Source organism: Ranitomeya imitator, chromosome 3, assembly GCF_032444005.1.
Source record: "Ranitomeya imitator isolate aRanImi1 chromosome 3, aRanImi1.pri, whole genome shotgun sequence".
NCBI classification, from domain to species: Eukaryota; Metazoa; Chordata; class Amphibia; order Anura; family Dendrobatidae; genus Ranitomeya; species Ranitomeya imitator.
In genome coordinates, this window is record NC_091284.1 from 318,666,030 (window position 1) to 319,798,721 (window position 1,132,692).

Genomic DNA, 1,132,692 nt, shown 5'->3' on the forward strand with positions numbered 1-1,132,692 from the left:
AATTTGTCTTAAATGAAAAAAACACAAAAAGAATTGTCTTAAAGCCAAATTGGATATAATTCTCCACCAAACATAAAAAAGGGGGTCGACAAAAGTATTGGCACTGTTCGAAAAAAAACGTGATGCTTCTCTAATTTGTGTAATTAACAGCACCTGTAACTTACCTGTGGCACCTAACACGTGTTGGCAATAACTAAATCACACTTGCAGCCAGTTAGCATGGATTAAAGTTGACTCAACCTCTGTCCTGTGTCCTTGTGTGTACCACGTTGAGCATGGAGAAAAGAAAAGAAGACCAAAGAACTGTCTGAGGACTTGAGAAACCAAATTGTTAGCTAGCATGAGCAATCTCAAGGCTACAAGTCCATCTCCAAAGACCTGAATGTTCCTGTGTCTACCGTGCGCAGTGTCATCAAGAAGTTTAAAGCCCATGGCACTGTGGCTAACCTCCCTAGATATGGACGGAAAATAAAAATTGACAAGAGATTTCAACGCAAGATTGTGCGGCTGTTGGATAAAGAACCTCGACTAACATCCAAACAAGTTCAAGCTGCCCTGCAGTCCGAGGGTACAACAGTGTCAACCCATACTATCCATCGGCGTCTGAACGAAAAGGGACTGTATGGTAGGAGACCCAGGAAGACCCCACTTCTTACCCCGAGACATAAAAAAGCCAGGCTGGAGTTTGCTAAAACTTATCTGAAAAAGCCTAAAACATTTTGGAAGAATGTTCTCTGGTCAGATGAGACAAAAGTAGAGCTTTACAGGAGAAAAAAAGAGGCATTCAAAGAAAAGAACATGGCCCCTACAGTCAAACATGGCGGAGGTTTCCTGATGTTTTGGGGTTGCTTTGCTGCCTCTGGCACTGGACTGCTTGACCGTGTGCATGGCCTTATGAAGTCTGAAGACTACCAACAAATTTTGCAGCATAATGTAGGGCCCAGTGTGAGAAAGCTGGGTGTCCCTCAAAGGTCATGGGTCTTCCCGCAGGACAATGACCCAAAACACACTTCAAAAAGCACTAGAAAATGGTTTGAGAGAAAGCACTGGAGACTTCTAAGGTGGCCAGCAATGAGTCCAGACCTGAATCCCATAGAACACCTGTGGAGAGATCTAAAAAAGGCAGTTTGGAGAAGGCACCCTTCAAATATCAGGGACCTGGAGCAGTTTGCCAAAGAAGAATGGTCTAAAATTCCAGCAGAGCATTGTAAGAAACTCATTGATGGTAACCGGAAGCGGTTGGTAGCAGTTATTTTGGCTAAAGGTTGTGCAACCAAGTATTAGGCTGAGGGTGCCAATACTTTTGTCTGGCCCATTTTTGGAGTTTTGTGTGAAATGATCAATGTTTTGCTTTTTGCTTCATTCTCTTTTGTGTTTTTTCATTTAAGACAAATTAAATGAAGGTAATAATATAATATATAATTGCCTAGAATACTACTTCCTGCAATTTGTGCCAACTTCCTGTCCGGAGCTAATGTCCGGAGCTAATGTCCGGAGCTAATGTCCGGAGATAAGTGACGTCAATAGTGTCCAGTGTCTGATTGGTTGCCGCCTGCTGCGAGCGACCAATCAGAAACGTGCCGTACTGTGACACACTCCGCCCGCCATTTTGGTGTGATTTTTGAATTTTTACCTCACAGCAAGTTTCTACTGCGTGGAGGCGGGCCCAGTGACGTTGCTCTTCAAGCTCCTGCCGAATTTCAAGTATATATGGATTCTAGACTCCCGATTGTTTAGAATCGGTCTGCCATCTAGTACCAAATAATTTCTGTTTGCAATCAATTTCAGGAAGAAACTGAGCATTATCTGACAGAATTGCAGGGGTGTCAATACTTTTGGCCATGACTGTATATGTGTGTGTGTTTTCTGGAATATGATTCAGCACAAACATGCTCTCTCCCTCCCTCCTAGACTGTGAAGAAATATGATGTGAAGCATTTAGTGAGCTGTACCCTGCTACAAGCCGTGACATTGAAAGTTCAGAGTCAAGCTATCTAACACATTTTGCAAACTTTATACTTATCATCTGTCCTATTGATTTATGCAAAGATTGTTTTATTTCTCTCCCAAACTATCTACTATATAATTGTCTAAGGGTCACTTCCGTCTGTCTGTCCTTCTGTCACGGTTATTCATTCGCTGATTGGTCTCGCCAGCTGCCTGTCATGGCTGTCGCGACCAATCAGCGACGGGCACAGTCCGGAAGAAAATGGCCGCTCCTTACTCCCCGCAGTCAGTGCCTGTCGCCCGCATACTCCCCTCCGGTCACCGCTAACACAAGGTTAATGCCGGCGGTAACGGACCGCGTTATGCCGCGGGTAACGCACTCCGTTACCGCCGCTATTAACCCTGTGTGTCCCCAACCTTTTACTATTGATGCTGCCTATGCGGCATCAATAGTAAAAAAAAGTAATGTTAAAAATAATTAACCTTTTTCTGACCTCGGACGGTACAGTACGTCCGAGGTCAGCTCCCCTGCTTTGATGCAGGGCTCCGCGGTGAGCCCGCATCAAAGCCGGGACATGTCAGCTGTTTTGAACAGCTGACATGTGCCCGTAATAGGCACGGGCAGAATCGCGATCTGCCTGCACCTATTAACTAGTTAAATGCCGCTGTCAATCGCAGACATCGGCATTTAACTACCGCTTCCAGCCGGGCGGCCGGAAATGACGTCATCGCTGACCCCCGTCACATGATCGGGGGTCGTCGATGCGTCTCCATTGTAACCATAGAGGTCCTTGAGACCTCTATGGTTACTGATCGCCGGTGGCTGTGAGCGCCACCCTGTGGACGGCGCTCACAGCACACCTCCATTTCTGCTACATAGCAGCGATCAGCAGATCGCTGCTATGTAGCAGAGGCAATCGAGTTGTGCCTACTTCTAGCCTCCCATGGAGGCTATTGAAGCATGGCAAAAGTAAAAAAAAAAAGTTGAAAAAAATGTTAAAAAAATAAAAAAAATATTTAAAGTTTAAATCACCCCCCTTTCGCCCCAATCAAAATAAATCAATAAAAAAAATATAAAATCTACGCATAATTGGTATCGCCGCGCTCAGAATCGCCCGATCTATCAATTAAAAAAAAGCATTAACCTGATCGCTAAACAGCGTACCGGGAAAAAAATTCGAAACGCCACGACATTGCATTAAAATGCAATAATGGGCGATCAAAAGAACGTGTCTGCACCAAAATGCTATCATTAAAAACGTCATCTCGGCACGCAAAAAATAAGCCCTCAACCGACCCCAGATCATGAAAAATGGAGACGCTACGGGTATCGGAATATGGCGCTTTTTTTTTTTTTTTTTTTTTTTTTAGCAAAGTTTGAACCTAGTCATGTTTGGTGTCTATGAACTCGTACTGACCTGGAGAATCATAATGTCAGGTCATTTTTAGCATTTAGTGAACCTAGCAAAAAAGCCAAACAAAAAACAAGTGTGGGACTGCACTTTTTTTGCAATTTCACCGCACTTGGAATTTTTTTCCCGTTTTCTAGTACACGACATGCTAAAACCAATGATGTCGTTTAAAAGTACAACTCATCCCGCAAAAAATAAGCCCTCACATGGCCAAATTGACGGAAAAATAAAAAAGTTATGGCTCTGGGAAGGAGGGGAGCGAAAACGAACAAGGAAAAACGAAAAATCCCAAGGTCATGAAGGGGTTAAAAAAAACTGCTATACTCACCCTTCATTGTACGTTGAGCCACTCGCACCTGCCGCCATCTTCCTTTCCCAGTGATGCATTGGGTAATTTTGCAATGCATCCCGGGAACGGAAGATGGCGGCAGCCGCGCGCCCATCTGCACAGCGCCGTTGGATCCCAGGAGGCGGACAGACAGGACGCTGAGGAGCAGCGACGAGAATGGTGAGTATGTTACAACTACAAAGGGCCCTCGGATCATTAGTTGAGTATGTTTATTTTTTATTTTTTAACCTGTGACATACGTGGCTGGCCAATATACTATGTCACTGGGCAATATACTACGTGGCTGGGCAATATACTACGTGGCTCTGTGCTGTATACTATGTCGCTGTGCAATATACTAAGTGGCTCTGTGCTGTATACTACGTCACTGGGCAATATACTACGTCACTGGGCAATATACTACATGGCTGGGCAATATACTACGTGGCTGGGCAATATACTACGTAACTAGGCAATATACTACATGGCTGGGGATTATACTACGTAACTGGGCAATATACTATGTGGCTGGGCAATATACTACGTGGCTGGGCAATATACTACGTAACTAGCCAATATACTACGTGGCTGGGAAATATACTACGTAACTGGGCAATATACTATGTGGCTGGCAATATACTATGTGGCTGGGCAATATACTACGTGGCTGGGCAATATACTACGTGGCTGGGCAATATACTATGTGGCTGGGCAATATACTACGTAACTGGGCAATATACTACGTGGCTGGGCAATATACTACGTGACTGGACAATATACTACGTGGCTGGGCAATATACTACGTGCCTGGGCAATATACTATGTGGACATGCATATTCTAGAATACCCGATGCGTTCGAATCGGGCGACCATCTAGTACAGTTCATAATTCCCTATTTTTGCAAGAATTACAATATACTTTACTATTGGCTTGGCCGCCTCTCGTACGATGTGTAACAACTGACCATGGCCCAAACACATCGAGACCAACGCTGGTAAAAGGAGGGTCTGGGCTGAGTCTATCTGCTGGTAGGTCAGCCATCTTTTGTGTTTGAGTTGAACCACGAAGCTTACGGCAGGTAATACATTTGTAGATGATACTACTGATGAGTCTTTTTGCACCGACGATCCACACGCCAGTAGTTCTGATGGCTCCTTCTGTAAATAGTCTTCCTTTGTGCTTGACCAGATTGTGATAGTGTTGTACGATTAGGTAGGCAACATGACATTTTCCGGGAAGTATAAGAGGAAATTTCTCCACAAACTCCATTTCAGCTTCTTTGAGTCGGCCTCCTACTCTCAGCAGGCCGCTGTTGTCGAATGGGTCGAGTTTTCTCAATACGCTGCTCACTGGTATTGGAGCTTTGTTAATAAGACATTGAATTTCTGCAAAGTAGGTTTCTCTTTCAACAGTGAGGATGATGTGATTTCTACAGAATCCTAAGTCGGAAGTAACATAGGTTTTTTACAAAGATGCCAACCTTTACATTTTTCGGTGCCGCAACTTCTGGTGGTCCTGAATGAGCGAGCTATATGAGTCAGACAGGTAATGGCTCGAATAAGCGACTTCCAAGTTGAGAATCTGTCGAACCTGCAAGATCCAAGCTGGATAACAGAGGTCATTGTATGAAGTGTAGACACCTGAGGGCGGATTTCAGCATCTGAGTCCTCTCCTACTAGTTCTAAGGTGTATGGAAAACATTCCTCAAGCAAGCGTGTCCTGGGCTCTCCTGAGAAGACTGATGGCAGTCTCATTTGAAGGCATGGCTTTCAGACAGTCGTCGACATAAAAGTCTTTTTCTGTGAATTGTCTGACATCTGCTCTGTATTCTGCTTCTCCTTCCTGAGCCGACCTTTTGAGTCCGTAAATGTCGACTGCAGGGGAAGGACTGTTGCCAAAGATGTGCATTCTCATGCGATACTCTGTGACTTCTTTAGTAGGATCATTGTCTCTGTACCAGAAGAATCTTAGGAAGTTCCTGTCTCTCTCACAAGGAAACAATGAAACATTTGCTGGATGTCAGCGATGAAGGCAATGGAATCCTTACGGAAGCGCATAAGTACTCCCAGCAGTTTGTTATTGAGGTCTGGTCTGTCAGTAGAACGTCATTCAGGGAGACATCATTAAACTTAGCACTGGAATCGAACACGACTCTAATCTGGCCTGGTTTCTTAGGGTGATATACTCCAAACATGGGTAGGAACCAGCATTCTTCAGAGTCTTTGAGAGTGGGAGCTAGTTCTGTGTGACAGTTTTCGAAAATCTTTAACATGAAGGAGAAAAAGTGATCTTTCATCTCTGGTTTCTTTTGTAGATTATGTTTGAGAGAGGAGAAACATTTTAATGCCTGATTTCTGTTGTTCGGTAGACGTGGTCTGTTGGTTTTGAAGGGAAGAGGTGCAACCCAGCTGTTGGTCTCATCTTTAACAAGTCCCTTGTCCATTACCTCTAAGAACAACTTTTCCTCTACCGACATTGCCACTGGGTTGTCCTGCTAGTTCTCTGGAAGACTGTGCACCCTAACTGATCCTCATAGCTTCCTGACACTATACTGCTGTCGTGAGTAAAGTCTATTAAATGATTGGGCAGTTGGATGCTGTGTGGCAGTTCCCTGACATGGAACTCATTGTTACAAGGTTGAAACAGAGATGGTCGTCCTTTCTCCAATGTATTTGTTAGCATGCTTGTCACAGACAATGGGGCATGTGTGTGTCCTAAGCATACGTTGCCAATTATGACCCATCCTAGGTCTAGCTTTTGGGCATAGGGAGCATTGTGGAGTCCATTAATATGATGTCTCACTTTAAGAACCTGCAGGATATCTCTCCCCAACAGCAGAATTATCTGGGCCTGATGGTCGAGTTCCGGTATAAGATGTGCTATTCGTTTCAAGTGAGCATGATGGATTGCTACATCTGGCGTAGGGATTTCAGATCTGTTGCCTGGGATCTGGTTACATTCGATGATCGTAGGTAGCGGTAGGCAGAATTGTCCGTCTAAAGACTCTATTTGGTAGTCAGTACCTTTCCTGCCTCCTGTTGTCACTTTACCTGCACACGTTTTTAATGAGTAGGGGTGCTTGGCCCTTTCATGTTGAATAGGTCAAAGAATGTTGATCTAGCCAAGGATCGATTACTTTGATCATCCAAGATAGCATAGCGTCTTACAGCTTGGTCTCTATGGCCTTTTGGGTATACTCATATACTCATATTTTTGAACAGGACCTACTGTCTATTGTCCCTTTGCAGACTTCTGTACATTGTGAAGTGATCTCTGGCATAGCTGTATCGGTGTTCCTTTCCTCCCCGCCATGCTCACTGTCAGCTGGGGTGTTTTGTGTACTCCATGGAGCTGGGCCAAGGTGTAGAGTAGTGTTATGGTCTGAGGTGCCACATTCTGTGCATTTTACACTGACCTTGCAATCCCTGGCGAGATGAGTTGTGGACGAGCAGCACTTGTAGCAGATATCGTTTTCTTTCAGGAAGCTTCTGCGATCTGGCATAGATTTTCCTCTGAAGGCTCTGCATTTCAGGAGAAGATGAGACTTCTGATGAAGTGGGCACTGCTTGTCAGGGTCCTGCACCTTTGTCTCTGATTGGGAGCAGCCGCAGACCTGTAATTAGAACCTGGAGAAGAAACATAAGTCTTCTGTACTGCCACAGATGTTCTGCGTGAATTTGCAGGTGGTGACGGTGTGGCATATGGCATTACAAAGTCAAAGCTGGGATCGTTTCTAATTCTTGCTTGTTGTTGTATAAAGTCTACAAAAACGGAGAAGGGAGGAAATGGAACACTGTGTTTGTATTTGTACGTGGAAACATGTGTGAGCCCCCTCTCCAGTAGATTGTAGGGCAACTTTTGGACTATAGGGTTAACACCTCTGGCTGTGTCGAGGAATGCAAGTTCCTGTAGGTCGTCTTCATATTTGGCAACTTGGACTTCCATTAGCAGGTCGCTTAGTTCTCTAAGTTTCTGGAGACCTTTGTTAGATATTTTAGGGAAGTCGTCAACTCTTTTGAACAAGGCTCTATCTATTACCTCTGCTGAGCCAAAACACTCATCCAACCTCTTCCAGATCTCTTTGAGGCCAGTCTCAGGACGGTTTATATTAATGTCTCTGATTCTTACTGCGTGTTTGACCGACTCTTCGCCCAGGTATTTGACTAACAGGTCTATCTCTTCCCTGTGTTGTAGCCCCAAGTCTCTAGTCACATTTTGGAAGGAAGCTTTCCAAGCTCTGTAACTTTCAGCTTGATCAGTGAATTTCATGAGTCCCTTGGCAACCAGTTCACGTCATATGAAAAACTTGGCAAATTCTGTCGTGAACCGGTTGTCAGCGGATAGAGATGTGAGGTGCGTTCGTACCTGTTCGTGTCCTCAGGGTGGCGCCAGCCGGTGTCGTATTGCTTCAGTCTGACATACGGTGTGTCAGAAGGGTGATCCACATTGGTTACCTGGTAAGGGGCAAGGTAGTCATTAGCAGAGTTGTTTTGCTTCACATTTTCGAGTTTGTGTCTGTCGTGGAGCTGAGCCTCGTGACGACTCTTGCTCACTTCGCTGGAGACGTCGTATTCTTGTTTTGGTACTGGTTCATGGTTATAGTTTGGATCAGGAAGTTCATTACCATACTGAGATGTGCGTTGTGGTGAATCTTGCAGTGGAAACTCCAGACTCGACATACTGCTTCGGCTAAGCAGCTTGGGGTTTTGCGTGGCTTCTAGCAATTCTGCTATGGCGAGGGCTGCGGCAGCTTCCCTTTTTGCTGCTAGGCTTTTTAAGGTGGCATCCACGCGTGCCTTCTCTGTGTTCTTCTCTCTTGGTCGGCTCTCTCTAAGCGTGACATTCTCTCTTGGTCGGCTCTCTCTAAGCATGACCTTCTCTCTTGAATATCCAGGCGTGCTTTCTCTAATTTAAGTTGCATCTCTTGGTCAGCAAAGCTCGCTCGCATTTTAGCGGCTTCAGCATTTGCACAGGCAATGGCGAACGTGCTGCTGATGGATGTTGTCTTTGAGGAGACGGAAGTAACAGATCTTGTCCTGTGTGATTTGTGAGACATGGTGTCTTGGGAAAGTGCTTGGCTGTGCAGAGATTGCTGTAGCTGTATTTAGTCTCTGTGTAGCCGGTGACTTGAATCCCACTAGTTGGATGGCTGCCGTTTCATTGTTCTGTCCTCACTAAATGAGGCAGGCTCATATGTAGCTATACAGGCAGCTAAACCGCTATACCGGAGTCCAATAAAGAGATTGTGGTTGAGTCTGTGCTTTATTAAACGTAGTGGTATATTGATGCGGTGAAACTGTAAACAATGATATACATACAATCAGTGCATGGTATAGAAGAAATAGATACTACACATGATGTACATTATGCATGGACATTTAGAAAGCTAGTAACTGAACTAGGAGTACAACTGACTAAGCTAGGCTATTATAGAGCAGAAAATTATCTACAGAAAGCATAAATAAATACCAGCCATTCAATCGCAAGGGGGATGAATTGCAAGCATCTTTCCTTGAAAGCAGATTTAAGGAAGTGAAAAGAAAATGGAGGGAGATGTAGGCTGAGCTACCATAATGCTTTGCAAAGGGAGAGGAGGATCAGACATGGAAAAAATAGAAAAAAACAGAAATAGAAGTGTGAACATGACTCTGACCGCTAGAGGGAGCCAAAACACTACAAATAAAGTTATGAATATATCAGTTGCTGTATACTGGCTGAGAAAACTGCTAATTATGCAAACAGAGAATCAGAGGTAACAAATTAGATGGCGGAGACAGAACAGAGCTTGTTGTGAAGGACTGTGTACCATTATCATTATTTGCACGACCAGCTTTTACAGCTATTAATGGAGAAAAGGCTCGCAAAATTGGTGTTTCTCTGGAAAGAGAAAGTATTAGAGAATTAGTGATTGAAGAAGCCCTTAACCAAAAGGAAGATCTTAAAAAGACTCTCAAGAGATGCTTTGTATTTCATAAAATGGATGCCTGCACACAGAGTTAGCTATTTTGCTATCAATGTTTGATATGTTTGTGACAAGAAAAAAATTGTTACTAAGACACTGGCAGTAAAAGATAATAACTCTCTTCACAGCAGCCAGTTTCTCCACACCTTAGTGGAAAAAGTTCTGCAAGATTATGAACTCAAAAAAGAGCAGGTTCTTGCTATTATAACGGATAATGCTTCAAATATGATAATTACAATTAAACTGATGAATGAGAATAATGAAGGTGAACAACAGCTAGAAGAACATTTCACATTCCGTATGTTGGAGATGGAAGGCCACAGTCCTGTTCCCAAAATGGAGGAACAAACAGATATTACTACAGAAGAACAGCAAAATGATTCTTTACAATTAGATGATGTTGTTGAAGCTGCTTCACACCCCTTTCCTATTCATCACATGCGCTGTGTTGTGCACAAGCTGCAGCTGGCAATAAGACATAGTCTGCAAGAGAGACATGCTGAAACTCTGATTAGGAAAGTGAAGAAATTGGCTATTACTGCCAGAACCCCTAAAATTGATTGCATCTTGAAGAGACGTGTTAGAAAAGGCACCTATTTAATGATTGAGCGATTGCTTGAGCTGAAACCCTTCCTTTTAGATATGGCCAGACCTCAGGTAACACTACATGAAGGTCAATAGACACAGATGGCTGAATTGAAGGAATTGCTTCATCACCCATTTACAGTGACTAAAAGGTGTGAAAGAACTTGTTGTTTTGCCTGTCCCAAAGAGGAGGTTTAATCTCAGATGGCATTGCTGCTTCAATGAAACAGAGAGAGACACTGCTATTAGAAAATAAAATTCTTCTGGCATCTGTTTATATGGACCCGATCATTGTATATTGCTGGATGATCAACAGCTTACTAAAGGAGAAGAAGCTCTGATTGAGGTAGCAGTTAGGATGAGTGGGCTACAGGATGGCAAAGAGCAAGAGGACTTGGGTCCTGCCAGTGCTGCTGCTACCGTTTCTTCATCCTCATCACATGAGGAGTTTGATTTCGACAAGTATTTGGACGACATGGAGCAGGCATAGCATTGCCGCAGGGAAAAAGATTCCACTCCCATAGAAGACAGATGGACCATATTTCAGCAAAATGTTTCACTTGCTCTCAAAGAAGTAGAAGAGTTCAATCGTTCATCAAAACTGACTGCACGAGGCAATTCCTTTATACCCTGAAATTGTTAGAGATGTTGCCCTTGTGGTTACTGCTTTGCCACCAACCCAAATTAGTGAAGAGAGTTTTTCTTCCCTTCAGCAGCAATCCAACCTACAGTTCAATGCACTTCCAATTAAGCCAGTTTTGTCCATTCAGAAAAGCCCTCAATTTACTCACATAAAATTAAGTCATCTCAAAGTTATTGTTTGTTAGGCCGGGGATACACACAACGACGAGAATCGCACCAATGTTACCAAAACAGTGATCCGTGTGCAGTGCGAGGATGCGATTTTCTCGCATAAAATGATCCGTGTGACATCCGTGTGACATCCGTATGGCATCCGTATGGCGAGATTTTCTCGCAGGCTTGCAAAATGGACAGATAACGGATTTTACACCAGAAAACATTTAAATAATCACCAAGGACATTATTTAAAGGCCCTTAACCAGGTTCCACCCACCAATCTATGCAGTAGAGTCCCTGCTTGTGTTGGTGCACTTCGGATTGATGAGCAACATGTCTGATCTACTCACTTTTACCACCACAGAGCGTGTGCTTTACAACTGGGTACTTTCCCAACATTTTGGCCAGCCATACCCAGTTATTGTAGATCCGAGGAGGCGGAGACGGATGTGGGTACATCCACTTCTAAAGCAACGGATCAATAAAGGCCATTTCAGCCGTCTGTATGCTGCTCTGAGGACTAATCCGGACAAGTTCTTCAACTATTGTCGGATGAGGATTCAAACCTTTGACATTTTGTTGGAGATTTTGCGTCCAGGGATCACGAAGAAGGACACCAGGATGCGCAAATCTATTTCAGCTGAGGAGCGCCTTATCCTTACCTTGCGGTATGCCTTAATAATAATTGTCCCAATTTTCTAATCATTTTTTTGGTCGAGCCCCCTTATTCAAATTAGATACTTAAATGGTTAAGTAACTTCAACATCATTTTTTAATAATCATGTTTTTTTGTTTTTTTTGGTTTTGGCCCATATAACCCTGTATTGTGATCATTTTATATTTTCAAACAATATTCTTTTGTCTTTTAGCTTCCTTGCCACTGGCCTATCATATGCGGCCCTGCATTTAGAGTTTTTATTGGGCAAATCTACAATTTCTGGGATTGTGCGGGATACATGCAAGGAAATCTGGGGAAGACTCCATCAAGAGGTGATGCCTGAACCCAAAATTGCAGACTGGTTACGTATTGCTCAAGGATTTCAGGACACATGCCAGTTTCCGCACTGTATTGGGGCACTTGACGGAAAGCACATCCGTGTGCGTAAGCCGCCAGGTTCAGGGACCCAATTCTATAATTATAAACAGTTTTTCTCTGTAGTGCTGTTGGCCCTAGTCGATATTGGGGCCTATGAGAGAATTGGAGACTCTAGAGTCTTCAGTTCTTCCATTATGGGTCGGCGGCTGCGCAACAATGAATTGGATCTCCCACCCCCAAGTCACATACCAGGGGCTAATTTGGATGCGGTGCCTTACATGATGGTAGCAGATGAGGCGTTTCAATTATCAAGGAACGTCATGAGGCCCTATCCACGGAAAGGCCTGGACTACCGGCGCAGAATCTTTAATTTTCGTCTTTCCCGTGCCCGCCGTCTGGTCGAGTGTTCATTCGGCATTCTCAGTGCAAAATGGCGGGTACTTCAGTCTGCAATCCAACTGAGTGAAGGCAATGTAAATGGCGTGATTAAAGCATGTGTTGTTCTTCACAACTTTACAAGAGACCATGAATGCCCATCATCTGCTGCAGATGACATTGATTATGCAAATACTGTCTTGACAACTACACGTGTTCGTCCTTCACGTCGTCAGCCCTCTGGCCTAAAAGTTCGTGATGTTTTAACCAATTTTTTTGTGTCACCAGAGGGATCTACGGTTTGGCAAGACAATGCTGTTTTGCCTTAATTTTTAGTTAGATTCTAAGTTAATAAATCACATAATTTGCTTCATAAATTTGTGTATTATGTATCTGATGTGGAAATTATGTAAGTGTGTAAAGTTGACAAATCATGTATGTAGCTGGAGCAATACATAACACTCTGATTTCTGAACAAATTTTTACTGCTCAGCGCATATATATATATGTATTCAAAAAACATATTTTCATTCACATATGTAATTTGAGCCAAATAAACAACACAGTTTAACATGCCAAGGTAACAAAAAACTTAGGCCACAAAAAAGCCCAAATGACAGGCCAAAAATAAAAACCAAAACATTACAGGTTATGGTAGGTTGGGGGTGGTGATGGTGATTGCGGGTGTCCAGCATGTGCGGAACTTTGCCTGGGTGGTTGACCAACCACACTGTCAACCTGTGTTATTGCAGATCTAAATTGAGGGTGTTGTGGCAAGTTGCGATCATGTGTAGGAGATAACACTTGATGTGGAGGGTAGAAGGGCATCAAGTCCTGGGTACTGGATTGACCCATTTGGTCAGACCCCCCAATATGGCCATGTCGAGCAGACACATGTTGGGACCAGCCTCCAAACATGGGTCTGTTCAAGTGGTCATATTGGGCATTTGCTGATAAATCATAAATTGCCCTGTTTTGGGGTTGTTGTGTGCTTTGTGCAGGCTGTTGTTGGGGAGCTATAGGTTGCGGGGGTGGTGCTGACACAGTTTCTGATTGGTCCTGTGGAAGGTCTTGCACCGCCAGAAGGTTGGTAGCTGACATTTGCCACCGTTCAAGATAATTAAAAATATTTGTGGGGTTGTTTGGGGGTGTGGCCGCATCTATCAAAATTTGTATGCAACCTCTGGTCCGCAGCCTGAGCGAGCGTGGAATGGGCCGTAAATAGCGGGCAAGACTGTGGAAGTACGCTTCCTCCCCATCGTCATGGGCAGCTGGTGACAAATAGTCCAACACCCCTGTATCCACTTGCCTCCTGCTGCCAATGTTCAAAGCCACCCTTCTGCGCCGACCACGGTTTGGTCTTGTAGTAGGCTGTGTTGATGTATCCAGAGCCAATGTTGGACTCCTGCTCTGGGCTCCTTCATCAACCTCAGGATTTGCCTCCTGTGTAGCAGAAGACGCTGCTGCTGCTGGTTGTGGTGGTGGGTGGTTGCTGCCTGTTGCTTGCCCAGATGGTCCAGCCATTTCTGCATCTTCACCAACAGGGTCAATCAACAACTCTGAGTCAGATCCAGTGTCCCTTTCTGTCAGATTGGACTCTGTTCTGTATTTCACAAAATATTATTTATATTAAAACATACATACATATTCACGTAATAAGATGTCTACAATATTTGGAGACATGCATGCACTTACGGTCGGAGCTCCATCACCGGTGCCAGAAAATTAAGCCGATCATAATAAAGGTATTTCCTTTTTTGGGGGGCTGCATCACCACTCCGCCCATGAACTTGACGCTCACGCCGGTATTGGTCCCGGCAACTCCGCCAGCGTCTAGTGACATCATTTACTGCAAATATATTATTATTATTATTATTATTATTATTTATTGTTATAGCGCCATTTATTCCATGGCGCTTTACATGTGAGGAGGGGTATACATAATGAAAACAAGTACAATAATCTTAAACAATACAAGTCATAACTGGTACAGGAGGAATGACAAATATACAAAATATTCGATATAAATATCACACACATAACTCAAACCGTTACAGGGTTTGCAAGAACACATGGGCCCAGTAGGCTAGGGGGACATAAAATTCCTTTGGCCCTATATTAACGGACTATAGCTAAAATACATTTCATCCATATTTGTGTCTCTTGGTAATGTTTTTGCATCTTCAACCAAGAGCATGGATCATTTACTCCCATCATAAACAAAACACATATGATGGGTTCAGGCTTATTTTTATCATGAACCCACTATTAAACCACATTTTTTGGTGAAGAATGGTACTTACATATTTCTTGCTGAACCTCTTGAGGTCGCTCATCAAAATCGGGGAACATGTGGCGACATATTGACCTCCATGCTGCGTCTTTACGTGCACGGTCCGCATAATGTGCGTCGCGTTGGTCCCATAATTCGGGTCTATCATGGACCAGAGCAATCAGCATCTCCACATTAATATGCCTGGCCATGCTGCTACACAGTACACTCCGTGGAGGCGTGCTTCCTGGTTTGCAATCCAGCGTGGGCCAGAAATTAGCATGCCAAAGCTTCCTGATAATAGATGATTAAATTTCCTGTCACCTGGAGAAGTCTTCCGTATTTCTCGCAATGCACACGCATGGTCCGTATGTAATCCGATTTTTTCTCGCACCCATAGACTTTCATTGGCGATTCTCGGCCGAGATACGCTGACAATCGCAGCATGCTGCGATTTCACTCGGATCCGGAATACGGCCGAGAAAATATCGGATGATGGGAGCTGCCCCATAGATTAACATTGGGGCGAGTGCTATGCGATTTTTTATCGCATTGCACTCGTCCGTATTACGGTCTAGTGTGACCCCGGCCTTAGATGAGGATCCCATTTTATTCTCTTTTGTCGCCTGGATGATCTATTGTGGCAAAAACCAACAATTGGAAACATTGTGTCCCCAAATTATTTTTCATCGTCTAAAAAAAAAAAAAATCTGAAAGCTGGTTCTCATGTAATTTTTTTTTTTAAATATGGCAGCAATCTGTGCAGACCCTGTTCCCATGCATTGGTCACCATTAAAGAATGTATCAATTGCAATACTCAGGATGTTCATGTTATTGGTTGCTCTCTGTCATGAGATGTATGTGGGCTGTACCTCACACAAAGTCCGCATCTCTGAACATATCTATATATATAACTAGCTATTGAACCCGTTCTACGCCCGGGTGGCGAGCATTTATATTGGTATATGGTCTCCATCATGTGCTGCTGCCATCCTGCGCCCGTTCTGTCATGTGCTGCTCCCATCCTGCGCCCGTTCTGTCATGTGCTGCTGCCATCCTGCGCCCGTTCTGTCATGTGCTGCTGCCATCCTGCTGCCATCCTGCGCCCGTTATGTCATGCGCTGCTGCCATCCTGCGCCCGTTCTGTCATGTGCTGCTGCCATCCTGCGCCCGTTCTGTCATGTGCTGCTGCCATCCTGCGCCCGTTCTGTCATGTGCTGCTGCCATCCTGCGCCCGTTCTGTCATGCGCTGCTGCCATCCTGCGCCCGTTCTGTCATGTGCTGCTGCCATCCTGCGCCCGTTCTGTCATGTGCTGCTGCCATCCTGCGCCCGTTCTGTCATGTGCTGCTCCCATCCTGCTGCCATCCTGCGCCCGTTATGTCATGCGCTGCTGCCATCCTGCGTCCGTTCTGTCATGTGCTGCTGCCATCCTGCGCCCGTTCTGTCATGTGCTGCTGCCATCCTGCGCCCGTTCTGTCATGTGCTGCTGCCATCCTGCGACCGTTCTGTCATGCGCTGCTGCCATCCTGCACCCGTTCTGTCATGTGCTGCTGCCATCCTGCGCCCGTTCTGTCATGTGCTGCTCCCATCCTGCTGCCATCCTGCGCCCGTTATGCCATGCGCTGCTGCCATCCTGCGCCCGTTCTGTCATGTGCTGCTGCCATCCTGCGCCCGTTCTGTCATGTGCTGCTGCCATCCTGCGCCCGTTCTGTCATGCGCTGCTGCCATCCTGCACCCGTTCTGTCATGGGCTGCTGCCATCCTGCGCCCGTTCTGTCATGTGCTGCTGCCATCCTGCGCCCGTTCTGTCATGCGCTGCTGCCATCCTGCGCCCGTTCTGTCATGTGCTGCTGCCATCCTGCGCCCATTCTGTCATGCGCTGCTCCCATCCTGCGCCCCCGTTCTGTCATGCGCTGCTGCCAACCTGCGCCCGTTCTGTCATGTGCTGCTGCCATCCTGCGCCCGTTCTGTCATGTGCTGCTGCCATCCTGCGCCCGTTCTGTCATGTGCTGCTGCCATCCTGTGCCCCCGTTCTGTCATGCGCTGCTGCCATCCTGCGCCCATTCTGTCATGTGCTGCTCCCATCCTGCTGCCATCCTGCGCCCGTTATGTCATGCGCTGCTGCCATCCTGCGCCCGTTCTGTCATGTGCTGCTGCCATCCTGCGCCCGTTGTGTCATGTGCTGCTGCCATCCTGCCCCCGTTCTGTCATGTGCTGCTGCCATCCTGCGCCCGTTCTGTCATGCGCTGCTGCCATCCTGCGCCCGTTCTGTCATGCGCTGCTGCCATCCTGCGCCCGTCCTGTCATGCGCTGCTGCCATCCTGCGCCCGTTCTGTCATGTGCTGCTGCCATCCTGCGCCCGTTCTGTCATGTGCTGCTGCCATCCTGCGCCCGTTCTGTCATGTGCTGCTCCCATCCTGCGCCCGTTCTGTCATGTGCTGCTCCCATCCTGCGCCACTATTGTATTATATGCCCCCGTATGCTGCTGCCATATAAAAAAAAAAAATACCATACTCACCTATCGTCCGGCTCCACTGCAGGTGTGTCTTCAAGAAAATGGCGCCGGAAAGCGCGGACTGCGCAGGCGCCGATTCCAGCAGCAGGAATCAGCGCCTGCGCAGTCCGCGCTTTCCGGCGCCATTTTCTTCAACACACACTCCGGCTCCTCTGCCTGTGACTGGACTCTGTCACAGCAGAGGAGCCGGAAGACGGAGCCGCACGCAGCGCTGGAACGGAGGACAGGTGAATATACTTACCCTCCCTCCTGGCGCGTCCACGGTCCCTGACTCTCCGGTGGAGATCACGGTATGCGTTCAGTGCTTACGCATACCGCGATCTCATGGGAGCGTCACTCTGTGGGGGCCAGACTGCGCCGGCGCTTGCGCCTGCGCAGTCTATAAAGGCTTCGGACAAAGTGACGCTCCCAGCGTTATATTATAGATTGTCTAAGGGTTTTTCCGTCTGTCTGCTCGACCAATCAGAGACCGGCACAGCATCGACGTAGAAATCCCGCGTCTCTGATTGGTTGAGGCCGCCAGGCCTCGACCAATCAGCAACGGGCACAGCGACGATGATGTCATAAAGGACGTAGACATCTCACGTTTCTGATTCAGCGACGGGCACAGTATCGACGTAGATGTCATAATGGTTGCCATGGCGACGATGATGTCATAAAGGTTGCCTCGACCAATCAGCGACGGGCACAGTCTGCCGCGAATTCTGGAATCATCATTGTCCATATACTACGGGGACATGCATATTCTAGAATACCCGATGCGTTAAAATACCCGATGCGTTACCCGATGCCTGGAAATCCCACGTCTCTGATTGGTCGAGGCCTGGTGGCCTCAACCAATCAGCAACGGGCACAGCATCGGCGTAGAAATCCCGCGCCTCTGATTGGTCGAGGCCGCCAGGCCTCGACCAATCAGCAACGGGCACAGTGACGATGATGTCATAAAGGACATAGAAATCCCACGTTTCTGATTCAGCGACGGGCACAGAATCGACGTAGATGTCATAATGGTTGCCATGGCGACGATGATGTCATAAAGGTTGCCTCGACCAATCAGCGACAGGCACAATCTGCCGCGAATTCTGGAATCATCATTGTCCATATACTACGGGGACATGCATATTCCAGAATACCTGAATACGAGGCCGCCAGGCCTCGACCAATCAGAGACCGGCACAGCATCGACGTGGAAATCCCGCGTCTCTGATTGACACTTCAATATTGATCAATCCTCCTGACACTTCTATATTGATCAGTCCTCCTGACACTTCTATATTGATCAGTCCTCCTGACACTTCAATATTGATCAGTCCTCCTGACACTTCAATATTGATCAGTCCTCCTGACACTTCAATATTGATCAGTCCTCCTGACACTTCTATATTGATCAGTCCTCCTGACACTTCTATATTGATCAGTCCTCCTGACACTTCTATATTGATCAGTCCTCCTGATACCTCTATATTGATCAGTCCTCCTGACACTTCTGTATTGATCAGTCCTCCTGACACTTCTATATTGATCAGTCCTCCTGATCTATATATATAATTGTCTAATGGTTTTTCCGTCTGTCTGTCTGTCTGTCTGTCTGTCCAGGAAATCCCGCGTCTCTGATTGGTCGAGGCCGCCAGGCCTTTGTCCATATACTACGGGGACATGCATATTCTAGAATACCCGATGCGTTAGGTAGTTATATTGATCAATCCTCCTGACACTTCTGTATTGATCAGTCCTCCTGACACTTCTATATTGATCAGTCCTCCTGACACTTCTGTATTGATCAGTCCTCCTGACACATCTATATTGATCAGTCCTCCTGATACCTCTATATTGATCAGTCCTCCTGACACCTCTATATTGATAAATCCTCCTGACACTTCTATATTGATCATTCCTCCTGACACTTCTGTATTGATCAGTCCTCCTGACACTTCTATATTGATCAGTCCTCCTGACACTTCTATATTGATCAGTCCTCCTGACACTTCTATATTGATCAGTCCTCCTGATACCTCTATATTGATCAGTCCTCCTGACATTCTATATTGATCAGTCCTCCTGACACCTCTATATTGATAAATCCTCCTGACACCTCTATATTGATCAGTCCTCCTGACATTCTATATTGATCAGTCCTCCTGACACTTCTATATTGATCAGTCCTCCTGACACTTCTATATTGATCAGTCCTCCTGACACTTCAATATTGATCAGTCCTCCTGACACTTCAATATTGATCAGTCCTCCTGACACTTCTATATTGATCAGTCCTCCTGACACTTCTATATTGATCAGTCCTCCTGACACTTCTATATTGATCAGTCCTCCTGACACTTCTATATTGATCAGTCCTCCTGACACTTCAATATTGATCAGTCCTCCTGACACTTCTATATTGATCAGTCCTCCTGACACTTCTATATTGATCAGTCCTCCTGACACTTCAATATTGATCAGTCCTCCTAACACTTCTATATTGATCAGTCCTCCTGACACTTCAATATTGATCAGTCCTCCTGACACTTCTATATTGATCAGTCCTCCTGACACTTCTATATTGATCAGTCCTCCTGACACCTCTATATTGATCAGTCCTTCTGACACTTCTATATTGATCAGTCCTCCTGATACCTCTATATTGATCAGTCCTCCTGACACTTCTATATTGATCAGTCCTCCTGACACTTCTATATTGATCAGTCCTCCTGACACTTCTATATTGATCAGTCCTCCTGACACTTCTATATTGACTAAGGGTTTTTCCGTCTGTCTGTCTTTCTGTCTGTCTGTCTTTGTCTGTCTGTCTGTCCTGGAAATCCCACGTCTCTGATTGGTCGAGGCCGCCAAGCCTCGACCAATCAGCGACGGGCACAGCATCGACGTAGAAATCCCACGTCTCTGATTGACACTTCTATATTGATCAGTCCTCCTGACACTTCTGGATTGATCAGTCCTCCTGACACTTCTGTATTGATCAGTCCTCCTGACACTTCTATATTGATCAGTCCTCCTGATACCTCTATATTGATCAGTCCTCCTGACACTTCTATATTGATCAGTCCTCCTGACACTTCTATATTGATCAGTCCTCCTGACACTTCTATATTGATCAGTCCTCCTGATACCTCTATATTGATCAGTCCTCCTGACATTCTATATTGATCAGTCTTCCTGACACCTCTATATTGATAAATCCTCCTGACACTTCTATATTGATCAGTCCTCCTGATACCTCTATATTGATCAGTCCTCCTGACATTCTATATTGATCAGTCCTCCTGACACCTCTATATTGATAAATCCTCCTGACACCTCTATATTGATCAGTCCTCCTGACACCTCTATATTGATCAGTCCTCCTGACACTTCTATATTGATCAGTCCTCCTGACACCTCTATATTGATCAGTCCTCCTGACACTTCTATATTGATCAGTCCTCCTGACACCTCTATATTGATCAGTCCTCCTGACACTTCTATATTGATCAGCCCTCCTGACACTTCTATATTGATCAGTCCTCCTGACACTTCTATATTGACTAAGGGTTTTTCCGTCTGTCTGTCTTTCTGTCTGTCTGTCTGTCTTTGTCTGTCTGTCTGTCCTGGAAATCCCACGTCTCTGATTGGTCGAGGCCGCCAAGCCTCGACCAATCACCGACGGGCACAGCATCGACGTAGAAATCCCACGTCTCTGATTGACACTTCTATATTGATCAGTCCTCCTGACACTTCTGGATTGATCAGTCCTCCTGACACTTCTGTATTGATCAGTCCTCCTGACACTTCTATATTGATCAGTCCTCCTGATACCTCTATATTGATCAGTCCTCCTGACACTTCTATATTGATCAGTCCTCCTGACACTTCTATATTGATCAGTCCTCCTGACACTTCTATATTGATCAGTCCTCCTGATACCTCTATATTGATCAGTCCTCCTGACATTCTATATTGATCAGTCTTCCTGACACCTCTATATTGATAAATCCTCCTGACACTTCTATATTGATCAGTCCTCCTGATACCTCTATATTGATCAGTCCTCCTGACATTCTATATTGATCAGTCCTCCTGACACCTCTATATTGATAAATCCTCCTGACACTTCTATATTGATCAGTCCTCCTGACACCTCTATATTGATCAGTCCTCCTGACACCTCTATATTGATAAGTCCTCCTGACACTTCTATATTGATCAGTCCTCCTGACACCTCTATATTGATCAGTCCTCCTGACACTTCTATATTGATCAGTCCTCCTGACACCTCTATATTGATCAGTCCTCCTGACACTTCTATATTGATCAGTCCTCCTGACACTTCTATATTGATCAGTCCTCCTGACACTTCTATATTGATCAGTCCTCCTGACACTTCTATGTTGATCAGTCCTCCTGACACCTCTATATTGATCAGTCCTCCTGACATTCTATATTGATCAGTCCTCCTGACACTTCTATATTGATCAGTCCTCCTGACACCTCTATATTGATCAGTCCTCCTGACACTTCAATATTGATCAGTCCTCCTGACACTTCTATATTGATCAGTCCTCCTGAAACTTCTATATTGATCAGTCCTCCTGACACTTCTATATTGATCAGTCCTCCTGACACTTCAATATTGATCAGTCCTCCTAACACTTCTATATTGATCAGTCCTCCTGACACTTCAATATTGATCAGTCCTCCTGACACTTCTATATTGATCAGTCCTCCTGACACTTCTATATTGATCAGTCCTCCTGACACTTCTATATTGATCAGTCCTCCTGACACCTCTATATTGATCAGTCCTTCTGACACTTCTATATTGATCAGTCCTCCTGATACCTCTATATTGATCAGTCCTCCTGACACTTCTATATTGATCAGTCCTCCTGACACTTCTATATTGATCAGTCCTCCTGACACTTCTATATTGACTAAGGGTTTTTCCGTCTGTCTGTCTTTCTGTCTGTCTGTCTGTCTTTGTCTGTCTGTCTGTCCTGGAAATCCCATGTCTCGGATTGGTCGAGGCCGCCAAGCCTCGACCAATCAGCGACGGGCACAGCATCGACGTAGAAATCCCACGTCTCTGATTGACACTTCTATATTGATCAGTCCTCCTGACACTTCTGGATTGATCAGTCCTCCTGACACTTCTGTATTGATCAGTCCTCCTGACACTTCTATATTGATCAGTCCTCCTGATACCTCTATATTGATCAGTCCTCCTGACACTTCTATATTGATCAGTCCTCCTGACACTTCTATATTGATCAGTCCTCCTGACACTTCTATATTGATCAGTCCTCCTGATACCTCTATATTGATCAGTCCTCCTGACATTCTATATTGATCAGTCTTCCTGACACCTCTATATTGATAAATCCTCCTGACACTTCTATATTGATCAGTCCTCCTGATACCTCTATATTGATCAGTCCTCCTGACATTCTATATTGATCAGTCCTCCTGACACCTCTATATTGATAAATCCTCCTGACACTTCTATATTGATCAGTCCTCCTGACACCTCTATATTGATCAGTCCTCCTGACACCTCTATATTGATCAGTCCTCCTGACACTTCTATATTGATCAGTCCTCCTGACACCTCTATATTGATCAGTCCTCCTGACACTTCTATATTGATCAGTCCTCCTGACACCTCTATATTGATCAGTCCTCCTGACACTTCTATATTGATCAGTCCTCCTGACACTTCTATATTGATCAGTCCTCCTGACACTTCTATATTGATCAGTCCTCCTGACACTTCTATGTTGATCAGTCCTCCTGACACCTCTATATTGATCAGTCCTCCTGACATTCTATATTGATCAGTCCTCCTGACACTTCTATATTGATCAGTCCTCCTGACACCTCTATATTGATCAGTCCTCCTGACATTCTATATTGATCAGTCCTCCTGACACTTCTATATTGATCAGTCCTCCTGACACTTCTATATTGATCAGTCCTCCTGACACTTCAATATTGATCAGTCCTCCTGACACTTCTATATTGATCAGTCCTCCTGACACTTCTATATTGATCAGTCCTCCTGACACTTCTATATTAATCAGTCCTCCTGACACTTCTATATTGATCAGTCCTCCTGATACCTCTATATTGATCAGTCCTCCTGATACCTCTATATTGATCAGTCCTCCTGACCCTTCTATATTGATCAGTCCTCCTGACACTTCTATATTGATCAGTCCTCCTGACACTTCTATATTGATCAGTCCTCCTGATACCTCTATATTGATCAGTCCTCCTGACACTTCTATATTGATCAGTCCTCCTGACACTTCTATATTGATCAGTCCTCCTGACACTTCTATATTGATCAGTCCTCCTGATACCTCTATATTGATCAGTCCTCCTGATACCTCTATATTGATCACTCCTCCTGATACCTCTATATTGATCAGTCCTCCTGACTCTTCTATATTGATCAGTCCTCCTGACACTTCTATATTGATCAGTCCTCCTGATACCTCTATATTGATCAGTCCTCCTGACACTTCTGTATTGATCAGTCCTCCTGACACTTCTATATTGATCAGTCCTCCTGACACTTCTATATTGATCAGTCCTCCTGATACCTCTATATTGATCAGTCCTCCTGATACCTCTATATTTTATAGCCCAATGAGTGCTAACCGCACAATTTCACATGCATCAAATAATTTTATCATTCAGCATTAGAGACAAAATTTCATCTTTGCAAGTGTATGGAATCAGGGTCGGACTGGCCTGGCGGGGTATCAGGGAAATCCCCGATGGGCCCATGGCAGTGGAAAGGAGAGGAGAAACAGAATGAAAAAAAAAGTCTGCGGTTTTTAAGGGTGTGGGCCCTTTAAAAGCACAGAGAATGCGCAGGGGCGGGCGCACGCAGCGCGGCGTCGCATGTCCCGATCGTATCTGTCAGGTGTGCGCCCGTTGTCACCGGCTTATGACGTAATTGTCATGCACCGCAAGCAACGGTCGCACATCAGCCGCCGACCTCTGCTAGGTCGGTGGCCATTTTACTATGAACGATTCCTGCAGAGGAAGAGGATGCCGAGAGGAAGAGGATCAATGTAGAGGTATCAGGAGGACTGATCAATATAGAAGTGTCAGGAGGACTGAACAATATAGAAGTGTCAGGAGGACTAATCAATATAGAAGTGTCAGGAGGACTGATCAATATAGAAGTGCCAGGAGGACTGATCAATATTGAAGTGTCAGGAGGACTGATCAATATAGAAGTGTCAGGAGGACTGATCAATATAGAATGTCAGGAGGACTGATCAATATAGAAGTGTCAGGAGGACTGATCAATATAGAGGTATCAGGAGGACTGATCAATATAGAAGTGTCAGGAGGACTGATCAATATAGAAGTGTCAGGAGGACTGATCAATATAGATGTGTCAGGAGGACGGATCAATATAGAGGTATCAGGAGGACTGATCAATATAGAGGTATCAGGAGGACTGATCAATATAGAAGTGTCAGGAGGACTGATCAATATAGAAGTGTCAGGAGGACTGATCAATATAGAAGTGTCAGGAGGACTGATCAATATAGAAGTGTCAGGAGGACTGATCAATATTGAAGTGTCAGGAGGACTGATCAATATAGAAGTGTCAGGAGGACTGATCAATATAGAAGTGTCAGGAGGACTGATCAATACAGAATGTCAGGAGGACTGATCAATATAGAGGTGTCAGGAGGACTGATCAATATAGAAGTGTCAGGAGGACTGATCAATATAGAATGTCAGAAGGACTGATCAATATAGAGGTGTCAGGAGGACTGATCAATATAGAAGTGTCAGGAGGACTGATCAATATAGAAGTGTCAGGAGGACTGATCAATATAGAGGTGTCAGGAGGACTGATCAATATAGAAGTGTCAGGAGGACTGATCAATATAGAAGTTTCAGGAGGACTGATCAATATTGAAGTGTCAGGAGGACTGATCAATATAGAAGTGTCAGGAGGACTGATCAATATTGAAGTGTCAGGAGGACTGATCAATATAGAAGTGTCAGGAGGACTGATCAATATAGAAGTGTCAGGAGGACTGATCAATATAGGAGTGTCAGGAGGACTGATCAATATTGAAGTGTCAGGAGGACTGATCAATATAGAAGTGTCAGGAGGACTGATCAATATAGAATGTCAGGAGGACTTATCAATATAGAGGTGTCAGGAGGATTTATCAATATAGAGGTGTCAGGAGGACTGATCAATATAGAATGTCAGGAGGACTGATCAATATAGAGGTATCAGGAGGACTGATCAATATAGAAGTGTCAGGAGGACTGATCAATATAGAAGTGTCAGGAGGACTGATCAATATAGAAGCGTCAGGAGGACTGATCAATACAGAAGTGTCAGGAGGAATGATCAATATAGAAGTGTCAGGAGGATTTATCAATATAGAGGTGTCAGGAGGACTGATCAATATAGAGGTATCAGGAGGACTGATCAATATAGAAGTGTCAGGAGGACTGATCAATACAGAAGTGTCAGGAGGACTGATCAGTATAACTACCTAACGCATCGGGTATTCTAGAATATGCATGTCCCCGTAGTATATGGACAAAGGCCTGGCGGCCTCGACCAATCAGAGACGCGGGATTTCCTGGACAGACAGACAGACAGACGGAAAAACCCTTAGACAATTATATATATAGATCAGGAGGACTGATCAATATAGAAGTGTCAGGAGGACTGATCAATACAGAAGTGTCAGGAGGACTGATCAATATAGAGGTATCAGGAGGACTGATCAATATAGAAGTGTCAGGAGGACTGATCAATATAGAAGAGTCAGGAGGACTGATCAATATAGAGTTATCAGGAGGACTGATCAATATAGAAGTGTCAGGAGGACTGATCAATACAGAAGTGTCAGGAGGACTGATCAATATAGAGGTATCAGGAGGACTGATCAATATAGAAGTGTCAGGAGGACTGATCAATATAGAGGTATCAGGAGGACTGATCAATATAGAGGTATCAGGAGGACTGATCAATATAGAGGTGTCAGGAGGACTGATCAAAATAGAAGTGTCAGGAGGACTGATCAATATAGAAGTGTCAGGAGGACTGATCAATACAGAAGTGTCAGGAGGACTGATCAATATAGAAGTGTCAATCAGAGACGCGGGATTTCTACGTCGATGCTGTGCCGGTCTCTGATTGGTCGAGGCCTGGCGGCCTCGTATTCGGGTATTCTAGAATATGCATGTCCCCGTAGTATATGGACAATGATGATTCCAGAATTCGCGGCAGATTGTGCCTGTCGCTGATTGGTCGAGGCAACCTTTATGACATCATCGTTGCCATGGCAACCATTATGACATCTACGTCGATACTGTGCCCGTCACTGAATCAGAAACGTGGGATTTCTATGTCCTTTATGACATCATCGTAGCTGTGCCCGTTGCTGATTGGTCGAGGCCTGGCGGCCTCGACCAATCAGAGACGCGGGATGTCTACGTCCTTTATGACATCATCGTCGCTGTGCCCGTCGCTGATTGGTCGAGGCCTGGCGGCCTCGACCAATCAGAGACGTGGGATTTCCAGGCATCGGGTAACGCATCGGGTATTTTAACGCATCGGGTATTCTAGAATATGCATGTCCCCGTAGTATATGGACAATGATGATTCCAGAATTCGCGGCAGACTGTGCCCGTCGCTGATTGGTCGAGGCAACCTTTATGACATCATCGTCGCCATGGCAACCATTATGACATCTATGTCGATACTGTGCCCGTCGCTGAATCAGAAACGTGAGATGTCTACGTCCTTTATGACATCATCATCGCTGTGCCCGTTGCTGATTGGTCAAGGCCTGGCGGCCTCGACCAATCAGAGACGCGGGATTTCTACGTCATTGCTGTGGCGGTCTCTGATTGGTCGAGGCCGCCATCAGAGAGCCGGGATTTCCAGGACAGACAGACAGACAGACAGAAAGACAGACAGACGGAAAAACCCTTAGACAATTATATATATAGATATATATAAAACAAAGGACCGGTGTAACAGGCCAGATAAACCCCCCTGCCCGGAATATACCCGGGGTTCAACTGGCCTAGGCCAGATTATACCCCGGGTATATTCTGGCCTAGCCCAAACTATACCGCGGGGTATAAATTGGACTAGTCCAGACTATACCCCTCCAGGTCAGAATATACCCCAGGTGCTGTAGATCAGATTTTTCAGCCTTTTGAGAACCATTGAGTGATATAATCAATAACGGAGCCCCAGGCAGCGCACAAGGCCCCAAGCAGCGCACAGGGCCCCAGGCAGCACACGGAGCTCCAGGCAGCACATTTGGCCCCAGGCAGACCACAAGGCCCCATACAGCGCACAGGGCCCCAGGCAGCGCACAGGACCCCAGGCAGCCTGCAGGGTCCCAGGCAGCGCACAGGGCCCCAGGCAGCACAGAGAGGCCCCAGGCAGTGCACAAGGCCCCAGGCAGCACACAGGGCCCCAGGCAGCGCACAAGGGCCCCAGGCAGTGCACAGGGCCCCAGGCAGTGCACGTGGCCCTAGGCAGAGCACAGGGGCCACAGGAAGCGCACAGGACCCCAGGCAGCCCACAGGGACTCCAGGCAGCCCATAGGGCCCCAGGCAGCATACAGGGCTCCAGGCAGCCCACAGGAGCCCCAGGCAGCCCACAGGGGGTCCCAGATAGCGCACAGGGGGCAGAGACAGTGAGCAAGGTGGTTAGAGATAGCGCAAAAGGGGGGGATATAGACAGAGTGCATGTCCCCTGTGCGCTGTCTGGGACCCCCTGTGCGCTATCTGGGACCCCCTGTGTGCTGCCTGGGGCCCTGTGTTCTGTCTGGGGCCCTGTACGTTGCCTGGGGCCGTTGTGCACTGCCTTTGTCCCCTTGGCACTGCCTGGAGCCCTGTGGGCTGCCTGAGGCCCCTGTGGGCTGCCTGGGGCCCCTGTGCACTGCTTGGGGCCCCTGTGTGCTGCCAGGGGCCCCTGGATGCTGTCTGGGGCTCCGTGTGCTGCCTGGAGCCCTGTGGGCAGCCTAGGGCCCTGTGCGCATCCTGGGGCTCCTGTGTGCTGCCAGGGGCCCCTGTGTGCTGCCTGGGGGCAGAGACAGTGAGCAAGGTGGTTAGAGATAGCGCAAAAGGTGGGGAAATAGACAGAGCGCATGTCCCCTGTGCGCTGTCTGGGACCCCCTGTGCGCTATCTGGGACCCACTGTACGCTGTCTGGGACCCCCTTTGCGATATCTGGGGCCCTGCTCTTGAGTATATCACTCAATCCTGGCTGTAAGGCTAGTTTCACATTTGCGTACAGCTGTGCGCATGCGTACGCTCTTAGGCTACGTTCACATTAGCGTTGCGCCGCTGTTGCGTCGGCGACGCAGCGGCGACGCAGCGGCGACGCGCCCCTATGTTTAACATAGGGGACGCGTGCGTTTTTTGGGTGGCGTTTTTCGCCACGTGCGTCGTTTCCGACGCTAGCGTCGGACGCAAGAAAATGCAACAAGTTGCATTTTCTGTGCGTCCGATTTTTGTCAAAAACGACGCACGCGTCGCAAAACGCGCGCGTTTTTGCGCGCGTTTGCGCGCGTTTTAACATGCGTCGCGCGTTGCGTCGCCGACGCAGGGCGGCGCAACGCTAATGTGAACGTAGCCTTAGTGAAGCCTTGACTGTAGCAATATGTTATATGTTGATGTGGCCTCTAGGGGTCTCACTACTTTTATGTGTGTTCTATATTCTTTGTTTGGAACTTGTTGGATGTTGTTGTACTCGGAATTCATGTAATGGAGGTTGAGACATGATGTGAATAAAGAGCCTGGAGATACTCACAGAGTGTGATTTATGACAGGATTCATCAAACAAAACATGGTGGCAGCCGGGCACAGAACCTGCAAATTCTTAGAGCTTATATGAGGCTGGAACTGCACAGATCACTGCAACTGTAAGTACAGATTCCCTGACAGTACAGAAAAATGGAGACTGGTCTGAAGCCCCCTCAGAGACTGGATGTCACTTCATGTAATCTGTCCCAGACTTGGAGACATTGGAAGGAAGAGTTTACACTGTATGTGGATCTGACTGTGGGCCCCACTGATGACAAACGGAAAGTAAAGCTGTTTTATTACCTAATTGGGGAAAATGGCAGAGAATTAGCCCACACCTTGCTCCCAGACACAGACAACCTCCTCCTAGCAGACATTGTGCAGGCATTTGATAAACACTGTGACCCAAAGAAGAATGAGACAGTGGAAAGATATAAGTTTTTCACAAGACATCAGGAGGATGGTGAAAATGTGGACAGATATCTGACAGAGCTGAGGAGACTTGCAGAAACATGTGGCTTTGGAGAGATCAGGGACAGTCTAATCAAGGACAGAATGGTGTGTGGCATAAAGGACAGTCATCTCAAAGAAAGATTACTGAGAGAGGAAGGCATGACTTTAGAGAAATGTATGCAAATCTGCAGGGCTGCTGAGCTCACAAAGCACAGCCTGAAGATGATGGCAGGCACCAGTGAGAATGATGATGACAAGGTACATGCAGTATCTATGAAAGGAAAGACAGGACCAGACTACCCTATAAACACTGTCCACTGCAAGTATTGTGGGAAAAGACATGAGAGACACAAAACCAAGTGTCCAGCATATGGGGAAACCTGCAGGTCATGTGGCAAGAAGAATCATTCCTCTGCTGTCTGCAGGCAAGGAAGAGGCAAACAGTACAGACAGCTCCACACTGTGACACCAGACACTGACAGTGCAGAGGACATTACATGGCTACAAATGCAGTCTACAACAGAGAAAGTCAATGTAGTCGGGCAGTCAGTAGTGAAGGATGCCAAGCAGCTTTATGCAACATTCTTGTTGGATGAGAAGCCCATTAGATTTCAGCTGGATTGTGGAGCAAGCTGCAATGTAATTTCATTTGATCTGCTAAACAAACAGGTTTCTATTGAGCCAACTGACAAGGTACTGGTGATGTACAACAAAAGTGTTCTGAAACCAATGGGGACATGTAAGCTAAAAATACGAAACCCATGTAACAGAAAGAGTTATAGAGTTGAATTTACCGTGTTACGGGGTGGTAACCATGTACCATTACTGGGAGTAAAAGCAGTTCAGGCAATGGACTTAATAAAAGTACAGTCTCAGAACATTATGTCTGTTGAAGTTGCCCAGGATATACAAAATCCAAAACTAAATGCAGAGCACAACTTGGACATGCAGAAAATAAAAGCAGAGTATGCTGATGTATTTGAAGGTGATGGATGCTTTGAAGGTAAATATAGGCTAGAAATTGACAACACAGTGCAGCCCACCAGATTACCTACAAGAAGAGTGCCTGTAGCTTTAATGCAACCGCTGAAAGTAGAACTGCAAGATCTACAGAGATGAGGCATGATAGCACCAGTCCATAAGAGCACAGATTGGATCAGCAGTTTGGTCATAGTGCAGAAACCATCGGGCAAGTTAAGAATATGTATTGATCCTAAGCCACTCAACAAGGCGCTGAAACGAAATCATTACCCAATGCCAACATTAGATGATGTTCTACCAGATTTATCAAAGGCTAAAATATTTTCTGTATGTGATGTAAAAAATGGATTCTGGCATGTGGCCCTGACTGAAGATTCAAGTTTATTGACAACATTTTCTTCACCATTTGGAAGCTTTAAATGGCTGAAAATGCCCATGGGACTAAAACCTGCTCCAGAGATATTCCAGCAGAAATTGATGCAGGCTTTGGAAGGACTTACTGGAGTGAAGACAATAGCGGATGATATCCTAGTAGTGGGAGAAGGTGAAAATATGGAATCTGCAATCAAGGATCACGATCAGAAGATGATACAATTTTTGGACAGATGCAGAGAAAAAAACATAAAGCTGAATTTGGACAAATTCAAATTGAAAATGACAGAAGTGGCCTATATTGGTCATCGACTGACTTCAACTGGGGTCAAAGTGGATCCTGAAAAGGTGAGAGCAATACAAGATTTGCCTACCCCTACTGATGTTTATGGAGTACAACGATTTTTGGGCATGGTGAATTATCTCTCAAAATTTTGCAGACATCTGTCAGACATGTGTGAGCCACTGAGACAGCTAACCCACAAAGATGTGCGCTGGGAATGGACAGAAAGCCAGGAGACTGCTTTCCGAGCAGTAAAGAATGCCATTGCAGATACAGCAACCCTAAAGTATTTCGATCCAGATCGAGAACTGGTGGTACAATGTGATGCTTCGGAAAAAGGCCTTGGAGCCACATTAATGCAGAACAAACAGCCAATTACATTTGCAAGCAGAGCCCTTAGAACAACAGAGCAGGGATATGCGCAGATTGAGAAGGAACTACTGGCTGTGGTATTTGGGATGGAGAAGTTTCACCAGTACACCTACGGTCGACGGGTAACAGTGCAGTCGGATCACAAACCATTGGAGAGCATTACAAAGAAACCATTACTAAATGCCCCAAAGAGACTACAGCGCATGCTGTTGCGACTTCAGAAATATGATGTTGACATCGGGTACTGTCCAGGAAGAGACTTACTGATTGCAGATACGCTAAGCAGAGCTTACCTTCCTATCACAAATGATGAGGAGGAAGACATTGAATCCATCAATATGTGTAACTACCTTGCAGTGTCAAAAGAAAAGGTCAAGCAAATCCAGACTTTTACAGAGAAGGATAAAAGTCTCCAGAGTTTAAAGACTGTCATCTTGCAGGGCTGGCCAAAATACAAGCAGCATGCTCCGAGGGAAGTCTCACCATTCTTCCACATAAGAGATGAATTGTCAGTGCAGCAAGGAATCATCTTTAAAGGAGACAGGGCTGTTATACCTGAAGTTCTCAGAAGAGGCATATTGAAGACATTGCACTCTTCTCACTTAGGCATGGAAGGATGCCTACGTCGTGCACGAGAATCAGTTTATTGGCCAGGAATGAATGACCACATAAAAAATTACATAGCACAATGTGAAATATGTGCATCCTGCAATGATAAGCAACCAAAGGAGACATTGCAACCTCATGAAATTCCACATAGGCCTTGGTCAAAAATAGGAACAGACTTGTTCACATGGAATGACAAAGAATACCTGATTACAGTGGACTATTTCTCTAACTTCTGGGAGGTTGATTTGGTGCAGGACACAAGGGCGAGAACAGTGATTAAAATCTCAAGGCCCATTTTGCCAGGTATGGCATTCCAGATATCGTTTTCTCTGACAATACGGCACAGTTTACGTCAGAAGAATTCAAAACTTTCAGTAAGAAATGGGAATTTGAACACCAGACGTCTTCTCCAAGATATCCTCAGAGTAATGGGAAAGCAGAGTCAGCAGTAAAAACGGCCAAAAGACTCATGCAGAAAGCAAACCAGGCGGGTGCTGATGTATATCTGTCTATACTGGATCATAGAAACACACCCACCCAAGGCCTAGACAGCAGTCTGGCACAGAGGCTCATGAGTAGGCGTACAAAGACACTAGTACCAACTGCGTGTCATCTGTTAGAGCCAAAGCTCCTGGGAAACATCAAAGCTAAATTACAGAAGAATCAAGCTAGGCAAGCCTTCTATTACAATAAATCTGCAAAGGATCTGCCTGAGCTCCAGAGAAATGACAACATTCGGCTGCAGCCAAGCACCACATTTGACAAACACTGGCAAAAGGCAAAGGTTGTCCAGAAACTGGGACCTCGGTCTTACGAAATTCTAACAGACGACGGAAGAAGACTAAGGAGGAATCGAAGATATTTGAGGAAAACGCAAGAAAGAGATGATTCATGGCCTTTTGAACAGTATCCAGACACCCAAGACAACGAGGCAGCAAGTACAAGTCAGGCACCAACAGTGACAGCTGACCATCAGGGTGAGGACTCTGGCCAGAGACAGACAATATCAGAAGAACTACCAGATGTACCAGATGTAGACAGTGACACATCTTATATTACCAGAGCTGGCAGAATTAGCAAAAAGCCGGCGCACCTCAAAGATTATATCTAACTGGACGTACTAGTTTAATTTCTAACTTTGTCATAGTATACATTAGTTTAGTATCTTTTATTGCTCCTGTTAAAAGAGAAAGGATGTAGCAATATGTTATATGTTGATGTGGCCTCTAGGGGTCTCACTACTTTTATGTGTGTTCTATATTCTTTGTTTGGAACTTGTTGGATGTTGTTGTACTCGGAATTCATGTAATGGAGGTTGAGACATGATGTGAATAAAGAGCCTGGAGATACTCACAGAGTGTGATTTATGACAGGATTCATCAAACAGAACATTGACCACGGCTGCGTGCCACCCACGTTCTTTTGCCGATGCTGCAACCCGCGGTGAAGGCAATAAGTTGGATTTTCTTGCGTTCACCGAATTGTCAAAATAACGCATGCGAACACAAACAACCAACTGGGACCAGTCCATCCCTGGTGTTTTGTTTGCCTATCACGCATCTGTGCATGCCTCAACCAAGTGCACTCCATTTGAGGTCATGTATGGACGAAAGGCTAAGCTTCCTATTGACCTTAATCCATCAGCAAATGACACTGTGGATGTCATGTCTCTTTCAGATGATGCCAACCCTGATGTGCTAAATACACTCACAACCATTCATAAGAGGATCCTCTCAACTGTAAGTACCAACTGATGGCACCACGCTGGATTGGACCCTACTTAGTTGTAGAATCCTATACCAAGGGACAAGTAAAACTTAAGAACAATGAGACTGGCAAGATAGTAAGCAACACCTACCATGCCAACAACCTTAAGATTTACCAGGATGAAGAGACTTCTCTACCACCCCAGTCCCTTGATGACTGTCCCAGTGAGTCTGCCACACAGAAACACCAGAAAACCAAGACTTTCAACCCACTACCAAATTCAGAAAGGAAGTATCTTACCACTACTCTTGACCTTGCGTTTAATAGGGTTGTGTACTTTGGAGGCACAAGAGATCTTGGACAACCACGGCGTACATATAAAACCAAAGGTGATGGGTACTGCTATTTTCGGGCCATCAGCTATTTCCTGACAGGAACAGAGGACAACGACTCCCTTCTCAGAGCTAAAGTCATCCACCACATGAAATCTGACTTGTCCAAAAAAACTATAGGGCTACTGTAATAAAGATGTGAATGAATATGTGAACACCTCTGGCATCTCTCATGATGGAGTCTGGGCAACTGATGCTGAAATCATGGCCACAGCAAATCTGTTGAGTTGTGACATCGTCATCCACACCAAACTTGGTAACACCATTGATTGGTTGACCTAGCCCGGAAGCTTCAATCTGCAGTCAACAACAGAACATGCACTTTATCTTGAAAACAATCATGATAATTTTAATGTTATCAGTCTTTACTAATCATTTTAATGTTGTTATCAGTGATTACCTTTGAACATTTATATTGTAGTGTCCTGTCACCAGCCATGTGTACGATTATCAGCTGAAAGCCTCTCTGGAACCAATAATCGCCCCATGTAAAAGTACCTTTATAAGTTGAAGTTTCAGAATGTTATAACTTTTATTATATCCTGAACAGTTTTTTTATGAACAGTCAAGGTTTTCAGGTTGAAGTAAAAAAAAGTCTGTGTGTTTAGTGTTTTAAACACTAAAATGTTGAAAAATTATGTATTTCTTGAGTATATATCACTCAATGGTGCTTATAAACGTGAAAAATCTGATCTTTAATATGGTTTAATCTTTAATATACTCAAGAACGGGGCCACAGACATCACACAGGGGGTCCCAAACAGCGCGCATGGGATCCCAGACAGCGCCCAGGGGCAGAGACAGCGGACAGGGGCCCTGCGCGCTGTCTCTTCCCCCTTGCACACACCTGTGTGCTGCCTGGGTCCCCGTTCACTGTTTCTTCCCCCTTGCATGCTGTCTCTTCCCCCTCCCTTGTGCACTGTCTCTGCCACTCCGTGTGCTTCCTGGGGCCTCGTGTGCTGCCAGGAACCCCTGTGTGCTGCCTGGTGCCCTGTGTGCTGCCTGGGGCCCCATTTGCTGTCTCTGCCCCGTGTGCTGCCTGGGGCCCCTGTGCGCTGCCTGGGGCCCCTGTGTGCTGGCTGGAACCCTGTGTTCTGTCTGGGGCCGTTGTGCACTGCCTTTGTACCCTTGGCACTGCCTGGAGCCCTGTGTGCTGCCTGGGGCCCCGTGCGCTGCCTGGAGCCCCGTGGGCTGCCTGAGGTCCCTGTGGGCTGCCTGGGGCCCCTGTGCACTGCTTGGGGCCCCTGCGTGCTGCCAGGGGCCCCTGGATGCTCTCTGGGGCCCCGTGTGCTGCCTGGAGCCCTGTGGGCAGCCTAGGGCCCTGTGCGCTTCCTGGGGCTCCTGTGTGCTGCCAGGGGCCCCTGTGTGCTGCCTGGGGCCCCTGTGTGCTGCCTGGGGCCCCGTGTGCTGCCTGGGGCCCCGTGTGCTGCCTGGGGCCCCTGTGTGCTGCCTGGGACCTTGTGTGTCGCCTGGGGCCCCGTGCGCTGCCTAGGGCCCTGTGCGCTGCCTGGGGCCCCTGTGTGCTGCCTGGGACCTCGTGTGCTGCATGGGTCCCTGTGCGCTGCCTAGGGCTCCTGTGTGCTTCCTGGGGCCCTGTGCGCTGCATGTTGCCCTGTGTTCTGTCTGGGGCCCTATGCACTGCCTGGGGCCCTGTACTTTGCCTGGGGCCCTTGTGCGTTGCCTTTGGCCCCTTTGCACTGCCTGGAGCCCTGTGCACTGCCTGGGGCCCCTGTTTGCTGCCTGGGACCCCGTGCGCTGCCTGGAGTCCTGTGGGCTGCATGGGTCCCTGTGGGCTGCCTGAGGCCCCTGTGGGCTGCCTGGGGTCCTATGCGCTGCCTGGGGCCCCTGTGCACTGCTTGGGGCCCCGTGCCTTGCCTGTGGCCCCTGTGCTCTGCCTGGGGCCCCATGCGCTGCCTGTGGACCCTGTGCGCTGCCTGTGGACCCTGTGCGCTGCCTGGGGCCCCGTGCGCTTCCTGGGGCTCCTGTGTGCTGCCGGGGGCCCCTGTGTGCTGCCTGGGGCCCCGTGCGCTGCCTGGGGCCCCGTGCACTTTCTGGGCCCCCGTGCGCTGCCTGGGGCCCTGTGGGCAGCCTGGGGCTCCTGTGCTCTGCCTGGGGCCCTGTGTGCTTCCTGGGGCCCCTGTGTGTTGCCTGGGGCCCCTGTGTGTTGCCTGGGGCCCCGTGCGCTGCCTGGGGCCCTGTGCGCTGCCAGGGGCCCCTGTGTGCTGCCTGGGGCCCCGTTATTAAGAATGTCACTCAATGGTTCTCAAAAGCCTGAAAAATCTGATCTACAGATCTATAGTTTGGGCTAGGCCTGAATATACCCTGGGTATAATCTGGCCTAGGCCACTTTATCCCCGGGAATATTCTGGGCGGGGGGTTAATCTGGCCTGTTACACCGGGATGCATATATATGGGCGACCACCATGGATATATGGTAGAGCCAGGATGCAAATATATGGGGGCCAGGATGGATTTATGGGGGGAGGGGCAGGACAAGGGAACAGGATGCATATATATCTACTATATAATTGTCTAAGGGTCACTTCCGTCTTTCTGTCTGTCCTTCTGTCACAGTTATTCATTCGCTGATTGGTATCGGCAGCTGCCTGTCATGGCGACCAATCAGCGACGGGCACAGTCCGGAAGAAAATGGCCGCTCCTTACTCCCCACAGTCACTGCCTGTCGCCCGCATACTCCCCTCCGGTCACCGCTAACACAGGGTTAATGCCGGCGGTAACGGACCGCGTTATGCCGCGGGTAACGCACTCCGTTACTGCCGCTATTAACCCTGTGTGTCCCCAACTTTTTACTATTGATGCTGCGTATGCAGCATCAATAGTAAAACGATCTAATGTTAAAAATAATAATAATAAAAACCTTCTTCTCACCTTCCTTCGTGTCCTCTCCTCGGCACTGCAACCTGTTACATACGTGACTGGGCAATATACTACCTGGCTGGGCAATATACTACGTGTCTGTGCTGTATACTACGTGACTGGGCAATATACTACGTGGCACTGTGCAATATACTACGTCGCTGTGTAATATACTACGTGGCTGGGCAATATACTACATGGCTCTGTGCTGTATATTACGTGGCTGTGCAATATACTACATGACTGGGCAATATACTACGTCAGGGGTCCCCAACTCCAGTCCTCAAGGCCCACCAACAGGTCATGTTTTCAGGATTTCCTTTGCATTGCACAGGTGATGCAATTATTACCTGGGCAAGACTAAGGAAATCCTGAAAACATGACATGTTGGTGGGCCCTGAGGACTGGAGTTGGGGACCCCTGTACTACGTGACTGGGCAATATACTACGTGGCACTGGGCAATATACTACGTGGCTGGGCAATATACTACATGACTGGGCAATATACTACGTCACTGGGCAATATACTACGTGGCTGGGCAATATACTACATGGCTCTGTGCTGTATATTACGTGGCTGTGCAATATACTACATGACTGGGCAATATACTACGTGACTGGGCAATATACTACGTGGCTGGGCAATATACTACATGACTAGGCAATATACTACGTCGCTGTGCAATATACTACGTGGCTGGGCAATATACTACATGGCTCTGTGCTGTATATTACGTGGCTGTGCAATATACTACATGACTGGGCAATATACTACGTGACTGGGCAATATACTACGTCGCTGTGCAATATACTACGTGGCTGGGCAATATACTATGTGGCTCTGTGCTGTATATTACGTGGCTGTGCTATATACTACGTGACTGGGCAATATACTACGTGGCTAGGCAATATAATACGTGGCTGAGCAATATACTACGTGGCTGGGCAATATACTACGTGGCTGGGCAATATACTACGTGACTGGGCAATATACTACGTGGCTGAGCAATCTACTACATGGCTGGGCAATATACTACGTGGCTGGGCAATATACTACGTGGACATACATATTCTAGAATACCCGATGCGTTAGAATCGGGCAACCATCTAGTATATATATATATATATATATATATATATATATAATTGTCTAAGGGTTTTCCGTCTGTCTGTCCGTCTGTCTTTCTGTCTGTCTGTCTGTCTGTCCTGGAAATCAGAGACCGTCACAGCATCGACGTAGAAATCCCGCGTCTCTGATTGGTCGAGGCCACCAGGCCTTGACCAATCAGCAACGGGCACAGCGACGATGATGTCATAAAGGACGTAGACATCTCACGTTTCTGATTCAGCGACGGGCACAGTATCGACGTAGATGTCATAATGGTTGCCATGGCGACGATGATGTCATAAAGGTTGCCTCGACCAATCAGCGACGGGCACAGTCTGCCACGAATTCTGGAATCATCATTGTCCATATACTACGGGGACATGCATATTCTAGAATACCCGAATACGAGGCCGCCAGGCCTCGACCAATCAGAGACCGGCACAGCATCGACGTAGAAATCCCGCGTCTCCTGACACTTCTATATTGATCAGTCCTCCTGACACTTCTATATTGATCAGTCCTCCTGACACTTCTATATTGATCAGTCCTCCTGATACCTCTATATTGATCAGTCCTCCTGACACTTCTATATTGATCAGTCCTCCTGACACTTCTATATTGATCAGTCCTCCTGACACTTCTATATTGATCAGTCCTCCTGATACCTCTATATTGATCAGTCCTCCTGACACTTCTATATTGATCAGTCCTCCTGACACTTCTATATTGACTAAGGGTTTTTCCGTCTGTCTGTCTTTCTGTCTGTCTGTCTGTCTGTCTGTCTGTCCTGGAAATCCCACGTGTCTGATTGGTCGAGGCCGCCAGGCCTCGACCAATCAGCGACAGGCACAGCATCGACGTAGAAATCCCGCGTCTCTGATTGACACTTCTATATTGATCAGTCCTCCTGACACTTCTGTATTGATCAGTCCTCCTGACACTTCTGTATTGATCAGTCCTCCTGATACCTCTATATTGATCAGTCCTCCTGACACTTCTATATTGATCAGTCCTCCTGACAGTTCTATATTGATCAGTCCTCCTGACACTTCTATATTGATCAGTCCTCCTGATACCTATATATTGATCAGTCCTCCTCCTGACATTCTATATTGATCAGTCCTCCTGACACCTCTATATTGATAAATCCTCCTGACACTTCTATATTGAACAGTCCTCCTGACACTTCTATATTGATCAGTCCTCCTGACACTTCTATATTGATCAGTCCTCCTGACACTTCTATATTGATCAGTCCTCCTGACACTTCTATATTGATCAGTCCTCCTGACACTTCTATATTGATCAGTCCTCCTGACAGTTCTATATTGATCAGTCCTCCTGACACTTCTATATTGATCAGTCCTCCTGATACCTATATATTGATCAGTCCTCCTCCTGACATTCTATATTGATCAGTCCTCCTGACACCTCTATATTGATAAATCCTCCTGACACTTCTATATTGAACAGTCCTCCTGACACTTCTATATTGATCAGTCCTCCTGACACTTCTATATTGATCAGTCCTCCTGACACTTCTATATTGATCAGTCCTCCTGACACTTCTATATTGATCAGTCCTCCTGACACTTCTATATTGATCAGTCCTCCTGATACCTCTATATTGATCAGTCCTCCTGATACCTCTATATTGATCAGTCCTCCTGATACCTCTATATTGATCAGTCCTCCTGACTCTTCTATATTGATCAGTCCTCCTGACACTTCTATAGTGATCAGTCCTCCTGATACCTCTATATTGATCAGTCCTCCTGACACTTCTGTATTGATCAGTCCTCCTGACACTTCTATATTGATCAGTCCTCCTGACACTTCTATATTGATCAGTCCTCCTGACACTTCTATATTGATCAGTCCTCCTGACACCTCTATATTGATCAGTCCTCCTGATACCTCTATATTGATCAGTCCTCCTGACTCTTCTATATTGATCAGTCCTCCTGACACTTCTATATTGATCAGTCCTCCTGACACCTCTATATTGATCAGTCCTCCTGACACTTCTGTATTGATCAGTCCTCCTGACACTTCTATATTGATCAGTCCTCCTGACACTTCTATATTGATCAGTCCTCCTGACACTTCTATATTGATCAGTCCTCCTGACACTTCTATATTGATCAGTCCTCCTGATACCTCTATATTGATCAGTCCTCCTGACACCTCTATATTGATAAATCCTCCTGACACCTCTATATTGATCAGTCATCCTGACACTTCTATATTGATCATTCCTCCTGACACTTCTATATTGATCATTCCTCCTGACACTTCTGTATTGATCATTCCTCCTGACACATCTATATTGATCAGTCCTCCTGATACCTCTATATTGATCAGTCCTCCTGACACTTCTATATTGATCAGTCCTCCTGACACCTCTATATTGATCAGTCCTCCTGACACTTCTATATTGATCAGTCCTCCTGACACCTCTATATTGATCAGTCCTCCTGACACCTCTATATTGATCAGTCCTCTTGACACTTCTATATTGATCAGTCCTCCTGACACTTCTATATTGATCAGTCCTCCTGACACCTCTATATTGATCAGTCCTCCTGACACCTCTATATTGATCAGTCCTCTTGACACTTCTATATTGATCAGTCCTCCTGACACCTCTATATTGATCAGTCCTCCTGACACTTCTATATTGATCAGTCCTCCTGATACCTCTATATTGATCAGTCCTCCTGACACTTCTATATTGATCAGTCCTCCTGACACCTCTATATTGATCAGTCCTCCTGACACTTCTATATTGATCAGTCCTCCTGACACTTCTATATTGATCAGTCCTCCTGACACTTCAATATTGATCAGTCCTCCTGACACTTCTATATTGATCAGTCCTCCTGACACTTCTATATTGATCAGTCCTCCTGACACTTCTATGTTGATCAGTCCTCCTGACACTTCTATGTTGATCAGTCCTCCTGACACCTCTATATTGATCAGTCCTCCTGACATTCTATATTGATCAGTCCTCCTGACACTTCTATATTGATCAGTCCTCCTGATACCTCTATATTGATCAGTCCTCCTGATACCTCTATATTGATCAGTCCTCCTGACTCTTCTATATTGATCAGTCCTCCTGACACTTCTATATTGATCAGTCCTCCTGACACTTCTGTATTGATCAGTCCTCCTGACACTTCTATATTGATCAGTCCTCCTGATCTATATATATAATTGTCTAATGGTTTTTCCGTCTGTCTGTCTGTCTGTCTGTCCAGGAAATCCCGCGTCTCTGATTGGTCGAGGCCGCCAGGCCTTTGTCCATATACTACGGGGACATGCATTTTCTAGAATACCCGATGCGTTAGAATCGGGCCACAATCTAGTATATATATAATATAACGGTGGGAGCGTCACTCTGCCCTAAGCCTTTATAGACTGCGCAAGCGTGACGCACCGCGCCTGCGCAGTCTGGACCAGAGTGACGCAGCCGAACTTACTTATCCCCCAATATACCGGCCATGGGGGCTCCACACACCCATGTATCCCCCATAATATAGCGGCCATGGGGGCTCCGTGCTCTGAAGCTCCCGTCAGGGTAGATGTAGAGCCCAGCGGAGCTCCAGGACCTTCGATGATGTCACCAGCATGTGACCAGTGACGCGAGTGGGCGGAGCCAGCCCTCACTGTGCTGGCTGCAGGGTTGCTGTATCCATTATAGCCAGCGCCGCACTCAGGCAGTAAGTAAAGCCACACTCACACAGTACAGCCACACTCGCCTGCACTCACACAGTACAGCCACACTCAGCTGCACTCACACAGTACAGCCACACTCAGCTGCACTCACACAGTACAGCCACACTCAGCTGCACTCACACAGTATAGCCATACTCACACAGTACAGCCACACTCAGCCGCACTCACACAATACAGCCACACTCACACAGTACAGCCACTCTCAGCCGCACTCACACAGTACAGCCACACTCAGCTGCTATCACACAATACAGCCACACTCAGCCGCAGTCACGCAGTAGAAGCACACTCAGCCGCACTCACGCAGTAGAGCCACACTCAGCCACACTCGCAAAGTACAGCCACACTCAGCCGCACTCATACAGTACAGCCACACTCAGCCACACTCACACATTACAGCCACACTCAGCCGCACTCATGCAGTTCAGCCACACTCAGCATAGCCGCACTCATGCAGTACAGCCACGCTCAGTATAGCCGCACTCAGGCAGTACGGCCGCGCTCAGTATAGGCGCACTCAGGCAGTACAGCCGCGCTCAGTATAGCCGCACTTGGGCAGTACAGCCACGCTCAGTATAGCCGCATTCAGGCAGTACAACTACTCGCAGTATAGCCGCAATCAGGCAGTACAGCCGCGCTCAGTATAGCCGCCTCATGCAGTACAGCCGCGCTCGGTACAGCCGCGCTCATGCAGTACAGCCACGCTCAGTATAGCCGCACTCAGGCAGTACAGCCACACTCAGCCCCACTCAGGCAGTACAGCCGCGCTAAGTATAGCTGCACTCAGGCAGTACAGCCGCGCTCAGTATAGCTGCACTCAGGCAGTACAGCCGCGCTCAGTATAGCCGCACTCATGCAGTACAGCCGCGCTCAGTACAGCCGCACTCATGCAGTACAGCCATGCTCAGTATAGCCGCACTCAGGCAGTACAGCCGCACTCAGGCAGTACAGCCGCGCTCAGTACAGCCGCACTCATGCAGTACAGCCACGCACGCTCAGTCAGTACAGCCACACTCAGGCAGAACAGCCGCGCTCTGTATAGCCGCACTCAGGCAGTACAGCCGTGCTCAGTATAGCCGCACTCAGGCAGTACAGCCGCACTCAGTATAGCTGCACTCAGGCAGTACAGCCACGCTCAGTAGTATAGCTGCACTCAGGCAGTACAGCCACGCTCAGTATAGCCGCACTCAGGCAGTACAGCCGCGCTCAGTATAGCCGCACTCAGACAGTACAGCCGCGCTCAGTATAGCCGCACTCAGGCAGTACAGCTGCACTCGATATAGCCGCACTCAGGCAGTACAGGCGCACTTGGTATAGCCGCACTCAGGCAGTACAGGCCCGCTCGGTATAGCCGCACTCAGGCAGTACAGACACGCTCGGTATAGCCGCACTCAGGCAGTACAGCCGCACTCAGGCAGTTCAACTGCACTCAGTATAGCTGCGCTCAGGCAGGATAGCCGCGCTCAGGCAGTACAGACGCACTCAGTATAGCCACACTCAAGCATTAAAGCCGCACTCAGGCAGTTCAACTGCACTCAGTACAGCCGCACTCAGGCAGTATAGCCGCACTCAGCACAGCCACGTTTGGGCAGTAGAGCCGAAGAGAGAAAGATGGGAGTAACATATGACAGAATGGAAACAGGAACAGGCAGAATGGGTGCAGCACATTACAACAGATTGGGGGCACATGATGGGAGCAGCACATGACAGAATGGTTGCACAGGATGGGAGCGCCACATGACAAAATGGGGGTGCAGGATGGGAACAGCACATGACAGAATGGTTGCGCACGATGGGAGCAGCACATGACAGGATGGAGGCAGGATGGGAGCAGCACATGACAGAATGGTTGCACAGGATGGGAGCAGCACATGACAGGATGGGGGCACAGGATGGGAGCAGCACATGACAGAATGGGGGCGCACACATGACAGGATGGGGGTGCAGGATGGGAGCAGCACATGACAGGATGGGGGTGCAGGATGGGAGCAGCACATGACAGGATGGGGGTGCAGGATGGGAGCAGCACATGACAGGATGGGGGTGCAGGATGGGAGCAGCACATGACAAGACGGGGGCGCAGGATGGGAGCACATGACAGGATGGGGACGCAGGATGGAGCAGCACATGACAGGATGGGAGCGCAGGATGGAGCAGCACATGACAGGATGGGGACGCAGGATGGAGCACAACGACAGGATTGGGGCGCAGGATGGAGCAGCACATGACAGGATGGAGACGCAGGCTGGAGCAGCACATACCAGGATTGAGACCATATACCAATATAAATGCTCGCCACCCGGGTGTAGAACGGGGTCAATAGCTAGTATATATATATATATATGTGGGAGGCAGTATGCATTTATATAGGGAGACAGGATGGATATATGGTAGAGCCAGGATGCATATACTGTATATGGAGGGCCAGGGTGGATTTATTGGGGGGCAGGACAAGAGAACAGGATGCATATATATGGAGAGCCAGAATGGATATATATGGGGGGGCAGAACAAGGATGGATATATATGGTGGAGACAGCTGCAAAATGTTCAGTTTGTCTGATTTTTCTCTTTATAGGTATATTTTTGAGTAAAATGTAAATTGTTCTTTTATTCTATAAACTTCTGATATGTCTCCAAATTTCCACGCAATACATTTTGCATTTTTTTTTCTGAAAAGGAGAAATGGTCAAAATAAAAACAAACAAACAGTGCTTTCAGATCTCAAATAATGCAAAGAAAACAAGTTCATAATCATGTAGAAACAACAATACTAATGTTTTAACTCAGGAAGAGTTCAGAAATCAATATTTTTGTGGAATAACCATGATTTTTAATCACAGCTTTCATGCGTCTTGGCATGGCATGCTTTCCACCACACTTTCACACTGCTTCTGGCGCAAAACTTTAACCCCTTCATGACCTTGGGATTTTTCGTTTTTCCTTGTTCGTTTTTCACTCCCCTCCTTCCCAGAGCCATAACTTTTTTATTTTTCCGTCAATTTGGCCATGTGAGGGCTTATTTTTTGCGGGACGAGTTGTACTTTTGAACGACATCATTGGTTTTAGCATGTCGTGTACTAGAAAACGGGAAAAAAATTCCAAGTGCGGTGAAATTGCAAAAAAAGTGCAATCCCACACTTGTTTTTTGTTTGGCTTTTTTGCTAGGTTCACTAAATGCTAAAACTGACCTGACATTATGATTCTCCAGGTCAGTACGAGTTCATAGACATCTAATATGACTAGGTTAGTTTTTATCTAAGTGGTGAAAAAAAATTCCAAACTTTGCTAAAAAAATAAATAAATAAATTGCGCCATTTTCCGATACTCGTAGCGTCTCCATTTTTCGAGATCTGGGGTCGGTTGAGGGCTTATTTTTTGCGTGCCGAGATGACGTTTTTAATGATAGCATATTGGTGCAGATACGTTCTTTTGATCGCCCGTTATTGCATTTTAATGCAATGTCGCGGCGATCTAAAAAACGTAATTCTGGCGTTTCTAATTTTTTTCTCGCTACGTCGTTTAGCGATCAGGTTAATGCTTTTTTTTAATTGATAGATCGGGCGATTCTGAGCGCGGCGATACCAAATATGCGTAGATTTGATTTTTTTTATTGATTTATTTTGATTGGGGCAAAAGGGGGGTGATTTAAACTTTTATATTTTTTTAACATTTTTTTCAACTTTTTTTTTTACTTTTGCCATGCTTCAATAGCCTCCATGGGAGGCTAGAAGCAGGCACAACCCAATCGCCTCTGCTACATAGCAGCGATCTGCTGATCGCTGCTATGTAGCAGAAATGGAGGTGTGCAGTGAGTGCCGACCACAGGGTGGCGCTCACATCCACCGGTGATCAGTAACCATAGAGGTCTCTAGGACCTCTATGGTTACCATCCTGACGCATCGCCGACCCCCGATCATGTGACGGGGGTCGGCGATGACGTCATTTCCGGCCGCCCGGCCGGAAGCGGTAGTTAAATGCCGCTGTCTGCGTTTGACAGCGGCATTTAACTAGTTAAAAGGTGCGGGCAGATCGCGATTCTGCCCACGCTTATTACGGGCACATGTCAGCTGTTCAAAACAGCTGACATGTCCCGGCTTTGATGCGGGCTCACCGCAGAGCCCTGCATCAAAGCAGGGGATCTGACCTCGGACGTACTATCCCGTCCGAGGTCAGAAAGGGGTTAAGCAGTTCTTTGTTTGATGGCTTGTGACTATCCATAATCCTCTTGATTACATTCCAGAGGGGTTCAGTGGGGTTCAGGTCTGGTGATTGGGCTGCCCATGACAGGGTTTTGATGTGGTGGTCTCTTAATTTTTGCCAGAGCTGTATATGGGGGAGCCAGGATGGATAAATATTGGGGAGCCATGATGCATATATATATATATATATATATATATATATAGGGCAGCCAGGATCGTAATATATGGGGGAGCCAGGATGCATATATATGGGGAGCCAGGATGCATATATGTGATGGATATATAGTATAGTCCAGGAGAGATATATGAGGAGGCAGGACAATGGAAATATGGGGGCCAGTATGGATAGCTGGGGGCAGGATAGATATCTGGGGACCAGGCTGGAGCATTTTATAAAATAAAAGGCTTGGTGAGATTATTAAATAAAGGGGGCCAGAATGAGGAACATGCTATATTAGTTTATGGTGACAAGTGGGGAGCATAATTTCTTTAGGGTCCAATTAGGAACATTATTACTACTGTAATATAATTTACTTTTTAGGAAATTGTTTTCCATGGAGGGAACAAAAGGGTGATCCTGTTACTGTGCAGGGTGGCACTACGTTTCATTTTTCTTTATCTGATGCAGTGTAGAAGTCAGGGAAAAAGTTGGGAAAGTGCTCTTGAAGAGATCAGCTATTGATGACTGTGTGTTATTTTTGCAGTGAGGAGTCCTGGCTGGAATAAGTGATGGCAGTCTGTGCTGGCTGAAGAAGAAAAGCGAAGGACTTCAACTTGAAATGTCACCGGTGAGTCAGTGTATTACATGTACAGCCACACTATACACAATGTACAGCATTCCTGTGTATAACGTCACTGGTGACCACTGTATTACCTATACACTGACACTATATACAGAGCTGCTGTGTATAATGTCACCTGTGATCACGGTGTTTCCTGTACACTGACACTATATACAGAGCTCCAATATACACTGCTCAAAAAAATAAATGGAACACTAAAATCCCACATCCTAGATATCACTGAATTAAATATTCCAGTTGTAAATCTTTATTCATTACATAGTGGAATGTGTTGAGAACAATAAAACCTAAAAATGATCAATGTAAATCACAACTAATATCCCACAGAGGTATGGAGTTAGAATGATGCTCAAAATCAAAGTGAAAAATGAAGTTACAGGCTGATCCAAGGAAATGATGCTCAGTAGTGTGTCCTCCACGTGCCTGTATAATTTCCCTACAACGCCTGGGCATGCTCCTGATGAGGCAGTGGATGGTCTCCTGAGGGATCTCCTCCCAGATCTGGACTAAAGCATAAAACTCCTGGATAATCTGTGGTGCAACGGGACGTTGGTGGATGTGCGAGACATGATGTCCCAGATGTGTTCAATCGGATTCAGGTCTGGGGAACGGACGGGTCAATGCATAGCTTCAATGCCTTCATTTTGCAGGAACTGCTGACACACTCCAGCCACATGAGGTCTGGCATTGTCCTGCAGGAGAAACCCAGGGCCAACCGCACCAGCATATGGTCTCACAAGGGGTTTGAAGATCTCATCTCAGTACCTAATGGCAGTCAGGCAACCTCTGGCGAGCACATCGCGGGCTGTGCAGCCCGCCAAAGAAATGCCATCCCACACTATTACGGACCACTGCCAAACCGGTCATGCTGAAGGATGTTGCAGGCAGATCGCTCTCCATAGCGTCTCTAGACTCTGTCACATGTGCTCAGTGTGAACCTGCTTTCATCTGTGAAGAGCACAGGGCGCCAGTGGCAAATTTGCCATTCCTGGTGTTCTGTGGCAAATGCCAGGTGTCCTGCACCGTGTTGGACTGTGAGCACAACCCCCATCTTTGGACGTCAGGCACTCAGACCATCCTCATGGAGTCGGTTTCTAACTGTTTGTGTGCACACATGCACATTTGTGGCTTGCTGGAGGTCATGTTGCAGGGCTCTGGAAGTGCTCCTCCTGTTCCTGCTTGCACAAAGGCATAGGAAGAGGTCCTGCTGCTGGGTTGTTGCCCTCCTACGGCCCCCTCCACGTCTCCTGGTAGCGCCTCCAGCCTCTGGACACTACACTGACAGACAGCAAACCTTTCTTGCCACAGCTCACATTGATGTTCCACCCTGGATGAGCTGCACTACGTGAGCCACTTGTGTGAGTTGTAGAGTCCGTCTCATGCTACCACGAGTGTGAAAGCTCAACCTACATTCAAAAGTGACCAAAACATCAACCAGAAAGCATTGGTATGGAGATGTGGTCTGTGGTCCCCACCTGCAGAACCACTCCTTTGAGTGTGTCTTAATAATTGCCAATAATTTCCATCTGTTGTCCATTCCATTTGCACAACAGCATGTGAAATTGATTGTCAAATAGTGTTACTTCCTAAGTGGACAGTTTGATTTCACAGAAGTTTGATATACTTGGAGTTATATTTTGTTGTTTTAGTGTTCCCTTTATTTTTTTTGAGCAGTGTATGTCATTGGTGATCACTGCATCACCTGTACACTATATACTGAGCTCCTGTGTATGTCACCAGTGACCACTGCATTAACTGTATACTGAGCTCCTGTGTATGTCACCAGTGACCACTGCATTAACTGTATACTCACAGTATATACAGAGCTCATGTGTATAATGTCACTGGTGGTAGTACAGTAAGTGTTGCTAGTATTGTGGTTAGTAATCATGAATCACAAATTACCACCACATAGCAACTGAATACTACAATACTGATCATGATCTGGTCACGGTATGGTGGTATTTATCCCCTGTATGTGGAATTATTCGGTCACTATGCGGTGGAATATGTAGTCTAGTTATGGTGGGGTGGTACTTCTCTTTGTATGTGGTATTATTTGGTGCCTATATGCTGGTAATATGTAGTATTATTAAGTCACTATGTGATGTGTTCATAGTATGGTGGTATTTCTTCCCTGTATGGGGTATTATTGGTCTTGGTATAGTGGATTGTGTTGTGTATGGCAGTCATCTGTTCTCTCTGATATTAATTAGAAGATTTTTATTTCCATTAGAGATTAGATACTTGGATCACAATGTCAGAGATGCACTTACAGAGGTTCTCCTGTGAAAAAAAAAAGTCACCTCTCCGCAGGATTAGTGATAAGATAACGCATTGATTGGTGGTGGGGAGGGGGGTCTGACTGCAAGGACACAGTCAGCAGAATGTGGAACTTTTATCCCCATTAGACTGGAGCGGTATGTCTGACTTGATCACCGAACCATACATTCACTCTGTGGCTGCAAGTGCTGCTCTTTTTTTTTTTTTTTTCTGGAAGCCTGTTGTGAATTCTGTGGCTGAATTCACTCCTGTGGTCACAAGTGGTACTGCAGCTTCTGAGCTTCCTCCCTCAGGTGTTCTGGTGAGCTCGTTAACTGCTTCATTACTTAACTCCGCCTGATGCTGCTATCCTTGCTCCTTGTCAATGTTTCAGTGTTGGATCTGAGCTTCTCCTGATTGTTCCTGTGACCTGCTGCTCTGTATAGCTAAGTGCTTTTTGCTTTTTTGTTGCTTTTTTTCTGTCCAGCTTGTCTTTTGTTTTGCTGGAAGCTCTGAGACGCAAAGGGTGTACCGCCGTGCCGTTAGTTCGGCACGGTGGTTTTTTTTTGCCCCCTTTGCGTGGTTTTGCTTTAGGGTTTTTTGTAGACTGCAAAGTTCGCTTTACTGTCCTCGCTCTGTCCTAGAATATCGGGCCCCACTTTGCTGAATCTATTTCATCCCTACGTTTTGTCTTTTCATCTTACTCACAGTCATATGTGGGGGGCTGCCTTTTCCTTTGGGGAATTTCTTTGGGGCAAGTCAGGCCTATTTTTCTATCTTCAGGCTAGCTAGTTTCTTAGGCTGTGCCGAGTTGCCTAGGTAGTTGTTAGGCACAATCCACAGCCGCTTTTAGTTGTGTTTAGGATAGGATCAGGTGTGCAGTCTACAGAGTTTCCACGTCTCAGAGCTCGTTCTTGTATTTTTGGGTATTTGTCAGATCACTGTGTGCGCTCTGATCGCTAAGCACACTGTGTTTCTGGATTGCCTTCATAACACCTGTCATTAGCAAACATAACAGAAGCCCCAAAGAGAATGAATGGAGCTGCGGTCAGACATCTGAACTGCTGCTGCATTTTAAAATGGGGATAAGTGTTTTATCATGAATAAAACTTCCTTATTCTTCCGATCGGTGCAGTTTCTAATGGTCGGACCCAAGCGATCACCTATCCCGTGTAGCCCATAGATCGGTGATAACTTGTTTTAACCATAGAACCTTTAATGTAAGCTACCCTAATTGTACATCCCAGTTATGGGGCGCACAGTAGATGTGCAGGAGCCCCCTATGTTTTAGTCGTTGGTCCACTATAATGGGCTGAAAGTCCCCCTCTCGGGTTCTACTTGAGTCATACCCAGGGGGCGGCAGGGGAGGGGGAGCGGGGGCTGTCTAATTATACTCCCCTACTGCTGGCGCGGTCCCTGCACATCCCTGCTTCTTCCAGCGCCGCATTCTTCCTGTACTGAGCGGTCACATGGTACCGCTCATTACAGTAATGAATATGCGGCTCCACCTCCCATAGAGGTGAAGCCGCATATTCATTACTGTAATGAGCAGTAACTGTGACCGCTCAATACAGGAAGAAGATGCAGCGGTGGAAGAAGCAGGGCCGTGCAGGGACCGCGCCAGCAGTAGGTGAGTATACGGGGAGGGGAGCGCAGCACTGCACGATATTTACCGCTCCTCATTCTGGTGTGGCTCCATCATCAGCGCCTTCTGGCTGTGACGGTCAGGTCAGAGGGTGCGGTGACTTAGTCAGTGCTGGAGATGGAGCCGCACGAGGAGCAGGTAAATATTGAAAGTGCCGGGGGTCCTGAGCGAAGAGAGGTGAGTATGTGATTTTTTTTTTTTTTATCACAGCAAAAGCATATGGGGCAAGTGACTGCACGGAGCATCTTATGGGGCCATAACGCTTGTGCAGCACTATATGGGGCAAGTGACTGTATGGAGCCATAACGCTTGTGCAGCATTATATGGGGCAAGTGACTGTACAGAGCATCTTATGGGGCCATAACGTTTGTGCAGCACTATATGGGGCAAGTGACTGTACAGAGCATCTTATGGGGCCATAACGTTTGTGCAGCACTATATAGGGCAAATATCTCTATGGAGCATCTTATGGGGCCCTTATTACCCTTTATGCAGGATTATATGGGGCATATTTTAATATGGAGCATCTAATGGGGCCCATCAAACTTTATGGAGCATTATATGGGGCTCCTGATTCAATATGGATATTCAAAAACACTTAACCTACTGATGTCTCAATTAATTTTACTTTTATTGGTATCTATTTTTACTTTTGAAATTTACCGGTAGCTGCTGCATTTTCCACCCTAGGCTTATACTCGAGTCATTAAGTTTTCCCAGTTTTTTGTGGCAAAATTAGGGGGGGGGTCGGCGTATAATCGAGTATATACGGTATTTGCATATAGCTGTAGGATTGGCCCGTAGAGTTCATTTCCCTGGTGGGTCCCAGACACCCCAGTCCGACCCAGTAAGGAGTTGAGGGTTAGGAAATCTAATAGGGGAGAAGACTATAGAAGAAGTTTAATCACTAAGAAAGTGTTCTGGATTTATAATTTAGGCTCATGCGTCCTTTATGGTCTCAACATACACAGTGAAATTATGTTCCACTATTCTGATATGATCATTGAAACTGAACAAAGAAAAAGTACTCTTAATTTTGTAAATTGTTCTTTGTTTTTAAAACACGTGTTTGCTTTTTCCATTGAAGAAAAAGCATGTGGTACTGTTACCTTTAGGATATAGTTAGTCGGCTATTTTCCCATGATCAGGAAGTAGCAGTGCTGTGGACGCAGAATATTATTGTTGTGTTCTATTTAACGCAGGTAATTCCGCATGTGTTCACTGAACTGTACAGATTTACTGCAATCAATACATTTTATTGGTGAAATTTCTGTTGCGAAGACTAGTGTCTCCTCAAGAGAAAATGCTATGCTTCGACTCAAACCCGCCCACAAGTCAATCACTGCAGGTGATCCAGAGGCACACATACACGGATAGTGGACATGGGATGTCTAGAAATACCACCCACTATGATGTAACATCTGGCTGCTGCGGGTTTGCTGCTGCATAAATACACAGCGTAAAAACTGCAACAATTTCTGACCCTTAAAAAACAAAAAAAAAAAAAAAAACAAAGTTTGTGACCACCTGTATATTTATACCACAGCTGGTTTCCCCTCAGCAGTTCTAACAAAGGATGCTTTAGTGCATCTGAAATGCGTTACTTGTCTGTCATATGCATGATCCTCCTTATAAAAAGATTGGTTTAACTAAAAAAATTAAAAAAAAAAGTACTTTTTTTTTTAAATTGGAAACTTAAGAAACCAGATTATATCTTAAATATGCAGACGACTATGTTTAGCAAATCAAGAAGAAATGACTTTTTACCTGTATGTTGGCTTTTGGATGCAAGTGTTGATTTCTGGTGGGTGAAGAAAAACTTGTTTGTGTAAGCCTGGAATATTGGCTTGTAAGCCGATATGCACTACAAAAGTCTGCTCTTAGCATATCAACTGACCTGAATTCACAAGGATAACTATGCTTTATGTTACGGAGCCAGTTTGGCGACTTCGAAAGCAGATGGGGAAAATCTATGCAACTAGTGCTACTTGATCCAATCACCAGTTTTCCTATCTGTGATGCTAGACTGAAGGACACTTGTTAGATCTAAAAACAGGTTACATGCCACTATATATAGAGACTTTCTTCTGGTCAGTGTGACTGCAGGATTTCAGTTGAGGGTACTCAGACCCGGCTGAAAAAAACCCACACAGGACTGCTTCATTGACCATCTGTTGTTAATTCTGTGGCAGAGCTCCCTCCTGTGGTCACAAGTGGTACTTCGGCTGATTCTGTCTATGAGCTTCCGTTGGTGGATGTGAGTGGTACTGCGGCTTCTGAGTTTCCTTCCTCAGGTGATGTGGTGAAGTCGTTAGGTGCTGCTCTATTTAACTCCACCTAGTGCTTTGCTCCTGGCCTCCAATCAATGTTCTAGTATTGGTCTTGCTTCCTCCTGGATCGTTCCTGTGGCCTGTCTGCTCTGCATAAGCTAAGTTTTGCTTGTGTTATTTTTGTTTGCTATTTTTTCTGTCCAGCTTGCATTATTGGTTTTTCTTGCTTGCTGGAAGCTCTGGGACGCAGAGGGAGCATCTCCGTACCGTTAGTCGGTGCGGAGGGTCTTTTTGCCCCCTCTGCGTGGTTGTTTGTAGGGTTTTGTGTTGACTGCAAAGCAATCTTTCCTATCGTCGGTCTGTTCAGTAAGTCGGGCCTCACTTTGCTAAATCTATTTCATCTCTGCGTTTGTATTTTCATCTCAACTCACAGTCATTATATGTGGGGGGCTGCCTTTTCCTTTGGGGCATCTCTCTGAGGCAAGATAGAAAAATAAGCCTATCTTCAGGGCTAGCTAGTTTCTCAGGCTGTGCTCGAGGCGCATAGTCAGGAGCGCTCCACGGCTACCTCTAGTGTGGTTGGATAGGATTAGGGATTGCGGTCAGCAGAGTTCCCACGTCTCAGAGCTCGTCCTATGTTTTTTGGTAATTGTCAGGTCACTTTGTGTGCTCTGAACTTCAATGTCCATTGTGGTTCTGAATTACCTGTTCATAACAACCATCACCAAAACCCCAGAGACGTCTTAAAGAATCCAGGTTGGAACAAATCGGGTCACTCGGCCACACACCTCACTGCTCTGTGTTTGCTTCCTAAGCTTGTTAACTCCTCACTGTGGGGGCCTGCCAAAAGTGAGGAGCCAATGGTGGGGGTATGGGATACTGGAAGCGGTTCTAATCCCAGAGAGTCAGCGGAAGGGTGAGACTAATTTTGCCCCATCTCGGGTATTTGCTGGGACTGTTCTGTTTGCTATTGTGTGTTGTGGTTCAATAAAGTATTGCCTCACTGTTTAACCCTCACCCTGTGTTGTCTGATTAGTGTCTTGCCCACGGGGAGCGAGAGCAGGCATTCAGTGGTATGAGCCCTGGTCCATGCAGTCTTGCTAAAGACAGCCCGGGCAGCAGATGAGAGCACCCACTGACCCCCGTTTCTCCACAGATAACCTTTTTTTTCCCATATACTTCACATCTGGTCAGGACAAATCCTCAGAGGGCCTGCACATTGAACCGCATCAGATAAGCTATAGTGATGAGCGAATATGCTCAGATGTTATCCGAGTAACTTGTAGAGCTCATATTTTTGCATCCCAAACAGAAAGCCTGAACACATGCGGGATTGCCTAACAGCTGTGAAACATGGAGCCACAGGGACTCAAACGTAATATACGAGCCCTACAAGATAATCTGATAACATCTTACCCGACCATGCTCAGGTGTTATCAGAGCACATTCATGCAGTACTGGCTTTTTCTTTACCTTTTTGCATTTTAAATGGGCCATACACAATGGAATGGAAGGAAAACAACTTAACCCCTTCATGACCTTGGGATTTTTCGTTTTTCCGTGTTCGTTTTTCACTCCCCTCCTTCCCAGAGCCATAACTTTTTAATTTTCCGTCAATTTGGCCATGTGAGGGCTTATTTTTTGTGGGACGAGTTGTACTTTTGAACGACATCATTGGTTTTAGCATGTCATGTACTAGAAAAACGGGAAAAAAAATTCCAAGTGCGGTGAAATTGCAAAAAAAAGTGCAATCCCACACTTGTTTTTTGTTTGGCTTTTTTGCTAGGTTCACTAAATGCTAAAACTAACCTGCCATTATGATTCTCCAGGTCAGTACGAGTTCATAGACACCTAACATGACTAGGTTATTTTTTACCTAAGTGGTGAAAAAAAATTCGAAACTTTGCTAAAAAAAAAAAAAAAAAAAAAGGCGCCATTTTCCGATACTCGTAGCATCTCCATTTTTCGTGATCTGGGGTCGGTTGAGGGCTTATTATTTGTGTGCCGAGATGACGTTTTTAATTATAGCATTTTGGTGCAGATACATTCTTTTGATCGCCCGTTATTGCATTTTAATGCAATGTCGCGGCGACCTAAAAAAACGTAATTCTGGCGTTACGAATTTTTTTCTCGCTACGCTGTTTAGCGATCAGGTTAATGCTTTTTTTTAATTGATTGAGCGCAGCGATACCAAATATGTGTAGATTTGATTTTTTTTAATTGATTTATTTTGATTGGGGCGAAAGGGGGGTGATTTAAACTTTTATATTTTTTTCACATTTCACATTTTTTTCGCTGTTCGCTGCTATGTAAACTAGAAGAAGAGGGGACGGGAAGAAAAACATTAGACTCGAACAAAGACGACCCAGGAAAACATACTCAGAAGGGAGGTAAGAACATTTCTAAAACAATCCACAGTGAGGAGATTGGAACAAAACAAAATCCTCTAAACTGCATGCTCGCAAACGCCAGAAGCCTGACAAACAAGATGGAAGAACTAGAAGCAGAAATATCTACAGGTAACTTTGACATAGTGGGAATAACCGAGACATGGTTAGATGAAAGCTATGACTGGGCAGTTAACTTACAGGGTTACAGTCTGTTTAGAAAGGATCGTAAAAATCGGAGAGGAGGAGGGGTTTGTCTCTATGTAAAGTCTTGTCTAAAGTCCACTTTAAGGGAGGATATTAGCGAAGGGAATGAGGATGTCCATATGGGTTGAAATTCATGGAGGGAAAAATGGTAACAAAATTCTCATTGGGGTCTGTTACAAACCCCCAAATATAACAGAAAGCATGGAAAGTCTACTTCTAAAGCAGATAGATGAAGCTGCAACCCATAATGAGGTCCTGGTTATGGGGGACTTTAACTACCCGGATATTAACTGGGAAACAGAAACCTGTGAAACCCATAAAGGCAACAGGTTTCTGCTAATAACCAAGAAAAATTATCTTTCACAATTGGTGCAGAATCCAACCCGAGGAGCAGCACTTTTAGACCTAATACTATCTAATAGACCTGACAGAATAACAAATCTGCAGGTGGTTGGGCATTTAGGAAATAGCGACCACAATATTGTGCAGTTTCACCTGTCTTTCACTAGGGGGACTTGTCAGGGAGTCACAAAAACATTGAACTTTAGGAAGGCAAAGTTTGAACAGCTTAGAGATGCCCTTAATCTGGTAGACTGGGACAATATCCTCAGAAATGAGAATACAGATAATAAATGGGAAATGTTTAAGAACATCCTAAATAGGCAGTGTAAGCGGTTTATACCTTGTGGGAATAAAAGGACTAGAAATAGGAAAAACCCAATGTGGCTAAACAAAGAAGTAAGACAGGCAATTAACAGTAAAAAGAAAGCATTTGCACTACTAAAGCAGGATGGCACCATTGAAGCTCTAAAAAACTATAGGGAGAAAAATACTTTATCTAAAAAACTAATTAAAGCTGCCAAAAAGGAAACAGAGAAGCACATTGCTAAGGAGAGTAAAACTAATCCCAAACTGTTCTTCAACTATATCAATAGTAAAAGAATAAAAACTGAAAATGTAGGCCCCTTAAAAAATAGTGAGGAAAGAATGGTTGTAGATGACGAGGAAAAAGCTAACATATTAAACACCTTCTTCTCCACGGTATTCACGGTGGAAAATGAAATGCTAGGTGAAATCCCAAGAAACAATGAAAACCCTATATTAAGGGTCACCAATCTAACCCAAGAAGAGGTGCGAAACCGGCTAAATAAGATTAAAATAGATAAATCTCCGGGTCCGGATGGCATACACCCACGAGTACTAAGAGAACTAAGTAATGTAATAGATAAACCATTATTTCTTATTTTTAGTGACTCTATAGCGACAGGGTCTGTTCCGCAGGACTGGCGCATAGCAAATGTGGTGCCAATATTCAAAAAGGGCTCTAAAAGTGAACCTGGAAATTATAGGCCAGTAAGTCTAACCTCTATTGTTGGTAAAATATTTGAAGGGTTTCTGAGGGATGTTATTCTGGATTATCTCAATGAGAATAACTGTTTAACTCCATATCAGCATGGGTTTATGAGAAATCGCTCCTGTCAAACCAATCTAATCAGTTTTTATGAGGAGGTAAGCTATAGACTGGACCACGGTGAGTCATTGGACGTGGTATATCTCGATTTTTCCAAAGCGTTTGATACCGTGCCGCACAAGAGGTTGGTACACAAAATGAGAATGCTTGGTCTGGGGGAAAATGTGTGTAAATGGGTTAGTAACTGGCTTAGTGATAGAAAGCAGAGGGTGGTTATAAATGGTATAGTCTCTAACTGGGTCGCTGTGACCAGTGGGGTACCGCAGGGGTCAGTATTGGGACCTGTTCTCTTCAACATATTCATTAATGATCTGGTAGAAGGTTTACACAGTAAAATATCGATATTTGCAGATGATACAAAACTATGTAAAGCAGTTAATACAAGAGAAGATAGTATTCTGCTACAGATAGATCTGGATAAGTTGGAAACTTGGGCTGAAAGGTGGCAGATGAGGTTTAACAATGATAAATGTAAGGTTATACACATGGGAAGAGGGAATCAATATCACCATTACACACTGAACGGGAAACCACTGGGTAAATCTGACAGGGAGAAGGACTTGGGGATCCTAGTTAATGATAAACTTACCTGGAGCAGCCAGTGCCAGGCAGCAGCTGCCAAGGCAAACAGGATCATGGGGTGCATTAAAAGAGGTCTGGATACACATGATGAGAGCATTATACTGCCTCTGTACAAATCTCTAGTTAGACCGCACATGGAGTACTGTGTCCAGTTTTGGGCACCGGTGCTCAGGAAGGATATAATGGAACTAGAGAGAGTACAAAGGAGGGCAACAAAATTAATAAAGGGGATGGGAGAACTACAATACCCAGATTAGCGAAATTAGGATTATTTAGTCTAGAAAAAAGACGACTGAGGGGCGATCTAATAACCATGTATAAGTATATAAGGGGACAATACAAATATCTCGCTGAGGATCTGTTTATACCAAGGAAGGTGACGGGCACAAGGGGGCATTCTTTGCGTCTGGAGGAGAGAAGGTTTTTCCACCAACATAGAAGAGGATTCTTTACTGTTAGGGCAGTGAGAATCTGGAATTGCTTGCCTGAGGAGGTGGTGATGGCGAACTCAGTCGAGGGGTTCAAGAGAGGCCTGGATGTCTTCCTGGAGCAGAACAATATTGTATCATACAATTATTAGGTTCTGTAGAAGGACGTAGATCTGGGGATTTATTATGATGGAATATAGGCTGAACTGGATGGACAAATGTCTTTTTTCGGCCTAACTATGTTACTATGTTACTATGTTAGAATTGCAGGTGTGCTGTGAGCGCCGACCACAGGGTGGCGCTCACAGCCACCGGTGATCAGTAACCATAGAGGCAATACCTCTATGGTTACTATTCTGAAGCATCGGCGACCCCCGATCATGTGACGGGGGTCGGCGATGACGTCATTTCCGGCCGCCCGGCCGGAAGCGGTAGTTAAATGCCGCTGTCTGCGTTTGCCAGCGGCATTTAACTAGTTAATAGGCGCTGACATGTCCCGGCTTTTATGCGGGCTCGCCGCGGAGCCCTGCATCAAAGCAGGGGATCTGACCTCAGACATACTATCCCGTCCGAGGTCAGAAAAGGGTTAAGGTACCGTCACACGGAACAACTTAACGAAATCGATTGCGATCCGTGACGTTGCAGCGTTCTGGATAGCGATATAGTTATGTTTGACACGCAGCAGCGATCTGGTTCCTGCTGTGACATCGTTGGTCGGAGCAGAAAGGCCAGAACTTTATTTCGTCGCTGGATCTCCAGCAGACATCGCTGAATCGGCGTGTGTGACCCCGATTCAGCGATGTCTTCACTGGTAACCAGGGTAAACATCGGGTTACTAAGCGCAGGGACACGCTTAGTAACCCAATATTTACCCTGGTTACCAGTGTAATTTAAAAAAAAAAAAAACACTACATACTTACATGGTCTGTCCCCCTGCGTTCTGCTTCCCTGCACTCCTCCTGCATCCTGTGTCAGCACCGGCTGGCCGTAAAGCAGAGCACAGCGGTAACGTCACCGCTCTGCTTTAAGGCCGGCGCTTACACAGTGCAGGGAAGCAGAACGCCGGGGGACGCGACAGACACCGGAATGTAAGTATGTATTTTTTTTTTTTTTACATTTACACTGGTAACCAGGGTAAACATCGTGTTACTAAGCGCGGCCCTGCGCTTAGTAACCCGATGTTTACCCTAGTTACCCAGGGACCTCGGCATCGTTGGTCGCTGGAGAGCTGTCTGTGTGGCAGCTCTCCAGCGACCACACAGCGACGCTGCAGCGATCGGCATCGTTGTCTAGATCGCTGAGGCGTTGCTAAATGTGACGGTACCTTTAATTGCATTAAAGTTTATCTGTACAGACGGTCTGCAGATAAGATTTAACAATCAATAAAAACGGAAATAAATTTGCGTACACAACGAGGGATTCAAAAAGACAAAATGTGTATTACATAGAAAGGTTATGTGGAAACATACATATAAAACATACACAAGAAAAATTGCACTAAATCCCAATTGGACCTATACTATATTGCCCTAGACTGTATAGCGGTAAAAAGCAATACTATAGGGGGTATGCCTGAACTGAATGTTATAGATCTATATAACGACGAGCATATCAAGGAGGCTAGTGCCAAAAATGAATAAATAAATTAAGCCAGTATGACTATGGATAACAAATTTCAAGTGAGATAAGCTGGTTAAGACAATTATGAGCGCTCATGGATCAGAGTCTGAGAGAAGTATATAGTTTGTCACAAGCAAGGGCTTCCCGCAAATCAAATGAGAAGCTGTTAAGTCTACTTCATTGAGAGTACATATGTCGAAAAAAGCAAAAAAACATGAAAGAAGCAGCCCTGGCCGGTGGCAAAGCTTCAGTGAAAAAAATAAAGGACAGGGCTGCACGCTACAGACAGATTAGACCGGGTCGGAAATCTGCTGTGTGCACGCCGCCTGTTACCTGTAGTTGGAGCTCACGTCTTGAAAGAAGAAGAGGCGATGTCCCTTCTGTGGTGCTGCAGGTCTCCGGCGTCCTGTGGTTATTCCCGGCTTCTGAACATAGTCACTTACTGCTTCACATGGGGATCCCTGATGAAGGAAAGCGTTCTTTCCGAAACACGTAGGATTTGGTCCTCCTCGCCACCCGTATCTTCGCATTGACAGGATTCCAAGCTGTCCCGCGGCTCCACGTGATCAGTGATGTAACGGCAGGTCCTGCTTCGTCCACCGCTTTGTGTGCACATTTGAAGCAGCAAGTGACTATGTTCAGAAGCCAGGAATAACCACAGGACGCCGGAGACCTGCAGCACCGCAGAAGGAACATCGCGGGTAGGGTTCAGGAAGGGATTATAAGGGTGTAACAGGGATACCCACCTGTGAGTGTTGTCTAGTGTAGTAGATTAATTATTGCTTGGTGTGGTTTGTTTTTAGGTTATTGGTTATTTTTAAGAGCAATTTAATAAAAATTATTTTTATGGTATTAGTTTTTTTGGTGAGACGTTGTTTACACTAATCGAGCAATATAGTGAATATACTTTTTTTAATAGCAGATAAGTGCAGCAAACTGATTTATACAGAACAAGTAGTAGCACCAATTAAGTGAGAGAAAACTACACGATTATGTATTTTTTATATAAATACTGAAATGTAAAATTAAAAATAATCAGCATAAAATGCTGCCAGACTTGCCATTTTCCCCCCTTACATAAATGAGGTCCTTACACAGCTCTATAGAAAGACAAAGATATGAATCTTGAGACTATTAAAAAAAAAAAACACAATTACTTGTGTTTTCAATAAGGGACACAACGTGACCATTAATAAAAAAAAAAAATTACTATAATTGTACTAAGAAAAACGTAAAGTTGCAAAATTTACAACGTGAAGTCAGTGATGCCATTGCAGGTTTTCCTAATCCCCTCAGAACGCGTTAATAAAGCAGTAATTTATGTACCCTAAAATAGTGTTATCAAAAACCAACTTATCCTGCAATAAACATGACCCATACTGCTACATCAATGGCAAAAAAAATTATAGCTTCTGAAATATGAGAAAAACACACAAATGAACGAGCAGCTGTTTAGACATGCGAGCGGCCACACTTCATTTATTTTACTGGGAGCTCCACTTATTTTTGTAACTCCCAGTCAAATGAATTGAGTTAATGCACGCATGTCTGACTAGCCACTCCATTCATTTCACAGGGGAGTTAGAGTTATGGAGCCCCTGTTCTTGGGATTAGAGGGGGATTCTACTTATGCCCACCTCCGATCACAGGAACAGGGCCTCTAAATCTCACCGCACCCAGAAATAAATCATAGTAGTTGATGGGGTATGCAGCTGCTCAATTGTAACAGCCAGCTCACAGCAGATTTTTCCAAGCAGAATTTTGGAAAGGACAGGTCTTTTTGGCACTGCTAAAACCCACTGTTCTGCAATCGCTGTCTCCCATAGAAATGAATGGGAAGAAAGAAGGAAGCAGCCATTGTAGATATTCATCAAAATATCAGCTTTCCACGCCAGACTTCTGCTTGATCAGTAGTGTGAACTGGCTCTAATTATACCATATGTTGTGAATAGGGGTTAAGTATTCGGTTAATACAATACCCCCTTAAGACAGGAGATGCCTGCAATAAGACATTTGCCTGTCTTATCTATTGCATTATTTCTGTGCTGTGTTGTGTATAAATATGTGATTCTTCAGATTTTGTATTAGTCTTTGCCTGATGAAGAGACCTGTGTAGTCTCATAGTAACATAGTAACATAGTTAGTAAGGCCGAAAAAAGACATTTGTCCATCCAGTTCAGCCTATATTCCATCATAATAAATCCCCAGATCTACGTCCTTCTACAGAACCTAATAATTGTATGATACAATATTGTTCTGCTCCAGGAAGACATCCAGGCCTCTCTTGAACCCCTCGACTGAGTTCGCCATCACCACCTCCTCAGGCAAGCAATTCCAGATTCTCACTGCCCTAACAGTAAAGAATCCTCTTCTATGTTGGTGGAAAAACCTTCTCTCCTCCAGACGCAAAGAATGCCCCCTTGTGCCCGTCACCTTCCTTGGTATAAACAGATCCTCAGCGAGATATTTGTATTGTCCCCTTATATACTTATACATGGTTATTAGATCGCCCCTCAGTCGTCTTTTTTCTAGACTAAATAATCCTAATTTCGCTAATCTATCTGGGTATTGTAGTTCTCCCATCCCCTTTATTAATTTTGTTGCCCTCCTTTGTACTCTCTCTAGTTCCATTATATCCTTCCTGAGCACCGGTGCCCAAAACTGGACACAGTACTCCATGTGCGGTCTAACTAGGGATTTGTACAGAGGCAGTATAATGCTCTCATCATGTGTATCCAGACCTCTTTTAATGCACCCCATGATCCTGTTTGCCTTGGCAGCTGCTGCCTGGCACTGGCTGCTCCAGGTAAGTTTATCATTAACTAGGATCCCCAAGTCCTTCTCCCTGTCAGATTTACCCAGTGGTTTCCCGTTCAGTGTGTAATGGTGATATTGATTCCCTCTTCCCATGTGTATAACCTTACATTTATCATTGTTAAACCTCATCTGCCACCTTTCAGCCCAAGTTTCCAACTTATCCAGATCTATCTGTAGCAGAATACTATCTTCTCTTGTATTAACTGCTTTACATAGTTTTGTATCATCTGCAAATATCGATATTTTACTGTGTAAACCTTCTACCAGATCATTAATGAATATGTTGAAGAGAACAGGTCCCAATACTGACCCCTGCGGTACCCCACTGGTCACAGCGACCCAGTTAGAGACTATACCATTTATAACCACCCTCTGCTTTCTATCACTAAGCCAGTTACTAACCCATTTACACACATTTTCCCCCAGACCAAGCATTCTCATTTTGTGTACCAACCTCTTGTGCGGCACGGTATCAAACGCTTTGGAAAAATCGAGATATACCACGTCCAATGACTCACCGTGGTCCAGTCTATAGCTTACCTCTTCATAAAAACTGATTAGATTGGTTTGACAGGAGCGATTTCTCATAAACCCATGCTGATATGGAGTTAAACAGTTATTCTCATTGAGATAATCCAGAATAACATCCCTCAGAAACCCTTCAAATATTTTACCAACAATAGAGGTTAGACTTACTGGCCTATAATTTCCAGGTTCACTTTTAGAGCCCTTTTTGAATATTGGCACCACATTTGCTATGCGCCAGTCCTGCGGAACAGACCCTGTCGCTATAGAGTCACTAAAAATAAGAAATAATGGTTTATCTATTACATTACTTAGTTCTCTTAGTACTCGTGGGTGTATGCCATCCGGACCCGGAGATTTATCTATTTTAATCTTATTTAGCCGGTTTCGCACCTCTTCTTGGGTTAGATTGGTGACCCTTAATATAGGGTTTTCATTGTTTCTTGGGATTTCACCTAGCATTTCATTTTCCACCGTGAATACCGTGGAGAAGAAGGTGTTTAATATGTTAGCTTTTTCCTCGTCATCTACAACCATTCTTTCCTCACTATTTTTTAAGGGGCCTACATTTTCAGTTTTTATTCTTTTACTATTGATATAGTTGAAGAACAGTTTGGGATTAGTTTTACTCTCCTTAGCAATGTGCTTCTCTGTTTCCTTTTTGGCAGCTTTAATTAGTTTTTTAGATAAAGTATTTTTCTCCCTATAGTTTTTTAGAGCTTCAATGGTGCCATCCTGCTTTAGTAGTGCAAATGCTTTCTTTTTACTGTTAATTGCCTGTCTTACTTCTTTGTTTAGCCACATTGGGTTTTTCCTATTTCTAGTCCTTTTATTCCCACAAGGTATAAACCGCTTACACTGCCTATTTAGGATGTTCTTAAACATTTCCCATTTATTATCTGTATTCTCATTTCTGAGGATATTGTCCCAGTCTACCAGATTAAGGGCATCTCTAAGCTGTTCAAACTTTGCCTTCCTAAAGTTCAATGTTTTTGTGACTCCCTGACAAGTCCCCCTAGTGAAAGACAGGTGAAACTGCACAATATTGTGGTCGCTATTTCCTAAATGCCCAACCACCTGCAGATTTGTTATTCTGTCAGGTCTATTAGATAGTATTAGGTCTAAAAGTGCTGCTCCTCGGGTTGGATTCTGCACCAATTGTGAAAGAATTTTTCTTGGTTATTAGCAGAAACCTGTTGCCTTTATGGGTTTCACAGGTTTCTGTTTCCCAGTTAATATCCGGGTAGTTAAAGTCCCCCATAACCAGGACCTCATTATGGGTTGCAGCTTCATCTATCTGCTTTAGAAGTAGACTTTCCATGCTTTCTGTTATATTTGGGGGTTTGTAACAGACCCCAATGAGAATTTTGTTACCATTTTTCCCTCCATGAATTTCAACCCATATGGACATCCTCATTCCCTTCGCTAATATCCTCCCTTAAAGTGGACTTTAGACAAGACTTTACATAGAGACAAACCCCTCCTCCTCTCCGATTTTTACGATCCTTTCTAAACAGACTGTAACCCTGTAAGTTAACTGCCCAGTCATAGCTTTCATCTAACCATGTCTCGGTTATTCCCACTATGTCAAAGTTACCTGTAGATATTTCTGCTTCTAGTTCTTCCATCTTGTTTGTCAGGCTTCTGGCGTTTGCGAGCATGCAGTTTAGAGGATTTTGTTTTGTTCCAATCTCCTCACTGTGGATTGTTTTAGAAATGTTCTTACCTCCCTTCTGAGTATGTTTTCCTGGGTCGTCTTTGTTCGAGTCTAATGTTTTTCTTCCCGTCCCCTCTTCTTCTAGTTTAACGCCCTCCTGATGAGTGTAGCGAGTCTTCTGGCGAATGTGTGTTTCCCAGGTTTGTTGAGGTGTAGTCCGTCTCTGGCGAGGAGTCCATCATACCAGTAATTCACACCGTGGTCCAGGAATCCAAATCCTTGTTGTCTGCACCATCGTCTTAGCCAGTTGTTTGCATCAAGGATCCTGTTCCATCTCCTGGTGCCATGCCCATCTACTGGAAGGATAGAAGAAAAAACTACCTGTGCATCCAGTTCCTTTACTTTCTTCCCCAACTCTTCAAAGTCCTTGCAGATTGTCGGTAGGTCCTTCCTTGCCGTGTCATTGGTGCCAACATGTATCAGAAGAAATGGGTGGACGTCCTTGGAGCTGAAGAGCTTTGGTATCCTATCGGTCACATCTTTGATCATCGCACCTGGAAGGCAGCATACTTCTCTTGCAGTTATGTCCGGTCTGCAGATGGCAGATGTCTCGAAAGCTTGCAATTTGTTACCTTTTTTAATGATTAATTGAAAATATGGTATCAACCACCGAGGACTCCAATCTAAATATTATTGAAGGCAGGCAGCAGACTGCCACAAACTTCACAATGCACAAGCAAGGAGGGGGGTATCACAAGAAGAGTAGAGGGTGGCAGGCAGGTCAGATGGGTGAACAGGAGGGTGCGCGTACCTTAGCTTTCGGGCCCTCAACTCAGGCATTTGTGCCTAATGGCATCCTTGACTGGACCACACAATATGCCACTGATTGTAAGCAGGTCCCTTGGATTGAATTCTGTGTTACACTGTAGTGCGATATTCTTTGTACATGTGACCAATTATGAAGTTCTGCAGAATATGTTGGCACTTTCAATTGTATTCCTAATAGCCTGGCATACATAGATCCTGTATCATTTTGGATAGTACACTTTTCAGCTAAGTCATACACTTGTCAAAGCCTCAAACTTCCATCAAGAGTCTAAAAATGGGTTACATACCACAAGCATGGCAGCCCCTATACACTAGTACTTGGTGGCAAAGAGTTCCAAGAAATACAAACATGGTCAATGTTGAAACAGAAGCAAGCAAAATACACAAAACTCTTTATTCTAATATTTTTATACAATTCTAAAAAAAATTTTTATATATAAATATAAACAGGTTTTTCAAAACATTCAGAATATGGAATTGCCTCAAAGAACCAATGGGCTATTTTAAAGGCCTGCTAGACAAGCACTGCCAGTTAACCCCAGACATGTGCACAATATCCATTTGCAACACACAATTTAGAAAAAACACTGGTGAGGGGAAAAACAAACAAAAACAACTTCTTGCATGGTGGACTAAAGGTGTTATCCAGCCCATTAAATCACTTCATCGAATGTCATTCAGAATCACTACAGTCTCCAAACAAGATTTCAACTTCTTCAGGACAACTAAAGCCATGCTCAAAGCAATCTTCAATGATAGCAAGGGTTAGAGCACACTGCAGAAAGTCGTCTTCATCTTCACTGAAGTCTTCTTCACATATTCCCACCAGCTGAGAATAGGACTGTAAAAGTTTGAAATACAGAATTTTAAAGTGTGGTCTAGCATAATCACTTATTTTTCCATATGAACCAGAAATCAATATATCTGTCCATGGGCTGTATTTGATATTGTTATTCAATCTTATATACTTCAAAAGCTAACAACCCCTGGACAGCTGTAGCACTGCTTTTGAGATAAGGGGGCATATTATGGGGGAGGGCAAGGAAGCAAAAAAAAAAAAAAAAAAGCGCACTCTAAGTTGTCCATTACTTGGACAAGTTCTTCTCATACCCCTCGCTTGGCCAACATAAAATAAAACCTATACTAGTCTCCCATGCTGGAACCATTTCTGCAGTGTCTGTATTCACTCACTTGGGGCACACGTGCTGCTGTGACACACAACGCCAGTTCCCAATAAGCGGTGGTGTCAATGTTGCAGCCTCCTGCCGAATTGAGCAGCAAGAGGAAGTCAAATCAGCTGCAACCTATACTTTCACTTAATGTTAGATTTGTGGAAGGCGGGGACAGTGACACCAGCGCTGATTGGGTGCCGGCATCAAGTCATACAGCCGCATGGGGGCCCTGGGAATGGGAGTGGAGTACAAGCTTTATTATTTTATGGGGGCCAAACATTTTGATCAAGAAAGGGTTGTCCTAGTAGTGAACAACCCCTTTGGGGGAACGTACCCTGAAGCATCCACGTCTCTCACAGTCAGTAACTGCTGCGGGTTGGATGCTGCGTACCAGTGGCGTAACTACCGCAGTCGCAGCGGTCGCCACTGCGACGGGGCCCGGCAGGTCAGGGGCCCGCCGCCCGGCAGGTCAGAGGCACCGGCCGACACCATGTTGCAGTGCAGGAGATCCCTCCCGCACGGCAATAGTCCGAGGCGAATCTAGGGGGGGGGCAGAGCGCAGCGTCTCCCCCGGCAGCTGCATTCTGCCGCCCCCCGCACTGGGAGTCGGCTGTTCTCTGCGCCGACTGTCAAGCTGACAACCGGCACAGAGAAGCTGCAGAGCGCCGACTCCCAATGTGAGCAGAGGTGGAGGGGAGCCCCTGCAGAGTGGCTTCGGCAGGCAGGGAGAAATCCCTGCAGCGCCGCTGCCCAGCGATCTGTCTTCCTGCTTCCTCTCACACAGACGCACCGCTGGATGGCGTCAGAGGAAGGCGATGAGATGCTGTGGCAGAGCGTGAGGAGAGGTGTGTGTGTGTGTGTGTGTGTGTGTGTGTGTGTGTGTGTGTGTGTGTGTGTGTGTAGAAGGAGGAGAGGGCAAGGATGGGGATGGTGGTGGAATGGGCGAGGATGGGGATGGTGGTGGAGGAGGAAATGGAAGTGGTGGAATGGGCAAGGATGGGGATGGTGGTGGAGGAGAAAATGATGGAAGTGGTGGAATGGGCAAGGATGGGGATGGTGGTGGAGGAGGAAGAAATGATGGAAGTGGTGGAATGGGCAAGGATGGAGGTGGAGGAGGAAATGATGGAAGTGGTGGAATGGGCAAGGATGGGGATGGTGGTGGGGGAGGAAATGATGGAAGTGGTGGAATGGGCAAGGATGGGGATGGTGGTGGAGGAGGAAATGATGGAAGTGGTGGAATAGGCAAGGAGGCGTATCTAGGGCAGTGGCGTATCTAGGGGGGGGGGGCAGCCGGGGCATGTAGGGAATTAATTAATAGGGAATTAATTAATAGGGAAAATGTGAATTTGGGTGGAAAATATTTTGGCATGGTGGGGGGGCCCCCCATTTGAAAGTTCGCACCGGGGCCCATAACTTTGTAGTTACGCCACTGCTGCGTACTATGAGTGCACTGACATCTGCGGTTTCCTTGTGGAGACGGACATGCAGCGCGTCTTTCCAGACCACAGCATGTCAATTTATCTTGCTGAGGCGTGAGTCTTTGCAAGATAAATATCACCCGTTAACTAGTTAACTGGCAGCATGTGGAGGAGTGGGCTTTTGAAAATCACGAGTCGAGGTTTCTAGAGATGCAGAAAAAAAAACAGTTTCTTTTAGCAGTTTTCATAAAATCTAAGCAATACAGTGAAGAATCAAGACCCTAGTCACTGATTTAAACTACCCTCATTTAGCAACATAATACTTAGTAAAATAGATTCATTTGAAATTAAATTAACAAATCTGTCACTATTTTGGTGTTCCCTGACAAATTAGGGATTTGTGTGAGTTAAGAATGTTCTCTTCAAGAGGCACCATTGGGGTGAATAAACTTTTTTTGCTCATAGTTCAGCAATAGTATACAGTAGTTTGTCATCTTGATATACATTATAAATAGCATGATACATTGCAAATCAATACTTTACTGGGAGGTGAAGCAATTCCATTAGCAATTGCTGCATTTTATGATCACCATGCAATTATAAAAACAGAACGTAACAAATCCCAAGGGTTTTCAGTTCTTTCTGCCTTCTTGTAGATCCATCACATAGGTTATAATATAAGCAAGGCTATATTGGTGGGGTTCGTTTACAATTAAATATACAGTACAGACCAAAAGTTTGGACACCTAATTTAAAGATTTTTCAGCAACACTCGATTCGTCCGCCTTGCTCATGCATAGCGAAACTCGTAGAATCAACAGGCAGCCCTGGCTAACCAGCCTGACCAAAGAACTGAGATGGGCTTCCAGGGTCGCTGAATTGAGATGGAAGAGATCTCGTTCTGCTGAGCACTTCACTGCATATAAGCAGTCCCTCGCCAGCTTCAAGTCCACGCGCACTGCCGCAAAACAAACTTCTCATCTCTCATATCCTCCCTGACTTACAACCCTAAACAGCTCTTCAAAACACTTTCAATTCTCTACTCCGTCCCCGAGCATCTTCTCCCTCCCCTCTCATTTCTGCTGAAGAATTTCCTTTCTTTAAGCAGAAGATCGATAACAGACAAAGCTTTGGCCCGCAGCCCCCAATGCCCCTCCTCTTGACTTGTCAGCCCTGTTCCAAAGCCAGCTTCTCGACCATGACAGCTTTCCATCCTTCTGTCAAGATCACATCTCACCACTTGCATGCTTGACTCGCTCCCGTCCCACCTCATCACTAACCTCGCAAAAGTCTTCATCCCAACCATAACACAACTCTTCAACCTCTCACATACAAACTGATGCGTGTTTGAAGAATGAGGTGAAAACACAATCACACCTATCCTCCAAAAACCCTCCCTCGACCCATCCTCTGTGTCCAGCTATCACCCGATATCCCTTCTCCTTTATGCCTCAAAACTACTGGAACAGCATGTCCATCTTGAACTGTCCTCCCATCTCTCCTCCTGCTCCCTCTTTGACTGGTTACAATCTGGCTTCCGACCAGATCACTCAACTGAAACGGCCCTAACTAAAGTGACCAATGACCTAACCGCCAAGAGCAATCAACACTACTCTGTCCTCCTCCTCCTGGACCTGTCTTCTGCCTTCAACGCTGTGGACCACTCCCTACTGTTACAGATTCTCATCTCTTGGCATTACAGACTTGGCCCTATCCTGGATCTCATCATATCTAACAGACCGGACATTCAATGTCTCCTCCCACACCACCTCCTCATCTCGCCTACTGTCGGTGTTCCCCAAGGCTCAGTTCTAAGACCCCTACTCTTCTCCATCTACACCTTTGGCCTGGAAAATAGCAGTCCAAATATTAACTATAAACCGTACATATGGAGATCAAAAAAAGTGAAAATATATATATATATATATATATATATATATATATATATATATATATATATATATATATATATATATATATATATATATATATATGAAATAAAATATATATGCATAAATATCTATAAATCTATAGAGATAAATAATCATAGATCAAATAAAACAGAAGCATAATAAAGTATAAAATACCTTTATTAAATTTAATGGCAAGGGAGTGGCACTACAAAATTATGCCTGTACTTGGGAGACCAATACCAAATTTGTGCTTATTAAAAAACAATTCAATTTTTTATATGAATAATTTATATGTAAAAATATAACTATATATAAGTAGCACAAACAGAACGGACACAAACAAAAGGAAAAATAAATACAAAGAAAAAAATATATATCAGCAGAAAAAAAAAAAAAAATCAACCACTTGAACCATGATGCGTACAGCTGTGCATTCAGGGGCATATATGTATATGCAAAAAAACGACCAACACAATAGCAATCCAATAGTGCATATAACCGTGTATTCGGGGGCATATACAGTTAGGTCCATATATATTTGGACAGAGACAACATTTTTCTAATTTTGGTTATAGATATTACCACAATGAATTTTAAACAAAACAATTCAGATGCAGTTGAAGTTCAGACTTTCAGCTTTCATTTGAGGGTATCCACATTAAAATTGGATGAAGGGTTTAGGAGTTTCAGCTCCTTAACATGTGCCACCCTGTTTTTAAAAGGGACCAAAAGTAATTGGACAATTGACTCCAAGGCTATTTCATGGACAGGTGTGGGCAATCCCTTTGTTATGTAATTCTCAATTAAGCAGATAAAAGGCCTGGAGTTGATTTGAGTTGTGGTGCTTGCATTTGGAAGGTTTTGCTCTGAAGTAAACATGCGGTCAAAGGAGCTCTCTATGCAGGTGAAACAAGCCATCAGTAAGCTGAGAAAACAGAAAAAACCCATTCGAGAAATTGCTACGATATTAGGAGTGGCAAAATCTACAGTTTGGTACATCCTGAGAAAGAAAGAAAGCACTGGTGAACTCATCAATGCAAAAAGACCTGGGCGCCCACGGAAGACAACAGTGGTGGATGATCGCAGAATAATCTCCATGGTGAAGAGAAACCCTTTCACAACAGCCAACCAAGTGAACAACACTCTCCAGGAGGTAGGCGTATCAATATCCAAATCTACCATAAAGAGAAGACTGCATGAAAGTAAATACAGAGGGTTCACTGCACGGTGCAAGCCACTCATAAGCATCAAGAATAAAAAGGCTACACTGCACTTTGCTAACAAACATCTAAAAAAGCCAGCACAGTTCAGGAAGAACATTCTTTGGACAGATGAAACCAAGATCAACCTCTACCAGAATAATTGGAAGAGAAAAAATATGGTGAAGACGTGGTACAGCTCATGATCCAAAGGAAACCACATCATCTGTAAAACACAGCGGAAGCAGTGTGATGGCTTGGGCATGCATGGCTGCCAGTGGCACTGGGTCACTAGTGTTTATGATGTGACACAGGACAGAAGCAGCCAAATGAATTCTGAGGTTTTCAGAGCCATACTGTGTGCTCAGATCCAGCCAAATGCAGCAAAACTGATTGGTCGTCATTTCATACTACAGATGGACAATGACCCAAAACATAAAGCCAAAGCAACCCTGGAGTTTATTAAAGCAAAGAAGTGGAATATTCTTGAATGGCCAAGTCAGTCACCTGATCTCAACCCAATTGAGCATGCATTTCACTTGTTAAAGACTAAACTTCAGACAGAAAGGCCCACAAACAAACAGCAACTGAAAACCACCGCAGTGAAGGCCTGGCAGAGCATCAAAAAGGAGGAAACACTGCGTCTGGTGATGTCCATGAGTTCAAGACTTCAGGTAGTCATTGCCAACAAAGGGTTTTCAATCAAGTACTAAAAATGAACATTTTATTTAAAATTATTGAATCTGTCCAATTACTTTGGGTCCTTTTAAAAACAGGGTGGCACATGTTAAGGAGCTGAAACTCCTAAACCCTTCATCCAATTTTAATGTGGATACCCTCAAATGAAAGCTGAAGGTCTGAACTTCAACTGCATCTGAATCGTTTTAGTTAAAATTCATTGTGGTAATGTCTATAACCAAAATTAGAAAAATGTTGTCTCTGTCCAAATATATATATATGGACCTAACTGTATGTACAGTATGTGCGAAAAATAGCAAGCAAATAGTGCATGCAACAGTGCAATCAAAGATATAGATGACCATCTGCGGTAAAACAATATGTTCAAAGTCGCTAAAAAAGTAAAAAAAAAAAAAAGTATATATATATATATATATATATATATATATATATATATATATATATATATATATATATATATATATATATACATATACATATACATACACACACAGTGCCTACAAGTAGTATTCAACCCCCTGCAGATTTAGCAGGTTTACACATTTGGAATTAACTTGGCATTGTGACATTTGGACTGTAGATCAGCCTGGAAGTGTGAAATGCACTGCAGCAAAAAAGAATGTTATTTCTTTGTTTATTTTTTTTTTTAAATTGTGAAAAGTCTTTTCAGAGGGTCATTTATTATTCAACCCCTCAACCCACCAGAATTCTGTTTGGTTCCCCTAAAGTATTAAGAAGTAGTTCAGGCACAAAAAACAATGAGCTTCACATGTTTGGATTAATTATCTCTTTTTCCAGCCTTTTCTGACTATTTAAGACCCTCCCCAAACTTGTGAACAGCAATCATACATGGTCAACATGGGAAAGACAAAGGAGCATTCCAAGGCCATCAGAGACTAGATCGTGGAGGGTCACAAGGCTGGCAAGGGGTACAAAACCCTTTCCAAGGAGTTGGGCCTACCTGTCTCCACTGTTGGGAGCATCATCCGGAAGTGGAAGGCTTATGGAACTACTGTTAGCCTTCCACGGCCTGGACAGCCTTTGAAAGTTTCCTCCCATGCCGAGGCCAGGCTTGTCTGAAGAGTCAAGGCTAACTCAAGGACAACAAGGAAGGAGCTCCGGGAAGATCTCATGGCAGTGGGGACATTGGAACGGAGACCATTGCGGTGGAGTACGTTACTTATGGTATTGACTGAAACCAGACGAGACCGTAAGGTACCTTTACTTTCAAAGCGTCATGTCAAGGCTCGTCTACAGTTTGCTCATGATCACTTGGAGGACTCAGACTGACTGGTTCAAGGTTCTCTGGTCTGATGAGACCAAGATCGAGATCCTTGGTGCCAACCACACACGTGACCGTTTGGAGACTGGATGGCACTGCATACGACCCCAAGAATACCATCCCTACAGTCAAGCATGGTGGTGGCAGCATCATGCTGTGGGGCTGTTTCTCAGCCAAGGGGCCTGGCCATCTGGTCCACATCCATGGGAAGATGGATAGCACGGCCTACCTGGAGATTTTGGCCAAGAACCTCCGCTCCTCCATCAAGGATCTTAAGATGGGTCGTCATTTCATCTTGCAACAAGACAACGACCCAAAGCACACAGCAAAGAAAACCAAGGCCTGGTTCAAGAGGCAAAAAAATCAAGGTGTTGCAGTGGCCTAGTCAGTCTCCTGACCTTAACCCAATTGAAAACTTGTGGAAGGAGCTCAAGATTAAAGTCCACATGAGACACCCAAAGAACCTAGATAACTTGGAGAAGATCTGCATGGAGGCGTGGGCCAAGATAACTCCAGAGACCTGTGCCGGCCTGATCAGGTCTTATAAAAGACGATTATTAGCTGTAATTGCAAACAAAGGTTATTCCACAAAATATTAAACCTAAGGGTTGAATAATAATTGACCCACACTTTTATGTTTAAAATTTATAAAAATTTAACTGAGCAACAAAACTTTTTGGTTTGTAAGATTTATGCATCTGTTAATAAATCCTGCTCTTGTTTGAAGTTTGAAGGCTCTAACTTATTTGCATCTTATTAAACCTGCTAAATCTGCAGGGGGTTGAATACTACTTGTAGGCACTGTACATACACACTACAGCCCAAAAGTTTGGACACACCTCATTTAAAGATTTTTCTGTATTTTCATGACTATGAAAATTGTACATTCACAATTCTTCAAGGTAGCCACTTTTAGATTTGATGACTGCTTTGCACACTCTTGGAATTCTCTTGATGAGCTTCAAGAAGTGGTCACCGGGAATGGTTTTCACTTCACAGGTGTGCCCGGTCAGGTTTAATAAGTGGGATTTCTTGCCTTATAAATGGGGTTGGCACCATCAGTTGTGTTGAGCAGAAGTCTAGTGGATACACAGCTGATAGCCCTACTGAATAGACTGTTAGAATTTGTATTATGGCAAGAAAAAGCAGCTAAGTAAAGAAAAACGAGTGGCCATCATTACTTTAAGAAATGAAGGTCAGTCAGTCCGACAAATTGGGAAAAAACTTTGAAAGTGTCCCCAAGTGCAGTGGCAAAAACCATCAAGCGCTACAAAGAAACTTGCTCACATGAGGATCGCCCCAGAAAGGAAGACCAAGAGTCACCTCTGCTTCTGAGGATAAGTTTATGCAAGTCACCAGCCTCAGAAATCGCAGGTTAACAGCAGCTCAGATTAGAGACCAGGTCAATGCCACACAGAGTTCTAGCAGCAGACACATGTCTACAACAACTTTTAAGAGGAGACTTTGTGCAGCAGGCCTTCATGGTAAAATAGCTGCTAGCAAACCACTGCCAAGGACAGGCAACAAGCAGAAGAGACTTGTTTGGGCTAAAGAACACAAGGAATGGACATTAGACCAGAGGAAATCTGTGCTTTGGTCTGATGAGTCCAAATTTGAGATCTTTGGTTCCAACCACCGTGTCTTTGTGCGACACAGAAAATGTGAACACATGAACTCCACAGTGGGAACCAGGCATGTAAAGCATGTAGGAGGAGGTGTGATGGTGTGGGGATGCTTTGCTGGTGACACTGTTGGGGATTTATTCAAAATAGAAGGCATACTGAACCAGCATGGCTACCACAGCATCTTGCAGTGGCATGCTTATTCCATCCGGTTTGCGTTTAGTTGGACCATCATTTATTTTTCAACAGGACAATGACCCCAAACACACTTCCAGGCTGTGTAAGGGCTCTTTGACCAAGAAGGAGAGTGATGGGGTGCTGCGCCAGATGACCTGGCCTCCAGTCACCAGACCTAAACCCAATCGAGATGGTTTGGGGTGAGCTGGACCGCAGAGTGAAGGAAAAAGGGCCAACAAGTGCTAAGCATCTCTGGGAACTCCTTCAAGATTGTTGGAAGACCATTCCCGGTGACTACCTCTTGAAGCTCATCAAGAGAATGCCAAGAGTGTGCAAAGCAGTCATCAAAGCAAAAGGTGGCTACTTTGAAGAACCTAGAATATAAGACATATTTTCAGTTGTTTCACACTTTTTTGTTAAGTATATAATTCCACATGTGTTAATTCATAGTTTTGATGCTTTCAGTGTGAATGTGCAATTTTCATAGTCATGAAAATACAGAAAAATCTTTAAATGAGAAGGTGTGTCCAAACTTTTGAGATCTATATCTATAGATATCTATATCTATATCTATAGATATCTCTCTCTCTATCTCTCTCTCTATCTCTCTCTCTATCTCTCTCTCTATCTCTCTCTCTATCTCTCTCTCTATCTCTCTCTCTATCTCTCTCTCTATCTCTCTCTCTATCTCTCTCTCTATCTCTCTCTCTATCTCTCTCTCTATCTCTCTCTCTATCTCTATCTCTCTCTCTATCTCTCTCTCTATCTCTATCTCTCTCTCTATCTCTCTCTCTCTCTCTCTCTCTATATCTATATCTATCTATAATTTTTTTGCACTTGTGCACTTTTTTTGCAATTTTGCATATATTGTTTTACCGCACATGGTCATCTATATCTTTGATTGCACTGTTGCATGCACTATTTGCTTGCCATTTTTGCACATACATATATGTCCCCGAATACACAGTTATATGCACTATTGGATTGCTATTGTGTAGGTCGTTTTTTTGCATATACATATATGCCCTTGAATGCACAGCTGTACGCATCATGGTTCAAGTGATTGATTTTTTTCTGCTGATATATTTTTTTCTGTGTATTTTTTTCCTTTTGTTTGTGTCCTTTCTATTTGTGCTACTTATGTATAGATATATTTTTACATATAAATTACTCATAAAAAAAATGGTTTTTAATAAGCACAAATTTGGTATGTCTCCAAGTACATGCACAATTTTGTAGTGCCACTCCCTTACCATAAAATTTATTATAAAATATCAAAAATGGAATATATATATATATATATATATATATACATATACATACATACATACATACATACATACATACATACATACATACATACATACATACATATATATATACACACACACACACACACACAGGTCCTTCTCAAAAAATTAGCATATAGTGTTAAATTTCATTATTTACCATAATGTAATGATTACAATTAAACTTTCATATATTATAGATTCATTATCCACCAACTGAAATTTGTCAGGTCTTTTATTGTTTTAATACTGATGATTTTGGCATACAACTCCTGATAACCCAAAAAACCTGTCTCAATAAATTAGCATATCAAGAAAAGGTTCTCTAAACGACCTATTACCCTAATCTTCTGAATCAACTAATTAACTCTAAACACATGCAAAAGATACCTGAGGCTTTTATAAACTCCCTGCCTGGTTCATAAAGGTACCGTCACACTTAGCGACGCTGCAGCGATACCGACAACAATCCGGATCGCTGCAGCGTCGCTGTTTGGTCGCTGGAGAGCTGTCACACGGACCGCTCTCCAGCGACCAACGATGCCGGTAACCAGGGTACACATCGGGTAACTAAGCGCAGGGCCGCGCTTAGTAACCCGATGTTTACCCTGGTTACCATCCTAAAAGTAAAAAAAACCAAACACTACATACTTGCCTACAGCCGTCTGTCCTCCAGCGCTGTGCTCTGCACTCCTCCTGTACTGTCTGTGTGAGCACAGCGGCCGGAAAGCAGAGCGGTGACGTCACCGCTCTGCTTTCCGGCTGACCGACGCTCACAGCCAGTACAGGAGGAGAGCAGAGCACAGCGCTGGAGGACAGACAGCTGTAGGTAAGTATGTAGCGTTTGTTTTTTTACTTTTAGGATGGTAACCAGGGTAAACATCGGGTTACTAAGTGCGGCCCTGCGCTTAGTTACCCGATGTTTACCCTGGTTACCAGGGAAGACATCGCTGAATCGGTGTCACACACGCCGATTCAGCGATGTCTACGGGGAGTCCAGCGACGAAATAAAGTTCTGGACTTTCTTCCCCGACCAGCGACAGCACAGCAGGGGCCTGATCGCTGCTGCCTGTCACACTGGACGATATCGCTAGCGAGGACGCTGCAACGTCACGGATCGCTAGCGATATCGTCTAGTGTGACGGTACCTTTACTCAAAACCCCCATCATGGGTAAGACTAGCGACCTGACAGATGTCAAGAAGGCCATCATTGACACCCTCAAGCAAGAGGGTAAGACCCAGAAAGAAATTTCTCAACAAATAGGCTGTTCCCAGAGTGCTGTATCAAGGCACCTCAATGGTAAGTCTGTTGGAAGGAAACAATGTGGCAGAAAACGCTGTACAACGAGAAGAGGAGACCGGACCCTGAGGAAGATTGTGGAGAAGGACCGATTCCAGACCTTGGGGAACCTGAGGAAGCAGTGGACTGAGTCTGGTGTGGAAACATCCAGAGCCACCGTGCACAGGCGTGTGCAGGAAATGGGCTACAGGTGCCGCATTCCCCAGGTAAAGCCACTTTTGAACCATAAACAGCGGCAGAGGCGCCTGACCTGGGCTACAGAGAAGCAGCACTGGACTGTTGCTAAGTGGTCCCAAGTACTTTTTTCTGATGAAAGCAAATTTTGCATGTCATTCGGAAATCAAGGTGCCAGAGTCTGGAGGAAGACTGGGGAGAAGGAAATGCCAAAATGCCTGAAGTCCAGTTTCAAGTACCCACAGTCAGTGATGGTGTGGGGTGCCATGTCAGCTGCTGGTGTTGGTCCACTGTGTTTCATCAAGGGCAGGGCCAATGCAGCTAGCTATCAGGAGATTTTGGAGCACTTCATGCTTCCATCGGCTGAAATGCTTTATGGAGATGAAGATTTCATTTTTCAGCACGACCTGGCACCTGCTCACAGTGCCAAAACCACTGGTAAATGGTTTACTGACCATGGTATTACTGTGCTCAATTGGCCTGCCAACTCTCCTGACCTGAACCCCATAGAGAATCTGTGGGATATTGTGAAGAGAAAGTTGAGAGACGCAAGACCCAACACTCTGGATGAGCTTAAGGCCGCTATTGAAGCATCCTGGGCCTCCATAACATCTCAGCAGTGTCACAGGCTGATTGCCTCCATGCCACGCCGCATTGAAGCAGTCATTTCTGCCAAAGGGTTCCCGACCAAGTATTGAGTGCATAACTGAACATTATTATTTGATGTTTTTTTGTTTGTTATTAAAAAACACTTTTATTTGATTGGATGGGTGAAATATGCTAATTTATTGAGACAGGTTTTTTGGGTTATCAGGAGTTGTATGCCAAAATCATCAGTATTAAAACAATAAAAGACCTGACAAATTTCAGTTGGTGGATAATGAATCTATAATATATGAAAGTTTAATTGTAATCATTACATTATGGTAAATAATGAAATTTAACACTATATGCTAATTTTTTTAGAAGGACCTGTATATATGTACATGTACATATATATATATATATATATATATATATTTTTTTTTTTTTCTTTTTTTTCTTTTAAACACGCACATACAGTTGAGTCCATATATATTTGGACAGACATTTTTCTAATTTTGGTTATAGACATTACCACAATGAATTTTAAACAAAACAATTCAGATGCAGTTGAAGTTCAAACTTTCAGCTTTCATTTTTTCATTTGAGGGTATCCACATTAAAATTGAAGGGTTTAGGAGTTTCAGCTCCTTAACATGTGCCACCCTGTTTTTAAAGGGACCAAAAGTAATAGGACAGATTAAATAATTTGAAATAAAATGTTCATTTTTAGTACTTTATTGAAAACCCTTTGTTGGCAATGACTGCCTTGAACTCATGGACATCACCAGACGCTGTGTTTCCTCCTTTTTGATGCTCTGCCAGGCCTTCACTGCGGTGGTTTTCAGTTTGTTTGTTTGTGGGCCTTTCTGTCTGAAGTTTAGTCTTTAACAAGTGAAATACATGCTCAATTGGGTTGAGATCAGGTGACTGACTTGGCCATTCAAGAATATTCCACTTCCTTGCTTTAATAAAGTCCTGGGTTGCTTTGGCTTTATGTTTTGGGTCATTGTCCATCTGGTCGTCGTTTCATACTACAATCAGTTTGGCTGCATTTGGCTGGATCTGAGCACACAGTATGGCTCTGAATACCTCAGAGTTCATTCGGCTGCTTCTGTCCTGTGTCACATCATCAATAAATACTAGTGACCCAGTGCCACTGGCTGCCATGCATGCCTAAGCTATCACACTGCCTCCTCCGTGTTTTACAGATGTGGTATGCTTTGGATCATGAGCTGTACCACGCCTTCGCCATACTTTTCTCTTTCCATCATTCTGGTAGAGGTTGATCTTTTTTTTAGCAAAGTCCAGTCTAGCCTTTTTATTCTTGATGCTTATGAGTGGCTTGCACCGTGCAGTGAACCCTCTGTATTTACTTTCATGCAGTCTTCTCTTTATGGTAGATTTGGATATTGATACGCCTACCTCCTGGAGAGATTTGTTCACTTGGTTGGCTGTTGTGAAGGGGTTTCTCTTCACCATGGAGATTATTCTGCGATCATCCACCACTGTTGTCTTCCGTGGGCGCCCAGGTCTTTTTGCATTGATGAGTTCACCAGTGCTTTCTTTCTTTCTCAGGATGTACCAAACTGTAGATTTTGCCACTCCTAATATTGTAGCAATTTCTCGGTTGGCTTTTTTCTGTTTTCACAGCTTAAGGATGGCTTGTTTCACCTGCATGGAGAGCTCCTTTGACCGCATGTTTACTTCACAGCAAAACCTTCCAAATGCAAGCACCACACCTCAAATCAACTCCAGGCCTTTTATCTGCTTAATTGATTATGACATAACGAAGGGATTGCCCACACCAGTCCATGAAATAGCCTTGGAGTCAATTGTCCAATTACTTTTGGTCCCTTTAAAAACAGGGTGGCACATGGTAAGGAGCTGAAACTCCTAAACCCTTCATCCAATTTTAATGTGGATACCCTCAAATGAAAGCTCAAAGTCTGAACTTCAACTGCATCTGAATTGTTTTGTTTAAAGGGAAGGTGCCGTGATTTTAATTTTTGTATTAATAATTATTGATTATACAATCAATTATTTTTAATACAAAATTAAATTAACTACTTTAATAGTTTTTTATTTATTGACATTTGTGTGCCACTGGGGGCTGCCATTTTGACTAGTGGGGGTGTGTGTGTCTGGGAACGACACTTGCACTCCTCACTTACGGCACACATGGACATAGGAGCCAACAGTCGGACCCCGACCGCATCTCTTACATTGAGGCCGCTTCTGCCTCTCAGCTGTGACCTGGACACGCCCACTGGGCTGCTACGTCACAGCTGTGAGAGGAGCTGTGAGAGGAGATCGCGGCCATTTTGTTTGCTGTGGGCTGCGAGGACAGAAGATGTTGAGGAGAAGCTGCTGGGAGCGAGGGTTTGGGGTAAGTATCTGCAGCATTAGCAGTGATCACAGCCTGTACTTATTACAGTACAGGCTGCGCTCACTGCCGACCTGCCCTGTGTTGCTGAAAGCTTCCTCCCTCAGTCCAGGGGCAGGAAATCCCCCAGCAGCAGCAGTGTGTCTCCCTGTACATGGAGCGTTATGTGTGCAGCACTGATCTGTGGCAACACTTCATCACCCCACACAGTGACTGTCCCTGTAGATTGCAGCCTGGAGTCTGAAGCCCCATGATTCTCTGCAGCAGGGGATCCCTCCTGGTTACAAGGGGCGGCACCCAGGCTGGCCTGTAATGGTTAACCCTTCCCTGCCTGCAGCTGTGCATGGTGCAGGGGGATCAGTGTGCAGGCAGGCAGCAGCCTGGGGGCTTCACCTATGGATCAGGTGGGAGGTCTGCACAGTGTAAAGAGGTGGACTATGGTTGGCACAGTAATAGTGTTCTAACATTTGGGCTATGGTTGGCACAAGGAAGCAGACCCAGGGGGTGATGACACTCAGCAAGCTCTAGCTGCTGTGTCACTACAAGTCCCAGCATGCCAGGACTGAGCTCCTAAGTGTTGTAGTCCTGCAGCTCCTCAGGTCTCCTGCCTGATCGTCCTACTATACAGTGCAGAGCAGAGGGCAGGTGGTCTGAGACTAGTGATCCAGGGAGCAGAAGAGGAAAGACTGAGACAGAGCCCTGACACCCACCCTAAGCTCACTGACCCACCCCATGCCCCCTGACACCCATCTCCTGCTCCCTGAAACCCACCTCAATCTCACCGACACCCCAAGCCTGCTGTCTTTCAGGACAAGCTGTGAGGATCGTCACCAGGGGCGTACATACAAATCATAGGGCGACATAGCATAAGGTCTAATTGCCCCCCCCCCCCCCAAAAAAAAAATAAATAAATAATAATTGTGGGGGTCACAGAAGGGCATAGCTCACAACTTTCCTGCCTTTACATAATAAATATACCGCCATATATATTTATTACATAATACTGCCATATTTATTACATAATGCCGCCAGATATATCTATTACATAATACTGTAATATGGACGGAACGTAATGTTGCCATATATATATTTTTTGCATACTGCTGCCATATAGATCAAACATGATGCCACCATATAATGTATATTTTTTACATAATGCTGCCATATAGACCACACTTGATGCCGCTAATTATTATTTGTGACCTGTATGATGGCATTATGTGTGATCTATATGACAGTATTATATGTAATATGTATGGTTGTATTATGTTTGATCAGTATGGTGCAATAATATAAGAACTATATGACGGGATTATATGAGAACTGTATTGTGGGATTATGTGTGATCTATCTATGTGGCAGTATTATGTGAGAATTATATGGTGGTTTTATGTGTGATCTACATGGCGGTATTATGTGTGATCTGTATGTCAGTATTATATTCAGAAAGCGGACCCATTCTAGGGTGGTTCTGGCTGAGCACCTGCACGTGGGTCTGGGGTAATAGAGGGGGCAGCATGACCTCCAGTTAGGTGTAGTCAGGGGAAGGCTGGTGAGGCAGCTGAAGAGAGGGGTCTCATTTTTATTGTTACTATATGGCTACATTTCCTTCCCAGCGTCACCCCGACTGTGCCTGTCGCCTCGCTTTCACACATCGCCAGGACAGGATCTGAGGAGGGGAATGGGGTCTGCATGCAAAGTCTGGATCAGAACAGGCCATCAATCCTCAGAAATGTTTCCTGGATTTCTGTGGAGCAGACGGTCCATCCAGGTGTGTATAAGACAGCGCTCTATGTATAATCCCTGGCTGCTCCGCGCACCAAACAGGGGGCCCCTATAGACCAGCACACTGCTCTCCTGAAATACTCTGTGCTGCTGTCACCCTGCTCCCTCCACCACATATCTCCCAGAATCCTTGCTGCCTGCCATGGTGACTGTCTACTTGTCAGTATAAGGCTATGTTCACACTTTGCAGATTCCACTGCGGATTTTTCCGCAGCAGAATTCCAAAATCCGCAGTGAAAACCGCAGCGCGTTTTCACTGCGGATTTATCGCGGTTTTTACTGCGTTTTCTTCTGCGGATTTTCAACTGCAGTTTTCTATTGGAGCAGCTGAAAATCCGCAGAAAAGAAGTGACATGCTGCGGAATGTAATCCGCAGCGTTTCCGCGCGGATTTTTCTGCAGCATGTGCACAGCGTTTTTTGTTTCCCATAGGTTTACATTGAAATGTAAACTCATGGGAAACTGCTGCGGATCCGCAGCGGTCAAATCCGCTGCGGATCCGCAGCAAAATCCGCAAAGTGTGAATATAGCCTAAGGCTGCTTTCACACTAGCGTCGGTACGGGCCTTTCACAGTGCGTCGTACTGACGCATGCTGTGAAAGAAATGCCCGACGTGGGCAGCGGAAGCAGTCTTGCGACGCTTCCGTTGCCCCATTGTAAGGTCTGGGCATGAGGGGGCGGAGTTTCGGCCGTGCATGCGCGGTCGAAAATGGTGGACTCGACGCACAAACGTTACATGCGTCGGTAATGTTAGTCTATGGGGAAAAACGCATCCTGCAGACAACTTTGCAGGATGCGTTTTTTCTCCTGAATGACGCATTGCACCGTACAGCCAAAATCGCTAGTGTGAAAGTAGCCTAAGGTTTGCCGTCCACGCTCAGTATTTGGTCAGTATTTTACCTCAGTATTTGTAAGCCAAATCAAGGAGTGGGTGATAAATGCAGAAGTGGTGCATATGTTTCTATTATACTTTTCCTCTATTTGTTCCACTCCTGGTTTTGGCTTACAAATACTGAGGTAAAATACTGACCAAATACTGATAGTGTGACGGCAGCCATACTCTGCAGTCACCAACAAAATGGCTGCTCACTGGGTCCCTGAATCTCATCCTCTCTAATCCCTTAGCAAACACCCAGAAGGGGAGGAGACATCACACACGTCAGCAGACTCCGCACATAATTACTGCAGTGCTGTAATGTGAGCTATTTGTACACTAGGTTTTTCTGAAATTTCAGCAGCTGCTCCCCCTAGTGTTGAAAAGTGGAAATTCCAAAACTTTTCAAATTATTTTTCATATTTTACTAAATTATAAACAAATGATAATATTTAAGAAAATGTAATCATTAATTCTTTACATTTTTACAATTTCTGAAAAAATTTTTTTTTTTATGGCACCTTCCCTTTAACCCCTTAATCCCATATGACGTACTATCCCGTCCAGGTGACCTGGGACTTAATTCCCATGGACGGGATAGTACGTCATATGCGATCGGCCGCGCTCACGGGGGGAGCGCGGCCGATCGCGGCCGGGTGTCAGCTGCCTATCGCAGCTGACATCCGGCACTATGTGCCAGGAGCGGTCACGGACCGCTCCCGGCACATTAACCCCCGGCACACCGCGATCAAAGATGATCGCGGTGTGCCGGCGGTGCAGGGAAGCATCGCGCAGGGAGAGGGCTCCCTGCGGGCTTCCCTGAGACGATCGGTACACGGTGATGTGCTCACCGTGTACCGAGCGTCTTCTCCCTGCAGTCCCCGGATCCAAAATGGCCGCCGGGCTGCATCCGGGTCCTGCAGGGAGCACTTCCGGGTCGCCTGCAGGCACTTGGTAACGCTGCAGCGATGAATGAGATCGCCGATCTTACAGAGTGCTGTGCACACTGTCAGATCGGTGATCTGTGATGTCCCCCCCTGGGACAAAGTGAAAAAGTAAAAAAAAAAATTTCCACACTTGTAAAAAAAAATAAAAAAAAAATTCCTAAATAAAGCAGAAAAAAAAAAATATTATTCCCATAAATACATTTCTTTACATAAAAAAAAAACAAAAAAAACAATAAAAGTACACATATTTAGTATCGCCGCGTCCGTAACGACCCGACCTATAAAACTGGCCCACTAGTTAACCCCTTCAGTGAACACCGTAAGAAAAAAAAAAAAAAACGAGCCAAAAAACAACGCTTTATTATCATAACGCTGAACAAAAAGTGGAATAACACGCGATCAAAAAGACGGATATAAATAACCATGGTACCTCTGAAAACGTCATCTTGTCCCGCAAAAAACGAGCCGCCATATAGCATCATAACCAAAAAAATAAAAAAGTTATAGTCCTGAGAATAAAGCGATGCCAAAATAATTATTTTTTCTATAAAATAGCTTTTATCGTATAAAAGCGCCAAAACATAAAAAAAATGATATAAATGAGGTATCGCTGTAATCGTACTGACCCGAAGAATAAAACTGCTTCATCAATTTTACCAAACGCGGAACGGTATAAACGCCTCCCCCAAAAGAAATTCATGAATAGCTGGTTTTTGGTCATTCTGCCTCACAAAAAAATCGGAATAAAAAGCGATCAAAAACTGTCACATGTCCGAAAATGTAACCGATAAAAACGTCAACTCGTCCCGCAAAAAACAAGACCTCACATGACTCTGTGGACCAAAATATGGAAAAATTATAGGTCTCAAAATGTGGAGACGCAAAAACTTTTTTGCTATAAAAAGCGTCTTTTAGTGTGTGACGGCTGCCAATCATAAAAATCCGATATAAAAAACTCGCTATAAAAGTAAATCAAACCCCCCTTCATCACCCCCTTAGTTAGGCTAGGTTCACATTGCGTTAATGGGTTAACGCTAACGGACAGCGTTGCACGGCGAAAATGTCACAATTAACGCCGTGCAACGGGTCCGTTAGCACAACCATTGACAGCAATGTGATTTTCGGGTGTAGCGCATCGCTACAGCGTGCCATTTTCGGCTCGCGCTAGCAAGGTGCCGTTCTTTTGTGGCGCGCCTCAGACGCTGCTTGCAGCGTCCGCGGCGCACCCGAGGTCCGATCCCCGATCTTCCAGAGCGGGGACGTTAACGCGACCACTAAACACGACACCTAAAAAGACATTGCGTTAGCGCAATCCGCTAGTGCTAAACGGATTTCCCTAATGCAATGTGAACCTAGCCTTAGGGAAAAATAATAAAATTAAAAAAAATGTATTTATTTCCATTTTCCCATTAGGGTTAGGGTTAGGGCTAGGGTTAGGGCTAGGGTTAGGGTTAGGGTTTGTATTACATTTACGGTTGGGATTAGGGTTGGGATTAGAATTAGGGGTGTGTCAGGGTTAGGTGTGTGGTTAGGGTTACAGTTGGGATTAGGGTTAGGGGTGCGTTTGGATTAGGGTTTCAGTTATAATTGGGGGTTTCCACTGTTTAGACACATCAGGGGCTCTCCAAACGCGACATGGCGTCCGATCTCAATTCCAGCCAATTCTGCATTGAAAAAGTAAAACAGTGCTCCTTCACTTCCGAGCTCTCCCGTGCGCCCAAACAGGGGTTTACCCCAACATATGGGGTATCATCGTACTCGAGACAAATTGGACAACAACTTTTTGGGTCCAAGTTCTCTTGTTATCCTTGGGAAAATAAAAATTTGGGGGGCTAAAAATCATTTTTGTGGGAAAAAAAGGATTTTTTATTTTCACGGCTCTGCGTTGTAAACTGTAGTGAAACACTTGGGGGTTCAAAGTTTTCACAACACATCTAGATAAGTTCCATGGGAGGTCTAGTTTCAATATGGGGTCACTTGTGGGTGGTTTCTACTGTTTGGGTACATCAGGGGCTCTGCAAATGCAACGTGACGCCTGCAGACCAATCCATCTAAGTCTGCATTCCAAATGGCGCTCCTTCCCTTCCGAGCTCTGCCATGCGCCCAAACAGTGGTTCCCCCCCACATATGGGGTATCAGCGTACTCAGGACAAATTGGACAACAACTTTTGGGGTCCAATTTATTATGTTACCCTTGTGAAAATACAAAACTGGGGGCTAAAAAATAATTTTTGCGAAAAAAAAAAAAAATTATTTTAACGGCTCTGCGTTATAAACTGTAGTGAAACATTTGGGGGTTCAAAGCTCTCAAAACACATCTAGATAAGTTCCTTATGGGGTCTAGTTTCCAAAATGGTGTCACTTGTGGGGGGTTTTAATGTTTAGGCACATCAGGGGCTCTCCAAACCAACATGGCGTCCCAACTTAATTCCAGTCAATTTTGCATTGAAAAGTCAAATGGCGCTCCTTCCCTTCCGAGCTCTGCTATGCACCCAAAAAGTGGTTTACCCCCACATATGGGGTATCGTCGCACTCAGGACAAATTGCACAACAACTTTTGTGGTCTAATTTCTTCTCTTACCCTTGGGAAAATAAAAAATTGGGGGCGAAAAGATCATTTTTGTGAAAAAATAAGATTTTTTATTTTTACGGCTCTGCATTATAAACTTCTGTGAAGCACTTGTTGGGTCAAAGTGCTCACCACACATCTAGATAAGTTCCTTAAGGGGTCTACTTTTCAAAATGGTGTCACTTGTGAGGGGTTCCAATGTTTAGGCACATCAGGGGCTCTCCAAACGCAACATGGCATCCCATCTCAATTCCAGTCAATTTTGCATTGAAAAGTCAAATGGCGCTCCTTCCCTTCCGAGCTCTGCCATACGCCCAAACAATGGTTTACACCCATATATGGGGTATCAGCGTACTCAGGACAAATTGGCCAACAATTTTTGAGGTCCAATTTCTTCTCTTACTCTTGGGAAAATAAAAAATTGGGGGCGAAAAGATCATTTTTGTGAAAAAATATGATTTTTTATTTTTACGGCTCTGCATTATAAACTTCTGTGAAGCAATTGGTGGGTCAAAGTGGTCACCACACATCTAGATAAGTTCCTTAGGGTGTCTACTTTCCAAAATGGTGTCACTTGTGGGGGGGTTTCAATGTTTAGGCACATCAGTGGCTCTCCAAACGCAACATGGTGTCCCATCTCAATTCCTGTCAATTTTGCATTTAAAAGTCAAATGGCGCTCCTTCCCTTCCGAGCTCTGCCATGCGCCCAAACAGTGGTTTACTCCCACATATGGGCTATCAGCGTACTCAGTACAGATTGTACAACAATGTTTGGCATCCATTTTATCCTGTTACCCTTGGTAAAATAAAACAAATTGGAGCTGAAATAAATTTTGTGTGAAAAAAAGTTAAATATTCATTCTTATTTAAACATTCCAAAAATTCCTGTGAAACCCCTGAAGGGTTAATAAACTTCTTGAATGTGGTTTTGAGCACCTTGAGGGGTGCAGTTTTTAGAATGGTCTCACACTTGGGTATTTTCTATCATATAGACCCCTCAAAATGACATCAAATGAGATGTGGTCCCTAAAAAAAAATGGTGTTGTAAAAATGAGAAATTGCTGGTCAACTTTTAACCCTTATAACTCCCTAACAAAAAAAAATTTTGGTTCCAAAATTGTGCTGATGTAAAGTAGACATGTGGGAAATGTTACTTATTAAGTATTTTGCGTGAGATATCTCTGTGATTTAAGGGCATAAAAATTTAAAGTTGGAAAATTGCGAAACTTTCTAAATTTTCGCCAAATTTCCGTTTTTTTCACAAATAAACGCAAGTTATATCGAATAAATGTTACTACTAAAATGAAGTACAATATGTCACGAGAAAACAATGTCAGAATCGCCAAGATCCGTTGAAGCGTTCCAGAGTTATAACCTCATAAAGGGACAGTGGTCAGAATTGTAAAAATTGGCCCGGTCATTAACGTGCAAACCACCCTCGGGGCTTAAGGGGTTAAAATTCATTGTGGTAATGTCTATAACCAAAATTAGAAAAATGTTGTACATACACAAGACACTACTAGATTTTCTCAAACTGAGCACTAAACTATAGTCACCATAACTGCTTTATGAAAGAATGCTACATCCACAGTCCTATATAATTGAACATAAGGGTATTCCTCACCAGCACAGAGGCACTAGCCCTTCTTTGTTCCCTCTTTCTCTGTAGCGGACCACGTGGCAAATCGTGTCGATAGATACATTCAGATTTAAAAGGGCAGTACCCATTGCTCCTAAGAAAGAATCGGCAGCGGATCTTACTGCAGAAGAAAGGCGGAATTAAGAGTCATCTTCAAATCAGTGGGTTCTCCAAACATACTCAACGATATAAAGTGACAAGTAGAAACAGTCCAATATGTCAGGTGAGATTACAGTCTTGGATGAAAAAGTGTTTGGCATCCCGGAAATTGTCCCAGAAAATGAAGTATTTCTCCCTGAAAATTATTGCAGTTATACATGTGTTGGCACTCTGAACTTAATATTTGGTTGCACACCCTTTGAAAAACACTGCTCAAAAAAATGAAGGGAACACTAAAATCCAACATGCTAGATATCACTGAATTAAATATTCCACTTGTAAATCTTTATTCATTACATAGTGGAATGTGTTGAGAACAATGAAACCTAAAAATGATCAACGTAAATCATAAATACCCCACGGGAGGTCTTGAGTTGGAATGAAGCTCAAAATCAAAGAAAATGAAGCTTGAGGCATTTCCACTGAAGTTGGATCAGCCTGAAGACAAGGAAATGATGCTCAGTAGTGTTTGTGGCCTCCACTCGCCTGTATGATCTCCCTACAACGCCTGGGTATGCTCCTGATGAGGCGGCGGATGGTCTCCTGAGGGATCTCCTCCCAGACCTGGACTAAAGCATCCACCAACTTCTGGACAGTCTGTGGTGCAACGTGACGTTGGTGGATGGTGTGAGACATGATGTCCCAGATGTGCTCAATCAGATTCAGATCTGGGGAACGGTCGGGCCAGTCCATAGCTTCAATGCCTTCATCTTGCAGGAACTGCTGACACTCCAGCCACATGAGGTCTGGCATTGTCCTGCATTAGGGGGAACCCAGGGCAAATCTAACCAGCATATGGTCTCACAAGGTGTCTGAGGATCTCATCTCAGAACCTAATGGCAGTGAGGCTACCTCTGGCAAGCACATGGAGGGCTGTGCGGCCCTCAAAAGAATTGCCACCCCACACCATTACTGGCCCACTGCCAAACCGGTCTTGCTGAAGGATGTTGCAGGCAGCAGATCACTCTCCACGGCATCTCCAGACTGTCACGTCTGTCACATGTGCTCAGTGTGAACCTGCTTTCATCTGAAGAGCACAGGGCGCCAGTGGCAAATTTGCCAATCTGGTGTTCTGTGGCAAATGCCAAGCGTCCTGCACGGTGTTGGGCTGTGAGCACAACCCCCATCTGTGGACCTCTGGAACTCAGACCAGCCTCATGGAGTTGGTTTCTAACAGTTTGTGCAGACACATGCACATTTGTGGCCTGCTGGAGGTCATTTTGCAGGGATCTGGCAGTGCTCCTCCTATTCCTCCTTGCACAAAGGCGGAGGTAGCGGTGATGCTAATGGGATGCTGCCCTCCTATGGCCCCCTACACATCTCCTGGTAGCGCCTCCATCCTCTGGACACTACGCTGACAGACACAGCAAACCTTCTTGCCACAGCTTGCGCTGATGTGCCATCCTGGATGAGCTGCACTACCTGAGCCACTTGTGTGGGTTGTAGAGTCCATCTCATGCTACCACGAGTGTGAAAGCACAACGAACATTCAAAAGTGACCAAAACATCAGCCAGAAAGCATTGGTACTGAGATGTGGTCTGTGGTCCCCACCCGCAGAACCTCTCCTTTATTGAGGGTGTCTTGATAATTGCCATCTGTTTACTCCATTTGCACAACAGCATGTGAAATTGATTGTCAAACAGTGTTGCTTCTTAAGTGGACAGTTTGATTTCACAGAAGTTTGATTTAATTGGAGCTATATTCTGTTTAAGTGTTCCCTTTATTTTTTGAGTAGTGTATGTAACTGCAATCAATTCCTATAACCATCAACAAGCTTATTACACTTAAATGGAATTTTGGAGCCCTCTTAACCCTCCGTCAGGGCCAAATGATCTGACAGGCGCAGCTCTTTTAGTTTCATTTCTCTATTTTCAGTAGTTTGTCTGGGAAACCCCATACTCCCAGTACCTTCATAACTTTAAAGGCTGTGTGAAACCTGAGAAGCCTCTTGTGCTGCAGAGCTGCAGGAGATCAGATATCAGTGTTTTGGCTTCTCAGGCTCATTGCCCCTGAATGCGTCACACCTTTGACGATTAGAATTTGCTGTTTTTATTCATCCCAACTGTTTTTTAGCTTTTTTTATGAATAGCTAGTGCTAAATTTGTGGATTTGTCATAGAAGGTTTTGTTAGAAATAAGAGTGTGCTTCTCAGGCACATTGCACCCTAACACATTCTATCTCTTGCTTCTGCTTTTCTTATGAAATGGCGAGGAGAATATTTAACTTGTCCAATGCCCTTCATGTTGAGCAAGTGCAAAATATACTGTTTGATGATGAGACAGACCCCTTACAGCTAGAAAATTTAGGGGAAGAAAGGGACATTGATTCAGAAGATGTGGAAGAATGTCCAGATGTGTCTGATACAGATCAAGATGGAAAGAGTGAGGAAGATGCTCAAGACATAGAAACATATTACTTTTCTGATTATTAAACATTTTTTTTTTTTTTTTTTTTACACCCGATTATGGGTATTTTCATTTATTACATTCCTATTAAGGTAACTGATCACTTTTAGAGCATTGACAATTTAAAAAAAGGAAAATATAGCCAATTTGCTAGCCTGAGCCCGACAGGCGCAATGCCCCTAAACTCGTTATGAAACATATTGCCCCTGACGGAGGGTTAATTTATATCATACCACTTCAGGTCTCGTAAATTTGCCTTCTCAACAGCAATTTTAAGATTTCTCCACATGTGTGCAATCGGGATTTAGTTACGTTTGCATTGCTGGCCACTTCAGAACTCTGCATTGCTTTGTTCCCATCCATTTCTTGGTGCTTCTTGAAGTTTGGGGGTCATTGTCCTGCTGGAAAACCCGTGACCTAGGACACAAACTAAGCTTTCTAACATTGGGCTCTACATTAAGACCCAAAATCTTTTGGTAATCTTCACATTTCATGATGCTTTAACCCCTTTCTAACATTGGATGCACTATTCCGTCCATGTGGGGAGGGCCCTACTTCCCATGGACGGAACAGTATGTCCAGCGCTATCAGCCACGCTCACGGGGGGGGGGGGAGGGGAGTGCAGCCAGAAGTCAGCTGACTATCGCAGCTGACATCCGGCACTATGTGCCAGGAGCGGTCACAGACCGCTCCTGGCACAAACTCCCGTCACACTGCGATCAAAGATGATCACAGCGGTCCGGCGGCATAGGGAAGCATCGCACAGGGAGGGGACTCCCTGCGTGCTTCCCTGAGACCCTCGGAGCAACGCAATGTGATCGCGTTGCTCCGAGGATCTCCTACCTCCTCCTCGCTGCAGGTCCCGGATCCAAAATGGCCACGGGGGGGCCTTCCAGGTCCTGCAGGGAGGTGGCTTCCAAGCGCCTGCTCAGAGCAGGCCCCGGCAAGTCTCCTTCAGTGCCTGTGTGATCGCTGATCTGACACAGTGCACTGCAAAGTGTCAGATAAGCGATCTGATAATATATAGTGATGTCCCCCCTGGGGCAATGCAAAAAAGTTAAAAAAAGTTTTTAAAAAAAAAATCCCTAAATAAAAGAAATAAAGAATGTATTTATTGGAATAATATTTTATCTAAATAAAAAACAAAAACAATAAAAGTACACATTTAGTATTGCCGCGTCCGTAACGACTCGACCTATAAAACTGTCCCACTAGTTAACCCCTTCAGTGACCATAAAAAAAACAAGAAAAAACCACGAGGCAAAAAACTACGCTTTATCATACCGCCAAACAGAGTGGAATAACATGCAATCAAAAAGACTGATATAAATAACCATGGAACCGCTGAAAACCTCGTCCCACAAAAAGTGAGCCGCCATACAGCGTCAAACGAAAAAATAAAAAAAAGTTATAGTACTCAGAATAAAGCGATGTAAAAATTTTTTTTTTATATAAAATAGATTTTATCGTATAAAAGCGCCAAAACATAAAAAAATGATATAAATGAGGTATCGCTGTAATCATTCTGACCCGAAGAATAAAACTGCTTTATCAATTTTACCAAACGTGGAACGGTATAAGTGCCCCCCCCCAAAAGAAAAATTCATGAACAGCTGGTTTTTGTTCATTCTACCTTTATAAAAAAAAAAAAAAAATCGGAATAAAAAGCGACCAAAAAAATGTCACGTTCCCGAAAATGGTACCAATAAAAACGTCAACTCGTCCCACAAAAAAACAAGACCTCATGACTCTGGACCAAAATATGGAAAAATTATAGCTCAAAATGTGGAGACGCAAAAACTATTTTTTGCAATAAAAAGCATCTTTCGGTGTGTGACGGCTGCCAATCATAAAAATCCGCTAAAAAACCCGCTATAAAAGTAAAATCAAACCCCCCATCATCACCCCCTTAGTTAGGGAAAAAATAATAAAATTTTAAAAAAATGTATTTATTTCCATTTTCCCATTAGGGTTATGGTTGGGGCTAAACTTAGGGTTTGGATTACATTTACGGTTGGGGTTAGGGTTGGGATTAGGGGTGTTAGGGTTATGGTTGGGATTAGGGTTAGGGGTGTGTTTGGGTTAGGGTTTCAGTTAGAATTGGGGGGGGTTTCCACTGTTTAGGCACATCAAGGGCTCTCCAAACGCGACATGGCATCCAATCTCAATTCCAGCCAATTATGCGTTGAAAAAGTAAAACAGTGCTCCTTCCCTTCCGAGCTCGCCCGTGCGCCCAAACCGGGGTTTACCCCAACATATAGGGTATCAGCCTACTCAGGACAAATTTGACAACTTTTGGGGTCCAATTTCTTTTGTTACCCTTGGGAAAATACAAAACCAGGGGCTAAAAAATTATGTGTGGAAAAAAAGAATTTTTATTTTCACGGCTCTGCGTTATAAACTGTAGTGAAACACTTGGTGGGTCAAAGTGCTCACCACACATCTAGATAAGTTTCTTAGGGGTCTACTTTCCAAAATGGTGTCACCTGTGGGGGGTTTCAATGTTTAGGCACATCAGGGGCTCGCCAAATTATGGCGTCCCATCTCAATTCCAGTCAATTTTGCATTGGAAAGTCAAGCGGCGCTCCTTCCCATCTGAGCTGTGCCATGCGCCCAAACAGTGGTTTTCCCACACATATGGGGTATCAGCATACTCAGAACAAATTGTACAACCACCTTTGGGGTCCAATTTCTCCTTACTCTTAGTAAAATAATAACAAATTAGAGCCAAAATAATTTTGTGAAAAAAAAAAATTTAACTTTTTTTTAACATTCCAAAAAATCCTGTGAAACACCTGAAGGGTTAATAAACTTGAATGTGGTTTTGAGCACCTTGGGGGGTGTAGTTTTTAGAATGGTGTCACACTTGGGTATTTTCTATCATATAGACCCCTTAAAGTGACTTCAAATGTGATGTGGTCCCTAAAAAAAAAAAAGTAAAAATGAGAAATTGCTGGTTAACTTTTAACCCTTATAACTCCCTAATAAAAAAAATGGTTTTAAAATTGTGCTGATGTAAAGTAGACATGTGGGAAATGTTATTTATTAAGTATTTTGTGCGACATAACTGATTTAAGGGCATAAAAATTCTAAGTTGGAAAATTGCGAATTTTCAAAATTTTCGCCAAATTTCCGTTTTTTTCACAAATAAACGCAGGTACTATCAAATAAATTTTACCACTAACATGAAGTACAATATGTCACGAGAAAATGTCAAAACCACTGGGATCCGTTGAAGCGTTCCAGAGTTATAACCACATAAAGGGACAGTGGTCAGAATTGTAAAAATTGGCCCGGTCATTAACATGCAAACCACCCTTGGGGGTTAAGGGGTTAAGCGCAGTCAAGGCACCCAGTGCCAGAGGCATAAAACAAACAAAAAACTGCAAAACCTCTTGAACCTGCACCATATTTGACTGTAGGTACTGTGTTCTTTTCTTTGTAGGCATCATTCAGTTTTCAGTACACAGTTGAATGATGTGCTTTACCACAAAGCTCCATTATGGTCTCATCTATCTGCAAGATGCTTACCTAGAAGAATTTTGCCTTGCTTTCAGCAGTGGGGTCCTCCTGAGTCTCCTGCCATAGTGTTTCATTCAAAGCTCGACAGCTAGTTTGTGCTGACACTGATGCACCCCGACCATGCAGGAAAGCTTGAATTGCTTTGGAACTTGCTTGGGTCTGCTTATCCACCATGTGGACTATCCGGTGTTGCAACCCTTTAGCTAATTTCACTAGATGTGAACAGAGAAAAATTGCTGCAGTGCCATGGGTTGTAAATGTGTTGATTATGTTGCGCACCGTGGACAAGAGAACATCAAGATCTCTCTGGAGATTGAACGATCTCAAGGTTACAAGTCCTCAGACTGTTCTCTTCTCTTGGCATCGTCTCAGTGTGTGCCACACTAGGCATGGAGAACAAAGATTGAGTCAACTTCTCCCCTTACCTGGTTCGGGTGTGATTTTCATATTGACCATACCTGTTCCTTGCCACAGGTGAGTTTGAATAAGAATCACATGCTTGAAACAAAGTTGTTTCCCCACAGTTTTGGAAAGGTGCCAACAATTTTCCTGGGCCCATTTTTCGGGTTTGTGTGAAATTATGTCCAATTTGCTTTTTTTCCTGTTTTTCTGTTTTGTTCCAATACATACAAAGGAAAAAAAACATGTATAACAAAATGTGTAATTGCAATAATTATCTGGGAGAAATACTTCATTTTCTGTAACAATTTGAAGGGCGCTTTCTGCTTTGGCCATGCCTGTACCTTTAAACCAAACAAAAGTTTTTAAGAAAGTGTCAGCAAAACGTAAAATCAAAATAAAACTATATGGGTTTCCAACAGTATGCCATTAAAAAAAGTGTTTCATTAAAAAAAAAAAAAAAAAAAAAGGAGAAAACGTAATGGTAAGCTTAATCTCGTCACTAGCTTTCATGTAGGCATAGCAACTGAGCCTGGATCATTCCTGGTAGATTGCCGTGTTACACAGTCAGCATCTGCCTCTTACAGCAGCAGGTGCCAACAAGAAACGCCGGCTGCTGTTAATTTCTGATAGCTGCATTTGAAGTTTGCAACTGATTTTTGTTCTTTACACACCAATACAGCTTCAAGTCCCCAAATAGGGTGGGTTGAGAATACGGAGTAGGGACATGATTCAGTTAGACCGGAGCTGGGTAAAGTGCAGCACTCGGGACACATCCAGCCCTCTGTTCCAGTATGGCCTGCAGACAGAGCTGGGGGGCTGAAAACAGTAGCCCACAGGTCGCAAGAAGCCCCCTGGTGACCACCACTTTTCACATCCTTGGGATGCAGAGTTGAATACATTGGTGGATGATTGGGATTCCAGCTCCTTCTACCAATCAGCGTGTGAGACAGCATTACTTAATTTCGTGTCGCTGCTGCAGAGAGTCAATACACAGGAGCAAAGTGCTGGGGGAATGGGAGCGAGGTTAAGTTCCTTTTTTCATGTGTATGAGATGTTACATGTATATAGCAGGCCAAATAGGTGGCTCATACTGCATGATTGATGCTCAATTGAGGGCTCCTATTGCATATAGGGAGGCTGTGTTGGGGGCTCATGTTGCCTATAGGGTATGTCAGCATATTTCATTTTGCTCCTCATCAAGTGATAATATAAACACAATTTATTAAAGGGAATCTGTCACCCCCAGGAATTTTTAACTAAAAGAGCCACCTTGTGCAGCACTAATGCTGCATTCTGTCAAGGTGGCTCTTTTAGTTCTTGTTCCTGCCACTGCTGAAAGAATCTTTTATCAAATTTGTCCCTCAAACATTGAAAATTGCCAGGGGGTAACGGTCTTTCCCCCCTGACACAGACACACCACAGCAGTCCCTCAGGGCCTCTGCGTGCTGGGCCCGCCTCCTCTTCCTAAATTAGCATCCCCGGCACCTGCGCTGTAAGTTCGAAGGGCAGTGCAATAGCACATGCCCGAAAAAAAAAAAAACTGCAGTTGGGCTTCCCTTCGAACTTACAGTGCAGGCGTCGGGGATGCTAATGAAGGAAGAGGAGGCGGCACCCAGAGGCCATGAGTGACGGCTGTGGTGCGTCTATGTTGGGGGGAAAGACCTGCCATCTCTGGAAATTTCATGGTATGAGGGAAAAAATAATGTGATAAACGATTCTTTCAGCAGTGGCAGGAACAAGAACTACAAGAGCCACCTTGACAGAATGCAGCATTAGTGCTGCATAAGGTGGCTCTTTTAGTTACAAACGTCTAGGGGAGGGGGTTGACAGGTTCCCTTTAAAAATTAGCATAATTTCAGGCTATTGGATCGGCCTGCCATAACAGTTAGAGTCTCAGGTGGCTCCTAGGGAAAGTTAATTGCCCACCCCTGATTTAGACTATTCAACTTACTGGAAAAAATAAATAAATTATGCAGCAGAATCAAGCACAAATACAGCTGCTCTAAAATTATATATTTAGGATTGAGAAGATTGTTCAACACCAATGCATTTACTATACAAAATACTGCAACCATTAAAAAAAAAAAAAAAAAAAAAAGTCTGTTTACCCAGTCTTTGCTTTAAAATCCTCAATCAACTGTATTTTCTCATCAGAGTCTTCAATCCAGTATCTATGTGGGATAAAGTAGCTTGACTTCACACGACACTGTGGACATCCCCTTTTGAGGTGAAGACAAAAAAATATTTGTTCTTAAGTTCTGTTTTGTCCAGAGGGTTTGAGTTTATAAAATACTACTAGTAGCATTCACCTTTGTAGCAACTTACTTTATAACCTCACGCTGAAAGTCTCGAGTCGTTCGCCAACGTTTAATGCAGCCAACACAATAGGCATGACTGCAGTTAGGCAGAATTCCAAATACTCTATCTTGCACCATTTGTTTATCATACACTTTATCCATACAGATCCCACAAACCACATCCTTGCTGCGTTCATACTGAATGCCTGAATCCCCCTGCAATGAGAATTTAATTAGCTAAATATGTAGAAATTACAGCTGCGCATCATAATTACTATACTAACCCTTTTCAAATGGAGAGTTTTCAAAGATGTTCGCCGGTTTGTCTCATCCTGGCATTCTGGTTCTTTTGATTTACCAGTTAGTATTGGGCTAGACGAAGATCTGAAGAGACCTAAAAAGAAGCAAACATTCTTAGTTCTGGACACCCTAGGGGGCAGTACCATGCACTTCAGCTTTAGAATCTCTCTCGTGTGTGTGTGTATGTATATAATATATATATATATATATATATATATATATATATATATATATATATATATATATATATATACACACATATACATATACATATACATATATATATATATATATATATATATATATATATATATTTTACAGACCAAACGTTTGGACACCTTCTCAATTAAAGATTTTTCTGTATTTTCATGACTATGAAAATTGGACATTCACACTGAAGGCATCAAAACTATGAATTAACACATGTGGAATTATGTACTTTACTAAAAAGTGTGAAACAACTGAAAATATGTCTTATATTCTAGGTTCTTCAAAGTAGCCACCTTTTGCTTTGATGACTGCTTTGCACACTCTTGGTATTCTCTTGATAAGCTTCAAGAGGTAGTCACCGGGAATGGTTTTCACTTCATAGGTGTGCCCTGTCAGGTTTAATAAGTGTGATTTCTTGCCTTATAAATGGTGTTGGGACCATCAGTTGTGTTGTGTAGAAGTCTGGTGGATACACAGCTGATAGTCCTATTGAATAACTGTTAGAATTTTTATTATTTCAAGAAAAAAAGTACCTAAGTAAAGAAAAACGAGTGGTCATCATTACTTTAAAGGGACTCTGTCACCTGAATTTGGCGGGACTGGTTTTGGGTCATATGGGCGGAGTTTTCGGGTGTTTGATTCACCCTTTCCTTACCCGCTGGCTGCATGCTGGCTGCAATATTGGATTGAAGTTCATTCTCTGTCCTCCATAGTACACGCCTGCGCAAGGCAAGATTGCTTTGTGCAGGTGTGTACTATGGAGGACAGAGAATGAACTCAAACACACTTCCAGGCTGTGTAAGGGCTATTTGAAGGAGAGTGATGGGGTGCTACGCCAGATGACCTGGCCTCCACAGTCACCAGACCTGAACCCAATCGTGATGGTTTGGGGTGAGCTGGACCGCAGAGTGAAGGCAAAAGGGCCAACAAGTGCCAAGTATCTCTGGGAACTCCTTCAACATTGTTGGAAGACCATTCCCGGTGACTACCTCTTGAAGCTCATCAAGAGAATGCCAAGAGTGTGCAAAGCAGTCAAAGCAAAAGGTGGCTACTTTGAAGAACCTACAAAAAATAAATAAGAAGGGGGCACCACGGGCTAAACAGTGGGATCACCCTGACCTACAACCAAGTATATCAAACAAAAACAAAAGAAAAAAAGCGAAGGTCATACAGATGGGAATCACCACGCATTGGATTTAGCCAAAATAGAACAATTTTTATTACACTGCAATATAGAAAACAGACAGTTTAAAAACTGCCTTATTATGTGCTCTGTTTCTAAGGAACAAGTGTGTTGCCTTTTTTAATTGTTTTTAACCCTCCGTCACATACAACTGATCTGACAGGCGCTTCTCTTTTACTTTCATTTCTCCTTCCTCACCAGATTGTGAGGAAACCCCCTCCCTCCAGGTAGTCTCCTGTCTCTTGAAGGTCTGTGAAACCTGATATCACAGTTGGATTTCAGAGCTTCAGGGGAGAGGATATAGCTGCACAGATCTCTCAGGCTCATTGTATGTGAATACGTCACATTCAGTAAGGTTGGTATTTTATGTTTTTATTCATCACAATAGTTTATTTAGCTTGTTTTATGAATGTATAGCACAAAATGTGAGGATATTTCATAGAAATAAGGGAGACTTTATAAAAGAAAGTGTGCTGCTCAGGCATATACAGTAGTTCCCTAACATATTCCTTCTCTTGCTTCAGATTATCTGCTGAAATGGAGAGGAAAATGTACAATTTATCCAAACAACTTGATGTTGAGGAAGTAACAAACATGCTGTTAGATGATAGAGACCTCACACTGAATGAGGATTTAGGAGAGGAAAGTGAGATTGATTCTCATGATGAGGTGGAAGAATGTGTCCTGGATTCTGAAACAGAGCAAGATGGTGACAGTGGTGAGGATGAAGAAGTTGGATCATATTATACTGGAAAAGATAAAAATACTAAATGGAACAAGAAGCCATTCCAGAAAAAACGTAGGGAACCTTTAAACATTATTACTCACCTTCCTGCAGTAATAGGAACTGCACGTAATGCAAAAACTGCAGTTGAATGCTGAAACAGTATATTTACAGATGACATTCTGGACTCTATTGTCACATATACCAACCAATATATAGACATTATAAAGGACAAGTACATCTGCAACAGAACCATCAAGCCCACAGATGAAATAGAACTGCGTGCTTTTTTTGGATTACTGTACCTTGCAGGAGCTTATAGGGCAAATAGACAAAGTTTGGAGGAACTTTGGGGTAAAGATGGGGATGGAGTTGAAAAATTTAGCCTTGTTATGTCCATAAACAGATTCAAGATTCTAATTCGTTGCCTTCGGTTTGACGACAGAACTACCCGAACCGAACGCAAAACACATGACCGACTTGCTCCAATTCGTGATATATTTCAAAGATTTGTTGTAAACTGTAAACAAAGTTATTACCCTGGAGAGAATCTCACTATTGACGAAATGCTCCCTGTTTTTCGTGGTAGATGTGCCTTTCTTCAATATATTCCATCCAAGCCAAACAAATATGGAATAAAAATGTATGCCCTTGTTGATGCCAGTAAGACCTACACTTACAACCTGGAAGTTTATGCAGGAAAACAACCAGAAGGTCCTTACTGTGTGAGCAACAAACCCATTGATGTTGTAAAAAGACTGGCTGAACCTTTATTTGGATCGGGTCGCAATATTACAGCTGACAATTGGTTTACAAGTTGTGATCTGATTGATTATCTGAAAATTCAGAAGCTGTCATATGTGGGAACTGTAAGAAAAAACAAAAGGGAATTGCCGCCACAGTTTGTAAGTGTGAAAGAGAGACAACAGTACAGCAGTATGTTTGCATTCCATAAAGGAAAGGCTTTAGTTTCCTATGTACCACATGCCAAAAAAATCGTACTTCTTCTATCAACACTTCATGATGATGCTGCCATCGATCCTGGGACTGGGGCAGAAAAAAAAACGGAGATAATTACATTTTACAATGCCACCAAAGGGGGTGTGGATACAGCAGATCAGATGTGCTCCACTTTCAACGTCAGCAGAAACATCAAACGCTGGCCAATGGTCATATTTTTTGCTATGTTGAATTTGGGTGGTATAAATTCACAAGTAATTTATCTTGAAAACAAGCTTGAACCACTCCGTAGACGATTGTATCTGAAAAAATTGGCCCATGAACTAGTACTTGGAGAGCTACGCAGGAGAAGCGTGAAAACAATCGGTATCCCCTCTCGCCTTCAAGTTCAGATCAAAAGGTTCCGCCCAGAAGATGATGGTGAAAAGTCACCATCTGCACCACCCACAAAAGAAGGAGATGCACCACCTGCCAAACGGAAAGCGGAACCAGATGGCTTTCAAATTATGAATGTCTCAAATGTCATAAAGCAATTTGCCTGACACATGCAAAAATGGTGTGTAATTCTTGCTATTTGCTCTGCAAGTGTGACTTTTCTGGGGAAACCTCAGCATCTACTTCTGATTGAATATGTTTTTAATAGTACTTAAGGTACCTTAAAATTAAGTTTGTGTTCAAAAATTTTCTTTGTACATTTTTTTGAGAGAGTCGAACTGGGGACTATTTGGCGGGAGTTTTGAAAAGTTTGTATTTCATAGTTATTAGTTTTATGTTAAGTAAATGTTTTTTTTGCAACTGATTATGTGTAGTCTCTTTTATTACATCCCTATGAAGGTCACTGATCACTTTTCGAGCACTGAAATTGCAAACATTAGATATTATAGGTATTTTTCCAGCAGGCGCCTGACAGGCACATTGTATGTGAACTTGTTAGTCCGAATATTGTATGTGACGGAGGGTTAAACTGTCTGTTTTCTGTATTTCTTGTTTCATGTATATTGCAGTGTAATAAAAATTGTTCTATTTTGGCTAAATCCAATGCGTGGTGATCCCCATCTGTATGACCTTCGCTTTTTTTCTTTTGTTTGATATACTTTTAAGAACCTAGAATATAAGACATTTTCAGTTGTTTCACACTTTTTTGGTAAGTATATAATTCCACATGTGTTAATTCATAGTTTTGATGCCTTTAGTGTGAATGTACAATTTTCATAGTCATGAAAATACAGAAAAATCTTTAAATGAGAAGGTGTGTCCAAACTTTTGGTCTGTACCGTATTTAACAGGCCTGAGTAACCTGCAATGTGTAAGGATGTATCCATAATACAGAGTACAAATGGTGGTAAAATTACTATATTTATCTATATCTAGTAATTTTACCACCATTTGTACTCTGTAGTATGTATACAGTACATCCTTACACATTGCAGGTTACTCAGACCTATTAAAAAAAATAAATAGACAATCTTTGACTGTACCCCCTTTACTTTTTTGAATGCTCAGAAAGCCAAATCCCCTTCTGATTTAAGGGGTTGTCACAACTAGGACAACCCCTCCTTTGTCAGATTTTCCCTGTGAAAATAAAAATCAACAAAACTCTTCTCTCCTGCTGGCAACATTCCAGGTGTCAACACTATTGTTCCTGGGACTAATATGTGGTGTTTATGACAGGCCTAATCAGCACTGGTGTCACTGTCCCTGCATTTGGATGTATATATCTAATCAAGAGGAAGTGAGAGCTGCGGCTTGCCACTCACTTTCTCTTAATTACCTACACATCTGACGCCAGTGCTGATGGGGCGCAGTGCTCAAGTCTTAATCACAAGTGAGCTCCAGTAATGCGATACCACTGAAACGGCATCAGTATGAGAGGAGATTATAGGAGTTTGTTTGCACCCGTAAAAAATTTTTGGTTGAGAAGAGTGTCCTGGAAGTGGACAACATTTGTAAACCACAACTCCTGCACTGCAATAAAATTAGTTGCACCACTCCAGCATTTTTCTTTAATTTCCTTCCATCCAGCCTTACGCTTATCAGCTGCTATCTTAGGCTACTTTCACACTTGCGACGGGCCGACGTACGTTGTGAAATAAATGAACAACCGGGGCAGCGGATGCAGTTTTTCAAAGCATCCGCTGCCCCACTGTAATGTCCGGGGAGGAGGGGGTGGAGTTTCGGCAGCGCATGCGCGGTCGAAAATAGCGGACACGCCACACAAAAAAACGTTACATGTAACTCTGTGCCGACGGTCTGACAAAACACGACGCATCCGTCGCACGACAGATGCGACGTGTGGCCGTACGTCACAATGCGACGGCTAATGCAAGTTATGGAGAAAAACGAATCCTGCGGGCAAATTTGCAGGATAAGTTTTTTCTCCAAAACGACGCATTGCGACGTATGTCACACAACGCTAGTGTGAAAGTAGCCTTAATCTGTTCCCAGCGCCGCTCCTGTTGCTCTACAGCAGTTTGTCACCTGCCGGATCGCTCCAGTGTTTGCTGGAGTGATCTGTAAGTACCTGAACCAAAAAGTACCTGAAGTACCTGAACCAAAAAGAGGCCCTCAGACTGGCCAGGGCATGCTGCACTCCATGAGAGGCAGAGGTGGCATTTACAATGAAAGCCTATGGAGCGTCAAAACGAAGCTCCATAGGCCCTTTGTAAAATGCACTTCCGGCTCATGCATAGTTTTGGTCAGTTTCATCAGCTACAGGTCATTTGTTGCAGTCTACATTATTACTATAGTTGGATATAAAGATAAAGAGCATTTAAACAAGCAAACCTTTTAATGGCCAACTGAAAAGATGGTAACAAATTGCAAGCTTTCGAGACTACTCAGGTCTCTTCATCAGGCATAGACTAATACAAAATTTGAAGAATCACATTTATACACAACACAGCAGAAAGAGAATGCAATGGATAAGACAAGTGACTTGAAGCAGAGCTATCATTATGAGAGAGGGGAATAAACAGTTGTGCCCATAAATATTGGAACAGCTCATAGATAATGAGTGTGAATGTTTTATTGTCCTCCGATTGGGGTCTGGTTCTGTGTTGTGATGCCCCCACAAGGTCTGACGACAAAATTCCTTAATTGATGCAGAAAGACAAATCCACGACATTCATTCTTGCACTGAGTGTCAAAGGTTGTCATCAGCTTTTACTCACAGACCCTTCTGTCTCTCTGAGATTTGAAATTACACTTAATACAATTTCTCATGTCCATGGTGCTGTGATCTGGGATACAAAAAGGTTTTGCCACAGGTAGATCTATTCTTTTTTCTCTTATTGTGTGGCGATGAGAGTTCATCCTTGTTGTCAGTTTTTGCCCTGGTCCCCTACATACAGACCCCCAGTTGGACATTTACTACAAATAATTAAGTACACCACATTAGATGTGATGCAGCTGAAAGTACCTGGTATCCTGTAGTCCTGATGTGAATTGGGGATCTTTATTTTGTGAATGGTCATAAACAGACAGGTTTTACATTTTTTATGGTTGCACAGAAATGTTCCTGCAGCTGTTGGAGAGGAGAGGGAGCTTCTGACAATGATACTTCTTAGATTTGGGGGCTGCCTAAAAACACAGTAGTGGGGGTCTGGAAAAACGGAGAGAAAAGTGAAAAGAGAGTGAATGAGGAAGGGTGCTGTTGTGGGTTCTGAAAAATTCAATTACTAGTAAGTAATCAATTTTCCCATTCCCCATGACAGCACCATGGAGAGAGATTACAGAGAATCCTCTAGAGAAGAACTACCGCTTCTAAGACTTTTCTCCAGAAAGTAAGATTCCCAGCACTTAAATTTAACCTATAGTGCTTAAAGAAAGTGGAGGGTGAAGACCATGTGGCTCCCCTCTACAGATTTGTTCTACTGAAGAATTAGCCCACTGCCCAGCATGTAGAAACAGCCCTTATGGAGTGGGCTTTATCACCATCAGGAAGAGGTGGGTGTGGGGGGTGGAGCCTCTTGATGTGTAGGCCAGAGCAATTTCTGTCCTGATCTATCTACCTATTGACCCTTTGGACACTGCCTGGCCTCAGACCTTGAAAGAACAAACAGGGAGGTAGATCTTCTGAATTCCCTGGTTAACTCTACATATTGTAAGACGCATCTCCTAACATTTAAGGTGTGGAATTCTCCTTCCCCCTCGTTTTTAGGATTATCGCAGAAAGATGGCAACATCATTTCCTGGGACCTGTGAAAGGTTATCACCACCTTGGGAAGGAAGGCTGGGTCAGGACTGAGTATGATCCTATCCAGCAAGTATCGTGTAAAGGGCTGATTAACCGAGAGGGCGCGCAGCTCCCCCACAACTCCCAGCTGATCTAAGGAGTACTAAAAGTGCAGTTTTCAGTGCCAAGACCTTGATTGAGCAACCTGATAGAGGTTCGAACAGGGATCTGGTTAAGGTTTTGAAGACTAGTCTAGGTCACAAGGAGGGGCATACCAGAGCACCAGACCTGCGTTAGAAAATTTAAATGAAAATAGAAGAAAATTGGAGTCCGGCTCAACAGGACTGGATTTCCTTTTCTTTTTCAAAAGAAAATATAGTAAATACAAAAGAAAAATTTACATGGTCGACACGTTTCGACTGCACTAGGCAGTCTTACTCAAAAATGTAATGGTTACAGGGTGGTCAGCAATTTTCTGGTCATAAAAGGTTCCTAGCGCTGCAGTATGAACTTTAAGGATACTCTTTCAGCCCCTTCTCCCACCCACTTTGTAAGAACGCCAGGATAGACACTCAGGGGATGTTGCCATTTCTCAGTGGGTCAAAACCTGAAAATTAAGAACTTTCCCCATATTCTGGAGTAAATATCCATTTTGATTTTTTTCCCCCTGGATTTCATATAGAGATTAGTAGAGATTAGGTTTTCTGAGCATCCTCTGAGGGGGAAGCTTCTAGCAGCTAAACACCATGCCATCAAATGGAAACCCCTCGTATTGGGATGTAGCATGGGTCCCTGGGGTGGTAGCTCTGGGATTTTGGGATTTCTGGAAGTACCCATGAGTCTCCCACAGCCAGACGGTATAAGGTGAACCAGACTCGCCGGGGGCCAGAAGGGAGCTATTCATATAACTTACTATTGGTCTGTCTGAATTTTCCTCAGGACTATTAGAATTAAGGATATTGGAGGGAACTCCTAGGCTAGCTCAGGGGTGGGCAATTAATTTTCCCAAGGGGCCGCATCAGAAACTGGCACTGCTGCGGAGGGCCGAACCAATCGACTTAACTTAAAGGGGCGGTCCAAAACCAAAGGTGAATTTCATATTAATTGTATATCTATTCAGTGTAATAATCTAATCTTGTTTTCTAATATACTTCAATGAAAAATTCCCTGATGTACCCTTTACATTCTGACTTCCTGTCTTTTTTTAATGTCCCATGGCATTTTGTTTGAGATTCAGCAGTGCATTCTGGGATACTCAAATTAGCCGTCATCAGGGGGCAGAAGCTGCCCTCACTGCTGTAAGCTCTGCACCCTCTTTGAATTTAGACGCCATCAGTGATGTCTGTTTTGGAGGCTCTGCTAGTCCTCACCTGATAATGCTTCAGTTGTAAATTCTGATGCATACTCGGTATGAGTTTTCTGTGCTATATTCCTTTGAATGCACAGTGTCTGTGCGCTCCCTTGCTGGCTCTAAGGAGAAGAGATAACCCGGCAGGGGCCAGTCCAGTCCCTGAAACAGATGCTATTTTCATGGTGGGGAATGCAGCTGTGGCAGTGACCGCAGCCTCTGCCCCCTAATGATGTCCCGTGTGAATACCCCAAAGTGCACTGGGATTCTTAAAAAAATAAAAAAGGTCATTGGAAGTAAAAAAAAAAAAAAAAAAAAAAAAAAAAAAAACACACCAGCAGACAGGAAGTTACATTAGAGAGGGAAAGGTAGAAATTTGTTAATTGAAATATATTAGAAAAGTGATTAGATTATTGAATTAAGTTTAGTATGAAAGGCACCTTTGGTTTCGGATCACCCTTTAATTCTGCTCAATATTAATTTTATGACTTTTTAAAAAGCAGTTGCTTATGTGATGAAATTTACATGAGCATATAAAAAAAACCAAAAAAAAAAAAAACAAAACAAACAGGATTTTCGTCCAGAAAGACGATTTTCCATCTGTATTGTCATCTGTGTGGCATCCATTTTTATAGAGCAGAAGTGAATAAAATTTAAAAGAAGAAATACAGTGTCCTGTGTTAGTAATGGAAATTATTCGTAAAAATCAGATGCTATATGGATGATTCATATGGGATCCAATTTTTTTATTTTTGCACACTCAAAAACTTCTACAGGGGGAACGGTCTGGAGTGGATGTGATAAGCCACAGATCACAGGGGGAGCACTATGGGGGACTTAACCCTTACCTCTCCTGCACAGGACATACAACAGTACAAGCTGGGAGCAAAGAGGGAGGATTAACCCTCACATACAGAGGTGAGGAGGCATATATGGTGGGGGCAGAAGAGCAGTTTGGGGAGCACATAGAATATGTATGTAGTGGGGGTGAGGGGGCACTTCACTGCTGGACCCCATATTCAGTGGGGTTTTATCCCCCTTCAGCTGCCAGGAAGATCCAGAGAGATGCAGTGGCTACTAATAAGCTGCTCTCCCTGAACCTAAACTACAGCCCCACAACTTTCATTCCACAGTGTGAAAGGAGGCAATGCAAGGTGCTGTGACCTCCTCAGCACAGCGGACACAGGATGCTGCCTCCCAGGTGGTATCTGGGCTCCTCTTAGAAGCTACCTGCCCATTATCTGCAGCAGATGGGTGTTGTAGTCCATGCTTCCCTCCTCCGGTCCTGACCGCTCTGCCTCCTGACCTGCATAGGTTTGAGCAGCTCTGCAAGCTAGGAACTGAGCAGCCCCGCATCCACCAATCAGACAGGGGCAGGGCAACAATCGCTTCTGAGAAAGATCAGACTCCTAGATCAGTCCCTCTCCGGCCTGCTGGCTGTGAGCGTCAGCGAGCCACACAAACACTCAGGGGGCCGGATGTGGCCCGCAGACCGCAGTTTGCCCAAGCCTGGGCTAGCTCCTTCAGCCATGTGTGAAGTAAGGCATCGACCCCATAGAGCAGGGGTCCCCAACCTGTAGCTCGGGAGCAACATGTGGCTCGCGGTCCCATGAATTGTTGCTCGCGGCTGTGTCAGCTTGGTGCATTAGCTCCAGTTGTAGCAAACAGTTATGAAGAGCACATCTGAAAATACTGAATTTTGTGAGCAGCCCTGCACAAAAGAGCAGATTTGGATGCACATATACTGGTCTTAGGGGTTTTGAGATGATTTAAGTATGGTACGCTGGAGACAAGATGACACCACCTGTCAGAGGAGGTGCTTGAAGCTGGATGTGACATTGTCTTGGGAGTGCTTTATAGGAGAATACTGAATGGGGGTATTGTAGAAACCCATGGATCTTTGTATACTGCTTTGGGATGATTGATTTTTGTGGAAAAGCTTTGGTTACCATTATGTGAGGGGGGCGGGAGCTGAATGTGGCTCGCGACCCTCTCAAGGCTGGATGTGGCTCGCGACCCTCTCTCAGAGCTGAATGTGGCTCTCAAGGTCGGAAATGTTGGGGACCTCTGCCATAGAGGCTGCCTTTCGGATTTAGGGAGAATTTTTTTTTTCTCATCCTTGCGCTGCTTGCGAACAAGTCTATTTGGGGTCTCCCCCAGCACTTGACAATTCTCTGGAACGACCCTGGGTTTAAGGACCACTCATCCTGGCCCATTAGGTGACAACTGAGGTAATCTGCCTCGGAGTTTTTCTTTAGGTAACTTTACATATGCCACTGCTTTTTTATTGTCCGTCAGAATTTCTACATGGTGGCCTCTAACATCCACTAGCATTTGTAGTAAAGCCAGCCTTATAGCTGCTAGCTTCTTCCCATGGGAGCAATAATCTACCAGATTTTGAGAACATCCCCATTGGAAGTTACACCCCCCCCCCCCAGTGGGTGATCCACAATCGAAAGGGCTTGCGTCCGCGATGACTACTTTGGGATTCCCGATTTCCCAAGGAACGCGAGATTTTTTGCATTGCCACCATCTTAATTATTCTTACGGGTCTTTTGAAATGGTAATCTTTTTGTCTAGGTTCTCCTTGGCTTTTCTGCCCTCTTCCAGAATTTCCACTGAAGTTTCCTAAAGTGGAACAGTGCCCAAGTTATATCAGGAATGCAAGACGTTTAGGTCCCCAGGAATGGCATAGCCTCTTCGAGTGTTCAGATTTTTGATTAACACATCAACCTGCACACCTTTAATTTTTTTCCCTAGGAAGGAAAGAAGGTTGACTCCTGTAATTTAACAAAATTCTAAAAAAATATTTGCACCTGTTCTGGCTTCACTTGAGATTTTTTGTTAAGTTCATTATCCATCCCAGAGAACACCGCATCTCCCTGATTTTTACTGATTCTACGCACTCTGCTTTAGAAGATTTGCTGATTGTAGGAAAGTCAAAAGTAGTGTTTCCCAAACTCCAGTCCTCACGGACCCCATGGGTTGCACAGGTGAGAATTCCTGATCCATTGATACTTCCACTACTTGTGCAATACTAAGGAAATCCTGAAAACATGACCTGTGGGGTCCGTGAGGAATGGAGTTTGGGAAACACTGTTCAAAATGGATGAATAGAATATCTTCCTCTCTTGGGAGCTGACATTTCTGCCACTATCCTTTGTAAATGTCCTTGGGGCCATAGATGTGTCAAAAGGGAAGGACCTGAATTTTTAAGTGTATTAAGCGTCGTTGAATGTCAACTGCTACCCTGAGGCGGTTTTGGTGGTAGATTTTTGGTGAAAGATAGGCACATGGTGGTATCTGAGGTCTAGAGTGGCCATAAGACATACCAGGAATAACAGCTTTACAGATGACTCGAAAGTTTGCAATTTGAAGTGCTTGGGAACAAAGAACAGATTAAGACCCTTTAAACTTATAATTGTCCTGAAAGAATGGTCTTTTGTTTTTTCCTAGAAATAGGCCACTGTAACACCCTTCCCCTTGTGGTACTCAAGTCAACACCCCATTTCTTATCAGAGACACGCTATCTCCCCCTCTAGGGAAGGACCTATCCATTAAAATAAATGGCTGCCCACTTTCCCCATTCCCACAAACACGCTGCCTTGGGGTAATCATTGACACTGACCTCTCCTTCAAACCACATGTCCATGCCCTTTCCACTTCCTGTCGACTTCAACTCCAGAATATTTGATGGATCTGTACATTCCTCAACTAAGAATCTGCAAAAACCCTAGTCCATGCCCTCATTTGCAGCCTTGACTACTGCAACCTCCTGCTATTTTGGGTTTTTCTTCAGTTAAAAACTGTCAGAGGTCCTCTCTTGAATCTCATCTAGGATGGGAACAAAATGTGTGCCTGAGAGCACATGGACCTGGCTAGCGAAGTGGCAGCTGTGTTGGCCCTAATAATGGCAGCTGCTGCCTCCCAGCATCTTCTAAGTAACCCCTCTGCCTCCCTATCCATGGAATCACAAAGGTATGATGAATCCTCAAAGGGTATTGATGTTTTGTTTGCCACTCTGGTCAAGGGAATCGCCGATGGATGCTACTGCGCAGGAACTGCCAGCGGCATACTGGTGGGGATTTTTTTTCCCCTCTAGCAAAATGGTTTTTGCGGTGGCACCTGCTCAGTAGCATCTATTGTGTTCTGAATATTGATATAGCACAGGTGCGGCCAATGCAATTTTGAGGAAAAAATTTATTTTTTTTAACTAACGAAAGTTAGATGACCAAATAAAATAAAAATATGGATATTTTAGATCCAATCATGAAAAAAGAGCAGGCGCCTAAATGATGAATGCGATTTTTTTCCCTCAAAACTATAAAATATACAGTATGAAGCAGGACTACCGAGGTCAGAGGATCTGCTTCCGTAAGTTCTCCAGGTTGGTTGTTGTCCTCCATATGGAATACCTTCCTGTATTATGGGCTTGAGGTAGATGGAAGTTTTTATTCCCTGTCAACTTCCAGGTCCGCCCCTGGATCAAATCAGGAGTAGGGGATGCTTTCCTGTTCCACACCTTTACTTTCTGTTGCCGTATGGGGACGCACTTAACCATACCAGGTAGTTTCCCACCAAAGATGCCAGACCCCATCTCGGCAATGCACTAGCCATACCAGGCAGTGCCTCCATAATGCTAAAATCCACATTCTGGCTCCCAGAGATGCACTGCTCCACCAGAAGTGAGATGCTTTGCTGGGTTCTGGGGAAGCACCGTGCCATGCCAGGCCATGCCCCCAGAACTGACATCACCTCTGTCGGTTCCCAGGCATGCACTGCGCACAGACCAACTGTGCTCCTGGAGAGATGTCTCTGCATGCCATGCTCCGTCGCCAGTGATATTTAATTAACTTTCAAAATACCGGTAACTCGCCCCCAGGTAAGATCTTTTCCCAGCAGAACTTTACTTTTTGGTATGGGAGGTTTTACATCAAGCAGATTTGTTTGATGGTTCCTGGTATTTGGCTTTGACCCCCTCAAAAAGGCACAGTAACAAGGTAATTTCTATAACTCCCATCTACTTTGCTGCAACTGTAAGATGCAGTGTCAAACTCAAGGTAGGAATGCGTCTATCTCTGCATGCACACAAGTTGATAACCACTGGTTAAAACTATCCACTTAAGTGCACAGAGCAGGAATGTCATTGTATAATGAGCAAGATGCACAGAATATAAAAAGAAAAAAAATTATTAAGTATCAAGCCGACAGCTTCCCTTTAAAATTAAGCGCATGTGGGAGATCTGCACCACTACACATTATACTTTGTGAAAGTTGTCATACATGCGGTATGAATTAACAAGACAAGTTTTGAAATCTGCAGCATTACTCAATAGGATCAATCAGCAGCATGATGATTTCTGAGGAGTCATCCAATGCCACAACTGTATGCATAAACTTGCAAGGGAAAACATGAGAGAAAATAAAAGAAGCATTAGTCCTATCAGTAATAGGTTTTCCAGGAGTCCATCATGACCACACCATCATGAGGTTGTCCTTCATAGCCTTCATAGGGACAGGAACACACGAGGTTAAAAAGGTCCCTTCCTCCACCAACCTGTTATGCTGTGCTATCAGGCAACACAGTGTGCAGTAATCAGCGCACATACAGTGATATGGCAATAACCCAAAAACAATAGAACAAGCTCTGAGACGTGGAATCTCTGCAGACTGCAATACCTGAACCTATCCTCACACAACTAAAAGCAGCAGTGGATTGCGCCTAACACTACCTATGCAACTCGGCACTGCCTGAGGAGCTGACTAGCGTGAAGATAGAAATACAAGCCTGACTTGCCTCAGAGAAATACCCCAAAGGAATAGGCAGCCCCCCACATATAATGACTGTTAGCAAGATGAAAAGACAAAACGTAGGAATGAAATAGATTCAGCAAAGTGAGGCCCGATATTCTAGACAGAGCGAGGATAGCAAAGAGAACTATGCAGTCTACAAAAAACCCTAAAGCAGAACCACGCAAAGGGGGGCAAAAAGACCCACCGTGCCGAACTAACGGCACGGCGGTGCACCCTTTGCGTCTCAGAGCTTCCAGCAAAAGAGAATAGCACAGCTGGACAGAAAAAACGGAAACAAAAACAAAGTAACACTTATCTAGCAGAGCAGCAGGCCACAGGAAAGATGCAGTAGCTCAGATCCAACACTGGAACATTGACAAGGAGCAAGGAAGACAGACTCAGGTGGAGTTAAATAGCAAGGCAGCCAACGAGCTCACCAAAACACCTGAGGGAGGAAGCCCAGAGGCTGCAATACCACTTGTGACCACAGGAGTGAATTCAGCCACAGAATTCACAACAATACCCCCCCCTTGAGGAGGGGTCACTGAACCCTCACCAGAACCCCCAGGCCGACCAGGATGAGCCACATGAAAGGCACGAACAAGATCTGGGGCATGGACATCAGAGGCAAAAACCCAGGAATTATCCTCCTGAGCATAACCCTTCCATTTGACCAGATACTGGAGTTTCCGTCTAGAGACGAGAATCCAAAATTTTCTCCACAATATACTCCAATTCCCCCTCCACCAAAACAGGGGCAGGAGGCTCCACAGATGGAACCATAGGTGCCACGTATCTTCTCAACAACGACCTATGGAATACATTATGTATGGAAAAGGAGTCTGGGAGGGTCAGACGAAAAGACACCGGATTGAGAATCTCAGAAATCCTATACGGACCAATAAAACGAGGTTTAAATTTAGGAGAGGAAACCTTCATAGGAATATGACGAGAAGATAACCAAACCAGATCCCCAACACGAAGTCGGGGACCCACACGGCGTCTACGATTAGCGAAAAGCTGAGCCTTCTCCTGGGACAAGGTCAAATTGTCCACTACCTGAGTCCAGATCTGCTGCAACCTGTCCACCACAGAATCCACACCAGGACAGTCCGAAGACTCAACCTGTCCTGAAGAGAAACGAGGATGGAACCCAGAATTGCAGAAAAATGGAGAGACCAAGGTAGCCGAGCTGGCCCGATTATTAAGGGCGAACTCAGCCAACGGCAAAAATGACACCCAATCATCCTGGTCAGCAGAAACAAAACATCTCAGATATGTTTCCAAGGTCTGATTGGTTCGTTCGGTCTGGCCATTAGTCTGAGGATGGAAGGCCGAGGAAAAAGATAGGTCAATGTCCATCCTACCACAAAAGGCTCGCCAGAACCTCGAGACAAACTGGGAACCTGTCAGAAACAATATTCTCAGGAATGCCATGCAAACGAACCACATGCTGGAAGAACAAAGGCACCAAATCAGAGGAGGAAGGCAATTTAACCAAGGGCACCAGATGGACCATTTTAGAAAAGCGATCACAGACCACCCAAATGACCGACATCTTTTGAGAAACGGGAAGGTCAGAAATGAAATCCATCGAAATATGTGTCCAAGGCCTCTTCGGGACCGGCAAGGGCAAAAGCAACCCACTGGCACGTGAACAGCAGGGCTTAGCCCTAGCACAAATCCCACAGGACTGCACAAAAGTACGTACATCCCGTGACAGAGATTGCCACCAGAAGGATCTAGCCACTAACTCTCTGGTACCAAAGATTCCTGGATGACCAGCCAGCACCGAACAATGAAGTTCAGAGATAACTTTACTAGTCCACCTATCAGGGACGAACAGTTTCTCGGCCGGACAACGATCAGGTTTATTAGCCTGAAATTTCTGCAACAGTCTCCGCGAATCAGGAGAGATGGCAGACACAATGACTCCTTCCTTGAGGATACTCGCCGGCTCAGATAACCCCGGAGAGTCGGGCACAAAACTCCTAGACAGAGCATCCGCCTTCACATTTTTAGAGCCCGGAAGGTACGAAATCACAAAATCAAAACGAGCAAAAAATAACGACCAACGGGCCTGTCTAGGATTCAAGCGCTTGGCAGACTCGAGATAAGTAAGATTCTTATGATCAGTCAATACCACCACGCGATGCTTAGCTCCCTCAAGCCAATGACGCCACTCCTCGAATGCCCACTTCATGGCCAGCAACTCTCGGTTGCCCACATCATAATTACGCTCAGCAGCAGAAAATTTCCTGGAAAAGAAAGCACATGGTTTCAACACCGAGCAACCAGAACCTCTCTGTGACAAAACCGCCCCTGCTCCAATCTCAGAAGCATCAACCTCGACCTGGAACGGAAGAGAAACATCTGGTTGACACAACACAGGGGCACAGCAAAAACGACGCTTCAACTCCTGAAAAGCTTCCACGGCAGCAGAAGACCAATTAACCAAATCAGCACCCTTCTTGGTCAAATCGGTCAATGGTCTGGCAATGCTAGAAAAATTACAGATGAAGCGACGATAAAAATTAGCAAAGCCCAGGAATTTCTGCAGACTTTTCAGAGATGTCGGCTGAGTCCAATCCTGGATGGCCTGGACCTTAACCGGATCCATCTCGATAGTAGAAGGGGAAAAGATGAACCCCAAAAATGAAACTTTCTGCACACCAAAGAGACACTTTGATCCCTTCACGAACAAGGAATTAGCACGCAGTACCTGGAAAACCACTCTGACCTGCTTCACATGAGACTCCCAATCAGAGAAGATCAAAATGTCATCCAAGTAAACAATCAGGAATTTATCCAGATACTCACGGAAAATGTCATGCATAAAAGACTGAAAAACAGATGGAGCATTGGCAAGTCCGAACGGCATCACCAGATACTCAAAATGACCCTCGGGCGTATTAAATGCCGTTTTCCATTCATCTCCCTGCCTGATTCTCACCAGATTATACGCACCACGAAGATCAATCTTAGTAAACCAACTAGCCCCCTTAATCCGAGCAAACAAGTCAGATATCAATGGCAAGGGATACTGAAACTTAACAGTGATCTTATTAAGAAGGTGGTAATCAATACACGGTCTTAGCGAACCATCCTTTTTGGCTACAAAAAAGAACCCTGCTCCCAATGGTGATGACGATGGGCGAATATGTCCCTTCTCCAGGGATTCTTTCACATAACTGCGCATAGCGGTGTGTTCAGGCATGGACAAATTAAATAAACGACCCTTAGGGAATTTACTACCAGGAATCAAATTGATAGCACAATCACAATCCCTATGCGGAGGTAGGGCATCGGACTTGGGCTCTTCAAATACATCCTGAAAGTCAGACAAGAACTCTGGGATGTCAGAAGGAATGGATGACGAAATAGACAAAAATGGAACATCACCATGTACTCCCTGACAACCCCAGCTGGTTACCGACATAGAGTTCCAATCTAATACTGGATTATGGGTTTGTAGCCATGGCAACCCCAACACGACCACATCATGCAGATTATGCAGTACCAGAAAGCGAATAACTTCCTGATGTGCAGGAGCCATGCACATGGTCAGCTGGGCCCAGTACTGAGGCTTATTCTTGGCCAAAGGTGTAGCATCAATTCCTCTCAACGGAATAGGACACCGCAAAGGCTCCAAGAAAAATCCACAACGTTTAGCATAATCCAAATCCATCAGATTCAGGGCAGCGCCTGAATCCACAAACACCATGACAGAATACGATGACAAAGAGCATATCAAGGTAATGGACAGAAGGAATTTGGACTGTACAGTACCAATGACGGCAGAGCTATCGAACCGCCTAGTGCGCTTAGGACAATTAGAAATAGCATGAGTGGAATCACCACAGTAGAAACACAGCCTGTTCAGACGTCTGTGTTCTTGCCGTTCAACTTTAGTCATAGTCCTGTCGCACTGCATAGGCTCAGGTTTAATCTCAGACAATACCGCCAGATGGTGCACAGATTTACGCTCGCGCAAGCGACGACCGATCTGAATGGCCAAGGACATAGACTCATTCAAACCAGCAGGCATAGGAAATCCCACCATGACATCCTTAAGAGCTTCAGAGAGACCCTTTCTGAACCAAGCCGCCAGTGCAGATTCATTCCACAGAGTGAGTACTGACCACTTCCTAAATTTATGACAATATACTTCTACATCATCCTGACCCTGGCATAAAGCCAGCAAATTTTTCTCAGCCTGATCCACTGAATTAGGCTCATCGTAAAGCAATCCAAGCGCCTGGAAAAACGCATCAACATTACTCAATGCAGGGTCTCCTGGCGCAAGAGAAAACGCCCAGTCCTGTGGGTCGCCGCGCAAAAAAGAAATAATCAAAACCTGTTGAATAGGATTACCAGAAGAATGAGGTTTCAAGGGCAGAAATAGCTTACAATTATTTTTGAAGCTCAGGAACTTAGTTCTGTCACCAAAAAACAAATCAGGAATAGGAATTCTTGGTTCTAGCATAGATTTCTGATCAATTGTATCTTGAATCTTTTGTACATTTATAACGAGATTATCCATTGAGGAGCACAGAGCCTGAATATCCATGTCCACAGCTGTGTCCTGAAGCACTCTAATGTCTAGGGGAAAAAAAAAAAAAACTGAAGACAGAGCTGAGGAAAAAAAAAAATGATGTCAGGACTTCTTTTTTCCCTCTATTGAGAATCATTGGTTTTGGCTCCTTGTACTGTTATGCTGTGCTATCAGGCAACACAGTGTGCAGTAATCAGCGCACATACAGTGATATGGCAATAACCCAAAAACAATAGAACAAGCTCTGAGACGTGGAATCTCTGCAGACTGCAATACCTGAACCTATCCTCACACAACTAAAAGCAGCAGTGGATTGCGCCTAACACTACCTATGCAACTCGGCACTGCCTGAGGAGCTGACTAGCCTGAAGATAGAAATACAAGCCTGACTTGCCTCAGAAATACCCCAAAGGAATAGGCAGCCCCCCACATATAATGACTGTTAGCAAGATGAAAAGACAAAACGTAGGAATGAAATAGATTCAGCAAAGTGAGGCCCGATATTCTAGACAGAGCGAGGATAGCAAAGAGAACTATGCAGTCTACAAAAAACCCTAAAGCAGAACCACGCAAAGGGGGGCAAAAAGACCCACCGTGCCGAACGAACGGCACGGCGGTGCACCCTTTGCGTCTCAGAGCTTCCAGCAAAAGAGAATAGCACAGCTGGACAGAAAAAACGGAAACAAAAACAAAGTAACACTTATCTAGCAGAGCAGCAGGCCACAGGAAAGATGCAGTAGCTCAGATCCAACACTGGAACATTGACAAGGAGCAAGGAAGACAGACTCAGGTGGAGTTAAATAGCAAGGCAGCCAACGAGCTCACCAAAACACCTGAGGGAGGAAGCCCAGAGGCTGCAATACCACTTGTGACCACAGGAGTGAATTCAGCCACAGAATTCACAACACCAACCCTCAGTGATTTTCTTCAAGTAAAACACCAGAATGGTTTTATTTAGTTTCAGTCTACATACGTTACCATCACATATTAGATAGGAATTTAAAGGCAGGGCATGAAATAGGTTTTCCAGGAGTCCATCGTGACAGCAACTATTACCGGTAGGATTAATGACGATTTCTGGATTACTGCTTGGAGGAATTTTCTTCCAAAGGATATTTTTTGGCCAGATAACACCTTTTGTAGATACCATAAACTGAACACTAAGGTTTGTTCATGTTGCAGATTTGGTCCACATAGGCCCCGCTTGCTCTGTCTAAGATGTGGCTCCTGCTCTAGTAGAGTGGGCTCTGATGTTGACTGGAGGAGACTTTCCTTCTGACGAGTAGGTCAGGCTGATCACTGACCTAACCTATCTCACTAGGGTCGCTTTTGAGGTCTTGTCCTTAAAACTATACGAATGGCTTGGAATCTATTCACCAGTCTTGTGGATTCCAAATACTGGAGGACAACTCCTCTGATGTATAGGGAATGCAATGTCCGTTCTTGACCATTTTAATGGTCCTGGCAGAAGGAAGGCAAGACTACCTATTGACTCGTATGAAAGGTTGTTACTTTTGGTAGGAACGCAGGATCTATCCTGAGAATAATGCAATCATCTAAGATCCTTAGGTATGTTTTTTTTTTTAAATGGAAAACACCTGTATTTCCACAGTCTGGTTGTTATGGCAACCAGGAATGCAGTTTTAAAGGGAGAGAGATTTTATATCTGAATCTTCAAGTGGTTCATATGGTGATCGGCATAACCATTTAGCACCATATTTAAATCCCATAGTGGAACCGTAGGCTCTAACCGTGGGTCTTATTCTGCCTGTGGGTTTAATGAATTGTTTGTTTAATTTATGGATGCCATGCTAGTGGATAATCCATGAAAAAACACTCAGACGACATCAGCACTTTCAAAGTGCTGGGTCTTCGACCATTATCAAATCCTGTTAGGAGAAACGCAAAAATTTTGGGAATATTAAGCCTAGAGAATGGTATTGTCGTCTCAGCATATTACACAAAATTTTCTCTATATCTTTGTACATATAGCCGATGTACCCAATTTCTTTTTTGTATAGCTTTGACAGAATGAGAGCGGTCTTTGGACCTCAAGATCTGCCGCTCAGGATCCAGACAACAGTAGGAGCTTCATTTTGGGATGGTGTATTGGCCCCTGAACCAGTAGATCGTGCCTTTATGGAAGAATCATGGGATCTACTATGGACATCCTTCTCAGTAAGAGGAATCAGCTTCTGGGCCAAAATTGTAGTATGATCACCTTGGCTTGATTCTCCTGTATCTTCCTTAGCACTGCTGGAATTCAAGACAATGGGAGAAATGCAAACGGCAGGTCCATATTCCATTTATGAGACAAGGAGTCTACCCCTGTCGGCCTGTCTTCATGACTGAGGGAAAATAATATTTTTTGTGTGTTTTTATGGTAGCGATCATGTCCACCTGGGGGGAAGGGGGGGGTCACCCGATCGGAGTAATATGCGATGGAAGTCTCCCCAGTTCAGCTCCCATGCTGACTGTTGAACTGCTTTCACACTGAAAGTCTGCTACCACATTCTGAGACCCCTTCAGATGTATTGCTGTTACTGATAGCACCGTCTCCTCTGCCCACAGGAAGATCTTCCATGCTACAGACTGTAGATGGTGGTGCCTTTGTCCCCCTTGATGTCTGAGGAAGGCCACTGTAGTGATATTGTCACACAGGACTCTGATGTGTTGGTTCCTTAGACTAGACTTAAGGCCCCTTCACATTAAGCGACGCTGCAGCGATACCGACAACGATCCGGATCGCTGCAGCGTCGCTGTTTGGTCGCTGGAGAGCTGTCACACAGACAGCTCTCCAGCGACCAACGATGCCGGTAACCAGGGTAAACATCGGGTAACTAAGCGCAGGGCCGCGCTTAGTAACCCGATGTTTACCCTGGTTACCATCCTAAAAGTAAAAAAAACAAACAGTACATACTTACCTACCGCTGTCTGTCCCCGGCACTCTGCTTCTCTGCACTCCTCCTGCACTCACTGACTGAGCACAGCGGCCGGAAAGCAGAGCGGTGACGTCACCGCTCTGCTTTCCGGCTGACCGACGCTCACAGTCAGTACAGGAGGAGTGCAGAGCAGAGCTCCGGGGACAGACAGCGTTCGGTAAGTATGTGTTTGTTTTTTTTACTTTTACGCTGGTAACCAGGGTAAACATCGGGTTACTAAGCGCGGCCCTGCGCTTAGTTACCCGATGTTTACCCTGGTTACCAGTGAAGACATCGCTGGATCGGTGTCACACACGCCGATCCAGCGATGTCAGCAGGGAGTCCAGCGACGAAATAAAGTTCTGGACTTTCCTCAGCGACCAACGATCTCCCAGCAGGGGCCTGATCGTTGGTCGCTGTCACAACGATTTCCTTAACGATATCGTTGCAACGTCACCAAAAGCAACAAGATCGTTAACGATATCGTTATGTGTGAAGGTACCTTAACATCTCTTTAGTGTTTCCCAGAGTGCCTGAAGCTCTCTGGAGGTTGGATGACCTGGGACGAACTGATTTTTGCCAGGTACCCTGTATGTACGGATCTTGTACCTGAGCCCCCCAGCTACTGCCACTGTGGTGACTAATATAAATGGAGACCAACCCCTTCAGGTTGGTTATGAAAGTCCATCAAGCTAATGACTTATTGCCAACAATCTTATCTTCTTGTCTAGCCCATCTTGTCTCCTGTTCCAGGCTGTCAGGCTGATGTTGTAATTTCCTGGAGTGGCATGGACTCCACTGATCCCCTAGTATAGAAGCAGTCATCAGTTCCAGAATCCTCAGCCTCTGACGGAAAGCGGTGATTTCTCTTTGAAGGCCATAACGCTGTTCTCGCTGTCTCTTTTCTGGCAGGAAGGACTTCTGTTTGAAGATCTTCCTAGGAATTTTCTTGGACTCCATTAATCCAGTCACAAGATCTGATTTTTCCCAGTTTATGAACCATCCTAAGTTGTTTAACACCAAGATAGTGGACATTCAACTAATTGGTTGCTGGGGGAACTGCAATCAACAGGAAATAGTCCAGATACCTGAATCAATATTCCTTGCTCCCTGATGAAAGACATATCTTCACCAAGCTGATGGCAGAGGCCGAGTGTCGCTGAGGAAATACCAAACGGGAGGCGTTTGAATTGGGAAGAGGAATGGAAAATTGAACATTACAATGCAAATCTAAGATATCATGTGCCTATTCTTCCTCACAGCCAGCGGTAAAACGCTTCTTTGAGATCCAGCGTGAAAGTTACCATATTTCCCTTGATCAATGGAATAATAGATCTTACAGACTCCATCTTGAATTTCTTGTAGAATACCCATCTTTTTAGAATCTTCAGATTTATTATTGTGTGACAATCGTCCCCAGGTTTCTTTATTGCCATCCTAACTGGCACTACTGCCACTGAATCCACCAACTTCTTTACGTCCACCAATAGCCTTCTTATGATCTGGGGGGGTGACTGAATAGTTGTCAGGTGAAATCTTAATTGAGGGATCTGCACAAATTGCATCTTGTATCCTCTTGCTATTGTCTGAAGTATTCATGGGTTCTTGGATACTTCTGTCCAAGCTCTGACAAAGTTTTGGAGTCTCCCTCCCCCCCCCCCCCCCTTGCATGGGAATCATTGTCTAACTGATCCATTTGCTGAACTGGATAAAGAATTAATTCCTCTACCTCCATCTATGGGTCTTCCCTTTACCCATATTTTCAGTTTTCTGAAGGGAACAAGGACTCCGAAAGGACACAATAAATAAATAAAAATAATTTGTTAGTTTTTTCTTCCAGAAAAACCTTTTTCTTGTCCAAGGCATTTTCTAGCATGTCAGCTAGTCCAGGACCAATTGTTTAAATGCCAGAAAGGGGGATGGAGCACAATTTGCTTTTGGAGTGACAATCCGCCAACCATGTTTTTAGCCAGATTGCCCACCTAGCTGTGTTGGATAGTGCCCCATTCCTTGCGGCACATCTAATTGACGCCGATGAGGCATCAGCCATGAACCCTATTGCCATTGTGTGTAATGGCATAGATTCAAGGATCTCTTCTCTGGATGTATTCCTTAGATGAGCCTCTAACTATCCAAATACTCATGGATTTTGCCACAGAGGAAGATGCTATATTAGCCTTAATTATGGCTTTAGAGGTCTTTTTTCTTCTTTTTTTAGACGACCATCTGCATTTCTATCCATTGAATCCTTCAGACACGAGTCCTCAAAAGGGGATAGCAGTTTTTTGTTTGCTACCCTAGCTATAGGGCTATTGACTTTTGGAATTTTGTTCCATAATTTTCAGGGTAGACATGACCTGAAAATTCTTGGGATTATCAGTCTCTTTTCTATGTCTTCCCCTACTCCTCCAGGATAATAGCTTTAATATATTTATTAACTGGGAATACTCTGTTCGTACGGCTCCTCGTACCTCCAAAACATTTCACTCTGTATTGAGGAGGGCTGGAGAGTATCCTCCACCTTCATAGTATATCTGATGGCTGACAGTGTCAGTGTCTTCCCAAGAGACAAGGTTTTTTCCTCCTTGGGGGGGGGGGGGGGGGGGGAGAGAGGATTGTGACACTTTTTCTTTCTGTTTAGGGTCAGCGTAACCTGATAAAATCCAGTTCAGGGGAGGAAGGATTAACTTCCATCAGGCTCTTTAATGCCTGGGAGCCATCCAGGAGGATTGCAGAGTGACTAAATGACGTAATTCTGAACCTCCTCTTATGTCCTCATGTCTGTCATAAAAAGGAGGGATGTTCTTCTTTAACCACCCTTCACAATACACTCTGGGCATAGCCATTTTCCTTATGTGTCAGGTAGTTTAGCATTACACATAGCACATCTATTTATTTTTAGGTGTGCAAAAAAACACCCAGATAACTCACTTATACCCCTGTTGAAACCCCAGTACAAGATCAGCCAGTGTATTTTTTTTTCTTCCATGGCAGGCAGTCTAGATGCACTGGAACCCCAGCTCCCATCTGCAAACACTTTAAAAAGTATTGTCTCACCTGTCTTCCATCTGAATAGTCAAATGGCAGTTCTTTAATTTAGGATTCAGCGCCTCTTTCAAATCCCAGAAGTGCGTTCTTGAACCCATGTCAGGTACTAGAGGCCTGTGTGTCTTCCCCCATGTAACTGGAAGTGCCTTTCAGTCATCGGCATGCACAGGAGCTGTCTGCAGGGATGGGCAGTGTGAGCTGATAGACCCCCTGAGGGGTATTGCAGCTCACCCCGGGAGCCACCGCTTGACAGGACAAGTCAGGGACCCCTTTGATCAGCTGGGTGTCGGCCTCCAGACCTCCCACAGGAGCAAGGGGAGAGTTGCGAGCACCCCATCCCAATCCTCCTGCGTCTGGCATCAGAAGCTCCTGCTCAACTGGAAGATGTGAGTACACCTCTTCTGTCTGTCCCTGATGGGGACAGGAAAAAACACTGAGGGGTGGTGGAGGGAGGGGGCTTTTTAACATCGTATGTTCCTGTCCCTATCAAGGATATGAATGGCAACCTACTGATGGTGCTGTCAGGAGGGATGTCCTGGAAAAATGATAATTACTTACCGGTAAATTGATTTTCCAGAGCCATGACAGCACCGCACATGAGAGATGGTATCCACGCCCAGAAACGGGAAACATGTAGCAGAGATAAAAAGAAGGGGGTGGCACCTCTCCTCAGCTTGTTTCAGAGTACATAAGGTAACCACCCAATTAGTTCACATGTATGTTTGTTTATTTTAACAAATTTTTAGAATTGAGAGTCCTCAGTAGTTGATACCTTTTAATGACTAACTGAAAAGATGGTAAATTGCAAGCCCTTGAGACTACACAGGTCTATCCACTGGCTAACACTGTACCAAGATATAATAAAAAAAAAAATTTATATATATATATATATATATATATATATATATATACATATATACATATATACATATATACATATATACATATATACATATATACATATATACATATATACATATATACATATATACATACATATATACATATATACATATATACATATATATATATATATATATATATATATATATCCTGTATTTTAACTAAGTCACTCTTATTCACCTTTTATCTTTAATATATGTTTTTTTTTTTTTGCATCACACATCACCAAGATAGGGCGGGGATTAATGCAGTGCGGTCATGGCTCTGGAAAAATCAAATTATCGTGAATTATTTTTTCCCTTCCCCATGACAGCACCGCACATGAGAGAAAGAAATAGAAGAGACTCCTAGGGTGGGACAACAGCAGATAACACCTTTCTACCAAAGGCCAGACTTGAGAGCCCTAGATCTAACCTATAGTGGCAGAAGAAAGTGGAGGGTGAAGACCACACTGCTGCTCTGCAAATCTGTTCTACAGATGCATTTGCCCTTTCAGCCCAGGATGTGGCTATGGCCCTTGTAGAGTGAGCCGTTACACCCAGTTGGGGAGTCTGACCTGATGGAGTAAGACCGTGAAATAGCCATACAAAGCCACCGTGCAATAGCCAAAGCTTTTTTCCCCAGTTTGTCCCCTGAAAGGAGACAAAGGGCTGATGACTGTCGCCATGATTTTGAGATTTCTATATATTGGAGCAGGCAATGTCTGACATCTAGACAATGGAAGGTTTGTTCTCCCTAGGATTTTGTGTTGTCACAAAATGAGGGCAAAATTATTTCCTGGTCCCTGTGAAATTTTTAATTAATCTTTGGAAGGAAGGCTGGGTCAGTTCTTACGATTACTCTGTCCTCCAGAAAGGTAGTATATGGGGGATTTACAGAGATTGCTTGCAGCTCGCAGAAACACCGAGCTGACGTCAGGGCAACCAGGAGCACCGTTTTCAATGTTAAGGCCTTTACGGAAATAGAAGTAAGAGGCTCAAAAGGAGGAGACGTTAAGGCATTTAAAACTAAATTTAGATCCCAGAGAGCTACCTTGGGTAGTGATTTTGAGGGTCTGGCTACAAGGGAGGCTAGGATGAACCTGTAGACCCAAGGTTGATCTGCAAGTTTTTGGTCAAACAATGCTGTCAGGTCCGAGACATACACTTTAGGGTGTTAGTAGATAACCCTCTTTCCAGCCCTTCTTGAAGAAAAATTCTAAAAATTTCCTTTACCGGGACTTCCCGATTCATATTTGACAACTGTCATTCCAAAAATTCCAGGAATTTTTCCCCATATTTTTGGTAGTTGTCCAATGTTATTTTCTTTCTGCTAGCGAGCAAAGTGGTTACTAAAGGGTTTGAAAACCCTTTTGCTATTAACAGTCCTCAAGTTCCAGGCGGTGAGATGGAGTCTGCACTTGAAGATGTAGCACTGGGCCCTGGTGCAGGAGATTTGGGATATCCGGGAGGATTCATGGGTCCAAGATAGACATGCGTCTGAGCCATGTGAACCATGCCCTCTTTCTCCAAAAAGTCGCGACAAGGATTATCCGTGCTTTGTCCTCCCGAATCTTCTTTAGGACTATCGGAATCAATGGAATTTGGGGAAACTTCCAATGGTGCAGCAGTGAATCCACTCCACACTCCGGTTGGCCTTTTGGATTGAGGTAGTAGCATCTGTTTACCTTCCGATTTTTTCTTGTGACAAATAGATCCACTTCTGGAGTGCCCCAGATGGCACAGACTTTCCCAAATGCCTTGATTCAGTGACCAATCTCCCTGGCGTAATACATGGCGACTTAAAAAAAAATCTGCCACCAGATTGTCCGTTCAAGTGTATACATGATAGGGGCAAAAGGTTGCTTTCTGCCCATCTGAACAGCTCTTTGGCTTCCGCCATCAGGGATGTTGATCTTGTACCTCCTTGTCGTTTTATATAAGCTATGGTGGTGCTGTTATCGGACAGTATTCTGACGTGTTTCCCTTGGACTTCTTCCTCTGCATGAAGTGCTCGCCTTACAGCCGTTAACTCTTAGGTTGGAGGATGCCACTCATTGAGGGTTCCCATGGACCCTGCAGAATTTGGACTGACAGGTGTGCTCCCCAACCTAACAGACTTGCATCCGGGTTTTGAACTAACCAAGGTACAGCGTTTAAGTTTTCAATGTTCAGCCACCACTTTAATGATTCTTGCACCCGTGGTGATAGGAGAATCTTTCGATTTAAGGTGTATGGATCTGCTGCCTGTTTGGACAGGATCTGTCATTGTAACTTGTATGGGCTTGTGCCCACTGGACTGCTGGGATTGTCGCTGTTAGGATGCCCAAGAGTGACATTGCTGATCTTACTGAGATGCGTTGACCTGACTGTACCTGCCGTATCTTTTGTTGAATGGTCAGGATCTTTCTCTCATGGAGGACGCATTCTTGCTTGACAATCCAGTCGGATCCCCAGGAATTCCTGTATCCGAGTTGGATTTAGTCTTGACTTTTTGAAGTTTATTACCCAGCCTAGACTGGTCAGTACTTCTAGCACTCGTGACTGCCTTTGCGCATTTTTGTTTGTTGTCTGCCATGACAAGAAAGTCGTCCAAATAGGGTACCAGTAGCATATCTTCCTTCCTTACATAGGATGCCATCGGAGATAATTTTTGTAAATACAGTTATATGAAAAAGTTTGGGCACCCCTATTAATCTTAAGCTTAATGTTTTATAAAATGTTTTTTTTTGCAACAGCCATTTCAGTTTCATATATCTAGTAACTGTTGGACACAGTAATGTTTCTGTTCTGCCTTGAAATGAGGTTTATTGTACTAACAGAAAATGTGCAATCTGCATTCAAACAAAATTTGACAGGTGCATAAGAATGGGCACCCTTATTTTCTTGTTTTAAATACTCCTACCTACTTTTTACTGACTTACTATAGCACTTTTTTGGTTTTCTAACCTCATCGAGCTTTGAACTTCATAGCCAGGTGTATGCAATCATGAGAAAAGCTACTCAAAGTGGCCACTTGTTGGTTGTTCTTCTGTTTGAATCACCTCTGAAGAGTGGCATCATGGGCTCCTCAAAACAACTGTCTAATGATCTGAAAACAAAGATTATTCAACATAGTTGTTCAGGGGAAGGATACAAAAAGCTGTCTCAGAGATTTAACCTGTCAATTTCCACTGTGAGGAACATAGTAAGGAAATGGAACACAGGTACAGTTCTTGTTAAGGCCAGAAGTGGCAGGCCAAGAAAAACATCAGAAAGGCAGAGAATAATAGTGAGATCAGTCAAGGACAATCCTCAGACCACCTCCAGAGAGCTGCAGCATCAACTTGCTGCAGATGGTGTCACTGTGCATCGGTCAACTATACAACGCACTTTGCACAAGAAGAAGCTGTATGGGAGAGTGATGCGAAAGAAGCCGTCCTGTGGACTGATGAAACCAAGATTGAGTTGTTTGGTCATACAAAAAGGCGTTATGCATGGCGGCCAAAAAAAACAACATTCCAAGAAAAACATTTGCTACCCACAGTAAAATTTGGTGGAGGTTCCATTATGCTTTGGGGCTGTGTGGCCAATGCCAGCACTGGGAATCTTGTTAAAGTTGAGGGACGCATGGATTCCTCTCAGTATCAGCAGATTCTTGACAATAATGTTCATGAATCAGTGACAAAGTTGAAGTTACGCAGGGGATGGATCTTTCAGCAAGACAATGATCCAAAACACCGCTCCAAATCTACTCAGGCATACATGCAGAGGAACAATTACACTTATGGAATGGCCATCCCAGTCCCCAGACCTGAATATCATTGAACATCTGTGGGATCATTTGAATAGGGCTGTCCATGCTCGGCGACCATCAAACTTAACTGAAGTGGAATTGTTTTGTAAAGAGGAATGGTCAAAAATACATTCATCCAGGATCCAGGAACTCATTAAAAGCTACAGGAAGCGACTAGAGGCTGTTATTTTTGCAAAAGGAGGTTCTACTAAATATTAATGTCACTTTTCTGGTGGGGTGCCCATACTTATGCACCTGTCAAATTTTGTTTGAATGCAGATTGCACATTTTCTGTTAGTACAATAAACCTCATTTCAAGGCAGAAACATTACTGTGTCCAACAGTTTTTAGATATATGAAACTGAAACCGCTGTTGCAAAAAAAACAATATTTATAAAACATTAAGCTTAAGATTAATAGGGGTGCCCAAACTTTTTCATATAACTGTATACGAGGGGCTACTGAGACCCCGAAGGGAAGACACCGATATTGTAGGTGAGTGGGAACTTGCGCAATCTCCACTACCAACCTTAGGTACCGCTAGTGTTCTCCGCAGATTGGTACATGGTAATAAGCGTTGGTTAGATCTATTACCACCATGTAGCAGCATGGATTGAGTAGCTTTACTGCTGACTTTAAAGTTTCCATTTTGAAACTCTCCACCCGGATATATCGGTTTAACACTTTTAGATTGAATATGGTCCTCATTGAGCCGCCTGGTTTTGGTGTAAGAAAAAGGGTGCTGTAGTACCCCTCTCCTATTTAGTGATATGGTACCTTTATCAGTACTTCTTCCTGTAGGAGGATTTGAACTTCTGTTTGTAGCGTGGCTTGGTTTTTCTTGGTCACACAAGTGATTATCATTCTCCGGGGCAGGGGCTGAGGAAACTTAGGTCGCAGGCCCTCGGATAATAAATTGATTATCCACTGTGAGGTGGGTAGTGCTGACCATTGATTTAGAACATGTCGGATTCGTCCCCCCCCACGATTTTTTTTTTATGTCATTGAAGTTTGGAGTGTGATTTAGGGGGAGGCTTATTGAAGAGGAATCCCCTATCTTTCCTCCAGGGTTTTCCTAGCATGGACCTATAGTCTGAGCGTCCTCTGCCACCTCTATTCCCTGATCCTCGTAAGGACAAGCGAGCATCACCCCAACGGCGCCTAGAGAAGGGGGTGGTGGAAACAGTTTCTTCTTATCCGACGCTTTCTGCAAAAGTTCGTCTAACGCCATCCTAAAGAGGTACTGACCTTCACAAGGGACTGAACAGTTTTTCTTTTGACTGAAAATCTGCAGCCCAGTTTTTTAGCCATAGTGCCCTGTGTCCTGAATTTGATAGGGCACATGCACGGGCAGCACATCGAATGGAGTCAACAGATGAGTCTGCTAGGAATCCTGCCGCCTTCTGTAAGGAGGGTATTGCCTCCAACAGTCTCTCTCTCGGGCATTTATTTTTTATTTGTTCACTTAATTCTTCAAGCCACTTGACCATAGCACGAGCTAAAAGGGCATCGGCTTTTTTGTCAAGGGGGTCTTTTAAGGCAGAGGTCCCCAACTCCAGTCCTCAAGGCCCACCAACAGGTCATGTTTTCAGGATTTCCTTTGCATTGCACAGGTGATGCAATTATTACCTGGGCAAGACTAAGGAAATCCTGAAAACATGACATGTTGGTGGGCCTTGAGGACTGGAGTTGGGGACCTCTGTTTTAAGGCACCCATGTCCTCAAATTGTATGGCTATTCCTCTAGACGTACTGGTGATAGCCGCATCCAGTATAGGAGCTACCCCCCCCCCCCCACACACACACACACACGTTTTCCACAGACCTCCTCATCAAATGGGTATTTAGGTTTAAGTGTCTGAGGCACGGACATCTTTGCTAGGCTTTTTCCCTTCCCTTTTAATTAAATAGGTTGTCATGAAAAGGGAAAACCTTGCATTTTTTCTCCTCCAAGTTGCTAAACATGGAATCTTGTACTGTGCGTTATTCTCTGGGTGTTTCGACCCCCATAGTGGACCTAACCAACTTAAGTAATTCCCCGATATTTTCGGACAAAAAATAAGGGCGGCCATACTCCTCATCCGAGAGGTCCAGGTCTGACACCTCCGAGGGGGTTAATTCTCCCGGTTCTTTCTCTGAATCTACATCCAAATCTTGTTTTGTTTTTTTTTTGTTTAGAAGTATGGGGAGGGGTGGGTTTTTCAGAGCTGAATACTGCTTGCTCTTTTAACTGCTCCCTCACTGTTATCTTCACCTCAAATGATGGTTTTTATACTTTGGAGCAGGGATGGTGATTCCTCGGCTACTGTTTAATCAATACATAGGCGACAGATCCGTTTATCATATGTTTTAGGCCGGTTTCGCGCTACTGTAAGCGCTGTCCCCCCCGCGTGGTGCTGAAGCCGCTAATCATTTCTTCTCTCCAGCATCGTTCACTGGAGAGAAGATATGAAATTTTTTTTTTGTTAAAAAAAAAAAAAAAAGAAGATCCCTGCCCCCAACCCCCTCCCACCCCCTCTGCACCCCCCCCTCCCCCCGCTTTTAATAAAATACTTACCCGGCTCCCTCGCTGCTTCCTGTCCTCGCCGCAGCTTCTCCTGTATGAGCGGTCACGTGGTGCCGCCCATTACAGTGATGAATATGCAGCTCCACCCCTATGGGAGGTGGAGCTGCATATTCATCACTAATAGGCGGCACCACGTGACCACTCATACAGGAGAAGTTGCGGCGAGGACAGGAAGCAGCGAGGGAGCTAGGTACAGGGATCTTTTTTTTTTTTTTTAAACAAAAAAAAAAAGTTTTCATATCTTCTCTCCAGCGAACGATGCTGGAGAGAAGAAATGAATGGGGCTTCAGCACCAGATGCAGGGGACAGCGCTTAACTGTAGCGCTGTCTCCTGCACGGTGCGTGTGGTCCTTAGTCGGCACACGGGTGGCACACGTGTGCCACAAAACGCACAGACACGGATAATTCCGGTACAGATTTTTCCGGTACCGGAATTATCTGGACGTGTGAGACTGGCCTTAGGAAAGTTTTCCCTGCATAAAGCACATGCCCTATTCTTCTGTTTTGATGTGGCTTTTTAACCTAAAAATACAAACATGATATAGGGCCATCACTACCAGTGTTTTTTGCCCTACAAAGGAAGTCACCCACCCAGTGTCGGACTGGGGCACCGGGACACCGGAGAATCCTCCGGTGGGCCCCGCCCCCTGGCCCTGCCTGCTTCATTTGTCCCTGCAGTGCCCAGGCTGCCTCATTCACGCAGAGTGTGCTCAGTCACTCACGTCACTGTGCTGACTCGTGCTGAGTGCACTGCTGACTGTGCACACAACAAGTTAAACAAAATTGATAGCTGGGGGCCGGCGCCGCGCACAGGCTGCTGAACCGAAGAAAATGATGTGATCATCATGTCCTGTGAGAAGTGCAGCTGCGCGGCAGCTCCTTCTCCACATGACATCACCACACTAGTCCACACGATTCATTACCGCGCGCTCAGTGCTGGGCTGGCTGCAGACAGTGCATTGGCTAGTACTGTCAGCAGCTGCTGCAGTGCCGACTGTGCGCTACTGGCTGCCTGGCTGCTAGAGCAGGCAGCCCGTGCGCAGCGATTCGCCGCTCAGCAGACCCGGCCACCACCATCCCACCAGCACCAGTCACGAGTCACTCAGTCACATACCATTGCATTTGATTTGCATGATGCTGCATCATTCATGATCTCAACTCCGCCTCCTCTTCTAGTTCTGTGGTCTGGTTGGACTACGGTTTTCTAATGCTGATTGGCTGACATGCAGCCAATCAGCATTAGTTTTGCTTGTGTGACCTCACAGGTCACAGCACAGAGTGAGCTGTGCTGTGATTGGTCGACTGTCCTCCTCCTGCCCAAGCAGCACAGAGCCTGCACAGGCGCACTACTCCTGCACTATCATTCATAGTCGGAGTCGGAGAGGCTGCTGTAGCTGATGGTTCGGAGTCCGAGCATTTCCTGTCTTAGTTAGTGAGTCGGTGTTGTAATAAATCAATCAATGTACTAATTTATGTAGTATGTGAGTAAAACATGCCTGCAGCAGTAGACAGCCACTGAGACAGTTATGGGAGGCCCCCCCGGCCCCTGCAATCTAAAGCGGTGACACAAGGTGGGGGTCTGGGGGGCCCCCATAGAAAATTTCTAATTTCCTGTGGTCCCCCTTCCCCACTGTCTCCTAATTTACTGTGGGGCCCGGTCACCTCTCCCACCATTTCACCTCTGAGGAAGGGCCCCAAAGGGGCACACAGGGGGCCCTCAAGAAATTAGGTGACAGTGGGGAAGGGGTCCTCAGGAAATCAGGTGACGTGACAGTGAGGAAGGCAATATACTATGTGGCTCTGTGCTGTATACTACGGGGCTGGGCAATACACTACGGGGCTGGGCAATACACTACGGGGCTGGGCAATACACTACGGGGCTGGGCAATACACTACGGGGCTGGGCAATACACTACGGGGCTCTGTGTTGTATACGTCAATGGGCAATATACCACGTGGCTGGCCAATATACTATGTCAATGGGCAATATACTACGTGGCTGGCCAATATACTATGTCAATGGGCAATATACTACGTGGCCAGGCTGCGCAATATAAGTTGAATTGGTTATTTATTCGTTAACAAACACTACGTTTGATATTACATCATTTTGCAACATAATTGGTATTATTTCTATATAACTGCAAGGTGGGCCTCAAGAATGATTTTTCTCTGGTGGGCCCAAGGTACTCCAGTCCGACGCTGCACCCACCAAACCCCTGGATACTACGGTAGGTTGGGGTTCCTCCGCTGCGCGTACTTCTGCTGCAGGGTCTGCCATGTCTCCAGAGGCCTTTTGCTGCTGTGTGTACTACGCGCTGCCTTTTTATTCGAGTAAGAGCGATGTGCGCGCTCCTGAAACTCCTCCCTCCCGGAGCGTCCAGCACACCCTCTCACTCCTGCGTGTGACATCACTTTCGGCGCGACCGGAAGTCGTTACCCATTCAGTCAGCGCCAGCGTCGTGATGGGCACGCCTCCTCCCGGCCCAGCCTCCCGACAGGAGCGGCCACTGGGGAGTCCAGCGGGGGGGATTAGCACGGCATCTGGCTGCCCCCCTCGGACGGGATTACAGTCGTGCACCACTGCGCCCAGCTGCTTCTCCCCCTACTATGGACCTCAGCTCCGGGCCGGATTCGTCAGAGGGGGATCCCCCTGAAGGCATGGATCTTGCTACAGGCATCCGCCTGCAGGATCAGAAAACCAAAACTGAGGAGAGAGGTGCCGCCCCCTTCTTTTATCTCTGCTACAGGTTTCCTGTTCCTGGGGGCAGATACCATCTCATGTGCGGTGCTGTCATGGGGAAGGGAAAAATCTAATCTGTTGAAATAAAAAGATGTTTATTGTGCCAATCCTCTGGAATGCTCTACTCCAAGAAATTAGGACCAACCACAACTTACAGTGTTAGGTGCTCCCTCAAAACACATTTTGTCACCCCCTGAAGATGACTGGCCCCTCACTGTAAATACATCATACACATCTGTACTTTGTATCTCCCCTACCTCATTGTAGATTGTAAGCCCTCACGAGCAGGGTTGTGTTATTTTGCTTTAATCATATTATTGTTAACATTGTTACTTATGACTGTTGTGTTTGAATCTGTTTAACTGTAAAGCGCTGCGGAATATGTTAGCGCTATATAAATAAAGATTGTCAGGTTTAAAGTTACAGTAGGATCAACTCCAAATCTGTCTGTATGGTCACGCAGGTCATACAGTGCTGAATAAAGAGATATTGAATTGCAGATATCAGTGTAAATGAGCTGCTAAAGTCTGAGCCTGAGAATCTGCCTTTAAAGCTTATTTTAAATGAAGGGCGTTACCAGCGAGACATTGACTGTTGGCTCTACTGTTCTACATGTCTCACACTGGTAACACCTCACTTCATTTAAAATAAAGTTCAGGGACATCCGTGAGCAGCCCGTAGATCCTAACAGCTCATTTTCATAGTAATACAAAAATAATTTATTTGGAATAAGGCATCGGTTATCAAACTATAGTTTTATTAAATTTTTTATAACAAGCATGCCTATATAAATGTGTTTTGAGGATAACGGTAATCCTACTGAGATTCCATTCAAAGCATTATAATTCCCAGACAAACTTAAGTTGTCTGATGTAGCTGACTTCCACATCAGAATCTGAGTGGCACCAAGGACAGTGTCTGAATGTACCTGCCGAGACTTTTACAATATCTGCTGGTCTCATGCACACGATATATTCGATGCAAAAGTGAGTGGATCTGGACAAGCTCTAACCTTACCAACATATTTACACAATCAGAGCCAGTCAGTGATATCAACTTTCCTGTATTTCAGTCAGCTATTTTAAAGCAATAGAAGTCAACAAGGAGTAAGTTTTGTTTTAACAAATCCAGTCTACCATGTCACCTGCATTCCGTGGTACAAATTCTGGTGCAAGCGCCCAGTCTTCTCTGGGTAATTGAACAGGCACGGTCCGATTTGACTGCAAAACTGTGACAGATGGTTCAGAGACTCTACGGCCAACTCGCGGGTTAGGCACATAAGGAACAATGGAAGGCTCCGAGACTCTACGAGTGTCAGGGTAGTGTGAAGGTGAATCAGAACGATGACCTAGTGGAAGGTGTAGGAAACTGGAGAATGAAAGGAAGTTTGAGTAGTTAAAAATAATACATCCAAAAACAAATTAAATATTTCAATATATTCTAAGCAACCACTGTGTTAAAAGCGGTCGTCCACTATTAGACAACGTCTTATACGCTGAAGTGGTTCAGGGGGGAAAAAAAAAAGCCACACATAATGCACCCTTATTTTCCAGATTAATGTTTTAAGGACAGTGTCTCCCAGCAGCCACTGGACAATGTTAGAGATGCAAAGGCAGCATTCCTGACCTATCAGACAGAGCAGATCAGTGTGGCTGCATGCAGTCTTCACATTTCTGTCACATCAGTGTCTGCTATGATGTCAAGTGAGCGCTGCAAACTGTAGAGGGCCATCTGACTGCCAGGAGACACTAATCCATGTGGAAATGGGCCAAAACGGTATGAAATCCTTGTGCAAGCCAATTCAATGACAATCTTTAAGTGTTGTGCACATGATCAGTAAATTTCATTTGAGGTTTTTTTTTTTTTTTAACCTAGTTTTTATTGAAATTTTTTTAGAAAATACATTGATGTACAATAACAAGTTGTATTGTGGTACCGTGTTAGCCAGAAAAATCGATGTGAATACTTTTCTGCCCAATGATGACAGAAGTATTCTAGGAGTGATACCTTTATTGGTTAACCAGAAAATAATGTTTGCAAGCTTTCAGAGCACAGTGGCTCCTTCAGGCAAGATTACAAATAGATTAATAAGAAAAACGCACAACATTTAAAGAATACTACAGTAGGACATTTGTTAGGGGGTGGGAAGTGTGAGGAGTCAATAGATAAGGGTACCTTCACACAACGATATCGTTAACGATATCGTTGCAACGTCACGCTTTTTGTGACGTAGCAACGATCCCGCTAACGATCTCGTTGTGTGTGACAGTGACCAAAGATCAGGCCGCTGCTGGGAGATCGTTGGTCGCTGGGGAATGATCAGGACCTTTTTTTGGTCGCTGGTTACCCGCTGTCATCGCTGGATCGGCGTGTGTGACGCCAATCCAGCGATGTGTTCACTTGTAACCAGGGTAAATATCGGGTTACTAAGCGCAGGGCTGCGCTTAGTAACCCGATATTTACCCTGGTTACCATTGTAAAAGTAAAAAAAAAAACAAAAAAAAAAACAGTACATACTTACATTCTGATGTCTGTCACGTCCCCCGGCGTCCACAGGGTTAAAACCGCTTTCGGCAAGAGCGCTGCTAATGCACGCGCTCCGGCCGAGAGCTTCCCTGCACTGACTGTTAGTGCCGGCAGTAACAGCGGTGACGTCACCACTGCTCTGCTTTACGGCCGGCACTGACAGTCAGTGCGGGAAGCTCTCTGGCGGAGCGCGTTCATTAGCAGCGCTCCTGCCGAAAGCAGTTTTAACCCTGTGGACGCCAGGGGACGTGACACATCAGAATGTGAGTATGCACTGTTTTTTTTTTTTTACTTTTACAATGGTAACCAGGGTAAATATCGGGTAACTAAGCGCGGCCTTGCACTTAGTAACCCGATGTTTACCCTGGTTACCCAGGTGCTGCAGGGGGACTTCGGCATCGTTGAAGACAGTTTCAACGATGCCGAAGTTGTTCCCCTGATCGTTGGAGAGAGCCGTCTGTGACAGCTCCCCAGCGACCACACAACGACTTACCAACGATCACGGCCAGGTCGTATCGCTGGTCGTGATCGTTGGTAAATCGTTTATTGTAACGGTACCTTAAGCCAAGGTAATCAAATTAGGCATTTTCTTACAATAGGAGAGGCAGTGGGAATAATGTTCTTAGTTATCTGGAGTCTGTCTGGTGGAGGTGTGAATGGAATCCATGTAGTGACTCAAATCCAGGTGTTAAATTGAGTCCTAGTGTCAACGAATTAAACATTCATTAGTTTGTATTCCCAAATTTTTCTTTTTCTGTGGTCCTTAAAATTACCTTTTAGATTACTAAAAGGTAATTTTAAAGGACCACAGGGAAAGAAATTTGGCAACACAAACTAATGAATATGAGTTTGTTCAGACTAATCCTAGGATGTTTACCCCTCCAGATAAAATGGCTGAAGGCCCTATTAAGTATGGTGATGTCAGTGTTTCAGGAGTAATGGTTTGTAGTTGGTACATGAGCCTGGCTGCACTGATCATTTTCACCAAATCATGCCCTCCCCATAAAAGATAAGGTACCGTATTTTTCTGACCATAAGACGCACTTTTTTTCCTCCAAATTTGGGAGGAAAGTGTGGGTGCATCTTATGGTACGGATGTAGCATGTGGGGAGGGGGGCAGCAGTGAGTGGGATCGCACTGTTATCCCACTTCAGGATGTCCCTGCTGCCCAGAATCAGTGCTGGGGAAACCATGTGGTCCCGATGATTAAGTGCAGTGAATATTCATTAGCTACTCCCCGCCCACCTATCAGCTGAGTGGTGAGCCTGGAGAGGCAAATGAATACTGCACTTAAGCAGGGACACACATGGCTTCCCCAGCGCTGATTCCTGCAGTAGCTGGGGAGATCTGTGTGTCCGGGGCAGGAGGAGGCAGCAGGGTCCGGGGGAGAGGAGATCGCTGTACCTTCCTGGGCTGGAGCTGAGTGTTGTGCAGTGTGCACAAGGAGGACCTGTGATGATGTCAGAAGTGGGCGGGCTGGAGCATCACATGGCAGCACAGAGCCCTCCCTCTTCTTGACATCACAGATCCTTCAGACTCCAACACTAGAATCTGCTGGCTTCCATTACCTGTGCTGTGGAAAGGCAACAAGAGGGAGGGCTCTGTGTGTAGTCATGGGATGCTTTTACCTCACCACAGTGTGGCTGGCTGCCGCAATTAAGAGGTTAGTCTTTCCAAAACACAATAAAGCACTCTGCCACTTTAGTGAACTATAACTCCCAGCATGTCATAGGATCTGCAGGACATGCTGGGAGTTATAGTTCTCCCATTGGATTTTAAAGCAGCACTCTAGTGTTATTTTGCAGTGCTGGTGTGGTGCTTTAAATATAAGCCCTGTGCCCCCATTCTTATACTCACCCTCCAGCATCTTCATATAGTACTGTACAGACACCACACTGGTCCCGCAGCTTCCAACATAATAACATACTATTATATGTGGTGTTATTATATATAATAGTATGTTATTAAATATTTTACCACATTTTTTTGCTTCAAATATTTTTTTCCCTATTTTCCACCTCTAAAACCTGGGTGCGCCTTATAGTCCAGTGCGTCTTATAGTCCGAAAAATACGGTAAATCCTGCCATGCTTTTAGCTGACTAGTAATTTTTTTTTTATAAGAGGGGGATAATTTAGGGTGTATAGAGATGTTGGTAATTGACCCATTTTATTTTTCAGATACGTGATGTACGAGGAAGCTAATGATATACCGCCTAAAGACGTAGTTGAGTAAAGTTTTAGTCCCCTCAGTTAGTGGAAGTATTTAGCATCTTTTGACAATTTTAAAGCTGGAGTAATAACCAACATTTGAGTAATTCAAGCACTATGGGCAAATGACGAGTGGGGTTGGACATAAATAAAATGACATCAAGTGCAAAAAAAGCTGCCCGAATTGATTTCTTATTAATTTGGATCCCTGAAAAAAGTGTTTGGATCCAATAAAATGCTGATCAAGAACTCTAAAGCTAAGTTGAAGGAGGGTGGACAATGGACATCCCCGTCTCGTTCCTTTTTCAAGGGGAAAAGGACTTGACAAAACCAGAAGTGTATACCTTAGCCTTTAGAGAAGAGTATAAATTACATATGAAATTAAAGAAGGGGCCTGTTAGACATTTTTGTTAAAACCTTGTATAGCCAATCCCATTTAATGTTATCAAAGCCCTTTTCGGCATCTAATTATGTGATCGCTAGGGAATCTTTTAAGTCAGATGAGGAATGGACCTTATCCAGTATCAAAAGTACTTTTCTGATGTTCAATGTGGCCCTTTACAAAATCTGCCTGTACTGGGGATATGAGGTGAGGTAAAATGGAAGCCAGTCTATCGGCCATTATTTTGGATATGATTTTTTTCTCTCAGAGTTAATGAGATAGATTAGCCTATACAAGTTGGGGATAGAGGGTCTGTCTGGTTTCAGTAATAATTTAATGTAGGCAATATTTGCAGAAGGGAAAATGGGACCCCCAGAGATATTTTATTAAAAATAGATTCTACCATGGGGAAATTTCAGCAGTTAAAAGGTTTATAGAATTCGTTTGTATAACTATCTGGGCCAGTGGCTTTATTTAGTTTCAGTTTCTTAATTGTATTGGTGACCTCTTCCAAAGAGATCGTTTCATTCAGTATAGATTTTTGCTCCTCTGTGAAAGAGGGCAATTTGACCTCATCTAAGAATGTATCTGGAAAATTAGGGGCTTAACCAGTATTTTTATATAGGTCTCTATAAAAGGAACACAAAATATCATTAATTGTTTTAGGGTTAGTGTGAACTTTCCCATTCGTATTTTCCAACTGGAAGATTCCTTGAGGTTTTCTCATCCCTTTAGCCAAGTTAGCCATCATTAGCCCCAATTCATTTTCAAATCTATAATGGAAAGCTTCTGATTTAGATAAATAAAAACTTTTCCCTCAGATCTGCATATTGGTTAAACTCGTTTGTTTTTGTGTCCAGAGGTTATTTATTTATGAGGGAAGGGTCGAGTACGAATTTGATACTAGTTTGTTTTATTTCTTTGCATAGTTCACCATATATTAAGAACTTTTTTTATTGGTGAAAGTATAAGCCAATATTTTCCCCCGAAGTACCGCCATAGCCAATTCCCATAATAACATAGGATCAATATGATGAGCTGAGTTATCGGATAAGAATTCTTGCCATAATACTTTGAGAGAGAAAATGAAAGACTAATCTTTGCAGAAATAGTTGGGGAATCTCCACAAAAAGTCCGAACCTTGAGGGAAAACCCTTGACAATTCTAGGTTCGCCAGAGCCTGGTCTGAGAAAGAAATGTTATCAATATTTACAGTGATTAGTTTGGCTAATAAGGAGAGGGAGACCAGAAGATAGTCTATCTGGGACCAGGAGTTATTGGCATGTGAGAAATCAGTATATTCTCTGTTACTAGGGTTGAAGTATCTCCAAGATTCAGCAGACAACTTGCCAACAGAGGTGGTAGCATCTTGTTGTGTAGTTTGTTGAACGGTAGCTGCAATATTTCTGTCTTTTGGGACCGATACCACTGAACTAAATCGCCACCTATTTTATAAGAATTAGAGTCAAGCAGAAGTCTACATTCCAACTGTTTAAAGGGAACCTGTCACCCCGTTTTTTGAGATTGAGCTATAAATACTGTTAAATAGGGCCTGCGCTGTGTGTTACTATAGTGTATGTAGTGTACCCCGATTCCCCATGTATGCTGAGAAATACATTACCAAAGTCGCCGTTTTCGCCTGTCAATCAGGCTGGTCTGGTCAGGTGGGCGTGTTCACAGCGCTCTTTTCTTCCCCAGCTTTCCGTTGGTGGCGTAGTGGTGTGCGCATGTCCAGAGTTCCGACTTCCCTGCGCCCACGTGAAGACACAGCGCGCGATCTGCGCTGTAATCCCTTGCATCGGTGGGGGCGGCCATCTTCCTGTGGCCGCGCGTGCGCAGATGGAGTACTCTGCTGCACGGAGCTTCAGGAAAATGGCCGCGGGCAGCCGCGCGTGCGCATTAGAGATCGCGGCGGCCATTTTCCCAAAGCCGAGTTTGCATCTCGGCTTTGGGAAAATGGCCGCCGCGATCTCTAATGCGCACGCGCGGCTGCCCGCGGCCATTTTCCTGAAGCCCCGTGCAGCAGAGCACTCCATCTGCGCACGCGCGGCCCCAGGAAGATGGCCGCCCCCACCGATGCAAGGGATTACAGCGCAGATCGCGCGCTGTGTCTTCACGTGGGCGCAGGGAATTCGGACCTTGGACATGCGCACACCACTACGCCACCAACGGAAAGCTGGGGAAGAAAAGAGCGCTGTGAACACGCCCACCTGACCAGACCAGCCTGATTGACAGGCGAAAACGGCGACTTTGGTAATGTATTTCTCAGCATACATGGGGAATCGGGGTACACTACATACACTATAGTAACACACAGCGCAGGCCCTATTTAACAGTATTTATAGCTCAATCTCAAAAAACGGGGTGACAGGTTCCCTTTAAAAAGGATTTGTTCTTTATGTTAGGGGCATAGATATTGTAGACAGTAGGTGTGGACATGGTTAGCTGGATAAGTCTACACTCACTATCCGTTTGCTGGCTAATGATCTGGTGCATAAAGTGCTTATTACATTAGGATTATAACCTCAGATTTTCTATCTACCAAGGCTGAGTCAGACATCACCCACCCACAATTTTCTCATTCTGGAAAAATCTACCTTCAGAATGTGTGTCTTCTGTAGTAGGGCAATGTCAGGTTTTAAGCGTTTTAAATGTCTGAGGATTTTTATACATTTTTGGGGAGATCTCAAGCCCTTAACATTCCATAGTAATATACTGTAGTATTTAAGGTTGAAGGAAGACTAAGTCCATCTACTTTAACCCATAGCCTACCATGTTGATCCAGAGGAAGGCAAAAAAAAAAAAAAGGAGAAGATCCATGGGGCCCAGTGAAAAGCTTAGCCCCCTGAACCAAAACCCTAGCTACGCCTCTGCTTTAAATGCTCTTTTTGTCCCTTATTACGCCACTTACACCTCTATTTAGCCATATTGGTTTCCTCCCATTTCTAGCATGTTTATTCCCACAAGGTATATACTGTGCACAGGCCCCATTCAGGATACTAATAAACGTCTCCCATTTTCTTTGTGTACTTTAGTGTCTCAGGATATCGTCCCAGTTTAATGCACCAAGATCATCTCAACTGTTGGAAATTTGCCTTCCTGAAGTTGTATTCTTGTAACCCTTCTTATTAAAGGATACATGAAAACTTATTTTGTGATCACCATTACCCAATCGACCCCCTAAACTTCAACTGCTGATAAAAAAAAACAAAAAAAAAAACAAAAAAAAAAAAACACACGAACGAAGCGAATTTCTTCAATAATGTACAAATGTAAATCGGTATTACAGCGCAATCAGAGCAATGTCTTTACTTTACAAAAATGCTGCGGACAGGTTCTCCAAGTCCTTTACAAGCGCATTACACTACCCTTTACAGCAGTGGCAGGCTTTTACCACGATAGCTTGTGATTATAAACAATGAAGGCTACCATTACCTGCATCTGTCTCCATAGCTACAGAATCCATTCTGGAAGTGTCGGCAAACTGGAATATACTTTGTTTCATGGGAGAAGCGGCAATTTGTGCCCCATCTACAAGCACCTCGAAAAAACGCTCTATTAAGCAAAGAATTAAATTGTTATAAAAATTTGCTTATTGTATAACATGTATAATATATAAGATATGAACATTACTATGAAGTCAACTTCGATCTATCCAATAGCTGCTGGTGCGGGACATGTTACCAAACCAGTCCATCAGCCTCCTCCAATAGAAAAAAAATTGGAGGAGGCTGATGGACTGGTTTGGTCACCTGCTCCTCCACCAGCTTTGTTTAGGCCCCATTCACACGTCCGCTTAAAAAAAAAAAGTTCCCACGCACATTTGATGTGTTCGGGGCTTCCACGACGTTCTGCGCATCCACTCCATGAGATCCAGTAACTGAAGAGCAACAACACTGCTTTTCATTTGCCGGGTCTTGAACACCGTGCAAGCCGGATTCAGGGAACGTCGTGTGAAACGCTGGACTAAGTCGGACCCAAGTGGGAACTTTTATTTTTCTAAAATTGGTGAACAAGGTACAGAGTATTTCCCTTTTATGTTTTTCAGGTTTGGATTTGTGGACTATGATTCCCTGGACTATGTCAGAACTGCGTCTGATTTTTTTTTTTTCCTTTTAAATAAATGGTGAACCAGGGAATTTTTTTTTTTTTTAAGTATTTGATTATTTTCTTTTTATTACTGGGTTAGTAATGGGGGTGTCTGATAGAGACCTCTCCATTATCAACACCAGGGCTTGTGTCAGCTATGTTTTTGGTCAATTCACAGCTGACATTGGCCCCATGCACCATTACCCAGATTGCCAATGCACCAAGGCAATTGAGAAGAGCAGAGGCAAAGTGCCAGAATTGGAGTGTCTAATGTGATGCGCCACTTTGGTGGTTAATGGCTTGAATTTTTAGACTGGGAAGGACCCAATAACCATAGACCTTCCCAGCCTGATAATCAGCTGTCTGCTTTACCTTTACTGGTTACCAAAAAATGAGGCGGCCCATTCTTAATGATTTGGTTAATCCATGTACAGTAATGATACCATCATCCATTTACTTAATAACCATCTCCAGCTTTGTATATCTATATATAGCTATATATCTATATATATCTATATATCTATAAATTAAGGGGGCACCACGGATATAACGGTGGGATACACACCAAGACCTACACAATGGCAGATACTAAAGGCAAAAGAACACAGTAGGTCAAAGATATGGGGATCACCACACACTTGGATTAGACAAAAATAGAACACAGCTTTATTCAAGTAAATACACATGTAATCACAAGACACTAACATTTAAAAACATTAAAACAGGGAACATAACCCTAAACATAAGCCCACAATGAGGCTACACCCTGCACAAGACTCTCAAAGATAGTGACAGTATAACCTAAAGTGTAGCACCTATAGACAGCATTGTCACAAAGTATCCTAATAGCAACATAACCAGTACACATATATAGCCCTATAGATGCAATATCCTGAAAACACAACAGTTCTCTAGCATTACTTATCCAATGATTAAGCATAATGCCATGGCTTGTCCTCAGACAGTATGATAGATGTCTAATGATGCAAGATATGGCTGGTTTCAAAACAGATAATGATAAAAAAAAGCTGCTTGCTAAACTAAGGTCATCTTGTACTGTCCATACAATGCACCTCCCATTTGGATTTGTGGGTTTGTACAGGAGCATATGCCATTCAGCTGCTACGGCTGAATGTGTGCCCATGTACACCCTTCCCTTATGGCCAACCATATACAATACCCAGAAGCGGCCCAGTGCAGTGTTCTAAGCTTATAAGAGTCAGGCACGGGTCGAGTGGATGCCCAACGCGTGTCACCACTAACCAGTGGCTTTGTCATCACCCCTGGCGAAGCCACTGGTTAGTGGCGACACGTTGGGCATCCGCTCGACTTGTGCCTCACTGAGTACTTTGATCGCCTGGATGTAGCAGAAATGCTCGAGACCACTGGTTGTCATGCCACCCGCGATCGTGTGACGGGGTCACCGATGGGCAGGATATCCGATGCACTTGCCGGAAGCAGGAGTTAAATGCCGCTGTCAGAGACTGACAGCTACAGTAACTAGTTAACAGCCGCTGGTGGATCGCAATTCCACCTGTGGCTGTTGCGGGCACATGTCAGCTGTATGTATCAGCTGACATATGCCCGGAAAGGTGTGCACTCAGCGTCGCAGCTCGCACCAAACAGAGGGAGTCAGACATCGCCATACTATTACGCCGAAATGTCGGAAAGGGGATAATTTTCAAAAAGTGATGTCATAGAAAAACATTAAGATTCATAAAGCCACTCCAGTGAGGGGGCATTCACCACTAACCCCACCCCCCAATTTCCAGTAGAAGAAAAAATATATATAAAAATCTTCTAAATCTCCTTGATGCAAATTGCACAATGGACATGGTGAAGTGAGTAAAATTACATGTAGATAGGTGGTAAGGAAACAACGATAGAAAGAGTTAACTATTGGTTCCCTTTGATGCCAAGACTCCCTACAGAGTACAGGTAATTAGAAAGGAAAGATCTTTTGAGGTCCAGATAATAAAAGGACATCTATTTACCCATAGAGAAGTGGAAAAGTTTGACCCCAGGACAGACATCCTGAGGTGAACTGAAACTATTGTTCCCTTCAGGGAAATGTTACACCTGTGACTAGCCACTGGGACATCAGTGAAAAGTTATGAATATTTGGGTTTGCATAGATCAGATATTGATGGGACATCCATTTTTGAATTCAGGACTAAATTGGCGAAGAATATGCATATTTATTCATAACCAACATGCCTATAAGCCACAAATGAATGGTGGCCAGATGGTAAACATGACATGGTTGGTGCCAGTCATCTATGGAAAGGTAAAAATCCGATAAAATACAGAGCGATCTCAAACTTCTGCGATCATCAGGAATGAAGAAGTTGTTAATGTTGAGAATCTCATTAAATCTTAAAGAGCGGAGGACATCCCACGTGAGCTCATCAAGGAGGGGGGTTCCAACTTACGTCATAATCCATCTTGACCTTTTACCAGCACCTGTGTTCATGAAGAGAGATACATATCCGTATATGCACGATTCTGTTCACTGGACGCTTTCAATCGAATTGCTCTCGTTCGCTAAGCCAAATCTCTGATCAGCATAAAATCTAAAATCATTTGTATATTTCGTAGCGGCGAGTAGTTCTTGGGTTGTTGAGTTAGCAGTGACCGTACCAGGGGTATATACACATTCTATGCGTTCCATACGCTCACTGATAGTCTCCCAATAACTGGCTTGAGTGAAAAAAGCAACAGTCTCGTCGGTAAATTGTGTAATTGTTCAAACGATAGAGGGCAGCAGAGGGCTCTGCGCGACAAAGTAACAGCGTGGTGACTTCAGTTACAACCTCCCAGGCTGTGATCTTTAACAACTGGTGGCAGAGGCGGGATTCTGCGTGATCTCTCCGATGTGATCCTTGATAAGTGATGACAGGAAAAACTGAACCAGTTATGTTACGCAATTTATTCTGAGTACACCAATGCCCTATATGTAGTCGAAAACTACTTTTCGAGTCACAGTACAAAACTCGGAAGGTGCACTATACTGGAGATTTTGCTGGAATGGTTTGAGGGTGCTATGTCACATTGGTGTGCCAGAATAGCAGAAACCCCCATAACTGACCCCATTTTACAAGCTACACCTCTCAATGAATTCATCTAGGGCAGGTGTGTGGAACCTCAGACTCAAGGGCCATTTACAGCCCTTGATGACCTTTTATCAGGCCCCCAGGCAGATTCTCAGGGAATGCATTCTTTGGCAGCGAGCTGTATTTTGATTGCCACCAGCTCATTAATTTCTTCTTGCTCTGTAAACACACACCTCACTACTGAACACTGAAGAGCATGCAATGAAAGATTACGTCTTGACATCAGTGCCAGAGTCAGGATGCACTTTGTGGGTGGAGTTTGTATGGCTCCCGAAGGATGGTATAAATATCCAAATGGCCCTTGGTAGATTGAAGGGGGGGAAAAAAAAAAATGATACGCCACCCCTGCTCTAGGGGTTCAGTGAACATGTTGACATCACATATGCTTCACAGAATTTTAAGCCAATGGGTGATGAAGAAACAAGAACTAAATTTTTACCCAAGTGTCCGTTTTAGTCCCATGTTTAATTTTGTTTGTTTTTTTGCAAAGACTAATAGGAACAAACGAGCCTCACAGTTTGTGCAATTTCTCCTTAGTGCGCAAATACCCTACATGTGATCAGGAACAACTTGTCAGGCAGTTAAAATCTCAGAAAGGAAAAAGCGCCATATTGTGTGCAGATTTGACTGTTATGGTTTGTTAATGCCATGAGACACTGAATAGCTCCTGAGGTGCTAGAACAGAACCCCTATAAATGACCCCATTTTACAAACTACCCCTTTCCATTAATTCATCTAAGGATGAAGTAAGCATTTTAACACCATGGTTGTGCAAAAAAAGTTATTTATAGGGCAGTGAAAAAAACCCACTATAATTTAGTTAATTTAGTAAATATGTAGTTATAGTCCCAGATGATAGCTTGTCACATGGGGAAATGAGTAAACCTGGCGTCAAAATTTGTCAATTTCTGCTGAAAATGGCAATACCCTCTATGTGGCTATACAATACTGCTTGACTCTTGGAAAACAATCATAGAATAGATTGCAAACTCCATATACAGATCCCCTAAGTGCCAAGAGAGCAGGATCACCCATCAAGTGAGCCCATTTTGTTAATTTCACCCCTCTGGAAATGTACAGGCATAGTAACGATTTTGACTCCAAATGTGTCTTCCCAAAAATCAAGCAATAGTGGATGCTACTGAGTGAAAATTACAAGTCTGCCATTGTAGTGCCCAGTTTGTTTCTGGAGACATGGACCCTGTAAATTAAACGGGCTATCGTCGTTAAAGAAATGCCAAACATGTGGATGCTAAATCTTGTCTAAGCTTACTGTGGGGCACTTGGATTTGGGAGTTAATAACTGGGTTTCTTTTGGAGGGAGGGGACAAAGCAGTGGAGAGGAGCCATAACACTTTTCCAGAGCCTTTGTACTACCAGTAAAATAAACCCTCCCTATATTTTTTATTGACAGACCCGATTGGGGACTTGCTTTTTTGTGGATTCAGTTGAAGCTTTTGTTGATCAAATATGTTATGTAAAATTATACCAATTTTATCCAAAATTACATTTTATTTCCATCTAAATCTCCGAATGATACGTTTCAGATAAACCCCCGAGGGATCAATTCACTATAATAAGGCAGCAGAGATACTTTGGACTCAGTCTAGTCTCTTCACCTGTGCACAAAACGGTGGCCGACCGCACTTTTATGCACGCTTAAAAAGACAGACAGCTGGATCATAGTTCAGACTGCATCTAGTGACTCCAACATTCCCCTCTAACACTGCGGGTGCGCAAGGACGTCACTTCATCACATACCTGCTGTGTGCCGGGCAGACTGCAGCTGCTGAAACGGGAGCAGTGCGAGGCACGAGGAGAGGTGAGGATTGTATGGGGTTTTTTTTTTTTTTTTTATATATATATGAATGAGTGAGGGAGGGAAGGGGGTCGGCTACATTATATTCTATAGGGGGGCTGTATTATATTCTATGGGGGAGGTTTGCATCAATCTCTTTGATGGGGCTATATTATATTCTATGTATTACATTTATTCTATGTATTAAATTTATTACATTCTATGAGGGGTGATTGCATCGTACTCTATGAGGGGGCTACATTGTATTCTATGGCGGGAGGCACTATACTAAATGAGTGGGCTGTATTATATTCTATGGGGGTTACATTAAATTGTATGGCTGGGTTGCATTATACTCAGTGGGCTACATTATACTCTGGGGTGGCAGCATTATAATGATGTATCAAGAACTATGGAGAATACATTATACTGTATGAAGAACTATAGAGTGCATTATACTGTGGGAAGTGAATTGTACTACATGGAGGACTATGGCGGTGCATTATACTATATGGAGCACTGTGAGGAGTGTATTATACTATATGGAGGACTATGAGGAGTGTATTAGGCTGCCGTCACACTAGCAGTATTTGGTCAGTATTTTACATCAGTATTTGTAAGCCAAAACCAGGAGTGGGTGATAAATGCAGAAGTGATGCATATGTTTCTATTATACTTTTCCTCTAATTGTTCCACGCCTGGTTTTGGCTTACAAATACTGATGTAAAATACTGACCAAATACTGTTAGTGTGACGGCAGTCTTATACTATATGGAGGACTAAGGAGTGTATTTTAACATACTGAGGACTAAGGGGAGTGTATTACACTATATGGAGGACTATAAGTATTGTATAATACTATATGGAGGACTGAGGAGTATTTTAATACACTGCTCAAAAAAATAAAGGGAACACTTAAACAACAGAATATAACTCCAAGTAAAATCAAACTTCTGTGAAATCAAACTGTTCACTTAGGAAGCAACACTGATTGACAATCAATTTCACATGCTGTTCTGCAAATGGAATAGACAACAGATGGAAATTATTGGCAATTATCAAGACACCCTCAATAAAAGGAGTGGTTTTGCAGGTGGGGACCACAGACCACATCTCAGTACTAGTGATGAGCGAGTATACTCGTTGCTCAGGTTTTCCAGAGCACACTCTGGTGTTAGTTTTCGGAGATTAGTTTTCGTCACCTCAGCTGAATGATTTACGGCTGCTAGACAGGCTGAACACATGTGGGGATTCCCTAGCAACCAGGCAACACCCACATGTACTCAGCCTGGCTAGTAACCATAAATCATTCATCTGAGGTGACCAAAACTAATCTCCGAACACTAACAAATACTCGGAGATCACCCGAGCGTGCTCGGGAAAACCTGAGCAATGAGTATACCTCACTCATCACTACTCCGTACCAATGTTTTCTGGCTGATGTTTTGGTCACTTCTGAAAGTTGGTTGTGCTTTCACACTCGTGGTAGCATGAGTCGAACTCTACAACCCACACAAGTGGCTCAGGTAGTGCAGCTCATCCAGGATGACACATCAATGCGAGCTGTGGAAAGGTTTGCTGTGTCTGTCAGCGTAGTGTCCAGAGGCTGGAGGCACTACCAGGAGACAGGCCAGTACACCAGGAGAACGGCCAGTACATCAGGAGACGTGGAGGGGGCCATAGGAGGGCAACAACCCAGCAGCAGGACCGCTACCTCAGCCTTTGTGCAAGGAGGAACGAGAGAAGCACTATGAGAGCCCTTCAAAATGACCTTCAGCAGGCCACAAATGCGCATGTATGTGCACAAACTTTTAGAAACCGTCTCCATGAGGATGGTCTGAGTGCCCGACGTCCACAAATGGGGGTTGTGCTCACAGCCCAACACCATGCAGGACGCTTGGCATTTGCCACAGAACACCAGGATTGGCAAATTCACCAATGGCGCCCTGTGCTCTTCACAGATGAAAGCAGGTTCACACTGAGCACATGTCACAGACGTGACAGTCTGGAGATGCCATGGAGAGTGATCTGCTGCCTGCAACATCCTTCAGCATGACCGGTTTGGCAGTGGGTCAGTAATGATATTGGGTGGCATTTCTTTGGAAGGCTGCACAGCCCTCCATGTGCTCGCCAAAAATAGCCCGACTGCCATTCGGTACCGAGATGAGATCCTCAGACCCCTTGTTAGACCATATGCTGGTGCGGTTGGCCCATGGTTCCTCCTAATGCAGGATAATGCCAGACCTCATGTGGCTGGAGTGTGTCAGCAGTTCCTGCAAGATAAAGGCATTAAAGCTATGGACTGGCCCACCAGCTCCCCAGACCTGAATCAGATTGAGAACATCTGGGACATGTCTCGCTCCATCCACCAATGTCACATTGCACCCGACTGTCCAGGAGTTGGCAGATGTTTTAGTCCAGGTCTGGGAGGAGATCCCTCAGGAGACCATCAGCCGCCTCATGAGTAGCATGCCCGTGTGCTTGTACAGTAGGGAGGTCGTACACAATACGGAGCATCTTTTCCTTGTTATGAGGCATTTCCACTGAAGTTGGATCAGCCTGTAATTTGATTGTGCTGTTCCAGTTTTTACGTGTGTACGTGTATATGTATATACACATACATATACTCAAGTATAAGCCGACCCCCCTAATTTTGCCACAAAAAACTGGGAAACTTAATGACTCGAGTATAAGCCTAGGGTGGATAATGCAGCAGCTACCGGTAAATGTCAAAAACAAAAATAGATACCAATAAAAGTAAAATTGAGACATCAGTAGGTTAAGTGTTTTTGAATATCCATATTGAATCAGGAGCCCCATATAATGCTCCATAAAGTTTGATGGGCCCATTAGATACTCCATATTAAAATATGCCCCATATAATCCTGCATAAAGGGTAATAAGGGCCCCATAAGATGCTCCATAGAGATATTTGCCCTATATAGTTATTAAGGTTGAAGGGAGACTAAGTCCATCTAGTTCAGCCCATAGCCTAACCTAACATGTTGATCCAGAGGAAGGCAAAAAAAACCCATGTGGCAAAGAGTAAGCTCCACATTGGGGAAAAAAATTCCTTCCCGACTCCACATACGGCAATCAGACTAGTTCCCTGTATCAACGCCCTATCGAGGAATCTAGTATATATACCCTGTAACATTATACTTTTCCAGAAAGGTATCCAGTCCCCTCTTAAATTTAAGTAATGAATCACTCATTACAACATCATACGGCAGAGAGTTCCATAGTCTCACTGCTCTTACAGTAAAGAATCCGCGTCTGTTATTATGCTTAAACCTTTTTTCCTCCAAAACGCAGAGGATGCCCCGTTGTCCCTGTTTCAGGTCTATGATTAAAAAGATCATCAAAAAGGTCTTTGTACTGTCCCCTCATATTTATACATTAAAATAAGATCACCCCTTAGTCTTCGTTTTTCCAAACTAAATAGCCCCAAGTGTAATAACCTATCTTGGTATTGCAGACCCCCTAGTCCTCTAATAACCTTGGTCGCTCTTCTCTGCACCCGCTCTAGTTCAGCTATGTCTTTCTTATACACCGGAGACCAGAACTGTGCACAGTATTCTAAGTGTGGTCGAACTAGTGACTTGTATATAGGGAAAATTATGTTCTCCTCATGAGCATCTATGCCTCTTTTAATGCATCCCATTAGTTTATTTGCCTTTGTAGCAGCTGCCTGACACTAGCCACTGAGTATGAGTTTGTCATCCACCCAGGTCTTTTTCATTGATGGTTTTGCCCAGAGTTTTAGTATTAAGCACATAATTATACATCTTATTACTTCTACCCAAGTGCATGACCTTACATTTATCCCCATTAAAGCTCATTTGCCATTTATCAGCCCAAGCTTCTAGTTTACATAAATCATCCTGTAATATAAAATTGTCCTCCTCTGTATTGATTACCCTGCAGAGTTTAGTGTCATCTGCAAATATTGAAATTCTACTCTGAATGCCCCCTAAAAGGTCATTAATAAATATGTTAAAAAGAAGAGGGCCCAATACTGACCCCTGTGTTACCCTACTGCTAACCGCTACCCAGTCCGAGTGTGCTCCATTAATAACCACCCTTTGTTTCCTATCCCTGAGCCAGCTCTTAACCCACTTGCACATATTTTCCCCTATCCCCATTATTCTCATTTTATGTATCAACCTTTTGTGTGGCACCGTATCAAAAGCTTTTGAAAAGTCCATATACACTACATCCACTGGGTTCCCTTGGTCCAATCCGGAACTTACCTCTTCATAGAAACTGATCAAATTAGTCGGACATGAACGGTCCCTAGTAAACCCGTGCGGATACTGGGTCATGAGGATGCCAGTCAGAATGTCCTAAAAAGTGTCCATGGGGCTAAGTTGCCCTACGCGTGTCGCCGCATACAAGCAGCTTCATCAGGGGCAGGACATTCTGACTGGCATCCTGACTGATAGGACGGACTGGACCGGTAACTTTGATCTGTCATCCACCTGCTATCTACCCGCTATTGCCCTGTATGGGTCTTATACTCGGATTACCTCATTGGCATGTCCACTCAATATACCTCACGACTATTTTTCTAAGTGGGATTACCATATCTATTGTGCGGGTATTATGCTATTTGGACCATTTTAGGTCTCTAGTTAGGTGTGTTATGTGTTTACATGGTCAGTCTGCCTTTCAGGAGTGAGAAGTGTGTTCCAGGGTTACTCTATCCTATTTATTCATCTTACTGGGATATGTTACATGTACCCTCATGATCATTCTCTATTCTGGAAACACTATTATATACTTCAGCTCTCTCAGGTGCCACTATATTTAGTATTGTTGTCTGTGGGCTAAGGTTTTTTGTGGTTCCCGGTATTACGGGCACCACTGTGTTTAATTGTGTTTAATTGTATTGTGTGTTTACTAGACTGTTTATTAATAAATATATTTTGATAATTATCTATATTTGTCCTGTTGATCTCCTGAACAACATGTCTTTTCTCTATGTATTTTTTTTGTGCTTATTTACTTGTTGAGGGGGATTCAGGACTCCTTGATTGGTGATTCGCATCTAAGGTGGTGCCCTCCATTCATATAGTTATAATTCCTGCAGTACTCGAGGGTGTATCCCATCCGGGCCCGGAGATTTGTCAATTTTAGTGATTTTTAGACGCCGCTGCACTTCCTGCTGGGTTAAGCAGGTGACATTTAATGGGGAATTGTTATCACTAGTCATTTTGTCTGCCATGGGATTTTCTTGTGTAAATACTGATGAAAAAAAGTCATTTAGCATATTGGCTTTTTCCTCATCCTCCTCCACCATCTCACCCAGACTATTTTTAAGGGGGCCAACACTATCATTTTTTAGTTTCTTACTATTTATGTAGTTAAAGAATATTTTACGATTATTTTTACTCTCTCTGGCAATGAGTCTCTCTGTCTCAGTCTTTGCTGCCTTGATTTGCTTTTTACAGACTTTAATTTTTTATATTTATTTAATGCCTCCTCACTACTTCCTTTAATTCTCTAAATGCTTTCTTTTTGTCACTTATTGCGCTCCTTACAGCTCTATTTAGCCATATTGGTTTCCTCCTATTTCTAATATGTGTATTCCCATACGGTATATACTGTGCACAGGTCCTATCCAGGATGCTAATAAATGTCTCCCATTTTGTTTGTGTATTTTTATGTCTCAGGATATCGTCCCAGTTAATTGCACCAAGATCGTTACACTTGACTCTGGTCTGGCCTCTGTTCAGCCGTGTCCTTTTCAGCAGTGTACAAAAATGTCCGACTGCGCTTTTCTGTACACCTACAAAGACGGACACCGCAGGATCATAGGTCAGAGTCAAAAGAGTTTCCATCTGTCATCAGGGGTTCCATCTCAAATCACATATTTCAGAGATATACACGGAAACCAAGGTGTAAGCATGAAGAGTTGTGGACTGAAGGGCCACATTCCTGCCCTGAAGACACCATTCGTGTGGAGTACATAGCACTCTCTTTTGTATATCTTGTGAAGTGTAATATGTTTACTTGTGAAATGTATTGTGGCGATAATGTACAGTGCATAAGTAATGTAGAGGAAATGCATAAGTGTAACATCATACATGTTAATGTGGATAGTGTAGGATAAGACAGATAGTGACATTAGGGTATAGTATAGGATGTAGATTGACAGTGAAATATTTTTTAGAATAGACTTTCTGCCCCGCAACAGACTGGGCAATAGAAAGTTAAGAGTTGGGACTAGCCCACAGTGAGGGGATTGTTACCAAACAGGAGGACCAGGCAATAGTGCCATCTTTGCCACAGAGAAATCAAGGTGCAGAAATTTCAGGTTGCTTGAAGGCATTTATAAAAAAAACAAAAAAAACTGATAACTATATATATACACACACACACACACACACACACACACATTTTGGCTGTTTGCAGCCCTCTTCAGGTGTATGAAGAAGGCTGCAAACAGCCATAACGCATTGTATATAGTTTATCAGTTTGAATAAAAAATTTTTTAACAAGCAACCTGAAATTTCTGCACCTTGATTTCTCTACATGGAAAAGACCCCGTCATTCCCGGATACTCCTGTCTGGTATCCACTTTGTGGGATACTCATTTCAGGGTCCAATCCTTCCCTACCAGGTCGGCAGCAGTCTCTTGCAAATACATCCATCCATACATCTGTACTTTTGTACCTCAGTTTGCACATACGCATCAGGTGAGCAAATTCCTGTAGATACTCACCAACTCAATTGAATATGTCTCGCTACGCTTAGATAGCGCCACATTTTTCTCCTTTAGGAACTTCACCACTGTTCAGTGAGAGAATAGTGCCAGGGAAAGCAGACTGCTTCCTGATAGTCAGAAGATAGAGTTTGGAGAGTAGCAAGTGGGCAGTGCTGCCAAGGGGTAATCCACAGCTCGAAGAGGCTGATTATTAGGCGTTATTGTCAAGAGACCTTCCAGAAAGCGATATTAGATAACATGCAGAGTTACGAGAAACCCAAGAGCTTGCTAGTACTGAAAGTAAACCTAAAGAGCACAGAGCATGGGACTAGTGAGGGTCCAGAGGTGTAGATCCAGGGGGTACATAGCAAAAAGACACGAAACCACTGAGCGAGTAGTCACTGATCAGGACAGTGGCCTAGAATCTGGGTTGTTGCAACGTAGAGATGAAAACAGAAGCTGAACAGCCCTGGCCATTTAAATTTATTATTAAAGGGAACCTGTCACCTGAATTTGGCGGGACTGGTTTTGGGTCATATGGGCGGAGTTTTCGGGTGTTTGATTCACCCTTTCCTTACCTGCTGGCTGCATGCTGGCTGCAATATTGGATTGAAGTTCATTCTCTGTCCTCCATAGTACACACCTGCGCAAGGCAAGATTGCTTTGCGCAGGCGTGTACTATGGAGGACAGAGAATGAACTTCAATCCAATATTGCAGCCAGCAGGTAAGGAAAGGGTGAATCAAACACCCGAAAACTCCGCCCATATGACCCAAAACCAGTCCCGCCAAATTCAGGTGACAGAGTCCCTTTAAAACACTTTCAAATGTCACCACATGTTTGTGCAACTCGAAGTCGAAATTAGCGTCATTTCCGTTGGTCTCTGCTCAAAAGGCATGGGCAGGTGGCTTTGCCCACCTATCTATTTCATGAAAACGCACAATTTTGTCTAGTTTTGTGTGTTTTGCTAATTTTTCTTGGTTGCACTCATTCCATTATTCTATTTGCTCATTTTTTTTAAAGTCTATTTTATATGTGCACCGTCTGTTATTTTTTTGTTCTCTGCTTTACAGGCGACGTTTAGCTGTTCTAGATGTTGATGCCTAATTCATCAGTTGCAATTTTTTCAAAAGTGGCAAAATTTTGCGCAACTTCGCTTCAGTTTGAGCTGCCACAAAGATGCAGAAACAGCTCCACACCTGTCCAAAGGTTATAACTGTTGCATCAGCCTGGCTCAACTAAAGTTAATTGGAGTAATAATAATAATAATCTTTATTTATATAGCGCCAACATATTCCGCAGCGCTTTACAGCTGTAATACCACCCACAAACCATTTTAGATGAATGTAGCCAGGTTTTTCAATTTCTGTATATTGCCTTTTTTGTCAGTTGGTTACATCAAATGTTTTTTTTTATTATCTATTATTTATTATGACCAATTTGTGTGTTCCTGAGAGCCATGACAAGGTGACTTTTCTTTTGAAGGGACTCTAAGGCTGCCGTCACACTAGCAGTACTTGGTCAGTTTTTACATCAGTATTTCTCAGCCAAGATTGCTTTGCGCAGGCGTGTACTATGGAGGACAGAGAATGAACTTCAATCCAATATTGCAGCCAGCATGCAGCCAGCAGGTAAGGAAAGGGTGAATCAAACACCCGAAAACTCCGCCCATATGACCCAAAACCAGTCCCGCCAAATTCAGGTGACAGAGTCCCTTTAAAGAAAATGTTATTTTGGATAGCTATATTCTGAAAGCTATAACTTTTTATTCCACTGAGCTGTACGGCGACTTGTTTTTTGCAGGACAAGATTACAATATCAGCGATACAATCTGTTCTGCATTCCTCCACGCATGATGCGGTGTGGATTCCAGCATACAGATGAACCTTCATCCATTTCCTCAGTAAACAGACTGTATAGGTTCTTAGTCTATATTTATTGAGATGGTGAGCGATGAACAATAGTAGATGATATTGTGAGATATGCGATATTATAATGATCAGGTAAAAACTACAAAGGAAATAACAGTGCATCAGTACTTGGCACATTACAGCATGTTACAGGATGCAATAACATGAATAACAGATTACAGAGCTAACACAGCATAAGACAGTTACACAGTTATAATGGCCATCTTAGGGCAGGTTCAGGCTGTCAGATGTTTGCCTGTATAAAGTTATACAATTCTATCTGCATACAGAGAAACAGCAATATGAAACAAAGCACAGCAGGCCCAACTACACACTCTGCTACACAGTGGCTGCATAACTGTTCTAACACAACACACACATGTAAGTACATTTGTGCCTCTCCGGAATCTGCTTATCAAGAGCAATGATCTGCAGGAAGAGAGAGCCAGGAACACGTGTGTAAGGCCTCTTTCACATTATCGTTGGGCCGACGGACGTTGTGAATTCTTTGCACGATCTGGGCAGCGGATGCAGTTTTTCCGACGCATCCGCTGCCCATTCTGCAGTCCGGGGAGGAGGGGACGGAGTTTCGGCCATGCATGCGTAGTCGAAAATGAGGACGCGACGCACACAAAAACGTTACATTGCACTTTTGTGACGACATTCTGCCAAAGCACGATGGTTCCATCGCACGATGGACGCGATGTGTGGCATCGCGATCCGTCGCTAATACAAGTTAATGGGCAAAAAACGGATCCTGTGAACACATTTGCAGGATCCATTTTTTGCCCTAAACGACGGACTGCAGAGTATTGCAAACAACAGAAGTGTGAAAGAGGCCTAAGACTCAAAGGTCTGGAGGAAAATGGCTACAACCATCTTGCCCGGGAAACCAGGGGGGCAGTTCTAGTCAGAACAAAAGGCTTAAAGCGAAATGCTCCTGAATACAGGAACAGGATAAATGTACATAATGACTTCTAATGGTGACAACTGGTACTACATTGTGAATGAACTTGCTGCACATTAATGGGCAGAACACAATCATTAACACAAATTTTTGATTGGCAGTATGAGAAATATTTTTTTTTTCTCTACACACAATATTCACTGAAGGAGTCAGTATGACAGTTTTATACATCTGGTCATTCTGGAAGCAGCACAAATGTGTACTGTTTTTACGTTAATATATGCATTTATTGCCATGAAAATTAAAAAAAAAAAAAAAAAAAAAAAAAAAGGGTGGCACTCCATTCCAAAAAATGTTCCTTTATTGTATCACATTAAAGGGAACCTGTCACCTCCCCCCAGGCGTTTGAAACTAAAAGACCCACCTTGTGCAGCACTAATGCTGCATTCTGACAACGTGGCTCTTAGTTCTGGTCCCTGCCAACGCTGCAATAATCGTTTTTATAATGTGCCCCTCATACCTTGAAGTCGCCAGGGGGGCAGGTCTTTCCCCCCCTAACACAGACGCACCACAGCCGTCACTCAGGGCCTCGGCGCACCGCCTCCTCTTCCTTCATTAGCGTTCCCAGCACCTGCGCTGTAAGTTTGCTTTTTTTTGTTGGCTTTCTTTTTTTTGTTTTTGGGCATGCACAGTTGCGCTGCCCTTCGAACTTACAGCACAGGCGCTGGGGACGCTAATGAAGGAAGAGGAGGTGGCGCCCGGCACGCAGAGGCCCTGAGTAACGGCTGTGGTGCGTCTGTTAGGGAGGGGAAAAAACCTGCCCCCCCTGGGGATTTCAAGGTATGAGGGGCACATTATAAAAGCAATTATTGCAGAGTTGGCAGGGACCAGAACTAAAAGAGCCACCTTGTCAGAATGCTGCATTAGTGCTGCACAAGATGGCTCTTTCAGTTACAAATTGGGGGGGGGGGGGGGGGGGGAAGGAGGGGGGTGACAGGTTCCCTTTAAAACATGGATGCAGGAGAGTGTTTGATATTTGTCGGACGACTGTCCTAGCATGGGGGAAATGACTGGGATCTTACTAAATTCATAGTGCCTCACTAAACATTACATCATTCTATCACAAAAAACATCATTTTTCAGAGATTACAATGACCAAAGTACAGTAATCTCTCCAACATTAAAAAGCATTAAAAACACTTCACAAATTCATAAAACAAAACTCCTATTAAATTTACCATTAAACCTGCACCCTGTGCGCATGGATCCACCTAGCTTCCTTTCTAAAGAGTTTGTGAAGGTCCCCTCCCTGAACTGGTAATTTAACCAGGGCCGGCTCCAGGTTTTTGAGGGCCCCGGGCGAAAGAGCCTCAGTGGGCCCCCCCTTTAACACATACCCCGATTCATGATCGCATATAAACGCAGCCCACGTAGTATATAGCAGCGCAGCCCACGTAGTATATAGCAGCGCAGCCCACGTAGTATATAGCAGCGCAGCCCACGTAGTATATAGCAGCGCAGCCCACGTAGTATATAGCAGCGCAGCCCACGTAGTATATAGCAGCGCAGCCCACGTAGTATTTAGCAGCGCAGCCCACGTAGTATTTAGCAGCGCAGCCCACGCAGTATTTAGCAGCACAGCCCACGCAGTATTTAGCAGCGCAGCCCACGCAGTATTTAGCAGCGCAGCCCACGTAGTATATAGCAGCGCCACTCACTCAGGCACTGGTAGGACTAGGAGCTCCTCCTGAATCTGCCTCATAAGTTCAGCAGCACGGCAGCCAGCCAGGGGCGGAGATCAGAGCAGAGAACGTGCTCTCTCCGCCCACAAACAATGTCACACTGGCTGCCTTCTCTTAACCCCTATGTGTGCCTGCCTGGCTGCACTGACTGAGTGAGAAGATGCTTGTGTCAGAGCTGGCACATAGGGGTTAAGAGAACGCAGCCAGCAGTGACTTTGTGGGCGGAGAGAGCATGTTATCTCCTGCTCTGCTCTCCCAGCTGTATCTATGACAGCGTGAGTGGGCCCCCCCTCTCTCCCCAGGGCCCTGGCATTTGCCCAGGTGCGCCGGGTGCTGACGCCGGCCCTGAATTTAACCCTTTCAAGTCTCGCAAATCCTAAGACCTTGAAGTTACCTCCATGTGCTGGATTAGTCTTTGTGACCCTTTTCCCATTTCAATAGATTTGAAATGTTCCTGAAACCGAATAGTGACCGGATGGTTTTGCCCATGTAATAAAAACTACAGGGACAAAAGTAACAGGTGGGGGTGTTTTTTGTAATATGACGCAATGTTTAGTGAGGCACTATGAATTTAGTATGATCCCTGACATTTCCCCCATACTATAGGACCAGTTGAAGCTCAAGAGGTGCGAAACGGCCATTGTTCGACATGTTACAGACTCTCCTGCATCCATGTTTTAACGTGATACAATAAAAGAATGGAGAGTGCCACCTCTTTACTTGGACATATGCTGACTTTCTTCTGTGGGCACCAGGGCTCCCAGGGGCTCTGTATGTTTCACTATCCATAAAAATTTAATCACACTGGCAACAGGTGCAACAGTGGCGGTCTTACCATCTTGTGCATTGCATTTTTTTTGTACAGTATCTCTAATAGTTTGAGATTCCCTTTTTTTTTTATTTTTTTTTTTTAAACTTGCTTTACTTTATCTAGTCCCTCTGAGACGAACTTTCCCAGCCCTGATCTAATACCCTGCAATGCTCATCTCTCTTAGCAGATTGATGCTGCTGTGGTCATTGACCGTGGCATCACAGGGGTTAAACGCTAGTAATTATTGCTAACAGATAGTGGGAATTTTTTTGCAGGTTGTCAGTTATGACATACAGCTGACATCCACTGATTGCATCGGCTGTACATGTACATCAGATTGCAGAAATGCACCTCCCATATTGTCGCACAGGAACGGTGAATGTCCAGGAGTTAATAAGCTGGAACACCACTGGAACGGAAGCCAGAGTCCAAAGTTACTCCATCTCCCTCATAGTGGTAACAGGTGGGGTTTATTGTAACTTTTTTGGGTGGGGAGTGAATTTAGACAAAACCCCCGATGCAAGTGCTCAGCTTAGATATTTGTGAACTGAACATTACACTGTTTGTGAAGGAAAACTATAGGTGGGTTTCCACATTATTGGCTGCAAAAAAAATAAAAAGAAAAGAAAAATCCTGTACAATCTGCACTCCAGCAGGCAAATTTTGGCCACACCCTAATCCACACTTACCATTTATTTCTCCACTGGCAAGAGGAGATGTCAGAGGGGCAGTGGTGGTGAGGGACATTCAGACGCCTGAGAGTGCAGGGCATGGAACCAAATCCAGTACTGTCCTCTATCCAGGACAGGTTAGTGGATGAATTCACGGGACTGCTGTCCAGTGTGCATGTCAGTTGTATTTGGTTGGATGGGAGGCCACAAGTCTCCAACCTTCCAGTGCACCCAAAGAACCTTTTAATTAGCCAGGGCTGGAGCAATGTCATCGGTGCATCCTGCTCATCTCTAGTTGGGACCTATGGATTTATGTTTTTGTAACAAGGGTGACCGGGGGGGGGGGGGGGGGGGGGGGTAGTTGTGGCAAGTTGTTTAAAAAGGCACAGTACATAGACAGTCCGCTGAGCTAACTGTCAGTGAGCAGCCCGATGCCCTTGCACATAGATAGCTTTTCCCCCACAGGTTACCTTCTCTTCCTCTGGTCACAGCAGTCCAGGCAAATAAAAGAGTCCAGAAGGCAGCTGTATTCCAACATGGGAAAGGAACTTTAAACAATGATGAAAGATGAAGAAGAGCACGAGTACAACACTGGATTTCATGATCTCTCCCTGCACCCTCTCCAGCCACAGCAGCTGCCGAAGATCTGCAGCAGTGCACACGCTGGAATCTGGGTGCCCGAAATTACTTCAGTGGGAACCCTTCCACACTCTTGCAGCCCGTGTTGCGGTTGTTAGTCCTGTAGTCTTCAGGACCCCTCTAGAGTCCGGGGTAATAGACTTCTCCCATCGGGGGTGGAGGGGTGGGTGTGTCTGGCAGTGCCCCATCTGTCATACACGTCTGCCCTGGCCAATGTATCCAGGCAGTTCTAAAGGAAGCAACAGCTTCCTCTCCCCTCGCTGGGCCAACCCACAATATTAACTAAGGCCCCCTTGAGGAAGCGAGTGTCTATAGTCACGAAACGTGCGTCGGGATTGTGGTCACTTCGTTGACAAGATGAGACTTAACATGGGTGATTAACCCTTGATTTATTTATGTATATTTTATGCTATTCATGATTGATGCATTGCTAAAACCATTTCAATGTATGTTAGCAATAGACATGATGGCGGTTACAGGTGGAACTGATTAGTCTCGGTACTGCCAAGTGACTGTTTGTTCCACTTGTTTATGTTACATTGCTTGTATGTATTGGAATCGAGATGGTTTGGGGTGACCTGGACCGCAGAGTGAAGGCAAAACGGCCAACAAGTGCTAAGCATCTCTGGGAACTCCTTCAAGATTGTTGGAAGACCATTTCCAGTGACTACCTCTTGAAGCTCATCAAGAGAGTGCCAAGAGTGTGCAAAGCAGTCAAAGCAAAAGGTGGCTACTTTGAAGAACCTAGAATATCTAATATATAAAGATGTCTGTCTGTCTGGGATTGGCTTCTGCACAGTCGCAGCTACAGCCACAAAATTTTGCACAGTCACACGTCTGGACCCCGAGAGCGTCATAGGCTATGTTGTGAAGCGAAATTTTAACCCTGCACGTTCCAATTCACCTTACAATTTTGCCCATATCTACATAATGGGGGAAAAAGTGAAAGGAAAAGTGTTGGAGGCAAATTGACAGCTGCCAGATGTGAACAAGAGCGGCTTAAAGAGTGAGAGCGATGGCGCCAAAGAATATATACCGTACAGTTGCTAAGGTGGGGCCCCAACATGGGATACTCACCACACACGGGGATATGAACACACACAAAATGCGCCACACACTACCACGTGCTTGAACACATACAACCCTCAGCACACATCACCACACACCAACCTCGCCACATAAAAGTCGAAACACAAAAGTCGCCACGTGCAAAACTACACTCACGCAAAACTCACCACACGTGCAAAACTCACCTCATGGAAAACTCTCCACACGCAAAACTTGCACATGCGGAAAAATTGCCACATGCACAAAAGTTGCAACACATGCAAAAGTTGCCTCACACAAAACTTGCACATACTCAAAACGCACCACACAAAACTCGCCACGCGCAAAACTCGCTGCATACAACTTGCTACACTAACCTGTCACATGCAAGGAACGGAAGGAAAGGAGGGCACAACTGAGGGAACCTGCCACCTCCTTACATTTTGTTCACAGTTGGAGCCACCAGAATGCTCATCTTAATGTAGCTTCTCTCTGACATCTGGCATTGTCACACTTTGCCGAAATCCTGTGTATTGTTATTTGCAGGTGTCCGCAAGATAACCAGATTCTCCTCCGGCACAGTTCAGCTGCGTCTTCAGATGCATAAGGGGCACAGTTCTCATGAGAATCACATCCATTTAGTCTAAATGTCCAAATAAATCTCTTTATAGGCTTCTTACAAAAAAAAAAAAAAAAAAAAAAAATAATAAATAAATAAATAAATAAATAAATAAATAAATAAATAAATATATATATATATATATATATATATATATATATATATATATACATACATACATACATACACATACACACACTCACACACACCAAGACGATGTTGCATTTTTATGCACAGAATCAAAGCCTACATAGAAATACAATTTAAGTTAGGTTGGTTTCACATTTGGGTCTGTGTAGGCAGCATTTCATCTGCATGAGTCATGCGTACATATCTAACATGGTGTAAGCAGGGACATGCGTTCGCCTGCAGATGCATATGTCGTTTCGCAACATGTTGCATTTTGAGGCATCAAATATGCGCAGCCATACGCATGCGGATAGAGTGCGTCAAAACGCATTACAGTCTATGGGAACGCATATGTACGCAAGGACATGCGTATGCTTGTGTCTGCATGTGTATTTCAGAGTAAACATGTCCAGGAAGTGGTTTAACCCGCCACCCCCCACACTCAAAGCTTTTAAAAGAGGGTGTGGACACTGGAAGTCCAGGCCTCTACAGACTCTGGAAGTGATTAGAAGCCATTGCATCTTCTTTGAAGACTGAATTATCAAAATTTGAGTATACAAGCTAATGTCTGTTTTTCTCCATGCAGTCTGAATCACTTCTGTTTCTTGCAGCATTCCTCATCATGTCCTCCAGTGCAGTGCAGAGCAGACCTCACACAGTGGACAGGCGACTGAAGTGAGTACATTTGCTACTGATTGGTAAGTTTTGACTGTCAATATGACTTGTGGTAAAATCATGTATTTTCTTTACAGAGCCATTCCAGTGCAGATGAGCAGGAGCAGCAGACTCAGGTCCAAGTTCCGGTGGCAAGATGGCGTGTAAGTATTCTCGACTGTTTCTGGTTTAAGTGTATTATATTTACAACATTAATGTCTCTCATTTTTAGGTTCCACAACGGAAGGAAGAAGTTTCCATTGACAATGACCTCATCACATTGGTGCAGGAACGAGTTCCGTTGTGGAACACCCAGGATCAGCAGCACTCGGACGCTGTGGTGATTTGGCGGCTGTGGAATGAAGTGGCCCAATCGCTGATGGATGACTGGGACAACGCCACAAGTCCGAAAGAATTTTCGTAAGTTTTGCAATGTGGTCGGCAGTGAACCTGTAAGGCCGGGATCACACAACCGCGTGTGATGCGAGAATCGCCTGCGAGTCTCTCGCATCACACACGGTTGTGTGATCCCGGACTAAAGTGCATGGTTTAACAATTTTTTTTTTCCCCTTCACAGCGAACAAAGACAAACCGTTGGCATTCGATGAAGGATCGCTTCAATTAGGACCTGAGACAGGAGATCCAAGTTCGAGTGGTGCTGCTCAAAAGATCAGGAAATACAAGTACCATCGGATGCTGTCTTTTTTGAGGCCTGTGCTTGCTCAGCGAACGCGAGTATTTTTCTGTTGTATTCCAGAATCTGAATTTTTCTATTCCACAGGATAAGTTAGTGCTTTTACAATTTTTTTTTTTAGTAATGTTTTTCATTTATTTTCCACACAGAACCTGGAGCAGCATCGCGGAACCTGGATCATCCTCTGTTGGAGCAGCCCCTTATCAAACAGCCACTGAACAGTCCCAGCCATCCACCAGCGATGCAGCAAGTGAGCAGGCTTCACAGGCTGGAGAACAGACAGCTGATCCTTCAAGTGTTCCCCTCCTCAGTCCTCTGCCAGCTTTTTTTTTGGGTCTTCCTGCCAGAAGGCCTTGGACAGGTTACTCATGCCCGTGTTTGTTCACTTGAGCTCAGTCTTCCAGAATGGCTTAAAGGCGCTAGGAGATAAGACTGGAAAGTGGTTTTGCCCATGTAAACACACTTTTCCAGGATGTCAACCGACGCCTTGACCACCTGGAAGCAGCCCTTCAGAGACCGGCACAACATTTTTTTTATTTTTTTTTTAATGCTATAGAGCGGGGAATGTTGGAACACCTTACGCCTGATCTCCAGCTCAATGTGATGCAGGCCTGCAATGCTGCTTACTTTCAGGCTATGCAGCAGACTCTGTACTTACAACAGCCACACATGGCATTTCTGCCTGTGCCACCAATAACCCACATTACATCTTTACAGAGTTCTGCTGCACACCACTATACTGCCACCACCATGTCGGGTCCTGCTGCTGAAAGCCAGTCCACCACCATGCCAGGTCCTGCTGCTGAAAGCCAGTCCACCACCACGCTGGTTCCTGCTCCTGCACGCCCGTCCACATCCACATTGCCAAGTCCTGCTCCTGCACACCCATCCACATCGCCGAGTGCTGCTCCTGCATGCCCGTCCACCTCCACAATGCAGAGTTCTGGTACTGCACGCCATGCTCAAACCACCATTCCCACCCTCCCAAAGAGACACAGAAGAAGCAAGCTGCCTAGTACCAGCTCTGAACATAAAAAAAGGAAGCCGTGTCCTCAAAACTGTCCTACCACCTCCACCCTCCCAATGTGTCTCTGTTGTCCAATTTGTCTTTCCCTTCCAGTGTCTCTCCAGTCCCACGTTTCCACTCCTAATGTGTCTACTCCCATCCCTGACCTCCCAGACCGCACACATTTAGTAGTCCCTTCCCCTGGAACCCCTTCATCATCCACACCCCCAGGTCCACAACATTTTGCCTTCGTACTTTCGCAAAAGTAAATTTTTGTTGTTTAATAAAATTGTTTTTCCCCCCCCCCCCAATCACTGCTTGTTCTTCGTCTTTCTGCGCCGTGAACACACTGTGCCGCTATAGAAGTATTCACTCAAGAAGCAAAGCTGTAGTGTAAAGCAAAGAAAGAAAAGGAGGCGCAGATTGTGTCAGAGCTATGAGGTAGCAAAAAAAAAAAAAGCAGGGGACTGAAAATCGTCAAAAAAAAAAAAAAATTTAATACAGTACAAAGGGTCAGCAATGCTCACCTGCCCAGGTGTCAGCACTAGTGCACTCAGGATGCACCAAACCCACGAAGTAAAGGTGGTGTAAAAAAACCAAAACAAAACACTGATTAAACTGAGCAATCACACCTCCATGAATTGGCATACTATGAGCAGTTGTGTCATCAGTATTTTCCATTTGTGTTGCCATCTTTACTACATGGGTTTGCTGCATCTCGAGTGCGCTAGTTCTGACACACGGGCAGGTGAGTAAAGATATAAGATGGACTATAGATTAATGCAGACTGAAAGATGGAGCTAATCCAACGTCACCTACCATAGCACTGACATCAGAGAGAAGAGTTGTAGTGTAAAGCATGGGTGACATAACCCAATCTGCATGAGACAGGGAGTGGATTTATAAAGACAAGTTGTGAACCGGTGAGCACCATATAAAACTAAGTATTGTAATGTTGAGGGCACTTGGAATAGGTGTTTAACTTGAGGGGTTTTATTATTTCAGTCAAACATAACAGGTACATTTTACAGGCTTAAACCATTTCATTTTGCAATGCCAGAGGTCCACCATCTGAAACAAAGTAGGCAGCAAATATATCCCTCATTTGGACAATTTCCACAGTTGTCCTCAGAGGGTGAGGTTGGTAATCTGGCAATGAAATACAAACATGTTAATCATGTTCGACGTTTGGTCGGTCTTCAGCCATGATGTAGTTGTGCAGAACCACACACACTTTGACAACCTCATCGAAGGTCTCATTTTTTAGATTAATGGCTGTTCCCAAAACCAGCCATTTAGATACCAGCAAACCAAAGGCACACTCCACAGTTCTTCGTACCCTGATTAGTTGGTAGTTAAAAATCCTTTTTGTGTGGTTCAAGTCCCGACTGAAGTATGGTTTGAGGAGGTTTCAACACATCTGAAAGGCCTCATCCTCAAACGGCATTGGGAGGTTCTTCAGTGTTGGGAAGAGGTCGTGGCAGTGGGAAATTTAAATTATTCACATAGAAGAATTGGCCCATGTCCGAGTTTTTGAATTTCTGCGAGCCATTACCTCGTGCAAAAGATCCAATGTCCACGGCGACAAATCTACAGTCAGCAGCTGCAAATGCCACGAGCACAATAGAAAAGTATTTTTTTATAATTAAAATACCAAACTGGCTGGAACTGGATCTGGGTAATTCGAATATGTTTGCAGTCCACAGCTCCCAAACAGTGTGGGAAACAAATTTCCCAGAACTTTTGCAGCCAGATTTCAGGGGTGGGTAGGTAAATAAATTCCTCACGCAGAACGTCCCTGCAACAACCCCAGAAAGGGCGTAAACTCCAATCCAGAATTGGAAATGGAGCGATAAGCTCTCTCCGGTAGCCAGGAATCTTCCGATAAGAAAAAAAAACAAAAAAAAAAAAAAAACACCATTAAGTACATGGCTTTTTGAACAATAATATTTATGACAAGTGTTTTGCCAAACAGAGGAGAAAAAAAAAAAATGATTAAGGACATGGCAGAATATTTATGACAGGAATTTCTTTTTAAAAAAACTATGTACCTTGGGGTCACAAGCAGACGTTCAGCAGGAATTGCTCTATGTAGCTGTGTGTCCTGTCTGCTGATGGCTCCTTGTACATGTAGCAGCAAATCACTGAGGCTCTGTTGAGACATCCTTGTGTACTCAAAATATTTATCCGGGTTTCCATGGAGCTCACTGTATATGGAGTGGTAGGCTCCATGGCTTTAACAATGGGGTGTTGCCAAAAGCGACAACGTCTCCATCTTTTCCTTTCTTGTTCACAAGCAAATGCAAAAAACAAGTTCACATCCAAATCCAGATTCCGATAGAAACTCTCCATGCGAGATCCATCTTGACGCTGGATACAGCAGCAAAAGAGGAGGAAGATTTCATCTGTACAAGGGTCTATATACAGAATTTCCATGAGACATGCCCATTGGGTGTGGCTTGTGTCAAGGAAATTCTCCTGGAAAAGCATTTTCCTATAGAACGCATGCACATAAAAAACACAAACGCTGCAATTTTTTTGCCATCATGGTTAGGCAGATGAAGATTAACGCTGTGGATGATATGCTGCACACAGACGCAATTGTGAAACTAGCCTAACAGTTTGAAGGGACTTCCTGAGTCATCATATCCAACCCCCTGCTCAATGAAGGATTCATTAAACCATCTCAGATTATGTTACTCCAACCTATGCTTGAAGACTTCCATTTAAGGAGAACTTGCCACCGCTCGCGAGCCTGTTCCACTCATTGATCACCCTGTCAAATAGTTTTTCCAATATTTAATCTGTATTTTCTCCCTTTTAATTTCATTCCATTGCTTCTCGTCTTTCCATGTGCAAATGAGAATAATGATGATCCTCTACATTGTGACATCTCTTCAGATATTTGTAAACAGCCGTTAAAGGGAATCTGCCACCCCCAAAATCATAAATGAGCTGCGGCCACCGGCATTAGAGGCTTATCTACAGCATTCTGTAAATAAGCCCCCGATGTAACCTGAAGGATGGGAAATAAAGGTTAGATTATACTCAGCCAGAGGCAGTCTGGGTCCGATGGGCGTCGCGGTCCAGCGCCTCCTATCTTCATACAATCACGTCCTCTTGTCTTCTTGCCGCAGCGCAAGCGTACTTTGTCTGCCCTGTTAGAGGGCAGAGCAAAAAGTACTGCAGTGCTCAGGCGCCGGGCCTCTGACCTCTCCCGCTGCCTGCGCACTACAGTACTTTGCTCTGTTGACAGATCAGACAAAGTACACCTGCGCCTGAGCCACGGCACGAAGACAAGAAGATGACGTGATCATATGAAAATATAATGTCTGCAAAAGGTATTTCAATTTGACCAAGTCACTGCCCTGCAGATCTGATCCATGGAAGCTCCAGCGCTCTGCCCACAAATCAGATTGCCCTCAGCGAGTGAGCCCTGAGGTTTTCCAGTGGAGTCTTTCCCGCTGAGAAATATGCAGCGGTAATTGTCAACTTTATCCATCTGGCTAAAGTAGCTTTTGAAGCTTTCCTCCTGTTCTTTCTGGCCAACTGGACGAAGAGGTTTGAATCCACTCTCCAGCTCTTAGAGCTTTAAGTATTGTAGAAATACATACATACAGAGAGTTCTTTCATTACTGTAGTTTCGGCAGAAAGTGGATAACACGATTTCTTGGTTTCTGTGGAAGTCATTGTAAGTAAAGCTGGATCCAGTTTTATGAAGATACAGTCGTCCTGAATTTTTAAATATGGGTCTCTTATGGAAAGGGCCTGGATCTTGCCTATACACCTCACAAAAGTTATTGCTACTAGGAAGACTGCTTTGAATGCTACAGATCTTCGGTCTAAGGGCACATTTGTTTCTCGAAACGCGTCCAGTCGGGTGCTGGTTGCTCTCCTTTACCCACCATGCCGGTCATGTGTCAGCAGCATTTTAATGTTAACTAATAAAGTTTCTATATTTTATTCCTGAGCTGGATCCACATCTTTCTCTACAGACCTTAGGTCTGCCTGGTCTATTGGCTCAAATGGACTTTTGCGTGGTTCGCTTAGAACTAGGTTGAGATCCCAGGGGAGCACCGAGCTACGCATTGTGGGTCTAAGGAGTCGAGTAGCTTTAATGAATCTTACTACCCTGGGATGGTTGGCCAGTGGGTTGTCAAAGAACAACCCCAGGGCTGATATCTCTACCTTCAAAGTACTAGGCATCAGACCCCTATCAAAGCCAGATTGAAGGAAATCTACGATATGAGGAATATTTTTGCCCTGAATGATAGAGACAGACACACACACTGCGTGCAGAATTAGGCAAGTTGTATTTTGATCACATGATACTTTTTATACATGTTGTCCTACTCCAAGCTATTCAGGCTTGAGAGCCAACTACAAATTAAGTAAAATCAGGTGATATGCATCTCTAATGAGGAGGGGTTTTGTCTAATGACATTAAACCCCTATACAAGGTGTGCTTAATATTTAGCCAACTTCCTTTCCTTTGGCAAAATGGGTCAGAAGAGATATGACAGGCTCTGAAAAGTCCAAAATTGTGGGATGTCTTGCAGAGGGATGCAGCAGTCTTGAAATTGCCAAACTTTTGAAGCGTGATTACCGAACAATCAAGCGTTTCATGGCAAATCGCCAACAGGGTCGCAAGAAGCGTGTTGGGCAAAAAAGGCGCAAAATAACTGCCCATGAATTGAGGAAAATCAAGCGTGAAGCTGCCAAGACGCCATTTGCCACCATTTGTGCCATATTTCAGAGCTGCAACGTTACTGGATTAACAAAAGGCACAAGGTGGGCGATACTCAGGAACATGGCCAAGGTAAGGAAGGCTGAATCACGACCACCTTTGAACAAGAAACATAAGATAAAACGTCAAGACTGGGCCAAGAAATATCTTAAGAGACTTTTCAAAGGTTTTATGGACTGATGAAATGAGTGTGACTCTTGATGGGCCAGAGGCTGGATCAGTAAAGGGCAGAGAGCTCCACTCCGACGCCAGCAAGGTGGAGGTGGGGTACTGGTATGTGCTGATATCAAAGATGAACTTGTGGGACCTTTTCGGGTTGAGGATGGAGTGAAGCTCAACTCCCAGTTTCTGGAAGACTTCAAGCAGTGGTACAGGAAGAAGTCTGTATCGTTCAAGAAAAAACATGATTTTCATGCAGGACAATGCTCCATCAGATGCCTCCAATTACTCCACTGCGTGGCTGGCCAGTAAATGTCTCAAAGAAGAATAATGACATGGCCCCCCCTTGTTCACCTGATCAGAACCCCATAGAGAACCTGTAATCCCTCAAAATGTGAGATCTACAGGGAGGGAAAACAGTACACCTCTCGGAACAGTGTCTGGGAGGCTGTGGTGGCTGCAGCAGGCAATGTTGATCGTAAACAGATCAAGCAACTGACAGAATCTATGGATGGAAGGCTGTTAGGCTAGGTTCCTATTGCGTTAGGGCAATCCGTTTAGCACATAGCGCTAACTCAATGTATTTTTTGGGGTCGCGTTTAACGTCCCCGCTAGAGAAGATCCCCGATCTGCGAGAGCGGGGAACGGACCTCGGGCGCGCCTTGGACGCTGCAAGCAGGGTCCGAGGCACGTCACAAAAGAACGGCACATCGCTAGCGCGTGCCGAAAATGGCACGCGCTAGCGATACGCGTTAACATTGCTGCCAATGGGTGCGCTATTGGACGCTGTCTGCTAGCGCTGTCCCATTAACGCAATGGGAACCTAGCCTTCGTGTCATCATAAAGAAAGGTGGCTATATTGGTCACTAATTTTTGGGGGTTTGTTTTTGCATGTTAGAAATGTTATTTCTAAATTTTGTGCAGTTATATTGGTTTACCTGGTGAAAACAAACAAGTGAGATGGGAATATATTTGGTTTTTATTAAGTTGCTTAAAAATTCTGCACAGTATTAGTTACCTGCACAAACAGATATTCTCCTAAGAGCCAAATCTAAAAATAACCCACTCCAACTTCCAAAAATATTAAGCTTTGATATTTACGAGTCTTTTGGGTTGATTGAGAACATAGTTGTTGATCAATAATAAAACATCCTCTAAAATACAACTTGCTTAATAATTCTGCACGATATGCACACAGAAAGTTTGGACACCTCATTTAAAGATTTTTATGTATTTTCATGACTATGAAAATTGTTAATTCACACTGAAGGCATGAAAACTGAAATAACACATGTGGAATTATATACTTAAAAAAAGTGTGAAACAACTGAAAATATGTCACATATTCTAGGTTCTTCAAAGTAGCCACCTTTTGCTTTGATGACTGCTTAGCATACTCTTGGCATTCTCTTGATGAGCTTCAAGAGGTGGTTACCGGGAATGGTTTTCACTTTACAGGTGTGCCCTGTCAGGTTTAATAAGTAGGATTTCTTGCCTTATAAATGGGGTGGCACCATCAGTTGTGTTGTGCAGAAGTCTGGTGGATACACAGCTGATAGTCCTACTGAATAGACTGTTAGAATTTGCATTATGGCAAGAAAAAAAAAGCAGCCAAGTAAAGAAAAACGAGTGGCCATCATTACTTCAAGAAATGAAGGTCATTCTGAAAAATTGGGAAAAGTTTGAAAGTGTCCCCAAGTGCAGTGGCAAAAACCATCAAGCGCTACAAAGAAACTGGCTCACATGAGGACCGCCCCAGGAAAGGAAGACCAAGAGTCACCTTTATTTCTGAGGATAAGTTTATCCAAGTCACCAGCCTCAGAAATCACAGGTTAACAGCAGCTCAGAAAAGAGACCAGGTCAATGCCACACAGAGTTCTAGCAGCAGACATCTCTACAACAACTGTTAAGAGGAGACTTTCTGCAGCCGGCCTTCATGGTCAAATAGCTGCTAGGAAACCACTGCTAAGGACACGCAACAAGCAGAGACTTGTTTGGGCTAAACACCACAAGGAATCGACATTAGACCAGTGGAATTCTGTGCTTTGGTCTGATTACTCCAAATTTGAGATCTCTCGTTCCAACCACTGTCTTTGTGCGACACAAAAGGTTAACGGATGGACTCTACATGCCTGGTTCCCACCAAGAAGCATGTAGGAGGAGGTGTGATGGTGTGGGGATTTATTCAAAATAGAAGGCATACTGAACCAGCATGGCTACCACAGCATCTTGCAGTGGCATGCTATTCCATCTGGTTTGCGTTTAGTTGGACCATCATTTGTTTTTCAACAGGACAATGACCCCAAACACACCTCCAGGCTGTGTAACGGCTATTTGACCAAGAAGGAGAGTGATGGGGTGCTATGCCAGATGACCTGGCCTCCAGTCACCAGATCTGAACCCAATCGAAATAGTTTGGGGTGACCTGGACCGCAGAGTGAAGGCAAAAGGGCCAACAAGTGCTAAGCATCTCTGTGAACTCCTTCAAGATTGTTGGAAGACCAACAAAAACAGAAAAATCTTTAAATGAGGTGTGTCTAAACTTTTGGTCTGAAAATATATATAAATATATAATATAATGGAATAGAATAGAATAGACAATATATATATATATATATATATATATATATATATATATATATATATACATACATACATACATACATATATACACACACATGGGACGAGGTTACCGGCTTCCTGCTCTTTTGTATGGTAGAGAACAGATTTTGACAAACCCTTTGATCTCGCGATCTTTCTCAGGATCCAGGCTGGGAGCTGTAACATCCCTAGATTATGATGGGAAAGAGGGCCTTGCATCAGAAGGTCCCATCGTGATGGTAGGGGAATTGGGTTTTCCCAACACCATCCACTTCAACAGGGAAAACCCAGCTCCTTTTGGGTTAGTTGGGGACTATTAGGATCACCGCTGCCTGGCTCTCCTGGATTTTCCTCAGTACTCTGTATTCGAGCGAGTGGTGGGAAGGCATATGCGAGCACCATATTCCAGCTCTGGGCCAAAACATCCACCCTGGTCGGACTGTCTCCTGGATCTATTGAAAAGAATTCCTCTTTGTATTTTTTCTGGAGGCGAATAAGCCCATTTCTGGTGTACCCCAGTGCTGGGTCAGCTGAAGAAAGACTTCATTTAGAGACCATTCTGAGGGTTGAACCTTCTTCCTGCTTAGAAAGTCTGCTATCTATTTTTTTAAGCCTCTCCGGTGCACTGCCGTGTTTGACTTTACCGTGATTTCTGCCCAGGAAAATAGAATTATTCTTACCGTTAATTTGGTTTCTAGGAACCTTCCACGACAGCGGTACTGGAGGATGTCTCCCCCGCCCTAATGAGGGACAGGAAACACAAGAGAGGTTAAATACCCTCCCCTTCCTGCCACCTCCAGTGTTTTTTCTGGACACAGTAGCATGTATAATTACCACTCAGGTGCAGGAAGTAAACAATATCATAAAATAGGGAGGGAAATTAATGCTGTCTTGGAAGGTTCCTAGAAACCGAATTAGCGGTAAGAATAATTCTATTTTCTCCAGTCACCTTCCACGACAGCGGTACTGGAGTAGTACCAACAAATAAATTATAGGGGGGGGGGGGGGGGGCACAACAGCCTGCAGAACTGTTCTGCCGAAAGTTAAATCCCGGTTTAAATCAAGCCTGTAATGCCTGGTGAACGTATGATCTGACGACCATGTGGCAGCTCCGCAAATCTGCTCCATAGAAGCGTCACCTCTCTGCCCATGAGGTTGACACCGACCATGTAGAATGGGCTTTCAGTGATGGAGGTGGTGATAGATTCTGGGATGAGTATGCCAGAGATATGGCTTGTTTAATCCAGTTGGCGATTGTATTTTGTCGCCTTTCTACCTTTGTTCTTTCCCGAGTGTTGAATGAAGAGATTTTGATCAATCCTCCAACTCTGTTTGAGAAAGATAATATAGGACCACTCTGCGGACATCCAGAGTGTGGAAGGACTCCTCCCTCACATTAGAGGGATCTGGGTAGAATGAGGGCAATACTATTTCCTGACCTCTATGAAAGTCTGATGTTACTTTAGGTAAGAAGGTAGGGTCTAGACGGAGGATTATACTATCAGATGTCACCCTCAAGTAAAGGTACCGTCACACTTAGCGACGCTGCAGCGATACCGACAACGATCCGGATCGCTGCAGCGTCGCTGTTTGGTCGCTGGAGAGCTGTCACACAGACAGCTCTCCAGCGACAAACGATCCCGAGGTCCCCGGTAACCAGGGTAAACATCGGGTTACTAAGCGCAGGGCTGCGCTTAGTAACCCGATATTTACCCTGGTTACCAGCGTAAAAGTAAAAACAACAACCACTACATACTTACCTACCGCTGTCTGTCCTCGGCGCTGTGCTTCTCTGCTCTGGCTGTGAGCGCCGGGCAGCCGGAAAGCAGAGCGGTGACGTCACCGCTCTGCTTTCCGGCCGCTGTGCTCACAGCCAGAGCAGAGAAGCAGAGCTGGACTTTCTTCCCCGACCAGCGATATCACAGCAGGGGCCTGATCGCTGCTGCCTGTCATACTGGACGATATCGCTAGCCAGGACGCTTCAACGTCACGGATCGCTAGCGATATCGTCTAGTGTGACGGTACCTTAAGGCTCTTGTATGGATAGGGCATGTAGTTCCCCTATCCATCTGGCAGAGGTAATAGCCACCAAAAAGACAGTTTTTAGGGTAAGAACCTTTAAAGAAGACTGATAAGGGTTCAAATGGATCCCGAGTTAGACTATTAAGGACCAAATTTAGGTCCCAAGGGGGAGTACGGTTGTGAGCTCTGGGGTGGATTCTACTCTGGGGGCCATGTGCCCTGGAAATGAGTTCCCTCGACTATAGCTCCCCATCCCCTTTGACTGGTATCCGATGTGAGCGTTTTTTTAGCGGGACCTGGTCCGAACTGACCCCCCATTGGAGGTTTCGGAGCTGTAGTCACCATGTCAGGGATGCCCTGACATGATTGGGGAAGCAAATTCTCTTGGATAGAGAGCTCTGCTGTCTGTTCCAGAATGATAGGACATGGGTTTGGAGGACTCTCGTGTGGGCTTGGGCCCAAGATACCATCTGGATACATGATGTTAGCGATCCCAGGATAGACATGGAATGTCGCAGAGTAGGAGCCTTCAGGGTTCTGAATGCTGTTATCTTCTGTACCAGATCGAGTTGACGTTCTGTGGGCAGAAAGAATTTTCTCATCTCCGAGTCCAGTAGGACCACTAGGAACTTTTTCCTCTTGGAAGGAAGTAGGTCCGATTTCTCTAGTTTCGGGATCCAACCCAAGCACTTCAGGATTTCTAGAGACTGTTAAGTCTGCATTGAGGCGGGAGACAAAAGCGACAATGAGTAGATCGTCTAGATAGGGTACTATGCAGATCCCCTGAAGACGAATGAATATTATTGCCTCTGTCATGATCTTTGTGAAGACCCTGGGAGCTGAGGCGATTCAAAAGGGAAGGGAGTTTAACTGAGTGTACCATCTTCCGATACTGAGATTTTGCAAATCTTCGGTACTTCTGGAACTCTGGATGGATTGGGACGTGATAAAAAGCGTCCCTCAGATCCACCGTAGCCATCACCCAGTCCTGTCCTATCAGAGGGATCGCTGTTTTGACCGACTCCATCTTGAATCTCCTGTAAGTTATTACTCGATTTAGAGGTTTCAAGTTGATTATTATTCGGTGCTTCCTCGAAGGTTTCTTGATCAGAAACAGGTGGGAATAGTGTCCTCTGCCTCTTTCTTGTTGAGGTACTGGGGAAATTACTCCTGCCTGGAGTAACTCTCGAAGTCCGGAAAGGAATGCGCCCTGAGACTCTGTAATGAGGTTATCCTTATGTGATGAGGGGGAGGGCTCTCGAACTCTAGTTTTAGTCCATTCCAAATAGTGTCGAGTACCCACTAGTTTGACGAAAATGGAACTCCACTGGTTGATGAAACGAGTCGACCCCCGACGCCCTGGGTGTAGTCACTGCTTGTCTGGGGTTTGCTGGGACTGGGGAACCAGGATATTCCTACCCTTTCCCCCTTTGGGATAGCTCCAACGTCCCGACTTGCCTTTCCCTTTGAACTCTTTGGAAGGGTTGTTCCTTTGAGGGACGAAAAAAACGTTTTTTTCCTCTGTTTCCTTCTCTAGTATATCATCCAGAGCCTGCCTGAATAGATAGCGGCCTTGAAAAGGAATGGCACAGAGCTTTGTTTTGGACATGATTTCCCCGCTCCAGGACTTCAGCCATAGAGCTCTCATGGCTGAGTTAGAAAAAACTGCTCATTTAGCAGCCACTCTAACGGACTCTGCCGAAGCATCGGCGAGGAAGCCTGTAGCTCTCTGGAGAAGAGGGAGAGAATCTAAGATTACTTCCCTAGATGTTCCCTGGGTAAGGTGGTCTTCAAGCGTGCGGAGCCAACAGAATAGGGACCTAGCCACAGAGGTGGACGCAATATTTGTTCTAAGGAGATCGGTGGAAGTCTCCCAAGATCTTCTTAGTAAACTCTCCATTTTGTGGTCCATAGGGTCGCTGAGTTGGGAAGAATCCTCGAAAGGGAGGGTTGTCTTTTTTGATACTCTGGAGACTTGTACGTCTACTTTAGGGGTATCCCACAAAGACGTCTCCATCCAGTGGAAAACGATTCTATAGTTCAGATGGAACAGTAAGTCCCTTCTCGGGCTATTCCCATTCATGAAGAATGAGACTCTGTACATTCTCGTGTATTGGAAACCCCTTCAATTTTTTAGGTTTTAACCCACCGAACATCTCATCCTGCACTGATTGTTTCTCCTCCTCCTCCTCCTCAACGACCATTGTCCCCCTGACCATACTGATTAATTCATGTATGTCCTCCGAGGAAAAATAGTATTTTTCACTTTCCACTTTGGGGGTGGAAGTGGAGCCCTCACTCTCCCACAAATCCTCCGAGCCAGAGGAATGAAGTTCACCAGAGTCTGATTCAGAAATAACTGTTGCCATCTTCCTTTTTTTTTTTTTTTGGAGGAGGTGGCTGAGGTAACAGACTGGGAAAGGGCCGATACAGAGGACTGAACTTCTTGTTTAATGAGTGTCTTAATGCTCTCGAACAAAGATGGCTGTTACGAGCGTAATAATTCATCAGTGCAGGGCTGGCAAAAAGCTTCTTACATAAGGAAGGAAGCTTTGATGCACATACACCACATTTCCGATCTTCCGATTTCTTGGAAGATTTGTCCTTCCTAGGGGCAGAGACCTTGTCTCCCTAAAAAAAGAGAGAGAAAGGGGACTAAGTATAAAGCACCCTAAGGAATACAGGGAAAGAGGGACCTGACCCACTACTCACGGTAGGAGGGAAGACGCAGGGCTCAATAGATGCAGAGACAGGTCTGTCACCTTCCATGGTCAGTCAGTACTGCAGTCCAGACAGACAGGGGGCCTTACCTGGAGGTGATCTACCAGGGTTAAATACAGTGGTTGCTGTGTCCAATTATGTGCTCCTCCTCCCGGTCCTAGGCGTAGGGGGAAGAACCGCTATGCCCCACCATACTTGTGCTGTAAGACGCACGTGCGCTCCACTGCTGGAACGCACATGCCGTGAACCGGAAGTTTGGCCGGTTCGCACGTCCACCGTTTCCGTTTGTCTGGTGGACTGCTGGAGATTGGGTAGGGGTTAGACAGTATCTCTTGAGAGGTAACTGGGTGAACTCTATCCTGCACCTCTGAGCGACTGTCTGCAGAATCCATGGATTTTTGGTAAGTTCTTGCCAACCTTCCAGTAAGTACTGGATTCTTCCCCCAAAACCTCTGTCATCATTGCCTGATGACGCTGTGTGCCGGAAGTCAAGGGAAGCGAGTCGCCGGCCAGAAGCTTTGCGAAGCCAGAATAACAGCCGCTGCCTAGAGCCCCCCCTGTGGAATGCAGCAGATCCTGGGAGCGCACAGCTCGATTGGACACTGAGGGACCTCTTCCAGTGTCAGCGGAGCCTGATCGCCGGACATGGCTTCCAGAGCCCCTTAGAGAGGGATGCGACTGCTCACGGGAGCTTCCTGCTTGACCGGACTCAGACGCCTGGAAAGAACGTCGGCACCTAGGTACTCTGATCTTCGCTTGTGCATCTGTCCCTGATAAGGACAGGAAAACACTGAAAGGTGGTGGTGGTGGTGGTGAAGGGCTATTTAACCTCTTCTGTGTTCCTCACGCAACCAGAGATCACGGAAAAAAGAGACGCTACTAGTCTCGGAAAATGGTGCCTTTTTTTTTAACCCCTTTCTGACATGGGACGTACTATCCCGTCGAGGTGGGGTGGGCCCCCATGACCATGGACGGGATAGTACGTCCAGCGCGATCGGCGGCGCTCACGGGGGGAGCGCCGCCGATCGCGGCCGGGTGTCAGCTGTTTATCGCAGCTGACATCCGGCACTATGTGCCAGGAGCGGTCACGGACCGCCCCCGGCACATTAACCCCTGGCACACCGCGATCAAAGATGATCGCGATGTGCCGGCGGTATAGGGAAGCTTCCCGCAGGGAGGGGGCTCCCTGCGGGCTTCCCTGAGCCCCCCGCAGCAACGCGATGTGATCGCGTTGCTGCGAGGGTCTCACCTCCCTCCCTGCTTCCTCCAGCCCCGGATCCAAGATGGCCGCGGATCCGGGTCCTGCAGGGAGGGAGGTGGCTTCACAGAGCCTGCTCAGAGCAGGCACTGTGAAGGCTGCAGCGCTGCATGTCAGATCTGTGATCTGACAGAGTGCTGTGCACACTGTCAGATCACTGATCTGTGATGTCCCCCCCGGGACAATGTAAAAAAGTAAAAAAAAAAAATTTCAAAATGTGCAAAAAAATATTCCTAAATAATGAAAAAAAAATAAAAAAATATTGCCCTAAATACATTTCTTTATCTAAATAAAAAAAAACAATAAAAGTACACATATTTAGTATCGCCGCGTCCGTAACGGCCCGACCTATAAAACTGGCCCACTAGTTAACCCCTTCAGTAAACACCGTAAGAAAAAAAAAAAAACGAGGCAAAACACAACGCATTATCATACCGCCGAACAAAAAGTGGAATAACACGCGATCAAAAAGACAGATATAAATAACCATGATACCGCTGAAAGCGTCATCTTGTCCCGCAAAAAACGAGCCGCCATACAGCATCATCAGCAAAAAAAAAAAAAAGTTATAGTCCTGAGAATAAAGCGATGCAAAAAAAAATATTTTTTCTATAAAATAGTTTTTATCGTATAAAAGCGCCAAAACATAAAAAAAAAAAATGATATAAATGAGGTGTCGCTGTAATCGTACTGACCCGAAGAATAAAACTGATTTATCAATTTTACCAAACGCGGAACGGTATAAACGCCTCCCCCAAAAGAAATTCATGAATAGCTGGTTTTTGGTCATTCTGCCTCGCAAAAATCGGAATAAAAAGCGATCAAAAAATGTAACGTGCCCGAAAATGTTACCAATAAAAACGTCAACTCGTCCCGCAAAAAAAACGACCTCACATGACTCTGTGAACCAAAATATGGAAAAATTATAGCTCTCAAAATGTGGTAACGCAAAAAATATTTTTTGCAATAAAAAGCGTCTTTCAGTGTGTGACGGCTGCCAATCATAAAAATCCGCTAAAAAACCCACTATAAGGCCGGCTTCACACTTGCGAGTTTTACGGACGTAAGAGCACAGAAACTACGTCCGTAAAACTCGCAAAAAATAAGGCACAATTATTCTCTATGCCACTGCTCCTATCTGCCGTATTTTACTGATCAGTATTATACGGCTTTCTACGGCCGTACAAAATCGCAGCATGCTGCGTTTGTCACCGTACTGCGCAAGAAATACGCCAATGAAAGTCTATGGAAGCGTGAAAAATACGGATTTCACACGGACAAGCAGTGTGACTTGCGAGAAATACGCAGCGCTGTTAGAGAGAAAAGCCGGTAATTCAGTGCGGTGTACAGTAAAATCACACTGACAGCTTACAGTAGAATAGGTAGAATAATTGTGTACACATAGAATAGGTATATATATATATATATATGTCAGTGAGACACATATATGTATATATATTAATATTTATTCCAGCGCTATACAGCTTGAAAGCCGGTAATTCAATTACCGGCTTTTTCTTTCTCCTTCCTAAAACCCGACATGATTTGAGACATGGTTTACATACAGTAAACCATGTCTTCTCTCCATTTTTTTGCAGATTCCACACTACTAATGTCAGTAGAGTGTATCTGCAAAATTTGGCCGTTCTAGCTCTTAAAATAAAGGGTTAAATGGCGGAAAAAATTGGCGTGGGCTCCCGCGCAATTTTCTCCGCCAGAGTAGTAAAGCCAGTGACTGAGGGCAGATATTAATAGCCTGGAGAGGGTCCACGGTTATTGGCCCCCCCCTGGCTACAAATATCTGCCCCCAGCCACCCCAGAAAAGGCACATCTGGAAGATGCGCCTATTCTGGCACTTGGCCACTCTCTTCCCATTCCCGTGTAGCGGTGGGATATGGGGTAATGAAGGGTTAATGCCACCTTGCTATTGTAAGGTGACATTAAGCCTAATTAATAATGGTGAGGCGTCAATTATGACACCTATCCATTATTAATCCAATTGAATGAAAGGGTTAAATAAAAACACAAACACATTATTTAAAATTATTTTAATGAAATAAAAACAATGGTTGTTGGAGTATTTTATTCTACGCCCAATCCAGTCACTGAAGACCCTCGTTCTGTGAAAGAAAAAACATAAACCAACAATATACTTACCCTCCGCAGATCTGTAACGTCCAACGATGTAAATCCTTCTGAAGGGGTTAAAACATTTTGCAGCAAGGAGCTTTGCTAATGCAATGCTACTCCTCGCTGCAAAACCCCTGGGAATGAGTCTAAATATAGATCAATGAGCTATATTTAGCTTCATTTGCGGTGAGGCGCCCTCTGCTGGCTGTTTATAGATCGTGGGAACTTGCCTAGAAAGCCTGGGAGCTTTCTAGGAAATTTCCCACGATCTATGAACATCCAGCAGAGGGCGCCTCACCACAAATGAAGCTAAATATAGCTCATTGATCTATATTTAGACTCATTCCCCGGGGTTTTGCAGCGAGGAGCAGCCTGCATTAGCAAAGCTCCTTGCTGCAAAATGTTTTAACCCCTTCAGAAGGATTTACATCGTCGGACGTTACAGATCTGCGGAGGGTAAGTATATTGTTGGTTTATTATGTTTTTTCTTTCACAGAACGAGGGTCTTCAGTGACTGGATTGGGCGTAGAATAAAATACTCCAACAACCATTGTTTTTATTTCATTAAAATAATTTTAAATAATGTGTTTGTGTTTTATTTAACCCTTTCATTCAATTGGATTAATAATGGATAGGTGTCATAATTGACGCCTCTCCATTATTAATTAGGCTTAATGTCACCTTACAATACAAGGTGGCATTAACCCTTCATTACCCCATATCCCACCGCTACACGGGAATGGGAAGAGAGTGGCCAAGTGCCAGAATAGGCGCATCTTCCAGATGTGCCTTTTCTGGGGTGGCTGGGGGCAGATATTTGTAGCCAGGGGGGGGCCAATAACCGTGGACCCTCTCCAGGCTATTAATATCTGCCCTCAGTCACTGGCTTTACTACTCTGGCGGAGAAAATTGCGCGGGAGCCCACGCCAATTTTTTCCGCCATTTAACCCTTTATTTTAAGAGCTAGAACGGCCAAATTTTGCAGATACACTCTACTGACATTAGTAGTGTGGAATCTGCAAAAAAATGGAGAGAAGACATGGTTTACTGTATGTAAACCATGTCTCAAATCATGTCGGGTTTTAGGAAGGAGAAAGAAAAAGCCGGTAATTGAATTACCGGCTTTCAAGCTGTATAGCGCTGGAAAAAATATTAATATATATACATATATGTGTCTAATGAGATAATATATATATATATATATATATATATATATATATATATATATATATATATATATACATACACATACATACATATATATATATATATACACATACATATATATATATATATATATATATGCAACATATATATATATTTTTTTTTCTTTTTGGGACACATGGATCATTTCTATAGCGGTATGTTGGTTTTGCAAGCCTGCGAGAAAACCACGCAGTACGGATGCCATACGGATTACATACGGAGGATGCCATGCGCAAAAAACGCTGACACACCCTGCCTACGGAGGAGCTACGGACCACTATTTTCGGGACATTTCAGCGTATTACGGCCGTAATATACGGACCGTATTTTCATACGCTGAGTGTGAAGCCGGCCTAAAAGTAAATCAAACCCCCCTTCATCACACCCTTAGTTAGGGAAAAATTAAAAAAAATGTATTTATTTCCATTTTTCCATTAGGGCTAGGGTTAGGGCTAGGGTTTGGGCTAGGGCTAGGGTTAGGGCTAGGGCTACAGTTAGGGTTGGGGCTAAAGTTACGGTTAGGGTTTAGATTACATTTACAGTTGGGAATAGGGTTGGGATTAGGATTAGGGGTGTGTCTGGGTTAGAGGTGTGGTTAGGGTTACCGTTGGGATTAGGGTTAGGGGTGTGTTTGGATTAGGGTTTCAGTTATAATTCGGGGGTTCCACGGTTTAGGCACATAAGGGGCTCTCCAAACGCGACATGGCGTCCGATCTCAATTCCATCCAATTCTGCGTTGAAAAAGTAAAACAGTGCTTCTTCCCTTCCGAGCTCTCCCGTGTGCCCAAACAGTGGTTCTCCCCAACATATGGGGTATCAGCGTACTCAGGACAAATTGGACAACAACTTTTGGGGTCCAATTTCTCCTGTTACCCTTGGGAAAATACAAAACTGGGGGCTAAAAAATAATTTTTGGGGGAAAGATTTTTTTTTTCAATTTTCACGGCTCTGCGTTACAAACTGTAGTGAAACACTTGGGGGTTCAAAGCTCTCATAACACATCAAGATGAGTTCCTTAGGGGGTCTAGTTTCCAAAATGGTGTCACTTGTGGGGGGTTTCTACTGTTTCGGTACATTAGGGGCTCTGCAAATGCAATGTGACACCTGCAGACCATTCCATCTAAGCCTGCATTCCAAATGGAGCTCCTTCCCTTCCGAGCCCTCCCATGCGCCCAAACAGTGGTTCCCCCCACATATGGTGTATCATCGCACTCAGGACAAATTGGGCAACAAATTTTGGGGTCCACTTTCTCCTGTTACCCTCGGGAAAATACAAAACTGGGGGCTAAAAAAATAATTTTTGTGGGAAAAATTTTTTGTTTTATTTTTACGGCTCTGCATTATAAACTTCTGTGAAGCACTTGGTGGGTCAAAGTGCTCACCACACATCTAGATAAGTTCCTTAGGGGGTCTACTTTCCAAAATGGTGTCACTTGTGGGGGGTTTCAATGTTTAGGCACATCAGGGGCTCTCCAAACTAAACATGGCGTCCCATCCCAATTCCAGTCAATTTTGCATTGAAAAGTCAAATGGCGCTCCTTCGCTTTCGAGCTCTGCCATGCGCCCAAACAGTGGTTTACCCCCACATGTGGGGTATTGTCGTGCTCAGGACAAATTGTACAACAATGTTTGGGGTCCATTTTCTCCTGTTACCCTTGGTAAAAAAAAACAAATTGGAGCTGAATTAAATTTTTTGTGAAAAAAAGTTAAATGTTCATTTTTATTTAAACATTCAAAAAATTCCTGTGAAGCACCAGAAGGGTTAATAAACTTCTTGAATATGGTTTTGAGCACCTTGAGGGGTGTAGTTTTAGAATGGTGTCACACTTGGGTATTTTCTATCATATAGACCCCTCAAAATGACTTCAAATGAGATGTGGTCCCTAAAAAAAAAAAAATGGTGTTGTAGAAATGAGAAATTGCTGGTCAACTTTTAACCCTTATAACTCCCTAACAAAAAAAAATTTTGGTTCCAAAATTGTGCTGATGTAAAGTAGACATGTGGGAAATGTTACTTATTAAGTATTTTGTGTGACATATCTCTGTGATTTAATTGCATAAAAATTCAAAGTTGGAAAATTGCGAAATTTTCATAATTTTCGCCAAATTTCCGTTTTTTTCACAAATAAACGCAGGTACTATCAAAGAATTTTTACCATTGTCATGAAGTACTATATGTCACGAGAAAACAATGTCAGAATCACTGGGATCTGTTGAAGTGTTCCAGAGTTATAACCTCACAAAGGGACAGTGGTCAGAATTGTAAAAATTGGCCCGGTCATTAACGTGCAAGCCACCCTTGGGGGTAAAGGGGTTAAACCAAGTATGAATTTTTTTATTCACCACTAAAGAAAAAAAAAAAATAACCTAGACATATTTGGTGTATGAACTCGTAATGACCTGGAGAATAATAATGGTAGGTCAGTTTTAGCATTTAGTGAACGTGGTCGAAAAAAAAAAAAAAAAAAACACCTGTGGAATAGTATTTTTTTTTTTTGCAATTTCACCGCACTTGGAATTTTTCCTTTACACGATATGTTAAAACCAATGGTGTAGTTCAAAAGTATAACAGAAAACAAGCCCTCAAATGGCCATTTTGACTCTAAATTTAAAAAGTTCTGGCTCTGGGAAGAAGGAGGAAAAAAACGGAAAGTGGACCGGGTGTTAAGGGGTTAAGATGTGGTGCAAACAATTGGACATAGTACTTTTCTGTACTATTAAATTAGAGTCAACTCTGCTTCATATCTGCTCCAAAGTCACACCAATAAGGGAGACAACCCTCCAACTTATATACTGGTAAGCACTATTTATCTGTATCTATTTATACTACTCTTGGACTATTTTGTTACAATTACTGCTATTGATCTGATTAGATAAGCACTCTCTGATTATTGTTGGCGGGTGCACAGCATCAGTGATCCTTTAGCATTATCCTTGTGCACTTCACTCTGTTTTTATTGTCTATATTTACTTTCGTATACCTATTAATGAAAGTATCTTTTAACCTACAAGTATATACTCCTTTTTTCTCCTCCTCATTTCATTCCTACAGGTGACACCATAGAGTTCAAGTCCTCTTTCTCTCTGAAGAGGCAATTTTCATACTACTTTTATGGGAACAAGAGAAAAATCTCTCTTCACTTTAGTATACAGGGAACACAAATGCATTGTTATACTGCATGTATCGGTATGGACATGTATAATGTGCTTGTGGGTTCACTGCCAGCAATCCCAGAGAACCACATTGAGGATGCAGTTTACAAATTGGAATCCTTTGGGGCGTTTTCTGCTACTGTATCAAGTCAAGAGCTCTGCAAATGGTGCTGCATACATACTCTGCTGTAGAAGTCAGAGAGCACTCAGTCCCAGCCAAGCCATGATGTGACCAAACAATAGCTGGACCACAAATGGTGACAACATTCAGGAGAACTTACTTAAATTGTTGTTTCCATCCCCCCCCAACACCACCCTAATTAATTTCCATGTGAAACCATAAAATCATTGTAAGGAAAAAAAAAAAAAAAAAAAGCAATTTGTGCAAATTTAGTAGAAAAAGATTTGTGTCTGAATGTGTCATAATTAGCATATTACCCAGAGGAGCATTGCAGCTTTAAGTCGCCTCATCTCAGGGATGCTTAGCATCTCGATCTCCGCAAGGAGATACGATACTTCTTGGATAACGGTCTGACGCCTCTCAATTTTACCACACGCGGAATGGTAAAAAGGCCCCTACCCCAAAAGAAATTCATTAATTACTGGTTTTTGTTCATTCTGCCTCACAAAAATCACAATAAAAAAAAATAAAAAAATTTACCAATAAAAATGTCAACTTGTCCCGCAAAAAACAAGACCTCATGACTGGCCAAAATATAGAAAAATTATAGCTCTCAAAATGTGATGATCCAAAAACTATTTGTAATAAGCGTCTTTTAGTGTGTGACAGCTGCCAAACAAAAACCCACTATAAATAGTAAATCAAAGTCTCCTTTATCATCCCCTTAGTTAGGGTAAAATAAAATGTATTTATTTCAATTTTCCCATTAGTGTTGGGGCTAAAGTTGGGGTTAGGGGTGTGTTTGGGTTATGGTTGAAGTTAGAATTGGAGGGTTTCCACTGTTTTGGCACATCAGGGGCTCTCCAAACGCGGCATGGCATCCGATCTCAATTTCAGCCAATTCTGCGTTGAAAAAGTAAAACAGCGCTCCTTCCCTTCCAAGCTCTGCCATGCACCCAGTGGTTTACCCCCACATATGGGGTTTCATCGAACTCAGGAGAAATTGAACTGCAAAAGTTGTTGTCCAATCTGTCCTTTTACCCTTGTGAAAATATAAATTGGGGCTTAAAATGTTTGTGAGAAAAAAAATTATTTTATTTTCACGGCTCTGCTTTATAAACTTTAATGAAACACTTGGGGGTTCAAAGTTCTCAATACATATAGATCAGTTCCTTGGCGGCTCTAGTTTCCAATATGGGGTCACTACTGATTAGGTACATCAGGGGCTCTGCAAATGCAATGTGATGCCCGCAGACTATTCCATCAAAGTCTGCATTCCAAAACGGTGATCTTTCACTTCCGAGCTCTGCCATGAGCCCAAAGAGTTGTTTACCCCCACATATGGGGTATCAGCATACTCAGGAGAAATTGGACCCCAAAAGTTGTTGTACAATTTGTCCTGTTACCCTTGGGAAAATATAAAATTGGGGCTCAAAGATCTTTGTTTTTAACAAACTTGATTTATTTTTATGGCTCTACATTATAATCTTCTGTGAAGCACTTGGGGGTTCAAAGTGCTCACCACAGATCTAAGTAAGTTCCTTAGGGGGTCTAGTTTCCAAAATGGTGTCACTTGTGGGGGGGGGGGGGGGGTTACCACTGTTTAGGCACATCAGGGGCTCTCCAAATGCAACATAGCGTTCAATCTCAATTCCAGCCAATTTTGCATTGAAGAGTCAACTGGCGCTCCTCCCCTTCCGAGCTCTGCCATGTGCCCAAACAGTGGTTTACCCCACATATGGGGCATCAGCATACTCAGGAGAAATTAGACCCCAAAACAATTTGTCCTGTTACCCTTAGTAGAATAAAGCAAATTGTATCTGAAATTTTTTTGCAAAAAAGTTAAATGTTAATTTTTTTAAATTATTTTTCTAAACATTCCAAAAGTTCCTGTGAAGCACCTGAAGGGTTAATAAACTTCTTGAATGTGGTTTTGAGTACCTTGAGGGGTGCAATTTTTAGAATGGTGTCACTTTTGGGTATTTTCTATCATACAGACCCCTCAAAGTGACTTCAAATGTGATGTGGTCTCTAAAAAGAGTGGTTGTAAAATTTGTTGAAAAAATAAAATAAAATTAGAAATCGCTGGTCAACTTTTAACCCTTGTAACTTCCTAACAAAGAAAAATTTTGGTTCCAAAATTGTGCTGATGTAAAGTAGACATGTTGGAAATGTTACTTATTAACTATTGTGTGTGATATAACTTTGATTTAAGGACAAAAATTAAAAGTTGGAAAATTTTCATAATTAACGGCAAAATTCTGCTTTTTCACACAAAAAAAGCAAGTCACAGAGGAAATTTTACTGCTATCACAAAGTACAATATGTTGTGAGAAAACAGTCTCAGAATCAGCGAGATCCGTTGAAGCGTTCCAGAGTTATTACCTCATAAAGGGACAGTGGTCAGAATTGTAAAAATTGGCCGGGTTAGAAAGGTGAAAACAGGCTGGGTCTTGAAGGGGTTAAGGAACATATCTAGATGTATGGTGAGCACATTGAACCCCCAAGTGCTTCACAGAAGTTTATAGCGCAGAGCCGTGAAAAGAAAAAAAAAAAAAAAAAATTCCCCAAAAAAAATGACTTTAGTCCCCAATTTTTTAATTTTCCCAATGGTAACAGGAGAAATTGGACCCCAAAAGTTGTTGTCCAATTTGTTCTGAGTACGCCGATACCCCATATGTGGGGGTAAACTTCTGTTTGGGCACACGGCAGAGCTCAGAAGGGAGGGAGCACCATTTGACTTTGTGAACGCAAAATTGGCTGGAATTAAATGGTGGAGCCATGTCGTGTTTGGAGACCCCCTTAAGTACATAAACAGTGGAAACACCCCCAACTAAGCATAATGGGAAAATGGAAATAAATATATTTTCTTTATTTTATTATTTTTCCCTAACTAAGGTGATGATAAAGGAAGGGTTCATTTACTATTTTTTTTTTTATTATTATTTTGATCACTGTGAGACCCAATCACAGTGAACAAAATGAACCAATAGGAAAAATCTTCCTATTGTTGCCAGGTGCTGGCCGGCAGATCTCGGTGGGCGCACTGCGCATGCGCCCACCATTTTCTTACCGGAAGACGACGCCAGCGGCAGTGTGGGGAACCAGGAGGAGCCAGGGACACTGGTCAAGTATCGGGGGGCGATTGGGAACCCCATTTCTCTGTCGGATCACATCGGAGGGCAGAGAAATTAAATGGCAAATCGCACTTTTTTTCAGTCGCCGTTATACGGTTATCAACGGCGATCGCAACCCGGGGGTCGGTAAAAACCGACCAAAATCATGTTCTCTGGGGTCTCAGTTACCCCCAGCAGCAGAGAGCACGGAGAAAATGCGACTCTGGGGAGCGCTGTACACTTCTTCCACAGCGCTGTTAATTAAACCACAGCGCCGTATGGCCGGCTTCACACTTGCGAGTTTTACGGACATAAGAGCGCAGAAACTACGTCCGTAAAACTCGCAAAAAATACGGCACAATTATTCTCTATGCCCCTGCTCCTATCTGCCGTATTTTACTGATCAGTATTATACGGCCGTACAAAATCGCAGCATGCTGCGTTTGTCACCGTACTGCGCAAGAAATACGCCAATGAGAGTCTATGGAAGCGTGAAAAATACGGATTACACACGGACCAGCAGTGTGACTTGCGAGAAATACACAGCGCTGTTAGAGAGAAAAGCCGGTAATCCAGTGCGGTGTACAGTAAAATCACACTGACAGCTTACAGTAGAATAGGTAGAATAATTGTGTACACATAGAATAGGTATATATATATATATATATATATATATATATATATATGTCAGTGAGACACATGTATATATATTACTATTTATTCCAGCGCTATACAGCTTGAAAGCCGGTAATTCAATTACCGGCTTTTTCTTTCTCCTTCCTAAAACCCGACATGATTTGAGACATGGTTTACATACAGTAAACCATGTCTTCTCTCCATTTTTTTTTGCAGATTCCACACTACTAAAGTCAGTAGTGTGTATCTGCAAAATTTGGCCGTTCTAGCTCTTAAAATAAAGGGTTTCTAGGTAAGTTCCCACGATCTATGAACAGCCAGCAGAGGGCGCCTCACCGCAAATGAAGCTAAATATAGATCATTGATCTATATTTAGACTCATTCCCCGGGGTTTTGCAGCGAGGAGTAGCATTGCATTAGCAAAGCTCCTTGCTGCAAAATGTTTTAACCCCTTCAGAAGGATTTACATCGTTGGACGTTACAGATCTGCGGAGGGTAGGTATATTGTTGGTTTATTATGTTTTTTCTTTCACAGAACGAGGGTCTTCAGTGACTGGATTGGGCGTAGAATAAAATACTCCAACAAACATTGTTTTTATTTCATTAAAATACTTTTAAATAATGTGTTTGTGTTTTATTTAACCCTTTACTACCATTGGATTAATAATGGATAGGTGTCATAATTGACGCCTCTCCATTATTAATTAGGCTTAATGTCACCTTACAATAGCAAGGTGGCATTAACCCTTCATTATCCCATATCCCACCGCTACACGGGAATGGGAAGAGAGTGGCCAAGTGCCAGAATAGGCGCATCTTCCAGATGTGCCTTTTCTGGGGTGGCTGGGGGCAGATATTTTTAGCCGGGGGGGGGGGGCCAATAACCATGGACCCTCTCCAAGCTATTAATATCTGCCCTCAGTCACTGGCTTTACTACTCTGGCGGAGAAAATTGCGCGGGAGCCCACGCCAATTTTTTTCCGCCATTTAACCCTTTATTTTAAGAGCTAGAACGGCCAAATTTTGCAGATACACACTACTGACAGTAGTGTGGAATCTGCAAAAAAAATGGAGAGAAGACATGGTTTACTGTATGTAAATCATGTCTCAAATCATGTCGGGTTTTAGGAAGGAGAAAGAAAAAGCCGGTAATTGAATTACCGGCTTTCAAGCTGTATAGCGCTGGAAAAAAAAAAAAAATATATATATATATATATATATATATATATATATATATATATATATACACATATATATATACACATATATGTGTCTACTGAATATATATATATATATATATATATATATATATATATATATATATATATATATATATATATATATATTTTTTTTTTTTCTTTTTGGGACACATGGATCATTTCTATAGCGGTATGTTGGTTTTGCAAGCCTGCGAGAAAACCACGCTGTACGGATGCCATACGGATTACATACGGAGGATGCCATGCGCAAAAAACGCTGACACACCCTGCCTACGGAGGAGCTACGGACCACTATTTTCGGGACATTTCAGCGTATTACGGCCGTAATATACGGACCGTATTTTCATACGCTGAGTGTGAAGCCGGCCTTAAAGTTAACTACCGCCGTTAAAATGCGTATCGGTAGTCATTAAGGGCTTAAAGGGATAATCATTCAAAGTTTGAAAATTGCTATTTAACCCCTTTCTGGCATCTGACGTACTATCCCGTCGAGGTGGTATTGGCCTGGACAGGATAGTACGTCATCAGTGATAAGCCGCGCCAGCGGGGGGAGGAAGGTTGGGGGAAGCACGGCCGATCAGGGCCAGGTGTCAGCTATCACAGCTGACACCCAGCACTATGTGCCAGGAGAGGTCACAGACCGCTCCTGGCACATTAACCCCCGGAACACTGATCAAACACGATCAAAGCATTCAGGCAGCATAGGGAAACATCGTGCAGGGAGGGGGCTCCCAGCGTGCTTCCCTGAGACCCTCGGAGCAACGTGACATGGCGTCCAATTTCAATGCAAATTTGTCTGGAATTGAGAAGTCAAACGACGCTTCTACCCTTCCGAGCTCTGCCATGCGCCCGAACAGTGGTTTACCGCCCACATATGGGGTATCAGCGTACTCCGGACAAATTGCAAAACAACCTTTGGGGTCCAATTTCAACTTTTACCCTTGGTAAAATAAATAGGAGCTGAAGAAAAAAAAAAAAAAAAAATTATATATAATTATTATTGTTATAGCGCCATTTATTCCATGGCGCTTTACATGGAGGAATGAGGACCCTGCCCGCGAAGGCTCACAATCTACAAGGGATGGGTGAGAATACAGTAGGTGAGGGTAGAGCTGGTCATGCAGCGGTTTGGTCGATCGGTGGTTACTGCAGGTTGTAGGCTTGTCGGAAGAGGTGGGTCTTCAGGTTCTTTTTGAAGGTTTCGATGGTAGGCGAGAGTCTGATGTGTTGTGGTAGAGGGTTCCAGAGTAGGGGTGATACGCGAGAGAAATCTTGTATACGATTGTGAGAAGAGGAGATAAGAGGGGAGTAGAGATGGAGATCTTGTGAGGATCGGAGGTTGCGGGTAGGTAAGTACCGGGAGATGAGGTCACAGATGTATGGAGGACACAGGTTGTGGATGGCTTTGTATGTCATGGTAAGGGTTTTGTAGTGGAGTCTCTGGGCAATGGGGAGCCAGTGAAGGGATTGACAGAGGGGAGAGGCCGGGGAATAGCGGGGGGATAGGTGGATTAGTCGGGCAGCAGAGTTTAGAATAGATTGGAGGGGTGCGAGAGTGTTAGAGGGGAGGCCACAGAGCAGGAGGTTGCAGTAGTCAAGGCGAGAGATGATGAGGGCATGGACTAGGGTTTTTGCAGATTCATGGTTGAGGAATGAACGGATTCGTGAAATATTTTTGAGTTGAAAGCGGCAGGAAGTGGAAAGGGCTTGGATATGTGGTTTGAAGGAGAGATCAGCGTCAAGGATTACCCCGAGGCAGCGAGCTTGTGGGACTGGGGAGAGTGGGCAGCCATTTACTGTAATGGATAGGTTCGTTGGGGGGGTCGCGTGAGATGGGGGAAAGATGATGAATTCTGTTTTGTCCATGTTAAGTTTTAGAAATCTAGCGGAGAAGAAGGATGAAATAGCAGACAGACATTGAGGGATTCTGGTTAGAAGGGAGGTGATATCTGGTCCAGAGATGTAGATCTGTGTGTCATCAGCATAGAGATGATACTGAAAGCCATGAGATTCTATGAGCTGTCCCAGGCCAAAGGTGTAAATGGAGAAGAGCAGGGGCCCTAGGACTGAACCTTGTGGGACTCCGACAGATAAGGGGCGAGGTGAGGAGGTGGTGTGTGAGTGGGAGACGCTGAATGTCCTGTCTGTTAGGTATGATGAGATCCAGGATAGGGCCAAGTCTGTGATGCCAAGGGATGAGAGGGTCTGTAATAGGGAATGGTCCACTGTGTCAAAGGCAGCCGACAGGTCGAGGAGGAGGAGGATAGAGTAGTGTCGCTTGCTCTTGGCGGTTAAGAGATCATTGGTGACTTTAGTTAGGGCAGTTTCGGTGGAATGGTGTGACCGGAAGCCAGATTGTAGGCGGTCAAAGAGGGAGCAAGAAGAGATGGGAGGACAGTTCAAGGTAAATGTGTTGTTCCAGTAGTTTTGAGGCATAGGGGAGAAGTGATATAGGGCGATAGCTAGATACAGAGGATGGGTCAAGAGAGGGCTTTTTGAGGATAGGTGTGATGGAGGCATGTTTAAAGCTTGAGGGGAAAACACCAGTTGTTAGTGATAGGTTGAAGAGATGGGTTAGGGTTGGGATGAAGACTGTGGTGAGGTTTGGGATGAGGTGGGATGGGAGTGGGTCAAGTGCACAGGTGGTGAGATGCGATCTTGAGAGTAGAGTGGAGAGTCGATCTTCTGTAATGGTGGAGAAGTTGGTTTTGGAGGTGGAGGGCTGGGAAATCGGGAGGAAGGGCTCTGGGGGTTGTTGACCAAAACTGTCTCTAATGCTATATATTACATACATACATACATACATACATACACACACCCCAAGACGATGTTGCATTTTTATGCACAGAATCAAAGCCTACATAGAAATACAATTTAGGTTAGGTTGGTTTCACAATTTTTAACATTTTAAAAATTCCTGTGAAACACTTGAAGGCTTAATAAATTTCTTGAATGTGGTTTTGAGCACCTTGAGGGGTGCAGTTTTTAGAATGCTGTCACACTTGGGTAGTTTCTATCATATAGACCCCCAGTGTTTTTGCCCTGTGGATTTATGAAGTCTGCTGCGGAAAAATCCACAGTGGACCACTTCTATGTGTGCACATACCCTTAACGCCCTAACAAAAAAAAAATAATTTTGGTTTCAAAATTGTGCTGATGTAAAGTAGACATGTGGGAAATGTTACTTAGGCCGGTTTCACACGTCAGTGGCTCTGGTACGTGAGGTGACAGTTTCCTCACGTACTGGAGCCACTGACACACGTAGACACATTAAAAAAAAAAAAAAAAATCAATGCATCTGCGCAGATGTCATTGATTTTTTGCGGACCGTGTCTCCGTGTGCCAAACACGGAGACATGTCAGTGTTCGTGGGAGCTCACGGATTACACGGACCCATTAAAGTCAATGGGTCCGTGTAAAACACGTACCGCACACGGACGTTGTCTGTGTGCAGTCCCTGTGCCGTGCAGGAGACAGCGCTACATTAAGCACTGTCCCCCCCCACTGGTGCTGAAGCCGCCATTCATATCTTCCCTGCAGCAGCGTTTGCTGTAGAGAAGATATGAATAATCGTGTGTAAAATCAAGATCCATTTCCACACCCCCCTCCCACCCCCTGTGCGCCCCCCCCCCACTGTTATTAAAATACTCACCAGTCTCCCTCGCTGGCTGGCACCGCTTCCTGTTCTGGCCGCACCTTCTACTGTATGAGCGGTCACGTGGGGCCGCTCATTTACAGTAATGAATATGCGGCTCCACCTCCCATAGGGGTGGAGCCGCATATTCATTACTGTAAATGAGCGGCCCCACGTGACCGCTCATACAGTAGAAGGTGCGGCCAGATCAGGAAGCGGTGACAGCCAGCGAGGGAGCCAGGTGAGTATTGGATCTTGATTTTACACACTATTATTCATAGCTTCTCTACAGCAAACGCTGCTGCAGGGAGGATATGAATGGCGGCTTCAGCACGATGCAGGGGACAGCGCTAAACTTTAGCGCTGTCTCCTGCACGGTGCGTGTGGTACCCAGTGGGCACACGTGTGCCACAGAAACGCACGGGCACACGGACACGGATAATTCCGGTACCGATATTTCCGGTACCGGAATTATCTGGAAGTGTGGGACTGCCTTTATTTTTATTTTTTGTTTAAATAGTTTTTTTATTGAAAGCAAACATGCACAATACAATTTATGCACTGTCCAGTATTTTACAAAAATTTTAACATTTTCCAAACCCCCAACAATCCCAACCATACCCAAACCTCCCCCTCCCCTGACAGCTCCTTCCCAGTTATACTTTTGTTACCAGTATTGATGGTTCCTTGAGCCATTTGACTCACTTATGTTCGCTTGTTCCTCTAGCACTCTCTTCCTTTCAGAGGCTCTCACTCTCCCATTTCCCATAACTACTCATCCCAGCTCGAGCCACGGAGACCACATTTTGTCAAACGTTTCTATTTTCCCACGTCTTTTATAGACCCCCTTTTCCAGATTGAGACCATGTTTAACATAATTCAGGAATTCACCCCTTGTAGGCGGTTCCTCCTTGATCCAGTTCCTTGCTATTACCTTCCTTGCCATGTATAATAGCCTAGCTATTGCTATCTTCCAGATGTTATCCACTCTAATTTCCTCTACATATCCTAGTATACACACTATCGGATCTCTCGGCACTCTGCATTTATACGCCCCTTCCACACGGCTCATTACCACCAACCAGAAAGCAACCAGTCTTGGACATGTCCACATCATGTGGTATATTCCTGCATTCCCAGTCTTACATCTCGGGCATTCAGAGTCAGCACGCAACCCCGCTCTGCACAACACTTCCGGTGATTTATAGACTCTGTGCAAGATGTACAGCTGCGATAGTCTATACGGCTCGCTCAGCGACACTCGTGGAACCGACTCCAACACCGACTCCCAGGTTTCATCCTCCATTGGGCCTAAATCTCTTTCCCATTTCGCTCTCGCTTTTAAAGGGAAGTCTAACAAATATGCATGTAGAAGGTCCTTATAAAGGGTGGTAATGACTCCCCTTGTGGACCCTTCCCCACACACGTATTCCAGAACTATGTCCTCTTGGATCTCAACACCACCGCCCCTGTTTTGAGCTTTAAAAGCATGTTTCATCTGAGCATATTGATACTCCCCAGTCGGTCTCAGTCCAAACTCCCCTTGCAGCTGCGAAAAGGACTTTAATCCTCGTTGTTGAACTATCTGAGCCACCAAGTGGATTCCTTTGGCCCTCCACTCCGTCAGCACTCCAAGGGCCGCAAACTCAACCAAATTATTATTAAACCATATCGGTGTAAATTTAGTCAGCCCCGTAACCCCCCGAATCTGTCGCAGTCTGGTCCATAATTTATATATCAAAAACATAGTTGGGTATAATTTCCCCAATACTCCCAAGGAACCATCCTCCAGACACTGCGCTACCGGTCGTCGGTCTGTCACCCTCTCCATCAAGTGCTGTACCGCACTGGAGGACACCTCCCGTGCCCAGCCCTTCAAATGTTGGCTCTGGGCTGCAAGAAAATATAACTCAGGATTGGGTAAAGCCAGTCCTCCATCTTCCTTGGGTCGCTGAAGCGTCTCCAGGCGAATACGTGGGTACCGCCTCCCCCATATCAGACTTCTAAATAGAGCATTAATCTGCCGGAATTTCCCACGTGGAATCCAAACTGGCGCGTTATGTAGGACGTAGAGTAATTTGGGCATCAGAACCATTTTAATTAGATTAACCCTCCCCACCACCGATAAGTGCAATTTATTCCATGCATCCACTTTTGCTTTAAGGGCGCCCACGAGAGGTGTCAAATTCCTATACAGAAACTCTGTAACTGGCATCGAGATCCATATTCCCAGGTATCTGAAAAGGGATACTACCCTAAGCCGCCCCTCTCCCAATGGCTCACTTCTGCTCTCCTCCACCCCATCCACCTCAAAGAGGACCGATTTATCCCAGTTTATCCTCAATCCCGATAAGTCTCCAAATTTCCCAACGATCTCGATAGCCCCATTCAAGGCTTCATCCGGGTCCGCTAGGAACAGTAGGATGTCGTCTGCATATAACGCAATCTTCTCCTCAACACTCCCATAACTGAACCCAGGGACTTCATCCGACTGTCGGATCTTGGCGGCCAATGGCTCCACAGCTAAGGCAAACAGAAGGGGCGACAGTGGGCAACCCTGCCTCGTACCTCTGGCCAGCTTTATAGGCTGAGAAAGTTCCCCATTCACTCTAATTCTAGCTGTTGGTAGTGAATATAACAGTTGAGTCCACGCCACAAATTGCGGGCCAATACCCATACATTTCAACACTTGCCAGAGATATCCCCACTCCACACTGTCAAACGCCTTATGGGCGTCCAAGGATGCAATAACCCTTCGGCCACAATTGTCAGACTTCAGCTGCAGGTTCATATGCAGCCTCCGCAGATTAACCGCTGTAGATCTGTCAGGCATAAAACCAGACTGATCCGGATGCACAAGGTTAGTAATGACACTAGACAGACGGGTAGCTAACACCTTGGCCAAGAGTTTGACATCAATGGTTAACAGAGATTGGCCCATATGACTCAGGCTTCCCCAGATCCTTATCCTCCTTCGGAATAACCACTATAATAGCCTCCCTCATAGATGCTGGGAGATACCCTTTACATCCAGCCTCCTCCAGTACTAACTTTAATCTGGGAATCAGCACTTCCTCCAAACTTTTATAGATTTCGGCTGGTAACCCATCAACCCCAGGTGCCTTCCCATTGGCCATAGACTTCAGCGCCCGACTCAGTTCCTCCTCGGTGATGGGGGCATCGAGGCTCACCCTATCCTCCTCACTCAATTTCGGAAGACCCAGACTCTCAAGGAAAGTCTCCGTATCTCCGGCTGACTCATTGACCCTGGAGGAATATAAGTCCGCGTAAAAGTCCGCAAAGACCTTTATAATATCAGGTGTTTCAGATACCCTGCTCCCCCCATCCGAAACCAACGAGTGTACATATGAGGTACTACGCTGAGCCGCGGCTACCACCGATAGCATGTGTCCCACTGTTTCTCCCTCCTGAAAATAAGCCACCCTCTGAAACTCCCGCTTCCTTTCAGCTTTTCCCAGCAGAATCTTTTCCATACAATTTTGCGCTGTTCTCAACCTTTTCTCTGCCTCGGAGGTCCCCAGTACTACCATCTCGTCCTCCGCGGCTTTCAACTCTTCCAATGCCACTCTCTCCGCTTCCCTTGTCCTCCTCTTACACCTACTAATGTCTCTAAAAAGTAGCCCTCTCAGGTACGCTTTCATTGCATCCCAAACAGTCAGAGCATCAGTACTCCCATCATTTAACGCAAAGAATTCCGTCACCTCCTTCCCTATACCGTCCAAGTCAATACTCTGTAACCAGTTAGGATGGATCTTCCATTCTCTCCCGCTTGTAGTCCGTGTCCCCAACAACCTAACCTCCACCTCAATTGGACTATGATCCGAAAGGGCCCTCGGCAGATAACGCACCTCCCCCACCATTGTGTCCAACAGGCGGTTACCCAGTGCCATATCAATTCTGGATAGCGTAGCATGAGCCGGCGAATAGCACGAGTATCCTCTCTCCCCAACATGTCTGACTCTCCATAGATCAATCATGCCTAATTCACGCACATAGGTTCCAAATGTTGTAGTGTGCCCCTCCGACCTATTCTGGGCATTCTTATTTTTATCCCAAAAGTCATCGCATATATTGTTCAAATCCCCAATAATTAAGAGTGGCAGTGGTTCCCATCGTTCCACCCTCTCCAATACCTCCCTGATCTTCTTACTTGAATATGGAGGTGGAATATACATTGCCGCAACACACAATCTCACTCCATACAATATACATTGTATCACCACATACTGACCCTCAGCATCCACGCATACTTTCACCTCTTCATACTGCACTCCCACCGGCACCAACACTGACACACCTCTTGAGTACGTCGAGAAGGTAGAGTGATACCCTTTCTGTATCCAACGTCTATTTAGTACGTCCACTTTCTCCTGTATCAAGTGCGTCTCTAGCAAGCATATCATAGAAGCCCGTTGATCCTTCGCATACTGCAAGCTCGCAGCTCTCCTAGACTTATCCGCCAGGCCTCTCACATTCCAGCTCAATATCTTAAAGCGGTCCCCTATTATGTGACTCATCATCCTTAGTTATGTCAATACTCCCGGTTCTGAGCTGTCTAACTTCCCTCCCCACCCTCACCCCTCCCCCCCCCCCCCCCCAATATTATACATTCTGCCTCTTATCAAGAGTGGGGCACCATCACCCGTTGCGAACACTCTTGCTAAACCTTCTCTTTCCGCCTCCCGCTACCGTTTATAACAGAATTCGGCGCAATTCTTAGAAGAACAGTATAATTAAACCTGTATTATATTACAACTGCAAGAAACTAAATAAACTTTTTAGTACGCTGCACACCCTTCCTCCCTCATATTTCACCGCCGCACCAGCTCTCCCAGTGCGTTCCCTGAGTAATACCCAACTCCACCCTTCAACCTTCACATTTCAATTACCAGTGTACTGTCAGTCAATCTCTTTTTTTCCCCTTTTTGAAAGAATTAAGATACCTCCCGACCAACCCGCCCCACATTTTCAATCTCCTTTCCCTTTAAGTTTTTTAGCGTTAAGATCTATCCACTGGGTAGCGTCCTCCGGCGTCTGGAAAAAGTGAATCTTATCCATCGCTACCACTCTCAGTCGTGCCGGAAACATCATGGAGTATTGCACTCCCAGTTCTCTCAGCCGTCTCTTGATACCCGTGAACATCATCCGTTGTTTCTGTACCAGGGCGGAATAGTCAGGGTAAATAGCAATTCTTTGACCTCCAATTGTCAGATCCGTCATGTCTCTAGCCTTCCTCAGGATAATGTCTCTGTCTCTGTAGTTTAGGATTTTGGCAAGCATGGTACGGGGACTTGCTCCAGGGACAGGTGGTTTCGGTGGGACCCTGTGGGCTCTCTCTACCGCAAATACTTTTGTCAGTGCTGCATCACCAAAAGTCTCAAGGAGCCAGCTTTCAATATACTCCGTGGGATTCCTCCCCTCAGTTTTTTCAGGGACACCCACTATGCGAATGTTATTTCTTCTGGACCTATTCTCCAGATCCTCATTTTTTGCAGCTAGCTCCGATATTGTTTGAGCAAACTTCCTCTCCGCTTTCTGCAGCTGCACTATATGGTCTTCTGCCGTGCTCACTCTTTCCTCCACAGCCCCCACACGTTTGTCAATCTTCTGCAGGGCTGCATTTATCTGGGCTGTATCCCCTTTAACCTCCTGTATCTGCTGGGTCAGGGATTGTTTGCAGGATGATACCAGTGCAAAGACATCTCTAAGGGTGGGCTCTGCTCCTGACTCCTTATGTTCAGGTCCCCCTACTACCACCGCCATGTCACCATCCCTGCTCCCCTGTTGTACCTCCTGCTCCTCTGCTGGGCTTTCCTCCTCTCCTTCTGTGTCTGTGTCCACTCCGTCGTCCTCCTCTGCTTTTCCTGTGTTCCCTGCGGCTTCCACTCTAGCAAACTGCTGGAGCTTTGCCGCCGCCGACATTCTCTTCTGGCATGCCGCGTTGTCCTTCTCCGCCTTCTCCCTGGCGTCGGCGCCATCTTGGCCGGTCCCTGCCTCGCCGGCTCCGGCGTCTCTTTGTCTCCTCCTGGTCATGTTCACCGACCTCGGGGCCGCCGCTATTCACCGCCGCACTCCCGGGACTCTCCTGCAGCCGGTAAGCGCTGTGAATCGCCGCTCAGCTGCGGCTTATAAGGATAATATTAACTTTGGCAGCGGGAGCGCTCTGTCACGCGTCCGCTCACATGAACGTTCAGGCCACGCCCCCCGGGACTGCCTTTATTAAAGGGAACCGGTCACCACGTTTTTTCAAGAAGAGCTAAAAATAGCGTTAAATAGGGGCAGAGCTGGGCTTTACATTAGTGTATTTTGTGAGCCTTTATTCCCCACCTATGCTGCCGAAATACCTTTGTAAAGTTGCCGTTTTGGGCTGTCACTCACGAAGGTCAGGTCATATGGGCGTGGTGACAGCGCTGTTTCTCCCCCAGATCTCCGTTGGTGGCGTAGTGGTGTGCGCATGTCCAAGTGTTGAATCCACTGCGCAGCTTCAAGGAAAATAGCGTGATCTGCGCTATTCAGCCATTTATCGGTGGGCGTGGCCATCTTTGTGAGGCCGCGCATGCGCAGATTGTTCTTCTCGGCTTTCCGGAGCTTCTGCGTGCGCAGATTGAGATCGCAGCAGCCTTTTTCCTGCAGCCAAGATGCGAACTTGGCTTCAGGAAAATGGCAGTTGAGATCACCATCTGCGCACGCGCGGCATCCCGCAACCATTTTCCTGAAGCCCCGGGAAGCCGATAAACGGCTAAATAGCGCAGATCGCGCTATTTTCTTTGAAGCTGCGGGGAGAAACAGCGCTGTCACCACACCCATATGACCTGACCAGCGTGAGTGACAGCCCAAAACGACGACTTTACAAAGGTATTTCGGCAGCATAGGTGGGGAATAAAGGCTCCAAAATACACTAATGTAAAGCCCAGCTCTGCCCCTATTTAACGCCATTTTTAGCTCTTCTTGAAAAAACGGGGTGACAGGTTCCCTTTAAGTATTTTTGTGATATATCTCTGTGATTTAAGGGCATAAAAAGTCAAAGTTGGAAAATTGTGACATTTTCAAAGATTTATTTTTATCACAAATAAACGCAGGTAATGGCAAAGAAATTTTACCACTAACATGAAGTACAATAGGTCACGAAGAAATCATCAGGATCCGTTGAAGCGTTCCAGAGTTATAACCTCACAAAGGGACAGTGGTCAGAATTGTAAAAATTGGCCCGGTCAGTAAAGTGCAAACCACCCTTGGGGGTATATAGGGGGAGGAGGGGGGGTTAAAGTTTGTCAAATTTCTGATTTTGTTTTTTTTAACACACAACAACCTAAATTTATCATCATGAATTGTTTTTTCGTGACATTATATTTTCAAAATCACTGGGATATGTTTAAGTATTCCAGAGTTATTACCACATGGCGACACTGGTCAGGTTTTACAAAATTGGCCAGGTCACTAAAACTACAATCACACTAGCATCGGATTCGGCCCGACGAATTGCGTCGGGCCAAAATTCCGATGCTAGCGTTTGTTGTGCCGCTCAACGGGTGCAGCGGATGCATTTCTCCGGCGCATCCGCTGCCCCATTGTGAGGTGCGGGGAGGTGGGGGCGGAGTTCCGGCCGCGCATGCGCGGTTGGAAAAAGCGGTTTGTCGGCTGCAAAAAACGTTACATTTAACGTTTTTTGCTGCCGGCGGTCCGCCACAACATGGCGCAATGCGTCAGTAATGTAACTATGGGGCAAAAACACATCCTGCAAACAACTTTGCAGGATGCGTTTTTTCCCCTAAACGACGCATTGCGACGTATTAAAAAAAAACGCCAGTGTGAAAGTAGCCTAAGGGGTTAAGTTGGAGTCTCATAAGCAATACTTTGAGTTTTTATTAAAAAAAAGCCAATAAATGCACAAATTTATGTAAAAACTGTCAGAAGTGACCTGATCTATTAACTGTCACATTAACCCCTTCAAACAAAAAGCAAACTTTTTAAAACGATACAGATGTGCAAAAAGTAGCATACACCAAGATGAAAGTAATTTGTGACTAGGAATTGTATAGCTGGAAATGTATTTTTCCCCAGAAAAAAAAGCAAGCCCTCATTCAGTTCAGTCAGCAGAAAAATAAGGCTATAGCTATTAGAATGTAGAAACAAAATGTCTGCTTTGCTATAAACTTGTTTTTATTGTGCAAAAGCAGCAAAATATGATAACTACAGTGGGGGAAATAAGTATTTGATCCCTTGCTGGTTTTGTAAGTTTGCCCACTGACAGACACGAAGAGTCTATAATTTTAACCCCTTTCAGCCATCGGATGGAATAGTATGTCCGATGGCTGAACCCCCCGCTGTTTTGAACAGCTGACATGTGCCCGCAATAGGCACGGGCGGAATCGCGATACGCCTGCGCCTATTAACTAGTTAAATGCCGCTGTCAAACTGACAGCATTTAACAAGCACAACCATCCATCCGGAAATGCGTGCACTTGTTACCCCGGTCACGTGATCGGGGGTCATCGGCATGACAGCCAGAGGTCTCCTTGAGACCTCAATGGTTGTTGATGCCGGATTGCTGCGAGTGCCACCCTGTGGTCAGCGCTCATAGCAACTCAGCAATTCTACTACATAGACTATCTGAGCACATCGCCCCTATGTAGCAGAGAGCCAATCAAGTTGTGCCAGCTTCTAGCCTCCCATGGACACTACTGAAGAATGGCAAAAGTAAAATATAAATCAATAAATAAAATATTTATAATATGTACACGTTTTAAAAAAAAAAAAATATATGAAAAAAAAAAAAACCTACACATTTGGTATCGCCGCTGTCAGAATTGCTCAATTAAAAAAAAACAAAAAAAAAACAAAACCTGATTGCTTAACGGCATAGCGATAAAAGAAAGTCAGGACGCCAGAATTGCGTTTTTTTGGTCACCGCGACATTGACATTGCATTAAAACGCAATAACAGGCGATCAAAAGAACGTATCTGCATAATGATGGTATCATTAAAAACGTCAGCTTGGCACGCAAAAGATAAGCCTTCACCCAACCCCAGATCATGAAAAATGGAGATGCTACGAGTATCGGAAAATTGAGCTTTTTTTTTTTTTTTTTTTTTTAGCAAAGTTTGGATTTAAAAAAAAAAAAAAAAAAATAGAATTATTCTTACCGTTAATTCGGTTTCTAGTAACTCACCACGACAGCACACCTGGAGGATGTTACCCCTTTCCTAATAGGGACAGGAAATGACAAGAGGTTAAATAACCCCTCCCTCATCCTCCCCCTCAGTGTTATTATAAAGGACCACAGGAGAATGAATGCTTCAAATTATATTTATTCTTTTCAGAACGTATAACAAGCATAGGGAGGGATTACTCCTGCTGTCGTGGTGAGTTACTAGAAACCGAATTAACGGTAAGAATAATTCTATTTTCTCTAGTAACCACCACGACAGCACACCTGGAGCAGTACCCAAGAGTAATCTATTAGGGAGGGACTATAGCCCCAAGGACTTTTTCTCCAAAGGCTAAGTCCTCCTTTGACATCAGGTCTAGCCTGTAATGTTTAGAAAATGTATGGACCGAGGACCACGTGGCCGCTCTGCATATTTGCTCAATGGAAGCACTGGCTTTCTCGGCCCAGGAGACAGCTGTTGCTCTGGTAGAGTGAGCTGTGAATTTCTCTGGCGGTGGAAGGCCTTGGATCTGATAGGCCTCCAAGATTGCTCTCTTGATCCAATTGGCAATTGTAGATTTGGAAGTCTTCTTTCCCTTATTCTGCCCATGAAGATGGATAAGTAAATTTTGATCCTTCCTAATTTTATCTGAGATCTGAAGGTAATAAAGTACCGTTCTTCGAACGTCTAAAGTATGGAACTGTTGTTCCTCTTCATTTTTTGGTTCTTGATAAAAGGAAGGGAGAATTATCTCCTGTGACTTATGAAAGTCAGACGACTTTTGGAAGAAATGATGGATCCAATCGCAGAATAAGCCTATCTTGTAGAATCCTCATGTAAGGTTCATTGATCGACAGGGCCTGTAGTTCACCTACTCTCCTGGCTGTCGTTATAGCTATCAGGAAGGTGGTTTTCCAGGCGAGTCTATCCATTGGTATTGATGACAAGGGTTCAAAAGGTGGAAGTGTAAGTCCCTTCAGAACTATATTGAGGTCCCAAGACGGGACTATATTAATGGATCTTGGAGATATGCGGGATGCTGCCGTCATAAACCTTCTTATCCATCTGTGTTCGGATAGAGGTTGGTCGAAATACGAGCTTAGTGCCGACACCTGTACCTTGAGGGTGCTGGGTTTGAGACCTTTTTCTAATCCATCCTGTAGAAAATCAAGGATTCGGGCTAAGTTCGGCCTATCTGGGTTGGGCCGTTCAGGAGCACTCCATGATATATAGGTCTTCCATATTTTCTGATAAATGGAATTGGTAACGGTCTTCCGGCTTTTCTGTAGCGTACTAATGACCTTCTTTGATAGCCCTCTGGTTCTCAGAATTGAGAATTCAGAAGCCAGGCATTCAGGTGTAATCTTTCGGGGTCTGGATGAAGTATTGGCCCCTGATAGAGGAGGTTCTTGATCGGAGGTAGTGCTATTGGTCCATCTACTTTTAGGCTGATGAGGGACCCAAACCAACTTCTTTTGGGCCAGAATGGAGCTACTAAGATTACACTGACTCTTTCTGTCCTTATCTTCTGTAGGACCTTTGGTAGAATTGGTAATGGAGGAAACGCGTAGGCCAGAGAGAATGTCCATGGTTGGGCCAATGCGTCTACTCCTAGCCCCGGATCGGTTGGATCTAGAGAAAAAAATTGATCCACTTTTGTGTTCTGGGCGTTCGCAAACAGGTCCACTTCCGGCTGAACCCACTTCCTGACCAAAAACTGAAAAGTCTCTGGGTCTAGACCCCATTCTCCGGGATGGATCTTTTCTCTGCTCAGGAAGTCGGCCTGTACATTTATTTCCCCTCTTATGTGCAGGGCAGAAAGAGAGAGAACATGTTCTTCGGCCCAGGAAAATATTCTGGCTGATATGGCCTTTAGATCCTCGTGTCTTGTACTTCCCTGATGACGAAGATGGGCAACTGTTGTCATGTTGTCCGAGTAGATCTTGATATGGGAATTCAGTACAAGCGTTACCGCTGCTTTGAGGATTTCCTCTACAGCCTTTAATTCTCTGAAGTTTGAGGATCGTTGACTTATCTCGCTTGGCCAGCTCCCTTGAAATATGTGTTGGGCTACCGTAGCTCCCCAACCTTTTTCGCTGGCATCTACTGTTATAGAGATTGCTGGATCCTGCGACCAGGAAATTCCCTTCAGTAGGTTTTCCTTTTGTAGCCACCACGTCAAGGATGACTTTACGTGCGGTGGTATCCTGATCTTTCTGTCCAGAGAATCTGGGGATCCGTCCCAATTTGACAGAATATAAGTCTGGAGTACTCTGGTGTGGGCTTGTGCCCATGACACCATCTGGATGCACGACGTCATGGTCCCGAGAACCGACATGGCCCATCTTAGAGAAGTTATCTTCTTGTCCTTCAATGTTCTGATCTTTGCTGTAAGCAAGGTCCGTTTTTGATCTGGTAAAAAAGATGTCTGGCTGCGAGAATCTAGTAGGACCCCTAGAAAGACCTTTGTTGTTGATGGAACCATCTCCGATTTCTTGTGGTTCACTATCCAGCCTAGGGACGATAGGATCTGGACTACCTTCTGAAGGTGTTCCTGAAGAGTGGGAACTGAGGGGGCCACTATCAGTAGGTCGTCGAGGTATGGAATTATGCATATTCGTTGACCTCTGATGTAGGCCATTACTTCGGACATGATCTTCGTGAATATCCTCGGGGCGGAGGATAGCCCGAATGGCAGGACATCGAATTGGAAATGGTCTACGTCTTTTCCCCTGGCGACTGCAAATCTTAGGAATTTTCGATAAGCTGGATGGATTGGGACGTGGTAATACGCGTCCTGTAGATCTATCGTCGCCATGACGAAATTTTGTCCTATGAGGGGTACTGTGGACCTTACCGATTCCATCTTGAACCTTCTGTAGGCGACATGTTGATTCAGAGGTTTTAGGTTGATTATTATTCGATGGGATCCGTTTGGTTTCTTTATTAGAAACAAATTTGAATAATGTCCTTTGTTCTTCTCGTCTTCCGGGACTGAGCAGATTACTTTGTTGAGTAGAAGATCTTGTACTCCCGCTATCAATATGGACTGTAGCTTTGGTGTAGCTAAAGATGTTGTTCTTGACATCTTTTGAGGATATGATATCAACTCTATTTTTATTCCATCTCTGACTGATGTTAACGTCCATTGGTCTGAGCAGATTGCTTGCCAGTATGGGAGGAAGTTTGAAATACGACCCCCTACCCTGGTGGCGTCATTGTTTTCTCTGGTTTTGAGGCTGGGAAAGAAAGAGATTTCTGTCTCTCCCTCCTTTTGGGTAACTCCAGCGCCCTGTGTTACCCTTGCCTCTGTATTGAGGAGTATGCTCTTGTTGAGAGCGAAAGGGTCTTTTCCTAGGGTTTCTAGGTTCTGGCAATGTCTTCTTTTTATCTGAAGCTTTCTCCAGTAGATCATCCAGGGCCGGCCCAAACATATAATTCCCCTTAAAGGGAATCGAACAGAGCCTCATCTTTGAGGTCATGTCTCCAGACCATGATTTCAGCCAGAGTGCCCGTCTTACAGAATTTGATAATCCTGATGACCTTGCTGCCACCCTCACGGACTCAGCTGAGGCATCCGCTAGAAATCCTGTCGCTTTCTGGAAGATAGGTAGAGAGGCCAGGATCTCCTCCCTGGGAGTGCCTGAGGACAGGTGTTCCTCTAATTGACCCAGCCAGCGGTGCATTGATCTGGCTACACAGGTAGACACCGAATTGATATTAAGTAAAGATGCAGATGTCTCCCAAGACTTTCTTAGCAGCCCGTCCATTTTACGCTCCAGAGGGTCCTTCAACTGGGAGGCATCTTCAAATGGTAGCGTGGTTTTCTTAGCTACCCTAGCGATCTGGATATCTACTTTAGGAATCTCCGACCAGCATGAAGCAGTTTCGTCATCTACCGGAAAACGTTCCTTAATTTCTGCCGGGGTGGTCAACCTCTTTTCCGGAGTCTCCCATTCTTCTAGAACTAAATCACGGATGTTTCTGTGGATGGGAAATACTTGTTTTTTCTTAGAACGAAGACCCCCGAACATCTCATCTTGTACTGATTGAGCTGTTTTCTCTTCTTCAATCTCCATAGTCTTCCTCACTGCTGTAAGGAGTTCTTCTATGTCACTGGAGGAGAAGTAGTATCTCTCCTGCTGAGAAGCCTCTGAGTTTAAGGATATTTCACCTTCCTCTGGATGTTCGTCCGACATCTCCTCCTGAGATTCCTCATGCCTCTCATCCTCTGGATTAAGCTTCCTTCTCTTAGCTTCCGGAGGAGTACTGGGGGAGGGTGTGGGCTGGGAGAGTGTGGCCAGAGAGCTTCTGATCTCGTGCTGGATCAAGCCTTTAATCTCTTCCATTAGAGATGGCTGCTCTTCTCTGACCACTTTTTCTGTGCATTCTTTGCATAATGTCTTCTTATATGAAGAGGACAGTTTCTTTGCACAGACAGCACATTTTCGTGCCGCTTTGGATCTGCTTCCTGATGCGGGTTCCTTGTCCCCCTGAAAAAAAGGGGGAGAAGGAATCATAAGATTGCAACCCGCATCAGGGAGTGGACACCCAGGGCCAGATTACTTACTGGGGCCGGGATGGTGCTGGGATCTGCAATAGCAGAGCGAGAGGCAGACGTCTCCATGATTTTCACCACACCGTGGTCTTACCTGAGACGTCTTCTTGTCCGGGGCTCTTAAATAGGCGACCAGACACAGCACCTGTCCTCCTGTGAGAGGACCTCCTCCTCCAATGTCCGGATGTGGGGGGAGAAACCGCCGAAATCCACGCTAACTGACATGCGTTCCAGCGTGGAACGCAAAGGAGCTTCCTGAGTACCGAAGCCGGCCGGCGTCTGACGTCACTTCCTGCCGCCGGCTTCAGACCGGAAGCCCTCATTGCGCGCACAGCGCTGGAGGAGGAGAGGGGCTGGAGAGCTCAGAGAGGCCTCCAGCCGAAGAATGCCGCCCAGACCTTGCCTTGACGGTGCGGACTGGTGGCGGAAGTCCCGAGTCCGGAGAGACGGGAGCAGCGCTCGGGGAAGAGAGGAAAGTCTGCTCCCCAGCTGCCCGGCATAGAATCGCTTTCCCCCTGGTGACCGCTGCCGGCACAGCACACCTGGGATGACCTCTTCATCCCTAGTAGGGACAGGAAAAAACACTGAGGGGGAGGATGAGGGAGGGGTTATTTAACCTCTTGTCATTTCCTGTCCCTATTAGGAAAGGGGTAACATCCTCCAGGTGTGCTGTCGTGGTGGTTACTAGAGAAAAAATAGATAACCTAGACATGTTTGGCGTCCATGAACTCGTAATGACCTGGAGAATCATAATGGCAGGTCAGTTTTAGCATTTCGTGAACCTAGAAAAATAGCCAAACAACAAAAAAAAAAAAACAAGTGTGGGATTGTACTTTATTTTGCAATTTTAAACATTGATAGAATATCAAAAATAAAATCCAGAAAAATCACGGTATAAATTATATAAATTTATTTGCATTTTGCAGTGAGAAATTATTTGATCCCCTACCAACCATTAAGGCTATGTGCACACGTTGCAAATTTGCCTCTGGAATTTTTAGTGCAGATTCTGCATCTCTTGGCAGAAAACACGTGGGGATTGGATGCGTTTTTATGCAGATTTTGTGCGGATTTGCTGCAGATTCTTATAATGGAATGGGTACAAAAAAGCTGCAGATCCACACAAAAGTAGTGATATGCTACTGCTTTAATCCGCAGCGTTTCCGTGTGGAATTTTCCGCACACCATTTTTTTTTTTAAATTGATTTACATTGTACTGTTAATCACTTGCGGACCTGCAGCGTTTCTGCACGGTAAAAAACAATGCAGATCCGCAGGAGATCAGCAACATGTGCACATAGCCTTAGGCTATGTGCACACGTATTCTGGTCCACTGCGGATTTTTCCGCAGCGGATTTACCGCGGTTTTTCTGCGGATTTCACTGCGGTTTTACAACTGCGGTTTTACATAGGGGCAGTTGTAAAACCGCTGCGGAATCTGCAGAAAGTTACATGCCCTGGAATGTAACCGCTGCGTTTCCATGCGTTTTTTTCCGCAGCATGTGAACAGCGTTTTTGGTTTCCCATAGGTTTACATTGTACTGTAAACTCATGGGAAACTGCTGCGGACCCACAGCAAAATCCGCATCGTGTGCACATAGCCTTAGAGTTCTAGCTCCTACTGACCAGTTAGGTAACGTTCACACTAGCGTTTCCCGTTTTGTGTCGTGTTTGCGTCGGGCGACGCAGCGGCGACGCATGCGTCATGCGCCCCTATATTTTACATGGGGGACGCATGCATCTTTTTTGCCGCAAGCGTCGGACCAAGAAAACGCAACAAGTTGCATTTTTCTTGTGTCCAAATTTCGGCACAAAACGACGCATGCGTCGCAAAATGCAGCGTTTGTGTGCGTTTTAGCGTGCGTTGTGTCGCCGACGCAGCGGCGCACAACGCTAATGTGAACGTAGCCTTAGACGCTCCTAATCAACTCGTTACCTGCATTAAAGACCACTGTCTGTCAGTCATAGGCTATGTGCACACGTTGCGGATTAGCCTCTGGAATCTTTTGTGTGGATTCTGCATCTCTTGGCAGAAAATTCGTTTATGCGGATTTCTAGCGTTTTTAACCCCTGCGGATTTCTATAATCGAAGTGTACAAAAACGCTGCAGATCTGCACAAAAGTAGTGACATGCTACTTTTAATCCGCAGCGTTTCCGCACGGAATTTTCCACACCATCAGCACAGCATTTTTTTTTATTGATTTACATTGTAATGTTAATCACTTGCGGATCTCCAGTGTTTCTGCACAGTAAAAAACGCTGCAGATCCGCAGGAAATCAGCAACGTGTGCACATAGCCTTATAAAAAATCTCCTGTCCACAGAAAATTCTCTGATCACTGGTATAATGCATTGAAATACACATTTACTGCAATGCATTAGCCTTTGCAGTGTGACACTGACAGAACACCTTTTAGACCAGTCGTGGGGAATCTTTTCTGCACTCCAACGTGGCCCACAAAGTACATCCTGATGCTGGCACTTGTGTCAGGATGTAATCTGTCATTACACGTGCCTCAGCATTCAATAGTGAATACTGCGCACACATTCTCAAAGAGCAAGAAGAAATTAATGTGCCGGAGGAAATCAAAATTCAGCAGCCAGCCCAAACACTGCAGTCCCTGAAAATCTGCCCGGGGCCAAAAAAAAAAAAAAAAGTCTTTGAGGGCTGTAAATGGCCCTCAGAAATTAAGCCCCACCGTTTTAGATCATGCTCCTGGCATGGTCTAACAGGCAACCATACGTAGCAGACCCAGGTGTCATTATTTGACCTCTGGTTGCCAAGATTTCCACCAAATACGCCTCTGGAAGAAGCTGGCGGCGAAACGCGTGTCGGGGTGATGGGACGGTGTTGCGATCACTGGTGGAAAATCTGGACATATTTGAAAGGTACCCTTAATACTCTGACATTGCTGAATGCAACAGAGATAATTTACATGGTTTACCACTTCATATATTTGCACACTCCTTGTTGAACCAACTCCCTAGGATAGGCGAATAAATACAGCACTTGGTACATATATTATATGGACGTTGTATGTCAGTTTAGTTGCACACAAGCACTTTACAAATACTTTGATCTGACAAACATAATGTACCACTTACCTTAATTTTCAATCCCTTGGTTCTTGATTTACACCTATGCCTTTGGGAGTAAATGGTTAATTATTACACAAGCCCATTTTTTCCTAAGGGTATGTGTCCACGTTCAGGATTGCATTAGGATTTGGTCAGGATTTTCCATCAGTTTTTGTAAGGCAAAACCAGGAGTGGAGCAATTAGCGGAAAAGTATAATAGAAACATATGCACCACTTCTGTATTTATCATCCACTCCTGGTTTTGGCTTACAAAAACTGATGGAAAATCCTGACCAAATCCTGAACGTGGACACATACCCTTAGGCTAGTTTCACACTAGTGTTTAGCCGGGCTGCGGACTTCCTCCGTGAAGCCCTGCCCACTGCCGTGCCTCTTCATTCAGCTTCGCCTACATGCACACCCCATCTTTAACATTGGGTACACAGGCCATGCCGCTGTATGTGGATGCCGTCGCATGCGTCATTTTGACGGTGTGGCATTTGCACAAAATTGCAACTTGTTATGTTCGTCGCACCATCAAAACGACACATGCGGCGGCATCCGCATACAGCAGCATGGCCTGTGTACCCAATGTTAAAAATAAGATGTGCACGCTGCCGTAGGCGGAGCTGAATGAAGAGGCATGGCAGTGGGCAGAGCTTCACAGAGGAAGTCTGCATCCCTCCGAAGCCCGGCTAAACGCTAGTGTGAAACTAGCCTAACATTGTATGAAAATGATCTGTGTGATACTATTTTCTATTGGTTAAGGGGGATAACAAAATTGAGAATACAGGCAATTAAGCCATTCTCCTCAAAAACGAAAAAACAAAACAAAAAAAAAAACATTTGTTTTCCGCAGCATCCCCTATTTAACATCTTCTGCTTAAATTTAATAATGTTAATCAATAAACTAGATTTTGTAATGGATCTCTTTAAACTGAGTGCTTCTTGTACCTGAAGGTCTCAATTTATATGTCTCACATGTTCAGGTTATGTGCCTGAATGATTGCCATGACTTAAATGTCCGTCAGTTTGAGGGCACCCTTTCGTGATCATAACGTACAGTTATGTCAGATCATGAAGGGATTAAAGGGAATCTGTCACCCCATTTTAGGCCTGCAAGCTAAAGGTACCTTCACACTAAACAACTTCACAATGATATCGCTAGCGATCCGTGACGTTGCAGCATCCTGGCTAGCGATATCGTGGTGTTTGACACGCAGCAGCGATCAGGATCCTGCTGTGCCATCATTGGTCGCTGCAGAAAGTCCAGAACTTTGTTTTGTCGCTGGACTCCCAGCAGACATCGCTGAATCGGCGTGTGTGACGCCCATTCAGCGATGTCTTCACTGGTAACCAGGGTAAACATCGGGTTACTAAGCGCAGGGCCGCGCTTAGTAACCCGATGTTTACCCTGGTTACCAGCGTAAAAGAAAAAAAAAAAACAAACACTTCATACTTACCTTCTGCTGTCTGTCCCCGGCGCTCTGCTTCCTGCACTGGCTGTGAGCGCCGGTCAGCCGGAAAGCAGAGCGGTGACGTCACCGCTGTGCTTTCCGGCCGCTGTGCTCACAGTCAGAGCAGGAAGCAGAGCGCCGGGGACAGACAGCGGAAGGTTAGTATGTAGTGTTTTTTTTTTTTACTTTTACGATGGTAACCATGGTAAACATGGGGTTACTAAGCGCCGCCCTGCGCTTAGTAACCCGATGTTTACCCTGGTTACCGGCATCGTTGGTCGCTGGAGAGCTGTCTGTGTGACAGCTCTCCAGCGACCAAACAGCGACGCTGCAGCGATCGACATCGTTGTCGGTATCGCTGCAGTGTCGCCAAGTGTGAAGGTACCTTAAGGCCACCGCCATCAGGGGTTTATCTACAGCATTCTGTAATGCTGTAGATAAGCCCCCGATGTAACCTGAAAGATAAGAAAAACAAGTTAGATTATACTCACCTGGGGGCGGTCCTGGTCAGGTGCCTCCCATCTGTATGCGATGACGTCCTCTTTACTTCCTGTCGCGGCTCATGCGCAGCCGTACCGATTTGTCCTGTTAAAGGCAGAGCAAAGTACTGCAGTGCGCAGGCGCCGGGTCTCTCTGACCTTTCCCAGTGCCTGCGCACTGCAGTTCTTTGGTCTATCCTCAACAGGGCAGAGAAAGAACGACTGAGCAGGAGCCACGACAGGAAGCAAAGAAGAGGATTTCACCGTATGAAGATGGAAGGAGCTGGACCCGGACCGTGACACCCATCGGACCGGACCGCAGTGGCAACACCCCTGGGTGAGTATAATCTAACTTATTTTTCTCATTTTTCAGGTAACATTGGCGGCATATCTACAGCATTACAGAATGCTGTAGATAAGCCCCTGATGCCGGTGGGCGCAGCTTGTAGGCCTAATATGGGGCGACAGATTCACTAAGACTGTTCACAATTATCCTGTGCCCTACGCTGATCACTTACATAGGAGTTTTCACCTAGATCTCCGAAACATATGGTTCTGAGGGCATCTGCTACAGATTCATTCACAATAATCAAGCAAGAAAATTTACTTTTGGCCAGCATCTGTTCAGAATTGTGGCTTTTCAGTGATACACAAAACCAAACAACACTTTAGACACAACTAATGAGACGAACATTGTTGGATCAAAGGCCAAAGAGAGTCCAAAGTGACATCATTTCCCAAATAAAGATTAATCCAGGGTTGTGTGTGAATCAAGTTTTTGGACATTTAGACAGAAACCCTGGTGTAAGTGCTCAGTGTGGAGTGCAGGATAAACGCGAGTCAAGTCGTGGGCCATGTGCACACATTGCGGAATTGTGTGTGGATTTTTCAGCACCGATTTTGCAAAATACGCAGGTAAAGACACTGCGTTTTACAGCAGAATTCCTGTGGTTTTTGTGCGGATTCCACCTGCAGTTTGACACCTGCGGATTCCTATTGAGAAACAGGTGTAAACCGCAGCGGAATCCGCGCAAAGAATTGACATGCTGAGGAAAATACAATGCAGCGTTTCCGTGCGGTATTTTCCGCAGCATGGGCACAGCGGATTTGGTTTTCCATAGGTTTACATTGTATTGTAAACCGCATGGAAAATCTGCAATGTGTGTACATAGCCTTACTGCGATCTGAGCCAGGCAGAAAGAACAAATCAACAGCAGGAGAAGAATTGCATTTACTTTTTTATGCCACTCACTGTAGGATATAAGCAAAGACTGCTTTATTCTTTGGTTTGGCACGATTTTCATAATACCAGATTTATACCTTGCTACCTTTACACAAACTTTGTTTTCCTTATTTTCAGAGATGTAACTTTCTGTGGACACATGTGTGGGGATTGTTTTTATATGGGATGATGCACAGTTTGTGGGAATAATTTTGGGGAACATAATTTTAAGGGTGGAAAAAAAAAACCTAACTAGTGTTTTTTTTTTTCTTTTCCCACACTCAATTTGCCCTGTAACCAGAGATTATCTATTAGCACCATTAGGCCCCGATTGCCACTACTGCATACACAGCACTTGTTCACCACTGTACAGCGATAGCAAAGGCTTTAACCCTTTCAAGACATGTGCTGTACTAGTACAGCGCATGTTGTGTCTCCCCCTCTTAAGTGAGCTCCAGCGGTGAGCCCACATCTTTCCCAACACATGTCAGCTGTTTTGAACAGCTTACATGTGCCTCAAACAGCCGAGGGTGGAATCACGATCCACCCTCGACTATTAACCTGTTAAACGCCGCCGACAGCAGCATTTAACATGCACTTCTGGCAATAGTGCTGGGGTCACCGATGGGTTGGCATGACAACCAGAGGTCTCCTAAATAACTCTTTGGTTGTCAATACTGGATTGCTATGAGCGCCACCCAGTGGCCGGTGCTCATAGCGAGTGAGGTATTCTGCTACACACAGGTGATCTGATCATGGCATGTATGTAACAGAGCCAATCAGGTTATGGCAGCTTCTAGTCTCCCATGGAGAAAAAGTAAAAAAAAAAAAAAAAAAAAAAAAAAAATTATTATGTTTAAAGAGAATAGAAAAAAAAAAATTAAAAAAGTTAAGTCACCCCCCTTTCAAAATAATAATTAAAAAAAAAAAAGCATTAAACTGATCACTAAATGGCATAACAAAAAAAACAAAAAAAAACACACGCTGGAATTAAGTTTTCTGGGTCGCAGCAACATTGCATTAAAACGCAACAACGGGCGATCAAAAGATCTTAACACCAAAATGGTATCATTAAAAACATCAGCTCGGCAGGCAAAAAATTAGCCCAGATCACAAAAAATGAAAAAAATACAAGTCTTAGAAAATGACAATTGGATTTGTTTTTTTGTTTTTTTAACAAACTTTGGATTTTTTCAAAGCTATTTAAAAAAAAGAACCTAGACATGTTTAGTGTCTATGAACTCGTAATGACCCGGAGAACCATAATAGCAGCTCAATTTTAGCATTTGGCGAACATGGTAAAAAATAAAATACAAAAAAAAAAACAATTGTATAATTACACTTATTTTTGCAATTTCACCGCACTTGGAATATTTTTCCATATTTGAGTACATGATATGGTAAAACCAATGAGGACGTTCAAAAGTACAGCTCGTCCCACAAAACAAGCCCTCAAAAGGCCATATTGACAAAAAAATAATAAGTTTATGGTGCTGGGAAGGAGGAGCAAAAAAACGGACGCAAAAAACAAAAGAGCTTCATGTCAAAAGGGGTTAATAAACTATCAGTGCCTTCTCCAGGGGAACTGGCGGTGTCTGACAGGCGGCTGCCACATGATCGTACGCAGCGGTTCTACTGTGCAGTTACATTACAGGCCATGGACTGCTGGACATGTCAGCTAGGGCTACAGGCGGACAATTAACCGAATTTACAACTTTGTTTCCTGGATTTTTGGACATAAAGTGAATAAAGTTAATCAAAGATCATAAATTTACAGAGATAAAGCTGGCAATCAGCTGTACTACCAGAAAGAAATAGAACTGCGGCTTCTGAAAACAGACAAGATAAAACCAGGTGTGGGGGTAGAGGGGGCGCAGCTTCAGGGAGCACCACCATGCCCACACAGGAGGTCTCCAGCTGCACGGACAGAGCGGGGCGCGCTGCACAGGTCGGACACATCACCTGCCCGCACTACACACCTGCATGGAGCCCTGGCCGCCGCCGCCGCTCCTCTGCCGCTTGCCGATGCCATTTCCTTCTGCTGGTAAGAAGCAGCGCTGTAGAATTCCCGACACGACGTGCAGCCTCCTCCCTAACGGTGCACCGGGGAACGAGCGACGGTGACTGAGCGGCTTGTACTACGCGCTTAGCCTTTGGGGCGGGGCTTGTTGATGACGTCAGTGACACAGGTGGAGCACTAAATCAATGACTGAATGGAGACTCAAGAAGGCTTGTAACAGTCATAAGGCTATAAAGTGTGAGCACCGAGTCACTGGCCACAGGTTATACCAGGAAGGCTTACTGTAGTGGTCATAAGGCTATAAAGTGTGAGCACCGAGTCACTGGCCACAGGTTATACCAGGAAGGCTTACTGTAGTGGTCATAAGGCTATAAAGTGTGAGCACCGAGTCACTGGCCACAGGTTATACCAGGAAGGCTTACTGTAGTGGTCATAAGGCTATAATGTGTGAGCACCAAGTCACTGGCCACAGGTTATACCAGGAAGGCTTACTGTAGTGGTCATAAGGCTATAATGTGTGAGCACCAAGTCACTGGCCACAGGTTATACCAGGAAGGCTTACTGTAGTGGTCATAAGGCTATAATGTGTGAGCACCAAGTCACTGGCCACAGGTTATATCATGACGGCTTACTGTAGTGGTCTTATTGCCAGAACATGTGAGCATCAAGTCACTGTCCACAGGTTATTCCAGGAAGGCTTATTGTAGTGGTCATATGGCCAGAACGTGTGAGCATCAAGTCACTGACCACACGTTTTATCATGACGGCTTACTGTAGTGGTCATATGGCCAGAACATGTGAGCACCGAGTCACTCACCACACGTTTTATCATGACGGCTTACTGTAGTGGTTTTATTGCCAGAACATGTGAGCACCGAGTCACTGGCCACAGGTTATACCAGGAAGGCTTACTGTAGTGGTCATAAGGCTATAATGTGTGAGCATCAAGTCACTGGCCACAGGTTACAGCAGGAAGGCTTACTGTAGTGGTCATATGGCCAGAACGTGTGAGCACCAAATCACTGACACAGGTTATACAAGGAAGACTTATTATAGTGGTCCTACGGCTATAACGTGTAAGCAACAAGTCTCTGACCACAGGTTATATCAGGAAGGCTTACTGTAGTGGTCATATGGCTATAATGTGTGAGCACCAAGTCACTGACCACAGATTACAACAGCAAGGCATACTGTAGTAGTCATATGGCCAGAACGTGTGAGCACCAAGTCACTGACCACAGGTTACAGCAGGAAGATTTAGGGTATGTTCACACGTTCAGGATTTCCATCCTTTTTTTTTCAGGACAGTTTTTTTTAAAAAACTGCAGCTCTTGGCAGAAAACGCAGGTCCTTTTTTTGGTCCTTTTTTTGTCCTTTTTTGATGCGTTTTTTGATGCGTTTTTTTATCCTTTTTTTATGCAGTTTTCTATGCAGAGACTGTGTGTTTCCTAGGAAGCTTTTTAGGGCTAAAATGGCTGAAAATACCCTAACCCTACCCCTACCCCTAACCCTACCCCTAACCCTACCCCTACCCCTAACCCTACCCCTAACCCTACCCCTAACCCTAACCCTAACCCTACCCCTAACCCTACCCCTAACCCTACCCCTACCCCTATTCTAACCTTAGTGAAAAAAAAAAAAAAATTCTTAATTTTTTTATTGTCCCTACCAATGGGGGTGACAAAGTGGGGGGGGGGGGGGGGGTGTCATTTACTATTTTTTTATTTTGATCACTGAGATAGGTTATATCTCAGTGATCAAAATGCACTTTGGAGCGAATCTGCCGGCCGGCAGATTCGGCGGGCGCACTGCGCATGCGCCCGCCATTTTGCAAGATGGCGGCGCCCAGGGAGAAGACGGCCGGACGGACACCGGGACGCCGGGTAAGTATAAGGGGGGGAGATTAGGGCACGGGGGGGGGCATCGGAGCACTGGGGGGGGCATCGGAGCACGGGGGGGGGCATCGGAGCACGGGGGGGCGGGATCGGAGCACGGGGGGGCAGCCACACTCGGCCCACGCACTTCCGCCCGCTCCCCCGCACTTCCTGCTGCAGCGGTTCTGCACATCAAATCGCAGTAAAACCCGCAGATATATTTTTGATCTGCGGGTTTTACTGCGATTTTGACCTCACAATGGAGGTCTATGGGTGCAGAACCGCTGCGGTTCAGGAAAAAGAAGTGACATGCTCCTTCTTTTTTGCCGCAGCTATTCTGCGCGGCTTTTTAAACAAAATTACGGATCATGTGCACAGCAGTGACTGTTTTCCATAGGGTTACATTGTTATGTACCCTGCATGGAAAACAGCTGCGGAACCGCAGCGGCAAAACCGCTGCGGTTCCGCAGTAAAAAACGCACTGTGTGAACATGGCCTTACTGTAATGGTCATATGGCCAGAATGTGTGAGCACCAAGTCACTGACCACAGATTACAGCAGGAAGGCTTACTGTAGTGGTGATATGGCCAAAACGTGTGAGCACCAAGTCACTGACCACAGCTTATATCAGGAAGGCTTACTGTAGTGGTAATATGGCCAGAACATGTGAGCACCAAGTCTATGACCCCAGGTTATATCAGGAAGGCTTACTGTAGTGGTCATATGGCTATAATGTGTGAGTGCGGCGCCCCCAAGGGCCGTGGGGTACTCAGAGCCGGGCCCCTTCGGTTCTCGTGGGGATTTCATGGTGGCGGACCCGGTTCGTGGCCCTCGGGAGGTCCGTTGATGATGTGGGAAAGGTCTTTAAAGGGATAATGTTCGTGACGCCACCTGTGGTATTCGGTCAGGGTGACCGACGCTGCTTAGGGGTCCGCTGGGGTGATGTTATGGCAGCTAGATGGTATGCCTTCCCACAGGTGAAGTATGTCCCCAGGGCTTCCCAGTGAGTGGATGATGGATGGTGTGAGGCGCAGTGAATAACGAGGACACGAGGTGGCAATCTCTTTACCTTTACTGAAGGCTTCAGCATCCACAGTCCAGAGCACCAGATCACGGGGCAGGCAGAGTCTGGCCGGTCTGAAGGCAAATCCAGAGTCCCCTTTTCCAGGTGGAAATCAGTAGCCTTCCTCTAGCGCCTGAGTGTTGTAGTTCCTCCCTGCTGAGCCTCTTGGTGAGGTCCTCACAACTATTGTAGATGCAATGTCTCTTTCTCTCTGTCCCCCTGATGGATAGGATGGGACAAACCCGTATGACTGATGGCCTGAGGCTTTTTATAGGGACCCTAGAGACGCCCCGGCCCCCACAAGTTGCCACCGTGCCTCCTGGTTATATGGTCGGGCAGCCAACGTGGAATCAACTGTTGTGCCAGTCTCTGAAGTAAAGCATAGAATCCTTACTCCCTCGATATGCTGGCTACCGGTACTGCGCTCATGGCTGATCTCCCTCTGATATTACTCTCCTGTGCTCTGCTTTCCTGCACACTCTCCGCAATATGCTCACTTTTTAGTGTCTTTCCCCAGGAGTTGCAGCACTTCATGCCATAGAGCTCCTCTTCATCTGTCTTCCCGACAGGAACTCAACTCTGAACCCCTTTTCCCTCCAGATCAGGATGTTATATAGGGAAGTTCACCTTAAACAGGCTAAGAGTTCCCCCTTCTGGTCTGGAGTGTGAACATGTTGCATGCATTGTGTTACCTGATGAGAAGATCTCCTTTATTGCCTTCAGACGTAACATCACTCCCACTGGTGGAAGAATAACATTACTGCAACGAACCAGGACTCTGGGGGCGCTGCATGAGCACCAAGTCACTGAACACAGATTACAACAGCGAGGCTTACTGTAGTAGTCATATGGCCAGAACGTGTGAGCACCAAGTCACTGACTACAGTGTTATGATCAGGTGACCTTGGAGTAGCATGAAAACTTTCACTGGAGTAGGTGGTAACTATACTGACCGCAAATCCTGATCTTAACACCGCAACTAGAAGTAGCCGTGGGGTGTGCCTAACAAATCCTAGACACCTCGACACAGCCGGAGGACTAAATACCCCTATAGATGGAAATAGGAATTCTACCTTGCCTCCGAGCAGAACCCCAAAGGATAGGCAGCCCCCCACAAATATTGACTGTGAGTAGTAGAGGAAAAGACACACACAGGCAGGAAACAGGATTTAGCAAAAGAGGCCACTCTAGCTAAAATAGGAAAGGATAGGACAGGATACTAAGCGGTCAGTATTAAAATCCTTCCAAAAATATCCACGGCAGAAAATACAAAAACTCCACCATCTAACTAAAGATGTGGAGCGCATATCTGCAACTCCAGAGAATCCAACAAGACTGAGAAAACACTGACACAGTCTAAGCTGGACAAGAGAAAACAAATGAATAGCACAGAATATAAGCACACAGCTTGTGTGCCACAGAAAAAGAAACAGACACTTATCTTTGCTGAATTGGCAGCTAAGCAGGAGAAGCCAGACAAAGATCCAACACTTCCCAAGAAACATTGACAACTGGCAAGGACTAATGAGTCCTGCAAACCTAAATACCCCAGTCAGAATTGCAATCAGCAGATACACCTGTCCAAGACTGCAACCCAAGGACAACTGCATTACCACCTACAACCACCGGAGGGAGCCCAAAAGCAGAATTCACAACAGTACCCCCCCCTTGAGGAGGGGTCACTGAACCCTCACCAGAGCCCCCAGGCCGATCAGGATGAGCCAGATGAAAGGTACGAACCAAATCAGCGGCATGGACATGAGAGGCAAAAACCCAAGAATTATCCTCCTGGCCATAACCCTTCCATTTGACAAGGTACTGATGCTTCCGCCTCGAAAAACGGGAATCCAAAATCTTCTCAACAACATATTCCAACTCCCCATCAACCAACACAGGGGCCGGAGGATCAACAGAGGGAACAACGGGCTCCACATATTTCCGCAATAAAGATCTATGGAAGACATTATGGATAGCAAAAGAGGCCGGAAGCGCCAGTCGAAAAGACACCGGATTAATAATCTCAGAAATCCTATAAGGACCAATAAACCGAGGCTTAAACTTAGGAGAAGAAACCTTCATAGGAACATGACGGGAAGACAACCAGACCAGATCCCCAACCCGAAGCCGGGAACCAACACACCGACGACGGTTAGCAAAACGTTGAACCTCCTCCTGAGACAACACCAAATTGTCCACCACATGAGCCCAAGTCTGCTGCAACCTGTCAACCACAGAATCCACACCAGGACAGTCAGAAGGCTCAACCTGCCCAGAAGAAAAACGAGGATGAAAACCAAAATTACAAAAGAAAGGCGAAACCAAAGTAGCCGAACTAGCCCGATTATTAAGGGCAAACTCGGCCAATGGCAAGAAAGCCACCCAATAATCCTGATCAGCAGACACAAAGCATCTCAAATAAGTCTCCAAAGTCTGATTAGTTCGCTCTGTCTGGCCATTTGTCTGAGGATGAAATACAGAAGAAAAAGACAAATCAATGCCCAGCCTAGCACAAAAGGCCCGCCAAAACCTAGAAACAAACTGGGAACCTCTGTCGGACACAATATTCTCTGGAATACCATGCAAACGGACCACATGCTGAATAAACAACGGAACCAAATCCGAAGAGGAAGGCAATTTAGGCAAAGGCACCAAATGAATCATCTTAGAGAATCGGTCACAAACAACCCAGATAACAGACATCTTCTGGGAAACAGGAAGATCGGAAATAAAATCCATAGAAATATGCGTCCAGGGCCTCTCAGGGACCGGCAATGGCAAAAGCACCCCACTAGCACGGGAGCAACAAGGCTTGGCCCGCGCACAAGTCCCACAGGACTGCACAAAAGAACGCACATCACGCGACAAAGAAGGCCACCAAAAGGACCTACCAACCAAGTCTCTGGTACCAAAAATGCCAGGATGACCAGCCAACACGGAACAGTGAACCTCAGAAATCACTCTACTAGTCCATCTGTCAGGAACAAACAGTTTCCCCACAGGACAGCGGTCAGGTTTGTCAGCCTGAAATTCCTGAAGAACCCGTCGTAAATCAGGGGAAATGGCAGAAAGGACCACCCCTTCTTTCAGAATACCGACCAGTTCTAAGACCTCAGGAGAATCAGGCAAAAAACTCCTAGAGAGGGCATCAGCCTTAATATTCTTAGAACCCAGAAGGTACGAGACCACAAAATCAAAACGGGAAAAAAACAAGGACCATCGAGCCTGTCTAGGATTCAGCCATTTGGCAGACTCGAGGTATATCAAATTCTTATGATCGGTCAAGACCACAATACGGTGCTTAGCTCCCTCAAGCCAGTGTCGCCACTCCTCAAACACCCACTTCATAGCCAACAACTCCCGATTGCCGACATCATAATTGCGTTCAGCAGGCGAAACTTACGGGAAAAGAAGGCACACGGTTTCTTTAAGGAACCAACAGGATCCCTCTGAGACAAAACGGCCCCTGCCCCAATCTCAGAAGCGTCAATCTCAACCTGAAACGGAAGAGAAACATCCGGTTGGCGCAACACCGGAGCAGAAGTAAATTGACGTTTAAGCTCCTGAAAGGCAGAGACAGCCGCAGAGGACCAATTCGCCACATCAGCGCCTTTCTTCGTCAAATCGGTCAAGGGTTTAACCACGCTGGAAAAATTAGTAATGAAACGACAATAAAAATCTGCAAAACCCAAAAATTTCTGAAGGCTCTTCACGGATGTGGGCTGAATCCAATCATGAATGGCCTGAACCTTAACCGGATCCATCTCTATAGACGAGGGAGAAAAAATAAAGCCCAAAAAAGAAACCTTCTGTACCCCAAAGAGACACTTAGACCCATTCACAAACAAAGCATTGTCACGAAGGATCTGAAATACCATCCTGACCTGTTGCACATGAGACTCCCAATCATCGGAAAAAATCAAAATATCGTCCAAATATACAATCAAGAATTTATCAAGATAAGTCCGGAAGATATCATGCATGAAGGACTGAAAAACAGATGGAGCATTAGAGAGCCCGAATGGCATCACAAGGTATTTAAAATGGCCTTCGGGCATGTTAAACGCAGTTTTCCATTCATCACCCTGCTTAATACGAACAAGATTATATGCCCCCCGAAGGTCAATCTTCGTAAACCAACTAGCTCCCTTAATCCTAGCAAACAAATCGGTAAGCAAAGGTAAAGGGTATTGAAACTTGACCGTGATTTTATTCAAGAGGCGATAATCAATACAGGGTCTCAAGGAACCATCTTTTTTAGCAACAAAAAAGAACCCCGCTCCCAACGGTGAAGAAGATGGTCGAATATGCCCTTTCTCCAAAGACTCCTTAATATAGTGTCGCATAGCGGTATGTTCAGGCACAGACAGGTTGAAAAGTCGACACTTAGGAAACTTACAGCCTGGAATCAAGTCAATAGCACAATCGCAGTCCCTGTGCGGTGGAAGGAAACTGGACTTGGGCTCATCGAATACATCCTGAAGATCAGACAAAAACTCTGGAATTTCAGAAGAGGAAGAAGAGGAGATTGACATCAAAGGAACATCATTATGAACCCCCTGACAACCCCAACTAGTCACAGACATGGACTTCCAATCCAACACAGGATTATGTACCTGCAACCACGGAAAACCCAGCACGATAGCATCATGCAAATTATGCAACACCAGAAATCGACAATCTTCCTGATGGGCTGGCGCCATGCGCATGGTCACCTGTGTCCAAAACTGGGGCTTATTTTTAGCCAAGGGTGTAGCATCAATGCACCTTAAAGGAATAGGGTTCTGCAAAGGCTGCAAGGGAAAATCACAACTCCTGGCAAACTCAAAGTCCATTAAGTTCAAGGCAGCACCTGAATCCACAAATGCCATGACAGAGAATGATGACAATGAGCAGATCAAGGACACAGATAACAGAAATTTAGGTTGTACAGTACTGATGGTAAATGAAGTGGCGATCCTCTTTGTCCGCTTAGGGCAGACTGAAATGACGTGAGAAGCGTCGCCACAATAATAACACAACCTATTCTGACGTCTGAATCCTTGTCGTTCCGTTCTAGACAGAATCCTATCACACTGCATTGGCTCAGGAGTCTGCTCTGAGAACAACGCCACAGCGCGCACAGTTCTACGCTCCCGCAAGCGCCGGTCAATCTGAATGGCCAGAGACATAGAATCACTCAAACCCCACCATAACATCTTTAACGGATTCAGAAAGACCCTTTCTGAAAATTGCCGCCAAAGCATCATTATTCCATTTAGTCAGCACAGACCATTTTCTGAATTTCTGACAATACAATTCTGCCGCCTCTTGACCCTGAGACAGGGCCAACAAGGTCTTCTCAGCTTAATCCACAGAATTAGGTTCATCATATAATAATCCTAAAGCCTGAAAAAAGGAGTCTACATTAAGTAAAGCCGGATTCCCAGATTCCAGGGAAAATGCCCAATCCTGTGGATCGCCACGCAGCAGGGAGATGATGATTTTAGCCTGCTCAATGGAATCACCAGAAGATCGAGGTCTCAGAGCAAAAAACAGTTTACAGTTGTTTTTAAAACTCAAAAATTTGGACCTGTCACCAAAAAAACAAATCAGGAGTAGGAATCTTCGGTTCTAAAACAGGAGTCTGAACAATATAATCAGAAATACCCTGTACCCGAGCAGCAAGCTGGTCTACACGAGAAGCTAATTACTGAACATTCATGCTAGCACAAGACTCCTCAGCCACCCAGAGATAAAGAGGGAAGAGAAGAGAAAGCAGAGTGCAGAGAAAAAAAAATGGCTCAACACCTTTCTTCCCTTCTTCTGAGATGCATTTAACTCATTATAGGCCAGTTGTACTGTTATGACCCGGTGACCTTGGAGCCGCATGGAACTTTCTCTGAGTTGGTGGAACCTGTACTGACCGCAAATCCTGAACTTAACACTGCAACTAGAAGTAGCCGTGGGGTGTGCCTAACAAATCCTAGACACTTCTGTTATGACCTGGTGGTTAGGAGCACCCGGAATGACCTGATAGTTAAACCACATACAGGACGAGCTCTGGGATGTGGGAACTCTGCTGACCGCAAACCCTAATCCTATCACACACGCTAGAAATAGCCGTGGAGTGCTCCTGACCAGACCTAGGCGCCTCGTCACAGCCTAAGAGCTATCTAGGCCTAGAGATGGAAAATAAAGTCTACCTTACCTCAGAGAAATTCCCCAAAGGTAAAGGAAGCCCCCCACATATATTGACTGTGAGTAAAGATGAAAGTCACAAACGCAGAAATGAAACAGGTTTCAGCAAAGGGAGGCCAGACTTACTAAATAGACAGAGGATAGGAAAGGTAACTTTGCGATCAGCACAAAAACCTACAAAAGACCACGCAGAGTGTGCAAAAAAGACCTCCGCACCGACTCACGGTGCGGAGGGGCCACTCCATCCCAGAGCTTCCAGCTAGCAAGACAAAATCATGATAACCAGCTGGACAAGAAAACAGTGAACAAATAATGACTATCAGGAACTTAGCTTCTGCAGGAGAAGGCAGGTCACCAGAGAGATCCAGGAGCGAACTGAACAAATGCAAAAACATTGACAGCTGGCATGGAATAACGATCTGAGAGGAGTTAAATAGAACAGCCAACCAAAGGATAAACCACGTCACCTGTGTAAAGAACCTCAGAAGCCGCAGCTTCACTCATAGTCACCAGAGGGAGCCCATAGACAGAACTCGCCGATGTACCATTCACGACCACAGGAGGGAGTTCGACAACAGAATTCACAACACACTTCGACACAGCCGGAGGACTAAATACCCCTATAGATAGAAATAGGAAATCTACCTTGCCTCAGAGCAGAACCCCAAAGGATATGCAGCCCCCCACAAATATTGACTGTGAGTAGTAGAGGAAAAGACACACGCAGGCAGGAAACAGGATTTAGCAAAAGAGGCCACTCCAGCTAAAATAGGAAAGGATAGGACAGAATACTAAGCGGTCAGTATTGAAACCCTTCCAAAAATATCCACAGCAGAAAATACAAAAAAATTCCACCATCTAACTAAAGATGTGGAGCATATATCTGCAACTCCAGAGAATCCAACAAGACTGAGAAAACACTGACACAATCTAAGCTGGACAAGAGAAAACAAATGAATAGCACAGAATTATTAAGCACACAGCATGTGTGCCACAGAAACAAAAACCAGACACCTATCTTTGCTGAATTGGCAGCAAGGCAGGAGGAACCAGACAAAGATCCAAAACCTCCCAGAACCATGGACAACTAGCAAGGACTAATGAATCCTGCACACCTAAATATCCCAGTCAGAACTGCAATCAGCAGATAAACCTGGCCAGGACTGCAACTCAGGGACAACTGCATTCCCACCTACAACCACTGGAGGGAACCCAAAAGCAGAATTCACAACAGTCGTATCTCCCAATAATTATTGGCCTGCTTCTCGTACATCTGACAAGGCCAGATGACGAGGTTGCCCCCTTTATCCGCAGGCTTGAAAACCACATCTTTCCAGGATTGTAGCTCCTCCAACGCCATACGCTCCCTTCTGTCCAAGTTAGATGGATTCCTACATCTCCCTGCCAGGCATTCAATGTCTCTTGTGACAAGTTTTGTAAATATTTCAACTGCTGGGCATAGTCCCAAAGCAGGAATTTTTTTTAGATTTACTGTAGAGATGGCTAGGAATACTACTTACCTCAGTAATTGCATTTTCCTCCTCTAACGCAATAAGGTTCTCCAATGCCTCAATTTCCTCCGGTGTGGTGAAAATATCAGATGTTGTATTTTTGTAGTGCAGCTTTTTCAGAATAATTTTTCTAGATAGCAGATGGGTGTCCTTCACCGCTGTTAATGCATCTATTCGGGAGGAAGGAGAGAAATTGAGACCTCGTTCTAATACCTTTTCTTGGGTAGACGATATTTCATGCTGAGACAAATTAACTACCTTAAACTGGTCCTTTTTACTCTGGCGCTTGTATGTCCTATTGAACATATCCGGAAATTGTTTCTTACGTGTGCCAGTTCTGAGATTAAAGTCCCTTCGATTTTCAGTGTCACTAATTGTAGTGTGACTTTCAGTGCCCGAGGTGCTTGATGCCACAGAAGGTTCCCTAGATCTGTTCTTCCTGGGGACACCTTTCTTTCTATTTTGCCATTTATACACCTTATCTGTGTCATAATCTGTTACATCTCGTTTAAATTTTTTAAGTTTTTCCTGGCTCACCTCTTCCTCCCACTTCACGGTATCAGTCTAATTCTTTAAACCACTTATCCAAGGTGTCTTTGGGTACATCTCTGTTCAGTACAATTTGTATCTTCTCCAACTCCTCATCCATTTCAGCCAAGGAGAGTGTTTTTCTCTCTATATACTATACACTACTGTGTGGGCTGTGCTGTATACTACTGCGTGCGCTCTGCTATATACTAGTGTGTGGGCTGTGCTATATACTACTGTGTGGGCTGTGCTATATACTACTATATGGGTTGTGCTGTATACTATGTGGGCTCGGCTATATACTACAGTGTGGGCAGTGCTGTATACTACTATGTGGGCTGTGCTGTATACTACTGTGTGGGCTCTGCTATATACTACTATGTAGGCTGTGCTGTATACTACTGTGTGGGCTCTGCTATATACTACTGTGTGGGCTGTGCTATATACTGCTATGTGGGCTGTGCTATATACTACTATGTGGGCTCTGCTATATACTACTGTGTGGGCAGTGCTGTATACTACTATGTGGGCTGTGCTATAAACTACTGTGTGGGCTGTGCTGTATACTATTGTGTGGCCAGTGCTGTATACTACTGTGTGGGCTGCTATATACTACTGTGTGGGCTGTGCTATATACTACTGTGTGGGCTGTGCTATATACTACTATGTGGGCTGTGCTGTATACTATGTGGGCTCGGCTATATACTACTGTATGGGCTGTGCTGTATACTATTGTGTGGCCAGTGCTGTATACTACTGTGTGGGCTGCTATATACTACTGTGTGGGCTGTGCTATATACTACTGTGTGGGCTGTGCTATATACTACTATGTGGGCTCTGCTATATACTACTGTGTGGGCAGTGCTGTATACTACTATGTGGGCTGTGCTATAAACTACTGTGTGGGCTGTGCTGTATACTATTGTGTGGCCAGTGCTGTATACTACTGTGTGGGCTGCTATATACTACTGTGTGGGCTGTGCTATATACTACTGTGTGGGCTGTGCTATATACTACTATGTGGGCTGTGCTGTATACTATGTGGGCTCGGCTATATACTACTGTATGGGCTGTGCTGTATACTATTGTGTGGCCAGTGCTGTATACTACTGTGTGGGCTGCGCTATATACTACTGTGTGGGCTGTGCTATATACTACTATGTGGGCTCTGCTATATACTACTGTGTGGGCAGTGCTGTATACTACTATGTGGGCTCGGCTATATACTACTGTATGGGCTGTGCTGTATACTATTGTGTGGCCAGTGCTGTATACTACTGTGTGGGCTGCGCTATATACTACTGTGTGGGCTGTGCTATATACTACTATGTGGGCTGTGCTGTATACTATGTGGGCTCGGCTATATACTACTGTGTGGGCTGTGCTGTATACTACTGTGTGGGCTCTGCTATATACTACTGTGTGGGCTGTGCTATATACTACTATGTGGGCTGTGCTGTATACTACTGTGTGGGCTTTGCTATATACTACTGTGTGGGCTGTGCTATATACTACTATGTGGGCTCGGCTATATACTACTGTGTGGGCTGTGCTGTATACTACTGTGTGGGCTGTGCTATATACTACTATGTGAGCTCTGCTATATACTACTGTGTGGGCTCTGCTATATACTACTGTGTGGGCTCTGCTATATTCTACTGTGTGGGCTGTGCTATATAATACTATGTGGGCTGTGCTGTATACTACTGTGTGGGCTCTGCTATATACTACTGTGTGGGCTCTGCTATATTCTACTGTGTGGGCTGTGCTATATACTACTATGTGGGCTGTGCTATATACTACTATGTGGGCTGTGCTGTATACTACTGTGTGGGCTGTGCTGTATACTACTGTGTGGGCAGTGCTATATACTACTGTGTGGGCTGTGCTATATACTACTGTGTGGGCTGTGCTATATACTACTATGTGGGCTGTGCTATATACTACTGTGTGGGCTGTGCTGTATACTACTGTGTGGGCAGTGCTGTATACTACTGTGTGGGCAGTGCTGTATACTACTGTGTGGGCAGTGCTATATACTACTGTGTGGGCTGTGCTATATACTACTATGTGGGCTGTGCTGTACACTATGTGGGCTCGGCTATATACTACAGTGTGGGCAGTGCTGTATTCTACTATGTGGGCTGTGCTGTATACTACTGTGTGGGCTCTGCTATATACTACTATGTAGGCTGTGCTGTATACTACTGTGTGAGCTCTGCTATATACTACTGTGTGGGCTGTGCTATATACTGCTATATGGGCTGTGCTATATACTACTATGTGGGCTCTGCTATATACTACTGTGTGGGCAGTGCTGTATACTACTATGTGGGCTGTGCTATATACTACTGTGTGGGCTGTGCTGTATACTATTGTGTGGCCAGTGCTGTATACTACTGTGTGGGCTGCTATATACTACTTTGTAGGCTGTGCTATATACTACTGTGTGGGCTGTGCTATATACTACTATGTGGGCTCTGCTGTATACTATGTGGGCTCGGCTATATACTACTGTGTGGGCTGTGCTGTATACTATTGTGTGGCCAGTGCTGTATACTACTGTGTGGGCTGCTATATACTACTGTGTGGGCTGTGCTATATGCTACTGTGTAGGCTGTGCTATATGCTACTATGTGGGCTGTGCTGTATACTATGTGGGCTCGGCTATATACTACTGTGTGGGCTGTGCTGTATACTACTGTGTGGGCTCTGCTATATACTACTGTGTGGCCTGTGCTATATACTACTATGTGGGCTCGGCTATATACTACTGTGTGGGCTGTGCTGTATACTACTGTGTGGGCTGTGCTATATACTACTATGTGAGCTCTGCTATATACTACTGTGTGGGCTGTGCTATATACTACTATGTGGGCTCGGCTATATACTACTGTGTGGGCTGTGCTATATACTACTGTGTGGGCTGTGCTATATACTACTATGTGGGCTGTGCTGTATACTATGTGGGCTCGGCTATATACTACTGTGTGGGCTGTGCTGTATACTATTGTGTGGCCAGTGCTGTATACTACTGTGTGGGCTGCTATATACTACTGTGTGGGCTGTGCTATAAACTACTGTGTGGGCTGTGCTGTATACTACTGCGTGGGCTGTGCTATATACTACTATGTGGGCTGTGCTATATACTACTGTGTGGGCTGTGCTGTATACTACTGTGTGGGCTTTGCTATATACTACTGTGTGGGCTGTGCTATATACTACTATGTGGGCTCGGCTATATACTACTGTGTGGGCTGTGCTGTATACTACTGTGTGGGCTGTGCTATATACTACTATGTGAGCTCTGCTATATACTACTGTGTGGGCTCTGCTATATACTACTGTGTGGGCTCTGCTATATTCTACTGTGTGGGCTGTGCTATATACTACTATGTGGGCTGTGCTGTATACTACTGTGTGGGCTCTGCTATATGCTACTGTGTGGGCTCTGCTATATTCTACTGTGTGGGCTGTGCTATATACTACTATGTGGGCTGTGCTATATACTACTATGTGGGCTGTGCTGTATACTACTGTGTGGGCTGTGCTGTATACTACTGTGTGGGCAGTGCTATATAATACTGTGTGGGCTGTGCTATATACTACTGTGTGGGCTGTGCTATATACTACTATGTGGGCTATGCTATATACTACTGTGTGGGCTGTGCTGTATACTACTGTGTGGGCAGTGCTGTATACTACTGTGTGGGCAGTGCTGTATACTACTGTGTGGGCAGTGCTGTATACTACTGTGTGGGTTGTGCTGTATACTGCTATGTGGGCTGTGTTTTCTGCTATGCGGGTTGTGCTATATACTATGGGGGGTATATTATATACTATGTGGCTGTGTTATATACAGTGGGGCAAAAAAGTATTTAGCAATAGTGCAAGTTCCACCACTTAAAAAGATGAGAGGCGTCTGTAATTTACATCATAGGTAGACCTCAACTATGGGAGACAAACTGAGAAAAAAAAATCCAGAAAATCACATTGTCTGTTTTTTTTTAACATTTTATTTGCATATTATGGTGGAAAATAAGTATTTGGTCAGAAACAAACAATCAAGATTTCTGGCTCTCACAGACCTGTAACTTCTTCTTTAAGAGTCTCCTCTTTCCTCCACTCATTACCTGTAGTAATGGCACCTGTTTAAACTTGTTATCAGTATAAAAAGACACCTGTGCACACCCTCAAACAGTCTGACTCCAAACTCCACTATGGTGAAGACCAAAGAGTTGTCACAGGACACCAGAAACAAAATTGTAGCCCTGCACCAGGCTGGGAAGACTGAACCTGCAATAGCCAACCAGCTTGGAGTGAAGAAATCAACAGTGGGAGCAATAATTAGAAAATGGAAGACATACAAGACCACTGATAATCTCCCTCGATCTGGGGCTCCACGCAAAATCCCACCCCGTGGGGTCAGAATGATCACAAGAACGGTGAGCAAAAATCCCAGAACCACGCGGGGGGACCTAGTGAATGAACTGCAGAGAGCTGGGACCAATGTAAGGCTACGTTCACACTAGCGTTCCGCTAGTGTGCGTCGCGCTAGCGTCGGGCGACGCAGCGGCGACACACGCGTCATGCGCCCCTATGTTTAACATGGGGGACGCATGCGTTTTTGATTGTTGCGTTTTCCGACACGTGCGTCTTTTTTGACGCTAGCGTCGGACCAAGAAAACGCAACAAGTTGCATTTTTCTTGCGTCCGATTTTCGTCAAAAAACGACGCACGCGTCGAAAAACGCAGCGTTTTTGCGTGCGTTTGCACGCGTTTTTGCGTGCGTCGTGCGTTGCGTCGCCGACGCAGCGGCGCGCAACGCTAGTGTGAACGTAGCCTAACAAGGCCTACCATAAGTAACACACTACGCCACCATGGACTCAGATCTTGCAGTGTCAGACGTGTCCCACTGCTTAAGCCAGTACATGTCCGGGCCCGTCTGAAGTTTGCTAGAGAGCATTTGGATGATCCAGAGGAGTTTTGGGAGAATGTCCTATGGTCCGATGAAGCCAAACTGGAACTGTTTGGTAGAAACACAACTTGTCGTGTTTGGAGGAAAAAGAATACTGAGTTGCATCCATCAAACACCATACCTACTGTAAAGCATGGTGGTGGAAACATCATGCTTTGGGGCTGTTTCTCTGCAAAGGGGCCAGGACGACTGATCCGGGTACATGAAAGAATGAATGGGGCCATGTATCGTGAGATTTTGAGTGCAAACCTCCTTCCATCAGCAAGTGCATTGAAGATGAAACGTGGCTGGGTCTTTCAACATGACAATGATCCAAAGCACACCGCCAGGGCAACGAAGGAGTGGCTTCGTAAGAAGCATTTCAAGGTCATGGAGTGGCCTAGCCAGTCTCCAGATCTCAACCCTATAGAAAACCTTTGGAGGGAGTTGAAAGTCCGTGTTGCCAAGCGAAAAGCCAAAAACATCACTGCTCTAGAGGAGATCTGCATGGAGGAATGGGCCAACATACCAACAACAGTGTGTGGCAACCTTGTGAAGACTTACAGAAAACGTTTGACCTCTCTCATTGCCAACAAAGGATATATTACAAAGTATTGAGATGAAATTTTGTTTCTGACCAAATACTTATTTTCCACCATAATATGCAAATAAAATGTTAAAAAAACAGACAATGTGATTTTCTGGAGTTTTTTTTCTCAGTTTGTCTCCCATAGTTGAGGTCTACCTATGATGTAAATTACAGACGCCTCTCATCTTTTTAAGTGGTGTAACTTGCACTATTGCTGACTGACTACTTTTTTGCCCCCCTGTACAATATACTATTGTGGGTGTGTTATATTCTATGGGAGAGGCTGTGTTATATACTATGGGGGGCTGCATTATATTCTATGGGGGCTACATTATATATTATGGGGAGGTGGGCTGCATTATATTCTATGGGGTGGCTGCATTATACTCTGGGTGGCTGCATTATACTCTGGGGTGGCTGCATTATATTCTGTAGGGTGGTGGCTGCATTATACTATATGTGGGCTGCATTATACTGTATTGAGGACTATGGGGAATACGTTATACTATATGGGGTGCATTATACTATGGGAAGTGAATTGTACTACATGGATGACTATGGCGGTGCATTATACTATATGGAACACTATGAGGAGTGTATTATGCTATATGGAGGACTGAGCAGTGTATTTTAATATATGGAGGACTATAGGGAGTGTATTATACTATATGGAGGACTGTGGGGCACATTATAATATATGGAGGACTATGGGGTGTATTTTACTAATCAAGTAAAATGCTGCATATTCAGATTGTTTTTGCAGGAACAAAAATCATTGTTCTCAGCAGCACATCGCCGGTGTAAACTGTAGATGTGCTGCTGATAACATGATACTGTATGGTGATCTGTTAGTGATTGTTCTGTCCCATCATTATTCCTCAGCTGGTGGAAAGAAGCCGGGAAACAAGTGTTGAACAACTTCAGTATTGTCGATCAACCTCATTTAGCGGCCTGAACTCAGCGCATGTAAATACAACCAAAATGCTTTTGTGTGATGTGCGATATGTTAGCATTTGGGGCCCTATTTTAAACTTTGCCTAGGCATAGGGCCCCACTTTGCCTAAAACCGACCCTGCCTACAAGTGTACAAAGATATTATACAGTCACCATGTGACAAGTGGGCCTGTGTAACTTCAAATGCCAGGGCTGACTTTTAGTCCCAGTCCAGCCCTGCCGTGGACGTACATCAGCAGATAAAGGAAATAATGGTGTGCACTCAGGACAGAGGTAAGTAGGTGCTGGTAAAACAGACCGTGTGGTCCAAAACAGTCCAATATCAAAAATTACCGCACACTTGAAGCTGGTATGATGCAAATATATAACAAGTTTATTGTGTTCACAAAACAGGTTGCCACAAAAAGGAAACAAAAAGTGCAGATAGAAACCCAACGTTTCGACCCTCCCGGGCCTTATTCATGGGGTTACTTGATGCACGCTAGGATACATATGTGCTGGATGAGCGGCGCTCCTGCGCCCTGCTGCTGTGGCACAGCAGCAGGGCGCAGGAGCGCCGCTCATCCAGCACCTTCCATTTACGTCACTACAAGCCTCAGGAGTGCTGACCGCACGGGTCATCCAGCTATACACAGGCCCACTACGGATGTCACAGCCTCTGTGTGCCACTATCGCTTTGCATTACTAAACAGCATATTCCCAGCCTGTTCCAGGTTAAGCGACAGCTTATATACCAAGGGACTTGCCCTCCTATCCTATGCCTGCCACCTACATATGTATCCTAGCGTGCATCAAGTAACCCCATGAATAAGGCCCGGGAGGGTCGAAACGTTGGGTTTCTATCTGCACTTTTTGTTTCCTTTTTGTGGCAACCTGTTTTGTGAACACAATAAACTTGTTATATATTTGCATCATACCAGCTTCAAGTATGCAGTAATTTTTGATATTGTACATCAGCAGATGACATGGCTCTCCAAACCATCACTGATTGTGGAAACTTCACAATAGACCTCAAGCAGCTTGGATTGTGTGCCTCTCCACTCTTTCTACAGACTCTGGGACCTTGATTTCCAAATGAAATGCAAAATTTACTTTAATCTGAAAACAACACCTTGGACCAATGTGCAGCAGTCCAGTCCTTTTTCTCCTTGGCCCAGGTAAAACACTTCTGGCGTTGTCTATTGGTCATGAGTGGCTTGACACAAGGAATGCGACACTTGTAGCCCATGTCCTGGATACGTCTGTGTGTGGTGGCTCTTGAAGCAATGACTACAGCATCAGTCAATTTCTTGTGAATCTCCCCCAAATTTTTGAATGGCCTTTTCTTAACAATCCTTTCAAGGCTGCAGTTATCCCAGTTGCTTGTGCACATTTTTCCAAGCACACTTTTTCCTTCCACTCAACTTTCCATTAATATGCTTGGATACAGCACTCTGTGAGCAGACAGCTTCTTTAGCAATGACCTTTTGTGGCTTACCCTCCTTGTGGAGTATGTCAATGACTGCCTTCTGGACATCTGTCAAGTCAGCAGTCTTCACCATGATCGTGGAGCCTACTGAAACAAGAGACTAAGAGACCTTTTTAAACGCTTAGGAAGCCTTTGCAGGTGTTTTTGATTATTCTAATTTACTGAGATAATGACTTTTGGGTTTTCATTGGATTTATAAGCCATAATCATCAACATTAACAGAATTCTACAGGATAGTGGGGAAGGAGACAGGTTGGGGGGTTGCAGCAGCTCCGGTGTTGGTGAGGCGGTAGCTCCGGTAGTGGTGAGGAGGCAGTGGGGCCATTGCAGGCTGTAAGGCTATGTGCGCACCTTGCGGATTTGCCTGCGGATTTTTACGCACTGAATCCGCACCTCTTGGCAGAAAACGCAGGTGCGTTTTTGGTGTGGTTTTTAGATGCAGATTTGTATGCGTTTTTGAAAGCTTAATAAAGATCTCTTATTGAACAAAAAAAAAGATTTGTGATGTCATTTCTTGTCCTACCTCCTCTTTTACATTTGTCCAACCCACACTCCATTACACACAGATACAGATAGATAGATCTATGGATAGATGTAGATAGATATATGGATAGTTAAGATATATGGATAGATATATCTAAGTATCTATAGATATATCTGTCTATATAAATAGATCTATAGATATATATCTATAGATATATCCATATCTATCTCTATAGATATCCATAGATATATAATAACAAGGCCGATGTTTATTAATTAATGTTTAATTTTTGAAAAAAACGGGAAAAATAAAAGGCGTGAGCTCCTGCAAAATTTTCTGCGCCAGAGGGGAAAGCCGACGGCCAGGGGCATTATATTTATAGCCTGGGAATGGGGTAATACCCATGGCCCCTTCACAGGCTATGAATATGAGCCTGCAGCTGTCTGCGTAGCCTTTATTGGCTACTAAAATAGGGGGACCCCCCAAAAAATGATGTGGGGTCCCCCTATATTTTATAGCCAGAAAGGCTATGCAGACAGCTGCGGGCTGATATTCATAGCCTAGAGAGGGGCCAAGGATATTTGCCCCCCTCCCCCCGGCTACAAATACCAGCCCCCAGCCGCCCCAGAAATGGAATTCTGGCACTTAACCCCTCTCTTCCCACTCGTGTAGAGGTGGGATATGGGTTAATAAGGAGTTAATGTCACCTTTGTATTGTAAGGTGACATTAAGCCAGGTTAATAATGGAGAGGCGTCAATAAGACATCTATCCATTATTAATCCTATAGTAGTGAAAGAGTTACAAAAAAAGACACTTTATTCTGGCTGTATTTTAATATTTTTGATTTCACCATACTCGATCACCTGCAAAAAATAAAAAACCAACCGTATACTCCCTGTCTGACGCAGTCCAATTAATAACGAGTGTCCCACGACGATCTCCCCTAAAGAACAGTGACATCGGGTGATGTCACCGCTCTATAGGGCCTCCCAGTGATGAACTGAAAGGAGACAATGGCTCCTGCAGTGAATCACTGAAGAGGTTACCGGAGTTCAGGCTCTCACTTTCTGGCAAAGCGGTGTGGGAATTTTCCCACAGCAGTGCAGCAAGTGACAGTAGGAACAATTTCTCACAGCGGCGGAGGGATTCAGTGCAGAAGGATACCTTCTGTCATTGTATCCTGGAGCCCCTGGAGAGTGGTAGCATCAGCTGATGTGGCAGCTCTCCACGGGAGATCGTGGTGGGACACTCGTATTAATTGGATTTCTGCGGATCAGGGAGTATATTATTATTTTTAATATTTTTTACAGTTGAGCAATGGCTTCGGGGATTAAGGTGATGGTACTGTATGTTGATGATGTACTGTATGTTGTATTTTCTGTATGTACTATGTACTGTATGTTGTATGTATTTGTGTTTTTTTTGTACACAATAGCCGGATGATGGGACTATAATATCCCATCATCCGGCTACCTGTCACTGTAGCAGGTATAGCCGAATGGGACTAGTAGTCTCATCGGACGATTCCTGCCTACATACAGAACCACACACACAGCCCCGCGATCGCAGCCCAGCCACGCGATCGATGCACAGCCCAGCGATCCCCGCAGACACACACAGCCCTGCAGACCACCGCAGACACACACAAACACCCGCACACAGACATGCACATCTTCCCCGCAGAGTCTCCGCCCACACACACACTTCTCCCTCCCAATCTGCAACGTTTCTTGCACCCAACTCCACAGCAAAACCGCAGATCTTTTTTAAACCTTCGGATTAGCTGCGGATGGACCTGACACAATGGAAGTCAATGGGTGCAGAAAAGCTGCAGATCCGTACAAAGAATTGACATGCTGTGGAAAAGACAGCGCTGCTTTTTTCATTGGTTCAGAGATATATGGAGGAGACAGGTTATGGATGGCTTTGTAGGTCAATATTAGTAATTTGAACTGGATATGCTGAGGGAATGGGAGCCAGTGAAGGGATGTACAGAGGGGGGGAAGCGGAGGAGTAGCGAGGAGATGAATTAGTGGGGCAGCAGTGTTAAGGATGGACTGGAGAGGTGTGAGTGTTAGGCTGGAGTCACACACAACGTATAAAACTATGGTCCGTTTTTTACAGACCAAATATGCAGAAATGTTCCCTGAACAGTGATCCGTATGACATCTGTTGGCAAGGTGTGGCTGCGTATTTTACGCATGTAAACCTCCGTATGGCATCGTACTGCGAGATTTTCTCGCTGGCTTGCAAAATGGACATATAATGGATCCATGGGCTCAAATGTTCATGAAAACATATATCCAGTCTATATGTCAGTGAGACACACACACATATATATATATTTAATACAGAGCTAGACAGCAGAAATGCCGGTAATTCAATTGCCGGCTTTTGCTAAGTCCTTACCAAACCCGACAGGATATGAGACATGGTTTACTGTTGTGAATTCTGTGGCAGAGCTCCCTCCTGTGGTCACAAGTGGTACTTCGGCTGATTCTCTCTATGAGCTTCCGTTGGTGGAGGAGAGTGGTACTGCGGCTTCTGAGTTTCCTTCCTCAGTTGAGTGGTGAAGTCGTTAGGTGCTGCTCTATTTAACTCCACCTAGTGCTTTGATCCTGGCCTCCAGTCAATGTTCTAGTATTGGACTTGCTTCCTCCTGGATCGTTCCTGTGGCTTGCTGCTCTGCATAGCTAAGTTCCGCTTTTGTTATTTTTGTTTGCTGTTTTTTTCTGTCCAGCTTGCTTATTTGGTTTTTCTTGCTTGCTGGAAGCTCTGGGACGCAGAGGGTGTACCTCCATGCCGTTAGTCGGTACGGAGGGTCTTTTTGCCCCCTTTGCGTGGTTGTTTGTAGGGTTTTGTGTTGACCGCAAAGTTACCTTTCCTATCCTCGCTCTGTTCAGAAAGTCGGGCCTCACTTTGCTAAATCTATTTCATCTCTACGTTTGTCTTTTCATCTTAACTCACAGTCATTATATGTGGGGGCTGCCTTTTCCTTTGGGGTATTTCTCTGAGGCAAGATAGGCTTATTTTCTATCTTCAGGCTAGCTAGTTTCTCAGGCTGTGCCGAGTTGCATAGGGAGCGTTAGGCGCAATCCACGGCTGCCTCTAGTGTTGTTGGAGAGGATTAGGGATTGCGGTCAGCAGAGTTGCCACGTCTCAGAGCTCGTTCTATGTTTTTGGGTTATTGTCAGGTCACTGTATGTGCTCTGACTTCTATGTCCATTGTGGTACTGAATTACCTAATCATAACAGTTTACATAAAGTAAACCATTTCATATCCGTTATATTTTTACATGTTCCTCAATAATAATGTTACTAGTTACTACAGAGCCTTCTCTCCTCACTGAGCTGTGCCGGATCACTAGAGAGCCTTCTTCTCTCCTCACTGTGCTGCACCGGATCACTAGAGAGCCTTCTTCTCTCCTCACTGTGCTGCACTGGATCACTAGAGAGCCTCCTCTCCTCACTGAGCTGTGTCGGATCACTGAGAGCCTTCTTCTCTCCTCATTGAGCTGCACCGGATCACTAGAGAGCCTTCTTCTCTCCTCACTGAGCTGCGCCGGATCACTAGAGAGCCTTCTCTCCTCACTGAGCTGCGCCAGATTACCAGAGAGCCTCCTCTCCTCACTGAGCTACGCCGGATCACTAGAGAGCCTTCTTCTCTCCTCACTGAGCTGCACCTGATCACTAGAGAGCCTTCTCTCCTCACTGTGCTGCACCGGATCACTAGAGAGCCTTCTCTCCTCACTGAGCTGCACCGGATCACTAGAGAGCCTTCTCTCCTCACCGTGCTGCACCGGATCACTAGAGAGCCTCCTCTCCTCACCGTGCTGCACCGGATCACTAGAGAGCCTCCTCTCCTCACCGTGCTGCACCGGATCACTAGAGAGCCTCCTCTCCTCACAGTGCTGCACCGGATCACTAGAGAGCCTCCTCTCCTCACAGTGCTGCACCGGATCACTAGAGAGCCTTCTCTCCTCACTGAGCTGCACCGGATCACTAGAAAGCCTTCTTCTCTCCTCATTGTGCTGAACTGGATCACTAGAGAGCCTTCTCTCCTCACTGAGCTGCGCCGGATCACTAGAGAGCCTTCTTCTCTCTTCACTGTGCTGCACCGGATCACTAGATAGCCTTCTCTCCTCACTGAGCTGCACCGGATCACTAGAGAGCCTCTTCTCCTCACTGAGCTGTACCGGATCACTAGAGAGCCTTCTCTCCTCACAGTGCTGCACCGGATCACTAGAGAGCTTCCTCTCCTCACAGTGCTGCACCGGATCACTAGAGAGCCTCCTCTCCTCACTGAGCTGTACCGGATCGCTAGAGAGCTTCCTCTCCTCACAGTGCTGCGCCGGATCACTAGAGAGCCTCCTCTCCTCACTGAGCTGTACCGGATCGCTAGAGAGCTTCCTCTCCTCACAGTGCTGCACCGGATCGCTAGAGAGCCTCCTCTCCTCACTGAGCTGTACCGGATCACTAGAGAGCTTCCTCTCCTCACAGTGCTGCACCGGATCACTAGAGAGCCTCCTCTCCTCACTGAGCTGTACCGGATCACTAGAGAGCCTCCTCTCCTCACAGTGCTGCAGCGGATCACTAGAGAGCCTCCTCTCCTCACAGTGCTGCACCGGATCACTAGAGAGCCTCCTCTCCTCACTGAGCTGTACCGGATCGCTAGAGAGCTTCCTCTCCTCACAGTGCTGCACCGGATCACTAGAGAGCCTCCTCTCCTCACAGTGCTGCGCCGGATCACTAGAGAGCCTCCTCTCCTCACAGTGCTGCACCGGATCACTAGAGAGCCTCCTCTCCTCACAGTGCTGCGCCGGATCACTAGAGAGCCTCCTCTCCTCACTGAGCTGTACCGGATCACTAGAGCCTCCTCTCCTCACAGTGCTGCACCGGATCACTAGAGAGCCTCCTCTCCTCACAGTGCTGCACCGGATCACTAGAGAGCCTCCTCTCCTCACAGTGCTGCACCGGATCACTAGAGCCTCCTCTCCTCACTGAGCTGTACCGGATCACTAGAGAGCTTCCTCTCCTCACAGTGCTGCGCCGGATCACTAGAGAGCCTCCTCTCCTCACAGTGCTGCACCGGATCACTAGAGAGCCTCCTCTCCTCACAGTGCTGCACCGGATCACTAGAGAGCCTCCTCTCCTCACAGTGCTGCATCGGATCACTAGAGAGCCTCCTCTCCTCACAGTGCTGCACCGGATCACTAGAGAGCCTCCTCTCCTCACAGTGCTGCACCGGATCACTAGAGAGCCTCCTCTCCTCACAGTGCTGCACCGGATCACTAGAGAGCCTCCTCTCCTCACAGTGCTGCACCGGATCACTAGAGCCTCCTCTCCTCACAGTGCTGCACCGGATCACTAGAGAGCCTTCTCTCCTCACTGTGCTGCACCGGATCACTAGAGAGCCTTCTCTCCTCACAGTGCTGCACCGGATCACTAGAGAGCCTCCTCTCCTCACAGTGCTGCACCGGATCACTAGAGAGCCTCCTCTCCTCACAGTGCTGCACCGGATCACTAGAGCCTCCTCTCCTCACAGTGCTGCACCGGATCACTAGAGAGCCTTCTCTCCTCACTGTGCTGCACCGGATCACTAGAGAGCCTTCTCTCCTCACAGTGCTGCACCGGATCACTAGAGAGCCTCCTCTCCTCACAGTGCTGCACCGGATCACTAGAGAGCCTTCTCTCCTCACAGTGCTGCACCGGATCACTAGAGAGCCTCCTCTCCTCACTGTGCTGCACCGGATCACTAGAGCCTCCTCTCCTCACGGTGCTGCACCGGATCACTAGAGAGCCTCCTCTCCTCACGGTGCTGCACCGGATCACTAGAGAGCCTCCTCTCCTCACAGTGCTGCACCGGATCACTAGAGAGCCTTCTCTCCTCACTGTGCTGCACCGGATCACTAGAGAGCCTCCTCTCCTCACAGTGCTGCACCGGATCACTAGAGAGCCTTCTCTCCTCACTGTGCTGCACCGGATCACTAGAGAGCCTCCTCTCCTCACAGTGCTGCACCGGATCACTAGAGAGCCTTCTCTCCTCACAGTGCTGCACCGGATCACTAGAGAGCCTTCTCTCCTCACTGTGCTGCACCGGATCACTAGAGAGCCTCCTCTCCTCACAGTGCTGCACCGGATCACTAGAGAGCCTTCTCTCCTCACTGTGCTGCACCGGATCACTAGAGAGCCTCCTCTCCTCACAGTGCTGCACCGGATCACTAGAGCCTCCTCTCCTCACAGTGCTGCACCGGATCACTAGAGAGCCTCCTCTCCTCACAGTGCTGCACCGGATCACTAGAGAGCCTCCTCTCCTCACAGTGCTGCACCGGATCACTAGAGAGCCTTCTCTCCTCACTGTGCTGCACCGGATCACTAGAGAGCCTTCTCTCCTCACAGTGCTGCACCGGATCACTAGAGAGCCTCCTCTCCTCACAGTGCTGCACCGGATCACTAGAGAGCCTCCTCTCCTCACAGTGCTGCACCGGATCACTAGAGAGCCTTCTCTCCTCACTGTGCTGCACCGGATCACTAGAGAGCCTTCTCTCCTCACAGTGCTGCACCGGATCACTAGAGAGCCTTCTCTCCTCACAGTGCTGCACCGGATCACTAGAGAGCCTCCTCTCCTCACTGTGCTGCACCGGATCACTAGAGCCTCCTCTCCTCACGGTGCTGCACCGGATCACTAGAGAGCCTCCTCTCCTCACGGTGCTGCACCGGATCACTAGAGAGCCTCCTCTCCTCACAGTGCTGCACCGGATCACTAGAGAGCCTTCTCTCCTCACTGTGCTGCACCGGATCACTAGAGAGCCTCCTCTCCTCACAGTGCTGCACCGGATCACTAGAGAGCCTTCTCTCCTCACTGTGCTGCACCGGATCACTAGAGAGCCTCCTCTCCTCACAGTGCTGCACCGGATCACTAGAGAGCCTCCTCTCCTCACTGTGCTGCACCGGATCACTAGAGAGCCTTCTCTCCTCACAGTGCTGCACCGGATCACTAGAGAGCCTTCTCTCCTCACAGTGCTGCACCGGATCACTAGAGAGCCTCCTCTCCTCACTGTGCTGCACCGGATCACTAGAGCCTCCTCTCCTCACGGTGCTGCACCGGATCACTAGAGAGCCTCCTCTCCTCACGGTGCTGCACCGGATCACTAGAGAGCCTCCTCTCCTCACAGTGCTGCACCGGATCACTAGAGAGCCTTCTCTCCTCACTGTGCTGCACCGGATCACTAGAGAGCCTCCTCTCCTCACAGTGCTGCACCGGATCACTAGAGAGCCTTCTCTCCTCACTGTGCTGCACCGGATCACTAGAGAGCCTCCTCTCCTCACAGTGCTGCACCGGATCACTAGAGAGCCTTCTCTCCTCACAGTGCTGCACCGGATCACTAGAGAGCCTCCTCTCCTCACTGTGCTGCACCGGATCACTAGAGAGCCTCCTCTCCTCACAGTGCTGCACCGGATCACTAGAGAGCCTTCTCTCCTCACTGTGCTGCACCGGATCACTAGAGAGCCTCCTCTCCTCACAGTGCTGCACCGGATCACTAGAGCCTCCTCTCCTCACAGTGCTGCACCGGATCACTAGAGAGCCTCCTCTCCTCACAGTGCTGCACCGGATCACTAGAGAGCCTCCTCTCCTCACAGTGCTGCACCGGATCACTAGAGAGCCTTCTCTCCTCACTGTGCTGCACCGGATCACTAGAGAGCCTTCTCTCCTCACAGTGCTGCACCGGATCACTAGAGAGCCTCCTCTCCTCACAGTGCTGCACCGGATCACTAGAGAGCCTCCTCTCCTCACAGTGCTGCACCGGATCACTAGAGAGCCTTCTCTCCTCACTGTGCTGCACCGGATCACTAGAGAGCCTTCTCTCCTCACAGTGCTGCACCGGATCACTAGAGAGCCTTCTCTCCTCACAGTGCTGCACCGGATCACTAGAGAGCCTCCTCTCCTCACTGTGCTGCACCGGATCACTAGAGCCTCCTCTCCTCACGGTGCTGCACCGGATCACTAGAGAGCCTCCTCTCCTCACAGTGCTGCACCGGATCACTAGAGAGCCTCCTCTCCTCACAGTGCTGCACCGGATCACTAGAGAGCCTTCTCTCCTCACTGTGCTGCACCGGATCACTAGAGAGCCTCCTCTCCTCACAGTGCTGCACCGGATCACTAGAGAGCCTTCTCTCCTCACTGTGCTGCACCGGATCACTAGAGAGCCTCCTCTCCTCACAGTGCTGCACCGGATCACTAGAGAGCCTCCTCTCCTCACTGTGCTGCACCGGATCACTAGAGAGCCTTCTCTCCTCACAGTGCTGCACCGGATCACTAGAGAGCCTTCTCTCCTCACAGTGCTGCACCGGATCACTAGAGAGCCTCCTCTCCTCACTGTGCTGCACCGGATCACTAGAGCCTCCTCTCCTCACGGTGCTGCACCGGATCACTAGAGAGCCTCCTCTCCTCACGGTGCTGCACCGGATCACTAGAGAGCCTCCTCTCCTCACAGTGCTGCACCGGATCACTAGAGAGCCTTCTCTCCTCACTGTGCTGCACCGGATCACTAGAGAGCCTCCTCTCCTCACAGTGCTGCACCGGATCACTAGAGAGCCTTCTCTCCTCACTGTGCTGCACCGGATCACTAGAGAGCCTCCTCTCCTCACAGTGCTGCACCGGATCACTAGAGAGCCTTCTCTCCTCACAGTGCTGCACCGGATCACTAGAGAGCCTTCTCTCCTCACTGTGCTGCACCGGATCACTAGAGAGCCTCCTCTCCTCACAGTGCTGCACCGGATCACTAGAGAGCCTTCTCTCCTCACTGTGCTGCACCGGATCACTAGAGAGCCTCCTCTCCTCACAGTGCTGCACCGGATCACTAGAGAGCCTTCTCTCCTCACAGTGCTGCACCGGATCACTAGAGAGCCTCCTCTCCTCACAGTGCTGCACCGGATCACTAGAGAGCCTCCTCTCCTCACAGTGCTGCACCGGATCACTAGAGAGCCTTCTCTCCTCACAGTGCTGCACCGGATCACTAGAGAGCCTTCTCTCCTCACTGTGCTGCACCGGATCACTAGAGAGCCTCCTCTCCTCACAGTGCTGCACCGGATCACTAGAGAGCCTTCTCTCCTCACAGTGCTGCACCGGATCACTAGAGAGCCTTCTCTCCTCACTGTGCTGCACCGGATCACTAGAGAGCCTCCTCTCCTCACAGTGCTGCACCGGATCACTAGAGAGCCTCCTCTCCTCACAGTGCTGCACCGGATCACTAGAGAGCTGCAGGAAGGACGCAGCTACAACCTCCGGTGTCACGCGCAGTTCCGAGCCTCTGGACTCCGCCCACGTTGGACGTCACGGTGACGTAGAAGACGAGCGCTTCCATTTCCATCCTAGGTGCTGTTCTATTTCTGGCCCCTGCTTCGTCCAGTTATTTGGCACTGACTGCTATTCATGGCCGGCGTCCCGCCTGTCACATGCCCCCTCAGGAGTCTGCAGTGAGGGTCCGCTCTGCCGGAGAAGTTTGCTGCTGCAGAGGCTTGTCTCGGGTGCTGGAGCCGGCTGACAGGAACCTGGACAAGGCGTCCTCTCAGGAAGCCCCGGTGACTGCAGAGGTGACGAGACAGTCCGGTAAGACGTGGCGACAGACCCATAATCCGATGGGATGTTGTGGTTTGCTGTAACATTAGCTTGTTGGCACTGCCAGGCTGCCATGCTCACTGACTGTGTGCTCCTGGCAGGGCCGGACTGGCCGTTTGGCAATTCTGGCTAATGCTAGAAGGGCCTGCCTGGTTGTGCGCTGCCTTATCTGCTATGTTATTAACAGAATTGTTGTTCTCAAGACAGCCATACTGTTAATAGTTGTGACTGAGCACAAAGTCACTTACCCCAGCAGGCAACGGGTGTCATTAGAAATAATGGTTTTGTAGGAAATCTTGTTTTCTTCCATCCAGGGTAATTGTAATACACTGCTCAAAAAAAATAAAGGGAACGCTAAAATTCCCCATCCTAGATATCACTGAATGAAATATTCCAGTTATAAATCTTTATTCATTACATAGTGGAATGTGTTGAGAACAATAAAACCTAAAAATGATCAACGTAAATCACAACTAATATCCCACGGAGGTCTGGAGTTGAAATGATGCTGAAAATCAAAGTGGAAAATAAAGATACAGGCTGATCCAAGGAAATGATGCTCAGTAGTGTGTGTGGCCTCCATGTGCCTGTATGACCTCCCTACAATGCCTGGGCATGCTCCTGATGAGGCGGCGGATGGTCTCCTGAGGGATCTCCTCCCAGACCTGGACTAAAGCATCCGCCAAGTCCTAGACAGTCTATGGTGCAACGTGACGGTGGATGGTGCGAGACATGATGTTCCAGATGTGTTCAGTTGGATTCAGGTCTGGGGAACGGTCTGCCCAGTCCATAGCTTCAATGACTTCATCTTGCAGGAACTGCTGGCACACTCCAGCCACATGAGGTCCGGCATTGTCCTGCATTAGGAGGAACCCAGTGCCAACCTCACCAGCATATGGTCTCACAAAGGGTCTGAGGATCTCATCTCGGTGCCTAATGGCAGTCAGGCTACCTCTGGTGAACACATGGAGGGCCGTGCAGCCCTCCAAAGAAATGCCACCCCACACCATTACTGACCCACTGCCAAACCGGTCATGCTGAAGGATGTTACAGGCAGCACATTGCTCTCTATGGCGTCTCCAGACTGTCACATGTGCTCAGTGTGAACCTACTTTCATCTGTGAAGAGCACAGGGCGCCAGTGGCGAATTTGCCAATCCTGGTGGTCTGTGGTAAATGCCAAGCGTCCTGCACGGTGTTGGGCTGTGAGCACAACCCGTATCTGTGGACGTTGGGCACTCAGACCATCCTCATGAAGTAGGTTTCTAACCATTTGTGCAGACATATGCACATTTGTGGCCTGCTGGAGGTCATTTTGCAGGGCTCTGGCAGTGCTCCTCCTGTTCCTCCTTGCACAAAGGCCGAGGTAGCGGTCCTGCGCTGGGTTGTTGCCCTCCTACGGCCCCCTCCACGTCTCCTGGTGTACTGGCCTTTTCCCCTGGTAGCGCCTCCAGCCTCTGGACACTACGCTGACAGACACAGCAAACCTTTCCACAGCTCGCATTGATGTGCCATCCTGGATGAGCTGCACTACCTGAGCCACTTGTGTGGGTTGTAGAGTCCGTCTCATGTTATCACGAATGTGAAAGCACAACCAACATTCAAAAGTGACCAAAACAGCAGCCAGAAAGCAATGGCACTGAGATATGGTCTGTGGTCCCCACCTGCAGAACCACTCCTTTAGGCCAGTCTCACACGTCCAGATAATTCCGGTACCGGAATTATGTGTCCGTGTGCAGTTGCGTTTCTGTGGCACACGTGCGGCACACATGTGCCGCCCGTGTGCCCACTGGGTACCACACGCACCGAGCCGGAGACAGCGCTAAAGTTTAGCGCTGTCCCCTGCATCGTGCTGAAGCCCCATTCATATCTTCCCTGCAGCAGCGTTTGCTGTAGAGAAGATATGAATAATAGTGTGTAAAATCCAGATCCAGGTCCCCACCCCCCTCCCACCCCCTGAGCGCCCCCCTCGCTGTGATTAAAATACTCACCCGGCTCCCTCGCTGCTTCCTGTCCTGGCCGCACCTTGTACTGTATGAGCGGTCACATGGGGCAGCTCATTTACAGTAATAATGCGGCTCCACCCCTATGGGACCTGGATCTGGATTTTACACACTAGTATTCATATCTTCTCTACAGCAAACGCTGCTGCAGGGAACATATGAATGGCGGATTCAGCACCAGTGGGGGGGACAGCGCTTAATGTAGCGCTTGTCTCCTGCACGGCACACGGACTGCACACGGACAACGTTCGTGTGCGGTATGTGTTTTACACGGACCCATTGAGTTTAATGGGTCCGTGTAATCCATGTGCTCCCACGAATACTGACATGTCTACGTGTTTGGCACACGGAGACACGGTCCGCAAAAAATCAATGACATCTGCACAGATGCATTGATTTTAATGTGTGTACGTGTGTCAGTGGCTCCGGTACGTGAGGAAACTGTCACCTCACGTAGCGGAGCCACTGACGTGTGAAACCGGCCTTATTGAGTACTAGATGGTGGCCCGATTCTCACACATCGTGTATTCTAGCATATGTATGTATATAGCAGCCACATAGTATATAGCACAGGCCACGCAGTATATAATGCAGCCACGGAGTATATAGCAGCCACGCAGTATATAACACAGACCACGTAGTATATAATAGGCCACGCAGTATATAACACAGCTCACGTAATATATAGCACAGCCCACGTAGTGTATAGCAGTGTGGGCACCACATCCCTGTTAAAAAAAAAATAAAATAAAATAAAAAATAGAAAAAGAAAACAAAAAGCAGCACCAAAAGAAGACAGAGGGTGCAAAAAATCCTTCCAGGTATATACCAAACCTCATGCTATTGTCCAGAAAGATGAAGGCAGCACTCCAGTAGAAAAAATAAGAGTATTTTATTGGCCCATGTGCGACATTTCAGTCCAAAGTGTGGACCTTTCTCAAGCCTTGTCTTTCTGGACAATAAAATAAAAAACAGTTATATACTAACCCGCCGGTATCCAGCGAAGCTGTCACGATGTGCGCGCTGCTGCCTCCAGCTTCCGTTCCCAGAGATGCATTGCGAAATTACCCAGAAGACTTAGCGGTTTCGTGAGACCGCTAAGTCTTCTGGGTAATTTCGCAATGCATCTCTGGGAACGGAAGCTCGCGGCAGCCACGCGCGCATCAGCGGACAATGGAAGGTGAGAATAGCAGGTTTTTTTTTAAATTATTTTTAACATTTAACTAATTTGTTCAGATTGGCCTACTGCCTCAATGCATTAACCTAACTATCCCTGTGTGGCCCATTAAAAAAAAACATAATCAGGTTCCTTGGATCATGTTCTCATACACTTTATGTAGTTAATAGCCCTCTGTGTCTGTACTGTTACATACTTAGGCAGTTTACTGGTTCATGCAGCTTTACATGAACGTTTTATATCACAGATCATATAATAAAAGTGCCAACAAAAACAGAAATTCACAGCAAAGGAACACCATATATGAATAGAATAATATACCCAATAAAACTTAACATTTAATAATACTCTTTATAATAACAACACATACCACATACAACCTAAAACCAGTACCAGTTGTTTCACACAAAGATATAAGACAAAGTTACAGGGTGCTCTCGATCCCTAGGGTCCCAACTATCTGTCCCCTACCGTGCTGCGGAGGTTGGCACCCTATATATCCTGCGCAATGGCGCCCCCGCTCAACGTAGGCTATCCCTAAATCGCCCTAATAGGCCCTTACGTGCAAGAAAAAAGAAAAAAGTCAAACAGAACATACACTCATACACTAATAGCTGATAGTAATAAACTTATTGCACTTGCCCAGATAAATAAGTGCATATCATAACACACGCTTGGATGTTGCATGAGGAGTGATAAGCAACAGACTAGGGAAACCTATAGCAAATCCCTAGACTGACCCTACCTGCCAGTGGGGGTTGGCACCCTAGAATCCTGCGCAGATGGCGCCCCCACTCCACGTCGTCTATCCCTGGTAACACCCTAGACTACTTGCAAAGGGATAACAAAAATACCATACAGAATATACAAATAGGGGCAAAAACAACACTTCAATCGAAATAATACACGACAGGGCCCAACACTGCACACCAAACGGTGTTAAGAAATAGAAAAAATCTAAATATACAATTCACATATATATAAAATTCTCTTTAAAGTATGAAAATCTCAACGCGTTTCCCTGAAATCAGTTCATCAGGAAACATACTTATAGGCATTCAGAGAACTTATCTGAGTGACGATTCAGGAGGATAAAGATCACACTCTAAAGGTACCTTCACACTAAACGATATCGTTAGCGATCCGTGACGTTGCAGCGTCCTCGCTAGCGATATCGTTCAGTTTGACACGCAGCAGCGATCAGAATCCTGCTGTGATGTCGTTGGTCGGAGCTAGAGGGCCAGAACTTTATTTGGTCGCTGGCTCTCCCGCTGACATCGCTGAATCAGCGTGTGTGACGCCGATCCAGCGATGTCTTCGCTGGTAACCAGGGTAAACATCGGGTTACTAAGCGCAGGGCCGCGCTTAGTAACCCGATGTTTACCCTGGTTACCATCCTAAAAGTAAAAAAAACAAACGCTTCATACTTACCTTCCGCTGTCTGTCCCCGGCGCTGTGCTTTCCTGCACTCACTGTGAGCACAGCGGCCTGAAAGCAGAGCGGTGACGTCACCGCTGTGCTTTCCGGCCGCTGTGCTCACAGCCAGTGCAGAGAAGCAGAGCGCCGAGGACAGATAGCGGAAGGTAAGTATGAAGCGTTTGTTTTTTTTACTTTTAGGATGGTAACCAGGGTAAACATCGGGTTACTAAGCGCGGCCCTGCGCTTAGTAACCCGATGTTTACCCTGATTACCGGCATCGTTGGTCGCTGGAGAGCGGTCTGTGTGACAGCTTTCCAGCGACCAAACAGCGACGCTGCAGCGATCCGGATCGTTGTCTGAATCGCTGCAGCGTCGTTTAGTGTGAAGGTACCTTAAAGGGAACCTGTCACCCCGTTTTTTGAGATTGAGCTATAAATACTGTTAAATAGGGCCTGTGCTGTGCGTTACTATAGTGTATGTAGTGTACCCTGATTCCCCATGTATGCTGAGAAATACATTACCAAAGTCGCCGTTTTCGCCTGTCAATCAGGCTGGTCAGGTCGGGTGGGCGTGTTCACAGCGCTCTTTTCTTCCCCAGCTTTCCGTTGGTGGCGTAGTGGTGTGCACATGTCCAAGGTCCGAATTCCCTGCGCCCACGTGAAGACACAGCGCGCGATCTGCGCTGTCATCCCTTTCATCGGTGGGGGCGGCCATCTTCCTGGGGCCGCGCGTGCGCAGATGTAGTGCTCTGCTGCACGGGGCTTCAGGAAAATGGCCGTGGGATGCCGCGCGTACGCAAAAGAGATCGCGGCGGCCATTTTCCCAAAGCCGAGATGCAAACTCGGCTTTGGGAAAATGGCCGCCGCGATCTCTTCTGCGCGTTCCCTGAGGAAGGAGTCCGCCGACTCCGAAACGCGTTGGATAGATCCTTTTCGGTACTGTGTGCAATTCGTTAGCCGTTCATGTGTAACATCATGTGTATGTGACGTCACGCGAGGTCCTGCAGCTTCACTGCACCTCGCCGGCAACTAGCGTGTGGGAGCGCAGGCTCACGCTGAAGACCCAGGAGCACCATCGGTGAGGTAAGGGGTGACTGTCACCGGCCGGGACAGGTTTTTTTCACCCTTTCCTCGCACATTCTTTGGAAGGAAAGCGGTTGAAAGCATCACCGCTGTGCACTTATTCAGGAGATCTTGACTGCGATACACCCGGTAACTGTGGACATATTCAGGAGACTTTGACTGTGACACACCCGGTAAATATTAACATCTTATATGCACTATATATAACGCATTAATAACGCACTATTAAACCTTAAACTAGGTAACTGTGGATATATTTTATGATGGATAATATATGCAGAAAATCCTCTTATTAATTGTTCTCCTCTGGAACCTACAGCGCAGATATATATACATATATATTATCATTGGTGTTTTTTCACTCTATATCGGACATTTTTGGTAGTTATGTCCGTTTATCTGCAGCAGTAGAATTACCAGTGCAAATATACTGTGTGCAGCGCCCGTAGTCGCTTTTATAAAGTCTGGGATTTAATAGGGATCAGAGTCCCGAAACCTTCTATACAAAACATCCAAATTGCAGTTGATCATTCAATCCTATTGGTTTGATGCTCTTCATACGAAATATCCATTTAGTCTCCTTTTGGAGGATTACACGATCCCAGTCCCCCCCCTCGCTCTGACGGCTTAACCACTTCTATCACAGAAAAGCAGAAACAATTGAGGTCACCCCCATGCACCTCCCTCACATGATTGGAGATAGAAGTATCACGCTTATTTAGTATGTCCCCCACATGTTCACCAACTCTTCTGCGTAGCTCCCTCTTTGTTTTGCCCACATAATCTTTAGGGCAATTGCACTGAAACAGGTTAACAACCCCCTCAGTCTTACAATTGGCAAAATGCCTCATATCATACCTAATTTTAGTATGGGAGCTAGCAAAAGAGTTGGATCTGGAAACATACTTGCAAAACTTACACTTCCCACATTTGAAAGTACCGGTTTGTCTATTTTCCAACCAAGTGGGGGAGTCTCAACAGACTCGGGTTTCTACCGCCAGGCCAGGGATCTCAGGAAGAAGTTCAGAGACAGAGGATACCTGGCTGGGGTTCTCAATGAGGCCTTTAAATCCTCCAATGAGAAAGAAAGAAACTCATTACTAGTAAATAAAAGGAAGGAGGATGATGGAAATGATCTGAGGATCATAGGTACCTTTGATGATAAATCTGGGGAAGTAAGAAAGGCTATTTTAAAACATTGGGGAATCCTCAAAATGGACCCTGATATATGTGATATCATCCCAGATGCCCCGTTGATTACATACAGGAGGGGGAGGTCGATTCGTGACCAACTAGTCCATAGTGTCTTTCCTCCTTTAAAGAAAACCCCCACTTGGTTGGAAAATAGACAAACCGGTACTTTCAAAAGTGGGAAGTGTAAATGTGGTATTTTTGTTATCCCCTTGCAAGTAGTCTAGGGTGTTACCAGGGATAGACGACGTGGAGTGGGGGCACCATCTGCGCAGGATTCTAGGGTGCCAACCCCCACTGGCAGGTAGGGTCAGTCTAGGGATTTGCTATAGGTTTCCCAAGTCTGTTGCTTATCACTCCTCATGCAACATCCAAGCGTGTGTTATGATATGCACTTATTTATCTGGGCAAGTGCAATAAGTTAATTACTATCAGCTATTAGTGTATGAATGTATGTTCTGTTGTTTGACTTTTTTCTTTTTTTCTTGCACGTAAGGGCCTTTTAGGGCGATTTAGGGATAGCCTACGTTGAGCGGGGGCGCCATTGCGCAGGATATATAGGGTGCCAACCTCCGCAGGAAGGTAGGGGACAGATAGTTGGGACCCTAGGGATCGAGAGCACCCTGTAACTTTGTCTTATATCTTTTGTGTCAAACAACTGGTACTGGTTTTAGGTTGTATGTGGTATGTGTTGTTATTATAAAGAGTATTATTAAATGTTAAGTTTTATTGGGTATATTGAGCTTTACATGAACACCTGAGCCTTATGCTATGGCTGGTCCAAACAACAAAAGCAATTGTTACCATCCACCTCTCGTGTCTCCCCTTTTCCTCATAGTTTGTAAGCTTGCGAGCAGGGCCCTCATTCCTCCTGGTATCTGTTTTGAACTGTATTTCTGTTATGCTGTAATGTCTATTGTATGCTGTAATGTCTATTGTCTGTATAAGTCCCCTCTATAATTTGTAAAGCGCTGCGGAATGTGTTGGCGCTATATAAATAAAATTATTATTATTAACATTAGATCCTTTTACTATAGATGCTGCATAGGCAAAGTTGGTCACATAGGGTCATTAGCAGTGTTAACAGAGTGCGTTACCCACGGCATAACGCGGTGTAACGCGGCCATTAACCCTGTGTCAGCACTGACTGGAGGGGAGTATGGAGCGGGTGCCGGGCACTGACTGGATGGAAGTAGGGAGGGACTAATTCTCGGCCGGACTGTGCCCGTCACTGATTGGTCACGGATTTGCGGGACAGACAGACAGACTGAAGTACCCCTTAGACAATTATATAGTAGATGTCTTGATAATTGCCAATAATTTCCATCTGTTGTCTATTCCATTTGCACAACAGCATGTGAAATTGATTGTCAAACAGTGTTGCTTCCTAAGTGGACAGTTCGACAGTCTGTTGCTTGTGTTCCCGTTATTTTTTTTTTTTAAGCAGTGTATATAGCTATCTCTATCCATTGTTGTAGGCTGGTGGCCCAAAAGTGGCATGTACAGTAGAGTAGGACCCATCAGAAGGAGGTCACTTCAATTTTATTTATTACTGCAAGTTTTGTTTAAAAAAAAAAAAAAAAAATGTTTTCGAGAAGTACATTCTTTATTGAATGCTTTTCTGTGTTTTCACATGGTGTGTGTATGTATGTATGTATATACACACACACACACACACACACACACACACACACACACACACACACACACACACACACACACACACACACACACACACACACACACACCCTTGTTAAAGTATTCGCCCCCTGAAACTTTTCAACTTTTTCCCACATATCATTCTTCAAACATAAAGATACCAAATGCAATTTTTTTGGTGAAGAATCAACAACAAGTGGAACACAATTGTGAAGTTGGACGAAAATTATTGGTTATTTTATATTTTTATGTAAATTCAAAAACTGAAAAGTGGGGCGTGCAATATTATTCAGCCCCTTTACTTTCAGTGCAGCAAACTCACTCCAGAAGTTCATTGCGGATCTCTGAATGATCCAATGTTGTCCTAAATGCCTAATGATAATAAATATAATCCACCTGTGTATAATCAAGTCTCTGTATAAATGCACCTGCTCTGTGATGGTCTTAGGCTATGTGCCCACATTGCGGATTCGTGTGCAGATTTTTCCGCACCGTTTTTGCAAAATCCGCAGGTAAAACTGCAGATTTCACCTGCGGTTTTGCATCTGCAGATTCCTATTGAGAAGCAGGTGTAAACCGCTGTGGAATCTGCACAAAGAATTGACATGCTGCGGAAAATACAACGCAGCGTTTCCGCATGGTATTTTCCGCAGCATGGGCACAGCAGATTTAGTTTTCCATAGGTTTACATGGTACTGTAAACCGCATGGAAAACAGCTGCTAATCCGCAACGTGTGCACATAGCCTCAGGGTTCTGTTTGAAGCACAGAGAGCATCATAAATTACCGGCTTTTCAAAGGACACCGATGCGGAAAAAAACGGACTGCACTCGTGAGTGCTGTGCGTTTTTTTTTTCTCACACCCATAGACTTGCATTGGCGAGACTCGGCCGATATACACCTACAATCGCAGCATGCTGCGATTTCACTCGTATGTAAAATACGCCCAAGGAAAAAAAAATATTGATGTGAGCTTCTGTAATTCTACGTTTTAGTAAAAAAAATACTGTAATAAGCTAATTACTGCAGTGATTTTTACAACATATTATGGACGTAGGGACAGCTAAATCTACCCTTCTACTTCACTCCAATAATTGAGCACGGATGGGGATCAGTGATCTGTGTCACTGATCATTGCTCAGCGGCTGTAGGATGGAGGTGGTAGAAAAAAAAATTATATATACGAATAATCGCCATGCCAAAATTTATGTGCAATTGCTTATCAGCCATCATTGTTTTTTAACAATATGATCCAAGTAAGGCCGGAGTCACACTACAGCGAGATACGGCCGAGTCTCGCTGGTTAAAGGGAACCTGTCACCTGAATTTGGCGGGACTGGTTTTGGGTCATATGGGCGGAGTTTTCAGGTGTTTGATTCACCCTTTTCTTACCCACTTGGCTGCATGCTGGCTGCAATATTGGATTGAAGTTCATTCTCTGTCCTCCATAGTACACGCCTGCACAAGGCAAGATTGCTTTGCGCAGGCGTGTACTATGGAGGACAGGAATGAACTTCAATCCAATATTGCAGCCGGCATGCAGCCAGCGGGTAAGGAAAGGGTGAATCAAACACCCGAAAACTCCGCCCATATGACCCAAAACCAGTCCCGCCAAATTCAGGTGACAGAGTCCCTTTAAAACCAAGCTCTGGCACCGGCACTCCGGAGCGGCGCGTGCGGCTCCATGTATTGCTGTGCGGCTGCACGCTCCACTCTGGAGTACCGGTGCCAGGGCTTGGTTTTAACCAGCGAGACTCGGCGGTATCTCACTGTGTGTGATCCCGGCCTAAGGGTCAAACACAGAAGAGATCCATTTAAAATATGAATTTATTAAATTAAATCTAAAACCTAGTAAAAAAAAAAAAGCATCAAATGTCACATTGAGGCTTCTTTCACACTTGCGTCGGTACGGATCCGTCGCTAAGTGTCGGAGCGACGTACCGACGCACGTTGTGAAAATTTCGCACGACGTGGGCAGTGGATGCAGTTTTTCAACGCATCCGCTGCCCATTCTAAAGTCTGGGGAGGAGGGGGCGGAGTTCCGGCCATGCATGCGCGGTAGGAAATGGCGGATACAACATACGAAAAAACGTTACATTGAACGTTTTTTCGTGACGACGGTCCGCCAAAACACGACGGATCCATAGGCAGCATCAATAGTAAAAAGTTGGTCCCACAGGGTTAATAATAGCGTTAACAGACTACGTTACACCGCGTTATGCGACGGGGTAACGCAGTCCGTTTAACGGACTGCGAAAACGCTATGTGGGCGCTGACTGGAGGGGAGGATGGAGGGGGCACTGACCGGAGGGGAGTAGGTAGGGGCCAATTCGCGGCCGGTATGTGCCTGTCGCTGATTGGTCGCAGCCGGCTGGGCGCGCCCAATCAGCAACGCGCGATTTCCATGACAGAGAAAAACAGACAAGTGGACCTTAGACAATATATACAGTCATGGCCAAAAGTATTGACACCCCTGCAATTCTGTCAGATAATACTCAGTTCCTTCCTGAAAATGATTGCAAACACAAATTCTTTGGTATTATCATCTTCATTTAATTTGTCTTAAATGAAAAAACACAAAAGAGAATGAAGCAAAAAGCAAAACATTGATCATTTCACACAAAACTCCAAAACTGGGCCAGACAAAAGTATTGGCACCCTCAGCCTAATACTTGCTTGCACAATCTTTAGCCAAAATAACTGCGACCAACCGCTTCCGGTAACCATCAATGAGTTTCTTACAATGCTCTGCTAGAATTTTAGACCATTCTTCTTTGGCAAACTGCTCCAGGTCCCTGATATTTGAAGGGTGCCTTCTCCAAACTGCCTTTTTTAGATTTCTCCACAAGTGTTCTATGGGATTCAGGTCTGGACTCATTGCTGGCCACCTTAGAAGTCTCCAGTGCTTTATCTCAAACCATTTTCTAGTGCTTTTTGAAGTGTGTTTTGGGTCATTGTCCTGCTGGAAGACCCATGACCTCTGAGGGAGACCAAGCTTTCTCACAATGGGCCCTACGTTATGCTGCAAAATTTGTTGGTAGTCTTCAGACTTCATAATGCCATGCACACGGTCAAGCAGTCCAGTGCCAGAGGCAGCAAAGCAACCCCAAAACATCAGGGAACCTCCGCCATGTTTGACTGTAGGGACCGTGTTCTTTTCTTTGAATGCCTCTTTTTTTCTCTCCTGTAAACTCTATGTTGATGCCTTTGCCCAAAAAGCTCTACTTTTGTCTCATCTGACCAAAACGTTTTAGGCTTTTTCAGTTAAGTTTTGGCATACTCCAGACTGGCTTTTTTATGTCTCGGGGTAAGAAGTGGAGTCTTCCTGGGTCTCTGACCATACAGTCCCTTTTCATTCAGACGCCGACGGATAGTACGGGTTGACACTGTTGTACCCTCGGACTGCAGAGCAGCTTGAACTTGTTTAGATGTTAGTCGAGGTTCTTTATCCATCATCTGCACAATCTTGCATTGAAATCTCTTGTCAATTTTTCTTTTCCGTCCACATCTAGGGAGGTTAGCCACAGTGCCATGGGATTTAAACTTCTTGATGACACTGCGCACGGTAGACACAGGAACATTCAGGTCTTTGGAGATGGACTTGTAGCCTTGAGATTATACATGCTTTTTCACAATTTGGTTTCTCAAGTCCTCAGACAGTTCTTTGCTCTTCTTTCTTTTCTCCATGCTCAATGTGGTACACACAAGGACACAGGACAGAGGTTGAGTCAACTTTAATCCATGTCAACTGGCTGCAAGTGTGAATTAGTTATTGCCAACACCTGTTAGGTGCCACAGGTAAGTTGCAGGTGCTGTTAATTACACAAATTAGAGAAGCATCACATGATTTTTCGAACAGTGCCAATACTTTTGTCCACCCCCTTTTTCATGTTTGGTGTGGAATTATATCCAATTTGGCTTTAGGACAATTCTTTGTGTTTTTTCATTTAAGACAAATTAAATGAAGATAATAATATCAAACAATTTGTGTTTGAAATAATTTTCAGGAAGAAAATGAGTATTATCTGACAGAATTGCAGGGGTGTCAATACTTTTGGCCATGACTGTTTATATATAAACTCTAGTAAATTTCACAGTTGCTGGGTCTTAATATAGACTTATTTATAAATTGTCCTTAACCCCTTTCTGACATATGACATACTATCCCTTCGAGGTAGGGTGAGCCGTATGACCACCGATGGGATAGTATGTCATACGCGATCGGCCGCGCTCACGGGGGGAGCGCGGCCGGGTGTCAGCTGACTATCGAAGTGCCGGATGTCAGCTATGTGCCAGGAGCGGTCACGGACCGCCCCGGCACATTAACCGCTGGCACACCGCGATCAAACATGATCGCGGTGTGCCGGCGGTGTAGGGAAGCATCGCGCAGGGAGGGGGCTCCCTGCGGGCTTTCCTGAGACCCCCGGAGCAACGCGATGTGATCGCGTTGCTCCGAGGTTCTCCTACCTCCTTCCTCGCTGCTGCAGGCCCGGATCCAAAATGGCCGCGGCATCCGGGTCCTGCAAGGAGGTGGCTTCACTACGCCTGCTCAGAGCAGGCGCCGGGAAGCCAGGAGAAGTGCACGTCAGATCGCGATCTTACACTATAACATGATGTCCCCCCCCCCCCGCCCCTGGGGCAATGTTATTGTGTAAAAAAAAATTAAAAAAAAAAATCCCCCCCACCCCCCAAAAAAATATTCTTCCTATAAATACATTTCTTTAAATAAAAACAATAAAAGTACACATATTTAGTATCGCTGCGTCCGTAACGACCCCTCCTATAAAACTATATCACTAGTTAACCCCTTCAGTGAACACCGTAAAAAAAAGAAAAAAAAAGAGGCAAAAAACAACACTTTATTATCATACCGCCAAACAAAACGTGGAAGAACACGCGATCAAAAAGACTGATATAAATAACCATGGTACTGCTGAAAACGTCATCTTGTCCCGCAATAAACGAGCCACCATACAGCATCATCAGCGAAAAAATAAGTTATAGTCCTCAGAATAAAGCGATGCAAAAATCATATTTTCTATAAAATAGTTTTTATCGTATAAAAGCGCCAAACCATAAAAAAATGATTTAAATGAGGTTTTGCTGTAATCGTACTGACCCGAAGAATAAAACTGCTTTATCCATTTTACCAAACGCGCAACGGTATAAACGCCCCCTCCAAAAGGAATTCATGAATAGCTGGTTTTTGGTCATTCTGCCTCACAAAAATCGGAATAAAAATCGATCAAAAAATGAGCCCGAAAATGTTACCGATAAAAACGTCAACTCGTCCCGCAAGAAACAAGACCTCACATGACTCGGTGGACCCTGTTATGAACTAGTGGTTCAGAAACACAATGGACCTGGTGGTTAAGAGCACACAAAGTGACCTGATAGTTACTAATAACATAGGACGAGCTCTGAGACGTGGGAACTCTGCTGACCGCAATCCCTAATCCTATAACACCACACTAGAGGTAGCCGTGGAGCGCTCCTGACCAGACCTAGGCGCCTCGGGCACAGCCTGAGAAACTAGCTAGCCCTGAAGATAGAAAAATAAGCCTACCTTGCCTCAGAGAAATTCCCCAAAGGAAAAGGCAGCCCCCCACATATAATGACTGTGAGTAAAGATGAAAATACAAACACAGAGATGAAATAGATTTTAGCAAAGTGAGGCCCGACTTACTGAATAGACCGAGGATAGGGAAGATAGCTTTGCGGTCAGCACAAAAACCAACAAACAACCACGCAGAGGGCGCAAAAAGACCCTCCGCACCGACTAACGGTACGGAGGTGCTTCCTCTGCGTCCCAGAGCTTCCAGCAAGCAAGACAAACCAAAATAGCAAGCTGGACAGAAAAAATAGCAAACCAAGAAACACAAGCAGAACTTAGCTTATGCAGTAGACAGGCCACAAGGACGATCCAGGAGAGAGAGCAAGACCAATACTGGAACATTGACTGGAGGCCAGGAACAAAGAACTAGGTGGAGTTAAATAGAGCAGCACCTAACGACTTAACCTCGTCACCTGAGGAAGGAAACTCAGAAGCCGCAGCCCCACTCACATCCACCAGAGGAAGCTCATAGACGGAACCAGCCGAAGTACCACTCACGACCACAGGAGGGAGCTTGACCACAGAATTCACAACAGGACCCAAATATGAAAAAATTATAGCTCTCAAAATGTGGTAACGCAAAAAATATTTTTTGCAATAAATAGCGTCTTTCAGTGTGTGATGGCTGCCAATCATAAAAATCCGCTGCAAAACCCACTATAAATAGTAAATCAAACCCCCCTCATCACCCCCTTAGGGAAAAATTAAAAAATTTGAAAAAAAGTACTTATTTCCATTTTCCCGTTAGGGTTAGGGCTAGGGTTGGGGCTAGGGTTAAGGCTACAGTTAGGGTTGGGGCTAAAGTTAGGGTTAGGGTTGGGGCTAAAGTTAGGGTTAGGGTTTGGATTACGTTTACGGTTGGGAATAGGGTTGGGATTAGGGTTAGGGGGTGTGTCGGTTAGAGGTGTGGTTAGGGTTACCGTTGGGATTAGGGTTAGGGGTGTGTTTGGATTTGGGTTTCAGTTATAATTGGGGGGTTTCCACTGTTTAGGCACATCATGGGCTCTCCAAACGCGACTTGGCGTCCGATCTGAATTCCAGCCAATTCTGCGTTGAAAAAGTAAAACAGCTCTCCTTCCCTTCCGAGCTCCCCCGTGTGCCCAAACAGGGGTTTACCCCAACATATGGGGTATCAGCGTACTCAGAACAAATTGTACAACAACTTTTGGGGACCAATTTCTTCTCTTACCCTTGGGAAAATAAAAAATTGGTGGCGAAAAGATCTTTTTTGTGAAAAAATATGATTTTTTATTTTTACGGCTCTGCATTATAAACTTCTGTGAAGCACTTGGTGAGTCAAAGTGCTCACCACACATCTAGATAAGTTCCTTAGGGGGTCTACTTTCCAAAATGGTGTCACTTGTGGGGGGTTTCAATGTTTAGGCACATCAGGGGTTCTCCAAACGCAACATGGCGTCCCATCTCAATTCCAGTCAATTTTGCATTGAAAAGTCAAACGGCGCTCCTTTGCTTCCGAGCTCTGTCATGCGCCCAAACAGTGGTTTACCCCCACTTATATGGTATCAGCGTACTCAGGACAAATTGTACAACAACTTTTGTCGTCCATTTTCTCCTGTTACCCTTGGTAAAATAAAACAAATTGGAGCTGAAGTAATTTTTTTGTGAAAAAAAAGTTAAATGTTCATTTTTATTTAAACATTCCAAAAATTCCTGTAAAACACCTGAAGGGTTAATAAACTTCTTGAATGTGGTTTTGAGCACCTTGAGGGGTGCAGTTTTTAGAATGGTGTCACACTTGGGTATTTTCTATCATATAGACCCCTCAAAATGACTTCAAATGAGATGTGGTCCCTAAAAAAAAAAAAAAAAAAAAAAAATAGTGTTGTTATAATGAGAAATTGCTGGTCAACTTTTAACCCTTATAACTCCCTAACAAAAAAAAATTTTGGTTCCAAAATTGTGCTGATGTAAAGTAGACGTGGGAAATGTTACTTATTAAGTATTTTTTGTAACATATCTCTGTGATTTAATTGCATAAAAATTCAAAGTTGGAAAATTACGAAATTTTCAACATTTTTCGCCAAATTTCCATTTTTTTTCTCTAATGCAGGCAATGTCAAAGAAATTTTACCACTATCATGAAGTACAATATGTCACAAGAAAACAGTGTCAGAATCCCCAGGATCCGTTGAAGCGTTCCAAAGTTATAATCTCATGAAGAGACAGTGGTCAGAATTGTAAAAATTGGCCCGGTCATTAACGTGCAAACCACCCTTGGGGGGTGAAGGGGTTAATAGATGTTATTCTTTTTCAATGCCCAATGAGTTATAAGTGTGGAAATTTACAACCCCATCAAAAAGGAATTTCAAACTAGAAATGTTCTATCAGTAAAAGGGCCTAACAGGTATCCTGTATTAATAGATGCTTATTTCTAGTAAGTTCCCATATAGTTTATAGTGCCTAAGCCCTCATGAGAATGTTACAGATAATACAGATAAAGTGCCGTGCATCGCGTACCTGATGATGTAGATTAATAATAGCCTTGCTGTCCTGGGTCCATGCAGCATCCCCTCACCCCGACGCGCGTTTCGCCGCTGGCTTCAATCGCCATCGTGAAAAAGGCACCAAGATAGGGATTTTAATCTGTGACTGCTGCTATTGGTTGGTCAGAATTAACCCGGTGATCACCGATGCGGGGTTTGATCCCACCTTTATTGGTAGGCCTCATTAAGGAGTTAAAGTGCTTGGATTGGTGCTGGCGCTAGTCCTAACACATACAAGTGTTTAGATGTTAAAGAGGTTGTCCAGTCTAAATTAAAGGGAACCTGTCACCCCGTTTTTTTCAATATGAGCTAAAAATAGCGTTCAATAGGGCCTGAGCTGTGCTTTACAATAGTGCCTTTATTATCCCCTGATTCCACACCTTTTCTGCCAAAATACCTTTGTAAACTCGCCGTTTTCGCCTGCCAATCACCCCGGTCCGGTCCGATAGGTGTTGGCTAATCTCCGATTCTCACCGCCTCCGGGTTTTCACTAAGAAACTTCTTCCTGCCGTTGGCGTTGTATTTCGCATCTGCGCATTACAGTGTAATCTCACGCCTGCGCATTATGCTTTGCCCAAGTGTGGGCATAGCATACAGTACATCATTGCGCATGCGCGGGTTTACACTGTAACCTCTGTGCCCCGGAAGTCGGCATATACAAATTGTGCATATGCTGACTTTCGGGGCACAGAGGATACAGTGAAAACCAGCGCATGCGCAATGATGTATTGTATACTTTGCCAACAGTTGGGCAATACACACTGCGCATATGCTAGTGCCTAATGCACTGCGCAACCGCCAAAAATGAGCGCGATCTGTGCTATTCACAGATCGTGTTACGTCTGACACGCCGAGGAGAGGGGGGATAGACAGCGATTTGGCAACGCTCATCGGACCGGACCGGGGTGATTGACAGCCGAAAACGGCGAGTTTACAAAGGTATTTTGGCAGTAAAGGTGGGGAATCGGGATAATAAAGGCCCTATTGAACGCTATTTTTAGCTCATATTGAAAAAAACGGGGTGACAGGTTCCCTTTAATAAGTCTGCAGTCACTTGTATGGATGGAGTGAGGCCATGCCCACTAGTCAGGCTCTGGCAAGGAGTATATATAACTCATCCATACCCTTTGGTCCCATCTTAGAAACCTGTGAATCCTCGCAGTGCACAGTGCATGCTCTGTGGGGATTCATAAGTCTGCAGTCACTCTATCAGTTTAGACTGGACCCTTTAATGACTCTTGTTCCTAGTTTAGATGGACAGCTACATCCTTTAACCCCTTAATCCCATATGATGTACTATCCCGTCGAGGTGGGGTGGACTTTAACCCCTCTGTGACCTTAGACGTACTATCCCGTCGAGGTGCCCTGGGCTTATCTGACCCTGGACGGGATAGTACGTCATAGGCGATCGGCCGCGCTCACGGGGGGAGCGCCGCCGATCGCGGCCGGGTGTCAGCTGCTTATCGCAGCTGACATCCGGCACTATGTGCCAGGAGCGGTCACGGACCGCCCCCGGCACATTAACCCCTGGCACACCGCGATCAAACATGATCGCGATGTGCCGGCGGTGCAGGGAAGCACCGCGCAGGGAGGGGGCTCCCTGCGGCCTTCCCTGAGCCCCCCGCAGCAACGCGATGTGATCGCGTTGCTGCGAGGGTCTCCTCACCTCCCTCCCTGCTCGAGCCCCGGATCCAAGATGGCCGCGGATCCGGGTCCTGCAGGGAGGGAGGTGGCTTCACAGAGCCTGCTCAGAGCAGGTACTGTGAAGGCTGCAGCGCTGCTAGTCAGATCAGTGATCTGACAGAGTGCTGTGCAAACTGTCAGATCACTGATCTGTGATGTCCCCACCTGGGACAAAGTAAAAAAAAAAATTTCCAAATGTGTAAAAAAAAAATTAAAAAAAATATTCCAAAATAATGAAAAAAAAAAAAATATTCTCATAAATACATTTCTTCATCTAAAAAAAAAAAACAAAAAACAATAAAAGTACACATATTTAGTATCGCCGCGTCCGTAACGGCCCGACCTATAAAACTGGCCCACTAGTTAACCCCTTCAGTAAACACCGTAAGAAAAAAAAAAAAAAAACGAGACAAAAAACAACGCTTTATTATCATACCGCCGAACAAAAAGTGGAATAACACACGATCAAAAGGACAGATATAAATAACCATGGTACCGCTGAAAACGTCATATTGTCCCGCAAAAAACAAGCAGCCATACAGCATCATCAGCAGAAAAATAAAAAAAGTTATAGTCCTGAGAATAAAGCGATGCAAAAATAATTATTTTTTCTGTAAAATAGTTTTTATCGTATAAAAGCGCCAAACCATAAAAAAATGATATAAATGAGGTATCGCTGTAATCGTACTGACCCGAAGAATAAAACTGCTTTATCAATTTTACCAAACGCGGAACGGTATAAACGCCTCCCCCAATAGAAATTCACGAATAGCTGGTTTTTGGTCATTCTTCCTCACAAAAATCGGGATAAAAAGCGATCAAAAAATGTCACGTGCCCGAAAATGTTTTCAATAAAAACGTCAACTCGTCCCGCAAAAAACAAGACCTCACATGACTCTGTGGACCAAAATATGGAAAAATTATAGCTCTCAAAATGTGGTATTGCAAAAAATATTTTTTGCAATAAAAAGGGTCTTTCAGTGTGTGACGGCTGCCCCCCTTCATCACCCCCTTAGTTAGGGAAAAATAAAAAAAAATGTATTTATTTCCATTTTCCCATTAGGGTTAGGGCTAGGGTTAGGGTTAGGGCTAGAGTTAGGGCTAGGATTAGGGCTAGGATTAGGGCTAGGGTTAGGGCTAGGGTTAGGGCTAGGGTTAGGGTTGGGGCTACAGTTAGGGTTGGGGCTAAAGTTAGGGTTAGGGTTTAGATTACATTTACGGTTGGGATTAGGGTTAGGGGTGTGTTTGGATTAGGGCTTCAGTTATAATTGAGGGGTTTCCACTGTTTAGGCACATCAGGGGCTCTCCAAACGCGACATGGCGTCCGATCTCAATTCCAGCCAATTCTGCGTTGAAAAAGTAAAACAGTGCTCCTTCCCTTCCGAGCTCTCCCGTCTGCCCAAACAGGGGTTTACCCCAACATATGGGGTATCAGCTGTTATGGTCAGGCAATTCAGTACCACAATGGACATAGAAGTCAGAGCACATACAGTGACCTGACAATATCCCAAAAATATAGAACGAACTCTGAGACCTGGGAACTCTGCTGACCGCAATCCCTAATCCTCTCCAACCACACTAGAGGCAGCCGTGGATTGCGCCTAACGCTCCCTATGCAACTCGGAACAGCCTGAGAAACTAGCTAGCCTGAAGATAGAAAATAAGCCTACCTTGCCTCAGAGAAATACCCCAAAGGAAAAGGCAGCCCCCCACATATAATGACTGTGAGTTAAGATGAAAAGACAAACGTAGAGATGAAATAGATTTAGCAAAGTGAGGCCCGACTTTCTGAACAGAGCGAGGATAGGAAAGGTGACTTTGCGGTCAACACAAAACCCTACAAACAACCACGCAAAGGGGGCAAAAAGACCCTCCGTACCGACTAACGGCACGGAGGTACACTCTCTGCGTCCCAGAGCTTCCAGCAAGCAAGAAAAACCAAACAAACAAGCTGGACAGAAAAAACAGCAAACAAAAATAACACAAGAGCAACTTAGGTATGCAGAGCAGCAGGCCACAGGAACGATCCAGGAGGAAGCAAGTTCAATACTAGAACATTGACTGGAGGCCAGGATCAAAGCACTTGGTGGAGTTCAATAGAGCAGCACCTAACGACTTCACCACATCACCTGAGGAAGGAAACTCAGAAGCCGCAGTACCACTTTCCTCCACCAACGGAAGCTCATAGAGAGAATCAGCCGAAGTACCACTTGTGACCACAGGAGGGAGCTCTGCCACAGAATTCACAACAGTACCCCCCCTTGAGGAGGGGTCACCGAACCCTCACCAGAGCCCCCAGGACGATCAGGATGAGCCATATGAAAGGCACGAACAAGATCGGGAGCATGGACATCAGAGGCAAAGACCCAGGAATTATCTTCCTGAGCATAACCCTTCCACTTAACCAGATACTGGAGTTTCCGTCTTGAAACACGAGAATCCAAAATCTTCTCCACAATATACTCCAACTCCCCCTCCACCAAAACTGGGGCAGGAGGATCAACAGATGGAACCATAGGTGCCACGTATCTCCGCAACAATGACCTATGGAATACGTTATGGATGGAAAAAGAATCTGGAAGGGTCAAACGAAAAGACACAGGATTAAGAACCTCAGAAATCCTATACGGACCAATGAAACGAGGTTTAAACTTAGGAGAGGAAACCTTCATAGGGATATGACGAGAAGACAACCAAACCAAATCCCCAACACGAAGTCGGGGACCCACACAGCGTCTGCGATTAGCAAAACGTTGAGCCTTCTCCTGGGACAAGGTCAAATTGTCCACTACATGAGTCCAAATCTGCTGCAACCTGTCCACCACAGTATCCACACCAGGACAGTCCGAAGACTCAACCTGCCCTGAAGAGAAACGAGGATGGAACCCAGAGTTGCAGAAAAACGGCGAAACCAAGGTAGCCGAGCTGGCCCGATTATTAAGAGCGAACTCAGCCAAAGGCAAAAAGGACACCCAGTCATCCTGATCAGCAGAAACAAACCATCTCAGATATGTTTCCAAGGTCTGATTGGTTCGTTCGGTCTGGCCATTAGTCTGAGGATGGAAAGCCGAGGAAAAAGACAAGTCAATGCCCATCCTTGCACAAAAGGCTCGCCAAAACCTCGAAACAAACTGGGACCCTCTGTCAGAAATGATATTCTCTGGAATGCCATGTAAACGAACCACATGCTGGAAGAACAATGGCACCAAATCAGAGGAGGAAGGTAATTTAGACAAGGGTACCAAATGGACCATCTTAGAAAAGCGATCACAAACTACCCAAATGACTGACATTTTTTGAGAGACAGGAAGATCTGAAATAAAATCCATAGAGATATGTGTCTAAGGCCTCTTCGGGACCGGCAAGGGCAAAAGCAACCCACTGGCACGAGAACAGCAGGGCTTAGCCCGAGCACAAATCCCACAGGACTGCACAAAAGAACGCACATCCCGTGACAGAGATGGCCACCAAAAGGATCTAGCCACTAACTCTCTGGTACCAAAGATTCCAGGATGACCAGCCAACACCGAACAATGAACCTCAGAGATGACTTTATTCGTCCACCTATCAGGGACAAACAGTTTCTCCGCTGGGCAACGATCAGGTTTATTAGCCTGAAATTTTTGCAGCACCCGCCGCAAATCAGGGGAGATGGCAGACACAATTACTCCCTCTTTGAGAATACCCGCCGGCTCAGACAAACTCGGAGAGTCGGGCACAAAACTCCTAGACAGGGCATCCGCCTTCACATTTTTAGAGCCCGGAAGGTACGAAATCACAAAGTCAAAGCGGGCGAAAAACAGCGACCAACGAGCCTGCCTAGGATTCAACCGCTTGGCAGACTCGAGATAAGTCAAGTTCTTATGATCAGTCAAGACCACCACGCGATGCTTAGCTCCCTCAAGCCAATGACGCCACTCCTCGAATGCCCATTTCATGGCCAGCAACTCTCGATTGCCAACATCATAATTTCGCTCAGCAGGCGAAAACTTCCTGGAAAAGAAGGCGCATGGTTTCATCACCGAGCAATCAGAACTTCTCTGTGACAAAACAGCCCCCGCTCCAATCTCAGAAGCATCAACCTCGACCTGGAACGGAAGCGAAACATCTGGCTGAAACAACACAGGGGCAGAAGAAAAACGACGCTTCAACTCTTGAAAAGCTTCCACAGCAGCAGAAGACCAATTGACCACATCAGCACACTTCTTGGTCAAATCGGTCAATGGTTTAGCAATACTAGAAAAATTGCAGATGAAGCGACGATAAAAATTAGCAAAGCCCAGGAACTTTTGCAGACTCTTCAGAGATGTCGGCTGAGTCCATTTATGGATGGCTTGGACCTTAACAGGGCCCATCTCGATAGTAGAAGGGGAAAAAATAAACCCCAAAAATGAAACCTTCTGAACACCAAAGAGACACTTTGATCCCTTCACAAACAAAGAATTAGCACGCAGGACCTGAAACACCGTTCTGACCTGCTTCACATGAGACTCCCAATCATCCGAGAAGACCAAAATATCATCCAAGTTATACAATCAGGAATTTATCCAGGTACTCTCGGAAGATGTCATGCATAAAGGACTGAAACACTGATGGAGCATTGGCAAGTCCGAATGGCATTACTAGGTATTCAAAATGGCCCTCGGGCGTATTAAATGCAGTTTTCCATTCATCTCCTCGCTTTATACGCACAAGATTATATGCCCCACGAAGATCTATCTTGGTGAACCAACTAGCCCCCTTAATTCAAGCAAACAAATCAGATAACAGCGGCAAGGGGTACTGAAATTTAACCGTGATCTTATTTAGAAGGCGGTAATCTATACAAGGTCTCTGCGAACCATCCTTCTTGGCCACAAAAAAGTACCCCGCTCCCAATGGCGACGATGACGGGCGAATATGCCCCTTCTCCAAGGACTCCTTCACGTAACTCCGCATAGCGGCGTGCTCAGGCACAGATAAATTAAACAGTCGACCTTTTGGGAATTTACTACCAGGAATCAAATCGATAGCACAATCACAATCCCTATGCGGAGGTAGGGTATCGGACTTGGGCTCATCAAATACATCCCGGTAATCAGACAAGAATTCTGGGACCTCAGAAGGGGTGGATGATGAAATAGACAGAAATGGGACATCATCATGTACCCCCTGACAACCCCAGCTGGACACAGACATGGATTTCCAATCTAATACTGGATTATGGACTTGTAGCCATGCCAACCCCAACACGACCACATCATGCAGATTATGCAACACCAGAAAGCTAATAACCTCCTGATGTGCAGGAGCCATGCACATGGTCAGCTGGGTCCAATACTGAGGCTTATTCTTGGCCAAAGGCGTAGCATCAATTCCTCTCAATGGAATAGGACACTGCAAGGGCTCCAAGAAAAATCCACAACGCCTAGCATACTCCAAGTCCATCAAATTCAGGGCAGCGCCTGAATCCACAAATGCCATAACAGAATAAGATGACAAAGAGCAGATCAAGGTAACGGACAAAAGAAATTTTGACTGTACCGTACCAATGGTGGCAGACCTAGCGAACCGCTTAGTGCGCTTAGGACAATCAGAGATAGCATGAGTGGAATCACCACAGTAGAAACACAGCCCATTCTGACGTCTGTGTTCTTTCCGTTCAACTCTGGTCAAAGTCCTATCACACTGCATAGGCTCAGGTTTATGCTCAGATAATACCGCCAAATGGTGCACAGATTTACGCTCACGCAAGCGTCGACCGATCTGAATGGCCAAAGACATAGACTCATTCAGACCAGCAGGCATAGGAAATCCCACCATGACATCCTTAAGGGCTTCAGAGAGACCCTTTCTGAAAATAGCTGCGAGCACACCTTCATTCCATTGAGTGAGCACGGACCACTTTCTAAATTTTTGACAATATACCTCTATCTCATCCTGACCCTGACACAAAGTCAGTAAATTTTTCTCTGCCTGATCCACTGAATTAGGTTCATCGTACAGCAATCCGAGCGCCAGGAAAAACGCATCAATATTACATAATGCAGGATCTCCTGGCGCAAGAGAAAATGCCCAGTCCTGAGGGTCGCCACGTAAAAAAGAAATAACGATCCTGGCTTGTTGAACTTGGTCACCAGAGGAGCGAGGTTTCAAAGCCAGAAATAGTTTACAATTATTTTTGAAACTCAGAAATTTAGTTCTATCTCCAAAAAACAAATCAGGGATAGGAATTCTTGGTTCTAACATAGAATTCTGAACCACAAAGTCTTGAATATTTTGTACTCTTGCCGTGAGCTGATCCACACATGAAGACATACCTTTAATGTCCATTGCTACACCTGTGTCCTGAACCACCCAAATGTCTAGGGGAAAAAAAAGGCAAAACACAGTGCAGAGAAAAAAAAAATGGTCTCAGAACTTCTTTTTTCCCTCTATTGAGAATCATTAGTACTTAGGCCTCCAGTACTGTTATGGTCAGGCAATTCAGTACCACAATGGACATAGAAGTCAGAGCACATACAGTGACCTGACAATAACCCAAAAATATAGAACGAACTCTGAGACGTGGGAACTCTGCTGACCGCAATCCCTAATCCTCTCCAACCACACTAGAGGCAGCCGTGGATTGCGCCTAACGCTCCCTATGCAACTCGGCACGGCCTGAGAAACTAGCTAGCCTGAAGATGGAAAATAAGCCTACCTTGCCTCAGAGAAATACCCCAAAGGAAAAGGCAGCCCCCCACATATAATGACTGTGAGTTAAGATGAAAAGACAAACGTAGAGATGAAATAGATTTAGCAAAGTGAGGCCCGACTTTCTGAACATAGCGAGGATAGGAAAGGTGACTTTGCGGTCAACACAAAACCATACAAACAACCACGCAAAGGGGGCAAAAGACCCTCCATACCGACTAACGGCACGGAGGTACACCCTCTGCGTCCCAGAGCTTCCAGCAAGCAAGAAAAACCAAACAAACAAGCTGGACAGAAAAAACAGCAAACAAAAATAACACAAGAGCAACTTAGCTATGCAGAGCAGCAGGCCACAGGAACGATCCAGGAGGAAGCAAGTTCAATACTAGAACATTGACTGGAGGCCAGGATCAAAGCACTAGGTGGAGTTAAATAGAGCAGCACCTAACGACTTCACCACATCACCTGAGGAAGGAAACTCAGAAGCCGCAGTACCACTTTCCTCCACCAACGGAAGCTCATAGAGAGAATCAGCCGAAGTACCACTTGTGACCACAGGAGGGAGCTCTGCCACAGAATTCACAACAATCAGCGTACTCAGGACAAATAGGACAACAACTTTTGGGGCCCAATTTCTCCTGTTACCCTTGGGAAAATACAAAACTGGGGGCTAAAAAATATTTTTTGTGGGAAAAAAAGATTTTTTATTTTCAAGGCTCTGCGTTATAAACTGTAGTGAAACACTTGGGGGTTCAAAGTTCTCACAACACATCTAGATGAGTTCCCTGGGGGGTCTAGTTTCCAATAAGGGGTCACTTGTGGGGGGTTTCTACTGTTTAGGTACATTAGGGGCTCTGCAAACGCAATGTGACACCTGCAGACCATTCCATCTAAGTCTGCATTCCAAATGGCGCTCCTTCCCTTCCGAGCCCTCCCATGCGGCCAAACAGTGGTTCCATCCCCACATATGGGGTATCAGCGCACTCAGGACAAATTGGACAACAACTTTTGGGGTTGAATTTCTCCTTTTACCCTCGGGAAAATACAAAACTGGGGGCTAAAAAATAATTTTTGTGGGAAAAAATGTTTGTTTTATTTTTACGGCTCTACATTATAAACTTCTGTGAAGCCCTTGGTGGGTCAAAGCGCTCAAAACACATCTAGATAAATTCCTTAGGGGGTCTACTTTCCAAAATGGTGTCACTTGTGGGGGGTTTCAATGTTTAGGCACATCAGTGGCTCTCCAAACGCAACATGGCGTCCCATCTCAATTCCTGTCAATTTTGCATTTAAAAGTCAAATGGCGCTCCTTCCCTTCTGAGCTCTCCCATGCGCCCAAACAGTGGTTTACCCCCACATATGGGGTATCAGCGTATTCAGGACAAATTGTACAACAACTTTTGGGGTCCAATTTCTTCTCTTACCCTTGGGAAAATAAAAAATTGGGGGCGAAAAGATAATTTTTGTGAAAAAATATGATTTTTTATTTTTACGGTTCTGCATTATAAACTTCTGTGAAGCACTTGGTGGGTCAAAGTGCTCACCACACCTCTAGATAAGTTCCTTAGGGGGTCTACTTTCCAAAATGGTGTCACTTGTGGGGGGTTTCAATGTTTAGGCACATCAGGGGCTCTCCAAACGCAACATGGTGTCCCATCTCGATTCCAGTCAATTTTGCATTGAAAAGTCAAATGGCGCTCCTTCGCTTCCGAGCTCTGTCATGCGCCCAAACAGTGGTTTACCCCCACATATGGGGTATCGGTGTACTCAGGACAAATTGTACAACAACTTTTGTGGTCCATTTTCTCCTGTTACCCTTGGTAAAATAAAACAAATTGGAGCTGAAATAAATTTTTTGTGAAAAAAAGTTAAATGTTCATTTTTATTTAAACATTCCAAAAATTCCTGTGAAGCACCAGAAGGGTTAATAAACTTCTTGAATATGGTTTTGAGCACCTTGAGGGGTGCAGTTTTTAGAATGGTGTCACACTTGGTTATTTTCTATCATATAGACCCCTCAAAATGACTTCAAATGAGATGTGGTCCCTAAAAAAAAAAATGGTGTTGTAAAAATGAGAAATTGCTGGTCAACTTTTAACCCTTAACTTCCTAACAAAAAAAAATTTGGGAAATGTTACTTATTAAGTATTTTGTGTGACATATCCCTGTGATTTAATTGTATAAAAATTCAAAGTTGGAAAATTGCGAAATTTTCATAATTTTCGCCAAATTTCCGTTTTTTTCACAAACAAACGCAGGTACTATCAAAGAATTTGTACCACTATCATGAAGTACAATATGTCCCGAGAAAACAATGTCGGAATCACTGGGATCTGTTGAAGCATTCCAGAGTTATAACCTCATAAAGGGACAGTGGTCAGAATTGTAAAAATTGGCCCGGTCATTAACGTGCAAACCACCCTCGGGGCTTAAGGGGTTAACAGGGAGAAGTTCATATACATATGTTGTTTGTATTGTGAAATCTGGTGACTTCTACCAGTATTTTTAGTAGCATCACGCGGCTGTAGGAGATATGATTTAGGGACTTTGTTTAAGGAGGATTTAAATATGTAGTCTAGGTTGTTGGCCCATTAAAGAATTTGTTTACTATAGTGTGGCTTTTGATGGCAAAACGTTAGTGTGGGTCAGTACTAATAGTTCTCGTCTTTCTTTACTGCTGACAAATTGTTGACATCTCCAATTACAGGGACACAGGCCCGGAGCCAATGAACACATGTTGTGCTAGGGTTGTTGTGTTTGCACTTATAATTATCTTTGCTTTCTGCAATCTTATGCACACAATAATTAATGTGTGTAATACAGAAATATAACTAGCTGGCCGATGCAAAATTTTCAAATATTGGTTGTCGGGGACGCAGGCAATTTCAGGAAAATCAAGCTGGTCAAATGTAAATGTATTTAATGAGTTGATGAACACAGAGAGGTATGTGTGTGTGTGTGTGTGTGTGTGTTTTCATGAATATTTGAGCCAATGGATCCATTATATGTCCATTCTGCAAGCCGGCGAGAAAATCTCGCCATATGGATGTCACACAGATGCTTACATGCGAGAAAATTGCATCCGCGCACTGCACACTGATGACATACAGATCACTGTTCAGGAAACATTTCTGCGATTCCCGTCCGTATAAAATAGACCTTTTTTTTTTTTTATACATTGTGTGTGACTCCAGCCTAAAGGAGATCCCCCCAACATTAAACATAATGGTATTTTACTTACTTATCAGAAGGGGTCTGATTGTCGGGACCTTGCAAAAGAAAAGGGGTATCATTATTTTTTCCCCCTCTACATCAGCACTGCCATCTATTTGCAGTGTAGGGAAGTGCAACACAGCCCTATGTATGTGAACGGAGCAGCTGTATAGCAGTGCCACTTTGACAGTAAATATGATGAAGGAGAATTAACCCCATAACTGAGTGTATTTACACCATTTATAATAATTGGGAATATCCCTTTAAAAAAAAATAATATCTGCAGATTATTTTACCTTTTTTTTTTCTCCCTACGGTTGGACTCCAAGGTCACCAATAAGCTGCAACCTTAGAAGGAAGATAGGCTTTTCAATGGCTGTCCAATAATACGGAAAATCTGATGGTTCAGAACCTGTCTGGTCCCTTTTAGGCTTCATTCATTTATATCTTCAGTTTTAAAGCTGAACTCTTAAACAGGTAAAGTCTTACTTTTATTATACTTTCACATATGTAGCAAATATTTTATAATTTCCTGCCTGAAATCGGCTGGGCAAGGAGTTCGGCAAGCTGGAAAGCCCCCAAGGCAAATGTTAGGATTTGTTTCAGCTTTGTCGTATTGTGCTTTGGGGTAGTGTGGTGCCACCTGCAGGTCGTTTTTCCTTACTGTAGTTTTATGAAAATGAATGTTTAAATTGTATTTTATAATAACATTGTGGATGTGTGGTTTGTTTGGCTATTTGCTTGCTGAAGGGGCAAGTTTACCTTTCAGATAGTGTATCATTTGTGTGTGTGGGTGCAGTATGAACGGAGAAACAAAGGAATCACCGAAGAAGAGTGTTTTGAAATAATATAGAAAGATACACCGTATTTTTTGGATTATAAGACGCACATTTTTCCCTCCAATATTTGGGGGGAAAATGGTTGTGCGGCTTTATAATCCGGATGCATACCAGCGGTGGGGGAGGGCTGCAGTGGAGCAAGGTCACTGCTCCAGTAAGCTGATGACTGCAGGAGGGAGGAGATGCTGCGGGTCCCAGACTGGGAGGAGGGGTTTTCAGTAGCGCGAGGATATTGCGGGCATTTCTATGGTTTTCAATGGGGTAGACATCGGAAAAATGGCTGCCAGAAGCGGTGCATGCGCAGATTGCGATTCCCAGGAAAGCTACTATGAAAGCGGACTATAAGACCTACTATTTTATTTATTTTACTCACCCAAAATTTGGGGTGAGTCTTGTGGTCCAGTGCATATTATAATTCACAAAATACGGTGTATATATATTTGTTATTACAAAATCTGTACAATTCTATGCATATGATAACCAGTATACTACAGTTATTATGGTAAAGTGGCTATATAGATCGGTAATCGTATGTCACCTTGCTAAATCTCAGGAAATCTTCCGCATCACAGGTGGATATATCATTGATGTAGCTGTTCAGGGGCCTATTAGATTAGAGGCTCACTGTCCTTTTTAAAAGCAGCTTTCCCATCATCAATTAGATTGCACATAAGATAATTATCTTATCAACTCAAAACATGGAAGAGGCCAGGAGCCATTTGGTGAGCTGCATTTCTTGCTACATGTTCAGAGACTTACCAGTGGAAAAGCCAAACTTCACATGCCAGAAATGCAAGCTTGTGTCCCTGTTGGAGGAAAAGTTGCAAAATCTAGAAGAAAGGTTAGCTACATTGAAAATCATTAAGGAAGGTGAAGAGTTCTTAGACAGAACAGAATTATCTCTTCATGTTACAGAAAGAGAAGAAATTCGAAGTGCACCTGAAAGAACAGAGGAATGGAAGCATGTGACCCAGAGAAGCAGGAGGATCAAGAGGAAGTCCGCACCCATACGGCTCAGAAACCAGTACCAATGAAAATAAGACTTTGCCCACAAAGAACCACCTTGGACGCCCTCAGAGTCCTTCTGGATGAAGAAAGAAAAATGTGAAGAAACTAAGAGTTGTGGTCATGGGGGATTCCCTGTTGAAAGGATCAGAGGCCACAATCTGCAGACCGGATATAACCTCAAGAGAAATGTGCTGTTTTCCAGGTGTAAAAATTAAAAATGTATGACAGGATATCAGGACTCTTCAGACCTACAGATGACTACCCATTCCTGCTAATACATGTGGGGACAAATGACACCGCAAGAAACGATAGGAAACCATCTGCAGTGACTTTGAAAACTTAGGTAACAAAGTGAAATAACTGGGAGTGCAGGTTTGTCTTCTCTTCCATCCTCCCAATGGATGGCCATGGAACAAGGAGGTGTAATAAAATTCTTCAGGTGAACAACTGGCTACGTCGATGGTTCCGTCAGCAAGGATTTGGATTTCTGAGATCACTGAGTGAATTATCTATACCAGGGGTCCCCAACTCCAGTCCTCAAGGCCCACCAACAGGTCATGTTTTCAGGATTTCCTTTGCATTGCACAGGTGATGCAATTATTACCTGGGCAAGACTAAGGAAATCCTGAAAACATGACATGTTGGTGGGCCTTGAGGACTGGAGTTGGGGACCCCTGATCTATACGATGGACTACTTGCTAGAGATTGGGTGCACCTTACGAAGACTGGAAAACATGTATTTGGAAGTCGCCTTGCTAAACTCATCAGGAGACCTTTAAACTAGAACAATGTGGGAAGGGAAGCAAAAGGCCAGAAAAGCCATACACCTGACAAATACTATGGAGAACTCTGCTATTAGAAGTGGAAGAGAAGAACAAAGACAACAAAATCTAAATAACAATATTGGAGAAAGAGAAACCAATCGCAAGCTAAAATATTTCTATAGGAATGCACAAAGTATGGGCAACAAGCAAGGAGAATTAGAACTACTAACACAGGAAAAGAAATATGATGTTATTGGAATCACTGAAACCTGGTGGGACGATACACATGATTGGAATACAAGTCTATAAGGATACAACTTATTTGCAAGAAACAGACTTGATAAACGAAAAGGATGAGGTGTCGCATTGTGTGTTAGAAAAGCATATATCTGCACAGAGATTGAAGCTTCAGAGACTGGGAGTTCTGTGGAAACTGGGTAAGAATACAAGGAGAGAACAACGGAAAGGACACCCTTGTAGGCATTTACTACAGGCCTCCTGTGCAAGCTGAGGATATGGATGAACTCTTTATGCATCAAATTGCCAAGTTCTGCAAAAAATATGGCATAATTGTCATGGGAGATTTTAACTATCCAGACATTTGTTGGGTATCTCTATCAGGCAAAACTAACAGGTCAAACAAATTCCTATCCTCTCTTGCTGACTGTTCTGTCCTCACTAGCTGAGGCAAGCTCATACGTAGCTATACAGTCAGCTAAACCGCTATACCTGGGTCCAATAAGGAGACTGTGGTTGAGTCTGTGCTTTATTAAACGTAGTGGTATATTGATGCGGTGAAACTGTGAACAATGATATACATAGAATCAGTGCATGGCATAGAACAGATACATAATACACATGATCTACATTATGTATAACATTTAGAAAGCTAGTAACTGAACTGGGAGTACAACTGGCTAGGCTAGGCTAATATGGAGCAGAAATATCTACAGAAAGCATAAAGACATACCGGCAATGCAATCGCAAGAGGGATGAAGTGAAGCATCTTTCCTTGAAGGCAAACTGAAGAAAGTGAAAGGAAAAATGGAGGGAAATGGAGGCTGAGCTACCATAATGCATTGCAAAGGAGGAGGAGAATCAGACATGGATAATACAAAAACAGAAAAATGGAACTGCCAACATAACTCTGACCGCTAGAGGGAGCCAAAGCATCACAAATAAAGGTATAAATATATCCATACTGAGAAACCTGCAATTATGCAAACAGATAATCAGGGTAACAATATTTGATGGCGGAGACAGAACACTGACCATTTTATCTTCCAAAAGGTAGGAGAGAAAACAAGGGGATCTGCTACCTTGGATCCAATCCTTATAAACAGGGAGGAAATGGTTGAGGAGGTAAGAGTGGCTGGGACCCTAGGAGGCAGCGATCATGCTATTTTAGAATTTTGGATAACTAGAGGAGGAAGACCTGTGAAGATGCAGACTTCAAGGTTAGATTTCAGAAAGGCAGATTTTAAGGGACTCAGAAAGAGAATCGGAGGGATCCAATGGCTGGATAATCCTTAAGGACAAAAATGTCCAGGAAAGATGGAAAATCTTGAAAAATGAGATTCTCAAAGCACAATCGTTAACAATTCCGAAAAGAGGGATGAATAGGAAGCATTTAAAGGGAACCTGTCACCCCATTTTTTTCAATATGAGCTAAAAATAGCGTTCAAGAGGGCCTGAGCTGTGCTTTAAAATAGTGCCTTTATTATCCCCTGATTCCCCACCTTTGCTGCCAAAATACCTTAGTAAACTCGCCGTTTTCGGCTGTCAATCACCCCGGTCCGGTCCGATGGGCGTTATGAAATCGCTGTCTCTCCCCCCGCTCCTCAGCGTGTCAGACGTAACTCGATCTGTGAATAGCACAGATCGCGCTCATTTTTTGCAGTTGCGCAGTGCATTCGGCTCTAGCGCATGCGCAATGTGTATTGCCCAACTGTTGCCAAAGTATACAATACATCATTGCGCATGTGCGGTTTTCTGCTGTAACCTCTGGGCCCCGGAAGTCTAGATATGCAAATTGTGTTATCCTGGATGCCGGTAAACTTTTCCCATCCAGGACTGCTAGCGTAAGTTTTGTAACAAAATCGCTTATCTATCTATTTCTTTACATCTATCTATCTCATTCTATCTATGGTATTCCTTCTAACTTTCTCATTCCTTCTTTCTATCTGTTTATCTCATCTAAGAGCAGATTACATACAACATACACCCCGCGACATACACATACTGTGACATACACCCTGCGATATCCAACTTGCAACCTACCCCATTCGACATAAAACCTACGACATGCAACATACTACATGTGACATGCAACATACTACATGTGACATGCAACATACTACGTGACATGCAACATCCTACATGTGACATGCAACATCCTACATGTGACGTGCAACATACTACATGTGACGTGCAACATACTACATGTGACGTGCTACATACTACATGTGACGTGCGACATACTGCATGTGACATGTGACATACTACATGTGACATGCGACATACTACATGTGACATGCAACATACTACATGTGACATGCGACATACTACATGTGACATGCGACATACTACATGTGACATGCGACATACTACATGCAACATACACACTGTGACATACACCCTGCGATATCCGACTTGCAACCTACCACATGCGACATAAAGCATACGACATGCGACATACTACATGTGACATGCAACATACTACATGTGACATGCAACATACTACATGTGACATGCAACATACTACATGCAACATACTACATGTGGCATGTGACATGCAACATACTACATGTGACATGCAACATAGTACATGTGACATGCAACATACTACGTGTGACATGCAAAACACTACATGCGACATGCAAAACACTACATGTGATATGAGACATGCGACATGCAACAACACGTGACATGCGACATGCAGCAACATGCGACATGCAACAGCATGCGACGACATGCGACATGAAACATGCGACATTCAACATATCACATGCAACATGCAACACGTACCACATGCAACATGCGACATACCACATGTAACATGCAAAACACTACATGCAATATGAAACATGTGACATGCAACAACATGTGACAGCATGCGACGACATGCAACAACATGCGACAACATGCGACATGCTACAGCATGCGACATGCAACATGCGGCAGCATGCAACATGCGACAACACGCACCATGTGACGACATGCGGTGACATGCAACAACATGCGACGGCATGCGACGACATGCGACAATGTGCGGCATGCGACGACATGCAGCAGGCATGTTGCGACAATATGCGACATGCACCATAGAACATGCAACATACACCATACAACACATACATACAGTACATATATATAGACATACAGTACATTACATATATTACATACAATACATACTGTACATAGACATAAAGTACATATAACATAGATTACATACTCCCCATCACTTGTCACTTTGATCCCCGAAGCCAGTGTCATCTGTAAAAAATATGAAAATAACAAACAACCAATATACTCCCTGTCCGCATAAATCCAATTAAAACGAGTGTCACACGACGATCTCCCATGGAGAGCAGCAGCATCAGCTGATGCGACTGCTCTCCAGGGGCTCCAGAAATACAATGATGGAAGGTATGCTTGCCCAATGTATTCCCCACAATGAATTCCTACGCCCCTGTGAGAAAATAGTCCCTAGTCTCATTTTTGGCATTGCTGTGTGAGAAAGTTCCCACGCAGCTTTTGCCATAAAGTGAGACTCTGAGAGGTTACTATAGTTCAGTGATGCACTGCAGGATCCATTGTCTCCTGTCAGTGTGTCACTGAAGGTCCTATAGAGCAGTGACGTCACCCGATGTCACTGTTCTATAGGGGAGATCGTCGTGGGACACTCGTTATTAATTGGACTACGGCGGACAGGTAGTGTACGGTTTATTTTACGTTTTTTGCAGGCGCTGATGTATGGTTAAATGAAGAATATTTAAAATACTTTTTTCCTAATGCGTGCGTGTTTTATTAACCCTTTATTACTATTGGATTAATAAAGGATAGGCGTCTTATTGACGCCTCTCCGTTATTAACCCGGCTTAATGTCACCTTACAATAGCAAGGTGACATCAACCCCTTTTTACCCCATATCCCACCGATACACGAGAGTGCCGGAATTGGCGCATCTTACGGATGCGCCATTTCTGGGGCGGCTGCGGACTGGTAACTGTAGCCGGGGGGTCGGGGGGGGGGGGGAATATCCATGGCCACTCTCTAGGCTATGAATATCAGCCCGCAGCTGTCAACGTAGCCTTCTGAGCTGTAGCCGTAAAATATAGGGGGATCCCACGTCATATTTTTTGGGGGTTCCCCTATTTTGGATTCATAGCAGGCTACAAATATTTGCCCCCGGCCGTCGGCTTTCCCCCTCTGGCGCAGAAAATTGCACGGGAGCCCACGCTGTTTTTTTTTCCATTTTTTTAAACGCTCATTAAGGCCTCTTTCACACTTGCGTCGGTACTAGTCCGTCGCTATGTGTTGGGCCGACATACTGACGCACGTGAAATTAGTGCACGACGTGGGTAGCGGATGCAGTTTTTCAACGCATCCGCTGACCATTCTGAAGTCCGGGGAGGAGGGGGCGGAGTTTCGGCCACGCATGGGGGGTAGAAAATGGCGGTTGCGACGGACAAAAAAAGTTCACTTGAATGTTTTTTCGTGCCGACGGTCCGCCAAAACATGATGGACGCGACGTGTGGCCATCCATTGCGATCTGTCGCTAATACAAGTCTATGGGTAAAAAACGCATCCTGCGAGCACATTTGCAGGATCTGTTTTTTTTTTCCCAAAACGACGGATTGCGACTGATTGCTAAAAACGCAAGTGTGAAAGTAGCCTTAGAAACATCGGCCTTTCTATTATATATGTATGGATATATCTATGTATAGATATATTTATAGATAGATATATCTATATATACATAGATGTATCTATCCATATATCTGGCTGCTTTCACACATCAGGTTTTTGCCGTCAGGCACGATCCGGCGAGTTTTGAAAAAAACGGATCCGGCGGAAAAAAAGCTGATGTGTGAAAGCAGCGAGATACATGGATAGATACATCGTGCAACGGATCTGTCGTGTTTTGGCGGACCGTCGGCACGAAAAAAATGTTTAAGTGAACTTTTTTTGTCCGTGACGTCCGCCATTTTGTACCGCGCATGCTCGGCCAAAACTCCGCCCCATCCTCCCTGGACTTCAGTTGAAAAACTGCATCCGCTGCCCACGTCGTGCATAAATTTCACATGCGTCGGTATGTCGGCCCGACGCATAGCAACAGACCCGTACCGACGCAAGTGTGAAAGAGACCTTAATGAGCGTTTATTTTTTTTTTTAAAAACGGCGTGGGCTCCCGTGCAATTTTCTGCGTCGGAGGGGGAAAGCCGACGGCCGTGGGCCAATATTTGTAGCCTGCTATGAATATCAGCCCGCAGCTGTCTGCGTGGCCTTTACTGGCTATTAAAATAGGGGGACCCCCCCAAAAATGATGTGGGGTTCCCCTATATTTTATAGCCAAAAAGGCTACACAGACCGCTGCGGGCTGATATTCATAGCCTAGAGAGGGGCCATGGATATTGGGCCCCCCAGCTACAAATACCAGTCCGCAGCCGCCCCAGAAATGGCGCATCCGTAAGATGCACCAATTCCGGCACTTAGCCCCTCTCTTCCCACTCCCGTGTAGCGGTGGGATATGGGATAATAAGGGGTTAATGTCACCTTGCTATTGTAAGGTGACATTAAGCCGGGTTAATAACAGAGAGGCGTCAATAAGACGCCTATCCATTATCAATCCAATAGTAATAAAGGGTTAATAAAACATGCACACATAAGGAAAAGAGTGTTTTAATATTCTTCATTTAACCATACTTGCCATACTTCAGCCCCTGCAAAAACGTAAAATAATAAACCGTATACTACCTGTCCGCCGTAGTCCAATTAATAACGAGTGTCCCACGACGATCTCCCCTATAGAACAGTGACATCGGGTGATGTCACTGTTCTATAGGACCTTCAGTGACACACTGACAGGAGACAATGGATCCTGCAGTGCATCACTGAACTATAGTAACCTCTCAGAGTCTCACTTTATGGCAAAAGCTGCGTGGGAACTTTCTCATACCGCAATGCCAAAAGTGAGTCTAGGGACTATTTTCTCACAGGGGCGTAGGAATACATTGTGGGGAATACATTGGGGAAGCATACCTTCCATCATTGCATTCCTGGAGCTCCTGGAGAGCAGTCGCATCAGCTGATGATGATGCTCTCCACGGGAGATCGTCGTGGGACACTCGTTTTAATTGGATTTCTGCGGACAGGGAGTATATTGGTTCTTTGTTTTCAAATTTTTTACAGATGACACTGGCTTTGGGGATCAAAGTGACAAGTGATGGTGAATATGTAATCTATGTTATATGTACTGTATGTCTATATGTATGTACTGTATGTATGTGTTGTATGATGTATGTTGCATGTTACATGTTCTATGGTGCATGTCGCATGTTGTTGCATGTTGAATGTCAAATGTCGTTGCATGTTGCATTTCACATGATGTCGCATGTTGTTGCATGATGTTGCATGCCGTTGTATGGTGCATATTGGCGCATGTCATTGCATGTCGCATGTTGCATGCTGGCGCATGTTGCATGCTGTAGCATGTTGTTGCTTTTCGCATGGCACCGCATGTTGCATGTCGTTGCATGGTGCATGTCGTTGCATGTCGCATGTCACATGTTGCCGCATATTGTCACATGTTTTTGCATGATGCATATTGTAGCATGTCAATGCACGTCGCATGTTGTTGCATGTCGCAAGTTGCATGTCGCAAGTTGCAAGTTGCATGTCGCAAGTTGCATGTCGCATGCTGCATGTCATCGCATGTCATCGCATGTTGTTGCATGTCGCATGTAGTATGTTGCATGTCTCATGTAGTATGTTTTATGTCACATGTGGTAGGTTGCAAGTCGTATATCGCAGTGTGTATGTCGCAGGGTGTATGTTGTAGGGTGTATGTCGTGGGGTGTATGTTGTATGTAATCTGCTCTTAGATGAGATAGACAGATAAATAGATAGAAAGAAGGAATGAGAAAGTTATAATAATAATAATAATAATAATAATAATTTTTATTTATATAGCGCCAACATATTCCGCAGCGCTTTACAAATTATAGAGGGGACTTGTACATACAATAGACATTACAGCATAACAGAAATACAGTTCAAAACAGATACCAAGAGGAGTGAGGGCCCTGCTCGTAAGCTTACAAACTATGAGGAAAAGGGGAGACACGAGAGGTGGATGGTAACAATTGCTATAGTTATTCGGACCAGCCATAGTGTAAGGCTTGGGTGTTCATGTAAAGCTGCATGAACCAGTTAATTAATTTTTTTTTTTTTTAATATAGGCCACACAGGGATCGTTAGGTTAATGCATTGAGGCGGTAGGCCAGTCTGAACAAATGAGTTTTTAGGGCACGCTTAAAACTGTGGGGATTGGGGATTAATCGTATTATCCTAGGTAGTGCATTCCAAAGAATCGGCGCAGCACGTGTAAAGTCTTGGAGACGGGAGTGGGAGGTTCTGATTATTGAGGATGCTAACCTGAGGTCATCAGCGGAGCGGAGGGCACGGGTAGGGTGGTAGACTGAGACCAGAGAGGAGATGTAGGGTGGTGCTGAGCCATGGAGTGCTTTGTGGATGAGGGTAGTAGTTTTGTACTGGATTCTTGAGTGGATGGGTAACCAGTGTAATGACTGGCACAAGGTAGAGGCATCGGTGTAACGGTTGGTGAGGAATATGATCCTGGCAGCAGCATTCAGGACAGATTGGAGCGGGGAGAGTTTGGTAAGAGGGAGGCCGATTAGTAGAGAGTTACAATAGTCCAGACGAGAATGAATAAGTGAAACAGTAATAGTTTTTGCAGAGTCGAAAGTAAGAAAAGGGCGAATTCTAGAAATGTTTTTGAGATGCAGGTAAGAAGAGCGAGCCAGTGATCGGATGTGGGGGGTGAATGAAAGGTCAGAATCAAGGATGACCCCAAGGCAGCGGGCATGTTGCTTTGGAGTAATGGTGGAACCGCAAACGGAGATGGCAATGTCAGGCAAAGGTAGGTTAGTAGAGGGAGAAAACACGAGGAGTTCAGTTTTTGACAGGTTTAGTTTCAGATAGAGGGAGGACATGATGCTAGAGACAGCGGTAAGACAATCACTGGTGTTTTCTAATAAGGCAGGCGTGAGATCAGGAGAAGAAGTGTATAGTTGGGTGTCGTCAGCATAGAGATGGTACTGGAAGCCAAATCTACTGATTGTTTGTCCAATAGGGGCAGTATACAAAGTTAGAAGGAATACCATAGATAGAATGAGATAGATCGATGTAAAGAAATAGATAGATAAGCGATTTTGTTACAAAACTTACGCTAGCAGTCCTGGATGGGAAAAGTTTACTGGCGTCCAGGACGACACAATTTGCATATCCAGACTTCTGGGGCACAGAGGTTACAGTGAAGACCCGCACATGCGCAATGATGTGAGTACGCTATGCCCACAGTTGGGCAAAGCATAATGCGCAGGCGCGAGATGAAACTTTAATGCGCAGGTGGGAAATACAAAGCCAACACCGGGAAGAAGTTTCTTAGTGAAAAGCCGGTGGTGGGGAGAAACAGCGATTTGTCAACGCCTATCGGACCGGACCGGGGTGATTGACAGCCGAAAACGGCGAGTTTACTAAGGTATTTTGGCAGTAAAGGTGGGGAATCGGGGAATAATAAAGGCACTATTGTAAAGCACAGCCCAGGCCCTATTGAACACTATTTTTAGCTCATATTGAAAAAACGGGGTGACAGGTTCCCTTTAAGGAAACAAGGATGGATGAACACAGAACTTAAACACATGCTAAAACAAAGAAAGAAATGTTTATTAAATGGAAAGAGGGAGGCATATCTAAAGAAGAATATAATGCTGTCTGCAGAACCTGCAGGGCACAAATCAGATTATCTAAAGCTGACAATGAATTAAGGCTTGCAAGAGACTTCAAAAGCAATAAAAATGGATTTTGGGTATATATCAAAAGTTAAAGAAAAGTCAAAGATGCTATAGGATTTGTACAGGATGAAAATGATCAAATGGTAAGAAAGGATGTTGAGAAGGCCAAACTTTTAAATTCCTATTTTGCATCTGTTTTCTCTCAGAAAGGAAATGTAACATCAACTGGTTTTCACTGTCCTATTAAGGGAATAGAAGAATCCAGGATATCTATAAACAGAAAGATAGTGCGGAAACTCTTACCGTATATACTCGAGTATAAGCAGAGAATTTCAGCCCATTTCTGTTGGGCTGAAATTGCCCCTCTCAGCTTATACTCGAGTCATTCCCAGGGGTCGGCAGGGAAGGGAGAGCGGCAGCTGTCTAATAATACTCACCTGCTCCTGGCGCGGTCCCTGCACGTCCCTGGTTCTCCGGGCGCTGACAGCTTCTTCTTATATTGAGCGGTTACATGGTACCGCTCATTACAGTATTGAATATGGACCCGACTCCACTCCCATAGGGGTGGAGCTGCATATTCATTACTGTAATGAGCGGTACCATGTGACCGCTCAATACAGGAAGAAGCTGCCGGCGCCCGGAGTACCAGGGACATGCAGGGCCGCGCCGGGAGCAGGTGAGTATGACGGGAGCAGTGCGCGATATTCACCTGTCCCCCGTTCCACCGTTGGCGCCGCTGTGTCTTCCGTATCCTCTGCAGTGACGCTCAGGTCAGAGGGGGGAGGATGATGCGATTAGTGTGTGCGCCGCCCTCTGCCTGAAGAGTTGGTGCAGAGGACGCGGAAGACACAGCGGCGCTGACGGTGGAACGGGGACAGGTGAATATAGCAAGTGCCGGGGGCCTGAGCGACGATTCCTTTTAATCGCAGCAACAGCATATGGGGCAAATATCTCTATGGAGCATCTTATGGGGCCCATCATAAACTGTATGGAGCATTATATGGGGCGTATTTTGTATGGAGCATCTTATGAGGCCCATCATGAACTGTATGGAGCATTATATGGGGTTCCTGATTCAATATGGATATTCAAAAACACTTAACCTACTGATGTCTTAATTAATTTTACTTTTATTGGTATCTATTTTTATTTTTGACATTTGCCGATAGCTGCTGCATTTTCCACCCTAGGCTTATACTCGAGTCATTAAGTTTTCCCAGTTTTTTTTTTGTGGCAAAATTAGGGGTCTTGGCTTATACTCGGGTCGGCTTATACTCGAGTATATACGGTAGTTAACATAAATTAATTCAAGTCTCCAGGTCCAGATGAATTACACCCCAGAGTAGTGAAGGAGATAGCAGAAGAAATTTTTGAACCACTCTCCATAATCTTTGAAAATTCTTGGAAAACAGGAGAAGTCCCAGAAGACTGGAGACAAGCAAATGTTGTTCCTATCTTCAAAAAGGGGAAGACCAGGAAAGATCTTTGAACAAATTATTAAACAACATGTATGTAAGTACCTGGGTAAGAATAAAGAGATTAAACAAAGTGAGCTTGGGTTTGTAACTAATAAGCCATGTCAGATTAACTTAATTTCCATCTATGACAGAATCACTGACTGGGTGGATCAGGGAAATTCTGTAGATATAGTATATCTTGACTTCAACAAAGCATTTGACAAAGTATCTCACACAATCTTTATTGAAAAAAAAGACTAAGTATGGAATGGACAAGGCAACTGTTAGGTGGATTCATAACTGGCTTAGTGATCTGACCCAAAGAGTGGTTGTAAATGGCTGCACATCCAGCGAAAGAATGTCGCAAGTGGGGTACCATAGGGAGGGTTCTTTCTTGGGCCCTGTATTGGTCAACATCTTTATCAATGATTTAGATGAAGGAATTGAGGGTACACTGATTAAATTTGCTGATGACACAAAGCTAGGAGGGATAGCTAATACTAGAGAAGTGAGAGAGAGCATTCAAAAAGATATAAATAAACTGGAGAAATGGGCAGCAACTAGCAGATTGATTTTTAACAGGGAAAAATTCAAAGTACTACATCTGGGCAATAAAAATGAAAAAAGCATATATAGAATAGGCTAAGGAACAGCACATGTGAAAAAGATTTGGGTATACTAATAGATCACAGACTGAACATGAGTCAACAGTGTGATACAGCAGCAAAAAAAGGCAAATTCAATTCTGGGATGTATTAACAAAAGCATACAGTCTAGATCACGCAAAGTCATTATTGCCCTCTACTCCTCTTTGGTGACACCTCATCTGGAATACTGTGTCCAGCTTTGGGCACCACATTTAAAAAAAGACATCAACAAACTGGAGCAAGTTCACAGAAGAGTGACCAGAATGGTGACCGGTCTGCAAACCATGTCCTATGAGGAACGGCTACAGGATTTGGGAATGTTTAGCTTGCAAAAAAGAAGACTGAGAGGAGACTTAATAGCTGTCTACAAATATCTCAAGGGATGTCGCATTGTAGAGGGATCATCTTTATTCTCATTTGCACAAGGAAAGGCTAGGCGCAATGGGATGAAACTGAATGGGGGGAGACACAGATTTGATATTAGAAAAAACTTTTTGACAGTGAGGGTGATCAATGAGTGGAAAAAGCTGCCACCAGAGGTGGTGAGTTCTCATTCAATGGAAGTCTTCAAACAGAGGCTGGACAGACATCTGTCTGGGATAATTTAGTGAATCCTGCTTTGAGCAGGGGGTTGGACCAGATGACCCAGGAGGTCCCTTCCAACACTAACATTCTATAATTCTATGAAATTATTGGTGGAATGTTGCAGAAAGTAAATTATGTCAGAACTGTAAAAAAGACATGGACCGCACATCCAAAAATCAAATGCTGATCAAGTGCTGCTAGGCAAAAATTTGTGAAACTCAACATAAAGATCCCAACTTAACATTCTGTTCAGACTGTATGAAGCCCACTACCACGTCACTGTGAGCCTGTCAGTGGGTCCCTAGACTAAAAGGTGCGACGTCGTGCACAAACCACGATAACTGTGACAATGCTCCTGCAGGGCAGATGACCTAATTTCTCACAGCGCCCATGTTGCGAGGCTGAGTCCCCATGACTCCAGGCCACACTGTCCCACATGCACCGCACCACAGCAACAAAGCACAAAGACCAAGAGAATACATGTGTTAAAAAAAACAAGCCCTCACCTTTCACAAGCTCTCAGACTATGAACGGAGAGCAAAAATAGGCGGAACCCATCTTGCCATGTCCTGTTAATTTTATACCACTTGGATGAAATGGGAGGAGTGCTGGTCTGAGTAAAACAAAAAAAAAGAGGAGACAGTAATTCAAATGCCGGAACTGTAGCATTAAACATATGGACCACACATCCAAAAATCATGCATTGGTGCAAACCGACGACGCAGAGACAATGCAGTAGCAGGGCAAGCAACCTTGTGCCTCACCGCACCTATGCTGCGAGGCAGGAACATTTTCCACCATCACAAAATGTATTTGCACGAAAATAAAGATTTTCAATGCAGCCACAGTAGCGAATATGGGCCAGTATTTCACATTAGCGCATATACACTGACACCAGTCGTGTGAAAACCAAGCCCAGCGAGAAAAGCATAGATCACAACTGTCACTTCCATGTCTGTCTCCTCTCTGACTCTTGTTTGTGTGAGAAGATGAATAGAAGCAGCTGCACAAGTCACTGTTAAATTGGAAAAAGTTATCTGTTCCCTAAGAGATTTACATAGAAGTAGTAAACGTAAAATGCCAAATGTTTTTTTTTTAATTCTAGGAGCAGAGAGTGCTTAAAATTAAAAATATATTTTTTTTAACCCCGCTCTATGAGTCTTTTTTGACTTTGCTGCAATTGATATGTAACCTACAGTGTTCTACAAAGTAAACAATGGCTAAAGTGAACCACCAGAACAGCAGAGATGTAATGTAAAGGTGGAGGGGAGGAGATGAACGCTTGAGTGTTTTTAACTTTTTGTTAAAAGGATTGCCCACCACTTTTATTAACGGGACAAAAGTGGATAAAAAGACATATTTCCGTAAAGATCAAACGATGGATGGAAATTTATAATGGGAATTGGATATATGTGATCTATCTTTGGTTGAACGTATCTATATATTTAATTGTCTAAGGGTTTTTCCGTCTGTCTGTCTTTCTGTCTGTCTGTCTGTCTTTCTGTCTGTCTGTCTGTCCTGGAAATCCCGCGTCTCTGGTCGAGGCCTGGCGGCCTCGACCAATCAATCAGCAACGGGCACAGCGACGATGATGTCATAAAGGACGTAGACATCCCGCGTCTCTGATTGGTCGAGGCCGCCAGGCCTCGACCAATCAGAGACCGGCACAGCATCGACGTAGAAATCCCGCGTCTCTGATTGGTCGAGGCCGCCAGGCCTCGACCAATCAGCAACGGGCACAGCGACGATGATGTCATAAAGGACGTAGACATTCCGCGTCTCTGATTCAGCGACGGGCACAGTATCGAGATGTCATAATGGTTGCCATGGCGACGATGATGTCATAAAGGTTGCCTCGACCAATCAGCGACTGGCACAGTCTGCCGCGAATTCTGGAATCAACATTGTCCATATACTACGGGGACATGCATATTCTAGAATACCCGATGCATTAGAATCGGGCCACGATCGACGGGCACAGTCTGCCGCGAATTCTGGAATCATCATTGTCCATATACTACAGGGACATGCATAATCTAGAATACCCGATGCGTTAGAATCGGGTCACAATCTAGTAGAATCATAATAAATGATCTAGTCAACCCCAAAAGGGTTAAAGACCTTTTCCACTACTAGTTCAGCCCCCTTTCATATGTCCTAACTATTCCTATTACCTGCCCTGTTTCTGTAAGCACATCTTTGTGTCTTAGGCTGGGTTCACACTTTGCGGTTTTTACCGCAGAACCGCCGCGATTTTGATGCTGCGGGTCCGCAGCAGTTTCCATTGCGTTTACAGTAACCTGTAAACCCTATGGAAACCGCAAACCGCTGAGCGGGAAAAACCATGCAGAAGCGCAGCGGTTTAAAACCCGCAGCATGTCACTTCTTTGTGCAGAATCGCTGCGATTCTGCACCCATAGGAATGCATTGAACCGCTTACTTCCCGCATGGGGCTGTGCCCACGTTGCGGGAAGTAAGCGGCTAATGTGCGGTTCCTACCCAGGGTAGAGGAGAGGAGACTCTCCTCCAGGCCCCGGGAACCATATTTGGGGTAAAAAAAAGAATAAAAATAAAAAATCATGTTATACTCACCTCTCAGCGCTGCACGCGGCCGTCCGGTCAGAGTTGCTGTGCGAACAGGACCTGCGGTGACGTCGCGGTCACATGACCGTGACGTCACGAAGGGTCCTTTTCGCATAGCATCTTTGGAACCGGACCGCCGGGTGCAGCGCCGAGGAGATCCGGACATCAGAGGGTGAGTATAACCAATTTTTATTATTTTTTACATTACTATTGATGCTGCATATTGCTGCATATGCAGCATCAATAGTATAGGCGGAAACCCGCAGCGGAAACCGTGGAACAAACTGCGTTAAATCTGCAGGGAGAACTGCAGCGGTTTTGCCCTGCAGATTTATCAAATCCACTGCGGGAGAACCCGCAGAGGGACGCCGCAAAGGGTGAACATGGCCTTAGTTGTCTAGTTGTGATGCAGCCACCTTTACTTCCGATCTGGGACCAGAGTTGGACGAACTGAGTAGAAGACGTCCTTAGCTGTGGCGACGTGATCAGTGAGTGACGGTAGTCTGAGCACACATGCACAATTCAGACTTCACTCTCCTCCTCTGCCTGGATCATACTGATGCTTTAAAGTGCCATCCCTTTAGCTGACAATCACTGTGATGTGCTTCTGATAATTAGAAAGCATATCACAGCGCTTGTCGGCTGAAGGGATGGCACTTCAAAACTTCAGCATAATCAAGGCAGAGGAGGAGACTGAAGTGTGATCTGAGCTTGGTCATTCGTGGGGCTGACTGACTCTTTCGAAGCTTTGAATTGCAGTCCCTTCAGCTGACGAGTCCTGAGATATATGCTTTCTAATGCTCAGCAGCACATTGCAGTTCTTGTCAGGTGAAGGGACCGTGTTCCAAAGCATCATTAGGATCCAGGCAGCGAAGGCAAGTAAGGTCTGATCTAAGCATGCATGGTCAGACTGCTGTCACTCACTGAGGTAGCCCTGCCCCCACCAATGACGTGCGCAACTCAGTTCGTCCGGTTTCCAGATCGGAAGTAGCAGTGGTTGAATCACAACACAGGACTAAAGGTACCTTCACACTCAGCGACGCTGCAGCGATACCGACAACGATGTCGATCGCTGCAGCGTCGCTGTTTGGTCGCTGGAGAGCTGTCACACAGGCAGCTCTCCAGCGACCAACGGTGCCGGTAACCAGGGTAAACATCGGGTTACTAAGCGCAGCGCGTATATTATATATATATATATATATATGTATATATATATATATATATATATATATAATTCAGTATGTAAAATATGGGGCAGGTCACTGAGGGTTGAGTGACCTGACATAAGCCATCAGTATGAATAGCTAAGCAGAGCACTACATGAATACTCCCCACAGACCACCCCGAACCACAAACATATCATTAATTGAAGTTAAAGATTAAACAACCAACACAAGACGGATTTCATCAACCAAGGTATCATTTTAATCAGTGTAATGGTGCCGACCTGATACTGTGCATAATCCTGCTGACAGGTTCCCTTTAATATACTTGCTTTTCTAATCACAGCTCTGTGAGGGTCTTAAGGTACCGTCACACTGAACGATATCGCTAGCGATCCGTGACGTTGCAGCGTCCTGGCTAGCGATATCGTTCAGTTTGACAGCAGCGATCAGGATCCTGCTGTGCCATCGTTGGTCGCTGCAGAAAGTCCAGAACTTTGTTTCGTCGCTGGACTCCCTGCATACATCGCTGAATCGGCGTGTGTGACGCCGATTCAGCGATGTCTTCACTGGTAACCAGGGTAAACATCGGGTTACTAAGCGCAGGGCCGCGCTTAGTAACCCAATGTTTACCCTGGTTACCAGCGTAAAAGTTAAAAAAACAAACACTACATACTTACCTTCCGCTGTACCTTCCGCTTAGCTATTCATACTGATGGCTTATGTCAGGTCACTCAACCCTCAGTGACCTGCCCCATATTTTACATACTGAAATATATATATGTTATATTATATATATATATATATATATATATATATATACTAGATGGTGGCCCGATTCTAACGCATCGCGTATTCTAGAATATGCATGTCCACGTAGTATATTGCCCAGCCCACGTAGTATATTGCCCAGCCACGTAGTATATTGCCCAGTCACGTAGTATATTGCCCAGCACAGAGCCACGTAGTATAGAGACTTAAAAAAAAACAAAAAACAAAAAACATATACTCACCTATAGCCCGTTGAAGTCCTGCTATACTTACCCTCCGCCGCCTTTCTCGCTCCTCTCCACGCTCCCGGGACCACTCCATTGGAAGCAGCAGCTTGCGGTCCCATCCCAGGGCTGGTGTGAGCAGGACCTATGATGACGTCGCGGTCACATGACCGACCGTGACGTCACGGCAGGTCCTTGTCCCACACCAGCCCTGGGACGGGAGCGGAAGCTGCCGCTTGCAATGGAGCGGCGCCGGGAGCGTGAAGAGGAGCGAGAAAGGCGGCGGAGGGTAAGTATAGCAGGTTTTTTTTATTATTTTTAACACAACATATTTTTACTATTGATGCTGCATTGGCAGCATCAATAGTAAATAGTTGGGGGGACACAGGGTTAATAGCAGCGGTAACTGAGGGCGCCGGGCAGTGAGTTCAGGGGAATAGGGGAGGGACTAATCGGACTGTGGCCGTCGCTGATTGGTCGCGGCAGCCATGACAGGCAGCTGCCGAGACCAATCAGCGAACGAATAACCGTGACAGAAGGACAGACAGACAGACGGAAGTACCCCTTAGACCATTATGTATATACTAGATGGCAGCCCGATTCTAAAGAATCGGGAGTCTAGAATCCATATATACTTTATTTATTCAAATGTAAGAATAATACAATTAATAAATAATAGTAAGAAAGGACAAAAAATTGCTGCACTCACCAGCTCTTGACAATTCTTGTTATTTAAGGTACAGTTACACAGGATCCATGAACATGCTTATGAGGGGAGGGATGAAAGACATCAGACGACAACTTTGGGTGTTGTGGCAAATGCCACAACAACGGTCCTTTGCTTAAGAACAATAATGTAAATAATAAATAATATGTATCAATAACTATGTATATTGGTATGTTCTATGACATTTTAAAATATTTCATTATTATGTGGAAAGGCTCTTAGTACCCATACTGGCGCATACTTGTGTGCCCATCAGGTATTTTCACAGTAATTTTACATCTGATGGGTTGGTATGAAACGTTTTTAATCATCTCTTGGGCTTAGCTAAGCCTTCATTTTAAATAATTCTAATAGGTACAACAGAAATAAAAGCCTTTTTGTGTACCCAAATTTTTTGTGTTTATTTTTACAGAAGTGTAAAATTTACTGAGGACGTGGAAATATTATGTTTGCAACGTTGAGAGCGTGCAGCAGCAGCTTTATTACTTAATCGATTAGTTTTGTCCTCAAAAGACTCATTAGTAATGCGTTTATTGCAAGCAGCATTAACAGTGTCCAGGCGCTTATGTCTGTCCTCTGTAGTCTCGTTAGCACGCTGTTTGTGCTTACGTGCGGCATCGGCGGCTTTTCGCTCAGCGTCATTGGTATGCTTATTATCAGACCTGATGTTACGTGCGCCATCAGCAGCTTTGGGCTCTGTGTCATTAGTATACTTAACAGTGTCCAGGCGCTTGCATCTATCCTCTGTACTCTTGTTAGCACGCTGTTTACGCTTACGTGCAGCATCGGCGGCTTTTCGCTCTGCGTCATTGGTATACTTATTATGAGACCTGATGTTACGTGCTCCATCAGCAGCTTTGGGCTCTGTGTCATTAGTATACTTAACAGTGTCCAGGCGCTTGCATCTCTCCTCTGTACTCTTGTTAGCACGCTGTTTGCGCTTACGTGCTGCATCGGCGGCTTTTCGCTCTGCATCATTACCATACTTTATATCAGACCTGATCTTACGTGCGCCATCAGCAGCTTTGGACTCTGTGTCATTAGTATACTTAACAGTATCCAGGCGCTTGCATCTATCCTCTGTACTCTTGTTAACACGCTGTTTGCGCTTACGTGCGGCATCGACGGCTTTTCGCTCTGCATCATTACCATACTTTATATCAGACCTGATCTTACGTGCGCCATCATAAGCTTTGGACTCTGTGTCATTAGTATACTTAACAGTGTCCATGCGCTTGCATCTATCCTCTGTACTCTTGTTAGCACGCTGTTTGCGCTTACGTGCGGCATCGGCGTCTTTTTGCTCTGCATTATTAGTATACTTTCTATCAGACCTAATCTTACGTGCGCCATCAGCAGCTTTGGGCTCTGTGTCATTCGTATCCTTACTATTAGAGCTCATGTTGGCTAAGCTAAACAGCTTTAAGCGTGGTGGTGGCAAACAACAGGTTAATAAGAGGCAGTGTCAGGTAGTAGGAAAATAGCCAGTTAATAATAGGCAATAGTTCTTTGCAGGAATGCAGATATTAATAAATAGGCAGTTTATATTGCAGAGAAATTGCTGGGCAATAATGGACAATGTCCTTATGTGGCAAATAATAGAGCAATTTACCCAATGTGGCAAAGAAGAGGTTAATAAACGGCAGTCTCACAGTATAACAGTCAGTGAATAATAGGCAGTATATGGAGAAAACACCAAACAAAAGTTCAAAATTGGTGTGAAAATGTCACTGAACCACTTCACAACTAAATATATATAGTTTTGGTAAATGGTATTATCATTTTTTTTACGAAATTCGGCAGGAGCTTGAAGAGCAACGTCACTGGGCCCGCCTCCACGCAGTAGAAACTTGCTGTGAGGTAAAAATTCAAAAATCACACCAAAATGGCGGGCGGAGTGTGTCACAGTACGGCACGTTTCTGATTGGTCGCTCGCAGCAGGCGGCAACCAATCAGACACTGGACACTGTTGACGTCACTTATCTCCGGACATTAGCTCCGGACATTATCTCCGCACATTAGCTCCGGACATTAGCTCCGGACATTAGCTCCGGACAAAGCCACGGAAGTTGGCACAAATTGCAGGAAGTAGTATTCTAGGCAATTAATCTCCGGACATTAGCTCCGGACATTAGCTCCGGACATTAGCTCCGGACATTAGCTCCGGACAAAGCCACGGAAGTTGGCACAAATTGCAGGAAGTAGTATTCTAGGCAATTATATTTTAGATTTGAAACTGAAATAGCTGTTGCAAAAAAAAACAATTTTTATAAAACATTAAGCTTAAGATTAATAGGGGTGCCAAAACTTTTTCATATAACTGTACATATTCTAGAATACCCGATGCGTTAGAATCGGGCTACCTCTGGCGAGCACATGGAGGGCTGTGTGACCAACTCCATGAGGACGGTCTGAGTGCCCGACGTCCACAGATGGGGGTTGTGCTCACAGCCCAACACCTTGCAGGAATCTTGTCATTTGACACGTAACACCAGGATTGGCAAATCCGCCACTGGCACCCTGTGCTCTTCACAGATGAAAACAGGTTCACACTGAGCACATGTGACAGAGTCTGGAAATGCCAAGGAGAGCGATCTGCTGCCTGCAACATCCTTCAGCATGACCGGTTTGGCAGTGGGTCAGTAATGGTGTGGGTGGCATTTCTTTGGAGGGCCGCACAGCCCTCCATGTGCTCGCCAGGGGTAGCCTTACTGCCATTAGGTACCGATGTGAGATCCTCAGACCCCTTATGAGACCATATGCTGGTGCGGTTGGCCCTGTGTTCCTCATAATGCAGGACAATGGCAGCCCTCATGTGGCTGGAGTGTGTCAGCGGTTCCTGCATTGAAGCTATCGACTGGCCCGTCCGTTCCCCAGACCTGAATCCGATTGAGCACATCTGGGACATCATGTCTCGCACCATCCACCAACGTCACGTTGCACCACAGATTTTCCAGGAGTTGGCGGATGCTTTAGTCCAGGTCTGGGAGGAGATCCCTCAGGAGACCATCCGTCGCCTCATCAGGAGCATGCCCAGGCGTTGTACAGTAGGGAGGCCATACAGTCACGTGGAGGCCACACACACTACTAAGCATATTTTCCTTGTCATGAGGCATTTCCACTGTAATCTGATTTTCCACTTTGATTTTGAGTATCATTTCAAATCCAGACCTCCATGGAATATTCAATTTGATTTACATTGATAATTGTGTTTTATTGTTCTGAACACATTCCACTATGCAATGAATAAATATTTGCAACTGGTATATTTCATTCAGAGATGTCTAGGATGTGGTATTTTAGTGTTCCCCTTATTTTTTTGAGCAGTATATATTTATCACGTTCGGCAGGCAGGCGTCTGTGCCTGCACTGCAGCATGATTGCATGTATAGTCTGCATTTAATTATTTTAGTTTCGGGTATAAATAAATTCAGCAACCAGAATAAATTCAGTCTTAAAATGGCGCTGGCTGCGCCTGCACCGTGGCATTTGTGATCCAGTAGATGCTACTGCGCAAGTGGCGCTCTCTTGCTAGAGGAAAAAAAAAAATGTCTCCACCAAGATGGTGACTGTGCAGTAGTATCTATCGAATTGCCAATAGATTCTACTGAGCAGCACGAGCATATGATTAACTAAAAATAAAGATTAACCAGCAACCACAAGACGGATTTCATCAACCAAGGTATCATTGTAATCAGTATAACGGCGTCGACCTGACACTGTGTGTAGGTTACTGTACATAATCCTGCTAACAGCTTCCCTTTAAGAAAAAAAAAACTGTTTAGGAGTAAATGGTTATATCCATATTCAAGATAACTTCATCAGGCCAGTGGAATCTTCTTCAGCTTGGTCTATAATGGAGGCACTCTTGGATATGGGCAAATGATGTCATAAACATGGTTATGATATTTGCTACAATGTAATGACACTAATACCGTAAATATATTTTGTATGGTCATAGTGTTTTAATTATCAATTTTTTGCTGTATTTTGCTTGCATGATTTAATATCATAGTGCCTATTTATAGTTTGTATTTATTTTTTTTAAGGTGGAAGTATTGTGTGGCAGCACTTGGACAATGTCCCGTTGTTGCGATAACCTACTGTGGGATGTAAGAAAACGTACTCTTGGTTTGCATGAACCTGCCGCTCTTCGAATCAATTATTTGGGTAAGTAAAATATGTTGTACTCGCAGTAGGCAACTGTTATACAGTAAAATTGTAAGCTGAAATGCAAAAGTTTTTTCCAATTTTGTAAAAAAATTAAAAAAAATAAACAAGAGAGAAAAAAGTTCTCTTGTATTTTTTTTTTTTTAAATGGCATTGGTTACATCTATACAGATCATTGTTACCATGTCTAATAATGCACAAATAACTTCCCCTAGTTTGTAATCGTATAACCCAGGTAGGTAATAGAATCCCTTTTTTCTAATGAAGATCAACTTGAGCCCATCTTGTCTTACCCTTAGGAGAGTTGCTTCTCTCTGTACATTTCAATTTTTGCCATGTATTTAAACGATTGTCACACAAACTCACAAGGTCTGCCAGAGCAGCAGCCACTCTTCAGGCAAATAAATGGGGGGCACCAGGGGCAAACAGACAGATGTGTTGAGGCAATCTCTATAGGATTCCTAAATTCTACTTTTTAGGCCAAAACTAGGAGGAAAATCTATATGTAAGTTGAAATCCATATTTATACTGTATCTAATAAATTTTTGGTCCAGGAATAAAAATACAGACCAATTGTGTAATACTGCTTTTCATCCTTTGTACATTACTGGACCCAAAACCTTTCTGTACCCCACTGTATGCTGACACTTGACCATCACACCTATATGTGCTCAGTGACCATACCGTGTGTTAATATACTGTTTGTGGCTATAGAAGCCTTCATTGTTCTAATAAGACTTCAAGATTTTGGAGTGTTACTACAGAGATGTGCAATTATGGTGAATGAGCATTTCTAGGAACCCTCTTTTACAATAATCTTGATGTCTAGACAGACTTCCATTCTTTTGTCAAATTAACGGAAGCCGGTTTACTCTGCAAGATTATCACAAGCGTTCGTTCCTTGGGTGAAATCTTCCTGTGATTTGCCTAAAAAGTAATCGTTGCCAGCAATGCATCATCCTTTATAACAGGAACTGTGCTGCTGAGAACAGTGGCATCCGAAGAACACCTGAAGCCTATGTAAACTATTAAATGACCACCAACCAGAAAACATGTTGTTGGTCATTAGTCGATTAGCACTTCGCCTCATTCCAAAGACATACTGATAGGGATTCTAGATTGTGAGCCCCATTGGGGACAGCGATGATAATGTGTGCAAATTGTAAAGCGCTGCGGAATATGTTAGCGCTATATAAAAATAAAGATTATTTTTTATTATTATTATCTACTGGAAATGCACCCTGGATCATGTCAGTACATTATTTCTTTAATGCAAAAAAGAATGAACATGTCGCTTCTTGTATCTGCATTGAAAGCTGTGAAATAGATAAAAGACACCAGTCAATTCTTCTGTGTGCGTCGTCTAGGAAGCCACCACTATTTTATATACAGGGCAGCACGGTGGCGCAGTGGTTAGCACTACAGCCTTGCAGCGCTGGGGTCCTGGGTGTTATGAAAGGTAATTCAGTACCACAATGGACATAGAGGTCAGCGCACATACAGTGACCTGGCAATAACCCAAAAAACAAGAACGAGCTCTGAGACGTGGGAACTCTGTTGACCGCAATCCCTAATCCTCTCCAACAACACTAAAGGCAGCCGTGGATTGCGTCTAACGCTCCCTTTGCAACTCGGCACGGCCTGAGAAACTAGCTAGCCTGAAGATAGAAAATAAGCCTACCTTGCCTCAGAGAAATACCCCAAAGGAAAAGCCACATATAATGACTGTGAGTTAAGATGAAAAGACAAACGTAGAGATGAAATAGATTTAGCAAAGTGAGGCCCAACTTTCTGAACAGAGCGAGGATAGGAAAGGTAACTTTGCGGTCAACAGAAAACCCTACAAAAACCACGCAAAGGGGGCAAAAAGACCCTCCGTACTGAACTAACGGCACGGAGGTACACCCTCTGCGTCCCAGAGCTTCCAGCAAACAGGAAAAAACAAATAGACAAGCTGGACAGAAAAAACAGCAAACAAAATAGCAAAAGTGGAACTTAGCTATGCAGAGCAGCAGGCCACAGGAACGATCCAGGAGGAAACAGGTCCAATACTAGAACATTGACTGGAGGCCAGGATCAAAGCACAAGGTGGAGTTAAATAGAGCAGCACCTAACGACTTCCCCACATCACCTGAGGAAGGAAACTCAGAAGCCGCAGTACCACTTTCCTCCACCAACGGAAGCTCACAGAGAGAATCAGCCGAAGTACCACTTGTGACCACAGGAGGGAGCTCTGCCACAGAATTCACAACAGTACCCCCCCCTTGAGGAGGGGTCACCGAACCCTCACCAGAGCTCCCAGGACGACCAGGATGAGCCACATGAAAGGCACGAACAAGATCGGGAGCATGGACATCAGAGGCAAAGACCCAGGAATTATCTTCCTGAGCATAACCCTTCCACTTAACCAGATACTGGAGTTTCCGCCTTGAAACACGAGAATCCAAAATCTTCTCCACAATATACTCCAACTCCCCCTCCACCAAAACCGGGGCAGGAGGATCAACAGATGGAACCATAGGTGCCACGTATCTCCGCAACAATGACCTATGGAATAGGTTATGTATGGAAAAAGAATCTGGAAGGGTCAGACGAAAAGACACAAGATTAAGAACCTCAGAAATCCTATACGGACCAATAAAACGAGGTTTAAACTTAGGAGAGGAAACCTTCATAGGAATATGACGAGAAGATAACCAAACCAAGTCCCCAACCCGAAGTCGGGGACCCACACAGCGTCTGCGATTAGCGAAACGTTGAGCCTTCTCCTGGGACAAAGTCAAATTGTCCACTACATGAGTCCAAATCTGCTGCAACCGGTCCACCACAGTATCCACACCAGGACAGTCCGAAGACTCAACCTGCCCTGAAGAGAAACGAGGATGGAACCCAGAGTTGCAGAAAAACTGTGAAACCAAGGTAGCCGAGCTGGCCCGATTATTAAGGGCGAACTCAGCCAAAGGCAAAAAGGACACCCAGTCATCCTGATCAGCAGAAACAAAGCATCTCAGATATGTTTCCAAGGTCTGATTGGTTCGTTCGGTCTGGCCATTAGTCTGAGGATGGAAAGCCGAGGAAAAAGACAAGTCAATGCCCATCCTACCACAAAAGGCTCGCCAAAACCTCGAAACAAACTGGGAACCTCTGTCAGAAACGATATTCTCTGGAATGCCATGTAAACGAACCACATGCTGGAAAAACAATGGCACCAAATCAGAGGAGGAAGGCAATTTAGACAAGGGTACCAAATGGACCATCTTAGAGAAGCGATCACAGACCACCCAAATGACTGACATCTTTTGAGAGACGGGAAGATCTGAAATAAAATCCATAGAGATATGTGTCCAAGGCCTCTTCGGGACCGGCAAGGGCAAAACCAACCCACTGGCACGAGAACAGCAGGGCTTAGCCCGAGCACAAATCCCACAGGACTGCACAAAAGTACGCACATCCCGCGACAGAGATGGCCACCAAAAGGATCTAGCCACTAACTCTCTGGTACCAAAGATTCCAGGATGACCAGCCAACACCGAACAATGAACCTCAGAGATGACTTTATTCGTCCACCTATCAGGGACAAACAGTTTCTCCGCTGGGCAACGATCAGGTTTATTAGCCTGAAATTTCTGCAGCACCCGCCGCAAATCAGGGGAGATGGCAGACACAATTACTCCCTCTTTGAGGATACCCGCCGGCTCAGATACACCCGGAGAGTCGGGCACAAAACTCCTAGACAGAGCATCCGCCTTCACATTTTTAGAGCCCGGAAGGTATGAAATCACAAAGTCAAAACGGGCAAAAAACAACGACCAACGAGCTTGTCTAGGATTCAATCGCTTGGCGGACTCGAGATAAGTCAAGTTCTTATGATCAGTCAAGACCACCACGCGATGCTTAGCTCCTTCAAGCCAATGACGCCACTCCTCGAATGCCCACTTCATGGCCAGCAACTCTCAATTGCCCACATCATAATTTCGCTCAGCAGGCGAAAACTTCCTGGAAAAGAAGGCGCATGGTTTCATCACCGAGCAATCAGAACTTCTCTGCGACAAAACAGCCCCTGCTCCAATCTCAGAAGCATCAACCTCGACCTGGAACGGAAGCGAAACATCTGGCTGAAACAACACAGGGGCAGAAGAAAAACGACGCTTCAACTCTTGAAAAGCTTCCACAGCAGCAGAAGACCAATTGACTACATCAGCACCTTTCTTGGTCAAATCGGTCAATGGTTTAGCAATACTAGAAAAATTGCAGATGAAGCGACGATAAAAATTAGCAAAGCCCAGGAACTTTTGCAGACTTTTCAGAGATGTCGGCTGAGTCCAATTATGGATGGCTTGGACCTTAACAGGGTCCATCTCGATAGTAGAAGGGGAAAAGATGAACCCCAAAAATGAAACCTTCTGAACACCAAAGAGACACTTTGATCCCTTCACAAACAAAGAATTAGCACGCAGGACCTGAAACACCGTTCTGACCTGCTTCACATGAGACTCCCAATCATCCGAGCAGATCAAAATGTCATCTAAGTACACAATCAGGAATTTATCCAGGTACTCTCGGAAGATGTCATGCATAAAGGACTGAAACACTGATGGAGCATTGGCAAGTCCGAGTGGCATTACTAGATACTCAAAATGGCCCTCGGGCGTATTAAATGCAGTTTTCCACTCATCGCCTCGCTTAATACGCACAAGATTATACGCACCACGAAGATCTATCTTGGTGAACCAACTAGCTCCCTTAATCCGAGCAAACAAATCAGATAAGAATGGCAAGGGGTACTGAAATTTAACCGTGATCTTATTTAGAAGGCGGTAATCTATACAAGGTCTCAGTGAACCATCCTTCTTGGCTACAAAAAAGAACCCTGCTCCTAATGGCGACGATGACGGGCGAATATGCCCCTTTTCCAAAGACTCCTTCACATAACTCCGCATAGCGGCGTGCTCAGGCACAGATAAATTAAACAGTCGACCTTTTGGGAATTTACTACCAGGAATCAAATCGATAGCACAATCACAATCCCTATGCGGAGGTAGGGTATCGGACTTGGGCTCATCAAATAAATCCCGGTAATCAGACAAGAACTCAGGATCCTCAGAAGGGGTGGATGACGAAATAGTCAGAAATGGGACATCACCATGTACCCCCTGACAACCCCAGCTGGACACAGACATGGATTTCCAATCTAATACTTGATTATGGACTTGTAGCCATGGCAACCCCAACACGACCACATCATGCAGATTATGCAACACCAGAAAGCTAATAACCTCCTGATGTGCAGGAGCCATGCACATGGTCAGCTGGGTCCAGTACTGAGGCTTATTCTTGGCCAAAGGCGTAGCATCAATTCCTCTCAATGGAATAGGACACTGCAAGGGCTCCAAGAAAAACCCACAACGCCTAGCATACTCCAAGTCCATCAAATTCAGAGCAGCGCCTGAGTCCACAAATGCCATGACCGAATACGATGACAAAGAGCAGATCAAGGTAACGGACAGAAGAAATTTTGACTGTACCGTACCAATGGTGGCAGACCTAGCGAACCGCTTAGTGCGCTTAGGACAATCAGAGATAGCATGAGTGGAATCACCACAGTAGAAACACAGCCCATTCAGACGTCTGTGTTCTTGCCGTTCAACTCTGGTCAAAGTCCTATCGCACTGCATAGGCTCAGGTTTAAGCTCAGGTAATACCGCCAAATGGTGCACAGATTTACGCTCGCGCAAGCGTCGACCGATCTGAATGGCCAAAGACATAGACTCATTCAGACCAGCAGGCATAGGAAATCCCACCATGACATCCTTAAGGGCTTCAGAGAGACCTTTTCTGAAAATAGCTGCGAGCGCACCTTCATTCCACTGAGTGAGTACGGACCACTTTCTAAATTTCTGACAATATACCTCTATTTCATCCTGACCCTGACACAGAGCCAGCAAATTCTTCTCTGCCTGATCCACAGAATTGGGCTCATTGTACAGCAATCCGAGCACCAGGAAAAACGCATCGATATTACTTAATGCAGGATCTCCTGACACAAGAGAAAATGCCCAGTCCTGAGGGTCGCCACGCAAAAATGAAATAACGATCCTAACTTGTTGAACTGGGTCACCAGAGGAGCGAGGTTTCAAAGCCAGAAATAGTTTACAATTATTTTTGAAACTCAGAAATTTAGTTCTATCTCCAAAAAACAAATCAGGAATAGGAATTCTCGGTTCTAACATAGAATTCTGAACCACAAAGTCTTGAATACTTTGTACTCTTGCCGCGAGCTGATCGACACATGAAGACAGACCTTTAATGTCCATTGCTACACCTGTGTCCTGAACCACCCAAATGTCTAGGGGAAAAAAAAGGCAAAACACAGTGCAGAGAAAAAAAAAATGGTCTCAGAACTTCTTTTTTCCCTCTATTGAGAATCATTAGTACTCCAGGCCTCCAGTACTGTTATGAAAGGTAATTCAGTACCACAATGGACATAGAGGTCAGCGCACATACAGTGACCTGGCAATAACTCAAAAAACAAGAACGAGCTCAGAGACGTGGGAACTCTGTTGACCGCAATCCCTAATCCTCTCCAACAACACTAAAGGCAGCCGTGGATTGCGCCTAACGCTCCCTATGCAACTCGGCACGGCCTGAGAAACTAGCTAGCCTGAAGATAGAAAATAAGCCTACCTTGCCTCAGAGAAATACCCCAAAGGAAAAGGCAGCCCCCACATATGACTGTGAGTTAAGATGAAAAGACAAACGTAGAGATGAAATAGATTTAGCAAAGTGAGGCCCAACTTTCTGAACAGAGCGAGGATAGGAAAGGTAACTTTGCGGTCAACACAAAACCCTACAAAAACCACGCAAAGGGGGCAAAAAGACCCTCCGTACCGAACTAACGGCACGGAGGTACACCCTCTGCGTCCCAGAGCTTCCAGCAAACAGGAAAAAACAAATAGACAAGCTGGACAGAAAAAACAGCAAACAAAATAGCAAAAGTGGAACTTAGCTATGCAGAGCAGCAGGCCACAGGAACGATCCAGGAGGAAACAGGTCCAATACTAGAACATTGACTGGAGGCCAGGATCAAAGCACCAGGTGGAGTTAAATAGAGCAGCACCTAACGACTTCCCCACATCACCTGAGGAAGGAAACTCAGAAGCCGCAGTACCACTTTCCTCCACCAACGGAAGCTCACAGAGAGAATCAGCCGAAGTACCACTTGTGACCACAGGAGGGAGCTCTGCCACAGAATTCACAACACCTGGGTTCTAATCCCACCCAGGACAACATCTGCAAAGAGTTTGTATGTTCTCTCCGTGTTTGCGTGGGTTTCTTCCGGGCACACCGGTTTCCTCCCACAATCCAAAGACATATTGATAAGAATTCTAGATTGTGAGCCCAATCGGGGACAGTGATGATAATGTGTTCAAAACTGTAAAGCGCTGCGGAATATGTTAGCGCTATATAAAAATAAAGATTATTATTATTATTATAGAATATATTTTGAAAAATAAGCCACTTAAGATGAATTATTGCTGGCGTTATTTAAACGCGTCTTCTGCTTCAAAAAGTTGTTGATTACACTAGTGTCTTAACCCCTTAGTGACAGAGCCAATTTGGTACTTAATGACCGAGCCAATTTTTGCAATTCTGACCACTGTCACTTTATGAGGTTATAACTCTGGAACGCTTCAACGGATCCCGCTGATTCTGAGATTGTTTTTTCGTGACATATTGTACTTCATGTTAGTGGTAACATTTCTTCGATATTACTTGCGATTATTTATGAAAAAAACGGAAATATGGCGAAAATTTTTAAAATTTTGCAATTTTCAAAATTTGTATTTTTATGCCCTTAAATCAGAGAGATATGTCACGAAAAATAGTTAATAAATAACATTTCCCACATGTCTACTTTACATCAGCACAATTTTGGAAACAACATTTTTTTTTTGTTAGGGAGTTATAAGGGTTAAAAGTTGACCAGCAATTTCTCATTTTTACAACACCTTTTTTTTTTTAGGGACCACATCACATTTGAAGTCATTTTTGAGGGGTCTATATGATAGAAAATAACCAAGTGTGACACCATTCTAAAAACTACACCCCTCAAGGTTCTCAAAACCACATTCAAGAAGTTTATTAACCCTTTACGTGCTTCACAGGAACTGAAACAATGTGGAAGGAAAAAATGAACATTTAATTTTTTTTTGCAAACATTTTAATTCAGAACCATTTTTTTTTATTTTCACAAGTGTAAAAACAGAATTGTAACCATAAATTTTGTTATGCAATTTCTCCTGAATACGCTAATACCCGATATGTGGGGGTAAACCACTATTTGGGTGCACCGCAGAACTTGGAAGTGAAGGAGCGCCGTTTGACTTTTTCAATGCAGAATTGGCTGGAATTGAGATCGGACGCCATGTCACGTTTAGAGAGCCCCTGATGTGCCTAAACAGTGGAAACCCCCCACAAGTGACACCATTTTGGAAACTAGTCCCCCCATGGAACTTATCTAGATGTGTGGTGAGCACTTTGAACCCCCATGTGCTTCACAGAAGTTTATAACGTTGAGCCGTGAAAATAAAAAATCACATTTTTTCTACAAAAATGATTTTTATTTCCACAAGGGTAACAGGAGAAATTAGACCACAAAAGTTGTAGTGCAATTTCTCCTGAGTACGTCGATACCCAATATGTGGGGGTAAACCACTGTTTGGGCGCACCGCAGAGCTTGGAAGAGAAGGAGTGCCGTTTTACTTTTTCAATGTAGAATTGTCTGGAATTGAGATCGGACGCCATGTCGCGTTTGGAGAGCCCCTGATGTGCCTAAACAGTGGAAACCCCCCACAAGTGACCCCATTTTGGAAACTAGACCCCCCATGGAACTTATCTAGATGTGTGGTGAGAACTTTGAATGCCCAAGTGCTTCACAGAAGTTTAGAATGCAGAGTCGTGAAAATAAAAAATATTTTTTTTCCACAAAAAAGATATTGTAGCCCCCAAGTTTTTATTTTCACAAGGGTAACAGGAGAAATTGGACCGCAATAGTTATTTTCCAATTTATTCCGAGTACACTGATGTGCCATATGTGGGGGTAAACCACTGTTTGGGGGCACGGCAGAGCTCGGAAGGGAAGGAGCGCCGTTTTGGAATGCAGACTTTTATAGAATGGTCTGTGGGCGTTATGTTGCGATTGCAGAGCCCCTGATGTACCTAAACAGTAGAAACCCTCCACAAGTGACCCCATTTTGGAAACTGCACCCCCCAAGGAACTTATCTAGATGTCTGGTGAGAACTTTGAATGCCCAAGTGCTTCACAGAAGATTAGAATGCAGAGTCGTGAAAATAAAAAAAATATTTTTTTTTCCACAAAAAAAGATTTTGTAGCCTCCAAGTTTTTATTTTCACAAGGGTAACAGGACAAATTGGACCACTAAAGTTGTTGTCCAATTTATCCCGAGTACGCTGATGCCCCATATGTGGGGGTAACCCACTGTTTGGGCGCACGGCAGAGCTCAGAAGGGAGGGAGCACCATTTGACTTTTTGAGCGCAAAATTGGCTGTCGTGTTTGGAGACCCCCTGATGTACCTAAACAGTGGAAACCCCCCAATTCTAGCCCCAACCCTAACCCCAACACACCCCTAACCCTAATCCCAACCCGATCCATAATCCTAATCACTAACCCTAACGAAAATCACAACCCTTACCCCAAAACAACCCTAATGTCAACCCTAACCATAACCCTAATCAAAACCCTAAATCCAACACACCCCTAATCCTAATCTCAACCCTAACCTCAAACCTAACCCTAATCCCAATACACCCCTAATCACAACCCTAACCTTAACCCTAATCCCAAACCTAACCCTAATCCCAAGCGTAACCCTAATGCCAATCCTAACCCTAATACCAACCCTAATCCAAACCCTAACCCTAATCCCAACTCTAACCCTAACTTTAGCCCCAACCCTAGCCCCAACCCTAACCCTAAGGCTACTTTCACACTTGCGTCGTTTGGCATCCGTCGCAATCCGTCGTTTTGGACAAAAAACGGATCCTGCAAATGTGCCCGCAGGATGCGTTTTTTGCCCATAGACTTGTATTGCCGACGGATCGTGACGGATGGCCACACGTCACGTCCGTCGTGAACTGGATCAGTTGTGTTTTGGCGGACCGTCGGCACAAAAAACGTTCAATGTAACTTTTTTTTGTACGTCGCGTCCGCCATTTCTGACCGCACATTCGTGGCTGTAACTCCGCCCCCTCCTCCCCAGGACATAGATTGGGCAGCGGATGCGTTGAAAAACTACATCCGCTGCCCACGTTGTGCACAATTTTCACAACGTGCGTCGGTATGTTGGGCCGACGCATTGCGACGGCCCTGTACCGACGTAAGTGTGAAAGAACCCTAACCCTAAATTTAGCCCCAACCCTAACCCTAAATTTAGCCCCAACCCTAACCCTAAATTTAGCCCCAACCCTAACGCTAAATTTAGCCCCAACCCTAACCCTGAATTTAGCCCCAACCCTAACCCTTGCCCTAACCCTAGCCCTAACCCTAATTTTAGCCCCAACGGCTCTTTTCCTGCCGGCCGACAGATGGCGGGCGCACTACGCATGCGCCTGCCATTTTCTTTTGCCAAGAAGACCAGGAGGAGAAGCAGGAGGACCCAGGGACACCGGTAAGTATAATAGGGTCACTGAATCCCCATATTTCTCTGTCCTCTGATGTGCGATCACATCAGAGGACAGAGAATTACACTTTTTTTTTGCAGTCGTCGGTAAACAGTTAATTACCGGCGATCGCAAAACAGGGGTCGGTAAAACCGACCCCGATCATGTTCTTTGGGGTCTCGGCTACCCTCGGCAGCCGAGACCCCAAAGATTCTCCCGGTGTCGGCCGGCGGGCGCACTGCGCATGCGCCCGCCATTTTGAAGATGGCGGCGCCCATCGGGAGCCACGAGGAGCACCGGGGGAGACAGGTAAGTATTGGGGGGCTACCTGGGACCCCATTTCTTTGTCCTCTGATGTGCGATCACATCGGAGGACAGAGAAATTAAAAAGAAATCGCGTTTTTTTTTTTTGCGATCTCCGGTAAACGGTTAATTACCGGCGATCGCAAATGCGGGGTCGGTAAAAAAAAAACCCCGAATCATGTTCTCTGGGGTCTCGGCTACCCCCGGCAGCCGAGACCCCGGAGAAAATCCGACTCTGGGGGGCGCTATTTACTTTATCCACAGCGCCGTTAATTAACGGCGCTGTGGTTTAAGTACCCTTAGCGGCCTCCGTTAAAAGGCGTATCGGCGGTCATTAAGGGGTTAAGGACACCATGTGCACATCCCCTAAGCCTAGCGTACCGCTGCTCCAGATGCACCATTTTTGTCCTGATGTCCCTTCCAGAGGCAATGTGCTGTATCGAGAAATAGAGATGGAGTGTGAGCAAATTTAGTATATAGAATTGTGCTGAGCTTTTTTATTTTTTGTGTAGCACACAACAACAGTAAAGATGTTTTTTTTTTTTTTTAAATCTTTCATTAGGGAGTGCCTCCTTATTTCTCATATTTTTTGCTTATAGTATTCTAAGAGTAAAGGTCTCGCTCACATTGGTGTATAAAAGATCGATCTGATGTTGCTCCTGCAAAGTTGGACAAGTGGACTCCATATGGTCAGGGGCGCACATAGAAACTATGGGGCCCCATAACAAAAGTCCTAATTGAGGGCCCCCACTTCCAAAATGGCATACCTCATAACCTTTAAAAAGAAAGGGAGAAAGAAGTATATTGCAACATGCACGCAGTAATTTTGTTACTTCTTAAGCCCCTTACTGTTTTCACCCACTACAATTCACCTTTTGTGGCCCCATAAGGTATAATGCCTCTAAAAATGATTCTAACCTACTGCATGATACCCCCACTCAACAGTGAATTCCCCATACTCATGGTATGATGAACCCTATGTCTCCAAAACAGTATGTTGTCCCCACAGTACATACCCCCATATCTACTCATACAATGTATATATGGCACCACCAGTACAATGCTTCCACAATGGTCACCATCACCAAACAGTATCATGGCCCTATAAGTACTGACTGATGAAAGAAAACAAAAATGCTACTCACCTAGCCACGTACCAATTTTGTGCTGCTCCACGCTGTGTAGTGTGTGGATAGAGGTTCTGTGCAGCAGGCTGGATCTTGTGATGTAATTGCATCTGCTGTGCTGATACTTAAACATTGAAACTAAATGATAGAGAAAGAATCAGACAGATTCCTGTTCCACCATTGTATTCATTGTCAGACTGGTGTATATATGGCCCATCAGTGACATTGATTCTCAGAGTCCACCTAAGACATACACGATAACAATGCAATGTAAGTGTAAAGCAAAGTACACATCACTTTAATCTTTCACTTCTGATCATACAGATTGTTGTGGGTCAGGAAGTAGAAGAGACATTTGTGGCTTTGAGCTTCCTCCATGATGGGAAGCTAGATACGTTGTACATATGGAGTTCAGCTTCTCTTGCTGTCCTTTATGGTACCGTTACACTAAGCGACGCTGCAGCGATATAGACAACGAGCTGATCGCTGCAGCGTCGCTGTTTAGGTCGCTAGGAGACGTCAAACACCGGCAACAGCTGAGCGATGCAGGAGCGATCCAGTGATCTACTTATCGTTCTCGCTGGTTGTTAGCTCCATGTAAAAACATTGCAGGCACTGTTGCTTTTGCTGTCAAACATGACGAATCACGCCGACCTGACTACCAAATAAAGTTCCAGACTTTCAGCGACGACCAGCGATGTCACAGCAGGATCCTGATCGCTGCTGCGTGTCAAACACAACGAGATCGCTATCCAGGACGCTGCAACGTCACGGATCGTTGTCGTTCTCGTTGTAAAGTTGCTCAGTGTGAAGGTACCTTTAGGCTATGTGCACACGTAGGAAATGTGGTGCAGAATTTTCTGCACTAAATCTACATCTGCAGATTTGATGCAGTTTCTGTGCAGTTTCTGTGCAGTTTCTGTGCAGTTTCTATGTAGTTTCTGTGCAGTTTCTGTGCAGTTTCTGTGCAGTTTCTGAGCAGTTTCTGTGAAGTTTCTGTGCAGTACAATGTAAATCAATGTGAAAAGAAAAAAGCTGTGCACATGGTGCAGAAAAATCTGTGCAGAAACGCTGCAGAACTGCACAAAAGAAGCGATGTGCACTTCTTTGAAATCTGCAGCGTTTCTGCGCAGATTTTTCTGCACCATGTGCACAGCTTTTTTCTTTTCACATTGATTTACATTGTACTGTAAATCACAGTGCAGTTCTGCAGCGTTTCTGCAGCAGAAAAATCTGCTGCAGTTCTGCACCAATTCTGCACTAAATCTGCATCGTGGGGGGGGGAAGAAAAAAGAACTTCCACTCAACAATTCAGGTCTTGAAAATACGGCAATTACTTTATTAGAAAAGACATAGAAGTGGTGGCAGCAACGGAAAAGCCACCAATACAATTAACGCCAGGCGCTAGGCACCCACAACGGCCTCATATATCATCTGAAAGATATTTATTACAAAATACCTATGTATAAGGAAGGTCCTGACATGTACTATATACAAAAGTATACAGATGGAAGAGCATCACCTTAATACCAAACCCAGCTCACAGTAGGGCCACATATATAAGAGAGTAGTAACAAAGAAAAAATAAAAAATTCAACAAGTCAGGCAGTCAGAATACATCACCGTGTAATGTAGGCAAGTGCTGGCCAGTGTGGGTCCTGGCGACCGCCCCAACGCGCGTTTCGGAACACCTTCGTCAGGGGGCACACAGGAAGGCAGAAGAGAGGAGAATAAAATCTGCATCGTGTGCACATACCCTTACTGATCATATAGATCAGAGCCAGGAAGAAGAAATTTGTGCAAATATGAACATCGCAAGAGTACTCAATTATTATTTATTTATATAGCACCATTTATTCCATGGTGCTGGTCATGAGAATTACAGACTGATACAGACAGAGTGCCCTTCCCTTGCTGGCTTACATTCTACAGGATAATGGGGAAGGGGCCAGTAGGTTGGGAGGTTGCAGTAGCTCCGATGGTGTTGAGGTGGCAGCATGGTCATTGCAGGCTGTAACTTTCTTTAAGAAATGGGTTTTCAAGTTCCGTCTGAAGGTTCCGAATGTGGTGGATAATCAGGCGTGTTGGGGCACAGATTTGGGTGAGGAATGAATAAGTTTGGAGGAGAGAAGGAGTTTTTGGGAGGACCGGAGATTACATGAGGGAAGAGATCAGAAAATTAGTTTGGAGATACAGTGGGGAAATTAAGTATTTGGTACACTGGCGATTTTGCCACCTACAAAGAATGGAGAGGTCTGTAATTTTTATCTTGGGTACACTTCAACTATGAGAGACAGAATCTTAAAACAGAAAAAAAAATATACAGAATATCACATTGTTTGATTTCTTACACAATTTGCAATTTATTGCATGAAATAAGTATTTGATACAGTAGAAAAACAACTTAATATTTGGTACAGAAACCTTTGTTTGCAAATACAGAGGTCAGACATTTACTGTAGTTCTTGACCAAGTTTCTACACACTGCAGCAAGGATTTTGGCTCACGTCTCCAGATCTTTCAGGTTTCGGAGAGATCGCTGGGTAACATTGAGTTTCCCAGGACCTTGAAATGGTTCTTACGGAACCACTCCATAGTTGCCCCCTGGCTGTGTGTTTCTGGTAATTGATATGCTGGAAGACCCTGCCACAACCCATCTTCAATTCTCTTACTGAGGGAACAAGGTTGTTTGCCAAAATCTTGCGATACCTTACCCCGTCCATGTTCCATTCAATACGGTGCAGTCGGCCTGTCCCCTTTGCAGAAAAGCACCCTCAAAGTATGATGTTTTCCCCACCATGCTTCACAGTTGGGACGGTGTTCTTTGGGTTGTACTATTTCTTCTTCCTCCAAAAAGTAGAGGAAGTGGAGTTGATACCAAAATGTTCTATTTTGCCTTCATATGACCACATGACCTTCTCCCATGCCTCCTCTGGATCATTCAGATGGTTATTCGTGAACTTCAAATGGGCCTGGACATTTTCTGGTGTGAGTAGGGAGAACTTAAGTGCCCTGCAGGATTTTAATCCATGACAGCATAGTGTGTTACTAACAGTAATTTGTGAGACTGTGGTCCCAGCTCTCTTAAGGTCATTGACCAGGTCATACCGTGTAGTTATTTGCTGACTCCTGACCTTTCTCAGAATCATCCTTACTCTACAAGGCGGGATCTTGTAGCGAGCCCCAGGCCAAGGAAGATCGACAGTAATCTTTTGTTTCTTCCATTTTCTAATAATTGTGCCAACAGTTGCTGCCTTCTCACCAAGCTGCTTGCCTATTATCTCGTAGCCCATCCTAGCCATGTGCAGGTCTACAATTTTGCCCCTGGTGTTCTTAAGACAGCTCTTTGTTCTTGGCCATGGTGGAGAGTAGGGTTGAGCGACTTTTACTTTTATAGGATCGGGTCGGGTTTCACGAAACCCGACTTTCTCAAAAGTCGGGTCGAGTGAAATCGGCCGATCCTATAGAGGGGTCGGGGTCGGCCGAAACACGAAACCCATGCAGTGCAATGGGATACTATGGTTCCCAGGGTCTGAAGGAGAGGAAACTCTCCTTCAGGCCCTGGGATCCATATTTAAATGTAAAATAAAGAATTAAAATAAAAAATATTGCTATACTCACCCTCGGACGCGCCCTGGTACTAACCGGCAGCCTTCCTTCCTTAGAATCAGCGCGTGAAGGACCTTAGATGACGTCGCGGCTTGTGATTGGTCGCGCGACCGCCCATATTCCTATTAGGTATATACTCACCCTCGGACGCGCCCTGCTTCTTTCCGGCAGCCTTCCTTCCTAAGAATCAGCGCTTGAATGACCTTTGGTGACGTCGCGGCTTGTGATTGGTCGCGTGAGCGGTCACATGGGCGGTCGCGCGACCAATCACAAGCCGCGACGTCATCTAAGGTCCTTCACGCGCTGATTCTAAGGAAGGAAGGCTGCCGGTTAGTACCAGGGCGCGTCAGAGGGTGAGTATAGCAATATTTTTTATTTTAATTCTTTATTTTACACTTAAATATGGATTCTGATACCGATTTCCGATATTGCAAACATATCGGAACTCGGTATCGGAATTCCGATACCAGATTCAGAAGATCGCCGACCTCATGGCCGACCCCACACAGGGGTCGGGTCGGGTTTCATGAAACCCGACTTTGCCAAAAGTCGGCGACTTCTGAAAATGGCCGACCCGTTTCGCTCAACCCTAGTGGAGAGGTTGGATTGTGATTGAGTGTGTACAGGTGTCTTTTATACAGGTAATGAGTTCAAAGAGGTGCAATTAATACAGGTAATAAGTGCAGAGCAGGAGGGCTTCTTACAGAAAAACAAATAGGTCTGTGAGGACCTGATATTTCTCCATCGTCTCATTGGGGGACACAGGACTGTGGGTGTATGCTATTGCCGCCAGGAGGCTGACACTTAAGTAGACAAAAAAAAAAAGTTAGCTCCTCCTCCATAGTATACACCTTGACACTGGCCCTGACAGCTCCAGTTTATGCTTAGTGTCCGTAGGAGGCACATATCTGGGTTTTCCCAGATACATTCTACCTCGAGGATAAGATAGGGGCGACGGACCTTTTTGAAGGGGTTTGATCTCCCCAAACCAACAACGGGCGAGCACGTGTGTGTGTCGCCTCCACGTATCCTTTCCCGCGACGTGGGATTGCCGGACTAAAAACCTGACCACCCTGAGGTAACGAAACCCTAGGTTGTACAGGCATTCATGCATTGTCCGTGCAGCCTCCACTTCAATCACAAATGCATTGGACTGCGGTGCTTAAAGGAGGCAGACGGTCCCTCTCCTCACCTTCTGAAGGGTGAAGGAGTTAGGGTGCCTGCACCGTCTTTTCCCATATGTATATATATATTTATATGTGGATTTACGTGTATGCCTCTGTTCTAACCTTGTGTGTTGTCAGAGGCTGCGGGGGGGGAGGGGGCTTCATTGCGCGGTCTCATGTGGTAAAACGCCATGCTGCACTCAGTGCGGTGCCGGTTCCAGATTGTCTCTCCATAGCTAAAGCACGGACAGAAGTCCCGCCCCTAGCAACTTTCTTCCAGCGGCCCGCTGCATCATGGTCGCTGTAGTTTCCTGCATGATCATGGGCGGAAGTTCCACCCCTAGCAAATTTCTTCCGGCGGCCCGCTGCATCATGGTCGCTGTAGTTTCCTGCAGGGTCGTGGGCGGAAGTTCCGCCCTCCTCGGCGGCGCGTACTTCCGGTTTCGCGCTCCCAGCGTTTCTAGGAGAGCGCAGGTATGGGGAAAATCAAGTCCCCTGCTTTGGCCTTTGCACGATCCTTATGGCGGCTCCTCCCCCTTTCATGATCTTCATAAGGGAGGTTTTCTCTGCTCAGAGCTCGGTTTAGTGTGGTGCTCAGAACCGACGGGGACACAGGACTGGGGTAAGTGCTACTTCCCTCAGCCTGACAGCAGTTTTTTTTCTAAGACCCAGTAGCTCATAAGGCGTTTCATAGCAGCAACAGCAGCAATAGTCATCATGTCTAGAAGGACTAAGTCTCACACAGTCCTGTATACCTCATGCATTACTTGCCGGGCTTCTTTTCCGCATGCGCAAACTAGCCATTTCTGTGAAGCTTGCGATTCCGAACGCGCTCAGGAGCCCCCGCCTGCTACCCCGCCTGCTATTCTGCCGGGTATGCCTGTATCTGAGACTGCGGCATCTCCCCCTGAGTGGGTCGTATCCTTAACGCAATCTATGGCGTCTCTAACAAAGGCGGTTGAGTCCCTTCAAGCCCCCGTCAGGGACGTTCATCCATCTGTTTCTGAAAGATCCTCCGATTCTCAGGACCCTCCGGCCTGCAGGGGCCGTACTCCCTCTAGGCAGACGCGGGGGAAGCGTACCCATACAGCGTCTCCCAGTCCGTCGGGTGCATCTGCATCTGTGAATTCCGTCTCTCGGTCTCCCTCACCTGTGGGAGTGAGTGAACATGGTTCGGACTTTGACTCTGAAGGGTCTTTTGATTTAGAAGCTCCTGATTATCAGGAATCAGTTGACAGTCTCATTGAGGCCGTTAATCAGTCTTTGGGAGTAGAGGATGTAGCCACCTTACCTTCAGGTCATAAGGTGTCTTTTAAAAAGATTCAAGCAACCTCATAAGGTGTTTTCTTCTCATCCTGAGTTTAAGGATTTAGTTCAACGTCACATGGAGCGACCGGATAAACGTTTCTTAGGCCAGAAGGCCCTGGGTACCAGGTATCCTTTCGCACCCGAGATTTGTAAAAAATGGGTAGAATCTCCTTCTGTGGATCCTCCCGTGTCCCGTTTGGCCTCTAACAAACTGCTGTCTCTTCCTAATGGGTCTGCTATTAAAGATCCAACTGATCGGCTCTTAGAGAGTCTAGCTCGGTCGGTGTTTGAGGCTTCAGGGTCAGCGCTCGCGCCGTCTTTTGCGGCGACATGGGTTGCCAAAGCTATGATAGCTTGGTCAGAGTCTGTCACTAAGGCTCTTCAGGATAGGGAGTTTCCTGTAGAAGTGATAGAGATGTCTAATCAGATATCCTTGGCTGGGAATTTTCTGATTAATGCATCTTTGGATGCGGCAAACTGTTCAGCATTGGCAGCTGCAAATGCTATCGCTATCAGAAGGGCTCTATGGCTGAGAAATTGGCGGGCGGACTCTACTTCAAAAAAGTCCCTTACATCCCTTCCTTATCAAGGTGGCCGATTATTTGGCGCAAAGTTGGATCAACTTATATCTGATACCACAGGGGGAAAGAGTAATTTACTCGGACTCCCATGACAGCACGACGACGAGAGAGGGGATCTGCCCATTAGGAACAGGAAACCTACAGATACAAAAGGGCGGTACCTCTCCCTTGCCTCAGTTGGTTTCCTGTTCCTGAAGGGGACGGATGCCTACAGAAGAGAGCCCAGGCCGGCCGGCCGAATACGGTAGCGGGGGGGTCTCCTACCTCGGCCGGTGCGGAGATCCCTGGAGACGCCACGGTGGTCCTTGCTGGATTTCACGGCAGTGGCGTTCGCAGCAGGGAGCGAAGTCCGGAGGATTTCCTGCCTCCATCAGCGCCGGCGCAGGTAAGTATTCCCATTGGTGGTGCAGCGGTATGGTGTGGCTGCGGGTGCCGGGCTCAGGCGTGTGGGTGAGCTCCTGGAGCGCTGCGCTCCATCCCCGGCGTCCGGCGCGTGCTGGAGCATTTCCGGGTGCAGTGACGTAAGGGGGCGGGGTTAGCGGCCGCTTCAGGGTCGCCGGACGTCTGCGCATGCGCAGTCATTCCAAAATGGCGGCGCCCATCGCGTCTGTGTGCCGGTTTTGACCGCAAGATCTCCTGCCCTCTGCTGTATCCTGGACCAATAGGGACAGCGCTGGCCCATCTGCTGACCGGATCCAAGGGGTATTTATGCAGGTGGAGATGTTAGATCCCTGCTTTTGGTCGCATTTCGTCATGGAGAGTGGTGGTGAGCAGCAGCAGCTGCCAGACGAGGTACGTCAGAAGCCCAAACAGAAGGATAGAGATGACCAGCCCAGTCGTAAGAGCTCTTCCGAACAAGGATCCAGAGCTTCGACTAAAGAAACCCCTCGGATTCCGGTACTTTACTTTGGCGCACGGGTAAGTGATCTACGTGAAAGTTCACTCTGTGACGCGAGTTTATTCCCCTGGAATAAACTTTATCATTCCAGGGGAAGAAGAGTACGGGAAAGTCTAAACATAAGGAATGTGCCCTCTGTGGAGTCCCTCTACCTGACTCTTGTTCAAAAAAATTATGTGCCCCCTGTATACAGCAGACGGTGAGGTCTACAGGAGCGGGTTGGTGGTAGTGACATTAGGTCAGATATTAGTTATCTCCTATATTGTCCTCCCCTAGGTAGCAGAAGAGTCCGTAACTCCGGCAAATCTGAGGGAAATGATCCGGCTGGAAGTAAGGGAATCACTACGGTCCCTATCCCAAGCGGAAGGCTCAAAGCATAGGACTCTCTTGGACTCTAATTCTTCAGAGGAAGAAAGAGAGGAAAAATCCTATCTCTCCAGTCCTCTCTCCTCTTCATCAGATGAGGAGTCAGGACGATTCTGTCTACCCTTGGATAAAATCGACAAAGTTGTCAAATCAGTTAGAGGCACCATGGGTATAGAGGAACCTAAATCACAACCCTCGAAACAGGAGATGATGTTTAGCGGACTTGATCGTAAAAAAGATAGATCTTTCCCGGTAAACGAAAAGATTCAGGATTTGATCCTTAGAGAATGGAAGAAACCAGAAAAAAAGGGGGCCTTACCACCAGCATTAAAACGCAGGTATCCCTTTGACGATCCGGTTTTGGATACATGGGATAAAGCTCCTAAATTGGACGCGGCTGTTGCAAAGGCGTCAAAGAAAGCCTCATTACCCTTTGAGGATATGGGGACCCTCAAGGATCCTCTGGACAGAAAGGCAGATATATTCCTTAAAGGTACCTGGGAGATGGCGGCTGGATCGCTCAGACCAACCGTTGCGGCAACATGTACGGCCAGATCATTAATGGTCTGGCTAGATCAGTTAGAGTCTCAGCTTAAGGACGGCTCACAGGACACAGGAGATAGTTTTACCATCCTTCCTTCCCAATCCCTCCAACCCTAAAGAAGAACTACTCCATACATTAGATGTTAGGAGATGCCTGCTAGAATACATCTCTATTACTGACACCTGGAAGAAAGATGATGCGTTGTTTTTATCTTTCCAAAACCCTAGAAAGGGACTTAGGGTATCAAAGTACACACTAGCAAAGTGGATTAGGGAGGCTATCTCTTTGGCTTACACTGCAGGTGGAGGTCCGGCTCCGCAGAATCTGAGGGCGCATTCCACCAGGGCCATGGCTACATCCTGGGCGGAAAAGTCTGGAGTATCAATCGACCAGATATGTAAGGCGGCCACATGGTTATCCCCGTCCACCTTCTTTAAGCACTATAGGTTGGATTTGGGGGCTTCCCCTGATCTCACATTTGGGTTAAGGGTGCTACAGGCCATAGTCCCTCCCTAAGGAAGCTTACATCTCTCTAATTCTCTCGTCGTGCTGTCATGGGAGTCCGAGTAAAGCATTAAGCTACTTACTGGTAGCGGCATTTCTCGGAGGCCCATGACAGCAGCCTTAGTTCCCTCCCTATTCACGTGGGGGTTGCACTCCCTATAAATGTATATATTTCACAATATGTTACCAGTCCCAATAGATGTCTGATATTTTGTATATAATCTGTATATAGTGTATATTTTTGTGTACCACTAACCGCGGTAGTCCTCTCAAGACTCTGAAATACAACTGAGGCAAGGGAGAGGTACCGCCCTTTTGTATCTGTAGGTTTCCTGTTCCTAATGGGCGGATCCCCTCTCTCGTCGTCGTGCTGTCATGGGCCTCCGAGAAATGCCGCTACCAGTAAGTAGCTTAATGCTTTCCTTCCACAACAAAGGGTTAAGCAACCTTTTCGTCGCCAATTTCAAGCAAGCTTTAAATCCTTTCGTAACACCCGGTGGTCTGCAGCACCAAGCTCAGGTCCTCCCAAGTCGGTCTATCCAAGACAGGGAGCACCAAGTCTCATATAGAGCCAATCCATTGGCAAGAATGCGATATCAACCATCAAGATCTAGGGGATCTAGATATCCTCGGTCTTCGGCTAAATGACTGGAGGCAGCCTCATGTCGTCTTCAACAGAGTAGGCGGTCGCCTACTTCTGTTCCATCAGTCCTGGCTGTCAGTCGTTTCCGACAGATGGGTGAGAGAACTGGTGGTTTCAGGGTACAAAATAGAGTTTCTCTCTCTCCCTCCAAGCTGGTTTTTTCCGTCCAGTCTTCACAGTTCAAAATCCCGTCTAAGGGCTTTATTCAAAGCAGTCGAGTCTCTTCAGTCCAACGGGGTCATTGTTCCCGTTCCAGGGGTAGAAAGGTTCCAAGGATTCTATTACAATCTGTTTACGGTCCCCAAAAAAGACGGGACTGTAAGACCCATTCTGGACCTAAAGTGTTTGAACAAGTTCGTCAGCACTCGTCACTTCCGTATGGAGTCGCTCCGCTTGGTTATTGCGGCTATGGAAAAGGGAGAATTCCTAGCTTCCATAGATATCCAAGATGCCTATCTGCATGTCCCCATATTTCTTCAGCATCAAAGATTTCTACGGTTTTCCATAGGCGAACGTCACTTCCAATTCACAGCATTACCTTTCGGTCTCGCCTCTGCTCCCAGGGAGTTCACAAAGGTGATGTCAACAGTTGTGTCCATCCTGCATTCCCGGGGCATAGTCATTTTGCCATACTTGGACGATACTCCCGGGGCATAGTCATTTTGCCATACTTGGACGATCTCTTGGTCAAGGGGCCAACTTTTCAAGCATGCAAAGAGAACGTCAGCATCACTTTGGACACTCTATCCCGACTAGGGTGGCTGGTCAATCTAAAAAAGTCATCTCTAGTCCCATCTCGAAAGATTTCTTTTTTAGGAATGATCTTCGATACTTCTCGGGGTCTGACTATCCTACCCCAGAACAAGGTACTCTGCCTTCGGCCACAAGTGAAAATACTACAGCAGCCGAGTTTTCACTCAATCCGGTTTTGCATGAGGGTCTTGGGCAGGATGGTGGCGGCCATGGAAGCAGTACCATTCGCCCAATTTCATCTTCGCCCTCTCCAGCAGGCAATTTTGTCAGCCTGGAACAGGAGTCATGCTTCTCTCAACCTCCGGTGCCGTCTGTCTCCCCGGGTCAGGCAATCTCTCATATGGTGGATGAGGAGCTCCTCTCTGCGGCAGGGGAAGCCTTTTCTCCAGTCCATTGGCTGGTAGTTTCTACAGACGCCAGTCTTCTCGGCTGGGGAGCAGTGTTTCACCAACACACAGCACAAGGTTTTTGGTCCCCAGGGGAGTCAACTCTTCCAATCAATCTGTTGGAGATAAGGGCAATTTGGCTGGCTCTGCAGCACTTTCACCATCTTCTGGCGGGTCACCTGGTCCGTATCCAATCGGATAATACCACGGCTGTGGCTTACGTAAATCATCAGGGGGGCACCCGCAGCAGGTCAGCCATGCGCGAGGTAGGGCAAATCCTCCGCTGGGTCGAGAACAACCACTCCGTGATCTCGGCAGTTTACATCCTGGGCAAGGATAACTGGGCAGCGGACTTTCTGAGCCGTCAGTGTCTTGCACCCGGGGAATGGTCTCTTCACCCCGACGTTTTTCGGCAGATTTGCCAACGCTGGGGTATCACGGACGTGGATCTAATGGCATCCAGGTGGAATGCCAAGGTCCCCAGGTTGGTAGCTCGTTATCGAGATCCAAGAGCTCTCGCCGTAGACGCACTGGTCCTTCCTTGGAACCAGTTTCGTCTTCCATATCTGTTTCCTCCTCTGGCGCTCCTCCCAAGGGTAGTCAGGAAGATCAAGATAGAGGGAGTTCCAGCAATTCAAATCGCCCCAGATTGGCCTCGGAGGTCATGGTACGCGGACCTCGTTCAGCTGATTGCCGGGGTTCCTTGGCAGCTACCAATGCGGCCAGATCTTCTGTCGCAGGGGCCGATATTCCACCAGAACTTAGGGGCCCTGCGTTTGACGGCTTGGCCGTTGAATCTTGGATTCTGACCCAGGCCGGTTTTTCTCAAAAGGTAGCTTCCACTATGATTAATGCTCGAAAGACGGTTTCTGCGCGCATTTACCACCACACCTGGAAAGTTTTTCTCTCGTGGTGCAGGAAGAAGGGTCTTCCTCCTTTACGGTTCTCCGTTCCTAATATTTTAGCTTTTCTCCAAGCTGGTTTAGACTCAGGTCTCGCTCCAAGTACCCTTAGGAGGCAAATATCAGCCTTATCGGTTCTTTTCCAGCGCAGGATTGCTACCATTTCACAGGTCAAGACTTTTTTGCAGGGAGTCTCTCACATGGTCCCCCCTTACAGAGCCCCGCTAGAAGCTTGGGACCTTAATCTGGTCTTGAGCGCTCTTCAGGAAGCCCCATTTGAGCCCCTCCAAGAAGTTTCTTTAACGTATCTTTCTTGGAAGGTTTTGTTTTTGGTAGCCATAACCTCCATTAGGCGGGTGTCGGAATTGGCGGCCTTGTCCTGCCAGTCACCGTTTCTGCAATTTCATCAGGATAAGGTAGTATTAAGACCAGTTCCCTCTTTTCTGCCAAAGGTAGTTTCCTCGTTTCACATCAATGAGGACATAGTCTTGCCTTCTTTTTGTCCTGCACCTTCACACCGTGTGGAAAAAGCTCTCCATACTCTGGACCTGGTGAGAGCGCTGAGAAGATATGTTTCTCGGACCGTTTCTTTTCGACAGACGGATGTCCTGTTCGTTCTTCCTGTGGGTCACAGAAAGGGATTCGCAGCCTCTAGGTCGACCTTAGCCAGATGGATACGAGCCACCATTCAGGAGGCCTACCGCATCAAGGGTGCAGCCATCCTGGCTGGGATCAGGGCACACTCTACTCGAGCGGTAGGGGCTTCCTGGGCACTTCGGCACCAAGCTTCTGCAGAACAGGTTTGCAAAGCGGCAACTTGGTCCAGCCTGCACACTGTCTCTAAGCATTATAATATCCACACTCAGGCCTCTGCTGATGCAAGTTTGGGAAGAAAAATTCTTAAGGCTGCGGTATCGCACCTATAGGCGGTAAGTGCCTAAGGGTTTGTTCCAGTGAGTCTTTTTTCCCACCCTGGGACTGCTTTGGGACATCCCACAGTCCTGTGTCCCCCAATGAAACGATGGAGAAACAGGGATTTTTGTGTTACTCACCGTAAAATCCTTTTCTCCGAGTCATTCATTGGGGGACACAGCTCCCTCCCTATTTCATCTTGTTATTTTTCTACGGGGTTGTTCAGAATGTAGTATTATTCTAGACATGTTGTCTTTGCTCTAATGCTGTTTTGTTTTCTCTATCTCCTACTGCTTGTGCACCAAACTGGAGCTGTCAGGGCCAGTGTCAAGGTATATACTATGGAGGAGGAGCTAATTTTTTTTTTTGTCTACTTAGTGTCAGCCTCCTGGCGGCAATAGCATACACCCACAGTCCTGTGTCCCCCAATGAATGACTCGGAGAAAAGGATTTTACGGTGAGTAACATGTTGTGAATTGTGTGGCAGAGCTCCCTCCTGTGGTCTCAAGTGGTACTTCGGCTGGTTCTCTCTGTGAGCTTCCGTTGGTGGAGGAAAGTGGTACTGCGGCTTCTGAGTTTCCTTCCTCAGGTGATGTGGTGAAGTCGTTAGGTGCTTCTCTATTTAACTCCACCTAGTGCTTTGATCCTGGCTTCCAGTCAATGTTCTAGTATTGGACCTGTTTCCTCCTGGATCGTTCCTGTGGCCTGCTGCTCTGCATAGCTAAGTTCCTCTTTGCTATTTGTTTGCTGTTTTTTTCTGTCCAGCTTGTCAATTTGTTTTTTACTGCTTGCTGGAAGCTCTGGGACGCAGAGGGTGTACCTCCGTGCCGTTAGTTCGGTACGGAGGGTCTTTTTGCCCCCTTTGCGTGGTTTTTGTAGGGTTTTGTGTTGACCGCAAAGTTACCTTTCCTATCCTCGCTCTGTTCAGAAAGTTGGGCCTCACTTTGCTAAATCTATTTCATCTCTACGTTTGTCTTTTCATCTTAACTCACATTCATTATATGTGGGGGCTGCCTTTTCCTTTGGGGTATTTCTCTGAGGCAAGGTAGGCTTATTTTCTATCTTTAGGCTAGCTAGTTTCTCAGGCCGTGTCGAGTTGCATAGGGAGCGTTGGGCGCAATCCACGGCTGCCTTTAGTGTGGTTTGAGAGGATTAGGGATTGCGGTCAACAGAGTTCCCACGTCTCAGAGCTCGTTCTTGTTTTTTGGGTTATTGCCAGGTCACTGTATGTGCGCTGACCTCTATGTCCATTGTGGTACTGAATTACCTTTCATAACAGTACTGGAAGCCAAAAGTACTAATGATTCCCAATAGAGGGAAAAAAGAAGTTCTGAGACCATTTTTTTTTCTTTGCACTGTGTTTTGCCTTTTTTTTCCCCTAGACATTTGGGTGGTTCAGGACACAGGTGTAGCAATGGACATTAAAGGTCTGTCTTCATGTGTGGATCAGCTTACGGCAATAGTACAAAGTATTCAAGACTTTGTGGTTCAGAATTCTATGTTAGAACCGAGAATTCCTATTCCTGATTTGTTTTTTGGAGATAGAACTAAATTTCTGAGTTTCAAAAATAATTGTAAACTATTTTTGGCTTTGAAACCTCGCTCCTCTGGTGACCCAGTTCAACAAGTTAGGATCGTTATTTCTTTTTTGCGTGGCGACCATCAGGACTGGGCATTTTCTCTTGCGTCAGGAGATCCTGCATTAAGTAATATCGATGCATTTTTCCTGGCGCTCGGATTGCTGTACGATGAGCCTAATTCTGTGGATCAGGCAGAGAAGAATTTGCTGGCTCTGTGTCAGGGTCAGGATGAAATAGAGGTATATTGTCAGAAATTTAGAAAGTGGTCCGTACTCACTCAGTGGAATGAAGGTGCGCTCGCAGCTATTTTCAGAAAAGGTCTCTCTGAAGCCCTTAACCCCTCTGTGACCTTAGACGTACTATCCCGTCGAGGTGCCCTGGGCTTATCTGACCCTGGACGGGATAGTACGTCATAGCCGATCGGCCGCGCTCACGGGGGGAGCGCGGCCGATCGCGGCCGGGTGTCAGCTGCTTATCGCAGCTGACATCCGGCACTATGTGCCAGGAGCGGTCACGGACCGCCCCCGGCACATTAACCCCTGGCACACCGCGATCAAAGATGATCGCGATGTGCCGGCGGTGCAGGGAAGCACCGCGCAGGGAGGGGGCTCCCTGCGGGCTTCCCTGAGCCCCCCGCAGCAACGCGATGTGATCGCGTTGCTGCGAGGGTCTCCTCACCTCCCTCCCTGCTCGAGCCCCGGATCCAAGATGGCCGCGGATCCGGGTCCTGCAGGGAGGGAGGTGGCTTCACAGAGCCTGCTCAGAGCAGGCACTGTGAAGGCTGCAGCGCTGCTAGTCAGATCAGTGATCTGACAGAGTGCTGTGCAAACTGTCAGATCACTGATCTGTGATGTCCCCCCCTGGGACAAAGTAAAAAAGTAAAAAAAAAATGTTCCAAATGTGTAAAAAAAATAAAAAAAAATATTCCAAAATAATGAAAAAAAAAAAAAAATATTATTCCCATAAATACATTTCTTCATCTAAATAAAAAAAAAAAACCAATAAAAGTACACATATTTAGTATCGCCGCGTCCGTAACGACCCGACCTATAAAACTGTCCCACTAGTTAACCCCTTCAGTAAACACCGTAAGAAAAAAAAAAAAAAACGAGGCAAAAAACAACGCTTTATTATCATACCGCCGAACAAAAAGTGGAATAACACGCGATCAAAAGGACAGATATAAATAACCATGGTACCGCTGAAAGCGTCATATTGTCCCGCAAAAAAAGAGCCGCCATACAGCATCATCAGCAAAAAAATAAAAAAGTTATAGTCCTGAGAATAAAGCGATGCAAAAATAATTATTTTTTCTGTAAAATAGTTTTTATCGTATAAAAGCACCAAACCATAAAAAAATGATATAAATGAGGTATCGCTGTAATCGTACTGACCCGAAGAATAAAACTGATTTATCAATTTTACCAAACGCGGAACGGTATAAACGCCTCCCCCAATAGAAATTCATGAATAGCTGGCTTTTGGTCATTCTTCCTCACAAAAATCGGAATAAAAAGCGATAAAAAAAAGTCACGTGCCCAAAAATGTTTTCAATAAAAACGTCAACTCGTCCCGCAAAAAACAAGACCTCACATGACTCTGTGGACCAAAATATGGAAAAATTATAGCTCTCAAAATGTGGTATTGCAAAAAATATTTTTTGCAATAAAAAGGGTCTTTCAGTGTGTGACGGCTGCCAATCATAAAAATCCGCTAAAAAACTCGCTATAAAAGTAAATCAAACCCCCCTTCATCACCCCCTTAGTTAGGGAAAAATAAAAAAAAATGTATTTATTTCCATTTTCCCATTAGGGCTAGGGTTAGGGCTAGGGTTAGGGCTAGGGCTAGGGTTAGGGTTAGGGCTAGGGTTAGGGCTAGGGCTAGGGTTAGGGCTAGGGTTAGGGCTAGGGTTAGGGTTAGGGTTAGGGCTAGGGTTAGGGTTAGGGTTAGGGCTAGGGTTAGGGCTAGGGTTAGGGCTAGGGTTAGGGTTAGGGCTAGGGTTAGGGCTAGGGTTAGGGTTAGGGTTGGGGCTACAGTTAGGGTTGGGGCTAAAGTTAGGGTTAGGGTTTAGATTACATTTACAGTTGGGAATAGGGTTGGGATTAGGGTTAGGGGTGTGTCTGGGTTAGAGGTGTGGTTAGGGTTACCATTGAGATTAGGGTTAGGGGTGTGTTTAGATTAGGGTTTCAGTTATAATTGGGGGGTTTCCACTGTTTAGACACATCAGGGGCTCTCCAAACACGACATGGCGTCCGATCTCAATGCCAGCCAATTCTGCGTTGAAAAAGTAAAACAGTGCTCCTTCCCTTCCGAGCTCTCCTGTGTGCCCAAACAGGGGTTTACCCCAACATATGGGGTATCAGCGTACTCAGGACAAATTGGACAACAACTTTTGTGGACCAATTTCTCCTGTTACCCTTGGGAAAATACAAAACTGGGGGCTAAAAAATAATTTTTGTGGGAAAACAAAAAGATTTTTTATTTTCACGGCTCTGCGTTATAAACTGTAGTGAAACACTTGGGGGTTCAAAGTTCTCACAACACATCTAGATAAGTTCATTGAGGGGTCTAGTTTCCAATATGGGGTCACTTGTGGGGGGTTTCTACTGTTTAGGTACATTAGGGGCTCTGCAAACGCAATGTGACGCCTGCAGACCAATCCATCTAAGTCTGCATTCCAAATGATGCTCCTTCCCTTCCGAGCCCTCCCATGCGCCCAAACGGTGGTTCCCCCCCACATATCGGGTATCAGCGTACTCAGGACAAATTGGACAACAACATTTAGGGTCCAATTTCTCCTGCTAACCTTGGAAAAATACAAAACTGGGGGCTAAAATATAATTTTTGTGGAAAAAAAAATATTTTTTATTTGCATGGCTCTGCGTTATAAACTGTAGTGAAATACTTGGGGGTTCAAAGCTCTCACAACACATCAAGATGAGTTCCTTAGGGGGTCTACTTTCCAAAATGGTGTCACTTGTGGGGGGTTTCTACTGTTTAGGTACATTAGGGGCTCTGCAAACGCAATGTGACGCCTGCAGACCATTCCATCTAAGTCTGCATTCCAAATGGCGCTCCTTCCCTTCCGAACCCTCCCATGCGCCCAAACGGTGGTTCCCCCCCACATATGGGGTATCAGCGTACTCAGGACAAATTGGACAACAACTTTTGGGGTCCAATTTCTCCTGTTACCCTAGGGAAAATACAAAACTGGGGGCTAAAAAATAATTTTTGTGGGAAAAAAATTTTGTTTTATTTTTATGGCTCTGCATTATAAACTTCTGTGAAGCCCTTGGTGGGTCAAAGTGCTCACCACACATCCAGATAAGTTCCTTAGGGGGTCTACTTTCCAAAATGGTGTCACTTGTGGGGGGTTTCAATGTTTAGGCACATCAGTGGCTCTCCAAACGCAACATGGCGTCCCATCTCAATTCCTGTCAATTTTGCATTGAAAAGTCAAACGGCGCTCCTTCCCTTCCGAGCTCTCCCATGCGCCCAAACAGTGGTTTACTGCCACATATGGGGTATCAGCGTACTCGGGACAAATTGGACAACAACTTTTGAGGTCCAATTTCTTCTCTTAACCTTGGAAAAATAAAAAATTGGGGGAAAAAATATAATTTTTGTGAAAAAATATGATTTTTTATTTTTACGGTTCTGCATTATAAACTTCTGTGAAGCACTTGGTGGGTCAAAGTGCTCACCACACATCCAGATAAGTTCCTTAGGGGGTCTACTTTCCAAAATGGTGTCACTTGTGGGGGGTTTCAATGTTTAGGCACATCAGTGGCTCTCCAAACGCAACATGGCGTCCCATCTCAATTCCTGTCAATTTTGCATTGAAAAGTCAAATAGCGCTCCTTCCCTTCCGAGCTCTCCCATGCGCCCAAACAGTGGTTTACTGCCACATATGGGGTATCAGCGTACTCAGGACAAATTGGACAACAACTTTTTGGGTCCAATTTCTCCTGTTACCCTTGGTAAAATAAAACAAATTGGAGCTGAAGTAAATTTTTTGTGTAAAAAAGTTAAATGTTCATTTTTATTTAAACATTCCAAAAATTCCTATTAAACACCTGAAGGGTTAATAAACTTCTTGAATGTGGTTTTGAGCACCTTGAGGGGTGCAGTTTTTAGAATGGTGTCACACTTGGGCATTTTCTATCATATAGACCCCTCAAAATGACTTCAAATGAGACGTGGTCCCTAAAAAAAAATGGTGTTGTAAAAATGAGAAATTGCTGGTCAACTTTTAACCCTTATAACTCCCTAACAAAAAAAAAAATTGGTTCCAAAATTATGCTGATGTAAAGGAGACATGTGGGAAATGTTACTTATTAAGTATTTTGTGTGACATATCTCTGTGATTTAATTGCATAAAAATTCAAAGTTTGAAAATTGCGAAATTTTCAAAATTTTCGCCAAATTTCCGTTTTTTTCACAAATAAACGCAGGTACTATCAAAGAAATTTTACCACTATCATGAAGTACAATATGTCACGAGAAAACAATGTCAGAATCACCAGGATCCGTTGAAGCGTTTCGGAGTTATAACCTCATAAAGGGACAGTGGTCAGAATTGTAAAAATTGGCCTGGTCATTAACGTGCAAACCACCCTTGGGGGTAAAGGGGTTAAGGATGTCATGGTGGGATTTCCTATGCCTGCTGGTCTGAATGAGTCTATGTCTTTGGCCATTCAGATCGGTCGACGCTTGCGCAAGCGTAAATCTGTGCACCATTTGGCGGTATTACCTGAGCTTAAACCTGAGCCTATGCAGTGCAATAGGACTTTGACCAGAGTTGAACGGCAAGAACACAGACGTCTGAATGGGCTGTGTTTCTAATGTGGTGATTCCACTCATGCTATCTCTGATTGTCCTAAGTGCACTAAGCGGTTCGCTAGGTCTGCCACCATTGGTACGGTACAGTCAAAATTTCTTCTGTCTGTTACCTTGATCTGCTCTTTGTCATCGTATTCTGTCATGGCATTTGTGGACTCAGGCGCTGCTCTGAATTTGATGGACTTGGAGTATGCTAGGCTTTGTGGGTTTTTCTTGGAGCCCTTGCAGTGTCCTATTCCATTGAGAGGAATTGATGCTACGCCTTTGGCCAAGAATAAGCCTCAGTACTGAACCCAGCTGACCATGTGCATGGCTCCTGCACATCAGGAGGTTATTCGCTTTCTGGTGTTGCATAATCTGCATGATGTGGTCGTGTTTGGGTTGCCATGGCTACAAGTCCATAATCCAGTATTAGATTGGAAATCCATGTCTGTGTCCAGCTGGGGTTGTCAGGGGGTACATGGTGATGTCCCATTTCTGACTATTTCGTCATCCACCCCTTCTGAGGTTCCTGAGTTCTTGTCTGATTACCGGGATTTATTTGATGGGCCCAAGTCCGATACCCTACCTCCGCATAGGGATTGTGATTGTGCTATCGATTTGATTCCTGGTAGTAAATTCCCAAAAGGTCGACTGTTTAATTTATCTGTGCCTGAGCACGCCGCTATGCGGAGTTATGTGAAGGAGTCTTTGGAGAAGGGGCATATTCGCCCGTCATCGTCGCCATTAGGAGCAGGGTTCTTTTTTGTAGGCAAGAAGGATGGTTCACTGAGACCTTGTATAGATTACCGCCTTCTAAATAAGATCACGGTTAAATTTCAGTACCCCTTGCCATTGTTATCTGATTTGTTTGCTCGGATTAAGGGGGCTAGTTGGTTCACCAAGATAGATCTTCGTGGTGCGTATAATCTTGTGCGTATTGAGTGGAAAACTGCATTTAATACGCCCGAGGGCCATTTTGAGTATCTAGTAATGCCATTCGGACTTGCCAATGCTCCATCAGTGTTTCAGTCCTTTATGCATGACATCTTCCGAGAGTACCTGGATAAATTCCTGGTTGTGTACTTAGATGACATTTTGATCTTCTCGGATGATTGGGAGTCTCATGTGAAGCAGGTCAGAACGGTGTTTCAGGTCCTGCGTGCTAATTCTTTGTTTGTGAAGGGATCAAAGTGTCTCTTTGGTGTTCAGAAGGTTTCATTTTTGGGGTTCATCTTTTCCCCTTCTACTATCGAGATGGACCCTGTTAAGGTCCAAGCCATCCATAATTGGACTCAGCCGACATCTCTGAAAAGTCTGCAAAAGTTCCTGGGCTTTGCTAATTTTTATCGTCGCTTCATCTGCAATTTTTCTAGTATTGCTAAACCATTGACCGATTTGACCAAGAAAGGTGCTGATTTGGTCAATTGGTCTTCTGCTGCGGTGGAAGCTTTTCAAGAGTTGAAGCGTCGTTTTTCTTCTGCCCCTGTGTTGTGTCAACCAGATGTTTCGCTTCCGTTCCAGGTCGAGGTTGATGCTTCTGAGATTGGAGCAGGGGCTGTTTTGTCGCAGAGAAGTTTTGATTGCTCGGTGATGAAACCATGCGCCTTCTTTTCCAGGAAGTTTTCGCCTGCTGAGCGAAATTATGATGTTGGCAATCGAGAGTTGCTGGCCATGAAGTGGGCATTCGAGGAGTGGCGTCATTGGCTTGAAGGAGCTAAGCATCGCGTGGTGGTCTTGACTGATCATAAGAACTTAACTTGCCTCGAGTCCGCCAAGCGGTTGAATCCTAGACAAGCTCGTTGGTCGTTGTTTTTTGCCCGTTTTGACTTTGTGATTTCATACCTTCCGGGCTCTAAAAATGTGAAGGCGGATGCTCTGTCTAGGAGTTTTGTGCCCGACTCTCCGGGTGTATCTGAGCCGGCGGGTATCCTCAAAGAGGGAGTAATTGTGTCTGCCATCTCCCCTGATTTGCGGCGTGTGCTGCAAAAATTTCAGGCTAATAAACCTGATCGTTGCCCAGCGGAGAAACTGTTTGTCCCTGATAGGTGGACGAATAAAGTTATCTCTGAGGTTCATTGTTCGGTGTTGGCTGGTCATCCTGGAATCTTTGGTACCAGAGAGTTAGTGGCTAGATCCTTTTGGTGGCCATCTCTGTTGCGGGATGTGCGTACTTTTGTGCAGTCCTGTGGGATTTGTGCTCGGGCTAAGCCCTGCTGTTCTCGTGCCAGTGGGTTGCTTTTGCCCTTGCCGGTCCCGAAGAGGCCTTGGACACATATCTCTATGGATTTTATTTCAGATCTTCCCGTCTCTCAAAAGATGTCAGTCATTTGGGTGGTCTCTGATCGCTTCTCTAAGATGGTCCATTTGGTACCCTTGTCTAAATTGCCTTCCTCCTCTGATTTGGTGCCATTGTTTTTCCAGCATGTGGTTCGTTTACATGGCATTCCAGAGAATATCGTTTCTGACAGAGGTTCCCAGTTTGTTTCGAGGTTTTGGCGAGCCTTTTGTGGTAGGATGGGCATTGACTTGTCTTTTTCCTCGGCTTTCCATCCTCAGACTAATGGCCAGACCGAACGAACCAATCAGACCTTGGAAACATATCTGAGATGGTTTGTTTCTGCTGATCAGGATGACTGGGTGTCCTTTTTGCCTTTGGCTGAGTTCGCCCTTAATAATCGGGCCAGCTCGGCTACCTTGGTTTCACCGTTTTTCTGCAACTCTGGGTTCCATCCTCGTTTCTCTTCAGGGCAGGTTGAGTCTTCGGACTGTCCTGGTGTGGATACTGTGGTGGACAGGTTGCAGCAGATTTGGACTCATGTAGTGGACAATTTGACTTTGTCCCAGGAGAAGGCTCAACGTTTCGCTAATCGCAGACGCAGTGTGGGTCCCCGACTTCGGGTTGGGGACTTGGTTTGGTTATCTTTTCGTCATATTCCTATGAAGGTTTCCTCTCCTAAGTTTAAACCTCGTTTTATTGGTCCGTATAGGATTTCTGACGTTCTTAATCCTGTGTCTTTTCGTCTGACCCTTCCAGATTCTTTTTCCATACATAACGTATTCCATAGGTCATTGTTGCGGAGATACGTGGCACCTATGGTTCCATCTGTTGATCCTCCTGCCCCGCTTTTGGTGGAGGGGGAGTTGGAGTATATTGTGGAGAAGATTTTGGATTCTCGTGTTTCAAGGCGGAAACTCCAGTATCTGGTTAAGTGGAAGGGTCATGCTCAGGAAGATAATTCCTGGGTCTTTGCCTCTGATTTCCATGCTCCCGATCTTGTTCGTGCCTTTCATATGGCTCATCCTGGTCGTCCTGGGAGCTCTGGTGAGGGTTCGGTGACCCCTCAAGGGGGGGGGGTACTGTTGTGAATTCTGTGGCAGAGCTCCCTCCTGTGGTCACAAGTGGTACTTCGGCTGGTTCTCTCTGTGAGCTTCCGTTGGTGGAGGAAAGTGGTACTGCGGCTTCTGAGTTTCCTTCCTCAGGTGATGTGGTGAAGTCGTTAGGTGCTTCTCTATTTAACTCCACCTAGTGCTTTGATCCTGGCTTCCAGTCAATGTTCTAGTATTGGACCTGTTTCCTCCTGGATCGTTCCTGTGGCCTGCTGCTCTGCATAGCTAAGTTCCTCTTTGCTATTTGTTTGCTGTTTTTTTCTGTCCAGCTTGTCAATTTGTTTTTTACTGCTTGCTGGAAGCTCTGGGACGCAGAGGGTGTACCTCCGTGCCGTTAGTTCGGTACGGAGGGTCTTTTTGCCCCCTTTGCGTGGTTTTTGTAGGGTTTTGTGTTGACCGCAAAGTTACCTTTCCTATCCTCGCTCTGTTCAGAAAGTTGGGCCTCACTTTGCTAAATCTATTTCATCTCTACGTTTGTCTTTTCATCTTAACTCACAGTCATTATATGTGGGGGCTGCCTTTTCCTTTGGGGTATTTCTCTGAGGCAAGGTAGGCTTATTTTCTATCTTCAGGCTAGCTAGTTTCTCAGGCCGTGCCGAGTTGCATAGGGAGCGTTGGGCGCAATCCACGGCTGCCTCTAGTGTGGTTTGAGAGGATTAGGGATTGCGGTCAACAGAGTTCCCACGTCTCAGAGCTCGTTCTTGTTTTTTGGGTTATTGCCAGGTCACTGTATGTGCGCTGACCTCTATGTCCATTGTGGTACTGAATTACCTTTCATAACAGTAACACAATAATCCCTGTTTTTCTTATTAGCTGATGGCTTTTGTTTACATTGATCAAAAGCCCCTGATATTATCCAAGATTAGTATATGTGGCAGCACTTGGGCTGTACCTCTCTCTTCTCTCCTTGTAGTTGTTCTGGGTGAGAAGAGAGAGACACTACGTCAGAGTGCTACTCTGCAGTCGAGAAAAAAAATGTCTCTGTGTCTGTAAATCCCCTAAACCTAAATGATTACCCCCTTCTGTGTCATTCACCATGTTAGATTACATGTTTTTTTCATTCTTTGCAGTTAGGGTTACACTTATTAGGGTTAGGCTTGCTAGGGATAAGTTTTGTTTTTTTCAAAAGTAAAACAATATACACCGTATATACTAGAGTATAAGCCGAGATTTTCAGCCTGTTTTTTTTTAGGCTGAAAGTGCCCCTCTCGGCTTATACTTCAGTCGTTGTCCCAGGGAGTTGGCAGGGGAGGGGGAGTGGTGGCTGTGACATTATACTCACCTGCTCCTGGCGCAGTCCCTGCATGTCCGATGGTCTCCGGGCGCCGGCACCTTCTTCCTGTTTTCAGCGGTCACGTGGTACCGCTCATTAAAGTAATGAATATGGATGCTTATTCATTACTTTAATGAGCGGTACGATGTGACGGCTGAACATAGGAAGAAGCTGCCGGAGACCATCTGACATGCAGGGACTGCGCCAGGAGCAGGTGAGTATAACTGGGGAGGGTGAGCATTGCGTGATATTCAACTGTCCCCGTTCCACCGCCGGGCGACGCTCCGTCTTCTGCGTCCTGTCTGTGACTTTCAGGTCAGAGGGCGCGATGACATGGTTAGTGTGCGCCGCCCTCTGCCTGAACAATCACAGCCATAGAGCCGGAAGACAGAGCGGTGCACAACGGTGGAACGGGGAAGGTGAATCGCAGCAATAGCAGCATATGGGGCATAATCTATGGAGTATCTTATGGGGCCATCAACCTTTATACAGCATTGTATGGGGTATAATCTATGGAGCATCTTATGGGGCCATCAACCTTTATGCCACATTGTATGGGGCAAATGTTTCTATGGAGCATCTTATGGGGCCATAATCAACCTTTATACAGCATTGTATGGGGCAAATGTTTCTATGGAGCATCTTATAGGGCCATTATTAACCTTTATGCAGGATTATATGGGGCATATTTTTTTTTTCAACAATAAATTTTTATTGAAAATTTTCAATTTACATTTGGTGCAGTAATAAAGGTATCATTACAAAGCTGTAAATTCAATATGTGTACAAATCATGTAAACAAATAGCACACAATCCTATGCTCTAACAACAGCAGGGGATAGGGGGGAGAAGGAGTAAGACAAAAAGGGGAGGAGAAAAAAAAGGGGGGGGGGAGGGGGGCCCGAGGGTGAAATCGCATTGTGTACGATAATTACAGAAAGTCATTCTGAATCGGATGGTTCAGGGTTAGTTAGGTAAAGTGTAGGTACGGCAAAGGGAGTGTGATTAGTATATTCCGCCCAGGGAAGACATACTTTCTTGACTTTACCAACTTTATCCATAAGAATAGCCGACAGTTTTTCATTGATCATATACCAGGAGAGGCGTGATTTGACTGCGGAGAAGTCTATAGTTGTTTTTTTTCCAAGCCAAAGCTATAGTTTGCTTGGTTGCTAAAAATATAAATGATATAAGATCGTAGGTGTGTTTGGGAATGTTGGAGATGCGTTTGTTGAGTAGGGCCTCCCAAGGGTTCTTTCTGAGGTTTATATTTGTGACAGAAAAAACTAAATGGTAGATTCTAATCCATAGTCTCCTAACAGTTGGGCATAGCCACCAGATATGGAACATGTCTCCAATAGAGTTACATCCTCTGAAGCAGTTTGGGGAGTAGTTGGCCACTGCCTTAGCCACTCTCGCTGGGGTCAGGTACCAACGGGTCAACACTTTATAGTTGGTTTCCAGCATAAGGGTATTTAGGATTCTTCCAGTTGAGGAGGACCAGATTTGGGACCACTCCGAGTCAGTCAGGGTAGACCCAATATCGGACTCCCAGCAAGAAGTGTGTTTTAAACAATTCTTATGTGAGGGGGAATTGATTTGTGAGTAGAGGAGAGATATAGTATCTGAGGCATGGGGGTTTTGACGGCATCTTTGTTCAAATGAAGTAAAGGAGTATGGAGGGGTAGAATTTTTCAGTAAAGAGCTGACAAAGTTCTTAAGTTGCAAATATTGAAATGTCTCTCCGGGGGGGAAACCGTATTTTTCTCTAAGGGCTGGGAATGGGATAATCCCGTCCACATTAAAGAGATGGTGGACTCTAGTTATCCCCGCTTCAACCCACTTATGGAAGTATCTAAGGGGTCCCATACCTGGGGGAAATAGAGTGTTGCCCCAAATTGGGGCGAGGGGCAAAAAGGGTGCGATTAGCTGTGAGGAGTATTTATGTGAGTCCCAGATTGCGAGAGAGTGTTTTATAATGGGGTTTGAAATATGTTTACGTTGGGTTGGGAGAATCCATAATATTGTATCTAGGGTGTCGGGTTGCAGCTCGGAGGCTTCTAAAGATAACCATAATGGGGGTTCAGTGTAGGCATGGTATAGGGTCAGTTGGCCCAATTGGGCTGCGCGGTAGTATTTAGAAAGGTTGGGAACTCCCAAACCTCCTTTTAGGCGGTGTCGGTAGAGAGTGGCTTTGTTTACTCTGGGGAGGCCTCCCCTCCAAACAAAGGCATCTATTGATCTTTGAGCCATTTTAAGGAAGTGCGAAGGGATAGGGATTGGCAGGACGCGGAATAAGTAAAGTAGCTTGGGGAGGATGAACATCTTTAGGGCACGCACTCGGCCTAACCATGAGAGGTGCAATTTCTCCCAAGACTGAAGCAAAAGGCAAAGTTTTCGGAACATGGGCGGGTAGTTGGCCGTGTAGAGGGAGTCTAGATTAGCCGTCAGTTTCACTCCTAAATAATCCAAGTGTTTTCCGTTCCATTGGGTTACTAAATCTTTTTGGAGATGTGTTATAGTTGATTGCGGGAGGGATACATTCATAGCATAAGATTTGGCAGTGTTTATTTGCAGACCGGATATGGCTTCAAAATCTTGTAGGGTTTGGAGAAGGGCCGGCAAAGATTTCTGAGGGGACGATAGGAGTAGGATGTCGTCTGCAAACATGAATAGTTTGTGTGGGACTGTTGCAACTTCTACCCCCAGTATATTGAAGTTGAGACGCAGTTGGATAGCTAGTGGTTCGAGCGGTAGGAGAAATAATAGGGGTGAGAGAGGGCAACCTTGTCGGGTACCTCTGCTGATTAAAAAAAGCGTAGAAGAGAAGCCGCTATAGCGCACGTAGGCAGAAGGGGAACTGTAGAGAGCGTAGATCCAAGAGAGAAAGTGGTCGGGAAACTTCCATCTCCGCAGCACCGCAAACAGGTAAGGCCACGATACACAGTCGAAGGCTTTTTTGATATCTAATGACAGTAACATGCTTGATATATTGCGGTGCTTGCAGAGATGTAGTAGGTGGGAGACCCTCCATATGTTGTCTGAGGCTTGTCGACGCGGGACAAAGCCTACTTGGTCTTTATGGATTAATGCACCTAAGCCTGAATTCATCCATTGGGATAGGATTTTAGCCAGTATTTTAAGGTCTATATTAACTAGGGATATTGGTCTATAATTGGACCAGAATAAGTGATCTGAGTTGGGCTTAGGTATCATAGATATTGCAGCCATTAATGTGGCTATGCCTGGTTTGTTACCATCTCTCAGGGAGTTGAAATAGTTGGTGAGGTGGGGGGTCAGTGCCGGGGCATATTTCTTATAATAAAGGGCCGTGCACCTGTCGGGGCCTGTTTTTTTGTTAGCTTTCAAATTTTTAATGGCTAGCTTGATTTCATTGGGAGTTACAGCTTGGTCAAGGAGTTCGATCATGTCAGAGCTAAGGGCTGGAAGGGGAACAGAGTCTAAAAAGTTCTCCAGGATATCTATGTTTGTGGCAGTTGTGGCGCTGTACAGCTGTCTTAGTTTTTGCTGAAATATATGAATAATTTCTTGTGGGTTGGTTGTGACACCTGTGTATGTGCGTAAACGTATGGGGGGTCTAGGTAGAGGTTGGCATTTTAGGCGACGAGCGAGGTTAGAATTATTTTTATTGTTACGGGCATAGAAGCGTTGCTGTGACCAACGTATAGCTCGGTCGGCGTTCTCGGAGAGATGAAGGTCTAGTTCTGTCCAAGCATGGAGGAGATCTCGCTACGTGGCGGGTAGAGGTACAGTTTTCATCTGGGACTCCAAAGCTGACACCCCGCTCTCAATTCAGCTATTTTCGCGTTTCTATCTTTTTTCTTACGAGAGGCCTCTTGGATGCAGAAACCTCTGAGTACTGCTTTGTGTGCTTCCCATAAGGAAACTGGCGAAGAAGCTGATTGTTTGTTCAAAGAGAAATATTCATCGAAATGGTTTTTCAGTTTTTGGGCGATATCAGGATAGGAGAGCAGCGAGTCGTTAAGGGTCCAGTTGAATGAGCGGGGCCGTGGGTGGAGTGTTGAGCATGTGATTAGGTTTGGGGAGTGGTCCGACCAAGGAGTAGATTGGATTGAGATGTTTGATACATTTGGAATAAAGGAAGGATGGACTAGGATATGATCAATTCTGGTGTATACTAGGTGGCGTGCGGAGAAAAAAGTGTAATCTCTTTCGGTAGGGTGAAGTTCCCTCCATAGGTCTATCCAGTGGTATTGGGAGAGAAGTTTGTTGAGGGCGGTTGAGACTGCAGAAGGGTATGGCGGCGGAGGAGTAGACGAATGGGGACTTAAGGACTTGTCTAGGCTAGCTTTGAGTATACAATTGGAGTCTCCGCATAGGATTGTGGTGCCCTGGGCGTGTTCTGAAATCAATTCTAATAGTTGAGAAAAAATGGCGGATTGATGGGTATTAGGGGCATAGTAGGAAACAAAGGTCACCAATTCGTCAGTTATTGTGCCCGTCACCATAATATAGCAACCTTCCTTATCAACTACTGAAGATTTAAAAACAAACGGGACAGATTTCTTAAAACAGATAGCTACACCTTTAGTTTTGTTTGGAGCGTTTGCAGAGTAGAAGAGCGGGTAAGAAGCGGACAAAAATCTAGGACAGGATTTAAGGCCCCTTCACATTAAGCGACGCTGCAGCGATACCGACAACGATCCGGATCGCTGCAGCGTCGCTGTTTGGTCGCTGGAGAGCTGTCACACAGACAGCTCTCCAGCGACCAACGTTGCCGGTAACCAGGGTAAACATCGGGTAACTAAGCGCAGGGCCGCGCTTAGTAACCCGATGTTTACCCTGGATACCATGCTAAAAGTTAAAAAAAACAAACACTAGATACTTACCTACCGCTGTCTGTCCTCCAGCGCTGCGCTCTGCTTCTCTGCTCTCCTCCTGTACTGTCTGTGAGCCGGAAAGCAGAGCGGTGACGTCACCGCTCTGCTTTCCGGCTCACAGACAGTACAGGAGGAGTGCAGAGCACAGCGCTGGAGGACAGACAGCGTTAGGTAAGTATGTAGTGTTTGTTTTTTTTAACTTTTAGCATGGTATCCAGGGTAAACATCGGGTTACTAAGTGCGGCCCTGCGCTTAGTTACCCGATGTTTACCATGGTTACCAGTGAAGACATCGCTGGATCGGCGTCACACACGCCGATCCAGCGATGTCTCCAGGGAGTCCAGCGACGAAATAAAGTTCTGGACTTTATTCAGCGACCAACGATCTCCCAGCAGGGGCCTGATCGTTGGTCGCTGTCACACAGAACGATTTCATTAACGATATCGTTGCTACGTCACAAATAGCAACGATATCGTTAACAATATCGTTATGTGTGAAGGTACCTTTAGTTGAAAAGTGTGTCTCTTGGAGACATACCACATCTGCCTGTTGGGATCTATAGTAGCGGAAAGCCTTGGTGCGTTTGTGTGGGGAGTTGAGTCCCCTCACATTATGCGATAAGATTGTGAGTGGTATTTTAGGAGGTTGTGAGGTTTGCTTGTGATAATTATTAATTGTGGTTTATCAGTAGGAGGGGGTATTGCAGAATGAACTAAGTAGGTAGTATAAGCCCGGGCAGGTAGTTTGGTTGGGGGATGGGGTAGATCGGAAGGTGTCTGTGGTTTGGGTGGAGTGAGAAAGCTTGTTAAGGGGGAAGGGGAAACTGTAATGTTGGCTAAGCACTATGTGCTGAGCAGCAGTGTGCGAGGACACTGTGGGGTCGTAGAGGTCTGCTAGGGGCAGCGCAAAAATTTTTTCTTATGCGATCGTAACGGAATGCGGGAATATAATCAAGTGGGCGATAAAGTCGAACTGGGGGTCTGATTCAGCTATCTTGGGGGTATTCAATGATGATCTATCCTATCAACCTATTGTAGCGGCTAATAAATGGAAGGCATGGATCGGATTACAAAAAATAACAACTATGACTAATAATATAACTAACTGAGGCCGTTATGCGACTTTATATTAGATTTAAAACATTGCGGTAGAGTAGAATATATGTAACCTGTCTCTAGAACATGGCAGTCGATAGGTAAAGAAAAAGGAAACAACACTGTATTAACTTGTGGATTGAACATATTCACTTGTCTGTAGTGAAGATCAGGTCAGGGGTTAAAGGGACACTGTCACCTGAATTTGGAGGGAACAATCTTCAGCCATGGATGCGGGGTTTTGGGGTTTTTGATTCACCCTTTCCTTACCCGCTGGCTGCATGCTGGCTGCAAAATTGGATTGAAGTTCATTCTCTGTCCTCCGTAGTACATGCATGCAGAAGGTGCAATCTTGCCTTGTGCAGGCATGTACTATGGAGGACAGAGAATGAACTTCAATCCAATATTGCAGCCAGCATGCAGCCAGCGGGTAAGGAAAGGGTGAATCAAAAACCCCAAAACCCCGCCTCCATGGCTGAAGATTGTTCCCTCCAAATTCAGGTGACAGTGTCCCTTTAAGTTCAATCCAGTCCAGTGTTTCAGTTGAAACGAAAGGCGCAGTAGTTTCCAATGAGGGAATGTTGGAGTTGCGCAGTTCAGGAACATCTATGAAAATAAACTGAGAAAACATACATAACCATATTATCCTAAAACTGTAAGAGTGTCTGACAGGATAGCCTGTAGGGTATCAGAGGCCCAGAATAGAGCCTGCGGTTGTACAGCTCATCACGGGGGATCAGGTGGAGCTTGTGGACGAGATGAAGAGGGATCCATGAGCTGTAATTTAGCTAAGCAACGGCTCGCTCCTTCGGGGGAGAGAACTGTGTGGATCATATCAAGGTGGGAGAACATCAGTTTAAAGGGGAATCCCCAACGATATTTGATGTTATTGGATCGCAGAATCTCCAGGTATGGCTTCATAGCTCGTCGTTTGGCGATAGTAGTGGGGGCCAGGTCTGAGAACAGCTCGTATGAGTGGCCTTGGAATGTTAGCGGTGCGGATTTTCTTGCCGCTTGCAGGAGCTGTTCCTTTGTTTTGTAAAAGTGCAATTTAAGGATATCTCGGTGGGCCATCTGACTTGCGTCTGCTCAAGGCTCTATGGATGCAATCCATTTCTAGGCGCTCAATGGAGATCCCCAGTAGAAGTTCTTGAAACAGGGCTGTTGCGGTGGATTGGAGGTCGGTGACCGTTTCTGGTATACCTCTGATCCTAATATTGCTCCTACGGGCTCGGTTTTCAAAGTCCTCTAACTTGCTGTTGAGGGTGTGGATCTCGTCCTGTAGCATCTCAATATCTTTTTCGTGAGTTGCAAGGTTTGCAAGGGTCGAGTCCATTTTGTCTTCAAGGTCAGAGGTACGGGAACCGAGTTCTCTGATCTTTGGTTAAGTCCTTAGTCAACTTGTCTGACATCTTGAGCAATTCAGAATGTAAGATAGATTGGAACTGCGACAGTAGAGCCGTTTGGTCCGGGGAAGGGGTGTTTGGGGTTTTGGTTGTAGAGGCCGGAATCCTCTCAGTCTGCTCCGTCAGGTATGGAAGAGTTGGAGGACTCCGATTGAGAAAATGGACCGGAAGACATGTCGGCATCCAGGTCTGTTAATGCGGCAAACCTGTTGCTAGGTTGTTTTGAATTGGCTCTACGCGCTTTAGGCATGAGGGCGATTAGAATATGGATAGAAGTAGATCCCCATGATATTTATTCCGTATTAAAAGAACTGAGGTCTAAGACGGGGCATATTGCGCAGTATCCCCTAGCAGATGTGCGAGGGATAGGTTAGAACATTGCAACAGTTTTAGGGTATTTTGTAGACTGAGCCTAGTTAGGCAGGTGTTGCGTTAGAAAATAGTCTAAGGTATGATTGTGCCAGTGGAGAAGAAGATTGAGATTGACAAATCAGAAGGCTGGCGGAGTGGAGAGTTTTCTGCGGGAACCGGGAAACCGCAAAGGCGCCAGCCTCTCATTCCCCAGCGTCCAAGGCCCAGTCCCCTCACAGGTAGCTCAGGTGGCGGGGATATAGCACAAAGCGGCCTCTCACTTCTGTTGTTAGGTGCCGGGAGGACCTCTGTCCACCGGGGGGCTCTGGATCTCCTGTAGCAGAGCGGTGGTGCCCGGGCCAGCAGCCCCAGGAGTCCGGCGTGCAGCGTCTGGGACCGCAATTAATGGCGGCGTGTCCTCCGAGCGTCTCTCAGGCATTTGGCTGCCAGCGCGGGCCACACGCCTCCTAGTGGCCGCAGCTACCATCGCAGGGCCCAGGCGTCGGAAGGGCCCGGGGACGAGCGGGCGGCACAGCGCAGCAGCATCTCCGGAGCGGCCGGCGTGCAGGTAAGCACCGCCGGTGTATCTCTTCAGCGGCGCGAGCCTGGGTTCACGCCGCCACTTCTATGGTGCGGGAGGGGGCCGGACGAGGCGCGGGCTCACGGCGCCCGCCGCAACTCACCGCGTGGCGGTCTTTGCCTTCCTTCGGTGGCGTCCAGACCTCGGCAACAGGGGCCCCTCAGCTCCGAGATGGCAGGGGCGGGCTCTCCTGTAAGGCACAGTCCGGACTATCCCACTAGTGTAGGGAGGCGCCGAGGGCCTCCCGGCTGGAGATGGGCTGCATCGGTGTCACTCAGGCCTCAGGCGCGACAGTAGGCCTCAAGCTGGCGCCGTAATGCCGGACCGCTCCTCTCACTTCCGTGGCCTGATATTGCTCCCGTGGCCCAGGGGCTATATACTGCTGCCCTGTAATTACTTGGATGGGTCTCCAATGACCAGAAAAACGGGCGGATTACCCCTGCAGCTTAGGGAGCCCAGGGAAGCACATCTTGCTCCTTTGGCTGCTGGCCACGCCCCTATATGAGGCATATTTTAATATGGAGCATCTTATGGGGCCATCAAAAACTATGACGCATTATATGGGGCTCCTGATTCAATATCGATATTCAAAAACACTTAACCTACTGATGTCTCAATTAATTTTACTTTTATTGGTATGTATTTTTATTTTTGAAATTTACCAATAGCTGCTGCATTTCCCACCCTAGGCTTATACTCAAGTCATTAAGTTTTCCCAGTTTTTTGTGGCAAAATTAGGGGCTCGGCTTATACTCGAGTATATATGGTATGTTTTTATCAGTTATATGTTACAGGATAAAAGGGCGGTACTTCTCCCACACAACAGCTGGTTTCCTGTCCTTGACAGGGGAACCTTTGTCTATATTCTGTGGTACTGGATCAAGAAGTCATACCCAGGCATGGCTGGTCATTTTAGGCAGCAGTCTCGTTCCTGTTGTGGCCGGTACAGGAATTCTGGAAGCGCAGCAATGGGTCCAGGGGGACTTCACTTGCATGCAAGTTTGAGCAATGGCGCCATGCTGTGTCATCGTCTGGCTTCAATGCTTGCTGGCCTGTGCATGCACAGTGTGCTCCTTAATGATGAGCGCTCCTGTGACATTTGACATGGAAGTGTTTTTCTCACTTCGTGGTGGGTATGGAAGATGCACCAGCGGAGGGACAGGCTGTACCTGTCAGGTCGTGCATTTAAAATGTGGTTAGACTGTTAGCAGATCAGGTGTTTTTGCTCTAGCAATCGCTCCAGTAGTTATGGTGCAGACACAACAGCCGCAGCCTCGGGAGCCCTAGCAGGAGCATGTGGAGCATCAGCGGCAGTGGTAGTCGCTCCAGTGGAAAAAGTGGCACCAGAAGTGACAGCCGGACCAGTCAGCAGAGCCTCAGCTCCAGTAAAGAGGATCTTGATATAATGGATTAATCTACAGCCTCCAGTGGAGATCTGTTGGGCAATCTGATTCCTCCTCTGAATCCAGTACCCTTGATTGCTTCTAAGTGGTAAGTGATCTTTATTAAAGGTCACTTTGTAATGGGGCTTCTCTTGTCATTTTATTGTCAGGGAAAACCTAGGAAGTGTATAATGAAGTCTAATTACAGAGAATGTGCACTCTGTAAAGAAGGGTTGCCTAGTTTTTGGCAGAAGAGACTGTTTGTTTGATATAGGATTTACAGTTTTTAAGATTCTCCTAACTTTGCCTCTGCATTAAGATCCATCATTAGAGCGGAGATCAACAATTCCATGAAATCCCAATCACTTGGGGGTGAGGGGAGGGTAGGAAAGGAAGAAGATCTGGAAGATCAGCTCCAGAGTCAGATGAATCTGATATATCATTCTCTGTAGAGGATCTAGAAAAATTGATAAAAGCTTATAGGTCCATGATGGGTATTCTTGAACCAAAAGTAAGTCCAAGTGTCACGGGTTTACTGCGACAGAGAGAAGCCAGAAGACCACCGCGTCTGATTTCTCCTTCTCCTGAACTGATTAGAAGCACTTCACTTTCATATTAAACTGTGTAAATTTCTTTTAGCAGTGCAAGGGTTAATCTGCTTAGTTGAGAGCTCCTGGAGCTGAGCCTGCATTTAGGCTCAGCTGTTCACTGTTATCCACTCCACTGCCATCTCCTATATTATCTGTGCCCTGGTTAGCACTCATTGTCAGAGATAGCTTTTGCTGCATGGCTGGAGGTTGTTATTGGAGAAGGTATTTGGTGGCTTTATCTGTGACTGTTGCTAGGTTTTGAGTGTGTGATATTTCCCTTTCTTTTCTTGCTTTGGTTTAACCCCATCCTCCACTCCCCAGTGTATACCTCTGTTGTATGTGAGAGTACGGTATATTTTGTATTTTTCATTACCCCTGTTCATATTACCTTATTAGTCTGGTTGGTCTTCTACCGTAAGCTACTACTATTATTATTATACATTTTTATTTCGCCATTTATTTCATGGTACTTTATATGTGAAAAGGGGGCAAATATATACAAATACATTACATATGAGCAAGGCACACAGGTACATAAGTAGGGAGGACCCTGCCTGCGAGGGTGCACAGTCTGCAGGGGACGGGTGAGGATACACTAGGGGGAGGGTAGAGCTGGTCGTGCAGCGGTTCAGTAGGTTGAGGATCACTGCAGCCTGTAGGCTTGTCGGAAGAGGTGAGTCTTCAGGTTCTTTTTGAAGGTTTCTATGGTAGGTGAGAGTCTGATGTGTTGTGGTAGAGTGTTCCAGAATATGGGGGAAGCACGGGAGAAGTCTTGGATGCGGTTATTGGAAGAAGAGATGAGAGGGGAGTAGAGAAGGAGATCATGGGAGGATCGGAGGTTGCGTTTAGGTAAGTACCGGGAGACCATGTCACAGATGTATGGAGGAGACAGGTTTTGGATGGCTTTGTATGTCATTAAAAGGGTTTTGAACTGGAGTCTCTGGGCGATAGAAAGCCAGTGAAGGGCTTGGCATAGGGGAGAGGCTGGAGACTAGCGGGGAGACAGGTAGTTTAGTCGGGCAGCAGAGTGTAGGATGGATTGGAATGGTGCCAGAGTGCTAGAGGGGAGGCCAGAGAGTAGGAGTTTGAAGTGGTCAAGGTGGGAGATAAGGGCATGCGCTAGTGTTTTTCTGGTGTCGCGGTCAAGGAATGTGCGGATCCGGGAAATATTTTTGAGTTTGAGATGGCAGGAGGAGGCAAGGGCTTAGATATGTGGCTTGAAAGAGAGGGCAGAGTCGAGGATCACCCCGAGGCACCGGGCACGTGGGACTGGGGAAATTGAGCAGCCATTGATGGATAGGTCTGGTGTAGGGGTAGAGTGAGATGGGGGAAAGATGATGAATTCTGTTTTGTCCATGTTCAGATTTAGAAAGCGAGCAGAAAAGAAGGCTGAGATAGCAGACAGACAGTGTGGGATTTGGTAAGTAAAGAGGTGAGGTCAGGTACGGATAGGTAGATCTGCGTGTCGTCAGCGTAGAGATGATACTGCATACCGTGGGATTCTATGAGCTGTCCCAGGCTGATGGTGTAGATGGAGAAGAGTAGGGGTCCTACAACAGAGCCTTGAGGAAGATGGACAGACAAGGGGCGAAGTGAGGAGGTGGTGTGGGAGAGGGAGACTCTGAATGTTCGGTCTGTTAGATATGACGAGATCCATGATAGGGCCTATTCTGTGATGCCAAGAGATGAGAGGATCTGTAGCAGAAGGGAGTTGTCCAGTGTCAAAGGCAGAAGACAGGTCCAGGAGAAGGAGGCCAGAGTAGTGTCGCTTGCTCTTGGCAGTTAGGTCATTGGTGACTTTAGTTAGGGCAGTTTCAGTTGAGTGATGGGGTCGGAAGCCAGATTGTAACTGGTCAAAGAGGGAGCAGAAGGAGAGGTGAGAGGACAGTTCAAGATGGACATGTTGTTCCAGTAATTTTGAGGCATAAGGGAAAAGAGATATCGGGCAATGGCTAGACACAGAGGATGGGTCGAGGGAGGGCTTTTTGAGGATGGGTGTGATCGTGGCATGTTTGAAGGATGAGGGGAAGACACCTGTTGTGAGTGAGAGGTTGAAGAAGTGTGTTAGGGTTGGGATGAAGACCGTTGCAAGGTTAGGGATGAGGAGGGACAGGAGTGGGTCAAGCATGCAAGTGATGAGGTGTGATCTTGATAGGAGGGTGGAAAGCTGATCTTTTGTCATGATAGAGAAGCTGGTTCTGAAGGAACAGGGTTGAGCAGCTAAGAGGGGCATTGGGCGCTGTGGGCCAAAGCTTTCTCTGATCATTTTCCCAGGTGTCTTCACCTTCAGAAGTAATCTGGGGAACAGGGCGAACTAAGACGCTCCTAGTGCTAGGGAAAGGGAAGGAGCCCCTGGTTCTGGGACACCCGGCAACAGAGTTGTGACAGTAGTCCATAGTAGGAGAACCTGCAGCTCTCTGCTCCGCATACATACTAACAGTAGTTATGCCCAGAGTAGGAGAACATGGGGAAATGTGTGATCAAACCCGCAGCTCTCTGCTCTACATACTAACAGTAGTTACAGTAGTGTTCAAAATAATAGCAGTCCAATATGACTAGCCATATTAATAACTGTTTGTGGTATAAATTATATTACCACAAGTCAAACAATTTACCTGTTAATGCAGTAGGACCCGGAAGCAGCCCCGCGGCCATATTGGATCCGTGGCCTGCAGGGAGGAGGAGGTAGGAGACCCTCGGAGCAACGCAATCACATCACGTTGCTCCGAGGGTCTCAGGGAAGCACGCAGGGAGCCCCCACCCTGCGCGATGCTTCTCTTTGCCCCCGGAACGCTGCGATCATGTTTGATCGCAGTGTTCCGAGGGTTAATGTGCCAGGAGCGGCCCGTGACTGCTCCTGGCACATAGTCCTGGATGTCAGCTGTAATAATCAGCTGACACCCGGCGGCGATCGGCCGTGCTTCTCCCATGAGCGCGGCCGAACGCCTATGATGTACTATCCCGTCCCTGGGAATTAAGTCCCAGGTCACCTTGACGGGACAGTACGTCATATGGGATTAAGGGGTTAATTTTTTATTTTCTATAAAATAGTTACAAATTATATACAATTCTCTTCATGTTTTGAAGTAGAATATGGTGTTCAATGTCCCCAATGCATGGAAATAAAAACTTGTATAAAGATTTTGTGATTTAATAATGTTTTTGAACACACTGCTATAATTTTGAACATTATTATATGGCCAGAGTAAAGAGAACATTGGGGAATGTGTGGTCAAACCAGCATCTCTCTGCTCTGTATACTAACAGTAGTTATGGCCAGAGTAGGAGAACATGGGGGAAATGGAGGAATGTGTGATCAAACCTGCATCTCTCTGCTCCGCATACTAACAGTAGTTATGGCCAGAGTAGGAGAACGTGGGGGAAATGGGGGAATGTGTGGTCAAACCTGCATCTCTCTGCTCTGTATACTAAAAGTAGTTATGGCCAGAGTAGTAAAGCATGGGGGGAATGTGTGATCAAACCAGCATCTCTCTGCTCCACATACTAACAGTAGTTGTGGCCAGAGTAGGAGAACATGGGAGGGAATGTAAGGGTACCGTCACACAGTGACACTTTGATCGCTAGGACGGCACGATCCGTGACGTTCCAGCGATATCGTTACGATCTCGCTGTGTCTGACACGCTACTGCGATCAGGGACCCCGCTGAGAATCGTACGTCGTAGCAGATCGTCTGAAACGTTATTTCGTCGCTGGATCTCCCGCTGACATCGCTGAATCGGCGTGTGTGACGCCGATTCAGCGATGTCTTCACTGGTAACCAGGGTAAACATCGGGTTACTAAGCGCAGGGCCGCGCTTAGTAACCCGATGTTTACCCTGGTTACCAGCGTAAATGTAAAAAAAAAACATTACATACTTACCTTCAGCTGTCTGTCCCCGATGCTGTGCTTCCCTGCACTCCTCCTGCATCCTGTGTCAGCGCCGGCCAGCCAGAAAGCACAGCGGTGACGTCACCGCTCTGCTTTACGGCTGACCGGCGCTGACAGTGCAGAGGAGTGCAGAGCGCCGGAGGACAGACACGGAATGTAAGTATGTAATGTTTGGTTTTTTTTACGTTTACGCTGGTAACCAGGGTAAACATCGGGTTACTAAGCGCGGCCCTGCGCTTAGTAACCCTATGTTTACCCTGGTTACCAGGGGACTTCGGGATCGTTGGTCGCTGGAGAGCTGTCTGTGTGACGGCTCTCCAAAACCACACAGCGACGCTGCAGCGATCGACATCGTTGTCGTATCGCTGCAGCGTCGTTTCAGTGTGACGGTACCCTAAGGTAAGCACTGCTGTATTGACATTCAGAGAGCGCAAGCTTAGTCCGTTATCTACCAATTCTACAATGTATTTGTTTAGCTGCATAATGAATAATGGCCCATTTCTTTTTTTTTCTTAAATAGGAAGAAGAGAATTTATTCAGAGACTAAAACTGGAAACAACTCTAAATGTACATGATGGCTGTGTAAGTAAAATGAAACAACTAGAATGTGATTTACATTTGGTTTTTACTAAGTATCTTTTAGACATTTTATCTTTTTAAAGTTGGTACCTAGCCATTTCTTACCTCACAAAGATCACACTGATAGAAGAGATCTTGTTTTCTTTAAGCTTAACATATGCTCCCCTCCTTCCCAGAGCCATAACTTTTTTTTGTTTTTCCGTCAATATGGCCATGTGAGGTCTTATTTTTTTTGCAGGACAAGTTGTACTTTTGAACTACATCATTGGTTTTACCATGTCGTGTACTAGAAAACAGGAACAAAATTCCAAGTGCTGTGAAATTGCAAAAAAGTGCAGTCCCACACTTGCTTTTTTGTTTGGCTTTTTTGCTAGGTTCACTAAATGCTAAAACTGACTTGCCATTATGATTTTCTAGGTCATTACTAGTTCACAGACACCAAACATGTCTAGGTTTTTTTTTTTATCTAAGTGGTAAAAATTTTTTTCTAACTTTGCTAAAAAAAAAAATGAAAAATTGCTCAATTTTCCGATACCCGTAGCGTCTCCATTTTTCGTGATCTCGGATTGCGTGAGGGCTTATTTTTTGCGCGCCGAGCTGACGTTTTTAATTATACCATTTCGGTTCAGATACATTGTTTTGATCGCCCGTTATTGCATTTTAATGCAATGTCGCGGCGATCAAAAAAACGTAATTCTGGTGTTTTGAATTTTATTCTGCTACGCCGTTTAGCGATCAGGTTAATTCTTTTTTTTTTTCTTGATCGGGCAATTCTGAACGCGGCAATACCAACTATGTTTAGGTTTGACTTTTTTTTTTTTTTTTTTTTGGATTGGGGCGAAAGGGGGGTGATTTGAACATTTATAGTATTTTAATTTTTTTTTTCATTCTTAAAAACCTTTTTTTTTTTTTTTTTTTTAACTTTTGCCATGTTTCAATAGCCTCCATGGCAGGCTAGAAGCTGGCATAGCCTGATCGGCTCTGCTGCATAGGGGCAATCTGGCATCAACAACCATAGAGGTCTGCAGTAGACTTCTGGTTGTCATGCCAACGCACCGCTGACCCCCAATCACGTGACGGGTCAGTGGTGCGTGCATTTCCGGCCCGATGGCCAGAAGCGCTTGTTAAATGCCGCTGTCAGTTTGACAGCGGCATTTAACTAGTTAATTGCGGGCACATGTCACCTGTTCAAAACAGCTGACATGTCCGACTTTGATGCGGGCTCACCACTGGAGCCCGCATCAAAGCGTGGATTCTGCCATTTGACATACTATCCGATGGCAGAAAGGGGTTAATGATTATCTGCACACAACAAATTGGACAAAGCAATTATCTGCAGATTAATGCCTTATTTTATGGCAGCAATATTATTAAGAGTAAGTTCACGCTGGGCATTTTTATTTTTCTGCAGCTCTTGTCAGGAAAGATCTGTGGCAAAAACACGTTTTGGTGCATTTTTTGATTCATTTTTGTTACTTTTTTTTCATGCATTTTTGGGGCTAACTTGTCTCTTTTTGCATGCTAATAAAGTTGAGTACCCCCAGAGGAAAAAAAATACTTGTATAATCATACCTCTAGATCAGGGATGTCAAACTGCATTCCTCAAAGGCTGCAAACAGGTCATGTTTTCAGGATTTCCTTGTACTGCACAGGTGATAATTTACTCACCTACACACATAATGATTACAGCACCTTGTGCAAAGCTAAGGAAATCTTGAAAACACGCATGGTTTGCGGCCCTCGAGGAATGCAGTTTGACACCCCTGCTCTAGATCCTTTGAAAAGCCGGCAATTCAGCAGCCTCGTACAGTAAAATCACAGCAGGACCCGACAGGATAGAATAGAATATATACACATGGAATAAATAGATATATAGATGTCAATTACCTATACAGTGAAGGAAATAATTATTTGATACCTTGCTGATGTTGTAAGTTTGCCCACTGACAAAGACATGATCAGTTTATAATTTTAAGGGTAGGTTAATTTTAGCATTGATACATAGAATATTAAAAATAAAATCCAGAAAAACACATTATATAAATTATTTAATTGTATTTGCATTTTGCAGTGAGAAATAAGTATTTGATTCCTCTGGCAAGCAAGACTTAATACTTGGTGGCAAACCCTTGTTGGCAAGTACAGCAGTTTGTAGTTGATGATGAGCCAGTCTCCAGACCTTAATCCCAAAGAAAACTTAAGGAGGGAGTTGAAGCTCCGAGTTGCCAAGCGACCGCCTCAAAATCTTAATGATTTAGAGATGATCTGCAAAGAGGAGTGGACCAAAATATCTCCGGACATGTGCGCAAACCTCATCATCAACTATGAACTGCTGTACTTGCCAACAAGGGTTTTGCCACCAAGTATTAAGTCTTGTTTGCCAGAGGAATCAAATACTTATTTATCACTGCAAAATGCAAATACATTTACATAATTTATACAAGGTGATTTTCTGGATTTTATTTTTTACATTCTATCTCTTAATGTTAAGATTAACCTACCCTTTGATTATAGACTGTTCATGTCTTTGTCAGTGGGCAAACTCAAAAATCAGCAAGGGATCAAATACCGTATTTTTTGGATTATAAGACGCACTTTTATGATCTCCAAATTTTGGGGGAAAACATTGGGGGTGCATCTTATAATCCGAACACTGTTCTTACCGAGGGGTCAATTCTGCGCTTAAGGCGGCCGCCATTCTCCTTCTGGGTCCGGCTTCCAGCTTCCCACTCAGCACAGATGGAGGAAAGCCAAGATCTCCATCCGCGCCTACCCCTACGAGATGTTTCCAGGAAAATGGCTACTGAGCTCTCAACCTGGCCTCAATGATGTCACCGTTGGTCAATGGTGCTGCGCTCGCAGCAGCTCATTCACCAGTGGTTCTCTGCCTGGATGGTCGCATCTTGGCACCGTCCAGGTTAAAAACTTTCTCCCCCAGACATGGATTTCAGCGTGGGACAGAACGACAGACAGGTATGGTATATTGTTGTTTTTTTTATTTTATTTTTATTACAAGAGATCGAGGTCTTCGGTCAAATTGGGCGTTGTGTGAGTATAACTGTGTTTATTTTTAAATAAAAGTAAAACTGTGTTTTATTTCTAATAAAAGACTTTATTCTGGCTGTGTCTTTATTTACAATGCAATCATAGGATTAGTAATGGATAGCTGTCTTATAGACGCCTCTCCATTACTAAGTCATGGGCTTGATGTCACCTGACAATACAAAGGTGACATCAACCCCAGAAATATGAACCCCACTTGCCACCACTACAGGGCAAGTTGGAAGAGCCAGGCAAAGCGCCAGAATTGGCGCATCTAATAGACTAGATGTTTTCAGCCAGCTAACGCTCGGCACGCTCATTGCTATCTAATTAACGCTGCTGGTGATTAAACTAAAGTAAATAATGACAACATTCAATAGCGCTTACGCAGGTGGTAAACTAACTTAAAATGAAGTTAATGACAATAATAATCATAAAAAATCTGAATAATAATACATTTTATTCACAGTGTAAAATAAAAAACAAACTGGATTCAGTAAGATGTGTTTTTTATTCATTCCAGCATCTAAACAAATTTCATAATGAAACATAAATTAAGTTAAAATTTCTCTGTAAACACAATTAAATATATAGTCATATTCGTCATTTTCAGAGATCTTTCCTTGACTTTTACCAGGTACAAATTTAATGTGTGGGGACGGGATTGTGTGTGGTAATGTGGTGGGGAGGCGGGATTGTGTGTGGTAATGTGGTGGTTGGGAGGCGGGATTATGTGTGGTAATGTGGTGGGGGGGCGGGATTACGTGTGGTAATGTGGTGGGAGGCGGGATTATGGGTGGTAATATGGTGGGGGCGGGATTATGCATGGTAATGTGGTGGGGGGGCGGGATTATGTGTGGTGATGTGGGGGGCGGGATTATGCGTGGTGATGTGGTGGGAGGCGGGATTATGCGTGGTAATGTGGTGGGGGCAGGATTATGCGTGGTGATGGGGTGGGGGCGGGATTATGGGTGGTGATGGGGTTGGGGGCGGGATTATGGGTGGTGATGGGGGGGGGGGGGGCGGGATTACGGGTGGTGATGGGGTGGGGGGCGGTATTATGGGTGGTGGCGATGGGGTGGAGGGGGTGTTATTATGGGTGGTGATGGGGTGGGGGGGCGGGATTATGGGTGGTGATGGTGTGGGGGGACGGGATTATGGGTGGTGATGGGGTGGGGGGCAGGATTATGGGTGGTGATGGGGTGGGGGGCGCTATTGTGTGGTGATGGGGTGGGGGGCGGGATTGTGTGTGGTGATGGGGTGGGGGCGGGATTGTGTGTGGTGATGAGGTGGGAGGCGGAGCTTCTGTGCAGGGGGCGGGATTAGCGAGTAATCACAATGCCTCTTATATATATATAGATGGGCTTTTTCTGGGCAGCTGAGGGCTGCTATTTTTAGGCTGGGGGGCCCTATATCAATGGCCCCTTACCAGCCTGAGAATACCAGCCCCCAGCTGTGAGCTTTAGCAAGGATGGTTATCAAAAATGGGGGGACCCCACACACCGTTTTTTTAAATTACACTGTAAGAAATTTTTATTTATTTTTTGTTCCTGGGTCCAAAGTGTGTTTTCCTAACCCGTTATGCCTAAAGCAAATAGAAAATAGTTGTTGTACAAAAAAACTTTGCTTCTGTGATCAGGACAATGAAGACTGCTCAGTATTGAATATGAATGGAGAATTTTCCCGAAAACAGACACATTTCAAAATTTCATTGTCCTGATCACAGAAGCAAAGTTTTTGTGGAACAACTATTTTCTATTTGTTTTAGGCATAACAGGTAAGGAAAACACACTTTGGACCCAGGAACAAAAAATAAATAAAAATTTATTTTAGTGTCATTTCCTTTTTTTGACACAATATATACAAAATTGTTCAGCCCTGTGGTCATAAAATCAAAGTTTGTGCTGAATGAAGTTGTTTTTCCATAGTCTTTAAACTTAAGCAGTTGAAATATTACACTTGGAAGCCAGGAACAAAAATTGTGTTTACATACTTTTAATTATTTAAATAAATAACACTAAGGCATGTGGACCTGTCTATTCTTGATAACCAAGCTCGCTGAAGCTGACAGCTGAGGGTTGCAGCCCCCACCTGTAAGTTTTGCCTGGCTGGTTATAGAAAATACGGGGGAACCCACGCCGGGTTTTCAGTTCATTTAGTTGTATCGCAGACGGCGGGTGAGGAATTCCCCCATCATCTGCTTCTGCTGTCACTGCTATTATGGGCAGCAGGTGTAGGTTAATGGGAGTAATAGTCCAAAAAAAAAGTCCCCACCTGCTGTCATTGCTCTGACTTGAATATAACTCTCATTCTCCTCTGCTCACGCTGATCACCGGCAGAGTAGGGGAGAATGATGAAGGCCGTCTTCAGCACCCAGCGCTGGGAAACGGCGCTTACTGTAGTGCTTCTTCCCCGGTTACAATGCGTGTCACACGGATGACATCCGTGTGCGTTACATTTTGCCGCCCGTGCTGACGGTAAAAAGTGAACATGTCTACGTGTGTGACACATGGTCCGTGGAAACACATGGACATGTGCATAGACCCATTCAATTGACACGTGTCTACGTGTTAGTGTCTCCGGTACGTGTGAAAACTGCCACCACACGTACCAGAGACATGGATGTGTGAAAGAGGTCTAAAGCTGAGGAGGGAGAGAAGAGCGATTCTTCTTCTTCTTCTTCTCCTCCTCCTTCTCTGCAGGGATGGATAGTGATTGGTGGAGGGAACTGTTGCTGAGCTGCCTCCACCAATCACATATCTGTCCCTGCACACTATTTAATGTTATAACTACGGTACTTACAATTCCGAGATCCTTTCCGGAAATGTGAGCAAGCAACCCCCATCATCCTTCAGAATATACCGTATCCATTTGTATATTCTGAAGGATGATGGGGATTCTAGCCATATTTAGTGTAAATGTACACTGTAATGTAGTGTCCAAAGTGTTTATTGCAAATGTGAGTACCACCTCACTCATCTTTCAGAATACATCCATGTATGCAATAAGTCGGTGTGTTCCTGAGGATGAGGGGGGGGGGGGGGGGTGGTAGTCACAATATACAGTACTGCAGGCACTGTACTGTAATTCCGAGATCACCCCATAACACACTATTTAATTCAGATTATTTTTTTTCTTATTTTCCGCTCTTAAAATCTAGGTGCATCTTATAATCACGTGCATCTTATAAAGTGAAAAATACGGTAATTATTTCCTTCACTGTACAATCAGAGCAGTGTGGGTGCAGCTTACTGTACATGTATTTAATTGTTAAAAGATTATTTTTCTAAAAAAAAATGGCATGCATTCCCACATAACTTTCTTAACCAGCAGAGGTAAAGCAGACAGTGGGGGCAGATGTTTATAGCCTGAGAAAAGGGTAATACCATTCAGCTTCACAGGCTATCAATATCAGCTCACAGTTGTATACTTAGCCTTTACTGACTATTAAAACGGGGGACACCCCCAAGAAATAATGTAGGGTCCCCCTATAATTAATAACCAGCAAAGGCTATGCAGACAGCTGTGGGCTGATATTCATGGCCCCTTCCTAGGTTATTAATATTGCCCTCCCCAACCCGGGTAAAACATCAGTTCTCAGTCACCCCAGAAAAAGTCCAACTATAGGATTTATCAATTCTGGCACTTAGCCTTGCTCTTCCAACTTGCCCTGTATGTATCGGTGGCAAGTGGGTTGATAGTTGGGGGGTTGATGTCTCCTTTGTATTGTCAGGTGACATCAAGCTCCGAGGTTAGTAATGGAGAGTCGTCTATAAAAAGCTCCCATTACTAACCCTATAGTCATATTGTATAAAAACACACACACCCAGTATAAAGTTCTTTTAATTGAAAGAATGACAGACGCATTTTTAATAAATCTTACTTGTACCATTCTTGCAGAATCGCCCATTCCAGTGGCGCCATTGTCCCCTGAAAGAGAATTAAAATAAAAAACTATCCCTAACCTGTTTGTTGTTCTGTCCCACGCCGTTATCCATGTCTAGGGGATAATCAGTTTTCAGCTTGACTGTGCCAAGATGCGACTGTCCAGGCTGAGAACTGGTGAATGAGCTGCTGCAAGCTAAGCATCAGTGAATAGCGGTGACATCATCGAGGTTATCACAGGTCACTGAGGCTGCGTTCCCAGCTGGGCTGAACTGCAGTGATCTTGGCGAGATCCCCGCTAGCGCTGAGAGAAATTCGAACCGTGCAGAGGCGAGTTCACGGGGAATATTTTACTGCGGTGAACTCGCCTCTGCACCGTGAGACTGTCACGGTGCTAGCGGGTATTTGACAGAGGTCACTGCAGTTCAGCCTGGCTGGGAACGTAGCCTCAGTGACCGGCAGTAACCTTGATGAAGTCACCGCTTCTCAGTGATGCTGCACTCGCAGCAGCTCATTCATCAGTGCTTCTCTGCTTGGACGGTCCCACCTTGACACCGTCAAAGTTGAAACTATTTATTCCCTAGACATGGGTTACGGCGTAGGACAGAATGACGGAGAGGTGAGGGATATGGTTGCTTTTATTTTTGTTTTATTACAGAAGACGACGACTTTATTTTGGCTGTGTCTTTATTTTCAATACAACTGTAGGATCAGTAATGGATATTTGTCTTACAGACTCCTCTCCATAACTAATCCGTGGACTTGATGTCTCCTGACAATACAAAGGTCAACTCCACAAATATGAGCCCCACTTGCCACCGTGTTTTGCCAAGTACTTAAAGGGCTCGGATACGGCTTTAAAGAAGGCGATTAATTTTATTACAATAAAATGATTACAGAAAACAGGAAATAGTGTGATATTGCGTACACTTTTTGCATAATATAAATCTCAAAGGTAAAGTACTTACATTGCACACTACATAACCTAAAAGCAAAACTTCACCAGGAATAGCAACATCATCTGTTCGGAAACCTCAACCGTGAGAAAAGAACGGCGAAGACCGAGAAATTCCTGGGATATCCACACTATGGACTCACACGAGCATCCCCTTCAGTCCACAGGTTAACAGGCTCCTGTCATAGCTGAAATCTTACACAGCTTATGTATTGTTTAGAAAAAACAATGCTTCCGTAACCAAGTGTTGCACAAACTCTAACAAATTCTATTTGTCCAATATAATATCTCTCTTCTGAGTGGCCAGCTCTTCCGATGTCAAATTACAGTGGATAAATATGTCACCGGATAAACCATGCCCAAAAGATTTCCTGGCACCGAATGTAATTTCTCACTAAACATTAATGATGAAACTATGCAGTAATTGGATGCATACACTTTCCCACTGAAGAGCTATGCGGTAATATAAACATACACTGTTCTCACCAAACAGTGATAAAAGAACTATGTGATAATTGGGTGAATATTATAAAAATGCACATTCTCATTAAATATTGATGGAGTTATACAGTCTCCAGGTGTTTAGGAAAATTACATAAGATACAAAGCTAATATGAGCTGAACTGTTATTTTCTAAAAGGTTCCTTAAAGACAGGCTACCAATATGGATTCCTGATGGTCATTAACATCTTAGCACTACACACCACTCTAAGGCAAGTTGGAAGAGCCGGCAAAGCTACAGAATTGGCGCATCTAATAGATGTGCCTTTTCTGGGTGGCTGCGGGCTGCTGTTTTGAGGCTGGGGGGTTCCATATCCATGGCCCTTTCCCAGCCTGAGAATACCAGCCCCCAGCTGTGTGCTTTAGCAAGGCTGGTTGTCAAAAATGGGGGGGACCCTATGCCTTTTTTAAATTATTTAAATAATTAAAAAAATATGGCTTGGTGACCCCTCAATTCTTGATAACCAGCCTTGCTGAAGCTGACAGCTGAGGATTGCATCCCCCAGCTGTGAGTTTTGCCTGGATGGTTATCAAAAATACAGGGGAACCCACGCAGATATATATATTTTTTTAAATAATTTATTTACAGAGCAGGATCTGACTGATGAATACTCCCATCTGCTGCTCCTGCTCTCACTGTTATTAGCGGCAGCAGGTGTCGGCTGATGGGAGCAGTAGTCCCATCAGCTGACACCAGTGACTGGAGGTAAACTGTATACCTGCAATCACAGCACATGGCTCACATTGACCGACCGGCGGGGATGATTTTATCGCTGATCAGAAGCGTTGTTTGCTGCGCTATCATGCACATGACAGCATGGCAAACACTATATGTTTGGGCCCCCATTCAAGTGAATGAGGTTCGGGTCTGGTGCTCAGTGTCTCTACTGGATGAAAGGCTGTATGGTGCATCATGCAACCATGCAGCCTGCCATCTAGATGTAGCAGAGCTGACTGTGAGGTCACATCCTGCTATCCTTGACTATTCTGCAGCAAATATGCTGCAAAAAATGTCAACCTGCGTTTTTGCAGCATTTCTTCACCATCCATTCAAGTCAATGAGTAAAAATTGCTGAAAGTGACATGCTCTATGTCAAAAAATGCAGCAAAGCACAAAATCCTGATGACAAAAATACCAGTGTGTGTCTGCAATTTCTGAAATCTTATACATATATATATATATATATATATATCTTGTACTGTAAAAAGCAGCTAAAAATTAGCATAAAAAACACAGCAAAACTCCCTGTGTAAATATAGCTTGAATGGGTTTTTCTATTGTGTAAAATCCCTGGCTGCAATCTGTGTCACTACCTGGACATCTCCTTTTTTTAATTAAGTAGTCCCCCTTGTACAATAAAAAAAAACGTACTCCCCTCCTGCATTGACAATGTTCTATTGATGGCCGGACCCAGGTTTGCCGTTGTCTGCATGGCATTGGTTACAGTGCTCACTTGGCATAACAACCAGCAGTCGCTAATGACCTGCTGCACTCTCACTACTTCCATTTGTCTGATTGAAGTAAGAGTGCTTCCAGCCCAACAGTGGCCGATGATTGGCTGCAATGCTCACGTGGTAAAACAATGCCATGAAAACCCTGGCAGTCCTGGCACTGACATTGCTGGAGCTGTCCTGGTGTAAGAGATGGGCATGTGTTTTTTTTTGTTTGTTTGTTTGTTTTTTCTTTTTAAAATGTTACAAGGTGGCTATTTTATTTAAAAATGTGTTGTCCATGTCTTAAGTAACATAGTTAGTAACATAGTTAGTAAGGCCGAAAAAATACATTTGTCCATCCAGTTCAGCCTATATTCCATCATAATAAATCCCCAGATCTACGTCCTTCTACAGAACCTAATAATTGTATGATACAATATTGTTCTGCTCCAGGAAGACATCCAGGCCTCTCTTGAACCCCTCGACTGAGTTCGCCATCACCACCTCCTCAGGCAAGCAATTCCAGATTCTCACTGCCCTAACAGTAAAGAATCCTCTTCTATGTTGGTGGAAAAACCTTCTCTCCTCCAGACGCAAAGAATGCCCCCTTGTGCCCGTCACCTTCCTTGGTATAAACAGATCCTCAGCGAGATATTTGTATTGTCCCCTTATATACTTATACATGGTTATTACATCGCCCCTCAGTCGTCTTTTTTCTAGACTAAATAATCCTAATTTCGCTAATCTATCTGGGTATTGTAGTTCTCCCATCCCCTTTATTAATTTTGTTGCCCTCCTTTGTACTCTCTCTGGTTCCATTATATCCTTCCTGAGCACCGGTGCCCAAAAATGGACACAGTACTCCATGTGCGGTCTAACTAGGGATTTGTACAGAGGCAGTATAATGCTCTCATCATGTGTATCCAGACCCCATGATCCTGTTTGCCTTGGCAGCTGCTGCCTGGCACTGGCTGCTCCAGGTAAGTTTATCATTAACTAGGATCCCCAAGTCCTTCTCCCTGTCAGATTTACCCAGTGGTTTCCTGTTCAGTGTGTAATGGTGATATTGATTCCTTCTTCTCATGTGTATAACCTTACATTTATCATTGTTAAACCTCATCTGCCACCTTTCAGCCCAAGTTTCCAACTTATCCAGATCCATCTGTAGCAGAATACTATCTTCTCTTGTATTAACTGCTTTACATAGTTTCGTATCATCTGCAAATATCGATATTTTACTGTGTAAACCTTCTACCAGATCATTAATGAATATGTTGAAGAGAACAGGTCCCAATACCGACCCCTGCGGTACCCCACTGGTCACAGCGACCCAGCTAGAGACTATACCATTTATAACTACCCTCTGCTTTCTATCACTAAGCCAGTTACTAACCCATTTACACACATTTTCCCACAGACCAAGCATTCTCATTTTGTGTACCAACCTCTTGTGCGGCACGGTATCAAACGCTTTGGAAAAATCGAGATATACCACGTCCAATGGCTCACTGTGGTCCAGCCTATAGCTTACCTCTTCATAAAAACTGATTAGATTGGTTTGACAGGAGCGATTTCTCATAAACCCATGCTGATATCCAGTTAAACAGTTATTCTCATTGAGATAATCCAGAATAACATCCCTCAGAAACCCTTCAAATATTTTACCAACAATAGAGGTTAGACTTACTGGCCTATAATTTCCAGGTTCACTTTTAGAGCCCTTTTTGAATATTGGCACCACATTTGCTATGCGCCAGTCCTGCGGAACAGACCCCGTCACTATAGAGTCCCTAAAAATAAGAAATAATGGTTTATCTATTACATTACTTAGTTCTCTTAGTACTCGTGGGTGTATGCCATCCGGACCCGGAGATTTATCTATTTTAATCTTATTTAGCCGGTTTCGCACATCTTCTTGGGTTAGATTGGTGACCCTTAATATAGGGTTTTCATTGTTTCTTGGGATTTCACCTAGCATTTCATTTTCCACCGTGAATACCATGGAGAAGAAGGTGTTTAATATGTTAGCTTTTTCCTCGTCATCTACAACCATTCTTTCCTCACTATTTTTTAAGGGGCCTACATTTTCAGTTTTTATTCTTTTACTATTGATATAGTTGAAGAACAGTTTGGGATTAGTTTTACTCTCCTTAGCAATGTGCTTCTCTGTTTCCTTTTTGGCAGCTTTAATTAGTTTTTTAGATAAAGTATTTTTCTCCCTATAGTTTTTTAGAGCTTCAATGGTGCCATCCTGCTTTATTAGTGCAAATGCTTTCTTTTTACTGTTAATTCCCTGTCTTACTTCTTTGTTTAGCCACATTGGGTTTTTCCTATTTCTAGTCCTTTTATTCCCACAAGGTATAAACCGCTTACAGTGCCTATTTAGGATGTTCTTAAACATTTTCCATTTATTATCTGTATTCTTATTTCTGAGGATATTGTCCCAGTCTACCAGATTAAGTAACCCCTTTAAAGCAGTTGATTTCTTGGCTAATCTGCCAAGATTGTTGTTCTGGACGACCATCCCATTTGGCATGAATAAATTGCAATGACCGCACCATGGTAAGGCATGTTACAGAAATTTGTAATCAACGCTGGGTCAAAGTTGAAGGTGTAAAGCCTGGGACTACTTTGATTCTGAAATGGCAATGGCGTCCGCATCGATGCTATAATTTCATTATTCCTTCAGAGAATTGATTTGGTTTAAACTTCTGTCTCCTAAATATTGTAACCCATATGATCACCTTAACGCTCTCATGCACACACACAGGAGTAACAACAAGAGCTGTGAAGTCTGTAAGCCAAACCTCTGACTCCTCAATTTCCCTGACTCTCCACTCCAACTCCGATTTCATGACTCTGACCCCACAATAGTGCCTCACTACTGAGCATGTACACTAAAAGCCGAGATCCGTAGATTAGTAATAGAACAGACATTTAAAGGACATTTCATAACTTTCCCAAATTTTTAGGAAAAAAATTACAGCACATCCTGCACTGAACTCCTGAATCCAATGTATTATATATTTTAGGAGTCCGAGTCCGTCCACTTTATACTGACTTTGACTTCAGCAAATGAACACAGACTCCGACTGCACAGCCCTGGCAACAACCTGGAAGAAGTATACTGAAATAAGATCAGTCGTGCCCTGTATCCAACATTGTGGTGTGGTAGAAAAGTACTCACTAGCTATGACTTTGTGTATTTTTATGGCTGTGCAGTAACTATCTTCCTTTAATCCCTTTTCTCCCTCCCTTTCACATGTCTCATCACTTTAACATGTGGAGAAATTGCTCTGGATTTACTGTAGAGATTTTGCACCACAAGTCTTTGGCATTATACAATATGTGTTGGGAGTTTTTCAAAACTCTATCCAACATATATAGCTTTTCAACCATTTTATGCAAATATTGATACATCATTCAGATAATAAAATTTGAACCCCTTAGTGACCGGGCCAAATTTTTTAAAACTCTTACCAGTGTCACTTTATTTGGTAATAACACTGGAATTCTTCAACAGATCCCAATGATTTTAAGATTGTTTTTTTTCATGTCACATTATAATTTATGATAATGGTAAATTTAGGTCAATAGGTTTTGTTTATTTACAAAAAATATCAGATCAAGAAAATGTCAAATTTGCAATTTTCAAATTTTTTGATTATTTCTTTTACCCAGACAGTCATACCATCGAAAAACATTAATAAATAACATTTCCCTTGTGTCTGCTTTACATCAGCACCATTTGTAAAATGTTCATTTATTTTCTTAGCATTTTAGGAGGTTTCAAAATGTAGCAGTAATTTTTCATTTTTTCAAGGAAATGTACAAAAATTATTTTTTTAAGGACCTATCCAGCTTTGAAGTGACTTTGGAGGTCCTATATATTGGAAAACCCCCAAAAGTGACACCAGCTTAAAGGGAACCTGTCACCTGAATTTGGCGGGACTGGTTTTGGGTCATATGGGCGGAGTTTTCAGGTGTTTGATTCACCCTTTCCTTACCCGCTGGCTGCATGCTGGCCGCAATATTGGATTGAAGTTCATTCTCTGTCCTCCGTAGTACACGCCTGCGCAAAGTAATCTTACCTTGCGCAGGCGTGTACTATGGAAGACAGAGAATGAACTTCAATCCAATATTTCGGCCAGCTTGCAGCCAGCAGGTAAGGAAAGGGTGAATCAAACACCCGAAAACCCCACCCATATGACCCAAAACCAGTCCCGCCAAATTCAGGTGACAGGTTCCCTTTAAAACGGCACCCCCTGACATATTGAAAACTGCTGTCGGGTAGTTTATTTAGCCGTCAGGAATGAATGCAAAGTGACATGACAGGAATTAAGAAATGTATGTTTACCACCTAAATGTTGGTAACTTCTGAACAGGTCGCTGTAGCTGGCAGACTCTATGGTTACTATTTGGCCATGAATTTACAGCAGCATCTAAGGGGTTAATCAGATATGGATGATGCCAACACTGGTAATGGCTAATGCAGCAAGTTGTCAGCTATAGTGTACAGCCGACAGCTGCTGGATTGTCACCTGTATGGGGATGAAATATATATATATTTAAAAAGAACCTGAAGACCCACCTCTTCCGACAAGCCTACAACCTGCAGTAACCACCAATTGACCAAACCGCTGCACGGCCAGCTCTACCCTCACCTACTGTATCCTCACCCATCCCTTGTAGATTGTGAGCCCTCGCGGGCAGGGTCCTCTCTCCTCCTGTACCAGTTGTGACTTGTATTTTTCAAGATTATTGTACTTGTTTTATTATGTATACCCCTCCTCACATGTAAAGCGCCATGGAATAAATGGCGCTATAATAATAAATAATAATAATAATAATAATATATTTGGCTAAGGGGAACTTCCGTCTGTCTGTCTGCAACTTCTGTAACGGAAATCCTGCGTCGCTGATTGGTCGCGGCCTGCCGTCCGTGACCAATCAGCGACAGGCTTAATCCGGCCGCGAATTGGCCCCTCCCTACTTTCCTCCAGTCAGTGCCCCCTCCCTACTCCCCTCCAGTCAGTGCCAGTGTGTTGCCCCTTCCCGGACCAACTTTTTACTATTGATGCTGCCCATGCAGCATCAATAGTAAAAAGATATAATGTTAAAAATAATTAAAAAAAAATATAAAAAATTGTGCTATTCTCACCTTCCGCTGTCCATCGATGCACGCGATACTGCCGCCAGCTTCTGTTCCCAGTAATGCATTGTGAAATTACCCAGATGACTTAGCGGTCTCGCAAGACCGCTAAGTCATCTGGGTAATTTTGCAATGCATCACTGCGAACGGAAGCTGGCGGCAGCATCACGTGCATCAGCATAGCTTCACTGGACGCCGGAGGGTGAGTATATAACTATTTTTTTATTTAAATTTTTTTTTTTAACAGGGATATGGTGGCCACACTGCTATATACTACGTGGGCTGTGTTATATACTACGTGGGCTGTGTATACTACGTGGCCTGTGTTATATACTGCATGGGCTGTGCTATATATTACGTGGGCTTGGCTATATATTACGTGGGCTCTGTTATTTACTACGTGGCTGCTATATACTGTGTGGCTGTGCTATATATTATGTGGCTGCTATATACTATGTGGCTGTGCTATATACTACGTGGCTGTGGTATATACTATGTGGCTGTGCTATATACTACGTGGCTGTGTTATATACTATGTGGCTGTGCTAAGCGCGACGTATATACATACATATTCTAGAATACCGGATGCGTTAGAATCGGGCCACCATCTAGTTCTCGTATATCTTAGGTTAGTAAAAAGAGGTGTTGGTGGTCATTAAAGGGTTTAGTATGGTCGATTGATGGCAGGAGATCCAGAGGTGAGAGCCCTAGTCAGTCTAGATGATTGGTGATCTTACACTACACTATTTGACCCTAATCTAAGGTGCGGCATCTTCTCATTCAAAACCAGACTTTTTTTGTCACGCCGTTACCTCGATAAAGGGGCAGGACGGCGTACTGGGACCCGCACCTGTCCCTGCCACTATAATGGGGCCCTGGCTTTTCCTTATCTCAGGGGTACCTATGATGGTTAGGAGGCTTGAGCCGCCAGCATATCCCTGTCTCCTATGTAGGCCCTATCAGTGGCCCCCTCTCCCCCCCCAGGGAGGTGGACTGCACCAGTGTATAAACAAGACAAGGTAACAAAAATCTCAAACTCACCAAATGCTCACACAGCCACAGAGGAAACACAGAGAAGGGAAGAAAAAGAAAACAAATTTAACATGCAACCAAAACAGCAGACAACAATCTCTGTAGATAAACCTCCAAGCTCCTAACACCACGCTCCTTCCCACTTCAAGTCAGGCAGCAGAACTGATCACTGACAACAGTTGTAGTCAAAGCTGAGTCTATATAGGTGCGGAGATTACAAAAACCAATTCAGCTGAGACCAAGCTCTCAGCAACCTTCAGCAACAAGGTTAACTCCTGCCCTGCTGGCACACGACAGCCAGGTCAGAATTCAGGAGAAGAGCTTCTGTTCATCGTGTGTAAACGAGGCCCAGAGCGCTGCGGTTCTCTGGAACCTCTGTCGCGGTAGCCCCGTGACATTTTTTTTTCTCCGTTAGTGATCCGGCAACTTGACAACTTGATCAGTGGTCAACCAATTAGGTTACATTCCAGTAACAAAACATTGTGGGACTTCTGACATCATTCTGATTGACATCTGACTCACCCAGTTAGGCAGTGGGATCCATCTGTCAATCAGAATGACGTCGGAAGTCTCACCCCATCTACAGAGACGAGCAGAAAAGAAGCCTTCACTTTGTAGACGTGACGTCAGCAGATGCTTCTGAATCCCCCTTCAGGAGCGGTCTGTGCCGGGGAATAAATGCCCGTGGACACAACAGGCGTGTACGTTGCAATTACCTGGCTGTTGGTGCTTAGGTACATTTTTGTATAATATGACACGTCACTCCTTATCAAAATTAGGTGCTCAGATAAAAGTTACCAACCCCTACATAAGAATAAGTAACGGATCTGGCACTCAGAAAATTAGCAGCAGTAATGAATTTATTCGTGATTCAGTAATCCCAAAAATAAGTGTTTTACGTTTCGGTCTTTTCCTAGATCTTCTTCAGACTGGGATAAAATAATAAACAATAAACAGAAAAGCATGATACAGTCAGTTTGATCATGCATGAAAAAATCGTACAGAGAACATGATGCATCAAATGAACAAAAATAGAACATGATATATCCACTGGACAGAATTAGATAAACTGGTGGCCATGCGTTAATGAGACAATATTAGATGTCAATTTCCTTTGAAATACATATAATCATATAAGCAAGCCACTTTGTCAGTTCTAACACAATATCATCAAGTATAAGGCTATATCAATTATTAAGCCGTTCCTTTAGTAAAAAGGATATAATGTGGCCTCAGTGCTATTAACTTTAATAGGGAATGCATATTAGTGTTACTAATATAGAATATGAACCCAAGACCGCCAATGAAAGTAAAGGAAAAAGAAAATGAGAGGCTTACCGGATTGTGATAATGCTGTGGGACCCACCAAAATAAATTAAATGATCATTAGGAGTTCTAGGAAAATAGAATAGTTGTAGCGTGTTAAGAAACACTAGAATCAAGAATAAACGTGCCCAAGGGGAATATTATCATCATATAATCAGAAGCGATTGTTTACCATATGGATATCATGTATACTAGGTTCCGGTTAGTAGCACTGCTAGGAAGAATGGCAGATAAAAGCTTGATGGCGCTAAGGGACCATGTGCGTGCCCCTATGAATAATAATGATTTAAAAATAATAGAGCGCCCCCCGAGGAAGCAGCACCTGCGAAACGCGCGTCGGGGCGCCTCTTTCCACACACGGCTGCAGGTTGGTACTCTTTGTACGTGCCGTTTTATCAGCGATATGCAGGCTTGTATTAGGTTCCACCTATTTAACTATATGGGACTTTCCCTCTAATGATTGATCCATGCCCATGGTTTTTGACAAGCTTTAGCTATATGGTATACCCTGCTGCATCAAGTTCGCACTAGGCACTTTATTGGTACCTTTCAGTATACTTATTGTTGCACCAGGCACTTTACTTGATACTTTTCCTGTATACTTTGTATCTCCCTCCATTAGTATTTTACCTATGAGCATTTATTATATATTTATTGTCTATTGTTACCACTTGCTCGGCCATTTATTTATAATACATCAATATGGTTCCTATTGTTTGCACATTGCATTATGTATTACCCTATTGACTGATGTATGCTACTCATGTGCATATTTACACTCGTGGTATTAGTACAATTGACTGTTTTTGCTCTTTAGTGCAGTATCACGTCCGTGTGTGGCACTAGTGTCGCCTTTTCATTTTTTCATTGCATCTTTTTACTTGGTTCTTATTTGCATTTTTTTGTATTCTTTCATATGGTTCTTTAATAAAATTGTTCAATTTTTAGCTCTAGTGTCCATTTTTCTTTTGGGTGTTTTTTTTTTTTTAAATAATAATGGTAGTCCCGGAAGTGTGTAACCGGAAATAACACAAAGCATGTGAGTGGAACGCAGGTGAAACGCAAAGGTCTCCTGCGTACCGGAAGTGCGTTACTGAAGATTCTTAGGACCGCATGTGCTTGGTGGAATGCAGCCGTGAGTCGCAAGCTGGAAGTGTGTAGTGCTGGAGGCGGATCTCAGTTTGCTGTGAGAGAAGAAACTCCTTGATGGAGTGTGTGGATTCGGTAAGTATGGTAAATAGGAAGAAATTAATATTCAAAGTGCAACCTGGGGAAATATCAAAGCGAAAAGTATATCATTACCTTCAGTAAATAATAATATACAGTACATTTAAATAAGGAACCACATCCTATCCCTCAGGGATGAGTATTATCTAAGTAATAAAAAATATATACGGTAACTCAGAAATAAAATTAAGTTGTACATATAAACCTCAAAGGACACAGATACCCAAAGTAGAACAATCCTGTGAGATCTGTTGTGAGTTCTGCTCTTGGGCTCCCTCTGGTGGTTTTAAGTGGTATGGCTGCTCCTTGGATTTAGCAGTCTGCAGCTGCTTCCACTGATTGTCTTTCTGCTCGGCTATTTATGCCTGGCTCTTCCCTTCAGCAGTGCCACTTGTCTATGGTTCCTGGTTGGATTCACATATCTCTTGGATTTCCCTGATATCCTGACCAGTTCAGCAAAGATAAGTCCTTGCTTTGCTCTTTTCTGTCCACATGTTGTGGACTTATTCGTTCTGTGCATTCTATGTTTTGTCCAGCTTGTTAGTATGGATTAATTCAGTTAAGCTGGAAGCTCTGGGAAGCAGATTTACCCTCCACACCTTTAGTCAGGTGTGGAGATTTTTGTAAACTCTGTGTGGATTTTTGTAGTTTTTAATACTGACCGCACAGTATTCTATCCTGTCTTATCTATCTTGCTAGACTGGCCTCCTGTGCTACATCCTGGTTTCATTCTGTGTATGTCTTTTCCCTCTCCACTCACAGTCATTACTTGTGGGGGGCTATCTATCCTTTGGGGATTTTCTCTGAGGCAAGATAGTTTTCCTGTTTCTATCTTTAGGGGTAGTTAGTTCTCAGGCTGTGACGAGGTGCCTAGGGAGTGACAGGAGCATCCCACGGCTACTTCTAGTGTTGTGTTGAGCTTAGGGACTGCGATCAGTACAGGTACCACCTCCTTCAGAGCTCATCCCATGTTGCTCCTAAACCACCAGTTCATAACAGAGATCGTACTCTGTATTTAACCCTTTAGGTTCCATGCTCTGTAGATAATCTATCCAAAAGGCCTCCCTGGGCTGGAGTTTTTTAATCAAATTACCTCTTCTGTTGATGTGTACCTGTTCCAACATCAAAAAACGCAATTGTGCAATGGATTGACCAGCTGTATGAAAATGATGGGTTACTGGAAGATGATGTCTCCCACAACGTATGTCGGATTTGTGATGTGATATACGGTCTTTTATGGCCTGTGTGGTTTCTCCCACATAAATCTTTCCACACTGGCCTTTTATAGCATATATTACAGATTTAGAATCGCAGGTGTAGAATCCCTGAATCGGTATATCTGCGCCAGTTAATGGGTGTGAGATATTGGAGCCCTTTAATACATTGGCACACTGTGCCCATTGAAGGCATGGGAAAGTGCCTGTTCATTGGGTCTGTAGGAATGTCTGTTTTGATGTATTCTCTATAGAGCCAATATCGGCTCTAACTATTTTGTTCTTTAAATTACTGGGCCTTCTGAAACAGGGAAGAAAAGGTACTTGGAACTCCGGAGAAGTTGAAGTAAATTCCAATGTTTTCGGATTTTTGTGTGAAGTTTATACATGAAAGGATGAAAAGTATGGACGAAAGGGATTCTAGGAGAGGATGTAGATATTTTAGATGAGCTAGTCCTGTTACGACATTGTCGTAGTAGCCGGCGGGGATAACCCCTTTGTATGAATTTCTCCTCCATATCATCCAGTCGTTGGGAACATTGATGAGGGTTACTAACTATTCTTTGAATGCTTTCAGAATGAGAAAGTGGGATCGATTTTTATTTATTTATTGTTTACAGCTCTTGGATGACAACTCTGATAAAATAATAGATTATTACGATCAGTATTCCTGACAAAAAGGTCTACTGTCAAATTACTGTCAGTTTCCTGTATAATCTTGGTGTCTAAAAAGTTAATTTCCGTTGGGTGACAATTCAATGTAAAAGTAAGTTCTGGCCAAATGTGATTAATTTGGTCTAAAAACAGATCTAGACTTTCACGTGTACCTCTCCATAGACAAAAAACATCTATGTATCTAAGCCATAATAGGCAGTAAGATTGATATAATTCATTACAGTATACATATTCTGATTCAAAGGAGGACATGAAACAATTTGCATAGCGTGGGGCCACACTGGACCCCATCGCTGTGCCCTGAATTTGGAGGTTAAAAGTATCCTCAAAGTTAAAGAAGTTTTCAGTGAGAACCAGTTTCAATAGATCTATTAAAGGGAGCCTGTCACCCTGTTTTTTCAATATGAGCTGAAAATAGCATTAAATAGGGCTTGAGCTGTGCCTTAAAATAGTGTCTTTATCGTCCCCTGATTCCCCAGCTTTGCTGCCAAAATACCTTCGTAAAGTCGCCGTTTTCACCTGTCAATCACGCTGGTCCGGTCAATTGGGCATTGTGAAATCGCTATTTCTCCCCCACCTCTTGCTTTTCCCTAAGAAATTTCTTCCCGGCGTTGGCGTAGTGTTTTGCGCCTGTGTAGTGCATTCTGCTTTTGCGCCTGCGCATTATGCTTTGCCCAACTGTGGGCATAGCATACAGCACATCACTGCGCATGATCGGCTCTTCACTGTAACCTGTGTGCCCCGGAAGTCTGGATGTGCAAATTTGCATACTGAGACTTCCGGGCCACAGAGGTTACAGTAAAAAACCGGCGCATGCGCAATGATGTATTGTATGCTTTGCCCATTGTGGGGCAATACATACTGCGCATGCGCAAGAGCGGAATGCACTGCGCAACTGCAAAAAAAAGCGCGATCACATTACGTCAGGCACGCCGAGGAGCGGGGGGAGAAACAGTGATTTCGCAACGCCCATTTGACCAGACCAGCGTGATTGACCGGCGAAAACGGCGACTTTACTAAGGTATTTTGGTAGCAAGGGTGGGGAATCAGGGGACAACAAAGACACTATTGTAAAGCACAGCTCAGGCCCTATTTAACGCTATTTTCAGCTCTATTGAAAAAATGGAGTGACAAGTTCCCTTTAAGAAGGATATAACTGTAGAATCCATAGAGAATCTTTCCAGTAACTGTTTAGTAGCTCTGGTGCCTTTAACATGTTGGATGGATGTATACAATACAAATTATTCACGTCAAATGTTGCCAATAGCGTTCCCTCTGGTAATCGACCCATGTCCCGGATAATTTGTAGAAAAGCCCCCGTATCTAAGAGGAAGGAAGATGAATCCTTAATAAGGGGTGTAAGGATTTTTTCAAGTAATATCGATAAAGGGGTTAACCCGCTTCCCGACCTTTGACGCACCGTATGCGTCATGAATACCTGTGCCAATCCGACCTGTGACGCAGCATATGCGTCATGGTCGGATTGCGCTCCTGCAGGCCGGGTGAAGGGTTAACTTTAATTTCACCCAGCCTGCAGGGACTGGGGGAGTTGTACTTGAGCCCAGGGGGTGGCTTGGCCCCCCCCCCCCCCCCGTGGCTACGATCGCTCTGCTGTTGACAGTGACGTTTCACTTTCTATCAGCGATAGTAATATTTCACCAATAAAAATTGGTGAAATATTACAATCCAGCCTGTTGTGAGTTCTGTTTTTGGGCTCCCTCTGGTGGTTACTGGTGGTGCTGGGTGACTTGTGTTCTCTGCGGTCTCTGGTGTCCACCTGTTCCATCAGGATATGGGAGTTTCCTATTTAACCTGGCTTTCTTGTCATTTCTTCGCCGGCTATCATTGTAATCAGTGTGTCTTTTACCTCTGCTACCCGCTTCTGTTATCTTCAGGACAAGCTAAGTTTTGATTTTCTTGTTCCACGTTTTGCTTTCTTTTTGTCTTGTCCAGCTTCCAGATATGTGATTCCTTGCTGCTGGTTGCTCTAGTGGGCTGAAATTACTCCTCATGTACCATGAGTTGGCACATGAGTTCAAGTAATTTCAGGATGGTTTTTTGAAGGGTTTTTCGCTGACCGCGCAGTTCACTTTTGTATCCTCTGCTATCCAGCTTTAGCGGGCCTCACTTTGCTGAATCTGTTTTCATAACTACGTGTGTGCTTTCCTCTCATTTCACCGTTATTACATGTGAGGGGCTGCTATTTCTTTGGGGGTCTTTCTCTGGAGGCAAGAGAGGTCTGTGTTTCTTCTAATAGGGGAAGTTAGTTCTTCGGCTGGCGCGAGACGTCTAGGAAACATCGTAGGCACGTTCCCCGGCTATTTCTAGTTGTGTGTATAGGTTCAGGATCGCGGTCAGCTCAGGTTCCATCACCCTAGAGCTTGGTTTTGTTTTTGTGCTTGTCCTTTTGTGATCCCCTGCCATTGGGATCATGACAGTATAGCCGGCCCGAAAGTGGTAATCGTATTGGCTGAAGTAGGAGGAAAAGTAGTCTGTGGAAGTTTTTTTTTTTTTCCCTCCCCCAGAGGTTGCTGCCTAGCCTTAATTGCAGCCTGGCTGCTTCTATCCTCCTCTTAATCCTTGAATGGCTCTGACCTCAGCTGTTTATCATGGACGTCCAGAGTTTGGCTTCCAGCCTGAATAATCTTGCTGCTAATGTTCAAAATATACAAGATTTTGTTGTACATGCTCCTATGTCTGAACCTAGAATTCCTATCCCAGAGTTTTTTTCTGGAGATAGATCTAGTTTTCTGAATTTTAGGAACAATTGCAAGTTGTTTCTTTCATTGAAATCTCGTTCCTCTGGAGACCCTGCTCAGCAGGTCAAGATTATTATATCTTTCCTGTGGGGTGACCCTCAGAATTGGGCATTTGCATTGGCACCAGGGGATCCTGCGTTGCTTAATGTGGATGCGTTTTTTCTGGCATTGGGTTTGCTCTATGAGGAACCTAACCAAGAGATTCAGGCTGAAAAAGCTTTATTGGCTCTCTCTCAGGGGCAAGATGAAGCAGAAATATATTGTCAGAAATTTCGGAAATGGTCGGTGCTTACTCAGTGGAATGAGCGCGCTCTGGCTGCAAAATTCAGAGATGGCCTTTCTGAGGCCATTAAAGATGTTATGGTGGGGTTCCCGGCGCCTACAGGTCTGAATGAGTCCATGACTATGGCTATTCAGATTGATCGGCGTTCACGGGAGCGCAAACCTGTGCACCATTTGGCGGTGTCTTCTGAACAGGCACCTGAGACAATGCAATGTGATAGAATTCAGTCCAGAAGTGAACGGCAAAACTATAGGCGGAAAAATGGGTTGTGTTTTTATTGTGGTGATTCAGCTCATGTTATATCAGCATGCTCTAAACGCACAAAAAAGGTTGATAAGTCTGCTGCCATTGGTACTCTACAGTCTAAGTTCATTCTGTCTGTGACTCTGATTTGTTCTTTATCATCCATTTCCGTCGATGCCTATGTGGATTCAGGCGCTGCCCTGAGTCTTATGGATTGTGTTATGTTTGCTAATGAAAGGTGTTATGAAGGCAATCCAGAGACACAGTGTGCCTAGCGATCAGAGCGCACACAGTGATCTGACAAATACCCAAAAACAAAAGAACGAGCTCTGAGACGTGGAAACTCTGTAGACTGCACACCTGAACCTATCCTAAACACAACTAAAAGCGGCTGTGGATTGCGCCTAACAACTACCTAGGCAACTCGGCACAGCCTAAGAAACTAGCTAGCCTGAAGATAGAAAAATAGGCCTGACTTGCCCCAGAGAAATTCCCCAAAGGAAAAGGCAGCCCCCCACATATAATGACTGTGAGTAAGATGAAAAGACAAAACGTAGGGATGAAATAGATTCAGCAAAGTGGGGCCCGATATTCTAGGACAGAGCGAGGACAGTAAAGCGAACTTTGCAGTCTACAAAAAACCCTAAAGCTAAAACCACGCAAAGGGGGCCAAAAAAAGACCCACCGTGCCGAACTAACGGCACGGCGGTACACCCTTTGCGTCTCAGAGCTTCCAGCAAAACAAAAGACAAGCTGGACAGAAAAAAAGCAACAAAAAAGCAAAAAGCACTTAGCTATACAGAGCAGCAGGTCACAGGAACAATCAGGAGAAGCTCAGATCCAACACTGAAACATTGACAAGGAGCAAGGATAGCAGCATCAGGCGGAGTTAAGTAATGAAGCAGTTAACGAGCTCACCAGAACACCTGAGGGAGGAAGCTCAGAAGCTGCAGTACCACTTGTGACCACAGGAGTGAATTCAGCCACAGAATTCACAACAGTACCCCCCCCTTGAGGAGGGGTCACCGAACCCTCACCAGAGCCCCCAGGCCGACCAGGATGAGCCGCATGAAAGGCACGAACAAGATCGGAAGCATGAACATCAGAGGCAAAAACCCAGGAATTATCTTCCTGAGCATAACCCTTCCATTTAACCAGATACTGGAGTTTCCGTCTAGAAACACGAGAATCCAAAATCTTCTCCACAATATACTCCAATTCCCCCTCCACCAAAACCGGGGCAGGAGGCTCAACAGATGGAACCATAGGTGCCACGTATCTCCGCAACAACGACCTATGGAATACATTATGTATGGAAAAGGAGTCTGGGAGGGTCAAACGAAAAGACACAGGATTGAGAACCTCAGAAATCCTATACGGACCAATAAAACGAGGTTTAAATTTAGGAGAGGAAACCTTCATAGGAATATGACGAGAAGATAACCAAACCAGATCCCCAACACGAAGTCGGGGACCCACACGGCGTCTGCGATTAGCGAAAAGTTGAGCTTTCTCCTGGGACAAGATCAAATTGTCCACTACCTGAGTCCAGATCTGCTGCAACCTATCCACCACAGAATCCACACCAGGACAGTCCGAAGACTCAACCTGTCCTGAAGAGAAACGAGGATGGAACCCAGAATTGCAAAAAAATGGAGAAACCAAGGTAGCCGAGCTGGCCCGATTATTAAGGGCGAACTCAGCCAACGGCAAAAAGGACACCCAATCATCCTGGTCTGCAGAAACAAAACATCTCAGATATGTTTCCAAGGTCTGATTGGTTCGTTCGGTCTGGCCATTAGTCTGAGTATGGAAAGCCGAGGAAAAGGATAGGTCAATGCCCATCCTACCACAAAAGGCTCGCCAAAACCTTGAAACAAACTGGGAACCTCTGTCAGAAACAATATTCTCAGGAATGCCATGCAACCAAACCACATGCTGAAAGAACAAAGGTACCAAATCAGAGGAGGAAGGCAATTTAGCCAAGGGCACCAGATGGACCATTTTAGAAAAGCGATCACAGACCACCCAAATGACTGACATCTTTTGAGAAACGGGAAGGTCAGAAATGAAATCCATCGAAATATGTGTCCAAGGCCTCTTTGGGACCGGCAAGGGCAAAAGCAACCCACTGGCACGAGAACAGCAGGGCTTAGCCCTAGCACAAATCCCACAGGACTGCACAAAAGTACGTACATCCCGTGACAGAGATGGCCACCAGAAGGATCTAGCCACTAACTCTCTGGTACCAAAGATTCCAGGATGACCAGCCAACACCGAACAATGAAGTTCAGAGATAAGTTTATTAGTCCACCTATCAGGGACGAACAGTTTCTCCGCTGGACAACGATCAGGTTTATTCGCCTGAAATTTTTGCAGCACCCGCCGCAAATCAGGGGAGATGGCAGACACAATGACTCCTTCCTTGAGGATACCCGCTGGCTCAGATAAAAACCCGGAGAGTCGGGCACAAAACTCCTAGACAGAGCATCCGCCTTCACATTTTTAGAGCCCGGAAGGTACGAAGTCGAAGCGGGCAAAAAATAACGACCAACGGGCCTGTCTAGGATTCAAGCGCTTGGCAGACTCGAGATAAGTCAAGTTCTTATGATCAGTCAATACCACCACGCGATGCTTAGCTCCTTCAAGCCAATGACGCCACTCCTCGAATGCCCACTTCATGGCCAGCAACTCTCGATTGCCCACATCATAATTACGCTCAGCGGGCGAAAACTTCCTGGAAAAGAAAGCACATGGTTTCATCACTGAGCAATCAGAACCTCTCTGTGACAAAACCGCCCCTGCTCCAATCTCAGAAGCATCAACCTCGACCTGGAACGGAAGAGAAACATCTGGCTGACACAACACAGGGGCAGAACAAAAACGACGCTTCAACTCCTGAAAAGCTTCCACAGCAGCAGAAGACCAATTAACCAAATCAGCACCCTTCTTGGTCAAATCGGTCAATGGTTTGGCAATGCTAGAAAAATTACAGATAAAGCGACGATAAAAATTAGCAAAGCCCAGGAACTTTTGCAGACTTTTCAGAGATGTCGGCTGAATCCAATCCTGGATGGCTTGGACCTTAACTGGATCCATCTCGATAGTAGAAGGGGTAAAGATGAACCCCAAAAATGAAACTTTCTGCACACCGAAGAGACGCTTTGATCCCTTCACAAACAAAGAATTAGCACGCAGGACCTGAAAAACCATTCTGACCTGCTTCACATGAGACTCCCAATCATCTGAGAAGATCAAAATGTCATCCAAGTAAACAATCAGGAATTTATCCAGATACTCACGGAAAATGTCATGCATAAAAGACTGAAACACAGATGGAGCATTGGCAAGTCCGAACGGCATCACTAGATACTCAAAATGACCCTCGGGCTTATTGAATGCAGTTTTCCATTCATCTCCTTGCCTGATTCTCACCAGATTATACGCACCACGAAGATCTATCTTAGTGAACCAACTAGCCCCCTTAATCCGAGCAAACAAGTCAGATAACAATGGCAAGGGATACTGAAATTTAACAGTGATCTTATTAAGAAGGCGGTAATCAATACACGGTCTCAGCGAACCATCCTTCTTGGCTACAAAGAAGAACCCTGCTCCCAGTGGTGATGACGATGGGCGAATATGTCCCTTCTCCAGGGATTCCTTCACATAACTGCGCATAGCGGCGTGTTCGGGCACGGATAAATTAAATAATCGACCTTTAGGGAATTTACTACCAGGAATCAAATTGATAGCACAATCACAATCTCTATGCGGAGGTAGAGCATCGGACTTGGGCTCTTCAAATACATCCTGATAATCAGACAAGAACTCTGGGACCTCAGAAGGGGTGGATGACGAAATCGACAAAAATGGAACATCACCATGTACCCCCTGACAACCCCAGCTGGATACCGACATGGAATTCCAATCCAATACTGGATTATGGGTTTGTAGCCATGGCAACCCCAACACGACCACATCATGCAGATTATGCAACACCAGAAAGCGAATAACTTCCTGATGTGCAGGAGCCATGCACATGGTCAGCTGGGCCCAGTACTGAGGTTTATTCTTGGCCAAAGGTGTAGCATCAATTCCTCTCAATGGAATAGGACACCGCAAAGGCTCCAAGAAAAACCCACAACGTTTAGCATAATCCAAATCCATCAGATTCAGGGCAGCGCCCGAATCCACAAACGCCATGACAGAAAACGACGACAAAGAGCATATGGACAGAAGGAATTTGGACTGTACAGTACCAATGACGGCAGACCTAGCGGACCGCTTAGTGCGCTTAGGACAATCAGAAATAGCATGAGTGGAATCACCACAGTAGAAACACAGACCATTCAGACGTCTGTATTCCTGCCGTTTAACTCTAGTCATAGTCCTATCGCACTGCATAGGCTCAGATTTAACCTCAGGCAATACCGCCAAATGGTGCACAGATTTACGCTCGCGCAAGCGTCGACCGATCTGAATGGCCAAAGACAAAGACTCATTCAAACCAGCAGGCATAGGAAATCCCACCATGACATCCTTAAGAGCCTCAGAGAGACCCTTTCTGAACAAAGCTGCCAGCGCAGATTCATTCCACTGAGTGAGTACTGACCATTTCCTAAATTTCTGACAATATACTTCTATATCATCCTGACCCTGGCACAAAGCCAGCAAATTTCTCTCAGCCTGATCCACTGAATTAGGCTCATCGTACAGCAATCCGAGCGCCAGGAAAAACGCATCGACACTACTCAATGCAGGGTCTCCTGGCGCAAGAGAAAATGCCCAGTCCTGAGGGTCGCCGCGCAAAAAAGAAATAATAATCAAAACCTGTTGAATAGGATTACCAGAAGAATGAGGTTTCAAGGCCAGAAATAGCTTACAATTATTTTTGAAACTAAGAAACTTAGTTCTATCTCCAAAAAACAAATCAGGAATAGGAATTCTTGGTTCTAGCATAGATTTCTGATCAATAGTATCTTGAATTTTTTGTACATTTATAACGAGATTATCCATTGAAGAGCACAGACCCTGAATATCCATGTCCACACCTGTGTCCAGAATCACCCAAATGTCTAGGGGAAAAAAAGTGAACACAGAGCAGAAAAAAAAAAAAATGATGTCAGAACTTTTTCTTTCCCTCTATTGAGAATCATTAGTTAGGCTCCTTGTACTGTTATGTTTGCTAATGAAAGGTGTTATGAAGGCAATCCAGAGACACAGTGTGCCTAGCGATCAGAGCGCACACAGTGATCTGACAAATACCCAAAAACAAAAGAACGAGCTCTGAGACGTGGAAACTCTGTAGACTGCACACCTGAACCTATCCTAAACACAACTAAAAGCGGCTGTGGATTGCGCCTAACAACTACCTAGGCAACTCGGCACAGCCTAAGAAACTAGCTAGCCTGAAGATAGAAAAATAGGCCTGACTTGCCCCAGAGAAATTCCCCAAAGGAAAAGGCAGCCCCCCACATATAATGACTGTGAGTAAGATGAAAAGACAAAACGTAGGGATGAAATAGATTCAGCAAAGTGGGGCCCGATATTCTAGGACAGAGCGAGGACAGTAAAGCGAACTTTGCAGTCTACAAAAAACCCTAAAGCTAAAACCACGCAAAGGGGGCCAAAAAAAGACCCACCGTGCCGAACTAACGGCACGGCGGTACACCCTTTGCGTCTCAGAGCTTCCAGCAAAACAAAAGACAAGCTGGACAGAAAAAAAAGCAACAAAATAGCAAAAAGCACTTAGCTATACAGAGCAGCAGGTCACAGGAACAATCAGGAGAAGCTCAGATCCAACACTGAAACATTGACAAGGAGCAAGGATAGCAGCATCAGGCGGAGTTAAGTAATGAAGCAGTTAACGAGCTCACCAGAACACCTGAGGGAGGAAGCTCAGAAGCTGCAGTACCACTTGTGACCACAGGAGTGAATTCAGCCACAGAATTCACAACAGGATTGGTCATTTGCCAATCGCTGTGGGTTTAGTCTGGAGCCTCTGGAAGTTCCTATTCCTTTGAAAGGAATTGACTCTACACCTTTGGCTATGCGGAATTATGTTAAGGAGTCCTTGGAAAAGGGACATATCCGTCCATCTTTGTCCCCTTTGGGAGCAGGTTTTTTTTTCGTGGCCAAGAAAGATGGTTCCTTGAGGCCTTGTATAGATTATCGTCTTTTGAATAAGATTACAGTCAAATATCAGTATCCTTTGCCATTGTTGACTGATTTGTTCGCTCGCATTAAGGGGGCTAGATGGTTCACTAAGATTGATCTTCGGGGTGCGTATAATCTTGTGCGGATAAAGCAGGGTGATGAGTGGAAAACCGCATTTAATACGCCTGAGGGCCATTTCGAGTATTTGGTGATGCCTTTTGGACTTTCTAATGCTCCTTCTGTCTTCCAGTCCTTTATGCACGATATTTTCCGTGAATATCTGGATAAATTTATGATCGTGTATTTGGATGATGTTTTGGTTTTTTCTGATGACTGGGAGTCCCATGTTCAGCAGGTCAGGAAGGTGTTTCAGGTCCTGCGGGCCAATTCTTTGTTTGTAAAGGGTTCAAAGTGTCTCTTTGGAGTCCAGAAGATTTCTTTTTTGGGGTATATTTTTTCCCCTTCTACTATTGAGATGGATCCCGTCAAGGTTCAGGCTATTTGTGACTGGACGCAGCCTACATCTCTTAAGAGTCTACAGAAGTTCTTGGGCTTTGCTAATTTTTATCGTCGTTTCATAGCTATTTTTTCTAGTGTTGTTAAACCTTTGACGGATTTGACTAAGAAGGGTGCTGATGTTGCGGATTGGTCTCCTGCGGCTGTGGAGGCCTTTCAGGAACTTAAGCGCCGGTTTTCTTCTGCTCCTGTGTTGCGTCAGCCAGATGCGTCGCTTCCTTTTCAGGTTGAGGTTGATGCTTCCGAGATTGGAGCGGGGGCGGTTTTGTCGCAGAGAAGCTCCGATGGCTCAGTGATGAAGCCATGTGCGTTCTTTTCTAGAAAATTTTCGCCCGCTGAACGGAATTATGATGTTGGTAATCGGGAGCTTTTGGCCATGAAGTGGGCATTTGAGGAGTGGTGTCATTGGCTTGAGGGTGCTAGACATCGTGTGGTGGTTTTTACTGATCACAAAAATCTGATGTACCTTGAGTCTGCCAAGCGTCTGAATCCTAGACAGGCTCGTTGGTCACTGTTTTTCTCCCGTTTCAATTTTGTGGTTTCATACCTGCCAGGTTCAAAGAATGTGAAGGCGGATGCTCTTTCTAGGAGTTTTGTGCCTGACTCCCCTGGAAATTCTGAGCCTACTGGTATCCTTAGGGATGGGGTGATTTTGTCGGCTGTCTCTCCAGACTTGCGACGTGCTTTGCAGGAGTTTCAGGCGGATAAACCTGATCGTTGTCCGCCTGAAAGACTGTTTGTTCCGGATAATTGGACCAGTAGAGTCATCTCCGAGGTCCATTCTTCTGCGTTGGCAGGTCATCCTGGAATATTTGGTACTAGAGACTTGGTGGCCAGGTCTTTTTGGTGGCCTTCCTTGTCGAGGGATGTGCGTTCTTTTGTGCAGTCTTGTGAAGTTTGTGCTCGGGCTAAGCCTTGCTGTTCTCGGGCCAGTGGATTGTTGTCACCTTTGCCTATCCCAAAGAGGCCTTGGACGCACATTTCCATGGACTTTATTTCGGATCTTCCTGTCTCTCAAAAAATGTCCGTCATCTGGGTTGTGTGTGACCGCTTTTCTAAGATGGTTCATCTGGTACCCTTGCCTAAGTTACCTTCCTCCTCTGAGTTGGTCCCTCTGTTTTTTCAGAACGTGGTTCGTTTGCATGGGATTCCGGAGAACATCGTTTCTGACAGGGGATCCCAGTTTGTGTCGAGATTTTGGCGGACGTGCTGTGCTAAGATGGGCATTGATTTGTCCTTTTCGTCTGCATTCCATCCCCAGACGAATGGCCAGACTGAACGAACTAATCAGACCTTAGAAACTTATTTAAGGTGTTTTGTTTCTGCTGATCAAGATGACTGGGTTACCTTTTTGCCGCTTGCCGAATTTGCCCTTAATAATCGGGTTAGTTCTGCTACCTTAGTTTCTCCTTTCTTTTGTAATTCGGGGTTTCATCCTCGTTTTTCCTCTGGTCAGGTGGAGCCTTCTGATTGTCCTGGAGTGGACATGGTGGTGGATAGGTTGCATCAGATTTGGAGTCATGTGGTGGACAATTTGAAGTTGTCCCAGGAGAGACCTCAGCATTTTGCTAATCGCCGTCGCCGCGTGGGTCCTCGTCTTCGTGTTGGGGACTTGGTGTGGTTGTCTTCTCGTTTTGTTCCTATGAAGGTCTCTTCTCCTAAGTTCAAGCCTCGGTTCATCGGTCCCTATAGGATCTTGGAAATTCTTAACCCTGTGTCGTTTCGTTTGGATCTCCCGGCATCGTTTGCTATTCATAATGTGTTCCATCGGTCGTTGTTGCGGAAGTATGAGGTACCTGTTGTTCCTTCGCTTGAGCCTCCTGCTCCGGTGCTGGTGGAGGGAGAATTGGAGTATGTTGTGGAGAAGATCTTGGATTCTCGTGTTTCCAGACGGAAGCTCCAGTATTTGGTCAAGTGGAAGGGTTATGGTCAGGAGGATAATTCTTGGGTGGTTGCCTCTGATGTTCATGCTGCCGATTTGGTCCGTGCATTTCATAGGGCTCATCCTGGTCGCCCTGGTGGTTCTCGTGAGGGTTCGGTGACCCCTCCTCAAGGGAGGGGGGTACTGTTGTGAGTTCTGTTTTTGGGCTCCCTCTGGTGGTTACTGGTGGTGCTGGGTGACTTGTGTTCTCTGCGGTCTCTGGTGTCCACCTGTTTCATCAGGATATGGGAGTTTCCTATTTAACCTGGCTTTCTTGTCATTTCCTCGCCGGCTATCATTGTAATCAGTGTGTCTTTTACCTCTGCTACCCGCTTCTGTTATCTTCAGGACAAGCTAAGTTTTGATTTTCTTGTTCCACGTTTTGCTTTCTTTTTGTCTTGTCCAGCTTCCAGATATGTGATTCCTTGCTGCTGGTTGCTCTAGTGGGCTGAAATTACTCCTCATGTACCATGAGTTGGCACATGAGTTCAAGTAATTTCAGGATGGTTTTTTGAAGGGTTTTTCGCTGACCGCGCAGTTCACTTTTGTATCCTCTGCTATCTAGCTTTAGCGGGCCTCACTTTGCTGAATCTGTTTTCATAACTACGTGTGTGCTTTCCTCTCATTTCACCGTTATTACATGTGGGGGGCTGCTATTTCTTTGGGGGTCTTTCTCTGGAGGCAAGAGAGGTCTGTGTTTCTTCTAATAGGGGAAGTTAGTTCTTCGGCTGGCGCGAGACGTCTAGGAAACATCGTAGGCACGTTCCCCGGCTATTTCTAGTTGTGTGTATAGGTTCAGGATCGCGGTCAGCTCAGGTTCCATCACCCTAGAGCTTGGTTTTGTTTTTATGCTTGTCCTTTTGTGATTCCCTGCCATTGGGATCATGACACCAGCCATGGCCGATGCTGCAATAGCATCAGCCATGGCTGGTGATCGCGATCTGCCCCCCGCCACCGATCTAGTGTCCTCCACTCCCCTCCGTCCTCCTGTCGGCTCCCCCCGCAGTCCGATCTCCCCCCCCTCCCCCTGCTGTCTGATCCCCTCCCCTCATACTTACCGACCTCCTGTGTCCCTCCCGGTGTCTGTCCGTCTGTTCCATTGGCTATCTTCCAAAATGGCGGGCGAATGCGCCTGCAGATTCGTTACAGGTACATTTTGATCGCTGTGATAGGTTTGATCACAGCGATCAAAATAAAAAAAATAAAAATCCCCTCTTTATCACCCCCATAGGTAGGAACAATAATAAAATAAAGAAAATATATATATTGTTTTTTTGCCCCACTAGGGTTAGGGTTGGTTCACACTGCGTCTAAGCAGTCCGTTAAACGGACTACGTTACACCGCGGCATAAACGCGGTGTATTGTAGTCCGTTACTAAGGATGTGCCGTCACTGAGTGACTGACCCGGAGACGCGGGCTGCAGCGTTTCCGGGTCCGTAACTGCTAGCGCAGATAGAGCTAGCTGATGCTCTATCTGAGCAAGCGCGATGCAAACGTCGGCAATTGCGCTAGCAGCAGCCCGTTAGCGTATGTGCTGAACGGGCTGCTGCTAGCACAGTGTGAACCTTGCCTTAGGGTTAGGGTTACGGCTAGAATTAGGGTTAGAACTAGGGTTAGCGTTAGAATTAGGCTATGTGCACACGGTGCGGATTTGGCTGCGGATCCGCAGTGGATTGGCCGCTGCAGATTCGTAGCAGTTTTCCATCAGGTTTACAGTACCATGTAAACCTATGGAAAACCAAATCCGCTGTGCCCATGGTGCGGAAAATACCTTGCGAAAATGCTGTGTTGTATTTTCCGCAGCATGTCAATTCTTTGTGCGGATTCCGCAGCGTTTTACACCTGTTCCTCAATAGGAATCCACAGGTGAAATCCACACAAAAAACACTGGAAATCCGCAGGTAAAACGCAGAAAAAAATAATGGTGCGGAAAAATCTCACACGAATCCGCAACGTGGGCACATAGCCTTAGGATTAGGGTTGGAATTAGGGTTAAGATTAGGCTGTGGTTAGGGTTAAGGTTAGGGTTAGAGGTGTGTTGGGGTTAGGGTTGGGATTAGGGTTAGGATTAGGGTTAGGGGTGTGTTGGGGTTAGGGTTGGGATTAGGGGTGTGTTAGGGTTAGGGTCGTGATTAGGGTTATGGCTAGAGTTGGAATTAGGGTTAGGGATGTGTTGGGGTTAGTGTTGAAGTTAGAATTGAGGGGTTTCCACTGTTACGGCACATCAGGGGTCTCCAAACGCAACATGGCGCCACCATTGATTCCAGTCAATCTTGCATTCAAAAAGTCAAATGGTGTTCCCTCCCTTCCGAGCCCCGACGTGCGCCCAAACAGTGGTTTACCCCCACATATTGGGTACAAGCTTACTCAGGACAAACTGGGCAACAATTATTGGGGTCCAATTTCTCCTGTTAACCTTGTGAAAGTAAAAAAAATTGCTTGCCTAAACATCAATTTTGAGGAAAGAAACATGATTTTTTATTTTCACGGCTCTGCGTTGTAAACTTCTGTGAAGCACTTGGGGGTTCAAAGTGCTCACCACATAACTAGATAAGTTCCTTGGGTCTAGTTTCCAAAATGGGGTCACTTGTGGGGGTTTTCTACTGTTTAGGCACATCAGGGGCTCTGCAAACGCAACGTGACGCCCGCAGACAATTCCATCAAAATCTGCATTTCAAAAGTCACTACTTCCCTTCCGAGCCACGACGTGTGCCCAAACAGTGGTTTACCCCCACATATGGGGTATCAGTGTACTCAGGACAAACTCGGTAACAACTATTGGGGTCCAATTTCTCCTGTTCCCCTTGTGAAAATAAAAAATTGTGGGCTAAAAAATTATTTTTGAGGAAAGAAAAATTATTTTTTATTTTCACGGCTCCGCGTTATAAACTTCTGTGAAGTACTTGAGGGTTTAAAGTGGTCACCGCACATCTAGATTATTTTCTTGGGAGGTCTAGTTTCCAAAATGGGGTCACATGTGGGGAAGCTCCAATGTTTAGGCACACAGGGGCTCTCCAAACGCGACATGGTGTCCGCTAACGATTGGAGCTAATTTTTCATTCAAAAGTCAAATGGCGCTCCTTCCCTTCCAAGCCTAGCCGTGTGCACAAACAGTGTTTTGTGACTATATATGAGGTATCGATGTACTCACGAGAAATTGACCAACACATTTTTGGATCCATTTTATCCTGTTACCCATGTGAAAATGAAAAAATTGAGGCTAAAAGAATTTTTGTGTGAAAAAAAAAGTACTTTTTCATTTTTACGGATCAATTGGTGAAGCACCTGGGGGTTCAACGTGCTCACTATGCATCTAGATAAGCCACTTGGGGGGTCTAATTTCCAAAATGGGGTCACTTGTGGGGGAGCTCCAATGTTTAGGCACACAGGGGCTCTCAAAACGTGACATGGTGTCCGCTAAAGATTGGAGCCAATTTTTCATTTAAAACGTCAAATGGCGCTCCTTCCCTTCCGAGCCCTGTCGTGCGCCCAAACAGTGGTTCCCCCCCCACATATGGGGTATCGGTGTACTCGGGACAAATTGTACAATAACTGTTGGTGTCCAGTTTCTCTTTTTACCCTTGGAAAAATAAACAAAATTGTTGCTAAAACTTCATTTTTGTGACTAAAAAGTTAAATGTTCATTTTTTCCTTCCATGTTGCTTCTGCTGCTGTGAAGCACCTGAAGGGTTAATAAACTTCTTGAATGTGGTTTTGAGTACCTTGAGGGGTGCAGTTTTTAGAATGGTGTCACTTTTGGGTATTTTCAGCCATATAGACCCCTCAAACTGACTTCAAATGTGAGGTGGTCCCTATAAAAATGGTTTTGTAAATTTCGTTGTAAAAATGAGAAATCGCTGGTCAAATTTAACCTTATAACGTCCTAGAAAAAAAAAATTTGGTTCCAAAATTGTGCTGATGTAAAGTAGACATGTGGGTAATGTTATTTATTAACTATATAGTGTCACATAACTCTCTCGTATAACAGAATAAAAATTCAAAATTTGAAAAATGCAAATTTTCAAAATTTTAGCCAACTTTCCATTTTTTTCACAAATAAACGCAAAAATTATCGACCTAAATTTACCACTAACATGAAGCCCAATATGTAACGAAAAAACAGTCTCAGAACCGCTAGGATTCATTGAAGTGTTCCTGGGTTATTGCCTCATAAAGGGATACTGGTCAGAATTACAAAAAACGGCCAGGTCATTAAGGTCAAAATAGGCTGGGTCATGAAGGGGTTAAAATTGAATCCGTTGAGACAACTATAGGTCTCCCTTTTCTGTAAATTTATTACTGCTGCTAATTTTTTGAGTGCCAGATCCTTTACGTATTCTTAGGTACATTTTTGTTTTTTTTAAAGTCCCAGATACCTCCCTTAATTTATCTGAATTATTTGTTTAAAGTGTTTGTGTTCCCCATCCACATAGGTGAATACGATTTCTTGGAATGGTACGGGGGAATACATACTTTCTGGCTCCGATGACACGACTTTAGTTATTAGCAACCCTTACAATAAAAAGGTAAGTTTTTTTTTTTATCTTCACACGATTGTGTTGCTTTAAGAAACTGCGGCCCTTAGGGTGTTGTCCCTGATGTTGGTGTACTTTATGGCAAAATTCTGAAGGAGAGTGTTTGTTTTTGTTTTTTTAAGGCATATTTATTGATAACGGTCTGTCACGCTCAACACTTGATTTTTAGAATGTTTTACTGCTGGCAGCATTAGTAAATAGACCCAAATTGCTGTTTAGACTGAAATCCATGTCAGTAAAGCCTTTGTATAACATTTTTACATTTTATTCATTTTCAATAGGAGTGGTCTAAGGCACATTGTGTTTCACTTATCGGGTCTGAACAGATCTTGGTTGCAGTCCCCCACATTTATAAATAGGGCGTCTACACATTTTTAACCCTTGCTGTTGTATTGTAATACAATTGTTTCTACCATGTTTTTTGGACTCATTCCATTGATTCTCAGCTATAATATAACACTGTCCGTAGTGCTATAACTCCGGGGGGACCAGTGCCACGAGATGATGGGGAGCATGATGAGACTTTAGGAGGAGTGAGGTAGGAGGGTTTTGTTGTATTGTATTTATGTATTGAACAACCGCCGCACAGGCAAGATGGGGGAAAATACACCAGGATGGGGGAGAATATAATAGGATGAGGGACCAAGCTGGGGGACCATACAACAGGACTAGCTATTGATCTTGTTCTACACACGGGTGGCGAGCATTTTTATTGGTACATTTTTGTGCTACGTTAAAGGGAACCTGTCACCAAAAATAACGCTATTAACGTACAAATATGCGGTTAATCTGCAGTTTAACAGCATTATTATGCTGTCTGGCACGTGCACCCAGCCATATCCAGTGAGGAGAAAATGAACTTTCCAGTTCACCACCTGACAGCACCATGGAGGACGTCCTTTTTACCCTCAGTGGGACAGGAACAACGAGCGGTTAAAAGGACCCTCCTCTTACCACTCACCAGTGTTTTTCCTGTCCCACTGGGGATAGGAACGGCGAACGTGTCCTCGGACAGGGCTGTGCAGTGTGCAGATGGTGAGGATGGGGCGGCCCAGCCTTTCCCTTCCCACTACAAGAAATCTGTGGCTGATACCTGCGATGGGGGTCGGATCCGCTTCCTCCTCCTTGAGGGCTCTCGGACCGGGCGCCATGCTGCTGAGGTGCATCAGTTCCCAGCGAGGCCGGTGAAACAGCCGCTGTGTCACTTCTAGCCGCAACTGCTGCATCACTTCCGACCGCGACGGCCGTGTCACTTCTGGGCTCCAGCATCTCTGCCGGGCGGCAGAATCCAGCGGCGGCGCTGGCCTCGCGGAGAGGCCTTTGTCAGCACGGGCACGCTGAGCAAGACGCAATCGAGGATGAGCAAGACCATCCCAGAAAACCCAGAAAACCTGAAAGTAGGTGTTCCATGGGTTCTCTGTCCCTATATCACCATTACCACGGATGCCAGTCAGTTCGGATTGGGAGGACATATAGAAGGATAATACTACCAAGGTCATTGGAGTCTAGATCTTCAAATTTCAGAGAACTATACGCAATATAGAAAGTTCTTTACCAGGCTCGGTCAGAGATCAGAGGCAAACATGTGAAAGTTCTGTCCGTCAATGTGACAGCAGTGGCGTTTCTAAGGCACCAGGGAGGCCATTACAGCATCTGGAAAACCAGATTTTCAAGTGGGCAGAAAACTCCATTTCGGCAGTACACCTGGAGGGAACCAAGAACCAGGTGGCAGATTTCTTGAGCAGGACACTGATGAATCTCACAGAGTGGGAATTGAATGCGGAAGTGTTCGACATGCTGTGCCGAAGTTGGGGAACACCGCAAGTAGATCTCTTTGCCACCAGGACAAATGCAAAATCAGAACCTTTTTTTCACTAAATCCCCTAGACTTGGCAGCGGGGGTCGACGCTGTATCACGGCATTGGGGAAAAGGGCTCCTGTACGCTTTCCCACTCCTCCCACTGATTCCGAGAACACTCAGAAAGATACGGGACGACGGAGTGACAGTGATCTTGGTAGTACCTTTTTGGCCAAGGAGAAGCTGGTTCTCTCTACTAAACAGAATGGCAGAGAGGCCTATTCTATTACCGAAGAGACAGGACCTGCTGCATCAAGTTCCGTTGCTGCAGGAATCCAGACTCGCTCCAGCTATCTGCTTGGATCCTGAACGCCAGACCCTGAGATCCAGAGTCCTGTTGGAAGATGTGATCACCAAACTCCAAGCAAGCAGCAAGCCGGTGACTTCGGCAATCTACAATAAAATTTGGAAGCGATTCTGTACCTTTTCAGGAGGAGCTCCAGGAGACACTTCAAGTCCGGACATTCCCAAAATCCTTGACTTCCTCCAGTTATTCTTTAAAAAGGGCCTTTGGCCTAGTACTTTAAATGTGCAGATTGTGGCCCTTAGTGTTTTCTTTGACTTTTCTTTAGCCGCACATCCCTGGGTAGCAAGGCTTTCTAGGGCCACACAGATTGAGACCCCTTGTAAGAAAGTCATCTCTACCATGGGACCTTAACCTGGTCCTTAATGCCCTGTGTAAACCTCCGTATCTCCTGTCAGAGGACATGGATATAGCCAAGCTCTCTTTTAAAACTGCTTTCCTTGTAGCCATCACATCAGCTAAAAGGTTGGGGGAGATGCAGTCCCTATCTATACAGGATCCATAGCTACAGATTTTTGATGATAGAATAGTCCTGAGACTTGACCCAACTTTCCTCCCCAAGGTGGTATCATCTACAAATATGAACCAAGAAGTAATTCTCTCTTCGTTGTGCCAGCACCCTAGAATTCCAAAAGAAGGGGTCTATCTTAATTAAGACGTCAGGGAGACCGTACTAAAATAGCTAAAGGCAACCAAAAGTTGGAGACAAGACAAAAATCTGTTGATACAATATGGGGGGCCAAACAGGGGCTGTAGATCAGCAAAGGCAACTATCGCGAGGTGGATAAAAACTACGATAGACTTAGCTTATAGAGCTCAAGGGAAGGATCCCCAAACATTCTTAGAGCCCATTCAACCCAAGCTATGGCTACATCATGGGCGGAAAGAGGGGGACCTCCACAGAACAAATCTGCAGGGCCACAACTTGGGCTAGTCTTAGTACTTTCGCTAAACATTACAAGCTAGATGTTTCAGAACATTTAGCCTTTGGCAGGAAGGTCTTACATGCAGTAGTCCCACCCTAAGATTACCATCCTTTGATACTTCTCCATGGTGCTGTCAGGTGGTGAACTGGAAAACGGTAATTAGACCTACCGGTAATTGTATTTCCAGGAATCCATCCTGACAGCACTACTAGTTCCCTCCACACTGCAAGCTTTTGTTTTGTATACTGATGTGACGTAACGTTGGCGTAAGAATTGTTAATAAAGTCTCTTTTTTTGTATCCATCCAGATGTGGTACTTTGGAAAATTACTGGTGGGTGGTAAGGGGAGGGTCCTTTTAACCGCTCGTTGTTCCTGTCCCACTGAGGGTAAGACGGACGTCCTCCATGGTGCTGTCAGGATGGATTCCTGGAAATACAATTACCGGTAGATCTAATTACCGCTTTATTCTCCCCGCCAGCATTCAACTTCCGTCTTGGGATTGGCGCCACGTATTATTATTTATTATAGCGCCATTTTTTCCTTGGCGCTTTACATGTGAGGAGGGGTATACATAATAAAAAACAAGTACAGTAATTTTAAACAATACAAGTCACGACTGGTACATGAGAGAGGAACCTGTCCGTGAGGGCTCACAGTCTACAAGGGATGGGTGAGGATACAGTAGGTAAGGGTAGAGCTGGTTGTGCAGTGGTTTGGTGGATCGGTGGTTACTGCAGGTTGTTAACTTTTGGAAAGAGGTAGGGCTTCAGGTTCTTTTTGAAGGTTTCCCCGTAGGCGAGAGTTTATGTTGTGGTAGAGAGTTCTAGAGTAGGGGGGAATGTGCGGGAGACCGCTTTGTATACACAGCGCTGAGTATAAAGAGTGGCTGCTGTTACCGCACCCCCGGCCCTGACTGACAGCCGGCCTCAATGTAGAGGGAGTGTCAGTCAGGACAAGGGGCTCGGTTACAGCGGCCGCTCTGTATACTCAGAGCAGTAACTGAACCAGCGGCTCCCCCACCTCCATGACTGAAACCGAATGCTGACTGGAATGGTAAATTTAATTTTCTCCCAGCTGCATTCGGCTGTGTACAAGCGCCGGGCAACATGATAACGCTGTTAACCTGCAGATTAAAGAACCTAATTACTATAAGATACAATATTGTTCTGCTCCAGAAAGACATCCAGGCCTCTCTTGAACCCCTCGACTAAGTTCGCCATCACCAGCTCCTCAGGCAAGGAATTCCAGATTCTCACTGCCCTAACAGTAAAGAATCCTCTTCTATGTTGGTGGAAAAACCTTCTCTCCTCCAGACGCAAAGAATGCCCCCTTGTGCCCGTCACCTTCCTTGGTATAAACAGATTCTTCGAGAGATACTTGTATTGTCCCCTTATATACTTATACATGGTTATTAGATCACCTCTGATCGACCTCTGTCGTCTTTTTTTCTAGACTAAATAATCCTAATTTTGCTAATACCCATCAAGGATTTTATCCAGGGGTATAGTGACGATTTTGAGCCCAAAGGTTCTTCATAGAATTTGCTAGTGTTAGGTCGTCCTATTGAACACGTCATTAGTGTTGAGCGCAAGTGCTCTCTACTCGAATTTGCATCGGGGCGTTCGGGTATGCACAAAGTATTGCGGGTGGGTGCTCGAGCGACATGTGCGAGTCTTCACCTTTTATGTTTTGCAGCTATTAAACACCCAATAAAACTTTACAGGGATTGATTGTGTATGGCAGGCACATTGTGTATGGCTGTTTTTTGCTGTGTAACAGTCACCAAACATGTGGGGGGGAGACATGAGTATGTCACTCGAGCACCCGCGAAACTCATTTTATACCCAAGCACTCCAATGTAAACATGAGCAGCAAGCACTTGTGCTCAACACTAGTCATCATAGTGTCATCTTTTTTTAAAACCCTTAAGGCCAACTCTGACCCTTAAGCCCAATGCTAACCTTATCTTCAAAGAATGAAAAAAAATTATGGAATAAAAAAAAAATCTAAGGGGATGACACGGGTGGGGGGAGGCGATAGTGGTGACATGCTAATTATTGGCTTTAGATCACTGATAGGGTTTGTCACGGTGATCAAAAGGAACCAATGGGAAAAATCCCTGCTTTTGTCACGTGTCATCCAGCAGATCTCATTTCAATGCGTCCACCACTTTTTTTTCCAACAAAAGGAGGATGGCAGAGGTACTGAGGGGGTGGGCCCGGGGACATCATTTCTCTCCCCTCTGACATGTATATCATGTCAGAAGAGAGGGAAATTAATTTTAGCGGGCACATTTTTTTTTTTTTTTAAACATAATTTTCATTATTCATTGAATAATGGCAATCATGTGATCGTGGACCAGAAAATCCATCTCTGATCATGTTGTCCAGGTTCTTGGCTGACCCTGGAGATTTTCTAACTCAGTGGGGTGCTATACCCTTATTCCTGATTGCCGTTTTAAATCGGCAGTGATGTAATAAGGCCCCTTGGTGGCTGCCATGTTAATGCTTTTCGATGATCATTAAGGGGTGAAACCAACAGGTATTCTGGTTCATGTTTTTGTTTTAATCTACTGAAAAAGCCTTAGCACATTAAGGAAAAAAAGTTAACTCCTTAAACAAATAAATAAGAGAAAGTAGTGTATGTGCCCACTAAACTGTCAGTAAATTGGTGGTGGATTGACTGACAGGTTGTCAAGCCGATTATAGTAGCACAACCCCCTAGAAGGCTTATAATCCTTAAAAGGGCTTATGGTGAGTTTACATTGGTCGATGGCTGCCATCAGATGACTCCCAACAAGCTGTATGTAATCCAATTTTCAGTAATTTAATAGATTTGTTTGTGAAAATGCAGTTAGCCTCTCAGTAACACAATCATTTAGTGCACTTGTCAGTGTTGTTTTACAGGATGATTTGCTGCTGAAAACTATTATTTTTAAGCCAGCTCAAAAATTATTTTACTGGACAAACAAGCATTTTGTTCATTCGTTGGCTGATCGGTAGCCCGTTTACTGCCATATTATCAGGAAATAAGTGTTTCTAGCAGTGATGAGCGAGCGTGCTCGTTACTCGAGTTTTCTGAGCATGCTAGAGTCTCAACCAAGTATTGCCGGTGCTCTGATGCGATGCTCAGACCCATGCCCTGCATGTTGCATGGCTTCAAGAAAGATGCAGGTATTGCCTGCCATACACGGCTAAACTGTAGCCATGTTTACTGGCTGTATTACAGCCACGAAACATGCAGGGCAGGCATCCGAGCATCGGCAATACTCGGTCGAGACTTGAGCATGCTCGAAAAACCCGACTAATGAGCACACTTGCTCATCACTAGTTCCTAGGAACCCTTTGCTGATAATCTCGCAGTGTCCTCACTGCTACATCGATCCAAGAATGGGGCAGATGTCATCACATTTACTGATGCTTGTCAAGATGTGTGCAAGTTCTTAGAGTATGATGTATTGTCCCATTCATCACAATGGAACAAGTGCGTGATATCTGCTTACCGCTCAATTGTTCTATATAGCAGGAATCAGTAGACATCGCCTACTTTACTTGCTATCATACACACAGGTGCTTCTTGCAAAATTAGAATATCATCCAAAAGTTAATTTTTCAGTTCTTCAATACAAAACGTGAAATATATATATATATGAAAATATATAATGTATGTGTGTATGTGTATTTATGTGTATATATATATATATATATATATATAATATGTATGTATGTATAGAGTCATTGCAAACAGAGTGATCTATTTCAAGTGTTTATTTCTGTTAATATTGATGATTATGGCTTACAGCCAATGAAAACCCAAAAGTCATTATCTCAGTAAATTAGAAACCCCTTTATCCCATATGACGTAGTGTCCCATCGAAGTGACCTGGGATTTAATTCCCAGTGACGGGATAGTATGTCATAGGCGATCAGCCGCGCTCACGGGGGGAGCGTGGCAGATCGCCGCCGGGTGTCAGCTGATTATCACAGCTGACATGCGGCACTATGTGCCAGGAGCGGTCACAGGCCGCTCCTGGCACAATAACCTCCGGCACACTGCGATCAAAGATGATCGCAGCGTTCCGGCTGCATAGGGAAGCATCTCGCAGGGAGGGGGGCTTCCTGCGTGCTTCCCTGAGACCCTCGGAGCAATGCGATGTGATCGCGTTGCTCCGAGGGTCTCCTACCTCCTCCTCCCTGCAGGCCCGGATCCAAAATCGCCGCGGGTGACCTTCCGAGTCCTGCAGGGAGGTGGCTTGCAAGTGCTTGCTCAGAGGAGGCGCCGGCTAGCGTCCCTGCAGTGTCTGTCAGATCGCTGATCTGACACAGTTCACTGCAGTGTCAGATCAGTGATCTGTCAATATAATGTGATGCCCACCCTGGGGCAATGTAAAGAAGTAAAAAAAAAAATATTTACATGTGTATAAAAAATAAAATAAATAAATTCTTCCAATAAATACATTTCTTTATCTAAAAAAACAATAAAAGTACACACATTTAGTATCGCTGCATCCGTAACGACCAGAGCTATAAAACTGTCCCACTAGTTAACCCCTTCATTGAACACCTTAAAAAGAAAAAAAAAAAGAGGCAAAAAACGGCGCTTTATTATCATACCTCCAAACAAAAAGTGGAATAATACGTGATCAAAAAGACGGATATAAATAAACATGGTACCGCTGAAAACATCTTGTCCCTCAAAAAACAAGCCGCCATACAGCGTCATCAACGAAAAAATAAAAGTTATAGTCCTCAGAATAAAGCGATGCAAAAATAATTATTTTTTCTATAAAATAGTTTTTATCGTATAAAAGCGCCAAAACATAAAAAAATTAGGTAATTGAGGTACCGCTGTAATCGTTCTGACCCGAAGAATAAAACTGCTTTACCAATATTATCAAATGCGGAACAGAATAAGCGCCCCCCCAAAAGAAATTCATGAATAGCTGGTTTTTGTTCATTCTACCTCACAAATATCGGAATAAAAAGCAACCAAAAAATGTCACGTGCCCGAAAACTGTACCAATAAAAATTTCAACTCGTCTTGCAAAAAACAAGATCTCACATGACTCTGTGGACCAAAATATGGAAAAATTATAGCTCTCAAAATGTGGAGACACAAAAACTATTTTTTGCAACAAAAATCGTCTTTTAGAGTGTGACGGCTGCCAATCATAAAAATCCGCTAAAAAAAACACTATAAAAGTAAATCAAACCCCCCTTCATCACTCCCTTAGGGAAAAATAATAACATTTAAAAAAATGTATTTCCATTTTCACATTAGGGTTAGGGTTGGGGCTAAAGTTAGGGTTAGTGTTGGGGCTAAAGTTAGGGTTAGAGTTGGGGCTAAAGTTAGGGTTAGGGCTTCAGTTAGGGTTGGGGTTACGGGTGGGGCTAAAGTTAGGGTTGGGGCTATAGTTAGGGTTAGGCTTGGGGGTTAGGGTTGGGGCTAAAGTTGGGGTTAGGGCTAAAGTTAGGGTTGGGGCTAAAGTTAGGGTTTGGATTACATTTACGGTTGGGATTAGGGTTGGGATTAGGGTTAGGGGTGTGGTTAGAGTTATGGTTAGGGTTGGGATTAGGGTTAGGGGTGTGTTTGGGTTTCAGTTAGAATTTGGGCGTTTCCACTGTTTAGGCACATCAAGGGCTCTCCAAACGCGACTTGGCGTCCGATCTCAATTCCAGCCAATTCTGCGTTGAAAAAGTAAAACAGTGCTCCTTCCCTTCCGAGCTCTCCCGTGCGCCCAAACAGGGGTTTACTCCAACATATGGGTATCAGCGCACTCAGGACAAATTGGACTACAACTTTTGGGGTCCAATTTCTCCTGTTACTATTGGGAAAGTACAAAACTAAAAAATAATTTTTATTTTCACAGCTCTGCGTTATAAACTAGTGAAACACTTGGAGGTTCAAAGTTTTCACAACGCATCTAGATAAGTTCCTTAGAGCTTAAGTTCCAAAGTTCCAAAATGGTGTCACTTGTGGTGGGTTTCAATGTTTAGGTACATCAGGGGCTCTCCAAATGCGACATGGTGTCCTATCTCAATTCCAGTCAATTTTGCATTGAAAAGTCAAACGGCGCTCCTTCCCTTCCGAGCTCTGCCATGCACCCAAACAGTGGTTTACCCCCACTTATGGGGTATCAGCGTACTCAGGACAAATTGCACAACAACTTTTGGGGTCCAATTTCTCCTGTTACCCTTGGTAAAATAAAACAAATTGGAGCTGAATTAAATTTTTTGTGAAAAAAGTTAAATTTTTTTTTTTTAAACATTCCAGAAGTTCCTGTGAAGCACCTGAAGGGTTAATAAACTTCTTGAATGTGATTTTGAGCACCTTAAGATGTGCAGTTTTTAGATTGGTGTCACACTTGGGAATTTTCTATCATATAGACCCCTCAAAGTGACTTCAAATGTGATGTAGTCCGTAAAATAAAAATGGTGTTTTAACCTTTATAACTCCCTAACCAAAATTTGTTTCCAAAATTGTGCTGATGTAAAATAGACATGTGGAAAATGTTACTTATTAAGTATTTTTTGTGACTTATCTCTGTGATTTAATTGCTTAAAAATTCAAAGTTGGAAAATTGTGAAATTTTCAAAATTTTCACCAAATTTCCTTTTTTCTCACAAATAAATGCAGGAAATATCAAATAAATTTTACCACTATCATGAAGTACAATATGTCACGGGAAAACAATGTCAGAATCAGTGGGATCCGTTGATGCGTTCCAGAGTTATAAATTCATAAAGGGACAGTGGTCAGAATTGTAAAAATTGGCCCGGTCATTAACGTGCAATCCACCCTTGGGGGTTAAGAGGTTAAAATCCAAAATTTTGGCCTACTGAAATGTATGATCAGTAAATGTACTCGGTACTTGGTCGGGGCTCTTTTTCATCAATTACTGCATTAATGTGACGTGCCATGGAGGCAATCAGCTTGTGACACTGCTGAGGTGTTATGGAAGCCCAGGTTGCTTATATAGCAGCCTTCAGCTCATGTGTATTGTTGGGTCTGGTGTCTCTCATCTTTCTCTTGACAATACCCCATAGATTCACACAAATAGTGGGAATGGAATGTATTCTGACTATTTAAAATTTTTCACTCTGTTTCATTGCAAAACTGTAAAAATGAACAGCTCAAAAAGATTTTTGATACGGAGGACCGTATACAACTCAAAAAAATGTAAGAACAGACAAAATCCTCCAATACTAATTCTCACAGTGTAAAAATAATTTTATTGAAGCACATGGTTTAAAAAGAAATAATAACTGGAAATGCAAGCTAACCATACAGGTGATGGGGGAAATAAAGCAAACACTGGAAGTGAGGGTGAATTTATAACTTACGGTAAATAGAGTAATACGGAATATCGTACATCCTAAAATAATCATACAAGCATTCTGAAATATAATATGGTAAATCTATGGCCTAGATAGAATAATACAGAGAATAGTACATCCTATAATAATCATACAAACAGTCTGAGGTAGAATATAGACTATATCAGTATAGATACTAAGTAAATTGCATGGTCAAAATAGGTTAAATTTGGTATGGGAATATATACTAGATGAAAAAAGATGGCCATGCATAATAAAAACAAATAAACCTGTCTATTAGCAAAATGCTATAATGATTATTCTATTTTAATCTGAAGGCAAGGATATATCAAAGAGCCACAATACTATGAAATCATTAAGATGTATAGCCTTCAAAGAAGAACAGAAGAAGGTAATGTGCACATTATAATTCAAGGTAGTCAAATAAACTGATGTCAATACAAAATGGAGATACCAAGAGCAAGTATAGATACCCTGTCTGTGGTCACATACCAGCGTACCCCTTGACGCGCGTTTCAATGTTCAGTCTTCCTCAGAAGGGGTGCATGATGTAAGATACTCTGTATTTCTCTATTTAAGTTATAAATTCACCCTCACGTCCAGTGTTTGCTTTTTTCCATCACCTGTATGGTTAGCTTGCATTTCCAATTTTTATGTCTTTTTAAACCATGTGCTTCAATAAAATTTGTTTCATTGCAACCATTTGGTAAATTTAAAAAAAGTTCATTATTTTCTCATTAATGTACACCCTGCACCTCATCTTGACTGAAAAAAAAAAAACAGAAATGTAGAAATTTTTGCAAATTTATTAAAAAAGTAAAACTGAAATAACACGTGGTCATAAGTAATCAGACCCTTTCCTCGGTATTGAGTAGAATACTTTTGATCTAGTACAGCCGTGAGTCGTCTTGGGAATGATGCAACAAGTTTTTCACACCTTGATTTGGGGTTCCTCTGCCATTTTTCCTTGCAGATCCTCTCCAGTTCTGTCAGGTTGGATGGTGAAAGTTGGTGGACAGCCATTTTCAGGTCTCTCCAGAGATGGTCAATTGGGTTTAGGTCAGGGCTCTGGCTAGGCCAGTCAAGAATTGTCACAGAGTTGTTCAAAAGCCACTCCTTTGTTATTTTAGCTGTGTGCTTAAGGTCATTGTCTTGTTGTAAGGTGAACCTTCAGCCAAGTCTGAGGTGCAGAGCACTTTGGAAGAGGATGTCTCTGTACTTGGCCGATTTCATGTTTCATTCAATTGGAACCAGTCGTCCTGTCCCCGCAGCAGAAAAACATTCCCATAGCATGATGCTGCCACCACCATGTTTCACTGTTGGGATTGTATTGGGCAGGTGAAGAGCAGTGCCTGGTTTTCTCCACACATACCGCTTAGAATTGTCACCAAAAAGTTCTATTTTCATCTGATCAGACCATAGAATCTTATTTCTCAGTCTGGTAGTCCTTCATGTGGTGTTTTTTTAAGCAAATTCTATGCAGGCTTTCATATGTCTGGCACTGAGGAGAAGCTTCCTGTTATGTTTGCTAATGACAGGTGTTATGAAGGCAATCCAGAAACACAGTGTGCTTAGCGATCAGAGCGCACACAGTGATCTGACAAATACCCAAAAATACAAGAACGAGCTCTGAGACGTGGAAACTCTGTAGACTGCACACCTGATCCTATCCTAAACACAACTAAAAGCGGCTGTGGATTGCGCCTAACAACTACCTAGGCAACTCGGCACAGCCTAAGAAACTAGCTAGCCTGAAGATAGAAAAATAGGCCTGACTTGCCCCAGAGAAATTCCCCAAAGGAAAAGGCAGCCCCCCACATATAATGACTGTGAGTAAGATGAAAAGACAAAACGTAGGGATGAAATAGATTCAGCAAAGTGGGGCCCGATATTCTAGGACAGAGCGAGGACAGTAAAGCGAACTTTGCAGTCTACCAAAAACCCTAAAGCAAAACCATGCAAAGGGGGCAAAAAAAACCCACCGTGCTGAACTAACGGCACGGCGGTACACCCTTTGCGTCTCAGAGCTTCCAGCAAAACAAAAGACAAGCTGGACAGAAAAAAAGCAACAAAAAAGCAAAAAGCACTTAGCTATACAGAGCAGCAGGTCACAGGAACAATCAGGAGAAGCTCAGATCCAACACTGAAACATTGACAAGGAGCAAGGATAGCAGCATCAGGCGGAGTTAAGTAATGAAGCAGTTAACGAGCTCACCAGAACACCTGAGGGAGGAAGCTCAGAAGCTGCAGTACCACTTGTGACCACAGGAGTGAATTCAGCCACAGAATTCACAACAGCTTCCATCAGGCCACTCTGCCATAAAGTCCCGACTGGTGGAGGGCTGCAGTGATAATTGACTTTGTGGAACTTTCTCCCATCTCCCTACTGCATCTGTGAAGCTCAGCCACAGTGATCTTGGGTTCTTCTTTGCCTCTCTCACCAAGGCTCCTCTCCCACGATTTCTCAGTTTGGCTGGATGGTCAGGTCTAGGAAGACTTCTGGTGGTCCCAAACTTCTTCCGTTTAAGTATTATGGAGGCCACTGTGCTCTTAGGAACCTTGAGTACTGCAGAAATTCTTTTGGAATCTTGGCCAGATGTGTGCCTTGCCACAATTCTGTCTCTTGAGCTTTTTGGCCAGTTCCTTTGACCTCATGATTCTCATTTGGTCTGACATGCACTGTGAGCTGTGAGGTCTTATATAGACAGATGTGTGCCTTTCCAAATCAAGTCCTATCAGTTTAATTAAACACGGCTGGACTCCAATGAAAGAGTAAAACCCACTCAAGGAAGATCACAAAGAAATGGAGAGCATTTGGCTTAATTATGAGTGTCTGAGCAAAGGGTCTGAATACTTATGGCCATGTGATATTTCAGTTTTTCCTTTTTTTTATTACATTTGCAAAAATTTCTACATTTGTGTTTTTTTTCAGTCAACATGAGGTGCAGAGTGTACATTTAAAATGAACTTTTTAATTTCCCAAATATCTGCAATGAAACAGTGTGTAATATTTAAAGGGGTCTGAATACTTTCCTTAGCCACTGTAAAAATAAGTACCGTATATATTCGAGTATAAGCCGAGATTTTCGGCCCATTTTTTTAGGCTGAAAGTACCCCTCTCGGATTACACTCGAGTCATTGTCGGCGGAGGAGGGGAGCAGCGGCTGTCACATACTCCCCTACTCCTGGCGCAGTCCCTGCATGTCTGATGGTCTCCGGGCAGCTGTTCCTGTGTTCAGCGGTCATGTTGTACTGCTCATTAAAGTAATGAATATGGACGCATATTCATTATTTTCATGAGCGGTACGTGACCGCTGAACATAGGAAGAAGCTGCCAGCTCCCGGAGACCATCTGGCAGTGAGAAGCTGCCAGGGACCGCGCTGGGAGCAGGTGAGTATAACTGGGAGGGTGAGCATTGCGCGATATTCACCTGACTCCGTTCCACCGCTGCGTGCCGTTCCATCTTCCGCGTCCTCTGCCTGTGACTGTTCAGGTCAGAGGGCGCGATGACTTGTTTAGTGTGCACCCTCTGCCTGAAGAGTCTGAGAGCCGGAAGACAGATCGGCGCTCAGTGGTGAAACGGAGAAGGTGAATATTGCAAGTGTCGGGGGCCTGAGCAACGAGAGGTGAGTATGTGATTTTTTTTTTATTTTATTTATTTTAATCGCAGCATATGGGGCATAATCTATGGAGCATTTTATGGGGCCTAATCTATGGAGCATCTTATGGAGCATAATCTATGGAGCATCTTATGGGGCATAATCTACGGAGCATTTTATGGGGCATAATCGATGGAGCATTTTATGGGGCATAATCGATGGAGCATTTTATGGGGCATAATTGATGGAGCATTTTATGGGGCATAATCGATAGAGCACTTCATCGGGGGCCATAAACAAAGGGGTGGAGCCGCATATTCATTACTGTAAATGAGCGGCCCCACGTGACCGCTCATACAGTACAAGGTGCGGCCAGGAGAGGACGCTGCGAGGGATCCGGAAGCTAGGTGAGTATTTTAATCACAGCGGGAGGGGGTGGGAGGGCGGTGGGGACTAATATTCATATCTTCTCTACAGCAAACGCTGCTGCAGGGAAGATATGAATGGGGCTTCAGCACGATGCTGGGGACAGCGCTAAACTTTAGCGCTGTCTCCGGCACGGTGCGTGTGGTACCCAGTGGGCACACGGGCGGCACACGTGTGCTGCACGTGTGCCACACTGATGTGCCACAGAAACGCATCGGCACACAGACACGGATAGTTCCGGTACCAATTTTTTCCGGTATCGGAAATATCTGGACGTGTGAGACTGCCCTGACAGGGTCGGACTGGGGTGTCTGGGGCCCACCAGAGGAATGGACTCTAGGGGCCCACCCTACAGCTATATGCAAATATCTGTAATTATAGTGGAGCATCGGCTGTAAAACACCGGCGGCTGCTGCACATCTACGGTGTGCCCCAATAACTGGGATGTATAATTACGGTAGTTTACATTAATGCGGTTTTTGGTTAAATTAAGTTATCACTGATCCATGGGCTCCACAGGATAGGTGATCGCTTAGATCCGACCATTAGAAACTACACCAATCGGAAGAATGGGGAAGTTTTATCCCTGACAGGACACTTTTATCACTATTTTAAAATGCAGCGGCAGGTGGGATGTCTAACCACAGCTCCATTCATTCTCTTTGGGGCTTCCAGAAAAAAACAACTGCAGCCACTGAGGGAATGAATGGATCAGTGATCTAGTCGGACATGCCACTCCAGTCTAATGGGGATAAAAAGTTCCACATTTTGCTGAATGGGTCCAAGCAGTCAGACCCCCACCAATCAATACGTTATCACTTATCCTGTGGAGAGGCAATTACTTTTTTCCACAGGAAACCCCCTGTAAGTGCATCTCCGCCGCTGTGTACAAAGCATTAAAACTCTAATGGAAATAAAGAATCTTCTCCTAATTAATATCAGACCGAACAAATGACCACCATACACAACACAATCCACTATACCAAGACCAATAATATCACATACAGGAAGAAATACCACCACACCATGACCAGACCACATAGTGACCGAATAATACTACATACAAGGGACAAATACCACCGCACCATGACCAGACCACAAATTACAACCACAGTGATCGAATAATATCACATACAAGGAACAAATACCACCGCACCATGTCAAGACCACATATTACCACCACTTGGTGACCAAATAGCACATACAAGGAACAAATACCACAACACCATTTCCAGACCACATATTACCACCACATAGTGACTGAATACTACAATACTGATCAGTAATAAAAACAAAACAAAAAAAAACACAATACTATCACCATAAGAGCCAGTATTCACAGGAGATCTGTACTTGGTATGCAGTGTCTGTGTAGAAGTAATACAGTGATCACTGGTGACATTATACACAGGAGCTCTGTATATAGTATACAGTGTATAGTGTCAGTGTATAGGTAACACTGACTCACCAGTGACGTCTCTAGGTGAAGTCCTTCATCTTTCATCCAGCACAGACCGCCATCATTTCTTCCAGCCAGGACTCGTTTCTGCAGGAAATAACAGTTATCTCAAGCTCTGCTTGCAGAACATATCACTTAATTTTTCCCAACTTCTACATTACACCACATGAAGAAAAAAAGGCGATATAGTGTCACTCTGCACAGTAACAGGACCACCCCCCCATTTAAAACAGTATACTCAAAAAAATAAAATAAATACATCACTGCAGTAATAATATCCCTTAATTAGCCCCTATGGTAATAATATTCCCCACCCTGGCCCCGTTTATCTCATTCCTGGCTCCAGCCATGTGTTCTCGCATCCTGCCCTCATGAGTATCCATTCTACCCCATATGATCTCCACATCCTGCCCCATCTGTCTCCATCATATCCATCCTGCCCCATGATCCAATCCTGCCCCATGTCTTTCATTCTGCCCCGTGTCTCCAATCATGCCCGTGACTACATTCTACCAATGCCTCCAGTCCTGCCTCCAGTCCTGCCCCCAGTGTGTCCAGCAATCTGCCCCAGTGTGTCCAGCATATTACCCCTAGTGTGTCCAGCAATCTGCCCCAGTATGTCCAGCATATTGCCCCAGTGTCCAGCAATCTGCCCCAGTGTGTCCAGCATTGCCCCCAGACAGTGTGTCCAGCAATCTTCCCCAGTATGTCAAGCATATTGCCCCAGTGTGTCCAGCATTGCCCCCGGACAGTGTGTCCGGCAATCTGCCCCAGTGTGTCCGGCAATCTGCCCCAGTGTGTCCAGCATTTCCCTCAGACAGTGTGTCCATTAATCTGCCCCAGTATGTCCAGCATATTGCCCCAGTGTCCAGCAATCTGCCCCAGTGTCTCCAGCATTGCCCCAGTGTCTCCAGCATTGCCACAGTGTGTCCAGCAATCTGCCCCAGTGTCTCCAGCATTGCCCCAGTGTCTCCAGCAATCTGCCCCAGTGTCTCCAGCATTGCCCCAGTGTGTCCAGCAATCTGCCCCAGTGTCTCCAGCATTGCCCCAGTGTCTCCAGCATTGCCCCAGTATCTCCAGCAATCTGCCCCAGTGTCTCCAGCAATGCCCCAGTGTGTCCAGCAATCTGCCCCAGTGTCTCCAGCATTGCCCCAGTGTGTTCAGCAATCTGCCCCAGTATGTCCAGCATATTACCCCCAGGTTGTCCAGCAATCTGCCCCAGTGAGTCCAGCATATTACCCCCAGTGTGTCCAGCAATCTGCCCCAGTGTGTCCAGCATATTACCCCCAGTATGTCCAGCAATCTGTCCAATTGTCCACAGTGTGTCCAGCATTGCCCCAGTGTGTCCAGCAATCTGCCCCAGTGTCCAGCAATCTGCCCCAGTGTCCAGCAATCTGCCCCAGTGTCCAGCAATCTGCCCCAGTGTCCAGCATTGCCCCAGTGTGTCCAGCATTGCCCCAGTGTGTCCAGCAATCTGCCCCAGTGTGTCCAGCATTGCCACAGTGTGTCCAGCAATCTGCCTCAGTGTGTCCAGCAATCTGCCCCAGTGTGTCCAGCAATCTGCCCCAGTGTGTCCAGCATTGCCCCAGTGTGTCCAGCATTGCCCCAGTGTGTCCAGCATTGCGCCCCAGTGTGTCCAGCATTGCGCCCCAGTGTGTCCAGCATTGCGCCCCAGTGTGTCCAGCAATCTGCCCCAGTGTGTCCAGCAATCTGCCCCAGTGTGTCCAGCAATCTGCCCCAGTGTGTCCAGCAATCTGCCCCAGTGTCCAGCAATCTGCCCCAGTGTCTCCAGCATTGCCCCAGTGTCTCCAGCAATCTGCCCCAGTGTCTCGAGCATTGCCCCAGTGTGTCCAGCAATCTGCCCCAATGTCGCCAGCATTGCCCCAGTGTGTCCAGCAATCTGCCCCAGTGTCTCCAGCATTGCCCCAGTGTCTCCAGCATTGCCCCAGTGTCTCCAGCAATCTGCTCCAGTGTCTCCAGCATTGCCTGTTGTGAATTCTTCTCTTGGGCTCCCTCCGGTGGTTGTTGAAGGTAATGCAGTTATTCCTGAGCAGCAGTCTTGGACAGGTGTTTCTGCTAATTGCAATTCTGACTGGGGTATTTAGCTGTGCAGGACTCATTAGTCATTGCCAGTAGTCAATGTTCCTTTGGAAGTGTTGGTCCTCTGCCTGGCCTCTCCTGCTTGCTGTCAATTCAGCTAAGATAAGTGTTTGCTTCATTTTTTTTAGACACACTGCTGTGTGTTTATTTTCTGTGCTTATCTTGTTTCTATTTTGTTCCTGCTAGACTGTGCCTGATGTTTTAGTCAGTCTAGTTGGACTCGCTGGAGTCGCAGATATACTCTCCACATCTTTAGTTAGGTGGTGGAGTTTTTGTATTTTTCTGCTGTGGATATTTTGTAGTGTTTTCTGCTGACCGCATAGTATCCTGTACTATCCTTTCCTATCTAGGTAGAAGTGGCCTCCTTTGCTTATCCCTGTTTTCTGTCTGCGTGTGTCTTTTCCTCTCCTACTCACAGTCATTATTTGTGGGGGGCTATCTATCCTTTGGGGATCTACTCTGAGGCAAGAGAGTTTTCCTATTTCCATCTTTAGGGATATTTAGTCCTTAGGCTGTGTCGAGGTGTCTAGGTCTGGTTAGACACACCCCACGGCTACTTCTAGTTGCGGTGATAGGATCAGGGTTTACGGTCAGTAAAGTTACCACTGCTCCAGCGAAGGTCATTTCATGCTGCTCCAAGGCCACCTGATCATAACAATTGCCCCAGTGTGTCCAGCAATCTGCCCCAGTGTCTCCAGCATTGCCCCAGTGTCTCTAGCAATCTGCCCCAGTGTCTCCAGCATTGCCCCAGTGTGTCCAACAATCTGCCCCAGTGTCTCCAGCATTGCCCCAGTGTGTCCCGCAATCTGCCCCAGTGTCTCCAGCATTGCCCCAGTGTGTCCAGCAATCTGCCCCAGTGTCTCCAGCATTGCCCCAGTGTGTCCAGCAATCTGCCCCAGTGTGTCCAGAATTGCCCCAGTGTGTCCAGCAATCTGCCCCAGTGTGTCCAGCAATCTGCCCCAGTGTCTCCAGCATTGCCCCAGTGTCTCCAGCAATCTGCCCCAGTGTCTCTAGCAATCTGCCCCAGTGTCTCCAGCATTGCCCCAGTGTGTCCAACAATCTGCCCCAGTGTCTCCAGAATTGCCCCAGTGTGTCCAGCAATCTGCCCCAGTGTCTCCAGCATTGCCCCAGTGTGTCCAGCAATCTGCCCCAGTGTCTCCAGCATTGCCCCAGTGTCTCCAGCAATCTGCCCCAGTGTCTCCAGCAATCTGCCCCAGTGTGTCCAGCAATCTGCCCCAGTGTCTCCAGCATTGCCCCAGTGTCTCCAGCATTGCCCCAGTGTCTCCAGCAATCTGCTCCAGTGTCTCCAGCATTGCCCCAGTGTGTCCAGCAATCTGTCCCAGTGTGTCCAGCATTGCCCCAGTGCCTCCAGCATTGCCCCCGGCCCCAGTGTGTCCAGCATATTACCACCAGTCAAACATAAAGAAAAAAAAAAAAAGTAAAATCCTCACCTCTCCCGTTCCCAGCGCAGGTCCGGTTCACTCAGCGTCTCTCCAGCTCTGCAACGCTCAGGACAGAGAGGCTGAGCGGCGCGCACAGTGATGACGTCATCGCGCCCTCTGCCCTGAGACGTCGCAGAGTCAGATGGCGCTGAAGACGTTGCAGCTACCGCAGGAACCAGGAGAGGTGAGTATTAGAAGGGGGGCCCGATGCCAGTGATGGCACCGGGGAAAGAGGGGGCGTGGGGGGCCCTGGTCGTGGCGGTGGTCGGCGCCGCCCGAAGATTTAAAGGGCCCGCGTCTTTTTTTTTTTTTTCTCTTCTTCCTCCTCTTTGTCCTCCTCACTGTGTCGGGGCCCACCGGACATTTCACCGGTATCCCGTTGGGCCAGTCCGACCCTGGCCCTTGATGTGCCTAAACAGTGGAAACCCCCCACAAGTGACCCCATTTTGGGAACTAGACCCCTCAAGGAATGTATTCAGATGTGTGGTGAGCACCTTGAACCCCCCAGCTGCTTCACAGAAGTTTAACATTGAGCCCTAAAAATAAGAATAATCACATTTTCCCAACAAAAATGTTATTTTAGTCCCAAATTTTGCATTTACGTAAGAGTAACAGGACAAATTGCACCTTACGAGAAATTGCACTACAAATTGTGAGTATACCAATAGCCCGATATGTGGGGGGAATACTACTTTTGCTACACAGTGCTAATCTCTGAAGGGAAGAAGCACCATACTGTAGTGCAGATTTTACTGGTGCCATGACCCACTGGGAGATCCCCTGAGTTGCCAGAACAGCGGAACCCCCATAAGTGACTCCATTTTACAAACTACACCTCTCAACGAATTCATCTAGGGTTGCAGTGATCATATTGACACTACAGGTGTGTCACAGAATTTTATACCTTTTGGGCTGTGAAGAAAGAATAACTGTATTCACGAGAAAATGGGTAAGAATGGCACCATAATCTGTCCCACAATTTCTACTGAACGTGGCCATACCCCATATGTGACTGTACAGTACTGCTTAGCCATACGGAGAGACTCTAGAGCAGTATTTCCCAAACTCCAATCCTCACGGACCCCACGGGTCATGTTTTCAGGATTTCCATAGTGTTGCACAGGTGAGACAATTCCTGATGCCTTGATGATTCTTCCACTACTTGCGCAATACTAAAGAAATCCCCAAAACATGACCTATGGGGTCCTTGAGGACTGGAGTTTGGGAAACACCGCTCTAGAGGGGCAGAGCGCTTTTTTGCCTCCTGGAACGTAGATTTTCCTAGAATAGTTTGTAGACTCTATATACTGAGCCCCTAATTGCTAGAAGAGCAAAATCCCCACTCAAGTGACCCCATTTTGGAAACGCTACTTCTTTGGGAGTTTATCTACACATACAGTAACGATTTTGACTCCATGGGTATTTTCCAGAAGCAAGCAGCAGTGTATGTTGCCGAGTGAAAATTACAAACTGCCGTTGTAGTGATCAGTACGCTGTAGTGACCAGTACGTTATGCCCAGCTCAAGCTTCTTGAGACGTGCACCCGTAAGTTAGGCAGGCTGTTATCCCTACAGAAATGCCAACCATGGAAGCTATATGTTGCTTAGGTATACCGTGGGGCTCAGAAGGGAAGGGGGTATTTGGATTTCGGAGCGCAGAATTTACTGAATTTCTTTTGAAAGCGTTTGTGTAACTAGTAAGGTGGAAGCTCCCTATATTTCCACTGACAGATGATGGACCTGAGTATGACTTCCTTTTTTTGTGTGGATTGAGTTGAAGCTTTTGTTAGGAACATTTGACATAACATTTAGGATCACATTTATCTGACGCTCTACACTGAGCACTTACTTTGGGGTTTCCATCTAAATCTCCAAATGACGTGATTCAGATTAAACCTGCAAGGGATCCATTCACTATAATGAGTTACTCTGGACTCCATCTGGCCTCTGTTCAGCTGTGTCCTTCTTTTCAAAGGTACAGAAAACTGTGGCTGACGGTACTTTTATGCAATCCTAAAAAGACGGAGACTGCCGGATCACAGGTCCTATGGCGTCCACTGTGCTTCCATGTGCCTCATTACAGGGAATCTTCTGCCAGAGGTTCCGTCTGAATCACGAATTTTATAGATTTACACAGAAGTCCCGGTATAAGCACTCAGCGCAGAGCACAGGATAAGTGTGCGCCAACCCCTTTCACCAGGAAGTCTGTGTTAATGTTTTTGTTTAGCACCTCGCACGGCAAACACTGCCTCTGATTGGTGGTAAAATCATTACTGCTGGTCAAACAGCCGCTGTTCCCACGATGTCAAATGACAGCTTGAGCCCGCAGCTGTGATGGAGGTAAATGGTTTATCTTTGGTCACTGGCTTTGGCTGATGGGACTACTACTCCCATTAGCCTACGCCTGCTGCTGCAAATAACAGCGAGCGCAGGCGGTAGCTGATGGGAGCATTCATCGGCTGGTGCTCTAAATAAATAATTTAAGAAAGCAACGAGGGCTCCCCTGTAATTTTGATAACCAGCCAGGCAAAACTGACAGCTGCAAGATGCAACCCTCAACTGTCTGTGTTAGCAAGCATGGTTATCAGGAATTGATGGGTCCCCATGTCGTGTTTTTTTAATTATTTAAACAATTAAAAAAAAAAAAAAAAAAAAGTTTGAGGTCCCCACATTTTTTTACAACCAGCCAAGCTGAAGCAGACAGCTGGGGGCTGGTATTCTCAGGCTGGTAATTGGATATTGACTCCTTTTAACCTAAAAAAATGGCAGCCTGTTGCCGCCCAGAAAATGTCATCTATTCGATGCACCATTTCTGGCGCTTTTACCAGCTCTTCCCACTTGCCCTGTCGTGGTGGCAAGTGGGGTTCATATTTGCGGGGTTTCCCCTGTATTGTGACATGAAGCCTATGGGTTAGTAAGGAAGAGGCATCTATAAGACACCTATCCATTACTAATTCTATAGTTATATTGTAGATAAACCCACAACCAGAATAAAGTTTTTTTTTTTTTTTTAAAGGAAAACAAAGCACGCTGATTAGTAAGTTATCACCTATCCTGTGGATAACGAGAAATCTTATATTGGGGGAATAGCCCTTTAAATTTTGTGCGTTTGCATGATTTGTAACCTTGACTTCTACCAAAAAGAAAATCGGTTAACCATAAATAATGAAATACACAACCAGTCTATAGTACCAACATATCCCTATTTATAAATTTATTAGCAAAAATAATCACATGACTAGACCGGACCATATCTGACCAACTGCTTATTCACTAAGAATGTACTACCCAAAAAGAAGCAGTCATAAGTCCAAGTATACAAACGTGCAAAAAACGTTATTAATATTAACAGGCATAAAACATAGCAAGTGGGAAGTCTCCTGCGCCAAACTCGGCACATACAATGGGACAGGTGAAGGTGGCAATACCTCTGTCAACTATCAGTGCTGTCCAACAACATTGGAAATGTAATAATAATAATAATAATTTTTATTTATATAGCGCCAACATATTCCGCAGCGCTTTACAAATTATGGAGGGGACTTGTACAGACAATAGACATTACAGCATAACAGAAATCACAGTTCAAAACATATACCAGGAGGAATGAGGGCCCTGCTCGCAAGCTTACAAACTATGAGGAAAAGGGGAGACACGAGAGGTGGATGGAATGTAGGGGATTAATACAGACATTCGGTCATAATAGACCAGCAGCACGGACATTTGTGGTGTCATATTTACATGCAAGTGCAACAAGTGTACATACCAATGGGCAGGATGTCAAAAGCATACTGGGGTGTTCGGGAGCTGTGTGCGGGTGTGCTTTTGCCATCCTGCCCATTGGTATGTACACTTGTTGCACTTGCATGTAAATATGACACCACAAATGTCCGTGCTGCTGGTCTATTATGACCGATTCTCTGTATTTTTCGTGTTTTTCCCGCTATTTAATGCATTGGAAAGCTCTGGAAAAAACGTGCAAAAACGCGCAAAAAGACGCAAAAAAAAAAAACCACATGCGGATTTCTTGCAGAAAATGTCCGGTTTTGCTCAGGAAATTTCTACAAGAAATCCTGAACGTGTGCACATAGCCTAATAATGTTTTTTGCACATTTGTATACTTGGACTTCTTTTTGGGTAGTACAAAAAGAAATCGGGAAAGATATGAGTATTATTCCATATATGTGAAAGCAATTACTGTACAGTAGGCTTAGTATGTGATCCACATGCATTTATGTATTTGTTTGGCTAATTTCAGGTCTTGACGCGAATTCGTTCCGGTCACAGAGCAAACATTTTTAGTGCAAAGTTCCTGCCACTGACAAATGATAAGCAGATTATATCATGCTCAGGAGATGGCGTTATTTACTACACAAATATTGAAAAAGATGCAGAGACAAACAGACAGTGCCAGTTTACTTGCCATTATGGAACTGCATATGAGGTATGTAATAAAATATAGGTTTTTAAAAGTGTGTATAGTGTGTTAGAAATTAATGGTTTGGGCTTTTATGTAGCATAAATTCTAGTAAATAAGTCCCAAAGACTTGTGAGTTTGCATTATGTAAGTGATCTGGTGCTTTTTCAGGAAATGAACATTGTTATGTGCTGTATGCACCTTTAAAGGGGTTGTCTGATCAAAACCGATAAGTTTGAAGTCACTCTGTGTGACTGTAGACTCATTAATCCCCCCAGAGCATGCACCGTGCACTGTGAAGATTCACCTATTTCTGAACTGGGGCAGGAGGGTATGTATGAGCTATATATGCTCCTGGCCAGAGCCCATTTAGTGGGTCTGTCCTCTCTCCATACACTTGCATTTGTATGGAGCGAGGATGTCCACTTAGACATATTTATATATAAGAGAATCTTCAATAAGTTTATTGGTATATAAATCTATAAAAAGTCACATTACAGTATTAATACAAAGTACAAAAATGACAATGACAATATGTGTGCTGTCTGCACAACCATATAGCAGGAGACGATAAAAGGAAGATGTGATGATAGCCAAGTGGGAGGAAGAATGCTATAAATCATCCTTCTGGTAACAGCATGAATTCATGATAACAAATACTATACGTGGCCACATATCTAGCAATATATACTGTTATGTCAAGCAATACGATCCTCCGGCCACCCCCGTATGTAATCACACAGATGCATACAGATCATGCTTACCCATGAGTGGTCTGGGAATGCACCCTCTCCACACTTGGCCCCCCCGGACGCGCGTTTCGCGTAGCTTTTTCAACAGGGTATTGCTTGACATAACAGTATATATTGCTAGATATGTGGCCACGTATAGTATTTGTTATCATGAATTCATGCTGTTACCAGAAGGATGATTTATAGCATTCCTCCTCCCACTTGGCTATCATCACATCTTCCTTTTATCGTCTCCTGCTATATGGTTGTGCAGACAGCACACATATTGTCATTGTCATTTTTGTACTTTGTATTAATACTGTAATGTGACTTTTTATAGATTTATATACCAATAAACTTATTGAAGATTCTCTTATATATAAATATGTCTAAGTGGACATTTTTGCTCCGTGCTTTTGTGGTAGTATTATTATTGTGGAGTGGTCCTAGTGGTTGGGCACCTGTGGGGTGCTTAGAGAGAGCTGGTACTACCCGCTCACAATTACAAAATAGACTGTTGCTTCAAGGTTATTGTATTAAATATTGTATGGAGCGAGGTCGCAGGCTCTTGTCGGCCACGCCCACTGGATGGCCACTGGATGTGGCGCGGTCTCACTCAATACAAGTGTATGCTGTGAGGCCGCACCCACTAAACGGGGTCAGGCCACGAGTAGGCATAACGCATGCATATCCTCCGGTCCCGGCTCAGAAACTGGTGAATCCTCGCAGTGCACAGTGCATCTGCTGGTGGGGTTCTAGTCTGTAATCGCCCAGAGTGACTGCAGACTTATCGATTAGGACCGGCAACCCCATTATCTGATATGTTGCTAGATCCCTGTGCACAATCACCATCTCCACAGATGTATGCATGTGTACGTTTATGCTGTACACAGCCTGCACAATAGTCAAACCTTTACACTAGCATACAAACAGGACACAGACCATCAAGGGAATCTGTCCATAAGATCAACACCCCTGGCACGCAGGGCATAGGAAACTGACTATAATGATACCTTGATGTGTTATTCCAGAGAAATATCCATGTTTCTGTTATATGAAAATGAGCTATACAGGGTTATTTTCAGGACACTGATCTGCATGAGAATGGAATCAGATTCTAATGCAGATCAGTGTCCGGGCCATGGTTCTAAACAGCTCATTTACATATAAGGCTAGGTTCACATTCGCGTCTTTCGACGCAGCGACGTCGACGCAATGCACTACGCACTAAAGACGCACTTAAAACGCAGCATATTTTGACGCATGCGTTGAACGCATGCGTCGAAAAACGCTGCATTTTAAGTGCGTTGACATGCGTTTTTGACATAAAACGCTGCGTTTAAGACGCATGCGTCGTCAAACAAAAGTTATCACAATTACAGGAAAAAACCCCCAGAGTGTCTAGACACTAGATAAAGACCACCAATGGATAGAGGAGGGTGGGTGTAATGGAATTAGTGTATATATACCCAGGCATAGATGATTTCCTCCCATCTTTCTACAGCATCATGATGGAGCGTCCCATGGAGAGTATCTACATGAATATGGAGTTGGATTTTGCGTTGGCTAATGCTTATGCCATTGCCTTTCATGAACAAAGGAAGAGAGAAAAACGGAGAAGGAGTCATCGGCGCTTTTGGTTACACCCTATCGTGGAAGTCCGGCAGAGCCGTGGAGCCTACCATTGTTTGTTTGGCGAGCTGAATGAGAACCTGGAAAAATATTTTGAATATACCAGGATGTCTCAAGACAGCTTCTGCTATCTGCTGCTCCGGAGATCAATTTCCGCAGAGGAACGGCTGCTGGTGACTCTACGGTACGTAATGTGGCTATATTTGAACGACAGTGATATGTTCTGCCCTTTTTTTTGGTTTATTTTTTTTTTGGGGGGGGGCGGGGGGAGGGGAAGATGGTAAATGTATTTTTTTCTTATTTCAATGTACTAAATGTATTTATTTTTCTTCTTGAAAGTTTCTTGGCTACCGGAGAGACCTTGAGATCCCTGCATTTCCAATTCAGGATTGGAGTCTCCACACTTTTGGGAATTATTGCCGACACATGCCGCGCTTTGTGGGACAATCTCCGTGAAGAATTTTTACCCCTCCCTACAAGTAAAATATGGGAAGCCAATGCCAATATATTTGAACAGCTGTGTTCTTTCCCTAACTGTAGTGGAGCTGTGGATGGGAAGCATATAAGGATTACAAAGCCTGCAAGAAGTGGATCTATGTTTTTTTATTATAAAAAATATTTTTCCACCATGCTCATGGCAATTGCAGGAGCTTTTGGCCGGACAAATGACTCGTGGACATTTAAAGAGTCTGATATGGGCCGAAGATTATATGGGAACAATTTTAATTTCCCCCAGCCACGACCTCTTCCCAACACCGATGGCCCGGCGATGCCGTTTGTTGTGGTGGGGGATGAGGCATTTCAAATGTGTGCCAACCTACTGAAACCCTACTCCAGTCGGGGCTTGGACCACACAAAAAGTATTTTTAATTACAGACTGTCCAGGGCCAGAAGAACTGTGGAGTGCGCCTTTGGGATCCTGGTGTCCAAATGGCGTATTTTAGGTTCCGCCATCAATCTTAAAATTGAGACAGCGGATGAGGTAGTGAAGGCTTGTGTGGTTCTACACAATTATATTATTGCTAAAGAGAGACTGAACGTTGACCTTGATGAACCCATACCAAACCCATTGCCCGATTACCAAGATCATCCTCTGAGGACAACAGTTGAAAATGGGCAGATGAGGGATCGATTTGCTTCCTATTTTGTTTCTGATGTTGGCCATGTGTCATGGCAAGATCAAAGGGTGTAGTGTTATGTTTAACACTCAGTTCTACTTTATTCCTGATTTTAACATACCATTATATTATCCTGATTTTAACATACCATTAAAAGTGTAGAGTTTGTCCATAAAATAACCATTTGTGTGCCTACTGTTATGTTCTTCTAATGACCATTGCTACCACCTCACCTGACACATTACCTTCACGTATGTTTGTTGCCGTCACACTAGCAGTATTTGGTAAGTATTTTACATCAGTATTTGGAAGCCAAAACCAGGAGTGGGTGATAAATGCAGAAGTGGTGCACATGTTTCTAGTATACTTTTCCTATATTTGTTCCACTCCTGGTTTTGGCTTTTACAAATACTGTAGTAAAATACTGACCAAATACTGCGAGTGTGACGCCAGCCTAAAATTTGAAATATTTTTTTCCTATCTTTGTGTTTAACACCTCATACTACAATGAGAGACACACAAAAAAAGGAGATTAAAAAAATGTTAAAATAGTGTCTGACATTGCAGATATGAGGTGTGAAAAACCTAAGATTTGTGTACACGGCGCACGGTGTGAGTTGCCGTCAACTAAAAAAAAAAAAAATAGAGTTTGAAACATAAACATTTTTATTAGGGGAACAAAAGAAAAAAGGGGGAAGATTAAGGGGTATCAACGTCGGCAATTAAGGGCGACTGATATTCCTCGTCTTGGGAGTCTATAGCGGGGGTGGAGGAGGAGGAGGTGGAGGAACCGTACTCCAGGATACTAGACGGTATCTCAGACCACCCTGTGGCTGTAGGTGGTGATATTGCCAACTCTTGAGGGGGGGAGGTTGCACGACCAGTCTACGCGTTACTGTTGATTGGCTCTGGCTACTCCTGCTCCGGGTTGAACCCAGACGAGAGCTCGCTGTTGGTCTTGGAGCTGCCAGAGCCGCTGTAGCTGTCCGTTTCTTCTTTCTCCTCCTGTGTCCCTCTTGGTGTTCCTCAGCAGGCCGTCTTTGTGAACTTGAGGGCCTAGCAGGAGCATGACTTGGCGGCTCGTTGCGATGGTGTCGGTGGCGTCGTCCCTCAACACCCGGACCTCGGTAGAGTTGCTCTGCAGCAGGACTAGGAGTCATGCTTGCCAGCGTTGGTACTACTGGCATTGTTGCCGCTGACTGCATTATCCTAGCCTGCTGCAGAGCACTCACATAGGCGTTGTTGCAGGCCTGCATCACCGAAATCTGGAGTTCCGGCGTAAGGTGTTCCACCATGCCCTTCGCTATTGTACTAAAAAATGTTTCGCTGGATTCATGAGCTCGGATTTCATTGATTCAAGGCGCCGGTCGATAGTGGCCAGAGCATTGTCCATCCTATCTCCTAGCACCTTGAAGCAAGTTTGGAAAACCGTGCCCAAGTGAAAATATTCGGGCATTAGCGGCCTGTCCGAGGCCCGCTGACGCTGTCGGGTATACCCGAAAGAAGGAGCTACAGAGGCCTCGGCCAGGGAACACCTGATGTACCGGCTGCCGGTTCTCCAGGTGGTGGTGCAAGCCTGCTCACGCTGTGGGATGGCTGTGACAGCTCAGATGGCGATTCCTGAAGGACAGCTCCAGAAGGCCGAATGGCTCGAGGGTGCTGCTGTGTGTTCTGTGAAAACATAAAGAAAACATTAGTATACAAAATATATCATTTTACATTCGCCACCTCCTGTGTAATATAAAGTGAGCATTGCATCACACAACACTATAAAATAAACATAGCTGTAAAGGGTCATTTCCGTCTGTCAGTCTTTCTGTCCTTCAGTAACCGTTATTCATTCGCTGATTGTTCTGGCCAGCTGTCTTTCATGGCTGACACGACCAATCAGCGACGGGCAGAGTCATGAATAAAATGACCGCTCCTTAATCTCCACAGAGAATGCCTGTCGCCCGCATACTCCCCTCTGCCATCAAAACTTACCGGCGGTAACGCACCATGTTATGCCGCGTGTGCAATTCGTTGCCGCCGTTAAACCTTGATGTCACCAATTTTTTAATATTGACACTGCCTATACCGCATCAGTATTAAAAAATTGAAACATTTAAGATTTTTTAAATTACCATGCTATACTCACCCTCCGTAGCTATTTGTGACGACCGTCATGGTGTACACTTATCGTTGGACCTGCCTGCCATGATGTCACGGTCACTATACTACGCCACAATGAAATAGTATATTGCCCAGCCACGTACACTATGTGTCTCTGGGATGTATACTACGTCACTGGGCAATGTAAATGGCTGGGCAATATACTACATGGCTGGACATGTTGTACAATACCCGATGTGTTGGAGTAAATACTTACTCTCGTCGGCCAAGGATCGGTCTCAGGAACTGTAGCAACCTTGTGTATTTATAGGTTGACGACCTTGCCGCACCAGCACCACTTCGAGCCTGTTCCTCTTCCTTCCGCAGGCCCCGATTGAAATGGTCCTTCATGGAACGCCATCTTGTCTTCAATTTTTGGACTGTGAAAAGGCCAAAAAAAAAAGTTTGGGATTGTACATTTTCAAATGATAACACAACCGTGTGCGATTCAAACTTGCAGGAGTTGATCACATCGCACACGGTTGTGTTATCCTGGCCTGATGGGTCAGAGCGGCATTTCAGCAATACTTACCAAATTTGCCTTTGTCCGTGGGAGAAGCGCTGTCAAAGCCATCCCACAGCGATGTGGCCACCTCCTTCCACATCCGCCTCAACACCACCCGGTCCGCGTGCCGGGGGTCACGGCTGTCCCACAACGGGCCTCGCTCCTGGATTAAGGTCGACCATCATATTAATGTCAATGGAGTCATATTGGTCCCATCGTGGAACCTAGAATAATTGGAAAACATTAATGTTTGCAAGCAATACAAATATTCCTCCCCCCCCCCAAAAAAAAAATAAAAAAATAAAATTTAACCATGAAAACATTCCTATATTGATTAAAAAAATACTTACTCGCCGACTTGCCGCCACAGTTTGGCCCCGAGGTCGCTGCTCCTGCTTCCTCCTCATTTGAAGAAGCCTGGAAAACAGTTTACAAAAAATTTACTGACACGTGTACAAATACACCGAATAGTAAACAACTGTAGATCATGTACTCACCGAACTCCCCTGCGGTGTTGTGTGGTTTGACTTGCTGGCCATGTTTTTGCAACATAAATTCTGTAAGGAAAAAGAAACAATTATTACATTAAAGAATCCTCAGCCACATAGAAGAAAATAACCAAAAATCCATACATAAACATTACGACCACAACGAACAGTGCACTCATAGTACAATGCCAATAGAACAAGCGCTGAGCAAACAACACCGCCATACATTGAAAAAAAAAAACAATGGCAGAGTACAGCAAAAACATAATAGAACGTTTACCAGAAAAGATAACAAAAAAATAAACAACAGCCACTATGAAAAATCAAAAAATAACAAAGATACCATTTTTTAAAAATAAATAATTTTTTTCCAGAAAAGCCACAAGAAAAGGAAATACATTATAAACCACCATGCTTTACAATTTTATTAAAAAAAAACAAAGCCAAGATAGCGCCATTCGGTTACATATAACCCCAGAAAAAAATACATCCAAACCTGATAAGAAAAAATACATTTCTACCCCAAAAAAAACACATTGGAACAACCACAAGCAATATAGAACAACCAAAAAATATTTTAAAGCACCATAAATTCATAGGAATATAAAAAAAAAGGGAAAAAGAAAAGTCAATCCTGGAGAGACCACCATACTTTACAATAAAACCAACAAGGCCATCATATGACACGCCATCATAACGCCAAACATACATCAGAAACAGATAATAAAAAAAACACCAATTTCATTAATCAACCACAGTATAGCCGGTTTACAGTACAGAACAAACAAACAACCACAAATTGCATACAAAAAAAAAGAGCAGATACATTCTAAACTTCAATCCTGGATAAGCCATCATACTTTACAATAAAACCAACAAAGCCGGAGACAATGAAACACCATTCGCCAAAAATACATCAGAACCAGATAATAAAAATACACCAATTTTTTACATTAACCAACCACAGTATAGCCGGATTAAGGACAGAACAAACACTAATAAACCTCCACAACATGCAATACAAATTTTTTAAAATAAAACAAGGAAATGCACAGAATACATTATATACTTACATCTCTTGAAAGGAGATGGGAGAGAGCTTGTCTGCTGTGTGTCCTCTACTGCAGCCAACTGACAAACAATGCATCAACCTTTATTTTATATATGGGTTGTTTTGTCACTGTCTAGACACCGTCTAGACACTTTATCTTGTTATTTTATTGAACGACGCATGCGTCGCACAACGCACTGCAACGCAAGTACTTGCGTCGCTTGCGTCGCCAATTCTTTTCTATGGGATTTTTCATGACGGATTTGCGACGCAAGAGCAACGCACGCGTTTTTAAAAAAAAATTATGACGCTACAAAAATGCAACATGTAGCGTCGGCCGCGCCCCGACAGGTGCGGCAAAAGGACGCATGTGTCGTAAAACGCATGTAAACGCATACAAACGCACGCCCATGTGTCCCCAATGTTAAAGATAGGGGGCGCATGATGCATGCGTCGATATGCGTCGCCGACGCTGCGTCGAAAGGTGCAAATGTGATCGTACCCTAAGAAAGACGTTTGGAATAACACCTCAAGGTATCGTTATATTCAGCTTCCTATGCCCTGGGTGCCCATATAGTTGGCTTAGGAGGGTTGATCACACTAACCCATTCCCTGTAAAGTTGTTGTCCACTACTTGGACAACCCCTTCTCAATTAGCATGTTTGCCCAGAGTAAAATAATAAGGTCGGAGTCCCACTACTGTATAACATGTCTGAGTGCTGTGCATAGCTCTTGGCCCAGATTTACTCTGTGGGGCAGCTCAGATCTTCTATTATTTTCTCATGCTGATTCTGCATGAGAGTAACAATCGCAGCATGCTACTATTGGCAGTGAGACTCTGCGCACTCAGATATCACCTGAGTGCAGTGTGATTCCTGCTGATGCCAGCAGCAGAGGGGATAGAGAAATTACTTTCTTCATTGCTTCTGAAGCTGTTCTCCGATCCTGTTGTGAGAGAGAATCGCAGCACAGTAACATGACACTCTGCTTTCGCTCACAGCAGAGCAGAAGCCGAGGGTTATTAGCATAGGGCATCGGATGCTATACGCTAGTGTGACTCTGGCCTCTTATACTCGCCTCCGGTGTCTGCGTTGTTTCCTTGGCGTCGGCACTCGCTCTCCTGGGTATCACATCACATTGTTATGTCATGTGATCCCTGCGGCCAATCAGCCATAGCTTCAGTCTCGCTACCTTTGTATGACAGAAAGAGGAAGTCAGAGTTGCGGCTGATTGAGCACAGGGATCGGGTGACATAAAGTGACTTTATCACCGGGAGAGCCAATGCCAACACTGATGGAACAGCACCAGCATCGGAGATGAGTATGTATTCTTATTTTGCTGTGGGCAAACATGCTAATTGAGATGAGGTTACCCGAGTAATGAACAACTTATTTAAAGTGGCGGACTGATAAATGCATTGAATTATATTAAAGGTTATGCATTTCCTTATTCTCTTTTCTTTTTAATACAGATCATGACCGTGCCAAATGATCCCTATACATTTCTGTCGTGCGGTGAAGATGGCACTGTAAGGTGGTTTGATATTCGAATGAAAACTAGTTGTACCAAGGAGGATTGCAAAGATGTGAGTTACACACGTTTAGAGATTTTCTAACATTGAACTAAAAAAAGCAAATTAATAAATCCTACTCAATAGCCACATCTAAAAGCTAAAGTGATGTATCTCTTGCTCTGATGACTTGCTTCCTGCATCACACTTGCAACTTATGGATATTAATGATCACAATGTAATGCAGTACATTCTGGTATCCTCACCCATCCCTTGTAGATTGTGAGCCTTCGCGGGCAGGGTCCTCACTCCTCCTGTACCAGTTATGACTTGTATTGTTTAAGATTATTGTACTTGTTTTTATTATGTATACCCCTCCTCACATGTAAAGCGCCATGGAATAAATGGCGCTATAACAATAAATAATAATAATAATAGTATCCTCCATTTTGATACAGGAAAAGTACCAAGTACCAAAGTACCAAGATATACATCTTTCCTGTATCATAATGTAATGCTTAATTTACCCTGTGTTGGAACTTCTGGGAAATAACATTCTTTGGCCCCCAATTCATCAAAGTGCTTAAAGCAGAAATCTGATGTAAAACACTATGAAAATCTCAAATTTCTGCACAAAGTGAGGTTGTGTGAAGATTTTACGACACACCAGTTGTGGTCATCTCTTCAAAAATGGGAAGGGCATGACGATGCCCTCTTGTTTAATTTATGATGGATTGGTACGCTTCCTTCGCCTTGGGGTTCCCCCCGAAACATGACCGACTTCTTTTCCTTTAGGAGATCGGTAAGGGGTGGTGTTCTCCCTGAAAAATTACGTATAAACCTCCCGTAATACCCAATGATTCCGAGAAACGCTCTCATCTGTTTGGTGGTAACAGGACGGGGCCAGTTCTGAATGGCCTTGATTTTATTTATTTGGGTCTGATACCCCAAAGCCAATCACGTAACCCAAGTACCAGGCTACCTCGAGCCTTATCGCACATTTATTGGGATTCGCCATCAAGCCCGCGGTTCTGAGTTAATCTACTACCCCTTGTATCTGGCACGAGTGGGTATGCCATTCAGTACTAAAGATGATGATGTCATCCAAGTATGCTGAATCATATTTCTGATGTGGTTCCAGCACTATATCCATCAACCTCTGGAACGTGACTGGGGCCCCATGTAGTCCAAAGGGAAAGACTACATAGTGGTACAGTCCCACTGATGTTATGAATGCAGTCTTTTTCTTCGCCGACTCCGTAAGATGCACCAGCCAATAACCCTTGGTCCACACTGGGCATTTGGTAAAAGTCGAACTTTGACACCTCACTTAACTTACGGAAGTCATTACAGAACCGTAATGACCCATCTGGCTTCGGGATTAGCACAATCGGACTAGCCCAGTCACTGCGGGATTCCTCAATTACTCCCACTTGAGGCATTTGTTTCACCTCGCTCGCAATGGCTTGTCACTGGGCCTCGGGCACACACTACGGTTTCATAAGGCTCGGTGACCATGTCATGCTGGATGACAAAGATACGACCGGGTAAACCCAAGAATACATCATTATTCCCTTGTACCAATTTCCGCACCTCTTACCTCTGCTGTTTCGAGAGGGTGTCTCCTTTCTTTACCTCTCCCTCGACCTCCGTCCGGGCCAATATCGGGGAGTCCCCGGATGACACATCGGGAGTCACCTCTGTAAGCATACACTCCCCGTCCTTCCTCGCTTTCAACAGATTAACGTGGTACAACTGTTCAGGTTTTCTTTTCCCAGTCTGGTAAACTCGGTAGTTTACTTCACCCACTTATTCCTGAAGTTCATACAGCCCTTGCCACTGGACCATAAACTTGCTTTCTGTGGTGGGCACCAAAACCAACACCCGATCTCCCATGTTACAGGAGCGGACCGTGGCCTTTGTTATATATGCGGCTCTGCGCTGCCTGAGCATCCACTAAATGCTTCTTTACTATAGGCATGACCGCTGCAATTCGGTCCTGCATGTTGGCCACGTGCTCAATGACACTCTTGTGGGTTGTAGGTTCCTGCTCCCACATTACTTTGGCTATGTCCAGCAGACCCCTAGGATGCCTGCCATACAGTAGCTCAAAGGGTGAAAATCCCATGGAAGCCTGCGGTACCTCCCGAATGGCGAACATCAAGTAGGGCAACAACATGTCCCAATCCCTTCCATCCTTGGAGATTACTTTCTTCAACATGGATTTGAGGGTTTTATTGAAGCGCTTGACTAACTCGTCGGTCTGGGGGTGATACACAGACATGCGTAACTGTTTTATTTTTAGAAGCTTACATAGTTCCTTTGTCACCTTGGTTATGAAAGGAGTCCCCTGGTCAGTGAGGATCTCCTTCGGTAGTCCAAGGCAACAGAACATGACAAACAACTCCCAGGCGATAAGTTGAGGTGTGGTGAAGCGGAATGGACTCCGGCTACCGGGTGGCGTAATCTATGACCATCAATATGTGTTGGTGGTCCCTGGCAGATTTTACCATCTGCCCCCATAGGTCCATCGCAATCCGCTCAAAAGGTACCTCCATGATGGGCAGAGGTACCAACGGACTCCAATAGCTCGCGGTGGGTGAGGTCATTTTGCACTCCAGATACGTGTCACAGTACCTCTGGACCTCCACGTTAGCCCTGGCCCAAAAAACCGCAGTGTGCGTTGCTGCGTCTTTTTGGCCCTGAAGTGCCCCCCAGTATGTTGGTGTGAGCTATTTCGAGCACCACACGAGGGTAAGATTGAGGCACTATTAGTTGTTCTACCACTTCATCACGGATTTTGTCAACCCTATACAATAGGTCTTGGTTGACAGCCATGCGGGGATTAACAGTTTCTGCACCCGGTTGCTGAGCCACTCCATTAACCTCTATCACCCTTTCTCATGCCCAAGCAAGGGTGGGGTCCTGGAACTGAGCTGTCCCGAACTTACCAGGGGACACTTCCAGCTCAGGGATCGGTGGGGTCTCCTCGACCTCTCCTGCCAATACCTATCGTGGTTACACTCTATCCCTATGTTGGCGACCCCTACAACAGGTACGCCTGAATCGGGATCTTCAAGTTCCGCTCCCAGAATAGAATTTGTAAGGAGGGTTAACCCTGGTCTCCCACAGGGACCAGGACAGGGGTAAGTCTCTTCCCAATACAGTCCCATACGGAAGAGTCCACTCCCACCGCATGTCTTATCTCTCCACACGGGGTGGAAAACGTAACCTTCGCTGTCGGGTACTCTCGGAGTTTCCCATGTATGCGTACCACCCCCACCTTCCGTCCATTGGGGTTGTCCCCAGCAACAAGGGACCCATGTACCAGAGTCACTAAGCTTCCCGAGTCCAAGAGAGTGTCTGTCTGGTACCTGTTAACAAGTATCTTGCACAGTTTGGGTTCGGTACCTGTAGTGGCGGTGCAGACTGGCTGGTCATACATAGACAAATGGCGAGTATACCCGCAGTCCATGGGCTCAGCTGTCAGGGGGAAGTTGGCAGCCACATGTCCAGGGCCCTGGCACCGCCAACACTTGATAACTGCGGCATGACTGGACCTTGGGGCCGACTTAGGGGACACGGGTCTATCACTCTCTCTTTGGGATACCCCTCGGTACAGGCTTGGTCCTGATTGGCCTACTTTGACCTGAGTTTAGAGGACGCCCAGGATTACGCCAAATTAAAAGGTGAGATCCTTGCCCAACTGGGGGTTAATACCTATCTGGATTTTTCCCAGGCTCCTGGGTTGGTGGCGCCCAACTTAATGGAGCCATGTCCCGTATAAAGTCCTGAGTGGCCGTGTGCTGCTCAATCAGTCCCACCACCTGGTCCAGATGCCCGGGTCCCCTTGCCCCACCCTATGCTGTATGTCCTATGTTGGCGACCCCTACAACAGGTACGCCTGAATCGGGATCTTCAAGTTCCGCTCCCAGAATAGAATTTGTAAGGAGGGTTAACCCTGGTCTCCCACAGGGACCAGGACAGGGGTAAGTCTCTTCCCAATACAGTCCCATACGGAAGAGTCCACTCCCACCGCATGTCTTATCTCTCCACACGGGGTGGAAAACGTAACCTTCGCTGTCGGGTACTCTCGGAGTTTCCCATGTATGCGTACCACCCCCACCTTCCGTCCATTGGGGTTGTCCCCAGCAACAAGGGACCCATGTACCAGAGTCACTAAGCTTCCCGAGTCCAAGAGAGTGTCTGTCTGGTACCTGTTAACAAGTATCTTGCACAGTTTGGGTTCGGTACCTGTAGTGGCGGTGCAGACTGGCTGGTCATACATAGACAAATGGCGAGTATACCCGCAGTCCATGGGCTCAGCTGTCAGGGGGAAGTTGGCAGCCACATGTCCAGGGCCCTGGCACCGCCAACACTTGATAACTGCGGCATGACTGGACCTTGGGGCCGACTTAGGGGACACGGGTCTATCACTCTCTCTTTGGGATACCCCTCGGTACAGGCTTGGTCCTGATTGGCCTACTTTGACCTGAGTTTAGAGGACGCCCAGGATTACGCCAAATTAAAAGGTGAGATCCTTGCCCAACTGGGGGTTAATACCTATCTGGATTTTTCCCAGGCTCCTGGGTTGGTGGCGCCCAACTTAATGGAGCCATGTCCCGTATAAAGTCCTGAGTGGCCGTGTGCTGCTCAATCAGTCCCACCACCTGGTCCAGATGCCCGGGTCCCCTTGCCCCACCCTATGCTGTATGGCTGCTGGCTGAGCTCTCACCATCCGGTTGAACACCACCCTCTCCACCATCTGGGCCGGAGTCAAACTCTCAGGTTGGAGCCACCTTTTCTCAAACTGCAGCAAGTGATAAACCTGAGACCGAGCAGGCTGGGCTTCCACAAAAGTCTATGAAAACACCCGTTGAGCTCTCACATAGGTATTAAACCCCAGTCAGGCAAGGATCTCACCTTTTTGCTTGGCGTAATTCCTGGGCGTCCTCCCAACTCAGGTCAAAGTAGGGTTTTAGCGTGTAACCTCTCAGGAACGGAGCCACCACTTCAGCCCACTGGGAAGTTGGCAGATTCTCCCGCTCTTCCGTGCGCTCGTAGACGGTTAGAAAAGCTTTCACGTTGTCTTCCGGACTCATTTTCTTCAAAGGGGAGCAAACCTTGTCTCGGGCCTCACGACGTTCCGGGGTCGGCGCTGGAGGTGCCTCACGCAGGGCTGCAATTTGCTGAAGCAATAGGTTATTGGTCTGTTGCTGCATGAGGACCAGCTGCCTCAGGATTTCCTCCATTTTGCCCTCAGGCCTGGGTTACAAAGTGGCAGTTTTAATGACAGACATGCAGCTGGCATTGAGTAGTTTGTTTCAAAAATAAAAACACATGCAGGTTTTCTTAAATCTTCCCTAGACAAATAGCTTGTCCAAGACTACACTTACTATTATTCTGCATTGAAATCAAAGCTACGCCTGTGACAGCAATGCATTCCCGCGGCCTCAATACGCTTCTGAGCGCATCCTGGGGGACACATAGCGACCCTCACAAATAAAACCGGTCGCTGCCTCACAGCACCTCTGACTCCATCACGGCTCCTCATCAAGACTGGAATGAACAACGCCAGTCTTGATGAATCGTGGCCTTACTCCAAGACTTCCACATAGACTACAACTAGTAAACAGAAGTCATAGCAAGGGGACATTTCAAGCCGGAGACCCTTGTTATGGGTACAAGTTTGATGTACTTTAAGGGTATGTGCACACGTTGCAGATTTGCCTGCAGAATTTTCTGCACAGAATCTGCATCTCTTGCCAGAAATGGCTTGTAAAAATCAGCGCGGATTTGATGCGTTTTTAATGCGGATTTTCATGCGTTTTTTTTTTTCATGCAGATTTGTATGCTAAATAAAGATCTATTATTGAACACAAAAAAAGAATTGTGATGTAATTTCTTGTCCAACCTCTTAATTTACATACTCCTTTGAAGAATCATGTTTACACAAACAGATGAAAGGTAGCACTCCAGGTTTTAGCAAACATATAACGGTAAGTGGACTTTATTGGGCCCACATGGCGTGGTGCAACGTTTCGGCTTCCAAAAGCCTTTCTCAAGCAGATAGATATATCTATAGATAGATAGATAGATAATACCAAGCTCGATGTTTAGTAATAAACATAATAAAACGGTACATAAAGAGTTAAATAAACACACACACACAAAATCTGCATTAGGTCGGGGTCACACTTGCGAGAAACATGCAGCTGCACACCCTGGTCCCGAGTGCCGACGGCAGTGCTGGGTATTGATGCAATTTAGATGCAGATCTGCCACGTTTTTGGACTCTCGGAATTGCATCAAATCCGCAGTGTAGTGTACATGCAATGTTAGTGTATGTGAAATTGACATTTGGTGTGCACATGCTGCGGAAAAAAACACGCAGAATCGCAGCGTCTTTTTTTTCCGCAGCATGTCAATTCTTTTTGCTGCTCTGCAGCATGTCTGCACCCATTGACTTCCATTGTGTCAGGGCAATCCACATTAAAACCGCTAGTTTAAATAAAGATCTGCGGATGTGCCTGCGAGAAACGCTGTAGATCAAGAGGGGGAAGAGTGTGTGGGCGGATACTGCGTGTGTGTGCGGGGCTGTGTGCGGGTGTTTGTGTGTGTGTATCTGTGTGGGTGTGCGGGTGTGCGGGGCTGTATGTGTGGGGCTGTGTGTGTGTCAGGCATTGTCCAATGGGAATACTAGTCCCATCCGGCTATGCCTACTACAATGACAGGTAGCCGGATGATGGGACAGTAGTAGTCCCATCATCCGGCTACTATGTTCAAGTGCAAAAAAAACAAACAAAAAAAGACATACAGTACATACAACATACAGTATATACTCACCATACAGCTAATCCCCGAAGCCCTTGATCACCTGTAAAATAAAAACTAAAAAAAATAAAATAAACCAAAAGTATCCTCCCTGATCCAATGTAATCCATGTAATAACAAATGTCCCATGACGATCTCCCGTGGAGAGCGGTCACATCGGCAGATGCGACAGCTCTCCAGGGGCTCCGGGATACAGTGATGGAAGGTATCCTTCCACACTGTATCCCTCTGCCGCTATGAGTACAGTATAGTTCATACTGTCGCTTGCGGCACCACTGCGTGGGAAAATTCTTACGCAGCAGTGCCGTAAAGTTAGAGGTCATAGAACCCTCTGTGAAAACACTGTAGGAGCCATTGTCTCCTATCAGTTTGTCACTGGAGGCCCTGTAGAGCGGTCACATCTCATGATGTGACAGCTCTATAGGGGAGATCGTCGTGGGACACTCGTTATTAAATGGACTGCGTCGGACCAGGGAGTATTTGTGTTGGTTTATTATTTTTTCTTTTTTTGCAGGCGATCGAGGACATCACATGGATTGGCAGAAAAATAAAGATGGCAAAACTGTGTGGTGTTTTATTTCATTAACCCCTTAGTGACCGAGCCAAATTTTTGAAATCTGACCAGTGTCACTTTATGTGGTAATAACTCTGCAACGCTTCAACAAATCCCAGTGATTTTGAGATTGTTTTTTCGTGACACATTATACTTTATGATAATGGTAAATTTAGTTCAACATTTTTGTGTTTATTTATAAAAAATATAAAAAAATTTAGAAAAATGTTAAAAAATTAGCAATTTTCTAAATTTGAATGATTATCCCTTTAATCCAGATAGTCATACAACAGCAAACCATTAATAAATAACATTTCCCACATGTCTGCTTTACATCAGCACCATTTGTAAAATGTTATTTTATTTTGTTAGCATTTTAGGAGGTTTAAAAATGTAGCAGCAATTTTCATTTTTTCAAAGAAATTTACCACATTTATTTTTTTAGGGACTTATCCATGTTTGAAGTGACTTTAGGGGTCCCATATATTGGGAAACCCCCAAACGTGATACCATTTTAAAAACAGCACCCCTAAACATATTGAAAACTGCTGTCAGGTAGTTTATTAACTCTTTAGGTGCTTTACAGGAATTAATGCAAAGTGGCATGACAGAAATGAAAATGTGTATTTTTACCACCTAAATGCCGCTAACTTCTGAACAGGTTACAACAGCCGTCAGACTCTAAGGCCGCTATTTGGTCATGAATTGCCATCGCAAACATCAGGACCACACAATCATGATCTGAGGGCACCAATTGGGATAAAGAAGAAGCCCCCACACTCTGTTAACCATTTATAATGATGTAGTCACTATTGACAGCAGCATCTAAGGGGTTAAACAGATTTAGAAGGTGCAAATACTGATCGTGGCTGATACAGCAAGTTGTCAGCTATAGTGTACAACCAACAGATGCTGGATTGTCATCTGTATGGGGAGGCTATTCTCTTATATCTCAGGTCAGTTAAAAGACGTATTGGCGGTCATTAAGGGGTTAAGATACTTTATTCTGCGTGTGTGTGTGTTTATTTAACCCCTTGACAACTATAGGATTAGTAATGGATAGGTTTCTTATTGACGCCTCTCCATTACTAAGCCGGCCTAACGCAGATTTTGTATTTATTTATTTAACCCCTTACCGACCACCTACTATATTACTGTGGAGGTTGGATCCCCTGCTTTGATGTGGGCTCCGGCGCTGAGCCCACCTCAAAGCCAGGAGAGGTCAGCTGTTTTGAACAGCTGACAAGTGCCCGCAATAGCGGCGGGTGAAATCGCGATTCACCCGCCGCTATTAACTAGTTACGGCAATTGTCGCTCTCAAACGCAGACAGCAGCATTTAACCGGCACTTCTGCGCCATTTTCCGATACTCGTAGCGTCTCCATTTTTCATGATCTGGGGTCGGTTGAGGGCTTATTTTTTGCGTGCCGAGATGACGTTTTTAATGATAGCATTTCGGTGCAGATACGTTCTTTTGATCGCCCGTTATTGCATTTTAATGCAATGTCGCGGCGACAAAAAAAACGTAATTCTGGCGTTTCGAATTTTTTTCCCGCTACGCTGTTTAGCGATCAGGTTAATACTTTTTTTTAATTGATAGATCGGGCGATTCGGAGCGCGGCGATACCAAATATGCGTAGATTTGATTTTTTTTTTATTGATTTATTTTGATTGGGGCGAAAGGGGGGTGATTTAAACTTTTATGTTTTTTTTTATTTTTTTCACATTTTTTTAAACTTTTTTTTTTTAACTTTTGCCATGCTTCAATAGCCTCCATGGGAGGCTAGAAGCAGGCACAGCACGATCGGCTCTGCTACATAGCAGCGATCTGCTGATCGCTGCTATGTAGCAGAATTGCAGGTTTGCTGTGAGCGCCGACCACAGGGTGGCGCTCACAGCCACCGGTCATCAGTAACCATAGAGGTCTCTAGGACCTCTATGGTTACAATATACAAGCATCGCCGACCCCCGATCATGTGACGGGGGTCGGCGATGACGTCATTTCCGGCCGCCCGGCCGGAAGCGGTAGTTAAATGCTGCTGTCTGCGTTTGACAGCGGCATTTAACTAGTTAATAGGTGCGGGCAGATCGCGATTCTGCCCGCGCCTATTACGGGCACATGTCAGCTGTTCAAAACAGCTGACATGTCCCGGCTTTGATGCGGGCTCACCGCGGAGCCCTGCATCAAAGCAGGGGATCTGACCTCGGACGTACTATCCCGTCCGAGGTCAGAAAGGGGTTAAAGTAATGATGGCCACTCGTTTTTCTTTACTTAGCTGCTTTTTTCTTGCCATAATACAAATTCTAACAGTCTATCAGCTGTGTATCCCCCAGACTTCTGCACAACACAACTGACGGTCCCATCCCCATTTATAAGGCAAGAAATCCTACTTATTAAACCTGACAGGGCACACCTGTGAAGTGAAAACCATTTCCGGTGACTACCTCTTCAAGCTCATCAAGAGAATGCCAAGAGTATGCAAAGCAGTCATCAAAGCAAAAGGTGGCTACTTTGAAGAACCTAGAAAATAAGACATATTTTCAGTTCTTTCACACTTTTTTGTTAAGTATATAATTCCACATGTGTTAATTCATAGTTTTGATGCCTTCAGTGTGAATTTACAATTTTCATAGTCATGAAAATATGGAAAAATCTTTAAATGAGAAGGTGTGTCCAAACTTTTGGTCTGTACTGTATATATAAAAGTTTAAATCACCCCCCATTTGCCCCATTCAAAATAAAACAATAAAAAAAAAAAAATTCAAACCTACACATATTTGGCATCGCTGCGTTCAGAATCGCCCGATCTATCAACGAAAAAAAAGGATTAACCTGATCGCTAAATGGCCTATCGATAAAAAAATTAGAAACGCCAGAATTACGGTTTTTTTTGGTCGCCACGATATTGCATTAAAATGTAATAACTGGGGGCGTGGCCTGGATCCCAAGCTGAGAGGACGCAGCTCGCCGTAGCTCCCACTCTCAGCCAGCAAAAGACCACTTTTCTAATCCCTATAGACGGGATAAAAGACTTACTGCAGTGTCCCCACACTGCCAGGATCGCACCGAGACAGTTGCGGGGCAAAAAGAAGAACCAGGTGGTCATATAAGAGTGGAGAGAGCCCGGGAGGTTTTGGCGCCATTACCTGGCCGGCGCCATCTTGTTGCGTGACCCTCTCGATATACCTCACCGGAGCTGCCAGCTCTCTCAGCGCCGAAACCAGGAGAAGAGCCACGAAAGGTACCCATAAGGAGCATCCAACAGCGGTGACCGAAAATAAGGAGACCGGAGGACCCGCTGGGAGAAGCCCACACCGGAGTGACAAGGAAGCCCCGGGCAGAGCAGGAAGCCCCGCCGGACCCTCATCATTCCGGAGCCGCCGGGACTCGAAGAAGGCAGACGCTACAGTAAGCGCCCTCTCCTCCCCCACAGCATCCCGGCGAGCGTAAAGAGCCTCCCTGCCCGCGCTGAAGCCTGGTGCAGTGGAGCGGCTGAACAGAGAGGACATCTGCGGAGGGAGGTGAGGATCCCAGAGGGCGCGTCGGGAAGCGGGCCTGTCAGAGCATCACCTTGGTGCCACAGAGAGTCGTACCGGAGGCACCGGAGGTAAGAGGTCCCGGGACCAGCACTCGGTAAATGCCTAACAGCTGCCGCGCCGATATCTGCCGACCCCGGCGCTCTCACGCTCCATATCCCGCATCTCTGTACTTGGTGGCCAGGCACCCTCCCCTGCAGGGGTGAGCAGGCTCCGGAGGGAAAAGTCTGTGATCCCTGTTATCACTAATGACACGGCTATAGGCGATTGTGGCGATAATCCCCCCACCGGAGGCACCGGTAATTTGGTCACAAACCACCTAGGACCTGAGACCTACAGAGCCCCATTGACGCCTTGGGAACGCGGTACTTTTCAGCAGCAGAAAGCAGCAGGCCGCAGCGTCGTAACTGGGGCTGACAGCACTAAACACTGCAACAATAGCTCTCAGCCTGCACTACTATCCCCTGCATATAACTCATCCCGCAACTAAGTGAAGTGAGTTAGGAGATAAAACTTTATTGACGGGGAGCATGCGCGGAGTCCGGCAATGACAGACATGTGCTGAGCTCCGCTACCCGACGGACCCCATTTAACCCTTTCCAGCGGCCGGAGCAAAGTTAAAATCTCCCCCCCCTCCCCCTGGGGACAGCATACCTTTGAGAGTGGGGCAATCTGTAATGCCGAAAAAGGGAAGCACGGCACAGCCGGTGGGCCGCACTATTTCAGACCTCCTTACGAGCGGCACCCCTTCCAAAATGGCAACGGCAGCTAATCCTCCAAAGGCCTCTGCAACTCATGGTGATGGGAGCGCAGAGTGGGATGACATTCCTCCGCACTCTGAAGCTATGATCTCAACAGCTGCCCTCACGAGGTCCCTGCAAGAAACCTTTAGAGAGGAACTCACCACCGCTATGCAGGGTATCTCTTCCCAGTTGCAAGATATAGCGCAGCGCACAAACAACCTGGAGGAAAAAATGGATGTTGTCTCAGATGCGCTGGAGGAGGACCAGGAGACTCTCAAGCTGCACACTGACCGCATTGCAGAGCTAGAATTAAGATGTGAGGACTATGAGAATAGATCTAGAAGGAGCAACATGTGAATTAGAGGACTCCCTGAACATGTTGTGATCAGATCTTGCTGGCAGCTAGAAACCATCCTATCTTACTCGGCCTGCCAGACTCAGTGCACATTTATGCAGACATTGCGCCCACCACACTGGCTAGGAGAAGAGCCCTCAGATCGATTACGACCTCCCTACAAGAGGCCCAGGTCAAATACAGGTGGTGCTTCCCGTTTGCCCTTATTTTCACATTCAAATCCCAACTCTATACCTGCCGGACCCTAGAGGAAGGAACTCAGGCCTTAATTAAGGCTGGTATCCCACTATCTTCAGAGACCTCCTCGCTCCCACAGAGAAAACTCAGGCATGTAAGGGAATGGAGGAACCCTCCCAGAACAAGAAGCCAAAACACCCAGGTCACTTGACTCGCATAACCCAGGATTTGGCCTCCTCAAAATGTTTTGTGTGCCTTTGGGTTCTGTTGTGGGGCCAGTTGTTGGTTTTGCCCTGCTCTGAAACTAGGTCATCTACCTAGCAGTTAAAGCTCGGTCTATTTACAGTTGAACTACTTTCCATTACATTATCAAGCACCCATCTCCCTATCCCCCCTTCTTCATTATTCCCCCCCGCTTATCCCCCCCCCCTTTTTTTTTCTCTTTCTCTCTCTTTTTCCTTTCTCTTCTCTTTTTCTCTCTCCCTCTCTCCCCTCTTCCCCCTATTATAAAGTCAACCTTGTATGATTCAAGGGTTGGAGTTCTCGGGGTTGCAACATGCTGCCCAACCTCGGCGAAATTTGGTGTCCTTCTTAATATGGGATCCCAGATCGCCGCATCTTGTGGGCTCAATGCCCTTTGGAAAATTTATGTTATGTTTTGTGTCAACGTCTTTCCCCTGTTTGTCTCTTTCCTTTCGTTTCCACATAGAGATTATTGCTGTGATGGTGAATTTGTGGGTCGAGGTCGGGTGGAGGGCGATGGTTTGCCTCTTATTAGCAGTGTCCATTTAATTAAGCATGTGTAGAGTGCTCTCCCATAATGTGCGGGGCTTCAACTCGCCTCTAAAACGTAAAAAGGCATTCCTCGATTATCGGAAGCACAACCCAGATGTAATCTGCCTTCAGGAAACCCATTTTTCCAATTCTTCCCACCTCAAATTCCTGGATGCACATTATTCGAAATTTTTCCTTTCAATCTGGGACCGCAAAACGAGGGGCGTGGCTATTCTAATTAAAAACAGCCTTCCATTCCAACCCACTAACACGTACTGAGATCCTAAGGGCAGGTTCATTTCCTTGATGGGAACCATGCAGGGTCTAAATATATGCATTGTTAATAGCTATCTGCCAACTGCCACTCAGACTCGGGTCATACGTCTAATCTCATCAAAATTAGCTCTACTCTCAAATCATCACCTTATATGGTGTGGCGACTTTAATCTCACTTTGAGCCCGTCACTTGACAGCAGTTCACTGAATCGAGCAGACCTATCAAAAACAGACAGAAAAAAAATCCTACAAATGCTGAAAGTAAATTGTTTGGCAGATATCTGGCGAGAGCTAAATGGCCCTCAGAGGGGATACACATATTTCTTCCCCGCACAAAAGTCCTATTCCAGAATTGTCTTACACCTCACCTCCTCCAAAACACTCCCCTCGATCCTATACTCCCGACATATTGTATCATCTTGGTCAGACCATGATGCCGTCCTTTCTGCATTTAACTTTAACATTACCACTTCTAGGCTGTTCAGGTGGAGATTGAACGAGTCCCTACTAACAGACCCAATGGTCTTATCTACTATAAAGGATGAGCTAAACCTATATTTCCAAACTAACAATACCACAGACGTGTCCCCGGGAACTGTGTGGATGGCACATAAAAAATTTATAACAGGGACCCTGATCAAAATTGCCTCTAACAGGAAAAAGCAAAGGTCTGAACTACAATTGCACTTAGAAAAAAACTCTCCAAATTAGAACAGGCAAACCAAAACCTCCCTTCACTTTATCTAATCAAGAAAATTCGTGAAACTAAATTACAACTCAATACCATTTTAACAAATAGATCAGAAAGGGCCCTGACATGGACTAAATCTACTTTTCACAAATATGCTAACAAACCAAGCAGCATGTTGGCCCGTAAACTTAGGAGTAGAGAGCTTCTGAATAATATCCCCTCCATTAAAGATCCTACAGGCCGTAATACTGCACACCCAGATATAATATATAAAACGTTTCAGCAATATTATCAAAACCTATACTCTCTCCCGCAGCCCCCTTCCCCGCCACGCATCCAGAGCTTCCTCAAAGATCTGACACTACCTAAAGTCCCGGACTCAGACATAGTACATCTCCAAGTACCAATCAACTCTGACGAAATAAAAGCAACAATTAAAAATTAAAAAAAAAAACAAGGCTCCCGGGCCTGATGGGCTTACGGCACTATACTACAAAAAATTTGACAGCTTACTTATACCTCATATACAGAGCTTTTGTAATGCTCTACTAAACGGAGCTCAAATGCCACCTGAATTTTACATCGCTCACGTAACTGTAATCCCAAAACCGAAGAAGGCTCACCTCTACCCCAAAAACTATAGGCCTATCTCATTGCTAAACATAGATTTAAAAATTTTCACATCCATAATCACGGCCAGACTAAATAAAATACTGCCCATTCTAATCCACCGGGACCAGGTAGGGTTCATCCCCAAAAGACAGGACCCTGACAATATTAGGAGGAACCTTAATTTAATACACTTAGCTAACCACTCCAAGAAATCCTTGCTCTTGCTAGCGCTCGATATAGAGAAGGCTTTTGACTCGATATCATGGTCATACTTGTTCGAAGTCCTCGCTAAGTTTGGTTTCCCAAGCAGTATTATCTCCTGCCTTAAACTTCTATATGATCACCCCACGGCCTATCTGAAATTACCCTCAAACCAGCCTACCCCTATTAACATACAACGTGGTACCAGGCAGGGATGTCCGCTATCCCCAGCCTTATTTGCCCTAGCCATGGAGCCCCTGGCGGAAGCTATTAGAGCCAACCCCAACATTAATGGACCTATAATCAGAGGTGATCAATACAAGGCTAGCCTTTTTGCAGATGATCTACTATTATCCATAGTTAATCCCACTATTACACTCCCAAACCTTTTCGTTGCCCTCCATGAATTTGAACTGGTCTCTGGCCTCAAGATTAACGTTGACAAATCTGAAGCCTTGTTCATTAACACCCTCAGGGAAACACAAAACAACAACAGCACAATTTAAGTTTACCAGAAATGAGCAATACTTAACCTATCTCGGCATCAATCTAACCTCCCATAGGTCGACTCTATTTAAATGGAACTATGCCCCCTTAATTAGAAATCTCAGGTCGGACCTTACCAGATGGTCATCTATGTCCTTATCCTGGTTAGGTAGACTACACGCCATTAAGATGGTTTCCTTACCACGATTTCTGTATATTTTCCGCTCTTTGCCCATTCCTCTACCTTCCAAAACGTTACTAGATATCCATAACACGATCTCTAAATTTAAATGGCAGGGGAAAAGACCTAGGATAAGACTAAAAACTATGTTTATTAATAGAAGACGAGGAGGTATGTCTCTGCCCAACTTCACTTTATACTATAGAGCGGCCCAACTAGCCCAGCTAATAAGTGCCAACGCAGATAAACATAGCACGCCTAGATGGGTGAATCTCGAATCTCACTTCCTGACTCCATTCACTCTACCAGGCCTCATGTGGTCGTTGCAGAGACTTCCGAAAGGGATCCATGCATCAGCTCCATTCACAGCACATTACTTGATGTTATGGAGGAAGGAAAGATTTAAACATTCCCTACAATCCAAAACTTCCTTAATGACGCATATTTTTCATAATCCAGCTTTTCCACCAGGGTTGGAGCCTCGCCCTTTCCATTGGTGGGTATCTGGGGGTTTAATTACCCTTAAACCTCTTACCTCGCCATTTAACATTCTACTCACCAAACAAGAGTTCATCCAAAAGTACCTCCCACCAAACTCTGAAATATTGCGTATCATCCAAATCTTTCACTTTGCTGAACAAATTTTAGGACATGGTGTCACCCACCGCCCATCGGGTTATGAGCAAATATGTTTGAATGACCCGCTGGGCAGGGGAGCCATCTCATTAATATACTCAACCCTGAATGCAATATCAGAGGATGTAAAACTCAAATATATGATTCAATGGGAAAGAGACTTTAATATGATAATGTCCCCAATGGAGTGGCAAAAATGTTGCTGCTCTCTCTCTAAGGGTAGTCTCCAAACCTCTTTAGTTGAGACATCCATCAAGCTCCTACATAGGACATATTTGGTTCCGAGCAAATTACATGCCATCTACCCAAATTTATCGGATCGGTGTTTCAGGGGGTGTGGAGCCATGGGCGACTTGAAGCACACGTGGTGGGATTGCCCGATTGTATCCGCCCTCTGGTTAAGGATTAAATCTATTGTGGAGGAGCTACATGGTGGGGCGATTCAATTAGATGCAACGGTGTTCCTACTGGGGGCTAGATACCCGGGCTTCTCCAACAAACTTCATAATTTAGTCAATCAGCTGTTCCTCGCCACTAAGCTACACATTGCAATGAAATGGAAAACAACTACCCTATCTCTTTCTTCAGTAATTGACAAGATGAACACTATCATGCTATGTGAACGAATACAAGCTACAAGAGATGACTCATGGGAGCCTTACTATCAAATATGGAGGCCGTGGATCGAAAGGAACTCTAGCAGTAATCTTGACCAAGTCTTATCACTATCACTATGAGGCCAATTTAGTGTCCGATAGACTTCCTTGGACTCGCCCCTTATGCCCGACCATTGATAGTACTCTGATGCAGTAATGGATCTCTTACTCCCCCCCCCTCCCCTCCTCTTGTCTTTTTCAACCACCTGTCCTTGTCTGCGTGTTTAATTGTATTGTTTAATACTATCAAGGTTAATCTAGAATTTGACTACACTTATGTATATTCCCCTGCGTGGGACTTTGTTGTGAAACTTTCTTGGTTTCTTGGCCATATTGACGGAAAAATAAAAAAGTTATTGCTCTGGGAAGGACCGGAGCGAAAAACGAGAAAGCAAAAGCGGAAAAAGGCAAGGTCGTGAATGGGTTAACTCTTTATGTACCATTTTATTACTAAACATCGGGCTTGGTATTATCTATATATCTATACCAGCGGTTCTCAACCTGTGGGTCGCGTCCCCGGCGGGGGTCGAACGGCCAAAACACAGTAGTCGCCTAAAGCCATAGGAAAATACATATTTCCAATGGCTTTAGCCGCTGAGAAGCCGCGCTACCATCTGCAGCAGCGCTGTTCAGCTGGAACACACGCCATTATGGACGTGCGTTCCAAACTGAATGCCTGCGCAGACGTGATTGCATCATCCGTCTGGGGGCGGGGGAAGCGGGGGAACGCTCCACAGTCCATAGCAGCGCGCCTGCTCATCCATAGCAGCGCATTACGTGTGTCCGGTGCTTGCTGACGTCATCAGCGGGCAGACGCAGCAAGTGCCGGAGGACAGAAGCCTAGGAGGTGGAGAGCCAAGAGAGCCTGCGTGACAGTCTGCTGGTGTAAAAAAGGTTAATAATGTAAAAACAGGAGAGAGAGAGAAACTGACTTTTTCCCGGATATTAAAATCTTTCCAGGCATGCTCAGACAAAAATCGACGGATTGTGACGGAAGATGGATGAAGGCAAATACAGGACCATTCTTAAAGGGAACCTGTCACCTGAATTTGGCGGGACTGGTTTTGGGTCATATGGGCGGAGTTTTTGGGTGTTTGATTCACCCTTTCCTTACCCGCTGGCTGCATGCTGGCTGCAATATTGGATTGAAGTTCATTCTCTGTCCTCCATAGTACACGCCTGCACAAGGCAAGATTGCTTTGCGCAGGCGTGTACTACGGAGGACAGAGAATGAACTTCAATCCAATATTGCAGCCAGCATGCAGCCAGCGGGTAAGGAAAGGGTGAATCAAACACCCAAAAACTCCGCCCATATGACCCAAAACCAGTCCCGCCAAATTCAGGTGACAGAGTCCCTTTAAAGAAAACCTGTTGGAATCTGCAAAAGACCTAATACTGGGATGGAGATTTGTCTTCCAACAAGACAATGATCCCAAACATAAAGCAAAATCTACAATGGAATGGTTCACAAATAGACATATCCAGGTGTTAGAATGGCCAAGTCAAAGTCCAGACCTCAATTCAATCGAGAATCTGTGGAAAGAGCTGAAAACTGCTGTTCATAAACTATCTCCATCAAACCTCACTGAGCTCGAGCTGTTTGCCAAGGAAGAATGGGCAAGAATTTCAGTCTCTCAATGTACAAAACTGATAGAGACATACCCCAAGTGACTTGCAGCTGTAATCTCAGCAAAAGGTGGCGCAGCAAAGTATTAAGTTAAAGGGCCACTGTCACCCCCCTCCAGCCGTTCTAAACTAAAAGAGCCACCTTGTGCAGCAGTAATGCTGCATTCTAACAAGGTGGCTCTTTTAGGTTCAAGTGTACCCCAAATAAAGCGTTTTTTATACTTCGCCCCAATTCCTGTCTCGAGCCAGGGAGGCGAGTCCTCACTCCCCAGCTCTAACCTCTCCTCTGCCGTCACTCAAATCTTTTTGCGCTTTCGGCGCCGCCCCCTCAGCGCTGTGTACGTTTCAAAACCGCCGCCTGCGCAGTGTACTGCTGTGCTGCGCAGACGCAGTAAGCTCTGGCCGTCTGACGTCCCAGCCAGGCTTGCAGACTGCGCCTGCGCGGGCATTGCAGCTAGCCGCCTTTGGAATCTCCGTCCTGCACTGTTATGCATTATGGGGTATACTTGAACCTAAAACTAAAAGAGCCACCTTGTTAGGCTACGTTCACATTTGCGTTCAGCCGGGCTGCGTCGGGTGCAGCCGCGGCGACTCATGCACCCCTATATTTAACATGGGGGTGCATGGACATGCGTTTGCATGCGTTTTGCGATGCATGCGTTTTTTTTTACGCAAGTGTGGGCGCAGAGGACGCAGCAAGATGCATTTTTTTTGCATCCAAAATTCGGCAAAAAAGGACGCATGCGTCACAAAACTGCGTTTTAGCGTGCGTTTTTGTGCGTTTTTGTTTGCGTTGTGCGTTGCCGACGCAACATCGCACAACGCAAATGTGAACGTAGCCTTAGAATGCAGCATTACTGCTGCACAAGGTGGCTCTTTTAGTTTATAACGGCTGGAGGGGGTGACAGTGGCCCTTAAACCCCTTACCGGCATCGGACGTACTATACCGTCCGATGCCGGCTCCCCTGCTTTGATGCAGGGCTCCGCGGTGAGCCCGCATCAAAGCCGGGACATGTCAGCTGTTTTGAACAGCTGACATGTGCCCGTAATAGGCGCGGCCAGAATCGCGATCTGCCCGCACCTATTAACTAGTTAAATGCCGCTGTCAAACGCAGACAGCGGCATTTAACTACCGCTTCCGGCCGGGCGGCCGGAAATGACGTCATCGCCGACCCCCGTCACATGATCGGGGGTCGGCGATGCTTGTATATTGTAACCATAGAGGTCCTTGAGACCTCTATGGTTACTGATGACCGGTGGCTGTGAGCGCCACCCTGTGGTCGGCGCTCACAGCACACCTCCATTTCTGCTACATAGCAGCGATCAGCAGATCGCTGCTATGTAGCAGAGCCGATCGCGTTGTGCCTGCTTCTAGCCTCCCATGGAGGCTATTGAAGCATGGCAAAAGTTAAAAAAAAAAGTTTAAAAAAATGTGAAAAAAATAAAAAAAAACATAAAAGTTTAAATCACCCCCCTTTCGCCCCAATCAAAATAAATCAATAAAAAAATATCAAATCTACGCATATTTGGTATCGCCGCGCTCAGGATCGCCCGATCTATCAATTAAAAAAAAGTATTAACCTGATCGCTAAACAGCATAGCGGGGAAAAAAATCGAAACGCCAGAATTACGTTTTTTTGGTCGCCGCGACATTGCATTAAAATGCAATAACGGGCGATCAAAAGAACGTATCTGCACCGAAATGCTATCATTAAAAACGTCATCTCGGCACGCAAAAAATAAGCCCTCAACTGACCCCAGATCACGAAAAATGGAGACGCTACGAGTATCGGAAAATGGCGCAATTTTTTTTTTTTTTTTTTTATCAAAGTTTGGAATTTTTTTTCACCACTTAGATAAAAAATAACCTAGTCATGTTAGGTGTCTATGAACTCGTAATGACCTGGAGAATCATAATGTCAAGTCAGTTTTAGCATTTAGTGAACCTAGCAAAAAAGCCAAGCAAAAAAACAATGTGGAATTGCACTTTTTTTGCAATTTCACCGCACTTGGAATTTTTTTCCCGTTTTCTAGTACACGACATGCTAAAACCAATGATGTTGTTCAAAAGTACAACTCGTCCCGCAAAAAATAAGCCCTCACATGGCCAAATTGACGGAAAAATAAAAAAGTTATGACTCTGGGAAGGAGGGGAGCGAAAAACGAACACGGAAAAACGAAAAATCCCCTGGTCATGAAGGGGTTATAGGGGACGAATAATATTGCACGCCCCACTTTTCATTTTTTGATTTTTTACAAAAATTTCAAATAACCATAAATTTCGTTCAACTTCAGAATTGTGTTCCACTTGTTGTTGATTCTTCACCAAAAATACACATTTGGTATCTTTATGTTTGAAGCATGAGATGTGGGAAAAGGGTGAAAAGTTCCAGAGAGCCGAATATTTTCGCAAGGCACTGTAAGTGATAAAAGAGATTGTAGGCGGCGGCTGATGGGACTATTACTCCTATCCCGGCTCTCAGTGCTAGCGGGGATTTCACTGGATATCACTGCAGCTCAGCCGACTGAAAACTAAGCTCTGTGACCGGTGGTAACCTCTATGACGTCACCCTGGTCACTGACGCTGCATTCCCAGCAGCTCATTCAGCAGTGGTTCTCAGCCTGGACAGTCACATCTTGGTACCATCCAGGTTGATAACTAATTATCCCCCAGACATGGATTACGACGTGGGACAGAGCGACGGACAGGTGTGGTATATTATTGTTTTTTTATTTTATTTTTATTACAGGAGATCGAGAGCTTTGGTGGAATTAGGCGAGGTGTTAAGTATGGTTTAATTGAGAATATTAAGGGAGTCTGTGTAATTTTTTCAATTAAAGGACTTTATTATGGCTGTGTCTATAGGATTAGTAATGGAGAGGTGTCTAATAGACGCCTCTCCATTACTAAGCCGTGGGCTTGATGCTGGTGAAAGCCTCAGAATTTGGTGACCCAACGATCGGTTCAGAATGGGTGTAAAACCTAAAAAATATCCCAAGAGTTTAGAGACTCTTTAACCCCTTTACCCCTGAGGGTGGTTTGCATGTTAATGACCAAGCCAATTTTTATAATTCTGAAAAAAAGGATCCGGGTAAATTGTGAAAAACTGATGCACCGGATCTTTTGCACCGGATTTTTTTTTTTTAGCTGGATCTGGCTCTCTGTACTGCGCATGGTTTTTGACTGAGAGAGAGAACGTGAGAGAGAGAGAGAGACAAAAAAAAAACAAAGCTTCTGTGCATGCTCAATGTGTAAAACGGATTCGGGCGCCGGAAACGTTCATTCACACATCAGTTCCATGCGTTTATTGCCGGAAACGTCCCTTCAGGCTGAAGGGATGGATCCGGCACAAAACGGGTGAATTGCATGTCTTTTAGGCACAATCCGGCACTAATACAACTCTATGGGGAAAAAAACGGATCCAGCGTAAGAAAAAAGCGGATCCGGATTTTGCCTGAAAGAAAAAACCTGATGTGTGAAAGCAGCCTTAGTCTGCTGCCCTCCTTTTTTGGTTGTTACACTATGGATGTCACCAGTAGGTGACCTCACAGACATGAACACGTTAATATGAACACTGTCTCTAAAAATCCCTTTGTATACTGATGTTGTGGTATATCACTTTTCTCTTTGCCAAAATAAGGAATTGGCTTACGGCATTTGCACTTTAATTCTTTTCAGAGATAATATCACGATTCTTTTCAATATCTATGCACTTTCTCCATATGTTTGATAATACATACTACATGGTAATTACTTACAATGGTCCTCCTTCCATAAGGGTAATTGTACCGGGTGTAGCGTCCGTGTTTTTAATTCTTTTTTGTGCGTTTTTAGCGGATAACTCCCAACATTGTTTTGTTACCCATGTTACTACATGTTTCTAATAAAACATTTTTTGTTACCTTTATTTTGTGTTCGGGGACTACTTTGATCGGTTTTTCTCCCCCCCCCCCCTTTCTTCATATTGTGCACCGACTGTCCCCCTCTCTCTACACAGTCCGATTTCCTGGGGTCTCTTCACTACTATAAATTGAAAAATTACTATTATAATTATGTGTATCAATTTATACACCCAGAAATTTCCCTTACCTTTACATGTTTGGTTTAAATAAATAGTCATTTATGCAAAATGAAAGTGTATTGGCACATAATATTTGTCTTACCACCTACATTCTTTATCTTTGTATTTTTTGTTTCCAGGATATTTTAGTCCATTGTCGACGTGCAGCTACATCAATAACTGTATGTCCTCCAGCACCGTATTATCTTGCCGTTGGATGTTCAGATAGTTCTGTGAGAATATATGATCGCCGTATGCTTGCAACAGGTATCAATGGTTAACATTTTATATTAATAGGTTTATTAGCTCGGGAAAAATTAAATTTCCAAAAAAAAAGGAACTCTGGCCTTTAATCATTAAGACTGGGATTTTGTGCTCTCGTCTTAATGAAGAGCGTCCAGGAATAAAATACGTCAAATTCATTAAAGGGGTGCTCCGAAAATAATACTATCTGTTTAATGTAATAATTGAATTGCTTTTCTAATGTACTTTAATTAAAAATTCCCTGACTTTCCCTCCATACTACAGTGCACTGCTCATTTTAAGGAGAAAACCCGGCAAAGAGTGAGAATAGAGACAAGCCCGCCCCTGAAACCAGTGTCACAGCTGCTTTTCCTTTTTACTGGGTTATCTTCTTGCAGTCTGCACTAACGGTGCTCTCTTGTTGGCTCGTGACTGTTCATCTGGGCTGGTGAAAGAGTGCACTGTCACTGTACTGTAATATTGATGGCCTTTCCTTTGGATAGGTCATCAATATCAGATTGGTTGGAGTGCGACATTTTGCATCCTCACTGATCAGCTGTTCCTGGTGGTGGCGGCAGCCGGATGTGATCATTTGAGGTGCTGGATAGCCCAAAGCCGTTAATTGGATAGTGACTGGTTACTGCAGATTCACCTCTATTCGAGTGAATGTGCTTTTTTGCTCCAAAACAAACACATCTGGCCACTACCTCCATCAGGAGCAGGTGATTGGCAGAATTCTAAGGATAGGCCATCAATATTAAAGAAGCGGACTACCCCTTTAACCATTATTTCATATGCAAATGACTTTTATTAGCACACCATTGAATAAATAGATTTGTTTTCTGAGCATAATTACAATGTCAAGTGTTTTTGTTTTTTCATTGACAGGCAATTACTCAAATCGTGGAACAATGGGAATGTGCGTACGATTTGTACCTCCACATCTTATAAACAAGTCTTGTCGTGTAACTTCTTTATGTTACAGTGAAGATGGGGAAGAGGTCCTTGTAAGCTACTCGTCAGATTATATATATTTATTTGATCCAAAAGATGATCAAATAAAAGAACTCAAGTTTTCCTCATCCAATCAGAAGCGTGAAGAGGTGAGTGTCTACTCTGTGGTGTACAGTGTGTTACCTATAAGGTAGGTAAGGTGTTCATTCATGTACAAGACATAGGACAGTCCTATACCTGTTATTCAGCCCTCTATTTTGAATGCAGTGGAGATGGAATTTACATTAATAGTAATTGTCTGGAAATATGTGACCAAAACTTATGTTATACTTCTGCAGTAATTGTCTAATAATGTATTCATGGAATTAATCCATTTCTTAAGACTCCCGGCCGCTTTGTGAGATAAAAGTGCTTCTCACAAAATTAGAAGATCATCAAAAAGTTCATTTATTTCAGTTCTTCAATACAAAAAGTGAAACTTATATAGAGTCATTACAAACAGAGTGGTCTATTTCAAGTGTTTATTTCTGTTAATGTTGATGATTATGGCTTACAGCCAATGAAAATCCAAAAGTAATTATCTTAGTAATTTAGAAAAACAAAAAACACATGCAAAGGCTTCCTAAGCATTTAAAGAGGTTCTTTAGTCTGTTTCACTAGGCTCCACAATTATGGGGAAGACTGCTGACTTGACATATGTCCAGAAGGCAGTAATTGACACACTCCACAATGAGGGTAAGCCACAAAAGGTCATTGCTAAAGAAACTGGCTGTTCACAGAGTGCTGTATCCAAGTATACTAATGGAAAGTTGAGTGTAAGGAAAAAGTGTGGTAGAAAAACATGCACAAGCAACCGGGATAACTGCAGCTTTGAAAGGATTAAGGCTACTTTCACACTTGCGTCGTTTGGACTACGCCGCAATACGTCGTTTTGGGAAAAAAAAACGCATCTTGCAAAGTTGCTCGCAAGATGTGTTTTTTCTCCATAGACTTGCAATAGCGATGCATTGCGACGTATGGCCACACGTCGCATCCGTCGTGCGACGGATGCATCGTGTTTTGGCGGACTGTCAGTACAAAAAAAAGTTACATGTAACGGTTTTTGTGCGTCGCGTTCGCCATTTTTGATTGCGCATGCGCGGCCGAAACTCCGCCCCCTCCTCCCCGGACTGCAGAATGGGCAGCAGATGCATTGCAAAAACTGCATCTGCTGCCCATGTCGTGCAGTTTTTTCACAACGTCCGTCAGTACATCGGAAGTGTGAAAGTAGCCTAAGAAAAGGCCATTCAAAATTTTTGGTCAGATTCACAAGGAGTGGACTGCTGCTGGAGTCATTGCTTCAAGAGCCACCATACAGACATATCCAGGACATGGGCTACAATTGTCGCATTCCTTGTGTCAAGTCACTCATGACCAGAAGTGTCTTACCTAGGGCAAGGAGAAAAACAACTGGACTGTTGATCAGTGGTCCAAGGTGTTGTTTTCAGATGAAAGTTAATTTAGCATTGCATTTGGAAATCTAGGTCCCAGAGTATGGAGTAAGAGTGGAGAGGCACACAATCCAAGCTACTTGAGGTCTAGTATGAAGTTTCCACAATCAGTGATGGTTTGGAGAGCCATGTCATCTGGTGGTGTACGTCCACTGTGTTTTATTTAGACCAAAGTCAGCGCAGCTGTCTACCAAGAAAATTTGCTTCCCTCTGCTGACAAGCTTTTTGGAGATGGAAATTTGATTCTCCAGCAGGACTTGACACCTGTCCACATTGCCAAAATTATTATTATTATTATAGCGCCATTTATTCCATGGCGCTTTACATGTGAGGAGGGGTATACATAATAAAGACAAGTACAATAATCTTAAACAATACAAGTAACGACTGGTAGAGGAGGAGAGAGGACCCTGCCCGCGAGGGCTCACAATCTACAAGAGATGGGTAAGAATACAGTAGGCGAGGGTAGAGATTGGTCGTGCAGCAGTGTGGTTGATTGGTGGTTACTGCAGGTTGTAGGCTTGACGGAAGAGGTGGGTCTTAAGTTTCTTTTTGAAGGTTTCGATGGTAGGTGAGAGTCTGATATGTTGTGGTAGAGAGTACCAGAGTAGGGGTGATGCGCGAGAGAAGTCTTCTATGCGATTGTGGGAAGAGGAGACAAGAGGGGAGTAGAAAAGGAGATCTTGTGAGGATCGGAGGTTGCTTGCAGGTAAGTAGGAGACAAGATCACAGATGTATGGAGGAGACAGGTTGTGGATGGCTTTGTATGTCATGGTTAGGGTTTTGTACTCCAATACCTGATTTAAAAGCAACAGTATCACTGTGCTTGATTGGCCGGCAAACTCGCCTGACTTTAACCCCATAGAGAATCTATGGGGTATTGTAAAGAGGAAGATGAGAGACACCAGACCCAGCTGAAGGCTGCTATCAAAGCATTCTGGGCTTCCATAACACCTCAGGAGTGCCACAGGCTGATCACCTCCATGCACCTCCACATTGATGCAGCAATTGATGTAAAAGGAGCCCCGACCAAGTCTTGAGTGCATTTACTGAATATACATTTCAGTAGGCCAACTTTTCGGATGTTAAAATCATTTTTCATGCTGGTGTTCTAAAGTATTCTACCGTATATACTCGAGTATAAGCCGAGATTTTCAGCCCATTTTTTTAGGCTGAAAGTGCCCCTCTCGGCTTATACACGAGTCGTTGTCCCAGGAAGGTCGGCTGGGGAGCGGCGGCTGTGACATAATAACTTATTCCTAGCGCAGTCCCTGCATCTCTGATGGTCTCCGGGCGCTGACAGCTTCTTCCAGTGTTGAGCGGTCACCAGTACCGCTCATTACAGTAATGAATTTGGACGCGACTCCACTCTCATAGGGGTGGAGCCGCATATTCATTACTGTAATGCGCAGTACCGGTGACCGCTCAACGCTGGAAGAAGCTGTCAGCGCCCAGAGAAGACCATCAGGGAAGCTGCACCGTGTCTGGTGCAGATGAATATAATAGGGAGGGTGAGCAGCATTGCGCGATATTCACCTGTCCTCGTTCCACCGTCGGGCTCTGTCTTCCGTGTCCTCTGCTGTGACGCTCAGGTCAGGGGGCGCGATGACTTGGTTAGTGCGCGCCCCCTGCCTGAACGTCCGTGCAGAGGACACTGAAGACGGAGCCCGGTGGTGGAACGAGGACAGGAGAATATTGCAAGAGCCGGGGGCCTGAGTGACGAGAGTTGAGTGTGTCATTTTTTTTTTAATCGCAGCAACAACATATGGGGCAAATATCTCTATGGGACATTTTATGGGGCCATAATCAGTATTTGTGCAGCATTATATGGGGCAAATGTTTCTATGGAGGATCATATGGAGCCATTATTAACCTTTGTGCAGCATTATATGGAGCGTATTTTGTGTGGAGCATCTTATGGGGCCCATCATGAACTGTATGGAGAATTATATGGGGCTCCTGATTCAATATGGATATTCAAAAACACTTAACCTACTGATATCTCAATTAATTTTACTTTTATTGGTATCTATTTTTATTTTTTAAATTTACCGGTAGCAGCTGCATATTCCACCCTAGGCTTATACTCGAGTTATTAAGTTTTCCCAGTTTTTGGTCGCAAAGTTAAGGGTCTCGACTAATACTCGGGTTGGCTTATACTCGAGTATATACGGTAATTTACTGAGATAATGACTTTTGAGTGGTCATTGGTTGTAAGCCATAATCATCAACATTAACAGAAATAAACACTTGAAATAGATCACTCTGTTTGTAATGACTCAATATAATGAGTTTAATTTTTTTTGTATTGAAGAACTGAAGTAAATGAACTTTTTGATGATTTTCTGATTTTGTGAGAAGCCCTTGTATATTGGAAGCCAAATATCTCTGCTTTATTTTTAAGACTCAGAAGGTTCAATATCACTTTTTTAAAGATATCTGCAGCATTATTCTAATCTGCATAGGGGTGTAGTAATGTTGTAATTAGTTTTATTAACCTTGGAATTATAACTCTACCGATTACTTATTACTTCCTACTCTGGCAGTATCTATGCTGGAAATTTAAAGAAAAAAAAATGCCAGCTTCAATAAAGTGCAGAAACTGTACTGGAATATGCTTTCACCACATATTGTTCTGCATAAAGTCCTTTCTCATGGACACTTGACACATGAACATGAATTTCCATTACATTTTCTGCACTATACGATTGCCTGCAGTTCTGTCTTATGTCTTGTAATATTTCCTTATACAAGGCGAAATGGGGAATGCATTGCCGAATACTGGGATTTGGATCTTTTCCTGTTTTTGCTGGTTCTGTATGATGAGTTTTTTTTTATTACAAGTGTTCTGGAAATAGTGATTGATAAAGAATTTTTTTTTTTTAAATTCTGTCTGGTCTATGCACTAAGCTGCAGACCTCATCAGACACTAGTTGCAGCACTGGGGACTCAACTCTGGTCCTGGTAAGGGGAGTATGTGACAATTGTACTAAAAAAATAAACAAACCTGCAGACAGGGGAAATAATACCGCTTTAACTTCAGAAATGTTATGTAATTTTAGTCAATCTTTGAAAAAAAAATCCTGTTTAAGCTCCAGCATTGGCAGAAATGAGGCTACTAGTGGTTATCCTAGTTACACTGATATCAGGCAGCAATACCTCCTAAATAATAAAACCATTTAAATCTCCCTCCTTTCCAGCTGCACATTATGCTGCTTCCCCACAGTCTGCTGTTTATTTAAGCTGCAAACTTCACAGCCCATACCCTGCACATGAGCTTTGTAGCCAATCACTGTCCTCAGAGATATACAGCAAGTTACTGACCAAGTCACTGGCTTTACATCAGGGGAAGTATGCAAGTTGTGACTAGAGGTGAGCGAATAGGTTTGAAAAACGATGGCCAAACATAAATTTGGCATGAATATGGCACATTCAGATTCTTGATCGGAAGCACAAGCACATTTTTATAATCGGTTACATTTGGTCAAGGTGCAGGAAAATATTTGCATTGCCACTAAAGTATTTTGAGCACTTTGGCTACGATAGTGTTGGTTTATGACGAGTGGGGGGCATGTGTTTGAGGGTAGGCGATGGGGAGAGCAGGAAATCAGAGAGCAGGAAACATCCACAATGTCCAGACACAACTGCTTGTGTCATTGCCTGCCTGCTGAAATCACATTTCTTTCTCCATATAAATAGCGGACATCTTGTGTTAGCGCCATTTTGACGCTGCAGAGAGGCTGCTCCTGACGCTGACAGTGTTAGCAGCTAGATTTTAGGTAGTTAGCTACGAGATTTTCTTACTCAGATAGTTTAGAGACCTGGTGTCTTGTGTGGCTTTGAAATCAACCTTACAGCTGATTTTTTTTTTTCTTGTGCTATTACTGAGGTCCACAGACAAAGCCAGCAGGGCACATATCATAGAAGTGTGTTGTGCACTGCTTCTATTGTGCTCCATGCCCGAGTAGACCTTTCAAAATCCTATTTTTTTTGTAGTTGCTAACACGATGAAGCAAGCTATATCTCACCATGTCATTTATTGGCGATGAAATTCATCTTTGTGCACAGCTGTAGCAGAGTAAAAAAAATATATATATTTTTTTTTCTGTGATAAACGTGATACAGTAGGCTAGATCAGAGTTTGAAATTGTTTGGAGCATGTCTTCTTTGTTATACAGGCCTCATCCACACTGAATCAATTCTGATACTATCGCGATTCAGCATGCCATATTTCACGTTGTCATTTAGTGCTGCTGAAATTCAGCTGTTTGCAGAGCTCGTGCAAAGTAAAAAATCTAATTTCGCTATCCCCCATGGCAGCACCATGGAGAGAGGAGATCCGCCCTTCAGGGACAGGGAACCTACAGATAAAAGGGCGATACCTCTCCCCCGCACGAGTTTGTGTCCTGTCCCTGACAGGAAACTTTCAGTTTTTTGTGGTACCTGAATGAAGACACCGTCTGATGAAGATCCGGGATGAAGATGATCCAGGGCCGGCCAATCCGGGTTCTGGCAGCGGGAAGGCCCCTGCCACGGCTGGTGCGGTGCCTGAAGCCACCACCGCAGGGACTGAGGTGTCTGCAGGGTGAGCGGGGAAAAGCGTGGCCGCCACTCCGGAGAGGACACAGGGGCTTCCAGACAGCGTGTGCCCTGATGATCCAGCAAGATGGCTGCCGCTCCGGAATTGAAGAACTCCTGGGTTCGGCGGGCGCACGCTTGGACAGAGTGCGCCCTAGAGGTGGAGCAAGATGGTCACCGACCCGGAAGAAAAGCTGGGCTTGCAGGTTCCCAGCGGGCACATGCGCAGACAGGGTGGATTTGATTTAAATCTAACTGATTTAAATCACGATTTAAATCACTAGTCAGTAAGGCTTGATTTAAATCAGTGATTTAAATCAAAGTTTCTACCTAAACTAGTTCTTGCTACTTTAACATGCAAGTAGATGAAGATTTTTAGAATCACTTTTTACATTACCTTTTTCTCCCCAGTTTAATGGGATATCATTCATATTTGGACACCACTGTTCTGTTGTACTTAGGAAGGAGAAAAATAATCCTGACCTTAATAACAATTTAAATAGATTTATTCAACTGAAACAATAACAACATTACAGCATAAGTTATTTGCTTAAACAAACATCCATGTTTGTTAACTAATTTGGCTAAACAAAATATATACATATTATAAGAAACTTAGACTGTCAGCCCAGCCGACAAATGAAAAACTTAAATACTACTGTCCGTGCTGTCCTCTGTAGCTCACTTGTTGTCATCTTCATCATCATCTTCTTCTTTGTTCCTATTCATAATCTGGAAAAGAAAAACAAGCTTTCCTGCTTTATTGGGACCCAACCGATTTCTCAATTTAGAATGAATGAGTCCAAAGGAAGAGAATATTCTTTCAACGCCTGCAGAAGAAGCTACTGCTGTTAAAAGTGAAATCATTACTTGAACAGTCTCTAAATCCAAGCGCTTAAGTGACTTCCACCAGTTTACTGGTGTGACCTTCCTTAAAATATCTTCAGCAAACATATATTTCTTGAATGGTTCCCCCTTAGCTCTGAAGTTTATTATAGTTGGCATTAAAGATGGATGCTTGCTGGGTACCCATGTCATAGCTAACTCCTCTTCCTCAGCACTTAGGTTTTGACCCTGATATTGGATATTGACAATATTTGCCAAAAAATGAGCTGGAGTCAGTGCTTGTCCCATTCGTTTGTTTACTGCTTGTAATTTAATTCTGTCCATGTGTAGTTCTGTTTTTAAGTGTTCACTCAGTTCCTTCCAAATTTCAACAGCATCCGCAATAAAACAGCTATTTTTCTGTATTTTGTTTAAAGCTTGAGAGATGGGTTTCAGGAAGCTCAGCATATGTTCAACATTTCTCTTAAGCCCAATGTTGAGGATTTTGGCCGTGACAGTGCCATCTATTTTATCTCGATTTTCTTCACAAAGTGTCATCAGAATAGGCCAGTTTTTGATATATTGCTCAAAACAGTCCACCACAGAGTTCCATCTAACATCTTGTGGGAGCGTTAGCTTGGTTCCACTCATCCTTTTCAGAGCTGCTGCAGCAAAATGATTATTACGGAAGTATTTAGCAATTTCAACAACATTAGCCTTTATTTCTGGAACACTTAAGTCTTTGGCTAAGAGGTGCAACAAATGAGCACTGCAACCATATGTTATTAGCAGCTTTGTATTCCCTCCCTGCTCTTCTAAATCTCTTCTCATCTTGGATACGTTTGCAGCATTGTCAGTGACCAAACCGCGTACTAGACATTTGAATTTTTGTTCACATGTCGTTATAGCTTTTACTGCCACTTGTAAGTATTCTGCTGTTTGTGCATTTCCTGACGTATCAGTTGTTTGTGCAAGGAAGACTTTACCTTCTTCTGTTGTTATACAAGCACATACAATAGGATCATTGTGGACATTACTCCACCCATCAATACTTAGGTTAACAATTTTACCCTCCAGAGCTGTTGCACATTGCTCCATTTCTCTGTCATACACTTGATCCAGCAGTTTCCCTGCAACATCAGCTCTGCTGGGTGGACTGTATCCTGGTCTCAGTGACTGAGCCAACCATATTAATGAAATGTGGGTTCTCAGTCAGACGGAAAGAAGAGTTCGTTGCATAAATAAACTGGGCAATTTTTTCATCAATCAACTCTTTTTCTAATCTGCTAGTTCTTATCACAAACCTATCTATGGTGGTTCCAGGAGGTAAAGGTTTTTTCTTCCTTTTGGGTGATGGTGATATGTGGCTGTGGGTGTCTGATGATGATGCTGCTGCTAATGAAGCACTATCCTGGATGGATAACTCTGAAACTGTAGAACAGGATGATGGTGATCTTGGAGGTGGATAGTTTCCAGAATCCATGAATTCCCCTAAACAAAAAGTCAATGCTGTTATTTTATTGTTTTTACAATTTCTGCTTATTGTACACAACACATCACTGCCCCTGCCCCAAAAGGAATATTTGTTTTTCTTCATAACTGTACCAAATGACAGTAACATGCAGTAATAATAAGAAATATAATTTTTCTCACACATGACAGTTCAGTCTTTAGAAATAGGATTCAATAAAAATGTTTACCAACCTGAAGATCCTGCCTGTTCAGAAGTGTATCTTTGGTCATCTTCATCACCGCACTTCTCATGATGTTGCCTCATTCGCGCCACCAGGCCTTGCATCTCTTTGTTGCATCGTTTGCATTTTGCACGCATGCCTGCCTTACCGATAGGCGAAGGAGCTTCATTAAAATATTCCCAAACTGGGTCTCTTTTACGGCCTGCTGCCATTATAAGGAAAGAATGTAATAAACCTCAGATCGTACACAGAAACAGATCCAGACTTGTCTGTCTGTGGCTATGCTGCAGTATTGTGCTTAAAGTTTCACTTTCATTTTCTTGTCTGCTTGCCCTTCCTCCTCCTCACACTTAGATTCACATTCTTCTTGTGTTGTGCAGATCTATTCCACTCCAAACAATCAGAAACATATTGTATAACTTCTTGGACTTGGCACTGAAGGGGTTGATTCTGTATTCATAGGTTTGTAGAACAGTAGGATTAAGGTCTTTTTCTCAACTCTGTTCATGTTGTAACATTTTTGCCGTGAAGAAGAGGCTGGGACCTCTGCGGAGTCAAATTCAGTTTGACGCTCAGTTTAGGAGCGTCTGTGATAATATAGGAGAGAAACTGCCCACTAATCCTACAGAAACCTCTGGAAGAGCATGGCATTGTGAATGTTACACATATACAGCCTTTATTCTACTGAGTTAAACAACTCCGCTTTATCTCATGATGGAAGAACCTTTGGATGGTAAAATATTTTCCTCAAAAAGCAGTTTATTGAAAAAAATCCGATTTAAATAAAAAAAAAATCTGATTTAAATAAAAAAAATCCAATTTAAATAAAAAAATCCGATTTAAAAAAAAAAAAACATTGATTTTTATCCACCCTGTGCGCAGATGAAACGCTTCCTAAGTGACGTGGCCGCAGTAGGCGGAGGGTTCGGAAGCGATGTGCACAATGGCAAATTTTAAAAAAGTCGGTGAGTAGAGAAGCTATCTGCTGCATGCAGTCTCCTGTGAGTAACCATGGAGGACAGCGACCAGCAGCAACACCTCCACCAGCAGCGGCGGCGGCAACCAGATATGCAGAAAAAGCGTTTCTCTGCTGACAAGTGAAGTGGTCGGTCCAGCAGCCACTCCACACAACGCAGCAGAAATTTCCGGTGTGATGAATCAGTCACCATCTTCGACACGCCTTTTGCAGGATCCAACAAATCCTCCAGAACCAGTACCTGTGGCTGCGTCCGATTGGTGAGTGATCTTCGTGAAAGTTCACCATTGTAACTGGGGTCCCTTATATTCCTTTTTATTAGGGAAGGAAGAGATTGGGAAAAACAAAGCAGAGGTATTGCCTCATGTGTGGAAAAAGCCTTGCCCGTATTGGGATAAGAAGCTTTTCAGCTCTTGTATAGGACAAGTGCTCTGCGAGGAAACCCCAGACTTTGCCTCCGAACTGAGTTCTGCGATCAACACAGAGGTTGAGAGTGTGTTTAGGTCCCTCAGGGAGGGGGGATAAGGTCAAGAGGAAGGAAACTGTAATATGCTCCCTGTCCAATTCCTTTAGCTCCGGGGGCAAGGGATCAGATATGCAAGACTCCTCATCCTTGAATCATGATGAGGGAGGGAGGGAGTCACTGTTTTCCCCTTGATGAGGTAGATACACTGGTAAAAGCAGTAAGATCTACTATGGGGGTGCTGGACCCTTGTCCCGATAAAACAGTTCAGGACATAATGTTTGGGTGATTAGGCCAAAAGAGGCATGAAGTATTTCCCTTAAACGAAAATATTCAGGCCTTAATTTAGAAAGAGTGGGAGAAGCCGAACAGGAAAAACTCGTCTGTACCTTCCGTTAAAAGAAAGTACCCCTTTGAGGAAGAGACTTCCACATCATGGGATAAAGCGCCTAAACTTGATGTCGCGGTGGCCAAGGCCTCTAAAAAATTTGCCCTTCCCTTCGAGGATATGGGAACATTAAAAGACCCCTTGGATAAAAAAGCTGACACCTTCCTTAAAGGGGCTTGGGAATCAGCAGGGGGAAATCTTAGAACAGCTTCAGCAGCTACATGTACCTCCAGATCCCTAATGATATGGGTGGATCAGTTGGAGAAATGGCTGCGGGATGGGGTACCTAGGAATAAAGTACTGGAATCCATTCCCATGATAAGAGGTGCAGCAGCTTTCTTGGCAGACTCATCGGCTGATTGTCAGGCTAACATGTAAATACTCAGCCCTCTCAAACGCAGCCCGTAGAGCTCTATGGCTCAAATGCTGGCCGAGCGATTTACCAACAGAACTCAAGCTATGCTCAATCCCATGTCAGGGTCATTTTTTGTTTGGGGAGACACTGGATGATATCCTGCAAAAAGCTGGGGATAAGAAGAAGGGTTTTCCTAATCTAGCCCCACTATCACTTAAACGGTCCTTTCAGAACAAAACAGTTTTTCGTATAAGACCCTTGAGGGAGCAAAACAGATGGGATGAGGGGAAAAGGAAGGACAGAGGTTTCCTCTTGGGGAATTCTTCCCGAGACAAAAAATTCCTCAAAGTGACGGTTCCCCCAGGGAGGGGATAGATTATCTAATTTCCTTCCGGCCTGGGAAAAAATCTCAACCAGCCTAAGATAATAAACCTGGTCAAATCAGGCCTTCGGATAGACTTTCTTTCCCTCCCTCCTCAAAACTATGTAGTGACTCCCCTGAGGTATTCTCTCCAATTACAAGAGGCCCTGGAATGCAAGGTAATGGACCTGTTAGACAAATCTGTCCTTTGGGAAGTCCCTCATCAGGAAAGGGGGAAGGAATTATACTCCCCTTTATTCCTAGTGTCCAAGCCAGATGGGTCTTACCGGACAATCATAAACTTGCGGAAACTAAATGGCTATGTGAGAAATCAAAAATTCAAGATGGAGCCAATAAAATCGACCATCAAAATACTGTTTCCGAACTGTTTTATAACTGTCTTGGATCTCAGCAACGCTTACTACCACGTCCCCATTCACAAAGCGTCCCAGAAATTCCTCAGACTAGCTGTCTCCATAAAAGGGGAGATAAGAGAATTTTAATACAGAGCCCTCCCCTTCGGAATATTGATAGCTCCTCTTGTATTTACCAAATTAGTAGCAGAAATGATGGCTCATCTGAGGGAACAGGACATTTTGATAGTCCCCTATCTGAACAATTTTTTGATAGCAAGTGACTCGACCCAACACTGCAGAGAGCAGCGGGACAGAGTAATGAATACCCTGGTGAATCTAGGCTGGCTTCTAAACCTGAAGAAGTCGATGCTAGAGCGAAACAGAGTTCAGGAATTCCTGGGATTAATATTGGACTCTCGAGAACAGGAGTGCCACCTCCCAACTCAGAAAAAAGGAAAAATCATAGACCTAGTGTCAAAGGCCTTGCTGAGCCCCTCCATGACATTGAGAAGGGCGATGTTGCTACTGGGTTCCATTTCAGACCTGTTTACCAGCAGTTCAGTGGGCACATCTCCACACAAGGGATCTCCAGTGGGACATATTAAAAAACCAGGCTACATTAAGGGGTCACTTAGAGGGTCACATGTCTCTAAATTCAGCTACTATTCATTCCCTAGTTTGGTGGAGGGACGCCAACAACCTGTCCAAAGGGATCCCCTGGGTAACAAAGATATCTCGGGTAGTTATCACTGATGCAAGCACTACAGGATGGGGAGCTCACCTGGGCAACAGGGTCACTCAGGGGGTATGGAAAGGACGGGAACTCGAGGCGTCTTCAAACCAGAAAGAACTTTGGGCAGTGGGTCATGCTCTACCAGATTTCCTACACATTCTACAGGGTCATCATGTTTGGGTGATTTGGTGGCCTACCTAAACAATCAAGAAGGAGCCAGATCCCGAGCCCTAATGGACATAACCTCCAAGATCTTCACCTCAGCAGAGAGCAATTTTCTAGCCCTTTCCGCATTACACATTCGGGGGGTAGAAAATGAGAAGGCAGACTGTGAGCCGCACCCAATTGAGACAGGGTGAATGGGTCTTAAAACAGTCCGTCTTCAAGCAGGTTGTGGGAATGGGGGGGACCCCAGTCATAGACCTGTTTTCCAATATCAACAACAGAATGGTGGAAACCTTTTGATCTCTAGACCCCAGGGGGGAGCCCTCAGGCCCTAGATGCTTTCAAGATTCCTTGGACACAGTGTCTAGCATATGCCTTTCCCCCAACTATCCTCTTCTCAGCAGTCCTACGGAAGGTCAGGGAGGACAGATTAAGGCTAATAATAATAGCTCCCTTCTGGCCAAAAAGAACTTGGTTCTCCTGGCTGAGGATGTTATCAATCATCGATCCTTGGGTTCTTCCGGAACTCCCGGACCTTCTGTATTAGTGATGGTGTCAATATCCTCCAATCTTGAAAGAGGTGGTTGACGTTCAGGGGGATGCCCCTGCTACCTGTCCACTTCGTAAACTATTTGTTCCAATCAATCTCCATCTTAGGGTCCTCAGTGAACATCATGAAACAGTGTTGGCTGGACATTCTGGGAATAAGGCCACCTCGGACCTACTTACTCAGCGTTTTTGGTGGCCGTTTGCTCATAAGGATGTTTTGGGAGTATGTGGCCGCCTGCAATATCTGTGAGCATTCAAAGACCTCATACTCGTCCGTCAGCAGCTGTCCAACCTCTGGAGATTCCCAGCAGACCTTGGACTAACTTATCAATCGATTTTATTACGGACCTACCCTTGTCTACAAGTAACACTGTAATCCTGGTGGTGGTGAACAGAGTTGACAAAATGTGTCATTTTGTTGCACTATACCAACCTTGCCTAACGCCAAATCTCTGGCTCAAATTTTTGGAAGGGAAATTATTAGACTGCATGGGATTCCTACCAATATTGTTTCTGATCACGGGGTGCAGTTTATCTCCAAATTTTGCAACCGTCTGGGGATCCATTTGTCTTTTTCTTCTGATTTTCACCTGCAGTCTAACGGGCAGACTGAAAGGGTTAATCAGAATTTTGAGACATAACTCAGATGTTTTGTGTCTGAGAATCAGGAAGACTGGGTTACTACTTACCGTTGGCTGAATTTGCAGTAAATAATGGTGGTCAGGAATCATCCGGTAAGTCCCCGTTTTTCGAGGCATATGGGTTCCATCCGCAGTTTAGTTCTTTCAATGGTAATCACCCTTCCGGATTACTGGATAATGAACAGTTTTCATCTTCCATCTCTACCATATGGCAGGGAGCGACTTATATTTAGAACCCATCTTTCTTAAATTATTAGAGTGTGGCTGATTGAAGAAGTGTGGTTAGTCCGGACCTGTGTGTTGGTGACTTGGTATGGCTGTCCTTGAGGAACATTAAGCTGAAACTGGGTCCCAGGTTTATCGGTCCTTTATAGGATCTTAGCCATCGTCAATCCTGTAGCGTTTCGACTTGCTTTACCACCTACCTTTAGAATCCTTAACGTTTTTCACCGTTCTCTCCTCAAAAGGTACGTGGAATCTGCAGTACATTGGCCTCTACCACCTTCTCCTGTCAATATCGATGGTAATCTGGAGTTCCAGATGACAAAAGTCTTAGACTCTCGTCTTGTTTGTCGGTTGCTTCAATACATGGTACATTGGAAGGGGTACGTGTTATGATCCGGTGACCTAGGAGTTGCATGAGAACATTCACTGGAGAAAGTGGCCACTGTACTGACCGCAATCCTGAACTTAACACCGCAACTAGAAGTAGCCGTGGAGTGTACCGAACACACCTAGACACCTCGTCACAGCCGGAGAACTAAATACCCCTAAAGATGGAAATAGGAATACTATCTTGCCTCAGAGAACATCCCCAAAGGAAAGACAGCCCCCCACAAATATTGGCGGTGAGTCGGAGAGGAAAAAACATACACAGGCAGAAAAACAGGATTAGCACAGGAGGCCACTCTAGCTAGATAGGACCGGATAGGACAGAGTTCTGTGCGGTCAGTATAAAAAACCCTTCAAAACATCCACAGCAGAATATGCAAAAACTTCCTACATCTTTACTAAAAGATGTAGGAGCATAAATCTGCAACTCCAGTGAATCCTACAATCAGAGCAGGAATAAAACTGAAACAAGCACACTGGCAGTGTGCCACAGAAACAAAAACCAAACACTTATCTTTGCTGAAATAGGCAGCGAGCAGGAGAAGCCAGAAAGTGATCCAACACTTCACAAGGAACATTGACTACTGGCAAGGGCTAAAGGATCCTGCCCACTTACCGTATATACTCGAGTATAAGCCGACCCGAGTATAAGCCGACCCCCCTAATTTTGCCACAAAAAACTGGGAAAACTTATTGACTCGAGTATAAGCCTAGGGTAGGAAATGCCGCAGCTACCGGTGAATTTCAAAAATAAAAATAGATGCTCCATACCGTTCATTATTGCCCCATGGATGTGCCATAGAAAGCTCTGCCATATAGTGCTCTGCACCGTTCATCATTGCCCCATAGATGTGCCATATAAAGCTGTGCCATATAGTGCACTGCACCGTTCATTATTGCCCCATAGCTGTGCCATATAGTGCTCTGCACCGTTCATTATTGCCCCATAGCTGTGCCATATAGTGCTCTGCGCCGTTCATTATTGCCCCATAGCTGCCATATAGTGCTCTGCGCCGTTCATTATTGCCCCATAGCTGCCATATAGTGCTCTGCGCCATTCAGTATTGCCCCATAGCTGCCATATAGTGCTCTGCGCCATTCAGTATTGCCCCATAGCTGCCATATAGTGCTCTGCACCGTTCATTATTGCCCCATAATGCCATATAGTGCTCTGCGCCGTTCAGTATTGCCCCATAGCTGCCATATAGTGCTCTGCGCCGTTCAGTATTGCCTCATAGCTGCCACATAGTGCTCTGCGCCATTCAGTATTGCCCCATAGCTGTGCCATAGAAATCTGTGCCATTGCTGCCGCTGCTGCTGCAATAAAAAAAAACGCCATACTCACCCCTCTTTTGCTTGCAGCTCCCAGCGTCCGGTCCCGGCGTCTCTCCGCTCTGACAGATCAGGCAGAGGGCGCCGCGCACACTATATGCGTCATCGCGCCCTCTGACCTGCACAGTCAGAGCGGAGAGACACGAAGATGGAGCGGCGCCCGGCGGCTGGAACGCGGACAGGTGAATATTACATACTTACCTGGTCCCGGCGTCCGGCTCCTTCTCCCGGACAGCTGGTCTTCGGTGCCGCAGCTTCTTCCTCTATCAGCGGTCACCGTTACCGCTGATTAGAGAAATGAATAGGCGGCTCCATCCCTATGGGAGGTGGAGCCGCGTATTCATTTCTCTAATGAGCTGTCCCACGTGACCGCTGACAGGAAGAGCTGCAGCACCGAAGACCGTGGGACGGCAGGGGGAGCGCCAGGATCGCTGGGACTAGGTAAGTGTGCCTCAGCACCCTCACCCGCCGACCCCACCGCTACCGTGACTCGAGTATAAGCCGAGAGGGGCACTTTCAGCCCAAAATTTTGGGCTGAAAATCTCGGCTTATACTCGAGTATATACGGTAAATATCCCAGTCAGAATTGTAATCATCCGATACACCTGGCCAGGTCTGTGACTCAGAGACAACTGCATTCCCACCTACAACCACTGGAGGGAACCCAAGAGCAGAATTCACAACAGGTACGGTCCTGAGGAGAGTATGTGGGTACCAGCTTCTGACGTCCATGCGGCCAGACTGGTTTGGGCTTTTCATGTTGCATACCCGGATAAACCTGGTCCTGAGGTTCCAGAGGTCCCACTTGGAAGAGAGGGTACTGTCACGGGGTTACCGCAACGGAGTGGAGCCAGAAGACCGCTGTGTCTGGTTGCTCTTACTGCGCTGAGGAGAAGCCCTTCAGTGTGTTAAATGTATTTATTTCTTCCTGCAGAACAGGATTTAATTGGCCATATTGGAATACTCCTACATGCAGCTGTGCTCGGTTAGTCACTTTTTCCCCCTATAAAATCTGGGCTCAAGTCATCGTCAGAGTTAGCAATAGCTACATGATCTTGGAGTGTGAGAAGTTGGTGTTGTGATGGAGAGCTGGAGGAATTTATTAGCAACTGTTGTCTGGTTTTTATACTTGGAAAGTCCTTATCCTTCCTCGTTTTACTTTCTTTCCCCTCCCTACACACCCTGGTATGGAATACCTCTGTTATATGTGAGTGTATATTTTGTGTGTGTGTGGAGTTTTCAGTTTACCCTTGTCTTAGTTACACAAAATCTACACAACATAATGATGAAAAGGGTCCCAGAGTATGTAGAAAAATACAATTTATTCATTAAAGTAGCCAATAGGCCAAAATCCAAAGTGCAAGAAAGAAATGTGTAATAGGTTTAACATACAATATGGGACATTGTAAAAGTAAGAACGCGCATAGGACATTTGGAAAAGAATGAGGAAAAGAACATGACCTCATAGATGGGCAAAAAGATATTTAGCCATATAAACCCATAAAGGAAAGGGTTAATTACAATTAAAGCCCTAATGTGCCCTACCTCGGGGCCACAGTAAGTACATGCCGCACCATGCATAATATAGGAGGACCACCTGAAATAAATGTAGAACCATAATTACCAAACAATACCGGCGTTCCGGGACACAATAATACCAATGACGCAGCGCGTCCGCCCTGACGCGCGTTTCGGACCTTCCTTCCAAGGGGGTCTGCATTACCATACGATATCTCATTTTTTATACCTTCATCGCAGCAGTGTGAGCTGGCACAGCGTCGCCACGAGACCAGAAGCTGAGGGCCCGACCGGAACTGACGCGCACATTCCCCAGGCAACAGCGACAGCGTCGGCGTCACGTGATGGCAAGTCCTGAAGGACACCGCTCGCCACCGAAAGCCGCCCAGGGGCGCATAGATATGAGGGACCGAAATTAACCCTTTCCTTTATGGGTTTATATGGCTAAATATCTATTATGTTGTGTAGATTTTGTGTGCTAAGATATTGATGGGGTATTGATAGTCCTTTTTGCACACACAGGGACCTGATTGTCTATCAGGATCTGCTGTTCTAACATGTGGCTCTGTTCTTAGTTACCCTGTCTGTCGGGTTGGTGTACTGCGGTACACAGTAGCGCCTCTTTCCTGGGTGGGTGAAGGGGACAGACAAAGGGCTGTTCTAGGAGATAAGGCAAGGGCGGAGGCCCCGGCATCTTCGCCATCTGAAGTATCCCGGGGAGCAGGGTGAGCTAGGGCACCCCCAAGTGTTAGGGCCAGGAAAGGTGCTCTCCGGTCCCATGTCCCGAATCAGTCGAATTGTGAAAATACCACTGTATAGTAAGTAATAAATGTAACAAACTTCCCCACTCTAAAGCCAAATTAAAAATACACAGTACACCCAAGAAATATAAAAGAATAGTGGCTTATTATAATCTATATAGAATAATAACCAAAACCATCAGGGCGTGCTGTGAAGAGATACAGTGGAGAAACCACTGCGAAAGGAGAACCAACACCAACGTAATATACCATGGGACAAAGTATACACAATTTAAACCAAGGCAGGGAATATGGAAAATATATGGCTTTATTAATAGGGTGCCTATGATTACATATCACAAAAGTAAAAATAAATCAATACATTAAACAAGCAAAAATTACATAAAATAAATAAATAAAATGCGTACACTGACAGATTATAACAAAAGGGGGCTATATATATTTATCTTTATAGCAATAGAACCACCAACAGGATAAAATATAGGACTCCAAAGATCGGATATATAATGTAGCAGCACCAGAAGTTCACAAGAAAAATTATATGAAATTTATATATAAAAAAATAATACAATAAATAATCCTAAGAGACATAGGGATAGATTCTGTATTTATTGTATAAAAAATATAATATATGTGGGGAGAAGAAAAAATATATATATAAGTCCACAACTAATGAATTAAGTATGTGTGGAGTAAAGTGACAAGTGTAACTGAAACCAATAAGAAAAGTGCTCACAATAGATCAATAAAATAAATTACTGGCTGGTCATAATCGCACTACAGCCTAAGTGTAAAAAAAGAGGGGAAAAAAATACATATAGTGAATTACAAATATTGTGTATAAAAAATATATAATAAAATAAGTTCCATACGTGTGCCTCACAACGTGATGTGCAAATATGCCAACTAAAGTGATATGGTGCAAAGCAAAGACAAGGAGCCAATAGAACTAAAGCCACACTACTCCTATTAGGCTCAATCAGGGACTATTAATGGGGCTATATATATTTATCTTTATAGCAATAGAACCACCAACAGGATAAAATATAGGACTCCAAAGATCGGATATATAATGTAGCAGCACCAGAAGTTCACAAGAAAAATTATATGAAATTTATATATAAAAAAATAATACAATAAATAATCCTAAGAGACATAGGGATAGACTCTGTATTTATTGTATAAAAAATATAATATATGTGGGGAGAAGAAAAAATATATATATAAGTCCACAACTAATGAATTAAGTATGTGTGGAGTAAAGTGACAAGTGTAACTGAAACCAATAAGAAAAGTGCTCACAATAGATCAATAAAATAAATTACTGGCTGGTCATAATCGCACTACAGCCTAAGTGTAAAAAAAGAGGGGAAAAAAATACATATAGTGAATTACAAATATTGTGTATAAAAAATATATAATAAAATAAGTTCCATATGTGTGCCTCACAACGTGATGTGCAAATATGCCAACTAAAGTGATATGGTGCAAAGCAAAGACAAGGAGCCAATAGAACTAAAGCCACACTACTCCTATTAGGCTCAATCAGGGACTATTAATGGGCTGAGTGGGAAAAACTCCAACCGGAGTTTGTAAATGTATAAAGTGCACCTGTTCAGTCTAATCACTAAAATAGCATGGTGCCCATAAACAGAGACTAAGGAAAGAAGATACATTCCGAAACGCGCGTCGGGTCAGCGCGCGCACTGGCAGTAACCACCTCAGGTACATAGCTATTTTTAATGAGGCACCAGGAGCTTAGTCTCTGTTTATGGGCACCATGCTATTTTAGTGATTAGACTGCACAGGTGCACTTTATACATTTACAAACTCCGGTTGGAGTTTTTCCCACTCAGCCCATTAATAGTCCCTGATTGAGCCTAATAGGAGTAGTGTGGCTTTAGTTCTATTGGCTCCTTGTCTTTGCTTTGCACCATATCACTTTAGTTGGCATATTTGCACATCACGTTGTGAGGCACACGTATGGAACTTATTTTATTATATATTTTTTATACACAATATTTGTAATTCACTATATGTATTTTTTCCCCTCTTTTTTTACACTTAGGCTGTAGTGCGATTATGACCAGCCAGTAATTTATTTTATTGATCTATTGTGAGCACTTTTCTTATTGGTTTCAGTTACACTTGTCACTTTACTCCACACATACTTAATTCATTAGTTGTGGACTTATATATATATTTTTTCTTCTCCCCACATATATTATATTTTTTATACAATAAATACAGAGTCTATCCCCATGTCTCTTAGGATTATTTATTGTATTATTTTTTTATATATAAATTTCATATAATTTTTCTTGTGAACTTCTGGTGCTGCTACATTATATATCCGATCTTTGGAGTTCTATATTTTATCCTGTTGGTGGTTCTATTGCTATAAAGATAAATATATATAGCCCCCTTTTGTTATAATCTGTCAGTGTACGCATTTTATTTATTTATTTTATGTAATTTTTGCTTGTTTAATGTATTGATTTATTTTTACTTTTGTGATATGTAATCATAGGCACCCTATTAATAAAGCCATATATTTTCCATATTCCCTGCCTTGGTTTAAATTGTGTATACTTTGTCCCATGGTATATTACGTTGGTGTTGGTTCCCCACTCTAAAGCCGAATTGGAAGCAAAAACAACACTGAGCAACACAACTGAGCTGAAATCGGCCAAAGACATGGAATAATTACCCAATGGAGATTGTGAGTTGCAGGCTTTTTAATGGTAATGTTACTGAAGACAGATCTTCCTGTAGTTTTCTGTCTTTAGCAGCAGGTTGCTCTCGGCTGGCAAGTTTCTGCAGCTAGTGTATAGTTTGCTTTTCTCATTGCGGAATCTGAATACATATTAAAGGATGATGTATATTAAAGTTATCATGTCATTAGGTTCATACTGCCCAAATCATGGGTAGCATGGATCAGAGCCTGGCTTCAAGATTGTAGTAAGGTATCTTTTACTGCAGCATTTCAGAGAAAAACTGCCGCATCGGATTTGTCTCGTCTGTCCCAATGGTTCCCGGTCGGCTTTTCAAACTATATTTCCTCTAAAACACAACTACATTTCAGAGTAAAACATACCTGGCTTCAGTCACACAGCCAGGCTCTAATTCATGCTGCCGTTGGTTTGGGCAGCATTAATCTAATGACAGGTTCCCTTTAACGACTATAATATATTTTTCACTATTAAGGTACGACAACCACCACTTAAGCGCCTCAGATTGCGAGGCGATTGGTCAGATACAGGACCCAGATCAAGACCTGAAAGTGAACGAGAAAGAGATGGTATGTATAACATTTTGTTATCTACTAGGTTTAACATTTTTGCCAATACATAGTTCTGCTGTTTGGGAAGTTTTTTTTGGTTTGACTTTCAACATTTTTTTGTTAAAAACCTTAATTTCTTCTGGCCACTGTCAATTTTTGTTTTTGATTTTAGTTTGTAATTTTCGAAGATCCATAACGTTTAAATTTTTCATTTGTGAAAGCTGTGTGAGGGCTTGTTTTTTTTTTTTCTTTTGAGTTATGTCTTTGAATGACGTCATACATTTACTATACAATTGATAGAGCTGTGCGAGAGCTTGTATTTTGTATGGAGAGCTGACATCTTTATAAATACCATTTTGATTGCTTTTTATTGTATTTCTGTCTGGATGTGTATAAATGCATTTTTTAAATTTTCTTTTTGAGGATTTAGCATACAGGTCAATTAATTTTATAATTTGATAGATCAGACTTTTACATACCCATCAATAGCAAATATATTTATTATTTTTATATTGGCAAAAGGGGGGGATGATTACATTGTTTCAATATTTTTATTAACTTTTTTTTTCACTGCTTTAGTCCCATGCTGGGATTTGAACCTGCAAACTTATAATATATTCTATAATAGTACAGTATTGGGGTGTGTAGAGATAATGACATGATGTTTGAAAAGCAATTGTCTACTTCTCGATAACCTACTGTGAGTATGTTGGCGTAAAGTTGGAACAGCTGAAGGATGATATAACTGCATTATAAGATTATACAAGGTTTGCTTACTTTTATTGTGTAGATGGCTATAGGTTTTTGTAGAGCACCACTCCACAGAAGGCTGCAATTTACAGTATACTGTAATACTGCAGTATGTACCATAAGCAATTAAACGATCGCAGGTTCAAGTAAAACAAGTTTTCTTTTTTTAATATATATATAAATTTTAATAATTACATCCCCTAGTAAAAATAATGAAAAAAATGAATATATATTTGGTATCGCCACTTCCAAAAAAGTTCAGGTTATTCCAATTAAAAATGAATTGTCCCACACGGTAAATGTTGTAAAGCGAAAACAAAGAAAAAAACAAACAAAATGCCTGAATTGTGTTGAGTCACAACCCAAAGATCAAAACGTCATATGTGCCTCAAAATAATATTGATGAAAATGTCAGCTCCCCAGCTTCTGAATTTTTTTTACGGTGAAAAAACTATCTATGCAAATTTGGGAATGCCATATTCATACTGGTGTGAAGAATAATCCTACAATGTTATTTTCCCAGGACGTCCCTCCTGACAGCACCACCAGGTGGTTGTCCTTCATATCCTTGATAGGGACAGGAAACACAGAAGAGGTTAAATAGCCCCTCCCCACCTCCACCCTTCAGTATTTTTCCTGTCCCTATCAGGGACAGACGCAGGAAGAGGAGCACAGGACGTGCGAAGATATAGGTTACCTGGGCTCCAGCTCCTGCAGCGGGTTTGGGGAAAAGGGCGAGATGGTATGCCCTCAATACCGCTGATACCGCGAGAGGTCCCTCAGCGGTCAGTAGAGTGGGTGCTCCCAAATTCAGCCACATTCCCTTCGAGGACACTGGGCTGCAGCTGCTGCGCGGCGCCCTATGGGCGGGCGCCCGCGATGCTTGTTCTGGCGATGCGGCGCCACTGCAGGTGGCTGGGAAGTTGCCACTCGCCGGGTCGGCGGCTCCCTCCAGTGCGGCGCCATGACACCAAAAGTCGCGTGGTGATGACTTTTGGGAGCAGCACTGAATGGGCCGGTGGGCGCTCCAGGAGTGGGCGCAGCTGCCAAGCAAAGATCCAGTATCCAGGGTGCGTTCCACGCGGTGCATGCGCTGTCAGAAGCGACAGCAGGATCCAAACGAGCAGCAGCTGTGATCGGAAGGAGGACAATTCAGATGTCTTAATGTCGGGTAAGACAGACTATTTAAGACCGACAGCTGACCGCACACACTGACCCAGTAAAATGAAGAGTGCTAGCCGTCCTGACGTCCAGTCCGAATCTCCCTTGGACCACGTGAGTGAGCTACAATAGCATCTTCCAAGGCAGTCTATACACAGGTACAGTAGCTATAGGACCTTTCTTTTCTGTTTTTTCTAGGATAAGGAAATGACTAAGCGCTCCACAACAGCGGTCAAGAGAAAATCTAATAAGTGCCCATTATGTGCCACAAGACTTCCAGATGTATATAAAAAAAGCTGTGCGAGTCATGCATCGCCAAGCTGCTCAAACAAGAGCAATCATCCTTATTGGATAATATACGCACCATGATCAGAGAAGAGGTTCAGGCCACTATAGCCACTACTGAACCGCCCCAGGTTCCTTTGCCTAAGATACCCAGATGGAACATGGATCCAAGCTCCGAGAAATGAGAAGTATCGGGCTACACTGATCTAGACTCAGCGGAAGGCACATCTTCCTCTGTACTTCTTTCCGGTGATCGGAAGAGATATTTATTTTCTTCCGAAGACACGGACACCCTGTTATAGGCAGTCCGAAACACCATGAAAGTGGAAGAAGCCACGGAGCCAATGACAGTCCAGGACGAAATGTTCGGAGTACTTAGGGCTCGAAGAGATAGGGTCTTCCCCATGAATAATCACATATCAGCCATGATATTAGAGGAATGGGAAGATGTGGGCAAGAAACTTATATTCCCAAAGACTTTAAATTCGGACTTCCCTTTAATCCGGAGGATACGAAGACGTGGGAAACTGTTCTGAAAATTGACATACCAGTAGCCAGAGTGTCACAGAAGACAGCCATCGCATTCGAAGATTCCTCAGGCCTTAAGGACCTGATGGACAGAAGAGCGGAGGACCTCCTTAAAAAAAATCATGGGAAGCTTCAGCAGCAATTATGAAGGCTAATGTAGCGGCGACCTCAGTAGCAAGGTCAATGTGTATATGGCTTGAAGAATTGGAAACCCAAATAAAAAATAAAACTCCCCGAGAGGAAATATTAAGATCCTTACCACTGCTGAAGATGGCAACTGATTTCATGGCAGATGCCTCGGCGGAGTCAGTCCGCTTTGCAGCTAGGGGCAATGCATTGTCTAATGCTGCAATGCGTGCGGTATGGTTAAGGTCATGGTCAGGAGACACTCAATCCAAAAATAAACTTTGCTCAATCCCATTTTCTGGTCTCCATGTATTTGGCCCAGTATTGGATCATTTACTGGACAAAGCATCTGATAAAAAAAGGGCTTCCCAGAACAGAAACAAAACAAAAAACCAGTGTTCCGGAGGCCCCGATTCAATCCAAGGCAGGATTATAGTGGTAAGGGTAAAACCGGAAGGTGGAGCTACCCTAAAGGCGGCAGGGGTAGAGGCTCCTTTCGTGACCAAGGGACCGGGTCAGGTAAACAATTATGGCAGGCGCATTGCAGGAAGACTTCAACGGTTCATGGAAGGATGGCAGGGTATTACCCAAAACCGTTGGATACTCCAAACAGTCTCTCAAGGGTACAAAATAAAATTTACTCAAATACCCCTGAGAAGATATTGTCTGACCCGCAGCCAATCTCCCGAGGTCCATCAAAGACTTTTAGAAGACATGCAAGAACTCGTACAAATAGGAGCCATAGTTCCGGTACCCCTGTCGGAACAACTCTGTGGCCACTATTCCAGTCTCTTTTCTATAAAAAATAGCCAGGAGGCGAGTACCGGACCATAATAAACTTAAAACCCTGAACCAGTGGGTCCTTTACAAACGCTTCAAAATGGAGACCATCAGATCCGTCATACCATTAATAAAGAAAGATTCAGTAATCTGCACAATGGATCTCAAAAGCGCATATTATCATATGCCTATTCATCCCCTACACCAGAAATACCTCAGGTTCGCTATAAAAGACCGAGGGAAAATTCTTCATTTCCAATTTCGGTGTCTGCCATTTGGACTCTCATCAGCTCCGAGCCTCTTTACAAAACTCATGACAGAGGCAATGGATTTCCTACGGACAAAAAATATCCTTATAGTGCCGTACTTGGATGACCTGTTGTTGGTGGCAGACTCACGACAGCAGATGGAAGAGTGTCTAAAAGACACTGTGTCGCTTCTAGAAACCCTAGGATGGGTAATAAATCTAAAAAAGTCGAGTCTAGAAGCAGAAAAGAGGAAAACCTTCTTGGGGGTCCTTCTGGACTCAGAGAAAGAGTATTCATTTCTTACAGCTCTCAAACAGCTAGCCTTCTCACAAGAAGCTCAGATGTTGGGGAAAAGACAGTACACCACTATCAAAAAGGCCATGAGACTACTGGGCCTGATGACCTCATGCATTCCGTGCGTCCAGTGGAGCCAGTTCCACTCAAGGGGATTACAGCGAGACATACTTGCCAGATGGGACGGAAAACAGACGACATTGGACGACAAAATATCCTTATCCATAGAAGGAAGACGCTTCCTGTCCTGGTGGATCAACATCTCAAATCTGCAGCAGGGCAAACCCTGGCGAGTGTCTCCATGCATAAATATAACTACGGACGCAAGTCTCAGCGGCTGGGGAGCTCATATAGAAGGTCGTTATCTTCAGGGATCATGGCCCTTATGGATAAGCGACAGCTGCTCAAACTTCAGAGAACTCAGAGCAGTTTGGGAAGCACTGAGCAGATCTCAGCAACAGCTCACCGACCTTCACGTCAGAATATTCCCTGACAATTCAACTACAGTCTCTTTCATCCTACATCAAGGATGTTCAAGACAGCGTCATCTTCAACACCTAACAAACATAATATTCTCTTGGGCAGAACTCAATGTAAGATCCCTAACGGCGGTACATTTGAAGGGCGAAATAAACCAGGTGGCAGATTTTCTCAGCGGGAAGAAAATCCAACCCACAGAGTGGGTCTTAAATCAAGAAGTCTTTTCACATCATACCGACATCTGGGGCTTCCCACAGATAGATTTATTTGCTTCAAGGATAAATTCAAAAACAAGACGCTTCTTTTCACTACATCCAGGAGACAACTCGACAGCAGTGGATGCCTTAGCCCAGGATTGGGATATGGAACTGGCTTATGCCTTCCCTCCACTGCCCTTAATTCCGAGAGTTCTATGGAAGATTCAGGAGAGTCTGACAACTGTTATTCTAATAGCGACGTACTGGCCCAGGAGAAGCTGGTTTCCAGTACTAAAGCAGATGGCGGTGGAAGATCCATTCCTTCTACCACTGCAACAAAATCTCCTGACCTAGGGCCCTCTTGTTCATCACAATCTAGAATTCCTACAGCTTTCAGCCTGGATCTTGAGGAAATGCTAAAATTGAGAGGCCTCTCGGAATCAGTCATATCTACCTTACAAAAGAGTAGGAAGCCAGTCACTTCAGCCATATATCCTAAAGTCTGGAAAAAATTCTGCTCATATTGTACAGGCCCAATTTCCCTTAAACAGGGACCTGATATTCCTCAAATCTTAGATTTTCTTCAGGCTGGCTTTGACAAGGGTCTAAAGCCTGGGACCCTAAAAGTACAAATCTCGGCTCTGAGCTCCTCCTTTGATTACCCGCTGGCAGAACACCCTTGGGTGGTAAGGTTTATTAGAGCCACTCAACGTATTAGACCTACAATACGTAGTTCCGTCCCTCCTTGGGACCTAAATTTAGTCCTGAATAATTTACGGGAAAATCCTTACGAACCCCTAGATCAGGCAGATCTCAGATCAGTAACCCTTAAAACAGTGTTTCTGGTGGCAATAACCTCAGCCAGACGTATAGGGGAAATTCAAGCCCTTTCCATGAAAGACCCATATCTAAGGATACAGGACGACTGTATCATTCTTAAGCTAGATCCGGCTTTCCTTCCAAAGGTAGTAACTGACTTTCATAGGAGCCTGGAAATAATACTGCCCACCTTCTGTCAGGACTATAAAAACGAAAAAGAACGTGCACTCCATTCTCTGGATGTTAAAAGAACAGTCCTACAATACCTGAAACTCACAGAAGGCTGGAGACTAGATTCAAATCTCTTCGTCCAGATGGCAGGGAAAAATAGAGGAAGGAAGACATCAAAAGCCACCTTAGCTAGGTGGATAAAACTGGCCATTTCCACAGCATACTCCTCGGCAGGAAAAATTCCGCCAGAAGGCCTTCTTGGGCAGAGAGTGCAGGGGGCTTCGGATCAAATTTGCAGGGCTGCAACTTGGTCCAAAATAGATACTTTTTGTAGACATTACAAACTGGACGTTTTGTCAAACCAACAGACGGCCTTTGGGAGGAAAGTCCTCCAAGCAGTAATCCCACCCTAATGGTACTTATTTGGTACTTCTCCTGGCGGTGCTGTCAGGAGGGACGTCCTGGGAAAGTAGGAATTAGTCCTACCGGTAATGTTATTTCCAGGAGTCCATCCTGACAGCACCCCTTATATTCCCTCCCGTATATTTCCTATCTGATGTGGTGTAAAACATTTGTAATGTAAATTTAATAAAATGGCGTTGCATCCATCCTGGTGTGGTACTTGGAAAAGACACTGAAGGGTGGAGGTGGGGAGGGGCTGTTTGACCTCTTCTGTGTTTCCTGTCCCTATCAAGGATATGAAGGACAACCTACTGGTGGTGCTGTCAGGATGGACTCCTGGAAATTACATTACAGGTAGGACAAATTCCTACTTTTACCATACGATGGATGACCTGAACTGAAAGGAGGAATTGCATTTATTTTTTCCATTTTAGCCCACTTTTAAAAGCTATGTCGTCAAAAATATATAAAATATATGGCTCTTGGAAGAAAAGGAGGTAAAAATATGAAAAAGCAAAAGTATAAAATTGCCTGATATGTAAAGGTTTAACCCCTCCACCCCGAAGCCTGTTTTCACCTTCCTGACCAGGCCAAATTTTACAATTCTGACCGCTGTCACTTTGAGTTCGTAACTCTGGAACACTTCCATGGATCCCACTGATTCTGAGTTTCTTTTCTGGTGACATATTGTACTTCATGCTAGTGGTAAAATTTCTTTGATATGACTTGCGTTTATTTGTAATAAAAAACAAAATAGAAATTTGGCAACAATTTAGAAAATTTCACAATTTTCAAACTTTTAAAAAATGTTATGCCCTTAAATGAGAGAGTCATATCGCATAAAATAGTTAATAAATAACATTTCCCAAATGTCTACTTTACATTAGCCCAATCTTTGAAACATTTTTTTTTTGTTACGAAGTTCTAAGGGTTAAAAGTTGACCAGCAATTTCTAATTTTTACAACAAAAACATTTTTTTAAGGACAACCTCACGTTTGAAGTGACTTTGGGGTGCCTATGTGGCAGAAAATACCCAAAAGTGACACCATTCTAAAAACTGCACCCCTCAAGGTACTCAAAACCACATTCATGAAGTTTATTAACTCTTCAGATGCTTCACCGGAATTTTTGGAATGTGGAAGGAAAAATAGACATTTATTTTTTCACAAAATTTTTTTTTAGACCTAATTTTTTTTTTTACTTTTGTAAAGGTAACAGGAGAAAATGGACCATACAATTTGTTGTGCAATTTCTCCTGAGCATGCGGATACCACATATGTGGGGGAAATCTACTGTTCGAGAACACAGGAGGGCTTGGATGGGAAGGAGCGCTATTTTTACTTTTTGAATGTAAAATTTGCTGGAATAATAAGAGGACACCATGTCACGTTTGGAGAGCCCCTGATGTGCCTAAACAGTGGACACTATATTGAAAACTAGACCCCTTAGGGAACTTACCTAGCTGTGTATTGAGCACCTTGAACCCACAGGTGCTTCACAGACGTTTATAAAGTTCAGCTATGAAAATAAAGAAATCACATTTTTCCCTCAAAAATCTTTTTTAGCTCCAAATTTTGTATTTTCATAAGAGTAACACGGAAAAATCGATCCCAAAATTTGTTGTGCAATTTCTCCTGAGTTCAGTCACCCCATATGTCGTCAAAAACTACTTTAGAGGCACAGTGCAAATCTCAGAAGGGAAGAAACGCCACATTACAGTGCAGATTTTGCTGCAGTTGTTTGAGGGTGCCATGTTACATTGAAGGAGCCCATGAGGTGCCAACACAGCAGAACCCCCTGTAAGTGACCCCATTTTACAAACTAAATCTCTCAATGAATTCATCTAGGGGTGCAGTGAGTATTTCGACACCACAGGTGTGTCACAGACTTTTATACCATTGAGCAGTGAAGATAAAATCTTTACACTTTTACCACCAAGATTGTGTGTTGGCCCCAAGTTTTACATTTTCATGCTGGGAAATACCGTATTTTCCAGCGTATAAGACGACTTTTTGACCCCTAAAAATTTTCCCAAAAGTCAGGGGTCGTCTTATACGCCGGGTACGGCGTGTGCAGGGAGCGATCCTGGATGTCGGCGTGTGGTTCCTAGGGTCTGGAGGAGAGGAGATTCTCCTTCAGGTCCTTGGATCCATATTCATGCAAAAAATAAAGAATAAAAATAAAAAACATGGATATACTCACCCTCAGACGGCCCCTGGCTCACAGCGCTGCTAGCGTCTGCTTCCGTTCCTAAGGAATACAGTGAGTGAAGGACCTTCGATGACATTACATATTTTAATGTGTAAAGTTGATTTACAGTATGTAATAAATTAAATTGACACTTACTTTTAAAGATATTTGTCATAAATGTTTACTACTTCTAGGTGATCAGGCGACTAATGCATCGCTAATGCAAAGAATGTCTGACATGCTTTCAAGATGGTTTGAAGAAGCAAGTGAGGTTACACAAAGAGGAAGAGGAAGAAATCAAAACAGAGGTAAATTCCCAACCAAAACAATATCTGTAGCTACATATATTTTCAATATCCACAGGAACATTTCCCTTCAATGAGAAAATACATAAGGCCTGTCCACACATAACAGGTCAGGTGAGATGAAAACTCCCAACAAACATCAGTATTACAAACTTCTAGGTACCTGCACTACACCAACTGTGATCTAATTAATTACATGCATCAAAGTTTTACGTGAAACAATACACGTTATCTATTACTTTATTGATAACTTATCCCTTTCAAGTGAATAGTAGCTGTGCTGCGGTAGTCAGCCTTAAGGTACCGTTACACTAAATGACTTACCAACGATCACGACCAGCGATACGACCTGGCCGTGATCGTTGGTAAGTCGTTGTGTGGTCACTGGGGAACTGTCACACAGACAGCTCTCTCCAGCGACCAATGATCAGGGGAACGACTTCGACATCGTTGAAACTGTCTTCAACGATGCCGAAGTCCCCGGGTAACCAGGGTAAACATTGGGTTACTAAGTGCAGGGCCGCGCTTAGTAACCCGATATTTATCCTGGTTACCATTGTAAAAGTAAAAAAAAAAACCTCTACATACTTACATTCCGATGTCTGTCACGTCCCCCGCCGTCAGCTTCCCGCACTGACTGTGTCAGTGCCGGCCATAAAGCAGAGCACAGCAGTGACGTCACCGCTGTGCTCTGCTTTTGCTTTACGGCCGGCGCTGAGTCAGTGCAGGGAAGCTGAAGACTTTTACAATGGTAACCAGGGTAAATATCTGGTTACTAAGCGCGGCCCTGCACTTAGTAACCTGATGTTTACCCTGGTTACAGGTGAACACATTGCTAGATCGGTGTCACACGCGCCGATCTAGCGATGACAGCGGGGTGATCAGCGACCAAAAAAAGGTCCTGATCATTCCCCACGACCAACGATCTCCCAGCAGGGGCCTGATCATTGGTCGCTGTCACACATAAAGATATCGTTATCGGGATCGTTGCTACGTCACAAAAAGTGTGACGTTGCAACGATATCGTTAACAATATCGTTATGTGTGAAGGTACCTTTAGCCACTAAACCTTGTATAGAGCTGTGTTGTTCCACTCTCTGCAGTCTTTAGATTGGACTGCTACAGAAGCTGATAACTGGTAATTGGCGTGGTTGCCAGGTGGTGACCCTCCCACCAATTTGGTATTGATGACTTATCCTCAGGATAAGTCCGCAATTTTTATAGGAGATGACAAGTCCTTTATTTATTATTTTTTTTAATACTTGTAGCGAAATATATTTTTAGCTCTCATTTTGATTTTCTTACACAAGTTCTCTTATTTTCTGCACTATTCCTATGTCATTTCATGTATAAATATGTAACTCTTCAGATCTTGTTTTTAAAGGGGATATGCGGGGCTTTAGAAAATACAAATTATATATAGAATCACAGGTAGGTAATTGCATCTTACCTGCATGTTGTGCCCTGCACCTTTCTTCCTCGGCACAGAGCAGTCACTGACCGCTCCTGCCGTGCATTCTGCTCCTTCGGTTGACATCACATCTACAGAGCGGAGGCTTCTTTTCCAGTCCGCTCTCTCAATAGGGCAGGACTTCCAAAGTCATTCTGATTGACAGCCGAATCCCCACTGCGTAACTGGGGAAGCCGGCTGTCAATCAAAATTACCTTGGAAGTCCCACCCCGTCGCATCAGCTGAGGGAACCGAATCCCCGGCAGGTGTTGTCTGTGACTGCTCCGTGCCAGGGAAGAATGACGCTTTGCACAACAGGCAGGTAAGTTGCCATTACCTGCCTGTTAGTGCTTAGATACATTTTTTGTTTTTTTGTAAAGTCCCAGATATACCCATTAAAGTGGTTATTTGGCCTTCTGTAGTCTCTATGTGACTGTAGACTTGTGAATCCCCACATCGCGCTCACTGCATGCTGTTAGTATTCTTCAGTGCTGGCGGCAAGCATGTGAGTGCAAGTATATGACTTGCATACATGTGGTCATGTGCCGACTAGACGGTGTAATGTATAATGATTTGATATGTCTCTATAAGTGAGGGCGGGAGTTAATGATCAATTTCAGTTCTAGCCTGAGGAGAAAATGTATGCTGTGTGTTGGAGGAAAAGATGAGATGAATAAACTACAGTTAAAGCTTACTCTCTTAAATTCCTTGCACCGTGTGGACATTACAACTGGCGACGAGGATGGGATTCAATCACCTGCTGCTGTAAGTACTGACCCCTGCTTTACTGATTCACACACTAGCGTCACTGAGAGACTCCATCATGGCTGAATACTTGCACACGTTCCCCCAGTTTGATATGACTTATGTCACTAATCTCTCTCATAACTGGAGAAAATGGCTAAACCGGTTTGAGAACTTCCTGGAAGCAATGGACATAAAAGAGGAGAAAAGAAAGAGAGCCATGTTCCTGCATTGCGTGGGCACAGGAGTCTATGACAAATACAGCACATTACTCACAGCAGAGACACTTTCAGCAACTACTCCAAAGCTCTCACTGACTACTTCAACCCAAAACAAAACAAAACATCAGGTATGAAAGATACAAGTTCAGGATTGCTAAGCAGCTTCCAGAAGAATCCATAGACACCTATGTCACCTGGCTACAACTAGCACATGTGTGCATTTACTGACGCAGATGATGAAATCCTAACTCAAGTAATTGTCACCTACTCGTCTAATAACATAAGGCGTAAAGCTCTGCAGCAGGATCTCTCTCTGCATGATTTACCAAGAAGGCCCATGCTATAGAGATAGCAGATCATCAGGCAAGTGCAATGGAGAATGGGGATAATTTACATGTGCATAATCTCAAACATAACAGTGCACAAGGCAAGCAAGCCCCGAAACAGAAGAAATTTACGTATACCTGTAGATGTGGACAAGATTTCCCTCACCACATGAATAAATGTCCAGCTATAGGACAAACTTGCAGTAAATGTGGAAAAGGCAACCATTTTGCAGTTGTCTGTAAATCAGCACCCAACAAGTCTCCTCTGCCAATGACAAAGCCTGCAAATATAAAAATGGTAAATCAAGATATAGAAGAAATGTGTGTGGCTGAGAACTATGTGTTCACGACTTCTGCCACTGGCTCAGTGCAGTCTCCATGTATTACACTCACCATCTGCAACACGGATATCACCTTTACAATAGATACAGAAGCTTCGGTGGATATCATAGACGGCAATGCTTATGAACAATTGAAAACAAAGCCAGTCTTACAGCAAGTGCATACTAAAGTATTTCCATATGGATCTAAAACACCTCTAGTTACAATGGGACAATTTGATGCTGAACTTAGCCATAAAGAAAATAGGCAGAAAACCACTTTTCACACATTACAAGGATCGGGAGGCTGTCTTCTCAGCTATCACACTGCCTTGAAGCTAGGACTCCTCCAGATTATTCATACCATAACTGACCCTGCGGACCTGGATGTACAAACCATGGTGAACAGTTTTCCCTTCCTATTTAGTGGATTGGGGAAATTAAAGGACTCTCAAGTGCATCTTCATGTGGATGACCGTGTTCGTCCAGTAACCCAGGCTCACATGCGTATTCCATTTCACCTGAGAAAGAAGGTAGAAAAGGAACTCCAATTACTCATGGATGATGATGTCATTGAATCTGTTTCTGGTCCCACTCCGTGGGTCTCTCCACTTGTGGTAGTTCCAAAACCAAAGACTCCAGAGCAGGTGAGACTGTATGTTGACATGCGCCTGCCCAACACTGCTATTCAAAGGGAAAGACATATCTCACCCACAATTGATGACATTATTCATTCATTAAATGGAGCAACCGTTTTTTCAAAGCTTGACCTCAATAAGGGCTATCATCAATTAGAATTGAGTCCAGAATCCAGATACTTAACAACATTTTCCACCCATGTGGGTCTCAGAAGATACAAAAGATTGACTTTTGGGGTCTGCTCAGCAGTGGAAATTTTTCAAGATACGATAAGGAGCGTCATTCAACACATTCCAAATGCCTTTAATTTCAGTGATGACATACTGTTTTTTGGGAAAACTCAAGCTGAACATAATCGTGCTCTATATGCTATCTTTGAATGTCTGCTCTCTGCTGCTCTCTCACTTTAACCCCTTAATGACCGCCAATATGTCTTTTAACTGACCTGAGATATAAGAGAATAGCCTCCCCATACAGATGATAATCCAGCATCTGTTGGTTGTACACTATAGCTGACAACTTGCTGTATCAGCCACGATCAGTATTTGCACCTTCTAAATCTGTTTAACCCCTTAGATGCTGCTGTCAATAGTGACTACATCATTATAAATGGTTAACAGAGTGTGGGGGCTTCTTCTTTATCCCAATTGGTGCCCTCAGATTATGATTTTGTTGTCCTGATGTTTGCCATGGCAATTCATGACCAAATAGCGGCCTTAGAGTCTGACTGCTGTAGTAATCTGTTTAGAAGTTAGCAACATTTAGGTGGTAAATATACACATTTTCATTTCTGTCATGCCACTTTGCATTAATTCCTGTAAAGCACCTGAAGGGTTAATAAACTACCTGACAGCAGATTTCAATATGTTTAGGGGTGCTGTTTTTAAAATGGTATCACGTTTGGGGGTTTCCCAATATATGGGACCCCTAAAGTCACTTCAAACATGGATAAGTCCCTAAAAAAATAAATGTGGTAAATTTCTTTGAAAAAATGAAAAATTGCTGCTACATTTTTAAACCTCCTAAAATGCTAACAAAATAAAATAACATTTTACAAATGATGCTGATGTAAAGCAGACATGTGGGAAATGTTATTTATTAATAGTTTGCTGTTGTATGACTATCTGGATTAAAGGGATAATCATTCAAATTTAGAAAATTGCTAATTTTTTAACATTTTTCTCAAATTTTTAATATTTTTTATAAATAAACACAAAAAATGTTGAACTAAATTTACCATTATCATAAAGTATAATGTGTCACGAAAAAACAATCTCAAAATCACTGGGATTTGTTGAAGCGTTGCAGAGTTATTACCACATTAAGTGACACTGGTCAGATTTCACAAATTTGGCTCGGTCACTAAGGGGTTAAACAAAGAAAAATGTGAATTTGATAAAAATTCATTGGAGTTCTATGGTTACATTTTCTCGGCGGAAGGAGTGCGACCTGATCCCAAGAAGGTGGAATCCATCAGAGCAGCTTCAATTCCACAGAATGCCATTGAAGTGCGCTCTTTTCTTGGAATGGCAAGTTTCTGTGCTAGATACATTCCAAATTTTTCAACAATCAGCACTCCATTAAGAGAACTTACAAAACAAAATTGTGTTTTTCAATGGTTCCAAGACTGTCAGGCCTCTTTTGAAACAATTAAAAACGAACTCTGCTCAACAACTACCATTCCCTATTTTGATCCAGCTCTTCGAACCGAACTGATTGTGGACGCCAGTCCCGTGGGATTGGGTGCTATTTTAGCACAATACAAGGATGACAATCAAAGTTCCCACATAAATTCTTATGCAAGTAAAAGCTTAATAAACACTGAAAGATAGTATTTGCAACATGAAAAAGAAAGCTTGGCAGTCGTCTGGGGATGTGAACACTTTCACTTATTTCTCTATGGTGCTCCCTTCACTATTGTCACAGATCATCAAGCCCTCCTTACAATTTTTGGAAATCCCAGAGCTAAAATGCCGGTACGGATGGAACAATGGGGTCTACGTCCACAGGACTATAATTACAAAATTGTTCACAAACCTGGAAAATACAGCAATCCGGCTGATTACCTCTCATGACATCATACGAATGATGATTTACCTGTGCATAGGCTTTGTTGCAGCTCACGCCGTGCCAAAAGCACTTTCTGTTGATCAGTTTGTGAATACAACAACATGTGACAAGACACTCTGTGCCTTAACCCCTATCTGACCTCGGACGGGATAGTACGTCCGAGGTCAGATCCCCTGCTTTGATGCGGGGCTCCGCGGTGAGCCCGCATCAAAGCCGAGACATGTCAGCTGTTTTGAACAGCTGACATGTGCCCGTAATAGGCGCAGGCAGAATCGCGATCTGCCCGCACCTATTAACTAGTTAAATGCCGCTGTCAAACGCAGACAGCGGCATTTAACTAACGCTTCCGGCCGGGCGGCCGGAAATGACGTCATCGCCGACCCCCGTCACATGATCGGGGGTCGGCGATGCGTCAGGATGGTAACCATAGAGGTCCTAGAGATCTCTATGGTTACTGATCACCGGTGGCTGTGAGCGCCACCCTGTGGTCGGCGCACACAGCACACCTCCATTTCTGCTACATAGCAGCGATCAGCAGATCGCTGCTATGTAGCAGAGGCGATCGTGCTGTGCCTGCTTCTAGCCTCCCATGGAGGCTATTAAAGCATGGCAAAAGTAAAAAAAAAAAGTTGAAAAAAATGTGAAAAAAATAAAAAAAATATAAAAGTTTTAAATCACCCTCCTTTCGCCCCAATCAAAATAAATTAATAAAAAAAATCAAATCTACACATATTTAGTATCGCCGCGCTCAGAATCGCCAGATCTATCAATTAAACTAAAGCATTAACCTGATCGCTAAACGGCGTAGCGAGAAAAAAATTTGAAACGCCAGAATTACATTTTTTAGGTCGCCGCGACATTGCATTAAAATCCAACAACGGGCGATCAAAAGTACGTATCTGCACCAAAATGCTATCATTAAAAACGCCAGCTCGGCACTCAAAAAATAAGCCCTCAACCGACCCCAGATCACGAAAAATGGAGACGCTACGAGTATCGGAAAATGGCGCATTTTTTTTTTTTTTTTAGCAAAGTTTGGAATTTTTTTTCACCACTTAGATAAAAAATAACCTAGTCATGTTAGGTGTCTATGAACTCGTACTGACCTGGAGAATCATAATGTCAGGTCAATTTTAGCATTTAGTGAACCTAGCAAAAAAGCCAAACAAAAAACAAGTGTGGGATTGCACTTTTTTTGCAATTTCACCGCACTTGGAATTTTTTTCCCATTTTCTAGTACACGACATGCTAAAACCAATGATGTCTTTCAAAAGTACAACTCGTCCCGCAAAAAATAAGCCCTCACATGGCCAAATTGACGGAAAAATAAAAAAGTTATGGCTCTGGGAAGGAGGGGAGTGAAAAACGAACATGGAAAAACAAAAAATCCCAAGGTCATGAAGGGGTTAATACAAGTTATCCAAAATAGAAGGTGGCATGAAATTCAAAAATTTCCTTATGATGGGATTGATCTGAAGGAGTTAAAACTATTTTCAAATGTACATGAGGAATTATAAGTCACTGAAGACCAACTCGTCCTTCGCGGTACCAAACTGGTTGTACCTAAGGCCTTGCGCAACCTAGTCATACAGATAGCACACGAAGGTCATCTAGGAATTGTTGGCACAAAAAAAATTTACTCAGAGAAAAAGTGTGGTTCCAAAATATGGATAAATTGGTGGAAGAGAAGATTAGACATTGCTCCACTTGTCAATTAATTACTCCATCATCAACTCCAGAGCCATTACAAATGTCTCCTTTACCCACTGCTGTATGGGAGGAAGTGGCAGTCGACATATATGGACCATTACCAAATGGCCAATACATTCTAGTAACAATTGATGAATATTCTAGATACCCTGTCATTTCATTCATCTCTTCAACGTCTGCTAATAGTGCCATACCAGAACTGGACGACATATTCTCTGCATATGGCATTCCGAGAGTGGTCAAAACAGATAATGGACCTCCATTCAATGGACATGTGTTTGCACAGTTTTCTGAATACTTGGGGTTCAGCCACAGAAAAATCACACCTTACCAAATGACTCTTCAGTGCAAACAAAGGATTTCTTTAACAAGCAAGCCATGAAACATGAAGACAGAAGGCGAGGGGCACAGCCATGTGCCATCAAAAGAGGTGATATCCTTGTTGTGCGTCAAAAATCAACCAACAAAACCTCAGCTGTATATAGTCCTGCAAAATATAATGTTACTGATAGAAAAGCAATATGGTCACGGCTGAGCGAGACGGACACTCCATCACTCGAAATTCCTCACATTTTAAAATCATATCGCAGAACAATGGTAATGAACTCCCACCAGTGGAAGATTTGATACCCGACTATGGTAATGAATAGGGTTGAGCGACCTTGACCTTTTTAGAGTCGAGCCGTGTTTCGCGAAACCCGACTATCTCTAAAGTCGGGTCGAGTGAAATCGGCCGATTATGGCGTAAAGTCGGGGATCGACCGAAACACGAAACCCAATGCAAAGTCAATGGGATTTTATTTATTTATTTATTTTTTTTCTCTCTCTCTCTCTCTCTCTCCACGCCCCTAAGACCTATGTCATCACTCTGCCCACGCTCCTTCATTGGCTGAAATAATGGCGCCAAGCGCATCATACGAAACGCGACTTTGGCGCCAAAGTCGCGTACCGCATGGCCGACCCCACACAGGGGTCGGGTCGGGTTTCATGAAACCCGACTTTGCCAAAAGTCGGCGACTTTTGAAAATGAACGACCCGTTTCGCTCAACCCTAGTAATGAACTCCCACCAGTGGAAGATTTGATACCCGACGGTGGAGAGGACCAACAGGAGGTGGCTGATCCGTCAGCAATGGACACCCCCAATGAACCCAGACATTACCCTACACGGGAAAGAAGGGCTCCTTCGAGACTTATTGAAGAGATATAATTAAAAAAAAAAAAAGGATTAAGACAGTACAGACATATGGTTTCTCTTGGACATTTTCGTGTTGTTGCATTGTTAATATTTGTTTTAGGTTGTTAATAAATATATATATATATATATAGATAGATAGATACTGTTTCCAGCCAGCTAACCCTCGGCACGCTCATTGCTATCTAATTAACGCTGCTGGTGATTAAACTAAAGTAAATAATGACAACATTCAATAGCGCTTACGCAGGTGGTAAATTAACTTAAAATGAAGTTAATAACAATAGTAATCATTACAAATCTGAATAATACTAATAATACATTTTATTCACAGTGCAAAATAAAAAACAAACTGGATTCAGTAAGATGTGCGTTTATTCATTCCAGCATCTAAACAAATTTCATAGCGAAACATAAATTAAGTTAAAATTTCTCTGTAAACACAATTAAATGTAGAGTCATTTTCAAAGATCTTTCCTTGACTTCTACCAGGTACAATTTAATGTGTTGGGATGGGATTGTGTGTGGTAATGTGGTGGTGGGGCGGGATTATGTGTGGTAATGTGGTGGGGGGGATTATGTGTGATAATGTGGTGGGGGCGGGATTATGTGGTAATGTGGTAGGGGGGTGGGATTATGTGTGGTAATGTGGGGGGGGCGGGATTATGTGTGGTGATGTGGTGGGGCAAGATTGTGTGGTAATGTGGTGGGAGGCGGGATTATGTGTGGTAATGTAGTGGGGGCGGGATTGTGTGGTAATGTGATGGGGGATTATGTGTGTTAATGGGTGGGGGGCGGAATTATGCGTGGTAATGTTGTGGGGGGCGGGATTATGTGTGGTAATGTGGTGGGGGGGCGGGATTATGTGTGGTAATGTGGGGGGCGGGATTATTTGTGGTGATGTGGTGGGGCAGGATTATGTGTGGTAATTTGGTGGGGGGGTGGAATTATGTGTTGTAATGTGATGGGGATTATGTGTGGTGATATAGTGGGGCGGAATTATGTGAGTTAATATGGTGGGGGGCGGGATTATCTGTGGTAATGTGGTGGGGGGCGGGATTATGTGGTAATTTAGTGGGAGGCAGAGCTTCTGTGGGTAGTGATAGGGTGGGGGCGGGATTATGGATGGTCATGGATTGGGGGGGCGGGATTGTGTGTGGTAATGGGGTGGAATTATGTGTGGTAATGGCGTGGGGGGCGGGATTATGTTTGGTGATGTGGTGGGGGGCGAGATTGTGTGTGGTGATGTGCTGGGGGCCGGGATTGTGTGTGGTGATGTGCTGGGGGGCGGGATTGTGTGTGCCTTCTGTGCAGGGGGCGGGATTAGCGAGTAATCACGATGCGCTATATATATAATATTCTACTATATAATTGTCTAAGGGTCACTTCCATCTGTCCTTTCTTTCTTTCTTTCTTTCTTTCTGTCACAGTTATTCATTCGCTGATTGGTCTTGGCAGCTGCCTGTCATGGCCGCCGCGACCAATCAGCGACGGCCACAGTCCGGAAGAAAATGGCCGCTCCTTCCTCCCCGCAGTCAGTGCCTGGCGTCCGCATACTCCCCTCCGGTCAGCGCTCACACAGGGTTAATGGCAGCGTTGACCGCAGTGTAACACACTCGGTTAACGCTGCTATTAACCCTGTGTGACCACCTTTTTACTATTTATGCTGCCTATGCAGCATGAATAGTAAAAATATCTAATGTTAAAAGTAATAAAAAAAAATAAAAAATAGTTACATACTCACCCTCCGGTGGCCCCCTTTCCCCCCCCCGGATCAGGAACCGGCCTTTTCTGCTCCGTGCGACGCCCCGGTGACCGCTGCATGCATTGCGGTCTCGTGAGATGATGACGTATGGTCTCCCGAGACCGCTACATCATCATCTCGCGAGACCGCAATGCAATCTTCAGACCGGAGCGCGCGACAAGCATCGGGAACCGGCCGCTTCGATCCGGAGGCTCCAGGAGGTGAGTATGTAATTTTTTTATTTTAATTATTTTTTTTTAACAGGGATATGGTGCATACTATGTGACTGGCCAATATACTACCTGACTGTGCTGTATACTACGTGGCTCTGTGCTGTATACTACGTGGCTCTGTGCTGTATACTACGTGGCTCTGTGCTGTATACTATGTGGCTCTGTGCTGTATACTATGTGGCTCTGTGCTGTATACTATGTGGCTCTGTGCTGTATACTATGTGGCTCTGTGCTGTATACTATGTGGCTCTGTGCTGTATACTACGTGGCTCTGTGCTGTATACTACGTGGCTCTGTGCTGTATACTACGTGGCTCTGTGCTGTATACTACGTGACTCTGTGCTGTATACTACGTGGCTGAGCAATATACTATGTGGCTCTGTGCTGTATACTACGTGACTCTGTGCTGTATACTACGTGGCTGGGCAATATACTATGTGGCTGGCCAATATACTATGTGACTTGGCAATATACTGCATGAACTACGTGGCTGGGCAATATACTTCGTAGCTGGGCAATATACTATGTGACTGGGCAATATACTACGTGAACTACGTGGCTGGGCAATATACTACGTGGCTGGGCGATATACTACGTGGCTGGGCAATATACTATGTGGCTGGGCAAGCTGGGCAATATACTACGTGGCTGGGCAATATACTATGACTGGGCAATATACTATGTGGCTGGGCAATATACTACGTGGCTGGGCAATATACTATGTGAACTACGTGGCTGGGCAATATACTACGTGGCTGGGCAATATACTACGTGGCTGGGCAATATACTACGTGGACATACATATCCTAGAATACCCGATGCGTTAGAATCGGGCCACCATCTAGTGTGTGTGTGTGTATATATATATATATATATATATATATATATATATATATATATATGTATGTATATATATATATATATATATATATATATATAATATATAAATTGACAGCTGCCAGATGTGAACAAGGGGGACTTAAAGAGTGAGAGCGATGGCGCCAAAGAGTATATACCGTACAGTTGCTGAGGTGGGGCCCCGACATGGGATACTTACCACACACGGGGATATGAACACACACACAAAATGCGCCACACACTACCACGTGCTTGAACACATATACCACCCTCAGCACACATTTCACCACACATACACCAACCTCGCCACATAAAAGTCGAAACACAAAAGTCGCCGCTCAAAACTCGCCACGCGCAAAACTCGCCACATGCAAAAACTAGGCTCGCGCAAAACTCGCCACAAGTGCAAAACTCACCTCATGGAAAACTCGCCACACGCAAAACTTGCACACGTGGAGAAATTGCCACATGCACAAAAGTTGCAACACACGCAAAAGTTGCCTCACACAAAACTTGCACATACTCAAAAGGCACCACACATAAAACTCGCCACGCACAAAACTCGCCATGCGCAAAACTTGCTGCACACAACTTGCTAAACTAACCTGTCACATGCAACTCGACACACAAAAAGTTGCTATACGCATGTTGCCACACAAAACTCATCTCACAAAAGTCGCTACATGCATGTCGCCACACGCAACTCAACACACACAACTTGACAAACGAAACTTGCCCTAAAACACACACAAGTCTAGTATTATCCTTCAAAAATAAAAATCTGATTAATAAGCAGACAAACTACAAGAGCAACAAATGTACCATATAGGAAATATGGCAGCTGTCAGTCACATGACCTGTCTATTATGTGTATGTGTGAGCTAATATATACTGCCAGGGGGAGGGCTTCCTGTTGGCTGGGGATTTATCAGGCTGCCAATTTAGCTTACAAATACTGAGGTAAAAATACTGAGCAAATAACGTGTGAACGAGGTCTAATACAGGAGGAGATGACACACAGATATATATATACAGGAGAGATGACACACAGGTATATACTATATACAGAAGGAGATGACATACAGGTATATACTATATACAGGAGGAGATAACACACAGATATATACTATATACAGGAGCAGATGACCTACAGGTATATACTATATACAGAAGGAGATGCCATACAGGTATATGCTATATATAGAAGATGACATACAGGTATATACTATATACAGGAGGAGATGACACACAGATATATACTATATACAGGGGAGATGACACACAGGTATATACTATATACAGGAGGAGATGACATACAGGTATATACTATATATAGAAGGAGATGACATACAGGTATATACTATATATAGGAGATGACATACAGGTATATACTATATACAGGGGAGATGACACAGCAGGTATATACTATACACAGGGGAGATGACATACAGGTATATACTATATACAGGAGATGACATACAGGTGTATACTATATATAAGGGAGATGACAAACATGTATATACCGAGGTGAAAATGAGAGGTGTGAGGTGAAAATGAAAAGGTGTGAGTGCAAAATGAGAGGAGTGAGGGAAAATAGTGGAGTGATCGGAAAATGACATGTGAGGTCGAAATGACAAGTGTTAGGGGGGAATGAGAGGAGTGAGGGAGAAAATGAGAGGTGTGAGGGAGAAAATGAGAGATGTGAGGGGGAAAATGAGTGGCGTGATGGGAAAATAAGAGAAGTGAGGTGCTATAACTAACCACAGATATTTACTATGCCCAGGCAAAGCCGGGCTCTTCAGTTAGTTTAATATATAAAGCTGAATGTGTGTGTGTATGTATGTATGTATGTCCGGGATTGGCATCTGCACGGTCGCAGCTACAGCCACAAAATTTTGCACAGTCACACGTCTGGACCCCGAGAGCGTCATAGGCTATGTTGTGAGGTGAAATTTTAACCCCGCGCTTTCCAATTCACCAAACAATTTTGCCCCTATCTACATAATGGGAAAAAATGAATGGAAAAGTGTAGGAGGCAAATTGACAGCTGCCAGATGTGAACAAGGGGGACTTAAAGAATGAGAGCGATGGCGCCAAAGAGTATATACCGTACAGTTGCTAAGGTGGGGCCCCGACACGGGATACTCACCACACACGGGGATCGGAACACACACACAAAATGCGCCACACACTACCACGTGCTTGAACACATATTACCCTCAGCACACATGTCACCACAAATACACCAACCTCGCCACATTAAAGTCGCCACTCAAAACTCGCCACGCGCAGAACTCGCCACATGCAAAAACTAGGCTCTTGCAAAACTCGCCACAAGTGCAAAACTCACCTCATGGAAAACTCGCCACACGCAAAACTTGCACAAGCGGAAAAATTGCCACATGCACAAAAGTTGCAACGCATGCAAAAGTTGCCTCACACAAAACTTGCACATACTCAAAAGGCACAACACATAAAACTCGCCACGCACAAAACTCACCATGCGCAAGACTTGCTGCACACAACTTGCTACACTAATCTGTCACATGCAACTCGACACACAAAAAGTTGCTACACGCATGTTGCCACACGCAACTCAACACATACAACTTGACAAACAAAACTCGCCCTAAAACACACACAAGTCTGGTATTATCCTTCAAAAATAAAAATCTGATTAATAAGCAGACAAACTACAAGAGCAACAAATGTACCATATAGGAAATACGGCAGCTGTCAGTCACATGACCTGTCTATTATGTGTGTGTGTGAGCTAATATATACTGCCAGGGGGAGGGCTTCCTGTTGGCTGGGGATTTATCAGGCTGCCAATTTAGCTTACAAATACTGAGGTAAAAATACTGAGCAAATAACGTGTGAACGAGGTCTAATACAGGAGGAGATGACACACAGGTATATACTATATACAGGGGAGATGACACACAGATATACTATATACAAGAGAGATGACACACAGGTATATACTATATAGAGGAGGAGATGACATACAGGTACATATATATACAGGAGGAGATGACATACAGGTATATACTATATACAGGAGGAGATGACACACAGGTATATACTATATACAGGAGCAGATGACCTACAGGTATATACTATATACAGGAGGAGATGACATACAGGTATATGCTATATATAGAAGATAACATGCAGGTATATACTATATACAGGAGGAGATGACACACAGATATATACTATATACAGGGGAGATGACACACAGGTATATACTATATACAGGAGGACATGACATACAGGTATATACTATATATAGAAGGAGATGACATTCAGGTATATACTATATATAGGGGAGATGACACACAGCAGGTATATACTATATACAGGGGAGATGACATACAGGTATATACTATATACAGGAGATGACATACAGATGTATACTATATATAAGGGAGATGACAAACATGTATATACTGAGGTGATGAGGTGAAAATGAGAGGTGTGAGGTGAAAATGAAAAGGTGTGAGTGCAAAATAAGAGGAGTGAGGAAAAATAGTGGAGTGATCAGAAAATGACAGATGTGAGGTTGAAATGACAAGTGTTAGGGGGGAATGAGAGGAGTGAGGGAGAAAATGAGAGATGTGAGGGAGAAAATGAGAGATGTGAGGGGGAAAATGAAAGATGTGATTGGGAAAATGAGAGGCGTGATGGGAAAATAAGAGAAGTAAGGTGCTATAACTAACCACAGATATTTACTATGCCCAGGCAACGCCGGGATCTTCAGCTAGTATATATATATATATATATATATATATATATATATATATATATATATATATATATATTGATGTAATGTATAATGATTAGACCTGTCTCTTAGAAAGTGAGGGCGGGAGTTGATTTTCAGTTTCATTTCTAGCCTGAGGAGAAAATGTTGCACCGTGTGGACATTACAGACTGGAGCGACTTTCTTCAATGCAAGTGTACTGAGAGAAGCCGGACAGGTCCAGTCAAAATGTGGCTGAAAGTATGCAGACTGCATACTTCTGGTCATATGACCATTCGCTCCCAGCATGCACTGCCCACGATGTGAGGATTCACAAGTCTGCAGTCATTATAGTGACTGCAAACATGTGCGCTAAGGCTGGACAACCTCTTTAGTAATGATGAACCTGGTAAAGTGAAGAAATAATCTAGAAAGCTTTCTAGTTTTTAAGATTTTTTTTATAGGGAATAAAAATATGTTTAAAGGGCTTAGTCTTCTTTAAAAAAAAAAGAAAAATCTGAAACTAGTAATACTCTAGTACCATTGGCATTTCAACACTAACCAGGTCCTGCTGGTATATGCTTCTTGGTCCGATCCTAGACACACTGGAGACTGCCGAAAAAGACCCCAAAGCCAATAACTGGGTCCAGCAGGTAACCCAGTTAATGTCTCGTTGAGAGGCATTTCCAGTGTGTCAAGACTAGATACCAGGGGCAATGAGTAAGCTTTGGTACAGGAGCTGTGGCCGATCAGTATGTGTGAGTGTTAAGGTACCGTCACATTTAGCGACTTTAGAGCGATAACGATAGCGATCCGTGACGTTGCAGCGTCCTGGATAGCGGTATCGTTGTGTTTGACACGCAGCAGCGATCAGGATTCTGCTGTGACATCGCTGGTCGTTGCTGAAAGTCCAGCACTTTATTTCGTCGCTGGATCACCCGCTGACATCGCTGAATCGGCGTGTGTGACGCCGATTCAGAGATGTCTTCACTGGTAACCAGGATAAACATCGAGTTACTAAGCGCAGGGCCGCGCTTAGTAACCCGATGTTTACCCTGGTTACCATTATAAAAGTAAAAAAAAAACACTACATACTTACATTCCTGTCACGTCAATCAGCGTCAGCTTCCCTGCGTCCCCCAGTGTCAGCGCCGGCCGGCCGTAAAGCAGAGCACAGCGATGACGTCACCGCTCTGCTTTCCGGCCGGCGCTTACACAGTGCAGGGAAGCGGACGCTGGGGGACGCGACAGGAATGTAAGTATGTAGTGTTTTTTTTTTTTTTACTTTTACAATGGTAACCAGGGTAAACATCGGGTTACTAAGCGCGGCCCTGCGCTTAGTAACCCGATGTTTACCCTGGTTACCCGGGGACTTCGGCATCGTTGGTCGCTGGAGAGCTGTCTGTGTGACAGCTCTCCAGCGACTAAACAGCGACGCTGCAGCGATCGGCATCGTTGTCTATATCGCTGCAGCGTCGCTAAATGTGACGGTACCTTTACTATTCATTTCTAAATATAATTAGATAAGAGTCAATCCATTTAGTTTACATGCTAGTTTAGATTAGCGTTGGGAGCCATAGACCTCCATTCCCTCTCACTGAGCAGTGAAGAGAGCTTTGCAGGTGTCCATCATGTGCACTGACAACTCCATTCAAGGTTTGTAGCACTGATGGAGACCACAGCGTATTGCATTTGTCTGTTTTCATCTAACTAATATTTTTTTGAGTTGAAATATCTCTGCAGCCCAAAAATCAATAAGCTTTCTGTTATTCAGCTTATATTCACTTGTTGCAGTCGCTCAATTTTTTATTTTTTTGCAAAGTGTGAATACACGGTTAGGCATCATTAGAATGATCTCCAATAAAGCCAGTTGAATGGAAGCAATAGTTAAGAGACCTTCAACAGCAGTCCTGAAACTCAGCCAGAGTTCTCTGGATTATCTACATCCCACAAACGATGCATAAATCAGGAGTTTTTTTAGGTCATATAACTGCTGCAATGAGGCTGATCAGCACCAGCTCCTTTCGATAAAGTTGCTTATGCAATGCGAGTAATAATATTTTCAACACATTGCAGGTGGAGTGCAGTCAAGCACATCAGTTTCACAATCCACAAACACAAGTACAGAGCCACAAGCATCAGCAACTTCAGGTCCGTCTAATGTGGATGCACCTCCCAGTAATCTTGGTGAAAGTTCATCTGCTGAAAATATCCAACAGTCTTCATCGTCATCGTCGGAAAAGTCTAGTGCTCCTTCTGGTAAGCATATCCTATGCAAATCAACATAATTAAAGTTTGTTATTTCCCGTTTTTCTCCTTCGTCTCATTGGGGAACACAGGACTGTGGGGGTGTATGTTACTGCCGCCAGGAGTCTGACACTAGGTAAACATAAAAAAAAGGTTAGCTCCTCCTCTGCCGTATACACCCTGACACTTGCCACAGGCGAACCCAGTTCATGCCTGGTGTTCTTAGGAGGCACATCTCTGGTTTCTTTCCAGACCTTACTTTTTATTTTTTATTTTCTCCTACGCCTCATTGGGTGACACAGACCCATGGGTGTTATGCTGCTGCCACTAGGAGGACACTAAGTGAATATAGAAAGATTAGCTCCTCCCCTGCAGAATACACCCTCCTGCTGGCTCTAATTGAACCACTTCTTGCTTAGTGTCTGTAGGAGGCACTTGGTTTCAGACCCCAACGTTTTTATTTTTACTTTTCTGTAAATTTTTACATCACCACAAAATGAGAGTATGACTGTGGCTGGCCCCATCTGGCACACAGAGACCGGGTCCTGGTCCCTGGGGGCAGCGGTGTCACGGCGTCCAGCGGCGTTTTTACACCGCTTTATTCATCTATCTGTTTGCGTCGGCGCTCATTTCCGACAGGCTTCACAAATTTAGTCCCCAGCTTCTAGCCGGCCTAGACCACGTTTTCATAGCTCCGCCCACCGTGGCATGCTCCGCCCACCATGGCTGGCACCGCCCACACTTCTGGCGCTTCTCGTCCTAAACGACAGGCCCCCCCCCTCCTGCTCTCGGTGGCCATCTTTCTACACCTCAGGTTACAGAGCCGGTTTCCTGACAGCGGTGGCAGTAACAGCAGCTCTGACAGAAGTGCTGCAAAAAGTAAGGACACTGACTCCTTTCCTGGGGACACAAAAGCAAGATCAGGGTAAGCTGAATTCACTGGAGCTGACAGCTTAACCCCTTCTCTGCATTCTTCTTTCTCTGCCAATTTTCTCTTGTCACATACTCCCTCTATATTTTCAAGGGTACACTATGTCTCACACATACAGTGTTTCTTGCCTCATGTGCCACTTGCAATACTGCCTTGCCCCGAGCTCACAGTCCTCCGTTCTGCATGGCTTGTGACAGTGAGCCTGATCCCCCTGAGTGGGCAGCATCTGTCATGGTCTGTGGCTTCCATGGCCAAGGCAATAGACTCTCTCTGGAATCCCTCCTTAAGTAAGGACATTAGTTTGCCGGCATTGGAGGCCCCTTGACACGGTCGGGAACCGTCGACCAGCAGGGGTCGTACTCAATCTAAAAATGCTCAGGGTTCTACAAAGAGGACCCATGACACGTCCCCCGAGCTTGCTCATGCTTCCGTGTCCCTGAGTTCAATTTCTCGCTCCCCTCTCCAGGGGTTTGCAGTGAACATGATTCAGAATTCAACTCTGATGCACTGATGCATCCCCTAGTCCAGGACTCGCAGAACTATCAGGAGACACTTGATTCCCTCATTGAGTCAGTTAACAAGACTCTGTGGGTAGACGAGGAATCTATATCTGTTCCGGATCATGTAGTGTCTTTTAAGAGGGCTAAACGTCCTCACAGGGTGTTCGGCAATCACCCTGAATTTAAGAACATCATCCAAAGATATAGGGATCGACCAGATAAACCGTTCGCAGGTCAGAAGCCTATTGAGTTGAGATATTCTTTTGCGCTTGAGTTAAGGAAGGATTGGCTACAGTCTCCTTCATTGGATCCCTCTGTATCGCGTCTTGCATCCAAAACGCTTCTATCTTTGTCTAATAGTTCCTCAGTCAAAAATCCCACTGCCCGACAAATTGACAACCTTGCTCGGTCAGTCTTTGAGGCCTCTGGAGCGACGCTCTTTCCACCTTTCCATCTTTTGCCGCGACCTGGGTAGCTAAGGCTATGGTCGCTTGGGCAGTAAGTTTAACCGCTGCCATTCAGGATAGTGATCTTCCCCCGGAGGCAGCAAGCCTCGCTAGTCAGATAGCTCAGGCTGGGGATTTTGTAGTAAGCAGTTCTTTAGATGCGGCCAATTGCGCTGCACAGGCATCAGCAATTTCCGTCTCCATCAAGAGGCCGCTATGGCTCAGAGAATGGCGAGCGGATTCTGCTTCCAAAAGGTCATTAACCTCTCTGCCTTACCAGAGCTGTTGCTTATTTGGAGAAAGCTGGACAAACTTATCTCCGACGCTACCGGAGGGAAGAGAAGATTCCATCCCCAGAAAAGGCCCATTCGGCCGTTTTGGAGCCAACAACAAGACCGGACCCGGCCCTTTCGCAGTAATACCAACAGGTCCTCTACAACTTTCTCATCGGCATCAGGGCGGCCCCCGCATAGGGACAGAGGTTGCCAGGTCTCATTTAGACCTAATCGTTCCTGGAAAAACTGTCCAGAACCATCTGGATCCAAAGGGACCAGATCCTTTAGATCCTCTACACACTTTTTTCATGTCTTCTTCTCCCAAAACAAGGTGATCGCCTTTTTAGAGCCTTAGAGGCGCTCCGAATGGAGGGAGTCATTATACCGGTGCCTCAAGACGAAAGGTTCAAGGGTTTTTACTCGAACCTATTTGTGCTTCCGAAGCAGGACGGAAAAGTGCAACCCATACTGGTCCTAACATTGTTAAACAAATTTGTCAGAGTGCGACGTTTCAGAATGGAGTCCCTCCTCTCAGTCGTCACATCGATGGTAAAAGGAGAGTTCTTCCTACCCATAGACATCCAGGATGCTTGCCTTCACATTCTGATTTTTTTCCTCCCCCACCAAAGATTTCTATGCTTCGCTGTTGATGGGGACCAGTTTATAGCCTTGCCCTTTGGCCTCGTCACCGCCCCCAGAGTCTTCATCAAGGTTATGGCGGCGGTCATGGCCATTCTTCACGCTTAGGGCGAGGTGGTTCTTCCGTACCTGGATGATCTGCTCATCAAAGGACTGTCTTTCCGGGCCAGTGAGGAGTGCGTGAGAACCACGGTGGATGCACTTTCTCAACTGGGTTGGAAGATAAACTTTCTTGGGATGATCTTCGACACCTTCCGAGGGTTGACAGTCCTCCCCTGGACAAGGCCCTGGCTCTCCAGCAGGAACTGCGGGTCCTTCGCCAGCCGGTCTCTCACACCATCCGGTTTTGCATGAAAGTCTTAGGAAGGATGGTGGCAGCAGCAATAGAGGCAGTTCCATTTGCACAACTCCATCTTCGCCCCCTCAAGCATGCCTTTTTGGCAGCTTGGGACAGGAACCCATGCTCTCTCAATCACATGTGCCGTCTGTCCGCTCAGGTCAGACAGGCGCTTACATGGTGGACAATGAGTTCCTCTCTTCGGGGGAAACCTTTTCCCCCAGTCTATTGGCTGGTGGTCACCAGCGACCCCAGTCTTCTCGGATGAGTAGCAGTGTTTCACCACCACACAGCCCAGGAACGTTGGGCTTCGCGGGAGTCAACCCTCCCGATCAACCTTCTGGAGATTCGGGTTGTTTGACTGGCTCTGCTGCATTTTCATTATCTTCTGGCAGGCCGCCCCGCCCGGATTCAATCGGACAATGCCACGGCCGTGGCATACATAAATCATCAAGGGGGTACCCGCAGCAGGGCGGCCATGCAAGAGGTAAAACATGTCCTTTGCTGGGCCGAGAAAAACCACTCTGTGATCTCGGCAGTCCACATTCCAGGCAAAGAACTTGGCGGCAAATTTTCTCAGCTGTCAGGGTCTTGCGTCCGGGGAGTGGTCGCTCCATCCTGACATTTTCTGGCAGATTTGCCAACACTGGGGAACTCCGGACATGGACCTGATGGCCTCCGGGATAAACGCCAAAGTACCCAGGTTTGTTGCCCGATACCAGGATCCACAGGCAATCGCTGTGGACGCGTTGGTCCTACCCTGGAACCAGATTCACCTCCCATATCTGTTTCCCCCGCTGGCACTGCTCCCGAAAGTAATCAGGAAAATCAAAACAGTGGGGGTCCCAGCAATTCTGGTTGCCCCAGATTGGCCTAGTAGGTCATGGTACATAGACCTAGTGCAGCTGCTCGCCGAGGCTCCCTGGTGGCTCCCAGGTCACCTGGAACTTCTCTCCCAGGGCCCGATCTACCACCAGAAGTCAGGGGCCCTGTGTTTAACGGCCTGACCATTGAATCTTGGATTCTAAACCAAGCCGGGTTTTCCCAGAATGTGGCCGCTACTATGATTTGCGCCCGGAAGTCTGCCTCAGCACGTATCTACCATCACACCTGGAAGGTCTTCTACGCATGGTGCAGAGAGCGCGGTCTTTCCCCGCTTCGTTTCTCTATCCCCAACATTTTAGCGTTACTCCAAGCCGGCCTGGATTCGGGTCTAGCACCAAGTACCCTCAAAAGACAGATATCAGCCTTGTCTGTCCTTTTTCCACGTAGGATCACTACCAATTTACAGGTGAAGACTGTCATATAAGGCATTGCTCTCATGGTACCATCTCTGCTTTTTTCTGTGACTTTTTTGAATTTTTTGGGGGATTTGTAAGTCCTTTTTTTGTGTCGGTGAGCTTTTATTCAATGTTTAGCGTTAGGACTGGCAAATTGTAAGGACCCGTGACGTGGGTTGCCAGCTTACGTATTGAGGCCCCAATATAAACTAATACCTCACATACATTGATATGTGGTTTTCTTTTTGCACTTTATCTTGCAGGGCGCAGTCGGACCATGATGGCTCTGTAAACTATTGGCCTCTGTTCACACAGCATGCATTTTGTAGCACTGGGCAGCCCGCCTGTATGTGCGTTATTAATAGGTTGCAAACCAGATGCCTTGCATTGCGTGTGTGAATTATGCCATATACAGACTAGTATCTCTTATCTTTTTGTGCACTAATGCCAAACAGCCAACACTGGATTGAAAGTGGTTGTTTCATCGGTATTTTTTGCACCTGTGTGTTTGCCATCATTTATCAGGTCCGCTGCGCCCTGCTGGTGCATTTAGTTGGAGGCTTCAGCAGGTAAAACATCTCTGCTTTTTTCTGTGACTTTCATGGTACCACCTTACAAGGCCCCCCTGGACGCTTGGGACCTTAACCTGGTCCTAGGGGTCCTGCAGGAATCTCGTTTTGAGCCTCTTCAGGACGTCTCCTTGACATACTTTTCCTGGAAGGTTGTTTTTTTGGTGGCCATAACATCCATCAGGGGGGTCTCGGAGCTGGCGGCTCTATCCTGTCGAGCTCCGTTTTTACTGTTCCATCAGGATAAGTTAGTTCTCAGGCCACCACCCTCTTTTTTGCCAAAGGTGGTTTCCTCATTCCACATTAACGAGGACATTGTCTAGCCCTCGTTTTGAGCGGCGCCAATGCACCATGTGGAAAAAACTCTCCATACGCTGGATCTAGTGAGAGTGCTCAGCAGGTACAGTACAGACCAAAAGTTTGGACACACCTCATTTAAAGATTTTTCTGTATTTTCATGACTATGAAAATTGTACATTCACGCTGAAGGCATCAAAACTATGAACTAACACATGTGGAATTATATACTTAACAAAAAAGTGTGAAAAAACTGAAAATGTCTTTTATTCTAGGTTCTTCAAAGTAGCCACCTTTTGCTTTGACAACTGCTTTGCACACTCTTGGCATTCTCTTGATGAGCTTCAAGAGGTAGTCACCGGGAATGGTCTTCCAACAATCTTGAAGGAGTTCCCAGAGATGCTTAGCACTTGTTGGCCCTTTTGCCTTCACTCTGCGGTCCAGCTCACCCCAAACCATCTCGATTGGGTTCAGCTCTGGTGACTGTGGAGGCCAGGTCATCTGGCGTAGCACCCCATCACTCTCCTTCTTGGTCAAATAGCCCTTAGGCCGGGATCACACACAGCGAGATACGGCCGAGTCTCGCAGGTTAAAACCAAGCTCTGGCACCGGTACTCCAGAGCAGAGCGTGCGGCCGCATAGCAATACATGGAGCTCCATGCTCCGCTCCGGAGTGTCGGCGCCAGAGCTTGGTTTTAACCTGCGAGACTCGGCCGTATCTCGCTGTAGTGTGACTCCGGCCTTAAACAGCCTGGAGGTGTGTTTGGGGTCATTGTCCTGTTGAAAAATGCATGATGGTCCAACTAAACGCAATCCGGATGGAATAGCATGCCGCTGCAAGATGCCGTGATAGCCATTCTGGTTCAGTATGCCTTCAATTTTGAATAAATCCCCAACAGTGTCACCAGCAAAGCACCCCCACACCATCACACCTCCTCCTCCATGCTTCACGGTGGGAACCAGGCATGTAGAGTCCACCCATTCACCTGTTCTGTGTTGCACAAAGACATGGTGGTTGGAACGAAAGATCTCAAATTTGGACTCATCAGACCAAAGCACAGATTTCCACTGGTCGATTGTCCATTCCTTTTGTTCTTTAGCCCAAACAAGTCTCTTCTGCTTGTTGCCTGTCCTTAGCAGTGGTTTCCTAGCAGCTATTTTACCATGAAGGCCTGCTGCACAAAGTCTCCTCTTAACAGTTGTTGTAGAGATGTGTCTGCTGCTAGAACTCTGTGTGGCATTGACCTGGTCTCTAATCTGAGCTGCTGTTAACCTGCGATTTCTGATGCTGGTGACTCGGATAAACTTTTCCTCAGAAGCAGAGATGACTCTTGCTCTTCCTTTCCTGGGGTGATCTTCATGTGAGCCAGTTTCTTTGTAGCGCTTGATGGTTTTTGCCACTGCACTTGGGGACACTTTCAAAGTTTTCCCAATTTTTCGAACTGACTGACCTTCATTTCTCAAAGTATTAATGACCACTCGTTTTTCTTTACTTAGCTGCTTTTTTTCTTGCCATAATACAAATTCTAACAGTCTATTCAGTAGGACTATCAGCTATGTATCCACCAGACTTCTGCACAACACAACTGATGGTCCCAACCCCATTTATAAGGCAAGATATTCCACTTATTAAACCTGACAGGGCACACCTGTGAAGTGAAAACCATTCCCGGTGACTACCTCTTGAAGCTCATCAAGAGAATGCCAAGAGTGTGCAAAGCAGTCATCAAAGCAAAAGGTGGCTACTTCGAAGAACCTAGAATATAAGACATATATTTTCAGTTGTTTCACACTTTAAGTATATAATTCCACATTAGTTAATTCATAGTTTTGATGCCTTCAGTGTGAATGTACAATTTTCATAGTCATGAAAATACTGAAAAATCTTAAAATGAGAAGGTGTGTCCAAACTTTTGGTCTGTACTGCATGTGTCACGGACTGCATCTTTTCGGCAGACAGACGCTGTTTGTCCTCACCGAGGGTCGCAGGAAAGGATTCGCTGCCTCAAGATTGATCATAGCCAGGTGGATATGATTGACTATTCAGGAGTCCTACCGCATCAGAGGCGCAGTTGTTCTGGCTGGAATCAGGGCACACTCCACCCAGGCAGTGGGCATTTCCTGGGCACTTTGGCACCAGGCATCGGCAGAACAGGTTTGCAAAGCGGCAACCTGGTCCAGTCTGCACACTTTTTCCAAACACTATAATAGCCATACTCCGGCTTCGGCGGATGTAAGTCTGGGTCGAAGGATTCTTCAGGCAGCGGTAGTGCACCAATAGGCGGTAGGTGCCTAGTGCTTATACCATTGAGTCAATTTCCCACCGAGGGACTGCTTTGGGATGTCCCACAGTCCTGTGTCACCCAATGAGACGAAGGAGAAATATGGATTTTTGTGTTTCTCGCCGTAAAATCCTTTTCTCCGAGACGCTCATTGGGGGACACAGCTCCCACCCTCTTAGCCAGATGGCTCCTTTTTTATTTATTTCCGTTTTTTTTAAATTTATCAGTCGGTGGGGTTGATTTAGTTTTTGTTCTCCTACTGCTTTTGCACCAAACTGGGTTTGCCTGCGGCCAGTGTCAGGGTGTATACGGCGGATGAGGAGCTAACCTTTTTTTTATGTTCAGCCTCTTGGCGGCAGTAGCATACACCCCCACAGTCCTTTGTCCCCCAATGAGCATCTCGGAGAAAAGGATTTTACGGTGAGTAACACAAAAATCCATATTTTATTTCGAAGGTGTTAGGGGGTAAACTACATTATGATGCTAGGAGTCAGTGCTGTCAGCGTGATATTATATATTTTTTCAGAATATATTATCCTGGAACCAGAGATAGTCCATATTTTACAAACATTTGGAAAACTTTAATGAACCGTTATGAATAGAAGTAAACCTACAGTGAGGGCAAACAATTTAAATGCTCCACCATCATACAATATAAGAAAACCAAAAAACAATGGACACAAGAGCTCAAAATAACAATACTAACAGCTTTATTAAGACAAATAGAAAATTACAATAAGTACATAAAAAACACCATGTACGTAAGATACAAGAGATAAAAAGAGAGGCGAACCTAGTGCCACGCACAAATACATAAATACACCAACGAGCAAATCAGGTAGTAGCTATAAGGTCAGGAGGCCATATACAGGAGCATATAAATGTAATAAAGGTAATAAGAGAAGTATTATCTCAATATTCACTATGATCCCTAATACCAGAAAATTGGCAGCTACATAAGAGATAAAGCTCCAAAATACCGAGAGGACAACAGGAAGATAACGTAAATATATAGCCAAATGTATGGGTATCACATTAGAACATAGTACATAAAGATAGACCCCAAATGGCGTATTACATCTATCAGTACAGAGAGATTAACGTTGTGGTCTGATTACCCCTAGTGGCTCAATAAGCCATATTATTGCACATAGTCCCGGGAAGTCCCATGCAAAAGGGGGAAGACTAAACCGATACAAAAGTGATACGTTACCGACCTGCTGCTATCGTGCGTGGAAGAGGAGGCCCCGACGCGCGTTTCGCAGGAGTTGCTTCCTCGGGGGGCACTCGTTATGAATAGAAGTTATTGAAGAAGTATTCTGCTACAGATGGATCTGGATAGGTTGGAAACTTGGGCTGAAAGGTGGCAGATGAGGTTTAACAATGATAAATGTAAGGTTATACACATGGGAAGAAGGAATCAATATCACCATTACACACTGAACGGGAAACCACTGGGTAAATCTGACAGGGAGAAGGACTTGGGGATCCTAGTTAATGATAAACTTACCTGGAGCAGCCAGTGCCAGGCAGCAGCTGCCAAGGCAAACAAGATCATGGGGTGCATTAAAAGAGGTCTGGATACACATGATGAGAGCATTATACTGCCTCTGTACAAATCCCTAGTTAGGCCGCACATGGAGTACTGTGTCAAGTTTTTGGCACCGGTGCTCAGGAAGGATATAATGGAACTAGAGAGAGTACAAAGGAGGGCAACAAAATTAATAAAGGGGATGGGAGAACTACAATACCCAGATAGATTAGCAAAATTAGGATTATTTAGTCTAGAAAAAAGACGACTGAGGGGGATCTAATAACCATGTATAAGTATATAAGGGGACAATACAAATATCTCGCTGAGGATTTGTTTATACCAAGGAAGGTGATGGGCACAAGGGGGCATTCTTTGCGTCTGGAGGAGAGAAGGTTTTTCCACCAACATAGAAGAGGATTCTTTACTGTTAGGGCAGTGAGAATCTGGAATTGCTTGCCTGAGGAGGTGGTGATGGTGAACTCAGTCGAGGGGTTCAAGAGAGGCCTGGATGTCTTCCTGGAGCAGAACAATATTGTATCATACAATTATTAGGTTCTGTAGAAGGACGTAAATCTGGGGATTTATTATGATGGAATATAGGCTGAACTGGATGGACAAATGTATTTTTTCGGCCTCACTAACTATGTTACTATGTTACTATGTTACTGCCATGAACTGTTCAGCGTGCTCTGTGCGTGAGCCGAAGGTCTCTCTTACAATATAAGCCTATGGAGTCTCGTTCTGACGCTCTATACGCTTCCATTGTAAAAAGCAACTCCTGTGTTACACAGAGCGCGGTGCTACCCAGATAGCCTGAAGAGTGATGACATCACTGAGAAAGGACCGCAACGTCGTTGGACACCAGAGTAGGTAAGTATATTAAAGGGAACCTGTCACCCCCAAAATCGATGGTGAGGTAAGCTCACTGTCATCAGGGGCTTATCTACAGCATTCTGTAATGCTGTAGATAAGTCGCCGATGTTACCTGAAAGAGGAGAAAAAGACGTTAGATTATACTCACCCAGGGGCGGTCCCGCTCTGATGGGCGTCTCAGGTCCGGTACAGCGCCTCCCATCTTCATTCCATGACGTCCTCTTCTGGTGTTCACGCCACGGCTCCGGCGCAGGCGTACTTTGTCTGCCCTGTTGAGGGCAGAGCAAAGTACTGCAGTGCGCAGGCACCGGAAAGATCAGAGAGGCCTGGCGCCTGCGCACTGCAGTGCTTTGCTCTGCCCTCAACAGGGCAGACAAAGTACGCCTGCGCCGGAGCCGCGGTGTGAAAACCAGAAGAGGACGTCATGGAATGAAAATAGGAGGCGCCGGAGCGGACCTGAGACACCCATTTGACCGGACCAGCAGCGGGACCGCCCCTGGGTGAGTATAATCTAACCTCTTTTTCTCATCTTTCAGGTAACATTGGGGGCTTATCTACAGCATTACAGAATGCTGTAGATAAGCCCCTGATGGCGGTGAGCTTACCTCACCATCGATTTTGGGGGTGACAGGTTCCCTTTAATACACTGTCACTACAGTATGTACACATATGTCTATAGCTCATACAGACTGTCCAGAAATTTACAACTTAATTGGAATGGTGTGCATTTACCCAGAACAGCTGATGAGTACACTGTTTGATTAGATACCTATACCTGATGTCAAAAAAGCATCAATAAATTGGCCCTTAGGCTATATTCACACATCTGTGGTACATTTGCTTGTGCTGTCCAGAGCAATTGAGTCTCATTGATCCATACACACATCGGAGGTCAGATTCGGCCATTATAGTTTATGGGCATCCTATTAAAATGGCAGAAAAAAGGTAAAAATACATTTTACTTCAGAGTTTCATCCATGTTTCATCCTTTTTTAAGTGATCCATTGTTAAGAATCAATGGATAAAAAAGTTCACACAGTTCACCTCCTTCAGTTTTTAAAAGTTGATGTAACACGGACACTAAACAAATGACACATGAAAGAAAAATGGTCCATTTTTCCCAATTGTAAAAGCTAATACTTTTGTGTAAATTGTACTTAAAAAGGATTGTGTCATCGGAACAAACCCCTTTAAAGAGTACTTATCACCAGTCTATAACCAGGCTGCCATAACCTGATTATTTTACTAAACAAGACTTATTAGCAAAAAGATTGCAAAGTGGCAGGCTGAAGAACCCGACTTGCTGGAAAAAGTTGGGTCCAAACCTTCTGATTATTGGATCCTGTCATGCAGAGTGGGATCACTCTTCGCTGTTTTGAACTAATCCTGTGCGGTCACATCCTTTATTATGCATTTGCTTATCGGCTACATAATTAGAGTGGTAACTGAACAGTAACTTCTTTTTAAAGGATAACATATGAGATCTCAAGCTTTCATAGAGTTCTGCATACCCTCAGCCTAAATTTTGGACCTGACTTTTACTAGACAGTCAGCCTTTAGCCTGCTATTAGGGACATTTTGCTGTATTTGTTAATACAGCATGTGTTAGTTTTTAAAAGCGTCAGTTTGTGTGTGCCAATTGTTTTCTTAAATAATAGGGTCAGCAGAAGACAGATAGATCCTCTTTAAGTACATGCATCTGACTGATGTCCTGGTGTGCACTCTGAATTATGGGTGTTTGCATATTGCAGTGCCTGGCACTAATTGGCCAAGAAGCAAAGCTTTGCCATGGCACGATTATGTTGAATGACAGAACCAGGATGATTTACACTTTGCACTCACATAACACAAGGACTTTTCTAAATGGAGCTTAAGGCACCACTTAGTGTATTCACTAAGGCTACGTTCACATTTGCGTTGTGCGGGGCTGCGTCGGCAATGCACCGCACAACGCAAACAAAAACGCAACAAAACGCACGCTAAAACGCTGCATTTTGCGACGCATGCGTCCTTTTTTGCCGAAAAATGGACGCAAAAAAAAATGCAACTTGCTGCGTCCTCTGCGCCCTACGCTTGCGGCCAAAAAAAACGCATGCGTCGCAAAACGCAGCACAACGCATGTCCATGCGCCCCCCATGTTAAATATAGGGGCGCATGACGCATGCGTCACCGTGGGTGCGCCCGACGCAACCGCGCAAAACGCTAATGTGAACGTAGCCTAACACCCACTTAGCTGTTTTCTCTTGAGCATATAATGCATGTTTCTATTTATTATTATTATTATTATTAATATTTATATAGCACCATTGATTCCATGGTGATTTACATGAGAAGGGGTTGCCTACAAATTACATATATCACTTACAGTAAACATACCAACAATGACAGACTGATACAGAGGGGCGAGGACCCTGCCCTTGTGGGCTTACATTCTATTTACAGAGGTATTTCAGCTAAAGGCATTAAACCGCTTCGGCAGTGTTATTATCTTGAAACCGCGTTCGCGGTATCTGTACCCCGTGGCTGCATCGACGGTGCCAGAACTATTACCTCAGACCTATGTGTCAGGATGGCCACAAGGAACGGGTACAGCACTGATTCACAGTCTGAACCTGTCCCAAGTGGCCATTCTATTTGCACAGTCTGAACCTGTCCCAAATGGCCATCCTGCCTGCACAGTCTGTACTTTCTAGTGGATGTGCTGTCTTGTCTTGGAATCTGGATTAACAGCTTAGACCCTTGGGGTCAACTGCTACTGCTAGATGCCGCCCTGGAGTGGCACCTGGCAGCTAACTGCCACACAAACCTGATCTCACCGCTAGAGGCTCCAGTGAACATCAAGGTATCTGCTTAGTTGCGCCCCTCCAGGGTAGGTCTGGTCTGTGGCACAGTGGTTCCACAAACTATGCGTAACCTGCGGGAGTGACAAAAGGTCTCTCAGTTCAAGGGCTCAGCCTCTCTGTTAGATACCAGTGGTGATAATTGGCATGTCAACAAACAGGAGGCATCACATAACACTTGTTCCGAATTTTGAGCTTTCAAATGTGCTAAAAAATTTTTTTTAAAGTTTTATGCTCCTCCCATGAGTCACAGATTGGAGCTAGGTTCTTAAAGATTTGATGATTTGCAGATCTTGGCGACACCTGCTATTACCTCGATTGGCATAACCTTACAGCTTGTCTGTGGTGCTCCAATTTCACTGTTGGGGAGTGTATAAACTGTAAAGTAGAACCTACTATGAGACAATGAGTGGGATCCTATGCGAGGGCCGTTATCTATCCCCCAGAATATGCTGAGTAGCATACTGTACCTCTGGAGTACATTGTAATTACAGACACGGGTGTGGTTACCATGCAAAATAAAAGTAAGTGTGGGCTGGGTCAAGTTATTTGACCAAGTCAGTTTAGCAAAACCTGTATTGCACTTTTATTTTTGGAAAGATCTGTAGGATGGTAGTGGGATGGATCTTTCCCTCCAATCTTTGTCTTACAAGCGGCCCATTGCCACGGTTTTCATTTAAATCTACAGTTAAGGTTTGGGTGTGTCAGTTTGTTTTGATTTCACATGTAGAAGAGCTGAAGGTGCTGTGGCTGTATGCCTGGCTGTGTCAAGCTAACACAGACCAGATCAGACGACATGTGCAACCATGATAACACCCGAGAGCCTTATGGCGGTTGAAGTGCCAGCGGCACTGGACTTTATTTTCATAATCCTTGCTGCGATCCGGAGGTGAGCCATTTCATGCGTGCAGAATTTGAACAAAAAAAGACTGTGGCGCACGGGGGGGTTCTACTAGCCAGAACCGCATGGACCAGGGATCATCCCGCCTAACGCCCGCTCTCCCGTTAACGTGGGCATAACGCTATTCAGCCAACACAGGGTGAGGGTAAAACAGTGTGGCAATGCTTTATTGAACCACTAAACAGGCAGATAATACGTAGAACAGTCCCAGCAAAATTCCCCAAGTTGGTGCACAGTAGAGTCTCACCCTTCCGCTGACCCACCGGGATAATGGCACATGTTACATCAGAGCTCCCAGGGTCGGCTACCCCACCTGTGGTACACACAGAGAGGAGGTAACGACAAGCGTAGGAAGATGACAGTCCATTGAGTCCATACAAGGTACAAGGCCAGTTGACATAAGAGTCACAACCTGGCTTAGGCTACTTTACACTTCCGTCTTTTCAGATCCGTCACAATCCGTTGATTTTTGAGAATGCAGGATCCTGCAAAAAAAATTGCAGGATCCTGCATTTCCCCATGAACTTGTATTAGCGACGGATTGTGACGGATGGCCATCCGTTTCATCCGTCATGCACTGGATCCGTCGTAAAATAGTGGTCCGTCGTGCAGAGAAAACGTTCATTGTAACGTTTTTTGTACACGTCAGAAAATCGGTCAGCGGCGTATTCTGCGCTGCCCGTCGTCGGCTCCAATGGATGCCTATGGGCGCAGGATCCGTCGCTGACCGCTGACATGCAGGAATCCAGCGACTAATCCAGTTTTTCCCTTCTGAGCATGCCCGTAAGGATTTTCAAGTCCGGAAAAAGTCTCTCTCTCACTCACTTACTCTCAATCTCATTCCCAGAATTTCTCTACGACGGATCCGTCATTACACTGGATCCGTCGCACACGTTTTTCCCTATTTTCATGACGTCCCATCTATACTTCATTTTGCTGCACCATGATGTACCCCGGAAAACGGAAGTGTGAAAGTAGCCTAATCCGAATATCTCCATGGAGACAAGTATTCTAAACATATCCATAGTTCAGCGATGGTCAATGGAACAAATCTGAATCCTTCCAACCAGAGCCGAAAACCCCTAGGTTGTTTCCTGTAGAATGATAGATCTGTGTCCCTCATGATGGTGCTATGATGATTTGGCTGCAGTCCTGTCTCTCGTCCTTTGGGTGTTTTGACAGAATCTCTCTGTCGCTCTCTCTCCATCCCAGTCCCTTTATACAGAGGCATGTAACCTATTTTTAGATTTACCAAGTGTCCTTCAGTCCAGCTTCAAATATAAGGGAAACAATGGTGATGAAAGAGCCTTGTTTGATTATGTAATCTATTTGCTTAGATTTTCCTCCTCTGTTTTAAAAATCAACAAACTATCTGGGATAGACAATTAATAATTAGCATATCAGTCCGTGTGCTGTCCAGGTAAAAGTCGGTCAGCGCTCTGACCAATAGGGCTGTTCAGATAACAGTAGATCTCACCATCCTCATGATCAAGGATAAGAGCACACTGTTATATTAAATGTCAGCTTTCAAGTTAATATGCCAGGCTTAGACAAACAGAAGTCTGTTTTCTAGACCAACCAGAAACACTTAAAGCCAACATACAGATAAAAAGTCAATTCATCTTGGTTTGCTAAACATGGTTGTCTGGGTAATTAATATATAATCTGGTTTCTTCCCAAGGATGTTTTGACTTAATGTGCCACTAAATTCACTGGCGGAAACGCTGCTTGCTGCCTTACACTACATTAAAATGAATGTCATCTCTTTGAACAGTTTTGGATTTTTATATGAATTTTTGTAGATAGAAAGTTCTTAACTGATCAAATTATTGATAAATCTTAATAGTACTCCTTTTCTATTGTAACAGAGCTAATTTTTACCATAATGACCAGACCAAATTTTTGAAATCTGACCAATGTCACTTTAAATGGTATTCTGAAACGCGTCAACAGATCTCTCTGACTCTGATTTTTTATTTTTTTTATTTTGTGGAATATTGTATTTCATGTCAGTGGTAAATTTTGGTCAATATGATATGCATATATTCATGAAAATATCAAAAATCTTACAAAAAATTTGAAAATTTTGCAATTTTCAAACTTAAAATTTATAAGCCCTTAAATCAAGTAGTTATACCACACAAAACAGTTTATAAACAACATTCCCCACATATCTACTTTACATCAGCATACTTTTTGAAACATTATTTTTTTTTTGTTGGGAAGTTAGAGGGGTTAATAGTTTATTAGCAATTTCTCAATTTTCCCAAAAAATATACAAAACCATTTTTTATGGATCACATTACATTTCAAGTCACTTTGAGGGGTCTATATGACAGAAAATACTCAAAAGTGACACCATTCTAAAAACTGCACCCCTCAATGTCATCAAAACCACATCCAAGAATTTTTTTTAACCCTTCAGGTGCTTCACAGGAATTAATGGAATGTGGATGGAAAGAATGGATATTTTACTTTATTTCATAGAAATTTTGGTTTGGCCCCAAATTTGTTTCATTTTCACAAGGGTAACAGGAAAAAATGAACCTGAAAATTTGTTGTGCAAATTCTCCTGAGTATGATGATACCCGATACGTGGGGGGTTTCCACTGTTTAGCTACATCAGGGGCTCTCCAAATGCGACATGGCGTCCGATCTCCATTCCAGAAAATTTTGCGTTGAAAAAGTCAAATGGTACTCCCTCCCTTCTGAGCCTTGCCATGCGCCTAAATAGTGGTTTACCCCCACATATGGGATATTAGCATACTCAGGATAAATTGCGCAACAACTTTTGGGGTACAATTTTACCTGTTACCCTTGGGAAAATGAAAAAAAAATTGGATCTGAAGTAAAATTTTTGTGAAAAGTTAAATGTTCATTAAAAAAAAAAAAAAATCATTCCAAAAATTCCTGTGAAGCACCTGAAGGGTTAATACACTTCTTGAATGTGGTTTTGAGCACCTTGAGGGGTGCAGTTTTTAGAATGGTTTTAATTTTTGTGTGACATAGCTCTGTGATTTAAGGGCATGAAAATTCAACGTTGGAAAATTGCAAAATTTTAGCCAAATTTCCAAGTCATATCGAAGAAATTTTACCACTATCGTGAAGTACAATATAGAGATACAAGTACAGTACAGAACCACCAGGATCCATTGAAGCGTTTCAGAGTTATTACCTCATAAAGGGACAGTGGTCAGAATTGTAAAAATTGGCCTGGTCATTAATGTGCAAACCACCCTCGGTGGTAAAGGGGTTAAAAGACGACAATAACAAACTAATGGAGGACAAAGAAAAGGCTAAGCTATTAAGCAGGCACTTTTCTTCCGTGTTCACCTATGAACTGTCTGTTACAGGGATCATTTAACATGGCAAAAATCAAAGTTCACCACCCTGAGATAACTAGTTTAACACAAAGAAATACACCCTACATCTGATCAATTTAAACATTGACAAATTCCCCTGGCCCAGATGGCATTCATCCTCAGATACTGAGGGAATTGAGCTCAATAATTGACAGACCACTGTATCTCATATTCTTAGACTCTCTTGTAACGGGTGGTGCCACAAAATTGGAGTTTGGCTCATGTGGAAGATCAGGCAGGGCAGGGCGAGGATGATACTTGTAGCCCCCTTTTGGCTCAAGAGATCCGGAGATCCCAGGCCTTCTAGCTCAAGGGCTTGTGTTTCATCCTCAAGTGACTGGGCTGCACTTAACAGCCTGGAACTTGAGAGGTCGGTGCTAGAGGGTAAGGGATTCTCAGCCAGTCTGATTTCCACCTTGCTTGCTTGTAGAAAACCAGTCATTACAAAAATTTATGGTAGGACGTGGAAATTTTTTTTTGTCATCTACGAGGTGCTCTCCGGAGGGAAAAGTGCCTATGAAAGAGATTTTCAAATTCCTTCAGAGAGGGCGAGATCAGGGCCTGTCTCTAAGCACGCTAAAGGTTCAGGTGTCAGCATTGGGGGCACTTTACAATTACAACTTAGCGTACATATGCAAATTGCCTCTTTTGAGAAAAAGAGGACTTAAACTCTAGTGCCACCTGTTGGAAGTAGCGATCCTACAAGTCACAATCAACCCTTTAACGAGTCGTGCAATATGACTTAGGATAAAAGCCAAATCAGTATCTCAATTCGCAGACACGGTGTTTCAGGCTGTTGGCCCTCATCAGTGCAAACTAATTTGGCTAGGTGAGAGGCTCTTGACTGGGGTCTAAGGGGTATCGTTTCTCCTTATGTAGAGTGACATACCATCTCAGGTTTGTAAAGGTAAGGAGGCTTATTCGCCGTGCAATGCTCCTCTGGGAAATATAATATGCAAATTGCCTCTTCTGAGAAAAAGAGGACTTAAACTCTATAGCGCCACCTGCTGGAAGTAGCGATCCTACAAGTCACAATCAACCCTTTAACGAGTCGTGCAATATGACTTAGGATAAAAGCCAAATCAGTATCTCAGTTCTCAACTTAGCGGGCAATCTGTGGGTGGTTAGATTCATTAAGGCCTGTACTAGATCCAGACCGGTCCCGATAGCCAGAGTCCCTCCATGGGTCTTAAACTTAGTCCTAAATGCCTTGACTGAACCACCATTTGAGCCTTTAGCAGATGCGTCCATAAAACTGATTACTTTTAAGACCATTCTCCTAATAGCCCTACGTCAGCACGTAGAATTGGAGAGATACAGGCCCTTTCAGCAGATCCTCTCTTCACGGCGGTAATGGATGATAGAGTAGTCCTGAAGCCTGATCCAACCTATTTGCCCAAAGTAGTGTCGAGATTCCATAGATCGCAAGAGATTTCCCTACATTCCTTTTGTCCTGACCCAAAAAATGATAGGGAAAAGACGTTTCATACTCTAGATGTCAGGAGATGCCTTCTTCACTATTTGCAGGCAACAAAGTCTTGTAGGAAGAATATGGCTTTGTTTATTTCCTTCCAGGGTTCTAGGAAGGGGTTGAAGGTCTCGAAAGGTTCCTTGTCCAGATGGATAAGGGAAGCGATCAAATCGGCCTATGTTTGTGGGGGAAAACTGGTCCTGGACAATAGGAGAGCCCACTCCACAAGAGCGATGGCAACTTCTTGGGCAGAAAGGGCAGGTGTGCCTATCGGACAAATCTGTAAGGCAGCTACGTGGTCATCACCCTCCACTTTCTATAGTCACTATAGACTGTATCTGTCCGCTTCGACCTTTGGGAAGAGGGTTCTACAAGCTGTGGTCCCTGTTATGATCTGGTGGCCTAGGAGCAGCATGAGACGGACTCTGGAGAAGGTGGTCCCTGTACTGACCGCAAACCCTGAACCTAGCAGTGCAACTAGAAATAGCCGTGGGGGGTACCTAACACTCCCTAGACCCCTCGACACAGCCTAAGAACTAACTTCCCCTAAAGACAGCACGGTGGCGCAGTGGATAGCACTACAGCCTTGCAGCGCTGGAGTCCTGGGTTCAAATCCCACCCAGGACAACATCTGCAAAGAGTTTGTATGTTCTCTCCGTGTTTGCGTGGGTTTCCTCCGGGCACTCCGGTTTCCTCCCACATTCCAAAGACATACTGATAGGGAATTTAGATTGTGAGCCCCATCGGGGACAGTGATGATAATGTGTGCAAACTGTAAAGCGCTGCCGAATATGTTAGCGCTATATAAAAATAAAGATTATTATTATTATTAAAGACAGAAACAGGAAACCTATCTTACCTCAGAGAAAATCCCCAAAGGATAGATAGCCCCCCACAAATATTGACTGTGAGAGGAGAGGGAACATACGCAGACATTAAATCAGAATTTAGCATAGGAGGCCATACTAGCTAAAAAGAAAGAATAGAAGAGAGTACTATGCGGTCAGTATTAAAACACTAGAAAATATCCACCACAGAAAATACAAATCACCACATCTGACTAAAGAAATGGAGGGTATATCTGCATCTCCAGAGACACAGCTTGGCTGCAAAAAAATCCTTCACAGACAAAGCTGGACAAGACAAAACATGAAAATGCACAGAACTATAAGGTCCACAGCAGGTGGACAGCAAAAACAAAGCCAGGACTTATCTTTGAAGAAAAGCACAGCAAACAGGAGAGACCAGAAGGGAAGTGAATCCTCCAAAAACAATGGACAACTGGCACTGACTAAAGGATCAAGCAGGACTAAATAGCTGAGTCCAAATTGAACACACCTGATGAATGCTGCGATCCACAGACAGCAGCACTACCACTCATAACTGTTATGATACGGTGGTCTAGGAGCAACATGGAACGAGCTCTGAAGGAAGTGGTAACTGTACTGACCACAGTCCCTAAGCTCAACACAACACTAGAAGTAGCCGTGGAATGGTCCTAACTCTCCCTAGGCATCTCGTCACAGCCTAAGAGCTAACTGCCCCTAAAGAAAGAAGCAGGAAAGCTATCTTGCCTCAGAGAAAATCCACAAAGGATAGATTAGCCCTCCACAAATAATGACTGTGAGTGGAGAGGGAAAAGACATACACAGAATGAAACCAGGATGAGCACAGGAGGCCAGTCTAGCTAAATAGATAGGACAGGATGGAATACTGTGCAGTCAGTATAAAACACTACAAAAATCCACGCAGAGTTTACAAAAAATCTCCACACCTGACTAAAGGTGTGGAGGGTAAATCTGCTTCCCAGAGCTTCCAGCAAGACAAAATTAATTCATACTGATAAGCTGGACAAACATAGAAAGCACAGAATGGATAAGTCCACAATCTATGGACAGAAAAGAGCAAGCAAAAACTTAGCTTTGCTGAACTAGTCAGGATAACAGGGAAATCCAAAGAGTTGTGAATCCAACCAGGAACCATTTACAAGTGGCACTGGCTGAAGGAAAGAGCCAGGCCTAAATAGCAGAGCAGAAGAGACGATAAGTGGAGGCAGCTAAAGACAGCTAACTCCAAGGAGCAGCCATACCACTAGAAACCACAAGAGGGAGCCCAGGAGCAGAACTCACAAAAGTGCCACTTACAACCACCGGAGGGAACCCAAGAGCGGAATTCACAACAGTACCCCCCCCTTGAGGAGGGGTCACCGAACCCTCACCAGAGCCCCCAGGCCGATCAGGACGAGCCAAATGAAAAGCACGAACCAAATCAGTGGCATGGACATCGGAGGCAACAACCCAAGAATTATCCTCCTGGCCATAACCCTTCCACTTGACAAGATACTGAAGCCTCCGCCTCGAAAAACGAGAATCCAAAATCTTCTCAACCTCATATTCCAACTCTCCCTCAACCAACACCGGGGCAGGAGGGTCAACCGAGGGAACAACGGACACCACATATCGCCGCAACAAAGATCTATGGAAAACATTATAAATGGCAAAAGAGGCTGGAAGAGCCAAACGAAAAGACACAGGATTAATAATTTCACAAATTTTATAAGGACCAATAAACCGAGGCTTAAACTTAGCGGAAGAAACCTTCATAGGAACATGACGAGAAGACAACCAAACCAAATCCCCCACACGAAGTCGGGGATCAACACACCGACGGCGGTTAGCAAAACGTTGAGCCCTTTCCTGAGACAACGTCAAATTGTCCACCACATGAGTCCAAATCTGCTGCAGCCTGTCCACCACAGAATCAACACCAGGACAATCAGAAGGCTCAACCTGCCCAGAAGAAAAACGAGGATGAAAACCAAAATTACAAAAGAAAGGTGAAACCAAAGTAGCCGAACTAGCCCAATTATTAAGGGCGAACTCGGCCAACGGCAAGAAAGACACCCAATCATCCTGATCAGCAGACACAAAGCATCTCAAATAGGTCTCCAAGGTCTGATTAGTTCGCTCAGTTTGGCCATTAGTCTGAGGATGAAACGCTGAAGAAAAAGACAAATCAATGCCCATCCTAGCACAAAAGGCCCGCCAAAATCTAGAGACAAACTGAGAACCTCTGTCAGACACAATATTCTCCGGAATGCCATGCACACGAACCACATGCTGAAAAAATAATGGAACCAGATCTGAGGAGGAAGGCAACTTAGGCAAAGGTACCAGATGGACCATTTTAGAGAACCGGTCACAAACAACCCAGATAACAGACATCTTCTGGGAAACAGGAAGACCTGAAATAAAATCCATGGAAATATGCGTCCAAGGCCTCTCAGGGACCGGCAAAGGCAAAAGCAACCCACTAGCGCGGGAACAGCAAGGCTTGACCCGGGCGCAAGTCCCAATGGACTGCACAAAAGCACGCACATCGCGCGACAAGGAAGGCCACCAAAAGGACCTAGCAACCAAATCTCTGGTACCAAAAATCCCCGGATGACCAGCCAACACTGAACAATGAACCTCAGAAATTACCTTACTTGTCCATCTATCAGGAACAAACAGCTTCCCAACTGGACAGCGGTCAGGCCTATCAGCCTGAAATTCCTGAAGCACCCGCCGCAAATCAGGGGAGATAGCAGAAAGAATCACCCCCTCCTTAAGAATGCCAACCGGCTCAAGGACTCCAGGAGAATCAGGCGAAAAACTCCTAGAGAGGGCATCAGCCTTAACATTCTTAGATCCCGGAAGATACGAAACCACAATATCAAAACGGGAGAAAAACAGGGACCATCGAGCCTGTCTAGGATTCAGCTCCTTGGCCAACTCGAGGTAAATCAGATTCTTATGATCGGTCAGGACCACAACGCGATGTTTAGCTCCCTCAAGCAAATGTCACCACTCCTCAACCGCCCACTTCATAGCCAACAACTCCTGATTGCCGAGATCATAATTGCGTTCCGCAGGCGAAAACTTTCTGGAAAAAAAAGCACACGGTTTCATCAAAGAACCATCAGACTCCCTCTGAGACAAAACGGCCCCTGCCCCAATCTCAGAAGCATCGACCTCATCCTGAAAAGGAAGAGAAACATCCGGCTGACACAACACAGGGGCAGAAGTAAATCGGCGTTTAAGCTCCTGAAAGGCCTCAACAGCCTCAGAGGACCAATTCGTCACATCAGCGCCTTTCTTCGTCAAATCAGTAAGGGGCTTAACCACACTGGAAAAGTTGGCAATGAAATGGCGATAGAAATTAGCAAAGCCCAAAAAATTTTGAAGGCCCTTCACAGATGTGGGTTGGATCCAGTCATGAATAGCTTGGACCTTAACAGGATCCATTTCTATAGACGAAGGAGAAAAAATAAAACCCAAAAAAGAGACCTTCTGAACTCCGAATAGGCACTTAGACCCCTTCACAAACAAAGCATTATCACGAAGGATCTGGAACACCATCTTGACCTGCTTCACATGAGACTCCCAATCATCGGAAAAAATCAAAATATCATCCAAATATACGACCATGAATTTATCAAGATAATTGCGGAAAATATCATGCATGAAAGACTGGAACACAGATGGAGCATTAGAGAGCCCAAATGGCATCACAAGGTATTCAAAATGGCCTTCAGGCGTATTAATGCAGTTTTCCATTCATCACCCTGTTTAATATGAATAAGATTATATGCCCCTCGGAGGTCAATCTTAGTAAACCAACTAGCCCCCTTAATCTGAGCAAACAAATCAGTAAGCAAAGGCAAGGGGTATTGGAATTTGACCGTGATCTTATTAAGAAGACGATAATCAATACAGGGTCTCAAGGAGCCATCCTTCTTAGCAACAAAAAGAAACCCGCTCCCAATGGTGACGACGAGGGCCGAATATGCCCCTTCTCCAAAGACTCCTTAACATAACTCCGCATGGCGGCATGCTCTGGCACAGACAGATTGAAAAGTCGGTCCTTAGGGAACTTGCAACCAGGAATCAAGTTAATAGCACAATCACAGTCCCTGTGCGGAGGAAGGGAACTGGACTTGGGCTCATCAATTACATCCTGGAAATCCGACAAAAACTCAGGGACCTCAGAAGAGGGGGAAGAGGAAATTGACATCAAAGGAACGTCACTATGTACCCCTTGACAACCCCAACTAGTCACCGACATAGTTTTCCAATTCAGCACCGGATTATGTTCCTGTAACCATGGAAAACCCAGTACAACAACATCATGCAGGTTATGCAACACCAGAAAACGGCAATCTTCCTGATGTGCTGGAGCCATGTACATAGTCATCTGTGTCCAGTACTTAGGTTTATCCTTGGCCAAGGGTGTAGCATCAATACCCCTCAAAGGAATAGGGCTCTGCAAAGGCTGCAAGGAAAAACCACAGCGCCTGGTGAATTCTAAGTCCATTAAGTTCAGGGCAGCGCCTGAATCCACAAATGCCATGACAGAAAAGGACGACAATGAGCAAATCAGGGTCACAGATAAGAGAAATTTAGGCTGTATAGTACTAATGGTAACAGACCTAGCGACTTTCTTAGTACGCTTAGGGCAATCAGAGATAACATGAGCAGAATCACCACAGTAAAAACACAGCCTATTCTGACGTCTGAATTCCTGCCGTTCTGTTCTAGTCAAAATCATATCACATTGCATAGGTTCAGGACTTTGCTCAGAGGATACTGCCATATGGTGCACAGCTTTGCACTCGCGCAGACGCCGATCAATCTGAATAGCTAGAGACATAGATTCGCTCAAACCGGCAGGCGTAGGAAAGCCCACCATAACATCTTTAAGGGCTTCAGAAAGACCTTTTCTGAAAAGAGCAGCCAGAGCCTCTTCATTCCATTTAGTGAGCACAGACCATTTTCTAAATTTCTGGCAGTATAACTCTGCCGCTTCCTGACCTTGACACAAGGCCAACAGGGTTTTTTCTGCATGATCCACAGAATTAGGTTCGTCATACAATAATCCGAGCGCTTGAAAAAATGCATCAACATTCAATAATGCCGGATCCCCTGTTTCAAGAGAAAAGGCCCATTCTTGAGGGTCACCACGCAGCAAGGATATGATGATTTTTACTTGCTGAATGGGATCACCAGAAGAACGGGGTTTCAAAGCAAAAAACAATTTGCAGTTATTTTTAAAGTTCAAAAACTTGGATCTGTCCCCAAAAAAACAAATCAGGAGTAGGAATTCTAGGCTCTAAAGCCGGAGTCTGGACAACATAATCTTGGATACTCTGTACTCTTGCAGCAAGTTGATCCACACGAGAAAACAAACCCTGAACATCCATGCCAAAGCATATATCCTGAACCACCCAGATATCAAGAGGAAAAAAAAAGACAAACCAGAGCACAGAAAAAAAAATGGTTCAGAACTTTCTTTTCCTTCTTTTGAGATGCATTTAATTCATTTTTGGCCACTTGTACTGTTATGATACGGTGGTCTAGGAGCAACATGGAACGAGCTCTGAAGGAAGTGGTAACTGTACTGACCGCAGTCCCTAAGCTCAACACAACACTAGAAGTAGCCGTGGAATGGTCCTAAAGGTACCGTCACACTAAGCGACGCTGCAGCGATACCGACAACGATCCGGATAGCTGCAGCGTCGCTGTTTGGTCGCTGGAGAGCTGTCACACAGACAGCTCTCCAGCGACCAACGATCCCGAGGTCCCCGGTAACCAGGGTAAACATCGGGTTACTAAGCGCAGGGCCGCGCTTAGTAACCCGATGTTTACCCTGGTTACCATCCTAAAAGTAAAAAAACAACCGCTGCATACTTACCTACCGCTGTCTGTCCTCGGCGCTCTGCTTCTCTGCTCTGGCTGTGAGCGCCGGGCAGCTGGAAAGCAGAGCGGTGACGTCACCGCTCTGCTTTCCGGCCGCTGTGCTCACAGCCAGAGCAGAGAAGCAGAGCGCCGAGGACAGACAGCGGTAGGTAAGTATGTAGCGGTTGTTTTTTTTACTTTAACGATGGTAACCAGGGTAAACATCGGGTTACTAAGCGCGACCCTGCGCTTAGTAACCCGATGTTTACCCTGGTTACCAGCGAAGACATCGCTGAATCGGTGTCACACACACCGATTCAGCGATGTCTGCGGGGAGTCCAGCGACGAAACAATGTTCTGGACTTTTTTCCCCAACCAGCGTCAGCACAGCAGGGGCCTGATCGCTGCTGCCTGTCACACTGGACGATATCGCTAGCCAGGACGCTGCAACGTCACGGATCGCTAGCGATATCGTCCAGTGTGACGGTACCTTAACTCTCCCTAGGCATCTCGTCACAGCCTAAGAGCTAACTACCCCTAAAGAAAGAAGCAGGAAAGCTATCTTGCCTCAGAGAAAATCCCCAAAGGATAGATTAGCCCCCCCCCCCCACAAATAATGACTGTGAGTGGAGAGGGAAAAGACATACACAGAATGAAACCAGGATGAGCACAGGAGGCCAGTCTAGCTAAATAGATAGGACAGGATGGAATACTGTGCGGTCAGTATAAAACACTACAAAAATCCACGCAAAGTTTACAAAAAATAATGGAATGGATAAGTCCACAATCTATGGACAGAAAAGAGCAAGCAAAAACTTAGCTTTGCTGAACTAGTCAGGATAACAGGGAAATCCAAAGAGATGTGAATCCAACCAGGAACCATTTACAAGTGGCACTGGCTGAATGAAAGAGCCAGGCCCAAATAGCCGAGCAGAAGAGACGATAAGTGGAGGCAGCTGAAGACGGCTAACTCCAAGGAGCAGCCATACCACTAGAAACCACAAGAGGGAGCCCAAGAGCAGAACTCACAAAAGTGCCACTTACAACCACCGGAGGGAGCCCAAGAGCATAATTCACAACACATAACCACCGGAGGGAGCCCAAGAGCAGAATTCACAACAGGTCCCTCCCTGATAGAGTAATTCTCTGTAATTCTCTCGTTGGTGCTGTTATGGGTGCTAGAAAAACACGTATATTACTTACTGGTAATTTGTTTTTACGAAGCCCATGACAGCACCTGTATATTCCCTCCCGTTACTAAGCTTTCACCATTTGTTTGGTGGGTCGTTGTATATATTTGCCACTTAAGGTGAAATTAAGAATAGTTGATATAGTCAAAGAAATTGTATAAATGTATATATGTGTGTGTACACTAACCAGGAGGTCCTCTCAAGCTCTGCAAACCACTGATGCGGAGAGAGGAGCCGCCCTTTTTATCTTAAAGGTTCCCTGTCCTTGTGCGGCGGATCCCCTCTCATCATCGTTGTCCCCGATGGGGCTCACAATCTAAATTCCCTATCAGTATGTCTTTGGAATGTGGGAGGAAACCGGAGAACCCGGAGGAAACCTACGCAAATACGGGGAGAACATACAAACTCCTTGCGAATGTTGTCCTGGGTGGGATTTGAACCCAGGACTCCAGCGCTAAGAAGGCTACAGCAAAGGCAACAAAAGAGTTTCTCAAAAAGAAGCACATTAAGGTCATGTAGTGGCCCTAGCCAGTCTGCAGACCTTATTCCCATAAAACGCTTATGGAGGGAGTTGAAGACGCGAGTTGCCAAGCGACAGCCTCAAAATCTTAATGATTTAGAGATAATCTATTAAGCGGAGTGGACCAAAATTCCTCTTGACATTTGCGCAAACCTTATCATCAACTAAAAAAAGTCTGACTGCTGTGCTTGCCAACAAGAGTTTTTCCACCAAGTATTAAGTCTTGTTTGCCAGAGGGATCAAATTCTTATTTCTCACTGCAAAATGCAAATACATTTATATAATTTATACAATGTGATTTTCTGTTTTTTTTATTTTTTTTTTTATATTCTATCTCTCAATGTAATTTTAACATCTACCCTTAAAATTATAGACTGTTCATGTCTTTGTCAGTGGACAAACTTACAAAATCAGCAAGGGATCAAATACATATTTTTCCCACTGTAACTGCTTTTAAAAAGGGCTGCGGATGTTTTCCTCAACACACATAACATTGTTATAGTTAAATTAGTGACGAAATGTACAAATTGTGGAGAAAAGTTAAACTTGATGGACTTAGGTCTTTTTTTTCAACCTATTTAACTGTATTTGCTACTGTATTAGACTGTCTTTGGCTGGCTGCAGAATGAGATACTGGGTTGGCCACATTATCTTTATTTTATCAGGTATATCGGAGACATGATTTTGTGGCACTTATTATATAGGTATGACATGTTCTCCTCCTGCTCTTGTTACTGCAGCTGTCCTCACAGACAGCACAGCTCTCCGAACCATAAGAAAGGCTACTGTTTTAGGCCTCTTTCACACTTCCGTCTTTCAGCTTCCGTCACAATCCATCGTTTTTTGAGAATGCAGGATCCTGCATTTTCCCATAGACTTACATTAGCGACGGATTGTGGCGGATGGCCATCTGTTTCATCCGTCATGCACTGGATCCGTCGGAAAATAGCGGTCCGTCGTGCGGAGAAAATGTTCAGAGGAAAATCGGTCAGCGACGGGTCCTGCGCTGTCCGCCGTCGGCTATAATGGAAGCCTATGGACGCAGAATCCGTCACTGACCGTCACACACAGGAATCCAGTGACGTATCACGTTTTCCCCCTCTGAGCATGCCCGGAAGGATTTTCAGATCTCTCTCTCTCTCTTCTTATGATTCCCAGAAATTTTCTCTCTCTCTCGTTTTTCACTATTGTTGTGACGTCCGTCGATACGTCATTTTACTGCACAACTATAAACATAAGGATGAATGACCTCAGGGAGATCAAAACATCCAACACCGCGGAGACACCATCACGTGTTTCTCAACGAAGTGATCCAGAACACTGCCCCCGTCCCTTATGGGAAATATGCAAATGCATGTAGAAAAGCCGCGGAGACACCATCACGTGTTTCTCAACGCAAGCAATAAATAGCCAGGTCTTTCACCGGGAAGGAACAACCACGGGAAGGGCAGCATCCAAAAAGGAAAACCACCTATGCCAAAACATGGTATCCATCCACAGACAGCTGTTTCGGGGTATTTGCCCCTCATCAGTGTGAAGTAGGAAACTGGCTATTAGGAGCAGTGCCTAGTAAAAGGCCTTTTCCGTTTACTAGGCACTGCTCCTAGTAGCCAGTTTACTACTCCACACTGATGAGGGTCAAATATCCCGAAACAGCTGTCTGTGGATGGATACAATGTTTTGGCATAGATGGTTTTCCTTTATGGATGCTGCCCTTCCCGTGGTTGTTCCTTCCCGGTGAAAGACCTGGCTATTTATTGCTTGCGTTCAGAAATACGTGATGGTGTCTCCACGGCTTTTCTACATGCATTTTACTGCACAACGACGCACAGCAGAAGACAGAAGTGTAAAAGAAGCCTTAGGAGCATGTGACCTGATCAGTCCGTCAACTTTTCTCCAATTGAAACCCTTACATGATAAAACTGCTTTTCTATTGGAGGATACTGATTGGTCTGTTGATTTTAATGGATTATCAATGTTTTTAATCGTACATGGATCAACCATTATCGTATGCAATAACATGTCACCTTTCACAAGACATTTACAGTTTCCACAACCATGAAATTAGGAATTTATCTAGATGTGTGGTGAGCACCTTGAATCCACAGAATGGAGTAAAATTACAGTTTGGCTAACGGCAGTGCTCTGAATGGAAGGAGCACCATTTGAATTTTGGAGAGCAAAATTGGCTGGAATAGAGAGCGGACGCCGTGTTGCATTTGCAGAGCCCCTGATGTATCTAAACAGTGGAAACCCCCCACATGTGACCTCATTTTGTAAACTACACCCTTAAATGAATTTATCTAGAGTTGTGATGAGCATCTTGAACCCACAGCTGCTTCACAAAATTTTAAAACACTGGATTGTGAAAATTAAGAATTATATTTATTTTTTTTCCAGGAAAATGTTGCTTTATCCCCAAAGTTTTCATTTTCATTAGGGTAACAACAGAATGTGGACCCTACGAATTTGTTGTGTTATTTCTTCTGAGTACTGTGATGCCCCATATGGTGAGAAAATCAACAATTCAAGTACAGCTCCAAAAGAAGAGTGCTGTTTTGAGAAGCAGACTTTGCCCTTATTTTGCCCATATTGTTTGTGGACACCATGCTGTTTTTGCAGAGCCCTTGTACTGCCAGAAGAGTACTACCCACACATATTACGGTACTTCATTTTGGAAACTACACACTTCAAGCTATTCATCTAGTGTGTTCTCTTTTTTGCAGCAGTGCCATACATGTTGACATTAAGTTTGGGTTGGGAACGCTGCGGAGCTCAGAAGAAGGGACCTTTTGGCTTTCCGATGCTTGAATTTTACTGCATTGTTTTTTGGGAGCCATGTCGCTTTTCCAACACCTCTGAACTATTAGGAACATGGACAATCTCTATTTTTCTGTTTACAGACAACAGATCTTAGCAGAGGCTTTTTTTTTGCATGATAGGATGTTTTTATTGGTTCCAGATGGTGCATAATATTTTTTACTAGATTTTATTCAAATTTAAACAGAAAAAACAAAGAACAAGTCAAGAACTGTCTTTTTTTTTTTTTACACCATTCTGTTCTGTTCACTGTGCAGTAAACGTGATATAACGACTTTATTCTTCAGGTCAGTACAATGTCGGCGATACCAGGGTTTTAAATTATTTTCATAATTTGCCTTTTTTGCATTCTAAAACAACGTTTTACAAAAAAAGTATTCATTGCATTGCCATATCCTGTGAGCTATAACTTTTTGATTTTTCTGCTGAACGATCTGTGTGAGGTCTTTTTTTTTGCGGAAACATTTGATGTTTTTATTTGTACCAGTTTGGAATACATAACATGATTTTATTTTTGCATTTTTGTTTTTTTCCTCTCCTTCTTAAAAAAAAAAAAAAAAGCCATAACTTTTTTATTTTTCTGTTCACATAGATGCATTAGGGCTTGTTTTTTGCAGAACACATTTTATCTTTTGAATGAAACCTTTCATTTTAACAAATACTGTAGTGGAAAATGCGGTGCAAAAAATCTTTTATTGATACTATTTCAGAGTAGATATGACATTTTGATCACTACTTAAAGAAATTTTTGTAGGAACCAGGAAGCTAAAAAAATTTTTTTTTTTACGGAGTAAAATTATATTTTGATTGGACTATCATGCACATGGCGATGCAACATGTGTATTTTTTATATTATTTTTAATTATTCCTTTTAATATATTTAATATATTTATTAGTCTTCTTAGGAGACTTGAACCTGTAATGGTTTGATCACTTGTACTAAACATAGCATTAGTACAGTATTGCTGCAATAAGTTAAAATCATTGCCTCTTTTGCAGCCCTGCCATAGGCTCCTTAATGGTAGATACGGAGGTCTTAAACAGATTCCCGACTCTCATAACAACTCATCAGCACCCTACAATTGCATCAAGTGGATGCGTAGAATGATGTGCCCTCATGCCACTGTGCTGTTAATGGCACTGTCAGTGTTTGACGGTGTCATTTAACAGTTGCTGGCAAAGCTCTGCTCCACCTTCAGCTGTTTATCTGCCGTTTACGGGTTGGGCCAAATATGGGTCGGCCTACCCCTTGTGCCCGCGTCATACACCTGTTACCGACTTGTGCCGTACATGTGCAGTGGATGTTGGAAAAATATTTAGAATTGAGAGCCCTCAGTGGTTGATACCTTTTAATGGCTAACTGAAAAGATGGTAACAAATCCATACAAGTGGATGTTGGTAAGAGATTAATAGTTAAAAAAATGAAATGATCTATCTATGAAATATGTAAGGCCCGATTCACCGTTTGCGAGTGTGGGTACAACAGGCCCAACTAGTTGATGTGCAAGGCCAGATTAGAGGGGTTGTGATGAACAAGCTTGGAGAATCAGTACAGTGCACACAGAATAAACAGTACACACAGTATCTCAGGGACTTGGAATGTGTAGGGGGAAGGTTTCTGTGTAAAAGCTCTGTGTGATAGATTTACAGCATAAAATGGGGACTGAGAAGACAAAATGGACCCTGATTTCCCGCGCAAGTTATTGAGGTCAATTTTCTTTTTTTGTGTTATATTCGCTAATGCTTTTTGCACCGAATTCTTAAAAAAGGCTCATGCAGTTTATGGATTGTCAGAAAGTGAAAAATACCACCCCCCCCCCCTTTTGTCCTTTAGTACGGTATTTTTTTCTAACTTTTCAGCACTAAAAGTTTCAAATCGTTTAGACAGTTGCATGTTTTAAAATTGTACCAAATTACAAACTCCACTAGAAAACTTATTCCAAGCAGGGACTGTAGTAAGATGAGAACAAAAAAATGCAGTATTTGAGAAGTCGTATTTTATGACCCTGTTTAAAAAATCTGAATAAGAAAAGGCCTTTTTCAAGGCAATTTTTTAACTGTGTTCTAAAGTGGCCTGAAATGTAACTCTTGTTTCAGATTCTACTTCTATGATTAGCAAAAACCTTGGATCCATGTCACTTGATGAAGGACGGGGTGCGTGGCTACAAAACTTGCAGTATTGTATAAGTGTGGGTTTTATCTGAGTGCTGCATTAGTTTATAGGTGGCTGCTGTACAATAACTTATTTTACTGAATATTTTAGAGAATTGAGCTCTGTCTTAAAGGAGACCTTTCACCTGATTATGTTATAGTGGCTGCGAAACAGAATAAAACATAGTACCCTATTTTCTATTTTATTTATTTAAGTTTCTCTTCTGTTTGGAGATATTAACTTATAAAGTTTAGGTTATAACTCAAGAACAGCCAAGCTTAGCTTTACGAGCTATTCTTCTTTGGGGGCATTCATTTCTTTCCCAGTATGATATTGACCAATCATAAGTCTGCAGCAACTTGAAGGGGCCAAAAAAATGCCCGCACAATAGCTTAGAAAAGGCTTTTTCCTATTTCAGACAAATAATGGCAGATAATCTGATCTCCCTGATTTCACCGCCGAGTGATTATAAGTTCTGAAAATGGAGCAGATCCGTGTTTGATTACAACCACTTCTTTAGCTTTCATCTCACAGCACTCAGTGTATGGGGAGGGGCAGTACAGCAGAGCTGAGTTCTGTCTCATTACAAACACTGCTTCAGCTCTCCTTTCACAGTGCTGTCACTTTTACTATATCCCCTTTGTTTAGTCACTGCTTTTGAGATGAAAACTGATTGGTTAGTAATCACACTCCTTTCTGTTCTACTTCCCCTTCTTGTAATCACTTTGCAATGAGATCTGTGATCAGATCAGGCTATCATTACAGCCATGTCTTTTTTTTCCCCCTATATGTTGTTGCCTTCTTACAGAGACAAATCTCTGGTAGCCTCCAGTTAGGCTTCTCATAAATTATAACCTAACTTTTGCAAACTAATATCTCCACATTGGAAAGGAGAAATGTAAAAATAGAAATCACATTTTATTCAGCTGAACAACCACTATATCATAACTTGGCCAGGTTGACATTCTCAAATCAAAGAAAGGGTTTTTTCTAAATGGTTTTGAAACTAAATGGTTTAAATGTAAGTGACCTAGGATTATTCATTTAGTCATCCAGTGACTCCAGCTCCTTGCTCTTTAAGTCTCCATGGTCTTTTTTTACTTCTGTAGCTATAGCATGCTGTCAATGCACACTTGAGTACTGATGAAAATTGCCAGCCTTGAAATGTACCGTATTTTTTGGACTATAAGACTCACTGAATCATAAGACACACATAGGTTTTAGAGTAGGTAAAAAAAGTGAAGCAAAAAATGTGGTCATGACACACTGTTACGGAGGGGAATCTGCTGCTGACAGTATTATAGGAGTAATATCACCCAATTATGTACTAATATCCCCTATCCTTGTATATATGGCTCCCAATCCAGGTATACATGACCCCCATCATGGCATCCTTGGCCCCCATCCTGGTATACGTGCCCACCCCTATCTCCACCCTCGTATACATAGCTCCCCCATCCCCATCCTAGTATACATGGCTCCCCATCCTAGAATACATTGCCCCCCATCCCCATCCTAGTATACATGCCCCCCTGTCCTAGTATACATGGCTACCATCCCCGTCTTGGCATCCTTGGCCCTCATCCCCATCCTTGGTATACATGGCCACCATCACCATCATGGTATACATGGCCCCCCTTCTCCAGCCTTGGTTCCCTTATCCCCATCCTAGTATGCATGGCCAAGATCACAGTCCTGGTGTACATGGTCCTCTCATCCCCATCCTGGTATACATGGCCCCCTATCCCCATCATGGTATTCATGGCCCCCTATCCCTATCCTGGTATACATGGTCTCCCATCCCCATCCTGGTATACATGGCCAGCATCCCCATTCTGGTGCCCACCACTCCCATTCTGGTATTATTGGCCACCATCCCCATTTTTGTATACATGGCCACTATCCCCATCTTGGTATGCATGGCCACCATCATCCCCTTCTTGGTATACATGGCCATCATCATCCCCATCCTGGTATATATGGTCACCATCATCCCCCATCCCAGTATACATGGCCACCATCATCCCCATCCCGGTATATATAGTCACCATCATCCCCATCCCGGTGTTCATGGCCACCATCATCTCCATCCTCTCTCTCACAGCGCTGTGTTTTGTTGTTATGCCAAAAGCTGATTTCAGCGTGTAAGCAGCGCAAGACGTTACTGCCATGCGCCCTCACATGCTGAGGTCAGCTGCCAGAATATTCACTGCTTCCCACTCTTGGGACTATGGGCGTGGGGAGCAGTGAATATTCATTATGTTTAACAGTGGGCACACTGTTAGCTGCAGCCGCCGGCTTTCTGCAGCTGCTGCTGGGCGATCACGTGTGCCTGCTATTAAAGATAATGAAAATTTACTGCTTTCAGCTCAGAAAGTTCCTCCCACCTCTCTGCGCTGGCTTCAATGCATAGAGGAGGGAGGGACTATGGGTGTGGGGAGCAGTGAATATTCATTTTCTTTAACAGAGGGCACACTTGTTAACTGCAGCAGCAATTCCTGCCTCCTGTGACACGCTGCTCCACCGCTGCTGCTGCCCCCCATCCACAGCCACACTGTGAGGCACATGAGAACTATAAGACGCCCCATCCACTTTCCTCCAAAATTTTGGAAGAAATTAAAGTGCGTTTTATAGTCTGAAAAATACGGTATGTCATGTGCAAATGGACCCCATATCATCGATGGAAGAAGTAAGCGGAGATCAGCAGAGACCACTTGAGTAATGGAGCTTCGGAGCCAGTGGAGGATTTAATAGTTAAGTATACTGTAGTGGCCAAAAATTTGAGATTAACACAAATTTTTGTTTTCACAAATTTTGCTATTTAAGTATTTTTAGATCTTTTAGTCAGATGTTTCTATGGTTACTGAATTAGAAGTATAAGCATTACATAAGTTTCTACACTTTCATTGAAATTTATTTCAAGTTTATGTAAAGACTTAATATTTACAGTGTTGACTCATATTTTTCAAGACTTCTGCAATTTGCCCTAGCATGCTGGATTTCTGCTTCTGGACTAAAGCCTGACTGATGGCGGCCCATTCTTGCCTAATTATGTTTGGAGTTTATCACAATTTCTGTGTTTTTGATTGACCACCCGCCATATGAGGAATGACCACCGGTTCTAAATGGTATTGAGATCTGGGGAGAAAAATTGGGATTAAGCCATCTTTTTTGCCATGACACAAAACTCATGGTAGCGTTCATCTGTTCTTTTCCAAACATTCATTTTTGAATGAAGGGTTCCTTCATCAGAGAAATATAAGCAAAACAAAGCATCATGTGTAATATGTACGGTAAGTGTAACACCAATGTGGGAAATGAAGGGCAAAGGATGGTTTTTACACCACAAAATAGAAATCATATACCAGAAAAAGGTGTGAACAAACCAAAATAACAAGCGAAGTATGTTAAAAGAATATTTTTATTGAGAATCAATTAAAAGTAATACCAAAAACACAAATAGAATATTTACCAGTGAAGTACTGTGGCGTCAGGAGTCCCTACGTACGTTTTGGCTAAATGAGCCTTCTTCTCTCCCACTTTTGTCTTGTGACTTACTTACCTGACTTCTTGTCACCATAGTTGAATAATTACCTTTTACCCTTGTTTTTGTCACATTCTATGAGTGGGTTGCATTTCAATTTACGTTGATGCATAAAAACTTCTTGGAATATTGCTGTCGGCGCCATCTTATGGCTAACTTTTTATATAGATTTATACTTTTTACAATTTGTGTTTTTGGTATTTTAATTGATTCTCAATAAAAATATTTTAACATACTTCGTTTGTTACTTTGGTTTGTTCACACCTTTTTTGGTATAGGATTTCTTCATCAGAGAAAATACATTTGCAGGAAGCACAGGGATTGAACTGCAGAGGGCTAGGATAGTTACTTACTGAAGCACAATAAAAAATATTAGAATGATGTGTCAATGTAAACTCCCCAGATCTCAATCCCATTTAGGACCTGTGGTCAATCTTGAAAAAGGGGGTGTACAAATAAAAACACAAAAATTGTGATAAACTCCAATCACTGATCAGAAAAGAATGGGTTCTCCAGCATGCCAAGGAGATTTGCAGAAGTCTTGAAAAATAAGGGCCAACCATGTACTCATTGAGTCTTTGTATAAGCTTGATGCATTTGTCAATAAAAGTGTATAACCTTATGAAATGCTTATAATTGTACTTCAGTAACCATAGAAACATCTGACCACAAGATCACTGAGCTGCAAACTGAGAAAACGAAAATCTGTTTGTCTCAAAATTTTTGGCCCCAACTGTAGTTTACTTCTTTATTTCATACCATTTACTCCTTATGATTGATTTTCTTGAAATACGGTAAAACCTCTTTAATAGGAATCTGTCAGCAGGTTTTTGCCACTTATTTTGGCAGCAGCATGACGTAGGGACAGAGACTCCGATTCCAGCGACGTATCACTTAGTTTACTGGGTGCAGCAGTTAGTAGTCACAGTTTTCGCTGCTGCAGTTACATCAGAGTTCATTTATCTGTGTATAATCCTTCCACACCACCACTTTCTGTGTACATTGTTTAGTGACAGAGGGCTGCTAATCAGTGCTCAGGGCATGGTTGGACTAAGGGTACCGTCACACTATACGATTTAGCTACGATCACGACCAGCGATATGACCTGGCCGTGATCGTAGGTAAATCGTAGTGTGGTCGCTGGGGAGCTGTCACACAGACAGCTCTCCAGCGACCAACGATGCCGAGGTCCCTGGGTAACCAGGGTAAACATCGGGTAACTAAGCGCAGGACCGCGCTTAGTTACCCGATGTTTACCCTGGTTACAAGCGTTAAACTAAAAATAAACAAACAGCACATACTTACATTCTGGTGTCCGTCAGGTCCCTTGCAGTCTGGTTCCCGCACTCAGTGACTGCCGGCCGTAAAGTGAAAGTGAAAGCACAGCCGCTGTGCTCTGCTTTCACTTTACGGCCGGCAGTCACAGTGCGGGAAGCAGACTGCGAGGGACCTGACGGACACCAGAATGTAAGTATGTGCGTTTTTTTTTTTTTTTAGTTTAACGCTTGTAACCAGGGTAAACATCGGGTAACTAAGCGCGGTCCTGCGCTTAGTTACCCGATGTTTACCCTGGTTACAAGCGAACGCATCGCTGGATCGCATCGCTAGATCGCTAGATCGGTGTCACACACACCGATCTAGCGATGACAGCGGGAGATCCAGCGATGAAAGAAAGTTCTAAACGATCTGCTACGACGTACGATTCTCAGCAGGATCCCTGATCGCTGCTGCGTGTCAGACACAGCGATATCGTAACGATATCGCTGGAACGTCACGAATCGTACCGTCGTAGCGATCGAAATGTTATAGTGTGACGGTACCCTAAGAGACACAACAAGGCCAGTTGTTCTGCTGATAAAACACTTATTGTATTGAATAATACAATAGGCTCGTCACTGAAATCAGGACTCTACTCCTACATGTTGATGCTCTCGGATTACGTAACAAAACCTGCTGACGGATTATTATTAAAGCTGCAGTTAATTTTTTTATACAACCATCAATTTATAGGCTTATTTGTAATTAATATAAAAAGTGATTAATACTTAATTACAATATATGTAAATTGTGTAGGAGGAACATATCTAAAAAAACATAACTGCTGCTTATAAATTTCGATGTACTAAATGTAATAGATTATGTATAAATTGTAATGTAGCTACAGTGGCGCATGGCTTCTAATAGTTTGCCTGGAATGCTTTGTCTAATCATATTTCAAGCTTCATTTCTGCGTATAAATTTTCTATAGATGATAAAAAGTAAATGTTAATTTACACACAAGAGACCTACATTGGATACTAAGTTAGCACAAGTGCGCAAATTGAGGGCACATAGTTTACTTTTTTTATTCAGAGAATTTTTCACTAGCGATACCATATTTTTCGGATTATAAGATGCACGTTTTCCCCCCAAAAATGGGGGTGCGTCTTATAATGCGGATATACCTTATCAGCGGTGCTGTGTCCACGGTGGCGGTGCTGTGCTGCACTGTGTCCCCGATGCTGTGGAGGCCTCTGACGACATTTTGTGAAAGGCCAGAGCCCCCTGCAAGTTGTTTCATGGTTTCCTGACTCCTGTGTGGCACTGGACTTTGGGAAAATGGCCGCCGGGAGGCGGCACATGCGCAGATCAAGATCTCGGCGCCGAGAAGTACAATGAAGTACAATATGTCATAAAAAACAGTCTCGGAATCAGTGGGATCTGTTAAAGCGTTCCAGAGCTATAACCTCAAAAAGTGACAGTGGTCAAAATTGAAATAATTGGCTTGGTCATTAAGGACAAAATTGGCTGTGTCACTAACGGGTTAAAAGATTTGAAGGGCTAAAAGTTTGTCAACAATTTTTCATTTTTCTAATGTGCAAATTGCCTCTAAAGAGAAAAGCAGGACTTGAACTCTATAGCGCCACCTGTTGGAAGTAGCGATCCTACAAGTCACAATCAACCCTTTAACGAGTCTTGCAGTATGACTTAGGATAAAAGCCAAATCAGAATCTCAGTTCGAAGACACGGTGTTTCGGGCTGTTGGCCCTCTTCAGTGCGAAGCATGAGAACTCATTTGGCTAGGTGAGAGGTGTTGTGAGTTCTGTTTTTGGGCTCCCTCTGGTGGTTACTGGTGGTGCTGGGTGACTTGTGTTCTCTGCGGTCTCTGGTGTCCACCTGTTCCATCAGGATATGGGAGTTTCCTATTTAGCCTGGCTTTCTTGTCATTTCCTCGCCGGCTATCAATGTAATCAGTGTGTCTTTTTACCTCTGCTACCTGCTTCTGTAATCTTCAGGACAAGCTAAGTTTTGATTTTCCTGTTCCACGTTTTGCTTTATTTTTGTCTTGTCCAGCTTGCAGATATGTGATTTCTTGTTGCTGGTTGCTCTTGTGGGCTGAAATTACTCCTCATGTTCCATGAGTTGGCACATGAGTTCAAGTAATTTCAGGATGTTTTTTTGAAGGGTTTTTCGCTGACCGCGCAGTTCACTTTTGTATCCTCTGCTATCTAGCTTTAGCGGGCCTCATTTTGCTGAATCTGTTTTCATAACTACGTATGTGCTTTCCTCTCATTTCACCGTTATTACATGTGGGGGGCTGCTATTTCTGTGGGGTGTTTCTCTGGAGGCAAGAGAGGTCTGTGTTTCTTCTAATAGGAGAAGTTAGTTCTTCGGCTGGCGCGAGACGTCTAGAATCATCGTAGGCACGTTCCCCGGCTACAGCTAGTTGTGTGTTAGGTTCAGTATCGCGGTCAGCTCAGGTTCCATCACCCTAGAGCTTGTTTTGCTTTTGTGCTTGTCCTTTTGTGATCCCCTGCCATTGGGATCATGAGAGAGAGGCTCTGGACTGAGGTCCAACAAATTTACAAAACCAATTTTTTAGAGACCACATCGCATGTCAATTGAATTTGACAGAAAATACCCCAAAGTGACACCATTTTAAAAACTACACCACTTAAAGTGCTCAAAACCACATTCAAGACGTTTATAACCCTTGGGTGTCTAACAGGAATTAAAGTAACTGGGATGGAAAAAATAAAAATTAAATTTTTCCCATAAAAATTAAAGTTAAAATAAAAAAAATTAAAATTGCTTTTGCCACAAATTTTTCATTTTCACAAGGGTAACGGGAGAAAATGTACCATACAATTAGCTGTGCAAATTCTCCTCATTACAGCAATACCCCGTATTTGGTGGAAAACTTCTGTTTGGATACATGGCAGGGCCCAGAAGGAAAGGAGAAACATTTGACTTTTTGTGCGCAAAATTGGCTGGAATAGATAGCAGAGAGCAAGTCGCGTTTCCAGAGTCCCTGATTTGTGGAAACAGTGGAAACCCCCACACAAGGGGTTCCATTTTGGATACTATACCCCTCAAATAATTTATCTAAAGGTGTGAGGAGCACCTTGAACCCACAGGTGCTTCTCAGAATTTTATAACGTTCAGTTGTGAAAATGAAAAACATTTTCCCCACAAAAATGTTGCTTTAGCCCCAAATTTTTCATTTTCACAAGGGTAACATGAAAAAATGGACCCCAAACTTTATTGTGCGATTTCTCCCGAGTACAACGGTACCCCATATGTGGGGGAAAACTGCACACTGCAAGGCTCGGAAGGGAAAGAGCGCTATTTGAATTTTTTTGTGGAGCTCCATTTTGGCTCGAATACATAGCAGATGCTGTGCCACACTAGAAGAGCCCCTGACATGTTTCCTTATTTTGTAAACTGCAGCCCTCGAGGAACTCATTTTGGCTTTGATCATAAGTCATGTGACAAGACTCGTTAAAGGGTCGACATTGACTGTTAGGATTGCTACTTCCAGTAGGTGGCACTAGAGTTCTAGTCCTCTTCCTCTTTGAGGAGACAATTTGCATATTTCCGAGAGGAGTATTGCGGCTTTAAGTCTCCTCACCTCGACAAGTTTTTAATCTTCAAAAGGGGAAGTAGATGAAAACAAACGGTACAATTTGTTAAACAATTTCTCATGACACGCAACATGTACTTGAAAACTACTTTTGAGGAACACTGCAAAGACCAGAAGGGATGGAGAACCATATTTGAGTTCAGATTTTGCTGGAGTAGTTTCCGCATCCCATGTCATATTGACATAGCCGCTGACATGCTAGCAGAGCAGACCCCCCCGATAAGTGAAACCACTTTACAAACTACACTCACCAATGAATTCATCTAGGGGTGCAGTGAGCATGTTGACACATGTGCTTCACAAAATTTTATACCACTTGGTGGTGAAGAAAGCATGTTTTATCCCCAAATTCTTAATTTTTATAAGGGCTAATAGGAAAAAAAATCAACCACATAGTTTGTTGAGTTGTTATTATTATTATTAATTATTATAGCGCCATTTATTCCATGGCGCTTTACATGTGAAGTTACTCCTGAGTAAGCCAGTACCTTACATGTAATCAGGAACTACTTTTAAAGCACAGTGAAAATCTCAGAACGGAAGGAGTGCCATTTTATAGTGTAGGTTTTGCTGGGTTGTTTATCGAGTGCTGTGTCATGTTAAAAGAGCCCCACCCCTTCCCCATAAGTGACCCCATTTTAAAAACTACAACTTTCAAAAAATTCATCTAAGGGTACAGTGATCATATTGAAACAATAAGTGTGTCACAGTTTTATACCATTTGGCGGTGAAGAAAAAATAATTACATTTTTACCACTAAAACTTATTTTAGCACCAGATTTCATGTTTTTGAAACGGGAAATTGCTAAAAAATGGCACTAAATTTTGTCCCACAATATCTGCTGATTGTGGCAATACCCCATATATGGCTGTACAGTATTGCTTAGCCATATGGTTAGACTTGTGAGAGACAGAGCACCATTTGCCTCCTGGAGGCACAGATTTTCCTAGAATAGTTTGCGGACTTGTGTGTATGTATATATTAGAGCCCCAAAATCCCAGAAGAATAAATGACCCCACTTTGAAACTACACAGCTGTGGAAATTTTTCTACAGGTGTAGTGACGAATTTGACTCTGCTGGTGTCTTCCAGAAAGAAGCAACAGTGGACGTTACTGAGTGAAAATTGCAAATTTGCCGTTGTAGTTCCCAGTACTTTGAAGTGCTCATACATTGTGCCCTGCCCATGCTTCTGGACAAGCACTCTGGGCTCTCATCGCTACAGAAATGCCAAACATGTAGGCACTAAATGTGGTTTAGGCATACAGGGCTCAAGGAAGAGGAGCATTTGGATTTGGGACCTTTAGATTTTGCTTAATTTCTTTTGAGGGGAGCATGTCCCTTCCAGAGCTTTTGTGCTACCAGTAACATGGAAAGGCCACCTATTATTTCCGTTTACAAATGACTAACTTGAGTGGGAACTTGATTTTTTTGTGTATTAAGTTGAAACTTTTATTGGGAACATTTTACATAACGCTTATTCTGTGCTCTACGCTGGGCACTTACATTGGGATTAAACATATGAGTGAACTATTCACTATAATGAGGCAGCAGAGTTACTCTAGACTCCTTCTTGCCTCTGGTCAGCTGTCTTCTTCTTTTCAGAAGTGCTCAAAACTGGACGACTGCTATGAGAGAGTCCAAAGTGCCTCTGTCTGCCTCGTTATAGGGATACTTTCATTGAGGGCGAAATATTCAGAAGTTAGAATCAGTTCTGGCAACTAGATTATTACAAGGGATGGAAGGCCTCTCATGTGATAAAAGATTGGAAAAGTGTGGCTTGATTAGCTTACAAAAAAAAGACTCCTCGGAGGAGATCTCATTTACATGTAAAAATATGTGGTCAGAACAAAGAACTGGCACGTGAATTATTCCGTCCAAAGACCATACTGAGGACTAGGGGGCACTCATTACGGGTGGAAGAAAGGCGATTCCGGCAGCTAAATAGAAAGTGTTCTTTGCAGTTAGAGCATTCAGACTATGGAATGCCCGACAATAAGAGCTAGTAATGGCTGACACTAGAACAGCTTTTAAAAAGGGCTGGATGATTTCCTCAATACACATAACCTTACAGGTTATAGTTAAATTAGTGACGAAATGTACAATTGGAGAAAGGCTGAACTTCATAGAATCATAGAATGGTAGAGTTTGAAGGGACCTCCTGGGTCATCTAGTCCAGCCCCCTGCTCAAAGCAGGATTCACTAAATCATCCCAGACAGATGTCTGTCCAGCCTCTGTTTGAAGACTTCCGTGGAAGGAAAACTCGCCACCTCTCATGGCAGCCTGTACCACTCATTGATCACCCTCAATGTCAAAAAGTTTTTCTAATATCTAATCTGTGTCTCCTCCCATTCAGTTTCATCCCATTGCTTCTAGTCTTTCCTTGTGCAAATGAGAATAAAGATGATCCTTCTACAATGTGACAACCCGTGAGATATTTGTAGACAGCTACTAAGTCTCCTCTCCGTTTTCTTTTTTGCAAGCTAAACATTCCCAAATCCTGTAACCGTTCCTCATAGTACTTGGTTTGCAGACCAGTCACCATTCTGGTCGCTCTTCTCTGATCTTGCTCCAGTTTGTTGATGTTTTTTTTTTTTTTAAATTTCTTGCCCATAAGTGGTGACCAGAGATGAGTAGAGGGCAATAACGACTTCGCGTGATTTAGACTGTATACTTCTGTTAATACATCCCAGAATTGTATTTGCCCTTTTTGCTGCTGTATCACACTGTTGACTCATGTTCAGTTTATGATCTATTAGTATACCCAAATCTTTTTCACATGTGCTGTTGCTTAGCCCTGTTTCTCCCATTCTGTATATGCTTTTTTCATTTTTATTGCCCAGATGTAGTACTTTGCATTTTTTTTCTTGTTGAAAATCGTTAGTTAGTTGCTGCCTACTGCTTGGTCTTTTTTCAGCTTATGTAACTGTGACATCTGAATCACATTTCAGTGATTTCCACGGAAGGATGTTGCTGCCTGCAACATCCTTCAGCATGACCGTTTTGGCAGTGGGTCAGTAATGGTGTGGGATGGCATTTCTTTGGAGGGCTGCACAGCCCTCCATGTGCTCGCCAGAAGTAGCCTGACTGCCATTAGGCACCGAGATGAGATCCACAGACTCCTTGTGAGACCATATGCTGGTGCGGTTGGCCCTGGGTTCCTCCTAAAGCAGGACAATCCGAGACCTCATGTGGCTGGAGAGTGTCAGCAGTTCCTGCAAGATGAAGGCATTGAAGCTATGGACTGGCCCGCCCATTCCCCAGACCTGAATCCGATTGAACACATCTGGGACATCATGTCTTGCACCATCCACCAACGTCACGTTGCACCACAGACTGTCCAGGAGTTGGTGGATGCTTTAGTCCAGGTCTGGGAGGATATCCCTCAGGAGACCATCCACCGCCTCATCAGGACCATGCCCAGGCATTGTAGGGAGATCATACAGGCAAGTGGAGGCCACAAACACTACTGAGCATAATTTCCTTGTCTTGAGGCATTTCCACTGAAGTTGGATCAGCTTGTAACTTCATTTTTCACTTTGATTTTGAGCATCATTCCAACTCCAGACCTCCGTGGGATATTAGTTGTGATTTATGTTGATCAGTTTTAGATTTTATTGTTCTCAACACATTCCACTATGTAATGAATGACGATTTACAACTAAATATTTCATTCAGTGATATCTAGGATGTAGGATTTTAGTGTTCCCTTTATTTTTTGAGCAGTGTAGTTAATAAATAACATTTCCCACATATCTACTAAACATCAGCACAATTTTGGAAACATAATTTTTTTAGTTATGACGTTATAAGGGTTAACCCCTTTCTGACATGGGACGTACTATCCCGTCGAGGTGGGGTGGGCCCCCATGACCATGGACGGGATAGTACGTCCAGCGCGATCGGCGGCGCTCACGGGTACCTTACAACACATCTAGATGAGTTCCTTAGGGGGTCTACTTTCCAAAATGGTGTCACTTGTGGGGGGTTTCTACTGTTTAGATACATTAGGGGCTCTGCAAACGCAATGTGACACCTGCAGACCATTCCATCTAAGTCTGCATTCAAATGGCACTCCTTCCCTTCCGAACCCTCCCATGCGCCCAAACAGTGGTTCCCCCCACATATGGTGTATCATCGCACTCAGGACAAATTGGGCAACAAATTTTGGGGTCCACTTTCTCCTGTTACTCTCGGGAAAATACAAAACTGGGGGCTAAAAAAAATAATTTTTGTGGGAAAAAATTTTTGTTTTATTTTTACGGCTCTGCATTATAAACTTCTGTGAAGCACTTGGTGGGTCAAAGTGCTCACCACACCTCTAGATAAGTTCCTTAGGGGATCTACTTTCCAAAATGGTGTCACTTGTGGGGTTTTCAATGTTTAGGCACATCAGTGGCTCTCCAAATGCAACATGGCGTCCCATCTCAATTCCTGTCAATTTTGCATTGAAAAGTCAAACAGCGCTCCTTCCCTTCGGAGCTTTCCCATCCGCCCAAACAGTGGTTTACCCCCACATATGGGTTATCAGCGTACTCACGACAAATTGTACAACCACTCTTTGGGTCCAATTTCTTCTCTTACCCTTGGGAAAATAAAAAATTGGGGGCGGAAAGTTAATTTTTGTGAAAAAATATGATTTTTTATTTTTACGGTTCTACATTATAAACTTCTGTGAAGCACTTGGTGGGTCAAAGTGCTCACCACACATCTAGATAAGTTCCTTAAGGGGTCTGCTTTCCAAAATGGTGTCACTTGTGGGGGGTTTCAATGTTTAGGCACATCAGGGGCTCTCCAAACGAAACATGGCGTCCCATCTCAATTCCAGTCAATTTTGCATTGAAAAGTCAAATGGCGCTCCTTCGCTTCCGAGCTCTGCCATGCGCCCAAACACTGGTTTACCCCCACATGTGGGGTATTGTCGTGCTCAGGACAAATTGTACAACAATGTTTGGGGTCTATTTTCTCCTGTTACCCTTGGTAAAATTAAACAAATTGGAGCTGAATTAAATTTTTTGTGAAAAAAAGTTAAATGTTCATTTTTATTTAAACATTCAAAAAATTCCTGTGAAGCACCAGAAGGGTTAATAAACTTCTTGAATATGGTTTTGAGCACCTTGAGGGGTGTAGTTTTTAGAATGGTGTCACACTTGGGTATTTTCTATCATATAGACCCCTCAAAATGACTTCAAATGAGATGTGGTCCCTAAAAAAAATGGTGTTGTAGAAATGAGAAATTGCTGGTCAACTTTTAACCCTTAGGCTGGGTTCACATTGCGCTAGGTGTGTCCGTCCAACGGACTCGTTTTTAAGTAGTAAAAACGCAATGTAACGCACATACTAACGCGCCCATAGACTTGCATTGTCTAACGCATCATGACGCATCCCTAAATTGGTATGCGTTTGTCACATAACGTTTTTTTTCTGACGGACCTTCAACGCGGCTTGCAGCATTCTCGGGTCCGGCCAAGCTAACGCACTACTAACGGAAGCGTTCATTCTGCCATAGAAGGCTATGGCAAACGCAGTCAGACGCAAATCATGAAAAATTTCCAAATAGGGCCACACGTTTTAATAGCGTTTGAGGGTGGTCACATGTGGTCATGTGACAGGAAATGTGATTTCGGCCATTAAAGGAGGAATATCCCACCCACACATTTAGGTCTACTGCACGTGACAGAGTGTTGCAATAGCTCTCCTGAAATGTAAGTGCATTTCTATATATATATCTCAGTATACATCATGGGAGTCTGTAATGTCCTTCGGATGTGTGTGTACTAAACATGTATTGCTTTGTTGCACACAGATGTCGGATACAGATGTCAGCAGCAGCAGCAGCGTGTCTGCGATTTTTTTCGTCACAGTCGGTAGGCTTGCACTTTAAAAAACCACAATAATGTTGTGTGAAACTCCATTGTATTGAGCTAAGCACGTGAAAAAAATCATGTTTATTGTTTTATTGTGAATAGGAGTCTTCTGAGCCCGAGGCTGCTAGACCTCCCCCCAAAAAACAGGCCAAAACCACAAAGGTACATAGCACACACGTTGAATTTTTCAGGCATAAATTTATTGATCCAATGAATGTTAACATTATTTAATGTTAAAATATTTTTTTTTACATTTTACATACACAATAGGTTGTGGCACACGGAGGGCACAAAAGAAAGAAGGTCCCTAGCCGTCTGTCGTCGCCACAACTGCCAGTGGTAAATATAAAACTAGAAATATTCTATCCAATATTTACCAACAATCTATCTATTCACTTTCTATCTACTATACCTATAAACTATCTATCAACTATCTATCGCTCCATCTATTTGTCTATCTATGTATCTATCTATCTATCTATCTATCTATATATATCTATGTATCTATCTATTTATCTATCTATCAATATCTATCTATCTATATCTATATTTATGTATCTATCAATCTATCTATGTATCTATCTATCTATATCTATGTATCTATCTATCTATATCTATCTATCTATCTCTATGTATCTATATCTATCGATCTATATCTATGTATCTATCTATTGCTATATCTATGTATCTATCTCTGTATATATGAATATGGCCATCCAGTGAAATTGACACTATCAACATAACGTTTTGTGTTTACATAGTCCAAGTCAGCGACCAAAAAAAAAAGGATTGTCGTTGACGAAGAGCCATTGACTATCCACAACGAGACACTGATCAACCTTGTGGAAGCCAACCCCTCCATATGGGACCAGAGCGACAGCTCCCACCATGACATCGTGAAGAACCGGAAGTTGTGGGATCAAATAATCTGTCACTTTGATCCCCGATACATGGAGAAGTCGACAACCTCAAAGAAAAAAATTGGTAAATATTGGTGACGTAACATCGGAAAATGTTAAAAAAAAAAAAATTTCTATCCTATCAACCTATCCACTTGTTGTCTATCTCTCAATTATCAACTATCTGTACACTATATATCTATCTATCTATACACTATTTCTAAACTATTTCTTATCTAACAACTATCTATCTACTATTTATATATCAACTATCGTAGCAAACTATGAACAATTTTTCCTATATCTTAAAACTATCTATCTACTATTTTTATATATATATATTTTTTTTAAATTTAAAGCCGATGCTGTCCATACCCGTTGGAGGTCCATCCGCGATCGCTTTGTCCGTGACTACCGGAACAGTCAGAATGCACCAAGCGGATCAAGTGGCAAACGGGTGACCCCGTATGTGCATTACGACCAACTGCTCTTTCTTCAAAAGACATTGTCTCAGCGCTCGTAAGTACAAATAGGTCTGTGTGCGAGACAAAATTGTTTAAAGGAAAATAATTTTTTTTTTTTTGGGTTACAGCACGATATGCAGTACCGCTGCTCCTAGACCGACAGAGGAACTGGAGCCTTCTCCAGTGGAACCAACGCAACCTGAAGATGTGTCTGGCATCAGCGAGCCACGATCTGCGGATAGAAGCACTGTTGCTGCAGGTGTGAGTGCCCGGTTGCAATCACAGCGTGGACGCAAGCGAGCATCACAAAAAGATGAAGCTGATGCAATTATCGTGGATGGACTCCAACGGGTAGAGGACATGTGTCGCAGTGAGCTCAAAGACCTCAGGCGAGAAATTACCGAGCTGCAAGCACACGAGTCTGTATACTCTGCTAATGAGTGGAAGCTACTTTTCTTATCCTATGCGGCGTCTAAAAATCACTAAAATTGACAAATCTCCGGGCCCGGATGGGATACACCCTCGAGTACTGCAGGCATTAAGTACAGTCATTGATAGACCATTATTTTTAATCTTTAAAGACTCCATAATAACAGGGTCTGTGCCACAGGACTGGCGTATAGCAAATGTGGTGCCAATATTCAAAAAGGGGACAAAAACTGAACTCGGAAATTATAGGCCAGTAAGCTTAACCTCTACTGTGGGTAAAATACTGGAGGGCATTCTAAGGGATGCTATACTGGAGTATCTGAAGAGGAATAACCTCATGACCCAGTATCAGCACGGGTTTACTAGGGACCGTTCATGTCAGACTAATTTGATCAGTTTCTATGAAGAGGTAAGTTCCAGATTGGACCAATGGAACCCAGTGGATGTAGTGTATATGGACTTTTCAAAAGCTTTTGATACGGTGCCACACAAAAGGTTGATACATAAAATGAGAATAATGGGGATAGGGGAAAATATGTGCAAGTGGGTTGAGAGCTGGCTCAGGGATAGGAAACAAAGGGTGGTTATTAATGGAGCACACTCGGACTGGGTAGCGGTTAGCAGTGGGGTACCACAGGGGTCAGTATTGGGCCCTCTTCTTTTTAACATATTTATTAATGACCTTGTAGGGGGCATTCAGAGTAGAATTTCAATATTTGCAGATGACACTAAACTCTGCAGGGTAATCAATACAGAGGAGGACAATTTTATATTACAGGATGATTTATGTAAACTAGAAGCTTGGGCTGATAAATGGCAAATGAGCTTTAATGGGGATAAATGTAAGGTCATGCACTTGGGTAGAAGTAATAAGATGTATAATTATGTGCTTAATTCTAAAACTCTGGGCAAAACCGTCAATGAAAAAGACCTGGGTGTATGGGTGGATGACAAACTTAAATTCAGTGGCCAGTGTCAGGCAGCTGCTACAAAGGCAAATAAAATAATGGGATGCATTAAAAGAGGCATAGATGCTCATGAGGAGAACATAATTTTACCTCTATACAAGTCACTAGTTCGACCACACTTAGAATACTGTGCACAGTTCTGGTCTCCGGTGTTTAAGAAAGACATAGCTGAACTGGAGCGGGTGCAGAGAAGAGCGACCAAGGTTATTAGAGGACTGGGGGGTCTGCAATACCAAGATAGGTTATTACACTTGGGGCTATTTAGTTTGGAAAAACGAAGACTAAGGGGTGATCTTATTTTAATGTATAAATATATGAGGGGACAGTACAAAGACCTTTCTGATGATCTTTTTAATCATAGACCTGAAACAGGGACAAGGGGGCATCCTCTGCGGTTGGAGGAAAAAAGGTTTAAGCATAATAACAGACGCGGATTCTTTACTGTAAGAGCAGTGAGACTATGGAACTCTCTGCCGTATGATGTTGTAATGAGTGATTCATTACTTAAATTTAAGAGGGGACTGGATACCTTTCTGGAAAAGTATAATGTTACAGGGTATATACACTAGAATCCTTGATAGGGCGTTGATCCAGGGAACTAGTCTGATTGCCGTATGTGGAGTCGGGAAGGAATTTTTTTCCCCAATGTGGAGCTTACTCTTTGCACATGGGTTTTTTTTGCCTTCCTCTGGATCAACATGTTAGGTTAGGCTATGGGTTGAACTAGATGGACATATAGTCTTCCTTCAACCTTAATAACTATGTAACTATGTAACTATATGTGCCTGTAGCACAAAATATCCCGGCACATAGAAACCTTATGTTTAGACAAAGACTGAACGAGCTTCTAGAGGAATTTGTGGGCCCCCAGGAACCCGCTCCATCGGGAACAAGAAGAATGGACATGCCGGCCTACAACCCTCAATATAGAGGCCGGGGTGAAACGACCGTGGAACCTCATAGACAATGTAGCAGTCCATCATATAGTTGGGCAGACAATACTCCCGTGCAGTACCAAAGTCTTTAGTACCGTTCACTGTCCCCAGCCAGGTGCAATTACCGTGTTGCAAGTTTTTTTTTTTTGTTATGTTTTTTGTTGTAAATTTCTATTTTCCTTTTTTTTCATCCCTATGGGATATCATATGTTAAACCTGTGTACCAACAGTTTTTTGGTAAAATCCATAAACATTTAGTAAACTGTTTCAAATTTAAGATTCTTGTATGACTTTAACTTTTAACACAACATAACTTTTTACACGACATAAGGTAACTTTTTACACGACATCAGGTTAAACAACTTTTTACACGACATAAGGTAACTTTTTACACGACATCAGGTTAAACAACATAACTTTTTACACTACGTAACTTTTTACACGACATCAGGCTAAACAACATAACTTTTTACACGACATCAGGAAGACTTTAAAATATTTTCACACGTATCTGTCTTGCCATGGAACATGGCCTTCATGTGTGAAGTAATGTGCAAATTGATCACGAATCCTCATTATTTGTGATGTAGACCGAACTGCATTCGATTCAATGCTACTGAGGTTCGACTCACAATCATCGGGGTCTACCACCTGGGGTTCATGTCTCGCCACAAAATTATGCAGACAGATGCACGCCTTCACAACACGGTCCACATCTTCTGGTTGCAGTTGCATGCAGGTTAGTAAAATCCGCCATTTTAATGTCAAAATCCCAAAGGCACACTCCACATATCGTCTAGCCCGGCTCAAGCGATAATTAAAAATGCGCCTGCTGGAGTCTAGACTACGGCTTGAGTAGGGCTTGAAGAGATTTTGTCCTAGTTGGAAGGCCTCATCACCAACTAAAACATAGGGCAAACTTGGGCCTTCGGTCCCCGGAAGAGGTCGTGGTGAGGGTATGTTTAAACTTTGGCTGTACAAACATCGGCCCATGTTGGAGTCTCTGAATACTCTGGAATCGTTAGTCCGGCCATAAGCACCAATATCCACAGCAACAAAACGGTACCTGGCATCCGCAATCGCCATCAATACTATAGAAAAGTATTTCTTATAGTTATAGTAGAGGGAACCGCTATGCGCAGGTTTCTGAATCCGAATGTGCTTTCCGTCCACGGCACCAATACAATTGGGGAAATTAGCCACATCCTCGAACTGTTGGGAAATCGCTAGCCACATTTCTGATGTTGGTGTTGGTAGCACAAGTGGTTGCAAGTTGTTCCAAATGGCATCACAAGTTTCCCGAACCAGTTGACAAATTGTTGACTTCCCAAGTCTAAACTGATAATGCAGTGACGCAAAAGTTTCTCCGGTAGCCAGATATCTGTCGACATTCAAAAACAAAAAGCAAAAAAAATTTGGATTTTAATGATCATCTAAAGGCTAGTTACAATAGAATATACAATTGCTAAATGAACATTAGGCCACACGATACCGAGATCTAGTCTTTGTCAATAGAATGATAAAAAAAATGTATAATTACCTCACAGTCACTACTAAACGTTGCTCCGCACTGATGCTTTCACGAAAAGTGCTGCGATGATGATGTATCTCATCCTTCACATGTGAGAGAAGAACATCAAAGGTCTCAATGGACATCCGTAGATAGCGTTGGAATTTGAAGGGATGATCCCGAAGCTGCACATACAGGGTGTGAAAGGCACCTTATGTACTCCGCAAGAAATTCACTTCGTGGATCCAATATCTCCTTTGCGAACTACGCTTTCTCTGCCGAAGTAGCAACCGCATCAAGCGAAATCTGACGAGCTCAGACACAAACATCTTGCTAGCAGAAGTTCACTCAATGCTTTCAAAATGGAGAATGAGTCTGTGCCCACACCCGACAATGACAAAAGGGAAAAAAAAAAAAAAGAACAACTTTATTGACAGTGACAAACGCAGACAAACGGATACTTCGTAAACGGACATCAAAATAAAAAAACGCGATCACATGCGTTAACGCTAGCGTTACCGTGACGACGAATTTCACATTTTTGCTCCTTTTCTGTACATGCGTTTAACGCATCCGTTTAACGCCATGTACTTGACGCAATGTGAACCTAGCCTTATAACTCCCTAACAAAAAAAAATTTTGGTTTCAAAATTGTGCTGATGTAAAGTAGACATGTGGGAAATGTTACTTATTAAGTATTTTGTGTGACATATCTCTGTGATTTAATTGCATAAAAATTCAAAGTTGGAAAATTGCGAAATTTTCATAATTTTCGCCAAATTTCCGTTTTTTTCACAAATAAACGCAGGTACTATCAAAGAATTTTTACCATTGTCATGAAGTACAATATGTCACGAGAAAACAATGTCAGAATCACTGGGATCCGTTGAAGCGTTCCAGAGTTATAACCTCACAAAGGGACAGTGGTCAGAATTGTAAAAATTGGCCCGGTCATTAACGTGCAAACCACCCTTGGGGGTAAAGGGGTTAAAAATTGACCAGAAATTTCTCATTTTTCCAACAAAAGTTACCTAACCATTTTTTTTAGGGACCACCACATTTGAATTGAGTTTGGGGGTCAATATAACAGACAATACGCAAAAGTGACACCATTCTAAAAACTGCACGCCTTAAGGTGCTCAAAACCACATTCAAGTAGTTTATTAACCCTTCAGGTGCTTCACGAGAACTAAATCAATGTGGAAGGAAAAAATTACCATTTTATTTTTTTCACATAAAAATTTACTTTGGATCCAAACTTTGTTTTCACAAGGGTATCTGGAGAAAATGGACCACGAAATTTGTTATGCAATTTCTCCTGAGTACACAGATACCCCGTGTGTGAGGGAAAGCCACTGTTCGGGCTCATGGCAGGGCTCAGAAGGGAGAGCATAGTTTCACTTTTTGAACCCAAAATTGGCAGGAATCAATGGTGGGCGGCATGTAGTGTTTGTAGACTCTCTGATTTATGTCGACAGTAGAAACCCTCCAATTCTAACTCCAACCCTAACACAGCCCTAACCCCAGCACCACAGCCCTAAGGCCAGAACCCCATCCTTAAGCCCCAGCCGTAACTCTAGCCCCAACCCTAACCCTAATGGAAAAATGGGAAAAAAATACTTTTTATTTTATTATTTTTACCTAACAAAGGGGGGTTTGATATACTAGTTTTTTTTATTCTGATCACTTTGATAGGGTCTATCACGGTGATTAAATTGAACCAATAGGAAAAATCTCCTTTTGTTGCCGGCTGGCAGATCTCGGAGGGTGCACTGTCATTTTCTTCCCAGACAGAAGCCGAAAACCAGTCTGGTGCCGGCGCTTCCAAAAATTATGTTGTGTGCTAAAAATAGCTTGTTAAAATCAAGAAGAGTTAGTTAATTAAGTGGAGTATTGGTGTTGATAGCAAACCCCCCCTTTCCCTTTGTTTAAAAAAAAAAAAAAAAGCTTTTTAAGACATGACTATCTATCCAGTATGGTTGTATAATTTACCTGATGAAGAATTTTGCTCTTTACAAGCCGAAACGCTTTCGTTTTTATTTGATATTTGTAGAATATAAAGCTTTTTTACAAGCTATTTTAGCACACGACATAATTTTCGGAAGCACTGGCACCAGACTTGTTTTCTACTTCCTTACACTTTCACCTGCGGATGATTGATGATCGCCTCGTGGACCAGGAGCTGTGCAGCAGACCGAGTAATCAGGACATTGGTTGGGATCCCCCCAGTGTCATTATGCTGTTTCCTCAACCCTATTCTGGTGAGTGCATCAGCTTTGCACTTTTATTTGTGATATTTTTAATATTGCGATTAGATCCTGCTCGGTGTTGTCCTTTTAAAATTCCCTATCCTCAGGGTATTTAATGAAAATTTTCTTCCTGGAAGATACTGTCGTGGGCCGTGTGACCGAATCTGAGAGTCCAGGGACTTTTTTTGCAGTTGAAGTTTTTTCGTGAATAACGGCGATCGCAACACTGGGGATGGTAAAAACAGACCCAAATCATGTTCTCTGGGGTTTCAGATACCCCCAGTAGCCGAGAACCTGGAGATTTTCCAACTCTGGGGGTCGCTTTAGCCTTATTACGCATCGCCGTTAAAAAGTGGCGCTGAGGGACAAGTGCCATTAACTGCTGCTGTTAAATGGAGAATCTACGGTCGTTAAGGGGTGAATACATTTTACAGCTCTCAAATGAAATCTGCTTTTCTCCAGTACAGATAAATAACAGTCCTTTCTTCAGGCATAATGAAACAAAGTAAAGTATTACACTCACCAATCTCAGTGTTCCAGGTAGTAGCAGCTTAAGCAGTTTTAAACATGTTGACCAAACAATCATCTCCAGCACAATTTCACTCTGCTGAGCTAACTCAGCTGCAGTTATTAATCCTGTAAGCCCCAGGCTGGAATATGCATTTCCTGTTAAAGACTATTTTGGTTCCTCCTAAATCGCAGACCCAAAATCCAGTCATTAAAACTTTCTCATTTTAGGCTGGTTTCACATTTGCGTTTTTTGCCGCAGTGTTTGTACCGCATATAAACGCATGCATCGTGTTTTCCTATATTTAACATTAAAAACGCATTCGTTTTTTTTGTTCGTGTTTTGCCGCGTTTGACGACGCATGCGTCGTTTCGTTGCTTGCGTCTTGGCGCGGAAATCCAACATGTAGTAATTTCTAGAGGCGTCTATTTGCCGCCAAGAAACGCATGCGTTCGATTGCGCAAGGTTTGCGTAAAAAAACGCATTGCTGTCAATGTAAACGCATGCGTTTTTAAGCACATGCGTTTGGTTGCGTTTTTGAACGCATGCGTTTCAATTGAGAAAAACAAGTCTAGACATTGATAAGCCACCCCCCACCATCAAGGTGATTAAAGGTACCGTCACACTGGACGATATCGCTAGCGATCCGTGACGTTGCAGCGTCCTGGCTAGCGATATCGTCCAGTGTGACAGGCAGCAGCGATCAGGCCACTGCTGTGATATCGCTGGTCGGGGCAGAAAGGCCAGAACTTTGTTTCGTCGCTGGCTCTCCCGCTGACATCGCTGAATCGGCGTGTGTGACGCCGATTCAGCGATGTCTTCGCTGGTAACCAGGGTAAACATCGGGTTACTAAGCGCAGGGCCACGCTTAGTAACCCGATGTTTACCCTGGTTACCATCGTTAAAGTAAAAAAAAAAAAAAAAAACACTACATACTTACCTACCGCTGTCTGTCCCCGGCGCTCTGCTTCTCTGCTCTGGCTGTCAGCGCCGGGCAGCCGGAAAGCACAGCGGTGACGTCACCGCTCTGCTTTCCGGCCGCTGTGCTCACAGCCAGAGCAGAGAAGCAGAGCGCCGAGGACAGACAGTGGTAGGTAAGTATGTAGTGTTTGTTTTTTTTACTTTAACGATGGTAACCAGGGTAAACATCGGGTTACTAAGCGCGGCCCTGCGCTTAGTAACCCGATGTTTACCCTGGTTACCGGCATCGTTGGTCGCTGGAGAGCTGTCTGTGTGACAGCTCTCCAGCGACCAAACCGACGCTGCAGCGATCCGGATCGTTGTCGGTATCGCTGCAGCGTCGCTTAGTGTGACGGTACCTTAAGGGATCCTAGCCCTAACCATAACCCTAATAGGAAAATGGAAATAAATACATTTTTTTAATTTTTCCCTAACTAAGGAGTTGATGAAGGGGGTTTGATTTCTATTTATAGGGGGGTTTTCTAGTGGATTTTTATGATTGGCAGCTGTCACACACTAAAAGACGCTTTTTATTCCAAAAAATATTTTTTGCGTTACCACATTTTGAGACCTCCAATTTTTCCATTTTTTGGTCCACAGAGTCATGTGAGGTCTTGTTTTTTGCGGGACGAGTTGACATTTTTATTGGTAACCTTTTCGGGCACGTGACATTTTTGATCGCTTTTTATTCCGATTTTTGTGAAGCAGAATGAACAAAAACCAGCTAATCATGAATTTCTTTTGGGGGGCCATTATACTGTTCCGCGTTTCGTCATAATACACGCCCTCTGTAGTCCCATTGGCGGTGTCTGGTTATCTTGATTTTTCTCTTGTGAAATTTCTCATCATGCGCACCAAAAACACAAACGCAGGAAAAAAAGCATGTATCTAAAAAACGCTGCGTTTGTACGCGTTTACATGCGTTTTTTCCACCACTTGCGGATGCGTTTTAAACGCTGCAGATTTAAACGCAAATGTGAAACTAGCCTAACCTAATGTTACTGGTACAGACTTTACATTACTGAGAGTAGTAATGTAAAGTAGTACAGAGTAGTAGTAATAATAATATTAGCAAATCCCCCCAATTAGAAATGTAGAATAGTTCTTCTAATTCATTATGTCGCTTACCCCATGCGCAGGGCATTGCAGTAGCTTAGGTAGCAATGGTTGCAACCACTAACGAAATGTTACCAACATGGTCGCAACCATGGATACCCAAGCTACTGAAATGCCCTGTACATGAGGCAAGTGGCATCGCTTATCAGAAGAACTATACTACATTTCTAATCAGAGGTATTTGCTAATATTGTTATTGCTCATACGTATTATAATTTTTATAGCAAATTGCTGCACTATTTAAGTGCATATTTTGCTATGAGCTCATTTAAGACTTGTCACATACTACAGTATTTAGTTGACCGCAATCTGTCCTGACCCCTCTATATACATGCATGCAAGCGTTCATGGAAGATATACAGTGGCTTTTGAAATTATTCACCCCTATGCTTTTTACCTATTTTGTTACATTGCAACCTGTGTTTAAATATTTTTGGATTCCGATTTGTGTGATGCATCAGCACTAAGTAGAACAAGTTGAACTGAAGTGGGAAACATATAAGCATCAATTAACCCCTTCTCGACGTGTGACGCCACGTAGGCGTCATGAAAGTCGGTGCCAATCCGACCTGTGACGCCTATGTGGCGTCATGGAGGGATCGTGTCTCTGCAGATCGGGTGAAAGGGTTAAGTCCAATTTCACCCGATCTGCAGGGACAGGGTGAGTGTTACTTCAGCCCAGGTGGGGTGGCTTCACCCCCCTTGGCTACGATCACTCTGATTGGCTGTTTCCCTTTCAACAGCCAATCAATGCGATTTGTAATATTTCACCTATGAAAACTGGTGAAATATTACAATCCAGCCATGGCCGATGCTGCAATATCATCGGACATGGCTGGAAACCCTGATCTGCCACCGATCTCCTCCCCAGTCCTCCGTCCTGTGCTCCGCTCCCCTCCGTCCTCCTGTCCCCTCCCCCGTCCTCCTGTCCGCTCCTCCGTGCTCCGATCCCACTCCCGTGCTCCGATCCCCCCCTCATACTTACCAAGCCTCGCGGTGTCCGTCCATCTTCTCCATAGGCGCCGCCATCTTCCAAAATGCCGGCCGGAAGATTCGTTCTGGGTACATTTTGATCACTGTGATAAAACCTATCACAGTGTTGAAAATAAAAAAAAATAGTAAATGAACCCCCTCTTTATCACCCCATAGGTAGGGACAATAATAAAATAAAGAAAATATATTTACTTTTATTTTTCCACTAGGGTTAGAGTTAGGGTTAGAATTAAGCTATGTGCACACGGTGCCAATTTGGCTGCGGATCCGCGGCGGATTGGACGCTGCGGATTCGTAGCAGTTTTCCATCAGGTTTACAGTACTATGTACACCTATGGAAAACCAAATCCGCTGTTCCCATGGTGCTATGTAAACCTATGGAAAACAAATCCGCTGTTCCCATGGAGCGGAAAATACCGCGCGGAAACGCTGCATTGTATTTTCTGCAGCATGTCAATTCTTTGTGCGGATTTCGCAGCGTTTTACACCTGTTCCTCAATAGGAATCTGCAGGTGAAATCCGCACAAAAAACACTGTAAATCCGCGGTAAATCCGCAGGTAAAACGCAGTGCCTTTTACCTGTGGATTTTTCAGAAATGGTGCGGAAAAATCTCACACGAATCCGCAATGTGGTTACATAGCCTTGGGGTTAGGGTTGGAATTAGAGCTAGGGTTGGAAATAGGGTTAAGATTAGGCTTGTGGTTAGGGTTAGGGGTGGGTTGGGGTTGGGGTTAGGGTTGGGATTAGGGTTAGGATTAGGGTTGGGATTAGGGTTAGGATTAGGGTTGGGATTAGGGTTGGGATTAGGGTTGGGATTAGGGTCAGGGGTGTGTTGGGGTTAGGGTTGTGGTTAGGGGTGTGTTGGGGTTAGGGTTGTAATTAGGGTTATGGCTAGAGTTGGGATTAGGGTTAGGGATGTGTTGGGGTTAGTGTTGGAGTTAGAATTGAGGAGTTTCCACTGTTTAGGCACATCAGAGGTCTCCAAACGCAACATGGCGCCACCATTGATTCCAGCCAATCTTGCGTTCAAAAAGTCAAATGGTGCTCCCTCCCTTCCGAGCCCCGACGTGTGCCCAAACAGTGGCTTACCCCCACATATGGTGTACCACCATACTCAGGACAAGCTGGGCAACAACTATTAAGGTCCAATTTCTCCTGTTACCCTTGCAAAAACATAATTTTTGAGGAAAGAAAAATGATTTTTTATTTTCACGGCTCTGCATTGTAAACTTCTGTGAAGCACTTGGGGGTTCAAAGTGTTCACCACACATCTAGATAAGTTCTTTGGGGGGTCTAGTTTCCAAAATGGGGTCAATTGTGGGGAGTTTCTACTGTTTTGGCACATCAGGGGCTCTGCAAACGTAACATGATGCCCGGAGACCATTCCATCAAAGTCTGCAGTCCAAAACGTCACTACTTCCCTTCCGAGCCCCGACGTGTGCCCAAACAGTGGTTCCCTCCCTATATGGGGTATCAGCGTACTTAGGACAAGCTGGACAACAACTTTTGGGGTCCAATTTCTTCTGTTACTGTTGTGAAAATAAAAAATTGCGGGCTAAAAAATAATTTTTGAGAAAAGAAAAGTGATTTTTTATTTTCACGGCTCTGCGTTATAAACTTCTGTGAAGCACTTGAGGGTTTATAGTGGTCACTAGGGTTGAGCGAAACGGATCGTTCATTTTCAAAAGTCGCCGACTTTTGGCAAAGTCGGGTTTCATGAAACCCGACCCGATCCCTGTGTGGGGTCAGCCATGCGGTATGCGACTTTCGCGCCAAAGTCGCGTTTCGTATGACGCGCTTGGCACCATTTTTTTCAGCCAATGAAGGGGCGTGGGCAGAGTGATGACATAGGTCTTAGGGGCGTGGACGCCTATCGCCATGTTGTCGCTTGTGCGATGTAGCGATTTGCACTGTGTAACACCAGCTTTTCAGTTCAGGGACGGACGGAGGGGAGAGAGAGAGAGAGAGAGAAAAAAAAAAAAAAAAATCCCATTGCCTTTGCATTGGGTTTCGTGTTTCGGTCGATCCTCGACTTTTCGCCATAATCGGCCGATTTCACTCGACTCGACTTTTGCGATAGTCGGGTTTCGCGAAACCCGGCTCGACCCTAAAAAAGTCAAGGTCGCTCAACCCTAGTGGTCACCGTACATCTATATTAGTTCCATAGGAGGTCTAGTTTCCAAAATGGGGTCACATGTGGGGGAGCTCCAATGTTTAGGCACACAGGGGCTCTCCAAACGCGACATGGTGTCCGCTAACGATTGTAGCTAATTTTTCATTCTAAAAGTCACGGCGCTCCTTCCTTCCGAGCCCTGCCGTGTGCCCAAACAGTGGTTTACCCCCACATGTGAGGTATCGGTGTACTCCGGAGAAATTGTCCAATAAATATTAGGATCCATTTTATCCTGTTGCCCATGTGGAAATGACCAAATTGAGGCTAAAATAAATTTTTTGTGAAAAAAAAAAGTACTTTTTTATTTTTACGGATCAATTTGTGAAGCACCTTGGGGTTCAAAGTGCTCACTATGCATCTAGATAAGTTCCTTGGGGGGTCTAGTCTCCAAAATGGGGTAACTTGTGGGGGAGCTCCAATCTTTAGGTACACAGGGGCTCTCCAAACGCGACATGGTGTCCGCTAAAGATTGGAGCCAATTTTTCATTGAAAAAGTCAAATGGCACTCCTTCCCTTCCGAGCCCTGTTGTGCGCCCAAACAGTGGTTCCCCCCACATATGGGGTATCGGCGTACTCAGGACAAATTGTACAATAACTTTTGTGGTCCAGTTTCTCTTTTTACCCTTGGGAAAATAAAAAAATTGTTGCTAAAAGATAATTTTTGTGACTAAAAAGTTAAATGTTAATTTTTTCCTTCCATGTTGCTTCTGCTGCTGTGAAGCACCTGAAGGGTTAATAAACTTTTTGAATGTGGTTTTGAGCACCTTGAGGGGTGCAGTTTTTAGAATGGTGTAACTTTTGGGTATTTTCAGCCATATAGACCCCTCAAACTGACTTCAAATGTGAGGTGGTCCCTAAAAAAATGGTGTTGTAAAAATGAGAAATCGCTGGTCAAATTTTAACCCTTATAACTTCCTAGCAAAAAAAATTTTGTTTCCAAAATTGTGCTGATGTAAAGTAGACATGTGGGAAATGTTATTTATTAACTATTTTGTGTCACATAACTGTCTCGTTTAACAGAATAAAAATTCAAAATTTAAAAATTGCAAAATTTTTGCTAAATTTCCATTTTTTTCACACATAAACGCAAAAATTATTGACCTAAAATTTACCACTAACATGAAGCCTTGTATGTCACGAAAAATCTCAGAACCGCTAGGATCCGTTGAAGCATTCCTGAGTTATTACCTCATAAAGGGACACTGGTCAGAATGGCAAAAAAACCCTTTTTGACCTTAGACGTACTATCCCGTCGAGGTGCCCTGGGCCTATCTGACCCTCGACGGGATAGTACGTCATATGCGATCGGCAGCGCTCACGGGGGGATCGCCGCCGATCGCGGCCGGGTGTCAGCTGCCTATCGCAGCTGACATCCGGCACTATGTGCCAGGAGCAGTCACGGACCGCCCCCGGCACATTAACCCCCAGCACACCGCGATCAAACATGATCGCGATGTGCCGGCGGTATAGGGAAGCGTCGCGCAGGGAGGGGGCTCCCTGCTGGCTTCCCTGAGCCCCCCGCAGCAACGCGATGTGATCGCATTGCTGCGAGGGTCTCCTACCTCCTTCCTCGCTGCAGGCCCCGGATCCATGATGGCCGCGGCATCTGGGTCTTGCAGGGAGGGAGGTGGCTTCACAGAGCCTGCTCAGAGCAGGCACTGTGAAGCCTGCAGTGCTGCATGTCAGATCGGTGATCTGACAGAGTGCTGTGCAAACTGTCAGATCATCGATCTGTGATGTCCCCCCCTGGGATAAAGTAAAAAAAAAAATTTCCAAATGTGTAAAAAAAATTAAAAAAAATATTCCTAAATAATGAAAAAAAAAATATTATTCCCATAAATACATTTCTTTATCTAAATAATAAAAAAAAACAATAAAAGTACACATTTAGTATCGCCGCGTCCGTAACGACCCCACCTATAAAACTGGCCCACTAGTTAACCCCTTCAGTAAACACCGTAAGAAAAAAAAAAAAAAACGAGGCAAAAAACAACGCTTTATTATCATACCGCCGAACAAAAAGTGGAATAACACGCGATCAAAAAGACATATAAATAACCATGATATCGCTGAAAACGTCATCTTGTCCCGCAAAAAACGAGCCACCATACAGCATTATCAGCGAAAAAATAAAAAAGTTATAGTCCTGAGAATAAAGCGATGCAAAAATAATTATTTTTTCTATAAAATAGTTTATATCGTATAAAAGAGCCAAAACATAAAAAAAATTATATAAATGAGGTATCGCTGTAATCGTATTGACCCGAAGAATAAAACTGCTTTATCAATTTTACCAAACGCGGAACGGTATAAACGCCTCCCCCAAAAGAAATTCATGAATAGCTGGTTTTTGGTCATTCTGCCTCACAAAAATCGGAATAAAAAGCGATCAAAAAATGTCACGTGCCCGAAAATGTTACCAATAAAAACGTCAACTCGTCCCGCAAAAACAAGACCTCACATGACTCTGTAGACCAAAATATGGAAAAATTATAGCTCTCAAAATGTGGTAACGCAAAAAAAAATTTTTCCAATAAAAAGCGTCTTTCAGTGTGTGACGGCTGCCAATCATAAAAATCCGCTAAAAAACCCGTTATAAAAGTAAATCAAACCCCCCTTCATCACCCCCTTAGTTAGGGAAAAATTAAAAAAAATGTATTTCTATTTTCCCATTAGGGCTAGGGTTAGGGCTAGGGTTAGGCTAGGGCTAGGGTTAGGGTTGGGGCTACAGTTAGGGTTGGGGCTAAAGTTACGGTTAGGGTTTAGATTACATTTACAGTTGGGATTAGAGTTAGGGGTGTGTCAGGGTTAGAGGTGTGGTTAGGGTTACTGTTGGGATTAGGGTTAGGGGTGTGTTTGGATTAGGGTTTCAGTTATAATTGAGGGGTTTCCACTGTTTAGGCACATTAGGGGCTCTCCAAACGCGACATGGCGTCCGATCTCAATTCCAGCCAATTCTGCGTTGAAAAAGTAAAACAGTGCTCCTTCCCTTCCGAGCTCTCCCTTGTGCCCAAACAGGGGTTTACCCCCACATATGGGGTATCAGCGTACTCAGGACAAATAGGACAACAACTTTTGGGGTCAAATTTCTCCTGTTACCCTTAAGAAAATACAAAACTGGGGGCTAAAAAATAATTTTTGTGGGAAAAAAAGGATTTTTTATTTTCACGGCTCTGCGTTATAAACTGTAGTGAAACACCTGGGGGTTCAAAGCTCTCACAACACATCTAGATGAGTTCCTTACGGGGTCTAGTTTCCAAAATGGTGTCACTTGTGGGGGTTTCTACTGTTTAGGTACATTAGGGGCTCTGCAAACGCAATGTGACACCTGCAGACCATTCCATCTAAGTCTGCATTCCAAATGGAGCTCCTTCCCTTCCGAGCCCTCCCATGCGGCCAAACAGTGGTTCCCCCCCACATATGGGGTATCAGCGCACTCAGGACAAATTGTACAACAAATTTTGGGGTCCAATTTCTCCTGTTACCCTCGGGAAAATACAAAACTGGAGGCTAAAAAATAATTTTTGTGGGAAAAAATTTTTGTTTTATTTTTACGTCTCTGCATTATAAACTTCTGTGAAGCCCTTGGTGGGTCAAAGTGCTCAAAACACATCTAGATAAATTCCTTAGGGGGTCTACTTTCCAAAATGGTGTCACTTGTGGGGGGTTTCAATGTTTAGGCACATCAGTGGCTCTCCAAACGCAACATGGTGTCCCATCTCAATTCCTGTCAATTTTGCATTGAAAAGTCAAACGGCGCTCCTTCCCTTCCGAGCTCTCCCATTCGCCCAAACAGTGGTTTACCCCCACATATGGGGTATCAACGTACTCAGGACAAATTGTACAACAACTTTTGGGGTCCATTTTCTCCTGTTACCCTTGGTAAAATAAAACAAATTGGAGCTGAAGTAAATTTTTTGTGAAAAAAAGTTAAATGTTCATTTTTATTTAAACATTCCAAAAATTCCTGTGAAGCACCAGAAGGGTTAATAAACTTCTTGAATATGGTTTTGAGCACCTTGAGGGGTGCAGTTTTTAGAATGGTGTCACACTTGGGTATTTTCTATCATATAGACCCCTCAAAATGACTTCAAATGAGATGTGGTCCCTAAAAAAAAAATGGTGTTGTAAAAATGAGAAATTGCTGATCAAATTTTAACCCTTATAACTCCCTAACAAAAAAAAAATTTGGTTCCAAAATTGTGCTGATGTAAAGTAAACATGTGGGAAATGTTACTTATTAAGTATTTTGTGTGACATATCTCTGTGATTTAATTGCATAAAAATTCAAAGTTGGAAAATTGCGAAATTTTCATAATTTTTGCCAAATTTCCATTTTTTTCACAAACAAACGCAGGTACTATCAAAGAATTTTTACCAATATCATGAAGTACAATATGTCCCGAGAAAACAATGTCAGAATCACTGGGATCCGTTGAAGCGTTCCAGAGTTATAACCTCATAAAAGGACAGTGGTCAGAATTGTAAAAATTGGCCCGGTCATTAACGTGCAAACCACCCTTGGGGGTAAAGGGGTTAAGGTCAAAATAGGCTGGGTCATGAAGGGGTTAAATTTATGGGATCAAATAACTAAGTAATAACTTTCGTGATGAAGCCCCTGAAAATATCTGGTGCAACCAATTACCTTCATATGTCACATGCTTAGTGAAAGGAAGTCCACCTGTGTGCAATCTAAGTGGTCTGTCAGTATATACACACACCTTTTCTGAAAGACCACAAATCCTGCAACACCATTAAGCAAGAGGCACCACTAACCAAACAACTAATTGAAGACCAATGAGATCTCCAAACAAGCCAGGGACAAAGTTGTTGAGAAGTATAAGTCAGGGTTGGGTAATAAAAAAAATTAATATATATATATATATTATATACATATATATATATATATACATACCAATCTACTAATATCAAATCGAAAGTACATGGTGCCACAACAAACCTGCCAAATGAGGTCCACCAATCAAAACTCTCAGCCTGGACAATGAGGGTATTAATCAGAGATGCAGCCAGAGATCAAAGGTAACTGAACGAGATGCAGAGACTGAAATATCTTTCCATACCACCACAATAAGCTTTACAATCCTTAGGCTGCGTGTCCACGATCAGGATGGCCGGCGGTATCGTCGGAGCGGCTTAGCCGCTCTGCGATAAGCCCCGCCCCCTTCTGGGACGCGATGATGCCGGATGTGTTCACAGCACACATCCGGCATCATCGCTCCCCACCATAGGGCCCTGTGCTATATCTTGCGGCGACGCAGCGTCGCCGCAAGATATACGGACATGCTGCGATCTGAAAAGACGTGCAGCATGTCCGGAGTCGCAGGGCCGCCGCGTGCGTGTTACCACGCATAGTGGAGACGGGATTTCATTAAATCCCCTCCACTATGCTGTAACATCTGGACGCTGCGTGTCTGACGCTGCGGCTCTATGCAGCGTCAGACACGCAGCGTTTCCTGATCGTGGAAACAGACCCTTAGAGGTGGCCTTTATATAAGAGTGGGCAGAAAAAAGCCTACTTACACAGAAAAATTGTGAGGCTCATCTTGAGGTTAATATAATACGCATGAGACTCCCCAAATGTGTGGAGGAAGGTACTGTGGTGAGATGAGACCAAAATGTAACTTTTGACAACGAAGGTAAATGCTATGTCTGGCACGAAACCAATGCCGCTGATCACCCCAAGAACACCATCCCCACAGTGAGCAGCATCATGCTGTGGGGATGTTTTTCGGCAGCAGGGACAGAAAAATGGTACAAGTCAAGGGAAGATGGATGATACAAAACACAGTGATATTCTCGAGTAAAACCTGTTTCAGTCTCATTGATTTGAGCATACTGCTAAAGTAACGCTGAGTGATTTAAGGGGAAACTTGTAAATGTTTTGAAGTGGCCTAATCAAAGCCCAGAGGTTAATTCAATTGGGAGTCTGTGGTCAGACTTGGAAGTTTGCTGTTCACCAGAGGAAACTAACTTGAAAGAGCTGGAGCAGTTTTGCCTTGAGAAATCGTCAACAATCCTAGTGACAAGAAGTGGAAAACCGAGAGACTTACTCACAGCAACTTGCAGCTTTAATTGTGACTAAACGAGACTCTACAAAGTATTGACTTTAGGGGGTGAATAGTTATGCACACTGAAGGTTTTCAGTTAGGAAATTTTTTATATTTGTTGTTTGCTTCACAATAAAAAGAAAACCAAATGTTCACAGTTATAGGCATGTTCTTTACATGAACTGATGCAAACCCACAAAAAAAAAAAAATCATTTCCTGGTTGTGAGGTAGTAAAACACAAAAAATGCCTAGGGGGTGAATACTTTCGCAAAACACTATAGATGAGTAAAGTCACTGACAAGCACGTCTTGTAACGACTAATTTTCCTGGGAAAGAAAGGATTGGGCAGTTGAGAATCTGAATGTCCTCAAATATGTTTGTTGGTTGTCTGGTTCTGCCAATATACAGTGAAATCTTAAATATTTGGACAGTGACACAAGTTTGGGCATTTTAGCTGTTACCAAAATAGTTTCAAGATACAGTTATGTATTAAATATGGACAAAATCTCAGCTTTAATTTGAGGGTACTCGCATCCTAATCGAAGTAAGGGTTTATGAATTAGTTTTTTAATATTTAGCTGCTTCTTTTTAAAGGGATCAAATGTAAAGTGGACAATTATTTCAAAATCTTTTCACACCTTAGTGAAAGAGCCAATTTTTGACCTGAGTGACCAATCCAAATTTTTAAAATCTGACCAGAGTCACTTTATGTGGTAATAACCCAGTGATTCTGAGATTTTCTCGTAACATATTGTACTTCATAATACTTGTACAATTTGTTCAATATGACTTGCTTCAATTTTCAAACGTTTAATTCTTATGCCCTTAACCCCTTTACCCCCACGGGTGGTTTGCACTTTAATGACCGGGCCAATTTTTACAATTCTGACCAGTGTCCCTTTATGAGGTTATAACTCTGGAATGCTTCAACGGATCCTGGTGATTCTGACATTGTTTTCTCGTGACATATTGTACTTCATGAGTGGTAAAGTTGCTTTGATATTACTTGCATTTATTTGTGAAAATGGAAATATGGCGAAAATTTTGAAAACTTCGCATATTTCCAACTTTGAATTTTTATGCCCTTAAATCACAGAGATGTTACACAAAAATACTTAATAAGTAACATTTCCCACATGTCTACTTTACATCAGCACAATTGTGGAACAATTTTTTTTTTGTTAGGGGATTATAAGGGATTTCTCATTTTTACAACACCATTTTTTTTTTAGGGACCACATCTCATTTGAAGTCAGTTTGAGGGGTCTATAGCCTCATTGCTATGTTGCTTCTTTTACTGACAGTAACTATGGGGCTTTTCATAAAGAAATAATTGATTGCTAACTGTTCATATTAATTGTGAAGCAAGCCTCCTGATACAGTATTAGAGTCTAAGGACACACAGGTTGTCAGACTCAGTGATTAGACTGCAGGATGTTGCATGAATATTAGACACAGTGTTGCATTTAAGATACTAGATAGTGTATCAGTCCATACAGTGATACACTCTGTATGCAACCTTGATCAATAAATTTCTGATTCCTGTCCAATCGGTGGCTCTTTTTCAAATCTGGATCTCTGAACAGTAGTCCAAAAAAGACATTTTTCCACCAAGGCAGAGTTTGGTCTTGTTTCGCGGCTCGCGACATTACCGGTTCAGAAACCTATAGTGCTGTCTGGTATAACGTTGTGTGTTTTCTGTTTTTTTGTATGGTCTTCCCTTTCTGTGTTGGGCAATAGGGCACTTTATTTCACTAGGGTTCCTCCCCCCCCCTTCCCTCTTTAGGTCATGTTTTCAAGATTTTAATACATTTTTAGAGAACCTATTAAAGGTTAAGTTTTATAGTTTCCAGTTGCTATTGCTGTCTACATTTTTTGATTGGATTATTCACCTCGCTTATTTATACCCCTAAGGAACTTATCTAGATATGTAGTGAACACTTTGAACCCCCAAGTGCTTCACAGAAGTTTATAATGCAGAGCTGAAAAAATAAAAAATCATATTTTTTTTTCACAAAAATGATCTTTATGGCCCAGTTTTTTATTTTCCCAAGGGTAACAGGAGAAATTGGACCACAAAAGTTGTTGTGCAATTTGTCCTGAGTGCAGTGATACCCCATATGTGGGGGTACACCACTGTTTGGGCGCATGGCAGAGCTCGGAAGAGAAGAAGCACCGTTTGACTTTTTCAGCACAGAATTGGCTGGAATTTAAATCAGCCGCCATGTCTTGATTGGAGAGCCTCTTATGTGCCTAGAGAGTGGAAACCCCCCACAACTGACCCCATTTTGGAAAGTAGACCACCTACGGAACTTATCTAGATGTGTTGTGAGAACTTTGAACCCCCAAGTGTTTCACTAAAGTTTATAACGCAGTGCCGTGAAAATAAAAAAATATTTTTTTTTCCACAAAAATGATTTTTTAGCCCCCAGTCTTTTTTTCCCAAGGTTAACAGGAGAAACTGGAAGCCAAAAGTTGTTGTCCAATTTGTCCTGAGTACGCTGATATCCCATATGTGGGGGTAAACCACTGTTTGGGCGCATGGCAGAGCTCGGAAGGGAAGGAGCACCATTTTACTTTTTCAACGCAGAATCGGATGGAATTGAGATCGGACGACAAGTTGGGTTTGCAGAGCCCCTAATGTGCCTAAACAGTGGAAACCCCCCCAATTCTAGCTTAAACCCTAACCCAACACACCCCTAACACCAACACACCCCTAACCCCAACCATAACCCTAATCCCAACCCCAACACATCCCAACCATAACTCTAACCACACCACTAACCCTGACAGACCCCTAACCCAACCGTAAACGTAATCCAAACCCTAACTTTAGCCCTAACCCTAACTTTAGCCCCAACCCTAACTTTAGCCCCAACCCTAACCCTAATGGGAAAATGGAAATAAATAAAAAAATGTTTTATTATTTTTCCCTAACTAAGGGGTTGATAAAGGGGGTTTTGATTTACTATTTATAGTAGGATTTTATAGCATGTCTTTGTTTGGCAGCTGTCACACACTAAGGCTATGTGCACACGTTCAGGAATTCATGCAGAAAATTCCTGTGAAAATCCGGACATTTCTGCCAGATTTCAGCATGAAATCCGCATGTGGTTTTTTGCGCGGTTTTGACGCGTTTTTTTCCAGACATTTCCCAATGCATTAGACAGTGGGAAAACCGCGAAAAAAACGCAAAATTAATGAGCAGGTTCATTATTTTTCCGCAATGCGTTTTTCTTGTGGAAAAACGCACATCATGTGCACAGAAGTTGCGGATTTCATTAAAAATGATAGGATGCTTAATGTATGCAGATTATTTGCGGTTTTATAGTGTTTTTATAGCGCAAAAACGCTAAAAATATAATCTGCAACGTGTGCACATAGCCTAAAAGGGCCCTTTTTTTTGGAAAAAAATAGTTTTTGCGTCACCACATTTTGAGAGCTATAATTTTTCCATATCTTGGTCCACAGAGTCATGTGAGGTCTTGTTTTTTTGCGGGAGGAGTTGATGTTTTTTCATTTTTGGGCACAAGACATTTTTTGATCTCTTTTTATTCTGATTTTTGTTAGGCAGAATGAACAAAGATGAGACAGCTGTAGCTTAGAAATACCAAGCTATTGCACAACTCTTAGGGTAGATAGTAGAACACACCTTCTGTGGCAGACATCACATTGGACTGCCTATGCTGGGGATAACATACAGCCACTGCGTATATCCCTTACCTTACCTTACCTTACCTATGGACTTTTGAGCATTTGTGGACTTCTAAGCTACTTCTAGGCCTGTTGGCCATTGAAACTCCCCTGATGAATCTCCGCGATTGGAGAAGAAACGCGTAGGGAGGTGTCTACCATACTACATACGGCGGGGGGTGTCCATAGTAGGGCTCACTTGGGCCTGTCCTTGTGAGGACAGGAGTTATTGCTGGGGCACCACAGGGGTTTAGGAAACAGGTCCCCCGTTCCCTCTGTCTTACCCTACAACTATTGGACCCTCCCTGGGACCCTTCATCACTGGCATGGGTACCCTTCGTCCATAATTGGTGAGATCAAACCAGTTTTTTTATTAGAGCACGGTTTTCGGCGTGAGCACTTTTATTTGTATTTTGTATTGTTTCGTCCACCTTTTAATATTATTAGTAAAAGTTATGTTTTTTTTCATTGGGCTATACTCTTCTAGCTGTGTTCTAGAATGAACAAAAACCAGTAATTCATGAATTTCTTTTGGGGGAGTCGTTTATACTGTTCCGCGTTTGGTAAAATTGATAAAGTAGTTTTATTCTTCGGGCCAGTACGATTACAGTGGTACCTCATTTATATTTTTTTATCTTTTGGTGCTTTTATACAATAAAAACTATTTGATATAAAAATAATTGTTTTTGCATCGCTTTATTCTGAGAGCTACAACTTTTTTATTTTTTCGCTGATGGCACTGCATGGCGGATCGTTTGATGATAAAGCGTTTTTTATCTAGTTTTTTTACGGTGCTCACTGAAGGAGTTAACTAGTGGGACAGTTTTATTGGTCGGGTCATTATGGACGTGACGATACTAAATATATGTACTTTTATTTATTTTTTTTAATTTACATAAAGAAATGTAGTTATTGGAACAATATTTTTTTTTCTTTATTTAGGATTTAAATAAAAAAAAATTTTTCACAGTGTAATTTTTTTTTATTTTTTTTACTTTTTTACTTTGTCCCAGGGTGGGACATCAATATATATTGTCAGATCGCTGATCTGAAACTTTGCAGAGCACTGTGTCAGATCAGCGATCTGACAGGCAGTGACGGAGGCTTGCCGGCACCTGCTCTCAGCAGGCACTGACAAGCCACCTCCCTGAAGGACCCAGAAGGACCCCCGTGGCCTTCTTGGATCTGTTGGGGCCTGCAGGGAGGAGGACGGAGGAGATGCTCGGAACAACGCAATCACATCGCGTCGTTCTGAAGGTCTCAGGGAAGCACGCAGGGAGCCCCCTCCCTGTGCGATGCTTCCCTATGCCACCGGAACACTGGGATCTTGTTTGATCGCAGTGTGCCAGAGGTTAATGTGCCAGGAGCGGCCCGTCACCGCTCCTGGCACATAGTGCCGCATGTCAGCTGTGATAATCAGCTGACACCCGGCGGCGATGTGCCACGCTCCCCCTGTGAGCGCGGCCAATCGCCTATGACGTACCATCCTGTTCCCCGGGGGTTAAAGTGTCAGGAGCGGTCCGTGATGGCTCCTGGCACATAGTGCCGGATGTCAGCTGTGATAATCGGCTGACACCCGGCCACGATCGGCAGCGCTCCCGTGATATCGGCTGAACGCATATGATGTACCATCCCGTCAATGGTCATATGGGCCCAGGTCACCTCGACGGCATAGTATATCTGATGTCAGAAAGGGGTTAAAGGTATAATTCGTCCATGCTTGTATGGGCTTGCATACTTAATTGTGATGTTGTTTATACCTCCCACCTCCTCATTTGATTGTGAAACTGCTAGAAATGCTAAATGAACAGTAAACAAATTCAGCGATATACTGTAACGGTTCACAGAACGTTTTTGGTGGTTTGGAGTGAATTTGCGTTGAAAACCAGCTGACAAAGTGCTCAGAAAAAGTTAAAAAAACCTTCCAATCCACTTACTGTATATATAAAAAAGACTTGCTGCTCATCTGCTCAGACTTTTTAGCAGACTTTAGAGCGATACCTCACAGCAATCTGCGTCATCCACGTCAAGGACTCCGTGCAGCAGCCGAGGGAAGAAGTGGAGTGAGTGAACCGAAGCCATGCCCATTGGACCGGACGGACCCTATTCGCATACATCGTGGGAGTAATATAAAAGTAATGAAAAAGATTTATTCCGCGCTTCAGGATGGATCACTAAACAACAAACGCATAGATGAAATGCAAGAATATTGCCTGTTGCCAATAGTTTATAATACCCAATAAATGTGGTGCGCGTGCAATGCAGACATATAATACACGCCGACACTGCACTAATTGTATTTTGTACCAGTACCGGTCTGACTCACCAGGGCTCCTGATGAAGAAGGGCTGTGATCCATCAAAACGCGTCGGATACCTTTTTGGTCCCAGCATCACCTCGTAGCTCCTGTGACATCACATGCTGAGCGCTTTCGTCGGCCATTTTTTTCTCTGTATCCAGGGATGCCACCGGCTGGGGCGTTCTCTGGCTCTACACCGATTCACCGCCACGCCGTCTTGCTGTGTCTGCGGTCAGCCCCTTCGCATCACCCTATTCCCGCCTGAAGGACCTCCACCAGGAAATCTAGCTGCCCACACATCCGGAACCCTGCGTATCTACTATACATTGGGAACCTGGTGAGTCAGACTGATACTGGTGCCGGAATCAATCTTTTTCATTATTTCATTTTTATCGGCCTTGGCACCTCCCTGTTGGATTCCAGCTGCTAAGGACAGCACTTATATTAGGGAGCGCTGGTGTCTTTATATTCAGAAATATAAAAGTTTTTTATGGGTGACACATGGGGAGTCAGGGGGTTAAATAAGTATTTAGGGAATGCATAGTTGGCACTGAATACAATGATATTTTTAGCTGGTGGGACAGAAAAGTGGCGACAGGTTCCCTTTAAGAAAACTCCCCCCCCCCCCAAGAAAAACTGCCCCCAAAAAACATTTCCAAATTGTCTCAGGAGATGCCCAAAAAGTGCCCAAAAGACATTTCAGGAAAAAAAGCTAGCATTTCCTAAAACTGTTTCCATTTTAAAAACCTAGTTATTTTCGCCTGCCTGGAAAATTGTAGTGTTCACACAGCCTTAGCCTTTTGTGTATGACTAAAAGCATTAGATAAAAATTGTGATCATGTTTTTAGTTGACTAAAAATAAGAATAGTGGCAGGTGCACCACTAGAATATAAGCAAGTATATAATGAGGTAACAGGGTGCTACATTAGGCATGGAAGCAGCAAATATAATCAAAGAAGAAAAAGAGCCAAAAAGAACGTGCACACCTGCTACAAAATATATAGCAAAATATAGAATAAATGTTATTACAAGCAAAGACACCATACAAATATAAAATCAATTAAAAAACTGTACCAAAGTACACAACACCCCCATATAACAGCCTATGCAGGAAATACGAAATCTGCAAAAAACACGCTAAATATACTGTACTAATAAACACCTTGTTCACAAGAAATACAATATGAGGTATACCAACATGAATGTTTATAACAAAAGATACACAGACCAAGCCCTCTAAAAAACACACACGCACACTATAGGCGTCCCTATATGTGTCCTAAATGAAAACAAATGAAAGAGCATATAGCGTGTACACATATATAATATGCTGGTGGCCCTGAAAGGGTGAAAGGAATGCTGCAAATGAGTTAAATCTCGCAAAGTAAGAGCCTGCAAATAAACCCTGGGAACCACAGAGAATAGAGAGAAGCTCAAGTAAATCCGGCAATGAATACAACCTGGAGCCTGGTCATGTATCTGGCAAAAAAATGTGGACCACAGAGGGAGCAGGAAACACTGTGCAATGCTGAAAAGTGAAAGCAGGGGTGTTTCTCTTCTCTGGCGGGTAGCACACGGTCCATTGATTATACTCCAGTGGGAGTTTTTTATAGTCGTACAGATATATATATATATATATATATATATTTTTTTTTTTTTTTTTTTTTTTGTTTGTTTTTTGTTTTTTTCTTATTTGTTGTCGGTTGTTGCTGTGTCTGTGGGTATATGGACTGGGATGCCAGAGAGGCTGCGTGGCGTTCTCAATCCTCTAGTCTGTTTTCTAATACTACACCAGTAGTCAATGATTCAGATTTTACCAAACTTTCTCTAGATTTGACGGCGGCTAATAAATTAGCCGTGCGCCTGTGGTGGAACATTAGAACCCTGGAAGAATACCTGAGGGTGGGAATAGTTCCACGGGTTTTACGTGTGCAAATCTTCCCAGCATGGGAACCATCATCTTCCTTCCAAACTATATGGGAAAAGGGATTACTACAATGTTCTGGCATTATCATTAATATGCTTTTAGAGCATGATAGACAGCTCCTTGTTTCCACTAAGCAGAATATAAAAGATTTGGAAAGCAGACTAAGCACTTTTGATGAGGTGCAATTGGTTTTACCTTTTAAATCGAAACACAAAGACATATTAGATAAATTTGAGAAAGAGGTTATTGACCGCAAACATAAAAAATTTCAGAGAAATCGGACAGATTTTGATAATCAGAGGGCCTTTCGTTGGAGGCATACAGGCAATTCCCGCACAGTGCAAACTCTTCATCCTGCATCTGCACCTCCTGGGACCTCGGCAGGCGCTACAAGCTCCAGTGATTTTTTTGTCTTCGGGCGGCAGCGACCTCGACACAGGACCAGACGGGGTCGCAAACCCCGGAAAACCAAGAAAGCGCCAATCAAACCGGAGGGGGCCGGATTCACCGTATCGTCGGACTTACAAGACCAGATTGCGTTAAATACAGCTTCAGATGCATACCCCTCTGAGCGTGTTTTTTGCAGATTTCGTATTTCCTGCATAGGCTGTTATATGGGGGTGTTGTGTACTTTGGTACAGGTTTTTAATTGATTTTATATTTGTATGGTGTCTTTGCTTGTAATAAAATTTATTCTATATTTTGCTATATATTTTGTAGCAGGTGTGCACGTTCTTTTTGGCTCTTTTTCTTCTTTGATTATATTCATGTTTTTAGTTGTTGACCATCCTGAATATTATCTTTTTTTTCTTTTTTTTTCTTTACAGAAAACAAATTCAGTCCTGAAGCTGATGCAAGTGAGCCTGTTTTGCAATTGCACTACAGCACAGAAGGAACTACTACAAGCACAATAAGACTGGACTTTACAGATGAATGGTACAAAGTTTTCATGATGTTCACTTTATTAAGTTAAATGCAGCTAAACGTTTGCGCAGTAACTTCAAACTTTATGAAATATGTATAGTTGTAATTAAAATGCTATTGTTTTAAAGAAACTATTTACGGTTTAATTTTTCTGCAGACATAGGTGAGGGCTTATAATTTGCGGGACAAGTTGTAGTTTTGGAAGATAGAAACATACCATCCATTTTTGCCATTTAATTTACTGGAAAAAAAAAATGTTGAAAAAAATCCAACTGAGATGACATGGTGAAGAAAAATTATTTGCGCGGTTTTGTTTTAAAAAGGACATGGAAAAATGATTCTCAAGATTATGGTTTGCTCACATCTGCGTATAAATACGCCTACTGCAATGTGATAAAAAAAAAAATCGAATTGCACTCGCACCACTATTATTCAGTGAGGCATTGTTCATCTGCGAGTTGTTCTTCAGCTGGAATTGTGCTCAGGAAAAACTTTCAGCATGCTATCCATTGTTATTGGTCCCTACCCAGCCTAAAAATACAAGCCCGCAGCCACCGAAGGGTAATGGTAGTTTATGTTGATGATAGCTGTGAGTTCTCTAAAAACACATTACTAACCCAGTAACTAAAAAGAAAAAAAAACACACAAAAATATTTAACTTTAAAAGACACTCAAGTTTTTTTTTAAATAAATTGAAAGTGCAGTGTAAATTTTAAGTGCAGTGAATTTGTGAAAAAATCCAATTCTGTCATGACTTTTTGACTTTTGTTATTATGGCTTTTGTTTTGCATGGTAGAAATTACTCTGAGTCCTGAATCTTCAGGTCTGTATAATTATTGTGATACCTGTAGTGAAATATGTATTTGTAGGCAATATATTAACATATGTTCTTAGGCTGATGCTCTTCACAAACGTCATAACTTATGCTATCTTGAGCAAAGGTAGCCATCCTGGTCGCACGGTCTCAGACCCAAGGGTGCCTTCCTGAGAATGCACAGAATTCAAATTATTTCACACCTCTGATGCCTTTGAAGGGAGACACCAAATGGAACCTAGTTGCAGCCTGACAATTTCTATTTTCTATGGGAAAGAAAGGCTAAGACAAAGAACTTTAAAAAAATGTATTCATTGGGAAAATAGCCATGGTCCAGTCACAAACCAGGAATTAGAATATTAACATGAAAGGCTGGTCTAGAAATCTGATCTCTGGGCTGAGCCTATAAATGGGGCCCTCCACAAAGTTGTTCACAGATTGAGGGTAGCCAAGCTGATGTGATCCGTTTTCATATTCCCTCCCTCAAGAAACAGAATAACAGACTGCAAAGTGTAGATATTTCTGTAAGTTTCTCCCTTTTATTTTATAACTGTTTGCATATTTGTGTGTCACTTCTTATTTCCATATTGTATGTCCTTCTATTGTAAGCACTGTACCTTTTCTATTATAGCTGAAAAATGTAATAAGTTTGAACCTTGTATACTCTAAAATAACCCATAACCCTAGAGTATGTAATCCTGCTGATTGGCAGACAGTATTGGTAGTATTTTTGGGACTCACCGCTCATATGTTCAGTGAGTGGTGGCACCGTGTGTGAAGCGGGGTGTGCGGTCTGTGACGGGATGTGATTTATGTTCCTATTGCAGCATAATGCAGAGGTTGAATGCTGGACTGAGTGAGCGGAGATAGATCAACCCTTGCAGTCGCAACTCCGTCACGTGCTGAGGAGTGGGGAACGTGACAATACCCAACTTGTATATATATTTTTTTCTCCACTTAAAGAAGCCCTCCTATTAACTTTTTCCCCCTAAACGTGTCTAGTGTAGTGTCTGTGTTAATATATTCACCAATACCTGTCTTCTCTGGTATCCAACGGCTTTCAGCTTTTTTTCTGTGCATTGTGAGAGCGATTCAGACTCTCCAGTGGATTTTACAATTTAATCCTATGGAGCGTCAGAACGAGACTCCATAGCCTTACATTGTGAAAAATGACTTTCATCTCAAACAGAGTGCAGTTTGATCCAGAGAGTCTGAGTTGCCGTCACTTGACTCCGAAGAGGAATGGCTCGTGCTGGATATGGGAAAAGACTGCAATCAGCACTGACCCTACACTATACTAACATTTACACAGGTTTAGCTAAACAAATAATAATTGGAGTGACTTTTGTCATCTTGCTCTGTTAAATCTTTTGCATACTTCCGCTATATTGATGATCTGCTAATAATATGGACAGGCTCGAAAGATGGTCTACTTACCTTCCACAATAACTTCAACAAGTACCACCCAACCATCAAGCTCACCCTCAACTTTTCAAAGACCCAAATACATTTTCTGGACATGACCATATACATCAAGGACAATGCCATACAAACATCAATTTACCATAAGCCCACCGGACGTCCGGCTTGTCTTTAGATGGAACATCTTTCATCCAAGACACACAAAAAAATCCATCATCTACAGTCAAGCTCTGAGGTATATTCGGATCTGTTCAGACAGCAAAGACAGGGAACTACAGCTGCGATCACTAAGGAATACATTCAAACAACAAGGATACCATCCACTGGTAAAAGATGAGCAGATCCACAGGGCTACAAGGATCCCAAGAAACAGCCTCCTGGATTACAAACTGAGAGAGGATAACAACAGGGTACCTCTTGTTGTCACATACAACCCCCACATGAGCATCTTAAGGAAAATTAGTGCTGATCTCCAACCCATATTCTATAGAGATCACAAATTGAAAGACATATTCCCAGAACTACCACTTCTCTACTACAAACAGCCCTCTAATTTAAGGAATCTCCTTGTCAGAAATGTCCTCTCATCACCATCATTGACTGGCACAATTAAACATGCAAAGCATCTACCCACATATTACCAACAAATATAGTACCAAACACAAATAAGGACTATAAGATCATGGGTTCCTTTTCTTGTACATCACCTTCTCATTTAAGGATTTTTCTGAATTTTCATGACTATGAAAATTGTAAATTCACACTGAAGGCATCAAAACTATGAATTAACACATGTGGAATTAAATACTTAACAAAAAATTGTGAAACAACTGAAAATATGTCTTATATTCTAGGTTCTTCAAAGTAGCCACCATTTGCTTTGATGACTGCTTTGCACACTCTTGGCATTCTCTTCATGAGCTTCAAGAGGTAGTCACCGGAAATGGTTTTCACTTCACAGGTGTGCCCTGTCAGGTTTAATAAGTGGGATTTCTTGCCTTATGAATAGGGTTGGGACCATCATTTGTTTTTTTTGTTAACTATATAATTCCACATGTGTTAATTCATAGTTTTGATGCCTTCAGTGTAAACTTACAATTTTCATAGTCATGAAAATACAGAAAAATCTTTAAATGAGAAGATGTGTCCAAACTTTTGGTCTGTACTGTACATGATACAATGTACGAGGTGCCCTGGAAGTATTTATATTGGAGAAACCATGCAAAAACTACAAACTAGGATGAATCTACACAGACACACAATCAGGAATGAAATGGACACACCTGTGGAAAAAACATTTCTCTGGACCTGGACACATAGTATGACAGGTTTAAGTCTTAGTACTAAAGGGTCATTTTAAGGAACACAGGGACAGAAAAAAATTGGGAATTGAAACTAATGAAGATGTTCAATTTGTTGACACTAGGACTCAATCTAACACCTGGATTTATGAGTCACTACATGGATACAATTCACACCTCCACCAGATGGACTCAGGATAACTAAAGGTACCATCACACTAGACGATATCGCTAGCGATCCGTGACGTTGCAGCGTCCTCGCTAGCGATATCGTCCAGTGTGACAGGCAGCAGCGATCAGGCCCCTGCTGTGCTGTCGCTGGTCGGGGAAGAAAGTCCAGAACTTTATTTCGTCGCTGGACTCCCCGCAGACATCGCTGAATCGGCGTGTGTGACACCGATTCAGCGATGTCTTCACTGGTAACCAGGGTAAACATCGGGTAACTAAGCGCAGGGCCGCGCTTAGTAACCCGATGTTTACCCTGGTTACCATCCTAAAAGTAAAAAAAAACAAACAGTACATACTTACCTACCGCTGTCTGTTTTCCAGCGCTGTGCTCTGCACTCCTCCTGCTCTGGCTGTGAGCGTCGGTCAGCCGGAAAGCAGAGCGGTGACGTCACCGCTCTGCTTTCCGGCCGCTGTGCTCACAGCCAGTACAGGAGGAGTGCAGAGCACAGCGCTGGAGGACAGACAGCGGTAGGTAAGTATGTAGTGTTTGTTTTTTTTTACTTTTAGGATGGTAACCAGGGTAAACATCGGGTTACTAAGCGCGGCCCTGCGCTTAGTTACCCGATGTTTACCCTGGTTACCGGCATCGTTGGTCGCTGGAGAGCGGTCTGTGTGACAGCTCTCCAGCGACCAAACAGCGACGCTGCAGCGGTCTGGATCGTTGTCGGTATCGCTGCAGCGTCGCTAAGTGTGACGGTACCTTAAGAACATTATTCCCACTGCCTCTCCATTTGTAAGAAAATGCCTAATTTGATTTCCTTGGCTTATCTTTAGGAGGCATAACACTTTCCCACCCCTCTGAACAAATGTCCTGATGTAGTATTCTCTAAATGTTGTGCTTGTTTCTTATCAATCTATTTGTAATCTAGCCTGAGGAAGGAGCCACTGTGCTCTGAAAGCTTGCAAACTTATTATTTCCTGGTTAGCCAATAAAGGTATAACTCCTAGAATACTTCTGTCATCATTGGGCAGAAAAGTATTCACATCCATTTAAGTAGAGAAAAAATTTCAGAAGTTTGAAAAAAATTAAAGGCTTGTATTGTCATTTTTCGAGAGCCACACTTTTTTTCTCTTTTGATTGAGTTATGTTAGGACTTGTTTTTTATGTGACAAGCTAACCATTTTATTGATACTGTTAATTGATATGTGCCTGTGTGTGTATATATATATATATATATATATATATATATATATATATACACACACCTATGTGTTTATATACAGTCATGGCCAAAAATGTTGGCACCCTTGAATTTGTTCCAGAAAACTATTACCGTTATACTTGTTTTATTATGCACGTTTATTTCCTTTTGTGTTTATTGGAGCAACGCAAAAAAACTTAAGGGGGAAAAAGGTAAATTGCACATCATTTCATACAAAACCTCAAAAATTAGCTGGTCAAAATTTTTGGCACCTTTCCAAAGCTATGGGTAAACAACTTTGTTTCAAGCATGTGATGCTCATTCAATCTCACTTGTTGTCAAGTGTCAGGTGTTGGAAATATGAAAATCACACCTGAAACCAGATAAAAAGGGGAGAAGTTGACTCAATCTTTGAATTTTGTGTCTGTGTGCCACATTAAGCATGGAGAACAGAAAGAAGAGAACTGCCTGAGGACTTGAGAGCTAAAATTGGTGAACAATATCAATAATCTTAAGGTTACAAGTCCATCTACGGAGATCGTAGTGTTCCGTTGTCCATGATGCGCAACTTAATCAAGAAGTTTAAAACCCATGGAACTGTAACTAATCTCCCTGGACTTGGATGGCAGAGAAAAATTGATGAAAGGTTGCAATGCATTATAGTCCAGATGGTGGATAAGCAGCCCCAATCAAGTTCCAAAGAAATTCAAGCTCTTCTGCAGGCTCAGGGTGCAACAGTGACCGCACAAACTACCCTTCAACATTTGAGTAAAATTAAATGCTCTAGGAGGACTCCACTGCTGACACAGAGACATAAGCAAAATAGACTGCACTTTGCCAAAATGTATTTGAGTAAGCAAAAAATCCTTCTGGGAGAGCATCTTGTGAATAGATTAAACCAAGGTAGAGCTTGTTGGTAAAGCACATCTTTCTACAGTTTATCAAAAACAGAATGAGGCCTACAAAGAAAAGAACACCGTACCTACACTCAATTATGGTGGAGACTGAAAGATGTTTTGTTTTTGTTTTTTGCTGCCTCTGACACTGGGTGCCTTGACCATGTACAATGCATCCTGAAATCTGAAGATTACCAACGGAATTTTGGGTCACAGTGTAGTGCATATTGTCAGTTAGCTGGGTTTGCATGTTAGGTCATGGGTCTTCAATCAGTACAATGGCCCCAAACATACTTCAAGAAGCACCCAGAAATTGATGAATTTAAAGCGCTGGGGAGTTATGAATTGGCCAGCAATGAGTCTGGATATAACTCACATTTAACACCTGTGGAGAGATCTTAAAATTGCTGTTGGAAAAAGGCACCCTTCAAATATGAGACCTGGAGCAGTTTGCAAAAGAAGAGTAGTCCAAAATTCCAGTTGAGATTTGTAAGACACTTGTTGATGGTTTTAGAAAGCAATTGATTGTAGTTCTTTATTTGAAAGGGTGTGCAATCAAATATTAGACAATATACTTGGTCACATCAACCTGTGACCAAGTATGCACACCAGCCTGAACAAAGAACTGAGGAGAGCTTCCAGGGCTGCAGAGCGGAGTTGGAAAAGATCCCACTCCAACGAGCACTTCATCGCATTCAAACAGTCCCTCACTACTTTCAAGACCACACTCACCACAGCTAAACAAACCTACTTCTCATCTCTCATATCCTCCCTGTCTCACAACCCTAAACAGTTATTCAACATCTTTTTTTTTTTTTTTTTTTTTTTTTTTTTTTTTTCAAAATAATTTTTATTGGATTTTAACAATTATATTTAACCGGGAAGGGTAAACTAGGGAGGGGAGGAAGGGAGGGAAGGGACACGAGACCAGGGAAGGACCCCTATACAATAGGGGAGACAAGCAGACATTAGTTCAGTAGAATTAAACATGGTAGCTGTATCATAAGAGAACCACTTAAGAGTAGGTTAGATGAAATATGCATAGACAAGAATAGTATATGTATCTCTCTAAACTATGTAATAACAGATGAATATATCAACTTTAAAGGAGCAGTAGGATACGGGTTAACTAAAAATAGTGTAGGCCAGCGGCTGAGATTATGTATAAAGCTGCATAATAAAATAAGTAGCCTCACTTAATCAATATTGCAAAAATTTAGTAACCAGAATTAGCGTAACTGATGGGAAAAAATGACAGCCTGTCAAGGTAGGACCATCGATAATGGTCCAATACTAATTGGGCAACAAGATCGGTTCAATCACATGTTGTGACCTGGACTATACAAAGAGAAGAGAAACATTCAGGAGTTAATTTTGGTTTTGGAAGTAGGGTCAGAAGAAGATCCGGGATGTCCTATACCCGCACGATCTAGGAAGTTCATCGCCTCTGCTGGAGAAGTAAAAGTACGCCATTTTGCCGCGAAGAGGAATCTCAGGTTAGAGAACTGGTGCCAGTTATATTGCATTCCAGCCTGGTGCAGTCTATTGGTGGCGAGCTGAAACATTTTACGTTTTTGCATAGTGTCCTTGCACAGATCCCTGTACAATGTCAAGTGTCCATAGTGAGACGAGAGGAACCTTGGCTCCCTTGCGGCGACGAGCAACGAGTCTCTAAGCCAATTGGGGTATAGTGAGACGATAACATCCGCGGCAGTATTAGGCGGGAGAAAGGGAGGTCTCCGTATCCTGAATGCTTTTACGATTAGGTTTTTACCTTTAGTTTCAGGGAGCATGTAAGATATCATAGAGGAAATATATTTTTCTAGCTGGGATTTCCCCACCGATTCCGGGATACCGCGGACTTTCAAGTTGTTTTTTCTTTTGTAATTTTCAAAATCAGTTAATTTGGCTCTGAAGGAGTCTATATCGTTTTTTAGATTGACCAGGGGATCTGGACGTGCAGGCTCGCCCTCCGCATTATTGCAAGACGCCAACCCTTGGTGTTTGCTTGGAGAGTAGGATTTATTCGGGATGTTAGGGGAATCATCAGAGGTCGTGTTGGCGATAGAGAATGGGGCACCGCCAAAATGCGAGAAAACTTCTCTGAATAGTTTTTTGAATATTTTTTCAGATAACCTAGTTCCTTTTAGCTCCATAGATGACAAAAGAGCCCTACACAGGTTGACCATGAATTTCATAGAGGGATACTCGTCAGAGGCCACAATTTTATCAATTGGGGAATAATTAGGGACCTCAGTACAAGGCTGCTCCTGCTCCATGTCGCTCACATATGAGGTTTTTGATGTGTCATCTGAGCCACTTAAGTCCTCCATATCGCTGGACTCCTCTGAGCACCCCTCTAAATCTGTTAACCCCTCATTGTCACAGTCATCCATAAGATCTTTATAATCACGTTCGGAGGAAGCTGAAGACGCTGTGTGACTGATTGATTGCGCCTCCCTCCCCACCAAAGATGTCATAGAGAGGTCAGGGGTCAAGTAAGGGTTATCAAAAATAGACTGTTCTTTAAGTTTTTCTTCAAGCCCAATGGCGAAAGATTTAATAAGTGATTTGGGCAGCAAAGCAGCATGTTCAGCCATTTTACCAAATGAGGTGTATTCCTTATCATATAGGCACTCATTGGTGGTGTTCATTTGGTTACTCGATTTTATTTCTAATGCCTCCTTCCTATCAAAAGTCCGTAGTGGGGGTGAGAGGGAGCCACAACCAATGCTGAGTCCCTGCTGTGAATATGGCTCCGCCCCATCTCTCACAAACCTGCCCCCTCTTTGATTATCTCTCTCAGTCTCACCTTTAACAGCGTTGCTTTTATTGGGGATCAACCTCCCCCCCCTACTCTGGGGGGGCGATCGCTTCCCCAAGCACTCTCCCTCGAAAGCCAATGCGGCAGGCGAGACCCGCCGCTTCTCTGTATATTCGCTGTCCCCTGCTGCAGCTCCCGGCGTCTGGCATCTCCTGTCACTTCCGGGTACGAACTCCTTCGCATCGTACCTCAATGAGCTGCGCTGCGTCGGCGGGATCACTCCGCCGCCGGTCTGTCGCTCCGTCCCGTTCTCCGCTCCTGGCTCCCATAGCGACGCGGTGGCTTGCGTCGCTGATATGGATCCACGGCTCCCTCTCCTCTCCTCACCGCCCGGCGTCTCTGATTTGCCCGGCGCCGCTGGTTTGACAGGCGTCGGGATCCCCGAAGCCGGCACCTCTGCGCCGTCCAGCGTATCCCTCCGCCGCGTCGCTGCATTGTAAGTCTCAGCGGTCCCTCTGCCTCCCACCGATGTACCTGCAGTCTTTGTCAGAGTTGGTGCAGGGGCAGGGGACCTCGGAGCTGCAGTCTGGGTGATTTTCTGTGCACTTTGGTGCCGCAGGACCGCTGGTTTTCGGCTGTTAGTTCCACTGCTTAGGCTCCCGGGACTTCTTTCTTTCCCACCAGGGGGAAGTCTGCTGCTGCCGCCATTGTTTTTCTCCCGGGTACTTCTCTGCCCAAATGAGGGAGAATTCTTAGGTGTGCCAGCGATTTTCCTCTTCCCTCTTGATCCTGGCATGTTTATAGGTGTTGAGGAATAGAATAGTCCAGATATATGTAGGCTAAATTAGTAGCAATTAAGGGATTAGCAGGAGCCCTGCACAGGCACGTCCACTCCTGTCCCTTGGCAAACCACGCCCCCCGTTATTCAACATCTTGAACTCTCTCCTCCGTCCTCCAGCACCTCTTCCCTCCCCACTCATCTCAGCTGAAGACTTTGCCTCATTTTTCAAGCAGAAATTTGAGAACATCAGAGACAGTTTTAGTCGACAACCACCAAGGGCCCTTCCTCCTAACTACCCAGCCCTCCACCTCGAAAACCAACTTCTCCGCCATTACAGAAGATTGACTCTCCACTCTACTCTCAAGATCGCATATCACCACCTGTGCACTTGACCCGATCCCTTCCCACTTCATCCCAAACCTCGCCACAGTCTTCATCCCAACTCGAACCCATCTCTACAACCTATCACTAACAACTGGTGTTTTCCCCTTAAGCTTTAAACATGCCTCAATCACACCTATCCTCAAAAAGCCCTCTCTTGACCCATCCTCTGTAACTAGCTATCGCCCTATATCACTTCATCCCTATGCCTCAAAACTACTGGAACAACACGTCCATCTTGAACTGTCCTCCCATCTATCTTCCTGCTCCCGTTTCGACCGCTTATAATCAGGCTTCCGGTCACACCACTCCACTGAAACTTCCCTAACTAAGGTCACCAATGACCTATTAACCGCCAAGAGCAAGCGACACTACTCTATCCTCCTCCTGGACCTGTCCTCTGCCTTTGACACAGTGGACCATTCCCTATTACTACAGACCCTCTCATCCCTTGGCATCACAGACTTCGCCCTATCCTGGATCTTGTCATGCCTAACTGATTTAACATTCAGCGTCTCCCATTCACACACCACCGTAACACCTCGCCCCCTATCTGTCGGAGTCCCGCAAGGTTCAGTTCTAGGGCCCCTGCTCTTCTCCATTTAAACTTTTGGCCTGGGACAGCTCATAGAATCTCACGGTTTTCAGTATCATCTCTATGCTGATGACACACAGATCTACATCTCTGGACCACATACCACCATCCTACTAACCAGAATCCCTCAATGTCTATCCGCTATTTCATCCTTCTTCTCTGCTAGATTTCTAAAACTTAACATGGACAAAACAATTCATTGTCTTCCCCCATCTCATGCGAGCCCCCCCAAAGAACCTATCCATTACACTAAATGGCTGCCCACTCTCTCCAGTCCCACAAGCTCGCTGTCTCGGGGTAATCCTTGAAACTTATCTCTCCTTCAAACCGCATATCCAAGCCCTTTCCACTTCCTGCCACCTTCAACTCAAAAATATTTCATGGATCCATACATTCCTAAACCAAGAATCTGCAAAAACCCTAGTCCATGCCCTCATCATCTCCTGCCTTGACTACTGTAACCTCCTGCTCTGTGGCCTCCCCTTTAACACTCTTGCACCCCTCCAATCTATTCTAAACTCTGCTGCCCGACTAATCCAACTGTCCGCCCGCTATTCCCCGGCCTCTCCCCTCTGTCAATCCCTTCACTGGCTCCCCATTACGCAGAGACTCCAGTACAAAAGCCTAACCATGACATACAAAGCCATCCACAACCTGTCTCCTCCATACATCTGTGACCTCGTCTCCCAGTACTTTCCTGCACTCAACCTCCGATCCTCACAAAATCTCCTTCTCTACTCCCCTCTTATCTCCTCTTCCCCCACAATCGCATACAAGATTTCTCTCGCGCATCACCCCTACTCTGGAACTCTCTACCACAACATATCAGACTCTCACCTACCATCGAAACCTTCAAAAAGAACCTGAAGACCTACCTCTTCCGGCAAGCATACAACCTGCAGTAACCACCGATCGACCAAACCACTGCACGACCAGCTCTATCCTCACCTACTGTATCCTCACCCATCCCTTTTAGATTGTGAGCCCTCGTGGGCAGGGTCCTCTCTCCTCCTGTACCAGTTGTGACTTGTATTGTTCAAGATTATTGTACCTGTTTTTATTATGTATATCCCTCCTCACATGTAAAGCGCCATGGAATAAATGGCACCATAATAATAATAAATAATAATAATACTTTTATTTTTTTTACAGGACAAAATTTTGAGAGCGATTTTACATATTTACAAAATGTATAAGAAGCATCTTATGAAGTCAGCTGTATTTGAGCATTTCACAGTGACTCAAGATAATAAACATTTGTGGTCAGTGTATAAGTGACCCAGATGAAAACAAATGTTGTGATGCCAAAATCGGTGGATACTCAGGCAGTGGTAAAAATGCTCCTTCAATAGCTTCCAATCTAAAAGGACATTTAAAACGCTGCCATCCAGAAGTTAACAAAGCTGTGACTGAAAAAGGTAACAGCAGCACCAATAGACCAGCACTTCCTGTCAGGCAAAAGAGAAGGAAAGAGCGTCTAAAGGAAAGAGCGTCTAAAACGCTGAAAGATATTTTGTAAGTGACAGTTATTGTAACAATGACAGCAGATGTGTTTAAAAGACAGCTCAGAAAGAGAAAGTGTTAGAAAATTGGTGATTGAAGAAACCCTTAACCAAAAGGAAGATCTTAAAATCCTCTTAAGAGACGCTTTGTATTTCTTAAAATGGATGCCTGCACACATCACAGAGTGAACTATTTTGCTATCAAAGTTTGATATGTTTGTGATAACAAAAATAATTGTTGCTACGACACTGGCAGTAAAAGATACTAAAGCTCATCACATTAGCCAGTTTCTCCAGACCTTAGTAGAAAAAGTTCTGCAAGATTATGAACTCAAAAAAGAACACATTCTTGCTATTGTAAAAGTTAATGCTTCAAACATAAGTACAATTAAACTGATGAATGAGAATAATGAAGGTGAACAGCAGCTAGAAGAACATTTCACCTTCCGTATGTTTGAGATGGAAGGCAACAGTCCTGTTCCCATAACGGAGGATCAAACAGATATTACTTCAGAACAGCAGCAAAATGATTCTTTACAATTAGATGATCTTGTTGAAGCTGCTTCACACCTCTTTCCAATTCCTGACATGCGCTGTGTTGTGCATATAATGTAGCTGGCAATAAGAGATAGTCTGCAAGAGGGACATGCTGGAACTCTGATTAGTAAAGTGAGGAAATTGGCTATTGCTGACAGAACCCCTAAAATTGATTCCATCTTGAAGAGACGTGCTTGAAAAGGTGCAATAGTGGATCAAGCCACTCGGTGGGGCAGCACCTATTTAATGTTTGAGCGATTGCTTGAGCTGAAACCCTTCCTTGTAGATATGGCCAACCCTCAGGTAACACTACATGAAGGTCAATGGACACAGGTGGCTGAACTGAAGGAATTGCTTCATCACCCATTTACAGTGACTTAAAAGTTTCAAGGGGAGGATTTAACTCCTGGCATTTTTATACAGGAGTAGAAGAACTTGTTGTTCTGCCTGTCCCAAAGAGGAGGTTTAATCGCAGATGGAATTGCTGCTTCAATGAAACATTGCAAGACACTGCTTTTAGAAAATATAATTCTTCTGGCAGCTGTTTATGTGGACCAGAGTAATCGTATATTGCTGGATGATCAACAGCTTGCTAAAGGAAAAGAAGCTTTGATTGAGGTAGCAGTTAGGATGAATGGCCTACAGGACGGCCAAGAGTAAGAGGGCTCTGGCCCTGCCAATGCTGCTGCTGCCGTTCCTTCATCCTTATCAGATGAGGAGTTTGATTTCGACAAGTATTTGGACGACATGGAGCAGGCAAAGTGGGAAAAAGATTCCACTCCCATAGAAAACAGATTCGCCATATTTCAGCAAAATTTTTCACTTGCTCTCAAAGAAGTAGAAAAGTTCAATCTTTCATCAAAACTGACTGCACGAGGCAATTCCTTTATACCCTGAAATTGCCCATGTGATTGCTGCTTTGCTACCAACCCAAGTTAGTGTAGAGATGTCGTTCTGTAGTCTTAAAATAATTAGGTCATATTTGAGGTCATCTATAAAGGAGAATCTGATGGAGGCAATACTATTTCTCAGAACAAATTCATAGACTGCACAAATGCTATTCAGTACGTTTTTGTTGGAAACTTTTTTTTCTACTTACTGCAGAGTGTATAATAAATTGTAAAAATGCAAAGAAAAAATTGTTCTAAAGTTGTATTCCAATAAGTATATTTTATGTTCTATCTAAATGGCTTGATTATTGTATCATTATAAAGAATAAAAGCCTAATGTTACCATTTTACTACAGTAAATGTATCACTTAAACTTAAGCAAGACTCCACAGCTCTGGTTCCAATACACACTAAGGAAATAAACAAGTGTATAACAAAATGTATAACTGCAATAATTTTCTGGAAGAAATACATCATTTTCTGGAACAATTTCAAGGGTGTCACTTTTGACCAGGACTGTATGTACGTATATGTATGTGCTTGTCTATACTGTATTTAAGGATATGTGTGTATGTGCTTGTATATCTGGTATGTTTGTGCCTGTAACAAATATTCTTAGCAGTGTGACTGATATGTTTATGATGTAATTCCTGCAGTAATTGTGCACATATTGTTTATGCTTGTCTAATTTTGTGTTCATTGTGTGTGCTGCGCTTGTGGGATGTATGTTGGGCTTGTGTAGCACATAGAACGTGTCTGCTGTACTGATGTGACTTGTGTGCAATGTACATTGTAATTATGATATAACATGTTTTTGTTGTGTCAAATAATGTTACTTACTCACTTAACGACCGTCGATACCCCTTTTAACGGTGGCAGTTAACTGTACTTATTCCTCAGCCCCGCTTTTTAATGATGCTGACAAATAAGGGTATAACTCCCCCCAGCGTCAGAAACTCTCCTGGAGAAACAAGATGAGTGCTGTTTTTTATGGTCACGTGATTGCCATTATTCACTGAATAACTGCAATAACAAAAAGTCTGATTTATAATTCATTTCATGACCTAGTATATAAGAGGAGAAATGGGGTCTCCTGAGCACCCCCAATACTTCTGCCATCTTCGGACCCTCCTGCTCCTTTCCCCGGTCCTCCGCGTCTTCCTGGAAGACAATGGCCGAAGTCTGCCCACCGGTACCCAGCAACATTGGCAAATTTTTCCTATTGGTTCATTTTGATCACTGTGATAGACCCTATGACCATGATCAAAATAAAAAAAAATTGTAAATCAAACCTCCCTTTGTTGCCCTCTTAATTGCATAAAAATGATTAAAAAAAAGGTTTTAATTTTTTCCCATTCTATACAGTTAGGGTTAGGATTACGGTTGGCTTTAGAGTTGTGTTAGGGTTGGAGTTAGAATTGTTTTGTTTTCAAAAGTAAAAAAAAATTATGATATGACGGCTAGTGCTGAGTGCAAGTGCTCGCTAAGAGTTTGCGCCAGGTGTTCGGGTATGCATGGAGTATTGCGGATCCCTGCATGTTTTTTGGGTGTCTAACATCCTCGAAACACGCGGGGCAGGGAAACGAGCATGTCACTTGAGCGACTGCGATATTTGATGCATACTTGAGCACCCGATTAAAACTGGAGTAGCGAGCTCTTGTGCTCAACACTAATGACAACATATACCATCTCCCGTTGGTCTCCAGCAGTCTCCAGACCTGCCAGATCTCTCTAGTGTTTGCTTGGCGATCTGGAAATTACAGTTCAATAAGAACTTGTAACCTTTACTTCTGACTTCTAGTCAGTCAGATGTTGCGGTCACAAGATGGCAGCATGTGACCAGAGCAGCATGGGAAACAGCTGAAAATGTGATTGGAAAATATAATACTAGGGTCAGGGAGCTTAGATTAGTGGCACCACTACAGTGCTGAAATTTAAATCAAAACACTGGAGTGGTGTTTTAACCCCTTAATGACCGGCGATACGCGATAAAACGGCAACCGCTAAGGGTACCTATTCCCTCATCTCCGTTTTAAAACTTTGATCGGGAATAAGGCTGGAGTCACACACAACGTATAAAAATACGGTCCGTTTTTTACAGACCAAATATGCAGAAATGTTCCCTGAACAGTGATCCGTATGTCATCCGTTGGCAAGGAGTTGCTGCATATTTTGCGCATGTAAACCTCCGTATGGCATTCGTACAGTGAGAATTTATCGCCGGCTTGCAAAATGGACATAGAATGGATCCATGGGATCAAATATTCGTGAAAACCTATATACAGTGTGTGTATATATATATATATATATATATATATATATATATATATATATATATATATAATTGTCTAAGGGTTTTTCCGTCTGTCTGTCTGTCCTGGAAATACCATGTCTCTGATTGGTCAGCGACGGGCACAGCATGGCGACGATGATGTCATAAAGGTTGCCTCGACCAATCAGCGATGGGCACAGTCTGCCGCGAATTCGCCTCGACCAATCAGCGGCGGGCACAGTATCGACATAGATGTCATAATGGTTGCCAAGGCGACGATGATGTCATAAAGGTTGCCTCGACCAATCAGCGACGGGCACAGTCTGCCGCGAATTCTGGAATCATCATTGTCCATATACTACGGGGACATGCACATTCTAGAATACCCGATGCGTCAGAATCGGGCCACAATCTAGTATATATATATATATATATATATATATATATATTGTAGGGATTTCACTCACTCAGGTGCGACGGCTGATACTCAGGAGGCACGTTCCTTTAAAAGTTCACAGGGTTTATTGCTTCTTAAACCACATGGCAAAAATAACAGGAAACAAATAACCTTTGGTTCAGGAAAGAAAAGCAAGTGTCCAGTCCTTCAGGCTCAGTCCTGGAGCCTTAACACACTCAGGAGGGTTTCACCTCCACACACATCTGCTGTGTTAAGCATTAGCCTGACTTATATAGAGCTAACCACACCCAGGAACCCATCACATGATTAGACATGTGGTCTGACATCACCACAGGTCCTGAAACACATATATATACATGGTTATGTGCAATAAAGAAATACTCCGGGCTACATCACAGCGACAAGCCACCTATGTGACACATACCTCCCGTCGGCTACACACCCTTTAGCCATGCTACATACCTCCCCCCTCTGCCTAAAGCCGTGGGGCTTGGCACTTTCCCCCACTAAACAAGGGATTCTTGATAGGGCATCAGCATTACCGTGCAGCTTTCCGTCCCTATGTTCCACATGGAAACTGAAGTCCTGCAGGGCTAAGAACCAACGGGTGACCCTAGCATTTCTACCTTTTGTTTCCCTCATTCACTTAAGTGAGGCATGGTCGGATATTAGTCTGAATTTACGTCCCAGCAGATAGTACGTGTCCACCGCCCACTTTATGGCCAAACACTCTTTTTCTACGACTGAGTAGTTCTTCACAGATGAAGACCGCTTTCTACTCAGATAGAGAATAGGATGCTCCTCCCCATGTAGATCCTGGGAAAGGACTGCTCCTACCCCAACATCTGAGGCATCTGTCTGAAGAATAAATTCTTGAAATCTGGGGCCATCAGAACGGGTTGCTTACATAGAGCCGCTTTCAATTTTTGGAAGGCTGACTCTGTCTGTTCGGACCATTTAACCATCACTGATTTTGTCTCGTTTAGCAGATCGGTCAGAGGCGCAGCCACTGTGGCGAAGTTCGGGATGAACCTCCTGTAATATCCCACGATCCCCAGAAAGGCTTTAACTTGCTTTTTGGAGAGTGGTTTTGGCCATGTTTGGATTGCCTCCACTTTCCTGATTTGAGGCTTTATTTCTCCACGACCCACTATATAGCCTAGGTACTTAGCTTCTTCCTTACCCAAGGCACATTTCTTCGGGTTTATTGTAAACCCCACCTCTCTTAGAGCATCAAACACCGCTTGGACTTTTTCCAGATGACTCTTCCAGTCCGGGCTAAAGATGATGATATCATCCAGGTACGCAGCAGCGTATGGCTTATGGGGTGCAAGGACCCTATCCATAGCCCTCTGGAAGGTCGCCGGAGCTCCCTGTAGGCCAAACGGCATCCGGACATACTGGAAGCATCCATCTGGTGTAGAAAACGCCGTCTTCTCCTTGACTTCCTGTGCCATGGGGATCTGCCAATACCCCTTCGTCAAATCCAAGGTGGTTATATATCTGGCGTGCCCAAGCCTTTCGATGAGCTCATCAACGCGGGTCATGGGATAAGCGTCGAACTTGGAGACCTCATTCAACTTCCGATAGTCATTGCAAAACCTCCACTCTCAATCAGGTTTTGGGACCAGGACAATTGGACTCGACCAACCGCTCTTGGATTCCTCAATGACTCCAAGCTTCAACATTCGCTCCACCTCCTTGGAGATTACTTCTCGACGAGCCTCATGAATATGATAGGGCTTCACATTCACCCGCACATGTGGCTCTGTTAGGACCTCGTGCTCTATGACCTTTGTGTATCCTGGCAACTCTGAAAACAGGTCCCTGTTTTTCTGGAGTAACTCCCGGCACTGCTGTTTCTGGGTCTTCGATATAGTCTTCGCTATAGTAACCGCTCCAACCTCACCTTCTGGGTTGATTAACAAAGATGGAGTTACTGCCGGCTCTCTATCTTGCCACGGCTTGATGAGGTTGACATGGTAAGCTTGGAATGGTTTCAGTCTTCCTGGTTGGTGAATTTTATAATTTACCTCACCAAGTTTCTCGACGACCTCATATGGCCCTTGCCATTTGGCCAAGAACATGCTTTCTACCGTCGGAACTAACACAAGAACTCAGTCTCCCGGATTGAACTGCCTAACTCTTGCAGACTGGTTGTAGACCCTGGCCTGAGCTTCTTGTGCCTGGAGGAGGTGTTCTTTCATGATAGGCATCACCTTTGCAATCCTCTGCTGCATCAGGGCCACATGCTCAATGAGGCTTCTGTGAGGCGTGACTTTGGCCTCCCAGGTTTCCTTGGCTATCTCCAGGAGTCCTCGCGGATGTCGGCCATATATAAGCTCAAACGGTGAGAACCCTGTGGAGGCCTGTGGAACTTCACGAATGGAAAACATCAGATATGGTAAGAGACAATCCCAGTCTCTACCGTCTTTCTCTATAGCTTTTCTCAGCATGCTCTTCAGTGTCTTATTAAATCTCTCAACAAGGCCATCTGACTGGGGATGGTACACAGAGGTCCTCAACTGGGAGATTTTTAAGACTTTGCATAACTGTCCCATCACCTTGCTCATGAAAGGTGTCCCCTGGTCAGTCAGGATCACCTTCGGCAGACCTGTCCGGGAAAACACATGGACCAACTCGCGGGCTATACTCTTCGAGGACGAATTTCTCAAGGGAATTGCCTCAGGATAGCGTGTGGCATAGTCCAGGATGACTAATATATACTGATAGCCCTGGGCTGATTTAACTAAGGGAACGACCAAGTCCATGGCAATTCTCTCGTACGGCACCTCAATAATGGGCAATGGCACAAGGGGGTTCCGGAAATGAGGAGTGGGAGTAGTTAGCTGACATGTAGTGCAGGACCTGCAATAGTTCACTATTTCCCGGTGACACCCAGGCCAATAGAATCTCTGTACAACCAGTTCCTGTGTTTTTTCCACCCCTAGGTGTCCTCCCAAGATGTGTGAATGGGCCATGTCCAACACCTTCCGTCTATATGGACCCGGCACTACCAACTGCTCTACCAACTCCTCCCTTATTTTCGTGACCCGGTACAACAACTCCCCACTCATCAGAAAATGGGGAAATCTTGTGTCTGCCCCCGGCTCCTGTACCACCCCGTTAATAACTGTGACATTATTAAAGGCTTCCCTCAGAGTGGGGTCCCTATGTTGGGCAGTCCCAAAATTTTCACCGGTTACCTCTAACTCCAGAATGTCAGATGCAGGGGACACTTCCTCCTCATCCCCAACCAGAACACAAAAAGGAAACCTGTCTGTCTCTGGGTGTGGGGACACCCTTCCAGGGTTCATTGGTTTCCTACTCTTGCTAGGGAGCTCAGAACCTTTTCCCCACAAATCCCAAAATAAACAGAAATCCCAGCCAATAATTATAGAGTGCAACAAGTCCTGAACGACGCCGACTATATGGGACTCAGTGCCACATGCCGTTTCAATGTCCACCTTGGCCATAGGATAGTCCTATGCATCACCATGTATGCATCGCACTCCGACCTTTTTCCCCGGGAGCAGGTGAAGAGGAAAAGTGGCACTCACCAGGGTCACTAAGCTCCCCGAGTCTAACAGCGCCGTTACCGCTCGACCGTTCACCTTTACGGGACCTGCTTGAGGTCCCTCGTTGGGCGGAGAGTTCACACTGCAGGCTGGATACGCATAGTATGAACTACGGCGTCCCATGCTGCAGTCCATCTGCTCATTGGTCTGGGAACAACGAGCAGCTCCTGGCTTGTGGCACCTCCAGCAAATATCACCTGTAGGGACCTTGGGCACCACCTCCCCCGCCCTTTGTGACCTTGGACGCCCCACCCCTTTTTGGGACTCAATTCCCTTCTGGGACCCCCAGTACGGCATGGGCTGCCTCCCGAAGGAGCCTTCCAACCCTTGGTATCTCTCAACCAGTCCGATCAGCTCGTCGGCATTCTGGGGATCACCCTGGGCAACCCAAGACTGTATAGGCCTCGGGAGGGAATGGACAAACCGATCCATCACCACCCGTTCTACCATCTGTGCAGGTGTAGATGACTCTGGCTGCAGCCATTTCTGGACCAGGTGCAACAGGTCAAGCATTTGGGAGCGAGGTGTTTTGTCCCGGTGATAGGCCCAGCAGTGAATTCGCTGTGCCCTGACAGTCAGTGTCACCCCCAAACGTGCGAGAATCTCGGCTTTCAATTTGTGATACTCCTTGGCATCCTGCAAGGTCACGTCATAGTACGCCTTCTGGGGTTCTCCCGTCAGGTATGGCGCCAGTACCTCTGCCCACTGCTCTGGCGGAAGTTTTTCCCTCTCAGCGACCCTCTCAAACACCGACAGGAAGGCCTCAACATCATTCCCGGGGGTCATTTTCTGCAATGCGCATCTTACCGTCTTCCGGACGTGGGTGTCATCAGCCAGACCTGGGGTTGGGGCGCTCGTCTTGCCCTGGATGGCGGTTGCCAGAGGCTTCATCTGCTGCCATTGTTCCTGCTAGCTCTGTTGTATCAGCTGCCGTTGCTCCTGCTGGCTCTGCCGTTGCTCCTGCTGGCTCTGTTGTATCTGCTGCATCAACAGCCTGTTGGTCTCTTGCTGCATCTGCTTCCGTTGCTCCTGCTGTGACTGCATCTGGACCAAGTGTTTCAGCAGGTCCTCCATTTTCCCTGGCAATGCTTGCTGGCTTGCAACAGACTTGACCCAGGACATTCAAAAATAGACTTATGTCTCCGCTAGGAACGCTGCCCGCACGTCTACCACCAATTGTAGGGATTTCACTCACTCAGGTGCGACGGCTGATACTTAGGAGGCACGTTCCTTTAAAAGTTCACAGGGTTTATTGCTTCATAAACCACATGGCAAAAATAACAGAAAACAAATAGCCTTTGGCTCAGGAAAGAATAGCAAGTGTCCAGTCCTTCAGGCTCAGTCCTGGAGCCTTAACACACTCAGGAGGGTTTCACCTCCACACACATCTGTGTAAAGCATTAGCCTGACTTATGCAGAGCTAACCACACCCAGGAACCCATCACATGATTAGACATGTGGTCTGGCATCACCACAGGTCCTGAAACACATATATATACATGGTTATGTGCAATGAAGAAATACTCCGGGCTACACCACAGCGACAAGCCACCTATGTGACACATACCTCCTGTCGACTACACACCCTTTAGCCATGCTAATTATATATATATATAATGTCAATGAGACATATATAATATTTATTTATATTTAATACAGCGCTAGATGGCAGATAAGTCGGTAATTCAATTGCCAGCTTTCGCTATCTCCTTCTCAAACCCGACGGGATATGTGACATGGTTTACATACAGTAAACCATTTCATATCCCTTATTTTTTTACGTATTCCTCACTACTAATGTTAGAAGTGTCTGTGTGCAAAATTTGGGAGCTCTAGGAGTTAAAATAAAGGGTTAAATCACGGAAAAAACTGGCATGGGCTTCTGCGCAATTTTCTCTGCCAGAGTGGGAAAGCCAGTGACTGAGGGCAGATATTAATAGCCTAGAAAGGGACCTTGGTTATTGGCCCCTCTGGCTAAAAACATCTGCCCCCAGCCACCCCAGAAAAGGCGCATCTGTAAGATGCGCCTATTCTGACACTTGCTTATTGAATATTTTCCCACGCTAGAGTTCATATGAGGTCTACGAAGCTACATTCCCCTGCATTCCATTCATTCCCCAGTTTTTACAGCCAGGGACGGCTACATTAGCAGGCTCCTGGTTGTAAAATTATTTAACCTTTTCAGATGGATTTACATTGTGTGACATGACTGTACGGCGGACAGGTATGAGATATTGTTGCTTTTTTATTTTCCATTTTTTTTCAGATGACAAGGGTCGTCAGTTGGATTGATCATAAAATAAAGCTGTTAAAACCCCATGTGTTTATTAATTTAATTAAAATACTTTATTCATAATGTGTGTTTTTTTAACCCTTTATTACTAGTGAATTAATAATGGATAGGTGTCTTATTGACATCTCTCCATTATTAACCTGGCTTAATGTCAACTTACATTAGCATTAACCTTTTATTACCCCATATCCCACCCCTACTCGGGAGTGGGAAGAGAGAGGCTAAGTGCCAGAATAGGCGCATCTTACAGATGCGCCTTTTCTGTGGTGGCTGGGGGCAGATGTTTTTAGCCAGGGGGAGCCAATAACCATGGTCCCTCTCTAGGCTATTAATATCTGCCCTCAGTCACTGGCTTTCCCACTCTGGCGGAAAAAATTGCATAGGAGCCCATGCCAGTTTTTTGCGTGATTTAACCCTTTATTTTAACACCTAAAGCTCCCAAATTTTGCACACAGACACTTCGTACATTATTAGTGAGGAACGAGTGATTGCGTGCCCTTCGTGCGCGCGCAGTGATTACGAACCGTGCAATGGGGTGTAACCACGCAGCAGACTGATCTCGCAATGTGGTGTACCCACGCACCAGACTGGCGTATGTGCAGACCAATAGTAAACATTAATACCTGGTGTACCTCTCCTGCCACTCCTACCTTGTGTTTGAAAAAGCTCTGTAGTTAATACTGTTCGGGTAGAGCTATCCGATAGCGCTATCCATGAAGAAAGTGAATGGGTAGAGCTATCCCATTGCCCTATTGCTAAAGGAAATGAACGGATAGAGCTATCAGATAGCGCTATTCCTCAATGTTCCTGAGCATAAGCTATTTCACATGGTTGAGTGCACTTGGGATCTGTCCCCAAGGCCCTGCCCATGCCCAATGTTTCGTCCGTAGACCGTGGCTAGGAGTTAGTCCTGCTATTGTATACAAAAATTTTTGGCTTTTTCAATTGTTAAAAAGCTTAATAAAAGACTTGTTTGCACACACAGTTGACAGTAAACCATTTTTCAACGTTAGGAATAAGTTTACCTTGCTTCTGTGTCTCAAATATTTTGACTCTTATTTATTGTCTTTTCCTTCCCACATATAACTGCCCGTGTGAGAACACTGGGAGAGGCAAATAAATTCATACAATATTCAAGGACTGTCCCTGAGATTTATTGATGTTCATTACAAAAGCCAACATGACAGGAAACTGACGCTGTCGCATCTGGACTGGCAAGTTTTTATCTTTGGAAATCAAGTCAATTCTTGGAATAAGAACTGTCTGACCCTTAGCTTTTCCATTTAAAGCAACGGCATGAATATCGTTTGCTTTTAAGCTTTTCACATAAAGCCTTGTGCCATTACAAAGGCCATGCTTTCTGTTAAGATTGCGCAGGAGCATAATTACAGTTCCTGGTTTCAGCTTTAGTTCATGAGGAGGCATCCCAGTGGGATTCAAAGAGTTAAGAAACTTTACAGGGTAATCTGTGAGAATCACACCCTCCTCTTCTGCAATTGTGTCGAGGAAGCGATATGTTGAGTGTTCACCTTGAACTTGACTAAGAATTTTGTCATTCAAGGCGTGAACGTCATCATTCAATGGCGTAAGAATTGCTTTATTGGCAATTGCTTCTACCGTTGCATCGGTAATCTCAATTGAGTCGCCAAAAATAGCTGTAATTAAATCACCCTCTTCAATAAAAGAGATTGGGATTTCAATTGTGTGTTCTGGTAAACCATATACATTTGACAACTTTCCATTGCTAAGTTTCAGTAACCATGAGTTGTTCTCAACTTCGTCCTGAGATGTTCTCATATTCTGTAGTAACTGGAACCGTTAAAACTGATTCCAGGATTTTGAGTATTTAATGGTGGACTGTACAATTTGGGCTCTTTTCCACCTTCCACTATTGGTAGGGTTTGACGAAAGCCAACACCGTTTATGAAAACTTTTGCACCAAATGGTCTTTTTTTTCCCCACATATGTCTTGGAACAAATTATCCACAGCGTTCATATTAAAACAGGGAGTCATTGTTACTTCGTCCCAAATAACGACAGCTGACTCCCTAAACTGCTTTGCTTGAAATGAGGTTGGCTTAATTTTTCACACTGTGGTCTCATTTGTTGTAATTCCAAGGCCAAACTTGGAATGGTAGGTGCTACCATTTTGTAGAAATGTAGCCGCCAATCCAGTGGAGGCTACTGAGCAAATAGACTTCTTTTCTGCTTGTAGTGTCTTGTGCAAGCAGTTGTACAAAAATGTCTTCCCACTTCCTCCTGGGCCGTCCAGAAGAAAAACAGTGTGAGCTGGTGTCATCTGTCTGTGATGCAGCATTGACTGCTTGCATAATTGCATCGAAAGCTGATTTCTGAGCTCCATTAAACATAGCTTTCAATTGTTCAGCCTCTTGCTTTATAACCGTATAATTCAGTTGGTCCAGTATTTCATCTGGAACATTTACTGGAGTTGGCAATCCTTAGGGTACCGTCACACAGTGGCATTTTGATCGCTACGACGGCACGATCCGTGACGCTCCAGCATCGTAACAATATCGCTCCAGCGTCGTAGACTGCTGTCACACTTTGCAATGTACGACGCTGGAGCGATAATTTCATGACGTATGTGCGATGTAGAAGCAGTTGGTTACTATGTGCACATCGTATACAATATCGTGCACACCTTTGTCACACCATGCGATCATGCCGCCACAGCGGGACACTAGACGACGAAAGAACGTTTCAAATGATCTGCTACGACGTACGATTCTCAGCGGGGTCCCTGATCGCAGGAGCGTGTCAGACACAGCGAGATCGCTGGAACGTCACGGATATATCACTGGAACGTCACGGATCGTGCCGTCGTAGCGATCAAAATGCCACTGTGTGACGGTACCCTTAGTCAGCACAGGACTTTTTATTGCTTAAGAGCACTTCATTATTATGTCAAAGAGCCAGTTGCTCAGCAATTTCTGGAGTTTACTGCCTGGTGTAATCCTCCACATATTCGGTTTTATATTTTTGCCATAATGCCAATGGTTTAGCTGGTTCCCCATATACACAATTTATAGCAAATAATTCACAAAGTTGGTAGGGCATTTGGAAAGTGATTGCATCCGTTATACCGCCTTCCCATTGGGAATTGTCTTCCAAAAGATGAAGATCAATGCACGCATTTTTATATAGTACAGACCAAAAGCTTGGACACTACTTCTTATGTAAAGATTTTTCTGTATTTTCATGACTATGAAAATTGTACATTCACACTGAAGGCATCAAAACTATGAATTATCACATGTGGAATTATATACTTAGCAAGAAAGTGTGAAACAACTTAAATTATGTCTTATATTCTAGGTTCTTCAAAGTAGCCACTTTTTGCTTTGATGACTGCTTTGCACACTCTTGGCATTCTCTTGATGAGCTTCAAGAGGTAGTCACCGGGAATGGTTTTCACTTCACAGGTGTGCCCTGTCAGGTTTAATAAGTGGGATTTCTTGCCTTATAAATGGGGTTGGGACCATCAAGTTGTGTTGTGCAGAAATCTGGTGGATACACAGCTGATGGTCCTACTGAATAGACTGTTAGAATTTGTATCATGGCAAGAAAAAAGCAGCTAAGTAAAGAAAAACTAGTGGCCATCATTACTTTAAGAAATTAAGTTCAGTCAGTCCGAAAAATTGGGAAAACTTTGAAAGTGTCCCCAAGAGCAGTGCCAAAAACCGTCAAGCACTACAAAGAAACTGGCTCACATGAGGACCGCCCCAGGAAAGGAAGACCAAGAGTCACCTCTGCTTCTGAGGATAAGATTATCTGAGTCTCCAGCCTCAGAAATGTTAAGAGGAGACTTTGGGTAGCAGGCCTTCATGGTAAAATAGTTGCTAGGAAACCACTGCAAATTTGAGATCTTTGGTTCCAACCACCGTGTCTTTGTGCGACTCAGAAAAGGTGAACGGATGGACTCAACATGCCTGGTTCCCACCGTGAAGCATGGAGGAGGAGGTGTGATGGTGTGGGGGTGCTTTGCTGGTGACACTGTTGGGGATTTATTCAAAATTGAAGGCATACTGAACCAGCATGGCTACCACAGCATCTTGCAGCGGCATGCTATTCCATCCGGTTTGCGTTTAGTTGGACCATCATTTATTTTTCAACAGGACAATGACCCCAAACACACCTCCAGGCTGTGTAAGGGCTATTTGACCAAGAAGGAGAGTGATGGGGTGCTATGCCAGATGACCTGGCTTCCACAGTCACCAGACCTGAACCCAATCGAGATGGTTTGGGGTGAGCTGAACCGCAGAGTTAAGGTAAAAGGGCCAACAAGTGCTAAGCATCTCTGGAAACTCCTTCAAGATTGTTAGAAGACCATTCCCGGTGACTACCTCTTGAAGCTCATCAAGAGAATGCCAAGAGTGTGCAAAGCAGTCATCAAAGCAAAAGGTGGCTACTTTGAAAAACCTAGAATATAAAACATATTTTCAGTTGTTTCACACTTTTTTGTTAAGTATATAATTCCACATGTTAATTCATAGTTTTGATGCCTTCAGTGTGAATTTACAATTTTCATAGTCCTGAAAATACAGAAAAATCTTTAAATGAGAAGGTGTGTCCAAAGTTTTGGTCTGTACTGTACGTGTCATGTACGACTCCATTGACAGTCTTTAAAGGGGTTGTCCACTACTTTCAATTAACCCCCCAATGTACCCCTCCGGGCCCCTAATTAATTGTGCAATTACCTTCCGTTGCCGTTTTCGCCTGTGAGCGGCGCTATTCTGGCTGCTGAGTCCGGATCACGTGACCCCCAGGCTGCAGCCGCCGCTCATTTCCGCCGACGTTACGTCAATTTCCAGACTCTAGAAATTGACGTGACGTCAGCAGCAGGCGTGACCAGCCCCCACAGTCAGCAGTCACTCATCAAGAGTGACTGGGCTGTGGGCGGTGCTGGGGGCTGCCTGCGGGGCTGTGCTGGGGGCGGGCGGGGCTGACTGTGTGTGCTCAGTGCTGGGATCTGCGGGCGGGGCTGTGCTGCGGTCGCCGGGGGTCTGCGTGCCGGCTGTTGTGAATTCTGTGGCTGAATTCACTCCTGTGGTCACAAGTGGTACTGCAGCTTCTGAGCTTCCTCCCTCAGGTGTTCTGGTGAGCTCGTTGGCTGCTTTGTTATTTAACTCCGCCTGATTCTGTCTTCCTTGCTCCTTGTCAATGTTCCAATGTTGGATCTGAGCTTCTGGATCTTTCCTGTGGCCTGCTGCTCTGCTTAGATAAGTGCTTCTTTGCTTTTTTGCTACCTTTTCTGTCCAGCTTGTCAATTCGTTTTGCTGGAAGCTCTGAGACGCAAAGGGTGTACCGCCGTGCCGTTAGTTCGGCACGGTGGGTCTTTTTGCCCCCTTTGCGTGGTTTTTTGCTTTAGGGTTTTTTGTAGACTGCAAAGTTCTCTTTGCTATCCTCGCTCTATCTAGAATATCGGGCCTCACTTTGCTGAATCTATTTCATCCCTACGTTTGTCTTTTCATCTTGCTAACAGTCATTATATGTGGGGGGCTGCCTTTTCCTTTGGGGTATTTCTCTGAGGCAAGTCAGGCTTGTTTTTCTATCTTCAGGCTAGTCAGCTCCTCAGGCTGTGCCGAGTTGCATAGGTAGTGTCAGGCGCAATCCACAGCTGCCTTTAGTTGTGTTTAGGATAGGTTCAGGTATTGCAGTCTACAGAGATTCCACGTCTCAGAGCTCGTTCTATTGTTTTTGGGTTATTGTCAGATCACTGTATGTGCTCTGATTGCTGGCACACTGTGTCACTGGATTGCCTTCATAACAGTACAAGGAGCCCACCTAATGATTCTCAATAGAGAGAAAAAAGAAGTTCTGACATCATTTTTTTTTCTCAGCTCTGTGTTCAGTCTTTTTTTTCCCCTAGACATTTGGGTGTTTCAGGACGCAGGTGTGGACATGGATATTCAGGGTCTGTGCTCTTCAATGGATAATCTCGTTACAAATGTACAAAGGATTCAAGATACTATTGATCAGAAATCTATGTTAGAACCAAGAATTCCTATTCCTGATTTGTTTTTTGGTGATAGAACTAAGTTTCTTAATTTCAAAAATAATTGTAAGCTATTTCTGGCCTTGAAACCTCATTCTTCTGGTAATCCTATTCAACAGGTTTTGATTATTATTTCTTTTTTGCGCGGCGACCCTCAGGACTGGGCATTTTCTCTTGCGCCAGGAGACCCTGCATTGAGTAATGTCAATGCGTTTTTCCTGGCGCTCGGATTACTTTACGATGAGCCTAATTCAGTGGATCAGGCTGAGAAAAATTTGCTGGCTTTGTGCCAGGGTCAGGATGATATAGAAGTATATTGTCAGAAATTTAGGAAGTGGTCAGTACTCACTCTGTGGAATGAATCTGCGCTGGCAGCTTTGTTCAGAAAGAGTCTCTCTGAGGCTCTTAAGGATGTCATGGTGGGTTTTCCTATGCCTGCTGGTTTGAATGAGTCTATGTCTTTGGCCATTCAGATCGGTCGACGCTTGCGCGAGCGTAAATCTGTGCACCATTTGGCGGTATTGTCTAAGATTAAACCTGAGCCTATGCAGTGCGATAGGACTATGACCAGAGTTGAACGGCAAGAACACAGACGTCTGAATGGTCTGTGTTTCTACTGTGGTGATTCCATTCATGCTATTTCTGACTGTCCTAAGCGCACTAAGCGGTTCGATAGGTCTGCCGTCATTGGTACTGTACAATCCAAATTCCTTCTGTCCATTACCTTGATATGCTCTTTGTCATCGTATTCTGTCATGGCGTTTGTGGATTCAGGCGCTGCCCTGAATCTGATGGATTTGGATTATGCTAAACGTTGTGGGTTTTTCTTGGAGCCTTTGCGGTGTCCTATTCCGTTGAGAGGAATTGATGCTACACCTTTGGCCAAGAATAAACCTCAGTACTGGACCCAGCTGACCATGTGCATGGCTCCTGCACATCAGGAAGTTATTCGCTTTCTGGTGCTACATAATCTGCATGATGTGGTCGTGTTGGGGTTGCCATGGCTGCAAACCCATAATCCAGTATTGGATTGGAACTCTATGTCGGTATCCAGCTGGGGTTGTCAGGGGGTACATGGTGATGTTCCATTTTTGTCTATTTCGTCATCCACTCCTTCTGAGGTCCCAGAGTTCTTGTCTGATTATCAGGATGTATTTGAAGAGCCCAAGTCCGATGCCCTACCTCCGCATAGGGATTGTGATTGTGCTATCAATTTGATTCCTGGTAGTAAATTCCCTAAAGGTCGATTATTTAATTTATCCGTGCCTGAACACGCCGCTATGCGCAGTTATGTGAAGGAATCCCTGGAGAAGGGACATATTCGCCCATCGTCATCAGCACTGGGAGCAGGGTTCTTTTTTGTAGCCAAGAAGGATGGTTCGCTGAGACCGTGTATTGATTACCGCCTTCTTAATAAGATCACTGTTAAATTTCAGTATCCCTTGCCATTGTTATCTGATTTGTTTGCTCGGATTAAGGGGGCTAGTTGGTTCACTAAGATAGATCTTCGTGGTGCGTATAATCTGGTGAGAATCAGGCAAGGAGATGAATGGAAAACTGCATTTAATACGCCCGAGGGTCATTTTGAGTATCTAGTGATGCCGTTCGGACTTGCCAATGCTCCATCTGTGTTTCAGTCTTTTATGCATGACATCTTCCGTGAGTATCTGGATAAATTCCTGATTGTTTACTTGGATGACATTTTGATCTTCTCAGATGATTGGGACTCTCATGTGAAGCAGGTCAGAATGGTTTTCCAGGTCCTGCGTGCTAATTCTTTGTTTGTGAAGGGATCAAAGTGTCTCTTCGGTGTGCAGAAGGTGTCATTTTTGGGGTTCATCTTTTCCCCTTCTACTATCGAGATGGATCCGGTTAAGGTCCAAGCCATCCAGGATTGGACTCAGCCGACATCTCTGAAAAGTCTGCAAAAATTCCTGGGCTTTGCTAATTTTTATCGTCGCTTCATCTGTAATTTTTCTAGCATTGCCAAACCATTGACCGATTTGACCAAGAAGGGTGCTGATTTGGTTAATTGGTCTTCTGCTGCTGTGGAAGCTTTTCAGGAGTTGAAGCATCGTTTTTGTTCTGCCCCTGTGTTGTGTCAACCAGATGTTTCTCTTCCGTTCCAGGTCGAGGTTGATGCTTCTGAGATTGGAGCAGGGGCGGTTTTGTCACAGAGAGGTTCTGGTTGCTCAGTGTTGAAACCATGTGCTTTCTTTTCCAGGAAGTTTTCGGCTGCTGAGCGTAATTATGATGTGGGCAACCGAGAGTTGCTGGCCATGAAGTGGGCATTCGAGGAATGGCGTCATTGGCTTGAAGGAGCTAAGCATCGCGTGGTGGTATTGACTGATCATAAGAACCTTACTTATCTCGAGTCTGCCAAGCGCTTGAATCCTAGACAGGCCCGTTGGTCGTTATTTTTTGCCCGCTTCGATTTTGTGATTTCGTACCTTCCGGGCTCTAAAAATGTGAAGGCGGATGCTCTGTCTAGGAGTTTTGTGCCCGACTCTCCGGGTTCATCTGAGCCGGCGAGTATCCTCAAGGAAGGAGTCATTGTGTCTGCCATCTCCCCTGATTTGCGGCGAGTGTTGCAAAAATTTCAGGCGAATAAACCTGATCGTTGTCCGGCGGAAAAACTGTTCGTCACTGATAGGTGGACTAGTAAAGTTATCTCTGAACTTCATTGTTCGGTGTTGGCTGGTCATCCTGGAATCTTTGGTACCAGAGAGTTAGTGGCTAGATCCTTCTGGTGGCCATCTCTGTCACGGGATGTACGTACTTTTGTGCAGTCCTGTGGGATTTGTGCTAGGGCTAAGCCCTGCTGTTCACGTGCCAGTGGGTTGCTTTTGCCCTTGCCGGTCCCAAAGAGGCCTTGGACACATATTTCGATGGATTTCATTTCTGACCTTCCCGTTTCTCAAAAGATGTCAGTCATTTGGGTGGTCTGTGATCGCTTTTCTAAAATGGTCCATCTGGTGCCCTTGGTTAAATTGCCTTCCTCCTCTGATTTGGTGCCTTTGTTCTTCCAGCATGTGGTTCGTTTGCATGGCATTCCTGAGAATATTGTTTCTGACATAGGTTCCCAGTTTGTTTCAAGATTTTGGCGAGCCTTTTGTGGTAGGATGGGCATTGACCTATCTTTTTCCTCGGCTTTCCATCCTCAGACTAATGGCCAGACCGAACGAACCAATCAGACCTTGGAAACATATCTGAGATGTTTTGTTTCTGCAGACCAGGATGATTGGGTGTCCTTTTTGCCGTTGGCTGAGTTCGCCCTTAATAATCGGGCCAGCTCGGCTACCTTGGTCTCTCCATTTTTCTGCAATTCTGGGTTCCATCCTCGTTTCTCTTCAGGACAGGTTGAGTCTTCGGACTGTCCTGGTGTGGATTCTGTGGTGGACAGGTTGCAGCAGATCTGGACTCAGGTAGTGGACAATTTGACCTTGTCCCAGGAGAAGGCTCAACTTTTCGCTAATCGCAGACGCCGTGTGGGTCCCCGACTTCGTGTTGGGGATCTGGTTTGGTTATCTTCTCGTCATATTCCTATGAAGGTTTCCTCTCCTAAATTTAAACCTCGTTTTATTGGTCCGTATAGGATTTCTGAGATTCTCAATCCTGTGTCTTTTCGTCTGACCCTCCCAGACTCCTTTTCCATACATAATGTATTCCATAGGTCGTTGTTGCGGAGATACGTGGCACCTATGGTTCCATCTGTTGAGCCTCCTGCCCCGGTTTTGGTGGAGGGGGAATTGGAGTATATTGTGGAGAAAATTTTGGATTCTCGTGTTTCTAGACGGAAACTCCAGTATCTGGTTAAATGGAAGGGTTATGCTCAGGAGGATAATTCCTGGGTTTTTGCCTCTGATGTCCATGCTCCAGATCTTGTTCGTGCCTTTCATGTGGCTCATCCTGGTCGGCCTGGGGGCTCTGGTGAGGGTTCGGTGACCCCTCCTCAAGGGGGGGGTACTGTTGTGAATTCTGTGGCTGAATTCACTCCTATGGTCACAAGTGGTACTGCAGCTTCTGAGCTTCCTCCCTCAGGTGTTCTGGTGAGCTCGTTGGCTGCTTGGTTATTTAACTCCGCCTGATTCTGTCTTCCTTGCTCCTTGTCAATGTTCCAGTGTTGGATCTGAGCTTCTGGATCTTTCCTGTGGCCTGCTGCTCTGCTTAGATAAGTGCTTCTTTGCTTTTTTGCTACCTTTTCTGTCCAGCTTGTCAATTCGTTTTGCTGGAAGCTCTGAGACGCAAAGGGTGTACCGCCGTGCCGTTAGTTCGGCACGGTGGGTCTTTTTGCCCCCTTTGCGTGGTTTTTTGCTTTAGGGTTTTTTGTAGACTGCAAAGTTCTCTTTGCTATCCTCGCTCTATCTAGAATATCGGGCCTCACTTTGCTGAATCTATTTCATCCCTACGTTTGTCTTTTCATCTTGCTAACAGTCATTATATGTGGGGGGCTGCCTTTTCCTTTGGGGTATTTCTCTGAGGCAAGTCAGGCTTGTTTTTCTATCTTCAGGCTAGTCAGCTCCTCAGGCTGTGCCGAGTTGCATAGGTAGTGTCAGGCGCAATCCACAGCTGCCTTTAGTTGTGTTTAGGATAGGTTCAGGTATTGCGGTCTACAGAGATTCCACGTCTCAGAGCTCGTTATATTGTTTTTGGGTTATTGTCAGATCAATGTATGTGCTCTGATTGCTGGCACACTGTGTCACTGGATTGCCTTCATAACAGCCGGCACCGGTTTATGTGTCTGCCTGCCGGCGTCGGTGTTTGCGGACCGGTGCCGGTGTCTGCCTGCCGGCGCCGGTATGTGTGTGCCGGCGCTGGGGTCCGCTGCGCGGTGTGTGTGTGTGTGTGCAGGCATCGTCCGATGGGACTACAAGTCCCATCGTGCTCTACCTGCTACACTGACAGTGAGTGACACATTAGCCAATGATGGGACAGTAGTAGTCCCATCATCCGGCTAGTGTTAAATGTAAAAAAAAAAAAAACATACACAGTACATACATACATACATACAGCACACACCATGTGACATCATGCAACACATGCACCATGCGACGACATGCACCATGCGACGCCATGCGCCATGCGACGACATGCGACATGCGCTGGCATGCGACATGCACCATGCGACGGCATGCGACATGCACCATGCGACGACATGCACCATGCGATGACATGCTACATGCACCATGCGCCGACATGCACCATGCGACGACGTGCACCATGCGGCGACATGCACCATGTGGCGACATGCACCGTGCGACATGCACCATGCGACGACATGTGACATGCAACATGCGGCGACATGCGACATACACCATGCGACGACATGCACCATGCGACGACATGCACCATGCGACACCATGCACAATGCTGCGACATGCACCATGTGGCGACATGCACCATGTGATGACATGCACCATGCGACGACATGCAACATGCACCATGCGACGACATGCACCATGTGTCATGCTACATGCACCATGCGACGACGTGCACCATGCGGCGACATGCGACATGCACCATGCGACGACATACACCATGCGACGACATGCACCATGCAACGACATGCGACATACAGTACATACATACATACATACTACAGACATACAGTACATATAACAGAGTACATACTCACCATCACTTGTCACTTTGTTCCCCGAAGCCATTGTCACCTGTAAAAAAATATTAAAATAATAAACAAACAATATACTCCCTGTCCGCAGAAATCAAATTAAAACGAGTGTCCCACGACGATCTCCCGTGGAGAGCAGGAGCATCAGCTGATGCGACCGCTCTCCAGGGGCTCCAGGAACACAATGATGGAAGGTATCCTTCCATCATGTATTCCTCACAAGGTATTCCTACGCCCCTGTGAGAAAATAGTCCCTAGTCTCACTATTGGCATTGCTGGGTGAGACATTTTCCCACGCAGCAATTGCCATAAAGTGAGACCAGTGAACTAGAGTAACCTCAGTGATGCACTGCAGGAGCCATTGTCTCCTGTCAGTGTGTCACTGAGGGTTCTATAGAGCAGTGACATCACCCAATGTCACTGTTCTATAGGGGAGATCGTCATGGGACACTCGTTATTAATTGGACTACGGCGGAAAGGTAGTATACGGTTTATTATTTTACTTTTTTTGCAGGCGCTGAAGTATGGTAAGTATGGTTAAATGAAGAATATTAAAATACTTTTTTCCAAATGTGTGTGTGTTTTATTAACCCTTTCTTACTATTGGATTAATAATGGATAGGCATCTTATTGACGCCTCTCCGTTATTAACCCGGCTTAATGTCACCTTACAATAGCAAGGTGACATTAACCCCTTATTACCCCATATGCCACCGCTACTCGGGAGTGGGAAGAGAGGGGCTAAGTGCTGGAATTGGCGCATCTTACAGATGCGCCATTTCTGGGGCGGCTGCGGACTGGTATTTGTAGCCAGGGGGGGGAGGAGGGGGGGGGGCAATATCCATGGCCCCTCTCTGGGCTATGAATATCAGCCTGCAGCTGTCTGCGTAGCCTTTCTGGCTATAAAATATAGTGGGACCCCACGTCACTTTTTTTTGGGGGGTCCCCCTCTTTTAATAGCCAGTAAAGGCTACGCAGACAGCTGTGGGCTGGTATTCATAGCAGGCTACAGATATTGTCCCCGTCCGTCGGCTTTCCCCCTCTGGCGCAGAAAATTGCGCGGGAGCCCACGCTGTTTTTTTTCCGCTTTATTTTATTTTTTTTAAATTCAACGCTCATTAAGGCCTCTTTCACTCTTGCGTCGGTACGGGTCCATCGCTATGCGTCGGGCCGACGTACCGACGCACGTTGTGAAATTTGTGCACGACGTGGGCAGCGGATGCAGTTTTTCAACGCATCCGCTGCCCATTCTGAAGTGCGGGGAGGAGGGGGCGGAGTTTCTGCTGCGCATGCGCAGTAGAAAATGGCGGGCACGGTGGCTAAAAAAAACTTTCACTTGAACGTTTTTTCGTGCCGACGGTCCGCCAAAACACGACGGATCCGTTGCACGATGGAGGCGATGTCTGGCCAGCCGTCACAATCCGTCGCTAATACAAGTCTATGGGTAAAATGCATCCTGCGAGCACATTTGCAGGATCCGTTTTTTTCCGCCGGATCCGTTTTTTTCCACCGGATGTTTTTTTTTTCCGCCAGATCTGTTTTTTTCTCATACAGTTGTATTAGCGCCGGATTGCGCCTGATGGCCACACGTTTAATCCGTTTTTGCAGGATCCGTCAAAAAAGCGGTTTCCGCCAGACGGAAAACACATACAGAGGAACGTTTTTTCGGTACGTCGAAAAAATTCACAGCGACGGATCTAGCAAAAAACGGATGAATCGTGTGGCCATCAGGTGCACTCCGGCGCTAATACAACTCTATGAGAAAAAAACGGATCTGGGGAAAAAAACGATCAGGTGGAAAAAAAAAATCCGGCGAAAAAAACCAAATCCTGCAAATGTGCTCGCAGGATGCGTTTTGTACCCATAGACTTGTATTAGCAACGGATCCGTCGTGTTTTGGCGGACGCGACGCACAAAAAAAGTTCAATGTATCTTTTTTTGTGCGATGTGTCTGCCATTTCTGACCGCGCATGCGTGGCTGGAACTCCGCCCCCTCCTCCACGCTCATCACAATGGGCAGCGGATGCGTTGTAAAACTGCATCCGCTGCCCACGTTGTGCTAAATTTAGCATAACATCCGTCTGTACGTCTGGCCGACGGTTTGCGACGGCCCCGTACCGACGCAAGTGTGAAAGTAGCCTTACATCTGAATTTGCTGAGTATAATGCAGCCACCCCAGAGTATAATGTAACCCCCCAAAGAATATAATGCAGCCCCCCATAGAGTATGATGCAATCACCCCTCATAGAATATAAATATAATACAGCCCCTCATGGAATATAATGTAGCCCCGAATAGAATAGAATGCAGCCCACCTCCCCATAGAATATAATGCAGCCCCATCAAAGAGTATGATGCAATCATCCCTCATAAAATCTAATACAGCTCTCCATAGAATATAATGCAGCCCACCTCCCCATAATATGTAATGTAGCCCCCATAGAATATAATGCAGCCCCCATAGTATGACAGCCTCCCCCATAGAATATAATATACCCCCCATAGTATATAAGACTGCCTCCCCCATAGAATAGAATATACCCCCGCAATAGTATATAACACAGCCACATAGTATATAACACGGCCTCCCCCATAGAATATAATATACCTCCCATAGTATATATCAAAGCCCGCATATAATATAGCACAACTTGCATAGTATATAGCACAGCCTGCATAATATAGCACAGCCCGCGTAGTAGTATACAGCACAGCCCGTGTAGTAGTATACAGCACAGCCCGGGTCGTAGTATATACAGCACAGCCCGCGTAGTAGTATATACAGCACAGCCCGCGTAGTAGTATACACAGGACAGCCCACACAGTGGTATATACACAGCACAGCCCACACAGTGATATATACACAACACAGCCCACACAGTGGTATATACACAGCACAGCCCACACAGTGGTATATACACAGCACACACAGTGGTATATACACAGCACAGCCCACACAGTGGTATATACACAGCACAGCCCACACAGTGGTATATGCACAGCACAGCCCACACAGTGATATATACACAGCACAGCCCACACAGTGGTATATACACAGCACAGCCCACACAGTGGTATATACAGCACAACCCACATCTCATCCCCCGATAATGGCTCCACAGTCCATTAAAAAAAAAAAAACAACACTCTCCTCACCTTTCCTCTTGCCCTCGCTGCTCCTGTCTCCTGTCTCGCCAGCTGCAGTCTGCCCGGGACACAGCAGGTGTGCGATGATATGACGTCATCGCGCACCCGCAGTGTCAGAGGCAGAGCGGGGAATGATGGGAGAGGGAGTGTCAGCGGACGCTCTCTCCTCCATCATTGCATTGAACTATACCGGCGTCACAGACGCCGGTATAGTTGAATGCGGCAGCGGCACTGGCGGGAGTAGGGGGGAAAGAGTGCAGCGGCCCACTACTGGCACCGGCCCTTCTGGCATTTGCCAGAAGTGCCCGATGGCCAGTCCGGCCCTGGTCACCACCAACACACTTCCCTCCTTTTGAACTGCAGCATTTCTCGGACCCACATCCGCTGCAAAACTGCAGATATTTTTTACATCTCAATGAAAGTCAAAGGCCAGAGTCACACTACAGCGAGATACGGCCGAGTCTCGCAGGTTAAAACAAGCTCTGGCACCGGCACTCCGGAGCGGAGCGTGCGGCTCCATGTATTGCTATGCGGCCGCACACTCCGCCCCAAAGTGTTGGTGCCAGAGCTTGGTTTTAACCTGCGAGACTCGGCCGTATCTCGCTGTTTGTGATCCCGGCCTAAGGGAGCAGAAACGCTGCAGTTCGGCACAAAAGAAGTGACATGCGGAGAAAAAAAAAAGCTGCGTTTCGGTGCGGCCTTTTCCGCAGCATGTGCACAACAAGTCTGCGGCTCCGATAGACTTACATTGGTTGTGCAATGTATATATCTCTTCCTCTATATCAAATTCCCTCATCATTGTGAAAGCTCTTGCAAGTGGGTTAATTGCTTTCATTTTCTCTCCAAGAGATGATAGCAGTGCTGGGAGGCACTTTTTATTTGTTTGACTTCCTGTACTTAATGCTTCTTCACTGTCTAAGATATAAATCTGGGCAAACTTGGCAGTACTACCCACAGCGGGATGCAGTGGGGGCAGTTCTGTGGTAAATTTGTCCATGAATACGAAAACAGTATGGACCATGCCCAGGAGATGGCGCTACTTGTGGTCCCATTGATGCTAAAGCAAGCGAGCTATTGTATTGCCTTATATCTACTATATAATTGTCTAAGGGTCTGTCTGTCTTACTGTCTGTCTCAGAAATCCCAAGTCACTGATTGGTCGTGGCCGTTTTGCCGCAACCAATCAGCAACGGGCACAGTCCGGCGGAGAAATGGCCACTCCCTACTCCCCTGCAGTCAGTGCCCGCTCTATAATCTCCTCACAAAGGGTTAATGGCAGCGTTAACGGACTGCATTGTGCCGCGGTGTAACGCACTCTGTTAACGCTGCTATTAACCCCGTGTGACCAACTTTTTACTATTGATGCTGCCTATGCAGCATCAATAGTAAAAAGATCTAATGTTAAAAATAATAAAAAAAAAAAAAAATCATTATATACTTACCTTCCGTTGGCCCTCCGGATCCAGCCGAGGCCTTTCCCGCTTCTCGCGACGCTCCAGTGACTGGTTCATGCATTGCGGTCTCACGAAATGATGACGTAGCGGTCTCGCGAGACCGCTACCTCATCATCTCGCGAGACAGCAATGCACTCTTGGGACAGGAGTGTCACGAGGAGCATCAGTAAACGCTTTGGCTGGATCCGGGGGGCCGACAGAAGGTGAGGATAAAACTATTTTTTATTTTAATTCTTTTTTTAACAGGGATATGGTGCCCACATTGCTATATACTACGTGGACTGTGTTATATACTACATTTCTGTGCTATATACTATGTGGGCTGTGCTATATACTATGTGGCTGTGGTATATATTAAGTGGCTGGGCAATATACTACATCGCTGTGCTCTATACTATGTGGTCTGTTATATACTGCATGGGCTGTGTTATATACTTCGTCTCTCTGCTATATTCCACGTGGTTGTGCAATATATTACGTGGCTGTGCTATATACTACGTGGCTGTGGTATATATTACGTGGCTGGACAATATACTGCATCGCTGTGCTCTATACTACGTGGCCTGTGTTATACTACATGGGCAGTGTTATATACTACGTCTCTGTGCAATATACTACGTGGCTGGGCAATATTCTACGTGGCTGGGCAATATACTATGTGGCTGTGCTATTTACTTCTTTGGCTGTGCTATATACTATCTGGCTGTGCTATATACTACGTGGGCTGTGTTATATACTACGTGGCTGTGTTATACGCTACTTTGCTTTGCTATATTTCTCTGCTGTATCTGTGCATCATGTATGTGTTAAAGAGGGGGGCCACGCCCACAGAAGCAGGATGTCCTGACATCAGAACAGGAGGAGCCCTTAAAGGGACCACACTTCTAATTTTGTCCATTATCTAGAAAATGCAGTTTGAGAAAGACCCGAGGCAGGGTCGAAACGTTACTACTCCGTTTATGCTTCCTGCTGTGTGTGTATATATATTTGTCTCAACACATGTGAATAAATACATCACAATTTTGCAAAGATATACCATAAGAGTGCGGCTGGTTTTCTTATATGAAAGAGGGGGGGCCCACCGAGACTCTTTCGTCCGAGGCCCTCAAAAACCTGGAGCCGGCCCTGGCTTCACTGATTGGTCACGCCCGGCCACGAACAATAAGCTACAGTCGCAGTCTGCCCGCGAATTGGCGCAGAATTTGAACCACGCTTCCCTAATTGGTCACGGCTGGCCAGACGAATCCTGTGTGTACATTGCATTATTCTGAAAACTTCATAAATAAACTACATACGTATTCTAGAATACCCACTGCATTAGAATCGGCCACCATCTAGTTAGCCATAAAGTTATTGGAGCACTGATGCTCTCTTTTCATCAACTTGACTAATTGATTATCCATACAAATGGGACGTAATTAGATGTGCTCTCTTGCTGCGCCATTTCATCTTTGAAATTTTTAGATTGGCAGAACTGACATCGAAATGTCAGTTTGCCAGCATAGTGCTCTTCAATACGTGTCTCATCAATTTGATTGAGAAGTCCTCTAGCGGCAAATGTAATGTGCTGTTGTCGAGTGGCTCTTGCATTTTGGTCACGTATTCTATCTTCTCTTTTTTATGAAATATGTGTATCACTTTGTGCATTGCGTGTTGCTCTTTGTCATGCAGCATTAGATGCTCTACGTGGTTCATTTACTTCATTCGTTTCTCTTGCTCTGGCCGCCCTCTGTTGGGCTGCATCAGCAGTTCTTCGACAAATTTGTTTGTCTTCTGTTTCATTAAGACGTAGGTTACGTATCCGTATGTGATTCGCTTCTCTACGTGCAGCAGCGCTCTCAATTTGATCCATCTTTGCAATGTAGCCTCACACTGTTGCCTTAGTGTTGCCTGAGTGTTGCAAAAAAGGCTTATGCCTTAACTCGATACCAGGGAGAGCGCCTCTCCTTAGGTATCCATGGTTATGCCCAGGCAGTTAGCTGCTAGTACTAGTAAGGCTATGTTCACATTTGCGCCTTGGGGCGCAGCGTCGTCGACGCATACCAACGCATGCGTCATGCACCCTGTTATGAACTGGTGGTTTAGATACACAATGGACCTGGTGGTTAAGAGCACACAAAGTGACCTGATAGTTACTAATAACATAGGACGAGCTCTGAGACGTGGGAACTCTGCTGACCGCAATCCCTAATCCTATCACACCACATTAGAAGTAGCCGTGGAGCGCTCCTGACCAGACCTAGGCGCCTCGGCACAGCCTAAGAAACTAGCTAGCCCTGAAGATAGAAAAATAAGCCTACCTTGCCTCAGAGAAATTCACCAAAGGAAAAGGCAGCCCCCCACATATAATGACTGTGAGTAAAGATGAAAATACAAACACAGAGATGAAATAGATTTTAGCAAAGTGAGGCCCGACTTACTGAATAGACCGAGGATAGGAAAGATAGCTTTGCGGTCAGCACAAAAACCTACAAACAACCACGCAGAGGGTGCAAAAAGACCCTCCGCACCGACTAACGGTACGGAGGTGCTCCCTCTGCGTCCCAGAGCTTCCAGCAAGCAAGACAAACCAAAATAGCAAGCTGGACAGAAAAAATAGCAAACCAAGAAACACAAGCAGAACTTAGCTTATGCAGGGAAGACAGGCCACAAGAACGATCCAGGAGAGAGCAAGACCAATACTGGAACATTGACTGGAGGCCAGGAACAAAGAACTAGGTGGAGTTAAATAGAGCAGCCCCTAACGACTTAACCTCGTCACCTGAGGAAGGAAACTCAGAAGCCGCAGCCCCACTCACATCCACCAGAGGAAGCTCATGGACAGAACCAGCCGAAGTACCACTCATGACCACAGGAGGGAGCTTGACCACAGAATTCACAACAGCACCCCTTTCTGTAACATGGGGGGCGCATGGACATGCACCGGTATGCGTTATACTGCGTTTTACGACGCATGCGTCATATAGACGCACAAGACATGGCGCAGAGGACGCTACTTGTAGCATTTTCCCTGCACCGAGATTCTTGATCAAAAGGGTCTTATGACAACGCATGCGTCGCAAAACGCAGCGTCGTGTATTTGCGTTGTTGGTTGCGTCGCCGACGCTGCGCCCAACAACGCAAATGTGAACGTAGCCTAACAATGGATACCTAAGTTACTGTTCAGCTGTGGATGACTCATTGTGTACAGACACACGGACACATCCAAATTGGGTATATTGATATGTAAAAAAATAAGGGATATGAAATGGTTTACTGTATGTAAACCATGTCTCACATCCTGTCGGGTTTGATAAGGAGATAGCAAAAGCCGGCAATTGAATTACCGGCTTTTCTGCTATTTAGCTCTGTAATATATAATATGTGTGTCAATGGCATATATGTATATATATATATATATATATATATACCTATTCTATGTGTACACATTTATTTTACCTATTCTATTCTAACCTGTCAGTGTGATTTTTCTGTACACCGCACTGAATTGCCGGCTTTTCTATAGAACACCGGTGCGTATTTCTCGCAAGTCACACATATGGTCCGTGTGTAATCCATTTTTCTCGCCCCCATAGACTTTCGTTGGTGGATTTTTTGCGCAATAAGCTGACAAACGCAGCATGCTACGATTTTCTCAGCCCGTAAAATACGACCGAGAAATATACGGTAGTTAGGAGCTGCCCCATATAGAATCATTGGTCCGTGTGCAATGCGTTGTTTTTGCGCCTCTCATACGTCCGTATTCCTCTCTTGTGTGACCCCGGCCTAAGGCTGTAGCGCCACCCAGAATTGTAAAATCTCCGGGGTTCTTGGTTATCGGGTGTAGCTGAGACCCTGGAGAACATGATCAGGGCCAGATTTTCCGGTGTCTGATAACGTGATCGCCTTTATTCAGTGAATAACGGAGATCACAAACAAAAAATGAAACGTGTGCAGATTGTTTCAATAAATTCTCTCTTCTGACATGATATACCATATTTTTCGCTTTGTAAGACGCTCCGGATTATAAGTCGCACCCCAAATTTTGAGTAGAAAAATAGGAAAACTTTTTTTTAATTGGTGGTGCTGCTTATAATCCATGTGTCTTATTGATAACTGGTGTGGTGGCTGCGGTGAAGCGGTGAAGCAGGGTCCCAGGGTCGCCGCTGGAGAAGGCTTGAGTGGAGCATTGCTGCAGGCTGGGATGAGGGTGTGTGCAGGTGTCCTGTGCTGCGAGGGGGGGGGCTCCTGTGCTGCAGGGGTGTCTCCGATGCTGCAGGGTGTTTCCGGTTCTGCGGTGGGCTCTGCCGACATTTTGTGAAATGCCAGAGCCCCCCAGCAGTTCGTCCATGCTTTCCTGTACGGTGGATTTCGGGAAAATAGCCGCCGGGAGGCGGCGCATGCGAAGATGGAGATCTTAGGACCAAGATCTTGAGAGATGAGATTTCAGTGGTCAAATCTCATCTCCCGAGATCTTAGTGCCGAGATCTCTATCTGCGCATGCGCCGCCTCCCGGCGGCCATTTTCCCGTAGTCCGTCGCACAGGAAAGCATGAACGAACTGCCGGGGGGCTCTGGCCTTTTACAAAATGTCGGCAGAGCCCACCGGAGACTCCAGCATCACCCTGGGCAGCAGCAGACACCCGCAGCGGCGGACACCCCCTCATCCCAGCCTGCAACGGTAATGGTATGCGGTATATCCGCTTTGTAAGACACAATTTTCCCACAAATTTGGGGGAAATAAAGTGCGTCTTACAAAGCGAGAAATGCGGTACATATCAGAGGAGAGAGAAATGATGTCCCCCGGTACCTCCACCAGGTACCATGTAGTCTTCCTGGAAAATAAAATGGAGATTTGCCAGCCGCTACTTGGCAGCAATAAAAAAAACAAACTCTGATTTACAATTCATTTCACTCTCCACTGATATGATTCAGCATATCAAAGGAGAACGAAATGGGGTCCCCCTAGCCCCTCCAAAACCTCCACTATCTTCGGGCCCTCCTCCTCTGTTCCCCAACCCTCTGTTTCATCTTCCTTTATGAAAATGGTAGGCACATTCACAGTGTGCCCGCCATGATCTGCCGTTCAATTCTCAGCAACAATAAGACATTTTTCCTATTGGTTCCTTTTGATCACTGTGATAGGCCATATCACAGTCATCAAAATAAAAGAAATAGTAAATCAAATCCCCCTTTGTCACACCCTTAGCTAAATAAAAATTATTTAAAAAAATTCTATTTTTTCCATTCTTTGCACTTGGGCTTGGGGTTAGGGTTGTGGATAGGGCTGTGTTAGGGTGTGTTAGGGTTAGGGCTGTGATAGCCCCACGATATTTAATACATACTCCAGCATCCGATGCAAGCTTGAGTAGCGAGCACTTGCGCTCAACACTAATGATGACATATTTAGTATGACATCCTAATGTTATCAAATTTTGTGTCGTACCTGTGGTTAAAAATGGTCACTATACCCCTGGATAAAATACTTGAGGGGTGTGGTTTCCAAAATGGTGTCGCTTGTAGGGGGGTGGTTTCCACTGTTTAGGCACATGAGTATTATAGTGTCAGCTAATAATTCCTGCAAATTTTAAATTGAAAAAGTCAAATGATGCTCATTCACTTCCGAGCCCTGCTACGTGCCCAAGCAGTAGATTTCCCCCACAAATAAGGTATTGTCGTATTCAGGAGAAATTGCGCAACAAATTTTATGGTCCATTTTTTCCTGTTACCCTTGTGAAAATAAAAAAGTTTGGGTCTAAAGTAAAATTTTTGTGAAAAAAAAATTAAATGTTAATTTTTTCCTTCCACATTGCTTCTGTTCCTGTGAAGCACCTAAGGCTATATTCACACTTTGCGGATTTTGCTGCGGATCCGCAGTTGATTTGACCGCTGCGGATTTGCAGCAGTTTCCCATGAGTTTACAGTACAATGTAAACCTATGGGAAACAAAATCCGCAGTGCACATGCTGCGGAAAAAACCGCACGGAAACGCTGCGGTTTACATTTCGCAGCATGTCACTTCTTTTCTGCGGATTTTCACCTGCTCCAATAGGAAACTGCAGATGAAAATCCGCAGAAGAAACCGCAGTAAAAACCGCGATAAATCCGCAGTAAAAACCGCAACGGGTTTTCACTGCGGATTTTGGAGTTCCACTGCGGAAAAATCCGCAGTGGAATCTGCAAAGTGTGCACATAGCCTAAAGGGTTAATAAACTTCTTGAAAGTGGTTTTGAGCACCTTGAGGGGTGCAGTTTTTAGAATGGTGTCACTTTTAGGTATCTTCTATCATATAGACCCCTCAAAGACACTTTAAATGTGATGCGGTCCCTAAAAAAAATAGTTTTGTAATTTTAGTTGGAAAAATGAGAAATCACTGGTCAACTTTTAATCCCTATAACGTCCTAACAATAAAAAAAAATTGGTTCCAAAATTGTGCTGATGTAAAGTAGACATGTGGGTAATGTTATTTCTTAACTAATTTGTGTGACATGACTCTCTGATTTAAGGGCATTAGAATTAAAAGTTTGAAAATTGTGAAGTTTCATGAAATTTCTGTTTTTTTCACCAATAAACATAAGTCCTATTGAATAGATTTTCCCGCTATCCTGAAGTACAGTATGTAACGAAAAAACAAACTCCGAATCAGTGGGATCCGTTAAAGCGCTCCAGAGCTATAACCTCATAAAATGACAGTGGTCAGAATTGTGAACTTTGTCTTGGTCATTAAGAAAAATATTGGCTCGGGCCTTAAGGGGTTAAAATTGAAAATTAAAGAAAACTATATGTGATATTTGCGCTAAGTTCACCTATATGAAGCCATAAATAGTTAAAATACTAGGAAATGTCATAAACAAGGTTCCCCATACAGGACTGTGATTAACAAGATGTGTTTTACCTTAATATCAAAGAAAAGGAAATCTGTGTCCAGTGCTGACATGTGGAAAGGTCCTTCACTCATGTGCTGAAAGGTTGGTATCTGAAGCCTTCTCTGAATTTCTGTTCCGGAAATATCCAATATGTTGCAGAGCAAATAGTAGTAGAGGAGACGCTGTCCCGGCCGGTGACTAGCGTGCTCCCCCAGAGCTTGGTAACTGCCGTGCACAGGCAGTGGCGGCCACTAGTATAGAGCTGAAGCCGACAAGGTGCAGGACCTTGTGTGACGTCACAGTCACGTGATGTGTACACGTGACCAGCTGCGGAGCTACGGAGCTACGAATAGCACACAGGACCAAATAATCCTACGCGTTTCAGAGTCACTGACTCCTTCATCAGGGAATGACTCCTGATGAAGGAGTCAGTGACTCTGAAACGCGTAGGATTATTTGGTCCTGTGTGCTATTCGTAGCTCCGCAGCTCCGCAGCTTTGCAGCTGGTCACGTGTACACATCACGTGACTGTGATGTCACACAAGGTCCTGCACCTTGTCGGCTTCAGCTCTATACTAGCGGCCGCCACTGCCTGTGCACGGCAGTTACCAAGCTCTGGGGGAGCACGCTAGTCACCGGCCGGGACAGCGTCTCCTTTACAACTATTTGCTCTGCAACATATTGGATATTTCCGGAACAGAAATTCAGAGAAGGCTTCAGATACCAACCTTTCAGCACATGAGTGAAGGACCTTTCCACATGTCAGCACTGGACACAGATTTCCTTTTCTTTGATATTAAGGTAAACACATCTTGTTAATCACAGTCCTGTATGGGGAACCTTGTTTATGACATTTCCTAGTATTTTAACTATTTATGGCTTCATATAGGTGAACTTAGCGCAAATATCACATATAGTTTTCTTTGATTAACCACTTCTGGGACGATTGGGAGTGATTTCGTCCATATATTTGCTGCTTATTCACCTGAAGCAACTAAGCAGCGCCTTATGGTTCATTTTTAGACATAAAATTGAAAATTGTAGGCCTGTGTTGATGTTAGGATGCCACCAGTGGAGAGCTTTGACTGGTGTAAAGAAAATCTGCTGAAGGATGGAAGTGGGGAGTAGAAATATAGTGTGTGGCTATTCACCTCTTGCCTAATTTGGCTAATGGCATTGAAAAATGACACTGATAGTAGATGCCCAAGCTTTGTGCGCTGATGCCCCCAGCCCTGTTTATGAGCTGTGGTAATTGAATATGTGGTCAATACCTCCTATCACAAGCTGTCATCATAATAATTTTTTATACCATCAATAGTCAAACATGGTCAAAAGCAAGACTAAGCACTAGAACTATGATGTCTTGATCTTTCTCTCACAGTAGAATGGTTGTTATAAATTTCCTTATCATACCTACACTTTCCTGACCGTTTCCTTTCAGTTGACAGTAAAATTCTGGTGTTTTCTCAACAACTTTAAGTATAAATGTCAATATTAATCACTTTATTTTATATTTGTTTACTGTATGTACGTAATGCGCGATATAGATTTGAAGCCGCTATTGACATTCCTTCAGTCTTAAAGTTTTGTATTTCTTCTAGGAGTAACACTGCCTCAAGTTCAGTAGCTGTGAAAGTCGGACCCAAAAATCATCCTTCAGCACTTGAACCTGCTCCGTCAAATGTAATGGAAGGTACAATACTCGAAAATCTATTCAATGTTTTCATATTAAACAGTTTTATGAATGATGAGTTTGAGTGGGATAGAACTGTTTACATTTTATTAACACCTTCATGACCCAGGGTATTTTCAGGTTTTTGTTTTTCACTCCCCTCCTTCCCAGACCCATAACTTTTTTATTTTTCCATCAATATGGCCATGTGAGGGCTTATTTTTTGAGGGACAAGTTGTATTTTTGAACGACATCATTGGTTTTGCCATGTCTCCTACAAGAAAACAGGAAAAAAATTCCAAGTGCGTGAAATTGCAAAAAAAATTCTATCCCACACTGGTTTTTTGTTTGACTTTTTTACTAGGTTCACTAAATGCTAAAACTGAACTGCCATTATGATTCTCCAGGTCATTACTAGTTCATAGACACCAAACATGTCTAGGCTCTTTTTTATCTAAGTGGTAAAAAAAATTCCAAACGATGCTTCAAAAAATAAAAAAAATAAAAAATTTTAAATTGCGCAATTTTCCGATACCCGTAGCGTCTCCATTTTTATGTGATCTCGGGTTGGGTGAGGGCTTATTTTTTGCGGGCCGAGCTGACAATTTTAGTGATACCATTTTGTTGCAGATACGTTCTTCTTTTGATCCCCCGTTATTGCATTATATTGCAATGTCGCGGTGACCAAACAAACGTAATTCTGGCGTTTCAAATCTTTTTCTCACTGCGCTGTTTAGCGATCAGGTTAATCCTTTTTTTTTTTATTGATAGATCGGGCGATTCTGAACGCGGCGATACCAAATGTGTATATTTGATTTTTTTTTTATTTTAATTTGAATGGAGCGAAAGGGGGTGATTTAGACTTTTACATTTTTTTTTACTTTTTTCATATTTTTTAAAACATTTTTTTTTTACTTTTGCCATGCTTCAATAGCCTCCATGGGAGGCTAGAAACTGGCACAACTCGATCGCCTCTGCTACATAGGAGTGATGTGTAAATCGCTCATATGTAGTAGAATTGCTGCATTACTATGAGCGCCAACCACAGCAATCCAGCATCAACAACCATACAGGTCTCAAGAAGACCTTTGGTTGTCATGCCAAGGCATCGCTAACCCCCAGATCACGTAACAAGGGTCAGCGATTCGCTCATTTCCGGCCCGATGGCCTGGAGCGCTAGTTAAATGCCGCTATCAGCGATTGACAGCGGCATTTAACTAGTTAATAGCAGCGGATGAATCGCTATTCCACCCGCCGCTTTTGTGGGCACATGTCAAATGTTCAAAACAGCTGACATGTCCCGGCTTTGATGCGGGCTCACCGCCGGAGCCCACATCAAAGCAGGGGAGCTGACCTCAGACGTACTATCCCGTCTGAGGTCAGAAAGGGGTTAAGCCATTTGTGACCGGACAATTTTTCATTTTTAGCTTTTGATTTTCCTCTCATTGTTACAAGATAATAACTTTTTCATTACCGTGAAAAATAGCCGTATCAGGGCTAATTTTTGCAGGATGAGTTGTAGTTTTGAATTATATCATTCATTTTACCTTATAACTTACTGAAAAAATTGCAAAAAAAATCCAAGTGAATTGAAATGGTGGAAAAATGCAATTCCACCATTGTTATTCAGGTTTTGTCTTTTATAGAATTGATTGTACTTTAAGTGACTTTGCAACATGACTCATCAGGTCACTACAGTTACGGCCTTATCACACTTGTGTATACAGAACAGACCAAAAGTTTGGACACACCTTCTCATTTAAAGATTTTTCTGTATTTTTATGACTATGAAAATTGTACATTCACACCGAAGGCATCAAAAGTATGAATTAACACATGTGGAATTATATACTTAACAAAAAAGTGTGAAACAACTGAAATTATGTCTTATATTTTAGCTTCTTCAAAGTAGCCACCTTTTGCTTTGATGACTGCTTTGCACACTCTTGGCATTTTCTTGATGCGCTTCAAGAGGTAGTCATACCGCGGCCCGTTACCGCTGCCATTAACCCTGTGTGAGCGGTGACTGGAGGGGATTATGGAGCGGGCGCCGGGCAGTGAGTGCAGGGGAGTAGGGGAGGGACTATTTGGACTGTGCCCGTCTCTGATTGGTCGCGGCAGCCATGACAGGCAGCTGCCGAGACCAATCCGCGACGTGGGATTTCCGTTACGGGAGTTGAGGACAGACAGATGGAAGTACCCCTTAGACAATTATATATATAGATGATTATTATTATTATTATTATTATTATTGTTATTATTAGAGTCTGCCGGCTACAGTGGCCTGCTCAGAAGTCAACGACATTTAAGTAAATACATTTTTTCATTCCTGTCATGCCACTTTGCATTCATTCCTTAACATCACCTGAAAGGTTAGCAAACTGCCTGACAGCAGTTTTCAGTATGTCAGGGGGTGCTGTTTTTAGGCTATATGCACACGTTGCAGATTTGACTGTGGAATATTCTGTGCAGATTCTGGCAGAAAATGCAGGTCAGAATCTGCGCCTTTTTTTGGTATATGCACACGCTGCAGATTTTTGTGCGGATTTCTTCCTTTTTTACCCCTGCAGATTTCTATTATGGAATTGGTGCAGAAACACAGCAGATCTGCAAAAAGAATTGACATGGTCCTTTTTTGAATCTGCTGCGTTTTCGGTGCAGATTTTTCCGCACAATTAGCACAGCATTTTTTTTGCCATTAATTTACATTGTACTGTAAATCACTTGTGGATTTGCAGCATTTCTGCTCGGAAAAAAAAGATGCAGATCTGCAGGAAATCTGCAATGTGTGCACATACCCTAAAATGGTATCCCTTTCGGAGGTTTTCCAATATCTAGGACCTCAAAAGACACTTCAAACCTGACTAGGTCCTTAAAAAAAAAAATAAGTTTTGTAAATTTCCTTGAAAAAATGAAAAATTACTGCTACAATTTTAAAGCTCCTAAAAGGCTAACAAAATAAAATAACATTTTACATATGGTGCTGATGTAAAACCGACATGTGTGAAATGTTATTTATGAATGTTTTTGTGTGGTATGACTATCTGGATTAAAGGCATAATCATTCAAAGTTTGAAAATTACACAATTTTTTTACATTTCTGTCAAATTTATGATATTTTTTATAAATAAACACAAAACATATAGACATCAATTTACCATTCACAAAAAGTACAACATGTCACGAAAAATACAATCTCAAAATCATTCGGATCTGTTGAAGCATTCCAGAGTTATTACTACATAAAAGGGACACTGGTCAGATTTCAAAAGTTTGGCCCCATTACTAAGGGGATATACTGCAATCCCACTTTATTGCAGTATATAGTCTAAATTGTGGTCTGCTTTTAAGCTCAGCCCATAGATGAGCTTCAAAAGAGTACAAAGATGGCGGCGATACAGGCCGTAAGCAGGATCCAGGGTGCCATGGTAACCCATCGGTTCCCCACCGATCGTAGGCCAATAAGCGCCAGTGAGCAAACACCTGTAATCTCATTATTTAAATGACGTTGTGTGTGATTGCCAGCTGTGTGTTACAGCCTGGCATTTGACCTATATGAAGCTCTCTTGAACCCACTCGATACACTTGTAACGGGTACATGTTCATGACTCCATTATTAGAAAGAGACTGGGAAAAAATGTCCTGCATGGCAGAGTTCCATGATGAAAACCACTGCTGAGCAATAAGAACATAAAGGCTAACATCTGGCGTAGAAGTAAAACAGCATTTCAGACAAGGAACATTATTACAACAGTAAAATATAGTTTGGATAGTGTGATGGTCTGGGGCTCTTTTGCTGCTTCAGGACCTATAAGACTTGCTCTGTTATGGAACCATGAATTCTGCTGTCTGTCAAAAAAATCCTGAAGGAGAATGTCCTGCCATCTGTTTGTGACCTCAAGCTGAAGCGCACTTGGGTTATGCAGCAGGACAATGATACAAAACACATCCGCAAGTACATCTCTGAATGGCTTAAGAAAAATAAAATTAAGACTTTGGAGTGGCCTAGTCAAAGTCCTGACCTTAATCCGATTGAGATGCTGTGCCATGACCTTAAAAAGGCAGGTCATACTCGGAAACCCTCCAATGAGGCTGAATTAAAACAATTCTGCAAAGATGAGTGGGCCAGAGTTGCTTCAGAATTGTTGTTTTTGTAAGCCTTGTAATAGAGTCATTGCCAGTTATGGCAAATTCTTGATTGCAGTTGTCACTGCTAAGGGTGGCCCAACTTAGTTATTAGGGTTAGGGGGCAAGCACTTTTTCACACAGTGCCCTGTAGGTTTGGATTTTTTTTTTCCTTAATTTATTATCCTTTATTTATAAACTGCATTTGTGTTTACTTGTGTTATCTTTGTCTAATATTTACATTTAAACCTACAAGGTTCACATTGTGGCTAATGTGAACATGTGTTTAACCTCTGCATGTGTACCAACTCAAGTTAAGCTCAATTGTTGTGTTTTTTCCTTAATATTTACATTTGTTTTGTGGTCTGAGCCATTTAAGTGTGACAAACATGCAATAGAATAGGAAATCAGGAAGGGGCAAACACTTTTTAACAGTACTGTACATACACTATTCCTCCCCATTTCCCTTGGAGGAGGGGACAGATGAGGGCTGATGCAGGAGTAGAGCAAGACTCTGTCACGGGTGTGTCAGATGTTAGACAGTCACTCTGCATCTGGCTTCAGAAGGTCTTTGCGTTTAGCATAGGCACCTTCTTAATCCTTCTGACTTTTGAACCCAGAGGCAACCTCCCTTTGGCTCTAATTGACATACCTTGACCTGGGTGTTTATAGGCTCTCAGTCTGCTTCAGGGAGTTGATGATGATATTCACATTTTCCCTTGTGAAGGCTTGGAGCTACAGCAGTTGGCTTACTTTCTATCTGTTGATGTTGGATGATGTTTGGTGTTAAGTCTCTGAGTCTGCTCAAGCTAAGTTGCTTCCCCCTTGTTTGTCTCCCTTCTTCTCTTTAGTGTACAGTGGAGACTGACCAGTGCTCATCTCCCATTCTCTATTCAAGGCCTAGCTCTTGGGATATACAGGGCTTAGGTTCCTGCTCGACGATTGGTGTAGAACCAATATAGGGACGGTAGGGAAGAAAGGGTGCTATTAGATATGCCTAGGGGCCTCCACTCCCTCTTTCCCCAGTGTTTGGGCTTCCTGTTATGATCAGGTGACCTTGGAGCAGCATGAAAACTTTCACTGGAGTAGGTGGTAACTATACTGACCGCAAACCCTGATCTTATCACCGCAACTAGAAGTAGCCGTGGGGTGTGCCTAACAAAACCTAGACACCTCGACACAGCCGGAGGACTAAATACCCCTATTGATGGAAATAGGAATTCTACCTTGCCTCAGAGCAGAACCCCAAAGAATAGGCAGCCCCCCACAAATAATGACTGTGAGTAGTAGAGGAAAAGACACACGCAGGCAGGAAACAGGATTTAGCAAAAGAGGCCACACTAGCTAAAATAGGAAAGGATAGGACAGGATACTAAGCGGTCAGTATTAAAATCCTTCCAAAAATATCCACAGCAGAAAATACAAAAATTCCACCATCTAACTAAAGATGTGGAGCGTATATCTGCAACTCCAGAGAATCCAACAAGACTGAGAAAACACTGACACAGTCTAAGCTGGACAAGAGAAAACAAATGAATAGCACAGAAAATAAGCACACTGCATGTGTGCCACAGAAAAAGAAACAGACACTTATCTTTGCTGAATTGGCCAATAATAAAAAAGAGAAAACATACCAGCGCCTATAATCAGTAAAAATAATCATAAATCGTAGAACTCAGGCACTAAATAGGACTTATAGTGGACAGACTGCAATTCAGAATAACATCAAAAACCACAAGAACAAAAGCAGTCAGAAAGTCCAGTTATATGCAAAATATCAAAAATCTTTATTAGAAATATAGGTGAACAGACAGCAGGGAATGGATTCCCCATGATAGCCTCAACACATATAGAAAGGGCACAGATAGGTGTGCAACAGAGTATCCGATGCAAGGTATAATATACCACCCATTAAGGACACATATAACAGTCAAGTGACATGAATCACCATGAAGCATAGATACTTGGATGGTACATACCCGTAGCTGGAAATAATGGTCACTGCGCACTCCCTATCGCGCCCACCCCACTCCGCGATAGGGAGTGCGCAGTGACCATTATTTCCAGCTACGGGTATGTACCATCCAAGTATCTATGCTTCATTGTGATTCATGTCACTTGACTGTTATATGTGTCCTTAATGGGTGGTATATTATACCTTGCATCGGATACTCTGTTGCACACCTATCTGTGCCCTTTCTATATGTGTTGAGGCTATCATGGGGAATCCATTCCCTGCTGTCTGTTCACCTATATTTCTAATAAAGATTTTTGATATTTTGCATATAACTGGACTTTCTGACTGCTTTTGTTCTTGTGGTTTTTGATCTTTGCTGAATTGGCAGCTAAGCAGGAGAAGCCAGAAAGAGATCCAACACTTAAAAAGAAACATTGACAACTGGCAAGGACTAATGAATCCTGCACACCTAAATATCCCAGTCAGAACTGCAATCAGCAGATACACCTGGCCAGGACTGCGACTCAGAGACAACTGCATTCCCACCTACAACCACTGGAGGGAGCCCAAAAGCAGAATTCACAACAGCTTCCTTCCCCTTGTGTTGCACTTAGTCTTCCCACACTGTGCGTGACAAGTACATGGCCCAGCATCAGAAGTAACATGGGGTGCAGGGGTGCCTAGGGAGCCCCTAGCATTAGATTAGATCCCCTTGCTTAGAGTTTTAAGACAACAAAATCTTGATACATGGACAGTGAAGAGAAGACCCAATGTACAGTCCAGTGCACTGGGCACCAAAATCTAATTAGTAGGAAACTTCAAATGGTGATTAAAGAAAAATAATAATTTTATATAGTGACAACATATTCCGTGGCGCTTTACAATTAAGCAGGAGACAAATAATTAAAACAATACAAAGTATTGCATAGTTTAAAAGTTACAGTAGGAGTCAGGGCTGTGCTCACAAGCTTACAATCTACATGGAAATAGGGGGGGATATTAGGTAAAAAGTGCTTGTCATCTATGGTTCATCCATCAGTATAATATCTATGACATTTCAAATCAGCTGCATGATCGGGTTATCAACCAGTATCTGTCTTAAGTACAGTTAACAAATTCTACTGGGTGCATTGAACATGATGAGACAGTTGAATAGCCAGATTCGAAGGAAAATTTAGAAAGAGGGAACAGAAAAGAGTTAGATTAGTAAAGTGAGGTGATATGTCTGACTAAAGAGATGTTTTTAAAGCATTCTTAAAAATGTGGTGGCTAGGTATTAATCAGACCGTCCGGAGGAGTGGATTCCAGAAAACTGGCGCAGCACAAGAAAAGTCTTGGAGACAGAGGTGAGAGGTTCGGATTATCGAGGATTTAGTCTTTGATCAGTTGCTGAATGGAGAACACATAGAAACTGATCAGTAGAGAGTTGCAGACGAGAATGAATAAGGGTGACAGTAAGTTTTTGCAGTTTCCAAGGTGAGAAAAGATTTGATTCTGGAGATCTTTTTAGATGCATTTAACATGAGAGAGAGATTGGATATAGAGAATAAAGGAAAGTTCTGTGTCAAATATGACCTCAAGACAGGGAGCGTTCTACTTGAGAGTTATGGTTGAGCGACGCAAGACAATTGCACTGTGGGATATATGGTAGGTAGGTCAGTAGAGGGAGGATATAGGAGAAGTTCAGTTTTTGAGAGATTGTTTCGGATAGATGGAGGACATAATGTTAGAGATAGCGGAAATACAATCTCTGGTATTTTGTACTAAAGGGAACCTGTCATGTCCTTTTTGTTTATTAACCCTGCACATTCAATGACGGACACAGCACGTCATGAGCGAGTGTCAGTTCCCACATCTTGACTTGCTATGTCATGACTTTGAACTGTCACTGCATGTAAACACAGTGTATCGTCACGTCCGGAAAAACCCAATTTATTAAAGTGTCACGCTAGTTATTCCCTTCAGTGAACGCCATTAAAAAAACATGGCAAACTATGCTCTATCTTCATAATGCTGGAAAAAGTGCAATAAAATGTGATCAAAAAGACAAATATAAACAAACATGGTACAGCTGAAAACAAGCTGCCATATAGTTCCATCAACGGTAAAATTAAAAATGTTATAGCTCTGACTAAAGCAATGCAAAAATAATTATTTTTTTCCTATAAATAAAAGTTTTTCTGTAAAATCACCAAAAGCCTTAAATACTCTATAAAATGTGGTATCGCTGTAATCGATAATCGTACTGACCCGAAGAATAAAGCTGCCTTATCAATTTTATCATAAACGGAACTGAATAAAAAATGCCGCCAAAATAAAATATCTGTCTGTACAGTGTGCCCTTAATAAATAATTGCTCCACACTGTGCTCTCTGCCCCCAAAAAGTGACCCCCACGCTGTCCCTTTTGATACATGACCTTCTCTTCTATAAAAGGTTGCCTCATCCCCCCTTATATATTATAATGCCTCCCCATCCCTCCCACCATGAACTATGGCCACCACACTGTCCTTCCTTATGAACAATAATTGTCAAACCATTCTCCCTTAACAACTATGGCTGATACACAATACGCCCTTCACATAGTACTTGCGTACTATAGTCTCCGAACCATCCCCATCCTTAATGCCACTCGCATCAATTCCCCTCTCCATACCGTGCCCCTCTATACACTGTACTCCATCCATACTATGCCCTCAATAAAAACCACTCCCCCTGTCTGTCTACAGTAAAAAAAAATCCTTATATCTTCAGCTCCACTAAGGGGTGCTTACCTTACCCTCATTTGTGGCACACATACAGCCTGTGCCCCCTACATAAAATCCACACCCCAGTTACCACGGACATACAGCTTCAACCCCCGTGTAACCCCGACATACAGCTTTTACTCCCCTGTCCCCCACACATACAACATGCAGCCCCTACATAGTCTGCACCCCCATGTCCCCCGTACATACAGCCTACACCCCTATGTCCCCGCTACAAATAGCCTGCACTCCCATGTAACCCACATATACAGCCTGCAACCCCATATACCCCTTACATATAGCCGTCACTCTCATGTCCCAACACACACATCCCCACATATATGTTTATTTATTTATTCTGCATTGCTTATATAGTGCCATCATATTCTTTATGATGGGTTAGGGTGGTGTTGGGGTTAGGGTGGTGGCTGGGATTAGTGTTAGAGGTGTGTTGGGCCTAAGGCTGTGTTAGGGTTGGAGTTAGAATTGGGGGTTTCCACGGTTTAGCTACATCAGGGGGTCTCCAAACGCGACATGGCGCCTGCCGTTGATTCCAGCCATTTTTGCGTTCAAAAGTCAAACGGCGCTCCCTCCCTTTTGAGCCTTGCCATGCGCCCAAACAGTGGCTTTCCCCCACATACGGGGTATCGGCGTACTCAGAAGAAATTGCACAACAAGTTTTGGGTAGAGAAATAAGAAAAAAAGTCAGGTCACCCCTTAGATGTCCAGGAACGAGAGCACAGAGAGTCTGTAGTACAGCAAGGTTAGTAATCGAAAAAGGAGGTAATTCAGCTCTTTGTTCCTTTAAAATCCATTATTTATTGAAGCAATACTTTGAAAGTTGTTTTGCAGCCCGTTTTTTCAGCCTCAATAGATTTCTATGGGGCCGCAAAAATGGGCCGCAATAATTTCACAGTGCGTCGTATGTGAGGGCAGTATGTACGGCTGTGAAAAAAGATCGAGCCTGCTCGATCTTTTTCATAGCTTACCGACACGACCCCATTGAAGATCAGTGGGGCTGCAAAAACAACGGAAACTTGTTTTTGCGGTGCACCGTGACTTCCGATTTTGCGGAGCACCTTTTTTTTTCCAATACTATTTCCAAAATGGCTATCCGCAAGTTTTTTGCGGTCCGTTATTGCGGCAGACCGTGACAATTGCGGTCATATGGCCTGCAATAATGGGCTGCAAAAAACCCGGTATGTGGAAAAGAAGCCTAATATACTAAATCCTGCCATGGTCAGGTGTTATGACACTACCAATTAATTAAAGCTAATTATTGAGAATTATTTTTCACCTGTTCAAACGGCATCAATTCCATTAGCCGGATTTAAGTATATGAGTAAAAGATTAAAACAAATCAACATAATATCCCTATAACACCAAGTGAAAACGTATAAAACCTATAACAAAGATTTAAAAAATAATAAATATAACATCGGACACTAATTAAAAAAATGAAAAAAGAAAACAATGGTATGATATATGTGGTCATAATATATATAATGATATGTCAGATCTTGTCTAATGTTCATTTCCATGGGGATTCTAGTTGTTAAGTTGTAAATCCACCAAGATTCCCTGTTCATTACTTTTCTTTGACGGTCTCCCGACCCTCCGCTAGCTGTTTAAAAGCCCTTTCTATCCCTGTTATTTTACACATAGAGATACCTTATTGTGATTAATTTCACAGTGTCTTGAGGCTGCCGAACACTTGAGGCCGGCATCACACTAGCGAGTTTTACGGACGTAAGAGCGCATAAAATAGGTCCGTAAAACACGCCTAACAAACGTCCCAATTATTCTCTATGCCCCTGCTCCTATCTGTTGTATTTTACTGATCTGTATTATACGGCGTTCTACGGCCGTAGAAAATCGCAGCATGCTGCGTTTGTCACCGTATTGCGCAAAAAATCGCCAATAAAAGTCTATGGAAGCCAGAAAAATACGGATTACACACGGACCAGCAGTGTGACTTGCGAGAAATAGGCAGCGGTGTTAGAGAGAAAAGCCGGCAATTCAGTGCGGTGTACAGTAAAATCACACTGACAGCTTACAGTAGAATAGGTAGAATAAATGTATACACATAGAATAGGTACATATATATATATATATATATATATGTCAGTGAGACACATATATGTATATATATTATTATTTCATACAGCGCTAGATAGCTTTAAAGCCGGTAATTCAATTGCCGGCTTTTGCTATCTTCTTCCTAAACCCAACATGATATAAGACATGGTTTACATACAGTAAACCATCTCATATGCCCATTTTTTTGCATATTTTACAATACTAATATTAGTAGTGTGTATGTGCAAAATTTGGCCGTTCTAGCTATTAAATTAAAGGGTTAAATGGCGGAAAAAATTGGTGTGGGCTCCCGCGCAATTTTCTCAGCCAGAGTAGTAAAGCCAGTGACTGAGGGCAGATATAAATAGCCTGGAGAGTGTCCATGGTTATTGCCCCCCCCCCCCCCCGGCTAAAAACATCTGCCCCCAGCCTGGAAGATGCGCCTATTCTGGCACTTGGCCACTCTCTTCTCATTCCCGAGTAGCGGTGGGATATGGGGTAATAAAGGGTTAATGTCACCTTGCTATTGTAAGCCAAATTAATAATGGAGAGGCGTCAATTATGACACCTATCCATTATTAATCCAATAGTAGTAAAGGGTTAAAAAAACACAAACACATTATTTACAGGTATTTTAATGAAATAAAAACAAAGGTTGTTGTAATATTTTATTCTACGCTCAATCCATCTGAAGACCCTCGCTCTGTAACAAAGAAAAAATAATAAACCAACAATATACATACCTTCCGAAGATCTGTAACGTCCCACGATGTAAATCCATCTGAAGGGGTTAAAATATTTTACAGCCAGGAGCTCTGCTAATGCAGCGGTGCTCGTGGCTGCAAAACCCCGGGGAATGAAGGTAAAGTAGGTCAATGACCTATATTTACCTTCATTTGCGGTGAGGCGCTGGTTGTCCTCATATGAACTCGAGCCTGGGAGCTTTCTAGGAAAGTTCCCACGCTCGAGGGACAACCAGCAGAGGGCACTTCACCGCAAATGGAGGTAAATATAGGTCATTGACCTACTTTACCTTCATTCCCCGGGGTTTTGCAGCCACGAGCACCGCTGCATTAGCAGAGCTCCTGCCTGTACACGGGAATGGGAAGAGAGTGGCCAAGTGCCAGAATAGGCGCATCTTCCAGATGTGCCTTTTCTGGGGTGGCTGGGGGCAGATGTTTTTAGCCGGGGGGGGGGCAATTACCGTGGACCCTCTCCAGGCTATTAATATCTGCCCTCAGTCACTGGCTTTACTACTCTGGCGGAGAAAATTGCGCGGGAGCCCACGCCAATTTTTTTCACCATTTAACCCTTTAATTTAATAGCTAGAACGGCCAAATTTTGCATATACACACTACTAACATTAGTGTGGAATATGCAAAAAAAATGGGGATATGAGATGGTTTACTTGTATGTAAACCATGTCTCATATCATGTCGGGTTTATGAAGGAGATAGCAAAAGCCGGCAATTGAATTACCGGCCTTAAAGCTATCTTGCGCTGTATGAAATATTAATATATATACATATGTGTCTACTGATATATACAGTACTATATATATATATAGACAGTATATATGTTTTTATGGTTTTTTTTTAACACATGGATCCCTTGTTTATCCGTATGTCGGTTTTGCAAGCCTGCAAGAAAAACACGCAGTACGGATGCCATACGGATTACATACAGAGGATGCCATGCGCAAAATACACTGACACACCCTGCCTACGGAGGAGCTACGGACCACTATTTTGGGGACTTTTCTGCGTATTACGGCCATAATATACAGACCGTATTGTCTTACGCCGAGTGTGACGCCGGCCTAAATGTCTTTTTGTTGGTTGCATCGGAAAGGTGGTGTCTAATCCTGACTAATGGATTTGTAGTGCAGCTTACATATTGTGCATCACAAATTAGACAAGTCAAAAGATACACTACTTGTGAAGTATTGCAATTAATATATGAGTTAATCTTATTTTTCCCAGTAACACTAGATTTAAATCCCGCGAGGTTTAACATTAAACAGGATTTAATATATCATTATTAATATTGCAAACTAAAATTTGGTTAATTATTTGTATAAATTATTTCTATGCAAGAGAAGGGGAAAGAAAAGAAAGTAAAAAAATTGATAAATTTTCTTGATTTCTTACATAGATCATCTAAATGTTATTATGATTTTCAATGGATTAATTTGGCTATAATGAATAATTACCATGCATTAAACAGATCTTCAAAGTTTCGCTTGTATAAGTAAGAACTTGATGATATATGATTGGTGGTTCTGTTCCATATGACTGCACAGGATATAAAAAGCTATTCAGTGTTAAAATAGTATGCAATGAATAAGGATTAAATTCCGAAACCCATATGCGAGATTTGCACATTTCTTCTGCCCATGTACAATGGTGCAACTTTTTAATTTTTTGATAAAGACTTCTGAATTTGATTCAACACGCGGGATAATTTTCTATTTCTACAAATGGTTTATTTGTGTGGTATCCATGGAGAAGGTGAACTGATATTTTTTTCTCTTTTAGCACAAAAATTAAAAGTTTGAAAATTGCAAAATTTTCAAAATTTTTGCCAAATTTCCGTTTTTTTTTCATAAATAAATGCAAGTCATATAGAAGAAATTTTACCACTAACATGAAGTACAATGTGTCACGAAAAAACATTCTCAGAATCAGTGGGATCCGTTGAATTATTCCAGAGCTATAACCTCATAAAGTGACACTGGTCAGAATTGGCTTGGTCATTAGGTACAAAATTGCCCGTCACAAAGGGGTTAAATACTGCACAGTTGACATTGTGGACTTTAACAAAAAAACAAAAAAAAATGCTCCAACAGAATGGTAGCATCTATCCGCAGGTAATACACTCAATCTGCGCAAGCACCGTCCACAAGTGGGTGCCATTTTGCTGGGGTCAAAGTTTTCTTTTTTTTTTAAAGACCATAATATTAACTGCACAGGTGCAGTGTTTATAATGGGAGGCACAACGATGAAGGTTCAGTGACCTGTCATTTAAGCCCAGCATGATGACGATGAAGCTAGAGCACCAAAAAAAAGACTCACAGGCACACACCGGAGCACAAGCATCTCGTTAACTTAACCCCTTAGTGACAGAGCCAATTTGGTACTTAATGACCGGGCCAATTTTTGCAATTCTGACCACTGTCACTTTATGAGGTTATAACTCTGGAACGCTTCAATGGATCCCGCTGATTCTGAGATTGTTTTTTCGTGACATATTGTACTTCATGTTAGTGGTAACATTTCTTCGATATTACTTGCGATTATTTATGAAAAAAACGGAAATATGGCGAAAATTTTTAAAATTTTGCAATTTTCAAACTTTGTATTTTTATGCCCTTAAATCAGAGAGATATGTCACGAAAAATAGTTAATAAATAACATTTCCCACATGTCTACTTTACATCAGCACAATTTTGGAAACAAAATTTTTTTTTGTTAGGGAGTTATAAGGGTTAAAAGTTGACCAGCAATTTCTCATTTTTACAACACCATTTTATTTTAGGGACCACATCTCATTTGAAGTCATTTTGAGGGGTCTATATGATAGAAAATAATGAAGTGTGACACCATTCTAAAAACTACACCCCTCAAGGTTTTCAAAACCACATTCAAGAAGTTTGTTAACCCTTTACGTGCTTCACAGGAACTGAAACAATGTGGAAGGAAAAAATGAACATTTAACTTTTTTTTGCAAACATCTTAATTCAGAACCATTTTTTTTATTTTCACAAGTGTAATAACAGAAATGTAACCATAAATTTTGTTATGCAATTTCTCCTGAATACGCCAATACCCCATATGTGGGGGTAAACCACTTTTTGGGCGCACCGCAGAACTTAGAAGTGAAGGAGCGTCGTTTGACTTTTTCAATGCAGAATTGGCTGGAATTGAGATTGGACGCCATGTCGCGTTTGGAGAGCCCCTGATGTGCCTAAACAGTAGAAATCCCACACAAGTGACCCCATTTTGGAAACTAGACCCCTTAAGGAACTTATCTAGATGTGTGGTGAGCACTTTGAACCCCCATGTGCTTCACAGTAGTTTATAATGCAGAGTCGTGAAAATAAAAAATATTTTTTTTTTCCACAAAAAAGATTTTTTAGCCCCCAAGCTTTTATTTTCACAAGGGTAACAAGAGAAATTGGACCCCAAAAGTTGTTGTCCAATTTGTCCTGAGTATGCTGGTACCCCATATGTGGGGGTAAACCACTGTTTGGGCGCACGGCAGAGCTCGGAAGGAAGGAGCGCCGTTTTGGAATGCAGACTTTGATAGAATGGTCTGCGGGCATTATGTTGCGTTTGCAGAGCCCCTGATGTACCTAACCAGTAGAAACCCTCCATAAGTGACCCCATTTTGGAAACTAGACCCCCCAAGGAACTTATCTAGATGTGTGGTGAGAACTTTGAATGCCCAAGTGCTTCACAGAAGTTTAGAATGCAGAGTCGTGAAAATAAAAAATATTTTTTTTTTCACAAAAAAAGATATTGTAGCCCCCAAGTTTTTATTTTCACAAGGGTAACAGGAGAAATTGGACCACTAAAGTTGTTGTCCAATTTATCCTGAGTATGCTGATGCCCCATATGTGGGTGTGTAAACCACTGTTTGGGCGCACGGCAGAGCTCGGAAGGGAAGGAGCGCCGTTTTGGAATGCAGACTTAGATAGAATGGTCTGTGGGAGTTATGTTGCGTTTGCAGAGCCCCTGATGTACCTAATCAGTAGTAACCCCCCACAAGTGACCCCGTTTTGGAAACTAGACCCCCAAGGAACTTATATAGATGTGTGGTGAGAACTTTGAATGCTCAAGTGCTTCACAGAAGTTTATCATGCAGAGTCATAAAAAAATATATATATATATTTTTCCACAAAAAGGATTTTGTAGCCCCCATGTTTTTATTTTCACAAGGGTAACAAGAGAAATTGGACCCCAGAAGTTGTTGTCCAATTTATCCCGAGTATGCTGATGCCAAATATGTGGGGGTAACCCACTGTTTGGGCGCACGGCAGAGCTCAGAAGGGAGGGAGCACCATTTGACTTTTTGAGCGCAAAATTGGCTGTCGTGTTTGGAGACCCCCTGATGTACCTAAACAGTGGAAACCCCCCAATTCTAGCTCCAACCCAACTCCAACACACCCCTAACCCTAATCCCAACCCGATCCATAATCCTAATCACTAACCCTAACGATAATCCCAACCCTTACCCCAAAACAACCCTAATGTCAACTCTAACCATAACCCTAATCAAAACCCTAAATCCAACACACCCCTAATCCTAATCTCAACACTAACCTCAAACCTAACCCTAATCCCAATACACCCCTAATCACAACCCTAACCTTAACCCTAATCCCAAACCTAACCCTAATCCCAAGCGTAACCCTAATGCCAACCCTAACCCTAATACCAACCCTAATCCAAACCCTAACCCTAATCCCAACTCTAACCCTAACTTTAGCCCCAACCCTAACCCTAAGGCTACTTTCACACTTGCGTCGTTTGGCATCCGTCGCAATCCGTCATTTTGGACAAGAAACGGATCCTGCAAATGTGCCCGCAGGATGCGTTTTTTGCCCATAGATTTGTATTGCCGACGGATCGTGACGGATGGCCACACGTCGCGTCCGTAGTGCACTGGATCAGTGTTTTGGCGGACAGTCAGCACAAAAAAACGTTCAATGTAACGTTTTTTTGTACGTCGCATCCGCCATTTCTGACCGCGCATGCGTGGCCGTAATTCCGCCCCCTCCTCCCCAGGACATAGATTGGGCAGTGGATGCGTTGAAAAACTACATCCGCTGCCCACGTTGTGCACAATTTTCACAACGTGCTTCTGTATGTCGGGCCGATGCATTGCGACGGCCCCGTACCGACGTAAGTGTGAAAGAAGCCTAACCCTAAATTTAGTGCCAACCCTAACTCTAAATTTAGCCCCAACCCTAACCCTAAATTTAGCCCTAGCCCTAACCCTAGCCCTAACCCTAGCCCTAACTCTACCCCTAACCCTACCCCTAGCCCTAACCCTACCCCTAACCCTAGCCCTAACCCTACCCCTAACCCTAGCCCTAACCCTACCCCTAACCCTAATTTTAGCCCCAACTGCTCTTCTCCTGCCGGCCGGCAGATGGAGACAGATGGCGGGCGCACTGCACATGCGCCCGCCATTTTCATTTGCCCAGAAGATGCCGGCGGCCAGGAGGAGCAGCAGGAGGATCCAGGGACACAGGTGAGTATGATAGGGTCCCCGAATTCCCCTATTTCTCTGTCCTCTGATGTGCGATCACATCAGAGGACAGAGAATTACACTTAGCTTTTTTTTTTTTTTTTTGCGGTCGCCGGTAAACAGTTAATTACCGGCGATCGCAAAACAGGGGTCGCTAAAACCGACCCCCGATCATGCTCTTTGGGGTCTCGGCTACCCCCGGCAGCTGAGACCCCAAAGATTCTCGCGGGGCCGGCCGGCGGGCGCACTGCGCATGCGCCCGCCATTTTCAAGATGGCGGCGCCCACCGGGAGCATCGGGGGAGATAGGTAAGTATTGGGGGGCTACCTGGGACCCCTTTTCTCTATCCTCCGATGTGCGATCACATCGGAGGATAGAGAAATTAAAAAGAGATCGCGTTTTTTTTTTTTTGCGGTCGCCGGTAAACAGTTAATTACCGGCGATCGCAAATGCGGGGTGGGTTAAAAAACCCCCGAATCATGTTCTCTGGGGTCTCGGCTACCCCCGGCAGCCGAGACCCCGGAGAAAATCCGACTCTGGGGGGCGCTATTTACTTTTTCCACAGCGCCGTTAATTAACGGCGCTGTGGTTTAAGTACCCTTAGCGGCCGCCGTTAAAAGGCGTATCGGCGGTCGCTAAGGGGTTAAAACAGCAACCAAAAGACATATTTCTTCAACCCATGTATCATTTTTACGGGCACCACGGTGGCTCAGTGGATAGCACTGTTGCCTTGCAGCACTGGGGTCCTGGGTTCAAATCCCACCAAGGATAACATTTGCAAGGAGTTTGTATGTTCTCCCCGTGTTTGCGTGGGTTTCCTCCGGGTTCTCCAGTTGCCTCCCACATTCCAAAGACATACTGATAGGGAACCTAGATTGTGAGCGCCAATGGGGGGACAGTACCATTAATGTCTGTAAAGCACTGTGGAATTAATGGAGCTATATAAATTAGTAAAATAAATAAATAAAATCAGTGTAAAAGCGCTAACATGACATGCCTGTAGTTTGTTTAGCAAAATCCTAATAACAGATTCGCTTTAATACAAAATTACACACCCAGAATGGAGTATGACCAATCTCACAGGAAAAGTAAACCAATAATGTAAGAATAAGCTTCACTCTAGATTCAGATGGTATCTGTTAGGGGTCGAGTTCCTGCCTCTACACAAGGGGAATCTCGGGCCACCTCCGCTGCGGTCTCCCATTCTTCTCCTGCCGCAGTGGAGCCTGCTCAGCAGAGACGTTTATCCCAGCGTCTCGCTCGGTCTGACTCTGTGCTAAGAGTTAAGGTACCTTCACACATAACGATATTGTTAACGATATCGTTGCTTTTTGTGACGTAGCAACGATATCGTTAATGAAATCGTTATGTGTGACAGCGACCAACGATCAGGCCCCTGCTGGGAGATCGTTGGTCGCTGAATAAAGTCCAGAACTTTATTTCGTCGCTGGACTCCTGCTGACATCGCTGGATCGGCGTGTGTGACACCGATCCAGCGATGTCTTCACTGGTAACCAGGGTAAACATCGGGTAACTAAGCGCAGGGCCGCGCTTAGTAACCCGATGTTTACCCTGGTTACCATCCTAAAAGTAAAAAAAAACAAACACTACATACTTACCTGCAGCCGTCTGTCCTCCAGCGCTGTGCTCTGCACTCCTCCTGTACTGGCTGTGAGCGTCGGTCAGCCGGAAAGCAGAGCGGTGACGTCACCGCTCTGCTTTCCGGCCGCTGTGCTCACAGACAGTACAGGAGGAGTGCAGAGCACAGCGCTGGAGGACAGACGGCTGTAGGTAAGTATGTAGTGTTTGGTTTTTTTTACTTTTAGGATGGTAACCAGGGTAAACATCGGGTTACTAAGCGCGGCCCTGCGCTTAGTTACCCGATGTTTACCCTGGTTACCGGCATTGTTGGTCGCTGGAGAGCTGTCTGTGTGACAGCTCTCCAGCGATCAAACAGCGACGCTGCAGCGATCCAGATCGTTGTCGGTATCGCTGCAGCGTCACTAAATGTGAAGGGGCCTTTACTGCTGCATTTCCTACTTCTGCCATTGGAGTCAGTGCTGGGCAGCGGCGAGCGGACGCTTCTGGGGCTAAGTCCTGCTTTTCACATTCTGAGCATGCCCAGAGTAAGATCTCAGTGGAGATCGAGGGTCACATGATCAGATACTGCAGCTAAGGTCCTTGTAGGTGCTGGGACTAAATCCTGCTTTGCACTCTGAGCATGCCCAGGGCAAGATCTCTCAGTGGAGATCTAGGGTCACATGCTCAGGTACTGCAGCACTCCATTGGTCCTTCTTTGAAAGGTCCTAAACGTGCTGCAGCTATTTAAAGCTCGCATGGCCATGCGCTAGTATCAAGTCATATATGTGCTTTGCGCCAGTGTGGTTATGTATGACTGTGTTCAGGGACCCGGCTGAAATAAGCCCCTAGAATACCGGCTTCTCCGGTGAGGAGATTGCATGTTGCATAACCACTGACTTCTATCAGCTTGGCAGTAAGCTTGTGCTCCTGTGAGGCTAACAGGGTGCAGTGCTTCCCTTTCACGGTTACTCTGTGGAGTAACAGAGCTAGCCTATACTGCCTAACAGTGCCGCCATTCGCTAGCAGCAGGTTCCTCCTGCACGGTGGACCCCGGGCTGCGAGCGCACCATTTATAATAAACATCTCTATTTTCTCGGTGCGTTCCGCTAGCCCTAACTGTATACTAGCGCCAGTGTATGGCTAGTAAATGGCGGATGATCAGCGTTTACAGCGGTACATCCAGCAGCTGGAGGGTAGGTTGGCGGCTCTCGAGCGCACAACCTCAGCTGTGGATGTTACCGCAGTCGCTGTTCAGGCTGCAAGTGTAGCTGCAGCCAGTTTGTCCTCTGCCACCCCTGCTCCGACTTTATCCCGTCTCCTGCTTCCAGACAAGTTTGCTGGTGACAGTAAGCAATGTCGGGGATTCGTGAGTTAGTGCTCCATACATCTTGAGCTTCTGGCTGCACATTTTCCTACGGAACGGGCGAAAGTGGGATTTATTTTATCCTTTTTGTCGGGCAGGGCGTTGGAGTGGGCAACGCCGCTATGGGAGCGCAATGATCGTGTGGTGCAGAGTTCTTCTCTCTTCCTGGACGCTCTGAAACAGGTCTTTTTGGGACCTCGTGTCACCCACGATACCGCGCTCCAATTGTTGGCAACAACCCAGGGTTCGTCCATAGTCAGCCAGTTCGCCGTCCATTTCCGGACTCTGGTCTCGGAGCTGGAGTGGCCGGATAAAGTCCTTTTTCCGGTGTTCTGGAGAGGACTGGCAGACCATGTGAAGGACGCCTTGGCCACCAGGGAGATTCCCACCACACTGGAGGAGCTTATTTCTATATCTACCCGCATCGACCTCCGTTTTAACGAGCGGAGGTTGGAGCGGGCCCAGTGTAGGCAGAGGTTTCAGCTGGCTCCCACCTTTGCCAGACCTCTAGAATCTTCCGTTCAGGTGTCCGACTCCCATGAGGCCATGGAGGTTTCTCGAGCGGGACCTAAGTCTCGGACCGCTCGAGTACCCGTGGTTTGCAGAAATTGCCAACAAGAGGGACATTATGCCAATAAATGTCCATGGCGGTTGGGTAAACGATCGCGTCTACTAACCAATGGAGGAGGTTCTCTAGACACAGCGGCGTTTTCCTCCAAGCTGTCCTTTAAGGGGAGAATCATATTAGGCTCTTACTCTCTAACAGTCGAGCTTTGTGTGGACTCCGGAGCAGAGGGGAATTTCATGTCCTCGGCTTTTGCTCTGCGCCATGCAATACCTCTGGTGATGCTCGCCAAACCGGTGACTGTTAGAGTAGTGAACGGGTCAACACTTCCATTTCAGATCAAACACCAGACTGTCCCTTTCACATTAGCTATGTCCCCATCCCACCAGGAGATAATTTCCCTTCTTGTCCTTCCCGAGGGAATGGATGAGATTCTGCTGGGAATACCCTGGCTCCGTTTCCACACCCCACATATTGAGTGGTCCTCTGGGAGGATATTGTGTTGGAGTGAATCCTGTAAGGGCAGATGTGTGAAAGTGTGCGTTCAGGTTTCCACCACTGAGATACCCGCAGATCTCTCTTCTCTTCCCAAATACTATTGGTCCTATGCAGACATCTTCTCCAAAAAGGCTGCGGAGACCCTTCCGCCTCACCGTCCCTATGACTGTCCTATAGATCTCTTGCCTGGAGCAGAACCTCCTCGGGGACATGTCTATCCCCTCTTCCGGAAACGGAGGCCATGTCCCAATACATCCAGGAGAATTTGGCGAGAGGGTTTATTACGAAGTCAGTGTCACCAGCAGGGGCAGGGTTCTTCGTGCAGAATAGGAACGGAGAATTACGTCATTGCATAGATTACAGGGGTTTTAACGCCATCACCGTTAAGAATAAGTACCCGCGCCCCTGATTTCTGAGCTTTTTGATAGGCTGCGGGGAGCTAAGGTATTTACCAAATTAGATCTGCGGGGTGCTTATAACCTGATTCGCATCCGTGAGGGGGACGAATGGAAGACGGCGTTTAACACCAGAGATGGGCACTATGAGTATCTGGTGATGCCCTTCGGGCTCTGTAATGCCCCAGCCGTTTTCCAAGACTTTGTCAAAGACATCTTCCGGGATATGCTTTCCACCTCGGTCGTAGTCTATCTGGATGATATTCTCATCTTTTCTCCAGATATTGACTCCCACCGGAGAGATGTTGGCAGAGTCTTCGACCTCTTACGGGCAAATTCTCTCTATGCAAAGTTGGAGAAGTGTATGTTTGAGCAGGAGTCTTTACCTTTCCTGGGCTATATCATCTCCGCCCAGGGATTGGCTATGGATCCTGCTAAACTACAGGCTGTGATGGACTGGCAAGAACCCCATTCTCTTAAAGCGGTGCAGCACTTTATGGGGTTCATTAATTATTACCGCCAGTTCATTCCCCACTTCTCAAATTTGGTAGCTCCCTTGGTAGCCCTCACCAAGAAGGGAGCAAATCCCAAATTGTGGTCTGAAGGGGTCTCCAGGGCCTTTTCTTCTATTAAGTCCCGTTTTGCTAGCGCTCCCATCCTACATCGTCCCGATGTTGATAAGCCGTTCTTAATGGAGGTGGATGCATCTTCCGTTGGTGCAGGAGCAGTCCTCTTCCAAAAGGATGCTCAAGGTCGGAAGCATCCGTGCTTCTTCTTCTCCAAGACCTTCACACCTGCGGAGAGGAATTATTCCATTGGGGACAGGGAGTTGCTAGCGATGATGCTGGCTTTCTCGGAATGGAGACATCTCTTGGAGGGGGCTCGTTTTCCCTTTCAAGTCTTCACGGACCACACAAATTTGTTATATCTGCAAACAGCCCATCGGCTAAATTCTCGCCAGGCCAGATGGTCCTTGTTCTTCTCCTGGTTCCACTTCACCCTTCATTATCTCGCTGGGGAGAAGAACATTCGTGCTGACGCTCTCTCTTGCTCTGTTGTGTCATCTGAGGAGGAGGGGGAGCCTCGGCTTATTGTCCCTTCAGAGAGCCTGAGAACCGTAGCGCCGGTTTCTCTAGTGTCTGTGCCTCCGGGCAACACTTTTGTGGCCATTAATTTGCGACCGAAGGTTCTCTCTTGGGCTCATTCGTCCAGGGTGGGTGGACACTTTGGGACAAAGAGGACATCTGAGCTACTGGCGAGGACGTACTGGTGGCCACATATGGTCCGGGATGTCAGAGATTATATTCAGGCGTGTGTCTCCTGCGCCAAAAATAAATCTCCTCGTCAAAGGCCAGCTGGGTTACTCTATCACTTGCCGGTGGCAGACAGGCCCTGGGAGATGGTCAGGATGGACTTTGTTGTGGGTTTACCCAAGTCTCGCAGCTGTTCCATCATTTGGGTCATCACCGATCATTTCTCAAAAATGGTGCATTTGGTGCCGCTACCACGGTTACCTTCTGCACAGGCCTTGGCAGCGTTGTTCATAAAACACATCTTCCGCCTACATGGTATGCCAGACAAAATTGTCAGTGACCGGGGCCCCCAGTTTGCGTCTCGGTTCTGTAGAGAGCTTTGTCGTCTTCTCAGCATTGAGCTAAATCTCTCTTCCCCATATTATCCCGAGACGAATGGGTTGGTAGAGAGGGCCAACCAGACCTTGGTCACATACCTGCGACATTTTGTTTCAGCCAGGCAGGATGACTGGGCATCCTTGCTATCATGGGCAGAGTTTGCACTGAACAACGCCGTAGCCGACTCCACTAGACAAACCCCATTCCTTCTCAACTATGGTCAGCATCCGCGGGTACCTGTGCCTATGCCCGTGTCTTCCGCCGACTTCAGGGTGGCAGACTGGGCTGTGGAGGCACGGGATATTTGGGACCGCACTCAGGATGCCATTCGGGCCTCCAAGGAGAGAATGAGGTCCTCCGCCGATGCACATCGGCGCCCCGCTCCGACCTTTGCTCCTGGCGACTTGGTGTGGCTCTCCGCCCATAACATCAGGCTGCGAGTTGAGTCCAGTAAGTTTGCTCCTCGCTACTTGGGCCCCTTCAAGGTCCTCGAACAGGTTAATCCTGTGGTCTATCGTTTGGCCCTTCCGCCACGCCTGGGTATCACCGACACCTTTCATGTGTCCCTCTTGAAACCCGTATATATGTCCCGGTTTTCCGAGTCATCTGCTGGGACATCGGGATCGTCTACGGACGATTACGAGGTGAATGCTATTTTGGGGTGCAAGGAGGTACGTGGCAAAAAATTTTATTTGGTGGACTGGAAGGGTTACGGCCCTGAGGATAGGTCCTGGGAGCCTGCTGAGCACATTCGGGCTCCGCAGCTCATTGCTGCCTTCAAACGTAGAGAGGCCCAAGGAGGGGAGGGCCCTAGGAGGGGGGTAATGTTAAGGGTCGAGTTCCTGCCTCTGCACAATGGGAATCTCGGGCCATCTCCGCTGCGGTCTCCCATACCGCAGTGGAGCCTGCTCAGCAGAGACGTCGATCCCAGCGTCTCGCTCGGTCTGACTCTGTGCTAAGAGTTACTGATCCATTTCCTGCTTCAGCCATTTAAGTCAGTGCTGGGCAGCGATGAGCGGACGCTTCTGGGGCTAAGTCCTGCTTTTCACATTCTGAGCATGCCCAGAGTAAGATCTCTCAGTGGAGATCGAGGGTCACATGATCAGATACTGCAGCTAAGGTCCTTGTAGGTGCTGGGACTAAATCCTGCTTTGCACTCTGATCATGCCCAGGGCAAGATTTCTCATTGGAGATCTAGGGTCCTAAACGTGCTGCAGCTATTTAAAGCTCGCAAGGCCGCAAGGCCATGCGCTAGTATCAAGTCATATATGTGCTTTGCGCCAGTGTGGTTATGTATGACTGTGTTCAGGGACCCGGCTGAAATAAGCCCCTAGAATACCGGCTTCTCCGGTGAGGAGATTGCATGTTGCATAACCACTGACTGCTATCAGCTTGGCAGTAAGCTTGTGCTCCTGTGAGGCTAACAGGGCGCAGTGCTTCCCTTTCACGGCTGCTCTGTGGAGTAACAGAGCTAGCCTATACTGCCTAACAGTGCCGCCATTCGCTAGCAGCAGGTTCCTTCTGCACGGTGGACCCCGGGCTGCGAACACACCATTTATAATAAACATCTCTATTTTCTCGGTGCGTTCCGCTAGCCCTAACAGTATCCTGTCTGCTATTACTGGTATGTCTACTGGCTGCAATATGGATTTTTTTTTCCCCTGCATGTTTTCTCACCTTTATTCCTTGATGCCAACACACAGTTGGCTTTATCTGTCCATTTGGATCTGACTATTTCCTGTTTGTATTTTTGCTTCTGACGTCTAATTAATCCCTTCTTTGTCTGTGATCAGTCTCCCTGATGCCCCTCCCTCCTGATCACACGTGGCCTATTTCATGTGCACTTAGCTGGCTTTAAATGCGGAGTCACAGGTCTGTTTTGACCGTGGTCTGTCTCTATAAGGATGGCTCTAAAAGGATAAAGCTGAAATATGCCAGAAATTAGCTAGAAGTGAACAGAAGAGTACGACTAACTACTGTTAATAAATGTATTAAACTTTTCTCTTTCCTCCACACCTACACATCATGCTGACATATGCTCTAACACAGGGGTCCCCAACTCCAGTCCTCAAGGCCCACCAACATGTCATGTTTTCAGGATTTCCTTAGTCTTGCCCAGGTAATAATTGCATCACCTGTGCAATGCAAAGGAAATCCTGAAAACATGACCTGTTGGTGGACCTTGAGGACTGGAGTTGGGGACCCCTGCTCTAACAGTTTTGGCTCCATTACTCCTCACTCTCCTTCGCTATCCACAAACAACAGCACCCTCGAGCCAAGTTATAATATTTCCATCCCTTTTGCCCCCCCACCTGACCACCTCCTCTGACCTGCTCCTCAACCTCAGATATCTCCTAATAAAAGACAAAACAAACCGCCCACTCTCCTTCTCCCACCTGCTTTGTCTCTCTCTGTTTCTGCTCACAGCTGGTTACATATCTCCCAATCCTGGACACCCACAGCTCATACCTCCCATTACCACCGCCTATCTCTCCCAACCCAATATAAACTCCTGAAATCTTGCCCACCTTAAATCAGTGCCCTTGACGCCCACCACCCTGTTCCCTCTCTCTGGATCACTATGAAATGTCCACTCCATCTGCACTAAACTCCACGTGATTCACAACCTCTTTACTTCTCGTAATCCTAGCTTTCTGGGCATCACCGAAACATGGCTGACACCCTGTGACACAGCCTCCCCTGCTGCACTATCTTACGGCGGCCTCCACTTCACCCACACTCCTCGCCCTGGCAACAGACATGGTGGAGGAGTGGGCCTTCTCCTTTCTTCCAACTGTACCTTTAACACAATCCCACCTCTACCCTGCCTTATCCTCACCTCTTTTGAAGTCCACTCTGTCCGCATCTACTCCCCCCTACAACCTCCAAATGGCCATCATATACCAACCTCCGGGCCCGACCACTGCTTTTATTGACTAATTCTCCACCTGGCTCCTTCACTTTCTGTCTGCTGACATTCCCACCATCATCATAGGTGACTTGAACATCCCCATTGACACCCACCAGTCAGCAGCCTCTAAACTCCTGTCCCTTACTTCATCTTTTGGATTTACTCAGTGGTCCTCCTCAGCCACCCACACAGACGGACATACATTAGACCTGGTCTTCATCCGTCTCTGCTCCCTATCTAACTTCACAACCTCCCCTCTCCCTGTATCTGACCACCATCTACTCACTTTCACATCCCTGTCCTCCTAACCTAAAAGGAACAACCACGGGAAGGGCAGCATCCAAAAGGAAACCCACCTATGCCAAAACATGGTATCCATCCACAGACAGCTGTTTCAGGGTATTTGCCCCTCATCAGTGTGGAGTAGGAAACTGGCTATTAGGAGCAGTGCCTGGTACAAGGACTATAAACATAAGGATGCATGACCTCGGGGAGATCAAAACATCCAACACCGCGGAGACACCATCACGTGTTTCTCAACGCAAGCAATAAATAGCCAGGTCTTTTACCGGGAAGGAACAACCACAGGAAGGGCAGCATCCAAAAGGAAAACCACCTATGCCAAAACATGGTATCCATCCACAGACAGCTGTTTTGGGGTATTTGCCCCTCATCAGTGTGGAGTAGGAAACTGACTATTAGGAGCAGTGCCTGCGTTGAGAAACACGTGATGGTGTCTCCGCGGTGTTGGATGTTTTGATCTCCCCGAGGTCATTCATCCTTATGTTTATAGTCCTTGTACCATGCACTGCTCCTAATAGCCAGTTTCTTACTCCACACTGATGAGGGGAAAATACCCCGAAACAGCTGTCTGTGGATGGATACCATGTTTTGGCATAGGTGGTTTTCCTTTTGGATGCTGCCCTTCCCGTGGTTGTTCCTTCCCGGTGAAAGACCTGGCTATTTATTGCTTGCGTTGAGAAACACGTGATGGTGTCTCCGCAGCTTTTCTACGTGCATTTGCATATTTCCCATGAGGGATCGGGGCAGTGTTCTGGATCACTGCATTGAGAAACACGTGATGGTGTCTGCGCTGTGTTGGATGTTTTGATCTCCCCGAGGTCATTCATCCTTATGTTTATTGTCGTCCTAACCTGTCACCCATGTCCAGCAACATGCACCCTACCCCCCTCCCCCCCGCAGAAACCTCGCACACCTTGACACCCACATGCTCTCTGATTCTATCCTACCACTGGCATCGATATTCCCACTCCACAACACAGACAGTGCCACTAGTTTCTACAATGCCACTCTTGCATCAGCCATTGACTCGGTCGCACCTGTCATGCATAGTAGAGTGTGACGCATCAATAGACAACCCTGGCATAACATAAGTAAAAAGCTTTGGCAAGTATCCAGATTTGCAGGAAGGCGTCGTAAGAAAACGCATTCGCAAGATGATTTAATTGCACTCAAACAAACAACACTCGCATTCAAATCAGCTCTCACCTCTGCAAAGCAGGCCTACTTTACATCCCTTGTATCTTTCTTACCCCACAACCCCAAACAGTTGTTCAACACTTTTATCTCCTTCCTCCACCCACCACTGCCACCTCCGAGTTCTCTAATCTCTGCCGAGGACTTTGCCATGCACTTGAAAAATAGGATAGACCAAACAAGGCAAGTCTTTGTTGACAAACTACCACAACCCCTTTGTATACCAGACCAATGTTCTAACCTCATAATTTCTCTCTCCAAAATCACTGAAGAGGAGATTGCTCATCTTCTCTCCAAATCACACCTCACTACGTGTGCGCTTGACCATCCCATCCCACATCCTCCCCATCCTCACCACCACACTAATCCCATCCCTAACCCATCTCTTCAACCTATCACTAACTTCTGGTACCTTCCCCTCTGCTTTCAAACATGCCACAATCACACCTATCCTCAAAAAGCCATCCCTTGACCCTAACGCTATGTCCAGCTATCGCCCCATAACTTTGCTCCCATTTGCTTCCAAACTCCTTGAGCAGCACGTCCATGCTGCACTTTCCTCTCACTTTACATCTAACTCTCTCTTTGACAACCTACAATCTGGCGTCCGTCCCCACCATTCCACTGAGACTACCCTGACCAAAATTACTAACAACCTACTTACAGCCAAAGCTAACAGACAATTTTCTATACTCCTTCTTCTAGACCTGTCCTCTGCCTTCGACACAGTTGATCACTGCCTCCTACTACAGATCCACTCTTCCTTTGGTGTCAAAGACCTTGCCCTATCTTGGATCTCTTCATACCTTACCAACCGCACATTTAGCATTTCCTACTCCTATACTACCTCTTCATCTCGCCCCCTCTCTGTTGATGTCCCTCAAGGCTCTGTCCTAGGACCCTTACTCTTCTCAATCGATACACTTGGCCTGGGACAACTCATAAAGTCCTAAGGCTTCCAGTACCATCTATATGCTAATGACAGTCAGATCTACCTCTCTGCTCTCCTGAATCCCAGAGTGTCTATCAGCCATATCTTCCTTCTTCTCCTCTCGCTTCCTCAAGCTCAATGTGGACAAATCTAAACTAATTATCTTACCTCCATCTCGCATATCTTCCCTACCTGATTCTTCAATCAAAATAAATGAAATCACACTTTCCCCTGTCCCCGAAATCCGCTGCCTTGAAGTAACCCTTGACTCTGTCCTGTCCTTCAATCCGCACATCCAAGCTCTTGCCACCTCCTGTCGCCTCCAGCTCAAAAATATTTCCAGAATCCGTCCTTTCCTTAACCCCTTCACCCCCGGAGCTTTTCTGTTTTTTTCATTTTCGTTTTTCGCTCCCCTCCTTCCCAGAGCCATAACTTTTTTATTTTTCTGTCAATTTGGCCATGTGAGGGCTTATTTTTTGCGGGACGAGATGTACTTTTGAACGATACCATTAGTTTTACCATGCCATGTAACAGAAAACGGTAAAAAAAATTCCAAGTGTGATGAAATTGCAAAAAAAGTGCAATCTCACACTTGTTTTTTGTTTGGCTTTTTTGCTAGGTTCACCAAATGCTAAAACTGACCTGCCATTATGATTCTCCAGGTCATTACGAGTTCATAGGCACCTAACATGTCTAGGTTATTTTTTATCTAAGTGGTGAAAAAAAATTCCAAAGTTTGCTAAAAAAAAAAAAAAAAAAAAATTCACGATTTTCCGATACCCGTAGCGTTTCCAATTTTCGTGATCTGGGGTCAGGTGAGGGTATATTTTTTGTGTGCCGAGCTGGTGTTTTTAATGATACCATTTTGGTGCAAATACGTTCTTTTGATCGCCCGTTATTGCATTTTAATGCAATGTCGCGGCAACCAAAAAAACGTAATTTGGGCGTTTTGATTTTTTTTTCGCTACGCCATTTAGTGGTCAGGTTAATCCTTTGTTTTTATTGCTAGATTGGGCAATTCTGAACGCGGCGATACCAAATATGTGTATGTTTGATTTTTTTTTTTTATTGTTTTATTTTGATTGGTGCGAAAGGGGGGTGATTTGAACTTTTATTTATTTATTTTTTTTTTTATATTTTTAAACACTTTTTTTTTTAATTTTGGCATGCTTCAATAGCCTCCATAGGAGGCTAGAAGCATGCACTACACGATCGCCTCTGCTACATAGAGGTGAAGCACAGATCACCTCTATGTAGCAGAAATGCAGGTGTACTTTGAATGCCGACCACAGGGTGGGGCTCAAAGCAATCGGCCATCAACAACCATAGAGGTCTCAAGCAGACCTCTGGTTGTTATGGCAATGCACCGCTGACCCCTGATCATGTGACGGGGGTCAGCGGTGCGAGAACCTCCGGCCGCGCGGTCGGGAGCGCTAGTTAAATGCCGCTGTCAGCGCTTGATGGCGGCATTTAACTAGTTAATGGGTGCGGGCGGATCGCTATTCCGCTCGTGCTCATTGCGCGCACATGTCAGCTGTACAAAACAGCTGACATGTCGCGACATTGAGGTGGGCTCACCGCCGGAGCCCACCTCAAAGCAGGGGATCTGCCAGCTGACGTACTATTCCGTCAGCTGGCAGAAAGGGGTTTCCTCACTCTACCAAAATGCTTGTGCATGCCCTAATCATCTCCCGCCTCGACTACTGCAACATCCCCCCCTGTGGCCTACCTTCTAACACTATCACACCCTCCAGTCCATCCTTAACTCTGCTGCCTGACTAATTAATCTCTCTCTTCGCTACACTCCTGCTCCCCCTCTTTGCAAATCCCTTCACTGGCTCCCATTTTCCCAGCGTATCCAGTTTGAACTGCTAACACTGATCTACAAATCCATCCATAACCTTTCTCCTCCGTATATTTCCAAACTAACCTCTCAATATCTTCCCTCACGTAATCTCCGGTCCTCCCAAGACCTCCTTCTCTCCTCCACGCTTATTCGCTCCTCACCCAATCGCCTCCAACACTTCTCCAGAATCTCCTCCATCCTCTGGAATTCTGTGCCCCAACACGTCCGGTTATCCACCACATTTGGATCCTTCAAAAGAAACCTGAAAACCCACCTCTTCAAAAAAGCTTACAACCTGTAATGACCACACGACCACCTCAACACCTCCGGAGCTACTGCAAACCCCGTCCTACTGTCTCCTTCCCCATACTCCTGTTGACTGTAAGCCCATAAGGGCAGGGTCCTCTTCCCTCTGTATCAGTCTGTCATTGTTAGTTTGTTTACTGTAAGTGATATTTGTATTTTGATGTAACCCTTTCTCATGTACAGCGCCATGGAATTAATAGTGCTATATTATTAAATAATCTAACGCATGTCTGATCCTGGCTTTTGGCACCAAATTTCTGTGTGTGAAATACTCTTATATGCTTTTTGAACTCCGAATTAATAAGATTTGTTTTTCGAGCGCTCAGGAAATCAATTCAGCACAGCCTTGTATAGTGTACTAGATACAGTGGGGAAATTAAGTATTTGAAACACTGACGAATTTGCAAATTTTCCCACCTACGAGGAATAGAGAGGTCTGTAGTTTTTATCGTAGGTACACTTTAGCTGTGAGAGACAAAAAATGAATATAAAATCCATTAAATCATTTTGTATGATTTTTTACATAATTTGAATTTTATTGGATGAAGTACCGTATTTAACAGAATATAAGACGCCGAGGACCATAAGATGCAGCGGACCATAAGACTCACCTAGGTTTTAGAGGAGCTAAAAAGAAAAAAATTTAAGCAAAAATTTGGTCAATTCTGTACTAATATCTCCCATCCTGGTATATATATGTCCCCAATCTTGGTATGCATGGCCTCCTCATTTCTATCCTGGTATGCATGGCCTCCTCATACCTATCCTGGTATGCATGGCCTCCTCATACCTAACCTGGTATGGCTCCCTCATCCCCATCCTATTATACATGGCCCCCCTCCCCATTCGAGTATCAATGGCCACCGTCAGAATAACATCCAATAAAAAAAACCATAAACCATTCTACTTACCTTCCCTGCGCTCCCTAGCAGTGTCCTGTTCTGATGCCAGCAGCTGATTTATGCTTGTAAGCATAGCATTGAGGAATACTATAGGAGAGAAAAGCGCGAATAGGGTCTTATCCCATGGATAAAATAAGGTGTACAATCAGATTGCACTCACCTGATATATCTTTACCTTAGTGCATGGAAACTCATCAGAGTTGACAGCTGCTGCAGCTCCATTGGTCAAGCCGTTGACCAAATGATTGTATTAAAACTGGAAAGAAATTTGTTTGACACCCGCGCTGCTGTGCAAATTCTGGTTCACACAATTTAAGGTTAAAGATGATGGTTTATTCACTCAACGCGTTTCGACGTCAATAGGACTTCTTCAGGAAATGCTATGTATCATCCTTTGAAGAAGTCGTCCTATTGACTTCGAAACGCGTTGAGTGAATAAACCATCATCTTTATCCTTAAATTGTGTGAATTCGGAATTTGTGCAGCAGCGCTGGTGTCATCAACAAATTTTTTTCCAGTTTTAATACTGTAAGCAGCACGTGGCAGTGACGTCATGCTCTGCTTACAAACTGAGGACAGCTGCCGGAATACTCACTGCTCTCCACACACTGGACTATGGATGTGTGGAGCAGTGAATATTCATTCTTTTTAATAGCGGGAACACGTGATCGCCCAGCATCTAAAGGAAGCCAGCGGCTGCGGCTAACAGTGTGTCTGCTATTAAAGAGAAATGAATTGAATATTCCCACGCCCATAGTCTCTCCCACCTCTCGGCGCCGGCTTCACTGCATAGAGGTGGGAGGGATTACAGGTGTAGGGAGCAGTAAATATTAATTTCTCTTTAACAGCGGGAACAGGGGTTAGACCACCACAGCCAGGTCCTGCCTTCACCCCCGACCTCCCGATCCACAGCAGGTACATCCGGACTATCAGACTCGCCCTCCATTTTCCTTCAAATTTTTGTAGGAATAAAGTGCATCTTATAGTCCAAAAAATACGGTAAGTATTTGATACAATAGAAAAATAGAACTTAATATTTGGTACAGAAACTTTGTTTGCAATTATAGAGGTCAGCCATTTCCTGTAGTTCTTGACCAAGTTTGGAAAAGTACTCCATGCAGATCTTCCCCAGATCTTTCAGGTTTCAGGGCTGTCGCTATGAAACATTAAGTTTGAGCTCCCTCCAAAGATTTTCTATTGTTTTCAGCTCTGGAGACTGGCTAGGCCACTCCAGAACCTTGAAATGCTTCTTACGGAGCCATTCCTTTGTTGCCCTGGCTGTGTGTTTCATGTCATTGTCATCCTGGAAGACCCAGCCACTACCCATTTTCAATAGCTCTTACTGAGGGAAGGAGGTTGTTGGCCAAAATCTTGCGATACGTACCCCCATCCATCCTCACTTCAATACGGTGCAATCACCTTGTCCCCTTTGCAGAAAAACAACCCCAAAGTATGATGTTTCCCCCACCATGCTTCTCTGTTGAGACAGTGTTCTTAGGATTGTACTCAACCTTCTTCTTCCTCCTAACACAGCGAGTAGAGTTGATACCAAAATTATCTGAACACATGACCTCATCCTATGCCTCCTCTGGCTCATTCAGATGGTCATTGGCGAATGTCAAACGGGCCTGGACATGTGTTGGCATGAGCAGAGGGACCTTGCATGCCCTCCTACAAGATGTTAATCCATGATGGCGTAGTGTGTTACTAACGGTAATGTTTGAGAATGTGGTCCCAGCTCTCTTTCGTCATCGACCAGGTTCTTCTGCGTAGTTCTGGGCTGATTTCTGACCTTATCAGAATGATCCTAACCCCAAGAGGCGACATCTTACATGGAGCCCCAGACCAATGAAGATTGACAGTCATGTTGTGTTTCTTCCATGTTCTAATAAATGTGCCATCAATTGCCATCTCACCAAGCTGCTTGATTGTCCTGTAGTCCACCCCAGCCTTGCGAAGGTCTACAACGTTGTAATCATAAGAAATCCAGCTCAACTAACTTGTGAACAAACTCCTTCTTTATTCACCAAGAAGTGCTCAGCAGAGGATAAAACATGAGCGTTGACAGTTACATGATATGCGACATCGACGAGTTTCTGGTGACTACCTTTAATCTTGATGTCTGACATTTTGGTGAGTAACTCTTTTTATGCTAAGTTCCAGTGAAAACACCGGTTTGTTAATTGATTAGCATAGTTACTGACGAGAAATAAAGTGAAAACATGTGCAATACATATGTAACTGTCAATGCTGATGTTGTTTTATCCTCGGCTGAGCACCTCTTGGTGAATAAAGAAGGAGTTTGTTCACAAGTTCATTGAGCTGGATTTCTCATGTTTTGATTGCCCACACTTTGACACAGCGTTCTCCCTGCTCCGAACACCTAAGGATAACTACTACGGTGAGCTGGACCATTTTCTACAACTTTGTCCCTGGTGTCCTTAGACAGCTCCTTGGTCTTGGCCATGGTGGAGAGATTGGAGTATGATTGTGTGTGAACAGGTGTCTTTTATACAGGTAACAAATTCAAACGGGTGCAATTAATACAGGTAATGAGTGCAGAGTCGGAGGGCTTCTTAAAGACAAACTGACAGATCGGTGAAAGGCAGAATTCTTTCTGATTGGTAGGTGATTAAATACAGTTGCGCTCAGAAGTTTACATACCCTGGCATAATTTTTGCTTTCTTGGCCTTTTTTCAGAGAATATGAATAACACCAAAACTTTTTCTCCACAGATGGTTAGTGGTTGGGTGAAGCTAGTAAAACTACTGTGGTTTCTCTTTTTAAATCATAATGACAACCCAAACATCCAAATGTCCCTGATCAAAAGTTCACAGATCGTGGTGATTTTGGCCTGATAACATGCACAGAAGTTGACACACATGGGTTTGAATAGCTACTAAAGGTAACATTCTCACCTGCGACCTGTTTGCTTTTAATCAGTGTGTGTGCATAAAACCTGAGTGAGTTTCTGGGATCCAGACAGACTCTTGTATCGCTCATCCAGCCACTGACATTTCTGGATTGTGAGTCATGGGAAATAGTGTCACAGACAAAGGAAGAATTTCCTCTAAAACATGATATACAGTGGGTATGGAAAGTATTCAGACCCTTTTAAATGTTTCACTCTTTGTTTCATTGCATCCATTTGGAAAGACACTCATATTTAAAGGTACTAAAGGTACTTTAAATACTTTTTCGAATGTAAGATGCAGCCACCGCCATTAGGGGCTTATCTACAGCATTCTGTAATGCCTATGATGAAAGAAACACCATTCCTACTGTTAAGCACGGAGGTGGATCTTTGATATTTTGGGCATGTGTGAGCTACAAAGTCACAGGAAACTTGGTCAAAGTTGAAGGAAAGGTGCATGCAGAACATTATCCACAAACACTGGAAGCAAATTTGCACTCACCAAGCCCGGAAGCTGCGCATGGGACGTACTTGGATGTTCCAACAGGACAACAATCCAAAACACAAGGCCAAGTCGACCTCTCATTGGCTACAGCAGAACAAAGTGAAGGTTCTGGAGTATCCATCTCAGTCTCCTGATCTCAGTTTCATTGAGCCACTCTGGGGAGATTTCAAGCACGTAGCTCATTTTAGACAGCCCAGGAATTTACAGGAACTGGAGGCTTTTTTCCAAGACGAGTGGGCAGCTTTACCATCTGAGAAAATAAAGAACCTCATCCACAACTACCACAAAAGACTTCAAGCTGTCATTGATGTTAAAGGGGGCAATACACGGTATTAAGAAATGGGGTATGTGAACTTTTGATCAGGGTCATTTGGATGTTTTGGGTTGTCATTATGATTTAACAACAGAAAACACAGGAGTTTTACAATAAATAGCTTCATCCAACCACTAAAACCATCAGTTGAGAAAAAGTTTTGGTGTTATGATTTATATTCTCTGAAAAAAAAGGCCAAGAAAGCTAAAATTCTGCCAGGGTATATAAACTTTTGAGCACAACTGTATCCTGGTTGAAAACCTCTTCCAGAGTGCTCTGGACCTCCGACTTGGCCGAAGGTTCACCTTCCAACAAGATGATGACACTAAGCACACAGCTAAAATAACAATGGAGTGGCTTCAGAACAACTCTGTGACCTTTCTTGACTGGCCCAGCCAGAGCCCTGACCTAAACCCAATTGAGCATCTCTGGAGAGACCTGAAAATGGCTGTTCACCAACATTCACCATCCAATTTGACAGAACTGGAGAGGATCTGCAAGGAAGAGTGGCATATGATCCCCAATCCAGGTGTGAAAAAATTGTTGCATCATTTCCAAGAATACTCATGGTTGTACTAGCTCAAAAGGGTGCTTATACTCAATACTGAGCAAAGGGTCTGAATATCTATGACCATGTGATATTTCAGTTTTTCTTTTTTATTACATTTGCAAATATTTCTACATTTCTGTTTTTTTCAGTCAAGATAGGGGTGCAGAGTGTACATTAATGTGAAAAAAAGAACTTTTTTGAATTTACCAAATGTCTGCATTGAAACAGAGTGAAAAAGTTAAAGGGGTCTGACTACTTTCCGTACCCACTGTATATTACATGAGTATACCCCAATAGAGTTGTAAGAAAATCTTTAGTTTCCTTTCAAGATTAACAGTTTTTGGGATACCATGCTACAAATTATTCCCACAAATATGGGCATTCTAATGATTCCGTCACTCATGGTGTCCTAAGGATGCTATGAATGACAGCTTTGCCACCTTATGGATACCTTTGCTGTTAGAATTGTGAGTGACAGGTCTACCACTGAATCTGAGGCTGAAGTGTTAGTATTGTGATTAACAGATCAGCCTTTCTATCTGGCTAGGTCTGTGGGATCTACTCCATGTGTCATCTATTCTGCGTAATTACAGGGCTGTTTAGCACTGTGATAACTGTCAAACCTTGCTAATTGTAGCTTTGCTCAAGTGGTGTGTGTGTCTGCTGTGCTCTTGAGTTGTATCGTAATCTCCGTTGATGACCTTAGAATTTTCTTTTGACCATCCATTTGACTGTTATCTGACTACGCTTTTGTCTTTTCCCTTTGTCTGTTACGAGCCCTCTTGGTACTGATCCTGAACCTCTTGGCTATACTGCCTCACAGTATGTTCATGAGTAGTGACTATTGTCACACTGAGTAGTTAGTTACTAGAGGCACAGGCATTGATTGTAAACAAAATTTGTTATTTTTCACACCCCAAAAAGTAATTTCTTAACAAATTCAGTCAAGGCCATGTTTAAAAAAATTATAATTAACTAGAACTCAACCACAATTAAATCTAATTACCGTATATATTCGAGAATAAGCCGACCCGAGTATAAGCCGACCCCCCTAATTTTGCCACAAAAAACTTAATGACTCGAGTATAAGCCTAGGGTGGAAAATGCAGCCAGCAGCTACCGGTAAATGTCAAAAGTAAAAATAGATACCAATAAAAGTAAAATTAATTGAGACATCAGTAGGTTGTGTTTTTGAATATCCATATTGAATCAGGAGCCCCATATAATGCTCCATAAAGTTTGATGGGCCCCATTAACCCTGCTGTTGTCTTCGGTCAAAAACGACTGATTTTGAACTTCAATATTTTTTTAAAATATTCAAGATGCAGTTCTGAAACTTTTGGTTGATTGACTTATCCTCATTTGAGGGGTTCTTACTATGCGTATTGTTATATAAAAATTTTTATGTTTACTTTTTGCCTCACAATTTTTTATACACTTGTACTCTTCGGTCAAAAATTACCAATAACCTTTTATAGTGATCTCCAGCCATTTTATGAGTAAAATAAAGAAGCTATAATCTCATTTTGGACTATATATTACATCTACTACTATTTATCAATTTATGTAGGTCCTTTTGGTCCATGCAGATTTACACATGCATACATTTTCTCATTACAATACTGCTGATGGATTACCTTCCAGTATAGTTATGTGCCTAATATTTTTACCCTGCTGTTCCTGTAAAATAGTTCAATTCAGTTTGACCCAGGGACTCAAAGGACAAAATGTCACATGCGACAATTTTTTTACTTCATATCAATTAGGGCAGATGTTGATAAAAAGAAAAATGACCATGTTGGGTACTATTAGAAAAAATAAGCCAGAACTGCCGCAAGGTATTCTCAGTAAGAGAGACATTTATAGTTCTATGTTTTATTTGACTAAGGATACCACAGTAGTTTCTTACGTCCCAAAGAAACACAAGCAGGTAATTCTGATGAGCACAATGCATCATGATAGTGAAATCAGTAATAGAGATGACAGAAAACCGGACATCATTTTAGAATATAATGCTACAAAAGGGGCTGTTGATACTCTAGATCAACTGATAGGCACTTACACCTGTAAGTGCAAAACAAATTGGTGGCCAATGGTGATTTTTTACAATATGCTTGATGTGTGCATTCATGCTATGGAAGGAAATAGACCAAAATTGGAACAAAAATAAATAATATATATAAGAGAAGACTTTTTATAGAGGAGTTGAGAAAATCACTGGTTAGCCCATATATTGAAGAACGAAAGGTAACACCCAGAGCTGATGGAGCGGCAGCCATTGTCCACAGGATCCAACAGCAAGATAAAGAAAGTGAACCAACAGCTTACACCAGCACTTCTACAATACCCACGGACACCACCAGCAACGCAACCAGCCTAAAACGGAAACGATGCGACTTCTGTCCAACATCAAGCAATCACAAATCAAATGTGATATGTTACAGATGTGAAAACTATTTATGCAAAAGACATGTCAATTATACCTGTGATAAATTTTGCACCGTGTGACTTATTTATCATTTTACATAAAAAAAAGACTGAACTGTTAATTTTTTTTGTTTTTTTTTTTGTTGGAAAATAATATAGTTACATTTAGTTTATTGTTATTAGTTATAGTTTACAGTTGGATGAATAATTATTTTTGTATGTGCAAATATGCAATATGCATAAATATTCCAATAAAGCCATGTTAACTGTTTTGACACAAAAAAAAATAAAAAGTAAGTTTTTCTTTCCATTTTTCATTTGTTTATAAACAACCAGGTTCACATACAATATAATACTGCAAAAATTATTCAATTAAAACACTTAAATTAGCTAAAAATCAAGACTTTATTACGTCTGGTCAAAAATGACTGGAAGATAACAAGTGTATAGTGGTAACCAGGAGAATAGCAGGGTTAAATGCTCCATATTAAAATATGCCCCATATAATCCTGCATAAAGGGTAATAAGGGCCCCATAAGATGCTCCATAGACACATTTGCCCAATATAATGCTGCACAAACGTTATGGCCCCATAAGATGCTCCATAAAGTCACTTGCCCCTTATAGTGCTGCACAAATGTTATGGCCCCATAAGATTATCCATACAGACACTTGCCCCTTATAGTGCTGCACAATCGTTATGGCCCCATAAGATGCTCCATACAGTCACTTGCCCCTTATAGTGCTGCACAATCGTTATGGTCCCATAAGATGATCCATACTGTCACTTGCCCCATTATAGTGCTGCACAATCGTTATGGCCTCATAAGATGATCCATACAGTCACTTGCCCCATTATAGTGCTGCACAATCATTATGGCTCCATAAGGCTACGTTCACATTTGCGTTTTTGGGCGCAGCGTCGTCGACGCATGCGTCATGCGCCCCTATCTTTAACATGGGGGGCGCATGGACATGCGCCGTTATGCATTTTACGACGCATGCGTCAATTTGACGCACCAGACAGGGCGCGGACGACGCTACTTGTAGCGTTTTTCCTGCGCCAAAATTGAGGACCATTACTATTTTATGTCAACGCATGCGTCAAAAAATGCAGCGTTGTGTATATGCATTGTGGGTTGTGTCGACCATGCTGCACCCAACAACGCAAATGTGAACGTAGCCTAAGATGCTCCATACAGTCACTTGTCCCATATGCTGTGGCTGCGATAAAAAAAAAAAATCACATACTCACCTCTCCGTCGCTCAGGACCCCGACACTTTCACCTGCTCCTCGTTTGCGTGTGGCTCTGTCTAGCACTGACGTTCAGCAGAGGGCGCGCACTGACCACGTCATCATGCCCTCTGACCTGAGCGTCACAGCCAGAGGATGCTGATGACGGAGCCGTACCGGAACGAGGAGAGGTAAATATCGCGCAGCGCTGCGTTCCCCCTCCCCGTATACTTACCTGCTCCTGGTGCGGTGCAGTCCCTGCTTCTCCCAGCGCTGCATATTCTTCCTGTACTGAGCGGTCACAGTTACTGCTCATTACAGTAATGAATATGCGGCTCCACCTCTATGGGAGGTGGAGCCGCTTATTCATTACTGTAATGAGCGGTACCATGTGACCGCTCAGTACAGGAAGAATATGCAGCGCTGGAAGAAGCAGGGACGTGCAAGGACCGCGCCAGGAGTAGGTGAGTATAATTAGATAGCCCCCGCTCCCCCTCCCCTGCCGACCCCTGGGTATGACTCGAGTATAAGCCGAGAGGGGGACTTTCAGCCCCAAAAAATGGGCTGAAAATCTCGGCTTATACTCGAGTATATACGGTAATAATTAGCCCCTTACCGACATATGTTGTATCGAATGTCAAAACTTGTGGTTACTTCTCGCAAATTGACGTACCGGTTTGTTCTGGCGGTTATGCGGACACAAGCTATGTCTGTACAATTACCGTGAGGAGCTCGACTTGAGCGATAGCAGAGCTCAGTCTGTAACTGCCAGGGCCAGTGCCTGTTTAACCTTCTAACTGCCGTGATCGATAGTGAGCGTCTAGGATGGGGGGTCTCTCTCTTTCTCAACCAATCAGCAACCCCACATCCTAATCTCGGGCCGTCGTTGGTTGTCATGACAACCCGGGGTCCAGTAATGACCTTTGAGTATGCCAGCTACATTTTCCAAAACGTTTTTGTTTGCAATACATCTGTCAGTGTGACACTTTGTAGTACATGAGCATTGCACAAGTGATCAGACTAGTTGAATTCCTTCAAAGGACGTAAGGGAAAAAGCCCCCCAAAAAACTTGTATATCTATTTTTTTTTAAATAGAATTGTTTTTATTGTGTAGAATCAGCAAAACGTAAAAGAAAATATAAATGTGGTATCATTGTAATTGTACTAACCTGAAGAATAAATTTGTCTTATTACTTTTACAATATGGTAAACGGAATAAAAATAAAAAAACAGTCCCTGAATTTCAATTTTCTATTCTGCCTACCAAAAAGCAGCATAGAAAGTGATACAAAAAAAATAGCGTGTCCAAAAATGGTACCAATAAAACTTCAAAAAGCAATAGATAGCTTTTTTAGATTCTACCCCCCTCCCAGCTCTTTGCTCTAACATGATCGAACTCCTAAATCAAGCCATTACTCCTAGTGAAATACGAGGAGAACTAACTATTCAGCACCTGAAAATTAATAAAAAACCAGGTCCCGACGGATTTACCGCCCTCTATTATACAAAATACGCATCGGTACTAATTCCCCACCTCACTAACTATTTTAACTCTTTAAGGGACGGTAATAAACCAGGAGGAGCCTCTTTAATGGCCGATATATCCATGATACCAAAACCCAACTCAGACCACTTACTCTGGTCTAATTATAGACCAATATCCCTTACTAACGTAGACCTTGATCCAAGAAGTATCGTTTCTCCTTGTGGAGAGTGACATCATTAGCATGTCGATGTGAGGAGACTTAAAGCCGCAATGTTCCTCTGGGAAATAAGCAAATTGTCTCTTCAGAGAGGAAGAGGACTAGAACTCTAGTGCCACCTATTGGAAGTAGCAATCCTAACAGTCAATGTCGACCCTTTACCAAGCCTTGTCACATGACACTGTGTTTCGGGGTACTGCCCCTCATCAATGCAAAGTGGAGATCTGGTTTGGCTGATTGAGAGGCGTCTGACTGGGATCCAAGAAGTATCGTTTCTCCTTGTGGAGAGTGACATGATAAGCATGTCGATGTGAGGACACTTAAAGCCGCAATGCTCCTCTGCAAATTGTCTCTTCAGAGAGGAAGAGAACTAGTTCTCTTCCTCTCTAACGTAGACCTTAAAATACTAGCTAAAATTCTATCTCAGCGTTTGAACTCAGGTTTGGGAACTCTAATACATAGAGATCAAGTAGGCTTTGTTCCTTGTGACAAGCCTCAGACAACATACGGAGTGTCTCACACCTGCTGCACCTCTGCAAACAGCGCAACATATCAAGCATGTTACTGTCACTGGATATTAACCCCTTCCCGACCCATGACGCCACGTAGGCGTCATGAAAGTCGGTGCCAATCCGACCCATGATGCCTATGTGGCGTCATGGAAAGATCGCGTCCCTGCAGATCGGGTGAAAGGGTTAACTCCCATTTCACCCGATCTGCAGGGACAGGGGGAGTGGTAGTTTAGCCCAGGGGGGGTGGCTTCATCCCCCCCCCCCCGTGGCTACGATCGCTCTGATTGGCTGTTGAAAGTGAAACTGCCAATCAGAGCGATTTGTAATATTTCACCTATTATAACGGGTGAAATATTACAATCCAGCCATGGCCGATGCTGCAATATCATCGGCCATGGCTGGAAATACTAATGTGCCCCCACCCCACCGATCGCCCCCCCAGCCCTCCGATCTGTCCGGTACACTGCCCCGCTCCCCTCCGTCCTGTGCTCCGCTCCCCCCCGTGCTCTTGTCCGCTCACCCCCGTGCTCCAATCACCCCCCCGTGCTCCAATCACCCCCCCTGCACTCCGATCCACCCCCCCGTGCTCCGTTCCACCCCCCTGTGCGCCATGCCACCCCCCCGTGCTCCGTTCCACCCCCCCGTGCTCTGTTCCACCCCTCCCGCGTTCCGATCCACCCCCCATGCTCCGATCCCCCCCCCCGTGCTCCCCCCACCCCATCATACTTACCGATCCTGCCGGGGTCCGTCCGTTTTCTCCCTGGGGGCCGCCATCTTCCAAAATGGCGGGCGCATGCGCAGTGCGCCCGCCGAATCTGCCGGCCGGCAGATTCGTTCAAAGTGCATGTTGATCACTGAGATATAATCTATCTCAGTGATCAAAATAAAAAAATGATAAATGACCCCCCCCCTTTGTCACCCCCATAGGTAGGGACAATAAAAAAATAAAGAATTTTTTTTTTTCCACTAATGTTAGAATAGGGGTAGGGTTAGGGCTAGGGTTAGGGTTAGAGCTAGGGTTAGGGCTAGGGTTAGGGTTTTGGTATGTGCACACGTATTCTGGTCCTCTGCGGATTTTTCCGCTGCGGATTTGATAAATCCGCAGTGCTAAACCGCTGCGGATTTATGGCGGATTTACCATGTTTTTTCTGCGCATTTCACTGCGGTTTTACAACTGCGGTTTTCTATTGGAGCAGTTGTAAAACCGCTGCGGAATCCGCAGAAAGAAGAGACATGCTGCGGAATGTAAACTGCTGCGTTTCCGTGCAGTTTTTCTGCAGCATGTGTACAGCGATTTTTGTTTCCCATAGGTTTACATTGAACTGTAAACTCATGGGAAACCGCTGCGGATCCGCAGCGTTTTCCACAGCGTGTGCACATACCTTCAGAATTAGGCTATGTGCACACGGTGTGGATTTGGCTGCGGATCCGCAGCGGATTGGCCGCTGCGGATTCGCAGCAGTGTTCCATCAGGTTTACAGTACCAAGTAAGCCTATGGAAAACCAAATCCGCTGTGCCCATGGTGCGGAAAATACCGTGCGGAATCCGCAGATGAAATCCGCACAAAAAACACTGGAAATCCGCGGAAAATCCGCAGGTAAAACGCAGTGCCTTTTACCCGCGGATTTTTCAAAAATGGTGCTGAAAATTCTCACACGAATCCGCAACGTGGGCACATAGCCTTAGGGTTAGGGTTGGAATTAGGGTTGTGGTTAGGGTTGTGATTAGGGTTATGGCTACAGTTGGGATTAGGGGTGTGTTGGGGTTAGTGTTGGAGGTAGAATTGAGGGGTTTCCACTGTTTAGGCACATCAGGGGTCTCCAAACGCAACATGGCGCCACCATTGATTCCATCCAATCTTGTATTCAAAAAGTCAAATGGTGCTCCCTTAATTCCGAGCCCCGACATGTGCCCAAACAGTGGTTTACCCCCACATATGGGGTACCAGCATACTCAGGATAAACTGCGCAACAATTACTGGGGTCCAATTTCTCCTGTTACCCTTGTGAAAATAAAAAAAATGCTTGCTAAAACATAATTTTTGAGGAAAGAAAAATGATTTTTTATTTTCACGGCTCTGCGTTGCAAACGTCTGTGAAGCACTTGGGGGTTCAAAGTCCTCACCACACATCTAGATTAGCTCCTTTGGGGGTCTAGTTTCCAAAATGGGGTCATTTGTGGGGGATCTCCAATGTTTAGGCATACAGGGGGCTCTCCAAACGTGACATGGTGTCCGCTAATGATTGGAGCTAATTTTCCATTTAAAAAGCCAAATGGCGTGCCTTCCCTTCCGAGCCCTGCCGTGCGCCCAAACAGTGGTTTACCCCCACATATGGGGTATCATCATACTCAGGACAAACTGGACAAGAACATTTGGGGTCCAAATTCTCCTATTACCCTTGGCAAAATAGGAAATTCCAGGCTAAAAAATCATTTTTGAGGAAAGAAAAATTATTTTTTATTTTCATGGCTCTGCGTTATAAACTTCTGTGAAGCACCTGGGGGTTTAAAGTGCTCAATATGCATCTAGATAAGTTCCTTGGGGGGTCTAGTTTCCAAAATGGGGTCACTTGTGGGGGAGCTCCAATGTTTAGGCACACAGGGGCTCTCCAAACGCGACATGGTGTCCGCTAACGATGGAGATAATTTTTCATTCAAAAAGTCAAATGGCGCTCCTTCCCTTCCGAGCCTTACCATGTGCCCAAACAGTGGTTTACCCCCACATGTGAGGTATTGGTGTACTCAGGAGAAATTGCCCAACAAATTTTAGGATCCATTTTATCCTGTTGCCCATGTGAAAATGAAAAAATTGAGGCTAAAATAATTGTTTTGTGAAAAAAAAGTACTTTTTCATTTTTACGGATCAATTTGTGAAGCACCTGGGGGTTCAAAGTGCTCACTATGCATCTAGATAAGTTCCTTGGGGCGTCTAGTTTCCAAAATGGGGTCACTTGTGGGGGAGCTCTAATTTTTAGGCACACGGGAGCTCTCCAAACGTGACATGGTGTCCGCTAAAGAGTGGAGCCAATTTTTCATTCAAAAAGTCAAATGGCGCTCCTTCCCTTCCAAGCCCTGCCGTGCGCCCAAACAGTGGTTTACCCCAACATATGAGGTATCAGTGTACTCAGGACAAATTGGACAACAACTTTCGTGGTTCAGTTTCTCCTTTTACCATTGGGAAAATAAAAAAATTGTTGCTAAAAGATAATTTTTGTGACTAAAAAGTTAAATGTTCATTTTTTCCTTCCATGTTGCTTCTGCTGCTGTGATGTACCTGAAGGGTTAATAAACTTCTTGAATGTGGTTTTGAGTACCTTGAGGGGTGCATTTTTTAGAATGGTGTCACTTTTGGGTATTTTCAGCCATATAGACCCCTCAAACTGACTTCAAATGTGAGGTGGTCCCTAAAAAAAATGGTTTTGTAAATTTCGTTGTAAAAATGAGAAATCGCTGGTCAAATTTTAACCCTTAACTTCCTAGCAAAAAAAAATTTTGTTTCCAAAATTGTGCTGATGTAAAGTATACATGTGGGAAATGTTATTTATTAACTATTTTGTGTCACATAACTCTCTGGTTTAACAGAATAAAAATTCAAAATGTGAAAATTGTGAAATTTTCAAAATTTTCGCCAAATTTCCGTTTTTATCACAAATAAACGCAGAATTTATTGACCTAAATTTACCACTAACATGAAGCCCAATATGTCACGAAAAAACAATCTCAGAACCGCTAGGATCCGTTGAAGCGTTCCTGAGTTATTACCTCATAAAGGGACACTGGTCAGAATTGCAAAAAACGGCAAGGTCTTTAAGGTCAAAATAGGCTGGGTCATGAAGGGGTTAAAAAAAGCCTTTCACTCCATTTCTTAGCCTTATCTGTTTGCTGTCTTGCGGAAGTGGAAGTTCCCTGACCACTTTCTTTGTTGGATTCACGCTCTTTCACTCTTTACAGCTCCCCATCCGCTTACGTACGCTACAATGGCTTTTCTTCTGCCCTTTTCCCCATTAGTAGAGGCACTCTGCAAGGATGCCCTCTTTCGCCCTTATTATTCCTCTTGGCATTCGAACCATTGGCTATTCATCTTCGCCTCAACTCTAATATAGAGGGTGTAAAAATAGCATCAGTTTCTCACAAGCTCTTTTTGTTCGCCGATGATATGCTACTTCTTCTATCAACCCCTCAGACATCCTAGCCGACCCTACTTCAAACGCTTAGTAATTTTAAATCTATCTCCGGTCTACAGGTTAATTCTTCAAAATCTTATGCCATGAATATATCCCTCCCTTCACCTATTGTTTCACAGCTCCAACATGACTTTCCATTTCAATGGGCCACTTACCATCTTGATTACCTAGGGGTGAAACGGCTGCCAGTTTAGACTCCCTTTATGCAGCCAATTATCCTCACATGCTCCGCAAACGCCGTCTACTACTTCAGTCATGGGAGAAGCTACATCTCTCCTGGCTCGGCCGGGTACGTGCACTAAAGATGACCATTCTCCCCAAATTACTTTACTTATTTTGTGTCTTGCCAGTCCCTGTCCCTTCACATTACTTCAAAATAGCACAACGATTAGTGGATGCTTTTGTTTGGAGAGGTGGCCTCCCCAGGGTTAATAGAGCTACCCTCTACCATCACCGTTTGAAAGGAGGCTTGGGAGTTCCCAATCTTTCTAAATATTACCATGCAGCCCAATTGGCGCAACTGACCCTATATCATGCCTACTCCGAACCCCCACTGTGGCTATCTCTAGAGGCCCCTGTATTTTACTCAGGTACCCTCGACACACTACTATGGATTCTCCCACCACAGCGTAAACACATCTCGAATCCTATTATAACACACTCTCTTAGGATTTGGGACTCGTTGAAATATTCCTTGCAGCTAATCTCACCATTTTTACCCCTCGCCTCCCTTTGGGGCAATCTCCAGTTTCCCCCAGGCATGGAATCCCTTAAGAACTTTCGTTTATGGATTGCTGCAGGGATAACCAGAGTCCCTTATCTTTTTAACGTCGACGGGATTAATCCATTCTCGTCCTGAGTGAAAAATATAATTTCCCCCCTGGAGAGCTATTTCGCTATCTACAACTTAAAAACTTTGTCAACTCATTGCTAAATAATTCTACCCCTTCCTACTCCTTTACTCCCTTCGAACAAAAATGCCGTCAAAATCCACATGCTCCAGGTACTATATCTCTCCTCTACTCACATATCAACTCCTCTCATAGTCGCTGCTTAAAATACACTTCTCGCTGGGAGTCCGACATTGGTTCCACCTTGACAGATTCGGAGTGGTCCCAAATTTGGTCCTCCTCTACTGGAGGAATATTAAATACCCTTAAGCTGGAAACTAACTATAAGGTGTTAACCCGATGTTACCTGACCCCAGCCAGAGTGGCTAAGGCAGTCTCCAACTACTCTCCAAATTTCTTTAGAGGGTGCAATTCCGCAGGAGATATGTTCCATACATGGTGGCTATGCCCGATTGTACGTAGATTTTGGATCAGAATCTACCATTTGGTTTACTCTATAAAAAATATAAACCTTAAAAAAAACCTTGGGAGGGCTTACTAAACAAACGCATCCCCAACATCCCTAAACACACTCAAACCCTCATTGCATTCATATTCCTGGCAGCCAAACAAACCATAGCTTTGGCATGAAAAAAAACAAATTTAGATTTTGCTGCCGTTAAAACACGCCTTTCTTGATATATGATCAACGAAAAATTATCTGCCATACTTACAAAGTCGGTAAATTTGAGAAAATATGGCCTCTCTGGGCGGAGTACGCCAACCACACCCCCTTTGCCACACCTGTTTTTCATCTAACCAACCCAGATCCCCCTGATTCTGATTGAATCATTAACTATAATTGGACACAACATATTCCCCTCCTCGGGCTTTCCACCTCCCCTCCCTTGCCTCCTACCCTGTTGTCAGTTTGTCTGTTTGTTTGTCAACCGTTTACATGCTCTCTTATGCATATTGCAAATACAGCTCTGTATTGAGATTTGCTATCACCTTATTTGTAAAATGTAAACTTTCAATAAAAATTTATTGTTTAAAAAAAAAAAAAAAGCAATCGATAGGGTTTCATTAAAATATAACTTTAATATGCATGTAAAAATCTAGGTGTATTCTCACACATCCGACTAGATAATTCAAACCTCAGAAACGGTTAATAAAAAAGCATAACCATAACCTCTGACATAGGTAAGGTTCTCTACTGGTGTTCACACATATACTGTATATCCCTTAAATCGTATGCCCACCAGAATACCATAATGTGCACATATGTTACAGAGTCTCCACCTGGCTTAAACAGAATATCAAAAGCACAAAACTGCACACTGTAAACAACTAATAACAGGGCAGACACAGATAACAGACATAAAATTATGACAAAACATAGTCTGTCATATGCATAAAAGGAACGGTCTCGCCCACTTATTCTCGTCATTATTCATATTTTCCGGTCTTTCAATGTCCTGGGTGGGTTATGCCAGGTTGCCTAATGTATTGCCTTCTGACGCATTTCATCTCATGACAGATTCAACAGGGGGAGTCTGTTATGATGAGGTAATTCAGTACCACAATGGACATAGAGGTCAGAGCACATACAGTGACCTGACAATAACCCAAAAACATAGAACGAGCTCTGAGACGTGGGAACTCTGCTGACCGCAATCCCTAATCCTCTCCAACCACACTAGAGGCAGCCGTGGATTGCGCCTAACGCTCCCTATGCAACTCGGCACAGCCTGAGAAACTAGCTAACCTGAAGAAAGAAAATAAGCCTACCTTGCCTCAGAGAAATACCCCAAAGGAAAAGGCAGCCCCCACATATAATGACTGTGAGTTAAGATGAAAAGACAAACGTAGAGATGAAATAGATTTAGCAAAGTGAGGCACGACTTTCTGAACAGAGCGAGGATAGGAAAGGTAACTTTGCGGTCAACACAAAACCCTACAAACAACCACGCAAAGGGGGCAAAAAGACCCTCTGTACCGACTAACGGCACGGAGGTACACCCTCTGCGTCCCAGAGCTTCCAGCAAGCAAGAAAAAACAAATAAGCAAGCTGGACAGAAAAAAACAGCAAACAAAATAACAAAAGCGGAACTTAGCTATGCAGAGCAGCAGGCCACAGGAACGATCCAGGAGGAAACAAGTCCAATACTAGAACATTGACTGGAGGCCAGGATCAAAGCACTAGGTGGAGTTAAATAGAGCAGCACCTAACGACTTCACCACATCACCTGAGGAAGGAAACTCAGAAGCCGCAGTACCACTCTCCTCCACCAACGGAAGCTCATAGAGAGAATCAGCCGAAGTACCACTTGTGACCACAGGAGGGAGCTCTGCCACAGAATTCACAACAGGAGTCATCTTGTGGAGTGTGGTACCAGCCCGGCTGCTGCCTATAGGGATATGAGACGTGTCTCTATTTATAATTACTGCACACGACGTTGTTGGCCCAGTGGTGTCATTGGCATGTGACATTACATCTGGCTATTGCTTATCACTTCCGGGGAATGGAATGCATGTCCCGACTGCCTATGCTCACTGTGACATGCATGTGTCACTTTCTGTTGAAGTAGTGGCTGTGGACCAACTTTTCTTTCAATGCCCTTCCTATATGTTATTTGTGGGAAGTCCTCAATCTTATCACCAATCTCAAAATCCATGTGTTGCGGCTGTGAAACAGCAGTGAGACATGCAACTGTGGCTACTGAAACATAGTATTAGAGCACTCCGAAGATGCTCCATTACCACTCGATCATGTTCATATAGCACTTTATCTGATCACACTCGCTATCCTTGTCACCATTCGATGAAGCTGCTTGAAAGAAAGCCAAAGATGTGTAAAGCTGTCGTGAACGTAAAAAGAGGGTATCCTTTAAGAAGGGTGTTCTCTAACTTTTGACTAGGCCTGAATATCTAAAGTGTGTGTATGTATGTATATATATATATATATATATATATATATATATATATATATATGTCAAAATTGGAACAGCATCACGTACTACCGCAGTTGTCGTGCAGCGCTTTCCCAACCAATGTTCAAATGGCCTCCAATAATAGAGATAAAAAAAGGAAAACAGCACAAAAATTAAAGAAAAACGGGCTTTAATGCCTGAACGGCGTGGCAACGTTTCGGATATGGTATCCTTTCTCAAGCCTTAAGGTTGCCACGCCGTTCAGGCATTAAAGCCCGTTTTTCTTTAATTTTTGTGCTGTTTTCCTTTTTATATATATACTAGATTGTGGCCCGATTCTAACGCATCGGGTATTCTAGAATATATATCTATATATATAATTGTCTAAGGGTTTTTCCGTCTGTCTGTCCTGGAAATCCTGCGTCTCTGATTGACTGACCAATCGGTGACGGGCACAGCATGGCGACGATGATGTCATAAAGGTTGCCTCGACCAATCAGCGACGGGCACAGTCTGCCAAGAATTCGCCTCGACCAATCAGCGACGGGCACAGTATCGACGTAGATGTCATAATGGTTTCCATGGCGACGATGTCATAAAGGTTGCCTCGACCAGTCAGCGACGGGCACAGTCTGCCGCGAATTCTGGAATCATTATTGTCCATATACTACGGGGACATGCATATTCTAGAATGCCCGATGCGTTAGAATCGGGCCACAATCTAGTATATATGTAATTGTCTAAGGGTCACTTCCGTCTTTCTGTCTGTCTGTCTTTCTGTCTCTCTTTCTGTCACAGATATTCATTGGTTGCGGCATCTGTCTGTCATGGAAATCCAAGTCGCTGATTGGTCACGGTAAAACAGCCATGACCAATCAGCGACGGGCACAGTCTGGCAGAAAAATGGCCGCTCCTTACTCCCCGCAGTCACTGCCCGGCGCCCGCTCCATACTCCCCTCCAGTCACCGCTCACACAGGGTTAATGCCGGCGGTAACGGACCGCGTTATGCCGCGGGTAACGCACTCCGTTACCGCTGCTATTAACCCTGTGTGTCCCCAACTTTTTACCATTCATGCTGCCTATGCGGCATCAATATTAAACAGATCTAATGTTAAAAATAATAAAAAAACAAAAAATTATATACTCACCTTCCGCCGCCTTTCCCGCTCTTCGCGGCGCTCCGGTAACCGCTCCATGCAAGCGGCAGGTTCCGGTGGCAAGGATGGTATGCAACAAGGATCTGCCATGACGTCACGGTCATGTGACCACAACCTCATCACTGGTCCTGCTCGCCTGCGCGAGAAGGACCTGCCATGACGTAACGGTCATGTGACCGCGATGTCATCACGGGTCCTGTGCTACCAACCCTGGGACGGGAAGCTGCCGAGTGCACCACACACAGGCGACATGACTACAACGGCTTCCTCGGAAGGTGAGTATATGTTTATTTTTTAACCTGTGACATGCGTGGCTGGGCAATATACTACCTGGCTGGGCAATATACTACGTTGCTCTGTGCTGTATACTACGTCGCTGTGCAATATACTACGTGTCTGTGCTGTATACTACGTCACTGGGCAATATACTACGTGGCTGGGCAATATACTACGTGACTGGGCAATATACTACGTGGCTGGGCAATATACTACGTGACTGGGCAATATACTACGTGACTGGGCAATATACTATGTGGCTGGGCAATATACTACATCGCTGGGAAATATTCTACGTGACTGCGCATTATTCTACGTGGCTGGGCAATATACTACGTGGCTGGGCAATATACTACGTGGGCTTTGCAATATACTACGTGGACATGCATATTCTAAAATACCCGATGCGTTAGAATCGGTCCACCATCTAGTATATACAGTTAGGGCCAGAAATATTTGGACAGTGACACAATTTTCGCGAGTTGGGCTCTGCATGCCACCACATTGGATTTGAAATGAAACCTCTACAACAGAATTCAAGTGCAGATTGTAACGTTTAATTTGAAGGGTTGAACAAAAATATCTGATAGAAAATGTAGGAATTGTACACATTTCTTTACAAACACTCCACATTTTAGGAGGTCAAAAGTAATTGGACAAATAAACATAACCCAAACAAAATATTTTTATTTTCAATATTTTGTTGCAAATCCTTTGGAGGCAATCACTGCCTTAAGTCTGGAACCCATGGACATCACCAAACGCTGGGTTTCCTCCTTCTTAATGCTTTGCCAGGCCTTTACAGCCGCAGCCTTCAGGTCTTGCTTGTTTGTGGGTCTTTCCGTCTTAAGTCTGGATTTGAGCAAGTGAAATGCATGCTCAATTGGGTTTAGATCTGGAGATTGACTTGGCCATTGCAGAATGTTCCACTTTTTGGCACTCATGAACTCCTGGGTAGCTTTGGATGTATGCTTGGGGTCATTGTCCATCTGTACTATGAAGCGCCGTCCAATCAACTTTGCAGCATTTGGCTGAATCTGGGCTGAAAGTATATCCCGATACACTTCAGAATTCATCCGGCTACTCTTGTCTGCTCTTATGTCATCAATAAACACAAGTGACCCAGTGCCATTGAAAGCCATGCATGCCCATGCCATCACGTTGCCTCCACCATGTTTTACAGAGGATGTGGTGTGCCTTGGATCATGTGCCGTTCCCTTTCTTCTCCAAACTTTTTTCTTCCCATCATTCTGGTACAGGTTGATCTTTGTCTCATCTGTCCATAGAATACTTTTCCAGAACTGAGCTGGCTTCTTGAGGTGTTTTTCAGCAAATTTAACTCTGGCCTGTCTATTTTTGGTATTGATGAATGGTTTGCATCTAGATGTGAACCCTTTGTATTTACTGTCATGGAGTCTTCTCTTTACTGTTGACTTAGAGACAGATACACCTACTTCACTGAGAGTGTTCTGGACTTCAGTTGATGTTGTGAACGGGTTCTTCTTCACCAAATTAAGTATGCGGCGATCATCCACCACTGTTGTCATCCGTGGACGCCCAGGCCTTTTTGAGCTCCCAAGCTCACCAGTCAATTCCTTTTTTCTCAGAATGTACCCAACTGTTGATTTTGCTACTCCAAGCATGTCTGCTATCTCTCTGATGGATTTTTTCTTTTTTTTCAGCCTCAGGATGTTCTGCTTCACCTCAATTGAGAGTTCCTTCGACCGCATGTTGTCTGCTCACAGCAACAGCTTCCAAATGCAATACCAAACACCTGGAATCCACCCCTGACCTTTTAACTACTTCATTGATTACAAGTTAATGAGGGAGACGCCTTCAGAGTTAATTGCAGCCCTTAGAGTCCATTGTCCAATTACTTTTGGTCCCTTGAAAAAGAGGACGCTATGCATTACAGAGCTATGATTCCTAAACCCTTTCTCCGATTTGGATGTGGAAACTATCATATTGCAGCTGGGAGTGTGCACTTTCAGCCCATATTATATATATAATTGTATTTCTGAACATGTTTTTGTAAACAGCTAAAATAACAAAACTTGTGTCACTGTCCAAATATTTCTGGCCCTAACTGTATACTGCTCAAAAAAATAAAGGAACACTGGAAATACCACATCCTAGAGATCTCTGAATGAAATATTCCAGTTGCAAATTTTTATTCATTGCATAGTGGAATATGTTGTGTTCAGAACAATAAAACATAACAATTATCAATGTAAATCCAAATGAATATCCCATGGAGGTCTGGATTTGGAATGATACTCAAAATCAAAGTGGAAAATCAAATTACAGTCTTATCCATCTTCAGAAGAAATTCCTCATGACAAGGAAAACATGCTAAGCATTGTGTGTGACCTCCACGTGTCTGTATAATCTCCCCACAATGCCTGGGCATGCTCCTGATGAGGCGGTGGATGGTCTCCTGAGGGATCTCCTCCCAGACCTGGACTAAAGCATCCGCCAACTCCTGGACAGTCTGTGGTGCAATGTGAAGTTGGTGGATGGAGCAAGACGTGATGTCCCAGATGTGCTCAATCAGATTCAGATCTGGGGAACGGGCGGGCCAGTCCATAGCTTCAATGCCTTCATCTTGCAGGAACTGCTGACATACTCCAATCACATGAGGTCTGGCATTGTCCTCCATTAGGAGGAACCCGGGGCCAACCGCACCAGCATATGGTATCACAAGGGGTCTGAGGATCTCATCTTGGTACCTAATGGCAGTCAGTCTATCTCTGGCGAGCACATGGAGGGCTATGCGGCCCTCCAAAGAAATGCCGCCCCATACCATTACTGACCCACTGCCAAACCGGTCATGCTGAAGGATGTTGCAGACAGCAGATCGGTCTCCATGGCATCTCCAGACTGTCACGTCTGTCACATGTGCTCAGTGTGAACCTGCTTTCATCTGTGAAGAGCACAGGGCGCCAGTGGCGAATTTGCCAATCCTGGTGTTCTGTGGCAAATGCCAAGCATCCTGCACCGTGTTGGGCTGTGAGCACAACCCCCATCTGAGGACGTCGGGCACTCAGACCATCCTCATGGAGTCGGTTTCTAACTTTTTGTGCAGACACATGCACATTTGTGGCCTGCTGGAGGTCATTTTGTAGGGCTCTATCAGTGCTTCTTCTGTTCCTCCTTGCAGAAAGGCTGAGGTAGTGGTCCTGCTGCTGGGTTGTTTTCCTCCTACGGCCCCCTCCACATCTCCTGGTATACTGGTCTGTCTCCTGGTAGCACCCCCAGTCTCTGGAAACTATGCTGACAGACACAGCAAACTTTCTTGCCACAGCTCGAATTGATGTGCCATCCTGGATGAGCTACACTACCTGAGCCACTTGTGTGGGTTTTGGAGTCCATCTCATGGGTGTGAAAGCACAACCAATATTCAAAAGTGACCTAAACATCAGCCAGAAAGCATTGGTACTGAGATGTGGTCTGTGGTCCACAGAGGGGGGCTCCTCAGGCATGGGCTTTCTCTCTCTTCCTCTGCTCCTGAACGTATGCCTGCGAACCTGTTCTTTGAGGCTCTGGGACACATTCATGATGAGCCTGATAGAGTGCGTCTGGCAGATGATTTGGTGATGTGTGACACAGGGGAGGCACTCCGTTGAATGGTTCTGCTCAGAATTTAGACGTTGGGCAGCCGAAGTATCTTGGAAAGATGCCACCCTGATGGGGTTGTTCCGCAAGGGCCTCTCTGACCATCTGAAGGACGCTCTGGCACTTCATCCTCCTCCTGATACCCTGGAGAGCGCCATGACGCAGATGGTCCTGATGGACTGGAGACTAGAGGAGTGATGCAACAAGAGACTCCCTTGTACTGCAAATTGTGTAAATCTGCACCTGTATCTGAGCCTATGGAGATTGGGTCAGTTTCGGTTCTGGAGAAAGAGAGAAGGCACTGTAGAGGCAACCTACTTTGCTTTTACTGTGGAGCATCTGGACATTGGAAAAGGAACTGTCCCTCCTGCCCTTGTTCAGTGAAACCGTCAGAGAAACTACTGAGTCTGGGCAACAATCGAGGAGGTTGGCCAGACTCCCAGGTACATTTTTTCTTGCTTGCAAAAATTGTGCTCCAAGGGAAATTGGAACTTGTTGGCTTTCCTGTGGTGACCACCACCTTTGTTGACTGCGTTCTTCCATTATTTTTATTGATGCCCAAGTTGTGACTTGTAATAATATAGGGACAGTCAGGCTGTAAGACCCTGTTAAAATTGTGGCTGTTGATTCATCCCCTCTTACCCGGGATGGAATTTCCTTCAAGACTGATATCTTTTCTCTGAAAGAGGGTTCCACTCTCATGGAAAAATTAAGTTGTTTTGTTTTGAATAATCTGCCTGTCGAACTGGTATTGGGGGTGTGCTGGCTGCAACGCTACAATCCTGTGATTGATTGGGTGGTGGGGGAGATCATTCAATGGGATATAAGGGTAATGGTCCGTGTTGTAACCTGGTACCTTTTGTTAACCCGGTTGTTGTGAATTCTGTTGTCGAACTCCCTCCTGTGGTCGTGAATGGTACTTCGGCGAGTTCTGTCTATGGACTCCCTCTGGTGGCTGTGAGTGGAACTGCTGCTTCTGAGGTTCCTTACACAGGTGACGTGGTTTATCCTTTGGTTGGCTGCTCTATTTAACTCCACTCAGATCGTTACTCCATGCCAGCTGTCAATGTTCCTGCATTGGTTCAGTTCGCTCTTGGATCTTTCTGGTGACCTGTCTGCTCCAGCAGAAGCTAAGTCCCTGATAGTTATTATTTGTTCATTGTTTTCTTGTCTAGCTGGATATCATGATTTCGCCGTGCTAGCTGGAAGCTCTGGAATGCAGAGTGGCATCTCCGCACCGTTAGTCGGTGCGGAGGTCTTTTTGCACACTCTGCGTGGTCTTTTGTAGTTTTTTGTGCTGACCGCAAAGATACCTTTCCTATCCTCTGTCTGTTTAGTAAGTCTGGCCTCCCTTTGCTAAAGTCTGTTTCATTTCTGTGTTTGTGACTTCATCTTATCTCACAGTCATTATATGTGGGGGGCTTCCTTTACCTTTGGGGAATTTCTCTGAGGCAAGGTAGGCTTTATTTTCTTTCTCTAGGGCTAGCTAGCTCTTAGGCTGTGAAGAGGCGTCTAGGGAGAGTCAGGAACGCTCCACGGCTATTTCTAGTGTGTGTGATAGGATTAGGGGTTGCGGTCAGCAGAGCTCCCACATCCCAGAGCTTGTCCTGTGTCAGTTTAACTATCAGGTCGTGCCGGGTGCTCCTAACCACCAGGTCCATAACACCCGGTAAAGTCTGTATCTGTGTCGTCTGTCGGTCTGGAGGGTATTCCGGAGTACCTGAAAGACTTAGAAGACGTGTTTTACGAAAGCGAGTCAGAGGTGCTTCTACCACATCGACCATGTGATTGTGCTATTGACTTAGTCACAGGAGCCAAATTACCCTCGTCTGTACAATTTGTCTGGGCCTGAGCGCCAAGCCATGAAAGAGTACATCACAGAGAGCCTCCGCAAAGGGCATGTTCGACCCTCTGTCTCACCTTTGGCAGCGGAGTTTTTCTTTGTGAAGAAAAAAGAAGGTGGTTTGCGACCATGCCTCAACTTTCGGGAACTGAATAAGATTACTGTGAATAACACGTATTCTCTTCCTCTGATTCCCGATTTATATAATCAACTCACGGGGACCAAACAGTTTTCTAAGCTTGACTTACGAGGGGCTTTTAACCTTATATGGATCCGGGAGGGAGATGAATGGAAAACAGCGTTTCTGACGACCAAGGGGTTGTTTGAAAATTTGGTTATGCCCTTCGGTCTCACTAACGCCCCTGCTGTTTTCCAGAATTTCATTAATGTTGTTTTTTCTGACCTAATTGGACCCTATGTGGTCATTTACCTGGATGACATCTTGATATACTCAGAGGACACTCAGTCACACTTACACCATCTACGTACGGTTCTTATGAGACTCAGGGAAAACCATTTATGCGCTAAGCTGGAGAAGTGTTCATTCTTTATGCAAGAACTTTCTTTTCTGGGTTTAATTGTATCAGGGGAGGGATTCCGCATGGATCCGGGGGAAGGTTCAGGCCATTGCTGATTGGGTGCAACCTCATGACCTGATGGGGTTGCAAGAATCCCTAGGCTTCACTAATTATTATGGGAAATTCATTATAGGGTTTTTGCAGGTGGTGAAACCCTTGACGAACCTCACTCTTTAAAGGGGTGGATGTAAAAAATTGGTTCGTTGCCGCAAAAAATTCCTTCCAGACACTGAAGAAATGTTTTACTTCAGCACCCGTGTTGATACAACCCGATCTGTCAAGTTGGGTGCACGCTGATCGACTGGTGCGGGTTTTTCATGCCAGATACTCTAAGAAGCCTGGGGGTCCAGTGGCCCCCGTTAAGAGGGGGGTACTGTCATGGTTAGGACATGGTTAATGTCCTGTTCTCTCAGGGTTAATTTTGCTGGCCTCTTTTTGGATATGGGAGGGGTATTTGCACTTACTCCAGACTAGTATTCCCTGTCAGCTATACGTTCTTCTAGTCTGTGTGACTGACCCTGGAGTGTGTGCCTGGTTTGCAATTGTTTTGCTTGCTCTCCATGCGTTACTCTGCTCATTTGTTCTTTTGGATTTCTGACCTCTGGCTTCTCTTCTGACAATCCCCTGTCTCACCCCTTTTGTACCTTGTGATCTCCTGGCTCCGATCTTAGCTTGTTTGACTACTCTCCTGTTTATATCTTCTCCTCTGAACCCCGGCGTCTGGCTCCGCTCCGACCACCTCCTACTCTGTCACATGGTTAAGGTCCTGTTCGTTATCTGGTTAGTAACCCGGTGTTTTGCTCAGCTCCCTTGCTGCTGTGTGCAGCTCTCCCCACAGAAGTATTACCCGGGAGCCGTGACAGTTATATATACTGTGCAGTTGAAACCAGAAGTTTCCATACACTATATAAAAAGACACATATGCATGTTTTTCTCAATAGCTGACGTGAAATCATAATAAACCTTTCCCGTTTTGGGTCAAATAGGATTAATAAAAATGCCTTAAATCATTCTCTGTCTCTCATTATTCTGGCATTTAGCAAATATTAATAGTTATGGCAATCCTAATTGACCTAAAACAGGAGAGGTTTATTCAGATTTCATGTCAGATATTGAGTAAAACATGCATGTGTGTCTTTTTATATAGTGTATGGAAACTTCTGGTTTCAACTTTACATATATAGTCATAGCCTTAAGTGTTGGTAGCCTTGAAATTGCATTATTGCAATTACACATGTTTTGTTATTCACATGCTTATTTCCTTTGTGTGTATTTTAACAACCTTAACAAAACAGAGAAATAAAGGCAAATTGGTCATCATTTCAAATAACCCCCCCCCCCCAAAAAAAAATTAAAAAAAAATTAAAAAACAAAAAATAAAGGGTGGTCAAAATTTTTGGCACCTCTCCAAACTTGTGGGTGAACAACTATGTGATGCTCGTTCAAACTTGGAAAGCAACAGGGGTGGCCAATATGAAAATATTTTCTGGGAGAAATACTTTTCAAGAGTGCCAACACTTTTCACCATGACACACATTTTAACTGGTGAATTCAAGAGCTTAAGCCTGCTTCTTTCGCAGCTGATGTCTGCTGTATCATATAGTCGGCGTCTGCTTTTGACTGCAGCTTGCACCATTCACTGGGTTAACCACTTAAATTCTGTTGTTAATAACTGACTGTGGCAATTAAATGACGCTTTTGCGGGCATGTCCTCACATCGCTCCTCTGCAATGCAATTGAGTGGGAAGTGATATGTAAACAAGTAAGCCCTCATAAATTACATTTTTGTCCTTTTGTGAAGCCCAACTGCAATTTCAGCTTCATAGATCTTCATTATATACTCCAGTTTTTGGTATTGCAGTAACTACCGTATATACTAGAGTATAAGCCAACCAGAGTATAAGCCGGGGCACTTAATTTTGCCACAAAAAACTCGGAAAATTTATTGAATAGAGTATAAGCCTAGGGTGGGAAATGCAACATTTCCTGGTAAATGCTTCATACAAAATACGCCCCATATAATGCTGCAGAAAAAGTTGATGATGGCCTCATAAGATGCTCCATAGAAAAATATGCCCCATATAATGCTCCATAAAGGTTGATGATGGCCCTATAAGATGCTCCATAGAAAAATATGCTCCATATAATGCTCCATAATGGTTGGTGATGGCCCCATATAATGCTGCAGTTTATGCTGATATGATTATATCCTATATTGCTGCTGCTGCAATTTAAAAAAAAAATGACATACTCACCTCTCGTCGCTGCTCTTCAGCGTCGCTCTCTGCAGTGACTGTTCAGGCAGAGGTCGCGCACTAACCACTTCATCGCGCCCTCTGACTTGAATGTCACAGCCAGAGGATGTGGAAGATGGAGCGGCAGGCGGCGGTGGAAGGGGGACAGGTGAATATCGCAAGTGCCGGGGTCCTGAGCCAGTGGCCGGACAGGCACCTGGCCCCCATAGCGCACCGGTGTCCCCGCCTGCTTACGAAACCGACACTTGTCTCGGTGCCAACGCTGACCGCCGGCCCTGTCAGCTGCCACCAGGAATACTTACCAAGGCTGCAGGGGAGCGTGGGGATGTTCCGGAAACGCTGGAGACCTCCGCACTGGGACCATGACTCATGTATAAGCAGAGGGGGGTCTTTTTCAGCAAAAAAATGGCGCTGAAAAACTTGGCTTATACATAAGTATATATGGTATAAATGCCTGAAAAATCGCAGATTCAAGTTCCCTAAAAAGACTAAAAAGTAAAAAAATACAGTTTTCAAATAGCAAAAAATATGTTTATATCACACCGTTTTCCCCTGTAAAGATAATGGAAAAAATAAACATATCTTTTATATCATTGTCTAAAAAGAAGTCTGATCTATCAAAATATAAAATTATTTAAATCATAAATTAAAGGGAGAATACAGAAACAAAATTAGAACTCCAGAATTTCCAGTTTTCTCTTGCTGCAATTAAACTGTAATGAAATTAAAAATGCAATTAAAAGCTATCAAAATGTCATAGGAATCTCATCATAGTATCCAGTGCATATGTCTGCTCCATCGACAGCAACATTTTAAAATGTCAGATTTAAAAAAAATTGTGACACACAAATTTTATTTATTTATTTGTTTTTACAAATTTCAGAATTTTTTGTACCACTAAAATAAACACAAAAAATAAACAAGTTTTGTTTTGCCATACTAATTGTACTAATGTTTTGAATCCGAATACTAGGTATTGTGTACTGCAAAATGAACTCCATAAAAACAAAAAGCAATAACGGAAGTGCATTTTTTTCTCAATTTTATTGCATTTGGGTTTTTTTTTCTTGTTTTCCCTTAAGCTGTATGGAAAAATTAATTATACAAATATGGTACATTATTGTTCATTTGATAAACTAGATGGTTACTATGCATTGAGACGTTATTGTAGACTTGAGAAAGGCCATTTGGCCAAAATGTTGCTCTATTTTTGTCTCCTCACTGCTGTGATGTTTTAAATATTTTTCAAAACAAATTGGATTTTTACAAGAATCTCTGGTGCCTCTGATATCTTTAAATTTGTTGCTGGTTATGGAAAAATTAATAGCGCAAATCAAAACTACAACTCATCCCACCAAGTTTTGATAAGGATATGTTGATAGGAAAAAAACAAAACATTGCTCTTTGAACTCCGGGAGGAAAAAACAAAATCTCAAAAGTTTATAACTCTTTCATGATTGCAGGGTTATGTGATCTAGTTTGGTCTGTGTTTTTTCATAAATGTAAAGGAGCACTGCCAACACTTGAGTACATTGACTTGGAGAGGCAGGGAATTTTGTAGGGATCAATGATTCTTTAGCACCTCAAGCCACAAACATACATTTTTAGGTATCTATTCTTTGGTGCATTGTTGCATAAAAGTATCCCTGACTGTCCAAGTGATGGGTGGATATATCATTTATTTTTTATTTTATAATTTAGGTCTTATTATTATCTATATATATAATTGTCTAAGGGGTACTTCCGTCCGTCTGTCTGTCTGCAACTTCCATAACGGAAATCCCACGTCGCTGATTGGTCTCGCCAGCTGCCTGTCATGGCTGCCGCGACCAATCAGCGACGGGCACAGTCCGATTAGTCCCTCCCTACTCCCCTGCAGTCAGTGCCCGACGCCTGCTCCATACTCCCCTCCAGTAACCGCTCACACAGGGTTAATGCCAGCGGTAACGGACCGCGTTATGATGCGAGTAACGCACTCCGTGAACGCTGCTTTTAACCCTGTGTGTCCCCAATATTTTACTATTGATGCTGCCTATCTAGTAAAAAGATGTAATGTTAAAAATAATAAAAAAAAACAAAAAACCTGCTTTTCTCACCTTCCGTAGTCCGACGATGCGCTCGCGCCTGCCGAAAGCTTCCGTTCCCAGAGATGCATTGCGAAATTACCCAGAAGACTTAGCGGTCTCGTGAGACCGCAAACTCCTCTGGGTAATTTCGCAATGCATCCTGGGAACGGAAGATGGCGCAGCCGCGCGCATCGCCAGAGCTTCGCTGGATCCCGGCGGGTGAGTATATAACTATTTTTATTTTAATTATTTTTTTTAACAGGGATATGGTGCCCACACTGCTATATACTACGTGGGCTGTGATATATACCGCGTGGCTGCTATATACTACGTGGCCAGTGTTAGTTACTATGTGGGCTGTGTTATGTACTGCGTGGGCTGTGCTGTATATTACGTGGCCAGTGTTATATACTGCGTGGGATGTGTTTTATACTACGTTTCCTGTGTTAAATACTGCGTGGCTGCTATATACTGCGTGGGCTGTGTTATATACTGTTTGGGCTGTGTTATATACTGAGTGGCCACTGTTATATATTGCGTAGCCTATATTAACGCATCAGATATTCTACAATATGTATGTATGTATATAGCAGCCACATAGTATATAGCACAGGCCGCGTAGTATTTGTCTGCTATATACTAAATGGATCCTATATACTACGTGGCCTGTGCTATATACTATGTGGCTGCTATATATATACATACATATTCTAGAATACCCGATGCATTAGAATCGGGCCACCATATAGTATGTTAAATGTGTGAACATTGTACAAACAGCAAAAGGATTAACTGTAAACTATGTAAATGATAAATACGAACAAGTTTGATGATGGCCACTGTAAGACTCATGCTGGTGTGGTAGATGGAGGCAGGTATATCTCGCCCAGGTGTTTGTCCTATGTGAATTAGGCCACTCAGTATCTTCAGGGTGCTAAGGGGTTAATGATTGCAGGAATAAAAGATGACCAGCTGGGTGTTTCCAGTGTCTGCCTGGGGCACACAGATTGCCTGCCTGTGTGAGACAAACGTGAGTGAAGAGCTCTGCTCAAGATCTGTATGATGTTAGCTGGGTGGGAGAAGCCCCCCCAGTTGTTGAGATAGCAACGTATTTGTTTAGTTAGTGCCGGACAGGCTAGGATTTATTTTTATGTTTTGTTTTTTGTATTGCTTTCACGTTAATAAATCTGACCTGAGGTCAGCCTGCTCAGAAACCTGCTGTACGCCTCAGATTCAATGCACAAACCACGTGTCCTTTGACCCCAGCAAAGGCGATCCCAGAGTGTTTTGTCACATTGTGGTGGAGAATGCGGGCATACCGTGGCACAGGCGACAGCATGGAAGACGTGGTGAATGCCTTAGTACAGTCCACTGCCGTACAGCAGCAGGCCACTGCCGCACAGCACGAAGCTAATCGCTTGATGGCCGCACAGCTGAAGGAGCTACTGGACATGACGGTTGCAGACCGCCAACTTCTCCAACAGGTGGCACAGCGCCTGGTGAGCATGCCTGACGCTGACCCGGAAGCAGAGTCCAGAAGGATCCATGTGAGTCGATACTGGCAAAAGCTGACTGCAGAAGATGACGTCGAGGCATACCTGACAACGTTTGAGCGGACGGCGTTGAGAGAGAAGTGGCCGAAGGCACGATGGGCCGACTTGATTGCCCCGTTTCTCTCCGGCGAGGCCCAAAAAGCTTACCATGATTTGGACCCGGAGGTCGCTCAGGACTTTGAGAAACTGAAAGCTGAGATCCTGGCCCGGCTGGGTGTGACGACGGCTGTCCGTGCACAGAGGGTACATCAGTGGACATACCAGCAAGATAAACCAGCGCGGTCTCAGATGTTCGACCTGATCTACTTAACAAAGAAATGGCTGCAACCCGAGGTACTGACAATACCCGAAATAATCCAGCGGGTTGTCCTGGACAAGTACCTGAGAGTACTACCCCCAGCGCTGAAAAGGTGGGTAAGCCAAGGAAATCCCACGACAGCGGATCAACTTGTGGAGTTGGTCGAGCGTTATTCCGTGGCAGAAGGACTTCCCGACGACACCGCCAACCCCCGGTCTGTGCCTCCTCCTCGTGGAACCGGTAAGACTGTTCCAGGGACCACGGGTGAAGGAAAATCGCTTAAAACTGTGGGGGAGGAGTCCGGGACTGCTCGCACTCCGAGACCAAGAGTATTGGACGGTGGTCTCAGTAGGGGACCTGTTAGGTGTTTCCGCTGCCATGAGAAGGGTCATGTTTCTGCGAACTGTCCTGTTACCGCTGAACCCATGCAGTGCGACGTTATAGACTCTAGAAAACGCATATCTTTGGTTACACAGCTAGTGAGTGTGAATGCGGGTCAAAATGATACAGTGAAACACCTGTGTGAATTATCTGTTGATGGGAAAAATGTTGTGGCATTACTAGACTCTGGAAGTGTGGTGACTCTGGTGAAAGCTAGTCTGGTGGCACTTCCGTCTGGTCCGTCTGACAAGTTTTCGGTGACGTGTGTTCATGGTGACACCCGCTCGTACTTAACAGCGGTCATATGGATTTCTACTCCCTATGGGTCAGTGCAGCACAAAGTGGGACTCGTTCCCGCATTGTTACAGGATGTAATCCTGGGAAGGGATTTTCCCTATTTCTGGCAGTTGTGGGAGAATCAGTTGCTCCTTCACGGTAACTGTACCCGTGAATCTTCTCCCATGCCATCTGGAGGTCCCGAGTCCCTAGAGGAGACCCCACAGGAAGATGTTGCTGGGGAGGTTAGTGAATCTAACCTTCAGTACCCCTTCTCCGTCATGGCGGGGGAAACAGAGGAAACTGAGGAACCTCAGCGAGAGGCGGAGGCAGACAGCCATCCGGCACCCTGCCTGCCAGATTTGGGAGTCCAGGTGGATGACTTCCACAGCGAGCAAATGAAAGATCCTACCCTGACTCCGGCTAGGAAAAATGTAAAAATGATAGATGGGGTACCCGTAGAACCTGACACTAGGCTAGCGTACCCGTATATGGTTCTTGAAAATGATTTGCTCTACCAGGTAGAAAAAAAAGGGGAAGACACAGTGCAACGGTTAGTGGTACCCAAACCTTATCGGCGGAAGGTACTGGATTTGGCCCACGGACATATAATGGGGGGACATCTGGGGGTACAGAAAACCACAGAAAGGATATTGCATTGTTTTGTGTGGCCTGGAATACATTGTGATGTGCGTAACTATTGTGAGTCCTGTCCAGAGTGCCAAATCGCGGCCCCTAAATCTCAGTTCCGTAGCCCTTTGGTACCCCTTCCTATCATCGGGGTCCCTTTTGAGAGAATTGGGATGGATTTGGTTGGGCCCCTTCCCCGATCCGCACGTGGGCACCAACATATCCTCGTCATCGTGGACTATGCCACTCGTTACCCGGAAGCCGTCCCTTTGCGTAACACAGCTACCAAGACGATCGCCAAGGAATTGGTACAAGTGTTTAGTCGGGTGGGAATTCCAAAACAGATACTCACCGACCAGGGGACTCCCTTTATGTCGAGGGTAATGAAGGAGCTCTGCAGGCTCTTACAAATAGACCCGTTGCGTACGTCTGTCTATCACCCTCAAACAGATGGCCTGGTTGAGCGCTTCAACAAAACCTTAAAACAGATGCTCCGGAAGACGATAGACAAAGATGGGAAGAACTGGGATTACTTGTTACCCTATTTGCTGTTTGCCATTAGGGAAGTTCCCCAGTCTTCCACAGGGTTTTCGCCTTTCGAACTGTTGTACGCCCGTCGTCCCCGGGGACTGCTGGACGTCGCAAAAGAAACCTGGGAAGGTCAAGTCACTCCCTTTAAAACGGTGATCGACCATGTAACACAAATGCAGGATCGTATTGCCGCTGTCATGCCCATTGTTAGGGACCATATGTTACAGGCCCAGGGAGCCCAGAGGCAAAGTTATGATAGAGGCGCTAAGGTCCGTACATTTGCACCTGGCGATAGAGTGTTGGTCCTAATCCCTACGGTGGATAGTAAATTCCTGGCGAAATGGCAGGGCCCATTTGAGGTCCGAGAAAGAGTTGGTGAAGTGAACTATAAAGTGTACCAGCCGGGTAAGAGAAAACCGGAACAGATTTATCATGTGAATCTGATAAAATCCTGGAAAGACCGCTCTGCCCTAACGGCGGATCTGCCCCGTCCGGTTTGTTCACCTACTGTACCAGAGGTTCAGGTTGCTGAGACTCTCTCAGAACGACAAAAATCTGAGGTTAAGCAATTTTTGTTACAGAACCGACAGTTTTTCTCCGAAAAACCTGGCCGGACTAAGTTGGTGAAACATGAGATTGTCACAGAGCCTGGCGTCACTGTTCATGTGAAGCCCTACCGGATTCTGGAAGCCCGCCGTGAAGCCGTCTCCCGGGAAGTGATGGCAATGTTGGACTTAGGAGTCATTGAGGAGTCACACAGCGCCTGGTCCAGTCCAATTGTGTTGATACCTAAACCGGATGGCTCCATCCGGTTTTGTAATGACCTTAGGAAACTGAATGCAGTTTCTAAATTTGATGCGTACCCTATGCCCCGGGTCGATGAGTTGATCGACCGGCTTGGTAAAGCCCGATACATTACGACCCTGGATTTAACAAAGGGGTACTGGCAGATTCCTCTGGCCGAGGCGGCCAGAGAGAAGACGGCATTTGCTACACCGGAAGGTCTGTTCCAGTATGTCTATATGCCGTTTGGACTTCACGGAGCTCCCGCAACGTTCCAGAGATTGATGGATCGAGTCTTGAGGCCTCACAGACAATACGCTTCTGCCTACCTGGATGACATCGTAATTTACAGCATGGACTGGGAAACTCATCTCCAGAAGGTACAAGCGGTGATTGATGACCTGCGAGATGCAGGTTTAACGGCAAACCCCAAGAAATGCCACATCGGGCTTGAAGAAGCCCGATACTTGGGCTACGTGATTGGCCGAGGAGTGGTTAAACCCCAGATCGACAAAATACAGGCAATTCAGGGCTGGCCACAACCAGTGAACAAGAAACAAGTGCAGGCTTTCCTGGGGATTGCCGGCTATTATCGCCGGTTCATACCCAATTTTGCAGCCATGGCTACTCCCTTGATGGATCTTACCAAGGGGAAGGGTTCCGTCATGGTAAAATGGACCTCAGCTGCTGAAGAGGCCTTCCACAGCCTGAAACGGGCTTTGTGCTCTCAGCCTGTACTAGTGACTCCTGATTTCAGCAGCGAGTTTGTGGTACAAACTGATGCCTCTGATACTGGTGTCGGAGCTGTACTTTCCCAGGTGAGGGACGGAGTCGAACACCCGGTCCTCTATCTCAGTCGGAAACTGAATGTACATGAGCAGAGGTATGCGGTGGTTGAAAAAGAGTGCCTAGCCATTAAATGGGCTCTCGACTCCCTCAAGTATTACCTGGCTGGTAGGAAGTTTAGGCTGGTCACAGACCATGCCCCTCTCAAGTGGATGCACCTCCACAAGGACCGTAATAGTCGGGTAACCCGGTGGTTCCTTGCCCTGCAGGCTTACTCTTTTACGGTGGAGCACCGACCTGGGGTGCAGATGGGGAACGCCGATGCCCTATCCCGAGTGCACTGTTTCAAAAGTGTTCTTGCTCGACCGGAGTGGTCTGAGCAAGGGGGGGGGATATGTAAGACTCATGCTGGTGTGGTAGATGGAGGCAGGTATATCTCGCCCAGGTGTTTGTCCTATGTGAATTAGGCCACTCAGTATCTTCAGGGTGCTAAGGGGTTAATGATTGCAGGAATAAAAGATGACCAGCTGGGTGTTTCCAGTGTCTGCCTGGGGCACACAGATTGCCTGCCTGTGTGAGACAAACGTGAGTGAAGAGCTCTGCTCAAGATCTGTATGATGTTAGCTGGGTGGGAGAAGCCCCCCCAGTTGTTGAGATAGCAACGTATTTGTTTAGTTAGTGCCGGACAGGCTAGGATTTATTTTTATGTTTTGTTTTTTGTGTTGCTTTCACGTTAATAAATCTGACCTGAGGTCAGCCTGCTCAGAAACCTGCTGTACGCCTCAGATTCAATGCACAAACCACGTGTCCTTTGACCCCAGCAAAGGCGATCCCAGAGTGTTTTGTCACACCACTTTGCTAGAAAGCGGGTCTCATTATTGGGAACACTTACTACAGATGGGCTTTGTCCAGACTTGAGCAGCTGTTTTAGCTTTCTGTGCCTGAACTTTGACTTTATATTATATTTACATTATTTTTTTCCAACTTCTTTGTAGCTGCAGCACAGAAAGAAAATGATCATCAAGGGCAAAACACTAAGGAAAGCCAAAGGCCATCAAATGCAACCTTAAATGCAGAAGTTCATCCAGAAACTTCTCAGTATCTGCCACAAACAGAGACTCATTCTGGAATTTCTGAGCACCATGAAGCAGATAGTGATGATGACACCGTCCGGTTACCACCGAGAGCACAGTCACAAAACAGGTCAGTCATAAACAGGTTTCAGTCTTTAGTCATTTGACAGCAGCTTAATTCACTCTTCAGTATGGTGTTCAAATTCATCTTCTGTCAGGGGTCAGCATGATATGTGACACTCCAGGGCGAAGCTGACTATGAACCGGACAGTAGAACTAATTTGGGGCAGTAACAGAGACTCAGGCTATTACTGCCCTTTTAGCTGCTGTTACCATGCAAAATTATAGGAAATTAAGAGCAGACTAGCATTCAGCTCTTTCATAATTTAAAGAAAGATTGGCATAGCTAAGTTGGGTGTCTTGACGTGGTTTAATGTTGTGTGTTAGATTCAGTCATTAAACAGTTAAAGACCGGGCCAGGCTACGAACACCCATTCCTGACTAGGCACTGCTGATTTTTCACGTTTTCCTGCCTACAAAGAATGGAGTCTGTAATGTTTATCGTAGGTACACTTCAACTGTGAATTAATCTAAAAATAAAAACCAGAGAATCACATTTTATTATTTTGAAATAATTAAATCGTATTTTATTGCATGATGTAACAATTTGATCACCTACCAACCAGCAAGAATCCTTGCTGTCACAGATCTGTTAGTTTTTCTTTAAGTAGTCCTCCTAAGGCTACTTTCACACTTCCGTCAGTACGGGCCCGTCGCAATGCGTCGGGCCGACGTACCGACGGACGTTGTGAAAATAACTGCACAACGTGGGCAGCGGATGCAGTTTTTCTACGCATCCGATGTCCATTCTGCAGTCCGGGGAGGAGGGGGCGGACACGTCGCACAAAAAAACGTTACATTGAACATTCTTTTGTGCGTCGCGTCCGCCAAAACACGACGGATCCTTCGCACGACGGATGTGACGTGTGCCCATCCATCGCGATCCGTCGCTAATACAAGTGTATGGGCAAAAAACGCATCCTGCAAGCACATTTGCAGGATCCGTTTTTTGCCCATAACAACAGATTGCGACGGAGGGCAAAAGACGGAAGTGTGAAAGTAGCCTAATCTGCACTCATTACATGTTCTAATTGCACCTGTTTGAACTCGTTACCTGTATAAAAGACACCTGTTCACACAATCACACTCCAACCTCTCCACCAGGGACAAAATTGTAGACCTGCCCAAGGCTGGGATTGGCTACAGGACAAAGAAACACACAGCCAGGCAACTAAGGAGTGGCTCTGAAAGAAGAATTTCAAGGTCCAGGAGTGGCGTAACCAGTCTCGAGGCCTGAACTCAAAAGAAAATCTTTTGCAGGGATTTTAGCCCACTCTTTCATGCAGATCTTCTCCATATCTTTCAGGTTTGAGGGCTGTTGCTCGACAACATTGAGTTTCAGCCCCCTCCAAAGATTTTTTTTTTTATTGGGTTCTGGTTTGGGAACTGGCTAAACCACTCCAGAACCTTGAAATGCTTTTTACGGAGCCATTCCTTAGTTGCCCTGACTGTGTGTTTTTTGTAATTCTCATGCTGGAAGACCCATCCACAACTCCTTTTCAATGCTCTTACTGAGGAAAGGAGGTTGTTGGCCAAAATCTTGCGATACATGACCCCATTCATTCTCCCTTATCTGCAAAGGGGATAGGACAACTGCACCGTTGTGATCATCCCCAAAGTGGGATGTTTCTTCCACCATGCTTCATGGTTGGGACAGTGTTCTTGAATTCTTGAAGTTTAACTTAACCTTATTCTTCTTCCAAACACGGAGAGTGAAGTTGGTGTTAAAAAGTTCTATTTTGGTCTCATCTGACCACCGTGCCTCCTCTTGATCATCCAGCTGGTCATTGGAACTTTAAACGGGCCTGGACATGTGATAGTTTGAGCAGGGGGACATTGAGTGCCCTGTAGGATTTTATTCCATGACAGCATAGTGTGTTACTAACAGTAATGTTTAAGAGTGTGTCCCCAGCTCTCTTCAGGTCATTGACTAGGTCATCTCCTGCAGTTCTTGGCTGATTTTTGACCTTTCTCAGAATCATCTTTACCCCATGAGATGAGATCATGCATGGAGCCCCAAACCGAGGAAGATGAACAGTCATCTTGTGTTTTTTACATTTTCTAATAATTGTGCCAATAACTGTTGTCTTCTTGCCAAGCTGCTTGCCTATTGTCCTATAGCCCATCCTAGCCTTGTGCAGGTCTACAATTCTGTCTCTGGTGTCCTTAGGCCATGTTCACACGTTGCGGTTTTTACGGATCCTGCCTGATGGATAGATGTAGATAGATATATGGATAGTTAGGCTACTTTCACACATCAATTTGTTTCCATCAGGCAGGATCCGGCAAATTTTTGAAAAAACTGATCCGTTGCAAATAGTGAAAAACTGATGCAACTGATCCTTTTTTTTTTAGAGAGAGAGAGAGAATGGAAAATGTGCATGATGTCAATGGAAAAAATGAATGAAAAACCGGATTCGGAGGTCGGATTCATCATTTCACATCTCAGCTTCATACATTTTTTGCCGGATCTGTCGCTGTGCGTTTTTTCACCGGACAGAAAAAACTTTCCTTTGTACGTTTTCTCCGCCCGCCAAAAACAGTTATTTTTGAGGGATCCAGCAAAAAACGGATGAAGCGTGAGGCCTTCAGGCGCAATCCGGCGCTAATAAAACTCTATGAGGAAAAAAACGGATCTGGCAAAACTCACCGGATTATGCCTAACGGCAAATACCTGAGGTGTGAAAGTAGCCTTACTATCCATATATCTATCTACATCTATCTATCTCATTCTATCTATCCGTCTATCTGTCTATGTGTGTAATGGAGTGTGGGTTGGACAAATGTAAAAGAGGAAGTTGGACAAAACATGACATCACAAATTTTTTTTGTTCAATAATACATCTTTATTTAGCTTTCAAAAACGTATACAAAACCGCATCAAAATCGCACCAAAACGGGCAAAAAAACGCACCAAAACCGCGCAAAAAACGCACCTGCGTTTTCTGCCAAGAGCTGCGGATTTACTGCAGAAAAATTTGCAGGCAAATCTGCAATGTGTGCACATAACCTAAGGCCATATGCACACATTGCGGATTTCCTGCGGATCCGCAGCGTTTTTTACCGTGCAGAAACGCTGCAGTTCCGCAAGTGATTTACAGTACAATGTAAAACAATGGGGGAAAAAATGCTGTGGTAATGGTGCGGAAAACTCCGCACTGAAAACGCTGCGGGTTAAAAGAAGGAGCATATCATTTATTTGTGTGGGTCTGCAGCTTTTTTGCACCCATTGACTTACATTGAGTCAGGCACATCCGCAGCAGAACCGCAGATCTAAAAAAGATCTGCGGTTTTGCTGTGAGAAACGCTGCAGATCGGGAGGGGGGAAGAGTGTGTGGGTGGAGACTGTGTGTGTGCGGGGAAGATGTGCGTGTCTGTGTTTGTGTGTGTCTGCGGCAATCGCGAGGGTCTGCGGGGATCGCGGAGTTGTCGGGCGTCTGTGCGGGGCTGCTGGGGGTCTGCGCCGGGCTGTCGGGGGTCTGTGGCGGGCTGTGGGGGGTCCTTGGGGGTGTGTGCGCGTGCAGGCATCGTCCGATGGGACTACAAGTCCCATCGGGCTATGCCTGCTATAGTGACAGTGATTGACACATTAGCCAATGATGGGACAGTAGTAGTCCCATCATCCGGCTAATGTGTTAAATGTAAAAAAAAAAACACGAACAGAACATACAACATACGGCAGTACATACAACATATAACATATGACATAACATATAACATATGGCAGAACATACAACATATGACAGAACATACAACATATGACAGTACATACAACATATGGCAGTACATACAACATATGACAGAACATACAACATATGACAGAACATACAACATATGACAGTACATACAAGATATGACTGAACATACAATATATGAAATACATATAGACATTCAAAACATACATAAAGCACATTCTTAACATTACATACAATACATACAGTGGGGCAAAAAAGTATTTAGTCAGTCAGCAATAGTGCAAGTTCCACCACTTAAAAAGATGAGAGGCGTCTGTAATTTACATCATAGGTAGACCTCAACTATGGGAGACAAACTGAGAAAAAAAAATCCAGAAAATCACATCGTCTGTTTTTTTAACATTTTATTTGCATATTATGGTGGAAAATAAGTATTTGGTCAGAAACAAAATTTCATCTCAATACTTTGTAATATATCCTTTGTTGGCAATGACAGAGGTCAAACGTTTTCTGTAAGTCTTCACAAGGTTGCCACACACTGTTGTTGGTATGTTGGCCCATTCCTCCATGCAGATCTCCTCTAGAGCAGTGATGTTTTTGGCTTTTCGCTTGGCAACACGGACTTTCAACTCCCTCCAAAGGTTTTCTATAGGGTTGAGATCTGGAGACTGGCTAGGCCACTCCAGGACCTTGAAATGCTTCTTACGAAGCCACTCCTTCGTTGCCCTGGCGGTGTGCTTTGGATCATTGTCATGTTGAAAGACCCAGCCACGTTTCATCTTCAATGCCCTTGCTGATGGAAGGAGGTTTGCACTCAAAATCTCACGATACATGGCCCCATTCATTCTTTCATGTACCCGGATCAGTCGTCCTGGCCCCTTTGCAGAGAAACAGCCCCAAAGCATGATGTTTCCACCACCATGCTTTACAGTAGGTATGGTGTTTGATGGATGCAACTCAGTATTCTTTTTCCTCCAAACACGACAAGTTGTGTTTCTACCAAACAGTTCCAGTTTGGTTTAATCAGACCATAGGACATTCTCCCAAAACTCCTCTGGATCATCCAAATGCTCTCTAGCAAACTTCAGACGGGCCCGGACATGTACTGGCTTAAGCAGTGGGACACGTCTGGCACTGCAGGATCTGAGTCCATGGTGGCGTAGTGTGTTACTTATGGTAGGCCTTGTTACATTGGTCCCAGCTCTCTGCAGTTCATTCACTAGGTCCCCCCGCGTGGTTCTGGGATTTTTGCTCACCGTTCTTGTGATCATTCTGACCCCACGGGGTGGGATTTTGCGTGGAGCCCCAGATCGAGGGAGATTATCAGTGGTCTTGTATGTCTTCCATTTTCTAATTATTGCTCCCACTGTTGATTTCTTCACTCCAAGCTGGTTGGCTATTGCAGATTCAGTCTTCCCAGCCTGGTGCAGGGCTACAATTTTGTTTCTGGTGTCCTTTGACAGCTCTTTGGTCTTCACCATAGTGGAGTTTGGAGTCAGACTGTTTGAGGGTGTGCACAGGTGTCTTTTTATACTGATAACAAGTTTAAACAGGTGCCATTACTACAGGTAATGAGTGGAGGAAAGAGGAGACTCTTAAAGAAGAAGTTACAGGTCTGTGAGAGCCAGAAATCTTGATTGTTTGTTTCTGACCAAATACTTATTTTCCACCATAATATGCAAATAAAATGTTAAAAAAACAGACAATGTGATTTTCTGGATTTTTTTTTCTCTGTTTGTCTCCCATAGTTGAGGTCTACCTATGATGTAAATTACAGACGCCTCTCATCTTTTTAAGTGGTGGAACTTGCACTATTGCTGACTGACTAAATTTTAAATTTTTGCCCCACTGTACATACAGTACGTATAACATAGAGTATATGCTCACCTTCACTTGTCACTTTGTTCCCCAAAGCCAGTGTCACCTGTAAAAAATATTAAAATAACAAACAAACAATATACTCCCAGATCCGCAGATATCCACGAGTGTCCCACGACGATCTCCCGTGGAGAGCAGCAGCATCAGCTGATGCGACCACTCTCTTTATAGGGGCGCCAGGAATACAATGACGGGAGGGAGGTATCCTTCCACACTGTATTCCTCCGCCACTATAAAAAGTAGTCCCTAGTCTCACTTTTGGCACTGCTGTGTGAGAAAGTTCCCACGCAGCAATGGCATAAAGTGAGACCCTGAACTGAGGTAACCTCTTCAGTGATGCACTGCAGGAGCCATTGTCTCCTGTCAGTGTGTCAGTGGAGGTCCTATAGAACAGTGACATCACCCGATGTCACTGTTCTGTAGGGGAGATCGTCGTCAGACAGGGAGTATACGGTTTATTATTTTACGTTTTTTGCAGGCCCTCAAGCATGGTGAGTATGGTTAAATTAAGAATAATAAAATACTTTTTTCTGACTGTCTTTATATATTTTTTTAACTCTTTCACTACTCTAGGATTAATAATGGATAGGCGTCTCTCCATTATTAACCCGGCTTAATGTCACCTTACAATAGCAAGGTGACATTAACCCCTTATTACCCCATATCCCACCGCTACTTGAGAGGGGCTAAGTGCTGGAATTGGCGCATCTTACAGGTGCGCCATTTCTGGGGCGGCTGCCGGCTGGTATTTGTAGCCAAGTGGGGGGGGTGGCAATATCCATGGCCCCTATCTAGGCTATGAATATCAGCCCGGAGCTGTCTGTGTTGCCTTTCTGGCTCTAAAAGTGTGCCCTAAAAACTCATTTGTTCAGATTGGCCTACCGCCTCAACACATTAACCTAACCATCCCTGTGTGGCCAATCAAAAAAAAAAAAAAAAAAACATAATTGGGTTCCTCGCATCATGTTCTCATACACTTTATGCAGTTAACCCCTTCCCGACCTTTGACGCACCGTATGCGTCATGAAAACCTGTGCCAATCCGACCTGTGACGCAGCATATGCGTCATGGCCGGATTGGGCTCCTGCAGGCCGGGTGAAAGGGTTGACTGTAATTTCACCCGGCCTGCAGGGACAGGGGGAGTGGTACTTTAGCCCAGGGGGGGTGGCTTCACCTCCAACACCCCCCCCCCCAACCCCCCCGCAGCTACAATCGCTCTGATTGTCTGTTGAAAGTGACGTTTCACTTTCGATCAGAGCGATAGTAATATTTCTCCCCTCCGTCCTCCTGTCCGCCCCCGTGCTGTCCGCTCCCCCCCCCCCCCTCATACTTACCGACCTGTGTCCCTCCCGGTGTCCGTCCGCCTGTTCGATGGGTGCCGCCATCTTCCAAAATGGCGGGCGCATCCACAGTGCGCCCGCCGAATCTGCCGGCCGGTAGATTCGTTACAGGTACATTTTGATCGCTGTGATAGGTTCTATCACAGCGATCAAAATAAAAATAATAATGAATTACCCCCCCCCCTTTATCACCCCCCATAGGTAGGGACAAAAATAAAATAAAGAAATTTTTTTTTCTTTGCCCCACTAGGGTTAGGGTTAATTCACACGGCGTCTAAGCAGTCCGTTAGATGGACTACGTTACACCACGGCATAAACGCGGTGTAACGTAGTCCGTTACGGCCGCCATTGACAGCAATGTTGGACGCATCACTAGCGCACGCCCACAATGGGCGTACGCTAGGGATGTATCGTCATTGAGTGATGGACCCGGAGACGCGGGCTGCAGCGTTTCCGGGTCCGTCACTGCTAGCGCAGATAGAGCTAGCAGATGCTCTATCTGCGCTAGCGCGTTGCAAACGTCGGCACTTGCGCTAGCAGCAGCCCGTTAGCGTATGTGCTGAACGGGCTGCTGCTAGCGCAATGTGAACCTGGCCTTAGGGTTTGGGTTACGGCTAGAATTAGGGTTAGAACTAGGGTTAGGGTTAGAATTAGGCTTTGTGCACACGGTGCAGATTTGGCTGCGGATCTGCAGCAGATTTGGCTGCGGATATGCAGCGGATTGGCCGCTGGGGATTCGTAGCAGTTTTCCATCAGGTTTACAGTACCATGTATACCTATGGAAAACCAAATCCACTGTGCCCATGGTGCGGAAAATACAGCGAGGAAACGCTGTGTTGTATTTTCCACAGCATGTCAATTCTTTCTGCGGATTCTGCAGCGTTTTACACCTGTTCCTCAATAGGAATCCACAGGTGAAATCCGCACAAAAAACACTGGAAATCAGCTATAAATCCGCAGGTAAAATGCAGTGCCTTTTACCTGCGGATTTTTCAAAAATAGTGCGGAAAAATCTCACACGAATCCGCAACGTGGGCACATAGCCTTAGGGTTGGATTTAGGGCTAGGGTTGGAAATAGGGTTAAGATTAGGCTGTGGTTATGGTTAGGGGTGTGTTGGGGTTAGGTCTCTCGGTGTACTCAGGACAAATTGTACAATAACTTTTGGTGTCCAGTTTCTCTTTTGACCCTTGGGAAAATAAAAAAATTGTTGCTAAAACATCATTTTTGTGACTAAAAAGCTAAATGTTCATTTTTTCCTTCCATGTTGCTTCTGCTGCTGTGAAGCACCTGAAGGGTTAATAAACTTCTTGAATGTGGTTTTGAGCACCTTGAGGGGTGCAGTTTTTAGAATGCTGTCACTTTTGGGTATTCTCCGCCATATAGACCCCTCAAACTGACTTCAAATCTGAGGTGGTCCCTAAAAAAATGGTTTTGTAAATTTTGCTGTAGAAATGAGAAATCGCTGGCCAAATTTTAACCCTTATAACTTCCTAGCAAAAAAGAGTTTTGGTTCCAAAATTGTGCTGATGTAAAGTAGACATGTGGGTAATGTTATTTATTAACTATTTTATGTCACATAACTCTCTCGTTTAACAGAATAAAAATTCAAAATTTGAAAATTGCAAAATTTTCAAAATTTTTGCCAAATTTCAATTTTTTTCACAAATAAACGCAAAAATTATCGACCTAAATTTACCACTAACATGAAGCCCAATATGTCACGAAAAAACAATCTCAGAACCGCTAGGATTCGTTGAAGCGTTCCTGAGTTATTACCTCATAAAGGAACACTGGTCAGAATTGCAAAAAAAGGCAAGGTCTTTAAGGTCAAAATAGGCTGGGTCATGAAGGGGTTGATAGCCCTCTGTGTCTATACTTCTACATACTTAGGCCGGCTTCACACTCAGCGTATGAAAATACGGTCCGTATATTACGGCCGTAATACACTGAAAAGTCCCGAAAATAGTGGTCCGTAGCTCCTCCATAGGCAGGGTGTTTCAGCGTTTTTTGCGCATGGCATCCTCAGTATGTAATCCGTATGTCATCCGTACTGCGTGTTTTTATCGCAGGCTTGCAAAACTGACATACGGCTATACAAGGGATCCATGTGTAAAAAAAAAACAAAACATATATACTGTCTATATATATATATATATATATATATATATATATATATATATATATGTCAGTAGACACATATATGTATATATATTAATATTTCATCCAGCGCGATATAGCAGAAAGCCGGTAATTCAATTACCGGCGTTTGCTTTCTCCTTCCTGAAACCCGACATGATATGAGACCTGGTTTACATACAGTAAACCATCTCATATCACCATTTTTTGCATATTCCACACTACTAATGTTAGTAGTGTGTCTATGCAAAATTTGGCCGTTCTAGCTAGTAAATTAAGGGGTTAAATGGCGGAAAAAATTGGCGTGGGCTCCCGCACAATTTTCTCCGCCAGAGTAGTAAAGCCAGTGACTGAGGGCAGATATTAATAGCCTGGAGAGGGTCCATGGTTATTGCCCCCCCCCCCCCGGCTAAAAACATCTGCCCCCAGCCACCCCAGAAAAGGCACATCTGGAAGATGCGCCTATTCTGGCACTTGGCCACTCTCTCCCCATTCCCGTGTAGCGGTGGGATATGGGGTAATGAAGGGTTAATGCCACCTTGCTATTGTAAGGTGACATTAAGCCAGATTAATAATGGAGAGGCGTCAATTATGACACCTATCCATTATTAATCCAATACTAGTAAAGGGTTAAAAAAATACACAAACACATTTTTCAAAATTATTTTAATGAAATAAAAACAAAGGTTGTTTTAATATTGTATTGAATGCCCAATCCAAACACTGAAGACCCTCGTTCTGTAACAAAAAAAACATAATAAACCAACAATATCCTTACCTTCCGCAGATCTGTAATGTCCAACGATGTAAATCCATCTGAAGGGGTTAAAATATTTTGCAGCCACGAGCTTTGCTAATGCAAGGTTGCTCATGTCTGCAAAACCCCGGAGAATGTAAGTAAAGTAGGTCAATGACCTATATTTACCTGCATTTGCGGTGAGGCGCCCTCTGCTGGCTGTTCCTAGATCGTGGGAACTTTCCTAGAAAGCTCCCAGGCTCGAGTTCATATGAGGACAACCAGCAGAGGGCCTGCTTTAATGACCTACTTTACCTACATTCTCCGGGGTTTTGCAGACATGAGCAACCTTGCATTAGCAAAGCTCGTGGCTTCAAAATATTTTAACCCCTTCAGATGGATTTACATCGTTGGACTTTACAGATCTGCGGAAGGTAAGGATATTGTTGGTTTATTATGTTTTTTTTGTTACAGAACGAGGGTCTTCAGTGATTGGATTGGGCGTTCAATACAATATTAAAACAGCCTTTGTTTTTATTTCATTAAAATAATTTTTAATAATGTCTTTGTGTATTTTTTTAACCCTTTACTAGTATTGGATTAATAATGGATAGGTGTCATAATTGACGCCTCTCCATTATTAATCTGGCTTAATGTCACCTTACAATAGCAAGGTGGCATTAACCCTTCATTACCCCATATCCCACCGCTACACGGGAATGGGAAGAGAGTGGCCAAGTGCCAGAATAGGCGCATCTTCCAGATGTGCCTTTTCTGGGGTGGCTGGGGGCAGGTGTTTTTAGCCAGGGGGGGGGTGGGGCAATAACCGTGGACCCTCTCCAGGCTATTAATATCTGCCCTCAGTCACTGGCTTTACTACTCTGGCGGAGAAAATTGTGCGGGAGCACACGCCAATTTTTTCCGCCATTTAACCCCTTAATTTACTAGCTAGAATGGCCAAATTTTGCATAGACACACTACTAACATTAGTAGTGTGGAATATGCAAAAAAAATGGTGATATGAGATGGTTTACTGTATGTAAACCAGGTCTCATATCATGTCGGGTTTCAGGAAGGAGAAAGCAAAAGCCGGTAATTGAATTACCGGCTTCAAAGCTGTCTAGCGCTGGAAGAAATATTAATATATATATATATATATATATGTGTGTGTGTCTCACTGACATATATATCTATATATACCTATTCTATGTGTACACATTTATTCTACCTATTCTATTCTTAGCTGTCAGTGTGATTTTACTGTACACCTCACTCAATTACCGGCTTTTCTCTCTAACAGCGCTGCGTATTCCTCGCAAGTCACACTGCTGGTCCATGTGTAATCCGTATTTTTGGGGCTTCCATAGACTTTCATTGACGTTTTATTTGCGCAATACGGTGACAAACGCAGCATGCTGCGATTTTCTACGGCCGTAGAAAGCTGTATAATACTGATCAGTTTAATACGGCAGATAGGAGCAGGGGCATAGAGAATAATTGTGCCGTATGTTTTGCGAGTTTCACGGACGTAGTTTCTGCGCTCTTACGTCCGTAAAACTCGCAAGTGTGAAGCCGGCCTTAGGCAGTTAACTGGTTCATGCAGCTTTACATGAACACCCGATTCTTACACTATGGCTGGTCCGAACAACGAAAGCAATTTTTACCATCCACCTCTCGTGTCTCCCCTTTTCCTCATAGTTTGTAAGCTTGCGAGCAGGGCCCTCACTCCTCTTGGTATCTATTTTGAACTGTGATTTCTGTTATGCTGTAATGTCTATTGTCTGTACAAGTCCCCTCTATAATTTGTAAAGTGCTGCGGAATATGTTGGCGCTATATAAATAAAATTATTATTATTATAAAATGTAGGGGGACCCCACTTCATTATTTTGGGGTCCCCCTATTTTAATAGCCAGTAAAGGCTACACAGACAGCTGCTGGCTGATATTCATATCCTGGGAAAGGGCCATGGGTATTACCCCCTTCCCAGGCTACAAATATTGGCCCCCGGCCGTCGGCTTTCCCCTGAAAAAAACCCACGCCGTTTTTTTCCCCGTTTTTTTTCTTTATGTTCATTAATCAACATCGGCCTATCTATGGATATATCTATCTATAGATATATCTATAGATACATAGATGTTTCTATCCATATATCTACCTGGCTAATTTCACACATCAGGTTTTTGCCGTCAGGCACAATCCGGCGAGTTTTGAAAAAAAAAAGATCTATTTTTTTTTCTGCTGAATCTGTTTTTTCTCATAGAGTTGTATTAGCGCCGGATTGCTCCTGATGGCCTCACGTTTCATCTGTTTTTTGCCGGATCCGTCAAAAAAAGCTGTTTCCGCCGGACGGAAAACACATACAGAGGAACGTTTTTTCTGTCCGGCGAAAAAACGCACAGCGACGGATCTGGCGAAAAACGTATGAAACTGAGATGTTAAATGATGAATCCGGCCTCCGAATCCGTTTTTTCTTGCATGTTTCCATTCAAATCATGCACATTTTCCGTTCTCGCTCTCAAAAAAACGGATCAGTTGCATCAGTTTTTCACTATTTGCAACGGATCCGTTTTTTTCCAAAATTCACCGGATTTTGCCTGACGGAAACAAACTGATGTGTGAAAGTAGCCTAACTATCCATATATCTATCTAGATCTATCCATCTCATTCCTTCTATCTATCAATTTATCTATCTATCTATCTATCTCAGGCCGGCGTCACACTTGGCGTAGGAATATACAGTCCGTTTTTTACGGGCGCAATACGCAGAAATGTTCCCAAAACAGTGTTTTGTATGTAATCCGTTGGCAAGACTTTCATTGGTGGAATTGACAAATACATCATGCTGCGATTTTCTACGCCCGTAAAATGCGGCTGCAAAATATACGGCAGATAGGAGCTGCCCCATAGAGAATCATTGGTCCGTGTGCAATGCGTAGTTTTTTTCTCATTCTTTCTGTCTATCTGTGTGTAATGGAGTGTGGGTTGGACAAATGTAAGAGGAGGTTGGATAAGAAATGACATCACAAACCTTTTTTTTTTGTCAATAATAGATCTTTATTTAGCTTTCAAAAACGCATACAGCAAAACAGCAGCAAAAAAACGCAACAAAACCGCTCCTGCGTTTTCTGGTAAGAGAGGGAAGAATGTGCAGCTAATCCGCAACGTGTGCACATACCCTCAGGCTATGTGCACACGATGCGGATTTGCTGCAGATCCGCACTGTGATGTACAGTACAATGTTATTCAATGGGATAAAAAAAAGCTGTGCAGATGGTGCGGAAAAATCAGTGCGGAATTGCTGCGGATTTCAAAGAAGTTCATGTCACTTCTTTTGTGCGGATCTGCAGCGTTTCTGGACCCCTCCATGATAATAATCCGCAGTGGCAAAAACCGCAGAAAATCCACACAAAATCCACATCAATTCCGCATTAAAACCGCACAAAATCTGCATAAAAGCCGCAGCAAATCCACCGCTGCAGATTCTGCCAGGAGATGCGGATTTTGTGCAGAAAATTCTGCACCTCTTTTCCTACGTGTGCACATAGCCTCAGACAGCATTTTGTTCTTGGTTGTGGTGGACAGGTTGGAGTGTGATTTCTTGTATGGACAGGTGTCTTTTATATAGGTAACAAGTTCAAACAGGTGCAATTAATACAGATAATGAGTGCAGAGTTGGATGGTGGCTTAGTTTTTCTTTAACAGATTGGTGAGAGACAGAATTCTTGCTGGATGATAGGTGATCAAATACTTATTTCATGCAATAAAATGCAATTTAATTAAAAATCATACAATGTGATTTTCTGTATTTTTTTAGATCCTGTCTCTCAGTTGAACTGGACCTATGATAATAATTACAGATCTCTCTATTCTTTGTAGGTGTGAAAATTTGCAAAATCGTCTATGTATCAAATACTTATTTTCCCCACTGTATATTGTCTACAAATTTATCTAAATCTGTATTAGTGAGCACTTTTTTTTTGTCAAGTTAATCCATTCAGCTTATAGGTGTGGCATTTCAAGATTCTGATTTGACAGCATCATTATTGACTTCATTTATTATTACGCTGGCACACTTGTGCATTGTGCAGTTTTACAGTATTGTGAGGGTCCGAGGGGTTCAGAAAACCAGTCAGTACCTGGTGTGACCACCATTTGCATCACACAGTGCTACACATCTCCTTCACATACAGTTTATCAGGTTGTTGATTGTGGCATGTGAAATGTTGGTCCACTCCTCTTCAGTGGCTCTGCGAAGTTGCTGGATATTGGAAGGAACTTGAACACGCTGTCATATATGCCAATCCAGTGCATCCTAAACATGGCCAATATGTGCTGGCCATGCAAGAACTGGAATGTTTTCAGCTTTCAGTAACTATGCACAGATCCTTATGATGCTGCAACATGAGGTGATGGTTGTGGATGAATGGCACAACAATGGGCCTCTTGATTTCGTCATGATATCTCTGTTCATTCAAAATGGCATCAATAAAATGCACCTTTGTTCGTTGTCCATAACATACGCTTGCCCATTCCAGAACCCTACCGCTACCATAGGCTACTCGATTCACCACGTTGACATCAGCAAACCGCTTACACAACATAATATTCACAGTCTGCCATCTGCTCTGTACAGTGAAAACGGTGATTCATCCATGAAGAGAACACCTCTCCAATGTGCCAAACGCCATGAAATGTGAACACTTGCCCACTCAAGTCGGTTACAACCAAAAAGCTGCAGTCAGGGGATGACTTCTGTAAGAACAACGTACATGAAGACAAGTTTCCCTGAGACAGTTTGTGCAGATATTCTGTGGTTATGTATACCGGCCTTTTGAGACAGCCTATTGTATAGAAATGAACATTCAATTCACTGAAAACAGCTCTGGTGGACATTGCCTCAGTCAGGATGCCAATTACCCAGTCCTTCAAAACTTGAGGCATTGTGCTGTGTGATTAAACTACACATTTTTGAGTGGCCTTTTATTGCAGCCAGCTTTAACCCCTTAATGACCGCCAATACGTCTTTTAACTGACCTGAGATATAAGAGAATAGCCTCCCCATACAGGTGACAATCCAGCATCTGTCAGTTTTACACTATAGCTGACAACTTGCTGTACCAGCCACGATCAGTATTTGCACCATCTAAATCTGTTTAACCCCTTAGATGCTGCTGTCAATAGTGACTACATCATTATAAATGGTTAACAGAGCGTGGGGGCTTCTTCTTTGTCCCAATTGGTACCCTCATATCATGATTTTGTTGTCCTGATGTTTGCGATGGCAATTCATGGCCAAATAGCGGCCTTAGAGTCTGACGGCTGTAGTAATCTGTTTAGAAGTTAGAGACATTTAGGTGGTAAAAATACACATTTTCATTTCTGTCATACCACTTTGCATTAATTCCTGTAAAGCACCTGAAGGGTTAATAAACTACCTGACCGCAGTTTTTGATATGTCAGGGGGTGCTGTTTTTAAAATGGTATCACGTTTGTGGGTTTCCCAATATATGGGACCCCTAAAGTCACTTCAAACATGGATAAGTCCCTAAAAAAATACATTTTGTAAATTTCTTTGAAAAAATGAAAAATTGCTGCTACATTTTTAAACCTCCTAAACTGCTAGCAAAATAAAATAATATTTTACAAATGGTCCTGATGTAAAGCAGACATGTGGGAAATGTTATTTATTAATGGTTTGCTGTGGTATGACCATCTGGATTAAAGGGATAATCATTCAAATTTAGAAAATTGCTAATTTTTTAACATTTTTCTCAAATTTTTGATATTTTTCATAAATAAACACAAAAAATGTTGAACAAAATTTACCATTATCATAAAGTATAATGTGTCACGAAAAAACAATCTCAAAATCACTGGGATTTGTTGAAGCGTTGCAGAGTTATTACCACATAAAGTGACACTGGTCAGATTTCAAAAATTTGGCTCGGTCACTAAGGGGTTAAGGCACACTTGTGCAAATAGTCATTCTGTCTAATCAGTGTCTTGGTATGCCACACCTGTGATGAGGTGGATGGATTATCTCAGCAAAGGAGAAGCACTCATTAAGCCTGGTTTCACATTTGCGACTGTATCCGCAGCGTTTCTGATGCATACATCCGGATGCGTCTTGATTTCATCTTTAACATTGTGGACGCAGGTGCATGCTTTTGCCTGCGTTTGCTTACGCATGTGTCTTTTCGCGATGTGTGGCTGGGTGCGGCTAACACACCATGTTGCAATTTTTGAGGCGGCAAATTTCCGTCAAATATGCGCAGGCATGTGCATGAGTTTGTTAAAAAAAAACGCATTACTCTCTATGGCAACGCATGTGTACGCATGTCTTTGCGTACGCATTTGTTCGATGCGCTTATGTACTTCGGACTGCACATGTCCAGGAACTGATTTATAAAGGCACAGATGATTGGCCTCGGGGAGACCAAAACATCCAACACTGCGGAGACACCATCACGTGTTTCTCAACGCAGTGATTCCAGAACACTTCCCCCATCCCTTATGGGAAATATGCGGATAAAGAAGCTGCGGAGACACCATCACGTGTTTCTCGACGCAAGCAGTGAATAGCCAGGCCTTTCCCCGGGAAGGAACAACCACGGGAAGGGCAGCATCCTATGAAGGAAAGCCACCTATGCCAAGCATGGTATCCATCCACAGACAGCTGTTTCGGGGTGTTTGCCCCTCATCAGTGTGGAGTAGGAATCTGGCTATTAGGAGCAGTGCCTAGTAAAAAGGCTATAAAGGCACAGATGATTGGCCTCGGGGAGACCAAAACATCCAACACTGCGGAGACACCATCACGTGTTTCTCAACGCAGTGATTCCAGAACACTGCCCCCATCCCTTATGGGAAATATGCGGATAAAGAAGCTGCGGAGACACCATCACGTGTTTCTCGACGCAAGCAGTGAATAGCCAGGCCTTTCCCCGGGAAGGAACAACCACGGGAAGGGCAGCATCCTATGAAGGAAAGCCACCTATGCCAAGCATGGTATCCATCCACAGACAGCTGTTTCGGGGTGTTTGCCCCTCATCAGTGTGGAGTAGGAATCTGGCTATTAGGAGCAGTGCCTAGTAAAAAGGCTATAAAGGCACAGATGATTGGCCTCGGGGAGACCAAAACATCCAACACTGCGGAGACACCATCACGTGTTTCTCAACGCAGTGATTCCAGAACACTGCCCCCATCCCTTATGGGAAATATGCGGATAAAGAAGCTGCGGAGACACCATCACGTGTTTCTCGACGCAAGCAGTAAATAGCCAGGCCTTTCCCCGGGAAGGAACAACCACGGGAAGGGCAGCATCCTGTGAAGGAAAGCCACCTATGCCAAGCATGGTATCGAGAAACACGTGATGGTGTCTCCGCAGCTTCTTTATCCGCATATTTCCCATAAGGGATGGGGGCAGTGTTCTGGAATCACTGCGTTGAGAAACACGTGATGGTGTCTCCGCAGTGTTGGATGTTTTGGTCTCCCCGAGGCCAATCATCTGTGCCTTTATAGCCTTTTTACTAGGCACTGCTCCTAATAGCCAGATTCCTACTCCACACTGATGAGGGGCAAACACCCCGAAACAGCTGTCTGTGGATGGATACCAAGCTTGGCATAGGTGGCTTTCCTTCATAGGATGCTGCCCTTCCCGTGGTTGTTCCTTCCCGGGGAAAGGCCTGGCTATTCACTGCTTGCGTCGAGAAACACGTGATGGTGTCTCCGCAGCTTCTTTATCCGCATATTTCCCATAAGGGATGGGGGCAGTGTTCTGGAATCACTGCGTTGAGAAACACGTGATGGTGTATCCGCAGTGTTGGATGTTTTGGTCTCCCCGAGGCCAATCATCTGTGCCTTTATAGCCTTTTTACTAGGCACTGCTCCTAATAGCCAGATTCCTACTCCACACTGATGAGGGGCAAACACCCCGAAACAGCTGTCTGTGGATGGATACCATGCTTGGCATAGGTGGCTTTCCTTCACAGGATGCTGCCCTTCCCGTGGTTGTTCCTTCCCGGGGAAAGGCCTGGCTATTCACTGCCTGCGTCGAGAAACACGTGATGGTGTCTCCGCAGCTTCTTTATCCGCATATTTCCCATAAGGGATGGGGGCAGTGTTCTGGAATCACTGCGTTGAGAAACACGTGATGGTGTCTCCGCAGTGTTGGATGTTTTGGTCTCCCCGAGGCCAATCATCTGTGCCTTTATAGCCTTTTTACTAGGCACTGCTCCTAATAGCCAGATTCCTACTCCACACTGATGAGGGGCAAACACCCCGAAACAGCTGTCTGTCGATGGATACCATGCTTGGATAGGTGGCTTTCCTTCATAGGATGCTGCCCTTCCCGTGGTTGTTCCTTCCCGGGGAAAGGCCTGGCTATTCACTGCTTGCGTCGAGAAACACGTGATGGTGTCTCTGCAGCTTCTTTATCAGGAACTGATTTAGACACACCCATAGAATACACGCCCTCCTGGAAATATCGAACACATGCACATAAAAAGTGCAAACACATGCAAAAAACGTCATGCATAAGTTGATGCGGGTAAAAACGCTGCAGACTCAACCGCAAATGTGAAACTAGCCTTAGGCTATGTGTGCACACTGCATATTTGCTTGCAGAAATTTCTGCAAGGCTTCTGCATCTCTTGGAAGAAAAACACACCAGGAAATACGTGAGTTTTTACTGTATATTTTATGCGGTTTTTTTTTCTATAAGACACCTCTCCATTACTAATCCTATAGTTACATGGTAAATAAAGACATGGCCAGAATAAAGTCCTTTATTTGAAATAATCACACAGACTTCTTTATTGAATCTAAATTTACCATACTTACTGAATGCCTAATCCCCTGTTGTGAATTCTGTTGTCGGGCTCCCTCCTGTGGTCATGAATGGTACTTTGGCTGGTTCTGTCCATGGACTTCCTCTGGTGGGTGTTTCTGAGTTTCACAGGTGACGAGGTTAATTCGTTAGCTGCTGCTCTATTTAACTCCACTTAGATCTTTGCTCCAAGCGACCTGTCAATGTTCCATTATTGGTCTGTTCACTCCTGGATCGTTCTTGTGACCTGTCTTCCCATCAGAAGCTAAGTTCCAGCTTGTATTTCTTTGGTTTGCTATTTTTCTGTCCAGCTTGCTATTTAATTTGTTGTCTTGCTTGCTGGAAGCTCTGGGACGCAGAGGGAGCGCCTCCGCACCGTTAGTCGGTGCGGAGGGTCATTTTGCGCCCTCTGCGTGGTCTTTTTGTAGGTTTTTGTGCTGACCGCAAAGTAACCTATCCTATCCTCGGTCTGTTCAGTAAGTCGGGCCTCACTTTGCTAAATCTATTTCATCTCTGTGTTTGTATTTTCATCTTTACTCACAGTCATTATATGTGGGGGGCTGCCTTTTCCTTTGGGGAATTTCTCTGAGGCAAGGTAGGCTTTATTTTCCTATCTTCAGGGCTAGCTAGTTTCTTAGGCTGTGCCGAGTTGCATAGGGAGCGTTAGGCGCAATCCACGGCTATTTCTAGTGTGTTTGATAGGTTTAGGGATTGCGGTCAGCAGAGTTCCCACGTCCCAGAGCTCGTCCTTATTATCAGTAACTATCAGGTCATTCCGTGTGCTCTTAACCACCAGGTCCATTATTGTCCTGACCACCAGGTCATAACAATCCCCGATGCCCTCGTCTCCTGCAAAAAAATCAAAAAATAATAAACCAACATATAATACTATCCTGTCCGACGTAGTCCATTTAACGCCTTTCTGTCATTGGACGTACTATTCCGTCCATGTGGGATCGGCCCTACTTCCCAAGGATGGAATAGTACGTCCAGCGCGATTGGCCGCGCTCACGGAGGGAGTGCGGCCAATCGCGGCCGGGTGTCAGCTGACTATCGCAGCTGACATCCGGCACTATGTGCCAGGAGCGGTCACGGACCGCCCCCGGCACATTAACCCCCAGCACACCGCGATCAAACATGATCGCGGTGTTCCGGCGGTATAGGGAAGCATCGCGCAGGGAGAGGGCTCCCTGCGGGCTTCCCTGAGACTCCCGGAGCAACGCGATGTAATCACGTTGCTCCAAGGGTCTTCTACCTCCTCCTCCCTGCAGCAGGCCCAGATCCAAGATAGCCGCGGCATCCGGGTCCTGCAGGGAGGTGGCTTCACTGCGCCTGCTCAGAGCAGGCGCCGGGAAGCCTGGAGAAGTGCACGTCAGTTCGCTGATCTTCTGACACAGTGCACAGCAAAGTGTCAGATCAGCGATCTTACTCTATAACATGATGCACCCCCCCCCCCCCCCCCCCCCCGGGGCAATGTTATAGTGTAAAAAAAAAAATATTCACATGTGTAAAAAAAAAAAAAAAAATTCCTAAAAATATATATTGTTCCTATAAATACATTTCTATATCTACATAAAAAAACAATTAAAGCACACATATTTAGTATCGCCGCGTCCGTGTCGACCCCACCTATAAAACTATATCACTAGTTAACCCCTTCAGTGAACACCGTAAAAAAAAAAACGAGGCAAAAAACAACGCTTTATTCTCATACTGCCAAACAAAAAGTAGAATAACACGCAATCAAAAAGACTGATATAAATAACCATGGTACCGATGAAAACGTCATCTTGTCCCGCAAAAAAACAAACCGCCATACAGCATCATCAGCAAAAAAATAAAAAAGTTATAGTCCTCAGAATAAAGCGATGCAAAAATAATTATTTTTTTGTATAAAATAGATTTTATCATATAAAAGCGCCAAAACATAAAAAAATGATATATATGAGGTATCGCTGTAATCATACTGACCTGAAGAATAAAACTGCTTTATCAATTTTACCAAACGCGGAACGGTATAAACGCCTCCCCCAAAAGAAATTCATGAATAGCTGATTTTTGGTCATTCTGCCTCACAAAAATCGTAATAAAAAGCGATCAAAAAATGTCACGTGCCCGAAAATGTTACCAATAAAAACGTAAACTCGTCCCGCAAAAAACAAGACCTCACATGACTCTGTGGATCCAAATATGGAAAAATTATAACTCTCAAAATGTGGTAACGCAAAAAATATTTTTTGCAATAAAAAGCATCTTTCAGTGTGTGACGGCTGCCAATCATAAAAATCCGCTAAAAAACCCGCTATAAAAGTAAATCAAACCCCCCTTCATCACCCCCTTAGTTAGGGAAAAATTAAAATATTTAAAAAATGTATTTATTTCCATTTTCCAGTTAGGACTAGGGTTAGGGTTCGAGCTAGGGTTAGGGCTAGGGTTAGGGTTGGGGCTAGGGTTAAGGCTACAGTTAGGGTTGGGGCTAAAGTTAGGGTTAGGGTTGGGGCTAAAGTTAGGGTTTGCATTACATTTACGGTTGGGAATAGGGTTGGGATTAGGATTAGGAGTGTGTCAGGGTTAGGGGTGTGGTTAGGGTTACCATTGAGATTGGGGTTAGGGGTATGTTTGGATTAGGGTTTCAGTTATAATTGGGGGGTTTCCACTGTTTAGGCTCTCCAAACGCAACATGGCGTCCCATCTCAATTCCTGTCAATTTTGCATTGAAAAGTCAAACGGCGCTCCTTCCCTTCCGAGCTCTCCCATGCGCCCAAACAGTGGTTTACCCCCACACATGGGGTATCAGCGTACTCAGGACAAATTGTACAACAACTTTTGGGGTCCAATTTCTTCTCTTACCCTTGGGAAAATAAAAAATTGGGGGCAAAAAGATCATTTTTGAGAAAAAATATGATTTTTTATTTTTACGGCTCTGCATTATAAACTTCTGTGAAGCACTTGGGTCAAAGTGCTCACCACACATCTAGATAAGTTCCTTAGGGGGTCTACTTTCCAAAATGTCACTTGTGGGGAGATTCAATGTTTAGGCACATCAGGGTCTCTCCAAACGCAACATGCCGTCCCATCTCAATTCCAGTCAATTTTGCATTGAAAAGTCAAGTGGAACTCCTTCGCTTCCGAGCTCTGTCATACGCCCAAACAGTGGTTTACCCCCACATATGGGGTATCAGCGTACTCAGGACAAATTGTACAACAACTTTTGGGGTCCATTTTCTCCTGTTACCCTTGGTAAAATAAAACAAATTGGAGCTGAAGTACATTTTTTGTGCAAAAAGTTAAATGTTCATTTTTATTTAAACATTCCAAAAATTCCTGTGAAGCACCAGAAGGGTTAGTAAACTTCTTGAATGTGGTTTTGAGCACCTTGAGGGGTGCAGTTTTTAGAATGGTGTCATATTTGGGTATTTTCTATCATATAGACCCCTCAAAATGACTTCAAATGAGATGTGGTCCCTAAAAAAATGGTGTTGTAAAAATGAGAAATTGCTGGTCAACTTTTGACCCTTATAACTCCCTAACAAAAAAAAATTTTGTTTCCAAAATTGTTCTGATGTAAAGTAGACATGTGGGAAATGTTACTTATTAAGTACTTTGTGTGACATATCTCTGTGATATAATTGCATAAAAATTCAAAGTTGGAAAATTGTGAAATTTTAAAAATTTTCACCAAATTTCCATTTTTTTCACAAATAAATGCAGGTCATATCCAAGAAATTTTACCAATATCATGAAGTACAATATGTCACGAGAAAACAATGTCAGAATCACCGGGATCTGTTGAAGCGTTCCAGAGTTATAACCTCATAAAGGGACAGTGGTCAGAATTGTAAAAATTGGCCCGGTCATTAACATGCAAACCACCCTTGGGGGTAAAGGGGTTAATACCGATTGTCCCACGGGATCTCACATGTAGAACAGTCACATCAGGAGACTCCTGATGAGAATTCATCGGAGTTCATCAACTGATCAGCTCCAGTGCTCACACGTACGGCACTACTGCTGCGTGAGAACTTTCCCACAAAAGCGGTGCCGTAAATGAGAGCACCAGAGCTGATCAGCTGACGAACTCCGGTGAATGCTCACTGCTGCTCAGTGATACACTGCTGGAGCGATCACCTCCTGTCAGTGTACTGCCGACAGCTGGGTGAGATAGATGTGGGAAACTCGGTATTAAGTGGGCTACGGTGGAAAGGTGAGTATATGTTGGTTTATTATTTTTGATTGTTTGCAGGAGACAAAGGCATCAGGGATTAGGTGTTTGGTGAATATGTAAATGATTTGATTTTTTTTTTTACAATTGAACACAGACACCGGATGATGAGACTATTCTCCCATCATTGGCTCATGCTGTCTCTGTTATATGTGACAAAACACAAAGCCGGATGGGAGTAGTAGTCCTGTCAGACGACGCCTGGGTACACACGTCGCATGGGTACACATACACACACACACACACACAGACAGATGCACACAGACAAGTTCCAAAGAAAACAGTATAACCGCTCCCTATAATTATACTGTCTCTATGGACATTGGGGCGCACGTCCTCACCAGGGGGTCCATCCCGGATAGAACATCCAAATCCAAACTAAAGAAAGGGACAGCGCCACACCGGATAGTGAAAAAAGCAGCTCACATTTTATTCTGCCTCCTGCCGCAGGAGGCAGAATAAAATGTGAGCTGCTTTTTTCACTCTCCGTTGTGGCGCTGTCCCTTTCTTCAGTTTGGATTTAGATGCACACAGACAGACACGCACATATTTTCTGCCCACACACAGAGACACACGCACATATTTTCTGCCCACACACAGAGACACATGCACATATTTTCTGCCCACACACAGAGACACACGCACATATTTTCTGCCCACACACAGAGACACACGCACATATTTTCTGCCCACACACTCTTCCTTCTCCTTCTCCTTCTGACATCATTTCCCATTGACAAATTGCAGAGTTTTTGGCAGCAAATCTGCAGCATATACACAGCAAATAGGGAAAGCTATTTACACCTGCGTTTTTGCTGCAGATTTCACTGATTCAATTTAAGTCAGAGTCAAAAACGGAAAAAGAATTGACATGCTGTAGAAAATAAAACGCTGCAAATACAGATGGAAATTGTGCACAACGCTTCAGGATTGTCATTGTATAACCTTGCTTTAGTATTCCATTGCGTTTTTGGAGCATTTACTCGAGTAAAAAAAATGCCTCAAAAACGCATCGTGTGCACAGAGCCTTACACATATGTAGGCAAATTTGTGAACAATGAGAGGAAAAACACCATTTGTGTGCGTAGAACACGTCTTAAATCTTTGAGTTCAACTCATGAAAAATGGGAGCAAAAACAACAATGTTGCGTTTATATTTTTGTTAAGTGTGTAGAAATATTATTGTGCGAAAGTTTTGGGTGTGAAAAAAATGCTGCACGGTAAGAGTGCTATCAAACGTACAACCACTTTCAACACCGCATCAATTTTCTGACTACACTTGCACAAATCTCTCTGTGTTTTCATGTAATCCCAGACAAACCTGATGATGATGAAGGGATCAGGGAACTGTGGGGGCAATATCATCACTTCCAGGACTCCTTGTTTTCCTTTACGCTGAAGATAGTTTTAGGTTCCTTTTCCTGCTGTGGAAAAAAAATTGGAGCCATTCGGAATTCTCCCTGATAGAATTGCATGATGTATAAGTACAGTTAAGTCCAGATATATTTGGACAGTGACAGAATCTTTATGATTTGGGCTCTGCATGCCACTCTTTTGTGTTTAAAATGAAATTGAGATACAATTGAACTACAGACTTCCAAGTTTATCCCCGTTAACCCCAAAGCCTGTTTTCACTTTCCTGACCAGGCCAAATTTTACTATTCTGACCAGTGTCACATTATGAGGTAATAACTCTGGAACGATTCAACAGATCCCACCGATTCTAAGACTGTTTTTTCATGACATATTGTACTTCATAATAGTGGTAAAATTTCTTCGATATGAATTTCATTTATTTGTGAAAAAAACGATATTCAGCAAAAGTTTAGCAATTTTCACTATTTTAATTTTTAAACCCTTAAATCAGAGAGTTAGGTCACACAAAATAGCTAGTAAATAACATTTCCAACATGTCTACTTCACATCAGCACAATTTTTGAAACATAATTTTTTTTTGTTAGGAAGTTATGAGTTGACCAGTGATCACATTTGAAGTGACTTTGATATGACAGAAAATTCCCAAATGTGACACCATTCTAAAAACTGCACCCCTCAAGGTGCACATTCAAGAGGTTTATTAACCCTTAAGGTGCTTCACAGGAATTAATGGAATGTGGAAGGAAAAAATTCACATTTAGCTTTATTTTCACAAAAATTTTACTTTAGAATCTATTTTTTTGTATTTTCACAAGAGTAACAGGAAAAATGGACCCCAAAATTTGTTGTGCAATTTCTCCTGAGTATGTCGATTCCCCATATGTGGGGGGAAAAAACACTTTTAAGGCACATGGCAGAGCTCGGCAGGGAAGGAGCGCCATTTGACTTTTTAAATGTAAAATATGCTGGAATAATTAGCAGATGCCATGTCACGTTTGGAGAGGCCCTAATGTGCCTAAACAGTGGAAATCACTCACAAGTGACACCATTTTGGAAACTAGGTGACTCGGAACTTATCTTGATGTGTGGTGAGTACCATTAACCCCCCAAGTGTTTCACAGCAGTTTATTATGTTGAGACATAAAAATAAAAATTCACATTCTTTTACACACACATTTTTTTAGCCCCAATTTTTTTTTTATTTGCACAAGGGTAACTGGAGAATATGCACTATACAATTTGTTGTGCAATTTCTCCTGAGTAGGCAGATAGTGGAGGAAAACTACTGTCTGGGCACACAGCAGGACTCGGAAGAGAAGTGCCATTTGACTTTTTTAATACAAAATTTTCTGGAATAATTAGCCGATGTCATGTCGTGATTGGAGAGCCCCTGATGTGCCTAAAAAGTGGAAACCTCCCCAAAGTGACACCATTTTGGAAACTAGACCGCTGAGGGAACTTACCTACATGTGTATTGAGCACATTGAACACCCAGACGCTTCTGAGAAGATTATAAAGTTGAGTTATGAAAATAAAAAAATCACATTTTTCCCTCAAAAATGTTTTTAGCCCCAAATTTATTTTATTTTCACAAGGGTAACAGGAGATAATGGACCCCAAATGTTGTTGCGCAATTTCTCCTGAGTATATTAATACCCTAAATGTGGTCAAAAACTACTTTTGAAACACAGTGCAAAGCTCTGAATGGAACAAGTGCCATATTAGAGTTTAGATTTTAATGGACTGGTTTGAGGGTGCCATGTCACATTGATAGAGCCCTTGAGGTGCAGTGACTACTATGACTCCATGGGTATTTTCCAGAACAAGCAATGAATGTTGCTGAATGAAAATTGAAAACTACCACTGCAGTGCCCAGTACGTTGTAGTGACTAGTACCGGTATGTTGTTTTGCCCAGTTCATGCTTCTGGAGATACACACATATAAATTAGGCTGGATGTCATCGCTATAGAAATGCCAAACATGTGGTTTAGGCATACACTATGGCTCAGAAGGGATGCTGGCTGTCAATCAGCATGACACCAGTAGTCCCGCCCTGTCAGCAGGAAGAGAATCTGCTGCCCTGTTGAAATCCATGCTCATTTGGGTTGAGCTCTGTTGATTGAGGTGGCCACTGCAAAATATTCCACTTACTTGCCTTAAATAAACTCCTAGGTTGGTTTTGCAGTATGTTTTGGGTCATTGTCTATCTGTACTGTGAAGCGTCATTCAATCATCCTTGTTGCTGCTCAGATTCAACCAAATGCAAGTATAGCGCTGTACACTTCAGAATTTGACTACTTCTGTGTTCAGTCACATCATTAACCCCTTCATGACCCAGCCTATTTTGACCTTAAAGACCTTGCCGTTTTTTGCAATTCTGACCAGTGTCCCTTCATGAGGTAATAACTCAGGAACGCTTCAATGGATCCTAGCGGTTCTGAGATTGTTTTTTCGTGACATATTGGGCTTCATGTTAGTGGTAAATTTAGGTCAATAAATTCTGTGTTTATTTGTGATAAAAACGGAAATTTGGCGAAAATTTTGAAAATTTCGCAATTTTCACATTTTGAATTTTTATTCTGTTAAACCAGAGAGTTATGTGACACAAAATAGTTAATAAATAACATTTCCCACACGTCTACTTTACATCAGCACAATTTTGGAAACAAAATTTTTTTTTGCTAGGAAGTTATAAGGGTTAAAATTTGACCAGCGATTTCTCATTTTTACAACGAAATTTACAAAACCATTTTTTTTAGGGACCACCTCACATTTGAAGTCAGTTTGAGGGGTCTATATGGCTGAAAATACCCAAAAGTGACACCATTCTAAAAACTGCACCCCTCAAGGTGCACAAAACCACATTCAAGAAGTTTATTAACCCTTCAGGTGCTTCACAGCAGCAGAAGCAACATGGAAGGAAAAAATGAACATTTAACTTTTTAGTCACAAAAATGATTTTTCAGCAACAATTTTTTTATTTTCCCAATGGTAAAAGGAGAAACTGAACCACGTACGTTGTTGTCCAATTTGTCCTGAGTACGCTGATACCTCATATGTGGGGGTAAACCACTGTTTGGGCGCACGGCAGGGCTTGGAAGGGAAGGAGCGCCATTTGACTTTTTGAATGAAAAATTGGCTGCACTCTTTAGCGGACACCATGTCACATTTGGAGAGCCCCCGTGTGCCTAAAAATTGGAGCTCCCCCACAAGTGACCCCATTTTGGAAACTAGACGCCCCAAGGAACTTATCTAGATGCATAGTGAGCCCTTTAAACCCCCAGGTGCTTCACAAATTGATCCGTAAAAATGAAAAAGTACTTTTTTTTTCACAAAAAAATTCTTTTAGCCTCAATTTTTTCATTTTCACATGGACAACAGGATAAAATGGATCCTAAAATTTGTTTGGCAATTTATCCTGAGTACACCGATACTTCACATGTGGGGGTAAACCACTGTTTGGGCACATGGTAAGGCTCGGAAGGGAAGGAGCGCCATTTGACTTTTTGAATGAAAAATTATCTCCATCGATAGCGGACACCATGTCGCGTTTGGAGAGACCCTGTGTGCTTAAACATTGGAGCTCCCCCACAAGTGACCCCATTTTGGAAACTGGACCCCCCAAGGAACTTATCTAGATGCCTAGTGAGCACTTTCAACCCCCAAGTGCTTTACAGAAGTTTATAACGCAGAGCCGTGAAAATAATAAATACGTTTTCTTTCCTCAAAAATAATTTTTTAGCCCAGAATTTTTTATTTTCCCAAGGGTTACAGGAGAAATTGGACCGCAAAAGTTGTTGTCCAGTTTCTCCTGAGTACGCTGATGCCCCATGTGTGGGGGTAAACCACTGTTTGGGCACACGTGGGGGCTCAGAAGGGAAGTAGTGACTTTTGAAATGCAGACTTTGATGGAATGGTCTGCGGGCGTCACGTTGCGTTTGCAGAGCCCCTGGTGTGCCTAAACAGTAGAAACCCCCCACAAGTGAGCCCATTTTGGAAACTAGACCCCCCAAGGAACTTATCTAGATATGTGGTGAGCACTTTGAACCCCCAAGTGCTTCACAGACGTTTACAACGCAGAGCCGTGAAAATAAAAAATCATTTTTCTTTCCTCAAAAATGATGTTTTAGCAAGCAATTTTTTATTTTCTCAAGGGTAACAGGAGAAATTGGACCCCAGTAATTGTTGCGCAGTTTGTCCTGAGTATGCTGGTACCCCATATGTGGGGGTAAACCACTGTTTGGGCACACGTCGGGGTTCGGAAGTGAGGGAGCACCATTTGAATTTTTGAATACAAGATTGGCTGGAATCAATGGTGGCGCCATGTTGCGTTTGGAGACCCCCTGAAGTGCCTAAACAGTGGAAACCCCTCAATTCTACCTCCAACACACCCCTAACCCTTATCCCAACTGTAGCCGTAACCCTAATCACAACCCTAACCCCAACACACCCCTAACCACAACCCTAACCCCAACACACCCCTAACCCTAACCACAACCCTAATTCCAACCCAACTCTAAGGCTATGTGCCAACGTTGCGGATTCGTATGAGATTTTTCAGCATCATTTTTGAAAAATCCGCGGGTAAAAGGCACTGCGTTTTACCTGTGGATTTACCGTGGATTTCCAGTGTTTTTTGTGCGGATTTCACCTGTGGATTCCTATTGAGGAACAGGTGTAAAACGCTGCGGAATCCGCACAAAGAATTGGCATGCTGCGGAAAATACAACGCAGCGTTCCCGCGCGGTATTTTCTGCACCATGGGCACAGCGGATTTGGTTTTCCATATGTTTACATGGTACTGTAAACCCGATGGAACACTGCTGCGAATCCGCAGCGGCCAATCCGCACCGTGTGCACATAGCCTAATTCTAAAGGTATGTGCACACGCTGCGGAAAACGCTGCGGATCCGCAGCAGTTTCCCATGAGTGTACAGTTCAATGTGAACCTATGGGAACCAAAAATCGCTGTACACATGCTGCGGAAAAACTGCACGGAAACGCAGCGGTTTACATTCCGCAGCATGTCACTTCTTTCTGCGGATTCCGCAGCGGTTTTAGAACTGCTCCAATAGAAAATCGCAGTTGTAAAACCGCAGTGAAATGCGCAGAAAAACCGCGGTAAATCCACGATAAATCGGCAGCGGTTTAGCACTGTGGATTTTTCAAATCCGCTGCGGAAAAATCCGCATAGGACCAGAATACGTGTGCACATACCGAAACCCTAACCCTAGCCCTAACCCTACCCCTACCCCTAACCCTAGCCCTAACCCTACCCCTACCACTTAACCCTAGCCCTAACCCTACCCCTACCCCTAACCCTAACCCTAACCCTACCCCTAACCCTACCCCTAACCCTAACCCTAGTTCTTACCCCAACCTTAGTGAAAAAAAAAAAAATTCTTTATTTTTTTTATTGTCCCTATCTATGGGGGTGACAAAGGGGGGGGTCATTTACTATTTTTTTTATTTTGATCACTGAGATAGGTTATATCTCAGTGATCAAAATTCACTCTGGAACGAATCTGCCGGCCGGCAGATTCGGCGGGCGCACTGCACATGCGCCCGCCATTTTGGAAGATGGCGGCGCCCAGGAAAGAAGACGGACGGACCTCGGGCGGCCAGGTAAGTATAAGGGGGGGGAGATCAGGGCACGGGGGGGGCGTCGGAGCACGGGGGGGTGGATCGGATCATGGGGGGGGGTGGATCGGAACACGGGAGGGAGGATTGGAGCACGGGGAAGGATTGGAGCACGGGGTGAGGGATCGCTGTGCGGGGGGGGTGGATCGGAGCACGGGGGGGGTCGCTGTGTGCGGGGGGGGGATCGGAGTGCGGGGGGGTTTGATTGCAGCACAGGGGGTGTGATTGGTGCACGGGGAAGCGGACAGGAGGACGGGGGAGCGGAGCACAGGACGGAGGGGAGCGGACCACAGATCGGGGGGCTGGGGGGGCGATCGGAGGGGTGGGGTGGGTGCACATAAGTGTTTCCAGCCATGGCCGATGATATTGCAGCATCGGCCATGGCTGGATTGTAATATTTCACCAGTTTTTTAGGTGAAATATTACAAATCGCTCTGATTGGCAGTTTCACTTTCAACAGCCAATCAGAGCGATCGTAGCCACGAGGGGGTGAAGCCACCCCCCCTGGGCTAAACTACCACTCCCCCTGTCCCTGCAGATCGGGTGAAATGGGAGTTAACCCTTTCACCCGGCCTGCAGGGACGCGATCTTTCCATGACGCATATGCTGCGTCATGGGTCGGAATGGCACCGACTTTCATGACGCAGCGTATGCGTCAAAGGTCGGGAAGGGGTTAATAAACACAAGTGACCCAGTACATGCACATGGCATCACACTGCCTCCACCATGTTTTTACAGAGGATGTGGTGTGCTTTGAATTATGAATTGTTCAGAGTTTTCTCCATACTTTCTTCCCATTATTCTGTGATAGGTTGATCTTACAGATTAACATCTGTCCAAAGAATGCTTTTCCAGAACTGGGCTGGCTTGTTTAGATGTTTTTGTCTAATCTCGCCTTTCTATTTTTAACGCTGGTTTTATGCTTTCCGCTTGTTGCATACCCTCTGTATTTGTCCTTGGGAAGTCTTCTCTTTATGGTAGACTTAGATACTGAAAAGCCTTTTCCTGCAGAGTGTTCTGCATCATCCACCACTGTGGTCTTCCATGGATAGCCAGGCCTTTTTGAGATCCCAGTCTCACGAGTGCACTCAATTATGATGCGAGTACTCTCCCATTGAAGCTGAGAGTGTGCACTTTAAGCTCATATTGTTTATATAACTGTACTTTTAATATGTTTTGGTAAACTGCTAAAATGCCAAAACTTGTCACTGTCCAATTATTTCTCGATTTAACTTTATATGACTGTATTTCTCAGCATTGAGGGCACACTACATTGCATTGAGGACATTAAATGGGACTATATCCTGAAGTCCACCTGTTGAAATGCGGTTCCAAACTTACATGAAACCTCCACCATACTTCACTATTGCCTGCAGACTCTTTCCAGTCCTTGGGCAAACAACTCCTACAGTCATATATTTGAAATTTTGACTCGTCGGTCCAGGGCACCTTTTGCCATTTTGCATCTCTGTCCTCATGTTTCTTTGGATATGTGAATCACTTGGCCTTATTTCCTTGTGAAGTTGTGGCTTTTTGGCAGAAACTCTTCTATGAAAACCACTTCTGGTCAGATTTTTATGAACAGTAGGTGGGTGTATCTGGGTCCCACTGGTTGCTGCCAGTTCTGTGCTAATAGCGCTGCTGGAGATCATCTATTTTGAAGAGAAGTAAACACAATGTTTCTTCTGCTGGATCAAGTTTCCTTGGTCGACCTCTGCATTTGCAGTCCTAATCATTGTTTTTGTCTTGGTGCTTTTTCAAAAAAAGCTTCAAAAGCACACATTGAAACCCCAGTCTGCTTTAAAATCTTTTTTTCAGGAGAGACCTTGCTGATGCAGTATAACTTGTGTTTTGTTGCTGTGCTCAGTCTTGTCATGTTATATGATGTGTGATGCAGTGACCCATGTTAGTCAGGGGGCGCTGTATGTGCTCCTCAGGATACGCCTGGAGGCTTATCTGTAATGGTGAGGGTGAAACAGTGACTGGCAGGATTGTAAATGGCCGGTATGTGTCGCAGAGGGAGTCTGCGCTGAAAGCCTGAAGTAAGGTTGTTCTGGGACCTGTAGTCTCAGTATTTGTGTTTGTTTACTTATAAGGGAGGCTTGCAGGGTTAGTCGAAGAGCTGGGCGGGCCTGGCTAACCACACACACCTCCCACCTATGGGGGTGGTTACAGCTACATAATGTGACCAGGGTTTGGTCACATGGTTCAGAGTGCATGGCAGGTGTGTTGGAATGTCCTGGAGTGGACTGGATTCCTGGAAGCACCTGCTGAGGCTATGGAGTGAATAGTCAGTGTGTTGGAATGTCGTGGAGTGGACAGGATTCATGGAAGCACATGGTGAGGCCATGGACTGATGGCTTGTGAGTTCGAAGTGCCTGGGACTGGACTTCCTGAATAGTGCACGGAGAGGCCGTATCTACAGAGCCTGGGACGGCTACTGTGTTGGGGAAGCTACAGTTCCTACTGCGGGTCTGGACTATCTGAGGTGCCCTGGTCACAAGGACGGTGATCCCAGTGAGGTAGCTTTTCCCTGGGAACCAGGACTGACAGGAGTCAGTGTGTGGAGCCGGAGCTCCTGTAAGGTAACTCCAGATAAATGTGGGTACGGGCAGAGACGTAGCTGCCATTGGAACACACTGTCGGTGGTTAATGTGTTCCGTTGATGTAAATAATGAACTGTTCGTGATGCGGTTTATGATGTTTAATAAGCCGGATAGACTGTTTATGTGGAGAAACCGTGCCTGAGTGCTTTATTTTCGTTGCCAAGCGAGTTTCCCCAACACACTCAGATAGTGCTATATCTCAGATGAAACACCTAAATTTACAATTCATGCAGTAAGACTTAACCCCTTTACCTCCAAGGGTGGTTTGCACGTTAATGACCGGGCCAATTTTTACAATTCTGACCACTGTCCCTTTATGAGGTTATAACTCTGGAACGCTTCAACGGATCCCGGTTATTCTGACATAGCTTTCTCGTGACATATTGTACTTCATGATATTGGTAAAATTTCTTGGATATGACCTGCATTTATTTGTGAAAAAAATGGAAATTTGGCGAAAATTTTGAACATTTCGCAGTTTTCCAACTTTGAATTTTTATGCAATTAAATCACAGAGATGTGTCACACAAAATACTTAATAAGTAACATTTCCCACATGTCTACTTTAGATCAGCACAATTTTGGAACCAAAATTTTTTTTTGTTAGGGAGTTATAAGGGTTAAAAGTTGACCAGCAATTTCTCATTTTTACAACACCATTTTTTTTAGGGACCACATCTCATTTGAAGTCATTTTGAGGGGTCTATATGATAGAAAATACCCAAGTGTGACACCATTCTAAAAACTGCACCCCTCAAAGTGCTCAAAACCATATTCAAGAAGTTTACTAACCCTTCTGGTGCTTCACAGGAATTTTTGGAAATAAAATGAAATAAAATAAAAATGAACATTCAACTTTTTTCACAAAAAATTTAATTCAGCTCCAATTTGTTTTGTTTTACCAAGGGTAACAGGAGAAAATGGACCCCAAAAGTTGTTGTACAATTTGTCATGAGTACACTGATACCCCATATATGGGAGTAAACCACTGTTTGGGCGCATGACAGAGCTCGGAAGCAAAGGAGCGCCATTTGACTTTTCAATGCAAAATTGACTGGAATCGAGATGGGACACCATGTTGCGTTTGGAGGGCCCCTGATGTGCCTAAACATTGAAACCCCCCACAAGTGACACCATTTTGGAAAGTAGACCCCCCCTAAGGAACTTATCTAGAGGTGTGGTGAGCACTTTGACTTACCAAGTGCTTTACAGAAGTTTATAATGCAGAACCGTAAAAATAAAAATCATATTTTTTCACAAAAATGATCTTTTCGCCCCCAATTTTTTTATTTTCCCAAGGGTAAAAGAAGAAATTGGACCCCAAAAGTTGTTGTACAATTTGTCCTGAGTACGCTGATACCCCATATGTGGGTGTAAACCACTGTTTGGGCGCATGGGAGCGCTCGGAAGGGAAGGAGCGCCGTTTGACTTTTCCATTTTGGAAAGTAGACCCCCTAAGGAACTTATCTCGATGTGTGGTGAGCGCTATGACCCACCAAGGGCTTCACAGAAGTTTATAATGCAGAGCCGTAAAAATAAAACAAAAATTTTTTCCCACAAAAATTATTTTTTAGCCCCCAGTTTTGTATTTTCCCGAGGGTAACAGGAGAAATTGGACCCCAAAATTTGTTGCCCAATTTGTCCTGAGTGCAATGATACACCATATGTGGGGGGAACCCCTGTTTGGGGCATGGGAGGGCTCGGAAGGGAAGGAGCGCCATTTAGAATGCAGACTTAGATGGAATGGTCTGCAGGCATCACATTGTGTTTGCAGAGCCCCTAATGTACCTAAACAGTAGAAAGCCCCCACAAGTGACACCATTTTGGAAAGTAGACCCCCTAAGGAACTCATCTAGATGTGTTGTGAGAGCTTCGAACCCCCAAGTGTTTCACTACAGTTTATAACGCAGAGCCGTGAAAATTAAAAAAAAAAACTTTCCCCAAAAAATTATTTTTTAGCCCCCAGTTTTGCATTTTCCCGAGGGTAACAGGAGAAATTCGACCCCAAAAGTTGTTGTCATATTTGTCCTGAGTACGCTGATACCCCATATGTTAGGGTAAACCCCTGTTTGGGCACATGGGAGAGCTCGGAAGGGAAGGAGCACTGTTTTACTTTTTCAACGCAGAATTGGCTGGAATTGAGTCGGACGCCATGTCGCGTTTGGAGAGCCCCTGATGTGCCTAAACAGTGGAAACCCCCCAATTATAACTGAAACCCTAATCCAAACTCACCCCTAACCCTAATCCCAACAGTAACCCTAACCACACCTCTAACCCTGACACACCCCTAAGCCCAACCCTATTCCCAACCGTAAATGTAATCTAAACCCTAACCGTAACTTTAGCCCCAACCCTAACCCTAACTTTAGCCCCAACCCTAACTGTAGCCTTAACCCTAACCCCAACCCTAACCCTAGCCCTAACCCTAGCCCTAGCCCTAACCCTAGCCCTAATGGGAAAATGGAAATAACTACATTTTTAAAATTTTTCCCTAACTAAGGGGGTGATGAAGGGGGGTTTGATTTACTTTTATAATGGGTTTTTTAGCGGATTTTTATGATTGGCAGCCGTCACACACTGAAAGACGCTTTTTATTGCAAAAAATAATTTTTGCGTTACCACATTTTGAGAGCTATAATTTTTCCATATTTTGGTCCACAGAGTCATGTGAGGTCTTGTTTTTTGCGGGACGAGTTGACGTTTTTATTGGTAACATTTTCGGGCATGTGACATTTTTTGATCGCTTTTTATTCCGACTTTTGTGAGGCAGAATGAGCAAAAACCAGCTATTCATGAATTTCTTTTGGGGGAGGCATTTATACCGTTCCGCGTTTGGTAAAATTGATGAAGCAGTTTTATTCTTCGGGTGAGTACCATTACAGCGATACCTCATTTATATCATTTTTTTATTTTTTGACGCTTTTATACGATAAAAACTATTTTATAGAAAAAATAATTATTTTTGCATCCCTTTATTCTCAGGACTATAACTTTTTTATTTTTTTGCTGATGATGCTGTGTGGCGGCTCGTTTTTTGCAGGACAAGATGACGATTTCAGCGGTACCATGGTTATTTATATGTCTTTTTGATCGAGTGTTATTCCACTTTTTGTTCGGCGGTAGGATAATAAAGTGTTGTTTTTTGCCTCGTGTTTTTTTTTTTTTTTCTTACGGTGTTTACTGAAGGGGTTAACTAGTGGGCCAGTTTTATAGGTCGGGTCGTTACGGACGCGGCGATACTAATTGTGTACTTTTATTATTTTATTTTTTTTATTTAGATAAAGAAATGTATTTATGGGAATAATATATATATTTTTTTTCATTATTTAGGATTTTTTTTTACACATTTGGAAAAAATTTTTTTACTTTATTACTTTGTCCCAGGGAGGGACATCACAGATCGTTGATCTGACAGATTGCACAGCACTCTGTCAGATCAGCGATCTGAGTTAGAGCACTGCAGGCTTACCAAGTGCCTGCTCTGAAAAGGCACTTGGTAAGCCACCTCCCTCCTCGCCTGCTGCAGGGAGGGAGGTAAGGAGACCCTCGCATCAACGCGATCACATCGCATTGATCACATCGCGTTGCTGCGGAGGTCTCAGGGAAGCCCGCAGGGAGTTCCCTCCCTGCGCGATGCTTCCCTGCACCGCCGGCACACCGCGATCATGTTTGATCGCGGTGTGCCGGGGGTTAATGTGCCGGGGGCGGTCAGTGACCGCTCCTGGCACATAGTGCCGGATGTCAGCTGCGATAGGCAGCTGACACCCAGCTGCGATCGGCCGCGCTCCCCCCGTGAGCGCGGCCGATCGCGTATGACGTACTATCCCATCGGTGGTCATGCGGGCCCGCCCCACCTCGACGGGATAGTACGTCAGATGTCAGAAAGGGTTTAAAGGGAACCTGTCAGCAGGATTGCGCACAGTAACCTACACGCAGTGTCAAGTTGGTGCTGTTACACTGATTAAAATGATTTTTTGAATGATTAAATCCGTCTTGAGGTTTTTTTTTTAATCTTTATTTTGAGTTTTGAGTTAATGATTTGTGCCCCAGGTCGGCCTGTGGGGGAGGGGTTCTTCATGTGATGCTCTGATTATATATTCATAATACAGACTGCTGACAGGTCACTGACCCCTCACTGACCTGCTCCCTAGTTTGCATTATGAATATCTGTATGTACTGAAGAAAAAACTTGCAGGCGGGCGCCAGCCATGTTACCTGCTCTGCAACGTAATCGCATGTTTACTGTCCCAATAATAAATGTGGTTGATGTTATTCAGGTGGTAAAAAGAAAATCAATTTTAAAATGGCGCTGGCCTGCCTGCACAGTAGCAGCTATCGGTGTATATAGGTGATCCAATAGCTGCAATACTGCGCGGACAACGCCATCTTGGAGGAATTTTTTTTTTCTTCTCCAGCAAGATGGCGCTGCAGGCGCCAGTGCAATAGTAGCTATCGGTTTATCTCTATTATACACCAATAGCTGCTACTGTGCAGGTAGGCGGACGCCATTTTAAAATTTGTTTATTTTTTCACTATTTGAATAACATCAACCACATTTAGTATTGGGACATTAAACATGCTATTATGCTGCAGCACAGGTTCCACAGCTGGCGCCGCCTGCAGAAGGGTCTTTTTCTTCAGTATGTACAGGTACTCATTATGCAAGCTAGGGGGCAGGTCAGTGAGGGATTAGTGGCCTGTGATCAGTCTGCATTATCTTAATATATACTTACCTTGTAATGTCTTCACATCCTGTAACGTCCAGATGTGTCCGGATCCCATAATTCCAAGCGGCGGACGTTCAGCAACCGCCATATTAGGACACCCAAGTGATGGGTGTCTCAATATGGAAACTGCTGGTGGTACCAGCCTCTTGCGCGGTACCACCAGTGGAACACTGTCGTACCAAACACACACACACACTGTATATGCTGTACGCACCACACACACACACTATATGCCGTACGCACCACACACACACTGTACGCAGCCTCTTGCACGGTACCACCGTCCTACCAAACACACACTGTATACGCCGTACGCACCACACACACACTGTATACGCTGTACACACCACACACATAGAACGCAGCCTCTTGCGCGGTACTACCAGCGGAACACCGTCGAACCAAACACACACACACACTGTACACGCTGTACGCACCACACACACAAACACACACTATATGCCGTACGCACCACTTGCACACTGTATACGCTGTACACACCACACACATACTACGCAGCCTCTTGCGCGGTTGTACCACCAGCGGAACACCGTTGTGAACACGCCGCCGCCGAGATCAGCCGAATGATTCACTGACCGCCGCCATCTTTGGACAGGAGGAGCGCATGTGCAGTTTTAATGTGTTGGCGGCGGCCTGATTTACTGCGACTGCGTGAATTCCCCGCAAGCTCAGTGAATCATTCGGCTTATCCCGGCAGCAGATACACGACGTGTCTACAAGCAGAAGAAGCCAGCCACATTAAAGGGGTTTTCCCATGAACGAAAGTTCATTTTAAAAATTGTCTGTGTCTGACCATGTACGTGCACATGGGGTACACAGGTCAAAGAAGAGATGACATGAGAGAAGACAGCAGATGGGGGAGAGAGAGAGCGCACAATGGTGAGAGATCAGCGGACAGGAGTGAGACAGCTCAAATGGGACAGCACATGAGGGGAGAACACAGCACAGGAAGGAGAAAGACCGCATACAAAAGGGATAGCACATGGGGTAGACAGGTCAAAGAGGAGAGCACAGACGGGAGAAGTCAGTGCATGCGGAAAGAGAGAGTGGATAGGTGGGTGAGCACATGGGGGGAGAGATTCTCAATGCTGCAAAGCCTGCTCCCATCGTGACATTACCGCCCTCCCGATGCGAAAGGACCTCCATCTAGTGAATATATAATCGGAGCACCACATACCCCAGCCCCGCCTTAGGGCACAAGAATCTCATTAGCACAAAACTGAAAATAAAGATTTAAAACAACCACAAGACGGATTTCACCAACCAAGGTATCATTTTATTCAGTATAACGGCGCCGACCTGACACTGTGTGTAGGTTACCGTGCACAATCCTGCTGACAGGTTCCCTTTAAATTGATTAACAAGCAATTACACCAAGAAGGTGTGATGTGACTCCCTAATTACCTTGCTGCTGTTTTGAAGATATGTGGGTATTTATAATGCTCTGTGAGCTCTGACTTCACTTTCGTATTTAACTTTATACAGGAGGCTTACTCAGATTTAGCACTATCGATTACCTTACTTCCTATATAATTTACTTACACTTTTTTCTCTACCAACACTTAGATATACTCCTAACTTACATATATTGCAACAAGAATCCTAATATAAATTAATTTCTCAGTAGGTGCCCCCTGTGTTTTTAGTTTTATCTATGGTGTCTCATTTTTCATATTTCATGATTTTTAAAGCGAACCTGTCAGCAGTTTTGGTCGATATAAGATATGGCCCCTGCCTTTCAGGGCTTATCTACAGCATTCTATAATGCTGTAGATAAGTCCCCGGTCTGACCTGAAAGATAAGACGAGCAGTCCATTGCGGGGTGGTCTGATGGGTGTCGCAGGTCTGGGTCCGGAGCCTCCCATTTAGCGATGCCCCCCTCCTGTTGCTTCATTGTTCCCCGGCCTCGCGCTCCTGCGCAGGCTTACTTTTCTGTCCTGTTGAGGGCAGAGTAAAGTACTGCAGTGAGCATGCGCTGGGTCTCTCTGACCTTTCCCAGCTTCTGGGTGAGTATAATAAAACTTATTTTTCTTATCTTTCATGTCAGACCAGGGACTTATCTACAACATTATAGAATTCTGTAGATAAACCCTGAAAGGCAGTGGCCATATTTTTTATCGGCCAAAACTGCGACACTCCCTTTAATATTGTCTGTGTAAATATTAAATAAAAACGTATAATGATTTTAATGGCTTGCATTTTTCACCTTATTGGTGTTGCATGTTATATGACCTGTGAAATTATACTGTCTTCCTGAACCTCACCTTTGTAGCAGAGTTTGGGTGTTACTCACCTATATTTAAAGGGACACTGTCACCTGAATTTGGAGGGAACAATCTTCAGCCATGGAGGCGGGGTTTTGGGGTTTTTGATTCACCCTTTCCTTACCCGCTGGCTGCATGCTGGCTGCAATATTGGATTGAAGTTCATTCTCTGTCCTCCGTGTTACATGCCTGCACAAGGCAATCTTGCCTTGCGCAGGCGTGTACTATGGAGGACAGAGAATGAACTTCAATCCAATATTGCAGCCAGCATGCAGCCAGCGGGTAAGGAAAGGGTGAATCAAAAACCCCAAAACCCCGCCTCCATGGCTGAAGATTGTTCCCTCCAAATTCAGGTGACAGTGTCCCTTTAAGCTTCTTGCAGCTTCCAATTAATGACTGTGTTTCACCTGAATATGAAAATGATGATCATAATCACCTGTTTCATGTAATTAGTTACTCAAAGACCTGATGTCACAATGCCCGGGTATAAATGCTGCAGGGGAAACTGCACCCAGCAGCAACGGAGCTGAACCAGAAACCGGGTAACTTACATGAACACCAACAGGACCTTTAACATGAGACAGGGTGACCAGATAAAGCAGAAGGACCTACGATCATGTGACAGAGTGGGAGGCGGTCAGGGGGCAGAGCCAGACGCCGGGGAAACAGAGAAGGAACAAGCATGAAAGAATAGTGAAACAAGCCGAGATGGAAGCCAGGAGATTTCAAGATATCAACAGGGAGAGTCAGAGAATAGTCAGAAGCCAAGCCAGAGGTCAGTAATCCAGGAAAGCGAATAAAGCAGGTAACAGCAAGACAAAAGCAAGCCAGCACACACTACAGAAGTCAAGCATACAGACTGCAGAAAACCTATAGCTGACAAGGATACCAGGTTAGGAGCGAGTATAAATAGCCCTCCCATCTTGAAAGAGAGGCTAAGAACATTAACCCTTAAGAGTACAAGACATAACCTTTTTAACCATGACACCTGACTATACTTCTACAAAAGCCATGACTTTTGTGCAAGTGTACTAAGATTTATTGTTGCTTTGGAGGCAAAGTGTGGTCACACCAAATATGGTTTGGAATTAACTTTGCATGTTAATTATTAAAAAAATTATCTATTAATGCTTCTATTTTTAAAGCATTCTCATTTTCAGTATTTTCTACACCTCCATAAAACTTTTGCACTGTATGGTGCATATTATTTATAGTGCGCGTGTGTATTTATATAATGTTGCATTGCATTGATATGGGTTAATACACAAAACACTTTCTTTCCACCTTTTTTTTTTTATCAGCGGACCAAAGGTGCTGTATAGCCTTCATTGTGTTTCTTTTCTTTTCCCCTCTCCCCATCTGCTACTCACCTTTTATCTCTAACCTCCTTCTTCGGCCTTTCGCAGCTTACTAACTCTCCTACGCATGAAGATGGAAACTCTCAATTTGGTCTTCTCCCACCTTTGCTCAGTGGATGATTTTACAAACTCCCCTCTCCCACTCTCTGACCACAACCTTCTTTCATTCTCTATCAAGAACTGCCATCCCGCTCAGGTCACCCCCACTTTCCATACTTATAGAAATATTCAGGCCATTAACACCCAGAAGCTTATGAAGGACTCGCTGTCATCATTGACCCCTATCTCCTCCCTCTCATGTCCTGATTCTGCACTGAAACATTAGAGTATGTGCACACGTTGCGGATTCGTTTGCAGATTTTTTTCACGCGGATTCTGAAAAATCCACAGGTAAAACGCTCTGCGTTTTACCGGCAAATTAACTGCGGATTTTGTGCGGAATTCGCCTGTGTTTTTACACTTGCGGATTCCTATTAAGGAATAGGTGTAAAACGTTGTGGAATCCGCACAAAGAATTGACATGCTGGGGAAAATATACCGCAGAATTTTCCGCAGCATGTGCACTGCGGATTTGGTTTTCCATAGGTTCACGTGGTACTGTAACGTGTGCACATAATGAAACACTGCCAAGTGCCCTGGATGAAGCTGCACCTCCTATACATAGAACAACTCAGCACAGATGGCGACAAACCTGACATACGCTGCTAACACGTCTCCTATGGCGGTGCTCCAGGTGCGCCAAATGCCTGTAGAGAAAATCCAACCTACCCGAAGATTTCATTTATTATAAGTTTATGCTTAAAATATACGACACTGCCCTTCACCTCGCCAAACAAACCTTTTTCAATACCCTAATCACCTCACTATCCAATAACCCAAAATGTCTCTTTGACACTTTTCATTCCCTACTCAACCCAAGAGTGCAGGCCCCAACCACGGATCTCCACGCTGACAACTTGGCCAATTATTTTAAAGAAAAAATTGACCATATCTGACATGAAATGTTCTCCCAATCACCTTCTACCATGCACTGTCCTCCCTCCCCCACTGCATCCAGCTCACTCTCTGATTTTGAACCAGTCACAGAAGAAGAAGTGATCAGGCTTCTTGCATTTTTTCGCCCTACTACTTGAGCCAGTGACCCTATTCCGTCATATATCGTACAGTCCCTTTCCCCTGCTGTCACCACTCACCTAACAAAAATATTCAACCTCTCTCTCTTCTGTCTTCCGGTATCTTTCGCTCCTCGTCAAAGCATGCCATCATACATCCATTACTTAAAAAGCCATCCCTGGACCAAAACTGTGCCGCTAACTATAGACCTGTCTCTAATTTTCCCTTCATCTCTAAACTCCTCAAACGCCTGGTCCACTCCCGTCTTATCCGCTATCTCTTAGATAACTCTTCTCGACCATCTTCAATACGGTTTCCACTCTTAACACTCTACTGAAAATGCCCTCACTAAAGTCTCTAATGATCTACTAACAGCTAAATCTAATGGTCACTAATCCATGCTAATTCTCCTAGATCTCTCTGCAGGTTTCGATCCTGTGGATCATTAGCTCCTCCTCACTATGCTCCACTCCTTTGACCTCAAGGACACCATTCTCTCCTGTTTCTCCTCCTATCTCTCCAACCACTCCTTCACTGTATCTTTTGCAGGTTCCTCCTCTCATCTTCCCCTTACTGTTGGGATTCCTCAAGGATAAGTCCTAGGCCCCCTCCTCTTCTCTTTGCATACTGCCCCTACTGGCCAAACAATCAGTAGATTTGGTTTCCAGCACCATCTCTATGCTGTTGACACCCAATTATACACCTCCTCCCCTGACATCACACCTGCCTTTTTAGAAAACATGGTCTTACCGCTGTCTTCAACATCATGTCCTCCCTCTGTATAAAAGTGAACCTGTCAAAAACTGAACTCCTTGTGTTTCCTCTTTCTACTAACCTACCTATGCCTGACATTGCCATTTCCGTGTGTGGTTCTACCATTACTCCCCAGCAACACGCCTGCTGTCTTAGGGTCATACTTGATTCAGATGTTTCATTCACCCCCCCACATCCAATCACTGGCTTGCTCTTGTCATTTGCACCTCAAAAACATTTCTAGAATTCGACCCTTTCTTAGATTCGACTCTGCAAAAAGTCTTACTGTTTCTCTTATTCATTCTCGCCTGGACTATTGTAATGCTCTACTAACCGGTCTCCCTCTTATCAAACTCGCCCCTCTCCAATCTTTCTTGAATGCTACAGCCAGGATCATATTCCTCACCAACTGTTACACCGATGCCTCTACTTTGTGCCAGACACTGGTTACCCATCCACTCTAGAATTCAGTATAAACTTATTACCCTCACCCACAAAGCACTCCATGGCTCAGCACCACCCTACATCTCCCCCCTCATCTCAACCCTGCCCATGCCCTCCGTTCTGCTAATGACCTGACGTTAACATCCTCAATAATCAGAACCTCCCACTCCCGGCTCCAAGACTTTTCACGTGCTGCGCCAATTCTTTGGAATGCACTACCCAGGTTAATTTGACTAATCCCCAATACCCACAGTATTAAACGTGCACTAAAAACGCATTTCTTTAGACTGGCCTACCACCTCAACTCATTAATCTAACTATCCCTGTGTTGCCCATTCAAAATTTTTACCATAACCAGGTTTCTCGTATCATGTTCTCATACGCTTTATGCATTTAATAGCCCTCTGTCTGTACTTTTACATATTCTGGCTGATAACCGGTTCACGCAGCATTATATGAACACCCGATTTCCTGCATTATAGCTCGTCCGAACATCGAATGCAAATGTTACCATCCAACTTTTGTGTCTCCCCTATTTCCTCATAGATTGTAAGCTTGCAAGCAGGGCCCTCATTACGCTTTGTATCTGTTGATCTATGCTTATCTGTTGATCTGTGCTTATTGTTATGCTGTAATGTCTATTGTCTGTACAAGTCCCCTCAAAAATGTAAAGTGCTGCTGAATATGTTGGCGCTATAGAAATAAAATTATTATTATTATCTGATACAGCTTGTTGTAATTCCTGGTATTGCAACTCACTTCAGGTAAATTCTATTCAAGTGAATACCGACTACAGCTGCTGTTCTTGGCAAACGTTAAAGGGGACATGGGCTTTCTGTCAACTGAGTAGTGGGAGTTTGACCACCAAATATCTGACCTTGATCGCCTACCCTATGGATAGAAAAATATTTAGAATTGTGAGTCCTCTGTTGATACCTTTTTAATGGCTAACTGAAAAGATGGTAACAAATTGCAAGCTTTCGAGACTACTCAGGTCTCTTCATCAGGCATAGACTAAAAGAAATTCTGGAGAATCACATACTTATGCACAACACATCACAGAGAAAAAAAAAACATGGGTAAGACAGGTGACATGAAGCAGAATTACCATGAGTGATAAACAGTTCATAAATATTGGACCAGTTCTTAGATAAGGAATATTTTATTGTCCTCTGATTGGGGTCTGGTTCTGTTGTGATGGTCCTACATGGTCTGAGGGGCAAATTCCTTAGTTCCTTAGTTGATGTAAAAAGACATAAATCCATGCGACACATTCATTCCTCCACTAAGACTGTCAAAGGTCATCATCAGTTTATATTCCCATTTTCTTCTGTCTCTTTGAGATTTGAAGTTACCTTTTAAAACACGTAAGTTCATGTCTATAATGTTATGATTGGGGAGACAAAAATGTATTGCCACAGATAGATCCATTCTTTTTTCTCTTATTGTGTGGAGATGAGAATTCATTCTTGTTCCAAGCTTTTGCCCTGTCTCCCCCATATACAGACCCCCAGTTGGACATTTAGTACAAATAATTAGGTACACCACATTTTTTTTTTTTTTTTTAATCAAATATTTTTATTAAACAGTAAGAAAAATATAAGTAGATTACATTACTGTAAACAGTACATACATATGCTCTGCATTTTCAATAAACTTTTTAATCCCAAACCAGCTTCCCTCCCCTCCCCTCCCCCCCATCCCCGGAGACCCAAGAAAAACCACTCCGATCCTCCCAAACGTCTATCCTTAACCAAGAACAAGAAGGTGTCATGTCAATACTGCTCCCACGGGGGCAGAGTACCCAAAAAACTAGAAAACAATCTCCAGATCACGCCGACTTGAGCCAAGGATTCCACAACTTGTTGAAAAGGTCCATCTTGTTTCTTTTAGAATAAATGCTCTTCTCCAATGCCACGATATAGTCCACTTGTGTCATGAAATCTCTTCTCGTTGGTGGCTCTACCCTTATCCAAAACTTAGCGATCAACTTTCGAGCAATAAACAGCAATCTTGCAATGACTGTTTTGTACGAGTTATCAGTTACAATCTCCTCTACGTAACCCAATATGCATACCAAAGGATCCCGTGGTATCGAACATTTGTATGTTAGTCCCACTTTATTTAGCACCACGATCCAAAACGAGGATAACCTGGGGCACTGCCACATCATATGGAGGATACCCGCCTCGGACTGCGAGCACCTAGGGCATTCGGAGTTAGGTCTTAAACCAGCTTTATACAACATGTCCGGAGTTCTATAAGCCCTATGAATGACCAACAGCTGTGACAGCCTCCCAGGCTCACTCATCGAGATCCTGGGCACGTATTCCAATATTGAGTCCCACTGATCGCCGTCAATCACCCCCAGGTCTGCCTCCCACTTTGCTCTAGCTCTGATAGGGTGCCCCTCTAAAAAGGAAAATAGAAGAAATTCATATATTCCTGAGATCACCCCCTTCGTGCCTTCCCCTATGAGGATAAAATCTAGCATTAGATCCACCTGGATCTCCATAGGCCCCTTCTTACATTGTGCCCGATATGCATGAGAGATGCGGTTGTATTGGTACAATTCAGAGCTTGGCAACTGAAATTCCTCCTGTAGTGTTTCAAAATTCTTAATTCTACCCTGGTGCAAAACTTGGCTTATCCGAGAAATTCCCGCTCCCTTCCAAACATGGAATCCCTCCATCTGTCTAAACTCCTGCAAGAGACAATTATTCCATATGGGCGAAAACCTAGTAAGTGCCCTCACACCCCTAATTCCTTTAACTTTGTCCCAAACCTTATGGATGAGCCTAACAGTGCAAAATTTAGTCCCCTTCTCTCGGAAATGCCCACCCTCCAAACCCTCAACTAGTACCCTTGACCCAATCAGTTTCCTCAGACTACAGGGTGTCCGCTCCCAACCCGATTCCACACCCCATCCCCTAAAATGCTGACATTGTGAAGCCAAAAAATATAACCATGGGTTGGGCAGTGCCACTCCCCCCTCCGTCTTTGGTCTTTGTAGGATTTCCTGTTTAAATCTAGGACTTTTCCCTCCCCAAATCAGCTCGCCAAATAGAGATCTAATCCTCCGAAATCTATTCTGCGATATCCATATAGGGGAGTTGTGCAGCACGTAGAGAAGTTGCGGCATCACAATCATCTTTATTAGATTTGTTCTACCAATGACCGATAAGTGTAACTTTTTCCACGCCTGAACCTTAATACGTATCTTCCGCAATAGTGGCGCCAAATTTAGTTCCTCAAAACTCGTCAGAGGCAACGCAATCTGAATCCCCAAATATTTAAATTTATCCACCAACCTCAACTTTGCATGAGATTCCCTCATAGCACTATTCTCATAATCCCCATCCACTAACATCATATTGGACTTTTCCCAATTGATTCTCAGGCCAGAGTAGCTCCCAAATTCTTCAATAATGGCCTCCGCCCCTGTCAGGGACTCCCCCGAATCCTCCAAGAAGAGCAAAATATCATCTGCGTATAGCGCTACCTTCTCTTCCGAATCTCCGTACATAAATCCCCTCACCTCCTGGGAACCTCTAATTTTTGCAGCAAGGGGTTCCACCGCCAAGGCAAAAAGCAGTGGGGACAAAGGACAGCCCTGTCTAGTCCCCCTAGACAAAGAGAAAGTCTCAGAGAGGACGCCATTCACCCTTACCTTTGCCACCGGGGAAGAATACAGCAGCCGCACCCATGAGATGAACCTAGGTCCAAACCCCAAACGTTCCAACACTGTCCACAGATAACTCCACTCCACACAGTCAAAGGCTTTGTGGGCGTCCAAAGATGCCACAACCCGTTTGACAGCATTATCTGAAGGGATTTGTAAATTTAAGAACAACCTTCTCAGGTTGATTGCCGTTGACTTGTTAGGCATGAATCCTGACTGGTCAGGGTGCACCAATTTGTCTATCACCCTACTCAACCTATTTGCCAAGGCTTTTGCCAAAATCTTAATATCGGCAGTCAATAGTGAAATTGGTCTATAGGATTCTGGCATCAGTGGATCTTTATCAGCCTTAGGGATAACCACCACTATAGCCTCTCTCATCGACAAAGGCAACTCCCCTCTTTCCAGCGAGCTATTGTACACCCCCACCAGCCTGGCCAACAGAGTTTCTTTCAAGGTCTTATAAACCTCAGCTGGAATGCCGTCCGCTCCCGGGGCCTTACCCCCCGCAACACCTGCCAAAGCCACCCCCAGTTCCTCCTCCCCAATCGGTTCCTCCAATAATTCACACTCCTCTCTACTCAACCGGGGCATATCAATTTCTTCCAAGTACCTCTCCATATCCTCGGATCCCTTCTCCACACTGGACGTATATAATTTTCCATAAAATTTCCTGAACACTTCCAGGATCTGCTCCCCCTGAGTAACCAATGTTCCCTCCTCCGTCTTAATAGAGTAAACATGTGAAGAGTCTCTTTGCGCGGATGCCACTACCGAGAGCAAGTGCCCCACTTTCTCCCCCTCCGAGTAGAAAGTTTCTCTCTGGAAGGCCCTCAACCTCTCCGCCTTTTTCAAAAATAACTGATCGACCTCCCGCTGAGCTGCCCTCATACGACTCTGAGATTCCCCGGTACGATGTTCCCCCAATGCCGCCTCTGCTGCTTTCAACTCCTCTAAAACGCCCTGATCCCGCTCTTTGGTCCTTGTCTTATGTCTTGAGATATCCCTAAACAAAATTCCCCTTAAATAAGCTTTCATGGTGTCCCACACTACATGGCATTCCGCGCTCCCTTCATTAATTTTGAAAAATTCCTCTATCTCTACTCCCACCTTTGCCATGTCCAAAATTTGTAGCCAGACTGGGTGAATTTTCCAACCCGCCCTCCTTAATCCAACCTGACCTGACAACTTTAGAGAGACCCGAACTGGGCTATGGTCTGATAAAATCCTGGGATTATATTCCACCCCGTTTAACAGTTCGTTCATCCTATCGTTACCCAAGGCAACATCAATTCTTGACATCGAGCCGTATGTAGTCGAGTAACAGGAATAGGAATATGTATTGGGATTGCGGACCCTCCATAAATCAATCCAACCAATTTCTCTGAGATAGTTACCAAAGGGAGTGTCATTACCGTCCCTGCGCTGTGATGCGTGGTTACTCTTGTCCCAGTGGTCATTTGCTATATTGTTTACATCACCCACCACCAGAAGGGGGATCCCATCCCAACCTCTTATAGCCTCCAATATGTCCTGGATCTTCCTTCCAGAGTATGGCGGAGGTATATACAATGATACTATGCACATTAAACAGTCAAGGATTTTACACACTAACAAAACGTATTGACCATCCGTATCAATTTTAACCTCAACTTCCTCAAATGGGGTATTAGTGTGAATTAAGACTGACACTCCCCTCGCGTAACTAGAGAACGTCGAATGATACGCCTTGCGCACCCACCGTTTCTGTAATATATCAACTTTTTCCTCCACTAGGTGGGTTTCTTGCAGGCAGATCACCGAGGGCCTCTGTTTCAGAAGATACTGAAATATTGCCGCGCGCTTAGTGGCGTCCGCTAACCCCCTAACATTCCAGCTTATAATATTAACGTCCCCTCCCATTTTCTAGAGAAAAAACAATGAGTTAGAGCAGTCTCCTTCAGGTCTCCCCCGACACCCCCCCACCCCCTCCCATCCCCCTTTCCCAACTTCCCCATCTAAAACTCAATAGAATTCAACTAGTACAAACTTTCTTTCTCTGTATGAGAACTGAGAGCTCTTGATACAACCTAGAACTGAGCCCCTTGCAGTCCATCTCTCCCCCTCCCACCGCTATCAACATGAAATATTCTTTGCGCCGCCGAGCACACTATTTCAAACTTTTGGGTGCATTCTGTAAGACAAGTTCAAAAATCACCATCAGGGGGTATAAACAAATGAATGACGAAGTCTCAGCGTCAGTCTCATCGGCTCCGATCCACGCCAATTTTCTTAGTATTGGTATCTAGCCAGTGCATAGCCTCCTCCGGGTTCTGGAAAAAATGAACACGGTCCAGCGCCACCACCCTGAGCTTAGCCGGGTATAACATCGAATATTTTAGGTCCAGGTCTCGGAGCCGCCTCTTGACCTCGCCGAACCTCATTCTCAGTTTCTGCACCGATGCCGAGTAGTCCGGATAAATGGAGATCCGATTTCCGTCTATGCTCAGTCCGTCATTGATCCTGGCCTTCCTTAGTAGGGTTTCCCGGTCCCGATAGTCCAAAATTTTTGCCAGCAGAGCTCGAGGGGGGGATCCAGGCGGCAGGGGCCGGGTGGGGACTCTATGGGCCCTCTCCACGGAGAAGTGGTTGGTAAGGTCTGCTCCTCCCACCGAGTTTTTGAGCCATGCCTCAATGTATTCCGTAGGATTATTCCCCTCCACCTTCTCCGGCACCCCAATTATTCTTAGATTGTTCCTACGGGAACGATTTTCCAGGTCATCTGTTTTAAATTCCAGTTCTGCAATGCGCTGAATGTATCTCTTTTCTCTTTTCAACAGTTCATTTGTCTGATCTTCCACACTGCCCACGCGCTCCTCCACCACCTCCACTCTTTTCTCCACTTTACGCATAGCAGAATTAAGGGACTTCATTTCAACTGTTAGATCGTCTACCCTTAGGTTCAGCGCAGCCAGGGCAGATTTGCAGTGTATAACGACTGAGAAAATGTCCTGCAGTGTAGGTCCCCCCACGTTTGATTGCTGCGCACCCTCAGAGTCCTTAGCCTGCACTGGACTGGCGGTGGGTGACATGTTAGTTGTCTCTTGCATCTCCTGCCTCTTCCCTGGAGAAAGCCGCTCCTCCACCACACTGAGGGTGTCATCCCCTCCTCTCTCCTGTCTCTGCGGGACTTCCTCCTCATCTGGCCCCTCAGGGCCCAGCAGCAGGGCACCCCCCTCCTCTGTCCGAGCAAACCGCTCCAGCCGGGCGATTACCTCAAGCCTCCGGCGGTATGCGGTGCTGGCTCTGGCCGCCTCCTCCTCTGCCACGGCGCCATCTTGGATTTTCGCGCCAGCCGCGGGCGCTGACTGTCTTTTGCGCGGCATTACCGCTCTTCTCCTTTCGCTGCCTCCGGCACTCTCCTCCGTGCCCAGGGGTCCTGCGGAGCAACTTCGCCCGGTTTTCGGCGCTCGGCGGCGCCTTCAAGGGTGAGGATTTAGGAGCGGTGCGGGGAGAGAGATCCGTCGCACGTCCGCTCACATCGCTCGCTAGGCCACGCCCCCAGGTACACCACATTAGAAGTGACTTGTAGTCCTGACTGTAGGGACTGATGCGGATTCTGTGGTGAAACTTAAAAATTCATCCTCACCCACAATTACTTTGAATTTGACAACAAGATCTATCTATAGGAGACTGGCACAGCAATGGGAAGTAAAATGGCTCCACAGTATGCAAATCTTTTCATGGCCAAGCTTGAAAGTGATTTTTTGACCTCATGTCCCATCAGGCTTCTGGCCTACTACTGCTACATTGATGACATTTTAATCATCTGGACGGAGTCTGAGCCACAGCTAAAGACGTTCCATGAAGTTTAATCAATTTCATCCTACCATCAACTTGACACTCAACTACTCCTGTACTCAAATTAACTTTTTGGACACCATCATTAAGCTGCAGAACAATAAAATAGAGACATCCTTATAGAAGCTAATCGACTGTCCAACATACTTTAAATGGGACAGTTTCCATCCAAAACACATAAAAAACTATTGTCTACAGCCAAGCCATCAGATACAATCGTATATGTTCCAACCCAATGGATAGGGATGAACACCTTGGTCACCTCAGAAAGACCTTTTTGGACTTCCGGGAGGCGGGGCATCTGAATGGCCGCATCTTATCAGAGCTCCTGCATGCAGTGCCAGAATCCATGTCCATCTGGCTTCACATCTCCACAGAAAGGGGAGAGAAGACGCTGAGGAACTGTGGTTACCATCAGGCAGCAGGAGCAGTGTGCTTATCCCGGAAGACAGGGCTGGAAGAGCCCGAAAGCAGACAGTAGACATCGTGGGTGCAGACGACCGCCATCTTAGGGGCCTGGAAGACCCGACCATCGGAATAAACTGCTGCACTACCTGGCAGTTGGAAGCAGGTAGGAGTGAGCCTGATAGTGCCCTCTCCCTGGAGCTGTGTGCCTGCCGAGGACTGTACGGGCTGCAGCAACTGTGAGCACATTGTACCTCTCCCCCTCCTACATCGTCCATCACTGTAGTGAGGGAGAGTCTGTTCTACGGGGATCCCAGACTCACGCGGAGAGACAGCAACACCTCCTTCCCCCAGCAAAGACTTAACCCTATAGGAGGCACAAAGGAGAGAGTCACTTGGAGGTTTGTGCAGGGGTAGTGTGTACGGACAGACGGGGCCCTTCCCCCCCCTCCTCTCACAGGAGAGCTACTTGGTGTAGGGCAGTGAAGACTGTGTTAACCCCCTCTGCCTGAAAGTCACCTAACGCATCAGCTATCAGTCTGTGGCTGGGGTGAAATAAGATTATCACACGCACAGGACTCACTATGGAGCAGATTCTCTGGGGTGGGGGCTGTGTGTAGAGGAGTGATTATAAGCTTCATCTCTGCAGGAGTTACTGCTGGGGGCGTGCTGCTTACATGGCTGCTGTTTGATCGCTGTCTGACAGAGTAACTGTTAACCCCTGTGGTACTGGTTGCTGCACAGCCTTTCTTGCACTGATCAGAGACTGTTACAGGGCTGCATGTGACTCACCAGAAGGAGCTGAAAGTGCTTCCGAGCTCAGTAATAATCCACGCAATGGAAGGTTTTGTAGCCCTTTGTTAAATGATTTGAAGTCCCGTGAGTAGAGACATGGGGTAGAAGGTCGTACAGTTCTCCGAAGCCGCCACATAAGCCTCATTTTTTTTGATATTGCTAATCTAATGGAAAGGTTTCTTACAGTACCTGTGTATAACATGGCACCCAAATCACTAAAAAAGACCACAGACCTTATCAGTAAGGACAAGACAAAAGCAATGACTGAGCCTGCTCCATCACCTCCTAAACATGCAGGTACAGGCTCGCCCTCAAGTGGGCAACCTGCTAAAGTACACCCCCAGAACAACTCAGGGCAAACCAAAGCTGACACTCTGGCTCTGGATGTTTCACGTATCCTAATGCCCATGTTTGACAAGAAATTCGATGAATTACGGGACTCAATCACAGCAGTGCTGGTGCAGGTCACGACTCTATCGCACACAGTGGGGAACCTGGAGGCTCGCATCCAGACATGTGAAACATCAACCACAGAGCTCAATCAGATGCTTGCACAGCAACAGGAGGAAATTAAGCAACTGAGGGAGCACAATGATGATCTGGAAAATCGCAACCGAAGAAATAATCTACGATTTGTGGGTATCCCAGAAAACATCAGAGGAGAGGACCTTACTCTTTTCCTGACCAAGGACTTGCCCGCAGCTCTGGAACTCTCCTTTCCACAATACCCCCCACTGCTTGAAAGGGCTCACCGTATAGGGGACACCATGCCAGCAGACAACAAGAGACCGAGACCTGCAATAGCCAAATTCCTGCACTACGTGTCTAAGGAAGCAATCCTTAGAGCATATCGACAAAAGCGCAATGTCTCAGTCCGAGGTCTCAAGATTTTAATTTTTCAGGACTTTTCAAAACAGGTCTCAGACAAGAGAAAATTATTTACGCCTGTGTGCTCCTATCTGGCGGAACACAACATTAGATTCCAGTTGCAATATCCTGCTAAACTCAGAGTGCTGGAAAATGGGCGTTTTACGGTGTACACAGATCCTGATGAGGCTGGGGCTAGGCTCATTCGCCAAGAGGACACTGGCTAGGAGAAGTTATTGGGTGTTAAACACCTAGCTTGAGATTATTGCAATGTTCTACCCTGTATGCTCACGACTTCAAATTAATGCTTTTATATGTTATAATTGATGTTTTTCTATCATAGGTTTGTTCTTATGCTGTTTTTACCCTTGTGTGGACTCCCCTTCCCCTCCCCACCAGCACACGACTCCGTACGCCTTACCGACTTCCTGGAGGCTCCTGCTCGCTGGGACAGGGACCACAGGATCCAGATGCAGGATTTTCAGCATTTTGAGACGCCCAGGACTGGGGTAGGATGAGTAACACACCGCTTAACACACAGCCATACGCTTTTGTATCCTGGAATGTGGCGGGCCTGAATTCCCCGATTAAACGTAAACGGGTCCTTACGCACCTAAAGAGGCTGAAGCCTGATGTGGTCTTCTTGCAGGAGACTCACTGGAGGCAAGGGGATGATAACACTTTGAGAGCACCTTGGATTCAGCATTGCTATTCAGCGCCGTTTGTTTCCAAGTCGCGCGGAGTGGCGATTTTGTTGGGGAATTCTCTGCCTTACACCTTGCTTGATGAATACTCAGACACGGAGGGACGGTTTTTATATCTTGCGATCCAAATTGGAAACACAGTATACACACTATTGAATATCTACGCCCCAAATTATCCCAATACTACTTTCTTTTCAGAGTTATATCAATTTATTCTGACAAAGCGCACAGATAATTTAATTGTGGGCGGCGACTTTAATGCTGTCCTTGCTCCACACCTGGACAGGTCTTCCGCGGCTTCCCATGACAAACGAGCTACTTTAATCATTTTAAAGATTATGCAGCGCGCTGGGTTGTGCGATCCGTGGCGGGGGCTTCATACCACGGAAAGGGATTACACATTCTACTCGAGGGTCCATGATACCCATTCTAGGATAGATTACTTCTTAGTAGCAGAGGCTCTATTCGAAAGGATATCAGAAACCACAATAGAGACTATCATGATATCTGACCACGCACCAATTAAACTGCAACTGAGGATGGAGCCTTCGAGGGGCTCTTCGGCGCCCTGGAGGTTTCCATCCTATTTGGTTGACTCAGAGGATTTCAAGCGGTTTCTCCAGGTCCATTGGAACAACTTCTTGGACGATAACATGTCCTCATCTTCGGATACCTCACTGATGTGGCGCACATCTAAGGCCGTCATGAGAGGCCATATCATTTCATACATGATACACCAAAAAAAGGAAAGGAGGTCTAGGTATAATCTTCTTCACACTGACCTGCTAGCCATGCACCAGGAGTACTTGAGAGACCCTACAGACATTAATAAACAAAATTACTTCTCCGCCAAACAACTGCTAGATGCTTTTACTATCACCCAGGCAACCAGGAATATAGAGTTCACAAAAAATCATTACCATAGATGGGGGGGGAAGACGGGTAGTTTACTGGCCCGTCTGACTAAGCCGCATACCTCCAAGCGCACAATCCTGCAGATTCAACAACCCAAAAGTAACCGACTAGTCACCTCGCCACTTGAGATACAACAGGCGTTTATAACATACTATACCACACTTTATAAAGAGAGACCGTATGACGCCCAGGGTGCATGGGACTTAATTTCCTCGGTGGAGCCCACAAAGCTGACAGCAGAGCAGAGAGATTTCTTGTCTGCCCCGATAACCATTGAGGAGGTGCAATCGACGGTTAAATCTTTCCATAATAATAAGTCTCCGGGACCTGATGGACTGACCATAGAATATTATAAGCTTTTGCAACCGTATAATACCCCTATTCTAGTGGATATACTCAATGATATTTATCTTAAAGGGGAGGTGGTGGAGGGCTTTCATGAGGCCCACACAATTCTTATACCCAAACCAAATAAAGATCCCCTTGATGTGAGCTCCTTTCGCCCTATTTCACTAATGAATGTTGACTACAAACTTTTAGCTAAAATATTGGCGAATAGACTGCAGGTATTTCTGCCACAGGTATTGACACCCTCACAGTTGGGGTTTACGAGGGGGCGACACTCGACCTTAGGGGTCCGATTGGCGGTGGCGGCTACGGTTATGGCCAAACAACAAAACTACCCCCGGACAATGCTTCTCAGCCTTGACGCGGAGAAAGCGTTTGATTCGATCTCATGGAAATTTTTAAATACAGTATTGCGCTACAGGGGTTTTGGAGAGACTTTTCTGGGATTTCTGCAGAATATTCAACGTGGCGCGACTACTAGGCTTTGGGTGAACAACTTGATGTCTCCCCGGATTAATTTGGAAAGAGGGGCGAGACAGGGATGCCCGATATCACCCTTATTGTTCAACCTGGCTTTGGACCCTTTCTTACAGTATCTCCATGGCTGGACAGGTCTTCAGGGCATACGATATGGGGCGACAGAAATTAAGATTGTGGCCTTTGCTGATGACTTATTGATTTTCCTGTCAAACCCGCGGGAGTCTCTGGGCCCGCTCCTTAGAACAATAGAACAGAAGGGGGCGTTGGTGGGTTTCACCATAAATGTTGGTAAGTCTGAGGCATTGATGCTCTCTGGGCCTGCTGAACCACGTTGGACACAGGAACACTCTTTGCACTGGAAGACTCACTCCTTGACTTACCTGGGGGTCCAGATCACGAGAGACCCGGCAAAACTTTACAAAACTAACCTGCAAACATACATCACCTCATTACAGGACGAGTTGACAGCATGGGAAAAGTTTACCCTGTCCTTCATAGGCCGGGCAAATTTGATAAAAATGATCTCATTTCCCCGATTATTATATCTATTTAATGTCCTGCCATTTTATCTGAGACAAGTGGATGAACATAATATTAACCGTTTGTTTCGCAGATTTATTTGGCAAGGGAAGAGGCCCAGAATAGGATTCCACACCCTCACACAAACCCGAACCAGTGGCGGAGTGAATTTCCCAGACATTAAGCTGTATAACCTGGCAGCAAACATGCGAATTCTCCGAGACTGGTTGAAGGGTACCTCTATATACTCAGCTCTAGCGGTTGAAACATCACTAATGGGAGGTAGGTCACTGGTAAACGTATTACATGAGCCTTATACATTGATGCCCCAGGAGCTGAGAGCCAATCCTCTGTTTACAACAATTTGGCGGTCTTTGGTTGTCATACGCCGTGGGTTGGGGCTATCGCCACGGGTGTCACTGGCACAGACGTTTTGTACTAATTCTAGGTTTCAGGCAGGGAAGGCACACCACATTTTTCATGGTTGGCAAACATTAGGCCTGGGCAGGGTGGGAGACATAGTGGATGTACATTCCAAAAAGGTCCTTACTTTCAACCAGGCGACACTTTTATTTGATTTCATCAATACACACCCTTTCCACTTCATGCAACTACAGAGCTATGTGACGAGTGTTACTTGTGGCTTCAGTGATAATGATTGGCAGGATAAGCTGATAACCAAACTTACCACATGCAAGCTGACGAAACGGCTTGTGTCAGACTACTATACATTCCTAAGAACTGAGACCAAGAGGGAAGAACATTCCACAGGAATAATGAAGTGGCAGCTCCGTGACCCGTCATTGACACCTACTCTGATTTTGCAAATGTTGAGGAACACGCTTAAATTTACACCGTTTATATCTTATTGGGAAATGGCGTTGAAAATTATGCATAGATCCTATATCTCGCCAAGGCGCAACTTTCTTATGGGTAATATACCGAGTCCGATCTGTTCCAGGTGTGGAGAGGCAGACATGTTCCACTGTTTATGGGCTTGCTCACAAATCCAACAATTTTGGCAACGCATACTTGTATTTACTCATACGCATACACCATATAGAGTAGCTCTCACCCCAGCCTGGGCTCTTTTCGGGTACATTACTAATGAAGGGGCTGTGATCCCCACTCATGGTAGAAAATTCTTGTACATGATTTCGGCCTCGGCCCGGAAAACGATTTTACAAACCTGGCTGGCACCTAATGTGCCCACCCTGAGGATCTTCCTGGACAAACTCTCCTTCCTATTTAGGATGGATTGGGTGGAAGCATCCCTTCAGAAGGAACTAAAAACCCAAAATTTTTTTGAACTATGGCAGCCACTTATACCCATCCTTCCAACGCATATACAACAGAGGCTCAAACAATGCTTCTGTACAACTACATGGTTTCTGGAACAGGCGGTAGCGGGCCGAACACCCTTGTGAGCGGAGTTGTCTCCTAAATAACACATTGGGCGAAGTGCGGAGCCGTGTGTCCCACCCCCCCCCCCTCCCTCCCTTCGACTTTCCCTAGTCTGTTTGTTGACCCCTCCCCCCTCTTTTTTGTTTTTCATTTTTTCTCTAGCTATAACTTCCCCTCTCTCATCATTTGGGGTTATCTAGTTACAGAGTGGTAGTCCACTCGTATTGTATTTCCATGTTGAATTCTATGTTTTTAGCCTTATGTTTATCTTGATTGAGAGGTACTTTGCCTTAATTTGCAAATTGGAACGCTAAAATAGTTACCGTCTTTAATAATGGGCTTCTGTAATACCGGAAAGAGGGAGGTAATTACTTGTACCTATGTTTGCATGTTAATATACTAATGTTGAAAATGTTTAATTGAAAATGTTTAATAAAAACAGTTTGGAAAAAAAAAAGAAAGACCTTTTTGAATCAGGGCTACCATCCAAGAACAATTGAAAACAAGATTACAAGAGCCACCAGAATATCAAGGAATCACCTGCTACATTACAAAGCTAAAGATGAAAATATCCGGGTACCTCTAGTAGTTACCTACAATCCTAATATGGAGGTGCTAAGGGGAGCTGCACGGAAATTACAACGTTTACTACAAAAAGATGCCCTCTTACAATCCATTTTTCCAGACCCCCCACTACTGTGTTTTAGGCAGCCCCCAAATCTAAGAAGCATAATTGTCAAAAGCTCCCTGTCCTCTCCAACAGCTGCAGGTACCCTTCCTTGCAACCAGAAAAAATGTAAAACCTGTCCATTTATAATGACCACGGACAAGATAATTTTCTCACACACGGCCACACAATAAGAGAAAAAAGAATGGATCTACCTGTGGCAATACATTTCTGTCTCCCGGATCATAACATTATGGACATGAAATTACTTGTATTAAAGGGTAACTTCAAATCTCAAAGAGACAGAAGAATATGGGAATATAAGCTGATGATGACCTTTGACAGTCTTCGTGCAGGAATAAATGTGTTGCATGGATTTATTTCTTTTACATCAACTAAGAAATTTGCCCCTCAGACCATGTGGGGTCATCACAACAGAACCAGACCCCCAATCAGAGGACTATAAAATATTCCTTATCTAAGAACTGGTCCAATATTTATGGACATAACTGTTTATCACTCAAGGTAATTCTGCTTGTCACCTATCTTATCCATGTTTTTATTTCCTCTGTGATTTGTTGTGCATAAATATGTGATTTTCCAGAATTTCTTTTATTCTATGCCTGATGAAGAGACCTGAGTAGTCTCGAAAGCTTGCAATTTGTTACCATCTTTTCAGTTAGCCATTAAAAGGTATCAACCACTGAGGACTCTCAATTCTAAATATTTTTCTATCTACTGGCTAACACGGTACCAAGATATACCTTATATATTTCCTGTACCCTATGGATAGGTTTTCTGTATTGTAGTCTAGGAAAATCCCTTTATGCGTGGCACAAAGTGATTTAGAAGGAGCTTTCTTTATTGGATTTTAGTAACCTATGTCTTCTCATCTTGACAGATTAAGTGCCAGAGGGCCATCAGTAAGTGATAGATTAACAAGGTAATTTATATACATTTTGACTGGTAAGGTTTTACTAACAAGTTTGCTGCATGAGTTTTAAAGAGTAAAACAAATATACCGTAGTCTAAAAGCTTGAACTTTATAGGTTAAAAAATTATTTGCTGACATGCAAATCTTTTTTTTTGTACCATTAGCTTACTTTTTATTTTTGCTTTTATATGACATGAGTATTTGTGGTTTCCTTAAAAGCACTACAATTAACCCAAATCTTTAATATTTAATATATAATATTAATATTTTAATATATAATATATATAATATAATTAATATTTAATATATATGGGTGTTTTAATTACAAAAAAATAAAGCTTAGACAATATTGGTAATCTATTACTTTCCACTGAATAATAGACTGTAAGCTATAGTAGCATCCCCATCCAAATGTTCTCTTATACAGTGTTTAGATAGGCCAAAGAACTTGACATAAACACAAAGGGTTGGTAGTGTGGTGTGCATAGGCTAAAACATAGTAGAGAAGGAAGACGAAGGAATGTCATTTGGAAATGATAGAGCCTTTTTTAAACCAATGTCGCAATTGTTAAGTTTAGGAGTTGTGAAAAGATAACACAAGGTTAGTAGTGATGAGCGAAAATACTCGTTACTCGAGATTTCTCGAGCATGCTCGGGGTCCTCCGAGTATTTTTTAGTCAGATTCCCTAGCAACCAGGCAATCCCCACATGTACTTATGCTGGCTAACAGATGTAAATCATTCAGCTGCGGCAAGAAAAACTAAATCTCCGAGCGCTAAAAAATACTCGGAGGACCCCCGAGCGTGCTTGGGAAATCTTGAGTAACGAGTATACTCGCTCATCATTAAAGGTTAGTAAGTCTGTGTGGTGCAACAAAATTGAGAATTATCTCTCCCCCTTCAGGCTTATTGAGCAATTTGGGATGTAATATGAGCTCTTCAGATTTCCAAATGCAGAAGAAAGGTGGTGACACTGCCTATAAACAATTTAGTTAAAGTATATTCTGAAACAATACAGAAGTCTAGTCAAAATGCTTAACTTCTTACCAAATATTGAACCCAATACTCTTCCTAATTTTTATAGTGCATCCAATATATTGGAACTGGGTGAGATGTCTTTCTATGGTTTCATAATATAGTTCATTTAACCCCTTCTCGACCTCCGCCGTCTTAGTACGGCGGAGGTCGCATCTTTTCCTTTGATGTGAGCTCCGGCTGTGAGCCCACATCAAAGCCGGGACATGTCAGCTGTTTTGTACACCTGACATGTGCCCGCAATGGCGGCAGGTGAAATCACGATCCACCCGCCACTATTAACTAACGTTGACAGCGGCATTTAACAAGCATTCCCGGCTGTGCGTCCGGAAGTACGCACATCGCTGACCCCCGTCACGTGATCGGGGGTCATCGGTGCATTGGCATAACAACCCGAGGTCTCCTATATGGTTGTTGATGCCGGATTGCTGTGATCGCCACCCTGTGGACGGCGCTCATACCAATGCTGCAATTCTACTACATAGGGGCAATCTAAGCATCGCACCTATGTAGCAGAGCTGATCAGGCTATGCCAGTTTCTAGCCTCCCATGGCTATTGAAGCATGGCAATATAAAAGTTTAACCCCTCTGTGACCTTAGACGTACTATCCCGTCGAGGTGCCCTGGGCTTATCTGCCGGGACGGGATAGTACGTCATAGCGATCGGCAGCGCTCACGGGGGGAGCTTATCGCAGCTGACATCCGGCACTATGTGCCAGGAGCGGTCACGGACCGCCCACGGCACATTAACCCCTGGCACACCGCGATCAAAGATGATCGCGATGTACCGGCGGTGCAGGGAAGCACCACGCAGGGAGGGGGCTCCCTGCGGGCTTGCCTGAGCCCCCCGCAGCAACGCGATGTGATCGCGTTGCTGCGAAGGTCTTACCTCCCTCCCTCCCTCCCTGCTCCAGGCCCGGATCCAAGATGGCCGCGGATCTGGGTCCTGCAGGGAGGGAGGTGGCTTCACAGAGCCTGCTCAGAGCAGGCACTGTGAAGGCTGCAGCGCTGCTAGTCAGATCAGTGATCTGACAGAGTGCTGTGCAAACTGTCAGATCACTGATCTGTGATGTCCCCCCCGGGACAAAGAAAAAAGTAAAAAAAAATTTTTCCAAATGTGTAAAAAAAAATATTCCAAAATAATGAAAAAAAATATATATATTATTCCCATAAATACATTTCTTCATCTAAATAAAAAAAAAAAAAACAATAAAAGTGCACATATTTAGTATCGCCGCGTCCGTAACGACCCGACCTATAAAACTGTCCCACTAGTTAACCCCTTCAGTAAACACCATAAGAAAAAAAAAAAAAAACGAGGCAAAAAACAACGCTTTATTATCATACCGCCGAACAAAAAGTGGAATAACACGCGATCAAAAGGACAGATATAAATAACCATGGTACCGCTGAAAACGTCATCTTGTCCCACAAGAAACGAGCCGCCATACAGCATCATTAGCAAAAAAATAAAAAAGTTATAGTCCTGAGAATAAAGCGATGCAAAAATAATTATTTTTTCTGTAAAATAGTTTTTATCGTATAAAAGCGCCAAAACATAAAAAAATGATATAAATGAGGTATCGCTGTAATCGTACTGACCCGAAGAATAAAACTGCTTTATCAATTTTACCAAACGCGGAACGGTATAAACGCCTCCCCCAAAAGAAATTCATGAATAGCTGGTTTTTGGTCATTCTTCCTCACAAAAATCGGAATAAAAAGCGATCAAAAAATGTCACGTGCCCGAAAATGTTTTCAATAAAAACGTCAACTCGTCCCGCAAAAAACAAGACCTCACATGACTCTGTGGACCAAAATATGGAAAAATTATAGCTCTCAAAATGTGGTATTGCAAAAAATATTTTTTGCAATAAAAAGCGTTTTTCAGTGTGTGACGGCTGCCAATCATAAAAATCCGCTAAAAAACTCGCTATAAAAGTAAATCAAACCCCCCTTCATCACCCCCTTAGGGAAAAATTTAAAAAATGTAGTTATTTCCATTTTCCCATTAGGGTTAGGGCTAGGGTTAGGGCTAGGGTTAGGGTTGGGGCTACAGTTAGGGTTGGGGCTAAAGTTAGGGCTAGGGTTTAGATTACATTTACAGTTGGGAATAGGGTTGGGATTAGGGTTAGGGGTGTGTCAGGGTTAGAGGTGTGGTTAGGGTTACCGTTGGAATTAGGGTTAGGGGTGTGTTTAGATTAGGGTTTCAGTTATAATTGGGGGTTTCCACTGTTTCGGCACATCAGGGGCTCTCCAAACACGACATGGCGTCCGATCTCAATTCCAGCCAATTCTGCGTTGAAAAAGTAAAACAGTGCTCCTTCCCTTCCGAGCTCTCCCGTGTGCCCAAACAAGGGTTTACCCCAACATATGGGGTATCAGCGTACTCAGGACAAATAGGACAACAACTTTTGTGGTCCAATTTCTCCTGTTACCCTTGGGAAAATACAGAACTGGGGGCTAAAAAATAATTTTTGTGGGAAAACAAAAAGATTTTTTATTTTCACGGCTCTGCGTTATAAACTGTAGTGAAACACTTGGGGGTTCAAAGTTCTCACAACACATCTAGATAAGTTCATTGAGGGGTCTAGTTTCCAATATGGGGTCACTTGTGGGGGGTTTCTACTGTTTAGGTACATTAGGGGCTCTGCAAACGCAATGTGACGCCTGCAGACCAATCCATCTAAGTCTGCATTCCAAATGATGCTCCTTCCCTTCCAAGCCCTCCCATGCGCCCAAACGGTGGTTCCCCCCCACATATCGGGTATCAGCGTACTCAGGACAAATTGGACAACAACATTTAGGGTCCAATTTCTCCTGCTAACCTTGGAAAAATACAAAACTGGGGGCTAAAATATAATTTTTGTAGAAAAAAAAATATTTTTTATTTGCACGGCTCTGCGTTATAAACTGTAGTGAAATACTTGGGGGTTCAAAGCTCTCACAACACATCAAGATGAGTTCCTTAGGGGGTCTACTTTCCAAAATGGTGTCACTTGTGGGGGGTTTCTACTGTTTAGGTACATTAGGGGCTCTGCAAACGCAATGTGACGCCTGCAGACCAATCCATCTAAGTCTGCATTCCAAATGATGCTCCTTCCCTTCCGAGCCCTCCCATGCGCCCAAACGGTGGTTCCCCCCCCCCCCCCACATATGGGGTATCAGCGTACTCAGGACAAATTGGACAACAACTTTTGGGGTCCAATTTCTCCTGTTACCCTAGGGAAAATACAAAACTGGGGGCTAAAAAATAATTTTTGTGGGAAAAAAATTTAGTTTTATTTTTATGGCTCTGCATTATAAACTTCTGTGAAGCCCTTGGTGGGTCAAAGTGCTCACCACGCATCCAGATAAGTTCCTTAGGGGGTCTAATTTCCAAAATGGTGTCACTTGTGGGGGGTTTCAATGTTTAGGCACATCAGTGGCTCTCCAAACGCAACATGGCGTCCCATCTCAATTCCTGTCAATTTTGCATTGAAAAGTCAAACGGCGCTCCTTCCCTTCCGAGCTCTCTCATGTGCCCAAACAGTGGTTTACCCCAAAAATGGGGTATCAGCGTACTTAGGACAAATTGTACAACAACTTTTGAGGTCCAATTTCTTCTCTTACCCTTGGAAAAATAAAAAATTGGGGGCAAAAATATAATTTTTGTGAAAAAATATGATTTTTTATTTTTACGGTTCTGCATTATAAACTTCTGTGAAGCACTTGGTGGGTCAAAGTGCTCACCATACATCCAGATAAGTTCCTTAGGGGGTCTACTTTCCAAAATGGTGTCACTTGTGGGGGGTTTCAATGTTTAGGCACATCAGTGGCTCTCCAAACGCAACATGGCGTCCCATCTCAATTCCTGTCAATTTTGCATTGAAAAGTCAAACGGCGCTCCTTCCCTTCCGAGCTCTCCCATGCGCCCAAACAGTGGTTTACTGCCACATATGGGGTATTAGCGTACTCAGGACAAATTGGACAACAACTTTTGGGGTCCATTTTCTCCTGTTACCCTTGGTAAAATAAAACAAATTGGAGCTGAAGTAAATTTTTTGTGTAAAAAAGTTAAATGTTCATTTTTATTTAAACATTCCAAAAATTCCTATTAAACACCTGAAGGGTTAATAAACTTCTTGAATGTGGTTTTGAGCACCTTGAGGGGTGCAGTTTTTAGAATGGTGTCACACTTGGGTATTTTCTATCATATAGACCCCTCAAAATGACTTCAAATGAGATGTGGTCCCTAAAAAAAAATGGTGTTGTAAAAATGAGAAATTGCTGGTCAACTTTTAACCCTTATAACTCCCTAACAAAAAAAAAAATTTGGTTCCAAAATTGTGCTGATGTAAAGTAGACATGTGGGAAATGTTACTTATTAAGTATTTTGTGTGACATATCTCTGTGATTTAATTGCATAAAAATTCAAAGTTTGAAAATTGCGAAATTTTCAAAATTTTCGCCAAATTTCCGTTTTTTTCACAAATAAACGCAGGTACTATCAAATAAATTTTACCACTATCATGAAGTACAATATGTCACGAGAAAACAATGTCAGAATCACTGGGATCCGTTGAAGCGTTCCAGAGTTATAACCTCATAAAGTGACAGTGGTCAGAATTGTAAGAATTGGCCTGGTCATTGACGTGCAAACCACCCTTGGGGGTAAAGGGGTTAAATTACCCCCCTCTCATCCCATTCAAAATTAAACAATAAAAAAAGAAATCAAACACATATTTTGTATCACCACTTTCAGAATCGCCCTATCTATCAATATAAAAAAATAATTAACCTGATCACTAAACTGCATAGCACTTTAAAAATTTCAGACCGCCAGAATTATGTTTTTTGGTCGCCGCGACATTGCATTAAAATGCAATAACGGGTGATCAAAAGAACATACAGTTAGGTCCATATATATTTGGGCAGAGACAACACTTTTCTAATTTTGGTTATGGACATTACCACAATGGATTTTAAACAAAACAATTCAGATGCAGTTGAAGTTCAGACTTTCAACTTTCATTTGAGGGTATCCACCCTGTTTTTAAAGGGACCAAAAGTAATTGGACAGATTCAATAATTTTAAATAAAATGTTCATTTTTAGTACTTGATTGAAAACCCTTTGTTGGCAATGACTGCCTGAAGTCTTGAACTCATCGACATCACCAGACGCTGTGTTTCCTCCTTTTTGATGCTCTGCCAGGCCTTCACTGTGGTGGTTTTCAGTTGCTGTTTGTTTGTGGGCCTTTCTGTCTGAAGTTTAGTCTTTTATCAAGTGAAATGCATGCTCAATTGGGTTGAGATCAGGTGACTGACTAGGCCATTCAAAAATATTCCACTTCTTTGCTTTAATAAACTCCTGGGTTGCTTTGGCTTTATGTTTTGGGTCATTGTCCATCTGTAGTATGAATCGACGACCAATCAGTTTGGCTGCATTTGGCTGGATCTGAGCACACAGTATGGCTCTGAATACCTCAGAATTCATTCGGCTGCTTCTGTCCTGTGTCACATCATCAATAAACACCAGTGACCCAGTGCTACTGGCGGCCATGCATGCCCAAGCCATCACACTGCCTCCGCCGTGTTTTACAGATGATGTGGTATGCTTTGATTCATGAGCTGTACCACGCCTTTGCCATACTTTTCTCTTTCCATCATTCTGGTAGAGGTTGATCTTGGTTTCATCTGTCCAAAGAATGTTCTTCCAGAACTGTGCTGGCTTTTTTAGATGTTTTTTAGCAAAGTCCAGTCTAGCCTTTTTCTTCTTGATGCTTATGAGTGGCTTGAACCGTGCAGTGAACCCTCTGTATTTACTTTAATGCAGTCTTCTCTTTATGGTAGATTTGGATATTGATACGCCGACCTCCTGGAGAGTGTTGTTCACTTGGTTGGCTGTTGTGAAGGGGTTTCTCTTCACCATGGAGATTATTCTGCGATCATCCACCACTGTTGCCTTCCGTGGGCGCCCAGGTCTTTTTGCATTGATGAGTTCATCAGTGCTTTCTTTCTTTCTCAGGATGTACCAAACTGTAGATTTTGCCACTCCTAATATTGTAGCAATTTCTCAGTTGGCTTTTTTCTGTTTTTGCAGCTTAAGGATAGCTTGTTTCACCTGCATGGAGAGCTCCTTTGACCGCATATTTACTTCACAGCAAAACCTTCCAAATGCAAGCACCACACCTCAAATCAACTCCAGGCCTTTTATCTGCTTAATTGAGAATGACATAACGAAGGGATTGCCCACACCTGTCCATGAAATAGCCTTGGAGTCAATTGTCCAATTACTTTTGGTCCCTTTAATAACAAGGTGGCACATGTTAAGGAGCTGAAACTCCTAAACCCTTCATCCAATTTTAATGTGCATACCCTCAAATGAAAGCTGAAAGACTGAACTTCAACTGCTTCTGAATTGTTTTGTTTAAAATTCATTATGGTAATGTCTATAACCAAAATTAGAAAAATGTCTGTGCCCAAATATATGTAGACCTAACTGTATCTGCATCAAAATGGTGTCATTAAAAACGTCAGGTCGGCACGCAAAAAATAAGCCATCACCCAACCCCAGATCACAAAAAATGGAGACGCAACGGGTATTGGAAAATTACACTTTTTTTTTTTTTTATCAAGTTTCGAATTTTTGTTCACCACTTAGATAAAAAAGAACCTAGACATATTTGGTGTCTGGGAAGAAGGGGAGCGAAAACGCAAAAAAGAAAAAGGCAGGGTCTCAAATGGGTTAAAAAACAACTAGACAAATAATTTAGACAAATGTAGTAGTGAGCAGCATATACAACTTTTGAATATCGTTGAGTTGTAACTAGCTAGGTAACTAATTTATTAGGTTGATCAATGAATAGATTGGGAATTAACAAATTTCGCAATGCTAGGGATCTCTATGAGATATTAGGCTATGTGCACAAGTTGTGGATTGTATGCGTTTTTTCGCCACGAAAACGCCTACACAACACAACCCATTGAATTCAATGGGATTCCGCAGTGCTGTGCTAATGCTGCTTATTTTTCCACTGCGGAATCGCATCGCGGGAAAATATGCAGCATGCTCATTCTTTGTGCGGAATCACGGCGATTCCGCACACATAGGAATGCATTGATCCGCTTACTTCCCGCATGGGGAACCATGCACACCATGCGCTTAGTAAGTGGATCATGTGCAGATGGTACCCAGGGTGGAGGAGAGGAGACTCTTGTCCAGGCCCAGGGAACATATACCTGTAAAAAAAGAATTAAAATAAAAAATCGTGATATTCTCATCTTCCGGCGGCCGCCGCAGCCTTCCCGCTCCTCGCGATGCTCCTGTTCCCAGTGTTGCTTTGCGACAATAACCTGTGATGATGTAGCGGTCTCGCGTGATGCTACGTCATCTGGGGTCATTGTCGCGAGGCATCACTGGAGCATCGCGAGTAGCGGGAAGGCTTCTGGTCCGCCAAAAGGTGAGAATATCACGATTTTTTATTTTTATTATTTTTAACATTATATCTATATCTTTTTACCATTGATGCTGCATAGGCAGCATCAATAGTAAATTTGGTCACACTTGTCAAGCACTATGTTTGACAAGTGTGACCAACCTGTCAATCAGTTTTCCATGCGATGCTACAGATCGCTTGGAAAACGCTTGCATTCTGCAAGCTAATTACACTTGCAAAATGCTAGTGTTTAGTGGGAATACGCATGCCAATTCCGCATGCGATATACCCGCGGCAGGGAGTTGCGGAATTGCCACTGAAATTTCCGCGGCAATTCCGCACCGTGTGCACATAGCCTTAAGGTTCTATGGTCACTCTGCAAAGTGTAGATTGTGTAACCGTGATAGTGTGCTGTTTTCACTCCATTAAGATTCACCTCTATTCCCCATATAGGTGGCTAGTCACATGACTGTATCTATGCAATTTGAATTCTTGCGCTCGCGTGCTAAATAGAATAATTTGGCATTTCTCCTTTGAAAAACAATGAAAAAAATCTAGATGAGACAAGTCTACACATGACCACAAATACGCAAATCGCATATCCGTAATCATGCATGTAACAGTGTGCGCATGGCACGCTATCATGATTTTGCAGTGTGCAGTCACATTGTGAGTTCAGACTTTTCATTTCAGCCCTGACAATGCCTTTAACATTTTAAAACATTTTTGTAGTGCTTTTTAGATAGCCAAATCCTGATCTGGAACTTGTACTATCTTACAAGATGTTTTATGTTATACGCTAAATGTTGTTGTAGAAAAAATGAAATAAGAAAATAGATTTTATTTATACTTGGTGGATAGCACCGACTGTGGAGTCTGAAGCACAAATGCTCTGAATTTTTAATACGATAAATGTATCTATATGTATCATTTTCCCTGGCAAAATGTTAGCAGGATGACATGAGTTGTATGTTGAGAGTTGAGCTGCCTGCCATAGATGCCTAAAAAGTCCATTTGCACTCAACAGATGAGCTTTTCTTTGCATACAAAGATAGTTAAAGCAGATAGCCCTAGAATTTTTGGATATCAATATCGAGATACTTAAGAGGGGTGTCAATTTAAGATTTCCCCTGACCCACTTCCGGTGAACTGAGAGCAATGAAACTTGGCACAGTTATTAGTCTTTCTCTACATTAGTGCCACCTAGGGACGCACACTTCTCCCATCTCTTTAAGCAACTGTAAACCCCTCGCTTGAGAAGTCGACAGGTTGCTGCAAAAGCCACGTTGTGACTTCGGAAATCAGAGTCTCATCATCTGGAAAATACTTGCCCTTCAAAAATAACTTCATTGTTGGAAAAAGGTGTCAGTGGTGCGAGTTTGGGTGAATAAGGGATATGCGGTTGAATTTCAAAGCCACAGGAGCAGGCTTCCATTTGGGCAACATGTTAACTGGTGCATTGTCTTGCAGAAGGCACACACCTTTGGTGAGCATGACACGTCTTTTGGTTTTGATGGCCTCCCGCAATTTCCGCAGCAGTGAAGCATGGTATGCCCCAGTGATCATGGTACCCTTTGCTAGGAAATCCATCAATACTACTCCGTGCTGGTCCCAAAATACTGTGAGCATGACCTTGCCTGCCGAGGGTTGGGCACGTGCCTTTTTTGGAGGCGGTGAGTTATGATGCTTCCATTGCATCGACTGGACTTTACTCTCAGGATCATAGTGATGGACCCAGCTTTCATCCTGTGATCATTCTGTTGAAAAAGTCCTCCTGGTTTCCATGGCACATCGTCAATAGAGTCTGAGAGTATTCGACTCATTCCTGCTTCTGGAAAGGTGTGAGCAGCCGGGGAACCCAGCGATTGGATACCTTATGCATGTGAAGATGGTCTTGGGTGATTTTTTCCACTGACCCCACACTAATCTTGACATTTTGGGCTAGGTGGCGAATGGTTACGTGGTGATTTTTGAAAACGGCAACCTCCACTTGCTGGATGGTGTGCTCATCAATAACAGAGTGGGGTCGCCCTGGAATTGGAGCTGTTTGTACCGAAGTCCGACCACATTTGAATTGACGATGCAAGTTCTTGACTACAACATATGATGGGAAATCATCACCATAAACCTCTTTAATCTCATGGAACGTCTTCTTTGGTGTGCGGCCCTTCAGGTAAAGGAACTTGATGACTGCTCTGTATTCCACTGGGTCCATTATCAAACCTCACACCACTTCAGCACCTGTACAATCAAGACCGTTATCAGTTCTGAGTTGCAAATTGGCATGTAACCTATAGAGACTTATATTATACGTGCGCAATTTCAGTGTCCTGTGATAAATAGAAGTCGATCAGGGGAAGTCTTTAATGAACTCCCTTCGTAGATAAATAGTACTGTGACGTACCTTTTTTCTTGGTGACAAAGTCCACTGAGTCAATTGAATTACAGAGAAGAACCAAGGATATACCTGAAGTGTTTACGATGTCTGGATCCTTGAACAGGTTAAAGTTGCCACCTTGGAGGATAAGGCGATAGTCCACAAAGTCTGAAAGAAGTTTAAATAAATCGGCAGTATAAGCAGGTCGACATTTTTTTTGTGGGGGTGAGAAACTCTTATGGAAGGCCACCTACAGTTGGTACAAAAAGTTTTCTGACCCCCTTTTCACTCTTTGTTTCATTGCAGCCACTTGGTAAATTCAAAAAAGTTCACTTTTTTTCTCATGTGCACTTTGCACCCCATCTTTACTGTAAAAAACAAAACAAAAACAAATGTAGTAATTTTTGCAAATTAAAAAAGAAAAACTGAAATATAACAGTCATAAGTATTCAGACCCTTTGCTCAGTATTGAGTAGAAGCACCTTTTTGAGCTAGTACAGCCATGAGTCTTCTTGGGAATGATGCAACAAGTTTTTCACACCTGCATTTGGGGGACCCTCTGCTATACTTCCTTACAGATCCTCTCCAGTTCCGTCAGGTTGGATGTGAACGTTGGTGGACAGCCATTTTCAGGTCTCTCCAGAGATGCTCAATTGGCTGTAGGTCAGGGCTTTGGCTGGGCCAGATAAGAATGGTCACAGAGTTGTTCTGAAGCCACTCCTTTGGTATTTTAGCTGGGTGCTTAGGGTCATTGTGCACTCTGAAAGAGGTTTTCATCCAGGTTATCTCTTGGCCACATTCATGTTTCCTACAATGACAACCAGTCATTCTGTCCCTGCAGCTGAAAAACACCCCCATAGCATGATGCTGCCACCACGTTTCATTGTTGGGATTGTATTGGGCAGGTGATGAGCAGTGCCTGGTTTTCTCCACACATACCGCTTAGAATTATCACCAAAAGGTCTATCTTCATCTCATCAGACCAGAGAATCTTATTTCTCATAATCTGGGAGTCCTTCATGTGTTTTTTTTTTTAGCAAACTCTATACGGGCTTTCTTAGGTTTTGCACTGAGGAGAGGCTTCCGTTGGGCCACTCTGCCATAAAGGCCTGGCTGGTGGAGGGCTGCAGTTATAGTTGACTCTGTGGAACTTTCTCCCATCTGCCTACTGCATCTCTGGATATTAGCCACAGTGATCTTGGGGTTCTTCTTTACCTCTCTCACCAAGGCTCTTCTCCCACGATGCTCAGTTTGGCTGGACGGCCAGGTCTAGGAAGACTTCTGGTGGTCCCAAACTTCTTCCGTTTAAGGATTATGGAGGCCACTGTGCTCTTAGGAACCTTGAGAACTGCAGAAATTCTTTTGTAACCTTGGCCAGATCTGTGCCTTGCCACAATTCTGTCTCTGAGCTCCTTGGCCAGTTCCTTTGACCTCATGATTCTCATTTGGTCTGACATGCACTGTGAGCTGTGAGGTCTTTTATAAACAGGTGTGTGCCTTTCCAAATCATGTCCTATCAGTTTAATTAAACACAGCTAACCTCCAATAAAGGAGTACAACTATCTCAAGGAGGATAACCAGGAAATGGACAGCATGTGACTTAAATATGAGTGTCTGAGCAAAGGGTCTGAATACTTATGACCATATGATATTTCAGTTTTTTATTTTTTAATAAATTTGCAAAAATGTCTACATTTGTTTTTTTTTCAGTCAAGATAGGGTGCAGAGTGTACATCAAAGGGAACCTGTCACTCCCAAAATCAAAAGTGAGCTAAGCCCACCGGCATCAGGGGCATCAGCCTCTCTGACCTTTCCCGGCACCTGCGCACTGCAGTACTTTCCTCTGCCCTCAACAGGGCAGACAAAGTACGCCTGCACCAGAGCCGCAGCGTGAAGACAAGAAGAGGACGTCATCATAAAAAGATAAAAGGCCCCGGACCACGACACCCATCGGACCCGGACCGCAGCGGGACCGCCCCTGGGTGAGTATATTCTAACCTCTTTCTCTCATCTTTCAGGATACATCGGGGGCTTATCTACAGCATTACAGAATGCTGTAGATAAGCCCCTGATGCCGGTTAGGCTTCGCTCACCTTCGATTTTGGGGGTGACAGGTTCCCTTTAATGTGAAAAAAATTAAATTTACCAAGTGGCTACAATGAAACAAAGTGAAAAATTTAAAGAGGTGTGAATACTTTCCGTACCCACTGTATACCTGTATAGATTTCCCATCAACATTAGTGCAGTGAAGGCAGGAAATGAAGTATTTTAGAAATACCTTACTTTGGGAATCACTAAGAAATCAGTTTTATTTATAGTAATTTGTGGGCTCTGAGTGTTTTATTTTGGATGGGAGGCTAAATCATGTTATAGTTCAGCTCTAGGTTCATTTTCTCTAGACATATGCCTTTTAAATGGGATTCTCATCATCATAAATGGGTAAAACCATAAAATGTAGTAAAAAAAAAATACGTAGTCAAATTTGCCTCAATAAAAATCTTAACTATTTTCAATAAAAAAATTATTTTTTATTATTCTACTAGCTGAAGAGTACGGCGTTGCCTGGGCATAGTAACTAACTGTGGTTAGTTATAACAAATTATAACAAATTACAGTGATTATAATGCACATAAAAACCTTTCACATCATATACTCAACACCACAGATTTGCAACATAAATTAACTAAACGATTACCTAAGTATTGATAGTATTTTATTTTCAACTCATTCAAAAGCCTTTTGGATAAACAACATTTTTGTTTTTTCCTTCCGGTGCAAAGATTAACAGATTTTTGGCCGTTCCAACTCTTGAACAGGCCACGTAAAGTTGTCCATGAGAAAAGCATGGAGATTGCAAATTGATCTCTACTATTTTCAAGGACTGTACCTGAGCCTTGTTACTGGACATTGCAAGTGACAGTGGAAGTGGAAACTGGAGGCGTTTAAAATCAAAAGGCAAATCAGATGGTATGAGTGAAAAGGTCCTCTCCTTTGGCACATCGTGTTGCTGAGCTGTGTATCTAATCCTATCCTGTATGATACAGTCTGCTGAGCTGTGTATCTAATCCTATCCTGTGTGATACTGTCTGCTGAGCTGTGTATCTAATCCTATCCTATGTGATACTTTTTGCTGAGCAGTGTATCTAATCTTATCCTGTGTGATACAGTCTGCTGAGCAGTGTATGTAATCCTATCCTGTGTGATAGTGTCTGCTGAGCCATGTATCCAATCATATCTTGTGTGGTACTGGGATCCATCTGCAGTCTGTGTCAGGGTGGTCTCTGTTGGCACGGTAATAAATTGTTATTTCCAGCTTACAGTACAGAAGGACAATAACACCATAGAAATTATAAGGCTGGGTTCACATTGCGTTATGGTGGTACGTTAAACGGACTACGTTACACCGCGGCATAACACGGTGTAACGTAGTCCGTTAACGCCGCCATTGAAAGCAATGTCGGATGCATCGCTAGCGCACGCCCACAATGGGCGTGCGCTAGGGATGTGCCGTCATTGAGTGACGGACCCTGCAGCGTTTCCGGGTCCGTCACTGCTAGTGATGTAAACGCGATGTAACAGCAGCCCGTTAGCGCATGTGCTGAACGGGCTGCTGCTAACGCAATGTGAACCTGGCCTAAGAATAATAGGCCTCAAGTTACCACAACTGTCTACAAGGAAAACTGTTGCTCATAGCAACCAATCACAGCTCAGTTTCTTATAAACAGCTCTGGTGAAATGAAAGCTGCTTAGTGATTGCTTGCTATGTGGAGTGCACGTGGCTGATACACACACATGCTTAGTGATTGGTTGCTGATACATACACATATACACACACACACACTCATATATATCTACTATATAATTGTCTACGGGTCACTTCCGTCTTTCTGTTTGTCCTTCTGTCACGGTTATTCATTCGCTGATTGGTCTCGCCAGCTGCCTGTCATGGCTGCCGCGACCAAACAGCGACGGGCACAGTCTGGAAGAAAATGGCCGCTCCTTACTCCCCACAGTCAGTGCCTGTCGCCCGCATATTCCCCTCCGATCACCGCTAACACAGGGTTAATGCCGGTGGTAACGGACCGCGTTATGCTGCGGGTAAAGCACTCCACTACCGCCGCTATTAACCCTGTGTGTCCCCAACTTTTTACTATTGACGCTGCCTATGCGGCATCAATAGTAAAAAAAGGTAATGATAAAAATAATAATGAAAAAATAAAACCTGCTATACTGACCCTCCGTAGTCGCTCGCGCCGGCCGCCATCTTCCGTTGCAGGTTCCGGTGGCAAAGATGGTATGGGAGAAGGACCTGCCATGACGTCACAGTCATGTGACCGCGACGTCATCACAGGCCCTGCGCGAGAAGGACCTGCCATGACGTCACGGTCATGTGACCGCGACGTCATCACAGGTCCTGCGCTCATACCAACTCTGGGACCGGAAGCTGCCGTGGACTACAAGGGGCCTCGGAAAGGTGAGTATATGTTTATTTTTTAACCTGTGACAAACCTGGCTGGGCAATATATTACGTAGCTGGGCAATATACTACGTGACTGGCCAATATATTACGTGGCTCTGTGCTGTATACTACTTTGCTGTGCAATATACTATGTGGCTCTGTGCTGTATACTACGTCACTGGGCAATATACTACGTGACTGGCCAATATACTACGTGGCTCTGTGCTGTATACGACGTTGCTGTGCAATATACTACGTGGCTCTGCTGTATACTACGTCACTGAGCAATATACTACGTGGCTCTGTGCTGTATACTACGTCACTGGGCAATATACTACGTAACTGGGCAATATACTACATGGCTGGGCAATATACTACGTCACTGGGCAATATACTACGTGGCTGGGCAATATACTACATGACTGGGCAATATACTACGTGGACTGTGCAATATACTACGTGGACATGCATATTCTAGAATACCCGATGCATTAGAATCGGGCCACCATCTAGTTTATATATATTGCTTATTTTTACTTAAACAGTCATGGCCAAAAGTATTGACACCCGTGCAATTCTGTCAGATAATACTCATTTTCTTCCTGAAAATGATTGCAAACACAAATTCTTTGTTATAATTATCTTCATTTAATTTGTCTTAAATGAAAAAACACAAAAATAATTGTCCTAAAGCCAAATTGGATATAATTCCACACCGAACATAAAAAAGGAGGTGGACAACTCCGTGTTTAACTGTATTGTTTAATTACCATCAAGGTTAATTTAGAATTTGATAATATTCATATATACTCCCCTGCGAGGGATTTTGTTGTGAAACTTTCTTGGTTTTTTGTTGAAAAATAAAAACTTGTTGAAACTAAAAAAGGAGGTGGACAAAAGTATTGGCACTGTTCGAAAAATCATGTGATGATTCTCTAATTTGTGTAATTAACAGCACCTTTAACTTACCTGTGGCACCTAACAGGTGTTGGCAATAACTAAATCACACTTGCAGCCAGTTGACATGGATTAAAGTTAACTCAACTTCTGTCCTGTGTCCTTGTGTGTACCATATTGAGCATGGAGAAAAGAAAGAAGACCAAAGAACTGTCTGAGGACTTGAGAAACCAAATTGTGAGGCAGCATGAGCAATCTTAAGGCTACAAGTCCATCTCCAAAGACCTGAATGTTCCTGTGTCTACCGTGCGCAGTGTCATCAAGAAGTTTAAAGCCCATGGCACTGTGGCTAACCTCCCTAGATGTGGACGGAAAAGAAAAATTGACAAGAGATTTCAACGCAAGATTGTACGGATGTTGGATAAAGAACCTCGACTAACGTTCAAACAAGTTCAAGCTGCCCTGCAGTCCGAGGGTACAACAGTGTCAACCCGTACTATCCATTGGCATCTGAATGAAAAGGGACTGTATGGTAGGAGACCCGGGAAAACCCCACTTCTTACCCCGAGACACAAAAAAGCCAGGCTGGAGTTTGCCAAAACTTACCTGAAAAAGCCTAAAACGTTTTGGAAGAATGTTCTCTGGTCAGATGAGACAAAAGAGGAGCTTTTTGGGCAAAGGCATCAACATAGAGTTTACAGGAGGAAAAAAGAGGCATTCAAAGAAAAGAGCACGGTTCCTACAGTCAAACTTGGTGGAGGTTCCCTGATGTTTTGGGGTTGCTCTGCTGCCTCTGGCACTGGACTGCTTGACCGTGTGCATGGCATTATGAAGTCTGAATACTACCAACACATTTTGCAGCATAATGTAGAGCCCAGTGTGAGAAAGCTGGGTCTCCCTCAGAGGTCATGGGTCTTACAGCAGGACAATGACCTAAAACACACTGCAAAAAGCATTAGAAAATGGTTTAAGAGAAAGCACTGGAGACTTCTAAGGTGGCCAGCAATGAGTCCAGACCTGAATCCCATAGAACACCAGTGGAGAGATCTAAAAATGGCAGTTTGGAGAAGGCACCCTTCAAATATCAGGGACCTGGAGCAGTTTGCCAAAGAAGAATGGTCTAAAATTCCAGCAGAGCATTGTAAGAAACTCATTGATGGTTACCGGAAGCGGTTGGTCGCAGTTATTTTGGCTAAAGGTTGTGCAACAAAATATTAGGCTGAGAGTGCCAATACTTTTGTCTGGCCCATTTTTGGAGTTTTGTGTGAAATGATCAATGTTTTGCTTTTTGCTTCATTCTCTTTTGTGTTTTTTCATTTAAGACAAATTAAATGAAGATAATAATACCAAATAATTTGTGTTTGCAATCATTTTCAAGAAGAAAATGAGTATTATCTGACAAAATTGCAGGGGTGTCAATACTTTTGGCCATGACTGTATAGATTGCAGTGCTGTTAGATTGCTTATTGCCTATATTACCAATCATCGATGGCTGCTTCCCTTGGTAAGGAGCAGGGTCGGACTGGCCATCGGGCAGTTCTGGCAAATGCCAGAAGGGCCGATGGCAGTAGCGGGCTGCTCGAGTGTGTGCTGTCGGCACACATTTCCCCCCCCCCCCCCGTTGGCACACTCCCGGCCCCGCATTCAACTATACCGGCGTCATAGACGCTGGTACAGTTAAATGCAATGATGGGGAGAGAGCGTCTGCTGTCGCTCCCTCTCCCATCATTCCCCACTCTGTCTGCCGCTTACACTGCGGGTATGACGTCATCGCGCACCTGCTGTGTGACCGGGTGGGCAGACTGCAGCTGCTGAGACCGGAGCCAGGAGCAGCGCGTGGCAAGAGGAAAGGTGAGTATAGTCAGTGTTTTTTGTTTTTTTTTATTATTATTACATGGCATGGCTGCATTACATTCTATGTGGCTGGGCAGCTCTGCATTATATTGTATGGTGGCTGTGCTGCATTACATTCTATGGGGACTGGCTACATTACATTCTATGGGGCTGTGCTGCATTACATTCTATGGGGGCTGGCTGCATTACATTCTATGGGGCTGGCTGCATTACTTTCTATGGGGGCTGGCTGCATTACATTCTATGGGGGCTGGCTGCATTACATTCTATGGGGGCTGGCTGCATTACATTCTTTGGGGCTGTGCTGCATTACATTCTATGGGGGCTGGCTGCATTACATTCTATGGGGCTGTGCTGCATTACATTCTATGGGGGCTGGCTGCATTACATTCTATGGGGCTGTGCTGCATTACATTCTATGGGGTCTGTGCTGCATTACATTCCATGGGGCTGTGCTGCATTACATTCTATGGGGGCTGTGCTGCATTACATTCTATGGGGGCTGGCTGCATTACATTCTATGGGGCTGTGCTGCATTACATTCTATGGGGGCTGGCTGCATTACATTCTATGGGGCTGTGCTGCATTACATTCTATGGGGCTGTGCTGCATTACATTCTATGGGGGCTGGCTGCATTACATTCTATGGGGACTGGTTGCAGTACATTCTATGGGGACTGGCTGCATTACATTCTATGGGGGCTGGCTGCATTACATTCTATGGGGCTGTGCTGCATTACATTCTATGGGTTCTGTGCTGCATTACATTCTATGGGGGCTGTGCTGCATTACATTCTATTGGTGCTGTGCTGCATTACGTTCTATTGGTGCTGTGCTGCATTACATTCTATGGGGGCTGTGCTGCATTACATTCTATGGGGGCTGGCTGCATTACATTCTATGGGGGCTGGCTGCATTACATTCTATGGGGACTGGCTACATTACATTCTATGGGGGCTGTGCTGCATTACATTCTATGGGGGCTGTGCTGTATTACATTCTATGGGGGCTGTGCTGCATTACATTCTATGGGGCTGTGCTGCATTACATTCTATGGGGACTGGCTGCATTACATTCTATGGGGGCTGAGCTGTAATGCTGGATACAGCTGTAATTATATGTTACATAGTCGTTACACTCCCCTCACTTCTTGTAACCTACAAGTGTACAAAGATATTATACAGTCACCATGTGACAAGTGGGCCTGTGTGACTTCAAATGCCAGGGCTGAATTTTAGTCCCAGTCCGGCCCTGGTAAGGAGTATGCACTTTTAATCTCTTTGCCATATAGTTTTAAAGCTAGTCTGTGAAGCTTGTGTCATCACATGATTTGTCCAGCTTCAGTGTCCTTGTGCTTCCCCCAAGCTGCAGAGGCAAAGCAATCACTGTTTGAGCCAGCAGTGCACCAATGCTGCTGGTCTAAACTGTCAATCGTTAGGAGTGCACTAGCAAGCAGGAGGCCGGGAGGCAGAATTAAAAAGAATACATGAGAACACCCCTTTGATGGGAAAGTTCTTCTAACAGCATTTGTTTGGTTCTCCTCCTGTAACCAGCTCTGTCTTATCAGCCCCCACCCAATTGAAAAACATGTGTTCCATGTAAAGTGTTTTTAATTAGTGGAAGTCTGTAGTAAGCAGAGGAGAACCTGTAGTAAATGTATTTGGGATTATCCCCAATACATTTTTCAAATTGCGAGAAATTCACCTAAAAATATATTATTCGATGATGACTGGTATTTTAGCTTATTTGACTACACAGTGAAAAAATAAAAACATCAGTAAAATGTCCTTTCAACTGAAATCACTGGAGAGTAAAATTGTCTTATTATTTTTGCATGGTTCTTTTAGGTCAATCAGCTTGGTACATTTGTTTAAGTCTACTAATCTATTTGTGTAGTAGTGGTCATGTGTTTGAGGAATCTAATACATACCAAAAATGTTAAAATTGTGTGCAACATGGTAACTTAATTTTTTTTCTAATAAAAGAAGTAATAAATTATACATTTACAACCATTTTACAATCTGCTTAGAATATGGCAATAATGATTTTGAGATTACCGTAAGAGGAATTGTGAAAATTATTTTACATAGTTAATTGTATATCTGTTTCCATGTCAGCTCAGAAGGAGGGTTTCTAAGAATAAGGAAGTGGTGCAAATTACAATTGTGGCTTTCTAATATTGCAGTATTGTTAGTACTACACGCGTTCTTGACTCTATGCTTCCCTTCATGCATCCTAGACCTGTGTTTGCCTTTTTTTTGTTACTGCATCACACTGTTGACTCACGTGCAGTCTCTGATCTACTAGTATATCCAAGTCTTTTTCACATGTGCTATTGCTTAACTGTATTCCTCCCATTCTGTAGGTGCCATTTTTATTTTTCTTGCCCAGATGTAGAATCATTCATTTTACCCTGTTAAATACCATTCTATTAGTCGTTCCATACCTGGATGATATGCCCTGAACTAACCAGATTTTGGTCCAGAATCTGTGGTATTAAACAAACTTTCTTCAGTGTCATATTACATCGGGATCCCTGGTTCGCCCTCCTATATTACGACATGCTAGACCTCACTCATACAAAATTTCGACTCCTTACTTTTTTTCTGCCTCCAATGAGACTATTGCACATTCATGGCTGAAAATATATTTTCCCTTACAACACATCAATTCCAAAATGGACAGATCTATGATAAATTAAAAATTGTTCAGTACTATATTAGATTAACATGTCAAGTTTGATTACGATCTAAACACCATGAGTTAAATATGCTTACCCAAGTTTACCAATCTTCCAAGTTGCTCTAAGGAGGCTCTGTCAATGGTCACCTGGCAAATCTAAAAATGGATACCACCGACATGCTTGGCACAAGACGCCCTGTTTACCAGATCACAGGGGTTGCCCTGGCTTTAACTCTTTAAGATCTGGATTTACACATGGGCCCCATGCTGGGTCCACGGTGTCAGGTTCTGTTCAGTAGTGCAGGTTGGCAAGAGTGGTTAGGTCGCTGGGTCAGAAACAAGAGATCCGAGAAGGCACAAAATCTGAAGAAGCTAGAATAGTCAGTAAAACAAGCCGAGGTCAAAACAGGAAACAAATATACTACACAGGAGATGAACACACGGGCCTTAACCAGAAGAGCAAAGGGTTATATCTCACAACTTCCAGCAGTAAGCTGAAAGCTTTGGTATGGTGTTGTGCTTTCCAATTGGCTGAAACAGGGAGCTGATAACTAGCTGGACAGCGCACATGCCCATACTGTCTTTTTCCAAAGAACTTTATTAACTTTTGTAAATAAACTAATGGGAAACGAAAGATCGGGTAGGGAAAGGAGGGAAATGATTGAAGGGGGGGAAAATAGAGGACAACTATATTACATTTATTCCATTAGCATTTTCAACCTTTTATGTTACATCACAAAGTGTTATCATTTGAAATATATTCTCAAACTTTTAAGGATATAGTTCTAACCAGCTATGCCATTTTGTTGCATATTTATCAGAGTAAACATTAACCACCGCCAATTTATATTCAAAATTTTTATGAAGCATCATTCTATCAATTATATCCTTTAGACAAGGGATGACCTGTCTTTTCCAATAGAAAGCAATAAAAAGTTTTGTAATCAGTAATAAATGGATAATTATTTGGCTATTGGAACGGTAAACCTGATCTGAGTCCAAAGATAGGAGAGCCTATTGGGGTGAAAGGATGAAGATAAAAAATGAAACCTTTCTCCAAAGGGGTTTTATTTGGGGGCAAAGCCAGAAGGTGTGCAGTCCCTTTATGAGGTTATAACTCTGGAACGCTTCAACGGATCCTGATGATTCTGACATTATTTTCTCGTGACATATTGTACTTCATGATGGCGGTAAAATTTCTTTGATATTACCTGCGTTTATTTGTGAAAAAAAACTGAAATTTGGTGAAAATTTCGCAATTTTCCAACTTTTAATTTTTATGCCCCTAAATCACAGAGATATGTCACACAAAATACTTAATAAGTAACATTTCCCACATGTCTACTTTACATCAGCACAATTTTGGAACCAAATTTTTTTTAGTTATGGACTTATAAGGGTTAAAAGTTGACCAGCAATTTCTCATTTTTACAACACATTTTTTTTAGGGACCACATCACGTTTGAAGTCACTTTGAGGGGTCTATATGATAGAAAATACCCAAGTGTGCCACCATTCTAAAAACTGCACATCTCAAGGTACTCAAAACCACATTCAAGAAGTTTATTAACCCTTCAGGTGTTTGACAGGAATTTTTGGAATGTTTTAAAAAAATGAACATTTTTAACTTTTTTTCACAAAAAAATTACTTCCGCTCCAATTTGTTTTATTTTCCCAAGGGTAACAGGTGAAATTGGACCCCAAAAGTTGTTGTACAATTTGTCCTGAGTACACTGATACCCCATATGTGGGGGTAAACCACTGTTTGGGCGCATGGCAGAGCTCGGAATGGAAGGAACGCCATTTGACTTTTCAATGCAAAATTGACTGGAATTGAGATGGGACGCCATGTCGCGTTTGGAGAGCCCCTGATGTGCCTAAACATTGAAACCCCCCACAAGTGACACCATTTTGGAAAGTAGACCCCTGTAAGTGCATCTCTGCCGCTGTGATCCAAGTAATTAATATCAGAGACAACAGATGACACCATACACAACACAATCCCCTATATCAAGACCAATAACACCACATACAGGAAGAAATACAACCACAACCAGACCACACCACATAGTGACTGAATAACACCACATATTACCAGGATATAGGGGACCATTTAATACCATAAAAAAGGAGAAATACCACCCCAACATAACTAGACTACACATTCCACCACATAGTGACCGAATAATACCACATATAGGGAATAAATACCGCCATGCCGTGACCAGACCACAAATTACCACCACATAGTGACCAAATAATACCACACATAGGGGATAAATACCGCCACACCGTGACAAGACCACATATTACCATCAGATAATGACTGAATACTACAATACTGATTATGAATACAAACCACAGTACTAACAACACTGTTATTGCCACCAGTGACATACACAAGAGCTCTGTATATAGTGTCATTGTACAGGTAATGCAGTGATCACCAGTGACATTATACACAGGAGCTTTGTATATAGTGTACAGGTAATACAGTGATCATCAGTGACATTATACACAGGAGCTCTGTATATGACAACAGATGACACCATACACAACACAATCCCCTATATCAAGACCAATAACACCACATACAGGAAGAAATACAACCACAACCAGACCACACCACATAGTGACTGAATAACACCACATATTACCAGGATATAGGGACCATTTAATACCATAAAAAAGGAGAAATACCACCCCAACATAACTAGACTACACATTCCACCACATAGTGACCGAATAATACCACATATAGGGAATAAATACCGCCATGCCGTGACCAGACCACAAATTACCACCACATAGTGACCAAATAATACCACACATAGGGGATAAATACCGCCACACCGTGACAAGACCACATATTATCATCAGATAATGACTGAATACTACAATACTGATTATGAATACAAACCACAGTACTAACAACACTGTTATTGCCACCAGTGACAATATACACAAGAGCTCTGTATATAGTGTCATTGTACAGGTAATGCAGTGATCACCAGTGACATTATACACAGGAGCTCTGTATACAGTATATAGTGTATAGTATGCATGTACATGTAATATACTGACTCACCGGTGACGTCTCTAGTTGAAGTCCTTCTTCTTCGCCATCACTTCTTCCAGCCAGGACTCATCTCTGCAAAAAATAACACACAGTCATCAATAGCTGATCGCTTCCAGAGCACTTGCCCCACTTTTTCCCTGACTTCTACGCTACGTCAGATGAAGAAAAGAAGTGACGTAGTACCGCCCTGCACAGTAACAGGACCTCCCTTTTGTTCCCTCCATGGAAAACCATTTCCTAAAAAGTAAATTATATTACTGTAGTAATAATGTCCCTAATTAGAAATTAGAAATTATGCTCCCCACTTCTCACCATAAACTAATATAGCATGTTCCTCATTCTAGCCCCCAGACAATAATTAAGTCCCTCATCCTGGCCCCATTTATTTAATAATCTCGCGCAGCCTGGCCCCCTTTATTTTATAATATGCCTCAGCCTGCCCCCTATGTCCTTTGTGCAGCTTGGCCCCCAGATATCCATCTTGCTCCCCAGCTATCCATACTGGCCCCATATGTCCCTTGTCCTTCCACCACCCCCATTGTCCGGGCCCCTCCCCCCATAAATCCATCCTGGCTCCCCCCATATATCCATCCTGATCCCACTTATATATAACCATCCTGGCTCCCCCATATATAACTATCCTGGTTATTATTATTTATTGTTGTAGCGCCATTTATTCCATGGCGCTTTATATGTAAGGAGGGGTATACATAATAAAAACAAGTACAATAATCTTAAACAATACAAGTCATAACTGGTACAGGAGGAGAGAGGACCCTGACCGCGAAGGCTCACAATCTACAAGGGATGGGTGAGAATACAGTAGGCGAGGAAAGAGCTGGTCATGCAGTGGTTTGGTCGATCGGTGGTTACTGCAGGTTATAGGCTTGTCGAAAGAGGTGGGTCTTCAGGCTCTTTTTGAAGGTTTCGATGGTAGGTGAGAGTCTGATATGTTGTGGTAGAGAGTTCCAGAGTAGGGGTGATGTGCGAGAGAAATCTTGTATGCGATTGTGAGAAGAGGAGATAAGAGGGGAATAGAGAAGGAGATCTTGTGAGGATCGGAGGTTGCGTGCAGGAAAGTACCGGGAGACGAGGTCACAGATGTATGGAGGAGACCAGTTGTGGATGGCTTTGTATGTCATGGTTAGGGTTTTGTACTGGAGTCTCTGGGCAATGGGGAGCCAGTGAAGGGATTGACAGAGGGGAGAAGCTGGGGAATAGCGGGGGACAGATGGATTAGTCGGGTAGCAGAGTTTAGAATAGATTGGAGGGGTGCGAGAGTGTTAGAGAGGAGGCCACAGAGCAGGAGGTTGCAGTAGTCAAGGCGAGAGATGAGGGCATGGACTAGGGTTTTTGCAGATTCTTGGCTGAGGAATGAACGGATTCGTGAAATATTGTTGAGTTGAAGTCGGCAGGAAGTGGAAAGGGCTTGGATATGTGGTTTGAAGGAGAGATCAGCATCAAGGATTACCCCGAGGCAGCGAGCTTGTGGGACTGGGGAGAGTGGGCAGCCATTTACTGTAATGGATAAGTTCATTGGGGGGGTCACGTGAGATGGGGGAAAGATGATGAATTCTGTTTTGTCCATGTTAAGTTTCAGAAATCTAGCGGAGAAGAAGGATGAGATAGTGGACAGACATTGAGGGATTCTGGTTAGTAGGGAGGTGATATCTGGTCAAGAGATGTAGATCTGTGTGTCATCAGCATAGAGGTGATACAGAACGCCATGAGATTCTATGAGCTGTCCCAGGCCAAAGGTGTAAATGGAGAAGAGCAGGGGCCCTAGGACTGAACCTTGTGGGACTCCGACAGATAGGGGGCGAGGTGAGGAGGTGGTGTGTGAGTGGGAGACGCTGAATGTCCGGTCTGTTAGGTATGATGAGATCCAGGATAGGGCCAAGTCTGTGATGCCAAGGGATTAGAGGGTCTGCAATAATAGGGAATGGTCCACTGTGTCAAAGGCAGCCGACAGGTCGAAGAGGAAGAAGACAGAGTAGTGTCGCTTGCTCTTGGCGGTTAAGAGGTCATTGGTGACCATAGTAAGGGCAGTTTCAGTGGAGTGGTGTGACCGGAAGCCCTGATTGTGGAGCCTACTGAAACATGTTAACAGACCTTTTTTGAAATGCTTAGCAAAGCTTTGCAGGTGTTTTCTGTTAATTATTTAAATTTACTGAGGTAATGACTTTTGGGTTTTCATTGGCTGTAAGTCATAATCATCAACATTAACAGCAATAAACACTTGAAATAGATCAATAGGTTTGTAATGACTCCATGTAATGAGTTTCACTTTTTGTACTGAAGAACTGAAATAAATTAACTTTTTGATGATATTCTAATTTTGTGAGAAGCACTTTTATGTCACAAGAAAACATTCTCAGAATCAGTGGGATCCGTTGAAACGTTCTAGAGTTGTAGAGTTGTCTGTGGGGAAAATCCAACGCATAAAACCCGCAAGAAAATTTGACATGCTGTGGGTTTGCAGCATGCACCACATGTTTTTTTATGTATAAAAAAAATAAAAAGAATGGCTTTTCTCATAACTTTAGATGAATAGTAAACTATTTCTTAATTTCTCTTTATATATAAAATCTTAATCTGCATTTCAGGAGATCTGCAGCAGCTCGTATCCAAGAGCTTTTTAGAAGAAGAAAAGAAAGAAAGGAGTTGGAAGAATTAGACATGCAAAATATTCGTCAGCCTCCATCAAAACTTGTGTACAAGGGTCACAGAAACTCGCGGACTATGGTAAGACAGCAAAATACAATTTTAGTGAATTTTTAGCAATGTGACTCCCTTAATATAATTGCATTTTGATCCAAATTTTCAGACAACCAGATATGTTTAAGATAAATTTGTCTAGTGATCAAAATCCATGTTCAATCTTCTTGCTTGCAGTTACTGTTTTGTTAATCTCTTCCTGACATTTGACCTACCTATCATGGTCGGGAAGGGGTTCCTGACCAATGACGTACAGATATGTCATACCGATGGTGCAGGGAACAGGAGCTGTCCCTGCACAATTGCTGCCAGGAGCTCAGCTTAAGTGATAGCCTAGTCTTGGCTGTTTAACCTTCTAAATGCTGCAGTCAGTATCCGATCTAGCAGACCCCTTTTCCCTTCTGATCGGTACCCCCGCAACATCATTGCGAGGGCCCGATGGCATTCATGGCAACCCGATGTCACATGAGTACATCTGGGTCTTTCAACTATGGTGGCCTGTTAAACCATACCAAGAACATGGTCTAAAAGGCATTCTGTCAGTTTAACATTGACAGGTGTAATGCCAATGCAGTGCTAGTTCATTTCTATGCATTATAACAGTGATCAGAGTCCTAAAAGTTCAAGATTCATAGAGGGACTAAATAAAAAGTTAAAATAAATTAAAAAAATGTAAATATTTAAAAGAAAAATCACAAAATATCTAAAAAAGAAATAACATTATATCCACAAATACGTTTATTTATGTAAAAACAAAAAAGAACTTTATGTAAGTATAGTATATTTGGTATAAACATGTCGAGAACGGCCTGATTAATAAAACTGTCACAGTAGTTAATACCTTCAGTGAATACCGTTAAACTAAATAAATAAACATGGCAAAACACTATGTGTTTGAATCATACAGCCAAAAAAATGAACTATAATGCAATAAAAGTCAAATGTAAATTAAAATAGTTGAAAACGTCATCTTGTTCTGTAAAAAAACAAGCCGCCATACAGCTCTGTCAGCAGAGTACTAAAAAAGCTATAGCTCTAAGAATATAGCTTTGTAGAAATAATTTTTTTGTCTATAAAATAGTTTTTATTGTGTGAAAGATGCAAAACAAAAAATAGATGTAAATGTAATCGTTCTGACCCAAAGAATTGCTGGATTTTGTTTGTTCTGCCTCCCAAAAAATCGGTATAGAAAGCAATCAAAAATTTTTATGTGCCTGAAAATGTTCGCAATAAAAACGTCAACTTGTTCCACGAAAAACAAGCCCTCACATGACTCTGCTGGCAGAAATAGTTCTGAAAATATGGCGATGTAAACATTTTTTTTTTCTAAAACGTCTTTTAGTGTGAAAGCGCAGCCAAACATAAAAAAAAATATTGAAATCTGGTATCACTGTTATCGCACCACCATGAAAAATAAAGCAGTCCAATCACTTATACCGCACAAGGAACGGCGTGAAAATTAAATAAAGCCAATGCTTCACCTGCTGTTGGTTAGTTCATTCTGCCTCCCAAAGATCGCAGTAAAGCTCAGCTTATATTTATACTTTGCTCTATGCTAAGTGCTTACATCGAGGTTTCCGTATAAATCTCTGAATGATGTGATTAAGACTGAACCTCCAGCGGAAGATTCCCTATAATGAGGCAGATGGAGGCACTGTAAGCGCTGTCTGGTTTATGATCGAACTGTGTCCATATTAAGTATGCAAACAAGCTTGGTTGGCCACCATTTTATGCACCTCTCACTGCTAGACAGAAGCCAGACTGAGTCCAGAGTAACGCTGCTGCCTCATTATAGTGAATGGATCTCTCTGGGGTATCATCTGAATAATTTATTTCAAAGATTTTGATGGAAACGAAAAATGAAAAGTAAGTGCTTAGCGTACAGCACAGGATAAATGTGTTAGAAAATGTTATGTAAAATGTTCCTGTGATGAATGTGAAGGATCCACACCTCGCCACCCCACCTGTCTTTAATATTGCATCAGCGGGATCATGTGGTAAGGTCTCCCCACTTGTACTAATGTAACATTCCACACCCCCTGGGGACACGTTACATCAGCTTGTCACAGTTTTACACAGAGACCCCACTGTCCACATGGGCCCAGGGATCAATAGGAGTGAGAGAAGGTGCCCATGCAGTCCCTGAAGTGGCACCACGCTCACACAGGCTGATGGGCCTGACAGGCTGAGAGGCCCCTTTCACTAGCAATAGAACCTTATCAGCCTAGTAGGACTGCCACCAGTTCCTCAATTGATATATGCCTGGTCCATTAACAGGAAACCAGCCCCAGCAGTGTACGAAATTAAGCATAGAAATAGATGTGTGCATTTGTGGATCGAGATAAAAGAGCAGCCAAGGTTAAGCTGTATAATTAATCCCTTTAAGGGCACACTAGACAATATACTACAGTCATGGCCAAAAGTATTGACACCCCTGCAATTCTGTCAGATAATACTCATTTTCTTTCTGAAAATGATTGCAAACACAAATTCTTTGGTATTATTATCTTCATTTAATTTGTCTTATATGAAAAAACACAGAAGAGAATGAAGCAAAAAGCAAAACATTGATCATTTCACACAAAACTCCAAAAATGGGCCAGACAAAAGTATTGGCACCCGCAGCCTAATACTTGGTTGCACAACCTTTAGCCAAAATAACTGCAACCAACCGCTTCCGGTAACCATCGATGAGTTTCTTATAATGCTCTGCTGGTATTTTAGACCATTCTTCTTTGGCAAACTGCTCCAGGTCCCTGATATTTGAAGGGTGCCTTCTCCAAACTGCCATTTTTAGATCTTTCCACAGGTGTTCTATGGGATTCAGGTTTGGACTCATTGCTGGCCACCTTAGAAGTCTCCAGTGCTTTCTCTCAAACCATTTTCTAGTGCTTTTTGAAGTGTGTTTTGGGTCATTGTCCTGCTGGAAGACCCATGACCTCTGAGGGAGACCCAGTTTTCTCACACTGGGCCCTTATGCTGCAAAATTTGTTGGTAGTCTTCAGACTTCATAATGCCATGCACACGGTCAAGCAGTCCAGTGCCAGATGTAGCAAAGCAACCCCAAAACATCAGGGAACCCCTGCCATGTTTGACTGTAGGGACTGTGTTCTTTTCTTTGAATGCCTCTTTTTTTTCTCCTGTAAACTCTGTGTTGATGCCTTCACCCAAAAAGCTCTACTTTTGTCTCATCTGACCAGAGAACATTCTTCCAAAACTTTTTAGGCTTTTTCAGGTAAGTTTTGGCAAACTCCAGCCTGGCTTTTTTATGTCTCGGGGTAAGAAGAGGGGTCTTCCTGGGTTTCCTACCATACAGTCCCTTTTCATTCAGACGCCGACGGATAGTACGGGTTGACACTGTTGTACCCTCGGACTGCAGGGCAGCTTGAACTTGTTTGGATGTTAATCTAGGTTCTTTATCCAATATCCACACAATCTTGCGTTGAAATCTATTGTCAATTTTTCTTTTCCGTCCACATCTAGGGAGGTTAGCCACAGTGCCATGGGCTTTAAACTTCTTGATGACACTGCGCACGGTAGACACAGGAACATTCAGGTCTTTGGAGATGGACTTGTAGCCTTGAGATTGCTCATGCTTACTCACAATTTGGTTTCTCAAGTCCTCATACAGTTCTTTGGTCTTCTTTCTTTTCTCCATGCTCAATGTGGTACACACAAGGACACAGGACAGAGGTTGAGTCAACTTTAATCCATGTCAACTGGCTGCAAGTGTGATTTAGTTATTGCCAACACCTGTTAGGTGCCACAGGTAAGTTACAGGTGCTGATAATTACACAAATTAGAGAAGCATCACATGATTTTGCGAACAGTGCCAATACTTTTGTCCACCCCCTTTTTTATGTTTGGTGTGGAATTATATCCAATTTAGCTTTAGGACAATTCTTCTTGTGTTTTTTCATTTAAGACAAATTAAATGAAGATAATAATACCAAAGAATTTGTTTGCAATCATTTTCAGGAAGAAAATGAGTATTATCTGACAGAATTGCAGGGGTGTCAATACTTTTGGCCATGACTGTATACTATTTGGGCTGTGTTATATACTGCGTGGCCACTGTTATATATTGCGTGGCCTGTATTAACGCATCGGGTATTCTACAAAATGTATGTATGTATGTATATAGCAGCTACATAGTATATAGCACAGGCCACGTAGTATTTGTCTGCTATATACTACATGGCTCCTATATACTACGTGGCCCGTGCTATATACTATGTGGCTGCTATATACATACATACATATTCTAGATTACCCGATGTGTTAGAATCGGGCCACCATCTAGTACACATTATAATCTGCTACTGGTCATGATGCATGAAATAATGTCTTTGGCTGGGAAAGTGTTAAAGGGATTGTCCACTAGTTTTTTTTCTCTTGAAAATTGTGCTTTTAACCCTTTAACGACCGCCGATACGCCTTTTAACGGGAAATAGAGAAATAAATGTATAGTGCCCCCCAGCATCGGAAAATCTCCAGGGTCTCGGCTACTTGGGGGTTGCTGAGACCCTAGAGAACATGATTCGAGTCAGTTTTTACCGTCCCCAGTCAAAAAAAAAAAAGTCAATTTTCAAAAGTAAAGTTTCAATTAATTTCTCTCTTCTGATATGATCTAGCATATTAGAGGAGAAATGAGGTCCCCTGAACCCTCACGGTACCTCCTCCATCCCCGGGCCCTCCTCCATCCCCTGGCCCTCCTCGTCATCTTTCTAGAAGAAAATGGCAGGCGCATGTTCAGTGCACCCACCGAGATCTGCCGGCCGGTACCCAGCAACAATAGGACTGGGTATTTTGATCACTGTGATAGAAACTATCACAGTGATAAAAAAAAAATAGTAACTCAAACCGCCCTTTGGCACCCCCTTAATTAGATAAAAATAATAAAATAAAAAAATTGTAATTTGTATCATTCTTTGCAGGGTTAAAGCTGGGTTTAGGGTTTGGGTTAGAGCTGTAGTTAGGTTTAGGGTTGGGGTAAAGAGTGTGTTGGGGTTAGGGATCTGTTGGGGTTAGGGTTGGAATTAGGGCTGTGTTAGGGTTGGAGTTAGAATTGGGGTGTAAGCACAGATCGCATACCGCGATCTCCGATGGAGAGTCAGGGACATGCCAGGAGGGGGGGTATGCTATATTCACCTGTCCCCCGTTCCACTGCTGCGTGCCGCTCTGTCTTCCGCGTCCTCTGCCTGTGACATTCAGGTCAGAGGGCGCGATGACGTGGTTAGTGCGCGCCCTCTGACTGAACAGTCACAGCCAGAGGACCCGGAAGAAGGAGCGCCACGCAGCGGTGGAACGGGACAGGCGAATATAGCTCAGTGCCCAGTGACGATAGGCGAGTATGTGATATATATATATTTTTTTTTAATCGCAGCAGCATACAGGGCATATTATACTATGGAGTATCTTATCGGGGCCATCACCCTTTATGGAGCAGCATGCGGGGCATATTATACTATGGAACTTTTTATAGGGGACATCACCCTTTATGGATCAGTGTACGGGGCATATGGATGGGAGCAGCACATGACAGAATGAGGCGCAGGATGGGGGCAGCACATGACAGAATGGGGCGCAGGATGGGAGCAGCACATGACAAGATTGGGGCACAGGATGGGAGCACCACATGACAGGATTGGGGCGCAGGATTGGAGCAGCTCCTGACAGGATTTGGGTGCAGGATGGGAGCAGCACATGACAGAATGGGGGCACAGGATGGGAGCAGCACATGACAGAACAGGGGTGTAGGATGGGAGCAGCACACGACAGGATGGGGCGCAGGATGGAGGCAGCACATGACAGGATGGGAGCAGCACATGACAGGATTGGAGTGCAGGATGGGAGCAGAACATAACAGGATTAGGGTGCAGGATGGGAGCAGCACATGACAGAATGGGGCGTAGGATGGGAGCAGCACATGACAGGATGGGAGCACAGGATAGGAGCAGCACATGACAGAATGGGGGTGCAGGATGGGGGAGCAGCACATTACAGAATGGGGCGCAGGATGGAGGCAGCACATGACAGGATGAGGGCTCAGGATGGGAGCAGCACATTACAGAATGGGGGTGCAGGATGGGAGCAGCACATGACAGAATGGGGCGCAGGATGGAGGCAGCACATGACAGGATGAGGGCTCAGGATGGGAGCAGCACATTACAGAATGGGGGTGCAGGATGGGAGCAGCACACGACAGGATGGGGCGCAGAATGGAGGCAGCACATGACAGGATGGGAGCAGCACATGACAGGATTGGAGTACAGGATGGGAGCAGAACATGACAGGATTAGGGTGCATGATGGGAGCAGCATATGACAGAACGGGGGTGCAGGATGGGAGCAGCACATGACAGGATGGGAGCACAGGATAGGAGCAGCACATGACAGGATGGGGGCGCAGGATGAGAGCAGCACATAACAAAATGGGGGCGCAGGATGGGAGCAGCACACGACAGGATGGGGGCGCAGGATAGGGGCAGCACATGACAGAATGGGGCTCAGGATGGGAGCTGCACATGACAGAACAGGGCGCAGGATGGGAGCAGCACATGACAAGATTGGGGCGCAGGATGAGAGCAGCACATGACAGAATGGGGGCGCAGGATGGGAGCAGCACACGACAGGATGGGGGCGCAGGATGAGAGCAGTACATGACAGAACAGGGGCGCAGGATGGGAGCAGCACACAACAGGATGGGGGCGCAGGATGGGAGCAGCACATGACAGGATGGGGCGCAGGATGGGTGCAGCACATGACAGGATGAGGGGGCAGGATGGGAGCAGCACATGACAGGATGGGGGAGCAGCACATTACAGAATGGGGGCACATGATGGGGGCAGCACATTTCAGAATGGGGCGCAGGATGGGAGCAGCACATGACAAGATGGGGCACAGGATGGGAGCAGCACATGACAGGATGGGAGCAGCACATGACAGAATGGGGGTGCAGGATGTATGCAGCACATGACAGAATGAGGGCGCAGGGTGGGAATACAACATGACAAGATTGGGGCGCAGGATGGGAGCAGCACATGACAGGATGAGGGCACAGGATGGGGGCGCTGGATGGGTGCAACACATTACAGAATGGGGCGCAGGATGGGAGCAGCACATGACAGGATGGGGCACAGGATGGGTGCATTACATTACAGAATGGGGGCACAGGATGGGAGCAGCACATGACAGAATGGGGGCACGGGATGGGAGCAGCACATTACAGAATGGGGGTGCAGGATGGGAGTACCACATGACAGGATTGGGGCGCAGGATGGGAGCAGCACATGACAGGATGGGGCGCAGGATGGGGGCGCTGGATGAGTGCAACACATTACAGAATGGGGGCACAGAATGTGACCAGCACATGACAGAATGGGGGTGCAGGATGGGAGCAGCACATGACAGGATGTGGCGCAGGATGGGGGAGCAGCACATTACAGAATAGGGGCACGGGATGGGAGCAGCACATTACAGAATGGGGGCGCAGGATGGGTGCAGCACATGACAGAATGGAGGTGCAAGATGGGAGCAGCTGATAACAAGATGGGGGAGCAGCATATTACAGAATGGGGGCGCAGGATGGGTGCAGCACATTACAGAATGGGGGCGCAGGATGGGAGCAGCACACGACAGGATGGGGCGCAGGATGGGAGCAGCACATGACAGAATCAGGGCGCAGGATGGGCGCACCACATGACAGGATTGGGACGCAGGATGGGAGCAGCACATTACAGAATGGTGGCGCTGGATGGGTGCAACACATTACAGAATGGGGGCACAGGGTGGGAGCAGCACATGACAGAATGGGGGCGCAGGATGGGAGCAGCACATAGCAGGATGGGGGTGCAGGATGGGAGCAGCACATGACAGGATAGGGGCGCAGGATGGAAGCAGCTCATGACAAAATGGGGTGCAGGATGGGAGCAGCACATGACAGGATTGGAGCGCAAGATGATAGCAGCACATGACAGGATGAGGGCGCAGGATGGGAGCAGCACATGACAGGATGGGGCGCAAGATGGGAGCAGAACATGACAGTATGGGGGCGCAGGATGAGAGCACCACGTGACAGAATGGGAGCAGCACATGACAGCATGGGGGCACAGGATGGGAGCACCACATGACAGGATGGGGGCGCATGATGGCAGCAGCACATACCAGAATGGGGGAGGTGGATGGGAGCAGCACATGACAGGATGGGAGCACAGGATTGGAGCGCAGGATGGGTGCACCACATGACAGGATGAGGGCTCAGGAAGAGAGTAGCACATGACAAGATGGGGACGCAGGATGGCAGCAGCACATACCAGAATGGGGGCGCAGGATGGGAGCAGCACATGACAGGATGGGAGCACATGATTGGGGCGCAGGATGGGTGCACCACATGACAGGATGAGGGCTCAGGAACAGAGAGTAGCACATGACATGATGGAGGCGCACAAAACAGAAGGAGGGCGCAGGATGGGGGCTGCACATGACAGAATGGGGGCGCAAGATGGTAGCAGCACATGACAAGATTAGGGCGCAGGATGGAAGCAGCACATACCAGGATGGAGACAATATACCAATATAAGTGCTCGCCACCCGTGCGTAGAATGGATTCAATAGCTAGTTTCTATATATAGACCCTGGACATGCTCAGTCTGAAGCATCGAACGCATCCATGCTCATGTCCTTGCCTACCAATATGTTCCCATAGACAGTAATGCGTTGTTTTGACACAATCATCCACATGTGCATGCCTGCGCATATTTGACGGCACAAAAAATGCAACATGTTGCATTCGGCGGGCACCACGAAACGATGCATGGGTATTCATCCGCATACAAACTGATGCCAACGCATTTTCCTGGGTACACATGGTACACAAGACGCATGCAGATCTGTACATGTAAATGATTTACTTAAACAGTCACTGCCTAAAGTCACATGGTCACAATTTAATGAAAACTTATCCTGGACACAATAGACATGGTGCTTGCTGGCAAGAGACAAATCCGCTTTGTTCCTGCCCGGCTATCAATTTGATACGGACTGATCAATCACAATGAAAAAGGCTGGTTTAGCCAGATTTCCCAGTTCCAATCATCTTTGTTGTGTCGGGGAGAAGATGAGTGAGCTTTAAGACAGTCTGCACATTATGGCAAACAACCTGACACACTGCTGCATCAATTAACCCACTAGATGCCAATATCCATAGCGACAGTGGTTTGACAAAGTCCCTACATGGCCTAAACGTTGCTAATTTTCCTATATGTACACTGGTGTCAATAACAATCATTACAGTGTCTGTACCAAGTCTGCAGGGGACACAGAGTGGTGCATGGGATACACCTCATTGCATTAGAAAAATCTGTGTTATATACTACAGAAATTTACCAATAAAAACTTTAATCTAGCCAACAAATAGCAAGCCTTCACTCAGGTCCATTCATCTGTCAATGGAAAAGTATTGGGTTTTTATGTTAGACCGGGATTAAACATATTTCATGGTCCGTATGTGGACCGCACGGACCTGGATATTTTGAAACAAACTTACAGCCTAATAGACACATATGATTCCATAAATTCAGGTTTGGAGACCACATGTTAGTCCAGGCAGTATGTCTGTTTACGGACCATGAAATATGCCCGTCTAAGGCGAGTTTCACACTAGCGGTCGGCAGGGCTGCGTACCTATTCCATGAAGCCCTGCTCACTGCCGCTCCTCTTTCTTCTGGTCCGCCTACGACTGCACAGTCCTGCGTACCTATCTTTAACATTGAAAACACAGGCCATGCGGATGCCTCCGCATGCATCGTTTTGACGCTGCGTCGAACACAACATGTTGCATTTTGTTGCGGTTGGCGCAGCGTCAAAACAACGCATGCAGAGGCATCCGCATGGCCTGTGTTCCCAATGTTAAAGATAGGTACGCAGGACGTGTGCAGACTTAGGCGGAGTAGAAGGAAGAGGCGCGACAGTGGGCGAGGCTTCATGGAATAGGTACGCAGCCCTGCCGAACGCTAGTGTGAAACTAGCCTAAACCCGGCGTTACTGGATTAAAGGAAATGGGAAATTGACATGGCACCCAAAAAATAATCCAGTAAAATCTGAGCTCCCAATTTCAAAACCATTCCCCTCTGTCCCACTTCTGAGCCCCACAGTGTACCTAAACTGCAGGTAGCATCCATATGTCTGGCAATGTTGTAGCGAGAAAAACTGGCTGAAAAATGTATGGATTTTATGTCTCCAGAAGCACAATCTGAGCACTAAAGTGGTACATTTTTTCTCTGAAACATCTGCTCCATGCTTTTTCTTTTTTGGGGGGGAAGACACACATGGGGTCAAAATAGTCACTGCGCTTGCATATGAATTAACAGAGTAGTGTAATTTGCAAAAAACTGCTCATTTTTGGGGTATGTGTCCACGGGCCAGATAACATCCGGATTAGCTGTGGATTGAACGCTGTGTACAGCCGCAGCGTTAAACCCGCAGCGTCCAGACGTTACAGCATAGTGGAGGGGCTGTTATGAAATCCCGTCTCCACTATGCGTGTGAACACGCATCCGGCGGCCCTGCATTTACGGACATGTGATGTTTCTGTTTAGAACGCAGCATGTCTGTTTACCATGCAGCGATGCTCCATTGTCGCAAGGTAAATAACACAGTCCTATGTATAGGGTGCGGCAATTCCGGATGTGTTCAATAAACACATCCAGAATCACCGCGCGTACAGAAGGGGCGGTGCTTTGGGCAGAGCTGGTTTTGCGCTCCGTCCAAAGCGCCGACAATCCGGACCATGGACACACACCCTTAAGGTTCTTGTGATGTTCTGGCCTTTAAGGAGCTCTGCAAATGCTGCCTACAAGCTATCCAGGAAAATCTGCACTACAGTAAAATACCTCTTTCTGAGCCTTTCTGTGTAGCCAAGTAGAAAGTTCTGACAACGTATGTGTTATCTCCGTGTTTGGGAAAAATTGTGTAAAAAATTGTAGGGTCCATGTCACCGATTACCCCTTGTGAGTTTCAACATTTGCAGCAAGTATAACACTTTAGTGTTAAAAATTGTATTTTTATTATTTTTATTTCCACCACCCAATGTTATAAAATTCTGTGAGGCAGCTGTGGATTCAAGATGCTTCTTATACCCTTAGATAATTAAGCAGTGCAGTTTCCAAAATAAAGTTGTTGGGGTTTTTTTTTTTTTTTTTTAAATGAATGTTCACAATCAATAATCATGTAGTGTAAATGCATCTCCCCCCCCCCCCCCCCAAAAAAAAAAAAAGAGAAAAAAAAATTCTGCCCTCTCACCCTCGAAAAGAAAATATAAACAACTACAACAATGTAGATGTAGGGTGATTCATGCTGCCAAAACCACAGACAGCATAAATCTGAGACTGGATCCAGCATTCAAACTTGGTGGCATGAATCATCTGACCTGTTCTCTTCAACCACATTCCATAAATATAAAGGCAATCCTATTGTTGCTAGTCTTCTAAAAAAAATCTTTTCTTTTCTGTTTTAATTACAGATCAAGGAGGCTGGTTTTTGGGGTAAGAACTTTGTCATAAGTGGTTCTGACTGTGGTCATATCTTCATCTGGGATCGACACACAACTGAACATCTAATGCTCTTAGAAGCAGACAACCATGTGGTAAACTGTCTTCAACCACACCCCTACGACCCAAGTAAGTAACATTAATAACTATGGAAAGACAAAAATATTGTTTCCTTATTGTTTTAATTTTCTCCTCTTCTAAATTGCTATCTGAAAAGAGTAGGTAGTAGTAGGTAGGAAACTTAAAACTTAACATTTAATATTTAATAATATATTAAAAACCATGGACACAACAAACATAAAATTCAGAACCCTCAAAGACCTATAAGAAACCAAGTCTGCTCAGTCAGGGCATTGATGGTCTATCAAGTGCTACCTATGCCAGTGCTACTGGCAGTGCAATAAGCAGGCCTAATAAAACACGCAGATAATCGTGCCAGTACCAATTAGGCCACAGTATTGTATTAAAGGTTCATAGAAGAAATAAATTAGAATGGTCTCATCCCAATTCAAGTTGTTGCTTGGACCTTCGGCATGTAGTTAACAAACCTCACGTGAAGCTAAAGGCATTGAGCCACTGGAAAAAATTGTCCATGTCATGAGTTGGAATCTTTTATGCCATTTCCAGAAAGAACCGCCTCCCGATGTGCTTATTTTTTTACTATTATGAAACGTGTCAGCCTGGGAAAAGTATTAAGGAATATAGTCATTGCAAACAGAATCCAAATGGCAGAATTCTACACAATAAATTTGGCTAACCCACCTTCACCCATGTCTTTCTTTACCTGTCATGGCATTTTCCTATGCTATCTTCCAAATGTTTGTTTGACAAGTTGGATTTATATCTGGGATTATACTCCCAGTGCTCTATGACTAAATGCTCTATGCTCCATTCTGTTTTATTCATTTAAATCCATGCTTTTTCAGTAACTGACAGGTATTTCTGTATGCACACTTAGGCCGGCTTCACACTTGCGAGTTTTACGGACGTAAGAGCGCAGAAACTACGTCCGTAAAACTCGCAAAAAATACGGCACAATTATTCTCTATGCCTCTGCTCCTATCTGCCGTATTTTACTGATCAGTATTATACGGCTTTCTACGGCCGTACAAAATCGCAGCATGCTGCGTTTGTCACCGTACTGCGCAAGAAATACGCCAATGAAAGTCTATGGAAGCGTGAAAAATACGGATTACACACGGACAAGCAGTGTGACTTGCGAGAAATACGCAGCGCTGTTAGAGAGAAAAGCCGGCAATTCAGTGCGGTGTACAGTAAAATCACACTGACAGCTTACAGTAGAATAGGTAGAATAAATGTGTACACATAGAATAGGTATATATATATATATATGTCAGTGAGACACATATATGTATATATATTAATATTTATTCCAGCGCTATACAGCTTGAAAGCCGGTAATTCAATTACCGGCTTTTTCTTTCTCCTTCCTAAAACCCGACATGATTTGAGACATGGTTTACATACAGTAAACCATGTCTTCTCTCCATTTTTTTGCAGATTCCACACTACTAATGTCAGTAGAGTGTATCTGCAAAATTTGGCCGTTCTAGCTCTTAAAATAAAGGGTTAAATGGCGGAAAAAATTGGCGTGGGCTCCCGCGCAATTTTCTCCGCCAGAGTAGTAAAGCCAGTGACTGAGGGCAGATATTAATAGCCTGGAGAGGGTCCATGGTTATTGCCCCCCCCCCTGGCTAAAAATATCTGCCCCCAGCCACCCCAGAAAAGGCACATCTGGAAGATGCGCCTATTCTGGCACTTGGCCACTCTCTTCTCATTCCCGTGTAGCGGTGGGATATGGGGTAATGAATGGTTAATGCCACCTTGCTATTGTAAGGTGACATTAAGCCTAATTAATAATGGAGAGGCGTCAATTATGACACCTAACCATTATTAATCCAATTGTAGTAAAGGGTTAAATAAAACACAAACACATTATTTAAAATTATTTTAATGAAATAAAAACAATGGTTGTTGGAGTATTTTATTCTACGCCCAATCCAGTCACTGAAGACCCTCGTTCTGTGAAAGAAAAAACATAATAAACCAACAATATACTTACCCTCCGCAGATCTGTAACGTCCAACGATGTAAATCCTTCTGAAGGGGTTAAAACATTTTGCAGCAAGGAGCTTTGCTAATGCAGGCTGCTCCTCGCTGCAAAACCCCGGGGAATGAGTCTAAATATAGATCAATGAGCTATATTTAGCTTCATTTGCGGTGAGGCGCCCCCTGCTGGATGTTCATAGATCGTGGGAACTTACCTAGAAGTGCCAGAATAGGCGCATCTTCCAGATGTGCCTTTTCTGGGGTGGCTGGGGGCAGATGTTTTTAGCCAGGGGGGTGCCAATAACCATGGACCCTCTCCAGGCTATTAATATCTGCCCTCAGTCACTGGCTTTACTACTCTGGCGGAGAAAATTGCGCGGGAGCCCACGCCAATTTTTTCCGCCCTTTAACCCTTTATTTTAAGAGCTAGAACGGCCAAATTTTGCAGATACACTCTACTGACATTAGTAGTGTGGAATCTGCAAAAAAAATGGAGAGAAGACATGGTTTACTGTATGTAAACCATGTCTCAAATCATGTCGGGTTTTAGGAAGGAGAAAGAAAAAGCCGGTAATTGAATTACCGGCTTTCAAGCTGTATAGCGCTGGAAAAAATAGTAATATATATACATATATGTGTCTACTGACATATATATATATATATATATATATATATATATATATATAGACAGTATATATATATTTTTTTTTCTTTTTGGGACACATGGATCATTTCTATAGCGGTATGTTGGTTTTGCAAGCTTGCGAGAAAACCACGCAGTACGGATGCCATACGGATTACATACGGAGGGTGCCATGCGCAAAAAACGCTGACACACCCTGCCTACGGAGGAGCTACGGACCACTATTTTCGGGACATTTCAGCGTATTACGGCCGTAATATACGGACCGTATTTTCATACGCTGAGTGTGAAGCCGGCCTTACACAAATAATGTGAACCAGATGTCTGTGGCTGTTAAACCCTTTCTGGCTCAATTTGATAAGCCATTTCATGAAGCAGGAACTAGATGAGGTTTTTTATAATAAGTGAGGGATTGGCATCATTAGCAATGATATGGTATTCGATGAAAGCTTATGTTAGAGGAATCAACAATTATGTCCAGAATATTTGAACACAAGTTTTGGCATTTTAGCGGTTTGCTAAAGCATATTTAAGATACAGACTTTCAGCTTTAATTTGAGGGTGTTCACACCCTAATTGGAGGAAGAGAGTAACGGCGGTGTGTCTGCTTCATGCAGCACTTCTCCACCTGTACGTGGCTTCTATCTAGCCTTAGGGAGGCGTGACTGGTCTCTGCAGGAATTTAATCCTTCTGTGTTTTTTAGAGATTAGGTTCCCTGGCCTATCCCATGCCAGGGCCTATTATTGACAGCGCCTGCTACCATTTCTCTCTCGAACCTTAGTTCCCGTTCCGATAGCACCCATTCTTGCATTACTCCATAGTCTGTATCTCATTAACGACCCAGCCTGTTTACTCATCTTGTCTGACCTATGTGTCCCTGACCTCTGCTATGTGTATTGAACCTGCGCTGCTTGTCCTGACCAGGTTGTGGGGAGGTTTGCAACCCGGGTGTATATAACTCTTCTGTGGGTAGGTCACAATTTTATCTACTGGCTGAGATTTTCCTGAGCAAAAATAAGGAGGATATTTCTGCCTTTCTGGACAATGGGACGGGGTTTAATTTGATAGACGCTAGGTTCGTCCAGATCCAGGGCCTCAAACCACATACACGGTCTAGACATACCTATAATCGCTATTGACTCTGCACCCTTGAGCCAGGGGTATTTTACTCACGTCGTTGGAGGGATACATTTACAATTAGGGGCCATGCACTCAGAATGTATTGACTGTTATGTGCTAGAGGGTTTGCCATCTCCTATGGTTCTTGGACTACTTTGGCTCACGCTGCACATCCCTGTGGTAGTGTTGTACAAAAGGAGAACCAAGAGTCCAATAAATTGCCAAAAAAAAATTATATAATCAATCATGAATATTATTTATTGAAAAATTGTACAACTATACAAAAACAATTAAAACATGTACCACAAATGTAACAACATGTGAAAAATCGTGAATACATCGAAAACTAAAGATCACGGATCAGGACACTGCCAAATATACTTATATGTAAAATGCAACTAGTGTGCTATGATAACAGGTATAGAACCACTGACAGGCCATGGCACTAAAACTGTCCATTAGAACTAATGTGTGTAGTGACGGTAATGTGCGATAGCAGTCATATCGCCAGGCCGGTCAGATACTCTTGGGTGGTAAAACATACAAGATAACATTCAAGATCTTATTTACCCATAATAAGTGTGGCAGGTCCTAGTTAGCAACCCCAACGCGCGTTTCGCGTCTGGTGAATACCGCTTCCTCAGGGGGCGTGGCTTAATTCGGATCTCCATCCGGTTTATATACAGGTCGCCGCCAATAAGGCGACGACAGTACCGGTACCAGTGCGCATGCGTGAACTGCATCCATGCATCTCAGCCCTCATGCTCGTTCGGCACGTCCACCGTCACGTGAGCGGACTAGCGCTACGCCCACATCACGCGACCAGCGGCCGTCGACGAGCAAGGGGCCGGGAACCAAGAGCATATAAGGTGACGAGTGCAGCTGAGAGGTGACTAGTGCTGTGTATGCATAACTATCTATAGCCGGTCCTGAAAAGCAGCCGACTACTATTATATAAAAGGTCCGATCCTCTACCATGGGATACAGCTCACCTCACCCCATGAACTGAAAATCCCCCACTGATAGAGAAAAGGATCAAGGGATACGGTTCACATACCCGAAGGTACAATGAACATAATAGTGCAAAAAAATGCATAAATGTTAAAAAATAATAAAAAATAAACATTAAACAAAAAAGAAAAGAGTGAAGCGTGATATAATGTGCTATTACATGGTATGGTAATTATATGACATTTATAGAGACACTATAAAATGATCAAAACCGCTGCCTATCCAAAGATATTATTAGGGCAGTCCATGAATACAGAGGGAGTATATATTGTCTATATCCATATATAAGCGCGCAAAAGGCTGTTCGGTAAGTATACCGCAGCACACGGACCGGATCAATATATCCAAGCTACAACCCATAGATAACAAATAACACATATGTCATTTTATGACGCTTTATAGTCCATAATGTATTCTTGTTTTGCAGCTTCTTATAATCCTTTCAGACTTGAGTTACTTCTTATCCCATATTCATGTGGATGTCCCCAACAACGGAAGGCATGGGGAAAAGATCAGGTTAACAACACTATTTGTATAGTTGTACAATTTTTCAATAAATAATATTCATGATTGATTATATAATTTTTTTTGGCAATTTATTGGACTCTTGGTTCTCCTTTTGTACATGATTATATTTTGAGTCACCATTAATTATTTGGGAAGGTATTTCTGGCTGATGCTCTGTTTATATACATCCCTGTGGTAGATTGGCAGACTAGGGAGTTGGTAAAGCGGAGCGAATATTGTCACGGACACTGCTTGGGCACTCAGCTAGACAGGGTGGATACCTTATCTGTATCGAAATATTTATCTGACTTTCAGGATTTCGGAACAGGGGTGCCAAGAACTCCCCAATATCCTTATGACTGCACCATTAATCTTATTCTTGGGGCCAAGCTGCCAAAGAGCACACTATATAATATCTCTGGTCCAGAGAGGCAGGCCATGAAGGACTATATCACAGAACGTTTGGCAAACGGTCATGTTAGACCATCCTTATTTCCCATTGCTGCAGGTTTTTTTCTTTGTAAAGAAAAAAGGTGGAGGTTTGGGAGTTACACAATCAGATCATGGTCCGGGATCCGTACCCTCTCATCCCAGACCTTTTTTAATCAGATTGTAGGAGCAAAATGGTTTTCTAAACTGGATCTCAGGGGGGCATATAATCTCATTCATATTAAAGAGGGGGAAGAGTGGACAACAGTGTTCAATACACCTGAGGGACACTGAGCACCTTGTGATGTCATTTGGGTTGACTAATGCTCACATCCTCTTTCAGCACTTTGTAAATTAGTCACCTGGCAGGTAGATTTGTTGTGATCTATCTTAATGACATTTTAATTTTTTCGCCTGACCTTGAGTCACATCAGGTACACGTCTCGCAGGTCTTACAGATACTCAGAGACAATAAATTATTTGTTAAACCAGAGAAATGTATGTTCTCGGTTGACGAGATCCCTTTTTTGGGCTGTTTTATCGTCCACTGGTTTTCTCATGCATCCAGCGAATGTCTGGGCGATACTGGATTGGGTTCGTCCTGAAGACTTAATGCCATTGCAAAGGATTTTGGGTTTCGCTAACTACTACTGTAAGTTCATCAAAAACCTTTCGGTAGTGGCCAAAGCTCTGATGAATATTCCAGGAAAGGCACAAACTTTTCCAAATGGTCCAGTCTGGCCAGGAAGGCATTCAATACCTTCTGAGTGTTTTGCACCTGTGCCGATTCTCATACAGCTTGACATCACTCAGCCATTTATTGTAGAAGTTGATGCGTCTGAAGTGGGGGTGGGTGCTCTTTTGTTGCAGGGTGCATCTCCTAGTAAATGGTGTCCGTGCCCATATTTTTCTAAAAGTCTGTCATCCACTGAGAAATACTATGACATTGGCAACAGGCAGCTCTTGACTATCAAGTGGGCCTTTGAAGAGTGGCGAAATTTTCTGGAGAGGGCAGTTAATCCAGAAATGATAATTACGGATCATAAGAATCTTGTATATCTAGAGTCTGCGAAACACCTAGACAGGCAAGATGGGTGTTATTCTTCTCCAGATTTGACTTTTTTGTTACATATAGGCCAGGTAACAAGAACATTAAGGTGGATGCCTTATCTTGTAGTTTTCACGGGGGTGAAGATAATTGTGAATCCGTTCATATACTACAAAATCGGTTGGGTATTGCGTCTATATGCTCCAATCTTGAGAAGGAGGTTGTGGAGGCTCGTGGGGATGACTCTGCTGCCTGTCCATTAGGTAAACTGTTTGTATCTGTGAATCTCCATCTTAGAGTTCTTAGTGTACATCATGATTCGGTCTTTGCCGGACATTCTGGTAGTAAAGCCACCACATATCATCTTACTTGGCATTTTTAGTGGTCAGGGATGTATCAGGATGTTAGGCAATATGTAGCCACCTGCAGTGTTTGTGCGCATTCGAAGACCTCTCATACTCCGTCTGGAACTCTCAAACCATTGGCGATTCCCAGTAGACCTTTGACTCCTTTATCAGTAGATTTCATCGCTGATCTTCCCGTGTTGGCAGGTAATACTGTAATTTTGGTGGTGGTGGACAGATTCAGTAAGGTGTCTCATTACATTGTGATACCTGCTTTACCGAACGCCAAGATCAAATTTTCATCAGAGACATTGTAAACTTACATGGGATTCCTACCGATATTATTTCTGTTCGAGGGATGCAATTTATTTTCAAATTTTGGAACGCGTTTTGTGCTCAATTGGGGATCCACCTGTCGTTTTCATCAGCATTTTATCCACAGTCTAATGGGCAAACTGAACATGTTAAACAAAATCTTGATCCTTATCTTCCTTGTTTTGTTTCTCAGAATCAGGAGAACTGGGTTACTTACCGCTCTCTGAATTCGTGGTGAATAACCCTTGTTATGAGTCTACTGGAAAGCCCCCATTCTTCGGGGCATACAGGTTTTATTCTCAGTTCAGCTCGTTTAATAGGAATCGATCTTGAGGAATACCTGAAGAAGAACCTGAAGAAGAACGGTTTTTGTCATCTATTAAGTCTAAGTGGCAAGGGGTTCTTAAAATTTTGAATATAAGTGTGGCTAATCAGAGACGTTTGATGGGTGTGTGTTGGTGATTTGATGTGGTTGTCCTCAAGAAACAATAAGCTGACGATGCTCTCTTGGAAACTGGGTCCCATGTTCATCGGTCCTTTTAAGATTGTGACCGTCGTCAGTCCTGTAGCTTTCTGCCTTGCTTTGCCACCCGCTTTTAGGATTCATAATGTGTTTCATCGATCTTTACTCACAAATATGTTGCATCCTCTGTACCATCACCGCTACCGCCATCTCAGGTCATTGTTTATGGAATTTTGATATTTCAGATTGCTAAGATTGTTGATTCTCGCGTAGTTTGTCTGTCGCTTCAGTATTTGGTACACTGGAAGAGTTACGGTAGCAGCATCTGACGTCCATGCGGTACGGTTTATCCAGTCTTTTCACATGGTATACCCTGTTAACCCCTTAACGACCGCCGATACGCCTTTTAATGGCGGCAGTTAAGGGTACTTAAATCACAGCGCCCTTAATTAACGGCGCTGTGGAAAAAGTGAATAACGCCCCCCAGAGTCGGATTTTCTCTGGGGTCTCGGTTGCCGGGGGTAGCCGAGACCCCAGAGAACATGATCTGTGTTTTTTTACCGACCCCCGGGGTGCGATCTCCGAAAATTAACCGTTTACCGGCAGTCGCAAAAAAAAAAGTGATTTCCCATTTAATTTCTCTGTCCTCCGATGTGATCGCACATAAGAGGACAGAGAAATGGGGTCCCCGATAGCCCCCCGATACTCACCTGTCTCCCCCGGTGCTCCTCATGGCTCCCGATGGGCACCGCCATCTTGGGTATAAAGGGATAAAGAGCCTTGAAAACCAGGATAGGGATGAGGAGCCATGCATGCCGGGATAGGGATGAAGAGCCAGGATAGGGATGAGGAACCATGCATACAAGGATAGGATTGAAGAGACCATGCATAAAAGGATAGGGATGAAAAAACATGCCTACTAGGATAGGGATGATGAGCCATGCATACAAGGATAGGGATGAGGTGGCCATGCATAACAGGATAGGGATGAGGGGGCCATGCATGCCAGTATAGGGATGAAGACCATGCATGCAAGGATAGGGATGAGGAACCATGCATACAAGGATATGAATGAAGAGACAAGGATAGGGATGAGGTGGCCATGCATAAAAGGATAGGGGTGAAAAACCATGCATACCAGGATAGGGATGAGGAACCATTCATACAAGGATAGGGATGATGTGGCCATGCATAACAGGATAGGGATGAGGGGGCCTGTTATGATTAGGTAATTCCGTACCGCAATGGACATAGAAGTCAGAGCACATACAGTGACCTGACAATAACCCAAAAACATAGAACGAGCTCTGAGACGTGGGAACTCTGCTGACCGCAATCCCTAATCCTCTCCAACAACACTAGAGGCAGCCGTGGATTGCGCCTAACGCTCCCTATGCAACTCGGCACAGCCTGAGAAACTAGCTAGCCTGAAGATAGAAAATAAGCCTACCTTGCCTCAGAGAAATACCCCAAAGGAAAAGGCAGCCCCCACATATAATGACTGTGAGTTAAGATGAAAAGACAAACGTAGAGATGAAATAGATTTAGCAAAGTGAGGCCCGACTTTCTGAACAGAGCGAGGATAGGAAAGGTAACTTTGCGGTCAACACAAAACCCTACAAACAACCACGCAAAGGGGGCAAAAAAACCCTCCGTACCGAACTAACGGCACGGAGGTATACCCTCTGCGTCCCAGAGCTACACCCTCTGCGTCCCAGAGCTTCCAGCAAGCAAGAAAAACCAAATAAGCAAGCTGGACAGAAAAAAACAGCAAACAAAATAACAAAAGCGGAACTTAGCTATGCAGAGCAGCAGGCCACAGGAACGATCCAGGAGGAAGCAAGTCCTATACTAGAACATTGACTGGAGGCCAGGATCAAAGCACTAGGTGGAGTTAAATAGAGCAGCACCTAACGACTTCACCACATCACCCGAGGAAGGAAACTCAGAAGCCGCAGTACCACTCTCCTCCACCAACGGAAGCTCATAGAGAGAATCAGCCGAAGTACCACTCGTGACCACAGGAGGGAGCTCTGCCACAGAATTCACAACAGGGGCCATGAATACCAGTATAGGGAAGAAGACCATGCATACAAGAATAGGGATGAGGAGCCATGCATACCAGGATAGGGATGAAGAGCCAGGATAGGGATGAGGAACCATGCATACAAGGATAGGAATGAAGAGACCATGCATAAAAGGATAGGGATGAAAAAACATGCATAACAGGATAGGGATAAGGGGGCCATGCATACCAGTATAGGGATAAAGACCATACATTCAAGAATAGGGATGAAAAGCTATGCATACAAGGATAGGGATGAGGACACCATGCATACCAGGATAAGGATGAGGAGACCATGCATACCATGATAGGGAGGAGGGGGCCATGCATACAAGGATGGGGATGAGAAGGCCGTGCATACAAGAATAGGGATGAGGGGTCCATATATACCAGGATAGGAATGAGGAGACCATGCATACCAGGATAGGGATGCCAAAGCCGTGCATGCATACCAGGATAGGATGAGAAGACCATGCATATAAGGACAGGGATGAAGAGCCATACATGCCAGCTTAGGGATGAGGAGACCATGCAAGGATAGGGATGAATAGCCATGCATACCAGGATAGGGATGAAGTGCAATGCATACAAAGATGGGGATGAGGAGGCCATGCATACCAGAATATGGATGAGGAGCCATGCATACAAGAATAGGGATGAGGTGGTCATGCATACCAGGATAGGGATGAGGAGACTATCCATACAAGGATCGGTATGACGAGAAATGTATACCAGGATAGGGATAAGGAGACATGCATACCAGGATAGGGATGAGGAGACTATGCATACAAGGATGGGGATGAGGAGGCCATGCATACAAGGATGGTGATGAGGAGGCTGTTCATACAGGATAGGGATGAGGAGGGCATGCATACCAGGATAGAGATGAGGAGGGCATACATACCAGGATAGGGATTAGAAGACCATACATACAAGGATAGGGATGAGGAGACATGCATACCAGGATAGGGATGAGGAGACCATGCATTCCAGAATAGGGATGAGGAGCCATGCATACAAGCATAGGGATGAGGGGGCCATGCACACCACAAGGATAGGGATGAGGGGGCCATGCATACAAGGATTGGGATGAGAAGATGCATACAAGGATGTGGATAAGGAGCCATGCATACCAGAATAGGGATGAAGAGCCATGCATACAAGTATGGGGATGAGGAGGCAGTGCATACCAGGATAGGGATGAGGAGACCAGGCATACCAGGATAGGGATGAGGATCCATACGTACCAAGTTAGGGATGAGGAGACCATGCATGCAAGGATAGGGATGAATAGCCATGCATACCAGGATAGGGATGAGGGGGCTGTGCATACCAGGCTAGGGATGAGGAGGGCATGCATACCAGGAAAGGGATGAGGAGACCATGCATACCAGGATATGGTTGAGAAGACCATGCGTACTAGGGTAGGGATGAGGGAGCCATGCATACCAGAATAGGGATGAGGAGACCATGCATTCCAGAATGGGGATGAGGAGCCATGCACACCACAAGGATAGGGATGAGGGGGCCATGCATACAAGGATTGGGATGAGAAGATGCATACAAGGATGGGGATGAGGAGCCATGCATACCAGAATAGGGATGAAGAGCCATGCATACAAGTATAGAGATGAGGAGGCCGTGCATACCAGGATAGGGATGAGGAGACCATGCATACCAGGATAGGGATGAGGATCTATACGTACATAGTTAGGGATGAGGAGACCATGCATGCAAGGATAGGGATGAATAGCCATGCATACCAGGATAGGGATGAGGGGGGCTGTGCATACCAGGCTAGGGATGAGGAGGGCATGCATACCAGGACAGGGATGAGGAGACCATGCATACCAGGATATGGATGAGAAGACCATGCGTACCAAGGTAGGGATGAGGGAGCCATGCATACCAGGATAGGGATGAAGAGCCATGCATACCAGGATAGAGATGAGGGGGCCATGTGTTGTGAATTCTGTGGCAGAGCTCCCTCCTGTGGTCACAAGTGGTACTTCGGCTGATTCTGTCTGTGAGCTTCCGTTGGTGGAGGAGAGTGGTACTGCGGCTTCTGAGTTTCCTTCCTCAGGTGATGTGGTGAAGTCGTTAGGTGTTGTTCTATTTAACTCCACCTGGTGCTCTGATCCTGGCCTCCAGTCAATGTTCTAGTATAGGACTTGCTTCCTCCTGGATCGTTCCTGTGGCCTGCTGCTCTGCATAGCTAAGTTCCGCTTTTGTTATTTTGTTTGCTGTTTTTTCCTGTCCAGCTTGCGTATTTGTTTTTTCTTGCTTGCTGGAAGCTCTGGGACGCAGAGGGTGTACCTCCGTGCCGTTAGTTCGGTACGGAGGGTCTTTTTGCCCCCTTTTGCGTGGTTGTTTGTAGGGTTTTGTGTTGACCGCAAAGTTACCTTTCCTATCCTCGCTCTGTTCAGAAAGTCGGGCCTCACTTTGCTTAATCTATTTAATCTCTACGTTTGTCTTTTCATCTTCACTCACAGTCATTATATGTGGGGGCTGCCTTTTCCTTTGGGGTATTTCCTTGAGGCAAGGTAGGCTTATTTTCTATCTTCAGGCTAGCTAGTTTCTCAGGCTGTGCCGAGTTGCATAGGGAGCGTTAGGCGCAATCCACAGCTGCCTCTAGTGTGTGTTGGAGAGGATTAGGGATTGCGGTCAGCAGAGTTTCCATGTCTCAGAGCTCGTTCTATGTTTTTTGGGTTATTGTCAGGTCACTGTATGTGCTCTGGCTTCTATGTCCATTGTGGTACTGAATTGCCTTATCATAACAGTACTGGAGGCCCAAAGTACTAATGATTCTCAATAGAGGGAAAAAAGAAGTTCTGAGACCATTTTTTTTTCTCTGCACTGTGTTTTGCCTTTTTTTCCCCCTAGACATTTGGGTGGTTCAGGACACAGGTGTAGCGATGGACATAAAAGGTCTGTCTTCATGTGTGGATCAGCTCACGGCAAGAGTACAAAATATTCAAGACTTTGTGGTTCAGAATTCTATGTTGGAACCAAGAATTCCTATTCCTGATTTGTTTTTTGGAGATAGAACTAAGTTTGTGAATTTCAAAAATAATTGCAAACTGTTTCTGGCCTTGAAACCTCGCTCCTCTGGTGACCCAGTTCAACAAGTGAGAATTATTATTTCTTTTTTGCGTGGCGACCCTCAAGACTGGGCATTTTCCCTTGCGCCAGGAGATCCTGCATTAAGTAATATTGATGCGTTTTTCCTGGCGCTCGGATTGCTGTACGATGAACCTAATTCGGTGGATCAGGCAGGGAAAAATTTGCTGGATCTGTGTCAGGGTCCGGATGAGATTGAGATTTACTGTCAGAAATTTAGAAGGTGGTCCGTGCTCACTCAATGGAATGAAGGTGCGCTCGCAGCTATTTTCAGAAAGGGTCTCTCTGAAGCCCTTAAGGATGTCATGGTGGGATTTCCTATGCCTGCGGGCCTAAATGAGTCTATGTCTCTGGCCATTCAGATCGGTCGACGCTTGCGTGAGCGTAAATCTGTGCACCATTTGGCGGTATTATCTGAGCATAAACCTGAGCCTATGCAGTGCGATAGGACTTTGACCAGAGTTGAACGGCAAGAACACAGACGTCGGAATGGGCTATGTTTTTACTGTGGTGATTCCACTCATGCTATCTCCGATTGTCCTAACCGCACTAAGCGGTTCGCTAGGTCTGCCACCATTGGTACAGTACAGTCGAAATTTCTTTTGTCCGTTACTTTGATCTGCTCTTTGTCATCCTATTCTGTCATGGCATTTGTGGATTCAGGCGCTGCCCTGAATTTGATGGACTTGGAGTATGCCAGGCATTGTGGGTTTTTCTTGGAGCCCTTGCAGTGTCCTATTCCACTGAGAGGAATTGATGCTACGCCTTTGGCCAAGAATAAGCCTCAGTATTGGACCCAGCTGACCATGTTCATGGCTCCTGCACATCAGGAGGATATTCGCTTTCTGGTGTTGCATAATCTGCATGATGTGGTCGTGTTGGGGTTGCCATGGCTACAGGTCCATAATCCAGTATTAGATTGGAAATCCATGTCTGTGTCCAGCTGGGGCTGTCAGGGGGTACATGGTGATGTTCCATTCCTGTCTATTTCATCATCCACCCTTTCTGAGGTCCCAGAGTTCTTGTCTGATTACCGGGATGTATTTGATGAGCCCAAGTCCGATGCCCTACCTCCACATAGGGATTGTGATTGTGCTATCGATTTGATTCCTGGTAGTAAATTTCCAAAAGGGCGACTGTTTAATTTATCTGTACCTGAGCACGCCGCTATGCGGAGTTACGTGAAGGAGTCCTTGGAGAAGGGGCACATTCGCCCGTCATCGTCGCCATTGGGAGCGGGGTTCTTTTTTGTGGCCAAGAAGGATGGTTCGCTGAGACCTTGTATAGATTACCGCCTTCTAAATAAGATCACGGTCAAATTTCAGTACCCCTTGCCGCTGTTATCTTATTTGTTTGCTCGGATAAAGGGGGCTAGTTGGTTCACCAAGATAGATCTTCGTGGTGCATATAATCTTGTGCGTATAAAGCGAGGAGATGAATGGAAAACTGCATTTAATACGCCCGAGGGCCATTTTGAATACCTAGTTATGCCATTCGGACTTGCCAATGCTCCATCAGTGTTTCAGTCCTTTATGCATGACATCTTCCGAGAGTACCTGGATCATTCCTGATTGTGTACTTGGATGATATTTTGGTCTTCTCGGAAGATTGGGAGTCTCATGTGAAGCAGGTCAGAATGGTGTTTCAGGTCCGGCGTGCTAATTCTTTGTTTGTGAAGGGATCAAAGTGTCTCTTTGGTGTTCAGAAGGTTTCATTTTTGGGGTTCATTTTTTCCCCTTCTACTATCGAGATGGATCCTGTTAAGGTCCAGGCCATCCATGATTGGACTCAGCCGACTTCTCTGAAGAGTCTGCAAAAGTTCCTGGGCTTTGCTAATTTTTATCGTTGCTTCATCTGCAATTTTTCTAGTATTGCTAAACCATTGACCGATTTGACCAAGAAGGGTGCTGATGTGGTCAATTGGTCTTCTGCTGCTGTGGAAGCTTTTCAAGAGTTGAAGCGTCGTTTTTCTTCTGCCCCTTTGTTATGTCAGCCAGATGTTTCGCTTCCGTTCCAGGTCGAGGTTGATGCTTCTGAAATTGGAGTGGGGGCTGTTTTGTCGCAGAGAAGTTCTGATTGCTCGGTGATGAAACCATGCGCCTTCTTTTCCAGGAAGTTTTCGCCTGCTGAGCGAAATTATGATGTTAGCAATCAAGAGTTGCTGGCCATGAAGTGGGCATTCGAGGAGTGGCGTCATTGGCTTGAAGGAGCTAAGCATCGCGTGGTGGTCTTGACTGATCATAAGAACTTGACTTATCTCGAGTCTGCCAAACGGTTGAATCCTAAACAAGCTCGCTGGTCGCTGTTTTTCTCCCGTTTCGACTTTGTGGTTTCGTACCTTCCGGGCTCTAAAAATGTGAAGGCGGATGCCCTGTCTAGGAGTTTTGTGCCCGACTCTCCGGGTTTATCTGAGCCGGCGGGTATTCTCAAAGAGGGAGTAATTGTGTCTGCCATCTCCCCTGATTTGCGGCGGGTGCTGCAAAAATTTCAGGCTAATAAACCTGATCGTTGCCCAGCGGAGAAACTGTTTGTCCCTGATAGGTGGACGAATAGAGTTATCTCTGAGGTTCATTGTTCAGTGTTGGCTGGTCATCCTGGAATCTTTGGTACCAGAGAGTTAGTGGCTAGATCCTTTTGGTGGCCATCTCTGTTACGGGATGTGCGTTCTTTTGTGCAGTCCTGTGGGATTTGTGCTCGAGCTAAGCCCTGCTGTTCTCGTGCCAGTGGGTTGCTTTTGCCCTTGCCGGTCCCGAAGAGGCCTTGGACACATATCTCTATGGATTTTATTTCAGATCTTCCCGTCTCTCAAAAAATGTCAGTCATTTGGGTGGTTTGTGATCGCTTCTCTAAGATGGTCCATTTGGTACCCTTGTCTAAATTACCTCCCTCCTCTGATTTGGTGCCATTGTTCTTCCAGCATGTGGTTCGTTTACATGGCATTCCGGAGAATATCGTTTCTGACAGAGGTTCCCAGTTTGTTTCAAGGTTTTGGCGAGCCTTTTGTGCTAGGATGGGCATTGACTTATCTTTTCCCTCGGCTTTCCATCCTCAGACTAATGGCCAGACCGAACGAACCAATCAGACCTTGGAAACATATCTGAGATGCTTTGTTTCTGCTGATCAGGATGACTGGGTGTCCATTTTGCCTTTGGCTGAGTTCGCCCTTAATAATCGGGCTAGCTCGGCTACCTTGGTTTTGCCGTTTTTCTGCAACTCTGGGTTCCATCCTCGTTTCTCTTCAGGGCAGGTTGAGTCTTCGGACTGTCCTGGTGTGGATACTGTGGTGGACAGGTTGCAGCAGATCTGGACTCATGTAGTGGACAATTTGACCTTGTCCCAGGAGAAGGCTCAACGTTTTGTGTTGTGAATTCTGTGGCAGAGCTCCCTCTTGTGGTCACAAGTGGTACTTCGGCTGATTCTCTCTGTGAGCTTCCGTTGGTGGAGGAAAGTGGTACTGCGGCTTCTGAATTTCCTTCCTCAGGTGATATGGTGAAGTCGTTAGGTGCTGCTCTATTTAACTCCACCTAGTGCTTTGATCCTGGCCTCCAGTCAATGTTCTAGTATTGGACCTGTCTCCTCCTGGATCGTTCCTGTGGCCTGCTGCTCTGCATAGCTAAGTTTTTCTTTGCTATTTGTTGCTGTTTTTTCTGTCCAGCTTGTCTATTTGTTTTTCTCCTGCTTGCTGAAAGCTCTGGGACGCAGAGGGTGTACCTCCGTGCCGTTAGTTCGGTACGGAGGGTCTTTTTTCCCCCTTTGCGTGGTTTTTGTAGGGTTTTGTGTTGACCGCAAAGTTACCTTTCCTATCCTCGCTCTGTTCAGAAAGTTGGGCCTCGCTTTGCTAAATCTATTTCATCTCTACGTTTGTCTTTTCATCTTACTCACAGTCATTATATGTGGGGGCTGCCTTTTCTTTTGGGGATATTTCTCTGAGGCAAGGTAGGCTTATTTTCTATCTTCAGGCTAGCTAGTTTCTCAGGCCGTGCCGAGTTGCATAGGGAGCGTTAGGCGCAATCCACGGCTGCCTTTAGTGTGGTTTGAGAGGATTAGGGATTGCGGTCAACAGAGTTCCCACGTCTCAGAGCTCGTTCTTGTTTTTTGGGTTATTGCCAGGTCACTGTATGTGCGCTGACCTCTAAAATTTTCGTGGCCCCCTTGAGACTCCACCCAGGCTCCACCCCAGCCCCGCCTCCAGGCTCCACCCCTCGAACTGTCCACAGTCCCACCGCTCTCTCTTGGAAAAACTCCACTTCTCACCAATCACACATTAACAGTTCCCATCACCAGATCACACATATAGCAGGCAGCTTTTGTTTTGGCCAAAAGATTTTTTAAGCCGCCACCATAACACGGTAGACACTTTTGGCCAGGCCCTACTCTACTGTAACCTATTAAATATTTGTTAAAATATGCAATACAATTTAGGTATATTTTTATTTATTTTTCAATTTTTAAAATGCCCAATAATATCACATAGAAGGAACAAATACCACAACACCATGACCAGATGACATATTACCACCACAGTGATCGAATAATATCACATACAAAGAACAAATACCGCAACACCATGTCCAGACCGCATATTACCACCACAGTGATCGAATAATATCACATACAAGGGACAAATACCACAACACCATGTCCAGACCACATATTACCACCACAGTGATCGAATAATATCACATACAAGGGACAAATACCACAACACCATGACCAGACCACATATTACCACCACAGTGATCGAATAATATCACATACAAGGGACAAATACCACAACACCATGTCCAGACCACATATTACCACCACATAGTGACTGAATACTACAATTCTGATCAGTAATTTAAAAAAAAGCACCATACTATCACCATAAGTGCCATTATACACAGGAGATCTGTACTTAGTATGCAGTGTCTGTGTACAGATAATATAGTGATCACTAGTGAAATTATACACAGGAGCTCTGTATACAGTGTATAGTGTCAGTGTATAGGTAACACACTGACTCACCAGTGACGTCTCTAGGTGAAGTCCTTCATCTTTCATCCAGCACAGACCGCCATCATTTCATCCAGCCAGGACTTCTCTCTGCATGAAATAACACAGTTATCTCGAGCTCCGCTTGCAGAACACATTACTTAATTTTTCACAACTTCTACATTACACCACATGAAGAAGGCGACATAGTATCACTCTATACAGTAACAGGACCGCCCCCCATTTAAAACAGTATACTCAAAAAATAAAATAAATACATCACTGCAGTAATAATATCCCTAAATTAGCCCCTATGGTATTAATAATATCCCCCAGCCTGGCCCCGTGTGTCTCATTCCTGGCGTCAGCCAGATGTTCTCCCATCCTGCCCTCATGAGTATCCATTCTGCCCCATATGATCTCCCCATCCTGCCCCATATGATCGCCCCATGTGATCTCTCCATCCTGCCCCATCTGTCTCCATCATATCCATCCTGCCCCATGATCCTGCACGATCTGTCTCCAATTCTGCCCCCAGTGTCTTCAATCATGCCCCATGTCTCCATTCTGCCCCCTATGTCTCCAACCATGCCCCCATGTCTGCAATCCTGACACCTGTCTCCAATCATGCCCCCTGTGTCTCCATTCTGCCCCATCCGTCTCCAATCCTGCCCCATCTGTCTCCAGTCATGCCCCCATGTCTTTCATCCTGCCCCGTGTCTCCAATCATGCCCCGTATCTCCATTCTGCCCCGTGTCTCGCATTCTGCCCCAATGTCCAGCATTCTGCCCCTGGGTCTCACAGTCTGCCCCTGTGTCCAGCATTCTGCACCTGTCACTGTGTCCAGCATTCTGCCCCTGTCACTGTGTCCAGCATTTCTGCCCCACTGTGTCCAGCATTCTGCCCCACTGTGTGTCCAGCATTCTGCCCCACTGTGTGTCCAGCATTCTGCCCCACTGTGTGTGCAGCATTCTGCTCCACTGTGTGTCCAGCATTCTGCCCCACTGTGTGTTCAGCATTCTGCCCCACTGTGTGTCCAGCATTCTGCCCCACTGTGTGTCCAGCATTCTGCCCCACTGTGTGTCCAGCATTCTGCCCCACTGTGTGTCCAGCATTCTGCCCCACTGTGTGTCCAGCATTCTGCCCCACTGTGTGTCCAGCATTCTGCCCCACTGTGTCCAGCATTTCTGCCCCTGTGTGTCCACCATTCTGTCCAGCATTTCTGCCCCACTGTGTCCAGCATTCTGCCCCACTGTGTCCACCATTCTGTCCCACTGTGTCCAGCATTTCTGCCCGTGTGTCCAGCATTTCTGCCCCTGTGTGTGTCCACCATTCTGCCCCACTGTGTCCAGCATTCTGTCCCACTGTGTCCAGCATTTCTGCCCCTGTGTGTCCAGCATTCTGCCCCACTGTGTCCAGCATTCTGCCCCACTGTGTCCAGCATTCTGCCCCACTGTGTCCAGCATTCTGCCCCACTGTGTCCAGCATTTCTGCCCCTTTGTGTGTCCACCATTCTGTCCCACTGTGTCCAGCATTTCCGCCCCTGTGTGTCCACCATTCTGCCCCACTGTGTCCAGCATTTCTGCCCCACTGTGTCCAGCATTTCTGCCCCACTGTGTCCAGCATTTCTGCCCCACTGTGTCCAGCATTTCTGCCCCTGTGTGTCCAGCATTCTGCCCCACTGTGTCCAGCATTTCTGCCCCTGTGTGTCCAGCATTCTACCCCACTGTGTTCAGCATTTCTGCCCCTGTGTGTCTACCATCCTGTCCCACTGTGTCCAGCATTTCTGCCCCTGTGTGTCCACCATTCTGCCCCACTGTGTCCAGCATTTCTGCCCCACTGTGTCCAGCATTTCTGCCCCACTGTGTCCAGCATTTCTGCCCCACTGTGTCCAGCATTTCTGCCCCACTGTGTCCAGCATTTCTGCCCCACTGTGTCCAGCATTTCTGCCCCACTGTGTCCAGCATTTCTGCCCCTGTGTCCAGCATTCTGCCCCACTGTGTCCACCATTCTGCCCCACTGTGTGTCCAGCATTCTGCCCCACTGTGTGTCCAGCATTCTGCCCCACTGTGTGTCCACCATTCTGTCCCACTGTGTCCAGCATTTCTGCCCATGTGTATCCACCATTCTGCCCCACTGTGTCCAGCATTCTGCCCCACTGTGTCCAGCATTCTGCCCCACTGTGTCCAGCATTTCTGCCCCTGTGTGTCCACCATTCTGCCCCTGTGTGTCCACCATTCTGCCCCACTGTGTCCAGCATTTCTGCCCCACTGTGTCCAGCATTTCTGCCCCACTGTGTCCAGCATTTCTGCCCGTGTCCAGCATTCTGCCCCACTGTGTCCACCATTCTGCCCCTGTGTCCAGCATTCTGCCCCACTGTGTCCAGCATTTCTGCCCCACTGTGTCCAGCATTTCTGCCCCACTGTGTCCAGCATTTCTGCCCCACTGTGTCCACCATTCTGCCCCACTGTGTCCAGCATTTCTGCCCCTGTGTCCAGCATTCTGCCCCACTGTGTGTCCAGCATTCTGCCCCACTGTGTGTCCAGCATTCTGCCCCACTGTGTGTTCAGCATTCTGCCCCACTGTGTGTCCAGCATTCTCCCCCACTGTGTGTCCACCATTCTGTCCCACTGTGTCCAGCATTTCTGCCCCTGTGTATCCACCATTCTGCCGCCCCACTGTGTCCAGCATTCTGCCCCACTGTGTCCAGCATTTCTGCCCCACTGTGTCCAGCATTTCTGCCCCTGTGTGTCCAGCATTTCTGCCCCACTGTGTCCAGCATTTCTGCCCCACTGTGTCCAGCATTTCTGCCCCACTGTGTCCAGCATTTCTGCCCCACTGTGTCCAGCATTTCTGCCCCTGTGTGTCCAGCATTCTGCCCCACTGTGTCCAGCATTTCTGCCCCTGTGTGTCCAGCATTTCTGCCCCTGTGTCCAGCATTCTGCCCCACTGTGTCCACCATTCTGCCCCTGTGTGTCCAGCATTCTGCCCCACTGTGTCCAGCATTTCTGCCCCACTGTGTCCAGCATTTCTGCCCCTGTGTCCAGCATTCTGCCCCACTGTGTCCACCATTCTGCCCCTGTGTGTCCAGCATTCTGCCCCACTGTGTGTCCAGCATTCTGCCCCACTGTGTGTCCACCATTCTGTCCCACTGTGTCCAGCATTTCTGCCCCTGTGTATCCACCATTCTGCCCCACTGTGTCCAGCATTTCTGCCCCTGTGTGTCCATCATCCTGCCCCCCGGGCCCCCCTGGATCGCAGCAGCTCTCAAAGAAAAAAAAAACACGACTTCTTACCTGACCATGCTCCTGCGCCGGGCGAAGATCCCCCCAGGCTCCACACAGACGCACTCGCCGGGCCCGGCGGCTGACAATGACGTCAGACGCCGGCGACGCCGGCGAGTGCGCACTGCGGCCCTATTCAGCTGCCAGCCTCAGACTGGCTGGCGGCTGTTAACTATTGACGTGCGGGCGCGGGCCCGCACGTCAATAGTGTGCCGCTGCCGCAGCGCCTGCACGGGGGGCCCGGTGACCAGATGAGACGGGGCCCGATGCGGGCCCCCTCTGCTCACCGGGCCCCATACGCCAGTCACGGCTGTCATGCCCTGATGGCGGCCCTGCACAGGTGTGGACATGGATATTCAGGGTCTGTGCTCTTCATTGGATAAACTCGTTATAAATGTACAAAAGATTCAAGATTTGGTGGTTCAGAAGCCTATGTTAGAACCAAGAATTCCTATTCCTGATTTGTTTTATGGTGATAGAGCGAAGTTTGTGAATTTCAAACATAATTGCAAACTGTTTCTGGCCTTGAAACCTCGCTCCTCTGGTGATCCAGTTCAACAAGTGAGAATTGTTATTTCTTTTTTGCGTGGCGATCCTCAGGACTGGGCATTTTCCCTTGCGCCAGGGGATCCTGCATTAAGTAATATTGATGCGTTTTTCCTGGCGCTCGGATTGCTGTACGATGAGCCTAATTCAGTGGATCAGGCAGAGAAGAATTTGCTGGCTCTGTGTCAGGGTCAGGATGAGATAGAGGTATATTGTCAGAAATTTAGAAAGTGGTCTGTACTCACTCAGTGGAATGAAGGTGCGCTCGCGGCTATTTTCAGAAGAGGTCTCTCTGAAGCCCTTAAGTATGTCATGGTGGGATTTCCTATGCCTGCTGGCCTGAATGAGTCTATGTCTTTGGCCATTCAGATCGGTCAACGCTTGCGCGAGCGTAAATCTGTGCACCATTTGGCGGTATTACCTGAGCTTAAACCTGAGCCTATGCAGTGCGATAGGACTTGGACCAGAGTTGCACGGCAAGAACACAGACGTCTGAATGGGCTGTGTTTCTACTGTGGTGATTCCACTGATGCTATTTCTGATTGTCCTAAGCGCACTAAGCGGTTCGCTAGGTCTGCCACCATTGGTACGGTACAGTCAAAATTTCTTCTGTCCGTTACCTTGATCTGCTCTTTGTCATCGTATTCTGTCATGGCATTTGTGGACTCAGGCGCTGCTCTGAATTTGATGGACTTGGAGTATGCTAGGCGTTGTGGGTTTTTCTTGGAGCCCTTCCAGTGTCCTATTCCATTGAGAGGAATTGATGCTACGCCTTTGGCCAATAATAAGCCTCAGTACTGGACCCAGCTTACCATGTGCATGGCTCCTGCACATCAGGAGGTTATTCGCTTTCTGGTGTTGCATAATCTGCATGATGTGGTCGTGTTGGGGTTGCCATGGCTACAAGTCCATAATCCAGTATTAGATTGGAAATCCATGTCTGTGTCCAGCTGGGGTTGTCAGGGGGTACATGGTGATGTCCCATTTCTGACTATTTCGTCATCCACCCCTTCTGAGGTTCCTGAGTTCTTGTCTGATTACCGGGATATATTTGATGAACCCAAGTCCGATACCCTACCTCCGCATAGGGATTGTGATTGTGCTATCGATTTGATTCCTGGTAGTAAATTCCCAAAAGGTCGACTGTTTAATTTATCTGTGCCTGAGCACGCCGCTATGCGGAGTTATGTGAAGGAGTCTTTGGAGAAGGGGCATATTCGCCCGTCATCGTCGCCATTAGGAGCAGGGTTCTTTTTTGTAGCCAAGAAGGATGGTTCACTGAGACCTTGTATAGATTACCGCCTTCTAAATAAGATCACGGTTAAATTTCAGTACCCTTTGCCATTATTATCTGATTTGTTTGCTCGCATTAAGGGGGCTGGTTGGTTCACCAAGATAGATCTTCGTGGTGCGTATAATCTTGTGCGTATTAAGCGAGGCGATGAGTGGAAAACTGCATTTAATACGCCCGAGGGCCATTTTGAGTATCTTGTAATGCCATTCGGACTTGCCAGTGCTCCATCAGTGTTTCAGTCCTTTATGCATGACATCTTCCGAGAGTACCTGGATAAATTCCTGATTGTGTACTTAGATGACATTTTGATCTTCTCGGATTATTGGGAGTCTCATGTGAAGCAGGTCAGAACGGTGTTTCAGGTCCTGCGTGCTAATTCTTTGTTTGTGAAGGGATCAAAGTGTCTCTTTGGTGTCCAGAAGGTTTCATTTTTGGGGTTCATCTTTTTCCCTTCTACTATCGAGATGGACCCTGTTAAGGTCCAAGCCATCCATAATTGGACTCAGCCGACATCTCTGAAAAGTCTGCAAAAGTTCCTGGGCTTTGCTAATTTTTATCGTCTCTTCATCTGCAATTTTTCTAGTATTGCTAAACCATTGACCGATTTGACCAAGAAAGGTGCTGATGTGGTCAATTGGTCTTCTGCTGCTGTGGAAGCTTTTCAAGAGTTGAAGCGTCGTTTTTCTTCTGCCCCTGTGTTGTCAACCAGATGTTTCGCTTCCGTTCCAGGTCGAGGTTGATGCTTCTGAGATTGGAGCAGGGGCTGTTTTGTCGCAGAGAAGTTCTGATTGCTCGGTGATGAAACCATGCGCCTTCTTTTCCAGGAAGTTTTCGCCTGCTGAGCGAAATTATGATGTGGGCAATCGAGAGTTGCTGGCCATGAAGTGGGCATTCGAGGAGTGGCGTCATTGGCTTGAAGGAGCTAAGCATCGCGTGGTGGTCTTGACTGATCATAAGAACTTGACTTATCTCGACTCCGCCAAGAGCTTGAATCCTAGACAAGCTCGTTGGTCGTTGTTTTTTGCCCGTTTTGACTTTGTGATTTCATATCTTCCGGGCTCTAAAAATGTGAAGGCGGATGCTCTGTCTAGGAGTTTTGTGCCCGACTCTCCGGGTGTATCTGAGCCGGCGGGTATCCTCAAAGAGGGAGTAATTGTGTCTGCCATCTCCCCTGATTTGCGGCGGGTGCTGCAAAAATTTCAGGCTGATAAACCTGATCGTTGCCCAGCGGAGAAACTGTTTGTCCCTGATAGGTGGACGAATAAAGTTATCTCTGAGGTTCATTGTTCGGTGTTGGCTGGTCATCCTGGAATCTTTGGTACCAGAGAGTTAGTGGCTAGATCCTTTTGGTGGCCATCTCTGTCGCGGGATGTGCGTACTTTTGTGCAGTCCTGTGGGATTCGTGCTTGGGCTAAGCCCTGCTGTTCTCGTGCCAGTGGGTTGCTTTTGCCCTTGCCGGTCCCGAAGAGACCTTGGACACATATCTCTATGGATTTTATTTCAGATCTTCCCGTCTCTCAAAAGATGTCAGTCATTTGGGTGGTCTGTGATCGCTTCTCTAAGATGGTCCATTTGGTACCCTTGTCTAAATTACCTTCCTCCTCTGATTTGGTGCCATTGTTTTTCCAGCATGTGGTTTGTTTACATGGCATTCCAGAGAATATCGTTTCTGACAGAGGTTCCCAGTTTGTTTCGAGGTTTTGGCGAGCCTTTTGTGGTAGGATGGGCTTTGACTTGTCTTTTTCCTCGGCTTTCCATCCTCAGACTAATGGCCAGACCGAACGAACCAATCAGACCTTGGAAACATATCTGAGATGTTTTGTTTCTGCTGATCAGGATGACTGGGTGTCCTTTTTGCCTTTGGCTGAGTTCGCCCTTAATAATCGGGCCAGCTCGGTTACCTTGGTTTCACCGTTTTTCTGCAACTCTGGGTTCCATCCTCGTTTCTCTTCAGGGCAGGTTGAGTCTTCGGACTGTCCTGGTGTGGATACTGTGGTGGACAGGTTGCAGCAGATTTGGACTCATGTAGTGGACAATTTGACCTTGTCCCAGGAGAAGGCTCAACGTTTCGCTAATCGCAGACGCTGTGTGGGTCCCCGACTTCGGGTTGGGGACTTGGTTTGGTTATCTTCTCGTCATATTCCTATGAAGGTTTCCTCTCCTAAGTTTAAACCTCGTTTTATTGGTCCGTATAGGATTTCTGAGGTTCTTAATCCTGTGTCTTTTCGTCTTACCCTTCCAGATTCTTTTTCCATACATAACGTATTCCATAGGTCATTGTTGCGGAGATACGTGGCACCCGTGGTTCCATCTGTTGATCCTCCTGCCCCGGTTTTGGTGGAGGGGGAGTTGGAGTATATTGTGGAGAAGATTTTGGATTCTCGTGTTTCTAGACGGAAACTCCAGTATCTGGTTAAGTGGAAGGGTTATGCTCAGGAAGATAATTCCTGGGTCTTTGCCTCTGATGTCAATGCTCCCGATCTTGTTCGTGCCTTTCATATGGCTCATCCTGGTCGTCCTGGGAGCTCTGGTGAGGGTTCGGTGACCCCTCCTCAAGGGGGGGGGGGTACTGTTGTGAATTCTGTGGCAGAGCTCCCTCCTGTGGTCACAAGTGGTACTTCGGCTGATTCTCTCTGTGAGCTTCCGTTGGTGGAGGAAAGTGGTACTGCGGCTTCTGAGTTTCCTTCCTCAGGTGATATGGTGAAGTCGTTAGGTGCTGCTCTATTTAACTCCACCTAGTGCTTTGATCCTGGCCTCCAGTCAATGTTCTAGTATTGGACCTGTCTCCTCCTGGATCGTTCCTGTGGCCTGCTGCTCTGCATAGCTAAGTTTTTCTTTGCTATTTGTTGCTGTTTTTTTCTGTCCATCTTGTCTATTTGTTTTTTCCTGCTTGCTGGAAGCTCTGGGACGCAGAGGGTGTACCTCCGTGCCGTTAGTTCGGTACAGAGGGTCTTTTTGCCCCCTTTGCGTGGTTTTTGTAGGGTTTTGTGTTGACCGCAAAGTTACCTTTCCTATCCTCGCTCTGTTCAGAAAGTTGGGCCTCGCTTTGCTAAATCTATTTCATCTCTACGTTTGTCTTTTCATCTTACTCACAGTCATTATATGTGGGGGCTGCCTTTTCCTTTGGGGATATTTCTCTGAGGCAAGGTACTCTTATTTTCTATCTTCAGGCTAGCTAGTTTCTCAGGCTGTGCCGAGTTGCATAGGGAGCGTTAGGCGCAATCCACGGCTGCCTTTAGTGTTGTTGGAGAGGATTAGGGATTGCGGTCAGCAGAGTTTCCACGTCTCAGAGCTCGTTCTATGTTTTTTGGGTTATTGTCAGGTCACTGTATGTGCTCTGGTTTCTATGTCCATTGTGGTACTGAATTGCCTTATCATAACAGCCATGCGTACAAGGATGGAGATGAGGGGACAATGCATACCCCGCTTATACTCGAGTCAATAAATTTTCCCAGTTTTTTGTGGTAAAATTAGGTGCTTATACTAGAGTATGGCTAGTTTCACATTTGCGGTTAAGTCCGCAGAGTATCGTCCGCAAACGCATGCAAAAACGCATGCAAACGTCTGATAACGCAGCGTTTTTTATCCGTATCAGCTTACACATGATGGTAAAAAAAAAACACAGCGTTTGCATGCGTTTTTACATCTGTTTGCGCTTTTTATGTTCATGCGTTTGGTATTTCCAGGAGGGTGTGTCTTTAATGGACATGTCTAATCAGTTATTGGACATGCGCAGTCCGAAGTACGCAAGCGCATCAATCGCATGCGTACGCAAGGACATGTGTACGCATGCGTTCCCATAGACAGTAATGCGTTTTTTTGCCACATTCCTTGCACTAACAACCGCATACGTTTCTAGGCGGCAAATTGACGCCTCTGCATGCTGCATTTACCGCGCCAAACCGCAGACGATGAAACGACGCATGCGTCGTCAAACGCGGCAAAACACAACTGATCGCAGACACATACGTCCCTAATGTTAAATATAGGAAAACACAACGCATGCGGATAATTGCGGAAGAAACGCTGCGGACACAACCGCAAATGTGAAACCGGCCTATATATGATAATATGTTAATATAAATGTTGAGCAGAATTAATTTCAGCCTCATGGTTCGGCCTTCCGGAACAGTGACAGTGTGTCTCATTGGGCCCTTCAGGGAAATGAATTGCACCCTGTGCAGGGGCACATTTCTAAGACTATCTCAGCACAGGAACATTTTATTTAAACACATCCAATTGTGGAAATTATTATTATTTCAATATCTATTGACTAAAATGAACTTTTGTTTGTGAGAAAATCTCTTAAAATGGCAAGCATTGTAAGGCTGTGTGCGCACGTTGCGTTTTTTATGCGTTTTGCCACAGCAGAAACGCTTAAAAACGCATTCCCATGCAATCCTATGGGATTCCGCAGTTGCTGTGACCATGCTGCGGAATCGCATAGCGGTAAAATACGCAGCATGTTAATTCTTTCTGCGGAATCGCGGCGATTCCGCAGCCATAGGATTGCATTGAAATGCTCACTTCACGCATGTGGCAAAAAAGGGGATATACTTACCTTCTGATGGCCCCTGGAGTTCTCCCACCTCTCAGCGGTGCACACGGCAGCTTCCGTTCCCAGGGATGCATTGCACAAATCACCTAAGATGACGTCGCGGTCACGCGACCATGACATCACAAAGGTCCTTCGCGCAAAGCATCCCTGGGAATGGAACGTACCGGGAGCGCCGCTGAGGAGATCGGGGGCCGTCGGAAGTTGAGAATAACCATACTTTTTATTATTTTTAACATTCTATCTTTTACTATTGATGCTGCACTATGCGTGACAAGTGTGACCAACCTGTCAATCACTTTTCCAAGCGATACTTCAAATCGCTTGTAAATCGCAAGCATTCTGCAAGCTAAAAACGCTTGTGTTTTGCGGGAAAACGCATGCGAATTCCGCATGCGTTTCTCCCGCGGCAGGGAGTTGCAGATATGCTGCGGACATTTCTGCAACGTAGGCACATAGCCTAAATATAATGCAAGCTCTGCCCACAATATTAAACTACTTGATGAATACGATCAAAATAAACCCCCCAAAACAAAGCCTGATTTGCTTTTTTCCAGTCCACTCCAGGAAAAAACAATGCAATATTTCTGTGTGTAATGAGTAGATAGGTATGTTTGTCAGGGGGAAATCCTGAAGTAGTGAAACATGTTTAAGTTGGGTTTACAAGGCATGACATAGCTGCAGATATTTAAATGATTAAGTGTTAGGAATGCAGTTGACCAAAGTACAATTGTGGTATACCAAAGAACAATTGCAGTAAAAATGTAGGACATCAGGGTCTATTATTATTATTGTTTGGTCTTATCATAATGTTTATGATCTTTACTGTGTTTACAGTTTTAGCATCATCTGGAATAGACTACAATATAAAGGTCTGGTCACCACTGGAACAACACAGGTCTTTCAATTGGGCACTTGCTGAGGAGGTATGTTTAAAACATCATAGCGGCTCTGCCTTCATTTTGTAACAGTGTGTTAATGTCACAGTAATGATAAATAACAACACTGAAGCAATACATAATCTTAACCCCTTCCCGACCTTTGACGCCACGTAGGCGTCATGAAAGTCGGTGCCATTCCGACCCATGACGCCTATGCGGCGTCATGGAAAGATCGCGTCCCTGCAGATCGGGTGAAAGGGTTAACTCCCATTTCACCCGATCTGCAGGGACAGGGGGAGTGGTAGTTTAGCCCAGGGGGGGTGGCTTCACCCCCTCGTGGCTACGATCGCTCTGATTGGCTGTTGAAAGTGAAACTGCCAATCAGAGCGATTTGTAATATTTCACCCATTATAACGGGTGAAATATTACAATCCAGCCATGGCCGATGCTGAAATATCATCGGCCATGGCTGGAAATACTAGTGTGCCCCCACCCCACCCCTCCGATCGCCCCCCCACCCCCCCGATCTGGCCGGTACACTGCTCCGGCTCCCCTCCGCCCTGTGCTCCGCTCCCCCCCGTGCTCGTGTCCGCTCCCCCCGTGCTCCAATCACCCCCCCGTGCTCCAATCACCCCCCCTGCACTCCGATCCACCCCCCCCGTGCTCCGTTCCACCCCCCCGTGCTCCATTCCAGCCCCCCCGTGCTCCGTTCCACGCCCCCCGCGCTCCGTTCCACCCCTCCCGCGCTCCGATTCCCCCCCCCGTGCTCCGATCCCCCCCCCCGTGCTCCGATCCCCCCCCCCGTGGTCCCCCCCCACCCTATCATACTTACCGATCCAGCCGTGGTCCCGTCCGTCTTCTCCCGGGCGCCGCCATCTTCCAAAATGGCGGGCGCATGTGCAGTGCGCCCGCCGAATCTGCCGGCCGGCAGATTCGTTCCAAAGTGCATTTTGATCACTGAGATATAATCTATCTCAGTGATCAAAATAAAAAAAATAATAAATGACCCCCCCCCTTTGTCACCCCCATAGGTAGGGACAATAAAAAAATAAAGAAATTTTTTTTTTTCCACTAATGTTAGAATAGGGTTAGGGTTAGGGGTAGGGTTAGGGTTAGGGGTAGGGTTAGGGGTAGGGTTAGGGTTAGGGGTAGGGGTAGGGTTAGGGGTAGGGGTAGGGTTAGGGGTAGGGTTAGGGTTAGGGCTAGGGTTAGGGGTAGGGTTAGGGGTAGGGTTAGGGTTAGGAATGTGCACACGTATTCTGGTCCTCTGCGGATTTTTCCGCTGCGGATTTGATAAATCCGCAGTGCTAAACCGCTGCGGATTTATGGCGGATTTACCGCGTTTTTTTCTGCGCATTTCACTGCGGTTTTACAATTGCGATTTTCTATTGGAGCAGTTGTAAAACCGCTGCGGAATCCGCACAAAGAAGTGACATGCTGCGGAATGTAAACCGCTGCGTTTCCGTGCAGTTTTTCCGCAGCATGTGTACAGCGATTTTTGTTTCCCATAGGTTTACATTGAACTGTACACTCATGGGAAACTGCTGCGGATCCGCAGCGTTTTCCGCAGCGTGTGCACATACCTTTAGAATTAGGCTATGTGCACACGGTGCGGATTTGGCTGCGGATTCGCAGCAGTGTTCCATCAGGTTTACAGTACCATGTAAACATATGAAAAACCAAATCCGCTGTGCCCGTGATGCGGAAAATACCGCGCGGGAACGCTGCGTTGTATTTTCCGCAGCATGTGAATTCTTTGTGCGGATTCCGCAGCGTTTTACACCTGTTCCTCAATAGGAATCCGCAGGTGAAATCCGCACAAAAAACACTGGAAATCCGCGGAAAATCCGCAGGTAAAACACAGTGCCTTTTACCCGCAGATTTTTCAAAAATGGTGCGGAAATATCTCACACGAATCCGCAACGTGGGCACATAGCCTTAGGGTTAGGGTTGGAATTAGTGTTGTGGTTAGGGGTGTGTTGGGGTTAGGGTTGTGATTAGGATTATGGCTACAGTTGGGATTAGGGTTAGGGGTGTGTTGGGGTTAGTGTTGGAGTTAGAATTGAGGGGTTACCACTGTTTAGGCACATCAGGGGTCTCCAAACGCAACATGGCGCCACCATTGATTCCAGCCAATCTCGTATTCAAAAAGTCAAATGGTGCTCCCTCACTTCCGAGCCCTGACGTGTGCCCAAACAGTGGTTTACCCCCACATATGGGGTACCAGCATACTCAGGACAAACTGCGCAACAATTACTGGGGTCCAATTTCTCCTGTTACCCTTGTGAATCTAAAAAAATGCTTGCTAAAACATAATTTTTGAGGAAAGAAAAATGATTTTTTATTTTCACGGATCTGTGTTGTAAACGTCTGTGAAGCACTTGGGGGTTCAAAGTGCTCACCACATATCTAGATAAGTTCCTTGGGGGGTCTAGTTTCTAAAATGGGGTCACTTGTGGGGGGTTTCTACTGTTTAGGCACACCAGGGGCTCTGCAAACGCAACGTGACACCCGCAGACCATTCCATCAAAGTCTGCATTTCAAAAGTCACTACTTCCCTTCTGAGCCCCGACGTGTGCCCAAACAGTGGTTTACCCCCACATATGGGGTATCAGCGTACTCAGGAGAAACTGGACAACAACTTTTGGGGTCCAATTTCTCCTGTAACCCTTGGGAAAATAAAAAATTCTGGGCTAAATAATTATTTTTGAGGAAAGAAAACGTATTTATTATTTTCACGGCTCTGCATTATAAACTTCTATGAAGCACTTGGGGGTTCAAAGTGCTCACCACACATCTAGATAAGTTCCTTTCAGGGTCTAGTTTCCAAAATGGGGTCACTTGTGGGGGGTTTCTACTGTTTAGGCACATCAGGGGCTCTGCAAACGCAACGTGACGCCCGCAGAGCATTCCATCAAAGTCTGCATTTCAAAACGTCACTACTTCAATTCCAAGCCCCGGCATGTGCCCAAACAGTAGTTTACCCCCACATATGGGGTATCACCGTACTCAGGAGAAACTGGACAACAAATATTGGGGTCAAATTTCTCCTGTTACCCTTGGGAAAAATAAAAAACTCTGGGCTAAATAATTATTTTTGAGGAAAGAAAACGTATTTATTATTTTCACGGCTCTGCATTATAAACTTCTATGAAGCACTTGGGGGTTCAAAGTGCTCACCACACATCTAGATAAGTTCCTTTGGGGGTCTAGTTTCCAAAATGGGGTCACTTGTGGGGGGTTTCTACTGTTAAGCCACATCAGGGGCTCTGCAAACGCAACGTGACGCCCACAGAGCATTCCATCAAAGTCTGCATTTCAAAACGTCACTACTTCACTTCCGAGCCCCGGCATGTGCCCAAACAGTGATTTACCCCCACATATGGGGTATCAGCGTACTCAGGAGAAACTGGACAACAACTTTTGGGGTCAAATTTCTCCTGTTACCCTTGGGAAAATAAAAAATTGCAGGCTAAAAGATCATTTTTGAGAAAATAATTTTTTTTTTTTTTTTCATGGCTCTGCGTTATAAACTTCTGTAAAGCACTTGGGGGTTCAAAGTCCTCACCACACATCTAGATTAGTTCCTTTGGGGGTCTAGTTTCTAAAATGGTGTCATTTCTGGGTGATCTCCAATGTTTAGGCACACAGGGGCCCTCCAAACGTGACATGGTGTCCGCTAATGATTGGAGCTAATTTTCCATTTAAAAAGCCAAATGGCGTGCCATCCCTTCCGAGCCCTGCCGTGCGCCCAAACAGTGGTTTACCCCCACATATGGGGTATCAGCGTACTCAGGACAAACTGGACAACAATATTTGGGGTCCAATTTCTCCTATTATCCTTGGCAAAATAGGAAATTCCAGGCTAAAAAATCATTTTTGAGGAAAGAAAAATTATTTTTTATTTTCATGGCTCTGCGTTATAAACTTCTGTGAAGCACCTGGGGGTTTAAAGTGCTCAATATGCATCTAGATAAGTTCCTTGGGGGGTCTAGTTTCCAAAATGGGGTCACTTGTGCGGGAGCTCCAATGTTTAGGCACACAGGGGCTCTCCAAACGCGACATGGTGTCCGCTAACAATTGGAGCTAATTTTCCATTCAAAAAGTCAAATGGCGCGCCTTCTCTTCCGAGCCCTGCCGAGTGCCCAAACAGTGGTTTACCCCCACATATGAGGTATCGGCGTACTCGGGAGAAATTGCCCAACAAATTTTATGATCCATTTTATCCTACTGCCCATGTGAAAATGAAAAAATTGAGGCGAAAAGAATTTTTTTGTGAAAAAAAAGTACTTTTTCATTTTTACAGATCAATTTGTGAAGCACCTGAGGGTTTAAAGTGCTCACTAGGCATCTAAATTAGTTCCTTGGGGGGTCTAGTTTCCAAAATGGGGTCACTTGTGGGGGAGCGCCAATGTTTAGGCACACAGGAGCTATCCAAACGCGACATGGTGTCCGCTAACGATGGAAATAATTTTTCATTCAAAAAGTCAAATGGCGCTCCTTCCCTTCCGAGCCTTACCATGTGCCCAAACAGTGGTTTACCTCCACATGTGAGGTATTGGTGTACTCAGGAGAAATTGCCCAACACATTTTAGGATCCATTTTATCCTGTTGCCCATGTGAAAATGAAAAAATTGAGGCTAAAAGAATTTTTTTGTGAAAAAAAAGTACTTTTTCATTTTTACGGATCAATTTGTGAAGCACCTGGGGGTTCAAAGTGCTCACTATGCATCTAGATAAGTTCCTTGGGGCGTCTAGTTTCCAAAATGGGGTCACTTGTGGGGGAGCTCCAATTTTTAGGCACACGGGGGCTCTCCAAACGTGACATGGTGTCCGCTAAAGAGTGGAGCCAATTTTTGATTCAAAAAGTCAAATGGCGCTCCTTCCCTTCCAAGCCCTGCCGTGCGCCAAAACAGTGGTTTACCCCCACATATGAGGTATCAGCGTACTCAGGACAAATTGGACAACAACTTTCGTGGTTCAGTTTCTCCTTTTACCATTGGGAAAATAAAAAAATTGTTGCTAAAAGATAATTTTTGTGACTAAAAAGTTAAATGTTCATTTTTTCCTTCCATGTTGCTTCTGCTGCTGTGAAGCACCTGAAGGGTTAATAAACTTCTTGAATGTGGTTTTGAGTACCTTGAGGGGTGCAGTTTTTAGAATGGTGTCACTTTTGGGTATTTTCAGCCATATAGACCCCTCAAACTGACTTCAAATGTGAGGTGGTCCCTAAAAAAAATGGTTTTGTAAATTTCGTTGTAAAAATGACAAATCGCTGGTCGAATTTTAACCCTTATAACTTCCTAACAAAAAAAAATTTTGTTTCCAAAATTGTGCTGATGTAAAGTAAACATGTGGGAAATGTTATTTATTAACTATTTTGTGTCACATATCTCTCTGGTTTAACAGAATAAAAATTCAAAATGTGAAAATTGCGAAATTTTCAAAATTTTCGCCAAATTTCCGTGTTTATCACAAATAAATGCAGAATTTATTGACCTAAATTTACCACTAACATGAAGCCCAATATGTCACGAAAAAACAATCTCAGAACCGCTAGGATCCGTTGAAGCGTTCCTGAGTTATTACCTCATAAAGGGACACTGGTCAGAATTGCAAAAAACGGCAAGGTCTTTAAGGTCAAAATAGGCTGGGTCTTGAAGGGGTTAATTTAGAATATAAACTTAGTCATTTCGTGTCCATTTAAGGAATCTGTCTACTGTTTATATATGCATGTAACTTTTTCACCTGTGTGAAAAACACCGTGTGCACAGCTACAATGTGGTGCTTAGACTAGGTTCCCAAACCATCACATCAAATAGAAAAAAGTCTAGCACTCAACTTAAGCATCGATAGGTTTGATTTATTTGTAGCACTTGAAACATTTCAGTCCGTAAGGACTTTCATCAGTCACTACAATAACATAACAAAAATAAATAAAATATAAAGTACAGCCAGTACAAAATAAAGAAAGTATATACAGAATGGCAAAAGCCGACAGAAAACTTGGTCATTGTACATGATCAAAGCATAGACAAACTTATAGCAGTGGTATTAGAGCAAGTAGCCACGCTCAGTACGGAGTATGGTGAAAGTGAGTAAATATAAAGGCCGATATAACAAGAGACAAATAACGTACCGTGCTGATCGTAGCAAAATATGGCAAAGTTCATGCGGGAGAAAAATTACATGGTACGTGCCTGATATGGTGTAAGAAGAAATAAGGGTAAACGGGACAGGAGTTAAAGAGGGAGGGTTAGGACTTGTGTGTTGTACTTACAAGAGAGCCGCCACGCCTTAGGGCATTAATAGTAATATTTAGTATAGCTGTGGAGCAACAATGGGAGGTTGGGGTTCCTCAAGGAGCAGTCCTAGGCCCCCTCCTCTTCTCGTTGTATACTGCCCCTATTGGACAATCAGTAGATTTGGTTTCCAGTACCATCTCTATGCGGACGACACCCAATTATACACCTCTTCTCCTGTTGTCACGCCGACCTTTTTAGAAAACACCAGGGATTGTCTTACCGCTGTCCTCCCTCTATCTGAAACTAAACCTTTCAAAAACTGAACTCCTCGTGTTCTCTCCCTCTACTAACCTACCTTTGCCTGACATTGCCATCTCCGTGTGCGGTTCCACCATTACTCCAAAGCAACATGCCCGCTGCCTTGGGGTCATCCTTGATTCTGACCTTTCATTCACCCCCCACATCCGATCACTGGCTCGCTCTTCTTACCTGCATCTCAAAAACATTTCTAGAATTCGCCCTTTTCTTACTTTCAACTCTGCATAAACTCTTACTGTTTTACTTATTCATTCTCGTCTGGACTATTGTAACTCTCTACTAATCGGCCTCCCTCTTACCAAACTTTCCCCGCTCCAATCTGTCCTGAATGCTGCTGCCAGGATCATATTCCTCACCAACCGTTACACCGATGCCTCTACCCTGTGCCAGTCATTACACTGGCTACCCATCCACTCCAGAATCCAGTACAAAACTACTACCCTCATCTACAAAGCACTCCATGGCTCGGCACCACCCTACATCTCCTCTCTGGTCTCAGTCTACCACCCTACCCGTGCCCTCCGCTCCGCTAATGACCTCAGGTTAGCATCCTCAATAACCAGAACCTCCCACTCCCGTCTCCAAGACTTTACACGTGCTGCGCCGATTCTTTGGAATGCACTACCTAGGTTAATACGATTAATCCCCAATCCCCACAGTTTTAAGCGTACCCTAAAAACTCATTTGTTCAGACTGGCCTACCGCCTCAATGTATTAACCTAACGATCCCTGTGTGGCCTATTTAAAGAAAAAAAAAAAAAAACTATTGTTTTTATTTATTTAATTTTTTTTTTTTTTTAATAGGCAATCAGGTTCCTCGCATCATGTTCTCATTCACTTTATGCAGTTAATAGCCCTCTGTGTCTGTACTGCTACATACTTAGGCAGTTAACTGGTTCATGCAGCTTTACGTGAACACCCGAGCCTTACACTATGGCCGGTCCGAATAACTAAAGCAATTGTTACCATCCACCTCTCGTGTCTCCCCTTTTCCTCATAGTTTGTAAGCTTGCGAGCAGGGCCCTCATTCCTCCTGGTATCTGTTTTGAACTGTATTTCTGTTATGCTGTAATGTCTATTGTCTGTACAAGTCCCCTCTATAATTTGTAAAGCGCTGCGGAATATGTTGGCGCTATATAAATAAAAATCATTATTATTATTATTATTATTTAGTATGCCTGTAAAGGACAGCTAAATGATGGTGACAAATATGCATGTTGTGTCGATAGCTAATAAAGATAAATACATAGAGAAAAGCAAAAAGCCAGCTCACCAGGCAGCTACAGCAGGTGCACGGAACTTCCATGTTGATCCACGTAGTATAGATAGGAAGACGAAAAAAGGGGGTTTGTTCCAGCTCCAAAGTTTAAAATTAAGTCCTTTATTGATACATGATAAAAACGTAAGCTGAATAACTCTCCACAGCACAATAGGAAACGAGCTACGCGTTTCGATCTTTGCAGATCTTTGTCAGAGCTACAAATGAATAAAAAAAGGAATACTATATAGCCACCACCAGCCAATAGACAATTGTCTCAAAATCACATGACAGGAAAGAATCCCAGTGACGAAAACAATATAAAACAAAAAAGGAAAAATAATACACATATGCATTAAAATTTGTGTGAACATATTAAACACATAAGAAAAACACACGTTAGTTTCACATGCTCATAACAGGGACACTAGTAATGATACATCAATTCATTGTGTTTGTTGAGACCAGAAGGGAAGCGAGTGCTCAGGTGATAAATCCAAAATGCCTCACGCATCAACAGACAGCATCTGGAATCCCCTCCCCGCACTGGTTTGTTAACTCGTTCTATTCCATAAGCACGGAAACTTTTAGTGCTACCAGAATGCTGAGTAATGAAATGCCTGGAGGCTGCCGACACTGAATGAACAGACTCACCAGACTTCTCTATATCGTGTAAATGTTCACTGATCCGAGTCTTCAACTTGCGAGAGGTACAGCCAACATATGGTAAGTGACAAATTGTACAGTCAATTTTATATACCACTGAAACAGTATTGCAATTAATATACCCCTTTATATTGAAGTGCTTGGAAGCACTAGAGTTATCAAATGTCTTGGTGACTAATGCATGATCGCACGTCTTGCACCTATTGCTGCCACATTTAAAGAAACCCGTATAATTTAACCAGGTTTTGTTCTTATTTGTACTAGAGCAAAACATACTTGGTGAAACCCTATTCCCAACAGTAAGGGCTTTTCTTGATATTACGTTAACTCCTGTGTCTAAAATTTTAGCCAAACTACTGTCTTCATACAATATTGGTAAAAATTTGTTAACTATATTCTTTATTTGATTAAACTGAGAACTAAACTGAAAACAGATATATGGTTTGCTATTTGTTTTGGCAGAAATAGGTGCAGAAGAAATTGATGTTTTAGGTACAATCAAATCATCATGATCTTTTCGTGCAACAATTTTCTCTGCCCTGTTCAGCATCCAATATGGATAATTGCGGCTTTTTAGTTTACCAGAAGCTATATTTATTTCATTTTTTAAAATGTTCTTATTACTACAGTTTCGTTTGATTCTGGTAAATTCCCCGACGGAGATAGATTGGATGGTGTGCACAGGGTGATTACTATCAGCATGGAGTATGGTGTTGCCACTGAGAGATTTGTGATGGGTTCTCGTCTCTATCACCTGATCAGCATCACCAGTTAAACTTAAATCCAAAAAATGTATCTGTTTCTGATCATGTCTGTATGTGAAGCGTAAATTATACCCATTTGAATTAATGTAACTAATGAAGTCAGGTATGGCAGATACCTCGGCGATCCAAATGATGAGTAAATCGTCGATGTATCTGCCATACCAACCAATCTGTGAACGAAAAGGATTAGAAACTGAAAATATATAATTATGTTCCCAAAAAGCCATAACAAGGTTAGCCAAAGAAGGTGAAAATTTGGCACCCATGGCCACTCCAGATCGCTGCAAATAATAACGAGAATCAAAAGAAAAAAAGTTATGTGTCATGAGAAAAAAGGTAACTTGCAAAATATACTGTTTCAAATCTGTGGAATAATTACTGAAATTATCAAGATGGAATTTGAGACCTTGCATGGCTACACTGTGGGGAATACATGTGTATAGCGAAACCACATCACAGCAAAGCCATGTAGATTCAGCTGTCCATTTTTTATCTGCAAACAATCCCTTTGAATCTTTAATATAACCTGGAATTCTACCCACAAGAGGCTGCAAAAGCGAGTCCACCCACTCACAAAGATGTTCATTGGCTGAGCCTATTCCTGAGACAATTGGCCTCAAAGGAGGAATAGCTTCCTTCTTGTGCACTTTTGGTAGTCCGTGCAAAATGGGACAGATGGGATCTTGTACTACCAAATAATTGAACTGTTTCTTTGTTAGAATACCAAGACTATAACCTTCCTCTATTATTTTGTCTGCTTTATTCTTAAAGTCATTGGATGGATTAACTTTAAGTTCCGCGTAGCTCGTTTCCTATTGTGCTGTGGAGAGTTATTCAGCTTACGTTTTTATCATGTATCAATAAAGGACTTAATTTTAAACTTTGGAGCTGAAATAAAGATAGATACCTTAGATTGAATGCTGTTGTGGTGGGGCGGTGACCACATTTGTAACTCTTTCACCGACAAGTCCAGCAATACCTGTATATGGCCTGTCTGCTCCTCCATTACTGAGAAATCTGCTTGTGAATTGATATACAAATGAGGTTGAAGACCTATGGTAGATCTGAAGCCCCTGTCATTTTTGCTTTATTTCATGCTCAGCTCCGGCTCCTCCTACTTGACTTACAACTCCTTTGCCTGACATCACACAACAAAGAAGCTGTTAGGCAAGCAGAAAGAGGCAGTTCTGGGTGGGGAAATGACAGAGGCTTCAGATCTACAATAGCTCTTAAGCCTAATTTGTATATCCTTTGGAACATTGATTTCTCAGAAATGGGAGAACCGATTGGCAATGTAAAGGTGTTGCTGGACTTTTCTGTGAAAGAGTTACATGCACATATGCATAGTTTGGGTGTGACATCCTGCTGACAGATCCCGTTCAAGAACTAATTAATGGACACTAATTGAAATTTTTGTTTTCCCAGTAATAATCTATTTGATGGTACCTGAAGGTTTTCAAAGTGTTGCATCACAGCAGAAGAAAGGGTCATTTTTTTCTGATACTGTGATTGGAGCTGAAATGCAACTCCAGTGGCAGTAAGAAGAGTGGCCTTGTAGCAAGAAAAAAAAAGACCCTTATGTCTTTCATACAACCTCTTTAAAATTATTGTACAACTTTATCACCAACTATTTTATTATTGTTTTGATGCATCTTCATTTTACAATGAAACACCTGGTCCTACCATTATTCAAGCTTGATACGTTGGTATTGCTGTGAAAACAAACCCCAAACAATCATTACGTAATCTGATTCTGCACGCTTAGTCCTTGCAGTATACTACTTCTTGCTTGAACATATTCAGTCTTTTGCTGCTGTGTAAGTCTGTTCACTTTCTTTTATATTGCTTAGATCTTGCAATTGCCACTCTTCTGACTCCTAAAAGTCCCTTCTTGGTAAATTCCTCCTTATGTTCACATGTGCCTCAGCGTAGGGGCAGAATACAGCAATGCATCATTGTTTCCTTCATAACCAGAAAAAAAACACAAGGCAATTGCTGTCATATTTGAGTTTGAAACAGAAACACTGATCCTGTGTGAAAATCTGTGGAGGCATTATACACAATCAAATAACCAAAAAAGTACAGTTGTTCTAATCACTGAACATGAGAAATTGAAAAAGTCATAAATAATAATTGAAAAAAGAAGGAGATCCAGCTCAACGATGTAGTGAAAAGTCCATAGTTTTATTTCACTTCAAAATATAGTGTAAGGATAGAACATCAGCATACAAAAAAAATTAAAAACCAAGGTCAACGCGTTTCCGGTGACTAAGCACCCTTAATCATGATACCTGGTACATGGCATGTCTTATACTTTTATACTGGTATCCGGTCGTCACACCGGTGTTACAATTAGTAAAATTGGTTAATCAAACCAAGTAGACACACATGGTAACAAAAGTAAGACATACTTGATGGAAAGACTAAAACAAATGTTCTAGCTGGACGAAAATACAAAAAATGACAGAAATTGCATAAAATACATAGATCACATGTATGTGAAAGGACTACATGCAGGATGGAAAAATAAACAAAATTGCATTGTAATAATAATTGGATGGATCTGAGAATATATTGGTAATATGCAATGTCAAATATAATAAATTCTCATAGCAATATGAAAAAAAGACTATATTGATCCTTGATGGAAATTAGATTAGTAAAAGAAAAAAGTTTTTTTCAAACAGAAAGCATATTGAGAGGAAAGCTATTTCAAAAGGAAAACTATCCATGGTTGGGCACGAACTCGTATGAATTCTCAGTTCAGAAATGTGGCATACATGTGGATCTCGTAATGAGAAGAGCTACAAGCCTCTTCAATTCCAGAGACACCCCTAGAACGCTGCAAGTCAAAATAAAGCAAAGAAATTGTTTGCATCGTTAGTTACGGAGGAGACTCCTATGACTAGCAATAAGGATGGACTACTTGATAATTTGTTATCCTCAATGCTCAAGGAAAATCGCCTCTGGTGGGATCTCAGTTCATTGAAAAATTATAAAGAGAAAAATGTTATCCCAAGAGGGCTGAGAGTGAAGAAAATTCCCAATACTGTGTTTTCAAACACTTTTGTTCAAGAGTGGAACACAATTCTATCTGATTGTTCGTTGAAACTAATTGCCTTGATAATACAATATGAGGAAACTTCTCTGATTCAACTGCAACAGGATATTGAAACCATGACTAAGGAGGCAAAAGATAAAATGACATCAGCACAATTTGACGAGTTTATCAACACCAGTAACTCTAAAATTTCTAAAGCAGAAGAAACTATCATGGACATGAAGAAACGCAAGCTGGATCGGGATCTTTATGACTATGCCAATGATCAGGTCTATGAATGGGGGAGGTGGGATAAAATGAACCAATCTCACAAATCCATCCTAAAACCCCACAGAAACCGCACTTACAGAAATCGTATGCGGAGACAGGTCACTTTCAGTTCGTCTGATCTGGACACTTCAACCGGAGTTACAGAGGACTCAGATTCCGAACCTGCACAGAGTTCAAAAAACTCCTACTTCAAAAAAAGCAAACCTCCATTCATCAACAGAAGAAGGTCTACCAAAGAAAAGGAAGGAAACATCGAAGTAAACAGAAACCCCTCGAGATATCATCTCAGACGCCAGCGTTAGGACATTTTAATGTTGTTAACATGTCTTCTTTTTCCCTTACAGATGACCAACAAGAACTTTTATCATATGGCCTTAATTTTGTACCAAGTTGTAATTTCGATCTTTTTTCCACAATTTGTGATGTGAATAGATTCATTAGAAATATTGCTCTCAAATTACATTTTAGGGATGATTCAACAGAGGCAAAATGTAACATCAATCCTCATGATAATGACTTTAGGTCTCTTGACTTTCCAGATCAGCTGTCACTTATGTCAGAATTACAGGAAGAAAGTTTAGAGGTAAATGAAGATTCATTCATTCCTAGAAATGTAATTAAAGTGCCTAATCCTCATCACTATCCTGTTCAGGCACGTAAACCTGCCATGGATAGATTCCAAAATGTGATAGAATCTCAGTTGAGGAGCCTTTTTGAAGGTGTGCGGGACAAACGCTTGCACAACGGTAATCTTAAACCTAGGTTACAGAAGGCATTACGGGAACTACAACACAATGATGACCTTGTCATTAAAAACTCTGACAAGGGTGGGTCCGTTGTTGCAATGGATAAGCCTAATTACATCACCTGGGTTAATGACATGCTTTCGGATCCGACTGTGTACAAGCGTCTGCCTGCCAACCCCACGGTACAAATACAAAACAGAATCTATAATCTTATAGATGAGGGGTTTAGTATGGGATTTTTCAATAAAAAAGAAAGTGATTATCTGAAGGTTGCTAATCCAGTGACTCCAATCTTGTATGCCTTACCTAAAACCCATAAAAACAAATATCCACCACCCATGAGGCCGATTGTATCGGGCATTGGGTCTCTGGGTGAGAGGCTGGGGGAGTGGTTGGATCTGCTCCTCCAGCCTCTCGTCCAGAGAACACCTGGTTACCTAAGGGACAGCACCGATGTTCTTAATTTCATGGAGGGGTTTATATGGCAGTCGAATTTCTCATGGATCACTTCAGATGTCACCTCGTTGTATACTTCTATACCACATGAAGTGGCGATATTCGCCCTTAAATTTCACATGCAAAAATATAGCGATTTTTCGGCAGACCTTCAGTCCTATGTCATAGAGGTCACATCTTTTCTTATGACCACAAACTTTTTTTGCTTTAATCAAATATATTTCATGCAAATTAGCGGTGTTTCAATGGGTGCCAAATACTCACCTTCCATCGCCAATTTGGTTATGAGTTGGTGGGAAGAATCTTGCATATATAACGATGAGAACCCTTTTAAAGATTGCATACAATGGTACGGTAGATACATCGATGATTTGATATTTATCTGGAACTCCGATGTATCTACCGCACAGGATTTAACAAACTATTTCAACTGTAATCCATTCAATCTTAAATTTATTTCACGTCAAGATTACATGTGTATAGAGTTCTTAGATTTAAAACTAAAGGGCATACCTAACACTCCTATTGTTACTTCCACTTTACGAAAAACCACAGCAGGAAATACAATATTGCGTGCAAACAGTCACCATCCTAAACACACCATTAAAAGTATCCCTGTAGGGGAAATGGTAAGAGCAAAACGTAACTGCAGTACATCAGAGGATTACTTTCAAGAGATTGAGGGCATAAAGGAAAGACTTGTGCAGAGAGGCTACAGTGATTGGCATTTAAATAGAGCAGAAAAAATTGTCGCACGACGACCTCGTTTTCACAGCAAAGAAAACCAAAGTTTATCTCCCCAAAATCCAATCACTGTGGTCTTCCAGTACAGTAATCAATTTAATGCAATTAAGAAAATACTAATTGATAATTTGACTATTCTCAAAGAGGATGCTGACATAGCGGAAATCCTGAATAACGGATACAGAATTGTGTCTAGAAAAGCCCCCTCTTTAGGCTCTAGCTTATCACCGAGTTCTCTTTGTGCCCATTCCGTACAGCCTTCTCATTGGCTTAACACAAAAGGCTTTTATAAATGTGGTGCGGTGGCATGTAAAACCTGCAAATATTCGGGAAAATGCTGTAATTTTACTGATGCCAGTGACCAGAATGTTTATTCCATTAAGACTTTCCTGAATTGTAACACCAAAAATGTGGTATACATCATGGAATGTACGGCATGCCATCTCAAATATGTTGGGAGTACCATACGGTCTTTAAAAACTCGTATTCGTGAACATATTTATGATGTTGAGAACATCAGTGCCAATAGAAACACATCACAAGTTTCACAACATTTCATTAATCACCATCAATCTAATCTTGAGTCACTTAAAATTTATGCGATTGAAAAAATTCATAAACCATTCAGAGGAGGAGACATTGAGGTGACCCTGAGAAATAGGGAATCATGGTGGATCTTTAAACTCTGAACAAGAATTCCACATGGTTTAAACAAAAGGAAAGATCTAATGCTCTTTTATTAGTATCTTGATGGTTTATGGATAGCGAAGTTGTTCTCCCGACATTTAGTAACTGAATGTGTAGTTCACATATTTCGCATATTCTCTTTCAAGGCAAATAGCTATCGATATGCCCTTTTGTTCGCTCTTGGTTGCCGGCCGCACTCACATTGTAAAGACATCTGCCGCTATGTTCTTATCTGATCTCATTTATTCTGGCCATAACAGCTCTTAACTTGAGAGAGTCTTGCCGTTAATTGTCCTGTTCCTCTGCCCATAGCTGTTTGCGAGCTTGCAGCGTTCTAGGGGTGTCTCTGGAATTGAAGAGGCTTGTAGCACTTCTCATTACGAGATCCACATGTATGCCACATTTCTGAACTGAGAATTCATACGAGTTCGTGCCCAACCATGGATAGTTTTCCTTTTGAAATAGCTTTCCTCTCAATATACTTTCTGTTTGAAAAAAACTTTTTTCTTTTACTAATCTAATTTCCATCAAGGATCAATATAGTCTTTTTTCATATTGCTATGAGAATTTATTATATTTGACATTGCATATTACCAATATATTCTCAGATCCATCCAATTATTATTACAATGCAATTTTGTTTATTTTTCCATCCTGCATGTAGTCCTTTCACATACATGTGATCTATGTATTTTATGCAATTTCTGTCATTTTTTGTATTTTCGTCCAGCTAGAACATTTGTTTTAGTCTTTCCATCAAGTATGTCTTACTTTTGTTACCATGTGTGTCTACTTGGTTTAATTAACCAATTTTACTAATTGTAACACCGGTGTGACGACCGGATACCAGTATAAAAGTATAAGACATGCCATGTACCAGGTATCATGATTAAGGGTGCTTAGTCACCGGAAACGCGTTGACCTTGGTTTTTAATTTTTTTGTATGCTGATGTTCTATCCTTACACTATATTTTGAAGTGAAATAAAACTTTGGACTTTTCACTACATCGTTGAGCTGGATCTCCTTCTTTTTCCTGTTTGTCTACGCCCTGACACAGCGGTTCCGTGCTCCGAGCCCCTGGGAATGTCGATATGGTGAGCTGGACTTTGTTTTTTCTGCATAAATAATAATTGACTGATCTAAAAATGGGTACCAAATCCCATAGGAAAGATGAATTGAAACATAGGAAGATAGTTAATGCAAAATATATTTAAATGACAACTTCACAATTCATAAATACATACATTGAAAAGGACTAGTCTTTAAAAATAGTCCTGATGGTGTTAACATTAAGGCTGTGTGTTTTTGCGGCTGATTTTTCCACACAGAATTGGCCCAGAAATGCTAGGGAATCCTTATACCATCAAAGTCAATGAGAATCCTTAAGTGCTGTTCACATAGGTATTTTTCCTTTGTGGATTTGTGCAGCATTTAAATCCGCAGCATGTCAATTCTTTGTGCGTTTTGCCAATGACTTCAATTGAGTCAGTCAAATACGCAACAAAAACGCAAGTATAAAATGTTTGCGGATTTGCTGAGTTTTTGTTTGCGTTTTTATGGACTTCCTATGGTGTTCCCTATGCTGTCATCTGTGTGACAAGGAGAGAAACACCGGCAGCAACATTACCGCCAGTAAGATCATTACCGTTGGTCAGAGCGCTGCGGGGTAACGCTGTAAGATGTCAGCGTGAGCCTGCCGCTGTGACTGTGACCCACGGTAGAAAGCTTACTGCATATTACCAACGTCGGCTGATGAGACTACTATGCCTACCTATCCTTCCTACACTCCTGTGTGGCTGCTAGATACTGGACTAAGCACCTTCTGACATCTAGGGTATGTAAGACTTCCTCACTCCTATTTTTGGGATTGGGGTTAAAGGAAGGAAGGGTTATCTCCTGAGACCTATGAAAATGTGACGCTACTTTTGGGAGATAGGCCGGGTCAGTCTATCTTCTAGAATCTGTGTGAAAGGTGGGTAGGCCGATAGGGCCTGGATGTCACTGACCCTACTTGCTGAAGTAAGAGCAATGAGGAGTGAAGTTTTTAGGGATTCAAAAGGGACCTTCTTTAGGGCTGAAAGGAATAAGTTCAGGTCCCAAAGAGGAGTACAAAAAGAGGGGATGGGTCTAGACCTGCCTGAAGCTTTGATGAATTTAGATATCCAACAATACCCAGCCAGGTCGCAATTGTACAGGGCCCCTAGAGCCGCAACTTGGACTTTCAAAGTGCTCGTGGCCAACCTCTGTTCCAAACCTTTCTGCAGAAACTCTAAAATGGCAGTTAGCGGAACCCCGCCGTCTAACTTAGAGCCTGAAACTGTAAGAAATATTTTCCAGGTTTTTCCATATAGTTTGGTGGTCACCGGCTTTCTGCTCTGTAGCAAAGTGGCGACTAAGTTTGGAGAGAACCCCGTATTGCTCAGTAGCGACCTCTCAAGTTCCAGGCTGTCATGTGCAGGCCGTCATGTGCAAGTTTTTTTTACCTGCGGATGAGACACTGGCCCTTGAGAGAGAAGGTCCTGGAGATTCGGAAGTACCCAAGGGTCAGAGATGGACATCCTCCTCAGCCAAGAAAACCATGTCATCTTTGGCCAGAAGTTGGCTATTAGAATCATCCTTGCACTGTCCTCCCGTACTTTCTTCAGAATTGCCGGGATCAGGGCAATTGACGGAAAGGCGTATGTTAGATGGTAACTCCATGGAATCATGAAGGTGTCTAGAGCCACTGGGTTCCCTATGGGATCTATTGAACAGAAGGGGTCTACCTTCCGATTCCGACTGTTGGCAAATAGATCTATGGCCGGGTATCCCTAATTTTCTGCAGTCTGAGCGATCACCGCTTGATTTAGCTCCCATTCGACCTGCCTTAGCTGGGTCCGGCTCAGAAAATCTGCCCTTCGATTCTCTACCCCCTCATATGGAGCACCAACAGAGAGCCCAAATTGTTCTCGGCTGAAAAATGGTCCTTGTTACGTCCATAAACGGGCGAGACCTGGTACCCCCTGGTGATTCTGATATGCTACCACCACTCGGTTGTCCGAGAATACTCTCACGTGGTGTGACCGGAGGGTGCTCAATTCTAAGAGGGTGAACTCCACTACTAATAACACCTTCATGTTCGAGGACACAGATCTTAGTTCCCCTGTCCAGACCCCCTGAGTTATCTGATTGTCCAGATGAGCCCCCACCCCCTGGGGCTTGCATCCGTAGTCAAGACCTGGGAGATTGGTAACACCAAAGGAACTCCTCGCTTTAGATTGTCTATGTTCATCCATCATTCTAGAGAGAGAGTTCTCTTTTACATGGTTAACCGCCCTTCTAAATTCCCTTCTAGAGAATTTTCTGATGACAATACTTCCCACTGTAAATCTCTGGTATGGGCATGAGCCCATTGGACAGCTGGGATACAAGATGTCATGGACCCTAGAAGTGGCATTGCCTTTCGCAATGTTGTGGTGGGAAGGTCACTTGCACGCGATACCAGTTGTATCATCTTGTGAACTTGTGGGAGGCGGCACTCTTATTTGAGTCCAGTATATTGCATAGGCATTATTGTACCTGACAAGGCATGACCCTGGATTTCTGTAGATTTAGGAGCCAGCCTAAATCGGTTAAAGAATTGATAACTTTTTCTAACTGATCTATTTAGTGTCGGGTGAAATTGCCTATTATCAAGAAGTCATCTAGGTAAGGGACTATCAGGATGTCTTACTCCCTCAAGTGTGCCATTACCTCCGCTAATACCTTGGTGAATACCCTTGAGAAGATGGCCAGACCAAATGGAAGGGCCTTGAATTGGTAATGTCTTATCACCCCCTGCATGGTGACTGCTACCCTTAGGAATTTGTGATAGTCCTTGTGGATGGGGACGTGATAGTATGCGTCCTTTAGATCTAGAATAGTCATGAAACCGGAATGAAACAGCATTTTCACTCATGACTTTATTGTTTCCGTCTCGAAGGACTGCACTTTCACACATTTGTTCAACTTTCTCAAGTTTGTAATTGTCGTGAAGTCCTATCCAGCTTTCTCCTTGGGAAAAGAGGGGAGTAAAATCCTTCGCCTCTTTCTTGGTGAGGGACTTCCTGAAGAACAGCCTTCTCTACTAGGCTCAGAATCACCCTTTCTAAGGCTAGTTGTTCCTCTTCTGAGGATCTCCCAGGAGTCACTATGAAGGATAGGTGGGGAGGGGAATAGAAACCCAGTTTTAGGCTTGATTTTATCAAGTCCAAAATCCACGCACTGTTGGTTATTTTTTCCCAGGTCGGGAGAAAGAGAGACGAACCCCCCCACCCCACCTGGGGAAAACCCTCATTGGGTTTGCTTTTTATTGTCGCTGGCCCCCCTGATGAACATGAACCCGTTGCCTCTACCTCTGCTATCTTCCTATTTATCCTGGGGATTTTTGGGGGGTTTCCTTTGAATAAATCTTCTACTCCGAAAGGTCCCTTTATAGGATTGAATGGAGAGGATAGGGAAGTGTTTCTTTTTTTCTCCTGCTTTATCCAGGATATCGTCCAGCATGGGTTCAAACAAAAACTCACCCCTCAAAGGGAATGGAGCACAGTTTTGATTTTGTCTGCAGGTCCCACGGCCAAAATTAAAACAAGAGAGCCCACCTGGCTGCATTGGAGAAAGATGCCGATCTGGCGGCTAACCTGACCGAGTCCGCAGAGGCGTCCGCCAGAAAAGCAGCAGCCCCCCTCATTACAGAAATGAAATTTAGTATTGTTTCTCTAGGGGTTTTGCCTCTTAAAGGGGTTGTCCACTACTTTCATGTAACCCCCCTATGTATCCCCCCAGGGCCCCTATTGAATTGTGTAAATACCTTGCGTTGTCGTTTTTGCCTGTGAGCGGCGCTATGGCTGCAGCTGGGTACGGGTCACATGACCCCCAGACTGCAGCCGCCGCTCATTTCCGCCGACGTCACGTCAATTTCCAGGCTCTGAAAATTGACGTGACGTCAGCAGCAGGCGTGACCAGCCCCCACAGTCAGCAGTCACTCAGCAAGAGTGACTGGACTGTGGGCGGTGCTGGGGGCTGCCTGCAGGGCTGTGCTGGGGGCGGGCGGGGCTGTGCTGGGGTGAGTGTGTGGACGCCGGGGTCTGGGTGCCGGCATGTGCCGCTCGGCACCGGGGGCCTCCTGTGCCGCTCGGCGCCGGGGGTCTCCTGTGCCGCTCGGCGCCGGGGGTCTCCTGTGCCGCTCGGCGCCGGGAGTCTCCTGTGCCGCTCGGCACCGGGGTCTGCTGTGCCGCTCGGCGCCGGGGTCTGCTGTGCCGCTCGGCGCCAGGGGTCTCCTGTGCCGCTCGGCGCCGGGGTCTGCTGTGCCGCTCGGTGCCGGGGTCTGCTGCGGGGGGTTGTCATGTGTGTGTGTGTGTATATATATATATATGTGTGAGTGTATATATATATATGTGTGTGTGTATATATGTGTGTGTGTGTGTGTGTGTGTGTGCAGGCATCGTCCGATGGGACTACAAGTCCCATCGGGCTCTGCCTGCTACACTGACAGTGACTGGCACATTAGCCAATGATGGGACAGTTGTAGTCCCATCATCCGGCTAATGTGTTGAATGAAAAAAAATAAAAACACTCAGTACATACATACATACAACACACACCATGCGACATGTAACATGCAGCGACATGCACCATGCGACGGCATGCGACATGCACCATGCAGCGGCATGCGACATGCACCATGCTACGACATGCACCATGCGACGACATGCACCATGCGACATACTACATGCACCATGCGACGACATGCACCATGCGACGACATGCTGCATGCACCATGTGACGGCATGCGACATGTACCATGCGGCGACATGCACCATGCGACAACATGCACCATGCGACGGCATGCGACATGTACCATGCGACGACATGCGACATGTACCGTGCGACGGCATGCACCATGCGACGGCATGCACCATGCGACGGCATGCGACATGTACCATGCGCCGTGCACCATGCGACGGCATGCGACATGCACCATGCAACGACATGCACCATGCAGCGGCATGCGACATGCACCATGCAGCGGCATGCGACGACATGCACCATGCGACATGCACCATGCGACGGCATGCACCATGCAGTGGCATGCGACATGCACCATGCGACGGCATGTGACATGCACCATGCGACGACATGCACCATGCGATGACATGCACCATGCAGCGGCCTGCGACATGCACCATGCAGCGGCATGTGACATGCACCATGCGACACCATGCAACATGCTACATGCACCATGTGACGGCATGCGACATGTACCATGCGGCGACATGCACCATGCGACAACATGCACCATGCGACAGCATGCGGCATGTACCATGCGACGACATGCGACATGTACCATGCGACGACATGCACCATGCGACGGCATGCGACATGCACCATGCGACGGCATGCGACATGTACCATGCGACGACATGCACCATGCGACGGCATGCGACATGCACCATGCAACGACATGCACCATGCAGCGGCATGCGACATGCACCATGCAGCGGCATACGACATGCACCATGCGACATGATACATGCACCATGTGACGACATGTACCATGCGACATACACCATGCGACAGCATGCACCATGCAGTGGCATGCGACATGCACCATGCGACGGCATGCGACATGCACCATGCGACGGCATGCGGCATGCACCATGCGACGACATGCACCATGCGACAACATGCACCATGCAACGATATGTGACATACAGTACATACATACATACTACAGACATACAGTACATATAACATAGAGTACATACTCACCATCACTTGTCACTTTGTTCCCCGAAGCCATTGTCACCTGTAAAAAATATTAAAATAATAAACAAACAATATACTCCCTGTCCGCAGAAATCCAATTAAAACGAGTGTCCCACGACGATCTCCCGTGGAGAGCAGGAGCATCAGCTGATGTGACCACTCTCCAGGGGCTCCAGGAACACAATGATGGAAGGTATCCTTCCATCATGTATTCCTCACAAGGTATTCCTACGCCCCTGTGAGAAAATAGTCCCTAGTCTCACTATTGGCATTGCTGGGTGAGACATTTTCCCACGCAGCAATTGCCATAAAGTGAGACCAGTGAACTAGAGTAACCTCAGTGATGCACTGCAGGAGCCATTGTCTCCTGTCAGTGTGTCACTGTGGGTCCTATAGAGCAGTGACATCACCCGATGTCACTGTTCTATAGGGGAGATCGTCGTGGGACACTCGTTATTAATTGGACTACGGCGGAAAGGTAGTATACGGTTTATTATTTTACTTTTTTTTGCAGGCGCTGAAGTATGGTAAGTATGGTTAAATGAAGAATATTAAAATACTTTTTTCCAAATGTGTGTGTGTTTTATTAACCCTTTCTTACTATTGGATTAGTAATGGATAGGCGTCTTATTGACGCCTCTCCGTTATTAACCCGGCTTAATGTCACCTTACAATAGCAAGGTGACATTAACCCCTTATTACCCCATATCCCACCGCTACTCGGGAGTGGGAAGAGAGGGGCTAAGTGCCGGAATTGGCGCATCTTACAGATGCGCCATTTCTGGGGCGGCTGCGGACTGGTATTTGTAGCTGGGGGGGGGGCCAATATCCATGGCCCCTCTCTAGGCTATGAATATCAGCCTGCAGCTGTCTGTGTAGCCTTTCTGGCTATAAAATATAGGGGGACCCCACGTCATTTTTTTTGGGGGGTCCCCCTCTTTTAATAGCCAGTAAAGGCTACGCAGACAGCTGTGGGCTGGTATTCATAGCAGGCTACAGATATTGTCCCCGTCCGTCGGCTTTCCCCCTCTGGCGCAGAAAATTGCGCGGGAGCCCACGCTGTTTTTTTTCCGCTTTATTTTATTTTTTTTAAATTCAACGCTCATTAAGGCCTCTTTCACTCTTGCGTCGGTACGGGTCCATCGCTATGCGTCGGGCCGACGTACCGACGCACGTTGTGAAATTTGTGCACGACGTGGGCAGCGGATGCAGTTTTTCAACGCATCCGCTGCCCATTCTGAATTGCGGGGAGGAGGGGGCGGAGTTTCTGCCGCACATGCGCGGTAGAAAATGGCGGGCGAGACAGCCAAAAAATTTTTTCTATTGAACGTTTTTTCGTGCCTATGGTCCGCCAAAACACGACGGATCCGTAGCACGACGGAGGCGATGTCTGGCCATCTGTCACGATCCGTCGCTAATACAAGTCTATGGGTAAAACGCATCCTGCGAGCACATTTGCAGGATCCGTTTATTTGCACCGGATCGTTTTTTTTCCGCCAGATCCGTTTTTTTTCAACCGAATCCGTTTTTTTCCGCCGGATCCATTTTATTCCACCAGATGTTTTTTTTTTCCGCCAGATCTGTTTTTTCTCATAGAGTGTTTTTTCTCATAGAGTTGTATTAGCGCCGGATTGCGCCTGGTGGCCACACGTTTAATCCGTTTTTGCAGGATCCGTCAAAAGAGCTGTTTCCACCGGACGGAAAACACATACAGAGGAACGGTTTTTCAGCGACTGATCTAGCAAAAAACGGATGAAACGTGTGGCCATCAGACGCACTACAGCGCTAATACAACTCTATGAGAAAAAAACGGATCTGGCGGAAAAAAACGATCAGATGGTAAAAAACGGATACGGCAGAAAAAAAAAATCCGGCGAAAAAAAACGGATCCTGCAAATGTGCTCGCAGGATGCGTTTTGTACCCATAGACTTGTATTAGCAACGGATCCGTCGTGTTTTGGCGGACGCAACGCACAAAAAAAAGTTCAGTGTAACTTTTTTTGTGCGACGTCTGTCATTTCCGACCGCGCATGCGTGGCTGGAACTCCGCCCCCTCCTCCACGCTCATCACAATGGGCAGCGGATGCGTTGTAAAACTGCATCCGCTGCCCATGTTGTGCTAAATTTAGCATAACGTCCGTCGGTACGTCTGGCCGAAGGTTTGCGACGGCCCCGTACCGACGCAAGTGTGAAAGTAGCCTTACATCTGAATTTGCAGAGTATAATGCAGCCACCCCATAGTATAATGTAACCCCCCAAATAATATAATGCAGCCCCCATAGAGTATGATGCAATCACCCCTCATAGAATATAAATATAATACAGCCCCCCATAGAATATAATGTAGCCCCGAATAGAATAGAATGCAGCCCACCTCCCCATAGAATATAATGCAGCCCCATCAAAGAGTATGATGCAATCATCCCTCATAAAATCTAATACAGCCCCCCATAGAATATAATGCAGCCCACCTCCCCATAATATATAATGTAGCCCCCATTGAATATAATGTAGCCCCCATAGAATATAATGCAGCCCCCCATAGTATATAAGACAGCCTCCCCCATAGAATATAATATACCCCACATAGTATATAAGACAGCCTCCCCCATAGAATAGAATATACCCCCGCAATAGTATATAACACAGCCACATAGTATATAACACGGCCTCCCCCATAGAATATAATATACCTCCCATAGTATATATCAAAGCCCGCATATAATATAGCACAACTTTCATAGTATATAGCACAGCCTACATAATATAGCACAGCCCGCGTAGTAGTATACAGCACAGCCCGTGTAGTAGTATACAGCACAGCCCGGGTCGTAGTATATACAGCACAACACGCGTAGTAGTATATACAGCACAGCCCACGGAATAGTATACACAGCACAGCCCACACAGTGGTATATACACAGCACAGCCCACATAGTGGTACATACACAGCACAACCCACGCAGTGGTATATACACAGCACAGCCTACACAGTGGTACATACACAGCACAGCCCACACAGTGGTATACACAGCACAGCCCACATCTCATCCCCCCGATAATGGCTCCACACTCTCCTCACCTTTCCTCTTGCCCGCGCTGCTCCTGTCTCGGCGGCTGCAGTCTGCCCGCCCGGGACACAGCAGGTGTGTGATGATATGACGTCATCGCGCACCCGCAGTGTCAGAGGCAGAGCGGGGAATGATGGGAGAGGGAGCGTCAGCGGACGCTCTCTCCTCCATCATTGCATTGAACTATACCAGCGTCATAGACGCCGGTATAGTTGAATGCGGCGGCGGCACTGGCGGGAGTAGGGGGGAAAGAGTGCAGCGGCCCACTACTGGCACCGGCCCTTCTGGCATTTGCCAGAAGTGCCCGATGGCCTGTCCGGCCCTGGTCACCGCCCACACACTTCCCTCCTCCTGAACTGCAGCGTTTCTCGGACCCACATCCGCAGCAAAACTGCAGATATTTTTTACATCTCAATGAAAGTGTAAGGCCGGAGTCACACTACAGCGAGATACGGCCGAGTCTCGCAGGTTAAATACAAGCTCTGGCACCGGCACTCCAGAGCGGAGCGTGCGGCTCCATGTATTGCTATGCGGCCGCACGCTCCGCTCCAGAGTGCCGGTGCCAGAGCTTGGTTTTAACCTGTGAGACTCGGCCGTATCTCGCTGTGTGTGATCCCGGCCTAAGGGTGCAGAAACGCTGCATTTCGGCACAAAAGAAGTGACATGCTGCGGAGAAAAAAAAAAAGCTGCGTTTCGGTGCGGCCTTTTCCGCAGCATGTGCACAACAAGTCTGCGGCTCCCATAGACTTACATTAGTTGTGCACTACACTGCGGATTTAATGCAATTCCGTGCGGCAAAAAATGCTGCGGATCTGCAATCAAATCCACAACGTGTGCACACAGTCTTAGCATTTAGTGAGCCTAGCAAAAAGGCAAGCAAAAAACAAGTGTGGGATTGCACTTTTTTTGCAATTTCATCGCACTTTGAATTTTTTTCACATTTTCTGTTACACGACATGGTAAAACCAATGGTGTCGTTCAAAAGTAGAGCTTGTCCCGCAAAAGATAAGCCCCCACATGGCCATATTGACGGAAACATTATGGCTCTGGAAAGAAGGGGAGCGATAAACGAAAAAAGCTCCAGGGGTGAAGGGGTTTAGAAACATGGATATGGACATATCTATGGAAATAGATATATAGATATATCTGTATCTATCTATCTATCTATCTATCTATCTATCTATCTAATATCTATCTATCTAATATCTATCTATCTATCTGTGTGTAATGGAGTGTGGGTTGGACAAATGTAAAAGAGGAGTTGGACAGAAATGACATCACAAATCTTTTTGGGGAGAGGAGGGAGGGGTTTGGGTGTGTTTTTGGAGTGGGTGTGCTAGATTCGGGCTTAGTGGCATTGCAAAGCATCATGGAACTTGTAGTATTAGGGCACAATAAGGAAGTTGTCGATTAACCCCATGAGAGCTGAATCCAGCACTGAAGATGTGCTGCTACAGCATGATAACCGGTAATATTGCTAAAATAAACACAGTAGATGTTTTCAGTGGCACATAATAGCAAGATTTATGAAAAAAAAAAAAAACTTTATAGTAGTGGACAACTTCTTTAACTGCGCCTCCAGCTGATCCAGCCAGACCATTAGTGACCTGCCCGTACAGGTGGTGGCTACTACTGGTTTTAGCCCACCTCCCGCAGCCTCCCATGAACCCTTCAGGAACGAGTCTGCATTTTTATCCATGAGGTCTTTTAACACCCCCATATCCTCAAAGGGAAGGGTGAATTTTTTAGAGGCTGTGGCAATAGCCATGTCTAGCTTTGGCACCTTTTCCCAAAATGAGCAAATGGGGTCCTCAAATGGTATTTCCTTTTTGGGGGTAAGAAGGCCCTTCCTTTCTGTTTTTTCCCACTTTCTTTTAATTAAGGATTGGATTGTTTCAATCAATGGAAAGGACCTCCTCTTTTTTTGCTCTAGCCCCCCAAACATAATGTCCTGCATTGATTTTTTGGGCCGAGGGTCCACCAGCCCCATAGTGTCTCTGACCGCTGTAATGAGAGTGTCTGTTTCCTCTATCGGAAAGCAGCCACAACCCAATTTTCTGCTATCTGCTGCTGCTGTGGGTGCTGCTCATGACAAGGAGACTGGCCCTGCAAAGCCTGTCCCTCTGAATGCTCCTGGTCACTCATGCTCTTTAGCAGCGCTATTCTTGGATTCTCTTCCAGCTTAAATCCCTGCTAGAGACCTCCCCCCTAAAGGAATGCGACTTCTCGTCACCGCGCATGCGCAAGCGCCCTGCCGGTTTCCCAGAGATGCTTTGCGACAACTCTGCATGTCATAAGGACACACCGTCCAGCAAGTGCGCACTGAAGTCCTGGTGCCGATGCGGCCATGGAGAGGTCTGGGACCTGCCAGGGAGAGGCGGCCTCCGTTGCTTTCTTCCACCACGTCTCCCCACACACCCTGAAGGTCCGCTAACCCCAGCGGTGGTGCCTCAGGCAACCGCCCCAGCCGAGGCAGGGAATCACCGCTGCCTGGATCGGACTGGTCAGGCCCGGCATCCCGCAACGATCCTCAGGTATGCGGCGACTGTAGGTTCCCCATCAGACACAGGAAACCAACTGATGAAGGAGAGTGGTACCACCTTTTTATCTGTTGGTTTCCTGTCTGATGGGTGGATCCCCTCTCTCCGTGATGCCATCATGGGCGAAGGAGAAAAGCATTCATTGCTGTATAAAAGCACATAAAAACTGTATGCAAAAACACGCTTTTTTCACGTTGTTTCTAAAGACGCAGAAACATTGCAGAAGTTTCTGCAATCAAATACTCATCGTGTGCATATAGCCTAAGGGTATGTGCACACAATGCAGATTTAGTGCAGAATTGGTGCAGAACTGCAGCAGATTTTTCTGCTGCAGAAACGCTGCAGAACTGCACTGTGATTTACAGTACAATGTAAATCAATGTGAAAAGAAAAAAGCTGTGCACATGATGCAGAAAAATCTGCGCAGAAACGCTGCAGATTTCAAAGAAGTGCACATCGCTTCTTTTGTGCAGTTCTGCAGCGTTTCTGCGCAGATTTTTCTGCACCATGTGCACAGCTTTTTTCTTTTCACATTGATTTACATTGTACTGCACAGAAACTGCACAGAAACTGCACAGAAACTGCATAGAATCTGCATAGAAACTGCGCAGAAACTGCGCAGAAACTGCATAGAAACTGCATAGAAACTGCACAGAAACTGCATCAAATCTGCAGATGCAGATTTAGTGCAGAAAATTCTGCACCACATTTCCTACATGTGCACATAGCCTAAGTGCTCATTTGCACTCAGTACAATCCGCAATGGGTAGTGTTGCTGCACTTCTGACCACCACTGGCTTGAAACAGTTAGTTTGAAGAAAAAAATAAAAAGCGTATTACACGTGGTACCTTTAGTTGCTGTGTGCCATGTGCTGTTCGGTATATGGCACGTTGATCAGGTTACTCACTGAATTTTGATTAATGTCTGCCTACTACTGTTTGTGCCTGGCACGAGGATGCAGATAAGAAAAGAAGTTGCATCTGTAGATCTAGAGGTGCCCGGGACCAAGCTGGAAAAGGAGGACTGCGTGCATAGAGCCACAGGCGCGCCGGCTGGTAGCATCTCTGGATACCAAGCAGAAGATGGTCGATGAGGCTGGAGAAGACGTGTGACATCAGAGAGTATGGATGCTCGAAAGGATCAAAAAGCAAACCAATGCGTTTGTCAGGGTGTATACTCCAGGAAGCACAGGAGAGTGGTTTATAGTCTGGAGCTCCACCCCCTCTCCTGAAAAGAAATAGAACAACAGTCTTTTAATCCACCAATACCAGATGCTGAGTGTATCATAAAGTCTATTGGTGCAAATAAAGAAATATTGGATTGAAACATGATAAAAAAAGAATGCAAATATGTATGTGTGTGCAAATATGTTGGTGCAGTAGATTCTAAGAAAAATAACACTCAGCATTCATGATCTGCATGTTTTTGAATCTGTGTATTAGAATAATTAATTGAAAGGTGGTGTGTTCAAAATAATAGCAGTGTGGAGTTCAATTAGTGAGGTCAATCGTTCTGTGAAGAAATAGGCTTGAATCAGTGTTGTACATGCATTTCTCCTTAAAAGCCTGAGAAATATGGGTCGTTCGAGACATTGTTCAGAAGAACAGCATACCGTATATAATCGAGTATAAGCCGAGAATTTGCCCCTCTCGGCTTATACTTGAGTCATTCCCAGGGGTCGGCAGGGGAGGGGGAGCGGCAGCTGTCTAATCATACTCACCTGCTCCTAGCGCGGTCCCTGCACATCCCTGGTTCTCCGGGCGCTGACCGCTTCTTCCTGTATTGAGCAGTCACATGGTACCGCTCATTACAGTAATGAATATGGACCCCACTCCACTCCCATAGGGGTGGAGCCGCATATTCATTACTATAATGAGCGGTACCATGTGACCGCTCAATACAGGAAGAAGCTGTCAACGCCTAGAGAACCAGGGACGTGCAGGGACCGCGCCAGAAGCAGGTGAGTATGACGGGGGCAGTGCACGATATTCACCTGTCCCCCGTTCCACCATCGAGGCCGCTCCGTCTTCCGTATCCTCTGCAGTGATGCTCAGGTCAGAGGGCGTGATGATGTGATTCGTGTGCGCGCCGCCCTCTGCCTGAACAGTCAGTGCAGAGGACGCGGAAGACACAGCGGCGCCCAGCGGTGGAACGCGGACAGGTGACTATAGCAAGTGCCGGGGGCCTGAGCGACGAGAGGTGAGTATGTCATTTTTTTTTTGTGTTTGTTTTATGTTTTTATCGCAGCAACAGCATATGGGGCATAATAGTCTTTTGGACATCTTATGGGGCCATGTGCTGCATTATATGGGGCAAATATCTCTATGGAGCATCTTATGGGGCCATAATCAGCATTTGTGGAGCATTATATGGGGCAATTATCTCTATGGAGCATCTTATGAGGCCATAATCTGCATTTGTGCAGCATTATACGGGGCAAATATTTATATGGAGCATCTTATGGGGCCACGTACAGCATTATATGGGGCAAATATCTCTATGGAGCATCTTATGGGGCCATAATCAGCATTTGTGCAGCGTTATACGGGGCAAATATTTCTATGGAGCATCTTATGGGGCCATGTGCAGCATTATATGAGGCAAATATCTCTATGGAACATGTTATGGGGTCATAATCAGCGTTTGTGGAGCATTATATGGGGCAAATGTGTCTATGGAGCATCTTATGGGGGCCATAATCCGCATTTGTGGAGCATTATACGAGGCAAATGTGTCTATGGAGCATCTTGTGGGGTCATAATCAACATTTGTGCAGCATTCTATGGGGCATATTTTAATATGGAGCATCTTATGGGGCCATCATAAACTGTATGGAGCATTATATGGGGCGTATTTTGTGTGGAGCATCTTATGGGACCCATCATGAACTGTATTGAGCATTATATGGGCTTCCTAATTCAATATGGATATTCAAAAACACTTTTTTGTGTGATCTTGTTGTCAGCACATTCAACTTTGTACAAAACAAAGTATTCAATGAGAATATTTCATTCATTCAGATCTAGGGTGTGTTATTTGAGAGTCCCCTTTATTTTTTTGAACAGTGTATATTTCTCCTTCGCCTCATTGGGGGACCATGGATGTATGCTGCTGCCACCAAGAGGCTAACACTAAGTACCGTATATACTCGCGTATAAGCCGAGAATTTCAGCCCATTTTTTTAGGCTGAAATTGCCCCTCTCGGCTTATACTCAAGTCATTCCCAGGGGTCGGGGAGAAAGGGGGAGCGGCAGCTGTCTAATTATACTCACCTGCTCCTGGCGTGGTCCCTGCACGTCCCTGGTTCTCCGGCCGCCAGCAACTTCTTCCAGCGTTGAGCGGTCACATGGTACCACTCATTACAGTAATGAATATGGGCCCGGCTCCACTCCCATAGGGGTGGAGCCACATATTCATTACTGTAATGAGCGGTACCGTGTGACCGCTCAACACAGGAAGAAGCTGCCGGTGCCCGGAGAACTGGGGACGTACAGGGACCGCACCAGAAGCAGGTGAGTATAACGGGGACATTGCGCGATATTCACCTGTCTGCGTTCCACCGCTGAGCGCTGCTCCGTCTTCCTCGGCAGTGACCCTCAGGACAGAGAGCGCGATGACGCAATTAGTGTGCATGCCGCCCTCTGCCTGAACGTCAGTGCAGAAGACGCAGCGGCGGTGGGACGGGGAAAGTGACTATAGCAAGTGCCTGGGGCCTGAGCGACGAGAGGGGAGTGTGATTTTTTTTTTTTTTTTTTTTAATCGCAGCAATAGCATATGGTGAAATGTGTCTATGTAGCATCTTATGGGGCCATAATCCGCATTTGTGGAGCATTATACGGGGAAAATGTGTCTATGGAGCATCTTATGGGGCCATAATCAGCATTTGTGCAGCATTATATGGGGCAAATATCTGTATGGAACATCTTATGGGGCCATACTCCGCATTTGTGCAGCATTGTATGGGGCAAATGTCTGTATGGAGCATCTTATGGGGCCATGATCAGAATTTGTGCAGCATTATATGGGGCAAATGTCTGTATGGAGCCTCTTATAGGGCCATAATCAGCATTTGTGCAGCATTGTATGGGGCAAATGTCTGTATGGAGCATCTTATGGGGTCATAGTCAACATTTGTGCAGCATTATATGGGGCATATTTTAATACGGAGCATCTTATGGGGCCCATTATGAATTGTATGGAGCATTATATGGGGCTCCTGATTCAATATGGATATTCAAAAACACTTAACCTACTGAAGTCTCAATCAATTTTACTTTTATTGGTATCTATTTTTATTTTTGACATTTACTGTTAGCTGCTGCATTTTCCACCCTAGGCTTATACCCGAGTCATCAAGTTTTCCCAGTTTTTTTGTGGCAAAATTAGGGGTCTCGGCTTATACTCAGGTCGGCTTATACTCGAGTATATACGGAACTTTGATTTAAAAAGTTGATTGGAGAGGGTAAAACTTAAAAAGAAGTGCAGACAATGATAGATGATATCCACTGCTTTAAAATGAAAAGCCAAACCAGAGAGACGTGAAAGAAAACGAAAGATTACCATTCGAATGGATGGAAGAATAGCCAGAATGGCAAAGGCTCAGCCAATGATCAGCTCCAGGATGATCAAAGACAGTTTCACGTTATTTGTGAGTACTTTGACAGTTAAAAGATGTCTGTGTGAAGCTAATGTCTTAGCAAGAAGTCCCTGCAGAGTCAGTCATTTGCCAAAGGAACATCAAGTGGCCTAAAGAGAAATGGAGAAACATTTTTTGTACTGATGAAAGTAAAACTGTTCTTTTTGGGCCCAAGGGCCCCAGACAGTTTGTTAGATTACCCCCAAGATCTGCATTCAAGCCACGGTACACTATGAAGACAGTGAAGCATGGTGGTGCAAGCATCATGATATGGGCATGTTTCTCTTACTATGTGCCAGACCTATTTAGCACATCTGGGATCATGGACCAGTTTGCACACATTAAAATACTTGAAGACGTCATGTTGCCTTATGCTGAAGATGATATGCCTTTAAAATGAGTGGTTCAACAAGACCCTAAGCACAACAATAAACCAATAAACAAGCAGAAATCTTGGTTACAGTCCAAAATTGAGGTTATGGAGTGGCTAGCCCAATCCCCAGACCTTAAACCGATAGAACACTTGTGGGTTTCTGAGGCTGAGCCAACAAATGGCAAAAAAATTGTGGGATGTGGTCCAAGCATCCTGGGCTGGAATAACAGTTGACAGATGCCAGAAGTTGGTTGAAGGACCTTCGATGACGTCGCGTTCACATGAGTGGTCAGGTGACCGGTCACCTGACCGCGACGTCATCGAAGGTCCTTCACTCACTGCATTCCTTAGGGACGGAGGGAGACGCTAGCAGCGCTGTGAGCCAGGGGCCGTCCGAGGGTGAGTATATCCATGTTTTTTATTTTTATTCTTTATTTTTTACATGAATATGGATCCCAGGGCCTGAAGGAGAGTCTCCCCTCCTCCAGACCCTGGGAACCACACGCCATATAAGATGACTGGGCGTATAAGGTGACCCCCGTCTTATACGGCGGGCATATCCCAAATTCCATATTTTATATGGAAAAGTTGGGGGTCGTCTTATACGCCCAGTCGTCTTATACACCAGAAAATACGGTACATTTTTCTCCATGTTTTGAATTAGAAAATGCTGTGCAATGTTCCCAATGCATGGAAATGAAAACTAGTATAAAGATTTAGTGATAAACTCATGTTTTTGAACACACTGCTATTATTTTTAACACTACTGTATATACAGTGCCTTGAGAAAGTATTCGGCTCCTTGGAACCTTTCAACCTTTTCACACGTATCACCTGACCGCTCATGTGACCGCGACGTCATCGAAGGTCGTTCACTCACCGCATTCTTAGGAACGGAGGGAGACGCTAGCAGCGCTGTGAGCCAGGGGCCGTCCGAGGGTGAGTATATCCATGTTTTTTATTTTTATTCTTTATTTTTTACATGAATATGGATCCCAGGGCCTGAAGGAGAGTCTCCTCTCCTCCAGACCCTGGGAACCACACGCCGACATCCAGTATCGCTCCCTGCACACACCGTACCCGGCGTATAAGACGACCCCCGACTTTTGGGACAATTTTTAGGGGTCAAAAAGTCGTCTTATACGCCGAAAAATACGGTACCATAAATGGTGTAATTAAAAAATGCAAGCTCACACCGCTCCATGGAATAAAAAAAAAATAATATAAAAAGTTTAAAGTAGCAACAGAAACTATTTACTTATTTATTTTTTTACTGATTTCAGAATTATTTTTCACCACGAAAATAACAAAAAAGAAACCTGAACAAGTTTGGGATCACTTTAATCTTACTGACCCTGTGAAACATATTACCAGGTTATTTCTACTGCACAAGTAAAAACACAGTAATAACAAAACATAAAAAAACATTTTTTTCCCAATTTCGCTACACTTGGATTTTTTATTCCATTTTCCAGTAAATAAGATTGTAAAATGATTGGTACCAAAAAAACTAAAATAAAATAGCACACCTTTAGTATTAAATTAACGCACAAATATGCCATGTGGCCAATGTACGAACACATACATACACTATACAGGAACAAACTGCGATTAATAAACATATGATCTCCAATATTACTGTAAGTGTTAAAAATGTAAGGTACTTAACATTTTTTTTTTACCAAAAGGCGCAAAAGCCGTCCAACCACCTCAAGGTGTACCAAAATATGAATAGCTCGCAATTAGGACGTTTTATGGGAAAGATGGGTGGGATAAGGGCCCTGAGCCCTGGAGGGGGGGGGGGGGGGGTAACCACCCTGATATGTACTACAAAAAAGAAAAAATAGGGCCCAAATCTATAGTGTTGAGTTATGTTTTATGTATGATATATGTTTGAAAAAATAAATGGTGTCCATCAAAACTACAACTCCTCCTGCAGAAAAAAGCTCTTGAATGAATATTTTGATGTAAAAAATAAGTTGACTCTTGAGGGGGAAAAAATAAAGCAAAACCGCAAAAACTGGCTCCAACTGAGCATAAGAGATTTTAAAAAAAAAATGTAAAAGCCTTATGAATGTCGCATATCCAGCATTGTAATCTAGAAGGCTCTCGTTTCAGTTAACCTTTCTTCCCAAGCTCCCTCTTTAGGCTATGTTCACAAGTTGCATTTCTGCAACTTTTTTAATGCATATTTTAAGCTGCGTTTCACAGAACCAGCAAAGTCAATGAGATATCAGAAATCTCATGCACATCTTGTTTTTTTCTTTACTGTTTTGACAAAGGGCTGTGTTTTTGAAAAATGCAGGATGTCACTTCTTTCAACATTTTTCCATTGTTTTTGCACAGTTTTTCACCCATTGAAACCATGTGTAGTGCAAAAAATGCTGCAATAAATTCACGTATCCGGTTTTGCTATGTTTTTGGTGCCAAAACCTGGTGAAGTTGAATCAAATTTTTTATGCATTAAACTTCATCAGCATACACTAGAGACAAATGTTCTCTGACAAAAACTATTGCAAAACAATGGGGAGACAAAGAGCGCAATAGGGTCTTATCCACGTTACACAGAGGAGAATATACACCAAATTTGCTCACCTGGTTAGGATGAGATTAGAGCATATAGATAGCGGCTGCTGCAGATCCACAGGTCTTCACCGACCAGAGAAAATAATGTCTTCAAAGGGAGATTTGTAGTTAAAGTTCTGCGCTGCCGCTAAGGCCTCTTTTCCATTTGCGAGAAACACGTCCGTCTCTCGCATGTGAAAACCAAGCTGTGGCACCGGCACTCCAGAGCGGAGCATGCGGCCGCATAGCAACACATGGAGCCGCACGCTCTGCTCTGGAGTGCCGGCGCCACAGCTTTGTTTTCACATGCAAGACACGGACGTATTTCTCGCAAATGGAAAATAGCCCTAAGATGAATTTCAGGAGAGTATAGTTGATTCACAGTGGTTTTATTCTACGCGTTTCAGGGGTCTCATGCCCCCTTCATCAGGAAATACCACATCATCAGATATTTCCTGATGGAGGGGGCATGAGACCCCTGAAACCCGTTGAATAAAACCACTGTAAATCAACTATACTCTCCTGAAATTCATCTTAGCGGCAGCGCAGAACTCTGACAAAAACGCAAGACAAAAAAATGCACCAAAACCTGCTTTTTGTAAGCAGCTTAAATAGAGCTTAAACTTGGCATAAAAAACGCTGCAAAAACGCAACATGTGAACATACCATTACTGTGGTTTCCATTCTATACATTTAACTAGTAAGTGTTCTGCATTACATTGATTTCGTATGCTTGCTGACTACTACTGTTTAATAAATATTTGCATTTCCCATTGAATGATTCTGGAGCTTCTTTTCTTTTAAACTTGTATTGTACAGTTTCTGTGCTATTCCTGTGCAATTCTTCCTGAATGTTTGACTAAATTGGCAATTTGGGCTTTTTTTTGTTGAATCAGAAGTTTTATTAAATATTTTTGTAAAAACATAAAATGAATCCCCACAAAAAAGCAATTTTGTGATTGCACTTCTGATTGGATTGTATTAGATTACGTACGGGACTCTAGAATCTAGCAACATGCAGTTATCAATGTCTAAGGGTCTGTGCAGCTGATCAGGAATTGACAGCGCTTTGGATGCAGCACATGTTCGCTGCGTTCAAAACGCTGCCGGCTTTTTAACACAGGTGAATCCTCTGTGCTCATTGAACTGTGCGGATTTATGGCCTCCAATACATTATACGGGTGACATTTATTTTGTGGAGGCTCGCGTCTCCGCAAGGTAAATAGACATGCTGCGGTCTGGAAAGACACGCCGCATGTCTGTCTCTGCGGGTGATCCGCCGGCGTCTGTGCACGCATGATGGGCATGGAATCCCTTGAATTCCCCACCACTTTGCTGTAACATCTGGATGCTGCGGGTTGGACGCTGCGCAAGTACATAGCGTCCAACCCGCAGCGTTTACTGATCGTGTGCACATACCATAAAAGGAGGAGGAATAATTTTATGGAGAGTGCTAGTATTTCCTAAAATATGTCCCAACATTTTCACTATATTATTTATATTGCTGAATGTTTTTTTATATCTAGGTTATATCACGTAATGAACTAATGTTGGAAGAAACCCGAAACACCATTACAGTGCCTGCATCTTTCATGCTACGAATGTTAGCTTCACTAAACCACATCAGAGCAGGTAAGCTTTATTAAATGGTCATTGTCATTTCAACAAACTTTACACTACTCAATCGTACATAAGAAACTTTGTAATATAACTGATGAGAAAAACTTGCCTCGTTCTCCACTTATAAGCCACTTCTACTCTCCTACCCCCACGCTGTGAACTCCCCATCCACACTGAAAACAAGATGGGCTTTCAGCACAGTAAGGCTAGGTTCACATTTGCGGTTGAGTCCACAGCGTCTCGTCCGCAAATGCATTGCAAAACACAGGTTTTTGCATGCGTTTGCGTTTTTATGCGCATGCATTTGATAGGAAAACATTTTTCAAGAAGAATTTCCTTGACACAAGCCACGCCCAATGGGCGTGTCTCATGGAATTTCTGTATATAGACCCTTGCGCAAGCCCTTTCGTACGTATGCATTCCCTTAGAATAATGCATTTATTTGACGCAAGCGTCCGCATGAGTATGGCGGCGGAAATTTGCCGCCACAAAAATTCTTACATGGTGCATTAGCCGCACCCAGCCGCACATGGCAAAAATACGCCTGCGTAAGCAAACGCGGGCTAACGCATGGACCTGCATCTACAATGTAAAAGATAGGAAATCAAGACGCATGCGGATGTATGCGTCAAACGCTACGGACACAAACGCAAATGTGAAATTAGCCTAAGTTGTCAAGTTATAGCTACTATTGAAAGGATATCACATTGTTGTTTTATAATGTACAGTGTAGATGTAATAGTGTTGCACACATATTTAGTCCAGTGTACCAATATAATTTATTTTTAAATGTGCCCTATTTTGCATTTAAGCTTTATTTACCCTCCAGGATTCAGCCTGCTGTAGTGTCACTGCTCGTGGGTGATCATGTGCAATGCAGTCTTTCATCTTGTTTCCTTCCTGCTTAGACACTGTCTCCAGCACTGATATTGAGTGTATTTAAAGGGGTTGTCTGGCCTTAGAGTGACTGCAGACTTGTATCCTATGTGTAGTGTTCTCACTGTGATGATTCTCTGGTGCCGAGAGCGAGCAGTCATGTGACCACAAGTATACAATTTGCTATCTTCCAGCCACATTCCGACTAGACGTGTCTGGCCTTGATCAGTGCAAGCGTTTGAGTGTGGCTGCAGACATCTAGTCGGCACATCCACCCTCGGCGTCCGTACTGGAGAATCCTCGCAATGCATGACCAGACACTCTAGTGGCAAGACAGCAGCGGTCTTTAAAGGGAACCTGTCACCCCCAAAATCGATGGTGAGGTAAGCTCACCGTCATCAGGGGCTTATCTACAGTATTCTGTAATGCTGTAGATAAGCCGCCGATGTTACCTGAAAGAGGAGAAAAAGACGTTAGATTATACTCACCCAGGGGCGGTCCCGCTCCGATGGGTGTCTCAGGTCCGGTAAAACGCCTCCCATCTTCATTCCATGACGTCCTCTTCTGGTCTTCACACCGCGGCTCCGGCGCAGGCGTACTTTGTCTGCCCTGTTGAGGGCAGAGCAAAGTACTGGAGTGTGCAGGCGCCGGAAAGGTCAGAGAGGCCCTGCGCCTGTGCACTGCAGTACTTTGTTGTGCCCTCAAGAGGGCAGATAAAGTACGCCGGAGCCGCAGCGTGAAGACCAGAAGAGGACGTCATGGAATGAAGATAGGAGGCGCCGGAGCGGACCTGAGACACCCATTTGACCGGACCAGCAGCGGGACCGCCCCTGGGTGAGTATAATCTAACGTCTTTTTCTCCTCTTTCAGGTAACATCAGGGGCTTATCTACAGCATTACAGAATGCTGTAGATAAGCCCCTGATGATGGTGAGCTTACCTCACCATCGATTTTGGGGGTGACAGGTTCCCTTTAACATCAACAGTAAATAATAAAACTTAAGAAATTATATAATAAGAGAATGGACTACGTTATTCCCACAATAACAACTGTGTTTTTATCATTCCCAGATAGAGCCGAGCAGAGGGCTGAAGGTATTGCACAAGAAAACTCAAATGAAGATGAGTGAGCCGGTTCATGGCACATGTACATAATGTGTACAATATTTTCTTATTAAAAAACAATAATATTTTGGTTCAGAGTATTATTCTTTATTGTAAAGTATGGATAATATACGTACCAAATATTTGCAAGTTTACTATTTAAGTTTCTCTTACATTTAAGGCTAGGAAAGTAGTCTTAGTCTGCGGTTTTAAAGAACAATTTCTATAACAATTTTATAACAATGGAGTTGAGTGTATTGGTACATACGTGTTCAGAATTTATTATACATTTGTAAATGTCTTATTGCCATCCCAAATTGTTGTAGTCATCCTTTACTTTATGTTGTGTACTTTATGTTTTTATAGTTTATTGTAATGTGACAATGTAAAGAAAGAAAGTGAAATCTAATTTATTGGCCATTAAATATAAGATATTGCTTTTAGATATATCAAAGGGTTTTTAACAAGAAAACAAGATATCCGCCTAACCTATGGATACTGACATACTCTGAGATCATGACCGTGGGACCTCAAGAACGGGGCTACAGGACCTCTTTTGGAATGAAGAGGCAGAGCACATGCTTGTTCTACAGCAGTTCCATTGACAATGGAGTGAAGGTCGAGCATGCTCACCTTACTCCATTCAAGACAGGATCCTGTCTGGTGTTTGCCAGTTATATTCAATCCTACAGATGAAGGATATATATTTTTTTTTAAGTGCGAGGGGGGGGGGGAGCTGGAATTACCATTTAAATAAAATAGAATGTAATGTATGATTGCTGATGAATATGTGTTCTCCTGCCATGTTGGCTCTCAAATAAGTTTTTTTATTCATGTAATTCATCGTGTGACATTGTTGCTGGTATTGACAGAAGTTTTTTTTTTTTAAACCATCTGTACTGCTAGTTAGTATGTGGTACAATGTTTTTAGTGTAGAAATAAAATAGTTTTACTAGGTGCCGGCAGTAAGATCAGTGTGACCAGGTTAGACATATTAGTCTTACCAGATCACACAGAGAAAGCAGCTTCTATGCTTTTCTCGGGGAGTTTTTTTTTCCTCCTCCTCTGACGCTTCCTTCGTATGATTGAGCGTCATGCAGGGGAAGAAAGAAACTTTCCTCAGGGGAGAATCTCTGCTAACGCTCCCTTGGTTTTAGTGAAAAGTAGCATATACACTTTACAATCTAATATCTCCGCAACAGAGATGAGAAATAAAAATATATATATTTGTTTTATTCACATTTTCATCTTATTTCCATTTGTAAATAATGGGGAAAGGTCCTTTTTAAATATAGTGCCCCCACAGTATTAGTATGAAAAAGATTCAGTGCATTCAAACAGCGAAAGGAGTATCTAGCAGAATTAGAAACTCCTCTTTGATAAATTAATTGTTCTGCCTGAATATAATATGATGCTTGGGCTGCACCATTTTGTGCTCTATTGTTCCAATGCACCAAATGTTAGCGATATTGTTTTGGAATAAGCTTATTAAAGCCACCCCTTATTTCAATATAATTGGTGCAGTGGTGTACTTGTGCATGAATTTTTATTGGGGTCGCAATAAAAAAAAGAAAATAAGACAGGATACATGGAGGAAATGGTGACTACACCTCCAAGATATATCACAAAAAAATCCATTTGCCTTTATCTCTTGTCCACAATCTCAGAATAATTAGCTACCCACATTGGGCTGCAATAAAGCCCATCTTTCCTAGTGGACATCAGAAATGAAATAAAAAATTGTCTGATGAGATTGTGGGCATGTTACATGCAGATAGCCCGATCACGGCTACTTGTTTAGTACTACAGTAACCCAAAGAAAAAGAAAAATACATGAGCAGACAAAAACCATCCCTCAAAGTGGAAAATGTGGGTATGGAATCTTTGTAAATGCTTGTATCACACCCGTGATGAAGCCAGTGATTCCCATTGGACGCCATACCCATGTCTTCCTCTCTGAAGAATGCTATGGTTTGTCTGCTCATGTCTGTTAAAAAATGTTTAGGTTGTTGTTGTATTTATTAAGTAGCCCTGATCTTATTTGCTTGTGACTAGAGATGAGCAAATTTGTTTCAGTTCCCTCTTATTCGACAAGCTATAGCGCTTACCTAATTAGCTGCAGAGGGAATCCGGATACCTGGATCACGCCGGCTGATCAGCTGATTGGCACTTCAGCTGCATGTGTCGCGGCTGCGTCACTGTCACAGCACATGCATGAAGAACCTGTTCTGCCTTTATTTCTTTTTGATGAGCCTGGCTTTACTGGAGCTAATTGTGGGAATCCCTTTTGTCTGAGATACGATATGTGTATTTTTTATTTTCTGTTACTTTTATCATATTTGTCATGAAGTATTGAAGATGAGGAACTTTTTCTGAAATTCAATACAGACCAAAAGTTTGGACACACCTTCTCATTTAAAGATTTTTCTGTATTTTCATGACTATGAAAATTGTACATTCACACTGAAGGCATCAAAACTATGAATTAACACATGTGGAATTATATACTTAACAAAAAAGTGTGAAACAACTGAAAATAGGTCTTATATTCTAGGTTCTTCAAAGTAGCCACCTTTTGCTTTGATGACTGCTTTGCACACTCTTGGCATTCTCTTGAGGAGCTTCAAGAGGTAGTCACCGGGAATGGTCTTCCAATAATCTTGAAGGAGTTCCCAGAGATGCTTAGCACTTGTTGGCCCTTTTGCCTTCACTCTGCGGTCCAGCTCACGCCAAACCATCTCGATTGAAAAATCTTTAAATGAGTAGGTGTATCCAAACTTTTGGTCTGTACTGTACCTTTTATAGGTGCCGTAACTATTTCATGCGTGTATCCTGCCTTGTTTTCCTTTTTTGTGCTATTGTTGATTATACTTATAGCTCGACTAGCAATCTTGGAATTTCATTGCTGATGCGTGTCTGTGCACAATATGTTTGTATCGGGGCTGTACACAGATCTACTATGCATAGTAATAATGTTATCTTAAGTTTAAGAATATTCATACATACATACATTGTTCATACATAAATTATTAATATACTCATTAAACCTGTAAAACAGAATTTATTTAAGTTATGTATGTATCATGCACTGTAGTTATGTACGATATGTACCATTGTGTTTTGCTGCATACTTAGACTTCTCAGGTCTGTTTGGGAATGCAAATACTCAATAAAGATGAATTTATATTTTAAACAAACCTCATTGTATTATAGGATGTTATGTAGCAAGGGATATACAAACCTTGCAATGTATAAGGTGCTGTTTGTTATTTATGTTTATATTTTGCATTTATCTTACAATAATTTACTGTATCAATTATGTACTTTAACATGCATGGTATAACATTTAGTTTATTGCTCTGTGGTTTGTCATGATTTATCCGGTTCTTACACTTATACTGAGATTTGGTTTAATGATTACAAGAACTACTAAACGGAATCCTTCAGCATGTTTTTGCTTTGTAATCTGGCAGTGCCATTATGTAGGGACAAGAGACTCTGCTTTCAGCAATGTGTCACTCAATTTTTATTAGGTGCAGCAGTTACGATAGAATCAGCGTTTTATCTGCTGCAGAGCTCAGCTGTTGAGCTTTTTATAACCCTATATAACACCTATAATATATCCTTATGTGGATTACCAAACTACAAATAAACACCTATAAACAAAGGCACCACACATTGGTACTATAAAAGATCACTTTATTAATAGAAAAAAGACCACAGCCTGATCTATATTAAAAAAGCCATAACAGGCATACTGGTAAGACATAACAAACACAGAATGGGTAGACACAACCTGGTAGATAACAACAAATCATTATATATATGCACTAAGTGTGACAATAAAGACTCTCATTACATAACATACATGCTATATATAGCAATAGGGCAATTATGGAGTCACTTTATTAACTCCAGGACAGTGCTATAGTCACTGTCCACCAAGTACAGGTGTACATATCTAATGGTGCTGGAGTAAACAAAGTGAGTCCACATATATTACATCTGACTCATTGGAACAAATCAACATACGTTGTAACGTGAGATTAGCTAGGCCAAAGACACCTAATATGCACAATATCAGAAAAATACCAGAACATATGCCCTGCTACAAAGTATATACATAGAACATGTGTTACCCGTGTACAGGAGAGAGAGGAACCAGGAGTCTACCACACCCGACGCGCGTTTCGCAGTGAAATGCTTCGTCCAGGGGTGGTTAGACGTTGGGGAGGTACCTTTTTATACACACCAATTGGTCTCATAAATATATGCAGCTGCAAAAAACCGTAATCCTTGCGCCAGGATAAACCGGAAGTGACCGTTGTCATGGCAGCGGTAAACGCAAGAAGGATGCATCCATAAAATCATGTAACAAATGCTACAAAATAACGTACAGACAGCGACGCTTGTGTGGTGAAGTGCCCGCCGAAATATAGTAAATAAAAAACGCTGTGCCTAGTTGTGCCGTGATAATACTTCCGGTTAACCGGCCGCAGATAGAGATGACGTAAAGTGACTTCAAAGCCGGGGAACGGCGCCATCTGGTGGTGAATAAAGGGCACATCCAGCAAAAATAACGCTGGTGTACAACAGCATTAGATTAGAGTCTGGATCTAACAATGGCGCCATCTAGAGGTAATAGACCGGCACATCCAGTACGACCAAAACTGATACAAAGTGCCGAAAACCAACAATTGGCACCGCCCAGAAAGAGAAAAATTTGATAAAAACATAAAAAAATCGTGAAGCACAATTAAGTAAAGGGATAGGGTCTATCCCATATAACTATAAGGGTAGAAAAAATAAGTTCGTGCAAGAGGAGGGATACAAACAGCGGAAAATACCGCATAAATATAGCAGCCACATAATTATACGAAAATTTAACACACAAGCATATTAAAATATACAGATCCGAGTATGAATGGATAAAAAGCATGTAATACACACCAACATGTATGACAAAGTGAAAGAGTGCACATGATAATGTATGGCATGGACTAGATATATATGAAAAAATCCATGCGGGTGAACACATTACTTTTAATTGTGAAGCATATGAACGTGAACACTGTAAACTTGATTATTACATAAATGGTGCAAGACCAAAGGACAATAAGTTCGAAGACGTGAATCAAACGGTGGTAGGAGGTGACACTGGGAACCCAGAACCTACGTAATGAAAGACACAAAAAGGATTAAAACCAACGACTAAAAACAGCTCAGAAACGATTAAAATCAATGGATAAATTTATTTTAATAAAAACTAAATTTTATTATATATATGGGAAGTACAAATGGTTTTTTCAATAAGAAGCAGACATATAGATGGAATAGAGGCAAATCATGGTACTAGTCACACATTATAGGAAAGGCTGGAAACTGTTATATTCGTTTAATCCAGATGGTGAAATAGTGTTCAGTTTAAAAATCCATCTTGTCTCCTTTTGTGCTAATAATCGTTTCCAGTTCCCGCCTCGTGGTCCTATAAACACCCTGTCAATGCCTTTGAAGATTAGACCGGTGGGATCACAATTGTGAATCTCCCGAAAATGGCGTGGAATGGGCTTCAATGTCGAGGTGTCCCTGACCCCCTTGGCGCTTTCAATGTCCAAAATATGCTCTCTGACACGTCTCCGAAACTCGCGAGTTGTCATGCCAACATAAATAAGCCCACATGGGCACGTGGCGTGATAGATAACAGCTCTGGTGGTACAATTTATGCTATGAGTAATAATAAACGTTTTACTTGAGTCCGAGTTCACAAAATCCTTAGCCCTTGCCACATTTTTACAGGCCACGCACTTATTACAAGGACAACAGCCCCACGCTGGGCCTTTAGAGCCAAAAATAAACTTGGACGTGTCTCCTCTGTGGTAACTATGTACCAAATGGTCCTTTAAATTCCGTGCTCTTCTATACGTTACTGAGGGGGTATCACCAATAAACTGTGACAAGGTGTTATCAAGTGAGAGGATGGACCAATGCTTTTGTAATATTTTAAAAACCTCCGGTTCTTACACTTATACTGAGATTTGGTTTAATGATTACAAGAACTACTAAACGGAATCCTTCAGCATGTTTTTGCTTTGTAATCTGGCAGTGCCATTATGTAGGGACAAGAGACTCTGCTTTCAGCAATGTGTCACTCAATTTTTATTAGGTGCAGCAGTTACGATAGAATCAGCGTTTTATCTGCTGCAGAGCTCAGCTGTTGAGCTTTTTATAACCCTGCCAACACCACTGATTGGCAGCTTCCTATGTTCAATACGCATTGACAGAAAGCTGCTCAGTGCTAATTGGACTAGGAGGCACTAGGCCAGTTGTCCTGTAGTGATGATCTCCTGATGATAGAACACTGATTGCATTGAAATAGCCTCGTGAGTTACATATCCCTCAGGGTGTCTGCACCTATATTATGGTGCTCTCAGATTACATACAAAAACCTGGTGACAGGTTCCCTTTAAAAAATAATAATCATAATTTCTTTAACCCCTTAACGACCGCCGATACGCCTTTTAACGGCGGTCATTAAGGGTACTTAAACCACAGCGCCGTTAATTAACGGTGCTGTGGAAAAAGTGAATAGCGCCCCCCCCAGAGTCCGATTTTCTCTGGGGTCTCGGCTGCTGGGGTTAGCCGAGACCCCAGAGAACATGATTAGGGTTGGTTTTTACCAACTCCGCTTTTGCGATCGCCGGTAATTAACCGTTTACCGGCGATCGCCAAAAAAAAAATCCGGTTTTGCTTTTATTTTCTCTCCCTTCTGATGTGATTGCACATTAGAGGGGAGAGAAATAGGGTCCCCCGAGCCCTCCACGGTGCCTTATGTACCGAAAACAGCTGCCCCCCCCCCGGTCCCTGGCCCTCCGGAGTCTCCTCCGGGTGCTAAATGGCGGGCGCATGTGCAGATGCGCCCGCCAAAATCTAGCTTTCCCCGCCAGTGTATTGAGGTCAGTTTTTACCGACCCCAGGAGCGATCGCAATCCCGGGGGTTGCGATCACTCCATATAGCATATATATGTAAAAAAAAAAATTAGCTTTGCATTTCTCTCCCCTCTGATGTGATCGCACATCAGAGGGGAGAGAAATAGGGTCCCCCGAGCCCCCCACAGTACCTATTAGTCCCCCGCAGGTGATGTCCCCTGGTCCCAGGTCCCCAGCCCACAGCTCCCGGCCCCCCTTCTTCTCTGCTGGAAGAAAATGGCGCCCACCAAGATCTGCCAGCAGACACTTAGCAACCAGTGAGAATTTTCTCATTGGCTGCTGGGTTTTGATTACTGTGATATGTCCTATCGCAGTAATCAAAACCCCTAATATTTGATAAATATGGCAGCACTTGGGCTGTACCTCTCTCTTCTCTCCTTGTAGTTGTTCTGGGAGAGAAGAGAGAGAGACTACATTTCAAGTGCTGCCCTGTCAGTGATCAAAAACATAATATCTGCATCCGCCAGCATCCCATTTACCCACCCACGTTCTCCGTAATCCCTGCATCATCAGCAGAGGATTATAAAAAAAAATTAAAAAATTTATAATTTTTTTTTCTAATAATTTTTTTTTATTTTTTAGGGTTAGGGTTACGCGGGTTAGGGTTACGCATATTAGGGTTACGCATATTAGGATTAGGGTTACGCATATTAGGGTTATGCATATTAGGATTACGCATATTAGGGTTAGGGTTACCCATCTTAGGGTTACACATATTAGGTTTAGGGTTACGCATATTAGGGTTAGGGTTACACATTAGGGTTAGAGTTACACATATTAGGGTTAGCAGAGGAAATAAATAAAATGGCCCGCAGAACTTTCAGCAAGGAGCAAGCTTACAGCCTGCTTTGCTCCAGCAGCTCCGGCAGTGAAACAGAATCTGCCTCTGAAGCTGAGCAGCTTTCAGACAGTAATGATGACTGTTCCTCCACGGGATCCCCCAGCCCGGTGGTAGCGGAGTCGGTCATCACTGCTGAAGCTTCAGAGGCAGGACCAAGTACCGCAGTCCCCCCACCGCTGTGGTATAATGACACCTCATTTTCCCCTCAAATTTCCCCTTTTTCTGCAGTCGCTGGAATAAGAGTAGATGTCGCCAATTTTACCCCCATTGATTTTTTTCAAATTTTCATTAGCCCCGAAGTCCTGCAATTAATTGTCCACCAAACAAACCTATATGCCCAGCAATATATTTCCCAAAAACCCACTGCCTTTCATTCCCGTTCCTGGATCCCCACAAATGTTCCCGAAATAAAAAAAAATTCTTAAGCCTCACCCTGAATATGGGTTTAGTAAAAAGAAAAACACACTCCGCTCTTACTGGGCAACAAAAGCTGTCCACAGCACCCCTGTATTTGCAGCCGTCATGTCCCGAGTCCGATACGAAGCCCTGATGAGATTCCTCCACTTCAGTGACAATTCCCAAGCTCCCCCAAGAACTGACTCCAACTACGATCGGCTAAATAAATTGAGACCCCTAATTTCCCTCCTAAAAACGTCATTTCTAAATTCCTATACCCTAGAGCAAAATGTGGCAGTCGACGAGTCCTTGATGAGCTACAAGGGCCGTCTGTCATTCCGCCAATTTATTGAGAGAGAGCCAAGAGAGCCAAATACGTCAGAAAATTATACAAAACTCGCGAGAGCTCATCAGGGTACACGTCCACCTTCCTAATGTATGAAGGTAGGGACCGCCAAATAAACCCTCCAAACTGCCCCCAGACAATTGGTATCCCAGGCAAAATTGTCTGGGAGCTAATGACGCCCTTTCTCCATCAAGGGTACCACGTGTATACTGACAACTACTACACTAGCATCCCCCTATACAAATCCCTCCAAATACAGGGGCCTGTGGGACAGTCAGGAAAAAGTGGGGTTTCCGTCACAGTTGGTGTCCAGACGTTTGGAGAGGGGGCGTCATTCTCACTCGCAAGTGACCAACTTCTTGCAGTGAAGTGGAAAGACAGGAAGGACGTCTACATGCTTTCCACACTGCATGCGGACACCACTGTGACGGTCAGAGAGAGGGGGGCCATCAGGGACAAGGAAAAAACAGTCTGCGTCTCAGACTACAACAAACATATGGGTGGCGTAGACTTGTCAGACCAGATTCTGCAACCATACCTGGTCAAGAGGAAGACCAGGGCCTGGTACAAGAAGGTGGCAATTTACCTTATTCAAACTGCCACATATAACAGCTTTGTCCTGTATAAAAAGTCCCAAGGACCACTTACGTTCCTGCACTTTCAGGAAAAAGTCGTAGAGAGCCTCATATTTAAGTCACTGGCACCGGGGGAAGCCTTCGACTCTGAGGATTCGCGGAGACTTGCAGAACGCCATTTTCCTCACCCTGTCCCTGTCACTCGCACCCAAAGGTATCCTCAAAAATGATGCCGAGTTTGCAGAAAGCATGGCAGACGGAGTGATTCTTGATTCTATTGCCCCACATGCCCATCCCAACCAGGCCTTTGTATTTCCCCCTGTTTTGTTACCTACCACACCACCTACAATTATTAGTTTGTTTGTTTTTTCAATCATTTTTATTTTCTGCTTAGTGGCCCCAGTAGAACACTTTGGAACAATTGATAAAGAATATTTTAATTAGTAGATCCCATTTTACCCCATTTCACAATTAATTCCAGAACTTGATCAATCCCATACCAAACTCCCAACAAATTCTCATCCACGTACCCACGTCTGTACGCTCTAGAGTGTGGACCCCACAAATGTTCTTGCAAAGTCAGCTCATCTGAAAATTCTAGGACTCGATCAATCCCATACCAAACTACTATTCCAACAAATTCTCGTCCATGTACCTACGTCAATAGGCATTAGAATGTGGACCCCAGAAATGATCTTGAAAAGTGAGATCATCTGAATATGAATTCTAGGACTTGATTACTCACAAACATTTTTGACCATGTATCTAACTTTGACTGTTTTTACGACTGTCTTGCTACACAAAACTTTGGCTTCCATTTATATTACTTATATTTAGGTTGATGATACGGGCATGATCATTTTATTGTAGGATTTCTAAAAAAATTAGGAAGTTCCGCACTTATACACTATGGGCTTTACTTTATGGTTCTTGCCGAACCTCTGGTACCAGACAATACTTTCCATAGAGAAGTGGTTGTTTTGTGCATATAGCGGTTCTGACCTTGGCGGGTGGGAGCTTGCTATGGTGTACCACATCTATTGGCACATTCGTCTCTCATATAGGGTTTGATGGAGCTAAAAGGACGTTGTACGACCAGTCTCTGAAAGTGTCTGCCATTCTAGCCCTGATGGTGTTCTTTCATCTTTGGAACAAACTCTGCTTTGCCACATAGTTGGCTGCATTTTCCTCCACATTTTGCCCTCCATTCCAGTACAGTTTATTCTTCCTGCTACAATATACGCAAATGCTGGACAACTGTTTTGTTAGCAAGACCAATTTTATAAATCAGCCAATGTGTTTTAGGAGCATGCCTCCCTCAGTGAGTAATAATTCCTGGAAGGATTTTCTTGCTTGCTCAATGTCTCTAGAAGCTTTGAATGGGTCCTGGATCTTCAATTTCACCCTAAAGACCAAATGGTGTGCCATCTATTATAGACACTGCTTTGTCACCAGTACTCACATTGGTGCCATATTGGATATATTTCTGAACACTTAAAAACTAGTGAAATAAAATTTGAGGTGTGTTCCTTAGAACTTACAAAAAAGAATCATTAAAGAGACAGTGAAAAAAATGCAAACTGTAAATTTTCAAGCTTGTTTTGCATCAACTGCGTAAAAAATGGTGGCATCAAACTACTCATTACCTCCCTAGATAAATAGATTAGAGGGTACAATTTATAAAAAAAAGACATTTATGGAGGATTTCTGTTGCTCTTGAACCATACAGGCTCTGCCAGTATAACAATCTATTTCAAATAAAGCCAAATTTGTCACATTGTGCCCCTTTCTGTCCAAGCCCTGCCATTTGTCCAAACAGAACTTTTTGACTACATATGGGATATCGCTGCGCTCATAATAAAGTGGGTAACGAATTGTGGGGTCCACTTTTTGATGTTATTTCTGAAAAAAGTGAGAAATTCAGGTCAAACAAGATTTTCGTGGAAAAAAATGAATTTTTTCAATATGACGACCTAATGTTATCAAACTCTGTGTCGTACATGTGGGTTCAAATTGCTCAATATACCACCGATTAAAATCTTTGACGGGTGTAGTTTCCAAAATGGGGTCACTTGTGGGGGATTTCTGCTGTTAGGCACATCTACAAACCCAAAATGGCATCCGCTCTCACAATTAAGAGATTAAAAAGTCAAACGGCGCTCCTTCCCTTCCGAGCTCCGCAGTGCGCCCAAACAGAGGTTTACCCCCACATGTGGGGTATCAACATACTCAGGACAAATTGCACAACAACTTTTGTGGTCCAATTGCTCTTGCTACCCTTGGGAAAATAAAAAATTTGGGGGTGAAAAGATCATTTTTGTGAAAAAAATATGATTTTTAATTTTTTTCGGCTCTACGTTATAAACTTGTGTAAAGCACTTGGGGGTTCAAAGTGTTGACCACACACCTAGATAAGTTCCTTAGGGGGTCTAGTTTCCAAAATGGGGTCACTTGTGGGGGGTTTCTGCTGTTAGGCACATCTACAAACCCAAAATGGCGTCCGCTCTCACAATTAAGAGATTAAAAAGTCAAACAGCGCTCCTTCCCTTCCGAGCTCCGCAGTGCGTCCAAACAGAGGTTTACCCCCACATACAGGGTATCGACATACTCAGGACAAATTGCACAACTTTTTGGGTCCAATTTCTCTTACTACCCTTGGGAAAATAAAAAATTGGGTGTGAAAAGATCATTTTTGTGAAAACAAATATGATTTTTAATTTTTTCGGCTCTACGTTATAAACTTGTGTGAAGCACTTGGGGTTCAAAGTGTTGACCACACACCTAGATAAGTTCCTTAGGGGGTCTAGTTTCCAAAATGGGGTCACTTGGGGGGGTTTCCACTGTTTAGGCACATCAGCGGCTCTCCAAACGCGACATGGTGTCCGATCTCAATTCCAGGGAATTCTGTGTTGAAAAAGTTAAATGGCGCTCCTTCCCTTCTGAGCTCTGCTGTGCACCCAAACAGTGGTCCCCCCCCCTACATATGGGGTATCTGCATTCTCCGGACAAATTGCACAACAAATTCAAATAATTTTGTGGTTCATTTTCTCTTTTTACACTTGTAAAAATAAAAAAAATTGGTTCTGAAGTAAAATGTTTGTGAAAAAAAGTTAAATGTTCATTTTTTCCTTCCACATTGCTTCAGTTCCTTTGCAGCAACTGAAGGGTTAATAAAGTTCTTGAATGTGGTTTTGCGCACCTTGAGGGGTGCAGTTTTTAGAATGGTGTCACTTTTGGGCATTTTCTGCCATATAGACCCCTAAAAATGACTTCAAATGTGAGGTGGTCCCAAAAAAATGGTTTTGTAAATTTTGCTGCAAAAATAAGAAATTGCTGGTCAAATTTTAACCCTTATAACTCTCTAATAAAACAAAAATTGTTTCCAAAATTGTGCTGATGTAAAGTAGACATATTGGAAATGTTATTTATTGCCCATTTTGTGTGACATATCTCTCTGATGTAAGGGCATAAAAATTCAAAGTTTGAAAATTGCAACATTTTCAAAATTTTCGCCATATTTCCATTTTTTAATAAATAAACGCAAGTAATATTGAATAAATGTTACCACTAACATGAAGTACAATATGTCACGAAAAAACAATCTCAGAATCAGCGGGATCCGTTGAAGCGTTCCCGAGGTATAACCTCCTAAAAGGACAGTGGTCAGAATTGCAAAAATTGGCTTGTTTATTAAGTACCAAATTGGCTCTGTCACTAAGGGGTTAATCATAACACAGGTCTACATAAAAATATTTTTTGTAATCATCGCAGGTGACTTTGTACTTTTCTGAATCATCTTTTTGTCCTGATTTCAAAAATTTATATCGTTTTTCTGTAGCACGTATAGTTTCCATGGAGCAGCATCATTATTATAAGGTGGGATTTGGATGTTTCGCCCCCAGCAGTTCGCCCCCGGGTACATTTCGCCCCCACACATTTAGTCCCCAGCATTTGGCCCCAGGATGATACTTACCTGTCACATATGCAGCTCCTTGGGTGACGGAGTGCAGTCTATCGGTTCCCCCGTGACGTCAGATGGAAACAGTTGATTTAACATGTCACAAAAGTACAGCACTCTGTACAGTACTTTTGTGACATTTGAATTGATGACGGACGGGAATTCATGAACCACAAGGACAAACGGGGGCGAACTGCTGGGGGCGAAACATCCTATAACCATAACATCCAACAGTAATCTGCCATCATTGAGTAATTCCAAAAATCCTGGTAGCAGTGTTCTATTACTTTCATGTCCTGGTGAAACCGCTCATCTTGTTCATCGCTTATATCCCCAAAATTTTGAGGGAAGAAATCTAAATGTGAATGCAAAAAGGCATGCGAAATCCAAGACACTGGTATGTATTTAGCAGTTCCTCAACACCTTCAACATATTTTAGAGGTTTTTTTCCTAATCAGTTTTCACAGATCCACTTGAAGCTTTTTCAGGATCTCAATTCCTTATCATTTAGGCTATGTGCACACGTTCAGGAATTCATGCAGAAAATTCCTGAGAATTCCGGACATTTTCTGCATGAAATCCGCAAGAAAACCGCATGCGTTTTTGCCGCGGTTTTGACGCGTTTTTGACGCGGTTTTTTCCGGACACTTCCCAATGCATTTTGGAGTGGGAAATCCGCAAAAAAACGCAAAAAGATAGAGCATGTCCGGATTTTGTGCGGTATGCGTTTTTTTTGCGGAAAAAAACGCATCATGTGCACAAAACATCCAGAATTCATTCTAAATGATGGGATGCTTATTGTATGCGGTTTTTTTGCAGTTTTATAGCGTTTTTATCGGGAAAAACCGCAAAAAAACCGCAACGTGTGAACACAGCCTTAGAGTTCCTTCAAACACCATCTCTCATAAGCTCTCTGATCTGAGGACCAACAAATACCCCTTCCTTCAGTTTTTCTGGTGAAATGCTGGAGAATTTCTGTGAACTGTACTGGATCCCTTGTGAATTTGTCTTTGCCATGGCTTTCACAAAGTTTTTAATCAATCCCAACTTTATATGTAGTGGAGGAAGAAAGATTTTTGTTGGAGCAACTAAAGGATTATGCTAAACATTGTCTCTACCTGGAGCATAGATGTTTCTCTGTCCCCAATCACGATGAACATAATTCTCTACTGTATTTCTACTGTCCCATAAACACAAGAAGCAACAATATTTTGTGAATCCTCCTTGCATTCCCATTAGCAGACCAATCACTTTCAAATCTTCACAGATATTCCAGTGATGATTAGCACAGCAGCCTTGCAGCGCTGGAGTCCTGGGTTCAAGCCCCACTAAGGACAACATCTGCAAAGAGTTTGTATGTTCTCTCCGTGTTCGCGTGGGTTTCCTCCGGGCACTCCGGTTTCCTCCCACATTCCAAAGACATACTGACAGGGAATTTAGATTGTGAGCCCGAATGGGGACAGCAAAGATAATGTGTGTAAAGCGCTGCGGAATATGTTAGCGCTATATAAAAATAAAGATTATTATTATTATGATGCTTGTATTGTATAGCATCCAAAACAACTGACAGTTTTTCATAACTTTCCTTTAGATGACATGAGTGAGCAATAGGGATTGATGATTTCATATTTCCATTGTGAAGCAACACTGCTTTTCCTATTGCCACGACAGCACCCACGGAGACAGGGGATCCGCCCACCATCAGGACAGGAAGCTACAGAATAAAAAGAGGGGTGGTCCCCCTCGCCTCCTCAGTTGGGTTCCTGTCCTAAGTGGGAACTGCCAGAAGACATCTTACCCGGGTCCTGGAGCCTCTGTGCAGCCTCCATAGAGAGCGGCAGAGACGGAGGAACCGGAAGCTGCGTCGGGGGTGTTCTCTCGTAGACCCGCCTCATCTGGCCAGGATGTCACGACCCCCAGGGTCCGCGTGAGGCAGCCCTGGGTCACGCGGGCGCAGCACAGGGGAATAAGTCCCTGTGTCCATCCAGATGATGGCACCGCATGTGGATCCCCCGATGTGTCTGATCCCACTTGTCCTCAAGAAAATCAGAGAGGAGAGGGCGAGAGTGATATTAATTGCCCCCTTCTGGCCCAGGAGGCCGTAGTTCTCCTGGCTGAAGAAAATGTCCGTCACTGACCCATAGAGATGCTGCCATTGCGGCCGGGGCTTCTTTCTCAAGGACCATTCAGTCATCCACAGATGCAAGGTCATTGACGGCGTGGATTTTGAAAGGGAGCTGCTGAGGCGTAGAGGGTTTTCAGAGGCCCTAATAGCTACCTTACTAACAAGTAGGAAGGAAATAACCACAAACATTTTTTGTAAAATTTGGAAAAAAATGTTGTTGCTTCACTCAGCTCCCCTATCAGACCAGATTCCGATCCCAGCAATCCTAGAGTTCTTACAGAAGGGCCGAGAAATGGGGTTATCTGTTAGTACCCTTAGAGTACAGGTTTCGGCATTATATAACTATAACGTAGCAGGGAACAGGTGAATCACTAGATTCATAAAAGCCTGTGAGCGTAGTAACCCGGTGCGTATTGCTAGATTGCCTCCATGGGACTTAAACCTAGTCCCCCTTTTGAACCCCTAGCTTTGGCCTCTGCTAAAGTACTGCCTTGTTAATAGCCTAAAGGTACTGTCACACTAAGTGATGCTGCAGCGATACCGACAACGATGTCGATCGCTGCAGCGTCGCTGTTTAGTCGCTGGAGAGCTGTCACACAGACAGCGACCAGCGATCCCGAAGTCCCTGGGTAACCAGGGTAAACATCGGGTTACTAAGCGCAGGGCCGCGCTTAGTAACCCGATGTTTACCCTGGTTACCGTTGTAAATGTAAAAAAACAAACACTACATACTTACATTCCAGTGTCTGGTGTTACCTCGGCTTCTGTGGCTCCGCCTCCTGCCGCCGGCTCGCCCGCTCTCCTCGCTGCGTCCTCTTCTTCCCGGGGCTCGGCCCGGGCGTCGCGCTTGGCGTCCTCTTCTCTCCGGGGGTCGGTCCTGGCGTCCCGGCGTGCGTCCTCTCTCCGTCCGGGTGCGCGCGCCAGTGGCTTGCGCGGGCTCTGCCAGGTCTGACTGTGCGCGCGCATCTCCTTCCTCTTCCCTTCCTGCGTGACCTGACCCGGAAGTCCTTCCTTCCAATCGGTGTTCAGCGTCAGGTACTTCAGGCCCTCCTTCCTGCATGGGGGTGCCTGATTATTGTGTTGTTTTCGCTGTAGTTAGGTCGCAGTTTGCCTTTACTCCTCTGGTTTATTGCGCTTTAACCCTGGTTCCTCTCTTGTCTTTCCTCAGCTCCCGTGTACCTCCGTTCCTGTGTCTCCCCTCAGTACCTGTACCAGTGTTCCTCCTCCGTACCTGCTCCCGTGTACCTCCGTTCCAGTGTTACTCCTCAGTTCCGGTACCGTTCTTCCCCTCCGTCTCTGTGTCTCTCCTCAGTTCCAGCTTCCGTGTTTTCCCTCTGGTCTTCGGTTCCTTCTGGTCTTCAGCTTTCCCTTTTTGTCTCTTTCATTGAGCCGATCCCTGGTCCTGGCCTCCGTGGTTCTTGAGGTCCTCGCGCTTGCCTCCTAACAGTCCCTGTATAGGGGTTGGTTTCTCTGGAGTGCTCGTTCGGGGTTGCTTCGGTTCCACGGTCCAGTGGGTCCACTCCTTGTTTCCCTATACCTCCGGCGTAACAGAATAATCAGGCCATGAATCCCGCCGGGGCCACTGCTTTAAAAGAGTTGGTTTTCTTACGAGAGAACCAGACCCGAATCATGTCTTTTATGAAGACCATGGATTCTCGTTTGTCTGCTTTACAAGCCGCAGATCCCGGGAATGCCACTCAGTTAGCCAGTCTCCAGCAAGAGCTGGTTCAGCAGCGTGATACGCAGGCGCACATCTTGTCCTATATGGCCTCCGTGGATGGTCGCTTGCTTTCTTTGCAGACAGCTTCCACCCGGTCTCCAGATAATTCCTCTGCGCCTCCTCCTCGTTTGGGTAAGCCGCCTCGCTATAGCGGTGACCCTAAACTGTGTCGGGGTTTCCTCAATCAGTGTCGTTTACACTTTGAGTTGCTACCTCAGCAGTATCCTACCGATCGGGCTAAGGTCGCTTTCATTGTGTCCCATTTAGAGGGTGAGGCTCTTTCCTGGGTGAATCCTCTCTGGGAGCGGGACGATCCTATAGTGACCAGTGTTGCCACCTTTTTGGACACTTTCCGGAGGGTGTTTGATGAGTCCGGAAGGCTCGCTTCCACAACTGAGGCTCTCTTTAACCTCCATCAGGGCTCCCTCTCTGTGGGGCAATATGCCATACGCTTTCGTACCCTGTCATCGGAACTTGGGTGGAATAACGAGGCGTTGGTAGGAGCATTTTGGCGAGGGTTGTCTGGAAAGATTAAAGATGAGCTTGCAGGTAGGGATACTCCCACTACCTTGGAGGAGCTCATTTCTCTCGCTACACGCATCGACTTGCGCTTCCAGGAGCGTTCTAGAGAGACTGCTAGGGAGAGGAGGCCTATGCGCCCTTCTTCTTCTTCTGGGCAGTATACTCCTACTCTTCGGTCTTCTGCTTCCGCTTCTGCAGCTCCCGAACCTATGCAGGTAGATCGGGTCAAGATGGCGGATCAGCGCAGAAGAGAGAGGCTGGCACAAGGCCTCTGCTTGTATTGTGGTGGTTCGTCTCATTTTCTGCGCTCATGTCCAGAGAGGCCGGGAAACGCCTCCGCTTAGGACAGGTAAGAGAGGCCTCCCTAAGTGTGTCAGAACCCTCTCCACCTCTTACTCTTTCTGTCCTTATTATACAGGGGTCGAAGCGTGGCTCAGAACTTGCTTATTTGGATTCGGGAGCGGCAGGTAACTTTATACGGCTTAAGGAGGTGAAGAAATACCGGATTCCTGTGGTCGCCCTGAGTTCTCCACGTATGATCGCTTCCGTGGATGGCAAGCTTCTTCAAGAGTCCGTCTCTATGGTTACCGAGGAGGTAACTCTTCAAGTAGGTGCTATGCACCAGGAGAGGATTGCTCTTTATGTTTTACCCAACTTATCTCATCCTCTTCTCCTCGGCCTTCCTTGGCTCCGGACTCACGAACCAGTCCTGGATTGGCGTTCTGGGGAGATCCTTCGTTGGGGACATCCATGCCAAGAGAGGTGCTTAGCTTCTGTTCGCCCAGTTACGGTTTCTCAACCCTCTTCGGGTCCTGAAGGCTTGCCTTCTGCCTATTGGTCTTTCGCTGACGTTTTCGACAAGAAGAAAGCTGAGACTCTTCCACCGCATCGGCCTTACGACTGCCCTGTCGAATTACGTCCTGGGACCACGCCACCTAGAGGTCGGATCTATCCCTTGTCTCCTGCTGAGACATCTGCCATGTCTGAATACATCCAGGAGAACCTCGCTAAGGGTTTTATAAGAAAATCTTCCTCACCTGCTGGGGCCGGTTTTTTCTTTGTTAAGAAGAAAGACGGTTCTTTACATCCTTGCATCGATTACCGGGGGTTGAACAACATCACTATAAAAAATAAGTACCCGTTGCCTTTAATCCCGGAGCTCTTTGATCGTTTGAGAGGAGCGCGGATTTTCTCGAAGTTGGATCTTCGTGGAGCCTATAACCTTGTGCGAATTCGCTCTGGAGATGAGTGGAAGACTGCCTTTAACACCCGGGACGGTCATTATGAATATCTCGTCATGCCTTTTGGACTGTGTAATGCTCCCGCAGTTTTTCAGGAATTCGTCAACGACATCTTTCGGGATTTGCTCTACTCCTGCGTTGTGGTATACCTGGACGACATCCTCATTTTCTCTCCGGATTTGTCTTCTCATAGAAGGAGCGTCCGCCTTGTTCTGCAACGTCTCCGGGAGAATCGCCTCTATGCTAAGATGGAGAAATGTCTCTTCGAGCGATCTTCTTTGCCCTTTTTGGGATATATTGTCTCTGAGAATGGGCTGGAGATGGACCCTGAGAAGTTATCTGCTATCCTTCAGTGGCCACGTCCAGTCGGGGTGAAAGCTATCCAACGCTTCCTCGGTTTTGCTAATTACTACCGACAGTTTATCTCACACTTTTCGTCCATCATCAAGCCCATTTCCAACCTCACTCGGAAGGGATCCAGGTCTATCGTGTGGTCTCCTGAGGCTGAAGAGGCTTTTTTAAGTCTTAAACGGGCTTTTTCTTCCGCACCTGTACTGCATCGGCCTGTGGCTAACAAGCCGTTCGTCCTGGAGGTGGACGCTTCTTCCACCGGAGCTGGCGCTGTGTTATCTCAAGGATCTTCCTCTGGCCGCTTGGTTCCCTGCGGGTTCTTTTCTAAGGCCTTCTCTTCTGCAGAATGCAACTATTCTATTGGGGATAGAGAGCTGCTAGCCATCAAGATGGCCTTAGAGGAGTGGCGCCATTTGTTGGAGGGAGCGGTATATCCGTTTACTATTTTTACTGACCACAAGAATCTGGCCTACATCCAGTCAGCCCGGAGGCTGAATCCTCGACAGGCCAGGTGGTCTCTATTCTTCGCTCGCTTTGATTTCGAGTTACATTTTCGTCCTGGTCCGAAGAACTTTAAAGCAGACGCCTTATCCCGATCCCTTCAACCCCAGGACTTTGAAGAGGATCTCGCTCACATCATTGAGCCGGTCAAGGTCATCCCCGTGGCTCCCGTGAGGTTGATTTCTCCACCGCCTGGCAAGACCTTTGTTCCAGAATCCAAAAGGACTCAAGTGTTGCGCTGGGGTCATTCCTCCAAAATCTCAGGCCATGTCGGGGTTAAGAAGACTCTTGAACTGCTCTCTCGGTTTTACTGGTGGCCCACTCTCCGTCAAGATGTGGTTGACTTCTCGGCTTCCTGTCCTTCCTGCGCCAAGGTCAAGGTGCCCAGACGATTTCCTTCTGGACTTCTGCTTCCTTTACCTGTTCCTTCTGCTCCCTGGCAACACATCGCCTTGGATTTTATCACGGATTTGCCTAATTCTGCCGGGTTCACTACCATCCTGGTAGTGGTTGACCGCTTCTCCAAGATGGCACACTTTGTTCCGTTGCAGCAACTTCCTTCTGCTCAAGAATTGGCTAAGGTCTTTGTCCGACACGTTTTCCGTCTTCATGGATTTCCTTCTCACATGGTGTCGGATCGAGGTGTGCAGTTTACCTCACGGTTCTGGAGGACTCTGTGTGAACTTCTGGAGGTCAAGTTGGATTTTTCCTCCGCTTATCACCCTCAAACCAACGGCCAAGTGGAACGTGTCAATCAGGTCTTGGCATCCTATCTTCGCCATTTTTCTAATGCTCATCATGATAATTGGTCAAGTCTTCTGCCTTGGGCTGAGTTCGCCTATAATAACCATCCTAGCGAATCCTCTGGCAAGTCTCCGTTTTTTGTGGTCTATGGTATGCATCCCAGGGTTCCTTTGCCCATCTCTGTCACCACCGGTGTTCCTGCAGCCGACGCTGAGACTGCGGACTTCTCCAAGATCTGGCTGGAGACTAAAGAAGCCTTGGTGAGAACGGGCGAACGCATGAAGAGACACGCTGACAAGAGGCGCTTGGATGCTCCGTCTTTTCTTCCGGGCGAGAAGGTATGGCTGTCTTCAAGATACATTAGATTGAAGATCCCTTCTTACAAACTTGGACCTCGTTATATTGGCCCTTTTGAAGTCCTCCAGCGCATCAACAATGTCGCCTACAAGCTCAGGTTGCCTGTCTCTCTCCGAATTCCTAATGTTTTCCACGTTTCTCTCCTTAAGCCTGTTATTCTTAATCGGTTTCATTCTACTCCCAGTTCTTCTCCTCCTCCTGTTTCTGCAGAAGATGTTTTTGAAGTGGAGGACATTCTAGCGTCCAAAAGAGTCAGGGGCAAGACGTTCTTTTTGGTTGATTGGAAGGGTTTCGGTCCTGAGGAGAGGTCTTGGGAACCTAGGGAGAACATTAACGCTTCTCGCATTCTCAAGAGGTTTTTGTCTAAAAACAGAGGGAGGGGATGTAAGAGAGGGGGTACTGTTACCTCGGCTTCTGTGGCTCCGCCTCCTGCCGCCGGCTCGCCCGCTCTCCTCGCTGCGTCCTCTTCCCGGGGCTCGGCCCGGGCGTCGCGCTTGGCGTCCTCTTCTCTCCGGGGGTCGTCCTGGCGTCCCGGCGTGCGTCCTCTCTCCGTCCGGGTGCGCGCGCCAGTGGCTTGCGCGGGCTCTGCCAGGTCTGACTGTGCGCGCGCATCTCCTTCCTCTTCCCTTCCTGCGTGACCTGACCCAGAAGTCCTTCCTTCCAATCGGTGTTCAGCGTCAGGTACTTCAGGCCCTCCTTCCTGCTTGGGGGTGCCTGATTATTGTGTTGTTTTCGCTGTAGTTAGGTCGCAGTTTGCCTTTACTCCTCTGGTTTATTGCGCTTTAACCCTGGTTCCTCTCTTGTCTTTCCTCAGCTCCCGTGTACCTCCGTTCCTGTGTCTCCCCTCAGTACCTGTACCAGTGTTCCTCCTCCGTACCTGCTCCCGTGTACCTCCGTTCCAGTGTTACTCCTCAGTTCCGGTACCGTTCTTCCCCTCCGTCTCTGTGTCTCTCCTCAGTTCCAGCTTCCGTGTTTTCCCTCTGGTCTTCGGTTCCTTCTGGTCTTCAGCTTTCCCTTTTTGTCTCTTTCATTGAGCCGATCCCTGGTCCTGGCCTCCGTGGTTCTTGAGGTCCTCGCGCTTGCCTCCTAACAGTCCCTGTATAGGGGTTGGTTTCTCTGGAGTGCTCGTTCGGGGTTGCTTCGGTTCCACGGTCCAGTGGGTCCACTCCTTGTTTCCCTATACCTCCGGCGTAACATCTGGTCATGTCCCTCGCCTTCAGCTTCCCACACTGACTGAGCGCCGGCCGTAAAATACATCAGTGACGTCACCGCTGTACTGTGCTTTACGGCTGGCCGGCGCTCACCAGTCAGTGCGGGAAGCTGACGGCGAGGGACATGACCAGACACCGGAATGTAAGTATGTAGTGTTTGTTTTTTTACATTTACAACGGTAACCAGGGTAAACATCGGGTTACTAAGCGCGGCCCTGCGCTTAGTAACCCGATGTTTACCCTGGTTACCAGTGAAGACATCGCTGAATCGGCGTCACACACGCCGATTCAGCGATGTCAGCGGGAGATCCAGCAACAAAATAAAGTGCTGGACTTTCCCCAGCGACCAACAATCTCCCAGCAGGGGCCTGATCGTTGGTCGCTGTCACACATAACGATTTCGTTAACGATATCGTTGCTATGTCACAAAAAGCAACGATATCGTTAACGATATCGTTAACGCTATCGTTATGTGTGACGGTACCTTTAATCTCGGCAAGGCGAGTCAGTGACATTCAGGCATTATCAGTAGATCCTCCTTTTTTGAAATTTTTTTTAGGATAAAATAGTTTTAAAGCCTGACCCAGCGTATTTACCTAAAGTCGCTTCAAAATTTCATTGGAACCAGGAGATCTATTTACCATCCTTCTATGATAACCCTACAACACTATAAACACTTGATTTGAGCGGGCACCATCCAAATATTCTAGTAAGAGGGGATTACCATATGCATACCAATAAACAGTAACAGCAAACAAGAACAAGCGTATGCCAAAAAATAGGGATCACCACAGTATAACTAAGAGTAGAAATACACCCAATACACGTGTGCACATTATGAAGATAAATAATCCAAGGCCACAGAAAAACGTGGTCCCATAAATATAATACTGCCGAATGGGGGTATAATGAAAAGTTTCTCAATACACAATAGTTACCCCACTATGTCCTCCTCAGCGATCCACAAATATCTCTTGCCCAGCCCTAGTGCCGACACGTTTTTCTATGGCCTATGAGTGACAATCTAACAGCCCAGCACCTTGGATTATTTATCTTCATAATGTGCACACGTGTATTGGGTGTGCTGTCGGTATCAGTTGTGACTTATGCCAAATGGTGATAAAGTATTTGTATTAGTTGTGTAGGGTGCATATTTCTGTCAGCATTTATTTGTTATTATGGTGGACCCATTATCTTTGTCTATATGTTTTTAGATGTTTTTAAATGTTTTTGTACACGTTGTTCTTTGAATAAAGATTTTTCTACTCTTAGTTATACTGTGGTGATCCCTATTTTTGTGCATACGCTTGTTCTTGTTTGCTGTAACCCTACAACACTAGAGGAGAAAATATTCCACACTCTAGATGCTAAAAGAGTTGTGCTAGAGTACTTGGGAAGGACGCAGGTGTGGAGACAGAGTAGGGCGCTGTTTGTCTCTTTTCAAGGTCAAAGAAAGGGGTTCAGTGTCACAAAGAACACTATTGCTCGTTGGATAAAGGATGCGATCAACCTGGCGTATTCAACCAAAGGTTAGTTTCCACCAGTGGAAGTGAAGGCGCACTCCGCACAAGCCATGGCGTCATCATAGGCCTAAAAGGAGGATGTCTCCATTGAATCGATTTGTAAGGCGGCAACGTGGTCATCACCTTCCACCTTTTATAGAAATTACCGTCTTGATCTTTCATCCACCTCTAGTTTAGAGTTTGGGCGATCAGTGCTTAGTGCTGTGGTCCCTTCCTGTAATAATCTCTGAAAGTCTCTCCGTGGATGCTGTTGTGGTGATAGGAAAACTGGTTCTTACGTATCGGTAATAGGATACATAATAATAATATTACATACCTGTGTGTTCCCTCCCGTTATTAAAGGGGTTGGCCACTATTTTCAATTAACCCCCCAATGTATCCCCCGGGGCCCCTAATGAATTTTGTGAATACCTTCCGTTGCCGTTTTCGCCTGTGAGCGGCGCTATGCCGGCGGCTGAGTCCGGGTCACGTGACCCCCAAGGCTGCAGCCGCCACTAATTTCCGCCGACGTCACGTCAATTTCCAGACTCTGGAAATTGATGCAACGCCAGCAGCAGGCGTGACCAGCCTCAACAGTCAGCGGTCACTCATCAAGAGTGACTGGGCTGTGGGTGGCGCTGGGGGCTGCAGGGCTGAGCTGGGAGTGGGCGTGGCTGTGCTGGGGGTGGGCGGGGCTATGCCGGGATGTGCGGGCGCCGGGGGTCTGTGTGCCGGTGCCGGGATGTGCGGGTGGTGGGTCAGCTGGCCGTGCTGGGGTCTGCTGCGGGGGGGTTTTCATTGGTATGTGCAGGCATCGTCCGATGGGACTACAAGTCCCATCGGGCTATGCCTGCTACAGTGACAGTGAGTGACACATTAGCCAATGATGGGACAGTAGTAGTCCCATCATCCGGCTAATGTGTTGAATGTAAAAAAAACAACACATACACACATATACAGTACATTCAACATAAATAAATACACCATGTAACATGCGACATCATGCAACATGTGACAGCATGCGACGTGACGACATGCGATGACATGCGACATGTGACAACATGCAACATGTGACAACATGCGAAATGCAGCATGCGACATGTGACAACATGCGACGACATGTGACATGCACCATGCGACATGTGAAGACATGCAGCATGCGATGACATGCAGCATGCGACGACACGCAGCATGTGACATGCAACGAAATACGACATGCAACATATGCTGACATGCAGCATACGACATGTGACGACATGCAGCATGCGCCAACATGTGACATGCACCATGCGACGACATGCAGCATGCAACATACGACGACATGCAACATGCGATGACATGCAACATACAGTACATACATATACACACAGTACATACATACAACATACATATAGACATACAGTACATATAACAAAGTACATACCATCACTTGTCACTTTTATCCCCGAAGCCAGCGTCATCTGTAAAAAAATATTCAAATAATAAACCAACAATATACTCCCTGATCCGCAGATATCCAATTAAAACAAGTGTCCCACGACGATCTCCCATGGAGAGCATCAGCTGATGTGACCGCTCTCCAGGGGCTCCAGTAATACAATGATGGAAGGTATCCTTCCACAATGTATTCCCCACAATGTATTCCTACGCCCCTGTGAGAAAATAGTCCCTAGTCTCACTCTTGGCATTGCTGTGTGAGAAAGTTCCCACGCAGCAAATGCCATAAAGTGAGACCAGTGAACTATAGTAACCTCTCAGTGATGCACTTCAGGAGCCATTGTCTCCTGTCAGTGTGTCACTGGAGGTCCTATAGAGCAGTGACATCACCCGATGTCACTATTCTATAGGGGAGATCGTCGTGGGACCCTCGTTATTAATTGGAAAATGAGTATACAGTTTATTATTTTACGTTTTTTTGCGGGTGCTGAAGTATGGTGAAATGAAGAATATTAAAATACTTTTCTCTGGCTGTGTTTTTTATTTTTATTTAACTCTTTCACTACTATAGGATTAATAATGGCTAGGCATTTTATTGACGCCTCTCCGTTATTAACTCGGCTTAATGTCACCTTACAATAGCAAGGTGACATTAACCCCTTATTACCCCATATCCCAGTGCTACACGGGAGTGGGAAGAGAGGGGCTAAGTGCGCCATTTCTGGAGCGGCTGCGGATTGGTATTTGTAGTCAGAGGGGCCAATATCCATGGCCCCTCTCTAGGCTATGAATATCAGTCCGCAGCTGTCTGCGTAGCCTTTCTGGCTATAAAATATATGGGGACCCCACGTCATTTTTTGGGGGGGTCCCCCTCTTTTAATAGCCAGTAAAGGCTACGCAGACAGCTGCAGGCTGATATTCATAGCCTAGGAAGGGGCCATGGGTATTACCCCCTTCCCAGGCTACAAATATTGGCCGTCGGCTTTCCCCCTCTGGCACAGAAAATAGCGCGGGAGCCCACGCCATTTTTTTTTAGTTTTTTTTTTCAACTGAAACTTCATTAACCCTTTTCTGCCAGCTGACTGAATAGTACGTCAGCTGGCAGTATCCCTCGCTTTGAGGTGGGGTACGGCGGTGAGCCCACTTCAAAGCCACAACATGTCAGCTGTTTTCAATAGAACAAAAAAAAATTACGTGATCGCTAAACTGTGTAACGAGAAAAAAAAATCAAAATCCAAAATTATGTTTGTTTGGTCGCCGCCACATTGCATTAAAATGCAATATCGGGCAATCAAAAGAACGTATCTGCACAAAAGTGGTATCATTAAAGACGTCGGCTCGGCACGCAAAAAATTAGCCCTCACCCAACCCGATATCTCAGAAAGTATAGACGCTACGCGTATCGAAAAATGGCACAATTATGGTTTTTTTAGCGAAGTTTGGAATTTTTTTTTCACCATTTAGATAAAAAATAACCTAGACATGTTTGGTTGTCTATGAACTCGTAATCACCTGGAGAATCATAATGGCAGATCAGTTTTATGCTCTGTGCTCTCGTTGCAGATTTGGGTGCAGAATTTACTGCACAAAATCTGCATCTCCTTGCAGAAAACGCAGCTGCGTTTTTTATGCATTTTTTCACGGTTTTGCGTGGTTTTGATGCAGTTCTTGGTGCGGTTTTTGACGCGGTTTTGATTGTTTTTGCTGCAGTATTTGGTGCGTTTTTTGCGTGGTTTTGATTCAGGTTTTTGATGCTTTTCTTATGCAGTTTTTGGTGAAGTTTTGATGCAGTTTTTGGTGCAGTTTTGATGTGTTTTTGGTGCAGTTTTGATCCAGCTTTTGGTGCGGTTTTGATGCAGTTTTTGGTGGGGTTTTGATGCAGTTTTTGATGCAGTTCTTGGTGCTGTTTTGATGCAGTATTTGGTGCGGTTTTCATGCGTTTTTGATGCAGTTTTTGCTGTGGTTTTGATGCAGTTTTCGGTGCAGTTTTGATGCGTTTTTGATGCAGTTTTGGGGCAGCTTTGATGCATTTTTTGCACGGTTTATCCTTTTTTTTTAAAAAAGTTTGCGGTTTTTGAAAGCTAAATAAAGATGTATTATTGAACAAAAAAAAAAAAAAGATTTGTGATGTAATTATTTTCCAACCTCCTCTTTTACATTTGTCCAACCCACACTCAATTACACACAGATAGACTTATAGATGATAGATGAAATGGATAGACAGATCTACATATAGATAGATCTATAGATGCATACATCTATTTATTCGTATATCTATATATATAGATATATCTGGATAGATATATCTATTGATAGATGTATGTATAGTGTAGGATGCGTGTCCACTGTCCGGATTACATCCGAATTAGCTGCAGATTGGATGCTGCGTTCTTGTAGTCCCATCTTATGATGCCTGCACACACACCCCAAAAGACCCCCCGCACAGTCCCGCACACACCCGAACAGTCCCGCACACATCCGAACAGCCAGGCACACACCTGCACAGCCCCGCAAACAGCCAGGCACACACCCGAACAGTCCCGCTCACACCCGAACAGCCAGGCACAGTCCCGCACACACCCGAACAGCCAGGCACACACCCGAACAGTCCCACACACATCCGAACAGCCCGCACACACATACACGCACACAGTCACCGCTCACACACTTCCCTCCTCCCGAACTGCTGCGTTTCTCGGACCCACATCCGCAGCAAAACTGCAGATCTTTTTTACATCTGCGGTTTTGCTACGGATGTGCCCGACTCAATGAAAGTCTAAGGGTGCAGAAACGCTGCAGTTCAGCACAAAAGAAGTGACATACTGCGGGGGGAAAAAAGCTGCGTTTCGGTGCATCTTTTTCCGCAGCATGTTCACACCAAGTCTGCGGCTCCCATAGACTTACATTGGTTGTGCACTATACTGTAGATTTGATGCAATTCTGTGCAGCAAAAAAGCCCTGCAATGAAATCCGCAACATGTGCACACAGCCTTAGCATTTAGTGAACCTAGCAAAAAAGCCAAGCAAAAAACAAGTGTGGGATTGCACTTTTTTAGCAATTTCATCGCACTTTGAATTTTTTCCACATTTTCTGTTACACGACATGGTAAACCAATGGTGTCGTTCAAAAGTAGAACTTGTCCCGCAAAAGATAAGCCCTCACATGGCCATATTGATGGAAAAATTATGGCTCTGGAAAGAAGGGGAGCGATAAACGAAAAAAGCTCCAGGGGTGAAGGAGTTTAGAAACATGGATATGGACATATCTATGGATATAGATATATAGATACATATCTATCTATCCATCTATCTGTGTGTAACGGAGTGTGGGTTGGACAAATGTAAAAGAGGAGGTTGGACAGAAATGACATCACAAATCTTTTTGAAGGGAGAGGAAGGAGGGGTTTGGGTGTGTTTTGGAGTGGGTGTGGTAGTGGCCAGTGCAATGCATCATGGATCTTGAAGTATTAGAGCACAATAACTCAGGAGAAAGGAAGTTGTTGATTAACCCCATGAGAGCTGGATCCAGCACTGAAGATCTGCTGCTACAGCATGATAAAAGGTAATATTGCTAAAATAAACAGTGGATGTTTTCAGTGGCACATAATAGCAAGATTTATGAATAAAAAAAACATTATTGTGGACAACTTCTTTATCCCCTTTCTGTCATTGGACGTACTTTTCCGTCCATGTGGGGTGGCCCTTACTTCCCAAGGAAGGAATAGTACGTCCAGCGCGATCGTCCGCGCTCACGGGGAAAGCGCGGCCGATCGCGGTTGGGTGTCAGCTGCCTATCGCAGCAGACATCCGGTGCTATGTGCCAGGAGCGGTCACGGACCGCTCCTGGCACATTAACCCCCGGCACACTGCGATCAAACATGATCGCGGTGTGCCGGTGGTATAGGGAAGCGTCGCGCAGGGAGGGGGCTCCCTGCGGGCTTTCCTGAGACCCCCGCAGCAACGCGATGTGATCGCGTTGCTGCGAGGGTCTCTTACCTCCTTCCTCGCTGCAGGCCCCGGATCCAAGATGGCCGCGGCATCCGGGTCCTGCAGGGAGGGAGGTGGCTTACCAAGTGCCTGCTCAGAGCAGGCATCTAAGTCAGATCGCTGATCTGACAGAGTGCTGTGCAATCTGTCAGATCAACGATCTGTGATGTCCCCCCCTGGGACAAAGTAAAAAAGTTTTTTTTTAAATTTCCACATGTGTAAAAAAAAAAAAAATTCCTAAATAAAGAAAAAAAAAATATTCCCATAAATACATTTCTCTATCTAAATAAAACCAATAAAAGTACACATATTTAGTATCGTCGCGTCCGTAACGACCCAACCTATAAAACTAGTTAACCTCTTCAGTAAGCACTGTAAGAAAAAAAAAACGAGGCAAAAAACAACGCTTATTATCATACCGCCGAACAAAAAGTGGAATAACACGCGATCAAAAAGACAGATATAAATAACCATGGTACCGCTGAAAACGTCATCTTGTCCCGCAAAAAAACGAGCCGCCATACAGCATCATCAGCAAAAAAATAAAAAAGTTATAGTTCTCAGAATAAAGTGATGCAAAAATAATTATTTTTTCTATAAAATAGTTTTTATCGTAGAAAAGCGCCAAAACATAAAAAAATGATATAAATGAGGTGTCGCTGTAATCGTACTGACCCGAAGAATAAATCTGCTTTATCAATTTTACCAAACGCGGAACGGTATAAATGCCTCCCCCAAAAGAAATTCCTCTAATAGCTGGTTTTTGGTCATTCTGCCTCACAAAAATCGGAATAAATAGCGATCAAAAAATGTCACGTGCCCGAAAATGTTACCAATAAAAACGTAAACTCGTCCCGCAAAAAACAAGACCTCACATGACTCTGTGGACTCAAATATGGAAAAATTATAGCTCTCAAAATGTGGTAATGCAAAAAATATTTTTTGCAATAAAAAGCGTTTTTCAGTGTGTGACGGCTGCCAATCATAAAAATCCGCTAAAAAAACCCGCTATAAAAGTAAATCAAACCCCCCTTCATCACCCCCCTTAGTTAGGGAAAAATTCAAAAATAAAAAAAATGTATTTATTTCCATTTTCCCGTTAGGGTTGGGGCTAGGGTTAAGGCTACAGTTAGGGTATGTTCACACGTTCAGGATTTCCATCCTTTTTTTTTCAGGACTGTTTTTTTAAAAAACTGCAGCTCTTGGCAGAAAATGCAGGTCCTTTTTTTGGTCCTTTTTTGTCCTTTTTTGATGCGTTTTTTGATGCGTTTTTTGATCCTTTTTTTTATGCAGTTTTCTAACCCTAACCCTACCCCTAACCCTACCCCTAACCCTAACCCTACCCCTACCCCTATTCTAACCTTAGTGAAAAAAAAAAAAAAAATCTTAATTTTTTTATTGTCCCTACCAATGGGGGTGACAAAGTGGGGGGGGTGTCATTTACTATTTTTTTATTTTGATCACTGAGATAGGTTATATCTCAGTGATCAAAATGCACTTTGGAGCGAATCTGCTGGCCGGCAGATTCGGCGGGCGCACTGCGCATGCGCCCGCCATTTTGCAAGATGGCGGCGCCCAGGGAGAAGACGGACGGACGGACACCGGGACGCCGGGTAAGTATAAGGGGGGGAGATTAGGGCACGGGGGGGCATCGGAGCACTGGTGGGGGCATCGGAGCACGGGGGGGGCATCGGAGCACGGGGGGCGGGATCGGAGCACGGGGGGGCAGCCACACTCCGCCCACGCACTTCCGCCCGCTCCCCCGCACTTCCTGCTGCAGCGGTTCTGCACATCAAATCGCAGTAAGACCCGCAGATATATTTTTCATCTGCGGGTTTTACTGCGGTTTTGACCTCACAATGGAGGTCTATGGGTGCAGAACCGCTGCGGTTCAGGAAAAAGAAGTGACATGCTCCTTCTTTTTTGCCGCAGCTATTCTGCGCGGCTTTTTAAACGAAATTCTGGATCATGTGCACAGCAGTGACTGTTTTCCATAGGGTTACATTGTTATGTACCCTGCATGGAAAACAGCTGCGGAACCGCAGCGGCAAAACCGCTGCGGTTCCGCAGTAAAAAACGCACTGTGTGAACATGGCCTTAGGGTTGGGGCTAAAGTTAGGGTTGGGGCTAAAGTTAGGGTTAAGGTTTGGATTACATTTACAGTTGGGAATAGGGTTGGGATTAGGTTTAGGGGTGTGTCTGGTTTAGAGGTGTGGTTAGGGTTACTGTTATGTTTGCTAATGACAGGTGTTATGAAGGCAATCCAGAAACACAGTGTGCTTAGCGATCAGAGCGCACACAGTGATCTGACAAATACCCAAAAATACAAGAACGAGCTCTGAGACGTGGAAACTCTGTAGACTGCACACCTGATCCTATCCTAAACACAACTAAAAGCGGCTGTGGATTGCGCCTAACAACTACCTAGGCAACTCGGCACAGCCTAAGAAACTAGCTAGCCTGAAGATAGAAAAATAGGCCTGACTTGCCCCAGAGAAATTCCCCAAAGGAAAAGGCAGCCCCCCACATATAATGACTGTGAGTAAGATGAAAAGACAAAACGTAGGGATGAAATAGATTCAGCAAAGTGGGGCCCGATATTCTAGGACAGAGCGAGGACAGTAAAGCGAACTTTGCAGTCTACATAAAACCCTAAAGCAAAACCACGCAAAGGGGGCAAAAAAACCCACCGTGCCGAACTAACGGCACGGCGGTACACCCTTTGCGTCTCAGAGCTTCCAGCAAAACAAAAGACAAGCTGGACAGAAAAAAAGCAACAAAAAAGCAAAAAGCACTTAGCTATACAGAGCAGCAGGTCACAGGAACAATCAGGAGAAGCTCAGATCCAACACTGAAACATTGACAAGGAGCAAGGATAGCAGCATCAGGCGGAGTTAAGTAATGAAGCAGTTAACGAGCTCACCAGAACACCTGAGGGAGGAAGCTCAGAAGCTGCAGTACCACTTGTGACCACAGGAGTGAATTCAGCCACAGAATTCACAACAGTACCCCCCCCTTGAGGAGGGGTCACCGAACCCTCACCAGAGCCCCCAGGCCGACCAGGATGAGCCGCATGAAAGGCACGAACAAGATCGGAAGCATGAACATCAGAGGCAAAAACCCAGGAATTATCTTCCTGAGCATAACCCTTCCATTTAACCAGATACTGGAGTTTCCGTCTAGAAACACGAGAATCCAAAATCTTCTCCACAATATACTCCAATTCCCCCTCCACCAAAACCGGGGCAGGAGGCTCAACAGATGGAACCATAGGTGCCACGTATCTCCGCAACAACGACCTATGGAATACATTATGTATGGAAAAGGAGTCTGGGAGGGTCAAACGAAAAGACACAGGATTGAGAACCTCAGAAATCCTATACGGACCAATAAAACGAGGTTTAAATTTAGGAGAGGAAACCTTCATAGGAATATGACGAGAAGATAACCAAACCAGATCCCCAACACGAAGTCGGGGACCCACACGGCGTCTGCGATTAGCAAAAAGTTGAGCTTTCTCCTGGGACAAGATCAAATTGTCCACTACCTGAGTCCAGATCTGCTGCAACCTATCCACCACAGAATCCACACCAGGACAGTCCGAAGACTCAACCTGTCCTGAAGAGAAACGAGGATGGAACCCAGAATTGCAAAAAAATGGAGAAACCAAGGTAGCCGAGCTGGCCCGATTATTAAGGGCGAACTCAGCCAACGGCAAAAAGGACACCCAATCATCCTGGTCTGCAGAAACAAAACATCTCAGATATGTTTCCAAGGTCTGATTGGTTCGTTCGGTCTGGCCATTAGTCTGAGGATGGAAAGCCGAGGAAAAGGATAGGTCAATGCCCATCCTACCACAAAAGGCTCGCCAAAACCTTGAAACAAACTGGGAACCTCTGTCAGAAACAATATTCTCAGGAATGCCATGCAACCGAACCACATGCTGAAAGAACAAAGGTACCAAATCAGAGGAGGAAGGCAATTTAGCCAAGGGCACCAGATGGACCATTTTAGAAAAGCGATCACAGACCACCCAAATGACTGACATCTTTTGAGAAACGGGAAGGTCAGAAATGAAATCCATCGAAATATGTGTCCAAGGCCTCTTTGGGACCGGCAAGGGCAAAAGCAACCCACTGGCACGAGAACAGCAGGGCTTAGCCCTAGCACAAATCCCACAGGACTGCACAAAAGTACGTACATCCCGTGACAGAGATGGCCACCAGAAGGATCTAGCCACTAACTCTCTGGTACCAAAGATTCCAGGATGACCAGCCAACACCGAACAATGAAGTTCAGAGATAAGTTTATTAGTCCACCTATCAGGGACGAACAGTTTCTCTGCTGGACAACGATCAGGTTTATTCGCCTGAAATTTTTGCAGCACCCGCCGCAAATCAGGGGAGATGGCAGACACAATGACTCCTTCCTTGAGGATACCCGCTGGCTCAGATAAACCCGGAGAGTCGGGCACAAAACTCCTAGACAGAGCATCCGCCTTCACATTTTTAGAGCCCGGAAGGTACGAAATCACAAAGTCGAAGCGGGCAAAAAATAACGACCAACGGGCCTGTCTAGGATTCAAGCGCTTGGCAGACTCGAGATAAGTCAAGTTCTTATGATCAGTCAATACCACCACGCGATGCTTAGCTCCTTCAAGCCAATGACGCCACTCCTCGAATGCCCACTTCATGGCCAGCAACTCTCGATTGCCCACATCATAATTACGCTCAGCGGGCGAAAACTTCCTGGAAAAGAAAGCACATGGTTTCATCACTGAGCAATCAGAACCTCTCTGTGACAAAACCGCCCCTGCTCCAATCTCAGAAGCATCAACCTCGACCTGGAACGGAAGAGAAACATCTGGCTGACAGAACACAGGGGCAGAACAAAAACGACGCTTCAACTCCTGAAAAGCTTCCACAGCAGCAGAAGACCAATTAACCAAATCAGCACCCTTCTTGGTCAAATCGGTCAATGGTTTGGCAATGCTAGAAAAATTACAGATGAAGCGACGATAAAAATTAGCAAAGCCCAGGAACTTTTGCAGACTTTTCAGAGATGTCGGCTGAATCCAATCCTGGATGGCTTGGACCTTAACTGGATCCATCTCGATAGTAGAAGGGGTAAAGATGAACCCCAAAAATGAAACTTTCTGCACACCGAAGAGACACTTTGATCCCTTCACAAACAAAGAGTTAGCACGCAGGACCTGAAAAACCATTCTGACCTGCTTCACATGAGACTCCCAATTATCTGAGAAGATCAAAATGTCATCCAAGTAAACAATCAGGAATTTATCCAGATACTCACGGAAGATGTCATGCATAAAAGACTGAAACACAGATGGAGCATTGGCAAGTCCGAACGGCATCACTAGATACTCAAAATGACCCTCGGGCGTATTGAATGCAGTTTTCCATTCATCTCCTTGCCTGATTCTCACCAGATTATACGCACCACGAAGATCTATCTTAGTGAACCAACTAGCCCCCTTAATCCGAGCAAACAAGTCAGATAACAATGGCAAGGGATACTGAAATTTAACAGTGATCTTATTAAGAAGGCGGTAATCAATACACGGTCTCAGCGAACCATCCTTCTTGGCTACAAAGAAGAACCCTGCTCCCAGTGGTGATGACGATGGGCGAATATATCCCTTCTCCAGGGATTCCTTCACATAACTGCGCATAGCGGCGTGTTCGGGCACGGATAAATTAAATAATCGACCTTTAGGGAATTTACTACCAGGAATCAAATTGATAGCACAATCACAATCCCTATGCGGAGGTAGAGCATCGGACTTGGGCTCTTCAAATACATCCTGATAATCAGACAAGAACTCTGGGACCTCAGAAGGGGTGGATGACGAAATCGACAAAAATGGAACATCACCATGTACCCCCTGACAACCCCAGCTGGATACCGACATGGAATTCCAATCCAATACTGGATTATGGGTTTGTAGCCATGGCAACCCCAACACGACCACATCATGCAGATTATGCAACACCAGAAAGCGAATAACTTCCTGATGTGCAGGAGCCATGCACATGGTCAGCTGGGCCCAGTATTGAGGTTTGTTCTTGGCCAAAGGTGTAGCATCAATTCCTCTCAATGGAATAGGACACCGCAAAGGCTCCAAGAAAAACCCACAACGTTTAGCATAATCCAAATCCATCAGATTCAGGGCAGCGCCCGAATCCACAAACGCCATGACAGAAAACGACGACAAAGAGCATATCAAGGTAATGGACAGAAGGAATTTGGACTGTACAGTACCAATGACGGCAGACCTAGCGGACCGCTTAGTGCGCTTAGGACAATCAGAAATAGCATGAGTGGAATCACCACAGTAGAAACACAGACCATTCTGACGTCTGTGTTCTTGCCGTTCAACTCTAGTCATAGTCCTATCGCACTGCATAGGCTCAGGTTTAACCTCAGGCAGTACCGCCAAATGGTGCACAGATTTACGCTCGCGCAAGCGTCGACCGATCTGAATGGCCAAAGACAAAGACTCATTCAAACCAGCAGGCATAGGAAATCCCACCATGACATCCTTAAGAGCCTCAGAGAGACCCTTTCTGAACAAAGCTGCCAGCGCAGATTCATTCCACTGAGTGAGTACTGACCATTTCCTAAATTTCTGACAATATACTTCTATATCATCCTGACCCTGGCACAAAGCCAGCAAATTTTTCTCAGCCTGATCCACTGAATTAGGCTCATCGTACAGCAATCCGAGCGCCAGGAAAAACGCATCGACACTACTCAATGCAGGGTCTCCTGGCGCAAGAGAAAATGCCCAGTCCTGAGGGTCGCCGCGCAAAAAAGAAATAATAATCAAAACCTGTTGAATAGGATTACCAGAAGAATGAGGTTTCAAGGCCAGAAATAGCTTACAATTATTTTTGAAACTTAGAAACTTAGTTCTATCTCCAAAAAACAAATCAGGAATAGGAATTCTTGGTTCTAACATAGATTTCTGATCAATAGTATCTTGAATTTTTTGTACATTTATAACGAGATTATCCATTGAAGAGCACAGACCCTGAATATCCATGTCCACACCTGTGTCCAGAATCACCCAAATGTCTAGGGGAAAAAAAAAAAGTGAACACAGAGCAGAAAAAAAAAAAAATGATGTCAGAACTTTTTCTTTCCCTCTATTGAGAATCATTAGTTAGGCTCCTTGTACTGTTATGTTTGCTAATGACAGGTGTTATGAAGGCAATCCAGAAACACAGTGTGCTTAGCGATCAGAGCGCACACAGTGATCTGACAAATACCCAAAAATACAAGAACGAGCTCTGAGACGTGGAAACTCTGTAGACTGCACACCTGATCCTATCCTAAACACAACTAAAAGCGGCTGTGGATTGCGCCTAACAACTACCTAGGCAACTCGGCACAGCCTAAGAAACTAGCTAGCCTGAAGATAGAAAAATAGGCCTGACTTGCCCCAGAGAAATTCCCCAAAGGAAAAGGCAGCCCTGTCATGATCCCAATGGCAGGGGATCACTAAAGGACAAGCACAGATACAAACAAGCTCTAGGGTGATGGAACCTGAGCTGACCGCGACCCTGAACCTAACACACAAATAAAAGTAGCCGGGGAACGTGCCTACGATGATCCTAGACGTCTCGCTCCAGCCGAAGATCTAACTTCCCCTATTAGAAGAAACACAGACCTCTCTTGCCTCCAGAGAAATCCCCCACAGAAATAGCAGCCCCCCACATATAATGACGGTGAAATGAGAGGAAAGCACATACGCAGTATGAAAACAGTTTCAGCAAAATGAGGCCCGCTAAAGCTAGATAGCAGAGGATACAAAAGTGAACTGCGCGGTCAGCGAAAAACCCTTCAAAAAACCATCCTGAAATTACTTGAACTCATGTGCCAACTCATGGTACATGAGGAGCAATTTCAGCCCACTAGAGCAACCAGCAGCAAGAATCACATATCTGCAGGCTGGACTAAAAACCAAATAAAGCAAAACACCAAAACAGGAAAATCCAAACTTAGCTTGACCAGAAGGTTCTAGGAGCAGGGAGCAGAGGTAACAAGACACACTGGATACATTGATAACCGGCGAGGAAATGCCAGCAAAGCCAGGTTAAATAGGAAACTCCCATATGCTGATGGAACAGGTGGAACCCAGAAACCCAGGAAAGACAAGTCACCCAGTACCATCAGCAACCACCAGAGGGAGCCCAAAAACAGAACTCACAACAGTACCCCCCCCTTGAGGAGGGGTCACCGAACCCTCACGAGAACCACCAGGGCGACCAGGATGAGCCCTATGAAAAGCGCGAACCAAATCATCAGCATGAACATCCGAGGCAACCACCCAAGAATTATCCTCCTGACCATAACCCTTCCACTTGACCAAATACTGGAGTTTCCGTCTGGAAACACGAGAATCCAAGATCTTCTCCACAACATACTCCAATTCTCCCTCCACCAGCACTGGAGCAGGAGGCTCAAGCGAAGGAACAACAGGTACCTCATACTTCCGCAACAACGACCGATGAAACACATTATGAATAGCAAACGATGCCGGGAGATCCAAACGAAACGACACAGGGTTAAGAATTTCCAAGATCCTATAGGGACCGATGAACCGAGGCTTGAACTTAGGAGAAGAGACCTTCATATGAACAAAACGAGAAGACAACCACACCAAGTCACCAACAAGAAGTCGAGGACCCACGCGGCGACGGCGATTAGCAAACTGCTGAGCCTTCTCCTGGGACAACTTCAAATTGTCCACCACATGACTCCAAATCCGATGCAACCTATCCACCACCATGTCCACTCCAGGACAATCAGAAGGTTCCACCTGACCAGAGGAAAAACGAGGATGAAACCCCGAATTACAAAAGAAAGGAGAAACCAAGGTAGCAGAACTAGCCCGATTATTAAGGGCAAACTCGGCCAGCGGCAAAAAGGTAACCCAGTCATCCTGATCAGCAGAAACAAAACACCTTAAATAAGTTTCCAAGGTCTGATTAGTTCGTTCAGTCTGGCCATTCGTCTGAGGATGGAATGCAGACGAAAAGGACAAATCAATGCCCATCTTAGCACAGAACGTCCGCCAAAATCTAGACACAAACTGGGATCCCCTGTCAGAAACGATGTTCTCAGGAATCCCATGCAAACGAACCACATTCTGAAAAAACAGAGGGACCAACTCAGAGGAGGAAGGTAACTTAGGCAAGGGTACCAGATGAACCATCTTAGAAAAGCGATCACACACAACCCAGATGACGGACATTTTTTGAGAGACAGGGAGATCCGAAATAAAGTCCATGGAAATGTGCGTCCAAGGCCTCTTCGGGATAGGCAAAGGTGACAACAATCCACTGGCCCGAGAACAGCAAGGCTTAGCCCGAGCACAAACCTCACAAGACTGCACAAAAGAACGCACATCCCTCGACAAGGAAGGCCACCAAAAAGACCTGGCCACCAAGTCTCTAGTACCAAATATTCCAGGATGACCTGCCAACGCAGAAGAATGGACCTCGGAGATGACTCTACTGGTCCAATTATCCGGAACAAACAGTCTCTCAGGCGGACAACGATCAGGTTTACCCGCCTGAAACTCCTGCAAAGCACGTCGCAAGTCTGGGGAGACAGCAGACAAAATCACCCCATCCCTAAGGATACTAGAGGGCTCAGAATTTCCAAGGGAGTCAGGCACAAAACTCCTAGAAAGAGCATCCGCCTTCACATTCTTTGAACCTGGCAGGTATGAAACCACAAAATTGAAACGGGAGAAAAACAGTGACCAACGAGCCTGTCTAGGATTCAGACGCCTGGCAGACTCAAGGTAAATCAAATTTTTGTGATCAGTCAAGACCACCACACGATGTCTAGCACCCTCTAGCCAATGACGCCACTCCCCAAATGCCCACTTCATGGCCAAAAGTTCCCGATTACCAACATCATAATTCCGCTCAGCCGGCGAAAACTTTCTAGAAAAAAACGCGCATGGCTTCATCACTGAGCCATCGGAGCTTCTCTGTGACAAAACCGCCCCCGCTCCAATCTCGGAAGCATCAACCTCAACCTGAAAAGGGAGCGAAACATCAGGCTGACGCAACACAGGAGCAGAAGAAAACCGGCGCTTAAGTTCCTGAAAGGCCTCCACAGCCACAGGAGACCAATTAGCAACATCAGCACCCTTCTTAGTCAAATCCGTCAAAGGCTTAACAACACTAGAAAAATTAGTTATAAAACGACGATAGAAATTAGCAAAGCCCAAGAACTTCTGTAGACTCTTAAGAGATGTAGGCTGCGTCCAGTCACAAATAGCCTGAACCTTGACGGGATCCATCTCAATAGTAGAAGGGGAAAAAATATACCCCAAGAAAGAAATCTTCTGGACTCCAAAGAGACACTTTGAGCCTTTTACAAACAAGGAATTGGCCCGCAGGACCTGAAACACCTTCCTGACCTGCTGAACATGAGACTCCCAGTCATCAGAAAAAAACAAAATATCATCCAAATACACAATCATAAATTTATCCAGATATTCACGGAAAATATCGTGCATAAAGGACTGGAAGACTGAAGGAGCATTAGAAAGTCCAAAAGGCATTACCAAATACTCAAAATGGCCCTCAGGCGTATTAAATGCGGTCTTCCACTCATCACCTTGCTTTATTCGTATAAGATTATACGCACCCCGAAGATCAATCTTAGTGAACCATTTAGCCCCCTTAATGCGAGCAAACAAATCAGTCAGCAATGGCAAAGGATACTGATATTTTACGGTAATCTTATTCAAAAGACGATAATCTATACAAGGCCTCAAGGAACCATCTTTTTTGGCCACGAAAAAAAAACCTGCTCCCAAAGGGGACAAAGATGGACGGATATGTCCCTTTTCCAAGGACTCCTTAACATAATCCCGCATAGCAGTATGCTCTGGCACTGACAGATTGAACAAACGACCTTTAGGAAATTTACTGCCTGGAATTAAATTTATAGCACAATCGCAATCCCTGTGAGGAGGAAGCGAACTGAGCTTAGGCTCCTCAAAAACATCCCGATAGTCAGACAAAAACACAGGAATCTCAGAAGGAGTAGATGAAGCGATAGAAATTGGAGGTGCATCATCATGAACCCCCTGACAACCCCAGCTTAACACAGACATTGATTTCCAGTCAAGGACTGGATTATGAGTTTGTAACCATGGCAGACCAAGTACTAGGACATCATGCAAATTATACAGTACCAGGAAGCAAATCACCTCCTGATGAACGGGAGTCATACGCATGGTCACTTGTGTCCAGTACTGAGGTTTATTCATAGCCAAAGGTGTAGAGTCAATTCCCTTCAAAGGAATAGGGACTTCCAGAGGCTCCAGACTAAACCCACAGCGATTGGCAAATGACCAATCCATAAGACTCAGGGCAGCGCCTGAATCCACATAGGCATCGACGGAAATGGATGATAATGAACAAATCAGAGTCACAGACAGAATGAACTTAGACTGTAAAGTACTAATGGCAACAGACTTATCAACCTTTTTTGTGCGTTTAGAGCATGCTGATATAACATGAGCTGAATCACCACAATAAAAGCACAACCCTTTTTTCCGCCTATACTTTTGCCGTTCACTTCTGGACTGAATTCTATCACATTGCATTATCTCAGGTGACGGTTCAGACGACACCGCCAAATGATGCACAGGTTTGCGCTCCCGTAAACGCCGATCAATCTGAACAGCCATAGTCATAGACTCATTCAGACCAGCAGGCGCAGGGAACCCCACCATAACATCTTTAATGGCCTCAGAAAGGCCATCTCTAAACTTTGCAGCCAGAGCGCACTCATTCCACTGAGTAAGTACCGACCACTTCCGAAATTTTTGACAATAAATTTCTGCTTCATCTTGCCCCTGAGAGAGGGCCAACAAAGCTTTTTCAGCCTGAATCTCTTGGTTAGGTTCCTCATAGAGCAAACCCAATGCCAGAAAAAACGCATCCGCATTAAGCAACGCAGGGTCCCCTGGTGCCAATGCAAATGCCCAATCCTGAGGGTCACCCCGCAGGAAAGATATAATTATCTTGACTTGCTGAGCAGGGTCTCCAGAGGAGCGAGATTTCAAAGAAAGAAACAACTTGCAATTGTTCCTAAAATTCAGAAAACGAGATCTATCTCCAGAAAAAAACTCTGGGACAGGAATTCTAGGTTCAGACATAGGAGCATGTACAACAAAATCCTGTATATTTTGAACCTTAGTGGCAAGATTATTCAGGCTGGAAGCCAAACTCTGGACGTCCATGATAAACAGCTGGGATCAAAGCCATTCAAAGATTAAGAGGAGGAGGAAGTAGCCAGGCTGCAATAAGGCTAGGCAGCAAACTCTGAGGGAAAGAGAAAAAAAAAAAAAAAAACTTCCTCAGACTACTTATCCTCCTACTTCAGCCAATACAATTAACACTTTGTGGGCCGGTTATACTGTCATGATCCCAATGGCAGGGGATCACTAAAGGACAAGCACAGATACAAACAAGCTCTAGGGCGATGGAACCTGAGCTGACCGCGACCCTGAACCTAACACACAAATAAAAGTAGCCGGGGAACGTGCCTACGATGATCCTAGACGTCTCGCTCCAGCCGAAGATCTAACTTCCCCTATTAGAAGAAACACAGACCTCTCTTGCCTCCAGAGAAATCCCCCACAGAAATAGCAGCCCCCCACATATAATGACGGTGAAATGAGAGGAAAGCACATACGCAGTATGAAAACAGTTTCAGCAAAATGAGGCCCGCTAAAGCTAGATAGCAGAGGATACAAAAGTGAACTGCGCGGTCAGCGAAAAACCCTTCAAAAAACTATCCTGAAATTACTTGAACTCATGTGCCAACTCATGGTACATGAGGAGCAATTTCAGCCCACTAGAGCAACCAGCAGCAAGAATCACATATCTGCAGGCTGGACTAAAAACCAAATAAAGCAAAACACCAAAACAGGAAAATCCAAACTTAGCTTGACCAGAAGGTTCTAGGAGCAGGGAGCAGAGGTAACAAGACACACTGGATACATTGATAACCGGCGAGGAAATGCCAGCAAAGCCAGGTTAAATAGGAAACTCCCATATGCTGATGGAACAGGTGGAACCCAGAAACCCAGGAAAGACAAGTCACCCAGTACCATCAGAAACCACCAGAGGGAGCCCAAAAAACAGAACTCACAACACAGCCCCCCACATATAATGACTGTGAGTAAGATGAAAAGACAAAACGTAGGGATGAAATAGATTCAGCAAAGTGGGGCCCGATATTCTAGGACAGAGCGAGGACAGTAAAGCGAACTTTGCAGTCTACAAAAAACCCTAAAGCAAAACCACGCAAAGGGGGCAAAAAAACCCACCGTGCCGAACTAACGGCATGGCGGTACACCCTTTGCGTCTCAGAGCTTCCAGCAAAACAAAAGACAAGCTGGACAGAAAAAAAGCAACAAAAAAGCAAAAAGCACTTAGCTATACAGAGCAGCAGGTCACAGGAACAATCAGGAGAAGCTCAGATCCAATACTGAAACATTGACAAGGAGCAAGGATAGCAGCATCAGGCTGAGTTAAGTAATGAAGCAGTTAACGAGCTCACCAGAACACCTGAGGGAGGAAGCTCAGAAGCTGCAGTACCACTTGTGACCACAGGAGTGAATTCAGCCACAGAATTCACAACAGGTTACCATTGGGATTAGGGTTAGGAGTGTGTTTGGATTAGGGTTTCAGTTATAATTGGGGGGTTTCCACTGTTTAGGCACATCAGGGACTCTCCAAACGCGACATGGCGTCCGACCTCAATTCCAGCCAATTCTGCGTTGAAAAAGTAAAACAGTGCTCCTTCCCTTCCGAGCTCTCCCGTGTGCCCAAACGGGTTTACCCCAACATATGGGGTATCAGCGTACTCAGGACAAATAGGACAACAACTTTTGGGGTCCAATTTCTCCTGTTACCCTTTGGAAAATACAAAACTGGGGGCTAAAAAATATTTTTTGTGGGGAAAAAAAAGATTTTTTTAATTTCACGGCTCTGCGTTATAAACTGTAGTGAAACACTTGGGGGCTCAAAGTTCTCACAGAACATCTAGATAAGTTCCTTGGGGGATCTAGTTTCCAATATGGGGTCACTTGTGGGGGGTTTCTACTGTTTAGGTACATTAGGGGCTCTGCAAACGCAATGTTATGCCTGCAGACCAATCAATCTAAATCTGCATTCCAAATGATGCTCCTTCCCTTCCGAGCTCTGCCATGCACTCAAACAATGGTTCCCTCCCCCCACATATCGGGTATCGGCGTACTCAGGACAAATTGGACAACAATATTTAGGGTCCAATTTCTCCTGTTACCCTTGGAAAAATACAAAACTGGGGGCTAAAAAATAATTTTTGTGGAAAAAAAAATTTTTTTTATTTGCACGGCTCTGCGTTATAAACTGTAGTGAAACACTTGGGGGTTCAAAGCTCTCACAACACATCTAGATGAGTTCCTTAGTGGGTCTACTTTCCAAAATGGTGTCACTTGTGGGGGGTTTCAATGTTTAGGCACATCAGTGGCTCTCCATATGCAACATGGCATCCCATCTCAATCCCTGTCAATTTTGCATTGAAAGTCAAACGGTGCTCCTTCCTTTCCGAGCTCTCCCATGTGCCCAAACAGTGGTTTACCCCCACATATGGGGTATCAGCATACTCAGGACAAATTGTACAACTTTTGGGGTCCAATTTTTTCTCTTACCCTTGGGAAAATAAAAAATTGGGGGCGAAAAGATAATTTTTGTGAAAAAAATGTTTTATTTTTACGGTTCTGTGAAGCACATGGTGGGTCAAAGAGCTCATCACACCTCTAGATAAGTTCCTTATGGGGTCTACTTTCCAAAATGGTGTCACTTGTGGGGGGTTTCAGTGTTTAGGCACATCAGTGGCTCTCCAAACGCAACATGGCGTCCCATCTCAATTCCTGTCAATTTTACATTGAAAAGTCAAATGGCGCTCCTTCGCTTCCGAGCTCTGTCATGCGCCCAAACAGTGGTTTACCCCCACATATGGGGTATCGACGTACTCGGGACAAATTGTACAACAACTTTTGGGGTCCATTTTCTCCTGTTACCCTTGGTAAAATAAAACAAATTGGAGCTGAAATAAATTTTTTGTGAAAAAAAGTTAAATGTTCATTTTTATTTAAACATTCCAAAAATTCCTGTGAAACACCTGAAGGGTTAATAAACTTCTTGAATGTGGTTTTGAGCACCTTGAGAGGTGCAGTTTTTAGAATCGTGTCACACTTGGGTATTTTCTATCATATAGACCCCTTAAAATGACTTCAAATGAGATGTGGTCCCCAAAAAAAAATGGTGTTGTAAAAATGAGAAATTGCTGGTCAACTTTTAACCCTTATAACTCCCTAACAACAAAAAAAGTTTGGTTCCAAAATTGTGCTGATGTAAAGTAGATATGTGGGAAATGTTACTTAGTAAGTATTTTGTGTGACATATCTCTGATTTAATTGCATAAAAATTCAAAGTTGGAAAATTGCGAAATTTTCAAAATTTTCACCAAATTTCAGTTTTTTTTCACAATTAAACGCAGGTAATATCAAAGAAATTTTACCACTATCATGAAGTACGATATGTCTCAAGAAAACAATGTCAGAATCACTGGGATCCGTTGAAGCGTTCCAGAGTTATAATCTCATAAAGGGACAGTGGTCAGAATTGTAAAAATTGGCCTGGTCATTAACGTGCAAACCACCCTTGGGTAAAGGGGTTAATTACTAAATTTCCTGCACTCTTTGTGGAAGTGTGATTAAACTTTCACCTCCAAAGTGGTGGTGGTATTATAGTATGATCAAGATATTTTTTTGTGTGTTCTAATCCCTGGGCGGTTCCTCGCATACTCTGAAACACAACTGAGGAGGCGAGGGTGACCGCCCCCTTTTTATTCTGTAGGTTCCTGTCCGGATGGTGGGCAGATCCCCTCTTTCCGTGGGTCCTGTCGTGGACTCCGTAAAATCCTATTACCGGTGCGTAATAACCAGTTTCAAACTTCTCTGGGATGAGTCAATAAACAATCTCCAATATGTAACAAAATTCTCTTGATAAAGTTCTTCAAAGAGGCCATTCACATTGTTACAGTACACCATTGGTCCATCAACTGTGAAAAATCGTGTTAAAGTGTTACTTCTGTTTCGGTAATAACACACTTTGACATCATCATGAAGATGATTCCTCTGTTTCAACCTAGATGCAAGAAGTTCAGCTTTATCTTTTGACAATGAAAGGTCTCTGATGAGATCATTAAATTCATGTTGAGTAAAGCGTTCTGGCTGCTCCATCAGGTACATACTCATCTTGACTTGAGGTCTCCATGTCTTCGCCAGTAGCTTCAGCTCCATAGTCTTCATATTCTACTTCATTTTCATCCAATCCAGACAACTGTGGTACAGGAACTGGCAAGGTACCATCATGTGGAACTGGCCTAACCGCAAGTTCAGGGTAATTAATTTAATGTTTGTTCTTTGTAGCAAAGCCATTACGTTTGACAAAACAAAAGTAGCAGTCATCACTATGATTTTTGGGTTCTCTCCAAATCATGGGAACAGCAAATGGCATAGTTACTTTCCTCATATTCAACCAGTCACGAAGACCATTAGAACAACTTGAGCATATCACATGAGGGGCCCAGCTTTTGTCTTGATCACCAAGTGGACACTTAAAGTACATCTGGTACATCTTTCTAATATCATGAGTGATAGAATGTACTTGGCCTTTTGGTGTAAAAGAACCACACACACAGCATAATCTGTTCGGATGATTGGGCAGTGTTGGGGCATTTTTCTCCTTTAAATCAGATCAAACAGTAGAGTAAGTTCAGTTCAATGGTGGTGACAAACTCAAAAAAAAAAATTGATAAGCTGACCGAATATATATGTAGATATTTTCCCAGAGATGACAAAGGCAGCTTGTATTTAGAACTGATTTTTCTGGAGGTAATCTGGTAGATAGCTATATACAGTTGAGGTAAACGCCTCAGTCAGATGTGACATCATTTGAAGTGACATCTATTAAGTGTCATCAGAAATATAGCAGAAAGATAACCCATGGTATATTCTCCTTCGTGCTGTCATGCCCTGATCCATCTCCTTTCATTCACAGGTATGTGCGAACTGTCTCCTAATCTGAACTAGCCACTGCACCCCCTGAATCCCATGTACTTCTATCCCTCTTCTAACTGCTGGTATGTGCGAACTGTCTCCTAATCTGAACTAGCCACTGCACCCCCTGAATCCCATGTACTTCTATCCCTCTTCTAACTGCTGGTATGTTGCTGCTTTTTCCCTGTCTTTACTTCCATGTATCATACTTCAAGCTTGCTGAATGCATATTGATATGCACATGCTCCTCACACCTAGTTCTATCCTCCCATCTTATCCTATCCTTCACCAACCTTGATGCTAATCAAATGTACTATTAACAATCTGTGAATTGCTCCCTGCTGTGAACTGTCCCCCACCTCCTTCCTCCTCTTCCTCTCTCACCTGGCTTCATTTCATGGACTCTTCAAATGGTATAAGTTGCATGATGCTGGTCAGATATGGCCTCGGTCAGATGTGACATATGAAGTGACATCTTTTAAGTGTCATCAGAAATATAGCAGAAATAGTCCAGAAATCGGCCAGACGGTAAGACTAATCAATATCTTCTACATTTACTTGCCTTTCTTGTCCTCCCCTGATCTTTAACCATGCTCACATTTTCCTCACCGTTTTTGCTCCACTAATCATTACTTTCCTTCACCCACCTGCTTCCCTTTCTCAGCTTATTCTCACTGCTGGCGACACATCCCCCAATCCTGCCCCCACCTCATACATTACTAACCCTCACTCTATCCTTCTAACACTATGAGAAACTTTTGCAATCCCTCACACTTAAAACCTGTGCCGCTGACCCACACCACCCTGCTTCCCCTCTCTGGGGCACTTTGGAATGCCCGCTCTGTCTGCATCTAGCTCCACATGGTCCATGATCTCTTCACTTCCCACAACCTTTCCTTCCTGGCCCTCACTGAGACCTGGCTGATGCACCCTGACGCGGCCTTACCTGCAGCACTGAGTTACGGTGGCCTCCAATTTACCCACACTCCTTGCTCTGGCAACAGACATGGTGGAGAAGTGGGTATCCTTCTTTCTAAAAACTGCTCCTTCAACCCTATCCAACCCCCACCCTCCCTTATCCTCCCTTTCGAGGTTCACTCTGTCCGTATTTACGCTCCCTCCAATCTCCAAATGGCTGTCATATACCGACCACCTGGCTCAGCCACTGCCTTCATCGACCAATTCTCCACCTGGCTCCTTCACTTTCTGCCGACATCCCCACCATCATCATGGGTGACTTTAATATCCCTACTGACACCCACCAGCCAGCAGCCTCAAAAATACTGGCCCTTACTTCATCCTTTGGACTCACCCAGTGGTCCTCCACAGCTACCCACACAGATGGACATACACTAGACCTCATCTTCACCCGCCTCTGTTCCTTATCTAAGCTCACAACCTCTCCCTTCCCCCTACCTGACCACCATCTACTCACCTTCTCATCCTTGTCCTCCTCACCAGCCTCCCAGGTCCAGCCATTACCACATCATCGCAGAATCCTCGCAAACCTAGACATTCACAGACTCTCAGACTCTCTCCTACCCCTGTCCTCCATATCTTCACTCCATGACACGGACAGCGCCACCCCTTTCTATAACACCACCCTCACATCAGCCATAGACTCAGTCACCCCTCATGCATGGCGAAGTGCGACAAACCAATAGGCGACCCTGGCATAACAATCTCACAAAAAACTTCGACAAGCATCCAGGGTCACGGAGCGGCGTTGGAAGAAAACACGCCTGCCAGATGACTTCACTGCTTTCAAACAAGCTACACTTGACTTCAAATCAGCCCTCACCTCTGCTAAACAGACCTATTTCACTAACCTTGTATCTTCACTATCCTACAACCCAAAACAACTGTTCAACATATTTAACTCTCCTCCGCCCACCACTGCCACCTCCAACTCCCTTCATCTCTTCCGTTGACTTTGCCACCTACTTCAAAAACAAGATCGACCAAACAAGGCAAACCTTTACTTGTCCACCACCCCAACCACTCCATATACCAGACCTCTCCCCTTCCCTAATAATCTCCCTCTCCAACATCACTGAAGGAGAGCTTACTCGCCTCTTTTCCAAATCACACCTCACCACCTGTGCACCTGACCCCATCCCTTCCCACCTGCTCACTAACAAGCTCTTTCCAGCCCTAACCCATCTCTTCAACTTATCGCTGTCTTCTGGTACCTTCCCCTCTGCCTTCAAACATGCCATCATCACACCCATCCTCAAAAAAACTAACCTTGACCCAACTGCTATGCCCAGCTATCGCCCCATATCACTGCTCCCATTTGCTTCAAAACTCCTTGTGCATAATGTCCATGCTCAACTTTCCTCCCACCTCTCATCTAACTCTCTCCTTGACAACCTCCAATCTGGTTTCTGCCCCCACCACTCCACCGAAACTGCCCTGACAAAAATTACTAATGACTTAGTCACAGCCAAAGCTAACAGACAGTTCTCCATCCTCCTCCTTCTTGACCTGTCCTCTGCTTTCGACACAGTCGATCACTGCCTACTGCTACAGATTCTTTCTTCCCTTGGCATCAAAGACCTTGCCCTGTCCTTGATTGCCTCATACCTATCCAACCACACATTTAGCGTTTCCCACTCCCACACTACCTCCTCATCCCGCCCTCTTTCTGTTGGAGTCCCTCAAGGCTCTCCTAGGGCCCCTACTTTTTTCCTTAGCCTAGTACAACTCATAAAGTCCCATGGCTTCCAGTACCACCTGTATGCAGACGACACTCGGATCTACCTCTCTAGCCCAGATGTCACCTCCCTGCTGTCCAGAATCCTGAAGTGTCTGTCAGCGATATCCTCCTTCTTCACCTCTCGCTTCCTAAAACTCAATGTAGACAAAACCGAATTCATCATCTTTCCCCACCTCTCGACTCTGCCCTGTCCTTCAAACCTCACGTCCAAGCTCTTGCCACCTCCTGTCGCTTCCAACTCAAAAATATTGCCAGAATCCATTCCTTCCTCAGCCCACAATCTACCAAAACTCTTGTGCATGCTCTCATCATCTCCCGCCTTGATTACTGCAACACCCTCCTCTGTAGCCTCCCAGCTAACTCTCTTGCACCACTCCAGTCTGTCCTCAGCTCTGCTGCCCGGCTAATCCACCTCTCTCCTCGCTACTTCCCTGCTTCTCCTCTCTGCAAATCCCTCCACTGGCTCCCAATTCCCCAACGAATCCAGTTCAAACTACTAACACTGATCTACAAAGCCATCCACAACCTGTCCCCTCCCTATATCTCTGAACTAATCTCCCAATATCTTCCGTGACGTAATCTCCGATCCTCCCAAGACCTCCTACTCTCCCCCACACTTATTTGTTCCTCACACAACCGCCTCCAAGATTTCTTCGAATATCCCCCATCCTCTGGAATTCCATGCCTCAACACGTCCGATTATCCACCACCGTCGGATCCTTCAGACGGAACCTGAAAACCCATCTCTTTAGGAAAGCCTACAGCATACAATAACCATGCCGCCGCCTCACCACCGCCAGAACCGCCGCCAGAGCCGCCGCCAGAGCCGCCACCGCCAGAGCTGCCACCTCACCACTGCCAGAGCCGCCGCCTCACCACCACCAGAGCCGCCGCCTCACCACCGCCAGAGCCGCCGCCTCACCCCTACCTTCTGTCTCGTACCCAATATCCCATAGAATGTAAGTCCGCAAGGACAGGGTCCTATCCCCTCTGTACCAGTCTGTCACTGTAAACCTGTTTACTGTAAACAATATCTATAACCCTGTATGTAACCCCTTTCTCATGTACAGCACCATGGAATTAATGGTGCTATATAAATAATAATAAATGGGTCAGCCTATTCCTTACAGATGAACATTTGCAGACAGGCAGTTTCTCAGTGTCATATTGGCTGTAGTGATGAGCGAGTATTCTCGTTTCTCGGGTTTATAGCTTGAATACATGTGGGGATTCCCTAGCAACCAGGCAACCCCCACATGTACTCAGGCTGGCTAGCAGCCGTAATACATGCAGCTGTGTCAATAAAAACTAAATCTCCGAGCAGTTACAAATACTCTGAGATCACCCGAGCATCAGGGAAAACCCTAGCAACGAGTACACTCGCTCATCACTAATTGGATGCTTACAGGTTCTCTGTGGAAACCCTCACTGTTACACTCAGTGGCTGAGCTGTTGTCCTCTAACCATGGCGGCTGTCCACTGCCTTCCCTTCTATCTCCCTGTGGCAAGGCTCAGATTCCTGTAAAGGCCTGTCTTCTGTCAGATTCTCACATACCAGTCCTTGCTGCTATCACCATCCTTTTCTTACCGCCTCATAACAGTTAGCTCCTCCCCATAACATTTGACTTTCCGAGAGCAGTCATTGGTTGACTGCACTGTTAATACTCCTTCCCATAAAACTCACTAAAACCTTTACTGATGTTGTCCCTGTAAGAAAATTCACAATTAACCCTTCCCAACCTCCGCTGTACTATTACTGCTTTGTGGGAACTGCATTTCTGCCCGGAGCAGTATTAGTATGGCGGCACGATCACCGCGACATCACGCTAAGCGCCGCGGTGATCGGGTGCTGGTGTCAGCTGTATGTGATAGCTGACACCAAGCAGCAAACCCCAAGATTGGTGCTAGCACCGCTAGCACCGATCGCAGGTATTTAACCCCTCTGATGCCGCTGTCAGTACTGACAGCGGCATATAGAACAATCGCGCAGGGACGAGGGTTGCCTGCGCTCTCCCACTGAAATGATGCGATCGCGTTGGTCCTGTGCTCTCCATGGAGACTCCTGGCTCCAAGATGGCCATGTTGGTCCTTCTGGGTCCTGCAGTGAGGTGGCTTACGAGCGCCTGCTAAGAGCAGGCGCCAGCAATCCTCCTACACTGCCTGTCAGATTACTGATCTGACACAGTGCTATGCAAAGAGTCAGATTAGCAATCTGACTTTATAGTGATGTCCCAACATGGGACAATGTAATAAAGTTAAAGAAAAAATATATGATGTGTAAAAATATATTTAGAAAAATCCCAAAATAAATAAAAAAACTTAAATATTTTACCAACAAATCCATTTATTTTTGTAAATAATAATAAAAAAAATAAAAGTATACATAATAAAAATAAAAGTATATTTGGCATCGCCGCGTCCATAACAACCCGACCTATAAAACTGTCCCACTAGTTAACTCCTTTGAACACCATTAAAAAAAAAAGGCAAAAAAACAATGCTTTATCATACCGCCGAACAAAAAGTGGAATAACACGCGATCAAAAAGACACACATAAATAAACATGGTAGCGCTGAAAACATCATCTTGTCCAGCAAAAAACGAGTCGCCACACAGCGTCATCAGCAAAAAAATAAAAAAGTTATAGCTCTCAGAACAAAGCGATACAAAAATAGTTATTTTTTCTATTAAATAGTATTTATTGTATAAAAGCACTAAAACATTAAAAAATTATATAAATGAGGTAATGCTGTCATCGTACTGCCCCAAAGAATAAAACTGCTTTATCAATTTTACTACAAGTGGAATGATATAAACGCCCCACCCAAAAAAAATTCATGAATTGCTGGTTTTTGTTCATTCTGCCTCACAAAAATCAGAATAAAAAGCGATCAAAAAATGTCATGTGCCCGAAAATGGTACCAATTAAAACATCAACTCGTTCCGCAAAAAAACAAGACCTCAACGTGACTCTGTGGGCCAAAATATAGAAAAATTATAGCTCTCAAAATGTGGTGATGCAAAAACTATTTATTGAAATATAGTCTTTTAGTGTGTGACAGCTGCCAAACATAAAATCCCGCTATAAATAGTAAATCAAACCCCCCTTTATCACCCTCTTAGTTGGGGATAAATAATAAAATTTAAAAAATTGATTTCAATTTTCCCATTAAGGTTAGGGCTAAAGTTATGGTTGGGGCTAAAGTTAGGGTTAGGGTTTGGATTACATTTATGGTTGGGATTAGAGTTAGGGGTGTGTCAGGGTTAGGGAAGTGGTTAGAGTTATGGTTATGGTTGGGATTAGCGTTAGGCTGCCGTTACACTAGCAGTATTTGGTCAGTATTTTACATCAGTATTTGTAAGCCAAAAGCAGGAGTGGATGATAAATGCAGAAGTGGTGCATATGTTTCTATTATACTTTTCCTCTAATTGCTCCGCTCCTGGGTTTGGCTTACAAATACTGATGTAAAATACTGACCAAATACTGCTAGTGTGACGGCAGCCTTAGGGGTGTGTTTGGGTTATGGGTGTGGTTAGGGTTGGGACTAGAATTAGGGGTGTGTTGGGGATAGAGTTAGAATTGGGGGTTTCCACTGTTTAGGCACAACAAGGGGTCTCCAAACAAGACATGGCGTCCGATCTCAATTCCAGCCAATTCTGCGTTGAAAAAGTAAAACGATGCTCCTTCCGAGCTCTGCCATGCGCCCAAACGGTAGTTTACCCCCACATATGGGGTGTCGTCGTACTCAGGACAAATTGGACAACAAGTTTTGTAGTCCAATTTCTCCTGTTACCCTTGGGAAAATAAAAATTTGGGGACTAAAAAAATCATTTTTGTGGGAAAAAATAATTTTTTATTTTCACAGCTCTGCGTTATAAACATTAGTGAAACACTTGTGGGTTCAAAGTTCTCAAAACACATCTAGATAAGTTCCTGGGGGGTCTAGTTTCCCATATGTGGTCATTTGTGGGGGGTTTCTACTGTTTAGGTACATCAGGGGCTCTGCAAGCGCAACGTGACGCCCACAGACCATTCCATCAAAGTCTGCATTCCAAAATGGCGCTCTTTCCCTTCCGAGCTCTGCCATGAGCCCAAACTGTGGTTCCCCCACATATGGGATATCAGCGTACTCAAGACCAATTGTACAACAACTTTTGTGGTCCAATTTCTCCTGTTACCCTTGGGAAAATAAAAAATTGGGGGCGAAAAGATAATTTGTGAAAAAATATTATTTTTTATTTTTACGGCTCTACATTATAAACTTCTGTGCAGCACTTTGGGGTTCAGAGTGCTCACCACACATCTAGATAAGTTCCTTAGGGGGTCTACTTTCCAAAATGGTGTCACTTCTGGAGTTTTCCACTGCTTAGGCACATCCAGGGCTCTCCAAACCCGACATGGCGTCTGATCTCCATTCCAGCCAATTCCGCATTGAAAAAGTCAAACGGCGCTCCTTTCCCTTCCAAGCTCTGCCATGCGCATAAACAATGGTTTACCTGCATATATGGGGTATCAATGTACTCAAGACAAATTGTACAACAACCTTTGGGGTACAATTTCTCCTGTTACGCTTGGTAAAAATAAAACAAATTGGATCTGTAGTAAAGCTTTTGTTCAATGTTCATTTTTTTTTTTTTTTAACATTCAAAAAATTCCTGTGAAGCACCTGAAGGGTTAATAAAGTTATTGAATGTGGTTTTGAGTGCCTTGAGGGGTGCAGTTTTTAGAATGGTGTCACTTTGGGGTATTTTCTATCATATAGACCCCTCAAAGTGATTTCAAATGTGATGTGGTCCCTAAAAAAATGGTTTTGTAAAATTTGTTGAAAAAATGAGAAATCACTGGTCAACTTTAAACCTTTATAACTTCCTAACAAAAAAAAGTTTGGTTCCAAAATTGTGCTGATGTAAAGTAGACATGTGGGAAATGTTATTTATTAACTATTTTGTGCAAAATAACACTTTGATTTAAGGGCATAAAAATTAAAAGTTGGAAAATTGCGAAATTTTAGCCAAATTTCCGTTTTGTTTTTTTTCACAAAAAACGCAAGTCATGTTGAGGAAATTTTACTGCTGTCATAAAGTACAATATGTCACGTGAAAACATTCTCAGAATCAGTGGGATCCGTTGAAGTGTTCCAGAGTTGTTACCTCATAAAGGGACAGTGGTCAGAATTGTAAAAATTGGCAGGGTCAGAAAGGTGTAAACAGTAGTGATGAGCGAATATACTCGTTACTCGAGATTTCCCGAGCACGCTCGGGTGACCGAGTATTTTTTAGTGCTCGGAGATTGTTTTTATTGCCGCAGCTGAATGATTTACATCTATTAGCCAGCATAAGTACGTGTGGGGATTCCCTAGCAACCAGGCAACCCCCACTTGTACTTATGCTGGCTAACAGACACCTGAGCGTGCTTGGGAAATCTCGAGTAACGAGTATATTCGCTCAACACTAGAAAAAAGGCTTGGTCTTGAAGGGGTTAAGTAAGACAAGCAAAGAAATGGGAATAACATGGGAAAATCCACATACATTAAAAATGCAGAAATAACAAAAATACTTCTATCTCAGAAACTTTATGTGATACTGATAGGTCAAAACTAAGCATATTTTTGGAATCAGCGCATCAAACTCCATAAAGCAGACATATTACCTTTGCTGATGATTTTTTTGTGTTGACCAGTGTAATGAAAGTTGAATCATCAGGTTTTGTTGGAGATTTTGTAGGTTTGCTGGAACTAAGTCATAACTACTAGAGTTCTATATTCAAGCTATGTAAACACACTTAGGGCCCCTTTCCACTAGTGTGAGAAAAAAACGGTCCGATTTACGGACCGAAAAAACTGATGTAACGTCTGTGAGTGCCATGCGAGTGCCATGCGAGTGTCATGCGATTTTTTTAGCGCAACATCCGTATGACATCCGTATTGCTGTCCGATTTTTACGCACCCGTGTCCTTAGAAAAGCCGGTAATTCAGCGCAGAGTACAGTAAAATCACAGTGACAGGTTAGATTAGAGTAGATATATACACATAGAATAGGTATATATACATATACAGTGGGGCAAAAAAGTATTTAGTCAGTCAGCAATAGTGCAAGTTCCACCACTTAAAAAGATGAGAGGCGTCTGTAATTTACATCACAGGTAGACCTCAACTATGGGAGACAAACTGAGAAAAAAAAATCCAGAAAATCACATTGTCTGTTTTTTTTATCATTTTATTTGCATATTATGGTGGAAAATAAGTATTTGGTCAGAAACAAACAATCAAGATTTCTGGCTCTCACAGACCTGTAACTTCTTCTTTAAGAGTCTCCTCTTTCCTCCACTCATTGCCTGTAGTAATGGCACCTGTTTAAACTTGTTATCAGTATAAAAAGACACCTGTGCACACCCTCAAACAGTCTGACTCCAAACTCCACTATGGTGAAGACCAAAGAGCTGTCAAAGGACACCAGAAACAAAATTGTAGCCCTGCACCAGGCTGGGAAGACTGAATCTGCAATAGCCAACCAGCTTGGAGTGAAGAAATCAACAGTGGGAGCAATAATTAGAAAATGGAAGACATACAAGACCACTGATAATCTCCCTCGATCTGGGGCTCCACGAAAAATCCCACCCCGTTGGGTCAGAATGATCACAAGAACGGTGAGCAAAAATCCCAGAACCACGCGGGGGGACCTAGTGAATGAACTGCAGAGAGCTGGGACCAATGTAACAAGGCCTACCATAAGTAACACACTACTCCACCATGGACTCAGATCCTGGAGTGCCAGACGTGTCCCACTGCTTAAGCCAGTACATGTCCGGGCCCGTCTGAAGTTTGCTAGAGAGCATTTGGATGATCCAGAGGAGTTTTGGGAGAATGTCCTATGGTCTGATTAAACCAAACTGGAACTATTTTGTAGAAACACAACTTGTCGTGTTTGGAGGAAAAAGAATACTGAGTTGCATCCATCAAACACCATACCTACTGTAAAGCATGGTGGTGGAAACATCATGTGTTGGGGCTGTTTCTCTGCAAAGGGGCCAGGACGACTGATCCGGGTACATGAAAGAATGAATGGGGCCATATATCGTGAGATTTTGAGTGCAAACCTCCTTCCATCAGCAAGGGCATTGAAGATGAAACGTGGCTGGGTCTTTCAACATGACAATGATCCAAAGCACACCGCCAGGGCAACGAAGGAGTGGCTTCGTAAGAAGCATTTCAAGGTCCTGGAGTGGCCTAGCCAGTCTCCAGATCTCAACCCTATAGAAAACCTTTGGAGGGAGTTGAAAGTCCGTGTTGCCAAGCGAAAAGCCAAAAACATCACTGCTCTAGAGGAGATCTGCATGGAGGAATGGGCCAACATACCAACAACAGTGTGTGGCAACCTTGTGAAGACTTACAGAAAACGTTTGACCTCTGTCATTGCCAACAAAGGATATATTACAAAGTATTGAGATGAAATTTTGTTTCTGACCAAATACTTATTTTCCACCATAATATGCAAATAAAATGATAAAAAAACAGACAATGTGATTTTCTGGATTTTTTTTTCTCAGTTTGTCTCCCATAGTTGAGGTCTACCTATGATGTAAATTACAGACGCCTCTCATCTTTTTAAGTGGTGGAACTTGCACTATTGCTGACTGACTAAATACTTTTTTGCCCCACTGTATATATGTCAGGGAGACACCTATATTTATATATTTATATTTAATACAGCGCTAGCTAGCTTTAAAGCTGGTAATTCAATTACCGGCTTTTGCTATCTCCTTCCTAAACCCGACATGATATGAGACATGGTTTACATACAGTAAACCATCTCATATCACCATTTTTTTTGCATATTCCACACTACTAATGTTAGTAGTGTGTATATGCAAAATTTGGACGTTCTAGCTATTATATTTAAGGGTTAAATGGCGGAAAAAATTGGCGTGGGCTCCCGCGCAATTTTCTCCGCCAGAGTAGTAAAGCCAGTGACTGAGGGCAGATATTAATAGCCTGGAGAGGGTCCATGGTTATTGCCCCCCCCCTGGCTAAAAACACCTGCCCCCAGCCACCCCAGAAAAGGCACATCTGGAAGATGCGCCTATTCTGGCACTTGGCCACTCTCTTCCCATTCCCGTGTAGTGGTGGGATATGGGGTAATGAAGGGTTAATGCCACCTTGTATTGTAAGGTGACATTAAGCCTAATTAATAATGGAGAGGCGTCAATTATGACACCTATCCATTATTAATCCAATACTAGTAAAGGGTTAAAAAAATACACAAACACATTATTAAAAATTATTTTAATGAAATAAAAACAAAGGTTGTTGTAATTTTTTATTTAACGCGCAATCCAATCACTGAAGACCCTCGTTCTGTGACAAAAAAATAAAAATAAACCAACAATATACATACCTTCCACAGATCTGTAAAGTCCAACGATGTAAATCCATCTGAAGGGGTTAAAACATTTTGCAGCCAGGAGTTCTGCTAATGCAACGCTACTCCTCGCTGCAAAACCCCAGGGAATGAAGCTAAATATAGGTCAATTTTCTATATTTAGCTTCATTTGCGGTGAGGCGCCCTCTGCTGGCTGTTCATAGATCGTGGGAGCTTTCCTTGAAAGCCTGGGAGCTCTCTAGGAAAGTTCCCACGATCTATGAACAGCCAGCAGAGGGCGCCTCACCGCAAATGAAACTAAATATAGATCATTGACCTATATTTAGCTTCATTCCCTGGGGTTTTGCAGCGAGGAGTAGCGTTGCATTAGCAGAACTCCTGGCTGCAAAATGTTTTAACCCCTTCAGATGGATTTACATCGTTGGACTTTACAGATCTGCGGAAGGTATGTATATTGTTGGTTTATTATTTTTTTTATTTACAGATCAAGGGTCTTCAGTGATTGGATTGGGCGTTAAATAAAATATTACAACAACCTTTGTTTTTATTTCATTAAAATAATTTTTAATAATGTGTGTGTGTTTTTTTAACCCTTTCATTCAATTGGATTAATAATGGATAGGTGTCATAATTGACGCCTCTCCATTATTAATTAGGCTTAATGTCACCTTACAATAGCAAGGTGGCATTAACCCTTCATTACCCCATATCCCACCGCTACACGGGAATGGGAAGAGAGTGGCCAAGTGCCAGAATAGGCGCATCTTCCAGATGTGCCTGTTCTGGGGTGGCTGGGGGCAGATATTTTTAGCCAGGGGGGGGGGCAATTACCGTGGACCCTCTCCAGGCTATTAATATCTGCCCTCAGTCACTGGCTTTACTACTCTGGTGGAGAAAATTGCGCGGGAGCCCACACCAATTTTTTCCGCCATTTAACCCTTAAATATAATAGCTAGAACGCCCAAATTTTGCATATACACACTACTAACATTAGTAGTGTGGAATATGCAAAAAAAATGGTGATATGAGATGGTTTACTGTATGTAAACCATGTCTCATATCATGTCGGGTTTGTGAAGGAGAAAGCAAAAGCCGGTAATTGAATTACCAGCTTTAAAGCTATCTCACGCTGCATTAAATATAAATATATAGATATAGGTGTCTCCCTGACATATATATATGTATATATACCTATTCTATGTGTATATATCTACTCTCATCTAACCTGTCAGTGTGATTTTACTGTACTCTGCGCTGAATTGCCGGCTTTTCTAAGGACACGGGTGCGTAAAAATCGGACAGCACTCGCATGGTGCGAGTGCTGTGCGTTTTTTTTCTCGCACCCATTGACTTGCATTGGCGAGTCTCGTCCGAGAATCTCAGCAATACGCAGCATGCTGCGATTTTTTTCTCAGCCGACACAGATTTTTCTCAGTCCGATTTCGGCTGGGAAAAAAATCGCAAATGGAATGTCACCTATTGAAAAACATTGGTCCGAGTGCAATCCGATTTTTTATCGGATTGCACTTGTCCGTTTTTCTCACAAGTGGAAAGGGGCCCTTAAACAGAATAAAATATGTTAGCTGTCTTGTACCAGATTTTATCATTACAATCTGCACTTAAGAGCTTTTTCAAGTCATCACTTGCATGGAGCTAATCCAGATTGAATTATTAGGGCTCAAACCCACGTGTGAAAAAAAGTTCCAATATTAGGACTGAAAAAAAACAGACGAATGTCATGCGAGTACAACGCAATTTTCACACCTAGCATCCGATTTACATCCGAATGCAGTGCCATTGCTAGCCGATTGCAATGCGATTTTAACATGAGCTTTTAAATACAGCAATTCTCAGTCATTCACACATCGTTATCAAATGAAATATTCGTCAAAACACACACACACATATATATTAGATAGAAGAAAAGCCAGCAATTCATCTGCTGTGTTCTGTAAAATCACTGCAGGAGCGGACAGGATAGAAGAGATGGATTACATACAGTAAATACAAATAGAATTAGTAGATACTTACAGTCATGGCCAAAATTTTTGAGAATGACACCAAAATTATATTTTCACATGATCTGCTGCCCTCTGGTTTTTATTAGTGTTTGTCTGATGTTTATATCACATACAGAAATATAATTGCAATCATATTATGAGTACCAATAGGTTATATTGACAGTTAGAATGAGTTTTTGCAGCAAGTCAATATTTGCAGTGTTCAATGGGATTAAGATCTGGGGAGTTTCCAGGCCATGGACCCAAAATCTCTATGTTTTGTTCCATGAGCCATTTAGTTATCACCTTTGCTTTATGGCAAGGTGCTCCATCATGCTGGAAAAGGCATTGTTGGGCGCCAAACTGCTCTTGGACGGTTGGGAGAAGTTGCTCTTGGAGGACATTCTGGTACCATTCTTTATTCATTGCTGTGTTTTTAGGCAAGACTGTGAGTGAGCCGATTCCCTTGGCTGAGAAGCAACCCCACACATGAATGGTTTCAGGATGCTTTACAGTTGGCATGAGACAAGACTGGTGGTAGCGCTCACCTCTTCTTCCCCGAATAAGCTGTTTTCCAGATGTCCCAAACAATCGAAAAGGGGATTCATCAGAGAAAATGACTTTGCCCCAGTCCTCAGCAGTCCACTCCCTGTACCTTTTGCAGAATATCAGTCGATCCCTGATGTTTATTCTGGAGAGAAGTGGCTTCTTTGCTGCACTCCTTGAAACCAGGCCTTGCTCAAAGAATCTTCGCCTCACAGTGCGTGCAGAAGCACTCACACCAGCCTGCTGCCATTCCTGAGCAAGCTCGGCACTGCTGGTAGTCCGATCCCGCAGCTGAAACAGATTTAAGATACGGTCCTGGCGCTTGCTGGTCTTTCTTGGGCGCCCTGGAGCCTTTTTGACAACAATGGAAGCTCTCTCCTTGAAGTTCTTGATGATGCGATAGATTGTTGACTGAGGTGCAATCTTTGTAGCTGCGATACTCTTCCTTGTTAGGCCATTTTTGTGCAGTGCAATGATGGCTGCACGTGTTTCTTTAGAGATAACCATGGTTAACTGAAGAGAAACAATGATACCAAGCACCAGCCTCCTTTTAAAGTGTTCAGTGATGTCATTCTTACTTAATCATGACTGATTGATCGCCAGCCCTGTCCTCATCAACACCCACACCTGTGTTAATGGATCAATCACTAAAACGATGTTAGCTGCTCCTTTTAAGGCAGGACTGCAATGATGTTGAAATGTGTTTTGGGGGTTAAAGTTCATTTTCTGGGCAAATATTGACTTTGCAAGTACAGTAATTGCTGTTAAGCTGATCACTCTGACATTCAGGAGTATATGCAAATTGCCATTAGAAACAATGAAGCAGTAGACTTTGGAAAAATTAATATTTGTCTCATTCTCTAAATTTTTGTCAATGACTGTAGATGCATAGTGAGCACTTTGAACCCCCAGGTACTTCACAAATTGATCCATAAAAATGAAAAAGTCCTTTTTTTTCACAAAAATTTTTTTCTACCGTCAATTTTTTCATTTTTACATGGGCAACAGGATAAAATGGATCCTAAAATTTGTTGGGCAACTTCTCCTGAGCACAGCGATACCTAACATGTGAGGGTAAACCACTGTTTGCACGCACGGCAGGGCTCGGAAGGAAAGGAGCGCCATTTGACTTTTTTTTTTTAACTTCTTTTTATTAACTTTTAAGATAACAAAGTGTACATGCAATACAATTAGATATGTCATATAGCAAAATGATACCCAAGAACCCTAACCCTCCCCAATCCCTCCCAAACCCATCTCTGCGTGCATTGAATATAGAGTTATTTATGGGATAGGTGTGTGACCGCCAATTCGCTGCTCTAGATACCATTGGGTATTTTCAAAATGGTCTCGGAGTTTGTCCCTTACCCCCAGGGGTAAGGATGGAATGAAGAAAGACCATGTGTTTTGACTTTTTGAATGAAAAATTGGCTCCAATCTTTAGCGGACACCATGTTGCGTTTGGAGAGCCCCTGTGTACCTAAATATTGGAGCACCCCCACAAGTGACCCCATTTTGGAAACTAGACCCCCAAGGAACTTATCTACAGTCATGGCCAAAATTTTTGAGAATGACACCAAAATTATATTTTCACATGATCTGCTGCCCTCTGGTTTTTATTAGTGTTTGTCTGATGTTTATATCACATACAGAAATATAATTATTATTATTATTATTATTATTATACATTTTTATAGCGCCATTTATTCCATGGCGCTTTACATGTGAATACGGGGCAAATATAGACAAATACATTAAACATGAGCAGATAACAAGGCACACGAGTACATAAGGAGGGAGGACCCTGCCCGCGAGGGCTCACAGTCTGCAGGGGGTGGGTGAGGATACACTAGGAGAGGGTAGGGCAGGTTGCGCGGCTGTTCAGTAGGTTGAGGATCACTGCAGGCTGTAGGCTTGTCGGAAGAGGTGGGTCTTCAGGTTCTTTTTGAAGGTTTCTATGTTAGGCGAGAGTCTGATGTGTTGGGGTAGAGAGTTCCAGAGTATGGGGGAAGCACGGGAGAAGTCTTGGATGCGGTTATGGGAAGAAGAGATGAGAGGGGAGTAGAGAAGGAGGTCTTGGGAGGATCGGAGGTCGCGTGTAGGTAGGTACCGGGAGACCATGTCACAGATGTATGGAGGAGACAGGTTGTGGATGGCTTTGTATGTCAGTGTGAGGGTTTTGAACTGGAGTCTCTGGGCGATGGGAAGCCAGTGAAGGGCTTGACACAGGGGAGAGGCTGGGGAATAGCGGGGGGACAGGTGGATTAGTCGGGCAGCAGAGTGTAGGATGGATTGGAGTGGTGCCAGAGTGCTAGAGGGGAGTCCAGAGAGTAGGAGGTTGCAGTAGTCGAGGCGGGAGATGATAAGGGCATGCACTAGCGTTTTTGCAGTGTTGCGGTCAAGGAAAGCACGGATCCGGGAAATATTTTTGAGTTTGAGACGACAGGAGGAGGCAAGGGCTTGGATATGTGGCTTGAAAGAGAGGGCAGAGTCGAGGATCACCCCGAGGCACCGGGCGTGTGGGACTGGGGATAGTGAGCAGCCATTGACATTGATGGATAGGTCTGGTGGAGGGGTAGAGTGAGATGGGGGAAAGATGATGAATTCTGTTTTGTCCATGTTCAGTTGTAGAAAGCGAGCAGAAAAGAAGGCTGAAATGGCAGACAGACAGTGCGGGATTTTGGTAAGCAAGGAGGAGAGGTCAGGTCCGGAGAGGTAGATCTGCGTGTCGTCAGCGTAGAGATGGTACTGCATACCATGGGATTCTATGAGCTGTCCCAGGCCGAAAGTGTAGATGGAGAAGAGTAGGGGTCCTAGAACAGAGCCTTGAGGAACACCGACTGACAAGGGGCGAAGTGAGGAGGTGGTGTGGGGGAGGGAGACACTGAATGTTCGGTCTGTCAGATATGACGAGATCCAGGAAAGGGCCAAGTCTGTGATGCCAAGGGATGAGAGGATTTGTAGCAAAAGGGAGTGGTCTACAGTGTCAAAGGCAGAAGACAAGTCCAGGAGAAGGAGGACAGAGTAGTGTCGCTTGCTCCTGGCAGTTAGTAGGTCATTGGTGACTTTAGTTAGGGCAGTTTCAGTTGAGTGATGGGAACGGAAGCCTGATTGTAACCGATCAAAGAGGGAGCAGGAGGAGAAGTGGGAGGACAGTTCAAGATGGACATGTTGCTCCAGCAATTTGGAGGCATAAGGGAGAAGAGATATTGGGCGATAGCTAGACACAGAGGATGGGTCGAGGGAGGGCTTTTTGAGGATGGGTGTGATCTTGGCATGCTTGAAGGATGAGGGAAAGACACCTGTTGTGAGTGAGAGGTTGAAGAGGTGTGTTAGGGTTGGGATGAATTGCAATCATATTATAAGTACCAATAGGTTATATTGACAGTTAGAATGAGTTAATGCAGCAAGTCAATATTTGCAGTGTTGACCCTTCTTCTTCAAGACCTCTGCAATTCTGCTTGCATTTTGCCAGAATTTGTTGGTTTTTGTTTGTCCACCCGTCTCTTGATGATTGACCACAAGTTCTCAATGGGATTAAGACAGACCACTGCCGCCAGAAGACGGGGCATTGGTGCCAATAGGACCCCATAGGAAAAGATACCGTGTCAGCCTTTGCAGGCGCCATTGACTTCCCAGCAAGAGTCACAGTTTGTGGAACTTCTGATACAAGTGCTTCACAAGCACTGCCATTATGTGATCCTTTCTTTTTGAACTCTGCATATCCTTTGCAAACTGAACAGGTTATTCCCCTGTTTCACCCATTGCCTCCCTGTGTGGAGTATTCCCCACTTGTTAACCCTTGCTCTGCCTCCGGTCCGTTACTACATTCCGCAACCTGCTCACATGACCATGGAGCCCATCCAGTTGACACCGAGCACAGTGTGCTCAGTGTCTGCCTGTGAACTGCTATTCCCGGTCTGAATCCAGAATGCAAAAGTCTGTCTGGATCCCAGAAACTCACTCAGCTTTTATGCACACACACTGATTACAAGTAAACAGGTCACTAGTGAGGATGTTACATTTAGTAGCCATTCAAAACCATTTGTGTCAACTTCTGTGCATGTTAACAGGCCAAAATCAACAGGGTATGTGAACGTTTGATCAGGGTCATTTGGATGTTTTGGGTTGTCAGTAGGGTTGAGCGACTTTTACTTTTTTAGGGTCGAGTCGGGTTTCGCCAAAGCCGACTATCTGAAAAGTCGAGTCGAGTGAAATCGGCCCATTATGGCGAAAAGTCGGGGATCGACCGAAACACGAAACCCAATGCAAAGTCAATGGGAAATCTATCTTTTTTTTTCTCTCTCTCTCTCTCTCTCTCTCTCTCCTCCGTCCCTGAACAGAAAAGCTGGTGCTACACATTGCAAATCGCTACAGCGCACAAGCGACAAGATGGCGATAGGCATCCACGCCCCTAAGATCTATGTCATCACTCTGCCCACGCTCCGGCCGATCCCACACTAGGATCGGGTTGGGTTTCATGAAACCCGACTTTGCCAAAAGTCGGCGACTTTTGAATTTGTCCGATCCGTTTCGCTCAAGCCTAGTTGTCAGTATGATTTAAAAAGAGAAAACAGTAGTTTGACAATAAATGGCTTCACCCAACCACTAACCATGGTCCTAGTGCTGTGCGATTTTTTCTCGCATCCATTAACTTGCATTGGCGAGTCTCATCTGAGATATGCAGCAAATCTCAGCATGCTGTGTTTTTTACTCTCAGTCCGTTTTCAGCAGAGAAAAAAAAAAACCGCAGATGAGATGTAACCCATTGAATAACATTGGTCAGAGTGCAATCCGATTTTTTTCCCAGATTGCACTCATCTGTTTTTTCTCGCAAATGAGTATGAGCCCTTAAAATGGCTCCATTCTTAGCGCCAATAAAATAAAAACACTGATACTCGTCTCCCATGCTGATGCCGTTCCAGCGGTGTCTATACTCGCATTCCCAGGGCTCTTCGGTGGTTGGTATGACATGTGAGGATGGCGCTCAATCAGCGCTGGCGTTAGTGTCCACACCTTTGGACATATTGAACATCAACAGGAACTCCAGGCTGTGGCTGTTCTCTGGCTTTTGAGGTTTCATTTGTCCTAAGGGCAGTGACGCCAGCTCTGATAGGCGCCAGGCTCACATGTCATGCAGTATATATAGGGAGGCTGTGTGGGGCTCATGCAGTGAATATAGGGAGGTGCAGCGGTAGGACCATACACAGTGAAACAGCAGTGACCCAAGCAAGTTCAAACAAAACGTTTCTTTATTGTGTTACTTCACACAGTCTATTAGCAATACACATTAAATGGCTTCTTCATCCAGGCCAAAGGAAAATGTACAGTACACGGCTTCTTAACACAGTCCATTAGAAATACACAGTAACCGGCTTTACTTTGCAGTCCCTACACAGGCCAGACTTCCCTTTGTCCAGTTTCCCTGGGGCGACCACCCACCGATACCAAGTCTCTTACTCACGCTGTACAACTCACGTCATCCTCCGGATTGCAGCCTGGCAACACAAGACATCCCAGGACACAGGGTGTCAATTCCTTTTGCCCCTGTGTTGCTCCACACACAAAGAGCTCTGCGGAAAACTTCTTTGTCTACTTCCAAACCAACACTGACACACCGCCCCCTCTACTACAGGGCTTTTAATCAGTCACTGCTTCACTATTCTAATTACAGCCACACCTGTGTCTGCAGTACACCCTCATGGCCTCACTATGCTTCTATGCACATTCTGGAGAGAACATACAGCGCTGCCAAGCTGTAACAGGGGTCACTGCCTCACACAAAATATAAAAATAACTAACCATATTGGTAAATGCTGTAATAGGAAAAAAAAGTCAAGGACACCCTGGAAAAAATAAGCCCTCACAAGGCTCCATTGATTGAAAAATGAAACTTTATGGATCTTGGAAAATGGAAAAACAACCCAAATGGTTTTTTTTAACCACTAAAATAATGAAAAAAATAAACATGTTTGGTATCACCATAATTGTACTGATGAGGAGAATCATATTACAAGGTCATTTCTATCACACAATGTAAGCCGTAAAAACAATTCCCAAAAATTGAATGTAAGAAATGTAATTTATTTTCACAATTTCACCACACTTGCATTTTTTTTTCCTGTTTTACAGTGCTAAAATAGAGGCTGTCATTCAAAAGCACAACTTGTCCTGCAAAAAATGAAGCCCTATGTCTATGTGGACATAAAAATAAAAAAAGTAATGGTTCTCGGGAGAAAAAAGGGGAGGAAAAAACGAAAATTGGCTTTGTGGTGAAGGGGCTAAAAAAAAATCAATATAAATACCTAGATAAAAATGCTAACATGCAATAGGGTTTTATCCAAGTAGTAAATATGGCTCAATAGACAATTATGCTCACCTTTATAGGGTTGTGTAAGACACAACCACTAAAAATGCATAAATTCCATCTGCTGCAGCTTCCAGAGAATTGTACATGAAATTTGCCTCTGGCAAGTATCCGGCACTGCTTGAGAAGTTACAAGCAATGGTGGTATATGGATTTATGGATTGTTAGTTTATTGTCAACATGTTTGAGTCACTCAGACTCCTTCTTAAATGCGTATTGGGGTTGTGAGACATACACCAGCACTATGGGTAAGAAATTGGTTACTTTTTACCATTTATAAGTTTTTCCGCCTACAAAGAATGGAGAGGTCTGTAATTTTTATTGTACACTTCAACTGTGAGAGACCGAATCTAAAAATAAAAGACAGAAAATCACATTGTTTGCGTGATGGCATGATATTGTGTGTGGGATATCATTCTGTCTATGTGCATATTTTTACTGATTTAGGCATGTTGTCTTGCTGCTTTGTATAATTCTGTGTATTCCCTCTAATGTGACGACACAGCATTTAATGTCATTTATCCAGACGTCTATTTTCAGTAGGTGAAGAACCATAGACTGTGTCATATGAGTTTTAAAAGTTTATTAATTATACTTTTGAATGGTCTGCCTCTTATATCAGCTCCTACAGGATATTGTCTGCTATCTTTACAAGACAGGGATGCAAGATCATTGAATAATCGACGTCTGATAATATGTTGATTGACCATTGTGTGGTTCCCTGTAGCTTGTTGACCAGCAGAACAAAGGACAAACTATGCATATTAATTAAAATCCTCAAACAATCGAGATGAGCTCAAGACCTGTGGAGGTTGACCTAAAACACAAATGTGGGCATAAAGAGGAAATTTCTATCCTTCTGAGGAGAGAGATCAGTAAGATAGCTCCTTTATGTGATGCTGATGCCAAGCCAACACGCCAGAAAGACTTGGCGAAACATGGATTGCCCTGTAAATACTGCTGGAAGAGCCTATACAGAGGGAGAAGATACAGATTAGATATTAGAAAAAACTTATTGACAGTGAGTGTGATCAATGAGTGGAGCAAGCTGCCATGAGAGGTGGTGAGTTCTACTTCATTGGAAGTCTTCAAACAGAGGCTGGAGAGACATCTGTCTGAGATGATTTAGTAAATCCTGTATTGAACATGGGGTAGGACACAATGACCCTTGAGGTCCCTTCCAACTCTAACATTCTATGATTCTATGAGTATCGGGAGCCACACTGCCATATCAATTTCTAAGCAGAGGATTGAGACTCATCTCCCGCGGCACTTATCCCATTACTGGACTGTATATGTGTTCCTGGACTATATCTTTTGTGTGGTGGATTCTTTTATGAACCTTTCGGTTTGTATGTAATAAAGGTTTTTGGGATTGTTAACTCATCTCTCACTCAGTTGACTGTGTGATTCTGGAGTAGGACTGTTGTGAATTCTGTGGCAGAGCTCCCTCCTGTGGTCACAAGTGGTACTTCGGCTGGTTCTCTCTGTGAGCTTCCGTTGGTAGAGGAAAGTGGTACTGCGGCTTCTGAGTTTCCTTCCTCAGGTGATGTGGTGAAGTCGTTAGGTGCTTCTCTATTTAACTCCACCTAGTGCTTTGATCCTGGCTTCCAGTCAATGTTCTAGTATTGGACCTGTTTCCTCCTGGATCGTTCCTGTGGCCTGTTGCTCTGCATAGCTAAGTTCCTCTTTGCTATTTGTTTGCTGTTTTTTTCTGTCCAGCTTGTCAATTTGTTTTTTTCTGCTTGCTGGAAGCTCTGGGACACAGAGGGTGTACCTCCGTGCCGTTAGTTCGGTACGGAGGGTCTTTTTGCCCCCTTTGCGTGGTTTTTGTAGGGTTTTGTGTTGACCGCAAAGTTACCTTTCCTATCCTCGCTCTGTTCAGAAAGTTGGGCCTCACTTTGCTAAATCTATTTCATCTCTACGTTTGTCTTTTCATCTTAACTCACAGTCATTATATGTGGGGGCTGCCTTTTCCTTTGGGGTATTTCTCTGAGGCAAGGTAGGCTTATTTTCTATCTTCAGGCAAGCTAGTTTCTCAGGCCGTGCCGAGTTGCATAGGCAGCGTTAAGTGCAATCCACGGCTGCCTTTAGTGTGGTTGGAGAGGATTAGGGATTGCGGTCAACAGAGTTCCCACGTCTCAGAGCTCGTTCTTGTTTTTTGGGTTATTGCCAGGTCACTGTATGTGCGCTGACCTCTATGTCCATTGTGGTACTGAATTACCAAACATAACAGTACTGGAAGCCAAAGTACTAATGATTCTCAATAGAGGGAAAAAAGAAGTTCTGAGACCATTTTTTTTTCTTTGCACTGTGTTTTGCCTTTTTTTTCCCCTAGACATTTGGGTGGTTCAGGACACAGGTGTAGCAATGGACATTAAAGGTCTGTCTTCATGTGTGGATCAGCTCACGGCAAGAGTGCAAAGTATTCAAGACTTTGTGGTTCAGAATTCCATGTTAGAACCGAGAATCCCTATTCCTGATTTGTTTTTTGGAGATAGAACTAAATTTCTGAGTTTCAAAAATAATTGTAAACTATTTCTGGCTTTGAAACCTCGCTCCTCTGGTGACCCAGTTCAACAAGTTAGGATCGTTATTTCTTTTTTGCGTGGCGATCCTCAGGACTGGGCATTTTCCCTTGCGCCAGGGGATCCTGCATTAAGTAATTTCGATGCATTTTTCCTGGCGCTCGGATTGCTGTACGATGAGCCTAATTCTGTGGATCAGGCAGAGAAGAATTTGCTGGCTCTGTGTCAGGGTCAGGATGAGATAGAGGTATATTGTCAGAAATTTAGAAAGTGGTCCGTGCTCACTCAGTGGAATGAAGGTGCGCTCGCAGCTATTTTCAGAAAAGGTCTCTCTGAAGCCCTTAAGGATGTCATGGTGGGATTTCCTATGCCTGCTGGTCTGAATGAGTCTATGTCTTTGGCCATTCAGATCGGTCGACGCTTGCGCGAGCGTAAATCTGTGCACCATTTGGCGGTATTACCTGAGCTTAAACCTGAGCCTATGCAGTGCGATAGGACTTTGACCAGAGTTGAACGGCAAGAACACAGACGTCTGAATGGGCTGTAATTCTACTGTGGTGATTCCACTCATGCTATCTCTTATTGTCCTAAGCGCACTAAGCAGTTCGCTAGGTCTGCCACCATTGGTACGGTACAGTCAAAATTTCTTCTGTCCGTTACCTTGATCTGCTCTTTGTCATCGTATTCTGTCATGGCATTTGTGGACTCAGGCGCTGCTCTGAATTTGATGGACTTGGAGTATGCTAGGCGTTGTGGGTTTTTCTTGGAGTCCTTGCAGTGTCCTATTCCATTGAGAGGAATTGATGCTACGCCTTTGGCCAAGAATAAGCCTCAGTACTGGACCCAGCTGACCATGTGCATGGCTCCTGCACATCAGGAGGTTATTCGCTTTCTGGTGTTGCATAATCTGCATGATGTGGTCGTGTTGGGGTTGCCATGGCTACAAGTCCATAATCCAGTTTTAGATTGGAAATCCATGTCTGTGTCCAGCTGGGGTTGTCAGGGGGTACATGGTGATGTCCCATTTCTGTCTATTTCGTCATCCACCCCTTCTGAGGTTCCTGAGTTCTTGTCTGATTACCGGGATTTATTTGATGAGCCCAAGTCCGATACCCTACCTCCGCATAGGGATTGTGATTGTGCTATCGATTTGATTCCTGGTAGTAAATTCCCAAAAGGTCAACTGTTTAATTTATCTGTACCTGAGCACGCCGCTATGCGGAGTTATGTGAAGGAGTCTTTGGAGAAGGGGCATATTCGCCCGTCATCGTCGCCATTGGGAGCAGGGTTCTTTTTTGTAGCCAAGAAGGATGGTTCACTGAGACCTTGTATAGATTACCGCCTTCTAAATAAGATCACGGTTAAATTTCAGTACCCCTTGCCATTGTTATCTGATTTGTTTGCTCGGATTAAGGGGGCTAGTTGGTTCATCAAGATAGATCTTCGTGGTGCGTATAATCTTGTGCGTATTAAGCGAGGCGATGAGTGGAAAACTGCATTTAATGCGCCCGAGGGCCATTTTGAGTATCTAGTAATGCCATTCGGACTTGCCAATGCTCCATCAGTGTTTCAGTCCTTTATGCATGACATCTTCCGAGAGTACCTGGATAAATTCCTGGTTGTGTACTTAGATGACATTTTGATCTTCTCGGATGATTGGGAGTCTCATGTGAAGCAGGTCAGAACGGTGTTTCAGGTCCTGCATGCTAATTCTTTGTTTGTGAAGGGATCAAAGTGTCTCTTTGGTGTTCAGAAGGTTTCATTTTTGGGGTTCATCTTTTCCCCTTCTACTATAAAGATGGATCCTGTTAAGGTCCAAGCCATCCATAATTGGACTCAGCCGACATCTCTGAAAAGTCTGCAAAAGTTCCTGGGCTTTGCTAATTTTTATCGTCGCTTCATCTGCAATTTTTCTAGTATTGCTAAACCATTGACCGATTTGACCAAGAAAGGTGCTGATTTGGTCAATTGGTCTTCTGCTGCGGTGGAAGCTTTTCAAGAGTTGAAGCGTCGTTTTTCTTCTGCCCCTGTGTTGTGTCAACCAGATGTTTCCCTTCCGTTCCAGGTCGAGGTTGATGCTTCTGAGATTGGAGCAGGGGCTGTTTTGTCGCAGAGAAGTTCTGATTGCTCGGTGATGAAACCATGCGCCTTCTTTTCCAGGAAGTTTTCGCCTGCTGAGCGAAATTATGATGTTGGCAATCGAGAGTTGCTGGCCATGAAGTGGGCATTCGAGGAGTGGCATCATTGGCTTGAAGGAGCTAAGCATCGCGTGGTGGTCTTGACTGATCATAAGAACTTGACTTATCTCGAGTCCGCCAAGCGGTTGAATCCTAGACAAGCTCGTTGGTCGTTGTTTTTTGCCCGTTTTGACTTTGTGATTTCATACCTTCCGGGCTCTAAAAATGTGAAGGCGGATGCTCTGTCTAGGAGTTTTGTGCCCGACTCTCCGGGTGTATCTGAGCCGGCGGGTATCCTCAAAGAGGGAGTAATTGTGTCTGCCATCTCCCCTGATTTGCGGCGGGTGCTGCAAAAATTTCAGGCTAATAAACCTGATCGTTGCCCAGCGGAGAAACTGTTTGTCCCTGATAGGTGGACGAATAAAGTTATCTCTGAGGTTCATTGTCCGGTGTTGGCTGGTCATCCTGGAATCTTTGGTACCAGAGAGTTGGTGGCTCGATTCTTTTGGTGGCCATCTCTGTCGCGGGATGTGCGTACTTTTGTGCAGTCCTGTGGGATTTGTGCTCGGGCTAAGCCCTGCTGTTCTCGTGCCAGTGGGTTGCTTTTGCCCTTGCCGGTCCCGAAGAGGCCTTGGACACATATCTCTATGGATTTTATTTCAGATCTTCCCGTCTCTCAAAAGATGTCAGTCATTTGGGTGGTCTGTGATCGCTTCTCTAAGATGGTCCATTTGGTACCCTTGTCTAAATTGCCTTCCTCCTCTGATTTGGTGCCATTGTTTTTCCAGCATGTGGTTCGTTTGCATGGCATTCCGGAGAATATCGTTTCTGACAGAGGTTCCCAGTTTGTTTCGAGGTTTTGGCGAGCCTTTTGTGGTAGGATGGGCATTGACTTGTCTTTTTCCTCGGCTTTCCATCCTCAGACTAATGGCCAGACCGAACGAACCAATCAGACCTTGGAAACATATCTGAGATGCTTTGTTTCTGCTGATCAGGATGACTGGGTGTCCTTTTTGCCTTTGGCTGAGTTCGCCCTTAATAATCGGGCCAGCTCGGCTACCTTGGTTTCACCGTTTTTCTGCAACTCTGGGTTCCATCCTCGTTTCTCTTCAGGGCAGGTTGAGTCTTCGGACTGTCCTGGTGTGGATACTGTGGTGGACAGGTTGCAGCAGATTTGGACTCATGTGGTGGACAATTTGACTTTGTCCCAGGAGAAGGCTCAACGTTTCGCTAATCGCAGACGCTGTGTGGGTCCCCGACTTCGGGTTGGGGACTTGGTTTGGTTATCTTCTCGTCATATTCCTATGAAGGTTTCCTCTCCTAAGTTTAAACCTCGTTTTATTGGTCCGTATAGGATTTCTGAGGTTCTTAATACTGTGTCTTTTCGTCTGACCCTTCCAGATTCATTTTCCATACATAACGTATTCCATAGGTCATTGTTGCGGAGATACGTGGCACATATGGTTCCATCTGTTGATCCTCCTGCCCCGGTTTTGGTGGAGGGGGAGTTGGAGTATATTGTGGAGAAGATTTTGGATTCTCGTGTTTCAAGGCGGAAACTTCAGTATCTGGTTAAGTGGAAGGGTTATGCTCAGGAAGATAATTCCTGGGTCTTTGCCTCTGATGTCCATGCTCCCGATCTTGTTCGTGCCTTTCATATGGCTCATCCTGGTCGTCCTGGGAGCTCTGGTGAGGGTTCGGTGACCCCTCCTCAAGGGGGGGGGGTACTGTTGTGAATTCTGTGGCAGAGCTCCCTCCTGTGGTCACAAGTGGTACTTCGGCTGGTTCTCTCTGTGAGCTTCCGTTGGTGGAAGAAAGTGGTACTGCGGCTTCTGAGTTTCCTTCCTCAGGTGATGTGGTGAAGTCGTTAGGTGCTTCTCTATTTAACTCCACATAGTGCTTTGATCCTGGCTTCCAGTCAATGTTCTAGTATTGGACCTGTTTCCTCCTGGATCGTTCCTGTGGCCTGTTGCTCTGCATAGCTAAGTTCCTCTTTGCTATTTGTTTGCTGTTTTTTTCTGTCCAGCTTGTCAATTTGTTTTTTTCTGCTTGCTGGAAGCTCTGGGACGCAGAGGGTGTACCTCCGTGCCGTTAGTTCGGTACGGAGGGTCTTTTTGCCCCCTTTGCGTGGTTTTTGTAGGGTTTTGTGTTGACAGTAAAGTTACCTTTCCTATCCTCGCTCTGTTCAGAAAGTTGGGCCTCACTTTGCTAAATCTATTTCATCTCTACGTTTGTCTTTTCATCTTAACTCACAGTCATTATATGTGGGGGCTGCCTTTTCCTTTGGGGTATTTCTCTGAGGCAAGGTAGGCTTATTTTCTATCTTCAGGCTAGCTAGTTTCTCAGGCCATGCCGAGTTGCATAGGCAGCGTTAGGCGCAATCCACGGCTGCCTTTAGTGTGGTTGGAGAGGATTAGGGATTGCGGTCAACAGAGTTCCCCCGTCTCAGAGCTCGTTCTTGTTTTTTGGGTTATTGCCTGGTCACTGTATGTGCGCTGACCTCTATGTCCATTGTGGTACTGAATTACCAAACATAACATAGGACCCCGTGAAAGTATGACTTTTACATAATCAAATTGCATTTTATTGCATGAAATAAGTAATTAATCACATACCAACCAGCAAGAATTCAGGCTCTCACAGGCCTGTTAATTTTTCTTTCAGAAGGCCATCTATTCTGCACTCATTACCTGGATTAATTTCACCTGTTTGAACTCGTTACCTGTATGAAGGACACCTGTCCACACATTCAATCAATCACACTCCAACTTCTCCACCATGGCCAGGACCAAAGAGCTATCGAAGGAAACCAGGGAAAATATTGTAGCCCTGCACAAGTCTGGGGTGGGGTTCATGACAAAAGGCAAGCAGCTTTGTGCAATTGGCTTGGCACAATTATTAGAAAAATTGAATAAACACAAGATGACTGTCAATCTTCCTCAGCTTGGGGCTCCATGCTAAATCTCACCTTGTGGGGTAAGGATGACCAGAACTATATGGGAGGACCTGGTCAATCACCTGAAGAGAGTTGGGACCACAGTCTCAAACATTACCGTTAGTAACACACTAAACAGTCATGGATAAAAATTCTGCAGGGCACGCAAGGTTCCGCTGCTCACGCCGGCACATGTCCAGGCCCTTTTTGAAGTTCACCAATGACTATCTGGATGAGTCAGAGGAGGCATGGGAGAAGGTCATGTGGTCAGATGAGGCCAAATTAGAACTTGTTGGTATCAACTCCACTCGCCGTGTTTGGAGGAAGAAGAAGGATAAGTACAACCCCAAGAACACCGTCCATAAGAGAACAGCCTCCACAAAACCTGTCAGATGACAAATGCACTAGCAGGATGCAGCAGGCCCCACTAATAAAGGCAGGGGAAACACAAGTGCAAACTACTGATAAAAACAGCCACGCCCACACCTACCAGAATATGGAGGGGTTGGCTGTCTAGTAGAAAAAAAAATGCATGCAAATGAGGCTTACGTAGGACGCCAGTCACACAGGTATGTGTGATGCAAAGTGTCTGGCTTACAGCCTATTAATGACGCCCATAATATTATCAGGCAGGCTGCTCAGCACTTTATACATGCATGCCACAGGGACAGACACCCCAATAAACCAAGCCAACAAAAAGAGACCCGGATGCATCCTGCAAAAATGATAAAAAATGCAATAAAAGATGAAAAAATTAATGCAAATGATAAATACATTAAATGACGTATTGGTTAATATTTTGGTCAAAATAGATAAGCTCGCAACCCAACGTCAAGAGTCCTCATGCCTGTGAGTCCTAACACTAATTTCAAAAATGGTTAACATAGAAAAATGAAAAAAACATACCATAAGGATATAGCCGTATTAAAACCAGTCAGATGACAAATGCACTAGCAGGATGCAGCAGGCCCTCACTAATAAAGGCAAGGGCAGCACAGGTGCAAACTACTGATAAAAACAGCCACCCACACACCTACCAGATTATGGAGGGGTTGGCTGCCTAGTATAAAAAAAATGCACCCAAATGAGGCTCGCGTGGGGGCCTGTTGTGAATTCTGTGGCCAAGCTCCCTCCTGTGGTCCTGAGTGGTACTTCGGCTGGTTCTGTCTATGAGCTTCCTTTGGTGAATGAGAGTGGTACTGCGGCTTCTGAGTTTCCTTCCTCAGGTGACGAGGTTAAGTCGTTAGGTGCTGCTCTATTTAACTCCACCTAGTGCTTTGATCCTGGCCTCCTGTCAATGTTCTAGTATTGGTCTTGCTTTCTCCTGGATCGTTCCTGTGGCCTGTCTTCCTGCATAAGCTAAGTTTTGCTTGTGTTATTTTTGTTTGCTATTTTTTCTGTCCAGCTTGCTATATTGGTTTTTCTTGCTTGCTGGAAGCTCTGGGACGCAGAGGGAGCACCTCCGTACCGTTAGTCGGTGCGGAGGGTCTTTTTGCCCCCTCTGCGTGGTTGTTTGTAGGGTTTTGTGTTGACCGCAAAGCAATCTTTCCTATCTTCGGTCTGTTCAGTAAGTTGGGCCTCACTTTGCTAAATCTATTTCATCTCTACGTTTGTATTTTCATCTCAACTCACAGTCATTATATGTGGGGGGCTGCCTTTTCCTTTGGGGTATTTCTCTGAGGCAAGCTAGGCTTATTTTTCTTTCTTAGGGCTAGCTAGTTTCCCAGGCTGTGCTCGAGGCGCATAGGACTGGTCAGGAGCGCTCCACGGCTACCTCTAGTGTGGTTGGATAGGATTAGGGATTGCGGTCAGCAGAGTTCCCACGTCTCAGAGCTCGCCCTATGTTTTTGGTAATTGTCAGGTCACTTTGTGTGCTCTGAACTTCAAGGTCCATTGTGGTTCTGAATTACCTGTTCATAACAGGGGCCCTGCTAGTGCATTTGTCATCTGACAGGTTTTCAGAAGGCTGTATCCTTATAGTATGTGGGTTTTTTTTCAATTTTTCCATGTTAGCTGCCCAAGAACATCATTCCAACCGTGAAGCATGGTGGGGGAAATATACTTTGGGAGTGCTTTTCTGCAAAGGGGACAGAATGACTGCACCATACTGAAGGGAGGATGGATGTGGTCTTGTATCGCAAGATTTTGGCTAACAACCTCCTTCCCTCAGTAAGAGCATTGAAGATGGGTTGTGGCTGGGTCTTCAAGCAACACAATGACCCAAAACACAGAGGGCAACTAAGGAGTGGCTCCGTAAGAAGCATTTCAAGGTCCTGGAGTGGCTTAGCCAATCTCCAGACCTGAACCCAATAGAAAATCTTTGTAGGGAGCTGAAACGGTATGTTGCAGTGGGCCAAAATTCCTGCTGCAGTGTGTGCAAACATGTTCAAGAAATACAGGAAATGTCTGACCTCTGTAATTGCAAACAAAGGTTTCTGCTCCAAATATTAAGTTCTGTTTTTCTATAGTATAGAATACTTATTTCATCCAATAAAATGCAAATAATAATAATAATAATAATTTTTATTTTTATAGCGCCAACATATTCCGCAGCGCTTTACAAATTATAGAGGGGACTTGTACAGACAATAGACATTACAGCATAACAGAAATCACAGTTCAAAATAGATACCAGGAGGAATGAGGGCCCTGCTAGCAAGCTTACAAACTATGAGGAAAAGGGGAGACACGAGAGGTGGATGGTAACAATTGCTTTAGTTATTTGGACCGGCCATAGTGTAAGGCTCGGGTGTTCATGTAAAGCTGCATGAACCAGTTAACTGCCTAAGTATGTAGCAGTACAGACACAGAGGGCTATTAACTGCATAAATTGAATGAGAACATGATGCGAGGAACCTGATTGTTTTTTTTTTGTTTTTTTTTTATATATAGGCCACACAGGGATCGTTAGGTTAATGCATTGAGGCGGTAGGCCAGTCTGAACAAATGAGTTTTTAGGGTACGCTTAAAACTGTGGGGATTGGGGATTAATCGTATTAACCTAGGTAGTGCATTCCAAAGAATCGGCGCAGCACGTGTAAAGTCTTGGAGACGGGAGTGGGAGGTTCTGATTATTGAGGATGCTAACCTGAGGTCATTAGCGGAGCGGAGGGCACGGGTAGGGTGGTAGACTGAGACCAGAGAGGAGATGTAGGGTGGTGCTGAGCCATGGAGTGCTTTGTGGATGAGGGTAGTAGTTTTGTACTGGATTCTGGAGTGGATGGGTAGCCAGTGTAATGACTGGCACAAGGTAGAGGCATCGGTGTAACGGTTGGCGAGGAATATGATCCTGGCAGCAGCATTCAGGACAGATTGGAGCGGGGAAAGTTTGGTAAGAGGGAGGCCGATTAGTAGAGAGTTACAATAGTCCAGACGAGAATGAATAAGTGAAACAGTAAGAGTTTTTGCAGAGTCGAGAGTAAGAAAAGGGCGAATTCTAGAAATGTTTTTGAGATGCAGGTAAGAAGAGCGAGCCAGTGATCGAATGTGGGGGGTGAATGAAAGCTCGGAATCAAGGATGACCCCAAGGCAGCGGGCATGTTGCTTTGGAGTAATGGTGGAACCGCACACGGAGATGGCAATGTCAGGCAAAGGTAGGTTAATAGAGGGAGAGAACACGAGGAGTTCAGTTTTTGACAGGTTCAGTTTCAAATAGAGGGAGGACATGATGTTAAAGACAGCGGTAAGACAATCACTGGTGTTTTCTAAAAAGGTTGGCGTGATAACAGGAGAAGAAGTGTATATTTGGGTGTCGTCAGCATAGAGATGGTACTGGAACCCAAATCTACTGATTGTTTGTCCAATAGGGGCAGTATACAAAGAGAAGAGGAGGGGGCCTAGGACTGATCCTTGAGGAACCCCAACAGTAAGGGGAAGGTGAGAGGAGGAGGAACCAGCAAAACATACAGTGAAGGATCGGTCAGAGAGATAAGAGGAGAACCAGGAGAGAACGGTGTCCTTGAGGCCGATGGAGCGGAGCATAGTGAGGAGGAGCTGATGATCCACAGTATCGAATGCTGCAGAGAGATCCAACAGAATTAGCATGGAGTAGTGACCATTAGATTTAGCTGTTAATACGTCATTAGAGACTTTAGTGAGGGCAGTTTCAGTAGAGTGTAAAGAGCGGAAGCTAGATTGAAGAGGGTCGAGAAGAGAGTTATCTGAGAGATAGCGGGTAAGACGGGAGTGGACCAGGCGTTCGAGGAGTTTAGAGATGAAGGGAAGATTAGAGACAGGTCTATAATTAGCGGCACAGTTTTGATCGAGGGATGGTTTTTTAAGTAATGGTTGTATGATGGCATGCTTAAATGAGGAGGGAAAAATACCGGAAGTGAGGGAAAGGTTGAATATTTTTGTTAGGTGAGAGGTGACAGCCGGGGAAAGGGACTGGAGGAGATGTGACGGAATGGGGTCACTGGTGCAAGTGGTCGGGCGAGAAGATGCAAGGAGCCTGCTTACTTCTTCTTCTGTAACTGCTTCAAAGTCAGAGAGTGAACTAGATGCAGTGGGGGAGGGAGGACAGTGCATGGTATGAAGAGATTGGGAGATGATTTCCTGTCGAATGTGGTCAATTTTTTCTTTGAAGTAATTGGCCAGATCGTCAGCACGGAGATCCGTGGTTGGGGCCTGCTCTCTTGGGTTGAGTAGGGACTGGAACGTGTCAAAGAGACGTTTAGGGTTATTGGACAGGGAGGTGATGAGGGTGTTGAAGTAGGTTTGTTTGGAGAGGTGAAAATGCAAATTAATTATGTAAAAATCATACAATGTGATTTCCTTGATTTTTTTTAAGATTCTGTCTCTTACAGTTGAAGTGTACCTCCGATAATAATTACAGACCTCTCCATTCTTAGTAGGTGGGAAAACTTGCAAAATCGGCAGTGTAATACTTATCTTCCTTACTGTATGTATGGGTGTGATTTTACACACATGTTCAACTTTGTTTGCTTAGCCCCTTGACAGTAGTGTAGCTACCGGGGGGACAAAGAGGGCGGTCGCCCAGGGCCCCGTGCTCTGAGGGGGCCCACCCTGAGCTACACTACTGCAACTGTATTGGCACGCGCAGCGCACTGATAGTTACATTCTGCGCAGAGCAGGGAGAATCGATCTCCCTGCTCTGCCACCCGGCCGCTATGGGGCCCCTGAGCAGGCGGGGGGCCCCGATGCCAGCAGTGAGCCCCCGCCCGTCATCGTAAGGTCAGCTGTACTGGCATTTAGCCGATAGAGCTGATCGCATTGATGGGAGGAGCGCTACGCTCCTTCTCCCATCATCCCCCTGTCAGCGTCTGGCGTCACCGACACTGACAGCGGGTGCGATGACGTCACTAACCGGCGCCCGCTGTCAGGAGATGAGCAGGCGCTCAGAGCTGCGAAGGAACCAGGAAGAAGAGGTATCTACAGGGTCTGCCCATAGGGGGTGCTTTATACTACAGGGTCTGCCTATGGGGTGCTGCCTTATACTACAGGGTCTGCCTATGGGGATGCTGCCTTATACTACAGGGTCTGCCTATGGGGGTGTTGCCTTATAGTACAGAGTCTGCCTATGGTGTGGTGCCTTATACTACAGGGTCTGCCTATAGGTGTGCTGCCTTATACTACGGGGTCTGCCTATGGGGGTGCTGCCTTATACTACAGGGTCTGCCAATTAGGGTGCTGCCTTATACTATAGGTCTGCCAATGGGGGTGCTGTCTTATACTACAGAGTCTGCCTATGGTAGTGCTGCCTTATACTACAGGGTCTGCCTATGGGGTGCTGCCTTAGATTACAGAGTCTGCCTATGGGGTTCTGCCTTATACTACAGGGTCTGCTTATGGGGGTGCTGTCTTATACTACAGGGTCTGCTTGTGGGGTGCTTCCGCATATTACAGTGTCTGCCTATTGGGGGTGCATTACACAATATAGAGTTTGCCTATGGGGGCTGTCTTGTGCTATAGAGTCTGCCTATGGGGGTGCATTGTACAATATTGAGTAGGCCTATGGGGAGTGTGTTATACTATATGGAGGCTTATGGGGAGTGTGTTATACTATATGGAGGCTTATGGGGAGTGCATTATACTACATTTAGGATGATCTGGTGCATTATAAGGAGGCTAAATAGGGGGCATCATACAGTGTGGAGATTACAGTGGGGGGCATCATACAGTGTGGGGATTACAGTGAAGGGGCCATCATACAGTTTTGGAGCCATCAGTTTGTGGGATACTAAGGGGTCAGTATACTGTGTGGGTGGTGCTATACAGTGAGGGGGCATTATACTGTGTATAAGAGAGCATCATACTGTGCTTGGGGGAGCTGTACAGGGTGCAGACTTAGGACATTATTAAATGTAAAGTGGGCACTTATTGTTATAGGGGAACTCGGGTTACTGTGACTATCAAAGGGGCACACAGGGCATTATTACTTTCAAGGGGGCAAAATATGGGCACCGTTTTCTAGGGCACTTGCACTCGGCATTACTATATTATAGAGGGGTGCTTTAGAATTTAGAGGGCACAGAGAACCACACAGCAGGTGCAGTAATAGGGTAACATATGGCAGCGTCTCAGTATTTGGGGTATCAGCAGGATGAAGAGTTTGCAGGTTTGGGATAGATGGTGATTCCTGGAATATGAAAAGTGAAACGTGTCTTTGTTGTATTCTCTGCAGACGAGTCATGGCTGGAAAAAGATGTCATGTCAGCCTAGGCCAGATGGAAAAGAAAGGAAAGGTGACTGATTCCATCAGAAAGATAGTCAGCGGTAAGTCATTATCTGTAACTGTACTGTGATCTCTCATTTTCTGTAGGACTGATCATATGGCGGTAATATCCATGTTGGTCTTTATATAGAGATTATCTTCAGTAACAGAGCGGTCGTCTGCTGAGGTTCTCCTGCACTATTAGGCTATGTGCACACGTAGTCTGGGTCCACTGCGGATTTGTCCACAGCGGATTCCAGCAGATTTGATAAATCCGCAGTGGAAAACCGCTGTGGATTTATCACGGATTTAACGCGGTTTTCCTGCGGTTTCCACTGCGGATTTACAACTGCGGTTTTCCATAAGGGCAGTTGTAAATCCGTACAAAATAAGTGACATGCTGCGGATTGTAAACCGCTGCGTTTCCGCGCAGTTTTTTCTGCAGCATGTGCACAGCGTTTTTTTTCCCCCATACGTTTACATTGAACTGTAAACGCAGGGGAAACTGCTGCGGATCTGCAGCTGTGGAAACGCTGCGGATCCGCAGTAAAATCCGCATCGTGTGCACATAGCCTTAAGGTGCGCCACCCAGTTGTAATCAAGGTTACCTGGTTAGGGGCCTACTCAGAAGCTTCACCCCCCCCGAACCAAAACCCTAGCTACGCCTCTGCCCCTTGGCAATTGATTTTATTGTCACCCGGTTACACTTTGAAACACGCAGGGATTTACATATATATTTCCTCATTATTTTGCCACTATTTTTTCTTTATTATAAATACATACAGGTGCTTCTCACAAAATTAAAATATCATCAAAAAGTTAATTTATTTCAGTTCTTCAATACAAAAAGTGAAACTCATATATTACAGTCATTACAAACAGAGTGAACTATTTCAAGTGTTTATTTCTGTTAATGTAGATGATTATGGCTTACAGCCAATGAAAATCCCTAATGAAGGCAACGCCTAAACACACGGGGTGGACGCAAGTGCATCTGTGCCCCTTTACACACCTCACCTGTGTTAGGTATGTTTCATTCCCTCATATTTTCTTTGTGGATCTTTCTATAGGTTCTATGCCTTTAGTGATCACAGCTAGTGATGGGTGAGCACTAAAATGCTTGGGTGCTCGTTGCTCGGGTCGAGCAAATTGGAATACTCGGGTGCTCGACCCGAGCAATGAGCCCAATGTAAGTCTATGGGAAACTCAAGCATTTTTCTTGCTTTTCTGGCTTCCACTATGTTAACCCAGTGTGCCGTCAGCGAGATGTACCATCACTGCCCACAAGCACTTGTCCACATGTCCATGGTTAGGTGGACTTTCCCAGTAACTGCATTGTTGAGGGCACGGCTAATGATGTGGGACATGTGCTTGTGTAATGCGGGGAGAAATAGTGGTGACTGGGGACTTTGGGACAGCCGCCACCATCAGGTTGTGGAAAACTTCGGTCTCCACAAGCCGAAAAGGCAACATTTTGAGCGCAAGTTGTCCCAAAATGTGTTAATTTTGTGTGGCCTGTGGGGTGTTGGCTACATATTGGCACTTGCGTTCCAAGGACTGGGGTATAGAAAACTGAGCGATGTGCTGGGACAAGGACGTGGATATGCTTGATGATGGTGCTAGTTGAGTGGGTACAACAACAGGTGCAGGGCAGGAGGCATCTTTGCATGCACTATGGACAGGGGATTGGCTTGCATGCACAATAGTGGAAGAAGCAGTGGTGTCACCCACAGACACTGTTCCTGCACCCTGGTGTTCGGCCTACGAAGTCGGGTGCTTTGCTGCCATGTGCCTGATCATGCTGTTGGTGGTCAGGCTGGTAGTTTTGCTACCCCTGCTGATGCTGGCCTATCAGGTGGTGCAAATGGCCTTTTTGGCGTTATCGGCAGAGTCTTTAAAAAAACAACCAGACTCAGGAAGACCTAACAGTTGGACTGGCAACTTCTGTCATGTTGGTGTTCTGGTGAACTGGTGCCCACCTTCTGTCTGCGGCCACCACACTGCTACTTCCTACCTTTTGGGGTGCTAAGCCTCCCTCCCCCTGTGTGCTGCTGTCCTCGATCTGCATGTCCTCCTGCCAGGTTGGGTCAGTTACTATATCATCCACCACCTCGTCTTCCACTTCCCCACGCTGGTCCTCCTCCTGACTTTCTGGCAATTGGGTCTCATCATCATCCACCTCTTGTGACACTTTCCCACTGTCGCCTTCATGTGACTGTGGTTGCTCAAATATTTGGGCATCGCTAAATGTGATCCCTTGCCCTGCTTCAAGTGGACCGGGTGAGAGGCCCAATTCTATAAATGGAAAAGTGAATAGCTCTTCAGAGTGTCCAAGTGTGGGATCAGTTGTCTCCGGGCACTCAGCATGGTGGGAGGAAGGAGGATCAGGGTGAGGAATATGCGGTCCAGACTCACGGCTACTGAAGTGTTATATTGAATATGGTCTGATAGAGTGTTATAAGTACCCATAGGACAGCAGGATGTATCCGTGGGTGGGTGGACATTTACAGGGATATGTTATCTGTCAGAAGTAACGTGTCAGTTGTAATGACTATTCTTTGTGTATTCAATTGATGCTGTTAAAGTGATTGTTTATTGGTTTGTTTTCTCCTGTATTATTATACATCATTAGCCACCCACCAAGACAGATCTATATGCGGTAGCTGTCTGTTGCCTACAGCTGTGCGTTTTTATGGGTGATTGTGATGGGTGGGTTATTTTTCCCCTAACCTGTGTGATATGGTTTTAAATAATGTCTTTTTCTAAATAAATAAATTTTTGTATTTTGATATCTTAATAATAGCCTTGTGATCACTTTTTTTTTCTAACCTATGAGACTTGACCGTGTGGAAGACAGGGTGGTGGTGGTGGCAAAGTCACTGGAAGCATTATCCGCTATCCAACCAACACCCTTTTAACACTGGGTTCAATAGTGATGTGCTGCTGCAGTCCCCTAGTAATTGGGACAGGAAGGTCGGGTGAGAAGATATGGGTGTTTGTTGTGGCACAATTTCAGCTTGCCCAAGGCCTCTGCCTCTGCATGCACCATCACCATAACCATCACCACTGAGACAAAAACGTGTCTAGGTTCTTTGTTATCTATGAACTCGTAATGACCTGGAGAATTATAATGGTTCGTCAGTTTTAGCGTTTAGTGAACATGGTAAAAAAAAAACAACAACAACTGTGGGTTTGAACTTTTTTTGCAATTTCACCGCACTTGGAATTTTTTTCCTACTTTCTAGTACAAGATATATTAAAAACAATGGTGCAGTTCAAAAGTACAATTGTCCCACAAAAAAAAAAGCCCTCACATGGACATATTTACTGAAAAATATAAACGTTATGGCTCTGAGAAGAAGGGGGCAAAAAAACGCAAAAACGAAAATACTTCTGGGTGTTAAAGGGTTAATATAATTTTCTAAATAAACTTTCTATTTTTTATCTTGAGATCGTGACTTTATAATTGTGTAGGTATTACATTTTTATCTGTAAGTCTATCTGTAGATCCATTTTTTATTTATATTGAATATGGATTGGTAGAGTTTTTGTATTCACATACGTGGAATGTAATTGGAGGATGGAAGTGCCAATTTTCTTTCCACCTCAGACAGTAGCAAGGCTAGGTTTGTATCAACTATATTTTTCTACAAATGAAAACCAAATACTGGTAAATATTGTTTTATTTTTGTATAAATAATTATGGGGGTAGTCATCTTGCCTGGGCCAGAAAGACCACTTTTGGCCAAAATTCTCCAAATAGTTGATGTGTGTAGCTGGGTGCCACTGGTTGCTGCCAGCTCTGAGCTGATGGCACTGCTGGGCATCTTCCGATTTAAAAGGGAAGTAAGTCTGAAGTGTCTTGTCATGTGCTGCACTATCTTTCCTTGGCCAACCACTGTGTCAATGGTCCTCAACATATCCCATTTCTTGGTGTCCTCAATGCTTAAAAATACTGGGTTTACTGAAACAGAGGAGCCAGAAGACTGCAGTGTCTGATTCCTCTTACTCCTGCACTGATTAGAAGCACTTCAACTTCATATCAAACGTTGTAAATTTATTTTAGAAGTGCAGGGGTTCAGGCTCAGGCTCAGTCTGTGAGGTTACTGCTGCCTCTCCGGGTTCAGCTATGGTAACTAATATGTGACTGCAGCGAGCGATCTCTTCTGAAACTAAGTTCAGATTTCACTCTACTGGGCATGCTCGTGAGGTGACTTCTCTTTGGTCGTCGGCCGTCACATGTTTAGGTCCTGGTCCGCCTCTGGATTGACCCGTGAGCAAGGTCCTGTCTGATTGACAAAATCTATAAAAGGATCTTTGGTGCGCCCGTCGGTGCCCTAAGATCACTAATGTTTTGCCTTTATAAGGCAAGAAATCCCACTTATTAAACCTGACAGGGCACACCTGTGAATTGAAAACCATTCCCGGTGACTACCTCTTGAAGCTCATCAAGAGAATGCCAAGAGTCTGTAAAGCAGTCATCAAAGCAAAAGGTGGCTACTTTGAAGAACCTAGAATATAAGACATAATTTCGGTTGTTTCAACAATTTTTGTTAAGTACCCGTGTATACTCGAGTATAAGCCGACCCGAGTATAAGCCGACCCCCCTAATTTTGCCACAAAAAACTGGGAAAACTTATTGACTCGAGTATAAGCCTAGGGTGGAAATGCAGCATTTACCGGTGAATTTCAAAAATAAAAATAGATCATTATTTCCCCATAGCTGTGCCATATAGTGCTCTGCACCATTCATATTTCCCCATAGCAGTGCCCCATATAGTGCTCTGCACCGTTCATTTTGTCCCATAGCTGTGCCCCATATAGTGCTCTGCACCATTCATTTTGTCCCATAGCTGTGCCCCATACAGTGCTCTGCACCATTCATTTTGTCCCATAGCTGTGCCCCATACAGTGCTCTGCACCGTTCATTTTGTCCCATAGCTGTGCCCCATATACAATGCTCTGCACCGTTCATTTTGTCCCATAGCTGTGCCCCATACTGTGCTCGGCACCGTTCATTATTGCCCCATATCTGTGCCCCATATACAATGCTCTGCACCGTTCATTTTGTCCCATAGCTGTGCCCCATACAGTGTTCTGCACCGTTCATTGTGCCCCATACAGTGCTCTGCACCGTTCATTGTGCCCCATACAGTGCTCTGCACCGTTCATTGTGCCCCATACAGTGCTCTGCACCGTTCATTGTGCCCCATACAGTGCTCTGCACTGTTCATTTTGTCCCATAGATGCTCCACATAAATCTGTGCCGCCGCTGCTGCTGCAATAAAAAAAAAAAAAACACATACTCACCTCTCTTGCTTGCAGCTCCCGGCGTCTCGTTCCGGCGTCCGGTCCCGGCGTCTCTGCACTGACTGATCAGGCAGAGGGCGCCGCGCACACTACATGCGTCATCGCGCCCTCTGACCTAAACAGTCAGAGCGCAGACGCCGGGAAGATGGAGGCGCCGGGAAGATGGAGCGACGCCCGGCGGCTGGAACGCGGACAGGTGAATATTACATACTTACCTGCTCCCGGCGTCCGGCTCCCTTTGCCTGTCACAGCTGGTCTTCGGTGTCGCAGCCTCTTTCTCTATCAGCACCCACCGACCCTGCCACCCACCTTGTCTCGAGTATAAGCCGAGAGGGGCACTTTCAGCCCAAAAATTTGGGCTGAAAATCTCGGCTTATACTCGAGTATATACGGTATATAATTCCACATGTGTTAATTCATAGTTTTGATGCCTTCAGTGTGAATGTACAATTTTCATAGTCATGAAAATACAGAAAAATCTTTAAATGAGAAGGTGTGTCCAAACTTTTAGTCTGTACTGTATGTGACAGGCAGAGGGAGCCGGACGCCGGGAGCAGGTAAGTATGTAATATTCACCTGTCCTAATGTTGTGGTCAGAGAAGGGAAGCGGTGAGCTATCTAGGTAGGAGATTGAACAGAGCCGGACAAAGACCAGGTCCAGGGTGTTACCATCTTTGTGTGTTTCAGAGGTTGAGAGCTGTGAGAGGCCTAGAGAAGTGGTTAGTGATAGAAGTTGGGATGCAGATGTGGAAGTGGGGCTGTTAATGGGGATGTTGAAGTCTCCCAGGATAAGGGTTGGGAGTTCTGAGGACATGAAGTGCGGCAGCCAGGCAGAGAAATGGTCCAGGAAGTGGGTGGGTGAGCCTGGGGGCCGGTATATGACCGTTACTCCCTGGGAAATGGCAGCAGGGGAGACAGTGTCAGAGTCCTGAATACAGGTTTCAGTGAGGGCCAACAGATTTGGAGAGTTGTTCACAAAGTAGTTGTGCAGGAAAGGAAGCTTGTTACATACAGAACGTGGATTCCAAAGGGCACAATTGAAAGAGAGAGATGAGGGAGTGCAAGTAATATTAACAAGGTTAGTATGGCTAATATAGCTTGCATGCCTCCCTGAAAACAACAAACTTTTCACACACCCCAGAGAACCTGTCAGGCAAAGCGATTTTGAGTGCCTAAGGGTTGCCTGGGAGACACGGTCCCCAAACCTTATGTGTTAGGGTGCTGTAAAATGACAATGAATATGTCTGCCACCTCCAGGTTGAGCTGATGCAGTTGCCCTGTCAAAGAAGTGATAAGATTCATAATGGTTTTGGTCATAGCTAATGCCACAACTCTGTTGTTGGGTGTCCCAAGACCAGGGGCTCCTTCCCTTTCCCTAATGCTAAGGCCACTCTAGCTCGCACTGTTCCCTGGATTACTTGTGATGATGAACATTCTGGGGCCATGTACTTTGTCTTAGCTCCTGAATCCACCCTCAGTCTGTACCCTTCCCCCACCCAGGGAAGAGGAGAGTAGTAGTGCACCGTAATACACCAACCAGACTAACGTGGTAATACGAATAGGAATAAAGGAAAATACCAATCATAAAAATGTACACACAAACAACATAGGTAAACACTGGGAAGTGGAGGACGGGGTTAAACCAAAGTAGGAGAAGAAAGAATTGTCACACACTCAAAACCTAGCAACAGTTTTAAATAAATCCACCAAACACTTTTTGCCAGTAATAATAACCAGCCATGCAGCATAAGCTATCTCTGACAATGAGAGCTAGCCAGGGCCCAGTTTATTTAGAACATGGGAGTGAATAACAGTGAACAGCTGAGAGCCTTAACACAGGAAAGCTTCCATGATGTTAGGGTCAGCAGAACGCACTAAATAAAATATGACAATAAAGTGCGTTCGCTACCCGGGGTCCATTGTGCAGGGATGGTATACTGCAGCTAAGAGGATAATGACGAAACAAGCAGCGAGCGAAACTGACTCACATTGAGTTAAACGTCACTCAGTGGAGAAGCACATGGCTGTGCCAATCGCACACAGTGACGGGAAAGAAACTCTGCAACAGAGCTGTGCTTATAGGCACACAGCCGCAGAGTGATAATGGCTCTAGACACAAACCCTGTTAGCTTTACAAGTATACGCAAGCCCAACTGGGGAAGGGGAACCACTAGTGGGCTCCAAGAACTCACAGAACTTCTATCCGGAGAACCCGGAATTCTAAGGGCCTAACGCCAGCCCTGAATTCGTGCACACAATCTCCTCTCCGGAGGAGCCGGAATTCTAAAGGCACTAGGCCTGCCCTGAGAACATACAGTACAGACTAAAAGTTTGGACACACCTTCTCATTTAAAGATTTTTCTGTATTTTCATGACTATGAAAATTGTACATTCACACTGAAGGCATCAAAACTATGAATTAACACATGTGGAATTATATACCGTATATACTCGAGTATAAGCCGAGATTTTCAGCCCAAATTTTTGGGCTGAAAGTGCCCCTCTCGGCTTATACTCGAGACAAGGTGGGTGGCAGGGTCGGTGGGTGAGGGGGTGAGGGCGCTGAGGCATACTTACCTAGTCCCATCGATCCTGGCGCTCCCCCTGCCCGTCCCACGGTCTTCGGTGCTGCAGTTCTTCCCCTCTTCAGCGGTCACGTGGGACCGCTCATTAGAAAAATGAATAGGCGGCTCCACCTCCCATGGGCTACTTGCACTTGTTCACTGTGCAAGTAGCCCATGTGTTCCTGTTTCCATAATTGTTCTCTTGTGTCTACAAGACTGGGGAGTTCCACCACTCCTCTTGGGCTATCTGCACAAAAGCTGTTCTACCCTGTATGCACACATGGATTTTTCCTCTCTGAACCCTGTTCACACAGGTAATATACAGATGATCAGGTTTTTAAATACATCAGATAGGGATTGCATACATTAGTTAGGACTGCTCTGATAAGGGTATACCGTGAAGTTTGGTAGAGCAGCTTAGTATACATTTTTTGCAAAAAACGTATCAACCAAATACCCTGTTTTTTACATCTTTTACTAGCACTTGCGGATTACTACAACATTTTTTCAAACTGAGAGTTTTTGGTTTTACTATTCTCTTTTGTGTCGTCAGGTTTCTTGGTGGTGTGTGAACATGATCATACAGACTTGTTCACTGTGCAAGTAGCCCATGTGTTCCTGTTTCCATAATTGTTCTCTTGTGTCTACAAGACTGGGGAGTTCCACCACTCCTCTTGGGCTATCTGCACAAAAGCTGTTCTACCCTGTATGCACACATGGATTTTTCCTCTCTGAACCCTGTTCACACAGGTAATATACAGATGATCAGGTTTTTAAATACATCAGATAGGGATTGCATACATTAGTTAGGACTGCTAACTAACATTATATCCTTCACACTCACAATTCCTCGCTCACCCCAGCACTCTCTTACCTACCACACATTCAGAAATCTACATGCCATTAACCCACATACACTTTCAGACTCCTTACACTCATCATTGTCCCCAATCTCTTCTTTTTCCTGTCCTGATCTGGCTGTACATCACTACAATGACACTCTTAGAAGCACCCTTGACCAAGTAGCTCCCCTCACCCTCAGAACCTGCAAACACAGAGTGAAACAGCCCTAGCTCACTCTCCACATTCTATCCAATCACAGAAGAAGTCTCCAAGCTCCTCTCCTCTTCTCGTCCAACTACATGCACCACCGACCCCATTCCCTCACACCTCCTCCAGTCTCTCCAGTCGTCACAACTCACCTAACTACAATTTTTAATCTCTCCCTTTCCTCTGGCACTTTCCCCTCCTCCTTCAAACACTCTATCATTACTCCATTACTAAAAAAAAACTACCCTCGACCCATCCTGCACAAACAACTACAGACCGGTCTCCAATCTCCCCTTCATCTCAAAACTCTTGGAGCGCCTGATCTATCCCCGCCTTACCCGTTACCTCTCCACTCATTCCCTCCTAGACCCTTCACAGTCCGGTTTCCGCCCCCTACATTCGACAGAAACTGCACTCATCAAGGTGACCAATGACCTTCTGACAGCAAAATGTAACTGTGACCACTCTCTGCTCATTCTCCTCGATCTTTCTGCAGCTTTCGACACTGTTGACCACCCTCTCCTACTCTCTGGTCTCCAGTCACTAGGCATTAGGGACACTGCTCCCTCCTGGTTCTCCTACCTTTCTGACAGCTCCTTCAGTGTTCTGTTCTCTGGCTCCACTTCATCTCCTCTTCCTCTCACTGTTGGGGTACCTCAGGGCTCAGTCCTTGGCTCCCTCTACACAGCCCCACTTGGACAGACCATCAGCAGATTTGGCTTTCAGTACCATCTTTATGCTGATGACACACAACTATACATGTCATCCCCTGACCTTACCCCCGCTGTACTACAGAACGCCACTGACTGTCTGTTTGCAGTCTCCAACATCATGTCCGCTCTATCTGAAACTCAACCTCTCCAAAACTGATCTTCTTCTGCTCCCGCCTTCTACTAACCTCCCTAAATCTGACATTTCCCTCTCCGTGGGTGGCACAATAATAACACCCCGGCAGCAGGCACGCTGTCTGGGTGTTATGTTTGACTCCGATCTCTCCTTCACCTCCCACATACAATCTCTTGCCCGCTCATGCCGCTTACACCTAAAGAACATCTCTAGAATCCGTCCTTTTCTCACCATGGAGACAACAAAAACCCTCACTGTCGCCCTGATCCACTCCCGCCTGTACTACTGCAAAGCTCTATTAATTGGCCACGGGCTGCCCATTCATTACAGGATACAATTCAAAGTACTTGTTCTCACCCACAAAGCTCTCCACAGTGCGGCACCCCCATACATCTCCTCCCTCATTTCGGTCTATCGGCCTAGTCGACCGCTGCGCTCTGCAAATGACTTTCAGCTAACCTCTGCACTAATCCGTACCTCCACCTCCCGACTCCAAGACTTCTCCCGCGCTGCTCCAATCCTCTGGAATGCTCTACCCCAAGATATTAGGACCATCCACAACTTGCATAGTTTTAGGCACTCGTTTAAAACACATTTGGTCAGAGCGGCCTACCATGTTAACTAATCAAAGTCATTTCATGTTTGTGTGTGTAGCCCCTTCACTATCTCCATCTACCCCCCACCCCCTGAAGATGGCTGGACCATCATTGTAAATACATCAATGTAAATACACACCTGTACTTTGTATCTCCCCCACCTCATTGTAGATTATAAGCTCTCACGGGCAGGGTTATCTTATTTTGCTTTATTGTATTGTTAACGTTGTTACCTATGACTGTTGTGTTTGAAACTGTTAAACTGTAAAGCGCTGCGGAATATGTTGGTGCTGTCACAGTCACTGTCACAGCACATGCATGGAAAGCCTGTATATTGGGCTCTCCATGCATGTGTTGTGACTGTCACACAGCCGCGACACATGCAGCTGCAGAGCCGAACAGCTGATCAGCTGGCACGCTCCATGTATCTGCGTTCCCTCTGCAGCTTATTCGGTAAGTGCTATAGCTTGCCGAATAATAGGGAACCCGAACAAATTCGCTCAACTCTATATACGCCAAAACTCATATAGAGAACAAGCACCACCAAGAATCAACAGATTGACTCTAGATGTGGTACACAGCCCTTTTGGAGTTTGTTCGCTCTAGTATATACTTTCTTATTCTAGATCTTATATTACTACTACTATTGGGTATATATAAACTACTGAGCAATTTGCTCAATCTCTAATTTTTATACACCTGTTGGTGCCTGGTGCTTATTGTGATCCCACTCAGTATTGGCTTACCTCTGTCACATCCTTGTATTTTATGTAATTGTTTACAATAAAGCTTTGATATCTTTTTATCTACCCTGTGTGCAGAATTATTAGCCAAGTTGTATTTTGATCACATGACACATTTTATACATGTTGTCCTACTCCAAGCTGTTCAGGCTTGAGAGCCAACTACCAATTAAGTAAAACAGGTCATGTGCATCTCTGTAATGAGGAGGGGTGTTGTCTAATGACATCAAAACCCTATATAAGGTGTGCTTAATTATTAGGCAACTTCCTTTCCTTTGGCAAAATGGGTCAGAAGAGAGATTTCACGGGCTCTGAAAAGTCCAAAATTGTGAGATGCCTTGCAGAGGGATGCAGCAGTCTTGAAATTGCCAAACTCTTGAAGCGTGATCACCGAACAATCAAGCGTTTCATGGCAAATAGCCAACAGGATCGCAAGAAGCGTGTTGGGCAAAAACGGCGCAAAATAACTGCCCATGAATTGAGGAAATTTAAAGGGACACTGTCACCTGAATTTGGAGGGAACAATCTTCAGCCATGGAGGCGGGGTTTTTGGGTGTTTTATTCACCCTTTCCTTACCCGCTGGCTGCATGCTGGCTGCAATATTGGATTGAACTTCATTCTCTGTCCTCCGTAGTACATGCCTGCACAAGGCAATCTTGGAACAGGTGTTTTATGGGATTCAGGTCTGGACTCATTGCTGGCCACCTTAGAAGTCTCCAGTGCTTTCTCTCAAACCATTTTCTAGTGCTTTTTGAAGTGTGTTTTGGGTCACTGTCCTGCTGGAAGACCCGTGACCTCTGAGGGAGACCCAGCTTTCTCACACTGGGCCCTACATTATGCTGCAAAATTTGGTGGTAGTCTTCAGACTTCATAATGCCATGCACACGGTCAAGCAGTCCAGTGCCAGAGGCAGCAAAGCAACTCCAAAACATCAGGGAACCTCTGCCATGTTTGACTGTAGGGACCGTGTTCTTTTCTTTGAATGCCTCTTTTTTCTCCTGTAAATTCTATGTTGATGCCTTTGCCCAAAAAGCTCTACTTTTGTCTCATCTGACCAGAGAACATTCTTCCAAAACGTTTTAGGCTTTTTCAGGTAAGTTTTGGCAAACTCCAACCAGGCTTTTTTATGTCTCGGGGTAAGAAGTGCGGTCTTCCTGGGTCTATTACCATACAGTCCCTTTTCATTCAGACGCCGACGGATAGTACGGGTTGACACTGTTGTACCCTCGGACTGCAGGGCAGCTTGAACTTGTTTGGATGTTAGTCGAGGTTCTTTATCCAACATCAGCACAATCTTGCGTTGAAATCTCTTGTCAATTTTTCTTTTCCGTCCACATCTAGGGAGGTTAGCCACAGTGCCATGGGCTTTAAACTTCTTGATGACACTGCGCACAGTAGACACAGGAACATTTTAGGTCTTTGGAGATGGACTTGTAGCCTTGAGATTGCTCATGCTTTCTCACAATTTGGTTTCTCAAGTCCTCATACAGTTCTTTGGTCTTCTTCCTTTTCTCCATGCTCAATGTGGTACACACAAGGACACAGGACAGAGGTTGAGTCAACTTTAATCCATGTCAACTGGCTGCAAGTGTGATTTAGTTATTGCCAACACCTGTTAGGTGCCACAGGTAAGTTACAGGTGCTGTTATTTACACAAATTAGGGAAGCATCACACGATTTTTCGAACGGTGCCAATATTTTTGTCCACCCCCTTTTTTATGTTTGGTGTGGAATTATATCCAATTTGGCTTTAGGACAATTCTTTTTGTGTTTTTTTTTTTTCATTTAAGACAAATTAAATGAAGATAATAATACCAAAGAATTTGTGATTGCAAAAATTTTCAGGAAGAAACTGAGTATTATCTGACAGAATTGCAGGGGTGTTAATACTTTTCGCCATGACTGTATGTATGGGATATGGGGTGGGTGTATATGTGTGTGGAGATATGGGGTGTGTGTATGTATGGGATATGGAGTGTGTGTATGTGTGTGGAGATATGAGGTGTGTGTGTGTGTATGTATGTATGTATGGGATATGGGGGTGTATATTAGATATGGGATTGGGTGTGAATGTATATATGGGATAAGGGGGGTGTTTGTATGTATGGGATATGGGGGTGTATGAATGGGATATGGGTGTGTGTGTGTGTCTATGTATGGGATATGAGGGTGTGTGTATGTATGGGATATGGGGTGTGTGTATGGGATATGGGGGTGAATGTATCCATGGGATATGGGGGTATGTATGTATGGGATATGGGGGTGTGTATTTATGTATGGGATATGGGGGGTGTATGTATGGAATATGGTGTGTGTGTATGTATGGGACATGGGGGGTGTATGTATGTATGGGATATGGGTGTGTATGTATGTCGGTATGGGATATGAGGGGTGTATGTATGGGATATGGGATGGGTGTATGTATGGGATATGGGGTGTGTGTGTATGTATGGCATATGGGGGGTATATGTATGGGATATGGGGTTGTATGTATGGGATATGGGATGGGTGGATGTGTATGGGATATGGGGGAGTGTATGTATGCGATATGGGGTGTGTGTGTGTGTATGTATGGCATATGGGGGTATATGTATGGGATATGGGGTTGTATGTACGGATATGGGGTGTGTATGTATAGGATATGGGGTGTGTGTGCGAGTATGTATGGGATATGGGGGGGTGTATGTACTGGATATGGGATGGGTGTGTGTGTGTGTATATGTAGGGATATGGGGGTGTATGTATGGGATATGGGGGGTGTATATATGGGATATGGGGGCGTGTATATGTATGGGCTATGGCGGGTGTGTATGTATGTATGTGTGGGATATGGGGGTGTGTGTATGCATGTATGGGATATGGGGTGTGTATGTATGGAATGGGTGTGTGTGTATGGGATATGGGCGTGTATGCATGTATGGGATATGGGGTGTGTATGTATGTATGGGATATAAAGTTGTGCGTTTGTATGTATGGGATGGGTGTGTATGTGTATGTGTATGGGATAATGGTGTGTGTATGTAGGTATGGGATATGGGGGTGTATCTATGGGATGGATGTGTGTGTATTGGATATGGGGGATGTATGTATGGGATATGGGGGTGTACGTATGGGATATGGGGTTGCATTTATATATGGGATATGGGATTGTGTATGTATGGGATGGGAGGTGTGTGTATGTGATATGGGGTGTGTGCGTGTATGTATGGGATATGGGGGGTGTATGTATTGGATATTGGATGGGTGTGTGTGTGTGTATGTATGTACGGGATAAGGGGGTGTGTGTATGTATGTATGGGATATGGGAGGTGTGTATGTATGGGATATGGGGTGTGTGTATGTTCTGTATGTATATGATATGGGGGATGTATGTTTGTATGGGATATTGGTGTATATGTGTATGTATGGGATATGGAGGTGTATGTATATATGGGATATGGGGGTGTGTGCGTGTATGTATGGGATATGGGAGGGTGTATGTATTGGATATGGGATGGGTGTGTGTATGTATGTACGGGATAAGGGTGTGTGTGCATGTATGTATGGGACATGGGGGGTGTGTATGTATGGGATATGGGGTTGTATGTATGTATGGGATATGGGGGGTGTATGTATGGGTTATGGGTGGGTGTATGTATGGATATGGGGTGTGTATGTATGGGATATGGGATGGGGGTGTGTATGTGATATGGGGTGTGTGTGCGAATATGTATGGGATATGGGGGGTGTATGTATTGGATATGGGATGGGTGTGTGTGTGTATGTAGGGATATGTGGGGGTGTATGGATGGGATATGGGGGGGGGTATGGATGGGATATGGGGGGGTGTATGTATGGGATATGGCGGGTGTGTATGTATGTGTGGGATATGGGTATGTATGTATGGTATATGGCGGTGTGTGTATGCATGTATGGGATATGGGGGGTGTATGTATGGGATGGGTGTGTGTGTGTGTGTGTGTATGGGATATGGGCGTGTATGGGATATGGGGGTGTGTATGTATGGGATATGAAGTTGTGTGTTTGTATGTATGGGATGGATGTGTATGTGTATGGGATAATGGTGTGTGTATGTAGGTATGGGATATGGGGGTGTATGTATGGGATGGATGTGTGTGTATTGGATATGGGGGGTGTATGTATGGGATATGGGGGTATATGTATGTATGGGATATGGGGTTGCATTTATGTATGGGATATGGGGTTGTGTATGTATGGGATGGGTGGAGTGTGTATGTGATATGGAGTGTGTGTGCGTGTATGTATGGGATATGGGGGGTGTATGTATTGGATATGGGATGGGTGTGTGTATGTATGTACGGGATAAGGGGGTGTGTATGTATGTATGGGATATGGGGTGTGTGTATGTATGGGATATGGGGTGTGTGGATGTTCTGTATGTATATGATATGGGGGATGTATGTTTGTATGGGATATTGGTGTGTTTGTATGGGATATGGGGGTGTATGTATATATGGGATATGGGGGTGTGTGCGTGTATGTATGGATATCGGGGTGTATGTATTGGATATGGGATGGGTGTGTGTATGTACGTACGGGATAAGGGGGCGTGTGTATGTATGTATGGGATATGGGGGGGTGTATGTATGGGATATGGGGGGCTGTATGTACTGTATGTATATGATATGGGGGATGTATGTTTGTATGGGATATTGGTGTGTATGTGTACGAGTATGTATGGGATATGGGGGTGTATGTATATATGGGATATGGGGTGTGTGTATGTATGGGATATGGGGGGTATATGTATGGGATATGGGGGTATATGTTTGGGATATGGGGTTGTATGTATGTATGGGATATGGTGTGTGTGTATGTATGGGATATGAGGGGTGTATGTATGTATGGGTGTGTATGTATGGGATATGGGATGGGTGTGTGTGTATGGGATATGGGGTGTGTGTGTATGTATGGGATATGGGGTGTGTGTATGTATGTGTTAAAAATGGTTATTTCGCACATATATTTAATCAGGACTATTCACCAGGTGCTTACTCTTAAAAGAAAAATGTCATGATATTCTGATGAAAAGTATAGTGGTTTATTGCATTGTCCATAGGAAAACCACATTGCAGCAATAACATAAAAGTAGATGAAATAGTTACGAACAGATTGTTCATGTGTAAATATCAGCGCTTGTCTTGTTACTCATCTTTCCCAAGGTCCTGAATGGTAAAACCGTCTGTCTGTGTGAAGTTTGAAGTCATCATGGCATGGAGTAGAATTATGACTATCAGCTGTTGTTCCTTCTTTGTCCGACGTCCATGGTGAAGGCAGGGGTGACAGTCCCACATGACCAAAAACCCCCACACCCTCCTAAGAGACGTTTATATATGTTTCCTACAGACCACGTGTCCTCTGTATATGGTGTTAACTTATACTCTGAGCTACATACACAGAAATAGCTTTTGATAGTGTCAGCAAGAAGCAATGTGCTCAGTACAGAATAAGAATAATTCAATTACGGTAATAATTAATATTTAACAGTATGCGGTGTGTGTATGTATGGGATATGGGGTGTGTGTATGTATGGGACATGGGGTGTGTGTATGTATGGGATATGGTATGTGTGTATGTATGGCATATGGGGGGTATATGTATGGGATATGGGGTTGTATGTATGTATGGGTTATGTGTGGGTGGGTGTATGTATGTATGGATATGGGGGTGTGTATGTATGGGATATGGGATGGGGGTGTGTATGTGATATGGGGTGTGTGTGTGAATGTATGGGATATGGGGATGTGTATGTATGGGATATGGAGGGGTGTATGTATGGGATATGGGATGTCGTGTGTATGTATGCGGGATATGGGTATGTATGTGTGGGATATGGGGGTGTGTGTATGTATGTATGGGATATGGGGGGTGTATGTATGGGATATGGGATGGGTGTGTGTGTATGGGATATGGGGGTGTATGCATGTATGGGATATGAGGTTGTGCATTTGTATGTATAGGATGGGTGTGTATGTGTATGGGATAATGGTGTGTATGTATGTATGGGATATGGGGGTGTGTGTATGTAGGTATGGGATATGGGGGTGTATGTATGGTATATGGGGGGGTGTATGTATGGGATATGGGGTTGCATGTATGTATGGGATATGGGTGGGTGTATGTATGTATGGATATGGGCATGTATGTATGGGATGGGAGGTGTGTGTATGTGATATGGGGTGTGTGTGCGTGTATGTATGGGATATGGGGGGTGTATGTATTGGATATGGGATGGGTGTGTGTGTGTGTGTGTGTATGTATGTATGGGATATGGGGGGGGTGTATGTATGTATGGGATATGGGGTGTGTGTATGTACTGTATGTATATGATATGGGGGAAATATGTTTGTATGGGATATTGGTGTGTATGTGTATGTATAGGATATGGGTGTGTACTGTATGTATATATGGGATATGGTTGTGTGTATGTATGTATGAAGGTGTGTGTATGTATGGAATATGGGGGGTGTATGTATGGGATATGGGGGTGTGTATGTAAGGGATATGGGAGGTGTGTATGTATGGGATATGGGGTTGTATGTATGTATGGGTTATGTGTGGGTGGGTGTATGCATGTATGGATATGGGGGTGTGTATGTATGGGATATGGGATGGGGGTGTGTATGTGATATGGGGTGTGTGTGTGAATGTATGGGATATGGGGATGTGTATGTATGGGATATGGAGGGGTGTATGTATGGGATATGGGATGTCGTGTGTATGTATGCGGGATATGGGTATGTATGTGTGGGATATGGGGGTGTGTGTATGTATGTATGGGATATGGGGGGTGTATGTATGGGATATGGGATGGGTGTGTGTATGGGATATGGGGGTGTATGCATGTATGGGATATGAGGTTGTGCATTTGTATGTATAGGATGGGTGTGTATGTGTATGGGATAATGGTGTGTATGTATGTATGGGATATGGGGGTGTGTGTATGTAGGTATGGGATATGGGGGTGTATGTATGGTATATGGGGGGTGTATGTATGGGATATGGGGTTGCATGTATGTATGGGATATGGGTGGGTGTATGTATGTATGGATATGGGCGTGTATGTATGGGATGGGAGGTGTGTGTATGTGATATGGGGTGTGTGTGCGTGTATGTATGGCATATGGGGGGTGTATGTATTGGATATGGGATGGGTGTGTGTGTGTTTGTATGTATGGGATATGGGGGGGTGTGTATGTATGTATGGGATATGGGGTGTGTGTATGTACTGTATGTATATGATATGGGGGAAATATGTTTGTATGGGATATTGGTGTGTATGTGTATGTATGGGATATGGGTGTGTACTGTATGTATATATGGGATATGGTTGTGTGTATGTATGTATGAAGGTGTGTGTATGTGTGTATGTATGGAATATGGGGGGTGTATGTAAGGGATATGGGAGGTGTGTATGTATGGGATATGGGGGGTATGTATGTATGGAATAGGGGTGGTGTGTATGTAGTGTGAGATAGCGCTCACCGTATGTGTTAGGGGACACTCGCTTGGCAACGGGAGACACTCAGACAGGCACGGTTTTCCATTTAAACAGTCTATGCAGTTTATTAAATAATCATAAACCGTATCACGAAAAGTCCATTACACATTGTGTCAGGACATCATTTTAAGTTGCACATCATTAGTTTGCGGCAACTAAATATGCTGGTCCTCTTCTGACCAGTTGCCGTGGGTTACTACACAGTTCATAGTACATAACAAGCACCAGCAGTCTGTATTGGTACCTTACGGGAGCTCCTGCTCCACCTGCTGACTCCTTGTCAGTCCTCTCTCCTGGGGAAACTGGCTTACGGGGTTCACCAACTTGCCTGGCAGGCACACAACAGTCAGTCCAGACCCGCCAAAGGACGGTAGCTTCCGCACACAGCAGCCGTCACTGGCTCTGCAGGTCCTTGGCCTCACCTCGTGCTGTTCAGTGATCCGGTCCTCACTGTGGACCTCCCAACACCAAGGCCTCTACGGTGTGCTGTTCAGGACGTCCGTCCCCACTTGGGAACGTCCAACACACAGGTCACCAGGTCCCAAAGCCCCACCACATGCTATTCATGAAGTTTGCACTTCCAACACAAAGGCTTCCAGGACCTTCCAGCACAGAACCATTCAGGTCCATACTCAGAGACATGTGACCCACACCCTCGTCACATTATCAAGCTGAAACCACTCCCATAGATGGGTGGTGTGTGTGGCTAGTTCGACCCACCCAGCTCTCAGAACTAGCCCTGCCAGCCTCCCTCTAAAACAATACAATTACTTGTGGGACTACAGGTCCCAGAACAACCTTACTTCAGGCTGACAGCACAGAGTATCTTACTCTGCGACGCATACTGGCCATTCACAATAATGCCGAACTTTGTCTTCTCACCATAGTTATGCCTGCGACTGCCTATTCCTATGGCCTCAATACATATTCTGGGGAGACCATGCAGCGTCCCCTACCTGCAACAGGGTTACTGCATCATAGTAGGTATGTGATATGGGGGGTGTATGTAGGTATGTGATTTGGGGGTATGTATGTGTGTATGGGATATGGGGGGTGTATGTGTGTATGGGATATGGTGTGTGTGTGTGTGTATGTGATATAAGTGTGTGTGTGTATGGGATACGGGGGGTGTATAGGTAGGTATTGGATATGAGGGGTGTATGTATGGGATATGGGGGGGTGTATATATTGTAAAGCTGCAGTAGCATCGTACGCAGTGAAGAAGCAGTGACCCACAAATTCAAACACAAAAGTCTCTTTTAATGTGTTTCTTCACAGCATTAAAGTCCAATTCACATAAATGCATATAACTTCAGTGGATATTATCAGTGACCAGTTTACACCAGTTCAAAGCAATACACATCACATGGCTTTAGATTTGCGGTCCCTAAACAGGCCAGACTTCCCTTGTCCAGTTTCCCTGGGCGACCGCACGCCATCTCACAGTCTCTATACGTCTCCATACACACAGCCTCATATGTTGCAGACACTACACACGCCAGCCCTCCTCTGACTAGTTCTCGTGGGTGTCCTGCATCGCTGTATCACAGTCTCTTTACAGACTCTTTACTCACACAGTCGTACACAGTTCAGGATATCCTCCGGATAGCAGCCGGGCACCATATCCACCTGTTTGCAATCGTTACACATGCTAGTCCTCTTTCGGGTACAGGACATCCACCTCCGGGCACAGGACTGTCCACATCCGACTCCTTCGGGTACAGGACATCCACCTCCGGGCACAGGACTGTCCACATCCGAGACCAGTACCATGGACGACTTGCATCTCTGTGTACGCTGCGGGTGCCAGGCTATTCAGCTGCCCTGGGTGCTGGCTCTGCTGGCCTCCATGCACTCTGTAGACCAGCACACACCAGACTGCCACTGATGTGCACCTTGCACACCTGGCCTGACCTGACCAGACACCTGACACACCCCTTACTGCAGGGTTTTTAAACACACACAAACCTGTGGCCTTCAGCCACCTGGAAAACCTGGACCGGAGATCCGTGACTCTCATGCACACCTATGGACTTCATCCGTCTCCATGGACATTCTGGGGAGAACAAACAGCGCCCCCTAGCTGTATCAGAGGCCACAGCCTCACAATATGTATGGGATATGGGGGGGTGTATATATGTATGGGATATGGGGTTGTATGTATGTATGGGATATGGGGTTGTATGTATGTATGGGATATAGGGGGTGTATGTATGGGATATGGGTGGGTGTATATATTTATGGATATGGTGGTATGTATGGGATATGGGATGGGGGTGTGTATGTGATATAGGGTGTGCATGTATGTATGGGATATGGGGGGGTGTACGTATTGGATATGGGATGGGTGTGTGTGCATGTATGTATGGGATATGGGTGTGTGTTGTGAATTCTGTGGCTGAGTTCACTTCTGTGGTCACAAGTGGTATTGCAGTCTCTGGGCTTCCTCCCTCAGGTGTTTTGGTGAGCTCGTTGGCTGCCTTGCTATTTAGCTCCACCTGAGTCTGTCTTCCTTGCTCCTTGTCAATGTTCCAGTGTTGGATCTGAGCTACTGCATCTTTCCTTGGGCCTGCTGCTCTGCTAGATAAGTGCTTCTAGTTTGTTTTCTGTTTTTTCTGTCCAGCTTGTTATTATCTTTTGCTGGAAGCTCTGAGAAGCAAAGGGGTGCACCGCCGTGCTGTTAGTTCGGCACGGTGGGTCTTTTTGCCCCTTTGCGTGGTTTTCGTTTTAGGGTTTTTTGTAGACTGCATAGTTCTCTTTGCTATCCTCGCTCTGTCTAGAATATCGGGCCTCACTTTGCTGAATCTATTTCATTCCTACGTTTGTCTTTTCATCTTGCTAACAGTCATTATATGTGGGGGCTGCCTATTCCTTTGGGGTATTTCTCTGAGGTAAGTCAGGCTTGTATTTCTATCTTCAGGCTAGTCAGCTCCTCAGGCAGTGCCGAGTTGCATAGGTAGTTGATAGGCGCAATCCACTGCTGCTTCCAGTTGTGTGAGGATAGTTCAGGTACTGCAGTCTACAGAGATTCCACGTCTCAGAGCTCGTCCTATTGTTTTGGGTTATTGCCAGATCTCTGTATGTGCGCTGATTACTGCACGCTGTGTTGCCTGATTGCCAGCCATAACAGTACAAGGAGCCCTTCAATGATTTCCAATAGAGGGAAAAAAGAAATCCTGACATCATTTTTTTTTTCTTAGCTCTGTCTTCAGTCTTTTTTTTCCCCTAGACATTAGAGTGCTTCAGGACACAGCTGTGGACATGGATATTCAGGCTCTGTGCTCATCAATGGATAATCTCGTTGTAAATGTACAAAAGATTCAAGATACTATTGATCAGAAATCGATGCTAGAACCAAGAATTCCGATTCCTGATTTGTTTTTTGGTGACAGAACTAAGTTCCTGAGCTTCAGAAATAATTGTAAGCTATTTTTGGCCTTGAAACCTCATTCTTCTGGTAATCCTATTCAACAGGTTTTGATTATTATTTCTTTTTTGCGCGGCGACCCACAGGACTGGGCGTTTTCTCTTGCACCAGGAGATTCTGCATTGAGTAATGTTGATGCATTTTTCCAGGCGCTGGGATTGCTTTACGATGAGCCTAATTCAGTGGATCAAGCTGAGAAAAATCTGCTGGCTTTATGCCAGGGTCAGGATGATGTAGAAGTATATTGTCAGAAATTTAGAAAATGGTCAGTACTCACTCTGTGGAATGAATCTGCACTAGCGGCTTTGTTCAGAAAGGGTCTCTCTGAAGCTCTTAAGGATGTAATGGTGGGATTTCCTATGCCTGCTGGTTTGAATGAGTCTATGTCCTTGGCCATTCAGATCGGTCGTCGCTTGCGCGAGCGTAAATCTGTGCACCATCTGGCGGTATTGTCTGAGAGTAAGCCTGAGCCTATGCAGTGCGACAGGACTATGACTAAAGTAGAACGGCACGAACACAGACGTCTGAACAGACTGTGTTTCTATTGTGGTGATTCTACTCATGCTATTTCTAATTGTCCTAAACGCACTAGGCGGTTCGATAGCTCTGCCGTTATTGGTACTGTACAGTCCAAATTCCTTTTGTCCATTACCTTAATGTGCTCTTTGTCATCATATTCTGTCATGGCGTTTGTGGATTCAGGCGCTGCCCTGAATCTGATGGATTTGGATTATGCTAAACGTTGTGGATTTTTCTTGGAGCCTTTGCGGTGTCCTATTCCGTTGAGAGGAATTGATGCTACACCTCTGGCCAAGAATAAGCCTCAGTACTGGGCCCAGCTGACCATGTGCATGGCTCCTGCACATCAGGAAGTTATTCGCTTTTTGGTACTGCATAATTTGCATGATGTGGTCGTGTTGGGGTTGCCATGGCTACAAACCCATAATCCAGTATTGGATTGGAACTCTATGTCGGTAACCAGCTGGGGTTGTCAGGGAGTACATGGTGATGTTCCATTTTTGTCTATTTCGTCATCCATTCCTTCTGACATCCCAGAGTTCTTGTCGGACTTTCAGGATGTATTTGAAGAGTCCAAGTCTGATGCCCTTCCTCCGCATAGGAATTGTGATTGTGCTATCGATTTGATTCCTGGTAGTAAATTCCCTAAGGGTCGTTTATTTAATTTGTCCGTACCTGAACACACCGCTATGCGCAGTTATGTGAAGGAGTCCCTGGAGAAGGGACATATTCGCCCATCGTCGTCACCATTGGGAGCAGGGTTCTTTTTTGTAGCCAAGAAGGATGGTTCGCTAAGACCGTGTATTGATTACCGCCTTCTTAATAAGATCACTGTTAAGTTTCAGTATCCCTTGCCATTGATTTCTGACTTGTTTGCTCGGATTAAGGGGGCTAGTTGGTTTACTAAGATTGATCTTCGTGGTGCGTATAATCTGGTGAGAATCAGGCAGGGAGATGAATGGAAAACGGCATTTAATACGCCCGAGGGTCATTTTGAGTATCTGGTGATGCCGTTCGGACTTGCCAATGCTCCATCTGTTTTTCAGTCTTTTATGCATGACATTTTCCGTGAGTATCTGGATAAATTCTTGATTGTTTACTTGGATGACATTTTGATCTTCTCAGATGATTGGGAGTCTCATGTGAAGCAAGTCAGAATGGTTTTCCAGGTACTGCGTGCTAATTCCTTGTTCGTGAAGGGATCAAAGTGTCTCTTCGGTGTGCAGAAAGTTTCATTTTTGGGGTTCATCTTTTCCCCTTCTACTATCGAGATGGATCCGGTTAAGGTTCAGGCCATCCAGGATTGGACTCAGCCGACATCTCTAAAAAGTCTGCAGAAATTCCTGGGCTTTGCTAATTTTTATCGTCGCTTCATCTGTAATTTTTCTAGCATTGCCAAACCATTGACCGATTTGACCAAGAAGGGTGCTGATTTGGTTAATTGGTCTTCTGCTGCCGTGGAAGCTTTTCAGGAGTTGAAGCGTCGTTTTTGCTGTGCCCCTGTGTTGTGTCAACCTGATGTTTCTCTTCCGTTCCAGGTCGAGGTTGATGCTTCTGAGATTGGTGCAGGGGCGGTTTTGTCACAGAGAGGTTCTGGTTGCTCAGTGTTCAAACCATGTGCTTTCTTTTCCAGGAAATTTTCTGCTGCTGAGCGTAATTATGATGTGGGCAACCGAGAGTTGCTGGCCATGAAGTGGGCATTCGAGGAGTGGCGTCATTGGCTTGAGGGTGCTAAGCATCGCGTGGTGGTTTTGACTGATCATAAGAACCTTACTTATCTTGAGTCTGCCAAGCGCTTGAATCCTAGACAGGCCCGTTGGTCGTTATTTTTTGCTCGTTTTGATTTTGTGATTTCATACCTTCCGGGCTCTAAAAATGTGAAGGCGGATGCTCTGTCTAGGAGTTTTGTGCCCGACTCTCCGGGGTTATCTGAGCCGGCGAGTATCCTCAAGGAAGGAGTCATTGTGTCTGCCATCTCCCCTGATTTGCGGAGAGTGTTGCAGAAATTTCAGGCTAATAAACCTGATCGTTGTCCGGCCGAGAAACTGTTCGTCCCTGATAGGTGGACTAGTAAAGTTATCTCTGAACTTCATTGTTCGGTGCTGGCCGGTCATCCAGGAATCTTTGGTACCAGGGAGTTGGTTGCTAGATCCTTCTGGTGGCCATCTCTGTCACGGGATGTGCGTGCTTTTGTGCAGTCCTGTGGAATTTGTGCTAGGGCTAAGCCCTGCTGTTCACGTGCCAGTGGGTTGCTTTTGCCCTTGCCGGTCCCGAAGAGGCCTTGGACACATATTTCGATGGATTTCATTTCTGACCTTCCCGTTTCTCAAAAGATGTCTGTCATTTGGGTGGTCTGTGATCGCTTTTCTAAAATGGTCCATCTGGTGCCCTTGGTTAAATTGCCTTCCTCCTCTGATTTGGTGCCTTTGTTCTTCCAGCATGTGGTTCGTTTACATGGCATTCCTGAGAATATTGTTTCTGACAGAGGTTCCCAGTTTGTCTCGAGGTTCTGGCGAGCCTTTTGTGGTAGGATGGGCATTGACCTATCTTTTTCCTCGGCCTTCCATCCTCAGACTAATGGCCAGACCGAACGAACCAATCAGACCTTGGAAACATATCTGAGATGTTTTGTTTCCGCTGACCAGGATGATTGGGTGTCATTTTTGCCGTTGGCTGAGTTCGCCCTTAATAATCGGGCCAGCTCGGCTACCTTGGTCTCTCCATTTTTTTGCAATTCTGGGTTCCATCCTCGTTTCTCTTCAGGACAGGTTGAGTCTTCGGACTGTCCTGGTGTGGATTATGTGGTGGACAGGTTGCAGCAGATCTGGACTCAGGTAGTGGACAATTTGACCTTGTCCCAGGAGAAGGCTCAGCTTTTCGCTAATCGCAGACGCCGTGTGGGACCCCGACTTCGTGTTGGGGATCTGGTTTGGTTATCTTCTCGTCATATACCTATGAAGGTTTCCTCTCCTAAATTTAAACCTCGTTTTATTGGTCCGTATAGGATTTCTGAGATTCTCAATCCGGTGTCTTTTCGTCTGACCCTCCCAGACTCCTTTTCCATACATAATGTATTCCATAGGTCGTTGTTGAGGAGATACGTGGCACCTATGGTTCCATCTGTGGAGCCTCCTGCCCCTGTTTTGGTGGAGGGGGAATTGGAGTATATTGTGGAGAAGATTTTGGATTCTCGTGTCTCTAGACGGAAACTCCAGTATCTGGTCAAATGGAAGGGTTATGCTCAGGAAGATAATTCCTGGGTTTTTGCCTCTGATGTCCATGCCCCAGATCTTGTTCGTGCCTTTCATGTGGCTCATCCTGGTCGGCCTGGGGGTTCTGGTGAGGGTTCGGTGACCCCTCCTCAAGGGGGGGGTACTGTTGTGAATTCTGTGGCTGAGTTCACTTCTGTGGTCACAAGTGGTATTGCAGTCTCTGGGCTTCCTCCCTCAGGTGTTTTGGTGAGCTCGTTGGCTGCCTTGCTATTTAGCTCCACCTGAGTCTGTCTTCCTTGCTCCTTGTCAATGTTCCAGTGTTGGATCTGAGCTACTGCATCTTTCCTTGGGCCTGCTGCTCTGCTAGATAAGTGCTTCTAGTTTGTTTTCTGTTTTTTCTGTCCAGCTTGTTATTATCTTTTGCTGGAAGCTCTGAGAAGCAAAGGGGTGCACCGCCGTGCTGTTAGTTCGGCACGGTGGGTCTTTTTGCCCCTTTGCGTGGTTTTCGTTTTAGGGTTTTTTGTAGACTGCATAGTTCTCTTTGCTATCCTCGCTCTGTCTAGAATATCGGGCCTCACTTTGCTGAATCTATTTCATTCCTACGTTTGTCTTTTCATCTTGCTAACAGTCATTATATGTGGGGGCTGCCTATTCCTTTGGGGTATTTCTCTGAGGTAAGTCAGGCTTGTATTTCTATCTTCAGGCTAGTCAGCTCCTCAGGCAGTGCCGAGTTGCATAGGTAGTTGATAGGCGCAATCCACTGCTGCTTCCAGTTGTGTGAGGATAGTTCAGGTACTGCAGTCTACAGAGATTCCACGTCTCAGAGCTCGTCCTATTGTTTTGGGTTATTGCCAGATCTCTGTATGTGCGCTGATTACTGCACGCTGTGTTGCCTGATTGCCAGCCATAACAGGTGTGTGTATGTATGGGATATGGGGGTGTGTATGTATGGGATATGGGGGGGTGTATGTATGGGATATGGTGATGTGGTGTGTGTGTATGTATGGGATATGGCGGGTGTGTATGTATGTGTGGGATATGGGGGTCTGTATGTATGGGATATGGGGGGGTGTATGTATGGGATGTGGTGTGTGTGTATGTATGGGATAGGGGTGTGTGTGTATGTTGGTATGGGATATGGGGGGTGTATGTATAGAATGTGGTGTGTGTGTATGTATGGGATATGGGGGTGTGTGTATGTATGTATGGGATATGGGGGTTGTATGTATGGGATATGGGATGGGTGTGTGTGTGTATGGGATATAGGGGTGTATGCATGTATGGGATATGGGGGTGTGTATGTATGTATGGGATATGAGGGTGTGCGTTTATGTATGGGATGGGTGTGTATGTGTATGGAATAATGGTGTGCGTGTGTATGTATGTATGGTATATGGGGGGTGTGTATGTATGTATGGGATATGGGGGTGTGTGTATGTAGGTATGGGATATGGGGGTGTATGTATGGGATGGATGTGTGCATTGGATATGGGGGGTGTATGTATGGGATATGGGGAGTGTATGTATGTATGGGATATGGCGTTGAATGTATGGGATATAGGGTTGTATGTATGTATGGGATATGGGGGGTGTATGTATGGGATATGGGAAGGGTGTATGTACTCTATGTATGGATGTGGGGGTATGTATGGGATATGGGATGGGGGTGTGTATGTGATATGGGGTTTGTGTGCGTGTATGTATGGGATATGGGGGGGTGTACGTATTGGATATGGGATGGGTGTGTGTATGCATGTATGGGATATGGGGGTGTGTATGTATGTATGGGATATGGGGGTGTGTATGTATGGAATATGGGGGGGTGTATGTATGGGATATGGGATGTGGTGTGTGTGTGTATGTATGGGATATGGCGGGTGTGTATGTATGTGTGGGATATGGGGGTGTGTATGTATGGGATATGGGGGGTGTATATATGGGATGTGGTGTGTGTGTGTGTGTATGTATGGGATCTGGGGGTGTGTGTATGTATGAATGGGATATGGGATGGGTGTATGTGTATGGGATATAGGGGTGTATGCATGTATGGGATATGGGGGTGTGCGTTTGTATGTATGGGATGGGTGTGTATGTGTATGGAATAATGGTGTGTGTGTGTGTGTGTTTATGTATGTATGGGATATGGGGGTGTGTGTATGTACCGTATTTTTCGGACTACAAGACGCACTTTTTCCCCCCAAAAAAAGGGGGGAAAATGGGGGGTGCGTCTAATAGTCGCAATGCAGGCTTACCGTGGAGGCAGAGGTCCGGTGGCAGAGGTGCAGCGGCAGAGGTGCGGAGGCAGAGGTGTGGGGGCAGAGGAGGCGCAGTAAGCGGGGTCCCTTTCTCCGGTGAGGTGATGCAGCAGCCCGGTATGCAGCAGAGCCGGGTGAATCCTGTTGTTATCGGTGGGCGCGGCAGATGAAGCGCTCTGCTTCCCGGGGCTTCAGGAAAATGGCCGCGGGAGGCCGCGCATGCGCAGATGGAGATCGCGGCGGCCATTTTCCTGAAGCCCCGGGAAGCAGAGCGCTCCATCTGCGCACGCGCGGCCTCAGGAAGATGGCCGCGCCCACCGATAACAACAGGATTCACCCGGCTCTGCTGCATACCGGGCTGCTGCATCACCATACTGGGGAAAGGGACCCCCCTTACTGCGCCTCCTCTGCCGCTGCACCTCTGCCACCGGACCTCTGTCGCCACGGTAAGCCTGCATTGCCTGCACGGTAAGCAGGGACCCCTCTCACGCCATACCTCTCACTGCACCTCCTGATCCCAGCACCTCCTGATCCCAGCACCTCCTGATCCCAGCACCTCCTGATCCCAGCAACTCCTGATCCCAGCACCTCCTGATCCCAGCACCTCCTCATCCCAGCACATCCTGATCCCAGCACCTCCTGATCCCAGCACCTTCTCATCCCAGCACATCCTGATCCCAGCACCTCCTGATCCCAGCACCTCCTGATCCCAGCACCTTCTCATCCCAGCACCTCCTCATCCCAGCATCACCCCACCTCTGCCGACACCTTGCCTCCTGTGACCCTGCTCTGCCACCGCCAGCCCTCAGGTAAGATACTGTAAATTCGGACAATAAGACGGACCCCCATCTTATAAAAAATCTTTTTTTTTGCAATTTTCACCCCAAATTTGGGGTGCGTCTTATGGTCCGGTGCGTCTTATAGTCCGAAAAATACAGTAGGTATGGGATATGGGGGTGTATGTATGGGATGGATGTGTGTATTGGATATGGGGGGTGTATGTATGGGATATGGGAGATGTATGTATGGGATGGGGGTGTGTGTATGTGATATGGGGTGTGTGCGTGTATGTATGGGTTATGGGATGGGTGTGCATGTGTGTGTATGTATGTACGGGATATGGGGGGTATGTATGTATGGGATTGGGGGGGTGTATGTATGGGATATGGGGTGTGTATGTAGTGTATGTATATGATATGGGGGATGTATGTTTGTATGGGATATGAGGGTGTGTATGTGTATGTATGGGATATGGGGGGTGTATGTATATATGGAATATGGGTGTGTGTGTGTGTGTGTATGTATGTATGAAGGTGTGTGTGTATGTATGGGATACAGGGGTGTGTATGTATGGGATATGGGGGTGTATATGTATGGGATTTGTGGGTATGTATGGGATAAGGGGGGTGTATGTATGGGATTTGGGGGTATCTATGTATGGGATATGGGGGGTATGTATGTATGGAATAGGGGTGGTGTGTATGTAGTGTGAGATAGCGCTCTAGCGCTCACCATTTGTGTTGGGGGACACTCAGACAGGCACGGTTTTCCATTTAAACAGTCTATGCGGTTTATTAAATAATCATAAACCGTATCACGAAAAGTCCATTACACTTTGTGTCAGGACATCACATTAAGTTGCACATCATTAGTTTGCGGCAACTAAACACGCTGGTCCTCTTCTGACCAGCTGCCGTGGGTTACCACACAGTTCATAGTATAAAGTATACCAAGCACCAACAGTCTGTATTGGTACCTTACGGGAGCTCCTGCTCCGCCTGCTGACTCCTTGTCAGTCCTCTCTCCTGGGGAAACTGCCTTACGGAGTTCACCAACTTTATAACCTAAAAAGATTTTCCGTGGCCAAAATGGAAATTAGCCCCTGAGGCCTGTCATTTAAACCGATAGATACTCATAAGAGCACCGAATGGGTCCTAATATTACCAGTATTGAACAGCATAAATGTGAATCCCATGCTGTAAAAAATGTATAGGTAGTGGGACCCAGAATAATACAAGGGGGTTATTTGAGATCAAAAAATAAACTTTATTGAGTGTAAATAATACATAGGTGGGAAAATTTCAAACAGAAGGTAAGCAGTGAAAAAACAGCTAAAATGTTGCCATTATCAACAAGATGACAAAATGGATAAAGGCAATAAGAGAAAAAGAAAAAACATACATGCCCCAATGGGCACAGCGGCATATAGGATCCCAAAGTAGTGAACAGGTGAGTATAATTATGAGCCTACCTTGTGTAAAGGGCTGAGTGTGCACCTACTTGCCATAAGTAAGAGAACTAAATATCATAATGGTAATAAATAACCAGAGCTCTTCTGTTATAGGCAATCTCTTAGTATGGCTCGACGGTGACAATATCGCCGTGCTAGCACTTAAATAAATAAAGGAACCAATGCTCCAAACTGCATACAGGAATCCCTAACAAGCTGGATAAGAGGAACCATGTGTCAGTATAATACTGAGTGACTGGTACTATCCAGTTTAAACAGATGCCTGATGTAGCCCAGCACAGGCGGTAGTGTCAGGCTAACAGCTAAGTTAGAGTCCAGGGTCTAGCGATAAATATAACCGGTCATGTTACTTTACCTTGGGACATGGTGTAACTTGTGTGCCACTGCGTCCTTAGGGCATGTGAGGCCTCGACGCGCGTTTCGCTGCCTACGGTTTCGTCAGGAGGCGTAATTAAAAGCAAGAAGTCATGGGTATATGCATCTAAGAGGTGAGGTATAATCGACGAATCGGCGCACTACAGGACATGATACCCCGCCCCATAAGGGGACGGCCCGGCGCGCGGTGTCAGCGATGAGAGGGAGGACAGGCGTCATCACGTCCCATCGCCACGGCAACGCGTCCGAGCCCTCCACAACATCCGGCCGGAGCAGTACATGCCCGGAGCGCGTCTGCGCCTAGGTCAAAGGAGGACATGCTGAAGTGTCCGAAGGGAGAGACCGGTCGGTAGATGGAAGTGTCAGCACACGCGCCGCGCCGCCACGCGGGGACAGCGCCCGGTACGCGACGCCGGCGGCGGGGGAGAAAAACAGACGTCATCGCCACCCGTCGCCAAAGCGACACGTCCAAGCCGTTCCAACGCAGGGTAGGCACGGCGCATGCGCAAAGCACATACATAACAAAATGAGGCAAGTATGGGGAACTGAGTAATAGAATATCAGGATCCACCAAAGGGTATAGTCTATGGAGATGGGGGCATAACAGAAAGACTCCTGTAGCAGTCTAAATGTAAGTATATATATATATATATATATCTCTATACACGGGCATAGTTAGACAATGACAGAGTCTGGGCATAACCATGCATATACAGAAGAAGCATAAAGAAGCGTATATAAAGCTCTAATGGTCTAAAAGAACAGGCAACAAACACTTGATAAATGATAGAAACACATAATAAATATGAATAATCTGTCCTTAGACTAAAAATAGTTATGCCCAGATCACCGTTTAGTCAGTCCGGGGATCCATTTAGGAGTTTTCTACTATATTGCCTTATAGTGCAAAGGCCTGCTATTTAATCATTAGGTAGAATATAGATACAAGCACCCGCCTCTGTTTGTCTGATTGATGAAAACCTACTAAGAGAAGGTGCATCATGGAATCATATAAAGGTCCTTGCACCGCATAAGTAGCACAGATACTATACTACCTTTAAAGTATGACATAATATAAGTAGATCTAGTCCGTTACATTTATCATAATTAGTCCATATTCGTATAGTATGTCATCCGTGGCTCTCTCTCCAGATAGCTTCTCCTGTCCAGTATACATCCTCATAAGGTGGAACATGATACATCAGAACATGTCAAAAGAATATCTGAAGAATAAAAAATGACAAATAAATATCTGTAAAAATAAACAACAAAGAAGACCATGACTAATTAAAATAGCGCATAAATGGAAATTAAAGAAAAGACTTGAAACTGATGGCTTCATTAAGGCCGAATGGTGTCATGGTATTGAGTGTCACGATCCATCGTGTCTCTTTTTTTGCAGGAGCTTTTGTTTGAAGTTTCCACCGCGGATGCCCATGTATACATGGTCAATGCCACGGGCTATCATGCCTTTTGGGTTGCATGCATGGGCCTCCAAGAAATGTTTTGGAATTGTTTTAAGGAAATGTGGTTCTGAACATTGTGCTGCATTTTTAATGTCTCTCACATGTTCTTGTATTCAAATTTTGAATGCTCTGGTCGTCATACCAATGTATATCAGGCCACAGGGGCAATATGATGTACTATTTTATAGGTCTTATCTCCTTTTGTGTTTACAAATTCCTTTGTCCTTATGATGTTCCGGCATGCTGAGCAATTTCCACAGGGGAAACATCCCCAAGGTGGTCCTTTGCTACTACTTGAGAAAGGATTAGATTTAGGGGGTATGTAGTGGCTCCTACATAGTGTATCACCTAGGGTCTGCGATTTTCGCCATGTAATGGAGGGATAAGGTGTCAGTTGTTTGTGTAGGTCCCTGTCAGTCAATAAGATGGGCCAGTGTTTTTTGAGAATTTGGTTAATCTCGGCCCAATTTGAATTAAATTTAGTAATGAATCTTGGGCCGGTTTCTACTGATGTAGTCTTTTTGCGGGAGGGTTTTGACAGAAAGTTAGATCTGCTCTGTCGTGAAGCACAGAGGTAGCCCCTTGTTATGTCTTTAATTGGATATCCTCTGTTTTTAAATCTACGTTCTAAGTCTGCAGCCTGTCTATTGAAGGCTATATCGTTAGAGCAGATACGGCGAGCTCGCAGAAATTGTCCTGTGGGGATGGAACTCTTGAGTTTAGGTGGATGTGAGGATGAGTAATGCAATAGGGCATTTGTAGCAGTGGTTTTCCTGTAAATGTCCGTACAGACCATGCCGTTGTCAGATTTGAGAATTTGCAAGTCCAGAAAATCAATTGCAGTTTGACTGTATTTCCAAGTTAATTTTATATTAAGTTGGTTATTGTTAAGGAGGCCAATAAATTGTTCAAGTCGCGACGTGGAGCCCTGCCAGATGAAAAGTACATCGTAGATGTACCGCAGCCACGAGACGACCGAACTGTGCCCCTCTGTGTCAAGGACCGTATCCCCCCGCCACAGCCCCAGGAACAAACTTGCCTGGCAGCCACACATCAGTCAGTCCAGACCCGCCGAAGGACGGTAGCTTCCGCGCACAGCAGCCGTCACTGGCTCTGCAGGTCTTTGGCCTCACATCGTGCTCTTCAGGGATCCGGTCCACACACACACAGGACCTCCCAACACAAAGGCCACACAGGACCATGGCCTCACCAGGTGCTGATCAGGGATCCGGTCCTCACTCTGGACCTCCCAACACCAAGGCCTCTACAGTGTGCTGTTCAGGACGTCCGTCCCCACTTGGGAACGTCCAACACACAGGTCACCAGGTCCCAAAGCCCCACCACGTGCTATTCATTATTAAGCTAATGGTATCATGTGGCAACATCACGTGAGTGAGGTATATGTGTACACACAGTGTTACACACTAGCCGGACTTGTAACCAACTCAATCGTAACTACATGATATGCGGGGGATGTGGAAACCACAAAAATACGACAAATAGAGAAAATCTATACTATAAAAAAGCAATCTTTATTAAATGCAATTACATGCAAATTTAAAAATCGGACCATGACATGGAACAAAGTGACGAAATAGTGCAAAACACAGAAAGACCATAGCTGTGCAAAAAAACAAGACATGCAGATCAGGAACTGGCTCCCAGTAATACCTATGTGATGTTACTAAAAGGGAAAATAGCAGACCAACTGAAGTACCTGCTATATGTACAGTTATATGAAAAAGTTTGGGCACCCCTATTAATCTTAAGCTTAATGTTTTATAAAAATTGATTGTTTTTTTTTGCAACAGGTATTTCAGTTTCATATATCTAATAACTGTTGGACACAGTAATGTTTCTGCCTTGAAATTAGGTTTATTGTACTAACAGAAAATGTGCAATCTGCATTCAAACAAAATTTGACAGGTGCATACGTATGGGCACCCTTATCATTTTCTTGTTTTAAATACTCCTACCTACTTTTTACTGACTTACTAAAGCACTTTTTTTGGTTTTCTAACCTCATTGAGCTTTGAACTTCATAGCCAGGTGTATGCAATCATGAGAAAAGCTACTTAAAGTGGCCACTTGCAAGTTGTTCTCCTGTTTGAATCTCCTCTGAAGAGTGGCATCATGGGCTCCTCAAAACAACTGTCTAATGGTCTGAAAACAAAGATTATTCAACATAGTTGTTCAGGTGAAGAATACAAAAAGCTGTCTCAGAGATTTAACCTGTCAATTTCCACTGTGAGGAACATAGTAAGGAAATGGAAGAACACAGGTACAGTTCTTGTTAAGGCCAGAAGTGGCAGGCCAAGAAAAACATCAGAAAGGCAGAGAAGAAGAATGGTGAGATCAGTCAAAGAAAATCCTCAGACCACCTCCAGAGAGCTGCAGCATCAACTTGCTGCAGATGGTGTCACTATACAACGCACTTTGCACAAGGAGAAGCTGTATGGGAGAGTGATGCGAAAGAAGCCATTTCTGCAAGCACGCCACAAACCGAGTCGGCTGAGGTATGCAAAAGCACATTTGGAGAAGCCAATTTCTTTTTGGAAGAAGGTCCTGTGGACTGATGAAACCAAGATTGAGTTGTTTGGTCATACAAAATATGCATGGCGGCCAAAAAACACAACATTCCAAGAAAAACATTTGCTACCCACAGTAAAATTTGGTGGAGGTTCCATCATGCTTTGGGGCTGTGTGGCCAATGCCAGCACCGGGAATCTTGTTAAAGTTGAGGGACACATGGATTTCTCTCAGTATCAGCAGATTCTTGACAATAATGTTCATGAATCAGTGACAAAGTTGAAGTTACGCAAGGGATGGATCTTTCAGCAAGACAATGATCCAAAACACCGCTCCAAATCTACTCAGGCATTCATGCAGGGGTACAATTACACTGTTCTGGAATGGCCATCCCAGTCCCCAGACCTGAATATCATTGAACATCTGTGGGATCATTTGAAGAGGGCTGTCCATGCTCGGCGACCATCAAACTTAAATGAGCTGGAATTGTTTGTAAAGAGGAATGGTCAAAAATACCTTCATCCAGGATCCAGGAACTCATTAAAAGCTACAGGAAGCGACTAGAGGCTGTTATTTTTGCAAAAGGAGGATCTACTAAATATTAATGTCACTTTTCTGGTGGGGTGCCCATACTTATGCACCTGTCAAATTTTGTTTGAATGCAGATAGCACATTTTCTGTTTGTACAATAAACCTCATTTCAAGACAGAAACATTACTGTGTCCAACAGTTATTAGATATATGAAACTGAAATAGCTGTTGCAAAAAAAAACATTTTTTATAAAACATTAAGCTTAAGATTAATAGGGGTGCCCAAACTTTTTCATATAACTGTATATGGCTGGTATCCGTGTGTGCCTCATTATTAGACCCTAAGACACATGATTTGGTGTCTAAAAACTGCCCAAACGGTTATAACCAATATGCAAGTGCATGTAGTGGGCACAAGAGATATAAAAAATATATATAGGGTAACACAAGTACAAGAGGTCACACAAGCAATGTCAATGCAATTGCCAATATTGCGGACTTAACCCAAAACCCTTATTGCAGTTGATGGATCTGGCAGATAACAGTTAGCCACCCGCATCAGGTAATACACTTTAGAGCAGCTGTGCCTGCTTAACTATTATGTGGGGAGTCTTGGTACTTTTGTTTCAGCGGCTATGGGGTAGTGGTTTTGGACAAAAACATAGAATGCACAGAACAATTAAGTCCACGGCATGTGGACAGAAATGAGCAAAGCCAGGACTTATCTTTGCAGAACTGGTCAGGCTAGCAGGGAAATCCAAGCAGAGATGTGAATCCAACCAGGAACAATTGACAAGTGGCACAAGCTGAAGGGAAGAGCCAGGCTAAATAGCCGAGCAGAATAGACAATAAGTGGAAGCAGCTGCTGAAGCTAAGTCCAAGGAGCAGCCATTCCACTTAAAACCACCGGAGGGAGCCCAAGAGCAGAACTCACAAAAGTGCCACTTACAACCACCGGAGGGAGCCCAAGAGCGGAATTCACAACAGTACCCCCCCCCCCTTGAGGAGGGGTCACCGAACCCTCACCAGAGCCCCCAGGCCGATGAGGACGAGCCAAGTGAAAAGCACGAACCAAATCGGCGGCATGGACATCGGAGGCAACAACCCAAGAATTATCCTCCTGGCCATAACCCTTCCACTTGACAAGATACTGAAGCCTCCGCCTCGAAAAACGAGAATCCAAAATTTTCTCAACCTCATATTCCAACTCTCCCTCAACCAACACCGGGGCAGGAGGATCAACCGAGGGAACAACAGGTACCACATATCTCCGCAACAAAGATCTATGGAAAACATTATGAATGGCAAAAGACGCTGGAAGAGCCAAACGAAAAGACACCGGATTGATAATTTCAGAAATCTTATAAGGACCAATAAACCGAGGCTTAAACTTAGGGGAAGAAACCTTCATAGGAACATGACGAGAAGACAACCAAACCAAATCCCCCACACGAAGCCGGGGACCAACACACCGACGGCGGTTAGCAAAACGTTGAGCCTTTTCCTGAGACAACGTCAAATTGTCCACCACATGAGTCCAAATCTGCTGCAGCCTGTCCACCACAGAATCCACACCAGGACAATCAGAAGGCTCAACCTGCCCCGAAGAAAAACGAGGATGAAAACCAAAATTACAAAAGAAAGGTGAGACCAAAGTAGCCGAACTAGCCCTATTATTAAGGGCAAACTCGGCCAACGGCAAGAAAGCCACCCAATCATCCTGATCAGCAGACACAAAGCATCTCAAATAGGTTTCCAAGGTCTGATTAGTTCGTTCGGTCTGGCCATTAGTCTGAGGATGAAACGCCGAAGAAAAAGACAAATCAATGCCCATCCTAGCACAAAAGGCCCGCCAAAACCTAGAAACAAACTGAGAACCTCTGTCAGACACAATATTCTCCGGAATGCCATGCAAACGAACCACATGCTGAAAAAACAATGGAACCAAATCTGAGGAGGAAGGCAACTTGGGCAAAGGTACCAGATGGACCATTTTAGAGAACCGGTCACAAACCACCCAGATAACAGACATCTTCTGGGAAACAGGAAGATCCGAAATAAAATCCATGGAAATATGCGTTCAGGGTCTCTCAGGGACCGGCAAAGGCAAAAGCAACCAACTAGGCGGGGACAGCAAGGCTTGGCCCGGGCGTAAGTCCCACAGGACTGCACAAAAGTACGCACATCCCGCGACAAGGAAGGCCACCAAAAGGACCTAGCAACCAAATCTCTGGTACCAAAAATCCCAGGATGACCGGCCAACACTGAACAATGAACCTCAGAAATTACCTTACTTGTCCATCTATCAGGAACAAACAGCTTCCCCACAGGACAGCGGTCAGGTTTATCAGCCTGAAAATCCTGAAGCACCTGCCGCAAATCAGGGGAGATGGCAGAAAGAATCACCCCTTCCTTAAGAATGCCAACCGGCTCAAGGACTCCAGGAGAGTCAGGCAAAAAACTCCTAGAGAGGGCATCAGCCTTAACATTCTTAGATCCCAGAAGATACGAGACCACAAAATCAAAACGGGAGAAAAACAGGGACCATCGAGCCTGTCTAGGGTTCAGCCGCTTGGCCGACTCGAGGTAAATCAGATTCTTATCATCAGTCAAGACCACAATGCGGTGCTTGGCTCCCTCAAGCCAATGTCGCCACTCCTCAAATACCCACTTCATATCCAACAACTCACGATTGCCGACGTCATAATTGCGCTCCGCAGGCGAAAACTTTCTGGAAAAAAAAGCACACGGTTTCATCAAAGAACCATCAGAATTCCTCTGAGACAAAACGGCCCCTGCCCCAATCTCAGAAGTGTCAACCTCAACCTGAAAAGGAAGAGAAACATCTGGCTGACGCAACACAGGGGCAGAAGTAAATCGGCGTTTAAGCTCCCGAAAGGCCTCAACAGCCGCAGAGGACCAATTCGTCACATCAGCGCCTTTCTTCGTCAAATCAGTAAGGGGCTTAACCACACTGGAAAAGTTGGCAATGAAACGGCGATAGAAATTAGCAAAGCCCAAAAATTTCTGAAGGCTCTTCACAGATGTGGGTTGAATCCAGTCATGAATGGCTTGGAACTTAACAGGATCCATTTCTATAGACGAGGGGGGGGGGGAAATAAAACCCAAAAAAGAGACCTTCTGAACTCCGAATAGGCACTTAGACCCCTTCACAAACAAAGAATTATCACGAAGGATCTGGAATACCATCCTGACCTGCTTCACATGAGACTCCCAATCATCGGAAAAATCAAAATATCATCCAAATACACAATCATGAATTTATCAAGATAATTGCGGAAAATATCATGCATGAAGGATTGGAACACAGATGGAGCATTAGAGAGCCCGAATGGCATCACAAGGTATTCAAAATGGCCTTCGGGCGTATTAAATGCAGTTTTCCATTCGTCACCCTGTTTAATACGGACAAGATTATATGCCCCTCGAAGGTCAATCTTAGTAAACCAACTAGCCCCCTTAATCCGAGCAAACAAATCAGAAAGCAAAGGCAAGGGGTATTGGAATTTGACCGTGATCTTATTAAGAAGACGATAATCTATACAGGGTCTCAAGGAGCCATCCTTCTTAGCAACAAAAAAGAAACCCGCTCCCAATGGTGACGAAGACGGCCGAATATGCCCCTTTTCCAAAGACTCCTTAACATAACTCCGCATGGCGGCATGCTCTGGCACAGACAGATTGAAAAGTCGGCCCTTAGGGAACTTGCAGCCAGGAATCAAGTCAATAGCACAATCACAGTCCCTGTGCGGTGGAAGGGAACTGGACTTGGGCTCATCAAACACATCCTGGAAATCTGACAAAAACTCAGGGACCTCAGAAGAGGGGGAAGAGGAAATTGACATCAAAGGAACGTCACTATGCACCCTTTGACAACCCCAACTAGTCACAGACATACCGTAGTTTTCCAATCCAGCACCGGATTATGTTCCTGTAACCACGGAAAACCCAGCACAACAACATCATGCAGGTTATGCAACACCAGAAAACGGCAATCTTCCTGATGTGCTGGAGCCATGTACATGGTCATCTGCGTCCAGTACTGAGGTTTATCCTTGGCCAATGGTGTAGCATCAATGCCCCTCAAAGGAATAGGGCTCTGCAAAGGCTGCAAGGAAAAGCCACAGCGCCTGGCGAATTCTAAGTCCATTAAGTTTAGGGCAGCGCCTGAATCCACAAATGCCATGACAGAAAAGGACGACAATGAGCAAATCAGGGTCACAGATAAGAGAAATTTAGGCTGTACAGTACTGATGGTAACAGACCTAGCGACCCTCTTAGTACGCTTAGGGCAATCAGAAATAACATGAGCAGAATCACCGTAGTAAAAACACAGCCTATTCTGATGTCTGAATTCCTGCCGTTCTGTTCTAGTCAAAATCCTATCACATTGCATAGGCTCAGGACTCTGCTCAGAGGACACTGCCATATGGTGCACAGCTTGCGCTCGCGCAGACGCCAATCAATCTGAATGGCTAGAGACATAGATTCGCTCAAACCTGCAGGCGTAGGAAAGGCCACCATAACATCTTTAAGGGCTTCAGAAAGACCTTTTCTGAAAATAGCAGCCAGAGCATCCTCATTCCATTTAGTGAGCACAGACCATTTTCTAAATTTCTGGCAGTATAATTCTGCCGCTTCCTGACCTTGACACAGGGCCAACAGGGTTTTTTCTGCATGATCCACAGAATTAGGTTCGTCATACAATAGTCCGAGCGCTTGAAAAAATGCGTCTACATTCAGCAATGTCGGATCCCCTGATTCAAGGAAAAATGCCCAGTCCTGAGGGTCACCACGCAGCAAGGATATGATGATTTTAACTTGCTGAATGGGATCACCAGAAGAACGGGGTTTCAAAGCAAAAAACAATTTGCAGTTATTTTTAAAGTTCAAAAACTTGGATCTGTCCCCAAAAAACAAATCAGGAGTAGGAATTTTAGGCTCCAAAGCCGGAGTCTGGACAACATAATCTTGGATACTCTGTACTCTTGCAAGTTGATCCACAAGAGAAAACAAACCCTGAACATCCATGCCAGCGCCAAAATCCTGAACCACCCAGAAGTCAAGAGAAAAAAAAAGACAAAACAGAGTGCAAAAAAAAAAAAATGGCTCGGAATTTATTTTTCCTTCTTTTGAGATGCATTTAATTCATTTTTGGCCACTTGTACTGTTATGAACTGGTGGTTTAGGAGCAACATGGGACGAGCTCTGAAGGAGGTGGTATCTGTACTGACCGCAAACCCTGAACCTAGCAGCGCAACTAGAAATAGCCGTGGGGGGTACCTGGCACTCCCTAGACCCCTCGGCACAGCCTAAGATCTAACTTCCCCTAAAGACAGAAACAGGAAACCTATCTTGCCTCAGAGAAAATCCCCAAAGGAAAGATAGCCCCCCACAAATATTGACGGTGAGAGGAGGGGAAAATAACATACGCAGAAATGAAATCAGATTTTAGCATAGGAGGCCATACTAGCTAGATAGATAGGACAGGACAGTATACTGTGCGGTCAGTATTAAAAACTACAAAAATCCACACAGAGTTTACAAAAATCTCCACACCTGACTAAAGGTGTGGAGGGTAAATCTGCTTCCCAGAGCTTCCAGCTAACAGAATTAATCCATACTGACAAGCTGGACAAAAACATAGAATGCGCAGAACAATTAAGTCCACAGCATGTGGACAGAAATCAGCAAAGCCAGGACTTATCTTTGCAGAACTGGTCAGGCTAAAAGGGAAATCCAAGCAGAGATGTGAATCCAACCAGGAACAATTGACAAGTGGCACAAGCTGAAGGGAAGAGCCAGGCTAAATAGCCGAGCAGAATAGACAATAATTGGAAGCAGCTGCTGAAGCTAAATCCAAGGAGCAGCCATTCCACTTAAAACCACCGGAGGGAGCCCAAGAGCGGAATTCACAACAGGGGTGTATGTAGGTATAGGATGTGGGGGGGAGTGTAGGTAGGTATGGGATTGGGGGTGTATGTAGGTATGGGATATGGGGGAGTGTAGGTAGGTATGGGATGTGGGGGGAGTGTAGGTAGGCATGGGATGTGGGGGGTGTACGTAGGTATGGAATGTGGGGGGAGTGTAGGTAGGTATGGGATTGGGGGGTGTATGTAGGTATGGGATGTGGGGGGAGTGTAGGTAGGTATGGGATGTGGGGGGTGTAGGTAGGTATGGGATGTGGGGGGAGTGTAGGTAGGTATGGGATTGGGGGGTGTAGGTAGGTATGGGATGTGAGGGGAGTGTAGGTAGGTATGGGATTGGGGGGTGTAGGTAGGTATGGGATATGGGGGGAGTGTAGGTAGGTATGGGATTTGGGGGAGTGTAGGTATGGGATATGGGGGGAGTGTAGGTAGGTATGGGATATGGGGGGAGTGTAGGTAGGTATGGGATTGGGGGTGTATGTAGGTATGGGATATGGGGGAGTGTAGGTAGGTATGGGATGTGGGGGGAGTGTAGGTAGGCATGGGATGTGGGGGGTGTACGTAGGTATGGGATGTGGGGGGAGTGTAGGTAGGTATGGGATTGGGGGGTGTATGTAGGTATGGGATGTGGGGGGAGTGTAGGTAGGTATGGGATGTGGGGGGTGTAGGTAGGTATGGGATGTGGGGGGAGTGTAGGTAGGTATGGGATTGGGGGATGTAGGTAGGTATGGGATATGGGGGGAGTGTAGGTAGGTATGGGATTTGGGGGAGTGTAGGTATGGGATATGGGGGGAGTGTAGGTAGGTATGGGGGGAGTGTGGGTAGGTATGGGGGGTGTAGGTAGGTATGGGATATGGGGGAGTGTAGGTAGGTATTGGATTGTGGCGTGTATGTAGGTATGGGATATGGGGGAGTGTATGTAGGTATGGGGGAGTGCAGGTAGGTATGGGATGTGGGGGGGTGTATGTAGGTATGGGATGTGGGGGGAATGTAGGTAGGTATGGGATTGGGGGGTGTAGGTAGGTATGGGATTGGGGGGTGTATGTAGGTATGGGATATGGAGGGAGTGTAGGTAGGTATGGGATGTGGGGGGAGTGTAGGTAGGTATGGGATTGGGGGGTGTATGTAGGTATAGGATGTGGGGGGAGTGTAGGTAGGTATGGGATTGGGGGTGTATGTAGGTATGGGATATGGGGGAGTGTAGGTAGGTATGGGATGTGCGGGGAGTGTAGGTAGGTATGGGCTGTGGGGGGTGTATGTAGGTATGGGATGTGGGGGGAGTGTAGGTAGTTATGGGATGTGGGGGGTGTATGTAGGTATGGGATGTGGGGGGAGTGTAGGTAGGTACGGGATTGGGGGGTGTAGGTAGGTATGGGATGTGGGGGGTGTATGTAGGTATGGGATGTGGGGGGTGTATGTAGGTAGGTATGGGATTGGGGGTGTATGTAGGTATGGGATATGGGGGAGTGTAGGTAGGTATGGGATGTGGGGGGGAAAATGTAGGTATGGGATGTGGGGGTTGTATGTAGGTATGGTATTGGGGGGTGTATGTAGGTATGGGATGTGGGGGGAGTGTAGGTAGGTATGGGATTGGGGGGTGTATGTAGGTATGGGATGTGGGGGGAGTGTAGGTAGGTATGGGATGTGGGGGGTGTAAGTAGGTATGGGATGTGGGGGGAGTGTAGGTAGGTATGGGATTGGGGGGTGTAGGTAGGTATGGGATATGGGGGGAGTGTAGGTAGGTATGGGATTGGGGTGTGTGTAAGTAGGTATGGGATATGGGGGAGTGTAAGTAGGTATGGGATTGGGGGGTGTATGCAGGTATGGGATTGGGGGGTGTATGTAGGTATGGGATGTGGGGGGTGTATGTAGGTAGGCATGGGATTGGGGTGTGTATGTAGGTATGGGATATGGGGGGAGTGTAGGTAGGTATGGGATTGGGGGGTGTATGTAGGTATGGGATTGGGGGTGTATGTAGGTATGGGATGGGGGGAGTATATAGGTATGGGATGTGGGGGGAGTGTAGGTAGGTATGGGATTGGGGGGTGTATGTAGGTATGGGATATGGGGGAGTGTAGGTAGGTATGGGATGTGGGGGGTATATGTAGATATGGGATTGGGGGGTGTATGTAGGTATGGGATTGGGGGTGTATGTAGGTATGGGATGTGGGGGGAGTGTAGGTAGGTATGGGATGTGGGGGGAGTGTAGGTAGGTATGGGATGTGGGGGGGTGTATGTAGGTCTGGGATTGGGGGGTGTATGTAGGTATGGGATTGGGGGGTGTATGTCGGTAGGTATGGGATATGGGGGGGTGTAGGTAGGTATAGAATTGGGGGGAGTGTAGGAAGGTATGGGATTGGGGTGTGTATGTAGGTAGGTATGGGATATGGGGGGGTGTAGGTAGGTATAGGATTGGGGGGAGTGTAGGTAGGTATATGATTGGGGGAGTGTACAGTTAGGGCCAGAAATATTTGGACAGTGACACAATTTTCGCGAGTTGGGCTCTGCATGCCACCACATTGGATTTGAAATGAAACCTCTACAACAGAATTCAAGTGCAGATTGTAACGTTTAATTTGAAGGGTTGAACAAAAATATCTGATAGAAAATGTAGGAATTGTACACATTTCTTTACAAACACTCCACATTTTAGGAGGTCAAAAGAAATTGGACAAATAAACATAACCCAAACAAAATATTTTTATTTTCAATATTTTGTTGCAAATCCTTTGGAGGCAATCACTGCCTTAAGTCTGGGACCCATGGACATCACCAAACGCTGGGTTTCCTCCTTCTTAATGCTTTGCCAGGCCTTTACATCCGCAGCCTTCAGGTCTTGCTTGTTTGTGGGTCTTTCCGTCTTAAGTCTGGATTTGAGCAAGTGAAATGCATGCTCAATTGGGTTTAGATCTGGAGATTGACTTGGCCATTGCAGAATGTTCCACTTTTTGGCACTCATGAACTCCTGGGTAGCTTTGGCTGTATGCTTGGGGTCATTGTCCATCTGTACTATGAAGCGCCGTCCAATCAACTTTGCAGCATTTGGCTGAATCTGGGCTGAAAGTATATCCCGGTACACTTCAGAATTCATCCGGCTACTCTTGTCTGCTCTTATGTCATCAATAAACACAAGTGACCCAGTGCCATTGAAAGCCATGCATGCCCATGCCATCACGTTGCCTCCACCATGTTTTACAGAGGATGTGGTGTGCCTTGGATCATGTGCCGTTCCCTTTCTTCTCCAAACTTTTTTCTTCCCATCATTCTGGTACAGGTTGATCTTTGTCTCATCTGTCCATAGAATACTTTTCCAGAACGGAGCTGGCTTCTTGAGGTGTTTTTCTGCAAATTTAACTCTGGCCTGTCTATTTTTGTTATTGATGAATGGATTGCATCTAGATGTGAACCCTTTGTATTTACTGTCATGGAGTTTTCTCTTTACTGTTGACTTAGAGACAGATACACCTACTTCACTGAGAGTGTTCTGGACTTCAGTTGATGTTGTGAACGGGTTCTTCTTCACCAAATTAAGTATGCGGCGATCATCCACCACTGTTGTCATCCGTGGACGCCCAGGCCTTTTTGAGTTCCCAAGCTCACCAGTCAATTCCTTTTTTCTCAGAATGTACCCAACTGTTGATTTTGCTACTCCAAGCATGTCTGCTATCTCTCTGATGGATTTTTTCTTTTTTTTCAGCCTCAGGATGTTCTGCTTCACCTCAATTGAGAGTTCCTTTGACTGCATGTTGTCTGCTCACAGCAACAGCTTCTAGCTGGACTGGCCTCCTGTGCTACATCCTGGTTTCATTCTATGTACGTCTTTTCCCTCTCCACTCACAGTCATTACATGTGGGGGCTATCTATCCTTTGGGGATTTTCTCTGAGGCAAGATAGCTTTCCTGTTTCTATCTTTAGGGGTAGTTAGTTCTCAGGCTGTGACGAGGTGTCTAGGGAGTGACAGGAACATCCCACGGCTACTTCTAGTGTTGTGTTGAGCTTAGGAACTGCGGTCAGTACAGGTTCCACCTCCTTCAAAGCTCGTCCCATGTTGCTCCTAAACCATCAGATCATAACAGTGGAGGTTCCCTGATGTTTTGGGGTTGCTTTGCTGCCTCTGGCACTGGACTGCTTGACCGTGTGCATGGCATTATGAAGTCTGAAGACTACCAACAAATTTTGCAGCATAATTTAGGGCCCAGTGTGAGAAAGCTGGGTCTCCCTCAGAGGTCATGGGTCTTCCAGCAGGACAATGACCCAAAACACACTTCAAAAATCACTAGAAAATGGTTTGAGAGAAAGCACTGGAGACTTCTAAGGTGGCCAGCAATGAGTCCAGACCTGAATCCCATAGAACACCTATGGAGAGATCTAAAAATGGCAGTTTGGAGAAAGCACCCTTCAAATATCAGGGACCTGGAGCAGGTTGCCAAAGAAGAATGGTCTAAAATTCCAGCAGAGCATTGTAAGAAACTCATTGATGGTTACCGGAAGCGGTTGGTCGCAGTTATTTTGGCTAAAGGTTGTGCAACCAAGTATTAGGCTGAGGGTGCCAATACTTTTGTCTGGCCCATTTTTGTAGTTTTGTGTGAAATTATCAATGTTTTGCTTTTTGCTTCATTCTCTTTTGTGTTTTTTCATTTAAGACAAATTAAAAGAAGATAATAATATCAAAGAATTTGTGTTTGCAATCATTTTCAGGAAGAAACTGAGTATTATCTGACAGAATTGTAGGGGTGTCAATACTTTTGGCCATGACTGTAGGTATGGGATATGGGGGGTGTAGGTAGGTATAGGATTGGGGGGAGTGTAGGTAGGTATGGGATATGGGGGGAGTGTAGGCAGGTATGGGATATGGGGGGAGTGTAGGTAGGTATAGGATTGGGGGGAGTGTAGGTAGGTATGGGATATGGGGGGAGTGTAGGTAGGTATTGGATTGGGGGAGTGTAGGTTGGTATAGGATGTGGGGGGGAGTGTAGGTAGGTATAGGATTGGGGGGAGTGTAGGTAGGTATGGGATATGGGTGGGTGTAGGTAGGTATGGGATATGGGTGGGTGTAGGTATGGGATGTGGGTGTAGGTAGGTATGGGATATGGGTGGGTGTAGGTAGGTATAGGATTGGGGGGAGTGTAGGTAGGTGTGGGATATGGGGGTGTAGGTAGGTATAAGATTGGGGGGAGTGTAGGTAGGTATGGGATATGGGGGGAGTGTAGGTTGGTATAGGATTGGGGGGAGTGTAGGTAGGTATAGGATGTGGGGGGAGTGTAGGTAGGTATAGGATGTGGGGGGAGTGTAGGTAGGTATAGGATTGGGGGGTGTATGTAGGTAGGTATGGGATATGGGGGGGTGTAGGTAGGTATAGGATGTGGGGGGAGTGTAGGTAGGTATAGGATTGGGGGGTGTATGTAGGTAGGTATGGGATATGGGGGGGTGTAGGTAGGTATAAGATTGGGGGGAGTGTAGGTAGGTATGGGATATGGGGGGAGTGTAGGTAGGTATAGGATTGGGGAGAGTGTAGGTAGATATGGGATATGGGGGAGTGTAGATAGGTATAAGATTGGGGGGAGTGTAGGTAGGTATAGGATTGGGTGAGTGTAGGTAGGTATGGGATATGGGGGGGTGTAGGTAGGTATAAGATTGGGGGAGTGTAGGTAGGTATGGGATATGGGGGGAGTGTAGGTTGGTATAGGATTGGGGGAGTGTAGGTAGGTATGGGATATGGGGGGAGTGTAGGTTGGTATAGGATTGGGGGGAGTGTAGGTAGGTATGGGATATGGGGGGAGTGTAGGTTGGTATAGGATTGGGGGGAGTGTAGGTAGGTATGGGATATGGGGGAGTGTAGGTAGGTATAGGATTGGGGGGATTGTAGGTAGGTATAGGATTTGGGAGAGTGTAGGTAGGTATAAGATTGGGGGGAGTGTAGGTAGGTATAGGATTGGGGGGAGTGTAGGTAGGTATGGGATATGGGGGGGTGTAGGTAGGTATAAGATTGGGGGGAGTGTAGGTAGGTATGGGATATGGGGGGGTGTAGGTAGGTATAAGATTGGGGGGAGTGTAGGTAGGTATAGGATTGGGGGAGTGTAGGTAGGTATGGGATATGGGGGGGTGTAGGTAGGTATAAGATTGGGGGGAGTGTAGGTTGGTATAGGATGTCTTTTTTCGGCCTTACTTGTCTTTTTTCGGCCTTACTTGTCTTTTTTCGGCCTTACTATGTTACTATGTTAGGATTGGGGGGAGTGTATGTAGGTATGGGATATGGGGGTGTATGGGGTAGGTGCGTGCGTAAAACGTTTTGGATGACGTGAATAGACGACCAGTGCTGAAGCATCTTGTGCAAACTCGGATGACGTCATGAGATCACATGTTCTCTTTCCCGGAAGCGGACACCACGCGTTTCCTGGTGCTGTGGGGTCGGTGTGACTGCGCCGTGATCTCGTCTTGCCGGGATGGCAGATCCGTGCTCCGTGTGCTCGGTGGAAGCTGCCAAGTATCGCTGTCCGCACTGCAGGCTCCGATAGTAAGTCTTGGTTTGTGGGGGGATTGGTGCAGGGCGATGCTGGAGTGGTTACTTTGGTGTCCTCCATCTCCGTGAGTGCAGTGTTTTCGGCACAGCGGCCATGGTCCCCTACTCTGCAGACATGTCCCCCGGCCGCACATGGTCCCCTACTCTGCAGACATGTCCCCCGGCCGCACATGGCCCCCTACTCTGCAGACATGTCCCTCGGCTGCACATGGCCCCCTACTCTGCAGACGTGTCCCCCGGCTGCACATGGCCCCCTACTCTGCAGACGTGTCCCCCGGCTGCACATGTCCCCCGGCTGCACATGTCCCCCGGCTGCACATGGCCCCCTACTCTGCAGACATGTCCCTCGGCTGCACATGGCCCCCTACTCTGCAGACATGTCCCCCGGCTGCACATGGCCCCCTACTCTGCAGACATGTCCCCCGGCTGCACATGGCCCCCTACTCTGCAGACGTGTCCCTCGGCTGCACATGGCCCCCTACTCTGCAGACGTGTCCCCCGGCTGCACATGGCCCCCTACTCTGCAGACGTGTCCCCCGGCTGCACATGTCCCCCGGCTGCACATGTCCCCCGGCTGCACATGTCCCCCGGCTGCACATGGCCCCCTACTCTGCAGACGTGTCCCCCGGCTGCACATGGCCCCCTACTCTGCAGACGTGTCCCCCGGCTGCACATGTCCCCCGGCTGCACATGTCCCCCGGCTGCACATGTCCCCCGGCTGCACATGGCCCCCTACTCTGCAGACATGTCCCTCGGCTGCACATGGCCCCCTACTCTGCAGACGTGTCCCCCGGCTGCACATGGCCCCCGGCTGCACATGGCCCCCGGCTGCACATGGCCCCCGGCTGCACATGGCCCCCGGCTGCACATGGCCCCCGGCTGCACATGGCCCCCGGCTGCACATGGCCCCCGGCTGCACATGGCCCCCGGCTGCACATGGCCCCCGGCTGCACATGGCCCCCGGCTGCACATGGCCCCCGGCTGCACATGGCCCCCGGCTGCACATGGCCCCCGGCTGCACTTGGCCCCCGGCTGCACATGGCCCCCGGCTGCACATGGCCCCCGGCTGCACATGGCCCCCGGCTGCACATGGCCCCCGGCTGCACATGGCCCCCGGCTGCACATGGCCCCCGGCTGCACATGGCCCCCGGCTGCACATGGCCCCCGGCTGCACATGGCCCCCGGCTGCACATGGCCCCCGGCTGCACATGGCCCCCGGCTGCACATGGCCCCCTACTCTGCAGACGTGTCCCCCGGCTGCACATGGCCCCCTACTCTGCAGACGTGTCCCCCGGCTGCACATGGCCCCCTACTCTGCAGACGTGTCCCCCGGCTGCACATGGCCCCCTACTCTGCAGACGTGTCCCCCGGCTGCACATGGCCCCCTACTCTGCAGACGTGTCCCCCGGCTGCACATGGCCCCCTACTCTGCAGACGTGTCCCCCGGCTGCACATGGCCCCCTACTCTGCAGACGTGTCCCCCGGCTGCACATGGCCCCCTACTCTGCAGACGTGTCCCCCGGCTGCACATGGCCCCCTACTCTGCAGACGTGTCCCCCGGCTGCACATGGCCCCCTACTCTGCAGACGTGTCCCCCGGCTGCACATGGCCCCCTACTCTGCAGACGTGTCCCCCGGCTGCACATGGCCCCCTACTCTGCAGACGTGTCCCCCGGCTGCACATGGCCCCCTACTCTGCAGACGTGTCCCCCGGCTGCACATGGCCCCCTACTCTGCAGACGTGTCCCCCGGCTGCACATATCCCCCGGCTGCACATGTCCCCCGGCTGCACATGGCCCCCTACTCTGCAGACATGTCCCTCGGCTGCACATGGCCCCCTACTCTGCAGACGTGTCCCCCGGCTGCACATGTCCCCCGGCTGCACATGTCCCCCGGCTGCACATGTCCCCCGGCTGCACATGTCCCCCGGCTGCACATGTCCCCCGGCTGCACATGGCCCCCGGCTGCACATGGCCCCCGGCTGCACATGGCCCCCGGCTGCACATGGCCCCCGGCTGCACATGGCCCCCGGCTGCACATGGCCCCCGGCTGCACATGGCCCCCGGCTGCACATGGCCCCCGGCTGCACATGGCCCCCGGCTGCACATGGCCCCCGGCTGCACATGGCCCCCGGCTGCACATGGCCCCCGGCTGCACATGGCCCCCTACTCTGCAGACGTGTCCCCCGGCTGCACATGGCCCCCTACTCTGCAGCCGTGTCCCCCGGCTGCACATGGCCCCCTACTCTGCAGACGTGTCCCCCGGCTGCACATGTCCCCCGGCTGCACATGTCCCCCGGCTGCACATGTCCCCCGGCTGCACATGTCCCCCGGCTGCACATGTCCCCCGGCTGCACATGTCCCCCGGCTGCACATGTCCCCCGGCTGCACATGTCCCCCGGCTGCACATGTCCCCCGGCTGCACATGTCCCCCGGCTGCACATGTCCCCCGGCTGCACATGTCCCCCGGCTGCACATGTCCCCCGGCTGCACATGGCCCCCGGCTGCACATGGCCCCCGGCTGCACATGGCCCCCTACTCTGCAGACGTGTCCCCCGGCTGCACATGGCCCCCTACTCTGCAGACGTGTCCCCCGGCTGCACATGGCCCCCTACTCTGCAGACGTGTCCCCCGGCTGCACATGGCCCCCTACTCTGCAGACGTGTCCCCCGGCTGCACATGGCCCCCTACTCTGCAGACGTGTCCCCCGGCTGCACATGGCCCCCTACTCTGCAGACGTGTCCCCCGGCTGCACATGGCCCCCTACTCTGCAGACGTGTCCCCCGGCTGCACATGGCCCCCTACTCTGCAGACGTGTCCCCCGGCTGCACATGGCCCCCTACTCTGCAGACGTGTCCCCCGGCTGCACATGTCCCCCGGCTGCACATGTCCCCCGGCTGCACATGGCCCCCGGCTGCACATGTCCCCCGGCTGCACATGTCCCCCGGCTGCACATGGCCCCCGGCTGCACATGGCCCCCGGCTGCACATGGCCCCCGGCTGCACATGGCCCCCGGCTGCACATGGCCCCCTACTCTGCAGACGTGTCCCCCGGCTGCACATGGCCCCCTACTCTGCAGACGTGTCCCCCGGCTGCACATGGCCCCCTACTCTGCAGACGTGTCCCCCGGCTGCACATGGCCCCCTACTCTGCAGACGTGTCCCCCGGCTGCACATGGCCCCCTACTCTGCAGACGTGTCCCCCGGCTGCACATGGCCCCCTACTCTGCAGACGTGTCCCCCGGCTGCACATGGCCCCCTACTCTGCAGACGTGTCCCCCGGCTGCACATGGCCCCCTACTCTGCAGACGTGTCCCCCGGCTGCACATGGCCCCCTACTCTGCAGACGTGTCCCCCGGCTGCACATGGCCCCCTACTCTGCAGACGTGTCCCCCGGCTGCACATGGCCCCCTACTCTGCAGACGTGTCCCCCGGCTGCACATGGCCCCCTACTCTGCAGACGTGTCCCCCGGCTGCACATGGCCCCCTACTCTGCAGACGTGTCCCCCGGCTGCACATGGCCCCCTACTCTGCAGACGTGTCCCCCGGCTGCACATGGCCCCCTACTCTGCAGACGTGTCCCCCGGCTGCACATGGCCCCCTACTCTGCAGACGTGTCCCCCGGCTGCACATGGCCCCCTACTCTGCAGACGTGTCCCCCGGCTGCACATGGCCCCCTACTCTGCAGACGTGTCCCCCGGCTGCACATGGCCCCCTACTCTGCAGACGTGTCCCCCGGCTGCACATGGCCCCCTACTCTGCAGACGTGTCCCCCGGCTGCACATGGCCCCCTACTCTGCAGACGTGTCCCCCGGCTGCACATGGCCCCCTACTCTGCAGCCGTGTCCCCCGGCTGCACATGGCCCCCTACTCTGCAGACGTGTCCCCCGGCTGCACATGGCCCCCTACTCTGCAGACGTGTCCCCCGGCTGCACATGGCCCCCTACTCTGCAGACGTGTCCCCCGGCTGCACATGGCCCCCTACTCTGCAGACGTGTCCCCCGGCTGCACATGGCCCCCTACTCTGCAGACGTGTCCCCCGGCTGCACATGGCCCGCTACTCTGCAGACGTGTCCCCCGGCTGCACATGGCCCCCTACTCTGCAGACGTGTCCCCCGGCTGCACATGGCCCCCTACTCTGCAGACGTGTCCCCCGGCTGCACATGTCCCCCGGCTGCACATGTCCCCCGGCTGCACATGTCCCCCGGCTGCACATGTCCCCCGGCTGCACATGTCCCCCGGCTGCACATGTCCCCCGGCTGCACATGTCCCCCGGCTGCACATGTCCCCCGGCTGCACATGTCCCCCGGCTGCACATGTCCCCCGGCTGCACATGTCCCCCGGCTGCACATGTCCCCCGGCTGCACATGTCCCCCGGCTGCACATGTCCCCCGGCTGCACATGTCCCCCGGCTGCACATGTCCCCCGGCTGCACATGTCCCCCGGCTGCACATGTCCCCCGGCTGCACATGTCCCCCGGCTGCACATGTCCCCCGGCTGCACATGTCCCCCGGCTGCACATGTCCCCCGGCTGCACATGTCCCCCGGCTGCACATGTCCCCCGGCTGCACATGTCCCCCGGCCGCACATGGCCCCCTACTCTGCAGACATGTCCCCCGGCCGCACATGGCCCCCTACTCTGCAGACATGTCCCCCGGCCGCACATGGCCCCCTACTCTGCAGACATGTCCCCCGGCCGCACATGGCCCCCTACTCTGCAGACATGTCCCCCGGCCGCACATGGCCCCCTACTCTGCAGACATGTCCCCCGGCCGCACATGGCCCCCTACTCTGCAGACATGTCCCCCGGCCGCACATGGCCCCCTACTCTGCAGACATGTCCCCCGGCCGCACATGGCCCCCTACTCTGCAGACATGTCCCCCGGCCGCACATGGCCCCCTACTCTGCAGACATGTCCCCCGGCCGCACATGGCCCCCTACTCTGCAGACATGTCCCCCGGCCGCACATGGCCCCCTACTCTGCAGACATGTCCCCCGGCCGCACATGGCCCCCTACTCTGCAGACATGTCCCCCGGCCGCACATGGCCCCCTACTCTGCAGACATGTCCCCCGGCCGCACATGGCCCCCTACTCTGCAGACATGTCCCCCGGCCGCACATGGCCCCCTACTCTGCAGACATGTCCCCCGGCCGCACATGGCCCCCTACTCTGCAGACATGTCCCCCGGCCGCACATGGCCCCCTACTCTGCAGACATGTCCCCCGGCCGCACATGGCCCCCTACTCTGCAGACATGTCCCCCGGCCGCACATGGCCCCCTACTCTGCAGACATGTCCCCCGGCCGCACATGGCCCCCTACTCTGCAGACATGTCCCCCGGCCGCACATGGCCCCCTACTCTGCAGACATGTCCCCCGGCCGCACATGGCCCCCTACTCTGCAGACATGTCCCCCGGCCGCACATGGCCCCCTACTCTGCAGACATGTCCCCCGGCCGCACATGGCCCCCTACTCTGCAGACATGTCCCCCGGCCGCACATGGCCCCCTACTCTGCAGACATGTCCCCCGGCCGCACATGGCCCCCTACTCTGCAGACATGTCCCCCGGCCGCACATGGCCCCCTACTCTGCAGACATGTCCCCCGGCCGCACATGGCCCCCTAGTCTGCAGACATGTCCCCCGGCCGCACATGGCCCCCTAGTCTGCAGACATGTCCCCCGGCCGCACATGGCCCCCTAGTCTGCAGACATGTCCCCCGGCCGCACATGGCCCCCTAGTCTGCAGACATGTCCCCCGGCCGCACATGGCCCCCTACTCTGCAGACATGTCCCCCGGCCGCACATGGCCCCCTACTCTGCAGACATGTCCCCCGGCCGCACATGGCCCCTTACTCTGCAGACATGTCCCCCGGCCGCACATGGCCCCTTACTCTGCAGACATGTCCCTCGGCCGCACATGGTCCCCTACTCTGCAGACATGTCCCCCGGCCGCACATGGCCCCCTACTCTGCAGACATGTCCCCCGGCTGCACATGGCGGACCTGTAGGACTGATTTCTCTTCTTCCTCTCTTGCAGTTGCTCTCTGGACTGTTGCAGGACACATAAAGGTATCTCTCTCTCGCTCTCTCTTTCTATCTATGTACTTGTGATGCGATTTTTAGCCCTGTAATCATTAGGGGACATAGCTGTGAATCTGAGGGAACGTCACCTTGCAGTTTCTTATTCCGCAGATCCGGATTCACATTTTTTTCAGGTTTAACAATGAGCAGAAATGATCCCAATAACTAGTAAGATCCAATGTGTGAGGCAGCTCCAACATAAGGTCTCCTGATGGTGCTACAAAAGGGTTAAATGACCCTGAATGTAACTGACAAAATAGAAATAAACTGCTGAGAAAGAATCTGCCTCATGGAAAGGGCTGTCCCTTAGTCCTTGGGTGACGGGGAAAATGGCGTCTGTTGGAGTTGCTAGGGTTGCCATGCAGGACTCTGGGAAAGCCGAATGACAAGGTCCTGAGTGTGCAGCAGCTGGTGGACATGGTACTTGTCACCCACCATTGAAAGCAGCCGTCTGAGACCTCGTGCACACCAGCGCATATCACAATCTGGCATGGACTGACCACAGGTCCGAGCTTACATCCTCCTATGTGGCTAATGCAAAAATCAACTTGTGGGCCTTTACCTTTAGAATATGATCGTGTGTGTGTGTATATATATTTTTAATTTGTATTTTATTAGATATGGCTTTAATCATATGGTGGGGCTGAAACACCCTGCAAAAGCTCTTGTCACTCGTCTGTGCTCTCCTTTCAGTTGGGTGAGCAGGCAGTCTATGGGCTCAATAGAAAGTCCATCCCTTACTCCATTCTGTGTACATGCTCGGGTGGGGGCCAAGTACTCTGCTTCCTGAGTAGTGCACAGACGACCAGTGTCTTGAGCAATCAGTGGTGATCCAGGACACAGCCCCTAATTGAACTGCAGGACATTTCTGAGCCCATCAGACTTGGAGTATGTGCCCATGGTCAGTATCAGACAGTGCTTTGTACGCAGAGCATGTCCACTGCGTCCAAAGCGCTGCCGGCTCTTGAATTCTGGTGATTCCACATTGAACCGTGCAGAATCACCGCGCCCAATAGATTGTACTGGTGACATTTATCTTGTGGACACACTATGGTCTGGAAAGACGCACCACATGTCTGTCTCCGCAGGGAAGCCGTGCGTATACAGTACAGACCAAAAGTTTGGACACACCTTCTCATTTAAAGATTTTTTTTGTATTTTCATGACTATGAAAATTGTACATTCACACTGAAGGCATCTAAACTATGAATTATTATTATTTATTATAGCACTATTTATTCCATGGCGCTTTACATGTGAGGAGGGGTATACATAAAAACAAGTACAATAATCTTGAACAATACAAGTCACAACTGGTACAGGAGGAGAGAGGACCCTGCCCGCGAGGGCTCACAATCTACAAGGGATGGGTGAGGATTAGTGTTGAGCATTCCGATACCGCAAGTATCGGGTATCGGCCGATACTTGCGGTATCGGAATTCCGATACCGAGATCCGATACTTTTGTGGTATCGGTATCGGATACATAGAGATGTGTAAAATAAAGAATTAAAATAAAAAATATTGATATATTTACCTCTCCGGCGGCCCCTGGACTCAGCGCGGGTAACCGGCAGGCTTCGTTGTTCAAAATCAGCGCTTTTAGGACCTGAGAATCACGTCCCGGCTTCTGATTGGTCGCGGGCCGCCCATGTGACCGCCACGCGACCAATCACAAGCCGCTACGTCTTTGAAAGCCATTAACGCGCTCATTTTTAAAAATGAGCGCGTTAATAGCTTGCGGTGACGTCGCGGCTTGTGATTGGTCGCGTGGCGGTCACATGGGCGGCCCGCGACCAATCAGAAGCCGGGACGTGATTCTCAGGTCCTAAAAGCGCTGATTTTGAACAAAGAAGCCTGCCGGTTACCCGCGCTGAGTTCAGGGGCCGCCGGAGAGGTAAATATATCAATATTTTTTATTTTAATTCTTTATTTTACACATCCCTATGGATCCCAGGGCCTGAAGGAGAGTTTCCTCTCCTTCAGACCCTGGGAACCATGAGAATACCTTCCGATACTTGATGTCCCATTGACTTGTATTGGTATCGGATATCGGTATCGGCGATATCCGATATTTTTCGGGTATCGGCCGATACTATCCGATACCGATACTTTCAAGTATCGGACGGTATCGCTCAACACTAGTGAGGATACAGTAGGTGAGGATAGAGCTGGTCGTGCAGTGGTTTGGTCAATCGGTGATTACTACAGGTAGTAGGCTTGCCGGAAGAGGTAGGTCTTCAGGTTCTTTTTGAAGGTTTTGATGGTGGGTGAGAGTCTTGTATGTTGTGGTATTAACACATATGAATTAACACATGTGGAATTATATACTTAATTTCAGTTGTTTCACACTTTTTTGTTATGTCTTATATTCTAGGTTCTTCAAAGTAGCCACCTTTTTGCTTTGATGACTGCTTTGCACACTCTTGGCATTCTCTTGATGAGCTTCAAGAGGTAGCCACCGGGAATGGTTTTCACTTCACAGGTGTGCCCTGTCAGGTTTAATAAGTGGGATTTCTTGCCTTATAAATGGAGTTGGGACCATCAGTTGTGTTGTGCAGAAGTCTAGTGGATACACAACTGATAGTCCTACTGAATAGACTGTTAGAATTTGTATTATGGCAAGAAAAAAGCAGCTTAATAAAAAAAAAAATGAGTGGCCATCATTACTTTAAGAAATGAAAATCAGTCAGTCCGAAAAATTGGGCAAACTTTGAAAGTGTCCCCAAGTGCAGTGGCATAACCATCAAGTGCTACAAAGAAACTGGCTCACATGAAGATCGCCCCAGGAAAGGAAGACCAAGAGTCACCTCTGCTTCTGAGGATAAGTTTATCCGAGTCACCAGCCTCAGAAATCGCAGGTTAACAGCAGCTCAGATTAGAGACCAGTCAATCCCACACAGAGTTCTAGCAGCAGACACATCTCTACAACAACTGTTAAGAGGAGACTTTGTGCAGCAGGCCTTCATGGTAAAATAGCTGCTGGGAAACCACTGCTACGGACAGGCAACAAGCAGAAGAGACTTGTTTTGGCTAAAGAACACAAGGAATGGAAATTAGACCAGTGGAAATCTGTGCTTTGGTCTGATGAGTCCAAATTTGAGGCCTTTGGTTCCAACCACCATGTCTTTGTGCGACGCAGAAAAGGTGAACGGATGGACTCTACATGCCTGGTTCCCACCGTGAAGCATGGAGAAGGAGGTGTGATGGTGTGGGGGTGCTTTGCTGGTGACACTGTTGGGGATTTATTCAAAATTGAAAGCATACTGAACCAGCATGGCTACCACAGCATCTTGCAGCGGCATGCTATTCCATCCGGTTTGCGTTTAGTTGGACCATCATTTATTTTTCGACAGGACAATGACCCCAAACACACCTCCAGGCTGTGTAAGGGCTATTTGACCAAGAAGGAGAGTGATGGGGTGCTACGCAAGATGACCTGGCCTCCACAGTCACCAGACCTGAACCCAATCGAGATGGTTTGGGGTGAGCTGGACCGCAGAGTGAAGGCAAAAGGGCCAACAAGTGCTAAGCATCTCTGGGAACTCCTTCAAGATTGTTGGAAGACCATTTCCGGTGACTACCTCTTGAAGCTCATCAAGAGAATGCCAACAGTGTGCAAAGCAGTCATCAAAGCAAAAGATGGCTACTTTGAAGAACCTAGAATATAAGACTTAATTTCAGTTTTCAAACTTTTTTGTTAAGTATATAATTCCACATGTGTTAATTCATAGTTTTTGAATTTTGGCTGTGCTTTCACACTCTGGTAGCATGAGACGGACTCTACAACCCACACAAGTGGCTGTCTTTGTAGCGCTTGATGGTTTTTGCCACTGCACTTGGGGACACTTTCAAAGTTTGCCCAATTTTTCGGATTGACTGACCTTCATTTCTTAAAGTAATGATGGCCACTCGTTTTTCTTTACTTGGCTGCTTTTTTCTTGCCATACAAATTCTAACAGTCTATTCAGCAGGACTATCGGCTCTCTATCTCTCTCTATACATCTGTCTCGCTATATATCAATCTCTCTCTATACATCTCTCTGTCTCTCTATATATCAAATATATATATATATATATATATATATATATATATATATCAGTACAGACCAAAAGTTTGGACACCTCATTTAAAGATTTTTCTGCACAACACAACTGATGGTCCCAATCCAATTTATAAGGCAAGAAATTCCACTTGTTAAACCTGACAGGGCACACCTGTGAAGTGAAAACCATTCCCGGTGACTACCTCTTGAAGCTCATCAAGAGAATGCCAAGAGTGTGCAAAGCAGTCATCAAAGCAAAAGGTGTCTACTTTGAAGAACCTAGAATATAAGACATAATTTCAGTTGTTTCACACTTTTTTGTTAAGTATATAATTCCACATGTGTTAATTCATAGTTTTGATTCCTTCAGTGTGAATTTACAATTTTCATTGTCATAAAAATACAGAAATATCTTTAAAAGAGGTGTGTCCAAACTTTTGGCCTGTACTGTATATATATTCCCACCTACAAAGAATGGAGAGGTCTGTAATTTTTCATACACTTCAACTGTGAGACAGAATATGAAAGTAAAATAACACAATCGCATTGTATGATTTACGTAATTAAATTGCATTTTATTGCATTAAATAAGTCTTTGATCACCTACCAACCAGCAAGAATTCTGTGTCTCACGGACCTTTTACTGTTTCTTTAAGAAGCCCTCCTATTCTGCACCAATTACCTGTATTTATTGCACGTCTTTGAACTCTCAATCACAATTCACACTTCAACTTCTCAACCATGGCCAAAACCAAAGATCAGTCTAAGGACACCAGGGAAAAATTTTAGATCTGCATGAAAGAACATGAAAGAAACAGAAAATGATTGTGAATCTTACTCGGTCTGGGACTCCATGCCAGATCTTTGTTGGCGGGGTAATGATGAGTCTGAGAAAGGTCAGGAATCGGCTACACAGGAGGACCTGCTCAATGACCTAAAGAGAGCTGGGACCACAGTCTCAAACATTACCATTACTGACACAGTACACCGTCATTTATTAAAATACTGCAGGGCACACAACGTCCATCTGCCAAACTAGCACATGTCCAGTCCCATTTGACGTTTACCAACGACCATCTGGATCAGGGGTGTCAAACTGCATTCCTCAAGGGCCGCAAACCATTTTCAAGATTTCCTTAGCTTTGCACAGGGTGCTGTAATCATTGTGTGTAGGTGATTAAATTATCACCTGTGCAGTACAAGGAAATCCTGAAAACATGACCTGTTTGCAGCCCTCGAGGAATGCAGTTTGACACCTGATCTGGATGATCCAGAGGAGACATGGGAGAAAGTCATGTCGTCAGATGACTCCAAGACTTCTCCCGTGCTGTGCCAATCCTCTGGAATGCTCTACTCCAAGATATTAGGACCATCAACAATTTGCATAGTTTTAGGCGTTTGCTCAAAACACATTTGTTCAGAGCGGCCTATCACATTCAGTAATCAAAGTAATTTTATGTTTGTGTGTGTAGCACATTCACTATCTCCATCTATCCCCCAACCCCTGAAGATGGCTGGACCATCATTGTAAATACATCATTGTAAATACACACCTGTGCTTTGTATCTCCCCCACCTCATTATAGATTGTATGCTCTCACGAGCAGGGTTGTTTTATTTCTCTTTAATTATTGTATTGTTAACGTTGTTACTGTTTGTGTTTGATAGTGTTAAACTGTAAAGCGCTGCGGAATATGTTGGCGCTATATAAATAAAGATTATTATTATTATTATTATTATGAGAACAAAATATAACTTTTTAGTATCAACCCCACTTGCTGTGTTTGGAGGAAGAAGGATGAGTTCAACACCAAGGACACCATCCCAACCGTGAAGCATGGTGGGGGAAACGTCATATTTTGAAGGTGCTTTTCTGTAAAGTAGACAGGACGACTGCACCGCATTGAATGGAGGATGGATGGGGTCATGTATTGCGAGATTTTGGCCAACAACCTCCTTCCCTTAGTAAGAGCATTGAAGATGGGTTGTGACTGGGTCTTCAAGCAACACAATGACCCAAAACACACAGGGCAACTAATGAGTGGCTCTGTGAGGCCATGTTCACACCATCCTTTTTTTCATGCGGAATCGCCGCGATTTTCCCGCTGCGGGTCCGCAGCTGTTTTCCATGCAGGGTACAGTACAATGTACCCTATGGAAAACAGGAACTGCTGTGCCCACATTGCGGAAAATCGCGAAAAAAGCCGCACTGAATAGCCGCGGTAAAAAAGAAGTACCATGTCACTTCTTTTTGCGGAACTGCAGCGGTTCTGCACCCATAGACCTCCATTGTGAGGTCAAACCCGCAGTAAAACCCGCAGATGAAAAAAATATCTGCGGGTTTTCTGCGGTTTGTGGTGCAGAACCGCTGGAGTGTGGCTGCCCCCCCGTGCCCCAATCCCACCCCCCCGTGCTCCGATGCCACCCCCCCTGCGCCGACGCCCCCCCCCCGTGCCCTCATCTCCCCCCCTTATACTTACCCGGCCTCCCGGTGTCCGTCCGGCCGTCTTCTCCCTGGGCGCCGCCATCTTGCAAAATGGCGGGCGCATGCGCAGTGCGCCCGCCGAATCTGCCGGCCGGCAGATTCGTTCCAAAGTGCATTTTGATCACTGAGATAGGTTATATCTCAGTGATCAAAATAAAAAAAATAGTAAATGACCCCCCCCCCCCCTTTGTCACCCCCATAGGTAGGGACAATAAAAAAATTAATAATTTTTTTTTTTTTCCACTAAGGTTAGAATAGGGTTAGAATAGGGGTAGGGTTAGGGTATTTTCAGCCATTTTAACCCTAAAAAACTTCCTAGAAAACACAGACTCTGCATAGAAAACTGCATCAAAAAACGCACCAAAAAAGCACCAAAAAAAGGACCTGCGTTTTCTGCCAAGAGCTGCGGTTTTTAGTCCTGAAAAAAAAGGAGGGAAATCAGGAACGTGTGAACATAGCCTAAGAAGCATTTCAAGGTCCTGGAGTAGCCTAGCTAATCTGCAGACCTGAACCCAATAGAAAATCTTTGGAGGGAGGTGAAACTCAATGTTGCCCAGGACAGCCCCGAAACCTGAAAAATCTGGATAAGATCTGTATGTAGGAGTGTGCCAAAATTCCTGCTAAGATTGTCTCACAGTTGAAGTGTACCTACAATAAAAGTAACAGACCTATTTGTAGGTGGGAAAACTTGCAAATTCAGCAGTGTATCAAATACTTATCTTCCTCACTTTATGTATGGGTGTGATTTAACACGTGTTCTGCTTTGTTTGCGTGACTCCTTGGCAATAGATTTTACACTTTGAAACACACTTGCAAATTTGGCTGTGTATCAAATACTACTTTTCCCCATTGTATATACATCACCTTGTTACAATTTAAAGGGGCTGTCTGACCTTGGGCACTGGGTGGACCCCAAGTTGCTGGAAGTGGGCGGTCATGTGACCACAAAAATACAATTTGCATACTTCCAGCTACAGTCTGCCTAAACTGTCACGCCTTGCTTAGTGCACTTGCATTGAGCTTGGCTGTGTCCATCTTGTCGGCACGTGACTGTATGTAATTCACATACTTGCGGTCCTCCTCCTGGCTCCAGCACTAGAAAAGTGGAGCAGTATGTGTGAGGATTTACAAGTCACACAATTTACAATTATTTTAACTTTGCGTTACAGAAGGATGTGTTCCAAAAGAAGCCTCCAGATCCAGTGTGGCTGGTGTACCAGATCCGTTCTTAACAAGAGGTGCCCATTTACACGCATTTATTCTAATTCTGTGTCTTCAGGAATTTCTAATTTTCCATACAAATAGGCACATCAGGTTCTCCTTATTGGGCTCCTGTATGTTCTAGTGGGATCTGCAGAGACTGCTGTGTATGGGAATCTGCTGACTGGGGAATTTCTAGGCAACCTAGGATCCGACCTATGTCCACTTGACTCTCTCAGTTTTTCCCATATTAGTTGTGTAAAGGTACCGTCACACTAAGCGACGCTGCAGCGATACCGACAACGATGTCGATCGCTGCAGCGTCACGGTTTGGTCGCGGGAGAGCTGTCACACAGACAGCTCTCCAGCGACCAACGATCCCGAAATCCCCTGGTAACCAGGGTAAACATCGGGTTACTAAGCGCAGGGCTGCGCTTAGTAACCCGATGTTTACCCTGGTTACCAGCGTAAACGTAAAAAAACCAAACACTACATACTTACATTCCATGTCTGTCCTCCGGCGCTGTGCTTTCCTCTGCACTGTCAGTGCCGGTCAGCCGGAAAGCAGAGCGGTGACGTCACCGCTTTCCGGCTGGCCGGCGCTCGCAGCCAGTGCAGAGAAGCACAGCGCCGGGGGACAGACACCGGAATGTAAGTATGTAGTGTTTTTTTTATGCTGATAACCAGGATAAACATCGGGTTACTAAGCGCGGCCCTGCGCTTAGTAACCCGATGTTTACCCTGGTTACCAGTGAAGACATCGCTGAATTGGCGTCACACACGCTGATTCAGCGATGTCTGCCGGAGGTCCAGCGACGAAATAAAGTGCTGGACTTTCTGCGCCGACCAACGATGTCACAGCAGGATCCTGATCGCTGCTGCGTGTCAAACTCAACGATATCGCTAGCCAGGATGCTGCAACGTCATGGATCGCTAGCGATATCGTTCAGTGTGACGGTACCTTAAGACTTTTTTTTAGACATTTAGTCAGGAATATTTGTTTAACCCCTTCGTGACCTTGGGATTTTTCGTTTTTTCCGTTTTCGTTTTTCACTCCCCTCCTTCCCAGAGCTATAACTTTTTTATTTTTCCGTCAATTTGGCCATGTGAGGGCTTATTTTTTGCGGGACGAGTTGTACTTTTGAATGACATCATTGGTTTTAGCATGTCGTGTACTAGAAAACGGGAAAAAAATTCCAAGTGTGGTGAAATTGCAAAAAAAGTGCAATCCCACACTTGTTTTTTGTTTGGCTTTTTTGCTAGGTTCACTAAATGCTAAAACTGACCTGCCATTATGATTCTCCTGGTCAGTACGAGTTCATAGACACCAAACATGACTAGGTTATTTTTTACCTAAGTGGTGAAAAAAAATTCCAAACTTTGCTAAAAAGAAAAAAAAATTGTGCCATTTTCCGATACTCGTAGCGTCTCCATTTTTCATGATCTGGGGTCGGTTGAGGGCTTATTTTTTGCGTGACGAGATGACGTTTTTAATGATAGCATTTTGGTGCAGATACGTTATTTTGATCGCCTGTTATTGCATTTTATTGCAATGTCGCGGCGACCAAATAAACTTAATTCTGGCGTTTCGCATTTTTTTTCTCCCTACGCCGTTTAGTGATCAGGTTATTGCTTTTTTTTAATTGATAGATCGGGCGATTCTGAGCGCGGCGATACCAAATATGTGTAGATTTGATTTTTTTTTTATTGATTTATTTTGATTGGGGCGAAAGGGGGGTGATTTAACCACTTAGTGACAGAGCCAATTTGGTACTTAATGACCAGGCCAATTTTTGCAATTCTGACCACTGCCACTTTATGAGGTTATAACTCTGGAACGCTTCAACGGATCCCGCTGATTCTGAGATTGTTTTTTCGTGACATATTGTACTTCATGTTAGTGGTAACATTTCTTCGATATTACTTGCGATTATTTATGAAAAAAACGGAAATATGGCGAAAATTTTTAAAATGTTGCAATTTTCAAACTTTGTATTTTTATGCCCTTAAATCAGAGAGATATGTCATAAAAAATAGTTAATAAATAACATTTCCCACATGTCTACTTTACATCAGCACAATTTTGGAAACAAAATTTTTTTTTGTTAGGGAGTTATAAGGGTTAAAAGTTGACCAGCAATTTCTCATTTTTACAACACCATTTTTTTTTTAGGGACCACATCACATTTGAAGTCATTTTGAGGGGTCTATATGATAGCAAATAATGAAGTGTGACACCATTCTAAAAACTACACCCCTCAAGGTTCTCAAAACCACATTCAAGAAGTTTATTAACCCTTTACGTGCTTCACAGGAACTGAAACAATGTGGAAGGAAAAAATGAACATTTAACTTTTTTTTGCAAACATCTTAATTCAGAACCATTTTTTTTATTTTCACAAGTGTAAAAACAGAAATGTAACCATAAATTTTGTTATGCAATTTCTCCTGAATACGCCAATACCCCATATGTGGGGGTAAACCACTGTTAGGGCGCACCGCAGAGCTTGGAAGAGAAGGAGTGCCGTTTTACTTTTTCAATGTAGAATTGGCTGGAATTGAGATTGGACGCCATGTCGCGTTTGGAGAGCCCCTGATGTGCCTAAACAGTGGAAACCCCCCACAAGTGACACCATTTTGGAAACTAGACCCCTTAAGGAACTTATCTAGATGTGTGGCGAGCACTTTGAACCCCCATGTGCTTCACAGAAGTTTATAACGTAGAGCCGTGAAAAAAAAAAATTGCATTTTTTCTACAAAAATGATCTTTTTGCCCACAAATTTTTATTTTCACAAGGGTAACAGGAGAAATTAGACCACAAAAGTTGTTGTGCAATTTCTCCTGAGTACGTCGATACCCAATATGTGGGGGTAAACCACTGTTTGGGCGCACGGCAGAGCTCGGAAGGGAAGGAGCGCCTTTTTGGAATGCAGACTTTGATAGAATGGTCTGTGGGCATTATGTTGCGATTGCAGAGCCCCTGATGTACCTAAACTGTAGTTACCCCCCACAAGTGACCCCATTTTGGAAACTAGACCCCCCAAGGAACTTATCTAGATGTGTGGTGAGAACTTTGAATGCCCAAGTGCTTCACAGAAGTTTAGAATGCAGAGTCGTGAAAATAAAAAATATTTTTTTTTTCACAAAAAAGATTTTGTAGCCCCCAAGTTTTTATTTTCACAAGGGTAACAAGAGAAATTGGACCCCAGAAGTTGTTGTCCAATTTATCCCGAGTACGCTGATGCCCCATATGTGGGGGTAACCCACTGTTTGGGCGCACGGCAGAGCTCAGAAGGGAGGTAGCACCATTTGACTTTTTGAGCGCAAAATTGGCTGTCGTGTTTGGAAACCCCCTGATGTACCTAAACAGTGGAAACCCCCCAATTCTAGCTCCAACCCTAACCCCATCACACCCCTAACCCTAATCCCAACCTGATCCATAATCCTAATCACTAACCCTAACCATAATCACAACCCTTACCCCAAAACAACCCTAATGTCAACCCTAATCAAAACCCTAAATCCAACACACCCCTAATCCTAATCTCAACCCTAACCTCAAACCTAACCCTAATCCCAATACACCCCTAATCACAACCCTAACCTTAACCCTAATCCCAAACCTAACCCTAATCCCAAGCGTAACCCTAATGCCAACCCTAACCCTAATACCAACCCTAATCCAAACCCTAACCCTAATCCCAGCTCTAACCCTAACTTTAGCCCCAACCCTAGCCCTAACTTTAGCCCCAACCCTAACCCTAGCCCTAGGGCTACTTTCACACTTGTGTCGTTTGGCATTCCGTCGCAATCCATCGTTTTGGACAAGAAACGGATCCTGCAAATGTGCCCGCAGGGTGCGTTTTTTGCCCATAGACTTGTATTGCCGACGGATCGTGACGGATGGCCACACGTCGCGTCCGTCGTGCACTGGATCAGTTGTGTTTTGGCGGAGCGTCGGCACAAAAAAACGTTCAATGAAACGTTTTTTTGTACGTCGCATCCGCCATTTCTGACCGCGCATGCGTGGCCGTAACTCCGCCCCCTCCTCCCCAGGACATAGATTGGGCAGCGGATGTGTTGAAAAACTACAGCTGCTGCCCACGTTGTGCACAATTTTGACAACTTGCGTCGGTATGTCGAAGTGTGAAAGAAGCCTAACCCTAAGTTTAGCCCCAACCCTAACCCTGAATTTAGCCCCAACCCTAACCCTAAATTTAGCCCCAATCCTAGCCCTACCCCTAACCTAACCCTACCCCTAACCCTAACCCTACCCCTAACCCTAACCTAACCAAACCCTAACCCTAACCTAACCCTACCCCTAACCTAACCCTAACCTAACCCTACCCCTAACCCTACCCCTAACCTAACCCTACCCCTAACCTAACCCTACCCCTAACCCTACCCCTAATTTTAGCCCCAACTGCGGTTCTCCTGCCGGCCGGCAGATGGAGACAGATGGCGGGCGCACTGGGCATGCGTCCGCCATGTTCTGCTGCCGGCGGCCAGGAGGAGCAGCAATAGGATCCAGGGACCTAGGTGAGTATGCTAGGGTCCCCGAATCCCCCTATTTCTCTGTCCTCTGATGTGCGATCACATCAGAGGACAGAGAATTACACTTTACTTTTTTTTTTTTTTTTTTTTTCGGTCGCCGGTTAACAGTTAATTACCGGCGATCGCAAAACAGCGGTCGGTAATACCGACCCCGATCGTGCTCTTTGGGGTCTCGGCTACCCCCGGCAGCCGAGACCCCAAAGATTCTCCCGGTGCCGGCCGGCGGGCGCACTGCGCATGCGCCCGCCATTTTGAAGATGGCGGCGCCCACCGGGAGACACGAGGAGCATCAGGGGAGCTAGGTGAGTATTGGGGGGCCACCTGGGACCCCTTTTCTCTGTCCTCCGATGTGCGATCACATTGGAGGACAGAGAAATTAAAAAGAGATCGCTTTTTTTTTTTTTTTTTTTGCGATCGCCGGTAAACGGTTAATTACCGGCGATCGCAAATGCGGGGTGGGTTAAAAACCCCCCGAATCATGTTCTCTGGGGTCTCGGCTACCCTCGGCAGCCGAGACCCCGGAGAAAATCGGCCTCTGGGGGGCGCTATGGACTTTTTCCACAGCGCCGTTAATTAACGGCGCTGTGGTTTAAGTACCCTTAGCGGCCGCCGTTAAAAGGCGTATCGGCGGTCGCTAAGGGGTTAAACTTTCATATTTTTTTTTTTTTCACTTTTTTTTTCACTTTTTTTTTTTTTTTTACTTTTGCCATGCTTCAATAGCCTCCATGGGAGGCTAGAAGCAGGCACAGCAGGATCGGCTCTGCTACATAGCAGCGATCTGCTGTTCGCTGCTATGTAGCAGAATTGCAGGTGTGCTGTGAGCGCCGACCACAGGGTGGCGCTCACAGCTACCGGCGATCAGTAACCATAGAGGTCTCAAGGACCTCTATGGTTACTATTCTGAAGCATCGCCGACCTCCGATCATGTGACGGGGGTTGGCGATGCGATCATTTCCGGCCGCCCGGCCGGAAGTGGTAGTTAAATGCTGCTGTCTGCGTTTGACAGCGGCATTAACTAGTTAATAGGTGCGGGCAGATCACGATTCTGCCCGCGCCTATTACGAGCACATGTCAGCAGTTCAAAACAGCTGACATGTCCCGGCTTTGATGCGGGCTCACCGCGGAGCCCTGCATCAAAGCGGCTTTACTGTCCCGTCTTTACTGGGGCTTTACTGTCCCGTCCGAGGTCAGAAAGGGGTTAAGATAATCAATTAGTGTTGATCCAGCATTGTGTGCCATTGCTCCTTTGGGGAAACATAAGTTATGAGCTTTTCTATCACATGCAGTTGATATAGAAAAATCTACATACTCAGTGTTAAAATGCCATCATTTTACATCTTAAAAGTAGCACTCTCCCATCAAAGCTTTTATCTTCTTGATATATTGCAGTTCTTCATATTATGTTCATTTTAACTTTTTACCCGGCTAATTGTTCTCTTTTCTCTACTCTATGTAGAAACAAGATGTCTTTTTCTTTTCTTTTTTTTTTCCCCCTTCACAAGTCATTCCCCTCTTAAATTCCTTCATGTGTCTTTTACAGCAACGGGTGGAGCAGTGCTTCACTCATGGCGGTTAACCTGTTAAATCTTGCTGTCAGAGATTGACAGCAGCATTTATCACTCGCCGACAGGGGTGTTCCACATTCCACGTTCCCATCAGTGCGCCCTTGATGTAATCACGGGGTGCCGATGTGTTGTTGTGACAGTCAAAGGTTTGCTATTGACCCCCGTGACTGTCATTGTTGTTATTATTATTATAGCACCATTTATTACATGGCGCTTTACATGTGAGGAGGGGTATACATAAAAACAGGTACAATAATCTTGAACAATACAAGTCACGACTGGTACAGGAGGAGAGAGGACCCTGCCCGCGATGGCTCATAATCTACAAGGGATGGGTGAGGATACAGTAGGTGAGGGTAGAGCTGGTCGTGCAGCGGTTTGGTCGATCGGTGGTTACCCATGAACGGCGTTCATAGGAGATTGTGATTGGACGATGACGGTTTTAATTCTAAAGGGACTATTAAAGAGTGAAAAAAAAAAAAAATTAAAATAGAAAAAAATGTCCAGTTCACAGCTTTTTTACCCCATTGACAATAAAACAAAAAAATACACATTTGGTATTAGTTCAGAAATGTCTGATCTAGCAAAATAAATAATATTTTTTTCATAGAATTTTTTTTTTTCACCACTTAAATAAAAATAAAATGTGTTTGGTATCTGTGTACTCGTACTGACCTGGAGAATCATTGCCCGGTTAGTTTTACCATATAATGAACATGGTAAATAAAAAAATAAAAAAGCACAAGACAATTGTGGAATTGCACCCTTTTTTGCTATTTCACCGCAATTGGAATTTTTTTCCTATTTCCCTGTACACTATTTGGTAAAATCAATGGTGCCATTCAAAAGTACAACTCGTCCTGCAAAAACCAAACTGCTATATTAACGGAAATATAAATAAGTTAAGGCTCTTGCAAGAAGGGGAGACAAAAACAGAAAATGGCCCGGGGGTGAAGGGGTTAAATGTGTATGTATATGTGCAAGTATATTCCCTGCGTTCTCTGGCATCCTGCGCCTCTTCTGAGTTGTCACCACTCTGCGTGACCCAGAAGTGACATACAATGAAAGCCTGTGGCTGGTCAGAGTGAAGATCCATAGGCTTACTTCTGGCTCACTCATAGTGACATGGAGAGTCTTAAGTGCTGTGATGTCACTGAGAAGCAGAACAGAACGGCGCTGTACCCCATAGAAGGCAGCAGTAGGGGAGTATAGCAATACACTACATGCACATAGGTTTAATAATAACAGTTTATAGGATGTCTTCTTTAACCCCTTAACATCCAATGATGGACTCTGTCCCCCTATTTGGTGTGTTCTCTGGCGATGAGCTTGCACCTTTTCTAGCACATGACAGCTGATCTGATCAGTTGACATTTAACACTAACAGCCATGGGTGGAATCGTGATTCCATCCGCGGCTGTTAACATAAATTCTGCTGTCAAACTGACAGCGGCAGTTAACATGTGCACGCAGGAAGCGCATCATGTTCTCCTGCCATCAGCGCCCGTGTCACTTAACCGCAGGTTGCCGGTGGGTTGGCATGACAACCCGGGGTCAGCAGGAGACCCCTGTGGTTGTCATAGCCAGATAGCTTTGAGCGCCGCCCAGTGGTTGTCGCTCTTAGCAAGTGAGCATATCTGCTACACAGAGCAGGCTGCAGCCCTTCTCTATGTAGCACAGGCGATCGGATGGAGACTATGGAAGCAAGTTAAAAAAAAAAATGGTTTTAAAAATATGAAAGTTCAAATCACCACTCTTTCCCCCCATTCAAAATAAATCAATAAAAAAAAAATGAAACATACACATATTTGGTATCGCCGAGTTTAGAGCTACCCGATCTATCAAAAATGAATTAATCCAATCGGTAAATGGCATATTGAGAGAAAAAATCAGAATGCCAGAATTCTTTTTTGGTCACTGCAACATTGCAATAACAGGTGATTAAAATACACAGCATTATGGTATCAATAAAAGTGGCAGGTCTGCGCACAAAAAAAAAAGAAGCCCTCACCCAACCCGAGATCCCAAAATTTGGAGACACTACGTGTCTAGGAAATGGCTTTTTTTTTTTTCTCACATAAAAAAGAACCTTTTTGGTGTCCATGAACTCATAATGACCTGGAAAATCATAAAACTGACCTGCCGTTATCATTTAGTGAACATGGTAAAAAAAAAATCCAAAAAACAAATGTGGTATTGCAATTTCATCGCATTTGGATTTTTTTTCCCATTTTCTAGTACATGATATGGTAAAATCAGTGGTTTCATTCAAAAGTACAACTCGCCCTGCAAAAAACAAGCTTTCACATGGCCATATTGAAGGAAAAATTAAAGTTATGGCTCTGGGAAGAAGAGGAGCAAAAATGGAAACTCAAAAACTGAAATACTACTGGTCCTTAAAGGGTTAAATGTGATGATTTATTTATTTGGCAAAATCTTGGCATTTTAACGGGTGTGTAGACTTTTATATTCAATGCAGCTGAAGGTATGTGTATAGTTAAATATGATGTATGTGTTAAGTATATTTTAGTATGAGAAAGTTAAGGCATTTTCTTTTTTTCCTTAGTTAATTCATCTGATGAAAATGATGAGACAGACGCTGTCCCTTTGCAAAAGCTAACATTGCTGGGTAATGTGTGTCATTTTCTTATTTTGGCGCCATTTAGTGTCGATTATTTCTTAGAAAAATTGGTTAACAAATATTTTAGACTTCAATTTTTTTTATTTATTTTTTTTATACATGGAATACAGTTGTGGCCAAAAGTATTGACACCCCTGCAATTCTGTCAGATAATACTCGGTTTCTTCCAGAAAAAGATTGCAAACACAAATTCTTTGGTATTATTATCTTCATTTAATTTGTCTTAAATAAAAAAACAAAACAGAGTTGTCCTAAAGCCAAATTGGATATAATTCCACACCAAACATAAAAAAAGGAGTGGACAAAAGTATTGTCACTGTTTGAAAAATCATGTGATGCTTCTCTAATTTGTGTAATTAACAGCACCTGTAACTTACCTGTGGCACCTAACAGGTGTTGGCAATAACTGAATCACACTTGCAGCCATTTGACAAGGATTAAAGTTGACTCAACCTCTGTCCTGTGTCCTTGTGTGTACCACATTGAGCATGGAGAAAAGAAAGAAGACCAAAGAACTGTATGAGGACTTGAGAAACCAAATTGTGAGGAAGCATGAGCAATCTCAAGGCTACAAGTCCATCTACAAAGACCTGAATGTTCCTGTGTCTACCGTGCTCAGTGTCATCAAGAAGTCTAAAGCCCATGGCACTGTGGCTAACCTCCCTAGATGTGGACGGAAAAGAAAAATTGACAAGAGATTTCAACGCAAGATTGTGCGGATGTTGGATAAAGAACCTCGACTAACATCCAAACAAGTTCAAGCTGCCCTGCAGTCCGAAGGTACAACAGTGTGAACCCGTACTATCCGTCGGCGTCTGAATGAAAAGGGACTGCATGATAGGAGACCCAGGAAGACCCCACTTCTTACCCCGAGACATAAAAAAGCCAGGCTGGAGTTTGCCAAAACTTACCTGAAAAAGCCTAAAACGTTTTGGAAGAATGTTCTCTGGTCAGATGAGACAAAAGTAGAGCTTTTTGGGCAAAGGCATCAACATAGAGTTTACAGAAGAAAAAAAGAGGCATTCAAAGAAAAGAACACGGTCCCTACAGTCAAACATGGCGGAGGTTCCCTGATGTTTTGGGGTTGCTTTGCTGCCTCTGTCACTGGACTGCTTGACCGTGTGCATGGCATTATGAAGTCTGAAGACTACCAACAAATTTTGCAGTATGATGTAGGGCCCAGTGTGAGAAAGCTGGGTCTCCCTCAGAGGTCGTGGGTCTTCCAGCAGGACAATGACCCAAAACACACTTCAAAAAGCACTAGAAAATGGTTTGAGAGAAAGCACTGGAGACTTCTAAGGTGGCCAACAAAGAGTTCAGACCTGAATCCCATAGAACACCTGTGGAGAGATCTAAAAATGGCAGTTTGGAGAAGGCACCCTTCAAATATCAGGGACCTGGAGCAGGTTGCCAAAGAAGAATGGTCTAAAATTCCAGCAGAGTATTGTAAGAATCTCATTGATGGTTACCGGAAGCGGTTGGTCGCAGTTATTTTGGCTAAAGGTTGTGCAACCAAGTATTAGGCTGAGGGTGCCAATACTTTTGTCTGGCCCATTTTTGGAGTTTTGTGTGAAATGATCAATGTTTTGCTTTTTGCTTCATTCTCTTTTGTGTTTTTTCATTTAAGACAAATTAAATGAAGATGATACCAAAGAATGTGTTTGCAATCATTTTCAGGAAGAAACTGAGTATTATCTGACAGAATTGCAGGGGTGTCAAGACTTTTGGCCACAACTGTATGCATGCTACAGATGTTCTAATTCCCAGCACACCCTATATTAAAGATTGTATTTTATTTCTAAAATTTTGCATTGGGTTCACTCAATGTGAGAGGTGAAATCCTCTGAGTTCACTAAATTCATCTTAGATTTTTTCCATTACATTTGAATGTGGCCCTAGTAAATTTTAAAGGGAATCTGTCAGGTCAGCCACTGAATTGAATGCGTGGTACCTAGGAGTACTTGCCTTTATTTCTCTTGGAAGCCATCTGCTTTCAGTCATACATGTGTTCATCTTCTCCTGCTTGGCTGATGGCCTCTATTCTGTGACCTTCAGGTAAGGAGCAAACAGGAAGAGGCAGTGCTGGATGGGGAATAGAGCTGGGGTGGCAGAGGCTTCAGATCTACAATAGCTCTTTATCCTTATTTGCATATCAATTCATATAAATAGTTTGGGGTGTGAAATCCTGCTAATGGGTTCCCTGCTAAAAAGCATTTACACTGTACTTCAGCTTTTCTTGGAACGTTCATTCCCAATTAATTACCCGATGAGAGAGCAAAACACATGTTAAGCTGGCTTAGGCCATGTTCACACAGTGCGTTTTTTACTGCGGAACCGCAGCGGTTTTGCCGCTGCGGTTCCGCAGCTGTTTTCCATGCAGGGTACATAACAATGTAACCCTATGGAAAACAGTCACTGCTGTGCACATGATCCGGAATTTCGTTTAAAAAGCCGCGCAGAATAGCTGCGGCAAAAAAGGAGCATGTCACTTCTTTTTCCTGAACCGCAGCGGTTCTGCACCCATAGACCTCCATTGTGAGGTCAAAACCGCAGTAAAACCCGCAGATCAAAAATATATCTGCGGGTTTTACTGCGATTTGATGTGCAGAACTGCTGCAGCAGGAAGTGCGGGGGAGCGGGCGGAAGTGCGTGGGCGGAGTGTGGCTGCCCCCCCGTGCTCCGATCCCGCCCCCGTGCTCCGATGCCCCCCCCCCAGTGCTCCGATGCCCCCCCCGTGCCCTAATCTCCCCCCCTTATACTTACCCGGCGTCCCGGTGTCCGTCCGGCCGTCTTCTCCCTGGGCGCCGCCATCTTGCAAAATGGCGGGCGCATGCGCAGTGCGCCCGCCGAATCTGCCAGCCGGCAGATTCGCTCCAAAGTGCATTTTGATCACTGAGATATAACCTATCTCAGTGATCAAAATAAAAAAATAGTAAATGACACCCCCCCCCCACTTTGTCACCCCCATTGGTAGGGACAATAAAAAAATTAAGATTTTTTTTTTTTTTTTTTTTTCACTAAGGTTAGAATAGGGGTAGGGTTAGGGGTAGGGTTAGGGTTAGAAAACTGCATAAAAAAAAAGGATCAAAAAACGCATCAAAAAAGGACAAAAAAGGACCAAAAAAAGGACCTGCGTTTTCTGCCAAGAGCTGCAGTTTTTTAAAAAAACAGTCCTGAAAAAAAGGATGGAAATCCTGAACGTGTGAACATACCCTTAAGCGTAATCTTTCTTGGAAACGCATCTTGTTGTAAAAACTTGATGCAATCGTGTTAACAATCCTTTTGTATGCGTGGAAGTGTGGTCGGCCTGTCTATGCATGTTGTTAAAACAACCACTGATTGTCTTGTATGTACCCAATTGGAGTTCGCTTAACCACTTAAGGACCGAGCCACTTTGTAAGTTAATGACCAGGCATAAATTTTGAAATCTGACCAGTGTCACTTTGTGGTAATAACTCTGGAATGCTTCAACGGATCCCACTTACTCTTAGATTTTTTTTTTTTTAATTGTTTGATGACTTCATGATAGTGGTAAAATTTATTCGATATGACTTGTGCTTGTGGTCACATTTATCTGGCACTCTACGCTGTGCACTTACTTTCCATCTAAATCTCTGAATGACGTGATTCAGATGAAACCCCAGAGGGATCCGTTCACTATAATGAGGCAGCAGAGTTACTCTGGACTTCATCTGGCCTCTGTTCAGCAGTTTCCTTATTTTCAGAGGAGCACAAAACTATGGCCACCGGCACTTTTATGCACCCCTAAAGACGCAAACCGCAGGATCATGGGTCTGACAGCGTCCACAGTGCATCAATCTGTCTCATTATAGCGAATATTTCACTGGGGGTTCCTTCTGAATCACGTATTTCAGAGAATTACACGGAAATCTCGGTGTAAGCGCTCGATGCAGAGTGCAGGGATAAATGTGTGCCGAGCCTTACTGCTGTCTTTGGGAGGCAGAATGAACAAGTCAAACAGCAGCTGAAGAATTGGTTTTATTTTTTTACGCTTTTCCTCATGCGGTATAAGTGATTAGGCAACTTTATTCTTCTGGTCGGTGCGATTACAGCAATACCAGATTTAGATGGGGTTTTTTTGTTTGTTTTTGTCTGCTGTCACACTAAAGGCCCCTTCACATTTAGCGACGCTGCAGCGATACCGACAACGATCCGAATCGCTGCAGCGTCGCTGTTTGGTCGCTGGAGAGCTGTCACACAGACCGCTCTCCAGCGACCAACGATGCCGGTAACCAGGGTAAACATCCCGCGCTTAGTAACCCGATGTTTACCCTGGTTACCATGCTAAAAGTAAAAAAAAACAAACACTACATACTTACCTACAGCCGTCTGTCCTCCAGCGCTGCGCTCTGCTTCTCTGCTCTCCTCCTGTACGGTCTGGGAGCCGGAAAGCAGAGCGGTGACGTCACCGCTCTGCTTTCCGGCTCACAGCCAGTACAGGAGGAGTGCAGAGCGCAGCGCTGGAGGACAGACAGCTGTAGGTAAGTATGTAGTGTTTGTTTTTTTTTACTTTTAGCATGGTAACCAGGGTAAACATCGGGTTACTAAGCGCGGCCCTGCGCTTAGTTACCCGATGTTTACCCTGGTTACCAGTGAAGACATCGCTGGATCGGTGTCACACACGCCGATCCAGCGATGTCTCCAGGGAGTCCAGCGACGAAATAAAGTTCTGGACTTTATTCAGCGACCAACGATCTCCCAGCAGGGGCCTGATCGTTGGTCGCTGTCACACATAACGATTTCATTAACGATATCGTTGCTACGTCACAAATAGCAACGATATCGTTAACAATATCGTTATGTGTGAAGGTACCTTTAGACGCTTGTTATTGTGCATCCCCATATTTTGAAAGCTTTAATTACCCCCCCATGACAGCACTATGGAGAGAGGAGATCCGCCCTTCAGGGACAGAAAACCTACAGATAATAAGGGTGGTGCCTCTCCCTTGCATCAGTTGGTTTCCAGTCATTGATGGGGAACCTTCAGTATGGCGTACCTGAAGAGATGAAGTCCAGGCCTGGCCAGACCAATACAGGCAGCTGCGATGCACCTGCCACGGTTGGAGTTTGGGTGTGCTACTCCCGTGCTGGGCTCCTGGATGTCCGATCTGTAGGAAAAACAAAATCCAGCTCACCATACCGACATTCCCAGGAGCTCGGAGCACGGAACCGCTGTGTCAGGGCGTGGACGAACAGGAAAGAGAAGGAGATCCAGCTCAACGAAATAGTGAAAAATCCATAATTTATTTCACTTAAAATATAGTGAAAGGACAAAACATCAGCATACAGAAAAAATTATAAAAACAAGGTCAACGCGTTTCCGGTGACTAAGCACCCTTAATCATGGTTAAGGGTGCTTAGTCACCGGAAACGCGTTGACCTTGTTTTTATAATTTTTTCTGTATGTCCGATCTGTGCATGCGTGGGATGCGCTGCAGCATCAACCCCCTCCCCCCCCGATGAAGCGAGCGGGGTCCCTTCTGCTTTGAAACCAGAAATTGTACAGGGGATGCCTGGTTGCTAAATTCAAATGGAAGGGAGCGGGGGTGAGACGGTCCCTGCAGCCAGTCGTCCCCTGTAGGATGGAGGAGCCAGGACAGCCATGGCAGCAACAGCCAAAAAGGAAAAAAAGGCAGCATGGTTCTTCAAGCAAGCGGAGTACACTTTCCAGCAGCCATTCCCCCCAGCACAGCAGAAGCTCTGGACAAGTTTCCGGCCTCTAAAGGCCCTTCAATGGAACCTTTTTCCTCCTCCAAAATTGGTGATCGCGGCTGCGTCTGATTGGTGAGCGATCTTCGTGAAAGTACACCATGTAATTGAGTCCCCATTCTTTTCATTATACAGGGAGGAAAAAGCTTGGCTAAAACCAAACACAGTAGTTGCCCCATGTGTAAGGGAGAGTTACCTGTCACGTGGGATAAAAGACTTTGCCGTTCGTGCATAGTAGAGGTGCTATGTGAGGAGACCCCAAATGTCGCCTCCGAATTAAACTCAGTGATTAAAATGGAGGTTGAAAGCACCATTAGATCACTCACACAAGGGGATACAGTCAGGGAACAAAAGGTCAGCAAGCACCCCCAATCTGAGTCTATAGGGGTGCGCCAAGTAACTACGTCTTTTCCCTTCACCCCTGACAGCATACCTGAGAGAGGGATCTGCCCAGCTAGGACAGGAAACCTACTGAAATAAAAATGCAGTACCTCTCTCCCTGCTTCAGTTGGGTTTCCTGTCCTGACAGGAACTTTTATGCTGAGACCCGGGTGGGTTGAAGAGTTTTTTTTTTTTTCATACTTGCCTACTCCCGTCCCGGAACTGGAAGAACAGGCAGAGCGCCTATATGCCGGCCTTCGGGTGTTGGAGCCGCCGTCCGAGGGACGTAGTCGGCACAGTCACGGGCCAGGCGGCTCTACAGCATCCGCCGCGCCGTTCCCCCTTTACCTTCTGGCTGCAAGCTCTGTAGTGAGCCTGGCTTCCGAGTGCGCACTCTGCTGGGAATGGGCGTGCCCGCATGACGTCAGTGGGGGTGCGCCGAAGCCAAGATGGCGGTGCCCTGGGCGAAAAAGCCGACCGGGATGCGTGGAGACTTGGTGCATCCTAGCAGGGAGGGGTATCGTTGGGCATCGGAGGAGGTGGAAAGCGCAGTGGATCCCTCTCATAAGGAGGGATGACCACAGAAGAAGCGCTTGTGTCCCGAATCTCCCAATCATGGAGGATCCTAGAGGACAGCAGCAGCAATCGCCTATACCTGTACCTGGTCAACAGCTTGGGTGCACTAAAAGGAGCAGACGTTTGAGTAGCAAAAATGGCAGCCGTCCCAATCAGAGGTCGCAGGACTCCTCAGTATCCAGGAGGGACGTTGTACGTGCTCCTCATCAGCCTCCGAATCCGATACTCTTAATATGACAGCTGGTGGTGAGTGATCTACGAGAATGTCACCTTTTGTTAACAACCCATTACTTGCCAAATTAGAAATGTTCATTTTACGGATTTTTCAGAAAAGAGCGTCCCAATATTCAATTAAAAATGACAATGACATGATTTCCTATTTTGAAAACATTCATTTTACAAACACAACACAAAAATTGGACCTAATTATAAAAATTCTATGTTAGAAGCAAAAGATTTGGCGTCCCAAAAAAATGACATTGGTAGATAATGGGTTAATAGGGGCCATTTTCTGCTTAAATCACTAGGGGCCTAGGAAGGCTAGCGCCAAGAGGCACCAGCCAAGAATGACACTAGGAAAAGCAATGTCCTTCCTAGGATCCCTAACATCTTGTATACCGGTAGTAAGATGGACCCAATTTCACCTGAAGCAGCTACAGTGGTAGGTCCTGTCAGCACAGAGGTCGTTAAAAGGGCATTTAGAGGGAAAGTTACATCTTTCTTTGGCAATAACGGGGACTTCCTGCCTTGGTGGATAGTTAGAAAGCATTTGCCATCAGGGATCCAGTGGTAAGGCCATTGGAGGACATTATCACCTGCAGTAACCACCGATCGACCAAACCGCTGCACGGCCAGCTCTACCCTACCTACTGTATCCTCACCCATCCCTTGTAGATTGTGAGCCCTCGCGGGCAGGGTCCTCTCTCCTCCTGTACCAGTTGTGACTTGTATTGTTCAAGATTATTGTACTTGTTTATTATATATACCTCTCCTCACATGTAAAGCGCCATGGAATAAATGGCGCTATAATAATAAATAATAATAATAATAATTATCACGACGGATGCAAGCAATACCGGATAGGGGGCACATCTGAGGTTTTTCTCGATGCAGGGGACCTGGTCTCTAGAAAGGGATCAGGGTTCGAACTTTAACCCCTTAAGCCCCGAGGGTGGTTTGCACGTTAATGACCGGGCCAATTTTTACAATTCTGACCACTGTCCCTTTATGAGGTTATAACTCTGGAACGCTTCAACGGATCTTGGCGATTCTGACATTGTTTTCTCGTGACATATTGTACTTCATTTTAGTAGTAACATTTATTCGATATAACTTGCGTTTATTTGTGAAAAAAACGGAAATTTGGCGAAAATTTAGAAAGTTTCGCAATTTTCCAACTTTAAATTTTTATGCCCTTAAATCACAGAGATATCTCACGCAAAATACTTAATAAGTAACATTTCCCACATGTCTACTTTACATCAGCACAATTTTGGAACCAAAATTTTTTTTTGTTAGGGAGTTATAAGGGTTAAAAGTTGACCAGCAATTTCTCATTTTTACAACACCATTTTTTTTTAGGGACCACATCTCATTTGATGTCATTTTGAGGGGTCTATATGATAGAAAATACCCAAGTGTGAGACCATTCTAAAAACTGCACCCCTCAAGGTGCTCAAAACCACATTCAAGAAGTTTATTAACCCTTCAGGGGTTTCACAGGAATTTTTGGAATGTTTAAATAAGAATGAATATTTAACTTTTTTTCACACAAAATTTATTTCAGCTCCAATTTGTTTTATTTTACCAAGGGTAACAGGATAAAATGGATGCCAAACATTGTTGTACAATCTGTACTGAGTACGCTGATAGCCCATATGTGGGAGTAAACCACTGTTTGGGCGCATGGCAGAGCTCGGAAGGGAAGGAGCGCCATTTGACTTTTAAATGCAAAATTGACAGGAATTGAGATGGGACACCATGTTGCGTTTGGAGAGCCACTGATGTGCCTAAACATTGAAACCCCCCCACAAGTGACACCATTTTGGAAAGTAGACACCCTAAGGAACTTATCTAGATGTGTGGTGACCACTTTGACCCACCAATTGCTTCACAGAAGTTTATAATGCAGAGCCGTAAAAATAAAAAATCATATTTTTTCACAAAAATTATCTTTTCGCCCCCAATTTTTTATTTTCCCAAGAGTAAGAGAAGAAATTGGACCTCAAAAATTGTTGGCCAATTTGTCCTGAGTACGCTGATACCCCATATATGGGTGTAAACCATTGTTTGGGCGTATGGCAGAGCTCGGAAGGGAAGGAGCGCCATTTGACTTTTCAATGCAAAATTGACTGGAATTGAGATGGGACGCCATGTTGCGTTTGGAGAGCCCCTGATGTGCCTAAACATTGGAACCCCTCACAAGTGACACCATTTTGAAAAGTAGACCCCTTAAGGAACTTATCTAGATGTGTGGTGAGCACTTTGACCCAACAAGTGCTTCACAGAAGTTTATAATGCAGAGCCGTAAAAATAAAAAATCTTATTTTTTCACAAAAATGATCTTTTCGCCCCCAATTTTTTATTTTCCCAAGGGTAAGAGAAGAAATTAGACCACAAAAGTTGTTGTGCAATTTGTCCTGAGTGCGACGATACCCCATATGTGGGGGTAAACCACTTTTTGGGTGCATAGCAGAGCTCGGAAGGGAAGGAGCGCCATTTGACTTTTCAATGCAAAATTGACTGGAATTAAGTTGGGACGCCATGTTGGTTTGGAGAGCCCCTGATGTGCCTAAACATTAAAACCCCCCACAAGTGACACCATTTTGGAAACTAGACCCCATAAGGAACTTATCTAGATGTGTTTTGAGAGCTTTGAACCCCCAAATGTTTCACTACAGTTTATAACGCAGAGCCGTTAAAATAATTTTTGTTTTTTTTTTCGCAAAAATTATTTTTTAGCCCCCAGTTTTGTATTTTCACAAGGGTAACATAATAAATTGGACCCCAAAAGTTGATGTCCAATTTGTCCTGAGTACGCTGATACCCCATATGTGGGGGGGAACCACTGTTTGGGCGCATGGCAGAGCTCGGAAGGGAAGGAGCGCCATTTGGAATGCAGACTTAGATGGATTGGTCTGCAGGAGTCACGTTGCATTTGCAGAGCCCCTGATGTACCCAAACAGTACAAACCCCCCACAAGTGACCCCATATTAGAAACTAGACCTCCCAAGGAACTTATCTAGATGTGTTGTGAGAACTTTGAACCCCTAAGTGTTTCACTACAGTTTATAACGCAGAGCCGTGAAAATAAAAATTCTTTTTTTTTTCACAAAAATGATCTTTTCGCCCCCAATTTTTTATTTTCCCAAGGGTAAGAGAAGAAATTAGACCACAAAAGTTGTTGTGCAATTTGTCCTGAGTGCGACGATACCCCATATGTGGGGGTAAACCACTTTTTGGGTGCATAGCAGAGCTCGGAAGGGAAGGAGCGCCATTTGACTTTTCAATGCAAAATTGACTGGAATTAAGTTGGGACGCCATGTTGGTTTGGAGAGCCCCTGATGTGCCTAAACATTAAAACCCCCCACAAGTGACACCATTTTGGAAACTAGACCCCATAAGGAACTTATCTAGATGTGTTTTGAGAGCTTTGAACCCCCAAATGTTTCACTACAGTTTATAACGCAGAGCCGTGAAAATAAAAATTCTTTTTTTTTTTCACAAAAATGATTTTTTAGCCCCCAGCTTTGTATTTTTACAAGGGTAACAGAATAAATTGGACCCCAAAAGTTGTTGTTCAATTTGTCCTGAGTACGCTGATACCCCGTATGTGGGGGGGAACCACTGTTTGGGCGCATGGCAGAGCTCGGAAGGGAAGGAGCGCCATTTGGAATGCAGACTTAGATGGATTGGTCTGCAGGCGTCACGTTGCATTTGCAGAGCCCCTGATGTACCCAAACAGTAGAAACCACCCACAAGTGACCCCATATTGAAACTAGACCTCCCATGGAACTTATCTAGATGTGTTGTGAAAACTTTGAACCCCCAAGTGTTTCACTACAGTTTACAACGCAGAGCCGTGAAAATAAAAAATCCTTTTTTTTCCCACAAAAATGATTTTTAGCCCCCCAAATTTTTATTTTCCCAAGGATAACAAGAGAACTTGGACCCAAAAAGTTGTTGTCCAATTTGTCTCGAGTACGATGATACCCCATATGTTGGGGTAAACCCCTGTTTGGGCGCACGGGAGAGCTCGGAAGTGAAGGAGCACTGTTTTACTTTTTCAATGCAGAATTGGCTGGAATTGAGATCGGACGCCATGTCGCGTTTGGAGAGCCCCTGATGTGTCTAAACAGTGGAAACCCCCAATTATAACTGAAACCCTAATCCAAACGCACCCCTAACCCTAATCCCAACTGTAACCCTAACCACACACCTAACCCTGACACACCCCTAATTCTAATCCCAACCCTAATCCCAACCGTAAATGTAATACAAACCCTAACCCTAACCCTAGCCCTAACCCTAACCCTAATGGGAAAATGGAAATAAATACATTTTTTTTAATTTTATTATTTTTCCCTAAGGCTAGGTTCACATTGCATTAGGGAAATCCGTTTAGCACTAGCGGATTGCGCTAACGCAATGTCTTTTTAGGTGTCGTGTTTAGTGGTCGCGTTAACGTCCCCGCTCTGGAAGATCGGGGATCGGACCTCGGGCGCGCCGCGGACGCTGCAAGCAGCGTCTGAGGCGCGCCACAAAAGAACGGCACCTTGCTAGCGCGAGCCGAAAATGGCACGCTGTAGCGATGCGCTACACCCGAAAATCACATTGCTGTCAATGGTTGTGCTAACGGACCCGTTGCACGGCGTTAATTGTGACATTTTCGCCGTGCAACGCTGTCCGTTAGCGTTAACCCATTAACGCAATGTGAACCTAGCCTAACTAAGGGGGTGATGAAGGGGGGTTTGATTTACTTTTATAGCGAGTTTTTCATATCGGATTTTTATGATTGGCAGCCGTCACACACTAAAAGACGCTTTTTATAGCAAAAAAGTTTTTGCGTCTCCACATTTTGAGACCTATAATTTTTCCATATTTTGGTCCACAGAGTCATGTGAGGTCTTGTTTTTTGCGGGACGAGTTGACGTTTTTATCACATGGCCCCCTAGTCTGCAGACATGTCCCCCGGCCGCACATGGCCCCCTAGTCTGCAGACATGTCCCCCGGCCGCACATGGCCCCCTAGTCTGCAGACATGTCCCCCGGCCGCACATGGCCCCCTAGTCTGCAGACATGTCCCCCGGCCGCACATGGCCCCCTACTCTGCAGACATGTCCCCCGGCCGCACATGGCCCCCTACTCTGCAGACATGTCCCCCGGCCGCACATGGCCCCCTACTCTGCAGACATGTCCCCCGGCCGCACATGGCCCCTTACTCTGCAGACATGTCCCCCGGCCGCACATGGCCCCTTACTCTGCAGACATGTCCCTCGGCCGCACATGGTCCCCTACTCTGCAGACATGTCCCCCGGCCGCACATGGCCCCCTACTCTGCAGACATGTCCCCCGGCTGCACATGGCGGACCTGTAGGACTGATTTCTCTTCTTCCTCTCTTGCAGTTGCTCTCTGGACTGTTGCAGGACACATAAAGGTATCTCTCTCTCGCTCTCTCTTTCTATCTATGTACTTGTGATGCGATTTTTAGCCCTGTAATCATTAGGGGACATAGCTGTGAATCTGAGGGAACGTCACCTTGCAGTTTCTTATTCCGCAGATCCGGATTCACATTTTTTTCAGGTTTAACAATGAGCAGAAATGATCCCAATAACTAGTAAGATCCAATGTGTGAGGCAGCTCCAACATAAGGTCTCCTGATGGTGCTACAAAAGGGTTAAATGACCCTGAATGTAACTGACAAAATAGAAATAAACTGCTGAGAAAGAATCTGCCTCATGGAAAGGGCTGTCCCTTAGTCCTTGGGTGACGGGGAAAATGGCGTCTGTTGGAGTTGCTAGGGTTGCCATGCAGGACTCTGGGAAAGCCGAATGACAAGGTCCTGAGTGTGCAGCAGCTGGTGGACATGGTACTTGTCACCCACCATTGAAAGCAGCCGTCTGAGACCTCGTGCACACCAGCGCATATCACAATCTGGCATGGACTGACCACAGGTCCGAGCTTACATCCTCCTATGTGGCTAATGCAAAAATCAACTTGTGGGCCTTTACCTTTAGAATATGATCGTGTGTGTGTGTATATATATTTTTAATTTGTATTTTATTAGATATGGCTTTAATCATATGGTGGGGCTGAAACACCCTGCAAAAGCTCTTGTCACTCGTCTGTGCTCTCCTTTCAGTTGGGTGAGCAGGCAGTCTATGGGCTCAATAGAAAGTCCATCCCTTACTCCATTCTGTGTACATGCTCGGGTGGGGGCCAAGTACTCTGCTTCCTGAGTAGTGCACAGACGACCAGTGTCTTGAGCAATCAGTGGTGATCCAGGACACAGCCCCTAATTGAACTGCAGGACATTTCTGAGCCCATCAGACTTGGAGTATGTGCCCATGGTCAGTATCAGACAGTGCTTTGTACGCAGAGCATGTCCACTGCGTCCAAAGCGCTGCCGGCTCTTGAATTCTGGTGATTCCACATTGAACCGTGCAGAATCACCGCGCCCAATAGATTGTACTGGTGACATTTATCTTGTGGACACACTATGGTCTGGAAAGACGCACCACATGTCTGTCTCCGCAGGGAAGCCGTGCGTATACAGTACAGACCAAAAGTTTGGACACACCTTCTCATTTAAAGATTTTTTTTGTATTTTCATGACTATGAAAATTGTACATTCACACTGAAGGCATCTAAACTATGAATTATTATTATTTATTATAGCACTATTTATTCCATGGCGCTTTACATGTGAGGAGGGGTATACATAAAAACAAGTACAATAATCTTGAACAATACAAGTCACAACTGGTACAGGAGGAGAGAGGACCCTGCCCGCGAGGGCTCACAATCTACAAGGGATGGGTGAGGATTAGTGTTGAGCATTCCGATACCGCAAGTATCGGGTATCGGCCGATACTTGCGGTATCGGAATTCCGATACCGAGATCCGATACTTTTGTGGTATCGGTATCGGATACATAGAGATGTGTAAAATAAAGAATTAAAATAAAAAATATTGATATATTTACCTCTCCGGCGGCCCCTGGACTCAGCGCGGGTAACCGGCAGGCTTCGTTGTTCAAAATCAGCGCTTTTAGGACCTGAGAATCACGTCCCGGCTTCTGATTGGTCGCGGGCCGCCCATGTGACCGCCACGCGACCAATCACAAGCCGCTACGTCTTTGAAAGCCATTAACGCGCTCATTTTTAAAAATGAGCGCGTTAATAGCTTGCGGTGACGTCGCGGCTTGTGATTGGTCGCGTGGCGGTCACATGGGCGGCCCGCGACCAATCAGAAGCCGGGACGTGATTCTCAGGTCCTAAAAGCGCTGATTTTGAACAAAGAAGCCTGCCGGTTACCCGCGCTGAGTTCAGGGGCCGCCGGAGAGGTAAATATATCAATATTTTTTATTTTAATTCTTTATTTTACACATCCCTATGGATCCCAGGGCCTGAAGGAGAGTTTCCTCTCCTTCAGACCCTGGGAACCATGAGAATACCTTCCGATACTTGATGTCCCATTGACTTGTATTGGTATCGGATATCGGTATCGGCGATATCCGATATTTTTCGGGTATCGGCCGATACTATCCGATACCGATACTTTCAAGTATCGGACGGTATCGCTCAACACTAGTGAGGATACAGTAGGTGAGGATAGAGCTGGTCGTGCAGTGGTTTGGTCAATCGGTGATTACTACAGGTAGTAGGCTTGCCGGAAGAGGTAGGTCTTCAGGTTCTTTTTGAAGGTTTTGATGGTGGGTGAGAGTCTTGTATGTTGTGGTATTAACACATATGAATTAACACATGTGGAATTATATACTTAATTTCAGTTGTTTCACACTTTTTTGTTATGTCTTATATTCTAGGTTCTTCAAAGTAGCCACCTTTTTGCTTTGATGACTGCTTTGCACACTCTTGGCATTCTCTTGATGAGCTTCAAGAGGTAGCCACCGGGAATGGTTTTCACTTCACAGGTGTGCCCTGTCAGGTTTAATAAGTGGGATTTCTTGCCTTATAAATGGAGTTGGGACCATCAGTTGTGTTGTGCAGAAGTCTAGTGGATACACAACTGATAGTCCTACTGAATAGACTGTTAGAATTTGTATTATGGCAAGAAAAAAGCAGCTTAATAAAAAAAAAAATGAGTGGCCATCATTACTTTAAGAAATGAAAATCAGTCAGTCCGAAAAATTGGGCAAACTTTGAAAGTGTCCCCAAGTGCAGTGGCATAACCATCAAGTGCTACAAAGAAACTGGCTCACATGAAGATCGCCCCAGGAAAGGAAGACCAAGAGTCACCTCTGCTTCTGAGGATAAGTTTATCCGAGTCACCAGCCTCAGAAATCGCAGGTTAACAGCAGCTCAGATTAGAGACCAGTCAATCCCACACAGAGTTCTAGCAGCAGACACATCTCTACAACAACTGTTAAGAGGAGACTTTGTGCAGCAGGCCTTCATGGTAAAATAGCTGCTGGGAAACCACTGCTACGGACAGGCAACAAGCAGAAGAGACTTGTTTTGGCTAAAGAACACAAGGAATGGAAATTAGACCAGTGGAAATCTGTGCTTTGGTCTGATGAGTCCAAATTTGAGGCCTTTGGTTCCAACCACCATGTCTTTGTGCGACGCAGAAAAGGTGAACGGATGGACTCTACATGCCTGGTTCCCACCGTGAAGCATGGAGAAGGAGGTGTGATGGTGTGGGGGTGCTTTGCTGGTGACACTGTTGGGGATTTATTCAAAATTGAAAGCATACTGAACCAGCATGGCTACCACAGCATCTTGCAGCGGCATGCTATTCCATCCGGTTTGCGTTTAGTTGGACCATCATTTATTTTTCGACAGGACAATGACCCCAAACACACCTCCAGGCTGTGTAAGGGCTATTTGACCAAGAAGGAGAGTGATGGGGTGCTACGCAAGATGACCTGGCCTCCACAGTCACCAGACCTGAACCCAATCGAGATGGTTTGGGGTGAGCTGGACCGCAGAGTGAAGGCAAAAGGGCCAACAAGTGCTAAGCATCTCTGGGAACTCCTTCAAGATTGTTGGAAGACCATTTCCGGTGACTACCTCTTGAAGCTCATCAAGAGAATGCCAACAGTGTGCAAAGCAGTCATCAAAGCAAAAGATGGCTACTTTGAAGAACCTAGAATATAAGACTTAATTTCAGTTTTCAAACTTTTTTGTTAAGTATATAATTCCACATGTGTTAATTCATAGTTTTTGAATTTTGGCTGTGCTTTCACACTCTGGTAGCATGAGACGGACTCTACAACCCACACAAGTGGCTGTCTTTGTAGCGCTTGATGGTTTTTGCCACTGCACTTGGGGACACTTTCAAAGTTTGCCCAATTTTTCGGATTGACTGACCTTCATTTCTTAAAGTAATGATGGCCACTCGTTTTTCTTTACTTGGCTGCTTTTTTCTTGCCATACAAATTCTAACAGTCTATTCAGCAGGACTATCGGCTCTCTATCTCTCTCTATACATCTGTCTCGCTATATATCAATCTCTCTCTATACATCTCTCTGTCTCTCTATATATCAAATATATATATATATATATATATATATATATATATATATATCAGTACAGACCAAAAGTTTGGACACCTCATTTAAAGATTTTTCTGCACAACACAACTGATGGTCCCAATCCAATTTATAAGGCAAGAAATTCCACTTGTTAAACCTGACAGGGCACACCTGTGAAGTGAAAACCATTCCCGGTGACTACCTCTTGAAGCTCATCAAGAGAATGCCAAGAGTGTGCAAAGCAGTCATCAAAGCAAAAGGTGTCTACTTTGAAGAACCTAGAATATAAGACATAATTTCAGTTGTTTCACACTTTTTTGTTAAGTATATAATTCCACATGTGTTAATTCATAGTTTTGATTCCTTCAGTGTGAATTTACAATTTTCATTGTCATAAAAATACAGAAATATCTTTAAAAGAGGTGTGTCCAAACTTTTGGCCTGTACTGTATATATATTCCCACCTACAAAGAATGGAGAGGTCTGTAATTTTTCATACACTTCAACTGTGAGACAGAATATGAAAGTAAAATAACACAATCGCATTGTATGATTTACGTAATTAAATTGCATTTTATTGCATTAAATAAGTCTTTGATCACCTACCAACCAGCAAGAATTCTGTGTCTCACGGACCTTTTACTGTTTCTTTAAGAAGCCCTCCTATTCTGCACCAATTACCTGTATTTATTGCACGTCTTTGAACTCTCAATCACAATTCACACTTCAACTTCTCAACCATGGCCAAAACCAAAGATCAGTCTAAGGACACCAGGGAAAAATTTTAGATCTGCATGAAAGAACATGAAAGAAACAGAAAATGATTGTGAATCTTACTCGGTCTGGGACTCCATGCCAGATCTTTGTTGGCGGGGTAATGATGAGTCTGAGAAAGGTCAGGAATCGGCTACACAGGAGGACCTGCTCAATGACCTAAAGAGAGCTGGGACCACAGTCTCAAACATTACCATTACTGACACAGTACACCGTCATTTATTAAAATACTGCAGGGCACACAACGTCCATCTGCCAAACTAGCACATGTCCAGTCCCATTTGACGTTTACCAACGACCATCTGGATCAGGGGTGTCAAACTGCATTCCTCAAGGGCCGCAAACCATTTTCAAGATTTCCTTAGCTTTGCACAGGGTGCTGTAATCATTGTGTGTAGGTGATTAAATTATCACCTGTGCAGTACAAGGAAATCCTGAAAACATGACCTGTTTGCAGCCCTCGAGGAATGCAGTTTGACACCTGATCTGGATGATCCAGAGGAGACATGGGAGAAAGTCATGTCGTCAGATGACTCCAAGACTTCTCCCGTGCTGTGCCAATCCTCTGGAATGCTCTACTCCAAGATATTAGGACCATCAACAATTTGCATAGTTTTAGGCGTTTGCTCAAAACACATTTGTTCAGAGCGGCCTATCACATTCAGTAATCAAAGTAATTTTATGTTTGTGTGTGTAGCACATTCACTATCTCCATCTATCCCCCAACCCCTGAAGATGGCTGGACCATCATTGTAAATACATCATTGTAAATACACACCTGTGCTTTGTATCTCCCCCACCTCATTATAGATTGTATGCTCTCACGAGCAGGGTTGTTTTATTTCTCTTTAATTATTGTATTGTTAACGTTGTTACTGTTTGTGTTTGATAGTGTTAAACTGTAAAGCGCTGCGGAATATGTTGGCGCTATATAAATAAAGATTATTATTATTATTATTATTATGAGAACAAAATATAACTTTTTAGTATCAACCCCACTTGCTGTGTTTGGAGGAAGAAGGATGAGTTCAACACCAAGGACACCATCCCAACCGTGAAGCATGGTGGGGGAAACGTCATATTTTGAAGGTGCTTTTCTGTAAAGTAGACAGGACGACTGCACCGCATTGAATGGAGGATGGATGGGGTCATGTATTGCGAGATTTTGGCCAACAACCTCCTTCCCTTAGTAAGAGCATTGAAGATGGGTTGTGACTGGGTCTTCAAGCAACACAATGACCCAAAACACACAGGGCAACTAATGAGTGGCTCTGTGAGGCCATGTTCACACCATCCTTTTTTTCATGCGGAATCGCCGCGATTTTCCCGCTGCGGGTCCGCAGCTGTTTTCCATGCAGGGTACAGTACAATGTACCCTATGGAAAACAGGAACTGCTGTGCCCACATTGCGGAAAATCGCGAAAAAAGCCGCACTGAATAGCCGCGGTAAAAAAGAAGTACCATGTCACTTCTTTTTGCGGAACTGCAGCGGTTCTGCACCCATAGACCTCCATTGTGAGGTCAAACCCGCAGTAAAACCCGCAGATGAAAAAAATATCTGCGGGTTTTCTGCGGTTTGTGGTGCAGAACCGCTGGAGTGTGGCTGCCCCCCCGTGCCCCAATCCCACCCCCCCGTGCTCCGATGCCACCCCCCCTGCGCCGACGCCCCCCCCCCGTGCCCTCATCTCCCCCCCTTATACTTACCCGGCCTCCCGGTGTCCGTCCGGCCGTCTTCTCCCTGGGCGCCGCCATCTTGCAAAATGGCGGGCGCATGCGCAGTGCGCCCGCCGAATCTGCCGGCCGGCAGATTCGTTCCAAAGTGCATTTTGATCACTGAGATAGGTTATATCTCAGTGATCAAAATAAAAAAAATAGTAAATGACCCCCCCCCCCCCTTTGTCACCCCCATAGGTAGGGACAATAAAAAAATTAATAATTTTTTTTTTTTTCCACTAAGGTTAGAATAGGGGTAGGGTTAGGGTATTTTCAGCCATTTTAACCCTAAAAAACTTCCTAGAAAACACAGACTCTGCATAGAAAACTGCATCAAAAAACGCACCAAAAAAGCACCAAAAAAAGGACCTGCGTTTTCTGCCAAGAGCTGCGGTTTTTAGTCCTGAAAAAAAAGGAGGGAAATCAGGAACGTGTGAACATAGCCTAAGAAGCATTTCAAGGTCCTGGAGTAGCCTAGCTAATCTGCAGACCTGAACCCAATAGAAAATCTTTGGAGGGAGGTGAAACTCAATGTTGCCCAGGACAGCCCCGAAACCTGAAAAATCTGGATAAGATCTGTATGTAGGAGTGTGCCAAAATTCCTGCTAAGATTGTCTCACAGTTGAAGTGTACCTACAATAAAAGTAACAGACCTATTTGTAGGTGGGAAAACTTGCAAATTCAGCAGTGTATCAAATACTTATCTTCCTCACTTTATGTATGGGTGTGATTTAACACGTGTTCTGCTTTGTTTGCGTGACTCCTTGGCAATAGATTTTACACTTTGAAACACACTTGCAAATTTGGCTGTGTATCAAATACTACTTTTCCCCATTGTATATACATCACCTTGTTACAATTTAAAGGGGCTGTCTGACCTTGGGCACTGGGTGGACCCCAAGTTGCTGGAAGTGGGCGGTCATGTGACCACAAAAATACAATTTGCATACTTCCAGCTACAGTCTGCCTAAACTGTCACGCCTTGCTTAGTGCACTTGCATTGAGCTTGGCTGTGTCCATCTTGTCGGCACGTGACTGTATGTAATTCACATACTTGCGGTCCTCCTCCTGGCTCCAGCACTAGAAAAGTGGAGCAGTATGTGTGAGGATTTACAAGTCACACAATTTACAATTATTTTAACTTTGCGTTACAGAAGGATGTGTTCCAAAAGAAGCCTCCAGATCCAGTGTGGCTGGTGTACCAGATCCGTTCTTAACAAGAGGTGCCCATTTACACGCATTTATTCTAATTCTGTGTCTTCAGGAATTTCTAATTTTCCATACAAATAGGCACATCAGGTTCTCCTTATTGGGCTCCTGTATGTTCTAGTGGGATCTGCAGAGACTGCTGTGTATGGGAATCTGCTGACTGGGGAATTTCTAGGCAACCTAGGATCCGACCTATGTCCACTTGACTCTCTCAGTTTTTCCCATATTAGTTGTGTAAAGGTACCGTCACACTAAGCGACGCTGCAGCGATACCGACAACGATGTCGATCGCTGCAGCGTCACGGTTTGGTCGCGGGAGAGCTGTCACACAGACAGCTCTCCAGCGACCAACGATCCCGAAATCCCCTGGTAACCAGGGTAAACATCGGGTTACTAAGCGCAGGGCTGCGCTTAGTAACCCGATGTTTACCCTGGTTACCAGCGTAAACGTAAAAAAACCAAACACTACATACTTACATTCCATGTCTGTCCTCCGGCGCTGTGCTTTCCTCTGCACTGTCAGTGCCGGTCAGCCGGAAAGCAGAGCGGTGACGTCACCGCTTTCCGGCTGGCCGGCGCTCGCAGCCAGTGCAGAGAAGCACAGCGCCGGGGGACAGACACCGGAATGTAAGTATGTAGTGTTTTTTTTATGCTGATAACCAGGATAAACATCGGGTTACTAAGCGCGGCCCTGCGCTTAGTAACCCGATGTTTACCCTGGTTACCAGTGAAGACATCGCTGAATTGGCGTCACACACGCTGATTCAGCGATGTCTGCCGGAGGTCCAGCGACGAAATAAAGTGCTGGACTTTCTGCGCCGACCAACGATGTCACAGCAGGATCCTGATCGCTGCTGCGTGTCAAACTCAACGATATCGCTAGCCAGGATGCTGCAACGTCATGGATCGCTAGCGATATCGTTCAGTGTGACGGTACCTTAAGACTTTTTTTTAGACATTTAGTCAGGAATATTTGTTTAACCCCTTCGTGACCTTGGGATTTTTCGTTTTTTCCGTTTTCGTTTTTCACTCCCCTCCTTCCCAGAGCTATAACTTTTTTATTTTTCCGTCAATTTGGCCATGTGAGGGCTTATTTTTTGCGGGACGAGTTGTACTTTTGAATGACATCATTGGTTTTAGCATGTCGTGTACTAGAAAACGGGAAAAAAATTCCAAGTGTGGTGAAATTGCAAAAAAAGTGCAATCCCACACTTGTTTTTTGTTTGGCTTTTTTGCTAGGTTCACTAAATGCTAAAACTGACCTGCCATTATGATTCTCCTGGTCAGTACGAGTTCATAGACACCAAACATGACTAGGTTATTTTTTACCTAAGTGGTGAAAAAAAATTCCAAACTTTGCTAAAAAGAAAAAAAAATTGTGCCATTTTCCGATACTCGTAGCGTCTCCATTTTTCATGATCTGGGGTCGGTTGAGGGCTTATTTTTTGCGTGACGAGATGACGTTTTTAATGATAGCATTTTGGTGCAGATACGTTATTTTGATCGCCTGTTATTGCATTTTATTGCAATGTCGCGGCGACCAAATAAACTTAATTCTGGCGTTTCGCATTTTTTTTCTCCCTACGCCGTTTAGTGATCAGGTTATTGCTTTTTTTTAATTGATAGATCGGGCGATTCTGAGCGCGGCGATACCAAATATGTGTAGATTTGATTTTTTTTTTATTGATTTATTTTGATTGGGGCGAAAGGGGGGTGATTTAACCACTTAGTGACAGAGCCAATTTGGTACTTAATGACCAGGCCAATTTTTGCAATTCTGACCACTGCCACTTTATGAGGTTATAACTCTGGAACGCTTCAACGGATCCCGCTGATTCTGAGATTGTTTTTTCGTGACATATTGTACTTCATGTTAGTGGTAACATTTCTTCGATATTACTTGCGATTATTTATGAAAAAAACGGAAATATGGCGAAAATTTTTAAAATGTTGCAATTTTCAAACTTTGTATTTTTATGCCCTTAAATCAGAGAGATATGTCATAAAAAATAGTTAATAAATAACATTTCCCACATGTCTACTTTACATCAGCACAATTTTGGAAACAAAATTTTTTTTTGTTAGGGAGTTATAAGGGTTAAAAGTTGACCAGCAATTTCTCATTTTTACAACACCATTTTTTTTTTAGGGACCACATCACATTTGAAGTCATTTTGAGGGGTCTATATGATAGCAAATAATGAAGTGTGACACCATTCTAAAAACTACACCCCTCAAGGTTCTCAAAACCACATTCAAGAAGTTTATTAACCCTTTACGTGCTTCACAGGAACTGAAACAATGTGGAAGGAAAAAATGAACATTTAACTTTTTTTTGCAAACATCTTAATTCAGAACCATTTTTTTTATTTTCACAAGTGTAAAAACAGAAATGTAACCATAAATTTTGTTATGCAATTTCTCCTGAATACGCCAATACCCCATATGTGGGGGTAAACCACTGTTAGGGCGCACCGCAGAGCTTGGAAGAGAAGGAGTGCCGTTTTACTTTTTCAATGTAGAATTGGCTGGAATTGAGATTGGACGCCATGTCGCGTTTGGAGAGCCCCTGATGTGCCTAAACAGTGGAAACCCCCCACAAGTGACACCATTTTGGAAACTAGACCCCTTAAGGAACTTATCTAGATGTGTGGCGAGCACTTTGAACCCCCATGTGCTTCACAGAAGTTTATAACGTAGAGCCGTGAAAAAAAAAAATTGCATTTTTTCTACAAAAATGATCTTTTTGCCCACAAATTTTTATTTTCACAAGGGTAACAGGAGAAATTAGACCACAAAAGTTGTTGTGCAATTTCTCCTGAGTACGTCGATACCCAATATGTGGGGGTAAACCACTGTTTGGGCGCACGGCAGAGCTCGGAAGGGAAGGAGCGCCTTTTTGGAATGCAGACTTTGATAGAATGGTCTGTGGGCATTATGTTGCGATTGCAGAGCCCCTGATGTACCTAAACTGTAGTTACCCCCCACAAGTGACCCCATTTTGGAAACTAGACCCCCCAAGGAACTTATCTAGATGTGTGGTGAGAACTTTGAATGCCCAAGTGCTTCACAGAAGTTTAGAATGCAGAGTCGTGAAAATAAAAAATATTTTTTTTTTCACAAAAAAGATTTTGTAGCCCCCAAGTTTTTATTTTCACAAGGGTAACAAGAGAAATTGGACCCCAGAAGTTGTTGTCCAATTTATCCCGAGTATGCTGATGCCCCATATGTGGGGGTAACCCACTGTTTGGGCGCACGGCAGAGCTCAGAAGGGAGGTAGCACCATTTGACTTTTTGAGCGCAAAATTGGCTGTCGTGTTTGGAAACCCCCTGATGTACCTAAACAGTGGAAACCCCCCAATTCTAGCTCCAACCCTAACCCCATCACACCCCTAACCCTAATCCCAACCTGATCCATAATCCTAATCACTAACCCTAACCATAATCACAACCCTTACCCCAAAACAACCCTAATGTCAACCCTAATCAAAACCCTAAATCCAACACACCCCTAATCCTAATCTCAACCCTAACCTCAAACCTAACCCTAATCCCAATACACCCCTAATCACAACCCTAACCTTAACCCTAATCCCAAACCTAACCCTAATCCCAAGCGTAACCCTAATGCCAACCCTAACCCTAATACCAACCCTAATCCAAACCCTAACCCTAATCCCAGCTCTAACCCTAACTTTAGCCCCAACCCTAGCCCTAACTTTAGCCCCAACCCTAACCCTAGCCCTAGGGCTACTTTCACACTTGTGTCGTTTGGCATTCCGTCGCAATCCATCGTTTTGGACAAGAAACGGATCCTGCAAATGTGCCCGCAGGGTGCGTTTTTTGCCCATAGACTTGTATTGCCGACGGATCGTGACGGATGGCCACACGTCGCGTCCGTCGTGCACTGGATCAGTTGTGTTTTGGCGGAGCGTCGGCACAAAAAAACGTTCAATGAAACGTTTTTTTGTACGTCGCATCCGCCATTTCTGACCGCGCATGCGTGGCCGTAACTCCGCCCCCTCCTCCCCAGGACATAGATTGGGCAGCGGATGTGTTGAAAAACTACAGCTGCTGCCCACGTTGTGCACAATTTTGACAACTTGCGTCGGTATGTCGAAGTGTGAAAGAAGCCTAACCCTAAGTTTAGCCCCAACCCTAACCCTGAATTTAGCCCCAACCCTAACCCTAAATTTAGCCCCAATCCTAGCCCTACCCCTAACCTAACCCTACCCCTAACCCTAACCCTACCCCTAACCCTAACCTAACCAAACCCTAACCCTAACCTAACCCTACCCCTAACCTAACCCTAACCTAACCCTACCCCTAACCCTACCCCTAACCTAACCCTACCCCTAACCTAACCCTACCCCTAACCCTACCCCTAATTTTAGCCCCAACTGCGGTTCTCCTGCCGGCCGGCAGATGGAGACAGATGGCGGGCGCACTGGGCATGCGTCCGCCATGTTCTGCTGCCGGCGGCCAGGAGGAGCAGCAATAGGATCCAGGGACCTAGGTGAGTATGCTAGGGTCCCCGAATCCCCCTATTTCTCTGTCCTCTGATGTGCGATCACATCAGAGGACAGAGAATTACACTTTACTTTTTTTTTTTTTTTTTTTTTCGGTCGCCGGTTAACAGTTAATTACCGGCGATCGCAAAACAGCGGTCGGTAATACCGACCCCGATCGTGCTCTTTGGGGTCTCGGCTACCCCCGGCAGCCGAGACCCCAAAGATTCTCCCGGTGCCGGCCGGCGGGCGCACTGCGCATGCGCCCGCCATTTTGAAGATGGCGGCGCCCACCGGGAGACACGAGGAGCATCAGGGGAGCTAGGTGAGTATTGGGGGGCCACCTGGGACCCCTTTTCTCTGTCCTCCGATGTGCGATCACATTGGAGGACAGAGAAATTAAAAAGAGATCGCTTTTTTTTTTTTTTTTTTGCGATCGCCGGTAAACGGTTAATTACCGGCGATCGCAAATGCGGGGTGGGTTAAAAACCCCCCGAATCATGTTCTCTGGGGTCTCGGCTACCCTCGGCAGCCGAGACCCCGGAGAAAATCGGCCTCTGGGGGGCGCTATGGACTTTTTCCACAGCGCCGTTAATTAACGGCGCTGTGGTTTAAGTACCCTTAGCGGCCGCCGTTAAAAGGCGTATCGGCGGTCGCTAAGGGGTTAAACTTTCATATTTTTTTTTTTTTCACTTTTTTTTTCACTTTTTTTTTTTTTTTTACTTTTGCCATGCTTCAATAGCCTCCATGGGAGGCTAGAAGCAGGCACAGCAGGATCGGCTCTGCTACATAGCAGCGATCTGCTGTTCGCTGCTATGTAGCAGAATTGCAGGTGTGCTGTGAGCGCCGACCACAGGGTGGCGCTCACAGCTACCGGCGATCAGTAACCATAGAGGTCTCAAGGACCTCTATGGTTACTATTCTGAAGCATCGCCGACCTCCGATCATGTGACGGGGGTTGGCGATGCGATCATTTCCGGCCGCCCGGCCGGAAGTGGTAGTTAAATGCTGCTGTCTGCGTTTGACAGCGGCATTAACTAGTTAATAGGTGCGGGCAGATCACGATTCTGCCCGCGCCTATTACGAGCACATGTCAGCAGTTCAAAACAGCTGACATGTCCCGGCTTTGATGCGGGCTCACCGCGGAGCCCTGCATCAAAGCGGCTTTACTGTCCCGTCTTTACTGGGGCTTTACTGTCCCGTCCGAGGTCAGAAAGGGGTTAAGATAATCAATTAGTGTTGATCCAGCATTGTGTGCCATTGCTCCTTTGGGGAAACATAAGTTATGAGCTTTTCTATCACATGCAGTTGATATAGAAAAATCTACATACTCAGTGTTAAAATGCCATCATTTTACATCTTAAAAGTAGCACTCTCCCATCAAAGCTTTTATCTTCTTGATATATTGCAGTTCTTCATATTATGTTCATTTTAACTTTTTACCCGGCTAATTGTTCTCTTTTCTCTACTCTATGTAGAAACAAGATGTCTTTTTCTTTTCTTTTTTTTTTCCCCCTTCACAAGTCATTCCCCTCTTAAATTCCTTCATGTGTCTTTTACAGCAACGGGTGGAGCAGTGCTTCACTCATGGCGGTTAACCTGTTAAATCTTGCTGTCAGAGATTGACAGCAGCATTTATCACTCGCCGACAGGGGTGTTCCACATTCCACGTTCCCATCAGTGCGCCCTTGATGTAATCACGGGGTGCCGATGTGTTGTTGTGACAGTCAAAGGTTTGCTATTGACCCCCGTGACTGTCATTGTTGTTATTATTATTATAGCACCATTTATTACATGGCGCTTTACATGTGAGGAGGGGTATACATAAAAACAGGTACAATAATCTTGAACAATACAAGTCACGACTGGTACAGGAGGAGAGAGGACCCTGCCCGCGATGGCTCATAATCTACAAGGGATGGGTGAGGATACAGTAGGTGAGGGTAGAGCTGGTCGTGCAGCGGTTTGGTCGATCGGTGGTTACCCATGAACGGCGTTCATAGGAGATTGTGATTGGACGATGACGGTTTTAATTCTAAAGGGACTATTAAAGAGTGAAAAAAAAAAAAAATTAAAATAGAAAAAAATGTCCAGTTCACAGCTTTTTTACCCCATTGACAATAAAACAAAAAAATACACATTTGGTATTAGTTCAGAAATGTCTGATCTAGCAAAATAAATAATATTTTTTTCATAGAATTTTTTTTTTTCACCACTTAAATAAAAATAAAATGTGTTTGGTATCTGTGTACTCGTACTGACCTGGAGAATCATTGCCCGGTTAGTTTTACCATATAATGAACATGGTAAATAAAAAAATAAAAAAGCACAAGACAATTGTGGAATTGCACCCTTTTTTGCTATTTCACCGCAATTGGAATTTTTTTCCTATTTCCCTGTACACTATTTGGTAAAATCAATGGTGCCATTCAAAAGTACAACTCGTCCTGCAAAAACCAAACTGCTATATTAACGGAAATATAAATAAGTTAAGGCTCTTGCAAGAAGGGGAGACAAAAACAGAAAATGGCCCGGGGGTGAAGGGGTTAAATGTGTATGTATATGTGCAAGTATATTCCCTGCGTTCTCTGGCATCCTGCGCCTCTTCTGAGTTGTCACCACTCTGCGTGACCCAGAAGTGACATACAATGAAAGCCTGTGGCTGGTCAGAGTGAAGATCCATAGGCTTACTTCTGGCTCACTCATAGTGACATGGAGAGTCTTAAGTGCTGTGATGTCACTGAGAAGCAGAACAGAACGGCGCTGTACCCCATAGAAGGCAGCAGTAGGGGAGTATAGCAATACACTACATGCACATAGGTTTAATAATAACAGTTTATAGGATGTCTTCTTTAACCCCTTAACATCCAATGATGGACTCTGTCCCCCTATTTGGTGTGTTCTCTGGCGATGAGCTTGCACCTTTTCTAGCACATGACAGCTGATCTGATCAGTTGACATTTAACACTAACAGCCGTGGGTGGAATCGTGATTCCATCCGCGGCTGTTAACATAAATTCTGCTGTCAAACTGACAGCGGCAGTTAACATGTGCACGCAGGAAGCGCATCATGTTCTCCTGCCATCAGCGCCCGTGTCACTTAACCGCAGGTTGCCGGTGGGTTGGCATGACAACCCGGGGTCAGCAGGAGACCCCTGTGGTTGTCATAGCCAGATAGCTTTGAGCGCCGCCCAGTGGTTGTCGCTCTTAGCAAGTGAGCATATCTGCTACACAGAGCAGGCTGCAGCCCTTCTCTATGTAGCACAGGCGATCGGATGGAGACTATGGAAGCAAGTTAAAAAAAAAAATGGTTTTAAAAATATGAAAGTTCAAATCACCACTCTTTCCCCCCATTCAAAATAAATCAATAAAAAAAAAATGAAACATACACATATTTGGTATCGCCGAGTTTAGAGCTACCCGATCTATCAAAAATGAATTAATCCAATCGGTAAATGGCATATTGAGAGAAAAAATCAGAATGCCAGAATTCTTTTTTGGTCACTGCAACATTGCAATAACAGGTGATTAAAATACACAGCATTATGGTATCAATAAAAGTGGCAGGTCTGCGCACAAAAAAAAAAGAAGCCCTCACCCAACCCGAGATCCCAAAATTTGGAGACACTACGTGTCTAGGAAATGGCTTTTTTTTTTTTCTCACATAAAAAAGAACCTTTTTGGTGTCCATGAACTCATAATGACCTGGAAAATCATAAAACTGACCTGCCGTTATCATTTAGTGAACATGGTAAAAAAAAAATCCAAAAAACAAATGTGGTATTGCAATTTCATCGCATTTGGATTTTTTTTCCCATTTTCTAGTACATGATATGGTAAAATCAGTGGTTTCATTCAAAAGTACAACTCGCCCTGCAAAAAACAAGCTTTCACATGGCCATATTGAAGGAAAAATTAAAGTTATGGCTCTGGGAAGAAGAGGAGCAAAAATGGAAACTCAAAAACTGAAATACTACTGGTCCTTAAAGGGTTAAATGTGATGATTTATTTATTTGGCAAAATCTTGGCATTTTAACGGGTGTGTAGACTTTTATATTCAATGCAGCTGAAGGTATGTGTATAGTTAAATATGATGTATGTGTTAAGTATATTTTAGTATGAGAAAGTTAAGGCATTTTCTTTTTTTCCTTAGTTAATTCATCTGATGAAAATGATGAGACAGACGCTGTCCCTTTGCAAAAGCTAACATTGCTGGGTAATGTGTGTCATTTTCTTATTTTGGCGCCATTTAGTGTCGATTATTTCTTAGAAAAATTGGTTAACAAATATTTTAGACTTCAATTTTTTTTATTTATTTTTTTTATACATGGAATACAGTTGTGGCCAAAAGTATTGACACCCCTGCAATTCTGTCAGATAATACTCGGTTTCTTCCAGAAAAAGATTGCAAACACAAATTCTTTGGTATTATTATCTTCATTTAATTTGTCTTAAATAAAAAAACAAAACAGAGTTGTCCTAAAGCCAAATTGGATATAATTCCACACCAAACATAAAAAAAGGAGTGGACAAAAGTATTGTCACTGTTTGAAAAATCATGTGATGCTTCTCTAATTTGTGTAATTAACAGCACCTGTAACTTACCTGTGGCACCTAACAGGTGTTGGCAATAACTGAATCACACTTGCAGCCATTTGACAAGGATTAAAGTTGACTCAACCTCTGTCCTGTGTCCTTGTGTGTACCACATTGAGCATGGAGAAAAGAAAGAAGACCAAAGAACTGTATGAGGACTTGAGAAACCAAATTGTGAGGAAGCATGAGCAATCTCAAGGCTACAAGTCCATCTACAAAGACCTGAATGTTCCTGTGTCTACCGTGCTCAGTGTCATCAAGAAGTCTAAAGCCCATGGCACTGTGGCTAACCTCCCTAGATGTGGACGGAAAAGAAAAATTGACAAGAGATTTCAACGCAAGATTGTGCGGATGTTGGATAAAGAACCTCGACTAACATCCAAACAAGTTCAAGCTGCCCTGCAGTCCGAAGGTACAACAGTGTGAACCCGTACTATCCGTCGGCGTCTGAATGAAAAGGGACTGCATGATAGGAGACCCAGGAAGACCCCACTTCTTACCCCGAGACATAAAAAAGCCAGGCTGGAGTTTGCCAAAACTTACCTGAAAAAGCCTAAAACGTTTTGGAAGAATGTTCTCTGGTCAGATGAGACAAAAGTAGAGCTTTTTGGGCAAAGGCATCAACATAGAGTTTACAGAAGAAAAAAAGAGGCATTCAAAGAAAAGAACACGGTCCCTACAGTCAAACATGGCGGAGGTTCCCTGATGTTTTGGGGTTGCTTTGCTGCCTCTGTCACTGGACTGCTTGACCGTGTGCATGGCATTATGAAGTCTGAAGACTACCAACAAATTTTGCAGTATGATGTAGGGCCCAGTGTGAGAAAGCTGGGTCTCCCTCAGAGGTCGTGGGTCTTCCAGCAGGACAATGACCCAAAACACACTTCAAAAAGCACTAGAAAATGGTTTGAGAGAAAGCACTGGAGACTTCTAAGGTGGCCAACAAAGAGTTCAGACCTGAATCCCATAGAACACCTGTGGAGAGATCTAAAAATGGCAGTTTGGAGAAGGCACCCTTCAAATATCAGGGACCTGGAGCAGGTTGCCAAAGAAGAATGGTCTAAAATTCCAGCAGAGTATTGTAAGAATCTCATTGATGGTTACCGGAAGCGGTTGGTCGCAGTTATTTTGGCTAAAGGTTGTGCAACCAAGTATTAGGCTGAGGGTGCCAATACTTTTGTCTGGCCCATTTTTGGAGTTTTGTGTGAAATGATCAATGTTTTGCTTTTTGCTTCATTCTCTTTTGTGTTTTTTCATTTAAGACAAATTAAATGAAGATGATACCAAAGAATGTGTTTGCAATCATTTTCAGGAAGAAACTGAGTATTATCTGACAGAATTGCAGGGGTGTCAAGACTTTTGGCCACAACTGTATGCATGCTACAGATGTTCTAATTCCCAGCACACCCTATATTAAAGATTGTATTTTATTTCTAAAATTTTGCATTGGGTTCACTCAATGTGAGAGGTGAAATCCTCTGAGTTCACTAAATTCATCTTAGATTTTTTCCATTACATTTGAATGTGGCCCTAGTAAATTTTAAAGGGAATCTGTCAGGTCAGCCACTGAATTGAATGCGTGGTACCTAGGAGTACTTGCCTTTATTTCTCTTGGAAGCCATCTGCTTTCAGTCATACATGTGTTCATCTTCTCCTGCTTGGCTGATGGCCTCTATTCTGTGACCTTCAGGTAAGGAGCAAACAGGAAGAGGCAGTGCTGGATGGGGAATAGAGCTGGGGTGGCAGAGGCTTCAGATCTACAATAGCTCTTTATCCTTATTTGCATATCAATTCATATAAATAGTTTGGGGTGTGAAATCCTGCTAATGGGTTCCCTGCTAAAAAGCATTTACACTGTACTTCAGCTTTTCTTGGAACGTTCATTCCCAATTAATTACCCGATGAGAGAGCAAAACACATGTTAAGCTGGCTTAGGCCATGTTCACACAGTGCGTTTTTTACTGCGGAACCGCAGCGGTTTTGCCGCTGCGGTTCCGCAGCTGTTTTCCATGCAGGGTACATAACAATGTAACCCTATGGAAAACAGTCACTGCTGTGCACATGATCCGGAATTTCGTTTAAAAAGCCGCGCAGAATAGCTGCGGCAAAAAAGGAGCATGTCACTTCTTTTTCCTGAACCGCAGCGGTTCTGCACCCATAGACCTCCATTGTGAGGTCAAAACCGCAGTAAAACCCGCAGATCAAAAATATATCTGCGGGTTTTACTGCGATTTGATGTGCAGAACTGCTGCAGCAGGAAGTGCGGGGGAGCGGGCGGAAGTGCGTGGGCGGAGTGTGGCTGCCCCCCCGTGCTCCGATCCCGCCCCCGTGCTCCGATGCCCCCCCCCCCAGTGCTCCGATGCCCCCCCCGTGCCCTAATCTCCCCCCCTTATACTTACCCGGCGTCCCGGTGTCCGTCCGGCCGTCTTCTCCCTGGGCGCCGCCATCTTGCAAAATGGCGGGCGCATGCGCAGTGCGCCCGCCGAATCTGCCAGCCGGCAGATTCGCTCCAAAGTGCATTTTGATCACTGAGATAGGTTATATCTCAGTGATCAAAATAAAAAAATAGTAAATGACACCCCCCCCCCACTTTGTCACCCCCATTGGTAGGGACAATAAAAAAATTAAGATTTTTTTTTTTTTTTTTTTTTCACTAAGGTTAGAATAGGGGTAGGGTTAGGGGTAGGGTTAGGGTTAGAAAACTGCATAAAAAAAAAGGATCAAAAAACGCATCAAAAAAGGACAAAAAAGGACCAAAAAAAGGACCTGCGTTTTCTGCCAAGAGCTGCAGTTTTTTAAAAAAACAGTCCTGAAAAAAAGGATGGAAATCCTGAACGTGTGAACATACCCTTAAGCGTAATCTTTCTTGGAAACGCATCTTGTTGTAAAAACTTGATGCAATCGTGTTAACAATCCTTTTGTATGCGTGGAAGTGTGGTCGGCCTGTCTATGCATGTTGTTAAAACAACCACTGATTGTCTTGTATGTACCCAATTGGAGTTCGCTTAACCACTTAAGGACCGAGCCACTTTGTAAGTTAATGACCAGGCATAAATTTTGAAATCTGACCAGTGTCACTTTGTGGTAATAACTCTGGAATGCTTCAACGGATCCCACTTACTCTTAGATTTTTTTTTTTTTAATTGTTTGATGACTTCATGATAGTGGTAAAATTTATTCGATATGACTTGTGCTTGTGGTCACATTTATCTGGCACTCTACGCTGTGCACTTACTTTCCATCTAAATCTCTGAATGACGTGATTCAGATGAAACCCCAGAGGGATCCGTTCACTATAATGAGGCAGCAGAGTTACTCTGGACTTCATCTGGCCTCTGTTCAGCAGTTTCCTTATTTTCAGAGGAGCACAAAACTATGGCCACCGGCACTTTTATGCACCCCTAAAGACGCAAACCGCAGGATCATGGGTCTGACAGCGTCCACAGTGCATCAATCTGTCTCATTATAGCGAATATTTCACTGGGGGTTCCTTCTGAATCACGTATTTCAGAGAATTACACGGAAATCTCGGTGTAAGCGCTCGATGCAGAGTGCAGGGATAAATGTGTGCCGAGCCTTACTGCTGTCTTTGGGAGGCAGAATGAACAAGTCAAACAGCAGCTGAAGAATTGGTTTTATTTTTTTACGCTTTTCCTCATGCGGTATAAGTGATTAGGCAACTTTATTCTTCTGGTCGGTGCGATTACAGCAATACCAGATTTAGATGGGGTTTTTTTGTTTGTTTTTGTCTGCTGTCACACTAAAGGCCCCTTCACATTTAGCGACGCTGCAGCGATACCGACAACGATCCGAATCGCTGCAGCGTCGCTGTTTGGTCGCTGGAGAGCTGTCACACAGACCGCTCTCCAGCGACCAACGATGCCGGTAACCAGGGTAAACATCCCGCGCTTAGTAACCCGATGTTTACCCTGGTTACCATGCTAAAAGTAAAAAAAAACAAACACTACATACTTACCTACAGCCGTCTGTCCTCCAGCGCTGCGCTCTGCTTCTCTGCTCTCCTCCTGTACGGTCTGGGAGCCGGAAAGCAGAGCGGTGACGTCACCGCTCTGCTTTCCGGCTCACAGCCAGTACAGGAGGAGTGCAGAGCGCAGCGCTGGAGGACAGACAGCTGTAGGTAAGTATGTAGTGTTTGTTTTTTTTTACTTTTAGCATGGTAACCAGGGTAAACATCGGGTTACTAAGCGCGGCCCTGCGCTTAGTTACCCGATGTTTACCCTGGTTACCAGTGAAGACATCGCTGGATCGGTGTCACACACGCCGATCCAGCGATGTCTCCAGGGAGTCCAGCGACGAAATAAAGTTCTGGACTTTATTCAGCGACCAACGATCTCCCAGCAGGGGCCTGATCGTTGGTCGCTGTCACACATAACGATTTCATTAACGATATCGTTGCTACGTCACAAATAGCAACGATATCGTTAACAATATCGTTATGTGTGAAGGTACCTTTAGACGCTTGTTATTGTGCATCCCCATATTTTGAAAGCTTTAATTACCCCCCCATGACAGCACTATGGAGAGAGGAGATCCGCCCTTCAGGGACAGAAAACCTACAGATAATAAGGGTGGTGCCTCTCCCTTGCATCAGTTGGTTTCCAGTCATTGATGGGGAACCTTCAGTATGGCGTACCTGAAGAGATGAAGTCCAGGCCTGGCCAGACCAATACAGGCAGCTGCGATGCACCTGCCACGGTTGGAGTTTGGGTGTGCTACTCCCGTGCTGGGCTCCTGGATGTCCGATCTGTAGGAAAAACAAAATCCAGCTCACCATACCGACATTCCCAGGAGCTCGGAGCACGGAACCGCTGTGTCAGGGCGTGGACGAACAGGAAAGAGAAGGAGATCCAGCTCAACGAAATAGTGAAAAATCCATAATTTATTTCACTTAAAATATAGTGAAAGGACAAAACATCAGCATACAGAAAAAATTATAAAAACAAGGTCAACGCGTTTCCGGTGACTAAGCACCCTTAATCATGGTTAAGGGTGCTTAGTCACCGGAAACGCGTTGACCTTGTTTTTATAATTTTTTCTGTATGTCCGATCTGTGCATGCGTGGGATGCGCTGCAGCATCAACCCCCTCCCCCCCCGATGAAGCGAGCGGGGTCCCTTCTGCTTTGAAACCAGAAATTGTACAGGGGATGCCTGGTTGCTAAATTCAAATGGAAGGGAGCGGGGGTGAGACGGTCCCTGCAGCCAGTCGTCCCCTGTAGGATGGAGGAGCCAGGACAGCCATGGCAGCAACAGCCAAAAAGGAAAAAAAGGCAGCATGGTTCTTCAAGCAAGCGGAGTACACTTTCCAGCAGCCATTCCCCCCAGCACAGCAGAAGCTCTGGACAAGTTTCCGGCCTCTAAAGGCCCTTCAATGGAACCTTTTTCCTCCTCCAAAATTGGTGATCGCGGCTGCGTCTGATTGGTGAGCGATCTTCGTGAAAGTACACCATGTAATTGAGTCCCCATTCTTTTCATTATACAGGGAGGAAAAAGCTTGGCTAAAACCAAACACAGTAGTTGCCCCATGTGTAAGGGAGAGTTACCTGTCACGTGGGATAAAAGACTTTGCCGTTCGTGCATAGTAGAGGTGCTATGTGAGGAGACCCCAAATGTCGCCTCCGAATTAAACTCAGTGATTAAAATGGAGGTTGAAAGCACCATTAGATCACTCACACAAGGGGATACAGTCAGGGAACAAAAGGTCAGCAAGCACCCCCAATCTGAGTCTATAGGGGTGCGCCAAGTAACTACGTCTTTTCCCTTCACCCCTGACAGCATACCTGAGAGAGGGATCTGCCCAGCTAGGACAGGAAACCTACTGAAATAAAAATGCAGTACCTCTCTCCCTGCTTCAGTTGGGTTTCCTGTCCTGACAGGAACTTTTATGCTGAGACCCGGGTGGGTTGAAGAGTTTTTTTTTTTTTCATACTTGCCTACTCCCGTCCCGGAACTGGAAGAACAGGCAGAGCGCCTATATGCCGGCCTTCGGGTGTTGGAGCCGCCGTCCGAGGGACGTAGTCGGCACAGTCACGGGCCAGGCGGCTCTACAGCATCCGCCGCGCCGTTCCCCCTTTACCTTCTGGCTGCAAGCTCTGTAGTGAGCCTGGCTTCCGAGTGCGCACTCTGCTGGGAATGGGCGTGCCCGCATGACGTCAGTGGGGGTGCGCCGAAGCCAAGATGGCGGTGCCCTGGGCGAAAAAGCCGACCGGGATGCGTGGAGACTTGGTGCATCCTAGCAGGGAGGGGTATCGTTGGGCATCGGAGGAGGTGGAAAGCGCAGTGGATCCCTCTCATAAGGAGGGATGACCACAGAAGAAGCGCTTGTGTCCCGAATCTCCCAATCATGGAGGATCCTAGAGGACAGCAGCAGCAATCGCCTATACCTGTACCTGGTCAACAGCTTGGGTGCACTAAAAGGAGCAGACGTTTGAGTAGCAAAAATGGCAGCCGTCCCAATCAGAGGTCGCAGGACTCCTCAGTATCCAGGAGGGACGTTGTACGTGCTCCTCATCAGCCTCCGAATCCGATACTCTTAATATGACAGCTGGTGGTGAGTGATCTACGAGAATGTCACCTTTTGTTAACAACCCATTACTTGCCAAATTAGAAATGTTCATTTTACGGATTTTTCAGAAAAGAGCGTCCCAATATTCAATTAAAAATGACAATGACATGATTTCCTATTTTGAAAACATTCATTTTACAAACACAACACAAAAATTGGACCTAATTATAAAAATTCTATGTTAGAAGCAAAAGATTTGGCGTCCCAAAAAAATGACATTGGTAGATAATGGGTTAATAGGGGCCATTTTCTGCTTAAATCACTAGGGGCCTAGGAAGGCTAGCGCCAAGAGGCACCAGCCAAGAATGACACTAGGAAAAGCAATGTCCTTCCTAGGATCCCTAACATCTTGTATACCGGTAGTAAGATGGACCCAATTTCACCTGAAGCAGCTACAGTGGTAGGTCCTGTCAGCACAGAGGTCGTTAAAAGGGCATTTAGAGGGAAAGTTACATCTTTCTTTGGCAATAACGGGGACTTCCTGCCTTGGTGGATAGTTAGAAAGCATTTGCCATCAGGGATCCAGTGGTAAGGCCATTGGAGGACATTATCACCTGCAGTAACCACCGATCGACCAAACCGCTGCACGGCCAGCTCTACCCTACCTACTGTATCCTCACCCATCCCTTGTAGATTGTGAGCCCTCGCGGGCAGGGTCCTCTCTCCTCCTGTACCAGTTGTGACTTGTATTGTTCAAGATTATTGTACTTGTTTATTATATATACCTCTCCTCACATGTAAAGCGCCATGGAATAAATGGCGCTATAATAATAAATAATAATAATAATAATTATCACGACGGATGCAAGCAATACCGGATAGGGGGCACATCTGAGGTTTTTCTCGATGCAGGGGACCTGGTCTCTAGAAAGGGATCAGGGTTCGAACTTTAACCCCTTAAGCCCCGAGGGTGGTTTGCACGTTAATGACCGGGCCAATTTTTACAATTCTGACCACTGTCCCTTTATGAGGTTATAACTCTGGAACGCTTCAACGGATCTTGGCGATTCTGACATTGTTTTCTCGTGACATATTGTACTTCATTTTAGTAGTAACATTTATTCGATATAACTTGCGTTTATTTGTGAAAAAAACGGAAATTTGGCGAAAATTTAGAAAGTTTCGCAATTTTCCAACTTTAAATTTTTATGCCCTTAAATCACAGAGATATCTCACGCAAAATACTTAATAAGTAACATTTCCCACATGTCTACTTTACATCAGCACAATTTTGGAACCAAAATTTTTTTTTGTTAGGGAGTTATAAGGGTTAAAAGTTGACCAGCAATTTCTCATTTTTACAACACCATTTTTTTTTAGGGACCACATCTCATTTGATGTCATTTTGAGGGGTCTATATGATAGAAAATACCCAAGTGTGAGACCATTCTAAAAACTGCACCCCTCAAGGTGCTCAAAACCACATTCAAGAAGTTTATTAACCCTTCAGGGGTTTCACAGGAATTTTTGGAATGTTTAAATAAGAATGAATATTTAACTTTTTTTCACACAAAATTTATTTCAGCTCCAATTTGTTTTATTTTACCAAGGGTAACAGGATAAAATGGATGCCAAACATTGTTGTACAATCTGTACTGAGTACGCTGATAGCCCATATGTGGGAGTAAACCACTGTTTGGGCGCATGGCAGAGCTCGGAAGGGAAGGAGCGCCATTTGACTTTTAAATGCAAAATTGACAGGAATTGAGATGGGACACCATGTTGCGTTTGGAGAGCCACTGATGTGCCTAAACATTGAAACCCCCCCACAAGTGACACCATTTTGGAAAGTAGACACCCTAAGGAACTTATCTAGATGTGTGGTGACCACTTTGACCCACCAATTGCTTCACAGAAGTTTATAATGCAGAGCCGTAAAAATAAAAAATCATATTTTTTCACAAAAATTATCTTTTCGCCCCCAATTTTTTATTTTCCCAAGAGTAAGAGAAGAAATTGGACCTCAAAAATTGTTGGCCAATTTGTCCTGAGTACGCTGATACCCCATATATGGGTGTAAACCATTGTTTGGGCGTATGGCAGAGCTCGGAAGGGAAGGAGCGCCATTTGACTTTTCAATGCAAAATTGACTGGAATTGAGATGGGACGCCATGTTGCGTTTGGAGAGCCCCTGATGTGCCTAAACATTGGAACCCCTCACAAGTGACACCATTTTGAAAAGTAGACCCCTTAAGGAACTTATCTAGATGTGTGGTGAGCACTTTGACCCAACAAGTGCTTCACAGAAGTTTATAATGCAGAGCCGTAAAAATAAAAAATCTTATTTTTTCACAAAAATGATCTTTTCGCCCCCAATTTTTTATTTTCCCAAGGGTAAGAGAAGAAATTAGACCACAAAAGTTGTTGTGCAATTTGTCCTGAGTGCGACGATACCCCATATGTGGGGGTAAACCACTTTTTGGGTGCATAGCAGAGCTCGGAAGGGAAGGAGCGCCATTTGACTTTTCAATGCAAAATTGACTGGAATTAAGTTGGGACGCCATGTTGGTTTGGAGAGCCCCTGATGTGCCTAAACATTAAAACCCCCCACAAGTGACACCATTTTGGAAACTAGACCCCATAAGGAACTTATCTAGATGTGTTTTGAGAGCTTTGAACCCCCAAATGTTTCACTACAGTTTATAACGCAGAGCCGTTAAAATAATTTTTGTTTTTTTTTTCGCAAAAATTATTTTTTAGCCCCCAGTTTTGTATTTTCACAAGGGTAACATAATAAATTGGACCCCAAAAGTTGATGTCCAATTTGTCCTGAGTACGCTGATACCCCATATGTGGGGGGGAACCACTGTTTGGGCGCATGGCAGAGCTCGGAAGGGAAGGAGCGCCATTTGGAATGCAGACTTAGATGGATTGGTCTGCAGGAGTCACGTTGCATTTGCAGAGCCCCTGATGTACCCAAACAGTACAAACCCCCCACAAGTGACCCCATATTAGAAACTAGACCTCCCAAGGAACTTATCTAGATGTGTTGTGAGAACTTTGAACCCCTAAGTGTTTCACTACAGTTTATAACGCAGAGCCGTGAAAATAAAAATTCTTTTTTTTTTCACAAAAATGATCTTTTCGCCCCCAATTTTTTATTTTCCCAAGGGTAAGAGAAGAAATTAGACCACAAAAGTTGTTGTGCAATTTGTCCTGAGTGCGACGATACCCCATATGTGGGGGTAAACCACTTTTTGGGTGCATAGCAGAGCTCGGAAGGGAAGGAGCGCCATTTGACTTTTCAATGCAAAATTGACTGGAATTAAGTTGGGACGCCATGTTGGTTTGGAGAGCCCCTGATGTGCCTAAACATTAAAACCCCCCACAAGTGACACCATTTTGGAAACTAGACCCCATAAGGAACTTATCTAGATGTGTTTTGAGAGCTTTGAACCCCCAAATGTTTCACTACAGTTTATAACGCAGAGCCGTGAAAATAAAAATTCTTTTTTTTTTTCACAAAAATGATTTTTTAGCCCCCAGCTTTGTATTTTTACAAGGGTAACAGAATAAATTGGACCCCAAAAGTTGTTGTTCAATTTGTCCTGAGTACGCTGATACCCCGTATGTGGGGGGGAACCACTGTTTGGGCGCATGGCAGAGCTCGGAAGGGAAGGAGCGCCATTTGGAATGCAGACTTAGATGGATTGGTCTGCAGGCGTCACGTTGCATTTGCAGAGCCCCTGATGTACCCAAACAGTAGAAACCACCCACAAGTGACCCCATATTGAAACTAGACCTCCCATGGAACTTATCTAGATGTGTTGTGAAAACTTTGAACCCCCAAGTGTTTCACTACAGTTTACAACGCAGAGCCGTGAAAATAAAAAATCCTTTTTTTTCCCACAAAAATGATTTTTAGCCCCCCAAATTTTTATTTTCCCAAGGATAACAAGAGAACTTGGACCCAAAAAGTTGTTGTCCAATTTGTCTCGAGTACGATGATACCCCATATGTTGGGGTAAACCCCTGTTTGGGCGCACGGGAGAGCTCGGAAGTGAAGGAGCACTGTTTTACTTTTTCAATGCAGAATTGGCTGGAATTGAGATCGGACGCCATGTCGCGTTTGGAGAGCCCCTGATGTGTCTAAACAGTGGAAACCCCCAATTATAACTGAAACCCTAATCCAAACGCACCCCTAACCCTAATCCCAACTGTAACCCTAACCACACACCTAACCCTGACACACCCCTAATTCTAATCCCAACCCTAATCCCAACCGTAAATGTAATACAAACCCTAACCCTAACCCTAGCCCTAACCCTAACCCTAATGGGAAAATGGAAATAAATACATTTTTTTTAATTTTATTATTTTTCCCTAAGGCTAGGTTCACATTGCATTAGGGAAATCCGTTTAGCACTAGCGGATTGCGCTAACGCAATGTCTTTTTAGGTGTCGTGTTTAGTGGTCGCGTTAACGTCCCCGCTCTGGAAGATCGGGGATCGGACCTCGGGCGCGCCGCGGACGCTGCAAGCAGCGTCTGAGGCGCGCCACAAAAGAACGGCACCTTGCTAGCGCGAGCCGAAAATGGCACGCTGTAGCGATGCGCTACACCCGAAAATCACATTGCTGTCAATGGTTGTGCTAACGGACCCGTTGCACGGCGTTAATTGTGACATTTTCGCCGTGCAACGCTGTCCGTTAGCGTTAACCCATTAACGCAATGTGAACCTAGCCTAACTAAGGGGGTGATGAAGGGGGGTTTGATTTACTTTTATAGCGAGTTTTTCATATCGGATTTTTATGATTGGCAGCCGTCACACACTAAAAGACGCTTTTTATAGCAAAAAAGTTTTTGCGTCTCCACATTTTGAGACCTATAATTTTTCCATATTTTGGTCCACAGAGTCATGTGAGGTCTTGTTTTTTGCGGGACGAGTTGACGTTTTTATCGGTTACATTTTCGGACATGTGACAGTTTTTGATCGCTTTTTATTCCGATTTTTTGTGAGGCAGAATGACCAAAAACCAGCTATTCATGAATTTCTTTTGGGGGAGGCGTTTATACCGTTCCGCGTTTGGTAAAATTGATGAAGCAGTTTTATTCTTCGGGTCAGTACGATTACAGCGATACCTCATTTATATCATTTTTTTATGTTTTGGCGCTTTTATACGATAAAAGCTATTTTATAGAAAAAATAATTATTTTGGCATCGCTTTATTCTCAGGACTATAACTTTTTTATTTTTTTGGTTATGATGCTATATGGCGGCTCGTTTTTTGCGGGACAAGATGACGTTTTCAGAGGTACCATGGTTATTTATATCCGTCTTTTTGATCGCGTGTTATTCCACTTTTTGTTCAGCGTTATGATAATAAAGCGTTGTTTTTTGGCTCGTTTTTTTTTTTTTTTTCTTACGGTGTTCACTGAAGGGGTTAACTAGTGGGCCAGTTTTATAGGTCGGGTCGTTACGGACGCGGCGATACTAAATATGTGTACTTTTATTGTTTTTTTTGTTTTTTTTTTATGTAAAGAAATGTATTTATGGGAATAATATTTTTTTTTTTTCTGCTTTATTTAGGATTTTTTTTTTTATTTTTTTTTACAAGTGTGGAAATTTTTTTTTTTACTTTTTCACTTTGTCCCAGGGGGGGACATCACAGATCACCGATCTGACAGTGTGCACAGCACTCTGTTAGATCGGTGATCTGACATACAGCCGGGCAGGATTAGAGCTGCAGCTGCAGCCTGATCCTGACCCGGAAGTGCTCCCTGCAGGACCCGGATGCAGCCCGGCGGCCATTTTGGATCCGGGGACTGCAGGGAGAAGACGCTCGGTACACGGTGAGCACATCACCGTGTACCGATCGTCTCAGGGAAGCCCGCAGGGAGCCCCCTCCCTGCGGGAAGCTTCCCTGCACCGCCGGCACACCGCGATCATCTTTGATCGCGGTGTGCCGGGGGTTAATGTGCCGGGAGCGGTCCGTGACCGCTCCTGGCACATAGTGCCGGATGTCAGCTGCGATAGGCAGCTGACACCCGGCCGCGATCGGCCGCGCTCCCCCCGTGAGAGCGGCCGATCGCATATGACGTACTATCCCGTCCATGGGAATTAAGTCCCAGGTCACCTGGACGGGATAGTACGTCATATGGGATTAAGGGGTTAAAAGAGCTGTTGAAACATGTAATTATTATTATATATTTTATATTTTATTTATATAGCACCATTAATTCCATGGTGCTGTACATTAGACAGGGTTGCATCAAAATCCAAATATCACAGTAAACCAAACTAACAATGGCAGATTGATACAGAGGGAAGAGGACCCTGCCCTTGCGAGCTTACATTCTAAAGGATTATGGGGAAGGAGACAGTATGTTAGGGGTTGCAGTATCTCCGATGGTGTTGACATGGCCGTGTGGTCATTACAGGTTGTAAGGTTTTTTTTTTGAAGAGATGGGTTCCGTTAGAAGGATCAAAGTGTGGTGGATAACCAGATGTGTTGGGGCATAGAATTCTCCCCTTCCTTTGGAGTCGCCATGCCTGAGTCATGTCGGACAATCGCGCAGTTGTGACTTATATCAACCATCAGGGGTGAACGAGGTCCCATACCCTTCTGATGCCAGTAAACATCCTACTCCAGATAGCTGAGCAACACCTACTGGTCCTTATGTCACTTCACAGAAGGGTGAATAGACAACACGAGCAGACTTTGAGTCGCAAGAAATTGAGACAGGGATAATGGTTTCTGAATCCCCAAATTTTCCAGCAAATAGTGTGGGCATGGGGGCGGCCTGAGATAGATCTGTTTGCTAGTTTACACAACAGGAAAGTAAGGGACCTCTGTTCGTTAAGCCCATGGAAGAATCCTTTCACCGTGGATGCCCTTCAGATTCCTTGGAGGTTCAGGTTGGCCTATGCTTTTCCCCCAATAGCGATGATTCCAGCAGTCGTGAGGAAGATCAGGGAGGATCAAGCGATGGTGATTTTCATTGCTCCATTCTGGCCGAAGAGACAGTGGTTCTCCTTTCTAAGCCTAATGTCCATTACCGACCCATGGATTCTACCAGAGATCCCGGACCTTACCCACGGACCAGTGTACCACTCTCAAGTGAAGGGCTTCCATCTAACAGCATGGAATTTGAGAGGACATTACGGAGTCGGCAGGGGTTCTCACCAGGGCTATTCTCCACCCTGCTGCAAAGTAGGAAGCTAATTATATCAAGGATCTATCGTAGAACATGGAAAAGATTCCTGGACTTTTTAGGGCAGCCCTTAGGGGATGAAGCCCCGGCTAGAGTTTCTGCAGTTGGTGTTGCAACTAGGGTTAGCAACGAATACCCTCAAGTTGCAGGTGTCAGTCCTGGGTGCCTTGAATAATTGTAACCTAGCAGCAAATAGATTGGTGTCTCGATTTATAAGATCCTGTAGTAGATCAAGACCTGTTATAGTTCCAAACATTCCTCCATAGGACCTGAACCTAGTTTTAGAGGAGCTAACTAGGGACCCATTTGATCACTTACAGGATTTTTCTGTGTGAAATTTGACGCTTAAGACGGTGTTGCTAGTGGCCTCAACATCAGCCCGCAGAGTGAGCAACATACAAGCCCTGTCTACATGTTCCCCCTACACATAGGTGTATGAATTTTTCTAAGACCGGACCCCTCCTATCTCCACAAGGTGGTTCTTAAATTCCATAAGACACAGGAAATGACTTTGCCCTCCTTTTTGTAGCAATCCTGAAGATCCAGGGGAAGAAAAATTCCATGTCTTAAATGTGAGGAGGTCCATGTTAGAATATATCGCCAAGACCAGTCAGTGGAGAAAGGACCAGTCACTATTCATAGCCTTCCAGGGTAGCAGGAAGGGGTAGGGAGTGTCTAAGAGAACCATTACCAGATGGATCAAGGAGGCCATTGGTTTCTTACTCTGCGAGTGTTGCTCCTGTTCCTGAAGGCATCAAAGCTCACTCCACCAAAGCCGTGGCTACCTCCTAGGCAGAAAAGCTGTAGATATCAATTGATCAGATCTGTAAGGCTGCTACCTGGTCCTCATCATATACTACTTTTTTTTTTTTTTATGCACTACAGACTGAATCTGTTCTTTGCTGACTTGACCTTTGGTAGAAGGGTTCTGCAAGCGGTGATCCCTCCCTAAGATGTTTCATTTCTCAAAAAATCAGGTGTGCTGTCATGGGTGAAAACAAAACATCAAGGTTACAGTTTTTTCCGGAACCCATGACATTGCTTGTATATTTCCCCCCCCTCCTTCTCACCTCTTGGGTGTGTACTATAGTCTTTTGTTTATATAATGGTTATCTGTGTAAATTAACCGAAGGTCCTCTCATGCTCTGTAACCCAACTGAAGCGGGGGAGAGGTACTGACCTTTCATTTCAGTAGGTTTCCTTGGTGTTTTTCCATATTTCGACCCACAGTCATGTGACAGCTTGTTTTTTTCGCAGGACAAGTTGATGTTTTTAATGGTACCATTTTTGGTCACATGATGATTTTTGATTGCTTTCTTTTCTGATGTTTGAAGGCAGAATGAACAAACCAACAATTCAGGAATTGTTTCAATAGTGTAATATCTTTTATTTATGTTCCTCTGAGACTTACATTCTTTTTTTTTTTTACGTTGATTGCAGGTGTAATGCATTGAAGTGCATTATATCTATACTAAAAACTTCTGACACCATGCTGTGAGCATGGTCTCAGAAGCTTTCCGTAGCTCGGTGACAATGCTCATACCCCCGCGATCTCCTGCGCGATCATGCTGTGATCGGTGAGTCTGACCGATCACAGCGATCTGAGTGCTGGGACCAATGGCATGTGTCCCCGCACCTCTTCCCGTTCCTGCCAGCTGTCTGTTACATGCAGTGACATCTTAAATGCATGACGGACATAAAGACATCCTGGTGCCCTGCCATGACGGGCTATGTTCATCAGTGGACGTTAAGGGGTTAAATGGCTACAATTGGCCAATGTAATTAAACCCTTACTCAGTAAATCCATGTTTTTCCATTGTCTGCGTCAAAATTGAACCCCTTTGTCTCTGACCGAAGTGTATGATGTATCTGTTAACCACATCCAGGTCGTTTGTTTTACCCCATGAACACTGTAAAAACAAAACCCCCAAAGCAATGTTTGAGCTTTTTAACATTTCCCCACACTTTGAATTTTCCTTTCTTTTCCACTAAATTGTATAGTTAAAAAGCTAAAAATAAACTATCCTTCAAAACAACAACTCTTCCTGCATAAAAACATGGCTACATCAACAAAAAACAAATAAGTTATCACTCTTTGAATAAGGGGAGGAAAATGTAAGTGCAACTATGAAAATGGTCTGTAGCAGGAATAGATTTACCCTAGGATATTTATATAGCGTCAACCCATTCCCTCGTGCTTTACATTTCTGCAGTTCATATACGCAGTCATAAGTAACAGTTAAAGGTAGTACAATAATTAAAGCAAAGATAATGACCTCATGCTTGTCAGAGCTTACAATCTATAATGAGGTGGGGGTGACACAAAGTACAGGTGCTTATTTTCAATGATGGTCCAGCCATCTTGAGGAAATGGGGGATTGATATAGGCTGCATTAGCTGGTCATCAACCAATATTTGTAGTGCTTTTTGGTGCGGTGGAGTTTGATGGAGAATTATGTTCAGAGAAATAGCGAATGGTCTATATATAAAAGGACTTGGATTAGAGAAGGCCATAGGCTGCCCTAAACAGATGTGGTTTTAGGGAGCATCTAAAACTATGCAAGTTGTGGTTAGTCCTAATTTCTTGAGGAAGAGCATTCCAAAAAATAAGTGCAGCTCGGAAGAATTCTTGGTTTCGGAGGTACGGATTAGTGTGGATGTTAGTTAAGTCACTTGCTGAGCGTAACGAGCTGGTAGGCCGATAAATGGAAATGAGGGAGGAGATGTAGGTGGGTCCCGATGTGGGCGAGAACAAGCAATTTAATATAATGTATGGGCAGCCAGTGCAATGACTGGCACAAAGCAGAGTGTCCAAGTACTGATTAGCCAGATTACCCTGGCTGCTGTATTAAGGATGGACGAGAGGGGAAAGTCGAGTGAGGAGGAGGCCAATTAATAGAGAATTATAGTAGTGGGAGTGGATGATTGCAACAGTAAGGGTTTTTGTTGTTTCCATGGTGAGAAAGGGGCGGATTCTAGAGTTGTTCAGGTCGAAACGACAACAGCGGGCAGAACATTGACACCAATCTTTTCTTCACCTCCTATATACAAGCATATCATTCAGACAGTGCACCTGCTATCTGAGCGTTATGGTGGTGCCACTTACGGAGAGGGATATGTCAGATTTATTGAGATACGTTGAGGGCGGGAGCAGAAGTTCAGTTTTAGAAAGGTTGAGTTTCAGATAGAGGTCAGACATGATGTTGGAAACTGCGGACAGTCACTGGTGTTCTGTTGTACAGTGGGGGTAAGGTCAGGGGAGGAAATGTATAGTTGTCATCAGCATAAAGATGCTACTGAAAGACAAATTTGGTGATTGTCTTTTCAATTGAGGCCATTCAGTGAGGGGAGGTCAAAGGACTGATCCCTGAAGGACCCCAGTAGTGAGAGGAAGAAGTGGAGCCAGCGAATGATGCACTGAAGGGAGCGATCAGAAAGATAGGAAGAGAACCAGGAGAGAGCAGTGTCCTTTATGTCTATTGAGTGGAGCATACAGAGTAGGAGATGGTGGTCAACGGTAGAGATCAGCAAATTTGATTGAGTCCCTGCTTATTCGGCAAGCTATAGTGCTTACCGAATAAGCTGCACAGGGAACTGATACCTGGAGGATGCCGGCTGATCAGCTGTCCGGCGCTGCAGCTGCATGTGTCGCGGCTGTGTGACAGTCACAACACATGCATGGAGAGCCTGTGGTCACTTTGAGTTCAGTTTCTGTAGAGCGTAGGGGAGGAAGCTGGACTGTGATGGATTTAGAGTGAGTGGAGAGGTAACGGGTAAGCCGGGAGTAGACCAGGTGCTACAAGAGTTTAGAGATGAAGGGGGAATTGGAGACTGGTCTGTAGTTATTTGTTCAGGATGGGTCGAGAGGGTTTTTCTTAATAATGGACTAATGAAAGTGTTTGAAGGAGGAAGGGAAGATACCAGAGGAGAGGGAGAGATTGAAAATTTTAGGTGGGTAAGTAGTGACAGCTGGAGAGGGACTGGAGTAGCTGTGAGAGGATAGGGTCAGTAGTGCATGTAGTCGGATGAGAAGGAGAGGAGACTGGAGATTTCTTCTTCTATGACGGGGTCAAATGTGGAGTGAGCCAGAGGAGAGGAGGGGGGGGGGGAATGAGTGTCAAGGCACTTGGTGGCTCGGAACTGATTTCCTGATGGATATTTTCTCTGTAAAGTGGGAGGCCAGATCATCAGCCCAAATGTCTGTGATAGGTGCCTGGGCTTTTGGATTGATGAGTGCGTGAAAGGTGTCAGGTTTTTTTTTTTTGTATCGTGAGATTAGGGTGGGGAAGTGGGTCTGTTTGGTGAGGTGAAGGGAAGAGTTATAGGTTCTTAACATAAATTTATGAAGGATAGTTTTCTGGTGTGCCGAGTTTTCCTCCATAGGCATCTGGCTCTCCTAGAGCATCGCTGGAGAAAGAGTTTGCGATGTGAGCCAGGGCTGTTTTACTGTCTTTGGAGGTTCTGAGGGTGATGGGGCACTACTTGGTCTAGGGTGTTTCTGAGAGTGTCATTGTAGTGATTTACAGCCGGATCAGGACAGAATAAAGAAGAGATTGGGGACAGTGAGGAGTGTAGGGAGTCTAAGTGTTTGAGGGTTAATGGTTAGTAGATCACTGAATGTGATAGGTAGGAGTGTGCTGGGGTGGATGAGGATTTGTGAGCATGAAGGAGAGAATGTTGTGATCAGAGAGGGGAAGAGATGAGTTATCTAGTTAGGAGATTGAACAGAGCCAGACAAAGACCACATCAGGGGTGTTACCGTCTGTGTCTCCAAGAGGTTGAAAACTGTGAGAGGCAAAGAGAAGTGGTTAGAGATGGAAGCTGGAATGCAGATAGGGAAGTGGGGCTGTTTATGAGGATGTTGAAGTCTCCCAGGTTAATAGTTGGTAATTCGTAGCATATGAAGTGCGGCATCCAGTCAAAAAAAAATGGTCAAGGAAGTGGATGGGTGAGCCTGGTGGGATGGTATAAGACTGCTACTCCTGAGGGAGAGGGGATGGAAGAGCCTGATGGAGAGTGATGGAACTGAGGGAGGGGGGGGGGGGGAATTACACGGAAAGTACTTTGTGGGGACAAGAGTATAGCCAACTCCACTAACAAGTCTTTTTGCGGATTTCGTGGAATGGGAAATACAGTGCCTTGCGAAAGTATTCGGCCCCCTAGAACTTTTCAAGCTTTTCCCACATATCATGCTTCAAACCTAAAGATACCAAATGTAAATTTTTGGTGAAGAATCAACAACAAGTGGAACACAATTGTGAAGTTGAACAAAATTTATCGGTTATTTTAAATTTTTGTGGAAATTCAAAAACTGAAAAGTGGGGCGTGCAATATTTGTCCCCTTTAACTTAATACTTTGTTGCGCCACCTTTTGCTGCGATGACGGCTGTAAGTCGCTTGGTGTATGTCTCTATCAGATTTGTACATTGAGAGACTGAAATTCTTGCCCATTCTACCTTGGCAAACAGCTTGAGCTCTGAGGTTTGATGGAGATCGTTTGTGAACATCAGTTTTCAGCTCTTTCCACAGATTTTCGATTGGATTGAGGTCTGGACTTTGACTTGGCCATTCTAACACCTGGATACGTTTATTTGTGAACCATTCCTTTGTAGATTTTGCATTATGTATGGGATCATTGTCTTGTTGAAGACAAATCTCAGTCCCAGTCTCAGGTCTTTTGCAGACTCCAACAGGTTTTCTTCAAGAATGGTCCTGTATTTGGCTCGATCCATCTTCCCATCAATTTTAACCATCTTCCCTGTCCCTGCTGAAGAAAAACAGGCCCAAACCATGATGCTGCCACCACCATGTTTGACAGTGGGAATGGTGTGTTCAGGGTGATGAGCTGTGTTGTCTTTACGCCAAACATATCGTTTGGCATTGTTGCCAAAAAGTTAGATTTTGGTTTCATCTGACCAGAACACCTTCTTCCACATATTTGGGGTCTCCCAGGAGGCTTATTGCAAATTTAAACTACACTTTTTTCCCTTTATTTTAATAGTGGGCTCCTTAATTCAGGTTACCGTTGTGGCTTTTTAGGGCTCTCCTCGCCACTTCCCCGTGCTTCGGCAGACACCAGCCATAATCTAGTACCCGGATTCTCCCTGACGTAGCTGCAGAGTGGGGCATCAGGGGTCTTTTCCCCTTTAATTTTTGGGGTATTGGGGGCTCCAGGCGTTCTTTTGCGTGCTGCTCCTCCATGCTCCGGCGGTCAGCAGCTGTAATCTAGGTCCCGACTTCATTTGGACCTAGCTGCAGCGCTGGCTCTGCCCCTTTTCTTCCTGGTCTTCGGGCGGGCGCCCGTCTCTTGGCTCTTTCCTGCTGGCACTTAGCTCTGCCCCTGGCGCTTGGCTCCACCCCTGGTCCCGCAGCTTGGCTCCGCCCTTCTCCTTCAGGTCAGTCATCCTCCCTCTTCCTTCTTCTTGTTAGTCCTCTCCCCTCTGTCAGGATTGCAGCAACCCCTCTGCTCAGAAGTTCCCTTCTGCCCCACGTGAGAGTGAGGCTCCTATTCCAAGGTGGGCTTCCTCTGTTGCAGTCCATGGCGGATCTCACCAAGGTGTCCCAGACCCTGGTGTCCGTACTTGACAGGTTGCCCTTCCCGACTTCCCTAGTTGCTAGTGGGTCACAGGAATCTCCGTCTGGGTCCTCTAACACAGGCAGCAAGAGATCCAGACAGGAGCGCTGTTCTAGGTTCTCTACCCACTCCATCTCGCCCCTCGGTTTTTCCCGGCGGTCTGCCGATCCTCCTCTCCCTAGTCAGGTGAGGCGTTTTTCAGATGCGGTCAACCAGACCTTAAGCATCAAGGACACCTCTATGGATCCCGTAGATCAGGCAGTTTAATTTAGACTGTCTAAACCACCTTCCAAGGTCTTCGCTCCTCGTAAAGAATTTGAGGAGGTACTTGCCAGGGAAAGCGAGAACCCGACCAGATGCTTTCATAGAGGTAAGCGCTTCGGCGTTCTGTATCCCTTTTCTCCCTAGCTCACCGCCAACTGGACAGCTTCTCCGGCGGTGGACCCGCCAGTCTCCAGACTGTCTACCAACATGGTCCTCCCGCTTTCTAATGGAGCATCCCTCAAGGATGCCAATAACAGAATTAAAGAATTCTTTGCAAAATCAGCCTTCAAAGCGTCCGCTTCTACATTGTCCGGCTTTTGCCTCCGCTTGGGTCTCGAAATCCATAGCCAGATGGGCCAAGCAACTCCGTCACGGCATTCTTGCTGGAGCTCAACCGGAGGATCTGGTGGATCTCGTCGACCAGATTTCTCATGCAGGGAAGTACTTGGTCTCTGTCTCCATGGATGACACATCTTGCGCATCTCAGGCGTCCAGCAATATCGTGGCTATATGTCGGACTATTTGGCTTAAGGCCTGGCAGCCAGACTTGTCATAAAAAAAAGTACATTACCAGCCTGCCTTTCCAGGGGGTCACGTCTGTTTGGACCAAACTATTAAGGATACCAACAGGGGCTTTCTTTCTCCCCCAGTCCAAACCTCGCCGGCCTCCTCCGAAGCTGCAGTTTCGTCCCTTTCGCCGTTTTGCGGCAACAGAGGAGGTTTCCCACCAGCAGAGGCCACAGTCTCGCCAGGTTAGGAGGAAGGTTTCCTTTAAACCCACCCCTTCTTGGCGTTCCTGTAACTCCCAGGGTAGATCCACCAGGTCAAGATCCCAGCGTATCTTCCAAGCTGGGCGGTTGTCTCCTTTTTTTCAGGGACGTTTGGCTCGTTTCAGTGGAGGACACATGGGTCAGGGAGGTTGTATCCTCAGGATACAAAATAGTTTGCTTCGCGACCCCGAGTTCGATTCTTCGAATCCCGTCCCCCCAAGAGATCCTTCTTTGGTTCCAGGTTTCTTTGCATCCATCGCCTCCCTTCTCAGGTCCGGGGTGATCGTTCCTGTCCCAGACAGGGAACGTTTCACAGGTTTCTATTCAAACCTGTTTGTGGTGCCAAAAAAAAGACGGCACGGTTCGGCCCATCCTGGATCTCAAGTTACTGAACAATGCCTGTGGCATTTCAGGATGGAATCCCTTCGTTCAGTAATTGCTTCCAGGAATTCCGGTGCTCTGTAGACATCCAAGACCTATTTTCCCGGGGCATCGGCGATACCTGCGTTTTGCAGTACAGCACGACCATTTCAAGTTTGTCGCTTTGCTGTTTGGACTCGTAACCACTTCCAGAGTTTTCACGAAAATCATGGCAGCATCCATTTGAGGATCAGAGGTTTAATGCTCTTGCCGTGATGTACTCCTAAAGGCTCCGTCTGTTTCTCAAGCTCAGGAAAGCCTGACCATCGTTCTCTGTTCTGTTTCGGGTGGCTTGTCAGCAGGAAAAAGTCCTGCCTTGTTCCGTCTCAGCACCTGATTTTTCTAGGCATGCTGTTCGACACCCGTCAGACAAGGGTTTTTCTTCCCAAAGAGAAGAGAGCTATCCTCCAGCAGGGAGTTCGCTCTCTACAGGGCCCTCAGCTTCCTTCCTTCCTTCTGCTCAGCCATAAAGGTCCTAGGGGAGGATGGTGGCAGCATCGGAGGCAATCCCTTTCACCCAATTCCACTCAAGACCACTTCAGCAAGCAATCCTTTCACAGTGGGACAGGTCTGTTCTTTCTCTGAATCGTCCTAATCGGCTCTATTCGAGTCAAACGGTCTCTCAATTGGTGGCTTTCGTCCCCTCTCATCTTCCAGGGCCGGTCCTTCCTTCCAGTTCACTGGCAGGTGGTGACTACTTGACGCCAGGCTTCTAGGCTGGGGTGCCGTATTTCGCCATCTGACTGTCCAGGGATGTTGGTCGGCAGAGGAATCCTCTCTGCCGATCAACATCCTCGAGATAAGCCATTCTTCTGTCCCTCCGTCGCTGGGAAAGGCTTCTCAGGGGTCTGCCAATCCGAGTTCAGACGGACAATGCCACGGCTGTGGCATATGTCAATCACCAGGGAGGGACTCTGAGTTCCTTGGCAATGGCCAAGGTATCCAAGATCCTCCTCTGGGCAGAGGCGACTGTTTCGGCGTTATCCGCAGTGCATATCCCTGGCGTGGACAACTGGGCGGCTGATTTCCTGAGGCGCGAAGGTCTTGCGGCAGAAGTGGTTCCTGCATCAGGAGGTCTTCCATCAGATTTTCCTTCGATGGACCTCATGGCGTCCCGGCTGAACAGGAAGGTTCCACGGCTCGTTTCCAGGTCCCGCGATCCTCTTGCAGTGAGCGCCGATGCTCTGGCCATTCACTGGTGGCAGTTCGTGCCTCCCTATCCGTTTCCTCCCCTACCCCTTCTTCCCAGGCTGTTGAAGATCAAGGCGGAGGGGGTTCCGGTCATTCTGATCTTGGTTCGGAGAGAGAGTCAACCTTCTCGCGGACGCCGACCTGGAGGCTCCCAGACAGGCCTGATCTTCTGTCCCAAGGACCGATCTGCCACCAGAATTCTCGGTCGCTCAATTTAATGGCGTGGCTGTTGAAACCGCAGTTCTGAGAGCGTCCGTATTTTCTGATCGGGTGATTCACACCATGATCCAGGCTAGGAAGCAGTAGTCTTCCAGGGTCTATTATCGAACCTGGAAAGGCTATTTCTGCTGGTGTAATTCTAATAACATTCCGCTGATGTCCTTTTCTCCAGGCAGGACTTGACGCTGGCCTTGCCCTTAGTTTGCTAAAAGATCAGATATCAGCCCTTTCCATAAGACGTTAGCCTCCCACTCTCAGGTCAGGACCTATCTTCAAGGAGTAGCACATGCGGCTCCTCCGTACGGGAATCCTGTAGTCCCCTGGGACCTCAATCTTGTTCTGGAGGCCCTGAGGGGTTACCCCTTTGAACCTCTCCGAGAGGTTTCCCTGTCTATTCTGTCCTGGAAGGTGGCGTTTCTTGTGGCCATCACCTCCATTAGGCGTGTCTTGGAGTTGGCGGCTCTTTCCTGTTTCCCCCCCCCCTTCTTGGTTCTTCACCAGGATAAGGTGGTTTTGCGGCCTCCGCCTTCCCAAGGTGGTGTCCACCTTTCACCTGAATGAGAATATTGTCCTCTTTTTTTTTTTTTTTTTTTTTGTCCTGTTCCGACTCATTCTCTGGAGCGTTCACTGGACAGGTTAGACCTGGTCAGGGCGGTGAGGATCTATCTGGCTAGGACCGCCCCCTTTAGGAAGACAAACTCGCTATTCGAGAATCCAAATGGTGTGCAAAGAGGCCAACCGGCCTCCAAGGATACAATTGGTCGCTGGATCAGAACTGCAATTTCGGAGGCTTACTGGGTCAAGAACAGAGTGCCTCCCCCTGGGATTAAAGCTCGCTCCTCCTGGGAGGTACACCGTGGGGCATCCACCCTACAACTTTGCAAAGCGGCAACTTGGTCTTCCATCCACACGTTGTCAAATTTTATAAGGTCCATACCCACGCCTTGGCGGATGCCAGCCAAGATGGAAAGATCTTGCAGGCGGCAGTGGTGAGTTCTCTAACCTGAATGTACATTTCTGCTGTTTCCTTCCCAGTGACTGCTTTGGGACATCCCATGGTTCCTGCGTCACCCAATGAAGTGATGGAGAAAACAGGATTTTTGGTTGCTTACAGTAAAATCTGTTTCTTGGAGCCTTCATTGGGGGACATAGCACCCTCCCATGTTTATCAACTCATTTTCTATGTTCTATTGTTACAGTTTAAGTTGTCGGTTTTGTTTTCTTTCTATCTTGTTGCCTATTCTACTGCTTTCTCACTAACTGATTAACCTAGCGCCAGTCGGTGGGGTGTATACTGCAGAGGAGGAGCTAACTTTTTATGTGCATAGTGTCAGCCTCCTAGTGGTGGCAGCAGCATACACCCCATGGTTCCTGAGTCACCCAATGAAGGCTCAGAGAAACAGATTTTACGGTAAGCAACCAAAAATCCTGTTTTAGCGTTCACGTTTGATATTTCTGTAGCAATGAGTCCACTTAATTTACGGTGCATGTCTCCAGAAGCATGAGCTAGGCATAATATGCAGGTAATAGTGTGTGGGCTCTACAATGATAGACTTCTAATTTTCATTCTACAACCTCCATTGCTGGTTGTTTCTGGAAAACAGTCATGGAGTCAAATCGTCACCTGTAGATAAATTCACAAAATGGTATTCTTTCCAAAATGTGGTCACTTGAGGGAAGGATTCTGCTGTTCTAGCACTTGGGGCTCTGTATTTGGAGTCCGCAAACTATTCAAGAAAAATCTTTGATCCAGGAGGCAAATGGCCCTCCTTCCCTGTGGCTAAGTAGTACTGTACAGCTACATATGGGGTATTGCCATGTTCAGCAGAAATTGTGGGACATATTTTGGTGTCATTTTATCCATTTCCCAGTGTGAAAATGTAAAATTTGGGGCTAAAACTATTTTATTTTGTTCACTGTCCTATAGTATAAAATTTTGTATCACACCTGTAGCGTCAATAAGCTCATTGCACCCTTAGATTAATTTATTGAGCAAGGTAGTTTGTAGAATGTGGTCACTTGGTGGTGGTGGTGGGGGGTGTTGGCTGTTCTGGCAACCAAATGGCTGTTCAAGTAGGTCATGGCACCCGCTCCCAATAACGGTAAGAGCTGCATTATAAAAGGGTGCTCTTTCTCTTCTGAGCTTTGCACTGTGCCTGACAAGTTTTTCCCGATTTACATGTGGGGTGTTGGCGTATTCAGGAGAAATTGCACAACAAACTGAGAGGTCAATTTTTTTCCCTATTGGCCCTTAGAAAAATGTTAAATTTGAGGCTAAAACAACATTTTAGTGGTAAAAAATTAATTATTCATTCTTCACCGCCCAATGGTATAAAATTTTGTGGTGTATAAATTCTCCCTGTATCCCTAATGGATTCATGGAGAGGTGTAGTTTGTAAAATTGGGACAATTATGGGGATGTCTGTGGTTCTGGCACCTCAGGGGCTCTGCCAATGTGACTTGGCACCCTCAAACCATTCCAGCAACATCTGAACTCCAATATGGCGCTTCTTCCCTTCTGAGCTTTGCACTGTGCCTTTTTAAAGTACCGTATATACTCGAGTATAAGCCGCCGCCACCTCTAACCCCCATCACCCCTCTTCCAATTTTGCAACAAAAAACTGGGAAAACTTATTGACTCGAGTAATAAGTATAGGGTGGAAAATGCAGCAGCTACCGGTAAATGTCAAAAATAAAGATAGATACCAATAAAAGTAAAATTAATTGAGACATCAGTAGGTTAAGTTTTTTGAATATCCATTTTGAATCAGGAGTCCCATATAATGCTCCATACAGTTCATGATGGGCCCCATAAGATGCTCCATACAAAATATTCCTCATATAATGCTCCATAAAATTTATGATGGGCCCCATAAGATGCTGCATATTAAAATATGCCCCATATTGTTAGGGGTCGAGTTCCTGCCTCTCCACAGGGGGAATCTCGGGCCATCTCCGCTGCGGTCTCCCATTCTTCTCCTGCTGCAGTGGAGCCTGCTCAGCGGAGACGTCGGTCCCAGCGTCTCGCTCAGTCTGACTGTACAAAGAGTTACTGCTGCTTTTCCTGCTTCTGCCATTGGAGTCAGTGCTGGGCAGCGGCGAGCAGACGCTTCTGGGACTAAGTCCTGCTTTTCTCGTTCTGAGCATGCCCAGAGTAAGATCTCTCAGTGGAGATAGAGGGTCACATGATCAGTTTCTGCACCTAAGGCCATTGGTCCTTTCAGGAAGGTCCTGTAGGTGCTCACGCTCTGTGGCAGCCTCTCATTGGTCCTTCTAGGAAGGTCCTGTACGTGCTGCAACTATTTAAGGCTCGCATGGCCGCACGGCCATGAGCTAGTATTGTTCTATGTTATGTGCTTTGCGCCAGTGTGGTCACGTAAGAGTGTGTTCAAGGACCCGGCTGAAATAAGCCCCTAGAATGCTGGCACCGCCGGCGAGGAGATTGTGTTTGTATGTATTCAGGGACCTGGATGAAATAAACCCCCTAGAATGCTGGCACCTCCGGCGAGGAGATTGTGTTTGTATGTATTCAGGGACCTGGCTGAAATAAGCCCCTAGAATGGTGGCACCTCCGGCGAGGAGTTTTGTGTGCATGCGTGACCACTGACTGCTCTCTGTTTGGGCAGTTAGCCTGTGCCTCTGTGAAGTTTAACAGGGCACAGTGCTTTGCTTTCACGGCTACTCGGTGAATTAACTGAGTTAGTCTATACCGCCATATAGTGCCGCCGTTTGCTAGCAGCAGGTTTTCCTGCACGGTGGACCCCGGGCTGCGAACGCAAATAACAATAAAAACATCTATATTTACTTGGTGCGTTCCGCTAGCCCTAACACATATAATGCTGCACAAATTCTGATTATGGCCCCATAAGATGCTCCATATAACAATGCGCCACATGTAATGCTCCATACAGTTCATTATGGCCCCATAAGATGCTCCATATAACAATGTGCCACATGTAATGCTCCATACAGTTCATTATGGCCCCGTAGATGCTCCATATAACAATGTGCCACATGTAATGCTCCATACAGTTCATTATGGCCCCATAAGATGCTCCATGTAACAATGTGCCACATGTAATGCTCCATGCAGTTCATTATGGCGCCATAGATGCTCCATATAACAACGTGCCACATATAATGCTGCTGCAATTAAAAAAAAAAAAAAAAGACACTCGCCTCTCGTTGCTGCTTGCTGCTCCTCAGCGTCCCGTCTCTCCACAGTGATTGTTCAGGCAGAGGGCGGCGCGCACACACCAAGTCATCACGCTCTCTGACCTGAACAGTCACTGCAGAGGACGCAGAAGACTGAGCGGTGCTGGAACGAGGAAAGGTGAATATGAAATATTCACCTGCTCTTGGCGCGGTCCTTGGCAGCTTCTCCCGGACTGATGATTTCCAGGAGCCAGCAGCTCCTTTCCCTGTTCAGTGGTCACACGGTACCGCTCATTACAGTAATGAATATGCAGCTCCACCCCTATGGGAGTGGAGTCAATATTCATTACTTTAATGAGCGGTACCATGTGACCGCTGAACTGGGGAAGAGGCTGCCGGAGACCATGGGACATGCAGGGACCGCGCCAGGAGCAGATGAGTATGTGACCATCGTCGCTCACCCGCCGACCATGACTAGAATATAAGCCGAGAGGGGCACTTTCAGCCCATATTTTTGGGCTGAATATCTCGGCTTATACTCGAGTATATACGGTAGTTTTTGACCATATATGGGGTATTGGCACACTCAGTAGAAATTGTGTAAAATAAAAAAAAAAATTATACCGTTCATTTTCACCTATTATCCCTTTTGAAAATAAAAAAAATTGGTGCCAAAGCAACATTTTAGTGGAAAAAATGGTCACTTTCCATTGACTCAGCCAGGGCCGGCTCCAGGTTTTTGAGGGCCCCGGGCAAAAGAGTCTCAGTGGGCCCCCCCTTTAACACATACCCCGATTCATGATCGCATATAAACACAGCCATGTAGTATATAGCAGCCCATGTAGTATATAGCAGCCCACGTAGCATATAGCAGCCCACATAGTATATAGCAGCGCCACTCACTCATGCACTGGTAGGACTAGGAGCTCCTCCTGAATCTGCCTCATAACTTCAGCAGCATGGCAGCCAGCCAGGGGCGGAGATCAGAGCAGAGAAGTGCTCTCTCCCCCCACAAACAATGTCACACTGGCTGCCTTCTCTTAACCCCTATGTGTGCCTGCCTGGCTGCACTCACTGAGTGATAAGATGCTTGTGTCAGAGCTGGCACATAGGGGTTAAGAGAACGCAGCCAGCAGTGACTTTGTAGGCGGAGAGAGCATGTTATCTCCTGCTCTGCTCTCCCAGCTGTATCTATGACAGCGTGAGTGGGCCCCCCTCTCTCCCCAGGGCCCCGGCATTTGCCCGCTGTGCCGGGTGCTGACGCCGGCCCTGGACTCAGCCCAATGTTGTACAATTCTGTGAATCACCAGAGGGTTAAAAGTGCTTACTGCACTGGTAGATGAATTCTTCAAGAGGTGTAGTTTCCAAAATGTGGGGTCACTTGTGGTGGTTTCTGTTTTGGCATGTCAGGCGCTCTTCAACTGTGACATTGTGTCCAACCAAAATTGTGCTCCAGAATTCAATTGGCGCGTCTTCCCTTCCGAGCCCTGCCATGTGCCCAACAGTAGTTTACGCCACATAGGGGGTATCTGAGTACTCAGGAGAAATCGCGCAACAAATTGTATGGACCATTTTCTCCTATTACCTTTTATTATTTATGCTTTGCTTATATAGCGCTATCATATTCCGTAGCGCTTTACATACACTATCATCGCTGTTCCCATTGGGGCTCACAATCTATTTTCCCTATCAGTATGTCTTTTGGAGTGTGGGAGGAAGCTGTATCCGGAGGAAACCCGCGCAAACATGGTCAGAATATACAAACTCCTTGCAGATGTCCTTGGTGGGATTTGAATCCAGGACCCCATTGCTGCAGTGCTAACCACTGAGCCATCATAAAGTATGACACCAACAAAAGTGACCCCCAAACACAGTCGGATACACCCACAGTGATTTCATCCACAAGCACGGCATGAATTACTGTACTGTGTCCCCCCTCAAACCCTCCAGTAAAGTATGGGGACTCCAACACAGTATGATGCCCCAACTATCTTCCATACACAGTTGCTTTCAACTGTATCGCATCTGGGATGCAGGCGGGCTGACCAGTTATCACCCTGGGTGCCACAGTTTGACATGTATGGCATGGATCATTCACTGTGCACTGAAGCCTTTCACCTGTCAGGCAGTCTAATGAATTGTTTTTATATTTTCCAGGCTTATCAGAAGAGCTGAGCAGTTTATTACTGAACGTACATCTGAAGCAGCTGCTTGTGACCCTTGACCAGACAGAGAATAAAGATGAAGCATTAAAACAGTATATGCAAGAGCCGTTGTTTGTGGAGTTTGCTGACAAGTGTCTGTCCCTTGTAGATGTAGAGGAAAAAGAAAACCTTTTCTCAAAGTGATATGTTAATGTTTGAGTTGTATTTTTTTTTTTTTTGTACAGATGTCTTTTTATTTAATAAACATTGAACCTGCAAATTTACCTAAAGTGCATGCAATTTTTAGGGTATGTTCACACGTTCAGGATTTCCATCCTTTTTTTTTCAGGACTGTTTTTTTTTAAAAACTGCAGCTCTTGGCAGAAAACGCAGGTCCTTTTTTTGGTCCTTTTTTGTCCTTTTTTGATGCGTTTTTTGATCCTTTTTTTTTATGCAGTTTTCTAACCCTACCCCTAACCCTAACCCTACCCCTACCCCTATTCTAACCTTAGTGAAAAAAAAAAAAAAAATTCTTAATTTTTTTATTGTCCCTACCAATGGGGGTGACAAAGTGGGGGGGGGGTGTCATTTACTATTTTTTTATTTTGATCACTGAGATAGGTTATATCTCAGTGATCAAAATGCACTTTGGAGCGAATCTGCCGGCCGGCAGATTCGGCGGGCGCACTGCGCATGCGCCCGCCATTTTGCAAGATGGCGGCGCCCAGGGAGAAGACGGCCGGACGGACACCGGGACGCCGGGTAAGTATAAGGGGGGGAGATTAGGGCACGGGGGGGGGGGCATCGGAGCACTGGTGGGGGGGCATCGGAGCACGGGGGGGAAGGCATCGGAGCACGGGGGGCGGGGGCGGAGCACGGGGGGGCAGCCACACTCCGCCCACGCACTTCCGCCCGCTCCCCCGCACTTCCTGCTGCAGCGGTTCTGCACATCAAATCGCAGTAAAACCCGCAGATATATTTTTGATCTGCGGGTTTTACTGCGGTTTTGACCTCACAATGGAGGTCTATGGGTGCAGAACCGCTGCGGTTCAGGAAAAAGAAGTGACATGCTCCTTCTTTTTTGCCGCAGCTATTCTGCGCGGCTTTTTAAACGAAATTCCGGATCATGTGCACAGCAGTGACTGTTTTCCATAGGGTTACATTGTTATGTACCCTGCATGGAAAACAGCTGCGGAACCGCAGCGGCAAAACCGCTGCGGTTCCGCAGTAAAAAACGCACTGTGTGAACATGGCCTTACACTTTGTGAAATTTACAGCTGAAGAAAAAAAATTGTTCTGGTTTATGTTCGGTTTCTGTTGAGGTGGTTTAGGTTTGGCTGCTTTATCTTCATTTTAACCTAACATCCGCTGATATGCATTAACACAATGCTAAGGGGCCTTATTCCCTCATCGCTGTATTCAAGCGGTGGTATAGGTCCTAAAATCTCCAGGGTTTCAGCTAACTGATGATCTTCCAGTTCCCGATCACATAAAAACTAATAATGTATATCCATGTCAGAGGAGAAAGAAATGATGTCTCCCCCTCCGCCATCCCTGGGTCCTACTCCATCCCTCTGCCTCCTTTTCCTGAAAGAAAGAAAGAAAAAGTCCATAGAGATCTGCCAACCGGCACCCAGGAACAGCACAGAATTTTCCTATTGGTTCCTGACTAGAGTTGAGTGAATTTGCTCAGGTCCCTATAGCGCTTCCCGAATAAGCTGCGGAGGGAACCCGGCTACTTGGATTGCTCCGGCTGTTCGGCTCTGCAGCTGCATGTGTCGCAGCTGTGTGACTGTTAGTAAGCGCTGTAGCTTGCCAAATAAGCAGGGACCAGAGCAAATTTGCTCAACTCTATTTCTGACCCTATCACAGTGATCAGAGCATAATTAGTAAATCACCCCCCGTCTCATCCTCTTAGATGAATTTTTTTTTATCTTATAATTTTACCTTTCATTCTTTGCAGCTGGGGTTGTCCTTACGGTTATTATTATTTATATAGCACCATTAATTCCATGGTGCTGTACATGAGATTAGGTTTGGCGTGGGGTTTTAAGTTGGTCTTGGGTTGGGGTTGGTCTTAGGGTTGGAGTTGCGGTTGGTCTACAGCTTAAGGTTGGGCTAGGGCAGTGTTCCCCAACTCCAGCCCTCAAGAGCCACCAACAGATCATGTTTTTAGGATTTCCTTAATATTACACAGGTGATGGGATTCTTGGTTGTCCAGCTGATGCAAGTATCACCTGTGTAATACTAAGGAAATCCTGAAAACATGACCTGTTGGGGAAAACTGGGCTAGGGCTTAAGGTTTTGGGATTAAGCCCAAGCCCAACCGTATTGAGATTTGGACTAGGGTTGGAATTGAGCTTAGAATTGGGCTTTGGATTGGTCTTAGGGGTTGGGTTTGGGCTTAGGGTTAACGTTGGGCTTTGGCTTAGGGCTGTTTCAAAAGTTAAAAAAGAAAAAAATGACAATATACTGACCAATGCTGAATGCAAGTGTTTGTTACTCGAGTTTGCATCTTGTGCTCGAGTGACCTGCTTTAGTCCCCGCCCCACATGTTTCATGGCTGTTATACAATTATAAAAACATGTTGGGATTGCCTGTCATACACCCTACAACTTTTTGGCTAACAGCCATAAAACCTGAGGGGGTGAGGATTTGAGCACCCACGATACTTAGTGCATACCTGAGCACCTGATGCAAACTGAAGTAGCGAGCACTTGTACTCAACACTATTGACGACATATTCAATATGACAACCTAATGTTATCAAATTCTGTGTAGAACCTTTGGGTTCAAAATCCTCACAGTACCTCTGGATAAAATCTTTGAGGGGTGTAGTTTCCAAAATGGTGTTAGTTGTGGAGGGTTTCTTAGGCACCTTTTTGGGGCCCTGCAAATGTGACATGTTGCCCGCAATGTATTTCAGCCAATTTGTGCTCCGAAATTCAAGAGGTGCACCTTCCGTTCGGAGTCCTGATGATTCTCCAAACAGAACTTTTTGACTACATATGAGCTATTGTTGCACTGGAAATAAAGTGGGTAATAAACTGTAGGGTCCACTTTTTGGCATTACGTTTTGCAAAAGTAAAATGTAGCCCAATTTTTTTCAGAGGTAATTTTTTTTTTTTCCCTTCCACTTTGCATAAATTACTTGTAGCACGTGAAGGGTTAAAAGATTTACTGAGAAGTTTGTGTTTGAGTGGTGCTGGCTTTAACCCCTTTCTGCCAGCTGACGGGATAGTACGTCAGCTGGCAGTATCCACCTCTTTGAGGTGGGCTCCGGCGGTGGGCCCACCTCAATGCCACGACATGTGAACTGTTTTCAACAGCTGACATGTGCCCGCAATGGGCGCGAGAGGAATCACGATCCACCCGCGCCCATTAACTAGTTAAATGCCGCTGTCAAACTGACAGCGGCATTTAACAAGCGTTGTCGGCCGCAGCCGGAAGTACGCGCACTGCTGACCCACGTCACATGATCGAGGGTCATCGGTGCGTTGCCATCACAACCAGAGGTCTCCTCGAGACCTCTATGGTTGTTAATAGCAGATTGCGGTGGTTGGCGCTCATAACAAGACTAATTCTGCTGCATAGAGGTGATCTGTGCATCACCTTTATGTAGCAGAGGCGATCGAGTAGTGGATGCAAGACCTCACATGACTCTGTGGACCAAAATATGGAAAAATTATAGCTCTCAAAATGTGGTAACGCAAAAAATATTTTTTGCAATAAAAAGCGTCTTTCAGTGTGTGACGGCTGCCAATCATAAAAACCCGCTAAAAAACTCGCTATAAAAGTAAATCAAACCCCCCCTTCATCACCCCCTTAGTTAGGGAAAAATAAAAAAAATGTATTTATTTCCATTTTCCCATTAGGGTTAGGGCAAGGGTTGGGGCTACAGTTAGGGTTGGGGCTAAAGTAAGCGTTAGGGTTTAGAATACATTTACAGTTGGGAATAGGGTTGGGATTAGGGTTAGGGGTGTGTCAGGGTTAGAGGTGTGGTTAGGGTTACCGTTGGAATTAGGGTTAGGGGTGTGTTTGGATTAGGGTTTCAGTTATAATTGGGGGGTTTCCACTGTTTAGGCACATCAGGGGCTCTCCAAACACGACATCGCGTCCGATCTCAATTCCAGCCAATTCTGTGTTGAAAAAGTAAAACAGTGCTCCTTCACTTCCGAGCTCTCCCGTGTGCCCAAACAGGGGTTTACCGCCACATATGGGGTATCAGCGTACTCAGGACAAATTGGACAACAACGTATGGGGTCCAATTTCTTCTCTTACCCTTCGGAAAATAAAAAATTGGGGGCGAAAAGATAATTTTTGTGAAAAAATATGATTTTTTTTTATTTTTACGGTTCTGCATTATAAACTTCTGTGAAGCACTTGGTGGGTCAAAGTGCTCACCACAACTCTAGATAAGTTCCTTAGGGGGTCTACTTTCCAAAATCGTGTCACTTGTGGGGGGTTTCAATGTTTAGGCACATCAGTGGCTCTCCAAACGCAACATGGCGTCCCATCTCAATTCCTGTCAATTTTGCATTGAAAAGTCAAATTGCCCTCCTTCGCTTCCAAGCTCTGTCATGCGCCCAAACAGTGGTTTACCCCCACATATGGGGTATCGGCGTACTCAGGACAAATTGTACAACAACTTTTGGGGTCCATTTTCTCCTGTTACCCTTGGTAAAATAAAACAAATTGGAGCTGAAGTAAATTTTTGGTGAAAAAAAGTTAAATGTTCATTTTTATTTAAACATTCCAAAAATTCCTGTGAAACACCTGAAGGGTTAATAAACTTCTTGAATGTGGTTTTGAGCACCTTGAGGGGTGCAGTTTTTAGAATGGTGTCACACTTGGGTATTTATTCAGTCGCCATGACAGCACAACGAGAGGGGATCCGCCCTTCATGGACAGGAAACCTCAGACATAAAAAGGGCGGCACCTCACTCCCCCGCCAGTTGGTTTCCTGTCCCTGACAGTGGAACCTCTTCAGACAGGCCCTGAGAAGAGGGTCGAAGAAAAGAAGTTATCCCACTCCTGACAGGCCGATGCAGGTAGCGGAGTCCCCCTACCTCGGCCTAGGTCAGGTTGATGGAAGCACCACACGGCAGGGGCACTGTTTGTGTAGGTGTCAGCAGGAGGAAGCGGCCCTAGACAGTAGGGGCTGGCTTCTATGAGTGCTGCTTTTTACCTGGGGGTCTCCATGGTGCCGCTTCTGCTGGGGTCTCCGGGGTCTGTCCGCCGCCTGCGCTGGGGTCGGCGATGGCTGGGGAGTGCTGCCATCCTTGTCCGGCGCGTCTGCTCTCAGCGCCGCAGCGGCGTCCGGAAGAGGCGTGTCCGGATGACGCGGCGAGCGGGGCGGTGACGCGGCCGCGCATGCGCAGTGGCGTCCTCTTCCGGCTAGTGGCGGCACCCAGCGTCTGGGGAGGGATTTGGCCTCGGGGTGTCCGGCGCTCTAAGCAGGCGGCTAGCGAAGACCCTATCGGTGCAGTACCGGTCAGCGGATCGAGTGATTTCCCTGCTGACCCCCATCCGGGGGTGGTACCCAGGGGGAGGAATTTAAGCGGTGCACTGAGGTCTCAGCGTGTTCCTGTCCACCTTTTCCGGTATGGAGTCTCTGGAGGGAACACCGCAGCTGTGCGGTGAGCAGCAGCAACCACTTGAGCAGCCTTTGAGAAGCTCCCAGCGGCGTTCTAGTGGCAGTAGTCGCGCTGGTGGAGCTAAAGCTGCTCAGAAATCAACCAAGTCCTCAGGCCGAAAGGAATCTCCGGCTAAGAAGGACCCCCCGATCACGGTACCATTCGCTGCAGGGATGGGCAAGTGAGCTTCGTGAAAGTACGCTTTCTGATTGCTGTCCCTCCTTGTATTCCCTCTCTCCTTATTAGGGGAGGAAATCTGTGTCCAAGTCCAAGCATAGGGAGTGTGCCATCTGTATGGAGCCACTTCCAGATGGACATAAAAAGAAGTTGTGCAGCATCTGCATACAACGTTTAATTGAGGATGAGGCCCCTGACCTTACTTCTACTCTTAGGGATTTGGTTAGACAGGAGGTCAGAGATTCCATGAGGTCTCAGAAGACGGTTTCCAGGAAGAGGAAGGAGATATCCCCAGCCTCAGATGTAGATTCACACAGGTGGTGTGAGCTCGGATTCTCGTCCATCATCATCATCAGAGGACATGGAATCTAGCCGAGCCTGTCTATCACTGGATAGGATTAACCACTTAGTCAAGGCCGTCAACAACACTATGGGCATTGAGGAGACCCAGACGGAATGTTCCATCCAGGACATAATGTTTAAAGGCATAGATCGCAAATCCCGAAGGGTTTTTCCTGTAGTTGATAAAATTAAGTCACTGATTACAAAAGAATGGAAGAAACCCGAAAGGAAGGGGTCACTCCCACCAGCATTCAAAAGGAGGTATCTTTCTCGTGGGACAAGGTCCCGAAACTAGATGCGGCTGTGGCCAAAGCATGTAAGAAGATTTCTCTCCCATTTGAGGATTTGGGAAACCTGAAGGACCCGCTTGATAGGAAAGCTGAGGTATTCCTTAAAGGAGCTTGGGAAACGTCAGCAGGATCCCTGAGGCCGGCAATTGCGGCCACCTGCACTGCCCGGTCGTTGATGATATGGCTGGGCCATCTGGAAGACCAGCTCAAGGATAAGGTTCCTAGGAACGAAATCCTATCATCTATGTCCATGATTCAGGATGCAGCAGCCTTCCTTTCGGATGCATCAGCCGATTCCGTTAGGCTGGCCGCAAGGTCCTCAGCCTTGTCTAATGCAGCCCGTAGAGCTCTTTGGATAAAATGCTGACCAGGAGACTTACAGGCCAGATCGAAACTATGTAGCATCCCCTGTGAGGGTGTTCATTTGTTTGGCCCAGTGCTGGATGAGCTTCTAGAAAAGGCGGGTGACAGCAAAAAACGATTCCCTCTTTTGACAAGACCCTTCTATAGGCGGGACTACAACAGAGGAGGACCGTATCGCCGAAGATCGGACAGAGATTCAAATAGAGAATCGACCAGATATAACTCTTACAGAAGAAGAGGTAGAGGTTATATGTTTAACTCTTCTAGAGACTCTAAAAAGCCTCAATGACTGGCGGCCCAGGTGGGCGGTAGGCTTTTAGCCTTCTACCCAGCCTGGTCGAAAATCACCAATAGTCCATGGATACTCAGTATCATTAAAGAGGGGTTAAAGTTCCAGTTCCAACATATCCCTCAGGACGAATTTAAATTAACTCCTATCCGTTCTTCTCCTGCAGAACAGTTGGCGTTGGAGTCAGAGGTTCAAGATCTCCAAAAAAAGGGGGTTCTTGTTAAAGTACCTACGGAAGAACAAGGTACGGGGTTTTACTCCCCTTTATTCCTGGTAAAGAAGCCAGATGGGTCATATCGTACCATCATCAATCTGAAAGGCCTGAATGTATTCTTGCTGGTCCCATCCTTTAAAATGGAATCTGTGAAAACGGCAATAAAGCTTCTTTTTCACAATTGCTTCATGGTTGTCTTAGATCTGAAAGACGCCTATTACCATGTCCCGATACATGTAAATCATCAGCGCTTTCTCAGGGTGGCGGTTTCTCTTGCCGGCACAGTAGAGCACTTTCAATATCGGGCACTCCCCTTTGGTGTTGCAGTCGCACCCCGGGTTTTCACTAAGATTATGGTAGAGGTTACGGCGCACCTTCATGAGCAAAACATACTAATAATTCCCTACCTGGATGATTTATTGATTGTTGGGCGTTCAGAATTACACTGTAAAGAGCAGTTGGAGAAAGTGATGGCAGCATTACATAACTTAGGATGGATTATCAATCTCAAAAAATCGCGTCTTCAGCCCTCAACATCACAGCAGTTTTTGGGTCAGCAGGAATGTCACCTGCCAGACTCAAAAGTTGATACTATTCATCGGCTGGCCTCCAGAGCAATTAATAATCCCGTAGTCTCCTTAAGAAGTGCTATGTCACTTTTAGGTTCTCTGACTTCTTGTTTTCCGGCGGTGCTGTGGGCACAGTTTCACTCCAGGTCTCTGCAATAGGATGTTCTGCATAATTTTCGTCGGCTGGGCGCTAACCTTGATAAAAAATTTTCTCTATCTGTAGAGGCCACTGATTCACTAATTTGGTGGACGCACATTCCGAATCTGCGTAGAGGTGTACCTTGGACAAATCAAATAACACTAGTAATAACAACTGATGCTAGCCCCACGGGTTGGGGGGCACACTGGGAAGATGATTGCATTCAGGGTCTGTGGTCCCAGTCTGAGCGGGATACGTCTTCCAATTTAAAGGAATTGTTGGCGGTAGAACGCGCCTTGAATGGATTCCTTGTACCCCTGCAGGGTAGACATGTTAGACTACTCTCTGACAACCAGGTGACCGTTGCTTATGTGAACCACCAGTGAGGTACACGGTCTAGGTCATTAATGAACGTTACAAATCGTATTTTTCAGATGGCCGAAAATCACCTACTCTCCCTTACGGCCCTTCATATAAAGGGAAAACTAAATACCATGGCCGATTATTTAAGCCGCAACGAGCTCAAACAAGGGGACTGGTCTCTAAAACCGGCTGTCTTCAATCAGATCGTACGTTTGTGGGGATGTCCAGAGATAGATCTGTTTGCCAGTCGAGGAAACAAGAAACTTCATCAATTCTGTTCCCTAAATCCGAAGGACAACCCGTATGCAATCGACGCTCTTCTAGACTCCTGGAACTTCAGTCTCGCCTATGCTTTTCCCCCTCTGAATCTAATTCGTATAGTTCTGAGGAAAATTCGGGAAGACAGGGCCCGAGTGATATTAATAGCCCCGGTCTGGCCCAGGAGGTCGTGGTTCCCATGGCTGAGAAGCATGTCCATTTCCCAGCCATGGATCCTCCCAGAAATTCCAGACCTCCTTTCCCAGGGTCCAGTCCTGCATCCACGAGTAACCAATTTGCACCTGACAGCGTGGAACTTGAGAGGTCACTTCTGAAAGGGAAAGGTTTCTCTCAAAATCTTGTAAATACACTGCTTAAAAGTAGGAAAGCCTCCACGACAAACATTTATGTTAGGGTTTGGAGAAAGTTCCTATCGAGTTCAGGGGCACAAATTGATCAAGGACCTGATATTACTCAAATCTTAGAATTTTTACAAAAGGGCCTAGAATTAGGCTTAGCCACCAGCACCCTTAGAGTTCAGGTTTCAGCTCTAGGGGCGCTATATAATTCTAACCTAGCCAGTAATCACTGGATAACAAGGTTTTTCAAAGCAGTTACCAGATCCAGGCCGGTTATTAAACAAAGAATAGTCCCATGGGACCTAAATTTCGTGCTCTCAGCTCTAACACAAGCCCCGTTCGAGCCCATTGACTCTGTCCCAATCAAGATCCTGTCAGTCAAAACAGCCCTCTTAGTTGCCCTCACGTCGGCGAGAAGGGTTAGTGATCTACAGGCATTGTCCAGACAACATCCATATATGCAATTTAGGGAAGATGGAGTGGTGATGAGGCCTGACCCTCTTTATCTTCCAAAGGTTGCATCAAAATTTCATAGATCCCAGGAGGTGGTCCTACCTTCATTTTGTCCTAATCCCTCTAACGATAAGGAACAGAGATTTCATTGTTTGGACGTACGAAGGTGTCTTCTCAAATACATTTCAGTAACAGACACCTGGAAAAAAGATCACTCCTTATTTTTATCCTACCAGGGGGTTAGGAAGGGGCTTAGGGTATCAAAAAATACGCTAGCCAGATGGATTAGGGAGGCGATATCTCTTGCTTATACCGCAGGTGGCGTGGAAATTCCAGAAGGTATAAAGGCTCACTACACTCGTGCGGTAGCCACATCCTGGGCTGAGAGAGCAGAAGTGTCGATTGAGGACATCTGTTAGGCGGCCACATGGTCTTCTCCATCCACCTTTTTTAGACACTATAGATTAGATCTAGGTGGCTCCTCCGACCTCACGTTTGGGAGAAGGGTGCTGGAGGCTATTATCCCTCCCTAGTCACTTTTCATTTCTCTGAAAGTCTCTCGTTGTGCTGTCATGGCGACTGAATAAATACGTACGCTACTCACCTGGTAGCAGTGTTTTTTCAGGAGCCACGACAGCACCCTTATATTCCCTACCCTCTTTACTTTATGGGTTCAACACTTCCTTTAGTTAATTCCTAAGTTTATTCACTGGGTGAATTGTACCATATATTAATATTGTTTATGTGCTACTAACCTAGAAGGTCCTTTTCATACTCTGTAAACCAACTGGCGGGGGAGTGAGGTGCCGCCCTTTTTATGTCTGAGGTTTCCTGTCCCTGAAGGGCGGATCCCCTCTCGTTGTGCTGTCATGGCTCCTGAAAAAACACTGCTACCAGGTGAGTAGCGTACGTATTTTCTATCATATAGACCCCTCAAAATGACTTCAAATGAGATGTGGTCCCTAAAAAAAAATGGTGTTGTAAAAATGAGAAATTGCTGGTCAACTTTTAACCCTTATAACTCCCCAAAAAAATTTTGGTTCCAAAATTATGCTGATGTAAAGTAGACATGTGGGAAATGTTACTTATTAAGTATTTTGTGTGACATATCTCTTTGATTTAATTGCATAAAAATTCAAAGTTTGAAAATTGCGAAATTTTCAAAATTTTCGCCAAATTTCCGTTTTTTTTCACAAATAAACGCAGTTACTATCAAAGAAATGTTACCACTATCATGAAGTACAATATGTCTCGAGAAAACAGTGTCAGAATCACCAGGATCTGATGAAGCGTTCCAGAGTTATAACCTCATAAAGGGACAGTGGTCAGAATTGTAAAAAGTGGCCTGGTCATTGACGTGCAAACCACCCTTGGGGGTAAAGGGGTTAAGCGCTGTCCCCCCCACTGGTGCTGAAGCCGCGATTCATATCTTCCCTGCAGCAGCGTTTGCTGTAGAGAAGATATGAATAATTGTGTGTAAAATCAAGATCCAGGTCCCCCGTACCCTGGCTCCCTCGTAGCGTCCTGTCCTGGCCGCACCTTCTACTGTATGAGCGGTCACGTGGGGCCGCTCATTTACAGTAATTAATATGTGGCTCCACCCCTATGGGAGGTGGAGCCGCATATTCATGACTGTGATCGGCGGCCTCACGTGACCGCTCATATAGTAGATGGTGCGGACAGGACGTTGTGAGGGAGCCGGAAGCCGGGTGAGTATTTTAATCACAGGGGGGGGGGGGGGGGGGGGGCGCACAGGGGGTGGGGACCTGGATCTTGATTTTACACACAATTATTCATATCTTCTCTACAGCAAACGCTGCTGCAGGGAAGATATGAATGGGGCTTCAGCACGATGCAGGGGACAGCGCTAAACTTTAGCGCTGTCTCCGGCATGGTGCGTGTGGTACCCAGTGGGCACACAGGCGGCACACGTGTGCCACACTGATGTGCCACAGAAACGCACCGGCACATGGACATGGATAATTCCGGTACCGATTTTTTCCGGTACCGGAATTATCTGGACGTGTGGGACTGGCCTAAGAAGTAGGTGAAGACAGAAGAGGTACCCAGACTCGGCAGGCCGGTTCAGGAAGCGGGAAGGCCCCTTCCTCGGTCAGGTCCGGTGTGCTGGAAGTGCCACACCACAGAGGGCTGTGGGGGTAGGCAGCAGCAGGAGAAAGCAGCCTTCAAGGTGAGTGCTGACTTGGACGTCCCGTTTCCGGTACAGATATAGATGGCCGTGGGAGGCCCTACTCTCCGGGACCGTGCGTACTAGCTTCTTGGCGATGTTCCAGCATATCACACGTCGCGCATACCGGAGTGTCGCATACTGAAAAGTTGTAGGTCGGCGTGTCGCGTGTATTGGGCGCATGCTGGTGTGTTGCACAAACCGGCGGTTACGGCGGGGGAATTAACGCGCCGGAAGGGGCGGTCCCTCATGACGTGACGGGTGGCGCGGCTTGATGACGCTCAAGACATGCACGATACGGGCCGCGGCGGTGAGCAGGAGAGAAGGTCTCTGTGAGATGTTACAGATGACCAGCGGGGGCGGTCTCACAGTGGAAGGCAACGGCATAGCAGGCGAAGCTGAGGTACGGGAGGCAGGTAATGCAGCAGTCGGGAGGCGGAGGCCTAAATAGGGGGCGGTCGCGTGGGGAAGGGGCCTCCGAATGGCAGGTGTACCAGACAATTTAATTGGATTAAACCTGCTGACCCCAGCCGGGGGTGGTACCTGAGGGGGATGCCGGCTTTTTAAGGAATCCTAATAAGCGGCCACATGCTTCCTATCCATTATAGAGTCACAGGAGCAGGATCCATTTCAGCCAGAGCAGCAGTCAGCTCTTGGAGAAGCCCCAAGTAATCAGTATCCAGCGGCGATCTAGTGGCAGTAGTCGGCCTGCAGGAGACAGGTCGGGTCAAAGAGCTAAAGCCAAAAAGTCCTCAAGCCGTAATGATGATACATCGGCTGAGGGACCCCCCGCAATCTACGGTACCACTCAGTTACTATGTAGGGGTAAGTGATCGCCGAGAAAGTTCACTTAGTGATGTGTGTCTCCCCTTATATTCCCTCTCTCCATGTCTATCAGGGGAAAAAACGGTCCACGAAATCTAAGCATAGACAATGTGCTGAATGTGGAGTTCCTCTCCCGCATGACCACATAAAGAAACTGTGGACCATGTATTGAATGTTTAATAGTGGAGAAGACGCCAGACTTCGCTACCAGCCTAAGGCACATGATCAAACAAGAGGTCAGGGGTTCAGTTAAATCCCTTTCTTAGGATAGAGAAAGTAGAGGAAGAGAGCATAGATTCCCGATTTCAGTTGAGGACAGTGACTCAGGAGAGCTAAGATCAGAGTCTTTTCATTCATCATCTTCAGAATCTGAGGCCGGTCATTCATGTTTTTCTTTTGGCTGGATAGACCGGCTGGTCAAAGCAGTAAATAACACCATGGGGATTGAAGAAACCCAATCAGAGAGATCTATGCAGGATGTCATGTTTAAGGGACTAGACCAGAAAGCTCGTAGATGTTTTCCAGTGGTGGACAAAGTGAGCTCCCTTATTACACGAGAATGGAAGAAACCTGAGAGGAAAGGTTCTCTTCCACCATCATTTAAAAGGGACTCTGTCACCTGAATTTGGAGGGAACAATTTTCAGCCATAGAGGCGGGGTTTTCGGGTGTTTGATTCACCCTTTCCTTACCCGCTGGCTGCATGCTGGCTGCAATATTGGATTGAAGTTCATTCTCTGTCCTCCGTAGTACACGCCTGCGCAAGACAAGATTGCCTTGTGCAGGCGTGTACTATGGAGGACAGAGAATGAACTTCAATCCAATATTGCAGCCAGCATGCAGCCAGCGGGTAAGGAAAGGGTGAATCAAACACCCGAAAACCCCGCCTCTATGGCTGAAAATTGTTCCCTCCAAATTCAGGTGACAGAGTCCCTTTAAGAGAAAATATCCATTTGAGGAGGCGGCATCTTCAGCATGGGATAAAGCCCCAAAACTCGATGCTGCGGTGGCTAAGGCTTCCAAAAAATCCTCGCTATCATTTGAGGATTTGGGTACTTTAAAGGACCCGCTAGACAGGAGAGCCGATGGGTTTCTTAAGGGAGCTTGGGAAACATCAGCAGGGGCTCTCAGGCCGTCAATTGCAGCCACATGTACAGCACGCCCTATGACGTATGGCTGGACAGCTTAGAGGATCAACTTAGGAAAAAAACTCCGAGGAATGAGATCTTATCCTCTCTTCCTATGATTCAGGGAGCAGCGGCTTACCTTGCTGATGCATCTGCAGACTCTGTGAAGCTAGCGGCCATATCTGTGGCCCTTTCTAATTCAGCCCGTAGGGCCATTTGGCTGAAATGTTGGCTGGGTGATATGCAGGCCAGGTCAAAACTGTGCAACATTCCGTGTGAAGGGACGTTTGTATTCGGGCCAGTTCTGGATGAGCTTCTGGAAAAAGCAGGGGATAGTAAAACGCGATTCCTTTACCTGGGTAGACCCTTGTATAGACGGGGTACTAACAGAAGATGGTTTGACCGTACAAGATCTAATAGAGAAAGCCCCAGATATGACGCCAATTAGAAGAGAGGTAGAGGCTTTATGTTCAACTCCTTCCAGGACAAAAAAAAACCACAATGACTGCCGGACCGGGTGGGAGGCAGGCTCTTAACCTTCTATCCGGCTTGGGTAAAGATTTCCAATAGTCCATGGGTCCTAAGCATTATTAGGTCAGGATTAAAATTTGATTTTCACAAAATTCCTCAGAATAAGTTTCCTTTAACGCCTATCCGTTCTTCACCCACAGAACAGCTAGCATTAGAATCTGAAGTTCAGGAGCTCCAACGCAAAGGTGTATTGATAAAAGTTCCGGAAGCACAAAGAGGTAAAGGGTTTTATTCCCCCCTCTTTTTGATTAAGAAGCCAGACAATTATTTTCGTACTATTATCAACCTTAAAGGCTTGAATAAATTCTTACTGGTTCAATCATTCAAAATGGAGTCTGTAAAAACAGCAATAAAGCTATTATTTGAAAAGTGTTTCATGGTCGTCTTATATCTTAGACGCCTATTATTATGTTCCCATACATATAGACCACCAACAGTTCTTAAGGGTGGCAGTTTCACTGGGGGGGGGGGGATAATAGAACACTTTCCAATATAGGGCACTCCCCTTTGGAGTTGTGTTTTTACAAAAATAATGGTGGAGGTCATGGCACATCTTCATGAACGTGATATTCTAGTGGTACCATATCTGGATGACCTGTTGATCATAGGACACTCAGATTCACACTGCTCGACCCAATTAGCAAAAGTAATTTCAACCTTAAAGAATTTAGGATGGATTATTTCAAAAAATCACGTTTACAGCCTTTAAGAGTGCAGGAATTCCTGGGGCTCATCCTAGACTCCGGGTTGCAAGAATGCTGTCTGCCAGACGCAAAGGTGGAAAAAATTCGACGACAAACACTCAAGGTAGTCAATAATCCATCAGTCATATTAAGAGGTGCAATGTCGCTGTTAGGCTCACTCACTTCTTCCATCCCAGCTTTGGGCCCAGTACCACACCAGAGTCCTACAGTGGGATGTACTGTACAATACTCGTCGGTTAGAAGGCCACCTTGATGATAAATTTTCCCTGTCTGAGACTTCTATACAATCCCTACGTTGTTTGTTACACATACCAAACCTGCGTACAGGTGTTCCCTGGATAAATCATATATCTTGAGTAGTGACGACAGATGCCAGCCCTAGGGGCTGGGGGGCACATATGGGTGATATGTGGGTCCAGGGGGTTTGGTCACATTCCGAGCAAACCTTATCTTCCAACCTTAAAGTGAAGGTGGCGCAATTTTGTTTTTGTACTAAAAATGATTGTTTATATAAACAATTCTTTTAATGCAAAATTATTTTTATTAACTTTAATATCTTTTTATTATTAATTATTTTTGCAGCCATTGGGCTCCACCATTTTGCTTTGCAGAAGTGTAAAGGTACCGTCACACTGACCAACTTCACAACGATATCCCTAGCGATCCGTGACGTTGCAGCATCCTGGATAGCGATATTGTTGTGTTTGACACGCAGCAGCGATCTGGATCCTGCTGTGACATCGTTGGTCGGAGCAGAAAGTCCAGAACTTTATTTCGTCGCTGGATCTCCCGCAGACATCGCTGAATCGGCGTGTGTGACGCCGATTCAGTGATGTCTTCACTGGTAACCAGGGTAAACATCGGGTTACTAAGCGCAGGGCTGCGCTTATTAACCCGATGTTTGCCCTGGTTACCAGTGTAAATGTAAAAAAAAAAAAAAAACACTACATACTTACATTCCGGTGTCTGTCGCGTCCCTCGGCGTTCTGCTTCCCTGCACTGTCAGCGCCGGCCAGCCGTAAAGCAGATTACAGTGGTGACGTCACCGCTGTGCTTTGCGGCCAGCCGGCGCTCACAGTCAGTGCAGGAAAGCACTGTAGTGTTTTGTTTTTTTTTACATTAGCACTGGTAACCAGGGTAAACATCGGGTTACTAAGCGCGGCCCTGCGCTTAGTAACCCGATGTTTACCCTGGTTACCAGGGGACTTCGCATAGTTGGTCGCTGGAGAGCTGTCTGTGTGACAGCTCTTCAGCGACCACACAGCGACGCTGCAGCGATCGGCATCGTTGTGTAGATCGCTGCAGCGTCGCAAAATGTGACGGTACCCTAAGTGTAGCTGCACGACACTTACACTCTGCAAATACGGCAGCCCTGGGCATAGGACTCAGCAGTCAGCGTCCGATCGCATACCTATCATTGTGCAATGTGCTGCTCCCTGCTGTGATGTGGCCACGGCCCCTGGGCTGTCTCCACATCACAGCAGAGGCAGGAGGTCGGCACCATCTTTCTTCAGCCACAGTGAAGTGTACCTGTGAGCTCCACTGTGACTGAGAGCTGCGCTGTTGGAGGGGCAGCTCCATCTGTCTCCCCTCACACTGTCAGCTGCTGTTCCCTGTCCTCTGCTGTCTGTCTGATGTCCTCTTATCATGAGCTGCAGAGAGGTAACATGGGGGAGGGGGAGAGTCTCTCTGTGCTGCTCTCTCCCTGCCTCTCACTGCAGCCACTGATCAAGGACATCAGACCGTGGTGTATCTATGACTATACTGTGTGATACTGACTGCTGAACCGAATATGTAATCCTCTGCTGTGTGATACTGTGCTAAGCCGTGTATCTAATCCTCTCCTGTGTGATACTGTCTGCTAAACCGAGTATGTAATCCTCTGCTGTGTGATACTGTCTGCCGGACGTGTATCTAATCCTCTCCTGTGTGATACTGTCTGCCGGCCGTGTATCTAATTCTCTCCTGTGTGATACTGACTGCTAAGCCGAGTATGTAATCCTCTGCTGTGTGATACTGTGCTGAGCCGTGTATCTATTCCTCTCCTGTGATACTGTCTGCTGAGCTGTGTATCTAATCCTATTCTGTGATACTGTCTGCTGAGCCGTGTATCTAATCCTCTCCTGTGTGATACTGTCTGCTGAGCTGTGTATCTAATCCTATCCTGTGATACTGTGCTGAGTTGTGTATCTAATCCTCTCCTGTGTGATACTGTCTGCTGAGCTGTGTATCTAATCCTATCCTGTGTGATACTGTGCTGAGCTGTGTATCTAATCCTCTCCTGTGTGATACTGTCTGCTGAGCTGTGTATCTAATCCTCTCCTGTGTGATACTGTCTGCTGAGCTGTGTATCTAATCCTATCCTGTGATACTGTGCTGAGCTGTGTATCTAATCCTCTCCTGTGTGATACTGTCTGCTGAGCTGTGTATCTAATCCTCTCCTGTGTGATACTGTCTGCTGAGCTGTGTATCTAATCCTCTCCTGTGTGATACTGTCTGCTGAGCTGTGTATCTAATCCTATCGTGTGATACTGTCTGCTGAGCTGTGTATCTAATCCTATCCTGTGTGATACTGTCTGCTGAGCTGTGTATCTAATCCTATCCTGTGTGATACTGTCTGCTGAGCTGTGTATCTAATCCTCTCCTGTGTGATACTGTGCTGAGCTGTGTATCTAATCCTATCCTGTGTGATACTGTCTGCTGAGCTGTGTATCTAATTCTATCGTGTGATACTGTGCTGAGCTGGCTATCTAATTCTATCCTGTGTGATACTGACTACTGAGCCGTGTATCTAATCCTATCCTGTGTGATACTGTCTGCTGAGCTGTGTATCTAATCCTCTCCTATGCAGTCCTCCCCCCCCCCCCCCCCCCTGCATGTCTTTCCCCATTGCACACACAGCTCAGTGCGTGCAATAACAGGAGCAGCTGCAGTCATGCTGTATTATGGCATTGTGTGATCTATGGCTGTATTATATGTGATCTATATGGTGGTATTATTTTTATCTAGTATTGTGGAATGATGTAAAAGCTATACGATGGTATATGACAACTAGATTGTGGGATTATGTGATATGTGGCGGTATTATGTGAAAATTATATGGTGGGATTGTGTGTTCTATGTGGCGGTGTTATGTGAGACATGTGGCGGTATTATCTGAGATGTATGTGGTGGTATGTGTGATCTATATGGCGGTATAATGTGTGATCTATATGGTGGCATTGTGTGAGATCTATATGGTGGCATTATGTGAGAACACTGGCGGTATTATGTGAGAACACTATGGCAGTATTATCTTCAGAAAGGGGACCCATTCTAGGATGGTTGTGCTGAGCACCTGCACACGGGTCTGGAGTAATAGAGGGGACAGCATGACCTCCATTTAGATGCAGTCAGGGAAAGGCTGGTGAGGCAGCTGAAGAGAGGGGTCTCAATTTTATCGTTACTATATGGCTACATTTCCTTCCCAGCGTCACCCCATACTTCGCTTGTCGCCTCGCTTTCACACATCGCCAGGACAGGATGGAGAAGACAGGATCTGAGGAGGGGAATGGGGTCTGCATGCAATGTCTGGATCAGAACAGGCCATCAATCCGCAGAAATGTTTCCTGGATTTCTGTGGAGCAGACGGTCCATCCATGTGTATAAAAGACAGCACTCTATGTACAATCCCTGGCTGCTCCGCGCACCAAACAGGGGGCCCCCCCATAAACCAGCACACTAGGGTTGAGCGACCTTGACTTTTTTAGAGTCGAGTAGGGTTTCGCAAAACCCGACTATCTCAAAAGTCGAGTTGAGTGGAATCGGCCGATTATCGCAAAAAGTCGGGGGTCGACCGAAACACGAAACCCAATGCAAGTCAATGGGGGAGCATAGTCGGCAGTGAGTGGAGGCCAGGAAAACATGTACAGAGCCCATTTTAATGGCAAAAACATCCATTCTTGTTACTGAAGCTTGTCAATCTTAATTTAGCTTATAATAATAGTAAGGCATTTGAAATTGGGGGTCATTTGGCTAAAGTTGTGGGGGGTAGGGCTGGTTCAAGTAATTAGTGGGCCCAGTAAATCTGGACCACGTCACGGCAGTGGAGCAGGGAGAGATAAGTATTTCAACTTTGCAAGTGCTGTGATCCTGAGCAAGCAGGGGGGCCCACTCGTTGGCATTGGCACTGGCACAGGGCCCCTCAAAGTACAGCGGTGTGTTTGCACGGCGGGGGCGCCTCCCACCGGCAGCAACACTTTTGCGTACTATGAGGGGCCCTGTGCCAGTGACGTCGCCAACGAGTATTCCTCCCCCCACCTGATGAAGGAACCTGCACCTTCATCTGCACCTTCCTCTTTGTCCCCGTGTAAGGTGGTATGGTATGCGGGAAGGGGGACCTGACTTTCAGCAGGGTCACAATCTTGCAGTGTAGCGTGCACGGGGAATGTTGCGTTATGGGTCAATGTACCAGCAGGCTCATCTATCACTGGCTGGGCAATGGGCAGGATGAGGGGGAAACAGATATGGGCCCGAAGAATAAAGTGGGCTAAATGCAGTTCAAAATTGGTAACAGGACTAACCAGGGGGCATTGTTTTGTTCAGTGGAGGACAGCTGGAATGAGAGGCTGACACAGAGAGTAGGCCCAAATCAGTAAGTAGTCTAAATGCAGTTCAAAATTGGCAACAGTAGTAAACAGGCGGCACAGCTTTGTTCACTGTAGGAGAACAGCAAGGAGCGGCAGACACAGATAGAAGGCCCCAACCCAACTAGTAGGCCCACTGCAGTTTTAAAATTCCGATAGGCTGAAAACCAGATAATTGTAGGTCATTTTTTGTAAAGAGGACAGCTGTATTGAGTGGCGCAGCCAGACACTACAAGTAGGCCTTAAACCACAAAGTTGGCTCGACGCTGGTTTAAAAAAGGTTACATGGGTACACGGTCTGCATTGTTGTGCTCAGTGGAGGACAATTGGAAGGAGGGATGGCAGAAAGACTTTGTAGGCGTAAAATTACAAAATAGGCTCTATGCAGCTTCGATTATGTGGCAACCTGGAGAACACCTTGGAGCGGCAGACAGCGTCTCTACGAACCAGACCCAACTTGTAGGCCTAATGTAGTGTTGTTTCAACAACTACTTAAGACGAGCATGAAGATTGAAGCAATGGAGAGGAAACCTGGAGAACACCTTGGAGTGGAAGACACCGTCTCTACACCCCAGACCCAACTTGTAGGCCTAATGCAGTGTTGTTTTCAACAACTACTAAACGAGAGCCAGAAGATCGAAGCAATGGAGAGAAAACCTGGGGAACACTTTGGAGTGGAACACACCGTCTCTACACCCCAGACCCAACTTGTAGGCCGAATGCAGTGTTGTTTTCAACAACTACTAAACAAGAGCTAGAAGATCGAAGCAATGGAGAGGAAACCTGGAGAACACCCTGGAGCGGAAGACACCGCCTCTACAACCCAGACCCAACTTGTAGGCCGAATGCAGTGTTGTTTTCAACAACTACTTAAGAAGAGCTAGAAGATCGAAGCAATGGAGAGGAAACCTGGAGAACACCCTGGAGCGGAAGACACCGCCTCTACAACCCAGACCCAACTTGTAGGCCGAATGCAGTGTTGTTTTCAACAACTACTAAACGAGAGCCAGAAGATCGAAGCAATGGAGAGGCAACCTGGGGAACACCTTGGAGTGGAAGACACCGTCTCTACACCCCAGACCCAACTTGTAGGCCTAATGCAGTGTTGTTTTCAACAACTACTTAAGAAGAGCTAGAAGATCGAAGCAATGGAGAGGAAACCTGGAGAACACCTTGGAGTGGAAGACACCGTCACTACAACCCAGACCCAACTTGTAGGCCTAATGCAGTGTTGTTTTCAACAACTACTAAACGAGAGCCAGAAGATCGAAGCAATGGAGAGGCAACCTGGGGAACACCTTGGAGTGGAACACACCGTCTCTACACCCCAGACCCAACTTGTAGGCCTAATGCAGTGTTGTTTTCAACAACTACTTAAGAAGAGCTAGAAGATCGAAGCAATGGAGAGGAAACCTGGAGAACACCTTGGAGTGGAAGACACCGTCTCTACAACCCAGACCCAACTTGTAGGCCTAATGCAGTGTTGTTTTCAACAACTACTAAACGAGAGCCAGAAGATCGAAGCAATGGAGAGGAAACCTGGGGAACACCTTGGAGCAGAAGACACCGTTAGTAGGCCCTAGCGAAGTAGTAGCCCCAATGCAGTTTTCAAATTCCTATAGGCTGAAAACCAGACTATTGACGCTCAGCTTTTTTAAAAGGAGGACAGCTGTATTGAGTGGCGCAGACAGACACAGGTAGTAGGCCTTAAACAAAAAATTTGGCTCAATGCAGTTTAAAAAAGGTTACAGGGGTACACGGGCAGCAGTGGTCTGGTCAGTGGAGGACTAGTGGAAGGAGGGACTGCAGACAGGCTTAGTAGGCCTAACATAACAAAAATCGGATGTAGGCACTTTAAAATTGGTTCCAGGGGTACACGGGCAGCAGTGGTCTGGTCAGTGGAGGAGTATTGGAAGGAGGGACCGCAGACAGGCGTAGTAGGCCTAACATAACAAAAAACGGATGTAGGCACTTTAAAATTGGTTCCAGGGGTACACGGGCAGCAGTGGTGTGGTCAGTGGAGGACTATTGGAAAGGAGGGACCGCAGACAGGCGTAGTAGGCCTAACATAACAAAATTCTGTAGGCTCTTTAAAATTGGTTCCAGGGGTACATGGGCAGCAGTGGTGTGGTCAGTGGAGGACTATTGGAAGGAGGGACCACAGACAGGCTTAGTAGGCCTAACATAACAAAATTAGGCAGTAGGCACTTTAAAATTGGTTCCAGGGGTACACGGGCAGCAGTGGTCTGGTCAGTGGAGGACTAGTGGAAGGAGGGACCGCAGACAGGCGTAGTAGGCCTAACATAACATAAAAAACGGATGTAGGCACTTTAAAATTGGTTCCAGGGGTACACGGGCAGCAGTGGTGTGGTCAGTGGAGGACTATTGGAAGGAGGGACCGCAGACAGGCGTAGTAGGCCTAACATAACAAAATTCTGTAGGCTCTTTAAAATTGGTTCCAGGGGTACATGGGCAGCAGTGGTGTGGTCAGTGGAGGACTATTGGAAGGAGGGACCGCAGACAGGCGTAGTAGGCCTAACATAACAAAATTCTGTAGGCTCTTTAAAATTGGTTCCAGGGGTACATGGGCAGCAGTGGTGTGGTCAGTGGAGGACTATTGGAAGGAGGGACCACAGACAGGCTTAGTAGGCCTAACATAACAAAATTAGGCTGTAGGCACTTTAAAATTGGTTCCAGGGGTACAAGGGCAGCAGTGGTCTGGTCAGTGGAGGAGTATTGGAAGGAGGGACCGCAGACAGGCGTAGTAGGCCTAACATAACAAAATTAGGCTGTAGGCACTTTAAAATTGGTTCCAGGGGTACACGGGCAGCAGTGGTCTGGTCAGTGGAGGACTAGTGGAAGGAGGGACCGCAGACAGGCGTAGTAGGCCTAACATAACAAAATTAGGCTATAGGCACTTTAAAATTGGTTCCAGGGGTACACGGGCAGCAGTGGTCTGGTCAGTGAAGGACTAGTGGAAGGAGGGACCGCAGACAGGCGTAGTAGGCCTAACATAACAAAAGTTGGCTGTAGGCACTTTAAAATAGCTTCCAGGGGTACACGGGCAGCAGTGGTGTGGTCAGTGGAGGACTATTGGAAGGAGGGACCGCAGACAGGCGTAGTAGGCCTAACATAACAAAATTAGGCAGTAGGCACTTTAAAATTGGTTCCAGGGGTACACGGGCAGCAGTGGTCTGGACAGTGGAGGACTAGTGGAAGGAGTGACCGCAGACAGGCTTAGTAGGCCTAACATAACAAAAGTGGGCTGGAGACACTTGGAATTCTCTTGCAGGGGTACACAGGCAGCATTGGTGTTGTCATCGAAGGCCGATTTTAATGAGTGTCTGCCAGTTAGTACTCCCAAAAGATAAATAGATGTTAATGTCTCGCATTACACCAAAACCAAAACACAAAAGGGTGGAATACTTAGGTACAGGGGTGGGCTCCTCTGCTGAGTTTCAGACCTAGTAATTTGGTGCAAAGTATGTACTGGTGTAAATATAGGACACTGCCCCTGACTATGTTAAGTACCATCATACATGTCAACACAATGGTATTGTCAGTGCCAGGCATTGAAGGATGTCAGCGCATAGACTAAACATTGGTGGAACTGTGAGAGATAATTTTGCAAGTGGTAGAGCAATGTTTGAGCTGGGGGGGAGCTCTCTTGTGGCCGGCGGTACAGGCCCAGGGCCCCTCATGTTACAACAGTGTGTCTGACGTTGGGTGCGCACCACCACCGCCAGAGACACTTTATTGTATCCAGCAGTCAGACACCACTGCTGCTGCTGCTCTTTCATATGGTGCACTACACTTTTCTCATACCCCAAGATCGGACAACAGAGCAGGTGGAGGCGTTGGTCTGCTCCTTTCACCAAAATGTACTTTCCAAGTTATCCCCCAAGTACCCTCACTTGTCTTCCCTTCCTTTGAGGTCCATGTGGTCAGACTCTACGTCCCCTTCTCCATGCGAGTGGTGGTGGTGTATCGTCCTCCCGGCCCCTCTCATCAGTTCCTGGATCACTTTGCCACCTGGCTTCCACACTTTCTTTCCTGTGACACCCCCACCCTTATCATGGGTGATTTCAACATCCCTATTGCCTCTCCCCTCTCTCCATCTGCTTCTCACCTTTTGGCTCTAACCTCCTCTTTCGGCCTCTCGCAGCATACTAACTCGCCAACACATGAAGATGGAAACTCCCTTGACTTGGTCTTCTCCCGGCTTTGCTCAGTGGATGATTTCACAAACTCCCCTCTCCCACTCTCTGACCACCACCTTCTTTCATTCTCTATCAAGAACTGCCATCCCGCTCAGGTCACCCCCACTTTCCACACTTATAGAAACATACAGGCCATTAACACCCAGGAACTTATGAAGAACTTGCAGTCCTCATTGGCCCCAATCTCCTCCATCTCATGTCCTGATTCTGCTCTGAAGCATTACAATGAAACCCTGCAAAGTGCCCTGGATGAAGCTGCTCCTCCTATACATAAAACAACTCGGCACAGACGGCAACAACCGTGGCACACGCTGCAAACACGTTTCCTGCAGCGGTGCTCCAGGTGCGCAGAACGTCTGTGGAGAAAATCTAATCTACCCGAAGATTTCATCCATTATAAGTTCATGCTAAAGACATACAATTCTGCCCTTCACCTCTCCAAACAAACCTACTTCAACACCCTCATCACCTCCCTGTCCAATAACCCTAAACGTCTCTTTGACACGTTCCAGTCCCTACTCAACCCAAGAGCGCAGGCCCCAACCACGGATCTCCGTGCTGACAATCTGGCCAATTACTTCAAAGAAAAAATTGACCATATTCGACAGGAAATCATCTCCCAATCTCTTCATACCATGCACTGTCCTCCCTCCCCCACTGCATCTAGTTCACTCTCTGACTTTGAACCAGTTACAGAAGAAGAAGTAAGCAGGCTCCTTGCATCTTCTCGCCCGACCACTTGCACCAGTGACCCCATTCCGTCACATTTCCTCCAGTCCCTTTCCCCGGCTGTCACCTCTCACCTAACAAAAATATTCAACCTTTCCCTCACTTCCGGTATTTTTCCCTCCTCATTTAAGCATGCCATCATACATCCATTACTTAAAAAACCATCCCTCGACCAAAACTGTGCCGCTAATTATAGACCTGTCTCTAATCTTCCCTTCATCTCTAAACTCCTCGAACGCCTGGTCCACTCCCGTCTTACCCGCTATCTCTCAGATAACTCTCTTCTCGACCCTCTTCAATCTGGTTTCCGCTCTTTACACTCTACTGAAACTGCCCTCACTAAAGTCTCTAATGACCTACTAACAGCTAAATCTAATGGTCACTACTCCATGCTAATTCTCTTGGATCTCTCTGCAGCATTTGATACTGTGGATCATCAGCTCCTCCTCACTATGCTCCGCTCCATCGGCCTCAAGGACACCGTTCTCTCCTGGTTCTCCTCCTATCTCTCTGACCGATCCTTCACTGTATGTTTCGCTGGTTCCTCCTCCTCTCACCTTCCCCTTACTGTTGGGGTTCCTCAAGGATCAGTCCTAGGCCCCCTCCTCTTCTCTTTGTATACTGCCCCTATTGGACAAACAATCAGTAGATTTGGCTTCCAGTACCATCTCTATGCTGACGACACCCAACTATACACTTCTTCTCCTGATCTCACGCCTGCCTTATTAGAAAACACCAGTGATTGTCTTACCGCTGTCTCTAGCATCATGTCCTCCCTCTATCTGAAACTAAACCTGTCAAAAACTGAACTCCTCGTGTTTTCTCCCTCTACTAACCTACCTTTGCCTGACATTGCCATCTCCGTTTGCGGTTCCACCATTACTCCAAAGCAACATGCCCGCTGCCTTGGGGTCATCCTTGATTCTGACCTTTCATTCACCCCCCACATCCGATCACTGGCTCGCTCTTCTTACCTGCATCTCAAAAACATTTCTAGAATTCGCCCTTTTCTTACTTTCGACTCTGCAAAAACTCTTACTGTTTCACTTATTCATTCTCGTCTGGACTATTGTAACTCTCTACTAATCGGCCTCCCTCTTACCAAACTCTCCCCGCTCCAATCTGTCCTGAATGCTGCTGCCAGGATCATATTCCTCACCAACCGTTACACCGATGCCTCTACCTTGTGCCAGTCATTACACTGGTTACCCATCCACTCAAGAATCCAGTACAAAACTACTACCCTCATCCACAAAGCACTCCATGGCTCAGCACCACCCTACATCTCCTCTCTGGTCTCAGTCTACCACCCTACCCGTGCCCTCCGCTCCGCTGATGACCTCAGGTTAGCATCCTCAATAATCAGAACCTCCCACTCCCGTCTCCAAGACTTTACACGTGCTGCGCCGATTCTTTGGAATGCACTACCTAGGATAATACGATTAATCCCCAATCCCCACAGTTTTAAGCGTGCCCTAAAAACTCATTTGTTCAGACTGGCCTACCGCCTCAATGCATTAACCTAACGATCCCTGTGTGGCCTATATTAAAAAAAAAAAAAAAAAAAAAAATTAATTAACTGGTTCATGCAGCTTTACATGAACACCCAAGCCTTACACTATGGCTGGTCTGAATAACTATAGCAATTGTTACCATCCACCTCTCGTGTCTCCCCTTTTCCTCATAGTTTGTAAGCTTACGAGCAGGGCCCTCACTCCTCTTGGTATCTGTTTTGAACTCTATTTCTGTTATGCTGTAATGTCTATTGTATGTACAAGTCCCCTCTATAATTTGTAAAGCGCTGCGGAATATGTTGGCGCTATATAAATAAAAATTATTATATTATTATTATTATATTGTACTATGAGGGACCCAGTGGCAGTGCCGTCGACCAAAAGCGGGCACACCCACCTCTTCAGACAAACGGCACTCTCACGGGTGCTTGCACCAAGTGGCGAGACCACGGCCCCGTGTGGGAGTTTGGCCATTTAGGGTGGTGTAAACATGTCGTATGCTGGACAAACAGCTGCTGCAAATTACGAGATTGGAAAAGTCAGAGTACTCCAAAAGCAAGACCTTTTCATAGGAAAGCTAGGTGTCAGCTGGGCAAGGTGGGGCAAAAGAATTCGAAATCCAGTTGTGGTTCATTTTAATGAAGGTTAGATCATCAACATTTTGGGTAGCCAGACGAGTCCTTTTTTGAACCTGCAGCACTGAATACTCTTTCTGATAGGACACTAGCTGCCGGGCAAGCAAGCTCCTGCAATGCATATTTTGCCAATTCTGGCCAGGTGTCTAATTTGGATGCCGAGTAATCAAATGGGAATGACGGTTGAGGGAGAACATCGATAAGGGATGAAAAATAGTTTGTAACCATACTGGACAAATATTGTCTCCTGTCACTTTGAATTGATGCTGCAGTACCTGTCCTGTCTGCGGTCATAGCAAAATCACTCCACAACCTGGTCAGAAAACCCCTCTGTCCAACGCCACTTCTGAGTTGTGCACCTCTAACACCTCTGGCCTGCTGACCCCTGCAGCTCGTGTGATAACGATCACCGGTGCTGTGTGCTAGGAATGCCTGAATCAAACGGTCAACAAGAGTTGATTGTTTGGTTGCTAATATTTGTTCCAGGTTCTCATGTGGCATAATATTTTGCAATTTGCCTTTATAACGAGGATCAAGGAGGCAGGCCAACCAGTAATCGTCATCGGCCATCATTTTACAAATGCATGTGTCCCTTTTGAGGATACGTAAGGCATAATCCGCCATGTGGGCCAAAGTTCCACTTGTCAAATCTGCGGTTGTGCTGGGTTGAGGTGCAGTTTCAGGGACTTCTAAGTCACTTGTCTCCCTAAAAAACCTGACCCCGGCCTTGCAATGCCACCAGTTGCTATTGGCCCCGTAGAAGCTTCCTCATTACAAAAATAATCATCCACATCATCCTCTTCCTCATCCTCCTCCTCCTCCTGTTCGCCCGCTACCTCGTCCTGTACACTGCCCTGACCAGACAATGGCTGACTGTCATCAAGGCTTTCCTCTTCCTCTGCTGCAGACGCCTGCTCCTTTATGTGCGTCAAACTTTGCATCAGCAGACGCATTAGGGGGATGCTCATGCTTATTATGGCGTTGTCTGCACTAACCAGCCGTGTGCATTCCTCAAAACACTGAAGGACTTGACACATGTCTTGTATCTTCGACCACTGCACACCTGACAACTCCATGTCTGCCATCCTACTGCCTGCCCGTGTATGTGTATCCTCCCACAAATACATAACAGCACGCCTCTGTTCGCACAGTCTCTGTAGCATGTGCAGTGTTGAGTTCCACCTTGTTGCAACGTCGATGATTAGGCGATGCTGGGGAAGGTTCAAAGACCGCTGATAGGTCTGCATACGGCTGGAGTGTACGGGCGAACGGCGGATATGCGAGCAAAGTCCGCGCACTTTGAGGAGCAGGTCGGATAAACCCGGATAACTTTTCAGGAAGCACTGCACCACCAGGTTTAAGGTGTGAGCCAGGCAAGATATGTGTTTCAGTTGGAAAAGGGAGATGGCAGCCATGAAATTCCTTCCGTTATCACTCACTACCTTGCCTGCCTCAAGATCTACAGTGCCCAGCCACGACTGCGTTTCTTTCTGCAAGAACTCGGACAGAACTTCCGCGGTCTGTCTGTTGTCGCCCAAACACTTCATAGCCAATACAGCTTGCTGACGCTTGCCAGTAGCTGCCCCATAATGGGACACCTGGTGTGCAACAGTGGCAGCTGCGGATGGAGTGGTTGTGCGACTGCGGTCTGTGGATGAGCTCTCGCTTCTGCAGGAGGACGAGGAGGAGGGGGTGCGAACGGCTACAGCCAACTGTCCCAAAACTGCTGTCCCCTGTGGACCCTGCATCCACCACATTCACCCAGTGTGCCGTGATGGACACGTAACGTCCCTGGCCATGCCTACTGGTCCATGCATCTGTTGTCAGGTGCACCTTTGTACTCACAGATTGCCTGAGTGCATGGACGATGCGCTCTTTAACATGCTGGTGGAGGGCTGGAATGGCTTTTCGCAAAAAGAAGTGTCGACTGGGTAGCTCGTAGCGTGGTACAGCGTAGTCCATCAGGGCTTTGAAAGCTTCGCTTTCAACTAACCGGTAGGGCATAATCTCTAACGAGATTAGTCTAGCTATGTGGGCGTTCAAACCCTGTGTACGCGGATGCGAGGCTAAGTACTTCCTTTTTCTAATGAGAATCTCATGTAGGGTGAGCTGGACTGGAGAGCTGGAGATCGTGGAACTAGCGGGGGTGCCGGTGGACATGGCAGACTGAGAGACGGTTGGAGACGGTATTGTTGCCGCCGGTGCCCTAGATGAAGTGTTTCCTACTACGAAACTGGTGATTTCCTGACCCTGAGTGCTTTGGCCTGGCAACGAAACCTGCACAGATACTGCAGGTGGTGCGGAAAATGTTGGCCTTACAGTGACGGAAGGGATGTAGCGTTGCTGACTAGCTTCATTGGCCGAGGGTGCTACAACCTTAAGGGACGTTTGGTAGTTAGTCCAGGCTTGCAAATGCATGGTGGTTAAATGTCTATGCATGCAACTTGTATTTAGACTTTTCAGATTCTGACCTCTGCTTAAGGTAGTTGAACATTTTTGACAGATGACTTTGTGCTGATCAATTGGATGTTGTTTAAAAAAATGCCAGACTGCACTCTTTCTAGCATCGGATCCCTTTTCAGGCATTGCAGACTGAGCTTTAACCGGATGGCCACGCTGTCCTCCAACAGGTTTTGGCTTTGCCACGCGTTTTGGACCAGATACGGGCCCGGCAGATGGAACCTGTTGCGATGTTGATGCCTGCTGCGGCCCCTCCTCCTCCGCTTCAGAACTACTGCCGCCTGCACCCTGTTCCCCCAATGGCTGCCAATCGGGGTCAACAACTGGGTCATCTATAACCTCCTCTTCTATCTCGTGTGCAACTTCGTCTGTGTCACCGTGTAAGTCGGTGGTATAGCGTTCGTGACAGGGCACCATAGTCTCATCAGGGTTTGATTCTGGATCAGTACCCTGCGAGGGCAATGTTGTGGTCTGAGTCAAAGGAACAGCATAGTAATCTGGCTGTGCATCTGTGCACTCCATGTCCGATTCAACTTGTAATGGGCATGGCCTGTTAACTGTTTCACTTTCTAAGCCAGGGACGGTATGTGTAAAGAGCTCCATGGAGTAACCCGTTGTGTCGCCTGCCGCATCCTTCTCTGTTGTTGTTTTTGCTGAAGAGGACAAGGAAGCGACTTGTCCCTGACCGTGAACATCCACTAACGACGCGCTGCTTTTACATTTACCAGTTTCAGAAGAGGAGGCAAAAGAGCTAGAGGCTGAGTCAGCAAGATGAGCCAAAACTTGCTCTTGCTGCTCCGGCTTTAAAAGCGGTTTTCCTACTCCCAAAAAAGGGAGCGTTCGAGGCCTTGTGTAGCCAGACGACGAACCTGGCTCCACAGCTCGAGACTTAGGTGCTATATTGTTTTTCCCACGACCACCTGATGCTCCACCACCACTACCATCATTACCAGCTGGCAATGAACGCCCACGGCCATGACTTCTTCCACCAGACTTCCTCATTGTTTTAAAAACATAACCAAAGTAATGGTATTTGTTACTGTAAAAAAACATACAAGGTGAACTCAAACCTCTGTAGGATTTAGATATCCCTTTATAGGTGGGTGAGACTGCAAGGAAAATCAGGCACAATGTTACACACTCGATTTTCTGTGGCACCAAATGAGAGAGATGCCACACACGCAGGACTGTCACTCAAGCACAAATGCCAATATTAATCTCCCACTGTTTTTTTTTTTTTTTTCAGGGAGAATTTTAAAACCCAAAACAGACACTAAGCTTTCTCTGGCCCACTATTTGAGAGAGATGGCACACAGGACTGGCACACAAGCACAAATGCCAATATTAATCTCCCACTGTTTATTTTATTTTTTTCAGGGAGAATTTTAAAACCCAAAACAGACACTAGGCTTTCTGTGGCCCACTATTTGAGAGAGATGGCACACAGGACTGGCACACAAGCACAAATGCCAATATTAATCTCCCACTGTTTATTTTTTTTTTTCAGTGAGAATTAAAAAACAAAAAAAAAAAAAAACAAAACAGGGACTGTCCTACAATTACTATCTCCCTGCAGTAATCTCTGCCAGGTATGGCAGGCAGCAATAACAAGGAGTGGACTGCTGCACAAATTAAATCAAAAGTGTGGACAAACAAAAAAGATAGCTGTACAGAAAGAAAGGAACAACATGATTTGTGCTTTGAAAAAAGCAGTTGGTTTGCACAGCGGCGTACACACAGCAATGCAGCTATCAGGGAGCCTTCTAGGGCAGCCCAATGAGCTACAGGGCTGAGGAAAAAAAATGTAGCTTCCACTGTCCTTGCAAACAAAAGGGGGTGTTGGACAGTGGAAATCGCTACAGCACAGGCGGTTTGGGGGTTAATGGACCCTGCCTAACACTATCCCTGCAACTGACGAAGCGGCAGAAACCTCTCCCTATGCTCAGATCAGCAGCAGTAAGATGGCGGTCGGCGGGAACGCCTCTTTATAGCCCCTGTGACGCCGCAGACAGCAAGCCAATCACTGCAATGCCCTTCTCTAAGATGGTGGGGACCAGGACCTATGTCATCACGCTGCCCACACTCTGCGTCCACCTTCATTGGCTGAGAAATGGCGCTTTTCACGTCATTGAAACGCGACTTTGGCGCGAAAGTCGCGTACCGCATGGCCGACCCCACACAGGGATCGGGTCGGGTTTCATGAAACCCGACTGTGGCAAAAGTCGGCGACTTTTGAAAATGAACGATCCATTTCGCTCAACCCTACAGCACACTGCTCTCCTGAAATACTCTGCGCTGCTGTCACCCTGCTCCCTCCACCATATATCTCCCAGAATCCTTGCTGCCTGCCATCCTCGGTGACTGTCTACTTGTCAGTATAACTATGCAATCACCAACAAAATGGCTGCTCACTGGGTTCCTCAATATCATCCTCTCTTATTCCTTAGCAAACACACAGGAGGAGAGGAGAGGAGTGACATCACCGCCATGTCAGCAGGCTCCGCCCAAATTTACTGCAGTGCTGTAATGTGAGATAGTTGTACACTAGGTTTTTGTGAAATTTCAGCAGCTGCTCCCCCTAGTGTTTAAAAGTGGAAATGCCAAACCTTTTCAAATTATTTTTCATATTTTACTAAATTATAAACAAATGATAATGTTTTTTAAGAAAATGTGAACATTAATTCTTGACATTTTTTCAATTGCTGTAAAAAAAATTTTTTTTGATGGCACCTTCCCTTTAACCCCTTCATGACCCAGCCTATTTTGACCTTAATGACCTGGCTGTTTTTTGCAATTCTGATCAGTGTCCCTTTATGAGGTAATAACTCAGGAACGCTTCAACGGATCCTAGCGGTTCTGAGATTGTTTTTTCGTGACATATTGGGCTTCATGTTAGTGGTAAATTTAGGTCAATAAATTCTGCCTTTATTTGTGATAAAAATGGAAATTTGGCAAAAATTTTGAAAATTTCGCAATTTTCACATTTTGAATTTTTATTCTGTTAAACCAGAGAGTTATGTGACACAAAATAGTTAATAAATTACATTTCCCACATATATACTTTACATTAGCACAATTTTGGAAACAAAATTTTTTTTTGCTAGGAAGTTATAAGGGTTAAAATTTGACCAGCGATTTCTCATTTTTACAACTAAATTTACAAAACCATTTTTTTTAGGGACCACCTCACATTTGAAGTCAGTTTGAGAGGTCTATATGGCTGAAAATACCCAAAAGTGACACCATTCTAAAAACTGCACCCCTCAAGGTGCACAAAACCACATTCAAGAAGTTTATTAACCCTTCAGGTGCTTCACAGCAGCAGAAGCAACATGGAAGGAAAAAATGAACATTTAACGCTTAGGCACAAAAATGATCTTTTAGCAACAATTCTTTTATTTTCCCAATGGTAAAAGGAGAAACTGAACCCCGAAAGTTGTTGTCCAATTTGTCCTGAGTACGTGTTAGGAGTCGAGTTTCCTCTGCTGCACAGGGGGAATCTCGATCCGTGTCTGCTGCGGTCTCCCATTCGGTATCGGCTGCAGTGGGCTCTGCTCAGCGGAGACGTCGCTCCCAGCATCTCGCTGGGGCTGATTCAGTGCATAGGGTCACTACTGCCTTTTCTGGCTTTCCTATGGTACCCTGCACTGATCTGCGGCGAGCGAGCCTCTCTGGGACTAGGTCCTTGTTTACTCACACTGAGCATGCCCAGGGCAGGGTCTCCCATTGGAGGTCAAGGGCCACATATTCGGTCACATGCTCAGGTGCTGCAGTACATTCCATTGGTCCTTCTGGAAGGTCCTGAAAGGGCAAAACATGCTCAGGTACTGCAGCACTTTCCATTGGTCCTTCTGGAAGGTCCTGAAAGGGCAAAAACTTCAGTAGCAGCTTCCTGTGCTGGAACTATATAAACTGCGCATGACTGCACGGCCATGCGCTAGTATTGTCTTATGTTATGTGCTTTGCGCCAGTGTGGTCACATGTATGTGTGTTCAGGGACCTGGCTGAAATAAGCCCCTAGAATGCTGGCTCCTCCGGCGAGGAGTTTTGTGTGTTTGTGTGACCACTGACTGCTCTCTGTTTGGGCAGTTAGCCTGTGCCTCTGTGGAGTCTAACAGGGCACAGTGCTTTCCTTTCACGGCTACTCAGTGAATTAACTGACTTAGTCTATACCGCCATATAGCTCCGCCGTTTGCTAGCAGCAGGTACTCCTGCACGGTGGACCCCAGGCTGCGAACGCACCAATATCAATAAACATCTTTATTTACTCGGTGCGTTCCGCTAGCCCTAACAGAATACTAGCGCCAGGGTCTGGCTAGTAAATGGCGGACATTCAGCAATCTTTGCGGTATATCCAGCAGCTGGAGGGTAGGTTGGCGGCTCTCGAGAGCTCAACCTCAGCTGTGGATGTTACCGCAGTTGCTGTACAGGCTGCTAGCGTGGCTGCAGCAACCTTGTCCACTGCCACCCCTGTTCCGATGTTATCTCGCCTCCCGCTGCCAGAAAAATTTTCTGGAAATAGCAAAACTTGTAGGGGATTCGTGAGTCAGTGCTCTATTCACCTCGAGCTCCTGGCTGCACATTTTCCTACAGAGCGGGCTAAGGTGGGATTTATTGTGTCTCTTGTCGGACAGGGCGTTGGAGTGGGCTACGCCGCTGTTGGAGCGTGGTGATCATGTGGTGCAGAGTGCTCCGTTGTTCCTGAGCACTCTGAAAAAGGTCTTTTTAGGACCTCAAGTCACCCATGACACAGCGCTCCAACTACTGGCATTAACTCAGGGTGAGTCCTTGGTCAGCCATTTTTCCGTCCGCTTCCGTACTTTAGCTTCCGAGCTGGAGTGGTCGGATAAAGCCCTTATCCCCATATTTTGGAGGGGCCTGGCTGATCACATTAAGGACGCTCTGGCCACTAGGGAGATTCCTGCCACACTGGAGGAGTTAATAACTGTCTCTACTCGTATTGACCTCCGTTTTAACGAGCAGAGGTTGGAGCGAGCCCAGTGTAGGCAGAGGTTTCGGCTGGCTCCCACCTTCGCCATACCTTTGGAATCTCCAGTCCAGGCATCCGAGTCACATGAGGCCTTAGAGGTGACACGAGCAGGATCCAAGTCTCAGTCTGCCCGTGCACATAAGGTCCGTCATGTTTGCCAGCAGTCAGGACACCTTGCCTCCAAGGGTCCTCAGCGGTCGGGGAAATGTCAGCGTCTAGTGGCAGTTGGAGGAGGTACACTAGACATGGCGACGTTTGCCTCAAAGTTGTCCTTCAAGGGGACAATTACCATAGGCCCATCCACTCTTATGGTCGAGCTATGCGTGGATTCTGGGGCAGAGGGTAACTTTATGTCTTCCGCTTTTGCCCAGTGTCACGCAATACCCTTGGTGATGCTCGCCAAGCCAGTAACCGTTCGAGTGGTAAATGGGTCAACACTACCTTCACAGATTACCCACCAAACCATTCCTTTCACGCTATCTGTGTCTCCATCACATCAGGAGATGATCTCCCTATTAGTCATTCCTGAGGGAATTGATGAGGTCCTGTTGGGGATACCATGGCTTCGCTACCATTCTCCGCATATTGAGTGGTCCTCTGGGAGAATTTTGGGATGGAGTAAATCCTGCGAGGGTAGATGTCTGAGGGAGTGCGTTCAGGTTGCTACTACACAGGTACCCGCAGATCTTTCCTCTCTCCCCAAGCACTATTGGCCCTATGCAGACGTGTTCTCCAAAAGAGCTGCGGAGACCCTTCCGCCTCACCACCCCTATGACTGTCCTATTGACCTCTTGCCTGGTGCTGAGCCTCCCCGGGGTCGAGTCTATCCGTTATCTCTCCCGGAGACGGAGGCAATGTCCCAGTACATCCAAGAGAATCTGGCAAGAGGATTCATTAGGAAGTCAGTGTCACCGGCAGGGGCAGGGTTCTTCTTCGTACAGAAGAAGACTGGAGACTTACGTCCATGCATAGACTACAGGGGTCTTAACGCCATCACCGTTAAGAACAAGTACCCACTACCCCTGATATCTGAGCTGTTTGATAGGCTACGGGGAGCGAGGGTATTTACAAAGTTAGATCTGCGGGGTGCTTACAACCTGATTCGCATCCGTGAGGGGGATGAATGGAAGACGGCTTTTAACACCAGGGATGGGCACTATGAATATCTGGTGATGCCCTTCGGGCTCTGTAATGCCCCAGCCGTTTTCCAAGACTTTGTGAACGACATCTTCCGGGATATGCTCACCACCTCGGTCGTAGTCTATCTGGATGATATTCTCATCTTCTCTCCAGATATTGACTCCCATCGGAGAGATGTTCGCAAAGTCTTCGACCTCTTACGGGCAAACTCCCTCTATGCCAAGTTGGAGAAGTGTGTGTTTGAGCAGGAGTCCTTGCCTTTCCTTGGTTATATCATCTCTGCCCAGGGTTTGGCTATGGATCCTGCCAAGCTACAGGCTGTAATGGACTGGCAGGAACCCCATTCTCTTAAAGCGGTGCAGCGCTTTATGGGGTTCATTAATTACTATCGCCAGTTCATTCCATACTTCTCAACTTTGGTAGCTCCCTTGGTTGCCCTCACCAAGAAGGGAGCAAATCCCAAGTTGTGGTCAAAGGAGGTCTCCAAAGCCTTTCTCTCGATCAAGTCACACTTCGCTAGCGCTCCCATCCTACATCGCCCCGATGTTGATAAGCCATTTATCTTGGAGGTGGATGCCTCATCCGTTGGTGCTGGAGCAGTCCTTTTCCAAAAGGATGCTCAAGGTCGGAAGCATCCTTGCTTCTTCTTCTCCAAGACCTTCACACCAGCGGAGAGGAATTATTCCATCGGGGACAGGGAGTTGCTGGCCATGAAGTTGGCTTTTTCGGAGTGGAGACATCTCTTGGAGGGAGCTCGCTTTCCCTTCCAAGTCTTCACTGACCACAAGAACTTGGTGTATCTGCAAACGGCCCAGCGGCTGAATTCTCGCCAGGCTAGATGGTCCCTGTTCTTCTCCCGGTTCCATTTTACTCTCCATTTCCTCTCCGGGGAGAAGAACGTTGGTGCTGACGCTCTCTTTCGCTCCGTGGTGTCATCGGAGGAGGAGGAGCCTCGGCTTATTGTCCCTTCTGAGAGCCTGAGAACTGTAGCTCCGGTTTCGCTAGAGTCTGTGCCCCTGGGCAAGACTTTCGTACCAGCTAACTTGCGACCGGAGGTTCTCTCTTGGGCTCACTCCTCCAGAGTGGGTGGGCATTTTGGGACATCTGAGCTTCTGGCGAGAACATACTGGTGGCCGCATATGGCCCGAGATGTCAAGGACTATATTCAGGCGTGCGTTTCTTGCGCCCAGAATCGGTCTCCTCAGCAACGGCCTGCTGGGTTGCTTTACCCTCTACCGGTGGCAGACAGGCCCTGGGAGATGGTCGGGATGGACTTTGTGGTGGGTCTACCCAAGTCGCGTGGCTGCTCCATTATTTGGGTTGTCACCGACCATTTCTCCAAGATGGTGCATTTGGTGCCGCTTCCTCGGTTACACTCAGCACGGGCCTTGGCGGTGTTGTTCATTAAACACGTTTTCCGATTGCATGGTATGCCTGATAAGATTGTCAGCGATCGGGGTCCCCAGTTCGCATCTCGGTTTTGGAGAGAGCTCTGCCGTTTACTCAGCATAGAGTTAAACCTCTCCTCTGCATACCATCCCGAGACGAATGGGTTGGTGGAGAGAACCAACCAGACTCTGGTGACATATTTGCGACATTTCGTCTCTGCTAGGCAGGATGACTGGGCATCTTTGCTACCTTGGGCGGAATTTGCCCTGAACAACGCCGTAGCCGATTCCACTGGTCAAACTCCTTTTCTCCTTAATTACGGCCAGCATCCGTGTGTCCCTGTGCCCATGCCCGTGTCATCCACCGATTCTAGGGTGGCAGACTGGGCGGTGGAGGCACGTGACATCTGGGACCGCACACAGGATGCCATCCGGGCCTCCAAGGAGAGAATGAGGGTTTCGGCTGATACACACCGGCGCCCCGCTCCGGTCTTTGCTCCTGGCGACTTAGTGTGGCTCTCCGCCCGTAACATCAGGCTGCAAGTTGAGTCCACTAAGTTTGCTCCTCGCTACATTTGCCCGTTTAAGGTTCTGGAACAGGTCAACCCTGTGGTCTACCGTTTGGCTATTCCTCCACGCCTTGGTATCACCGATACTTTCAACGTTTCCCTCTTAAAGCCCGTTCATTTGTCCCGGTTTTCCGAGTCATCTGCTGGGACATCGGGTTCATCCACGGATGAGTTTGAGGTGAATGCTATTGTGGGGTGCAAGGTGGTACGTGGCAAGAAATTTTATCTGGTGGACTGAAAGGGTCACGGCCCAGAGGATAGAACCTGGGAGCCTGTGGAGCACATTCGGGCTCCGCTGCTTATCGCAGCTTTTGAGCGTAGTGAGGCTCAAGGAGGGGAGGGCCCTAGGAGGGGGGGTAATGTTAGGAGTCGAGTTTCCTCTGCTGCACAGGGGGAATCTCGATCCGTGTCTGCTGCGGTCTCCCATTCGGTATCGGCTGCAGTGGGCTCTGCTCAGCGGAGACGTCGCTCCCAGCGTCTCGCTGGGGCTGATTCGGTGCATAGGGTCACTACTGCCTTTTCTGGCTTTCCTATGGTACCCTGCACTGATCTGCGGCGAGCGAGCCTCTCTGGGACTAAGTCCTTGTTTACTCACACTGAGCATGCCCAGGGCAGGGTCTCCCATTGGAGGTCGAGGGCCACATGTTCGGTCACATGCTCAGGTGCTGCAGTACATTCCATTGGTCCTTCTGGAAGGTCCTGAAAGGGCAAAACATGCTCAGGTACTGCAGCACTTTCCATTGGTCCTTCTGGAAGGTCCTGAAAGGGCAAAAACTTCAGTAGCAGCTTCCTGTGCTGCAACTATATAAACTGCGCATGACTGCACGGCCATGCGCTAGTATTGTCTTATGTTATGTGCTTTGCGCCAGTGTGGTCACATATATGTGTGTTCAGGGACCCGGCTGAAATAAGCCCCTAGAATGCTGGCTCCTCCGGCGAGGAGATTGAGTCTGAGTGTATTCAGGGACCCGGCTGAAATAAGCCCGTAGAATGCTGGCTCCTCCGGCGAGGAGTTTTGTGTGTTTGTGTGACCACTGACTGCTCTCTGTTTGGGCAGTTAGCCTGTGCCTCTGTGGAGTCTAACAGGGCACAGTGCTTTCCTTTCACGGCTACTCAGTGAATTAACTGAGTTAGTCTATACCGCCATATAGCTCCGCCGTTTGCTAGCAGCAGGTACTCCTGCACGGTGGACCCCGGGCTGCGAACGCACCAATATCAATAAACATCTTTATTTACTCGGTGCGTTCCGCTAGCCCTAACAGTACGCTGATACCTCATATGTTGGTGTAAACCACTGTTTGGGCGCACGGCAGGGCTTGGAAGGGAAGGAGCGCCATTTGACTTTTTGAATGAAAAATTGGCTCCACTCTTTAGCGGACACCATGTCACGTTTGGAGAGCTCCCCCACAAGTGACCCCATTTTGGAAACTAGAAACCCCAAGTAACTTATCTAGATGCATAGTGAGCACTTTAAACCCCCAGGTGCTTCACAAATTGATCCGTAAAAATTAAAAAGTACTTTTTTTTCACAAAAAAATTCTTTTAGCCTCAATTTTTTCATTTTCACATGGGCAACAGGATAAAATGGATCCTAAAATTTGTTGGGCAATTTCTCCTGAGTACACCGATACCTCACATGTGGGGGTAAACCACTGTTTGGGTACATGGTAAGGCTCGGAAGGGAAGGAGCGCCATTTGAGTTTTTGAATGAAAAATTATCTCCATCGTTAGCGTACACCATGTCGCGTTTGGAGAGCCCCTGTGTGCCTAAACATTGGAGCTCCCCCACAAATTACATTTTGGAAACTAGACCCCCCAAGGAACTTACCTAGATGCATATTGAGCACTTTAAACCCCCAGGTGCTTCACAGACGTTTACAACGCAGAGCCATGACAATAAAAAATTATTTTTCTTTCCTCAACAATGATTTTTTAGCCTGGAATTTCCTATGTTGCCAAGGGTAATAGGAGAAATTGGACCCCAAATGTTGTTGTCCAGTTTGTCCTGAGTATGCTGATACCCCATATGTGGGGGTAAACCACTGTTTGGGTGCACGGCAGGGCTCGGAAGGGAATGCACGACATTTGGCTTTTTAAATGGAAAATTAGCTCCAATCATTAGCGAACACCATGTCTCGTTTGGAGAGCCCCTGTGTGCCTAAACATTGGAGATCCCATTTTGGAAACTAGACCCCCAAAGGAACTAATCTAGATGTGTGGTGAGGACTTTGAACCCCCAAGTGCTTCACAGAAGTTTATAACGCAGAGCCATGAAAATGAGAAAATGAGAAAAAAAAATTTCTTTTCTCAAAATGATTTTTTAGCCTGCAATTTTTTATTTTCCCAAGGGTAACAGGAGAAATTTGACCCCAAAAGTGGTTGCCCAGTTTCTCCTGAGCTGATACCCCATATGTGGGGGTAAACCACTGTTTGGACACATGCCGGGGCTCGGAAGTGAAGTAGTGACGTTTTGAAATGCAGACTTTGATGGAATGCTCTGCGGGCGTCACATTGCGTTTGCAGAGCCCCTGATGTGGCTAAACAGTAGAAACCCCCCACAAGTGACCACATTTTGGAAACTAGACCCCGAAAGGAACTTATCTAGATGTGTGGTGAGCACTTTGAACCCCCAAGTGCTTCACAGACGTTTACAACGCAGAGCCGTGAAAATAAAAAAATCATTTTTCTTTCCTCAAAAATGATGTTTTAGCAAGCAATTTTTTATTTTCACAAGGGTAACAGGAGAAATTGGACCCCAGTAATTGTTGCGCAGTTTGTCCAGAGTATGCTGGTACCCCATATGTGGGGGTAAACCACTTTTTGGGCACACGTCGGGGCTCGGAAGTGAGGGAGCACCATTTGACTTTTTGAATACAAGATTGGCTGGAATCAGTGGTGGCGCCATGTTGCGTTTGGAGACCCCTGATGTGCCTAAACAGTGGAAACCCCTCAATTCTAACTTCAACACTAACCCTAACACACCCCTAACCCTAATCCCAACTGTAGCCATAACCCTAATCACAACCCTAACCACAACCCTAATTCCAACCCTAACCCTAAGGCTATGTGCCCACGTTGCGGATTCGTGTGAGATTTTTCAGCACCATTTTTGAAAAATCCGCGGGTAAAAGTCACTGCGTTTTACCTGCGGATTTACTGCGGATTTCCAGTGTTTTTTGTGCAGATTTCACCTGCGGATTTCTATTGAGGAACAGGTGTAAAACGCTGCGGAATCCGCGCAAAGAATTGACATGCGGAAAATACAACGCAGCGTTTCCGCGCGGTATTTTCCGCACCATGGGCACAGCGGATTTGGTTTTCCATAGGTTTACATGGAACTGTAAACCTGATGCAACACTGCTGCGAATCCGCAGCGGCCAATCCGCTGCGGATCCACAGCCAAATCCGCACCGTGTGCACATAGCCTAATTCTAAAGGTATGTGCACACGCTGCAGAAAACGCTGCGGATCCGCAGCATTTTCCCATGAGTTTACGAAACCTATGGGAAACAAAAATCGCTGTACACATGCTGCAGAAAAACTGCTCGGAAACGCAGCGGTTTACATTCCGCAGCATGTCACTTCTTTCTGCGGATTCCGCAGCGGTTTTACAACTGCTCCAATAGAAAATCGCAGTTGTAAAACCGCAGTGAAATGCGCAGAAAAACCTCGGTAGGTAAATCCGCCATAAATCCGCAGCGGTTTAGTACTGCAGATTTATCAAATCCGCAGCGGAAAAATCCGCAGAGGACCAGAATATGTGTGCACATATCAAAACCCTAACCCTAATTCTAACCTTAGTGGGGAAAAAAAAATTCTTTATTTTATTATTGTCCCTACCCATGAGGGTGACAAAGGGGGGGGGGGGGTCATTTACTATTTTTTTTTATTTTGATCACTGTGATTATTTTGATCAGATTTTATCACAGTGATCAAAATGCACATTGGAATGAATCTGCCGGCCGGCAGATTCGGCGGGCGCACTGCGCATGCGCCCACCATTTTGGAAGATGGCGGCGCCCATGGAGAAGACGGACGGACCCCGGGAGGCTCGGTAAGTATGATGGGGTGGGGGGGAACATGGGGGGGTGTGGATCGGAGCACGGGGGTGTGGATCGGAGCACGGGGGTGTGGATCGGAGCACGGGGGGTGGATCGGAGCACGGGGGGGTGGATCGGAGCATGGGGGGTGGATCGGAGCATGGGGGTGGATCGGAGCACGGGGGTGTATCGGAGCACGGGGGGTGGATCAGAGTGCAGGGGGGTTGGATCGGAGCAAGGGGGGGATTGGAGCACGGGGGGAGCGGACAGGAGGACGGGGGGGAGCGGACAGGAGGACGGAGGGGAGCGGAGCACTGTGTACAGGACAGATCGGTGGGGTGGAGGCACATCAGTGTATCCAGCTATGGCCGATGATATTGCAGCATCGGCCATGGCTGGATTGTAATATTTCACCAGTTTTAATAGGTAAATATTACAAATCGCTCTGATTGGCAGTTTCACTTTCAACAGCCAATCAGAGCGATCGTAGCCACGGGGGGGGGGGGGGTGAAGCCACCCCACCTGAGCTGTACTACCACTCCCCCTGTCCCTGCAGATCAGGTGAAATTGGAGTTAACCCTTTCACCCGATCTGCAGGGACGCGATCTTTCTATGACGCCACATAGGCATCATGGGTCAGATTGGCACCGACTTTCATGACGCCTACGTGGCGTCAAAGGTCGGGAAGGGGTAAAGGAGATATTAGCGGTAGAACGAGCTCTGTCATTTCCTTATGTCCTTACAGGGCCGACACATCAGGCTATTTTCAGACAACCAGCAGGGCCGTATTTAGAGTTTCTGCTGCCCTAGGCACTTTTAGCGCTGCCTCCCCCTCTGGTGAGTATGACACTATCGGCAGTGACTTTGGGAAGAATCACTGATGTGAAAGTTGCCGTTTGCAGCAGATCAGGCAGTTTTTCTGCATCTGCCACGTAACGGATCACTTACGGCAACACTGCGTTTGGTTTCATTCATTCCTTATGGGATTTGCGGTACTTGATGTGATCTGGGAAATGCGGTGCCATACCTCCCAACTTTTGAAGGGAAAAAGGTGCGCCGCGGCAAATTTTAGGCCACGCCTCTGACCACACCCATTTCACAACTAATCACACCCATATCCAAGTCCCAACCACACCCATTTAGCACTGCTGATCACACTGTTTCATATACATTAAAACAAAAAAAAAATATGGCCACGCAGTGCTTCATACTGTACAATGGCTATGCAGTGCTCCACATACTGTATAATGGCCCTACATGATGTTCCATACTGTATAATGGCCACACAGTGCTCCATACTGTATAATGGCCACGTCTGTCCTGTGTCCTTGTGTGTACCACATTGAGAATGGAGAAAAGAAAGAAGACCAAAGAACTGTCTGAGGACTTGAGAAACCAAATTGTGAGGAAGCATGAGCAATCTCAAGGCTACAAGTCCATCTCCAAAGACCTGAATATTCCTGTGTCTACCATGCGCAGTGTCATCAAGAAGTTTAAAGCCCATGGCACTGTGGCTAACCTCCCTAGATGTGGATGGAAAAGAAAAATTGACAAGAGATTTCAACGCAAGATTGTGCGGATGTTGGATAAAGAACCTCGACTAACATCCAAACAAGTTCTAGCTGCCCTGCAGTCCGAGGGTACAACAGTGTCAACCCGTACTATCCGTCGGCGTCTGAATGAAAAGGGACTGTATGGTAGGAGACCCAGGAAGACCCCACTTCTTACCCAGAGACATAAAAAAGCCAGGCTGGAGTTTGCCAAAACTTACCTAAAAAAGCCTAAAACGTTTTGGAAGAATGTTCTCTGGTCAGATGAGACAAAAGTAGAGCTTTTTGGGCAAAGGCATCAACATAGAGTTTACAGGAGAAAAAAAAGAGGCATTCAAAGAGAAGAACACGGTCCCTACAGTCAAACATGGCGGAAGTTCCCTGATGTTTTGGGGGTGCTTTGCTGCCTCTGGCACTGGACTGCTTGACCGTGTGCATGGCATTATGAAGTCTGAAGACTACCAACAAATTTTGCAGCATAATGTAGGGCCCAGTGTGAGAAAGCTGGGTCTCCCTCAAAGGTCATGGGTCTTCCAGCAGGACAATGACCCAAAACACACTTCAAAAAGCACTAGAAAATGGTTTGAGAGGAAGCACTGGAGACTTCTAAGGTGGCCAGCAATGAGTCCAGACCTGAATCCCATAGGACACCTGCGGAGAGATCTAAAAATGGCAGTTTGGAGAAGGCACCCTTCAAATATCAGGGACCTGGAGCAGTTTGCCAAAGAAGAATGGTCTAAAATTCCAGCAGAGCATTGGAAGCAACTCATTGATGGTTACCGGAAGCGGTTGGTCGCAGTTATTTTGGCTAAAGGTTGTGCAACCAAGTATTAGGCTGAGGGTGCCAATACTTTTGTCTGGCCCAATTTTGGAGTTTTGTGTGAAATGATCAATGTTTTGCTTTTTGCTTCATTCTCTTTTGTGTTTCTTCATTTAAGACAAATTAAATGAAGATAATAATACCAAAGAATTTGTGTTTGCAATCATTTTCAGGAAGAAACTGAGTATTATCTGACAGAATTGCAGGGGTGTCAATACTTTTGACCATGACTGTACTGAGCCCGAGTGACGGGCGAGACACCACATGTACTGAGCCCGAGTGACGGGCGAGACACCACATGTACTGAGCCCGAGTGACGGGCGAGACACCCCATGTACTGAGCCCGGGTGACACTGTAATATGTAAGTAACATCAGACTGTATTGTGGGGACCATTCACTTCTATGGGAGGGTGTTAAAGGGAACCTGTCACCCCCAAAATCGCGGGTGAGGTAAGCCCACCGGCATCAGGGGCTTATCTACAGCATTCTGGAATGCTGTAGATAAGCCCCCGATGTAACCTAAAAGATGAGAAAAAGACGTTATATTATACTCACCCAGGGGCGTTCCCGCTGTTGGTCCGGGTCCGGCGCCTCCCATCTTCATCAGATGACGTCCTCTTCTGGTCTTCACACCGCAGCTCCGGCGCAGGCGTACTTTGCCTGCCCTGTTGAGGGCAGAGCAAAGTACAGCATTGTGCAGGCCCCGGGCCTCTCTGACCTTTCCCGGCACCTGCGCAATGCAGTACTTTACTCTGCCCTCAACAGGGCAGGCAAAGTACGCCTGCGCCGGAGCTGCGGCGTGAAGACCAGAAGAGGACGTCATCTGATGAAGATGGGAGGCGCCAGACCCGGACCAACAGCGGGACCGCCCCTGGGTGAGTATAATATAACGTCTTTTTCTCATGTTTTAGGATACATCAGGGGCTTATCTACAGCATTCCAGAATGCTGTAGATAAGCCCCTGATGCCGATGTGCCTACCTCACCCGCGATTTTGGCGGTGACAGGTTCCCTTTAAGGAGGAGGTGAGCTGTGACATCTCCTATTGTGACTGTTGGATCTGGTTGCCGGGGTCTACCTTCCTGTGGTTGTTACAAGTATCCTCCGCTCACCTTTCGGGGTGTTGCGCTCCTCGTCCACTTGTCTCAGGAGATTCGGTTGAACGCTCGGTCCGGCGCTGACATCCTGCAATATAATGGAAATGGCGGCTGAAGCTGCAGCACAAGGAGACACCGGAGAACGGCGGGGACAGAGCGCTCTGTAGCCGTGGACACGTGCAGTATAGCACGCGGCTGCCGGTCATGTGACGCCTGCACTCACTTTCACCAGAGGAGCGGCGCTATAGGTCAGAATATCAGAGTAGAAGCCTCGCTGTCTGATCACCGGATATTTCCGCGGGAGGACGGCGCTGATCCGCGCGGGTGACACCGGCACAAGCGACTGCGGACGCGGGATCTCCCAGTGTGGACGGGACTCTGCGGAGGATGGGGGTCGTCTGCCGTTATCTGCTCCATCTGCGCCCAACAGAGAAGACAAACATGTCCAATAACTCTACAGGACCGTGACAGCTGCAGAACATCGCCCCCCCTCCCTCCCTGCAGAGCTTCATCGCCCCCCCTCCCTCCCTCCCTGCAGAGCTTCATCGCCCCCCCTCCCTCCCTGCAGAGCTTCATCATCGCCCCCCCTCCCTCCCTGCAGAGCTTCATCATCGCCCCCCCTCCCTCCCTGCAGAGCTTCATCATCGCCCCCCCTCCCTCCCTGCAGAGCTTCATCATCGCCCCCCCTCCCTCCCTGCAGAGCTTCATCATCGCCCCCCCTCCCTGCAGAGCTTCATCATCGCCCCCCCTCCCTCCCTGCAGAGCTTCATCATCGCCCCCCCTCCCTCCCTGCAGAGCTTCATCATCGCCCCCCCTCCCTCCCTGCAGAGCTTCATCATCGCCCCCCCCCTCCCTCCCTGCAGAGCTTCATCATCGCCCCCCCTCCCTCCCTGCAGAGCTTCATCATCGCCCCCCCTCCCTCCCTGCAGAGCTTCATCATCGCCCCCCCTCCCTCCCTGCAGAGCTTCATCATCGCCCCCCCTCCCTCCCTGCAGAGCTTCATCATCGCCCCCCCTCCCTCCCTGCAGAGCTTCATCATCGCCCCCCCTCCCTCCCTGCAGAGCTTCATCATCGCCCCCCCTCCCTCCCTCCCTGCAGAGCTTCATCATCGCCCCCCCTCCCTCCCTGCAGAGCTTCATCATCGCCCCCCCTCCCTCCCTGCAGAGCTTCATCGCCCCCCCTCCCTGCAGAACATCGCCCCCGTCCGTCCTCATACTCACCTGTCACTCAGCTCAGCTGCCTGTCCCACACACTGCGCGCGCCGCAGCCGCCGACATCCCTCTGGCGCTCTGTCCCGCCGCAGCGCCTTCTTCCTGACTGAGTGAGCGGTCATGTGATACTGCTCAATAAGGTCATGAATATGCGCATATTCATGACCTTAATGACCGGTACCATGTGACCGCTCACTCAGGACGCGCTACAGACGGTGAGAACAGGCATCGCTGGAGGCTGGAGCAGGAGGTGAGTATCGTCTCTCTTCATGGAGGGTGGGTGGGATGCGGAGGCGGGGAGGGGCGCGGGGAGGCAGGCGGGGGGGCGGGGTTTTGCGTCGGTCGCGTTTGTGACTTAAAAAAAAAAAAAATCCTTGCCCAGGTGCCGCCCCCCCGCAATGTCGCCGCCCTAGGCACGTGCCCTCGAGTGCCTAGTGGCAAATACGGCCCTGACAACCAGGTAACGGTAACTTACATTAATCATCAGGGGGAACTCGGTCCAGGTCTTTAATGGAAGTGGCGGTTCGTATCTTTCAGATAGCAGAGACATCTACTGTCACTCACATCTCTTCATCTAAAGGGAAAACACAATGTCATAGCCGATTCTAAGTCGCAGAAAGCTCAGACAAGGGGATTGGGTTTTCAATCAGATCAGACTTCTATGGTGGTGTCCAGACATAGACCTCTTCGCCAGCAAAGAAAACAAAAAGACTCACCGGTTTTCCTCCCTAAACCCCAGAGAAAACCCGTATGCAGTGGATGCACTCTTAATCCCATGGCATTTCAATCTAGCCTATGCGTTTCCTCCATTAAACTTGATCCCGTTAGTTCTGAGGAAGATACGGGAGGACAAAGCTCGGGTAATCTTGATAGCGCCATTCTGGCCCAGGAGGCCCTGGTTTCCTTGGCTGAGGAAGATGTCCATTTCTCAGCCTTGGATTCTCACAGAGCTTCCAGACCTTCTCTTCCAAGGTGCAATCCTCCATCCACGAGTGTCCAATTTGCATCTGGCAGCGTGGAATTTGAAGGGGCATTACTAAAGAGAGGTTTTTCGCAAGAACTGGTTAATACCTTACTGAAGAGCAGGAAGGCTTCTACGACAAATATTTGTTAAAATATGGAAAAGATTCTTAACTAATTCAGGATCAGAGTTTGGTCAAAAAATCTGTATTACTAAGATTCTGGAGTTCCTGCAGAGAGGTCTAGAAATGGGTCTTGCTACAAGCACTCTTAGGCCGGCGTCACACTAGCGTATTGCATCCGATGCGAGAGCATCGGATGCGATATGCTAATGACACTAGGCTCCTGATCGCAGCAGAGCAGGAGCCGAGTGTCATGCGTCTGTGCTCCGATTCTCTCGCACAGGGAGGATCGGAGCACAGCTGCGGAGGAGGCGGAGAAATGAATTTCTCCATCTCCTCCATTGCTGGGGTCCGCTTATAGCGCACATCACTCGGATGTTATCCGAGTGGTGTGCGCTGTCTCACTCGCACCCAAAGGCTTATATGGGTGCGAGTGAGCCGAGATTTTTCCTCGGTCCAAGACAATCGCAGCATGCTGCGATTGTCTCGGACCGAGGAAAACGGCCGACAAAAAGTCGGCTGCTGGGAGCGGCCCCATATGTTAACATTGGTCCGAGTGCAATGCGATTTTTTTATCGCATTGCACTCGGCCGTTTTAAACGCCAGTGTGACGCCGGCCTTAGGGTCCATGTGTCAGCCTTGGGGGCGCTATACAATCGTAATTTAGCTAGCAATTATTGGATCGCTAGATTCATCAAGGCAGCGGCTAGGTCGAGACCCATGGCTAGGAAAAAACTAGCCCTGTGGGATTTAAACTTGGTGTAACGGGGTCTGCTGTGCTGGAGTACCTCTTTCAGTACCACCCCGTGTTTCAGGAGGTCCACTCTGCTTTGGCTGGAGTCGGAATGAAGGACGCTGGCTGGAATTCCTTGATTACATGGGCACATATAAAAGATCACTGCGTCTCCACATATTTCCAGTATGACAAAACTTTACTCACAGGACACAGAATATATATCACACAGATACAGAGGGCGGGCCAATTGAAAAGCAGCAGGCCAGACATACATTACCATAGTCGCAGGTGGCCGGAGCCTACCGATATTTACTGTGGGAATTACAAATGTGGGGAAGGTCAAAAGGGGAATATCTTGTCCTCTCTGCCCAGGGGCACAGCCTGTGGGCTGATGCATTAGGGACATGCGTCTCACCTGGAACCTATTATACATACATATAACTGCACAACATGCTCCGTAACACCGCTCCCCTTTTCAGCGACGCGATTGGCATACACAGTCTGATCCTTAACAGATCGGTTTGGGGATGACCGCAGTTTATTGGGTGGATACAAGTTTCGTTTGTTGACTTAGTCCATCTGCGTTACCGTTTTGTTTGCCGGGTCTGTAGTGGATGGTGAAGTCCAGAGGTTGTAGGGATAAACTCCACCGCAGTAATCTGGCGTTGTCTCCGGAGACCCGATTAAGCCAGACTAGGGGATTATGGTCCATTAGGAGGGAAAACTGTCGTCCATACAAATATGGTTGCAACTTTTTGAGTGCCCATACTACCGCCAGGCACTCCTTCTCGATGGCCGCATAGCTTACTTCACGGGGCAGTAGTTTCCGACTCAGATAAGCTACTGGGTGTTCTTGGCTGTCCGGCCCGACTTGGCTCAGTACTGCCCCCAATCATCCAAACATAGAAGCGTCTGTGTGAATTAGGAAATGTTTAGTTGGATCGGGTGCGGCTAATACAGGGGTATTGGTGAGGGCGTCCTTTAGCTGGCGGAAGGCTTCCTCACACTCTGGGGTCCAGGTTACCTGGCGGGATTGGTTCTTACAGGTCAGATCAGTGAGGGGCTTGGCTACGCTGCTGTAATTGGGGACGAATTTCCTGTAATATCCCACTGTCCCTAGAAACGCCATGACCTGGGTTTTAGCGCGTGGGGTGGGCCATTTGGCTATTGCCTCAATCTTGGCTGGTTCTGCTTGCTGTTTCCCACTTCTCACCCAATGCCCTAAATACTGAACCTCTGCTTGCCCACGTGACACTTGTTTGGGTTCAGGGTGATTCCGGCCTTGTGGATCCTGTCTAATACTGTCTCTAGGTGATTTAGATCCTCTTCCCATGTCACGCTGTAGATGGCGATGTCATCCAGGTAGGCACAAGCATAGTCCTGGAGACCATCCAGAAGCCGGTCAGCCAGCCTCTGGAAGGTCGCCGGGGCATTCTTCATCCCGAATGGCATAACCCGAAACTGGAATAAGCCGAACGGGGTGACAAATGCCGACATGGGAATAGCGTCAGGAGGACTAAGGGGAATCTGCCAGTAGCCTTTGCATAGATCGATGGTGGTCAAATACTTTGCCCCCACCAGCTGGTCAAACAACTCATCCACACGTGGCATGGGATACGCATCCATCACCGTTTTCTCATTGAGCTTACGATAGTCTACACAAAACCGTGTAGTCCCATCCTTCTTGGGCACTAACACTACGGGGGATGCCCAGGGAATATCTGACTCCTCAATGACCCCTAAATACAACATCTCTTGTATCTCTTGTCACATCCCTTCTCGTACAGACTCAGGGACGCGGAAGGGGGGTTGTCGCAGGGGGGTCTGATCCTGAGTCTCCACCTTGTGTTGTGCCAGGTGAGTGTACCCTGATCTCCCCGAAAGCATCGTCTGTCGCTGTCTCAACAATGCCTCTGCCTGCTGTCTCTCCCGGGTACCTAGGTCTTCACCCAAGTGTACCTGGTCCCATGTTTTAGACTGAGTCCTTTCCCCTAAGACATCAGGCAAGGGAAGTCCAGCTAAATCCTCTGCTTAAGGTGCACAGATGGCCACTACCTCTTCAGGGCACTCCCGGTAGGGCTTCAGCATATTCACGTGAAACATGCGGATAACCCTGGGGTCATCACAATCGGCGACATTATAGGTGGTGTCGGCTATTTTCCCCACTACCTGGTAGGGCGCCTGCCATGCAGCTTGGAACTTGTTCTGCCTAGTGGGCTCTAACACCAGGACCTTCTGTCCTATTTCCAAGGTGCGTTCTCTGGCCCTCCGATCGTACCATACGCGCTGACGCCGCTGGGCCACCTGCATGTTCCCACGTACAGCCTGGGTCAGCTCCTGTAGGCGGTCCTGGAATTCCAGCACATGGGGTACAATAGGTACCCCTTCTATGATGCCCTCCCCTTCCCAGTGTTCTAGCACTAAGTCTAGGGGTCCCCTTAACCGCCTCCCGTATACCAGTTCTAATGGGGAGAACCACGTGGATTCTTGGGGCACCTCCCGATAGGCAAACAGAAGGTGTGGCAAGAAATTCTCCCAGTCCCTGTAGGTCCTGGTAAAAGTCCCAATGAGTTGTTTTAACGTCCCGTTAAAGCGTTCACACAACCCATTGGTTTGCGGGTGGTACAGGGCGCTTCTAATGGACTTTACGCCGCACAGCTTTCACAGTTGGTTGGTCACCTCTGCTGTAAACTGGGTACCCTGGTCTGAGATAATCTCCAGAGGAAATCCAACCCATGAGAAAACCTGGAGAAGGGTAGCCGCCACCGTCTCTGCCAGTATGTTAGGTAATGCAACCGCCTCTGGATACCATGCGGCATAATCTACCACTGTCAATATATACCTTTTCCTTGACGGGCTGGGTTTGGCCAAGGGCCCTATCAGATCGACCGCTACCCGGCTAAATGGTTCTTCCACAATGGGGAGGGGGCGTAATTTGGACTTGCATCGATCTCCCCTCTTGCCAATGCACTGGCAACTGTCACAGGTCTGAAAGTACTGACGAACATCATAAGTTACCTCCGGCCAAAAGCAGTTTTGTGTCAGACGATGCCTGGTGCGACTGACGCCGAAGTGCCCGGCCAAGGATATGTCATGAGAGATTCGCAGTAACTCCTGCCTATACTTCTTGGGTACTACTAGCTGTCATTTTATAGTGGGGCTCGTCCCTGTGTGATGCTGCTCTGTGATCTGGTGGAGGAGTCCCTCCTTCCATAGAAACTGTTCTCCTTCCAGTCCCCCTCTCCCCTCCTGTGCCTTCCCACGATATCCCTCCAATGAAGGATCCTCAAGTAACTCCCTCTTAAATTCAGCTGGAGTGGCCCAAGAAATGTGTCTGGCTAGGGGAATACGTGTAGGGCTGGGATGTCTTACCTGTGCCTCTTCTGAGTGTGATTCTGCCTCCGCAGCTCGAGCTTGTCTCCGGGTGGTCACAGGATATGTCTCAGCCAGAGGGGCAACCAAGAATGCAGACAACATGGGCCCTAAGTCATTTCCCAGCAAGACGTCTGCAGGCAATTCCTCCATCAAGACGACCTCAACAAGACCATCCCCGACTCCCCAGTTCAGGTGAATCCTGGCAGTGGGCAGTTGATGTATGGCTCCCCCTGCTACACGGACTGCCACTGTCTGGTCCATCTTCTCTTGGTCCCGTACGAGATGAGGCTTCACTAGGGTCAAAGTTGCCCCGGAATCTCTTAGTCCCTGCATACGTTTCCCATTAACCCACATGACCTGTCGATGCTGTTGTCAATTATCTGCCCGGGCTGCCTGCATGGGGTCTACTTCTTGCAGCACTTCCTCCATCTCTTCCACCCCCTCGTTAGTCATAGCCCCCAATGCCAGGTCAGCTTCTCCTTGGTAGCAGTGTACAGCGGCCCGGCGGAAGGTAGCTGTTCCTGCCTTTGGCCACTGGGTATGCGGAGTCCGGTTGGGACATTGTCTTTGCAGGTGGCCCAGCTGATGGCAGGTGTGGCATCGCGCCCCAGGGGGACTGTGGTAGGCCAGGTTTTTAGATGGTCCCCCTACAACCTTCTGTGGTTTGGGGGCCTCCAGGTCCATGGGCGGACCCCTAGTGACCATCTTTGATCTAGACAGCTGAGGCCTCCTGGCATCATGATGTTCATCGGCCAGACAAGCGGCCTCCACAAGAGTCGTTGGCCGCCTGTCCCGAAGCCATTCCTGTGTCTCGGGGGTTAGTCCATTAAAGAATCATTCTAACAAGAAGAGCTGGAGGACGTCCTCCTTAGTGGTTGCTTGGCTCCCTTGTACCCACTGTAGCAGTGACCACCGTAATTTACAGGCCCATTCAGCGTGGGTATCGGTTACTCGTTTTATAAGTCCACGGAACTTTTGGCGGTATGCCTCTAGTGTCAGCGCATACCAGGCCAAGATTACTTCTTTGATCCGCTCATAGTCCATACAGTCCTCATGAGGTACCGTGTGATAGGCGTCCGCTGCCCAGCCTGTCAGCTTGCTGGCCAGAATCTGAACCTGTTCCTCTGGCTTTACTTGATGAAGGGCACACTGCCGCTCAAAGTCCTGCAGAAAGCCATCTGCCTCCCCCAACTGTCGGAAGGCATTATACTGGATCTTTTTGTGGCTTTCTGTTGAAGGTACCTGGGCGGAGGCCAGAGCTCCCCTTGCTCGCTGACTCTCCATCTTGGCCAGCTCCACTTTGGTCCGCTCTGCCAACTCCATCTTGGCTAGCTCTATCCTGGTCCGCTCGGCCATCTTTTCCTTCAGATCAGTACGCACATCAGCCATCACCTCTCGTATGATCTCTACTGCAGGGTTTGGGCCATAGAACGCCAGTCTGTTCTTTACCTCCCTCTGGAATTCAGTCTCCTCCACTGTTGTGAATTCTGTTGTTAAGCTCCCTCCTGTGGTCATGAATGGTACTTCGGCTGGTTCTGTCCATGGGCTCCCTCTGGTGGCTGTGAGTGGAGCTGCTTCTTCTGAGGTTCCTTCCACAGGTAACGAGGTTAATTCCTTGGCTGGCTGCTCTATTTAACTCCACCTGGATCGTTGCTCCATGCCACCTGTCAATGTTCCAGTATTGGTCTAGTTCGCTCCTGGATCGTTCTTGTGACCTGTCTTCTCAGCAGAAGCTAAGTTCCTGCTTGTTTTTCTCTGTTTGCTATTTTTTCTGTCCAGCTTGCTATTTTGATTTTTGTCTTGCTTGCTGGAAGCTCTGGGACGCAGAGGGAGCGCCTCCGCACCGTGAGTCGGTGCGGAGGGTCTTTTTGCGCCCTCTGCGTGGTCTTTTTGTAGTTTTTGTGCTGACCGCAAGGTTACCTTTCCTATCCTCTGTCTGTTCAGTAAGTCGGGCCTCACTTTGCTAAATCTATTTTATCTCTGTGTTTGTAATTTTCATCTTTACTCACAGTCATTATATGTGGGGGGCTGCCTGTTCCTTTGAGGAATTTCTCTGAGGCAAGGTAGTCTTTATTTTTCTATCTTTAGGGCTAGCTAGTTCCTTAGGCTGTGACGAGGCGCCTAGGGAGCATCAGGAGCGCTCCATGGCTATTTCTAGTGTGTGTGATAGGATTAGGGATTGCGGTCAACAGAGTTCCCACGTCTCAGAGCTTGTCCTGTATTATTAGTAACTATCAGGTCATTCCGTGTGCTCTTAACCACCAGGTCCATTATTGTCCTCACCACCAAGTCATAACAGTACAGGTGGCCCAAAGTATTAATGCATCTCAATAGAGGGATAAGAGAAGTTCTGAGACCATTTTTTTTTTTTGCAGTGTGTTTTGTCTCTCTTTTCTCCTTTACCTCTGGGTGGTTCAGGACACAGGTGTAGATATGGACATTCAAGGTCTGTCCTCTTGTATGGATAATCTCACTGCAAGGGTACAAAACATTCAAGATTTTGTGGTTCAGAATCCGATGTTAGAGCCTAGGATTCCAATTCCTGATTTGTTTTTTGGGGATAGATCTAAGTTTCTGAATTTCAAAAATAATTGTAAATTGTTTCTTGCTTTGAAACCTCGCTCCTCAGGTGACCCTGTTCAACAAGTGAAAATCATTATTTCTTTGTTACGTGGCGACCCTCAAGACTGGGCATTTTCCCTTGCGCCAGGAGATTCGGCATTGCGTGATGTTGATGTGTTTTTTCTGGCGCTTGGATTGCTTTATGATGAACCAAATTCAGTGGATCAGGCAGAGAAAATCTTGCTGGCTCTGTCAGGGTCAGGATGAGGTAGAGATATATTGTCAGAAGTTTAGGAAGTGGTCGGTACTCACTCAGTGGAATGAATGTGCCCTGGCAGCAATTTTCAGAAAGGGTCTCTCTGAAGCCCTTAAGGATGTCATGGTGGGATTTCCCATGCCTGCTGGTCTGAATGAGTCTGTCTTTGGCCATTCAGATGGATCGACGCTTGCGTGAGCGTAAAGTTGTGCACCATTTGGTGGTATTATCTGAGCATAGACCTGAGCCTAGGCAATGTGATAGGACTTTGACCAGAGCTGAACGGCAAGAACACAGACGTTGGAATGGGCTGTGTTTTTACTGTGGTGATTCCACTCATGCTATCTCCGATTGTCCTAAGCGCACTAAGCGTTTCGCTAGGTCTGCCACCATTGGTACGGTACAGTCGAAATTTCTTTTGTCCGTTACTCTGATTTGCTCTTTGTCATCCTATTCTGTTATGGCATTTGTGGATTCAGGCACTGCCCTGAATTTGATGGACTTGGAGTTTGCTAGGCGCTGTGGTTTTTTCTTGGAGCCCTTGCAGTATCCTATTCCATTGAGAGGAATTGATGCTACGCCTTTGGCCAAGAATAAGCCCCAGTACTGGACCCAATTGACCATGTGCATGGCTCCTGCACATCAGGAGGATATTCGCTTTTTGGTGTTGCATAATCTGCATGATGTGGTCATTTTGGGGTTGCCATGGCTACAGGTCCATAATCCAGTATTGGATTGGAAATGTATGTCTGTGTCCAGCTGGGGTTGTCAGGGGGTACATGGTGATGTTCCATTTTTGTCTATTTCGTCATCCACACCTTCTGAAGTCCCGGAGTTTTTGTCGGATTACCGGGATGTATTTGATGAGCCCAAATCCAGTGCCCTACCTCCTCATAGGGATTGCGATTGTGCTATCAATTTGATTCCTGGTAGTAAGTTTCCTAAGGGCCGACTGTTCAATTTATCTGTGCCAGAACATGCCGCTATGCGGAGTTATATAAAGGAATCCTTGGAGAAGGGTCATATTCGCCCGTCGTCGTCACCATTGGGAGCAGGGTTCTTTTTTGTGGCCAAGAAGGATGGTTCTTTGAGACCTTGTATTGATTACCGCCTTCTTAATAAGATCACAGTCAAATTTCAGTACCCTTTGCCGCTGCTGTCTGATTTATTTGCTCGGATTAAGGGGGCTAGTTGGTTCACCAAGATAGATCTTCGTGGTGCGTATAATCTTGTGCGTATTAAACAGGGCGATGAATGGAAAACAGCATTTAATACGCCCGAGGGCCATTTTGAGTACCTGGTTATGCCATTCGGGCTCTCCAATGCTCCATCAGTATTTCAGTCCTTTATGCATGACATCTTCTGACAGTACCTGGATAAATTCCTGATTGTATATTTGGATGATATTTTGGTCTTCTCGGATGATTGGGAGTCTCACGTGAAGCAGGTCAGAATGGTGTTCCAGGTCCTCCGTGCTAATTCTTTGTGAAGGGGTCTAAGTGTCTCTTTGGAGTTCAGAAGGTTTCATTTTTGGGTTTCATTTTTTCCCCTTCTACTATCGAGATGGACCCTGTTAAAGTCCAGGCCATTTATGATTGGACTCAGCCGGCATCTGTGAAGAGTCTGCAAAAGTTCCTGGGCTTTGATAATTTTTATCGTCGCTTCATCAGTAATTTTTCTAGTGTTGCTAAACCGTTGACTGATTTGACCAAGAAGGGTGCTGATGTGATCAATTGGTCCTCGGCGGCTGTAGAGGCTTTTCAGGAGTTGAAGCGTCGTTTTTCTTCTGCCCCTGTGTTGTGCCAGCCAGATGTTTCGCTCCCGTTTCAGGTCGAGGTTGATGCTTCTGAGATTGGAGCAGGAGCTGTTTTGTCGCAAAGAAGTTCTGATGGCTCGGTGATGAAACCATGTGCCTTCTTTTCTAGAAAGTTTTCGCCTGCTGAGCGCAATTATGATGTTGGCAATCGAGAGTTGTTGGCCATGAAGTGGGCATTCGAGGAGTGGCGTCATTGGCTTGAAGGAGCCAAGCATCGCGTGGTGGTCTTGACGGATCACAAGAATTTGACTTATCTCGAGTCTGCCAAACGGTTGAATCCTAGACAGGCTTGTTGGTCGCTATTTTTCTCCCGTTTTGATTTTGTGGTTTCGTACCTTCCGGGCTCTAAGAATGTGAAGGCTGATGCCCTGTCAAGGAGTTTTGTGCCCGACTCTCCGGGTGTTCCTGAGCCGGCGGGTATTCTCAAAGAGGGGGTAATTTTGTCTGCCATCTCCCCTGATTTGCGGCGGGTGCTGCAAAAATTTCAGGCTGATAGACCTGACCGTTGCCCAGCGGAGAAACTGTTTGTCCCTGATAAATGGACTAGTAGAGTTATCTCTGAGGTTCATTGTTCGGTGTTGGCTGGTCATCCTGGAATCTATGGTACCAGAGATTTGGTGGCTAGATCCTTTTGGTGGCCGTCTTTGTCGCGGGATGTACGTTCTTTTGTGCAGTCCTGTGGGACTTGTGCTCGGGCTAAACCCTGCTGTTCTCGTGCCAGTGGGTTGCTTTTGCCCTTGCCGGTCCCGAAAAGGCCCTGGACGCATATTTCTATGGATTTTATTTTGGATCTCCCTGTCTCTCAAAAGATGTCGGTCATTTGGGTGGTTTGTGATCGCTTCTCTAAGATGGTCCATTTGGTACCCTTGTCTAAATTACCTTCCTCCTCTGATTTGGTGCCGTTGTTTTTCCAGGATGTGGTTCGTTTACATGGCATTCCAGAGAACATCGTTTCGGACAGAGGTTCTCAGTTTGTTTCGAGGTTTTGGCGATCCTTTTGTGCTAGGATGGGCATTGATTTGTCTTTTTCCTCGGCTTTCCATCCTCAGACAAATGGCCAAACCGAACGTATTAATCAGACTTTGGAAACATATCTGAGATGCTTTGTTTCTGCTGATCAGGATGATTGGGTGTCCTTTTTGCCTTTGGCTGAGTTCGCCCTTAATAATCGGGCCAGCTCGGCTACTTTGGTTTCGCCGTTTTTCTGCAATTCTGGTTTCCATCCTCGTTTCTCTTCAGGGCAGGTTGAGTCTTCGGACTGTCCTGGTGTAGATACTGTGGTGGATAGGTTGCAGCAGATTTGGACTCATGTGGTGGACAATTTGACATTGTCCCAGGAGAAGGCTCAACGTTTCGCTAACCGCCGGCGCTGTGTGGGTCCCCGACTTCGTGTTGGGGATTTGGTTTGGTTGTCGTCTCGTTATGTTCCTATGAAGGTTTCCTCTCCTAAGTTTAAGCCTTGTTTCATTGGTCCGTATAAGATTTCTGAGGTTCTCAATCCTGTGTCATTTCGTTTGACCCTTCCAGCTTCTTTTGCCATCCATAATGTATTCCATAGGTCATTGTTGCGGAGATACGTGGCGCCTGTGGTTCCATCCGTTGATCCTCCTGCCCCGGTGTTGGTTGAGGGGGAGTTGGAGTATGTGGTGGAGAAGGTTTTGGATTCTCGTATTTCGAGACGGAAACTCCAGTACCTGGTCAAGTGGAAGGGTTATGGTCAGGAAGATAATTCCTGGGTCTTTGCCTCTGATGTTCATGCTGCCGATCTGGTTCGTGCCTTTCATTTGACTCGTCCTGGTCGGCCTGGGGGCTCTGGTGAGGGTTCGGTGACCCCTCCTCAAGGGGGGGGTACTGTTGTGAATTCTGTTGTTAAGCTCCCTCCTGTGGTCATGAATGGTACTTCGGCTGGTTCTGTCCATGGGCTCCCTCTGGTGGCTGTGAGTGGAGCTGCTGCTTCTGAGGTTCCTTCCACAGGTAACGAGGTTAATTCGTTGGCTGGCTGCTCTATTTAACTCCACCTGGATCGTTGCTCCATGCCACCTGTCAATGTTCCAGTATTGGTCTAGTTCGCTCCTGGATCGTTCTTGTGACCTGTCTTCTCAGCAGAAGCTAAGTTCCTGCTTGTTTTTCTCTGTTTGCTATTTTTTCTGTCCAGCTTGCTATTTTGATTTTTGTCTTGCTTGCTGGAAGCTCTGGGACGCAGAGGGAGCGCCTCCGCACCGTGAGTCGGTGCGGAGGGTCTTTTTGCGCCCTCTGCGTGGTCTTTTTGTAGTTTTTGTGCTGACCGCAAGGTTACCTTTCCTATCCTCTGTCTGTTCAGTAAGTCGGGCCTCACTTTGCTAAATCTATTTCATCTCTGTGTTTGTAATTTTCATCTTTACTCACAGTCATTATATGTGGGGGGCTGCCTGTTCCTTTGGGGAATTTCTCTGAGGCAAGGTAGGCTTTATTTTTCTATCTTTAGGGCTAGCTAGTTCCTTAGGCTGTGACGAGGCGCCTAGGGAGCGTCAGGAGCGCTCCACGGCTATTTCTAGTGTGTGTGATAGGATTAGGGATTGCGGTCAGCAGAGTTCCCACGTCTCAGAGCTTGTCCTGTATTATTAGTAACTATCAGGTCATTCCGTGTGCTCTTAACCACCAGGTCCATTATTGTCCTCACCACCAGGTCATAACACTCCACGTTCACATTTGGGGGCACTGCATTGTCGTGTTCCATGATGGCTGCTATCAAATTTGCTTTTGTTTTGTTACTGGCGATTAACCCTCAAGCTTCCACTAGATCTTTTAACCCCTTAGTGACAGAGCCAATTTGGTACTTAATGACCAGGCCAATTTTTGCAATTCTGACCACTGTCACTTTATGAGGTTATAACTCTGGAACGCTTCAACGGATCCCGCTGATTCTGAGATTGTTTTTTCGTGACATATTGTACTTCATGTTAGTGGTAACATTTCTTCGATATTACTTGCGATTATTTATGAAAAAAACGGAAATATGGCGAAAATTTTTAAAATTTTGCAATTTTCAAACTTTGTATTTGTATGCCCTTAAATCAGAGAGATATGTCACGAAAAATAGTTAATAAATAACATTTCCCACATGTCTACTTTACATCAGCACAATTTTGGAAACAAAATGTTATTTTGTTAGGGAGTTATAAGGGTTAAAAGTTTACCAGCAATTTCTAATTTTTACAACACCATTTTTTTTAGGGACCACATCACATTTGAAGTCATTTTGAGGGGTCTATATGATAGAAAATAATGAAGTGTGACACCATTCTAAAAACTACACCCCTCAAGGTGCTCAAAACCACATTCAAGAAGTTTATTAACCCTTTACGTGCTTCACAGGAACTGAAACAATGTGGAAGGAAAAAATGAACATTTAACTTTTTTTTGCAAACATCTTAATTCAGAACCATTTTTTTTATTTTCACAAGTGTAAAAACAGAAATGTAACCATAAATTTTGTTATGCTATTTCTCCTGAATACGCCAATACCCCATATGTGGGGGTAAACCACTTTTTGGGCGCACCGCAGAACTTAGAAGTGAAGGAGCGCCGTTTGACTTTTTCAATGCAGAATTGGCTGGAATTGAGATCGGACGCCATGTCACGTTTAGAGAGCCCCTGATGTGCCTAAACAGTGGAAACTCCCCACAAGTGACACCATTTTGGAAACTAGACCCCTTAAGGAACTTATCTAGATGTGTGGTGAGCACTTTGAACCCCCATGTGCTTCACAGAAGTTTATAATGTAGAGCCGTGAAAAAAAAATTGCATTTTTTCTACAAAAATGATCTTTTTGCCCACAAATTTTTATTTTCACAAGGGTAACAGGAGAAATTAGACCACAAAAGTTGTTGTGCAATTTCTCCTGAGTACGTCGATACCCAATATGTGGGGGTAAACCACTGTTTGGGCGCACCGCAGAGCTTGGAAGAGAAAGAGTGCCGTTTTACTTTTTCAATGTAGAATTGGCTGGAATTGAGATCGGACGCCATGTCGCGTTTGGAGAGCCCCTGATGTGCCTAAATAGTAGAAATCCCCCACAAGTGACCCGATTTTGGAAACTAGACCCCCCATGGAACTTATCTAGATGTGTGGTGAGAACCTTGAATGCCCAAGTGCTTCACAGAAGTTTATAATGCAGAGCCGTGAAAATAAAAAAATTTTTTTTTTCCACAAAAAATATTTTTTAGCCCCCAAGTTTTTATTTTCACAAGGGTTGCAAGAGAAATTGGACTGCAATAGTTGTTGTCCAATTTATCCCGAGTACGCTGATGTGCCATATGTGGGGGTAAACCACTGTTTGGGCGCACGGCAGAGCTCGGAAGGAAGGAGCGCCGTTTTGGAATGCAGACTTTGATAGAATGGTCTGCGGGCATTATGTTGCGTTTGCAGAGCCCCTGATGTACCTAACCAGTAGAAACCCTCCACAAGTGACCCCATGTTGGAAACTAGACCCCCCAAGGAACTTATCTAGATGTGTGGTGAGAACTTTGAATGCCCAAGTGCTTCACAGAAGTTTAGAATGCAAAGTCGTGAAAATAAAAAATATTTTTTTTTTCACAAAAAAGATATTGTAGCCCCCAAGTTTTTATTTTCACAAGGGTAACAAGAGAAATTGGACCGCAGAAGTTGTTGTCCAATTTATCCCGAGTACGCTCATGCCCCATATGTGGGGGTAACCCACTGTTTGGGCGCATGGCAGAGCTCAGAAGGGAGGGAGCACCATTTGACTTTTTGAGCGCAAAATTGGCTGTCGTGTTTGGAGACCCCCTGATGTACCTAAACAGTGGAAACCCCCCAATTCTAGCTCCAACCCTAACCCCAACACACCCCTAACCCTAATCCCAACCTGATCCATAATCCTAATCACTAACCCTAACCATAATCACAACCCTTACCCCAAAACAACCCTAATGTCAACCCTAACCATAACCCTAATCAAAACCCTAAATCCAACACACCCCTAATCCTAATCTCAACCCTAACCTCAAACCTAACCCTAATCCCAATACACCCCTAATCACAACCCTAACCTTAACCCTAATCCCAAACCTAACCCTAATCCCAAGCGTAACCCTAATGCCAACCCTAACCCTAATACCAACCCTAATCCAAACCCTAACCCTAATCCCAGCTCTAACCCTAACTTTAGCCCCAACCCTAGCCCTAACTTTAGCCCCAACCCTAACCCTAGCCCTAAGGCTACTTTCACACTTGCGTCGTTTGGCATTCCGTCGCAATCCGTCGTTTTGGACAAGAAACGGATCCTGCAAATGTGCCCGCAGGATGCGTTTTTTGCCCATAGACTTGTATTGCCGACGGATCGTGACGGATGGCCACACGTCGCGTCCGTCGTGCACTGGATCAGTTGTGTTTTGGCGGACCGTCGGCACAAAAAAAGTTCAATGAAACTTTTTTTGTACGTCGCATCCGCCATTTCTGACCGCGCATGCGTGGCTGTAACTCCGCCCCCTCCTCCCCAGGACATAGATTGGGCAGCGGATGCGTTGAAAAACTACAGCTGCTGCCCACGTTGTGCACAATTTTCACAACGTGCGTCGGTATGTCGGGCCGACGCATTGCGACGGCCCCGTACCGACGTAAGTGTGAAAGAAGCCTAACCCTAAATTTAGCCCCAACCCTAACCCTAAATTTAGCCCCAACCCTAGCCCTAACCCTAGCCCTAGCCCTACCCCTACCTCTAACCCTACCCCTAACCCTACCCCTAACCCTACCCCTAACCCTACCCCTATCCCTACACCTAATATTAGCCCCAACTGCTGTTCTCCTGCCAGCCGGCAGATGGAGACAGATGGCGGGCGCACTGCGCATGCACCCGCCATTTTCTTCTGCCGGCGGCCAGGAGGAGCAGCAAGAGGATCCAGGGACACAGGTGAGTATTGTAGGGTCCCTGAATCCCCCTATTTCTCTGTCCTCTGAAAAAAAAAACCCGCTATAAAAGTAAATCAAACCCCCCTTCATCACCCCCTTAGTTAGGGAAAAATTTAAAAAATGTATTTATTTCCATTTTCCCATTAGGGCTAGGGCTAGGGCTAGGGTTAGGGCTAGGGTTAGGGCTAGGGTTAGGGCTAGGGTTAGGGTTAGGGTTAGGGCTAGGGTTAGGGTTAGGGCTAGGGTTAGGGTTAGGGTTAGGGCTAGGGTTAGGGCTAGGGTTAGGGTTAGGGCTAGGGTTATTGCTAGGGTTAGGATTAGGGTTAGGGCTAGGGTTAGGGCTAGGGCTACAGTTTGGGTTGGGGCTAAAGTTACAGTTAGGGTTTAGATTACATTTACGGTTGGGAATAGGGTTGGGATTAGGGTTAGGGGTGTGTCAGGGTTAGAGGTGTGGTTAGGGTTACTGTTGGGATTAGGGTTAGGGATGTGTTTGGATTAGGGTTTCAGTTATAATTGGGGGGTTTCCACTGTTTAGGCACATCAGGGGCTCTCCAAACGCGACATGGCGTCCGATCTCAATTCCAGCCAATTCTGCGTTGAAAAAGTAAAACAGTGCTTCTTCCCTTCCGAGCTCTCCCGTGTGCCCAAACAGGGGTTTAGCCCAACATATGGGGTATCAGCGTACTCAGGACAAATAGGACAACAACTTTTGGGGTCCAATTTCTCCTGTTATCCTTGGGAAAATACAAAACTCGGGGCTAAAACATATTTTTTGTGGGAAAAAAAAAGATTTTTTATTTTCACGGCTCTGCGTTATAAACTGTAGTGAAACACTTGGGGGTTCAAAGTTCTCACAACACATCTAGATTAGTTCCCTGGGGGGTCTAGTTTCCAATATGGGGTCACTTGTGGGGGGTTTCTACTGTTTAGGTACATTAGGGGTTCTGCAAACGCAATGTGACGTCTGCAGACCATTCCATCTAAGTCTGCATTCCAAATGGCGCTCCTTCCCTTCCGAGCTCTGCCATGCGCTCAAACGGTGGTTTCCCCCAACATACGGGGTATCAGCGTACTCAGGACAAATTGGACAACAACTTTTGGGGTCGAATTTCTCCTCTTACCCTCGGGAAAATACAAAACTGGGGGCTAAAAAATAATTTTGGGGGGAAAGATTTTTTTTTTAATTTTCACGGCTCTGCGTTACAAACTGTAGTGAAACACTTGGGGGTTCAAAGCTATCACAACACATCTAGATGAGTTCCTTAGGGGCTCTAGTTTCCAAAATGGTGTCACTTGTGGGAGGGTTCTACTGTTTAGGTACATTAGGGGCTCTGCAAATGCAATGTGACACCTGCAGACCATTCCATCTAAGTCCTCATTCCAAATGGAGCTCCTTCCCTTCTGAGCCCTCCCATGTGCCCAAACAGTGGTTCCCCCCACATATGGTGTATCATCGCACTCAGGACAAATTGGGCAACAAATTTTGGGGTCCAATTTCTCCTGTTACCCTCAGGAAAATACAAAACTGGGCTAAAAAAATAATTTTTGTGGGAAAAAAATTTTGTTTTATTTTTACGGCTCTGCATTATAAACTTCTGTGAAGCACTTGGTGGGTCAAAGTGCTCACCACACCTCTAGATAAGTTCCTTAGGGGGTCTACTTTCCAAAATGGTGTCATTTGTGGGGGGTTTCAATGTTTAGGCACATCAGTGGCTCTTCAAACGCAACATGGCGTCCCATCTCAATTCCTGTCAATTTTGCTTTGAAAAGTCAAACGGCGCTCCTTCCCTTCCGAGCTCTCCCATCCACCCAAACAGTGGTTTACCCCCACATATGGGGTATCAGCGTACTCAGGACAAATTGTACAACAACTTTTGGGGTCCAATTTCTTCTCTTACCCTTGGGAAAATAAAAAATTGGGGGCGAAAAGATAATTTTTGTGAAAAAATATGATTTTTTATTTTTACGGTTCTACATTATAAACTTCTGTGAAGCACTTGTTGGGTCAAAGTGCTCACCACACCTCTAAATAAGTTCCTTAGGGGGTCTACTTTCCAAAATGGTGTCACTTGTGGGGGGTTTCAATGTTTAGCCACATCAGGGGCTCTCCAAACGAAACATGGCGTCCCATCTCAATTCCAGTCAATTTTGCATTGAAAGTCAAATGGCACTCCTTCGCTTCCGAGCTCTGCCATGCGCCCAAACAGTGGTTTACCCCCACATGTGGGGTATTGGCATACTCAGGACAAATTGTACAACAATGTTTGGGGTCCATTTTCTCCTGTTACCCTTGGTAAAATAAAACAAATTGGAGCTGAATTAAATTTTTTGTGAAAAAAAGTTAAATGTTCATTTTTATTTAAACATTCAAAAAATTCCTGTGAAGCACCAGAAGGGTTAATAAACTTCTTGAATATGGTTTTGAGCACCTTGAGGGGTGCAGTTTTTAGAATGGTGTCACACTTGGGTATTTTCTATCATATAGACCCCTCAAAATGACTTCAAATGAGATGTGGTCCCTAAAATAAAATGGTGTTGTAGAAATGAGAAATTGCTGGTCAACTTTTAACCCTTATAACTCCCTAACAAAAAAAAATTTTGTTTCCAAAATTGTGCTGATGTAAAGTAGACATGTGGGAAATGTTATTTATTAAGTTTTTTGTGTGACATATCTCTGTGATTTAATTGCATAAAAATTCAAAGTTGGAAAATTGCGAAATTTTCATAATTTTCGCCAAATTTCCGTTTTTTTCACAAATAAACGCAGGTACTATCAAATAATTTTTACCATTGTCATGAAGTACAATATGTCACGAGAAAACAATGTCAGAATCACCAGGATCCATTGAAGCATTCCAGAGTTATAACCTCATAAAGGGACAGTGGTCAGAATTGTAAAAATTGGCCCGGTCATTAACGTGCAAACCACCCTTGGGGGTAAAGGGGTTAAAAGATGTCTGCTTAGATATATTACGTTAACAGACCCTTGGATAAAGTATAGTTCTTTATTCGTGTCTTTTCAGGGAGTCAGAAAAGGATTTAGGGTGTCTTAAACACTTTAGGTAGATGGATTAGGGAAGGGATATCTTTGGCTTATTCAGCAGGTGGCCTAGAGGTTCCGGAAGGTATAAGAGCTCATTCAACTCGAGACATGGCGACATCCTGGGTGGAAAGGTCGGAGGTGTCGATTGAGGACATATGTAAGGCGGCCATATGGTCATCTCCATCTACTTTATTTAAGCATTATAGACTAGACCTGGGTGGCTCCTCCGTTTGGTAGAAGGGTGCTGGAAGCAGTAGTCCCTCCCTAAGATTCTCTTTCTCTGTAAATCTCTCGTCTGTGCTGTCATGGTGACTGAATAAATACTCCAGCTACTTACCGGTAGCGGTGTTTTTCAGGAGCCATGACAGCACCCTTATATTACCTCCCTTTATGCTAATATGGCTTAACTCCACTTGTTTATATAGAAATGTTTCTTTAGTTTAGTCACATGGGTGAAATGTATAAATTATTTATGTGCTAACTAACCGGGGTGGTCCTCTCATGCTCTGTAATCCAACTGAGGAGGGAGAGAGGTACCGCCCTTTTATGTCTGTAGGTTTCCTGTCCCTGAAGGGCGGATCCCCTCTCTCGTCTCGTCTGTGCTGTAATGGCTCCTGAAAAACACCGCTACCGGTAAGTAGCTTGAGTATATATATATATATTCAAATCACCCCCATTTCGTCGCAATCAAAATAAAACAAAAAAAACCCAATCCCGACACATGTTAGGTATCACCGTGTTTAGAATCTCCCGATCTATTGATAAAAATAAAAGGATTAGCCTGATCGCTATACGGCGTAGCGAGAAAAAAATCAAAATGCCAAAATTGCCTTTTTTTGTTTGCCGCAACATTGCATTAAAATGCAATAACAAGCGATCAAAATAACGTATCTGCACAAAAGTGGTATAATTAAAATGTCAGCTCGGCACACAAAAAATAAGCCCTCACCCGACCCCAGATCATGAAAAATGGATATGCTACCGGTATCGGAAAATTGCACAATTTTTGTTGGTTTTGTCAGTCGTAATTCAGCTGCATTTCTGCGAATTGAACACAGGATGGCAGCTTTAGGACCATTAATTCACTAAAGACAAATGTCAATCTATGAATTGAAAAACCATTCCAATCTGTACAAAATAAAAGGAAAATAGTAAATTACGTGAGCAACGTCACGGTGAATTTTGTGCCCAATAAACTCACATGGGGGGGGGGGTTTAGTTTTAGGCTTGTGTGCGGTTGCTTGTTAAAAAACACAATATGTTTATGTCCAATTTTGATGAAAATGGAGTGTCGGTCATGTGCAAAGCTCTGTAAGCGTTTCTGTGGTCAAAACCGCATGCGTTTTTGGTAGACAGTTTTGTTAATCTGCGTAATTGTTGCTAAACATCAGATTTGTACGATATCTAAAAATGCGCATATGGTAAAAAAAGCATGTGTTGGCGTGATATTGCAAATATGCATGTAATAAGCTCTAAAAACGCTTAGACTTGCGCTAATTCCTATGCAAAATTGCTGGTTCAAAAACAGTGTATGTTTTTGTCAGGATTTGACCAAAAATGAGAGCTGGCTATCAGTATGTCATATTCAAAAGTGAGAGCTGGCTAATGGTGCCAAAAATGAGCGCAATAGCCGGCTCTCATCCTCGGTATGTCATCAAAAGTGAGAGCTGGCTAATGGGGCAAAAAATGAGCGCAATAGCCAGCTCTCATCCTCGGTATGTCATATTCAACAGTGAGAGCTGGAAAATGGTGCCCAAAATGAGTGCAATAGCCTGCTCTCATTCTCAGTATGTCATTTTCAAAAGTGAGAGCTGGCCAATGGTGCCAAAAATGAGCGCAATAGCCAGCTCTCATTCTCGGTATGTCATATTCAACAGTGAGAGCTGGCTAATGGTGCCAAAAATGAGCGCAATAGCCGGCTCTTATCCTCAGTATGTCATCTTCAAAAAGTGAAAACTGGCTAATGGTGCCAAAAATGAGTGCAATAGCCGGCTCTCACCCTGGGTGTGTTACATTCAACAGTGAGAGCCAGCTAATGGTGCCATAAATGAGTGCAATAGCCGGCTTTCATCCTCGGTATGTAAGTTTTAAAAGTGGGAGCTGGCTAATGGTGCCAAAAATGAGCGCAATAGCCGGCTCTCATCCTCAATATGTCATTTTCAAAAGTGAGAGCTGGCTGATGGTGCCAAAAATGAGTGCAATAGCCGGCTCTCATCCTTGGTATGTCATATTCAAGAGTGAGAGCTGGCTAATGGTGCAAAAAATGAGTAGCAGAATCCAGCTCTCACCCTCGGTATGTGAGTAATAAAAGTGAGAGCCGGCATACTGGACACCAATCACTTTCAGTAGCCAGCTCTCACCTCGGAATATTTTCAGAGGCACAGTGAGGCAGAGAGAGGTACAGAACGTGATAAAGAAAAGACTCACATCTTCTGTTGCCGATCGGCAACAAGCTGGGCTGTTCAATGTGACATATTTGAATCACTTCACCAGTCTCTCAATTTGTGTTGCCGAGGCACAGTGAGTGAGAAAGAGGCACAGAGAGGGGCAATGAGGCACGGAGAGGCACATGAAGGCAATGAATGATAGGCAGAGGAAGGCACAGAGAGTCCTTGAAAGGCACATAAAGGCTGGGACGGGCACAGAGAGGCACAGAATGTGATAGAGAGAAGACTCACATCTTCTGTTGTCGATCGGTAACAAGCTGGGCTGTTCAATGTGACATATTTGAATCACTTCATCAGTCTCTCAATTTGTGTTGCCAAGGCAAAGTGAGCGAGTGAGGCACAGAGACGCAATGAGGCACAGAGAAGCACATGAAAGTAGAGAATGATAGATAGGCAGAGTAAGGCAAAGAGTCATTGAAAGTCACATATAAGCTGGGATGTCACAAAGAGGCACAGACAGGCACAGAAAGCAAGAGAGAGAAGACTCGCATCTTCTGTGATCGGCAACAAGCTGAGCTGTTCAATATGACATATTTAAATCCCTTCTCCAGTCTCTCAATATGTGTTGCTGGGGCACAGTGAGCCAGAGGCACAGAAAGAGGCACAGAGTGTCACCCAATGAGGCAGAGTGGCACATGAAGGCATAGTGTAAATCAAAGGCATAGTCATTGAAAAGCAAACCTAGGCAGAGAGGGGGCACATAGAGGCACAGAGCAAGCCAGCTCTCACCCTGGGTGTGTCATTTTCAAAAGTGAGAGCCGGCTAATGGTGCCCAAAATGAGTGCAATAGCTGGCTCTCATACTCGGCATGTCATTATCAACAGTGAGAGCTGGCTGATGGTGCCAAAAATTAGCGTAATAGCAGGCTCTCATCCTCTGTATGTCATATTCAACAGTGAGAGCTGGCTAATGGTGCCAAAAATAAGTGCAATAGCTGGCTCCCATCCTCAGTATGTCATATTCAACAGTGAGAGCTGGATAATGGTGCCAAAATGAATGCAATAGCTGTGGTGCAGGCTTGAGGGGGCACAAATGATCAACAGAGCAACAAACATCCCCAAGAACCATTTACTCACCTCAGTCTGGTAAATAGCTTTCAAATGACACCCCAATGGCTCCTCTGGACTTAACAGAAGTCTTACCAGGGGCCCCAATGTCTGATTTGGACAACTGATTTGAAAAGACATTTTCAGTCTGGGGCAGTTTTGGGGGTTCTCAAACCCCATAACTCCTCTGCAGAAGGGGTCAGGCAAACCAAACTTGGCAGGAACATCATCCAGGAGGCCACCTACACACAACAACATCATCACTTGTTCCCCAGCTCCCCACGGAATTTGAATTTTGGGAGTCAGAGCATGGCTGTCAATGGATAAAAATGGTCCTGGTGGTGCAGGCTTGAGGGGGCACAAATGGCCAGCAGAGCACCACACAGCCCCAAGAACTGTTCCCTCACCTCAGTCTGGTAATTAGCTTTCAAATGACACCCCAATGGCCCCTCTGGCTTTACCAGAAGTCCCACCAGGGGCTCCAATGTCTGATTTCGGCAGCAGATTTGAAAAGACATTTTCAGGCCTTGGGTCGGTTTTGGGGTTCTGATAGCCCACAACTGCCCAGCAAAAGGTACCAGGCAAACCAAACTTGGCAGTAATATTGTCCAGGATGCCACCTACACACAAAGACATCACTTGTCCCCCTGCTGCCCAGGGAATTTGAATTCAGGGGTTAAAGCTGGCTGACCATTGATGAAAAGGATCCTGGTGGTGCAGGCTTGAGGGGGAACAAATGGCCAACAGAGCAGCACACAGCCCCAAGAACTATTTCCTCACCTCAGTCTGGTAATTATCTTTCAATTGACACCCGAATGGCCGCTCTGGACTTACCAGAAGTAAAACCAGAGGCCCCAATGTGTGATTTGGACAGCAGATTTGAAAAGACATTTTCAGTCTGGGGCAGTTTTGGGGGTTCTCAAACCCCATAACTCCTCTGCAGAAGGGGTCAGGCAAACCAAACTTGGCAGGAACATCATCCAAGAGGCCACCTACACACAGCAACATCAGTTGTCCCCCTGCTGCCCAGGGAATTTGAATTCAAGGGGTTACAGCTGGCTGTCCATTGATGAAAAGGATCCTGGTGGTGCAGGCTTGAGGGGGCACAAATGGCCAACAGAGCAGCACACAGCCCCAAGAACTATTTCCTCACCTCAGTCTGGTAATTATCTTTCAATTGACACCCGAATGGCCGCTCTAGACTTGCCAGAAGTCCCACCAGGGGCCCTAATGTGTGATTTGGACAGCAGATTTGAAAAGACATTTTCAGTCTGGGGCAGTTTTGGCGGTTCTGTAACCCCATAACTCCTCTGCAGAAGGGGTCAGGCAAACCAAACTTGGCAGGAACATCATCCAGGAGGCCTCCTACACACAGCAACATCACTTGTCCCACTGCTCCCCAGGGAATTTGAATTCAGGAGGTCAGAGCATGGCCGTCCATGGATAAAAATGGTCCTGGTGGTGCAGGATCCTGGTGGTGCAGGCTTGAGGGGGAACAAATGGCCAACAGAGCAGCACACAACCCCAAGAACTATTTCCTCACCTCAGTCTGGTAATTATCTTTCAATTGACACCCGAATGGCCGCTCTGGACTTGCCAGAAGTCCCACCAGGGGCCCTAATGTGTGATTTGGACAGCAGATTTGAAAATACATTTTCAGTCTGGGGCAGTTTCGGCAGTTCTGTAACCCCATAACTCCTCTGCAGAAGGGGTCAGGCAAACCAAACTTGGCAGGAACATCGTCCAGGAGGCCTCCTACACACAGCAACATTACTTGTCCCACTGCTCCCCAGGGAATTTGAATTTAGGAGGTCAGAGCATGGCCGTCCATGGATAAAAATGGTCCTGGTGGTGCAGGCTTGAGGCGGCACAACCGGCCAACAGAGCACCACACAGCCCCAAGAACTGTTCCCTCACCTCAGTCTGGTAATAAGCTTTCAAATGACACCCCAATGGCCCCTCTGGCTTTACCAGAAGTCCCACCAGGGGCTCCAATGTCTGATTTGGACAGCAGATTTGAAAAGACATTTTCAGTCTGGGGCAGTTTTGGGGGTTCTCAAACCCCAAAACTCCTCTGCAGAAGGGGTCAGGCAAATCAAGCTTGGCAAGAACATCATCCAGGAGGCTACCTACACACAGCAACATCACTTGTCCCCCTGCTCCCAAGGGAATTTGAATTCAGGGGGTCAGAGCATGGTTGTCCATGTATATAAATGGTCCTGGTGGTGCAGGCTTGAGGGGGCACAAATGGCCAACAGAGCACCACACAACCCCAAGAACTGTTCCCTCACCTTAGTCTGGTAATTAGCATTCAAATGACACCCCAATAGCCGCTCTGGCTTTACTAGAAGTCCCACAAGGGGCCCCAATGTCTGATTTGGACAGCACATTTGAAAATACATTTTGTGGCCTTTGGGTCGGTTTTGGGGTTTTGAAACACCACAACTACCCAGCAGAAGGTACCAGGCAAACCAAACTTGGCAGGAATATTGTCCAGGATGCCACCTACACACAAAGACATTACTTGTCCCCCTGCTGCCCAGGGAATTTGAATTCAGGGGGTTAGAGCTGGCTGTCCATTGATGAAAAGGATCCTGATGGTGCAGGCTTGAGGGGGCACAAATGGCCAACAGAGCAGCACACAGCCCCAAGAACTGTTTCCTCACCTCAGTCTGGTAATTAGCTTTCAAATGACACCCCAATGGCCACTCTGGAGTTACCAGAAGTCCCACCAGGGGCCCCAATATCTGATTTGGACAGCAGATTTGAAAAGAGATTTTCAGTCTGGGGCAGTTTTGGGGGTTCTCAAACCCCATAACTCCACTGCAGAAGGGGTCAGGCAAACCAAACTTGGCAGGAACATCATCCAGGAGGCCACCTACACACAGCAACATCACTTGTCCCCCTGCTATCCAGGGAATTTGAATTCAGGGGTCACAGCATGGCTGTCCATGGAAAAAATGGTTCTGGTAGTTCAGGCTTGAGGGGGCACAAATGCCCAACAAAGCTAGACAGCCTGCTCTCACATTAACCCCTTTCTGACCTTGGACGGGATAGTACGTCCAAGGTCAGATCCCCTGCTTTGATGCAGGCTCCGGCGGTGAGCCCGCATCAAAGCCGGGACATGTCAGATGTTTTGAACAGCTGACATGTTCCCGTAATAGGCACGAGCAGAATCGCCATCTGCCCGCGCCTATTAACTAGTTAAATGCCGCTGTCAAACGCAGACAGAAATGACGTCATTGCCGACCCCCGTCACATGATCGGGGGTCGGCGATGCTTCAGAATTGTAACCATAGAAGTCCTTGAGACCTCTATGGTTACTGATCGCCGGTAGCTGTGAGCGCCACCCTGTGGTCGGCGCTCACAGCACACCTGATTTTCAGCTACATAGCAGCGATCAGCAGATCGCTGCTATGTAGCAGAGGCGATCGTGCTGTGCCTGCTTCTAGCCTCCCATGGAGGCTATTGAAGCATGGCAAAAGTAAAAAAAAAGTAAAAAAAAAATGTGAAAAAAATAAAAAAAATATAAAAGTTTAAATCACCCCCCTTTCGCCCCAATCAAAATAAATCAATAAAAAAATATAAAATCTACGAATATTTGGTATCGCCGCGCTCAGAATCGCCCGATCTATCAACTAAAAAAAAGCATTAACCTGATCGCTAAACAGCGTAGCAAGAAAAAAAATTGAAACGCCGGAATTATGTTTTTTTAGTCGCCACGACATTGCATTAAAATGCAATAACGGGCGATCAAAAGAACGTATCTGCACCAAAATGCTATCATTAAAAACGTCATCTCGGCACGCAAAAAATAAGCCCTCAACCGACCCCAGATCATGAAAAATGGAGACGCTACGGGTATCAGAAAATTGCGCAATTTTTTTTTTTTTTAGCAAAGTTTGGAATTTTTTTTCACCACTTAGGTAAAAAATAACCTAGTCATGTTAGGTGTCTATGAACTCGTACTGACCTGGAGAATCATAACGGCAGGTCAGTTTTAGCATTTAGTGAACCTAGCAAAAAAGTCAAACAAAAAACAAGTGTGGGATTGCACTTTTATTGCAATTTCACCGCACTTGGAATTTTTTTCCCGTTTTCTAGTACACGACATGCTAAAACCAATGATGTCGTTCAAAAGTACAACTTGTCCCGCAAAAAATAAGCCCTCACATGGCCAAATTGACGGAAAAATAAAAAAGTTATGGCTCTGGGAAGGAGAGGAGTGAAAAACGAGCACGGAAAAACAAAAAATCCCATGGTCATGAAGGGGTTAAAGACTGCGAACGTGGATCTGATGGCTTCAAGATTGAACGCCAAGGTACTCCACTTCAGAGCTCGGTCTTGGGATCCCTAGACCATTAAGGTGCAAGCACGGGTCTCTCCGTGGCTTCAGTTTCGTCTTCCATGTGTGTTTTTGTCCCCGCTTTCTTTTCTTCCGAGGGTCATCAGGAAGATCTAAGCGGAGGTGACTCCAGTAATTGTCGCCCAGGTTTGTCCACGCTGAACATGATATGCAGATTAGGTACAGATAGTCGCCGATGTCCTGTGGTGACTGCCAGATCATCCAGATCTGCCCTGCCAATGTCTGTTTTGTCATGAGAACTCAGGGGCCCTGTGTTTAATGGCTTGGCTGTTGAAGCCTACGAGCGATCTCCAGCTGGGTTCTCTCATCAGGGGTTTCCCACCAGCGTTGGGAAGCCTGCATCAGCTGCCATCTATCAGCACACCGATAACCTTTTTTGCACGGTGCAGGCACCATGGACATCCTCGTGTCTTCTCTGTTCGCTCCATTTTGGGAATTCTCCAGATTTGTCTGGAATCAGGTTTGGCGCTCGGCTTTCTCTCTCAAAGGCCAGATCTTGGCCTTATCTGTTATATTATATAGGATTATCTGTTATATTATATAGGATTATTTTCATTCAGTAAGTGAGCATTTTCTTTCAGGGAGTCTCCCATGTGGTATTCCCCTATAGTATGCCGTTGAAGGCCTGGGATCTTATATTGGTCCGGGTGCTCTTTAGCAGACTCTTTCAAACCGTTGTAGGATGTCTCTGAAGTAATTTTTTTCTTGTTGCAGTGCTGTCTATTAGACAAGTCTCAGAGCTAGCCACTCTGTCTGGTTGAGTTCCTTTCCTGGTTTTTCCCCAGGACAAGGTGGTTATCGAATCGTCTAAGTTCTCTGTTTTCCAAGATAGTCTTGTTTTTCCACCTTAACGAGGACTTTGTCCTTCTCTCTTTTTGTCCAGCACCAGTACATCTGGTGGAATGAGCTCTTCACACCCTGGAATGTAGTAAGGGCTCTCAGAATGTGCGTCTCGATGATTATGCCCTTCAAAAAGTCGGACGCCCTATTTGTGCTTCCTGGGGATCTCAGGCAGGGTTTAGCCGCTTCAGGACCAAAACACCAAATGGATTCACTTGGCTTTTCAGAAGTCCTACTGAGTCAGAGACAAGCCTTTCCCAGTGGGGATTAAGGCACACTCTACTCGGTCGGTGGACATTATTTTTTTGTGCCAGTCTGCATCAGGCATCGGCTGAACAGGTTTGCAAGACTGCAACTTGTTACACCCTACGCTCTCAGACTTCTGCACATGCGGCCCCTCACAGACATATTCTGCAAGCGGTGGTAGATCAACTTTGAGTTGGGGCATGGGGTTCGATCTGTGATGTGGTTCCCCACCCAGGGACTGCTTTGGGACGTCCCATGGTCTGTGTCCCCAAATGAGGCGAAGGAGAAATAGGGATTTTCATGTACTCACCGTAACATCCTTTTCTCCAAGCCAATCATGGGGGGACACAGCACCCACCCTGTTAATCTTTTGGCTTGCGCTTGTTTTTCTTTCATTTAATGTGTTGTACTCTGATATGATGATATTGATCTCCTACTGCTTTTGCACTGAACTGGTTCCCTGGGAGCCAGCAGGAGGGTATATACTGCAAAGGAGGAGCTAACTCTTTTTGTTTCAACTTGGTGTCAGCCTCCTAGTGGCAGCAGCATACACCCATGGTCTGTGTCCCCCAATGATTGGCCCGGAGAAAGGATTTTACGGTTATTACACAAAAATCCCTATTTTGCAATTTTTCCGCACTTGGAATTTTTTCCCCGTTTTCTAGTACACGACTTAGTAAAACCAATGGTATCTTTCAAAAGTACAGCTTGTCCCGCAAAAAAAATAAGCCCTCACGTGGCCATATTGACGGAAACATTAAAAAGTTATGGCTCTGGAAAGAAGGGGGGCGAAAAATGAAAAAGAAAAAAGCTCGGTGGTTATGGGGTTAAAATGGTATCACTTTTGGGAAGTTTCCAATATATAGAACCCTCAAAGTCCATGTAAATCTGAATATGTCCCTAAAGAAACAGGTTTGTAAATTGGTTGACAAAATGAGAAATTGCTACTAAACTTTTAACCTCTCAAACATTCTAACAAAATAAAATGAAGTTTGAAAAATGATGCAGAGCTAAAGTAGACATGTGGGAAATATAATTTATTATTTTGTGCAGCATGACTAACTGGTTTACAGATATAAAGAATGAAGGTTGGAAATTTATGATATTTTAACAAATACAAGTTATATCAAACAAATGTTACCATTATCGTGAAGGACAATGTCACGAAAAAACAGAATCGGTGGGATCCATTATAACGTTCCAGAGTTATTAGCTCAAAGTGACAGCGGTAAGAATTGTAAAATTTGGCCTGGTCATTAAAGGTCAGAATTGTCTCTTTCACTAAGGGGTTAGCAGATGTGTTGGGGACATCATTCTGTCTCTTACTAATACATAGGTATTAAGCTATGTGCACACGTTGCGGATTCGTGTGTGGATTTTTCCGCACCGTTTTTGAAAGATATGCAGGTAAAACACACTGCGTTTTACATGTGGATTAACCATGGATTTCACCTGCGTTTTACCACCTGCAGATTACAGGAGTAGGAGTAAAACGCTGCGGAATCCACACAAAGAATTGACATGCTTCGGAAAATACAACGCAGCGTTTCCGCGCTATATTTTCTGCACAATGGGCACTGCGGATTTGGTTGTTGTCACGATTCACACCGTGCTGCCAACACTATATCACGGATCCCAGCAGTATGTCAGGGATCCCGGGGAGGATACCTTTATCGTCCCCACTACATAAATTTGTAACGAACCGGGGTTGTTTGGGTTGCCCCTGGTTCCTTCTGAATGGGATTTATCTATATCCCACTTCCCAGTTCCGGTTAGGAACTTGCAGCTCTCTGGCGCCCCCCTTACTCTCAGGTCTGTTTAGGTACTGCACCTGGGATAATTAGTCCCCAGAAAGGCTGCCTGCTATGTACTGGCTATTGGGCACACTGCAGCGAGGGCGATATAACTACTCCCACTCAGGCAGGAACAATAATTATCAACGCCGTCCGTCACTGCAACGATTCCCAATTGCCCAGAACAAGTATGCTTCCACCAGCTCCGATTAAACGGGTCCGAAGCCAACCCGAATCAGTAGCGCAATTCACTTCAGAGGACACAGTTCGTTTATAGAGCAGATGAGTCAAGCTAGTAGAATTTTATATACTTTACTCCGAAAAAGTAAGCAGTATTTACAAAAATATTAAAAAGGTATTATAAAGGAGACGGATCATGTGTATTTTACAATTGCAAATAAACAGGGATTAATAGTGAAAATTGACTTACGATTCTTTCCTATCATTCCATGGTAAGCTGTGTGCTGGCTGGGGGAGGGGACCTTCCCCACTTTTCCTTAGGTCAGATTGCACAGCCTGTCTCCAGCTAAATCCCCTGGCAAGACACCCCAAGAATCCGGTCTTACTAAGTTATTCTAGCCCCAATCCCAGGCACTCCCCTTGTAGTGACATCACTTAGAAGCTGAGACCTCCTTTTTACTTACACTTAAAAAAACTATTGTTACGCATATTTCGCTGTATGAACTTCGTAACCAGAATACACCCGGATCTCTAGGTGCGCCACGTCGGGGTGATTCTTTTAAGTGTAAATAAGGAGCAATTACACGAACTGCTTAAGGAGAAATCCGCACTTTGCACCCACTTTGTTTAGCGTCTCGTGCTTTTAGTGGAAGATAGGTCTACCGATGGACATCTAAAATATGAAACTGGTGTATTTCTAGCCCAACTCGGTGCCACGATATATCAATTTAAAAGAACAATAGAAATCCATGCCTTTGAGAATGACTAAAACCAGTTTTAGCTGGTACTAGATGGGAGGATTGTTTATTGCAGCTACAGGAGCAATAAACATTCTTTTGGTAGGGGCAATGAGAGGTTTGGGATTCACACACACATAGCAGGCAGAAGCACAGAGAGAAGGGGGGTCAGAGCCCACAGCATGTGTGCTAACAAGGAAAACTAAAAATCATATTCTACATGAACGTGACAGTTGTCCATAGGTTTACATGGTACTGTAAACCTGATGGAAAACTGCTGCGAATCCGCAGCGGCCAATCCACTGCGGATCCGCAGGCAAATCCGCAACGTGTGCACATACCCTTACAGGTCTTCTTGTAGTTAGTACAGCCTTCCTCACAGACTTTCTCTTCTCAGGTAATGACAGCTGATGGAGGTGACCAGACCTGTCCATTAGTCTCCTCCAATAGAAATGCAGCTATCCCATGTGAGTTTTTTTCTAATGGAGGAGGCTGGCGGACTGATCTGGTCACATGCTCCTCAACCAGCAGCCCTTCTTATGGTTCGGAGAGCTGTGCAGTCTGTCAGGACAGCTGCAGTAACGAGCAGGAGGAGAACCTGTCATACCTATATAATAAGTGCCACAAAATCATGTCCCTGATACACCTGATAAAATATAGGTGGAGCACATAGATGCTTAGGGTGTTGGGTTTTGTTTGGGTTTTTGGAGGCAATTTTGAACCTCAAGCCAGGCGTGATCCACAAAGAATGGCCACTGCTGCACTTTAAAGAAAAAAAAAATATAATAAAGGACTTTTTGATTTTATCTGCAACACCTGAATAAAGTCTTAATGTGTGGCAACAGCATATTGTTTTTAGACTCCATTGACTTCTTCTGGAAAGGTATACCTTTGTTGTATAAAAATACAAATATTAAGAGATGGAATTTGTTTAATTTGCTGGTGGGCATAAAATATTCTGTGGGACCACCTTAATAAATGTAATGTTTGTAGCAGTAGAGTCACTGCTGCAAAAGAGAAATTACTTTTTGTCTGTGGTCTGTCTGCAGAGATGAACTCTGTAAAATAATATATTTAAACTGCACTCCTACCTATTCATGACTGTGGTTGACTTGGCTAGGAAATCTAATTCCAGATATGAGATTACTGAAAAAGTCGACACTAAGTGAGTAAACACTATTAGGTGTGTAATTGAATTGCAAAGTCCTGTGGAATAAAGGCAAAAGCCAATTTCAGTTACAAATCCAGAATATGATAGAAGCTCTCCATGCCAAGATCCATCTTGCAGCTGGATACAGCAGCAAAAGATGAGGAATTTCATCTGTGTAGCGTCTATATACAGAATACCCATGAGACACGCCCATTGTGTGTGGCTTTTGTCAAGTAAATTCTCCTGGAACAGCATTTGCTGCATACCAAAATTAATGGAAATTTCGAACACATGCACAGAAACATCGCAAACGCATGCAAAAATGCAGCATTTTTCTGGTGTTATGCGTAAGCTGATGCGGATAACAAATGCAAAAAACACAGCGTAACCATGCGTTTGCGCATGCAGATGATACGCTGCACACAGATACGATAATGTGTACTTAGCTTAAATTCCAGAAAAAAAAGAAAAAAAGGTTTGCACTCACCCAGTCCGGTAAAACAATGAAGTTTTTATTAGGACATGTGCCAAATGGACAAGGAGATCATGTTGACCACAGGATGGCAGCTGTTTCGTGAACACGGCGCTTCCACAGATCCATTACATCGGGATCTGTGGAAGCGCCGTGTGCGCGAAACAGCTGCCATCCTGTGGTCAACATGATCTCCTTGTCCATTTGGCACATGTCCTAATAAAGACTTCATTGTTTTACCGGGCTGAGTGAATGCAAACCTTCTTTTTTTTTCTTGATTTCATGGACTTTTTTGGTTATGCACCCTGAGCGTCCGTATGTGGAGTAGTTGGTATTGGTACTGGCATAGCAGCATAAGACACGCTGATAGATGATCGCGAAAGGCGGCAGTGCGGTTATTTTTTTTCCTTTTTTTTCACTGGACATTGTATTTAGCTTAAGTTTGTCTATTGTACGTGTGTGTATACACTTGTTATGTACAATAGGTGAACCATGAAATGTCAAAACTTGTACAAAGGAGAGGCTATATGTGAGTGAACACTCCTCATATGTCCAGCACCCTGGAATTAATGGGGCGTTAAAATGTTACACATATTGGCATAGCAAAGCCGTGTCCAATCTTAATTTGTCATACCGATTAACTCTGCATGCTAGATTCCCTAAAAGAACAAGAACTAAATGGGGGAAAACAAACAAACATGGCGCTCCATAGCAATTTAATAAAATAAAACTGAAATAATTAAATAGAGGCGCTGAAACACAAAGTTAACTTTCATACTGGTACGTTAATTTTTAATATTGCCCAATGTGTTATTAGTACCTTAAATAGTTAGGATTGGTCTGTTCAGATCACTGTTTTTTTTTTTTTTGCTTTTTTTTCTTTGTATGTACTTTCTATGCACATGTCCATGTGAAAAAAAAAAATTGACACATGCGCTAGTCTTTTCTCTATTTTGAATGACTTACCCCGTATTCACATGTAAAGCGCCATGGAATAAATGGCGCTATAAAAATGTATAATAATAATAATAATAATAACTTACACATTTAGTCCTGCAAACAAAAATTTTTTGATTCCCTACAGATCATTGACAAAATTAGGTTTTGGTCTAATAAATTTTCTTCACTGCTGATGTATAAAAACAATGGATGACCATATAGATAAAGAAAAAATCATCAGGTTTTTTTTTCCTCAATAAAAATCGTTTTTGTTTTTTTTTATACTTGTGTGAACGTGACTATATCATTATAAATGTACAGGATATATTAAATGCCTTTTCCAGGTAATGAAAAGTTCTTCCCTTAGCAATTTCATCATAAAAGAGATACAGCTGGAGAAGTCCCCCAAGAGAAAAGTGGATGACCAGGAAAAGAAAGCAGAGGATGTTTTTGGTTGGACCCTCAGAGGGCTAAAAGCCCACATTATGATACCATACAAGAAAAAGGAGGAAGACTTTTTTTTTCCTTGGCCAGGCACAAATTTTATTGTGAAACTGGATTCTCAGAGTATAGCTTATCTATTGAAGAAAGGCATTGGTGATATCTTCAATAGTTTTCTGATCTTGGGCAGATCAATCGAGCATTGTAGAACCCAGTGGGTGGAGAACACAGATACCTTGACAGAATTCAATTTGCTGCTCAATTAAAAAAAAAAAGGTTAGAACTAGTGATGAGTGAGTGTACTCATTGCTCGGGTCGTCCCGAGCACGCTCAGGTGATCTCTGACTATTTGTAACTGCTCGATTTAGTTTTTGTTGATGCAGCTGCATGATTTATGGCTGCTAGCCAGACTGAGTACATTGGGTTGTCTGGTTGCTAGGAAATCTCCACATGTATTCAAGCTGTCTATCAACTGCAAATCATGTCACTTACAAATCACTTGTAAGAACCCAGAAGCATGCAGATTAGTGATGAGCAAGTGTACTCGTTGCTCGGGTTTTCCCGAGAAAGCTCGGGTGACTTCGGAGTATTTATGACTGCTCAGAGATTTTCTTTTCATAGCAGCAGCTGAATGATTTACAGCTATTAGCCTGGATGATTACATGTGGGGATTCCCTAGCAACCAGTCAACCCCCACATGTACTCAACCTGGCTAGTAGCTGTAAATCATTCAGCTGCTGTGATGAAAACTAAATCTCTGAGCAGTCATAAATACTCGGAGGTCACCCAAGCGTGCTCGGGAAAACCCGGGCAACAAGTACACTCGCTCATCTCTAATGCAGATCTACCTGGGCCTTCTCCTGGCCTTAGTGATTCAGAGAGGCGATCTCCCAGAGGAGAAGAAGGTGCTCTACCAAGTTTCAAAACTAATAAACAGTCCAGCCACAATTCTAAGAAAAGCAATGTTGTTAAGAACTTTAACCTTTGGCATTGTCATGGGCTCAAATACACACCTGCTTGTTGCAATGTGACACTCTGTCAAACAAGAGGAATTCCTTCGACAAATTAGACATCATAGGTAGTGTTGAGCGATACCTTCCGATATTCGGAAATATCTGTATCGGATTGGATCGGCCGATATCCAAAAAATATCGGATATCGCCGATGCCGGAAACCAATGCAAGTCAATGGGACAAAAATATTGGAATTAAAATAAACCCTTTCTTTCCTTGTAGGTTAATTCTACATGAAGGAAAACAACTAAGAATAATGTAGAATGTATTGGGGGAGGTGGAGGAGACATTAAAGGCATAGAGGTTTAGCCCAATCAAATGGAATAGCAGAAATTTTTTTTTCTTAAGACGTTCGGAGTTACAAAGATATTGACTATGTTAAGCTTTTTTATATTTTGTCAGATGTTTATGTTTCACTACTTCCATGCTCTTCACCTTTTTAACTTCTCCCACACTTTCTTCATCATCCTCAGCAGCAGCATCTTTTTCATCAACTTTTTCTTCAACTTATTCATATTCTTCATCTTCGCCTTCTTCCTATTATTCTTTTTTTTTTTACATTCTTAATATTTTTTTTATTCAACTATTATTCTTCTTCATATTCTACTTCTTCATCTTCTTCATATTCTTCTTCATCGTATTCTTATTTGTGACAGGCATTTCTGTAGTTGTTATCTATAAAAGTTTGAAGATTACACCTTCCGTTCTGCCTGTGACAAAAGATTTACAACAGGATTGGTCCGCGTTCAGTTTGGCCTGCAGCAGCAGGTTTTTTCCAGGGGCACCACGAGGAGGAACAGACTCACCCCCATGCACTGCTTAGTCTTCTTCTGCTTAAAATTTAGATAATATCTTTTGCTCTGATTTTTAGTCTTATGCTTAATGTTCTTCTGCTTTTTGTTCTGCAGCTTCTTGTTCTTCTGCTTCTTGGTCTTCTGTCTCTTGTTCTGTATCTTGGTGGTTATCTTCTTGTTCTTTGTCCTTTTGGCCATCTTCTTCAGGGTCATGTTCTTGGTCTTCTTCAGGGTGGTCTCCGGGGTCGTCATCTTCTTCGGGGTGGTCTTCAGGGTCATCGTCTTCTTCGGGGTGGTCTTTTTGGGTCATCGTCAGGGTGATTACCAAAAACCATTTCAAAAGCTTTAACTTGGAAATGTAGTAGAAGGTACAAGAAGGCTGAGGAACTGCCGAGAACCAGCTGACGATACTGGAACCCAGATGGGTAGCCGAAGGTACAAGAGCCAATGGAACTACCGAGGACCAGCTGACGGTAATGGAACCCAGTTACTAAGCAGGAGGTACCCGTGCCAGAAAACACTACCAAGGACCACCAGACGTTGGTGGAACTCGGATACCGAGAAGGAGGCACCTAAGCCAAAGGCTCTGCCTGGAACTAGCTGACGGTACTGAAACCCAGGGAGACCAATTCAAGATTGACTTCCAAAGAACCAGCTAATGGTGCTGGAACTCAGATAGGCAGCAGAAGGTCCACATGAAAAAAAAATTGCAAGGCCGCGAGCCGGCCGGAGTTACCAAAAACCCACAGTCCTACAGGGGGAGCTTGTCCTATTGGCACTATGGAACCAGCCTTGATTGCCAGTTCCTGCAGCCCACATAGGAAGCACCTAAACTGCAGGCACCATAGAGTCAGCTAACCCGACCGCAACCCGACAGGACAACGTATTGGAGGCAAAGTGATCTTGACACTACCCAGAAACAGCTGGCGTGCTGGAACCAGGTTGGGCAAGAGGGAGTACCCGTGCCAAAGACACTGCCGAGAAACAGCTGATTGGACTGGAACCCGGATGGATAGCAGAATGGACAAGAGCCAATGGAACTAACGAGGACCAGCTGACAGTGCTGGAACCCGATTACTAAGCTGGAGGTACTCATGCCAGAAAGCACTACCAAGGACCACCAGATGTTGGTGGAACTTGGACACCAAGAAGGAGGCACCTAAGCCAAAGGCTCTGCCTTGAACCAGCTGACGGTACTGGAACCAGGATGGGGAACAGAAGGTACAAGAGCCAAAGACACTGCCGAGAACCAGCTGACGGTACTGGAACCCGGATGGGGAGCAGAAGGTACAAGAGCCAATGGAACTACCGAGGGCCAGCTGACGATACTGAAACCCGGTTACTAAGCAGGAGGTACCCATGCCAGAAAGCACTACCAAGGACCACCAGACGTTGGTGGAACTCGGATACCGAGGAGGCACCTAAGCCAAAGGCTCTGCCTGGAACCAGCTGACATACTGGAACCCAGGGGGACCTATTCAAGATTGACTTCCAAAGAACCAGCTAATGGTGCTGGAACTCAGATAAGCAGCGGAAGGTCCACATGAAAAAAAAAATTGCAAGGCCGAGAGCCGGCCGGAGTTACCGAAAACCCAGAGTCCTACAGGGGGAGTTTGTCCTT

At 45.0% G+C, this 1,132,692-nt stretch overlaps 4 protein-coding genes across 10 annotated transcripts; 3 read left to right on the forward strand and 1 right to left on the reverse strand.

Annotated features, from left to right (window-relative positions):
* Positions 1-66,135: 66,135 nt before the first annotated feature.
* On the reverse strand, positions 66,136-143,240 carry LOC138671620 (probable E3 ubiquitin-protein ligase makorin-1). The gene is made up of 9 exons (XM_069759797.1): positions 143,108-143,240; positions 142,420-142,432; positions 141,191-141,310; positions 133,783-134,006; positions 97,743-97,852; positions 97,487-97,674; positions 97,270-97,380; positions 88,658-88,793; positions 66,136-66,486 (listed from the first exon to the last, which is right to left on the reverse strand). Exons 1-9 carry the CDS (start codon positions 143,238-143,240, stop codon positions 66,319-66,321), a joined length of 1,203 nt encoding a protein of 400 aa, XP_069615898.1. The 3' UTR covers positions 66,136-66,318.
* Positions 143,241-243,912: 100,672 nt separating this feature from the next.
* DCAF6 (DDB1 and CUL4 associated factor 6) lies at positions 243,913-844,007 on the forward strand. Of its 7 annotated transcripts, XM_069756618.1 has the most exons (21): positions 243,928-244,217; positions 296,300-296,420; positions 346,843-346,904; positions 383,660-383,752; positions 407,472-407,657; positions 416,778-416,891; positions 439,355-439,481; positions 440,346-440,560; positions 461,416-461,509; positions 470,118-470,231; positions 487,558-487,740; positions 519,609-519,665; positions 561,998-562,106; positions 608,603-608,694; positions 676,392-676,599; positions 735,255-735,296; positions 761,695-761,833; positions 773,327-773,483; positions 801,980-802,068; positions 838,738-838,843; positions 840,778-844,007. In XM_069756618.1, the coding sequence occupies exons 2-21, from the start codon at positions 296,330-296,332 to the stop codon at positions 840,834-840,836; spliced, it is 2,337 nt and encodes a 778-aa protein (XP_069612719.1). In that variant the 5' UTR covers positions 243,928-244,217; positions 296,300-296,329; the 3' UTR covers positions 840,837-844,007. The 7 variants fall into 7 exon arrangements, with proteins under 7 accessions (XP_069612723.1, XP_069612719.1, XP_069612720.1 ...); XM_069756619.1 differs by lacking the exon at positions 735,255-735,296; XM_069756620.1 differs by lacking the exon at positions 519,609-519,665.
* LOC138669835 (uncharacterized) lies at positions 533,695-536,392 on the forward strand. Its single transcript, XM_069756626.1, has 7 exons — positions 533,695-533,815; positions 533,917-533,977; positions 534,080-534,139; positions 534,248-534,316; positions 534,739-534,961; positions 535,236-535,395; positions 535,469-536,392. Exons 2-7 carry the CDS (start codon positions 533,930-533,932, stop codon positions 535,824-535,826), a joined length of 918 nt encoding a protein of 305 aa, XP_069612727.1. The 5' UTR covers positions 533,695-533,815; positions 533,917-533,929; the 3' UTR covers positions 535,827-536,392.
* Positions 844,008-968,610: 124,603 nt separating the features above from the next.
* Positions 968,611-1,050,301, forward strand: ZNHIT3 (zinc finger HIT-type containing 3). Its single transcript, XM_069759798.1, has 8 exons — positions 968,611-968,768; positions 974,810-974,841; positions 982,552-982,620; positions 991,269-991,393; positions 1,003,632-1,003,686; positions 1,011,388-1,011,456; positions 1,020,104-1,020,166; positions 1,050,031-1,050,301. The coding sequence occupies exons 1-8, from the start codon at positions 968,698-968,700 to the stop codon at positions 1,050,219-1,050,221; spliced, it is 675 nt and encodes a 224-aa protein (XP_069615899.1). The 5' UTR covers positions 968,611-968,697; the 3' UTR covers positions 1,050,222-1,050,301.
* Positions 1,050,302-1,132,692: the final 82,391 nt, after the last annotated feature.

Coding starts and splice junctions, on each gene's coding strand:
- LOC138669835 (XM_069756626.1), top strand. CDS start 533,930: ATGTCAGCAGCAGCAGCAGCGTGTCTGCGATTTTTTTCGTCACAGTCG. Junction 534,317..534,738: donor CGTCGCCACAACTGCCAGTG/GTAAATATAAAA, acceptor GTGTTTACATAG/TCCAAGTCAGCGACCAAAAA. Junction 534,962..535,235: donor AACCTCAAAGAAAAAAATTG/GTAAATATTGGT, acceptor TTAAATTTAAAG/CCGATGCTGTCCATACCCGT.
- LOC138671620 (XM_069759797.1), bottom strand. CDS start 143,240: ATGACAACCAGTGGTCTCGAGCATTTCTGCTACATCCAGGCGATCAAA. Junction 97,853..133,782: donor ATTTGTACCACGGAATGCAG/GTGACATGGTAG, acceptor GCTTCTTTTTAG/GTCTCTTCAGATCTTCGTCT. Junction 97,381..97,486: donor TTTCAGCGTGAGGTTATAAA/GTAAGTTGCTAC, acceptor TCACCTCAAAAG/GGGATGTCCACAGTGTCGTG.
- ZNHIT3 (XM_069759798.1), top strand. CDS start 968,698: ATGGCAGATCCGTGCTCCGTGTGCTCGGTGGAAGCTGCCAAGTATCGC. Junction 982,621..991,268: donor AGATCCGTTCTTAACAAGAG/GTGCCCATTTAC, acceptor TTTTTTCCTTAG/TTAATTCATCTGATGAAAAT. Junction 1,003,687..1,011,387: donor CTGTTGCAGGACACATAAAG/GTATCTCTCTCT, acceptor TTTGCGTTACAG/AAGGATGTGTTCCAAAAGAA.
- DCAF6 (XM_069756618.1), top strand. CDS start 296,330: ATGTCCCGTTGTTGCGATAACCTACTGTGGGATGTAAGAAAACGTACT. Junction 407,658..416,777: donor ATTATGGAACTGCATATGAG/GTATGTAATAAA, acceptor TTTTTAATACAG/ATCATGACCGTGCCAAATGA. Junction 470,232..487,557: donor AGGAAGAAATCAAAACAGAG/GTAAATTCCCAA, acceptor AACACATTGCAG/GTGGAGTGCAGTCAAGCACA.